Genomic DNA, 1,128,148 nt, shown 5'->3' with positions numbered 1-1,128,148 from the left:
GCCGCACTGCTTCTTGCAGCTCCTCCTCCAGTCCTTCAAGCGCCTATGCTCTGCTCCCATCCACCGCCGCTTTATTCACTGAAGCTCCTGCCCTACTCCATATCTGGCCCCTTACAGCCCCAGGGTCCTGCACCGCACCCTCACCCGTGTGCACCTCTGCTCCCCAGTTCCTGCTGCTCCCTTTCCGAGCCCCCAGCCGTCCCTGCACCGTCCGCAGTGCTTCATCCAGTCCAGCCCCTCCCTGGTCCCTGCCGCTCGCCCAGTCCAGCTGCCGCCTCCCGCAGCTCTCATCTGCGGTTCATCCTGTGCCCATCATTTCCAGCAGTCAAAGTGAGGCGCGTGCGGTGCAGAGAGCGCGCGCAGCCCCGCCCCACTCCTCCCCGGGCACTCCCCACACCGCAGCTCCTCCCCGGGCATCGCCCACACGCCCTGCTAGATGTCGTCGACAGAGCCCTCTCCCCTGACACGATAGTTATTGCAAGAGTAAACACACACGGAGCCCTAAAGCGACGCGTGCACGTAACGTCACATTGCATTTCCACTTCCCAGGAACATGCGTTATTACGTTGCTTCGTGGTGTCCACGCTTTGTGTTGTTTTCCGTGTAAAAGGCTGGATGTTTGTATCTCCAGTTCTTCGTTGTCCACCATGTGCAAGCAGCAATAGTGCAGTGTCGGTTTAGGCGTGCTAGTATGGTAGGGTTACGTGCCTTGCCTCCTCCTTACTTCTGCTCAGCTTCCAGATGTCAAACTATCTGCTGGTTCATTCTGACATTTTTGGGTTTCTAATTATTTCACCCAACCGGTCAGTTACTAGTTCTAGACTGATCAATTGCACCTATGCAATGTGGGGCTGATGAGAGTGGAGAACAGCCTACCCCGCTCCCTCGGCGTCTCTTACTATCCCAGCTCTTCGCTGATCCTCGCACCCCTCTAAAGGGGGGGCAGCCCCAGAGTTTGAAGACCCCTGCTATCCCTGGCTCTTCCTCTGGTGTGAGGTTTGCCCTATGATATAGGATAAGCCATTTATAACGCACCTGTACACAAGTGTTTCTAGGCACAAAAAGACAAGGGAGAGAAGACAGAGGGAGGACAAGACAAACGATCTTACTAGGCCTTGTGTCATTCAGATTGTGGAAGTGCGAGAACAAGAAATGCAAGGGGAAAGGAGGGGAGTGTGAGGGGAGGGGAAAACAGGGCAGCAATGCTCTGAGTAAGTGCAGTCAGGGCAGTGTGGCTCTGGGTAGTGCAAGGAGAACAAGGGACTGTAGGGGGACAGTTACAGCCCCTAAGTGCGTGGTAGGTCCGGAGGCAGTGCAAGGGTGACCAATCAAGAAAGAGCCTGGTACCCAGTGATACTCTGAGGGTACCACGCAACCAGTCGGTACAACAGACAGGTAGGTCAGCGGGGGATGGAGAGAGAGAAAGCGGAGAAGAGGAACATTTTGAGCGCCTTCTGGAACTTCAGGTGGTCCGGCTCAAGTTTGAGAGGGGCAGGGAGGCCATTCCGGAGGGAGGCACGTGCAGATGAGATATCTACCCCCACTCTCTGCCTGGAGAATCGTCTAACCGTTAGCGAGTTGGAGGTAGCTGAGCGAAGGGCTTGAGAAGGAAGGCATTTTGGAAGAGAGTGTTGGATGTAGTGCGGGCCCTGGACCAAGAAAGCCTGGTGGACAATGCAAAGGGTCTTGAACTTGATCCTTGAAGCCATCAGAGCCAGTAAAGAGATTTCAGGGTTGGAGAGATACGTTCCATGGGCTTGAGGCCAAGGATACGTTTTGCAGTCCTGTTCTAGATTAGTTGCAGAGGGCGGAAAGTAGAGGAAGGCAGATTGAGAAAGAGACTGTTGCAGTAGTCCAGCCTAGAGAGAACCAGGGCTCTGGAGACAGTGAGCTTCTGGGGGAAAGTGAGAAAGGGAAGAGTCCCTTTTAGGAGGTGTAGGTGGTAGTGGGACTTCTTGGCGACGTCTGAGACCTGAGGAGAGAAAGAGAGTGGAGTTGAAGATGACAACAAGGTTTTTTGCCTCACAGGAAGGCAAAGGAAGAGGGCCCAAGGTGGCCGGCCAGAGTGAGAGAGGGAAAGCAGGTGCAGAGGTCCCAATGAGATGGATCTCTCTCTTACTGGCATTAAGGCAGATCTTGTTGGAGGTGCACCAATCCTGAATCGTGAATAGACAGCCAGGAATGAGCGAGAGAGGAGAAGAGGCTGAGGGGAGCCTGAAGGAAAGCTGTCATCCGCATATCAATAACATCATGATTCAATACAGCAATGCTTTATTTATTTATTTTCTTGTTTGTTTGCCTATTTACATTTACTTCTGTGTGATATGTTTTGTGCAAAACCCTCCACATCTAAACAACCAACACAAAGCTAAATGTTTTTATTTATTAGTGAGTTTATGGCCCTTTATTAACGTGCATGCAATGGATGGGGTTGCCGAATAACTCAGACTTCAAATAATCAAGCCAACTCAGGAAGATGGCAAAGATACTGTTTTATTAACAATTATCTAAAATAGGGAGTTACAACGGACATCCACAGATGTTCGCTCAGTCTCTCAACGATTTTCTCATAAAAAGATCCTTATATGCAAAAAATACGGCATACTCTCAGGCTGCCAAGATATAGAGGGTAGGTGGGCGGGATTTCCTGAAGGGGCATGTAACTGCTCCTCTACATTCCCCTTCTGGTGGAGTCCTCAACCACCTCCTCAATTGTCTCCACATCTTGATATTGTCACGATCACCTGAATCTCTGCAGGAGCGATGGAGTCCGCCAACCTCTGCCCTGCTTTCTCCTCACCCGGAATAGTGGGAATTCTACCTGTAGTTGTTCCACTTCTTCCCTTGTCTCATTCTCCTTGGTACTCAATGTCTAAATTGGACCTCCTCTATTTTTCAATATCTGCCTATTGTATCATTGATGATGTCACCTATTACATAATTACTGCACCACTTCGCACCAACCACCTCACCCACCACTCACCACTTATCGCCATGCGCTAATCATGCCATTTTACTCCTGCCTCTTATTGTCTTACTGTGGCCAATAATGTATGAATATCGAATGTCCTCTTCCACCATGACTTCCATCAAACGCAATATGTCACTACTATGTCACACCATGTCTGGATTAATATATGATTCTCTTCATCATGATTCCATTATATGCAATATGTCACTGAACCATTCACTCTCCCACCACTCATCAACCCCCACCTCACACAGCCTTGAGAAAGACTTCGGTTGAAACGTGCGTCGGCTGTTTTTTTGTTTTTATGTTTCACCAACCTGGTACATTGTGCCCCAGGTGTCATGCTGCACTTGAAACAATAAATATTCCCTGCACAAACATAACTCTGGACTAAATTGTGAAATAACTAGTTACAGTATTGGTGTACCAATCCTCTTGCCAACGCCACCAACCAACAAGGTTTTGTCAACCCGCCCACTTTTCCTCAAACTTTCTGGGAACTTTGGAGTCTGGTTCCCTGACGAAACCATGTGCTAGGCTCCAGGCCAAACCTTGAACATAGACTACAAGTTGCGCAGGGGACCCTGCTGTCCCGACACCAAGCTCCTCACCCCTTGTAAACGTGTTTCGTACTATTTTGGAATCTAGCATTTGTTTGCCCTCGTACTCTGGTTCCTCCCCTTTGATTACTATGGGGGCTGGTGGAGTTAGTGTTCTAGTCCCAGGGTGTACAGGTTTCAGCAAGGAAACATGAAAAACCGGGTGTATGCGCATTTGTGGAGGTAGGGTCAACCTCATGGCAACAGGAGTGATTACGCTTTCAATTGTGAACGGACCTAAGAACCTGGGTTGGAATTTCCTGGCCCCTTTTAATGCTCTATATTTAGATGCAAGCCATACCGAATCTCCTGCGTAGTAGTTTGGGGCCTTTTGTTGGTGACTGTCGGCATACCTCTTTTGTGTAGCTTTAGCTGTCTCAAGATGTGCCACTGCATCTTTGGTTGCTTGAGAGATTCTTTTGTGTAAGGTCTTGATGGCTGGCATTTCGATAGCCTTTGGTGGGTCATATGTTGATGTTCTTGGATTGCGTCCATACAGAGTATAAAAAGGAGTCATGCGTGTGGAAGTGTGTATTGAATTATTGTATGCGTATTCGGCCATCCACAGGATCTCCTCCCAAGAGCGTTCTGTCTGATGTAAAAAGGAACGGAGGCATTGCTCCAAAGTTTGATTTGTGCGCTCTGTTTGCCCGTCTGTTTGTGGATGGTGAATGGTGGACAGCCGGATTTCTATCCCGGCCAAAGCGCAACAATGTTTCCAGAATCTCAACACGAATTGGCTTCCCCTGTCGGAGACCAATATGGATGGAAACCCATGCAACTTCACAATGTTATTGAGAAATACTCTAGCCAAGGCCGGGGCAGATGGAATGCCTTTTAAGGCTATGAAATGGGCCATCTTGGTGAATAGATCCACCACCACAAGGATGGTGTTAAATCCGGAACTGGGAGGTAGGTCTGTGACAAAGTCCATTGAGATGGTGTGCCAGGGTCTGGGTGGTATCGCCAGTGGTTGCAATAAGCCGGCTGGTTTTTGTCTTGAGGCCTTGTTTTGAGCGCATGTTTCACATGAGCTGACAAATTCGTGGGTGTCTTGTCGCCAAGTTGGCCACCAGTAGGATCTTTCAACCTTTTCAGCATTCTTTGGCACTTCTGGGTGTCCCTCAATTGGTGAATTGTGGTAGTTGGCGAGTATTTCTTCCTGCAAAGCACGCATCGGGGGGTAAAGATGGTCTTGGTAATATGGTAGGCCGTCTTTGATGGAAAAGTTGCCTCCCTTGTCTCCCCATGTTCGTAGTTCCATTACGGGCAGGTTGTCCTTTATCTTCTGCTTGAATGCCTCCCATGAAGAATCATCTCCACACAGACCCAGGATTTTGTCACCAGGAATGATGTCTACCAGATCAGAGATGCTGTAAACTTGCTCCCCTTTGCAGATGCGTGATAAAGTGTCTGCTTTTCCGTTTTTTACTCCGGGCCGGTAAGTAATTACAAAATCATATTCCAATAGGAACAGAGCCCAGTGAAGCTGTCAGGATGATTGCGCTTTAGCCGAGCCAAGTACTGGAGGTTTCGATGGTCAGTTATTATAGTGATAGTATGCTTGGCTCCGAGTAAATAATGCCTCTATTCCTTGAGGGCCTCTTTAATCGCAAGCAGTTCCTTATCCGTAACTGCATAATTCAGTTCTGCTGGAGAAAACGTCTTTGACCAGAAAGCCACAGGGTGTAGGTGACCAGTGTCGGGATTCCGTTGGGATAAGACTGCCCCCATGGATACACTTGAAGCGTCATTCTCAACGATATAAGAGAGATCTGGTTGTGGATGTTGTAATACAGGGGCTGATGTGAATTTGCTCTTTAGTAGGAGGGTAGTAATAGGATGCACCATGTGTAAAAAACCAGGTATGAAACGTTGGTAGAAGTTTGCAAAACCCAGAAAGCTCTGCACTCCCTTTAGGGACGAGGGTGATGGCCAGGTGAGGATCACCTCTACTTTCCTGTTGTCCATTCGGATCCCTTTTGGTGACAACACGAATCCTAGAAACTCAACTTCGGTGACATGGAAGGAGCATTTTTCAAGCTTGGAATAAAAGTGGTTTTCACGTAACTTGTGGAGAACTGCCCGCACACGTGACACATGTTCTTGTACAGTAGCCAAGTAAATGAGGATGTCATCTATGTACACTATGGCACATACGTCTAGCAGTTCTCGCAGGACATCATTCATAAAGTGTTGGAATGCCGCCGGCGCATTGCATAGCCCGAACGGCATTACCTGATACTCATAGAGACCGTACCTGGTGCGGAACGCGGTCTTCCATTCATCACCCTCCTATACGCGCACCAGGAGGTAGGCCCCTCGAAGATCCAGTTTTGTAAACACTTGCGCTTGTCGAACTTGATCGAGTAACACAGGAATTAGAGGTAACGGGTACCGGTTCTTTACAGTGACCAGGTTTAACGACGATAATCGATGCACGTTCTTAGGTCCCCCTCCTTCTTTGGGACGAAGAAGAGGGGAGAGGCCGCGGGAGATTTGGAAGGGCGGATGAAACCATTTGCGAGATATTGGTCCAAGTAGGTTTTTAGATGGGCGTTTTCCCCTTCCGTCAGGGCGTATATGCGGCTGCACAGGACTTTTGCCCCTGGTACCAGGTCTATTTGGCAGTCGTATGAACGATGCAGAGGTAGTGTGTTGGCTTGTTCTTTGGCGAATACGTCTTGAAAATCCTGGTATTCTGTGGGTAAAGCCCCTAGTATCCCCAATACTGAGAGTGTCTTCTGGGATGCAGATATTGGATGATCCGGTGCCTGACCTGTCTCATAACAATGCTTGCAGTCCCTGGGAAAGGTTAACAACCTGCTATGCCAATCTATGAGCGGGTTGTGTTTCTCGAGCCAAGGTATGCCAAGAATCATCTGGAATTGTGGAGCCTAAATCAGATCAAATGAGATTTCTTCCTTATGTCTATCTTAACAGAGTATAATGTCCTTATGGAACAACCGGTTACTGGGCCTGAAAGTAGCTGAGTTTCATCGACTGCGGTTACATTGTCTATAATTTCCTTTCCACAGACTGGTAAACCAATCCTATCTGCCGTTTCCAAGTCCAAATAGTTTCCAATGGCTCCACTATCCACGAATGCTTCAAGTGCGTGTAACCTGGAGGGCTGGTGCTGGTCCACGATGGTCACCGGGATGGTAAAATGGGAGGTCAAGGGATTCTTAGTTTCGCTCGACAGACCAACCTCTAAGTCTGTCGGGCGTTGGAGTTTTTTTGCCATCGGTTGCTTCCTTTGCTCCATCCATAGGTCCAACAGTCTTTCGAGGGGGTTTAGCCGGGCAATTATGGAGAAAATGGCCAGATTGTCCACATTACAAGCATAACTGCTCTTGCCGCCTTCTATCACGTTCTGCCTTGGTGAGTGGACCTCGAACTCCACCCAACCGCATGGGTTCAGGATGTGCTTACACGGGCTAGTGGACCCATCGGGTTTGTAATCAGTGGTCAAGCTGGATTGCTAGGTCAATGTATTCGGCACACCCATCAGTTGGATTATCTACTTGTGCCAGGACGTCCTTGAGCTCTCTTCGTAAACCCTGGTAAAATAGAGTTGTTAGTTTTTCTTCGGGCCAGTTCGTTTCGGCTACCAAACGATTAAAGGTTGCTACATATGCCAAAAGGTCCTGATTTCCTTGCCGAAGGGATAACAACTCGTCCTCCAAGGCTTGTCCTTGTGTGCTGCGGGCAAAGAGCTTTTATGCTGAAAACCAGCATAATTACAGAGTAGATGGTTGTCCCTATTGACTAACGGAACGAGCCAGTCCGTGGAATGTCCCCCCAAGTATGACAACACAAAGGCCACTTTCGATTGGTCTGTGGGAAATAACCCTGGTTTGCACAGAAAATGTAAATGACACTGGTTCATGAAAGTCCCGAACCGTTTGGGCTCTCCTAAGAACCTCTCCGGGGGCGCCAGTGGTATGTTGCCTGGGAGGACCACTTGTACTGGTGCTGCTACTGGTTGGGGTGACGATGTTGGCTTGGCCGTGACTCCCCCTGGCAACGGAGCCAACCCTGCTTGAGTCTGTGGTAATTGGTGGGCAATCTCATCTGTTTTGTCCCTGCTCACTACCAGTTCATGCCTCAAGGCGTTTGTCTCAGCACGAGCTGCATGCACCTCAGCCCGCAGCTCCCCCAATAACTGTGACAGCTGATCTACCTCCGAGGTCTCCATCGCTCAGGCGGAGGTGTTTTAAGATAGGCTTCGTGTTCTGTCATGCTCACCTGAATCTCCGCAGGAGTGATGCAGTCCGCCGACCTCTGCCCTGCTTTCACCTCACACGGAATAGTGGGAATTCTACCTGTAGGAAAATGACGGGTTAGTGAGTGGCGTTACCTAAACACAGGGAACCCTCCTCCCCAATTCCCTATGTGCTGTGGTGGAATACACTGTCTTGGGGGCTCACCTCTTAGTTTAGGATGGTGGGCTCTCCGTACTGCATCTGCAGGGGCGCTACAGTGCGGGACCAGTTGGCTGATGCGCTGGCTTGGTACTGGTTTTGCTGTTTGATGCGCTGGCACTGCAACGTTTATTTAGTTTAGTCAGGAGTTCTGTGATTCTCCTGAAGATTGTACTCAGGGCCAGTTACCTCACTGGACGCTTCGCACTGCCGGAATGGCATATGTGCACAATTGGATCACTAGAATCGGATCAGGTAAGTGCTGTATGTCTGTGGTTTCCCAGTTGCTCCACTGGGTTAGAGCGTGTGATAAGTTCAGGTTCGTAATGTCTATGGATATTATTGCTCACAATGCTCTTCAAGTTCTAACCTGTTTTTTCCTTTGCTTTTCTCTTTTGCAGGTTGTCAAATGTTCCTCGGTGTCGGAAATCCGGAAGCGGCTGCAGAGAAGACGAAGCGGGAATGACCTGCCGGTCTACGGGTAGAAGAAGGAGTCGCGGAAACCTCCGGGCGGCTGCTGGAAAGGTGAGTAGAAAACCACGAGTCTGTTAAGTTAAAGTCTCTGTCCTTCTCTTTTCAGGCGTGAGTGTCTGCAGTGAAGAGGGTTGACCTGCCGGTCGCGAGATCTGCAAAATGCTGTAGAAGCCTCTGGAGTCAGGAACCAGGTAAGGGTGTGCTCGAAGCTACAGAATGCACATGAAGCATGGCTTGTTCATTGGGCGTGGCTTTTATAGATAGCCACGCCCGAAGACTAGAGTGTTCAACCTAGTTCCGGGTTGGCACTAAAGGATTCATATTAGTCGAAACAGGAAGTTTCAGGTTACCCTATGGGCGCTGGGGGTACCAATGGGTGAAATGGATATTAACCCTATCCTTGCTCGCCATGCTCTCACCCACATTACTCCTGCCAGTTTTCCCCCCTTGCCATTATGAATCAAATATGAAGGTGACTTGGTAGTTGTAACGCTCACCTGACTCCCACGGGGGCGCTGGCCTGGTTCGCACTGCTGTGACCTCGTCTAAGGTGATGCGCAGGGTTCGGAAGACGGACTGGACCGGGCCCCAGATCTGGCTTGTCTGACTCGCAGAAGTATCCTTCTGTAGGTGAGAATAGGGGGTTAACTGTCTGTGGGGTAATGCAATCGGCCTCCCACTTACCCCTCTCACCCTCCTCAAAACCCTTTTGTGCTTCCCCGTAGCGTCTCACCTTAGGGTCTGGAAGGACGAGCTCTCCACTCTGCTTCTGATGCAGGGGCGCGTTGGTATCCAGTTACGTCACTGGATTTTCGGATGGGTGAGAACCAAACTTGCTTGGCTTCCAGGTAAGTTTTTCTATAAGTGGTTCCCCTTGTGTCCATGCATTAATGTTCTAATGCTAGTGTCTTTTTCCCCATAGGGGCCGGGGTACGGAATGCCGGGGAACAGGCACCGACCCGAGGTGAGCGGTGAAATCCTTTTGGAAATCAGGTAAGTCTTTAATGAGTGTTTTGGTAATGTCTTTTCATTCACTCATTAACGCTGATGTCTTTTTCCCCTCAGGGGCCGGGGTCCGAAAATGCCTGGATGCGGCGCGGACCCGAAATGAAAAGGGAATGACCCAACAGGTAAGTCTTGACATGGAGTTTTAGCTTCCCTTTTCCCTTCTTTCTCTCACCTTTGTTCTTGTCTTTTCCTCCCTAGGCGCGGGGGCGCGACTGCGAATCCGGATGGTCGCTGCTGAACATGGAGGCGCCCTGTAAAGGTGAGTAGAATGCGGCGCTGCAGCGATCGATGCGATGTGCTTTTAAAAATAAATGTCTTCCTTTTCAGGATTGTCGGCGAAATGTCTCTGGGATGCAGATTTAGCAGGTGAGGCCTTTTCCTTCTTCTGTTCTCTTGTTCCCTTCCTTTGCAGGTGATTCAGGATGCTGGCAGGTGTGGCAGAAGTCAAGATGCAGGAGCAGACACGGTGAGCGTCCAGCTGCTAGATGCAGAACAACGCGAAGCACGTGTGGCTGATCGGGTGTGGTTTAAATAGCCTTGGAAGAAGTTCCTAGAATGTGTCCTTCCTCCAATCAGGTATGTATCCTTCCCCGACCACGCCCGGGTGGTAAATGAGTCCCACAGGTAAAGTAGTTCCTTTCAGGCCTCAAGGAGGCCGGGGTTCTGCAGCATGGTCTGCATCAGGTAAGTGCACCCAAACACTTTCATAATGAGCCTGGCGCCTATGGCGCCAGGACTGACGTTTTCTATGAGCCTGGCGCCATAGGCGCCAGGACGCTGTCCAAAGGGCCCCTATAAGGGGTTGCTGGGACCTTCCCCGGGAACTTGATGTCCGCTTTCGGGGACGCAGGGCCTGAGCCGGCTCCCCGGGAGCGGGCATCGTGACAGCACTCCCCCCCAAGGCCCCTCCCAAGGTTGTTCCCTCCGGGGGTTTTGGTTTGTTTGGGAAGAGTCAGTGGAATTTCCTGACTAATCGAGGTGCATGCACATGGTCACTGGGTTCCCACGACCTCTCCTGAGGTCCGTACCCCTTCCAATCAATTAGGTAGAAAAGCTTTGACCTAAACATTTTTGAATCTAAAATGTTCTTCACTTCGAATTCGGGTTCCCCATCTATTTGAATAGGTTCTGGAGGTTTGAGTAGTCGGGTTCCGGGGACCACTGGTTTCAGAAGTGACACATGAAAAACAGGGTGAATTCGCATATTAGCTGGTAAATCAAGTTTAACCGCTACTGGGTTAATTATTGCCGTAATAGAATAAGGTCCCAGATATTTTGGGTTAAAAGTTCGAGGCCCTTTGAGCGGTAAATGTCTGGTAGCTAACCACACTTGATCCCCAATCTGATACGAAGGTGCTTCACTCCGATGTAGGTCAGCATTCTCCTGTATTTTCTCTTGGCTTGTTGTAAATGCGCGGTTGCCTCTTTGAAGGCTCGGGTAATGGTAGAATGCAGATGTTCTACTGCGGGCACTCCGAGGTTCTGAGGCGAGTCGAGGTTTGAGGTTCGAGGGTGATGTCCAAACAAGGTATAAAAAGGACTATGGCCAGTTCCAGAGTGTACCGAATGATTATATGCGTATTCGGCTATCCAAAGAATGTCTTTCCAGTTGCTTTCAGATTGCTGTAACATACACCGTAAGTACTGCTCAAGGGTCTGATTTGTCCTCTCGGTCTGACCATCGGTCTGAGGGTGGTGACTGGTCGATAATCTTACGTCGATTTGTGCCATTTGACAACATTTGCGCCAGAAGTGGGAAATGAATTGGCTTCCCCGGTCAGAGATTAGTATAGATGGGAATCCATGTAGCCGAACAATATTTTCGAGGAATTCTTTGGCTAGGACAGAAGCTGAAGGTAAACCTTTCAAAGGAATGAAGTGGGCCATTTTGGAAAACAAATCCACAATTACCAGAATGGTATTGTATCCCGAACAAGGAGGCAAGTCCGTAATAAAATCAATTGATAGGGTGTGCCAGGGTGCTGGCGGTATGTCTAGAGGTTGAAGGAGACCTGCTGGTCTTTTCTTTTGACCTTTATTTTGGGCGCAAACACCACAGGACATCACAAAAGATTTAACATCTTTTCGCCAAGAGGGCCACCAGAATTGTCGTTTCACCTTTTCCATTGTCTTGGCAATACCGGGGTGTCCCTCTATTAATGTATCATGATAACCTGAAATAACTAGTTCGTGTAAATCCTTGTGCGGCAGGAATAAGCGTCCTTGGTAATAAGGTAAACCATTATCTATGGTAAAGTCTGATCCCTTTTGTATCCAATCCTGTAGGACTGTAAGGTCCAGGAGTTGTTTCACTCTGACTTGAATGTCTTCAAGCGTCTGTAACGAAGTCATGCCTAGAATTCTCTGTTCGGGAATTATTGGTACTGGTTCTGAGTTTGTATCAGATTCTCCCATTCCAATTCGGGATAAGGCGTCTGCTTTGCCGTTCTTGCAGCCAGGTCGATAGGTAATCACGAAATCAAATTCAGCGAAAAACAAAGCCCATCGGAGCTGCCGTGATGACTGAGCCTTGGCGGTTTTCAAATACTGTAAATTCCGGTTAACAGTGATCACCGTGATGGTATGTCGAGCGCCAAGCAGGTAATGCCGCCAGGCTTTAAAAGCGGACTTTATGGCTAACAGTTCTTTGTCAGTGATTGCGTAATTAATCTCTGGTGCCGAGAATTTTCTGGACCAAAATGCTACGGGATGCAGTTGGTTGGTTTCAGGATCTCTTTGAGACAGAACTGCTCCCATGGCTAGGCTGGATGCATCAGTTTCAACGACATACGGGAGATCTGGACGTGGGTGTTTCAATATAGGTGCAGAGGTAAACTTAGCTTTTAAATCCTGGAAGGCCTGCTCGGCTTCTTCAGACCATTCAAAACGTTTATTTTTCCTCAAGAGTGCAGTAATGGGTTGTACTATGCGTGAAAATTCCGGGATAAACCTGCAATAGAAATTGGCAAAGCCGAGCATGCTTTGAACCCCTTTTACAGAGCTAGGTGATGGCCATTTGAGGATGGCATCCACTTTTCTTGAGTCCATTCGGACTCCTTTGGGTGTCAGGATGAAACCGAGAAACTCAACTTCTGTGGTATGGAAAACACATTTCTCCAGTTTAGCAAATAGTTTGTGTTGGCGCAGTTTTTCCAGAACTGCCCTAACGTGTTTTCTGTGATCAGATTCCGAAGAGGAGTACACTAGAATGTCATCGATATAGACGACAACACAAACATCGATGAGTTCCCGAAGGACATCATTCATGAAGAATTGGAAGGCAGCAGGCGCATTGCACAACCCGAAAGGCATTACCTGGTATTCGAATAATCCGTATTTTGTACAGAAGGCTGTTTTCCATTCGTCGCCTTCTTTTACTCGCACCAGATGATATGCCCCCCAGAGATCTAACTTGGTGTACATGCAAGCGTCCTTCACCTGGTCAAGGAGTTCAGGAATCAGAGGCAGAGGATAACGGTTTTTAACCGTTATCTGGTTCAATGCGCGGTAATCGATACAAGTTCTAAGGTCGCCTTCTTTTTTAGGCACGAAGAACAAAGCCGAGGATGCCGGGGACTTTGACGGGCGAATAAAACCATTGGCGAGGTATTGATCCAAATATTGTCTCAAATGCAGATTCTCAGGTTCAGTAAGGGCATAAATCCTGCTACAAGGGGGTTGTGCACCGGGCACCAGATCGATTTGGCTATCGTACGATCGGTGAAGAGGTAACGTATTGGCCTGTTCCTTTTGGAAGACGTCCTGAAAGTCCTGGTATTCCGGAGGTAATTGCATGGAGGCAGAGGTTACAGATGCTAGCTTAATCTTCAGGTTTTCTGGGTAGCATGTTTGTGCATAATCCGGGAAGGTTATTCTCTTAGCTCTCCAATCAATTTGAGGATTATGTGTCTCTAACCAAGGAATTCCAAGAATAACCTGAAACTGTAGAGCCTTGATTACATCAAACACAACTGCCTCCCGATGGCCGTCAGGACCAATAAGAGTCACCCCAGTAGTGGAATGTGTTACCGGTCCAGAGGCAATTTCAGTTCCATCGACTGTGGTGATGAGATCTTTGCTGGTTTTAGGACGGAGAGGGAGGTTAATCCTAGAGGCCAATTCACAATCCACATAGTTTCCAATAGCCCCACTATCGATGTATGCCTTTATTGCATGCAACCGCTTAGGCTTTTCTGGATCTACGAGAACCATTGGCACAATGAAATGCGAGGTCTGAGAGTTAGTTTTCAAGCTCGGCAAGCGGACCCCTACGCTTGTCGGGCTGAGTCGTTTCCCGAAACATAGTCTTCATGGTTTTTATCAGCGGCTCCTAACGCTTTTCGGGGCGGTTTTGCTGGGCAATCTCGTAGAAAGTGTCCAGAGTTCCCACAATAAAGACATAATTTTAACTGCCGCCTCCTTTCACGTTCCTTTTGAGTTAAGGGTTCTTTAACCCCTCCAATTTGCATAGGCTCAGAGACATCAACTCCCTTGGGGTTAGCGTGGGTCTTGACCAACACCCGGGTCTCAAACCTGGACCGATCTGTTTTTCTGTTTTGAAGTCTGTGATCCAATTGGACCACTAAGTCTATATAGTCTGTGCATTCTTGGGGCGGATTTAAAACTTGGGACAAGACATCTTTAAGTTCTGCGCGTAGACCTCGATAAAATAACGTGACTCTTTTATCCTCTGGCCATCCCGTTTCCACAATTAGTCTATTAAAGTTTGCAATATAGGATAGGAGGTCCTGATTGCCCTGTCGCAGGGATAGAAGTTCGTCATCCAGAGCCTGCCCCTGAGAGTGTCGAGCAAATAACCTTTCCATGCTTGCTTGAAATCCTTGAAAATCACAGAGAATCGGGTCATCTTGAGTAACCAGTGGAACTGACCAATCGGCAGCGCAGCCGCTGAGATATGACAATACAAAGGCTACTTTGGTCTGATCATTAGGGAAGGCCCCAGGTCTGCATAGGAAGTGCAAATGACACTGATTCATGAATACGGCGAATCATTTGGGGTCCCCAGCAAAGCGTTCAGGTGGGGCCAGCGGCATGTTTCCAGGTAAATTAATCTGCACAGGGTTACTGGGAACCACGGGAGCGGGGTTCCCTCCCGAACAGGGTAGAGGAGTTTGTCCAGCTTGACCTTGCAAAAGCTGTCTGGTCAGGTCATCAGTTCTTTCCTTTGATATTATTAATTCCCTCTTGAGGGCATTAGTCTCTTGACGAGCGGCATGTACTTCGGCCCGTAATTCCCCCAGTAATTGGGCCAACTGATCAGTCTTAGAAGTTTCCATAGCGCCTGGGTGGGAATTTGTAGGATGGCTTCGCGTTCTGTAACGCTCACCTGACTCCCACGGGGGCGCTGGCCTGGTTCGCACTGCTGTGACCTCGTCTAAGGTGATGCGCAGGGTTCGGAAGACGGACTGGACCGGGCCCCAGATCTGGCTTGTCTGACTCGCAGAAGTATCCTTCTGTAGGTGAGAATAGGGGGTTAACTGTCTGCGGGGTAATGCAATCGGCCTCCCACTTACCCCTCTCACCCTCCTCAAAACCCTTTTGTGCTTCCCCGTAGCGTCTCACCTTAGGGTCTGGAAGGACGAGCTCTCCATCCTGCTTCTGATGCAGGGGCGCGTTGGTATCCAGTTACGTCACTGGATTTTCGGATGGGTGAGAACCAAACTTGCTTGGCTTCCAGGTAAGTTTTTCTATAAGTGGTTCCCCTTGTGTCCATGCATTAATGTTCTAATGCTAGTGTCTTTTTCCCCATAGGGGCCGGGGTACTGAATGCCGGGGAACAGGCACCGACCCGAGGTGAGCGGTGAAATCCTTGTGGAAATCAGGTAAGTCTTTAATGAGTGTTTTGGTAATGTCTTTTCATTCACTCATTAACGCTGATGTCTTTTTCCCCTTAGGGGCCGGGGTCCGAAAATGTCTGGATGCGGCGCGGACCCGAAATGAAAAGGGATTGACCCAACAGGTAAGTCTTGACATGGAGTTTTAGCTTCCCTTTTCCCTTCTTTCTCTCACCTTTGTTCTTGTCTTTTCGTCCCTAGGCGCGGGGGCGCGACTGCGAATCCGGATGGTCGCTGCTGAACATGGAGGCGCCCTGTAAAGGTGAGTAGAATGCGGCGCTGCAGCGATCGATGCGATGTGCTTTTAAAAATAAATGTCTTCCTTTTCAGGATTGTCGGCGAAATGTCTCTGGGATGCAGATTTAGCAAGTGAGGCCTTTTCCTTCTTCTGTTCTCTTGTTCCCTTCCTTTGCAGGTGATTCAGGATGCTGGCAGGTGTGGCAGAAGTCAAGATGCAGGAGAAGACACGGTGAGCGTCCAGCTGCTAGATGCAGAACAACGCGAAGCACGTGTGGCTGATCGGGTGTGGTTTAAATAGCCTTGGAAGAAGTTCCTAGAATGTGTCCTTCCTCCAATCAGGTATGTATCCTTCCCCGACCATGCCCGGGTGGTAAATGAGTCCCACAGGTAAAGTAGTTTCTTTCGGGCCTCAAGGAGGCCGGGGTTCTGCAGCATGGTCTGCATCAGGTAAGTGCACCCAAACACTTTCATAATGAGCCTGGCGCCTATGGCGCCAGGACTGACGTTTTCTATGAGCCTGGCGCCATAGGCGCCAGGACGCTGTCCAAAGGGCCCCTATAAGGGGTTGCTGGGACCTTCCCCGGGGACTTGATGTCCGCTTTCGGGGACGCAGGGCCTGAGCCGGCTCCCCGGGAGCGGGCATCGTGACAGTAGTACTACTTAGGCTCGTACCCATGACAGATATTTTCTCTTGAAGTGTTTCTTCAGTGTACATCATATCTTCATCTACCCCTCAGGGTGCCGGTTGATTTGACATGCTCATCTACACTCCAGGTCATGTAGTTGCATTGTCCATTCGGATTACAATAGACCCATCATCCCACATACTTCCTATGATTCATTGGATACAGTAACTTTGTTCCTTTGGGTGCCACAATGCTGGCCTCTATATATTTTCTGACGTCTTCATCCATCAATTCCTTGGATCCAGTCCCAGATTCGACATCGATCATGACCTTCCTTCCTACCGCTTTCTTTGCTGTTTTCTTGCATTGGGTAATTGTTATCCTCATCACACAGAATCCAAACATCACCATCACCAATGTTGCTCCAAGAATCTTGAATATGTTTGCCAACCACTGCAGAACCCATGAGAATATGGAATCAAACCAACTGTCATCCTCAATGTCCTCTCTCTCGTCTTCTATCTTGTAATGCAGGTTTGTTAACAACATCATGGCCTCTGTCAAGGTGCCATTCTCGTCATCATGAGAAGGTATGTACGTGCAACATGAAGGCCTGATTTTGGCGCAAACTCCTCCTTCCATCACTGTGATCATATCAAGGACATATCTGTTCTGCAGGGTCATTAGTCATATGGCCTTCAGCTCTTCCTTGATAGCATTGAATCCCTTTATGGTGGTATTGATTGTATGCAGAAGCTCCCATCTTGTATTCTGCAGCCATTTGGTGTTGGCCATCGTTTGGATCCCAGTCATGACTATAGTCATAAATATTGAGGCAGTCTTGCTGAACAAACTGTGTTCATTAGGAATGGAGTAATATGCTGTTATTGTTTTGGCTGAGAAGTAATTCGCTCTTCTGGTCCAATTGGGAAGTTCAAGAAATCTTCTTTTTCTCAAATGGCCATCTGCATTTGGAAATTCTCCAATGTTCAGTTTACTCTGAGGAATCACTAATGCTGAAACATGGACGAGCACCAAGGAGCATACTCCACCCCAATCCTTGGGCAACCACATGTAGGCCATAGACCGACAAGCCCAATATCGATCCATTAGGACGGCTATCTCCCATCCTAGAAACGTCAACTGTAGTTCTGCATTCCTTGTTATCTCCCACATGATTCTTTCCGTGTCTTCGGAAGCACAATATCGCATTAGCCAATGAGATTACAACCAATGGACCTGATTCATCTTCTACCCATGTCAGTAGTTTGGCATGTTTAGCCCATGGCTTCAAACACCCATTGTTCACCCTGTGCACCTCTTGTACATATTCTGGCCTTAGTAGATGAGCTGCACAGGACATCATTCCTTCCTCCCATCCTTTCTTGGACTTCACTCGTCCATAGATTAAGAATTGAGTTTGCTCCCCACATCCAGGTGATCCAGCTATTTCTGTCACAGTAGGGCAGTTCATTTTCTTCATCGCTTCAATGACCACCTCATCCTGTCCTGCTGCAGGATACACAAGCATCTTGCTCTTCCATCCAGGTTCCTTTTCCATCTGTGTGGTCTTGATATAGTCATCCTGGTATGGAAACGACCATTTCCATCTCCATCGTAAAGTGGCCCAACTTCCCTGAAATTGTCTTCTAGTCATACATGCTGCAAGATGACTGAGGCACTTTGCATTGTGTTCTGGGACTTCTCTGGCGATGAAAGTTCACACTGTATTCATGGTATAGGGGATGAAAGAGTAGACATAGCAACTTGGATGTCTTTCCCCCCACTTTTCTCATGTGCTGGTACCACATGTTATTCCCCAAGTGTGCTGCGTTATCTAGATAGGTATTTATCCCCTCACTATCTTCCTCTGCATCTCTCTTGTGTCTTTTAGAGGCCATGTACCATTCATGAAGTACATCAAAAGAAGTTCCCATAGTAGGAAGAACCATAGGAACCTCTTCCACAGTGGAAATGCTAACATGATAAAACTGTGAACGATGAGGAACAGAAAGCCAAAGAGAACAATCATGCAAGCATATATCATGCATAAGAACATATGCATTAATCTCTTGTGCCATCCTTCTATTTGTTGCACTTGTTTTTTGTCTACAACCATGCCACTTTCCTCTTTAATAATTTTTAATACAATCATCCAATTTATTTATACTTATAACTGTAAAATCTGCTCGATTATAGTAATAAGAAGCCTTCTTATCACTGGCCCATTTTTAGGATCCTGTAAGAAAGTGCGAATATCAGCATCTCTTCTCACAAGAGCAGGGTACGCTTGAAGTATAAACACAAAGACAGCAGGCACAAGCCGATAAACATCCCTATCAGTAAGTACCATATGTTTAACTGCTTAGAACAGGTATTCTCCACAAAATGAATCTGGATACCGATCTTGTTTCCAATTTCTAATCAAGCACTGATGTTTAGGCATAACTCTGATGCTTCACTGTATTTCTAAAAGTTCATTTCAAAATTCCTGGAATTCTCTGCGAGTCTTTGCACTCTCTGCTAAAATATCTACAAGGACTGTCCACTGAATTCCAGTCCAATAAAAAATCTGTATTAACTGCTGGTTGTTTTTCATCCTTCTTCTTTGTCATCGATCGAGCCTACACATGCTGAAATTCTTCTTCTTGTCTTGCTTCTGGATCAGCAACGGTGGGAGGGCAGGTCTCGCCTTTATAGGCCTTTACGTCACTCAGGTGATGCCAAGTCATTTTCCTTGGACCTTCACAGCTGAAGGGGATACATTCTAAATGCAAAAAGGACCATTGAAATGTGGCTCATGCCACCTTCTTGTAAAGTTCTTAATGAGAACTAGGTCTCCAACATATAACTTAGGTGCAGATAATAGTTCAATTGGGTTGGTTGTTGAATTGTCTTCTTCTGTGTTCTGAGACCAACCCCCCCTTGCTCTTAATTTGCTCTGAAATGAAAGAAATACTAGAGGTCATACATGTCAAATAATCATGCATCTCATCACCTAAAGTTTTAGCTACGCTCTGGGCATCACTTCTACTCCCCGATGGAGGTGTAAGGGGCGTTCTCATTTGATGCCCTGTCACTAGCTCATGCGTGGTGAGATGGTGGTCCGATCCTTGCTGATTCCGAAGGGCATGTAAGGGTAGGTGTAGCCAATATAGCCATCCCTTCTTCAAAGTCAATTTAATCTTGGCAATCCTTTCTTTAAAGAGGCCGTTGAGTCTCTTACATATCCTGTTTGCTTGTGGGTGATAAGCAGAAGAAAACATATGCTTTATACTCAATAGAAGCCCGAGCTGTTCGAATAGGCCATTAACAAAATGGGGCCCATTATCGTATCTCAGCACTTCACACACACCCCACCTCGGCAAAACTTTGTGCACTAAAAACTTTTCTGCGCAAGTGGCGTCAGGATGTTTCTCACAGAATGTATCCACCACACATGAGTATGTGGAAGGCTTCAGCAAACAGAAGCAGTTGTCACTGGCTTATTCTCAAAATGTTCCTGGGACATTGGATGAAACTGGGACAACCTGTCAAACCTCAATATGATGCAGAACGAATAGGGAATTGCTGACAGGAAGCATATCCACAACTTCCAGAGGCTGGGGTGGGCTGAGAAGAGAGAAAGGGGCAATTGGCCCAAGGCTGGCTGGGCTATTGCTCGCTGGACCAGAGCTGCAAAATGAAGAAAAAAAAGAATTGAAGACACAGTCCTTCACAATCCAGCCTGTCTCAAAGAACCGAAGTGTTGCAAAGGCCTGCTTGACTTTGGTGTAGATTGGGTGAGGCCCTCATCTTGATTTCAGCAATGCTGCAGATGTGCCAGAGGTTCCCGCACACATGGGCCTCCACAGTAAGTCAGTGAGATAGATAAGAATCTAGGCTGCAGGGGCAGTGGCAATGTACACATTTAAAGGACTGGTTCATAGTCCCTGGTTGGTAATGTTGGCACCAATACGCCCCATACACCTTTGGTCTGTTACAATTCACAGCAGCTTATTATGATGACTCCTTCTTGCCAAGGAAGTATTGGTCCATTGCCTATTATAGTTTCCCCTCAGGTATATTCCTTAACAATGCTTCCCCTATGTTCTGGCACATTTCTTGATCACTAGTGAGTTCATTACAAATGGTTTAATAGCACTTTGAATAGCACCCATGAACATTGCTATATTATGGTTAAAGAATTACTGTTGGACTGTTTCTGTTACTCATATTCGGGCACAGTTGAAAAACACACAGAGAAAGTTTTAACATTCAGGTATTCATTATTAGTGGACTACAAATTAGGGGATAATTCAGAATTGGGTGGATTTTTTAAAGTTTACCACCAGCGGAGGTGGCATTTCTGGAATGCCACCAAAGCTATTTCAGAAATACTACCTTTATAGGTTGTAAAGTAAATAGGTTTTTTTAAAAGATTATTTCAGCCATTTTCAGGCAGTTTGGATAATGTAAAGTAATGGCTCATATCACTATTGCACATTAAATTAAGCACAAAAGGGTCAAATCTGACCCTATTATGCATTGTATGGGTAAGGTTGTGAGAGTGGAGCCAATCAAAGATGCCCACCTTTTCTCCATCTTAACATGGCCCTTTGTAATACTTTTTTCACTCTGTGGAAGGCAAAAAAGCCTGAATACCGAAACCCGCATAGCCCGGCCCCATGCTGCACACGAGTGAGTACAGAGGCTGCCAGGCACAGCCACAAAGAGGGAAGTCACAGGTGTAGGGAGCAGGTGAGTGGTGTGTGTGTATGTGTGTGTGTTAGCGTGTGGGTGCGTGCGTGTATTTTTGTGAGGTGTGGGGGTTGGGTCCAATGTTTATGTTGGGAAAGAATCGGTGGGGGAATGAAGAGGGGTTCTGGGTGGAAACCCCATGGTGGATGTGTTGTAATGTATCTGTCTGGGGGCTGTGGAATACTGGGATGGAATGTAGATTGTTTACTTTGTGCTGTGGAATTTTATTCTTTACATCTTATCAGTTGGCTACCTGTCCTCTAGTGGATGTGTTGGGGGTCTTTTAGTTCCATGTATCTTGGGTTCCATGTCTTAATATTCCCGTAAATATTGCCATACAAAAATATCGCCATATTGTTGCAGTGATATTAAGCCATGGAACCTGCGGGGGACACCCCTCCAACCCCCATATTTATTAAAAGGGAGCGGGGAACACCCCTGTAACCCTGGTCCCATTTACCCCATAAATTATCCCCACCAGTAATATCGCCTATGGCCTTAACCCACGACCATATATATGGCGATATTATTGGTGGGGCTAATATTACCCGATACTGTATTTTGCTGAATAAAATGCTTAATTGTGTATCCAGAAGTGTGTGGCTCCCGTCTTTACATTGGCGGAGAGGATCTGACGAGCAGTTTGGCAGACCCCCACCATCCGGCCCGATTAGCAGTTCTGGGAGACGAGAAAGGAGTTGAATGCCCATGAGGGAGCTAAATTGTTGTGTATTGGGTAAAGGGAGAGAGAGAGAGAGAAGGAGCACTGAGGTGACGTGCGACTGCAGCCTTCCGAGATATAGGAAGGCAGCCCTAAAGATAAGAAACTTGTTGAGGCAACGAGCTGTGGAGCCTTCAGGGAGAGGAGATGTCAGCACCGAAGCAATGCGCTGCAGCCGCTTTCGGAGAAGAGAGGAGGATCACAAAGCAGGAGCTGGAAGGGACGGTGAGTAGGAGTGTGTGTCTGCAGGTTCCCAAATCCAGCTGACTTGAGAGTCAGGAAGCTAGAGGTCCCATCTTAAACTGCACGCTCAGAGTAATGAGCTTCGTGTCGATAGCAACGAGATCCCCGCAGCCCAGCGGCCCGCTGTGGTTACTGTGTTTCCATAGCAATGTGGACACGCAATGGCGCATCTGTAGCAACAGGCCACGAAGGACGACACAGCACGTCTTGGGGAACAGTGCACAGAGGAGGAGAGGGAGAAAAAGAAAGAAAACTGTTCACGCGCACCCAGGGCCTAAGGAGAGGAGTGCGTGCAAGAATAATCGTTTCAACAGAGGGCACAAAGGGTGCAGGATCAGGAAGCTACATCACCTAAGGGAAGAGGAGGCAAAACATACTTTGCAGTTGCTGGGATTGCGTCCTATCAACATAAATGCAACAAACCTAGTGGACTGGTGTAGAGGCACTGTGTCTTTGCTGCTGTAGAAAGCAAATCACGTGTTGCACAGAAGGAGAAGGCACAGTGGGGTTGCTGCGGAAATAGTTCACCAATTTGCAAGGAGTTATTCACTACCGAGGGATAGAGTATAATCATCCACAAGAATGGCTGTGGCAGGGGTCCCGTGGCCGCCTGTGTTCATGGTGAGTCCAGGCCCGGTGAAGATCAAGTGGGGAGCCTGGAGAAAGGGCTTTATCCACTATGTAAAAGGTATTTGTGGCAATACTATTTCTGCTGAGTGCAAGGTTTCGCTCTTGGTGCATTTCTTGGGGTATTTATGAAACCTTAGCAGAAATACCAGACTTAGATCAGGCAAGTGGGATCAATAAATTTGACAATGCTCTGCAAAAACTCGACCGCCATTTCGATATTAAGACTAGCACTGTGTTAGAGAGATATCATTTTGGAGTAAGGGAGCACCAATAAGTAGAGTCCGTGGAGGAGTGCATAACAGCATTACACCACCTTCCTCTCGATTGCAAGTTTGGGAAAAAATTGGATGAACATATAAGGGATCATTTCATGATTCACTGTTCTAATGATACGATAAGGAAGGAGATATGGCTGAAGGAGTAGCCAGACTTGGAAGAGGTGGTGGCGATAGCGAAAAGAGTTGAACATATTATACAGTGTATGGCAAAATTGGGTGGGAAAGATAGTAGACCAGTGGCGAGTGAATTATTGAGAGTGAGTGACTCAAGCAAAGAGTATAGGAAAATGAAGAACAAAGTGAAAACCAATACCCAAAAGGGGTCTGAAGGGACGGTTGTTAGAAGTGACAAAACAAAAGGGCCCAAGAGTGATGAGAAATTGTGCTTTCGGTGTGCAAGTGCAAATCACTTTGCGAGCTCTCCGCTGTGTCCGGGGAGGAGAGTGACTTGTAATAAGTGCAAGAGGAGAGGTCACTACCTGAATTGTTGCAAGAATTAAGCCCTTGGTAGTGAGAAAATGGTGTTTTATGTAAGTGAGGAAGCACGTCAGTCATCTGGCGAAGAGGAAGGAGAGCGAGTAGAAATTGTGACAGTAAATATGGTCATGTGTAGCGAAAAGTATTGCTGTGATAGTCCCTACGCCAATGTATGTGTAACTGACAATTTTGTGCGTATGATGGCGGACTCTAGGGCGAAGCTCTCTCTCATGTCACGGAAGGACTATGAAGGGGTTGTTGGCGGCAAAATGGAGGATTTATTGCCCTCTGATATGAAACCTGGGGGTTATAACTGTGGAAAGATAGATGTCATAGGGTACTTTGTGGCACAGTAAAGGTTCAAAGGAAGGGAAACACAAGGGAAAGTGTATGTCACTAAGAGTGGCGAGACATTGCTGGGATGAAAGGAGCAGAAGAGTCTGAGGATAAGACTGTACCCGAATACGCAAGAGCAAGATCTTAATGTGAGTGAAGGGGTGAGTGTGATTGAGGGTTTTCCCAATGTGTTCTCGAAGGAGTTTGGATGTGGACGACATTCAGGTGTGCGGGGACAGTTGGGAGAAGCATGTGAAGAATGTAAGGAAGGTTGTAACGATATTGGAACAAAGAGGAATAACGTTGAGAGCGGACAAACTTGTATTTGGGAAGGAACTTGTGGAACATTTGGGACATGAAATATCGGCGGGAGGACTGAAGCCAATGAAGGAATTGGTAGATGGTATAAAGAGGTTTAGATCACCTGAGGGAAAAGGAGAGTTGAGGTCTTTCCTAGGTACAATTGAGTTCTCTCATAAATTTGTGAACAACGTTGCCGACAAAATCACAAAAATTAGACGTTTGCCCAAGAAGGGTGTTGAATTTGAATGGGATGCTAAATGTGGGGAGGAGTTCAAGGCAATAAAAAGAGAAATTGATATGGCTAAAGCATTGTCTATTTTTGATACCAGAAGGAGATGTATTATTTCAGTGGATGCTAGTGAATCAGGGATTGGAGCTGTCTAATGCAGATTAGGCAGGATGGTCAGGACATGGTTGTCACGCATGCCTCAAGGATGCTGAGGGGTGCGGAGAGAAACTACTCTATCTTGGAGAAAGAGGCCCTAGCTTGTCATTGGGGGGTGGAAAAGTTCTGCAATATAGTGTGGGCGCAGAGTTCACAATCAGAACTGACCATAGGCCTCTAAAAGCCATTTTCGAGAGGAAGGGTCTTGAAAAGGTGTCTAGGAGAGTTGCATGTTGGGTGGCTAGGATGCAGGGACAGACATTTGCAATGGAAGTAATTTCAGGAAAAGAGAATGTGAGAGCGGATCACGTATCAAGGCTTTGTGAGGATGAGGGTGAGATCAGTGATGGTTTGGTGGAGGACGTCATCATGGATGCTGTGTATGTTTCTCATGATGGTGTAATTACTCGGAGGAATGGGCAAGTGTGATGAGGGAGGAGGAGACGTTTGTCTGAGTGATAAGATTTATCCAAGAAGGGTGGCCTGAGAAAAGGCTCTTGAGTGGTGAAGAGAGGTCTTTGTGGGAAGTGAGATCTGAATTGTTTGAAGAATATTTTGTATTCGAGGGATCGTGCTGTGGTTCCCCGTGCATTGAGGAGGAGATTGGTGGAGGTTGGACAGGAAGGGCATATTGGTGTTTCAAAGACCAAATGTGTTTTGAGGGGAGAGTATTGGTGGCCGGGATTTGATCGAGATATGGAAAGGATAGTAGGAGAATGTATTGCGTGTGATTTGTCTGGCAAGAATGTTGTAGCAAAACAACAGCCTGTGGTGAAGGTTGACACACCAGGGAAGGTGTGGAGTGAGCTAGCGTTGGATATTTTGGGCCCAGTGGATATGGGTAGTGGCCGTGGAAGGTTTATCATTGTCCTGGTCGATTTGTTCTCCAGGTGGATGAAGTTCCACGTTGTGCGAGATATAACGGCTCAGAGCATAGTTGATTCTGACTGATAATGGGAGACAATTTGTTGGGGGATATTTCCAAGAATATCTCGAATTGTGTGGTGTGAAACATAACAGGACTGCATTGTAACAGCCCCAAACGAATGGTATGGTGGAAAGGGTAAATCAATGTATAATGGAAGCGGTGCGGATGGCAGGAGCGTGTGGCAAGGATAGGAAAATGGCATTAAGGGATAGGTTGTATGCCTTATAGTTGGCTCCCCATACTAGTATGGGGATAAACCCATTTGAACTTATGAAAGGGAGGAAACCTAATATGAAGGTATCACCGCCTTGGTTAGAAAGGGCATGTGAATTGAACTGTGTCGTGGAAGAAGTGAGGGAGAAGATGATTAAGAGGAGTCGGTAAGTGGGTAAGAAGGTGAATGAGAAGTCGGGGAGGAAATGGTTGGATGGTGCTGTGGGTGACTGGGTTTGTATCAAGAAGGGTGTTGTTAAAATAAAGGGGGCGTCCAGACCACAAACGAGTTTGTGTCCCTTACCATTGGAAACAACGGAAAAAGGCAAACGAGTCAAGATATCCGAAAAAGGATTGCTGGAATTGGAAACCCAATATACACGTTTTCGAAGTCAAACCACGACAGATCCAAAAAGAAAAGAGATCGACTTGGACTATACTCCCTTGCTAACCAGGTTTCTTATGGCTCCAGCAAAAACATTGACCTTGAAGAAGGATCATTCTCACTCGTACAGCAAAGACTTAGTAGAGAAAAGGAAGGAGCATAGAAGACTCAAAAGATTGTTACAAAAGGTACCTTCTCTAGAGAATAAGGAAAACTGGCTAAAATCAGTGCGTCAATACAAAAGTTGGCTGCTAAACTACCGCCATCAATTATACCTGAACGACTCTCAGCAAATGCTGTCTGCCATCTGCTGAAATAAGCCCAAGGAATTTTGGAATTTGATCAAGGGAACACAAAATAACACCAACGATAATATCCAGAATAATGTGGGAGAGGCCCGTTGGATCGAACACTTCTCAAAAATATTTTCACCCACTTCGGATGCGAGCACAATCGAAACTTCCAAGAGGGACTGTCAGAAAGCGGAAACTCCATGGATCATCCCTGATGATAAAGACTCCATCTTAAATAAACTCAAGAAATTAAACAACTCGAGGGCACCTGGTCCTGACGGTATCAGCAATTTGGAATTGAAAAAACATCCTGAGCTGTGGGCCAACATCATGAGTGAGCTTTTTGCAAACTGCAATAAAACCAGAGCAATACCACCGACATGGCAAAAAGCAAATATCGTACCAATCTTCAAAAGAGGTGCAACTGATGATCCAAATCAGTACAGACCTATTGCCCTCCTAGACGTAATGGGAAAAGTGTTTGCGTCCTTCGCCCTAGATGCTTTCCAAAACTGGTCTCGCTCCACGAACGCAATGGATCAATTTCAGAACGGTTTCATTAGAAATTCTGGAACAACCACTAACATCCTGCTCATGAGTGCCCTGAAGGCTAAAGTTCTGCAAGGTGGCCTTCCAATCTACGTTGTCTTTATCGACCTGGTCCAAGCCTTTGACCAGGTCGACAGGCAGCGTCTCTGGATGAAACTGGAATCAAAAGGTTGTCCTGATTCAATCTTAAGCCCTATAAAGGCTTTGCGTCGTGGGACCTCGATTCGAGTTCGCCTGAGTGCAGATGGCCGTCTGTCGGAGGAAATTGGAACAGCTCGAGGAGTCAAGCAGGGCTGCCCTTTGGCTCCATCCTTGTACAACTCCTACATTGCAGACTATGGAGATTCAATCCATATGGTCAGGTATTTTCTGCCGTCGATGGGTGGTGAGAAGATAGATCGCCTATTGTACGCGGACGACATCATCCTGATGGACCTAACACCCATAGGCCTCCAACGCCAGCTGGACAACATGGTATCTTCTATGTCTGAAAATAACCTTCGCTTAAACAACGAAAAGACTAAAGTGCTCATCTTGGGCAGGCCCGTAAAGAAGAAGCATAAACTCATCAGGCATTGCGACGGCAAGAAACTAGAAATAGTCGAGGCCTTCAAATATCTCGGAATTACAATCAGCAACAACAGGGACGAAAAGACCATGCAAGAAACACTCTGGGTAAAGCTAAAAAACCTCACAGCACAAGCAAAGGCTGTGGACAAGAAGCATGGCCGCTTCTCGATTATTCCTATTCTGAGATTTTTTAAATCTAATGTTGTCCCTGCCTTAATATATGGCATGGACGCAATGCCTCTGGCTCCGAATACCATATGGGAGAAATTTGAAGGTTTTTTTTGGCGAAGGGTCCTTGGCCTAGCCCCATCTACATCAATTGCACTAATAAGAAGGGAACTCTTTATATTGTCATTGTTGGCAACAAAATTGAGAGCAACTTTGATGTTATACTGTAATCAACAACCCAGAAGCATGTGTGTTGGATCTCATACGCAAAGAACTTTCTGAGGGTGATAATTGGATAATCAACAACCCAGAAGCACGTGTGTTGGATCTCATACGCAAAGAACTTTCTCAGGGTGATAATTGGATGCTTGTAAAATGGGAACAAACTAATTTGAAGATCTTGGAAGAACTGGATCTGTCTGTTGAGACACTTATTCAAAATCCAAATAGAGTGTCGAAAAAACTGTTTGAAGCAGACTGGATCCACACACAAGAAGTGGCCTACACGTATTCTCTTACAGCTAACTTACCAACTGCACCAATGAAGCTCAACGCCACGCGTGGTTACTTGCACAGGTTTCCAGATAAGAGCCTTAGTCGTTTGTTCCTAAGATTCAAACTAAATCAGCTAAAAACCAACGAGATCCTGGCAATCCGCAAACAAGCGCCATTAAACACCTGCCGCTTCTGTCATTCAAAGGACAATATTGAAAGCACAAAACATTTGATAATGGAATGTTCCAGCCTAGAAACTGAAAGGGTTCGGTTTCTTATGGACCCACTGAAACACTATTCAACTCTTGATGAAGAAAACCTGTGGACACTGTTGACCAACAGGAATAACACCCGCTGTGTCATAGGAGTAACTCTGTTTCTTAAATCTCTGAACCTTTAGTAGATGAAACGAGATTTGTGAAGACGACTGTGGAAAGAAAGGAATACGAACCCTCTGTAGGCCAACTCTACTCTCTGCCCTATATGCCGGGACTTAGAGTCAAAGAATAAAGAATAAGAATAAGCTAAAGATAAAATAAGGAACTGTTTTAAAGGAAGTTTGCAGATAGGCTTTCTGCAAACTTTTCATTTTCTTTTTTTTGTAAAAATTGTCATACAATTAAATCAAAAATAAAAAAAATAAAAAAAAATAAAGGGGGATGTGTTGTATACCGAGCCGGTACAGATGACGCAAGTATTGAAAGGTGCTGTAAGGGTGCAAGGTGGTCAAGTGTGGAATATGGCTAGAGTGAAGTTGATGAGATAAGCGGTATCACTGTGACATTCACAACAGTGTGACGAGTTCTACACGTTTTAATGTGAAGTTAATGAGATAAGTGGTATGCCACTGTGACATTCAGAACAGTGTGACATTTGCAACAGTGTGGTGAGTTCTACAAGTTTTAAATGTGAAGTTAATGCGGTAAGTGGTATGCCACTGTGACATTCATAACAGTGTGACATTTGCAACAGTGTGATGAGTTCTACAAGTTTTTTTTTTAACTTTGTTTGTTTGACTTGACAACACACAGGTAAACAGAGATGGTCACACCAAGACATCAAAATGCACTTCACAGAATGCAAACTTTACAGTACAGTGTTAGGATTCAATGGTTGAGTTAGAGACATACTACTGAAATCAGGACTAAGGGAGACACAATACTCGGGGCGGTGCTATTGATGTAACCGGTTGGGGGAAGAGGATTCAGAGTCTGAGTTTGAGGACAGAGCAGACATGTAACTACAGAACTGGCACCAAATATCTCTTGGTCTCGAGTGTGGATGTTGTATAACATTCCAGGCCTACTCGGTGTCAATCGCCCAGGTGACCGTCCTGAGCCACTGTGCATACGTGGGTGCTCTAGGACGAAGCCAGCATAACAAAATGCAGCGCACAGCCAGAACCATACAAAGTCCCGCCAGCCTTCTAGAGTCACGTCCCAACTGGCGGAAGTTGTGGAAGAGACAGCGCATTGGGCAGGGGTCTATAGTGTGATCCAGCATAGCCGACAGTGTGGTGCATATTTTGGTCCAGTATTGAGTGAGGTGGGGGCAATGCCAGATCATATGAATGTACGATGCTTGGTCGGCGCCGCATCTGGGGCAGCTGGGAGGAATCTCCCGAAACATATGATGTAGTCTGGTTGGCGTGTGGTGATATCTGTGCAACACTTTAAATTGTATCAGTTTGAACTTAGAGTTATAGGAAACATCATGGGTGCGAGCGCACATTCGGGACCAGCATTCATCAGTAATTTCAATTCCAAGATCCTCCTCCCACCTGAGTCTCAGTTTGGCTAAGGAGGGGGCAGCTTTAGTCTGTAGTAGGGTGTAGAGCTTTGACACCTTCCCTCTGACGGAGTCAAAGGAGCAGAGCTCCACAATTATGGGTTCATCAGGTGGCAGCGTGGGAAAGGTGGGGTATCTGGCCTTGAGATTCTTCCAAAGGGAAGAGTATTGTAGCCACGCTGAAGGCTTCCGTTCGAGGGGGAGGGCGAGATCCGCCCACTCACAGAAGTTGCCCTGTTCATAGACAACGCGGAGTGCTAAGAAGCCCACCTCAGCCCAGCGAGGTACAATGGATTGTGGGATGTATGGGACATCAGGGAAGAAATTCCAGAGTGGGAGGTCTCCATGTAATGGGTAAGGTGTAGCGGTCGTTGTCCAGATCTTGGTAAGTGCTAAGGATGTACTAACAACGGGGTCTGCTGAATCGGGATCAGGTGGGAGGGGTTTAAGGATGAGGGAGCCGATCGTTCGGTCGCTGACCTTTAGTTTCTCTAGCCGGACATGAGGTGGGGGATCTATGGTGTTAAACCAGTAGGAAGCAAAGTGAGATTGAGCTACCACCCAGTATCTAATGAAGTCAGGGGCGCTGAACCCACCCAATTCCTTAGGGGTGGACAATGTTGTGAGTTTGAGACGGACTGCACCGGATTGCCATAGAAAGGTGTTGGTTGTCTGGCGTAGTGACCTGAAGAACCCATCTCCTGGCCACAAAGGAAGATTGGTAAATCGGTAAAGGAGTTGAGGCAGCACTACCATTTTAAGTATTCCGATTCTACCCGCTAGGGAAATGGGGAGCCTGGTCCAACTAGCAGTTTTTGTGGCCAGGTTTGTAAGGTAGGTCTGGTAGTTCTCATCGCGCAGCATTGCTGTACTTCGAGAAACCACCACTCCAAGGTAGGTGATGTTGGATTCAGACCAGGTGAATCCCCTTAGATCAGAGGGTGGTTGTGTGGAGTCTGTAAGTGGAAATAGGGCAGATTTAGAACAGTTTACTTTCAAACCGGATATGTGTCCAAATCGGGCCACATCACTCAGAATTGGGGCAAGATTGGTTTCTGGAGAGCGAATGTAAAGGAGGGCATCGTCGGTATATAAGGAAACAATATCGGCTTGGCCCGCCGTGCGTAAACCTCTGTGTGAGTGTGATTGCCGCATCATGTCAGCAAATGGTTCCATGGCTATGGCGAATATTAAAGGGGAAAAAGGGCATCCCTGTCGTCTCCCTCTGGCTATTTGGTAGGGAGTGGAGCACCTGTCGTCGTGCGGACTCTGGCTGATGGGCCGGTGTAGAGCAACTTAACCCAGGAACGGAAGTTGGGGCCAAACTTGCATTTCTCTAGTACTCGCCACAAATATTCCCATGACACAGAGTCGAATGCCTTCTGCATATCTAAGGTGGCTGCCACCGCCTGCGCCTTTGGATTGATCCTACTGATCACGTTGAAGAGTCTTCTCAGGTTCAGAGATGTGGACCTTCCTGGGACAAATCCCGCCTGATCAGGGTGTATGATGTGGGGCATAACTGGAGCGAGCCGATTGGCCAGTAGTTTGGCGAATATTTTTACGTCGCAGTTAATTAGCGAAAGGGGTCGATATGAGCCGCATTGGGTGGGGGGTTTGCCAGATTTGAGAAGGACTGTTATCATTGCCTCACGAAGAGAGGGGGGGAAGTATTCCTTTTTCACACGACTCCTCCCACAGGGCCAGTAAATGTGGAACTAGGTGAGATTTATAATGCTTATAAAAGTCCATGGGAAGGCCATCCGGACCAGGGGCTTTACCTGACGCTAATGATTCAATGGCCTCTGTGAGTTCTTCAGGAGTAAACGCTCTCTCGAGGGAAATGCTGGCATCGGTGGACAGAACCGAGAGAGGGAGTCAATTTCTGAGACATGGGGCCCCTCAATTTTCGAGTACAGGGAGCTATAAAATGATGAAAATTCTGAGTTGATGTCTTGTGGTGAGGTCGCTAGCGTACCATCAGGTCTTTCTATCGCAGGTATGTTGGGAGCTCCGAATTCCCAGCGTATCAATCTGGCTAACATGCGGCCTGGCTTGCTCTCCCTCTCCATACCTTTAACTTCTCATTCTGCAAGGGCACAAAATCTGTCTAGCTCCAACCCAGCGTGTCTGGGGAGTGATCTAGGGCATATTGAGTTTCTAGGTTAGTTAGGGACAATTCGCTGTCTGTGATATCAACACGGATACCTTTCAGGATACCGCTCCCTGTGGATATGGCAATACCCCTAGTGTATTGTGATGACACAGAGTTCGTGTTAATCTCAAAGAATTCTTCGATGGAAGATTCAAGTTCGGAGGCAAAGGATTGATCAAGAAGGACATGGGGTCTCATTCTCCACTGTCTTTTTTCTTTTCATAGTCTTGGCCCCAGTTCAAGGAAATAATCACTGGTGAATGGTCTGACAGTGTTCTGGGGAGGATCGCTAGATGAGACAGGCACCTCATTAATATGTCTGATATGAGCCATCTGTCTATTCTAGAATGTGAGTCGTGAACTGAGGAATAATAGGAGTATGTGCAGGAATCTGGGTACATAAGTCGCCATGCGTCCACTATTGCAAGATGAGGTAAGATTGTAAGAATTGTGTGGCCTGCCCTAGAAAGCTGGCGAGGTCTAGAGCCTGATCTGTCCAGGTTGACCTCTAGTATCGTATTGAAATCGCCACCCCATATGATCGGGACCAGTGGATAGCTGTCTAGAATAGAGGCCAGGTGCAGATAGAAGTCGGGATCATCAATAATTGGGCCATATATATTCACCAAAGCTACCCCCTGGTTTTGCAATTTGCCTATAACAAGTACATATCTCCCAAGCGGGTCTATATGTGAAGGGTGGCATATGAACTTAAGGCTCCTGTGTATTAGAATAAGGGTGCCCCGACTCTGGGTGGAGTAATTGGTATAGCACCTTTGGGGTCCCCACTGTTTGGAAAATCTTTCGCATTGTTCAGAGCGGGCATGGGTCTCTTGTAAACATAGGATTTTAACGCCATGGCGTTCAGCATAGAGTTGTATCTGCCGCATCTTTTTGTGGTTACCTAGACCTCTCACATTCCAGATCATGAAGGCCAAACTACTATCCACCATTTGTGCAGGGGTGTTGACTAGGTTTTTGTCTACGAGTTAGTATTAGCCAATGCCAATTCGGCTTGTGGAAATGTGTCTCCCTGTATTTGCGCTTGTAATGTACAATTTTGGTATGTGCGGCATCTCTGGTGGTTGTCAAGACTTTTTTAACATAACATCCCATCCCCCTCCCCCCACCCACATCCCTCCCCCAACCAGAGGGATGGGACCCCACCAAAACCATGACAACAGCAAACTTCTCGGCATCAGCGCCTGGGGGCCTGTCAGCTGGCCTGGCGATGACGCAACGGACTGTGGAGAGTGCAAGGATATTTTCAGTACAGTATGATTAATCGGTGTGTTTAGCATAGGGCGTGTGTACAGAGGAACAATGGTTAGAAAGGAAAAAACAAGGTAACCACAGTAAACTGTGAATGCGTTCCCGTGAGGGATGATGATCACCCGGAATATCTGTAATCATACTCAGAACCACAGCATCTGCATCCGGGGGTCTGTGAATCAGTCTGACAATACTGTTTTGGTCTGGGGGAGATGTCAGAACATTATTTGTTGCTAAACACCATGAATCTGTGTGGCAGAAGGACCACCTGATATAGGATCAATACAACAAGAGGAAACAAAACTGATGGTAAATGAATACTTGCGGGGTATGGACGTCACCATGAGCAGAGCCGCATGCAGGTCTACTGCTGGTGTAGGCATAATAGGAAGCAACAACGCCAAAGTCACTGCAGAGATGGAGGGGTCAGCCCGGGAAATGTTTGTCGATGAATTTTGAGGCCTCTTTCGGGATCGTGAAGAAGAACGTTTGATTAGAATGTTCGATTCTTAGTTTTACAGGAAATAGCATTGAGTATTTAACCCCTACATCTCGAAGTCTCTTTTTTACAGCCAGAAAGGTTTTACGTTCGAACAGCGACTGAAAAGTCTGGGTAAAGATGGATTCTTGCAGACCCAAGGAGCAGCTTCTCCTTAATCCTGGCTGCCCGCAGGAGGGCATCGCGGTCCCGGAAATTTAAAATCCTGGCTATGATGGGCCACGGAGGGGCGCCCGGTCTGGGTTTTGCAGTTAGGGAGCGGTGGGCCCTTTCAACTGCGAACTGCGGGGAGAGTTTCAGATTATCAAGGAGTGTTAGAAGAATGCCTTCCACATAGTCTTCCATGGGTTCCATGATCTTGTCCTCGGGTATTCCGACAATGTGCAGGTTGTTTCGTCTCGATAGAGATTCGAGATCATCATTTTTCTTCTCAACTGCCAATACTCGACTGGAGAGCGTCGAGACCATCGCGCGGAGAGAGCCCAGTTCATCCTCCGCTGCCCCAAGCCTTGTTTCAATTTCGGCGACTCGACCGTCCGTTTTTTCAATATGCGCTAGTTTCGCTGCTCCCCGGCCTCCCCTCCCTCAAAAAAAAGCAGGTGTGTGCCGCAGGAGCAGCCTCCAAGTTCTGACCCTCTGTCGGCCCTGCGCAGGCGGCAACGTCACCAGTGTGGTCAAACTATGCCCGTATCAGCACAATTACAGGCACAACATAGGTTCCTTTGCTCCACCCCTATCAATTATTGCAGGTTGTTAGTCTCGGATGGGGGGGGGCCAACAGGGAGAATCCTGTTGAGGTGATATTATAGTGGCGGCATCCAGGAGGGTCAATAACTTGATGTCAGGTGTCGAAGGCGCAATGGTAACGTGTATAGGGGCCAGTTCCCCAGTCCAAGGTCCAAGGTCCAGGCAACCCTCACTAAGCCTTGGGGTCCTGGTGAGGATGGGTAGCCTTCAGTGGTGGGCCACGCGTGGCGTTTGCGTTGATTTCAAATTAGGGGGGGTGGACTCCCCAGGGTTCTGGCAAACACTCTTCTAGGGACCCGGGGGGCGCCCCTTCAGGCCGACGCTGCCCCGGAGCGGCACATGCACACCCCCGCAACCTCTGACGGTCGCCTCCTATGACCGGGGGCAGGGGGGAGGAGAGGTAGGCAGCGTCTGCGGCCGCCGGAGCCAAGACTGCAGCCCTGCTAGAGCGGCCTGCCCCCGTCCCCCGAGCCCATCACCTTCAGGTATGCTGATGTCAAGCTGTGTCTGGAGGAGGATGTCTGGAGGGGGGGGGGGGCGGCGAGCAACACAACGGCTCGGACCTGCGGCCCGCCCACGCCGCTCGGGTCCAAGGAAAAAAAAAAGGGGGGGGCCCAGTCAGCGGGGGCAGTCCACAGCAGTCCCCAAGCAGCGGCGCACCAGGGGGCTGGGTATTTTGGTGGGGGAACTCTCAGTGCCTCCACAGGCTTGGCACGCTTCTCCGAGCGTACTCCCCTCCCCCTCTCAGGCCGGCAACGCCGGGGAGCCCGGCAGTTGGCAAGCCGCGGTCTCCGGAGCCGCAGCACAGGTCAGCCCAGGCGTCCGCAGCCTCTGCCCTGGCGGCGGTTGCAGCAGTCCCTCCAGACGGACACCAACCTCGTGATTTGGATTTAACGTGGAGTGAGGTTTCCCACGTATGTCACCTCAAGGAGAAGTGGTATTGCTGCATTAAAAAGGTTAAATTGGAGGATACGTGCTCTCCCAGTCCGGAGCTCTGCACTCAGGCTGCCATCTTGCTTCGGCACAACAGCGCCCCCCGGAGTTATACAAGTTTTAATTGTGAAGTTAATGCAATAAGTTGTATGCCACTGTGACATTCAGAAAAGTGTTATTAATTCTAGAAGTTTCGGCGGGGAAGCGAGTACCCTTTCATTGACGCATATAGTTGTTATTTGTATATAGTTGTTGTATATTTAATTCACTGTAATTGTGTGAAAGGTAAAAGAGGGAGTTGTGTTGTAATGTATCTGTTTCGGGGCTGTGGAATACTGGGATGAAATGTAGATAGATTGTTTGCTTTGTGCTGTTGAAGGTTATTCTTTAGATGTTATCATTTGAATACCTGTCCTCTAGTGGATGCGTGGGGGTCTTTTAGTTCCATGTAACTTGCTGAATAAAACGCTTAATTGTGTATCCAGAAGTGCGTGGCTCCTGTCTTTACAGGATCCATTTGAGATGGTGGAGGAGAGACTACCAAGAGATTTTGAGGGTGCAGAAAGAAGACCTATAATACCGCCACCAGCATTCCCATGGAATACCGCTGATAGTATGTGATCACATTTTGAATTGGATGAACAGTAACATTGTAATGCCACTGCCCAATTCTGAATGACAGCCTAAGTGTGTGATTGTTTTTTACTGTGTACTGTGTACTGAATCTCAATGGACCTCTGAACGAGCCCATTGAGATTCAGAGCTCACCCTCCGGCACCTTAAAATGAGATAGCTGCACCTTGAGGAGGATGGGGTGCAGGAGTCTCTTACTCAGCAAAAACAAAGAGGTGATGGCTGGAAGGTTTAGACTGAATCTTAACCACTGGCATTGCTCGGGGCAACCCTCCAGACCATCGTTCTTCGCCTGCCAAGCCATTACAGAAGGGGAAAGACCATATGCAAATCAGGCTTGGCCCCACCCCAAAAGGGGAAGTCCAGCCCGAACTGCTAGGTCACATCCCTTCTGCACGAGACCACAAGCATCCCCAAACATGTTTCACCCTTGTTGGGGCTCATCAGTGAGGAGTAGCTTGGGTCTCTAGGCCCAGCAGGCACGGGACCCACGTCTGGGCATACCCGTCCCACTCGGGGTGACAAAGCAAAAACAAAGAGGTGATGGCTGCAAGGTTTAGACTGAATCTTAACCACTGGCATTGCTCAGGGATTCTCTTACTCAGACACAATTCAATAAGGACAATTCAATGGTTTGGCAAAGGGAAGTCCATTTAATGACAAGTACAAAAAACAGGGAAACAAATGGAAATCAGCAGTGTTGCGAGCGCCTGTCTCGCTTCAATTTCCAAATTCTTCATTCAGACAGCAATAGTTATACCCAAAAATCGTCATCATTGACGTGCAACACTCATAAGTTTATCATACAATTCTATTGGTTGGAAAAGGTAACTTAAGTATAGGTGGTATATCTGTATATGGTAACAAAGCGTAAGGATTGGATCATTCTTATCATTCTACGCCCATCCCACTACATCACTCGTGATAGGCGTCACTACAATTACGACATCTTATTGGTTATACTAGCTATAGGCTCCCAGATTATTAGGTCCATTGTGATTGGGTGAGTTACACCCCTAGGCATACATATCTACTTTAATTAGCAGCATGCAGAATAGACACCCAGGTGCCTTGTGCCCCAAGATTCACCCTGCCTCCCTTCCATCAATCAGTACTTTAGGGCTATGTGTCAATTAGTTGGCTGAGGATGGCCTCAAAACTGTAGCTTCTTATCAGGAAAAGTTATGGCATCCTCGGGTTCTGGGTGACATCAGACGTTGGTACCTGTTCGCCCCTGGCTGGTCACGTGTCTGTCTACCGTGAATCTTCTACATTCTCCTTCTTTTCGTGTATTTGTTTCTTCCGTAGCCTCGCCACCTGCCTGGGGCCTCCTTATCTCGACCTTCACTGGCTGGCTGCTATGCTCTGAAGTTTCGATTCTCCGAGGCTGCCGCTCTCCTCCCTTCCTTAGGTTGACTTCGAATTCCCAGGCATTGAGCTGCTTCTTACTGAGTTTCAATTCTGCTCCTTCCTTTGACTTTGGATGGAATATAAATCTGAGCATTGTTAACCCTTTGCTACCTGGGCTTAATTCTGCTTTTACAAAATGGAGTCGCACTTGTATACTGTGCTTCATTGAGGTAGATATATAATTGGCGCATGCCTCTCTATTCTTCTACTAAGCATTGCAAGCAGTTCCGTTTTTTTAGCTTTGTGCATTCCAAGCCTATTTACAAGCATTAGCTGGTTGAAGACTTTCATCTTGCTTCACCGCTACGTTTCCTTACTTCTCTTTATGTATCAACATCGTTTCTTCTTATACGTCCATTACATCGTTATTCTTTGTATTTCGCCCTTGTGTGTCATCTTTCGTTCATCGTTTATGTTCATCTGTACGTCTATCTGGGCTCTTATGTCGTCACCATTTACCCTCCATTAGGGCTTGTTGGGTCTCCTCGGGGACGGCCTGTAAGTAGTCTTCGATACGGTTGTCTCAGTAGGTACCGAGCTGCCCATGGCTATCTGGTTATAGGCCCTTCGATGGGTATTGCATTTCTGATGGGCACTGGGCAGGGCCCTAGAATTGCTCTCTGTTGGTTCATTTGTTCCTCATACGTCACATATCTTGGCAAGTATGTCCCTGGTACCTTGAAATGGGGGGCTGGGGTGCAGACCATGTCTGGGACCTCCTCTACACTCCCCCTCTGGTTGGTTCATCGACCACTTCTGCATCCTCCTTTTGGTTTGTCTTATTTGGCTCTTCTGCTTCTCGTTCATCATCTTCTGGGGTTGTACATGATGGTGTGAGCGTATGTATCTTTGGTGTCCATATTTTTATCACTCCTTTCAGACTTCCTGCTGTCTTTACATGTTCGTCTTTGTTCCAGGTCATGAGCGGACATAGTCCATTTGGGCTGCAATAGATCCACTTTCTTTCGTACCTTCGTCGTTTTCTGGGATACACAAATTTTGTTCCTTCTGGTGCAAATTCGCTAGCCCTCACACAGTCTCTTATTTCTTCATCAGGCAGCTCTCTGGGCTTCCATCCTGGTTTGACATCGACCATGATCTTCATCCCAATGGCTTTCTTCGCAGTTTTCTGGCATTGTGTGATGATTAACTTGATAACACAAAATCCTAGTAGTATCATTGCTAGCAGGGCTCCCAGAATTTTGAATATGTTTGCCATCCATTGTAGGACCCATAGAAATATTGTTCTAAACCAGCTGTTGTCATCAACCTCATCGGTTTCATTGATCATCTGGTTCTGCAGGTTTGTCAGCATACTTATGGCTTCTGTTAAGGTTCCATTTTCTTCATCATGCGAAGGTATAAACGTGCAACATGATTCTCCGATCTTGGTGCAAACACCTCCATCCATCGCAGTGACCATGTCGAGAACATATGTTTTCTGGAGGGTCATCAATCGGATTGCTCTCAATTCTTCTTTGATTGTGTTGAATCCTTTTATGGTGGTATTGATGGTCTGCAATAACTCCCATCTGGTTATCTGCAACCATTTCGTATTTACTCCAACTTGGATGCGTGGCAAGAGTATTGTTGTGAATACTGATGAAGTGAGGCTAAACAGCCTGTGTTCGTATGGGATTGCATAAAATGCTTCTTCCGATTTGGCAGAAAAGTAATTTTCCCGCTTCGTTCGGGATACCAGTTCCGTAGACCTCCTCTTCCTTATGTGAGCATCTGTTTTCGGGAAACTGTCCATAGTCGGGTCACTTTTCGGGATTACTAGTGCAGGAACGTGGACGTTCACTATCGTGCATATGCCTCCCCAGTTTTTCGGCATCCTTGTGTACGCTTTGGATCCACATGCCCAGTAATGGTCCATAATGACTGCGGTTCCCTGAGTCATTCCTGGAGCTTCAAAGATTCATCTGCAGTTTTGATTCTCTCCCATCTTCCTCGTGCCATTGTTCCTGAAGCATAATTTTGGGCTTTCCAGTGGCACTATCTGCAGGGGTCCTCCTCTGTCTTCGACCCACATTAGCAACTTCACCAACTTTGGCCATCGAGGTTTGCACAGTTTTTGTGAGTTTTCTATTGCTTCCTTGCAGGCTCCAAGGACCATCCAAGCACGGCATATCACTATTCCTTTCTCCCATCCGTTTGGCGAAAGCACTGTTCCCCAAATCTGCATCTGGCCTCTATTCTTCCAAATTTGGGCTTCTTCTGGAGTTTTCCCTTGGACGTTTAGTCTCGGGTTTATCTCCCATCCTGTTCCTGCTCCTTGCGCTTCTGGCTTTGCATACCTGATCACATGATTCCGGGTATGGGCTCTGTTTCTTGTTTTAATGTCCTGGACATAGTCATCTTCATCGGGATATGCTTTTTCTGTTGCCCATATCAGTGAGGCATCTCTTCCCATAAACTGTCCTCTGGTGTTGCACATTGCTACGTGTGACAGATAGTGTGCTGTCGGGACATCAATTTCTACAGCTACGAAGATCTTTGATTTTCCCATGCTGTACGGTAGGAATGCACAGACGTAGCATTCTCCTTCAGCCTTTCTTCTTCCAACCTCTTTCATGTGTTGGTACCAAATGTTGTTTTCCAGATGTGCTGTGCTGTCCAGGTAATCGTTCAGTTCATTGTTATCTTCATGCAGGCTTCTGTTGTTTCTTAGTGTCTTTCTGTAGTTAGCCATAAATAAATCTGTAAATGGCGCTGGTGTGACATTTCCTCGCTAGAGGACTCTAAGGCATGCTTGTCAGTTAAGCAGGTTTCATTGCCTGTATCGCTGGGAAAGGAGGCGGTTTTGCAATTCTCTTCATCTCCTCTTGTATTCTTTCGTGGAGTGCCTTTATCCACCATCCGCCTGGCATCTGCCCAACGTAAGGTCGTATCGTGGGCATGGTGTTTGCCATTTTTGTTGGAACTGGTATGCTTGTCATTCTAGTCTCAGTAGTTTTATTTTTCAGCTCCTCGTGTAGTTTATTTGCTTTAGCTATAAACAGGAATAAATGATCTATTAGCATTTGTGTCTTTGCAGTGAATTCTCTCATAGCCGTTTCTGTCTTCTCTAGGGCTTTTGCTATATCTTCTTCAGTTGGTCTTTCATTTGCTTCTTTTCGGTCACCTTTATTATTTTCAGGGACTGGTTGTTTGGTGGGCAGTCCCGTACTTTCTATTGCCATCGTTCGAGGTTCTGGAGCCATTGACACTTGCCCCTGTTCGTGTGCATTCAGTGTGTGTGTGCGTGTAGTGGTCAGTGCTACATTTTCATTTGTTTCGCGCTGACCCTGTCTCCAGCTTTTCTCTTCATTCGTTACCTCAAGTGTGTATAAATCACTGCTAATTATATGCAATTTTAGGTTGTTTACTTTACCATCAGATTTTCTTGGGACTGGGATTACTATATAGGGTCTAGGTGCTTTTGTGGGACTCATGCGTACTTTATCCGGTGGGTGCACTGAAATTGGGACATTTTGTGCACCAATGAAAAATGCAGTTCTGATTGTTAAGGACAGAAAAACAATTATCATTTTTTTTTATTTTTATTTATTGATTTAGATGATTACTCAGCTTTTCAATTTATACAAAAGATTTATCAAAATTTCATAAAATACATAGTTCGTTTTACTGAAAGTTCAAACAATTAATCACAAGTTAACAGTGTTGTGCACAATGTACACAAACAGAAAAACAGCAACGATTAAGACACTTAAGCACTTAAAAAAAAAAAATACAGATGTGTAAATCTATCGTGAGTGTATAATGACTTAGGTCATAATTCATAATTCATAGTGCATAATTCATAATTGTGGCTACATTTCACAGTTCGCTTAACAGTAGTCCATTTTTTTTATATTTCAGTAGGGCTAGGCCTTCTTTCTAAGTTTAAAGCATTAAGAAAATTTGCTGTGGCGATATATAAACCCATGTTTTCGGTCGTGAGTATTTTAAGCATCTGTGTTCTGGTAGCACATATGACATATAAATCAAATGGTTTGCATAGTGTATGTTTCTCAATTTACATAACGCAGTGCATTTAGTTATAAGATGTTCAAGTGTTTCTTGACTAGAAGAAACACTAGAAGGATTAAGACAGAATCGACAGAAATTTTGTTCCGGACTAAGCTGTTTTCTTTGAGCCTGGATGTCTCGAGTACACCATAGATTCAGGCATAAACGCAGAATGGCTGCTCGTATTTTAGGATTTGGGGCTATGAGCAGATAAGTCTCTGTTACTCCATTTTTGTTATCCAAAAATGCTTGCGCAATGAAATGTTTGTAAGTAAGGTAAACAGTACGAGTATTTATCCAATCTTGCATAAAGATTTGTTTTTTGACATAGTCTGGATTATTGATCAACATGTCAAGAGTTCCTTCAGCCGTGGCCAATATTGATATGACATTATTTGTCCATTCTTGAATAAAACGATATTTGGAATGGAACATGTAATTTGACACGGTTGACAACACGGTGTTAGTCTTGTCATAGATTAAACATTTCCTGAACAGTGCACATAATTGCCAGTGATATCTGGCATGTAAGGATGTGAGTCCCAACTCATATCTGAGCCAGGGTCCCGGTGTACATACGGGAATCCTTAATGATTGTCGCCAGAATTTTGCTTCAATTTTTTCAAAGAAGGAATTTTCAATGAATGTTCTGGTTTCCAGACCATAAAGGAGAGTAGGCGTAATTTTTTGTCGGCGATATTGAAAATTTGCCAAATTTAAACAAAATTAACCTGGTTTGTGATATGGCTGGGATCACTTTACTCACGACGATGAGTTTTTGGGTGTCAACATTCAGAGCATCATCAAAAACCAAACCTAAATACGTATAATTTTGTACAATATCAAGGTCAACATCTTTGATTTTCCAGCTCATTCTATTGCGCATTGAGACTTTTGGAACATATTGCACTACCTGTGACTTCTTTAGGTTTATAGTGAGGTCAAAATAATGAGTCAGAGCTGTCAGCAGTTTTTGGAGACCACTAGGAGTCTTTGATATGAGGACAAGGTCATCCGCATACCAAAGTGCTTGAATAACCACATCATTTAACTTCGGGGTGTCCGATGATACTTCCTCGAAAATCTTCTTGATGTTTTGAATAAAGAAATTAAATAAGGCGGATGCAAGCAAGCAGCCTTGTTTTAAGCCTTACGACGTGCTAATACAAGCAGACAGCAAACCCATTATTGATAGTTTGATGCGTATTGATGTCCCAGAATGTAATGAGTAAATGATGTCGGTCAAAGTAGATGGACATTCGGCTTCTATGAGTTTATTAATAAGTTTGACTCTGGAGACAGAGTCAAACGCCGCCTGTAGATCGATAAATGCAAAATACATAGGGGTTTTGGTGTAATGTGCTTGTTTTTTTAGGGCATTTAATGTAATTAAGTTTATAGATGTTCCCATGCCCGGTACAAAGCCCGTTTGATTCGGGTCTCGATGTTGAGTCTCAAGAGTCCAACGATTGAAATCTCTCAAAACAAGCCGACAGAAAATTTTACTAGGAGTATCCAGAAGGGCGATGGGGCGATAGTTCGAAGGGGCCCCACGATCACCCTTCTTGAAGATCGGAACTATTAAAGATGTACACCATGATGCAGGTATGGTTTTTGTATGAAGAATTTGTCGAAATATCCTATGCAAAATCTTTGCCCACAAATTCGGGTGGTCTTTCATCATTTGATTTGTTAGGCCGTCCAGGCCCGCAGCACGAGATGAAGATGACTTCATTATGAACTCCTCGATGGTCTCAATGGAGAAGTCAAGATTCCAAGAAGCCTCATTTAGTATGGGGTATTGATAGCGATCAAATTCTCCATTGTGGTACAGTTCAGAATAGTGGTTTATCCATTCTCTTTCTGGCACACCATTTAGTTGTGTGTCAACTTGTTTGAGGACAGCCGTTTCGTTGAGAAGGGACCATATTTGAGATGTGTTTTTAGTGAGCGATAGAGACATGAAATTTTCACTGTCCCTTTGGAACATGGAAGCTTTGCGACTTCGTATCCAATTCCTATATTTGCATTTCAAGCTGCTTTTGACTTGTTGTTTTTGGTCTGCGGGAGGAAGTCATGTCAATCTTGGTGGTTTCCTATGAGTTGTTTTCACCTGTTGTAGTTGGTGATCATAGATGTGCTTATTATTTTTTTTTTTGGACAAGATGTATATGATGAACTTCTTTAAACATGTCCAACACTGCTGAGTAAGATTGAAAAGCAGGAGATGTTATTCATACTTGTAGCTCTCGTTCCATTGATTTTAATTTGTCTTGGGTCCATTTAAATCAGGTTTTAGCATTGTTGATTTGTAGATTTGGCATCATCCAATGTTGCGGTTCTTCTTGAGTATCTATCCATGGCCACGTTAACAGCAGCATATTGTGGTCACTTGACGATTGCTGTACAATTTTAAATTCTGTAACTTTCCTGAACAAATCTTCGGAGAGGAACAGGTAGTCGATGATACTTGTAGATCCTCCTTTATGCCAGGTGGGTTGAGGAGGTATATCTCCTGGGAGTGAGCCATTTGCAATGTGCAGATTCCACTCTCTCATGAAATTTTGCGCTCTGATGGTGTCTTGTCTAAAGTGGTTTTTGGTTGTTGTCATATCATGCAAATTAAAGTCACCAGCAAGGATGGTTGCCGAAATATTTGGTGTTTTCAAGATTTGCTCCAAAAGGTCAGATAGATCTTTATAGAAGATTTTATCAGGAATGGCTGCTGGCTTGCGGTATAAGTTCATTAGGGCAATATCCACTGCACCTCTCGAGATTCTGACCAATTGCATGAAGTTATTTGGCGTAGCCCATGCATGAATTTAAAGGCCTGATGTACTTTTAACCGCTACCAATAAGCCTGACATGGGTCGTCCTTTTGTGGAAGTAATCGCTGGAAGATGAACTATAGCATGATCATCCCATATTGGAATCTGCGTTATCCACGTTTCTTGAAGCGCTACTATTTCAAAGTTGTTTATACAGTTCTGCTCTTTATTCATCAAATGTCGGTAGCCTCTTGAGTTCCATGAGGCCAACAAGACATTTTGTTTATGCAGGCTCAATGATGGTTATGCTTTAGATGATAGATTGCGAAAAGCACATTGGCACTCCTCTTGTCGCTGCGTTACTTGTACATCTTGTCTTTGGACTGATTTTCTTTCTAGTTGTTCACTGTAACTCCTTTCTGGATCTTGAGCCAATAGAAACCCCATTTCAAATAAGGCCATTTTGGTTCTCCATAGGGTGTTTAGAACTAAGCCAGATCTTATCCATAGGTCGAATGATAGAAAGATTACTGTCACACAAAAACTCTACCTGGTCAATGTCCGATGATGAAATATCTTCCAGTTCCTGTAGGTCACCGAAGATGTTAAGGATGCTCGTTCTGGACAGATCACATTGCACATGCAGCGCATTCCGACATTTCAAAATCAGTGTATGTAAATCACAAAATTTGTTCTTCTTAATTTCCTTTTTTGGATGTGCTTCATGTGGCTTTTTTATTGGTTGTTCAAGCATTTTAAAGTGTACTGTCTTCTTATTTTGTGCCTCCTCAGTCGAATTTGATCGTTGACCTGTTAGTAAATGATTCTGTTGTGTTGCTTGTATCGAATTTCTTTCTGTGGAGTAATTTTCCTCCTGTATCTGTGAATGAGATTCCCAGTTCGTTACTTGTCTGGGATTATTTGTGCTGGCACACTTTAGGCGCTGAATCAAATATTCAACTGCTGCTTTGATTTCTTCAACCCGTTCAAAGATGTAGTTTTGATCCGGAATCACTTTATGGGAAAGTTTTGTATGTACTGATGCAGTTGAAGTAGACTGGGGCAGCAAATTCTTGGTAATAGGAGCTGTATTCGATTGAGTATCTTCTGCTGCTTCCGCGAGCGCCACCAATGCATTCAATGGGGAGTGCGAGGATGGCTGCACAATTCGGCCCTGAGCCGCCGAGTTTGATATTTGAGTGTTATCCAACATCTCGGTGCCTTGGGTCGTAGTACATTGCTTGTGAGCAGGAGCAACAACAGATGGTGTTATTTTTTTGAGTTTGCTTTGCTTTGCGTTGATTTGGCTTATTTGCTCCGCTTGTTGTATAGTAGAACTCAATGATGTACCAGTAGATATATTTTTTTGTATAGAATCATTCATTGTTAGATGTGCTTTCGTCTTCATCAATCGTGTCATTTTCAAGGTCATGTGGCGCGGTTTAGAAATATGCAGCATAGATGGCGGGCCTTGACAGACTTGCTTCTTAAAAACATCATAAGTTATCGGAATTTCAGAGTGTGGACTCGATGGTAGCTTGTCAACACTGACCCATGATAAATTAGGGTCAGGATTAGTAAGATCAACGCTTTCAACCGGTCGTATAATTCCAGTAATAACAGGAACCGCTGTTGTTTGGACTTCTTCCTCAATTATTATGGGCTGTAGATGGGTACCGCTCACGATTCTGTTTTGTTCTGACTGTGAAAGATTCTTGTAAGGATGAAGTTCTATCCACGTTGCAATTTTCTCAATTTGTTCTGATTGATAATTTATTTTTTGCTCTAGCGTTTCAAACATTCTATGCAAACTTTTGATTGTGGTGTTTACCGCTGTTAGAGTAATCTCCAAAAGACCATTATTGGAGGATGTTTTAGGGCGCTCAGGGGATGAGAGACGCCGTCGCGGAGTAGGTTGAATAAATGAGGCTACTGACGAAACACTAGAATCCTTGAAGCAAGGGGCTCGATAGTCAGGTATATTTGATACTACTGATGAATTATGATTCGTAGTTGTTGTGCATGTCGGTACATTGGAAAACACTTCGTCGTTGTCTTCTTCTTCGACTACACAGGGTAACTGTACACTCTGTTTTTGATTCAGAGAAGGAGATTTGATAGTTTGCAAAATAGTGTTGTCCAAAATGGTCTGATCTTCATTTTGCAATGGGTGTGGTGGTTGCAAAATTGGAGAGTTACTGCTGGGAGTCTTTTCTACGGGTACCGCAACAGGAATGGTCACTTGATCCTGACTTAGTGACTGAGCACAAAAAGTACGGATGTCATGGTTGGATAAAGGGGTTTTGGGCACCGGAGTAAACGTAATGCTTTTCCGCGTGGCCATTTGTTTAACTTTTCCAGCTGCTTTAGAAGGAATGCTTACTGGCGTTAGCGGAAAGTTAGGTGTTTCAGGCATATTTGATTTTAAAGTATAAAAGCGCATAAAAGGTAACTCGGCACCCAAAAAAGTGCAGGACAAAGCGCTGACTTTCACGCCATTATATTTTTGCACTGATTGAACGTGAAAATTATTTGAACTGGGCCACTAAAACATAATGGTACAAATCAACAAAAGATCAAAAACTGATTAAAAAGATATATAAAACAATAATGTATCACTGCAACGCCGCGGCTAAGCGTTATTTGGTACACTATAATCTGGCCCCTGAAAGTACCTGTGGATGAAAGGTGTCCCGCTGATCTGATCAGGCGTTAGGTCTCCACTCCGCTGATCCAACAGGGAAAACTATATACACACTGCACATTGAAATGTGCATCTCAGCGCCAAACAGCCGCACAACAGCCAGCGGGCTTGTCTCCGCCGGGCTTAACGCCACTCGGGCGGATGTCAGTGGGCTTTAAAGCTCAGCTCGATCACGTGATAGGTCACGTGCTGCGTGCAAGCCCCGCCTCCTCTGGGCAGCGTTCAGTTGCCTGCACCTGCAAGAGCCCCGTCACAGCTTGCAGTGCAGGTCAGATCAGGAAATGTAAAAACGAACGTTCTTTCAGCGTTAAAAGCACTTTTCCTTGGTCAGATACACGCCGCTCGGGCGGATGTCAGTGGGCTTTGAAGCTCAGCTGGATCACGTGATAGGTCACGTGCTGCGTGCAAGCCCCGCCTCCTCTGGGCAGCATTCAGTTGCCTCCAACTGCAAGAGCCCGTCACAGCTCGCAGAGCAGGTCAGATCAGGAAATGTAAAAACGAACGTTCTTTCAGCGTTAAAAGCACTTTTCCTTCGTCAGATACACATATATATACATAAACAATTATAATTACTATGCATATGCACATGATTGATCGGTACGACAGCTTTCAGCATTTTCTTCCAGGAAAGTGGGGATGCCCCTCTGTTTGTGGGAGGACCAAGTTACTGTTCTGGGCCCCCATTTCAATTATGAGTCAACTGTCAGTGTTTTTTTTTTTTCTTACACTCTGTTCTTGTTTCTCAAGAGATTTGTATCATAAAGTGTCAAGTGCTTCTCGAGTGTCCCCCTCTTGTGGTGGACGATTGTCTCTGGTTATGTGAAATAGTTCTCATACTGGATTATGGAAAAGATTAGACTAACACCTTTGGTAAATCACATTCATTATGCATATTCAAAATAGGTAAGTTCCCAATGCACTTCCCGAATCTGCTTCAGTCCTGAGGACATGCTGGTACCTGTTCAAATGTGGAACAATAGAAAGAGTGGTATCACTCAAAATAAACGAAAAATTTAAATTAAAAATAAAACAAACGGTGAAGTTCTTTTCTCTGCTCTTCTCGATCTGTCCCACAGCGGAAAGATGAAGAACTGTGTCTCTGTCCCCTCAATCTGTCCCTCGGCGGAAAGATGAAGAACTGTGTCTCTGTCCCCTCGATCTGTCCCTCGGCGGAAAGATGAAGAACTGTGTCTCTGTCTCTTGGCTCTGTCCCTTGGCGGAAGGTTTCACTGGAATCTCCGTAGATATTATCGTTGAAAGTTGGACAGCTTCACCTGGAGCATGATCCCATGGAGGAGTGTTCCCATGTGTGCAACATTAGCTGGATCTCTGATGAAGGTGATGACATCAACCTCGGCAGGTCTCCCCCCATTTCTGGATAGTCAGTGACTAGGTGGAATAGGACATTGTGGGCCAGCCGGCTGTCCTCGGGAGACAGGGACATTGTCCTGCTTTGCTGGTTTCCAGATCATAGGCATTTCTTTTGACGTGAACAATCTTTACACTTTCCTGCTGCGTGAATTGCCACTACGTAGTTGAGCTTGATCCACAGTTGGTTCAAATGTTCAGTGTTTCTTGGGTCTCTAATGTAGGTTAGTGTGTCCGTGGTTCTCCCGACTAGTCCTGGGCACTCCTCTATGATACAAAAGAAAAGTGTATAAGTGAGTTCATCAATGATCACCTGTGCTGGAAGCATCTGTGTCCTTATCACTGTATTCGGGCAACTCGGCGAAGGCTTCTGTGATGACAGTCAGTAGTTGCTAGATTACTTTCTTGTTGGCAGTATCTTGAACAAAGTCTGTGACACTGGTGACTCTCCCTGCAAGTGACGGGTATGATATCACCACTAACTGGAAGTAGGCGAGTACATCCCATGTGAGATTTCTGCTGGGAGATACCATGAGATCTGCAAAACAACATCTTGGTGCTGGTTGCTTCAGGTTACTGTGTTAAGTTCTTAATGAAAAGTTCTTGTGTACAGTCTATCAGAGTCTTGTTTCTTTAACAATGCCTAAGTGTGGCTTGGTTCAAAAGTTTGTATTGTCAATGCGTAGTGGCTTAGATGCGTGATTCTCTTCTTCACCCTGCAACTAAGATGCACAGAGTGTCTATTATGTCCTTATCCCCTTTTTGCTTAGAGGAAATGTCCAGTTTAAAGCCACAATTTTCAAACAGAGTTCTTTGTCTTGGCTTTTCTGCTCATGCGTCCTTCTTCCTCGTCATGGATCTCGTCTGTACGTGCTGAGGTTCTTTCCCGTTGTCTGTAGTTTCTTCGTGGTGGGGTGCAGCTAGAGGGATCTCACTGATGAAGGGTTTAATGTCATTAAGGAAGATCCATGCTCGCCTGCCTTGCAATTTGACTGCTGATGGAGTGCAGTCCTCGACGATGAAAGGGCCATTGAATCTTGGCTCGTTCCACCTTTTCCTCGTGCGGTTCTTTACCAACACTGCATCACCAGCGAAGATGATTGGCGCACATAGACCTTGAACTGTGTCTGTTTCAGCACCTCCTGCTGTGTCTCGTGTTGTGCTGCACCCTTTTTGTTGTCGCTGTACTTGGTCTGAAACGATAAGAAGGCTTGATGTCATGCAGTTCAGGTATTCCGACAATTCGGTTCCCAAGACCTCTCGAGTGGACTGGGCATCACATCTAGCTCTATTTCATGGGGTAAGCGGGGGTGTTCATTCTTCTTCCTGTGACTATCTCGTGCAGCGTCAGATGATAGTCGGAGCCTGGTTGGTTCTGAAGAGCATACAATGCCAGTGGAAGGCAGTGCAACCATCCACTCTTTAGAGTAAGCTTCGATTTGGCTATCCTTTCCTTTAGTAAGCCGTTGAGCCTCTCACAAAGATCATTACCTTCCGGATTATATGCCGATGAGAACTTGTGCTTTATACCAAGCAGCAAGCTAATCAGCTCAAAGACAGAGTTTACAAAATGAGCCCCATTGTCTGATCTCATCACCTCACACACCCCCCATCTAGGGAACACTTCCCTCACCAAGAATTTGGCAGCACAGGTTGAGTCTGGGTGTGTACAGGGACCTGCTTCTATCCATCTAGAGAATGGACACCCCACTACAATTAAATACCTGTACCCGTTACACACTTGAATCATGTCGACATAATCGATATGTAAGTGCTGAAAAGGCCCATTTGGCCATGGATGCCTCCTCTCATTACTTTTAATGTGTGCCCAGCGGTGAATTGCTGGCAGATTATGCAGTTCACTATGAAGAATGCAACATGCTCCGCTAAATTCGTTATAAACCAGTCTTCTGTGAGCGTTGCAGCAAGATTTTCCTTTGTCATATGAAATGGGTAGTGCAGTTGTTCCAATGCTATTTTCAATAGGGCTACCGGCATGACTGGTTTACCAGTGCTGACTTGCCGCCACAATCCGTCAGAGGGGTTTAAGGAACACCCTTGACGCTTCCACAGGTTCTTTTCGTCCTGTGGTGCCTCCCCTTGAATCTCCATCAGTGGAGTCTGCCCCATATTACTATAGGCTTCTGGTGTGGCTCGAGCTACCATCATTCGTTCATGGGTGCGTGCCTCTTCTACTTCAATGATCGTTTCACTCTTGGATGCCACACACTTGGCTTCTGTGTCTGCTGCGTGATTTCTGCGTGACACAAAATCTTTCCTATAAGTATGGGCGGCGCATTTCATGACCGCTATGCCCACTGGGAGCTGCAGTGCTTTTAACAGCCTGTCCATTAAGGCTGCATGCTGCACTGGTGTGCTGTCCGCTCGGAGGTACCCCCCCCTTTTCTAGCGCACTAAACCTGCGTGCACTGTTGATGTCACACAGGCGGAGTTGCTGTACACCGTTATTTCCTGATCTGCGTGATTCTCAATGGTGAGTATCAACGCCAATAGTTCTGCCGTCTGTGCTGAATAATGAGATGGTATTCGTGCACTGACGAGTATTCGAAATTATCAGTTTGCTATGTGTTTTATTACGGCAATGCCTGTGTATCTTTGCCCGTCTTCTTGGTCGATTCTCAAAGAACCGTCAATGAAAACAATTTCACCACCCGCCAGGGCACTTTCCTTCACCCTGGGGATTTCATCATAGAATTCTTCATAGCTTGCGCAATCATGTATCGGCTCTCCTTCAGTGACTGGCTCAGCTATGAACGTAGCTGGGTTTACAGTTTTACATCAAACTATTTTGATCGATGGATTAGATATAATCCCTTCATAGGCAGAAACCCTCTGTGATGTCAATGTGCCTTTTGGTTTCTCCAAAATGGCGAATAATGAATGCTCGACGTATAACGTCATTGAGCATCCCATTACAACGGTTGTCGCCTTCTCTATGGCGAACGCTGCGGCAGCTAAGCTTTGTTCGCATGGGAACTGGCCTCTCATCACTGGGTCCAGATTTCCACTATAATATGCCTGGGGCTTGTACCCCAATGAGGTTTTCTGAACGAGCACTGCCATCATAACTCTGCCATCTGTGTGCAAGAACAGGTAGAATTTGTCTGTATAATTAGGAATCCTGAGAACTGGAGAAGTGCAAATCGCTCTCTTGAGTTCTGCGAACCCTTTGTGCATTGCCTCAGTCCATTCATTCTGTTCCTTTAGTGCTTGGGCCTTCTATAGGGCCTGAAATAAAGGCTTGGTATATGAGCTGTAGTCGAAGACCCATGCTCTAACATAATTGCACAGGCCTAAGAAGCTCTGCATTTGTTTTATCGTGAGTGGCTTAGCCGTGTTCATGATGGCTTCAGCCCTTTCTGGGGTCACCTTTTTCCCTTCATGCGAAATTAACAGGCCTATGTACAGCACCTCTTGTTGACAGTATTGTAGCTTTTTCTTGTCAACCTTATATCCTTTCTCAGCCAGTATAGTCAGTAACTGGATAGAATCGCGTCTGCATTGCTCTTCAGTGATGCTGCAGATCAGAATGTCATCCACATACTGCAAAACAACACTGTCTACTGCAATATTGCTTAGGTCCATTTGCAGGACTCTGTTGAAAATGGACGGGGACTCACAATACCCTTGTGGCAATCTCGTGCCCCTCAGACACATTTGTCTGAATGTAAATGACATCAGCTCTCGCAAGTCATGGTGTAACGGGATTGAGAAAAAAGCATTTTTCAAATCAATCACCGTGAAGTATTTGGCCTCGATCAGTATGTTACACAAGATCGTAGATGGATTAGGGACTATAGGGAACTCGGCTTCAACAATATTGTTTAATGCTCTTAAATCTTGGATTAAACGCCAAGATCCTCCCTTTGATTTCTTGATGGGATAAATCACCATATTACAGGGTGATTCTGACGTCACTAGGATGCCCTGGTCCATCATGGCTGCAATTGTCTTCGCAATCCCTTCATCCGCTTATCTGGACATGGGATATTGTCGTGCTCTTGGTAAAATTGCTCCTGGTTTTAGATTAATTTTCACTTCCCCTGCCCGTTTCAGAAGGCCTACATCATAGGGCCCTGTAGTCCATACTGAGACAGGCACCTGGGCCATATCGTCATCAAAGTATGAGGGACGGATCAAAGCTAACATCATTCTCTGTGGCACTTCTCGTTTGATCATTTTGACCCAGAATATGAGACTTACTTCCACCCTCATCTCTTCTAAGTCAGGGTGTTCTTCGAACAGATCATCATCGGTGACATCAGTCACTCGATACCCTTCTTCAATGGTGATAATTGCACACCATTGTCTGCCTTCGTCGTCGAACCCTTCGACCATTGCTACCTTCCTCCATACTGCTGCACTATGTATCGTTAAGGGAAATACTTGTCCCCCTTCTTCAAGCATGGGTATTCTTGGTCTGAATAGAAACTCCTCAGGGGTTCTCATGGTCCTATCTGCAAGACCCGGCAGCCCCGCCATAAGCACACGTATGCCATATGCGAAGACTTCTGGTTCTAATAGTATAGCGCTCATGGCTATATGTCCGGAGTATGCTCTAATCATTTCGCACACGTTTCAATAATGCATTCCTGGAGTGGAGCATACTTTGCCCTTCTCCGTGAACGATATAGTCATATTCAACTTTGTCATTAAGTCTCGACCCAAGATGTTTACTGGGGTCTGACGTGAATATGATAAAGGTACATTCATCTCACAATCTCCTACAGAGACTGGGAGATTGTCCTTAAAGGGAACTCTGCTGTGAGCTCCTGTAAAACTCTGAGTATCTATGGCCTGGCCGGACAAGGAAAACTTGCCTTCTCGTATGCACGAGCATGTTGCACCCGTGTCAACTAAGAAGGAATATTCTTTCCCGCCTCTGACGACATTTACCCTTGGTTCCCTGTTAGGGTCTGGTGTCACTGATGGGATAGAAAACATCAGGGTTCCCAGCGAGCTGTCCTATTTCATGTATAAGTTTGGTTCACTGTATGCTTGTGTATTTTCTCCATTCCCGGGGTTGCCTCCCCTTCTGGAGTTTGTGCCCTGAAACATTTGCGGTGGTGCCTCTTGGGATCGCCCTTGTGGCGGGTTCCCCATGTTCGATGGTTGGATCCCTTGTTGTGCACCTTGCTGCAAGTCTGGTGCTTGCTGCAGTACTGTGTGATTTGGTGTACCGCCCTGTTGTGGGACAGCAGGCGGATTCACCATGCCTGCTCCCATTCCTTGTCCATTTTGCCACATGCCTTGGGTTCTGCACACGCGTGGCACATGCCCTGTTATACCACACCGCCAACAAACTGGCGGTGGTCGGGCTATCTGTCCATATGACATATCTGGATTACCCATCTGCACGTTTTGAAAGACTCCTTGGTTATTCTGGAAACCTCCCTGATTACTCTGCCATCCTCTTCCTCTGAATCCCCTTCCCCTCGGGTAAAATCACGCGTTACCCTGGTTATTCTGCGACGGGTCAGTCACCTGTTGTACGTTCGATTCAGCTGGGCTGGTCAGCATAGCTCCTTCGAGAGCATACTTTGAGAGTTTCTTTTGTACCAGCTTCGCTTCCTCACCCTTACGAGTTGCCTCCTTTTTTCGATTCTTTTCTTGCAACAATCTACAGTAATGTGCAATAGTCAACTGTATTTCACCCATGGTTTAGCTTCTACTCCTACCAATTTCTTGAGCTGTTTTTGCACCGGTTCTGGTAATCCTTGGCACAATATATGTTAGAATACAGAGATGGATTTTGTCCAAGATTCATGCGTTTCGAGCACCCACGCGTCCTGGAAACTCTGGATATAAATCAACGGATCTTCTGACTCTTTCATTTTTTCGAGTCATTATAGCTCCCATATCGGTAGTGTCTGGGTACAGCACCCGCAGCGCTTTCCACACTGCTGCTCTACAGTTATTAAATGGTGCTGCGTCATGGGTAGTGTTAATTATGGTTACCGCAGGGTACCCTGCTCTTTTCCACACATTGTCTGCTCTCTCACCAAGTATAGCGATTAGTAGGCCCTTAATGTCCCCTATCGCTAACGTGACAACCCCAGTCATTTTATCTAACTCGTGTATCTACTTCCCGGCTCCCGATGTCAACATTGGAAGCTTGTTTTTCAGGTTTTCTCTGTCCATGTGTGGCCATGGGATATATTGTGGCCTTAGCCCATCCTTTTCTAGTAGCGGGAATTGGAATGTGCAGTCCTCCTTCTCTTTCCCCATAGCTCTCCTGTCTATTGCTGGAGTAGCATTCCTGCATCACTGTCTACCTGGCAGTGTCCTCAATCTGTCTAAAAAGGCAGGTGCTGACATCCCCCTCTAACCATGGGGTGTTCCTTCATGTTGGCCAGGCTGCGCGGCAGACTCTGATGCCCTATATGCAGACTCACTGGCGTCTGACCATCGTACCCCTTTGTCCATTGGGAACCGCTTCTCACGCCGTCTCCCTTCTTCATTTATATCGTCCTCCAGTTCCACTCCGGAGTCGGACATTTTGTTCCTTATTCACACAACTCCTTGAATCATCATTGTTCTTACTAATTTCTAGCCTGTCCAGGGACAGTCTCCCACTCCCACTACTTCGGTTGACCTCTCCTGTATCATATAACTGAGTGCTCTCCAAGCGCTTGTCTTCCCTTTCCCCGTGGGATGTTGGCTCCAACCCCATTTCATCATATATTGTATCAACCGTTTCCCCGATGCTTCTGGTGTCGAAGTCATCTTCAATATTTGCCCCACTCGTGCCCCGTACTGAGTCGTATGTGGGAAAGAATTCTTCAATATTTTCCCATTCTACATCAGGAATGGGTTTTTTAACTTCCCGCTCCAAATATTCAAGATCGCGTGCCCTCTGTCTGCGCTTACGTTCTATATCATCATCAACTTCCTTGCGTCTCCTCGCGTCTTCCCTAGTTCTTTCTTCTTCCCTTTTTCTTTCATTCCTACGTTCATTTACCCTTCTAACTTCCTCATCCTTTCGCCTCTTTATCCTTTTTTCACGTACTCTTTGCTCTTCTTCCAAACTTTGCTGATTCTGTCTGTACTGGTCATAGGCTGCCTTCTGTTTGCGAACGAGCTGTTTTTCTTGCTCTTCGCGATATAGCTGTTCTCGCCTCAGCCTATCTTTCCTTTTTATCCTTTCGCCCCTTATTTCCTTCTCCTTTTCTCTCTCCCTTCTTTGCATCTCATCAGACTTCTCTCTCTGTCTCACATCATCACTTCCCTTACCATCGAGTTTCAACAATATCTATCCTCCCATCCATTCGTCTTTTGCGAATGATATCTCAACAGTTCTGTCTTCACTTCCTTTCCACTTTTTTCCTTCTCTCTCTTTATCGAGAGGTGCACCAATCTGTGCCTGGTCCTACCTTTCATCATTGCGTCTCTCCTTTTCCCTCGGGACTGGGGAGGTAAGATTAATTTCCTGATCCTTCCCCTTGATTTCGTCACTACTGTGCGCAGGTGACTCATATGCAGGGTTGCTATACCCCGTGGCTGCCTTAAGCACTCTTAATGGGTAGAGTCCCTCTGACTTACTTCCCTCAATCTCTGGCTCAGGCAGGGCTGGTTGCGCGGTAGGCGTCTCACCCCCTCTCCTGCATACGTTTAATATCCAGTCTGCGGAAGGCTCTTCCTCCTTTGGCTGTTTGAACATTTTCCAAAGTTCTAGAACAGCAAGGCGTTTTTCTAGTTTCTTGCCAGTATATGTGGCATGCAAATAAGTCGTCATATGTTGTAAGACGGCTTTCGATAAGGACCTGTTCTGTAGCCACGGCATAAACATCTTGTGGGCGGTACCCTTAACCCACTCAGCACTATATTTCTTAAGTTTGGGTGCATGTTTAGGCAATTGCTTACATAAGTGGGTGAGTGGTGTAATATCCTCCATGCTTGAATTCGGTTTTCAACAATGTTTTCATGTACTTTCAATACTCCCAACAATATGAGTGAGCCCCAAATACCACAAGCTCCAATCCAATGTTTTCCCTGCAAAATTTAATATCATCAATTTATTCAAGAACATCAATCCATTGGCGATTCCCTCTTAGTTACAGAATCGCGTAAAACCCAAACTTCATTTCAACCAATCAACGATACAGTTCTTTACATTTGACATATAATAGAACACGCACAATAGACACTTGACAGACTAGACGGACACCAGCTGGACACACATATCCCTGCCTTCTAATCAATACCCCGACATGGAGTTTAAACGAACCCGTTTTGTGACGTCTTTAATCGTCACAGTATCCTAATCGTCCCCTATTATATGGGCTCTGAGTTCATGTTTCTTCTGACCGCTATATTAAAGCGCAGGAACAAGGCGAATTCTCTTACTTTTTTATCTCAGGTGTCCTTCCTGGTATCCTCAGTTTTCCATCGGGTGTCCTCCCGGTAACCTCTGTTTTCTCTCAGGTGCCCTCCCGGTAACCACTGTTTTTTTCTCGGGTATCTATTCCGGTAACCACTGTTTTTCTCTCGGGTATCTATCCCGGTAACCACTGTTTTTCTCTATTATACTTGAGTCATTATCCCCTTATATATATACAGTCTTCTCTACTTCTGATTATTTTATTTTCCGCCACCCTCTGTTACCTTTTCCCTTACTTGTTCTAATGCCTACAAAACCTTTGCCAAAATATTGACTTTTTTGGTTCACTCACCGCTCGCATGGTTCCTCTTTGGATCTTCAGGATGACCGCCCCTCCTTTACTGCCTCTTTCGGTTGTTTCGTCCGATCAGCTGCCCGTAGGAATGAGAAGGGTTATGCTTTGAAAGGCAGGTTCCTTCAGACCTACTGCAGTTTTTCTTTTATGTACTTATACTATCATTGTCCACGGGAAGCTTCTCAGTCTACTCAGCCGAATAGCGAAGGACTCGTGATATTGCCGAAGGCCTAGAGTGACTTCATGTCGACGGTCAATAGGTGTCTTAGTATTAATTAATCAATAGTTGATGGTCAAAACCATCCTCGTCGCTACCAAGTGTACTGGAGGGCAGAGCGACCTCTGAACGGGCCCCTTGAGATTCAGAGCTCGGCCTCCAGCACCTTAAACGAGAAAGCTGCACCGTCAGGAGGATGGGGTGCAGGATTCTCTTACTCCGACACAATTCAATAAGGACAACTGAATGGTTTGGCAAAGGGAAGTCTGTTTAATGACAAGTACAAAAAACGGGGAAACAAATGGAAATCAGCAGTGTTGCCATCGCCGGTCTCGCTTCAACTTCCAAATTCTTCATTCAGACAGCAATAGTTATACCCAAAAATCGTCATCATTGACGTGCAACTCTCATAAGTTTATCATACAATTCTATTGGTTGGAAAAGGTAACTTAAGTATAGGTGCTATATCTGTATATGGTGACAAAGCATAAGGATTGGATAATTCTTATCGGGTGGGCGTCTACGCCCATCTCTCTACATCACTCATGATAGACATCGCTACAATTACGACGTCTTATTGGTTATACTAGCTATAGGACCCAAGATTATTAGGTCCATTGTGATTGGGTGGGTTACAACCCTGGCATAAATCTCTACTTTAATTAACAGCATGCAGAATAGACACTCAGGTGCCTTGTGCCCCAAGATTCAACCTGTCTCCCTTCCATCAATCAGTACTTTAAGGCTATGTGTCAATTTGTTGGCTGAGGATGGCCTCGAAACTGTAGCTTCTTATCAGGAAAAGTTATGGCATCCTCGGGTTCTGGGTGACATCAGACGTTGGTACCTCTTCATCCTTGGCTGGTCACGTGTCTGTCCACCGTGAATCTGCTTCATTCTCCTTTTTGTGTATTTGTTTCTTCCGTAGCCTCGCCACCTGCATGGGGCATCCTTATCTCAACCTTTGCTGGCTGGTAACGTTTTGATTCTCTGAGGCTGCCGCTCTCCTCCCTTCCTTAGGTTGACCTCGAATTCCCAGGCATTGAGCTGCTTCTTACTGAGTTTCAATTATGCTCCTTCCTTTGGCTTTGGATGGAATATGAATCTGGGCCTTGGTAGCCCTTTGCTGCCTAGGCTTAATTCTGCTTTTACAAAATGGAGTCGCACTTGTATACTGTGCTTCATTGAGGTAGATATATAATTGGCGCATGCCTCTCTATTCTGCTACTAAGCATTGCAAGCAGTTCTGTTTTCTTAGCTTTGTGCGTTCCAAGCCTATTTACAAGCGTTAGCTGGTTGAAGACTTTCATCTTGCTTCACCTCTATGTTTCCTTACGTCTTTTCATGTATCAACATCGTTTCTTCTTATATGTCCATTACATCATTATTCTTTGTATTTCGCCCTTGTGTGTCATCTTTCGTTCGTCGTGTATGTTCATCTGTACGTCTATCTGGGCTCTTATGTCGTCACCATTTACCCTCCAATAGGGCTCTTTGGGTCTCCTCGGGGACGGCCTGTAAGTAGTCTTCATTTCGTGTCAGCTGCTGGTACGGTTGTCTCAGTGGGTACCGAGCTGCCCATGGCTGTCTGGTTATAGGCACTTCGATGGGTCCTGCATTTCTGATGGGCACTAGGCAGGGACCTAGAATTGCTCTCTGTTGGTTCATTTACTCCTCATACGTCACATATCTCGGCGAGTAGGTCCCTGGTACCTTGAAATGGGGGGCTGGAGTGCAGGCCATGTCTGAGACTTCCTCTACAACTGTATGGCCAGAACACTCTTATCTTAAGTGGCCAACAAAAGACACACATGCAAATCAATAACGTATTTGGATAGCTACAAAATCAGACACATCCTTCAATGTATACTCTACACAGTCACAAATACACTCAAACACCTCACCACAGTCACAGAAACTGAAACATACACTAACATCACCCCCTTGTCATGGCTCCTTGTAAAAACGTTTTCACTTTATTGAATGAAAATGGCTGTGCTTCCCATCTGTACAATTAAAAAAAACCAAATTAAAAATCTTGTCCAATTTGATGTATTACCTCCACTGAAATAACACCGCCTGTATACCGTATGGGGTACCAATGGTGGCATTGGATCACACCCGGAATTGGGTGGACGGTAAAATCAGTGGTTTTTGCTAAATACTACTGATTTCATTGCTACCACCCAACTATGAATCACCCTCTAAGTCTGTGACAGTTTTTCATTTTCTTGGTAAGAACAGTCTAATGTGACCAACAAAAGACAAACATACAAATCAACTACATAGTCACAAATACAAATACATAGTCATGTGAACAGAGATACATTCTTCCATGCATACTTTACACAGTCACAAATATGCCCAGACACATCACCACAGTCACACAAACAGAAACCACAACAAACACATAATGTGTTCTGGTGGGGAGGTAGGATGCCAAGTGGGAGTCTTAGGTTGTGAGGGGGGGGAGAGTGGCAGGTATGGGCTGTGGGTTGGGGAGTCAGGAAGCCAGGTATGGGTATTTGGCCATGCCAGGTCATGTTTGGCTCTGAAAGAGAAGCCAGAGCCTCTGGTTCAGCAATGGCACGGCTCTACTAATGAATTGTCTAGCTTTGTCACCTCTTTACATTGGTCTAAAATGAAAGGTGGGATATCAGATGCAACGGGAGGTGAAGTAGTCTGCTGTCAAATCGCAAAAGTAGACACGAGGAAACCTGGGATCAAGTCCCAGCTTTCCCAGTTCACCAATTATAGTGTGCTGGTGAAATCATCACTATGTTTGGGAGGTGGGAGAATTTTCAGGGCCCCGAGTCGCTAAGAAAACACAAACGTAACTCAAAAATATGTTGAATGAAAGGAAAGCAATGTCAATAATGTCTGCTATATGTACTTGAGAATGCGTGAGAGGGGGAGAGGTTGGTATGGCTTTTGCTTGTTCTGGAAGTTGGGGCTGCTGCATTGTGGGCTTGTCCCCAGGCACAATGTTGCCAGTCCTCCCCTGTCTAGAAGGACCAAAAGAAGGAGGGCTATGTTGCTCCCATTCTTCATATACTGCCCCCGATTGGTGATACAATCTCTCCCCGGTATCAAAAATGATTATAAAAAAGGATAATGGGTGCACCAGAACCAAGTAAATCACTGTCCCCCAAAAACCACACTCAAGCAGCTTGTGGAGCCCCCACGGGCTGAGACGGATGCAGAATTTAGCGGCTGTACATGGTGGCTCTAGCTGGGAATGGATACCAAGAGGAACAGGTAAGTGGGTGTGGCTAAAGGTGCATGGAATTATGAAAGAATACAGTTAGTCGTCAATTAATATCCTGAAAATCGAGAGGTGAATTAGACTTAACAGCTTTTGTTATCTCTCTAGAAACATCATCCCAGGAGAATGTATTTTTCGAAGGCTTAACAACTGTACATGTTATTCTGTTTTGCGGAATGACACATGCAGGTGCATACTCTCTCTCTCTCTCTCTGTCTCTCTCTTTCTCTCTCTTCTATCTCTCACTCTCTCACTCTCTTTCTCTCTCTGTTGCTCCTCTGCTCTCTCTCGGTCTCTCTCTTCACACATTGTACCTACCTTGTGGGAGACTGACATTTCCCAAAGTTTTACAAATGTGCTAATAGCAGATATATGTTCAGAAAAAAAGATAATATAGGATCCTGCTTCACATGAGCAGAAACGCCATCTGCCCAACTGCATTGATTGAGCTAGGAACTATGTGATATTTTCGAAAACAAAACATTGAATCCCAAAATACAGTTTTCTTTCCCTTTCACCCGATTTCACCACATCTAAATGCGAGGGGAGACCCCTCCCAACAATTTTTATCCCCCCCCCCCACACACACACATATACATGCATTGAAATGTGTCATCCGAAATGTGTCATTTTGGAAAGATGGGTTGATACCATTAAATTATAGCATTGATTCAAGCTATCTGGTATTGACAGTCCTCTTTCACTTAGTTTGACTCCCACTGGTCACCGATAGATGTGAGCCTTGAGAAATGGTGAAAACCTACATGAGACTCACAAGATGGGGGCAAAGGAGTGTTATTGCATAGCACTCCTGAGGTGCAGCTGGCTTCTGAAGGGGGCTGAGACTAAGGCCCTCTTTACGAGTTGGGTGTTAACGATAAAACAGGCAATATTTATTAATACCACCTGTTTTACAACTCCTCTTGATTATAAGGTGTACAGCATTTAAGGCATGCAGAATTCATAGAAATAGTGTATGAAGTAAACCTCTTATTAGGTATTTCAAATACCACAGAAAATACCTCCAATGTTTACCTTCTCTCCTGGAAATATAAACTGAAAAAATGCTTCATTTTAAAAAACTTTTTTTCCAGCGATGCTAAATAAATCCTGCTTGGGGATGACACTTTTGTACATTCAAATTAATTTTATTAAGTAGCAGTGTGAACTCCCACTGCATACTGCTGCTACTGCATACAAACCACTAGTGACCTGAATATGAGGGAGGAATGGATTTCAAAATACTAAAAAAAGAATGCATGTTATTTCCAGAAATACTTCATGTCGTATTTCAGGAAATCTGTTCCCATTACTGCAAACCCAGCAGCATTCTAATAATGAAGCAGATTTTCGAAAATACTGTGTGTGGTAATAATAATTACTGCATGCTGTATTTCCCACCAAAAATCTTCATAACTCTTAATGAAGCCCTAAATGGCAGCCTGTGCAGCATTATAACTGCAGGCTAGGACAAAACAGGGAAAGCTGACCCTTCCACTGACTCCCAGTGTGATCTTGGGCAAGTCTATAAGCTTGTCTGCATAAAGTGATTTTGAGAGGTATAGGGTACTTGGCTCCTGAGAACCCTGTCATGCAGGATTCTTTGGAGGAGGGAAGGGCTTTAAGTGGGCAGGGGATAGCCGGGGCAGAGCCCGGGCAGGATCAGCAATATGTTTCTGAGGTGGGCCCCCTAATGTCCCATGTCAGCCTAGGCTTCTAGAGGGCAATGTTTTTTTTCTAAAGCCTGAAGCTCTCGTTCATGTGGGAGAGCTTCAGGCTTCAGAAAAAAAAATCCTTTTATCTTTGGCACCTGCAAGGCATCCCTTTAATCAGGAGATGCCTGTGGGTCGGTGCCACCATTATAGAAGAAAAGGCATTTTACAGTGCCACATGTTGGGCAGCGCCACTATTAAGGCTGAAAACATGTGGCACTGTCCCCCACCAGGCATCCCTTTATGTAATAGATGCAGAAATCAGCACTCTCTCCCCAACGGGGAGAGGGTGCTGAACTCTACAAAGGGCTGCCTGGCAGGGGTACCTAGCCAGGGCTCATCAAAGGGCCGTGGCCTAACGAGCTGATAGGTGACCCCGTTTTAGGTCACGGCCCCTTGATGAGCCCAGGCTCGTTTTCCCAGGCCACTTAAGGCACTGGAGGAGGGTCGGGGTGCTGGTCGAGGAGAGATACCCCAGGGTTGCACAAATGGGAAGGCTGAGAAGAGTGCATTAACCCTGACATCATCTGTAAAGTGGATTGTCAGTCTGAAAGGGAGAGTTGTGGGGGATTTATAATCGGGACTAGAGATGGGGAGGTTTGGAGTGTGAAGAGTGGAGTGAGTTCGGGAGGTTTAGGGTCTGCAAGGGTGCCTTTAGGTATGCAATAAGGGCTTAGCATCTCTAAGGGGCTTGCATTTGTTAAGGGACATTGGAGTGGGTTCTGGGTGTGTAAAGAGTTTTGAATGCTGTACAGTTCTGAGGATTTGAAACCTATAATTGTTGCAATGCTTCTGTTAGGAGGTTTAAAGGTCAGGAATTCCGTTAGGGCAGGGCTGTAAGTGGGACGGGTTAGCCGGTGCGAAGCCCCAGCAGTCTCCAGAAAGGGCTCCTGAGCTAGCCCCAGCCATGCTAACACCTCAGGCTGCCGTGTAGCCGAAGCGTTGCACAGTTACTGAGATGGCCTGCAGGTGTCAGCACTTTCGGAAGAACTGACATCTGCAGACAGCCAGTGTAACCGTGGCTTCGGCTACATGGCTGCCAGATGACTCTGAACTCTGAAACAGGAGGGAGGCTGGGAGCCACAGTTTCTCCTTTTGTTTCCGAGTAAAGAGTCACCATGCAGCACGAATCCTATTAAACAAGGCTTCATGATGTGTGATGACTCTTTACTTGGAAACAAAAGGAGAGACTGGCCCTCCAGCCCAATCTCTATTTCGGATTACAGAGCCATCACGCTGCAGGCAGCCCTTTCATTCAAGGAGCCCATGGTTTTTTACCATGCAGCGCCTTGAATCAAAGGGCAGCCTGCTGTGTGTGAGAGCTGAGGCACACTGATGTCGCACCTTTGGTGTGCCTAGCCCCGAGGGGTTGGCGCGCCAAAGGTAATAATGCCAGTGCACCCCAGCTCCCCTACTTTCACCTGCCTCTCCCACACTCCCTTTTGTTTGTTTGTTTATTTATTTGTAGGGCGCACCTAACCCAAAGGTAACTGGGCGCAACATAGTACAGGATTACTTAAGACTTAGGTTACACAATGAAATGGTTACAATACAAAGACAGGCAAAATACAAGGAAGTGAAGCAGAGGCCCGACTCACTCTGCAGGGCATACTCTGGATGTTCTGATCTCCTCGGACCTCCCCTCTCCATCCCCCTCACCACTCCTCTCTCATGGAGTGATCACTCTCTTCTTTCCTCCCAGCTCACCCTCTCTACCCCTCAGGCCAAGCCGACTCCATCACTGCCACCCACCTTCTCGGTCATTCGACCCATGAAGCGCGTGTCTGTTGAGGCTTTCGCCACCACTTTCTTCCTCCTCTCCCCCCGGTGGCTGACTCACACCCTGACACAGCCCTTTCCATGCTCTATTCTGCTATATCTGACACTCTCGATGTTCTTGCCCCTGTCATGAGGATCCATCTGAAGCCCAAAGCCAACTGCAACTCTTGGTACGACTCAGACCTTGTCACCCTGAAACGCAAGTGCAGAGTGGCTGAGAGGAAATGGCGTGCTTCATTTTCATCCTCTGACAAAATGACCTGCCGCCTGCTCCAAAGGCAAAACCGGCTCTCTGTCCACACTAAGAAGAGAGCTCACATCAAAGCCTACGTCTCTGTGGCATCCAACAACTCGGCTGAACTCTTTAAAATCTGCAAGGAACTGGCCAATCCTGCTGTAGTCCCTACCTCTCCTGTCTCTTCCCAGGACATCTGTACGGCACTGGCTTCTCATTTATCTCTAAAACTCAGGAAATCCTGTCCTCTTGTGAAAACAAAATCAAAATATTGAGGCTGAGTACCCCAAAAGTAAATACACCAAACACGGGTTACAAAGGAACATACAAAGATCTTTAATTTATACTGAATCAGTTACAAAGAACAAAGCAAAATCAGATAGCTATCGGCCCTCAGTACAACACAGCGAACTCCAGCATGGTTCAGTGTATTTAGTGAGAGACGCTGTACATTAGAATTCGTTGCTCTTTTATACCATTTGCGAACACGATGTCCAACCCTACTTCGGATTAATATTCCTCTAATACATTACTGATCTAGGGTTCATGCCGAGTTCGCATATCCAGATGTAACTAGTTTGCCTTTAATACATATGTCAACAAGCCTACTTGGCAGCTGTGTGTTTTGGGATTTCCCATGCAGGTCTTCTCAAACATTAATACAATGTAGTTAAACAAGTGTTCTCAGTTCAGTATTTGAATACATTGTTCTTAACATATGCTCGCGGATTAGTTTCATTGACGCGAGGAATCCTTTACACAGAGGTCAACGAAGGACAAGGTCTCAGTTCACGACCTTAACAAGTGGCCTGCAGGCAAGTTACATATTAATTACACACAGAGGTCAAGACGGCCATGTTGTATTTCGAAATGACATCGTCCACCATTTTAACTCACAGGGTGACTTTACAAAGGGAACCTAAAATGGCGGATTGACCTAAAATGGTGGCTTACATTGATTTTAAGGTCAGGACCTTGCAACACGGATTTCTTCGCAAGTGATTTAGAAGCAGCTTGTCATAGGCCAATATACATATATTCAGTGCAGATATAATTTCTCATTTGACAAACTCTCCTTTTGGCCTATGTCAAGTGCTAAACTACTCTGGATCTCCTTGCAAATAACTCCATGCATCATCGTCCATGCACCCTGAATCGCTGTCAGAAATATCTATTGCCATCAGGTCATTCGCTAAAATTTCTTTTAACACATATTCCTTGGAACTTTATGACCTATCGTACCTATCGCTTGTGCGCAACACCCCCCTAGCATCGAACATATACTAGGTAGACACTGAATACAACAACAACAAAGGAACAACAGAATTCCCAAAATGATCAGTAAGACCGAAAGTACCTTCCAACCCCAAGATCGCAATAAGTCCCAGAACCAAGCGCTAAAATCCCAGTTTACCTCGGGAACATGCACTTCTGAACTAAGGACGTGCAGATTCTGTATTGCCTTGAAGATAGTTGGGGAGGAATCTGGCACAAAAACACAGCAAGCGGACCCCACTAATTTACACAGTCCACCACGTTCAGCCAGTATGACATCTCGTTCAGCCATTATGACATCTAATGCCATCCGGTTCTGAAGCGGTACTAGTCTTATCGCTTTTTGTTCTAATGTCATATTATAGAGTATGTCTGTGGTCCGGTTGATGGTTCTCCCCAGTACTCTCGCTAGTCTTCTGATATCTTCGGAATTCGCTATCTGCCCCCAAAATGGCACAACTGATTTTGCTATATCTCCCAAGATTTTTGCTGGGGTGTCACCGTTCTCGTCCTGCCATGGACGAGCCTTTGAAACTTCTATTGTACTAGCTATAAACACCCCAGGTAACAGGATCCCTAAATAACAGGTTCCCTGCCAATCCCTGGGCAACCATCGAAATGCTACATTACCGCAAACAAAGTAGACAGGTTCGCCTACATACGAAGGTCTGTCTTCCCCAGTCACATTCGCAACGTTGGCACAACCTTTAAAATCTCCCATTGACTGAGTACCATTCCTCTGTATGCAAAAAGAAACTGAATTGGGGCTATGGTTAACAGTGTAGGAAGGAGGCATGGCATCCTTATTGCCTATCAGAGTCATCTTAAAGGAAATCAAAGATTGGAAAGGACGAGACAGTCTATTAGAAGGCCTAATAGAAGCAACGTTGGGCTTACTCCTATTTGCAAAAAGCGAGCATCCCAGGAGAGTCAGAACATGTTTCTCAAAGCTATTGAAATTAGTGCCATCAAAGTTCCCCGAGATGCTATCGTTCCAACGGCCAAAGAACAGTGCTCTAAGAGAAGCATAACAAGCAGTTGTCAAAGGTAAAGGATGAATATACCAACCTAGCCCCTTATCCCCGTGTTGCGGTAAATATGAGCAGACCCAACAGTTGGACTTATTAAAAATGGCATGCGTAGCATTCATGATAAGTAGCAGAGTATTATTGTGGTACCTTTGTCTATGCTGGGAGTCCCTAGGGGATAGAGTATGCAAATGTACAAAGGGAGTAGGAACAGTAGGTACATTTTCAGTCGGTAACAAGGATTCTAAAGGATGCATTTCCTCGAGATACCATAAGCCTAGGACAGTGACTATTATAAAACCAAATATCATTATAAAAACACACCAATACATTTTCGGGGCCCAGGTGCATTGTCCATTGTCCCGGTTGGTCACACAATCATTTACAAGTCCCGGTGGCAGGCATTGTAGTCTTCAAACGGAAACCCCCAATGTTTGTTGCTGGTGACCTCCCGGCCGTGCGACTTCTTAGTCCTTCCACAACCCTAGCCAACAGAATCCCCTTTCTCAAATTTGGGCAAAAACAAGCCCTCGATGGTCCTTTCCTTCTCCGAATGCACAGCCGAACCGTGACGTAAGTCTATCAGATGCACAACAAAACCGTGCCGTAAGTCTATTTTCTTGGACGCAGATTGTACCTTGCTTTTCCCGGTACTGATTGATCTGGAAACAATGTATCAGCACTTCCCGTTGGAAGCAAAGTATCAGAGACAAGTTAAGATGCCGAATTTGAAACAGCAGTTTCTGGAAGCAAAACGTTTGGAGAGTGTAGAGACAAAATGGCAGGCTTCTCAAGCCTCACGGGCTTAGAAGGATTCTCTGATACACTCTCGGCGCTATCTACTGCTTTGGGATCGTTGGTTGCAGCGTTAGCGAGGGGTTCTGTTTCTTCTGTATTGTGTGGCACTGGGTGAGGAAGTTTCTTGACGTGCAACACGTGGATCCAATTCTTTCTTCCAGAAACCCGCACCACCATTTGCGTGACCAACAGGACCTGGAATGGGCCCCACCAGCGAGGTGCAAGGCAGTAAGAGCGCTCAAATGCCTTGATAAGCACCCAGATTCCAGGCCCTATGCTGTGGCCCGGGTCCTCGTATCGCACAGGTAAAGCCTCTCGCACCTGGTGATAAATCAAATACAGGTTTTTAGTCAACTGGCTGCAATAATCTGAAAGTAATACATTTTCAACATTTCTGAAGGATCTACAGTTAGGAAGGTTCCTGATATTGGCAGGTCTCCCCATTACCACCTCAAATGGAGAGAGCCCAGTCTTAGTTTGAGGGGTTGTACGCATGGATAATAACACGATCGGTAAGGCGTCCAGCCCTTTTAATTTAGTGCCGGCACACGTCTTAGCGAGCTTGTTCTTGATGATACCATTGTGTCTTTCTACTAGCCCGGCGCTCTAAGCGTGTCTAGCCGAATGGAACCATTTGTCGATCTGTAATGCCGCACATATCTGCAGAATTACAGCAGCGACAAAATGTGGACCATTGTCCGACCAGATGACTCTTGGTAGTCCGTGGGAAGTACTCTTTTAACATGGTTTTCGCAGTAGTCATGGCTGTAGCATCTTTGACAGGGAAAGCCTCAACCCATTTACTAAAAGCACAGATGACCACCAGTACGTACTTCATATTATTACAGTGTTCCATTTGAATAAAATCAAAGTGGATGACTTCAAAGGGGACAGAGGGTGGCCCAAAACTTCCTCTTGGAGTTGCTGTCCCCTTTCCCACATTGTGCTGTAGGCAAATCATGCGATCCTGGACATAGCGTTGGGCAGTTTTCAAAATTTTGTCATTTACCCAAACTTTCTCTAACATTTTTGTTACTTTCTGGGCACATACATGCTTAGGACCATGGACCATGACGACCATCATCATTACATTCGCGTCAGGGAGTAGGAATTTCCCTTCAACTATGTCCACCCAACATCCGTCATCATCAAGTTTCCCCAAGCCTTCAGCCCCCCTCTTGGATTCCTCTAACGTGGCATCAGCTTGGCTATCCTGTACAGACCCAACACCCTCATCCATTGCATAGGCATTTAAAGTCTCCCTTGAAACATACATTTCCGTACGGAGATCGGTAGCAGTTTGTCTAGCTATCTGATCAGCGAAAGCATTCCCTTTTCCTATGTCATCTGTAATCTTTCGATGTGCTGCACATTTCATAATGGCTAACTGAGTAGGGAGCACAAGCGCTGAGAGTAGTTGTACTATTAGGGAGCCATGTTGGATCTTAGTGCCATGTGAAGTTAAGAACCCTCTCTCTGACCAAAGTCTCCCAAAGTTGTGAACCACCCCAAAGACATACTGACTATCAGTATATATGTTTACTGCAAGCCCTTTCGGAAAGTTCACAAGCTCGGGTCAATGCTATAATCTCTGCCTCCTGCACAGAGTTATGCGTGATTCTCTTGGTTTTCACAACCGTGCTTAATGTGGTGATTGCATAAGCAGCTGTGGATGTACCATCCGGAAGTTTAAAGCAGGAACCATCACAAAAGAGCTCTCCTTGCAGATTATCCAAAGGAGTGTCTTTCAAATCAATTCTACCCTTTGTCTCTTGTTCGGTAGTATACAGACAGTCATGTGACTCTTCATCGCCACAAGTAGTATCTTGCAGGAAAGGTTGGATTTCAGCCGGATTAAGAACACAACACCTCTTAATTTGGATGTGAGGAGCAAACAAGATCAATTCATATCTCGTCAACCGTGCGGAAGTGAGGTGTTGCGTTTGGGTTCGGTTCAGTAGAACATCTACAGAGTGAGGCACCATCAGGGTTAGATCATGGCCTAGGACCATTCCCTCACTCTGTTTTACAGATGCAGCAGCAGCAGCGACAGCTCGCAAACATCTTGGCAAAGGGAATGCTACAGGATCAAGGGCAGAAGAAAAGTAACCGCACTACCTATTCTTCCCTCCATGTTCCTGCATTAATAAAGCCAAAGCACATCCATCACATTCATGCACAAACAACACAAAGGCCTTTTCATAGTTTGGTGTGCGCAAAACTGGTGCAGAGCATAATGCAGTCTTGAGCAAGTCAAACGATTGCTGGTGTTCCGCGTTCCACGGCAATGGCGAAGAAATGCCCTTCTTTGTCAAAGCCAACATCGGTTTGATCACTAGTGAAAAATTCGGGATCCACAACCTACAGTAAGAAGCTATACCTATCAAGGCTCTAACTTCCTTCTGTGTATTTGGGACAGACATGCCAGAAATGTGTTTTATACGTTCTCTTCCATCCTTTGACAGGAGATAGCCTAAATAGGTGACCTCCTGGCAACAATATTGAAACTTTTTAAGCGAAGCTCTGTGACCATGCTTAGCTAGATGAACAAGCAATAACACAGTGCCCTCCTTACAGGCGCTCTCAGAATCAGCAGCTAAAAGCAAGTCATCAACATACTGAAGCAATGTACAAGTAGAGGGCAATTCAAGGGTATCAAGCTGCTCTTTCAAAGCCCTACTATAGATGCTAGTACTCTCTGTGTACCCTTGAGGTGCATGAGTAAATGTGAACAAGCATCCCCCTAAGGTGAACGCGAACAAGTATCTACTATCCTTGTGTATAGGAATACTAAAGAGAGCATTCTTTAGATCCACAACACTAAAGTAAGTAGCTGTAGCTGGAATCATGGTTAATATTGTCGTCACATCAGGCACAATTGGAAATTGCGGAGCAACGACTTTATTAATGGCACGGGAATCAATTATGAAACGGAATGGAATTGCATTATCGCCTTTCTTGTACACGGGTAAAATCGGACTATTGCACAAACTTCCTGAAATTTTCTCAATCACCCCGCGATGCACAAAATCGGAAACAATGCATTTCAAAGCTTGCTCGCCCTCAACTGAAATCTTATACTCGGGAATGCGTGGCAGCTCAATTCCATGTTTCAAAACTATCTTAACAGGCTCAATCTGTAAATCACCGACATCATTGTCGTCAACAGCCCATAAACTCTCTGGTACATGAATGAATTCTGGCGGCAAGGGTCTAGTCAAGAATTGCGAGACAAAAAATTGCTGTGGTGAAATCGTCAAGCGCACACCATCAGAAGAACCATAAATTACTGCATTCAATTCCTTTAACAGGTTCAACCCCAGCAAATTCTCTCCACAATTGAAAGACAACAGAAATGGACAGTGGTCCGTAAAGGGACCCAAAGAAATGGGTACCGGCGAAGAAACTGGACAAACAACTGGCGTGTCAGAAAACCCTACAGAAACATTGGTTTGCCCTGACAGTGGAATGTTTGGAACCCGTGAATGATCAATGGAACACTTCTGTGCTCCAGTATCTATCAAAAACTGTTGTTTCCTATTTCTCACCACCATTTCAACGTAGGGACCTTTCTGATTGACGGGAATAGGTGTAGGTTCCAAACCCTGCTTCGGGCAATCCTAACGAAATAGAATATCATCAAAAGGAAGCTCTTCAGATAAATATGCAGCAGAAGGATGATCAAATATGTTCCTGGTGTCCTCACTCGAAGTCTGATTATCCTGTGAAAAAGGTTTCTGAAGATCCTGTGCAAAATGACCTCTACCAGGGCCCCCTACACCCGGGCGACCTCTGGATCGTCTACCCATATTCCCAAATGTGTTATTCGACCTCTGTCGAAGGACGGGGCATTGTGCACGCCAATGACCCTCTTGTCAACAATAGGCACACTGGTTAATGTTCACAGGACCCAAGGGCACATTCCCTTGCTGAACATACTGACCTCTAATCTGCGAACTACACCCTCTGGGGCCTCTAACAATTTGCTGTAATAGTACTTTAGTCTTTAAATCACCTTTCGTTTTTCAACTCTGTCTTTTTCATTATTGACACGATTCTCGTAGTACTGAGCCATGTGCAGTACTTCTGATTGGGACTTCGCCTGCCAAGCGCTCTCAGAAGACATAATTTGTGAATGGATGTCAGGCAGCAATCCACGCACAAATTTGTCCACAAATAACCTTTTCCCAGACTCTTTGCCTAAGTCTTGTCCGCTGAAATCCGAGAATACCTGTTCGAACCGATTAAAGAACTCGGTAGCACCCTCAGACTTCCCTTGGACACACAACTGAGAAGTATGTGACTCTGAACGCTTACTAAGCAACAGAGCTAAATCGAGCGCTAAAGCAGTCGAAGAAGTGTCAAGTGAAAAAACTCTCTTATAAATACTCAATAACTCTGTGGGACAACTAATCTTTCTTTTTACACAATCATCCTGTAGGTACTCTATCATTACCTGTATCACTTTCCTCTGCATTTCTGGCGTATACTGACTATATGTGTCATATACCTCAACTGGAGTTATCGATATATCTGAAATCCATCTAAGCGCGTCCTTTGTACAAATTCGTGCTTCCTCAGATATCGATTTTCGACAAGGAAGAAACCGTTTCTGTACATACATACTTTCGCCCTCATCATCCTCATTCTGTAACCTTTCCAACTCCTTTCTATACTCAAATAACCTCTCGACATGCTCATTTACTTTCTCCAAAGTGTCTCTTGAAAACGCTAAAGTGTTTAGATCCCTTAACCCTTGTGGGAGATCTGCATTATTTAATTTTCCCCACATTACACATAAATGAATCCCTAAACCTTCAATAAAAACATTTTTCTCAGGAAAATTAACCATATTATGAAGTATGGCAAAAACATTAACTTGATCATCCTTATCCATACAATGCTTAGCCTATGCAATCAAATCACGTTTCTTCTCTGGTGGTACAGTATTGTGAGTGACAACCTTCGACCCCGCACCTTGATCGACTACAGGCGGCACAAGACCACTTGGAAGAGGGGGAGCAGGCAAATTCAATGGAGGTACTGTTACTGGTGCAATAGGAAGGGGTGGAGGAATAGGTGGAGGAACAGTAACTGGAGGAAGAGGGACATTAGGAGGAGCAGGAACAACAGGAACAGCAGCAGGTAGAGCAGGAATAACAGCAGGAAGAGGCAAAGCAGCAGGAAGAGGAACATACGGAGGTGGCGCAGAGGCACCAGGCCTTCGTTCATTTAACAATTTGTCTATGAATTTGTCGGCAACACGAAGGTCTTTAGAAGGATAGATTTTCTGAATTCCAAGTGAGAAAGCCCTATCCATATTCCTAGTTGACTCAGAATGTTTATCTTGGTCATACAATAATGCTTTTTCGGCGTTCGTCTTATGACGGCGCGCATGTTTTTCTCTATTCTTAAGTTGCCGCAACGCTTCTTTTTCCCAATTCTGCAAAACATCAAATGCTGCAGGTCTAGCCTTTTTCTTTAATAGAATTGACTCTAAATACTCAATACGAGGGATTTCAAAACTACCATTTATTGGCCACTGAAGTTCGGAGGCATGTCTGGCTTGTCTGTGCCAAATATCATTAAACACTATACTTCCAATGCCATGCTTACAGTACATAGTACACGCCAGCGACCCCTCCTGTGGTGCTGGATGGCTAAATTCCAAAGATTGTCTATCACTGCGGAATAACGCCCTGAAGCAGGTAGACAATTTCCCAGGCATATCAAATTATTGGTGTTACCTGGTCAATAATTGTGTCTGCAGATACAATACGCCAAAATCAAATTATCAGGTTTATTTAAGAGTCGGGTCATGACTCACCTGATCGATTTCTTAAGGAGGTCCGATCAGATTTCAAAGAATCTTACCTAACTAATCTTACCTCGTGTGTGGTGATTTCGGCAAATCTGCCCGCCTCGATAAGTGGACCCTTGTCAAGATGCCGTTCTCGGACCACAAGCTAATCGTCCAGGGATCGGGTCGTGCAGCACTGCTGAGGTGTCGAGTCTCGTTCAGTGGGGCCCCTTTTTGTCACGCCGTCCGATCCCGGTCCGATAGCGAGGGTCAACCTTCGATAATCCGGCATCAATCTTGAAGGTCCCTATTCGGGCGCCAACTGTGAAAACAAAATCAAAATATCGAGGCTGAGTACCCCAAAAAGAAATACACCGAACACGGGTTACAAAGGAACATACGAAGAGCTTTAATTTATACTGAATCAGTTACAAAAAACAAAGCAAAATCAGATAGCTATCGGCCCTCAGTACAACACAGCGAACTCCAGCGTGGTTCGGTGTATTTAGTGAGAGACGCTTACATTAGAATTCGTTGCTCTTTTATACCATTTGCGAACACGATGTCCAACCCTACTTCGGGTTAATATTCCTCTAATACATTACTGATCTAGGGTTCATGCCGAGTTTGCATATCCACATGTAACTAGTTTGCCTTTAATACATACGTCAACAAGCCTACTTGGCAACTGTGTGTTTTGGGATGTCCCATGCAGGTCTTCTCAAACATTAATACAATGTAGTTAAACAAGTGTTCTCAGTTCAGTATTTGAATACATTGTTCTTAACATATGCTCATGGATTAGTTTCATTGATGCGAGTAATCCTTTACACACAGGTCAACGAAGGACAAGGTCTCAGGTAATGACCTCAACAAGTGGCCTGCAGGCAAGTTACATATTAATTACACACAGAGGTCAAGACAGCCATGTTGTATTTCGGAATGACATCGTCCACCATTTTAACTCACAGGGTGACTTTACAAAGCGAAGCTAAAATGGCGGATTGACCTAAAATGGTGGCTTACATTGATTTTAAGGTCAGGACCTTGCAATACGGATTTCTTCGCAAGTGACTTACAAGCAGCTTGGCGTAGGCCAATATACATATATTCATTGCAATAGGAGGCACAATATAATATCTCATTTGACACTCTCTCTCCTCCTCTCCCTTCCTTCTTCTACTCCCTGCTCTTCCTCTGGCCCTTCTTCAGCCTCCTCTCCTCCCCCCTTCTCAGCCTTTCCCCTGTTCTCCACAGACAAGGTTTCTAGACAAGTCTGATCTATGAAAATCTTGTCAAAACAGTTGCACCCCTGTTCCTCCAAAACTATCAAGGACCACATTGACTCCCTGGCCCCTGCCCTGGCCGACTTCTGCAACCAATCTTTCGCCACTGGAGTCTTCCCTTCTCCTCTGAAGCACCCCTTTGTGCACCCCCTTCTTAAGAAACCCTCTGCCGACGCATCCTGTCCGGCTAACTATTGGCTTATCTCCATTATTCCTTTCCTGGGCAAACTCTTGGAAAAGATGGCCATCTCCCAGCTCACACTGAATCTGTTGGTTGTCTCCTTGATCATCAGTCTGGCTTCAGAGCTGCCAGGAGCACGGAAACTGCTCTTCTGAACATCCGTAAAGACCTGCTCTACAACCTTGAGTCCAACACCCCTTGTGTCCTCATCTTATTTGATCTCTCTTCGGTCTTGGATATGGTCAACCATGCCATCCTGCTCAACCATCTCCGTGATAACCTGGGGATCACCAGTCAGGCTCTGGCGTGGCTGCCTTCTTTTCTCTCTGATCAACCCTCCCAGGTTCAACTTGGGTCCTTCCTCTCCTCTATCTCTATCTCTACCTGTGGTGTCCCCAGGGGTCTAACCTCTCTCCTTGGCTTTTCAACCAATACCTTTCACTTCTTGCCTACTGCATTGCCGTGCTCTGCCCCAACTTCCAGTGCTATGCGGATGACACTCAGCTCATTTTCAGGCTACCCTCAGCCACCTCCTCTCCCTCTCTCATGTCTGACTGTCTGTCTGCCATCCAGGAGTGGTGTGCCGCCAATGATCTCTGCCTTAATGCCAGTAAGACCGAGATTCTCTGCACCGGCACACCCTCACCCTCCTTTCCTGTCACTCTCTGGCCGGCCTCTTTTGGACCTCTTCCTCCTCCCACCTGTGAGGCAAAAAACCTTGGGGTCATCTTCGACTCCACACTCGCCTTCTCTCCTCACATCTCTGACGTCTCTAAGAAGTCACACTACCAGCTCCACCTCCTCAGGGGTATTCTTCCTTTCCTCTCCTTCCCCCAGAAGCTCACTGTCGCCAGAGCTCTGGTTCTCTCTAGGCTGGACTATTGCAACAGCCTTCTTCTAAATCTGCCTGCTTCCAGCCTCCGCCCTCAGCAACTCATCCAGAACAGGACTGCAAGACTTGTCCTTGGCCTCAAGCCCAGGGATCGTATCTCTACAGGACTGAAATCTCTGCACTGGCCCCCAGTGGCTGCAAGGATTAAGTTAAAAACCCTGTGCATTGTCCACAAGGCCTTCTGGGGCCGGGGGCCTCAATACCTTCAACCCTCTCTTCCTAAAAATCTTCCTTCTCGAGCTCTTCCGCTCTTCCGCCGCCAACTCCCTCAGGGTCAGTCGCTTCTCTAAGCAACGGGTTGGTGGTAGATCTCTTTCTTCGGCTGGGGCCTCCCTCTGGAACAGCTTTCCTGCCCCCCTGAAACTTGAGGAGAACCATCTGCGGTTCCGGAAGCACCTCAAAGCCTTTCTCTTTGCTTCCACTTTCTCTCCTCCTCTCCCCTGCTAATTTCCTGGCTGAAACTGAGACTGCACTGGCTACCTGGCCACCCTCTGATCTCGGGCCCAGGTCCCCTCCCCTGCCAGTTGCACACCTGCACTGCCTTCCTTGCAACCCCGCACTTGGGGGCTGTTTTTCTGTATCCCTTCAGTCCGTTTACCAGCACTTGGCACTTGATGCCTGCACGTACCCTTTACCCTTGCACTTGCCAGCTGCTGGCTGTACTTTACTTATTGTTATTTATTCTATTATCCCTTGTACTGCACATTCCCCTCGCACTTTCCGCTTCCCCCTTCCGATGCACTTGCACGATCTGAATGTCACCTAGCCTAGTAGGATTGTTGTCTGTCTTCCCTCTGTTCCCCCTCCCTTGCTTCGTGAAGCCTTGAAACATCTTGTGTATAGGCGCATTATAAATGCCATATCATATCATATCATATCATACATAAGTTCCATATATACAGATATGTACATTAAGGCTAGGTTCAGTGTAGATCATATGTCATTAGCACGCAGCCAGCGCAGTGTATTGCGCCTAAAATTGAGGTAGGATTGGCCAGCTATAAGTGCTAGAGGTAGTGCGTTCCAAGATTGGGCAACTTTCACCAGGAAGCTGTTTCCTCCAGATTTTATTTGCATTTCCATACAAAAGGCATTAGCCATTCTAGCAGGGCAGTTAGATGTACTCCTAACCATTTTCTCAGTTAGGTATGGGGTGCTGTGTTGTTCAGGTATTTGTACGCCAAGGAGACTGCTTTGAGTAGGATTCTATCGTTGATCTTTAACCAATGGAGTTCCCTTCGGATATTAGAGACATGTTCTCTGATAGGGATGTACAGGGCCGTTCTCAGGGCATTATTTTGAAGGATTTGGATTTTATCCAGGATATATTTGTTGGCCCTGAAGTATAGGGCATTGCAGTAAGTTTTTACATAATTAGTGAATTGGCAAGGATAATGCAGCTTGCTTTGGATAAGAATGGTCTGCAGGCTCTAATGAGTTTGCAGGTGTAGGCAGTAGATGACGCCATGGACTTTACCTGTTTCCTGAGGGTTAGTGTGGAATCAAGGTAAAAACCTAAGGTTTTGACTTCCTTAGCTACCTTGATAATGTTTCCGTCTGTATTGAAGGCGGAGTAATTAGAATTAAGTTTGTTTAAGCTAGTAGCTGATCCAGGAATTAAGATTTCTGTTTTGTCGTCATTCAGGCAGAGACCATGGGATGCCATCCATGCCTGAATGAGGAGGTATATTTTATTTACCCAGGCTGTATCTTTGTCGAAGTGACCCGAAAGGGGGATAAGGATCTGGGTGTCATCTGCGTAGTTTGTGTAGGTGATACACAGTCTGTCCAATTTGTCAGATAGGGGCTTGGTAAATATATTATACATGGTTGGCAATACACAAGAACCTTGTGGAACACCACATGTGGTCTAGATAGGGGCAGCCGAAGGGGAGAAGACTTGCATCATTCTATTGTCAAGGAAGGACTGAACCCATGGTGTTGCGTCCATTGAAAAGTGGGCTGCCGTGGCCAGGTGTTTGCACAGGACTTTGTGGTCCACCAAGTCGAAGGTCGCCGACATGTCCAGGAGGAGTAGCATGACAGTTTTCCCTTGGTCCCTAGGCTCATCAATTTGTGTTTTTAGGTCGATTAGTGCCGTTTCTGTGGCATGTTGTGGCCTAAATCCGGATTGGTGAGAGCCTAGAAGGTGGTTGGTTTCCAGGTAGTTCTGAATTTGCAAGTACGCAACCCTTTGTATAATTTTAAGGAGGAAAGGCATTGTGGTAATGGGCCTGTAATTTGTTGGGATGGACGGGTCCAGGGATTTTTTTTTTTTTTAGCAAAGGTAGCACCCAGGACTCTTTTAGGTTGTTGCTTGAGAAAGTGTTGGTCGTAAATGAGGCATTCATAAGTTTTGTGATGAACGGCACTAAGGGCCTCATTACACGGTTGGCGGTAAGGATTTACCGGTACCGGTAAAATACCGGTACCGGTAAATCCTTACCGCCTTACTACGAGGTCCCTTTGTGGGTTGGGGGATTTAACGCCTGCTTTTTGCAGGCGTTAAAAACCAACCCGCAAAGGGACCCAGGGAGCTAATTACGGTACCGCAATTTTCGGTACCGCAATTAGCGCCTTCTCCATTCCCATTGAGCCGTATGGGGCAAAAATGGGAATGGGGAAGGGCAATGGTGGAAGGGGGAATTACCGCCCCGCCAACCTTGGAATGGGGCGGTAATTCCCCTTTCCGCCAAGGCGGTGCCGGTATTTTACCGGCATGAACCAATGGCGCTAATAGCGCCATGGTTCTCCGCCATCCGTGTAATGAGCCCCTAAGTCTCTTGCCGCATCTTTGATTATTTGGGCAGGGCAATTGTCGCCCTGGCAGTTAGACGGTTTCAGGGATAGGATCATTGTTTCTGTTTCCAGGATAGAAAACTTGGTAAAGCTAAATGGTTCAGGCAGGCTGGTGGGCTCTGTAAGTCTGGTAAATTGTGAATCGGTGGGGTGCAGAGAAGCTTTTTTATTAGCAATCTTAGTTTGAAGTGTGGTTATTTTATTTGTTAAGTCGTTCTCAATACTAGTGCACCATAGTTTATCCTTGGGAGCAGTGTCTAGTGGAGGACTGGGGGCTTCCAGTTCCCGGAGGATCAAGGAGAGGTCCTTGGTGTTGGAGCTGGCATTAGAGATTCTTACATTATAGAAGTCTTTTTGAGTGCAAATTATTTCGTTTTTGTAACTATTAGCCAAGTGGGTCAGTTGTAACTTAATTTCATCCGATGGGGTGTGGTGCCATTGGGATTGTAATGTTCGTTTCTGTAGTCTGAGGTCTTTAAGGTGAGGTGTAAACCAGGTATTGAGGTGTGTGTGTTGTTTACTTTTGCACAGCTTAAGTGGTGCAATGGAATCTAAGGCTTGAGACATGGGGTTGTTGTACACTTCAACAAGGAGGTTGGGGCCAGAGTTACTGGGGAGAGAGTTAAGAGATGGGAGGATATGAGGGAGTAGCTTGTCTGGTGTCATATTTTTTTTGGTCCTGGTTGGACGGGGAGGTGCCATGATTATATCTTTGGCTGTTCGTCTAGTATTAGTATTAACGAGAACTCAATCAGGTGATGGTCAGTCCATAATTGTGGGGTAACTTTAGTAATCGTGGTTTGTAAATTTAGGGCGGGTTGGCTCTTGTTAGGGGGCGTGGCCTAAGTATACACACACACTTAGGCCACGCCCCCTAATGAGAGTCCCCCCACCCCCTCGATTTAACATCCTGGGTTAGGGTATATAAAGATTTTAGGGATTGTGAGGCAATACATCCAATCTGTAAAGATAAGGAAGGACTAGAATGTGTAAACAGAACCAGGGCATTGCAAGGATTTGGACCATGATGACTGCCATGCCCCATCCTGCCAGGTTTCCCAGTTCCATGCGTGACACGTTGAGCCAGCCCTGCTTTTTGCTCCCAATTGCATGCTGGAACTTGTAGTTTTGTCTTACCCATTGTAACAGTGGCCCTACAAGTCCCAGCATGCAGTGTGAGAACAAAAAACAGGACTGGCTTAAAGATTCTGCATGGAACTGGGAAACCTGCCAGCTATGCATTCCCTGTAATAATTAAATGTGCCTAGGATGGGCTAAACGTGTTTTTAAGATGGGCGAAGGCTAGTCCAGTCCATTGCTGCACAGGTTATAAACTGTACTTCGATTACTAAGCCTTCCCCGAGAGGGGGGAGGAATGTGTGCTGTGCTCAGAGGCCTGCCCGCAATGGATCTGCTCCTCGGGAAGTGGGATCCAGCCGATCGATGGATTCTGACCCTCTGGGCCTCCCTTGCAAAGGTTTCAAAGCCGGCTGCTGAGGTCACCAGGAAGTGCTGTCAAAGTGGGAAACATGATAGGTGGGGATTTGAGGCTGGTGTGTATGGTAAGCTGTAATGCAAAGCTGCGTTGAAAGGGTTGCGCACGTGCTCTGCTTCTAATGGCCTCGGCCTTAGCACCTGGAGGTGCATAGAAATCACTCAGAGATCGGCCTACAGTGACCTCCAACCCGCGTTTTACGCTTAACGAAACCAAAATAACAGACTTTCCCTTTAAGAGAAATTGAAGTCGTCCCCACTCTTTGTGCAGAACTGCACTTCCCACTTGCTATAGGAGCCGACTTATTTGTCAACTCACCACCCATATCTATTTACCACGTGCAAGTTGCAACCCTATTTTTACTCCAATCCCGAGTTCAGTGCTGCACGCAGGTCGGCCTCACATCCCTTTGACCTAGCCACCCTCTACCCCAGTCTCTGTTGAGTTTGGAGATGAGCAGAGACTGGGGTAGAGGGTAGCAGCCAGCGAACCTAGCGCAGGGGAGCACCCTACAACACCCGGTGTTACCGGGCACAAGACTCACGGTGTGGGGGTGTCACCCCCAGTTTCCACAGCCACGGCTCCGAGGGCACTCGGGCCGTGGTACACAAGAGGCCATGTCCACGTGGCAGGCCCACAACCCAAGGAAACACAGACACGAGTTGCCACTTCCTGGGGCTCTGCTGCTCTGCCCTTGCAGTGCCAGCAGAGCCCCTTTTATTAAAGGAGCATGTGAGTGTCATGACACAGTCACGGCGCTCACGTTGACCAAACAACTAGACCCCCACACAACATCCCCCCTTTAATATAACCAAACAAAAAAATCAAACAAAAACCCACCACAAACATTTGGTGCATTCCAGTCCGCGCACCACCTAACCGCTACTCAAACTCAAACATTTTTGACTCTGCAAAACAAACAGGTGTGTTCCAGTCCCCACACCACGGGGCCCTATGACGGGGTCCTCCAACTCAGAAAATCCCAGGATCAAACTGGCCCCCGGCGCCGCTGCAGGACAAGAAGAATATATTCTCTTCGTACTCCTCCTCCCCCATATCATACGGTACTTCTGGGGGAATCTCTGCACCTGGACCGCCGCCACCTTGGGGGTCTTTCTCCCCTTCACCTCACTCCCCCCTGATGCCCCCGCCATGCCGGCTGGGGCTGGAGCGAGACACACTCGTGCGAAGTGGTCCCCTTTCCCGCACCTTCCACAGATTTGTCCCATCGCTGGGCAGTCCTGCGGGTGTGGCAGATCCCACCCAAACTGATGACATATTGTGGCATTGGGGTCTCTCCTCGGCCAGTCTCCCTTCCTCATCACTCTTCCTCCTGGCCACCTGCCGACAGCCGCCACCTCCTCAACCTTCACTCGCTGCGTGGGGACCTCCATCTTTAGGTGGTGTCTAGAGGAATCCATGGCCGAGGCCCGCACCTCCGCCAGTTCCTGGGCCCGGCCAAGCTCCAGTATTCGATCGAGGATCAGCGCTGGGTCTCTCAGAACCTGCTTGTGCAATTTGGTTGAGCTGCAGCCGTAGATGATCTGCGCTCTGACCTCGTCTTCCTCGAAGTTTCCCAGATCGCAGGACAGTGCAATGCCACGCAACTTGCCGTGGAATGCATCGAGGCTCTCCCCTTCTTCCTCCCTGGCACACCTCATTCTGAACCGTTCGTAGTCCCGGTTGACCATGGGTCGGAAGTACCCGCTCAGGGCCGTGATGGCAGCGCCGTAGAACTGATCTGCTGGCCTTAGTGTCTTAAACAACCTCTGAACAGCCAGTCCGGCGGAGCACAGGAGCATCGGGCGCTTAGCTGCATCCTTGATCTCCACCGCAGCGAAGTATAGCTCCAGGTTCTCCACCCAGGCCGCCCACCGGGACCCCAGACTTGCAGGTGCCCCCAGGATATCGAAATGGGATATTGGTGCCAGCTGACCCCGACATACTCCCTCGTCGTCTGACATGCTGACAGCCGCTGGGAATGCCGAATGCAGTCACCGCTGCTGATAGGTGCCCGCCGTTCTTCCTTCCCAGGGGCGCACGAGCAGTCCAAGTGGAGCCGCAACCTCTAGGGCCTGAGCAGTCACAGCTCGCGGGGTTGATATGACACCCCTTTTTCAGGCAGTCTTCACATCCATATTATTCAGGCCCGGATGTTGATGGGCCCACATGCAGTGTGGCCCAGCCCCGGCTCCTCATGGCCCGGTTCTCCCCTTTCTCTAGGGACACTACAGGCCGTCTGTCCGTATAGGCCATGCCCCTTATTTTGTTTATGGGGCAGTGGTGGTGGGGTGCACGCCACCCTTTCCTTATACTAAACTATGGGCAAGGAGAATAGCTGCCCCTCATCCAACCCGTGTTCAGCTGGTGTTCTCCCCGCTCAGATGAGATGTGCAAGCGAGCAGCAGGCCGGAGCTCCAGGCCCCACCCCTTTCCTTTGTGTGTCGGCTGGGGCCACGCCCCTCTTCGTTCTCAGCCTGACTGCCAGGCCCGATGGGGCCATGCCCCCTCTCTTTGTCCCTGGTGCGATGGGGGCAGGGTAGGGCCAGTCCGATCACCGCTGCGGCCCAGGGTGAGCCAGGGAAGACTCTCACTTTCCCCTTTTCGCCGCCGTCGCAGCGCTTGACACCGCTGCACAGCAGCCGACGCCGCACTGCACCGGAGGACTGGCCCCGCTCCCAGTGCCTTAAGTGGCACTACAAATCGAGCCGGGGCTCATCGAGGGGATGTGGCCTAACAGCGGGGGTCTTGATGGCCCGTTAGGCCACGCCCCCTTAACAAGCCTGGGCTCAATGGGCTACTGCCACCCCTGCCAGGCAGCCTTTCGTATAGATTAGCACCCTCTTCCCTATGGGGAGAGGGTGCTGATCTCTGCATTTATTTTGTGCAGGCTTGCCTGGCAGGGGACAGCGCCTGCCTATTCAGCCTTAATGGTGGTGCTGCCCCTCGCCAGCTGGGGAGGGGCAGCACCACCATTAAGGCTGAAAACGTGAGGCCACTGGAAGCAGAGGCCTTTTTCCTAAATACTGAAACTCCCGCGAATGCGCGGCAGCTCCAGTATTTAGAAAGCAAGGCTTTTGCTTTCAGCGGCCTCACGTTTTTTCCATAATGGTGGCGCCGGCCGACGGGAATCTCTTGATTAAAGGGATGCCTCGCAGGTGCGGCGCCACCATTATGGCTGAAAGGCATTTTTTTCTGTAGCCTGAAGCTCTCGCAAACGAGCGAGCGCTTCAGGCTGTAGAAAAAAATGCCTTTTCGTGTAGTGGCCGGGGCTGCCAGGGGAGATTACTGGGCCCCGGCAGGGCCCCGCCTCAAAACGAAATTTCAGAGCCTGCCGGGGCCCAGCCCCGGCAGGCCCCGGCCCACTTAAAGCCCTGCCCGCTCCTCTTCTTTGTTCTAGGGCGGGCGCGTACCTCCGCACGGCCTCCAGGCGCGTGGTTTCAACCAGGAGGGCCCGGGAATCCCATCCTCATCGCCAGTGTTGTGGGCTGCCTCCGGTCTCCGGGGCAGCCCACCGATGGTGTCGGGATCATCCGACACGAGAGGTGCGCTGGGTAGCAGCCGGCGAACCTTGCGCAGGGGAGCACCCTACGGCGCCCGGTGTCACCGGGCGCAAGACTCACGGTGTGGGGGTGTCACCCCCAGTTTCCACAGCCGCGGCTCCGAGGGCACTCGGGCCGTGGTACACAAGAGGCCACGTCCACGTGGCAGGCCCACAACCCAAGGAAACACAGACACGAGTTGCCACTTCCCGGGGCTCAGCTGCTCTGCCCTCGCAGCGCCAGCAGGGCCCCTTTTATTAAAGGAGCATGTGAGCATCATGACACAGTCACGGCGCTCACGTTGACCAAACAACTAGACCCCCACGCAACACCTCAGATGCGGGCATCTAGCCCGGGAAAGGTTGGAACTCGAGGGGGCTCAAACAGCCAGACTTCCCCCAGCAGCGAGCCTGCGATCTCCACATGGCGTGGGTGGCCTGCTGTGAGGGTTGCCACCGCCACGCACCGCCATAGTTTGTTGGTGGCAGTACATGGCAAGGCGCCTGCAAACTAGGGAGAGTTGCTGTCTTCAGGCCCTCCACTGGACCTGTTTCCAAAAAGGACGGTGGGAAGACAGAATAATACATCACCTGACATACACAGAATGGAACTCTGTTAATCGCTATCTAGGCAGGGGAGAGTCTGTCCACCTCCGTTGATGCGAAAGTGGGCATGGTATGAGAGAAAGAGATGCAATTAGGCTGGTATTTTTTTCACTATTTCCATCTGTATATATTCATATATTTTTTGTTTTGTTTTCTCAGAGGCTGACCGGCCCCTGGAGGGCGTAGCTAGAGGGACAGCCTACATAGCGAGCTGCCACTCTGGCCGCCCCACCCCAGGGGTTGATCAACTCTACCCTTCCTCCCCATGGAGGTGGAAGGGGCATCCCACAGAGCTTGGAGGGCGCTTATTGTCAAGATGGTATTCTGAACTCTGACCTGGTGGGCAGGGGTGCAGAAGGCCAGCCTAGTTTCTTGGAACAGGGTAACCTTCTGGACAAGCCAGACCAATCCAGGTAGCATTGGCAGCGGTCAAGACTAGGTCTCAGGAAGGGTGACGGTGACTGAAAGACCTCAATGAGCACACAGGGTAAAGGACACTACAAATCACTCCCTGTCAGGTGTCTATATATTAAAAATACATGCCTTTTTGTTTCAACACACAGTAATTATCAACAGTAATACCTTTAAACCAACACAACACCACTACAATACATATATACAATACCAAGTGGCCTAAAGTGTTAATGCACAGAATGGATCCACAACCTGAAAGGAAAGGGGGCAAGCAGTGGAAATAGTTTTAGGCAATCCTGCAGTAATCAAATCCTAACTGAAAGGCAGTCCAGTCCCTACGATGAGTGGAGCCTATTGCTCAAATGTACTTTTAAATGCTGGTGCACGCGATAGTGCAGAAGGGCAAAAACGGGGTCTCTTGTACGGTCTGTAGCAGCTCAGGAAGGTTGGTGAGGTGATACAGAATAAGTTCCCACTATTCGTGGGGGGTCTCCCAAAAGGGCAGAACAGGTTCCAGGAGTTGGGAATGGGACGGTAGCCCAGGGTACCCGTGGAATGGCGAGTGGCCCTCCCAGGAGATTCATGCATAAAAATTGATTGATGCACTAGGGGTCACCGGTAAGGGTTGCAAGTAATCACCGACCCCTGGCATACTCTGGGCCAAACTTCAGCAGTCAAGTCCACTTCAGTTGCAGGTTCAAATGCAGCAATTGTGCGGCTCTGCGGCTTTCAGCTGCGAAGATACAGCGATGATTCCCTGGTGGGACAGTGGTGATTTCTCTGCTCCTGGTGGATGGATCAGGCCAGTTTCCCTGTAGCAGGCTTCAGGGCACAGAGGGGCACTGCAGCAAGGCACCTGCGAAGTTTGTCACCATGGCCGGGCGATACAGAAACCGCGTGTACTCTGGTTCGAATGCTCTCTCTTTACTTCAGACCTGGGAATGCTAAGTGTACGAAATTCAGTGTGAGAGTGCCGTGAACACAGAGCTGGTAATTTACCAAGTTTCAAGGGTCTCCTCGAAACGGTGGCAGTGTCAGAGCAAAGGTTCTGTACTAGCTGGTTAGCCCACTGGTTGGACCAGGGCCTTTCCCGAAGAGGCTTACTTGTAGGGTTTGATGAAGGTGCCGAGAATAGTTGGTCCCACTACTCTAATGGGTCGAAGCATCTTCGCAGACGTTCTAGTTCGATTAGATGCAGAGGAGTCCAGCGGGACAACAGCAGGCTCAGGGTGCCAAATCTTCCAGCGGGTCACCAGCGGTTCCTTGCCGCGGCTTCTTAGTTTCAGGATACTTGGATCCTATCCTAGGTTCAGTGAGAACTCAAAAGATCGACCTGGTAAGTGTGTTTGGAGCCTTCTCTTATCCAGAATCTGCTTTGTGCCAAAACGAAGAGGACCCAATGGGAGATCTGCTCACACAAAGACACACCAGATGTGGACCAATCATGGACCACGGTGGCCTCAGTCATTCACAGCACACCAGACTCTCTGGCACCCATGATGTGCATTGGAACTAGACAGTTTCAGCCCATATCTTGGGGGCACACACACAAAGCATGCAGAATCCCACGAAAGCTTGACGTTCGTGGGGAAATGCATTCCCAAATTAGGACTGACCTAGGTCGGCTCGACCTGGGGAAGATGAAGGGGCAAGTTGGCCAAAGTACAGGACAAAGAAGCTTGTGGCATGGCCATTTTGGAGCCAGGCCACCTTTCTGTGCCAACTGCAGTAAACGCGGTTTGCATGTCAAGAAAGGGTTAAAAATAAGCAAAAAGATAAGCTGCCACCAGCGCTGTCCGAGGCACATTTGCACTTCTCCTAAAAATTCTTTCAAGGTTTCGAGGGTGTCTAGGGCCTTTGGAAATGACAGGAAGACCCAAGCGCACTGTACTGTAAGGTACTGTGTGCACTTGTAACATCTTGCAGAAAAATTGCAACATTGGAAAGGACTAAGGTTAACAAAGTTTCCCAGTACTGACTGTCTTTAAGGGCATGTCAGTTTCCCCATAATAAAGTGAGCGAAAAGCCCAGTGGAGTGCAGCTGAAGGCTGTGCTCCACTGGCAAAGTCAGACTATGGTGTTTAAACAGCAGCAAATTGTTGAGGGGTACACAACTGGAGGGAAAATTACAAATAAATGGGAAACGTACCTAACACTTATTACGCACTGTCTCTTTTCCGGCAGCCCCCCACATTGTAATTGGTGCGCTCTCCGACAGGACTGGATGATGGAAGGGAGCGCTCTCGATGGGCGCAGTGCTCCTGCTTCGACATCAATGAGGAAGTATCCCGGTTAAAGCGGGGGAATGACATGATTCTTTTGTTTTGACTGGGCCAGCATTGCATGTTGTGCTCTATCTTTCACTGAGCAGTGGTTTTCGTGTATTCAGGGCGGCCGCCACGCCGGCTGGGGTTTGTTTTGGTTTTACCTTCAACTGTGCTCGATGTTGCCTCGCCTCCTAGAGGTTGGTCTAGATTTTTTATTTAACGTGATCCTTTTTTGGGGAGCAAGTTTTTCCATGGCAGTCGCAGCGCTACATGGGTTTGCTTTGGATTGCAGTTTTGTTTTCACCACAAGGCTCCTCAGGGGTCTCCGGACTACAGCAGGTTTTGTTCTTTGCTCGGTTATGCACATTTTGAGCCCGTGTCAGTCATTGCGCTGCTTGGGTTGGTTGCACACTCTTATGACATGGCTGCAGCGCCGCGCTATTGTAACCCATTTTGTGCATTGCCGGACTTGCATGAAGTCAAGTCGCAGAGGCCAGCGCTGGGTTCCAGGCTGGTGTGTTAGTTTTGAAACCGAGTGTGCATTGGAAGGCTTTTTATTAGTTTGGTACGTTTTTTTGTTTGCTTATGGATTTCACCAGGTGGATTATATTTGGTTCGTGTATAGCTTCGGGAGGTTACGTCACAGTGGGGTGTTGTTTATTTATGGCTGTGTGTTCTAGCATTTTTAACGTATTTTCTAGGAACACATTAGCTGGAGTCTCCTAGGCGGCTGTTGCTAACAATGATGGACTGCCCGGATGCAAATTCGGCATTTTGGATGCATGTCTGATGGTGTATAAATTAGCCCCACAGGCGTTTTCAGTGCCTTTTACATGTGTTTTAAAATTGCGTTAAAATGCCAGACATCATGTAATGTTCCTGAGGGGGGTCCTGCGTAAAAATGTGTAACGGCTTGAAATCCTTTGGTCTGCAAGAGCAAGACTCTTAAAGAAAAGGGGCAAATGGACAGAAGAAAAAAACATTAATAGGAAAAATTCCTTTATAAGGCTTGAATTTCTGACCAAACGGAAAGGTAGTGCCCAGTGTCTGGGTTCTCTTGATGTGAATGCCGCCGTGTAACATTACTATTTTTGGCCCTAATCATGTATGCCTCGAATGGTTTCCATGCCGGGGGCGGGGCATGTGCTTGGTTACATGTTTTGTGTATTTGTTTTTACGGTTTGCTGTTTGTTGTGCATTGGGCAGTCGTTGTGCCACTCAAGGAGGTTGTACATATGCAGGGTACTTCTGTTGTTGTGGTTGCGTGCCGCGATCCGACGGAGCGGAATGAAAATCTCTGCAATGGTCACAGCCGGGATTTTCCTTTTTTGTGCGATGTATGCTGAGCTCAGGGCGGTCGCTGCAACCGCCGGCTCTAGGATTGTGCACTTTGTGTCCAGGGCATGATCCCTGTTCATTGTGTTGCTGAGGGCACTATTTTGTATGGAGGTTTCATGAAAGGTCGGCAGTAGCCACGCAGTCTTTCGCAGGTTTTGAAGTGAATTGAAGTTTGATGCGCCACCTTATGCCATCTCCCGTTCTTTGTGGGCTTGCTAGAAATGTTGACAGTTTGGCCCCGAGTATTCATGGAATAATTAATACTCGCGATCGGTTAGGAGTTCAGTGGCCGGGAGCATGCTCAGGGGCAATGCTTGTGCCTTCCAAGCAAGACAACGCATAACAACACAGGTTTAATTTCTGCCCTCGCATTCACAAAGCGGCCGGTGTTAAGCACGTTAGAAGAAATAACCGTAATTATAAATTGCGCATTGTAATCCTTTATATTAGTACAGTTGTTACAATAACCTGTTAAGAATTACGGCGATTTGCCGTCAACGTATTTCGTGCAATGTTTCAGCTTTATATCCACAAATGGAATGCCCGCGGGAATGTCGAGTGGCAGGTGTGGGGTAAATACAACCACATCAGGATTCGTTTGTATTGTCTTTTAAGAAAATGTGGCTTGTCTATTCAATCGTGTAGTTGTTCTTCATGTCCACTCCCGGTTTTTTGATCGGGACCTGCCATTTTGCAGATTGTGTTTGTCAGGACTTAACCCTATAATGGGTCGGACCAGGTTTACAATTGTAGTACCTTAGGGTCTTTTTACGTTGCTCTCGCATGACACGGATGGGCATTCATTTCATGGCTGGCGGCTAATTCTAGGAAGTATGTAGGTCTGTATTGTCACTAGCGCACTGATGCACCGGGGCCTGGGCACTCGACAAGCTGCATTAAGGAAAGAATGTATACCGGTGGAGTATGAACCCCACCCCATCGGGTTTGTTTTGGACGTTGAACCGTGGGAATGTCGCTTTTGTTAAAATAAATGTTAAGTACCTTTGCCGGTCGCCGTACCGCGTGGGGCCGGGTTACAGAAAAATCCATCTGTATTATATCCTGCAGGTAATGTATTCCCTGGATAGTCGCCATGCGGGGGCGGTTGCTTGTAAAAGGATACATCTGCGGATTAATTCTTGACAGTGTGTGTGTGTGCCTTTGGAGGGTTGCTGTACCCACGGGGACTTTATATGAAATATCATTTGGGTCTCGAGTAGTTGCTGTCAGCCACGGCATGGTCTTATCAGGAATGAATATTTGCCCCTGGATTATTATAATTCATGTGTGGTCCCCCGTATGGTCTCCTTGCCATGGGAAGGGGCCACATTTCAACGTGTTTTGGAGGGACACAAGTCCCGTGGTGGTTTAGTGGGTGCATGCAATTTGGGATAGCTGTTGTGTTCGGCCCATCCGACAGGGAGGCTAAAAGAGGTTATATAGTTGGAACGCACCGCTTTCAGGACAGCCTTTAACCCCATCACACTGTGGACATTGGGTAAACGGGGCTGCTTTTTTCGCGCCAAGTGAGTAGTTCAATGGGCAATGCAAACGTGAATGTTGCAAATATAAGTTGTACAGAACCAAATGCAATTTTGTAATGTCTTATTTGTACACAAGTTTGGGGCATTGAGTTTCATCTTGATTTGTTTTGAGGGTTTGGTAGTCAAAGGTTCTTGGACCAACAGGTCCTTGCCCAAGGGGTGGAATTCCCTGTCTAGAATCTCTCGCTTGAGTGACATGTGCAAACAAGGCGTCATAACTTGAGGTCACCGGGCCCTCCTTTGTTCTTTGGTACACATTTTGGGAGGTTCTTGAAGATGGAAAACCACCAAAGGAGAAGATAGGCTGTGGAGAAAGGAGAAAGGTGTTTAAAGGACACAGTTTGGCTAAGGGCATTCAGCGTCCAGGCACTGGACAGAAGGCGTGTGCTGGACAGTTTATGGGAAATGGGTTTGGCATGAAGAGCATCTCTACAGGATGGTCTTAACCGGAACAGGGAGAGGAAACGTCTGAAGAGGAAGTGACAGTAAACGCTTGAAGGGGCGATAGAAAATGGCAGCGAGCCGTGAGCTCAGTAAGGGATGTGCAGTCAGCCTACTGGAAGAAAAGGGCTGAGGTTGGGGGAAGAAGCAGGTGTGTAGGTGTGCACAACCCGTGGGAGCGAAGGGAGGGTGTGCGTGCGTGCGTGCGTGCGTGTGTGTGTGTCCGTCCGTCCGGAGTCCTGCACACTTGAGCTCTTTTCTCAGGCCCTATTGCCTGGACACTCAAGGAGCCTGAAGGAAGGGGGCCGGACTTGCCAGTCCTCTTTCCACCAGCTCAAACTGCTTATGCAGTAGTCTCCATCGCTATATTGTCCAGACGCAATTATGATCAAGTCCTTTTCTGAGACTTCTGGGTCAGCTCAGCTTGTCCATGATGGCTGCTGCTCGACTTAAAGCAGGCACCTGTGCTTTTTGAATATATTTCCCCATGGCCTCCACAACTCCCCCAGCTTCAGTGCCTGGCTCATGGGCGTAGGACATGGGGGGGACAGGGTGGACAAATCCCCCCCAACATTGTAAGTGGGGGGATGTAATGTCATTTATCCCCCCCAGAATATGTTTGGTGTGTAGTGCAGGGATCTGTTTTTTAAGTGGGTGAGGGGCTGCAGCCCTCTCCGCCCTGACCCCCAAAGCATGGGGGCAATACCCTGGGGGCAGATGGGTGATCATCTGCCCCCAGGGAAGGGGTCAAACAAAAATATATATATATTATTTAATAAACGTAGTTTTGGGTGGGGGTGGGTGCGGGTGGGGCCACCAACCACCAGGGATTTTTGCAAGGGGGTGGCCCTCTCCCCCCACCCTAAGTGGATGGGGGCACCTTATGTAGCCCTCCCTGGGAGTAGATTTCTGCCCCTAGGAAAGGGGACATGAGATGCCCCCATCCATTTGGGGTGGGGGCGGGAGGCCACTGCAAATATTAGCAGAGCCACCCCTCCCAAGCCTGGGGCAGTATGTTTTTAACCCCCCCCTGGGGGTAGATGGCCACACACATGTGCCCATCTGCCCCTAGGGAAGGGGTCAAACAAAAATATATATATATTATTTAATAAACGTAGTTTTGGGTGGGGGTGGGTGCGGGTGGGGCCACCAACCACCAGGGATTTTTGCAAGGGGGTGGCCCTCTCCCCCCACCCTAAGTGGATGGGGGCACCTTATGTAGCCCTCCCTGGGAGTAGATTTCTGCCCCTAGGAAAGGGGACATGAGATGCCCCCATCCATTTGGGGTGGGGGCGGGAGGCCACTGCAAATATTAGCAGAGCCACCCCTCCCAAGCCTGGGGCAGTATGTTTTTAACCCCCCCGGGGGTAGATGGCCACACACATGTGCCCATCTGCCCCTAGGGAAGGGGCAAAACAAAAATATATATTATAACTTGTTTTGGGTGGGGGTGGGGAGGCCCGGGGGCCCACTAGACCACCAGGATTTTTTGTGTTTCAAAGGGGGGGTGGCCCTCTCCCCCCCCCTAGGTGGATGAGGGGGCACCTTATGTAGCCCTCCCTTGGGGCAGATTTCTGCCTCTAGGAAGGGGCACATGAGATGCCCCCCATCCATTTGGGGGGAGGAGAGGCCACTGTAAATATTGGCAGAACCAACCCCCAAGATTGGGGCGGTATGTTTGCCCCCCCGGGGGCAGATGGCCACATCTCTCTAGGGGCAATGTTCCCATTTGCCCCTAGAGAAGGGGAAAAAACAACAAAAAACCCAACATTTTTTATAACTTGTTTGGGGTGGGGGGCCCGGTGGGGCCCACTAGACCACCAGGATTATTTTGTGTTTGAAAGGGGGCCCTCTCCCCCAACCTAAGTGGATGGGGGGGCACCTTATGTAGCCCTCCGTGGGGGCAGATTTCTGCCCCTAGGAAGTGGTACATAAGATGCCCCCCATCCATTTGGGGTGGGGGGGAGAGGCTACTGTAAATATTGTCAGAGCCACCCCCCCAAGCCTGGGGCAGTACGTTTTGCCCCCCTGGGGGAAGATGGCCACACACATGTGCCCATCTGCCCCTAGGGAAGGGGATAAACAAAAAATCTATTATAACTTGTTTTGGGTGGGGAGTCCGGGGGGACCCACTAGACCACCAGGGTTTTGTTTGTGTTTGAAAGGGGGGGTGGCCCTCTCCCCCCAACCGGAGTGGATGGGGACACCTTATGTATCCCTCCCTGGGGACAGATTTCTGCCCCTAGGAAGGGGTACATGAGATGCCCCCCATCCATTTGGGGTGGGGGGAGAGGCTACTGCAAATATTGTCAGAGCCACCCCCACCCCAAGCCTGGGGCAGTACGTTTTGCCCCCCTGGGCGAAGATGGCCACACACATGTGCCCATCTGCCCCTACCTAGGGAAGGGGATAAACAAAAAATATATTATAACTTGTTTTGGGTGGGGAGTCCGGGGGGACCCACTAGACCACCAGGGTTTTTTTTCCCCACCCTGAGTGGATGGGGGCACCTTATGTAGCCCTCCCTGGGGGCAGATGTCTGCCCCTAGGAAGGGGTACATGAGATGCCCCCCATCCATTTGGGGTGAAGGGGAGAGGCCACTGCAAATATTGCAGATACAGCCCCCAAGTTTTGCCCCGCCCGGGGGCAGATGCCACACACATGTGCCCATCTGCCCCTAGGAAAGGGGCAAAACTAAAATAAAACAAATTATAACTTGTTTTGGGTGGGTGTGGGGGGCCACTGAACCACCATGGATGTTATTAGTGGAAAGGGGGTGGCCCTCTCTCCCCACCCCAAATGGATGGGGGGGCATCTCATGTAGCCCTCCCTAGGGGCAGATTGCTAGATTGGGGTTATCAGTGGGTTAGCCTTTTCCCTTTGCACCCAGGTAAGTGCACCCACACATATGAGGTACAGTTTTCGTGGGGACACTGGTGGGAACGCGGGAAGGTAGGACATCTGTTGTTGGCGGCGTGCTTCGGTGGGTGGGCAGTGGGAAATGTCTCTGAAATTTGGTGGAAAAAACTAAATTTTCAGACATTTCACTCTGGACACCCACCGAAACACGCCGCCAACAACACATGTCCTACCATCCTGCGTTCCCACAGGTGTCACAACGAAAACGGTACCTCACATGTGTGGGTGCACCTACCTGGGCGCAAATGGAAAAGGCTAACCCACTGGTAACCCCAAGCCTTTCGGGAGAGCAGATTTTGCTCATGTGGACGACATACAGATTTGGGCCTATGGTGTGGAAGCTACCAAGGAAAACGGGGAACCTCATGCATTTCCAAAAAGAGGACACCCGTGGGAATTCACAGAGGTCTGACTTGCGCGAATTGCCCCAGAATTTATTAGCCACAATACCCGGCAAAGTCCGAAACATTACGACCGCCTACATTTGGGAAAAAAAGGGGCCAAATTTGGCAGATATATCTTATGTAACAAAAAAGTTACAAGGGATTGAATGGCGACATACCGAAATCACCAAAAAAGCCCTTGGCAGAAATACCCATGGCAGTTAAGGGGTTAAGACGTTAAAGCCCCACAAGGGATATAATTTGTAAGGTAGCTCAGTGAGTTAATGCTCCAAATGCAGATTGTGCACAGGAATATGTAACATCTGTGTTCAGCACCTGGCTTAATCTTCCAGTGGGACAATATGCAGAGTGAATGCATTCAGCTTCCGATGCAACACAGCATTTTCCAGGTCAATTGGTTCAGAAAAAGTGGTGGAAAACACTATTACTGTTGCTTTTTCTAATTGGCCAGATTTTCGTGCATTTTCTGGGTGGAGTTCGGGAGCCGAGTGGACACACCAGGACCCCCTGTATTTCCCGTTCCACCAGACAAATGCGGCCTTACTGCCAGCATGGATTCTCATGCTGAAAATAAGGAAAGGGATTCCTCTGGGATCTCCTTGGAAATTAAACCTTGTAAAAGCAGGCGGAGTCCAGAGGAAGCCATTGTCAATTCTGCCAGCAATCACTAATTGCACAAGGTATTTACACTCTTCCAGGGTGGAAAAGCAATGCAATTTCACCTGCCTTTTACACTAAAATCTTCCATTTTGTGGCAGAAAAGTAAAAACTTGCGCCAATGGAAGTGGTCCACTCCATGCAGTTTACTTTGCGCCTTGATGCTTGTGGGTTTTGCGTGATGCTACACATGTCATACATAAATAAATACATTTAACATGACCCCAGATAAATGGCAATTCGTGAACAGAATGAGTGAGCATGGCATGTCGCTGGTAAGAGGGTGTCCTGTGCTTCTTGAGTGCGTTGGCAAATGCCCTCAATTGCCATTTCACATTAAACAGGTGCTTAAACCCATCAGTGTGGATTGCGCAATAATAAGTCAACAGAGGTATTTCAAATGGCCAATTTAGCTCTTTGGGTGACATTGTTAAAGTGGGAGAATGTTGCCTAGAATGTGCCACTTTCTCTGCGGAGTGAATTGTGCCCACCCTGAGGAAGAAGTGTGAAAAACCCACAAGGGCACTGTGCCCTGCTCTTTCTGTGTGCGTCTTCCCCACAGGGCGACAGATGCAGACTCAGACATGGGTAAGTCTTAGGTGGCAAGCCGTGTATCCTAGTTGATGTGGCAAAGGATTCCAGACTTCTGAGGCTGGTAGCATTGAGTTACATGCCACCTGACAGGTATGTGTGATAAAGTTGCAAAGCAGAGCTGTTAGTGGGCTAAAGCAGGAGGCAATGTCTGCCCACCCTCAAAGAGTACGTATGACCAAAAGTAATAGGCCCCTCCCCCCATCATGGCTGTAAGGACCAGGCTCCAAACCAGGGCAAGAATGCCCTCCAATCATCCATGCCCACGAGTAGGGAACCCCTCGTACTCCAGGAACCCTGTTGAGCAACCACTGTGCTTTCCAGGTGATACTAACATTATTTAAAGCCAGAAGTCTAAAAGGTAATCGCTTAATTGCATCTGGGAATTAGCTCCTGGTGTGATCAAAATGTCTTAACCAAGTGTGACATCATCCCCTTCATTTATAAGCAATATGTGTGTTCTCACGTTTCTTCATCCACTGAATTACTGTTAGAAACAAAGGCAAGAGTTGTGATTCTTGTGTAGGCATTAGGAAGGCAGTTGCCAGCCTCTAGCATAATATGCCCATGTCCTTCCAATATTGGCTAGCTGTTGCCCTCTTATGGCCAGATAGAACCATCATGGCAGTGACTGGCAAATTCCTTTCCCCTGCAGCAGACAGAAAAGCGGAAATAAGAGGCCAATTCAAGACACGGAACAAACAGAGGTTAAGAGAGACTGCAGCTGCCTTTGCTGTGTTAGGGAGAATATGTTGAGTTTTCAAACAAGGAGGTATGTGTTAAGCAAGCAAGCAAGCAGTGAGACAAGGGAGAGGCAAAGAAAGGCCAGAGGGGCTCTTTGAATAGTGTAACAGGGCAGAGGACCCATGCTCTGCCTTCCTAGTAACATATGAGAGAATCAAATAGATTGGGCTTTGTAGCGAATGTTAAACGAGAAAGGAAGAGAGTCCAGCTCTGCATTCAGAATAACAAAGGCAAAGAAAGGCTAGGCTCTGAAGCCAGCATGAGATGGAACAAGAGGGACCAGGCTCATCATGAGAGGCTGGCCCGGCCCTCACAGGGGCAGCCCACATAGCGGGCTGCCCCTCTGGCCAGCCCCCTGGTCCACATACACCCCACCTCCTAGGCATCCCCTGGGTCTGACGCATCCGGCCGCGGACCTGGGGAGTGCTTATAAGGGGGTGGGCTTGTGATCACTCATTCTCCTTGTTTGCTGTACCCCCCAGGCCCCGGAGGACAGTCAAAGCAGCAACATCACACACCTGGTCCTTCTACTCCAATAACAGGGCTTACTCAGAGGTACAAGCAAGATTTCCTCTTTCTTTGAAACCCCCATCCTTCCATTCCAAGAGACACACACGCCTCCTTGCCTCACACAAAAAAAGTAGCGACTTGCAGTTGGTAGAAAAGGCTGCAACTCCTTTATTTGGCAGGAATCCACTTACAGGTGATCTACCTCTTAACAAGCTGGCGTCCTAGCTGTGGCCCACTGGAAGTAATTGTTATTTCCTCTCTCTTACCATGAGCTCATAGTCAGATGACAAATCCAGAAATGCAACATATAAAGACATGTTTAATTTTCTTCTGTTTTCTTTTCTTTTGTTCTCTTGTTTTATACGGTGATGATATTTGTAATTTAATACATACTGCTATTTTAATTTTAATTTTGGGAAAAGTTGAGTTCTTTGACTAAAACACAATAAATAAATAAATAAAGCAAAGTCCCCAAGGAGTCCCCTGTCCCCCCCAGATTTTATGTGTCTCCTACACCCCTGGCCTGGCTCCCTTTCAAGCAGGCAGTGCAATGCCATCCTAGTGTCCATGTGTATTGGTGCTACTTGTCAGGTTAAACATGTGGCAGACGGCAGACGGCAAGATGGACACCCTCCAGTGTTAAAGTTCATACTCGCGGCCCTCTCGGCTCCCAGGGCTATTCCCAGAATAGTCGTCCCGTCCATCTGCTTTTCCAGATATTAATTCTACACTGCCGTACCTCCAGCTGCCCTAATGGGGAGGACAAAGACCCATCATTAAGTAGCTGTGTACAATGAAACTCTCACAAAATGACTATGTTGCACACAGACTTAATTTCCTTTTCTCCTTCCTACATATGTTGTACACTCCTTGCATCTCCCTCCTCTTCTACTTTCAGGCATATCTAGATTTGGCGCTGAGATCAGTACACCTTCTTAACTTTCACATTAGATGAACATTTATCCCACCCAAAACTATCTTCAAATCTCTATGGGAAACACCATTAAGGCAGAACATGGAATGCAGCTGTTCATGACCCACTGGGAAGGTTAGGGAACACTAGCATGCAGTGCTCAAAAGAGGGAAGGACACCGTGGGTGATCTGTAACAAACTGGCCTTGGGGACCCCCATTAGAATTATTGACTTTATTCTTGTCATCTCTGCAGCTACTCTCTGCCAGCCCCCACAACCCCCCATTCCGTTAGTTTCCTGTCAGCTTGGGCTACTAAGCGGGGGGCGTAGCCAACTGCACAGCCTACTAGAAGAGAGATACTCTCCTTTACACAAATCAAAAAGGACACCGGTGAATGTATCTGGATCAAGCAATATATTCTGGGAAAGTGTTAAAGGTGTAACAGAAATAGATATCCTTTAGCCATCCATTAATAAGATGTATATGAACCACACTTCTTCCTGATGAGCCATTCATTGGCAAAACACGTGTAGAGGAAGAAAAAAGAGGAAGTACTCATTGAAAAACTGAGGATGAGAAGAGGCATTAAGAGGATGCACTAATTAGAAAAAATGAGGGCAAGACAAGAAAATGAAGGATGTACTAACTAAGGATGCGGCAATTGAAAGGCTAGAAGGCATTAAGGAGATATACCAATTAAAACCAGAGGACATGATTGTTTGTTTGTTTTATTATTTTTTATAATGCGCGCCAGACCCAAAGGTATCCGGGCGCAGAAGGCATAAGAGGGATGTTCAACTTAGGTTACATTGTTATGAAGTAATATACAGTATAAACATAATAAGGCAATAAGGGTTATTCAGCATTGGTTACATTGCTGTAAAATGGCATGCATTAAATACATGGTTAAGACAATATTACATCAAAAAAGCAAGTATGTACAGGGTATACAAATAGGGCAAGTAATATTGTCTGAAAGTATTGAAGTGTCAAATGTCATTTTCCTTAATCCAGTTGATAAGGTTGGATCTAAATTGAAGATAGGGTAAGTCTTCTCTAAATGTTGGTGGGAGTGAGTTTCAGTATTGGGCAGCTTTGACCAGGAAACTGCTTCCGCCCGGCTTAGTGCGATTAAATTTAGGCACTAGTAGGAGGTTGTCGTTAGCTGTTCTCGAAGGGCGATTGGATGATTGTCTGGAGAATCTGGCAATGAGGTATTGTGGGGCAGCATGGTGTAGACATTTATGTGTCAGGGATGCCATTTTGAGAAGAATTCTATCTTTTGTAGAGAGCCAGTTATGAGCTCTTCTGAGGTCGGATATGTGGGCTTTCTTGGGGATGCGTAGCGCTGCTCTCAGGGCATTATTTTGCAGGATCTGGATCTTATTGGTAATGTATTTATTACTCCCCACATATAAAGCATTACAATAGTCCAGTTTGGATAAGACAAGGGCTCTTGCTAAGGTAATGCAGTTTTTAGATGAAGGGAAGGGCTTAGTTGCTTTAATTAGCTTACAGGTGTAACCTGCAGGTGCGGCCATGGAGTTGACTTGTTTTTTGAAGTTTAGAGTAGGGCCTAGATAGAATCCAAGGGTTTGGACTTCCTTGGCTACTGTAATGTCATTATTGTCTATTTTAAAATACGAGTAGAGATGGCTAATTTGTGGAGTTTAGCAGGGGCGCCAAGAATGAGGATCTCTGTTTTGCCATCATTCAGGCATAGACCGTGGGAGGCCATCCATGCCTGGATGATGAGGTACACTCTATTCACGAAGGCCAAATCCTTGTTATAATCTCCCGTCAACGGGATGAGGATTTGTGTATCATCCGCATAGTTAGTTTAGGTGATACCCAGGCCATCTAGATCATCAAAAAGGGGCTTCGTGGAGATGTTGTGCAGGGTAGGAGAGACGCAGGCGCCCTGGGGCACACCACATGTAATGGGTATGGGGTCAGCAGCTGCAGAAGGTGAGAAGACCCGCATTGTTCTATTGTCTGGAAGGATTGAATCCATCCTATAGCTTCTTGTGAGAAGTGAACGGCAGAATCCAGATGGTTACAGAGAATCTTATGGTTGACCAAGTCGAAGGCTGCCGAGAGATCTAGTAACAGTAGTAGTGCTGTTTTACCATTGTCTCTCAAGGCGTCTATTTGTGCTTTGAGGTCGATGAGCGCAGTTTCCGTTCCATGTTGTGGCCTAAAACCCGATTGACGCACTCCTAGGAGATGGTTACATTCCAGATATCGTTGGATCTGGAGGTACGCCACCTTATCTAAGATTTTAAGCAGGAACGGGACTGTGGTGATGGGGCGATAATTTGTGGGTATGGAGGGGTCAAGTGTTTGTTTTTTGAGAAGCAGGAGGACCCATGACTGTTTCAGGTTCTGGGGAATGGTGCCAGTGGAGAAGGAAGCATTTATGAGTTTGGTGATAAATGGGGAGAGGTCACGTGCAGCATCTTTTATGATTTGTGCTGGGCACGGGTCGCCGTGGCAATTGGAGGGTTTGAGGGGGGGGGTGACTTTTTCCACTTCAAGGATGGATACTTTCTTAAAGTGGAAGTGGTGTGTGAGTATAGTATGAGGAGTGTTAGGCAGGGTGGTCAAAGGCACAGGAGTGGAGATTTTATTTAGGTTGGGTGCGAGGAGGAGGGTTTCTTTTTTATTATTGATCTTGGCTTGGAGAGTTGATATTTTGCTAGATAGGGCGTTTTGAATGCTGGTGCGCCAGCTTTTGACTTTAAGACAGGTATCGGGGGCTTGGATAGGCGTTTCTATCTCTTTGAGCATAGTGAACAGTTCCTTGGTATTGGAGTTCGCTTGGGTCTAGCGCAAGTTGTATGATTCTTGTTTGGCAAGGATAATCTCCTTTTTGTAGAGGGAGGCTAGTTTTCTAAGGTTGTTTTTGTTGGTGTCAGAAGGCTCTAGTCTCCAGATTTGTTCGCATTTACGTTTCTCCAGTCTGATTGCTTTCAGGTGGGGAGAGAACCAAGTATTCACGTGTTTTTTTCTGTTTACTCTTTCTGATTTTCAAAGGCGCTATGGTGTCTAGGGCAGATAGCAATACTTTGTTGTAGTCTTCTACTAAGATGAATGGGTCTGTGAGGGCGGGAAGAGAGTTCAAGGTAGGTATAATCAGCGGGATGAGTTTGTCGGCAGAAATATTTTTCTTGTTTCTAGTGGGAATGGCAGGAGCTATGCTAGCTGTTTGTGTGGGGGCTGTCGAGGCTATGGAGGAGATCAGGTGGTGGTCGGTCCAGGGCAGCGGTATTGAAGAAGTGATGGAAGTCTGGCAGTTGTACTCTGCTATCCAGTCAAGGGTTCTACCTTTAGTATGGGTGGCACCCGATACCTTTTTGGTGAACCCTGATTCCGCAAGGGAATCGTTAATATGCAGAGCGTTATGGTCTGAAGGGTCTTGGAAGCCAAGGTTAAGGTCTCCTAAGAGAAGGCATCGAGAGGAGTTTTTAAGGTTGTCAGACAGGATGTTAGTAAGATCTTCTTCAAAGGAACCTAGTGGGCATGGAGGTCTGTATATGAGGTGAATTGATAGAGTTTGGGTATCAGAAATGGTCAGCTTGGCAGTGAGGGATTCAAAGGAATCTAAATTTAGTGGTGGTGTGAGTCTCAGTGCTAAGCTAGTTTTGGCAATTATGGCCAGGCCTCCACCTCTAGAGGTGGTGCGATCTATTCTTAGAAGGGTGTTATCCTTAGGGATGGCTAGCATGATTGCTGGGCCGGCTGCTGAGTGCAGCCAGGATTCCGTGATAGCAAGGAAATCAATTTTTTTTCCGTAAGGAGAAGGTCGGTTATTTCATTTGCTTTGGCCACCATGGAACGGGCATTGATTAGAGCTCCTTTTATGTTAGTCTGTGTAGGCTGCAAGGGTGGTGCCTGGGTGTTGGGGTACCACCTAGGGTGGGTATTGTGGTCTCGATTAATACGACTATTAAGCTGGAGTGGGTGCTGCGTGTTGGTAACTTTGTGAGAGGGGGCTTTAGGGTGGGGCTGCTAGCCTCTTGGGTTTCTAGTGGTGTTATTAGGGGGAGGATAAGAGGTTTTGGCTGGAGATTCGTACATTTTGGGAAGTCTGGTGTGGAGTTTGAGGTTTGGAAGAGGCAACAAGGTCTTGTAGTCAGGCCATTTAGACAGAGGGGTTTGTTGTAGGGAGTTGCATATGCATGCGTTGGTGAAGGCATGGTATGGTCTAGTATCCTTATTAGATATAGGATGGTCCTCAGTAGGACAGGGTAGGTCAAAGGCATATGCATAGTTTGTGCGTGACGTGGCTAGCTAGTGGTAAGTAAGGCATTAAGGTAGGTTCGGGTATGCGCAAATATCAAAATCAGAGTAGGCACTGATGCACGACTATCTAGATTCAAGATGTCATAGATACCTAGATGCAGAACTGGAGCGATGGTCACAGAGGCAAGGGTCAGATTCAAAGTATGCACAGAAATTCAGATTTGAACTGGGCACCAACGCACAACTGTCTAGATTAAAAATAACACAGATGCAGAAATACCTAAATTCAGAATAGGCACCAACACATAAATATCTATGTTTAAGATAAACGCTGATGCCTTAGTGCAGAGCAGTTACAGTAGTTACAGAGGCTAGGGTCGGCATAAACTGTGAAATTAGGTTCAGGTATGTATGGCGCAGGTTCCTGGATACAGTAATGTTACCGTGGTCTCAGTGGTTGTAAGGCTAGGGTCGGCATGAGCACAGTGCAATTACATCAGTCACATTGGTCTCAAGCTTAGGGCCGACAAGGTATTTGCAGCGCTGGGTACAATACGTTTACAGTAGTTAGGTTGATCAGACATGTAAGATGAGCAGTGAGTACTTATGAACAGAATGTGGGAACAAGCAAGCAGATAAATCTAGATACTATTTGCAGCAATGGGTCTGAATGCAGTTTACAGCAGTGGTGCGGACTCAATTCTCAAAAGGAGGCCAAGTTTTAACAAATGGCGTAAGCTTAGTCTTAAATTAAATACAGTTTTCAAAAGTGGACGAGATGCATATCACCACAGAGGGACTGAAAGCAATTGGTAGTGTGGGCGAGAAGTACAAATAACACACTAAAAGCTGATTGACACTTGATAGCTTGAAATACTGAACAAATCTCAGCAGTGCAAAGTAAATGAGTAGTGGCCATTGGGGCTTCTCTGGGCATACATGCAGACATGCATTGTGGGTAGAGTGCTCTTAGTCAGTGACTTACTAGTGGATGCTGCTGATGGTCCTGGAGGATGAGGAAACTAAAGATACATTAGAGAAAATGATGCACTAACTAATGATGCACCAATTAAAATGCACTAACTAAAAGGTATCCTACTTAAAAAAAAGATGCACCAACAGAGGATGCACTGATTACAAACAAGATGGAGAATACTTAGAAGAAAATGCAATTAAAAATGTACCAATAGTAACATCATCAAAGAAGACACACCAGTAGCAACTTCGCAGATGCACCAATTCAAAGCAAAGCAATACAGGCTTTGAATAACAAAACACGGAAATAGCATCTTTTTAAGATACTAGAGCGCATAACTGGTTCACCCATATGCATGCATTAGGTATTGGCCGTCCCCTTACCCTCATCCGGAATAATTTGGCTCACACAAAGTTTGTCAAGTGTTGGCAATAAAAGGCTGTAGGATTTTATTGTACAGATATGGTCATGGAGATAACAATAATCACATATCATAATAGTATCATACTTTTGGGCACGGGGTCCTGAGGTTACCCCCTCTGGCCCATGCCGCCACACGCGGGCAGGTTGATGGCCGACCGTGATCCCCCAAAAGTATCTCCTAGTGACAGCCCCTGAAGGCTAGCGTTGCTGAAATTTCTCGAAAGAAATGCTCCATGCCCTGGTTTGACAAATGCGTGCCGTCTTTGAGAAAAAGGTCCGTGTCTCCCAGTGTAATGGCTGGGTGTTTTATGAAGCCCAGTCCTCTTGCTATACAGAATTTCTCTATCCCCCTGTTGAGTTTTCTTCTAGAAATGTCTACAGATTTGTAGCAGTTTGCTCATTGCCATTTCCTTCTGGGTAGGATGGCTGAGAAGTATATTCTGTTCCCCTCCAGTTGTGAGAAATACCTGCTAGGGAGGAGCAAATGTCCTCTAATAGATTTCCCCTTCCAATGGACACCAGTTTGTTGCCCCCTAGGTGTATAATCAACAATTCTAACAGGTCTCTGTATGCGACCAGCTCTGCTAGTGTTTCGTGGATATCAGCCCATTTTAGGCCTCTGTATCCCCACCATGAGGCAATGGTGTTTCTGAAAGGTGGCCCTTCTTTGGTCTCTTCTGCCCATCGGCCCGTCCTGAAGATAAATGAGTGGCAGACGATCCATGCCGGTGGGAGTGGGGTCCTCCCTTCGCCTGTTGTTTCTGTGGGGGGGAGAAAGCAGGGTGAGGACGGGTGGCTATATTAACTGTGGTCTGATGTATCTTTTGTAGCAATCTGACTTCACCCCCATATGTTTTTCAGCTGTTGAGGTGTTAAGCCTCCTTACCATGCTGAGGTGGCGGCGCCTATTCTTTTTTTGATCAAACAATTTTATTGATTTTATTACATAATACACAAAAGGAACAGTGACCCTGAGGGGGTCCAACCACCAGTAACATCATAAAAGAAAATAAGGTCCGTCTTTCAACAACTAAAGGATATGTTAACAATTACTTATACACTCTTGCTTTGCCATTACATACTGGCCACTGGCCTGCGTCATGCAATAGTTTTATTGTGCATTCTCCCACTTTTCCCATATTTTCCCCGCTTTCCCAGGGCATCCTCTGGCCGCATATACTCTTCGCTCCATCGCAATGCATGCCTCTACATCAACTATCCATTGAGCATGCTCAGGGGTTACATCCGAGCCCCATAGCTTGGCAATGTTGCGCTTGATCAGTGCCGTGGTGGTTGCAAACAGTAGCTTGTCGGTGCGAGACATCTCACCCTCTTCCTCGACACCCAGCAACATCAATTTCGGATCTCTGGGCACAGTCCGACCCAGTACCTTACTAAGCGTGTCACAGCAGCGTTGCCAGTATAGCGTGATGTGTGGACAGCCCCATATGCAGGCAATTTGGGTCTGTGATTTTACCCCATCTATACAATGCAACCCGTGGATAGTAGACTCTATGCAGTATTTTGAGCTGGATAAGGCGTAACCTGGCCGAAATGGCAGTTTCCCTCGGGTACATTAGGATTGTTATCCAGTCTTCAGGCAGTATTTCTCCCACATCCCTTTCCCATTTAGATTTTAGACTTGATAGCTCCGTTGTGGCAAACGAGGTGAGAACATTATACATCACTGAGGTGATTTTGGCATCTATGCTATCTAGTACCAGGTTCCTCTCTATGGGGGTGCAGTCTGCCATGTCCCGTAGGTTAGGCAAATACCGCTGTAGAGCATGACTTAGTTGCATATGCCGGTATCAGTCAGTGACAGGGAGGTTGAATTCCTCCATCAACCTCTCGAATGTCACAATTCCCCCGTCCCAAATCACATCTCCCACTTTTGTTATTCCCGCAGTTATCCAGTTCCGCCATTTTGGGAGCCTGTCCAGCTCATGGATGTGTTTATTTACCCACAGTGGCTGTACCGGCGTGGTTTTCCCTTCCAGGTTTATGTGTTTATGCGCCTCTGCCCAGATTAATGCCCGGTGAGCAGCCATTGTTTTGGTAGTGTTGCTATTAGTTTTCTGGTATAGGGACTCTAGTGGGGTTATGCTTGCTCCATCCAGGGTATCAGATTTAATATGAGGTAGCGAGGGGTTGCCATGTAATAGGTCATTTATCACTGCCATCTGACTCGCCCAATAGTACGTCTGTATACGCGGCAATCCTATGCCTCCCTCCCATATGGAGCGCTGCAGGATGTGGAGCGCTATTCTCGGGTGCCCATTGTTCCACAGGAGTTTCCGGAGGATTCTGTCGATTCTGTGAAACTCCCATCTGGGGATGTGTAACGGGGCGTTTTGGAGTATGTACAGGAATCTAGGTAGTGCCATCATCTTAAATAGTGCTGCTCTCCCCAGTAGGGTCAGTGGCAGAGCGTTCCAGTGTTTGACGTCCTCTGCAAAGCGGTTTATGATTGGGTGGAGGTTTTTTTCTACGTACTCGTTTAGATTCGTCGTTATCTGAACCCCCAGGTAGCGAAACTGGTCAGCTTCTATACGAAAGGGGCAGTTCTGTATCTCTACGCTACTCATCTCTCTCAGTGGAAACAATGTGGATTTCGACCAGTTTACCTTCAAACCGCTAAAGGATTCATATTCCTTCAGTAAGCGTATCACTGCAGGACAAGAGGTTATGGGGTCTGATAGATACAGGAGCAGGTCGTCCGCATACAGTGAGACCTTATCCTCCCAATCTTCTGTCCACCGGAAGCCCTTCCACATTTGTGATTCTCTTAACAGAATCGCCAACGGTTCTATGGCAAGCGCAAAAAGCATTGCAGACAAGGGGCATCCCTGTCGTGTCCCCTTGCCCAGTTTAAACGGCTGCGAGAGCCATCCATTTACTCTGGTCACGGCCTCTGGGGACTTGTATAGCAGCTGCACCCATTCCAGGAATTGGTCACCAAAACCCATTCGACGCATTATTTCCCACAGTGCTGGCCAGTGCACCGAATCAAAGGCTTTCTCGAAGTCTATTGCTAAAAGCGCCAGGGGACCCCGCAATAGGGAGGACTTTTCGAGTGCAGCGTGCAGTCTGTGTATGTTCATACGCGTAGACCTCCGGGACATAAAGCCGCACTGGTCTGGGTGTATAAGTGACAGGATAACTTTCTGCAGCCGATTTGCTAGTGCCTTTGCCAGGATTTTGGTCTCAGTGTTGATTAGCGAAATTGGCCTGTGCGAACTGGAGGCTTATCTGGTTTGGGGATCACTATTATAGTTGCTCTCCTTAGGTCTGGGGGAAGCTGTCTTTGCTCCCTCGAGTGTGTGTACATTTGCAGGAGATGTGGGAGTATCGCACTTGGTTCTATCCTTTTCCATGTCTCCACCGGGAAGCCGTTTGGTCCCGTTGTTTTCCCGGGGTGTAGTTGTAACATGGCCAACCCTAGTTCCTCTTCAGTAATAGTTGCCTCCAGTAGATCTCTCTGTGTGTCCGTTAGGCTGGGAAGGGTGATCCCGTTCAGCACGGAGAGGTTAGTGGGGCTTCCGGTGACCCATAGAGCGTTGCATAGTAGGCTGCAAAGCCTTCTGCGATAGCCTGGTCTGTCCACAGTGGTTCCGAATTGTCGGGTTTGATCATCCTGACCTGTTTGTGCCCTTCATCCCTGCGCTCTAGCCAGGCTAACAATTTACCCGCCTTATCTCCAGTCTCATATAGTCTGGCGCGCATCGTGGTGTGCGCCTGTTTAGCGTTGTCTAGGGCTACATTGTGCATTTTTTTTTGGGCAAGGACTAGTGCTCGGTTCGTTTCAGGCAGGTCTCGCACCAGATGTGCGCGCTCTGCACGTTCCACCTGTTCTTCAGCCTCATTTACTTTTTGCATTTGAGCCTTTTTGTGCGCCGTAGTCCAGGAGATAATCTCTCCCCGCAAAACTGGCTTGTACGTTTCCCACAACAGTCCTGGGTCATCAGTTGACCCTGCGTTTAGTTCAAAGTAATTGGTCGTGGTTTCTTGAATACGCTCTACAAGCTCCGGGAAGCCTAGGTAATAGTTGTTAAGGCGCCATGAGGGGGGAGGGATTGGCCTTGACGTTGATAGTTCTATTAGTAGGGGCGAGTGGTCAAAGATGCCGCGTGGAAGTAGTGTGGCGCTAAGTACTCTATGCACCTCTGTGGTTGGAATGAAAAAATAGTCCAGTCTAGAGAGGGAAGCATGGGCGCCCGAGTGGAAAGAGTATTCTCGCCCCTCGGGGTGAAGGTCACGCCATACATCCCTCAGTCCCAATGCTGATGTGAAGGTGGCTAGCTTAGTGTGCGTGTCGGGATTCCTGCCCCTTAGGTGTGTATGGTCCATACCCAAGTTCATAACATCGTTAAAGTCGCCGCCAAGGATTAGTGTGTCTGAGGGATCCTGTACTATTAGGGGGGTTATTTCTTCTATGAGGTTTGGTAACAGCGCGGGTGGTGCATACACAGCTAGTATTGTTATGGTTTGGTTCCATAGGGTTCCTGTCAAATGTACAAATCTGCCTCCTGTGTCCTGTGACACACTGGACAGTGTCAGCGGCAGTTTCTTATGGATCAGTATGATGACCCCCCTGGAGCCTGAGGTAAAACCCGAGTGCAGTGCTGTGCGATAGTTACCACGTTTGAATAGGTTGCATGTGGTGCCCGCTAGGTGTGTTTCTGTAAGCAACGCCACATCCGGCGCTTGCCTGTTCAATGCTTGGGTGACCAGTCTGCGTTTTATCCCACTACCCAACCCATTGACATTCCAAGTCAGGAGACGTAATGATTTCGTATCAGATCTAGCATTCGTCATCTGGTTGGGGGGTGGGTTGCTGTTGGGCAGTATATGTAGGATTCCGGGAAGATGCACAAACTATTATCTCGACGTGTGATGCAGGTTCTTAGGAGTGAATATTTGGTGTTGTCGGACCATACATGAACAAAAATAAAGACGAAACCCAGAACAAGGGTAAAACTCCCCCTCCCCCCAACTCCATCTCTTGTTCCCGGTAATGTTACCTAACCCCCCTCCCTATGCTCCCACCCAACCTGGAGCATCTGTCGCCCGAAATTTAAACAGAACAAGTAAACCTTAACTAAGCCACTCTCAGTGGCATATGAACTTCTTAGATTACACTGCACCTGTCTGTGGTGCTGTCGCGGACTTCTTTGGTTTTAGTCTTCGCTCGTGGGTTCGGGTGGCTGTTCGGCCACTGGCCTGGTTGTATTCCGTGCGTAGATCGGCATGGGGGTGAGAGATTTTGTGGTGCTCCTAGGCTCAGTAGATTGGCTTTCTGCCCAAAACTGCTCCCAATTCATATTTCTTCCTGCAGCGGGTTTCCTGATTGTGGACGCTGCTGTTGGCCTTGCTCTTGCACGTTCTGGGCGAGAACTATTGCGTCTATCTCTCCTTCTCCCCTCCGTGTTCAAGTCTCCTTCTATGTGCCGTTCGGCCCAGTTCCACGCCTCTTTGGGGTCGGTGAAGTGCACGGTCGTGCTCCCATGGAATAGCTTGAGCTGGGCAGGGAAGAGCAGTCCATACTTGACACCCACTGATTGTAGACGTTTCATAAGCGGGTCAAATGACTGTCGTGCTTTTTGTACTTCCCCGGTGAAATCGGGGAAGAAGGCTATTTTGGATCCGTTGAATGTGACCGTGCCCTTCGATCTTGCCAGTTGGAGTACCGTGTCTCTGTCCCTATAGTTCAGAAACCTGGCAATTACCGTGCGTGGTGGAGCTCCTGGTATCACTTTGCCAGCTGGGATGCGATGGGCCCGCTCGATAGAGAAGAATTTAGAGAATGCCTCTCCGTCATAAATATTCGTTAACCAGTCCTCAAGAAAGAGTTCCATGCATTCCCCTTCGGCTTTTTCCGGCAGGCCGATTATGCGGATATTATTGCGCCGGGATCTACCCTCGCTATCGTCCACTCTTGCTTCCAGGGTCTTTATCCGTGCTAGCATACTTGCCACTTGCCTATTTACGCCTCGCAGGCCGTCCTCGGTTTCAGAGATTCGTGCCTCTGCCTCTCCCGTGCGGGAGGTCAGCTTTTGCAGATCATGGCATAGCAGGGACACGTCTGCACCAATGCTGTCCATCTTTTTTTCCATCGAGGTCCTGGAGTTGGTGATGGCGCTCATGATATCTCTTAGGGAAATATTATCCACATGGTCCGAATCAACCGGTGGTGGCCTCTCTGGTGAGCGGGGTGCTGGTGTCGCTGCATACTGCTCGATCCTGCTATGTGTGGATGTTTTCCTGGGCTTCTCCTTACCCATTCTCAGTTTGGCATGGTATTGTTGCAGTGTGCTGGTGTCTGGTCCCGGGGGTGGGGGGTCCAGAAGGTGCTGGGGGTAGGCGCTGCTGTTGGTGCTGGGCCCGCTGCGGCCGGCGGGTATTTATGCTCGCTTGACCAAACAATGTCTATTAGCCACACTTTCAGCAGTTCTGTGGTTCTATCCCCTGGTAGCGGCCACAACAGATGCCCGTGGGGGGAGGGAAGGCGGTTCGCTAGCACTCTCTATCCCACCTTCCCCTCTCCTTACCACATCGCCGGATGTTTCAGGCCTCGGGCAGCGAGTCCCTGTCTCCGGTTTAAGGGGCGCGCTCGTCGGATCACTAGTCGGTGCGCCGTGCGTCTTCTTACGTGCCAACACTGACACGGCAATCTTCCCGCTCCGGGCCCTCTTCAGGCCCCCAGTTCGGTTGAGTTCTCGCTAGGTGGGCTGGGCCTGCGACCACTGTACCGCCCCGCCACCGCGGTCAGGATGTTGACTGCAGGCCCGGTGGAGCGTGCGCCGGCCGCCGGCCGACAGTTAGTACGTGCTCGCAGTTATGGCGGCCATCTTGGGCTCAACACCTGTCGCGGTTCCTGCAACTTCCACTCGATCTGGACGGCGATTCCTTCTACGGATTTGCGTCGGAGCACCGCGATTCGGTGCAGGAGAGTCTCACACACCGCTGGAGTATTTTGGGGTTCAGCTCGGATATATATTTTAACAGGATTTTAACAGGATGAGGCCAGTGGCGCGGGAGCAGCGCAAGCTCACGTCCTCATCGGATGGCTGCTGGCCACGCCCCTGCGGTGCCTATTCTGAAGGAGTGGGCGCCGAAACCCTTGGGATCCCACCCTGCTTTGCTGATTGCTTTCATCAGTACCCCTTTAAATTGATAGCGGCTTAGTGCCGAGGTGTCCTTATTGTAAAGACTGGTAGGGGGTGTCTGTACTTCCGCTCTCTATATGGTAGAGGAGAGGCACAGAGGACCCCAGCCAAGATTCTCTATTGTGGTAGCAATGGGCGAGCAATCAAGGCCTAGCTTCTCAGGAGGTGATGCGGGCTGGTTCTTAAGTACAGTGTAGTCCCCGAACCCCCACAAAGGAATGTCCACACACTGTATTACTGAAAACACAGTCTTTATATAATTAATATTCAAAGGTATGTGTAACGCTCACCTGATTCTCGCAGAGGCGCCGGTCTTGACTGGGCGACTACCGTATCTTCAAAGGTGATGTGTAGCACCCGGTTGGCTCTTTGGGCTGGACCTCTGTGCACTGTATGCCTGACGTGTAGAGTAAGATGTCTGCAGATAGAAAATATGGGGTTAATGAACTGGGGTTATTGGGGTGTCCCTATCTCTTTCCTCTTCTCCTCTCCTGTAGACCCCCAAAGGTTAACGCTCTCACCTTAGGTAAGTGAATGCCGAGCTCTCCATCTGCCTCGGGGCAGGGTGCTGTAACCAGTTTCTTCACTGGATAGGTAGCGCAGGCCTCTTGACTTCAGAGGACTGCTGTCCGTCGTTTACTGCACGAATGGTAAGTTTCGAGTCATTCAAATGTCTTTAAAGTCTTTAGTAATGATGTCTCTTGTTTTGCAGGGTTCCGGCGATGGCGGATGACGGGCTGAAGTGAGTTGAAGATGGAGCCCGTGTGATGAATAGAAGCGCCTGGAAGCACGTAAGTAAGCGCTTGTTGCCTGCTTCACTATGCGCTCTAACTGTCTTTTTATTTTGCAGGTACGAGTTCGGAGCGGCTGCAGGGTGCCGGAATACCCACTGGATTAGATGTGGAAAGGAGTAATGGCACGTGAGTATTTTCCGTTCCCCAATGTCTTTAAACGCACCTTGTTTTGTCTTTCAGCTGCGGGATGCAGCGCCGAAGGCCTCCGGAGCGTGCGAAGAGTTGGTAAACTTTTGTCTTTCAGATGCCGGAATGCAGTGTGAAGACCTCCGGAGCGCACGAAGAGTAGGTAAGCCTTTGCCTTTCAGATGCCGGAATGCTAACCTGTTCTTTCTTGTCTTTATAGGTGTTGCTGAAGACTGGATTCAGGATGGTAAGCCTTTTTCCTTAGGCCCAGGACCGGATGCAGAAGAGAAGATGAGCGTTCTGCTGCAGAGGTTGCAGAATAACGCAAAGCAAGATTCATCCACCGGGTGTGGTTTAAATAGCCTCCTGTAGTGCTTAGGTGTCTCCTTCCACAGCCACGCCTAAGTAAGAAAAGAGTTCCTGGTAAGAAAAGAGTTCCTGCCTTCCAGAAGAGTTCCAGTGTTCTGAATCTAGGGAGTGGCTCCAGCCCCACCCAACAGGAAAAGTAGTTCCAAACAGAAGAGGATCAGAGGCTCAACTGGCAGGCAAGTAAGCAGCATGGTCTGCTGAAGGTAAGTCCACCCAAGCATTATGAGCCCGGCGCTTCCAGCGCTGGGACTGGGCATATTTATGAGCCTGGTGCCACTGGCGCCAGGACTGGGTCCAAAAGGTCCCAATTGGGACTGGTTGGCACTCGGAACCTGGGTTATGGATCTGCTTCCAAGGGAGTTGGGAAAACCCTGACCTTTTGGAAGCAGAGGTCATGACAGTACCCCCCTCAAGGCCCCTCCCAAACCGGGCTTCTCCGGGGGTTTTGGCTTGTCAGGAAATGTTCGGTGAAATCTTTTGATTAGGCGAGGAGCGTGGACATATTCAGCAGGTTCCCAGGATCTCTCTTGGGGGCCGTAGCCTTTCCAGTCAATTAGGTAGAATAGTTTAGATTTGGAGATCTTGGAGTTCAGAATGCTTTTGACTTCAAACTCGAGTTCTCCATCCACTAGGATAGGTTTTGGAGATTTGGTTAGTCGGGTTTGAGGTTGCACGGGTTTTAATAGAGAGACGTGGAAGACCGGATGTATCTTCATGTGCGGGGGCAAGTCCAACTTGACCGCTACTGGGTTTACTATGGTAGTGATGGAATAGGGACCAAGGTATCTTGGGTTGAATGTGCGTGGCCCTTTTAGAGATAGATATTTGGTGGATAACCAGACTTGATCCCCTACTTGATAGTGAGGGGCTTCCTTCCGATGTTGATCTGCTCCTTTCTTGCATTGTTCTTTAGCCCTTTGAAGGTGAGAAACAGCTTCCTTAAAGGCTTGGGTGATTGTAGAATGCAGGTAGTCTACTGCTGGTGTTTCAAGATCTTGGAGGGGATCCAACTGCAAGGTTCGAAGGTGACTGCCGTACAAAAGAAAAAACGGGGTTTTCCCAGTTCCCGAATGGACAGAGTTATTGTAGGCATACTCGGCTATCCAAAGGATATCTTTCCAAGTTTTTTCAGTTTGTTGCAGCATGCAGCGTAAATACTGTTCCAGAGTTTGATTGGTCCTCTCGGTTTGTCCGTCGGTCTGAGGGTGGTGACTGGTCGATAGTCTCACATCAATTTGAGCCGACCGACAGCAACTTCGCCAAAAATGAGAAATAAATTGACTACCTCGATCCGAAATTAGAACCGAAGGAAAACCGTGCAGTCGGACGATGTTTTCGAGAAATTCTCGGGCCAGAGTTGCTGCTGTTGGCAAGCCTTTGAGCGGAATGAAATGCGCCATCTTGGAGAATAAGTCCACGATTACTAGAATCGTATTGTATCCGGAGCATGGAGGTAGATCGGTGATGAAGTCCATAGAAAGCGTATGCCAAGGGCGAGGTGGGATGTCAATAGGGCGTAAGAGGCCTGCTGGTCTTTCCTTTTGACTCTTGTTTTGGGCGCATACTCCACAGGACATTATAAAGTCTCTGATATCTTTTTTCCAAGACGGCCACCAGAAGTAGCGCTTGATCTTTTCTGAGGTCTTGGCTATACCGGGATGACCTTCCATTAAAGAGTCGTGATAACAAGAGATTACTTTTTTCTGTAAATCTGTGCTGGGTAGGTATAATCGTTCTTGGAAATACAATAAGTTGTCCTTTACTGCAAAGTCCTTTCCCTGCAGATGCCAATTCTGTATGTCTGCTGGAGTTACAAGTTGCCTGGCTTTATCCTTAACTTCCTCTATGGATTCTGTGGCGATTACACCCAGAATTCTTTGTTCGGGAATGATTGGTACAGGTTTAGGGTTGACCAAGTGTTCTTCCACTCCCATCCGAGAAAGGGCATCGGCTTTACCGTTCTTTGTACCAGGTCGATAGGTAATTATGAAGTCAAACTCGGCAAAGAATAATGCCCAACGGAGTTGTCTAGAGGATTGGGCTTTTGCGGTCTTCAAATATTGCAGGTTTCAGTGATCCGTAATCACAGTAACGGTGTGTCGGGCCCCCAGCAGATAATGCCGCCAAGCCTTAAAGGCAGACTTGATAGCCAGAAGTTCCTTGTCAGTAATCGTGTAATTGATTTCAGGAGGCGAGAATTTGCGGGACCAAAATGCCACGGGATGCAACTGATTGGTTACCGGGTCCTTTTGTGATAGAACTGCCCCCATGGCAAGGCTTGAAGCATCAGTTTCCACGATGTAGGGGAGTTCGGGGCGAGGGTGTTTTAAGATTGGTGCAGAGATAAATTTAGTCTTCAAATCCTGGAAAGCTTGTTCCGCCTCGGTAGACCATTCAAAACGTTTGTTTTTCTTTAACAAGGCAGTGATGGGCTGGACTATTCGAGAGAATTTGGGGATAAACCTGCGGTAAAAGTTAGCGAAGCCTAACATGCTTTGCACACCTTTTACGGAGGATGGTGATGGCCATTTGAGAACTGCATCGACCTTCTTTGAATCCATACGCACTCCGCCAGGTGATAATATGAATCCCAAGAATTCAACTTCAGTCACGTTGAAAACACATTTTTCCAACTTAGCGAAAAGTTTGTGTTGACGCAATCTTTCGAGGACCATTTTCACGTGTTTCCGATGTTCAGATTCCGATGAAGAATAAACGAGGATGTCGTCAATGTAAACAACAACACATACATCTATGAGCTCTCTGAGGACATCGTTCATAAAATATTGAAAGGCGGCCGGGGCATTGCAAAGTCCGAAGGGCATGACCTGATATTCAAATAGCCCATACTTGGTGCGGAAGGCCGTCTTCCATTCATCGCCCTCTTTTACTCGTACCAAGTGGTAAGCTCCTCTAAGATCCAGCTTTGTATATATGCATGCTTTTCTGACTTGGTCCAGGAGTTCAGGGATCAAAGGTAACGGATATCTATTCTTAACGGTGATCTGGTTCAGAAAGCGATAATCGATACAAGTTCTAAGGTCTCCTTCCTTTTTTGGAACGAAGAACAAAGCTGAAGAAGCAGGGGACTTGGAAGGACGAATAAACCCATTTGCCAGGTATTGATCCAGGTATTGTCGAAGGTGAAGGTTCTCAGGCTCGGTGAGGGCATAAATTCTACTACAAGGAGGAGTAGATCCAGGTATCAGGTCTATCTGGCAGTCATAAGACCTATGAGGAGGTAGAGAGTTAGCCTGATCCTTCCGGAAAACATCTTGGTATTCTAGGTATTCGGGAGGTAACTGGGGAGTCTCTGAAGAAATTGCGGCCAGTGCAACACCAGGTGGAGGGTGACAAGTAGAGACACATTCTGGAAACTTGACCGTTCTTGCTCGCCAATCGATCAGAGGATTGTGTTTCTCTAACCAAGGTATTCCTAGAATAATCTGAAACTGAGGGGCCTTGATCACATCGAACACGATCTTCTCATGGTGTCCATCTTGACTTAATAGCGTCACCTCTTGAGTGGTATGCGTTACTGGCCCGGAGGCTATCTCCGTACCATCCACCGTAGTAATGACGTCCTTTACAGCCTTGGGACAAAGAGTTAGATTCATCCTCAAAACCATTTCATGATCCACATAATTGCCGATGGCACCGCTGTCGACGTAAGCTTCAATTGCATGTAATCGATCCGGATTATCAGGGCTAATGAGGACCATAGGTATCACGAAATGCGAGGTCACGGAACTGGTTTTCACGCTCGGCAAGAGGACCTCTATTCTTGTCGGGCGAGGTCGTTTCCCTGCTCAGAGTTTGTAACTTTGGTAACTGCAGCTCCTACTGCCTTCTTGGCAGGTTTCACCGGACAGTCTCGAAGAAAGTGCCCTGAGTTTCCGCAATATAGGCATAATTGCAACTGTTTCCCCCTTTCCCGCTCCCTTTGTGTTAGAGGACCTTTCAGACCCCCTATTTGCATGGGTTCCCCGGAGTCTACTCCTTTGGAAGGAGTTGGCGGTTTGGAAAATACTCGAGCATCAAACTTGGAACGATCGGCCTTCCTGTTCTGCAGCCTGTGATCTATTTGAACGACCAAGTCTATATAATCCGAACAGTCTTGTGGGGGATTCACTACTTGGGCTAAAACGTCTTTGAGCTCTCCACGTAGACCTCTATAAAACAGCGTAATCCTTTTGTCCTCAGGCCATTGAGTTTCCACTATTAGTCTATTGAAAGATGCAATATAAGCCAAAAGGTCTTGATTACCCTGTCGCAACGAAAGAAGCTCATTGTCCAAGGCCTGCCCCTGTGAATGTCTTGCGAACAGTTTTTCCATACTAAGCTGAAAGGCTTGAAAATGATGGAGAACCGGATCATCTTGATTAACTAGAGGGATCGACCAGTCTGCCGCATTGCCACTAAGGTACGAAAGTACAAAAGCTACTTTTGCTTGATCAGTTGGAAAGGCTGCTGGCCGGCATAAGAAGTGCAACCGGCACTGATTGATAAATACTGCAAACCTCTTTGGGTCACCAGCAAATCGTTCGGGCGGAGCCAGAGGTACATTCCCAGGTAGGTTGATCTGCACTGGATTCATAGAGGATGTTGAAGGAAGATTTGCCCCTGATGCAGGTAACGGGGTCTGTCCGGCTTGTGACTGTAGCACTTGTCTAGCAAGATTGTCTGTTTTCTCCTTGGAAATAATTAGTTCCCTTCTTAGAGCATTCGTTTCCTGACGAGCTGCATGCACTTCTGCCCTTAGTTCCCCAAGTAACCGGGCTAGGGGGTCAGTATCCGAGGTTTCCATAGCGCCTGGGCGAGAGTTTTGCGGTATGCTTTGCGTTCTGTAACGCTCACCTGATTCTCGCAGAGGCGCCGGTCTTGACTGGGCGACTACCATATCTTCAAAGGTGATGTGTAGCACCCGGTTGGCTCTTTGGGCTGGACCTCTGTGCACTGTATGCCTGACGTGTAGAGTAAGATGTCTGCAGATAGAAAATATGGGGTTAATGAACTGGGGTTATTGGGGTGTCCCTATCTCTTTCCTCTTCTCCTCTCCTGTAGACCCCCAAAGGTTAACGCTCTCACCTTAGGTAAGTGAATGCCGAGCTCTCCATCTGCCTCGGGGCAGGGTGCTGTAACCAGTTTCTTCACTGGATAGGTAGCGCAGGCCTCTTGACTTCAGAGGACTGCTGTCCGTCGTTTACTGCACGAATGGTAAGTTTCGAGTCATTCAAATGTCTTTAAAGTCTTTAGTAATGATGTCTCTTGTTTTGCAGGGTTCCGGCGATGGCGGATGACGGGCTGAAGTGAGTTGAAGATGGAGCCCGTGTGATGAATAGAAGCGCCTGGAAGCACGTAAGTAAGCGCTTGTTGCCTGCTTCACTATGCGCTCTAACTGTCTTTTTATTTTGCAGGTACGAGTTCGGAGCGGCTGCAGGGTGCCGGAATACCCACTGGATTAGATGTGGAAAGGAGTAATGGCACGTGAGTATTTTCCGTTCCCCAATGTCTTTAAACGCACCTTGTTTTGTCTTTCAGCTGCGGGATGCAGCGCCGAAGGCCTCCGGAGCGTGAGAAGAGTTGGTAAACTTTTGTCTTTCAGATGCCGGAATGCAGTGTGAAGACCTCCGGAGCGCACGAAGAGTAGGTAAGCCTTTGCCTTTCAGATGCCGGAATGCTAACCTGTTCTTTCTTGTCTTTATAGGTGTTGCTGAAGACTGGATTCAGGATGGTAAGCCTTTGCCTTTCAGATGCCGGAATGCTAACCTGTTCTTTCTTGTCTTTATAGGTGTTGCTGAAGACTGGATTCAGGATGGTAAGCCTTTTTCCTTAGGCCCAGGACCGGATGCAGAAGACACAATGAGCGTTCTGCTGCAGAGGTTGCAGAATAACGCAAAGCAAGATTCATCCACCGGGTGTGGTTTAAATAGCCTCCTGTAGTGCTTAGGTGTCTCCTTCCACAGCCACGCCTAAGTAAGAAAAGAGTTCCTGGTAAGAAAAGAGTTCCTGCCTTCCAGAAGAGTTCCAGTGTTCTGAATCTAGGGAGTGGCTCCAGCCCCACCCAACAGGAAAAGTAGTTCCAAACAGAAGAGGATCAGAGGCTCAACTGGCAGGCAAGTAAGCAGCATGGTCTGCTGAAGGTAAGTCCACCCAAGCATTATGAGCCCGGCGCTTCCAGCGCTGGGACTGGGCATATTTATGAGCCTGGTGCCACTGGCGCCAGGACTGGGTCCAAAAGGTCCCAATTGGGACTGGTTGGCACTCGGAACCTGGGTTATGGATCTGCTTCCAAGGGAGTTGGGAAAACCCTGACCTTTTGGAAGCAGAGATCATGACAGTATGTACATGATAACAATAACGCACTTTGTACTCGGAAGTCGATAATGATAAATATATACAATTCTAAAGTGGTACAACTAATGTTATCAAATCTCATTAAAGTGCATCAACTGTACGGTTAAAATGTCACACAGATTAATAACGAGGAAACCAGCAATAGAGATAGGAAGGAACGCAAGATGGTTGAAACAATAGGCAGCATACTGACCCCTACCACTAGGCACAGATCTGTGTGGAGATCCCCCCACCTGGGCAACCTGTAAAATAAGGATATATCGCACAAGCCCAGTCCATATGTTCAATAGTTTCACTTCTTCCTATTAAGGATTTACCCCCCCCCCAATGTACCTGGCGGAGTAGAGTTCTCTGATGATGCGTCGACTGATCCTTCTTGAGTGCCTCCCTTTCAGGTGGGAGCCACGGATCGTCGAGAGGTGTCAGGGAACTTGGCGTTCGGTGTCGAGGAATCGACGGCCCTTCTTGAGTGCCCTCCCTTTAAGGTAGGAGTCACGGGTCGTTGAACGTCCGACGGTGAACAGGGTGAACTACGGCAGGGAAGTGGCAGCTTCATCAAGCGTCAAGCGTCAGTTACTCCAGTTACTCGTCGTAGTGGACTTCAGCTTCTGAACACGATTCCTAGCAGTGAGAGGTCCCCAGATATACTGTTGATCTCCCATTCATTCCACTGGGTCACACTCAAGCATCCAATCACGACTACGGGCATTCGTGCAGGCAGCCAATCAGGCACACGAGGTATTCAGGCCATTCACTTCTCTCCAGACACTCACAACAAGTTATGTGTATTGGGACAAGTACCGAGCCATTCAACACTCCAAGATGCATTCATACCGGTTTCGGGCAGGGTTGTCTCAGTCATTGTGTCAACCACTAGATACTAGACACCCACAACACAGAATGCATATTCGTCACACACTCTATTCACCCAGGTCCCACCCACAGGAGGTACCCACAACATACATCACCGGGAAGGCTCCAGCCAGTCTGTCCGGGCCTTCACAACAACACCATATGGCACTTCCACCCAACAGCCAGTCAGGGGGAAGGGACAAAGTCAGGGCTTCCCAGGACTTTGGGAAAACAAGGTAATTGGGAATAGAAAGCAAGAGGCCACAGGGGCCATCTTTTTTTCCATCAGGAATCAACAGATCCCAATGGCAGGGCCAGGGTATCCCAAAATGGAGGATACGCCGCGCACCTGTCAATTTCAGCATGGAGCTGCCACCAGCCCATACCCTGCTCTGCGGGCCACCCACAGGTGCCCAAACACATACACTAGGGGCACAGGGTTGTACCCCCGCCCATGGGTGCCATAAGGGTATCCCACGGGTCCGTTCACCAAACCAAAAGTGAGAGAGCTGCACCGCCAGGAGTCCCACATGAACTCCTGTGCGGAAAACACGACAGAACACACGATAAAAAGCAGTAAAGGACAAGGATACGGAGGTCCTGTCCCCCTGATGCATTTCCAGCATCACAGTTGCCCCCCCAGTCTGAGGTGGAGGGTGCCTAATCTCCCACGGGATAGACACCCTCATCCAGACGGTGAGCATACCTTCTGGAAAGGCCATCTGCATTATCGTGACTCTTCCCTGGTCTGTGCTCTATGGTGAATTCTAGCCCTTGCAGGCTAATGGACCACCTGAGCAGTTTCGGGTTCTCACCCTTCATCTGCATAAGCCCCTTCAGGGGCTTATGATCTGTTTGGACCTTGAAGGTTGACCCCGTAAGGTAGGGCCTAAAACGCCTAAGGCTCCAAACTATACTAAAACATTCCTTTTCAACAGTAGCCCACCTAAGTTCTCTACCCTTGAGTTGTCTACTGATGAATATGATAGGATGTTCTCTCCCTTTGTCATCTAACTGGGACAAGACAGCTCCAATTCCAGTGTTGCAGGCATCCGTCTGGACGATAAAGGGTCGGCTGTAGTCAGGCGCACACAACACGGGTGCCCGACACAGACTTTCTTTCAAGCCATCAAAGGCCTTCTGACAGTCTTCAGTCCAATTAACCTTCCTACGCTGTTTGGGTGAAGTCAGAGCTGTCAGCGGTGCAGCTATGGTTCCATAGTCCGCCATGAAATTACGATAATACCCGGTGAGGCACAAAAAGGCTCTCACCTGGGTTTGAGTAGTGGGAGTCTCCCAGTCCTGTACATCCTGTACCTTACTGGGGAGGGGTTGGATTTGACCCCCTCCTACCTCATGACCAAGATACGTGACTTTCCTCTGAGCTATCTGGCACTTGGTGGCCTTGATAGTGAGGTTAGCCCTTTTTAAGGCCTGCAACACTCTACCCAGATGTGTCAAGTGCTCTTCCCAAGTGGAACTGTAGACGGCAATGTCGTCTAAATAAGCCACACAAAAGGCTTCCAGCCCACTGAGAGCATGATTGACCAATCTCTGGAAGGTAGCAGGGGCATTCTTCAACCCAAAAGGCATGACCCTAAACTGGTAGAGTCCCTCTGGTGTTGAGAACGCCGTCTTTTCCTTGGCATGGTCCGTCAGAGCTATTTTCCAATAGCCTGAGGTGAGGTCAAAGGTGCTCACAAATTTGGCAGCACCTATGGTGTCCACAAGCTCATCAGTCCTGGGCAATGGGTGCGCGTCAGTTTTGGTGACGGCATTGACTCCTCGGTAGTCCACACAGAACCTCCAATCCTTGGTACCTGCCTGGGAACTTGCCTTGGGGACAAGGACCACGGGACTGGACCAGTGTCGTTGTACACTTCAACACGGAGGTTGGGGCCAGAGTTACTGGGGAGAGAGTTAAGAGATGGGAGGATATGAGGGAGTAGCTTGTCGGGTGTCATTTTTTTTTGCTCCTGGTTGGACAGGGGGGTGCCATGATTATATCTTTGGCTGTTTGTCTAGTATTAACGAGAAATCAATCAGGTGATAGTCAGTCCATAATTGTGGGGTAACTTTAGTAATGGTGGTTTGGGAATTTAGGTCGGGTTGGCTCTTGCTAGGGGTCATGGCCTTAGTATACACACACACTTAGGCCATGCCCCCTAATGAGAGCCCCCCCCCTCGATTTAACATCCCACTTAATCCACTGGGTTAGGGTATATAAAGATTTTAGGGATTGTGAGGCAATACATACAATCTGTAAATATAAGGAAGGACTAGATTGTGTAAAAAGAACCAGGGCATTGCAAGGATTTGGACCATGATGACTGCCATGCCCCACCCTGCCAAGTTTCCCAGTTCCAAGCGTGACACGTTGAGCCAGCCCTGCTTTTTGCTCCCAATTGCATGCTGGAACTTGTAGTTTTGTCTTACCCATTGCAACAGTGGCCCTACAAGTCCCAGCATGCAGTGTGAGAAAAAAAAACAGGACTGGCTTAAAGATTCCACATGGAACTGTAAAACCTGCCAGCTATGCATTCCCTGTAATAATTCATTGTCCCTAGGATGGGCTAAACGTGTTTTTAAGATTGGCGTAGGCTAGTCCAGTCCAGAGCTGCACAGGTTATATATACACTGTACTTCGATTACAAAGCCCTCCTTGAGAGGGGGGAGGAATGTGTGCTCTGCTCAGAGCCCTGCCCGCAATGGATCTTCTCCTCAGGAAGTGGGATCCAGCCGATCGATGGATTCTGACCCTCTGGACCTCCCTTGCAAAGGTTATAAAGCCGGCTGCTGAGGTCACCAGGAAGTGCTGTCAAAGTGGGAAACATGATAGGTGGGGATCGAGGCTGGTATGTATGGTAAACTGTAATGCAAAGCTGCGTTGAAAGGGTTGGGCACGTGCTCTGCTACTAATGGCCTCGGCCTTAGCACCTGGAGGTGCATAGAAATCACTCCGCGCTCGGCCTACAGTGACCTCCAACACGTGTCTTATGCTTAACGAAACCAAAATAACAGACTTTCCCTTTAAGAGAAATTGAAGTCCTTCCCACTCTTTGTGCAGAACTGCACTTGCTCTTATTTGTCAACTCACCATCCATATCTATTTACCACGTGCAAGTTGCAAACATATGTTTTCTCAAATCCCGATGTCAGTGCTGCAAGCAGGTGGGCCTCACGTCCCTTGGCCTAGCCGCCCTCTACCCCTGTCTCCGCTGAGTTTGGAGATGAGCATTTATGCCCCTCAGATGCGGGCATCTAGGCCGGGAAAGGTTGGAACTCGAGGGGGCTCAACGGCCAGACATGCCCCAGCAGCGAGCCTGCGGCCATTACATGACGTTGGTGACCTGCTGTGAGGGTTGCCACCGCCAAAGTATGTTGGTGGTAGTACACGCCAAGGCACCTGCAAACTGGGGAGAGTTGCTGTCTTCAGGCCCTCCACTGGAGCTGTTTCTAAAAAGGACGGTGGGAAGACAGAATGATACTACAGAATGATACTTCACCTGACGTACACAGAATGGTGGTAGCTAGGCAGGGGGTGGCTGTACACCGGGGTGGCTGTACACCTGCGCGGCAGTGGGCATGGTCTGAGAGAAGGGAGTTGGGGGCCTTACTGGCAACATCAGACATTAAATAAGCCATTAGGCTGATATTTTTTTCACCATGTCCGTCTATATGAATCCATCTTTTTTGTTGTTTTGTTATCTGTATTTATCAACACTTATATTTGCTCAGAAAAAAACCCAATTTGCAACTAGTGAACTTCGACATTCATTTCAATTACAAATGTAGTGCTTTGGTGGCTGAAATGGGAAGTTAATAGAGTTGGGTTCTAAGTTGCACCACTTTTGTAAACACCCAGAGAGACCCGTTTCAAACCTTCCCATCAGCCAGACATCTGGGATGGTCTGGTTGCCACCCACCTGGCAGACAAATGGCAAGGTTTGAGCCCTGCCTGCCTGCCATTTACTAGGCATGTCTTGGGCCCTGCCCACCTCTCGTAGATCTGCTATTCCAAATGAAAGACACAGACCATGGCCTGTACCATGGGATGTGTAAACATCGCCCTTGCTGTTCCATGACCTTGTGGCACTGATGATCTCCTTGTGTGATGGACACATTCCCGGACTCTGATGGGATGTCCTAGGGGAAATCTGATTGGTTGGTGAAGGGACAGTCCTGTTAGGGGGTCAGAAACCTAACAGTCCTTCACATCACCATCTAGACCAATGTTGCTGAGCGGTAACAGTTAAGCTCTCACAAGTAGAATAGCGATCATTTGAAACACATTTCAGTAATCTCTCTTCCATTAGGTGCCAGTAATGGTAGTTTGTTAAGCAACACCACACTGACCATGTCTCTTACTCTCGTTTTATGTCTTCTGTCACTCAGATTTACAATGCTTTTGGCTTCCTCACTCCAACAGAGCATTTATTTACCTGGTCAATTTTACTTTATTTCCACTTTCTTTCTTACGGCCAAATTTGAAGGTCTCGTAGGGTCTAGAAGGCACCTTGGAGATCAGTCAGGAATGTTATGTTAGGCTCTACGTGACCTCAGACTTACATAGTGTGTAATGTGCTCTAGTAGGGTAAGGCCCAAAAGCCATAATGGGATGCAGGGCCTTGATATATGAATTCATTTGGGCACATCGCAGTTGGAAGTGCTAGTGCATCTATGCCTCACGGCATGTCGGAAGGAATCTGTGTTTGCCCCAGTCTGGGCATGTGACCCACCGCAGCATTGGGGGAGGATTTGGTAGTCATAGGCTCTTGGACCAACAGGTCATTCCCTCAGGGGTGGGATTCTCTGTCTGGAATCTCTTGGTTGGGTGACATGTGCAAACAAGGCGCCATACCTTGAGGTCACTGGGCCCTCCTTTTTTCTTTGCTACACATTTTGGCGGTTCTTGACGATGGGAAACCACCAAAGGAGAAGATAGGCTGTGGAGAAACGAGAAAGATGTCTAAAGGTCACAGTTTGGCTAAGGGCATTCAGCGTCCAGGCACTGGATACAAGGCGTGTGCTGGACAGTTTATGGGAAATGGGTTTGGCATGAAGAGCATCTCTACAAGATGGTCTTTACAGGAACAGGGAGAGGAAACGTCTGAAGAGGAAGTGACAGCAAACGCTTGAAGGAGCGATAGAAAATGGCAGCGAGCCGTGAGCTCCGTAAGGGATGTGCAGTCAACCTACTCGAAGAAAAGGGCTGAGCTAAGGGGAAGCACCAGGTGTGTAGGTGGGCGCAACCCGCGGGGCCGGAGGGTGTGTGTGTGTGTCCATCGGGAGGCCTGCACACTTGAGCTCTTTTCTCACGCCCTATTGCCTGGACACTCAAGGAGTCTGGAGGAAGGGGACTGGACTTGACGCGCCTCTTATGAAGTTACTTCTGTTCCTTTTCCATTACTTGGGAGTTACTTTAGTCTCCATCGCTGTATTGTCCAGACGCAATTCTGGATAAGCTCAGCTTGACCATGAAGGCTGCTGCTCGACTTACAGCAGGCACCTGTGCTCTTTGAATATATTTCCGCATGGCCTCCACAACTCCCCCAGCTTCAGCGGCTGGCTCCCTTTCAATCAGGCAGTGCAATGCCATCCTAGTGTCCATGTGTATAGGTGCTACTTGTCAGGTTAAACATGAGGCAGGGCTGGCCACCAGGGAGCGCACGGACGATGAGCACCGCCATGTGAGCTCCACACCCTCGGGTCCCAAAAGCGTTTTGAGCCCCCGTTTTTGAACCCCCGTGGAGAAGCAACTGCTGCTCGTGCCACCCGAAGTGGCCCCCCACCCACTGAGCGAAGTCTGGGTGAAAAACGGACTTCCCATCCCGGAGTAAAGTCCATCTGACAGCAAGGCCCCTCCCCGCCGCACACGCAGCAGCCGGAAAGCAGGACGCGACTACGCACCACATCGAGGAACCCGGCTCCCTCCACGAGCCGACTGCGAACGGCGCAAGCCCTGCTGCGAACCCTCGGCGGCCGCAGCCCTTCCGCCTGTCCCGCCTCGCCTGCGTAGCGAACGACCATCTGGGGCAGGCGAGTGTGTCCGCACTACCCGCGCAGCTACCCGAGCAGCTCCGGGCCATGGGCGATAGGAAACTGTGGAGAGGGTAAGTGACCCCCCCCTCGGAGCACGCAGTGGTGCTTCGCATGGCTTGGGGCCCTCCCTATCCCCCCCGGCACTCTCCTCATCAAGGGCCCGGGGCCAAAGATAGCGTTTGGGGTGTAGACAGGAACCGCCCACCATAACTGGGCCCCTGCGATAGGCGGCACGCGGCCTCAAGAGGGCCCCCACATCAAGGCCAGACACGCGGACCACTGTATATATTGAACGCGGCCTACGCCTTTGGCCCAGCTGCTCCGAAGGACAAGCGCAGTGCCCTGGGAGACTTAGACGCCACAGCCAGCCACGGAAATCGGGGCGAGGGACTTGCGCCCGAAGTGAGGGCAGTGCAGAGGGTTGGGCCCCCATTTATGGGGTGTGTGCCCTCCTCTGCACAACCACCAGTCTTTCGCCCCCTCCGGGGCCTGAACCTCAATCTAAAAGCTACTGGTCAGGAGATCTCCCCCACGCCATCTTGCCTGGGCCTACACCCAAGACCTCGCCGACAGCGGAGAACCCCTCCCATTGGAAAGGCGCCCCCGCACTGAGAGCTGGGCCCCCGTGTGCTGCGGGGCGCGTGCCCTTCTCAGAGCCAACGTCCATAACGATGCCTGCCTCCACTGGACCTCAACACGGTTAAACGGGTGCCCCCCAATGAACCAAGGAGCAGCACGCACCCTGCCCCCCTCAACTGCCCAGACTCCTCTACCAGAGGGCACCCTCCAACCTTGAACCATATTCAGTCGGGTGGCTGTGGAACCAGGGACAAGCCCCGATTTCCACTCTTTGGCTGTACCCTTAGTGGGATCTCCTGCCCAAACACCGCCAAACCCAACGTGTGAACGCCAAGGAGAGACTGGCGGCATACCAGTTCTCACCCTCGCAACACAGCTATTGTGCACCCGGAGTCGCCACTATGTCAGCACCGGGCCCCGAGGCAGCCTCCACCAAAGCGGACGTCGCCGATATCCTCAACGAAATGCAGAGTATGAGAGCGGACATTGCCGGCAAAATCGATAAAATAACTCAAAGGATGGACAAGATGGAGGACAGGCTTGAAGAAGTTGAGCACAACCAGACCTCGCTGAACACCCTAGAGAACCAAATGGACGTGCAACTCGCCAGACTCGAAGCTAGGGAAGAGGAATTTCGCCTAAAAATCGATGACTTGGAAAACAGAGAGCGGCGCAATAACATACGCATCTTTGGAATTCCGGAGAATGAAGGCGAGACCGAGTCAAACCTGAAAAGAACATTGCATAGCATAATGAAGTCGCTTTTCAATGATGACTCAATTGATGAACCCAAAATTGAACGTGTGTACAGGGCTGGGGGAAAACCAGGAGGCCCGCGATCGGTGCTTGCCCGATTCCATTACTACGCGGACAAGACCAGAAACACTCCGCAAGTCGCGTTGGGCCCGGTACATGTCTCCATATATCAAGACCTATCCTCCCTCACACTAGCAATGCGGAGAAAGTGCCAACCACTCACCAAAATGCTGAAAGAAAAAGGGGTCCGATACCGTTGGGGTTATCCCTTCTCGCTTTCCTTTGAATGGGAAAGCAATGCCATCAAACTAGTCTCACAAAAGGATATTAGGTGCTGCATATTTGACCTACTGGGTACCCAAGAGGAGGAACCATCACAGAGCGGAAACAGGCCAGAGGCAAAGGAATGGCACACCAAAGGTCCACGGAGAAAGAAGATGCAGGGCGCCAGGAAATATAGACGGATGAACGCCTCCCCGGACACCGAACATTGAACCCACTTTGTTCTTTTACCTGTTTCTCTTTTCATGGGTGCGCCTGACGACGGACATTAGGCTAACTAGAGACCCCGGAGAACGTCGGATGAAGACCCATTGGGTAGCAACAGGGGAGGGTGGAATCGTTGTCCTCACACCACCTCACCTGATGCGGAAGAGGTGCTCGCAAAGCAACCTGGGATGAGGGTACACTTAGATGATGTGACTCGATGCGCTTAAGTGGACCCTAAAGAAGATGGAGGAAGCCGAGGTCTGTGTGAGGCCCGAGAAAGGGTAGCATGTAGGAGGTGGTGTGAACCGATATGAAAATGAAGGAGGGCCCTTACAAAGTTTTACCGGGGGCCGAATATCGGGCGCAAATGACTGAGATCCTATTGTTGAAATGCAGTTCAGTTCGTTAACATATTTACATATGCAGGGGGGAGTTGGGGGCTCATGGTTATGGTTTATAATTATGTGGTTGGGACCGTTTGAAGTGCGGTTCCTGTTGGTGGTCCGAAGACGATTGGGTGAACATAACCCAGCCGGATCGGACGCTGTATGGTTTAGGGGGGGAGGGGGTGGGCTAGTGCGACTAGACAGGTCAGGTGGAACGGATGAATACGAAAATGAGAAGAAGAGAAAGGCACACTTAATACTGTTGAAGGCTGAGCGACAAGGATGTTCAGCGGCCCCCATAAGGCCACATAGGAACCGGCTTACTTGTGTAGGAATAGGCATATGGCAGGCGCTTAGAGCAGAGACATTGAGACAGGCGCACTTATTGGGCTACCTCACACATTGCAATGGCAGCAACACCTAGACATCACAAGCTACGCATATGCACACTCAATGTAAAAGGCTTGAATTCCCCCAATAAACGCTCGCTGGTAGCGAGGGAATTTAAGAGGTCGAACATTGATATTATGTTCTTACAAGAGATGAACTATCAGAAGGGTAGCGAGAAGGGGATCCCCAGTGGTCTGGTGGGGCATACATATTGGAGTTCGGGTGTCCTCAAAAAAGCTGGGGTGGGGATCCTGGTCCGGAAGAATCTCCACATGAAGATCCTAAATTCCTGGTCTGACACGGATGGTTGGGCCATGTTAATAGTGGGATCCATTCAAAACACAGTCGTAATCCTTGCCACAATTTATGCACCCAACCAAGGCCAAAAAAGATTCCTCCTTAAAACGACCGAATGGCTGATTAATAAATCGCAAGGTCATACTATTCTTGGGGGCGACTTCAACACATGGATGAGCAGTGCCATGGATAGGCAAACCGCACACAATGTCTCCCAACCTCCCCGGTCGCAGGAACATGCAGAAATTAAAATGATGCTTGCCCTGTACGGCCTCTCGGACAGTTGGCGTCACTTACATCCAATGGACAAAGGATTTACCTTTCGATCCATCCCTCATGACACGCTCACAAGAATAGACTATCTGTTCCTCTCGGAAGACCTAATGAGAATACTCCACACCGCAGACATACATCCCATTGCATGGTCTGACCATGACATGGTTGTGGCTGAACTAGACTGGGATGGCCTTGCCCATCGCAACACTAAGTGGAGGTGCAACGAAACGCTGTGGTCGGATGTGGTTTTCAGGGAAGAATTGGAAAATGAAATCAAACAATTCTTCATGACCAATGATACGGGTGAAGTCGCGAAAGTGAATGGCTGGGAAGCGCCAAAGGCCATGTGGCGTGGGATCCTAATCAGGGAGGGGGCGAGGAAAAAGAGGGAACGCACCTTGCTGGAGGCTAACGTTAGAAAGAAATTAGGCGAAGCAGAGAGTCTAGCCCAGACATCTCCTCAACGTAGAGCTGCACACCTTGCGGAAGCTAAGGCATTACGGGAGGAGCTAAAAGCCCTTGAGATGAGCAAGGTGACCCAGACCTTACAATACCTGAAACAAAAGTACTATGAAAAAGGAGACAAGGCTGATGCCCTCCTTGCGGCAAGGCTCCGTGCGCAAAGGGCAGAAAGATGGGTAGACGTGATAGAGAGGACAGATGGCACTCTCGTGGATACAACAGAATCCTCCCCAGAGGGCATACAAGAGGCATTTGCCTTTTTTTATGAAGATTTATATACCTGTGACCCTCCTCCCCCACCGGGGAGTGTAGATGCCTATCTCAAAGAGGCAGATCTCCTAGCGCTTACACGCCCGGAGGCGGAAGCTCTTGACACTCCGGTCACTGAGGAGGAGGTGGCTTATGCCATTAAACGTCTTAAGTCAGGAAAGGCACCCGGGGACGATGGCTTCACCCCTGGCTTCTACAAAACGTTCACTGCGTTCCTTACCCCCTTCCTGGTGACCCTATTCAACCGCATCTTTGAAACAGGGCAGGCACCCCCGTACTTTGCTCAGGCCCTCCTAACAGTCATCCCAAAAGAAGGCAGAGACCCCAAATACTGTGGATCATATCGCCCCATATCACTCCTTAACATAGATGCCAAGATATATGCGAGAGTGATAGCGGCCAGATTAGAAACGCATTTACCTTAATTAATACACACGGACCAGGTCGGCTTTGTTATGGGGAGACAGGGAGCTGACACGATGAGGAAGACGTTACACTTGATATACGCGGCACAGGGGAGGTATGACGACCCCAACCTCCTGTCGCTTGATGCCGAAAAGGCCTTCGACAGAGTCGATTGGGAGTTCCTAGAAAGAGTTCTAGTCTGGATAGGTCTTGGCCCCAAACTACGCCGCGCCATTAACGCAATATATTCAGCTCCCCAGACCTCTGTAGCGGTGAACGGTGGCTACTCAAGGTGGTTCCCATTAGAGAGAGGCACCAGGCAAGGCTGCCCATTATCTGCTATACTGTTTGTGTTGTCTCTTGAACCACTGGCACAGAAGCTTAGACTTGACAAAAGGGTGGGAGGAATTAAAGTTGGGGATCAGGAATACAAGCTAGGCCTATATGCTGACGATATTCTCCTGCATACAACGAACCCCCTGAGCTCGATACCTGCGGCCATGGAAATAATTGGGGAATATGGTCAATTGGCGGGCCTGAAAATCAACACAGAGAAATCGGTCCTCCTCCCGCTAGACAAGAGTAGGGACTCAGAGGTTGAGCGATTTGCACCCCTAGGGATGGAGGTTAGTCTCACTACATTGCGATATCTGGGCATCAATGTGACTCGTAACCTGGGTGACCTATTTGAAGCCAACTTCCCCCCGATGCTAAGCACAATACAAAAAGACATTGAACGGTGGACAAGGCTCACCGTCTTGTGGATGGACCGACTGAACACCATTAAAATGGTAATCCTGCCAAAGTTACTTTACCTATTTCAGATGCTCCCCATACAACTCCCCAGAGACTTCTTTATAACCACCAAAAAAGTCCTACATACCTTCCTATGGCAAAACAAAAACCCAGGGTCCCTGCTGCCTTACTTCACCTCCCGAAAGACGATGGCAGGGTGGGTCTCCCAGACATAGAGCTGTACTATAGAGCAGCACAACTGCGAGTACTAATCCCACACGTCAGACAACAAAAAGACCCTCAATGGATAGGCTTAGACAACTACTATCTCCGTCCTTTTATTGTGGGGGAATGGTTATGGGTACCTGGGCCCCAATTACAAAATAGCATCAAAAACCACCCCATCCTCGGGACCATATGGGCCATATGGAAACCAAACAAAGGAATGAAAGGAGTCACAACATGGCCCTCCCCCCTGGCGCATTTATGGGCCCCGGGCATCCGTGATGACATTCCAGATCCAGGCAGTTTTGAATCATGGTACGAGGCAGGGCTTGAAAGGACAGGCCGATTACGGAGGAATAACGCCTTCATCACTATCCAAGAGCTGGAAGAAGCTCTCGGCATAGGTCGGCTCTCAGTTTTCCAATACCTAAGACTAAAAGGTGTTCTGACCCGGGAGGTCTGGAGGGAGGCCCTACAGAGAGACCTCACACTGTTCGAAAAAATTCTAGACACATACATAGGCTCCAAGGGACTCATCAGTGCAATGTATGCAGCACTAGTTGGAGTCAACACAACCCCCTCAATCACTTTGAAACATAAGTGGGAAAAAGACCTTGGGAGACATCTCACCCCAGAAACATGGCTCAAGATTTGTAGAAGGACCTCGAAAACCTCTATCTCCTGCCAGTACAAATTGCACGGGATCAAGCTTTTGTATAGGTAGCAGTACGACCCACTCCGGCTAGCCAGGATGTATCAGGATGTGAGTCCTTTCTGCTGGCAGGGCTGTGGCCAGAAAGCGGACTACTGGCACATGTGGTGGGGATGTAGGGCGGTCCAGGCATATTGGGACGAAGTGCTCAGTTGGATAAAAGAGATTGAAGGAGAAGAAAGGGAGAAGTACCCACTCTTGATCCTATTTGGTTTGGTCGAAACAGAAGAACAAACAACCAAATTGCCCATAATGACACATGGGCTCTTGCTTGCTGCGAGGGCCTGCCTTACAACTGTGTGGAAAAGAATTAATTTACTAACTAAAGCTGAGTGGATCAACGTCTCCCGTAATATCTTCAATATGTACAAGCTAACAGCAGCCATTCATGGTGACCGCACTTCCATTGACAATGAATGGTCCGAGTTCCGAGCCAAGTATATCGCACAAAGTTGAGTGTGCAACATGATAAAGCTAAAGCGCCATTGCAATGATCTGCCTACTGCTCTAATGTTAATTTTGAAATGTCTTATGCAAATGCCACTTTTCCAAAAATTCTTTTGCCTATGAACTCCTTCGCCGGACTGTAAAATTTACTTTAGACCAGCTGTCGCTTCAAGGGCTGCTGGGTCGGGGTAGGGGGGGAGGGGGTCAAGTTGTGGCTAGTCGTTAAGTATGTGCAACTGTAAAGCAGTTGAGTTATTCTGTATTCTTTGTAATGAAAACTGCATTCTCTAGGTTTGAAAAACAATAAAACCAATTTAAAAAAAAAAAACAACATGAGGCAGGCGGCAAGATAGACACCCTCCAGCGTTAAAGTTCATACTCGCGGCCCTCTTGGCTCCCAGGGCTATTCCCAGAATGGTTGTTCCGTCCATCTGCTTTTCCAGATCTTAATTCTACACTGCCCTACCTCCAGCTGCCCCAATGGGGAGGACAGAGACCCAACATTAAGTAGCTGTGTACAATGAAACTCTCACAAAATTACTATGTTGCACACAGACTTCATTTCCTTTTCTCCTTCCTACATATGTTGTACACTCCTTGCATCTCCCTCCTCTTCTACTTTCAGGTATATCTAGATTTGGCGCTGAGATCAGTACACCTTCTCAACTTTCACATTAGATGAACATTTATCCCACCCAAAACTATCTTCAAATCTCTGTGGGAAACAGCATTAAGGCAGGACATGGAAAGCAGCTGTTCATGACCCACTGGGAAGGTTAGGGAACACTAGCATGCAGTGCTCAAAAGAGGGAAGGACACCGTGGGTGATCTGTAACAAACTGGCCTTGGGGACCCTCATTAGAATTATTGACTTTATTCTTGTCATCTCTGCAGCTACACTCTGCCAGCCCAACCCCCCCGTTCAGTTAGTTTCCTGTCAGCTTGGGCTACTAAGCGGGGGGCGTAGCCAACTGCACAGCCTACTAGAAGAGAGATACTCTCCTTTACACAAATCAAAAAGGACACCGGTGAATGTATCTGGATCAAGCAATATATTCTGGGAAAGTGTTAAAGGTGTAACAGAAATAGATATCCTTTAGCCATCCATTAATAAGATGTATATGAACCACACTTCTTCCTGATGAGCCATTCATTGGCAAAACACGTGTAGAGGAAGAAAAAAGAGGAAGTACTCATTGAAAAACTGAGGATGAGAAGAGGCATTAAGAGGATGCACTAATTAGAAAAAATGAGGACAAGACAAGAAAATGAAGGATGTACTAACTAAGGATGCAGCAACTGAAAGGCTAGAAGGCATTAAGGAGATATACCAATCAAACCCCGAGGACATGGTTGTTTGTTTGTTTTATTATTTTTTATAATGCGCGCCAGACCCAAAGGTATTCGGGCGCAGAAGGCATAAGAGGGATGTTCAACTTAGGTTACATTGTTATGAAGTAATATACAGTATATACATAATAAGGCAATAGGGGTTATTCAGCATTGGTTACATTGCTGTAAAATGGTATGCATTAAATACATGATTAAGGCAATATTACATCAAAAAAGCAAGTATGTACAGGGTATACAAATAGGGCAAGTAATATTGTCTGAAAGTGTTGAAGTGTCAAATGTCATTTTCCTTAATCCAGTTGATAAGGTTGGATCTAAACTGAAGATAGGGTAAGTCTTCTCTAAGTGTCGGTGGGAGTGAGTTTCAGTATTGGGCAGCTTTGACCAGGAAACTGCTTCCGCCCATCTTAGTGCGATTAAATCTAGGCACTAGTAGAAGGTTGTCGTTAGCTGTTCTCGAAGGGCAATTGGATGATTGGAGAATCTGGCAATGAGGTATTGTGGGGCAGCATGGTGTAGACATTTATGTGTCAGGGATGCCATTTTGAGAAGAATTCTATCTTTTGTAGAAAGCCAGTTATTAGCTCTTCTGAGGTCGGATATGTGGGCTTTCTTGGGGATGCTTAGGGCTGCTCTCAGGGCATTATTTTGCAGAATCTGGATCTTATTGGTAATGTATTTATTACTCCCCACATATAAAGCATTACAATAGTCCAGTTTGGATAAGACAAGGGCTCTTGCTAAGGTAATGCAGTTTTTAGATGAAAGGAAGGGCTTAGTTGCTCTAATTAGCTTACAGGTGTAACCTGTAGCTGCGGCCATGGAGTTGACTTGTTTTTTGAAGTTTAGAGTGGAGTCTAGATAGAATCCAAGGGTTTGGACTTCCTTGGCTACTGTAATGTCATTATTGTCTATTTTAAAATACGAGTAGAGATGGCCTAATTTGTGGAGGTTAGCAGGGATGCCAAGAATGAGGAGCTCCGTTTTGCCATCATTCAGGCATAGACCATGGGAGGCCATCCATGCCTGGATGATGAGGTACACTCTATTCACGAAGGCCAAATCCTTGTATAATCTCCCGTCAACGGGATGAGGATTTGTGTATCATCCGCATTGTTCGTTTAGGTGATACTCTGGCCATCTAGATCATCAAAAAGGGGCTTTGTGAAGATGCTGTGCAGGGTAGGAGAGACGCAGGAGCCCTGGGGCACACCACATGTAATGGGTATGGGGTCAGCAGCTGCAGAAGGTGAGAAGACCCGCATTGTTCTATTGTCTGGAAGGATTGAATCCATCCTATAGCTTCTTGTGAGAAGTGAACGGCAGAATCTTGATGGTAACAGAGAATCTTATGGTTGACCAAGTCGAAGGCTGCTGAGAGATCTAGTAACAGTAGTAGTGCTGTTTTACCATTGTCTCTCAAGGCGTCTATTTGTGCTTTGAGGTCGATGAGCGCAGTTTCTGTTCCATGTTGTGGCCTAAAACCCGATTGGCGCACTCCTAGGAGATGGTTACATTCCAGATATTGTTGGATCTGGAGCTACGCCACCTTATCTAAGATTTTAAGCAGGTACGGGACTGTGGTGATGGGGCGATAATTTGTGGGTATGGAGGGGTAAAGTGTTTGTTTTTTGAGAAGCGGGAGGACCCATGACTGTTTCAGGTTCTGGGGAATGGTGCCAGTGGAGAATGAAGCATTTATGAGTTTGGTGATAAGTGGGGAGAGGTCATGTGCAGCATCTTTTATGATTTGTGCTGGGCAAGGGTCGCCGTGGCAATTGGAGGGTTTGAGGGTGAGGATGACTTTTTCCACTTCAAGGATGGATACTTTCTTAAAGTGGAAGTGGTGTGTGAGTATAGTATGAGGAGTGTTAGGCAGGGTGGTCAAAGGCACAGGAGTGGAGATTTTATTTAGGTTGGGTGCGAGGAGGAGGGTTTCTTTTTTATTATTGATCTTGCCTTGGAGAGTTGATATTTTGCTATATAGGGTGTTCTGAATGCTGGTGCGCCAGCTTTTGTCTTTAAGACAGGTATCAGGGGCTTGGATAGGCGTTTCTATCTCTTTGAGCATAGTGAACAGTTCCTTGGTATTGGCGTTCGCTTGGGTGTAGCGCAAGTTGTATGATTCTTGTTTGGCAAGGATAATCTCCTTTTTGTAGAGGGAGGCTAGTTTTCTAAGGTTGTTTTTGTTGGTGTCAGAAGGCTCTAGTCTCCAGATTTGTTCGCATTTACGTTTCTCCAGTCTGATTGCTTTCAGGTGGGGAGAGAACCAAGTATTCACGTGTTTTTTTCTGTTTACTCTTTCTGACTTTCAAAGGCGCTATGGTGTCTAGGGCAGATAGCAATACTTTGTTGTATTCTTCTACTAAGATGAATGGGTCTGTGAGGGCAGGAAGAGAGTTCAAGGTAGGTATAATCAGAGGCATGAGTTTGTCGGCAGAAATATTTTTCTTGTTTCTAGTGGGAATGGCAGGAGCTATGCTAGCGGTTTGTGTGGGGGCTGTCGAGGCTATGGAGGAGATCAGGTGGTGGTCGGTCCAGGGCAGCGGTATTGAAGAAGTGATGGAAGTCTGGCAGTTGTACTCTGCTATCCAGTCAAGGGTTCTACCTTTAGTATGGGTGGCACCCGATACCTTTTTGGTGAACCCTGATTCCGCAAGGGAATCGTTAATCTGCAGAGCGTTATGGTCTGAAGGGTCTTGGAAGCCAAGGTTAAGGTCTCCTAAGAGAAGGCATCGAGAGGAGTGTTTAAGGTTGTCAGACAAGATGTTAGTAAGATCTTCTTCAAAGGAACCTAGTGGGCCTGGAGGTCTGTATATGAGGTGAATGGATAGAGTTTGGGTATCAGAAATGGTCAGCTTGGCAGTGAGGGATTCAAAGGAATCTAAATTTAGTGGTGGTGTGAGTCTCAGTGCTAAGCTAGTTTTGGCAATTATGGCCAGGCCTCCACCTCTAGAGGTGATGCGATCTATTCTTAGAAGGGTGTTATCCTTAGGGATGGCTAGCATGATTGCTGGGCCGGCTGCTGAGTGCAGCCAGGATTCCGTGATAGCAAGGAAATCCATTTTTTCCGTAAGGAGAAGGTCGGCTATTTCGGTTGCGTTGGCCACCATGAAATGGGCATTGATTAGAGCTCCTTTTATATTAGTCTGTGTAGGCTGCAAGGGTAGAGCCTGGGTGTTGGGGTACCACCTAGGGTGGGTATTGTGGTCTCGATTAATACGACTATTAAGCTGGAGTGGGTGCTGCGTGTTGGTAACTTTGTGAGAGGGGGCTTTAGGGTGGGGCTGCTGGCCTCTTGGGTTTCTAGTGGTTTTACTAGGGGGAGGATAAGAGGTTTTGGCTGGAGATTCGTACATTTTGGGAAGTCTGGTGTGGAGTTTGAGGTTTGGAAGAGGCAACAAGGTCTTGTAGTCAGGCCATTTAGACAGAGGGGTTTGTTGTGGGGAGTTGCATATGCATGCGTTGGTGAAGGTCTAGTATCCATATTAGATATAGGATGGTCCTCAGTAGGACAGGGTAGGTCAAAGGCATATGCATAGTTTGTGTGTGACGTGGCTAGCTAGGGGTAAGTATGGCATTAAGGTAGGTTCGGGTATGCGCAAATATCAAAATCAGTGTAGGCACTGATGCACGACTATCTAGATTCAAGATGTCATAGATACCTAGATGCAGAACTGGAGCGATGGTCACAGAGGCAAGGATCAGATTCAAAGTATGCACAGAAATTCAGATTTGAACTGGGCACCAACACACAACTGTCTAGATTCAAAATAACACAGATGCAGAAATACCTAAATTCAAAATAGGCACCAACACATAAATATCTATGTTTAAGATAAACGCTGATGCCTAGGTGCAGAGCAGTTACAGTAGTTGCAGAGGCTAGGGTCGGCATAAACTGTGAAATTAGGTTCAGGTATGTATGGCGCAGGTTCCTGGATACAGTAATGTTACCGTGGTCTCAGTGGTTGTAAGGCTAGGTTCGGCATGAGCACAGTGCAATTACATTAGTCACATTGGTCTCAAGCTTAGGGCCGACAAGGTATTTGCAGCGCTGGGTACAATACGTTTACAGTAGTTAGGTTGATCAGACATGTAAGATGAGCAGTGAGTACTTATGAACAGAATGTGGGAACAAGCAAGCAGATAAATCTAGATACTATTTGCAGCAATGGGTCTGAATGCAGTTTACAGCAGTGGTGCGGACTCAATTCTCAAAAGGAGGCCAAGTGCACTTATTAACAAATGGCGTAAGCTTAGTCTTAAATTAAATACAGTTTTCAAAAGTGGACGAGATGCATATCACCACAGAGGGACTGAAAGCAATTGGTAGTGTGGGCGAGAAGTACAAATAACACACTAAAAGCTGATTGACACTTGTTAGCTTGAAATACTGAACAAATCTCAGCAGTGCAAAGTAAATGAGTAGTGGCCATTGGGGCTTCTCTGGGCATACATGCATACATGCATTGTGGGTAGAGTGCTCTTAGTCAGTGACTTACTAGTGGATGCTGTTGATGGTCCTGGATGATGAGGAAACTAAAGATACATTAGAGAAAATGATGCACTAACTAATGATGCACCAATTAAAATGCACTAACTAAAAGGTATCCAACTGAAAAAAAGATGCACCAATAGCGGATGCACTGATTACAAACAAGATGGAGAATACTTAGAAGAAAATGCAATGAAAAATGTACCAATAGTAACATCATCAAAGAAGACACACCAGTAGCAATTTCGCAGATGCACCAATTCAAAGCAAAGCAATACAGGCTTTGAATAACAAAACACGGAAATAGCATCTTTTTAAGATACTAGAGCGCATAACTGCTTGACCCATATGCATGCATTAGGTATTGGCCGTCCCCTTACCCTCATCCGGAATAATTTGGCTCACACAAAGTTTGTCAAGTGTTGGCAATAAAAGGCTGTAGGATTTTATTGTACAGATATGGTTATGGAGATAACAATAATCACATATAATAATAGTATCATACTTTTGGGCACCGGGTCCTGAGGTTACCCCCTCTGGCCCGTGCCGCCACACGCGGGCAGGTTGATGGCTGACCGTGATCCCCCGAAAGTATCTCCTAGTGACAGCCCCTGAAGGCTAGCGTTGCTGAAAATTCTCGAAAGAAATGCTCCATGCCCTGGTTTGACAAATGCGTGCCGTCTTTGAGAAAAAGGTCCTTGTCTCCCAGTGTAATGGCTGGGTGTTTTATGAAGCCCAGTCCTCTTGCTATACAGAATTTCTCTATCCCCCTGTTGAGTTTTCTTCTAGAAATGTCTACAGATTTGTAGCAGTTTGCTCCTTGCCATTTCCTTCTGGGTAGGATGGCTGAGAAGTATATTCTGTTCCCCTCCAGTTGTGAGAAATACCTGCGAGGGAGGAGCAAATGTCCTCTAATAGATTTCCCCTTCCAATGGACACCAGTTTGTTGCCCCCTAGGTCTATAATCAACAATTCTGACGGGTCTCTGTATGCGACCAGCTCTGCTAGTGTTTCGTGGATATCGGCCCATTTTAGGCCTCTGTATCCCCACCATGAGGCAATGGTGTTTCTGAAAGGTGGCCCTTCTTTGGTCTCTTCTGCCCATCGGCCCGTCCTGAAGATAAATGAGTGGCAGACGATCCATGCCGATCGGAGTGGGGTCCTCCCTTCGCCTGTTGTTTCTGCGGGGGGGAGAAAGCAGGGTGAGGACGGGTGGCTATATTAACTGTGGTCTGATGTATCTTTTGTAGCAATCTGACTTCATCCCCCTATGTTTTTCAGCTGTTGAGGTGTTAAGCCTCCTTACCTTGCTGAGGTGGCGGCGCCTATTCTGAAGGAGTGGGTGCCGAAACCCTTGGGACCCCACCCTGCTTTGCTGATTGCTTTCATCAGTACCCCTTTAAATTGATAGCGGCTTAGTGCCGAGGTGTCCTTATTGTAAAGACTGGTAGGGGGTGTCTGTACTTCCGCTCTCTATATGGTAGAGGAGAGGCACAGAGGACCCCAGCCAAGATTCTCTATTGTGGTAGCAATGGACGAGCAATCAAGGCCTAGCTTCTCAGGAGGTGATGCGGGCTGATTCTTAAGTACAGTGTAGTCCCCGAACCCCCACAAAGGAATGTCCAAACACTGTATTACTGAAAGCACAGTCTTTATATAATTAATATTCAAAGGTATGTACACGATCACAATAACGCACTTTGTACTCGGAAGTCAATAATGATAAATATATACAATTCTAAAGTGGTACCACTAATGTTATCAAATCTCATTAAAGTGCATCAACTGTACGGTTAAAATGTCACACAGATTAATAACGAGGAAACCAGCAATAGAGATAGGAAGGAACGCAAGATGGTTGAAACAATAGGCAGAATACTGACCCCTACCACTAGGCACAGTTCTGTGTGGAGATCCCCCCACCTGGGCAACCTGTAAAATAAGGATATATCGCACAAGCCCAGTCCATATGTTCAATAGTCTCACTTCTTCCTATTAAGGTTTTACCCCCCCAATTTACCTGGTGGAATAGAGTTCTCCGACGATGCGTCGACCGATCCTTTTTGAGTGCCTCCCTTTCAGGCGGGAGCCACGGATCATCGAGAGGTGTCAGGGAACTTGGCATTCGGTGTCAGGGAATCGACAGACCTTCTTGAGTGCCCTCCCTTTAAGGCAGGAGTCACGGGTCGTCGAACGTCCGATGGTGAACAGGGTGAACTACGGCAGGGAAGTGGCAGCTTCGTCAAGCATCAAGCGTCAGTTACTCCAGTTACTCGTCGTAGTGGACTTCAGCTTCTGAACACGATTCCTAGCAGTGAGAGGTCCCCAGATATACTGTTGATCTCCCATTCATTCCGCTGGGTCACACTCAAGCATCCAATCACGACTACGGGCATTCGTGCAGGCAGGCAGCCAATCAGGCACACAAGGTATTCAGGCCATTCACTTCTCTCCAGACACTCACAACAAGTTATGTGTATTGGGACAAGTACCGAGCCATTCAACACTCCAAGCTGCATTCATACCGGTTTCGGGCAGGGTTGTCTCAGACATTGTGTCAACCACCAGATACTAGACACCCACAACACAGAATGCATATTCGTCACACACTCTATTCACCCAGGTCCCACCCACAGGAGGTACCAACAACATACATCACCGGGAAGGCTCCAGCCAGTCTGGCCGGGCCTTCACAACACCATATATGGCACTTCAACCCAACAGGCAGTCAGGGGGAAGGGACAGAGTCAGGGCTTCCCAGGACTTTGGGAAAACAAGGTAATGGGGAATAGAAAGCAAGAGGCCACAGGGGCCATCTTTTTTTCCATCAGGAATCAACGGATCCCAATGGCAGGGCCGGGGTATCCCAAAATGGAGGATACTCCGCGCACCTGTCAATTTCAGCATGGAGCTGCCACAAGCCCATACCCTGCTCTGCGGGCCACCCACAGGTGCCCAAACACATTTACTAGGGGAACAGGGTTGTACCCCCGCCCATGGGTGTCATAAGGCTATCCCACGGGTCCGTTCACCAAACCAAAAGAGGGAGAGCTGCACCGCCAGGAGTCCCACACGAACTACTGTGCGGAAAACACGACAGAACACACTATAAAAAGCACTAAAGGACAAGGATACGGAGGCCCTGTCCCCCCGATGCATTTCCAGCATCACAGTTGCCACCCCAGACTGAGGTGGAGGGTGCCTAATCTCCCACGGGATAGGCACCCTCATCCAGACGGTGAACATACCTTCTGGAAAGGCCATCTGCATTATCGTGACTCTTCCCTGGTCTGTGCTCTATGGTGAAGTCTAGCCCTTGCAGGCTAATGGACCACCTGAGCAGTTTCGGGTTCTCACCCTTCATCTGCATAAGCCACTTTAGGGGCTTATGATCTGTTTGGACCTGGAAGGTTGACCCCGTAAGGTAGGGCCTAAAACGCCTAAGGCTCCAAACTATACTAAAACATTCCTTTTCAACAGTAGCCCACCTAAGTTCTCTACCCTTGAGTTGTCTACTGATGAATATGATAGGATGTTCTCTCCCTTTGTCATCTAACTGGGACAAGACAGCTCCAATTCCGGTGTCGCAGGCATCCGTCTGGACGATAAAGGGTCGGCTGTAGTCAGGCGCACACAACACGGGTGCCCGACACAAACTTTCTTTCAAGCCATCAAAGGCCCTCTGACAGTCTTCAGTCCAATTAACCTTCCTAGACTGTTTGGGTGAAGTCAGAGCTGTCAGCGGTGCAACTACGGTTCCATAGTCCGCCATGAAATTGCAATAATACCCGGTGAGGCCCAAAAAGGCTCTCACCTGGGTTTGAGTAGTGGGAGTCTCCCAGTCCTGTACATCCTGTACCTTACTGGGGAGAGGTTGGATTTGACCCCCTCCTACCTCATGACCAAGATACGTGACTTTCCCCCGAGCTATCTGGCACTTGGTGGCCTTGATAGTGAGGTTAGCCCTTTTTAAGGCCTGCAACACTCTACCCAGATGTGTCAAGTGCTCTTCCCAAGTGGAACTGTAGACGGCAATGTCGTCTAAATAAGCCACACAAAAGGCTTCCAGCCCACTGAGAGCATGATTGACCAATCTCTGGAAGGTGGCAGGGGCATTTTTCAACCCAAAAGGCATGACCCTAAACTGGTAGAGTCCCTCTGGTGTTGAGAACGCCGTCTTTTCCTTGGCATGGTCCATCAGAGCTATTTGCCAATAGCCTGAGGTGAGGTCAAAGGTGCTCACAAATTTGGCAGCACCTATGGTGTCCACGAGCTCATCAGCCCTGGGCAATGGGTGCGTGTCAGTTTTGGTGACGGCATTGACTCCTCGGTAGTCCACACAGAACCTCCAATCCTTGGTACCTGCCTGGGAACTTGCCTTGGGGACAAGGACCACGGGACTGGACCAGGGACTGGTTGTGGGTTCAATAACACCCAGATCCAACATCTTGGCGACCTCAGCCTGGATGTGGTTCTTAACCGTATCTGACATTCGGTAGCTCCTGCTCTTGACAGGCACGCTGTCACCAGTGTCAATCTCGTGCTTACACCACAGTGTAAGGCCTGGCATCAATGAAAACAGAGAGGCATACTGCTGGAGCAAAGTCATGCAGGCCTTCTGCTGCTCGGTTGTCAAATCGGAAGAGAGCTGCACTCCCTCCACTGAGCCATCCTGAGGGTTGCTATGCAGCAAATCAGGAAGGGGCTCACTCTCATCCTCTTCTTGCTCTGAAGCTAGCAAGAGACATGAGACTTCTGCTCGCCTGTGGAAAGGCTTGAGCCTATTAACATGGAATACCTGAGGGGCTACCCCTGGGATTCCCATGTCAACCAGGTAATTGACCTCGCCCATCTTGGAGATTATCCTGAAGGGTTCAGTCCATTTATCTGCCAATGCCCGAGGCTTGGTAGTCTCCATCACGAGGACCTACTGTCCCGGAGTCCAATCCACTTGCGATGCTTTGAGGTCATGCCAGTATTTGTTCAATTCCTGGCTGGCCTTGAGATTTGCTGTTGCTTGACCCATCATTTGTGTCATCCTCCGCCTGAGGCCTAACACATAGTCCCCCACTTGCTTGGCGGGACCAGGAGGGGTGGCTTCCAAACCTTCTCTGATCAAGGCAAGGGGCCCCCTCACGGGATGTCCAAAGAGTAACTCAAAGGGGCTGAAACCAATACGCTCTTGAGGTACCTCTCTGTAAGCAAACAGCAGGCATGGCAGGAGGAGATCCCATTTCCTCCTTAGGGGCTCTTCCAAAGCACCTAGCATGCCCTTGAGAGTTTTATTAAATCTCTCAACCAGACTATTGGTCTGGGGGTGGTAAGAAGTGGAGAACTTGTAGGTTATCCCACACTCTTTCCACATGGTTTTCATGTAGCTAGACATGAAGTTGGATCCTCGGTCAGAGACAACCTCCTTGGGGAATCCAACATTGGTGAAAATGCCCAGGAGGGCCCGGGCAACCACCTTGGCAGTAACAGTCCGAAGGGGTATAGCCTCAGGGTACCTGGTGGCATGATCTACCAAAACCAGGATGAACCGATGTCCACCTGACGTGGGAGGGTCAAGGGGACCGACGATGTCGATGCCCACCCTCTCAAACGGTGTGCCAACCACTGGCAATGGCTGCAGTGGGGCAATGACACTGCCTCCAGTCTTACCAGACAACTGACAAGTTGGGCAGATCCTGCAGTGGGACTCCACTTCTACTCCCATCCGAGGCCAGTAGAAATGGGCAGAGAGCCTCTTCTTACTCTTCTTGGTACCAAGATGACCAGCCAAGGGCACCTCATGCACCAACTGCAGTAGGAAGGGCCTGTAAACCTGGGGTACCACCAACCTCTTGAGGGCACCAGGTTCAGGCTTAGTGGGCTCATTAACAAGGAGCTCACCCTCCAAATAAATCCGAAAAGTCCTAGGCACTTCTCCTTGTGCCTGGGACAGGGCCTGTTTCCTCAGACCCTCGAGAGAGGGACACTCTCTCTGTCCTTTACAGAAGTCTGCCCGGGAGGGTCCCCCTTCAGCTAACAAGCATTGAAGATCGGGATGATCCTCCGGGTTGAGAACCTCTCCCACAGGAGAGTCTTCTGTCTCTTCTCCCACAGGAGTTGAGACGGGGTTTACCACTGGACCCAGCCCGTCCGGAGCATGGATCCCAATGGGTGATGTAGGAACAGCAGGAAGAGAAGGGGCTCCCTCCACAGAGGTGGCCTTCTTGCTCTTCCTTCGTCGTGCCTTAGGCCGCGCCTTCGGCTCGGGTACCTGACTCACAGCCAGACCCGGTGTCACCTGTGACCTAGTGACCGCAGCAGCAGTCATGGGAAGACCATCCACGATCAATCCCAACTCGACTAGATCGTTACTTAACAGAATGTTAGCAGGGACGTTGTCCTGAACCAGGACAGGAAGCTTTGCTGTCTTGTCTCCAATTACGAGTGTGACTCGGGCTACAGGCGATAATTTGGGAGGCCCACCAGCTAACCTGGTGGTTCTCAGAGGAGCATCTACATAGTCCTCTGGCTTGAGCAGGGTCCTGTTCACCACTGTCATGCTTGCCCCAGTGTCTCTCAAACCAGTAGAAGGCTGGCCATTCAGGAGGAAACTTCTCAAAAATCTACGGGTGTTCTGTGGGATAGTCGCCAGTACTTCCGCGTACTGGTCCCAAGCCCCAAGGGACACTAAGGAAATCTCTACGGGAGCACCAAAAGTGATTCCGGTAGAGGAGGGGAGGACAGTGGCCTCCACCTCAGACATGAGGTAAGGGTAGGTCAGGCTGACAGCCTGTACTCCGAGTGCCTTACCTTTACACTTGGAGTCACCCCTTTTGTGATCCAGAGCCCCACAGTCCCAACAAGTGCCGGGAGTGCGTGGTACGGTACTGGAACCACCGGGAGCCTGCTTTGCAGCAGGTGGACCACTACTCTTATTCCCACCCACAGATGACTTATCCCCACTAGATTTTTGGGTCTTAGGAGAGCAGGGTTTGGGTTTATTCGACTGTGACTGCTTTTGGGACTCCTCAGCTTTCTGAGAGGCCCCCTTTTCTTTGTCCTTGTCCTTCCCACTGGAGTCCTTAGAGGACACCCGGTGGGAGACCCACTTGTCAGCCAGCCTAGCCAGCTTAAAGGGATCCAAAATGTTCTGGTCAGCAACATACTGACGCAGCTCTGGTGAACAGGCTTCCGAAAAATGCTCAAAAAACAACAGGTGGGACAATTCAACAAAAGTTTTCACCTTGTAACCATCAATCCACCCCATCATATTCATGTGCGCAGCACTCAGCCAGTCAATCCAAGACACATTCTCTCTTTTCTTAAAATCCCTGAACCTTTTAAGGTATTGGGTAGGTGTCTTGCCAAACTTGGCAATCAAAGCAGATTTCATACACTCATACTGACCCCTTTCTTCCACACTCAGCTTTAGAATACAGTCATATCCAGTTTGAGGCACTCTGCTTAGCAAACACTTAGCCCAATCTCTTTTTTCAACATCATGAATTGCACAAGCCATTTCAAACGCTTCAATCCATTGGAGGATATCAGAACCCTCCGAAAACACACCAACCAAATCCTTCATAAATTTAGTGGCTGGGGACCTGACACTCTCACTGGGTTTCTCTGAAGTCTCCACTCGAGCTTTCTCTAGCTGGATTCTCTGACATTCAGTGTCCTTGTCTTTGAGTTCAAGATCCCTATTCTTGAGTTCCACTTGTTGCGCCAGCTCCTCCTTCTTAAGCTCAGCATCTATTTCCAACTTGCGATATTCAAAGGCCAATTTCATCCTTAATAACTCAAGTTCCAAGGAATTGCTGGGGTTCGGAACAGAGGCAGCAGGAACGGCGGCATTCCCAGAAACAGATTCAGTAGAAACCCCAGGGTCGGAGTCCTCAATGGTTGCATTCCCCCCCTCATCAAGAGTTTCACCATCGGTCTGGTAGTCCACCAGGGTAGCTATCAGCTCAGCCCTAGACCTATCCACAAAGTCTAACTCCCTGGCTTCACAAGCACTCTGGAGAGCCTCTAAGCTCATATGAGTCAATTTACCATTCGCAATAGACTCCATTGCTTGTAATGCAGTTATTTTGTACACACCCAAACCTTAAACTAATAAAGTGCAGATATTTTGTAAGTGGCACGGTTATACACTGATACTTAAAACCATAAGCATCCCACTGCTGCCACCAGTGTAAAGACTGGTAGGGGGTGTCTGTACTTCTGCTCTCTATATGGTAGAGGAGAGGCACAGAGGACCCCAGCCAAGATTCTCTATTGTGGTAGCAATGGATGAGCAATCAAGGCCTAGCGTCTCAGGAGGTGATGCGGGCTGGTTCTTAAGTACAGTGTAGTACCCGAACCCCCACAAAGGAATGGCCACACACTGTATTACTGAAAACACAGTCTTTATATAATTAATATTCAAAGGTATGTACACGATCACAATAACGCACTTTGTGCTCGGAAGTCGATAATGATAATTATATACAATTCTAAAGTGGTACCACTAATGTTATCAAATCTCATTAAAGTGCATCAACTGTACGGTTAAAATGTCACACAGATTAATAACGAGGAAACCAGCAATAGAGATAGGAAGGAACGCAAGATGGTTGAAACAATAGTCAGAATACCGACCCCTACCACTAGGCACAGTTCTGTGTGGAGATCCCCCCACCTGGGCAACCTGTAAAATAAGGATATATCGCACAAGCCCACTCCATATGTTCAAAAGTCTCACTTCTTCCTATTAAGGTTTTACCCCCCCAATGTACCTGGTGGAGTAGAGTTCTCTGACGGTGCATCGACCGATCCTTCTTGAGTGCCTCCCTTTCAGGCGGGAGCCACGGATCGTCGAGAGGTGTCGGGAAACTTGGCGTTCGGTGTCGGGGAATCGACGGCCCTTCTTGAGTGCCCTTTAAGGCAGGAGTCACGGGTCGTCGAACGTCCGACGGTGAACAGGGTGAACTACGGCAGGGAAGTGGGAACTTCGTTCCTAGTGGTGCTCGTCGACGACAGAGCGTTGGCGTCCTGCAAGGAAGAGGCGTGCGGGGCACCTCGGTGACGATAGTTAAGGACCGCAAAGAGATGATGAAGAACTGTGGCCCAGCAAGTGCATCGAGTCGTCGGCGTCTCTGTGGTCCTTAGGTGGCGGGAAACCCACCGGTGGATGCTCCTCAGCACGTCGACGGTCAGGCCTTCTCCAGCGGGAGAAAAGCGGGTGACGATGCAGACGAGAGCGTCCGATGATCAATTGAAGTTCTTAGGCAAACGGGAGCACCGCGGCTCCGGTCGGCGACAGCGGTCGTCGACAGTGTCGGACAACAGTCCGAGTGCTTCTCCTTGGAGTTCCACAGCAGTCCCCGTATCGGGTGGGCAGCCTGTCGAAGGTCTGTCTACCAGGGAGCGCTGTCAAAGATCAAAATTCTTTTCGTCCAGCAGGGCTTCAAGGTCAAGCGTCAGTTACTTCAGTTACTCGTCGTAGTGGACCTCAGCTTCTGAACACGATTCCTAGCAGTGAGAGGTCCCCAGATATACTGTTGATCTCCCATTCATTCCGCTGGGTCACACTCAAGCATCCAATCACGACTACGGGCATTCGTGCAGGCAGGCAGCCAATCAGGCACACAAGGTATTCAGGCCATTCACTTCTCTCCAGACACTCACAACAAGTTATGTGTATTGGGACAAGTACCGAGCCATTCAACACTCCAAACTGCATTCATACCGGTTTCGGGCAGGGTTGTCTCAGTCATTGTGTCAACCACCAGATACTAGACACCCACAACACAGAATGCATATTCGTCACACACTCTATTCACCCAGGTCCCACCCACAGGAGGTACCCACAACATACATCACCAGGAAGGCTCCAGCCAGTCTGGCCGGGCCTTCATAACAACACCATATATGGCACTTCCACCCAACAGCCAGTCAGGGGGAAGGGACAGAGTCAGGGCTTCCCAGGACTTTGGGAAAACAAGGTAATGGGGAATAGAAAGCAAGAGGCCACAGGGGCCATCTTGTTTTCCATCAGGAATCAACGGATCCCAATGTCTGGAGCCCTGTGCATTTTTGTTATTTTTGGAGGTTGTTTGTGGGGCCTCTTCCTCTGATGGAGGCTCGGCATCCAGCATGTATAAGTAATTCTGGGCCTCGTCCCATTCTATGGCTGGCCTCTCTGACATGCTTCTCCTAAATCTAATATCATATGCTAGCCAGGTCTTCCCTCTTTGAGTGATTTTTACTTCTTATTTTGTCCATATATGGCCATCGTTTTCTGCCATCATTGGGGAATTATTCTTCATATATTGTTGCCAGGATGGCAAAGGCCTGCAGCCAGTTGTCCCAGTTATGTTCTACCTGGGTATTTCTGACTATGGCTTTCTCCTCTATCTTTTTGGGATCCCTAAAAGCATCTTTCCCTTTGCGTTGGGCTTCTATCTGTGAAACCACTCTTTGGCCCATATGGCTTCTTTGATTGTGGTGTCAATGTTCCATGCTATGCCTCTTTTGTATCTATTTAGTATTTCAGTCTGAAAGGATTTCATTTTTAAGTCTAATTGGGTATTGCAGATCATTACTATGTCTGTGGGTTGTTGCTGCTCACCCCTGTCTGCCCCAGGATGTCTGTAGTGGGGGTTGCCCATGCTTTTAAAGCACCTGCTGGGTCTGCTGTTGCTGCTGTTGGTGCAATTGTGGTGTCTGTTGATGGTGTTGCTGGCACCTGTGGCAGTGGTGCTTCAAGGACCTGTTGTTGGGTTTGTTGCATGTGGGGGGGTGGCCACTGTTATAGCGGGTTCTAGCGGTATAGTAGGATTCGTGGCCCTAGGTCCCCCTGTGGGGGTTGGTTGTTTTCCTGTGATTTTGAGCAATAATTGTTGTAATTCAGACATGTTTTTGCATAATTCTATCAATTTTTTGTTACCTTTTCTTGCACCCTCTGTTAACTTCCTTCTCTTTGATGGTGATGTGTCGTCATCTTGGCTGGGTGTTATGGGTGTTCCTTCCTTTGGTAGGCCATACATGTTTTTCCTGACCCATGCCCAACCATAGTGTTCCGCCGCCTCGATGTCTGCCAGCAGGTGAGGTGATTTGGGTTTTTGTGCCGGTGTTGAGGGTTCTTGCGATTTTCGTTTTGGGACCCATGTCTCTGTTTAGCCTGTTTGGTCACAAGAAAAAAACAATTTCTTAACACTGACTGCTTGTTTGTGTTGTTTGCTTTGTTGTTACCCGTGTTGGGTAAATGGTAGATGCTGACCAAACGAAAAAGGCTTATGCTCAGCTAAAAATGCCTTCACCCCCCAGCACTGGCCTGTTTCTAAGTTAAAAACAGGGTGCGCAAAAATTCGTACTGACGCTTTAAGCATTTTAGCGCTTGTTTAATATTACCCCAGTCCTTTCTAACTGGCCAATTTTGTGTAGTTCGTAAAAGGGGGGGAGGGGTTTTAGGCAAAACGTCTCAATGAGCCCGCTGTCGGCCTACACCTTAATAATGCATTTATCTAGCACCGTAGAGTGCCGGTATCTGTGCGCTGTTTATTACTGGCCAAAAGACCCTCTTCCTTGCCTGTTCCGGTCTTTTCCTGTCAGATTTTAAATCATTAAAGATTTTCATCCCGGCCCGGGATTAGGCTCTGCTGCGTTCTTTTCATAATTGACATAGAATGTGCATTTGAAATTACCCGTCGCCCTGCAGCTTTTCAGCTGTCTGTGGGTGTTTCCACTAGCGCACACGTTGAAACAGTAGCCTTCCCACTCGTAAGAACCGGGCCGCGATTAGCCTCTGCTCTGTTTTTTTCTGTAATTGACATAGAACGCTCGTTCAGAAACTATTCGGCTGCCCGTGGGTGTTTTACACTAGCGCACGTGTTGGGAAACAGTAGCATGCCTTTCTCCCCCTCGCAAACCAGCGTAGAGACTCACCTGAAAGTGACAGTGAAATTGATGCCGCCTCCGCCGGGCTGCTCTGCTATTTCTTCCTTTCTTTGTTCGAGCCCAGGGGGAGTCCTGTGTCCACACGGCACGTCCCTGGGGATTATCTTCTGTTCCTCTGATGCTCGCCGCGCACTTCCCGGGCTTTAGGTATTCTGAACAGGACAATGTTCGACAGAGGGAGAAAAGATGCTGCGGGTGCAAACAACTTTTTTAGAAATGCTAAAGAAGCAAAGGTTGGAAGACACTGAGTAAACAGTGAACCTCCTGTTTGTTTGGGTCCCCGTTCAGGGTCCACAAACAGATTGTGCTTTCTCAGAGCATGCTGCTCTTATTTATAAGACCCAGGGGAGCCCTGGGTCTTTGATGTGTATAGTAGTGGGGGCTGTGGGCCAGCCCCCGGCCGGATAGCCGACTGTCTGGCCCCCTGGGGGGCAGGTCTTTGAACCTGGGCCCTGACTGACTGTTGGTTTCCTAGGTGCTTAGCACCTTGCTGCTTGGAGGAAGGGTGAGGTGATTGCTCACACCTCATCCTTCCTCAGCTTTGTGTGGCAGAGACTGCGTGTCTCTGTAGCTAACGAGGGGAGAGGAGCAGGCAAGAGGGGGTTGGCCTGCTCCTCTTCTGGCCTGCTGATGGTAACAGCAGTTACCCTGCCTCGCCTTGGGCTGCCCTGAGGCATTGCACAAGACTGTTTCCTTTTCTGCAGCAACACTTAGTTTGGGGCTGTGCAGAAGAGGTCCATATGAAAAAATAACATGCAGCCATAGATCACATTATATCATAAAGGGAAATCGCTTCCGGTCTACCATCGTCAGCCACAGTCTGATACGTGGAGGGCCTACTCAGGCTACAGAATAGCATGTGTAACTAGCATATCATTTAGGGTAGCAACGATTTACAGTTATTGGGAAATATGCTGAAAAGGGGGCAGGGATGATGGGAAAGATTGTGTACAGGAAACACTTGTGTACAGGCACGTTATAAATGCCACATCATATCATATCAAAGATGGGTGGACTTCCGAAGGTGGTCTTTAGTAGATACACTGGGCTGGGAGGGCTCAGGGTTGTATAGTTTACGAGTTGCAAGGTTGCCAACAAAACGACCACTCACTTCCAGGATAATGACCCTGGGGCATTCCTAATGGCTACATCTGGGAGGTGGTGAAGCCGTCATATGGCGGTAAATAATTAGCATTGCAGCATCACAGAAACATACTCCGACAGCCCTTCAGAATTCATTGGAAGAGAAGGTTCAAGGGGCTTCAATTGAAAAATATGGAAACCTGACCTAATAGTGAATGCAACCAACTCAAGACCACACAACTATTTATTTAAACCAACTCCAAATCATTTAACTAATGAGCAACTGGGACATGCTTAGGGAATAGTTCAGAGGGACCAGCAGTAGGTTTTATATACTAGTAGAAGCTTGCAATCATTGAAATTCAGGCATCATGTAAGCATCTACACACCATGATGTCAGCCACCCTTATCCTGACCAGGTTACTTAGGTCCGCTAGATCTTTGTGTAGTTCTGGAAGTTAACATACATAACATTGTAAGGTATTACCCCCTGGGCCAGACATTGCTCACCTTCATTGATTAGACTCACTCATACAGTGTATTGCCACGCATTCTCAGCACACATGTGGACAGAATCCTAGCCTATCCCTTCCCCGCTTTTCCTTAAACATCCCCCTTTTACACAGCCTACTCTTGACTCTGCTTCTCTTGGCAGCCAGACTTGGCAGTGCCTGAATCTGTATTTTTAGGGTTTGCTTGGGGGTCAGTAATAGAGAGTCCAGATAAATTAGCCCTCATGATACAAATGTCTATTTCAGCACATCCCAAGCACACCAGACGCCTTCACATTACTACTAGGAGAATTTCACTTGGAAACTGCTTTCATGAAAATCTCCCTCCCTAGCACATGCACAGAATACATTTGACCTACCTGTTCAAGTCCACAGATATGGCCCTTGCCTGTATCCCTGCATGCCTCGCTCTCAAGGTTTCACTGTTCATATAACCCTCTACCCACGCTGCCCACGGTACCCCTCTCCGCCTTCTTTTCCCTTTTCCCTTTCCTCCTGGTCTGGTCTGGGTATCCCTGGGGAGGGGCGGAGGCATGATACACCAGCAAATCAATCAAGCCTTCAGCACAGTTAAGCCAATGCAGAGGTACTTTTGCACAGCATAAAAGCTTCTTAACATAGCATAACATTTTCTGGGAATAAGGCATTGCTATCAGTTACCCCAAACACCAAAGGTGGGCTAGGTGCAAGGACGATGTGCAAGTTTCCATAGCGCAGGTATCATGGCATAACATATAGACCAGAGTAGCACAGAATGTGCGTATGCTATGCTTTAGGTGATACCTAACCCGGATTTGACTAACAGAAATGTACTTGCCTCCCCTCCCATTGTTTCGATGCCAGAGGCACTCTTGCACACAGGTGGTGGCAGCATTGTAAAATCCAGTCCTTTTGATGCAAGATCCTCTAACATATTAAGCACATAACCAAAGTGGACCTCTCGTGAACCCCCTGGTTGGTTATACTCTTGGAAGACGGGAATTGGCAGGAGGTTTGGTCTATAGAACCTAAATAGCATACTCGCTTCCTGGCAGCAGCACGGCTTGCAGCGGCCCATCACTGGTAATCTCCGTGCTCTCGTCGGGTTGTTGAATGGCGGCCTAGATTCGAGAAAACGTTGGCAAGGGGTGAAAATCTAGGTGACCCTCAGAAATGAACCACATAAATATGATAAGACATGGACCCATTTATTGGCTTTGCAGGAGATGATCCTATCACCTCTCTTGTCTCTTTAAGTACGTATACTGAGATTGGTGTACTCTTGCTAGACTCCCACCAACTTTTGATGCCTAAATAATGTTTTTTTACAGATGTAAAATGTATAGCACTTGCATATGCTATACCCCAAAGTTGTTATCCTTTGCAACTTCTCTGCATTAAATTAGCACGCAAAACTCAATTCTAATTTGAAACATTTTAAAAACTCTCTCAGCCCATGTTCTCCCTTCATTTCACCTTTTGACACATGCTGAGGAGAAGTAGTGTCACAAGCGTATCTCTTTTAGCAATGTCTCCCCTCACCCATTTGTTTCCCATCTTCAATCAACTTCTTTCGAAGCCTTACGTAAGTTTCTTATTTCCACATTAGTTTGGATCACATAAAATGGAATGATTGATCTACATATTTTTGTGAAACAATTTTTATTTTAAAGTTAATGTTACTATCCACCCACATGTAAAACCTAAAAACATTGCAAATGGCATTGTTAAGGTTTAACCTATTATTAAAAACTAAACATAAAATACTATAAAAGCAATATTGCTGAAACCTTAACCCACTCCTTTGTTTTGGATTAAGGTCAATGTGCTAATGTGTTAAGGTTTTGTATTTTGTCCGTATATTCATGTTCGTGGGCTTGTGTGTACTTGGCATGGGAATGGTATTTGTTGTTTGATGTGAAATCCGGTAGGAAGATCATAGTGAGAGTATAGGTTGTTGTGAGCTATTTTATTTAAACGAGTGTTGCATTATGAGTTGAGGTTATTTAATGTAAGGTGTCTATTATTCCTATGTGTTTAAATGCTAATATTATGTGTCTTTACAATATTTTGTGTGCTTGGTCTGTATGCTGGTTTATTGTTTGTGTTCATTGTCCAGATACACATATGTGCTGATGTTACTTTTTTATTTGTTCTTTGTGAGGATAAGCTAAGTTCCAAAAATGTTGGTTTCTTTTACGTTATTTTAGTGTGTAATAATAGATTAAACCTTGTTATTATTATAAGAGTATTTCTTGAGCACGGACATAGCTCCAGAGCGCTTTACAATCCGTTCACAATCTGTTCACTTGCAATTCATAAAGGCTATGAAAACTCTATTGTTCTAGCCTCGTCCTTCATCTAATTTTGCTTTTCAGTCATAGCGCCAGGTTGCCTCTGGGTGTCGGTTGTGCTGTATCTTGGTACGAAAAAAACTTTACATAACATAATATAGGGGGAATTAATTACAATTCATTATAATTGGCTTTTTATAACACGCTTATATTGAGAAAAAAAATCTAAGCATGGACCCGGGATTCGGACCTGTGTTACTCTACATTGTCTTGCTTCTAAGATGAGCACGTTGCCACTGAACTATACTACCCATGCCTAGGGAAGAATAAGCTTAGAGCACATAGAAACAAGGGAGTGAGGATCTAACAGAGGAGGGAGGGAAATAGTCAGCAATGGGATCTTCAAGTGATCAGGGGAGGAAACAGTGGGGATCAGATCACCCAGGCTCCGGTTAATTGGGCTGTGAATGCTGTATGGAGCTAGGTGTCAGGGAGGAGCCATTCCTATTATTATTATTAGAGTATTTATTGACCTTAACATTGGCATTTGCAATGTTAGAAGATTTTAAATGTTTAGAGGTAGTAAAATTAATGTTTGACCCTCAATGACCCCCAGAGGAGCTGGCCTTGTGTATGGTCCAATATTTCCAAGTCAATTGTTTCTGCTAGCCTGCTTCAAACACTGGTCTTTTTGCATCATAGGGCATATATCACTCCATTAATGCTGTCTACAGGAGGCTTATCCCAAGATGATAAATGTGGAGTTGTCTTTGCAATCAGGGAACGTTTAAACATACTTTGTCTGAGTGTATGTATGTCAAAGGTATCTGGAAGCAGGTGTGGTCAACTCTTAAACATATTTTCAAGATTCAGTCAGAGTTTTCCTTTACAGTTCTATTTCATGGAAGCAAAAGTATCCAACCTGTTATAACTAAGAATAATTGTTTCTTGTTTGATCTACTTTTGGTTATTGCTATTCAGACTATTACCTCCAATTGGAAGGACCTCAGGAATGTTCATTTTAAAGCATGGTGGAATTCAATTTGCAATATTCATAGAATGGAAAAATGTAATGCCTTGTCCCCACAATTACTGCTTAGACATGAATTGAAATTCCAATCATTTCTAGGGGTATTTGGGAAACATTATAACACTAGTTTTCACATTTTCTATTGCTCCCCCTCCCTTCCCTCCTCATGTTCATGTCAGTCATGTCTGTCTAGTGTCTGTATTCAAGTTCTCAATTATAAGTACCTTATTCAACTACTAGTTTATCCGAATCTGCAGCCTGCTGCATTTGCGCTTATTCCTCATTGTTATTATACAGGTTTTGTATGTTGTTTTTAAGCATACTATCTATAGGCATCTTGCTGTAATATTTATTTTGTAAATACCTATGCGCAACATATTATGGTGTTCTTAATACTGTTCAAATCTTGTATTCTCAATATTCCTGACAAAAATCGGTTTTTAAGGGAGTATTATTTCATCTATGTGAGATATGATATAGCAGTAGTTGGGAGTGTTAAGGTTTTGAAGACATGTATACTTTGTACTAATTATTAGCGTAGTGTTTCCTGGATGATGATTGGTTGCTCCCTGCTTCCCCCACATCCTAACTCTGGTGCAAGGTACACCCCTGCAACCTCCATAGCCCCCTCACCTTCCAAGTCCCATCTCCTGGGTGGGGGACAACCCCACAATCCAAGGGCCTAACACTCCTGCTAGTCCACCACCTCCCCTGGTTCTCTTCCTACCCACACCTGGCATTCTTGCCTTCCTTTCAACCCCAACCCGGAATGCCCCTGCCCACCCCTTATGCCTTACTGGGTTGTCACACCAATCCCTAATCCTAGCATTCAGCAAAGGCTGCCTCTCTGGAAAATAAATGCGATGAAGGTGGGCTTTCACGTATGGATTCTTGATAGACGGTAGCAGGCTGGGTTAATTGAATCTGCTTTTCCAGCAGATCTAATTGCCTGCTATGACCATCTATCATGGCCATTCTCTACCCCCTCCCAGCTCCCTTCTCCTGTATAAGAGGCACCCGAACAAAATCCCTGTGGCATAACACTCCCTCTAGTATGCCTCCTCCCTAGTTCCTCTAGGTCCTCTTCCTACATGTCCCCGGCATTCCTGCATTCCCTTCATCCTCCCAACCCAGAAGCCTCCCGCCCACTCCTTACTGTGCCTGGATGATCCGCTGCTCCATAAGCCTTGCATTCAGGTGCTGTAAGTGCATGCGCTCATTCCGACGGGCCCCAATTCGGCAAAGGCAGCCTGCCGGGAAATTAAATGTGATGGAAGTGGGTATTTGCCAACTGCTTTATAGGCGATGCATGCAAGCTTAAAATTGATGCGAGCTTCCAAAGAGAGCAAATGCAGCTCCTTCCAGACTGGCCAAATGTGACCTACTTCCTTTTGTCAAAGGCTAACCGGGCCACAGTGAGAGCTTGATTTTTTTGAGAACTCCCATAGATATGGTGTTGCACCATCAACATGTGATAGAACCAATGCTTAGAGCATTGTTCAAAAGAGAGCTTTGGGAATACGGGCCTGATTTGTGCCAGTTGAGAATTAGCTACCATTTCTTTTTCCTCACTATGGGTGTTTTAGAGAAAGTTTAGAGTCTAACCAGAATCCCATAGACCTGGCCATAGATGAAAGCATTAGAATGGATACCCTCAAGGGCTAAAGGGGTCAACCACCTTTGTATGTCGATTTCTTGACTTGGAGCACAAAAAGAATACACCCAGTTTGGCTCAAGTTAAGTTTAAGAGTGGCTAACTACATCCAGTTTTCAATCTGAAAAAACAATCCTTTAAATTGTAGATGTCATTGACTGAGAACAAAGACACAATTGTGTGCCATCAACAAACTAATGGATGGCAATATTATATTTAGAAGCACTGGGCTTCATTACGTTTGTTACCATGCCGCCACATTACGAGTTCTGCTTGCTGGTGCCGTTCTGCACGCCTGGTCAGACCAGGCGTGCAGAGCGGCACCCTCGAGCAGAACAGGATGGTAGCAACGTTACCGTTATGAACAGTACCACTGCTAATATCCTCCCCATTTCCATTGAGCCCTATGGGGGCTCAAATGAGAATGGGGACGTACCAGCTCTGGGACCCGCGCAAGGGAAATTACCGGGCCCGCAAAGGTCGGAATGGCCGCTTATTCCCCTTTTACAGGACCCAGTGCCGGACCCGAGTTTGAGGGTAGCCATGCCCAGGGCTCAAGTCGAGGGTACACGCGGGGGGACGGAGTCCACCCACTTTATTCAGAGGGTGGACACAATCCTCCCTGGCTATAAGAGAAACATTGGATGTCTTCTTTGGATTTATGCACTATATAACATGATAAAAAATAAACAATTTACGGTGAAATGTCCCATTTCGGTACTGCAAGTCCCAGGGAAAACATTTGTATTGGTACTTGGAGTTTAAAACATGCACACCTTTTAACGTTTTCAAAAATACTATTAGAAGAAAAGATCCTCTCTAGGTTTTGTGTGTGTTGATTTTATGAAAGGCATTCGTCCTGTGCAATTTGGGTGGTTATGCAAAGCCAATTTAATGAATTGTGCATATTTCGCCTTGATATGCTAATTTCTGGCAACGCCACACCCCATTGTGTTTGTTGATGAGTCCCCCCACTTTCATTTTTAGGACTTCCCTGGCCATGCCTTTATATGCCATGTCAATATACATTCCAGGCCCTGTATATTGAATTGATTTAAGGGCATGGCTACCTCCAAACTTGTAATGAAGCCCAATGTCTCCTAAGGTTTCAACATATAGGTTGCCTAAAGTAGGAGACATGATGGACCACTTGAGGAATCCACATAAAACTGGGGTAGGCAGGGATTTGTTTGATTGAGCGACCTTGAGGTCAGGTAAGAACGACGTCATTTTAATAAGGTACCATCAGGACCCATTCGGGCATTTAACACAGAAAGCAAAACTTCATGATTAAGGGTACTGAATGGGTACTGAATGCTGTTGAAAGATGGCGCATGATCAGTAAGCAGGCCTTTCCGCCAGCAGTAACATGACAGGGTGGTGGGCAATGGGGCGTCACCCTGTGGCAAGGTGCAGCCAGGTTAGTGGGAGGGCAGGAGACAGACAGGAGGGAGGTGGGGAAATAAAGTGGCCTTTGAGGGACCAGTAAAGACATACCTCTAAAACCTTTAGAGCCGTCAGTGTGGGTGAAAACATAGAAGGTTGTTTTTAGTGGGTCAGAGCCCATTTACGTCTGTGGCAGCGTAAGGGGCTTGGCGTGTGAGTGAACTTACTCCAAGGTGGGTGACACCCACCAAAGTTGCATGAGTGGAAAAAAGGCACAACAGGTATCAGAGGGAGTGCTTGTGTGAGGCAAGGAAAGGGACGAGTACAGTTGGGTATGCAAGGGGGGCCTTCCCATTGAAGCAATGCGAGGGGCCATTGCAAGAGGCCCACGGATGTAGAAGATTTGAAGGAAAAACAGTGATGTGAGGACTGACATGAACTTGGGTGCGGGCACCTTTTCATGGAAGCGTTAAAGGTCTTCTGTACTTCATCTACAGCACAAGCATCCTAATCCTGGAATTCTGATGTTGCCCATGATTTGCTGATTGTAGCAGAGATATAGGGGTTCAAGGGAGCCCCCATGCTTATTTTGATCTCTGCCGGGGTAGCATCTCAACCTATGGGCTATGACCCTGAGGAATAGAGGGCAGGGAAACATAGCTTCTTGGAGCATTTCATTTCTCTGGTCTAGGGGTGCACATATGTATGTGCCACGTGTCCCAAAAAGCCCCTAAGACCGCCGTTCCTCGCACAAAAGGTAATGCTAGTTCTAGGAGTGTCCAGACACACTAGGCTCTAATCTGTTCACTAGGCAATCGCTGTGCAGAGAGACTCGGCGAGACTGCAATCCCTCCTGAGGCTGTGTCTGCATCTGGGAAGCCATGTTTGTTATCCGTCGGTGTCTTCGCCCTACTGAGGCATGTGCCGCATGCATTGCTGGCACTAAGCTTCCCGCAACAGATGGGATGCATTCCTGGGAGGATATGCCTCTCCTGCCTGGCGCTATTCCTGGGGGAGAAAGACAGGGGGCGGCTTCCGCCTGCCCAGGGGCTTAGCACAGACATCTGAGCACCCCTGCTTGCCCCTTCCCAGAGAGAGTTTGAAATCCAGTAGAGCTGGGCAGAACTAGCCACGGGATGTCCAGATAATCATGGTTTACCTCATGATTTCGTGGTTCTGTCTTTTTCCCACTTTTCCAAGGCCGCACAAAAAAGGACCGATTTATTGCGGTCGAATTTGCGCAGCCCGCAAATAGCCGGAAAAAGCACATAGATTAGGCTTTTTTTTTTTTATTCAGAGGGTTTGACCCCCTGAACCTCCTTCCCTCCATAGTACCACACTCCCCCGCTGCCACACACAAACACACATTTCAGTCACCTTCCCCCACCCTGCATTTTCAGACACACACAGACACATACACACACACAGAGACACACAGACACTTACCCAAGTCGCAGGGGCTGACGGTTCGATTTAGAAAGACAGCTCTGTGCGGTAACAAAGCAGTCTTTCTAAATCAGCCTTTTTTTAAATCTTTTTTTTTTAAACCATTTTATCAATTAGAACCGATTTCGTACAAGGTGCGTCTCACAGCCATACCAAAGTGGAAGGATATTAATGTGTGCCCAGCAGTTTTTATTTTGTTTCTTTCATTTTGCCCAACAGGGGCTCCCTGACTTTATACCTATAACTACGGGGCATTGTAAGGAAAGATTTCATAATTGTATGTAATTTTCCCTCCATGTGTACACCCCCAAACTTGTTGCTGCTGTTTAGACACCATTGACTGAATTGTTGCTCCAGTGAACGGCGCCTCCTCATCCCCACAGCGGCTGTGCGTGAAGAGGATTGTGAGGACCAGTGTGTTCGGGGGTGAGGGGGAGTGCTGGCAGCGAAAATCTTTTTGTCTCTGTTTGGAAATCTGCAGCAGAATATTCAGGGTGGAGTGGAGAAGAGTGGGGAAGAGCAGTCTGTGCACGCCTGCTCGCCTGCCGTGATCCGTGATACCTTTAAAAGTAAAAGACATTTTCTTCGTTTTCCCCCACACTGTGGCCCTCTTTCCGAGGTTGGTGCTAGTCATGGCGCTATAGCACCAATACCGGTACCGTCTCCGACGTGGTGGTATGGGGACTTAACGGTCCATTCTGCCCTTTGCGGGACCGGTAAGTCCCCATTTGAAATGCCATTCCCCATTCCCATTTGAGCCCCCATAGGGCTCAATGGGAAGGGGGAAGGCGGCAATAACGGTACCGCAAATTGCAGTACCGTTATTGCCCGTCCTTAACGCCTGCTAAAACCAGGCATTAAGGTAGGACCCGCAGAGGGACCTCGGAATATGGCGCAAAGGGATTACTGGTGCCCGGTATCCCTTTGCGCCCAGGTCGTAATGACCCCCTGTGTATCGCAAAGTGGAAGGCTGATACTATCCTAAGTTCAACGGTAGTGTTCACCGGACCCGCCTGTCTTCATTTCATTGCATCCTTACCGTACTTGTGAGTAACTTTGGATTGGATTGGAGTCCCCGGTCATTGGCGTCCATATCAGTTGCTGACATCTGTGATATCATACTGATACTACACTAGAGCACATAAATCATTGCCAGTGGGGAGTTTCACTTGTGTGATACTTGTCCCCTTGCCACCCTGTAAGCGGATTGTAAAGCATTTTAACTTGAAATTCGGCATATATGGGATCAGTGCCTGGGAATTATTTTGATAACGTGAACCGTTAAAGGTGCATTCTGGGAATTGTATGCTTCACTTTGTTTCAGAAACTGTGGGCCTAGGGCCTTTTAGTTGCATTAACCATCGTAAAAACTAAGTACTACAGTGGAACCAGTACTTCCTTTGTATTTCATTGACTCCTTATCCATCAAGGGTGCATTCTGGAAACTGTGTGCTCTACCTCTTTGCGGCAACTGTGGGCCTAGGGCTTTTGAGCTGCATTGATCATTGCAAGAACTAAAGCTATATATTGGAACTAGCACCTTTTGTATTGCGTTGCTTTTTTATTTATCAAGGGTGCATTCTGGTAATTGTGTGCTCTATATCTTTGCAGCAACTGCGGGCCTAGGGCTTTTGAGCTGCATTGATTATTACAAGTTCTAAGTACTACAGTGGAACCACTATCTTTTGTATTGTGTTGACTCTTTTAACAATCAAAAGTGGATTCTGAGAATTGCGTGCTCTATTTTGTCTGCAGTGACTGTGGGCCTAGGGACTTTGAACCGCATTGACTTTTGAAAGTAGAAAAGTTGTGTTTGTTCTATATCGTAACAACCTTAGAGTTGTCTAACTATATGCATTCTGAGAATTGTATGCTCCACTTAACTGCGATGCCTAGGGCCTTTGAACCGCATTGTCTATTGAAAGTACTAAAGTTGTGCTTTTTCAACATTATAGCAATCCTTACACTGACAGGGTAATTCATAGATTTTCGCACAAAAGTGGCGCACGCGGCTGGCGCACAGCGTGCCCGTGCGAATGTCTGCGCCAGCCGCGTGCGATAAAATCAATTTCCGCGCACAGCGTATTCATGGATTCCCACCTCCAAAAGCAGACGTGGCGCAGAGTGGCGCAGCGACCCTGCAGCAGCACCAGTTACGCCCCCAAGAACGCCCTCGCGCAAGGAAAAGCCATCAAGATCGCAAAACCATCGCAAAGGGCTGCGCCTGCGAGAAGTATTACACGCGAATGGCCTGGGTGCGTGTATTACAGGGGTGCGCGAGAAGTTCCACACGCGATTGGCCTGTGCGCGTGTATTTCAGGGGCTCGCGGGTGGTTCCACACGCGATCGGGCCTGGGGGAGCGTGTGCGTGTATTCCAGGGGTGCGCGAGAAGTTCCACACGCGATCGGCCTGTGCGCGTGTATTTCAGGGGTTCGCGGGTGGTTTCACATGCGATCGGGCCTGGGGGAGCGTGTGCGTGTATTTCAGGGGTGCGCGAGAAGTTCCACACGCGATTGGCCTGTGCGCGTGTATTTCAGGGGCTCGCGGGTGGTTTCACATGCGATCGGGCCTGGGGGAGCGTGTGCGTGTATTTCAGGGGTTCGCGGGTGGTTTCACACGCGAACGGGCCTGGGGGAGCGTGTGCGTGTATTTCAGGGGTGCGCGAGAAGTTCCACACGCGATTGGCCTGTGCGCGTGTATTTCAGGGGCTCGCGGGTGGTTTCACACGCGATCGGGCCTGGGGGAGCATGTGCGTGTATTTCAGGGGCTCGCGGGTGGTTTCACACGCGATCGGGCCTGGGGGAGCGTGTGCGTGTATTTCAGGGGCTCGCGGGTGGTTTGACACGCGATCGGGCCTGGGGGAGCGTGTGCGTGTATTTCAGGGGCTCGCGGGTGGTTTCACATGCGATCGGGCCTGGGGGAGCTGTGCGTGTATTTCAGGGGCTCGCGGGTGGTTTCACACGCGATTGGGCTGGGTTCGGGTATTCCAGGGCTGCGCGGGAAGTCTTACACGCTCGCCTACAACATGTAATCATGGAAACAAACGTGGCCAATCCGGAAACACGTACGCCAGCAGGAAGTAGGCGTACGTCCACCCGCACAGCATAAAAGTGCACGCAAACAACAAACAAGCTCAGACGCCAGGATGAACATACCGTTCCTAGCAGCAGTGGCCGTGGGATACCGCAGGAGGAGGAGGAGGATAGTCAGGGCCTGAATTTTCACACCCAGAACCAGCCTTTTTGGGATGCCTGATGACCATGTGTATGGGAGGTACAGGTTTCCACCTCACATAATACTCGACCTGGTCAGTGAGTGGGAGGATGACCTCACATCAACCACCCTGTGCTCCCAAGCACTCAGCCCCCTGGAGAAGGTCCTCAATGTACTGCACTTCCTGGCCACTGGATCATTTCAGCGGACAAGTGCCATAGGGGGGGTGTCACAGGCCACGCAGTCACGCTGCCTACACCAGGTCTTGGCCATCATCACTGCACGCCCGTCAGTCCGCAGGCATATATACCTGCCCAGAACACCTGCAGAAAGGCAGGCTGTTGCCCAGGACTTCTACAGGGTGGCACAATTCCCCAAAGTGCTAGGTGCCATTGATTGCACCCATGTGGCTCTACGTCCCCCCAGGGCAACTGAGCACATCTATAGAAACCGCAAGCACTGGCATTCCATCAACGCCCAGGTAGTATGTGATGCCAAGGGAATCATCACCTCAGTATACGCCAACTATCCAGGCTCCACCCACGACAGTTTCATCTACAGAATGTCTACCCTAAACCGGGACATAGAAGCTGGGCGGCATGGCGATACATGGCTGCTCGGTGAGTATAAATGCCACTGCGCATGCATGCATGTCAGATACTGAGTAATGTCACAACCCCATTGATGATACCCATCACCACCTCCCCAGGGGACAGTGCCTACCCTCTCAGCACCCACATGATGACGCCAATTCGGAACCCCACCACGCCGCCCCAGGTAAGATACAACACAGCCCACATTGCAACCCGGGCCATCGTGGAGCGCACATTCGGAGTGCTCAAGTCACGCTTCCGCTCCCTTGACCGTTCTGGCGGACAGCTGTTATACGCTCCCCCAGTAGTGTGCAGGATCATAGTGGCAGCATGTGTCCTGCACAACGTTGCAACACGCCGGGGCCTGGCCGTGGACATGGTGGTGCCCCCACATCCCCAACCACATGCATGCCCACTGCGCATGGGAGGGGAAAGGGCACGGGGTGATGCAGCGCGTACGCAGCTCTTGGCTAATTACTTCACATAAAATCACACCCCTGTGGAGTGCACACAGCCCTGGCACATACCAGCTGACAATCAATGATGATTGTTACTGACAATCATGATGTGTCAATGGACAGTCAACTGTCACAACCATAGCAGCCTGAGATTGTACATCTGGAAGTGTTCCATTGTGTGCTTCCCAAAATACACAAACAGCACCAATGCTGCGTTCAAAAGACACACTTCTATGCTGCTGAAATCATTACCCCCTTGCAAGACACAACATGACAACAGTGCCATGTCACCCAACCCCTCCCCAGCACCGCCACCCAACACACCATGGCATGACATGCCATGTGAGAGCAAACAAAGTAATCCCCCAAACATGACACATGTCACAAAGTACAGTGTCCCTAATGGAAAATGGCCACACACAATATGCCCACATGAATGTAGAAACAACAACACACATGACCAAATACTTACCACAATACAATCGACATAGCATAAACATGACAGTACTAAGGCAAAGGATACGTAGTCTTACAACATGAGAATGCCAGCACATCCACCACCTCCAACTGTACAGTGTTGTTGCCACGCACATCTGGAAGTCCACTGCTCACAACATGAGCCCCATCTCCATAGTGGACGGCCTTGTGAAGACATGAGGAATGAACCTGCAAATCAGGAGGGAGACATGGATGCACAAGCACACATCAATACACCATGCAGTGCACAATACAACAACAATATGCACTAGGAATGTATACACAGAATTGACTACAGACTGCCCACACAGCTCATGGGAGTCCAACGTCACTGTGTAATTCACTGTCACTTGGGCACACCCTTTGCAAGCCCATGGAAACGGGAAGCAGGAGGGGTGTGTGTCTCACTGACCCAAGCATCTAACCCAAACTCAGGACAAGCCTGCATGTGCCCAGCCGGAATACAGTGGATGCCCACGGGAGCCACACAAGGCAACACACTGCAACAAAAAATCAAAAATCAAAAATCGAAACTCAAAAATCAAAAATGGCCATGTGTGGGCAGGGGAGGTGGGGGAGGCCACCCAGGAGGTCCGAGGACAGGGTGCCCACCAACAGTCACCTGCGTGAATGTTGCGAAAAAAACCACCTCCATTGGCTCATGGCCTGCACGGCTACTAAATAGTGGGAGATTCACTGCTGGATTCGCTCTCCTCAACCTCTGCTGCTGCTGCCACAGGAGGTGGTGGTGCCATGGGAGGCAGCCCACGCAATGCCCTAGTTTGGTCCTCCATAGCAGCAAGCATGCGGGCCTGGAAGGCCTCGTTCTGGAGGCATATGGTGCGGAGATCCCCATGCAACACCCGACGTGTTGCCCGGACCTCTGCCCGAGTTGCCTGCATCTCTGCTGAGAGCGTACGGGTGACGCGCTCCAGCAGCTGTTCCGTCCTGGTGACAGTGGAAGCCTCAAGGTCCACAAGAGTCTGCCTGAGGTGCCGGACCTCTCCCCTCAGGGCTTCCCTCTGTCCCTGGGCATCTATAGAAATAGATTCCCTCAGATTGTCCAGGGCCGCCTGTCTGTCCCTATTGGACGCCAACATGTCCTCCCTGACTGATTGGCAAATGGAGTCTGTTGCCTGCTGTAGTAGCTCCATCTGCCTTTCTGGGGGGACAATGGAAGTGGCCACCCTCTCCATGGCCTGAGCAATCATTTCGGATGATGCTGCCTGTTGGTTGGCCATACCGTAAATGGATTGCTCCCATGCGGTATTGCCTGGTGGCGGACGGCCACCGCGTTGGCGGGCACCACACCTGTCTGGGGCAAGGCGAACTGCGCCTTGCTGTGTCGGCACTGCCTGAGGCTGCAGGACTGCATTTCCCCTCTAACCTGCTGGCCCAGGAACAGGATCAGATGTTGCGGAGTGTGGCCCTGCATCCGTAACCACCACAGGCGCACCTACCAACACTGACATCCCCATAGTGGGCTCTACCCCTGGTGCAGGTGGGTCGGACAGAACAGTATCCCTTCCATGAACACATACCTGCGAATCCACATAGGCCTCATCCGAATCAACACCTGAAAAGAGTTCTGGGGAGGTGCAGCAAGGGACACCCCGGGACAGTATGGCCTGCAGCAAGAGAGGGTTCTCCCCCACCACCAAACCACGTCCCCCACTGGTGCCTGGTCGTGCTTCAGATCCCTCCTGGGCCTGCACCATCTCCTCTCCCTCAACAGCATCAGGTGCGTCATCCTCTGCAAAAACAAGAAAGAAAAAAAATGGAAACAGGCATTAGCACCATGGCACGCTATTAGGCCAGACAAGCTACAGTACCAGTACTTGATTTACACATGTCCCACATGACTATAACCCTCCCATGCATGCACAGGCCATGAGTTGGAAGGGGAGGAAAATGTCAGACACTGATGACACCAAGATGGGAGAGCAACACATCAGCTGCATGCTGGCTAGCAGTGCCATCACACATTGGCCTGTGAGTGGCATGTCCAATACACATACATGACACATGCCATCACACAGATGGCATGTACCATGCCCATGACATATATGTGACAATGGGGCAGAGTGATGCGCAGTAGAACCAGGAGAATTCCTACAATCGGCCTGCTTAATCAGCTTAATACGGAACAATGTGGTAGCAAGATGCCACTTCAAGGGCAACTGGCGCAATGTAGTGCAAAACGCCTACTGTGGCCAGAAGGGACACTGTAATACCCAAATCCCGGGGCGCAGAATGCATTGGATGAAGCACATGGGTGGGACAAAACACTCAGGCACACACACCCTGACCTGGCACTCAACCGAATCCCCTCCCACAAACTACATACACATGGATCACACACACATGCATGTGCACTCACCGGACAATGCCTCGTAATCTGGCAGTTCTCCCACACCTTGGATCTGCTCCTCTGTGACGTAGGTCCCAGCAACATGCTCATGTAGAGTGAGTTCTATGTCCTCTTGTGGAGACCCACCTCCAGTCACCAGAGTTGCGGCATGACTTGAGGCCAGCTTTGTCTTTGCCCTACGCTTAAGGTCGTTCCAGCGCTTGTAGCACTCAACAGCTGTGCGCCTCATGAACCCAAGGGCACTTATGCTGTCCGCGATGGACTGCCAGTGTGCCTGACGTCGAGCAGGTGTAATCCTACACCCTGGAGTGACCAACATTTCGGCGTCATGTTCAGACACATACTGCACAAGTGCATCCAGTTCGGCATCATTGAAGCTAGGCTTCCTTGGCGTGCCGGACCGTGTAGCCGTGTCGGGGTCATCAGCCTGTACTGGACGAGCACTCTTCCTCTTTCTTTTTGTGGGTGGTGGGGATCCGGAGTGCCCTACGCCACTCTGGACACTAGAGGCAGGAGCACCGGTGGACTGTGTAGTAGTAGTGTGAGATGGCACACTGACCACATGTCTTTCTGCAGGCATTAGCTGAAGTGTGATGATGGCAGGGGGAACCTCAGTCTGATGTACCGGGACCAACACTGTCCTTGCTGGGGGAGTCAGAGATGGGGTGGACGGAGCTGCAGCTGCCCCTGCAGCCTCCCCATCCCGCCTACTCGGGGCAGCAGAGGACATGGCTGCCCCTGTACCACGTGGCCTAGTGACACTGGCTTGCGCCGCCACACGTGGCCTAGACTTGGCGACCTGGAAGTCAGCCTGGGAGTCACCCTGTGCTAGGTCAGGTGCCACAACGGGCTGGTCCAACAAGGGCTGAGCAGGGATGGTGTCAGCGACGTTTCCCTCAACCATGGGGGTGTGGGGGTGTCCCTGACTGGTCCTCCACATGTGGGGGGCTTGGGGGAGTCTGCAAATCCTGGCCACGTCCCCTACCGCGCCCACCACGCCCACCTCTTGAGGCTCGGCCACCTTTGCCACCCTTACCACTTGCTCGCCTCCCAGCCATGGCACTGATGGAGTTGTGCGTATGGGAGTTGCAGTGGACAATTGTCCTGGGCAATTGGGGGTCAAAGGGGTAGGGTACTAGATGGAATTCGTACCCAAGTGCTCTAGCAAGGCTGTATGTAACCCCTGGGGTAAGATGACGGGTCACGCAACGCACAGGCACCCCTAAAACAGAAAATGACGTGCACGCGACCCCTCGTAGACCACGTGCGTGGGAAAAGGAACCTGCACTACGCTGTGGCACCCAGGAACACAAAAATGAACGTATGCGTGTCACACGCAGCCAACAATGACCTCTGAAGGGGTACGCTACACACGGGGCTAGCACAGTTGGTAAATACGTGCGCGACTCACCGTCTGCCTGGGAAAAGAGCGTGAAAAATACGCGCGTGCGCGCGTTGGCAACACCCCCGCCGAAAGAAGAATTGTACACTGTCTGAGGAGACAGGACAAAAGGAGAAGTCAACACTGTTTGAGGAAACAGGTCGAAAAGATTATCAGAAAAATACTGACAGAGGTTACAGGGAGTACAAACTGGAAACGCTGTCAAGTAAATCGCGTGTGAACCGACAAGAAGTACAGATTTCACCGACTCGCTCTCCACGGGAAGCACGTACAAGGAAATGACGTACTACACGCACCTTTTAAACCGCAACACACGTCCAACGTCAATTCCGCATATACGCACTGAGGCACTATCCTCCAATCACGCAGGCTGACACTCGGACGTGGGTACAGGGACACGCCCGCGCGTGTCACGTCACAGAGGCGCCTGCGCTGTCAGGGCCTTTGGTCCAATGCAATTGTGTACACAGGCCAATCGCGTGTGGAACTTCTTGCGCACCCCTGGAATACACGCACACGCTCCCCCAGGCCAGATCGCGTGTGAAAACACCCGTGAGCCCCTGAAATACACGTACCCCGCTCCCCCAGGCCCGATCGCGTGTAAGAACACCCGCGAGCCCCTGAAATACACGTACCCCGCTCCCCCAGGCCCGATCGCGTGTGGAAACACCCACGAGCCCCTGAAATACACGTACCCCGCTCCCCCAGGCCCGATCGCGTGTGGAAACACCCGCGAGCCCCTGAAATACACGCGCCCAGGCCAATCGCGTGTGGAACTTCACACGCACCCCTGAAATACACGCACACGCTCCCCCAGGCCCGATCGCGTGTGGGCCTTCTCGCGCGTGTAGGACTTTGGCGCACATTTTTTTCCTGCGCAGGGACGCTACCGCCTGCTTTCTTGTGGCGGACATGTATGGGCCTGTGCGCATCTTTGGCCGTGCGCTGTTTTTCCCTATTCGATTCCATGAATACGTGTTGTAGGCGAGCGTGTGGGCGTTCTGCGCACTTGCCTCCTGTACTTCCCCCGTGACGCCCACATTTTCACAAGTTGTTCCCCATTCTGCGTGTGACGCCCCGTGTTACGCCTACTTTTGTTATGTGCGCCACGCTATGTGCGAATTCACTGTGGCCTTATCGCACAGCGTTCGATGACCTGTGCGCCAGCGTGCGCCGCGCACTTTTTCAACGCACATCCCACATTTCGCGCGTGCACGGACTTCCATGAATAGATGTGCGATGTTTTCTGTGCGATAATCGCACTTGCACTGCGATAATCGCACTTGCACTGCGATTTTCGCTATTTCACTGCGAATCGCACGTTTTCGCACGCGTGCGCCGTTTTTTCGGCGCACGTTCATTCCATGAATCGGCTTGTATATCTTTACGTTGAGTGTGGGCCTAGGGCGATTACGGAGCAATAACTTCTGGATTCAGTTGAAATACACCTTGTACAATTTGTAGCGAAGCTGATATCTAATGAGATCTGTATCTGCACCCGAGCAAGTCCCTGTAAGTCCCGCTTGGCCGCTTTGCCGTGGTGCTGTGTGCTCGTGTCTGACATTTTGCCTCCGTGTTTTGTTTTATTTGTCATTGAAGAGAGTGTTCTGCTGCAGATAATTTATGGGGAGAGTAAGGTATTTTGTTTCAGCCTAATCCGTGTATACACTCTGTATTGCATTTTACATTATGTACTTGATTTGGTCTGTATTTGGGGAGAGTACATTATTTTGTTTCATCCTATTCCGTGTACACACTCTGTATTGCATTTTACATTATTTACTTGATTTGGTCTGTAATTTAACAGACTTGGATTCAGAGCGAGTTTATGTCATTCCGTCAGCACACTCTAAAATCAAACATGCCTGACAGTGTAGGGTTGCTGCTAAATTCCCTAAAAAACATGAGTGGCAAATCAAAATCTGCCACGCACACTTCAAGAAAAACCATAACTCTGGTTCTGAGAACCCCTCTGTCCAACAGGGACCTTCCCACATTTTGTGCAAAAAGGAAGGAGTGCATGACAGAGGAAGGGCCTCCGGATGCACCATTAGAAGGAGAATGTTGTCCGGTAGACTTGACGAACCGCTCTAGTTGCGGCCCTCGTACAGAACCTATCCCCCCTGATATATCTGACATTACCATTTTGACAATTGCTACCAAGCCCAATACAAGGAATAGCAATAACCATATTGATCACATGTCTCCAGTCAATGCGAGCATTGAAACTTCATCCGCTGATATTTAGATCCATGCGAGCGCGGGTAGGTCCATTAGCTCGCCTGGTTCGAATACCTCGAACTACAATGTTCCAGGTTCGATGGACTCCACAACTCAGTCCATTCACTCAATTGTGGATTCATTTTTACAACCAACACCACAACGCGGATTGCCTATTGACAGTGCTGATAACCCCTCAGAAAATGTGGCCTTAATTGAAATTACATTGGCAGCGGTTAACACCACCGTTGCCAGTCTATTCAAATTATTTGAAACATTGGACATAAAAATTTCATTACAAAATAAACAAATCCAACAAATATTAGACTGGATTCCCTCTGTTTCCTTGTGAATGCCTCGTCAGCAAAACAATGAAAATGTGCACCTGACTAAGGGAGTGTCTGGTCTGCCCATTAGGAGTAACAAACATACCACTAACAACACATTTATTACGGCAGTGCCCGCATTTAAGAACATCATATGTCCGATTGAACCTCCAATTCCTAATGTGATAACTCTGAATGACTATTGGATCAGTGTAGATGAAGGTCCGAAAATAATTCGGTCTAAACCAAGTGTTGTGACACGTGCACCCTCCTCCATTATTCCGGACCTTAAACCGCGTGCTAAAAGAACATGTCCAAACTCCAAAGTGGTCTTCCGTAAATCAACAACTAAAGCTCTTTCAAATTCTATCTCACAGCCACATAATACTACAGTAGTTCCAACACTGCAATCGCAACCAGCTAGAGAACCAGAAATTGTCAATAATGTATGTAAAAACGCTGGCGTAATATATTTACCTGGAGAGGTGATCACAATTCCTGAAGTCCGACCTCACAGTGCTCCATTAAATGACTACGCTCCATTGTCGGACTTAGTTGATCTAATTGGATCTTCTGTTAATCAACCTCTCATTACCACGAATCATCCTAAACATATCAACGGCCAAGTAGTGTCAGGTTGTCACAATCCGGTTAACTAATAATAATGAGTCGGCTGAAGAGCGAGATTTGCGAGAGCGATCTCTGTCAATCAAAGCTGCAGTTGATTCTTACTTATTGCAACATGTTACCCAAGTTATGGCGGTCAACCCCTCACAGCTAACAGTTGGGGTGCCCGCTTTGTCAGCGTCAAGAATTTTTCCACCTATGCATGTTGACGTTGCAAACGGGCTACCTTCCAATTTACAAAATAAAGAAGGTGTGAGCCTGTCTTAGCCGCCTTGTTCACGAGCGGATCAGGGCTTACTTTTACCATCCACCAAAAGCGTGAACAACAAACCACCTGTCAGATCAAGCCTTCCGAATCGATCGAACAAAAACTCATTTAACAATTGTCACTCTCTCATCGTTAAGTGTTGTGATGCTCCATTCAACAAATATGACCTATGCCGTTCAAGCATTTTAAACATATTTGGGGATGTTGATAGTTTGGAGGACATTGCATCAACTGATATTGACCAGGTGGAGTTTGTGTGTACTCAAAATCTTTCCATTGTGCGGCTCTGGATCAAATCAGGCCTAGTCTTAAATACAATCTGGAGAGCAAAGATGGAATTATTCAAATTGGGCCTATTTGGTCGCGCAAGACCCAGAACGCTTAATTCAAGAAAACAAGACACCAATTGTGAATAAGAGCACCCCTCAATTTGATCTTCTGTCTAAACAACTTTGCTCTTGTCCATATTGTGGTCCATTGGTGTCGCAGAAACAAGAGAATGGCTCTCAATCAGGCATAACCATTAACAGAAACTACATCAAAAAACATTTCATTAGCTAGCTGGAACACGAGGGGGCACTATCACTTGCAGTAGGGCACAAATCATTTCATAAACCAATTTGACATAGTAGTTCTCCAAGAGACGTGGTTGTGTGTGGCTCCGGTGTGGGATGATCATGAGCTTATACGGACACTGGCTGTGCCTGCCCAAAAAGGGAGACCCACCTCGGGTCTCATGGTGGCGGTCAAATCTAGTAGAGGACTGAGGATCCACAAGTGGGCTTCCCCGAACAATTTTATTCAAATGGTCAAGATCTCAAAATCTACAGAATCTGTGGCGGTGATTAATCTCTATCGCAATCCTATGGGCATTTCAGATAACAACTTTTACAAAGATATATCCGCTATTGTAGAATTAACATCACAAACACCAACCACCATGGGTATTATTTTAGCAGGTGACATCAACTTGGATTGTCTGGGGGTGTGCAAATCCTCTCGTAACCAAGACAAAGAGAGATGGAATAACTTTGTTGCTGATCATAACCTTCATATGACGAATGGTGCCCTCATGGGAGATATCCCAGCACATCAGACTTGGCAGAGGGGCAAGTCTAAATCTCACATAGACTATATCTATCTGTCTAGTTTTCTATTCCAACACGCAACAAAGTTAGAAATCATTCCTCAGTCTACCAGTGATCATCATCCACTTTTGCTACATTGGCAGTGGGATCAGGAGCCGTTGGGCAATACACAACAATGGCACACTCAAACGTTAACAATAAACAATGCCAAGACTCACTTTAGATGGTCTGACCACTCACTTTGGGCGCTAAATAGGACCATTCTAAACAATCAGAATGAGCGTCAACAGGATTCGTATGTAGAGGCGTTATCCTCTTTCAAAAACATCTACATTGATAAACCCACTTCCCGGTCTAATCATACTTATGAGTTTGATTTGCTTACACAACAGGCGAAAATTGCACATAGGAAAGAATTAAGAGATAATCTGAAATTACCTTTACCTCAACGAACACAGATCCGCAAAACAATCAAGTGTAAATATCGGAACTGGATTCGTGCTTGGAAGGCCCTTCTGTTACAGCTTGACAGTGAGGCTTTCATGAGTGCTATCCAGAATAAAAACTCTGCGCAGGTGTGGACCTTGTTAGGGAGATCGTCACATCAACCGCAAACTACCTTGCAACTGAACGGGGTTTCAGAATCGCAATGGTTGTCTCACTTTGCCCAGCTGTATGCAGATTCAAGCTGTATTGACTATAAATATGAAACACAATCCACTACAGCCTGGCATGTAGAGTGTTCTGAAGAGTTAATTGAGGGATATATATGCAAATCTTCATCCTCCCGTGCGGCCGGTCCTGATGGCCTGTCCAATTTTATGTTTAAGGCAAATCCACAAAAATGGGCTTGTATTCTCAATACCGTATTCCAACAGATTTTACTCTCTAGAAAGCTACCTGACTCATGGCGGTCCTCTGTGATTGTGCCAATTTTTAAAAAAGGTGACCTTGGAGCACCTGTGAGCTATCGCCCGATCGCACTACTTGATGCACCTGGTAAAATCTTTTCAAGGCTGGTCTTGAGAGATTTTGGCCTGTGGACTCAACCCTGTGGACAACGCGATCCGTGCCAGACAGGCTTTGTTGCTGGCCTTGGAACGGCAGTCAGTCTGCTAGCTTTGAATTCCCTCAAAGACCACGCACAGACAACGAAACAACCGCTGTATTTTTCCTTTGTAGACCTGCATTCGGCCTTCGTCTCAGTCTCAAGAGGCAAACTGATGTCGAAATTATTGAATGCCAAGCGCCCTGCCACCCTGTGCGATATCATCTATGCTTTGCATTCTAACACTACAATAAAGGTTAGGCTGGCAGGTCTACTGTCTGCGGCCATAGCAACTTATAGAGGGCTGAAGCAAGATTGCATCCTTGCTTCCGCCCTCTTCAACTTTTTCATCCACGAAGTGAAGTCTGCCTTTTCTCACTTATGTTCAGACTCACCCAAATTGAAGGGCCTTGTAGTTAGGGCCCTATGGTACGCTGATGATCTTGTTCTGGTCTCAAAAACTCCTAGTGGTTTGCAGATTCTTTTAACTGCTCTAAGTGCATACTTAGATGAGAAAGGATTGATTATTAATCTTAAAAAAACACAAGTTTGATCTAAGCGCCTAAACTAAATCGTAGATTGAGAATAGACTGGAAAGTCAACAATGTTAACGTTGAAATTGTTCCCACCTACCTATACTTGGGACTCTTATTTGACGGCCTTCACCATGTTGATTCGCATTTAAAAATGCTTGTCAACAAGCTTGAATCAGCCATTTCACAGACGCGGCTCATTTTATTCAAATATGGCAAATTTTCTACTGGCTCAGCAGTCATACACTGGCGCCAAAAAGTGATGCCAACTATCTTATATGGATTAGAGTCTAAAAATATCATCTCAGCAGTGTTTCTGAATAAATTAGAGGCTAAATTCTGGAGGTGTGTTCTGCACCTTCCAGCATGCATACCTGGATCGTGGCTGCGATATGAGCTGGGCCTGACCTCACTGTTGTCCGTCTATGAGTGGCACCTGTGTGCTCTATTCCGAAAATGCTTAGTACACACTGGTAATGATACCATCTTAGCATGTTTATCTGATTATATGCTATCATCTGCTCACTCATTTGTGCAACAGTGGACAGCATGTATCTTCAAAATAACAGTAAAGGCGGATTGACATTTTGGTGAACAATCCGGACTGTGCAAGAGACAAAATTTATAGAGCAGACTGGATAGAGACTAGAACCAAATGTCTTACATATAAGGCTTTTAAATCCTATGGATTTGAACAAAAAGGTCTTAATGTACTGGAAGCATACCTGAGTAGATCTCCTTCTCCATCTTTGAGATCAGTAATTCCTCGCTTTCGCTTTAATCTATATCTTACATGAAAGATCCTGGTAAGAAGGAAGCTTATTGACACAAAAGAGATTTGTTGTAGATACTGTGGGGACCTTAACATGAAAGAAAGGTTGAAACATATTATTGAAGATTGCCCGGCACACACTGTCTTGAGACTAAGATCTTTCAGTCGACATTTAACCTATTTTGGACCAATGCCCCGGAAAATCGATGGCCAGCAATACTGGAGACCAATGTAATGAGTATAAGAATAGCCACTTTTAATTTTCTGAATGTACTGGAATTGGGTGTGACCAATGATACTGAGGCAAACTAATCTTAAAAAGCCAAATCCTGTTACATGATGTTGCATCACATGCAAAGCAGTTGATATAATTAGATGGGTGTGTTGTGCCCACTATTGATTGATTGACCTTAGTTCAACACCACTGTACCCCAATGCTGTTGTTTTATTATACTTTATCGTGTGAATCGTTTCATTGGCTCAAATTATTGCTATTGTTTTTTTATGCTTTTTATTCTTGTTTTATGTTTGTTTTACTCCTGTTGTATGTTTGCCTGTTCTTTTATTACCTCATATTTATTGTTATATAAGTATTTTGTCTTGTTTTAAAGTATATGTATCATTGACTCGGTTTTTCAGTGCGTTCGCTTTCGTTTTTGTCATTTTCTATGGATGTAATGTAATCTGTTTTGAAAAAGTTGTTTACTCAGCTAAATTCAAATAAAAAAATAAAAAAGAATGACTTTGCCAGAGAAGCACAGCCTTCAGCTGCACTCCTCTGGGCTTTCGCTCACCTTTTATGGGGAAGCTGAAATGCCCTTAAGACAGTCAGTACTGGGAGACTTTGTTTTCCTTAGTCCTTTTCCCATGTTGCAACTTTTGTGCAACATGTAACAGGTGTGCAACGTATCTTACCATACAGCACACTTGGGTCTATAGTCATTTTCCAAAGGCCCTAGATACTCTCGTTGGACTTTTTATGAACTGTGCAGGTGTGTCATGGACAGGACTTGTGGCAGCTATCTTTTCGTGTTCTTTTTTAACCCTTTCCTGCCATGTTGACTGCGTTAACCACATTTGGCGTCAAAATGGCCATGCCATGAGGGTCTTTGTCCTGTCCCTTGGCCATCTTGCCCCTTCACCTTCCCCATGTCGAGTCGACCCGGGTCAGTCCTTATTTGGTCATACACTTTCCCGCAAAACCCAATGCTTTCGCGGGCTTCTGCATGCCTTGTGTGCCACCAGGATGTGGGCTGGAACGTCTGAGTCCAATACACATCCTGGGTGACAGGGAGAGTCTGGAGTGCCATGAATGACTGGGACCAAGGTGGTCCGTGATTGGTCCACGTATGGAGTGTATGTTTGTGAGCAGATCTCCCATTGGGTCCTCTCTGTTTTGGCGCAAAGGGAACTTTGGATAAGAGGAGGCCAAAAACACCCCTACCAGGTTGATCTCCTGAGTTCTCACTGAACAAAGGATAGGATCCAAGTATCCTGCAACTACGAAGCCGAGTTGAGGAACCGCTGGTGACCCGCTGGAAGGTTTGGCACCCTGAGCCCGCTGTCGTCCCTTGGGACCCCTCTGCATCTAGTCATCCTAGAAGGTCTGCGAAGACGCCTCGACCCATTGGAATAGTTGGACCAACTATTCTCGGCACCTTCACCAAAACCTGCAAGTAAGCTTTCTCGGAAGTGTCCCTGGGCCAACCAGTGGGCTGACCAGCTTACGCGGGACCTTTGTTCTGTCTCCACCATCGTTTCGAGGAGGCCCTCGAAACTTGGTATACTGCTAGCTGTGTGTCCCCGGCACCCTCACACTGAATTTCGTCCACTCAGCATTCCCAGGTCTGAAGTGAGACGAGTGTGCCAGGACTGGAGTCAACGCAGTTACCGTGTGGCCCTGCCATGGCAACATCTTTTGCAAGTACGCTGCATTTGTGAACCTCTTGCCCCTGAAGCCTGCTGCAGTGAAACTGGGTCGATTCATCTTATCTTCTTATATAGAAGCCGTGACAGGGATCGAGCCCGCAATATATGGTGAATCGGACTGTTACTATGCCGAACTGCAACACTGCAACATTTGAAGCTGCCGTTACATACTAATTGACTCAGACCTTTGGAACGCTAAGTTCTGGCGCCACTGCATTTCAATTGGAAATTTCCTTACCGCCATTTATAAAGCAGCAATTCCAATCGATCACTCAACCAAAAGAATATAGCCTTGATAACGATGCTTTAGTCGAAACACGTGTCGGCTGGCGCAATTTAACAATAAAAAACCAGACCTGATTGGAACAAGAATCTGATTGTACTCATACTTTTTAACAGTAATCTAAGGGAAGAGCGCGGTGCATGTCACAATCCAATACAGTTGTTCTCTTTATTAGGGGTTAGCGGGTACGCGTTCTCTGTGTACTGTGCACTGCAGCTCAGTCCAGTTTATAGATCTTTGAGTGGGCAAAGCGCACCAGCACAGACCCTCACTCGCGATCTTTAATTGTCTCTAAAATAATAATACAGTTGCAATTATCACCAGAATTTCCTTTCTTAATAACTATCCAACTTAAGATCCCTCAACAATCTTACCATTTCTGCAGTTCGAAAAGTTTCAACCCAGATGAAACGTTGAACCAAAATTCCTCTGTGTCTAGCCAACTAATATCATGGACAAATCTTCTCAGTCCCAAGACTCTCAACTCCCTTGTGCCCGAGCACTTGATTACCAGATGTTTTAATGTTTGGCATTCATTGGCACCACATTTCAACAGCAATCATCTGATTGGGCTATGTCTCTGGCTGATTGAATTTCCAGAGTAGGGAGTAAATTGAGTCTGAACCTTAAGAAAAGGTCTCTAGAGCTCGGATCTGGATATTTTGTCAAGTATGGGGGCCAAATGGTCCTATTTTTCCCAGGCTGAAGAAGGATTGTGACAATTTTGTCATCCTCATCCTCTCTCCTGTGTTCACCCAATCCCACATTTGCAACCGCTCTTTCACTTTCATCGGGTTTTGAATCAGAAGATCTGATGTACATTCTGAGTTATCCAGCAGCTCTAGACATTTCCGCTTTAGTTTTTCAAGGAATTTTTCGTATTGCACTGGAGTAGGATGGACAAGTCCTCGTATAAAGTTCCCTTTACGGGAACCAGAAGGGACCTATACAAGGATATCAATTTCCACTCCAGCCACGATCTTAAGGAGGAGAGTCCCAATTCATACCTCAAGGATACAATGGGAAAACAATTCAGGAGGGATAGTGTTTTTTTTCCAAAGTTTTGACTCTATCGAATCCCAATTAACATCCATTGCAAGCAGATTTGTATCCATGCTAAATAAAATGATCGGGACCACCTTTCCTAAATAGAATTTTACCAGAGAAAGTATAGAGAATTTACAAAATGTCATTCTTATCCTTTTCATCTGAGGCCCCAACTTAATAATTTTTAGATGGATAGTTTCTAATAGATGGATTTTAGTTGGGTATGATTTGATTATAGATCCCAAATAGGTAAGCTCAGACACAGTCTCTATTGTTTGGTGGTCCATTTCCCATGAATAGTTCTTGACTCTTTTGTTCGGATGTTTGAAAATAAGGATCCTAGATTTCTCTGGATTTATCCTGAGGTCATTATTTTGAGCATACAATTTCAGTGCAGAGAGCAATCTCTGTAGGCCAACCTGGGAGTGATCCAGTACCACCACCACATCTGCGTAAGCCAACCAGTTGATTTTAGTTGAGCCGAGGCGCGCTGATACTAGACCACTGTCCTTCAGGTCCATACCCAGATCAGCCATAAAGAGGATAAACAGAAGAGGTGCTATCAAGCAACCCTGATGTACCACTCTATCTACCCGTATAGGATCTGTTAATTGACCCATCCTAGAAAGTCTAACTCTCATCCTGGTATTTTGATGTAGTTCATTAAGGATAGAGAGTAAGTAGGTTGGGACTCCCCATGCATGCGATTTCTTCCACAAAAGACCCCTATTAACCGTACCAAAAGCTTGAGTGAGATCAATCCACACCCCAAAAAAGGGTACACCATTTTCATTTCCCAGATCTCCATTCAGGCAGCTGAGAACCAGACCATTCAGGGAGGTGGATAGTCCCTTTCTGAAACCAGTTTGCTGTTTCAGAATTATGCCCTTTAATTTAGCCCACTCGTCTAACTCCCTTAAAATTAAGTCAACATAGATTTTACTGTCAGCACCCAGTAGTGAAATTGGTCTATAATTCACCAATAGGAGTCTGTCGCCTTTTTAAAAAATCGGGATTGTGATCAAATTTTTCCACGATTATGGGAGACGTTTTGATCTAATTATTTGGTCGAAGAGTAGTTTAGGTACATGAGCCCACAGTGACGGATTCATTTTCACGATCCAATTGCTAAACCCATTCGGGCTGGCCACTCTCGATGTAGAAGAGCTCCTTATTAGTAGCTCTATGTCAGCTTTGGTATACGTGAGGGACAATTGAGCAGTTTCCCAATTCACATCGACATATGGACCTACTAACTCGTATGCCAGCGAGAAATGGTCAACCCACGTCTGTTCTTGTAGTAAGACATCTTGATTGCCCATCTGCAGATCTTGCTTTACCCCCAAAATAGCCCAGAAATGTCTAGAGTTTCTCTGACTTAAAGACCTGAGCATAAGTTCCCCACCTTGCTGAAAGATGGTTGACTTAAATGATCTTTTCCAATTTCTATAGCAATTATTAATGAGGGTGAGCGCTGTCTCAAAGGACTTTCTATCGAGATTAGATCTTTTTAACGCCGCTTTTTTCAATCTTATATTCCTTTTCTGTTCCATTATCTGACAGTTGAAGGAATGCTTATGGGACAGTTTACGTGTTTGGATATTCTGTTTTTGAGGGTCCAGATCCAATAGTAGCAAATGAAAACTAGATGGATTACAGGATTCATACATTTGATCCTCAGGAACATTAGCCACCATATTGTGTAGTTTGTTGGTCAAACATTTACCCCCCCTATCAAATTTTCTAATACAGTTACCAGCCGTATTCACAGACAATATACATGTATATGTAGAGACAGTTGTGGACAAGCTGACATCTATTAATAGTTTAAGCATTGCATGGTCATCCACATTCCCTTGTTCTACAAATAATGTCATACAGTTTTCAAAAATGTTCCCAGAGGCAAAAAAGTAGTCAATTGTAGAGGAGGCTAATCCCCTATGGGAAGTTGGATTACTCGGGATATCACCCCTAATATTTCCATTGAGCATCCAAAAGTCCCATCCCTTCATGAAATTTGCCCATGTTATACCATTTTGTGTTTGATAACGTAGTTTCCCTGTGGCTTGATCTTTTGTCGTCAGGCATTGGGAATTTAGGTCTTCTGCTATTAACACTTCGTCTATGGGAAAAAGAGAAAATATATCAACCAGCAAATCAGACAGTTCTGATAGAAAATCCAATCCTGCCCCCTGAGAGTTCCAATACAGATTTACCAGAATCCAACTCTGACCCACATTCGGGGCTTTAAACTCCATCCTCACTATCAGAATACCTTGTTCCTCATTTGATAGTAGCATGGATTCATAATGGGCACTATTTTTAAAAACTGTCATCAGAGCCCCAGAAGGTCTCCCTTCTTCCGACACCCACTGCCAATTGTTGGAATGTGGTGAATTCATCTATTCCATTTAGGCATGTCAGCCAAGTGAAGTAAGATCAAGTCAAAAGATCCAAAGATATAAGATTTTCTCGGCTCCAGGGAAAAAGAGTTATAGCCTCTGGAATTCCATAACAGTACCTTAAAGTATTTTTTACTATAGAGTCTGTTGTTGAATACCCATTCTAAGGAGGACTTGTGTAACTATCTCTGGAACCATTTCCCTGGCAGCCGTTGGAACTGGGCCCGTACTGTTGGTATTGTTTTGGGTTTGATTGTAGAGCTGATTTCCTTTCAGCTTGGGGAGTGTATTCATTATCATAGGGCATAACTTAGATACATTAAGGCCCCTTTTTCCCCAGGCTTCTGTTTCCCCCAAAATGGATTCCAGACCCAAGTTTGATTTCAGTAGTAATTCAGCAATATTTGTGTCTGGAGAGAAGAGAAATGTTACCACTTCCATATCATCTGAGGAAAAATATTTCAAACCCGGGATTGATTTCATTTCTGATAAAATCCTGGAACGATTCAGCGGTTCCCCCATTTGGGACAGTGGTGACACTCTTGATACATATACTCTTAGATCTTTGAGCTGTTTTGAGCAATTTGAACGTTTGTTACAAGCATCTGGCCTTAGCTCCATCTGTGGTTGAATTGGAATGTTTTTCTTTGGCTCAGAGCCCTCACCAAAACGTGGAGGGATTTGGACCAATTCTTTGATACCGCCAGATACTGGATTCATTAAAGCCGCTACATGTGGACCCACGACTGTCCCTGTTGCTGGTAACCCGCCTCTTACAGTAGGAGTTGGGCCCAGTCCCCCATGACCTGTCTCTTCAGGTTGTTTAGTTTTCAGAAAGATAGGCTCTATCTTTATTGCAGGGTTCACCAGCTTTGTTTTTTTCTTAGGTAAGAGAAATATTGGGACAATTCGCTTTGGGGGTTCAATTATGTCCATTTGGACGCCCACTGTAATTTTCTTTAAATCCGCCTCAGGCATCTCTTTTGTTTGTTTCTTGCCTTTTTCTTTGGTATTATTTTTCTGTTTTTGACCCTTTCCTCTCTTTGGCAGATTCACTTTTTCTTCTCTTACCACCTCTCCTGCCTTTGCCTTAAGAGTCTTCACAAAGCAATTGGTATCAGTCGTTAGATGTTTCCTCTTGGCTTTACACTTCCCCTTTGCCTGACGATTTCTTCTTTTTTTCTCTTCTTCCCATTCCTCGCAATTTGTCGATGCATTTCCTGGAGGATCCAGATCAGTAGCTTTAGATGTTACATCTTGATCTACGGCCTGTGCCATTCACAGGAATTCCTCCTTCACTGATGCTGACAGGGAGAATCATTTGGCGATAGCTCAGGGGCTATCATAGGTTGCTCACAGTTGCAACTCTCCTCATTAACCTTTGAGGGGGCCTTTAAGTTCTCCACCACAGCACCAAAATCCGTTTTAATCAGGACACACTGGTCCAAAAGTTGGTCCAGTTTTATTGCTTGGTCTTTTGACATTTCCGGGAGTTCCCTTTGGAGACCTCCCAGACCTTCATTGACGGTTGTTTTCATTGCTGTCATCATAATGTCATTCAATTCCAGTTCCTTTGATATTTCCAGCAATATATCCGTGCGTTGCTGAACATCTAGCTTGATGGATTCAAACACCTTCACTAGTGAGCTTAGTATAAAGTTCAGAGCAGTAACTGTTGGAGGGATTAGGGTAGGATTTGAATCGATTTCCCTTGTTGCTGGATATTTGCAGAACAATTGGCCGACCTAATTGGTTCATAGAGTGTGGCCTCGTTTTCCAAGTCACATTGTTGTTCTTCCGATATTTCATTTAATTCATAAGATACATTCACTGGTATTTGCATTTCTAGCTCCAACAACTCTTCATCACAAGGGTCTGTCGCAGTTGTCAACACTGGCACGGTCACCTTACTTAATTCATAGGTTGGAGAGCCTGCTAGGGAACAGTTAGTTATTTTTTATACCTTGGTATAATCTAAGTTGGTGGGCAGTGAATCACGTATAGGTTGATTGACCAGCGTCGAAATTCCCAATTCCTGGCCTTGAAGGGACCGGATGTCCACAGATCAGTTCAGGAAACCAGAGGTTGAAGGTATTTGGTTATCCAAGGAAAACACGCTAGGGGAGGACGAAATACGTCCCCACCTGTCTTGTAGCGTTTCAAAAAAGATCTGCTTTGCGTACATTGTGAGATCTCAATCTGATCCTCACAAGGGCCCCCATTCATATTCTTTTTTTGATAAATATCATCAGGATTGCCCGAGCTCCGTAGATTATACATTTTGCAGCTGCGTTTCAATTCCTGGTGAGCCAGCACCAGCACACCACCCTTGGGTCAAAGGCTCACTGGCCTGCAGTCCCCAAGGTGCTATTTAGAGCAGGAAAACCGCTCTTTACTAATATTTGCCCTCGGGTCAAAGGCTCAAACGCCCGCAGTCCCCGGGGCTAAGCTAAATAAAAAATAAATAAAAGTTAAACGGAAACGTATAGGCGCCGATTTTAACAGCCCAGGACAGCTACAATCCGGAGAAATGGGGAGTGTAAGGATTAGGACAGCGTTGCGTAGCATTCAGTAATACGGCCTCATAGAACTTTGTGGAGACCGTAAGCAATAATCAATCGTCTCAAGAATATCATAATACCTTTTATCCCACCAGGAAGAGGGGCGCTACAGACGTACACAGTCTGCTTCACTCAAGTCCTTATTCCACCGTCCTATGTCCAGCAAACAGCCAATAAGCATCAGAAATGCAAGCCTTTAACTCGCTCGGGCTTCACGCCACAAGGGTGTTGGTATTGTGATTATATCCGCTTACTGGAATGGTGGATGGGCGGAGCTACGAATCTCGCAGCTCTTAAGGGAGCAGTGCCTAATTTACTTGAAAAGTTCCTTTGATGCGATTGCAAAGTTCAGGATCAAAACACAAAGACACTCCGCTCCACTTGTGCTAGCAGAAAACCATCAGGAACAGCAGCGGTATCACTATAGCACAGCACAGCCAAACAGCATCAGAAATACGCGCCCTTAATTTGTGCTGGCTTCACGCCACAAGGGCATTCGTATTGTCATTATATCCGCTTCCTGGAATGGTGGATGGGCGGAGCTACGAATCTCGTAGCTCTTAAGGGAGCAGTGCCTAATTTACTTGAAAAGTTCCTTTGATGCGATTGCAAAGTTCAGGATCAAAACACAAAGGCACTCCGCTCCACTTGTGCTAGCAGAAAACCGTCAGGAACAGCAGCGGTATCACTATAGCACAGCTCAGCCAAAGAGCATCAGAAATACGCGCCCTTAACTCACGCGGGCCTTGTAATAAATGTGTCTATATTTTTGATATAACACCTGTCTGGAGTAATTTGTAAGTGTCCTTGCTTTGTGTGCTCATTGAGGTCCTTCAGTCACCCTCACCCCTCCTGAGACCTAGGGCCTCATTACGACCCAGGCGGTAAGTTACTGCCTGGGCCGTGACTTTACCACCATGGCGTAAACTATGTTTACGCCATGGTGGTTGGCGGACTTACCGCCCCATTCCGACCTTGGCGGGGTGGTAAGTCCCCAATCCCCATTTACCCTTCCCCATTCCCATTTTTGCCCCATGGGGCATAATGGGAGTGGGGAAGGCATTAATTACGCCACCGTAAATTACGGTGGCGTAATTAACTCCATGGTCCCTTAGCGCCATGGATTTTAACACCTGCTAAAAGCAGGTTTTAAATTCGCCATGGCGCTAAGGGACCTCGTACTCAGGCGGTAAGGGTCGGCGCTGTTTACTGCGCCGTAAACCCCTTACCGCCTGGGTCGTAATGAAACCCCTAGTCTTGACTGCCTGCCATACCTACCCGGATTGGTCTGGCTTGTCCAGAGATTACCCTGTTCCAAGAAACTAGGCTGGCCTTCTGAACCTCTGCCTCTCCAGGTTAGAGTTCAGAAATCCATCTTAACAGGCATCACTGGAGAAAAGAAAACCATATATGCCCCACCTGTCATATACTGCAACCCCTGCTTAGGAGAGCATGGTAGTGGGCACGGGGAGTCCTAAGTCCCCATCCCCCGTTCCCATGCCCCAGATTGTGCAGTAATAGTGATAACGCATATGTTAGTCATTCACAACAAGGTGAAATGAGAGAGGAAAGGGGTACAAAAGCCACAGGATGTCCGATCGTATAGCCCAAGGAGGACTGGAAACAGTGGGGGTCATTGTATAAACCACAGTAATTATTACTATTATTATTAGGGTATTTATTGAATACGAACCATTTAAACTTGAGTATCAGTCTGGCCCAGCGCCTATTAAAGAATCACTCCGTGCTGGGTGCAACCCTTAAGCACACTTCACAAAAACCGCAGGGGGCTCCGTTCTGGTGGGTTAATTGCGGGTTGGAGCGATTAGTGACAGTCCTGATTCTAAAGACTTTGGGATGCTCACAGGCGAGTAATGGGGTCAACTCCTCTGTATTTAGGGACAGGTTGCTTTACAGCAGCAGCTGGGTGGCAGTTATATGCCAGGTCCATCTCTCCCGCCACAGTGCCTCATACATACAACACAGCTTATCATGGCAGGCTCTAATTAGCCGAAAAACCATCACTTAACGGTTCCATGTGATAATATTCCCACAAAAATGTCGCCATACAAGAATGGCAATGTTTGTTTGGGTGATATTACCCCATGGAACCGGCAGGGGACCCCGCCCGCAACCCCGACATTTTTTTTAATGGAGCGGAAGACACCCGCAACACCGCGCCCATTTACCCCACATATTATCCCCCTAAATAATGTTGCCTATCCCGTTTCCCGGCGACTATATTTATGGCGACATTATTTATGGGCAAAATATTACCCGATACCAACTAAACCTAAAACCCAGTTTGCGAAACTCAGGTATGGAAACAGAGCTATTTTGAAGGTATTGTTTATTGCATTAGAAGAATAATGTAAATGTAATAATCACAGAGCATTTTCTTGTCCACTGTCCCAAAGTACATATTCTGATGATTTCATCCACCTAAACATTTGCATTAAATACTACTATAATACTGTTAGAATTTTGGCGCGGGGGAGGGACACGCACCAATAAATCTCACACAGTGCACTGGCATTCCCCCCGCGAAACAGTCTCCACAGCAACCCGAATACAGCTCGGGACAGGGACCGGCTCGCCAGACTCTGCCTTCACAGTTGGACACCATTCAGGGGGCCCGCCCTCGCACGGTAAGTGCACCCTACTGCTTACAGAATCTCACAGGGCGGGATCCTGCCCCTGTATTATTATCATTATTAATAACAGGAGCCTCAGCATTAATTGTAATACCTCACTTAGGGCTGGTGCTACACCATTTGGGCACCATTTACCCTCCCTTGAGGATTTCTTTCGTCTCTGCATTACAGAGCCTTCTCCATGCAACTCCTTATTGTGCCCAGCCATCCACCCTAGTAATCTATACTAGGGCAGCTTTTTTATGACTTTTGTTGACCTGGTTTTTACCTACACCGTCTCGCTTATCCTTGATGGTGTTTTCTTTTCTTTTTTTGTATCCACAGAGGCTCCAGCATATCCTGGGCCCCCGCGTGGCAGACAGCAGTTTCTGCTTTGGAACCTAACACAACACAGGCACCACACTCTGCGTGACATTTTAGGCCTGAAGTAAGTGCCATGCCGTTTGTTTGCATTTCCTTCTCTCCACCCCTTAACTTGCCTACTCATCCAGGCATCACTCTGTCCTCTCTTTGCCTCCCTTCCAGGCTTTCCTTGATTTGAATTCTCCAGCCTGACTCTGGAACTTCTTTTTCTGGATTTCGTGAGCCTCGCACACACTACCTGAAGCACAGCGGCTTTGCACAGCAGCCCTACAATTGGGGCTCTTTCTCTCCAGTGATTACAGCAGCCCCCCTTTTCAAGGTGGGTGCGGCCGGATTTAGGCATCCTTTTGCCACCATATGTCTTTTTTAACAATGTTTAGATGAACCCCCCCTCGTTTAGTACATGACCCCCTCTTGGAAAGGTGCTATTATGTTTCCCTCTCCTGTGCCCAATTTTTATTCAGCGTTCTGTTTTTCCCTCTTTTGTACAGTGACATCCGTAGGTCCAGATGAAGGTAGCCTTTATTGCCCACCGAAACGTCTTTGTACACGCAATCTGATTACGGCCCACCTTAAAACCCCAGGAATATATCTACCGACGTTGACTTAGGACTGGTCTCTACACACCCACAGTACCTGAACACTGACTTTCGAGTCCTCTTGGACATTAGCTCTTCCCGTCCTTTTGAACTGGTTCAATACTAATAGCAGCTTATTTCTAGGCCATATGACTAAATAATTCGTTCTCGAATAACCAGTTTTCAAGTTTTCAAGTGGTTGGACTCCTGTGGGTGGTCAATTCATTTGTCTTTATACACCACACATGATCACGACAGACTGTGACTGTTTAATGTATCATGTTCATAGAGCAAAGGGTGCTGTTCTAGATTTGTGTTTTTTTGTGTATTTGAAATGAATATGCTTACAAATACCTTTCTTTGTTCCATTTGAGGCATTGTGTGTGACACTTGATTTGTTCTAATTAATGCCTATATGAATTTATATGTTTGTTCACCATTTGTGGGTTAAAACTTTTTGGAATTTAATATGTACATCACTTGTCGGTGAATAACTCCAATTTTGAAATTGCCTTACATCAATATATGCTTGCCTTCTTTTTTTACATTTCAAATTAAAGAATGACTACTAAGTCAATACAGTAGTCAGCTAGTGTTATTATCATTCATGCACTCCGGACTGGTGCCTTGTCTCCAAATGGATCAGCCAAGGATATAGACTTACAGATATGTCCACAGCTTCTTTCTGGGTTCAACATTTATTGCTTTTGGAGGCAAACTTTGCATGAGCCTCTCCTCTAATTAAGTAATCACACAAGAATTAGTAGTGTGCTAAACAACCCATGCGGGCTGGTCAGTTCTTCCCTTGTGTACCGGCAGACCTGGGGCCGGCACCGCAGGGAGCTAACAGGGGGGGCGGTATTGCATGCTGAGGACCGACATCGTTTCCACTTACAAGCTGTTGAATCCCCTACATGCACATTTTATCACTCTGTACAGAAATTGGTTATACACCCCACTCAAACTGAATGTAGTGGAGATAGACCCCCTCCACCTCAAACCGAATGTTGATAACTTGTCGGATTGATCAATGACTTTAAATGTTGCAGAAATCAGAATTATAATGCTTTGCAGAAAGGTGCTTTAAAGGACGATCTATTTTATGGAGTCAGAGGGCCTCATTACCCGGACGGCGGTAAGGGTTTACCGGTACCGGTAAGGGTACCAGTGTGTCATGATCTCTGCTTCCAAAAGGTCAGGGTTTTCCCAACTCCCTTGGAAGCAGATCCATAACCCAGGTTCCGAGTGCCAACCAGTCCCAATTGGGACCTTTTGGACCCAGTCCTGGCGCCAGTGGCACCAGGCTCATAAATATGCCCAGTCCCAGCGCTGGAAGCGCCGGGCTCATAAAGCTTGGGTGGACTTACCTTCAGCAGACCATGCTGCTTACTTGCCTGCCAGTTGAGCCTCTGATCCTCTTCTGTTTGGAACTACTTTTCCTGTTGGGTGGGGCTGGAGCCACTCCCTAGATTCAGAACACTGGAACTCTTCTGGAAGGCAGGAACTCTTTTCTTACCAGGAACTCTTTTCTTACTTAGGCGTGGCTGTGGAAGGAGACACCTAAGCACTACAGGAGGCTATTTAAACCACACCCGGTGGATGAATCTTGCTTTGCGTTATTCTGCAACCTCTGCAGCAGAACGCTCATCGTGTCTTCTGCATCCGGTCCTGGGCCTAAGGAAAAAGGCTTACCATCCTGAATCCAGTCTTCAGCAACACCTATAAAGACAAGAAAGAACAGGTTAGCATTCCCGCATCTGAAAGGCAAAGGCTTACCATCCTGAATCCAGTCTTCAGCAACACCTATAAAGACAAGAAAGAACAGGTTAGCATTCCGGCATCTGAAAGACAAAAGTTTACCAACTCTTCGCACGCTCCGGAGGCCTTCGGCGCTGCATCCCGCATCTGAAAGACAAAACAAGGTGCGTTTAAAGACATTGGGGAACTTTAATACTCACGTGCCATTATTCCTTTCCACATCTAATCCAGTGGGTATTCCGGCACCCTGCAGCCGCTCCGAACTCGTACCTGCAAAATAAAAAGACAGTTAGAGCGCATAGTGAAGCAGGCAACAAGCGCTTACTTACGTGCTTCCAGGCGCTTCTATTCATCACACGGGCTCCATCTTCAACTCACTTCAGCCCGTCATCCGCCATCGCCGGAACCCTGCAAAACAAGAGACATCATTACTAAAGACTTTAAAGACATTTGAATGACTCGAAACTTACCGTTCGTGCAGTAAACGACGGACAGCAGTCCTCTGAAGTCAAGAGGCCTGCGCTACCTATCCAGTGAAGAAACTGGTTACAGCACCCTGCCCCGAGGCAGATGGAGAGCTCGGCATTCACTTACCTAAGGTGAGAGCGTTAACCTTTGGGGGTCTACATGAGAGGAGAAGAGGAAAGAGATAGGGACACCCCAATAACCCCAGTTCATTAACCCCATATTTTCTATCTGCAGACATCTTACTCTACACGTCAGGCATACAGTGCACAGAGGTCCAGCCCAAAGAGCCAACCGGGTGCTACACATCACCTTTGAAGATACGGTAGTCGCCCAGTCAAGACCGGCGCCTCTGCGAGAATCAGGTGAGCGTTACAGAACGCAAAGCCTACCGCAAAACTCTCGCCCAGGCGCTATGGAAACCTCGGATACTGACCCCCTAGCCCGGTTACTTGGGGAACTAAGGGCAGAAGTGCATGCAGCTCGTCAGGAAACGAATGCTCTAAGAAGGGAACTAATTATTTCCAAGGAGAGAACAGACAATCTTGCTAGACAAGTGCTACAGTCACAAGCCGGACAGACCCCGTTACCCGCATCAGGGGCAAATCTTCCTTCAACATCCTCTATGAATCCAGTGCAGATCAACCTACCTGGGAATGTACCTCTGGCTCCGCCCGAACGATTTTCTGGTGACCCAAAGAGGTTTGCAGTATTTATCAATCAGTGCCGGTTGCACTTCTTATGCCGGCCAGCAGCCTTTCCAACTGATCAAGCAAAAGTAGCTTTTGTACTTTCGTACCTTAGTGGCAATGCGGCAGACTGGTCGATCCCTCTAGTTAATCAAGATGATCCGGTTCTCCATGATTTTCAAGCCTTTCAGCTTAGTATGGAAAAACTGTTCGCAAGACATTCACAGGGGCAGGCCTTGGACAATGAGCTTCTTTCGTTGCGACAGGGTAATCAAGACCTTTTGGCTTATATTGCATCTTTCAATAGACTAATAGTGGAAACTCAATGGCCTGAGGACAAAAGGATTACGCTGTTTTATAGAGGTCTACGTGGAGAGCTCAAAGACGTTTTAGCCCAAGTAGTGAATCCCCCACAAGACTGTTTGGATTATATAGACTTGGTCGTTCAAATAGATCACAGGCTGCAGAACAGGAAGGCCGATCGTTCCAAGTTTGATGCTCGAGTATTTTCCAAACCGCCAACTCCTTCCAAAGGAGTAGACTCCGGGGAACCCATGCAAATAGGGGGTCTGAAAGGTCCTCTAACACAAAGGGAGCGGGAAAGGAGGAAACAGTTGCAATTATGCCTATATTGCGGAAACTCAGGGCACTTTCTTCGAGACTGTCCGGTGAAACCTGCCAAGAAGGCAGTAGGAGCTGCAGTTACCAAAGTTACAAACTCTGAGCAGGGAAACAACCTCGCCCGACAAGAATAGAGGTCCTCTTGCCGAGCGTGAAAACCAGTTCCGTGACCTCGCATTTCGTGATACCTATGGTCCTCATTAGCCCTGATAATCCGGATCGATTACATGCAATTGAAGCTTACGTCGACAGCGGTGCCATCGGCAATTATGTGGATCATGAAATGGTTTTGAGGATGAATCTAACTCTTTGTCCCAAGGCTGTAAAGGACGTCATTACTACGGTGGATGGTACGGAGATAGCCTCCGGGCCAGTAACGCATACCACTCAAGAGGTGAAGCTAGTAAGTCAAGATGGACACCATGAGAAGATCGTGTTCGATGTGATCAAGGCCCCTCAGTTTCAGATTATTCTAGGAATACCTTGGTTAGAGAAACACAATCCTCTGATCGATTGGCGAGCAAGAACGGTCCAGTTTCCAGAATGTGTCTCTACTTGTCACCCTCCACCTGGTGTTGCACTGGCCGCAATTTCTTCAGAGACTCCCCAGTTACCTCCCGAATACCTAGAATACCAAGATGTTTTCCGGAAGGATCAGGCTAACTCTCTACCTCCTCATAGGTCTTATGACTGCCAGATAGACCTGATACCTGGATCTACTCCTCCTTGTAGTAGAATTTATGCCCTCACCGAGCCTGAGAACCTTCACCTTCGACAATACCTGGATCAATACCTGGCAAATGGGTTTATTCGTCCTTCCAAGTCCCCTGCTTCTTCAGCTTTGTTCTTCGTTCCAAAAAAGGAAGGAGACCTTAGAACTTGTATCGATTATCGCTCCCTGAACCAGATCACCGTTAAGAATAGATATCCGTTACCTTTGATCCCTGAACTCCTGGACCAAGTCAGAAAAGCATGCATATATACAAAGCTGGATCTTAGAGGAGCTTACCACTTGGTACGAGTAAAAGAGGGCGATGAATGGAAGACGGCCTTCTGCACCAAGTATGGGCTATTTGAATATCAGGTCATGCCCTTCGGACTTTGCAATGCCCCGGCCGCCTTTCAATATTTTATGAACGATGTCCTCAGAGAGCTCATAGATGTATGTGTTGTTGTTTACATTGACGACATCCTCGTTTATTCTTCATCGGAATCTGAACATCGGAAACACGTGAAAATGGTCCTCGAAAGATTGCGTCAACTCAAACTTTTCGCTAAGTTGGAAAAATGTGTTTTCAACGTGACTGCAGTTGAATTCTTGGGATTCATATTATCACCTGGCGGAGTGCGTATGGATTCAAAGAAGGTCGATGCAGTTCTCAAATGGCCATCACCCTCCTCCGTAAAAGGTGTGCAAAGCATGGTAGGCTTCGCTAACTTTTACCGCAGGTTTATCCCCGAATTCTCTCGAATAGTCCAGCCCATCACTGCCTTGTTAAAGAAAAACAAACGTTTTGAATGGTCTACCGAGGCGGAACAAGCTTTCCAGGATTTGAAGACTAAATTTATCTCTGCACCAATCTTAAAACACCCTCACCCCGAACTCCCCTACATCGTGGAAACTGATGCTTCAAGCCTTGCCATGGGGGCAGTTCTATCACAAAAGGACCCGGTAACCAATCAGTTGCATCCCGTGGCATTTTGGTCCCGCAAATTCTCGCCTCCTGAAATCAATTACACGATTACTGACAAGGAACTTCTGGCTATCAAGTCTGCCTTTAAGGCTTGGCGGCATTATCTGCTGGGGGCCCGACACACCGTTACTGTGATTACGGATCACCGAAACCTGCAATATTTGAAGACCGCAAAAGCCCAATCCTCTAGACAACTCCGTTGGGCATTATTCTTTGCCGAGTTTGACTTCATAATTACCTATCGACCTGGTACAAAGAACGGTAAAGCCGATGCCCTTTCTCGGATGGGAGTGGAAGAACACTTGGTCAACCCTAAACCTGTACCAATCATTCCCGAACAAAGAATTCTGGGTGTAATCGCCACAGAATCCATAGAGGAAGTTAAGGATAAAGCCAGGCAACTTGTAACTCCAGCAGACATACAGAATTGGCATCTGCAGGGAAAGGACTTTGCAGTAAAGGACAACTTATTGTATTTCCAAGAACGATTATACCTACCCAGCACAGATTTACAGAAAAAAGTAATCTCTTGTTATCACGACTCTTTAATGGAAGGTCATCCCGGTATAGCCAAGACCTCAGAAAAGATCAAGCGCTACTACTGGTGGCCGTCTTGGAAAAAAGATATCAGAGACTTTATAATGTCCTGTGGAGTATGCGCCCAAAACAAGAGTCAAAAGGAAAGACCAGCAGGCCTCTTACGCCCTATTGACATCCCACCTCGCCCTTGGCATACGCTTTCTATGGACTTCATCACCGATCTACCTCCATGCTCCGGATACAATACGATTCTAGTAATCGTGGACTTATTCTCCAAGATGGCGCATTTCATTCCGCTCAAAGGCTTGCCAACAGCAGCAACTCTGGCCTGAGAATTTCTCGAAAACATCGTCCGACTGCACGGTTTTCCTTCGGTTCTAATTTCGGATCGAGGTAGTCAATTTATTTCTCATTTTTGGCGAAGTTGCTGTCGGTCGGCTCAAATTGATGTGAGACTATCGACCAGTCACCACCCTCAGACCGACGGACAAACCGAGAGGACCAATCAAACTCTGGAACAGTATTTACGCTGCATGCTGCAACAAACTGAAAAAACTTGGAAAGATATCCTTTGGATAGCCGAGTATGCCTACAATAACTCTGTCCATTCGGGAACTGGGAAAACCCCGTTTTTTCTTTTGTACGGCAGTCACCCTCGAACCTCGGAGTTGGATCCCCTCCAAGATCTTGAAACACCAGCAGTAGACTACCTGCATTCTACAATCACCCAAGCCTTTAAGGAAGCTGTTTCTCACCTTCAAAGGGCTAAAGAACAATACAAGAAAGGAGCAGATCAACATCGGAAGGAAGCCCCTCACTATCAAGTAGGGGATCAAGTCTGGTTATCCACCAAATATCTATCTCTAAAAGGGCCACGCACATTCAACCCAAGATACCTTGGTCCCTATTCCATCACTACCATAGTAAACCCAGTAGCGGTCAAGTTGGACTTGCCCCCGCACATGAAGATACATCCGGTCTTCCACGTCTCTCTATTAAAACCCGTGCAACCTCAAACCCCAAATCTCCAAAACCTATCCTAGTGGATGGAGAACTCGAGTTTGAAGTCAAAAGCATTCTGGACTCCAAGATCTCCAAATCTAAACTATTCTACCTAATTGACTGGAAAGGCTACGGCCCCCAAGAGAGATCCTGGGAACCTGCTGAATATGTCCACGCTCCTCGCCTAATCAAAAGATTTCACCGAACATTTCCTGACAAGCCAAAACCCCCGGAGAAGCCCGGTTTGGGAGGGGCCTTGAGGGGGGGTACTGTCATGATCTCTGCTTCCAAAAGGTCAGGGTTTTCCCAACTCCCTTGGAAGCAGATCCATAACCCAGGTTCCGAGTGCCAACCAGTCCCAATTGGGACCTTTTGGACCCAGTCCTGGCGCCAGTGGCACCAGGCTCATAAATATGCCCAGTCCCAGCGCTGGAAGCGCCGGGCTCATAATGCTTGGGTGGACTTACCTTCAGCAGACCATGCTGCTTACTTGCCTGCCAGTTGAGCCTCTGATCCTCTTCTGTTTGGAACTACTTTTCCTGTTGGGTGGGGCTGGAGCCACTCCCTAGATTCAGAACACTGGAACTCTTCTGGAAGGCAGGAACTCTTTTCTTACCAGAAACTCTTTTCTTACTTAGGCGTGGCTGTGGAAGGAGACACCTAAGCACTACAGGAGGCTATTTAAACCACACCCGGTGGATGAATCTTGCTTTGCGTTATTCTGCAACCTCTGCAGCAGAACGCTCATCGTGTCTTCTGCATCCGGTCCTGGGCCTAAGGAAAAAGGCTTACCATCCTGAATCCAGTCTTCAGCAACACCTATAAAGACAAGAAAGAACAGGTTAGCATTCTGGCATCTGAAAGGCAAAGGCTTACCATCCTGAATCCAGTCTTCAGCAACACCTATAAAGACAAGAAAGAACAGGTTAGCATTCCGGCATCTGAAAGACAAAAGTTTACCAACTCTTCGCACGCTCCGGAGGCCTTCGGCGCTGCATCCCGCATCTGAAAGACAAAACAAGGTGCGTTTAAAGACATTGGGGAACTTTAATACTCACGTGCCATTACTCCTTTCCACATCTAATCCAGTGGGTATTCCGGCACCCTGCAGCCGCTCCGAACTCGTACCTGCAAAATAAAAAGACAGTTAGAGCGCATAGTGAAGCAGGCAACAAGCGCTTACTTACGTGCTTCCAGGCGCTTCTATTCATCACACGGGCTCCATCTTCAACTCACTTCAGCTCGTCATCCGCCATCGCCGGAACCCTGCAAAACAAGAGACATCATTACTAAAGACTTTAAAGACATTTGAATGACTCGAAACTTACCGTTCGTGCAGTAAACGACGGACAGCAGTCCTCTGAAGTCAAGAGGCCTGCGCTACCTATCCAGTGAAGAAACTGGTTACAGCACCCTGCCCCGAGGCAGATGGAGAGCTCGGCATTCACTTACCTAAGGTGAGAGCGTTAACCTTTGGGGGTCTACAGGAGAGGAGAAGAGGAAAGAGATAGGGACACCCCAATAACCCCAGTTCATTAACCCCATATTTTCTATCTGCAGACATCTTACTCTACACGTCAGGCATACAGTGCACAGAGGTCCAGCCCAAAGAGCCAACCGGGTGCTACACATCACCTTTGAAGATACGGTAGTCGCCCAGTCAAGACCGGCGCCTCTGCGAGAATCAGGTGAGCGTTACAGTGCTGGTAAACCCTTACCGCCTTACTACGAGGTCCCTTTGTGGGACCCTACCTTAACGGCTGGTTTCACCAGCCGTTAAGGACGGGACCCGCAAAGGGACCTAGGAGGTAATTACGGTACCGCAATTTGTGGTACCGTAATTACTGCCTTCCCCATTCCCATTGAGACCTATGGGGGCAAAAATGGGAATGGGGAAGGGCCATGGTGAATGGGGAATTACAGCCCCCACACACCTTGGAATAGGGCAGTAATTCCGCCATTCACCATGGCGGACTTGGTAAAATACCGGCGGCAACCATGGCGCTAATAGCGCCATGGTTACCGCCATCCGTGTAAAGAGACCCCGAATGTCTTGTGCGATAGAAAGTATGTTAAAGGAATAGTGCGCTCAAAATGTTATTGTCCTGAGCGTTCGGGCATGTGGTTTTATGCAAACTGTGATTGATCGTAAAAACATTTCCTATGCACCTTACTTTAGTTTTCCTCACTTTTACACATGCAAAATCAATGAGCGGGGTGCGGCCATCTTGTGCTACTCTTATCCGTTTCCTCATTGCCCTAAGTTAAACTGCCCTTGCGGCACTAAATCATATCAACGCCCCTGAAGCAGACATCACTAGACGCGTATGGCCCATTTCACAATGCGAATGCACATCTCGTGTACGTTCTCTGTGCCCCAGCTAATGACGTGTCTCCATGGAAATGGCAGGACGACTCTTTCCTCAATAAGTATAAAGAGACCGCTTCTCAACAGAATACATCAGCGTTGCTTTTTCAATCGTTTCGCTGTTTTTTTGTATAGCCTGCGCCTAGTTTCTGCTCTGTTCGGCTATCTCCATTGCTCGGAGCCCATGCAAACAGATACTTGTACTAGTATTACTATCGATTTTAATTTTGCCGTATAATGCAACAATACAGCCCTACCAGTACGAGCCAGAATATTCCGAGGTGGAATTAGTTGATAGAGAAACATGTTGAAACGATGGGGCATCCGACGACAGTTGGGAAGACGCATCACTGGATCCTGAGCCAGAGCCTAGTCACATGGAAGACATTTCCACCTGGTGTACCTGCAATCGGTGCAAAGTCATGTCAACTGAGGAGAACTTCTGCTGCAGAGAAAACTCTGGATTCTTGGCCTATATATCGGAAGAGGAGACACCGCCGCCATGCGTTACCGAGGTGCATGACTTCAGGGCAGCCTGCCTCACAAGGTCTGTGTTGAGGATTATGATGGTGCTTATGCAGGAACTTCACGCAACAGTTTGCCCTCGCAATCCAAGTAACGAGTAAGTGTACTCTCGATTTGATGTCACTTTGACCACTGAGGCCACTAACCTTTCTTGTTTGTCTCCTATATTCTTGGAACTTCCATCTATCCCTTCCAAATGAATGTAGTCTGGCAATTCAAAACATCTCTCGCGCTTTGAGGAAATCATAGTGGTCATTTTATGCGTCTTTCAATTTCAACTGAGAAACAATAATTCTCTGTGCCCCAAACGTTACGGATTGCATGGGTGGTCACTTTTGTAATGTGTCTACACTTTAAAGCCCAAGTTGATTGATCCATTAAGTAACATTTGTATGGGCAACTATGCCATAGGATACAGGATGCATTTTCAACTAAGGTTTGTACACTCGCCGTGCTACGAAGTGCGAAATCTAAACGCTAAAATGGTCGCCTGATCACTCTTCGTTCCACAGTCCGGAAACTACCATTGTTGACCTGCTTTGCCCCGCCCAGCGTGCCTATTTAACCTATACTGGGGCACCGGCAGGCGTAAGCCAGCCCCCAGCAAGGCACACACTAAGTCACCTGTCCTGTGCCTGCTACACTCGATGACCGTGCGACCATATGAGCCGGAGCTCCACTGCCCCGTGAGCTGCTGGAGCAGACCACCAACGACTTGCTCACATCATAACTGCACACAGGTAAGCCAGAGGGCATAGTCCGTTACCTGCTGCAGTCTCACTTCGTCCGACCAACGCCATAATATCAGGGGTCACTGATATATTCAACTGTGTGCCCCTACCTCACTGCTACGTGCGACATCAGAAAATATCTGCTTATCTGCTAATTTCGCCATGTTATGAAGTGCAAAATCTAAATGCTAAGATGGCCGCCTGATCACTCTTCATTCCACAGTCCGGAAACTACCAGTGTTGACCTGCTTTGCCCCAAAGGCGTGCCTATTTAACCTATCCTGGGGCACCGGCAGGCGTAAGCCAGCCCCCAAAAAGGCACACACTAAGGCACCTGTCCTGTGCCTGCCCCGTGACGCCAGTACGCCTACACCAGGACCCCTGCTTGTACCTGTGCCCACCCCACTATATTATGCCAACAGAGCCTCCTCAGAACCTTTGCACCCTTACCATCCGACATCCATTCCTGCTTGTTTTGCCATGACGAATCTGCACACTGATGCGTAAGAGCTATATCGCCTTGACTCCAGACACTAGTAGGAGTTAAATCCACGTACCCTTACTGGGCTCCCGCTACTCTTTCCTCTGTTCACCAGCATCTGACCTCGCCGGCCGGCTATCCTACCCCTGACATATGACAACATTCCAAGACTAAGCATTGTTAACACCGGTATTTTCAGAGTTTCCAACATCATCTTTTACCAACGCTTATAGTAATATCTCATTTTCGCTGTACCGCATGTCATCTGAAAATGTCTTTGGACATGTTTTGGTGAGTCCCTGCAAATATCGAATTGTTAGCAAATTGCATCTACATCCAAATGTATTGCTTAGAGTAATTGCACCAAGTTAGCCAGAGTCGCTAGTCAGCACTACGAGTATCCCCTTACATTTGCTGTATCTCTGTTTTACTACCTTTCCTAATAAGTGCCCATCAATATACCCAATGTACCACCCAGCACCATGTTTCATACTGCGCTTGCCCAGCAATAACTCTACCTCTCAATCAAAGCGCTCCAGTTTACTATCTGTTTCAAGACTGCACTCATTAGGGCATGCTGACCCTACCTCAGGTATCTGCTAAACATCTATATTGTTAAATTGTACTTTCATACTCTCTTACCTGCTACCTCGTATTAATCTGCATACTATGTCTAACCCTGTTTTTATTACCATGTGCTTATGACATCTGCTATGACTACAAATGCCTGATTATACCTATCCTGCCTTATGGTAGCCGCTGTGCCCTATTGTATTAGCCTGCCTCTACACCTTCCGACGTGCTATACTATATTAGCTCAGTCATATATTAGTTGACATGCCCTGTTGTACTAGCCAGACTAACGTTATCTCTACCAACTGTGCCTAATAGTGATTGTAAATAGCTCTGCCTACGGTGTATATTTACACCTGCATGCTTACTCTACACTGTACTGTACTTTACGCCCTCCACTGAATCAGCCCACTGTCAGATTTCGTGCCTAATGAGAATTGCATACCACCTATTGTCATTATGTACCCTCAATGTCCCTTTAGACTCCTAATAGGTATTGTATCCAAGACAGAGTGGCTATCGTCACACATTATCCTCTCCATCACCCTAGCATTACAAAGCAGTAGCCTGCTCACCAACGCTCTAACTATTATGCCCACTAGTACAACAACCCTAAACAGTATTCACTCTTGCCCTACCATGTTAAACACCTCCATATTCAAACTCAGCCTGCAACACGAACACAACATCACACAGGCACCTTGCAGTACTACTAATAGAAATCTAAGAATGCGCGCACGCCTATCTAAATTGTATGAACCTCCAGCTAAAAAAATAGAACAACTAAATCTTTAAAAAAATGCTTACACCACAAAGTAGCTTCAAAGCCTAATACAAGCCTCTCCAATTACAAAAGACCTAAACCTAACCTTCCTAGGCAGACAACTATAGACATTCCTAGTGTCACTATTCCATATGCATCAGAAAGTCATCTACCAAATCTTAAAGGAGCTTTAATAAATGCAAGGTCCTTAGTTGCACATGCAACTGAAATATCTGACATTATCCTAACAGACAACCTTGACTTCATGGCCATTTCAGAATCATGGTTACATGATGGCGCAGGCCCCGCCCTTTCTCTGGCAGTCCCCGATAACTACACCATCCTGCGAGCAGACAGACATATCTCTCGAGGTGGAGGAATAGCAATTATTGCTAAAACCAACCTAGATACGAGAGTAGTTAACATACCAACCATGAAATCTTGTGAGTGCCTCACAGTCAAAGTACCCATTGGCAATTCTCAAACGTTGAATATCTACCTCATTTATAGACCACCAGGTCCCATCGGAACCTTCCTGGAAGATTTATCTATGGCTTTGTCCGACAACTTCAAAAATACCTCCCAAACCCTAGTGCTAGGCGACTTTAATTTAGGCTATAACGATATCAAGGATACCCATTCTACTGTCATCGCTACCACCTTGAAAGAGCTAGGCTTTACCCAGAAAGTTAACCTACCCACACACGACAAAGGTCGAACTCTTGATTGGATTGCTGAGTACAATTGCAATGTCACTATCACGACTATTGCTCCCCAAATTTGGACAGACTATTATGTTCTGGCATTTACATTGGCAACCAACTTAGCCACACTCCAGACCACCCCACTTGCCCCACCCACCCTTACGAGAAACAAAAAAAATATGACAGTTGACAAACTGCTGCCCCACATATTACCAAATCTTAACTCCCTACCTGACAACCTGGATCCAAACTCCCTAGTTGAACACTACAACACAGCCATGAACACGGCCCTTGATAATACTGCACCTCTCAAACTAAGGAAGAGTAAACCTAAAAAACACCTCAACACTTGGTTCACCCCCCACCTGAAAAACCTAAGATCACTCAAAAGAAAACTTGAAACTGCTTGGACACTCTCACCTTCAGCAGAAAACTAACTAAACCTTACCAACATCTCAACCCAATATAAAAAAGACATTCTCCTAGCCAAACAGGAGACGTACAACAACAGAATATCGCAATCTAAATCTAGTATCAAAGAACTGTTCACTATTCTAAAAGAAGTGGAAACACCTATCTAACCACAAGAAAACTGTACCAAAGACAAAATGTGGTGCTCCAGTATCCAGCACGCACTAACTAACAAAGTCTCCAACCTACAAACTAAAATTGCTCAGAAGAAAGATTCACTAGCCCCTCAAACTACTCCCAGTATAGTACCGCTGCCGCATAGCAAACAAGAAACACGCTTTAGCTTCTCAAATGTTTCTGTCCTAGAGGTGGAGAAAGTCATACTGGGACTCAAACCATCTAACTGCAAGGGTGACCAATGCCCTGCACAACTTATCAAGAACACTGCTAGAGAACTTGTGCCTTTCATAACTAAACCTATTAACTCTTCATTCACAACTGGTACTGTCACAAATAATTTGAAAGAATCTTGGGTACTACCACTACTCAAAAAGCAAACCCTTGACCCTACTATACCCACCAACTACAGGCCTATCACAACTGTGCCATTTCTCTTAAAAATCCTAGATAAAGTGGCCTACATTCAAATACAGAACTTTCTGGAATCCAACCTATTACTAGGTTCTCGCCAATCTGGATTCCGGCCCCAACATGGGACGGAGACAGCGCTGATAGACCTTACGGCCCAAATAGATGAACTTAGAGATAAGGGCCAATCAGCCCTTCTCCTCCTACTCGACCTCTCGGCTGCATTTGACTTGGTGGACCACAAAGTCTTATGCAGCCACCTAGACTCTGCAGCACACTTTCGAAGGAGGCTATAATATGGATTGAGTCATTCTTGAGCAACAGGACTATGAGAGTCTTTTCACCATCGGCATCAGCAGACCCTATTCCCATCACTTGTGGTGTACTTCAGGGTTCGTGCGTGTCACCGACACTCTACAATGTATTCACCAAGCCCCTCTTCGACGAAATGGATCATTTGGGTATCGCATACACAAATTACGCCGACGATACCCAAATCCTCCTACCTCTTAGCGGAGATTATGGGCCTCATTACACGGACGGCGGTAAGGGTTAACGGTCACCGTTAATGGCAACGGTGACCGTTAACCCTTACCGCCGTACTACGAGGTCCCTTAGCGGGTTGGTGCTCTAACGCCTGCTTTTTGCAGGCGTTAAAAACCAACCCGCTAAGGGACCTCGGAGCTAATTACGGCACCGCAAAATTGCGGTGCCGTAATTAGCGCCTTCCTCATTCCCATAGAGCCCTATGGGGCAGAAATGGGAATGGGGAAGGGCAATGGCGGAAGGGGGATTTACCGCCCCACCGACCTTGGGATGGGGCGGTAAATCCCCTTACCGCCAAGGCGGTGCCGGTAATTTACCGGCATGGTCCAGGGTGCTAATAGCACCCTGGATCACCGCCTTCTGTGTAATGAGGCCCTATGTCTTGGACCTGGCTTTGGTGAATAGAATCTACGTCATCGTTCAGGCATGGATGGCTACCCGTGGACTATGCCTGAACGATCATAAAACTGAGCTCATCATCCTAGGCACCACAGCTCACCTATCCAAACTAAGCCCCGACTATGCCAACTTCACAATTGATGGCAATGACATAAAAGTAGCTAAGGAAGTGAAGACCTTAGGATTTTATCTAGACGCCACTCTGAATTTCACTAAACGAGTCAACTCCCTGGCCTCTGCTACTGCATATACGTGCAAATTATTTACAGCAAGCAAACAATTCCTCTCTACCGACAGCTGCCTAATTCTCTCTAGAGCCCTGATACTCTCTAAATTGGATTACTGTAATGCTCTCTACATTGGGGCGAGTAAACATATTATCCAAAAAATACAGGTACTCCAGAATAATGCTTTGAGAGCAGCACTCAAGATTAATAGAAAGGAACATATTTCCTCTACCAGGAGAAAATACAATTGGCTATCTACCCTTGACAAAATCCGACTCAAAACTGCTTCCCTTACCTACAAATGCTTCAATAATAAAGCTCCCGCCATACCTTACCTATAGGATCAGCAGAAAAACCTCTCACAGACCGACCAGATCAGCCAACGCCAACTGCCTCCTAATACCACGCTTCAAACTTTCCACTATTGGGGGACATAGCTTCCCAGTTAAGGCAGCTCCACTGTGGAACGCCCTGCCTCCGGGCCTTAGACAATATCAATCCTTCACCAAATTTAGTCAGAACATGATTGCCTGGCTGAAAGAAAATGACAGGTAAACAGCTCTGCTTCAGCCTTATTATAGCTGCATCTACCACGTAGATGTTAGCCCGAGCATCCTGCCGACCCCTACTGGACTGTATATATTCCTTTTCTTTGAATACTCCCTGCTTGCTGCTTCACTTACTATAGTTTAGTCCACATTGGACACTTTTCCTGTATTGCGCCTGATTACTTTGTATTCAATTTCTCATGTATATTTACATTGTCTTTATTTCTATGTACCCTATGTACCTATGTAACTAAGCTGAACGTATCCTTATATCCTGTGTCCTGATGCCCCAGGGTCTGGTGCGCACTATAAATAAAACAAACAAACAAACAAACTTATCAGGTTCATTTAAATACAGTATGTATGTTTCTCTTTCACAGGTGGTACAGGCTGGTGGCCTATCGTTCTTTTACATGGTGGCTTCATGGGAGGATTGGATACTGCGTTCGACAAGTAGTTCCCGCCTGTGTCGTTGGAGCCATTTGCGCCAAATTCCCCAGTGACAGCGGACAGTACAGAGGATTTTCCCACACTGTGCTGCAACCCGAAGTATACAATGTGTAGTACATTTGTGCTATCAACATCAGCAACAAAATAAAATACAAATTATCTTTTACGAATAGTTGTTTCAATTTTTCATTGAATCAGGGACACGCTCACTTGTCTATGAGTGACATGCAACAATGGTTGGTGCCCTTTTACGCTCACCATCCATCCCCCCTCCATTATAAACGGTCAAGGTGCAAAACCCAGTGTCTCCAGGCTCCCCTCTTGCAGACCCCGCCCCTGCAATCCTCATAAGTGTGTCTCTCCCTTCAGCAGTGTTTCGGGCCTTGTCTGCACACCTCTTGCCCATCCAGCCCCCCCATCCACTATCAATGGCAGTTCGCACCTGTGGGCGTGCGCTCCCAAAGGGGGCTGGCAGGGTGGGAAAAGCCAAGGTGCCAAACACCATGTACACTTCAAAGGTATCTTCTGCACAGGGGCCATTGTACACACAGCCTCCCCAGACCCTGTGTCTCCAGGCTCCCCTGAAGCAGACCGCACCAGAAACATGTCACACATTCATATACACACCCATTTTTCAAATCCTTATAAACCCCTTGATATTGATCCGCAGAACATCTCTGAGCACTGAAAGTCAACTCTTGATCGTGCTACCTGTGAACATCTCTGAGCACTGGAAGTCAACTCTTGATCGTGCTACCTGTTCTCCTGCTACTAACTCCCCTGCTCGCTGAATCTAATTGTTTGCTAGTCAAGGTAAGGGCAGGTCACCTTTTAACTTCACTATATTCATCTCTTTCTGATCCCAAAATTTCTATCTATTTCGACCGAATGTACCGAGTAGTGTAATGTTCATTCATCTCAATGACTTTACCATTGTCTAATGTTTCAAGTGTTCTGATCTCGATGTATAGTAAACTTTATCATTGTCAATTGTAATAGAATTGCATCTTTCTCGGACCATGTTTATAAGCGTGTTTCCTTTTGATGCATGAAAGTACATTCAACGGACGAGTAACACATTACGATTAGCGTCATATCAATCAATTCTGTATGTATGTCAATTCTGTATGTATGTAGTATTCGACTACGCTAAACAGGTTTCGCTTCTTTGAACAAAACAAATGTGGAATAGAAAACTGCGATATAATTTCATCAATCTCACTATTTTTTTGTAATTGTTTATACTTTTTTATACAGATCTTATCGACTTTCAAGAATGCCTGCTTGTCTGCTTGTGTGGTTTTGGGTTGCAGTTCTAGCAGCCATGTCAAAAGTCAGGGCACAATCCTGCATACATTCCCGAATGATACTGATTTAATAAGAAAAAGGTTTGACATTGTGGTTTTGCGGTGGACGAGATTGAAAGTAGAGCCTAGGCTGTCTTTGGAGACTTGAGGGCCAATCAATTCCGAATCTGCAGCCGGCACTGTAGCCAGGATATGTATGACCAATCGACGAACGCAAAAAAGGGTAGACCCAGAATGTTTCGTAAATTGCTTCCAAATGCAATTCCCACTCTATTGATGCACACGCTGCCTCAGGTGAGTCCCGGATGATGAATTAACTGTAGGCGGTGGAGTACTGAATAGGTAACTCCATGAACGGATTGGTGCTTTTGGTGTAAATGTGTCTTACTAAAGTTTGCATATTTACTAGTTTGTATTACATTTTAACTATACCACATTTTACTACACATCTGTACCTGGTTTATGGAGCCTCAAATGAAGTAATTATGACCATGGAAAACAATGCCATAGTGTAGCAACAAGAAGCATAATGGGCCTCTTTACAAGTGTGCCGGTCCGGTAACAACGGTGCCGGTAAACCTTCCAGCCCCGTTGTTACCGGACAGGCACACTCCGAGTCTGCGGGCAGCTGCCATCCCGTCCACCAGGCCATACCCGGCAGGCAGGACGGCACCCACTCACAGGGCCTCATTACACGGTAGGTGGTAAGGGTTTACCGGTACCGGTAAGGACACCGGTACCGGTAAACCCTTACCACCTTACAACGAGGTCCCTTTGCGGGACCCGACCTTAAAGGCTGGTGTAGACCAGCCGTTAAAGTTGGGACCCGCAAAGGGACCTTGGTGCTAATTACGGTACCGCAATTTGGAGCAAAAATGGGAATGGGGAAGGGCCATGGAGGAAGGGGGAATTACCGCCCCACCAGCCTTGGAATGGGGTGGTAATTCCCCTTTCCTCCATGGTGGTACCCGTATGGTACCGGCGGCAACCATGGTGCTAATAGCACCATGGTTTACCGCCTACCGTGTAATGAGGCCCACAGACTTTCACGGAAGCACCTGCACCGTTATTAACGGTTCCAGTGCTTCCATCATCCCCATTCCCATTGAGTCCTATGAGACTCAAATGGGAATGGGGATTAACGATTTTCTGGCGCCTGACTTCCAGGAACACAGGGGTCGTAATCCCCCGGTGTTTCCCTGAAGCCAGGATCCGGGAAAATTCACAAGTCCTGCAGCAGCCTGTCGGTTTTTACGGCATGGCTACCAGCGGACTTGTAATGAGGCCCATTGCCTGCAAATTATGCTTTGCAGGCAGCTTTTTACAATGGATTCCAATGGTATTGCCTCCTATTGCGCAGGAGCAATTGCAAGGTGTTTTCCACTGGAATTCTTTAGTTTCAGCCTACATGAAAATCTCATACCAGACAGTATTAAATGGAGACATAATGGAGACGTACAAGCATTAGGCCTTGCTTTTAGGACTCAGTTTAATGTCGAAACCAGTGACCCTTTCTTTAAAGAATGCATTATGAAAGGGATGTAATAGGTAATGGGAAAGGGGCTTAGCTCATGCAGCATTGGGTTGATGATATCTAAGAGAACCTCGCTGAAAGGGGCTTTTGGAATCTCAGGGACAGAGAATCCCTGTCATTCAAAAGCTGGAGGCGCAGCCATGGCCCTACTTGAGCAGCGCCAAAAGGTGAGGGCCAGGGGACCTTACCTGCATCTGGTGTCACCGCATACAAGGGGGCAGAGCGGCGGCTTAATCTTCATTCCCCGCCGCCTGCGTCCAGAAGAAAATTGCGCTGCTCAATGTTTTCCTCGACACACCTGTCGGAGCACTCATCTCAGCGTCTCGTAGATATTTCTTTTCATCACATCTTGGAAAGAAGTTTAGAGAGCATTTGTGAGTGACTCTTTTCCAGTGCTATCTGGAAGGCATTAGCAGCTGCGTTGGTTGGTGCGGGAGGATTCCATCAATCCGACGTTGCCCCTTTAAGTATATGTGTTGCCCTTTTAAGAGTATTTGTCATGATTTCGTCATGACTGGTGTTAATAAAAGGAGCCTCCTCCACACGCATGTGCGAGAGAACGGCAGAAGACTCCATGAATGGCCCTGTGTCTCTTTGTGTTGGGCCTGCAGGCCTACCCCATGTGATCACAGTCCGGGGGCCCTGCTGGTCTGGGTGCCTCCAGTCCACTGAAGAGAGAGAATTGATGAGGGTTCGGTTGACTGCGCTGGGTGTGGCTGAGCTGAGTGGGAGGGCTTTGCTGGGAGGTGACGGGGTGAGAGGCAGGAGGAGGAGCAGTGTGATGTTGGATTTTGTGAGGCAGACGGGGCGGTGGGAGGAGTTGTGAGTTTACGTGAGCTAAGTATTGATTGGTGGGTCTGGTGCACATCATCCTTTAGGATGGGGAAGCGCCTGCGTGGGTCCGCCCACACCTCCGATAATTGAGAAGAAGAAGAAGAAGAAGACGCACAGCAGGATTGCAGAGCAGCTGCTTGTCCGGGAGACCCCTGAAGCTGGTGTTTTACTGTGTGACTACGGCCCACAGGGTGATCCTTGCAACAATAAGTGTGTGCTGGGGGTCCCCAGCAACCATCAGGCTGTCCCGTGTGCCCATGAGGCAGCCCGCAGGTGTGCCTGGTAACAAGTATGCCGGGTGCCCCCCGCGATGGTCCGACTGGCCTGTGCCTGTGTAAACAAGCATTTTCAAGGCAGTTTCGGGTTTTGAAGCAAGTGGGGGCGAGGGGGAGATAACGATAGAGATGTGGATGTGTTTTTTATTGTTTCCCTGTTTGTTATCTCAGACGGGCGTTCCTTCAGTCGGCTTCCTGGGAACAAGGTTAGGGGTGTTATACAAATGTAAATATTGTTACAGTAACGTGAAAGACAGTTGCTATTGGAATCTTCATGCGAGCATAGCTAGGGTTGGAGGAAAATAGTAATTTGCGGAAGAAATGTACACTCTGCGAGTTTCAGCTTGTGTGCAAAAAGATCGGGTCGGGGAGTTGAGCTAACGTTTTCGGGCACAGGTTTTTCTTTGAGTGATGCAATGTGATTATTGCTGAGATATCGAATAAATTATCCTGCGGCCAGTTCACGTTTTAGGCGTGCGACCAACTACATAAGTGACTGTTATTTCAAGAGCCTTAGGCATTCACCGAGGCGGCTCCGTGTGGGCAGGGATAAAGGCTTTGGTAAAAATGTAAATATTTTTTTTTTTTTATTACTTGATTTAATTGATTAACAATTTTTACAAGACTATTACTTTGGGGGAAAATCTCCCAATCCATTTCCAAATTTGTCAAGAGGGGGAAACAGAAAGGAGGTACAAACGATGGGAAGCGATTACCACAATACAAAGATCCAGTCCTATCTTTTGAGTTTGTTTCATTTACTTCCTCTTCTCTTTGTCGTGGTAACTTCATCCACTCCAGTTATTATTCTCTTCCTTTCTTTTTCACTGAGCGTTCCTTTCCTGGTTCCGGTTCTAGGCCAATGTTCTGAAGGCAATCACAAAGGATGTCTTGTTACTGCTTATCAAGCAGACCCACCAATCCTCTTCGTCATAAGTCTGTAGGTCTGTGAAGTAGAAACCCAAGTAAGTGTTTCTAAATTCGTTTGTTCCTGAACAAAATACCAGCAGATGTCTAATTGTTTCCACATGGTCTTTTTTAAATAAATATCAGCATTTGTTAGTGCTAGAATCGCCTCTAAGGGCCAGGATTTCGTTGGTTTTCATGAGGTTCAGGCGGGATCGCAAAAAAGTGTTCCGAAGTGCTCTAATTGGAAATTTTGCCAAATACCCTGCGACTTGATTTACTTTCTTTATATTTATCAGAAGGCTCAGGGTTAGTTTGTTTTTGGATCCAATCTGATTCATCAAGTTTTTTTTGGACTTTGGTTGGATTTTGCAGTTTATCTTCCGTGCTTCCAATCTCTTCCAGCAAGCGGGTATTCCCCTTTGACCAATTTGTTTGCATTTTCTTTTTCCGTCCCACGATTTCTCTATGGGTGATATCAAGGATTTTTGGACGAGAGGGAAGCAGAGTCTTCCTGTATAACATTAAGCCGTTCTGGTCATTCGTCGCTTTTGGTGATACCAAACTCAATTCTTAACGGACGGATGCTGCAGGAGTCGATGATGGTAGGCCTAGTACTTTGCGCCAAAATTAACCCTCCAACTTTTGCCAGATTTTCACAGGAATGTAAGGCTTCGCCTCAACTCCATAGGACAATGATGGAATCACTTTTGCTTTATAAAATGTTAAGATCGGTAGAATTGAAAATCAACCACATTTCTTGTCTACAGCCTTTCTCTGGGAGACTAGTGTTTTGATCTTTTTATAAAGAGTTCCCTGCATTGGGTTTTCCAAGGGACTGTTGTTCATTGTTACTCCCAAGTATTTAAAGTATTTTACTTTTTCAAGCTGTGCTCTGTCCAAATACCATTGTAACTTTTCAGTTCTCTCAGTTGTTTTTTCAAAAGACATGATTTTGGTTTTGTCTTTGTTAAGGTCCAGGTTGTTTTCCTTCATATATGCTGCTAAATTGTTCAATTGTCGCTGGAGGCCAACCGCGGTCTGATCTAATAAGATGATGTCATCTGCGTATAGAAGACGTGTGACTTTCAACTCTCCTATTGTTGGAGGGAAAGATCTTATCTTTTGTTCATGGTCCTTAAAGTCTCCCATGTATGAGTTATACAAAGCTGGCGTGAGGGGGCATCCCTGTTTTACCCATCTTGTTGTCAAGATCTCCTAAGACAGTTGTCCCGCACGGCTGAGCCTCACTCTCATCGATGTCCCGGAGTAAAGGGCTTTTATGAGTTCCAACATCGAGTTCGGCCAATTCCACGTTGCCAGTTTTTACCATACTATTTCACTGTTGATCTGGTCCAAATCTAGACCAGGTCAACAGAGGCTATAAAGACTCTTGGACATCCCTCCATGATCTTGGCCTTCAGTGTGCTAAGTAGCAATATATTTGCTGTTGTTCCCATATTTTTTGACGAATCCCGCCTGAAAAGGGTCTGTGCCTGCTTTACCCACAGTTGAAAGTTGTCTAATGCCAAGGATCCAAAGACTTTGCCAATGATATCCAATAGGGCCATTGGATTATAGTCCCCTGGGTTTTCTTTCATGCCCTTTTTGAAGATTGGAACCACGTTCGCGGTCCTCCAGGATGTTGGTATTGTCTTTGTTTGTACACATTTTTCGAATACTTTGCAGATGAAGGGGGCCCATTCTTCTGGATTGTTTTTCAGGTCGATGTTAGTAATCCCACAGGGACAAGGGCCCATGAACAGTTAAGCTTAGCAATTTTCCTCAATATCGTCTTGACATCATATGGAATAGCCCAAGTTGACCATGATTGTTCCCAAGAGACGTGGGGTTCCTCTGCCGGTCTTTGGAAAAGATCAGAGAAGTGTTCCACCCATCTCTGCTCACCTATGTTATTTTACAGGGAGCCGTTGGTACCTTTGGATGTGGGTTTTATTATTAGTGTCCAGAATTCTCTTGATGTTTTCCCACATATCATGCGAAGCATTAATTCTGAGTCTTCTTGATACATTTTTATCCAGTAGTTCAATAGCCAATTTGCATAGGCCTTGCCTGCCACTTTTACTTTTTCCACATTTTCTGGTAAGGTTATTTCTTTTGTCAAACGCTTAATTTGCCTAAGGGCTCTTCTCTTTTCAATCAGAAGGGTAGCTGTATGCATCGGCATGCGGTTTTAGGGTGTTTATTCCGTTTTGCTTTTCAGATTGGTAGGGAGTTAGTAAAGGATAGTATTCAACCCCTACTGTACCTCTTCTGATTTTCCGTTAGACAAATACAGCTTTGATATGATATGATATGATATAATATGATAGTTTATTTATATAGCGCCTATCCACAATGTGTTTCAAAGCGCTTCAAGGCAAGGGAGGGAACAAGGGAAAATACAATGACATTCTTACAGGCCATGAACAGTAAGGATGTGAAATTAACTATCATACTCGGCCTGACGACATTTCAGATAGTGCAAGAGCTAAGACATAGATAAGAAAGGGAGGGGGAGTGGGAAGGAAATGGAAACAGACAGGCAACTACCGTACTAGGCCTGACGACATTTCTGGTAGAGCCGGAGAAAAACAAAATGTGAGGGAGAGGGAGGGGTGCAGAAAGGGAGGGGAGGAACAAAACAAGCAACCATCATACTAGGCCTGACAACATTTCAGATAGTGCTGGAGGGGGGGGTGGGGAGGAAAAAAACAGCAATGGGAGGGTGGAGGAAACAGACGTCATTTTGCTGATCGACTCTTTGCTTATCCTTAAGCGAGTACCACCATTACAATCTTGCACATGGGCCATCATTTTTGGTCGTAAAGTTTTCAGTGCTTTCCATGAAGTGGTCAGCATATTATGGTCACTATGTTTAGTTCTCTTCACTTTAAATGTGGTGATCAGGGAGTACAATTCTCTTGACACATATATGTGGTTTATTATTGCTCCTTGTCCATCACGTTCCCATGTCGGAATGTGTGGCTTGTTCTTACCTGTCTTCAGATGGAGGTTGTTGTTAGGGAGAATTCTCCTTCTAGGGCTAATTTCCCTCACCTAGTGAGTCCCCCAGCAGCTTTGCTGGATTTCTGGAGTTTATTTTTTCCACCTGGTAACAGTGTACATCTTTTTCCACTCTTACATGCGTTTTGGCCTATGTGTAGTCACCCCCTGCACAGGGTATCCTGGCTGGACTGGCTGAGGTGGTTGTCCTGGCTGGACAACCCCCCTGCGGCGTGATTGGCAGCCAGACTGTGTGAATGGGGGGTTTTGCGCATAAAAGGCAGGTCTCTTGGGCCAGCAGTCAGAGTTGCCTCTGGAACTACAAGGAACCGAATAGAAGCGGAGAGAACGGCGGCTGCTGCAACTACCCCATCCCGGTGAAGCCCTGCTGCAGTCCTGAGCTATCTACCCTTCGATGACTAAGAGAAGATCCAGTCCAGAGTCTTCTTCCCTTGAGCCTGGTGGGGATAACCAGCTCACCTTCTTCAGCCAGAGATCTCTGCTCTGGTCGTAATCGCTGCACACTGCTATAGTGGTCCGGATATCCACCTGCTGAGCCTCTCCTGTTTTTAAGGAGCACATCTTTTCATTGTCGCTGCTGCCGGCTTCATCCCTGTGTGGTGCAGACCCCCTTCAGACGTCCTCCTTCAAAACGAAGCTCCAGGAATCGTGAGTCTGTGGGAAACCAACAGGAACAACTGCTGGGGCACCAGCTGCATCGTGGAAATAAGGTACTGTGTTCTACTCGAGGAAACTGGGTGAGCCTCTTTTCTTCATCTCCAATGCTCGTCCTTGTCTTCCCTCCTTCTTATAACTTTTGCTTCCAAACATTGATAATATTCAAGTACTCTTGGGCATACAGAAATGTGAACTGTCTAACGGTGTGATCTTCGGCACAAGCCTCTGGTGTCATCTAAACCTGGCTCCGACCCTTTGACTTTTGAACTCCTGTTTCTGAGTGTTTCTCGATACTGTCTGCCTAACCTAAATATTGCCTGTGATTTTTGCCTCCAACTCCCTCTGGATATCTCAGGTGCTAAGTGTGTTTTTGCTCCGGTAGCATTTCATGTCACGGATACGCGTTTATTGAGCAGACCGAACTGTCAAAAAGTGATTGCAACTGTATCAGTGGTATCGTGTTTTGTTCATAACACCGGTTCATTCAAACACAGGGTACTTACCTTGAGACTTACTGTACAAAGTGAATTGATTAGTTGTAGTATATTTAACGTGTGGTTTTGTTTAAAGTTTAATAGAGGTGTTGTGTTTATAACTGATGGTTTAAAAATAAATGTACTTATATTTTTTACCTGAAACCTTGAGTCAGTGTTTGCTTGAGTCACAGTAATTGTGGTCCCTTTGTGTAATCTCTGCTACTGCTCATATACTCTTCAGATAAGCCTGGCTGCTCTGCTACTGCTACCACTATAATTTAGTAGTGCAGGCTTGTACCAAAGGTAAAACTTGTATTGCCACCTGTGGTCTTAATCGTGTGTAGTGGTCCCTAAGGGCACTGCACAGGATTCTGCCTAACACTGGTGTACAGCAGTGAGGATTTGGAAGTAGAGTGATTACACTTAGAGTGCTGCTATTGCTTGGGTTCAAGTAACCACAAGGCTAACACCACTAAATCTATATAACTGAGAATCATGTCAAATATGGAAAACTACACTGAAGAGAGTCTTTTACTCTATACTGCTGAGGTTGTTAGAACCATGTGTAGGGATAAGAATCTCTCTGGTAAAGGAAAAAAGTCTGAACTGGTTGCAAAGTTAATGGGAAAAAGTCTGGAGAGTGGGTCAGAAGGGCCTACCACTCCAACCAATGTGGATTTTGATGTTTCTGATTCTGAGAGTGTTCATTTTGAAGAAGTAGGTGAGTCCTTGCTAGGAAACCCTACAACTCATTTGCCTGCTCAGAATGCACAACCTCTGTCCACAGGGACCCCCACAGGTCCTACACTTACTCCTGAATTTATTGCACTTGAGAAAATGAGACTTGAATTAGAAGTGAAACGTATTGATGCACAAACTGCCATGAAAAATCAAGAGTTAAGGCTCGAGAAATGGAGCTGAATCATGAACTAGAAATGAAGAAACTGTCTCTAGAAAATGCTTCTCTCCCAGAGTCTTCTAGGTCTCCAGCCCTAAGAGACCCTGTATGCCAAGGGAAATGATTGGTATGTATGAGACTAAACTTGATGTTTTGGATTGGTTAGCACTGTTTGAGTACAATCATGGGATTCAAGGTATCTCAGGGAATCAGTTGATTCCTTGGCTTTTCTCTAGGCTTCCCCCTGTTGCAAGTGATGCTGTAATGGAGTTGGGGGAGGAGGATAAGCAGGATTATGAGTGTGTGAAACTAGAATTAATAGCTAGGTTTGGGAAGACCCCTTCCCAGTATCTTAAGAGGTTTAGAAGAACCCTCAAAAAGCATGATGGTACCCCTTGGGCTACCTGGGTGTGTGACTGTTTGAAAAACTTAGATGGTTGGGTTGAGGGTTACAAAGTGAACACTTATGAAGGTTTGAGGAATCTTGTAATGTTGGAGTCTATTTTTGATGCCTGTTCTCCTGAGCTTAGACAGCACTTGGCTGATTCAAAGGAGATAGATCCTAAGAAGTTAGCTAAGGATGCTGACTTGTGGGTTGCCAACAGGGCTACTCACAAGGATTCTGGGGCTACTCAGAAGAAGAAATAAGGAAAGCAGTCCAAGAAAGACAACAAGGAGAATTCCAATAATTCCAATCCAAAAGAGGGCCACAAACATAACCAGGTTAAGCCACAAGGTAAACCGAATCAGGCTAGTGTACCACCCGGTTCCACAGCCGATGGAGGTCAGAGCAAGCCCCCATTCCAGAGAGCATTTGGGAAATGCTTTGTTTGTGGATTGCATGGCCATGTGAAAGGAGATCCCAAGTGTAAGGGTTAACCTTCAGGGATCAACACTGTCTCCTTAGCCTTCTCCCGGGTGGATGAAGTACCTATGACAAGTGGAACCTTTCAGCTACTAGCTGATGAGCCCATGAGAGTCTCAACTAGTGTTTCTTTAGTGTCCTTGGGTCTTTGGAAACAACAGAACTTAGATGTCTACAACTCAATCCCAGATAATACTAAAGAGTATTACAAAGATAGTGTCCTTGTGAATAGTCAGGCGATCCCTGCCATCAGAGACACTGGAGCCAGCATAACTGTGGTTGATGAATGTTTTTTCAAGGTGGAGGATGTTGCTAAGGCACCCAAACACCTAACCAAGTTAGCTGGAGGCCCTGTGCAAATGGTTCCCCAGTTACCAGCTCTCATCCAGTGTAATGACATGACTGTCAGAATACCTGTAAGTGTGCAAAATAACGTACCTGGGAGGGTCCTGTTGGGTAATGACCTTAAAACTCTTGGAGTTGTGTCTAGTACCCCCAGGCCCCACAGCAGAAGGAAGCAGGAGCTCACAAGGTCTGCAAGGGAGAGAACCTTAAGAGGCTCTCCTGGGGACATGATAGAGGAAGCTATCACCCCAAGTCCACAGGACTTACTTACTGCCATTGCAGGGCAAGAAAAGACAAAAGGGAAACCTAAGTCTGCCAGCAAGAAACCAGCAAGCACTCCTGTGCCCAGAAGGACATCTCCGAGACTGTCCAAAGTCACACCTGTGACTCCCAAACCAGCTGAGGCTGAGTGTGAGGTTCAACCCTGTATGGTCAAACTAGATACTGAGGAATCAGATCTAGAAGAGGATCTTACCTTGGTAGGAGATCTTGACCCGGTTGACCATCCTGAGCTGCAGTTTTTACTGGCAGAAGGTGGACCCAACAGGGAAGATTTCAGCAAGGGACAAAGAGAGTGTCCTACCTTGGAAGGTCGTCGCCAACAGGCCACTTCTCAGCTCAATGGGACTGAGCCTGGGAAGTATAGGTTGCACTGGGAAGAGGGCCTCTTCTACAGTGAACCAACTGAGTCAACCCCTGGAGACTACAAAAGACTTGTAGTACCTCTAGTGAACCGACTCCAGTTTCTGCAGTTAGCCCATGAGGTACCTTTGGCTGGTCACTTAAGTTTTAAGAAGACTAAAGAAATGCTATCTCTACACTTCTACTGGCTTAAGATGGGTACAGAGTAGACAAATTCTGCAAAAGCTACCACACTTGCCAAACCTCCTGGAAGAGTGGGTTCAAGAATGTGGCACCCTTAGTGCCTCTCCCAGTGGTGGGCATTCCTTTTGAGAGGGTGGGGATTGACATTGTTGGTCCTCTTGACCCTCCACATCTTCAGGCAACAGGTTTATCCTGGTTGTAGTGGACCATGCCACTAGATTTCCTGAAGCCATACCTATGAGGACTGTTACGGCTCCGGCTGTGGCTAAGGCCCTACTTGGTATTTTTACCAGAGTAGGTTTTCCTAAGAAGGTGATATCTGACAGGGGATCATAATGTATGTCCCACTACATGCAAACCATGTGGAAAACCTGTGGAGTTACCTACAAGTTCTCAACTGCCTACCACCCCCAAACCAATGGACTGGTAAAGAGGTTTAACAGAACTATGAAGAGCATGATAGGTGCTTTAGAAGAACCCCTTAGAAGAAAGTGGGACCTTCTACTGCCATGCCTTCTCTTTGCTTATAGAGAAGTCCCTCAGGAGGGAGTAGGATTTAGTCCCTTCAAACTTCTCTATGGCCATCCAGTCAGAGGTCCATTGGACCTGATTAACGAGGGGTTGGAGAGTGCTCCTTCCCCCAAGCCAGTCAGAGTGACTGACTATGTGATAGGTCTCCGGAGGAGAATGTCACACATGATGGCAGAAGCAAGTGATAACTTGAGGGCTGGTCAAGCTCTGGTCAATCATTGGCATGACCAGAAGGCCCACATGGTTGAGTTCACTCAAGACCAGCTTGTTCTTGTTATGCTCCCCACAAGGCAGAGGGCCTTGCAAGACAAATGGATAGGACCCTTCAAGGTTGTGGGTAAACTTGGAGAGGTGAACTATCTGGTGGACTTAGGCAACCCCAAGGAGGCTCCCAGAGTCTTTCACACTGACCGTTTAAAGGCTTATGTCTCTAGACCTGACATAGGAGCTCTGCTTCTAGCTTCGGCTCAGGAGGAGGAGGAGAGTGAACCTCTGCCTGACCTCCTCTTAGGCTTACCTTTAGATGAGCAAGTGGAAGGAGTTAATCTCTCTTCCAGTCTCACATCTGACCAGCAAGATGAGTGCAAGTTACTGTTGAATCAGTTTGCCTCCCTGTTCTCACTTTCACCAGGCTTGACCCCTTGGGGCCAGCATGACATACACACTGGTGACTGTTTGCCTGTCAAAAGCAGGGGGTACAAAATGTCTGACAATATCAGATCCCACATAAGGAATGAGGTCAACAAGATGCTTGAACTCTGGGTTATAGAGCCCTCTACTAGCCCATGGTCTAGCCCAGTTGTTCTTGTACCAAAGGCAGGATCCAAGGAGTTGAGGTTCTGCATGGACTATAGAGCTCTAAATGCAGTCACCACGACTAATGCCCATCCTTTGCCTAGGACAGATGAGCTGGTAGACAAACGTGGTGCAGCCAAGTACCTCAGCACATTTGACCTAACCTCAGGCTATTGGCAAATAGCCCTGACAGACCATGCCAAGGAGAAAACTGCATTCTCCACTCCAGATGGCCTCTACCAATTCAAGGTGATGCCTTTTGGGTTAAAGAATGCACCTGCTACATTTCAGAGCATGGTCAATCAAGTTCTGAATGGGATGGAGGACTTCTGCATGGCATACTTGGATGACATTGCAGTGTTCAGCCCTACATGGAAAGAACATGTTGAACACCTAGGTTATGTATTGCAGGCTCTGGAACAGGCCCATCTGACCATAAAGGCAAGCAAATGTCAAATTGGTCAGAGTTCAGTGGTCTACCTTGGGCATGAGGTAGGAGGAGGTGAAATAAGGCCATTGCCTAGCAAAGTACAAGCTGTACAAAACTGGGCCACCCCTACTACTCAGACCCAAGTAAGAGCCTTCCTGGGTCTTACTGGGTACTATAGGAACTTCATAGAGAACTATGGGACCATAGCTTCTCCCTTGAATGTCATCTCCTCTCCCAAGTTTCCTAAAAAGGTCAGGTGGAATGAGGAGTGCAATCAAGCCTTTGAAGGTCTTAAGAAAGCTCTTTGTCAAGCTCCAGTCCTAAGAGTTCCTGACTATCACCAACCCTTCATTGTTCAAACTGATGCTTCTAATGTAGGTATAGGTGCAGTCCTTAGTCAACTGGATGAGAAAGGTAGGGAACACCCCATGTGTTTCATCAGCAGGAAGTTAAAGGATCCTGAGACAAGGTGGGCAACAATAGAAAGAGAATGCTTTGCTATTGTGTGGGCACTGAAGAGGTTTAGACCATACTTGTATGGATCTACCTTCATCATTTAGACTGACCACCAACCCTTGAGATGGCTGATGCAAATGAAAGGGGAAAACCCAAAGTTACTCAGATGGTCAATCTGCCTGCAAGGATTTGATTTTTCCATTGAGCACAGAGCAGGAAGTCACCACCAAAATGCTGATGGTCTCTCTAGGATGTTTATAACCGACTAGAGGTATGAAATCCATCCAGGAGTGGATTAAATCCTCCTGTCCCTTAGTCTGGGGGGGGCGAGTGTTAGGGAGAATTCTACTTCTAGGGCTAATTTCCCTCCCCTAGTGAGTCCCCCAGCAGCTTTGCTGGATTTCTGGAGTTTATTTTTCCACCTGGTAAGAGTGTACATCTTTTTCCACTCTTACATGTATTTTGGCCTATGTGTTTTTACTCATTGTGTGATCTTGGGCACTGGAGCACACCACTCCAGGTGTCCCTGTTCTTGTATGGGTTACACTGCACCCTCAGTGTAGTAACCCAGGGTTGTCTTTTGGACTTCCCTCTGACTCCATTTCGCTGGGGCTGACTACTGTCCCCCAGAGAAAGGTAAAGTTGCCATTTACTTTACATAGTCATTTTTACCACAGACCCAGTAGACCTCATCTTAAATGGAGTACTGGAAAGGGCTAATCGGTACCCCTTTTCTGTCTGTACCTCCCTGTGCATTGTTTTGCTCTTTTAACATTTAGACTTGGCTGGTGGCAGTGGTAACTACCCTAACCTTTCTACCGCGATTATATTAGATAAACCTGGTACTGTTCTTGGCTATTATATTAGCCTCCAACATAAACCCGCTTGACCAAATCGTCTTTCTTTTGGCTCTGGTTGGGTTTATTCACCATTTCTTTTTGTTAAAGTCCTTCTTGTGTTTTACTTTGCGTGGCAAACTAGGTTCGCCTTCTTTGTTCACTGTCTTTTTGTCAGGCTTCTGCAGAGAAGCCCTCCTCAAGGCGCCTGGGTGTCTAGGTGGGCTGAATGTGAGGGGGGGGGTGTAGTCACCCCCTGCACAGGGTATCCTAGGAAACCCAAGTCACACTTTGCCATGATTGGCTGAGGTGGTTGTCCCGGGTGAAAAAACCCTCTGCTGCGTGATTGACAGCCAGACTGTGTGAATGGGTTTTTTTGTGCATAAAAGGCAGGTCTCTTGGGCTAGAAGTCAGAGTCGCCTCTGGAACTACAAGGAACCGAAGAGAAGCGGAGAGAATGACGGATGCTGCAACTACCCCGTCCTGGTGAAGCCCTGCTGCAGTCCTGAGGTATCTACCCTTCAACGACTAAGAGAAGATCCAGTCCGGAATCTTCTTCCCTTGAGCCTGGTGGGGATAACCAGCTCACCTTCTTCAGCCAGAGATCTCCGCCGTGGTCGAAATCGCTGCACACTGCTGTAGTGGTCCGGAAAGCCACCTGCTGAGCCTCTCCTGTTTTTAAGGAGCACACCTTTTCGTTGTCGCTGCTGCCGGCTTCATCCCTGCGTGGTGCAGACCCCCTTCAGATGTCCTCCTTCACAACAAAGCTCCAGGAATCGTGGGTCTTCGGGAAACCAACCGGAACAACTGCCAGTTATCCAGCTGCATCGTGGAAATAAGGTACTGTGTTCTACTCGAGGAAACTGGGTGAACCCCTTTTCTTCATCTCCAAGGCTCGTCCTTGTCTTCCCTCCTTCTTATCACTTTTGCTTCCGAACATTGACAATATTCAAGTACTCTTGGGCTATACGGAATCATGAACTGTCTAACGGTGTGATCTTCGGCAGAGGCCTCCGGTGTCATCTAAACCTGGCTCCGACCCTTTGACTTTTGAACTCCTGTTTCTGAGTGTTTCTCGATACTGTCTGCCTAACCTAAATATTGCCTGTGATTTTTGCCTCCAACTCCCTCTGGGTATCTCAGCTGCTAAGTGTGTTTTTGCCCCGGTAGCATTTCATGTCATGGATACGTGTTTATTTAGTAGACCGAACTCGAACTGTCAAAAAGTGATCGCAACCGTATCCGCGGTATCGTGTTTTGTTCATAACCCCGGTTCATTCAAACACAGGGTACTTACCTTGAGACTTACTGTACAAAGTGTATTGATTAGTTGTAGTATATTTAACGTGTGGTTTTGTTTAAAGTTTAATAGAGGTGTTGTGTTTATAACTGATGGTTTAAAAATAAATGTACTTATATTTTTTACCTGAAACCTTGAGTCAGTGTTTGCTTGAGTCACAGTAATTGTGGTCCCTTTGTGTAATCTCTGCTACTGCTCATATACTCTTCAGATAAGCCTGGCTGCTCTGCTACTGCTACCACTATAATTTAGTAGTACAGGCTTGTACCAAAGGTAAAACTTGTATTGCCACCTGTGGTCTTAATCGTGTGTAGAGGTCCATAAGGGCGCCGCACAGGATTCTGCCTAACAGTTGTGAAGGTCTCTGGAATCCATTAACTCTGACCACTGGTAGCCTCTCGCAGCTGAGGCTGATGGTTTTGCAACATGGGTTTTTTTTTCCACCGGTATCTGGGCAGATCGCGTTTAAGTCACCACATATTATTATGTAGTTTACTTGGTGGACAACATTGGCCTTGTCGATTACTTTTTCCATCATTCTTAGGAAGGTTTTATTGGTTATGGAACAGGAGTTCCAATAGGTGTTAACTATCAGCACTGTGTCATCCCTGCTGTTGTTTACTGATGACTTTGGCTATTTTTTTTTAAAACGTATTTTATTGATTTTGGTGAGAAAAAAAAACGTGCAATACAACGAGAAATCAAACAGTGGTTCAAACAAGGGAGGGGACGGTGCAAGGGGGACAGGGGAGGGGAAGGGCCAAACAATCAACAACAGTCTTCATGTTGCAGCGAACTTACAGTGGATGGATGGGTTAGGGCCTGCGACCCAGAGTTTCAGGAAGCAGGAGGGGTCGCATACAAGGGCTGTCCTTCCAGTGCCGGCATCAAGGGATAGCGCCAGTGTGATGCTACGAGATTTCAGGGGGGTTTGTGGTCGGCGCTGAAGCGTATGTCTCTGAGGAGGGCCTTCCATGATTCCAGGGTGCCGCACTCGGTTTCGCCGCTTGACATGATTCCTTCTTGCCAGGCCCTGGTTTCAGCTACTGTCCATCTCACGAATTCTTTGAGCCATCGTTCATGCCTGGGGCCCGACGGCGTCTTCCAGGCCATCGCAATTGTTCTCTTAGCCAGGATGCATGAGATGTCCATTAGTCTGACAGTATGCTTGGACTTGCTAGGTCTGGGGTAATTCCCCAGGAGGCACTCTCTGGGGGTCCATTCATACCTCGTCATTCCGGCGTCCATGCAAGTCTGTTTGGCTTTGGACCAAAGTGTCATCGCCTTAGTGCAAGTCCAGAACATGTGGATCATGTCCGCTTTATCGTTCCCACACCATGGGCATGCAGGGGAGGATGTCTTATTGAAGGAGGCGACCCTATGTGGGGTCATGTATGTCCTATACAGGACGTTCAGTTGAATCTGGCCGAATCTGGTATTCCTGGACACTTTTTTAGGAAATATTAGCGCTCTCTCCCATTCTTTATCCGTGATCGGGGTCTCAAGGTCCGCTTCCCATTTCGCCCTCAGATCTTCGCCTTTAGGGTTAGGTTTGTCGCATAGTCTGCTGTAGAGCCTGGAGACTGGTCTCCAGCCATCCGAGAGGTCATGCATTTCTTGAAGTAGAGGATCAGGGGAGGGTTCCTCCGGCCAGCCGGTCCATTGTTTCTTGGCAGTCTGTTTAAGGCGGTGGTACCAGAGGAACTGGCCCGGGGGTATTCCCTCGGCGGCCTTTAGAGATTCAAAGTCCCTGAATTCTCCTTCCTCGTACATGTCGCCCCATGTGTATATGCCGGCTTCTTCCCACCTCCTTGCTGTGGAGAGGTCTGCATCCGTTCGGCAGGTGTCTGCTAAAATGGGGTTATCCGGAGAGTATGGGTGTTGTACTCGCCTGATGTAGCAGGACCTGGCCCATATCTTCCTTCCCAGGTCAATCACTTGTGAGGTGACCAGGGATTGTTGTGTGGGGTGCCACAGGGTTTCCTTGGGGATCACATTGTTCGAGGATTGCCTCAGTAGTTCCGTCTCAGCCGAAGGTTCGTCCGAGAGCCATTTCGTTATGTGACTCAGCTGGGCAGCCAGATAGTATAACTGGAGATCCGGTAGCTTTATTCCACCCTCTTTGTGTGGCAGGGAGAGAACAGATAGCGACAGTTTGTGCCTGTGGGGGCCCCAAAGGAAGTCCCTGATAATAGCCTCCAGCTTCTTGAAGAAGGGCGGTCGAACGTAATGGCAAATGTTCACGAAGAAATATAGGAATCGGGGGAGTACGATCATCTTGACTATCGCTGCCCTGCCCACCATGGCCAATGGGAGCTTGGACCAGAATTTTATAGAGCGTAGAAGACTCATGATGGCGACCTCAGTGTTGTGTTCGTGCGTGAGTAGCGGGTTATGGCTTACGTTGATCCCCAGATAACGGAACTTGACCAGTTGCCAACCTATTCCTATCACTGGGAGATTGCTTTCTGGAATGTTGCGTAGGCCCGCCAGGGGGAAGGCGGAGGACTTGCTCCTGCTGAATCGGATCCCCGAGTACTTCGCGTAATTATCTAGTACCTCTAGTGCTGTCGGTGCATTAACTTCGGGAGTGCTTAGGTAAAGGAGGACGTCGTCTGCGTATAGAGATATTATGTGGTGTACAGTGCCCACCTTGATACCAGCGTCGAAAAACTGCTGCCTGAAGTATAGTGCAATCGGCTCCAGGCCCAGTATGTACAGCATGGGCGATAGCGGACACCCCTGTCTCGTTCCCCTTTGTATTTCCCAGGCTGCTGATACCATTCTTCCCGTTTTCACTCTCGCCATTGGGGAATTATAGAGGACCTCGATCCACCTGATGAAGCCCCCTCCGAAGCCAAATCTTCTCAGGACCTCCCTGATCCATTCCCAGTATATGGAGTCGAAGGCCTTGATAGCATCGAGCGACAACACCGCCAGGTCCTCGTCCCTCTCGTGTTTTTCAGCCATTACATGCTGTAGCCTCCTGAGGTTAGCAGTGGTGTTGCGCCCAGGTACAAATCCGTTCTGGTCTTCATGGACGATGGATCCCACCACTCTGGCCAGCTTGCGAGCTAATATGGATGTGAGGATCTTGGCATCGTAGTTTAGCATGGCCAGAGGGCGATAGGACTCACAGTCGGTGGGCGATTTGTGTGGCTTGAGCATAGGGACGATTATGGTTTCTTTCATGGTGTTGGGGAGAATCCCGTTCGTGTATGCCTCCTGGTAGACCTCGTGGAGAACTGGGGTAAGGATGGGCTCATACGTCTTATAAAACTCAGGTGGGAGGCCGTCGCTGCCAGGGGCTTTGTTGTTAGAGAGGGACCTGATCGCCCCTTGTACGTCCTCAAGAGTGATCTCCATCTCCAATTCCTCTCTCTGCTCGAGTGAGATGCGGGGAAGTTCTATCTCCTCAAGTGTGTCTATAATGTCTTCAGTAGGAATTTGCGTCTTGTGGGCATACAGTTCGGTGAAGAATTTGGCAAAGGCTTCATTGATCCCCAACTGGGTCGTGTGGGATGTCCCATCGGCGTCCCGTATCTCCACTGGGAGGTGTTTGGGGTGTTCCCGCTTGCAGAGCCAGGCCAGTAATCTCCCTGGTTTGTCCGATTCTTTGTGGGATCGGGTGGTATGCGTGGTAAAATCGAATTTCTCCAGTCTTTCCCATGCTTGTTGGCATTCTGCACGGGCTTCCTTCAATTTATTCTCGGCCTCTGTGGAGTTGTCGTGAGCAGACTCTAGTCGGGAGATCTCAGCCTCCTGTGCTTCGAGCGTTCTCTGCAACTGCCTGCGAGTACCGCCGGCTCTCGATATAATTTCCCCTCTGGTCACCACCTTCATAGCTTCCCATAATGTGCCCCAGGAGGATACCGACCCCATGTTGATTTCCAGGTAATCTTCCAATTTTTCGGCAAGGTCTTCCCTGAACTCGGGATCTTCAAGTGCTGCAGTCGGCATCCTCCACATGGGGATCGGGGGTCTGGGACCCCTCAATTGCCATAGCATGGTCAGTGGGGAGTGATCGGAGATCGTTCGCCCCAGGTACTCTGTAGATGCAGCACATGGGGCGAGCTCCTTGTTGATAAACAGGTAGTCAATTCTTGTATGGACTCCGTGTGGGGCTGAGTAGTGGGAGTAAATCCTGTCGGCCGGATGGTGTTCCCTCCAGATGTCGACTAGATTGAGCTGCTCCAGAGTTTCCCTCAGGGCACGGGATGCAAGATTGCTCGGGTGTGGGCGGGGCAGCGATCTGTCGGCGCTTGCGTCAGCAACACAATTGAAGTCCCCTCCCCATATGAAAGTGCGGTCCCGATGCTGAATCAGTTTTGTAATCATTGTGGCGACGTACGCCGGTGTTCCGTGATGTGGGAAGTAGGAGTTGACCAAGCAGACTGGGGTCTGTGCCATTGTGCCCCAAATCACTACGTATCTCCCTTCCTTATCTTGTTCACTCCCCTCCATCCGGAAGGGCACATCCGGGCTTATCCATATTAGCACCCCTCTAGCGTATTTGGAGTAGGGGGACCCTCTCACAGTCCCAGCCCATCGGTCTGCAATCTTGGACATGGCCTCCGTCGTGAGGTGAGTCTCTTGAAGAAGTGCAATCGAGACTTTCTTCCTTCTGAGATAGGATTGTATACGATTGCGTCTGAGGTATGAGCCCATACCCCTCACATTCCATGTCATCACAGTGAACTGTGCCGCCATCGGGTCTGAGTTTCGGATTTGATGCGGGACTCGGTCTCCGGAGTCCGGCTCTGCTTTAGTCCTCCGTAGGTGGGCTGCGGGGGGAATATCACTGAATTCCGGTCGTCGGGGTCGCGTCCTGGACCCATCTCGGTCTTTGTTGGCGAAAGTAGCATGAAGACTGTATAACTAATAAAACTAATAACAAAACTCAAACTGGTGCGCCCAGCGACTACAACATTGTTGCGGTGCTCAGGCGCTCTCGAGCCGTCGGAGCCCATCCGGGAGTCGGGCGCGAGCTGGGTCAGGCAGGTGCCCAGACCGGGTGAATTCTACGCTGGGGGTGGGGCGAGGGTCTGGCGGCGGAGCCGAACGAGGCCGTTTCCAAGTGAAAAACTGAAGTTGGATTACCTTCTGTGTTCCAGCGTCATGTACGATAGTTCTTACTGTTACTCGGGGGTCGCTTGTGGGATCAGGGGGGGTTAGGCCTCATTCCGTGAGTTGTCCTTGCCATCCGCCAGGTTATTATCCTCTAGCCACATGTTGGCTGCCTCTGGATTATCGAGGAATACCACTCTCTCTTTGTAGACGACCCTGAGGCGTGACGGATATAACAATCTATAATTTAGGTTCAGTTGTCGGAGCCTAGCTTTTATCGGGACAAATGAATTCCGCTCTCTCTGAACCTTCTGCGTGTAGTCCGGATAGATGGAGATTTTGGAGTCCCCTCTTTCGATGGGGCCCCCCTCCCTGGATCGCCGTAAAATAGTTTCTCTGTCCTGAAAGTTCAGTATCTTAGCGATTATAGGTCTGGGGTGCGATCCAGGGGGAGTGCGCCTCTGGAGGGATCTGTGGGCCCTCTCGACCGAGAATCCCTGGGTCAGTTTGCCGGCCCCTATTTCTTGCAGCAGAAGGGTTTCGACGAAGGATGTGGTATTTGCCCCCTCGTTCCCCTCTGGGACGCCCAGGATCCTGATGTTGCTCCGTCTGGCCCGACCTTCGGCCTCCTCCGCCCTTTCCTCCAGGAAGGCAACTTTCCTCTTCAGGAGGGCAACTTCTGACTTCATGGCTGTAGTGGCCGTGGATGTTTCCTCCGTCGACTGTTCGACGGTCGTGACCCTCTCCGCTAAGTTGCGAGCGTCTTGGCGGATCAGTTGGATATCAATTTTGAATTCGTCGATCTTAGAGTCTATATGCGTTTTTAGGGAGGCTATGGCATCAAGTATCTGAGAGTGGTTATCGGCGGCCACCCCTTCGCCCGTCCGGGCGACTTCAGAGGAGCCGGCCCCGGCTTGAGTGAGGGTCTTCGCCTTGGTGGAAACAAAGGAGTCCATGGTGGCGGCTCTGGTCTTATTCTTGGCGGCCATCTTGAGGTGATGATTGCGGATGTCCTAGGCCTCAAAGGATAGATCGCTTGCAGGGTTGCTAGTGAGGCCCTCTTCTTAGCCGAAATTTCGGGCCGTGAGCTGTGTTTTGCCCCTGTGTCTGGTTGTGCGACCCACAGAGTCGGGTATCAGAAGAGTAAGGGTAGGCGGGAGGCCCCCCTCGCGGGTGAAGCGGGATCCCGCGCACCCTATCTTGTGGGGCTGGATCGGTAGAGTGACCCGAGCCAGGCCAGTCCACTGTCAGACGGGCGGCACCCGGGGATGTCGTTTTCCTTTCTCGTGCTTCCGCTTCTCCCCACCCGACCTGGAAGTCCGTTGGGGGAGGGATACCCCTCGTAGGCTCCGCTATGCGATGCGAGGCGCCATCTTGGATCCGATCAGAGCGGCAGGGGGGGAGAGCCGTTTTAGGGCCGCAGCTGCGTCTGGGGGGTCCAATTCGGCCCAATGGTTATTCAGATGCAGAACCGCTTCCCCCAACCGCACATTCCTCTGCAAGGGCTGGGGCCGCACATGAGCCGGAGAAAAAGGATCAGGAAACGGCGTCTCGGCCGGAGCTCGGCAGATCAGCTACCGCTCGCCATCGGCACCAAGCCACGCCCCCCCTGATGACTTTGGCTATTGGCAGGAAACCAATATTGCATGTATGAATGTGTTTAGAAGTAGCGTTTTTTTTTTGTTGTAAATCACTTCAGGAACGTATGGCGGTTATTAAGCCTGAGGTGGGGCGTCCTTTAGGACCCTTTTGAGCTGGCGAGATAACAACTTCGTAGCCATCCAAATTTGGTCTAGTCATAAGCCATGTCTCTTGTAGACATAGTACATCATATTTTCCCAAGTTCACGTGACTGGAGGTGGTCAAGTGGCTAAAGCCTCTCGTATTCCAACAGCCCATTCTTAATAGGTTGTAAGCTAGTTGACTATTTGTCGTGTCCTACCTACGCGACGGTTGATAGTACACAGTATTTGGTGGCTAATTCTTTAGTTGGCTTGCTTAAGCCTCCGGGATCCAAGACCACTTATTTTGGTCCTCTTCTTTTGAACTTTTGATGGAATTTATGGATGTTACTTCCCGGAGGTCTTGCGAGAGATTTTGTTCAAAAGTTATTTTCAATTTGGGTAGGGGCCCATGAGGCACTCGACCTGTACCCAAGGGATCACTGAAATGTTCGTTGTCACTAGGGCTATGTGTAGAAGCGTTGTTGTGCCTGTCTCTTATGATACAGCTGTTTGTTGAAAAGGCTGCTTGTTCTGACACTCTTATGTTCTTCCGGTAGCGTTTTGATTTATCCGCGTTTGTGGAGTTTGGATTGTCTGTTTTCTGTTCTCTTGATTTTGCAAACTCCCTGAAAGTCGAAAGGACAATGAGCAGGGAATGAGGATCACTATTCATACTCTCTCTCAATAGAGCCTTGACACTTGTGATCTTTTTCGTCAAACTTACTTTCACTCACGTCATAGCCTAACATTAGTAGGCTTTCCACCGCATCCAGTAACATTCCCTTCACCACCGGTAAGGCAATGCCAAGGTATATACTGTTCGTACGGCCCTTTTGACCAAATTCCACGATCTTTGAATCATCTGAACACAGTTGTCTCAAGTTTGGAATGTGATTGAATAGGTTCATTATTGTTTTTCTGTTTAGGATCAGTTTGTCACCTTTATCCCATATACGTTTCAACTTGAAGGTACGACTGCTTAATTATTTTTGATTAGGCTGTTTCCTTTCCATCTTTCGTTGCCTCTTGTCACAGTATTTAGAGGAAAAATCATGTGGTCTTGAGTTTTTTTCATAGACGCCTTTTTTGTGGTCACTCTTGTGCTTCAAGTATGGTGAAACTTTTGACGATTTGTGTTCCTTCCACTTTTTCTGGTGTCTAGCTGGGCATCTCTTCCTCTCCTGGACGGATGGATCTCTTTTCCGTGGGCTTGTAGTTTTTCCTGTTGTACCTTTCGGTACTTGGTTTCCTAGCATTTGAGACACGCTCTGCTTCGACTCTCATCTTCGACATCCTTTGGCATTTTTCATCCAGTGTTAAAAAGACAGGAGAGTCAGGCTAGTTATTCTGACTTTCTTCTTTGGTTCTGGGGGCAACAAACTTTACCTTTTAGAATCTGCTTTCCTCTTCTGCTGGGGCATATTAACCAGTGCGGATTCGGTTTCTTCAACGGTGTATTGACTAATATCCATCAAGTCCACGGTTGTCTCAGCGTTGTCTATGACGATTGCTAACCTATCTGTTTTTGCCGAGTTTTAGTACATCAGCTGGCTCCGTTGATCGATTTCCTCTGCATAATTTCCTCGAGGTGGATGAAGGTGCAATGCACGTGGCTTTCGCGGTTTCACTATTTGTTATCAGAACAAGATTATCTTGTAGATCTTCCCTTAGAGATGTTATAGTGCTGTCATCGTAACTTGTTTTCCTTTTTGTGTGAAAATGCCAAACCTTTTGTTTTGCTTGTTACATACGTTGGATTGGTGTTGCCTGTTTGAGACCTCGATAGGCTGTCTCATGTTTAATAACTGATCGTTTGTTTCAAATACTATAAAACAATCGGCCGCCCTCATTCGTGGAGTTTCATGTCTTTCGACGTGTATCTTCTTCATTCGTCCTTGTTGTGAGCCAACTTGTATTGGCTTTACCATTGGTGGCTCCAACTGCAAAGTTTGTTTAGTTTTGCATTTTTGAATCAGAGGTTTGTCCAAGAATATATCTGCATGATCTGCACTCATCGGTTTAGAAGAAGCTGCTGTTGCTTTAACATCTTCAGTTGTTTGAGTACCAGTTGAAGATAGGTTCCGCCTTTTAGGTACAGTTTCCAATTGCACGCTTTCTTGGGCGTTCTTCTCAAGTGTGGAAGTTAAGGTTTCCTGATCTCTTGTGTTCCGCATTCGAGCTTCCATTGTCATGACATATCCCTCCAAACATGTTAGCTTAGTATGCATCAGGACGGCCATTGTGGTGTGATCTTTTAAAGTGTCATTCAACGCCTCATAGAGCTTACTACATGGGGCCAGTGCAATGGTAACTGCTGACATGATGGCGAACAAGTCTGGTTTTTTATTAGGAGTTTCCTTGCCAATAGTCTGAGGGATCTCACTCAGTTGTCTATTTCGAGGTGGCATGATTATGGAAGTATGTGGAATTGGTGGTATAACGAAATTGTTCTTATTTAGAATCGGCCGAGGACTTTCACCTGTCGCAGTTTTCTCAATTTCGGACGGTAGTCTTTCCTTTATTTGCCCAGTGTCTTCTATGGAGGCGAGGGAGTGACCTTCGGTACCGGACAGTGTCCATCTTTGTCAGCATATAAGTCTTCCGTCATTTGGTCTTCAAGTGTTAGATTGTGTAGACCGCTGGGTGTTACTGGGCATGGTGAGGCAACGTTTCCTTCATTCCCAGGAACAGTTTCACTCTGCAAGGTGTTTTTGGTTAAATCCAAGTTTCCGTTGGGAATCTTAACTGGAGGCATGAGTTCAGTCGTGGGAGGTCTACCGAAATGCCATCTTCTTGGTGTTGAGGTTGTGTCGCTCGTCGCCATAGCACTCCTGTTCAACCTCTGAGTTAGCGAAAAGAAGTTTTGGTCTCTTAGCATTTCTCGCACCTTCTGATATCTCTGCGTCCGAGAGTTCACTTGGGGGTTCTTGGGTTGCTTTTCATTGTTTATTAAAGTAATCCACTAGCGAGTTGGTGAAGGGAGGTCTTAATGAGGTGATTCTTCTGTATGTGCGAGGTGTTTTTGGTGGCTTTCGTACATTTTTGCCTTGCTTATTCTGGCTGTTTTTAGATTGAAGTACAGTTTTAAGTGTTTGGTTAGACCTCACCACTTTCTTGCGTGCCTTATCAGGTCGTAGTGGTTTGGCCAACTGTTTACTACTCTGTTTGTTAGTTCCCATGCCCTGTGAGGTTATCAGTGCTTTCTTAATTGAGTTTGGCTCACTCTGTCCGGGCTGTAGAACTTCTAGTGACTCTTCAGATGTCTCATGGAAAGAGTCGCTTATGCCATAATTTGAACCCACTTCCCCTTCATATCAAGTGCGTTTTTAGCTTCCGTTGGTGAAAGTTGGAGGTCAATTTGTTCAATTTGTTCACTGTGGGGACTGACCAAGTCCTGTTTGTCAGTCGTCGGATGTATCTCAATTTGAATTTTAAACGGGGGTTTTATCCAGTTTATGGTTGGCTCTTCGTCCAGCTGGGGAAGTTGATCAACAGGTTCCTTTATTAACTTTGAGACATTTTGATCCAGTTTGGATTCCCGGTCAGTCAGGTGGAGGCTTGCAATGACCTGGTTTTTAGCCACACAGCCATCACCCGCCATCACAAATGTTTTGGGTCTTTCCGCGTGAGGGACTGCTTCATTGCATGAGACATCCGTTTGGGGCTGTGATCTGTTTAGAGAGCAGTTCAGCTCCCCCAAAACACGATCCTCAGAAAGGGGGTAAAACGTGGTTGAAATACCTCAGGTTCCGATGCCGGAATCACCAAGGCTCTCTCTGCCGTTACGGTCATTGAGTTTAGTGCTGTTGTTTGCCGGCTGTTACGACCAAGTAGCTTCGCAGAGGGAGGGATCTTACATGTGCTTTGCGTTCATCGCCTACCTGGAGCCTCTTGATCTTCATCCGCCGTCCTTGTCAGCGAAGTCGGGTTCAGGTGCTGCAGCTCTGGACCCAACGGCAATCACAGCTGTTCTATCATGCCCATCTCCTCACTTTGCAGATGCGAACCTCGCAGCCAGCAACCTTCTTCCTCGGCGGCTCGATTAGTCGCAGTCACCACTACCATAGACTGCCTGAGAATGCAACTCTGTAGCAACTCTGCAGCAACTCGGCGGCCAAAAGCAGTTTTTAAGTGGGTCCTCCCACGCCGCTGTAGAAACTGCAAATGGACGGCCAAAACATAATTGAAAGGGTTCACACAATGAGTGAGCTGCCTGAGACTGCAACTCTGCAGCAACTCTGCGGCCGCTCCTCTGCCAAAAGCAGTTTTTAAGTGGGTCCTCCCCCACGGCTGTAGAAACTACCAAAATGGAATTGAAAAGGTTCACACAATGAGTGAGCTGCCTGAGACTGCAACTCTGCAGCAACTCCACCAATATGTAAATATTGCTGCAGTAATGTGAAAGGCAGTTACAGTTGAAACCTTCATGTGGGCATAGCAAGGGTTTCAGGAACAAGCAATTTTCGCAAGAAAGTACTCTTAAGGACGGGTAAAAGCGGGAGTTTACTTCAGGAAGGCAGCAGTGCGCAGTTTCGTTTTGCACAGTGATATTAATGGATACAGCTTGTTGCAGAGGCTGGCTATTGGCACCAATCCAGCCCCCATGGGTGCTAGGGGTCACCGCCACCCTGGAGGCCGAGTGCCTCAGGGGGTTGCCTGGGGACACCAGCTCTTAACTGGGAGGCAGGGCGGGCCATACCCTTGACCATGCGGACCCTTGCCACCTTCCTGGCACAATGGTCCCACGGCATCATTGCCTGCAGGCCGTGCTCACACGGTGGGGGCCTGCAGGCCTAAATGAGAGATGGACTCAGTCATTCCTGTTTGGGAGTCTGCAGCCGTTCTGCTGCACATGCCTGCAGGGGCTCCTTTTATTAGCTTGGACCATGACACGGTCATGGCCCATCTTAAAAAGGCAATACACATGGGAGGGCTACACACATCACTGCCCATCTTAAATAGGCAATACACTGGGGTGGGTCACACACCACACAGCTTTGACTCGCACAGCGTTCGCAATGCCTTGAGAAGACATGGGCGGCGCAGTCAGTAAGTGGTTGCGATTTTGAGATCAGTAGATTAATGTTTAAGATAGTACATATCTGTGTATTGTTCTGTTCTGTTCTGTTCTGTTATGTTATGGTAAGAGACTTGTAAAGCGCATGGTCACCCAAAGGTATCATGGTGCTAGGATGGTGGAGAGGGAGACTGGCTGATCCTGTCTGGAACAAGTAGATCTTCAGTGCCTTTCTGAACTGAAGGTGGTTAGACAGATTATTTAATGGGCGTGGAATGTCGTTCCGCAATTGGGCCACAGCCACGGAAAAGGCCTGACCTCCAATGCACGTACGACAAAAGGACAGCATGCAGAGCAGGCCGGCAGAGCCAGACCGTAATGCCCGATTAGGGAGATAATGGGTGAATTTGACCCGTAGGTGTTCAACTCCAAGATCATGCAAAGCACGGTGGACCAAACAGAGTGCCTTAAACTTAATGTGCTGGGCCACAGGCAACCAATGTAGGGCACGCAGAACTGGTGAGATATGTCCCCCATAGGGGGATTCCGTCACCACTCACGCAGCCAGAGTTTGCAAGCACTGCAGCCGCTGGACGAGGCCCTTAGGCTGGGCAAAGTACAGCGCATTACAATAGTCCAGGTGGCTCAAGACCAAGGCCGCCACTACCGGCGACCTAAGATTCAAAGGTAGGAAGGGAAGCACCTTTCGCAGTATTTTCCGATGAAAGTGACCAGCTTTACACACGGCGGACACCTGCGAGTCCATAGGGAGGGATGATGAAATAACCACTTCCAGGTTCTTAACTGTAGCAACCGAAACAGTGAGCGGTCCAGGTGAAGACGGCCAGAAAGAGGACCCCTAAAGTGCAGGATCAGGGGGAGCACCCACCACCAAACTTCTGTCTTGTCTCCGGTTAACTTCAGCCAGTTGTTATTCATCCAGTCCCCCACAGTAGACACGCACTGACGCAGGCACAATGCCATCTCAGCCTGCTGAAGATTTAACTGTATCAGGATCTGCCTGTCATTGGTGTAAGAGTAGCACCTAGTTTCGAAGGAGCATATGAGACACAGCAAAGGCTGAATGTAGATATTAAAAAGAATAAGAGACAAGGCAGAGCCCTGAGGAACCCCACAACCAAGGGGGCAGGGACATGAAAGAAAGGGAGGGAGTGAGAGTATTTGGGTTCTCTCCGACAAAGAACGAGGTAAACCAGGCCAATACTTGGCCAGAAATCTCGACCTGTGCTAGACGGGCCAGCAGGGTAGGGTGGTCTACGGCGTCAAAAGCTGCTGACAGATTGAGTAAAATAAGGGCACCGATCCCCCCTGCATTAACCAGCCTAGCCATATCATCCTGTACTGACACCAGGACACTTTCAGTGCCCCGGCCAGGCCAGAACCCTGACTGGACGGGGTCAAAGAAATTGGATGACTCCATGAAGGATGACAAAAGTGGCGATACCAAAGCCTCCAAGAGTTTCAGTCAGAAGGGAAAAAGTGAGATAGGGCAGAAGTTTGAAGGAAGTGCAGGATCTAAGGAAGGCTTCTTAAGACGAGGAATCATCGTCGCTCCCTTCCATTCCCGAGGAATAGAGCCCGTCTGTCAAGATGCGTTTATGGCCACCGTGATCTCGCTCAGCAAATCCGAGGAGATATCCTTCATCACCAATCAGGGGCACCGGATCAAACGAGGCAGCTGACTTAAGTTGGTAAATGTCTGCAGAAATCACGGACTCAGCAAGCACATGAAAAAGAATCCACCCCGCGGGAACAGCCAAACTGTTTATAGCTGGCTGCTCCCTGACAGGGGCGGACGCCATCGCCGCCAGTGAGATACTGGCCCGAATGGTCACAATTTTTGCGATAAAGAACTGAGACAATGAATCACAGAGTTCCTGAGATGGACTCACCGTGGACAAAAGATTAGATGTTGATGTCAGGGATGGAACCACAGAGAAGAGTTCTCTAGGTTTACACAGGGCTAACTCAGTTTTCTGTGCCAAGCACGCCTTCTTAGCGGCCGAGATGACCACAAAGTAGCCAGCCGCACACAATTTATATTGGGATCTAATATGAGGATCATAGGCTCTGCGCCATTTCCGCTCAGCCTGCCTTAGCTCAAGATGAGCAGTTTAAGCTGCTCAGAAAACCAGGGTTTCGACAGGAACTTCCGCAGTGGAATTTTCCTTAAGGGGGCCACCTCATCCGATGCCTCTCGCAATGAGAAAGACAGCACGGATAGGTCAACCCCCGAAGCCACCCCACAATTGGCCCTAACTGATGACACAAGGGCCTTAAAATCAGCCGAACACCAGCTACTCTATCAAACTTGAGGGGGAAAAATCTTCAGCTGCGTATCGCATTGAGAGTTAAGGTCAGAAGATAGTGATAAGACCACAACACGGGCTCTGCCGGGAGAATAGATAATACCGTTTTTTTGGCCAAGACAAGGTCGAGTGTATTCCCCAACTTGTGGGTAGATTCGGAAACAAATTGATGAAGGCCAAGATCGGCCAATATTTTAAAAAAGAGGTCCAGAATTGGGACACGTGGTAGTTAAATTTGAGGTAAAGATCTCCCAACACTACAAGATTGGCAAACTTTATGTGTAGCTCAGCTAGTAGATCTAAGAAGGGTTCTGAGAAGCCAGCATAAGATCCTGGTGGACGGTAGATTATTAAAAAAGGACAGGTGTGTTATGGCAAAATTATGCATCACAGCAATAGCGCTTCCATAACCACAGAGTGTGAAAAAGGCAGCTGAGTGACCGCTAAATTGGACTGAAAAATCATAGCCAACCCCCCTGTCTGGGGGGAGGCTCGATCAAGATGAATAACTTTATGGTCAACAAGGATTGCTTGCACAAGTGCAGGTGCCGAGCACTCATGCAGCCAGGTCTCAGTTAGAAAGAGTAGGTCCGGCTTCCTGTCTGACAAAAGGTGATGCACTTCAGCGCTGAAAGCGAGCGGGTGTTGAGCAACATAGTGGGCAATCCCATCACGCTCTTGGCATGAGGGGGCGCCGAATGGGAGCCAGATAATAATCTGGGGACAGGGCAAGAGCCCATACCCCAAGGACATAGTGTATCAGGAGGCACTACGTTTAGTAGAGCCTGCCTTGACAAGCACAGAACTCCGTCCGGCCCATCCATGACACGGACGGGCACAGACGGGCTGGACTTTGGTGCGACTTTGGCGGGGGAGACGCGCTCCTGCTGAGCTCGACCGCTGCGCTGTCAGCGTCCAACAGTATAAGGCCGACACATGGTATTACCGTAGCCAATCAGCTGTAAGTGGCAATAGAGATGGAAAGCAGACTACGTCTGTGCGTGCAGGGAAGAAAGTAAAAGCTCTGGCAGCTCCGAGTCGAGCCTCGGACTGCGGTAGAGGCCAGGCACCCTGTGCCACAGGGTCTGGCTACAAGGAAATCAACAAGGTAATAATAATATAGATAAAATGAGAAAACAAATAAAATATATAAAAATGGTGAGTGAGGGTGGGGAGTGCCCAGTCACACGCCACGACAGCGGGACAGTCCTGCTGTCTAAAAGGAAATGAAAAAAGTACCAGAAACCACACACAGAGCACCTCGCTGCACTCTACATAGGCGAAGGCAGTCTGCCTTACCATCCAAACAACCCTGTTGAGCGGTTTGGCCTTGTCAGCCGAGCATTGATTGTAGGCCTATGAGATAAGTTAGGGCACAGGTTTTGAACACATGCGTGATGGTCCACACAAAGAAGTTGCAGACTGGATTAGCCAGTCCATCTATGCATTGTTTGCTTTAAAGTTACTTTGCCAATCAAATTAACTATTTATTTTAACAGAGTTTTTAAGCTTTGTTCATTCCCTAGGCAAGTCAGAAAGCCTAGCTATAAAACCTCGACTGGTGGGTCTATAAACTGTTTTATTTTCATTATGCCTTAGTTCCTTGTTCTAGGCGAGCAAATCCACTAGAGGGGCTGCTACTGCTTGAGTAACAGTGAGTTGCTAAGGAGTGAGGTCTGTATTTTCTGTGAATAAAGGGGCTTCCATTCAGGCTGCGTCCAACGTTTTCCCCTTTAAGGGGAGTCAATCAGTGGTGGAAATGGAAAAAATGTGAAGGGGACTCCCACAAGGGCCGGTGTGGAGGCGGAGTTGGGATGAGAGGGCGGAGTTCAGAGGGGCTGGGGATACCAGTTGAACTTCGATCAAAGGAAATGTTAAAAATAATAGTTTAAAAATGGCACAATTACTTTCATTGCTTGAAAAGTACACAGACCATAGTAAGCGTACCTTGCTATGGTTTGTGTACTTTTCAAGCCACCACAGCATGTACCATTCGTTTCAGAATGTATTTTGACATCCCAAACTACATATACCAGAATTCATTTGGGGAAGGCAACAATCAGTAAGTCGCGAAGCTGGGGATTCAATGATCATTGCGTTTTCCGTAAGGATTCTGCTTTATGTGCTTAATGTGCATGGCGTGCTTTCTGCTCAGTCATAGGGTCTTTGACCCTCTGCGCACCTGGTGGCGCAACTGGGGGCTCGCCTCGCTGATCAGAGCAGCTCCGTGGGAGCGCTTTGTGCACACAGGTTCTGTGTGCATGCGCTCCCACAGAGAAGATTGGATCACCGAGGCGAGTCCCCATGTTCACCGAGGTTTTGCTTTGGCTCCTGCTGTGACTTAAGAGCGCCCATGTTGCCAATGTGCTGTGTGTAGCTCTGCCCCCCACTAGATACCAAAGCGTGACAAGCGCTTTGTTTTTTCCCGTTTTTTTAAACGACGTTGAGCGCTTGTGCGGGGCTGTTTGGGGCTGTGGCTGGCTGGATCCAGAGATCCGGCTACACATCTGATGCCGGATCTTGGATCTGGCGAGAGCTGGCCTATTGGCCAGCGCTGCTAGCAATGCTACATGTGGCTTTAGTAGTGGTGGAAGCAGCTGAGAGGGTATTTGCAAAATTAGGCAAGGTTATGACGGGCGATGTTCATATGTAGTTTCCCCTGTCTCAGCAATATGCAGTGCGCTTGGAGTGGGTAATTAACCATTCATGGCTAGCACAGCATTGCAGTTCTCTTTTAGGTGTGGGGATTTTCTGCACAGCCTAACGTACCTTCACTATTATTACTAATGCAGCGATCCCCTGTTGCTCCTTATTTTTTTATAGCGCCTTTTTAATGAAGAATTGTTCATGTCTTTAATACAGGCGTGTATCTTGAATAACGGTTCAGGTGTGCTCCATGGCATGGGTCTAGTCTTAGTGAGACACCACGTCGCACAAGGGGAGTGACCATGCGGTGGGCACGAAAAATGATGGTGTGTTAGAAAGTGTGGTGTCGCCGCTGCACTCATTTCACGTGAGTACCAGGGGACAGAGGGAAGGGAAGGAGCCACAGAAGGGAAAGGTGCCAGTTCCTGGCGGCCACTGTAAGAATAAAGAGGTGTTGCACCCCAGATCCGTGTCGGCATCCTTCTTGAGTGCATGACGAGAGGCCGAGTATGCATGCAGCATGAGGCGGTCCCCTCCCAGATATCACATTGGCGACAAAGCCGATTTCGAGCCCCACCTGGCCCGCCATCTCGATCCGTGCAGCTGACGCCGAGTGCAGTGCGGCACAGAAGCGGGTGTGAGCGAGAAGGCTCCCTGCCGGCACCACGCGTGTGCCCGATGGACCGCGCACACACGGCCATCCACGGGTGGAGCCGCAACTCCCTGCGCGCACTACTCCGGGCGGTGGACGAGGCTGTTTCCCGCCAACGGCAACGACACGGGTCCAGGGAGAACCTCGTGTACACCAACATCTGTGGGTGGAGCTGCTGCTCCCCGCGTGTACAACTCCGGGCAGTGGAGACGAGAGAATCTCCCGCCGACGGCAACGGCACTGGTCCACGCAGGACCTCGTGCACACTATCATCAGCAGGTGGAGCAATGACTCCCCGCCTACAACACTCCGGGCAGTCGAGGCACTCAAGCTTCCTGCCAACAGCAACCACGAGAGCAGGAGAATCTCTGGAAGTGGTGGAGGCGTGGCCCTCCCGCTCCGAACATAAAACCACGGGTAAGAGTACAGCACGCCCGAAACTTGCCCGCACCAAATCGCCCACCACCATAGCCAAAAAACACAGGCCCACCACAACACCACGCAGTGACCTGCGTGGGCCAGTAGCCATAAAAGCACACATTTGCTCAGACCAAAGACAGCGCCGCAGGGTGAAGGCCACAGAAGGCCCCAACACACAGCACAGTGCCCCCACCTGGTGCCTGGGCTACACCACACACAGAGCAAGGCCTCGGCCGGCAGACTGTGAACAGCAATCCAACTAATGAAAGGAAAGAAAGCTACCGCTTCATGAGCATCTCTGAAGAGGAGTCACTGACAGTTCCAGTGACCCCCAACAGACCAACACAGAAAAGAATGATGGACAGCCTGCTATCGCAGCTGCCATCCAGTTTCGACCTCACTGACACTAGCACCCTTGGGTCAAGATGGAAAAGGTGGCTAAGAAACTTCGAGGTGTGTCTTAAAGCGGCAGGGCCATTGGAAGATGAACAGAAACATAGCCTGCTACACCATGCAGTGGGATCAAACGTGGGGGACATTCTAGACGAGATACCAGAAAACACCATAGACACCTATACCAACCTGTAGTCTGTCCTCACGGATTATTTCACCCCCCACACAAATGTGGACTACGGAAGACACATTTTCCACACCGCAAAGCAAATCAGAGGTGAAACCATCGACACATTCGTCATGAGGCTGAGGCTGAGAATGAAGCACTGCGACTTTACCAACTACTTGCCGACTTCCGAAAGAGGCTGCTGCAGCAACCGCGAACCCTAGAAGAAATTCTGCACCTAGCTTGCTCACACGCCACGCTCACAACGCAAGTGGTGGGCCTGGATGACATAAAAATCACACATGGCAAACATGAGAACCTCAACAAGCTAGACAACGCCACAAGAAACAACAGTGACCCCTTCTGCTACAGGTGTGGGCATGAATACCCGCATGAAGGGCAATGCCCCGCCATGGGCCAAACATGTTCCGCTTGCGGAGGAGAAAACCATTACAAGCTGTATGCCTCATCTTCCGCAGCAAGATAAAATGTATGGGGAGAAACGGAAAATTTGCATTGGAACAGGAGCAAAGTAAGCCGGCCCCACAGCGAGCAACACACCAACACCATGACACGGCACACCACAGACATCATGACGAACAATCCGAAAGAAGACAAGACAGAAGGGAATGGAGAGACAGCAAAACCACACCATCCAAACCTAAAAGGAGACCCAGGAGGTACGTCAGGTGCCTCGTAGAGCAATCGCTGTCTGACAGTGCATCAAGTGTGTCCTCAGAAGAGAATGCCCACAGGCAGGAGAGACACCAAGAAGAACCAAGGCAAAAGGGCTATCTATACGCACTAGGAAACAACGCAGCCAAAGAACAGAACCCAGCTGACTATCTCTCATGCCACCTGTGAGAAAAATGTGAACAAGAGAAGTCCATTGCGGATCAATACATAAGATATGTCATCCAGAACAACACACCTCAGGGTCTAGACGTGGAGCAGAAAGCTTGGGAATCCAACACTGATCCAGGAATACAAATAATACTGAGGCACCTTGAAACAGGGCAATGGAAACAAGCAAAGCAAATCAAAGAAACCGCAAATGAGGACACGAAACAAGACATTGCATGTTTCTTAGCAGTAAAAGAGGAGCTCTCAAAGTCAGACGGGGGCCTATTGCTAAAAGGCACCAAGCTCGTAATACCACGCAGCTTGCGACAGAAAGTCCTGGAACTGGCCCATGAAGGACACAGGGGCATAGTGTCCACGAAAAGAATGTTCGACACACTATTGGAAGAACTACTCAAGAACTGCCCGACATGCGGTGTCATAATACCACACACCGCACCAGAACCGCTGTGCATGACAGCCCTGCCCGAAGGCGCATGGGAGGAAATAGCCGTAGACCATTTTGGACCAATAGAAGGAGGGCAACACATCCTAGTGGTAGTCAACGAATACTCAAGATACCCAGACTTACAGATAGTACCGTCCGCGTCAGCGCATCACACCATTCCGACAATGGACAGGATGTTTGCCACATACGGCGTTCCAAAGGTGGTAAAATCAGATAACGGGCCCCCCTTCACCGGGCAAGACTTCAAAATATTTGCAGAGCATATGGGTTTCCGCCACAGGAAAATAACACTGTTGTGGCCACAGGCCAATGGCACAGTAGAAAGATTTATGAGCAATGTTAAGCGCACAACACAAATCGCGCGACTCACAGGAGAGCCCGTAGAGAAACTCCTAAACCATCTCATGCGAGACTACCGCAACACACCACATAGCACCACTGGGAAAACGCCATCAGAGGTAATGTTTGGACACAACATCAGGACACGTTTGCCACAGGTAACCGCTGACGAAGACAGGTATGAAAACGACCAGGAAATGAGAAGGAAGGACACCATCATGAAAGAAGGCATGAAAAGATCTGCTAATGTATCTCGAAGGGCCAAAGAGAATGATCTTTCACCAGGAGACATCGTGGTAGTCAGACAACCACAAAACCTCAAGAACATGGCTCCATTCAATGAGGGACTCCTCACCATCATCGAGACAAAAGGACCACTCATCACGGCAGAAGGGGAACGCAGATCCACCACGAGAAACTCGTCCCATTTCAGACGGATGCCGGGAATCATACCCACTGCTAACATGAGTCCAGAAAATACCCACCCCACCTGGGACACTCCTTATGAAGGAGACAGAGAAGATTCAGAGAACGACATGTCACAAGAGGCCACCCCAAGCCCTTCTGCAAGAATGGACATCCGACCCCAGCGAACCCGCAAGAAACCTCACTGCCTCATTGAAGAAATAAATTAAAGAAGAACTTTGTGTTTAGTAACGGGGGTGTGGTGTCGCCGCTGCACTCATGTCACGTGAGGCGTACCAGGGGACAGAGCCACGGAAGGGAAAGGCGCTGGTTCCTGGCAGCTACTGTAAGAATAAAGTGGTGTTGCACCCCAGCTCCGTGTCGGCCTCCTTCTTGTGTGCATGGCGAGAGGCCGAGTATATATGCAGCGTGAGGCGGTCCCCTCCCAGATATCACAGAAAGCAGCTTGAAAAGGTCCCTCATGTTTGATAGCCCAACTTGCCTGATCGTTTGCACTTAGTGACACCTACGATGTAGGCCAATCTGTTCTTCCTGTAGAGGTGAACATATCAGTGAGGTTCTGTACTATCGGGCCTCAGGGGGTGACGCAGTCTACCGGCGCCCCTGAGTAAGGTACTTCCATCAGTAGGCCCCTCATCCCTGTGGAAGGCGCTTCTGGATGAAGCACTCTGTCCTTGGCGGGAGATAGATAGATAGGGAGATAATACATAGACCCATATCATCTATGCTATAGTGCCGGGTTTCTAATAAGTTACCGATCTCGCAGGTCTGCATTTGTTTGAAGGTTATACATACATTTGCAGATTTTTCCTTAGAAGTGGTTGTGAAGCCCTTCGTTTATAGACTTTTGGCGGGGGCCAATTCAAGCCTATATCTCGTCCTGTATGTCATTTGAAAGGTGGCTCCGGCTGGCAGGGAGCAAAATTAGTTTTTTGTTAATACGGAGCAAAAAGCATCTCCAGTGTATCGAACTTCACTCATTGGGCAGTAGCTACCCTAGGGGAAGAGGGAGTGGGTCTATAGCATTCAGCGAATATAGCATGAACGTAACATACAAACATGAACCTTTATCTATTGCATATACCATATACCATAAGATTTAACAGTCCCTTGGATGTGCTTTTTATTATGGTTTAAACACATGTTTAAACCTACACAAATTAACATTGCATGGCTGGGCTCGTATGCCACCACTTGCCTGGGGAGTTAAAGTAGCTCTGGGTTGCAGTTGCTTGCAAGCTAAACAGGCTTGCCTTGGCTGTAGTCACCAGGTTCAAAATGGCTCCCGAAGTCTGACAATTTCGAACCCTGTTCTTACTGTAGGTGCATGGGTTGATCAGGGACTATTTTACGGAGATCCGTGTTTATTAGGAATATTATATCCTTACTTTAGGTGAAGTGCCTTGGGGCCTCTAGTTGGTCTCTTCAAGTACTTCCCATGAGGTTCTTTTGTAATATCATTACTGTTCGCCTTTTCTGTCTTAAATGCGGCTGAAGGTGTATATCTGTCTTAAATGCGGCTGAAGGTGTAATTGTATACCTATCTTAAATGCGGCTGAAGGTGTAATTGTATATCTGTCTTAAATGCGGCTGAAGGTGTATATCTGTCTTAAATGCGGCTGAAGGTGTAATTGTATATCTATCTTAAATGCGGCTGAAGGTGTAATTGTATATCTACCTTAAATGCGGCTGAAGGTGTAATTGTATATCTGTCTTAAATGCGGCTGAAGGTGTAATTGTATATCTATCTTAAATGCGGCTGAAGGTGTAATTGTATATCTGTCTTAAATGCGGCTGAAGGTGTAATTGTATATCTGTCTTAAATGCGGCTGAAGGTGTATATCTGTCTTAAATGCGGCTGAAGGTGTAATTGTATATCTGTCTTAAATGCGGCTGAAGGTGTATATCTGTCTTAAATGCGGCTGAAGGTGTAATTGTATATCTATCTTAAATGCGGCTGAAGGTGTAATTGTATATCTGTCTTAAGTGCGGCTGAAGGTGTAATTGTATATCTATCTTAAATGCGGCTGAAGGTGTAATTGTATATCTGTCTTAAATGCGGCTGAAGGTGTAATTGTATATCTGTCTTAAATGCGGCTGAAGGTGTAGTTGTATATCTGTCTTAAATGCGGCTGAAGGTGTAATTGTATATCTGTCTTAAATGCGGCTGAAGGTGTATATCTATCTTAAATGCGGCTGAAGGTGTAATTGTATATCTGTCTTAAATGCGGCTGAAGGTGTAATTGTATATCTGTCTTAAATGCGGCTGAAGGTGTAGTTGTATATCTGTCTTAAATGCGGCTGAAGGTGTCATTGTATATCTGTCTTAAATGCGGCTGAAGGTGTATATCTGTCTTAAGTGCGGCTGAAGGTGTAATTGTATATCTATCTTAAATGCGGCTGAAGGTGTCATTGTATATCTATCTTAAATGCGGCTGAAGGTGTAATTGTATATCTGTCTTAAGTGCGGCTGAAGGTGTAATTGTATATCTATCTTAAATGCGGCTGAAGGTGTAATTGTATATCTGTCTTAAATGCGGCTGAAGGTGTAATTGTATATCTGTCTTAAATGCGGCTGAAGGTGTAGTTGTATATCTGTCTTAAATGCGGCTGAAGGTGTAATTGTATATCTGTCTTAAATGCGGCTGAAGGTGTATATCTGTCTTAAATGCAGCTGAAGGTGTAATTGTATATCTGTCTTAAATGTGGCTGAAGGTGTAATTGTATATCTATCTTAAATGCGGCTGAAGGTGTCATTGTATATCTGTCTTAAATGCGGCTGAAGGTGTATATCTGTCTTAAGTGCGGCTGAAGGTGTAATTGTATATCTATCTTAAATGCGGCTGAAGGTGTCATTGTATATCTGTCTTAAATGCGGCTGAAGGTGTCATTGTATATCTATCTTAAATGCGGCTGAAGGTGTCATTGTATATCTGTCTTAAATGCGGCTGAAGGTGTCATTGTATATCTATCTTAAATGCGGCTGAAGGTGTCATTGTATATCTGTCTTAAATGCGGCTGAAGGTGTCATTGTATATCTATCTTAAATGCGGCTGAAGGTGTCATTGTATATCTGTCTTAAATGCGGCTGAAGGTGTCATTGTATATCTGTCTTAAATGCGGCTGAAGGTGTATATCTGTCTTAAGTGCGGCTGAAGGTGTAATTGTATATCTATCTTAAATGCGGCTGAAGGTGTCATTGTATATCTGTCTTAAATGCGGCTGAAGGTGTAATTGTATATCTGTCTTAAATGCGGCTGAAGGTGTATATCTGTCTTAAATGCGGCTGAAGGTGTAATTGTATATCTGTCTTAAAAGCGGCTGAAGGTGTAATTGTATATCTGTCTTAAATGCGGCTGAAGGTGTATATCTGTCTTAAATGCGGCTGAAGGTGTAATTGTATATCTGTCTTAAATGCGGCTGAAGGTGTAATTGTATAAAGTTTGAATTCACTTTCTGTACCATGATAGCTAAACAGGTCTATGCTTTGCAGGCACGGCAGTTATAGCCCTTTGTCGGACTGGTGACAAGGTTATTATCGTGGGCATTGCTGGACATATGTGTGCAACCTTGAGCACAAGGGGCAAGTGGGGGAGGATCATGGGGAGTTTGGGTGTGAAAGGTTTTATGAAATTGAAACGTCATGCTAGCAAATGCCTTAGGATCGCTCTCAGGGTCAAGGTTGGCACCCTGCTTGTCTTGAAGCAAGGTACCACCAAGCATCCTGGGCTCTGATCGCGGTACCGTGCGCGCAGTGCAACAAACCAGTCCATGAACAGTGTTCTAAGGTTGCTCTACGGCAGCAAGTTTGTTCTAAAAGTGTGCCGTGGTGTGAGGGGGAAAATGGTGGCCGTCGGATTGATAGTGTGTATCGCGGTGTAAGGGACCATACACTTTTTACCACACCTGAATGCAAATTTTACAGGCAATTTGTGTAGCAACAGATGAACATAAAGGTTTTCTGGGGTGCCGGATGGTCCTGCAGCTCAAATGCTGCACTCTTGTCGCAGCAACAATTGCCTTAAGTGGTAAGGTAGTTGATCGGTTGATAGCTTCAACTATGTATTTCATCCACTCCTATGCATTTTCCCTAGATTCGGAAAGGTGGCTTGTGGCTCCATCAGGTTCTTGTTCTAAATTCGGAGGGGGTGGGGGGGTAATAACTCAATCTAGCCTGAGGGACGGGTGTAGCACTGAGATATTGAGGTTGTCCGAGATCTTACTGTTTCGCAATCGGAGCTCGGGAAGAAAGTTGCCGGTTCTTCTTAACCTTCTTGTGCTCAATGAAAGCATTTTCACGAGCAGTTTGCACCGCATGAGGATTGCAATAAGAGTAGAGTTCTTGAGTGTGGTTCCAAGATAATATTGTTACTTAAGTGGATGGCGCAACGGCGTATACGTATTATGATCCATGCGTGTGTTGTCCAGTGGGGGCCAAAGGGATGGAATGTAGTAGCGCCTCCTGTTGTTTTATCAGGATGGCTTGCGATTGTCAAGCATAAGGTGTGACTTAGGTTTCGCAATTGTCTATTGGGGGTGGTATCCCGATGCATCCCACCCACTGTGGGGGAGTTATACAGTAATCCTTGGCGTTCAAGGCATTGATTTTAAATGGTGGTTTATTGCGCATTACAACCCTTGCAGGTTGTAGTCGAATTGGTGTCAAGCAGAGGGAATATATTTGAGCCTCCGGTAGTAGTATTGGTATGGCTTGCGAAGGTGGAACTTAATGTGCAACTGCAGTTCGTGAGTATGGTGTGGCATCTGGATGCATCCTACCCAGTGTGGGAATGATGCAGGAATCCTTGTGTATCGAGCCAAGATTGGCAGTAGTTAAAATACCACATAACTAGGCCATCATTTCTCAGTTTCATTGATCTGGAGTAGTGGCGTATGCACAATGCAGAGTATCAGGGTAACACCCTGCTGCATAAGGGGTTTGTGTTTGCCTTTCAAGTATGGGAATCGCTTAAGAGTTTCTTTCCTTACTGCTGCCTCCAGACTTGTTTGGCTAGTCGTTTTTAGTCTGATTTTGCACCATCTAATTGATTATTGGGACAGATTGTATCAGAATAGCCTTAAAGGGCTTCTTGTATAGTTCCAGCCTGATGTCAGTAATGGGCATCTCAGTTGGTCTTTGCACCTTCTGGTAAGTGGTGGCAATGCCTGTGCTGCATTTGCCATCCACCCAGGCATGGATCCTGCCTTTAGTGTGAGATCTTGGGAATTACCGGCCCTGCAATGGTTGGTCGATGATCCAGGTCGCCAAGCGAGCAACCTATGTTAAGTGTGAGATTTTGGGAAGGAGCTGCCCTACAATGGTTTGGGGGAGTACGAGGAGCCAGTATTGACAGGTGCCTGTACCCTAGCAATGGGGGAGTGCTGTTGGACAGTAGCCCAATCAGCCCTGTGGAACTGTTGACAGGGACCTACACAATGGATTATGGAAATGTTCATACCGTGACCAAAGGTTGAACTAGATGAATTATGATTGTAGGTGGAGGTGTCCACTTTGTCCAATAGGCCAAGCAGGCAGGGATGGTGGCGGTGTCCCCTTGGGTGCCCATTGGGTAGAAATATGGCCCAGCATGGGTGTTCGACTGTCTGGCTGGATTTTTGGATTCTGCAATTAACCCAGGGGCAGCTCAGACAGCTAGTACAAGTACATTGTACAAGTAGTAGATACTGGAAATGTGGTTGATGATGTGAAAGTCAAGAAACCCAAAACACCCCAAGAAAACACAAATTGTCGTCTACTCCCCAAAAAGGACAGGTCCCAAGAGGTTTCTGTGGTCAATCAATCATGTTGAATTGCAAAGAGTGCCTCATTATACCTATTTGGGAATGTGCTTTGAGGGTGCAAATATTGTTAATACTCAGTTGGAGTGGGTGGAGGGGAAACTCGACACAGCTATAGTGCAAACCAAGCTAATCATGTCTAAATTCGGAAAGTTTTCCATCAAGCCAGCTTGGTCCTACTGGAACCAGAAAGCGATACCGGCAATGCTATATGGCTTAGAAACTCTCCCGAGTACTACCATGCTCCAATTCGATCATTGGGAAGCTAAATTTTGGAGACAGATCCTTTTCTTGCCAGGCTGTGTGCCGCACGCCTGGATTAGGTATGAACTGGGTCTCGTTTCCCTTCAAGCACTCCATAACTGGAGACTTTGTTCCTTGCTTAGGAAATGTCTTATGTCTACTAATGATGAGGTCACATTACGTTCACTATCTGCATATATGTTTACATCTAAAGATAGGTTTATGTCAACTTGGATAAATAAGATTTGTCAAATCATGGGCAACACCGACCTATCTATTGAATTGTTGATATCAAATCCAGACAAACCAAAGAGAAGCTATACTGGGCTGATTGGATCAACACTTGTGATAAGTGCATGCAATATCAAGGAGGAGATCACAACAGATTTCCGCCCAAAAAATTACGGATTTTGCTATCTTATCTGCTAAGATCCCCAACACCGGCCTATAGATTTGCCATTATACGATTACGATTTAACCTATGGCTCACACGGGAGGTCTTATCAAAACGGCGCCTCATATCACCCAGTGATAATGTTTGTCGTTTTTGTACCACAAGACGGGTGCCTGAGACATTACAACATCTGATAACTCAATGTCCATGTTTAAAGTGCCTTAGACAAATGCATTTCGCAAAATATTGCCAATATTTGGGAAATCTTGACGAGGAAACATGTTGGTCCACCATTCTGAGTTGCTCTAAACTGATGATTCAATTAGCTACAGTGACCTTTTTAACAAGTCTTCAATTAATCCCAGATCCGAGCTCCTAGCGTACCAGAATGTGTTGGTATATAGTATCTGCGGTTGCTCTTTGAAGTAATAACAACATCACTTTACAGATGGTAGTACAAGCTGTTGACCTACTTTACAAATGCATTCGCATAGATCTTACTCCTGGCCTCAACTTAATGTATGAGAGGGCTGAAGTTGGTCGTCTGCGAATACCCATTGGTGAAGTGTTACCGTAATGAATATGAAGGTTGGAGTCAATCATTTGTGAATAGTCAATAGCTACTTGTTGTTCTATTCCCAAATGACTTTTTAGTCTTGTAGTTTTTATCATCAGTTGTTTTTCTCTTCTCTTTTCTTTTTTTTCCTTTTGGTGTTGTTGGTTGTTCTTTCATGATTATCAAAATGAACACGGACATATGGTCTTACACTATAATGAAATAATGAATTTGTGTGAATTTGAAATTGTTTGTTCTAAATTATGAATATGTATACTAGTTCTTGATATTGTAAGGTTGATTAATTTCAACTAATTCAATAAATTGAATTGAAGTCGTGGCAGGAATGCTTAAAATATTGTACATTGAAGGAAGCAAAAGTTAAAGCAAATGCATATGGTGAAAATCCCATTGTTATAATAGAAGAACTCAATTCACAGATAACCTTTAAAGGTGTACTAGAGAGACCCCCGACAGGCCCATAGAGTCAGAGTTTGCTCTGCAGTACTTTATGACGAGATAGCTGCACCTTGAGGTGGATGGGGGTGCAGGCTTTCTTATTCCAAAACCAATCAATAAGGACAACTCAATGGTTTGGGAAAGGGGAGTCAGTTTAATGACAAGTACAAAAAACAGGGAAACATGGAAATCATCAGTGATGCGATATCCCGTCTCGCTTCAACTCTCAAAAACTTCATCCAAACAGTAACATTTATACCCAAAACTCATCATCATTGATGTGTAACACTCAAAAGTTAACATGCAATTCTATTGGTTGGAAAAAGGTAACTTAAATATAGGTGCTATATCCGTATATGGTAACGGAGTGTGGGGATTGGATAAACACTATTAGGTGGGCGTCTAAGCCCTTCATTCACAAATGACTACGGTGGACGTCACTAAAGGTACGACGTCCCATTTGTTCTACTATCTATAGGATCCTAGAATATTTGGTCCATTGTGATTGGGTTGGCTTCACTTCATGCATAAATCTCCACTTTAATTAGCAGCATGCAGAATGGTAAACCAGGAGCAGGATGCCCTGAGATTCACCGGGCCTCCCTTCCATCAATCAGTACTTTGGTAGCTATGTGTCAATTAGCTGGCTGTGGTCAGCCTCGAAACTGTAGCTTCTTGTCAGAAAAAGTTATGATATCTCTGTCTGGGCGACAGCCAGGCGTAGGTGTGAGGCTGTGCCTCTTCTCGCTCGGCTGGTCACGTGCTAGCACACCGTGAATCTGCTTAGTTTTCCTTCTATTTGCACATTTAATTCTTATTCGGCTTGCCACCTGCTGGGCCTCCTTATCTTCGGCCTTCCTGACATAGGCTGTTCTGTTCTTAAGTTTCGATTCCGCGAAGCTACTGTTCGCTACTTCTCTTGGTCTGACCTCGACTTCTCAGGCACGAGCTGCTCCTGCTGAGTTTCGATTCAGCCGTCTCTTCTCGTTTTAGCTGGAATAGGAATCCTGTCCTGTTTGGCCCCTAGTAACCTGAGTTAATTCTGCTTTTGTGTAAAGTGGGCTCGCACTTATATAGTGTGCTTCATTGAGGTAGATATGTATAGGTGGCGCTTGCCGCTCTATTCTTCTACTAAGCATAGCAAGCTGCACTGTTTTCTTAGCTTCTTGCAGTTACAAGCATATGTACAGGCGTTAGCTGGTTGAATGTCTTCTTCCTGCTTACAGCTTAAGTTTCTTTATATTTCATCATCGTCTCTCCTTCCAAGTTCATGATATCCTTATTCATGGCGTTTTGTCTCTGTGTGTCATCTTTTGGTTGTTGTTTTCTTTCATCTGTGAGTCTGTCCAGGCCCTTGTGTCGTCACCATTTGTCTTCAATTAAGGCCTTTTGTGTTTCTTCCGGGACAGTGTTTAAGTAATCTTCATTTTGTTTCATTTGCTGGTAGGGTTTTCTCAATGGAAACCTTACTGTCCATGGTTGTCTGGTTATTAGTACTTCAATAGGTATTGTTCTTCTGATAGGCACTGGGCAGAGCCCTACTGCGTGAATGTTCCTGGTACTTCAAAATGGGCGACTGGAGTGCAGGCCATATTTGGGACCTCCTGTACAAAGGGTAGACTGTTATTTCAAAAGTATATGTAACAAATGTGGGCGGAAACTTACTTTCATGGAGCTGTCAAGTGGGTCTGGGGATAAAATTGGATCCCAATCATGAGGAACAAGTTTACAATTAATCTAATTTAATAAATAAGGCCTTCAAAGACAATACACATGTTAATGGAAAAGAGTGTGATAACAGTGAAATAGAGAAGTTAGCACCCAAAGTGTTTGAGTGGGGTTCGATGCTTGGACCGTTTGCTGCCAAAGTCAGGCCAGTGCCCCTGGAATGTCAAAAAGAAGTTGAATCAGAAATTGAGAGAATGTTGAAGGGTGGTATAATTGAGAGAGCAGAAGCTTCAGAGTGGGTTAGCCCCATTGTCATTGTTAAGAAGGCCAATGGTACCATTTAGTTGTGCATGGATCTCAGAGAAGTTAATAGAAACGTGATCACAGGAAGATTCCCCTTACCAAAGATAGATGAGATGATTACCGATCTCAATGGTTCCAAAATATACTCATTGCTAGATTTACACTCTGCATATCATCAAGTAAGGATGCATCCTGCATTGTATGATATCCTCACATTTATTACTCACTTGGGTTTGTTTAGGTGTGTTAGAATGCCTTTTGGTCTCATCTCAGCAGCCAGTGTGTTTCAGCATGCCATGCATAGTATCCTGGGAGGGATGAGTGGTGTCAAAGTGTATCAGGGCAACCTCTTGGTGTGGGGTGGAGATGTCAAAGAACCTGATTATAGACTCAAGCAGGTATTAAGGAAGTTAGAAATTGCAGGTTTGACTTTGACTTTAGAGAAATGCAAGTTCAGGGAGGAATAAGTGGATTATCTACTTTACAGTATTTCCAGTGAGCGCGTTAAACCTAAGAGTAGCACAGTGAAAGCAATCATGGATATGCCTGCTCCAATGAACAAGAATCAGGTGTCTTCCTTCCTTGGGTTGATTGAATATTATGGAAAGTTTGTTAGAGGTTTAGCAAACAAGACCATGAACATGAGAAAACTGACAAGAAAAGGTATGACATTTGAGTGGAGTGAAAAGTTGAGAGAGAGTTTGAGATGGTGAGGAGCATATCACAAGAGCTCCAATTTCACAAGGGGTCACAGATGATGCCAACACTATTGTTCACACAGATGCATCAGAGTTTCGGTCTTGGAGTTTTAATGCAAGGTGTGGGGTCAGCACATTTTACTGTGGCGTACGCATCGAGGTCTCTTAGAGATGTTGAAAGCTACTATTCAGTTATCGAACAAGAAGCCTTAGCCATTCTGTACGCAATCAGGAAATTCAGAGTATATCTTTTATGGAAGGAAGTTTCTAGTGCGCACCGATCATAAACCCCCTAGTGGTGATATTTAACAAGTAGGCTTCAATGGTGTGTCTAGGCAGATTTCGAAATGGATCACGAGACTACAAGGTTTGGAGTTTGTTGTGGAACATGTGAATGGTAAGAACAGAGTGGTGGCAGATGCCTTATCCAGGAGACCAGTATTAAACAGCGATGATGTAGAAGTCCTTGTTGATCAAATGATCAAAGATATTTTTGTAGTCTTTTCAGGAGAAAGAGTGGATTAAGGCTTGTGAGGAGGATTTTGTGTATCAGGAGGAAAAGGCAAAAACCCTCATGAGATGGAATTGTGGGGTTGATAGCAGCGTAGGAAAGAAGGTTAGAGAGTATAGGAGAGTCAAGGATGAACTGTGTGTATTGGATGGGATGTTGTATAGGAGTCAGCGCCTGGTAGTGCCAGAGGGCATGTGTGAACAAGTTGTGGATCTGGGGCACAAGTCCCATATGGGGATTAGTAGAACCAAAGCGCTCATTAGGAGGGATTTCTGGTGGCCAGGAATTGACACATCCATTGAGATGAAGATAAAAGAGTGTGAATGTAAAGACAGTGACAAGGTTTTGGGTACAAGAGTGCCTCCCATGGTAATACCAGAGAGTGCCAGGATGATGTGGGATACAATAGCCATGACTTGTTGGGACCATACATTTTTCGTGGAGCGTAAGATGCATATGTGGTGGTGGTGATGGATTTACTCACAAAGTGGCCGTAGGTTGGAGTAGTGAGAGACATTACCTCAAACAATGTTATTGCCTTTCTTGAAAACATATTTTGGATGGAAGGTTGGCCCGCTGTGGTTGTGTCGGATAATGGACATCAATTTGTTTCAGGTGAGTTTCAAAAGTGGATGGTCAGAAATGGTATCAAACACAAAAGGATAGCACCTTATCACCTGCAACACAATGGTAGCACACATGGCTGCACAATATGGAGATGACTGGAAAAGGAGATGTTTCAATACAGGATTACCCTGTCACTCAGTCAGTGGTGTCACTCCATTCTAGATGATGCAGGGTCAGAAGCCGAATACCATGCTAGTTCCTGGTTGGATGGGTCGAGCAAAAACTGTGGGGGTCAATCTCCAATTTGTGAAAGAGAAGGTGAGATTGAAGGGTGAGGAATGCAAAAGATGGTATCACAAGAAACATGGCTGTAGTCTTATGAGTGTCAAAAGAGGAGATGAGGTGAAGATAACATTTCCAAGGTTGTTCAAGAAGACTGATAAGAAATTCTCTATGGCCAGGAGAGTAAGCGATGACCTTGACAATGGCGTCAGATTAGGGCGCTTGGTAAAGGTATGAACTGCACCAACCTTGACAAACATGTTCTTCCATTCTTCTATTCCCAAAGGGGAGAGGGTGTGTTATATTGTAAATAGTTAATCTTGTAAATAGTTCATGTTGGACAAAAGTGACTGTGATGTAACACCATTCCAAATGGAACACTGCCATTGGATGCCGTAGGAACCTGGAGGTCCAAGAATGTTTGTTATAATGTGCTGTGAGTTATGTGCCTGGCCAGAGAAGGGAGCTGCAGCCTATCCTGAGCTCTTAATAAAGACCCTGTTATAAACCTCACAGATGTGGATCATTGGATTATAATGCACGGCACATGGTGTCTAGCCCTAGACTTCACCACGAAATATAGGCACAGATTTAATGAATAGACATAATGGGGTGGTTCAGGAAAAGAGCAGCAAAACCTGCTATTGAACTTCAGAACCCCACTGACAGTTTGACCCACTTTAGTCCCACTCCTTTCGCCTTGTGTCCCCCACTCTGGTTTATTATCAGAACGAAAGTCCAGATAATCAAAGTAAGGTACTACCTCCAAACAGCTACCATATATTCAAAAACTGCTTATCGGGCATTTAACTGAGCCCATCACCATTGACGTTTTTCCCCTTGCTTATGACCAGCTTCTTGTGCAGCAGAAATCACAAAAGGCACCCACTATTTGTATGCATTGATATTTCCATGGGAGTGAGTAGCATGGAATCAAATGCAAATAGCAGGAGGGGAAAATCCTGTCCGCCCGGCCTGGGCACACCGTTTTGCTAGCCAATCGGAAACTCCTCTAAACTATTCCTTAGCAGGTTAAATAGGGCTGTGACCAGCACACACCCAAGTCTGAAACGCATCCCTGGAGAAAGGTGTTTTGTTAATTCTCTAATCAGGCTATATAGGACTCTTGCCAATTCACCATTGTGAAGAGCCTCTAGTATGTTCACACATCCTTCCCTCAGGCCATCCCTCCTCAGTGACAGCCACAAGTCCCTGCTCTGGGAGTCAAAGTCCACTTTCCTATCTATGCATCTTTTTCTCACTTTTTTCCTCCATTTCACTGGCCTGTGTGGTGCCGGTCAGGAAGTAAACAGTGCAAGTGAAGGCTACGAAAGAATGTAAGGCGAAATGGAAGGTTTATAAGGGGGATGGATGCTGAAAGGATAAAATGTGATGCCATGAATGAGAATGTTGCTCTGTTATGCTGGAACAACCACCATCCCCCATGTCTTCATATGATCTTTGTATGGTAGCTCTACATTTTGCAACCAGAGATCTCACTTGGTTGGAGGGTTTGATGTATGCTTGTAATTTAATCTCTGTTACTAACTGTGAAACCTGCCGGCAAGTACCGAATAGCTACTTGAACTGTCCCGGGGTAAATAGTAAGACATAATTGTGATTCAAATGTTTCTGAGCTGGAAATGGGAATAGGACCTGCTTTGGGATCTTACTGCATAGGTTATAACTAACAGTCTGAATGTTGATGCGCTCTGGGCATGACTGGTAAACTGCTGCTGGGCCCATCCTGCTGCAAACAATAGTTATCATGAACTTCATGCCTTTCCACACATGCACATGGCTGTATGTATCATGCATGCATGTATTTTGTTTCAGAGTGGCCCTGTAGTAAATGGATTGTTAGGGGTTATACCATTCTGTTGTACATTGTTTATCTCCACGTTAATTGGGACTTAAAGGTGTGTTGTAACATTGATCATGTCGTGCTAGATAGTACAGAGAGCAAAGGCATTTTACAGGCATTTGTAGCAGGCTGTCTAAGCTTCCGGCTTTGTGTCACAGCTGACTGATTTAATATGCTAGATGTATTTAATCACGAAGCAGAGTCTAACCGACCATTTAATAAAAGTCATATGAGGACCTGCACCTCAGCTTGGATGTTCTTTGAGCTGGGACCATTCGTCATATGACTAACATAAATTCATGGCTAAAAATGCAAAATATAACGAACAACTGCAAAAGGCAAAACTATTGGCTTTGGCAGTCTTGTTTCTGCTGAGAGGGTGGAGAACTAGGAGTACACTGACAGCAACTTGGATCCTCTGTGAAACTGAGCCAAACATATCTGTATATGATGAAGGGAAAGAAGGGGAACAGAATCACTACCAGAAGAGAAACTAAGTTTATGACCTCAGAAAAGCCACCCAAAAAGACAGAGACACAGTCCCAGTTCACCGTACCCATCCAGGTAGAGAACATTATCAAGGAGCACATAACTACAGGGCAAAGAAAGGGGGAGGGTGGGCATGGAGTCAATAGGCTTCTATGACAAGAACTGCGACCACGAAGGCAAGGGCAGAGAAGGCCCGAATATAAACAACAGAAAAGAGAGAGTTCAGCACAAGGAGAACACAGTGATGAAGACCCTCCAGACGCAGAAAGGGAAGCACATGGAGACGAGACCAGGCAAGGTCAAGAACAAGCCTATCATACACAAAACCTACGCGGGCTGTAACTCAATACACAGGGATTCCTCTGAAGTACTTAATCTAACGTGCAGCCGTGCATGTTCTCAATGATACCAGTGCAAATGTAACGTGCAGCCAGCCATGCATGTTCTCAATGATACCAGTGCAAATGTAACGTGCAGCCGTGCATGTTCTCAATGATACCAGTGCAAATGTAACGTGCAGCCAGCCGTGCATGTTCTCAATGATACCAGTGCAAATGTAACGTGCAGCCGTGCATGTTCTCAATGATACCAGTGCAAATGTAACGTGCAGCCGTGCATGTTCTCAATGATACCAGTGCAAATGTAACGTGCAGCCAGCCGTGCATGTTCTCAATGATACCAGTGCAAATGTAACGTGCAGCCGTGCATGTTCTCAATGATACCAGTGCAAATGTAACGTGCAGCCGTGCATGTTCTCAATGATACCAGTGCAAATGTAACGTGCAGCCGTGCATGTTCTCAATGATACCAGTGCAAATGTAACGTGCAGCCAGCCGTGCATGTTCTCAATGATACCAGTGCAAATGTAACGTGCAGCCAGCCGTGCATGTTCTCAATGATACCAGTGCAAATGTAACGTGCAGCCAGCCGTGCATGTTCTCAATGATACCAGTGCAAATGTAACGTGCAGCCGTGCATGTTCTCAATGATACCAGTGCAGGTTCAATTTACAATGCCTTATTTTTATTTGTGTTTCATACACATGACTTGGTTTACAAAATACAATTTCTTTTTTTTAAAAAAAAACATTATTTTTATTATTTATGCAAAGAGACGGGATTTTGTTATATTTCTCAATTTCCTTTTCGTAACATCAGAGACTTTCAATACTTTCCTGGGGATCTTATTGTCGTCCCGTCGCATTGTTTCCACAAATCATTCATTGTCCAACAATTTATATACTCACTAAAACCTAACCTGATTGTATATCTCCTGCAAAATAGATGCAATACAGTGCTACGGTGCCTTTTATTAAACACATTACGGTGCTTGGAGACCCCTTCCACAATACTAAAGTGCCACAGTGTCTACAACACCAAAATGTCACAGTGCCACCTAGCAGGTTTCTGGAGATCAGCTCAACCATTATTCTACACCCATACTCCCATAGTGCCTTAATGTATGGCCAGGGGGTTTTCTGCCTTCCGTCTTCCTCGGAGCTGTGTTGTCATGTATGACGTCTCTATAAAGAGTACGAAATAACTAATGTTCATATATATATATATATATATATATATATGAATATAATACCTTTCACTTTCATTGTAAATGTCATGTGGATGAAAACATAATTCGCGAAATGTTTACCTGAATAGTGCGAGGGCATCATAAATGCAAGACAGTTTCACACTCGCATCTATGGAAAGTTTAGCGCGCCAGTCCTAGGATTTCGGTGCAAGGACACCTAACAGATAGAAGAAGTGGGTATTACAATGGCACATGGCTTAGATTAAAAAGCGGACTTCAACAACTATAGGCCATTTGCTTGGAATGTGGGACAGAGCAATCAACATTTACCTGAACTGTCTTCCAATGGCCAAAAACAAGAACTTTCCCAGGAAGGAAGTGAAAGACGTGAGTTCTGAACACGAAACCAAGGGGCTGAGGGTGGGGAGTGGGGGGACAAGATGTGTATCAAGAAAGAAAAGGGAATGTCCTCACTTGTGAAAAATAAATGGTGTGTTATGCACAAATGCACCTGACGGTGTTCAGCATTGATTTGCAAATTCAGATGCCCCCCCACCCATGCGAAGTGCAGCCCAAATTACACTTGGCATGTTCTTAAATCTGCGAAATGAAAGACGGTTTGTTTGGAACAGCTGCAGGAGGATGTACATTGCATGACAGGGTCAAATCTGACCCTACCATGCTTTCTCTTTTTAAGCGGAGCGGGAAACCATCTGCTGTCCCACTTGCCTTTCTTTCCCTCGAACAGGGAGAGAACTTTTTTTTTTTTTTTTTTTATTTTCTGTGCATTTCACAGTTGTAGGCTCTGCACGGGCCAGTCACTGTGAAATCTGCTCCGAGAGCCAATCGTAGATCAGTGTTAGGCGCATGCTCCGGGCCCTACTGCATGCAAGGACGGGAGCCAGAGACACGTGTGCTGCTGGTCAGCATCTGTGTCCGAGGGAGGTCTGTGGCAGGAGGGGGCTCACGGACACCCGCTGAGGTGCGGGAAGAACCACAACACAGGTCACCTCTGAGAATACATCCATCTGCTCATTTCTAAAACAAACACACATTTAAGAACAAGTGCTTCCACTGCCCTTCTTTGAGGCGTCTTTGCTTCTCAGGTTCTGGTATAAGGACCAGCAGTCATCACTGCACCACGGGGAAGATGTGAGGTGTGGGGGCCAATGGGGGTAAATGTGTCCCTCCCATTGGGGACAGCAGGAGAGCGGGCGCGCCCGTGCACAGCTCCAACAGCGTTGCAGACTTGCATAGTTGCTTATTCTGAAAAAGAAACCACAGCAAGAGATAACAGACCCGTGTGGAGGAAGTCTTTCGAATGCAGCTTGAGCAAAAGGAAGTTTGAAAGTTGCTGGCGCACATACACGAACTTTGCATTGCACCATAGCAACAGCTCATGGCGTCCCATGACGACCATTGAAGCTGCTGCTCGTCACGGCTTTTGGGGACTGAGCACATTTTGATTGTGTGCCGGCTTGTAGAACGCGCTGTTAAAGAAGTGCATTATAGTGGCACCATTGAAGATTCCTTAGGAATCCTGATTTGTGGGAGAGTGTGCAAGTGGTTACCGGACAAGAGTGGCATTTTCCTGAAAGCATGTGTCTGCATCAATGCACAGCCCGACATGCACGCATGTTATTGTTTGCAGGACACAGCAACCTTTTGCTGCATTAAGCATGTGCTCGCAGTGCAGCTCCATGTACTTAGGGGCTGCTGTTTGCTTAAATATACTGTCAATCAAAGCACTGCATGGTCCCGTGCTTTGGTTGACAATGTAAAACCTAACTATATGCGCGCGCAGGTCTCTACGCCCTGCTGGCCGCGGGCAAAAGCGCCGCGCCGAAACAGCCGGCGCCAAAAGAGCTGCCCCGTAATGTCCTGCTACGGGCATCAATGGATATGCTGCTATAATAGTTTGCCAATCCTGCCCTCTAGTGGCACAGCACAGATTAACATGCTTACAATGTTCAAAAAGGTGAAAAAAAACAATGCGACAAGACAGCTGTGTTGCAAATTCTTGCCTCCTACATCAGTATGCAGGCCCACCGCCCGCAGCCAGACATCTTTTTTTGTTTACTGGCATTATTGTTCCTATCCCGCTTTCGCCTCCCCACCAACCAGACATGATCGTATCGGAGGATCCATTCGCAGGGAATCCTAAAAGTCCAAATGTGTACGGTGAAATGAGCATTCTTTTTGTGTGTGGCTATTATCTGACGCTGTAAGGGCTGCCTAAAAGCCTAAACTAATGGCACGGGAAGTGAAGATAGAAGACAGCTGGGTTGCGAGGAGAGTCGCACAGCCCATGGGGGTTGTTCTTTTGTAACCACTCTCTCACCGCTCATGGCCATTCAAGTCCCTTTCACTACCCGTCACTCTGCCGAAAACACGCACGCCCCTCAGAACTCATTGGGCCTCATTACACGGTAGGCGGTAAACCATGGCGCTATTAGTGCCATGGTTCATGCCGGTAATTTACCGGTACCGCCTTGGAGGAAAGGGGAATCACCGGCCTATTCCAAGGTTGGCGGGGCGGTAATTCCTCCTTTCTCCGTTGCCCTTCACCATTCCCATTTTTGCCCCATAGGGCATAATGGAAATGGGGAAGGCGCTAATTAAGGTACCGCAAATTGCGGTACCATAATCAGCACCCTGGTCCCTTTGCGGGTTGGATTTTTAACGCCTGCAAAAAGCAGGCGTTAAATTCCCCAACCCGCAAAGGGACCTCGTAGTAAGGCGGTAAGGATTTACCAGGTACCGGTAAAATACCGGTACTGGTAAACCCTTACCGCCTACCGTGTAGAGTTATATCTGTGCTTTTAATGGGTTACTATTGATAATGCTGAGAAGTTTTCTGAACAGTAATGACTTGATTGCAGCTATAAACCAGCTCTTGGTGTAATAAAAGAAAGTCTTAACCAAGTGCACGCCCAGCTACTTGATTTAAAGGCAATATGTGTGTCCTTATAGATAGATGTACCTTGCATTGAATTGGCACGTTCAATAGATTTGACTCTTGTATAGACACTGGATAGGCACAGGCATTTGCGAGGTACTTCCATGCTATGCCCAGGTACTAACATCATTTGCTAGCTGTTGCCATCTTATGGCCAGTTATCACCATTATTGCAGTGCCTGGAAAATACCTATGCAATGGCCGCACAAAGTCCAAAACTGTCGCTTTTGCTGATGCTTGTTTTTTACTGACTTTAGTGTTTAGTACCCGGGCAGCACTAGCTGCCAATTCTGACGGCGCCCTTATTGATTTCTTTCAAGGCCTGGAGGCACTGAGGGTCCCGCCAGCTGGCCATTCTCTTGTGCCCCTGCCTCCCCTGGAAGAGGTCAGGGGGCACAACTCCATGAGTGAATCGGTACCTGTGAAGAGATGTCTACTGCCCTATAACCTGGCATCAAGCCGGTGGACGAGTGATCTTTTCTTTCCAAATGTAACAATTCACCACCTTTACTGTTAGGCAGAAGTAGCCTGTGCCTTGTCAAGGTTGTCGCCTTCTGACTCCTACTTCAAATGGCCTTTTTCTGCTTTGCCTTTTGCATTCCACTCTGTAGAATAGGTCCGACACATTGCTAATGTTTTAATGACCCTATTTTACTACATTTCCATCGGAAGATGTGTCCTCTTTGCTGTGCTCATTTCTCCCCTGAAAGTGAACCGGGCTTGTGTTGCCGAACATGTCTCTATAAACTGTTAAATATTGTCAGGTTCATTTATGTGCCCCGGTTGCTTCACAAAAAAGCCCAAGAAATAATAAGACACAAGGTTTGGTGGCTGCGGAGATTCCCTGGGGGATGTGTCCCAGCAGGTTATGTGGCATCCTGTCCCCAGGTTAAACAATCACAGTTATGCCAATCATTTCTGCCCAGTACACTACACATATTTGGGTGGAAGTTTGCTTGATATCACAATTAATATGTGTGTACAACTGAGGCGCAGGTGTGTAATTTGGAAGCAGTTCAGCTGGATTCCCCACATTACTCAAATTGTAGGATCCGGAGCAAATCACCTTCCATCATTTTATCTCAATCCGCATAAGTATCAATATTGAGCCTGTATAAAACAGTAACCACCTAAAGACGTGCTATATGAAGCCTAAGCTAGCATTGGCAAAGCCACTAGGTTTGCCTTTGCGACAGGCCAAAGGTCTGCAGCCGTTGGCTCGCCAGATGTTTTGGACTACAAGTCCCATCATCCATAGTCTGCATAATGAATGGTGGGCGATCGTGGGAGTTATAGTGCAACACATCCAGAGAGTGATGGGTTGCAGACCCCTGGTGTAGGTATTGCACAGAGGATCTGTGAGCAGTAGGGTAATAGGTGGTGGTGAGGAGTGAGGGAAAGTGGGGTGAGGAAGAGGCAGGGAAAGTGGGGGAGGGTGATTCGCCAGGGAAAAAGTGTCTCTTTCAGAGAGCAGTGTCTGCAAATATACAATCAGGGAGCAAGAAGAAGGGTGGTGCAGTGCGTGGGCAAACTAATTACCACTAAAACGTTCTTCAAAGTGGTTCAGGAGATGAAGAAAAACAATGAGCCAGATTCTCAAAAAAATAGGGCAAGAAAGGAGCCCAGAGAATGCGCTTGTTCCATTTGCGCTATTTTTTAGAAATGCTCAGGTCCCCGTCTTCACAATGGGGCTCGACAATAGCGCAAAGAGGCACTGTCCAGACCCTGTGCATACATTAGTGTCGATAGCATGCTCCGAACACCAATTATGACAGGCTCTCAGCAACCACATGGATGCTGGGGGCGCATTTCACTGAGAGGGGCCTTTAAAGGGCCCCTCTCGGTGAAAGGACAGAAGAGAAAAAAGCATTTGCTAGTGTCTAGAAACAGGGTCAGCAATGATGCACTTTAAAATGCCCAGGATCCCACTTATTTGTGTAAATGCGCAAAGCGGGAAAAGCGGCATCTGAACGAACGCATCTAAAATGTGCTCCTCATTCAGATGCGCTTTGTGAATTGGGCTGATGCTTCTTTTGGCGCGAGTGAGGAGATGCGCTGAAAAACATTTTGAGAAGCCGGCCCAATATGTACGCTACTAGTTGCTGCAGAAACTGCAAAATAATGACCACTAAAACGTTCTTCGAAGCAATTCAGTATATGTAAAAAAAACAAAAATATGTCTGCCACTGGCTCCTGCAGAAACTCTTTGGAAATAGTCATGTGGAATTTGGGTCCACATAAGTAATATGCCTCCTCTTAGGAAAGCATTCGGGGGTGCAGAAGATAATTAGGGTGCACAGTGTAAAGGAGGATTCCTTCGCAGCAGCCATTTTTGTGCCAAAGGAAGGTTTGTTGTCTTTGAAGACGGGTGCTTTTTGTAGGCTTGGCAAGGGCGCCAGGATGCATGGCACTACCTATAGGCAGTGGTAGCGCCTGTAAAATGCGTCGTGTCTGATTGTGACATACTCAAAGATTTGGTTCCATGTGTTACTAGCCCCGCAAAAATATCGCGATACAAAAATATCACCATATCTTTGCGGCGATATTGAGGCATGGACCATAAGGGGGACAGCCCCGCAATGCCCCAATTATTTTTAAATCTGTGGGGGACACGCCCACAACCCTAGCTCCCACAAATGATCCCGCCAAAAATATCGCCTATGGCGTTACAGACGACCATAAATACAGCAATATTTTTGGTGGGGATAATATGTAGGGGTACCAAAGATTTCCAGTGTACCTCAATTGTAGAGTCATTTGTAAATGGGTTACTGCATCTATTTGGTGGCATGTGAGCTTTTTGTCATCCTCTGTGATGCCCTGGCTGCATTGGCACTACTTAGTGGCATTGAGGGTTTATTTTCTAAAAATCTGAGTGAGAAACTGGAGCACAGGAAAGTGGCATGGGGGTTGAGATCATTCACAATGTCTGTCGTACAGCTCAGAACTCACCAATCAGAATCTATGATTAATCTTTCTTCTATCACAAAACTGCCCATCGGTCACCGAGGAGGACTAGAAGCAGTGAACCCACACACAGATCACCAGTTCATGTGATTTCCAACCAGTCACGTGGTCGTTTGCTATTGGTTTCTCATAGACTTTTCTTTCCTCCGATTGGTGATTCTCTGGCCTCATTTATTTTGTTGTCGGGTGTGTTTCATCTGCCGCTCATGGTCAGCCTTCCCCAACTAGTTGTTATGTGGCCTTTCTCTAGCTGCTGGACAGGTTGCCTTGTGTTCAGGTGGAGGTTAGGAGGCAAACGTCTGTTGTTGGATTGGTTCCCTTATCATCAGTCATTTACGTTGCCCTCTTAAGCAGTGGAAAGCTTCCCCTTATCTTTAACTGGAGTTTGGGGGAACTTCTTCTGCTACATGGTAGCTTTTGATAACAACTTCTGCGAGTTAAGTGGCTGTCTTCTGGTGGTTACTCAGGTGGAGGCTAGGTGGCCATCTACTGTTGCTGGATTGCTTCCCTTATCTGTAGTTGGTGTTTAAATTGTCTTCTTAAGCCAGCATACACATTTTCAACGTGGGGGTTAGGTGACCTTTCTCTGCCAGTGTGTATGTTGCTCTTATCCCCTGCTGCGAGTAAAGTGGCCTTCTTCTACTGGTAAATAGGTTTCTTTTATCTTCAGCTGGTGGTCAGATGGCCCTCCTCATGAGATGGATGACTGGCTTTCATATCTCCAGCTGGTAGTTAAGAAGCCCTTCTTCATATAGTTCATGAACTTCCCGTATGTCCAGCTGGTGGTTAAGTGGCCTTGTAGGTCTTGTAAATTGTTTTCCTTACCCCTCGGATGGTTGTTAGGGGCTATCTTTTGTCATTGGCTCGATTTCCCATATCGCCACTTAGTTAGGGCCACTCATCTAGAGGATGGAAGGGTTCATACATTTCCAGACAATGGTTAGGAGGCCTTCTTCTGCCAGTGGAGATGTTTCCTCATTCCTATCTCTTAGGTTAGTGAACCCCTTTATCCATTAGGCAGTAGGTTTCTCTCATGTCAAGGTGATGGTTTCAAGGGTTTTTACTACCAGCAGATAATGCCCCTTGTGGTACACCTTTTTCTAATGGATAGGAGGCTTCCTGTATTTTCAGGGGGTACAACAGTGGCCTCCCTTTGCAGTCCATGTATCTCTATCTGATAGACCCGATTCTCCAGGCCCTGCCTTCATGTTTTCTTTTCATGGGGTAAACTACATCAAATGTAGGGAGCCTTGTTCCGTAGAGATTAGAGTAACAGGCCAGAGTGTCCGAAAGCCAGTCTGTTGGACATGTGCAGGCCTGTAGGATCAAATCCCAGGAATGGGATATACTTAGACACTTGCTGCTGTGGTGGTGTAGAGCAGCATCGAGCCTGTCCAAGCCCCATGGCCACGCGTGCCTCCAAGATAAAAATACAAACAGAAATATGAACAACTGTCAGGCTGTTATGCGAACAAGGCAGAACAAGCCCGGGGTGAGACACATTTTGCAGGCTTCTAAGGCATGTGAGAGGGCACTAGTGCAAGCGGACTCTTACCAGTCGACCAAAACAATTTGCAAAGCCAAGAGTTTTTGTTTAGTGAAAAGAGCCATGGACGAGCTCGTCCTTTTTGCATAGAATTGCATAATAGCCTGGCACTTAAGGGGTTTGAAAGGGTGGCTGTGTATATACACGCACACAGAGGAACAAAGAATTTGATTGGCTGCAGATGGAAAGAATAAACTCACTGCAGCACAGATCACATGTTAGGTTATGTTGATTTATACCACAGACCGCTACCATGTTCAGGGTCTGCAGGCGCTCAATAAGTGCAGGAGAACACAAAGTAGGGCATTGCATCTATAGGAACAACAACCCGAGGGCATACGAAGGACCAATACCCCTCAAATTATGAAAGATGCCCTTTCCCCCACCCATTCTTTGCACCCTCCCTTCTTCCTTCACTGCTGCCATGTGAAAGCTGCTTGGGACCGGTAACAGGACACCCAGGCAATTACCTTCTGAACACCCCTTATGTTGATAAGAGAAGTGCACTGATCATTTGCAGCCCCTTCACCCTCCTTGTTTACAATTTCACAAGTTAAGAAGGCCCTGTCTGCTCTAGAGGTGTGCCTGGGGGTCAAAAGCGGTCATGGTTTCTCCAGGAAAGCGTTATGCTGTGCTCTCGATTCTCATGACGTCAGCACCCTAAGCTTGCATGTCAGCCAACAATGACTAGGCCATGGCTCATAAGGACAGACTCATTCGAAGTCGGGATCCCTTTTGTTTGCAAAGTTCATATTGCTAAGACTGTAAAAGGAGACTTCTGAATTTTAAAGCCAAATACCCCTGACACCTTGCAGTTGACTGATTTAATTTGTGACAGGAAAGCTAAGTGAGCCCTATTTTAAAGGTACAGTGTGGTTTGCTTGATTCACAAGCAAAAACAGAAAACCGTTTGCAGTCCTGCAGATTTTATACACATAGTGCATAAGCAGCTGGATGCCTGTTTTGAAATAATAATCAAATCAGGTGCAATGCTCTTGATGATATTTAACATTATATATAGCACACAGCGCAAACTCAAATGTATCTTGGCGCTTTACAATAGCACATTCTGCAACGCCTCCTTTTATTGCATTCAAACACTTGCCGTTTCGTGTTTAAAGGATAGTTCCGGGACTTTTTTTTTATTGTCCCTACGGGTCGGCCATGTGTTTGTAAGCATAAATCGGTAGATCGTAGGAAACTTTCCTATGGACCTTACCCGACTTTTCGCCCATTATCGCACTCGAAATCAGCCTCCATTTTGTGATAATCCTATCATTCCGCCGCATCGACCTGGCTCACCTGCCTTTGCGGCACTAAATCAAATCCCCCGCCCCTGAGCCTGACATCAGCAGACGCGTACTGCCCATTTCAAGCACGTCTCGTGTCAACAATCGCTGCGCCTCAGCTATTGACGTGTTGCCATGGAAATGGCAGGACGCCTCTTTCCCCAATAAGTATAAACAGACCGTTTCACAACACACAGCAGCAGATTTTCGATTCCATTCCTCTCTCTGTGTTACTTTGAGTATTCTGTGACTCGTTTCAGTGCTCTGGTCAGCTACCTTCGCCGCTTGTAGCCCGTGTGAACACCTGTACCATCTCTGTAAATTATTTTACTATCTTTACCGCACAATGGCCACAATAATGCCGTATATGTACGAGCCCGAGTACACCGAGGAAGAACTACTGGAAAGTCAAGCACGCGAAAACGATGGGGATTCGGACGGCAGTTGGGAGGACCAGTCAACGGATGAAGAGCCTGGACCATGTCGCATGGACGGCGTCTCCACCTGGTGCACGTGCAATCGGTGCGAGCTAATGCCAACTGAGGAGGAGAACTGCTGCTGCCGTGAAAATTCCGGGTGCTTGGCCTACATTTCGGAAAGCGAGCAAAGTCTGCAGGAAGGCGAGCAAAGTCCGCAATGCATCACCGAGCTGCCAGAGTTCAGGGAAGCCTGCCTCTCACGGACCGTGTTGAGGATGATGATGGTGCTTATGCACGAACTTCGCGGCACTGTTCGTCCGCGTAATCCGAGTAACGAGTAAGTATACTCTGTTTGTGATGTCAGTGATGCCACCACTATTTCATGGTCGTCTCCCACATATAAAATTACATTTACATATCATTCGAACGCATGTAAATTTGTTCCATATAGTGCATTTTCTAGATATAATTTTTTTCTAAGAAAAATGACATGTGTTACCTGAATCGACATTGATAAGAAAGTTTGGTCAGTTTAATACAGTTTGCATCTTTTTTTTTCACAGGTGGTACAGGCTGGTGGCCTATCGTTGCTTCACTTGGTGGCTTCACGGGAGGCTCGGACACCGCGTTCGGAGAGTAATACCTGCCTGTGCGGTACTTGCCATTAGACAACATTTCCCCAGTGACAGTGGACAATACCGCGGATTTTCCCTCGATGTGCTGCAACCTCAACTTTACAATGTGTAATGTTTATTATTTATGTTTAATTAAAATCTAAAATAAAGCCCAACATATATTTTAACAATGGTTGTTTTGATTTTTTAAATGAATCTAGTGTATATTCTCCTGGGAGGGTGAGGTATTTATAAACTCACCCCCCTGCATTCCATGTAGTAGATCCTGCAGCCATCCTCTTACATTCAGTTAGATGGCCTCTCCTTGGTGAGGCCCTGCGGCAAACGGGTCTTGTCTGCACGACCACCGCCCCGATCCACCCCCCGCCCTATCAAAGGCAGTTCGCACCGGGGTACTTGTGCTGGCAAGTGGAGCTGTCAGGGAGCGATAAAGGCCAAGAGGTGCCAAAGACCATGTACACTTCAAAGTGGTCTATAGAGCATGGGTTGTTGTTCCCATGTCTACCTCCAGACCCCGTGTCTCCTGCCAAGCATCCCCCCTCACGCTGGACGGCCCCCTGCAATCCACATAAGTGTGTCTCCATTCACGAGTCTTCCTGTGTCTTGTCTGCACGACCACCGCCCCGATCCACCCCCCGCCCTATCAAAGGCAGTTCGCACCGGGGTACTTGTGCTGGCAAGTGGAGCTGTCAGGGAGCGATAAAGGCCAAGAGGTGCCAAAGACCATGTACACTTCAAAGTGGTCTATAGAGCATGGGTTGTTGTTCCCATGTCTACCTCCAGACCCCGTGTCTCCTGCCAAGCATCCCCGCTCACGCTGGACGGCCCCCTGCAGACCGCATAATGCCACGACATATACACGTCATTCATTCACAAACACACCCCTGTTTCGAATTCTTTATAACCCACTTCATATTTCTAATGAGAACTTCTTTGCGCTTTGCTAGTCAACCCGTGAAGGTGCTGGTTATCTGCTCTTCGTCTCTGTGAACTTCCGTGACCACTTTGAGCAAACTCGTCAGTTTGCAACCTGTGAACTGCTCCCTGTTCTACGACAAGAAACTACTCTGATCCCTGCATCTAACTGTTTGTTCGTCAAGGTAAGTCCATGTACCATAATCATTTTGCGTCCAATTTTTTAATTTATATCTATTTGCTAGTAGTCATCAAATTGCATCCATGTTTTCTTTTCGTTCACGACAGTACATGCAAGGAACTAGTCACATGTTCTGAGTTTAGTCAAATTACTTTTTCTATTTTTTGAAAGTTATTGAAATACTTATCCGCATGTGAATAACGTGTATAGTTCCAAGAACCAAAACGGACCTTGCATTGAACCTTTTATGTGTCATTTAATGTTTTAACACATTGGTATTCATAGAGAATTGTTGATCTTTACTTTTCAGAACTTTCCATAATGCCTGCCTGTTCCATTGGCGGTTGCCCTTCGAAGACCCATAACAAATCTGAAGGTACTATAATGCATGTTTTCCCTAAGACAATAGATCAGATAAGAGAATGGGTCCGATATTGCGGATATCCAGCCTCTGAGATAGAAAGTAGAGTCCTAGAAGTCTTTGCGGACAAGAGGGGTGATCGATACCGCATCTGCAGCAGGCACTTTAGCCCAGACATGTACTCCACATCATTGCTAATAAGGACGAAAACACCGCGAGCGAGGCGAAAATTGCTCTCAACCGCTATTCCCACTCTATTCGTCCACATCCCTCCACTGGTGAGTCAAGTTTACGTATTTATCTCTTGGCATTGCGGTAGTGTGTAGCATTAGCTAACAATAATTTCCCCATTTATGTATCCACTCAATATGAAGGCTGAAGATTCTCCATCCGTGTCGTTATTGCAGTCATCAGCCACTTCAAGCGCCTATCGGGTAATCTTACTTAGCTATTCTGACACTGACTTGTTTTAGGCATGTAAATCAATAGTTTTAATTGATCGTGTAATTATTTTACCTAATGGTACACCACAGTACTCGTCCTCTAGTCTTTGTTTTCAGTTATAATTATTGTTATCCAAAATAATGCAAGTACTGTCTTTCAGGGAGATGCTGAGGAGTCCAACGCATTGACGACAGCCGTAGATGTCACTCAGATGCTCGAGGTACGTTTCCGGACAGTTCCATCGATGGAGATCATCAGATCTTGCATTCTTGTAGCGTGATTGTTACACACAATGTTTCTTTCGTTTTTAGCCATTGGTATGTCCTTCTGTCGTCGCCCTCCTATGTGTCTTCTTTTTTCAATATTGTGTTCATTACTAATGAAAGTCCTATGTTTCAGGGAGTCGATGGAGCATTAGTCCAAGAGGAAGGGGGAGCATGCAGTTACGGGTCGGCGCAACAGCTTGCAGAAGTGTGCACCGCAGTTACAGCGTCCCTTGATGTTCTTATGCATTTCGAGGTATGGATACTGACAGATCAATCATGCGAGATCAAATGACGTGATTACATCCGCTATACTTCCTTCTTTATTAACGCAAGTACTATGTTTCAGGGAGCTGACGGAGCTTCTTCAACAAGAACATCACCCCTAGTAGTTGATGCAGATCTCTGGGTGGTGACACTTCCAACGATGGAGCAAATCGAATCATATTTAGATATCCATTATTTATTTTAGACAACTGATCATTTGTGCAGGTCTATTTAGATGAGCCGTTGACGCCTGCAGAAAGTTTATGTTCTTTTAAACAAAATAGAAAACCATACTAATGCAATTACTGTGTTTCAGGGAGTTGCTGAAGCGTCATCTTCAATAATATCATCAATGGAAGTCTATGCGGAGCCCGAGGTATGGATCTTGACAGTTCAATCTAACTAGATCAACAATGCGTGAACTATTGTCGTTTGAATGTTCTACACAATGCGTTCATTCGTGTTTTTCTATTGAGATGTACGTATGGGTATTGGTCCCCAAGTACATTTTGTGTTTTCAATATTATTATACATACTAATGAAAGTTCTATGTTTCAGCGAGTCGATGGAGCCTCAGTGAGTGATGGATGTGCTTATCATGAAAGTATAGTCGTTGCAGCGCGAGAGGAAGTGGAGACATGCACACACGAGTCGGAGCAACAGCGTCCAGATGTTGAAGTTCGAGGAAAGAAAATTTCAAAGAAAAGAAAGCAAAAGAAGGTTAGTGTCCTGTTCACTATATTATGTTGTCTTTCACTGTCAATAGTTCAATACTGTAAGTTGTGTTTAAACTGAACATCCCTTTTCTAATCTGTCCTCTAGTTGCGAGTGGGTGTAAGAACTAGATCTACACAGACAGTGAAGCGAACAAGAGATGTTGCTTGTCAAACCTTTTGGCAGGGACTTGAGACTGGAGATGCATCGTGCCAATGGGAAGAATATGAAGTGATTGACAACGGAGCTATACCACCACCAGCCATTGATAGTGAATGTCCTCCTGGTAGTTTGGATGCAGTCGTAGATCAATTCACAGAATCCACACCCGCAAAAAATAAGAGCACGCGAAAGTTGAAGACATTGTTTTTTTCTCCCATCTCCGGACAAGGAACAGATGTTGCAATGGAAGAGAATGAAGTGGACGACAATGAAACACCATCAATATCACTCAGCATAGCGGAAGACGATATCAGAGATTGTACCTTTCATGCGAGTGACATGTCCTCAACGTTACAGGCCGAACCAGCTGGGATGCAGAGTGACAGTATAAGGAAAGAGGCCAAATTCATTGTATTCGATAGCTGTTTGATGGATATTATTATGATGATGAAATGTGGGCATTGGGTTGGTGGGGAAGTATGTGGGGAGCCATTGATTAATGTGACTCGTGCAATTCGAGGCACTAACCTTAAAATACATGCCACCTGTACACAATATCATCCGTTCGCATGGTCTGCACAACCCATGCTGGGGCAACTGCCAGCAGGCAATCTACTTTGTGCAGCGGCCGCACTTTTTAGTGGTTCAAGTTTTAAAAAGTTACAGTATTTCTTTCAGTTTGTGGGAATCCATTTCATTGCGAAAAGTCAGTTCTACAAATACCAAACCGATTATCTATTTCCAGCCATCAGCGAAGCTTGGAGAATGGAAAAAATGTCAATGGAAAGTACATTCGCGGGCAAACGCTTCAGGCTAGCCGGTGATGGACAATGCGACAGTCCAGGATTTTCAGCCAAGTACTGCACCTACCACTTTCAGGACATGGAAAGTAAGAAAATTGTGAGTTCGGTGGTCGTGCAGGTGTCACAAAGTACATCCTCAGTGGCCATGGAGAAAGTTGGCTTTGTAGCATCATTGCAAGAACTACAATCGCGGGGAATGGTGATCGACCTGATAGCCACGGACAGACACGTTTCAATTGCCAAGACAATGAGAGAACAGTACAAAAATATAAATCACCAATTTGACGTTTGGCATCTTGCAAAATCAATCAATAAAAAATTGTCGGCTGCAGGAAAAAAAAAAGATATGCAAGGTATTTCACAGTGGTCCAAGTCAATCAGCAACCATCTTTGGTGGAGCTCAAAAACATGTGAAGGGTCGTTGGAAATTCTACTGGAAAAATGGCGGTCAGTAATGTTGCACTGTAGCAACGTACATCGATGGTCGACAAATGAGCATTTCCACAAATGTGAACATGGCCATTTGTCCACAGAGGAGGCACGGAAGAAGAAGTGGTTGATTCCTTCATCACCCACTCACAAGGCCATTGAAAAGATTGTATTTGATAAAACTATAACAAGAGATTTGAGGGGACTCACGGAATTCTGCCACACAGGAGATTTGGAGGTGTTCCACAATATGTGCCTAAAGTACAGGCCCAAAAGATTGCATTTTGGCATGGAAGGCATGATAAATCGGACTCTTCTAGCGGTCTTGGCACATAACCATAATGTTGGCCGTCAACAAAGTAGGACGACCGGAACTTTAGGGACGCTTCGCTACAATAAGGCCTTCACTAAAAGAAGTAAACAATGGGTGATCAAACCAGTGTTTGAGGATATGCAATATGAGTTTATTGAGAGACTTATCGTAGATGTCCTCGATAGGCACATACATGGAGTGGTGAACGAACCTATGCAGGGGACAACTGCATTGCCAGCCAACATTGCCTCTGTTCCGTGTCCACCTAAAGCAGAGCTCATTGAGAAATACACATCACGGTTTAAATGATTGTAATTCGATTGTCTGTTCTCTCGAGTCTCCTCATGTTGCAGGCCCATTGCAATTAAACCAAACAGTAATATAAATCATTTTTACAAAAATTATAGAATGTTTCCGTATTACAAACACATGGCCGACCCATAGGGACAATAAAAAAAAAGGCACGCAGACAAGATGCCCTTACACTAACTGGAGCTAACTAGAAATGTGTGCTCGCTCAAAGTGAAGGTCAGCTGCTTTGATGTTTTGCTCGGGTGGCGGAACGGCCCACGACCCAATATAAGGTTCTATTGTGATTTGACCTTGACAGGCCGGGACCATCCTGAAAGACTAAGAAAAGATAATGAATAAAATTTCAGAAACGAAACGATGAGCCACGTTCATTAGAAGAAGTAACGTCGGCAAAGAAGGAGTGGTGTTTCGGGTCTGCCCTACACAGAGACACAATGGAAAATGCAAATATAATGTAAGTAACTTTTGATGAGTTTATACCGCAATTTCATTACTATACAGTGGCTTTAAAGACGGGTTCAGTTGTACTTGTTCGTTCTATGTGGCATAGTGTTTTCTACCGCGCACTATCTGGAGGAGAAACATCTGCTTTTACTGAAGCACCTCAAAACCTTCCTCTTTGCTTCTGCTTTCTCTCTCCCTCTCCCCTGCTACAACTGGTCCACTGTCTGCGACCTCGGTCCTGGGCCCTTCCACTCTCCACCTGCACTGCCTCCCTGTCAACCCCTGCACTGGGGGACTGTCTCAGTATCCTACAGCCCCCCCTTCCCAGCACTTGTTCTGCACTTGCCACCAGCTGGCCCTATTTATTTATTATTTTATGCTACTTACCTTGTACTCCACTCCCCCCCCCCCCATGCCTCGCCACGCCTTTAAACACTTGTGTACACCCAGTAGCGCTGTCCTCGCTATGAAATGAATAATTTTAATAAGGATCTGATGGTGAGACTAATTTAATTTTTTATGTTTTTAGGTACATCATTCACTACTGTCTGTGTCACGAGTACCAGACACCGGCGGACGGCTTCTACAGCCGCCAGTTGCTTCTCCGCGTGAACAACGTTACCACCCTGACCATTTTATGGGACGATCGCCAAGTACAAGTATGCCCTTACGCGGTACTAACGGTTAGATGCAACATACCTACCGTTGTGGTGGCCTAGTGCCTCGTTGTTGGAACAGCCATGCGATTATCAGTGCGACAGAAGAGCTTATTTTTATCGTAAACCAACACCCTGTGTACTGCACACGAACATCGCTTCCCTCAAGACGAACTAATTTGGATCGAGAGCAAAGAAAAATGCAAATCGCTGAATATTCTCTAAACATTTGATGTCCAATAAACGTACTTTGCCAAATGTACAATCTTGCCGTTTGCTTTTAAACCACGGTTTCACATTCCGAATTGTGGTGCTGTATTGTGAGATGCTCTAAGACCCTGTGTACAGCAAAGGACCATCGCGTTCCTCAATACGAACTTTTTGGAACATGAGCAAATAAAAATGCAAATCGCTGAATATTCTCTAAACATTTGATGTCAAATAAATGTACTTTACCACATTTACAATCTTGCGGTTTGATTTCAAAGTACAGTTTCATATTCCGAATTGTGGTGCGCTGTATTGTGAGCTGATCTGTGTTGATTTCCGGGGTCTGTGTGGAGTCGCGTAGAAGACGCCTGGGCGCGTTTGCCTACGCAGCTCAGTCACGTCACGGATAGAGGCGGGGAATATGAATGTTTTGATAAAGTCTGTTTCAGGGGCGGGGAATTTGATTTAGTGCCGCAAAGGCAGGTGAGCCAGGTCGATGCGGCGGAATGATAGGATTATCACAAAATGGAGGCTGATTTCGAGTGCGATAATGGGCGAAAAGTCGGGTAAGGTCCATAGGAAAGTTTCCTACGATCTACCGATTTATGCTTACAAACACATGGCCGACCCGTAGGGACAATAAAAAAAAAGTCCCGGAACTATCCTTTAAAATGGGAAAGGAAAACTACACGTAGAAGAAAAACAAGAAGCCAACATTACAGGAGTCACTACTCACTCCTCAAATGTGCCTTATTTGGATATGTTGTGCTTTCTCGTTTTCTGCACACACCATCAATGTAACGTTGCTCTTCAGCGTGACCTGCAAACACCACAGACAGCTGCAGTTGTCTGATGTCAGGAGTGAGTCACACATCGACCCAGAGTCTCTTTTTTCTTGGCATTCTGATGCCTAAAGTTCCGCATTTATAATGTCATAAGCATACATTACAAGTATAATAAAGCAAAGGACAAGGATCACCCTCTGTACTCAGTCACTGGGCCCCACAAGCAGGCTCGGACTGGCCTAAAGGGAAGTAGGCCCGTGGGTGAACCAAAAACACAAAATGCTGGTGTGGAATAGTTTTTTTGGTCGAAGTGGCCCACTTTTTTGGGCAATGTGGGCCAGTTTGATGAGTTACTTCACTATTTGTCTAGTAGTTTTGAGCAGTGTTGCTGAATACATAGTCTCTAAAATGCACAATTTGGATCACATTTTAGCAAAAAACTTCCCCTTGGGTACTTACTATTCAGTGTCACAAAAGAAATGAATAGCCATTTGCAACTGTGGGCCACTTGTTCATTGGTGCCTCAGACCCTGCCTAGAAGTCAGAGAAGACTGCGCTGGCCACTTCTCCTCTAACGCAGTCGAATTAAGCCATCAGGTGACAACAATGTCAGGAATCAGCTCAGGTTCCCGCTCTGACCACTCACTCCCCATCCATAGGTTGGTAATGCACTGGACCGTTCCTGGGTGAGTTTGGGAGCCGGCAGGAGAGCGGGAGACTCGCGGCTGTGCAGAAGGGTTTGGGCAAGTCTTTGCACTGATCACTCTTCACCTCTCTTGCAGCGCTAATCGGCCTGCCCTTCCCACCTCTACCCACATGACTGATCTGCCCACATGACTGATCTACCCACATGATTGAGGGAAGATTCATGCTCGTGTCCTTCCCTGAGCGTCCTGGCCCACTCGCATTCCCAACACACCTCGTTATCTCCTGAGTTTGTGGGAGGTGAGGGGGTCAGTGCCTGTCGATATTAGTTCATGTGCGCTATCAGAGAGTCAAACGCGTGACCGTTTGCAAGGCCAGCCTCTTTCCACATCCAAACTCATGGACGTTCCTTCTGCGCTCCAACACTTAATGTCCCAGGTGGGCCAGGTTCAAATAGAGGTTGCAGCTGATCCCTCTAAAACCGCTGTCAAGTCTGAATTAGTCAAGAACCTGCAGGAAAAGGTAGATAGGAACTCCAGGTGGGAGGGTGTGGGACTCAGGCTGGTTCTTCATCCTCCTCGGTGCCCAGCATCAACCCACTACACAGAGAGGCATCAAATACATTGCCACTTTTGGAACGCTTCTATGGCGATCCAAATAAGTATGATCTCTACCAAAGGCAGTGCCTGTTACATTTCCTTATTAAACCTTCCCAGTTCCCAGTTTCTGAATGACCAGTCCAAGTCTATAATCATTCTAGCACACTTTGGCCAAGACACATTGATCTGTGCCACCCCATGGCAGATTTAGTACCTTGTTTTCAAGGCATTCTTCATCTCAGGGCAAAGGCTTGGAAATGCTGCCTCTGAAGCCTGGTGCCAGAGATCAGCTTTCCTATCTTGCAAAGTTCCAGAAATAAGTTACATTGCTCCACTTGTCTGAAACCCCTCAGAGTATGTTCTTTCTGCTCCGGAACGAAGTTCAGGATGCTCCAATATACACACTGGCCTGGCCACCATGTCATACTGATCGGGAAATCCAACACGTCGGCCAGAATGAAGTAACCTGAAAATAGTTGACCTTAACTTCCTTTCCCAAAGTTTGCCAGCAAACACTAAACATCCATGTTTTTGATGCCTTGGCCTGCACCAGTCTATTCTGCCTCCTCCTTGATCTCTAGGGACATCTCAGATATAACCATTGCTTTGCAAATGCACATCCAAGATCATCAGGAGTTCATTTGTTTTGAACTCATTGATGTCTCCAAACTACAAGTGAATATGGGAATTGGTTGGTTATCCAGTCAAAATACCAGTTTTGGCTGCTGCTCAGAGTGTGATTTTCCATGAATTTCTAGCATTTTTGGCTGTGTTCTCATCAAGAGAAATTGAGAGGCTACCTCTACACCGCTCCTACAAATGCCTCAAGGACCTCATACTGGATCAGAGGATTCCACATGTAGAAATCAACTCCTTATCTGTGGTTAAAGAAACATTTCTAACGACTTGTGGATTAATCCCCGCAGCAGGGATTCATTTGAATTTCGACCTTGCTTGCCAGGACCCCAATGTTTTTCATGCAGAAGAAATCCTAAGAGCTCCGTTTGTGCATTGACTACAGTAAGTTGAACCAGATCACAATCAAGAACTGGCACCCACTCGCTCTCATTCCTGATCTCATCGACCAGGCTGGAGATGCTTCCTGGTTTCCAAAGCTGAATGTGAGCCTTTTGTTTGTCCCTCACCCTGATCCAACCCAAAACTACTCACCTGTTTGTACTAGAAGCAGATACCTCAATCGGAGCTATGGGAACAGATGGGGCTCTACACCCCGGGTCTACCATTCATGAAAACTCACCACAGCAAAGTTCAACTACACCATCTACAATCCTAACTTCGACCAATCAAGGATGGATTCCCACAATGGCGTGATTTGTTGAAGGAAGTTTAGCACCCTGTGGAAATGCTTACATACATTAAAAACATGACATTCCTGAAAGAAGGCAGATTCCTTCGTCCTCCCCAAGCCCATTGGATGCTGTTTTTCACTCCTTCAGTCACACATTTTATCATCCAGACTTCATACAATTGAAAGGCAATGCTTCCTTTCATACCAGACCCAATTTCACGAACCTAGTGGACTGTCTTCCATTTCTGTAGCCTGTTTCAGCCACCACCACAGGGGATTGGAGAAACAACTCCCTGTATTACTTCATTCCACCAAAGTAATCAAGCTTGTGAAGCAACATCCAGAATTGCAACCAAAACCCAAAGTCACAGTATGCGTTCAAGATCATCTGTATGCTCCTCTTGCAGAGACTCGTTGCAAACTCCTTAAGGGGTGCCATGGTTCCAAGCTCTGTGGCCACCTCGGACAAAGCAAAATAAAGGAGATGTTGCACCACTTGGAAAAAGATATTGAATCCTAATCACAATAATGCACAGCCTGTGCACGACAGAAAGAAACCCGAGAACCACCTGACTGCCTCTTACAACCTTTGGAAGTAACTGACCGACTATGGGGAGTCATAACCATGGACTTTCAGATGGAAGTGAGTCTGTCATGAAAGCACACTGTTATGTCCTCCAGTCCACAGAATAGCCGGCTTGTCTGTTCATATATCATTACCTAGCTCCATGGGTTACCTAAAAGGATGGTAATATTCACACAAGGGTTATCCCACTGAGTAGTGTAGGCACCCTCCTAGTAAATGGGATTACTATGTATACAATCAAACAAAAGGAACGTCACTTTCTAATAATAAAAACATGTGTACCCTAACTTGCAAACAAGGACACCTGCTATCTCCCTCTGAAACAAATATGGGACGAAAACAACGTGGTCAACAAGGATGTTTCTGATTCCAACACATCAAGATTTTATTATTTCATCAGAGCGCAAGTTTTAACCACCTGCTGGTTTATATCAAAAAATTAAAACAAACCATATAGACAAACATCATTACAATTAATTTGAACAATCTACAATCATAAAATGTAAACAGTCATAAAATGTAAACAAAAAGATCAAGTGTTCATGACTCGATCATAAACAGTGATGGTGTGACTACCCCTAATATTCCACTATGTCTTTAAAGGCCGGATTTATATAAGTTTCTGTCCTCAATTGCTTGGAATAGCTGGAATTTCCTCAGGGGCAAGAATGTGTCGATCATGTGCTTCATGCTGATGGCAAGGACAAATTCCCTTTAGTTGTTCCCCGTGTTTTTCCATAGAGCTCCTGTATTGATGGGTACACAATTAAAAACATATATCAATTTCTGGTCATGATTGGTCCTATTACTTAACCTAGCCTAAGTCCTTAACACCAAAAGGATAATCAACTATATATACAATGATATACCTGAAATGGTCTGCTTGGTGATATCTTCAAACCCAAAAAAGCAACTCCAATTCTTACTTATTCATGAACTAGCGGTAGGTAGAACCCGCTAAGTTGAATGCCTATAAGGAAAATGCATATCTTAGACACACTCCTTTGTGTTCTAATAGTAATCCCCAACTCAGAATGTATAGGAGTACCCCATCTCTTACCTTTCTAAGCTCAATAGATGCCTAATAGGCTGTCATTGAGGGGTTGTATCTGGAATCATGATGTACTGGCCTAAAAATAAACCAAGTGAGTACCATAAGTACCCACATAGCACTATGAGTCATGCCCCAAGAGCCTCTCTATGAGCCCTAGAGTCAACTTACTTCTAATAACCGCTGGATCCTTAGGGCAACCCATATCTCAGGTGAAGAACATTTCTTTATTAGGTCAGCTTATATCTTTTTATTTTTTCAAGGGGAGGAATGTAGTTGTCCCAACAATTTAATGATAATGATGACAATGATGCAGGTCAGAGAGGTAGAAATACTAATAATAAGATGCAGAGAGGCAGAAATTCGAGAGGTAATCAAAGAGCCCGCAATGGATCAAGGCGTTCCCCTTTTTTAGGCAGAGGGAACAGTCGTCAAGAATGGATGACAGATCGGATGCAAACACAGAGTTACAGGGGTTGGTAGTAAACTTATCCAGTGTGACCCTTTTCCGTGTTAAAGAGCAAACTTTGAATAAGGGCCTTAATTCCGTCATTTCAAAATATCACAACCCTTTCAAATTTTGATTGGAATTCAATGCCTTCATGCAAAAGGTTCATTTGAAAGAATATTTCAAAGATCAGCCTCCTAGCCAAATGCAGAATTTCAGTGGACTAAGGAACCTCTCTAGTTTCCTCCGTTTCAGACTCATTCACCTGAATATCAAGTTTGTGAGACTAAGGTGTTACGAGAGGTTGAGAAATTAGAAACCAAAGGTATTCCTAGGAACTCTAACCTAAGACAAAAAGAGATAGACCTCCTTCACTGCTTAGGCAAAAATGACAAAATTGTCATTCACCAAGCAGGCAAAGGTGGTGCCATCGTCACCTTAAACAAACAAGATTACATTGATGAATGTGACAGATTGCCATCTGATGTAACTAGTTATCGTAAGATTGACCAAGATCCCAGTAGAAATGTATTGAAGAATATAAGAGAAAAAGTGGAAAAGGCAGTTGAATTGCGGCTCATTAGCAAACAGGAGGGGGAATATCTGATTAGAGAAAAAGCAAGAACACCTGGGTTTTATATACTGCCCAAAATCCACAAAAATGTTGAGAAACCACCAGGCAGACCCATTGTGTCAGGGGTCAATTCCCTCCTTGAACCCCTTTCGAAGTTTGTGGATCATTATTTGTGACCTTTTGTCCTCAACATGAAAAGTTACGTTCAAGATACTAGGGATGCAATTTTGAAAATAGAAGGTCTGGATTTCAACCCCAACTTTTCCTTATAGGCATTCAACTTAGCGGGTTCTACCTACCGCTAGTTCATGAATAAGCAAGAATTGGAGTTGCTTTTTTGGGTTTGAAGATATCATCAAGCAGACCATTTCAGGTAGATCATTGTATATCCTTTTGGTGTTAAGGACTTAGGCTAGGTTAAGTAATAGGACCAATCATGGCCAAAAATTGATATATGTTTTTAATTGTGTACCCATCAATACAGGGACTCTGTGGAAAAACACGGGGAACAACTAAAGGGAATTTGTCCTTGCCATCAGCATGAAGCACATGATCTACACATTCTTGCCCCTGAGGATAGTCCCGCTATTCCAAGCAATTGAGGACAGAAACTTATATAAGTCGGGCCTTTAAAAACATAGTGGAATATTAGGGATAGTCAAACTATCACTGTGTATGATCAAGTCATGAACACTTGATCTTTTTGTTTACATTTTATGATTGTTTACATTTTGTGTCTGTAGATTGTACAATTGAATTGTAATGATTTGTGTCTATATGGTTTTAATTTTTTGATATAAACCAGTAGGGGGTGAAAACGGGCGCTCTGATGAAATAATAAAATGTTGATGTGTTGTAATCAGAAACATCGTTGTCAACAACGTTGTTATCCTCCCATATTTGTTTCAGAGGGAGATAGCAGGGGTCCTTGTTTGCAAGTTAGGGTACACATGTTTTTATTATTAGAAAGTGACCTTCCTTTTGTTTGATTGTTTACCTAAAAGGATGACATTGGTTTGGGGACATCAGTTCACAGCTAAGTAGTTTTAGCACACCGTTGCTGACCAACTAGGTTTTTAAGTTCACTATTTCCCTGTTTTCCCACACCAAACAGATGGCCATATGGAACCAGTTAACAAGGTGAGAGAACAATATCTCAGCTGTTTTCTGTCTCAACCCCAAGAAAACAAAAGCAAATCCCTTTCACTGGCCAAATGACCCTACAACAGCTACCATCTGTTATCTATTATTATTATTATTATTATTATTATTATTATTATTATTATTATTATTATTATTATTATGTGTATTATTATGATTATTATTATGATTATTATTATTATTATTATTATTATTATTATTGTATTATATCAGATCTAATCAAAAGATCCTCATCCTCCAGGGCTGCTGGTCCAAAGAGATTGACTAACTTAATACTCAAATCCAGTGTAGAATGATGGCCAAAAACTTCAATGATTCTGAGAAATGCATCTCTTCCTGAATCGTGGAAGTCAGTCATCATTATTCCCATCCGATCACCCTTCTGAATGCTGACTGTAAGATTCCTGCTGGGGATGTCTTCAGGGTCTTTGAAGCCTGGGCAATAAAAAATAAAATCCTTTCAAAGCGACAGATACGATTTAGGAGGGGTCTTTCCAACTCACCAAATGGTCTAGTGATGCCCATTGTGTCAAATAAGTCTTGGATGAAGGGTGGCCTCATATTATATGGGGTGTGGATAGATCTCTCCAAGGCTTTTCACACGATTAACATGGAGCGGCTCTGGTCGAAGCTGAACTCCTGGGACCTGCCAAATTTCTTGCTGGCAATATTAGTAAGTATGCACAAGGACTCCAACCTTCGAATCAGACTAAAGGCACATGGTTACTTGTCTGGCTGTGTTAAAACCAAAAGAGGGGTGAGGCAGTGGTGCATAATTGCCCCCTGCCTCTTTAACCTCTACCTAGCTGATTTACCAGAAGCATTGGACCATCGGTCGTTGGCTAGTCCAAAGATTGGTTCTAAATCCATAAATTGGATGGCCTACGCAGACAACACAGTCCTTTTGGACTATACGCCAGTAGTACTACAGTCCCTATTCAATGCCTTTGGAAACAATGCCTTTTTAAATGATCTCCTTGTACACCCTGCTATATCCAACATTGTTGCTTTTAAAAGGACCCTGAAGTCTTCTCTGAACTTCAAGTGGACCGTTTTGGAAGAATCAGTTCCTCTGGTAAAAGAGGTTGACTTATTTGGGCTTCAAGCTGAGTTCCCTTCAAACACTAACTCCGTTTAAACGTAATATAGAGGATACATTGATCCACCTGGTATGCCAAATAAAAAAGCTGAGCAATACTTACTGCAAGTTCTCTATATCCCCACTGGTAAGGTTTTATAAATCTAATGTCATTACATCAATTCTCTATGGACTGGATATAAAACCACACTCCCAAGCAATGAACTGGGCTAGAATAGAAGGAAAGATCTGGAGGAAGGTGTTGTGTCTTCCGCAGAGCTAACCAATGGTAAGCCTGAGGTAGTGACTAGGTTTACAATCCTTGCAGATGTATATGGATTGGAAAATTATCTCACTACACAGAAGTATAGTGATACCTCAGGCTGATTCCTTGTACAAAGACATTTCCTCCCTCCGAAATCAGCGAACTAGCCCTGTTCTTGTTCAGTTAGAAAAATATGTAACCACAATGTTGCATGAGAGTGATTTTGTGATTAACAACCTCATAGTTAATCCTGTGGGTGTTATGATGGCTATGGCAAAAATGGACTGGATTCAAACAATAACACACATGCGTAGATTGGAAATTTCAAGATCTTTGTCAATACACGATAAACCGAGAGGGTTCCTGCCAAACTACTTGAAACGTTTCCCAAATTCGAAATCGAGGCTGGAATTTCTAAGGAATCATTTGAATTTGATTTGCACAGGTGAAATCCAGTACATTCACGAGTAGTCCTCGAGTTGAGTACATTTTTGTCCTCTATGTGAAGACATGGCAACACAGTCCCTAAATTATATAATGATTGGTAGCAGGGGAACAGTGAAGTTGAGCAGATGCATGTTAGGTTGGTTTGTCGACAGATTAGATTGGTTGTTTGCTGACTCTTTCTGGGAAAGACTGATAGCAGGTAATGGGGTATGTCTGACTGTGGAAGTATTGAAAGTGCTTAAAATTTTAGGTTTTATAAGGAAAAAATGAATTTTCCATTTTTGAACAATGATTTCATAATATTCTTTACAGTGTTTTTTCTAATGTGCGTGTAAAAAATCGTATTTTCGACTACATCACAATAAAATAATAATACATAAATAAAATGATGTTATTTATTGAGCGCAGTCCTATCTTTGGGAAGCAATGGAGTGCTTTCCAAATTATAGGGGGACGGACACAGTAAGGGAAGTAGAGATGGAAGGATGTTGGGCGCTAACAATGGGGATGGAGATGGGAAGAGGTCTGGAAATTTGGAAGCAAGAGAGCTAAAATCAACCAGGGGATGGAGTAGTGGGAGAGCAGATCACCCAATCGTAGGTTAGGTGGCAAGTGGGGGGGGTGTGGACCTACCTGTTAGGGAGAAGCCATTCCTGGATGAGGAGGGTCTTGAGCTCCTTCCTGAAAATATTGGTCTGTTGCCTTTCTATGACCTGATAGGTTGCCTCCCTTGCATGTTCCATCCATCCGCCCAGAACTAGTCCCATCCATCTCTGAAGCAAATGAGTTAGCCTAGGAAATGACCTCCATACACCATACAGCCCAACGCACGCTACAAAGGACAAGGCCAAAGACATCTAAAAACACTTCTGTCCAAGCAGTTCATGATTACGTTTGGCTTTCGTACCGGAACATTCAGATCCCACAATGCAACCGCAAGCTCAAGCACTCCTTTGTTGAACCCTTTAGGATACTTAAACTAATTTCCCTGCTAGCTTAAAAACAAACTGCTACTCACCAAAAATAGACAGATACATCCAGTGTTTCATGTGTCCCTCCCTTATTCTGCTCATCCTGCACACAAGTGCACTAGCAACTCTGAAATGACAGTTTGAAATTCTGAAACATTTGAAAACGCCAAACTGGAAGTGGTGAAAGAATATAAATATCTGGGGGTCTGGATTGACAACTCTTTGAAAGAAAACACCATCTTGAAGTCCCTTTGGGACAAAACAAGAAATCTGACAGCACAACTAAAAGCCGTGGATAAAATATTCTGAAAGTTTTCGTGGGCGCCAGCTCTGCAATTTTACAAGTCTAAGATTGTTCCAGTATTAATATATGGGATGAGCGCAAACCTAACCCTTCCACAGGAGATTTGGACAAAGCTGGAAGGTTTTGTGTGGAATACGGTGCTGGGACTTCCTAAATCAGCACCCATGGCGGTGATTCGGCGGGACCTGGGCCTTATGTCCCTCGCATCAACAGTCGAACAAGGTGCGCTCCAACTCTATAGAAAAACTCTCTTGCCTGACTCCCTCCCAATCTTCCAGATTGTAGCTGACGAAATAACAAAAGGGGGATGCAAACCTCTCAACGCCTGGGTAAAGAAATTAAAAGACAAACTGGAAGAGGTAGCCTGTACAGAAGAACTTTTAATTACAAATCCAGGCAGAGTGAAAACAAAACTAGAGCAACAAGATTGGATCTTGACCAACCAAAAGATCCTGACTTACAAATTATTCAAAGATCTGCCGCCCAGCCACAACAATCCACAAACACCCCTGAGATATTGCAAATAATTTCCTGAGAAGGATTTGAGAAGAACCTTCATGAGAGCCCGGTTAAACACCCTACATACAAGAGAAATTCTGGCTATCAGATTACAATCACCAGCCGCCACTTGTCGTCTATGTGAAAACTCAGACCGAACTGAAACAGTAAGACACCTCCTGACGACTTGTCCAGAAATGTCTAAAGAAAGAGAGGCATACTTGGCACCACTATTATCTTATCCATCAGTACTAAGTGAAGAAACAGGCTGGTTTCGGCTAATCGCTGGCGATTCTGCTAGATGGTCATGGGCCGCAGCCAAACTGTTGGACATTGCACTGAAGCGAGCCAATCCAACAAAAGTCTGATTGAAAATGATGAATCTACTGATACGATTTCTGAAATGACTTCTGTGAGAAAAAGGCCGACAAAAATTGTGTCCTAAGTACCTTCGTAAGAACCTTTAATCAAGAATGGCAAATTACTTTGTAAAAATCTTTTAATGATTAAATACAAAAAAAACCAAAAAAAAAATAATTCTGTTAAACCTGAGATTCAGCCTCACATTTGAGAGGTAAAGTTTGAACACGTGATTTACTGGAAAGCTTTAGCTCCTGAAGAATGCTCGGGGAACCTGCCCTTCTATTCTGTTGCTGCAAATCAGTCCATTCTTCTGGAAGTTGCACTCATGCCTGATGCAGCATGGACTTGTGGGCTGGACTTGTAAAGAAATTAACAATTTGAACTGGTTGTGCTGTGGGGTGAATGAGTGTCCATGTTACATTTGTTTTGTTCAAGTTACATTAGTTTAACAGATTTTAAGTATTTTTTTCTCCCGCTTATTAAGTGGACTTGTGTACTATGTGTTCCTGAAAAGCCAGAAGTACATTTTTATGCAGTGTTTGTAGGTGGTGTGCTAGAGTGATGTCCACTAATGTCTATGTTCTAGCATGTTAGAAATTAACATTTTGAGGAATTGCAGATTTTAGGTTGCATCCCGCTAATATGCAACATTGTCTGTTGGGATTTGTGGACAATTATTGCTTAGGTACTGTAAGAACCTACTTTTCTGTTTTGTCAAATGAATAGTTTCTCTAGTGTTATCTGACAGCTGATGTTTTGTTGTGACATGCTATGTTTGCTTTGTGTAAATATATGTGTGTGTGATAATTTTGGAGCTAAGGACTTATGTTTTGGCACATGTGTTAGAGATCATGCAACACTTGGTGTGTTTATGTGGGGCTTTGCTGGTGTGGCTTGGGACCTCTTCCACACCCATGAATCTGTGTGTTTATTTAGTTGTTGCAGTTGTATAAAGCTTGTCAGCATGCTGGACTTGAGTGGTTCTAGTGGAAAAGGCAATCAGGGCTGTCTGCCTACTGGAGTTTGGGAGTTTTCACTGTGCTCGTTAATTTAGAGTTGTTAGACCCATGTATATGGATTGACCTGTGGAAGGTTGTAGCCCAGCTTTCCAGTTGGGGAAGTTTCTGTGTTGCCAAGGTAGTGGCAAACCTATCAATCTTTAAGTTTCAGCATTGCAACCATACTCCCCGGAACCCAAAGACTTTGGTTTCCCAGAAGCAGATTGGTGGGTCATGGGAATAACGTCACTAGATCGCTAGTCGGCATAGTTTATGGTTGGAACTACGATGGTATCTGATCGTCTTCAAACCTCTGAGTTTCGTTCTTGATTAATGAAAACATTATTGGCAAATGGTTTAGCTTTGGTTCGTCTTGCGCTGGTCCAAGAATTTCACCTCTAGCGGCACAATACGAATGCCCCCGGCCGTACCTCTTAATCATGGCCCCAGTTCCGAAAACCAACAAAATAGAACCAGAGTCCTATTCCATTATTCCTAGCTGAAGTATTCAGGCGACTGGCCTGGTTTGAACACTCTTATTTGTTCAAAGTAAACGCTTCGGACCCCCAGGACACTCAGTCAAGAGCATCAAGGGGGCGCCGAGAGGCAGGGCTGGGACAGGCGGTAGCTCGCCTCGCAGAGGACCGCTAGCTCGATCCCAAGATCCAACTACAAGCTTTTTAATTGCAGCAATTTTAATATATACGCTATTGGAGCTGGAATTACTGCGGCTGCTGGCACCAGACTTGCCGTCCAATGGATCCTCGTTAAAGGATTTAAAGTGTACTCATTCCAATTACAGGGCTTCAAAAGAGTCCTGTATTGTTATTTTTCATCACTACCTCCCCGAGTCGGGAATGGGTAATTTTCGTGCCTGCTGCCTTCCTTGGATGTGGTAGCTGTTTACAATGTAAGTCGTCGAATGATAAGTTGACACGTTGCTCTATAAAATCGTTGAAAGCAAAATGTACATAATATTTGGCATTTCCATTCTCTCAGCATAACGCAGACACTCCGTTCAGGTCAACGAATGTTCATAAAATGAAATTACATGTTCCTTTGTCCAGTTTTGGAATGGTGAACCGTATCATATTTGACAGCGTAACATCCCTCCCTGCAAGCATTCATTTTGGAATCCTCCATTTGTTTCAAGATCAAACAACAATTGAACCTTATACTGTGTACGATGAGCTCGGAAACAAAATTTCAACTGTGCTGACCTTCACTCAGAATGGCAGCCAATAGCCCTTCAGACCATATTGGCATTAGAAATATTTTTTTAAAAGATATGAATTGTTTGGTACCATTTACCAATGCGGGCCACATTTCTACGGATTTACTTTGTTCCTCTGGAGAACTTCGCACTCTCCTAGCGACTGCCACAGCCAGGCCACACCACCTGTCAGCTCAGCCCTTTTCCTCTTCACATGGCAAAGCACGTAAACATTTTTCGCAAGCAGCAAATCTCGAGGCCTGACAAAATGTGCTTGTACGAGAATGTCCCAGGGAGCCTGCTGCAACCCCCTCTGGCCAGGCCGCGGTCCCCTGACCCCATAACCGCAGTCATTTGTTAGAGGCCTATAATTTGCACACGTGTCTTTGTACTATCCTACTTTGGGTCACTAGCAAGGTGAACAGTGTGGGGTCTTGCCACCTTACAAATACAGACACATAGTAAATACATAATAGTAATATTTTGCGTTATACTGCAGCTGGTACCAAAAACAACTGCAAGCTAAGTGGATTCACACATGGTAAAGTATCTCTTGGTAAGGAAACCTGCACAACAATAGATATAATCTACCATGCAGGAGCCACAACCAATGCAGGTCACTACACTGCATATATAAAAAACAATTGTGGATGGGTCAAATGTAATGATACTAACATTACTGTGAAACAGAGATTACCAGCAAAATCTTGTAAACGATTACTTCATATTCTTAAAACCAAAATGTACTAACTAATCTGTGTATGAACTGATTTAATCAACAAACACAGGAACAGAGCAAACTGCACAGTACACTGGTTTGAACTATAGTACTTCTAAAGTATTAACTATGAGGGTCTACAAAATACAGAAATATCTACTATGCAATGCAATACTCATTATAAACTACATACACTAACATGTGTTTTTTTCTTTTATCACAGTGATTGAAAAATAATGTCTGCTCGAACTACCCATGTCATGAAAAAACTGCAAAAAACAAGGGGGTTCTTGGGAGTGCCTCTGCCAGACATTAGTCCTGGCTACGAGAACCTTTTCCAAGGGGAGTCCAGCACCGAAATGCTAGGCAATCCTCCTCTAAACAAGAATATCAACAGCAACTCCACACACGGGTTTCGGTCTGGTTGGACCTCATTAGTAGCGTGGAGCTGTGCCTCTCTCAGAATAGTGAGCAAGGGGTCCACATCTGGATTCCCCTAGTAACTTAGGATGAGACCCAAAGTTACTTAAATATGCAAAAAACAAGGGGGATCCTTGTAGTCTCTCTGTCACACATTAGTCCTGGGTGCGAGAGCCTTTCACAGAATCCTTAGCTCACTATCTTTTACAGATGAGAAATATCCCAATCATATCAGTATTTCTCCTGCCCAAGGGCAGTCCAGCACCGAAATGCTAGTCAATTGTCCTCTGAACAAAAGTACCAACAGCACCCCAGACACATGTTTCAGTCTGGTTGGACCTCATCAGTATGGTGGACCTGTGCCTCTCTAAGAATAGTGAGTGAGGGATCCACATCTGGATTCCCCTAGTAACTTAGGGTAGGACCCAAAGTTACTTAAATATGCCAAAAACAAGGGGGTTCCTGGGAGACTCTCTGCCAGACATTAGACCTGGGTGCAAGAGCCTTACCCAGATTCTTTAGCTCACCACCTTTCACACAGGAGAAATATCCCAATCATATCAGTATTTGTTCTGCCCAGAGGCAGTCCAGCACCAAAATGCTAGGCAATTCTCCTCTCAACAAGAGTACCAACAGCAACCCCAGACACGTGTTTTGGTCTGATTGGACCTCATCAGTAGGGTGGAGCTGTCCATCTATAAGAATAGTGACCAAGGGGTCCACGTCTGGATTCCCCTAGTAACTTAGGGTGAGACCCAAAGTTACTTAAATATGCAAAAAACAAGGAGTGTCCTGTGATTGCTATTGGTACTCTTCTTCAGAAGAGAATTCCCAAGCATTTCGGAGCTGGACTGCCCCAGGGCAGGACAAAGACTGCTATGTTTGGGATATTTCTTCTCTGTGGAATATAGTAAAGACTCTGGGTAAGTCTCTCGTAACCAGGACCTATGTCTAGCAGAGAGACTCCCAGGACCTCTATTGGTAATTTGCATGAAAAACCTGCATACAACCACTAAAATTCAAACAGTAAATATATAATGATTGGACTCACAAACACCACAGCATAACACACCCATTCAAGCAAACACCTCACCATACACCACAATCCAAAATGTTTGCTTCCATGGCTATCTTATGCTGCAGCGCTTCTTGCCAAACCCTACAATCTTGACTGTATGGCCTGGCCAAACCTCTTCATACAGCCTCACCAAAAGAAACACTAAGCATATAATAAGTAAACTCACCACCACCACAACATAACACAGCCATGCTTAGAGTCTTCAATACCAACATTCTGAACACAATCCAACAAACAAACTAAGACACATCATGTCGCTGTCCTATAAACACTATTACACTACTACCAATCAGTACACACATTTTTGAAAACATATCCCCTAAGCAGTCCACATACCAAAGTCTAAATCTTTGGGAACATGGGTGTGTTATGCTGCCTACGGTACTTCGGCCATGCACCCAAGACTGTAGGCCCTGGCCACAACCACCGCAGCATAACACACCCATAGAAACAAACACCTGCCAAATAACCACAACCCAAAAACATAATACATCCACCTCAAAACTATCCACTTCAATTAAGATTCTAAAAAAGAATTACAACCAACGTACAAACTCTTCAATACATACCCTCTTCAACCAATGCTCTTCTAACGACCCAAAACCAACATCATACTAAAGTAAAATAGCCAGTAGTGCGCCCAGTGTCTATTATGTCCGCGGACAACCGCAGTGACCGTGGACACCGTGAACACATCACAGCCTTCTCTCCCACCTAAACAAATACAGCATTTGACCCATCTCTTACTCCCCCACCCTCTCCAAGCACTCATACACACCAACACACTCCCCAAAATTGCATTTATGCTCACTTCCAGCGCATGTCTGCGCATCCAATATGGGGGGCACATCGAAACAATTTGACACACATCACACCTCATTCCAGCCAATCAGACAACACGTCGCGTGTCCGCAGACATGACGCAAGCCGATTATCCAATCGGGAAGTGTGTCCGCGGAGAGGACATAGATATCACACATTTTTTTGCCTTACGTTTTTTCTTTGTTTAAAAACAAACTACTGGACGGATTTACACCAAATTTTAAAAAAAAGCTTTTGGAACCAAGCCACCACTCCTGCCACAAATTTGGTGAAAATCCATCCAGTGGTGTGGGCTCTAGACACAGCATAAATCTTTTCCCATTATTATTAAATTTTGGGACCCCCCCTATAACTTTGCCCCCCCTTGACCAAACCTCACTAAACTTTGCAAAAAAAATTCAGTGTGAGCCTTATACTTTTTTTTGCAAAGTTTGGTGAAGATTCGTCCAGTGGGAACAAAGTTATAACCCGGCCAAAAAGTGCTCTTCCTATGGGTTTAGCAACTTAACCATAACTACACGGCCACTACCGTGGGCTATGTAATATATATATGTATATGTTGGCGCATGCCGCAATCTATTCACTACTCAGCTAGCCTCAAGAATGCCTTCATCTGCTTGTGTTTCTTTGCATATGTACACATGTAAAATCACTCGACATCTTCATCATTTCTGTAGCATACGTTTCTTCATCTTGATCCCAAGATCTCACATATCTTCGATACTTTCTTGATGCCTTGTAGAATATCTGCATTCTCTAGTGTCTGCATCTCTTCTATGTACGTCAGCTCGACTCTGCATGACGTCACCATTCTTCTTTGCCGTTCATTGGTCCTGCTTCTTCCGGGATTTCATTCAAATGGCCATCGTACTGACTTGTATGCAGGTATGGTTTACTCAAAGGGTACCTTGCTTCCAGGATTCTCCTTGGTATCGGTATTTTCACTGGTACCTCACGTACCTCACACGCTGGCTCCCAACATATAGGCAATATGGGCGAAGTGGTTGAGGTGGGGGTACTTAGCTACTTCTCTACACTCTGCAAGGCGTTGCGTGGGACATAACCCCCCGGACAGCCCGGGGAGGTGCAGTGGTTTCGCCATACCGGTGCTCCCCGCTACCGCCGCCAGCTTGGGGACTATCAACCCACACAGACAAGGTTGGTGCCCAAGGACGTTGGGGCAGCAGTCCCGGGCCATCCTGGAGCTCTGGCCCGGGCCACCTTAGAGCTACTCCCACCACATTAGAGCTTTTCCCTCTGTCGAGGGACAGGGACCCTGCCGGGGCTCCCCACGACCACCACCGGGCTTGGGGACAGTCAACCCAGACATGAGACAGGCACCCAAGGCCGGGGGCCAGCACCCCCCAGCCGTCCTGTAGCTTTAGCAGGGCCCATTTAGAGCTTTTCCCTCGGGGAGGGACAGGTACCGCTGCTGGGCTTTGGGACCTTGTCGACCCACATGCAAGACAGGCACCCAAGGCCAGGAGCAGGAGCACTGGCCATCTTCCTGGAGCTCTGGACCGGGCCGCCTTAGAGCTTCTCCCTCCGCATTAGAGCTTTTCCCTCTGGGCAGGGCCGAGGAGCCCGCCGGGGCACTTCGGGACCGCCGCCAGGCTTGGAGGCAGTCAACAGGTGCCCAAGGCCGTGAGCAGCTCTGGCCCGGCCACCTTAGAGCTTCTCCCTCTACCTTAGAGCTTTTGGGGAGCACACTGGGGCTCCCCGGGACCGGCGCTGGGCTCGGGGATGGTTAACCCACTTGCGAGACAGGCACCCAAGGCCAGGGACCAGTCCCTCCAGCCACCCTGGGGCTCTAGCATGGCCCCTTTAGAGCTTTACCCTGTGGGGGGCAATGGGGTCCCCACCGGGCCTCCCCTCGACTATGACTGGGTCCGGGGACTTTCAAAGCAAGGCACGAGACAGCTGCCCAAGGCCGGGGACAGCAGCCCTGACCATCCTGGAGCTCTGGCTGGGCCCCCTTAGAGCTTTTCCCACCACATTAGAGCGTTTCTCTTCAGGACTAATCCACAGACACTGTGAAACTCAGAGCCAGCCACTGCCAGCACATTTACCCCCACGTGGAGGAAAGGGACCCGCTCAGGGCACCCCTTGACACATGCACCCTGTTTTGGACTTGACCGCACATGGGTGGCACTGGACCGAGGACCAGGAGCAACCAAAGAACGCCATGGAACTCAAGGCCAGAAGATATAAGCGGTTAAAGCCCTGTGGAGGAAAGGGGGCCCACTCAGTGCACCTCTTGACACACGCACCCAGTTTTTGGACCTGACCGCACACGGGTGACACTTGCCCGAGGACCGGGAGCAACCCACGAATGCCATTGAACCGAGGGCGGCGACAGCACCACGGCCGCCCTGGAGGATGCAGGATGGCATTCTACGCTGACTATTAAGCGCCCACAAAGTGGGGCTTATGGATCCTGGCCGAGGCAAATGTAGGAGCCAGCCGCGCCAGCTGCAAATCAGGCCATCTGGTCTGCCGGCCACAACTCAGGCCATCTGGGCCTACTCCCCCGGCCAGAAGTCCAGGCGGCCCTCTGGCCGCACCTACCCCAATCACACTGTCCAGTGGCACGGGCCTGAGGTACCACCCCCGCTTTCTGGGGTGGGGGCTTAAGCTGCCTCCTCTCTTCTCCGCCCTGCCCAGGGCTTAAGGCACCACCTATGTGCACTCATGCCCGGGCCTGGGAGACACTTCCACGCTGACTATTAAGCCCCCACAAGGTGGGTGTTTATGGAACCCAACCGGAGACACAGGCAGGAGCCAGCTGCACCAGCCGCAACTCGGGCCATCTGGTCCACTGGCCACAACTCAGGCCAACTGGGCCGCCGCCGCCTTGCGACAAAAGCTTGGCTCAGAGGATGACTTTCAATAGATCACAGCGAGGTAGCTGCTCTGCTACTTACGAAACCCTGACCCAGAATCAGGTTGTCTATAAATGATTTAGCAGCAAGTTACCCTTGAACATGCGGTGCACTACAGGGGAGAGGGGTTGCCCCCTTCTGTCCACACTCGAGTCCCGAGGTGAGATGTTCTATGCACCGGCCCAGAGGCCGGCTATCCTAGGCCAACGAGGCTCCACAGCGCTGCGGTATTGTTACGGTTTAGGGGGGATTCTGATTTAGAGGCGTTCAGTCATAATCCCAAAGATGGTAGCTTTGCCCCATTGGCTCCTCAGCCAAGCACATACACCAAATGTCTGAACCTGCGGTTCCTCTCGTACTGAGCAGGATTACTATTGCAACAACACATCATCAGTAGGGTAAAACTAACCTGACTCACGACGGTCTTAACCCAGCTCATGTTCCCTATTAGTGGGTTAACCATCCAACACTTGGTGAATTCTGCTTCACAATGATAGGAAGAGACGACATCGAAGGATCAAAAAGCGACGTCGGTATGAACGCTTGGCTGCCACAAGCCAGTTATCCCTGTGGTAACTTTTCTGACACCTCCTGCTTGAAACCCAAAAAGTCAGAAGGATCATAAGGCCCCGCTTTCACGGTCTGTATTCATGCTGAAAATCGAGATGAAAGCAAGCTTTTGCCCTTCTGGTCCGCAAGAGGTTTCTGTCCTCCCTGAGCTCGCCTTAGGACACCTGCGTTATCATTGTGGAAGTGAAAAAATTATGAGTAGTGGTATTTCACCGGCGGGCCAAGGGCCTCCCACTTATCCTACACCTCTCATGTCTCTTCACAGTGCCAGACGAGAGTCAAGCTCAACATTGTCTTCTTTCCCTGCTGATTTGGCCAAGCCTGTTCCCTTGGCTGTGGTTTCGCTATATAGTAGGTAGGACAGTGGGAATCCCGTTCATCCTTTCATGCGTGTCACTAATTAGATGACGAGGCATTTGGCTACCTTAAGAGAGTCATAGTTGCTCCCACCGTTTACCCGCTATTAGGACTGATTTTCTATACTCTGGGCTGGTGGACAGATGTATAGAAGGCTAACTGCATTCACAGAACTCCAGTCTCTCTGGCACCCAGGATGTGTATTGGGGACAGACACTTCAGGCCACTGAAACACATGCCGAGCTCATGCAATTGGGCATAGTTTGGGGTCCACTGACAAAGGCGGACTAAGACAGAAGGCGTCAAGAACAGCTATGTCTATTCTGTGGGCAATCTGGTCACTTCCTTTGTAGTTGCCCTGCCAAACCCTCGCGGAAGACAGTTGGAGCAATGGATGGGGTTAAAGAGGCAGCCGAGTCAGAAAACTCCAACGCCCGGCAGATCTAGAGGTCGGTCTGTCGAGCCTGGAAAAACCTCATTTGACCTCACATTTTGCTATCCCAGTAGTCATCAGCAGTCCACAAGAGCCTTCCAGGATGCATGCAGTGGAAGCCTTCATTGATAGTGAGGCCGTAGTTAACTAAGTGGACTTGGGAATTGCTGGCAGGATGGGGTTACCATTATGCTCCAAGACCACTGCGGATAACATAACCACAGTGGATGGCATGCAGCTACTCTCCGGTCCAGTTACTCAACGCACAAAAGAGGTTACGTTGATATGCCAAGATGGTCATAGGGAGGAAATCACATTTGATCTCATCACCTCTCCACAGTTCCAGTTGATACTCAGCATGCCTTGGTTGGAGACACATAACCCACTGATAGACTGGTGTACCAGAACCGTGACCTTCTTGAGCAAATGCAATTGCTGTTATGCCAAAGATCGAGTTCCAGTACACCCGCTACTCGCATCCCTGAAGTCACTACCAACGTCAAACGTAATAGGAGTTTTGTAACTCATACGACTGCCAAATTGATCTAATACCTGGGACGCAGGTACTGTGTAGTCGTATATACGCTTTAACGGAAGGGAACAACGCTCATCTAAAGAAATACCTGGAACAATATCTTGCAAACGGTTTCATCCGTCCCTCAAAATTGCCCGCCTCCTCTCCCCTCTTCTTCGTACCCAAGAAGGAGGGGGATCTCAGAACATGTATCGATTACAGAGCCTTAAACCAGATTACTGGGAAAAAACAAATATCCACTACCATTAATCCCGGTACTGCTGGATCAGGTACGACAAGCACAAGTCTTCATGAAGTTAGACCTACGAGGGGCCTATCACCTAGTGCGCATCAAAGAGGGTGATGACTGGAAGACGGCCTTCTGCACCACATATGGCCTGTACGAATATCAAGTAATGCCGTTCGCTATTTGCAATGCTCCGGCAGCATTTCAACACTTCATGAATGACGTACTATGGGAATTACTTGACGTATGTGCGATCGTTTCCATTGACGATATCCTTATTTACTCTGCAAATATCCAAGAACATGTGTCACATGTGCAGGCAGTACTCCACAAGCTGCGTGAGAACCACCTATACGCTAAGCTAGAAAAATGTTTTTTCCATGTTACCGAAGTGGAAGTTTTAGGGTACATATTGTCGTCGCAAGGCATAAGAATGGACAATCAAAAAGTAGATGGTATTCTCAACTGGCCATCTCCCTCATCATTCAAGGGAGAACAAACTTTTATCAGCTCTTTATACATGGCTTTTCACATCTGGTGCACCCGATTACATCTTTATTACGCAAAAACCGAAAGTTTGAATGGACTGTCATGATGCCCGCTCCCGGGGAGCCGGTTCAAGCCCTGCGTCCCCGAAAGCGGACATCCAGTCCCCAAGGAAGGACCCAGCAACCCCATATAGGGGCCCTTTGGACAGTGTCCTGGCGCCTATGGCGCCAGGCTCATAAAAGACATCAGTCCTGGCGCCATAGGCGCCAGGCTCATTATGGAAGTGCTTGGGTGCACTTACCTGATGCAGACCATGCTGCAGGATCCCGGCCTCCTTGAGGCCTGAAAGGAACTACTTTACCTGTGGGACTAATTTAAAATCCGGGCGTGGTCAGGGAAGGATACATACCTGATTGGAGGAAGGATACATACCTGGAACCTCTTCCAAGGCTATTTAAACCCCACCCGAACAGCCACACGTGCTTCGCGTTGTTCTGCATCTAGTAGCTGGACGCTCACCGTGTATGCTCCTGCATCCTGACTTCTGCCACACCTGCCAGCATCCTGGATCACCTGCAAAGGAAGAGAAGAAGAGAACAGAAGAAGGAAAAGTCCTTACCTGCTAAATCCGCATCCCGGAGACATCTCGCCGACAATCCTGAAAAGGAAAACTTTTATTTAAAAGCTCATCGCGTCGATGGCTGCAGCGCCGCATTCCACTCACCTTTACAGGGCGCCTCCATGTTCAGCAGCGATCATCCGGATTCGCAGTCACGCCCCAGCGCCTAGGGAGAAAAAGACCAGAACAAAAGGTGAGAGAGAGAAGGGAATAAGGAAAGCTAATTCTCCATGTTAAGACTTACCTGTTGATTCATTCCCTCTTCATTTCGGGTCCGCGCCGCATACTGGCATTTCCGGACCCCGGCCCCTAAGGGGAAAAAGAGACATCAGAGTTAATGAGCGAATGAAAAGACATTACCAAAAAACGCTCATTAAAGACTTACCTGATTTCTACAAGGATTTCACCTCTCATCTCGGGTCGGTGCCTGTTCCCCGGCATTCCGTACCCCGGCCCCTATGGGGAAAAAGACACTAGCATTAGTACATTAATGCATGGACACAAGGGGAACCTCTTATCAAAAAACTTACCTGGAAGCCAAGCGAGTTTGGTTCTCACCAATCCGAAAATCCAGTGAAGTAACTGGATACCAACGCGCCCCTGCATCAGAAGCAGGATGGAGAGCTCGTCCTTCCAGACCCTAAGGTGAGATGCTACGAGGAATCACAGAAGGGTTTCGAGGAGGGTGAGAGGGGAAAGTGGGACCCGCAGACAGTTAATCCCCTATTTTCGCCTACAGAAGGATACTTATGCGAGCCAGACAAGCCAGATTTGGGGGCCCAGTCCAGTCCATCTTCCGAACCCTGCGCATCACCTTTGAAGAGGTCACAGCAGCGCGAACCAGGCCAGCGCCTCTGTGGGAGTCAGGTGAGCGTTACAGAATGCGAAGCCTTCCTACAAATTCCCACCCAGGCACTATGGAAAGTTCTGAGACTGATCAGTTGGCCCAATTACTGGGGGAATTACGGGCCGAAGTACATGCCGCTCGTCAAGAGACTAATGCCCTCAGGAGGGAATTAATAATATCAAAGGAAAGAACTGATGACCTGGCCAGACAGCTTTTGCAAGGTCAAGCTGGGCAAACTCCTCTACCCGGTTCCGGAGGGAACCCCGCTCCTGTGGTTTCCAGTAACCCTGTGCAGATTAATCTACCTGGAAACATGCCGCTGGCCCCACCCGAACGCTTTGCTGGGGACCCCAAACGATTCGCCGTATTCATGAATCAGTGTCGTTTGCACTTCCTATGCAGACCTGGGGCCTTCCCTAATGATCAGACCAAGGTAGCCTTTGTATTGTCATATCTCAGCGGCTGCGCTGCCGATTGGTCAGTTCCACTGGTTACTCAAGATGACCCGATTCTCCGTGATTTTCAAAGGTTTCAAGCAAGCATGGAAAGGTTATTTGCTCGACACTCTCAGGGGCAGGCTCTGGATGACAAACTTCTATCCCTGCGACAGGGCAATCAGGACCTCCTATCCTATATTGCAACCTTTAATAGACTAATTGTGGAAACGGGATGGCCAGAGGATAAAAGAGTGACATTGTTTTATCGAGGCCTACGCGGAGAACTTAAAGATGTCTTGGCCCAAGTTGTAAATCCGCCCCAAGAATGCACAGAGTATATAGACTTAGTGGTCCAATTGGATCACAGACTTCAAAACAGAAAAGCAGATCGGTCCAGGTTTGAGACCCGGGTGTTGGTCAAGACCCATGCTAATCCCAAGGGAGTTGATGTCTCTGAGCCTATGCAAATTGGAGGGGTTAAAGGACCCTTAACTCAAAAGGAACGTGAAAGGAGGCGGCAGTTAAAATTATGTCTTTATTGTGGGAATTCTGGACACTTTCTACGAGATTGCCCGGCAAAACCGCCCCAAAAGACGGTAGGAGCTGCTGATAAAAACCATGAAGACTCTGTTTCGGGAAACGACTCCGCCCGACAAGTGTAGGGGTCCGCTTACCGAGCTTGAAAACTAACTCTCAGACCTCGCATTTCATTGTGCCAAAGGTTCTCGTAGATCCAGAACAGCCTAAGCGGTTGCATGCAATAAAGGCGTACATCGATAGTGGGGCTATTGGAAACTATGTGGATCGTGAATTGGTCTCTAGGATTAACCTCCCTCTCCGTCCTAAAACCAGCAAAGATGTCATCACCACAGTCGATGGAACTGAAATTGCCTCTGGACCGGTAACACATTCCACTACTGAGGTGACTCTTATTGGTCCCGACGGCCATCGGGAGGGTGTTGTGTTTGATGTAATCAAGGCTCCACAGTTTCAGGTTATTCTTGGAATCCCTTGGTTAGAGACACATAATCCTCGAATTGATTGGCGAGCTAAGAGAATAACCTTCCCGGATTGTGCACAAACCTGCTACCCAGAAAACCTGAAGATTAATCTAGCATCTGTAACCTCTGCCTCCATGCAACTACCTCCGGAATACCAAGACTTTCAGGACGTCTTCCAAAAGGAACAGGCCAACACGTTACCTCCTCACAGATCGTACGATTGCCAAATCGATCTGGTGCCCGGTGCACAACCCCCTTGTAGCAGGATTTATGCCCTTACCGAACCTGAGAATCTGCATTTGAGACAATATTTGGATCAATACCTAGCTAATGGTTTTATTTGCCCGTCAAAGTCCCCGGCATCCTCGGCTTTGTTCTTCGTGCCCAAAAAAGAAGGCGACCTTAGAACTTGTATCGATTACCGCGCATTGAACCAGATAACGGTTAAAAACTGTTATCCTCTGCCTCTGATCCCTGAACTCCTTGACCAGGTGAAGGACGCTTGCATATACACCAAGTTAGATCTCCGGGGGCTTATCATCTGGTACAAGTTAAAGAAGGCGACGAATGGAAAACTGCCTTCCGTACTAAATACGGATTATTCGAGTACCAGGTGATGCATTTCAGATTGTGTAACGCGCCGGCTGCCTTCCAATACTTCATGAATGATGTCCTTCGGGAACTCATCGATGTTTGTGTTGTCGTATATATCGATGACATTCTGGTGTACTCCTCTTCGGAATCTGATCACAGAAAACACTTCAGGGCAGTACTTGAAAAACTGCGCCAACACAAACTATTTGCTAAATTGGAGAAATGTGTTTTCCATACCACAGAAGTCGAGTTTCTAGGTTTCATCCTGACACCCAAAGGAGTCCGAATGGACTCAAGAAAAGTGGATGCCATCCTCAAATGGCCATCACCTAGCTCTGTAAAAGGGGTTCAAAGCATGCTCGGCTTTGCCAATTTCTATCGCAGGTTCATCCCGGAATTTTCACGCGTGGTACAACCCATTACTGCACTCTTGAGGAAAAATAAACGTTTTGAATGGTCTGAAGAAGCCGAGCAGGCCTTTCAGGATTTAAAAGCTAAGTTTACCTCCGCACCTATATTGAAACACCCGCGTCCAGATCTCCCTTATGTCGTCGAGACTGACGCATCCAGCCTAGCCATGGGAGCTGTCCTGTCCCAAAGAGATCCCGAAACCAACCAACTGCATCCCGTAGCATTTTGGTCCAGAAAATTCTCGGCACCCGAGGTTAATTATGCAATCACGGACAAAGAACTGTTAGCCATTAAGTCCGCTTTTAAAGCCTGGCGGCATTATCTGCTTGGCGCTCGACATACCATCACAGTGATCACTGATCACCGGAATTTACAGTATTTGAAAACCGCCAAGGCTCAGTCATCACGGCAGCTCCGATGGGCTTTGTTTTTCACTGAATTTGATTTCGTGATTACCTATCGACCTGGCTGCAAGAATGGCAAAGCAGACGCCTTATCCCGAATCGGAATGGGAGAATCTGATACAAACTCAGAACCTGTACCAATAATTCCCGAACAGAGGATTCTAGGCATGACTTCGTTACAGACGCTTGAAGACATTCAAGCCAGAGTGAAACAACTCCTGGACCCTACAACCTTACAGGATTGGATACAAAAGGGATCAGACTTTACCATAGATAATGGTTTACCTTATTTCCAAGGACGCTTATTCCTGCCACATAAGGAATTACACGAACTAGTTATTTCCGGTTATCATGATGCATTAATAGAGGGACACCCCGGTATTGCCAAGACAGAGGAAAAGGTGAAACGACAATTTTGGTGGCCCTCTTGGCGAAAAGATGTTAAATCTTTTGTGATGTCCTGTGGTGTTTGCGCCAAAATAAAAGTCAAAATAAAAGACCAGCCGGTCTCCTTCAACCTCTAGACATACCGCCAGCACCCTGGCACACCCTATCAATGGATTTTATTACGGACCTGCCTCCTTGTTCGGGGTACAATACTATTCTGGTAATTGTGGATTTGTTTTCCAAAACGGCCCACTTTATTCCTTTGAAAGGTTTACCTTCAGCTTCTGTCCTAGCCAAAGAATACCTCGAAAATATTGTTCCGCTACATGGATTCCCATCTATACTAATCTCTGACCGGGGAAGCCAATTCATTTCCCACTTCTGGCGCAAATGTTGTCAAATGGCGCAGATCGACGTAAGATTATCGACCAGTCACCACCCTCAGACCGATGGTCAGACCGAGAGGACAAATCAGACCCTTGAGCAATACTTACGGTGTATGTTACAGCAATCTGAAAGCAACTGGAAAGACATTCTTTGGATAGCCGAATATGCATATAATAATTCGGTACACTCTGGAACTGGCCACAGTCCTTTTTATACTTTGTTTGGGCATCACCCTCGAACCTCAAACCTTGACTCACCTCAGAACCTCGGAATGCCTGCAGTAGAACATCTGCATTCTACAATTACCCAAGCCTTCAAAGAGGCAACTACGCATTTACAACAAGCCAAGAGAAAATACAAGGAGAATGCTGATCTACATCGGAGTGAAGCACCTCCGTATCAGATTGGGGATCAAGTGTGGTTAGCTACCAGACATTTACCACTCAAAGGGCCTCGAACTTTTAACCCAAAATATCTGGGACCTTATTCTATTACGGCAATAATTAACCCAGTGGCTGTTAAACTTGATTTACCAGCTAGTATGCGAATTCACCCTGTTTTTCATGTGTCACTTCTGAAACCAGTGGTACCCGGAACCCAACTACTCAAACCTCCAGAACCTATTCTAATAGATGGGGAGCCTGAATTCGAAGTGAAGAACATTTTAGACTCAAAAATGTTTAGGTCAAAACTGTTCTACCTAATTGATTGGAAGGGGTACGGACCTCAGGAGAGGTCGTGGGAACCCAGCGACCATGTGCATGCACCTCGATTAGTCAGGAAATTCCACCGACTCTTCCCAGACAAACCAAAACCCCCGGAGGGAACAACCTTGGGAGGGGCCTTGTGGGGGAGTGCTGTCATGATGCCCGCTCCCGGGGAGCCGGTTCAAGCCCTGCGTCCCCGAAAGCGGACATCCAGTCCCCAAGGAAGGACCCAGCAACCCCATATAGGGGCCCTTTGGACAGTGTCCTGGCGCCTATGGCGCCAGGCTCATAAAAGACATCAGTCCTGGCGCCATAGGCGCCAGGCTCATTATGGAAGTGCTTGGGTGCACTTACCTGATGCAGACCATGCTGCAGGATCCCGGCCTCCTTGAGGCCTGAAAGGAACTACTTTACCTGTGGGACTAATTTAAAATCCGGGCGTGGTCGGGGAAGGATACATACCTGATTGGAGGAAGGATACATACCTGGAACCTCTTCCAAGGCTATTTAAACCCCACCCGAACAGCCACACGTGCTTCGCGTTGTTCTGCATCTAGTAGCTGGACGCTCACCGTGTATGCTCCTGCATCCTGACTTCTGCCACGCCTGCCAGCATCCTGGATCACCTGCAAAGGAAGAGAAGAAGAGAACAGAAGAAGGAAAAGTCCTTACCTGCTAAATCCGCATCCCGGAGACATCTCGCCGACAATCCTGAAAAGGAAAACTTTTATTTAAAAGCTCATCGCGTCGATGGCTGCAGCGCCGCATTCCACTCACCTTTACAGGGCGCCTCCATGTTCAGCAGCGATCATCCGGATTCGCAGTCACGCCCCAGCGCCTAGGGAGAAAAAGACCAGAACAAAAGGTGAGAGAGAGAAGGGAATAAGGAAAGCTAATTCTCCATGTTAAGACTTAGCTGTTGATTCATTCCCTCTTCATTTCGGGTCCGCGCCGCATCCTGGCATTTCCGGACCCCGGCCCCTAAGGAGAAAAAGAGACATCAGCGTTAATGAGCGAATGAAAAGACATTACCAAAAAACGCTCATTAAAGACTTACCTGATTTCTACAAGGATTTCACCTCTCATCTCGGGTCGGTGCCTGTTCCCCGGCATTCCGTACCCCGGCCCCTATGGGGAAAAAGACATTAGCATTAGTACATTAATGCATGGACACAAGGGGAACCTCTTATCAAAAAACTTACCTGGAAGCCAAGCAAGTTTGGTTCTCACCAATCTGAAAATCCAGTGAAGTAACTGGATACCAACGCGCCCCTGCATCAGAAGCAGGATGGAGAGCTCGTCCTTCCAGACCCTAAGGTGAGACGCTACGAGGAATCACAGAAGGGTTTCAAGGAGGGTGAGAGGGGAAAGTGGGAGGCTGATTGCATTACCCCGCTGTAACGCTCACCTGATTCCCACAGAGACGCTGACCCGAACTGGACTGCTAACGTTTCTTCTATCGTGAGGCGCAGGGCCCGGAAGATGCTCTGGACGGGGCCTCCGAATTTGGATTGCCTGGCTTGTAGAGTAGTTTTTCTGCAGGTGGAAGAAAAGGGATTGATTACCAGCTGGGGTGGATATGTGTTCCCACCAATCTCCCGTTTCTCACTCTTCTTGACCCCCAACTTGGTTTCTGCGAGCTCTCACCTTAGGTATTGTAAAGATGAGCTCTCCATCCTGCTTCAGGTGCAGGGGTGCGTAGAATCCAGTTACGTCACTGGATGGGAAATAGTTGCGGACACTGTGTCCTTTCGTCTCTCCTGCGGTAGCCGTAAGTATGAGTGTCTTTTCTCCACAGGAGCCGGGGCCCAGAAACCTAAAGCAGGTAAGTCTCTTGGTGAGTATTTGTTCTCCTTGCTTAGTTAGTGCTCACCATGTATTCCTCTTATGCAGGTGCTGGGATGTAGCTGGCGTCGTAGCCGCGGTGGAGGAAGGTAAGTGAAAGAAAAGCGACTGCTTACTTCTAATGATTGTCTTTTTCTGCTTACAGGTGCCGAGATGCTGCCGGCGACAGAGCCGCTGTCGCGCGTGATGAGGCACGTAAGTAAGTGGAAGGAATGTGACCGCTTTAGAGCGGGCACCTCTAATGACTGTCTTTTTCTGTTTTTCAGGTGCCGAGATGCTGCCGGCGTGGTGGCCGCGGTGGAGTTCGGCGAGGCCACGGATGGGTAAGGCAAGGCGGCGCAGCTGCGAGCGTTTGAGAGCGCTGCTAATCTTGTACCTTTCCTTTGCAGGATCGTCGGAGGTAGGATTGCTGAGGCCGGATTCCGGTAAGTATAATTTCTAATGCTCGCCTTCTCTTTTCTTGTCTGTTTGCAGGTGTTCCGGGTGCTGGCGGGCGTGTCAGGAGCCAGGATGCAGGAGCCGACTCGATGAGCGTCCTGCTGCTGATGCAGAATAACGCGAAGCACGTGTATTCCATCGGGCATGGTTTAAATAGCAGAGAAGTGTTTCAGGTGTGTGTCCTTCCACCGGCCCCACCTAGGTATGAAAAGAGTTCCTGAATAGAGGAAATAGTTCCTCCCAGCCCTGATGGCTGGGGACTTCAGCCAGACTGGATTGTTCTGGGTAAGTATGCAGCATGGTCTGCCTCAGGTAAGTCCACCCAAGCATTATTACACAGTTTATCAATATGAGCCCGGCGCCTATGGCGCTGGGACTGAAGTCCTTTATGAGCCTGGCGCCAAAGGCGCCAGGACACGGTCCAAAGGGCCCATGTAGGGGTCTGCTGGGTCCAGAGATGTGGATGAAGGGTCTGCTTCCGGGGGCGCTGGGCCAGTCCTGGCTCCTCGGTAGTAGTGCTCATGACACCCGCAGTTAGTTAATCCCCTATTTTCGCCTACAGAAGGATACTTCTGCGAGCCAGACAAGCCAGATTTGGGGGCCCGGTGCAGTCCTTCCGAACCCCGCGCATCACCTTTGAAGAGGTCACAGCAGCGCGAACCAGGCCAGCGCCCCCGTGGCAGTCAGGTGACCGTTACATGGACATCCGCAGCAGAAGAAGCATTCCGGGCCCTGAAGGACAGGTTCACTGCAGCTCTGGTGCTCCAACATCCACAACCAAATCTCCCTTACATCGTAGAAACAGATGCCTCAAGTGTGGCCATGGGAGAGGTCTTGTCCCAGAAAAATCCAAACACAGGTCATTTACATCCGGTGGCATTTTGGTTGAGGAAATTCTCTCCAGCAGTACTAAACTATGCAATAACCGAAAAGGAGCTGCTGGCAATCCAAAATGCCCATCAAGAGTGGAGGCAATACTTGCTGGGAGCCAAGCATACCATTGCAATCATAACAGACTATCAAAATCTACAATACCTAGGGTCAGCTAAGGCCCAGTCATCCCGACAGCTCGGCAGGGCTCTGCTCCTGATGGAATATGACTTTGTAGTGACCTATCGACCCAGAGTTAAAAACGGTAAAGCCGATGCTCTCTCCCGTATAGGCAAGGGTGAAGAAGCTTTTAAGCAACCCGATCCAGTAGACATAAATCCCAGGAGACAAAATCTTAGGCCTCTGCGGGGATAACCCTTCACCGATGGACACACTCAAAGAAGAAATTAGACGGGAATTACCCGTGGAAAAGTTAAGAACATGGGACATGAAAGGATTGCATTATTCCATTCAAGACGGCCTTCCATTCTATCGAAAACACCTATACCTTTCCGACACATGCTCTACAAGAAAGAGTGTTCATCAGTTATCACAATTCACCTGGCGTAATTAAGACACTCAAGAAAATTGGAAGATTCTATTGGTGGCCAACTTGGCAAAAAGACACTGCAGAGTTCGTTAATGCATGTGGTACTTGCGCTCAAAATAAAGCATTGCGTCAAAAACCAGCTGGTTTACTTCAACCCTTAGAAATATCACCCGCTCCGTGGCACACCATATCAATGGACTTTGTCACAGACTTACCATCCCGTTCAGGCTATACTACAATTTTAGTAGTGGTTGACCTTTTTTCTGAAATGGCTCATTTTATCGCTTTAAAAGGACTTCCTTCTCCTCAAAAACTAGCCCAGGTCTTCCTGGATTGCATCGTGAAACTACATGGATTTCCATCTGTGATTATCTCAGATAGAGGGAGTCAATTTGTATTGCAGTTCTGGAAAAAATGTTGCTCTCTGGCTGGAGTAGAAGTTCGTCTGTCCACTAGTCACCATCAGAAACAGATGGACAAACAGAACGCACAAACCAAACCATGGAACAGTACCTTCATTGTCTCCTACACCAAACGTACCACAACTGGGTGGAGGTTTTATGGATGATGGAATATGCATATAATAATGCAACGCACTCTTCCACACAACAAACTCCCTTCTACACATTATTTGGATGAAACGCTCGGACATCTGTTTATGACCCTCCAGAAACAATTGAAATGCCAGTGGTTAAAACCATGCATGAACGTATTACGCAAGCTGCTAAGGATGCAGCAGTACATTTACAAGCAGCCAAGGACACACAGAAGAAGTATGCTGATTGCTATGTAAACAGGCCCCAAGTTGCCAAACAGGGGATTCAGTATGGTTGGCATCAAAATATATCTCGTTAAAGGGCCCTAGAAAATGTCATCCCAAATCTCTGTCTCCATTCACCATGGAGGCTGTAATCTCCCCAGTGGCCAAGAAGTTGACTTTACCACCACACATGCGCGTTCAGCCGGTATTCCATGTGTCATTACTAAAGTTTGTACATCAGGGACTCGGTTACCAAAAGCTCCAGATCCAATAGCAATAGAAAGTGACGAACCAGAATTTGAGGCCAAAAGCATCCTAGATTCCAAAGTAGTAAGAAAGGTCCTATACTATCTAGAAGACTGGAAAGGATATGGGCCCCAGGATAGATCATGGGAACCTAGTATGAATATACATACTTCTCGGGTGGTACGTAAATTCCACTGAGATAATCCCATTAAACCCAGACCTGGGAATACATCATTGAGGGGGGCCTTGAGGAGGGGAACTGTCATGATTACTAAACTCGGGCTCTCATATAAACCTTTACCCCCTTTAGCTCTGGCAAGTGGAGGCAGGTGGGGAAATCAAGTAAGGACCAAGTGGGTAAAAGCCTGGCATTCAAAACACTCACAGCAGTCACTCACTACAAACAATCACATCACTTAGGAAGTTGCATACTTGTTTCCTGGTTTTACATCACTTCCTGCCACTCCAATATGGACATTGTGGAACATCCTGGCATCCTGGAAGCAACAGTGCATTCTAGTGTTTGGGCGTGCCTGACTTTAAAAGCCACGCCCAGAGAGATCAGTCCATGCTTCGTGTGCTTGCTGTAAGCTCGAGAGCACACGGTTACCGCCGCCTGGTCTTCAGTCTCCAGTTTTTTCCCGATCCGGCTGCTGCCGACGGCCGAAGTCAGCGCTCGCTTCATCGATCCTGCAATGAGAAGAAGAAGAGAGAGAAAGCAGTTAGTGGACAGTGAGTTTCACACGCTTGCAAATCTCTGCGCAGCATGCTTTAAGGCAGAACTGTAAAACTTACCTCGCGCACCACTTGCAGCAGGAACCCGCTGTCCATCATATCTCGCGCACCTTTCTCCCGACTCGGGTACCCGCCAAGGAAAGAGAAAAGTCATTAGAAATCTTCCGCCATCTCTGCTCACTGCTATTGCTGCAGTCCAGTGCTGTAAACTGGCACGCAAATCAGCAAGCGCCACGGCAGATCAGAAACATCATATTTGAATAACCCCAGTGAGGTAACTGGGCAGTCACGGACTTGGTGACTCTACTTACCTGAACTTACCTGAGAACTTATCTGAACTGAAATCCCAGTGCAGTAACTGGGTAACACGAACTCGTGGAACTCATGCAGCAAACTGCTGTAGGCAATTCTCAAGGACAGCAACTCCAGATCAGCTCCCAAGAAATAGCGCCACTGCATGAGCAGGATGGAGTGTGCACCAAATTAAACACACAACACAGGTGAGACACGCACTGTAGTGAATTAGGCATCAAGGTGGGTTGGGAGGGAGAAGGAGGGTAGGCTATCCCGTTAATTCAACCCTAACCATTCACTCTTTTAGCAGGTTAGACTTCCCACTAACGGAGGGGTGGTGTAGAACCAGAGAAGGAACTGGAAGACTCCATTGCTCCTGCAGAGACTCAGTTAAGCGTGACAGCCACCAGCCCTGTCCGTGGCACATCTGCACATCTCCTAAAAAATCCTTCGAGAGTATCTAGGGCCTTTGGAAATGACTATTAGACCCAAGTGCACTGCACTGCAAGGTACATTGTACACTTGTTACATGTTGCAGAAAAGTTGCAACATTGGAAAGGACTAAGGGAAACAAAGTCTTCCAATACTGACTGTCTTTAAGGGCATTGAAAGACAGAAGATTCTACCTAGGAATCCTCCCATCCCCTGCACACTTTCAATTGTTTCGATAAATATCCAATACTGTAATTAGTCAAGGAATATAATAATGTGTTGTACAAAATCAAACTAAATAACAAGATCTTACGCAAGCATTGTTTTTATACAAAAATGGCTTTTTATAAAGAGTGTGATTCAATACCAAAAGAAAGTTTTTTGTTTACAGAGAAAATACGGCATCATGGTGTACATAAAGAATTAAGAAAAAAATAGTCTGTTTTATTCGGCTATGCGTTTTGAGGATACTTTCCTCTCCTTCAAATGGCCAGTGCGGACTCTTTAGAGAAAGGAGACAACTGCCAATATTGACACAGTACTTGGGGCACTAGATTTCAAATGGCGTTGTTAGGGCGTATGCAGTCTCTAGTTACCTTGCAAAAGCCTAAAGGAATTGTCAAAGATATACTGTAAAATATATTTACATTTTACTCGATCGTGCCAGTTTTTTTGACTGATTTTATAACTCGTGGTGATCTGGAAGAGAACATTAAACCACACAGTTGAGTTCAAGTTTTAGGCAATTGTATGATTTTTAAAAGATTTTACATGCTATGATTAGTGACTGATCATTTATGTATGAAGATTATTTCTTGTTGTAAAATTCTTTTTTTCCACTGTGCGTTTTTTCTATTTATATCAACATGCGTAGATTTTTGGAATGTTTTATAATGTCTATTGCTTTTATGGTTAAATGTTAATGGAAATACAGCTATATATATTATGATACATGAAATGACAGGGGTTTACAGGATCTCCTTCCTACTAGCAGTCAGCAAACCTGCCTGATGTCCTTCAAGTTTTTTTCTTCTAACCTTATGCCAATAGACGACTGTATAATCTTCCTTAGGACTGAGGATCTGGGGACTATCTCTTGCTTTCCTCCCTTTTGACCTTCCACCTCTCTGTCATGTTCTATCCCTTCCTTCCATCCATATCTATTCACTCTCTCCTGCTTCTCGGTTCTCCCCTTTCCTCCCCTTTGCCTCCTCTCCCCCTTTTCTCCTTTTCCCCTCTCCACTTATCCATTCTATCTTCTTCTTTCTCTCCTCCTCCCCTCTGCCTCTTTCTTCTTCCACTACATCTCCACCTCACTGTTCTTTTTTCCTCCTCTGGTCCTCCTGATTATGCCTCTCTCTCTCCCTTTCTCTCTCTCTCTCTCTCTCTCTCACTCTTTCTCTCTCTCTCACCTCCTCGTATTCTTCTCTCCCTCCTCTCACTCTGCCATGTTCTCTCTATATTCCTCTCCAGCGCCTCACCCTCCTCCTCCCTTTTTCTCTCTCTCTGCGTCATCTGTCCCACTCTCCAGCCTTTCCTTGTTTGCCTCTCTACTCTCCTTTCTTTTCCTCTGTAGTCTCTCTCATCATCCTTCTCTTGTCCCTCTGCCTCTTGGCCACACCGCCACGCTCTAATGAGCCTCCGTACTCTGACTCTGAACTCCCACACTTACCCAGTGCATTATACCCCTTTTATAAATCAGCAAGATGGGACCAGGTCATGTAATTGTCTGAGAATAGATATCTCTGTGGATTAAGCATGTCTTGAGATTGGTGTAAAATAATGCACTGCGTTGTGTGACACAATACAGACCAGTATCAATGTCAACTTGAAGGTTTCTATTACTCTTTGCAGCAGGAAACATGATATGGTTTAGACAAGAAAGGGGGATACCTCAAAGTGAAGGGGAATGTCAATAACCAACTAAAAATCAGCTTGCTTCAGATTTGCATGAGTGCTGTTAGGTAGCTATACCTCAAGCCCTTGGTTTAGCAGTCTTTGGCTTGTTCAAAGGTGGTTTGGAACAGAAAAAGAAATCCTATAATCTTGCTTCTTCAATCACAGGCTCTCTGTGAAAGCCAAAACAAAGTACAAAGTGTCTTGCAAAGTTCCAGGACCTGGCCTCTCTCAGGCCCCACTCGAATGTCCAAATGAAGACCAAGGTATTTATCTTAGGGTTGCAGCGGGTTCCCAATGCCTCATTGGTTGAGTCGAAAGATCAGGGCCTTTTTGTGGAAATTGAGGTGGCAGTTCCTTTTCGAATGACCAACTTCCTGCTCTAGGGCCCTGTCCCCGGGACCCCCTGTTTCTGAGCACACGTGCAATAAACTCCCTGAACCCCGGTGAGATGACACCATCTCAGTACTCCTCCCACCTGTTCTGCACCCACCTCCAGATATATGTTGATTATATCTCACACTCTTACTCTGCTCTCTCCATCACCAATGGTAGGGGACGTTCACCTTCCTCCCCATCATGGTCTGATTCTACAACCCCCCCCCCACACCCTGTCTCACTATGCGATGGTGCAAATGGGGCAAACAACATGTCATGCACCGCCCCCAACATCCCAAAACGTGAACGTAAATATAAGATAAGAAAGCTCTATTAAATGAATTTGTTTTAGGCCTTTATTCATCTGGACTGTTTTCAAGAAACCTGAATGCAAACAACACACTACCACAAGTAGAATAGGGACAAGTGTCTTATCATGTTGCTCTTAAAATATAAACACAAGTAGAACAGAATTAGTCTGCAACACTATAGGTAGTTGTGCCACATTGATGAAGTTAGGTTGCAGCGTTCACTGAGAAAATCACGGAGAAATATAGGGTGCTGAATCTACTGAGAAGATTACTAAGAGATACATACACAAAGAAACAGTATTGCTGACGAACCATAATGTAGCATTGAGCAGAGGTTGCGCCATTTTGCAGCAAAGGCCCCATTGGGAACTGCAAAACATGTTATTTTCTAGCTGCTTGTGCCGCAGTGCTCAGATTTGTCCAACTTTATGAAAAGCCCATTCTCACCTGAAATTATGAGACAACCACGGTTATAGTGGAAAGGAGTACAAAATAGTGCTCGATGGAGCGGCGAAGAGATGTTGTTCCCGTGACACAAGATTAGAAATGTAGCCATTATTTCTGTCCAAGCGTAATTGAATAACACACAGGAGCCTTGATCGCCAGGTGCATGGTGCTCCAAGAAGAAATATTGCCAAACACACTAAACCAAGTTGTATACACAGTGACCCCTATGGCCAATTAGTGCCACTACACCCTGTACTAAATACAGTAAAATAGAAGAAATTATCCCCGGCAGACAGAGCCCCATAAAGACTGTTATTCATCCCGTGACCCAATTAAAAGATTATGCACCTGCGACAGCAGTGAGTATTGAGACAACAGTTGCTAACTAGAATAGTCAAGGTTGGGGATGCTGTCTGGGACAAATGGGGCACTGGCATGGGAAATGAGATGGGAGTAGCTTTTTGTTTTTGAAAGCGGGGGTTTGATCTCTCTATTCCCAGTCAGTAAATCAAATAATAAATTTGACTGTCTAGGACAGTTGCAAGATTCGAGGCCACCTTAAGAGGTTCCATCCAATGGCAGGGAAGTATTCTTATCACTGTCAGTATTTATTTGTATTTATTTGTCATTTACTCCAACGTAGCTCCAACTGTAACATGCCAACCAACCAAACTGTGCAGTAATGATGTGATGTTAATGACGACTATAATTGGGGGGATGGACCTGGGTGAGGTTGTAGTTAATGAATTAGCCAATGGTAGACTCCAATGTATAGGAATCTATGGGGGTTTCGATTAGTGTAGCCAATTATTGTTATAAAAGGTCACATGTATTATTTTTTTGCAACTATGAAAATCTTGTGTTTTGTTGCCTTACAATCCTCAGCCCGATGTGGGCGTTTTGAGTTTTTTGTATCTTGCTTGACTCCGGGCAAACACTTTATTTATAAATAAAGTGAATAAAGCTGTTTTTTCTTGCACCTGGCGCACTTCCTTATTTCTTGTTAATGGACTGGTTTTGTGGGCATTAATACAACTCAATGCTATCAATTCTCCTTCAACCTCCTGTAGCTTGGTTTACTCTCCTACCAAGCATATGTTTCTTTATGTACTGTCTCTCTTAGGGTCCCAGAGTCTCTTTTATGGCTCTCATGTGGGTATGGGTCTCAGACTTGCAATGCGCTGTCGCAAAAGCTTGGTTTGTTCTTCTGCTAAGCATATGTTTCCATCTGTACTGTCACTGTTTCTCTCAGGGTCCCATACTCTCTTATTCTGTGGCTCTCATAGGGGCGCGGTCCTAGACATGGAATAATGTCTCTTGCCTGCTTGGTTTACTCTCCTGCCAAACATACAAGTGTCTCTTTCTTTCTCTCGTGTTCTCGGGGTTCCAGACCCTCTTATCCCATGTTCTGCAGTTGTTCTCCGACAGTCTCTGGCAGTGTTCCGGTATTCCCTTGGGTCAGCAGCGTCTTCACCAGTCAATTCTTCTTCACTGGGCTGGCATTAATGTCTCGAGCCATACTCGGGTTCCTCTTCTCATCAGCAGTTGCTCCGTCAGTCTCTGTCCCCTTCTCGGGCTGCGCTTTTGTTTTCCAGCAGTTTGCCAGACTTTGGGACTCCTGGAGGGTTGTTCGGGCAGCGTACACCATGCTCCGGTTTGCCTCCGTGAACGGCTTCTCCTGCTTCGGTACCAGGTTTGCCGGGTGGGCATCACCCAGGTTTCCTCATCAGAGGATGACTCTCTTCATTGCTGTTTTGTTCTTCCTTTGAGTAATCAAATGCTGTGAGAAACTAGATTGCTCACCCTGGTTCTCTGGAGTGATCTTCATACTGCTAGGCATCTTCTTCTTCACAGTATTTGTATTGCAACTATGTGAAAAGTACATGTATTCCCAGGGCCGCTAGTCAGGTCTAACATACCAGGCCTTCTAAGATGGAACCCAGGGTTTCTTGTATTTCTCTGGAAGATTCTTGTTCTGTACTTCGGTTGTTACGAGCCGCTAGGGCTTTTATTAGTTGTATTTTTTATTGTATTGTTTAACGCACAGACCTAGCTCAAGATCTTAAGATCTATTAGAGCCACTTGGGACAGCCACCTACCAAACTGGTGCACAATGTCGCCTATGACCAGTTGAACCGGTTGATCAGAGATCACCGCCGCTGTTATCCACAACTCTTCTCCTAAAACGGTGACAAGGAAATTGGCATGTCGGTAGACCTCTGTATGGCCATGTACACACCATACTTCCTTATCTTGGGATTTATTTCCACCCTATGGGTAAATATTTAGTATGTACTGCACATCCTTTACTACCCTATCTAGGTTGGCCCAAAATGTTCTCTTCCCGGTGGTTGGAGGGATTCTATAGGTGGTGTGGTTGCCTCCGGTATGTAGGTCCAAATTCCTTAGGAATAAAATCTTGCTGTGGGATTAGAACCTTTATTTCTCACATTTAGAGAAACTAACCTCTTATCAGATGGTGGGGCGAGTGACATACCAGGTTTTGTCCCCTCTTAGATATTTAATGGAGTGCTCTGATTTAAAAGTTAGACGGTTAATATTAAGACTGCGCACCAATCAGCTTCCGGTCCTTTCAATCATGGGCCCCAGACAAGGCTTATCGACCAAAAACAGATTTTGCAGGATCTGCCAATTATCCCACATATTACAGACACCTAGACATGTGGTGACAAGATGCAAAAAGCATGGAGACCTGTACATGTGTAATTTGGGAGCATTTGTGCGCAATCATAATGACATTAAGAGTGAAAACGTCTGGTTCTATTGCCTGAAGTCGGGTTTGGGACACTTGCAGATTGCTTTCTATCGAATGTGGGCAATAGTAGAGAAACTCTTGAATCGTGAGTCTGTATAAGTAATGTAATTACTGTGGTGACGACGTTTTATTACTATGATCAATTGAAGGTATACATCAATTTATTGTAGGCTTTGTATATGTTTTATTATGTCTTTATGTTGATATATGTGAAGTTCTTTGTGAGCTAAACACATTCAAATTAAAATATAAAATAAAGGTAGTTAGTGTTGTTTTTACCCAGAGGCGTTGCTAGGGGGGCGAAGGGGGCTATAGCCCCAGATCTCTTGGTTGCAGCCCCGTATAGAAGTTCTGGGGCTACAACCAAAAGGCTATAGCTAGCCCCGAATCCCGCCAGTCCCGACATTAGCTTAGCCCCTGATAGTTTCCAGACCTAGCAACACCCCTGTTTTTACCCCTTTTATCCTGTACTCCTCATGGAGACTCTCTTGGCTGCACATTACACCTGGGAAGCGGCAAACGGTAAGGCTGAGTATCACTAAGCCAATCCCCAGAGCTTTCACCATGAAGCTGGACACTGGTTCTTGTCATACATTTCTCTGGCCTTGGCACTTCCAAACTAATTCTTCGTTTTCACTGCCTCTGGGCCCAACACCGATCAACGGGTGGTGGTGGCACGCCACCCCGTGGCAGAGCACTCTCGACCGCAAGAGTCAGGCAGGGGTCATGGCCACAACACAAACGCCAACATATAAGCAGTACACAAGTAACATAGGCACACAGAGAGCATGTAATACGCACATACAGAATGCTGCATATGAAAGGGCGCACTTCACACATGCATCATGCAAGAATTGCATGTTTGCATGGATCACACTCTCTAAATATACTTATGCGCTTACATGCTAGGGACATCACAAGATACATGCAAAGCGTGCTGTTGGGCTGGTGTGTTTTTGCTTTCTCTGATCCTGGCTGCTGGCGCTCAGCACTTCGGCACGGTGTCCCACCTGGAGCAGTGGTGCGCATTGGTGGGGATGCCGTGCAAGGTGCACTGCGCCTAGATCAGCATTTGGTGTTGCTCTGAACTGCTGTGGCTTCAGCAGCTTGGCTGTTTTTGGCCCAGTTCCTGTCGTAGGGGAAACAAGCCTCCAGTGGGCCAGACATTGGTAGTGTCTGAAGGTGCCTGCAGGTGCTGTCCCTGAGGGCCAAACTGGGGGCAGAGCCTCGGGGTGTTGCGTATGGGTGAAGCATCTTACCAGCGCCTGTCTTGGTTAGCCTTTCGCTCTGCTGTATTTTTTTTATTGGGGCAACGTTTTTGCTTTCTATTTAAATGACAGTCTAAACTCTGGGAAGTCCCACTTTCTTTTTTTGAGACACACCTTTACTATCATTCCCTGAGTAGGTCAGAGTACATTTTTCTTTTTCTTAGCAATGCCTTGTACAAGGTCTCATGTGTCTAAATCGCTTTCAGCTTGCATTGAGAAGTCATGTGATGACATACCGATCAACTCCTTCACCTACTCGAGTTCACCCACCATAGGTTCCCCATGAGATGTTTTTAATTCTAAGGGTCCTTTTTCTGCACTACCGGAACCCAGTACTCATTTTACTCTGTCCTTTATTAAAGGGAATCGACTTTCTGAGGTTCTCTTGTTGAGTGCAAGACGCAAGCAGCGGCTTTTGAAACAAAACTCTGATGGTGACGTAATTATTCAGGAGGATGGCATAAGTACGCTCTTCAAAAAGAGGGAAGTTCAAGTAAAGTCTTGGAAAAACTAATCTTTTAAATCTATCTCCTGCCCCCCGAGTTTTGGCTGTTCAAGACCATATGAGCTTGTCAATGCAACCAGGCAGGGTACCTGTTATGGAGGCGTCATCCATAACGGTGTCCATCATGGGAATTTCTGTAATTCCATCAAGTGCAACTGCATCAATTGTTCATGGGATTATTGGAAACAGTCCATTCCGATCTTCTTCCCATGCCTCCTTTATTAGCGATGCAAAGAAGTTTCGAAAGACAGTGTTATGATTAAGTTGATGCAGTCCAACTCCCTGGAAGAGTTTGGATGTTGGTTTCAATTGGTGGAAAGGAAGTGAGAACAGCGACCTTCAAATGAAAATTGATAGGGCTTGCCAAGCAACAACTGATGGTGGAGTTGCTGTTAACCCTGTGTCACTTATCAAACCTGTCAATATTCAGGACGTGAAGTCTCCTTGTCAAGTTTAGTCTCTACCTGCAGTTATTGTGGTGGACCATCCCGTGAAACCTGTGCAACTCTTTCTGGATAGTTCGCCTATGTCGGACAGTACTTGCTGCACTGGAGAATTATGCATTGATAAGGCCCACATGCAGGTGACTATAGACAAGAACACTGACTGTTTCATTCTTGATAAAAGGAATTTCATCATTGCCAAGGTTGAGAGGCCATTGGTAACGAACATACAGATGCCCTTTTCTGGTGGCGCCAAATGATGAGGCATGGTACAGTTAGATCTTCAGACCTGAAAGTTCTTCAGAGGATCCAATGTAAAGGAATGGTGTGCTCAAGAAGATAGAGACTGTATGATCATTGGTTGCAGGAGCAGTAACCTCCCGCAATTCTTGGGCATCTACAAGAACCCTGTAACCCGACCTTACGAACTTCAGATTACTATTGGACATTGCTTAATTGATTCGTAATATTTGTTATTCCTTGATTATTTAAACAATTAACTGTTAATTGATGATCATTTGTTGTTGTCCTGTCTTTTGATGTTATGTCTTCTGTGTTTATGTGCGCCTTGATACCTGCAGGTTTTTGGCGTGTAGTAAATAAATTAAAAGAATTACAAAATAATCTACACATAACATAAATAGACGCAGATAATATGCAAATTGCATATACTTTTGGATTGTCTGTAAGCACAGAAGAAACTCTCAGAATACGCTCTGAATGTACCAGAGTATCACTAATATGCTCTAAATATGCATAAGCACACACGTCCACACAAAAACACACAATAAAACACAACATTTAAAAATAAATGGTAATCAGCGGAATGAAACATTTTTTTGTGCATTAAGGTTACTATGTATACAAATGTAAAGTCTACAAACTTTGGGAATGAAAACGGTAAGGTACTATAAAGGCTCAGTACAAATTTAACAAGTCCTTGAGCTTTCAGTGGCTCGAGAAAGGGCCATTTTTTGAAGTCCAGTGACTGACTAGATTTGGTCCAGCAGGACCTAGTTGTACGGTTTAGACAACCTCCCACAAGTCCACGACCCACTGCCAGCTACCTGTTATCAGGACGGTTGTGGCAGCCCTTCTGGGCCCGCAGATATGGGCCCTGATAGCATTCCCCTAAGGGGCACACCACTTAATAATGGCAGCCTTGTTGGTTCCGGTCCATTTTACGTCACAAACGGAAATGAATTCGGGAACGCCTATTTCTTTCCGCATCAGACAAACGCGTCTTGTATTCGCATTAGCAACAGAGGAACGTTGCTCTGTTCCAGGACCGCTCCAAGCCTCAGGGAATTCGAGGTACTTCAGGAATCCCATGGCACCTCCAGCTAACTTCGAGCCCCACCACGCTTAGGTAATTGGTCGGGTTTTACCTACCTTTGACTCTCGCACCGGCACCCAGGCAACCTTGACAATTCTTCATGTGTCATTTCTCAAGCTGATAACCCAGCAACCCTTTTGCTTATTTTTTTTCACAGCATTCGAAGTCCATGGACAGCCCGCCTTGTGGATTATTCTGGCGGCTTATTACGGAGTGCTATCCATGTAACCCTACTTTAATTTGCTTCACCCTACAAGTCATTTACACAACAACCCTCCTGCAGTAATGTGGTGTCCCGTTTCCCTGCGGATTTACCTTCCAGTAAGGTAATATACACATCTAAAGGGAGGTAAGGGGGAGGGGAGGGATTTAACATCCTTTCTAAATGTATTAACTTTGTTTCCCTTTCTCTACAGTTCTTCTGCATTGAAGAGCTGCCTGTCTGCGCTTCCCTGGACTCCTTAAGAAATCCTTTTCTACACCAAGGTGGGGATTGCAAGAGGATTTTGGTTGTTTAAAATCATAACCTCTTTTCCTTCCCGGCTTTGGTGCACTCCCTACATGTTGCCCGAAGGCCAGGTCTGTATGAATCCTGACAGAATACTAGACCCTTATACCTTCCTGAACCATGGAGGCCTTTATGAAAGAATTAACCAAATCCATGTTCAAATTACAAACAGAAGTACATTTTAAGATGGATTTCTGAACTCTGACTTGGTGGGCAGAGGTTCAGAAGGCCAGACTAGTTTCTTGGAACTGGGTAACCTACTGGACAAGCTTGACCAACCAAGGTAGCATTGGCAGCGGTCAAGACTAGGTCTCAGGAGGGGTGAGGTTCATTGAAAGCCACAATGAGCACACACAGTAAACAATACCACAAATTAGTCAGGTGTATATATCAAAAATACATATACATGTATTAAAGGCCTTTTAAGTCAAACACAAGATGAAACCAGAGCAATATTAACAATTCTAACACAACCTTATACTAGGGAACATATATACATTAACTAACCATTGGCCTAAAGCAATATTAAACAAGTAAGAATCTGAAACTGTAACATAAGAGAGTCAGACAGTGCAAATATACTTTAGGCAATTGTTCAGGAGTCTCATCCCTAACTAATAGGCAGTCCAATCCCTACGAAGTGTGGAGCCTTGTGCTCAAAAGTACATTTAGCGTGGCAGCGCTCGATTGTGCATTTAAGTACAAAACAAATCTCTTCAAGGGGCTGTAGTGTCGTAGGAAGCGGGTAAGGCAATGAAGAACAGAGTTCCACTATTTGAGGAGGGTCTACACAAGGGTGCAGAGCTATTTCCAGGAATCGGGAATAGCATGGTAGTTCATAATATCCTAACAAAGGTGAGTGGCCCTTGGAGGACAATCGTTCGTAAAAGTCGATGGATGTGACAGAGCCACCGGTAAGTGTTGCAAGTACTCACTGACCCTCCAGACCAAACTAGTCAAGTTCACTCACAGGTTCGAGTCCAGCAGTTGCGTGTCCCTCTGGCTTTCAGCGGCTGCGTTCTGGGACCTCAGTCTGTGGCTGGACAGTGGCCCTTTCTCCGCTTCTGGGGAAGGGATCGGACCATTTCCACTGCAGGACATCTTAGGGCACAGGAGAGCACAGCAGCAAGGAACCGATGAAGCTCGTCACCACAGCAGGACTACACAGGTATCACGTAGACTCGGGTACAGACAGACTCTCCTAATTCCAGAACTTGCAATGCTAGGTGTACGAAACTCGGCAGGAGAGTGCCTTCTACCAAGAGCTTACGTTTCTCAAAGTCTCAAGTCAAAACTCGATACAGTGGCGATTCCAGAGCAAAGGTCCCGTACGAGCTGGTCAGTTCATTGGGCGGTCCAGGTACACTTCTGAAGAGGCTCGTTTGCAGGTTAAGCAGGAGGTGCAGAGAGTAGTTAGTCCCACTACTGCAACGGGCCGAAGCACCCTTGCAGGCCTTCTGTGATTCATGAGAAACAAGGGCTCCGATGGGACAACAGTGGTGTCAAGGTGCCAAACCTTCCAGCGGGTCACCAGTGGTTCCACAGATCTATTTCTTTGGTTCAGGGTACTTGGCTCCTTTACTAAATTCGGTGAGAACTCCAAAGGTCGACCTGGAATAGGTGTAGAGTGCCTTATCTTATGTCTCCTTCGCGCCAAAACGAAGTGAAACCAATAGGAGAACTGCTCACATACAACCATTCCAGACTTGAACCAATCACGAACCATGGTGGTCCCTGTCATCCCAGCACACCAGACCTCCTGGCACCCAGGTTGTGTATTGGAACTAGACAGCTCCAGCTCACATCCTGGCTGCACACACACAAGGCATGCAGAAGCCCGCAACAGCTTCGGTTTGCGCCGGGATCTGCATGACCAAATAAGGAATTTCCTGGGTCTGCTCAACCTGGGGAAGGCAAAGGGACAAAATGGCCAAAGGACAGAACATAGGACTTTGTGACATGGCCATTTTAGACACTGCCACAGTCCTGGGCCAAACGTGGTAAACACAGTTTGGACCATTGAAAAGATCAAAATGCTTTAAAAAGTAACTGCTGCCACCAGCTCTGTCCTGGGCACACTGGTACATTCAGAAAACATTCAATTATAATCAATAATAATATTAATTTGGAGAAAGTAGAAGTATTTAATTAAGGAAAACAAAACAAACATGTTTTTCTTACTACAATTGACTGTAAGTATAACAGCATTAAATGCAAAAAAAAGGGGGTGGGGGGAAAGGGAGAAAGAAAAGCATCCGTAGATTCAATATGCTTGGCTGACGCGTTTCGAGGCAATTTCCTCTTCTTCTTGAGCCTAATTGCAATAAGACACAAACCGGACAGGTATAGAAAAAGGGCAACTACGGGGAAAAAAAGGGGTAGATCCCATGAGTATATTTTACATAGTTGTTTACGACAAACATTATTAAACACATGATGAAGGACATCTCCTAGTGGTGATGATTAAGTACCAAACGTGCAGAGTATTTAGGTGATTGTTATGTGACATATTATACATTCAATAGACAATCCTGGTGATGTCCGGTTACATGCTGTTGTAGGACCCTCAAGTGTTTTACATATTGCACCTTGTTAAGGATTGTTGTAAGGGAACCCGGTAAGCACCAATTTACTAGAGCAATAATTAACTGAGTTCTCTAATAAGCACGGTAATAGTGCAATCCATATAGTGAATGATAGTGAATATAGTGCTGTTAATTGAATCCGTGTGCTAAAGCAATATAAGGGGACAGTGACTCATCAGGCTGATGGGATCATACTGATGGGATCTACCCCTTTTGCCCTGTTAATAGGTGCAACAACAAAAGACTTGGCTAGATGCCAAGTCATAGAGAATGACGCAGTGAGGATTGTGTAGAAACTAAGGAGTAGAGATCATGTAACTATGGCAAGAAGATCTCTGCATTGGCTCAGAGTGGAAGAGAGGACGAAGTTTAAGGCCATGACACTTGTACACAAGTGCCTGTTCGGAGATGCCCCCATTTATCTTAAGAACCAATTTGAAGCTCACATCCCCCAGAGACAGTTACGCTTGGCAGGTAAAGGCTTGCTCACAGTGCCAAAATATAAGCTAAAGACAGGTTTGGGCAGATCATTTACAGTAATGGCAGCGCAGCAGTGGACAGTCTCCCGCTTGAGCTTAGATCGGAAGACAACCATTTGATCTTCAGAAAAAATCTGAAGACTCACCTGTTTAGGTGATTGGTGCTTCGCTTTCCAGCGGCAATCTGGGGATTAAGAACAGATAATGAACAGGGATCACTTTAGCATAGTCTGTGTTGTTTGTCAAAAGCGCCCTGATGCCTGCGGGCTTCCGGCACTTTATAAGCTGACATACATACATACATACAGTATTGTCTAATTTATTGTCAGTATGTATTACAATGCCTTGGTTAATTCTCAGTTCAAATGGGTACAGGTTGGTTTGGCCTTAACTTTACACTTTTTACAGAAGGAAGGTTCACCAATCCATCATGGAGACAATGTTGATGGGAGCTGATTGGAGGAAGGGTACCCTTCTAGTCTTCACAGGCATTCTAAACTGCCTTTCATTGTCAAGCATTCAAGCAGGAAGTTCTTGTGTAAGAGAAGTTCCAGGTTTAGGCCCAATAAGACAGTGTGTTATAGGAATTCAGGAGAAGGAACACTTCAAGTAAAGATCCCCAGATAATTCAAATCACTGTGGGACAAGAAAAGCAGAAAGGTTGGGGGGAGTGCTGCGCAACAGATTTAAATTACAGTTGAACAAGAACATTTAGTGTTGGAATTGCCTTCAGGAGCTATGTCCTCCTTGTGGCCGGGATCGCGCCCGCAAGCCGAACGTAGCTCTGTGAATTAAGAATTTTCAAGGGATTAACCCAGAATTGATGCATCATCTAAAATCACACTACCCAATTGCAAGAAGCAAGTTTATATATTATTGGGCTTATGCCTGGTTTGAAAAAGGCACCAGGGCCGAAACACTTATAAAACAAAAGGGCATAATTAGTAATAATAAAAAATGAATGGCGCAGTCTGAGCAGTGTCATTTGAATCCTTACTTATTTTGAATGCACGTTCATGCGACAGCTGTAAAACATTTACTGAAATAAGACTGTTCGGTGAAGCGGGGCTTGCAATTGAAAAGAACAGTGTTTCAAGCAGCACACATGAGCAAATGTTCTTCCACAAGTGTGTTTTTTGAAAGCCCGTTTGTTCGACGGCTGTTAAACATTTACTGAAATATGATTATTTGGAGCAGTGGGGCTCTTGCGCACCTCCCGAACTTTGATCAAACAAGTGAGTTAGTCACGGAGCGCTCCAACATTCAGAGCAACGTCTCTTCTTTGAATTTGCCTGAGAGAAGCATCTCTCGTCAGACGATGCCAACGCACACCTGGGTTGGAATAGTGTCATTTCCCCAGCGCGCATACAGCGGAGAGAGCAGCATCTTTGTTTTTATTGCTAGCAGTGTCCAAGGGCTTAAAAAGGAGTCCATTTCTTCATGACAGCTGTTACTTGCAGAAGCCACCTTTGTTTCTACTTACCCAGCAAGCTGCTAGATAGGAAAAAACGGATTAAAGGAAAGTTCAGCAAAACTTAAACTCTAAAAGGGTTTTCTTCCGATTTAGAATTTCAGAATTGTAGTCTTTCATCTGGAAACTAAAAGACTATTTTAGACCAATGAACATTAACATACTGGCAGTGAGGTTCAGGAGTGTTGGGTGGAGTGTCACATTAAGAATTTCAAGACAAGATTATTTGTGAACCACCAGATTGACATTTCAACTTCCTGAGTTTAATGTTCCTTCCAGCTTTGTGAGGAGGATAACAGGTACTGATCTAAATGTGGGGATTTTATTGGGAGAGTCAGAGGTTTAGAGTGAATTTTAACTTGATTTGTTTCTTATTTCCCTGCAGATTTCTGACTAGCCAGGAGACAGGAATCAGTTGTTTGTTGTTTTATCCACTTCCCCTTTGCCTTGAGGAAGTTGGACTTTCAGCTGGTAATATAATCAGTTGTTGATCAAAGCTCATGAGGGGTTTGTGGGGTTCAGCAGCTCCCGTGGACAAGAATTCATCAGGACTGGACAGTCATGCCCTTTGGCTTATGTAACACCCCTCCCGCCTTTCAACACTTTTTCAACAATGTCTTCAGAGACATCCTGGACATCTATGTTGTCATCTATCTTGACAACATTTATATTTTTTCCGCTTGCAAGGACAAACACGTTGCGCATGTAAGAGAAGTCTTATCCCGACTCAGGTAACATCATCTCTATGCCAAGGCATCTAAATGCATTTTTCATCAACAGAAAGTCACGTATTTATGTTACACTATGTCACCTGGACGTATGGAGATGGACCCAAGGAAGATTGATGCCGTCTTGGATTGGCCTGTCCCTACATCCATCAAGAGCCTTCAGAGGTTCCTTGGCTTTGCCAATTTTTACAGGCGGTTCATCCCTCACTATTCCCAGATCCTTGACCACCTTGCTACGTAAAGGACATGTTTTTGACTGGAATCAACAGACTCATGCATTCGATTGTCTAAAGTTAAAATTCACTACCGCCCCAGTTTTGAGGATTCCCAATCCAGAGATCCCGTTTGTAGTGGAAGCCGATGCCTCCGATTATGCCATGGGTGCGGCACTGTCCCAAGCAGACCCCCAATCCAAACTCAAACACCCTATAGATTATCATTCCAGGAAGCTTAATGACGCAGAACAAAACCATAGCATCTTTGATAAAGTACTATTACAATCAAGGAAGCATCTACCAACTATAGGCATCACCTTGAAGTGGCAGAACATCCCATTTACCTGTCATCACAGACTATCAAAATCTTGAATTCTTATGTTCAGCTCGCTCCATCAACCAACAGCAGAACCGGTGGACCCACTTCTTTTTACAGTACAACTTCAAAGTTATCCATACCCCAGGTGCTCAGAACAGCAAGGTGGATGCATTATCACGACAAGATCCTGTGCCCCTGGAATAGTGTGCATGTCTCCCATTTATGGCCCCTTCACAAACTCTATCTGCGCCTCAAACGAAATTGGAAGGGTATGAAGAACACCTTTGTCTTGAATATACAGACCCCATGAAGAAACTATTAATTGATGAGAATCCCACACATCATGAAAGCTAAAGGCTTCTGTCACGTGAAAAAAGGCTGTGGTTACTCAATAAAGTGACTCAATCCCATTTCCTTCAATGGTTTCACAATGATCCCAGTGCAGAAAGAAAGTGGAGAGGTATGCTTGCTCGAAGAGGTGGTTGGGCCCAAGACGTCAGACTACATCCCAGGATATGGTGTATGTTCTCGATTGAAAAGTGATTGCCAAAATACCATGGGTTTACTACAACCGCTACCCATACCAAAGGGACCATGGAAGGACTGTTCGATGAACCTCATCACTTATCTTCCCATGGTACAAGGACAAACCACGATTCTGACTATTGTAGACCGGTACACAAAAATGGCCCATTTTGTGGCACTGACAAGACCTCCATCGGCCTGTGCTTTGCCCTACTCTTCATCCAACACTTATGGTCTGCCTAAAATCATTGTTACAGATAGAGGAACCCAATTTGTGTCGTGTTTTTGGAAAGAAACCAGTTGGCTTTTGGGAATCGAACTATGTTTTTCTTCCGCATACCACCCCAGAGCGGTGGCCAGACCGAGAGAGTGAACCTGGTGATAGGACAGTACCTACATTGTTACGCCACTCTGCACGATGACAATTGGGAACTCTGTTATCCCTAACCGAATTTGCTTTTGACTTGCATCATGCCTCACTGGTGTTAAGATGGATTTCTGAACTCTGACCTGGAGGGGCAGAGGTTCAGAAGACCAACCTAGTTTCTTGGAACAGGGTAACCTCTGGACAAGCCAGACCAATCAGGGTAGATATGGCAGGCGGTCAAGACTAAGTCTCAAGAAGGGTGAGGGTGACTGAAAGACCTCAATGAGCACACAAAGCAAGGACACTTACAAATTACTCCAGACAGGTGTTATATTAAAGATATAGACACTTTTATTACAAGGCCTTTGTAATATAGACCATAGCAAAGAATCACAATAACACTAAAGTAGATCAACACATCACAATCAACACAATATATATACAAGACCAGAGGGGTCTAACGGATTAAGAAGCACAAAATATGTAGGCCACCTAGATGGGGAGGAAAACAGGCAGTGCAAGTGATCTTTAGACACAGTTCCACATCAAGAATACACCTAACTAAGAAGCAGTCCAAGCCCTACGAAGAGAAGAGCTTTATGCTCAATAGTACATGCACGCACTTGTGCCAATGGACAAAAATAGGGTCTCTTCAAGGGTCACTTAGCAGCTCAGGAAGATGGATAAGGTTGATGAAGAATGAGTCCCCACTCTTCAAGCAGGACCTCCACTTGCGGGCAGAGGCAGGTTGAGAGTGCGGGATGGAGTCGCTATTTCGCAATAGCTGTGGAAAGGAAAGGGGACCTCGGGGGCCAGTTCATGCATAAAAATAGGCTCCTGTGCTAGGGGCCACCGGTTGGGGTATGGACTACTCACCGGTCCCCGACGCAGGCGGACACAGACTTCGCCAGTGCAGTCCACTTCGCTGGCAGGTTTGAACAATCAGGACGTCTCGACACTGTGTAGTTTCCGCGGTAGCAGGCTTCAGGGTCAAGGGGATCTCAAGTGCAGCGAACTTGCACAGGTCGTTGCCACAGCAGGGCAACACGATAACCGTGTTTAGTCTGGCCCGGCGCACTCGTCTCACTTCAGACCTGGGAATGCCAAGTGTATGAAATTCGATGTGAGGGTGCCGTGGACAGAGCAAGCAGTATACCAAGTTTCGAGGGCTTCCTCGAAACCGTGGCGGTGACAGAGCAAGCGTCCTGCGTAAACTGGTCAGCCCACTGGTTGGCCCAGGGACACTTCCGAAGAGGCTTACTTGCAGGGTTTGATGAAGGTGCAGAGAATAGTTGGTCCCACTATTCCAATGGGTCGAAGCGCCTTCACAGACCTTCTAGGACGATCAGATGCAGAGGGGTCTCGCAGGACGACAGCGGGCTCAGGGTGCCAAACCTTCCAGAGGGTCACCAGCGGTTCCTCGACTCGGCTTCTTGTTGCAGGATACTTGGCTCCTTATCCTTTGTTCGTGTGAACCCAGGAGATCGACATGGTAATGGTGTTCTCGGCCTCCTCTTATCCAAAGTTCCCTTCGCGCCAAAACGGAGAGGACCCAATGGGAGATCTGCTCACAAACACTCACTACATACGTGGACCAATCACGGACCACGGTGGTCCCAGGCATTCAGGACACTCCCGACTCTCTGGCACCCAGGATGTGTATTGGGAACAGACATCCCAGCCCACATCCTGGAGGCACACACACAAGGCATGCAGAAGCCTGCAAAAGTTTTGGGTTTCGCGGGAAAGTGCATGTCCAAATAAGCACTGACCCGGGTCGGCTCGACCTGGGGAGGGTGAAGGGGCAAGATGGCCAAAGGACAGGACAAAGAACCTTGTGGAATGGCCATTCTGGAGCCAGGCCACCTAGTCGTGCCAAACGCGGTAAGCACGGATAACATGACAAGAAAGGGTTCAAAACATAAGATAAACGATAGCTGCCACCAGTCCTGTCTGTGACACATCTGCACAGTTCATAAAAAGTCCAGCAAGAGTTTCTAGGGCCTTTGGAATGACTAGAGACCGAAGGGTGCGGTAAAGTAAGTTACATTGCACTCTTGTTACATGTTGCAAAAAGCTGCAACATGAGGAAAGGACTAAGGGAAACAAAGTCTCCCAGTACTGACTGTCTTAAGGGCATGTCAGTTTCCCCATAAGAAGTGAGCGAAAGCCCAGGGGAGTGCGGCTGAGGGCTGCGCTTCTCAGGCAAAGGTTAGACCAGGGTGTAGAACAACAGCAAAAAGTTTGGGGGTTGACACATTGAGGGAAATATACATTCAAATATGAAATCTTTCCTAACACTCGCCCCTCCCAGACTAAGGACAGGGGGAACTAATCCACCCCTCTTGTTGCAGGATACTTGGCTCCTTATCCTTTGTTCGTGTGAACTCAGGAGATCGACATGGTAGTGGTGTACTCGGCCTCCTCTTATCCAAAGTTCCTTTCACGCCAAAACGGAGAGGACCCAATGGGAGATCTGCTCACAAACACTCACTCCATACGTGGACCAATCACGGACCACGGTGGTCCCAGGCATTAAGGACACTCCAGGCTCTCTGGCACCCGGGATGTGTATTGGAAACAGACATCCCAGCCCACATCCTGGAGGCAGACACACAAGGCATGCAGAAGCCCGCGTAAGTTTTGGGTTTCGCGGGAAAGTGCATGGCCAAATAAGCACTGGCCTGGGTCGGCTCGACCTGAGGAGGGTGAAGGGGCAAGATGGCCAAAGGACAGGACAAAGAACCTCATGGCATGGCCATTTTGGAGCCAGGCCACCTAGTCGTGCCAAACGCAGTAAGCGCGGATATCATGGCAAGAAAGGGTTCAAAACATAAGATAAACGATATTTGCCATGAGTGCTGTCCGTGACACATCTGCACAGTTCATAAAAAGTCCAGCGAGAGTTTCTAGGGCCTTTGGAATGACTAGAGACCCAAGGGTGCGGTAAAGTAAGTTACATTGCACTCTTGTTACATGTTGCACAAAAGCTGCAACATGAGGAAAGGACTAAGGGAAACGAAGTCTCCCAGTACTGAATGTCTTAAGGGCATGTCAGTTTCCCCATAAGAAGTGAACGAAAGCCCAGAGGAGTGCGTCTGAGGGCTGCGCTTCTCTGGCAAGGGTTAGATCAGGGTGTAGAACAGCAGCAAAATGTTTGGGGCTTGACACATGGAGGGAAAATTACATTCAAATATGAAATCTTTCCTAACAACTAGCACACACACCATTTCATCTGACACATGGTTATCATCCGTCTTCATTCCCTATGAAATTGATTGAGTCCACTCTGGTTCCAACGGCTCAAGATCACATACAGTCCTTACAGCAAGGATTCCAAAAAGCCTCTATACAGCTTAAACAAGCCCAAAACGCAACCAAGAAATTTGCTGAAAAAAAGAGAAAGGAGGCGCCTCCTTCTAAGGAGAACGACAGCATATAGTTAGCCACTGATAACCTCAACCTTCCCAGATGTCCTCGGAAGTTCAAACCCTGGTTTGTAAGACCTTTCAAAATCTCCAAGGTTATCAATTCTGTTGCAATGAGACTACAACTGCCTACAAGTTATTGTATACATCCTGAATTTCATGTGTACTTACTCAAACCAGCCACCCATTCTCTCTGATATGGTGATCGACATCTACCTCGAACCCCAGCAGTAGGTTCACAGGATGCAGAGGCCTTGCTAGGGGGGAAGGCTGAGGGGGCTATATCCCCAGGTCTTTTGGTTGTAGCCCCAGATAGAAGCTCAGGGACTACAACCAAAAGGCTAGTTAGCCCCGAGTCCCGACAGTCCCGGCATTAGCTTAGCCTCGGATCTATTCCAGACCTAGCAACGCCCCTGACATGATGAATATGAAGTCAAAAAGATCATAGACTCTCGTATTTGGAAGAACACCATGCAATATCTGATTGATGGGTAGGGTACGGTCCTGAAGGGAAAACGTGGGTCTCGGCCAAGAACGTCTTTTCACCCCGTTTGGTCAGACACTTTCGCTTGCTTAATCCAGATAAACCCAGGGTGAAGGCCTCCCCCAAAGTCCTGCTGGACAAGGGCCACGGAGGGGACATACTGTAAGGTCTAGACAACCTCCCATAAGTCCATGGCCTGCTGACAGCCACCTTTTACACGGGCGGCTGGGGCAGCCCTTCTGGACCCGCAGATAAGGGCCCCAATAACATTCCCCTAAGGGGCACACCACTTAATAATGGCGGCCTCGTTAGTTCCAGTCCGTTTTACTTCACAAACGGAAATGGATCGAGGAATGCCTATTTCTTTCCGCACCTTTCAGACGAACGCGTCTTGTATTCACATTAGCAACAGAGGACCGTTGCTCTGTTCCAGGACCGCTCCAAGCCTCGGAGAACTCGAGGTACTTCAGGAATCCGATGGCACCTCCAGCTAACTTCAAGCCATGCCACGCTTAGGTAACTGGTCGGGTTTTAACTACCTGTGACTCTCACACCGGCAACCTTGACAATACTTCGTGTCATTTCTGAAGCTGGTAAACCGGCAACACTTTTGCTTATTTTTTTCACTGCATTCAAAGTCCATGCATCAACCAGCATTGTGGATTTTGCTGGCGGCTTATTACGGAGTGCTATCCATGTAACCCTACTTTAATTAGCTTCACCCTACAAGTCATTTACACAAAACTGCTGCTACAGTATTATTGGGTCCTGTTTCCCTGTGGATTGACCCGAAACACCTGTGTATAGGCGCGATATAAATAAAATATCATATCATAATATACACATCTAAAGGTAGGTAAGGAGGAGGGGAGAGATTTAATATCCTTCCTTAATGTATTACCTTTGTTTCACCTTCACTACAGTTTTTCTGCGTTGAAGAGATGCCCGCCGCACTCCTAAAGAAATCCTTTTCTACATCAAGGCGGGGATTGCAAGTTGGAATCAAGGAGGTAATCTCACGAGAATCTGTAAATGAACCTCCATGTGGCTTCTGGGTAAATTTGACGTCCAGTCCCCTGTAAACTCCCACCAATCTAGTCCGGCCTGAATGCCTCTCTTTTCCTCGGCAGATCCTTATTTCGTTTATTCACAATCTCGCCATTGCTGGCGACATTCATGTAGCTTTACTGCCCTCTGTTGGTCATTTGCATTTACATGCAACAATATCTGAATATTCATTGATTTGATGACAATTGTGCTGAGTGAAGCCAGGAGTTTTAGAGCTACTAAAGAGTTTAATTAAAGGCAGTTGTGGGAATGAAGCGTCAATAAGGGGGAAGAAGGCTTGTCCACCTTTTACGTTTCACATGTATATCTCGGTAGAGACATTTTTTATTTTTAAATACTAGTGTTGAGATTTGGAGGTCGTGGTTTTGGTAAAATTGGGTGTGAAGTATTGGAGGTCAAGATTTCGATAGGAGATCATTTCTAGATGACTCTTAGGAGGTACCACTACAACATATTGCAGACCATTACTGCGAGGTAGAAAACCTCGAATTGTAAACAACTCATTTATATGGAAAAAATAGATGCGGGATAGGGTTGGGGTATTTATTAAAATGGGGGGCCTGTGAGCAGGAGCTGTGGGGGGTCTCCCCCACATTTAAAATAGCTAAGATTCATTGTTTTAAATTCGAGGTTTTCCACCTCGCAGTAAAACATTTGATATTTTAACATAGATCTTTTTAGAACAGGTGACATTATAAAAGGTGACTGAAAGACATAGATCCGTACATTTTAGAAACAGAGACATTTTTCAAAAGAGCAGTTGTGGCATCTTGTCCCTGGCACAATGGCCTCTAGGCCTACCTGTAAGCAGATTGACAGCGTTTTCATAACAATGTATGATACAAGATGCTATGCGCCAACCAGTTCATTGTTTTTAAAGAGGTAAGACATATTTATGAGAATGTAACTGACAATTAAATGTAGATTTTCTAATATAACTTGCCCTGTCCAGAGAGTAGCCAGAAAACAGAGGAATGAGTTCTAAGAGACACCTCATCTCAGTGAAATATCAGGGCCCCTCAGAACACAAGGCCTTCATTCCCCTTTACCTCTTGGGTGAACAGTTGGCAGAATGCCACTTTGTAGAAGTGCTAAATATCTACTGTGTGCATAGGCTCCAAGGAAGAACTCATAAGTTATGAAAGGAAAATTATTAGTCACCACCGATGGTATTTTCACCAGAGAGAAACATGTTTTTAAACTGTAGGTAATTTGTGATGACAGGAATCACAAAGCATAATGTCTGCGAAGGATACTTTCCATCAGTAGCAAGCAGGGGTGGACTGGCCTATAGGAAACTCTGGAGATTTCCCGGTGGGCCTCTGCACCCTGGGCCTCTTTTGTGGGGTATTTCCAAATTTTCTTATAGGGAAAGCATTGGGCTTGCTGAAAATCTGTCCTATGGGGCCACTTTGAACTTTATTTCCAGAGCCTCTTTTGGTCCCCAGTAATTATTTCCAGGGCCTCTTTTAGGTCCCAGTCCACCCCTGGTAGCAAGTGCATTTTGTTAGAAGACTATTGTAAATTAGACTGCAATGTGCAAAGATCAGTCAATATAATGTCTTCTGGCATGTGCATGGATAGGTGCCCACATCCAAGCACCATAGGCAGAAACTCTTTCACTGAAAGGCATATAAAGATGTTCTGAAGGAAAACTTTTGCTTCTCATAGAGCATTCACGACAGATGCCCCCCTGGGAGGTATTCAGTTTCTTTATACTCTCTAGCTCAGCGATGGCAGACTCAGATGGGCCAATACGAGAAAGCAGGTGTGTAGGAACACTGGAAAATACAGACAGTCTTGGTACCAAAACTGTCACTGGCAAGCTGGTGCTATCAGTATTATCTTGGTTTTGTGTTTCATTGCCCCATCATTGCTTGTGGATTAGGAGGGATCAGAGGCATTGTATGCAGAAAATGTCCAAGACAAGATACTAAAAAGGCATAAACCAAGGAGTTGAGCTTTGTGAATCGGGATGCAATGTTTTGGCCTCTTGCATTTTGAGACGGAGCAAAGAGGACTATACCTGGTCCCCACATTCTCTGAAAATGTCTTTAACAACCTCATCATGAATGAGAACCTATTTGTGATCTTGAGAGATCACAAATAGTATGTTTAGGGGGTCTGCATTTGCATTTCCCACACCATGTAGTTGTAGCGACATCAGGATTAGGACTTGCACCAACGCCTGGTTCCAGAGTCCTGGGGCTTCCCTCTATCTGGTTCCTCATGGCTTCTTCAGGTAGTATATTTCTGTGGGGTTGCACATCTGAATTCGGACCTGTCATGTATCGATGTTGTGGATTCTAAAGGGACAGGTGGACTGCCTGAAGTTCCAGCTTATTCATGCAGTATATCGCCTTCTAATCTGCCCACTTTACACAGAAACAGGGACCATGTGGGCTCTGCACCCCTTTATTGAAACGTTCATCCCAATAGTCATTCTCTGGGGATTTTGTTACAGCAAGACTTACTCCAACATGTTTACTAATTTACAACAGCAAAGGGGGAAGTGAAGGGGGATAATGCTACCTTATCCTCCCAGCTTCATGACTCCACTAATTATCCAGACACTCTTGCCAGTGCCATATATGCAATGTCACATTGAAAACACCAGAGGCTCAGGAGTGCCTTAACTTGTATGGCTGGTGACTAGATGCGTTCTTGAGCCATTCACGTCTTCTGCCTGGAAAACAGAATCAACTACAAAGTAGAATTGATTGTGTCCTCCCACATATTCCTCATCTGTGACACTTGTTGTCCAGCTTCAGCTGCTTCGGAAATATTCTTTCGGCAGAGTGCACTGTCCATCAATGGCGTTGGGTCGATGTCCCTCAAAGGGCTCCATCAAGGATGATGTCATCGAAGGCATATATAGCAAGCGCAGCGCCCGTTGGCCTCAGTTCTGTTTTTTCCATAATTGTTTCGGGGACATTCAACGGGCCTCATCTTGTGACGTCTTGTTACAAAAACCTTGATAATTATGTCTTCTTCTTCCACAGCGTCAACATCGAAGTCCGTTTCAAGAAATACTGAGATTGCGGGTCAAAGATGTCTCTCACTGACCCGGATCTTATCTGTCTGTGGTGCCTCAGGGAGGGCCACGATGGCTCTGATTATTCTAAGCGCCAATCCATGACGGGAAAAGCCTGGAGGGAACGGAAGGGGAAACTTAAGGTAGGAAAAATCCCAAAAGAATCATCTAGCCGACCCGCTAGGCGTTCGTTCGACGAGTCGAGAGGCGACTCACCTCGGAGGAAGTAGGCCAACCGATCTAGGTCGAGGAGTGGTTCCCACCACTCTTTTTCATCTTCGAAGATGTCTAAGAGAAGGCACCGAAGGTCGACTTCGTCGTCTGACGTTTCCCCGGAAAGGGTTGCATGCCCTACAAAAAAATCAACACCAGCTGAATGGGAAGCCTTCAGGGCAGAAATGTTAAAAAATATTTTGAACTACAAATCCATGCTCCTACATGGCCTTCAAAAGAAGCCGGAAAGGAAAGGTCTTGTCTGAAAACCTGTGTGCCCTCGAGCCGGGGTAAAAGGCCTGATCCACATCGGGAGGCCTCGATCTGAACAAGGAAGAAGTCGAGGTCGAGGTCATCGACACCATCAACATCTTTGACGCCGGCGGTGCCTTCGATGCCCGCCAGAACCTCGACGCCGTCAGACCCTCGATGCCTGCCAGACCCTCGACAGCCGCCAAGGCCTCGACATCGACGCCAAAGTCTTCCACGCCACCTGCACCACACTTGCCAGCTAGGCTGTCAGTGCCAAGCGCCCCTCCTAAATCGGCGCCGCTAAAGAAATTATCGACGACTTCCACGACGTTGAATCCTATTGGTACAAAACCTGACAAAATATATGCTCTGCTCATGAAGAAAGAGTTCTTCAAGTCTCTTACTTCTATTTTTGAAGAGGAGGAACATTCTGACAATGAGGAAGCCCCATTTGGCTTACAGTATGGTACACCCAATGTACCAGAGAGCTTTATCTCGGAAGAAAGCAGAATTCAAGACCTGTATGAAAACGTGCAAACCACAAGTGGTGTTGACACCTCACCAGAACTTGAGTTAGGAAAGCCAGAAACAGGGGAACCTGCAGACTCTTCTTATAGACAGCTCATGTCAAAAGTGGTTGAATACTTGGGTTGAAGTAGGCCCCCCTTGCACTATGACCAAGACGACCTCACAGACATTCTAGACAAGGGCCCACAAACTAATCCTATTTTGCCTTTTCATGTGGCACTGCAAAAAAGGGTGGCTAGAAACTGGGAGACTCCGGATTCTAGTCTGGCAGTCAACAAGAACTCGACAAAAAAATACTGCCCCTCCAGTAGCGACCCCGACTACCTGTCGAAACAGCCCACTCTGGAGAGTTTGGTGGTGCAGGCAGCTATGACTACTTGTAAACAGGCAGCGTACCCAATCATCCCACGTAGATGGATGTGCCCTCACAAAGTTTTTACATACTCTATGGGACTGTATCTCCATGGCGGCAGAGCACATTCCTGAAGGAGATGAAAGGGACAGCTTCTTAGCTATTGTTAAGGACGGCAAAGATGCCATGTGCGAGTCCCTTCAATCAGGATTGGATTCTGCAGATAGCATCAGCAGATCCATGGCTACCAGCACCGTTATGCACCGTTTTGCGTGGTTGAGAAAGTCGGGATTTGCACCTGATGTGCAATCTAGGCTCATCAACATGCCTTTTGACGGGTCTCACCTTTTTGGCAACAAGGCTGATAAGAGCCTTGAGAAGTTACAGACCTCAAAGGCGGCAGCCAAATCTCTAGGCGCCGCTATTAGGCAACCTCAGCCTTTTTGTCCTAGTGGGCAACCTTGGAGTGGTAGATCTTTTTGCTACTACTCCTCAGTTGGAAGGGTGAGAGGAATGGCCAGTCAAAGAGGCCAGAGGAGATTTCCTCATGGTGGACAAGGTAGAGGTGCAAAGCCAGCTCAAGCAGCAGCCTCCTTACCATTGGCCTCTGCAGCAGCCGCCACAAAACCACTCTGTGGTCTTGAATCACAGTACACCTGTGGGGGGCAGACTGTCTCTGCATATGGAAGAATGGTGAGACATTAATTTGGATGCTTGGGCTTTGGAAACTGTAGCCCACAGTTATTGCCTTCCTTTTATAAGAAGACCTCAGAACAATCCACCAGGGAACTACTCTTTGGAGGATTCCGGATCCGCTCCTTGTGCAGGAAATGTTAACGCTGCTAGAGAAAGGTGTTATAGAACCGGTACCTGTAGCGGAAAGGAACAAGAGATGGTACTCCCCATATATTTTGATTCCCAAAAAGGACAGAGGATTGAGACCCATCTTGGACTTCAGATACTTGAATAAGTTCCTCACGAAGGACAAGTTCAAGATGGTCACACTTTCTCAGATCCATCAGGCCCTCCAACTCTAGAATTGGTTGGTGTCTTTGGGCCTTCAGGATGCTTATTTTCATGTGCCAATCCATCTCAAGCACAGAAAATACCTTAGGTTCGCCGTTGGTGGTTCTCATTATCAGTTTCGAGTTCTGCCATTCGGGCTGACCTCCGCCCGAGGGTTTTCACCAAACTGATGGTGGTGGTGGCAGCGAGTCTCAGGGGAGGGGGATCATCTCAACGTCACCTACCACTCTATTCACACACTGGTCTTTTCTCTCAATAACAAGAAGTCCCATATGACACCTTCACAAAAGCTCCAATACATCGGATGCACTGCTAGATACATCCTTGGGAAAGAGCTTGCCACCCGAGGTGAGGGCTCAAGACATTCTTCAGAAGATGACCAAATTTCAGATTGCATTTTTCTGGTGCCAGATGCCCGCCTGAGAATGAGATCCCTTCAGTGGGCTCTAAGAACACAATGGTCCCAGTTCTCAGGAAAGATGTCGGACCGACCTCAGATTCCAACCAGGGTCTCACAGGATCTTCTGTGGTGGGCCTGCAAGGACAATATTCTGAAGGGAGAACCCTTTTGGCAACCATGGCCGGAGATTACTGTATTGATGGATGCCTCACTCACGGGGTGGGGAGCCTATACCAATGATCTGACAGTCAGCGGTCGTTAGTCTCCGTCCAAACTACATATCAATCTTTTGGAGCTGAGGGCAATCAGACTAGCGCTGAAGACCTTTCTGCCCTCTGTCCGGGGAAAAAATGTCCCGATAATGACAGACAACACAGTGGCCATGCACTACCTCAACAAGAGAGGAGCCGCAGGGTCACTACCACTGTGCAGAGAGGCAATGCAGCTCTGGTACTGGGCAATTCAAGAAGGAATCTCCCTATCGGCATTTCACCTAGCTGGGGAAGAGAAAATGACGGCGGATGCTCTGAGCAAGCAGAGCACAGTCTCCCACTAGTGGGAACTAGCTCAGGAAGTCCTTCAAGAGATCTTCACCCTTTGAGGCACCCCTCAAGGAGATCTTTTCGCGACCGAGATCAACCGGAAGTGTGAAAGATATTGCTCCAGGGAATTTTCTCCGAGAGGAGCACTAGGAGACGTGTTCGTATTAGACTGGGATTGGGATTTTCCACACCTGTACGCGTTTCCTCCAGTCCCTGTCATTCCACATGTAATCATGAGGTTCAGAAGGTTCGGGAAACACATGATCCTAATTTCTCTGGATTGGGCAAAGAGGACGTGGTACCCGGACCTTCTGGACATGTCCATCTGTCCTCCGATCCATTTTCCACAAAGAGAGAAGAGCGAGAGAGAGAGAGAGAGAGAGGAGGGTCAGGTTCTCCATCCCGAGGTCAAGACTCTCAACCCTCACACTTGGTATCTAAAAGGCTGAGATACAAGAATTAGAACCTCCCGGATGACGTAATGGAGGTGTTGCTTTCAGCCAGAAGACCAGCAACAAAGTATTTGTACCGTTGCCATTGGAATACGTTTTGCAACTGGTGCAGGCAAAAGAATAATGCTCCTTTTCTATGTAAGACTCTGGATGTTTTATCTTTTCTTCTATCCTCAGCTAATTTGAGACTTCAGATTGGTACCATTAAAGGCTACTTAGCAGCGCTGTCCATCTTTAAGTGCTCATCAGAGGAAGGTTCCTATTTCATAATTCCATTGGTGACTCAATTCCTAAAGGGGCTCACTAATGTGTTCCCTCCATCCCCTTTCCAGGTTCTAGTTTGGGACCTTAGTCTGGTTTTAAAATTCCTGATGTGCTCCATTTGAACCTATGCACACATGTCCGTTAAGGTTATTAACCTTCAAGACAATCCTATTGGTAGCTCTAACATCAGCCCGTAGAGTGAGCGAGTTGCAGGCACTTTCATCCAAGCCACCCTTTACCATCTTACGCAAGGACAGGATTGTTTTAAGGGTCAAACCCTCCTTTCTGCCCAAAATCATTTCAGACTTTCATTTGAGGCAGAAAATTGTTCTCACTTCCCTCTATCCCCTCCTCATCCGAGTAAGGAAGAGGAAAGACTCCATAGGTTGGCCCCTCTGATAGCGTTAAGCTTTTACATCTCCAGAATGTCTACGTTGCGAGTAGATGACCAACTTTTTATTGGATATAAAGGACACAAACTAGGTGTCAGGCTGAGATTCTGATCTTGCGTCTGCGGAAGCTGCTGAACCCCCAGACAATCCACCTAAAATGTAGCACTCAGAGCTCCAAATTGTTTTTCAGCTCAGTTTACCACACTTCTAGGGGAAAGGGGGAAAAGTGGATAAAATAACAAACACCAGGCTGGATGCTATTGACTAGCTGGTTCCTCACCTGTAGTTGAGACAAAAGCATATACACCACCACAATTACTCATTGAGTCACTGACCTTATAAACTATATCCTTTACTACATGCTTTGGAAGCAAAATTTTGGCGTGCTATTCTAAATCTGCCCCAATGCATTCCAGGCCCGATCATTCGATATGAAGTAGGTTTGACCTCACTTTTGCAATGTATAATTGGCGCTTATGCAGCTTGTTTAGAAAATGTCTATTATCTGTTCTTGACAAATCAATTTTAGCTACAGTTGCCAGTTACCTGATGTCTTCCTCTCATCTGTTTCCGAAAACATGGTCTAAAAACATCTTTACCATATTACTAAATGCAGACATTCCTATTGAAACCCTTGTCACCGATCCTGATAGAGCTAAGAAAAAACTCTACATGATGGATTGGATTGACACTAGAGATCTGTGTTTGAAGTATAAAGATTTTGGTCCATCTGTTCTTTCAGCAAAGCGTTATAGAGACATGGGGCCTCATTACACGGATGGCGGTAAGGATTTACCGGTACCGGTAAAATACCGGTACCGGTAAATCCTTACCGCCTTACTACGAGGTCCCTGTTATGTACAAAGGGAGGCTTTCACATAACCAGTAGTTTAAAGGTAAAGAACCTTTTATTTGCAAGTTGATGACATAAGACGACCCCCAGCAGGAGGAGTACAATCTTCCCACTAAGGCCCTGCTTCTTCACTGGCTCTCCTTGGAACCCTGCTACATAAGATGCAGTTCTATGTTCTATAGTATCTAAGTGACAATAGACATAGTGAAGGAAATATTATACACTCATGGTTTAACAGGTAAACATTGGAAACACTGCAAATCCTAACACCTCTCCTCCTTAAACATAACAAGTAACTGTGTGGGTGAGGACCCACTAAAATTGAAACCTGTAAAACACATATTGAACAACTGAAATTGAAACCTGTAAAATAAATATTATACACTCGTGGTTTAACAGGTAAAACATTGGATGCGCTGCAAGTCCTGGCACAAATCAAGAGCATAGATATATGACATCTAGTGGTTGATTAGGTAGAGTCACAAGAAAGTCCCTGTCTCCAACTAACTGAAGACAAATTAACATTGAAACGGAAAAGCCACCCTTTCCTTATTCCAAATAGCTCCTCCTTTGACCAACACTGACGAACCCAAGTCTTTCACAACTTGCTTGGGTTCAGAAAACAACGAGGCTCCTTTACGAACTTTGGTGGGGAGCTTGACTTTAATCCAATCACCCTCTTTGACCTTGAGTTCCCTACAACAATTCTTCTGATCATACCTCTCCTTGGATCTAACTCCAGCTTCAAAAATTCTCCTTTTTACACTCTCTAGATCCACATCCACCATTTTTGATTTGCCCATCCAACCTGGACATAAATGAGTATTTGGTTTTCTTCCTCTCAAGATCTCAAATGGACTCACGCCTGTGACACTATGGGTAGTTAGCCTATACTGGAACGTGCGTTCCATCACTGTTCTCACCCAATCTCCTCCAGTAGCCACCGCTATCCTAATAGCCTCCATCAGAGTCCTATTAAATCGTTCCACACACCCATTACTCTGGGGATGATATAAAGAAGTATTCACCTGCTCAATCCCATGATTCTCTAAAAATTCTTTAAACTCTCTGGAAACAAGTTGGGTCCCATTGTCAGACAAACACTTTCTTGGAAACCCTTCTCTCCAAAACAGTTGTTCCAAAAATCTGATTATACTACTACTGGATATGTCCTTGAGTACACATACCTCCGGCCATTTTGATAATAAATCTATGACTACTAATAGGTAGCTATCTCTGCCACCACCAATATTAAATGGACCGAGGAGATCCAACGCAATTTCGTCCCAAGGGACACGCGGGGACTCCCTCACTACCATGGGAACTTTTTGCACTTTCAAGCCTTTGTTTCCCTCAATACATTCCACACAGTCTTTGACTTGTTCCTCTATGTCCTTGTCGATACCAGGCCACCAAAATTCAGACCTCACAAGTCCCTTCGTCCTGGCCAGACCTAAATGCCCAACATGGGCCAACTCCAAGACAGACTTCCTCATACCGACTGGCACAACCATCTGGTGACCCTTGTATAAATAACCATCCTGAATCCATAGCTCCTCCCTCACTTTGGCAAAACCATTCATCTCGCCCCTGTGGCTCTTAATTTTACCTTCTGCAACCAGAGCAAGTACTCCTTGATATACAACATCCTCCGTGCAAGACACATCCCACTCACTTTTCTTTAATGTTTCATGCACCTGGAATATTTCTGCACTCTCCTCTGAACTTGTAAAGTCACTATCGTCAGAAATTTCCCTCTGGACAGATCTAGACAAGGCGTCTGCAACCACATTAACCTCCCCCTTTACGTGGAGCATGGTATACTGTAACCCTTGCAATGCCGTGACCCATTTCATAATGCGTCTTGACACTCCCTCCAAACCACCTTTTGTAAAAATTCCAACCAAGGGTTTATGGTCAGTGCAAATGGTGAAACTCCTCCCCCACAAGAATCTTTTAAATTTCTCGACACCCCAAACGCATGCTAGAGCCTCCTTCTCAATAACTGAATATCTAGATTCTGGGCCCTTCAAAGACCTGGACGCAAAAGCCACAGTCTGTAAACCTGTCTGATCCTCCTGCATCAGAACAGCCCCAACACCATAATCACTGGCATCAACAAAAAGCAATGTGGGTTTACTTTCCTCAAATATTTTCAAAATGGGAGCATTGACAATAGCCTCTTTTATCATCAAAAATTCTTTCTTGCACCGGTCACACCATTTAAAAACGACTCCCTTGCGAGTGAGAAATCTCATATTCCTCGACATTTCTGCTAACCCCTTGACAAATTTGCCGTAAAACTCCACCAGTCCCAAAAATGATAGTATGTCCCCTTTAGACTTAGGCTCCTCCATTCTTTTTATGGCCTCAATAGCCTCCTCCTTGGGTCTAACCCCTTCCCCAGTGATCTCATGACCCAGGTACACCACTTTGTTGGCTTTAAAAGTACATTTTTCCAAGGCAACGGTGAGGCCTGCCTCCTTCAAAATATCCAAAACTCTTTTCAAACGAACATCATGCTCCTTCTCATCGCTCCCACATACAAGAACATCATCCTGATAACACATCACCCCTTTTTCACCCCCAAGTAATTTATGCATAATACTCTGAAACACACTTGCGGCTGAGACCAAACCAAATGGCATGCGAACACACCTGAACAATCCAATCGGGGTGATGAAGGCGGTGAGATCCCTGGAATTAGGGTGCAATTCAACCTGATGGTAGGCCGATTTAAGATCTAGTATGGAGAACACTTTTGACCCAGCTACTCCCACCATCAGATCATCTATTCGGGGAAGGGGAAACCTGTCTGCCACAACCATGCTGTTTAGATGTCTAAGATCTATACAGAGCCTCAAAGACCCATTGCCTTTTCTGACTACAACTATAGGACTGACCCATTCAGATGCTTCTATCTTTTCAATGACGCCATCTCTTTCCATTCTCTTGAGTTCTTCCTCTACATCTCCTCTAAGAGCAAGAGGAATAGTTCGCAGTTTTGCAATCTTAGGGACAGCTCCTTTCTTTAGGCGAATTACATGTACAAAGCCCTTGAGACACCCCAATTTCCCAGATAACGTGGTTTGTATCTCTGTGGGCTCTCCTCCCACAACAGACATTACCTGCTCGGGATGGCTTGCCTCAAGCCTTATCTTCAATTCAGCTTGATCACTCCATGACAACAATTCACCCCCTCTGTTGGTAACATACACACAACCTTTGGCCTTCCTGTCCTTAAACTGTAATTCAGCATCAAAGCAACCTATAATATCTATGGGAACATCTCCATAAGCATTTGCTTTAACAGTATTTTCCCACAGAGTACAACTATCGAATTTGTTCCTCCACACTTCCGCACTTATCAAGGTGTAGTCAGCACCACTATCCATTAGCATGCGTACGGGTACACCTCGAATTACAACCTCAGCATAAGGTTTCTGCATTTTCACTCTGCCATTGACAGCATTCACTGTAAATACCACTTCTCTGCCATCCTCACAATATGACTCATCTTCATAACTTGCACTTATTTCATGCACTTGATTTGACCCAGCATTAAAATTTCTACAACATCGGGCAATGTGCCCTCTCACACCACACTCATTGCATATGATATGAATAGCAAAGCAATCCTTATCAGAGGCTATATGCGACAAGCTTCCACATCTAAAGCATCTTCTCCCTGGAAAACCTCTGGATTGTCCTGAATCCCTAACCATCTTGAAAGAATTCATGTCTTTGGGAATCCCTCTGCTATCTTTTGCAGGAACCCATTGACGCCATCCTCTGCCAGTTGCCGGTCTGTTCTCTTCGCTCCTTTTAGCATTCTGCGAGGCGCGTCTTGGATTCCACGTACTCTGCCTCTGAACAACCTTTGACACCTTCAGCACTGAACCCTGACTCTCATCCAACTTGGGTTTACCATTGTTCACAGTATCCGATTGAAGAACTTCAATGCACTTATCTGTGTGTTCCACCATTTTCGCTATCTCAATTGCTCGATCCAAAGTGGGGTTCCTCTCTTTCCATAGTTCTTTCCTAATACTGTCATTGGAACATTTAATCATTAGCTGGTCTCTCAAGTGCTCATCCTGACAGTGAGTGAATTTGCATTTCACTGCTAAGCCCCTTAAAGCCGTGACAAAATCCTCGATACTTTCCCCATTCTTCTGCTCTCTCGTGGCAAATTTATATCTTTCCAATATAATGTTCTCCTCCACTCTAAAATGCCTGTCCAGTTTGGCTAATGTCCTTTCATATGGACTAGCATCCAAAATGTCAGAAGGCTCCGGCAATCTCTTTAAGACCTCTTGGCCTGCAGTTCCCAAACAGTGAAATAGCAATGCCTCCTTGCGCTCATTGGAGTAGTTGGCACCAAACACTGCTAAGGCATATTTGCTGAATCCTTCCTTCCAGTCTTCCCATCTAACCCTGGGTTCACCTGGCACTGCCAGAAAAAACACAGGAGCAGGCACATTTGCCATGTCTCAAAGTTGCAGAATAGAATAACAAGCTTGCAATTCTGGTTTAACCAATAGAGCTCCCACCCAATCAGGTAGGTGACACTAATTAAAAGATAGCTGCTTGGTTATGTACTCACCCTGGAGCGCCTCACCAGGGTCATCGGCGGCGACTCCTTTCTCAACCTTGCTCAGTGTGGGGCCAGGGTGTCCAATGGGCGCTCAGAAAACACACAACCCAAAATCCAATTATAAAAGTGCCAAAGCCGTGTCTTTGCCAGCCCAGTCTCCACAAGTTCAACAAAATTGCAGGGGTCCAATTCCAGCTCCCACAGACCACGGAGCCTCCAGGGGTTTTCCTCTGGCGCTAGCAATGTCCCTCCGGTGGATGCCACACACTGGATGTCAGGCCGTCAATAATCCACTGAAAAAGGCCCTCCCTCAGGCAAGTCAGGCTGGCTCCGCTCCACAGCCAGCACAAGATCTGTAGAAAAGGCGCTGGGGGTCGTCCTCCGGGTCCCAGTCAAAATCCTCGTCGCCAAATGTTATGTACAAAGGGAGGCTTTCACATAACCAGTAGTTTAAAGGTAAAGAACCTTTTATTTGCAAGTTGATGACATAAGACGACCCCCAGCAGGAGGAGTACAATCTTCCCACTAAGGCCCTGCTTCTTCACTGGCTCTCCTTGGAACCCTGCTACATAAGATGCAGTTCTATGTTCTATAGTATCTAAGTGACAATAGACATAGTGAAGGAAATATTATACACTCATGGTTTAACAGGTAAACATTGGAAACACTGCAAATCCTAACAGTCCCTTTGCGGGTTGGGGGATTTAACGCCTGGTTTTTGCAGGCGCTAAAAACCAACCCGCAAAGGGACCCAGGGAGCTAATTACGGTACCGCAACATGCGGTAACGTAATTAGCGCCTTCCCCATTCCCATTGAGCCCTATGGGGCAAACATGGGAATGGGGAAGGGCAATGGTGGAAGGGGGAATTACCGCCCCGCCAACCTTGGAATGGTGCGGCAATTCCCCTTTCCGCCAAGGCGGTGCCGGTATTTTACCGGCATGAACCATGGCGCTAATAGCGCCATGGTTCTCCGCCATCCGTGTAATGAGGCCCATGGCCTTCTACTTATGCAAATCTCCTTCTCCTGCTGTTAGTAATGCTTTGATGCGCATGCGTTTTAATTTATGTCCTACCCGTGAAATTAAAGCCCGTAGGAAAGAAATCCCGCAGGAATCTTCAGGATGTCGTTTTTGCAACAATGCAACAACTATTGAAACTTTGGAGCATGTTATTGTGGACTGTCCTGAACTTATGAACTTAAGACAAAGTCACTTTAATAAACATTTGCCTTACTTTAGCCAGATGAGACATGAGCATAGATGGCTTGCTACTTCCACTACCAACTGTATGAGCATAAAACTGGCCACAATTAACTTTCTGCGAGCCTTAAATCTACTAAAATAGTTCGATTCCTAACGATATCTGCTATTTGGAACAGTGATTGTCATACTTGTTCATTGCCTTATCAATCGCTTAATAATGCAAAACCCAAATGTAACCATTAGCATTAGAAGTGCTGTTGTGACATTTGGGGTGATCTGTAGGGTCTTATGATTGTATGTTTTATAATTTACTGTTTTATATGTAAACCTTTTTGATAAATTGTTGTCTTAAATTGAAAAAAGTTGATTTAATTCAACTAAATTCATTAAATAAAAAATATATCCTTTACTAAATAGTTTAAAAGACCATACCTGATACTTCTCCTGAAAATGCCCTGAGAAGTGATTTAGTAGATAGGACTTCCTTACTAGTTGCCAGGAAAACTTAAGGATCATTCAGCCTTCTTAGATAGGTCATTGAATGCATTAACAGTCTTTTCCTGTAACTTCTTAATCTTCTTTTAACTTTTACAAACTTTTTAAGTTCAAGATGAAGTAGGGAAGTTCCGACGAAATCCAATCTGGTAAAATTTTTTGTATGCTAAGATTAGTCTCTTAATGATGAAGAGCTTGAAACTTGCAAAGGGAATTCACGTAGTAAAATTCACGGTTGCGCGCTAAAATTCCACGTAGCAAAAAAACATGCACACGCGCTTTAAGTCCACGTAGCAGAAAACACGCACACGCGCAATTGTTCCACGTAGCAGAAAACACGTACGCGCGCTTTAGTTCCACGTAGCAGAAAACACGCACACGCGCTTTAGTTCCAGTAGCAGTAAACACATACACGTGCTATAGATCCACGTAGCAGTAAACACGTACACGCGCTTAAACTCCACATAGCAGAAAACACGCACACGCGCTTTAGTTCCAGTAGCAAAGTTCTCGCACATGCACGATTAATTCCCGTAGCAAACACGCGCACAAGCGCTATTGATTCACGTAGCACGATTCTCGCGCACGCGCGGTTGCTTTATTTAATGGCTCAAACACACGCTAGCTCTGAAAAGTCATGTAGCTTATGAAAGCATGCGCGCGCTTTACAGTTTTGCGTGGATAGATGAACTTGCTCGCGCTCGTGAACCTTTTCAATTAAATTAACCTTTTACAAAAATTACATAAGACTAAGATAGTTCTGTATTTAAGTTTCCTTCCACTTAAAAATTACTAGAAAGCACTTATCTCATGAATGAGTCTTAGAAAAGTTCTTCTCACTGATAATGGAATCTTCTCACTCCTGTCCTGTGTCCAAAACGAAATCCAAACTCTTTTCCAGTTTATTACTCAAAGAAGCCACTCGACCGCTTGAAACTTGAAACCCCTGATCAAGTTAAGCAGGAGCAGCTTTTCACACGGCCTCTCAGCTGGGCTTCGACGATGAAAGGCAGTTTAGAATGTTCACTGTCCTTCCTATAAACAATCTCCAGCCAATCAAAACTTAGGCTCAGCACTTCCATCTTGGCTTGGGGCCTTTTCCAAAGGCTGCAATTAAGGTTAAGGCTAAATTGTCTGTATCACAAATAAAACCAATCATAACACACCAAAACCCTTCCTCACTACATATGTGCCACACCTGACCCAATGTATGTAAAAATAAGTCAATGTATGTAACCCCTGACCTAAGAACATGTCAATGTATGTAACACCTGACCCAATGTAACACCTGACCCAATGTAAGTAAGAATGTGCCAACCTGACACTAGGTCAGGCTGTTTCCAAACAGACCTTATCTAGATGTATAATTCTTACTATATCAGAATGTTACAGGCTTGCAGGAAAATACCCTTCTGAAGGTTTAAGAGCTCATTGCACCAGGGGCATGGTTACATCTACGGCCCTTCAGAGGGGTGTAGCTATAAAAACAATTTGTGAAGAAGCAACGTGGTCTTCCATACACACGTTCACTAAACATTATTCCATGGATTACTCCCTTGGCCAGGACGGTTCTTTTGGCAAGGCAGTCCTTCATTATATCCATGAAAATGTATAATTCCAATTCTACTCCCACCCCAAAACACTGTCAAAGATGAGGAATACGTGGGAGGACACAATCCATTCGAAGAACAAGTTACTTACCCCTGGTATTGTTCTTTCGGCTGGATGTTCCTCCCACGTATTCTTCATCACCCTCAGTAGAATTTCCTGTGCTATTACAGCTTCCATTCCATCAAGGCTGAGTACGGTCACTCCCGTGTTTTACGGGTATCTCTGCTGCAAGACGAGGGAAAAACTGAACTGAGGCCAACAGGCGCTGCACGTGCTAAATATGCCTTCGTTGACATCACCCGCGATGGAAGCCTTCGAGGTACATCGACCGGACGCCATCAAAGCACAGTCCCCTCTGCCGAATTTTTTTCCGAAGCAGCTGAAGCTGGACAAGTGTCAAAGATGAGGAATACGTGGGAGGAACATCCAGTCGAAAGAACGTTACCAGGGGTAAGTAACTTGTTTTTCTTTAACATTTGTTGCTTGTGGTCCCATGATTTTACACATTCTGCACAGGGTACAGGGTTGAGTTGTCAAGATGTATGTATTGTCTCAGTGGGTCCTTCAAAGACACCCTGAGCTATTAGACATAAGGCAGAGGAGAAGGACTTGCTACTGGGAGTGTTTTTCCATCCACTTTAGATAAACTACAGAACACATGTGAGCTTAAAGAAATAAGGCACAAACATGACCTACCACCAAGATGGGGATGAGGAAACTCTGGGGGACAGGTAAGGCACCATCTCCATGATGAGACCTTGGAGGTGGTGTATGGAGGATCATCCTGAGTTCCTGCAGTCCTCCTGCTATGTGTCCAGCAGTTGCCTATGTCAGGAAAAATCCAAAAAACCTAGGGCGAAATAGGTCTTATGCGTATAGAGGGAGAAGGCCTATTATTGCATCCATGTGTGAAAATAATGCCAGGGGAAAAAACCTGAGACAATGAGCCCCAGGAAATATTTGTTTGTAAACACTGCTTATGCAGGGAGAACACCAGAGATGCCGGACAACAACTGCAGGGCCATGCACAGAGCAGGGTTCTGCGTTGAGTGCACACCAGGTGCACAAGCCCTGGCATGGATCACAGAGCGAACCTTGATGAGAGATTCACAGCAGCAGGGGAGAACATGTAGGACAAGCCTATACAATCCACATGTAGAGCCTGTTCGCAAATGGGAAAATGTAACTGAAGTGAGTGCTTGAACACCAGGACAAATCTGCCTGACCCAAGATGGAGGACAGATTTTTTGGAGGTCGGGCAGCATGGCGATGGCCGAATTCACTGATTAAACCAGGGACAAAACCTGGTCCTAAATGAGACTAAGAGGGAGAAACCAGGGGAAGAGGTAAAACCAGTAGTCATGCACCAATCATAAACAACCCCACTAATGGGAAAACAGGCACATCAACTAGAACACACATTGAGACAATCACTGCCAGATATCAACTATAAAAAGAGTCAGAATCCTCCTAGTATTTAGTATGGCAGCACAGCATTCCAGAGAGTCAGCTGTATAGCAGAAAGTGGGAGAAGGAGACAGAGAGACCGAGCCTGAGGAGACCAAGTCAAATAGACCACATAGTGAGAACACTATATAACCAGAGGTAGCTAAGCCCAGTGAGCCACATTATAGAACTGTCAAGATTTAGAGGATGGGCAAGAGTAGAAAGCTTTCTGGGAGCCTTATGCTAAAGGCATAAGGATATCAGGCACCACACCTTAGATGAATTAGGCTTAATAACACCTTAGAGGAATTAGGCTTTACCCAGAAGATCACAGATCCTACCCACATCAAAGGTAGAACCCTTGATTGGTTAGCTTTGCACAATTTCCCAATAAGGGTCTCATCTATGATGCCACAGCCTTGGTCTGATCACTATTTGATCACGTTCTCCTTAGAGGCCGTACTACCTTCACAACCTGACAGCATAGCTCCAGCTGTACCGACCAGAAACAAAAGAAACATTACTCCTGAAAACCTGATCCCTTTGATCCTACCCACTCTTAACGCCATTCCGGACTACACAGATCCTTCTACCATGGTAGACTTGTATAATAAAGTAATGCTATCATCCCTTGATGCCATAGCTCCACTGAAGATGAGAAAGAGTAAACCTCGCAAACATGTGAATACCTGGTTCCCTCCCAATCTTAAGGCTATTAGACAGGAGAAACGACGTGAAAAAATCTGGAGGTCAGATCCTTCAGACAATAATAATAAGAAAAACTTCAGTAAATTAGCCTCCCAGTTTAAAAAAGAAATCATCCTTGCTAAACAAACCTCTTATAACCTTCGAATTTCTCAAGCCAAATCAAACACCAAAGAGCTTTTTGCAATTCTGAAATAGGTAGAATCTCCTGTCCAGCCACCTGACTCATGCCACAAGGATAAAAACTGGTGCACAGCTATACAAAATGCTCCAGCTAATAAAATTACCTCCTTGCAAATCAAAATCAGCAACAAAAAGACTCCCTTCTCTCTACCTCCAATCCCAGCAACACCAGCTCCTCAATGTCACAAACCATCCTGACGCTTCCTCATGTGCCTATTTCTCACTTTAACTTCCGTAAAGTATCCACCAAAAAGGTTGAAAAAGTCATTCTTACTCTCAAACCCTTGAATTTCCATGGAGACCTATGCCCTGCACAACTGATAAAAAATGCAGCTTGTGAACTTTCACTGTTTATTACCAAATTAATAAACACATCCTTTACGTCAGGTACCATACCCAACAATCTGAAACAATCTTGGGTACTCCCACTCCTTAAAAAACCTAATCTAGATCCCTCTACTCCCACTAATTACCGTCCCATCACCACAGTGCCATTCTTACTCAAAATCCTTGATAAAATAGCGTACCAACAAATCCAACACCACCTTGAACACAACCACCATTTAGGAGTCCGACAGTCAGGCTTCAGACCCCAGCATGGAACTGAGACTGCGCTTATAGATCTTAAGACACAGATAGATGACCTGAGGGATGAGGGTAAGACAGCACTACTGCTACTGCATTCGATCTGGTCGACCATGAGATCCTCTGCAATCACTTACAGTCAGCAGCCTACTTCTCCAAAGAGGCAACCGACTGGATTCAATCCTTTCTCAACAATCGTACTATGCGAGTCTTTTCCCCACTAGCAGCTGCCGACCCAACACCCATTACCTGTGGCGTGCCACAGGGCTCTTGTGTCTCCACTACACTGTACAACATTTTCACAAAGCCCCTTTTCGATGATCTAGATGGTCTGGGTATCACCTACACAAACTATGCTGTTGATACCCAGATCCTCATCCCGCCGACGGGGGATTATGACAAGGATTTGTAAATAGAGTGTACCTCAGACGGTCTATGCCTAAATGATGACAAAACAGAACTCCTCATCCTAGGTACCACACCTAACCTTAATAAACTAGGCCAAAACTACTCCTCCTTTGTAATTGACAATAACAACATTGCCGTAGCCAAGGAGGTCAAAACCCTCGGCTTCTATTTAGACTCCCCACTTACCTTCAAAAAACAAGTTAATGCTATGGCATCTGCCACATCCTATACATGCAAACTTATTAGAGCAGCAAAACCGTTCCTCTCTCCCAATAACTGCATCACTTTAGCCAGAGCGTTGATCCTGTAATAAATACATCACAAACAAAATTCAAATTCTACACAATAATGCTCTGAGAGCAGCCCTAAGCATCCTGAAGAAAGCCCATATTTCAGAGACTAGAAGATCTGTCAATTGGCTTTCAACAAAAGACAAAATTCTCCTTAAATCTGTCTCTCTGACTCACAAATGCCTCCACCAAGCTGCCCCTCAGTACTTGATAACGAGATTCACTAGACCAGTATCCTGCCGCCCCTCTAGAATGGCCAACTCCAACCTTATTCTAGTGCCAAGATTTAAACGTACTATGTCTGGAGGGAACAGCTTTCCGGTCAAAGCAGCACAATTTTGGAGTACCCTACCACCATCCCTCAGGGAAGACATTCCATACCCACAATTCAGATCGAATACATACCATCCTCTGTATCAAGGAACATGACACTTAATGTATCTCCTGGTTGTGCTACACTATAAACTTTGTAAATTGTGTACATAGTGTGGATATCCATCGGTCCTTTATGTTTAGACATATTACATAACCTGTAAATTATGTATATCTCCTGTAATTATAACTTGATGTATCGATTTTTAATGTTTTGATGCTTCCAGCGTTGTAACCCAGTTGGACCCTATCTCTTGTGGTCTCTGTAACCTAAGCTGTACAATCCTCTTGTCGCTCTTGCGCCCTGCTACCCCCCGGCGTTAGGCGCGCACTACAAATAATAAGCAATTAAACAAACAAACCTTTAATTGAGAAGCCTGACAATGGCATGCTGGGGCTCTAGCCAACATTCTTGTGATAGCTGCAAAGGCATCAGCACCAACAAAAGCAGTTTGTATCCTTAGAGAATCCTTTGACTGGAGGGGAGATCAGTTACTCCAGCCGAACGAATAGAGAGGGGAGAGTTAATTCTACTCTGAAGAATGCCTGGTGCAAGAGGGGAAGCTATACCTCTTGCCATGGCAAAGGACCGAGAGACACCAAGGCAAGAGGGTAATGAAACTGGGCATGCCCCTGTAAGAGTTCAACAAAAGCTGCAGCATTCCAGGAAACTCCTTGAGAACTGCATCCTCTCAAAGGTGTGATGGGGATCTAAAAACGTCTTTGGCCCAGAGGGAGTTGAAGGACACTTCCCTGGGTGCGTACATCCTTGAAGTGTTTTGGAAATTACATAGGAACTGGTAAATTTAATCAAGATGGTAAGCCCTCTTAGAATAGGCCCTTCACCTGATTTACTTAAACCTACCATCTTGACACCTTTTCCTGAATAAATCTTCCTATTTATAGTTATTTAGTTAATCCATAGATCCTGTAGGAGTTTGTCTCCTGGTACATTCACTCTAGGACTCGTAAAGGGTGATTCTGAGGTCTGAGGAAATTCAAGTCAGTGATAACTTACTATACCAGGGCAGAATTAAGGAGGGGAGACTTACCGCAATGAGAGTGGGGAATAACACTTGTCCCACAGGGCTGTTCCATTTATTTTGCACTCCTTTTTCCCTGCTACCCTTTGCACATGTTATTGTTTTCATAATAAAACTGGTTATACCACATTTATTTTTTGTGCATGTGTTCTGATCATCCCTCCTGACAAAATGTCATGAGTTGGATGGGTCTGGATCTATAGAATGTGGTCTGACCCACAGTAGTAACCATATCCCACAGTGCGACAACACTCATAAGGTGGGTAGCAAGACCTCCAAGGATTATTCAGATTGGAAAGGCTTATCTGGTGGATTTCCCAAGACACCCTCACCTATAAGTATGCTTTCTGTGTTTTGGATTAATCCAATAGAATCTGATAAACACCCCCGCTAGAAATGTACCACTCACAGAGCTCATCAAATAATGTCCACTAGATATCAGGGATGGCAGGGCTGACCTTGCTACATATGTAGTCTGTATTTAATGTGTGCGTGTGCCGGAGAGTGACTTGTTTGCAATGGGAACCTAACCTTCTGCCGATACGGACCCCTCTCCTAGTAAAACGCTCAGACAACACCCAAGAAAAAGCAATTTATTTAGATGAGATCAATTCCTAATTGAACACTTTGTCAGATATTTGTAATCAATACATTATTCAAATAACCACCAGGTATTACTTCTAATAACAATGCATGTTTTATACACATGTGTTTATTAAAAAACATCCATTACAAGAGATTGAACATAATTACAAAAAGTCAAAGACACTAAAATAAACCATTAATTTGTACAAGTATGAAATAAGTATACACATACAAAAATATATTATAAATACATTCATATCATACATTATTTGGATCCTATGCTCATCTTCCTATCTACAGTCTAAGCTGGGAAGTGATATCACAAGTCTATACATTTTATCAAGAATTTCTGTCAACTAGCTTCCACTGCTGGAGATGTATGACAATTTTCTTTACTGATTCAGCCTCGTCTTCTCAGGGCATTTCAATGCAATTACTAATATTGTAATTTGCCTGTCTCAGATTCCTGTCACTGTAACTATTGATATCTAAAATACCAATACATATATTAGCATATCAATCCCTGGTGAAAAACATTTGACTTTCTTTTTAATTTCCTTTGATGAAATGGCTTACATTACCTGAAATATATTCACTTCACTACATTACCTGTGCTATAATCTTTCTGTCTTCTATGTCCTCCTTCCTTTAGACATCTTGTCTTTAATTATAAAATGATCCATCTTCAATTATATACAATCTAGAAATTATTTTAATTGTTTGTCACTGACGCTTTCTCACCATTTTGTTTCAATGTGTACTTTCTGCAAGGCAACTTGTCAACTTACTCTTATTATTTTTTTGCCCGTAAAGATTCAAGCAGTCCAAGAAATCCACTTTAAGCCATCCTGTTTTGATCAGGCAAATATTTCATGGATTTCAATGCAAAAATGTTATTAAAGCAACCCAAAGGTCATGAACATTTTTTACCAAAAGACTAGAGCGTACCTTCGCTCTAGAAAGGGAAAGAAAAGGGGACTATACCTTCCATTCTTATACTCACATTGCTGAACTAGACTGATAACATTTAGTTCTTAGGGAAGACTACTAAAAAATAGCCACATTGGATCTAAAACGGATTACAATTTTACAGCCAATTCAATCTGATCATTAGGACCTGTCGTATGAGAACATATATTGTAAATCCAGAATTCTTCTTTTTGCTAATTGTATATCCATTGTTCCTGTTTCTCCCATCTCTATTAACCTTTTCTAAAATAAACCAGTAAATATAATTGCAAGCATGAGTATGTTCTATATAAAGATTTACCATTAGTGCTGTGGCAATGGCATTATGAATTCAAGATTGAGGTTAATTAATTTGAAGATGAACTGCCCGTTTAGTTCTTCCTACATCCCTAATTTTTAGTATTACAGTTGATAAAGTCTTCTGGTTTCCAGATTTTATTTTCATGTGAAAAAGTCTCCACTATTTCATACCAAATGTATTTGAGATACAGTATCATCATGCACTTATTCCAGTTTTCTGAATGCATTTGCCACATTTTTACTTTAACACCTTTTTTAAATACCAACAAAGGTTTATTCAAATTTGGTAAAACTGTCTCCAAAATGTCCCATTTTCATAATGCTAAGTTTCATACCTTATTACTTAAGTAGCATAAGGTCATCACACAAGCAATACGCTCCATTTCCCTTTTTTCATTGTCATCAAACAAACCCTGCCCCATCTATAAAGCTTGCTTTTTCAAGATCTTTTAGAAACATCCAAGGGTAGCCTGTTCTGCATAGTCTATCCCTAATGATATCAGTTTCTAAATAACAAGCCCGCAAAGATGAACAGTTCCTTCTAGCACTTAAATCTTGATTGAATGGGATGCTCTGTTTCAAACTTTGAAGATGTTTGATGCTTGAAAAATGTACTGTTGTATCGCGATCTCTAGGTTTCCTAAACAGAGTAACCTTCCAATGACTTACAGCATGCTTTATCATCAGATCTAGAAAGAATATTTCTTGCCTGCCTATTGTTGATGTACATTTTCGATTGAAGTTGAGTGTATTAATGTATCTCAAGAACTGAGTAAGTTCTTCTTCACTGTTTCACCAAATTATGACAATCACACCAAATTGTTTTTGAAGTCCCCACAGGTATAATAAATGTACATACATATATTTGTAAACCTAACAATCACCTCATTAAATTTTATGTTTACAGGTGGTGGTAATTTGCAGAAATCATGCACAAAATCTGCAGAAATTTCTACCGAACTAGGATCAAAATCTGTATGTAATGTGAAAAGCTGAGAAAAGAAGAGCATAACAATAGCTCAGGTTTTCTCTGTTAATTGTTTGAAAGCTAATGGATTCTTATGCAAGGCATAAAATAAGCAATGTTGCATAGCAAATTGCTATGTAATTCTGTAGGTTTGCTAACTAAATTGACACTTGTGTAGCACAGATAGCGATTTAAATTACCTTGTTCAATGAAAACACAACTCACCCTACATTCTTCTGTTGCCCTCAGCGTTCTCCCAAGCCTCTTTTCCCTGGTCACTGCACGTTCAAAGGGGCTAAGTAAGAGGGAGAGTGCAGAAATAATCATCTACTCCACTCTTATAAGTGCCAAAGGCCTTTTGGGAGTGCAATCAAAGAAAGTTATTTCTTTTTCAAATAATTGCAAACCAGAAGTTGATCAGGATGCTACTTTTATTAAGCTAACTACATTATTTTTGGCAATGACTAAGTACTTGCTATCTTAATTTTTTTAAAAAAATACAGTTCTGCAGTCCCATTCCTAAAAATGTAATTTGTTAGACAATACGTAAATACAGTTTTTACAATAAAGTTTAGGTTGCTGTATCTAAATCTCATAGTGTCAAATATATTTAATTTCATAGGGAAAGGTGTGTCATATTGACTAGTGAACACTTTGGAAAATGTATAATGTCCTCAAACTACAATATTCCACCTAGTTTGCCAAGTTATCTGCCTGCTATGCCATCCACTCTGCTTGGTCTCTTTTTGTTCTATCCTAAAAACCTATAAACGCACAAAGCTAATTAGATGTATACGCAAAGTAGTGATCAATAGTTGCATCCAGTATGTAGAGCTACAGTCCTACTGTAATGCCATATACTGCATTAAGTCTTCAGAGCTTGCTTTGCTCGATAATTATGACTGCACTCTCTATTGGCACCTGTGAAGAAAACTAACCAATCGGGAGGCTGAGAATGAAAGTGGAATGCACAAGTAGCCACCCACATTTCATGCCGGAATGCTGTGCCTCTGCCCAGCCTTTACCTTGTCCTTGAGGCAGTGCCCTCGGCCAAGTCTCCACTTGAGGGCTTCAGTTTGACCCCCTGCCTGACCACAGTCATCCAGCCAACTACCTGACCACTCGCCAGCACAACTCCTGGTCCACAACTCCAGGTCCTGGAAATACTTATTTCCAAATGTGGGCATATATGTCATTTCATATTAAGGCAAGCATGAATTGATCAAAACCTGGTTCCCTTAAAAACAACAAAATAAGTACCAGCACCCCACATGGCAGCTGTGGATGCTAATAGTTTTAAACAGTACTTTTGTGGGCGTTCTTGGCAGAATGCTGGTGCTTCAGCCTACTTGGCTCCAGCTTTAGGGCCGTTACTGGCCCTGCCCTCCCCCAAACATGTTATTTAACACTATGTTGAAAACTGTTGATATAAGTGCTAGCAAGGGCTATCCTGTCCACCTGAAGTTGACAAATACCCTGCCTGCCGACACAAACTACACTACTTCATCTCCAGCTATGACTTTCCTTTAACATTGTGAAAGTTTTGATTTATGAAACTTCAGAACTTCTTCTTACACAGCAAATGATGGGGCAAGTATTAATTATATGGGACACTGCCCTGTTCAACACTGACTGCACCCAGCTGCACAGAGCCTTTGTACTGAAAACTGTTATCATATTTATGTATTTATGTTCATTCATGCAGCTAACCTTTACATTTTACAGACACTGATTTCACTAATGTCTTACTTCAGAAGTACACAAAATTGCTGTATTGTTGCTCATTTTATGTCTTGCGTACAAATAACTTCTGGTGACATTAAAAATATGAGTACAACATTGCTAGTAGTAAGTTACTTTGCTAATCAATAGCATTTTAACTTGAAAACTCTGCTAATATTTTTTTTAAACTAATTTAGGCCTTGCTATGGGATCTGCTTATTTTAGCACCAGATAAAAGAATGCAGATTCCACAGGAATTACTTATTGTAGTGTGGATGGTTCATGCACAAAAAACGTGTTTAATATATTGTGTTTAAAGCTTATTGTTTTTATTTTTACATATGTTTTCAGACAATCAGGAACATATTTTCTATAGTTCCGAATATATTCCTTAATACATTCAATATTAATTAGGTGTTCATGAGTACAAAGAATTCTCTTGGTCCTCAAATTGTATCAATTTAAATAGTATTCATGAGTAGAGTTAGTCCTCTTAGTCCTTAATTATGTGCTTGTGAGTCCAATTAATCATCCTCTTAATATATAATTTTCATGAATGTAAATAATCTTCATTCATCCAATTAATTCTAATGGTTTTCTTGGTCCTCAAAACATGTTTCGCCAATACTCATACCTCAACAAGAGGAAATTAATGCAGATTATTTTTTTAACTGCATTCATGAAATTCAAATTAATGAAAATATCTTTAGATGGGAATGTATATTCTATTGTATTCATTTAAATTAAATGTGATTCGTTTGATACCTTGTTCGATTATTTTTTGTGGATTGTATATCGTAGCAGTTGAAATTGTTCTGATTATTGTTCCTTTAATTCTGATTGATTTTCCTTATCTGAGGGAAGCATAAATGACTAAAAGGGAAAATATATTCACTATCCTTTCCTTTGAATATTGTTTCACAGAGTGCATGCACTTAATTTGAGAAGATATAAATAATTAGGTGGAATTTTTACCTTTTGAGTAGATTAGGCGTGTGCCTCCTTTCTCTGCTGCAACACTTAATTGCTGCTTTTTCAAACGTCAAAACACGTTTTGCAAAATGGTGGCTTATTTATTGATCCTTGTGATTATGTCATGGTGTGAAGTACGTATGCTATGATGTCATAGACACCGCATTTGTTTACCGCAGCTGATTTAAGGCGATGTGCCTTTACCAACTACTAGAAAGGGAAACGTTATTCATTATGTTTCCCTCTGAATATTGTTTCCCAGAATATATGATCTATATTTGGGATATAAAGTGATGTACCATTGCCAATCGCTTCATATATGTGATAAAATGCTTCTAGCGTGCACTTTTGAATTTATGTTGAAAGGAAAGCTGTCTTTACTAGATCCTTTGTGATAAACTAGGATAATTGTATCCTAATGTATAAAAAATGTTGTTTTATGTATACTGTTATAGGTCCCCCCAAAACACATCATTGGAGATTTATTTCAAAATCAAGAGCTCTTGTGACCATTTTATTATAATGATTACTTATCATATCTGGATACTATTCTTTTCAACCCATTAACTGCTGAGTTTTAATCAAGTCTATGCAAAAAGGATGAGCATACTCGTCCTTAGCACTTAAGGGGGCTAGTACCTTTTGTTTTTCGATGATGTAATATTTTGAGTTGGCCAAAGGAATACATATAATTTTTGGTTTTTGTTGAGACCAATATTGCATGCATTCATTTTATTAATACAAATAGCTTCTAGTTGTCTTAGTTTTAGTTTTTTATTGCCATCCATGGGTGATAACTTGATGTATCCAATGCCAGTGCATTTTAATGTGGGTCTCCTCAAGGTCCTTCAATCCAATGTTTTGCTTGAGGATACTTATCATCTTCGTTCCTTATTGCTCTGAGATGTTCTAAAATTCAGATTTTTAATTTCTGAATGGTGCTCCCTATATACTATTTGTTACAGGATCATGATAAATCATATAAAGCAAATGGTGTGTTGCAGTTTATAAAATGTTGTATATTGTAAGTCTTGCTGTTAGGCAAAATAATGGTTTGTTTTTGTCCAGCATATATTTACAAATTGTGCAGAGCCGCATTCATGGTTGCCTTTTGGAGGTTTTAGCCAACATTCTTCAGTTTGATTGCTGACTAATACAGTCTTGTTTGAGAAAGAGTGGGCTAATGTTACCTCAAAACGTTGGTGCTTTGCAATAACCAATATTAGGTGTATCAGTAAGATATTGTATGTCTTTGTCTACTTTTAAGACATTCCAATGTTTTTGCAATATTCTTTGTAGCTTTGAGTTTTCCAATGTTTGTGTTGTGATTAATTTAATGGACTCATTTTGTGTATGTTTTTTCAATGTTTTCTTTTACTATAAACAGGTCTTTTTACTCAATTTGCTTTTTTTATTTGCTCTTTTTATAATCTTGGTATTGTAGCCTCTTTCTTTAAATGGATCTGTCATCATCTCTGCATGTTTCTTGAATTCACTCTGTTCACTACAATTTCTTCTCAGTCCAATAAACTCACCATAAGGGACATTTCCTATTACTTGCTGAGGATTAATCTTTTTCACATGTAGTATGGTATTTGCTGCAGTTGGTTTGATTCGTAAAGTTATTTGTATCTTATTCTCTTTTGTATAGTTCCAGGTTGAAAAACTGAAATTTCTGTGTACCTTGTTTCATCGTAAGGTTTAAGTTATATTAATTTGTGTTGCAGTATTGTAAGTATTTTGTATATGACTTAAGGTTACATTACATATAAAAAAGATGTAATCTATGAATCTTCCCCTACATACTATGTTGTTATTGTTTGTGAAGGCTTCATGAGACAACGCATGCTCAATTTCATAGTGGCCCATAAAAAAGGATTATGTAAGGTGGTGCATACCTAGCACCCACCATAGTTCCTTGTGATTGTTTACATATTTCACCATTAAATATGAAAATATAGTTATTCTGGGTGAAGTTGAGCATTTCTAATAACATTTAATTGTGTTCATACAAATATATTGATCTTGTATTTAAGAAATATTTTACTGTAGAGATTCCTTTTTCGTGCTCAATACTGGTATAGAGGGATGTAACATCCAATGTTACCAATCTGAATTCTTTATATTTTCTAATTGTTGCTTTACTTCTTTGTTGTCTTTGATGTGTGATGACAGTGAGTGGGCTAATGGGTTCAGGTAAATATCAATATATTCTGATTGTGTTCTGTTAGTTCTGTTAGTGACCCAATCCCTTTGATTATTGGCTGACATAATGGAAATTCTGTGTATTTCTCGTGAATCTTAGGAATAAAATAAATGGTTGACATGATGGGATGCCTTACTGACATATAGAGGTACTCATCAAAATCTAAAAGTCTTGCTTCATTCCATGTTTTTAAGTTCTGTAGCCATGATGAAGTGATGGTTTCAAATGGGTTAGTTGAAAGTAATTCATAACATTGCCTTGAATTGAGGTATCTCATGGTTTCTCCAATGTAATCTTTACTATTCATAAGAGCTATCTTCCCTCCTTTATCTGCAGATTTGATGATTATATTTTCATTGACTTTAATATCTTTTAAAGCCTTATTTTCTTCTTTATTTAGGCTTGGTGGTATTTTCGTGCATGTGTGTTTGTCCTTCTTTTTCTCTAGTAGTCTAAGGTCCTTTGTTACTAAGGTTTGAAATATATCTATCGCATTTTCTTGAGGTAGGCACGGAATACATTTTGATATAATTTGCAAGGTATTGCTTACTGTTTCATCTTTTGCTATGTGTTGTTCTTCTGTGGTGCTGATGATGATACATTCTTCCTCTTGTTAATCGAAATCTTCACAAAGTGATTGTATCATCTATGAATTTGATTGACATATTTGATAGTTTCGGTTTCGTTGTTAACTTAGTCTTAATTCTGGTTCAGTCCAAAAGTAAAGATTCTACCTAATTTGTAGTCTTGTTCATCTCGTAAAATCTTTACTTTTCAAAAGAAACGTGATAAAAAATACAAGAGAAAATAGAATTATGACAGTAAACAAATGCTGTGTCCATGATGTTGCGGCATACGTACGTAACCCCACAATGGCAAAGAAATAAGCCGCCATTTTGCCAAGCTTGTTTTTGGTATTCCGAATAGCGTGAATTACCACTAACGCAGTGAAAGGATAGTGTACAATTAATTCTAATGGTTTTCTTGGTCCTCAAAACATGTTTCGCCAATACTCATACCTCAACAAGAGGAAATTAATGCAGATTATTTTTTTAACTGCATTCATGAAATTCAAATTAATGAAAATATCTTTAGATGGGAATGTATATTCTATTGTATTCATTTAAATTAAATGTGATTCGTTTGATACCTTGTTCGATTATTTTTTGTGGATTGTATATCGTAGCAGTTGAAATTGTTCTGATTATTGTTCCTTTAATTCTGATTGATTTTCCTTATCTGAGGGAAGCATAAATGACTAAAAGGGAAAATATATTCACTATCCTTTCCTTTGAATATTGTTTCACAGAGTGCATGCACTTAATTTGAGAAGATATAAATAATTAGGTGGAATTTTTACCTTTTGAGTAGATTAGGCGTGTGCCTCCTTTCTCTGCTGCAACACTTAATTGCTGCTTTTTCAAACGTCAAAACACGTTTTGCAAAATGGTGGCTTATTTATTGATCCTTGTGATTATGTCATGGTGTGAAGTACGTATGCTATGATGTCATAGACACCGCATTTGTTTACCGCAGCTGATTTAAGGCGATGTGCCTTTACCAACTACTAGAAAGGGAAACGTTATTCATTATGTTTCCCTCTGAATATTGTTTCCCAGAATATATGATCTATATTTGGGATATAAAGTGATGTACCATTGCCAATCGCTTCATATATGTGATAAAATGCTTCTAGCGTGCACTTTTGAATTTATGTTGAAAGGAAAGCTGTCTTTACTAGATCCTTTGTGATAAACTAGGATAATTGTATCCTAATGTATAAAAAATGTTGTTTTATGTATACTGTTATAGGTCCCCCCAAAACACATCATTGGAGATTTATTTCAAAATCAAGAGCTCTTGTGACCATTTTATTATAATGATTACTTATCATATCTGGATACTATTCTTTTCAACCCATTAACTGCTGAGTTTTAATCAAGTCTATGCAAAAAGGATGAGCATACTCGTCCTTAGCACTTAAGGGGGCTAGTACCTTTTGTTTTTCGATGATGTAATATTTTGAGTTGGCCAAAGGAATACATATAATTTTTGGTTTTTGTTGAGACCAATATTGCATGCATTCATTTTATTAATACAAATAGCTTCTAGTTGTCTTAGTTTTAGTTTTTTATTGCCATCCATGGGTGATAACTTGATGTATCCAATGCCAGTGCATTTTAATGTGGGTCTCCTCAAGGTCCTTCAATCCAATGTTTTGCTTGAGGATACTTATCATCTTCGTTCCTTATTGCTCTGAGATGTTCTAAAATTCAGATTTTTAATTTCTGAATGGTGCTCCCTATATACTATTTGTTACAGGATCATGATAAATCATATAAAGCAAATGGTGTGTTGCAGTTTATAAAATGTTGTATATTGTAAGTCTTGCTGTTAGGCAAAATAATGGTTTGTTTTTGTCCAGCATATATTTACAAATTGTGCAGAGCCGCATTCATGGTTGCCTTTTGGAGGTTTTAGCCAACATTCTTCAGTTTGATTGCTGACTAATACAGTCTTGTTTGAGAAAGAGTGGGCTAATGTTACCTCAAAACGTTGGTGCTTTGCAATAACCAATATTAGGTGTATCAGTAAGATATTGTATGTCTTTGTCTACTTTTAAGACATTCCAATGTTTTTGCAATATTCTTTGTAGCTTTGAGTTTTCCAATGTTTGTGTTGTGATTAATTTAATGGACTCATTTTGTGTATGTTTTTTCAATGTTTTCTTTTACTATAAACAGGTCTTTTTACTCAATTTGCTTTTTTTATTTGCTCTTTTTATAATCTTGGTATTGTAGCCTCTTTCTTTAAATGGATCTGTCATCATCTCTGCATGTTTCTTGAATTCACTCTGTTCACTACAATTTCTTCTCAGTCCAATAAACTCACCATAAGGGACATTTCCTATTACTTGCTGAGGATTAATCTTTTTCACATGTAGTATGGTATTTGCTGCAGTTGGTTTGATTCGTAAAGTTATTTGTATCTTATTCTCTTTTGTATAGTTCCAGGTTGAAAAACTGAAATTTCTGTGTACCTTGTTTCATCGTAAGGTTTAAGTTATATTAATTTGTGTTGCAGTATTGTAAGTATTTTGTATATGACTTAAGGTTACATTACATATAAAAAAGATGTAATCTATGAATCTTCCCCTACATACTATGTTGTTATTGTTTGTGAAGGCTTCATGAGACAACGCATGCTCAATTTCATAGTGGCCCATAAAAAAGGATTATGTAAGGTGGTGCATACCTAGCACCCACCATAGTTCCTTGTGATTGTTTACATATTTCACCATTAAATATGAAAATATAGTTATTCTGGGTGAAGTTGAGCATTTCTAATAACATTTAATTGTGTTCATACAAATATATTGATCTTGTATTTAAGAAATATTTTACTGTAGAGATTCCTTTTTCGTGCTCAATACTGGTATAGAGGGATGTAACATCCAATGTTACCAATCTGAATTCTTTATATTTTCTAATTGTTGCTTTACTTCTTTGTTGTCTTTGATGTGTGATGACAGTGAGTGGGCTAATGGGTTCAGGTAAATATCAATATATTCTGATTGTGTTCTGTTAGTTCTGTTAGTGACCCAATCCCTTTGATTATTGGCTGACATAATGGAAATTCTGTGTATTTCTCGTGAATCTTAGGAATAAAATAAATGGTTGACATGATGGGATGCCTTACTGACATATAGAGGTACTCATCAAAATCTAAAAGTCTTGCTTCATTCCATGTTTTTAAGTTCTGTAGCCATGATGAAGTGATGGTTTCAAATGGGTTAGTTGAAAGTAATTCATAACATTGCCTTGAATTGAGGTATCTCATGGTTTCTCCAATGTAATCTTTACTATTCATAAGAGCTATCTTCCCTCCTTTATCTGCAGATTTGATGATTATATTTTCATTGACTTTAATATCTTTTAAAGCCTTATTTTCTTCTTTATTTAGGCTTGGTGGTATTTTCGTGCATGTGTGTTTGTCCTTCTTTTTCTCTAGTAGTCTAAGGTCCTTTGTTACTAAGGTTTGAAATATATCTATCGCATTTTCTTGAGGTAGGCACGGAATACATTTTGATATAATTTGCAAGGTATTGCTTACTGTTTCATCTTTTGCTATGTGTTGTTCTTCTGTGGTGCTGATGATGATACATTCTTCCTCTTGTTAATCGAAATCTTCACAAAGTGATTGTATCATCTATGAATTTGATTGACATATTTGATAGTTTCGGTTTCGTTGTTAACTTAGTCTTAATTCTGGTTCAGTCCAAAAGTAAAGATTCTACCTAATTTGTAGTCTTGTTCATCTCGTAAAATCTTTACTTTTCAAAAGAAACGTGATAAAAAATACAAGAGAAAATAGAATTATGACAGTAAACAAATGCTGTGTCCATGATGTTGCGGCATACGTACGTAACCCCACAATGGCAAAGAAATAAGCCGCCATTTTGCCAAGCTTGTTTTTGGTATTCCGAATAGCGTGAATTACCACTAACGCAGTGAAAGGATAGTGTACATTTCCTTGGAATCTTCCCCAAAATCAGTTATCACCTCTTCCTCCTCACCTGAACTGCTGATTTCAAAGTGTGTCTTCTTAGTGCGTCTTGTAGATTGATAGTCCTTTTTTCATGTAGGTAGGGTCTAACCCGAGAGGAAGCCGGTGTGGCTGCTTGTCAGGTAGCAGGCCTTTGGCCCCTCTCCCGAGGTAACCAGAAATGGGGAAAAAGCCGCAATCTGCATTAAAAAACCCTGGTCAACTGAAAGCGTAGTAGACAGGCACTGGCTTGATTGGTGTCTAGGTAAGGTCTTTGGTCGAGAGGTAGTCCTGAGCGGAAAGGCAGTCTCAGATCTTGGGAAGAAGGAATGGACTGGAGAGACAGTGCAGGGAGTCGGTGATGAGTCCTCAATGAGAGGACGGAGAGACGGGAACCACAGAGGAAGGTAAGGTGGGTTGCCAAAGCAACCTGGTAAACAGCCAGAAAGCCAGAGCCAGTCGTGCAAGGTACACAGAAGTACACTGCACTGTTAAGGAGAGAGTGGAGCGAAAGGAAAACCAGACAAGAGAAAAACCAAAGGCAAATCCAGAAAATAGGTAAGCGAGCGAGGACGCCTACAAACCGAGAGAGCAGCGGGGGTGAGAAATCCAGGCACAAAGGCAGGCGGAGAGAGAGACGCTTCGAATGAGGGTATGGCTGGCCCACAAGAGCGGAGAAAGAGAAAGCAACAGAGGAAGACGTTCCGGTGCGGAATGAAGAGAACACTAGCATCTAACCCACAGCAAAGGAAACACACTGAGGGTGCATCACGCCGACCGCCGGGGGGGGAGGGATTAAGAACCTCCCGGCGGTGGCCATGATGGATGAAAACTAGGCAGCTCAGAACGTGGCCGTGGAAACGTGATGGCACATATCAATGGAGGCAAGTCCTTCATTGATTCCAAAGGCGCCAATGACCCCAGGACCCCAGCGCATGACAGATAATCTACTCTACTCCAAAAGGTAAGAATTCAATCTTATTTTTTTATTTCTTTTTTATTTACTCGTATATAATTGCTTTAGCAATTTTTACAAGAATCTTGCAGTATTCCTTAGGAGCTAAGAAATTACAGACATAAAAGAAGAAGGAAGAACGAACGAAGATAAGTCCAAAAGTCGAGCAGAACGAAGCCCTGGTGGCAAGGTCGCGCCCAGAAGTCTGGAGAGAAGAGGAAGAAGAAGAAGAAATGTTACTAGGTTAAGTTAATTGCCTCCAACAGGGTCTTTGACTGCACCGGTGGGTCTCTGTTCAGTTTGTTCATTTATTTTGTGGAAGGCTGCTTCCAGAATTTTTGCTGCGGCCAAGGTCCAGGGAGTCTTTTCACCTGACATTAGTCTATTCCACCAGGTGGCTTGTTCCTCTCCATGTACGTCTACCCAGCTGGTACAAAGGTTGTTGAGGAAGTCCGTCCATATTTTTCTTAGCTCTGGGCACTCCATTAACAGATGTCTTATTGTTTCCGGTTTGTTGGTTTCTCCACATAGTCTGCAATCTTTAGGTGCAGCTTTTATTCGGATTGCCTGAATTTCTCGAGTCGGGAGGAGATTTAAACGTGCTCTCATGTAGAATGCTCTTAATCTTTTGTCTGGGAACTTTGTACAGTATGGTAGCGGTTTATTCAGGCTATTGAAGGTCGATGGGAGATGTTTTGCCAATTTATTTCCATGTGCTTTTTCCAGGGTGTTTATCCAGTCTTGGGCCTTCAATTTGTCTTTTACTCTTTCTGGGTTTGCAAGTCTGCTTCTGTACATGCCACCTCCTCCAGTTTCTCTTTTATCTTGTCCATCCAGCTGTTTAAGGCGGTCACTTTACAACTTGATATTTCAGTTCTGATAATCTTATATGTTGGTGGGGCTTCTGGTAGTAAAGCATTTCTTAGGATTTGCATGGCACTCAATGTTACTGACTGTTCTAGAGAGAGCAGGCCTAACTCTCGTCTAATAAGGTCCATTGAAACTGAATTAGGTAGACCTAGCAGAGTTTTCCACAGGTACCCTTCCAATTTCTGCCATATGGTGTTCGGTATATTCAACATGGCACCCATCCCATAGGTGATGGTCGGGACTACATTCCCTTTGTAGAATTGGGTGACCAGAGTGATAGAAAATTTCCCGTATTTTCTATCCAGGGTTCTCATCTGTGCTGCTAGGTTTTTTGCTTTTTTCCAAAGAGTTATTTGCGTGGAGTCCTCTTGGTTTGAGGCATCTATCAGGACTCCTAAGTACTTGTAGTCAGTAACCACCTCGATTTTTTCCTTAACCAGACACCATTTTTGACATGTTTTTTTTATATCTCTCCTTCTTAATTTCAGAATTTTTGTTTTTTTCTTATTTATTTGTAGGTTGTTTTGTTCCATGTATGTCGCCGAGTTGTTTAATTGGCGCTGTAGACCTATCTCCGTCTGGTCCAGTAGAATAAGGTCGTCTGCATACAGTAGCCGTGAAATGGTTGTGTTTCCTAGTTTAGGCGGGAAGGACCTTATTGAGAGTTCTGTTTCTTTAAAGTCACCCAGGTATGCGATAAAAAGTGCCGGGGCTAATGGGCAGCCTTGCTTTACTCTGCGGTTGGCTGTAATTTCACGCGTCAGCGTACCTTGGGTGTTGAGGCTAACTCTTATTTAGTGTTCTCGTGAAGGGCCCTCACTGGGTCCAGTAGCTCTCCTCGGCATTTACAACTTTCCAGTTTGCTCCATAGTCTTTCCCTGTCTACTCTGTCGAATGCCTGTGACAGGTCTATGAAAGCCATATTGTGCCATATTATTTATATTTTCTCAAATTCAGTGCATATACATTTTGAAACAATATTCAAAGGAAAAGATAGTAAATATCGTGTCCCTTTTATTCTCTCCTACATCACTTACAAAAGGAAAATTAATCAGAATAAAAGGAACAATAATCAGAAAAAATTCAACTTCTAGGATGACGATCCACAAAAGATAATCAAACAAGAAAAGGTCATAAATTCCCATCTAATGATAATATTTTCATTATTCAATTCAGGAATGTAATTATAACAATAATTTGCATTCATGTCCTCCTGATGAGCTATAAGTATAACACTTGTTGAAGACTAATAACACCATAAGTATTTATTGGATAAATGAAGATTATTTAAATTCATGAAAACTGTATATCAAGAGGATAAATTGGACTCATAAGCACATAATTAAGTACTAAGAGGACTAACTGGAATTATGAAGAATAATTAAATCGACAACATTTGAGGACCAAGAAAATTATTTGTACTCATGAACACCTAATTAATTTAGAGTGTATTAAGGAATGCATTCGGAACTATAGAAAATAGGTTGTTGATGGTCTGAAAACCTAAATAAAAGTAAAGAAAATGAGATTTTAACACATTATTTTAAACATGTTGATTGCACATGAATCATCCATACTACAACTAGCAATTCGGTTATTTCGGGAACTTTAGCAGGGAACTCCAGTGGTTTGACATTCAGCATAAAACGTATAGAAATGTTACAGAAGCACACTAGATAGGTTATTACCCTGCTACTGACAACCCTCAAGATTCCATAGGAATCCATTGTAAAGACCACCCAAAAGCGTAAATTGCGGCAAGCATTTACACTTTTTGCACTACAAAGTGAAAGAAAGAGATTACCTGTTTTCGCCAGGTTTAACACTTGCTTTGCACTTTATTGTGCAAATGACAAATATTGCAAGGCGAGGACCTAATTGCACGGAAGTGCAAATATAGGCTGTCTCCTAAGTGCAATTAATACTTTTTTTAGAGAATACGCCCTTATCTATTTGTTTTTTTTCTCTGCTATGTTATGTTATGTTGATATGCATTTATACTGTGCTAAATCACCACCGTAGTAATCTCATAGTGCCTAGGCATGTCCATTGAGTGGCGTACTGTAACCCTGACCCGGTTATCCAGACCTTAGTCTGCTGTTACAAAGGAAATGAGCAAGGAGAAGATGAGCATTTATTTGCTGTGTTCATAGCAAATAAATGCTATGAACACAGGAATTAAGGGATGCAGCAGGGGATGACTGTTTTTTGATGACACGGGTGAGTGTCAGTTTTGTTAGGTGGGCAGGTATGGAGATTTGGTGAGTTAGTTCATAATGTAATGTTGGGTGCATGAGGAGTTTGAGAGTGTGCTACAGCAATCTTGGAAGTTGGTGGCCTATTTGCCTGGGCGTTTCTGTACTCTATACCCCATGCCAAACCTGAGCCAAGAGTGGCATAGTAAAGGATAGACTGTATAAAGGTGAATGTTGGTGGTAACAGAAGTTAGGGGAATGGAGTGGTCAAATTAAATTGGTCTGGCACCTTGACCTCAAAAAGGTTATAATGCATGGGCTTGGTAAAACTACTGTATTGGTCTCAAGGGATAGGGTGAGGGTTAATGTATATCTTTCCGAGCCCTTCTCTGTTGGGAGGGGAACGAGACAGGGGTGCCCGCTGTCACCCTTTCTATTCACTCTCTTAATTGAGCCTTTGGCCGAATGGGTAAGAGGGGATGGGGAGTTCAAGGGTTTTCGATGGCCCGGGCCCATGAGGGCAGGATCTCTTTATTCACAGATGATGTGCGTCTCTATTTAAGGGACCCAGCAGTGTCTGTACCAAGGGCAATATAAATAATAGGTAGGTTTGGGCCTCTCAGTGGCTGCAGGTCAGCTGGGAAAAATTGGTGTGCTTCCAGGTATCCGGGCAGGATCTGGATGTCACTGATTGGGGGGTGGGGGGACTCGGGATTTCCATTGATCCCTTTGAATATTTGGACATCTAGGTCACTGGATCCAAGTAAGTGTTCCTTAGGCTGAATTGGACTCCGATGGTATCCGAATTTATGGTTGATATGAAAAGGTGGGGCAGTCTCTCACTGACGTTGATGGATCGAGTGGTCCTATTTAAAATGATAGCCCTCCCATAATTCGTATATGTACTGCAGGCATCCCCTTTCGATATGCCCTCACTATTTTAACAAAATGCAATGTGGGTTGGGAGGTTGTTGTGGGGGCTCTGATCTCGAGGAGTGCCGTAGATATGAAAAAACTCAGTATGGGATGGGGTTCTTAACCTTCCCGACCTTCGTAGATACTTTTGGGTCATGCTATTGGTTGTGGGGGATTACTGTTTTTTCAGGATGCCAACGATCCCTCAACGAGGTTGGGAAGATGGGGGATGGGTTCATTGTCGCCGGGACAAGTGTTGCTTGGGAAGTCTTCTCCGGGGGTGTTATCTCCTGCTGGGAAACTGATGGATAAGGTGGGGCGTCAGATACAAGTCAAAACGGGGCCAGAGTGGAGGAGGATCAGCCTCTATGGTGAAATTGATTTTTTAGGAATTGGGGACAGTGGAGGAGGCTAGCGGGTGGAGTAAGAGGGGAGTGGCACATCTTGGGGACTTGATTGCCGAGGGGACCCTCTCAGCATTCGATGACCTACGGTTTAGCTTTGCCCTGGATCAGAACTATTTTTTCTGATACTTGCAATTGCAACATGCTTTGTGCAGGCAGTTTGGGGAGGGGGGTTCAATCTCCCCTGGGAAACACAGCTCCTGAGCTAAGTCTCCACAGAGAAACTCGATAAAACTGATCTCCAAGCTGTACAAGTGGTTAACAGGATTTACGCGTAAGTCTGTGTAGACACTGAAGATAAGATCGGAGTGGGATGCAGCAGGCCTTTTGGATCAGGGGGAATGGGATAGTGCACTAGGCCAGACAGGCGAGCTTACCATTAGCATCATACTTAGGATGATACAGTATAAGATCCCACACAGGGTATACTGATTTGATATGATACGATAGTTTTTTTACATACACCCAGACGTCTGTACTTGATGGGTAGGAGTCCTGAGTGCAAAATCTCTCAGGGCACATGATCTGGGAATGGCCAAGGGTACAGAGCTTCTGGGCAGGGTACTGTCCAGAGTAAATGCAGTGCTGGGGGAAGAGGTTGTTGTCGAGCTCAAGGCTGTGTATTAGGTGTGTGAGGGAGAATCCCCTTCGCCACGGGATAGGAAGAGGTTCGATGTGGCATTTGCCATAGCAAAGAGGGGCAACGCTAGAGTGATGGGCTCAGAGGATGGCCCTTCCCTTTCCGAGTGGGAACTCACTATGAACAGGTGCAACATGGAAATGCAAAGGCTGGTCTATAAGAACAGAGGGAGCCCGCAAAAACACAGCAACATTTGGGGAAAATGGGATGAAGGAAGGGGACGAATCAGGTTTATTTCCGGCAACTTTGTGGACAGGGGTTGAAGGTGTCCAAGGTTACGGGCTGGGGCCGTGTCTGGTTTCTGGGGGGGAAGAGGGTGGGGTTTGCTGGCTGGGGAAGAAGGGGACGTGCAGGAGTTGGGTGGGGGTGGTTTCGGGAACCCGTTGGTTCTGTGCACCTTTTGTTTGGTTTTGGCGTTGATGTTGTCTGACTTGATAGCATACAAAATGTCAATACAATTGTTTTTTAAGAAAAAAAGGTTATAATGAAGTTTGGTACATGTCATGTCATGCAAACATTTATTTTAGTTCACAGTGAGTTGGTGGGGAGGGTGCCTTACTTGGAGGTAGGCTATCAAAGCATAGTAATACTTCCAAAGAGAGAAAATATACCCTCATCCCCCTATGCAGAATGTGTTCATTGGACTATGTGAAAGGCGGAGGTTGATGTGCGCCTCCAAGAGGGTAGGTAGGTAGGGAGGGAAGGGACAGTTGTCGTCCTTCTGTGTGCAGGGGCATACTGGCACCCTTCACTCATGTTATGTTACTATGCTTTCACTGCTTCTATGAGACGATGTCACGCTCTGTACAGCAGTTTATGACACAGTAAGGCTACCGTAGAGTGCTGAATAGCAGAGAGGGAAGCTCTCTGATCACAAGCCAACCACACCTGAACACCAGTGGGCCCAAAGGTGAGCACTAAGAGCCCATGCAGACAGCCAGCCACAGTGGAGTGAACAGGCAGGAAACAGAAGTCAAGTGAATGTGCCACAAAACATACACAATAGCAAGAGAAATGGTTGCCTGGACAGCTAGTCCACCTGCCATTCATTTTGATAACAACACTTGGGAGAGCTTTTATGTCAGAATTGTCAACTTACCGTTTTTGCAACTCCGAGAACAATGCGAACATTTTCCCACTTTACGTTACGCCAACAACAAAGATTTTATACTGCACCAATTCACCACCACGGTAGTGTCTCTCTGAGCGACCTAAGCTTGTGGATTTGTGCAAAATGTTTAAAGACGAGAACACTGTCTTTGGTTCAGCAGTGTTCAGACAATTAGTCCTTCTACAGTGTCAGAGTGGCATTGGGAGCCTGGGCCTATTGGCATGTTGACACCATGCCCAAGAAAACTCAGAGGTCAAAGCCCTTCTAAGCCACGAACGGCCAGGTTCTATAGAAGGGAAAGCTGGAGAAAATATGGGTACTTTTAAATGAAGGTGGGTTTTCAGTCATAGCAGCCCTGGAAGCAAACGCCCCAGATCGGGCTTCTGGAGCTTCCCGAGGCCTCCTAGGACATTGTTGGAACGTTGCTGATTATTTAGAAATGCACACAATTAAAATATCTCTTAACTGAACCAAATGAAACTCAGCTGTGAAATAATGTTTATGCATCAAAATTTTACACAATAGGGGTCGCGCTCAGCCCAAAGAATATGGCTTCCTCCAAGTGAATCACCTGATAGGGAGGGAAGGCAGGCCGGAGCTATGGCCACTTCCGCTAATCGGAGGACCTGTCTGAAGAGACCCTGGGTGGTCTAAGCACCCAGGCAGTGGAGGCACTGAGTTCAGCGTAATCTGCCCCTACGGAGCCGAGATATTTAGAGCCGAAGTGAGAGCGGAGCTCCCGCCAGACGATATGCTCAGCACCACTGGGGCGTCGGGGTGTGCTTGGCGGGCTGAAGGTTGCCCTACGACAGGACACACGGGGGAGAAAGAGACTAATGGCGCGAGATTTGCTTGCAGACGAGGGGGTCCCTGCCGAGGAGCATCGTTGCCATGGGGCAGGGTTCAATACAATGGCACTGATCTGCACGGGTTACACTGTGCTGCCCTGAGGCGTGCCCAGGTGTTTGGTGTCCTCCTGGGCAAGGGGGCATTCGGAACTGTGATGCCCGCTGTCCCCGATCGTCCAATTTGACGTGCCCACGGCAGACTCTGAAACACACAGAAGGAAAGGCCTACGGTCTTTAAAGTATCAAGACACCCATTAATGTATCGTGGGAAGGTGGAGGCATTAAAAGGTACGGATCCCATGCTGGCACCGTGCAGGGCTGGAATGTGTACATGAAAGAGATGGGGTTTGCTGGTGGCCCAGGGAGGATTGGCTGAAGACAAGGCCTGAGAAGAGATGGTGGACAGCCCCGCTCTGACGGCAGAGTGCTGAAAGCCAAGATAATATAATTCCTGCATGGGATTGGGCAAGACACTGTGAACTTTGCTAAATCAACGAGGCTCGAGGCAGGGAGCTGCCCTTTCCATGCTGTGGCTTGGAGGATAAAGGGGGGAATGCTAATGGTGGCTGGAAACTGTTGTGCATGTGTCGAATAGTGCTCCTAGGAGGGTCGTGCTTGGAGAACGGGCAAAGGCTGACACTCTGGGTAGGCGAAGTACATTGTTGAAGGTGTGGTGGATGAATCAATACCCGAATACACCCAGTGGGGTGGTCTCTCCCTGCACCTGGATGTGATCGCTAGACCAAGTTAGCATTAGTGGCTTTGGATTCTGGGACCCTCATGGTTTGGAGAGTACCAACTTGACTTTCAGGAGCGAGGGGTTCTCACGATGACCTCAGGGAAAGGCAAGAAAAAAGAACAAAAACCGGATGGGGACTTCTTTGCTTTGCGGGGCGCAACGAGCAAGTGGACCACCTCATTACATTCATCCAGAGCCTCATCGCCAATCCAAAGAAAGCCTCACATCAGTGCTGGGGCACATCGAAAAAACTGTGTCAAGACTTGAGGGCAAGTGTGATTGCATGAATGAGAAGGTTGCACAGCTGGAAAAGAGAGCATCAACCCTAGAGAAAAAAACATCTGAAATAGAAAGTTTATGCACCCAGACAGTTCCAGCAGCAAAGCAGCTGGGTAAGGAGATGGAGGTGGTGCCGCTATGTACTCAGGTGCTGGAGCAGAGAATGGAATACTTAGAGAATGAGGTCTGTGCAAAGCAAATCAGGCTGCTTGTTCTTATGGTAGGAACTGAAAGCAAAGATCCAATAGCATTCGTAGCTACCTGGCTTACGGAGGTGTTAGGGTTAGACATAGAGGAGGACCCTATATATATAGAGAGAAGTGTTATAGAAATCGAAAGACTCCGAAATTGGACCAATGCTTATAATCAAACTCTCCAATACCAGGGACAAGTGACAGATCCTGAAAGCAGCTAATGAAAAAGAGAAGATGGAGTATCAACAGAAACTGATTCTGCTCTTCCCAGACCTAGCGCCCGAAACCAAACGGAGAAGGAAAGTGTTAACACTTTGAAGAGTTTTCTTGCTCAACCGGTAAAGGCGGGAATTCTGAGCCCGGCCAAACTCAGTGTCACATGGAAGGGAAAAGAGTACATTTGAGATGCTGAGAAAGCAGAGGAGCTCCTCAAAGCAATTCCTGTACCGTTTATAGAGGAGGGTTGTACTGGATGCAGGTCTGGACTTCGACAGAGGTTGCCTTGAAATAGTGATGTTGTAGTAGGATGTTGGTCTGTGGTTTTGCTCAGATACTATGTTTGGCAAGGTTTAGCTTGTGTTGGGCATCTTGAGGGGGTGGCTGTTGTTTCCAGGAAGACTTTACACCTGAGGGCTGAGTGCTTGATGGAGGGTCTTGGCTTATTCTCTTTTTTGGTCCGATCTCATCTCTCAAACTAAGTTTGAAGAAAAGCTTGGAAGGGGCGATCTTTCTTCCATGACCTGTATAATGTTTCCTTTCCACATTTTTACAGAGTGGATATTGTAAGAAACTTGAGGGTATTCTTCCAGGTAGACCTCAAGAATCCCTTATTCAGGTGGGCAGGGAAGGGCTGGCACTCTCAGATCCCAACCCTGGGGGTGGACGAGCGAGGGAGGATCACCTGGGAAGGGGAGCCCGGGGTTATGCTTGGAGGAATGTCCTAGGAGAGACGCGGTATTCTACCAGGGACGAAGTCCCTGAAGCTTTTCTGGCTTATTCTGCATCCACCTTCATTCCAACCAAAGAAGCTCCCTTAATAAAATCCAATCACCCAGTTACACTCAAAATTATTCTTTCCCGGTCACCTGATCTACCTTGACAAAACCTTACCAACCCCGTCCCTCTGATTGACATTTTCTGGACTCTCAAGCAGCATTGACAAAACACTACCATTACCCCTGTTCCTTTCACGATAATAATCCCAGTCAGTCCAGTATGTTTCGCAAACCCTATCCATCTCATCCTTCCGAGTTAACCAACCAACCCCAGTCTTATAATACCTTTTTCCCATCTTACCATGTAGTATGGTCAGTTACTGTAACCCCTCCTTTTTCCGACACAAACACTCTCACACCCCACGGAAGACAACGGACTAAGTCCAAACCTGTTTACCTGACATATCCCAAACGAAGGGCCAGGCAGAGTCAGGCAATTGACCAGAATCAAACACACCTGACAGCCCTTTCCTTTCCCCACAGGGATAAACGGTGGAGCACAAGAACACAGGATGAGCAAGGCAGACCACACGATGTGAGAGATAACTCTACCTGGCAGTTCAAAAGAAGGTGAAAGACGGCGCCTCCAGAGGGGATGACAAGGAGAGAAGTGCCCTTGCCCTTTCCAACCAAGACCCATGAAACCTCTGCAGATAGAAACCTAAGACGGAGAACAATAGTCAGCGTGTATTGCAACAGATGTCTACGGTACACAAGACCCTCCTCCACTGATAACCAACACGGGATAAGACGCTGGTCTCCGTGGTACCAACCTTGACTCGAAAGAGAAGAAAGCCAAGCAGTTCATCACAGCCGGTGTGTCGAGGGGAGAGTCGATAAGAAACTGAACTGTGTTGAACGAAAAGTAGCAAGCAGCTAAATTTGAACTTTGAAAGGTTGAAAGGAACTATTGAGAAAGAGGGAAAAACCCTGCAACAGAGGCGCCCGGCACCACGTGGGTGCTCACGCAGGAACCTCTGGGTGATTACCCGATGATAAGAGAATACCGTAACCAGAAGGCCTTGGAAAAGGGCAAAGAGAGGTCAAAGTGGTCATACCTGGGACTTGTAAAATCCTCTGTACCGTCATAAGTACTTGACCAACAGATGATTGTGAAAGAAGGGAAATGAATCCCGTTTGGTGAATTGGGCGCAGTGTTGCAAAAGTTGGCAAAAGTGAACCCGGCCGAGGGATGCTAACGAGACAGGGCAAAGTCTAGAGTCCCATAGTGAACTGTTTGGTAAAAGTTGGCACGAGTGAACCCGGAGGAGGGATGCTAACGAGATGGGACAAAGTCTATAGTCCCATAGTGAACTGTCTGTAGAAGTTGGCGAGAGTGAACCCGGCAGAGGGAAGCCGACAATCAGGGTGGAGCCTGAAGAACTGAACTGTTTAAAAAGACATTAAGACTTGTGAAAGTAAGAAGCATTGGAAAACAAGGGGAAGTGAATGGTCCCCCTTGTCAAGTGGTCCAAGCCCAGTCGAGGGAGATCCAGCGGTGAAAAGTCCTCACCCAAAGTCCATTGAGAAAGGAACTTTTTGTTTGTTTGTGGTTGAATACATCAGGCCCTCGAAGGCAAGATAATTTAAGAGACTTAACCATCGAAGAACCTGATAGCTGGAACTGAACTGTCAGCTCATGCTGAGAAAGCTCGAGCGTGTGCTGTGCTCCAAGGTTCCACCTTGTCCTGTGCTGAAAACATGCGGAAGGGAAACCCCTGGCAATCACATCCTGACTCATCATTTGGAGCACTTCTTTCCTTATTTGAAACCCTATCCCACACTCTTTCTGTAATTAGTTGTAAGGAAATGGCAATAGGTTTTTCTTTACGATAGGCCCTTTTATTTTGACACAACACCACAAGGACTGCCTTATTTTTCATTTTATGGTTGAAGCTTGCGCCCATCTTAGATTTAGGTTTAGGTTACTAGTTTTTCCACCCTGCATTTACAGTTTAATAAACACCCTTGAACTGTGATCACTTGTGTCTGTCTTTACTGTTGCCACCATGAGTTCCTCACAACATTCAGGTGGACTCTGATTGATAAGTTGTTGCCTTTAGGGCTTTGGAAATGCTGATGTATTTGTGATATCTGGGTCCTTCATGTTGGAAACCTTTAATAAAAATACTGTTAAAAAATAAATATTGCACAATACCTGGCCTCTCCTAAAAACGTGCACTGTCAATAAAGGAACAACATGGAAAATCTTATGAAATTCATGTGTATAGTTTGGAGAGTGTCTTCACTGTGTGAACCACGGGTAAAAGTTGCAAGTATATAGTTCATTCTACATTTGTTAAGAAGGCGCTTTTAAATGCATCGATTAAAATGTCTACTTCCTTAACTTGCAGGTTCTCCTTATGCTCCGCCTGCTGCAATAAATCAAATGCTGCAGCTTTGTGTGCTTTTTAAGATTACATAGTCAATGGAAAATGTCACAGCACATATTCGGACACCGTATATTTCCGATCTTCAGGAGATGATTCTCTGAATCTCAGTGCTGATATATGGGATGGAGAGTAACCTATCAAAATTGAGCTACTAGTATACCAACCTGCAGTGCTAGGTGACTGGGGCCACTACCATTGGTTGGACAGCTGTGCAAGGCCTACATCATGGGTTTGCAACCATGGCAACCTTTACACCTCCAGTGGTTTTGTACTACTGCTCCAATTACCCTTAGCCAAAACAGTAAGCATAGTGTGGGATCATGGAAGTCGCAGTCCAAAGCATCTAGAGCCCCCTTTTATGTGGTGGTGTCTGTGCCTCTTGAAGCAGTGATCCCTTCCACGTTCCTAGCTAGCTGTAGCTGGGGTCCTGATGGCTCTGGAAGGATCAACAGGTGGAGGTGCAGATGCCAGTCATATCTTGGGAGATATTGGTGAAAAGGCATAGGTGCTTGAGGCCTTGTCGAAAGGCATCTAAACCTACTCTCCATAGAAATATGCAAAGAAAACTGATATTGAATGTCTAAATCCCAAACACCTCAATGGTTAGTTCCTTGATAACGAAGAACAAAATCCAGCGATCCCACTAAAGCAGAGTATTGAGAACCGGCTATAATCGGTGTAAGAGTGTTGAGAACCATCTACAACCATCTGAGTTAGGGGTGGACTCCTTTCTCTATCTGAAACCAGATTCCGCTAGGATGAGCTACAGCCCACCACATATCTTGCAGGCCAGACTAGCATCAATGGAACACCTTACCCTGCTTTCCTTCATTTTGTGCAATGGCATGCCTTTTCATAGCTGTCAATCTTGCATGTTAGGGTCGGTAACTGGTGGTCATCTGTCTTTGGCATCTCACCATTAGCCTTGGAAAGCCATCAAACAGAACTAGCTAGCATGTTAAGAAGAAGCAAGATTACATAAGAGGAGAGAAAATGTTTGCACCAATAGAAAAAATGTGGTCTAGTGTTATCAAACCTGCAATACAGCAAGGAGACACTGAATGAAGTTAAAAAACTGCGGAATTGGAGGAAACATTTTCACAGAGAATACTTACCTGAGCAGGAAAAAAACAGTGAACGTCCATTACCATTGCTGTACATGGTGGGTCTTAAAGAGGCCGTGGCCCCCGTAGTTTAAAGAGATTATCTGTTATTATCCCATTGAATATTGCCTTCTGTTATCAGACAATAATTAGTGTCAGAAACAGTGACCTCTTTGTTTTTCTTTTTTATTTCTTGATTTCGAGAAAATAAACGATTACGATAAATAGGCTTTTCTGGAAAGATATTCTTCTCCTTATAAAAAGTAAAGAAAGAGTGTCCCATTATCCAGCTCATGCCCAAATATATTCTTGTGTTTATGATTGATAGTGATTGGTTGATGCTGGAGAACTGGAACAACTTTCAGAAGACATGCAGTAAGTAGGCTCTACAGTGATATACAAAGATAAACTGTTTATTAAAGTGTTCCAGTACATTCATGATTTCTTTATCCTTTGCTCATACTTTTGTGAAATTTGTATTCACCCTGCATTTCTGAGTGTTCCCATCAATCCATTAGTGCTTCCTTCTGTATCACTGAAAATGTAATTTTATAAACTTCAAGTCGTTGGTGATTAAGGTTTATAGAACATTCAGATTTGTATTCATTTTAATATTCCACTGACCAACACATCTTCCACCACTGGAGCACTGATTTTGCACACCTCCTCTCAGACATGTCCTGTGACCATTTCACATTTGATTTTATGACTGTTAGCTATTCCTCTTGTCAATATTTTAATGTATTGTTATGTTTATTATTTGCAAATGGATTTATACTGATGTATAATTGTCCAAACCATGTGTACATTTATTGCAATAAATCAGGTATCTTTGTATGATTTGTTATTGAAATGTACCTCTTATGTAACAAGATGAGTTGTATTTTGTGCATTTCATATCTAAGCATAATTCACTCATTACCAGCCAGGTTAATGCCTTGAATAAGATTATGCAAATAGTCAATGGCCCTCATTACGACCCTGGCGGAAAGTGACTGACCTGACCGCCATAGCGTAAATAGCGTTTCCGCCATTGCACGACGGAGCAAAGTGCGGCTAATTCCGACCCATCGGGCACGAGCACTACGCCATGGCGGAAGTGCAAAGTCCGCGATGGCGGAAATGTCCCCAAAACGCCCCTCACCGCCGTCGTACTGCACCCTAGGTGCAATTCCGCCACCCATCTTAGCGGTCACCGTAATGAGCGGCAATCGGAAAGTACGGTGACCGTAAATATACGGAAACGGAAGTAAAAACATGGTCCCGGAACGGGAAACAGCACGCCGTACACCTATAAAATCAGAATTCCCACACAACCATAAAAAATACTACCCTGAGACACATCCCAACCCGTCATCCACCCTAGTGAAAGCAATAAAAATGGGAAAAGTAGCGAAAAAAGCGTGCGACCGCAAGCGGCAGGTCCACTTCTCCCGTGAGGAACTCACCGTGCTCACAGAGACCCTCCAGGAGAATGCTGCCGTCGTCTTCTCGACGCAAATGACCAGGACGGCACTTGCGAACAAGAAGGCCATATGGGCCCTGGTGGCACAGCGGGTAAGTGCGGTGGGGACCGCACCCCGCAACCCACAGCAATGCAGAAAGCGATGGGACGACTTGCGGATACGCGTACGGAGCATACTATCCGCCAACCGTAACATTGCCACAGCTACCGGGGGAGGATCGGAATCACCCATCAAGTTGACCCCCTGGGAAGAAATCTGTGCCTCCACCATTGGAATGGAGAGTATAGAGGGAGTCGGAGGGATGGAGAAAGGAGTGCAGACATCCGAAGAATCAGGTAGGTGGGCCAAATAAAACAATGCTAAATCCACAATGTCCAATCATGTGAAGTACCATGTGTCCACATAGTGCAACAGTAACACATGTCCAGGAGAACGTCCACATACATTGGCCTGATAGCGCACTTTAAAACTCACATTAAATACATAAATAATAAAAAATCCTAAAAACACCCTCTACACGTGCAGCAGGCACACCCTAACTGCAGGCTGCAAAACAACTGCATCCTCAATCCACACAAAAATGAAACCACCTCCAAGGCCCTGACCCAAATCACCCTCAGGTACCACCCCAATGCATGTGATACATTGCCATTCCAATTTCCACAGACCCATTAATAACGCTCGCCCTCCTTTACTCCACCACAGGGTCCGATTCAAACGACGAGCTCCAGGACACCCCTACCAGCACACCTGCAAAGAGGGCCAAGACCAACGGCCAAAGACCCTCCACCTCAGCTGCACGGATCAAGACACGGCAGCAGCACAAATCAAGTGGCAGCACACAGGAGGGAACATCAACAGGCACCCCAGCAGCCAGCATGCCCACAACAGCACCACCACAGGTCCCCCCAATGGATGCCACAGAAGGCACTGCTTCTGGTGGCAGCAGCACCATAGGTGACACTGCATTAATGGCAGCATGCTCCGACACAGAAAACGGGGATGTCGATGTAGGATCCATCCATGACCTGTCTCAATCCCCCTGTTTGTTTCATCCCGTACACCATGAGGATAACACGCAGGGGCACCCACAAGACGACGACTGGCCATCCCCCACAAGCCCTGTGGCAAGGCAACATGAGGTGACCAGCCCCTCTGTGACACCACCGCAAATGGCCATGGCACAGCAGAGGCAACAGTCCCTCGACCAGGTGATCGTGCAACAGCAGCAACTGGCCACGCTCCTCAAGGACCATGCTGATGAATGTGGGGGTACTAAGGCAGCCATAGAAACATCAACTGAGACACTTAGGGCAGAAATGGAGAGAAGTACAGAGACACTAAGGGCACAAATGGAGAGAAGCACCGAGAGCCTGAGAGTACAAATGGAGAGAAGCACTGAGAGCCTGAGGGGGGAACTGCATGCAACGTCCAAAGACGTATGTGCTGAACTTGCCGCTGTGCGCCGTGTGCTCACTGAGCTCTCACAAACCCTTAGGGACATGCATGGACGTGAGCAGGCAGAGACATCATCCGTTGCAAGTTCCGTCCAGGGCAGCCCCCAACGTAGATCTGGGAGGAACCTGCGCTCCACAGGCAGGGGTGCCCCTGATACCCGGAGAGGGGGCTTGCAATAGCGTCTGCCCACTGACAATGAGCATCTTTGGACACTGGTGTTCGGGGGGGAGGTAGGAGGGTGGAGGGGGTGTGTTGGGCTCACTTGGGTGGCGGGTCGATGGGGTGTGTAACATAATTTCACATATGCTATAAACAATGCACGATCATCCAATGAGATGTGTGGACATTGATCTTTGTGTACGAGGCCTTTATAGGCGTACAGTCCATATTGTGCATGTTCCAGACACACACAGTGCCACAAGTCCCGTGTCCATGTATCAGCCACCAGGCGTGAGTGCTAGAAGCATGAATCTATGAGAATCTGACGAATGTCACGGCCCTCCTGTGCCTCGCGGACTCCTTGAGGTGCTGCCACATCCCCACCCTCATCATGACCATCTTCAGGTGCTTGCAGTTCTGCGTCAGGGGGCATGGGCACATTTCTACGTACGCACATGTTGTGTAGCATGACACATGCCATGACCATCTTTGCAACCTTCTCATGGCGGTACAGGAGTGCCCCGCCAGACCTGCTGAGGCAGCGGAAACGAGTCTTCAGTAGGCCGAATGCCTGTTCTATGACTACACGGGTACGTGAGTGGGCATGGTTGTAGTCCTCCTCATGCTGGTTCTGTGGGTTCCGGAGTGGTGTAAGGAGCCATCTCTTCAGTGGATACCCGGCATCACCTGTATGTGGACAATAAAGGATGTTTGTGGAATGACATTGCTACGTACGCACCCCCCCCCCTTCCTGCCAGGTCATTGCCGCATCACATTCCCCACATTATCATGCATGAAATGAGACTCACCGAGTAGCCAGGATCTGTTCCCTGCGTGTCGCTCCATGTAGCGTGGTATTGTAGAGTTCCTCAAGACCATAGAATCATGGGTTGATCCAGGAAATCGGGCACAACAATGTGTAATGATCCTGTTGGAGTCACACACCATTTGTACATTAAGAGAATGAAATTGTTTTCGGTTGCGGTACTGGGCCTCCATGGCATGTGGGACGACCAATTCCACATGGGTGCAGTCGATGGCACCAATGCAACCCGGTATGCCGCCAAGTGCATGGAATCCCACTTTTGTGTTCGTAATTTCCTGCTCCGAGCGTGGTAGAGAGATGTAGTCGTCTGCGTGCTTCAGGAGGGCATCGAGCACTTGCAATAGTGTCCGTGAGAACACTGGCTGTGAAATGCCATGCAACTGTCCGACTGTGTGCTGGTAGGTGCCTGTGGCCAGGAAGTGGAGTACAGACACCACCTTCAGTAGGGGTGGGATGGCGGTTGGGCTATCTATCATGCTGACAAGGTCAGCCTGTGTCATGTCCACAATGGCGGTTATGGTGTCCCGGTCCAAACGGTAGAGGGTGTGGATCTGCTCATCCGTGAGGTTGAACGGATGTGCTCGGAGGCGTGGGATTGCGGGCTGCCTGCGTGGTGGTAGTGGCTGTGCTGGCGGGCCTTGCTGGCCCTGCCTTGCCCTCCTCCTCCTCCTGCGTCTCCTCTGTGCGGCCGGTTGTTGTAGTAGTTGGTGTTCGTCTTCTTCTTGAAGTTGGAGTATTTGCAGTGCTATCAGGTCCCCCAGGGCCAACATCGCTAGTCCTGCCGGTAGCATTTTGGAGTGGGTGTGGTTGTGGGAGGGGGTTGGGTGTGCAATGTATGTGTTTTCAGGCTGTATAGCCTCCACCTGTGGTGATTCATTCCACCTGTGCAAGCTGCAATCCCCTTTGGGCGAGCACGTCCCGCACACAACGCTGCAATTCGACGCATGGCATCTTGCTATTACAATCATGTATTTGATCCCGATGGCAGTGAAATATTGGTTCATATGTTCATTCTGCTATGGTCCCATTGTTTCACATACTATCTTTGCAGTCGCGAACAAACTTGTGAAGGGTCAGTGGAATGTAGTACTCGATTAACGGTGGACCCTCATGCAGCACTGTACCGAGGTTCACCGACGGGCGGGGCGTCCCATTTGTGAGTGAAGCCAGTTGCCATTTTCACACACTGCCGCACTACATGGATGAATTTGTGATTTCAAGCGGTCACAGATGCCTTTTCGACGTGATGTTGCAAATGAGGAATTCGAAGGACGGCGCTTTCGGTTTTCAGCTAGCGGCGAGGAGACGCCCACAGGTCTGACTGCAGATATAAAGTTCTATTGTTTAATGTCCTTGGGACAGGGGCCATGGCGAGAATGCAATGATTGATATGAATAGTATGGGATGCGCAATAGCGTAGTGGACGATAAGGCAGGACGTTCCCAAATACATGTTACTTCACAACACTGGTATTCCGGCCTGGAGCACAGTGGATTTTGCAGACTGCATTACGCACAGACTCAATGGAAATTTCACATGTTATGTGAGTAAATAATCAGGCGTTTTCATTCCGGGATGAGGGAATGATGTATGGATGCATGGACAGATGATTTAATGGAGAGTTTGCCATGTACAGGGCTTTTTGGAATCTATCCACCTCCCCTGCGCTATGTGATGCAGAGCTGCCATGGTGGGAACATCGTCTATCTGCCCTTGTTGAACCCTCCCTGTCTCGACGCGCCTTCAAACACTTGTGTCTATGCACGTTACTAATCCCATCTAATGGATTCTGTTTTGACAGACGCATGCACACAAACACTCGTTTGTAATAGTGTTTTCACCTCGATTTTTATAGTTATGATTCGCAAGTGATTTTTGGGTGGGAATAATCCTTTTGAGTGGGCTAGCATGCATATGGCTGTGGATTTAGTGTGATCATTGAAGTGAGTAATTCAAATGAAGTTCTGATGCCCATGCTATTCTTTTTCATTTCATTTGGGTGACAGGTATCTCCTCCCCTTTTGCCGCTGCCATCTGTATGCCACTCCTGCAGATGGCTTTTACTCCCGACACCTGCTGCTTCGTGTTAATCAGTGGAGCACCATTACGATCTTATGGGACGATCGCCAATGGGCCACATGCCCTTACGCAGTACTAGTGGCTAGGAGCAACATATCGACCTTTCAGCTGGACTAGTGCCTACCTAATGGGACGGCCCTGCGGTTCTAGGCGCTTCCATGTTGCCTTTTTGAACGTGAATGTAGCCCCTGTGTACCATGAAGGAACAGGGCGTCACACAAGAAGAAGCTGGTCATTTATTGCGGATGCAGCCCACAATAATGAAATATATTTTGGAGTTCATGACCTAATGGCTGTATGGGCTTGGTGATTTTGTTGTGCATTAAATTTCTATTCTGATATTAACCGTGTAGCGTTCTTCTTTGCAAGTAATGTAGCATATTCCTATTTGTGGAGCGATGTATTGTGAGAAGATCTGCATTGGGTTCCGGCTTCTGAGTATAGTTGCGTGGTACTGTACTGGCCGCGTTTGCCTACGAAGCCCAGTGTGGTCAGGGATAGGGGCTACCATTATGACTGTTTTAATGATGTCATGCTCAGGGGCGGGGGATTAGCTTTTGTGTAACAGATGCCGGTCAGCCAGGTGGATTGGTGGAATGATGTGATTATCAGAATATGGCTGGTCACAGGTGCCTGTGTTTGCGTGCGTTTCTTGGAGGGAGACTGAGGTCATGTCCATTGGAATAGCTTCTGTATTCGTGCCATCTGTGCCCTGCAGCTCCCATTGGCCCCTCTTGAGATGAGCCTGGCTGCTCAGTCACTCTGCCAACTTGTGTGGTACATGCTTATGCTGATGGTTGGTTTGTTTACTGGCAGGAGTACAGGGCTGGTGCAGTCTCACTCAGGATACTGCTTTGAATGTTGCCTTACACTGGTGTCAGTCGATGGGGGGGCCTGTTTTTGTTTGTCTCATATTTGAGTTCATGTTGCTGGACTTGAACCTTCACATGCCTGTGCTGCATCAGTGCGGCAATGGTGCCATGGCAAATATGGATGGCCACTCACAAGGCACTTGGAGCCCCTAGATACATTTGTTCGTTGGCATGCATGGGTGACTTGTACATTTCACTGGTTGCATAGTGTGACTTCATTGCACCTACGAGGAGTTGTGCAATGTGGCCAGGGAGTGGTGTACAGGCACTCAGTAGGGCCGTTTACGGTTGGTTCGCGATGCCGTACTTCTCACCATGGCGGAATGGTACTTTCCGCCATGCTTGATGGCGTTAGGTAAATGTCCGCTAGGGTCAGAATTCGCGTACCGTTGCGCCATGGTGGTAATTACGGTTTGGCATGGCGCGCGTGCGCGTACTTGGTGCAGTTAGCGTTGGCGTTCACTACGGTGTCGCTAATGGCATCGTACTTTACAGTGACGGGTCATAATCGCACCGAGCGCTATTCGATGGCGGTATTGCATTTCCGCCATCGTTTTTCGATTTCCGCCAGGGTCGTAATGAGGGCCAATGTAATTAATAGTCCATCATAGGAAGCAAACTTCTTATAACACATAATACAATGAAATGTTCAGGGTCACCTTAAACAACTGATTTTGTTTGTCTTCACTGCCATAGATTTACTGTTGGTGGAGTCATCAAAGAGTAAAACACTATAGAAAATGTTCAATACTACACCATTCCACCAAGCATCTCAAATGCTCCATCACCAGGCAAATAGTCCACTTACGTATTCCCAGGACTAACAAAATGTGCCACTCGGGTCCATCTACCTGCAACCACTTCCCCCAGAAGATGTCTTCTCTCAACTATACAGCTGTCCACCAATGGTGTTGCACCTCCAGCTGACACCTTTGCATGGATATCCTCCTCACTAACTTAACTCAAGTCTTCCACCATTATCCTTCTGTCATGTTTGCAATAATATCTCCTGTTTCTTTCCATCTTCCCATGTACTAACCATAGAAAGGTTCTTCAGACAAAATAACACAGGCTTACTCATTTAGCTCTTTCTCAACTAACATATCTAATTTGCTTAACTATACATTACTGCCACTATCCAAAATACGGTTTATTTTCATAATCGCTCACATTTTGTGGAAAATCTTTTATGTGGTTTTGAGGTGAGCCCTTTCAGGAAAGTCTTTTTGGAATGATATAGCTAAATACATTATGTGATCACACAAAGATTGCCCTTTTGCAAATTGTGCAAACCTGGTTTGTCAGCAGTTTTGCCCAAGTTCAAATACCATGTAAAACAACACAGTGCTTGTGCATAGTTTCTGTAATGCAGGGTTATGTTGCTAAATCTCCACTAGACTAGATGCAAGGCATGGATGTCTTTGTCATGGGTGTGTTCTGTCTCACATTGGATAAGCATTATCCCGGGGAGTGCTCAAGAGCTAGGAGTTTATTGAAAACTAGCTGTACCACCTGGCATTGCACGGGTCTGTAACTGACAGCTACAGCCTTGTGTATGTTTTATTGTGTGATAACCTCCTATTTTTGAAAAATTGTAATATTGGCAATCTCCCGAAATCACCTATACTGATAGCACAGGGCCGGTCCCCGCTCCACCCATGTGCAGAGCGAATGGATTGGGCTGGTCAAATGTCACTATCGCCAGTACACCCCAGACTGGTATGCCGACCCTGTGTCCTAACTTTGTATTATTGGAAAAGTCTCAAAATCAGGAATCTCCCGAAATTGCCTATACTGATAGCACAAGGCCGGACCCCGCCCTGTGCAGTGTGACTGGGTGGGGTTGGTCAGATTCCAATATCGCCAGTACACCCCAGACTGGCATGTAGACCGTGGGCCAACATTTCAGCCCACCAACTGTTACGGGACTGGAGCCAACCCCGAACGTACAAACACACGTTCACGAATATATATAGAGATTACTTCTGTTTTTTTATATCAAGATTTAAGGCAGCTTTGATTCTGTAAACTTTGTATCACCTGAAGTGGCTCTGATGCTTATGGTGCCGTCAGTCTGTCGGAGTTCCATAAAATGAAGGACAGCTCTGCTGTGTAGCTGTGTAGGGTGGCAGCCGGCTAAATGTGCCTGTTGCTTGGAAATATAAGATCTATATAACTGATGGCATACCTTTCTGTGTAACTCTTTATACTGGGATTCTGCATAACCTGTGGCATGGCTCTAGTGTCTAATGTCTGAGCCTGTTAAACTGTCATAACCTGTAGGGTATAATGCAAGAGCTGTGTAAGCCAACGGATAGCTCTACTTTGTCCAGAGCATGCATGATCTGTGCAATATTAGGGATGGAGTCATCCTGTAAAAAATGCTCCTAGTTGTTCCCTTGATTCAAAGGTACATTGAAGTCCATTGTGACCCACTCTTCTAACAGATCCCATCCCAGATGAATCCCCTCATAAGGACAAGTCTAGGGGCCTCAAAGGAATTGGGTGACCCAGACATTCAGTTATTTTCTACAGAGGGAAGTGAAGCTTGTCAACACAATGGACGCTGCAGGAAGATAATACATTTCATGAACTTTATTAAAATTAACAATGAGGCTGGAACTATTCCATTTGGTGCAGAGGAAAGAAAAAAACAAAATATAATTTTACAATAGGATTCAATGATCCTCATCAGTCTGGCTGACCTGCATATAAACACTTCCAAAAGACATCATCTATCACCCAAATCTCACCAGGTGAGAGACTGGACCCTCTAAACCATAGGTACTGCTATATACAGCTGTATAAGTACAAAAGCAATTACATACACTGCCGTCTCATAAAGCTATAAAAGAAGTATATAAATATCTGATGGGCAGGGCTAGATCACTGCACGTGATCCCAGGCTCATTTCTCCATAATGAAGATGAAGCTGGTGCCGTACATTTTGATCACAGGCCCACATTTGGCTAAGACCCTGCACAAAATATTTTGTTAGACTCAAAGAAATGAGTCAAAAAAAGTGATGTTTACGTGAACTCTACACTATAATACTTCTTGGATGAATGTGTTGCTCTTCAATTTCAGGCGCTTTCGAATTCTGTGAAACAAAATTGACTGAAATAGGAATTACACCCAAGTTTATTTTTCTATATTCCGAAAAATATGTGATTGTCTGTATATCTACTGGACACCTACAGGTCCCTGAGAACTTTGCCTTCCTCTTCTTCTTCACTGTCAGTCACATTGACCCTCTGGATGCGGGATGGGGCAGAGGTGGGGGCTGAGAAGACATTCTCTAGTGCCCCAATGTCTAGCTGGGGCATAGAATTAAGGTAGTCTTCCCCGCTGTGGCTGTTGTAGTAAGACATCCCTTCCAGGCTTTCACAGCTACGGGAGTCTTCGCTTTGGGGCCGTTCATCTCCGTACTCCCGGAAGGGATAATCACGGTTCAGGGCAGAAAACATGGCCTCGTGTTTCTGATAGCGGTCCTCATAGAAGCCTAGGCACTCCGGCACAGGGTTTGCAAAATCTCCATACCCAAAGGGTGGGCGGCTGTATGGACAGGTGCTGTAGTCAAGAGATACATGAAGACATGACATATCAGCATGTTTATTATTCTGGTACAAGGCTTTATTTACAGAGATTAGTTAAATCAAATTACTATAAATTCTATTGATAAACATCTCAGCACAAGAAAAAATATGAAATGGGAGAGGAACAATCTCTGCAGAGTCAACCTCTATTGGGACACACTTGTCAGTTCTTGTTTCACTTGGCAGAGTGTATCCCGGTGAACAAAGTCTTCATTAGGTGGCACTGTCTCATAGGGGGCAAACCCGGCTTTGGTTTCTAGCCCAAATAATGGGGGGCAGTGTATCCTGGAGAGTGAAACCCCCTGCAGTTCATACCCTACCTCAAGGGGCACAGTGTGTTAGAGGGAGAAAGAACAAGTTACTTACCAACTGTAACGTTCTTTCGATTGGATGTTCCTCCCACGTATTCCTCATCTTAGATATATCCTTACCTTCAGCTTTGCTGCTTTGGAAAAAATGTTCTCTCTCTCCACCAGAGGGCGCTCCACTCAAGGATGCAGCGTCGATGTCCCTCGGCGGCATCCGTCGAGCTGCGACATCATCTGCTGTATAAATGCCTCGAGCGCGCCCGTTGACCTCAGTTCTGTTTTTTTGTATATTGTAGCCAATGGATTGTAGTTATTGGCATGCCTCTTTTGACCCCAGCCTTAAAGGAATTTTGAGTGTAAACCACGTAAACTGTACTGTGGGGTAGGCTGGAAGAGTCGATGAGGAATACGTGGGAGGAACATCCAATTGAAAGAACCTTACAGTTGGTAAGTAACTTGTTCTTCGAATGGATTATGTCCTCCCACGTATTGCTCATCTTAGATAGACTCCCAAAGCAGTTTTGTATCGGAGGTGGGAGTACAAAAATATTAGTCATGTACAGAATGAAGCACTGATTTTGCAAAGAAGTCGAATCTAGAGCATAATGTTTTAGAAAAGCGTGCATTGATGACCATGTGGCTGCTGCGCAAATATCTTGCACTCTGACACCCCTTTGAAGTGCTGCTGAAGTCGCCATGCCCCTGGTTGAATGAGCCCTCAGCCCATCTGGAGGATCTTTCCCAGCCAATCTATAACATTCAGTTATAGCCAAAATTATACATCTAGATAATGTTTGCTTAGTCACTGCCAGTCCCAATTTTCGGCCAGTGTATCCCACAAATAGTTGGTCACACTGATGTAATCTTGCCAATCTTGAAATATAGAAGCTGAGAGCCCTTCCAGGATCTAATCTATGTAGCCTTTCCTCTTCCTTACTTGCGTGAGGAGGAGGGTAAAAAGTAGGCAGTGTTATTTTTTGTGACAGGTGAAATTCTGAGACAATTTTTGGCAAAAAAGAGGGTTTTGGGGACGAGTTTGTAGTGGAATGGGAATTTCCACTCCTGTATGCGTTTTACTCCAGTCTCTGTGATCCCTCAAGTAATCAGGAGGTTGAGAAAGGAAAACCATGATCCTAATTGCTCCGGATTGGGCCAGGAGAATGTGGTACCCTGACCTTCTGGACATGTCCATCTGCCCTCCTATACGTCTTCCAAAAAGAGAGGATCTGCTCTCGCAAGAGGAAGGTCACATGCTCCATCCAGAGGTCAAGACACTCAACCTTCATGCATGGCTTCTGAGAGGCTGAGATACAAGGATTGGGACCTTCCGGATGACGTCATGGAGATCTTGCTTTCGGCCAGGAGGCCAGCAACTAAATCTCTGTACCGGTGTCATTGGAACAAGTTCAGTAACTGGTGCAGAGATAAGTATGTGGACCCGTTTCAGTGTAATATTACCAAAATATTGTCTACTTGGCTACTTGGCTAATCTGGGGCTCCAGATTGGCACGATAAAGGGTTATTTAGCAGCGCTATCTATTTTCAAGCGCTCCTCAGAGGAAGAATCTTACTTCAAGATACCTTTGAGAACTCAATTCTTAAAAGGTCTAAATAACTGGTTTCCTCCAATACCTTTTCAAGTACCTGTGTGGGACTTAAACTTAGTACTAAAGTTCCTCACATGCATTCCATTTGAGCCTTTACATTCTTGTCCGTTAAGGCTTCTTACTTTAAAAACAATACTTCTTGTGGCAATTACATCAGCCCGCAGGGTAAGTGAGCTGCAGGCACTTTCTAGCGGGCCTTCTCACACCATCTTTTATAAGGACAACTTTATCCTTAGGTCAGGGTACCACGTTCTCCTGGCCCAATCCGGAGCAATTAGGATCATGGTTTTCCTTTCTCAACCTCCTGATTACTTGAGGGATCACAGGGACTGGAGGAAACGCATACAGGAGTGGAAATTCCCATTCCACTACAAACGCGTCCCCTAGAGCTCCTCTCGGAGGAAATTCCCATGAGCAGTACAGTTCACACTTCCTGTTGACACTGGTCATGAACAGATCACTTGCGGGGTTCCCCAAAGGGCGAAGATCTCTTAAAGGACTTCCTGAGCTAGTTCCCACTCGTGGGAGACTGTGCTCTGCCTGCTCAGAGCGTCCACCACTATGTTTTGCTCTCCGGCTAGATGAACTGCCGACAGAGAGATCCCTTCTTGTATTGCCCAGAACCAGAGCTGCATTGCTTCTCTGCCCAGTGGTAGTGACCCTACTCCTCCTCTCTTGTTCAGGTAGTAGATGGCCACTGTGTTGTCTGTCATTATCAGGACATTCTTTCCCCATACAGAGGGCAGGAAGGCCTTCAGCGCTAGCCTGATTGCCCTCAGCTCCAATAGGTTGATGTGTAGATTGAACTCCGATGGAGACCAACGACCGCTGATTGTCAACTCGTTGGTGTGAGCTCCCACCCTGTGAGTGAGGCATCCATCACTACTGTTATCTCTGGCCATGGATGCCAAAAAGATTCTCCCTTGAGGATACGTTCCCTGCAAGCCCACCATTGCAGATCCTGTGCTACTCTGGTTGGAACTTGCAAAAGATCTGACATTTCCCCTGAAAAGAGGGCCCATTGAAGGGTTCTCATCCTCAATCTGGCTTCTGGCACCAGAAAAATGCAGGATGCCATAAGACCGAGCAACCTGAGAAAATCGAAGGCCGGTAGATACTTGGCATTCTTGAATTTTATTACCATCTGCAGAATGTGGTGAGCTCTCTCTTCGGGAGGCGAATAAGTATCCAGGATTGCTCCAATAACCTGGAGTTTCTGTGATGGTATCATGTTTGACTTTTTTAAATTCAGAGAAACTCCTAGTTTGTGAAGGAAGTTGCAGGTCTTGGACAGATGTTTCTGGGCTTGTGCTGGAGACCGTGTCCTGATCATCCAATCGTCCAGGTAGGGGTAGACGTGAATCCCCCCTCTCCTGAGACTTGCTGCCACCACCGCCCTCAACTTGGTGAAAACTCTCGGGGCGGAGTTCAACCCGAAAGGCAGAACTCGAAACTGATAGTGAGAATTGCCAATCACAAACCTCAGGTACTTTCTGTGCTTGAGATGGATTGGCACATGAAAGTAAGCATCCTGAAGGTCCAATGATACCAACCAGTCTTGGAGTTGGAGAGTCTGAAGGATCTGAGAAAGTGTGACCATCTTGAACTTGTCCGTCCTGAGGAACTTGTTCATGCTTCTCAAGTCCAAGATGAGTCTCAATCCTCTGTCCTTCTTTGGTATGAGGAAATATGGGGAATACCAACCCTGGTTCCTCTCTGCTACAGGTACATGTTCTATTGCACCTTTCTGTAGCAGGGTTAAGACTTCCTGCAACAGGAAAGGGTCTAGATGTTTGACAGAGTTGTATCCCGGCATGTGATTCTGAGGTTTCCTTTGAAAAGGAAGGCAGTAACCTTGGGATACTGTTTCTAGTGCCCAAGCATCTGAAGTAATGCCCTGCCATTCTTCCAGATGCTGTGAGATCTTGCCTCCCACCGGGATCTTGTAGGTCTAAACCTCAGAGTGGTTTTGTGCCAGCTACAGCAGCGGCTAAAGGGACAGTTGCCATTTCTGGGGCAGATCTAATACCTTTTCCTCGCCCCCGAGGAAATTTCCTTTGTCCTCTTTGACTGGTCTGTCCCCTTCTTTTCCAAATGAGGAATAAAATCGAAAGGGACGACCCCTCCAGGAAGATGAACCTGTGTAGGGGCGTTGTTGAGGTTGTCGTATAGCGGAACTGAGTGATTTTGCCGCTTCTCCAAACTTTCATCCGCCTTGCTGCCAAACAACCTCGAGCCATCAAATGGCATATTGAGAAGCCTGGATTGCACATCCAGTGCAAAACCTGACTTCCTTAGCCACGCAAATCTGCGTAGTACCATACTAGACGCCATGGACCTACTGATACTGTCAGCTGTGTCCAAACCTGATTGAAGGCATTCCCCCGAAGTCTCCTTTCCATCCCTTACTATGGACAGGAACCCTTCACGCTCCTCACCTTCAGGGATGTGTACAGCTGCGGCTGACATACAGTCCCACAGGGTATATGTAAATCTTGCAAGGGTGCAAGTTACATTTGTGAATTTTAAAGCCATGCTCCCTGACGTAAAAATCTTTCGGGACCATGCATCAATCTTTTTATCATCCCTGTCTGGGGGAATTGTAGGGTATGCAGCATTTCTGGTAGAAGTAGCTGCCTGAACTACAAGACTTTCAGGTGATGGGAGTTTACTCAAGTATTCAGGATCTGAGGAACAGGGTCTATATTTTGAAACATATTTTTTATTTACTTGTGGAATAGATTCAGGGTTTTCCCATGCAGTGTTAACCCTCCTTTGTAAGGCTACATGAAAAAGAAGTAGGGGTTCTTGCCTGAGGTCCTCCTGAAAGGATGTCAGTCATATCATCCTCCTGATAGACAGGTGAATTTCTACTCCATCCCATGAATTCAATTACCCTGTTCGTCAAGCTTCTATGTCCCGCATCAGCATGCTCAGGCTTTTCAAATTAATATTCTGGAGGTGCAGCCAGACCACTTGCTGACTGCAAGCACTCATATAAGTCTTGCATCTTAGATTGAGGGTCAATTAAATCCTCAGGAACCTGTTTTGTACTAAATTTCACACCAGCAGGTGAAACATCTTCTTCTGCTGATGAATCTCCTTCATATATGGAGGACATGGTTCTAAAGAAATCATGTCTATTTTCTGGATGAAATACCTTTCAGGTGGCATAGACTTCGACACAGGTGTCCATTTTGTAATTGGAGTGAACGAAGTCGTCGACAAAAGCATTGATGGCGTCGATGTTGTGGTCATCACCTTCGATATCGTCGAAGTAATCTTCAACACCTTCGAAGGAATTGTTGACCCCGTCGAAGGAATTGTCGAGACTGTCGACACCGTCGGAGCCTTCGACACCGTCGACTGTGCACTCGACGTAAACCTTTTGGGTTGGGTTGTCCACACCTTGTGCTCGACCGCCTTCGTTAGAGGGTTCAAGGACATTTTAGACGAGGACCTTGATGGCCTATGAGAGTCTGACGCCATTTTCTTGAGTTCCACCTCCGATTTCTGCACCGGTAGGTGATTTTTATGAGGCGTCAGGGAAGATTCCCTGGACGACACCCTCAACGATTTTTTGTCAGATTTTCTCGTCTTAGATCTTCCCCTGTCACTTTTTTTATGAGCCGGGGCATGGTCTTCTCTAGCATTTTTTGAGGGGGTCTGGACCGCATTCTCAAAAATCTTTAGAAAAGATGCTCTAAACGCTTCCCACTTTCTTGGGGAATCATGTTTTGACGGACATGTTGTGATTTCCTCAGACGACGTCGAGGAAGAGGAAGAGGGAGACCGGTGTCGTCTTTTCTTTGCCTTTTTTGAGAAAGAAGAAGAGGGCTTTCCGGATCTACTCCTCGATCTAGATTTTTTTTAACGTTTTGATGAAGACTCAGCCAAGTCTTTTCTCTCTCGAAGAAGAAAACTTTGAGGATTCCTCCCCCACCGCCAGTTTACCTCTCCATTCCTTTAATGCCTTATGGGTCTTTCGACTGACAGGAACCGCACTCGTCTATACAGTGGTTGGAACAGAGGCAATTCCGATGGGGATCAGTCAGCGACATCTTTCTCCCACATTTCTGGCATTTCTTGAATCCAGTATTTGGTGTGGAAGGATTAGATGAAAACGACATTTTCTTACGAACTGAAGCACCATTTTATTCAATCCGAAGCAAAGCTAACGGAAAAACGGAACTGAGGTCAACGGGTGCACTCGATGCATTTATACAGCAGATGACGTCGGCGCTCGACGGATGCCGCCGAGGGACATCGACGTTGCAGCCCCGAGTGGAGCGCCCTCTGGTGGAGAGAGAGAAAATGTTTTCCGAAGCAGCAAAGCTGAAGGTAAGGATATATCTAAGATGAGGAATATGTGGGAGGACACAATCCATTTCGAAGAATATGTTCTAGTGCAGAAACTGTCTCATGGCTGAGTGCAATGGTGAACAGTACCCTCTCTAGTCTCAGCACACCTTGCATGATAGCATCTTCTCTAGTTCAAATCCTACCTTATGGGACACTGTGTCATGTGAGTAGAAATGTCAGATGCTGTCTTAAATGGAACAGTTTGCAATGGTCTGATTACTTACCAGTAATCTTCGTTACAATGACTCATACTTTTCCTGGTTACAGTTCTTATTCTATGAGGTGGGTCCTGTAAGGGCAGCAAGCAACTCTGCTAGCCCTTTACAGTCCTGTGTATAAAACACCTGAGCAATCACCCATAATCATGTTAGTAATACTTAAGCAAAACACCAAAAGAGGGACATCCAGGACTGTCAGAAGGAAGAGTAAAACTCATAACAAAGATTATCGGTAAGTAATCATAGCAGTACAACTTCCCCCTCTTCCTTGTCACAGTCTTTATAAGGTCAAACCAAGCAATGTCAGTATTTGAGCAAAACACGTTGGGATCCCAGCTGCATCATGCAAAATCCAAGACCTCTAAGGAATGTAAGTTTCAACATCAAAAACAGAAAGGGAAAGGAGTGAAGGCCCAATACCTAATCAACAGTCACTGAGGAATTGACATCAGAACTCAAATGGTGGCATCAAAAACACTGCCATCTGAAAATGATCAGTGTCACTAACAGTTTTGCCATCATATTGTGAAATAAAGAAGGGACTGAAGGAAGAGGAAGCATTGAATAAAAAGAAAACCCAAATAACGGTAAAATCACCAAGTGTGTACACTCCAAGGAAAGACCCTGCAAATAACTCAGAGAAAGTGAAATTTATACAGCTGCCCATATAAGTCTTTTGGGTATAATAAAACAGAGGCCCATATAGGTCTTTTGGGTATAATAAAACAGAGGATCCCAGGTAATGAACAAATATGGGAATCCTCAAAGCACTAACAAAAGCAAGTTACTCAAACAAACAAATGCTGTAGTGCAACAGAAGTGAAAATGTAGTGAAGACCACACAATCTTCTAACGCTGAAAACTTGGGGGTCAAGAAATTGTAGTGTCAAAAAGACTAAGGTGGGCACAAACAGTAGTAGAGTGGCATATCACCACATCCCATAGCAATGAACGATTTAGTAAAGCCTTTGTACTCCCACAAGGATGATAACAATAACGGTGCCAGTTTTATACAGCATCAGACTATGGAACAATGATGTAACCTGCTGTCAATTAACCCAGAAGCGTGTTGTACAGTAAGGCATAACACTTAGATAAAGACTGCAATGAAAGTGACCATGCATGAGTCAAACAAATAACAAAACCAAGCACTGTAATAAATGATTGCACAGTGAAGATACTATAAATACATCATCAAACATTTCCAGTCTTATTTTACCTTTCAGTTTATTTTCAATTACTTTCCAGAAATTAACACAGACTAAACAAATATGGGTTGTCATGACTTACAAACATAAAGTGCATGAATCGTCGTTCAATAGTTTCTCGTTATACCCTCACAGTTCATGAAAGAAAATCTTTCTCAAATGAATTAAAGCCCTATATGATGTTATAAGATGTTTTGATGATTCAACACTTCTAAACATAAACGACAATGGAGATTTTAATAGAGTATTTTATCCCAAGCAACTATGACCTCTCTAGTTAAACCTACATTTAAAAAGAATCATCTTATGTTAGGGGATTATGCAAACTTTAAGTAAGATAAAAGATGTTTATTACTAATAGCCGTTATACCTTTTATGTATTACTTAAGTGTTTTATTTACTTATAATACCCCATAATCATTGGAATAATGTAAAACAATAATCCTACTTTTCAATTATCTTTTAACATCCTATATTTTCTAAATATAAGCAAATTATCTTCTATTTATTTAAGACCTCTCTGCCTTCCTAACTACACCAAAATCACCAAAGATCACACAACTGTTCCTTTTCAAACCACAATTTACTTAAATATAACAAATATCTGGTATAGACAAATTCCGAAAGAGACAATAATCCTAACTCAGATGAATATTTTCCACCATATCACCTCTAGCTATGCCTATTCATTTTTACCACGTATTGCCTTTAACTACGACAAACCATGAGATAATTTCTTTCTTAGCCTAAACATCTGCACCAAATACAATGCTGGTATCACCCGTACCTCTATAGGAATTATTAGGTGTCAGAGTTTTCCTGGGTTTCTCTGTGGTTGAGTTTGGTTTGTTTGGCCTTACCTTTTATCTGCAGTGTGTGGACAGTCTTCCAAGCCAAGATGGTGGTTCGCATCTGGCACCCTGATTGGCTGGGGAGAGACAAAGGGCAGTGTCTGGGTATTCTAAACTGCCTTTCATTGTTATCAGCCCAGCTGAGAAGACCTACGGTTCAGGAGCTCCATTACTTTAGTCCAAATAACTTTGGGCCATCTTTTGGAGTTAAGTAGTTAAAGTCGTTGGGTCTGGAGCAGAGGAGAGAAGCAGGCAGCAGTTTAGTGTTCTACTGCTAATGTTCTGGATAGACTGTCTAATTCAGTTTGTGGAAAGCTTGCCTTTATTTTAAACAAAGACTTTGCCTTTTTAAATAACTTCAGCTTGGGTTTTAGGATCATTTTAGCTTAAGAGTTATCTGAATAGTGCTCGAGTGAAAATAAACTGCCTTCCATGTTTGTTACATTTTGTATGCAGTAAGGGAAAGTCAGGTCTGTGCCACGTTCTGTTGTTAAACAATGTGTGCATGGGAGTCTGCCTTTCTACACAGGAGGTTTCAATTTTACTTCAGGAAACCATTAAGTGGCTTCTAGGACTGGTGCCAGCACATTCTTGACAGCACTCACTCATCGTCAGGAAAAAGGAATATATTTCCATTTTTTTTATTAGGTTTCGTTTTTTCGTTGTGTGGCAGCTTGCCCTGCGCATATTTCGATTCTTTTCCCGAATATTGTTTCATCTTGGGAAAATAACGTGACTCCCAACATGATTTGCATAGAGACTTTGGTAATTGACATTCATGTGTGCATCTTTTAAAGCGCGGGTTGCGCAGTGTCTTTGCTTCAATCATTCTTTCATTGGAGACAACAGGGCGCGGGTAGTGCGGTGACTGGTATTAGAGGCTTTGGAAACAGGGAACTTCTTCTATCAACTCAGGTTTTCTTCAAACCCGCAACTCAAGCCTCAGGAGGATTTCAGAGAAAGTGTTTATGGAGTACTTCATCTGAATCCTTTTTTTCAGTTTAAAACTGAGCCACAAGCTCATGTAGAGTTGAACTAAATTACATTAGTGAATCCGCCAACTCTTTTCTAGGTTTTTCAAGAACCTCAGACTTTCATGTTAAGTTAACAAGTTACAAGTTTATAAAAAAGGAACAGACAAGAAATAAAGACTTCCCCTGGGAAGTTTGCAGAGGACTACCAGGTATTTAATATTTTACTATTTGCTAAGGGGTCAGGGGAAGTAGGGGGCAGGAATTTCTGTATGAGTGTAGTAATTAGCAAGACATGATCTATTTCCTTCTTTCCTCTACAGATCCACAAGAAGCAGTTGAAGGAGATCTGGGATTGTATTATTTTATCCACTTCCCCTTTCCACCTGGAGTGTGCCGTGCTCAGCTGTTAAGTCTGGTAGACGAGGGTGTGACAATCTGGAGGGACTGTTGGGGTTCAGTAGAGTTGAACTAAATTACATTAGTGAATCCGCCAACTCTTTTCTAGGTTTTTGAAGAACCTCATACTTTCATGTTAAGTTAACAAGTTACAAGTTTATAAAAAAGGAACAGACAAGAAATAAAGACTTCCCCTGGGAAGTTTGCAGAGGAGTACCAGGTATTTAATATTTTATTATTTGTTAAGGGGTCAGGGGAAGTAGGGGGCAGGAATTTCTGTATGAGTGTAGTAATTAGCAAGACATGATCTATTTCCTTCTTTCCTCTACAGATCCACAAGAAGCAGTTGAAGGAGATCTGGGATTTTATTATTTTATCCACTTCCCCTTTCGCCTGGAGTGTGCCGTGCTCAGCTGTTAGTCTGGTAGACGAGGGTGCGACAATCTGGAGGGACTGTTGGGGTTCAGCACCTTCTGTGGACAACTTTTAATCTCAGCCTGACAATAGGAGGGAGGAGGGAATGATGTGAAAAACATTTGGCTATTGGGTAGAGCAAAGGAAACTACATCCACAGGAGAGTGAGCATAAAGAATATACAAACTCATCAGAGGTAACAATAAACCTTATTATCATATGTATTCCCAAATATTTAACCCCTTGAGTAGTTCTAATGTGTTGCTGTCTATAAACCATCTTGTGTTAATACATACCTTTTCCAAAAATATATAACCTTATAGGTGGAGGACTCACTATAGCCCATGCAGAAAGATATCCAGGAGCTCAAGCAGTCCGGCAGTCATTCGAGGAGGTTACACGAAGATTGAGAGGAGCCAAGATCAAGTATGCCATGCTTTTTCTGGCCACTCTGTGGGTAGTGGGGTTGGGAGGGGTGAGTTTCTTCCATTATTGAAAGAGGCGTGGGACTGGGCAGATGAAGAAGACCTTGGCAACCGGAGCAACCAAACGACTGTGGAAGGGGGCGGGCCCCGCTGAGAAGATTGAAGCCACTGCTAAATGAACCCAAGCAACAGAACTACCATTTCAGTCGGGGCGGCCTCAGGCAAGAAGGACATTTTGAAAGGACTCAGCCGGAGCTGAGCTGGAGAAACGCTGTGAGCACACCCACCCAGATCACATGCCAGTGGGCTGGGACGATCACAGTTTGATTAATAGTTATGGGGTGATGGATGCTTCAAGTTGGGGCCAGCATAGGGAGGTTATAGGGGGAGGGCAGAGACAAGTTTCATAGTTGGGGACAGAGGTTTTTTTAGGTGGGGGAAAGTTGGGGGTGGGGTGGGGATGGGGATGGGGGGTAGTTCACTGTTTTACAGAGGTCAAGTCAATGGTATCAATGCATTCCCAGGGGGTAGGAGGGAGAGGATGTGGCAGGCCTCTCTCCAATCTGATATGGTGCTTTCTGAGCTTAAATGGCAGAGGTGGATATGTTGAAGGCCAGGTCGATCAGCTACATGACATGGAATGTGAATAAGTTTCTGGACAAGATTAAAGGAGGGCTGGTGCTGATATACCTGGCACTACAATAAGTGGATATCGTGATGCTACAAGAGACCCACATGATTGGGACCGCATGCAGATTCTTGGGGAGTTGGTGATACGCAATAGTGGATCACACAGGTTTTACGAGAGGTAAATCCTGGTCAACAAATCAATACCTTTGGAAATTCGGGATGTGGAGAGGGACTAAGGGGTGAATGTGTTAATGGTGAGTGCCCTACTTTGGGGGGAAACGGTATGTCTGATTAGTGTGTACGTGCCTCCGGCGCTGCAGGTGTAGGCGCTGCAGCAAATACAGACCTTGCTAGAGAAATTTGGGGCAACTTCATGCTGGTACGGGGGGACTTCAATGACAGTGGCGCCCACCATGGACAGAGCACCATACAGGGGGAAGCACAGCCTTCCGCAAACCAAACTTAAAACCATTTTGGATGCAACAGGGTTACAATATATCTGGCAGGAGCCTTACCCCGGGGAACAAGGTTTTTCCTATTATTCCAATGCACGCTCGGCCCTCTCACGGATAGACTATATGCTCCTGCCTGGTATGATGGCAGGCAGGGTGTTCTTAGACAAGTTTCTTCCAAGGGGGATCTCAGACCATTCCCTGCTGCTGATCTAAGTAAGGGGGGGGACTCAACACATTCTACCTGAAGGACATTAAGATAGCAGAGGCATCCAAAGAGTATTTCCAAAACAATAGGGGGACGGTAGAAAAGAAATCCAACCTTTGGGAAGCATACAAGGCAGTATTAAGGGGGAAGGCAATACACATGAATTTATTGTTTGCCTGTACCTGTTGCCATGCCACTTTGTAACTTTGTGCCTTAAGATATGCACCTGCGAATATAAACTTTGCCTGCCTTCAACTGTACTAATGCAATTTTTCTGTACCTTTGTTCATAAAATATGCGCCTGGTTGCCCTCGGGCCTAGTGCGCTATATAAGTAAATAAAATACAAATACAACATCAGGAAGGGGGAGAATGGACCATCTGAAGCAGGAAGTGGAGCTAGCAGAGGCTGCACACATTAAAGAACAGACGGCTGAGAGTGGAAAGGCACTGTCCAAAGTGATGGGTCAATATGGCACAGGAGCATGGGATAAAGCCCGGACGGCACATTGGGATAAGCAGGCAAGGGTGTTTGATGCGGGTGATAAGTGTGGCCGGCTACTGGCGTGGCTGGACAGGAGGGATGAGGAGGCAAGATGGGTGAGAGAAATCAAGCTGGCCCATGGGGGTCTGGCGAGGGAGAACAATGAAATAGTGGAAGCATTTGAAGACTATTATCGGATACTATACATGGATCTGTCAAGGGGAGACTCGTCTAGGAGGTTGCACTATGTTGAGGATACAGAATTGCCCTGGCTCGGTGAGGAGCAGCAGGAGCTGTTGGATCTTGACTCGACAGTGGAAGAGTTTCAAACAGCTACATCGCAGCTTCAGTCGGGCAAATCACAGATCCAAATGGACTCCTAGCGGAGTTCTGGAAATTGGTAGGGCAAGAATCGGCTGAAGAAATTAGAGCAATGTTCCTGGAGGGTTAGCAGATGGAGCGCTGCCGGCAGATCTCCGACAGGCTTTGGTGGTAGTGATACATAAAAAAGGAAGTCCGGCGGGCCAGTGCAGATCGTACCGCCCCAATCACTAATTAACAGGGAGTCAAAAATGCTGGTGAAAGTGCTCGCCAATAAGCTACTGCCATTGATGGGTAAATTGATTCATCCAGACCAGTGTGGATTTGTGCCGGGCAGAGTGACTAGAATGAATATCAAACGCCTGCACAATGCGCTAGGAGTGGTATCCTCCCTGCAGGGCCTGCACGCAGTTTTGGCAATAGATGCTGAGAAAGCATTTGACTGTGGGATGGGAATACCTGTGGGTGGTCCTGGAGGGTTTTGGGTTTGGGCCTAGGTTTATTAGTTGGGTGAAACCCCTCTATAAAGACCCGAAGGCAAGAGTTAAGGTCAACGGGTGGACCTCCAGCAGTTTCCCGCTCCAGGGGACCAGACAGGGCTGCCTGCTCTCCCCACTGTTAGTCGTGTAGGCCATGGAGCCTCTGGTGGTGTAGGTTCAGACATACCCATGGCTGCAGGGCTTTGGGAAACCGGGGGAAGGGAGGACCGCATTTCACTGTAGGCTGAGGATGTATTGATCTACCTTAAAGATCCCAAGAGCACAGGGCCGAGTGTCATGGACATTTTCTGAGAATTCAGGGAGGTAAGTGGCCTTAAGATAAATTGGGAAAAGTCAATTCTGATCCCGTTCAAAGAGGGACACGCAGCAATCCCAGAAGGCTGCTCCCTTGTGATAGAGCGGTCATCCTTTAGGTATCTAGGCATTACAATAGGCGCAGGGAATGGGCAGTTCCTCAAGAATAACTTGTACCATGTGCGGGAAAGGTTACGAAGCAATATGAAACATTGGGTGACGCGACTACTGTCTCCAGCCGGGACAGAAAACCTGTTCAAGATGATGTCATTGCCAAGGCTCATATATGCTTTGCCGAATGCGCTGGCTAAGATACCCCCCGGTGTCTTCTGGACCATAGAGCTGCTGCAGCCAGGGATCATATGGGGAGATAAGGTCCTGCGGTTGGCATTGAGAACACTGTCCAGGTCAGAGTGGGACAAGGGACTGGGGTCCCGAACGTACAACATTACTATTGTGCCTCTCAACTGGTGACGATTACCAAATGGCTATTCAGGGGGGAGGGATGGCCACACACAGATCAAGAACTAGGTGCGATGGGCAAGGCCCCCCTCCCTGCAGGTGATCTATGGCAGTAAGGCGGAACATGAGCTCTCTGGAGCCGGGGAAAGTGTGCTAGACTCCCGAAAGGCTGCTTTGAAGGCAATGGGAAGGGGCAGGTTGGTGACGAAGGAGGCACCCATATGGGGTAATGTGGACCTGCTGTAAATCCAGAAATTGGGTCGGCAGCAGCAGTGGCAAGAGCAAGGCATTAGACGGGTAGGGAACATTGTGACGCCGGACGAAATCTCAACCTTCCAGCAATTGCAGGAGGAATATGGACTCAGGAGGGGTGACCGATATACAGCTATTCGATTGCAGCACGCAATGTCTTTGGAAGGGGAGGGGTACATGGGATATGCCGGACAGGTCACCTATAGAAGCTAACCTTATGGAGGGGGAGATTCGGGAGAAAGGGATCACACTGATTTACCAGATGCTAAACAGCTTTACATCCAAACCCCTGATGAAGTTAAGGGAGGCATGGGAGAGGGGCTTGTGCCCACTAGAGGAGGAAGAAGAGTTGGTGGAGGCCATGAGGGCACGGCAGGAAGCGAGCATCACAATGCGATTACGCTTGGTACAGTAGAAGGTGTTGCATAGATTATATTACAGTCGATATTGCCTGCACTGGATGGGCTGGGCAGCTAACTCTGAGTGCCTTTAGTGCAAGATGGGAACAGGTTCCTTTTTCCACCTAGTTTTTGGAATGCCTTGTGGTGAAAGTCTTTTGGGACAGGGTAAGGAGTAAAATGTTAGGGATGGTGGGGGGGAATGGTACCGGATTGCCCTAAACTGATAATGTTAAATATATGGAGTGATTCCGGCTTCAGTGCTAAGGACAAATCATTGATACGGAACACATGGACACTGGGCAAAAAGATGTTGTTGAAGGATAGGGGTACGAGAGCACCACCATATTCCAGGACTGGCTCGAGGAAATGGATTACTGCGCAGAACTGGGGAAGAGGGTATACAGGGACAGGGGGTGTCCCCAAAAGTATCAAAAAATGTGTGCTAAATTGTTGGAAGTGGGATGAGTTGGGTGGGGTGTTGGGCTGGTCTGCAGGGTACCGGGGGAGCCAGTGGATGGGTAGGATAGTCTTGGGGAGGTACTGGGATGGAGATGAGGAGACAAGGTACTGGGAGAGAGTGGGGGGATCAAGGGTAGCGGGATGTATCAGGGTTTTGAATGTCACATGATCGACCTGTGGTTTCATCAGTTTGAGTTAATGTATGATTAAAATCAATACAAATTGTTTCATAATAACATTGGATAACGCCGACAGATAGCCCTTAATGGTAGCCACCTGTAGCCCCTGATGGGCTAGGTGCAACAAAAAAGAAAGCACTGGAGGAGTATTGCAAGCGAAAGTGTCAATATCTTTAGTTCTACACCAGCTGCAAAATGCATTCCAGTGCTTTTGTTGCTGGTCTTCTGGCTGAAAGCAACACCTCCATCACGCATTCCGGGAGATCATAATCTTTGTACCTTAGCCAATTAGAAAAAAAAAACAGGCGTGAAGGTTCAGAGTTCTGATTTCTGGGTGAAGAAGACAGCCTCCTTCTTGTGAGAGTAGGTCCACTGTCTGGGCAAGACAGAATTGAGGGCAGATAGACATATCTAGAGGGTTCGGGTGCTGCATCATTCTGGCCCAATCTGGAGCAATTAGGATCATGACTTTCCGAATTCCTCAATAGTGTGGACTGGTGGGAACACGTACATGAGTGGAAATTACCAGTCTACTACAAAGGCGTCCCACCAAGCTGCTCTGTGAGGAAATTCTCTGGAGCAGAATAGGTCGCATTTCCTGTTGAAATTGGATGCAAACAGATTCACTTGAGGGGTTCTCCAAAAGGTCAAAGTGGTAGTGACTGTGCACCTCCTGTCTTGTTGAGGTAATGTATGGCCACGGTGTTGCCTGTCATAATCAGGATGTTCTTACCCTGCATGGATTGCAAAAAGGCCATCAGCGCCTGTCTGATTGCTCTCAGCTCTAAGATTTATGTGTAGCCTGGATTCTGATGTGGACCAAAGTCTGCTGATCGTAAGATCATTCATGTTAGCACCACATCCCAGGAGGGAAGAATCTGTGACTACTGTTCTCTCCAGCCAAGGTTGCCGAAAAAGGTTCCCCTATCATCACATTCTCCTTGCAGGCCCACCACAGGAGATCCTGTGCGGCCTTGCTCGGGACCTGAAGAAGGTCCGATATCCTGGCTGAGAATTGTGATCATTGGGATCTGAGGGCCCATTGGAGTGACCTCATTGTTAGGCGGACCTCTGGCAGCAGGAAAATGCAGGATGCCACGAGGTCCAGCCACGTCAGAAAGTCGAATGCAGTAGATATTGGGTGTTCTGGAATCTTGTTACCATCTGCAAGATGGGAGGCGATGCTCCACCTGACGAAGAATCCCAGACTGTTCCAATGATTGCAGCTTTTGGGAAGGTGTCACGTGGAATATCTTGAAATTGGGGGAGAAACCCAGTTTGTGGAGAGAGTGGCAGGTGCTGTTGAGATGTTCCAAAGCCGGTTTGAGAGAACGAGCTCTGATCAGCCAATTGTCTCGGTAGGGACAAATGTAAGTCCCTCCCCTCTGTAGATTTGCTTCCACCACTGCCATCAACTTGGTACAGGCCCTCAGGGCTGAGTTCAGCCCAAAAAGGCAGTACTTGAAACTGATAATGAGAACTGCCAATGGCAAACCTTAGGTACTTTCTGTGCTTGGGATTTATAGGCACATGAAAGTAAGCATCCTGAATTCAAGTCACACTATTCAATCCTGGAGCTGAAGGGCCTCCCTAGAGGATCTGCGAAAGAGTGAACACCTTGAATCTGTCCTTTCTGAGGAACTTGTTCAGGTGTCTCAGGTGCAACGTGGGTCAAAGTCCTCCGTCTTTCTTGGGAACCAGAAAATATGTGGACTACCAACCTTGGTATTGCTCCGCTACAGGTACCCTTTACGCGACACCTTTCTCCAACATGGAGAGGATCTCCTGTAGAAGAGCAGGTATGGTTCCTGAAAAGATTGCTCACACAGGGGACAACCTGGGGGCCTTTTAAAAAATGGGAGACAGTACCCGTGGGCTACTGTCTGAAGTGCCCATGCATCTGAAGTAATGCAAGATCATTCTTCTAGATTTCTTCTAGATGATACATCAACCTGCCTCCCACTGAGGTTCTCTGACCAAAGCACTCAGAGAGGTTTTGGGGCTATGGCTGTGGCAGGGGGCAGTAAGGAGGTGGCTGCCTGTGCAATCTTGCCTCCACAGCCTCTAGGACCATGTGAGACTCTCCTTTGTCCTCTTTGGGTAGCCTTGTCCCTTCCTCTTTATCCAAAAGATGAATAGAAGAAAAAAGTAGGCCCTCTGCAAGCCCACGTAGGCAGATTTTGCTGCTGTTGTGGTTGACGATGGGATGCTCCGAAAGATTTTGCAGCTGCTTTAGAAGCCGGAAGCTTCTCCTAGCTGTCATCAGATTTTGGCCCCAAAAGGTTTGACACATCAAATGGAATGCCCAAAAGTCTTCACTGGACGCCAGGAGCAAATACAGACTTGCGCCGCTATGCAAACCTCCTAATGACTGCACTTGAGCCCATAGAACGGCAAACGCAGTCCAATTCGTCAAGCCCTGACTGCAGTGATTGGCATGCAGCCTCCTTGCCATCACTAATGATGTGATTAAAACCATCTCTCATCTCTCCTTCAGGTATGTTATCTGCTGCCTGGGAAATCACATTCCAAAGAGTGTATGTAATTTTGCTATGGCACAAGATGCATTAATGGCCTTGAGGGCCATGCTCCCAGCAGAGAACACCCTTTTTGCCAATGCATCATATATTTTGGCATCACTATCAGGTGGGGTGGTTGGGTAAGCAGCTGCTCTTGAAGTGGAAGTAGCGCCTGCACCACCAAACATTCTCGAATAGGGTGCCTGGAGAGAAAGTCAGGGTCAATGGACATAGGTCTGTATTTTCTCACCAACTCCTTATTCACAGCCGGCATGGTGTCAGGCTTATGACAGTTCTCCAAGATAGAGTTTTTGAGAGCTGAATGAAAAGGCAAAACAGCTTCCTTTGGGGGTGGTGGGGTCTTTATCAAGGATGTCAGTGAGATCACCCTGAACTATGTCCTTTGCAGGATGTCCCCAGCCCAAATATTCAGTGACCATGTTCATAACTGTTCTGTATGCTGTATTTGGATGAGCAGTTATATCAGGTATGTTGAATTCCCCTTCAGGGGAAGTGTCCAAGCCACTGGCTTCTTTAAGGCAGGTAGCCAAGTCCTCTAAACAAGATTGATCAAAAATCTGGGACATTAGGTGTGCCAAAACGTTCATACCTGAAGTGTACAATGTTGTCATCTTCTTCATCCTCCACAAAACTTGATCCAAAGGTTTTGAAAAATAGATTGCAGCTTGAAACTCACAATTGGATCCAAGGTCGACATCGACGTCAAAGGGCCCTTCGACTTTGAATCCTTCAACAAAGAAGGGACTGAAGCCTTTGGCTTTGGTGCTGTCCCAGCCACTGTTGACGCCACTCAAGGAGGCATCCCTGAGGCATTTTGACTTAGCCTTCTGGGCGCGGGTCGAAGCCTTTGAAGATTCCATGCCTGCCTTAATGGACGGAGTGAGTTTGCTAGCCTTTTTCAGTGCTTTTAAGGGACCAGTAGATGGAGCCTTTGAAAAAACATCCATCATCTTTTGACAGAAGTTTCCCCATTCTGCCAATAAGGTAGACTTACTGGGAAAATGTACCTGTCTCTTGTCAGGCCAGGATGCGGACGATCAGGAACAATGGCGTCTCTTCTTTGATTTTTTTCGTGAAGACCAAAAAATGACGTGATTTGCTCCTATACCTTGACCGTTTACAATGCTTAGAGCGTTTCTTGGGCCTTTCAGGTCATTTGGCACCTGTAGAACGTCTGCCTTCAAAAGATTTCCTCTTCGAAGGGGTAGAGGACGGAGGTTTGGAAACTGACCGTACATGGGTGAGTTTTCAACTCTTCTCTCTTGTAAGGACTTGCTGGTCATTGACTGGCAGGAACCACACTCAATGACTTTGTGATCCTTACCGAGGCACCAGAGACATATTCTGTGCGGATCTGTGATCAACTTCTTCGAGTCACAGTCTGCACATCCTGTATACATAGAATCACTGAGCGAGTCGACCCGTTCCGAAAGCGTGTTGTTCATATGGAAAAACTGAACTGAGGCAATGGGCACAGTGCATGCTGTTTATACCATCATCAACGTCTTATCCGGAGACAGGAATGGAAACTGTCGAGGTACATCGACTCAATGCCTCACAGCGCTGTCTGGTGTCAAAAACCTTTCAGAGACCGCAAGCAGGATATCGGTATAACAAAGATGAGGAATCCGTGGAGGACACAATCCATTAGAAGTAGAGGTTACCTGATAAAATATCAAAGTAAAGAGGCAGCTCACTGCACTTTGAAATTTCCAGCACAACAATAGATTCTACAAAAAAGGTAGCAGGCGCCCCTCTCTAGAAAGAACATGGCATGATAACCTCTTCTGTGTTTTTTTTCCCACTTTGAGAGTCCGCAGTCATCGGTTTGTTCTCACTGTACTTTTTATAAAGGAGGAATATCCATTTGCATATCAGTCTTTGTCCCGCCCACAAGAGCAGTCCAGCACCGAAATGCCAGGTAAACCTCCTTTGAACAAGGGTACCAACAGAATCCCCAGACACATGTTTCAGCCTTCTTGGCCCTCATCAGTGAGGTGGAGCTGTGCCTCTCTGAGCACAGTGAGCAAGGGGTACACGTCTGGGTTCCCCCAGGTAACTTAGGGTGACTAACCCCAAGTTCCTTGCAAAAATACAAAAACGTTAGCAGGTGCCCCTCGCTACAATGTACATGGTATGATAACCTGTTCTGTGTTTTCTTCCCACTTTGAGAGTCTGCAGCCATCGCTTTTTGCTCACTGTACCTTTTATAAAGGCGAAATATATCCATTTGCATATCAGTGTTTGTTCCGCCCACAAGAGCAGTCTAGCACCGAAATGCCAGGCAAACCTCCTTTGAACAAGAGTAACAACAGCAACCCCAGACATGTGTTTCAGACTTGTTGGCCCTCATCAGTGAGGGGGAACTATGCCTCTCTGAGCACAGTGAGCAAGGGGTACACGTCTGGGTTCCCCCAGGTAACTTAGAGTGACCACCCCAAGTTCATTGCAAAAATACAAAAAAGGTATCAGGTGCCCCTCTCTAGAAAGAACATGGCATGATAACCTGTTCTGTGTTTTTCTCCCACTTTGAGAGTCTGCAACTATGGTTTTTTGCTCACTGTACTTTTTATAACAGAGGAATAACCATTTGCATATCAGTCTTTGTCCCGCCCACAGAACAGTCTAGCACCGAAATGCCAGGCAAACCTCCTTTGAACAAGAGTAACAACAGCAACCCCAGACATGTGTTTCAGACTTGTTGGCCCTCATCAGTGAGGGGGAACTATGCCTCTCTGAGCACAGTGAGCAAGGGGTACACGTCTGGGTTCCCCCAGGTAACTTAGAGTGACCACCCCAAGTTCATTGCAAAAATACAAAAAAGGTATCAGGTGCCCCTCTCTAGAAAGAACATGGCATGATAACCTGTTCTGTGTTTTTCTCCCACTTTGAGAGTCTGCAACTATGGTTTTTTGCTCACTGTACTTTTTATAACAGAGGAATAACCATTTGCATATCAGTCTTTGTCCCGCCCACAGAACAGTCTAGCACCAAAATGCCAGGAAACCTCCTTTGAACAAGAGTACCAACAGCATCCCCAGACACGTGTTTCAGACTTCTTGGCCCTCACCAGTGAGGTCGAGCTGTGCCTCTCTGAGCACAGTGAGCAAGGGATACACGTCTGGGTTCCCCCAAGTAACTTAGTGACCAACCCCAAGTTCCTTGCAAAAATACAAAAAAGTTAGGAGGCGCCCCTCTCTAGAATGAACATGGTATGATAACCTGTTCTGTTTTTTTCCCACTTTGGGAGTCTGCAGCCATCGCTTTTTGCTCACTGTACTTTTTATAAAGGCGAAATATATTCATATCATATTTGCATATCAGTGTTTGTCCCGCCCACAGAGCAGTCTAGAACCAAAATGCCAGACTAACCTCCTTTGAACAAGAGTACCAACAGCATCCCGAGACACGTGTTTCAGACTTGTTGGCCCTCATCAGTGAGGTGGAGCTGTGCTTCTCTGAGCACAGTGAGCAAGGGGTACACGTCTGGGTTCCCACAGGTAACGTAGGGTGACCAACCCCAGGTTCCTTGCAAACACACAAAAAAAGGTAGCAAGCGCCCCTCTCTAGAAAGAACATGGTATGATAACCTGTTCTGTGTTTTTTTTTTCCCACTTTGAGAGTCCGCAGCCATCGCTTTTTGCTCACTGTACTTTTTATAAAGGCAGAATACCCATTTGCTTATCAGCCTTTGTCCTGGCCCACAAGAGCAGTCCAGCACCGAAATGCCAGGTAAACCTCCTTTGAACAAGAGTACCAACAGCAACCCCAGACATGTGTTTCACCCTTGTTGAGGTGAGGTGGAGCTGTGCCTCTCTGAGCACAGTGAGCCAGGGATACACGTTTGGGTTCCCCCAGGTAACTTAGCGTGACCAACCCCAAGTTCCTTGCAAAAATACAAAAAAGGTAGCAGGTGCCCCACTATAAAAAGAACTTGGCATGATAACCTCTTTGTGTTTTTTTCCCACTTTGAGAGTCCACAGTCAATGCTTTTTGCTCACTGTACTTTTTATAAAGGAGGAATACCCATTTGCATATCAGTCTTTGTCCCACCCACAAGAGCAGTCCAGCACCGAAATGACAGGCAAACCTTCTTTGAACAAGAGTACCAACAGCAACCCCAGACACATGTTGCAGTCTTGTTGGGCCTCAGCAGTGAGGTGGAGCTGTGCCTATCTGAGCACAGTGAGCAATGGGTACATGCCTAGGTTCCCCCAGGTAGCTTAGGGTGACCAACCCCAAGCTCCTTGCAAAAATACAAATAAGGTAGCAGGCGCCCCTCTCTAGAAAGAACATGGCATGATAACCTGTTCAGTGTACTTTTTATAAAGGAGGAATACCCATTTGCATATCAGTCTTTGTCCCGCCGACAAGAGCAGTCCAGCACTTCCTTTGAACAAGAATACCAACAGCAACCCCAGAGACGTGTTTCACACTTGGTGGGCCTCATCAGTGAGGTGGAGCTGTGCCTCTCTGGAGCAAGGAGTACACATCTAGGTTCCCCAAGGTAACTTAGAGTGGCCAACCCCAACAATAGATTCTACAAGGAGAAAGAGAGAACACGTGGTGTGACACAATGCAACAAGCAGAGGGCAGTTGCAAGAACGCTCTGGCCCACTAATGACCTTTGAATGAGGAAGGTTAAGAGTTAGTTGGGGACTAACCAATCAGAAGTGAGAATTCATACAGAAATGTGTGATAACCTAAGCATAGCGAAGCTAGAAGCCAACCCCCAGAGGATAAGAGAGTGGGAAGGGGTAGAATGGGGGAGAATCCTGGAGAAGGAAGACATGCCTAATTACACTCTTTGGATGACAAGGAAGAATCCTGGGAGAAACCATTTGTAAGAAGCAGTGCCTGGAAAAAGACCAAATATATTTGGGGAGAATATATATCCCAGCAGTCCATACCTGGAGAAATTGGAAGGGCCAGTTGACCAGGGTCTTTGGGAAGGCATTCCCCACCTAGAGGGACTTGGAAAGCCCTGAATATAAAGGCCATCCACTAGCAACCCTACAGCAATTGGAGAAGGGATGACCCAGTGGAAGGAGGGCAAGTATAATATTGGCGCCTGAAAAGAATCCAGCGAATTCCACATGAGAAGTCTCCAAAAAGGTTTACAAACTCATTTTCAAGTTTACCGGTATCCCGCCGGTAATTCGGGCAGGATACCGGCAACTGTTTCCTCTACCTACTGTTTCCTCTACCTGATATCCCGGAATTACAGGTGGCAGAAAGGGCGGTAAATCCGCATTCCATGGAGTCCCAGAGGACTCCATTCAGGGGATTGCCGGTATTTCCGGCACCGGCAATAGCACTGCTGGTAATACTGGCTGTTTTTTGCCAGTGGGTTCCTGATTTACCTCCAGCTCTTGTGGAAAAGTGCCGGTCACGGAAGTAACAGCATTTCTACATAATTATTCGCAGACCGGCAAACTTATAATGACCCCTTTAGATAGGTGGGCTGGCGAGGCTCCAGTAAGCAACCCAAGAAGGCAGGCATTTGGCTGGGTGCTGAGGGAGGTCATGACAGAGCGCTAGTGCAAGAGACTCGATGTGTGACCAGCTAGACTGAATATTGTCAAAGGTTGTCACTGCATTCTAATGGCAGTGTTGAGGCATGTCTGGTATAAGTAGGCAAAGACGTAAGTGTCCGGCTACACCAAATTTGTCATAGTTGTAGCTGCAATCTGATTTGTGGATGGATAGCCATGCCTGCGGGAGATGTCCACAGAAGTGGTGCGTTATATGGACCTTAAGGTCAGATGAAGCTTATCTTTGATCTGTCAGGTCCTGAGTCAGAGGTCTCATTTAGTTCAGGTTAGTTCTAAGATTAGTTTTATTTTAGTTCTATTTCTGGGGAATTTATTTTAGGATTAAAGCATTCAGTAATCATTTAGCCTTGACCTAATTTACTATTACAGAAAGAGAGTGGTTTCCCAATCCAACATGGTGGTCGTGAGGCTGAGCAGTGATTGGTGGAGAGGTGATCTTCAAGATTCTACAGGCATTCTATACTGCCTTTCATTTTTCCTACTCTGTCAGGAAGGTCCTGTTTTAGTTGAGCTCCAGATTAGGCCCTCAGTGAAATCTTCTCAAGTGAATTACTCTTCAAACCTTCTGGGAGAAGCTCAGCACAACGAGGGACAACTTAACCCGAATTATTGGTGGGAGCGCAGCATGTCTATGGATGTGCAAAGTTTGTTTAAAAAGACTTTGAATCTTAACTTTCTTTTTGAAGGAACTATATTTCATGTTTTAGTTATTTAGTTAGGTATTTAGGATTCAGCTTCCTTTGTTTCCCGGCATTGCGCAGAAGTACTTCAAGTAACAGTCAAAGTCCATTGACAAAGCATTTATTTTCATTGGGAAGTTATTGTCTGTGAGTGCGTGCGCGCAAAAACTGTAATGTGACACTGTACCAATTTCGTCACCTGCAATAGTCAATTGAGACCTCAGGGGGTGTTTTCACTTTCGAAAGACTTTCAGTGTTCACAAGAAATTGAAGAAATGTTCGTAGTTCCGATATAGATTCCTCTGCGCATGCGCATTACTGGGAACGTTGTTCAAAAGTACTGGACAATTGCGCAGAGTCGCGCCTGACGTAGTTTAGTGTTTTCCTTCAAGTCAATGCCTGTATGTGATTCGTTTGGCAATCGCACTTGTGGAAATCACATTAGCGTTTGTTTAACGCTCCAAATATTTATGAAAGGAGATCAGCGTTAACAATCGCGCATGCGCAGTAGGCAAATGAGCTCGTCAAATGCACTGAACAAGACTAAAGGAGTTTTTTTAATGTGGCAGGAGCATTATAAGGAAAGAAATCTAGTTGCAATTAATCTGAAAATAAAGGAATGTACTGAATATAATTTCCTTTAGAAGGACACTAATATAAGAATTTGTGTAACTATTTAAAGACTAAATTCTTGGATTAAAACTACGAATGTAAGACAGTTCAGTTTATTAGTAGTCAAGACAACACAGCCAGCAACTAAGATATAAAATCCTCTCAGCTCTTAGCAGAGGATAAACAGGTATGGTTCTCATTGTAGGAAGAGAAGGGAAAAGTGTAAATTGGGGTAAATGTATTTGAACAAGCTATAATAGTGTTGTTCTTTCATTTCCTCTGCAGATGTCCATTTCGTGAGAAGAAGGGAATCTGTTGTTTGTTCCCTTTCGCCTGAGGGTGTTTGAGCTTCAGCTGTGCAGTGTTTACTTCAGCTGTTGGTCGGATATCTATGGGGGGGTCTGTGGGGTTCAGCAGCTCCTGCGGACCGAACCTTCAGGACCGAACATGAGCTCATGGTGTGAAGACAGAGGGCACCCTCATATGCTCTTCTAGGCACTATGACCAGGCTACCCTCAAAGTCTTCTAAGCGCGCTAGGCATGACAGACAGGCTACCTTAGGATCTTGGGATCATACGATTCTCTAAATGCATTAGACAGGCTACCCTTCTAGTCTTACAATACATCTTCTAAGTTCTTTAGTGTGCTACCTTCAGGCATTTTCTAAGTGCATTATCAAGGATACTTTCATATATCATTATGTGTTGCTATGGCTAACTTATAGATCTTCTAATTTCAATGAATAGGTTATCATCATATAACTTTGAGCGCAATGGACCGGCTAACATTATAAAGTGCCACACAAGAGCCCACTCCCAAGTCCATCTAAGTGCAGCACATTCCCCACCCTCAAATCCAACATACCTTCCAAATTCCTTCTAGAGCAGTACATGTGCTAGCTTTCACAGTTTATCCATTGCAATACATCTGCAATACATCTGCTAACCTACACAATGTCTTCTAAGTTCAATACATGTGCTAACCTACCCAAATTCTTCTACAAGCAACACATATGCTAGCTTTCACAGTTCTTCACATGCAATACATCTGCTAATCTAGTTTTTTCTAATCGCAACCCATTTGTTGACCTACCCAATATCTTCTACCCCCAGATCTATATAAGTGCTCTCTGAATATATCTAAGTGCAACACCAATCCTGCCCCAAAATACATCTAAATGTGACACATTTCCTGCCCCAAAATGTAAGTGCGACACATTTCCTGCCCCCTAATTACAGCTAAGTGCAATACATTATCTACCCCCAGAATACAGATAAATTCAATACATTTCCTACTTCCAAAAATCCACCTAGGTGCGACGCCGTTCCGATTCCCAAATTACTGCTAGGTGCAATACATTTCCTACTCCCAGAATTCCATCTAGGTGCGACGCCTTTCCTAATCCCAAATTACAGCTAAGTGCAGTGCATGTTCTACGCCATGAATACAGCTAAGTGCAATGCATTTCCTACTTCCCAAAAATACACCTGAGTGTGACACATTTCCTACCCCCAAAATACCGCTAAGTGCAATACTTTTCATACCCCTAAATTATAGCTAGGTGCAATACATGTTCTACCTCAGAATCCAACTAAGTGCAATATGTTTCCTACTCCCCCAAAAATCCATCTAAGTGCAACACCTTTCCTATGCCCAAAATCCATCTAAGTGCAATGCCTTTCCTATGGCCAAAAATCCGTTTTAGTGCGACGCCTTTACTAGTCCCAAATTACAGCTAAGTGCAATACATTTTCTACCCCATGAACAGCGCTACATGCAATACATGTCCTACTCCCAAAAATACATCTGAGTGTGATATGATTCCTACCCCCAAAATACAGCTAGGTGCAATACTTTTCTACCCCCAGAATCCAGCTAAGTGCAATATGTTTCCTACTCCCAAAAATTCATCTAAGTGCAACATCTTTCCTACGCCCAAAAATCCATCTAAAAGCAACACATTTCCTAACCGCAAAATACAGCTAGGTGCAATACATTTCCTACCCCCAAAATAAGCACAAATGTAATGCATTTCCTACTCCCACAATCCAGCTAAGTGCGACACATTTCCTATACCTAATAATCCATCTAAGTGTGATACATTTCCTACTCCCAAAATACAGTTAGGTGCAATACATTTCCTACCCCCAAATAAGCTTAAATGTAATAGATGTCCTAGTCCCACAATCCATCTAAGTGCGACCCATTTCCTACCCCCAAAATACAGCTAGGCACAATACATTTCCTACCCCCAAAATAAGCTTCAATGTAATACATTTCCTACTCCCACAATCCATCTAAGGACAACACCTTTCCCACGCCCAAAATTCCATCTAATCGCAACACAGTTCCTACCCCCAAAATACAGCTAGGTGGAATACATTTCCTACCCCCAAAATACAGTTTGGCGCAATACATTTCCTACCCCCAAAATTAGCTTGAATGTAATACATTTCCTACTCCCACAATCCATCTAAGTGCAATATGAAGATAATTCCCAATACATCTATCAGACTATCTAGGGGGTGCAGCATGTAATTCACACAGTGTTATAATAAGAATGTGGTAATGAAGGAAGGAATGGCAGGGTTTTAATTGAGCACAGTAATGGATGTGTTCACTGCTCATGCCACCTTACCTTAGATGTTGTGGTAGGTTGCTTTGTTGGTCGTCCAGGGGTTTTCAGGGGGAAACAGGGAGGGGAGCTGCCGATAAGGGGCTGTTTGCCATGGCCCTTAGCAAAAGAGCCTAATGATGAGTGATGTCTTTACCATCCGGTGAAAGCAGAGAGCCTACAGCGATGCCAGACTGTGAGTAACCGAGACAAGAGCCTACCCAAGTCAATTAATTATATCGGGATATGGGGATATTGGAATAGGAATGGGCTCATGAACATTAGGTTATGAACTTTCTGTTGGGCCAAACTTTGGAACATTTGTATAATAGAATAGGGTAGCCGGAAAGCTAAGGACTCGTTAAGCTTAGGTTTTTGAGCATTTATTTGGCCACCTTTTTCGAGACACTTTGGTTTATTAGATTAAGGCATCTCAAAGGGAGACAAGGACTGGTGTAAACATAAACATAACAAATTCTGCAAATACAGAAAAGTACTTAGTGCACAACACCTGAAGAGAACCCACTTCTATTTTAACTCATCTTGCGTTCGGTTTTCCTTAGAGAACCCTTTATCATTTATAGTACATTCCCCTAGATTAAACCAGTAGGCATTTATCCACTAAGCATCTGAAGTGAGTGGTTGAATAAAGAGCAAAGGGGTGCAAAACCTTAATCAACTCTCTTGTGTATCATTTCTCAGCCTGCCACAAATGGTAACAGGAGTGGGATAGGGATGGCGAACCATGATATAATGACCACAACCCTGTGCCAACACCAGGTCCCTGTACAGATGTTTATAAGTACCTGCACAGAGGCCAAGTAACCTTTGAGAACCATGCTAGTCTCCCCAGGCCTTGATTTATATAGTGTGAAGGAGGTCATCATCGCAGCAGGGGTGATTAACTATAAAAACTGGGATACAAATTCAGTTGCCGTCTGCTACATATGGACAAAGAGCCCCAAAGTCGATTCTCTCCTACAGAGGGGAGACTGTGATCATTGCCAATGAGGGGTTTGTTGATCAACATCACACATTTCGTTTTTGAGGTGATTGTGACACCTCAAGTTGAGAAGGCCAGCTCACTAAACCATACTATCAGGTGCAGAGGGGTCTTTGGATCCACCACAACAACCCCTCATCCTTGTACAGGGGATGCAATGCCACCCAATTCAGGCTAGGAGGCTCAGGTCTTTGACACACCGCATTTTGCCAGAATGCAAATGAGGGCCCCCAATCTGCAGGATTTGTTCTGGTAAGTTATATCGGAGGCTTCTGGGAAAGAACAACAAGGTCCTTATTTTACTGAGAGGAATTACCTACTATATGGAGTCCAGTTGAACCCTAAAGGTGACAGAAGACCATGCTACCAGTTTCTAACCACTGGTCCCTTCCAGAATTAAGTGATAGAGACATCCCATTTCCACTTCATGTCGAGCAATTAAGGGATAGCAAAAACACAGGACCACATCTTGTCCAGTTTCTAGTGGAAAAGGGTTCATCTTTATATAAAATGATAAGTTGACACATCTGAGATCTTTCAGGAATCCTCTCAACACCCGGCCCAAGAGCATCTTTGCAGCTGCTTCGCATCAAAGAGGTGCCATTTTGCCAAATCACTATGGATGTTGTGTGTCCTCTGGATCCCTTGAAGCAGGGGAACAAATATATTCTAGTTACTGTGGGCTAAGTGGCCGGGTATCCTGAAGCCTTCCTTCTGAGAACTAACACCTCTGTTACCTTTCTTCTCAAGGGAGGGGTTCCTTGAAGAAATTCTAATGGACTAGGAGAGGACGTTCATGCCACAAATATGTAGAGAGCTGAAGGGGCATTTGAGAATAAAAAGTATGAGCCCTCTGAATACCATCCTCAGACAGATGGTACAGTAGAGCAATTTAATAAAACATGTTGAAAAAGATTGTGCAGGAATACGACAGGAACGTGGACCATTTATTACCCAGTACCCATTTTGCCATTAAGAAAACTCACCAGAGCTCAACAGGATTTGTATCCTTTGAATGAGTCTATGAACTTTACAATCAAATCGCCAAACTGGGGACATTTACAGTTGGGAACTAGGTAGAGTTGTGACATCGGATCTTTAAAAAAAGGAGGGGTTGGATGTACAAAAAAGGGGGGAATACCATCTCTCACCATCAGCTGCCTCACTCCCACTCCCCAAAGACCCCTCACCCAGGTGATCCTCCCACACTGGTCCACCCCCAGGAACTGGATCCAAAAGCGATGGCCGTGTCCTAGCCACCTGGATGACAAGTCCCGAGGACTAGCGGGCGAGACACCTTTTGGTTTCTCACACTATCTAGGTCATACCCCAAAATATCATCACATTGAATACATATCAAGGTTGGTTCTCAAAAGATTGTAAGGAATATAAAAAGGCTACTTGAATCTCTGAAACATACAAAGAGGTATATGGTGTTAATTAGGAGATTAATGTTAAGTTATCTGAGGCTAAAAAAGGGGTATGCAGTCTTTGGCTCGCTAGGTATTTAAGACTACAACTCTGATCACCCCTAGCCAGCAAAGTCAATTGTAAGGGATCATTGTAGTAATAGTCTAAAACATCTGGAGCGCTTTAAATTGCAGAGCCCTGGATTAAACAGTACCTTTCAAATGGTAAACTGTAACAACTGGGGTTTGACCTCCTGGCGCTGACTTAACTGTTATAACATCATGTGCTAGCTGCGATTTTTCCTTTAATTTCTGTTATACAGAAATGTTTAAACCTTTTCTGAACATAGAGTGATCCATGATCTGTGCTCTATAGTCAATAGGAGGTTGTTCCACAATGTGTCTGCCTCCAAGACGAAGCAGCGTTCTCTCTTTCTATGCCTTCTACTCTTAGGAGCAGTTAAGCGTTTAGCCTTAGTTGAGCATAGGGCACAAGTTGTTTGGTAAGGTGAAAGTTTATTTCCAAAAGGTTTTGGACCTAACTGATAAGAAGTATAATGTGAGCGCAGCCCTGGAGATATATGTTCACATTTTCCATGGTTAAGTAAGGGCCTTGCTGCTGCATTTTGAGCCCTCAGTTGGCGCGATAGAAACTATGCAGGAAAACCCAAGTATACTCTATTTGAAGAGTCTTTGTTTGCTAACAGGTACATAATGATTGCTTACATTTTGCCCTGGAAACTAAGATATGGAAGTATATGCTTTATCATTAAAAGATGATAGAAGCATTTTGTCACTATGGCACGCACCTGAAGGGCCTCTGAAAGTTCAGCATCCAACAAGATGCCAAGATTTTTCACTGTTTAATAAGGAGGAGGACAGCTACCCAAATACGACAGCCAGCTTCTTTTATACAAGTTTTCTGGTGACACCTACCAGAAGAATTTCTATTTTTGTTTTTCTCTGTTAGGATTCAGTTTAAATAAATTCATGAAAAGTGCATAATTTAGCTAAAAAGGAGTGGCAATTGACACACTACAAATGGTACATCCACACTGTGATTCAACAGGAGCAAGAACAGCTTTGTGTCGCTATTGGTTTGAAATGACTTGATACAGGAAAATGTATGATGGCTTAATATGTATCTTAGTCAGAAATGTAATTGAGATATTATGATTTATGGGATCAATATAGGGTTAGTAATACCTGCACTCCCACTTCAACGCTCTTTGCCTTCCATCTTAATCTTCATGAAGCCATTTGGTACTGTTCAGGGGTGGGAAGCCACTGTGGGCTTCATGCCATAATGTATTTGCATATGTCAGGCTGAGTCTCGGGCTATGTCCGCAGAAGCTGCTGAACCCCGGCAGACCCTCAAGAGCGTGACGCACTCAACTTCATAGAATACACAGCTAAGCACGGAACACAACCGGGGGAAAGGGGAAGTGGATAAAATAAACAAATCAGATTCCTCCCAGCTATCTCACAGAAATCTGGTTCTCCTCTGCAGTCTGCCTAGAGGAACTCTGCTTTTCATCTGGAAAACATATCTCTTCATGTGCTTGTACATTAGTTTTGTTTGCTTCTTGTAACTCACTTTCCAGAATTAAAGCACAGAAATAAACTAACTGTGTATCTTTTTTTCAGTTCATTAAGGTTGCTTCTGGTCTGTTTCCATTTACTAGTTCAACAATTTGATCAATCATTAATATTGAATGTCCCTGAGTTCTGTTTTTCTATATACTCTCAATTGCAGACATGTAAAATGTCATTATTTATGACTAAGTTTTGCTTTACTTTCCTTTTCACCTTGCTCGCTACCTATGCTGTATTTCCTCCGGCGTCTGTGCTGCTGAACACAGTCTGTGCGCTTCCTGCACTCTTCCTGTCTCCTGTGTCTGAGGCTTGCCGCACTCTTCCTGTCGCCTTTGTCCGGGGCTTGAAATGTCACTGCGCGTTGCCGAACAACCAAAATAAACACTTTGTTCCAATCCACACGAGGAAAGAATGCCGCACTGACTGTGAAACTAAAGATAACCCTTAGATAAAGGTAACAAGTCCACGCTGTCTAATTTAACCGGCACGAAAACTACGTAGTCCAGATAGGATACTACGCAACACGTGTAAACTGAAAGCTTTCTTTTCGAGGAAGTTCAGATGCTCTACCGTTCCCAGGCAACGGAATGCAGAGCGCTGCATTCTCTAAAAACCGACTGTTCACTGAAGTTGAACTGTTTCACAAACTTGCTTGTTTGGGCTAAAATAAACTCTAGCACAATTAAAAACTGTTATCTACTAAAAAACTAAATGTTACAACACAAACTCTCAACCTCAGAAGTTACTCCCCACATGACTCCCCTCAAAAATGGAATAAAAAAAGATGAAGTTAACACCCAGTCAAATCCTACAGTTTCCTATATATACTCCCCAGAATTCCAATAGACAATTTTAATACACCCTAGTCTTAACATCAGAAGTATTTAAAAATGATCACAAGCCTCAAACCAACCAGGTGCCAAGGTGACATATGCCCAGCCTCGCTCATTAAAGACTGCGCGGCTGAACATACTCCTTTTATCACATCTCTAATCAATGAATCATTTGAAACAAGGACTGTCCCAACTAAACTCAAAGATGCGTGGGTTTTCCTGTTACTAAAGACACCTACTTTAGACCCTAATATTCCCACATACTACTGCCTCATAACAACAGTACCTTTCCTCCTCAAAATATTGGACTGAGCATCTTATCTGCAAATCCAAAACCACTTGGAAGTCAACAACCTCGTAGGCCTTATCCAATCAGGCTTTCGGCCAGGATATGGCACTGAATCAGCCCTATTGCATCTAAAAATACAAATGGATGAGATTCAAGACAACAACAACTTAGCACTCCTCCTCCTACTGGACTTCTCAGCAGCCTTTGATTTAGTGAACCACATTATACTCTGCAAACATCGCGCTTTGGCAGCCTACTTTTCAATCAAAGCCATACATTGGATACAGTCCTTCCTAACCAACAGAACTATGAGTGTCTTCACACCTACCGCAGCAGCAGTGCCAGCCCCAGTCTCCTGTGGCGTTCCACAAGGATCCTGCATCTCCCCTACACTTTACAATATTTTCACTAAACCTCTATTCGACCTTCTGGATGACTTGGGTGTCACCTACACTATGCAGACAACACCCAAATCCTTATACCCATTACAGGCGGCACATACGATATAGACTCAAAATTACTGAACGAAATCTACCATACCATCCAGGCTTGGATGGCTATATATGGCCTATGTTTAAACGATGAAAAAACAGAGTTACTCCTCATAGGTTCACAAAACCGCCTAAACAAAGTAGGAAACCCCTTCAAATCCTTTGCTATTGATGGCACTATTATTAATGTCTCAAGGAAGTAAAAGCCTTAGGCGTCTATCTTGATTCAGCTCTCACATTAACTAGATAAGTCAACGCAATGGCATCTGCGGCAGCTTACACCACAAAGCTCATCAATGCCTGAAGACCTTTCTTGTCAGTACAGTTGTATCACATTGACTAGAGCCCTTATCTTATTCAGACTAGACTACTGTAACACCCTCTATGCAGGCACTAACAGCCGCCACCTAAAAAAAACTTCAAGTGATTCAAAACAATGCATTAGGAGCAGCCCTCAACATCCCTAAAAATAATAACATCACCACAGAGAGATGGAACGCCCACTGGCTGCCGGTTCATGATCAAATCCTATTCAAAACACTCTCCCTGACGCACAAATGCCTATCCAACTCAGCCCCCAAGTATTTATCTAACAAATTCTCCAAAAACCAATCCAACAGACCCAGGCGCTCAGCCCATGCACATCTACTCACCATACCCACATATAAACTACAGAAAGCAGGGAGCAGCAGCTTCCCAGTCGTAGCTGCCAAACAATGTAACACTCTAACCTCTGTAACTAATATCTGAACCCTCCTTCTGGACTTCTGAAAAAAAAAGCCTGAAAACATGGCTTTTCACAGAAGAGCAGCGAAATTAACTCTCTTTCATAATCCTACACAAATTCTTCAGCACCGTCTAACTGTATGTTTTACTCTGCATAGAACTGTTATCTTATATTCTCCAGCACTGTCTAACTGTATGCTTTACTCTGCATAGAACTGTTTAAATTATATCTTTTACGACTATATGGACCCACCTGTCTACTGTACCTTTTAAAAACTAGCGCCCAGATGCCTCAGGGCTAGGTGCGCTATACAAATGTCAAAATAAATAAATAAATGAGTTTGTTCACTTTGAGGCAAGTCTTTAAAATTTGATAATGAAAACAAAGAGGTTCTTTAAACTTAGCTTTGGATTTTTGGAAGTCCTGCAACTTGTGTCCTGTTTTCCTGCTCTCCATAGTCTTTCCAGGTTTCTCCTTAGAACTGATGTGACTCCTGACCTTATCCTGGAGCGCCTGACTTCCAGACCTTCTCATCTGGACTGTAGACAATGAAAGGTAGTTGAGAATGTCCAACAACTGACCTTAAGCCTTCTTTAGCCAATCAGGGAGCTGGTGTCACGATCCATGCCCTGCCAGCAGTGGGGCTAAGGCCCTTCACACTGGACTCAAAGGCCTTAAAACTCCATCAGAAACATACATGGAGTCAGTCCTGGCGCCTTTGGCTCCAGGCTCATTATCAGGAATAAAGGAACACCAGTTTTGGACCTTAATCCAACATGGAGGCCTATTACACAGCTCAGTTCTTTAGAACCAAGCCATGCAGTCTAGTGTTTTGGGTGTGGCTGGGCCTGGTACTTGGCCTTTAACTACTTTACCTGGGCTATTTAAACCACACCCAAACAGCAGAACACGCTTTGCGTTATTCTGCACTCCTGCAGCGTAATGCTCACTGTGTTCAGCTCCTGCCCATCTGCTTCTCCGGCGGCCCGATCTTGAGTCCTCGATCCGGATTCCATTTCTAACCTGAAAGAACAAGAAAAGCATTAGCGAGCAAGAACACTTACCTCGGAGTAACTGGTCCTGAAACCATCCTGCGCTTCACTTACCTTGCCCATCTTCGGATTTCACCGCAGCCTGCAAAGGTAAAGCAACAAGGACAGCATTAACAACAATTCTTACCTGGGCAAGCAGGGCTTTGATCGCTCATCACTCCAAAACATGCCGTAACCTGTACAAAGAAGGGAAGAGAACACAGGTCAGCAATTAACACTAACAAAAAGCGCAGCGCTCCACGCATCAATAACTCACAGTCGTTTTTTCCATCCGGCACGGCAACTCCGAAAATTGCAATCATCCCTGTGAAAACAAAAAGAGACTTTGTTAGGGAACAGGGTAGTGGAGCAAAGACGCTAAGAAGACAGAGAAAAGGAAGGGAACGGAAGAGACAGAATAAAGACTGAAAAGACATTATGGGCCTCATTACGAGTTTGGAGGCAGCCATGGTGCTATTAGCACCATGGCTGCCTCCAAAACCGTGTCCGGGTTCTGTGAATGAGGAATTACTGGGTCATTCCAACCTTGGAGGACCCGGTATTTCCTCATTCCCAAAACAAATCCCCATTCCCATTTGAGCCCACATAGGGCCCCCATAGGGCTCAATGGGAATAGTGATGGAGCTAATAACCGGGCCCGTTATTAGCTCCTTGGTCCCCTTGCGGGACCCGCTAAGGACGTCTGGTGTGACCAGACGTTCTGTGCGGGTCCCGCAAGGGAACCTCGTAATAGGGAGGAATGGGTTTACCGGCCCCATTACCGGTGCCGGTAAACCCATTCCTCCAACCTCGTAATGAGGCCCTATAACTCACCTGGAACACAGCAAGCAGAGTCGGAGTCACAGCCGGTCTGGACCCGACATAAGGGCATACACACCAGTGAAGCAACTAGGTCCACAGAATGCCCGCATCGACCATGCGCCCCTGCACAGATACGCAGGACGGAGAGTTCAACGCACAAAAACCTAAGGTGAGCAATAACCCCAAGTGAGGGGATCTGGACCAGAGGGATGTGGGAGTCCACCCATCACAGAACCAGTATCCTAAACCTCCATTCTCCTGCTGTAGGCGCTACCGAAGGTCTGGCACGTAACCAAGCAGAGAGGGGTCCGGGATAGCGCTTAGACGTCCATCCAGTATCATGTGGCGCCCCTGTGGATACCAGGTGAGCGTAACAGCTGGGTAAAAAACACTATCTTGACCTGGGATACTGTCCACCGACTGAAGGTTCCAGTTATGGTCTAAATATCCCCAAACACTATGAATGTAAATAAATAAATATAACAAAATTAACTAAAGTAGGACTAGGTACCTGAGATTAGACCTGAGATTAAGGGAAACCTGATAGCATCTATCAAATATTGTACCTGGTGCTTTCTCCAAATGCACTGGAGTCTAGGAAAAATGTGAAATTGGTCTATAATTAGAGAGATCAGTAAAATAAACGAAAGGTTTTTTGTAGAGGGATAGCAAAGCCAATTGCAAACGTGTCAGGTACTATCACTAAAGGGAGTAATTTATTAAATGTATTTAATAGAGCTCTTAAGTGAGGAGATATTCGTTCTGTACCTGCTAAATCTTTGTAACTTCCTGGTGGACCACCATCAGTTGATCAGTTAGAACATTTGCTGTTTCTCACCAAGGAAAGAAGAGATGAACAAGTTACTTACCCATGGTAACGTTCTTTCGACTGGATATTCCTCCCACGTATTCCTCATTTTATGATATTTCCATATCCAGCTTCAGCTGCTTCAGAATGTTTTTCCCAGCAGGGGGCTCTGCGCGTCGAAGTCGGTCGACTCGATGTACCTCTGAGGCCTCCATCTCAATGTCGACGTCATCAATGGTTTACAGCACGCGCTGCGCCCATTGGCTTCAGTTCCATTTTTAAAGCATGTGTAGGATAGCCTTCATCCAACAGTTACTTCTCCTGAAAGAGCGAAGACTGCAATCACATGGAAAATTCTACTATGGGGCAGGCCAGGAAGGGAGATGAGGAATACGTGGGAGGAACATCCAGTCGAAAGAGCATTACCATGGATAAGTAACTTGTTTTTGAATGGATTGTGTCCTCCCACATATTCCTCATTTTATGATAAACTCCCAAAGCAGTGTAAGTATTCCTGGACGAGGGAGTCAGAAATTTCAGACTCATAATATTTTAAGAGTTCTTTCATAGGTCTGTTTGCACAGAATGTAGCACTGCCTTTCCAAATAAACCTTCCCGACTTGAGGAAGAGTCTAGGTTATAGTGTTTGGTAAAGGTGTGTACGGATGACCATGTGGCTGCTGCACAAATATCCCTAATTGGGACACCCCTCTGTAATGCAGAGGAGGTAGCCATGCCACTGGTTGAATGAGCTCTAAGACCCTCTGATGGATCCTTTCCTGCTAATCTGTAGCATTCAGTTATTCACAAAATGATCCATTTTGACAAGGTTTGTTTCGAAATTGCAGTACCCAACTTGTGGCCCGTGTAACCTACAAAAAGCTGATCATCGCGTCTTATCTTAGACATCCTGTAAAATGTCAGTGCACGCCTAGAATCAAGCCTGTGTAATCTCTCCTCTTCCTGTCTAGGAAATGAGGGTACAATTATTTTCTGCTTTAAATGGAACTCAGACACAATCTTAGGCAAGAAGGTCGGTTTCACCTTAAGGTTGTCCTTATAGAAGATTGTATAAGGAGGCTTGCAGGACAAGGCCTGAAGTTCACTCACTCTTCGGGCTGATGTAATGGGCACTAAAAGGTTGGTCTTTAAGGTTGGTAACCTTAAAGGACAGGTATGGATAGGCTCAAAAGGAGCACACATTAGAAATCGCAATACTAGGTTGAAGTCCCAAGTTGGGACTTGAAATGGGACTGGGGGAAATGGATTTGTCAGTCCTTTTAAGAATTGTATCACAAGGGGAATCTTGAAGAAATATACCTCTTCGGAGGAGCACTTAAAAATAGAGTGAGTTGCAAGATACCCCTTGATTGTACCAGCCTGGAGCCCCAAGATGGCCTGGTGTAACAAGAATGAAAACACCATTGGTGTATTGCATGTAAACAGATCCACATTCTTATCCCTGCACCAGCTGCAGAATTTGTTCCAACGGCAGAGGTACAAGGACTTTGTTGCTGGCCTTATGATCAAAAGCAAAATCTCCATTACGTCTTCCAGGAGGTCTCAATCCTTGTATCTCAACCTATCAGAAACCATGTGTGAAGGTGGAGAGTCTTAACATGTCCAGAAAGTCCGGGTAATAAGTCCTCCTGGCCCAATCTGGAGCAATTAGAATCATGGATTCCCTGAACCTCCTGAACCTCCTGATGACTTGAGGAATGATGTGGATTGGATGAAATGTGTACAGTATTGGAAACTCCCAGTCACTAAAACTCCCAGTCCACTACGAACGCGTCTCCTAGAGCTTCTCTTAGGGGAAATTCCCTTCAAGCAGTACCATCCGCACTTCCGGTTGACACCGGTTGTGAACAGAACCACTTGAGGGGTTCCCCAACGGGTGAAACATCTTAAAGGACTTCCTGAGCTAGTTGCCACTCGTGGGAGACTGTGCTCTGCCTGCTCAGAGTTTCCGCCGCTGTATTCTCCACTCGGGCTAGATGAACTACTGATAGGAAGATCTCTGCACAGTGGTAGTGACCCTACACCTCCTCTTTCGTTGAGATAGTACATGGCCACTGTGTTTGTCCATCATTATCAGGACGTTCTTTCCTCATACAGAGGGCAGAAAGGCCTTCAGCACTAGTCTGACTGCCCTCAGCTCCAACAGGTTCATATGTAGTTTGGACTCCGATGGAGACCAGCGACCACTGATTATCAGATCATTGGTATGTGGTCCCCACCCTGTCAGTGAGGCGTCTGTTACTACCTTTATCTCTGGCCGATTGCCAAAATGGTTCGCCCTTCAAAATGTTGTCCTTGCAGGCCCACCACAAGAAATCCTGAGTGACTCTGTTTGGGACCTGAAGGAGATCTGACATCTTGCCTGATAATTAAGACCATTGAGTCCTGATAGCCCACTGGAGAGATCTGATTCTCAGGCGCGCCTCTGGCACCAGAAAAATGCAGGATGCCATGAGGCTAAGCAACCTCAGAAAGTCGAAGGCTGGGAGACGCTGGACAATCTGAAATTTGGTGACCCTCTGCAGAATGTCTCGAACCCTCACCTCTGGTGGTGAGGCTTTTCCCAGGGATGCATCTAGGACTGCTCCAATGAATAGGAGCTTTGGAGATGGTATCATGTGAGACTTCTTGAAGTTGAAGGAGAAGCCCAGTCTGTGAAGGGAGTGACAGGTGGAGCTGAAATGTTCCAGGGTCTGTTCGGGGAACGTGCCCTAATCAGCCAAGTGTCCAGGGGATAGATGTGAATCCCCTCTCTCCTGAGACTTGCTGTCACCACTGCCATTAACTTGGTGAAAACCCTTGTGCTGTTACGCTCACCTGGTCTCTGCGGGGATGTTGGGGCATGGTTGGAGCCTTCCCTGGACTTTGCTCCCTTGGATCGGCTCTCTCCCATGTCTTTTTTCTCCTCTATAGGTGTGAAGATGGCTGCCCAGAGTTGCGGTGTTTGGAGCAAGTCCAGTGATTCCCCAGAGGATGATGAAGCCTTATAATTAGATGGTAAGTTGGCTGTCATGGTAGAACGCTAGGCTCTGGTATGGCGCGGCCGAGCGTTAGTTATTTATGCGACTTCTAACCTGTTGTGTTCTTTTCTCTTGCAGGAGAAGTCTAGCGATGTCGAGTGGAGGACGACTGTTCGGAGGCCAGTCCGCGACTGCAGGATGGAGGGTTCCGCATAGATGAAGAATGGAAGATAAGCTCCTGCATAGCTGGACGTCCGGAACAGGTGAGAAAGCGCTCCAACTCGATGACTATGGGAATCAGGTAAGATGCGATGCGCTGCAGACTATGGAGTGCAGGAGACAGGTAAGGTGCGCATACAGCGGTGGTATAGCTGGAGACAGGTAAGGTGCGTCTTCAGCGATGGTGTAGCTGCAGTCAGGTAAGATGCGCCTTCAGCGATGGTGTAGCTGGAGTCAGGTAACATGCGCCTTCAGCGATGGAGTAGCTGGAATCAGGTAAGATGCGCCTTCAGCGATGGAGTAGCTGGAGTCTGGAAGATGCGCGACGAGATGATGAGCAGGAAAACAGGTAAGGACGGCGGTAAGCATTACGCTGCAGAAGGCAGACTAACGCGAAGCGCCAGTATGTGGGCGGGTTGGCCTTAAATAGGCTGGTCCCGGCCCCTCCCTTTGGACCCGCCTTGTAGTGCCATCTTCCCGCTCCCAGAGGTTCTTGCACGTGCTCCTCAATGATCTTCTATGGCCACGCCTGGCTCTGATGCAAGTGCCTTAGGCACAAAGTGTGCAAAGCACACTTTTTTATGAACCTGGTGCCAGAGGCACCAGGACTGGGTCCATTTGGACCCTGTAGGTGATAAAGATATGGCCCCTCGCCTAGTGGCCATCACAGCACTCCCCCTCAAGGCCACTCTCACGGGCGTTCTTCCCTCTGGTCCTGGTTTGGCAGGATTATTACGGTGGAACCGTCTGATTAGTCGAGGTGCATGGACAAATTCAACAGGTGTGCGATCTTGAGGTCAGTAACCCTCCCAGTCGATTAAGTAGTGCAGTTTTGATCGTACTATCTTAGAGTCCAGAATGTCTTTAACCTCGTACTCAGGTTCTCCCTTGATGATTTCAGTCTCAGGTGGTTTTTTAATCCTAGTCTCTGGGTTCACAGGTTTTAGGAGGGAAACATGGAATACTGGGTGGATCTGCATATTGGTGGGTAGATCTAATTTTACAGCGGCAGGATTGATGATGGCCTTGATGGGGTAAGGCCCAAGATATCTTGGACGGAAGATGTGAGGTCCTTTTCATGGTATATTCCTGAATGCCAACCATACTTTATTGCCAATTTGGTAATGCGGAGCTTCCCTTCTGTGCCTGTCAGCAAACATTTTCTGTTGTTCCTTGGCTTTGATTAGTTTCTTGGTTGCTTCCTTAAGAGTTTGAGTAAATGTCTTATGTAGAGAAGTGATCGCTGGCATTTCTAGCTCATCAAGCGGTTCAAAGGAGGACGTCCGAGGATGTCGACCATTCATGGTATAGAATGGGGTTTGTCCAGTACTAGTGTGGCTGGAATTATTGTAGGCAAATTCAGTCAACCAAGATCCTTCCGTCTGCTGCAGCATGCATCTCAGGTACTGCTCTAGCGTCTGATTGGTCCTTTCAGTTTGACCATCGGTTTGGGGATGGTGACTTATGGATAGGCGAAGATCGATTTGCGCTATCTTACAACAACTACTCCAGAAGGCTGAGACAAATTGAGTTCCCCGATCTGAAATCAGTACCAAGGGGAAGCCATGTAGTTTTATTATTTGTTCTAAGAATACAGTAGCCAGAGTTCCAGCAGTAGGAAGCCCCTTTAGTTAAATAAAATGTGCCATTTTGGAGAATAAATCTACCACAACTAGAATTGTGTTGAAGCCGTCACAGGGTGGCAAATCTGTAATGAAGTCCATGGATAGCGTATGCCATGGTGCTGGTGGTATAGCCAACGGATGCAATAATCCTGCGGGACTTGACTTTTGAGATTTTTGTTGCGCGCAAACACTGCAGGTTGCAAAAAACTGGACCACGTCCTTTCTCCAAGTTGGCCACCAATAGTTCTTCCGGATTTTGGCCTGAGTTTTAGTAATTCCGGGATGTCCCACCACTAATGACTTGTGTTAATTTGCTATAATTTTGTTTTGTATTTCTTTGTCTTTAATGTATAGTCTTCCCTGAAAATAGGGTAAATTATCCTTGATGGAGTACTGGTCCCCTTTCTTTAACCATTCTTGTTGGGCTGTTTGGTCCATTTGAGACTGGATGTCGACCTTCAAGTCTTCTCAGCAGGCGGTTACTGTGATCTGGTTTTGAATTCGCCCTTCAGGAATGATGGGTACTGGTTCTGATGGTATAAATGCGTCCTTGTCCTTTCCCATTCGAGACAGAGCATCTGCTTTTCCGTTACGCACTCCTGGTCTGTATGTGATAACAAAATCGTACTCTGCAAAGAAAAGAGCCCAGCGAAGCTGACGTGAAGATTGGGCCTTGGCAGTTTTTAAATATTGCAGATTACGGTGGTCTGTAATAGCTGTGATGGTATGCCTAACTCCCAGAAGGTAGTGTCTCCAGGTTTTAAGAACTCCTTTAATTGCTAGTAACTCTTTGTCAGTTATGGCATAGTTCATCTCTGGTGCAGTAAACTTACGGGACCAAAATGCTATGGGGTGTAATTGCCCCGTGCCCGGGTCCTTTTTTGATAAAACTGCCCCCATGGCCACGCTGGAGGCATCTGTTTCAATTACATAGGGCAGGTCAGGTTGGGGATGCCCAAGAACGGGTGCTGAGGTGAAGGCCAATATTAATTCCTGGAAGGCTTTTTTGGCTTCGGGAGACCAGGAAAACATTTTATTCTTTCTTAGTAAAGAAGTGATAGGATGAACAATCTGAGAAAATCCCGGGATAAACCGCCTGTAAAAATTGGCAAATCCGAGTGCGCTCTGCACTCCCTTGGTCGATGTTGGGGATGGCCATTGAAGAATAGCTTCCACTTTGCGAGTGTCCATGTGAACCCCTCGTGGGGTAAGCATGAAGCCCAAGAATTCGACTTCCGTGACATGGAAAAAACATTTTTCCAATTTGGCGAACAGCCGATGATTATGAAGCTTTTGCAGGATGGCCTTTACATGGCCCACGTGATCTTCCTTGGATGCTGAGTAGATGAGGATGTCGATGTAAACGAGGACACAGACATCCAACAGTTCGTGAAGTACATCATTCATGAAGAACTGGAATGCTGCTGGTGCGTTGCATAACCCAAAGGGCATAACCTGATACTCGAAGAGTCCGTATTTGGTTTGGAATGCTGTCTTCTATTCATCGCCCTTTTTCACTCTTACCAAATGGTAAGCTCCTCGTAGGTCCAATTTTGTATAGATTTGAGCATTCTTCACCTGATCAAGTAACTCGGGAATGAGTGGCAGAGGGTATCTATTCTTTACAGTAATCTGGTTCAATGCCCTATAATCTATACTAGTTCCGAGGTCCCCTTCCTTCTTTGACACGAAGAAGAGAGTTGAGGAGGCTGGAGACTTAGATGGGCGGATGAATCCGTTGGCTAGGTACTGATCTAGGTATGTTCTCAGATGCTGATTCTCTTGCTCAGTTAGAGCGTAAATTCGACTGCAAGGGGTTTGTGCTCCTGGGACCAGGTCGATTTGGCAGTCGTAAGGTCTGTGTGGAGGCAGGGTGTTTGCTTGGTCCTTTTGGAACACATCCTAAAAGTCCTGATATTCGGAGGGTAATGAACCAGAAATTCCTAGGATGGGTTTCACCTTGAGTTGTAGATTCCTCACGTCCCTGCGGTAGCAACTCTTTGCACATTCATGAGGGAAGGTCAGCTCCCTTGTGCGCCAGTCAATCCTTGGGTTATGGGTTTCAAGCCACGGCATTCCTAGGATCATTTGGAACTGGGGGGCCCCTATAAGATTAAAAGAAATCTCTTCCCGATGACAATCCTGACACATCAGCATCACCTTATCGGTTTGTTGTGTTACTGGACCGGAAGACAACTGAGAGCCATTTACAGCAGTGACATTTTCCGATTGTGGTTTTTGCTCAAGTGGAAGGCCTATCCGTGCAGCCAAATTCTGATCGATGTAATTTCCAACCGCTCCACTATCAATGTAGGCTTCTAGAGCATGTACTTTTGATGGTTGTTGGTGGTGGATTAATAGTACCGGGATGGCCAAGTGTGAGGTCTGTATAACTTTCTTTATTCCACTCGACAAGTGGACCCCTACACTTGCCGGGCGTCGGAGTTTTCCGACTTCTGTTCCTTTTCCTCGTTGCCATTGTCTGTGGCACCTATCATCTTCTTAGGGGGTTTTATAGGGCAATCTCAGAGGAAATGTCCAGCCTTTCCTCAATATAAACAGAGTTGTTGTTGTCTCCTTTTTTCCCTTTCAGCCTTGGAAATAGGGGCTCGTAATCGCCCAATTTTCCATGGGCTCAGTGGATTCATGAGTTCTGATTTGGTTGTCCAGAGGTCGCATGTAAACTGACCTCCCTTCAGCTCTCGTGCAGTCCATTTTTCGGTCCTGTAGCCTATGGTCCAATTGCACCATCAGATTGATATATTCCGCGCAACACTCAGGCGGGTTGACCACTTGAGCTAGCGCATCTTTTGACTCACCAAGTATCCCACGGTAAAAAAGGGTGGTCCTTTTCTCCTCAGGCCAATTAGTTTGTGCTACGAGACGGTTGAATGTGGCAATATAAGTCAACAAATCGTGATTTCCTTGTCTGAGAGACAATAATTCATTATCTAAGGCATGTCCTTGGGTGTGTCTGGCAAACAAGGTTTCCAATTCCTGTTGGAATGCCCCGAAATCTCCAAGTATTGGATTATCCTGGGTTACTAATGGTCTGACCAGTCAGCTGTGCTGACTCCCAAATAAGAAAGTACAAAGGCAACTCTTGCCCCAGGTCGACACAAAAAGTGGAGGCGGCACTGGTTCATGAATATGGCATATTTGTTAGGGTCGCCGGTGAAACGCTCTGGCCGGGCCAGTCGGACTGCCCCTGGAAGTACCACTTGCACTGGTGGTGATGGTTGTGGTAAAGGAGTTGGTGCAATCCCAGGTAATGGAACCTGTCCTGCGTGTGTCTGGAGCATTTGCCTTGCCAAATCTTCCGTCCGTTCCCAGGCTACAATAAGGTCTCTCCTCAAGGCATTGGTCTCTTACCTAGAGGCATGCACTTCAGCCCGTAGCTCCCCCAGTAATTGGGCCAACTGATCGGTTTCAGAGGTGTCCATAACAACCAGGCAGATTCATAGAGGCTTTGCGTTATGTTACGCTCACCTGGTCTCTGCGGGGACATTGGGGCACGGTTGGAGCCCTCCCTGGACTTGGCTCCCTTGGATCCGCTCTCTCCCCCAGCTGCTGCGAAGTCAACTGCTCAGGATGCTGGTACTGCCCCTTGGAGAAGATGAGAGGCAATGAGAATGGCGTGGTGGTGTCGTGATTCCCCTCTAACCTTTCGTGCCAGAAGGAAGTGAGGAAGAGTTTGCCCATGCAAGCTCACCTGTTTTTTTCGTAATGAGGGGCTCTCCGTCCTGCTTCTTGTAGCAGGGGTGCTTTGGGTGATATGATATATGATATGATATGATAGTTTATTTATATAGCGCCTATACACAATGTGTTTCAAAGCACTTCAAGGCAAGGGGGGAGGGAACAAGGGAAAATACAATGACATTCCTACAGGCCATGAACAGTAAGGATGTGAAATTAACTATCGTACTCGGCCTGACGACATTTCAGATAGTGCAAGAGCTAAGACATAGATAAGAAAGGGAGGGGGAGAGTGGGAAGGAAATGGAAACAGACAGGTGACTACCGTACTAGGCTTAACAACATTTCTGGTGGAGCCGGAAGAAAACAAAAGGTGAGGGAGAGGGGAGGCAGAAAGGGAGGGGAGGAACAAAACAAGCGACTATCGTACTAGGCCTGACAATGTTTCAGATAGTGCTGGAGGGCGGGTGGGGGGAACAGTAAGGGAATGGGGGAGCGACAGACGAGGTTGCTATCATACGAGGTCCAGAGACAATTCTGATAGAGTAAGTGCATAGAAGAAATTAAGGGGAGGAGGGGAGGAGATAGGAAAAGGGAGAGGGGAGGGGAGGAGAGAACAGAGAGTAAGCAGTCAAAAAGAGTGGAGAAACAAGAGGGGAGAGCTAATACGATTGTAGAAGTCCGTAGTAACACATAATGTTGCAAGCCAGGATACAAGATGAAGATGGGAACAGCACGATTCAGGGCCACCATGAGTATAAGATGCAAAGGAAGTCCAGCATGAGAGGAAGTTGCTTCACTGGCCTGTGGAAGTGGTGACCCAGACCGGCTTTGACCGACCACTTACAAGGTGAGTGTTCTTAGCAATGATTATTGTTCGTATTCTTATTATAATGTCTTTTGCCGTGAATATAGTTCGTAATTCTTGCAATGTCTTTTTTCTCCTCTATAGGTGTGAAGATGGCTGCCCGGAGTCGCAGTGTTTGGAGCGAGTGCAGTCATTCCCCAGAGGATGATGAAGCCTTAGAATTAGATGGTAAGTTGGCTGTCAGGGTACAACGCTAGGCTCTGGTATGGCGCAGCAGAGCATTAGTTACTTATGCGACTTCTAACCTGTTGTGTTCTGTTCTCTTGCAGGAGAAGTCTGGCGACATTGAGCGGAGGACGACTGTTCGGAGGCCAGTCCGCGGCTGCAGGGTGGAGGGTTCCGCGAAGATGAAGAATGGAAGATAAGCTCCCGTGTAGCTGGACGTCCGGAAAAAGGTGAGAAAGCACTCCAACTCCGATGACTATGGGAATCAGGCAAGATGCGATGCACTGCAGACTATGGAGTGCAGGAGACAGGTAAGGTGCGCATACAGCAGTGGTATAGCTGGAGTCAAGTAAGGTCCATTTTCAGCGATGGTGTAGCTGTAGTCAGGTAAAATGCGCCTTCAGCGATGGTGTAGCTGGAGTCAGGTAAAATGCGCCTTCAGCGATGGGGTAGCTGGAATCAGGTAAGATGCGCCTTTTTAGCGATGGAGTAGCTGGAGTCTGGAAGATGCGTGACGAGATGATGAGCAGGAAAACAAGTAGGGATGGTGGTAAGCGTTACGCTGCAGAAGGCAGACTAACACAAAGCATCAGTATGTGGGCGGGTTGGCTTTAAATAGGTTTGCCCCGGCCCCTCCCTTTGGACCGGCCTTGTGGCTCCACCTTGCCACTCCCAGAGGTTCTTGCATGTGCTCCCCAATGATCTTCTATGGCCTGATGCACGTGCCTTAGGCACAAAGTGTGCAAAGCACACTTTTTTTATGAGCCTGGTGCCAGAGGCACCAGGACTGGTTCCATTTGGACCCTGTAGGTGATAAAGACATGGGCCCTTGCCCAGTGGCCATGACACGTGCAGAGGTCAGCCCAAATGGCAGAACTCAAAACTGATAATGAGATCCGCCAACAGCGAACCTCAGATACCTTCTGTGCTTGTGATGGATGGGCACATGAAAGTAAGCATCCTGAAGGTCCAATGATACCATCCAGTCCTGAAGCTGGAGGGCCTGAAGGATCTGACAAAGGGTAACCATCTTGAACTTGTCCTTCCTGAGGAACTGGTTCAAGTCTCTTACGCCCAAGATAGGTCTCAATCCTCTGTCATTTTTTGGAATTAGAAATTACGGGGAGTACCAACTCTTGTGCTCTCCGCTACAGGTACTGATTCTATAGCACCTTTCTCTAGCAGGGTTAATATTTCCTGCATAAGGAGAGGATCTTTTTTTAAAAAGGGAAGGCAGTAACTCTGGGCAACTGTTTCCAATGCCCATGCATCTGAGGTAATGCCTCGCCATTCTTTCAGATGCAGTGAGTGTCTGCCTCCCACTGGGGTCTTGTGAACTAAGACCTCAAAGAGGTTTTGAGGCGGCGGGAGCAGTGGCTGTTGGTAAAGTAGCCGCTGCCTGGGCGGCTCTAGTACCTATTCCCCGTCCACCACAGGAAAATCTTTTCTGACCTCTTTGATTGGACAGTCCTCTCCCCCTTCCAAATGAGGAGTAAAAGCAGAAGGACCTACCCCTCCAAGGTGTGCCAGTGAGGCAGTTTTGTGTTTGTCTAATAGCAGCACCAAGGGAATTTGCTGCCGCTTTAAAGATCTGCAATTTCTCCAGGCTCTTGCCAGCTTTGCTACCAAATAAATGCGTGCCATCAAAGGGCATGTTAAGCAATCTGGATTGCACATCTGGAGCAAAAACCAGACTTTCTTAAACAGGCAAATTAGTGCATAACTGTACCAGCCACCATGGACCTGCTGATGCGGTCAGCAGTGTCGAGACCTGTCTTGACGGATTTGCACATTGCATCTTTCCCATCCATTACTATATTTAAAAATCTGTGCCTTTCCTCCCCTTCATGGATATTATCAGCTGCCATTGCTACACATTCCCAAACAGTGTGAGTGAATCTGGCCAACGTGCATGTAGCATTTTCTGACTTTAGGGCCCATACTTCCCGCAAAGAAAACCTTCTTGGCCCAGGTGTCGTAGCGCTTCTCATCTCTGTCTGGGGGAATAGTCGGGTATGTGTTCTGTTTAGAGGTTGATGTGGCAGCTTGTACTACTAAACTTTCAGGAGTGCGATCCTTTGTCAAGTAACTGGGGTACGACCATGGGTGTTGGAAACTAGGGACACGTGCATGCTAATTGGTCTGATTTCACCCTCACGCGTCCACTATAGGCCTTCCATCTGGGACTGAACATCTCACAGGCCCAGTATCTTATCTACTGGTGCCCAAAGCTACTATGTGGAGGTACCCAACTTAGGACACTAGAACTTCTGTGGCGCCCTGTTGGTACACATACATACATACCGACAGCATTATTTACGATCCTTTGCCAACACTTAAGCTTTTACGACCCCAGAACGGGGTAGATTGCTCACGTTGATATCGATGCCACACTAGCTGGTCCCGGGTTACACAATGTTAACACCACCATAGATCACTCAGATATACATACTGGCATTGGTTGATATATAAAATGACTAGGTCAATTGATTGTTACCCAGACAGCTGCATTGCATTACCCTCCGGGGGCTGCAATCCACATTGGAAGTATGACAACATAACATCAGTACGTCACTATTCACCATGATACACACATAAGCACTGTGCCGCATGCGTGATCAACTAGGTTACCATATATAAACAATCCGCTGTGGCGCGCGCGTCTCCCTTAATCCATTTCCAGCACGGTGAGAATGCCGGCTTCAGCGGACACATGCAATTCAGACATGGGCAGGTAAGGGTTAACTAAGTGCAGTGGGTTTGGGGACACATCCCTTAGGCAGCCCCACAGTCCCCACGCATTGGTCTTCACATTGCTCTAACAAGCATGTATTTGTGCATATCCTTAGTTACCTAGGCGAACAGGAACGCCTTTATTGACAGGCAGGTTCCAACGCTGAGGAGCTGGGACAAATACAAAGTTACTGATGCCCCTGATGCCTCCGGAACCCTCACCCACAAGCTCCACACTTAGTCCCTAAAATAGTTTGCCAGGACATACACGCCGGACATAACTTGACAAAACAACTTTGAAACGTTATGCCCCTATGACAGAGGCAACCTAGGCTTCATACTAACTATGGCCCATGGTTTCACCTTCCCCTACAGGAAAGGGAGTTGCAGAGTTTTCGCAGCAGGATTCGTCCCTCCCTTAGTTACATCAGAGATTTTTCATGCCTGGAATAAAGATCTGCAGATAATGGGATCTGGGGCACCCGATAAGACGTAAGATGATGCCCATATGTGTAGGACTATTGCAACACCTAGTGCATTTGCCCAAATAAACCCCCGTTAATTGTTCAACTCCATTCTGATTTCTTCACTTACGTGCACATACTTATTCACAGGTTTAAACATAGACAATGCCTGCCCTTCCATAGGTCTGGAGAAACTGCATCTACAGGCCACTCACCTGTGATCTATTGGCAGTGGTCGAAGTTTACAAAAAGAAGTAGTGGAACTATGTTCCATGCTGGCCTGCACCCACTCCCCACAAACCCCATCACCACGGCCCCTTCCACACACAAATCAAACCCCCAAACACTTGCACGTGCTGTTTAAGGGAGCGTTCAGTGAAGTGCACTGAAAGTGCAAGCTGCAACGTCTTCCTACACTTTTATTTTCAAACTAAACCATTCCGGAATGGTTTCTTTTTAAAATAAAAGTATAGGAGCTGTAAAACATAATTTAAAAAAGTAGAGGAGCACCGCTCCCAACTGCTCCCGCTCACTTCGACCACTGTCTATTGGTAGCCCACACCAAACCAACTCAATACAGTTACCACCAGTTTGACTGTTATGTCCTCTATCAATGATCAGACTCAAGTATTGGGATTCAAGCCCCGGTAGGTAAGTCCACGACTGGTACCGTAAGAAATAATAAACCAGTGTTTGTGCCTAGTAATTACAGGCACTCCATGAAATACCCCACTCACCCTCCATATTTGTCCTTACCCTCCATATTTGTCCTCCTCGACTAGGAGCCCTGATGAAGGCAGCATCTGCATAGTTCGTGCCCACCGAAACGTGAAGAACACAGAGAACCACCGCACAGGATAGATTCCCGGCTTTAAGATTTTGCCACATAATTCGTTTTTTCCACGTAGGCAAAGATATCTTTAACCGTATGACCCTGAAATAACACTTTGTAAGGGTAACATTAAGACCCTTATTGTCCCAGTGCTTAACTGATATATTGACTACCAGCCTGCATCTGGGGCAAAAGAATTCCACAAGAAGTAAATATCCTGCTTCTGGGACGAAATTATTGTCTAAAGATAAAACTCATTTCTTTCAATTTGCACAATTAACTGTTCATGGTATTGATTCAATGTCAATATGATGATTATTAATGAACTGTAATTGATATTTTCATGTTTTCTTCTTTCTTTATACTGTTATCCTTTAAATTATTAATTGATTTTGTTTGTAGAGAGTAAAACAAATGTATTTTCATTTACACAGAGTCAAACAAATTTGTTGATTAATGCTTCATTTTGTTTGAATGCTTTTTGATGAATTTGGTGGAATGGTACTGAAGTTGAGGGTGGGGTTTCATAGATTCTATCATGTGGATCACCAACTATGGAGACCCGACAACGCAAAATAAGGATAGTCTAAATAATTGAATCTATCCATGAAACTTATCGTCTTCTCCTTTAGAGAATACAGGGGTACACCTCTTTGTTGACAAATAACTGGGGTGACTACTGGACGCCCTTTATTTTGATGTTTTTTTTAATTCATTGACGGAATCAATTCTGGTGTCTCCCAATTTGTACTCACTCTCCTTTGCAATGCCGCATGAAAAGGAAGAAAAGGATCCTCCTGGGATCTCTTATCTAGGATGTCAGTCAGATCACCCTGTTTGTATATTGGTGTTGGTTTTTCCACCCCATATATTATACCACCCTGGACATTAACTGTCTATAAGACCCTTCAGCATGGTCAGTAGGGTCCGGTCTCTAATTCTGGGGAAATATCTAGTCCACTTGCATTTTTTGCGGGACCCCTGTATGTTTTTTAGCCTTGATTCCTCTGAGATCAAAGTCTCAGGGACCCAAGGTGTTGAATACTGAAGACCAAAAGGTCGTGAATCATCCGAAGAATTTTCTGCTTCCTCATAAATCAAAGAAAGTGACTCAAGGAAGTCCTTTCTTGGTAATGGCGTATACACCTTTTCTGTGATCCTAGATGGTGTCTATGGTGGCGCTGAAATCTTCGACACAGTCGACGTCGAGGGCTTCGACACAGTCGACGTCGAGGGCTTCGACGCTTTCGGCATCAAAGACTTGATTGACGCTTTCGGTGTCTGGGACTTGTCTAACGTCTTGGGCGTCGAGGACCTGTCATGGTCCGATGAGGAGTCTTTCGGCGCTGATGGCGTCAATGACTTCCTCCTTGAGGAAGATTTGTCTTGACTCGAGGGATCCTTCAACTGATCTGGAGGAGATTTTTCTTGCCTTCCGGGCCTGAGGGCGCACGTTTGTTTCCCTTATCCTTTTTCTTGTTGTGTTTTTCAACCTGGGCATGGCTTTCATGAGTTTAAGGGGGTCAAGGCCGAATTCTCAAAAATGTGCACCATTTTAACTTTGAACTTCTCCCACTCAGCTGGAGAGGCTGATTTCGTCGAGCATTTAACCCGTTCTGGGGAGAAACTCGATAACAAAGACGGCGAACTATGGTGCCTTTTCCTCGACCGTCATGAGGATGACGAGTGGTGAGAACTACTGCGTGATCTCGATGTCTTTGTCTTTTTACAACTAGGAGAAATATTTCTCGACTTGTCTGACGACACTTTTTTCGACGGGGTCGTGGAATGAGATTTTGACCTACCTGCCGGCGATTTTGCTTTTCGCTCTTTCAGGGCTTTCGCTGTCATTGATAGGCAGGCCTTACAGTCGAAGGTAGTGTGAGAGGAAGAAAGGCACCACAGGACACACCTGATGGGGGTCTGTAAGGGACATCTTCACCCACAATTCTGGCACTTTTTAAACCCTGATCTAGGTGTCGAAGACGCCTATGATGCCATTTTCAATAATATACTCAAAGATTCTCGATAGGGAACCGAAGCGTACCGTATCCGAAGTGAGAATTTTCTATGAAAAACAGAACTGAAGCCAGCGGTCGCTGCATGCGCTTCATACCATTGATGACGTCCAGACAGGGGCCACCGAGGGACATCGAGTCAACCGACATTGACGCGCAGCGCCCTCTGCTGGAAAAATATTCTGAAGCACCTGAAGCTAGATATGGAAATATCATAAGATGACGAATACATGGGAGGGCACAATCCATTCGAATTTGCTCCTTGTTAAATGTCTGAAACGCCCAAAACAAGTATATTGAATGCATGGTTAGGTGGAGGCTACCTATCATGTCACACTGTCTAGTACTGAGACATTTTTTAACAATTTACTTTTATAAGCCTAGTACCTTTTATTGAAAGAAGTTAAACATACTATCACATAGATCCTCTGATGGAGATTTCTTATTTGCTATTACTGTTGGTTTTCAGAAATCGTGCCGGAGAGAACCTTAAAAACTTAGTCCTATCTTCAGGAAGATAATGCACATGCAATTTGCACTCTATTTTTCTCACTTTTGAATTTCTTTAGTTCTGCTTATAACCTGTTCAAGGTGCTGAAGAATCTAGTGCTGAGTGAAGCCAGTTATTAATTGGCTCTTCCATTGGGAAATCCTTCCACTCATGCGTAAAAGTGCTACATGAGGCACATTGCGGACTTATAGTGCAGGCAGCTATTGTTCTACCGCCTTGATAACCTGGGTGTCACATACACAAATTATGCTGACGATACCGAGGTTCTCATCACCCTATCAGGCTGCTATGAAGAGGACTCCATACGGATCAACAACCTATACCTGGAGATCCAAGCCTGGATGGCAGAACACGGCTTATGCCTCAACGACGAGAAAACTGAGCTCCTTCTCATCGGCTCCCAACCATGGCTAAACAAACTGGACCCTGTTACGCTTATATCAACATACAAGGTAACCTAATCACTGTAGCCGAAGAAATTAAAACTCTAGGGGTTCATCTTGATTCCATACTCTCGCTCATAAAACAGGTGAATGCCACAGCCTCTTCCATAGCTTATACAAATACGCTCATCAATGCCTGCAAAGCCTTCCTCTCACCTCTCAGCTGCATTACACTAGCCAGAGTGCTAGTGCTCTCAAAAATTGACATTCTCTTTCTTGGCCCCTCAGAACACAATTTGAACAAACTGCAGGTGTTGCAGAATAATGCCCTCAGGGCAGCTCCGAGTATCCCGCTGCACTCAGACATCTCCAGCTTCAGACAAGATGCCCATTGGCTCCCTGTATGAAACAGGATCACCCTTAGATCTCTCGTTATCGTCCACAAATGCCTCTCTAATGACACCCCAAAATACTTGGCAGGCAAGTTCAACAAACACACTTCTACCAAACCAACCAGAACGTTGTACTCTCATTGCCTATCCATCCCCAAATTCTCCCTAAAGAAAGCAGGCGGCTCTCGCTTCCCGGTCCTAGCCGCCAAACAATGGAACGCTATACCGTTGAACCTTAGAGCAGAACCATCTTTTTGGACCTTCAGAGCAAAAACAAAGTCCTGGCTCGCCAACAAGAACTCCACCACAGTCTGACGCACTAATCACTGTACTATTATCCTATGTCTGCCTCTCGACCACTATGTAACCCGGTCAACTGCACTTACTGTTATTATCTTGTATGTCTATATTCTGTTGTAACAACTCTAAGTCTCTGGCGCCCAGTTACCTCAGGGTTCGGCACGCGGTATAAATAAAGAAACTAAACTAAATTAAACTAAAAGAGAAAAGGCAGCAATTTATACAGGGATCCTAGCAATTGGCAAAAACCATTTTAGGAGAAGAAAAGTAAAGATACAGTCAAACCTCTAGGAGGAGAATAGGGGCTACTGGAATTAGACTCCACCCCAAGATGGTGCCCAAATTACACAAAGAAAGTAAAAACAAAAGTAGACAGGATCAGCAAAGGGCCCCTTGATCTTGCCAGTTTTAATTATAGACCTAGTCAGGGATCCTCAGTGGTTACCCAGTGCCTTTAGTCACTGTATACAGGAAAGCTCGAGACTAGTCTTGTTACGTATAGTTTCAGACCTGGAAACCTAACTTTAGCCCCCAGATGGGGAACCTCGGATGAAGATCTGGTCCTGACAGCCCCCTGACAGGGGGCCTCGGAGCAAACTCCGGAGTCCAGGTTAGATCCCTTTCGGGACACATCAGGGAGAGCCCTGGTACCAGAGCCACTTGGGCCCTTCCCGGAACCAGAAGACCCTGGGAAGGAGTCCCCTGGCTGGGGGTGCCCTAAAAAGGAAGGAACTTACTGGAAGCTTCCATTTTTCTTCGATGAACTGCTGTAAATGTGGAGGAGGAATCCGTTGGAACACCTCCTTCCAACTGACAAGCCGACGCTGGAGTGCACGGACGGAGAGGGAGTCGCAATAGAAGCAAGAGTCCCACCGGTGTTCTGGGCCCAAGCACCCCAGACAGAGAGAATGGGGATCCGCCCTCGTAAAAGCATGTTCGCATGAAGAACAGGACATGAATCCCAGACGCTCCGGCATAGATGGAAAAAAGAAGACCGTGGAACCGGAACAGGAATATAAAGGGCAAGGGAACAAAAAGAAAAAATTCTCTAAGATGCAACCCCAACCCCGTGCAGAAAAGGACTGAAGGGTGATGCACAGGCGGAGCTCAGGTAGGCGGGGCTACGGTCACGGATGGTGCCCAAATTACACAAAGAAAGTAAAAACAAAATTATCCAGGATCAGCACTCTGGGATTTATGGGGCAGGTCCAGACATTAAATGCCTGTCAATGTGTCTCAATGAGCCCTATAGAAATTTACTGATTCCTGTCCTGGGTTCTCAGCTCTGTAAGGGACCGCCCCTTCATAGATCTCTTTCCTCTGAGGTCCGGTGGGATTGCCCCCCCCTCCCCGGTTCCAACAATGTAGGAGTATCGAGCAGGAATAACCAAGAGCGAGGGGATGACAGCGCTTCCCTCATTCTTGGTCGTACCCACTGAGTAGTCCTTAATTTACAGCCCCTCACCAACCATTCCTTGGCACCTACCTTAACTAAAAGAACAAAGTCCTCTGTTGCACATCCCACTAAGGGGGGGGGGTTTGATCCCCAGCTGGGAACGTATACACTCTGGGTTCTGTTTGTTGACTGGATTTGGTTGTGCCCATCATTTTAGTATCCTGGGCTCAGGTAAGGGATGGTTGCTGGTGGTCTTGATTCTTGGTAGCAAGGAATGGGATGTTACCCAAGTATTCTTAGTTGTAGACTTGTGGGAGCCAAAATTTCCATCTGAAGAGCAAGTTTAGCTTCCTTCTTTACACTGTTCCACCCCCATCATAATCTCAGGGGAATCAGGGTAAAGGTAGACCTGTAAGGTTGTTTGGTTCTTGGGAAAGTGAGTGTGGGGGGCGTCCTATAGTCTGAAATACACATTAACCATGTCCCTATATTTCCCTTGTAGATAGCACACCTGAGTGATCTAAGCAGCCAAAGGCAAGGATGGATTGAATCAGCATGCTGGGTTTTCCAGCCTCTGCTTCTCTAAGAGTGTCCATACGGGCTGAAGGGGTGCTGCTTATTGTTCCTCCTCCTGGGATTCTCAAGGTAAACAGATGTGATTACTTCTGCACCTGTCTGTTACACGTATTCTGTTTAAGGTTATGACAGGGGGAGCTTTTGACAATTTGGTAGGGTGCATCTGGATACCGATTTAACCAATATATTTGAGGAGTAGTTTACTGCTAGGCTGCCACCTGATCTGTCGACACGATTTGCCATAATGCTATTGTACACAGGTGGTTGCTTGAACCACCTTTTTATGCGGCTCCTTCTATTGAATTCTCATTGTTCAATCAGACATTCTATCAAATAATACCATCTCTATTCCTTTTCCTCTTGCATTGTTCCTACTTAGGATTTGTTTTCCCAATTACCTACCCTGATTTTTCCTCTTTTTTTTCTTCTATGAGGTATGCTACTTATTCAGATAATTCAATTCTGCCATATCTTAGCAAACTTATTCCTGATGATATTTTTCATTTCCTTTGATTAAATGCTCATGTAATCAAGGTTAATTTCTAAATAGTCTACAAATTGCCAAATACTTCCCCTGTTGAAAATGATAGGTCTAGACCGACTTGAGAAGGCCAATAATCGTCCCTTCACCGACTTACCTTTCCTTGGGAAGATCTTGGAACGTGTGCAGCAGATCAATTAGCCCATCATCTCTTATTTTGTGGTTTACGTAGGGACAATCAATCTGTTTTTTTGGCCTTTCTAAGGACCCTACCGAAGTGCTACCCAGCACCACTGCATACAGACATTCAAAGACTCTGTTTATAACATAACTACCATGTTAGAGCCTACACACTGCCTCTGCACTCAATGACCTGCTTTACCACTACAGTTTTGGACCAAACTAATTTCATTTTCCAGTCCAGGTTTGGGTTAAACCAGCACATGCATTCTGGTAAAAGTATGGAGCCCAACAGACAAAGAGCTGGAGGAGGGATGTTAGTTGCATTCAATTGCAGCAGGCTGCCGACAGCTGGAGATGCCTTAATTACACCCAGCTGCTGCAAGTTTTATCAACTGCCTTCAATGGGAGTTCCCGCTTCGTCCTCTGTGGAAAGGTTTTGAAACTTCCCTTAATATCCTGCTGTTGTTACTAAATCCTGCATACTGTAGCTAATGTATGCAGTGTATGTTCTAGTCTACTGTTGCAGCCTGCAATTCTTTAAACTTTCCTTGAGGTCCTGCTTTTGCCTGCTGAATCCTGCTTGTTGTAGCTACTTTGACAAGCTTCTGTCCTGTTTGCTGTTAAAGCCAACCCGTTTCCTTCCAGTATGTCTGCTACTTGTCTGATGTTCTTCAGACATCCTGTTTTACAGTGATTCCCCTCTTCTTTCTGACAATGCTGTTTCCTCTTTTTCTCCTTGCAGGCTCAGGTTTCTTGATTTATTGTCATTTTCTACTATTGTCCAATTCCATATATTTGCAGAGTTAGCAGTAGCCTGGTGGGTGCTTTGTTTTTCCTAATATTCCAAGAATGCTAGGTTTCTGAGATTCTGTGGGGCAGCTTTCATTGCCCGCTTACCTGCTAGTCCCTGATACCAGTTCTGATTCTTGGCCGATGAGTTTATCTGTACCAACATTCCTGCATGCCTTCTAGGCTAGTGCTTGTATAGCCTCCAAATGCTAAATCTGACTACAGTTTCAGCTCTGTGTTTATTTTCTCTGCCTATCCTTTACCTGGTTATTTCCATGCATTCTGTTTTTCCGTCTTCATTGCAAATTGGTCCACTGTTGTGCCTCAGCTCTGTGTCCGTATACAAAGTGACCTCTGGGTTGGTCTCCATTAAGATCAGATAAGGGAAAGGCCTCTATTGCCTAGGTCTAGTGCAGTGAAGTTGTACCTGTCTCAGATTATGATCTCCAGTGTTATCCTTACAATGAGTACAACAATCCCTGGGGATCCTTTATCATATTCCAGTATACCCTTCATTCCGGTCAATCCTTGTTACCCAGGATATTTTCTTATCTTCACCTTCTCTCTGTCTCTTTTACTTACACCCAGCACCTGCCCTTGTGGTTCTTGTAACTACTGTCCCCACATAGATCACCCTGGTATGCATGGCCTCTGACACATATCTTTTGACCTGTGATTTCCTGACAGTCTCATAACAGCCCTGATATATCACTAAGACCATCGCCCTACAGGTGGTTGATATTGCCCTTTGGATACTGTACACTAAAGGAGTTTGATTGATTTTACTATTGGATCTCTTAGTACCGGTTGTCACAGCCTTTATTGAACATCTATCCCTGCGTATAGGCTTTGCTGGACCTGTCCTGGCATGGCAAGTCTCCTTCCTGTAAGATCATTTGCAGTTTCTGTAGGTGGGCTCAGTCAGGTTGGGTAGCCTGCCCATGAGTTGCCAAGTGCCACAGGGCACCATTCTGTCAAACATCTATATGGAACCCCTGGGAGATTTGATTGGCCATGAGATGTACCATTATGCTGACAACATCAGGCTATATTTTACTTATCTCATTTGTGATTTTATATAAAGTTTATTATGTTGTTCTGATGTTTATATTGTATATATTCTTTGTACAGAGTATGTTGCTTTTTTTGGCCAGGTTTCCCTTTATAAATAAATAAATAAATCCTAAGTTCACAATGGGATTTTAGGGTGGCCTGGAGATGGTTGTCTGGTATGACGCTGGTATGAATTAACAGAATCTTTCCCAGCACACGGGAGATTAGTTGCTAAATTCACAAAATGTATGACCATGCTTATGCTGAAATCTACAATAATGTAGCCGGAGCAGTTTAAGCACTGCAGAATATCAATACTGGTGCATAATACAAGGGTTCCAGAAGTTGAGACCTTCCCCCGTTCAGATATCACCTTCTCATCTGACTCCATGTGGGACAATACTACATAAAGAGTATTACTTTACACAGCACAGGTCAATAAACAAATGCCCATGTGTTTTGGCATTCTACCGGCAAAATACTGCAATCAATCTTAATAGCACATACGCCAAATCTTGAAGCCTAATGGTAAATAGCTGCAGAATTTGGTTAGGTTGGAATAATGTGCCTTCTAAGTGGAGAAAGGGAAGTTTGTCAAAGGTCTTGCCACTGTAACGAAAATGACCACCCAATAATTCACTCATATGGAACTGGGATTACCTTACATAACTAATATACTGAGAATGGCTCCGCTCAAGATTTTTGCTAAGGATGTGAGCAAACCAAGAATCAAAGTTAGAATATTGTAGAAAATAGACTGGCTTCAATGATGCAGAAGTAAGCTGGATCAACTATGTTCAAGTATCCCTAAGTCAGTTACACTGGTCCAATTCATTTGACAAAAGGAAGGATTTGGGGAAGCAAGATGTTACTATAGAAATGCTGCACTGATTTGATTTGTATGTAGTTCCTTGATTCACCCACTCGTGTCCTTCCCTCTCTTTCAGCATACTTGCCTGAAGGAATGGGGACTTACCTGAACGATTACCTGATATTATTGGTTACGAAGGCAAGATTTAATCAGGTGCCGTCTGGAACTTGGCATGGTTGCTTGTCAGTGTTGGATGGCATCTACCATTTATGCCCGTGGGATGGGCAATCTATGGATTCCCCTACACACATGATTTTGTTTTCAGGTATAACAAGTGCATAAGGTAAATCCTGTTGCTGCCGCAGTTAAGAAGATTTATTTTTAGGCAGGTTAAAGTTGCTTATGTTCGTCTGATGTCGTCATAGGTCCACCCTTAACACCTACATATGTCAATAACTTGAAGTTACCATTAGAGCAAAAGGAGAGGTTTATCTAGGGTAGCAAGGACAACACAGATCTTATTTAAGGTTTAATGTTGCATGCATAAGTACATAAGCAGTTATGTAATGAGTAGAGTCCATTGAGTTAATATTGAATTGTAATCCTTTTATGCATTTCAAAGAAATATTTTACGTTTTTGTAAACAATCTATCTTTGCTGATTGATAGGTTTTAGTTACTTACCTGTAACTCTATTTCTCCAGCATTGGTATCTTTCGTAGGTTTAGATGCTTGAATATTCCCAGTCGTCAGCGATTTAAATAATTATAAAAAATGTAATATATATATACATTATTTCCATAGAAATACAACGTAGATTGACCATTATGGCCTAAGAGCCATTCACTTGTGTAAGTCCCTCCACCTCACTTTGGTCCTTTATGGCCCCAACCAATGAGGTGGCAGGGTTCAAGCTCCGCCCCAGGCAGCCATCTTCAGATTTTGAGCCGTAGAAGACTACATGAATAGATGGCTGCTGGTAGAGGGAGCAGCCTCTCAGGTGAGGCGGGTGGGCGCATGTGAATCTATGAAAGATAGCAATGCTGGAGAAATACAGTTACAGGTAAGTAACTAAAACTTCTCCAGCATTGGATCTTTCACAGATTCAGATGCTTGAATAGAATACCAAGCAGTTAGGCATGCCCATACATTATGTACATTCTGCAGATCCTTCTGCTCGCCTTACTATACAACAAGTAACAAGTTACATTACCAGGGAAGGCGGGAAGAGATGGCTGCTCCTACCTTACGCAAAGAGATGGCGGAGTACCGCTTGACCCACTGCTGACTCTTTGCTGGTATCTTCCGCCAGACAGTAATGTTGACCCACTGCTGACTCTTTGCTGGCATCTTCCGCCAGACAGTAATGTTTGGCGAATGAATGCAGAGTGCTCCAGGTTGTGGCTCTGCAGATGTCTTTCAATGGTACTCCAGCGTGAAATGCAACCGAAGTTGCCCTCCCGCTGGTGGAGTGGGCTGAAGGAGGGAGGTCTAGCGAGTGGATCAACCTTAGACTGGTGGCAGTGACTGATACATTGGGAAACCCAACGGGCCAAACTCTGCTTTGAAATGTGTTGTCCTTTAGTCCGGCCAGTAAATGCAATAAAGAGTCTAGTCGAGGAGCGGAATTCCTTAGTTCTCTGAATGTTAAACTTTAGGACCCTTGCAACATCGAGTGAGTGTAAGGATCTCTCTGTATCAGATGAGTGATTCATGAAGAAGGTTGGGAGTACGATGCGCTCGGTGAGCGTCATTTCTGACAGCACCTTGGGTAAAAATTTCAGATGCGTCCTCAGTAGGACGCAGTCTTTAAGAAACAAGGTGAATGGAGGTTCTGAAGAGAGGGCTTGCAGCTAGCTAATCCTCCTGGTTGATGTGATAGCTACTAAGAAACCTGCTTTCCAGGATAAGAATTTTATGTCACACCTGTGAATTGGTTCGTATGGTGCATTCATGAGCGCTACTAGGACCGTGTTCAGGCTCCATGCAGGAACCGGTGTAGGAGCTGGTTGGAAAGTATGCATCAATCCTTTTAAGAATATTTTGATAGCCGGTTTGGTGAGCAAAGATTGTTGACCCGGTTCAGTAGTGTACGCTGATATGGCGGACAAACGCACCTTGATGGATGAAAGGGCGAGCCCTGCCTTCGCTAGGTGCAAAAGGTACAGCAGTATTTGTTCGATGGAAGCAGAGAGCCGATTCACTGAAGATGTTTCGCACCACTTGGTAAAACAAGTCCATTTTCAAATGTAGGTTGTACGTGTAGACTGGGCCCTAGAGGCCTAGATTATGTCCCAACATTCTGCAGGAAGATTCAGATTAATTAATTGCCGCTGCTCAGGAACCACGCATGCAGTGACAGGCTCGCTGGGTCGTGGTGGAGCACCTTCCAACCCTGTTGCGTTAAGAGGCGCTGATGAACTTTGAGGTGAATCAGGGGCCATAGAGACAGGTGATGCAGGGTTGGATACCAAACCTGGCAAAACAAATCTGGCGCTATCAGGATCATCGAGTAGCACTCTCGCTTTCAATCTGCGTAGCACTCTCGCTATGTGTGGGATCAGAGGGAAGGCATAAAGGAACTTGACCGTATAGTCCACTGAGAAGGCGTCCCCCATCGAGAGGTGTTTCAGATGCCTGGAGACGAACCTGTGGCATTTTTTGTTGGCCTTGTTGGTAAAAAGGTCGATCTGTGGACGTCCCCACATGTGGAAAATCCACCAGGTTTCTGCTTCGTCCAGCTCCCATTCCTGGGATACTGAATAGTCTCTGCTTAACTTGTCTGCCAGGACATTGTCCACTCCCGGTAGGTGTTCTGCCTTGATGTGGACCTTGTGATGCAAAGCCAAGGTCCATAGCTTCTGAGCTTCTTGAGACAACAACTCCGACCTTGTTCCCCCTTGTTTGTTTGTGTAGTGCATCAAGGTTGTGTTGTCTTTTTGAACGGTCACCGCCTGCCCTGCCAGTACCGGCCGGAAAGCTTTCAGCGCCCACCGAATTGCCCTGAGCTCTAACACATTGATGTGCAGTTGGGATTCTTGGGAGGACCAAGTGCCCTTTTTTTGTAGCTATGCTAAGCGTGCTCCCCAGCCCGATAGCAAAGCATCTGTCCTGAGAAGAGGGGTTGAAGTTGGAGCTCGGAAAGGCATTCCCCGTAGCAGGTTTTGAGGTATGCCCCACCATCGGAGGGCTTTGTGAAAGGCTGCTGGTATTGTATGGTATCCTCCCATGACCCGATTGCCTGCTTTCATTGGTGGTCCAGGGTCTCTTGGATTAGCCTCATGTGAAGCATGCAATTTGGTATGAGGAAAATGCATGAGGACACCATGCCCAGAAGAGATTTGAGGGAGCGGACCGTGGTCGTCCTGTTGCTTTGAAACCATGAAGTCAGATTAATTAGTGCAGATATTCTGTCTGCTGACGACCTTACTCTGGGTATGTTGGTGTTGAGTTCTGCTCCCAGAAAAAGCACTGTCTTGCTGGGAACGGGGCAGGATTGTTCCTCGTTTATCGAGAAACCTAACTCTTTCAGGAGTTTTACTGTCCTCTCCCCCACGATGTTCGCCAGTTTGAATGAGCTCGCCCTTATGAGCCAATCATCTAAATACGGGAAGACTTCCGTTCCCGATCTGAGGTATGCTGCCACTGGTGCCAGGCACTTGGTAAACACTCTTGGTGCTGATTTTAGGCCGAATAGTAGAACACAAAATTGAAAATGTGACTCCCCTATGGCGAACCTGAGGAATTGCCTGTAGGCAGGATGGATGGGAATGTGGAAATAAGCGTCCTCCAAGTCGAGGGTGGCCAGGAAGTCGTGTTGGTTGAGCCACGGGACAACATTCTGAAGGGACGTCATCTTGAATTTGATGCGTTTGATAAACTTGTTGAGAGTTCTCAAATCCAGAATCAGTCTCCACTGACCATTTTTCTTCTTCACCAGAAAAAAACGGGAGAAGCCTTTTCCCCTTTGCTGGTAAGGTACCGGCCTTATAGCTGCTTTTAGGAGTAGCTTGTGAACCTCCTGCATGACTTGCTTCAGATGATGCACCCTGCGTGGAACAGGGGAAAGGAATGGAGGTTGGGCCAGGAATTCTATGGTGTGACCTTCGCGGACCACCTGTAGCACCCACTTGTCTGATGTTATTTTTTGCCAACGTTGGTAAAAACGGCTTACTCTCCCTCCCACTGGGGTGCGTCGTGAGGGTGGGGATTGTCAATTTAGCTTGCTCTGGGTCTTGGCGTGTTTGGAGCCACGTTTACCCCTATGGGTGTATCTGTTGGTTGACTGATGGTATCTGTCCTGCAAGGTATTACTCTGCGTTTTTTGAGTGTAGGAGGGGCGGCTGAAACCCCTGTATTTTGAAGACACACCTTGAAAAGATCGAAAGGATCTACGATCTTTGTCTTTGTCCTTAAGGGAACTGATGGCTCGTGCCGTATCGGTGTCAGCCTTTATACCCTGGAGATGGTCGTCAATCTTTTTTACAAAGAGATCTTGCCCATCAAAGGGCATATCTAATATCTGGGCCTGAACCTCTGGTCTAAATTTCATAGCCTTCATCCAGGCTTGTCTCCTCAAGACTGTACCGTGGGCCATTTTTTTGAAGCCCGATTCCGATATGCCCACCGCTGTGTCGATCATATGGTCGGAGGTAGCCTCACCATCCGATATGATTGCTTTGGCCTCTTCCTGCAGATCCGTAGGCAAGTGCTTGGTTAGTTTGGACATACAGAGCCACAGCTCGCGGTCCAGCCGGGGAGTCATGGCAAGCGCGTTTCCCGCCCTAATGATGCGAGAGGCCGACGATGATACCTTCCAGCCCATGGCTTCCAATTTATGCCCTTCTTTATCAGGTGGAGCTGAAAGAGGCGATGATGGATTAGCCAACCTTTGCCTGGCTGCGACCGTTATGATGGAATCAGGTTTGGTATGCCCCCTTAGGCATAATGGTGCTGTGTCCGGAGCCTTATACTTCTTCTCCGGTCTTGAAACGAGGGCAATGGCGGAGCCAGAATTTTTGCTTGTGTCCCATATCGTGTCCAAAAGGGGGATCGTAGTCACTGTCCTACGTTTGTCTCTATGTTCATAGAGCACTGAGTTTTCTCTTCCGATGTAACTTGCAAATTAAAGAGGGGACAATTACATTGTAGAAAAACCTAAGAAGGTGGTGAAGCATCCCAGGAGATGCTTCACCACCCGATGATCTAGAGTCTGGTTCATGGGTAATCTCCCCTTCTTCAGGGTATGAAAAATCCCTGAAAGGATCTTCCTGCCAGTCGGAAACGGATGCAATGGATGGGACTATCGTGGGGTCCCTTGTGGGTGGTCTCATGGGATCCCTTGTGTGTGGTCTTGGCGTAGGTGGTGATCTAGTAGGGGAGACCCTTGTCGGCGAAGCATTGAGCGCCCTGCTCCTGCGGGGAGGTTCCGGCGAGTGTGCTCTCTTCTGAGGTCTGCTCCTGTTAGGAGAGCTTCTTGGAGAGTTAAGGGGCGGTGAAAACTGCCTTTGAGGAGATCTTTCCATCGGTGTAGAGGAATGATGCCTTTGTCTCTGACGCCTATTAAATTCATCAATGATCCTCTGCATCGACAGCATGAGTTCTGGATCATACGGGTCATTGGTTTCCCCATGGGGTGGGGTGCCAGGGAGGACTGTTCTCCTTGGATGTGATGATCGGTTGCTCAGGAATGAGTTCGGAATCCGGGAAATCCTCTTATAGGATGATGTCAGGAAGTTCTGACATCTCTTTTAAGGGAGACAGTGGGGCTCCTATTGGCAGATTGGGGGCTTTCGGTGTATGGAGGTCTGCGTCCATTGGTCTGACCGACTTACTTTCCTTGGAAGGCGTGTTAGGGATATCCATGGACGGTGCCTTGGATTTATTTTTCGCCGTTGACGAGGGGTCAACAGTCGTCTATGGTGCCTTCGTCGATGGTGGTTTGGACGTCAGCTTCATCGACGAGGATGCCGTCGACAAGGATTTTGTTCGTGGACGACGAAGGCTTTGTGGACAGGTGGTGCTCCTTCTCTGTCGACAGTAGCTTCGTTGACGAGTGGTGAGATTCTTTCGTCGACGACTGCTTAGATATGGCTGATTTCGATGATGATTACTTAGTCGTGGACGACGAGCTTTGGAGAGTCGTCGTTGACGTCTTGGGTTTTGTCAAAGGTTTACTCATAGACGGGCCTCTATTGCTGGTACCTCTCGTAAACGGTGTTTTCGATGACGACTGTCCCCCCAGAATTTTTTAAAACATCTCCTTACCTTTGGAGGAGGTTTTTTCATCAGGGTGCTTTTTCTTTTGGTCTCCAGGACTAAAGGAAGGTGATAGGGATATCAACCCCACCTTTTTCTTGTTCCTATGTGAAGTAGAAGAGCTTCCTTCTTCAGAAGAGGCCCTTCTTTTTGAAGTTTGCCCTCTGAAGGCTTCACAGACAGTACAGGAGCTGTTTTAGCTGACTCTTCATCAGAAGAATGTCCACTAGCTTCCAAATGTAGAAGGAGTCTTCTATGTCTGTCCTGGAGAGTTTTGTTAGAAAAGGTCTTACAAATATCACATTTGTCAATGTCATGTGGGTAGAGACAGTAAATGCACTGCTCATGAGGATCTTTCATGTAGACCAGCTTCTTCCTGCATTTTACACAGTCCCTGAAAAGGGAAGGTTTCTTGGTAGTAGGTTCCTCTGACATGGTGTGAAGAGAGGATTCACCCTCCCCTCCAGCCTTTTTTCCTTTGCAGTTGGTGAACAGGTGCAAGTGGATCTAGGTCACGTGGCCTAAGCCCGGCCATCTGTCAATCACTGCTAAACTGTTGGTGGCTTCCTGTTTTGCCCCCTTTTCCCCTTAAACAGCCCTGCACCCTCTTTTCCTTTGCAGTTGGTAAGCAGGTGCAAGTGGATCTAGGTCACATGGCCTAAGTCCCACCCACGTTCTTAGCCCTGCCTCTTCCTTTCTGCTCTTAACTCTTAGATAAAGGGCATCACTCGCCCGAGTGTCCCAAGTGAAGGGCAGATGAAGAAAAGGGCAATTCCAGTTTGGACCTGTTTTCACCGGGAGTGCCCAGTACCCGAAACCCTGCTCAGAGAACAGGTAAGCATGCACGGACATGTATTTTCTCCCTCTGTCCCCAAAGGCCATCCCAAATGTCAATGTCATCGCCCCTCTTCTAAGGCATGGACTCTGCAATTCAGCCTCACCCACATCAGCCTCAAGCCCATCAGCACCCCCTCACAATCCACAACACAGAAGTTAACATTCGCTAACCTCAGCTCAGTTATCACCCATGCAGCAGACATCGCCGACCTCATCACTACACATGACCTTGATCTTCATCACCAAGACCTGGGTGACACCCACCCCCACCCATATTTTAGACATCTGTGTCCCCGATGGCTACAGTATTCAACACAAAGACGAGCTGAACAAGACAAGCGGACGCCTCGCAGTCATCCACAAGACCTCATGGCCCTGCGGCAGGCTTGACTTCGACAACATTGCCTCCTTCAAAATGCTCTCCTGCCACTTTCCCATTCTCCCAGACGGAAAGAGTCACATTCCATCTTATCTACAGACCACCCAAACCCAACACCGCCTTCATTGGAGACTTCACTGACCTGGTCACCACCATGCCCGTCACGCACCCCAACAACATCTTACTAGGGGACTTCAACCTCCCAGGTAACAAGGCCACCAAACCGATGAAGCAAGCTCTCAGACTTCTCAACCCTCAGCCGCACACAGCACACCAAAGACCTAACGCACGAGAAAAGTAACATCCTTGACATAATCATCACTACACTGTCTGCCCTCCACTACATCTCCTCTCTCCCACTTGACTAGTCTGACCACCTGGCCATGCCTTTCAACATCCTGCACACCACCCCAGTCAAGCACTCCCACCAGAAACCCATGCAGCTAACCTTCAGGTTCTTCAAGAACTTATCGGTGGAAGCCCTCACGGACACCTCGCCAACCTCCACCTCACAAACACCCCCAATTGAACTGCGACTCTCTACTGGAAGCACTCAACACCACCCTCTCAGCCTCCATCGACCGACATGCGCCTCTGAAACAGTGCACATGCAAACCAAAACCATCATTGCCCTGGTTCACGCAAGAACTCAATCTCAGCAAAAAGTCATCAGGAAACAAGAGAAAATCTTGCACCGCTCCAGGACCAAATCCAACCTGGTGCTCCTCAAGGAACTCCGTGCAACCCACCAACAACTAATCAACACAGCCAAGGCATCCTACTGTCAGAACACCATAGCCAAAGCCTACAAAAGCCCTCTTCAAAATGGTCAAGCACTGCGTCAACTTGCTACCCTGCCATAACACACACTATTGAAAATAATCAACTGCCATCAGAACCTTCTTCATCGACAAAATCAGCAGGATTCACCAGCACATAGACACCAGTTCTGCATCCACACACCCACATCACGTTCCTCCTCACAAAATCTCTCGGCAACATTCAAGACACTCTGTGCAGAACACCTGGTAGAAACCCTGGCCATCCTTAAAGCCACATTGTATACAGACGATATCCTCCCAGCATCCATCCTCAAGACTCTCCCCACAGAAGCTCTCCTTCCCTACCTGGAGATCAACAACAGCTCCCTAACTCAAGGTACTTTTCCATCGACCCTAAAGACAGGAAAAATCCTCCTTCTACTAAAGAAGCCCACTCTGGATCCCAACAATCTAGGTTACTCACCCATCTTCCCTTTCTAGGTATGATACTCGAGAAAGCAGTAGCCGTGCAACTGCAGCAAAACATCGACACCAACTATCTCCTCCAAATCTACCAATCTGGGTTCAGACCCAGATGCAGCATGGTGATGGCAACTTTATAGGTGGTCAACGACGGCCACAACATCCTTGACGACAGCCACCCCTGCTTCCTGGTTCTACTCAACCTCTCGGCCGCCTTTGCCACAGTAGACCACCAGGTGCTCATTGGCACCCTACATTGGCACATGGGAATCAGCTAACTTGTCTGACGCTGGTTCAAGTCTTACTGCTCCAACCACCAGCAGTTTGTTCAGATGGACTCGTCTAGATCGACAACGCTACCCGTCACCTGTGGAATCCTGCAGGGTTCCATCTTCTCCCCGGTGATCTTCAAAATATACATGAAGCAGCTGGGAGCCCTCCTACCCACACACAAGATCCACATCGATCAATACTCCAACGACATACAGCTATACCTCAATATCGACTCCATCAAGGACATCCACAGGCTCAAAACCTGCCTCTCGTTGATCCAGTCTTGGATGTCCAGTACATACTTGAAGCTCAACACCTTCAAGACAGAATTCCTACTCCTCACCAACAATACCCAGCACCCAGACATACAGACCTGGCTATCAACCATGAACACTGAGGGCTGGACACCCGAGCTCACGGGCTGTGCCAAGTCCCTCGGGTTCCACATCGAAAACACCTTGCCTTCAAGACACACATAGCTAAGAAAACAAACTCAGACAGCTTTGTATCAGCTCTTCTTTCTGCGGAAAGTCAAGCCCAAACTACCTCAGGAGAGCTTTAGATCCACTGTTCAAGCACTGGTCCTATCCCACCTGCATGGGGGAAATGCCATCCTCGAAGGCCTCCCGTTGTCCTCCCTTGTGCTCCTGTGAAGTGTCCTACAGGTGGCTGCATGCCTCATCAAGGGTCTACGCAGATATGACCACATCACCCGGGCCCTCATTGACCTTCACTGGCTCCCACTGAATGCACAAATCATCTTCAAGCCTTTCTGCATCATATATAAGGCAGTCGCCCTCACCCAGCTACATCACAGAGAAAATCAGCATCTTCAGCAGACAGCGCACCACCAGAAGCTGGGACATGTACAGACTTGAAATCCGCTGCTGCTCAAAGAAAAGGACCAGAAAAACGCATTCTCTGCCTAAGCCCCAAGACTACAGATCCTCATCCCCGTCAGCATCAGACTTGCCCACACGCTCCTACAATTCAGAAAAGAACTCAAGACCCACCTCTTCAAGGAATCTCTCCACCACAACACCTAGAACATCACCTTGCTCCCCGAGTCACCTGGCTCACTAGACACTGTCCGCCCCTCACCTCCATGCCACTCTGTACAGCTGCACCCTTCCTCTGTGCCCCTCTGTTTCCTTCCCCTCTGCTGTATATCTGTTCTGTTGTTATCGCTGAAAAGCGCTCTATTATGCATCTGTAAAGTGCTCCCTTGCTTCTCGAAACTAGGTTTGCGCTCAATGAATACAATAATAATAATAATCACAATTGCAAAGAAAAGTGAGTAGAATTCTGCACAGAAATGACTGACCTCCATAAAACCACTTATAATCAGATTGGTTTGTTGTTATACCTCCATTACTGTGAACACAATCACAAACCATACTAAGCACACTCGCTTCTATAACTACAATCAACCACTTGAATTTTCATATCACAATGCAAAAACCACTGATGTCTCATTACCCTTTCCCATATCATATGGTAGCAACCCCTTCCTTAACAAAGATCCTCTGTTTTGGTGCCACCCAACAATCACACTGACTGGAGTGCCTCATTACGCTGTCATCCGAGCAGCTACAAATGAATCTGTTCCTATAGTGGTCAAAGTAGCTCTTATTCTACAAAAACGAAACTAGACCTCAGTACAGTTAAAGCTCTTAAACATCCCTGCCATATGTAATCCAAATGCAGCACCTACGACCATTGCATTTCCTTGTAGTCATCACAAACTAAAGAGCGTGGCTCAGAGAAGCTAAATGTTGTGTCTCTAAGACCATCAATTGGTCCACATTCCACCCCATTACCACACCTGGTCCAGCTCCACACCACAACACTAACTGCATCGCTTATACAGTACAGCAACTACAAGTGCAGCCTTCGCCCAGTTAACTGCTTAAATAAATCTACTCTGATTCTCCTTGTACACCCTATTGAACATCTCACCAAATCTGACCCAAATCCTTACTCTTCGTACCCCACCTCACCCTGTTTCTCTATCCCCTCTACATTACCCACACATCTTTCTGGGCACCTCCCTTTAACACTGCACAAAGCTCAGAAGATTTTTCATCAACACTAAACAGGAAATAAAAAAACATATATTTCAACCATGACTTGCTTAATGATGAAGAGGTCGACCTATTTATCACAGAATCATGGATCACTGACATCTCCAAGACACCGGGTTTCAGAATTCTTCACAAAAACTGCAACAATAGAACAGACAAAGGCGTCACCATCATCGTTAAGGACCACCTTAACATAAAGCATGTCGAATCCCCAATCAAATTCAGAATCCTTAATCCAGAAATGCATATTATCACTATCCTTCTCCTGCAAGATTCTCCTTATTTACATACTCCCACCACCGTCACCAAACCCAAGCCAACCTTCGGTCAAGATCTCTCTGACCTTTCAACTTATACAATCCTCACCTGCTCCATTTAGTAATCATTGGTGATTTCAGTTTCTGAGTTGTGTGGCTATTTTCCAGGAACCAAATATTTCCTATGCTCTCTTTCTAATGATGGTCCCACTCAATGAGTTCAAGGCCCGACCTACTCTTCTGGTTGTACCATGTTGATGGCATAGAAAGCCTTGAAACATCCAACTCTGCCCGCAGGGACTGCAATGAGCCATTTTCCAGGTGCCAGAAGGGGCAGGCTACAAAGACCTTGCTGATTCAGAACCTGACTGCCTGGGTAAGAGAAAGCCTGCAGCTTATTCATGGGTCGTGCCAGTCATTCAGTGTTTGGGCCGATAGTTGCACTTTGCCAATTTTTCAAAATTCTAATTGTTAATGCGTGATTCAATAATTTTGAGGCAAAACTAAATTGCAAGTCTGTACTGCTTTAACAATAAGAAGCAAACAGCTTTCCGGTGATTTTGCCACAAGACAATAAATGTGCTCATAGGTGTAAAATCTGCAACTTTGCAATTTTTCAAAATTTAATTTTTATTACTGATTCAATATTTTGGGACGGGTGAAATAAGATATTTTTTTCGAGTTTTCACAACATATATTGTGGTTTTCCATGGTTATACCAATAATCACCACCATGATGTATATTTCTTTTAGGTGATTCTTTCAAAAAACCATGTGCTAGTGAAACACTGATTTTATCATGATATCGAGGTTCGGCACAGAACAAAACATCAGCCTGTACTTCCCCTCATATTTCTTTGGCCAGTATGATTGGATCCACCAAAGCACAGAGGACGGAAAAGAATAATCCTTGTAGGGGATTTAAAATGCTTCACCTGTCATTTTTATAATACATTGCTTTGGATTGCTTTTAGGTTTTTCTTAGTGAACTGCCTTTAGAAGCCATGGACCTTTGACAGAGTTCTTCAACCCATGCCAATGAATGAGTTTTGCAGAGGTTGGTATTACCACAACTGTTCCATGGCTCACCAATCCTGACAGCAGCACTATTTTAAGTATGATTTTAAGTGTTACTGTGCCACAATGGCTACACAAACAGTGTTGATTGGTTGTAGGTTGGGTTAACATTTTAGAATTAATAAAAGAGTACCATGCTGGGACGCTATTTAAGTACTCTATTGCTAATATTGGGAATTGTATATTAAGCATACTCATTTCAATGCTCATATATTATCTCTTCAAGGCAACATGTATGCATAAAAGCTAGAGAAGAGTGAAAGCATTCTTAAAATGTTTCTATGTACGATTATAAATTACACTGTATTGCCAGTGTAAATACTTGTTGGGTTGGTGATCAAACAGTGTAGGGAAGAAGCTGGTAGCAGTTAATGCTTGTCATAATCGAGGGTTAATGTGGAGGTAGACCCTCAATGATATCGTAATATATATAATAAGCCTGTGAGGTGCTCTGCGGAAGTGGTTGGTGTCTCGTGTACCAAGCACAGAGATCCAACTCTCTCCAGAGCCTTTAGTCGGGTACAGCACTATTCTCTGTGACAAAACCCGCCATTAGACTGCCTTTGGGGAAGAGGTTAGGCTCTGGCATGCAGGGTATGATTACAATCATGTCACATGATAAGTGTTTAAGCTGCATTTTTAGCCAACCTTACCATAAAGAAAGTAAAGAAAAAGCAAACGACTGGCAGCCTTAACAATCAAATAAACTAAGGCCCTGCCTCTTGACAGGCAAACAGAGTACAGGCTCCCATCATGCAATACCCTGGTATTTGAATTCGTTTTGTAGAGAAACATGAGAGAGAAATAATCACTGATACATTCATTTTTCTTTCACCGGCCTACCAAAAATGTCCTGGTTGGGGAGGGGAGATAGGAGGGTTGTTTGTGAATTGAATGGATGAACAAATTAGTTTACAAGTAACTCTTCTTTATCCTGGGATCTTCATTGAGGAAGAGTCAGTGCTGAAAAGGGAAAGGAAGAAACGAATTCAATATACTCAAGAAACAAGGGCCAGGGATTCCAAGATGGCCGCCGGAGCGAGAAGACGCGAGTGAGTCTCGCTCCCGCCGGGCCACTCATTAGCACCTTAGAAGCTGCGAGCCGGAGGGCGGCTGTACCCCACAAACAGCTCCGGGTACGGCTCCTGTCACGGGCTCCAGGAGGTGGTCACATCGGCCCCCTACAGCGCCGAAGAACGGCGCTCCCCCTCCCCCATCGGGACAAGGAGCGGCCCGCGCACCAAGAACCACCATCACAGGCCCCCCAGAAGACGCGAGGCGGAGGCCATCGGCGGGGGAGGCGAGGATCGGCGAGGCCCCTCGGAACGGGGCCCCAGCATTGCGGCGCCCGGGGGTCGGGCAAACATCCGGCAGCCCCGAAGAACGGGCTCGGCGACCCTCGGCAGCAGCGGACCCCACGGGAAGAGCGGGACGGAGCCGGGCGCGGCGCAGATCTCCCACAACCGCCCCGGTACGTCGGAACCCAGCGGCGGTCCCCAGTCCGGTGGACCACAAGGTGAGGACCCCCCCGGGTGCACCCCGCGCCCCCCTGGGGCCCCGTGAATCTGGAGGGCCCCCCCCTCGCGCCGGCGGCGAAACCGCACGAGGGCCCACCAGGCCGAAGCGGGAGAGGGATCATCCCCCCCCCCCACCCCACAGCTGAGAGATAAGTGGAGGTGGCCACAAACCGGAGCACTGTAGACAGACCCACCCAGGGTAACAGAGAGCGGCGCAATCTCCGAGGGCTGCACTAACCGGAGCCCCAACTCTGCAGCACACGTGGGGTCTTTACAACAGGCGCCACACCTAAGTGGACTATATGCCCCCCTTCCCCCCCTAGTAGTCACCCCCTACAACGATAATCAACCCAAGAAGGGACACGAAATCAGCAGGACGCGCCAAGGCCCACCTAACAAGAGGCTTTCCCCCGGCCAGAGAAATAGGAGAGGGGACGGGCCCGTCCGGAGGGACTCCAAGACAAGACCATTTAAAGGAAGACATGTCTAAAGCGAAGGGGAGAGGGGGGGGATCCCTACAGACACAGCAGCCCCCCAAACAAGACTCCAACCTGATACAAATGTGGGCAGGGGACACCCCAGTGTCGACCAGGAGCAGGATACAGGAGGACTCTTCTCAACAGGCCGCGAACTCGTCCGAGACGCGGGACTTGGCCCCCGGCGCCCAACCTCCGACAAAAGACGATATGCACTCCTGGTTTAAAGAACTACAAGATAAATTAATGTCAACGGTCCAAGACCAGTTTGCAGCTATTAAACAGGATATGCAACAGGCAATTCAAGGAGTTCAACATGACATTGTCAACCTGGAGGAAAGGACTGACACCCTAGAAAAGATAGTGCAAAACGCAGAAGAGGAGGCCCTTCAGCGCGCCGAAACACAAGAACACCTGGTGCGCCTGACACATAACCTAGAAATTCAGTGCGAAGACCTCGAGAATAGGTCCCGCAGATCGAATATACACATCAAAAATATGCCAGAATCGGTCCTGGACGGGGACCTAAAGAAAGCTGTTCAGGAGGTTTTCGGGGATATCATCGAAGCTCAGGACCCGGAGACTGTGGGGATCGATCGCATACATCGAGTAGGCCCGAGACGCACGGGGGCACCGGGAGAGAGACCCAGAGACGTCCTGGCGGCTTTGTCCTCCTATCCACAAAAAGAGCTTATTCTACGAAGAGCAAGGCAGCTGGATCAAATCAGGATGAATGGGGCAGACATTCAGCTGTTTCAGGACTTATCAGCCGTTACACTCCTAAAAAGAAGAGAGATGGCCCCTCTCACGAGGGAACTGGTCACAAGAGAGATAAAATATAAATGGACATTCCCTTTCGGTCTGCTGTTCGACTGGGAAGGGAAACAAAGGAGGGTGACCACCATGGAAGAGGGGCTATCCATTTTGGACATCCAGCCAAGGGAATCCTCAGCCAGAAAAGACAGGAAAATGGGGGAACCACACAACAGGCCGGGGGGATGGGAATTGGTCCGACAGAAAAGAAAACGTCGCGGAGGGGGTAGGGATGGGACTACCATAACAAATTAGTGGATGCAAAGATGAAAGCACAAAAGACCCGGGGCCCAATAACTGAAGACAGCACATGGAACGGCCCCCAATGATGGAAGTCGCAAACGACAGACTTAGTTGGCCCGGCTCGGAGCTGGAACAACCCACATAAAGATCAAGGAACAATGAGGGGTTTAGGACTCCCCAATAAGTTAACCTCGAGCCTACAGAGGGCTGGGAGCGACAGGCGGAAAGCCAGAGCTACCTTAGGTACCCGTGCCCTCCTCGGGTGTAAAGTTGCAACAAAGTTTATGGTTGGGGGAATTGTTTATTGTTGGGGAGGGGAGGGCAGATCTTCCGGAAGCGAGAAGGGGAAGCACAACTCGAGCTCTACACTGGTACAATCAGACTATTTGAAATGGGGAAGATTCGACTAGTAACATTAAATGTAAGGGGCCTGAACTCCCCGGTGAAGCGGAAAAAAGTAGAGATCATGTTAAGAAGAGAAAAGGCGGATGTGCTAATGTTCCAGGAGACCCACATTAAAGCTCAAGATAGGGGGAAAATCCGCCTGAGAGGATACGAGATAATTGCACAATCCAACGCAGCCGAAAAAAAGGCGGGAGTGCTGATCGCTGTGAAAGGAAATATAGAAGTAAAGGTGATCGACAAAACCTCAGATAAGGACGGAAGGTATGTCTTTGCCAATATCAAACTACACAACGCCCTTATGACACTGGCATCCATTTACGCCCCAAACTCGGGCCAAGATGGCTTTCTGAGGGACACAATGGGGAGGCTGGAGGGGGAAATGATAATAGGTGGAGATCTAAATATGGCCTGGCACCCCCAATCAGACCGAAGTGCGAGCGGACCCCTCCACCAGAGCGCCCCCTCTCAGCGTCTGAGGAAACAGATGGAAGGCATGGCCCTGTGGGACGCTTGGAGGGAACATAAAGGCCAAACCAAGGGTTACACCTACTTTTCACATGTTCACAACACAATGTCTAGAATAGACTACTTCTGGGTGTCAGTGGGGATCCTGGGAAAAATACAGGATTTGGAGCTGGGCCCCATTTCACTGTCGGATCATGCACCTATCTGGCTGGAACTGTCGACTCCGGGGAACGAAAGGAGATAATGGAGGTGGACACTCCCACAAGAAATACTATCCGACCCAGTGATGGGAGAATCCATAAGGGAAAAAATGGAAGAATTCTTTGAGCATAACGACACGGGGGAGGTCCCCTTGAGCACAGTATGGGAGGCGTCCAAAGCAGTAATCAGAGGCCATCTAATAGCCCTCAAAGCGACCAGGGATAAACAAATACGGCAGTGGGAATCAGAACTGGAAAAGAAGCTGTCGGATATCCGGGAAGAATTAATGTCAAGCCCCACTAGAGACCTAAAACGGACACTCAAACACACAGAGGGTCAACTCGAACATCTCCGAAGCAAACAAGCCCAGAGATCTCTCCTATACCTCAAACAGAAATACTACATCAAAGCCAACAAGGCAGACCGACTTCTCGCCCGACTGCTCTCGTCGAAGCGGAACGCAACGACCATCAAGAAAGTCAAAAATGCAAACGGGGAAACGCTAACGAGCTCCGAGGATATAGGGAACACATTCAGGGAATTCTATCAGAACCTGTACTCCACAGAGAACCCAAATGAAGCTGACCAAAACAGTTTCCTGGCATCGATCCCCTTTCAGAAAATATCAGAAGAAACCAGAGCAGACCTAGAGGCCCAGATAACCGAAACCGAAGTGAAGAAGGCGATAATGAGCCTCCCGCTCAACAAAGCACCCGGCCCGGATGGTTTCACAGCCACATTCTATAAAAAATATGTAGACATCCTCGCCCCATTCCTCACTAGACTTCTAAACACCTTCAAAGATAGTGGGAATGTCACTCCATCTATGAACGAGGCAAAAATTCTGGTTTTCTATAAACAAGGGAAGGATCCCTCCCTCCCGGGCTCATACAGACCTATAGCCCTAATTAACCTAGACTCAAAAATCTACACCAAAATCTTAGCGGCTAGGCTCTCCCCACTGCTTCCCTCCTTAATCAACCCAGATCAATCGGGTTTCATCCCGGGAAGACAGACACATGACAACACCAGAAGACTAGTCCACCTTATAGAGAAAATAAAATTCTCCCGCACCCCAGCAGTACTACTTTCTCTAGATGCAGAAAAGGCGTTCGACCGTGTAGAATGGTCAATGCTCTTTAAAACTCTGGCGCACATGGGATTTGGGAATCAATATATTAACATGATCAAAGCCAATTACTCCTCCCCCTCAGCCAGGATAGCGGTAAACGGAGAAATTACAGAGAGGGTGGAAATATCCAGGGGAACGAAACAGGGCTGCCCACTTTCGCCACTCTTGTATGCGCTATTCCTAGAACCCCTACTCATTAAAATTAGGGAAACAGATCAAATTAGAGGGATTGAAATGGCGGGGAAACAACACAAGGTTATAGCCTATGCGGATGACATGCTTTTGGCACTGGAGGACCCCACCCACTCAGCCCTAGCGGCGCTCCACCTGTTGGAGCTATTTGGGAGCATTTCTGGCTTAAGAATAAATAAAAAAAAATCAGAAATGCTTATATTGGCAGGGTGCAGCGTAACACTGGGTAGAGAGGCAGACCACATGGACATAAAGGTCGCGGAAGAGGGCATAAAATACTTGGGGATAACACTGACTCACAAGGTAGAGACGTTGTACACCAAGAACTATCCCCCACTCCCAGCCAAGATTCAAAGAGATCTAGAGAGGTGGAATCCCCTAAATATTTCCTGGTGGGGGAGAATACAGTCGATAAAAATGAACATTCTCCCTAAAGCACTGTACCACTTCCAGTCCCTACCGGTTGGGGTCCCAGACTCCTTTTTCAGAGCCCTAGCCAAGTCGGTCTCATCCTTTGTTTGGAACAGGAAACCCCCCAGAGTATCCAGAACAATCCTCACATCCAACATCAGGGAAGGTGGCCTAGCACTCCCACACTTTAAGAACTACTACCAAGCGGCCCAGCTCAGGATTCTGAGAGAATGGCTAGGAGATAATCAACGAACGATATGGGTGACACAGGACCGGGCGGTCGCCAGAACACCACTGGAAGACTTATTATGGACACCTAAGCAACACAGGCACCCGAATCTTCGCATTAGTGAGATCATGAAGACCACGCTGAATGCTTGGGATGAGCAGACACGGAGAGAGAACATTACCACGACTACGGCCCCGTTCACCCCAATCTGTAGAAACCGGCAGTTCCCCCCGGGGACTGAGCAAGGGGCTTATGGGAACTGGGAGGAAGCTGGATGCAGGAAAATAGGGGAGATGTTCGTGGACGGGGAGCTGAGATCCTTTGCCAACTGCAAATCAACTTGGAACCTCACTAATGCGGACAGGTACAAATATGAGCAGCTTAGACACTGGCTGATCACGCCTGAGATCACCCATGCGGCAACAAGAGAACTTACCGCCTTTGAAAAGTTTCTCCTCACAAACTCAGGAGACAGAAAACTAGTCTCCAATCTCTACAGGTTCATGAATACCCAGGGAGAAGACATCAAGTGGGCATACATGAAAAGATGGGAAAAAACGCTGGGGACAGCCATCACCGCACAGCAGTGGCAGTCGTTGTGGTCCGATATCCACAAACTGACCAGAGCAGTTCAAACCAAAGAAATGTGGATTAAGATCGTCACGCAATGGCACTACACCCCGGAGAGGCTAAATAGTATGTTCCCACTTACACCTAACCGCTGCTGGAGAGGCTGTACAGATGCAGGCTCGTGGAGACACATTTGGTGGGACTGCCCCAAGGTTAAACTCTTCTGGACAGGAGTAATAGCCGAACTGAAGAAGATCTTCCCAGAAGTGGACCGGTACACAGAGAAAACCTGGCTCTGTGGATTCACGGACCACAAAGTCAACACACTAACCAAGGCGCAGCGAAAATGCTTCATGAGCCTACTCATTGCGGCCTGGGCAACTATCGCACAGGGATGGAAAAATAGAGACTCACCGATGCTGTTCACCTGGCTACACAAGGTCTGGTCCCAAATGACCATGGCAAAAATCACACACAATCTCCATGGAACACATGGCTCCTTCATAAAAGAATGGGGTGGAGTGCTAGAATATCTCCAGTCAGACTACATGGCACAGTGGTGCCCGCACTCTATAAAAATCTCTGACTTATTCACCTAGTAACTAGCTGCGAGATCTTTGGATCAATGACTATGCTTCCGGAAGAGGGTGGGCGGGGGAGGTGGGATGGGGAGTTGAGGGATCGTTTACCTTTTGTATCACTTACAAAATAATAAAAACATGTTTTTTAAGAAACAAGGGCCAGACAAAACCCTTCGAAGCATATGTGAAAAACCACATAGAGAGACTTAGCCAAATAGATTCCATAAGGAGGCTTGCCCCACTTGGGTGTTAGCTCTCCCACCTGAGCCTAGGCAGTAAACCGGTGACTATATGGACAAATGTACAGTCCTGCAGTTCTTGGTAAGTAGAATATTCATCATTAATGACTACTCTTCCTCTATTATAGTGGGCTTCAGGCCAAGCTAGCAGAGGGTTGTTTGATTTCTCATAGTAAAGCTGAAAACAGGAACTATCCATCAGGAAATTGAGTGTTTGGGTACTGGGAGACCTGTGGTAATTACCCTTAGTTGGACAAAAATTGCCCGACTTCCTAGCATATAAAGACCTCTCCACCAGAATAGTACAGGGATTTGAAAGGAAGACAGGTAAGGTAACAGTCCGAATTTCAAGAAAATCAGAGATCACTTTCAGAAGGAAGGATGGGTGTGTTCTCAGAGTTTCTTTATCTTTATGGAAAACTAGGTAAACGGTCCTCGATGTGGAGGGCATGAATTTCACTCGCCCTATCGGAAGAAGTGACAGGTCTTATTAATGCCCCCTTCCAGGATAGGTGTTGCAAATCAGCTTTAAGCCTGGGCTCAAAAGGGAGCCCCATGAGCATCACTAGTGCAGTAGTCATCTCTCATGGAGGGCTTTCAAGCGGGTGGGGTAAAGCTTTTTAAGTCCCTATTTTAAATCCTTGATCACAGAAACCTTAAAAAAAGGATCCTGGCAGGGACTTTGTCAGAAGGCTACGATGACAAATATACTTTTGTAGAGAAAAATTGTCAGCCTTATTTTAATAAATAAAGACGGTAAGTCAGTCTTGTTTGATTTTGACAGGTCATCTTCTTCTTGCCCCTTTCCTAGCACCACAGGAAAAACCTATTCAACTTGAAGGCAAAGGATGACTTTGTGTAAGGCCTGCTGGCTTCTTTAAGCATTGTGTCAAACTCTCCTTCCAGGATCTTGGGGTGAAAGATGGGTGAAAATAGAGGCAGGGTGCCACCACACGCTAAGTGATGCAGGGTCATGGAGGAAGTATGATGATGATTCCATAGCTCACCCATCACCACCCAGTCACATTTCAGGGGTGTGTCCACAAAAGAAAATCTGTGATGCTCTCACTTTAAGAGAACATCCAGCCACAAAGGTATCTGCAAAATATCCCCCCTTCCATTGGTCATGGTAAGCCATGTTCACAATTACAATTAAACCCTTCCCGACATGCTCGCATGGCAGGCAGAATGTACAATGGATCCCTATAAGGGTCCACCTGCTTTAGGGATCTCCAGCATTTGCTCTGGCATTAAAAATGCATTCCGGCGCAAATGCTGCAGCATTTGTATGGTGGAGAGGAAGGGAGGCGGCAGAAACACAAGTTGCATTCCGCTCCTTCTCTCCGCCATGCAAATGATTGAAAATGAGTTGTGCCATGAATGAAAGGTGTTAAAGCCTTACTCAAGGCTTTTACACCTTCCATTTAGGTTATGGATCATTAGTACCCAGCGAGGGGGTTGTGGCAGCTTCCCAGCCAATGCAGAGGCTCGGAACGGGGGCATTACCAGATGGTAATCCTGCCACCACAAGCCTCATCATAGCAGGAGGCCGCCATCTTCCCCGCCGGTTATTGAGCTAAGTGCCCTTCCCCTACCCCTGTAACCCTGCCCCTCTTTTCCTCAGATTTCCAGCCCCACTTACCTCCTCCTTTTTACAGGAGTGGACACATTGAGGACACTGGCCTTAAGTAATTTCCTAGCCCGGTACTGACCCTGCCCTTCAGAGTTTATTGCTTAAGTATACACCTTAATCTCTGCAAACCCTGCAACAGGCACTCCGCACTCCCTAATACATGCTTAATCTTGTTGGAGGTAGGTGTCACCTGAGGAGGAGCTTAATACCACAGAGCTAAAAAATGATTGCATATGGAGGTTCTTTGTCTCTGTTCACACATCTGTTGCCAGAGAGCATGAGAGCTTTCTATCTCAATGTCTATCTGCCATTGAGATCAGGTGCTTGACATAGCCTTTGTTTTAACGTCTAGAATCACCCCTTCTAGGGCCAGCATTAATCCTCTATTCCCAAAATGAACAGGGTCAAGGGTCTAGCTATTGCATTCCTCCATTTTGCTTGTGAAAATACCCCTTTCAGCGTCAGATAATGAAACACTGGCAGTCACACAATTCCCAAAGCGTTTTCTAATTCCAAAATATGAATACATTGCCCCTGTCTCCAAAGCTGGCCCACCCACTGTAAGCCCCCCTCAAACCACTTCTGAATGCATACGGTCTCTGGAATATCTTCTAGGAGCACAAACTAGAATTTAGAACACACTTCCCTTTGCTTTAAGAACTAACTTTTATAAAGCCCTCATTTGTTTTCTTTGCACCTGTTTTGCTAGCAACTCTGGGTAGTTATTTCATTTAATTTTATTCTGTTCTGTAGTGCTCCCATGCACTCATGGTTTGAGTGCTTTATACAAATACATAAAACAAATGTAGAAGGTAGTGGTAATGGTGTGGTGGCTGAATAAATGCACCACTCTGAACAAGTTGTGTTAGTATGAGGTAATGAAATATCACTTCGACGTGAAGGATCTTTGGAAGGACTTAGAGCATGTCTCTGCTTCGAACCTCCCGAAAAAAATAGTTTTTTCAAAGCCCCCTTCCCCATGTCTTCAGAGCTAGATGTTTCTAAAGGCTTGTAAATCGGCTCTGTAAGCAGCTACATACCTGTTTTGTGCACTGGTGTACATTTTCTTGCACTTTCCATTGTCAACAAAGAACAACTCGGCACCAACACCTTTCTTTTTAAGGGCACACTAGACCTGCTTAATGCCAAATGGCACACTGCCAAAATAAATCTTAACATTGAGTCATGCTCCATGGTGAGTAAGTCACTAGCGAAGCCCTCAACCTCAGAGAAAACGTTGACATTGCGCGGTGCCTGCAGTGTCAATAATGATGATGATGATGCTGTCTTGCAGGATGATTTGTGGGGTGTCGAAAATGGGTCTAGAAACTGAGAATTGTTCCAATGTGTTCTGAGCAGAAGGAGTTTATTAGATTCCAGATAGTCCTGGATCTGCAAATAAGCAGCTCGGTCCAGAATTTTAAGCAAAAAAGGAACTGTGCTGATGGGCCTGTAATTAGTGGGTATACTCGGGTCTAAGGACGGTTTTTTGAGAAGGGGGATAACCCATGCGTCCTTGAGGTTATCAGGGACGATGCCTGTGCTGAATAAAGTGTTTATTAGGGCAGTGATGAACGGAGCTAGTTCATGGGTAGCCTCCTTAATGATGGAAGCTGGGCATGTGTCACCCTGGCAATTGGAAGATTTAAGTTTGCTGATGATGTTTTCTACCTCTGAGATAGGTAGTGGTGAAAAGCTCAAGGGTTTATGGGTGTCTAGGATATGGGTGTTTTTTCCAAAGGGAGAATTAGGCTGTGAGTCAGTCTGAAAGCTGCTTTTTTTTGCATTGGTTTTGGATTGGAGTGTTGAGATTTTGTCGAGGAGCACTTTTTGTATATTAGCACACCATGTACTGTCTTTGCTACAGGTGTCAGGAGGCATGGTTGGAGATTCAAGTTCTTTAAGTATATTAAAAAGCTCTTTGGTATTGGATTCCGCTTGCAGAATACGCTTGTTATAGGTATCTTTTTTAGCTTGGAAGATTGCCTCTTTACACTTAAGGGATGCTATAATGAGGCTATCCTTGTTGGCATCAGAGGTGTGACTTTTTCAGCGGGCTTCAGAATTTCTATTTTCTTTGCGTAGCACTCTCAATTGTGGAGTGAACCACCAATTGAGGTGTGCACAAGGTTTAGGTTTCCGCGATTTAATTGGGGCAATGTGGTTCATCGCTTTGAGCATGGTATTATTGAAAGTATCCACTAGAACTGTAGGGTCCGTGCATGACAGTGAGGTATTGTTTAATATAGAAAGAATGAGGGGGAGCAGTTTCTCCCTTGTTATGCCTCTTTTGTTTCTTGTATAAATTGAATGTTCGATGTCCTGTCTAGAGCATGGTCGTTGAAGGTGATCGTGTGATGGTCAGACCAAGCACAGGGTGAGTTTGCCACTAGGTTGATACTGCAGTTCAGATCAACCAGCCAATGGAGAAGAAGTTGCTCAAAATAAAAGATTTTAGGGCAGATATTCATTTAATTATTATTACGCACATTTTATGGCTATTTCCTTTTCACATGTGTACACTTACAGTGAAAACAGAAAACAGAGGATACCCCCCTGGACTTTAAAAGACTTCATTAGAGGATACTTATAAACTGACTTTTTCACGATCCTGCCCTGAGGGTGATAAATCCTACTGAAGGGTGTGGCTCTTTAGATGGTCTCTCTGCTGCAGAACCAAGAGCATGGCATGAGGTCATAGAGCCGTCAACCTCTAGGTGGCTGGGGGTTATAACTCAGCTCAGGGCTGTCTTGCAACGAATCTGAGACCAGTTGGTGACCTTAGTTCATAGGCTTGTGGTGAGGTTTCTTATAAACTACAATCATGAACCCAATTCTTGTTAACTGTTACTGTTGTTGGCAAAGAAAACGTGAGAACAATGTTCCTGACAATGGCTGTCTGTAGTTCTTTCAAGCCAGCAGAATTCATTACATTTCAGGCTAACGCTCACATTCAGAAAAGCATTACAGAGGCCTTTACCTCCTGAATGGCTGATGCACGAGTTCACAACCTCAGGTGCTCATACATGCAAACACTCTTTGACGCAGCCAACTGCAATGTTTTATATGATTTTGCTGCTATGAGCCATGGCCACCTGATAGCTTCAACAAATATCTCAGTCTTTTTTACATCATACATCTTTGCAGTGGGGCCTGTGGCGGAACCAAAGACCCAACTGGTGGGAAAGAGCATGTTTTTTGCAACAGGGACTTTTGGTAGTGCACTTGTGATCTTGAGCTACAACGGGAAATCTGATAAAAACGTTAAGCTAGTTTACAAAATCAGTTTATGAAGTATAAGCATATTTCTGGCACTGACCTTGATGGGAAGTAGTGAGGTCCTGGTAAGAAGTACGGGTGGTGAAATGAGAAACGAGGAGGACCACCAAACAGGCTTGCCGGATGACTTAGGGGTGCTGGCTGGTACACATGGGGGTGTGGAATGGGAGCCGCTCGAGAACATGTAGACGCTCCAGTATACTCCTTGGAAGGGTGGACATCGGAAGCAGCGAACCTCGGATGCACAGAGCTGTCCGCACTGGTGTTCCTGACAGAGTTCTCCACTGAAACTGAGACTGTTCGCTCCATGGGTCGCACCGGGGCCGAGCAGGACACTGGAAGATTGTGGAGTGGCTCTGTCTGAGTGGGGAGCACAGAATGTTGAGGGGTGATTTGGGGGCGAAGTGGTAAGCTTGGGGCCTGCGCTGATATCTGGCTAGAGTTCCCAGTGCTTGGCTGGAAAAGAGTAATTGGAGCAGTACGCTGAAGAGAGGGGGCTGGCATCTGCAGAGGAGGCGGGGCTTCACCTTGAAAAAGGAGAGATAGGCAAATGTCAATCACATACACCTAGAAATATATCATAATTGGACCATTGTTCGTTTCATACTTTTAAATGCATCTTTTTACCGCTCATTCTCTGAACTACTTACTGCCACTTGCCCCTTCTTAATCCCACTTGTCCTCTCTCCCTGTTCACCTTCTCCCCTCACCTTGCCCTTATATTCCCCACTCACTCTCAGTCTGCGGTTTGTATGGATGTAATCCGCTAAAATGATTTGGCCAAAATAAGCCCATATGCCCTGAAGAAGCGACAAAGCAAAACAAATGTTGTATCTGAATCAGGGGGAAAAGCTGCTATTCGTGTATATAGCTTTAAAGCATCACATATTTAAGCTTTACCATCAACATGCCTTATTACTTTTTGGTGAAGAGTATCAATTTCATCAATTCGCCTTTATACAAAACACTAATTGAAGATTTGCAGCAGTCAATTCACATCGATAAAAGGGCCGCAAGCCCTAGCTATTCCAACAAGCCCACCGTTTCAACACCAAAGGGGGACCTAACTGAAATAGTCAATGCTGCTAACATTATGTCAAAAACCTTCCTCAGAGAAGTCTTGATTCTAACGTTATTCAAATAATGGAATATTCATATGAGGAAGTATGAACATGTCCGAAGAGATTCACGTAAAGTCTGAAGATGTTTATGAGACCCCAGGCCCTTAGAATTGCCCTCAAATTGACACAAATATCCCTGCAATCCTCAAGGGATGTTTGGGGCAACTGGAGTAATTTGAGGTGGAAAAGCGACACTCAGGGCACTTTGCAGGTCCCATAGCAGAACAATAACCTAGAATATTTACAGGTCTACTGCAGACATCTGTGCGCAACCCATAGTTTGATTTATTTAAATTTATAAAGTGCACAAACGGCCCTTAGGCATCGTGGCCCTGTTACAGTAGGCTTACTTATTTCGAGGTGGGTACAGGTTAAAAACAATGACATTTTTCCGCCCGGTCTCGAACGAGGGACAGTTCGCAGGCTGCAAGCTCAAAGTATTTCTTTCACCCTCTGCAAGTCGATGTAATGAGCACCAAAGAGAACGTCGTTCTGATGGAAGCACTTGAAAAGGAACCAACCGAATGCAAAACATGGATGTGCGTGTGTGTGTGTTTTGTGATCCCTCTGCATAATCAGATTCGAATCCCTTGTGGCTGGTACAGAGCTCCCGAACTAAGGCTTCTCTGAGCCCCCCCACAATCTTTCATTGTGCCTGGATATTTTGCAGCTGAAGAAACTAAGCGCAATCTGCTGAAGTTAATGGTGTAAGGAAAGCAAACTTGTTTGCTATGGCAGCCTTTATTGCAGATCTCCACTGCGCCCATGTGCGGACGGAGATGATAACCAAGGGTTCACCGTATGGATGCGGTGAAAGGCACCAAAATCTGGCCAGATCCCCAGGTTGTAGTGCCTATCGTAGTGATAAATATTACAACCAGGTCTCTGTACCCACGCAGTACATCTCTGATTCATCGTCATGCGGAGATGAATCCAAACTGGAGGAAATAGTATTGCCATGCCGACATACAGCCATCACAATGAGGCAGTGAGTGGTGGAACACCACGTGTTATTGCAGCAAAAAACAATTCCAGCCTGTAGATCCCATACTTGTCAGAACTGGGAGAACGTCAGATGTTGCCGAGATGGGAAATAGCAGTGAATAATACACCAAAAAACAATTCTATTTATTGTGTTAAGACAAATTCCACTGCCTGTCTTGGAGGTGCAAGCAGAGGTTCAGGAGGTTTAGGAGTTTTTCTAGTTCCAGTTGGCAGAAGCTTGTATGTGGAGTTAGCTTGGGGTTAATAGGGGGTTTTAATGTGTTGTTTCATTGGTTTGGGCCTTAACTAATTCATCTACAGAAGGAAGATTCCCCAAGCCATCATGGCTGCTACTGACCAAGATGCAGATTGGTCAAGAAAAACAGGGCACCTGATTGGAGGACAATTGGAACTCGGATTCTGAATAGACCGTTGCAACTGCCTTTCATTGTCCTACTTAAAGCAGGAAGGTCCTGTTGAAAGAAGCTCTGAACTTTGAGGCCTTATGAAGAGCAACCAGCATAATAATCCGGTTTTGGGAAAATCTACAAGAAGTACTGCGTGGGACAAGACAACTAAAGTTATTGGTGGGAGCGTTGAAAGAAAGACTGTGAAATGTATAATATGCCATTTTAATTGATAAGGTTAGTTTAGGTATTTAGTTTGAAACTGATGTAATGAACGTCAAAGGAAGTGATCTCCTATGCACTCCATTACTGAAATCAGCTGCTCAGTATGAACTGAGGAGCACAAGTAAAAACAAAGACTCATGGTCTTACTGTTGGTTCAGCAGCTCAGCCAGGGGATGCACCGAGCAAAGGGAGGCCTTGGTGGACTCTACCGGAGCCGTATCACCCAGCAGGCCACGGGAGGACACTGCTTCCTCCCTCTCCCCACTTGTTGTGCGAGCAGATGGGGAACACTGTCATGTCCTCTGTCATGTCCAATCGCTCAACTGCTATTTTTCCCAGTACTCACATGTACTCCAAACGGCAGCGACAGCATCAGGGGCACAGCCGCAGAGGTTTCCCGGCTGGTGGACCAGTGTCCTTATGCCCCTTTCCACGCTGGCGGTTGCCATGCCGACTCCTTCACGCTCCGTGGCGAAACAAGGGCGTAGGGAAACCCACGCGTCACATGCCCGGAAGACACCCGCAACACCAACACCAATCTCTGTCTGCGTTGCATTCCATGTGACACATAGCTGCGGTCGCGTGACCGCGTCACATGACCATGCTCGTCTTGAAAAAGGGCGAGCAAACGTGGAAACATTGCTTCACAGCTTCTTCACGGAGAACTGCTTGGCGTTTGGATTATTCTTGTTATTCACGTACTCCCTTGATCACGCAACGTTTGCTTGGACTGTCTTTGGATTTCCCTACCTGGATTTTGTGGTGCTCTCTGATCATCTGGACTTTTGACCACTGGCTTGGATATTGGACTTGATACTTGGATTTCCCTGTCTACACTTCTATCTTTTGGCTCCTGACCCCGGATTGTGTTTTGGATTGATCACGGATTACGTTCTTGTTCCATACCTAACTCAGGTATCTCCCAGAGTGCCACCAGAACACATCAGCCTGCTGCTGCTGTCAACATACTACCTGCCTACGCCTACAACTTCCACTTGCCCACTATAGGTAAGCCGCTGTTACATTGTCACTACTGTCCTTCCCATTGTTGTCCATTATCATTGCTTAAACATAACCCTTCATTGCCTTACAGTGGTCAGGGGGTTCTTACGGCATTCCCGGTTCCAGGCTGACGACACTCTACACCTGTGACCTCAAAGATTGCTTGAGTAGTGTTTTTTACTCTTACTCGTGCGGTACTTGTGAACAGAGGTATCATTTATCTACACGACCATCAAGTCAGAACAGACTGTGAAGACTTTTGGTCGTCCAGATAATGGATACCTCAGCCGGGGACCCTGTGACTGCTCTAATGCAAGCAGTTACAACACTCAGGACTGACATGGCCACCGCCACCACTGCACTCAGTACTGACATGGTCGCCTCCACAACTGCTATACATCACCGCCTTGACACCCTACAAAGCTCCCATCACCCTCTGCCTGCAGATTCCGAATTTGGGGATCCTTCCCCGTCACAGAACCCGACTCCTGCCATGCCACCCCCTACATCAGCTGTCCCTGTGGTTATTCCAACACCATTTCCTCTTGCAGCCCCCGAAAGATATCAGGGAGATCCCAGAAAGTATCACACTTTTCTAAACCAATGTAAACTCCACTTTTTGTGCCGACCTCAGGCATTCCTTGACTCAGTAACTAAGGCTGCATTTTTGCTTTCCCACTTATCAGGTGTGGCAGCCACTTGGGCTAACCCTCTGTTAGAGAGTGGTCACCCTGCCCTTTACGATTTTGATCTATTAGTCAGTGAAATGCCCAAGGTTTTCGATACTAGGTACAAGGCGCAGTCTCGGGACATGGAATTGTTGGACCTCACCCAGGGCAGACAGTCCCTCATAGAATACATTACTCGGTTTAACCAGCTCTCCGCTGAAACCTCCTGGCCCGAAAACAAAAAGGCAGTAGTGTTTTATCGGGGTCTGTGTAACGCCATGAAAGATGCATTGTCAGTTGTACCGTCTCTTCCATCAGTCTATGCTGACCTGGTTGACTTGGTCTTACAGTTGGACGCGAGACGGACCGAACGCAGGGCGGAAACAGGTCTGTCACACCTTCCACCAACACCCACATCTGATCCTACTTGTGAACCCATGCAGATAGGTGGGATACGCAGTCCCATTACCCAGGCTGAACGAGAACATAGGAGAACAGACAATGCCTGTTTCTACTGTGGTCTCAATGGTCATTTCGTTAAGGAGTGTCCCCACTGCCCAAAAAATAAGACTCTGGGTTTTCAGAAGACTCGCCCTTGAGATCAGGGGTCGGGGCGAGTCCTTCACAAAATCCCTCTGACCTTGCCTTTGGTCCTGTCCGACCCGTGATGGTCCAGGCCTCATTGAATCCCACCACAGGCAACACGCATCCAGTGCACATCGTGATCGATTCAGGGGCTACAGGATGCTTCATAGACATCGCACTAGCCAACTCGCTAAATCTACCATTGATATCCAAAAGACATCCAGAGCCGGTTCAGGCGGTTGATGGGACGTCTCTTGCTTCAGGTCCGATTATGCAACAAACAGCCACGCTGGAGGTTGTAATCCAAGAAATCCACAAGGAAACTCAGTCTTTTGATCTCATTGCTACTCCTCAGTTTGGGATCATCCTAGGCATTCCATGGTTAAAGAAGCACAACCCTTTAATCAACTGGGGCACAGGCCAAGTTTTCTTTGAGTCTGAGATATGCCAACACTATTGTCTAATAGAACCCCCTTCGACCTCCAACCCGGCGAATGCTCTCGGGGCAGTAGCTTCTTTGGTCCTCGAGGATGATTCCATGTCTTTGGGCCCGCATGTGGTAGGAGCGGTCATGGCAGGAATCCCCTCTATGTACCATGGCTTTCAAGCTGTGTTCGACAAGGGTTCCGCGGAAGGCCTTCCTCCACATAGACCATACGACTGCCCCATTGATCTGGTCCCCGAGGCTCTGGTTCCAAAAGGCAGGATTTACTCTTTAACACAGGCAGAAGAACAAGCCCTACAGGAATATATCCAGCAGTGCTTTATGCTTGGGCCACATCTGCCCCTCGACTTCGCCAGCAGCGAGTCCGATCTTCGTCCCGAAGAAGGAGGGGGATCTCCGTCCCTGTGTGGACTACAGGCGGTTGAACTCCATCACTGTAAAAAAACGTTATCCCATCCCTCTCATATCTACGCTGCTAGATAAACTCACTCATGCTTCTGTTTACACTAAACTGGACCTTCGGGGGGCGTATAATCTGATTCGCATGCGTAGTGGGGATGAGTGGAAGACGGCCTTTTGCTCCCAACAGGGATTGTTTGAATATACAGTGATGCCATTTGGCCTCTGCAACGCTCCAGCCACGTTTCAACGTTTCATGGATGATATTTTCAGTGACATCTTGAACGTCTATGTAGTGGTCTACTTAGACGACATATTAATATTTTCTTCTTCCCTGGAGGAACATATTATACATGTCAGGGAAGTGCTGTCCCGACTCCAAAAAAACACATTGTTTGCCAAACCTGAAAAATGTCTTTTCCACACCAGTCAGGTCAAGTTCTTGGGGTTTCACATATCACCTGGGGGTCTGTCCATGAATAAATCCAAAGTCCGAGCGATCAGTGTTTGGCCGGTTCCAGCGAACTTGAAACAATTGCAAACATTTTTGGGCTTCGTCAATTTTTACCGGCGATTCATTGCTGGTTTCTCTTCTATTGTTGCCCCTCTCACTGCCCTGACTAGTCCTCTAGTCCCTTATTCCTGGTCCGCAGAACAACAAACTGCTTTCGATTCCCTTAAGCCATGTTCACTACAGCACCTGTGCTTCAACATCCTGATCCAGAGCTCCCTTTTGTCTTGGAAGCAGATGCTTCTTCGTACGCATTGGGTGCTGTACTCTCACAACCTTGTCCTACTACAGGCCGACTACACCCCGTGGCATACCATTCACGGAAGTTCACGTCAACCAAACTGCACTATACAGTCACAGAGAAGGAGCTTTTAGCCATCAAAGATGCTTTACAGATCTGGAGGCACCACCTTCTGGGCGTGAAACATCAAACTGTGGTGTTCTCGGATCACAAAAACCTACAAGATCTTGCCTCCCTCAAATGCACAAACAGTCGTCAAGTGCGTTGGCATCTTTTCTTTGCTGCATTTGATTTCGTGATTAAACATAGATCTGGAGTGGTTCACGGGAAGGCAGATGCCCTGTTTCACTCCCCTGGGGGGGAGGCCCTCCTGTCTTTTCCTGATACCCTACTAGGAAAGGGGCATGTTGTTTGCACCTGTACACTATCGCGTTCCATGTTGTCCGCCATACGTCAATGGGCCTCTCAATATCCGCTCTTGGTAACAGACTGGGATCCGGTTATGCAAGATGGGCTACCTTTCGTACAAGGGAAGCTCTACTTACCCACGACTGAGACACAAAATCAGGCACTAGACTGGTCCCATGATGCTGCCATTAATGGTCATCCTGGACAACAACGTACCCTAGATCTCCTCAAACATTGGGGCTGGTGGCCAACCATGAAACGCGATGTTGAGAACTATGTCAACACCTGTTCTGTTTGTGCCCAGGGTAAATCATGTAGGGGTCGCCCTCTAGGTCTTCTTCAACCTCTTCCCATTCCCCCAAGACCATGGCATACTGTCTCAATGGATCTGATCACCGACCTACCCCGTACTCAGGGTTATGACACCATCTGGGTGGTGGTTGACTCCTATACAAAGGTGGCACGATTTATACCATGTAAAGGGATACCCTCAGCTCCAATGTTGGCCAAGCTATTTTTCAAGTCCGTGTTTTGCCTTTTTGGGTTACTATATGTCTTAGTATCCGATCGTGGTACGCAATTCACGTCCCGATTCTGGCGGGCCCTCACCAAACTGCTCGGCATTGATGCTCGATTTTCCTCTGCCTACCACCCAGAAAGCGATGGACAGACAGAAAGGGTTAACCAGGCATTAGAACAGTATCTACGCTGTCTGTCCCTCCAATTCCAAGACACCTGGCTCAATCTGTTGCATCTTGCTGAATTCGCATACAATAACACACTACACTCCTCCACTGGTTTTTCTCCCTTCTTCGCCCTATATGGTCAACATCCCCGTACCCTTCCTTTTCCGGATTTTTCTTCCTCCAACACCCCTGTGGCCACGGCTTGTGCCTGTGATCTGGTTTCAATCCATGCCCAGACGTTAGCCCATCTGCGCGAGGCACAGGCGTTCATGAAAGCAGCGGCCGACAGAAAAAGGGTGGATTCCCCTAGCTATCGGGTGGGGAATCGGGTTTGGCTTTCCTCTCGCCATTTGCATATCCCTGGTTGTCGCAAGTTGCTCCCTCGTTTTGTGGGTACTTATCGGGTTTCCGAGATCCTGGCCCTACGCCTTGCAGTTCCCTCCTCCTGGCGGATCCACCCTGTCTTCCATACTTCATTGGTCAAGCATTGTTTAGGTCCTACCCGATTGGTTGCTCCTCCTGCTCCTATATCTGTCTCCTCTCCTGATGTGTTTAAGGAATGCGCCATACTGGGTTCCCGTGTTTTCAGGGGTGGCCTGCAATACCTGGTGGACTGGGTGGGTTACGGTCCTGAGGACCGCTCTTGGGTTCCCTCCCGGGATGTCCATGCCCCTCGATTACTGGCCCGCTTTCACCGGGACCATTCTTCATGCCCACGGGGTCGTGGGCCTTTGGGGAGGGGCTCTGTCATGTCCTCTGTCATGTCCAATCGTTCACCTGCTACTGTTCCCAGTTCCCACATGCACTCCCAACGGCAGCGACAGCAGCAGCGGCACAGCCGCAGAGATTTCCCGGCTGGTGGACCAGTGTCCTTACGCACCTTTCCACGCTGGTGGTTGCCATGGCGACTCCTTCACGCTCCGCGGTGAAGCAAGGGCGTAGGGAAACCCACGCGTCACATGCCCGGAAGACGCCCGCAACAACAACACCAATCTCTATCTGCGTTGCGTTCCACATGACATGTAGCTGCGGTCGCGTGACCGCGTCACATGACCATGCTCGTATTGAAAAAGGGCGAGCAAACGCGGAAACATTGCTTCACAGCTTCTTCACGGAGAACTGCTTGGCGTTTGGATTACTCTTGTTATTCACGTACTACCTTGATCATGGAACGTTTGCTTGGACTGTCTTTGGATTTCCCTACCTGGATTTCGGCGTGCTCTCTGATCATCTGGACTTTTGACCACTGGCTTGGATATTGGACTTGATACTTGGATTTCCCTGTCTACACTTCTATCTTTTGGCTCCTGACCTCGGATTGTGTTTTGGATTGATAACGGATTACGTTCTTGTTCCATACCTAACTCAGGTGTCTCCTAGAGTGACCTCAGCCTGCTGCTGCTGTCAACATACTACCTGCCTACGCCTACAACTTCCCACTTGCCCACTATAGGTAAGCCGCTGTTACATTGTCACTACTGTCCTTCCCATTGTTGTCAATTATCATTGCTTAAACATAACCCTTCATTGCCTTACAGTGGTCAGGGGGTTCTTCCGGCGTTCCCGGTTCCAAGCTGACGACACTCTACACCTGTGGCCTCAAAGATTGCTCGAGTAGTGTTTTTTACTCTTACTCATGCGGTACTTGGGGATGGAGGTATTATTTATCTAGACGACCATCAAGTCAGAACAAACACACCCAGACAGGTTGATGCCAGGCAACAGGAAATGGGCATGGGGAGGTACCCTAAGGTGATCAAAAGTGCATGGAGGGGAATGAAGGCTTGCCCAACCGACAAAGGTGCTTTATAAGCACACCACCCGCAGGCAAACCCCCTCTGATTTCCACGACAGGCAGTGAAGGTCAAAGAATTCCCACCTGCCCACCCGATGCTAATGTGAAGAAATGTGAATTGTTTAATGTGTCTGATTGTCTAATCTACAGCAGAACCAATGCAGTGGCGGTACATGGTGCATCCAGGCTGGCAGGGCTGTCAGAATCCACATGGGACTGTGCAGTCACCAATGTTGTCAGCGGCAGAGGCTTTAACTCTGCAGGCCACGGGGCATTTGGGGGGGGTGCTGTGTGGTGGAGAGGGGAAGGAAAGGTGTAAGGTTAAACGATCCATTGTTTTGAACTACGTGTCAGTTGGCACCTGAGCCTGAATAAATGCAGTTCCTTTGATATAAATAACTTAGTCGTTAGTCTGAGGCCTATCACTTGCCATCACTGTGTATTTAGAGATCGGATCTCTGAAGTCCTGGCGGCAGCGTTTGACTTCTGTGAAGGGACGTGCTCCTGGGTAGAGTGAATGCGGAATAACGCAGAGCGCATATGATTAGGATTAACGTTCATGGCTGCGCGCATATGCAACGAGACTGGCGTTACAAGATTTTAGAGATTAAGCGCTGCAGCAAGGCAAGTCAAACCTGGACGGGATTAGTGTATTCCTCCAGCTAATGTATTGGTGTGTCTGCGCAGCATGCTGTTCTGGGTTAGCGCAAACATTTCAGGCTCTGAAGCGCAAAGTGCTGAAGTGAGGAAACGTTTTTAGAAGGACTCTAAATCCAATTCCTAAAACTTTGAACACTTTAAATTCAGTTTGGAGGTCAGTATTCAAGTAACATGAACTCCAATTGGACTTGAGGAAATAAAGGAGTTATTTTGGAATATTTATTCCAGAGGATACAAACTTTCATTTAAAGTAATCAAAAAGTAATTAAAGAACCAAGAGTTGTTCTTCAGTTAAAAGTCCACAAAGAGTTTGTTGTATTATCTGGATTTACTTCAACACCTCCCAGTTCTTCAAGGAGGTTGGACAGGCACAGGAAGTAATTTAGGGAGACAGGGGGGGGGTCAGTGATTTAGAATAGAAATAACCATAACTTTGTCTTCTCATCCTCTGTAGATTCTCAACTAACGTAGAAGATAGATGTTGTGATTTTTTATTTTATCCACTTCCCCTTTCCCTCAGGGGTGTGGGGACTTCTGCTGTCATTAAGATCAGTAGTCGACTGAACACCTTGGGGGGTCTTTGGGGTTCAGCAGGTCCTGCGGGCGAGGTACAGGACCAGACAGAATGCTGCCACAAACTTTATGATGCTGGTCAAAAGCAGTGAGGGGAACATCCCCTTGCTACCTCCACCATGGCACCGACAGAAACCAGAGGATCGCCACAGTAAGGCACTTTGGGTCACTTTTCCTTTAAGTGGCACAGGAGTAGGCCCCATAGAAAATTTTCCCGTCTAGTGTTTCTTCTTCCCAACCTACATTCCACCTTGTGCTAGGAGCAATAATATTGAAGAGCCCGCTGCCTGTTCAGTAGCCAGACCCATTATGGCACAAGACATGCCATGCACTGCACGCAGCCTATACAGCGGAATGGCCCAATGCTGGTAATCATCACTATGCAACAGAGATGGCTCGCTCTAGGAACCCAGCACTTATCTGTTGCCAGAAACTCAGGGTGTTCCTCAAACCAAGCTAGATCAGCGCACCACAACACCCTGATCTATCAGATGCTGGCTCACTCCGTACTGCCTACTCTACGATAATGAAGTCCAAAAGTGAGACTAGGATGGGTAACATGTTAAATGACTCCGCCACATATTGCTGCCTTACTTAAATGATTACACCAGCAACAAACAGGCATGCTGTTTTACACCATTCCTGAAATGCCCAAAGACAAGGGGTCAGAAGTGATCCCAGTCCTGGCTGGGATTTCCTTGGGGAGGATGCAGCAAAATATAAACACCCATGCCATGGTAACGGTGTGGGTGTATGGAGGAATTTATTGGAAAAGGTTGGAGGAGAGAGAAGGAAAGGTGGGAGCAGGGGACCAGTAGATGGGAGGGTGAGGAGAAAGTCCCAAGCTTTTCAACCTACCCAGACATTTGCTGACCTTTTCTTACCATCAGCATACTAGATGGTTTGCCATGCCACATGTCTCACTCATTAAATTCCTTCTACTTGTCAATAATTTCACCCATGGTCTTGACCCCTGTGCTTCACTGAATGCATCTCACTGTACTCCCCGTCTCGATTTCTGTGCTCCTCATCTCACAAAGTCAGTACATAAAAGAAAACCATTCTTGATTAAATAACCCAAGCAGTGAGTTAATCTTCAGCTATAACCTACACAGCAATGCTAAATTCACACAAAGGAATAGTTAATTACTGTCAGGTTTCAGAGCAAATACATAGGTATGGACAGCATTACTTTATTTTAATTTTATTTGGAGTGCAATCATTTTATTTTATTGAGGTTTTATGTTTAATTATTGTATTTTTTATCCTTGTTTTGGTTGGGCCTTAACTTTAGTTTTTCGGAATACAGGAAGGAACCCAAGCCAAGATGGAGGGAGAGAGCTGGAATCCTGATTGGTTGACTAAAGGACAGTGGTCTGATTCTAACATTCTAAACGGCCTTTCATTCTGTCACGATAATTCTTCTTTCCAACGCAGCAGCAGCTGAGCCCCACAAGATGTTGCGCTCTCAACTGAAATAAACAGCTAAGTTCGAGACACCCTGGGGCAAAGGGGATGTGGAGAAAATAACAAACTCAGACAATGGATCTTCTGTCTTCATCCGGTCTCTGCATAGATGAGAAGTTAATAAAACATTTAGCATGCCCTTCACTTTTCTTAAAGAACCACCAATATTTAATGTACACCTTAAACTCTTTGCCTGATAATTCCTCTGCAACTGCCTAGAGGATATTCGTTTTCTTTAACTCTCTATCTTTATGACACTCTTAACCAAAACCAACTCAATATGCTGAACTGACACCTGAGCTCATATCAGACCAAAAAACATGAGGAGTTCCAATGTTATTTCACCATTTTTTCTATATAGTGAATGTTTATGACTCCAATATTATTTTGGTTCGGAGAAGTGATAAGAAAAAATGAGTTCACAGGTTTTGTACTCTTTTGATAAATCCTCTGACAACTGTATAGTGTTCTAAGAGGTTTGTTTTGAATTTTCCATCATGAATTCAACTTGTGTCAAAACTCAGATCCTTCTTGTCATTGACAAAATAACCAACATTTGAAACTTCAATAATTGTTTCCTCTCAACTTTGAATGGGTTCATAGAGAATTGATTCAGCACTTATTAAACATCTTTGCTTAGTTTATAACTTCGCCCGATCTGCTGAGACCACTTCCCAAAATAGTCATGGAGGCCTTGGGAGAGATGATTAAGGAGTTGAGGGATGAGTTGGGGGTGTTTCTTAATGAAAATGTTCTTTTAAATAAGAAGGTAGAGGAGTTAAGTATTAAAGTGACACACATACAGGAAATGTCTGAGGAAAGGCTGGTTGGGAGGAGAGGTGTTCAGAGTTTGGAACCCCCAGTTTTGGAAAAGGAAGGGTCCGGGCAGAGAACTGAGCCTGGGTTGGGAGCAATTGGAGGTTTGAGATCTTTGATTTGCCCGGTGCCTCTGGCACCACCAGAACGTTTTTCTGGTGAGTCTAAAAGTTTCCAAACATTTTTTACTCAATGCGAATTAGATTTTCTAAGTAGGCTGGATGTGTTTTCATCTGACACCTCAAAAATCACATTAATTATATCCTACCTTTCTGGGGAAGCTGCAGGTTGGGCAGGATTGTTAGTCAAACAGAGAGATTCAGCATTGTATGACTTTAAGTTATTTAGAGAGGAGTTTAGTAGTTATTTGATAAACACCAGGAATCTTTGCAGGTAGATGGTGAATTACTCAAATTAAAGCAGGGTAATCGAGATCTTGTAAGTTATATACCTCAGTTCAAAACTCTAGTAGTGGAAAGTCATTGGCCTGAAGAGAAGAGAGCGTCCTTATTTTACAGTGGCTTGAGGGATGAGTTAAAGGACGCCTTGTCGGGGGTGGTCAATAGGCCAACATCTTGTGAGGCTTTGATGGATTTGGTAGTGCAACTTGATTTTCATTTAAATGAGAGAAGAATGGAATAAACCTACCCCTCGATTTGATAGAGTTTGTGAACAAAGATTTCAGGTCTAAGAAGTCTGAGTCATCTGGAAGAGTAAGAGGGCCTCTTTCTAGGGAGGCGAAAGCGAGGCAAAGGGTAAATAATCTCTGCCTTTATTGTGTAAGAAGTGGTCATTTTCTTGGAAATTGCCCATGTACCCCGAAGAAGGTTCCCACTACAGACCGTAAGACACATCAAGTTTCCAACACGCTTCAGGCGGCAGTTCCACATATCACAATAAATGTATCCTTGATTTATGAGATGAAAATGGTGGGTAGTGGTCCGGTGGTTATTGATTCATGGGCCACTGGGAATTTATGGACTGGGGAGTGGCAAGGAGTTTAGGAATTCCTCTTGTGAAGAAGGTTTTGTTTGAACAGGTTAGTTCAGTGGATGGATCAGAATTAACTGCAGAGCAGTGATGGGAGAGTTACCTGATTGTTACAAAGAATTTAGTGATGTTTTTGATGAGGTGTTGGCCAGTGGACTTCCTCCTCAAAGGCCATTTGACTGTAAAATTGAGCTGGAACCAGGTGCCAATCTACCCTGTAGCAGAGTTTATGCCCTTACTGAAATGGAGAATGATTATTTAACTGAGTATTTGGCCGAAAATTTAGCAAAGGGTTTCATTAGACATTTACAATCTCCGGTAGCTTCTCCTTTATTTTTTGTGCCTAAGAAGGAGGGCACCCTTAGGACTTGTATTGACTATAGGGCTCTTAATAAAGTAACTATTAAGAATAGATATCCACTGCCTTTGATTTCAGTTATGTTAGATCAGATTTAGGGTGCAGAAATCTTCTCCAAATTGGACCTTCGAGGTGCGTACTATCTTGTTCGAGTTAAGGAAGGAGATGAATGGAAGACTGCCTTCAAGACCAGGTATGGACTGTTTGAGTATCTTGTGATGCCATTCGGATTGTGCAACGCTCCTGCTTCGTTCCAGATTTTCATCAATTAAGTTTTTTGTGAGTTTTTGGACATTTTTGTTGTTGTCTACATAGACAACATTTTAATCTATTCACAAGATCTGGAACAACATCTGGAACAACATCAAAATCATGTAAAATTTGTTCTAAAAAAATCAAGCGAAAATCATCTGTTTGCAAAATTAGAAAAGAGCCAATTTCATACTACCACAGTTGAATTTATTGGGTTTGTGATTTCTCCAGGGGGTCTTGAAATGGATTCAAAGAAGATCCAGGCAGTTCGGGATTGGCCATCTCCGACTAAGGTGAAGGAGGTGCAGAGCTTTTTGGGTTTTGCAAATTTTTATAGAATATTTATTGACAAATTTTCTCAGAACATAGCTTCCATCAGCTCTACAGATAATGGGTGTATCAGCCACTTTTACTCTGTAAAAATAGGCAAATACTCCCAAAAAATAACAAAGGGGAGTATAAATACTCCCAACAAAAATGGGAAATAAACACATAGGAGCCCGCCCCCCTCTGCCTTCATCCACATAGCTCCACGGATATGTTTGGGCCTGTAGTACAAGTAATGAAACAAGAAAAAAACTCTACTATTATTACTGCCCGATCTGAAGAGTTAAAATTTATGTTTTAATGTGTATGACAAGCTTGTTACAAAGAAATATGTATTACAAAACATGTCAGTTTCACAGTTACAAATATTTGTACTTGCTTATTAAATGCTACCATTTGGAATAAGAATTACTTTTCTACTCCCGAAAATAAAATGTTACTCCCAACTTTATAAAATAGGGAGTTAAATACTCCCACTTCATAAACGTATCTGGAGCACTGGCTCCCTGTCATGCTGAGAACCTGGTGTCTGCAGAAGCTGCTGAACCCCTGACAATCCACCCAAAATGTGGCACTCTGAGCTGACATAAATATAACTGCTCAGTTTACCTCACTTTCAGGGGAAAGGGGGAAGGGACAAAGAAACAAACACCAGGCTGGAAGCTATCAACTCGCTGGTTCTTCACCTGTAGTTAAAACATAAACATGCAATATACCTCATTACTCATGGGTTACTATACTAACCTTAAACTCTAAATCCTTAACCAAAATAGTTTAAAAACCATACCTGGTTCTTCTCTTCAGAATGCCCAGACAAGTGAAAAGCAGACAAGACTTCCTTACTTGTGGACCAGAATCTTATAGATAATTCAGCCTTCTCAGTAGGTCCATGAATGTAATTTAACTTTGTAGTTAGTCTGCTCAAATCTAAGATTCTTGAACAAGGTCTTCAAGTAAGATTTATGAAGTTCTTTTAAGTTCTTGTATTTGTTTTTAAAATTTTCTTTGTAGAGAGTCTTTTTCTCAGGAACGAATTTAACTTGTGATGGAATCTTCACGTGGAAAGCCAGAAACCGCGGGAAGAAAAAATCACGCACTTTTTCTCCAAATCGCGGGAAATACGCACACGCGTTAACAATCAAGTTCGCGGGAAAAAACGCACTCGCGCTAAAGTCCAAGACGCGATAAAAATTACACGCGCTTTCCTCCAAGTCGCGGGAAATACGCACACGCGCTGACGATTCAATTCGCGGGTAAAACGCACTCGCGCTAAAGTCCAAGACGCGATAAAAATTACACGCGCTTTCCTCCAAGTGGCGGGAAATACGCACACGCGCTGACGATTCAATTCGCGGGTAAAACGCTCTCGCGCTAAAGTCCAAGACGCAATAAAAATTACACGCGCTTCCCTCCAAGTCGCGGAAAATACGCTCACGCGCTGACAATTCAATTGCGGGTAAAACGCACTCGCGCTAATGTCCAACTCACGAATAAATACGTACACGCGCAAAATACACACGCGCTTATTTTATCACGAAGAAAAAACCCTTGCGTAAACCAACAGTAAACGCGAGTCCAAAGTACATTCTCGCGCTTCACTCTCACGCGCAGAGACACACGCACGGGCGAAAAGTAACGGACAAAAAACTCACATGCTAGTTTGATTTGACACGTAGCGATAAAAACAAACGTACACGCTTCAATCTTTTTAGATACAGATTTGATTTCAATCCCTTAGATAAATATAACCTTTTTACAAAGTTCAACAAAACTGGAAGGTCACTTATCTTGTGAATAAGACTTGAAAACTTCTTTTCTCAGAAAAAATGGAAGTTTCTGACTCCTGTCCTTTGTCTCCACCAAACTCCAAACACGACTCCTGTTATACTTTCAGATCTTCCGCTCAACTGCTAGAAACTTGTCACCCTTGACAAAGTTAAGCAGGAGCAACAAGGCACACGACCTCTCAGCTGGGCAAGGACGATGAAAGGCAGTTTAGAATGTTCATTGTCCTCCCGATAAACAATCTCCAGCCAATCAGAATTTAGACTGAGAACCTCCATCTTGGCTTGGGGCAATCTCCATAGACTGCAATGAAGGTTAAGGGCAAAATTGGCTGTTTAAAAATATAACCCATAATAACTTCCTAAAACCTTTCTATACTAAATATGTGTCTCCCCTGACCCAATGTAAATGAGTATATGATACTGTATGTAAAGAATATGTCACTCCAACCTGACAGTACCCCCCCTCCAAACGCCCAGTCCCTGGGCCACTCTTCAATGGAAATTTTTTATGGAATCTTTCTACCAAACGAGGAGCATGCACATCACTAGCTTTCTCCCAAGTGCGTTCTTCAGGACCAAAGCCCTCCCAATCAATGAGATACTGTAGCTTTCCTCTTACTCTTCTAGATTCCAGAATTCTCTTAACCAGAAATTCTTCGGAAGCATCTTCCTCAATCACAACTGCCGAAGGAGTAGGTGTTAATCTAGTTCCTTTAACCACAGGTTTTAATAAACTAACATGGAAAGTTGGATGAGTTTTCATATGACTGGGTAATTTAAGACGAACAGCCACTGGATTAATCACCTTTTCAACAACAAACGGTCCTATGAAACGAGGACAAAACTTATTTCTTCCTTTAATTCTCAAAAACTTGGTTGATAACCACATCAAATCTCCCTCACTATATTGAGGACTAATCTTCCTTTTACGGTCAGCAAACCCTTTGTATTTTTGTTTAATCTCCACCAACACCCCTTTTGTCTTTTCCAAATTTCTTTTCATAACTTCTAGTCTCCTTTCGACTTCTGGGTTTCCTGAATCATTATTAATCTCAATACTAAGAAAACGAGGATGAAAACCTCGTCCCAAATAAAACAGAGACATAGAGGTGGCATCCTTACTACAGTTGTTATATGAAAATTCTGCAACCCACAACAAATCTACCCACACTTCACCTGTCTGCAGATAACACCTCAAATATTTTTCCAACTCCTGATTTATCCTTTCTACCTGCCCATTGGTTTCTGGATGGTAACCTGATGATAAACATACCTCCACTCCCAATCTCTTACAAAAAGCTCTCCAAAACTTAGAAATAAATTGAGAACCTCTATCTGAGATGACCTGACTGGGAATTCCATGTAATCTTACCACTTCTTGCAAGAAACTATGAGCTAAACTATCAGCGGTAACCTCTCCCTTCATTGGAATGAAATGTGCTTCTTTGGTGAGTAAATCAACTACAACCAATACCGAAGTACAACCTTTATCTTGTGGAAGATCCGTGATGAAATCTAAGGACACTGAGTACCAAGGCCACGGTGGAACTGGTAACGGCTCCAATAACCCAGAAGGCTTTCCAATGAGATTCTTAGATCTAGCACAAATTTCACAGGCCTTAACAAAATTAAGGGTATCTTGTCGAATTCGTTCCCACCAAAAATGTCTTCTGATCAACTCAAGAGTCTTCCGATACCCTGGATGTCCTGCTAAGACTGATTCGTGACACTCCTTCACCTTAGTTGGAGTAGGCCAATCACGAACGGCTTCCACGTTTTTTGGATTCATTTCCAGACCACAAGGAGTAATCACAAATCCTAAAAATTCTACCGAATCCGTATGGAACTGACTCTTCTCCAATTTAGCAAAAAGATTATTCTCTCTCAATTTCCTCAAGACCTGTCGAACGTGAATTTTGTGTTTCTCCAAATTCTGTGAAAAAATCAAAATGTCGTCAATATAGATGATAACAAAAACATCAAGAAATTCCCGAAGAACCACATCGATAAAAAATTGAAAAGCCGCTGGGGCATTGCAAAGACCGAAAGGCATCACTTGGTACTCGTACAGGCCAAATCTGGTTTTAAATGCCGTCTTCCACTCATCCCCCTCTTGGACCCTTACAAGATGATAAGCTCCACGTAAATCCAACTTAGAAAATATGGTTGCACCTTGGATTTGATTTAACATTTCTGAAATGAGAGGGAGAGGATACCGATTTTTCACTGTCATTCTATTTACTGCCCTGTAATCTATACAAGTTCTGAGAGAACCATCAGCTTTAGGCACAAAGAACAATGGTGAGGCTGCCGGCGATTGAGAGTGCCGAATAAATCCCTTAGCCAAATTTTCCTTTAAATATTCTTTCAAATAATCATTCTCTTTTTCAGTTAAGGCATAAACCCTACTGCTTGGTAAAATAGCTCCAGGCTCCAACTCTATCTTGCAGTCAAAAGGCCTATGAGGAGGCAACTCTCCAGCTTCCTTTTCATCAAAAACATCCCAAAAATCCTGATAACAAGTTGGAAGTTCACCCACAACTGCTCCAATGTCAAAACCTATTGCCCCTCTTTCTCCAAGCGAGAATGAAACGGAATTCACAACTTTTTCTTTCTCTTCAAAAGATTTTTCTGAAAGACAATGTTCCTGACAAAAGGTTCATTCTAAGGATGCAATTCTTGCACTCCAATCAATTCTGGGATTATGAAGTGTAAGCCAGGGCATACCCAAAATAATTTTCAAGATTGGAGCGTCAATTAACTCAAAAGAGATATTTTCTTTATGACCTCCAGTCATCTCCATCTCAAGTAACTCTGTATTATGAGTGATTGGACCTGAAGAAAGAGATGTCCCATCAACTGCTCTGACCTGCTCCATTTCTTTCTTAGCAACTATAGGAACACCTAGAGTTTTAGCCAATCCTCTATCCATAAAATTACCCGTAGCTCCTGAATCAATAATAATTGGCCCAGAACCTAAAAATACCTTTTCAAACATCAAGGATACGTTCACTGTTATGTGAGGAACCGCTGTCTGTATTGTGTTTGCCACTTGTTGTACTCTGCCTGAAGATTTGGAGATCTTCTTGGGGGTAAATGGACAGGTTTCAAGAAAATGACCACTCCTACCACAGTATAAGCACAAATTATTCTCCCTTCTTCTTGCCTTCTCTTCCTTGGACAACGGACCTCTCACCCGGCTCTGCTGGTCAATTATCTTTGACTTCACTTCTCTGTTCACCACCTCAACTTTAGGCCTCTCCATTCTTCCCAGAAACCTAACCTCTCCCTGAGTACGTCTACGCTCAGAACGTCTTTCTGTTAAACGAAAATCCAACTGTACCACCAAATCAATTAAAGCATCTAAAGTATTTGGTCGCTCCAAAACTCCAGCCAGAGCATCTTTTAACTCATCCTTTAAGCCCCTATAAAATAAGGAAGCCCTCTTCTCCTCTGGCCATTTACTTTCTAAAATTAAAGTTCTAAATTGAGTGATATAAGAAATCAACTCCTTTCCTCCCTGGCGCAGTTCCAGTAATTCTCCATCAACCTCTAAAGATAACTGTCTCTTATCAAACATTTTCTTAAATTCTGTCTGGAAAAGGGAATAATTATTCAAAGCCAAATTCTTTTGACTAACCAAAAGACTGCCCCACGCAGAAGCTTCTCCAGATAAATATGATAAGATGAATGTTACCTTTGAAGCATCTGTGGAAAACAACTCTGGACGACTTAGAAAATGCAATTCACACTGAGTCTGAAAGATTTGAAACTTTCTAGAATCTCCTAAGAAACGTTCTGGAGCTGCCAAAGGAACAGGCATAACTAAAGCTCCTAAACCTCTCTCTGCCCCCCTGGGAAGCCTAGGTTCTTGTTCTTCTCCTACTCTTACCAACTCAGGTGGGTTTCCTGCACCTTCCGAAACTTCACCTTCTCTTTCTTGTATTTGGGTTACCTTTAAATTTAACTCATCCATTCTTTGACAAAGACTTGAATACTCCTGATGAGCCACCCGTAACTCTTCTCTCATTTCCCTAACCATTACTCCCAATGCCTCCATGGTTGTCTCGTCGGGGTTCATAACAGCTCGGGCAGACACTTTTTTTTATTGGCCTTTCATACTGTCATGCTGAGAACATGGTGTCTGCAGAAGCTGCTGAACCCCCCACCAATCCACCCAAAATGTGGCACTCTGAGCTGACATAAATATAACTGCTCAGTTTACCTCACTTTCAGGGGAAAGGGGGAAGGGACAAAGAAACAAACACCAGGCTGGAAGCTATCAACTCGCTGGTTCTTCACCTGTAGTTAAAACATAAACATGCAATATACCTCATTACTCATGGGTTGCTATACTAACCTTAAACTATTTGGTTAACCAAAATAGTTTAAAAACCATACCTGGTTCTTCTCTTCAGAATGCCCAGAGAAGTGAAAAGCAGACAAGACTTCCTTACTTGTGGACCAGAATCTTATAGATAATTCAGCCTTCTCAGTAGGTCCATGAATGTAATTTAACTTTGTAGTTAGTCTGCTCAAATCTAAGATTCTTGAACAAGGTCTTCAAGTAAGATTTATGAAGTTCTTTTAAGTTCTTGTATTTGTTTTTAAAATTTTCTTTGTAGAGAGTCTTTTTCTCAGAAACGAATTTAACTTGCGATGGAATCTTCACGTGGAAAGCCAGAAACCGCGGGAAGAAAAAATCATGCGCTTTTTCTCCAAATCGCGGGAAATACGCACACGCGTTAACTATCAAGTTCGCGGGAAAAAACGCACTCGTGCTAAAGTCCAAGACGCGATAAAAATTACACGCACTTTCCTCCAAGTCGCGGGAAATACGCACACGCGCTGACGATTCAATTCGCGGGTAAAACGCACTCGCGCTAAAGTCCAAGACGCGATAAAAATTACACGCGATTTCCTCCAAGTCGCGGGAAATACGCACACGCGCTGACGATTCAATTCGCGGGTAAAACGCTCTCGCGCTAAAGTCCAAGACGCGATAAAAATTACACGGGCTTCCCTCCAAGTGGCGGAAAATACGCTCACGCGCTGACAATTCAATTGCGGGTAAAACGCACTCGCGCTAATGTCCAACTCACGAATAAATACGTACACGCGCAAAATACACACGCGCTTATTTTATCACGCAGAAAAAACCCTTGCGTAAACGAACAGTAAACGCGAGTCCAAAGTACACGCTCGTGCTTCACTCTCACGCGCAGAGACACACGCGCGGGCGAAAAGTAACGGACAAAAAACTCACATGCTAGTTTGATTTGACACGTAGCGATAAAAGCAAACGTACGCGCTTCAATCTTTTTAGATACAGATTTGATTTCAATCCCTTAGATAAATATAACCTTTTTACAAAGTTCAACAAAACTGGAAAGTCACTTATCTTGTGAATAAGACTTGAAAACTTCTTTTCTCAGAAAAAATTGAAGTTTCTGACTCCTGTCCTGTGTCTCCACCAAACTCCAAACACGACTCCGGTTATACTTTCAGATCTTCCGCTCAACTGCTAGAAACTTGTCACCCTTGACAAAGTTAAGCAGGAGCAACAAGGCACACGACCTCTCAGCTGGGCAAGGACGATGAAAGGCAGTTTAGAATGTTCATTGTCCTCCCTATAAACAATCTCCAGCCAATCAGAATTTAGACTGAGAACCTCCATCTTGGCTTGGGGCAATCTCCATAGACTGCAATGAAGGTTAAGGGCAAAATTGGCTGTTTAAAAATATAACCCATAATAACTTCCTAAAACCTTTCTATACTAAATATGTGTCTCCCCTGACCCAATGTAAATGAGTATATGATACTGTATGTAAAGAATATGTCACTCCAACCCGACAGTACCTGACACTCCCATCACAAAACTTTTGAGAAAAGGAGAAAGATTTATTTGGAATTCTGAGGCTAAAAGTGCTTTTCAGGTCCTGAAAGATCGTTTTACTACTGGACCAGTTTTACTGCATCCTGATCCTTCCAAACCATTTTTTGTGGAGGCGGACGCTTCTAATCTGGCTATGGGAGCGGTGTTCTCACAATGGCATGGTACTAATGGACAATTACATCGAGTTGCTTATTTTTCAAAGAAATGTTCCGCTGCTGAAATAAATTATACAATTATGGATCGAGAACTTGTAGCAATAAAATCTGCCTTTGAGGAGTGGCGCCATTATTTGACAGGAGCTACGCAAACTGTGACGGTCTTGACTGACCACCGAAATCTTTTATTCCTAAAATCAACTAAACCTCTTACACCCAGACAATTGAGATGGTCATTGTTCTTTTCTGATTATGATTTTGTGGTTACATTTAAACCTGCACGATTAAATGGAAAGGCAGACGCCTTATCTCGTCAGTTCCCTGGTTCTGAACAAGAAAGGGAGATAAATCAACAACCTTTGATTCCTTCTGAATGTTTCATTGTGGCTGGAGTCTATGAAGAAGAAGGTTTTTCTAAAGAGATTCAAGACTGCATGACTCCTGATCAAATGGATGAGTGGGCAAGACAAGACCCGGCAATGAGAATCAAGGAGGGTTTGCCATATTTAGACACTAAACTATATCTTCCTTCAAAAAAGCTTCGTGAGAAGGTTTTGGTAAATTGTCATGACTCGAAATTTTCAGGGCATCCTGGGTTCAGAAAGACCTTAGAATTAGTCAGGAGACATTTTTGGTGGAATACAATGAGAGTTGGCATTTTGAATTTTGTCAAAACGTGTGAGATCTGTGCTCGAGACAAGTCTCTTGTGGGAAAACCCATGTGTCTTTTAGAGCCTCTTCCCATTCCACCTCAGAGGTTGGTAGTCCAGCAGTGGAGGTTAAACTGCAGGCCTAAAGGAGAATTTGGTACGGGCAGTGAAGGCACTTCAAAAGAATAAAGCCAGTAATAAAAGATTTGCAGATGCAAAGCGTAGATCAGGTCCAAATATTTGTGTTGGAGACAAGGTCTGGTTGTCAACTAAGAACTCAAGAAGTAAGGGTTTAGTCCATGTTTTATGGGACCTTTTGTTGTGGGAACTGTGATTAATCCTGTAGCTGTGAAATTAAAATTACCTACAAGTCTTAAGGTGCATCCTACTTTTCACATTAGTCAATTAAAACCATTCCTAGCTGGTACCAGATTAGGTTCTTCCCCCAGTACAGTTTTGGTTGAGGATCAATCTGAAGAATTTGAGGTTAGGGCAATCTTGGATTCTAGGAGAAGTAATGAAGGTTACAATACTTAATTGACTGGAAGGGTTTTGGTCCTGAGGAACGTTCTTGGGAACTAGCTAGTGAAGTTCATGCTCCTATTATAGTTTCTAGATTTCACAGAAGGAACCTTTTCAAACCAGGTTCTGGAGGGAGGTCTTGGAGAGGGAGTACTGTCAGGTTCCAGAGCAAATAGATAGGTATGGACATCATTACTTTATTTTAATTTAATTTGGAGTTCAATCATGTTATTTTATTGAGGTTTTATGTTTAATTATTGTATTTCTTATCCTTGGTTTGGTTGGGCCTTAACTTTAGTTTTTCAGAATACAGGAAGGAACCCAAGCCAAGATGGAGGGAGAGAGCTGGAATCCTGATTGGTTGACTAAAGGACAGTGGTCAGATTCGAACATTCTAAACTGCCTTTCATTTTAGAAACCAACTGAGCAGGTCATGTTTTTGTTTACTCTTCAATCTGAGGCCTACGATTCACTTTAAAAGACATTTGTTTCATGAAGACTTTTCATCTGAAGTCAAGATTCAATATTAAGTAATTGAACTTCTGTTAAGTTATGAAGAATCCGTGATGAGACCTTCAACTTCAAAAGTAGAAAGCTAAGTACTTTTTTTGGATTAGTTTATTCATTGTGCTGTGCAGTTCTTAGAAAGAATTAGTTCAGATTTGTTGTTTTATCCTTGACTAATACTCTGGGCAGTCAGAGGTTAACTTTTCGGGAACGACATAATGAGGAAAGAAGGTGACGGTCACGCGCTTTCATTTTGAAGAGAGAGTGAGGGCACTGCGCGCATGTGCATCAACCTCTGTTAATTTCCTTGCTTACCTCATAGGGTCTGCAGGACGTGTGCCCCCTCGAGACCGAAGACAACGCGTACAGCAGTTTTTCCCGTCTGAGGAGAAAAGATCCAGTTTCTGTGGTGAATCGCGAGCGCTCCGTGTCTGGAATGTGAGGTCTGGAACTTCCATTTTTTCTGATGTGCGTGGATGACGAGGTACACAAGCGCATGTTTGTTTTTTTGTTGAGGCGGGTTGTGATTTTTTGACTCCTGAGAACGCGGCGTAACGAAGAGACTAAGTATGTTTTTTCCCATGCTGTTAGTCTTACGCTAGTGCGCGCCGACTGAAGGTAGGGTCAGCACAAGTAGTTTAAGTCAAAGTTTTATTCAGTTTTGATATGTTTTTGAAGGAGTCAATTTTCAGTAAATGCACAGAGAAAATCTCTTCACTCAAGGACAGTTTTTTGGAAGACACTAACTGTGCAAAGTGGAATTATTATTGAGTTCCATATCCTCAAAAGCAAAGTTCTTTTCTAAGCAAAGATGTTTAATAAGTGCTAAATCAATTCTCTGTGAACCCATTCAAAGTTGAGAGGAAACAATTATCGAAGTTTTAAATGTTGTTTATTTTGTCAATGACAAGAAGGATCTGAGTTTTGACGCAAGTTGAATCCATAATGGAAAATTCAAAACAAACCTCTTAGAACACTATCCAGTTGTCAAAGGATTTATCAAAAGAGTACAGAACCTGTGAACTAATTTTTGCTTATCGCTTCTCTGAACCAAAATAATATTGGAGTCATAAACATTCACTATATAGAAAAAGGGTGAAATAACATTGGAATTCCTTGTGTTTTTTGGTCTGATATGAGCTCAGGTGTCAGTTCTGCATATTGAGTTGGTTTTGGTTAAGAGTGTCATAAAGATACAGAGTTAAAGAAAACGAATATCCTCTAAGCAGTTGCAGAGGAATTATCAGGTAAAGAGTTTAAGGTGTACATTAAATATTGGTGTTTCTTTAAGAAAAGTGAAGGGCATGCTAAATGTTTTATGAACTTCTCATCTATGCAGAGACTGGATGAAGACAGAAGATCCAGTGTCTGAGTTTGTTATTTTCTCCACATCCTCTTTCCCCTGCCAGGGTGTCTCGAACTTAGCTGTTTATTTCAGTTGAGAGCGCAGCATCTTAGTGGGAATGTGAGGCTCAGCAGCTCCTGCGTTGGATAGAAGAATTATCGTGACGATTACTGGTCAATCTAGTTCTTCATCCTGGGAATCTTCCTTGAATTCATAAAACACTGAATATCTCTGAACATTCGTTGTATCCCAAAAACACGTTTTAAACATAGGAGAGAAAACTCTCCTCACATGTACAAAAATGACTAACTTCTCAAATAATAAATAACAATACTGCCTATATGGCACTAAGAGCTTTTGTTTTCGACCAATTTCCCTCCATAAAAGAATAGCAATATATCTAGACCGTATACCGGGAGCGCTTGCCACAGAGAAACAAAAGGGAGAAGTGTCAGGTAAGCAGCCATTACAGCAGAAGGACACTGTGCCTATGAGGTCACAGAGAGTACAGCTCCCATGATGCAGCACAGTGGCAGCTGAAGCCAGTTCTTTTGAAGACCACTTCGGCTCCTAGGAATACTGAAAGAACAAGTTACTGTTAATGTTCTTTCGACTGGATGTTCCTCCCATGTAGTCCTCATCTTTAGATATATCTCCATCCAGCGTCAGCTGCTTCTTAACATTTATTTAGGCAGATGGCACCATGCATTGCTGTCGTAGACTCGATGTCCCTCGAGGGCCTCCGTCTCCCTTATAGGTTGACGTCATCGATAGTATAAATAGCACGCACTGTGCCTGTTATTTCAGTTCCGTTTTTTCGCCTTCTTCCCACAGGATAATTAGCATTAGTGCGGTCAAACGAGGCCAGATGCTCAAGGAATGCAAGGTGTAATGTACAGAAATTCTACTGCGGAGTAGGATGGAGGGGTGATGAGGAATCTGTGGGAGGAACGTCCAGTTGAAAGAACGTTACCCTTGGTAAGTAACTTGATCTTCAAATGGATTGTGTCCTCCCACATATTTCTACTCTTTAAATAGACTCCCAAAGCGGTATGAAATTGGAGGAGGTTGTAAGAATTTTCAGAAATGAATAGTACATTTCAGTGTTTGTCATGAATGGAGTGCAGGACAGCCTTTCTGAATCCCGCCTCCTGGCCTCAAGCAGAGTCTAGGCAATAGTATGTTGTGAAGGTATGAACAGACTACCAAGTGGCTGCTACACAGATGTCCTGAATCAGTACCCCTCTTTGTAAGGCAGAAGAAGTAGCCATGCCCCTTGTGGAGTGAACTCGTAAACCTACGAGGGCTTCCTTCCCCGCCAGCCTATTACATTCTGTGATACAAAGAATTATCCACCTGGATAACGTCTGCTTAGTAACTGCCAGACCCAATTAATGCCCAGTGTAACTGACAAAACGTTGGTCATCCTGCCTTAGTTTAGCAATATGTGAGATGTAAAAGCTCAGAGCTCTCATAGGGTCTAGTCTGTGCAGTCTTTCTTCCTCCTTACTGGGGTGTGGAGGAGGGTAAAAAGTTGGCAATCCAGTTTTCTGTGAAATATGAAAATCAGAAATCACTTTCGGTAGAAAGGTGGGTCTATTTTTCAACTTTTTCTTTGTAAAAGGTTGTGAAAGGTGGCTTACATGATAAAGCTTGTAATTCTCTCACCCTGTGGGTGGGTGTTAAAGTCGTTAACAGGATTGTTTCAGTGTAAGTAGCAAGAACGAAGAGGTTCAAAAGGAGCCCACATGAGGAACTTTAATACTAGATTTAAATCCCAAACAGGGACCACAAATGGGACTGCAGGGAACACATTAGTGAGTCGCTTTAAAAATTGAATAATCAGCGGCATCTTAAAGTAAGACGTTTCTTCAGACGTGCGCTTAATCAAAAGTGCTCCCAAGTAACCCTTGACAGTGCCAATCTGGAGCTGTCTAGCAGATTAATTAGATGCAGTTGGAATGACAACACCACAGATCCATAAAATGATCCACATTCTTCTCTCTGCACCAGCTGCACAACTTGTTCCAACGTCCGCGATACAGAGACTTTGTCCGAATGCAAAATCTCCATCACTTCTTCCGGGAGGTCACAATCCTTGTATCTCAACCTCTCAGAAACCATGCGTGAAGGTGGTGGTTCTTGACCTCTGGATGGAGAAACCAACCCTCCTCTTACAAGAGGAGGTCCGCTTTTTGTGGAAGACGAATTGGAGGCCAGATGGACATGTACAGAAGAAATAAGTTACTTACCTGTAACTCTGATTCTCCAGCATTGGTATCTTGCATAGATTCACATACTGAGAATATTCCCCGTCGTCGGGCTGGGAATCCTCAGTAACCTAGAGCAGTATAAACTTAAACTGAAAACTCTCAGTCACTTTTGTGCTCTAGTACTGTCATTTTGGGTCATATTGCCCACAGCCAATAGGAACACCTCCTTTAACTCCTCCCCTGTCGGCCATCTTCAGATTTTGGCAAGCGCAATTGAGTGGCAGTAAAAGCCAAAGGATTAGCCATGTGGGGTAGGTGGGAGGGTGTATGGGTTGCTCTCTCTGGGGTTACCCTGTGGGAGTATTGGGAGTTCATTTGTTTTCTGAAAATGGGGGAAGTTATGATTGGAGAAAGATGTATGTGTGTTCATCTTCACTTTCCTGTTTGGGCCTTCACAATTCCATTTAGTGTGTGGACACTTGCCCTAGCCAAAATGGAGGGTTCAGTCAATGATCTGATTGGCTGGGATTTCCTCAAGGTCAGTTGGAAACTCCATTAGCAGCCTTTCACTGTCCAGTATTCTGCTGAGGTGGCCAGGTTCCAGGAAGCTCCCAAGTTGTGGCCTATGGTGTGGTGAATCAGGAGATGAAATCCCAGAGGAAGCTCAAAGTGTACAGAAGCAGTGAAGAAATCTGAAGTCCCTGAGCTAAGTGAACATTCTTCCAATATATTTGATTTCTTTTGAATATAGACTTCAACTTTATCTGCTATAACATTCATCAGATAAGTAAAATTACATTTACTGCCTTTGGTTTTAAAATTTATGAGGAAACTCTTTTTGTTAAATTTGAACTATGCGTGTTGTTTTAGACACGCTTTATTCATGAGCAAATGGTTTGTTTACTTAGTTATGTAAGAAAGGGGTTTTTCTATGTAAGCCTATGCGCATTCAAATAAACAGTCCCCACAGGTTCCTAGTTCACCAATGAGTGTGAGCTACACACTTGTTAGTGATTACACTTTGTAATGTTTTAATTCAATTTTTCACATTCATCATAAAAAAGAAGGAAAATATTTTTTTTTATCACTTAGTATCATTCATTGTTGAACTTGTGCCCATACTGACATTTCTGGTGAAATTGTGTCATTCTCAAGAAAACTTGTGCCAACATTTCTCTGCTAGGAGACACGTGCTATTGTTTCGCCCTTTCTTGGGCTTTGTCAAGGCACATAATACATTGTTTAGTGTATCAAATTAAATTCTTAAAATAAATTTTCTGCAAAAATCTTTTGATATAGTACAGATACGTTTTTATCGATTCAGAAAATGAGGGTTTTGTTGCTTGTAGTTCCTGAATGAACAGACTTCTGTGGTTATGAGGAGTTAAAGGGTGGAGAGGTCTGGTTAGTTTAAGCTGCTGGTGCACAGGAAGGGAGCACCAAACAGTTTAAAGAGTTGCTGTTGCTCAGTTGTTGACATGAAAGCAAATGCTCACCTTTGACATCGAGCATTCACTGTTCTGGGGTCCTGTTTAAAGTTGAGATGACTGGAACTGCATGTAATCCATCTTCTGGCTCACACCACTCTTGGTCCTGTTAATCCTGTCTGTATCTGATTATATCACCCCTGTGGTTTAAGAGAGTGAGTTTAATGTTTTTTGTAACTTTTAGATAGGTTTCTTGTTCATACATGCCTGGTTGGGTTTTTTTAATTGAATTTAGTTGCCATTTATTTAGACAACAGCCGGTTGGTTACGACGTCGGAATCTCTATTTGTGCTCCCCTGTATCTTAACAAATGGCAGTGATCCATGGGGTCAACTTGTGACCGTTTCCCTTGATGGAGGAGAGCTTGTGTTGTATTTTTTGGTGACGGTTATTTTGTGAAAAATTCCAGCTTAAAGTAATGCCTTTTTCCCAACATTACTTGGATGCGTCCTTTTATCCTTATAATCCGAGTCTAAGAGAGTTAACTGATTCCATATATCTGGTGTTGGTCACGTGGGACGGATTGTGGCATTAGGATTGAGGATATGGAACTCATTAATGGGTTCCATAGCAATTGTTCCGTGTCCATTTTATTTGCTATCGCTGGTGCCATACATATGAGTAAAATGATTCCCGACAGTGTCCATTGGGAGAGTTCATCGCATGTGTCTCTTATCAAATGAGTTATTGATACTGTCTTGGGTCATAAGAAGTATATGCATGGTAGCCCACGTTGAGCTAAGTGTTTGTGATAAGCGTTCGAGCGCGTGAGTTAAATAATCCAGCAGGGTAGCCTTTTTTGAGGTAGGTCATGCAATACGTTACATTTAATACGTTAATGGCATTCTCCTGTTCCAAGATTCAATTTATATTACGTCTAATTATCAGTGCAAACTACATTAATAGTTACGTATTTTAGTCTGCATAGTGCAGGGCTTTAGTCTATACAAGATGTATATGCACGTGTAGCTCAGGTTGAGAAAAATAATCTTACCTTATGGGAATCATAGAGGACCCTGCGTTGTCTCCCGTCTCCTTACGGCTCCGCTCACTTCCGATTGTGTGCTGCCTGATCATGTATTTTTAGTCGCTGGCCGTTACGCAGCATCTAAGTCATGTGACCTCGGTGATTAGTCACGCGTGAGGGCTCAGTTTTAGAGGCCCTTTTGCTTAGCCATGAACAGTGATTTGTCCATACGTTCTGCTCAGCGCAGTATTTTACAAGTATTGAGTTTCTATATACTAGTACCAGAGGGAAAACGTCTGGTAGGGCCCTGAAACATTTGGTTTAAGGTAAAATCTGTTTCCTCCCAATTAATGTTAAGTTTTGATGGCATCATTCATTTTGTACCTTGAGGCCCCAGTTTCAGAGCCCCTTTTGCTTGGCCATGAACAGTGATCTGTTCATATGATCTGCTGGGTGCTGTATTTTACAATTATTAAGTTTATATATAGTATTACCAGAGGGTGAAAGTCTCGTGGGGCCCTGATACTTTTGGTTTGAGGAAAAATGTGTTTCCTCCCAATTAACGTTAAATTCTGATGGCATCATTAATTTTGTACTCTGAACAGTTCTGTGAGACAGTCTTAATCTACCGTGGTTGAGTAGATCCTATTAGTTAGGTTCAATGGATTTATAAAGTTTGGGTAGTCCAACCTATTAAGATCAAATCAGTGGATCTGCGTATGCTAATGATTAGCAGGTAAGAATGTGAGATAATATTCATTTTTATTGTAAGTTAAATAAACGTTGCTCGGCGATCCCCTGAGTTAGATTTATTGTTAATTGTGTTTGAAGGAACCATCTGGGGTGGGGTTCATATTGGTAGGTGGGTAGTGGGGCAGTTAGGTGTTGGGTCTCCCCAGATAACACTTCCATTTGTTCATATATTGTCACAAAAAATGGTGCATTTCTGTATAAGTGTTCAAGCCTTCTGTTATCGCTCTGATATCACAGATTAAACAACATTCATTTTGGCGCAAAACATTTCTCTCGGTCCCCCAGTCTTTCATCCTGGGTTATATGTTTGGCTCCAAGGAATTTGATGTTCTCCTTTTTGTCGTTTGGATGGCATTTGTTCCAGTGTTCAGACAGTGCTGTCGGGTTGTCTGTGCTCATGATTGTTCCAAGGTGTTCCCTGGATCTTATTCTTAACTCACGAATGGTGCTCCCAACATATACTTTGTTACATATACAGATAATCTGATAAATGTATTAATTACCACATTTTTTCCATTAGCAGTTCTATAGCTTTGTATGTTAGTTAGAGCATGTCTGCACATGCTGCAATTTGAACATTTAAAGAAACCTTTCAGGTTTTTACCAGTCAGTATGTTGGTCTGAAATTTCTGTTTATCTCCTTTCATGTAGCTTGGGCTCAGTTTAGAATGTAGTGTAGGTGCTTTCGTATACACTATATCTGGTTTATCTGGTAAATATTATGTTAAGTCTGTGTCCAATTGCAGTAGATGCCAGTTTCTCTGAAAGATCTTTCTTATCAGTGTGTTGTTTCCTGTACATTGTGTTATCACCCTTATTGTGTCTCGGTTTTCTGGTATACCTTTTTTCTTTGGTTTGAGGTAGTCATCTCTGTTCCCACTGTCCACTTTGCTCATGGCTCTTTGTATTCAATCTGCTTCATATCCTCGACTCAAATATTTCTTTAATCGTTGTACATTCTGATCTGTATGTCTTGGTTTGGCTGCAGTTCCTTTTGGCTCTTGTGAATTCTCCAATTGGGATGTTATGTATAGTTTTCTGAAGGTGACAGCAGTTGGCTTGTAATGTTGCACTAACTTCTGTCTTTTTTCTGTATGTTCTTGTTTCCAATTTTCCATCCTCCATATAGATATACAGGTCCAAGAATGTCACTTCTGTTTTGCTGGCTTAAATTGTGAATTCCAGGCCACATTCATTTCTGTTAAGATATTCACAGAACTGCATCATTTCTGTTTCACTCTCGTTACATATGATAAAAATATCATCTATATAGCTCTGCCGTTTGACCACCTTTTTTGATAGTCTGGGGTGATTTGTGGTGTATTTGTTTTCAAATTCGCCTACAAATAGATTGGTCATAGATACAAAAAAGGTAGCAGGCGCCCCTCTCTCGAAAGAACAAGGCATGATAACCTGTTCAGTGGTTATTAACCACATTGAGAGTTCGCAGCCATTGCTTTTTGCTCACTGTACCTTCACAGATGGGAAATATCCATTTGCATATCAGTCTGTGTCCCGCCCAAAAGGGCAGTCCAGCACCGAAATGCTATGGCAATTCCTCTCTGAACAAGAGTACCATCAGCAACCCCATACACGTGTTTCAGCCTTGTTGGGCATCATCAGTGAGGTGAAGCTGAGCCTCTCTAAGCACAGTAGGCTGGGAGTCCACGTCTGGTTGCCCCCAGGTAACCTAGGGTGACCAACCCCAAGTTCCTTTCAAAAATGCAAATAAGGTAGCAGACGCCCCTCTCTCGAAAGAACAAGGCATGATAACCTGTTCAGTGGTTATTAACCACATTGAGAGTTCGCAGCCATTGCTTTTTGCTCACTGTACCTTCACAGATGGGAAATATCCATTTGCATATCAGTCTGTGTCCCGCCCACAAGGGCAGTCCAGCACCGAAATGCTATGGCAATTCCTCTCTGAACAGGAGTACCATCAGCAACCCCATACACGTGTTTCAGCCTTGTTGGGCATCATCAGTGAGGTGAAGCTGAGCCTCTCTAAGCACAGTGAGCAGGGAGTCCACGTCTGGTTGCCCCCAGGTAACCTAGGGTGACCAACCCCAGGTTCCTTTCAAAAATACAAAAAAGGTAGCAGGCGCCCCTCTCTCGAAAGAACAAGGCATGATAACCTGTTCAGTGGTTATTAACCACATTGAGAGTTCGCAGCCATTGCTTTTTGCTCACTGTACCTTCACAGATGGGAAATATCCATTTGCATATCAGTCTGTGTCCCGCCCACAAGGGCAGTCCAGCACCGAAATGCTATGGCAATTCCTCTCTGAACAAGAGTACCATCAGAAACCCCATGCACGTGTTTCAGCCTTGTTGGGCATCACCAGTGAGGTGAAGCTGAGCCTCTCTAAGCACAGTGAGCAGGGAGTCCACGTCTGGTTGCCCCCAGGTAACCTAGGGTGACCAACCCCAAGTTCCTTTCAAAAATACAAAAAAGGTAGCAGGCACCCCTCTCTCGAAAGAACAAGGCATGATAACCTGTTCAGTGGTTATTAACCACATTGAGAGTTCGCAGCCATTGCTTTTTGCTCACTGTACCTTCACAGATGGGAAATATCCATTTGCATATCAGTCTGTGTCCCGCCCACAAGGGCAGTCCAGCACCGAAATGCTATGGCAATTCCTCTCTGAACAAGAGTACCATCAGCAACCCCATATTGGTCATAGATGGTGCAAAGCATGTGCCCATAGCTATGCCCTTTTGTTTGTCAGTAATATGTTTAATTAAATATGAAAATGTTCAAGTACAAAAGTTAGTAGTTCCTTGATCATCTCTATGAACATCAGATGTTGTTATGTTATGTTATTTAATTTGTAGAGCGCACCAGGTACACTGGGGCTTAAGGGCGCTAAGACAAAAAAGACAAACCCAGCAAACACCAAAAACAAAGAAAAAAGAGGAACAAGACAAAAGATGTTAGCAGTAGGCATGGAGAACAAAAACCATGTCAGTGTTTAAGAAAATAGGGCCGTTTTAAGTCCCTTCTTGAAGACTTCCGTCGATGTTACGGCTCTAAGCAAGGGGGTAAGAGTTCCAGAATTGAGGTGCTGCAAATACAAATGCAGCCTCTCTTGCTTTCTTGTGACGCCGAGATATTCTCATATGCAAAGTCAATGGTTTTTATGGCTAGCTTGTGATCAATACATGTGTACAGTGCGTTGGCATCCATTGTGACAAGCAGGAAGTCCTGATTCTATATTGTGTCACTAAGTATTTCTAAGATGTGCATCGTGTCACGGGTGTAGGATTCAATTTTGTACACCTCTGGTCTGATAATCTTGTCTATGTATTTAGAAACATTTTCTGTCACCCATCCTATCCCGCTGACAATAGGTCTGACTTCTAGTAGTGTGTCATACTCCTTGTGGACCTTGGGTATAAAGTATATGGTGGGGTTCCTAGGTTTGTCATTGTTCATATAGGATCTCTCTTTGTTGGTGAGTTCTTGTAGTTCTTTCACACTCCGAGTTATTATGCTTTTCTGGACTATTGTATAGCAACCTGGTGTTGCTAAGTGCTTGTTAGCCATTGCTATATAGTCCATTTTGTTCAAGATCACTATGTTGCCCCCCTTGTCAGCCTCTCTTATTATTATTTCTTTATCAGCCTTTAATTGGTTCAGGGCTAGTTTCTCATTCGCAGTTAGGTTTCTTTTCCTACTTGTTTTATTTTTGTCCCTTGCTTTTTCAATGTCTTTACAAGGTCTTCCTCTGGTATTTCCTTGTTTTCTTCCAGTGATAATAAGAGCCTGGTGTTGTTTAGGTTTTTTATAGTTAGATCACTTTTTGGGAAGTCACATGTGCCTTTTTCTACTCTAGGTCGTGGAAGAACTTTTTTAGTTTTACTTTCCGTATGAATTTCTAAGTATTAATCTGAAGGTTTGTTATAGTCTGGGTCGATGCTTGGCACAAAGGATAATCCTTTGTTCAATGCGCTTATCTCTATTTCATTCAAATTTCTTGTTGACAAATTCATTACTAGGTTCGTTGTTGTTCTCTTGTCTCCTTCCTGTACTCTGATCAGGTTTTTATTCCTTGTCTGTCTCCTCTTATTCTTTCCTCCTCGTCTTCCTCTTCCCCTGCAGCCCCTGTTATGGGTGGTGCTGTTTGTCCAGTTTTTGTCGCTGGGGTATTTAAAATAAGTGGGTTTCGGAATCTCACTTGTTTTGTATTTGTGACTCCGTTTCATTTGTGGTAGCGTTTTATGCTCTCTAAAAAAATCTTTTCATAGGTTCTTGGTTGTCCTGTTGTTTCTTCGTGCTCTCATTCTCACTTTCCCCATCGGAGCTCGTGGGTTATGTACCCGGTGTACTGTCCCTCGAGGTTGTTGTCTTCTTCTCGTCATATTTTTGTTGAAATGTATATACTTGATCTTGTCTTTCGTCCATGTCGTCTCTTGATGTTTTTCTTGCCTTTCTTAGTTTAATTTCTTCCTGATGTTGTGTTAGTATTCCATCCACTGTTTTGTAATTCTTATTTTTGGTCTCTTCTGGTGCATCCATTTCCTGGATTTCTTTTTCAACTTTTGCCATTTCTTCTTCAATTCTTTTGTGTTCCCTAACGGCATGTTCCGCCAGTAGTTCCACCATTTTAGTCGAACTCCCATTAAGATTATTTACCCATTCCTACCCATTCTTCTGCTAGTTCATTATCCTTTTTTGTTGTGGAAATTTGGAAACATTTGTGTTCTCAAACCTCGTGGTGGTTGTTTGTTTTTTTAGGTAGTTCAACATTGTCGCTTTCTTGTAATATTTGTTAATTTCCTTAATTGATAGTCTTTCAAGTTTGATAAATTTGTCTCATTTACTCTGTGTGCGTTCCTCAGAAAAGCTGACTCTTTCAGCGTAGCATTGCAAATGTCAGTTTCTTTTTAATTGGTTGCCTTAGTTCGGGAGATCCGAGAAACATTAAGCTGCATATGTTTCATATTTTATGGACACAGTGTGTTTCCCAGCGTTGCCGTAGACAATAGCTTGCGTAGAAGCTTCGGTCTGATGCTGGCGTACTCAGTTTAGGAAAGCTGTTCAGCCGTAAGAACTGCTCCGGCTCAGATGATGCACATGTTTATTTTGTCAGTTTCATTTTTGTACTGACATGGTACGTGCGCAGGTGTGTGTTTATTTTTGTAAGACTTTAATGAAGAGTGAGTTTCTCAAGCGGTTTCGTAGCGAGAGACTGTGAGGCATTACTTTAGTCAATTACACTGTTTGACTAACGTGGAGGGCACACGCATGTTTTCCCGAAAGAGCCAACACAAAAGTATTTTTAACACACGGGCTAGGAACGAAGAAGTAGTATTTCCTAGCTACCGGTTATTTTCTTTTCGCTCGGGCTGTGCAGCGACTAATTATCCTACCGTGGAGAGAGGAGACAGCGCTGTGTAGCTCACAGACTGTCAATCTCCTGAAAGAGGAGGGAGGTTCTAAACTAATATTAAAGTTAACCCTTTTGTCTCTGGTGAGAAATATAAACTCTTTAAGGAAAAGTTGCATGTGAAGGCAGATAATGAACTTGGTTACTTCATTCAGGGCTAATAGTTGACTGCACCAATTAACAAGCATTCAAGTTCAAGTCAAGAATCCAGTCCCTACACTTCAAGGTTTTCAAAAGATAATTTCAATAGATTTGTTAAGCATCCCTCAAGGTCATCAGCTGAGGGTGAACATGTAATAACTCAATTAATATAATATGTGAAATCCTTTTTCCTGCATGCATGCTCTTTAATAAGAGATGTTATTCTATGACTTCTCTTCCACTACAGATATCCAGAGGGCACAAGTGAATCTGTTCCTGTTTTTTGTTTTATCCACTTCCCCTTTCCCCCAGGGATGTTAAGTGCTTAGCCATGAATAATAAGGTTGAGTGCCTCACACCTTTGTGTGTCTGTCGGCGTTCAGCAGCTCTTGTGGACATTGATTCAAAACTCAGCCGGATAGAGGGTTGCATGTGAATCTATGAAAGAAACCAATGCTGGAGAACCATAGTTACAGGTAAGTAACATATTCCTTATACAGCATTGTATCTCTCATAGATTCACATGCTGTGAATAGACTACAAAGCAGTATTAAAAACAATACGCACAGGTGGAGGAAAGCTCCCAGCACAACTTAATAATAATAATAATACCACTGGAGTGTCAGGTCTGGTGGGCCATGTCAGGATCAGTTTAGTGTAGCATTCAGCTTTGATCGGTAAAAATATAATTTATTCGATGTCTATTCAGGAAAGTAGGCACTAGTTGGTTTGGGCCTTAACTGTTCTCCTTTCAGAATGAGACTTTACCAATCCATCATGGCGGTGATGGAGCTGGACACTTACAGGTTCTAATTGTCCCTTGATGACCTGGTTGGCATTCTAAACTGACTTTCATCGTCCAGGGAAGATCAGGAAGGTCCTATTTTGAGAATTCTCCAGAGCTAAGGCCTAAAGAATTGGAATATCTCAGTCAAGAGTTTTTGGAAGAAGATAAAGAAACATTTCAACGTGGGACAAGACATCCTTAAAATCTGGTGGGAGCACAGCAATTCATTTGTTAAGAAAAAACAAGAGGAATTTTTCAGTTGAAAGGACCACTAGTGACTTTTAGTTCAGGAAGTTATTGTAACTGGGCTTAGGAGTTCTTGACTCTGTGGGATGAAACTGAAACTTGTTTGTGAAGTTTAAAGAAGAAATACGCTTTTCTCACATGCCTTCAGTCAGACAGCGCGCTTGTAGTAAGCAATAGGAATTGGTCCGTGAGTAAGACCGTTAAATATAAATAGTGAAATCGTTCGACAACCAATCACGAGATGAAAATGCTATGTTTTGTCACACTCCCTACCTGACCCTGTTCACGTACATTCAGCATTGTGCGCTTGCACAAAGAACGCCAGTAGCGTACTCAATCAAATTAATTAAGGGACTTCAGTTCTCTGTTATCACGCATGCGTGATGATATTTAAGAAGCGTTTCCCTGAACACAAGACTCAGGAATTTAAAATTCAGTTGGCGCGCATGCATGCGGAAACAAATTTAAGAACAACAAACTTATGTCCAAACTGCGCATGCATGTGCAAAGATAAGGTAGTGTTTCCTTTAAAATAAAGCAGACAAACTGGAACCTAGACTGAGAGTCTTGGGTGTAAAAGAGGTAGTCTTCAAGTGTAATTTTAGATGTTTTAATTTTGTTCCAGTGTGCAAAAAACCATCCTCAAGAGGAGTGAACTTAACTTCTAGGAATTTCAAGGCGCCTTTTAAAAACAAAGGTATCTGAACCCTTATGGTCCTTTTAATTGCGGCAACACATCGTATGATGGATGGCATGGAGAATAACTCTCTCACCAAATAAGAAGCTGGCAAAATGTCTTTGTTTTATTCTCCATTATCTAAAACAGGGAGGAAGACGGATATCAACGGATGTCACATAGCAAAGTCTCAAAGCATTTCATAAAAAACAGTACTTATATAGCAAACACTAGTCATATGTTACGTCATGCTACATGGCAAGCTAAGAAAACCTACACGGGATTGTGATAGGACTAAGGGGAGTATCTAAGTATACTTTCTATTAGAAATCGGGTTGTGATTGGGTCTCTATAGTCAGGTGGGCAACTTATGCCCTCCCTTAGTGCAAGTCATCTGCAACAGTTATAAACACGATACACCATTGGCTATCAAACTATAAAGCCCTCCTTATGTGGCCTTCTATAAATGGTTGGCACGCTTGTACCCTTCTGGAACATTCGATTCTCTAGCAGCACATAGGCTGGTACCCCAGGTGCTGGTGGGTGTACTTGACTGTACCTCCACACCCAATTAGCCCAACATCTCTCATCACTCATGCCCTCTGCCATTCAGATTGTCTTTGAACTTGGCCTTGTAGTTGCTTTTCTTCTCTGGGAATATAAGGGAGTGTGAGCATGTTTTTATAAAAGTTCAGGTATACATGCCCATTTTATAGCTTTTAATTGTCTCGAATAAAGAAACTTGGCACTCATGGTGTTCTCTCTTTGCAATTTAACAAGAGATGCCTCAGCGTCTCACATTCACTGTTCTTCAAGGACTGATAACCAGTTTTGGATGCCTTAGCCTTTGACACCAGGCCAAGCAGTCTTCCTTTTGTCCATCCTCGAGCTTCAGTTTATTTCTTTGCTGCGACACACACTCAGCTATCAAACCTCCTTTCTCCACGGGTCGAGCTTACTAAAATTGTGACATCGAATGTCCAGATACTACATACATATATATATTGGCGGCACTGCCTGCAATCTATTCACTACGTATAGCCAGCCTTTATGATTACTTAGTCTACTTGCGTTACGGCATCTGTACAGTTATAAAATGGCTTGCATTTTCTGCAATGCTTCTACACACGTGCAATCTTCATTCTGCACACAAATGTTTTCTCAATTCTTTGCTTCGCCATCAGATTCTATAAGGTCTATGCCTTCTCTTCTTCGGTCATCCTTCTCAGTGCGTCACACTAATTTCTTGTAATGTGACCAGCCTCCCCTTTTCGCATCTTCACACTTGATCAGGGATCTCCCTCAGGAGACCGTCATCTATTCAGGGATTCATCACATAGGGTTTTCTCAGTGGATACCTTGTCTCAAAGGCTTTTCGTGTAATCGGCACCATCACTGGCGTTGCACATGTCGCAATTTCCGGTTTCCAACAGATAGGTAGAATAGGGGCAGGACTTCCCACAGAGGCATTCAACTGCTCCTCTACACTCCCCCCTCTGGTTGATTTATCGACCACGGTTGTAGGTCAACTGGTCGAATCTAAATGGTCGACAGGACAAATGGTCCTGTGGGGGGTCCCCCAACCCCCTTTTTTGCTAAAAAACCCTTTTTTCCCTAAAGGAAAACCTAAAAAAATATATATAACTAAAAAAACATTCGATCATTTGTCCTGTCGACCAAATTGTGTCGACCATTTGTCTGTCGATCATTTGTCTGTCGACCATTTGACTAGACACCATCGACCACTCCTCCACCAGTCTCCACATCTTGATATCCTCTCTTCAAAAAGTACTTCTTTGGAGTCAGGACCTTCACCACTCCCTTCAGAGATCCTGCTGATTTTACATGTTCATCAATGCTCCAGTAATGCGACCGGCAGTAATATTGTAGCAGCGTGGCGAGGTGTGGGGAACGATCGAGCCGAGTCCTACACGCGGTATTCAACTAATGAAGAAATCTCGATATGGCGGAACAGTCGGACTAAATGATTGAAGATAATTATACCTAGGATAGCTACTACCAGTATGCAGTTGGCAATGCCAATACATATACGCCATCAAGGTTGAGAGATCAGGTGGCCTTTTTCAAACGACTTGAGCCACATTTAAGAACTTAGTATTCCAGACCCAGAGTCTCCAAATCTTTAACACCCTTATGATTTTCCCCTCCATTGAAGGTCCAATTAGACTTATAGAAACATTTACTATGGACCCAGAGGACTAAAACCTGCATACAACAGGAACCCCTCTGGTTCAGAATCACTTGCCCCCAACGAGACTAGCTACAGCAAGAACACTCAAGTTCAATACTAAACACTGGCAACTGAATTCCACCACCTAAGAGATGCGCAATTATAGCACGCTCCTAGTTTGTTGTCTGAATTGTTTTTTTTTAGAATATGACACTACTCCTGAAGAAAGTTCTAGAAATTGTTGTAAGAACTGAAACATGTCGAGTTTAATCATCTAGAATCTACACTAGCATGATGATCTAACAACCTGAACCGTGAACAGTTTGAGACAGCAACAGCTCCCCAGACTGATCACTGAACCAAAGTCACGCCATCGAGACATGAGTTACTACTTCCCTATGGCCCAATTTAAGTGTCACAACAAAAACTGTTTGTATTTTTAAACAACGTACAATTGTTTTATGTCAATTGAATGGGATTTTCCCATTGCTTTTTTAAGCTATTATGTGTTTTCCTAATAGATTAGAATATTAAAAAGTGAATGAATTACTTGTTTTAAAGCGTCATTTAATGAAATATGTCTGTAATCTGTTGATAATAACTATCTACCTCTCACGTCTAATAACATCAATGCTCCAGGTCATGTGGCTGCATTGTACATTCGGATTATACTAGATCCATTGTCCCACATACTTCCTGTGATTTCTTGGATGCAGGAACTTCGTTCCCTCAGGTGTTAAGATTCTTAGCATTTATATATTTTCTGATTTCTTCATCTGTCAACTCCTTGCGTCCAAACCCAGACTCGACATCAATCATAATTTCCATTCCTACCGCCTTCTTGGCTGTCTTCTTGCACTGTGTAATTATTTTCCTAATCACACAGAATCTAAACATCACCATCACCAGTATTGTTCCCAGGTGCTTGAAGATATTCGCCTGCCATTGTGAGAAGATAGACGCGAACAAGCTGCCATCTGCAATGTCCTCTGTCTCATTTTCCATTTTGTTGTGCAGCTTCATCAGCAACGTTATGGCCTCTGTCAAGGTCCCATTCTCATCATCCTGAGAAGGTATGAACGTGCAACATGATTCTCCGATTTTGGCACAAACACCTCCATTCATTACTGTGATCCTATCAAAGGCATATCTGTTCTGGAGGGTCATCAGCCTTATAGCCCTCAATTCTTCCTTGATTGCATTGAATCCCTTTATGGTAGTGTTGATTGTCTGCAGGAGTTCTCATCTGGTAATCTGTAACCATTTGGCATTGGCCATCGTCTGGATCCCCGGCATAAAGATAGTCGTGAAGATTAAAGCAGTCTTGCTGAAAAGCCTATGCTCATAAGGAATAGCATCAAAGGCTTCCATCGATTTAGCAGAGAAATGATTTGCCTTCCTTGTTTGATTGAGGAATTCAAATGATCTTCTCCTCTTCAAATGGCATCTGCTTTTGGAAACTCTCCAATGTTCAGGTCGCTTTGAGGAATCACTAACACTGGAACATGAATAAGCACTATGGAACACATCCCTCCCCAATCCTTGGTCAGCTTCATGTAAGCTCTGGACCCACAGGCCCAGTAGCGATCTATTTGAACTACTGTTCCATCCTTCATGCCTGGTACATCAAAAATTCGGCCACACTGATGATTTACTGCAACTTTCCTTATGCCATTGTTTCTGAAACAAAGAGCTGCACTGGCCAGAGGTACTATCTGCAACGGCCCTCCTTTATCATCGACCCATGTCAACAACTTCACAATTTACGGCCAATGATGCTTGCATTCATTCTCTGCAGTATCTATAACTAGCTCATAATATCCTGTTAGTGCTTCAGCCTTGCACACAATCAGGCCTTCCACCCATCCTTCCGGAGTCAACACGGTTCCTTTGATTTGCAATTGACCTCTTTTATTACATCACTGTATCTCTTCTTGATTCTTGCCTTGGCAATCTAGCATCTTGTTTTTTCTTCTCTTCTGATTCCTGCTCTGTTCATTCCAGGTTGTTCATATCTTATCACAGAATTCTGTGTTTCTGGTCTCTCTCTTGTTTTCAGATCTTGCATATAATTATCTTCTCTTATATCAAGGATGCTGTTCGACCCTGGAACTGTCCTTGTGTCTGGCAAAGTGTGAGATCCGTTAGGCAACAAGCTTTTTGCACTGGTACCTCTGTATCTATGAATATCTTGGAGGTCCCCATAGCATATGGTATGAGAGCACAAACATAGGAACTCTCCTGGAAGTTCTCTCTCCCATCCTTTTCATGTGCTGATACCACATGTTATTACCCAAGTGTACTGTACTGTCTGAATATGTGTTAATCCCATTATCATCTTCCTCTGCTCTTCTCCTGTGTCTTCCCCTTAAAATGTTAGCAGCCCATGGAAACAACTCTAAAGCATCTCTGCTCTAGGCAGAAAACACTCGAGACCTTGGCTCATCAGTAATGGGCAAATCTACACGAGTTACTGGAGTGGGGAGAATCAAAGAGACTTCTACCTTCTTTGGATCAATACAATAATAAATCAAAAGGAGCAAAAAGGCACAAAGCATAATAGTGCATATGTATATTTTGCGAACCAACATATTAATCCCCACCACTTGTGCCATTCTGTTATCTCTTAAGCTCGTTCATTCTCTAAAATCATGCCATTTTCAAGATTCCTCATTTTTGCTGTACCCAATTTAAGGAAGAAAAAACACTACTCCAGCAAGTGTAGTATATTTGGTACTTGTAGTAGCTCCTCAATGATCGCTATAAGCAGCCAACTTATGACAGGGCCATTTTTAGGATCCTGTCAAAACATGTGGATATCCACATCTCTTCTAACAAGGGCAGGATAAGTCTGAAGAATAAACACAAAAATAGCAAGTATGATACGATGCACATTACTTTCGGGGAGAACCATAAACTCAGTTGAACAAGTATTCAGTAAGAAATTAATCGGGGTACTGCTCCCACTTCCAGTTATCGAAACCGAACTCGAAATCTAGTTCTGGCATACTTGCAATGCATCAAGAACTTTTTAAAGTTCATTTTCAAAGAACTCTGTGGCTCAAGCAACGCATTTGCACGCCTGCTATAATATCTATAAGGTGGGTCCAGGGAGAGCCACAGTCCAAATACAAATCTGCCTTTATTGGTCAATCCGTTGGTTTATCGTCCTTCTTCTTTGTCACCGAACGAGTCTGCATATGCTGAAATTCTTCTTCCTGTCTTGCTTCTGTACCGATGGCTCGGGGTGCTGCGGCCTCTCCGGTGTAGAGCTTGACATTGTTCAAGTGGATCCAAGCTCTTCTGTCTTGAACTTTTACTACTGTGGGAGTAATGTCCTCCGCTACATAAGGTCCTATGAATCTTGGCTCATGCACCTCCTACTGAAGTTTCTGATCAGTACAGTGTCACCAGCAAACAGTCTTGGTGCTAGTAATAATTTTGACAATCCGGTTGCTGAATGGTTTTCAGCAGTGTTCTAAGACCGACCCCCTGATGCTTGAGTTGATCTGAAATAACAGAGATACTAGCGGTCATACATGTCAAATATTCATTTAATTAATTTCCTAAAATTCTTGCAATACTCTGGGCATCACTTCTACTCCTCGATGGAGGAGTTACAGGCATTCTCATTTGTCTTCGTGTCACTAGCTCATGGGGTGTGAGGTGGTGGTCCGACCCGGGCTGATTCCGTAGGGCATATAAAGCTAGGGGTAGGCAATATGGCCATCCCTTTTTCAGCATCAACTTAAGGTTGGTGACCCTTTCCTTAAGAAGGTCATTGAGTCTCTCACATATCTCGTTCGTTTGCAGGTGATAAGTTCGTTCATTTGCGGGTGTGTTTAAAGTTCAACAATAATCCTATTTGTTCAAATACTTCATTAACAAAATGTGGCCCATTATCGGATCTCAGCACTTCACACACTCCCCATCTAGGAAAGACTTCACATACTAAAAACTTTGCTGCACAAGTGGCATCAGGGTGTGTACAAGGACCTGCTTCGATTCACCTGGAGACGGGACACACCACCACTATCAGATACCTGTATCCATTACATACTTTTAGCATATCAACATAACCAATATGTAAATGCTGAAAAGGACCATTCGGTTGAGGAATTACTCCTCTAATTGTTCGCAGTGTATGCCCAGAGGTAAACTTTTGACATACAATGCAGTTTCCTACATAAAATGCAACATGTTCTAACAGGTTCGGCGTGAACAAGTCTTCTGCAATTGTTGCAGCAAGACTTTCCCTAGTTACATGTGCAGCTGTTCAAGCGCTACCTTTAACAATGCTACTGGCATCACCGGCTTTCCAATGCTGTCCTGTCGCCATAATGCTTCTGTGGGGGATAAACAACACCCCCTTTGTTTCCATAATTCCTGCTCTTCAAGTGGTGCACTGCCTTGAATCTCCATTAACTGGGCTCTTGGTAAATGATTCAATCCTTCATTCACTATCATAATCGTAACTACTTTTTCCTTAACATTTGGTGTATCAAAACTTAAAATATCTGAAGAATATGTAACCCTTTTGGCTTCTGCATCTGCGGCTTTGTTCCTGCAAGAGATAAAGTCAGTTTGCTTAGTATGTAATGCACATTTAACTATTGCTATGGCTACTGGGAGTCGCAGTGCCTTAATAAGCCTGTCCAATAATGATGCGTGCTGCACTGGAATACCGTCCGCTCAGACCAGCCCCTCCTTTTCCAACGTGCTAGTCCTGCGTGTTCAGTTGAAGTCACATAGGCGGAGTCACTGTACACTGTCACTTCCTGCCCTTCATGTTTTTAGAGCATGACAATAAGCACTACCAATTCTGCCGCTTGCGCTGAGAAGTGAGACAGTAGTCTTACACTTGCTACAACCTCAAATTCACCATTTGCTCTATGCCTCACTAAAGCTGCGCCAGAAGGCCTTTCTCCACTTGTTTGATCAATTTTCAAAGAACCATCAATAAAGAGAATTTCCCCTCCTGACAATGCGTTCTCTTTAACGCGCAGTATATCATAGTAAAACCCTACATAATTTGCGCATTCATGCACATGCTTGCCGTCTGCCACTGGCTCATCTATAAAGATGGCAGGGTTCACTATTTTACATCTGACAATTTTAATCACTGGAATTGATATCATTACTTCATATACAGAAGGTCTCTGACATGTAAATATACCCATGCGTTTCTCCAAAATAGCAAACAAAGCATGCTCCACAAAACACGCCATAGAACAACCCATTACAATACTTGTAGATTTCTCAATTCCGGATGCAGCGGCTGGCAACGACTGTTTGCAAGGAAAATGCCCTGTCATAACCGGGTCTAAAATCCCACTGTAATATGCCAGAGGTTTGTACCCTAATGTAGTCCTCTGTGTAAGCTCTGCTGTCATAACTCTCCCATTGGTATGTGAAAACAAGAAAAACTCCTCAGCATAATTGGAAATTCCTAAAACAGGAGCTGTACAAATTGCTGTCTTCAATTCTTCAAACCCTCCCTCCATTTCCTTAGTCCATTCTATTTTCTCTTTATACACCTGTGCTTTCTTTAAAGTCTGCAAAAGGGGTCTTGTGTATGAACTATAGCCAAACACCCATGCTCTCACATAATTACATAATCCCAAGAACTGTTGCATCTGTTTCACCGTTTGCGGTTTTGCAGTTTTCATAATTGCTTCAGCTCTTTCAGGTGTTACCCTCTTTCCCTCATGTGAGATCAACTGACCTATGTACAACACCTCTTCTTGACAGTACTGTAACTTCTCTTTGTCTACCTTGTATCCCTTGTCTGCTAAAATAGTCATTAACTGAATTGAGTCTTGTCTGCACTCATCTTCTGTTGTGCTACAAATCATAATTTAATCTAAGTAGTGTATCACAGTGCTTTTCAAATCAATATTGCCTAGGTCCATCTGTAGGATTCTGTTAAAGATCGATGGGGACTGACAGTATCCTTGAGGCAAACAAGTGTGTTTCAGATGGATTTGACAGCATGTAAATGAAGTCAAGTCTTGTGAGTCCTTGTGCAACGGGATTGAAGAAAATGTATTCTTCAAATCAATCACCGTAAAATATTGTGCTTCTACTGGTATATTACATAATATCATCACTGGATTAGGAACTAAAGGAAACTCTGCCTCTACAATTTGATTAATCAGTCTCATATCTTGTATAAATCTCCACAACCCTCCCTTTGATTTTTTCACAGGGTACACCGCGGTATTACACGATTACTCTGATGGTACCAGAATACCTTGCTCCATCGGTGCTGAAATAGTCTAAAAAATTCACTCATCTGCTTCTCGAGACATTGGGTATTGTCTTGCTCGAGATAAAATCACTCCTGGTTTTAGGTTTATTTTAACCTATCCTATTCCCTTCAATAGGCCTACATCATAAGGGCCTGTAGTCCATAAAGCGTTAGGCGCTTTTTCAAAGTCTTTGTCAAAAAATGCTGGATGCTGCGGCATTATCGCCATGTGCTGTGGGATCTCCCTTTACTCTATTCTAATCCAATATGTAATGCTCATAAAGAACACTACTTCATCTTCTGATGGATCATCTTCAAACATGTCATCGTCAGTGACGTCAATCTTCACCCTTCCCCAATGGCAATCACTGTTCTCCATGGCCTACCCTCATCATCGGTTCCTTCCAGTATTGCTTTTTCCCCTTGTACTATAACCGCATTTAACTTTAGGGGGATGGTCTGTCCATCCTCTTCGTCCATAGGTATCTGTGGTCTAAATAAAAATTCATCAGGTATTCGCATAGTCTTTCCCACTAAGCTGTGTAGCCGTGTTAACAGAATGCTCACCCCATAAAGGAAAACGTCTGGTTCTATCGGCACACCTTGTAGAGCTATTTGCCCTGTAAATGCCAATATAAATTCACCTACATTCATATAATGTATCCCAGGAGTGGAGCACACTATGCCAACGTCAGTAAAATAAATCGTCATGTTACGTTTTGTCATTAAGTCTCTTACCAAAATATTAACTGGTGTCTGTCGTGAATACAACAAAGGAACAGACATCTCAGACTCTGCCTCCTATAAAGATTGGTAATTCATCAGTAAAAGGAAATCGACTCGTAGCTCCGCAGAACCCTTGAGCATTCATGGCAATTCCTGACATTGGATATTTTCCCTCTAGTATACATGAATGAGTTGCACCAGGAAACTAAAAGGATTTGCCTCCTATCGTCACATCAAAACCCTTGGTTCCTCTTGGGGGTCTGGTGTCACAGATAGTACAGAACACATCAAGTCACTCTGTGAGCTGTCTTATTGTGGATACATGCATACCCCCGTACCTGTGAAAGGATTCACTCCTACTACAGTGACACCCCCTATGCTAGGTGTCAATAATTGTCCTGTGTTTGCATTCTGCTGTATCTGCATGGGGGCATACTGCGACTGCCCTTGCAGTGGATTCAATGGTGGTTGCTGTGCCTGTTGCATTTGCCTGATACACTGTCTGATTGTGGGCAAATCATTCCCTAGCATGAGGCTGTATGCTGGAGGATAGGCTGTCCCCTCTCTTGAGAATTGGACATTTTGTACATACACTTGGCTTCCGCATTTGCGTGCAATGTGCCGTGTCATCCCACATTTCCAACATATAGGCGGACCCTGTCTGACTAGTCCCCCTTGGTTGAACCCTCCTTGCACATTATGATTCTCATTCTGCGCATTCTGAAACCCACCTTGAATGTTTTGAAATCCACCCCTTCCTCTGTAGCCCATGCCTCTACATCGTGGTACAAACCCATTCCCTCCTTGGTCCATCGAGTACTAATTAGTCGTCTGCGATTTACCCACTATTTGCTGTACTGCTAGTCCTTCTCCGCTTGTCAATACTGTCCATTCTATGGCATACTTTGACAATTTCTTCTGAACTAACTTGGCTTCCTCAATTTTTCTAGCATCGTCTTTTTTATTTATTTTTCTCCTGTAACAGACGACAATGATGCACTATAGTCAACTGCTTCCATTTCCACTTGCTTCTTAAGTTGCCTCTGTACCTGCTCAGGCAATCCCTGACATAAAATGTGGTAAAATACTGCCACTGTTTTTCCCCATGGCACTCGCGTTTCAAGAGACCAGCGTTCCTGAATGTCCTCAATGTAAACAAGCAGATCCTCGTCTTCTTTCATCTTTCGTGTCATAATCGCACCCATGTCTGATACATCGGGATACTGTACTCTGAGAGATCTCCAGACATCTGCTCTACAATTATTAAATCGCACTGTATTTTGTGCTGTCACACTTGAAAAGCCTGCTCTCTTCCAAATGTCATCAGCACTTTCCCCAAGAATGGCTGCTAAGAGACCCTTAATATCTGGTATTGCTAAGGTATTTCCTCCCGTCATTTTTTGTAACTCATAAATCAATTTTCCACACACCCCCCATTAAACTGGGAAGTTTGCACCTTAAATTATCCTCACCCATCTGTGGCCATGGAATATACTGTGGTCTTGCACCCCCTTTTTCCAATAAGGGAAACTGCGTAAATCCTAACCCGCAATCGCCCCCCATCGTCTGCCTATCCATAGTGAGGACAATGGTTCCTGATCGCCTTCTTCCTGGCAATGACCTTAACCTGCTTACATATGGCGGTGACTCTCGCCAACCAGCCGAGCACATGTAGAGGATGAGAAAACAAAAGATTAATATGTTCCTAATCAAAACACCCCACCTGAGATCCCCTGTACTTTTCTATACCTGTTGTGCTTCCCTTGAGAGCAGGGAAGCGAGTTTTATTTCAGAAGCTCCAAGTAGAACCTTAACAACCTTTTCCTTATGAGAGGTTTCCTTTGGAATAGCTGTTCAAACTAATTCTGTACCATTCCACAGTCTGGAAACATGTCTGTTGATTTGCTAGATGGAGGCAGACTAGAAAACTGTTCTTCTGGAATGACTCTCCTGAGCAAACATGCTCATAGACTACTCAAACCCCCAGTAACAAACTGGCAGGAGATACCTTGAGTCTATTGTGCTAGACTTATCTCTCTTGGAATGAGTCTTTAAGTCAGGGGTCCCCAACCTTTTGTGCTCAATGAGCAAAATTGGCATATCAAATTAAATGGTGAGCAACATCCATTTTTCGACGGAACATATCGGCGCACAGTTGGCAGACAAATAATTGCAACACAAATTAGAAATGTATCAAAGTTAAAACTGCGTATAGAACATTTAATTTGCAGTACTTAATAGTTATCTAGACCACATGTTATTCTAGTCAAGGAAATGTGCAAGGCCTTTAACTTCGTTTGACATTAAGTGGTTGTTTACAAGAAATGTTGAGGAAACTGGTCAGTAGTGCATTTAGGACCAGTCCAGCTGTTCAAAAATAGAGTAGGAGTAAATAAACATTACCAGGGGTTTCAGGTTCCCAAGCAAAATATTAGTGCAAATGTATGGACAGTAAAAATGGCTACAAACAGAGCACTGATTTTTCACGTCTACTGAGATTCTGCTTAGGATTTTATGTGATCTTTAATGTCAAATGGTGCATTCCTAAGCATTCAAGATCGGCAATACTGTTCCACAGTCATTGATGACTGTATTGTGGATTGTTTTTTTCTTCAGGAATCTTATGAAATGTTACATTTTGAGGGGATTTGGTCCTCCGACGTATTCCATATCTATGACAGTAATCACCACAGCTGTGCTGTTTCGGAAAATCTTTCGGCGTCTGCGTCAATGACGTTGATACGCCGCCCTCGAGGACCTCCTCCGAAGGCCAAGGTCACTGGATGTTATAAGTAGGACGCAAGACGCCCCGTAGCCTCAGTTCCGTTTTTCCGCGAACATGTTCGCTTCGGGAATCTCGGCGCACCTCGACTCTTTGGAGTTTCTGTTGTTTCTCGGTGCTTCGAACCTGTTAGTTTTGTGAAGTTTCTTCTTCGTGAAGGATGTCTACCTCGTCTTCCACCCCGCATCCGGAATTAAGAAGTGCGGGGACTGTGGGTCCAAGATGTCGGTTAAGGACTCGCACAACGCCTGCTTCTGGTGCCTCGGGGAGGCCCATGACACGGATGACTGTGTTGACTGCCAGTTGCTCACGTCTAAAGCCTTGCGGGAGTGCAAGAAGTTATCGGTAGGTAAGGTGTCTAAGCCACGGAAGTCGAGGTCTGCTGGGCTTTCGACAGACGATTCAGGAGGCGACTCTCTGCTTTGTCATCGGAAGTCCAGTGGGTCTCGGTCCCGGAGTTGGTCCCGCCACTCCTCTACCTCTTTGAGGCACTCCCGGAAGCGCCGTCATCGGTCGCCTTCCCCGTCCTCTTCCGAGGACTCCGCCCGTCAGCAGATCGCTTACCCTACCGAGCAGGCGACGCCGGAGGAATGGGCTTCCTTCGGGAAGAAAATGTTAGTGATTCTCAAAGCGCAGGGCACCGGTCCGTCCGCGCCTCCTAGTGGGGTCGGTCGTGATCGGTCGAGAGACACCGCTCGCACGCCTTCGGGCTCGGGTCGGCACGATTCGTGGGAGGGGTCCCGCTCGGACAAGGGGAATCGTTCTCGTCATGCCCGGTCCAGGTCCCGGTCCCCGAAGAAGTCGTCGGCGCCCAGGCTGTCGAGGCACAAGCCCGGGGCTCCGGCCTCGAGGCCTGTGTCGACGCCATCGATGCTGTCGGCACCGCGTTCAGCGTCGACGCCGATTCACTCGATGCCCTTGACGCCTTTCGAAGCTGTGTCAACGGGGTTACCCCGAGGCTCGGTGGAACCCCCTAGAAAGGCTCTGGCCAAGGTCAAGCATGGCTTTGGTTCACATTCTGTGCCTTCTTACCACCATCTTGAATTTATTTCAAAGGAGGATGAGGGCTCTGATGATGGCATGGTTCCTAATACGGTGCCAGACGAGATTCTCTCGGGCCATAGCCAATTTGAAGACCTGAGGCAGTCCCTGCACGATGCTAGTGGGCTGGACACCTCTCCGGAGGTGGAGTTTTGTAGGCCTGAGCCTGGCACTCATGCCGACTCCTCGTAACCGGATCCTTATGTCGAGGGTCACCGAGTAGTTGGGATGGTCTGCTCCCCCGGGGGAGTTTCTTCAGGATGACCTTACAGATATCCTCGACCTTGGTCCACCAACTGACCCGGTACTGCCGTTTCATATGGCTCTACAGAGGAGGGTGGCAGCGACTTGGACCGCTCCGGAGAGTCTCCCGGCAGTGGGCAAGTCTTTGCCGCGAAAATACCGCCCAGCCAGTAGCGACCCCTGCTACTTGTCCAAGCACCCCACTCCGGAGAGTTTGGTGGTGCAGGCGGCTACGGCCCCGGCAAAGCAGGCGTTGTATCCTACCATCCCTCCTGATAGGGACGACAAGCGTTTTGACGGCTGGGCAAAGAAAGTGTTTTCTTCAGGGGGTATGGCGCTTCAAGCGACCAACTCCGTATGTGCCTTGTCACGTTTCACGCACACTCTGTGGAACTGTGTTTCCTTAGCAGCTGAACATATTCCCGAAGGGGACGAACGGGATGGTTTCTTTGCCATGGTTCAGGATGGCAAGGATGCCATGTGTGAGGCCATTCAGTCGGGTTTGGACATGGCAGATTGCGTCAGCCGGTCCATGGCGGCGAGCACCGTGATACGCAGGATTGCGTGCTTGCGGAAGTCAGGGTTTGCTCCTGATGTGCAGGCCCGGCTCCTCAACATGCCCTTTGACGGGGAACATCTTTTTGGCAGCAAGGCTTGAGAGGTTGCAGACCTTGAAAGCTGCAGCAAAGTCGTTGGGCGCTGCAGTTCGGCAACCTCTGCCTTTTTCGTCCTAGGGGACAGCAATGGAGGGGAGGTTCCTTTCGTTATTACTCATCCTTTGGTAAAGCGAGAGGAGCTGCCAGTCAAAGGGGCCACCGTAGGAGTGCCAGAGGTGGAAAACAAGGTACTCAAGGTACCAAGGCCGCTCGGGCAGTTGCCTCTTTGCCCTCAGGCAACGCCGCAGCCGCTTCAGCTTAGTCATGAGGCCATGTCCCATGGTTCGCCGGTTGGGGGAATGCTGGCGCAGCATCTTGCAGAGTGGCGCGCCATTACTTCAGATGTGTGGGTTCTGGAGATCATAACCCCCGGCTACTGTCTTCCTTTCCGACAGAGGCCTCCAGACAATCCCCCAGGGAATCTCTGTTTGAAGAGTCCGGATCTGCTCCTTGCGCAGGAAATTCAATCCCTGCTGGAGAAAGGTGCCATAGAACTGGTGCCTGTAGCGGAGAGGAACACGGGATGGTATTCCCCTTATTTTTTGATTTCCAAGAAAGACGGGGGATTGAGACCGATCATGGACTTGCACGGTTTGAACAAACTCCTCAGGAAGGACAAGTTCAAGATGGTTACTCTCTCTCAAGTCCTCCAGGCCCTTCAACTTCAGGACTGGTTGGTGTCTCTCGACCTTAAGGACGCTTATTTTCATGTGCCGATACATCCAAAGCACAAGAAGTACCTGAGAAGTACCTGAGGTTCGCGGTTGATGACTCGCACTTTCAGTTTCGGGTCCTGCCGTTCGGATTGACCTCCGCCCCGAGGGTCTTCACCAAGCTCATGGTAGTGGTGGCAGCGCACCTCAGGAAAGGGGGGATTCACATCTACCCCTACCTGGACGATTGGTTGATCAGGGCACGCTCTCCCGAGCAAGTCCTGGATCATCTGTCAGTCACCTGCCATTCCCTCCATAAGCTGGGCTTCTCCCTCAACTTAAAAAAGTCCCATTTGACACCAACTCAGAGGCTCCAGTACATCGGAGCAGTGCTCGACATGTTCCTGGGGCAGTGTTTTCTTCCCCAGGTGAGGGCTCATCACATTCCGCAGATGGTGCACACATTTCAGCTTGCCCAGAGTCTCCCAGCGTTCGAGTTCTTGAGATTGCTCAGCCTCATGGCATCCTGCATTCTTCTGGTGCCAGAGGCCAGGTTGCGGATGAGATCTTTGCAATGGGCTCTAAAGCTCCAGTGGTCTCAGTCCTCCGGCAGGATGTCGGACCCTGTTCAGGTGCCGTCCTCGGTCGCCCAGGACCTTCTGTGGTGGGCCGTCGAAGACAATCTAATGAAGGGGGCTCCATTTTGGCTACCCTGGCCGGAGGTGACGATCGTGACGGACGCATACCTCACGGGATGGGGAGCTCATGCCAACGAGTTGACAGTCAGCGGTCGTTGGTCTCTGTCGGAGTCCGGACTCCATATCAATCTGTTGGAGCTGAGGGCCGTCAGGCTAGCCCTGAAGGCTTTTCTGCCGACTGTGCGAGGGAAGAATGTCCTTATCCTGATGGACAACACGGTGGCCATGAACTACCTCAACAAAAAGGGGGGGGCAGGGTCACTTCCTCTGTGCAGGGAGGCGATGCAGCTCTGGTTCTGGGCAATCCAGCAGGAAGTTTCGATCTCGACAGTTCATCTGGCCGGAGACGAAAACGAGACGGCAGACGCTCTGAGCAGGCAGAGCGCAATCTCTCACGAGTGGGAGTTGGCTCAGGAGATTCTCCTGGAGATCTTCCCCCTTTGGGGGACCCCTCAAGTGGATCTCTTCGCCTCCAGTGTCAACCGGAAGTGCAAGAGGTTCTGCTTGTGGTAATTTCCTCCGAAAGGAGCCTTAGGAGACATGTTCGTGGTGGAGTGGTCATTCCCACTGCTGTACGCGTTTCCTCCAGTCCCCGTCATCCCGTCATCCCGCAAGTACTGGGGAGGTTACGGAGGTTCGGTTCCCAGATGATTCTCATTGCTCTGGCGTGGGCCCGGAGGACGTGGTACCCCGACCTTCTCGACTTGTCCATCTGCCCACCACGTCGTCTTCCCTACCGAGACGATCTGCTCTCACGGGAGGGGGGTCAGGTTCTCCATCCAGAGGTCAGATCCTTCAACCTTCACGCTTGGTTTCTGAAAGGTTGAGGTATAAGGATTGGGACCTCCCTGAAGACGTGATGGAGGTGTTGCTCTCGGCCAGACGTTGGCGTAAGTTCTGCGACTGGTGCAGGGTTAAGAATGAGGATCCTTTTTCATGTGACATTCCTGTAGTTCTGTCTTTTTTGCTTTCTTTGGCCCACAGGAGCCTGCAAGTGGGTACCGTTAAAGGTTACCTGGCGGCGCTGTCCATATTTAAGCGCTCGCCTGAAGAGTGTTCCTATTTTAAAATTCCTTTAATTTCTCAGTTTCTGAAAGGGATCACTAATGTGTTCCCTCCGTCACCTTTACAGGTACCCGGTTGGGATTTGAACCTTGTTCTCAAGTTTCTGATGGGTGCTCCGTTTGAGACTGTTAACTCTTAAAACTGTATTTTTGGTTGCGGTCACTTCCGCTCGCTGAGTGAGTTACAGGCACTTTCAGTTAAGCCACCCTTCACTGTGTTTCATAAGGACAGGGTTGTCCTTAGAGTTCGTCCTTCCTTTCTTCCGAAGGTTGTGTCGGAATTTCATTTAGGCCAGAAGGTTGTTCTTCCAGCGTTTTATCCTCCTCCACATCCTGGTAAGGAAGAGGAGAGGCTCCATACGCTGGATCCTAGGAGAGCGTTAAGCTTTTATATTTCACGCATGTCCCGGGTCAGAGTGGACGATCAACTCTTCATTGGTTACGCTGGAAAGCATTTGGGACAAGCTGTGACGAAACAGACTTTGTCTCGCTGGATTATTTTGGCTATCTCTAGTGTTACCGCTTGGTGGATAAGGACCCACCCGTCGGTTTACGGGCCCATTCTACCAGGGGGATGGCTGCCTCTACTGCCCTACAGAGGGGTGTTCCTATTTGTAACATCTGTGATGCAGCCACCTAGGCTTCGGTACATACTTTTGTACGTCACTACTCCCTCGATTCCATCCGGGGGCAGGATCTGGCCTTTGGCAAGGCGGTCCTTTAATCCGCAATTTGATTGGGCATTCTAAATTTCTGTTTTCTAAATTCTTTTCCCACCTCCTTGCATTGGTACTGCTTTGGGAGTCTGTCATAGATATGGAATACGTCGAAGGACCCAATCCCCTCGAAAGAACAAGTTACTCTCTTACCTGGTAACGTTCTTTCGATGGGATGGTCTGACGACGTATTCCATATCGCTCCCTCCCTGCCTTCCCCGCTACAGAATTTCTTATGCGATTGCAGCTTACGTTTCCGCAAGGCTTTGTGTGTTCAGACTGGCAGAAGACTGGTGCCACGCGTTCTGGGAAAAAACTACAACTGAGGCTACGGGCGTCGTGCGTCCTACTTATAACATCCAGTGACGTCGGCCGTCGGAGGAGGTCCTCGAGGGCGGCGTATCGATGTCATCGACGCAGGACGCAGATGCCGAAAGATTTTCCGAAGCAGCACAGCTGTGGTGATTACTGTCATAGGTATGGAATACCTCGTCGGACCATCCCATCGAAAGAACGTTACCAGGTAATAGAGTAACTTGTTCTTCTTATTGATCAAAGAGTAAACACAATCCTCTTGAGTTTACTTTCCAATAGCCAGGGAAGGCACCACAAAGAAGATATCTGACAGCCAGAGAGGCTGGTTGGCGATGCCTACGCTCGAGAAGGAGGCATTGGAAAGAATTACTAATTCACAAGAAGTTAAGATATTCTCTTAAAACTGTTGAACAGTTCAGAGGCCACAAAGGAAAGCGTCAGTTTGAGTCTTTAGGAGAAACTATCCAGGACAGAGCTATTGGCAATCCGTGTGCCCAAGTTCAGGAATCCAGGCAGTTCCAGGTTATAGAAAGGGATACACCATGGTTCGATGCAGAAGAACTAGTTACTCTTACCTTGTAACGTTCTTTCGATGGGATGTTCCTCCGACGTATTCCTTATCTTAGATAGAAATCCTTCAGCTTTGCTGGCCTCGGAAAATTTTTTCGCCAGAGGGCGCTGCGCGTCGATGATCGCCGAGTCGATGACCCTCGACGGCCTCCGTGCCGACGTCGACGTCATCCTGCCTATAAAGGCCGCGCGCAGCGTCCGTTGCTCAGTTCCGTTTTGTAGTCCCCAGTAATGTTTTTGGATTAGACTAATCACCTTGAAGGAGCCTAGGCTGCAAACCCACAGGAAGTCATACTGCGGGGATGGATGGGAGGGTCGATAAGGAATACGTCGGAGGAACATCCCATCGAAAGAACGTTACAAGGTAAGAGTAACTAGTTCTTCGAAGGGATTGTGTCCTCCGACGTATTCCTTATCTTAGATAGACTCCCATAGCAGTGGTATTGTGACTGGAGGCGGGAGTAATAAAAGTTATGTTACCCTTCCAGAATGGACAGAGTGTAACACAGCCTTGCCGAATCTAGTTTCTTGACTAGAGGAGGAATCCAGGCTATAGAATTTGGTAAATGTATGTGCGGACGACCATGTGGCAGCCGCACATATATCTCGAATTGGCACCCCTCTTTGAAGGGCTGAGGATGTTGCGATACCCCTGGTAGAATGAGCCCTTAGATTTTGAGGAGGCTCCTTTCCTGCCAATTTGTAGCACTCCAGAATGGCTAAAATAATCCATCTGGAGATGGTTTGTTTTGTTATTGGAAGGCCCAACTTATGTCCTGCATAACCTACAAAGAGTTGGTCTGCTTGTCTGATCTTAGCCAATCTGCTGATATAAAAGCTCAAGGCTCGCTTAGGGTCCAGCCTGTGCAGTCTCTCTTCCTCCTTCCCCGGATGAGGAGGAGGGTAGAAAGAAGGTAATATAATCTTCTGAGTGATGTGAAACTCCGAGACTACCTTCGGGAGGAAGTTAGGCTTCACCTGAAGAACAACTTTGTCCTTGTAAAAGATTGTATGTGGAGGTTTACACGATAAGGCTTGCAACTCGCTAACCCTTCTAGCAGATGTCAATGCTATTAGCAAAACAGTTTTGAGGGTGAGAAGCTTCAATGAACAAGAGTGTAGTGGTTCAAAAGGGGCACCCTTTAGGAAGTTTAAAATTAGGTTTAAATCCCATAAGGGAACTTGAAAAGGTTTCGGGGGATAAACATTAGTTAATCCTTTTAGGTATTGTATTACCAATGGAATTTTGAAGTATGAAGGCTCCTCTGCAGTGCGCTTAAAGATTGATAGCGCTGCGAGATAGCCCTTAATTGTGCCAACCTGTAGGCCTGAATTAGCCAGGTAAAGTAAGAATGACAACACCATAGGTGTACCACAAGAAAAGGGTTCAATATTCTTTTCTCTGCACCAGCTGCAAAATTTGTTCCAACGGCAGCGGTATAGAGTTTTAGTTGCCGGCCTTCTGGCCGAAAGCAACACCTCCATAACATCATCCGGAAGGTCCCAATCCTTGTACCTCAACCTTTCAGACACCAAGCGTGAAGGTTGAGGGTCTTGATGGCTGGATGGAGAACCTGACCTTCCTTCTGCGAGAGAAGATCCTCTCTGTATGGCAGTCGAATTGGAGGGCAGATGGACATGTCTAGAAGGTCCGGGTACCACGTTCTCCTGGCCCAATCCGGGGCAATTAGGATCATGGTCTTCCGAAACCTTCTCAACCTCCTGATCATTTGAGGAATGACAGGGACCGGAGGGAACGCGTACAGAAGTGGGAACTCCCAGTCCACTACGAACGCATCTCCTAGAGCTCCTCTCGGGGGAAATTCCCTTGAGCAAAATCTGTCGCACTTCCTGTTGATACTGGTGGCGAACAGATCCACTTGAGGGGTTCCCCAAAGGGCGAAGATCTCTTGAAGGACTTCCTGAGCTATCTCCCACTCGTGAGAGACTGTGCTCTGCCTGCTCAGAGCGTCCGCTGTCAAGTTCTTCTCTCCGGCTAGGTGAATTGCCGATAGAGAGATTCCTTCCTGAATTGCCCAAAACCAGAGCTGCATCGCCTCTCTGCACAGTGGTAGTGAGCCTACGCCTCCTCTTTTGTTGAGGTAGTGCATGGCCACTGTATTGTCCGTCATTATTAGGACGTTTCTTCCCCGTACAGACGGCAGAAAAGCCTTCAGCGCTAGTCTGATGGCTCTCAGCTCCAACAGGTTGATATGTAGTCTGGACTCCGATGGAGACCAACGACCGCTGATGGTCAAGTCGTTGGCGTGAGCTCCCCACCCCGTGAGTGAGGCATCCGTGACTACTGTTATCTCCGGCCATGGTTGCCAAAACATTTCTCCTTTCAGGATGTTCTCCCGACAGGCCCACCACTGAAGGTCTCGGGCTACTTTGACCGGGATCCGAAGGAGATCTGTCATCCTTCCTGAGAACTGTGACCACTGAGTTCTCAGTGCCCACTGGAGGGATCTCATTCTCAGGCGAGCCTCCGGCACGAGGAATATGCAGGATGCCATGAGGCCTAGCAACCTCAGAAAGTCGTAGGCTGGGAGATATTGGGCATTCTGAAATCTGATGACCATCTGCAGAATATCTCGAGCCCTCACCTCTGGTGGCAAGGCTCTTCCCAGGGAAGTGTCCAGGACTGCTCCAATGAATTGGAGTCTCTGTGATGGTATCATCTGTGACTTCTTTAAATTGAGGGAGAAGCCCAGCTTGTGAAGGAAGTGGCAAACATAATCTAGTTGTCTCTGAGCCTGTTCCGAAGATACAGCTCTGATCAACCAATCGTCTAGGTAAGGGTAGACGTGAATCCCTTCCCTCCTTAGACTTGCAGCCACAACCGACATTAGCTTGGTAAAGACCCTCGGGGCGGAGGTTAGCCCAAATGGCAGAACTCGAAATTGATAATGAGAGCTGCCAATTGCGAACCTCAGGTATCTCCTGTGCCTGGGATGGATCGGCACATGGAAATAAGCGTCCTGGAGGTCTAGAGATACCAACCAGTCCTGAAGCTGGAGGGCCTGAAGGATCTGAGAGAGAGTCACCATCTTGAACTTGTCCTTTCGGAGGAATTTGTTCAATTCCCGTAAGTCTAAGATGGGTCTCAGTCCTCCGTCCTTCTTCGGTATTATGAAGTAGGGGGAGTACCAACCCTTGTTCCTTTCCGCTACAGGTACCAGTTCTATGGCACCTTTCTCTAGCAGGTCTAAAACCTCCTGCAAGAGGAGCGGATCTGGAAGCTTCAAAGGGTTGTTCCCCGGTGGATGACTCTGAGGGATATGTAGGAAGGGCAGGCAGTAACCTTGGGCCACTGTCTCCAGAGCCCAAGCATCTGACGTAATAGCCTGCCATTCCGTCAGATGGTGAGTTAACCTGCCCCCTACTGGTGTTCTGTGAGGGGAGACCTCAGAGTGGTTTTGAAGCGGCTGATGCAGTTGCCGAAGGTAAAGTGGCTCCTGCTCCTGCGGGTGCGGCTTTCTTTCCCCTACCCCGTCCACCACGGGTAAATCTTCCTTGGCCTCTTTGAGCCGGTCGTCCTCTGCCCTTTCCATATGAGGAATAGTAACGAAAGGACCGTCCTCTCCACGATGATCCCGAAGGACGAAAGGTATTCTGACGGATAGCAGCTCCCAATGACTTGGCTGCTGCCTTGGACGTTTGCAGTTTCTCCAAACTGTCATCCGCCTTCTTTCCAAAGAGGGTAGAACCGTCAAAGGGCATATTCAAAAGCCTGGTCTGCACGTCAGAGGCAAAACCAGACTTCCTCAACCACGCATGCCTGCGGATTGTGGTACTTGCCGCCATGGCCCTGCTGATACTGTCAGCAGAATCTAGGCCAGTTTGTAGGGTCTCGCACATCGCATCTTTACCATCCCTGATGATGTTTAAAAATGCGTCCCTTTCCTCTCCTTCTTGGAGGCAGTCAGCCGCTGATGAAGCGCACTCCCAAAGGGTGTGGCTGAACCTAGCGAGCGTACAGGTCGCGTTAATAGACTTTAACGCCATGCTACAGGCAGAAAAAACCTTCTTAGCCATGGCATCATACTTTTTGTCATCCCTATCCTGCGGAGCAGTGGGGTATGCAGATGTGCTGCCTGATGAGGTTGCAGCCTGTACAACTAAGCTCTCAGGAGTAGGGTGTTTTGACAAATATTCAGGGTCAGAACTAGCCACCCTGTATTTTGTTGACAGTTTTTTATTTACTGCCGGGATAATTTCCGGCGTTTCCCAGTTTGTCAAAATCCTTCTCTGTAGAGCAGAGTGAAATGGAACCACAGGATCCTCCTGTGGGCCCTTGTCCAGTATGTCAGTGAGGTCATCCTGCTGAAAGGCAGGAGAAGGTGCAGACCAACCCATAAATTCTATGATTCTAGACATCAGAGCTCTATATGGAGTCTCCGCATGTTCTCCTGGGTCTGGTTTGATAAATTCTGCTTCAGGAGAAGTGTCCAAGCCACTAGCTTCCTGAAGTGCATCCTGAAGATTTTTTAATCCTCTTTCCTCAGAGGCGAAAGTCTCTGGCTCTGGTGATGTGGTCCTCTGTAAATCAATATCTTGGTCTGAATCCTCCCTTTCCTCAAAAATCGAGGTTAAAGGGGGATACTTTGGTTTTTGGAATGGTATAAACCCCATTTCCAATGCAGAAGGAGCCATCATCACAGGCCTTGAAAACGTCGATGTCGTCGACACCGACGTGAAAGTACTCGAAGGCGCCGTGAAAAGCGTCGAGAAATGTGTACTAGGCCTCGAGGAACTCGAAAGGATCGGAGTCCTGCTCGAGAACGACGTCGACGTTCTCGGCGTCGAGTCGGAGGTCTTTTGTCTAACCGTTGGCTGTGGAGTAGCCGTGGTTCTTTCCTTCACCGGCGTCGATATCGGCGTCGACGTCGGCGTCGACTCGATCGACTGATGCGCCGATGAATCCTTCGACAACGGCGTCGATGGCGCCGACCTCTGTTTCGAAGGAGTTTTCGACGATGGCGTCGATGATGCTTTATCTCCCGATGGCTCGAGGCGCTTTCGGGTTGACTTTTCCGCCGGGTACTGCGACTCGCGGCGTTTAGATTTTTTGGGTTTTTTACCCGGGGTATCACCCTCAGCTGTCTTCGAGGGGGACGAGGCCGCTTTCTCGAAGACGCTTAGCATCTTTTTCCTGAATTCCTCCCACTCAGCTTGCGAGCTGCGTTTTGTGGGGCAATGAACTCTCTCAGGAGAACTCGACGAAGATGACGAAGGGGATCTCCTACGTCTCTTCTTCGAGTGTCTCGATGTCGACGAGTGGTGGGAGCCACTTCGTGATCTAGATCGAGAGTGTTTTTTATGGTGAGGAGACGAACGTCTCGACTCTACCGAAGAAGCTTTCGAGGAAGTTAAAGTTGACCTACCTCTCTCGAGCTTTCCCCTACGCTCCTTCAAGGCTTTCGCCGTCATGGAAAGGCATTCCTCACACTCCGAACTCTGGTGCGTGATTCCCAGACACCACAAACAGACCCTGTGAGGGTCCGTCAACGACATTTTCTTCCCGCAGTCTCGGCACTTTTTGAAACCGGACCGAGGGGTCGTCGGGTCGGAGGAGGATGCCATCGATATCGAGGTTAAATATTATATACGTTATCTGACGAGAACTGAGCAACGGTGTTCCGAGGCACAACGAAGCGCGGAAAAACGGAACTGAGCAACGGACGCTGCGCGCGGCCTTTATAGGCAGGATGACGTCGACGTCGGCACGGAGGCCGTCGAGGGTCATCGACTCGGCGATCATCGACGCGCAGCGCCCTCTGGCGAAAAAATTTTCCGAGGCCAGCAAAGCTGAAGGATTTCTATCTAAGATAAGGAATACGTCGGAGGACACAATCCCTTCGAATGTAGAATCTCAAAAAAAAACGGAACCCTGATTTAATGAAGGTTGTGTGCACTGCTGGTCAGATTTATAGTTTCAAAATGGTATAAAAAATTGCCTTAAGACAAAAAAAGAATTTGAGAAACAATAGGAGCTTTTTTGAAGGACACCAAATAGTTTTATGTTTATTGCTGTTGTCAAGACAGGCATTATGACATCCACTTAGACAAGTATTTCTTGGATCACCAGCCCCTCATGGTTATAGGCCAATTCCCTTGCTGGACATTGGGGCCCATTACGAGTTTGATTGCATCTCAATGGTACCATTACTGCCACTTGGTCCAGCGGTATCACTGCCCGATTCCAAGTGGTGGTTTGGCAGTGTTAGTCCCCAATTATGGAGTCCGTAGCACTCCAGGGTGGATTTCGTCGGTATCTGATTGATAGAAACATAATGTGGCGTAATTTACATTTTATTGGAATCTGTGACAAAACTGTGGATGCTGTCCCTTCTCCCGTATGGGGGAGACCTTTCCCATGGGGCCAGGGCGGTACGTCCTTGGTACAATAGTTCCCCTGAGGGTGGTGCACAGGGAGAGGATCACATGGGAGAGGAAACCCCTCATGGGACTAGGAACGACCCTCCCTTGAGAACACAATATTCCTTCTATCACCCGACCCCCCTTCCTATAACACAAAGAAGAACCCCTTCCCTAATAGGCTCATGAGCTATAGTCGCCCTGCCATTTCCCTAGATAAGTACTGGGACTATGAAGAGCACAACCAACCCAAGGGAGATCAAGGGTAGAAATAATGAGACAAGGAAGAATGGCCAAGAGTTGAAAGATGTGCTATTGACAAGCACTGAGACAAAGAAGATGCATGGAGGAATGTAGAGTGTGCCTCATAAACAACATGAGCATTCTAGAAAACTTGGAATAAGTACTGGGATGAAGAGGAGGAGAGGAGGCATGAAGAGTTCTCCTAAGAACCACAATGAGCAGTCTAGTTGTTGCTGGCTGCTCATTGGCCATTGCGGAGTAGAAAAGGAAGAGGGACTCAGGAAGAAGTTGTCTAGTCCTCCATGGAGGAGCTGCAGGAGCCAACCCAGTGCAGGAAGCTGCAAGGAAGCACACCAGGATGCCAAGAGGGGAGCTGGAAGGACAACAGCCAGTCCACAGTGGAAGGACCAGAAGGCGTGCTGGCAGAGAGAAGCTACCGGTGTTCCTGCAGACAGGGAAGCGCGTGAAAGGAAGACCACGCTGCCATGGGAAAGATTGACACTGCAGTGTTCCTGGGCAGACCAGAGCCCACCACAAAGGGGGAGCACTCTGGCTGGCTGGTGGGAAACTAAAATGGTGCAGTCAACTTCTTAATAGTCGCAGTACCTGGCAGGCACGTGAACCAGGTCTGTCCCCCAGCAAGAGAAACTTAAGGGTGTGGGACCCACCAAACGAAAGCAACACGAGTCCTCTTCCTTGTGGTGGTACTTGGGAGGAAAGGGCTCCAAGTACCCACACACAAAGAAGAGGTGTCAGAGACCCACTACACGAGAACCACACACGTCATCTTCCCTGTGGTAGTAAATGGGAGAAGAGGGCTCCAAATACCCTCACGCAAAGAAGGGGGGCCAGGAACCCGCTACACGAGAAACACACAAGTCCTCTTCCTTGTGGTGGTACTTGGGAGAAGAGGGCTCCCAGTTCCCGAACATAAAGAGGGGTCTGGGACCCAATTCCATGAGAAGAAGGGAAACCACAGAGTAATTTACTAAGGACCATACTTGGCAGGGAAGTTAACCAAGTTGGGCCAAGCGGAAAGAGAGAGAAGCAGAGATCTGGGACCTACAAGAGAAGGAACCAGGGCAAAGGAGCCATTTCCCCTGTTTGTGGTCCAAGAAATAGAGAGTTGCCAAGAGAAGGTACCAAGACAAGGGAGGCATTGCCCCTGGTTGTTGCAAAGTTTGTGCAACAGAGAAATATCTAAGATTTTTATGGAACTTTGTTCTACATTTAAGAACTTTATGTTTGGAACCTTTGTTACTTGGAACTCTTTGATTGGATCTACAACCTATTCTTCTGAATTAAGAAGACCTTTTGTTTTTTATAGGTTAGTTAATAGTGTGAAGTTGGAAATAGGCTTCAGACGTGTGACAGTGGACTATTTACTTTAGACAAGACATCCTGACAGTATCCTTATTTTTTTTTGAATGAAGGGAAACCCTTCTTAGCTTTAGGGAAAGGCAGGGGTTTCCCCAGTCGCCCAACCTTTTATTTTCAATAAAAGTAAATGTCAATCAACATGAGCCCACTGTGTCCGAGTCCTACTTCTACATTCTTACAGGTCACTAATGGCTTTTTAAGTCTTATCCAACAGTGATACGCAGACATCTCAGCATCTGTCCAATATACAAGATTGTGGAATTATAGTGTTCCAACACCAATAAAGGTGACAAGCAGGGATGTCAGTTGGTCCCAATGTATTCCTTTTGGATGTTGATTCTAGTACTCCTCTTAGAATAGTTAATCAACCCTCTGTGAAGGGTGGTTTGTATTGCATGCTCCCTTATGCAAATGATACAGCTATTTTGGACTTGTACCCAGCAGGTCATCAACAGGGCCTGCTAAACACAAGTTACTATTTTGAGAATTACAGTTTGAAATTAAATATAATAAAAACATAAATGATGGTGTTCAGGCAAAGGGTGAAACCTTGTAGCTAGTTTTTAAATTAATGTAGAGATGAGGGGGCAGTCTCATTTTAATTTGCGCCTACTCTTCTGAAAGAGCAGGGCTTGCGTCAGTCATTTTAAGAAGACAGCTGAAAAGTCATAATTAATGATTAAATGGCTTTTTACATTGTTATTTCAAGTTTGTGGCATTCTGATTGGAGAAGTGTCTGGAGGTATATAAGACACAGGTCTGCTCCATGATTTTAAGGCCGCAAAATATAGGGTGGTTAGAACTGTCATTTCCTGGAGGGGTTGCAAAATACATTCCTGTGCCAAATAGCAGGTCTCTCTGCAGATACACCTGGTATCGCCTTGTGAGCTGAATTAGGGGTGTTCAATTTGAAAGTGTCAGGCCAGTTAAGAATGTTCCTTATTTTTTAAAAGCACATCTGGGATTTCCTGCTAATCATAAAGTGAATTTCAGTTCAAGTGCGTTTGTAGCCTCCCCTGGTGAAGAAAAATACTTGTGGTTATGGGCGGTTGTAAGGCACTGTCCATTGAGATAGGGATGGAATATAACTGAATTTGTTGCATTAAGTCACCTCAAAATAGCTCCAAAAGCAAGAGCTTGTCTGATGGAAAAAGAGTCAGATGTTCAAAATATACATAGGCTGCCCACTTTAGCCTTATGTACAGACTTATGTACACATAAAAGATGGCAAGGAGAAATCTGTGAAATAAGATCCCCAGAATGCAGGGGGCTGGTGGTAATGGTACTTTTAAATGTACCGACTCTTCAAATTAAAAAAGTGCGCTTGCAAAATAGGAGTCAAAGATTTGGTTCATTTCCTGTTAATTTGTTGTTGCTTCTCTGTTTTGCATAAGCGTGGAATGCATGGGAGCTATGTTATATATAATTAATTGTAATGATCAGACTTTTCTATATAGCAAGTTTAAATATGATAAAGTTGCTTTTTTATTTGGGCTTGTTCTGTGTGAATTGTATGAAAAATATGAAACATGTTTTTAAATGTTGCTGACTTAATGGAGATTCAGGTCATTATATGGTAGGCTTTAAAGATCACTTCATTGGGCCTTTGGAGGTTACCTCCTGAGAATTATTTGTGAATGTTATGGCAAATGTTGTGTTTTAAAGCTCCAGAAGGCTTTTGCATTGGTGAAAAAGTGGTTAGGAATAAAAATAATACCGTTCTCAATTATTTCCAAAAGGGATTTTACACAAGACTTAGTGGCAAACATTGGTCAAACCTTTGAGCATTTGATGACCACTGCATTGAGGGGTGTGGTGGTGTTAACTAAGTATTTGGATCAATTAATTGGCTTGTTAGTTTAAACCTATTAACAATAACTTAATTGGATTGGCATACAGGGCAAATCAATTATGAAAAATGTGGCATGCATTTACTGTATCTGCCCATTAACCATGTGCCAGATGGGCAGAGTATCAAACAACGACCATTTTTCCACTAGGACACTATGTAATAATAAATACAGGTGACACTAAAATGAATATTGTCTATAAATATACATGGTGGCATCAAACACAAACCTCACTTGTACAGAAAGTGTGCATGCACATTATTTAATAAAGGAAGGTTGGGTATGCATACAACCTCCTTGTCCATTATGCTCATACTAGCTGTACCAAGGAACAGAATATGCCAATTTTCTCCATGACACAAACATGGTTCAAATATTGTACTCATTAATACATTTGTCAGCTGGGCAAAGTAACTGGAGATGACAGGTTTTTAACAATGACACTACCATAACAAGTAAGGACATTTACTGAAAAATAATGTGCATGGTGGCACCAAACACAAATCTTGCATATATAAAAATAAGCCAGCTGGAACCACAGTGGCTCATTGGCCAACATTCTTGCACAGTCCAGGACTCTGTCCTGACTACAGTGCTACTGAGGTCTCATCCATTCAGCACCTCTTTCTAGGGCTCTACACCATGGCCCAGTGCAACTGGCGAGCAACAATTTAGGGTGCCGCGAGCAACATGTTGCTCCCGAGCTACACGTTGGGGATCCCTGCTTTAAGTAATCAGTGTCCTGTATGTGTATCTCCTCTATTGCATTCTTCAAAGAATATTACCTTCTAACTCCTAGACTCCTGTCCAGGATATGAGAGAAAGCTGCGCTTGACTCCCTTCCTGAGAAACCACTGGTCATCCGGAACGCATGCGCAGTGAGATGCAATCTGAGGCTTACTTTCGTGTTATAAATCTCTGCCAGGCGCTAGCGATCATTACACTGTCAGTGACATGCCTACGAGCGGCAGCAAATAAAGGAAAGGTCTGCGGTAGAGCGTGCATGTTATCATCAACGTCTTTTTCCATGACATCAGTCTTTCTTAACAGCATTTAATGTTTATGCAGATTAATCTAGAGTTTCCTTCAGAGAGAAAATCAACGCTTACAAGTGTGACTGGTTTTACTGCTGTCAGCTTAAAATTACAGTTCCTTACAGGACGCTGCTCCCAACTTGGACTCACAAAGGTTGCTTTCTTGGCATTTAAAACGAACTGACTAAATACTTAAACTAACTAAGAGATTAAAAATAAATTTGTAGTCACTTCTTAACTTCTCATGAATGCAGATTACTTCTTCAGTAGATTTGTATAAGAACTTTTCTCTAGAAATCAGAGCGCTGCGCTCCAACCAGATCTCTGCTTGTCTTGTCCCTCGTGGATCTGGACTCCAACTGCCTCTTCACCAACCTGGGCTGAATTCAAAGATTAAAATGGGGCCTACTTCAAGAGATACAAAAAGCAGGACCTTCCTGTTAAGGTGAGGACAATGAAAGGCAGTTTGGAATTCTCTTTCTGTTTCGAAGCCACCTCAGCCTCCAACCATCTTGCGGAATCTTCTCATCCAATCAGGACCCTGCCTCCTCACCACCATGATGGCTTGGGGAACTCTCCTTCTGAACAATGGAAGTTAAGGTTAGTTTTCATGTGAAATGTGTATGAATTGTAGTAAGTAGTTCAATAAACAAAGAATTACTATAAATTAAAGCACATCCATCTCAAGACAAGACCAAACCTGACACCATCTAGCTTGAGTAATATCTGTCCTCCAATTCATTTGTTCTGTACGAGCGTTACTTCATCAGCTTTATCCTTCTCTCCTTTCCATCTCTTGATCTCTAATTCTATATCTGTCGATTCATTCGATCACTCGCTTTTCTCTTCCCTGTTTTGCAAGACCTTAAAGATCTCCTCTTTTCTCTTGGTCTCCTCTGGACTATCGTCACTAGTATAAGCAGGTGGTTTGTATGTCGGATAACTATACCCCGTCTCCGCTTTCAGTTCCTTTAACAGATACAATCCTACATTTTCCGTGCTACCGCCTTTTACCTCAGGCGAGGGAGAAGAAGGCTTGAGACCTTTCTCCTTACACTGATTAAGCATCTACTCCTCAGGTGGCGGATCGTCTCTCTCCTCTTGGTACATTTTCCAAAGTTCTAAAATAGCTAACCTTTTCTCCAATTTCTTTCCTGTGTACGCAGCGTATGTGGTCATGTGTTGCAATACTGCTTTCGACAATGACCCCCCTTGTGGCCATGGCATGAACATCTCATCTGCTGTTCCTTTCACCCACTCTGCACTGTACTGTTTGAGCTTGGGCATGTGTTTTGGCAATGTCTTACATAAATGCACCATAGGAGTAATGACTCCCATTGTGACAAGTCTCAGTTGACTGTCAGTACTTACCAGTGTTTACAAAAATACTTTTATGAAAACAACAAATATGAGCGCGCTCCAACAATCACCACTCAAAACCTCTATTTTTCAAAAATCTCAGTCTACCTCTGAGTCGGTACCGACAGTTTCTCTAGATAGACACTATAGGCCTGATTCATGGAACGTTTTCCAATGGGATTGCACCATTATAAAACACTTCCATGCATCAGGCCCTATGTCTCTTTGACCTTTTCTCAATTTTCCTTACACAATTGTCGCTATTCTTAAACAAATACACAGACTAGTCGACTAGTCTCTCAGTCATCACTCTTTATCTCCGCCCCTAATAATACCCTGATCACAGGTTTTAAATTGTTATCTTATATGGACCTGTCCTATAGGTAGCCTATAGGTAGCCTATTTTACTTCAACTGAAGCGTATAACAATTTCTTCTGAGCCCCCTTGGGTTAGGACTCTCGGGCTTTATCTCTCTCTCGTTACAGAAAAAAAATCACTTGTTACTTTTCCTGTTACTTTCTAAAGTACCTGTTTCTTTTCCTGCTACTTTCTAAACTACCACAATCCCATCCCCTCAGTTTGCCATTCCCCTTAGTCTACTCACCATTTGTTCGTTCAGCTCGAGGCCTTCGGTATCAACTCCCCCTCCCATCGAACACTTTTGCCTTTCGTCTGCAAAGCGCCTGTGGAAACCAGGAGGGATTTCATCAAAGAGGGAACCACCCCACCATCTTGATTTTCTTGCAAGAATTCTATATCAGCTGCTCACCACAGGAAACCTTGTGACCTTCCGTCTAGATGCCAGAGGGTGCCAGATCGGCGGAAGTACTGGAGTCTACTGATCGATGGGTCTTGCTTCTGAACCATCCGACATGCTACCAAGTGAACCCTTACGTTCCTTTTAATCGAGACAACTGTCACGAGGAGTAAACTGCTCAACCCTATTGTATACAGTTGAGATGAAAACCCCAAGAAAGGGAAAGGGGTACTGGATAAAACAACAAACGAGAAACTGCAGACTCTCAACCTTCTGGCCGACCTAAAACAATTGTACCTGTTTACATATACACAAGTGACTTCTACCTTCTTGGAAACGTACTACAATGTTAAGCTATTACCTGCTGAGCCTCCGCCAATTGCTTAGAAGCAAGTATTTCACTAGATTTACCTTTCTAGTGAGTAACCCATGTAGTAGTAGTTTATCTGTCCAGGAAGAATGAGTTCTATAGTTCGACTCCTTTTGAAACTATCTCAAATGAACAGATTCAATACTGTAATAGTGCTTCACTTCTAGACTAAGGTTGTAGTGCTTGAATTTCCTCCAAGTCATTCATAACCCAGGCAGTTGCCTATTGTCTTTACTTCTTTCTCCAAGGGACTAAATGTCTTCTACTGAACTGGTTTTGATAATCAGAAGACAGTCTCTCTTTCCTCTCTTGTATAAGTACTTGTGATTACTTTCTTTTCTTCTATCTTGAATTATGAAACTAGCTTAATGCATTGTAACATGTGTGGGTCTCCTTTAAAAACGGGTCCTCTTTCTACTGCTATGCTTTTTAATGTGTCAACAATATTGCGGCTTAACCGGTAATGAGCCGCTCAGAAATTGACCTTGCGTCCGTAATTGCAAGGTAGGGAACGCAAGATATAATTAGTAGTTGTTAGTTTTCGCGCTATATTAGTATTCCTTGTTGATTACTGAAGAGCGTGCGCACGACTGCGCTAAGGAAACAGCTGGCACACGCGTATAAAGGCACCCGCTCTGAGCGTATTAATCATTACATTGACATTGCGCTCGCGCCTCCTCCCTGCACTGGAAATCAAACGACAGACTTGCGCGCATATGACGGTCTTTGTTATCAACGCGCCCCTTTTAACATGTGCATTAGAATATTCAAGCTTGTGCTCGGTCTCGAAGGATTCACCGCGTCATGGAACACACACGCATTAAACCGAAAATGAGCTTGCGCACAGCACAGATAATAGCAAGTAATGCTTTGCAACTTTAAAGTCTGAACTGAAATAAAGTCACAACCTTCTGCAAAGTCTTTCGCTAAGCACGACTCTGTCTTCCTTCCTGTATGAGTGTAACAGTCTTGACACAGTGCGCCTTGCTTATTCCTTCACTTCTAATAATTTACATGAAAGAACAAGTTACTTACCAACTGTAACGTTTTTTCGACTGGATGTTCCTCCCACATATTCCTCATCTTGTGATAATTTGTTATCTCCAGCTTTGCTGCTTCGGAAAAAATGTTTTCTCGGCAGAGGGCGCTGTGCTCGAGGTCGTGGCGTCGATTGTCCCTCGACGGACTCCGTACTCTGTCGACATCACCAATGGTATAATTAGCTCGAGCCGCGCCCGTTGCTTCAGTTCTGTTTTTTCAATGAAACTATAGGAGGAACACCCAGGCATGCCCCATGACCGATACATTCTTCGTGAGAGGAAAGTGTAAGAAAACGTAAACTGTACTGTGGGGTAGGATGGGAGGGTCGATGAGGAATACGTGGGAGGAACATCCAGTCGAAGGGACGTTACAGTTGGTAAGTTACTTGTTCTTCGAATGGATTGTGTCATCCCACGTATTCCACATCTTGTGATAGGCTGCCATAGCAGTAGCAATTTTGGAGGCGGGAATACTAATTACAGTTTTCATGGACAGAATGCAGAACTGCCTTGGCAAATAAACCCTCATTAGAGGAGGCAGTATCCAAACAATAGTGTTTAACAAAAGTATGCATTGTTTTCCAGGTTGCAGCTGCACAAATATCTGCTGCCGGGACTCCCCTCTTTAAAGCCGCAGAAGTAGCCATTCCCCTTGTAGAATGGGCACAAAGCCCATCTGGTGGTTCTTTTCCCGCTAATCTGTAGCATTCAACTATGGCTAATATGATCCAGCGGGAAATGGTCTGTTTTGTTACAAATAATCCTAATTTATGACCAATATAACACACGAATAGTTGGTCATCCTGTCTCAGTTTAGCCATCCTTGAGATGTAAAAACTAAGAGCCCTCTTGGGATCTAGTTTATGTAATCTCTCCTCTTCCTTGCCCAGATGAGGAGGAGGATAAAAAGTTGGTAGTACTATTTTTTGTGACAAATGGAAGTCCGAGACTACTTTTGGTAAGAACGAAGGTTTAACTTTAAGGACTACTTTACCCTTATAAAAAATAGTATATGGTGGTTTGCATGAGAGAGCCTGAAGTTCACTAACCCTGCGGGCTGATGATAGGGCCACAAGAAGGACAGTTTTTAGAGTTAAAAGCCTCAATGGACATGAATGCAGAGGCTCAAAAGGTATGCAAGTCAAGAATTTTAGTACTAAATTTAAATCCCAAGTTGGTACATGAAAAGGTACTGGAGGGTATACATTAGTAAGCCCTTTTAAGAATTGAATGATTAACGGTATTTTGAAATATGAAACCTCCTCCGAGGAGCGCTTGAAAATGGAAAGCGCAGCAAGGTATCCTTTGATTGTTCCTATCTGGAGCCCCAAATTAGCTGGATGTAATAGAAAAGAAAACCCCATTGGGGTGCCACACTGAAAAGGGTCCACATCCTTGTCTTTGCACCAGTTACTAAACCTGTTCCAGCGACATCGGTACAAAGATTTTGTTGCTGGTCTTCTGGCCGAAAGCAAGATTTCCATTACGTCATCCAGAAGATCCCAATCATTGTTTCTCAACCTCTCAGAAACCATGCGTGAAGGTTGAGAGTCTTGACCTCTGGATGGAGAACCCGACCTTCCTCTTGCGAGAGAAGATCCTCTCTTTGCGGAAGACGTATTGGAGGGCAGATGGACATGTCCAGAAGGTCCGGGTACCACGTCCTCCTGGCCCAATTCTGTTGATCGTGCTGGCGAACAGATCCACTTGAGGGGTTCCCCAAAGGGCGAATATCTCCAGAAGGACTTCCTGAGCTATCTCCCACTCGTGAGATACCGTGCTCTGCCTGCTCAGAGCATCTGCCGCCGTGTTCTTCTCTCCGGCTAGGTGAATTGCCGATAGAGAGATTCCTTCTTGTATTGCCCAGAACCATAGCTGCATTACCTCTCTGCACAGTGGCAGTGACCCTACTCCTCCTCTTTTGTTGAGGTAGTACATGGCCACCGTGTTGTCCGTCATTATCAGGACATTCTTTCCCTGTACAGAGGGCAGAAAGGCCTTCAGAGCTAGTCTGATTGCCCACAGCTCCAAAAGGTTGATGTGTAGTTTGGACTCCAATGGAGACCAACGGCAGCTGATTGTCAGATTGTTGGTGTGTGCTCCCCACCCCGTGAGTGAGGCGTCCGTCACTACTGTTATCTCCGGCCATGGTTGCCAAAAAGACTCTCCCTTGAGAATGTTGTCATTGCAAGCCCACCATAGAAGATCCTGAGCAACTGCGCTCGGGACTTGCAGAAGATCCAACATATTCCCTGAGAACTGGGACCACTGAGTTCTGAGTGCCCATTGAAGGGATCTCATTCTGAACCTGGCCTCTGGTACTAGGAAAACGCAGGATGCCATGAGGCCGAGCAACCTGAGAAAATCGAAGGCCGGTAGACGTTGGGCATTCTGGAATTTTGTTACCATCTGCTGGATGTGGAGAGCTCTCACCTCGGGAAGCGAGGCTTTTCCCAAGGAAGTGTCCAAGACTGCTCCGATAAACTGGAGCTTCTGGGATGGTATCATGTGGGACTTATTGAAATTGAGGGAGAAGCCCAATTTGTGGAGGAAATGGCAGGTGATCGAAAGATGTTCCTGAGCTTGTTCTGGAGAACTTGCTCTGATCAACCAATCGTCCAGGTAGGGGTAGATGTGAATGCCCCCTCTCCTGAGACTTGCTGCCACAACCACCAACAGTTTGGTGAAAACCCTCGGGGCGGAGGTCAACCCGAATGGCAGAACTCGAAATTGATAATGAGAATTGCCAATCGTGAACCTCAGGTACTTTCTATGCTTTGGATGAATTGGCACATGAAAGTAAGCATCCTGAAGGTCCAATGATACCAACCAATCTTGGAGTTGGAGAGCCTGAAAGATCTGAGAAAGAGTCACCATCTTGAACTTGTCCTTCCTGAGGAACTTGTTCAAGTTTCTCAAGTCCAAGATGGGTCTCAGTCATCTGTCCTTTTTAGGGATGAGAAAATATGGGGAGTACCAACCCCTGTTCCTCTCCGCTACAGGTACCAGTTCTATGGCACCTTTCTCTAGCAGGGTTAAAATTTCCTGCAACAGTAGCGGATCCGGAATTTTGGCGGAGTTGGCTCCCGGTGGATGATTCTGAGGCCTTTTTAAAAAAGGGAGACAGTAACCTTGGGCTACTGTTTCCAGTGCCCAAGCATCTGAGGTAATGCCCTGCCATTCCTTCAGATGCTGAGAGATCCTGCCTCCCACTGGTGTTTTGTGCAACAAGGTCTCAGAGGGATTTGGAGGCGACTGCAGTAGTGGCTGAGGGTACAGATGCCGCTCCTGAGGCTGATTTTGCACCTCTTCCTCGTGCTCCCCGAGGGAAGTTTCTTTTGCCCCTTTGAGAAGCCTGTCCTCTTCCTCTACCAAAAGAGGAGTAGTATCGAAAAGAACGACCCCTCCAGGAAGATGAGCCGGAATAGGGTTTTAGAGTCTGGCACAAAGAGGCGCTAAGTGATTTAGCTGCCGCTTTTGAGGTCTGAAGTTTTTCTAGGCTTTCATCAACCTTTCTGCCAAAGAGCCTCGAGCCATCAAAGGGCATGTTGAGGAGTTTAGCTTGCACGTCTAGTGCAAACCCCGACTTCCTCAACCACGCAAATCTGCGAAGCACAACGCTTGCAGCCATGGATCTGCTGATACTATCAGCAGTATCCAGTCCAGACTGGAGACATTTCCCCATTGCCTCCTTCCCGTCTTTAACTATATTCAGGAAGCCTTCACTTTCCTCGCCTTCTGGAATATGATCAGCTGCCGCCGAAATACAGTCCCACAGGGTATGGGTAAACCTGGCTAGGATACAGGTGACATTTGCTGACTTAAGTGCCATACTGCCTGACGTGAAAACTTTACGTGCCCAGGCATCAACTTTTTTATCCTCTCTATCTGGAGGGATAGTTGGATAAGCAATTTGTTTTGAAGTGGATGCTGCCTGAATGACTAAACTTTCTGGAGTCAGATGTTTATTCAAATATTCAGGATCCGTTCCAGCTGGTCTATATTTCTTTGGAAAAGTGCTATCTGCAGCAGCAATACTCTCTGGTTTCTCCCAGTTTTTCTCCTCAGTCCTTTGAAGGGCCTTGTGGAAAGGGAGAACAGGATCTTTCTGAGGTCCCTTGATGATTATATCCGTCATGTCATCTTGTTCAAAAATGGGTGAAGTATTACCCCAACCCATATACTCAATTACCCTGGTCATAAGACCCCTGTACCCAGCATCTGCATGCTCTGCAGGATCAGGTCTGGCGAACTCTAATTCTGGGGATGTGTCAATTCCACTGGCAGAATGTAGAGTATCACTCAGGTCTCTCATTCTAGATTCCTGATCAATAAGTTCCTCAGGAACTTGTCTTGTACTATAAGAAACTCCAAAAGGAGTAACTTCGTCCTCTTCTGAAGCAGATTCTTCATAAATTGCTGACATAGACTTGAAAAAGTCTGATCTGGGTAATGGAGTGAATATCCTTTCTTCCTCTACTATCTGCGTCGAAGGAATTGATAAATCCTTCGAAATTGTCGAAGGGATCTTCAAAGACTTCGAAGACTTCGGAGATGACTTCGCGATACTGGCGTCGAGGATGTTTTTGGTTTTGGAGTCGAAATTATCGACGCCGAGGGCTTGTGTTTTTTGCATGGCACTGGAGAAGTGCTCGACTCTCGAAGAGTCTTCGATCGATTTACATCGACTCGAGTTCTTTTAGATTCCTCGACGCTACCGGTCTTTGCCATGGTAGTCTTGGACTTCCCTTTGTCGTCCAATGAAGCGACTCTAGGGGTATGGCTTTTTCGAGGGTCTTTCGAGGGGGTCGGGCCGCGTTCTCGAAAACCTCCATCATCTTTTTGCGGAATTCTTCCCACTTACTTGGAGAATCCGATTTAGTCGGACATCGAATTTCTTCGGTCGACTCTGAAGAAGAAGATGATGATGAGGGAGATCTATGTCTCCTCTTCATTTTTTTAGATGATGACGAAGAGTGTCTCCATCTACTGTTCGATCGAGATCTCTTTGAGTGCCTATGGCGATCCGATTCCTTCGAATCAGTCGCTTTCTTATGTCTTTTTGACATAGCCTTCTTAGAGGCTTCCCTCCGCACCGACAGTTTACCTCTCCTCTCACGAAGAGCTTTTTCGGTCATGGATTGACAGGACCCGCAGTCGTCGGTTCGGTGACTGGAACCGAGCCACCAGAGACAAATCCGGTGGGGATCGGTGATCGACATTTTAGATCCACAATCTACACACTTCTTGAACCCCGTCTTGGGTGTCGAAGGAGTTGAAGATGACGACATTTTCTTCACAGAAAATAGAAGCGCGCCGTTCTCGATAGCGAAGTGATCGGAAAAACGGAACTGAAGTAACGGGCGCGGCTCGGGCTATTTATACCATTGGTGACGTCGACAGAGTACGGAGTCCGTCGAGGGACAATCGATGCCACGACCTCGAGCACAGCGCCCTCTGCCGAGAATTCTTTTTTTCCGAAGCAGCGAAGCTGCAGATAACGAATTATCACAAGATGAGGAATACGTGGGAGGACACAATCCAATCGAAATATTCTATTTACATTTCTATTATACATAAACTTGCTGAAACATTCTTCTCTGTTGCCTCTGATTAAGAAACTATACAGTTCTTCCTTACTTTAGACTTCAAATGAACTGCAACTTATTTTTATGATTTCTCTGGTTTTTGGAACTCAAAATGAAACACTCCCACGTGCAGTCTTCAAGGTAGCGATTTCCACTGCTTCTGCTGACTTCTTACTTCTGTGATGTTTTCTCAGGGCTTTATATTGGGCCTAAAATTAAGGAAAACTATAACATACAACCAGTCTCTCAGTTTCTAGGGATAAAAGGCAGTTATAGAACCCTGCACTCCAGCCAAGTAACCAGGCCATTGTCCTCCCAGCCAATCAGATCAGCCCAGCATTCCTCCATCTTAACTTGGGAAACATACAATACTTATTCTTAAAGAGACAGACCCCAATCCTATGAACCACTACAGGCCTGTTCCAACCACGAGCCCTGACAGCAACACATCGTACGATGGATGGGATGAAGAATAACTCTTCACACCAAATAAGAAGACCGACTCTTGAAGTTGGCAAAATGTCTCTGTTTGATTCTCATTAAGCTAAAACAGGGAGTACAACGGATATCAACGGACATCAGACAGCATAGTCTCAAAGCATTTCATAAAAAACAGTACTTATATAGCAAAAACTCATCATACGTGACGTCATGCTACATGGCAAGCTAAGAAAACCTACGCGGAATTGTGATAGGACTAATGGGAGTAGCTAAGTATACTTTCTATAAGGGATCGGGTTGTGATTGGGTCTCTATAGTCAGGTGGGCAACTTATGCCCTCCCTTAGTGCAACTCATCGTCAACAGTTATTAGAAACATGATACACCATTGGCTATCAGAATATAAGGACCTTTGTTATGTGGCCTTCTATCATTGGTTGGCATGCTTGTACCCTTCTAGAACATTCGATTCTCAAGCAGCATGTAAGCTGGTACCCCAGGTGCTAGTGGGTGGACTTGACAGTACCTCCCTACCCAATCAGCCCAACATCTCTCATTGCTCATGCATTCTGCCATTCAGATTGTCTTTGAACTTGGCTTTGTAGTTGCTTTTCTTCTCTGGGAATATAAGGGAGTGTGAGCATGTTCTTATCAAGGTTCAGGTCCACATGCCCACTTCTATTTCCATCCTGGACTCATGTCACAGGGGACCATGAATCGACCAATTTTATAGCATTTAGTTGTCTCGAATAATGAAACTTGGCACTCATGGTGTTCTCTCTTTGCAACCTAATAAGGGATGCCTCGGCATCTCAAATTAACCATTCTTCAAGGACTGATAACCAGTTTTGGCTGCATTAGCCATTGACACCAGGCCAAGCAGTTTTCCTGTGGTCCATCTTCGAGCTTGTGTTTATTTCTTTTCAGCGACACACACTCAGCTATCAATCCTCCTTTCTCCACGGGTCGCACTTACTAAAATCGTGACATTGAATGTCCAGATTCTACATACATATATATATTGGCAGCACCACCTGCAGTCTATTCACTACATATAGCCAGCCTTTACGATTACTTAGCCTACTTGCGTTACGGCATCTGTACAGTTATAAAATGGCTGGCATTTTCTGCAGTGCTTCTTCACACGTGCAATCTTCATTCCGCACATGAAAGTTTTCTCAATTCTTTTCTTCGCCATCAGATTCTATAAGGACTCTGCCTTCTCTTCTTCGGTCATCCTTCTCAGTGTGTCACACTAATTTCTTGAGATGTCACTAGCCTCTCCTTTTCACATCTTCACACTCCTTCTGGGATCTCCCTCAGGAGACTGTCATCTCTTGGGAGATACATCACATAGGGTTTTCTCAGTGGATACCTTGTCTCAAAGGCTTTTCGTGTAATCAGCACCATCACTGGCGTTGCACATGTTGCAATTTCCGGTTTCCAACATATAGGCAGAGTAGGGGCAGGACTTCCTGCAGAGGGATTCAACTGCTCCTCTACACATCAATGACTGCAACTAGTGAAGTTAAACTTTAACATAGTGGATTAAGTTCTGTGGAAGGAATTAAAGGTGATGACAGTTCAGATGAACCAATCTGATAAAGACTGTTCTTCTAATTCAGCAAAGGACATTTTGCTGGGTTAGTTCATTAAAGGTTTTAACCAGAAGAGTCATTGCATGAAGTATTGAACAATTGACTTGCAAATGCAGTGAAGCTTCCACAAACTCACTTCCAGTCCTCTCAGCACCAAGCAGAGGATAAACAGGTATAACATGTTACAGGGTTACAAGGGATTTTATTAGTGGGATATGAAGTTAATCAGTTTTCTTTTGTTCTCACTTCCTGTAGACTGGTGATTTGCTGAAGACCAGAATCTGTATTCTTTTTTATTTTCTCCACTTCCCCTTTCCCCTGCAGAAGTAGGGAATGCAGCTGTTTCTTGACTCAGTTGTGGGCCACACTTCTCTGGGGGACTGTGGGGTTCAGCAGCTTCCGCAGACAGGAGACTTCAGGACCGGAAATGGAGACATACTAACCTCACACAACAAGTTCTGCAGACCGATTGGCTGACTCTAGACTCTCCTGCAGAATCTCTGTCGACACAGTAGAACCTGGTGAATGTATGCACCGATCTCCAGGTGGCTGAACGGCAGATATCAGACAGCGGGATCCCGGAGAGGAAAGCAGTGGTAGCAGCCATCGCTCTGGTGGAGTGAACATGGGGCCTTCCGGGAAGCGGCCTGCTGGCCTTTTGATGGCAAACGTAAATGCAGGCCACAATCCATCTTGAAATAGAAGACTTTGACAGAGCCTTCCCCGGCCCAGAAGGTCCAAACAACAAACAATTGATCCATAGAATGGAATGCCTTAAAACGTGCCACATAGTACTTGGGGACGCTCACCACATCCATGTGCAGTACTCGCTCCGCTGGAGACGTCGGGGTGCCAAAAAACAGTGGCAGAACCACTCTTTGATTAAGGTGGAAAGAGGATGGCAACTTAGGCATAAATGTTGGGTTAGTACACAGGATAGTCATGTCCTTGTGAAACGTCAAATAAGGCAGTTTGCAGGAAAATTCCTGGATTTCACCCATTCGTTTGGCCGATGTTATGGCCACCAAGAAAGCAGTTTTCCAGAAAAGATGATGCATGCCTGGTGCATAGGCTCGAAGGGCAGCTTCATGAGCTTTGTAAGTAGCACATTTAGTTCGCACAATGGAGCTGGACGACGGATGGGTGGTAGCGATTGGAACAACCCAAGTAAGAACTCCTTCACCAGCCGGTCGGACCACAGGGATGGCAGAGCTGTAGAGAGGCTGTACCTGGAGATTGTAGCCTGGTGTATTTTGATCGAAGAGTGTGTCAAGCCCGACTGAGCCAGAGACAGTAAATAAGGTAAGATAGCCTGTGACCGGACAGCCTGAGGTCGCAACTGATGGTTCACCACACCTGAAAATGTTTCCACTTGCTTTTGTAGCACTTCAAGGTGAACAGAGCTCTTGCTCAGGCCAGGACTTCACAGTCTTGTGGGAGGGACAAGGATCCAAATTCTAAGAACACAGTGGCCAGGGCGTCAGATTGAATGAGGCTGGGATGTGGTGCAGCACTGCCCCTTGGTTCCTGGACAGGATAGCCTGCTGCAGATGTAACTTGAGAGGAGCCGCTGACGAGAGGGCGAGGAGGTCGGAGTACCAAAACTGTCTCGGCCACGCAGGGGCCACTAATATTAGTTTGCACCTATACAGTCTGAAAGTGTGGATGACTCAAGGGACCAGCGGGATCTGGGAAAATGCATACAGGAACCTCTCCCATGGAAATGCAAAGGCGTCGCCCAAGCTCTCCGGATGGGGGAATCAGCTGTCTTACACCGACTATTGTCATAGGTAGAATAAAGATCAATCTCCTGTGTGGCCCACGTCTGGAAGGTGAAGTTGCTCCTTGTGCAGCTCCCACTCGTGGCAAGAGAGTAACTCCCTGCCGACGGAGTCCGCTACGGTATTCTGAATCCCCAGCAGATGGAGGGGAATGAGAAACATGTTGTGTTGCAATGCCCACTGCCAGACAGCCTGAGCTTCCTTGGATAGCTGTGGGAACCTGGTTCCGCCTTGCTTGCAGACATAAACATTGATGTTGTATTGTTGTTACTCTCACCTGGTCTCTGCGGGGACGTTGCGGCATGGTTGGAGCCTTCCCTGGACTTGGCTCCCTTGGATCGGTTCTCTCCCCCAGCTGCTGAAATGTTGACTGCTCCGGTTGCTGGTACTGCCTCTGAGGGAATATGATAGGCAATGAGAATGGTGTGGTGGGATCGCGATTTCCCCCCCCAAACCCTTCCTTCCAAAACAAGATGAGCAAGCTTTTTCCCATGTACACTCTCCTGATTTCTTGTAAGGATGAGCTCTCTGTCCTGCTTCTCATTAGCAGGGGCGCCTTGGATGGACCTAGTTGCTTCACTGGTCAGTGGATGTGGCAGCCCAGACCGGCTGCAACTGACCACTTGGAAGGTAAGAGTCTTTAACAATGATTATTGTCCGTGTTCTAATGCAATTATAGTTTGTAATTATTGCAATGTCTTTTTGCTGTGATTAGAGTTCGGAATTCTTGCAATGTCTTTTCTCTCCTCTATAGGTGTGAAGATGACTGCACAGAGTCACAGTGTTTAGAGTGAGCCACAATGAAGCCCAAGAGAATGGTGAAGCTCCCAAGTAGGTAGTAAGTTGGCTTTCAGTGTAGAACGCAAGACTCAGGTGTTGCGCGGCCAAGCGTAAGTCATTTATCCGGTTTTAACTTTGTGTATTCTTTTCTCTTGCAGGGATGGCCTGGCGATGTCAAGCGGGAAGCGGCTGTCCAAAGGCCTGTCCACGGTTGCAGGATGGTAGACTCCATGAAGAGGATGGATGGAAGAAGCTCCCGCGTAGCTGGATGTCCGGAACAGGTAAGGATGCGCTCCAACTCCGATGACTATTGAACCAGGTAAGATGCGATGCGCTGCAGGCGATGGTGTAGCTGGAGCCAGGTAAAATGTGCTTTCAGCGATGGTGTAGCTAGACCCAGGTAAAAAGCGCTTTCAGCAATGGTGTAGCGGGAACCAGGTAAGATGAGTTTTAAGCAATGGTGTAGCTGGGACCAGGTAAGATGCGCTTTCAGCGATGGTGTAGCTGGAGCCGGGTAAGATGCACTTCGAGGTGATGAGCTGGAAAACAGACTCTGCAGGCGGCGGTTAGCGTTACACTGCAGAAAGCAGACTAACGCGAAGTGCCAGGATGCAGGCGGGTTGGCCTTAAATAGGCTGGTTCTGTGCCCCTCCCTTTGGCTCCGCCTTGTGGTTCCACCTTGCCACTCCCAGTGGTTCTTGCACATGCTCCCCAATGTTCTCCTATGGCCACGCCCGGCCTGGATACATGTGCCTTAGGAATAAAGTGTGCAAAGCACCCTTTAGCATGAGCCTGGTGCCAGAGGTGCCAGGACTGGGTCCATTTGGACCCAGTAGGTGGTAGAAACATGGGCCCTTGTCCAGTGGCCATGACAGCAGTCCCCTTCAAGGCCCCTCTCATGGGCATTCTTCTCCCCGGTCCTGGTTTGGCAGGGTTATTACGGTGAAACCATCTGATTAGTCGAGGCGTATGGACAAATTCAACAGGTTCCCATGTGCGATCCTGAGGTCTGTAACCCTCCCAGTCGATCAAGTAGTACAGTTTTGATCGTACTATCTTAGAGTCCAGGATGTCTTTAACCTCGTACTCATGTTCTCCCTCTATGATCTCAGGCGTTTTTTTAATCCTAGTCTCTGGTTTCACAGGTTTTAGGAGGGAAATGTGAAATACTGGATGGATCCGCATATTGGCAGGTAGATCTAATTTTATGGCAGCAGGATTAATGATGGCCTTGATGGGGTAAGGTCCGAGGTATCTTGGACAAAAGACCTGCGGTCCCTTCAATGGAATATTCTTAGAAGCAACCATACTTTATCACCAAATTGGTAATGCAGGGCTTCCCTTCTATGCCTGTCTGAAAACCTTTTTTGTTGTTCCTTGGCCTTGATCAGGTTCTTGGTTGATTCCTTAAGAGTTTGAGTAATGGTCTTAGGTAAGGAGGTGATCGCTGGCATTTCTAGTTCATCAAGTGGATCAAAGAAGGATGTCCGAGGGTGCCGACCATTCATGGTATAGAATGGGGTTTGTCCAGTTGTCATGCATGGCAGTATGTCTGGACCTGTAACTCATTCTCACAGACCTTGTTATGCCCATAGAACCGCAAGCTTTTCTATTCTAGATGGAGGCTGTTTGATACCTTGCCCGGAAAACGGCGTTTGCATTATACATGTCGTTAGTATCATGTGATTTGAGATTGTCATGTGTGTTCCACTCTACGTTTATTAGCAGCTTTTGGACATTGCTCGCTGCTTCTGATTGAACAAACATGGAGTCTTGTAGCTGAACCTTTGATCTGCGTCCTCGCATCTCTTCAGCAACTTTTTTGGCTCTTCTTGCAGCGTGTAATTTCCACACGCTAACTCATGTAGCCGCGTCCCAGAAGAACAAACGTGCGGCTTTCCTTGCTGCGTGTATTATTCTACACGTGAACTCCTGTAGCTGCGTACAAGAAGAAACGTGCGGCTTTCCTTGCTACGTGTATTATTCCACACGCTAACTCATTTAGCCGCGTTCCAAGAAGACCAACGTGCTGCTTTCTTTACTGCGTGTAAACATTCTACGGCTTTTCTTGAACACGTGAACTCTTGCAGTCCCAGTTGCGTGTACTTTTGCCGTGTGTAAAGTCCACACGCGGTTTCCTGAAACTCTTGCATTTGCATGTAAGAAGAATAACGTGCGGCTTTCCTGGCTGCATGTACCATTGCCACATGTAAAATCCACACGCGGTTTCCTGGAACTCTTGCAGTCGCGTGTAAGAAGACTAACGTGCGGCTTTCCTAGTTGCATGTAATATTGCCACGTGGAAAATCCACACACATTTATTGTGCTATCTCTAATTGAGTCCTGACGCCTGTGATGAAACAACAGGTGGATTTCTAACGTATCCTTTGCTACTCATTACCTTCTGTTCTACATGGGAAAGGAAGTACTGCCGACAACTGCAAATTAAGAAGGTGATTGTGCACTGTACTTTGGATGCTATCCTGTGGTGCACCAACTCGGTATCTACCGTGACCCTCATGCCATTCGGGATAAGCTTCCCTTACTGACCTTCCCTCCTTTTTCGTTGTTTCTTTATTGAATTGCTGCAGAGACTTGTGTCAGAGCCTTCTCCCCTTATCAGCATCTACAGGTTAGTGTTGTCCTATTTGTTGAACTATTAGTGAGAATTAATGTTGGGACACATCTTCATTACGCCTTATTTTTTCCTAGGCTGACTTCCAATTGTTTTCCCACGCTCTTTCCAGTGATTCCTCCCTCTGACTCTTTTATTAGTCAGAGAGTGGCATCATTTGGAAGGTCTAATTTGACTTCACCACCTTCAAGCCGTTCGCCTCCTCAAGGATCCGGAAGAAACCTACCAATTGTATCCTTTATGGTTATACCTGTATCCTTTACTGGGAAATATAAGATACGTGGTTGATTTATGACACCAGTACTGTTGTGAATGGAATTATTGTAAGCAAATTCAGTCAACCAGAGAATGATTTTCCAAGACCCTTCTGTCTGCTACAACATACATCTCAGTTATTGTTCTAGCATCTGATTGGTCCTTTCAGTCTGACCATCGGTTTGGGGATGGTGACTTGTGGATAGGCGAAGATCGATTTGCGCTATCTTACAACATCTCCTCCAGAAAGCTGAAACAAATTGAGTTCCCCGATCCGAAACCAGTACCGAAGGAAAGCCATGTAGTTTAATTATTTGTTCCAAGAATACAATGGCCAGAGTTGCAGCAGTGGGAAGCTCCTTTAGTGGAACAAAATGTGCCATTTTGGAGAATAAGTCTACTATAACTAGAACTGTGTTGAAGCCGTCGCAGGGTGGCAGATCGGTAATGAAGTCCATGGACAATGTATGCCATGGTGCTGGTGGTACAGCCAACTGACACAATAACCCTGCAGGACTTAACTTTTGAGTTTTTGCTGTGCGCAAACCCCACAGGTTGCAATAAACTGGTCCACGTCCTTTCTCCAGGTTGGCCAACAATAGTTTTTCCGAATTTTGGTCTGAGTCTTGGTAATTCCAGGATGTCCCTCCACTAATGACTCGTGGTACTTTGCTATACTTTTGTTTTGTATTTCCTTGTCTTGAATATACAGTCTTCCCTGAAAATAAAGTAAATTGTCCTTAATGGAGTAATGGTCTCCTTTAGCTAACCATTCTCGTTGGGCTATTTGGTCCATGTGAGATTGGAGATCGACCTTCAAGTCTTCCCAGCAGGTGGTTACTGCGATCTGGTTTTGAATCCATTCTTCGGGAATGATGGGTACTGGCTCAGATGGTATAAACGTGTCTTTGTCCTCTCCCATGCGTGACAGAGCGCCTGCTTTTCCGTTACGCACTCCAGGTCTGTAAGTGATAGCAAAGTTGTATTCTGCGAAGAAAAGAGCCCAGCGAAGCTGACGCGACAATTGGGCCTTAGTGTTATAACCAGATTTGTGATAATGAACACAACAGATACAGAAGGAATGTCTAAGGTTAACTTAAAGGATACAGACTGGTAGTTGCAAAGGATACACTCGATGTCTTCTCCCATCTACTGTTGTCAGAGGTAGAACGTAGTGTCTCTAGAGAAACCTTCTAGCTAATGTCACTCTCTGACTAGTAAAACCCACAGTCAAAGAGAGCCATTAGTGAGAAGGGCAGGAGTGGACCAAGACTCACCAGGCTGTAGATAGAGAGTGGACTAATTAGAAGGCTATTGTTACAAAAGGACAGTAAGAACCTATGTTAAATACACTAACCTAGATGTACAGCCACAGGTAGGTCCCAACAATGTCCGAATGAATCCAAAGAGAAAACAACGACAAGGAAAGGGTAGTGAGGGATCTAACCCGGGCGGAACGAGGGCCGCACTAGAATCGGGTTGGTGCACACAGGTAAGCGTCCAAAGTTCTGTGCACTTTGTAGTAGGAGGAAAAGAAAATCTTGATCCAGGAAGACAAACCCTTTACAATAGTTGAAGGTCCAGTTGAGTCCTGATCAGGAGTGAGTACGGAGATTGTCAGACTAAACTCTCCTGCAAGTAGGATGGGATTTAGCAGAGGAAGTATATCCAGAATGGAAATAATAGTCTATGGAAAAGGACAAGGAGTAATGGGGTTAATAGTATTGCCGAATTGAATGTATATGGAGTGGAACTCTGCCGGGTGTGGATTGCAGTCCGCGGAAATTGCTATGTCACGTAGGAACATGGCGGGGCTCCGTCTTGGAACGAAGCAACAGGTTGAAGAGCGTTGCGTAGGAACACGACGGGGCTGCCAAAGTTAGAAGAAGGCTGCGTAAGAACGCGGAAGAAAGGAGTAGCTCTGAGACGAGCTGGAAGGTTACCTGAAACTGCGTAGGAACACGGGGAAAGGCAACCGCTTCTTGCGATGAAAAGAAGAGCGTCTGCGAAGAACAGCAGAAGCAAGCTCCAGAACGCAAATACCAAAAACGATCAGAAGCACAGCTGTAAGGCATAAGCCTTGTTAAATAATGTCAGCTGGCGTGCACCTGACCAACACAATGACGCGTACGTTGGTCATGTGACGCAAGCTCTCTCAGTAGCATCTCCCGGCCAATTTCCATTGAGTATAGAACGGCCGGGCCGTTCTGAAGGCTGAGGATGCCGGGAAATAGGAGCATTTGGGGTAAGTAACAGACCCTGGGGTGGCAGGCATGACACTTAGCAGTCTTCAAATACTGCTGATTACGATGGTCCGTGATAACTGTGACTGTATGTCTTGCTCCCAGCAGGTAGTGTCTCCAGGTTTTAAGAGTTTCTTTAATTGCCAGTAGCTCTTTGTCAGTGATGGCATAGTTCATTTCGGGGTGCAGTAAACTTACAGGACCAAAAGGCTATAGGATGTAATTGCCCCGTGTCCACATCCTTTTGTGATAACACTTCTCCCATGGCCACGCTGGAGGCATCTGTCTGAACTACATAGGGCAGATCAGGTCGGGGGTGCCATAGAACTGGTGCTGAGGTGAAGGCCAGTTTTAATTCCTGGAAGGCCTTTTCATCTTCGGGGGACCAGGAAAACTTTTTATTCTTCTTTAATAGAGAAGTGATTGGATGAACGATATAAGAAAACCCTGGAATAAACCGCCTGTAAAAGTTGACAAATCCGAGTAGGCTCTGCACTCCCTTGGTTGATGTTGGAGATGGCCACTGAAGAATAGCATCCACTTTGCGAGTGTCCATGTGAACCCCTTGTGGGGTAAGCATGAAGCCCAAAAATTCGACTTCCGTGAAGAAGCACTTTTCTAGTTTGGCAAACAGCCGATGCTTACAAAGCTTTTCCAGAACTGCCCTAACATGGCCAACAAGATTTTCCTTGGACGCTGAGTAGATAAGAATGTCGTCGATGTACACGAGAACGCAAACATCCAACAATTCGTGAAGTACATCGTTCATGAAGAACTGGAATGCTGCTGGTGCGTTGCATAATCCAAAGGGCATAACCTGATATTGGAAGAGCCAGTATTTGTTTCGGAATGCGGTTTTCCATTTGTCACCCTTTTTTACCCTTACCAAAGGGTAAACTCCTCGTAGGTCCAATTTTGTATAGATTTGAGCATTCTTCACCTGATCTAGTAGCTCGGGGATGAGCGGCAGAGGGTATCTATTCTTGACGGTGATCTGGTTCAATGCCCTATAATCTATACAAGTTCTGAGGTCCCCTTCCTTCTTCGGTACGAAGAAGAGAGCTGAGGAGGCAGGAGACTTGGATGGGAGGATGAATCCGTTGGCTAGGTACTGGTCTAGGTATGTCCTCAGGTGCTGATTTTCTTGCTCGGTCAGGGCATAAATTCGACTGCAAGGGATTTGTGCTCCAAGAACCAGGTCGATTTGACAGTCATAAGGTCTGTGTGGAAGCAGAGTGTTTGTTTGTTCCTTTTGGAACACATCCAAATAGTCCTGATATTCGGGGGGTAACGAACCAGAGATTCCTAGGATTGGTTCCGCCTTGACTTGTAGATTCCTCACGTCTCTATGGTAGCAACTCTTTGCACATTCTTGAGGAAAGGTCAGCTCCCTTGTGCGCCAGTTAATCCTAGGGTTATGGGCTTCTAGCCACGGCATTCCTAGGATCATTTGGAACTGAGGGGCCCCAATAAGATCGAAAGAGATATGTTCATGATGACCATCCTGACACATTAGCATCATTTTGTCGGTATGTTGCATTACTGGGCCAGAGGATAACTGAGAGCCATCCACTGCAGTGACGTTTTCCGATTGTAGTTTTTGCTGAAGAGGAAGGCCTATCCGGGTGGCCAGATTTTGTTCGATGTAGTTTCCCACCGCTCCACTATCAATGTAGGCTTCTAGAGCATGCGCCTTTGATGGTTGTTGGTGGTGGATCAATAGTACCGGGATGACCAGGTGTGAGGTATGTACAACTGTCTTTATTCCGCTCGACAAGTGGACCCCCACACTTGCCGGACGTCTGAGTTTTCCGGATTCAGTTCCTTCTCTTCATTGCCATTGACTGCGGCACCTACTATTTTCTTTGGGGGTATTATGGGGCAATCACGAAGGAAATGTCCAGCTTTTCCGCAATATAAAGAGAGTTGTTGCTGCCTCCTTTTTTCCCTTTCAGCCTTGGAAATAGGGGCTCGTAATCCCCCAATCTGCATGGGCTCAGTGGGTTCATGAGCCTTGGTTTGGTGATCCCGGAGTCGCATGTAAACCGACCTCCCTTAGGCTCTCGTGCGGTCCATTTTTCAGTCCTGTAACCTATGGTCCAATTGCACCGTACGATTGATATACTCCGCACAACACTCAGGAGGATTGACTACTTGAGCTAACACATCTTTTAGCTCACCACGTAGCCCCCGGTAAAACAGTGTGGCCCTTTTCTCCTCCAGCCAATTAGTATGTGCTACGAGACGATTGAAGGTGGCAATATAAGTCAACAAATCGTGGCTTCCTTGTCTGAGAGACAACAGTTCGTTATCTAAGGCTTGTCCCTGGGTGTGTCTGGCAAACAATTTTTCCAATTCCTGTTGGAATTCCCCAAATTCTTGAAGTATTGGATCATCCTGATTTACTAATGGTATGGACCAGTCAGCTGCGCTGCCTCCCAAATATGAAAGTACAAAGGCAACTCTAGCGTTATCGTTCGTAATTTTTGCAATGTCTTTTTGCCATGATTATAGTTTGTAATTCTTGCAATGTCTTTTCTCTCCCCTATAGGAGTGAAGATTACTGCATGGAGTCGAGGTGTTTAGAGCGAGCCCCAATGGAACCCAAGAGAATGGTGAAGCTCCCAACTCAGTGGTTAGTTGGCTTTCAGGGTAGAACACAAGACTCAGGTGTTGCGCGGCCAAGCGTAAGTTATTTATGCAGTTTCTAACCTTGTGTGTTCTTTTCTCTTGCAGGGATGGCCTGGCGACATCAAGCGGGAAGTGGCTGTCCAAAAGCCTGTCCGTGGTTGCAGGATGGAAGACTCTGTGAAGAGGATGGATGGAAGAAGCTCCCGCGTAGCTGGATGTCCGGAGCAGGTAAGGATGCGCTCCAACTCCGATGACAAGAGAACCAGTTAACATGCGATGTGCTTTCACCTATGGTGTAGCCGGACCCAGGTAAGATGCGCATTCAGTGATGGTTTAGCAGGAACCAGGTAAGATGCGCTTTCAGCGATGGTGTAGCTGGGACCAGGTAACATGGCCTTTCAGCGATGGTGTAGCTGGAACTGAGTAAGATGCGCTTCGAGGTGATGAGTTGGAAAACAGGTAAGGACTCTGCAGGATGCGGGCGGGTTGGCCTTAAATAGGCTGGTCCCGGCCCCTCCCTTTGGCCCCGTCTTGTGGCTCCACCTTGCCACTCCCAGAGGTTCTTGCACGTTCTCCCCAATGTTCTCCTATGGCCACGCCCAGTCTGGATGCACGTGCCTTAGGAATAAAGTGTGCGAAGCACACTTTTGCATGAGCCTGGTGCCAGAGGTGCCAGGACTGGGTCCATTTGGACCCTGTAGGTGGTCTAAACATGGGCCCTTGTCCAGTGGCCATGACAATTGTCGGTGTAGATCTGTACCACTTTCCCCACTAGTAAGGGGAGGAAGGAATTCCGGGCCCAGAAAATCGCCCACAACTCCAGCAGGTTGATGTGAAAGCTCTTTTCCTCTTCGGGCCATAGTCCTCTTGGGTGTGGGTCCTGACAGTGGGTGCCCCAGCACTCCAGCGAGGCATCCGTTGTGACGTGGCCTGATGGTTGGGCAGCCTGAAAGGGACCCCCTTCACCAGATTTTCCCTCACCGACCACCAGTGAAGGCTCTGCCTGAAAGCTGGTATGAGAATGATCCAGTTGTTCCCAGGACTCTGAAGCCTGTATCCATTGAGCGCTTGGAATTCATGCATCGGCCGCATGCACATCCTGCAGTGAATGATCAAAGGGATACACAATGACAACATCCCCAGCACAGACTTGTAATTGAGGACCAGGGTGATCTGGGCACTGCTGAGGCAGTGCACCTTCGCCAGAAGAGCGGGCACCCTCTCGTCTGAGGGCCTGGCAGTGCAGGTTTGGGTGTCGAGTCTGGCTCTGAGGTAGAGCACCAGTCTTGATGCAACTAAGCACGACTTTGGGAAGTTTATGGAGAATCCTGTCAAGCTGAGAGTATTCCTGCATCCGCGGAAGCTGCTGAACCCCCGACAATCCCCTTGAAGTATAATACTCAGAACCATATAGAACTCAGCTCTGCTTACTACACCCCAAAGGGAAAGGTGGAAGTGGATAACATAAAAAACACCAGGTTGGCGAAATCAAGACTAGCTGATGCTGAACCTGCAGAGAATACATAAACAAACACAGGTTCTCTCATTACTTACTTAATATCAAAATTTGGAGACTTTTACCCTTAACTAAAGTATTAAAATCATACCTGGTTCTTCTCCTAAAACATATCAGAGAAGACTGTAACAATTGTTGAAATCTTCTTAACTTTGGTTTTTCAGCACTCTTTATAAACCTTGACGCATGCCTTTTAAACTGTACTCAGTTCCCGTTAAAGTTTGGCTTTAAGAATGATATTCTTTGCACTAGAACTCCAAACACGCTTACGCGATGAAAAAAGCACATAGTTTCTTGCAGAACACGCGCACCTGTGGTAGAAAAGCACATAGCAGTCAATACTGCGCTCTCGTGCTGAAGAAATCACATAGATTTTGCAGATCGCGCGCATAAGTAGCAGAATACACGTAACAATATTTACCGCGCACACGCACTGAAGAAAACACGTAGGTTTTTGAAGAATGCACACACATGCAAAAATAACATGTATCTACATTTACCACGCACACGTGCGGAAGAAAGTTCATAGATTTTGCAGATTGCATGCATACGTAGCAGAATACACTTAGCAATATTAACCGCGCACACGTGCTAAGAAAACACGAAGAACGCGCACACGAGCAAAAGAAAACCACGTAGCAGGAAAATCTGCGCAAACCAGTAGAAGAGTTCTTGCACGCGCACAATAGAAAACCACCAAGCAGGAAAGTCCGCGCGCACCAGTAGAAGAACGTTCTTTCGGCTGGATGTTCCTCCGATGTATTCCTCATCTTGTGATAATTCGTTATCTCCAGCTTCGCTGCTTCGGAAAAAAAATTTCTAGGCAGAGGGCGCTGTGCTCGAGGTCGTGGCGTCGATTGTTCCTCGACGTACTCCGTACTCTGTCGACGTCACCGATGGTATAAATAGCTCGAGCCGCGCCCGTTGCTTCAGTTCTGTTTTTTCGATGTAATATATATAGGAGGAACACCCAGGCGTGCCCCATGACCGATACATTCTTCGTGAGAGGAAAGTGTAAGAAAACGTAAAACTGTACTGTGGGGTAGGATGGGAGGGTCGATGAGGAATACGTGGGAGGAACATCCAGTCGAAAGAACGTTACAGTTGGTAAGTAACTTGTTCTTGGAATGGATTGTGTCCTCCCACGTATTCCTCATCTTGTGATAGGCTCCCATAGCTGTATCAATTTTGGAGGCGAGAGTACTAATTTCAGTTTTCGTGGACAGAATGCAGAACTGCCTTGGCAAATAAACCCTCATTAGAGGAGGCAGTATCCAAACAATAATGTTTAACAAAAGTATGCATTGTTTTCCATGTTGCAGCTGCACAAATATCTGCTGCTGGGACTCCCCTCTTTAGAGCCGCAGAAGTAGCCATTCCCCTTGTAGAATGGGCACAACGCCCATCTGGTGGTTCTTTTCCCGCTAATCTGTAGCATTCAACTATTGCTAATATGATCCAGCGGGAAATGGTCTGTTTTGTTACAGATAATCCTAATTTATGACCAGTATAACCCACGAATAGTTGGTCATCCTGTCTCAATTTAGCCATCCTTGAGATGTAAAAACTAAGAGCCCTCTTGGGATCTAATCTGTGTAATCTCTCCTCTTCCTTGCCAAGATGAGGAGGAGGATAAAAGGTTGGTAGTACTATTTTTTGTGACAAATGGAAGTCCGAGACTACTTTTGCCAAGAACGAAGGTTTAACTTTAAGGACTACCTTATCCTTATAAAAAATAGTACATGGCGGTTTGCATGAGAGAGCCTGAATTTCGCTAACTCTGCGGGCTGATGATAGGGCCACAAGAAGGACAGTTTTTATAGTCAAAAGCCTCAATGGACATGAGTGCACAGGCTCAAAAGGTATACAAGTCAAGAATTGTAATACTAAATTTAAGTCCCAAGTTGGTACATGAAAAGGTACTGGAGGGTATGCATTAGTAAGCCCTTTTAATAATTGAATTCTTAACAGTGTTTTGAAATATGAAACCTCTTCCGAGGAGCACATGAAAATGGACAGCGCAGCAAGGTATCCTTTGATTGTTCCTATCTGGAGCCCCAGATTAGCTACATGTAGCAGAAAAGAAAGCACCATTGGGGTGCCACACTGAAAAGGGTCCACATCCTTGTCTTTGCACCAGTTACTAAACCTGTTCCAGCGACATCGGTACAAAGATTTTGTTGCCGGTCTTCTGGCCGAAGCAAGATTTCCATTATGTCATCCGGAAGATCCCAAACCTTGTATCTCAACCTCTGGATGGAGAACCCGACCTTCCTCTTGCGAGAGAAGATCCTCTCTTTGCGGAAGACGTATTGGAGGGCAGATGGACATGTCTAGAAGGTCCGGGTACCACGTCCTCCTGGCCCAATCCGGGGCAATTAGGATCATGGTTTTCCTGAACTTTCTCAACCTCCTGATTACTTGAGGAATCAAGGGGACTGGAGGAAACGCATACAGCAGTGGAAACTTCCACTCTACTACGAATGCGTCTCCCAGAGCTCCTCTTTGAGGAAATTCCCTTGAGCAGTACTGAACGCACTTCCGGTTGATCGCGGTGGCGAACAGATCCACTTGAGGGGTTCCACAAAGGGCGAAGATGTCCAGAAGGACTTCCTGAGCCAGCTCCCACTCGTGAGAGACCGTGCTCTGCCTGCTCAGAGCGTCTGCCACCGTGTTCTTCTCTCCGGCTAGGTGAATTGCCGATAGAGAGATTCCTTCTCATATTGCCCAGAACCATAGCTGCATTTCCTCTCTGCACAGTGGCAGTGACCCTACTCCTCCTCTTTTGTTGAGGTAGTACATGGTCACCGTGTTGTCCGTCATTATCAGGACATTCTTTCCCTGTACAGAGGGCAGAAAGGCCTTCAGAGCTAGTCTGATAGCCCTCAGCTCCAACAGGTTGATGTGTAGTTTGGACTATGATGGAGACCAACGACCGCTGATTGTCAGATCGTTGGTGTGTGCTCCCCACCCCGTGAGTGAGGCGTCCGTCACTACTGTTTTCTCCGGCCATGGTTGCCAAAAAGACTCTCCCTTGAGAATGTTGTCGTTGCAAGCCCACCATAAAAGATCCTGAGCAACTGCGCTCGGGACTTGCAGAAGATCCGACATATTCCCTGAGAACTCAGACCACTGAGTTCTGAGTGCCCATTGAAGGGATCTCATTCTCAACCTGTCCTCTGGTACTAGGAAAATGCAGGATGCCATGAGGCCGAGCAACCTGAGAAAATCGAAGGCCGGTAGACGCTGGGCATTCTGAAACTTCGTTACCATCTGCTGGATGTGGAGCGCTCTCACTTCGGGAGGCGAGGCTTTTCCTGATGAAGTGTCCAAGACTGCTCCGATAAACTGGAGCTTCTGGGATGGTATCATGTGGGACTTCTTGAAATTGAGGGAGAAGCCCAATTTGTGGAGGAAGTGGCAGGTGATCAAAAGATGTTCCTGAGCTTGTTCTGGAGAACTTGCTCTGATCAACCAGTCGTCCAGGTAGGGATATATGTGAATACCTCCTCTGATGAGACTTGCTGCCACAACCGCCAACAGTTTGGTGAAAACCCTCATGGCGGAGGTCAACCCGAATGGCAGAACTCGAAACTGATAATAAGAATTGCCAATCGCAAACCTCAGGTACTTTCTGTGCTTTGAATGGATTGGCACATGAAAGTAAGCATCCTGAAGGTCCAATGATACCAACCAATCTTGGAGTTGGATAGCCTGAAGGATCTGAGAAAGAGTCACCATCTTGAACTTGTCCTTCCTGAGGAACTTGTTCAAGTTTCTCAAGTCCAAGATGGGTCTCAGTCCTCCGTCCTTTTTTGGGATGAGAAAATATGGGGAGTACCAACCCTTGTTTCTCTCCACTACAGGTACCAGTTCTTTGGCACCTTTCTCTAGCAGGGTTAAAATTTCCTGCAACAGGAGCGGATCCGGAATTTTGGCGGAGTTGGCTCCCGGTGGATGATTCTGAGGCCTTTTTAGAAAGGGGAGACAGTAACCTTGGGCTACTGTTTCCAGTGCCCAAGCATCTGAGGTAATGCCCTGCCATTCCTTCAGATGTTGAGAGATCCTGCCTCCCACTGGTGTTTTGTGTAACAAGGTCTCAGAGGGATTTGAAGGCGGCTGCAGGAGTGGCTGAGGGTACAGATGCCGCTCCTGAGGCTGATTTTGCACCTCTTCCTTGTGCTCCACGAGGGAAGTTTCTTTTGCCCCTCTGAGAAGCCTGTCCTCTTCCTCTACCAAAAGAGGAGTAGTATCGAAAAGAACAACCCCTCCAGGAAGATGAGCCGGAATAGGGTTTTAGAGGCTGGCGCAAAGAGGCGCTAAGTGATTTAGCTGCCGCTTTCGAGGTCTGAAGTTTTTCTAGGCTTTCATCAGCCTTTCTGCCAAAGAGCCTCGAGCCATCAAAGGGCATGTTGAGAAGTCTGGCTTGCACGTCTGGTGCAAACCCCGACTTCCTCAACCACGCAAATCTACGTAGCACAACGCTTGCAGCCATGGATCTGCTGATACTATAAGCAGTATCCAGTCCAGACTGGACACATTCCCCCATTGCCTCCTTCCCGTCTTTGACTATATTCAGGAAACCTTCCCTTTCCTCGCCTTCCGGAATATGATCAGCCGCCGCCGAAATACAGTCCCACAGGGTATGGGTAAACCTGGCTAGTGTACAGGTGACATTTGCCGATTTAAGTGCCATACTGCATGACGAGAAAACTTTACGTGCCCAGGCATCAATTTTTTTATCTTCTCTATCTGGAGGGATAGTTGGATAAGCAGTTTGTTTTGAAGTAGATGCTGCCTGAATGACTAAACTCTCTGGAGTCTGATGTTTATTCAAATATTCAGGATCCGTTCCAGCTGGTCTATATTTTCTTGGAAAAGTGCTATCTGCAGCAGCAATAGTCTCTGGTTTCTCCCAGTTTTTCTCCACAGTCCTTTGGAGGGCCCTGTGGAAAGGGAGAACAGGATCTTTCTGAGGTCCTTTGATGATTATATCCGTCATGTCATCTTGTTCAAAAATGGGTGATGTATTACCCCAACCCATATATTCAACTACCCTGGTCATAAGACCCCTGTATCCAGCATCTGCATGCTCTGCAGGATCAGGTTTGGCGAACTCTAATTCTGGGGATGTGTCAACTCCACTGGCAGGATGTAGAGTATCACTCAGGTCTCTCATTCTACATTCCTGGTCAATAAGTTCCTCAGGGACTTGTCTTGTACCATAAGTAACTCCCAAAGGAGTAACCTCGTCTTCCTCTGAAGCAGACTCTTCATAAATTGCTAACATAGATTTGAAAAAGTCTGACCTGGGCAAAGGAGTGAATCTCCTTTCTTCCTCTTCCATCTGCTTCGAAGGAATTGGCAAATCCTTCGAAGTTGTCGAAGGGGTCTTCGAAGTCTTCGAAGATGACTTTGATAATGGCGTCGAGGATGTTTTTGGCTTTGGAGTCGAAATTATCGACGCTGAGGGCGTCGACGAAGTCGTCGAAATCTTCGACGACTTGTGTTTCTTGTATGGCACTGGAGAAGTGCTCGACTCTCGAATAGTCTTCGACGGTTTTACGTCGACACAAGGTTTTTTGGATTCCTCGACGCTAGCAGTCTTTGCCATGGTAGTCTTGGACTTCCCTTTGTCCTCCAATGGAGCGACTTTAGGGGTTTGGCTTTTTCGAGGGTCTTTCGAGGGGGTCGGCCCGCATTCTCGAAAACCTCCATCATCTTTTTGCGGAATTCTTCCCACTTACTGGGAGAATCCGATTTAGTCGGACAACTAATTTCTTCGGTCGACTCTGAAGAAGAAGATGATGATGAGGGAGATCTATGTCTCCTCTTCATTTCTTTTGATGATGACGAAGAGTGTGTCGATCTACTCCTAAATCGAGATCTCTTTGAGTGCCTATGGCGATCCGATTCCTTAGAATCAGTCGCTTTCTTGTGTCTTTTTGACGAAACCTTTTTTGCGGCCTCCCTCCCCACCGACAGTTTACCTCTCCTCTCACAAAGAGGTTTTTCGGTCATAGATTGGCAGGACCCGCAGTCGTCGGTTCGGTGACTGGAACCGAGACACCAGAGACAAATCCGGTGGGGATCGGTGATCGACATCTTAGACCCATAATCTGCACACTTCTTAAACCCAGTCCTGGGTGTCGAAGGTGTCGAAGATGACGACATTTTCTTCACAGAAAATAGAAGCACGCCGTTCTCGATCGCGAAGCGATCGGAAAAACAGTACTGAAGCAACGGGCGCGGCTCGAACTATTTATACCATCGGTGACATTGACAGAGTGCGGAGTACGTCAAGGGACAATCGACGCCACGACCTCGAGCACAGCACCCTCTGGAGAGAATTTTTTTTTCCCGAAGCAGCAAAGCTGGAGATAACGAATTATGACAAGATGTGGAATACGTGGGAGGACACAATCCATTCGAAGAGTTGTTGCACGCGCAGGAGTCCGTCCGCAAGCATTGTAGTAAACATGTCACTGAGGCACCGCACGTGCGAAGTACTTAGCGCGAACGAATACTAACCACGCGCACACTTACAACTGAAAACGAAATTTTTAAAAAAAATATTTTTATTGGTTTATACAAACCTTTAAAAAGAAGACAAATACAACACATATAACATTTTTTCCACAATCCATACATTTCAAGTCTTCGCCCTCCGATCAGTTCAATTTTGTTTAGGTACACAGGTTCGAGATCACACATGCATAAATTAGATCACTTTGGAGTTTGACTTTCATTATGCTTTGATTTTATAGGAACAGCATTCAGCGCATCCTTTATCACACAAATAAATGCCACTAGAGCGTATAAAACAGGTCGATTAGAGCCGTCAAATAAGGCTCTCCACCAATCGTCCTTTGTCAAGGTTTGATATTTAGTGGTTATTGAACCAAAAATGATAGATCTTTGCTGAACAAACCCAGAACATGACATCGTCAAGTGTTTTAAAGTCTCGATTTCAGACTGGCAAAAGCGGCACTTTGAATCCAGGTCGGCATGTTGTGCCCAAAAACTTAAACGTTCCTTGGTTGCCAGAATGTTCAGCCTAAAGTGCACATACAAAGCCCTGCTATGTTGGTCGGGAAAACAAGTAAGGTAGTTTTGCAGCTGCCCATATACTCTAGTTTCCACTGGGACATCCTTCATAGTTTTCGATTCTGATCTTGCAGTACATGTTCTGATCTAGTCCACTCTCCACATCTTCTTTTTGGCCTGGTCTGGATTGTCCATCAGGGGAAAACGAAATTACGCGCATTTAAAAACAATGAGGATAATTTGTTAAAAGCTTGAGTCTTCTTTAAATGACAAGTTTAGGAAATCATGGGCAACAGTTTTTTAAGAACCAAAAGAAAGTCGCTTATCTTTAGTATGGTCTTCTATAGTACTTCTGGATTTCTAATCTTCAGAGATTTCTCCTGACAACCCAAACACTTCTCCTGGAAACCACAAAAGAGTAGCTGCTCGACTGCGAGAGACCTGACAGTTCAGATCCCCTAGGCCAAAGCTTCAGCAGGAGCAGCTACAAGACACGTCCTCTCAGCTGGAGCTACGACGATGAAAAGCAGAGAGTGACAGTTTAGAATGTTCCTTGTAGTCCTGCTGTCCTCTCTAACCAATCAGAGCTCCTATTGAGAAACTCCATCTTGCCTTGGGCCAGTCTCATTAGTCTGTATTACAAGGTTAAGGCCACACCAACCAAAAGTAGAATACTTCCCACTCACACAAACCAAAAGTAGAATACTTCCCACTCACACCTGAACCCACCTACAATCCTCAATACTAAGAGGAAACATGGAAACCTGACAGTACCCCCCTCCTAACGCCAAGTCCCTGGGCCAAGCTTATGTGGATTTTTAGCATGAAATTTAGCAACTAACCTAGGAGCATGTACATCAGATGAATGTTCCCAAGTGCCTTCCTCAAGCCCATATCCCTCCCAGTCTACCCGATATTGCAACTCCCCCCTCACTTTCCTGGAATCCAAGATTCTTTTAACCACAAACTCCTCAGATGAATCCTCCATAACCACAGGAGGAGGAGGTGTTCTCAATCTGGTGCCTTGATTAATTGGTTTCAAGAGACTAAAATGGAAAGTAGGATGTACCCGCAAATGCTTGGGTAACTTAAGCCGCACCGCAACCAGATCAATGATTTTCACAACCTCAAAATGGCCTACAAATCGAGGACTACATTTATTCTTACCCTTAATCCTCAAATGCTGGGTAGAAAGCCAAACTAAATCACCTACCTCATACTTAGGACTGGCTTTCCTCCTCAAATCTGCACGCCTTTTATATCTCAGCTTGCTTTCCCCCAGCACTCTTTTTGCTCTTTCCAAATTTTCTTTCATCACCAACAAGCGTTCTTCAACTCCAGGACTCCCCGAATCTTCCAGCACCGCAAAGCTCAAAAAACAAGGATGAAACCCACATCCCAGATAGAACGAAGATGTTGAAGTAGCATCCTTACCACAATTATTGTATGTAAACTCTGCCAACCACACCAAATCAACCCATTCCTCACCAGCTTGCTAATAACACCTTAAAAATGTCTCCAACTCCTGGTTGACTCTCTCTACTTGTCCATTAGCCTCTTGATGATACCCAGAAGTTAAGCTAACCTCTACCACAAGTTTCTTGCAGAAGGCCCTCCAAAATTTGGAGATAAATTGAGAACCCCTGTCAAAAATAACTTGACTAGGAAGTCCATGCAGCCTAACCACTCCTTGCAAAAAATTATGAGCCAGTCTTTCCGCAGTAACCTCTCCCTCCATCGGTAAGAGATGTGCTTCCTTGGTAAGAAGATCGACCACAACCAGAATTGTTGTACATCCTTTATCCTGAGGAAGATCACAGATGAAAGCCAAGGGAATAGTGTGGCAAGGATGAGGAGGAACAGGTAGCGGCTCCAATAAACCATACGGCTTCCCAACTTGACTTTTTGCCTGTGCACAAACTGCACACGTTTTAACAAAGTTCAACGTATCTTGACGAATCTTCTCCCACCAAAAATTCCTTCTTACTAACTCCAGCATTTTTATAAAACCTGGATGTCCCGACAAGATCGACTCATGACAGTTCTTCAATACCTTTTCTCTTAACTCTTCCGTGGGCAAATAGAGCTTGTTATCAAAAAATGGTAAACCTTCTTTCACACTTCTAGCTGGATCCAATTTCACCCACTCTTCCATCCTCTGCAAGGACACTGACTGGCGAACCTCGCTTAACACATCCATGCCTTTAAAAACTCCAGCTAACAGGAAACGTTCAGGGGCAATAAGAGGCTGTGGCCCCTGAATCGCCCTTGTCTCACTCCCAGGAAATTGACGAGACAAGGCATCCACTTTTCCGTTTAAACTCCCTGGTTTAAAAGTCACAACAAAATCATAATCTGCAAAGAACAAGGACCAACGGAGTTGCTGCAGAGACAAAGTTTTAGCAGGTTTCAAAAATAACAAATTCCGATGATCAGTAAGTACTGTTTCTGTGTGTTTTGCTCCTTTAAGGAAGTGTCTCCATTCTTCAAAAGCGGACTTGATTGCAAGCAGCACACGATCAGGATTTGAAGCGTCTGCCTCCACAAAAAAAGGCTTAGAAAGATCAGGATGAATCAAAATCGGACTGGAAGTAAATCTCTTCTTTAGTTCTTGAAAAGCTTGTTCTGCTTCAAGATCCCATTCAAATGTAACCCCTTTTTTCAGCAGTCTTGTTATAGGGGCAACTTCCCGGGAAAATCCTTCTATAAATTTCCTATAGAAATTAGCAAACCCTAAAAAACTCTGTATCTCTTTATCCCTTGTTGGGGTGGGCCACTCTTGAACTGCTTGTACCTTTGGATTAATTTCCAAACCCTTAGGCGAAACTATAAAACCCAAAAATTCCACAGAGTCAGTATACAATTGGCTTTTTTCCAACTTCGCAATCAAATGATTTTCGCGCAGTTTTTGCAAAACCAGACGAACATGTCTCTAATGTTGAACTAAGTCTGAAGAAAATATTAAAATGTCATCAATATACACGACAACAAAAATATCCAAAAATTCGCTAAAATCCTTGTCAACAAAAAATTGGAAAGCCGCTGGAGCATCGCATAAACCGAATGGCATCACCTGATATTCATACAGCCCAAACCTGGTCTTAAACGCTATCTTCCATTCATCTCCTTGCACACGCACCAGATGGTAGGCTCCCCGCAAGTCTAATTTAGAAAAAATGGTGGCTCCTTGGATTTGATTTAGCATCTCTGAGATGAGAGGAAGAGGATACCGGTTCTTAACAGTGACTCTGTTGACTGCTCGATAATCAATGCAAGTTCGGAGGGTTCCATCTGGCTTTGGTACAAAAAATAGAGGAGAGGCTGCTGGTGACTTAGAATGACGGATAAAACCTTTGGCCAAGTTCTCAGTTAAATAGTCCTTAAAATAGTAATTTTCTTTCTCAGTTAGAGCATATACTCTACTACTGGGCAAGATTGCCCCAAGCTCCAACTCAATTTTGCAATCGAAGGGCCTATGGGGTGGTAATTCCCCCGCCACCTTCTCATCAAATACATCCCAAATTTCTTTGTAACACTGTGGAAGTTTCCCAACAACTGCCCCCACATCATGACCGCCAGCCCCAAACTCCTCCAAAAAACTAGACACAGAATTAATCTGTTGAACATCTTCCTCAAGACCCCTTCCAGTGAAACAATTCTCCTGGCAAAAATTAGACTGCATGTCAATTGTCCTGGCACTCCAATCAATCAAAAGGTTATGAAGAGTTAGCCAAGGCATCCCCAAAATGATCTTCAACAAAGGAGCATCAATTAGCTCAAAAGATATCCTCTCCCTGTGACCCCCTGACAACTCCAAGATCAATGAACTAGTCTTGTGAGTAATAGGACCAGAAGAAAGAGAAGTCTCATCAACAGCTCTAACTTGCTCAACCGTCTTCTTCTGAATAATTGGGATTCCCAGAGACTTAGCTAGACCCCAATCCATAAATTCCCAATTCCCTTAAACTCCGTCTCCAAAAACAAGGATACCTTCACCGTGATATGAGCAACAGCAGTCTGAACGGTGTTGGCGATCTGCTGCACCTTGCCCGTTGTTGTGGAAGTTTTTCTGGGTGAGTGCAATTCCCTAAGAAATTACTGCTTCTACCACAATATAGGCACAGATGATTATCTCTCCTCCCAGACCTTTCTTCCTTGGTTAAAAGGACCCTGGACCCTGGAAGGTGGATCATTCCCTTTTGACTTCATCTCTACCTTAGGCCTATCCACTTTAACGGGAGACTTAAAATCACTCTGACTATGTCGCCGCTCCGCTTTCCTTTCACTCAAACAAAAATCCAATTGGATAACCAAATCTATCAGGGCATCATATGTAGAAGGCGTTCAACAGTTCCTGATAACGCATCTTTTAACTCATCCCTAAGGCCCCGATAAAACAACGAGGCCTGTTTCTCCTCGGGCCATCTGCTTTCTAACACAAGGGACTTAAATTGTGTAATGTAAGCAACCAAATCTCTATTACCTTGCTGCAACTCTAGAAGTTCCCCATCTACCTCCCAAGGCACCTGCCTCCTGTTGAACATTTTCCTAAGTTTCCAAAAAACTGGAATAATTCCCCAGTACAACACTCTTTTGACTCACCAACAACCCCGCCCAAGCAGAGGCCTCCCCAGTAAGATAGGACAACATGCATGTTACCTTGGAGGCGTCAGTAGGGAAGATCTCTGGTCTACTCAGAAAATGTAGCTCACATTGAGTCAAAAACACCCTAAACTTCTTTGAGTCCCCCTGATAATGTTCAGGTGGTGCCAGGGGAACCGGCATAACTAAACTCCTTATTCCTCCATCTGTCCCTTCACTAGCTTGTGAGGCCCGTAGTATAGGGGATAACCGGTCACCACCCTCCCTTTCCAACTCCAGCGGAGAACCCGCACCCCCAGATACCTCATCTTCTCTCCTACCTCCCATCTGTTGAATTTGTGTCACCTTTACACTCAAAAAGACCCCCACTGATCCCTAGTTATAATCTTCACTGGGGGGTGGGTGTATTTACTACGTCTGGCACGCTTGCTTTCCCGGCGCTGCCGTTTCGCGAGAAACGATTTACTCGTATTTCCGGAAACACACCAGATTTGAACTACATGACAAGATTCAGCGTGGTGTCTGATGCAACGCTCCACCTACACCATTTAATCATCTGGAAACCACCTGTGTGCGCAGCAAAGGGGACAACAGGTATTTGGTGCAGAAGTCTGAACTTTGCCTGGCAACTGCAGTGGGACTGAAGTCTTACAGTCTCATATCTAGGACCTTTCTCAAGGAGAGAATATACACAAGCTGAAGACTGGTCCACCCGCACTTAAATATGATAAATTTGGCCACTTTCAAATCTCACAGCGTCATTTCTGGCCAGCTGTCCCAGCCCTGATGAAAGTGGTCTTTTACCACTGAAACCGGTCGGCTCATCATTACACTGTATCCGCACAATTGAACGCAATATGCCAGAATACCGTTTGGTCAACCTTAATGAAGACAAGGACTGATCAAGGATCACTAATGTGTACCTAATACACAGTGATATGGAGAAAAATTCTCTATATTATTAACATCAAGAAAAAGGAGAAATAAAGCAAAATAAAAAAGAAGAACAAAAAGAAATTGATGCGAGGACTTTAGGTCCCAGATATAGTAAATACACCCACCCCCCCAGTGAAGATTATAACTAGGGATTAGTGGGGGTCTTTTTAAGAAAAACCTGCTCTCAAGGGAAACCTATTAAAGTCAATATTGCTTCACTTTGAGGACAGCCTTTTATGACAAATAATAAAAGTATGACAAAACGTTTGTTTTTTATTATTCCATTACAAACAAAATTGCCCAAATCCTAATGTGAGAACATGCCAACCAAGGGAAGGTTTGGGTACTAGACCACCCTTAAGGTCCAGTACGTGGATACCCCACCTTTACACTCAAATCATCCACCTTTTGACTAAGTGAAGCATTCTCATTACGGGCTATTCTCAACTCCTCGCGTGACTACTTGATCAATGATCCTAAAGCCTCCATGGAGGTCTCGTTGGGGTTCATGACAGCTCAGGCGGACTAAGGTTGTTGGCCTTTCATTCTGTCAGGCTGAGAGTATTCCTGCATCCACGGAAGCTGCTGAACCCCCGACAATCCGCTTGAAGTGTAATACTCAGAACAATATAGGACTCAGCTCTGCTTACTACACCCCAAAGGGAAAGGGGGAAGTGGATAACATAAAAAAAACACTAGGTTGGCGACGTCAAGACTAGCTGATGCTGAACCTGCAGAGAATACATAAACAAACACAGATTCTCTCATTACTTACTTAATATCAATGCTTGGAGACATTTATCCTTAATTAAAGTATTAAAATCATACCTGGTTCTTCTCCTAAAACATCTCAGAGAAGACTGTAACAATTGGTGAAATCTTTCTACCTCTTTCTGGAGTCTCTTGAGATTACAGCAACTTCTTAACTTTGGTTTTTCAGCACTCCTTATAAACCTTGACTCAACTGTATTCTGTTCCCGTTAAAGTTCGGCTTTAAGAATTATATTCTTTGCACTAGAACTCCAAACACGGTCACGCGATAAAAAAAAGCACGTAGTTTCTTGCAGAACACGCGCACCTGCAGTAGAAATGCACAAAGCAACCAGTACCGCGCTCTTGCGCTGAAGAAATCACGTAGATTTTGCAAAACATGCACATGCGCAATAGAAAACGTGTATCTACAATTACCGCGCACAGGCTCTGAAGAAAGTACATAGATTTTGCAGATCGCGCGCATACGTAGCAGAATACATGTAGAAATATTTACCATGCACACGTGCTGAAGAAAACACGTAGGTTTTTGAAGAACGCGCACACGCGCAAAAATAACACGTATATACATTTACCACGCACACGCGCTGAAGAAAGTTTGTAGAAATTTGTAGATCGCGCGCATACGTAGCAGAATACACATAGCAATATTAAACGCGCACACGCACTGCAGAAAACACGTAGGTTTTAGAAGAACGTGCACACGCGCAAAAGAAAACCACATAGCAGGAAAATCTGTGCGCACCAGTAGAAGAGTTCTCGCATGTGCACAATAGAAAACCACGTAGCAGGAAAGTCTGCATGCACCAGTAGAAGAGTTCTCGCATGCGCAGGAGTCCGTCCGCAAGCGTTGTAGTAAACACGTCACTGAGGCACCGCATGTGCGAAGTACTTAGCGTGAACAAACACTAACCTCGCGCACACTTACAACTGAAAATGAAATTATACGCGCTTTTATAAACAATGCAGATAATTTGTTAAAAGCTTGAGTCTTCTTTAAATGACGAGTTAAGGAAATCATGGGCAACAGTTTTTTAAGAACCAAAAGAAAGAACCTTATCTTTAGTATGGTCTTCTATAGTACTCTGGATTTCTAATCTTCAGAGATTTCTCCTGACAACCCAAACACTTCTCCTGGAAACCACAAAAGAGTAGCTGCTCGACTGCGAGAGACCTGACAGTTCAGATCCCCTAGGCCAAAGCTTCAGCAGGAGCAGCTACAAGATACGTCCTCTCAGCTGGGGCTACGACGATGAAAGGCAGGAAGCGACAGTTTAGAATGTTCATTGTAGTCCTGCTGCCTCTCTAGCCAATCAGCTCTACTATTGAGAAACTCCATCTTGCCTTGGGCCATTCCCATTAGTCTGTATTACAAGGTTAAGGCCACACCAACCAAAAGTAGAATAAGTCAAAGTTTACAGTAAATAATACTTACTACAAGTTATTCCATGTATAATAGTTTATAAGCTGGGTTTTGATAATCCCATCAGGGGTTTCTGACATACGTAGTTTAGGGGGCATGAACATTGGCAGTTTCAACTTGATATTGAACACTCTTGAGTGAAGCATTTCATAAAGACAGACACGCGCTGGATTGAACGGTTCTGAGAGCGAGCAGTGAGGAAAAGAGTGTGTTGTTCTTCTGGTGGCGTATGCAGTGTAGAAACCCGAGACTATTTCTCTTACAGAGTGTCACATCCTGCCCCAGAAGTTCCTCGGGAGCTGCTGAACCCCACAGAGCCACAAAAGTGTTGTGTTCTTAACTAAACTGAAAACTCAGCTGAGTTTGAAACACCCCTGAGGGAAAGGGGAAGTGGATAAAATAAACAAACTCAGATACTGGATCCTCTGCTTGTAAAGGATATCTGCAGGGGGGAAAACATCAACCAAGTGAGTTTTTCAGCCTACCTCAAGCACATCCCCCCAAACCATCTAAAGAGAGATAATACCAGAGTTTCCTCTGCTAAAAGCTTTGAGGACATTTTTTTCTGTGTGTCTTGGAAAAATCTGAAAGTTCAAAAGATTCTGCTACCTGAACTTTGTTTGTGACTTGCTGCTGAATTTCCAACATGAAAGAGTTTTTGTAAAGTTCACCCAAACTACCACCTGACTCACTTCTTGACTTGGCTGTCAAACTTCTGTATCAAGGATCCTTTCTCGGCTTTCTTGAGGAATTATGCAGAAGAAAATTGTAGCTACTCTCTCATATTCAAGGATTCGACTTGCTGTGGTAAGTTCCCATGTGTTCAGGCACAGGAGTGTTCTTTTTACATCTGCCACCATTTTTGTTAATTGCTAGCGCATTTCCTCAGCACTGTAGCGCCAGGCACCCGCTCCACTATCCAGTTGTGCCCTGCTTCCCTGTTCGTCTTCCCCTCTCCTCCCTCCCGCCCACCCACCCGCTCCTATTGTATAACAGGCCCGCTACATCACAAGGGTCTACTCCCTCCCGGGCTCCGCTGTTGGCATTCGAGGATTCCACCACTTGTCGTGGTGAGTTCCCCTGGGGTGTTCTTTTTGCATCTACCACCATTTTTGTTAATTGCTAGTGCGTTTCCTCAGCGCCAGACACCCGATCCCCTTGCCCATTGTCCCCTGCTTCCTTGTTCCTCTCCCCTACCTTCTCCCTCCCCCCGCCCACTGCGCTCCTATGGATAATGAGCCTGCTGCATCACAAGGGTCTACTGCCTCCTGGGCTCTGCTGTTGGCATTCGAGGATTCCACTTGCTGTGGTGAGTTCCTGTGTTCAGGCACTGGGGTGTTCTTTTTGCATCTGCCACCATTTTTGTTAATTGCTAGCACATTTCCTCTGCACGATCGCACCAGGCACCCGCTACCCTCTCCAGTTGTCCCCTGCTTCACTGTTCCTCTTCCCTGCCTTCTCCTTCCCACCGGCCAATCTCCTCCTCTTTGATAGGCGCTTCCCTCGCCTCATCAATTTCCTCATCTCCTGCTGACCCTCCACTCCCCCATTGGCTACCTTGCACTCTCTCTCCTCCTTCTCCTCTGCCCCTCCTAGGGCTCTTTCTCCTCCGCAGGGCATACCTCTGATCTGTACCCCTCCCTGGAAGGTCTTTAAGGCTGGCAACCTTCTTGATATTGCCACTCTCAATTCTCGCTCTGCTGTCAAACACTTCTCTGACATCTGCCACCTCCTTAAAGAACTAGACCTTGATGTCCTTGGTCTTACTGAGACATGGTTCATGGCCAGCTCTGTCACGAGCTTTGACACTCTCCTCCCTGATGGCTACAAGATCCTCTCAGCACCCAGATCCTCCCGGTCCGGTGGGGGGGGGTAGCCCTGATCTTTCCTGAGTGGATTCCTGCCTCTATCATTCCCACTCAGACCTACTCCTCTTTTCAATGCCTTGTCTGTAGGCTTTCTCTCTCGCCTACCCATTCTCTTACTGTGATTACCATCTACCGGCCTCCTGGCCAAATCACCTAATTTCTCTCTGAGTGGGTAGACCTCTCCTCCTCCCTCTTGGCCTCTACCACTCAACGCCTCCTCCTTGGTGACCTAAATATACATTTAGACTCTCCTTGCTCCTCCTCGGTACTCTTCCGTGACCTTTGCGACTCCCTCTCCCTGTCCATCCTCCCCTCTGGCCCGACTCACTCTGCAGGGCACACACTCGATGTCTTGATCTCCTCTGACCTCCCCCTCTCCATCCCTCTGACCACTCCTCTCTCCTGGAGCGATCACTCCCTCCTCTCATCTCATCTCTCCCCCCAAGCCAAGCCTACCCCAACACTGCCACCTACCTTCTCGGACATCCGGCCCATGAAGCGTGTGTCAGTTGAGGCTTTTGCTGCCACTTTCTCTCCCCCCCTCCACCTTTGGCTGTCTCATATCCTGACACAGCCCTGTCTCTGCTCTACTGTTCAATTTCTGATAGGCTTGATGCTCTTGCCCCTGTCATGAAGATCCGTTTGAAGTCCAAAGCCAAGTGCAATTCCTGGTATGACTCTGACCTAGCTACGCTTAAACGTAAGTGTAGGGCAGCTGAGAGGAAATGGAGGTCTTCCTGTTCATCCTCTGACAAACTGGCCTGTCGCCTGCTACAAAGGCAATACCGACTCTCTGTCCTCACCAAGAAGAGAGTCCACATGCAAGCTCGTGTCTCTGCGGCATCTAACAACTCGACCGAACTCTTTAAAATCTGCAAGGAGCTGGCCAACCCTGCTGCAGTCTCTACCCTTCCTGTTGCCTCCCAGGCTCTTTGCAATGCCCTTGCATCTCACTTCATTTAAAAAACCCAGGACATCCTGTCCACCCTCTCCACCCACACCCCTCCTCTTCCCTCTCCATCTGTGCTTGCTGACCCTCCTTTAGCCACCCTCCCACCATCCTTCTCGTCCTTTCCTCTTTTCACCCCTGACGAGGTTGCTAGACAAGTCCGATCTATGAAAGCCTCTTCAAAACCGGTTCATCCCTGTTCATCTAAAGCCATCAAGGACCACATTGACACCCTCGCTCCGGCCCTTGCTGATTTTTGCAACCACTCCTTTGCCTCTGGATCCTTCCCCTCCCCTCTGAAGCACTCCTTTGTGCATCCTCTTCTCAAGAAACCCACAGCTGATCCTTCTTGTCCAGCTAACTATCGCTCAATTTCCATTACTCCCTTTCTTGGCAAACTCCTGGAAAAGTTGGCCATCTCTCAGCTTAACCTTCATTCCAATTCTGTTGGCTGTCTCCATGACAACCAGTCTGGCTTCAGAGCTGCCAGAAGCACGGAAACTGCTCTCCTGAACATCCGTGAAGATCTGCTCTCCAACCTTGACTCCAACATTCCCTCTGTCCTCATCCTCCTCGATCTCTCTTCTGCCTTTGACACGGTCAACCATACCATCCTGCTCAACCGTCTCCGTGAAAACCTGGATTTCACTGATCAGGCTCTGGCCTGGCTGACCTCTTTCCTCTCAGATCGACCCTCCCAGGTCCAACTTGGGTCTTTCCTTTCATCTATCTTCCTCTCTACCTGTAGTGTTCCCCAGAGGTCTAACCTCTCGCCCTGGCTTTTCAACTAATACCTGGCAACTCTCGCCCACTGCATTGCCATTTTCTGCTCAAATTTCCAGTGCTACGCTGATGGCACTCAACTCATTTTCAGGCTGCCCTCTGCCACCTCCTCTCCCTCTCTCATCTCTGATTGCCTAACTGCCACTCAAGATTGGTGTGCCACCAATGATCTTTGCCTGAATGCCAGCAAGACAGATATCCTCCTCATCGGCACACCATTACCATCCTTTCCACTCACTCTCTGGCTGGCCTCCCTTGGCCCTCCTCATACCCCCACCTGCGAGGCTAAGAACCTCAGGGTCATCTTTGACTCCACCCTTTCCTTCTCCGGCCACATCTCTGAGGTCTCTAAAAAGTCAAATTTCCAACTGCACCTCCTCAGAGGTACTCTGCCTTTCCTCTCCTTCCCCCAGAAGCTCATGGCATCTCAAGCTCTGGTTCTCTCTAGCTTGGACTATTGTAACAGCCTCTTTCTAAATCTACCTGCCTCTACTCTCTGCCCTCTGCAACTAATCCGAACAGGACTGCGAGACTTGTCCTTGGCCTCAAGCCCTGGGATCGTATCTCTCCAGCTCTGAAATCTCTCCACTGGCTCCCAGTGGATGCAAGGATTAAATTCAAAACCCAGTGCATTGTCCACAAGGCTTTCTGGGGCCTGGGTCCAAAATACATTCAGCTATCCCTCCGCAAATACCTCTCCTCTCGAGCTCTTTGCTCTTCTACCTCCAACCTGGCCACCCTCTGTCCTTTGGGCCCAGGTTCCTGCTCATCCTGCCACCCTCCTGCACTGCCTACGGGCCACCCCGTGTACTGGGGTCTGTATCTGTACCCAGACAAGTGCTTCTCTCGATAAAGAGAGAGAGGGAAAGAAGTAGAAAGGAAGTGAAGACAGAACTGTTGAGATAGCATTCGCAAAAGATGAATGGATGGGAGGACATATCTTATTGAAATTCGATGGGAAAGGAAGTGATGATGTGAGACCTAAGGAGAGGTTAGAAGAGGCACAGAGAAAGAGAAGGAGTTAAGGGACGAAAGGATAAGGAGGAAAGATAGGCTGAGGCGAGAACAGCTATATCGCGAAGAGCAAGAAAACCAGCTTGATCGCAAACAGACAGAAGCCTATGATCAAGACAGACAGAAACAGCAAAGGTCGGAAGAAGAGCAAAGGGTACGTGAAAAAAGGATAAGGAGACGAAGAGATCAGGAGATACGAAAGGCAGATGAACATAGAAATGAAAAGAGAAGGGAAGAAGATAGAGTCAGAGAAGAGGCGAGGAAGCGCAAAGAATTTGATGATATTGAACGTAAGCATAGACAGAGGGCACGCGATCTCGAATATTTGGAGAGGGAGGTTAAAAAACCTGATCCAGTAGTAGACTGGGAGGGTATTGAAGAATTCTTTCCTGCGTATGACTCAGTACCAGGCACGTCTAGGGCAAATATTGAAGATGACTTCGACACCAGAAGCATCAGGGAAACGATCGATAAAATATATGATGAAATGGGGCTAGAACAATTAACCCAAGGGGAGGGGGAGGACGAGTGCCTGGAGAGCACTCAGCTTTATGACACGGAGGATGTCACCCGAAGTAGTGGGAGTAGGAAACTGTCCCTGGATAGATTAGAAATCAGTAGAAACGATGATGACACAAGGAGTTGCGTGAATTGGGAACAACCAATGTCCGACTCTGAAGAGGAGGAGCGCGAGGCAAGTGAAGAAGGGAGACGGCGCGAAAGACGACTCCCAAGGGACAAAGGGGTACGATGGTCAAATGCTAGCGAGTCCGCACCAAGGGCATCAGAGTCAGCCACACAGTCTGACCGGCATGAAGGAACACCCCATGGTCAGAGGGGTGTGTCGTCACCGCCCTATGTAGACAGATTGAGGACATTGACAGGTAGACGGCGATGCAGGAATGCTACCCCTGCGATAAACAGGAGAACTATGAGAGAAGAGAAAGAAGGCTGCGCATTCCAATTTCCGCTACTAGAAAAGGGGGGAGCAAGACCACAATATATTCCATGGCCACACATGGATCAAGAAAATCTGAAGAACAAGCTCCCAATGCTGTTATCGGGAGCCGGAAAATGGATACATGCGTTAGAAAAAATGACAGGAGGGAACACACTAGCTATAGGGGACATTAAAGGTCTCCTGATCGCCATACTTGGTGAGAGAGCAGACAATGTGTGGACATGGGCATGCTACCCTGGTGTAAGCACAATTAACACTGCGCATGATGGAACGCCGTTTAACAATTGTAGAGCAGCAGTATGGAAAGCGCTACGGGTGCTTTACCCAGACACTTCCAATATGGGAGCTATAATGACTCGAAAAATGAAGGAGTCAGAAGATCCGTTAATTTATATCCAGAATTTCCAAGACGCGTGGGTACTCGAAACGCATGAATCTTGGACGAAATCAATACCTGTGTTTTACCACATATTGTGCCAAGGGTTGCCAGAACCAGTGCAGAAACAGCTCAAGAAATTGGTAGGAGTTGAGGCTAAACCTCGGGCTGAAATACAGTTAACTACCGCACATTACTGTAGATTGTTACAAGAAAAGAATCGAAAAAAGGAGGTGACTCTAAAGGGTGAGGAAGCTAAGCTGGTGAAAAAGAAAGTATCGAAGTATGCTCTTGAAGGATCCATGCTAACTAACGCAGCTGAACAAAACATTCAACAGGTGGCTTACCCACAACAGAACAACCAGGGTAACGTAGGATTTTACCCGAGCGGAAGAGGGTTTAGAGGAAGAGGATGGCAGGGCAATCAGGGAGGTTTCCAAAGTAATCAAGGAGGCTTTCATACCGTGAAAAATGGTAATTCGGATATGTCAAATGGACAAATAATCCGACCACCACCAGTATGTTGGCTGTGTGGAATGACAGGGCATTTGGCGCGCACGTGCAGAAATCAAGGCACATGGCAGACTAGCCAAGGAATGAGAGCATGCACGGCAAATCCACCTGCTTTCCCACAACAGGGTGTTGCGCAGAATCATACGGTGCAGCAGCAAGCACAAGGAGTGCAGCAAGGGGTACAACCACAGAATATAGGGAATCTTCCATAAGGATAAACCCAACAGGCACCACCACAACTGCCACAGACCCAGAACCCTGGGAGGGGAAGCAACACTGTGAATGGGAAAAATCTGCAAGTGCACAGTGGGACAAACTTATATATACACTAGGACAGCTCACTGGGAACCCTGATGTGCTCTATCCTATCAGTGACACCAGACCCTCATAGGGAACCTAGAGTGAATGTCGTTATAGGGGGTAAAGAATATTCCTTCCTAGTGGACACGCGTGCAACACGCTTGTGCATACGTGAAGGCAAATTTTCCTTGTCCGGCGAGGCCATAGATACTCAGAGTTTCACAGAAGCTCACAGTCGAGTTCCCTTTACGGACGCACTCCCGGTCTCCATAGGAGAGTGCGACATGAATGTACCTTTATTATATACACGCTAGACCCCTGTAAACATTTTGGGCCGAAACTTAATGACAAAATTGAACAGGACTTTTTTGTTCACGGAGGAGGGCATAGTATGCTCTACTCCGGAAATGCATTATTCGAATGTGTGCAAAATAATTAGAGCATACTCAGGACGCATAGACATGAGAGCTATACCACTGGAACCAGAATTTTTCGCATATGACATGCGGGTGCTTATGGCAGGATTGCCAGGCCTCACAGACAGAACTATGAGAACCCCTGATGAGTTCTTATTCAGACCAAGAATACCTATGCATGAAGAGGAGGGACAAGTATTTCCCTTGATGATACATGCTGCAGCAGTGGAAAGGAAAGTAGCATTGGTCGACGGATACAATGATGAAGGCAGACAATGGTGCCCAATCATCGCCATTGAAGAAGGGTATCGAGTGACTGACGTCAACGATGATGATCTGTTTGAAGAACAATCAGACTCAGAAGAGACAAGGGTGGAAGTGAGTCTCATTTTTTGGGTAAAAATGATCAGACGAGAAGTGCCTCAGAGAATGATGTTGGCGCTGAAGCGTCCGGAATATTTTGATGAGGATATAGCTAAAGTACCTGTCTCAGTATGGACTACAGGACCCTATGACGTAGGCCTCTTGAAGGGCGTGGGAGAAGTGAAAATTAAACTAAAGCCAGGAACAATTATGCTGAGAGTCTGACAATATCCCATGTCCAGAGACGCAGACAAAGGGATTTTTAAGACGATCTCTGCCATGATGGACCAGGGCATCTTAGTGGAGTCAGAGTCACCGTGGAATATGGCGGTTTATCCTGTCAAAAAATCAAAGGGAGGGTCTTGGCGTTTAATCCACGATTTATGAGCATTAAACGATATTGTTGAAGCCGAGTTCCCTTTAGTCCCTAATCCATCTACAATCCTATGTAATATACCCGTCGAGGCAAAATATTTCACAATGATTGACTTGAAAAATGCTTTTTTCTCAATCCCGCTGCCCGTGACTCACAAGATCTGACGTCATTCACGTTCAGACAAATGCATCTGAAAAGCACAAGGCTGCCACAGGGGTACTGTGAGTCCCCATCCATTTTCAATAGAGTCCTACAGATGGACGTAAGCAATATTGCATTAGAAATTGTCGTCTTGCAGTATGTGGATGACATCCTAATCTGCAGTACCACAGAAGAACAATGCAGGCACAATTCTGTTCAGCTACTGACTATACTGGCTGAGAAAGGATATAAGGTTGACAAGGAAGCGCTACAATACTGTCAACAGGAAGTGCTGTACATAGGCCAACTGATCTCTCATGAAGGGAAGAAGGTGACCCCAGAAAGGGCTGAGGCAATATTGAACACAGCTCAGCCACACACGATAAAGCAAATGCAGAGCTTTCTAGGCCTGTTCAACTATGTTTGGCCATGGGTTTTTCGATTACAGCTCATATACCAAGCCTTTATCCAGGCCATAAAGAAGGCCCAGGTGACAAAGGAAAAGATTGAATGGTCTGAGACGATGGAAAAAGAGTTTGCTGAACTCAAGAGAGCGATTTGTACGGCTCCAGTTCTCGGAATTCCTAACTATGCAGAGAAATTCTACCTGTTTTTGCACACAAATGGCAGCGTCATGATGGCAGTGCTCGCTCAAAGAACCTCGTTGGGGTACAAGCCCCTGGCATATTACAGTGGGAACCTGGACCCAGTAATGAAGGGTGAATTCCCATGCGAACAAAGTTTAGCTGCCGCAGCGTTCGCCATAGAGAAGGCAACAACCATTATAATGGGATGTTCCATGACGTTATACGCCGAGCACTCATTATTTGCCATATTAGAGAAACCAAAAGGCACATTGACATCTCAGAGGGCTTCTGCTTATGAAGTGATCATATCAAATCCATCGATCAAAATAATCCAATGTAAAATAGTGAACCCAGCTACGTTCATAGCAGAGCCAGTCACTGAAGGAGAGCCGATACATGACTGTGCGAATTATGAAGAATTCTATGATGAAATCCCCAGGGTAAAAGAAAATGCCTTGGCAGGAGGAGAAATCGTCTTTATTGACGGGTTTTCGAGAATCGATCAAGCTGACGGACAAAGATATACAGGTGTTGCTGTGGTGAAGCACACAGCAAATGGAGAATTTCGAGTACTCGTCAGTGCACGAATACCATCTCATTACCCAGCTGCAGAATTATTGGCGTTGATACTCGCCATTGAGAATCACGCAGACCAGGAAGTAACAGTGCACAGTGACTCTGCCTATTTGACGTCCACAGTGCACGCAGGCCTAGCGCGCTGGAAAAGGAAGGGCTACCTCCAAGCGGACGGCACGCCAGTGCAGCAAGCAGCCCTATTGGACAGACTGATCAAGGCACTACAGCTCCCAGTGGGCATAGCGGTCATGAAAGGGAAAGGGTTGTGAAAGGGAAAGGGTCGTGAAAGGGACAGATTTTGTGTCGCGCGGAAATCACGGGGCAGACACAGAAGCCAAGCGTATGGCATCCAAAAGTGAGACGATTATGGAAGTAGAAGTGGCGTGCACCCATGAAAGGATGATGGTAGCACAAACCACACCAGAAGCCTATGGCGATCTTGGGCAGACACAACTAATGGAGCTCCGGGGGAGTCACCACAGGAGGAGAAAAACCTGTGGAAACGTCGAGGGTGCTCTTTGAACCCCTCTAACCGCTTGTGGCGGCAAAACAGCACTGGTAAACCAGTGATGCCTGTAGCCCTACTAAAAATAGCATTGGAGCAATTGCATTACCCGATGCACCTGACAAAAGAGAATCTAGCAGCAACCCTCTTGGAAGACTGGTTTATACTGAATTTAGCTGAGCATGTTGCATTCTTTATGGTGAACTGCTTAATCTGCCAGCAATTCTCCACTGGGCACACATTAAAAGTAATGAGAGGAGTCATCCCCCGGCCAAATGTGCCTTTTCAGCATCTGCATGTCAATTACATCAACATGATTCAAGTATGCAACAGGTACAGATACTTAATTGTCGTGGTGTATCCATTCTCTAGATAGATAGAAGCAGGTCCATGTACACACCCAAACTCTACCTTTGCGACCAAATTCCTAGTGATGGAAGTGTTCCCTAGGTGGGGGGGGTGTGAAGTAATGAGATGAGATAATGGGGCTCATTTTGTAAATGCAGTCTTTGAGCAGATCAGCTTGTTGCTTGGTATAAAGCACAAGTTCTCGTCGGCGTATCATCCAGAAAGTAATGGGATTTGTGAGAGGCTCAACGGCTTGTTAAAAGAAAGGATAGCCAAGCTGAAGCTTACTCTAAAGAGGGGATGGTTGCACTGCCTTCCGTTGGCATTGTATGCTCTACGGAACCAACCAGGCTCCGACCATCATCTTACGCCACACGAAGATGTCACAGGAAGGAGAATGAGGACCCCCCTAGACCCTCGAGACAGAGCTCGATGTGATGCCCAGTCAACCCAAGAGATCCTAGGATCCGAAATGCAAAAGTACTTGAACTGCATGACATCCAGCCTTACTGTAATTTCAGACCAGCTGCAACGACGACGAAAAGGGTGCAGCGCAGCACAGAACACCAAAGGGAACACTGCAACAGACTGAGTTCAAGATCTACGTGTTCCACTTGTGTTCCCTGGAGATAGTGTGCCTGTGAGGAACTACGCGAGGAAAAGGTGGGACGAGCCAAGATTCAATGGTCCTTTCATTGTGGAGGACTGCACTACGTCAGCTGTGAAGGGCAGGAGAGCATGGATTTTTCTAAATGACATTAAGCACTATATCCCCCTGCCTGCACCCCACTGCAAAGAAAATACAGACAAGGGGGAAGAACCACAGCACGTGCAGACGAGATCCATGACGAGGAAGAAGGACGCGTGAGCAGTAAAGCAAGACAAAGAACCCTTTTGCAAAATTGTGGCTTAACTTGGACATTCCCCTAAGCAAAGGAAAAAAGGGGTAAGGACATAAAAAACGGACACTCTGTGCATCCTAGTTGCAGGGTGAAGAAGATAATTGCACATATAAGCCACAGCACGTTTTGTTAACATGAACTTTTGAACCACGTCACACTTAAGCCTTGTTGAGGAAAAGACTATAACAAACTTTGATCAAGGACTTTTACAATTAAAGCAGATACATTATCCTGATCCATCCAGTACCGAGACTTTGTTTGGCAAGACTTATGGTGTCCCCCAGTAGAGACATCACAAAGGACGTGCTTACTTACTTCCACTTAGTATTAGTATCCTATCTGTCACTGGTAGGGAGGGTCACCAGTGTCAGAGACTTTCTACAAGATCCTGAGAACGAAAAAGTAATCAGGCACCTGCTTACTGTCATTGCGGAAGCCTTCATCGTACTCCCGGAGTACAACGATAAGGACACAAATGCTTCCACCACAGGTGATACTAGATGAACTCATCAATACACTTTTCTTTCGCATAATCGAAGAGTGCCCATCTATTGTCGGAAGAACCACAGACAGGTTGACATTTATTCGAGATCCAGCAAACACTAAACATTTGAGCAACCTGTTAAACAAAATTAGCATATTGGTTGCAATCCATGCGTCCGGACAGTGCAAACATTGTTCACGTCAAGGAAAGAACTTATAATCCGGAACCCAGCAAGACTGGACGAATGTCTCTTTCACTAGAAGACAGCAGACTTGTGCACAGAGTCTTTTTCCGCATAGTGGCTGACTTTCCTGAATTAGTGGGCAGGCCTATCCAAATTGACGCCCCCACATTCATCCGAGATCCAGCAAATATCACACAATTGGGAATGCTCCTGCATGGAATAATCCTCCAAGTGGAACTTTCCAATCATCGAAGACGCTATCTAAAAAAACTTTCTGCCGAGGGACAGATCGAGGGAGCAAAGTCAAGAGCCCTAATTGTCATATTTGTTGTCATTTTTTTCTATTTCTTCATACTGACTTGAACCCAACACAGCCGCAAGATTGAACCAGATTAAAGGAATGAACTGAGAGCTCACACACTTTTGAACCTGCACAGTAGAAGTAACTCACCGAAGTGTTAGTCTAATCTATTTTTTCCATAGTCTAGCAAGGGAACAGCCTCCCCCATCTAGAGACAATTACCTTCCGCAAGAGGGGGGACACTTGTGAAGCACTTGACACTTTATGACACAAACAGTTCAAGGAACGATATTGAGGGGGGGGACAATAACATTGACACTTGGCGAATGACCGAGATGGGGGCCCAAAACAGTAACCTGGTCCTCCCACAAGCAGAGGGGCACCCTCGATTCTCTGGAAGAAAATGCTGCCGCCTTACTTATCGAACTATAATGTACTTATGCATTGTATTTATCATTATTTTACTGTCATTAACGATCAGAAGTGCATTTTTAATTGGTGCATGAAGCGTTCCAATTTCAGTGCACCCACCTGATGATTTACGCATGAAACCCACAAAAACACCCAGACCTTATATAGTCATTCCAGTCCTGAAAAAATCTGATGGTAAAGTAAATGAAATGAAAATTTATGTAATTAGCAGTGATACATACACACTTGAGGTAATGAATGAGCAGGAAAGCCGGAGACAGGGTTGGCACGAAAGGGATGAAGACAAAGCACTGAAACCCACACGCACACACACACACACTGAATGCACACGAACCAGCCCTAGTGTCAATAACCACAGAACTTCAAACGAAAGCAACAGAGAAGACGAGACTACCTACAGAAAAAACTTTCACAGGAGATGGTAAGAAAAAACGAGATGAAGTAAGAGGAGAGTCAACAGAAGCAGTGCTGTCAGACGCCCTGCGGAAAACAGAAGCGGCCGCAGAAGGACTCTCCGCAAGGACACAAATGTTAGTAGATCTTCTACTACCAAACATAGCCAGAGTAAGAAAACTACAAGAGGAACTGAAGAACAGAACAACAGAGGCTTTACTATATAGCATGCATAGTCCAGCATGAGGGACAAGCCAGGCCCATGATACAGCCATACACTGGGCCGGCGACAGGCTGGTGGTTGATAAAGGCACTTATAGATGGCAGTAAAAGGATGCAAGAAGAGGAGAGAACTGCAAAACCTCCATCTACCCCATTGATGCAGATAAAGAGACCTGCACCGTGGACCAGAATACCTGAGAGTCCTCCAGCAAGAAAAAGCCATAAAGATGTATTTAGGGATGTAGTTATAGCAAACTACAAGAAGACACTGAGAATCAAGAGAAGCCTACATGAAGGTAACAATGAACTAAACGACTACCTGGACAGCACAGCACATCTATCTAGGGAACAGCATTTGGTACCAGCACATGAAAGAAGTTGGAAGGCGAACTTCAGAAGGAGAATGCTTCGTTTGTGCACTTCTACTGTACAGCATGGGGAAATCCAAGATCTTTGTGGCTGTAGAAACTGATGTCCCGACAGCACATTGTCTGTCACATATAGCAATGTGCAACACCAGAGGCCAGTTCATGGGGAGGGATGCCTCATTGATATGGGCAACTGAAACAGATTACCCCGATGAAGATGATTATGTTCAGGACATTAAGACGAGAAATAGAGCTCATACCAGGAATCACGTGATCAGGTACGAAAGACCGGAAGTTAAAGGAGCAGGAATAAGATGGGAAATAAACCCGAGACTGAACGTCCAAGGGAAAACCCTGCAAGAGGCTCAAATTTGGAAGAACAGAGGCCAAATGCAGATTTGGGGAACAGTGCTTTCCCCCAACGGATGGCAAGAAGGAGTGGTGATCTGCCGAGCATGGATGGTCCTTGGAGCCTGCAAGGAAGCAATAGAAAACTCACAGAGATTGTGCAAACCACTATGGCCAAAACTCACAAGATTACTGAAATGGGTTGAAGACAGAGGGGGACCCCTGCAGATACTGCCACTGGAAAGCCCAAAATTGTGCTTCAGGAACAATGGCACAAGGAAGATGGGAGAGAATCAGAACTGCAGACACATTTTTGAAGCTCCAGGAATGACACACGGGACTGCAGTTGTCACATCCGCTCCCAGTAGGGGTCGGCGGACGTGGTCCTTATGGCACAAGTGGAGACACATTTCTTGCATCGCTCCCATTACCTCCAACATGGAGGTCGCAAGGAAGAGCATTGCTCCAGCCTTCCGAATCAGGAAGTACCAGGTGACTCCGTACCCAGCCGCGGAGAAGGGATTTCCTTTGGCGGCGTCTTCGGAGCAGTGCGTTGCTACTGCTCTCAGAAGCCACACATCTGTCAATCCTCTCTTTCCTCGAACATCCACATTGCCATTCTTCTGCACGCATTCACAGGAGACACTCACGCAACCCAGTTCATCTCTCCTGCACAGCCTGGGAATTACTTTTTCCAACACATAGAATGAACTCAACGGACTACAACTTCCGTGCCATTCAACCTCTATCCCGTCTGCAGACATTCAGATTTAAAGGATAGTCCGTGATAGCGAGAAGTCCAACTCCCGAAGTCACTCCTTGGGAACCGAAGCACACACACAGCTGATTCCGACTTCCCGGCACGACAGGGTTTTATTCCCCACAAAGGTTTCCCTGCCTTCTTCTCTTTGAGCCGGGTTTCTCCAAGGCGGGGAGAGGAGGATAGGTGAGCCTTCAATTCTGCTTTAACGAATTCCAACAGGATCAGGTTAGTGTTGTTTTTTGTTGTTAATCTGAGTTCTGCATTAATGACTGTGAAAACGTTTACTTTGGAACTGAATTAAAACTTAAGAAGTGTTACAGCAGAAATCATGGATCATTATTGGGCGTGTGGATCCAAAGCATACATCAGACTGACAAATAACTGGGGAGGCATATGCACAATAGTGAATGTCCACGTTCCAGCATTAGTGATCCCGAAAAATGACCTGAATATTGAGAGGTTCCCCAAGGCAGATGCTCACCTGAGAAGGAGATCTGTGGAGCTGGTATCCTGGCTGAAGAGAGAGAATTACTTCTCTGCCAAATCAGAAGAAGCATTTCATGCAATCCGATACGAACACAGGCTGTTCAGCCTCACCTCATCAGTATTTGCGACAATCCTCATGCCAATGTTCCAAGTTGGAGCAAATACTAAATGGTTACAAATCACCAGATGGGAGCTGCTGCAAACCATCAACTCGACAATAAAAGGATTCAGTGCAATCAAGGAAGAGTTAAGAGCAATCCGACTGATGACTCTCCAGAACAGATATGTACTTGACATGATCACAGCGATGGATGGAGGTGTTTGTGCAAAAATCGGAGAATCATGTTGCACATTTATACCTTCTCACAATGAGGAAAATTGAACTTTACAGAAGCCATAGGTATGCTGACAACCTTACAGAACCATATGATCGATGAAACTGATGAAGTTGATGATGACAGCTGGTTTGGATCACTATTCTCGTGGGTTCCACAATGGATGGCAGACATATTCAAGTTTCTTGGAGCCCTGCTATTGATGATACTATTAGGATTTTGTATTATCAAGGTAATAATCTCACAATGCCAGAAAACTGCAAAGAAAGCCATAGGGATGAAGATCATGATTGATGTCGAGCCAGGATGGAAGCCCAGAGACCTAACTGACGAAGAAATAAAAGACTTTGTGAAGGCCAGCAAGTACGCACCAGAAGGAACAAAGTTTCAGTATCCCAGGAAAACCAGGAATTATGAAGGAAAATTGATATATTGCAGCCCAAGTAGACAATGTCAACTAATGACATTGAATAAAGACGAACATGTGAAAACAGTAGGAAACCTGAAAGGAGTGATACAAATATGGACGCCGAAGAGACATTCCTTCAAACCATCATGTACATACCCAGAAGACGAGGAAGAAATGAATACAGAAGAACCAAGTAAGACGAACCCCAAGGAGGAAGCAGAAGTGGTCGATGAACTGACCAGAGGGGGGAGTGTAGAGGAGGTCCCAAATGTGGCCTGCACTCCAGTCGCCCATTTTGAAGTACCAGGAACATATACACCGAGATATGCGACGTACGAAGAGCAAATAAACCAGCAAAGAGCCGCACTAGGGCTCTGCCCATTGCCAATCAGAAGAGCAATACCTATTGAAGCACCAATAACCAGACAACCATGGGAAGTAAGGTATCCATTGAGACAACCATTCCAGCAAATGACAAGAAATGAAGATTGTTTAAACACTGTCCCAGAAGAAACTCAAAAGGCCTTAATGGAAGATGAATGATGACGTCACAAGGGCCCGGACAGATGTACAGATGAAGAACGACAACCAAAAGATGACACCCAAAAATGAAACACCATGGATAAGGATATCACAGACATAGAAGAAGAGACGATGCTGAAATATAAAGAAACGTAACTGTAAAGCAGGATGAAAGTATTCAACCAGCTAACGCCTGTAAATAGGCTTGTAACGCAAGAAGCTAAGAAAACAGTGCAGCTTGCTATGCTTAGTAGAAGAATAGAGCGGCAAGCGCCAACTATATATCTACCTCAACGAAGCACATTATATAAGTGCAGTCCACTTTATACAAAAGCAGAATTAACACCGGTTACTAAGGGTCAAACAGGCCAGGATTCGCAATCCAGCTAAAGCAAGAAGAGAGACGGCGGAATCAAAACTCAGCAAGGAGCAGGCCTTGGAAATCGAGGTCAACCCAAGAAGGTCGAGATAAGGGGGCCCAGGCAGGTGGCAGCCAAAAAGGAGAATTAAATGCACAAATAGAAGGAAAATTAAGCCGATTCACGGTGTGCTAACACGTGACCAGCCAAGTGCGAAGAGGTACCAACGTTTGATGTCACCCAAAGCAGGAGATACCATAACTTTTCCTGACAAGAAGCTACAGTTTCGAGGCCAACCTCAGCCAACTAATTGACACATAGCCCTAAAGTACTGATTGACGGAAGGGAGGCAGGGTGAATCTTGGGGAATACTGCATCTGGTTGACCATTCTGCATTCTGCTAATTAAAGTGGAAATGTATGCTTAGGGTTGTAGCCAGCCCAATCACAGTGGACCAAATGATCTAAGGTCCTATATATCACATGTCACATCTAGACATAATTGCAAGGACAGAAAGGCCAACTAACCAATCCACTAACAATCTCATCTCTCTGCATACACTGCTCAAACTCTGACCAAACACAACCACAACCCTAATACGCAGCAGTTCGCACAAACTTCCCTACATTGCAACAACAAAACAAACCGCACATAGACTTGCACAACAGCACACAACGACTACGGACTGTAAAACACCCCAAGCACAGCCAACGGACCCACCGGGCTGAGGCTGCCAACAGCAAATCACTGCTCTCTTGCACTTTTCCAGCTTCTCCCCACTAACTCAGCCCCCTCCTCTCCCCACCTCTCCCTCTTTCAGAGCCGCCAGAGTGCCAGGGGACCACTCCGGTGGTGATAGTGCGCGGTACAAATATCCTTTAACATTAACATATAGTAGAACCAATGAGACGTCGTACTTTTAGGACGTTTTGCAGGAGTAATGTAGAGGGAAGATAAGAGTTATCCAATCCTCACACTCTGTTAACATATACAGATATAGCACCTATACTTAAGTTACCTTTTTCAACCAATAAAATTGCATGACAAACTTTTGAGTGTTACACGTCAATGGCGACAAATTTTGACTATAACTATTGCTGTTTGAATGAAGATTGTCGGGAGTTGAAGCAAGACGGGCCATTGCATCATTGTTGATCTCCATGTTTCCCCATTTTTTTGTACTTGTCATTAAACAGACTCCCCCTTGCCAAACCATTGAAGTTGTCATTATTGATTGGAGTTGGAGTAAGAGAAACCCGCACCCCATCCACCTCAAGGTGCAGCTATCTCGTCTTAAAGTACTCGAGGGCGAGCTCTGATTCTATGGGCCGGTCAGAGGACACTCCTCCTCCTGTACACAGGAATGAGAAATCATCAATCAGAGTGGCCTCCCAGCATAAGGCGAAGGAATATCAGGTGTTGGGAAGGAAGTGGTCATCCCCCAGCCCCCTTGGCACGACCAAGGTATATAGACCCCATTGAGGCTAAGGGGGTAGAATGCCCCTCCTCCCCTGCACGTGTACAAACCCCATAATATATAGAAGTAGACGTTTAACATCGCCCGTGTCTTGGCATGGAGACTCTATTTTACATTAGGACCTGATGCCATTTTTTTACTAGGCCCAAACACCACCACTCTGTGGGCTGCAGGGCTCACATCACCGTCTTCTCTCACAAAGCAGCCAAGCACTTAGCACATCAGGCCAGCTCCACACGAGCCTTGTTCTCACGGCAGCTCATCTGCTCCCTGTCCTCTCTTTCACAGAATGCGCTCTGCGAAGAGCATGGGACAGGAACAGGCTACAGCACAAATGCCTATCCATCCTGACTAAGCTACCTGTGCCCCCTCACCCTCCACCCCGCCAAGCCATAGCTCACCAGTCCCGACCTCACAATTCCTTTCATGATAAGCATCTTACCCCCTCCCCTTGACCATTCCACAACACCCACCATAGGCTTAATCCTGGGTAGCAATATATTCTTCCAAATAACAACACGTGCCTGTTCGTATCATGAGGCACCAGGAATATAGGCAGTAGAACAAGCCCCCCAGGAAATATACTGGGTGCAGGAGGTGCAGTATCAATGAAGCCCTGAATGTGGAGGTCGGCATGCCAACATATTATTCCCTCTCTAATTAAAGGACGCCCTTGAACGTGTTGTCCAGGTATCCGCCATTACTCAGTTCCTGTTGTTTAGCTTAGATAGTTAGAAATGTAACACCCACTTGAACTGACCTTCACCGCAACGATGAGCCCAGCTGACCCACATGCTGCAAGATCAACTGGGGGAGCAACGACCAATAAGCGCCTGGCGTCCCCTATGGAGCAGGCACATCCATATGTTCCCCACCAATCAGCAAACTCGCAACTACCGCAGCCTAAAATCGTCATTGATGATGCAATTATCTATTATAAGGTGCTGCCTGTGTAAATTTTGGCAGAGCGCTCTCAACTTTGTTATCCTTGCAAAACTATTTCTTGGTCTCATTCCCTGACGGGGTATATTATATTTTATTATTATTATTGGGACATGTGCATTAGGTGGGTGCCTTCATTTGGTGACCCCTTAGCTGATTTCCTTAGGCCCCCGTACCTGCGGCGAGATCCAGGGCCTCTCTGGAAAGGCTGTGCCCACCTATATCCGACCAGTGCCTCAAAAGACGTAGGCAGAAGAAAACGGTTCTTCTGGGTTCCTGCTTTGAGAATACCCTGCTGCTCGTTGGATCCGGGTGCGGCCCCAGGCAGAGGCCCAAGCATTGTGGATTAACTGCGAACGGAAGGCTCTTGGAAGAACATGGGCACGTGAGTATAAATTTCAAGGATAGACAAACAGTGGGGTTTTGTGGAATAGAAGAGCAGTGTGAGTGAAGGGAACACGCAGTGGTTGAATGTGAGTGAATTGGGTGGTTATTTGAAGTCAAGCGCTTTTTTCTTTTTATATGGCCATTTATTATTATAATTTGTAGACAAGTGTAGAGACTAAAAAGAGGAGATACAGCAAACTACCCCGAAAGGGGCTAGAGGGTGGCGCCACGTTGCACTGTCTCGATCCAGTGTGGAGAATAAATACAGAGACACATGCAGGAGCCCCTATAGTTAGAGGGCTCGAGAAAAAGTAGTGGTTATTATTTTAACTGGTTATTTTAACTTATTATTTTCAGTGTTTTTATATATGTGGAGGAGGCCCCAGAAGGGGCAAATGTGATGTGAATGACAAGTGAGTGGGTGAGAAAGCGGATATTGCTCTAAGGGGAAAAAAGGAGGGGGGATTATTTGTATGTTTTACGTTTTATGTGTCTTTGTGTTGTTGGTTAAAAAACTGTTTCATGTTCATATATATTTGACTATTGCACACACACACAAGATCGAGACGTATGTGACAGTCACTTGACTGTTCAAAACAAAGGCCTTAGGTATAGTGGGAAGGACAAGGGAAAACGCCCATACGATTATTGGGGGAACATTATACTTTAGCATAAAGTGACTATCCATGGTAGCCTGGGATTTGAGAACGTAGGATCGGTAAGGGATGAAGAGTACTGACTTTGATGAAGTGGAGGAGGGAGCTGTGGGAGGGATGCCTCAGTGCAATGGGCCACCCCAAGAGTGGAAGATACATGGGAAGGAAGACTCAGAAACAGAATGGGGAGGATGGCCCTAGCGAAAAAGAAGATAACAGGAGTGAAGGGGGAAAGGTAAAATCAAAGCTACAGATGCTCCTAACCCACAAGGAACGGGAAGACCCCACTATGTCCCCTGTGCGCAAATGGACAAAAACAACCTCCTGAAGTCCCTTCCCCTACTCGTGACGGAGGGCGCGTGGAAATGGAACTGTGCCATTGAGAAAAATACAGCAGGGGTGCCCCTCGCCATAGGAGATATTAAAAGCCTTTTGGTATTGGCAGTGGGTGATCAGGCAGAATCAGTGTGGGCCAAAGCAGGTTATGCGGTTTAACTATAAGTAATGATACACATGATGGGGCATCATTTTATAATGTTCGAGCACAAGTTTGGGATGCACTGCGGAAGACCTTCCCCGATACACCCGACTTACACTTCATAATGCAATGCACCTTGGGGGATGAGGAAGATGCTGCGCAGTTCATTCTTCGGGTCCAAGAGATGAGGCGCGCAGAAACGGGCCCTGCGTTGGACCAGTCCATCTCGCTATTTTATTTTATAATAAAGAGCGGATTGCCCAAGGAAGTACAGAAGGCCCTTGTCAAGATTGCAGGAATAGAAGCAAAAGGTTGGCCCGAGATTCAAAGCATCATAGTGCAAGTGCACCATTGTAGGAGGGTCAAAGAAATAGAAAAAGAAACTATCCAGAGGAGGTTTGCTGAGGAAGCGAAACTCGTACAGACAAAACTAGTGAAGGTTGCGGCGGTAACAGCAGCACCGCCCCTGGAGCAGAGAGAAGAGGAGGGTGGTGTCTCTGTGGCCACACAGGCGAGAATGGCAGCGGTATGGGCAGACATCGTGCAAGAACAGCGGGAGGAGAGCAACAATACATGGGACCCCAGTGGCAAGGAAGACCTGCAAGAGGACAAGGTTGGTCCCGGGGACCAAGGGGAGGTGGATTCGGAGGACAAGGCTACAGAGGGGAGAACCAACAGCAATGGTCGTGCGGGAGGTGGGGGCACCTTTCGCAGGAATGCCCCAGCAGACAGGGTGGGAACTATCAATACAATTGACCTTATTACAACCAGCAGCATTAGGGAAACCCCCACCCAGGGAGCCCACAATGGCCCGCTCAGGGGGCATATGAGATACCCCTACACCCAATTGCCACCACAGATGCCTGGCCCCAATACTTATCACAACCCCCTGTCAGGTTTCACTGTCAGTTGGGGTTGTTTTCCGTGGGATTTTAAGGTATTTACAATAGATTATTATTTGATACAGACAGTGATTCAAACACTTTAGTATGTACTGATTTAGTTCAGTTTATTACCTTAACTCCTATTGTTTCTCAGGAGTATTCCCCAAGCCATCATGGTGATCAGGAAGCTGGGTCTTGATTGGTCAGATGTAAGCTGTAAGGTGATTGGTGGTAAAAGAAGCTTGGAGGCTGTAGGAGAATTCTAAACTGCCTTTCAGTGTCCTCCAATTTCTAGGAAGGTCCTGTCTAGTTTTATCTCCCTGATTTAGGCCCCGAATTCAGTCCCAATAAGTTTTCCAGGTTAGTGAGAAAGCAGATGAGACGAGGATCCACGTGGGACAAGACATGCAGAGGAACTGGTGGGGCGCAGCGCTCTAGTCTCCTAGATAAAGACTAATTTGAGACTGAAAATCAATTCAGAAGTCTGGAGCTGTAAACTTCAATCAAATTATAATATTGTTGTTGTTGTTAAGACTGTTATTAGGTATATAGGCTAAAAGGAATTCTCAAGTTCTGTGCAATTGTGTGCTTCATTTTAAAAATTCAGTATAAACTCTTGCATGCACGAATGAGTGGCTCAACAGCATTTCATTCGCAGCTGTGTGTAATACTCTTCTAATCGAATTGAGACTTTCCCTGTTCCATTCAGTGGAAGACTATACATCCTGGGGGGACTGTGGGGCTCAGCAGCTCCTGCGGATCAAGAAACAGGAACAGACCCCCCCCCCCCATGTGATGCAGCACCCCAAAATCGCCCCAACCAACAACATAGACGCAATAATAACCCTTTCGCCACCACCCCAAATTGCGCGTCAGCAGCTTATCAAGACACCTTTTCTTGTCCAGGGATAGACACATATCCTGCCTAGGATAGCCCACATAGAGCACTTGCTTGTCCAGTACTATCCACTACCTTGCATCCAGAAGAGGAACCACTGGTGGGGATAGAGATAGGAAACAAACAGTTCATCTTTATGGTGGACTCGGGGCAGAGAAGTCATGCATCTGTGAAGGTGATTTTCCGTTATCTGGCCAAACTCTCGATATGCAAGGATTCTCTGGGGCTGTGGTCACGGTTCCTTACACAGAAAATTTGTACATTAAGATAGGAGGGAGGGTGGTGAGAGCGCACTTATTATATACGAAAGTTCCCCAGTCAATTTATTAGGAAGAGATTTACTCAGCAAACTAAACATGACCATATCATCTACGGAACGAGGAATGGTTCCACCCCTGGCATGTGCACCCCCACCAGAGCAATGTTGATCATACATGCCATGGCCAATGAAATAAAAGTGAGAGCGCTGCCTGTGAATCCCGATAGGTTCATTTATTGGATTCCATTGCTGGCAAAAGCAGTACCTGAACTTGCTAGAAAAAATGGAGAGTGCCATCAGATTTTGTGTTCCAGCCCGTAGCTACCCCAGAAATGTTTGCTGGTACAATCCTGTCCTTAGATTTGGAAGGGGTGCAAGTATCTACCAAGAGGATTGTAGTAATTGGTGCTGGCATTCAGGGGTGCGAGTGGCACACAGTGCTAGGCGTGCGAGTGGCACACAGTGCTATGCATTGACCCCAATGTATCATTGCGTGAGTTAACTGATGAAGAATTGTTCATTGACGATGGCACTGAGGGAGCGATTGTGTTAGAAATTAGCATCCCTTGTGACATTATGATACAATACAGGAAAGTACCAAGCCCCCTCATGGCTATCCCCAGCTGACCACTGCCCTTTTATGACACAGATATGCAACAAGTTCCATCCCACCTGCGGACCACTAATCCCTGTGATGTGGAATTATTTGAGAGAAGTGATCCCTGTAAAAATAACACTTAAGCCAGGAGCCATTTTACCCAGAGTAAAATAATACCCCTTGTCCAGAGCGGACGAGGAAGGGATTCAGGAGACACTACACATGCTCCTACAGCAAGGGATAATTGTCCCCTCGAACTATCCATGAAATATGGCTGTGTACCCCATTAAGAAAGCGACAGGGGGGAGTTGGCGTCTGATCTAGGACCTCCGTCTGTCAGGGCACAGGCCCTGGGGTTATACAGAAAGGGTCCAGGTATGGACCTAAGACTTGGCCCAGCAACAGACACCAAAAAGAAAAACACAGGAAAAAGAATCCAGCCTTATAAGAGGCTTCTGTGTCCCTTATGCAGGAAAAGGATCCTGCAAACTGCATTACCCAGTGGACGCCGGGCCAAGAACTACAAATCCCCGCCCACATTGGGTGGAGCACGCATGCACATCTCAAGCTCTCTTTGCAGCATTGAACTGCTCCGGATATCGGACCTGAGAGTGCACAGGCAGGAGGCCAGCACTCACCCCAGAGATAAGTCTCTCTTTGACTCACTTTTGAGACGGAATGTATTATGTGCATGTAGTATGTATATTCTGCGGAGTGAGTGTATTTATTTGTTCGTGTTGTATTTATCCTATGACCCCCTTGCCTGTTCACCTCCCCTCTCCTGACCCTCTTTCCGGTTACCCTAAAAACCAATTCCTGTCCAACCAACGCCGGGGTCTCGGAGGTCTGTGTAAACTGTGACTTGCATCCACCCAGACCGCGGAGGGGGTGGTTGGTTCATGCCTTTCCTGCGCCTGGAGACCGGTGCTGTGACAGAAGCACAAGCCCAAGTGTAGCAGGTGCCCGAGTGGTGCGGGCCAGCCATGGAGGAACTTATCAAGATCCTGCAGGGCCTACAGGCTGAGCTCTCTTCCACCAGGCAACATTACACAGTTTTAGCAACACAAGTGCGTAGTCTGACTGTGCAAACTGCCCACCTCCCTGGGGAATCCTCGCACCCTACTCCTGTCCAAGTCCAGGTGACTCCTGAGCCCGTCGTGCCCTTAGCCCCACCTGAAAGGTATGCGGGCGACCCCCAGAAGTACCAGACCGTCATGACCCAATGCCAACTTAATTTTCTTACCAAACCAGCAGCGTTCAAAGCCATCCAAGCTAGAACAGCTTTTGTAATTTCTTATCTTACCGGGGACGCGGCGGCTTGGGCAAATCCATAGTGCATAGAGATGATGGGGTATTGTACGAATGGGACGAATTCCAGTTGGAATTTGGTAAAATCTTCAACCGTAGAGCTGCAGCCATCTGCAAGGACAAAGAATTGCTGACCTTATGTCAAGGCAGCAAAGAGTTAGTGACGTATGTCACTCAATTTAATAGGCTGGTAGCAGAAGCCGAGTGGCCACGTGAAAAGCAAATGTTTCTTTTCTACCAAGGATTACGAGATGAATTAAAAAATCTCATAGCCCAAGTAGATCCGCAGCCTCAGGATTGTCCCACAATGATAGACCTGGCGTTAAGGTTGAACCTTAGACAAGCTGAACGTCGTGGGGACAAAAGGCGTGGGGATTCATGGCCCATAGCCAGGTTGGATCGCTTCGGGACTTCCCGTCCCACTACTTCTGTGGATAAAAACAACAGGAGATGAATCTATGCAGATAGGGTCTGTTGGAGGTTCACTCACCAAACAGGAAAAAGAATGCAGACGTAAAGAAGGGCTGTGTTTATACTGTGGCACCACGGGACACTTTGTAAAAGAGTGCCCTACTAAGCCTAAGCCGCAGTGAAACCGAGCCAGGCAGTGGAGATTACCCCAGCTGTTGGTTTCAGCAACTATGCCCGCATGTCACGTTGTCAGGGTGGTTGGGTTTTCTGGGTCAAGAGGTTGAAGCAACGCTACTCTTGGATTCTGGAGCCACAGGCAATTTTATAGACATTGCATATGCTGCCAAGCTGGGAGTACCCTTGTGTAGGAAATCCACTCCCGAGTCCATTAGGGCACTTGATGGCACAGCGTTATGCTTGGGGCCCATCACACAAAGCACACAAGTTGTGACATTGCACTGCCAGTCAAATCACCTGGAAGACATCCAGTTTGACTTGATAGCTGCACCGCAATTCGGGATCATTTTAGGTCTCCCCTGGTTTTATAAACACAACCCTTGTGTGGTGTGGTCAGAGAGCAAGGTGAGCTTGTCATCAAAGATCTGCCTAGAGCACTGTACAAGGTCTAAGGAAGAGCCTTGTGTTGCCGTAGTGGAGCCTTTAGACATGAGTGCGCTACCGTCTGAATATGTGGAATACAAAGATGTGTTCAGCAAACAAGAGCAGAAACCCTACCACCTCACCGGCCATTTGACTGCCGGATAGATCTAGAGCCTGAAGCAGTATTACCCTGCAGTAGGGTGTATGCTCTTACTGAGGGTGAAACCAAACACCTCAAGGAATATATAGACTGTAACCTGCGGAGCGGGTTTATAAGACACCCCAATTCTCCTATCTCCTCTCCTCTCTTCTTCATACAAAAGAAAACTGGAGATTTAAGAACGTGTATCGATTACCACGGGGTCAACCGTATTACGATCAAAAATCGGTACCCTCTACCCCTGATTCCGGTACTAGTGGACCAGGTGCGTAATGCAACTATCTACACGAAATTAGGTCTCCGTGGGGCATATCATCTGGTACGAGTACGGGCTGGGGACGAGTGGAAAACTACGTTTTGAACTAAGTTCGGCCTGTACGAGTACCAGGTGATGCCTTTTGGGTTGTGCAATGCTCCAGCTGCCTTTCAGCACTTCTTAGACTAAGTATTGCGTGAATACCTTGATATCTTCGTGGTGGTGTACATCGATGATATCCTGATTTATTCCCGGGATATGCACGAACATGTGAAACACGTGAAGGCAGTAGTCCAGCAATTGCGAGAGCACAGTTTATTCGCTAAACTGGAGAAATGTGAATTTCACTGCACTACAGTGGAGTTCTTGGGGTACTTCTTAACCCCATCTGCGGTGCAAATGGATCAACGAAAGGTGCAGGTAATCCTGGAATGGCCAGCGCCCAAGTCAGTGAAGGAAGTGCAATCCTTTTTAGGTTTTGCGAACTTCTACCAGAGGTTTATTCGCAACTTTTCAGAGTTAGTAACCCCTATCACTTCCTTACTTAAAATAGGAAAATCTTATCTATGGAGTGAGTCTGCCGCACAGGGCTTCCAACAGTTAAAGCAAGCCTTTACATCAGCCCCTGTGTTACGACATCCTGACCTTGCCCTGCCCTTCGTGGTAGAAACAGATTCCTCCAGTTACGCTCTTGGAGCGGTTCTTTCACAACGAGATACAAAAACAGGACTACTTCATCCTGTAGCCTACTATTCACACAAATTACTTCCAGCAGAGGCTAATTATACCATAGCCGATCGGGAATTGTTGGCGGTGAAAGCAGCGTTTGAGGAATGGAGACATTACCTCATGGGTGCCCGTCATACCGTGACTGTACAGTTCATCAAAATGGCTAAGACACTCAGTCCCCACGCCAATTGCGTTGGGCATTATTCTTTGCCGATTATGATTTCCTTATTACCTACCGACCAGGAACAGACAATAAAAAAAAGGTAACCTATCCTGATATCCTGATTCTGATGGTAAGGAAGCCATTGAAACTCGGTCTATTGTGCCCCAGCCTCAAGTAATAGGGGTACTAGGGCGGCCTAATATATTTGAAGACGTACTAGCAGCTATGTCTGTGCAAGAACTGCGGGAGTGGTGTGCTAAGGGATCACAGCACTCCTTAGTTAATGGTATTCCCTTATATGCTAAGGCCTTCAGAAGGAAGTTATGCAATGGTGCCATGATGCTACTTCCGCAGGCCATATAGGTATAGCTAAAACCCAACGGAATGTAGCACGGCATTTCTGATGGCCCACTTTGATCCGTGATGTCCGAAGGTACGTAACAGAATGCAACGTCTGCGGGAGACAAAAAGCTAGCCATCAAAAACCAGCAGGATTATTACAGCCCCTGCCTACTCCGCCTACCCCTTGGCACACTGTACCATGGACTTAATTGTAGATTTACCGCCTGATCAAAAGTTCACATCCATTTTAGTGGTGGTTGACTCGCTCACAAAAATGGGACACTTTATTCCATGCAAGGGTGTACCCACGGCAGGGGAATTAGCAGAGTTGTTTTTACAAAATGTAGTGCGGTTACATGGTCTCCCGACACGAGTAGTCACAGATCGTGGGCCACAATTTACCTCCCGCTTCTGGTGCGCATTTTGCCAATTGATTGGTATGGAGGTAAACTTATCCTCTGGATACCATCCAGAAACCGATGGGCAAACCGAAAAGGTAAACCAGGGCCTAGAACAGTATCTACGCTGCTACACTGCTGACACTGAGACATATTGGGTGCAGTATGTGTGGTTGGCAGAAATTGCATACAATAATGCTCTGCATAATTCCACAAAACATACTCAGTTTTTTGGGGGTCTATGGTTTCCATCCTAGGGTTTTGCCACAGCCCCTGGTCCGTCCCAGGAGGATTTGCCCACTTTGAAGGGGCATCATGTTCATGCCCAACAGGTTTGGTCTGGCATACAAAAGAATCTTGATATGGCAAAAAAAACATACACATTTTATGCCGATAAGAAAAGAAGAAAAAGCCCGACATACAAACAGGGGGATCGCGTTTGGCTATCCACATGCAATATCAGAATGCCTGGACCACATAAACTACAACCACGTTTTCTGGGTCAATTTACCATCTCTGCAGTGATTAACCCAGTGGCAGTGAGGCTAGCCTTACCCAAACAAATGAAAATCCATCCCACTTTTCACATGTCCCTGCTAAAACCTGCACCTCCCACTGTTCCTGCAGAAAAAACACCCCCTATATTGGTTCAAGGACACCCGGTGTATGAGGTAAAGGCAATTCTAAATTCCCAGCAATGTAACAATGGTTTGTACTATTTTGTTGATTGGGTGGGATATGGTCCAGAAGACCGGTCATGGGAACCAGTCCATAATGTGCATGCGCCTACGTTGATTAAATCATTCCATCAGAATTACCTGAACAAGCCTAAACCCCAGACCTTCCGTGTGGGGGGGGAGTACTGTCAGGGCACAGGACATGGGGTTATACAGAAAGGGTCCAGGTATGGACCTAAAACTTGGCCCAGCAACAGACACCAAAAAGAAAAACACACGAAAAAGAATCCAGCCTTATAAGAGGCTTTTGTGTCCCTTATGCAGGAAAAGGAACCTGCAAACTACATTACCCAGTGGACGCCGGGCCAAGAACTACAAATCCCTGCATGCGCGCACATGGTGCAAGCAAAAGCATGGGGCTTGTGCTCGAACGCCCGACTGAAGCAGACGTGTCCACTGGAGCTCCGAGCAAGGGGAAGCGCACGAGAGGCCACGCCCCAGACAACCTTCCTCCAGGCCCCTCGCACGCCTAAGATAAGTACTGCCAGCGCAGGGGAGCCTAGGCACGTGCTGGGAACGACACGCATGCTGCAATAAGCCACGTTGAGGAGCGACCAAACAGTGAGCCTACCACGTGAAAAGGGGCCTATGCAGGGGGCGTCACCGATACTCTCGAGTCCCCCCTGCTCAGAGAAAGCTAAGTCAATCCCGCAGTAGCGTTCCTAGCCTTAAACCAATACCGCACAAGGGGTCATCCAGGGGTGCAGCAACTTCGCGAGCAGTGCATATTATTTGCATGCATAATTAGCCATTTGCGCTTTCTAAAGAAACCGCAACCATCAAAGCACGACTTGTACTGAAGTCGTGCCTCGCCATGTGCGGCTAGCAGCACATCAGGAACCCATTCCAAGTGTGATTTTGAACACGTGAATCAGCATTTTCGGCGGGCCACGTGCGGCAATCTGTCCACATAAACTGTGTTTAACCCATCACAAGGGTCATGCAAACTAATACAAGCAAGCAAAGCCTGAGGTGTGTGGGTTTGTATGGGGAGGTGTCACTAATCCACTGCATGTACCGTGTTGTGTGTGGGAGGGAACACTCACAAGATAATAACTCAAGCTCTCTTTGCAGCATTGAACTGCTCCGGATACCGGACCTGAGAGTGTGCAGGCAGGAGGCCAGCACTCACCCCAGAGAAAAGTCTCTCTTTGACTCACTTTTGAGAAGGAATGTATTATGTGCATGTAGTATGTGTATTCTGCGGAGTGAGTGTGTTTAATTGTTAGTGTTGTATTTATCCTATGACCCCCTTGCCTGTCCACCTCCCCTCTCCTGACCCTCTTTCCGGTTACCCTAAAAACCAGTTCCTGTCCAACCAACGGTTCCCTAACCCTCTTTCCCCGCCGGAGTCTCGGAGGTCTGTGTAAGCTGTGACTTGCAGGCACCCAGACCGCGGAGGGGGTGGTTGATCTGTGCCACTCCTGCGCCTGGAGACCGGAGCTGTGACACCGTCCCCTTAGCGATATTGTCCAAAAATAATGTCCTCTTGTCCCAAATCCTGCTTCCATTTTGTGCAATATCCCATTTCACTGTGGTGGACCTCAAGAATGCATTTTTTGCATTGCCCCTTAACCTAGAATCACAGTATTTCAAAGCGTCGGTGGGAGACGATACGAACACCGTTGTTTGCCATAGGGGTATTGTGAAAGCCCAAGTACATTAAATAGGATATTGCACAAAGATCTTGGCAATATTCAAGTTCTGAGTACCATTATTCAATATGTAGATGATCTCCTAGTCTGCAGTGAGAGTGGAGAAAGCTGTCACTGAGATTCCATTATCCTTCTCCAACTACTGGCACAAAAAGGGTACAAGGTAGACAAGAAAAATGAGAGTACTGTCTGTCAGAGGTCCTGTACTTGAGCCAATTGATCTCAAAAGATGGTAAAAGAATAATCCCTGACAGGGCGGCAACAGTGCGTGCCTCTGCCAGACCAAACACAGTGAAAGACATGCAGAAGTTCCTCAGAATTTGCAACTACTTTGGGGCATGTATCCTAGATTGCGCAGCACATACCAGGCTCCTCTTGCAGGGTCCGAAAGAGGCACAGAAGGAAAAAACACATATCATTTGGATAGCAGAAATGCAAACAGCATTCAACAACCTAAAATAATTTATCTCTACCGCCCCAGTCCTAGCCACACCTGATTATTATTAAGAATTCTACCTTTGTTCGCACTGTGATGGCATCCTAATGACAGCAGTACTCACACAAAAGAGCTCCATGGGTCACAAACCTCTGGCCTATTACAGTGACACACTTGATTCAGTAATGCAAGGTCGTTTCACTTGCAAACAGGCTCTTGCAGCAGCCAGCTTTGCTATTGAAAAAAGCTTGACAATTGTCATGGGGTGCTCTGTCACCCTGTATGTGGAACACTCCCTGTTTGCAATACTAGAAAGATCAAAATCCATCCTAACCACACAGAAGGTGTCAGCGTATGAGATCATCCTGTCAAGCCCCAATATACATGTGGTAAGATGCAAAACTGTGAACCCAGCCACATTCCTGATGGAACCGTGCACTGTCCAAGATATGCAAGAACATGATTGTGCAACATACAAGAGCGAAGGGGATGGCATTCCTAAAGCAAGGGAAAACGCCATACAGGAAGGAGAAGTGTTGGGTCAGCATCCATTGACCAAGAAACGGGTGAAACACATGTAGGGCCAGCAGTAGTGAGACTGGAAGGAGAATATGAGACACTGATTAGAAAACGCCTGCCCATGCACTACTCCGCCCGAGCAGCGGAACTCATAGCGTTAGTTGAGGCTCTTCATGCAGCAGAGGGGGCGCAGGGATTTATCCACAGCTGGGATAGAATCCAGGGACTCCCAATTCTTGGCCACCCTATTTTTTAAGGCCACATGGAAGGGTAAAACTGGGTCTGTAGGTGGACCTTGGACCTTGGTCTAGAATGTCTGTAAGATCATCCTGAATAAACTGAGCTGGTGGTTTGGCCCAGCCTAAATACTCTACCACTTTTGACATTAGGTGTCGATAAGAAGAGTCTGCATGTTCGCCTGGATCTGGTTTGCCAAACTCAGTCTCTGGCGATGTATCCACACCACTGGCATTGTGCAGTGTGTCAATAAGGTCTTTCACTCTACTTTCTTCAGAGATTAAACACTCTGGCACATTAGGAGTACCAAACTCCAGACCAAATTAAACCTCCTTTTCCTCTGATCTTTCCTCTTCTTCAAATATTGAAGACAAAGATTTAAAATACTCCTTCCTGGGTAAAGGAGTTTAAGTTTTTTCTGGAGGTGGTAGTTTTGTGGAAGGCTTTGGCTTAGCAGCTTTTTCTTTTGCTGCAACATGCTCAGAGGGCTGAGCTGAAACCTTAGAAATCTTTGGCACCGAAGGTTTTGGTGTCGACGTCGACAAGGGTGTTGATGGCGCCGATGTAAATGGGGCTGATGGCATAGAGGCCTCGACAACCACCTTAGAAGATTTCACTTTCGGAGTATGAGGAGCCTTGGACAGCGGCAAAGACCTCAATCGCTCATCACAACTCGAGTGACTCTTTTTCATCAGAGACCTCGAAGGCTCTCGATGGGTTTTCTTCGATCACCCAGGCTTGAGGGCGCGCGAGTGTCGGAACGGGAACGCTCTGGGCCGGCTTCCGTAGAAGGCGCGGACAGAGCCTTGGCCTTCTCAAACACTTCAAGCATGTTTAGGCGAAATGCCTCCCACTCTGCAGAAGAAGAATGCTTGGTGGGACACCTAAATTTCCTGGGGGATTCGTCTGACGACGATGAAGAAGGTGACTGGTGGTGTCGCTTCTTCGATCGCTTCGTCGAAGACGATGAGTAGCGGGAGACACTTTGGGATCGCAACCTCTTTTCCTCACTTTTGCATCGAGGAGAATGAACTCCAGGCACGACGGTCGAGGATCAGTTGGTTTTGGTTTTACCACCCACCTGTAATTTCCCGCTCCTCTCTCGCAGGGCTTTACCCGTCATCGCCTAGCACTTCTCCCAAACACCATATGCATGATCGATGCAGGTTTGTGATTGACATTTTTGAACTGCATTCCTTGCACTTCTTGAAACCCGAGCGAGAGGTAGTCAGGGTTGATGATGAAGACATCTTCGATGATTTTCTGTCGAAGAATGAACTACGTAGTAGAAATACTAACGAGGTACGCCGAGTCTCCGAAGCAACACGTTCTGCAGAAAAACGGAACTGAGGCCAACGGGTGCCATGCGTTCTACTTGTATACCCGATGACGTCACCCTCGACAGAGGCCTTCGAGGGACATCGACTCCACGCCTTCGACGCACAGCGCACTCTGGCGAGAATTATTTTTCTGAAGCAGCCAAAGCAGGACGAGAATATCAAAGATGAGGAATACATTGGAGGACACAATCCATTCCAAGGAGAGGATTTAGAAGAGCTGATGGGTCCCGAGTACAACATGCAGATCTACTAAATGCATTGATTGAAGCCCATGCAGAACCCTATGTAGTAGCCATAGTGAAATGCCAGGCACACACACACAATTCTGACGAAATATCTTTGGGAAATGCAGCCGCAGATGTGGGAGCCAAGGAAGCAGCTTTCCCATGAGCGCAGAATGTATCATAACAAGTAAATGAGAGGGGTCAAAAGGAGAGGGTTACAACGCTCTGCCCATTCCTCAAATCATAGAGCTGCAATGTAGGGCCCCAATGACAGAACAAGAATTATGAACCAAACAGGGTGTACCCAATCACCCATTGATCTGTTATGGAGAAAGGAAATAACAGGAAAAATTGTCATGCCAGTAGAGCTGTTATACCTAGCATTCGAAACAACTACACTATCCCACTCACAGTTCAAAACAGCACATAGCAGCCGATCTCCAGGAAAATTGGTTTATACCGAACCTCCAAGAATACCTCAGCAAAATGGTGGTTGACTGCACAATGTGTCAAGTGTTCAAATCTGGGTTGACCCTAAGAACACATTGCCCCGCCCTGTAGGGCGATTCCGTGAACTGCATATAGACTGCGCAGACATGGGAGAAAGATATAATGGCGCCAGATACCTCATTGTTGTGGTGTGTCACTTCTCTCGTTGGGTGGAGGCAGGGTTCTTGGTCAGAGAAGTATTTCCCAGATGGGGAATATGTGATGTAATACAATCAGATAACGGGACTCATTTTGTCAACGACCTGTTCAAGGAAGTGACATCACTATTAGGAATAAAACACAAAATGTGTTTGATTTACCAACCTGTCAGGTTTCCTTCTCTTATTCAAGTTTCCTTTTTATTATTATCCTTTTCAGATTAGCTTTGTGTGGGTGGGAAGTTTTCCATTATAGTTGGTTAGGCCTTAACTTGTTGATTTAGAATCCTGGTTCTGACCCAAGGCAAGATGGAGCCTCACAGTGACAGCTCTGATTGGCTGGAAGACAATGCTGAACAACAATGAACATTCTAAACTGTCACTCTGTGCCTTTCATCATCAAAACCCCATCTGAGAGGACGTGTTCAGTGGCTGCTCCTGCTTTAGTATTAGGCCTGGTGGATTTTATCCTTCAGATCTCAGCAGTTGAGCGGCTACTTTCTTGGGGGTTCAGGAGAAGTCTTCAGCTGGCAGGAATTCGTTTTTGAAGATAGGAAAAGCAGGAAATCTTTGTGAATTCGCTCAGGAGATAAGTGACTTTATTTCTACTGTAAATCTGTTCATCTCAATAACAGTCTTCTTGAAAATTCGTTAAAAGTAGTGTTTCTACTAAAACTATTGAACTATCGGAGTGCGCTTGTGTTTCCAGTGCGGTGTTCCTTAGCGCGAGATTTTGACTGTCGCGTGCGTATTCAAGTGAGCGCGTGCTTTCTAGCGTGTGTATTCCGAGCGCGAGTAGAGGTTGGTCTCGTGCCATTTTAAACGCGCGTGTGTTTTATTGCGCGGGTGATCCTTGCGCGAAAAGCTATACGCTGCGTGAGAACTACAAAGCGCGTGTGAAATACAAAGCGCGTGTGATTTTTAGCGCGAGTGTACAAAGCGCGTGTGAAATACAAAGCGTGTGTGAAATATAAAGCGCGTGTGATTTTTAGCGCGGGTGTACAAAGCGCGTGTGAAATACAAAGCGCGTGTGATTTTTAGCGCGGGTGTTCTTATTTCGCGTGTCTCGCAGGAGAACATTATTGCGCGTGTGGACTATTGCGCGTGGGAATTATTGCGCGTGTGGATTTTTTGCGCGTGTGGATTATTTTGATCGCGCGTCTTCATCCGTTTGCGCGTGTTCTTCAACCAGGAAGATTTCTACGTGAAGTTCATCGATAATTTTAATAGAAATAACCTGCGTGTGCAGTTAGCATGTGTTTCCTCTTTCTTCAAGGATTCAAAGACTCAAGATAATTATAAATAGTTTGAAAAGTTTTGAAATGACAAGAAAGAACATTTTAAAGACAATCTAATTGAACTACCAGTGCATGTTGGAAAAAAGACAAACAAAGAACTAAGACTTCCAGTTTTGCCTAATGTAAGAAGTTGCTGGGAATTTCAAGTATCGCAAGTAAGAGAGATTTTCAGCTTCTTATCCGCTTCTCTAAGAAATTCCAAGAGAAGAACCAGGTAGGATTCTCAATTATTAGTTAAGGATTAATGACTTCCCATTCATAAGGTTAAGTAAGTGAATTAAGGAAGTGTATATGTTATTCTCTATCCTCTGCAGGTTCAGCACTGATTAGCCTTGACGCAGTCTGCCTGGTGTTGTTTTGTTGTCCCATTCCCCCTTTCCCTTTGGGGTGTAGTTTACAGAGCTGTATTGAAAACTAGTTCTGGGAAATACATCTCAGGGGGATTGTCGGGGGTTCAGCAGCTTCCGCGGATACAGGACCTCTCAGCCTGCCATGAGAATGAAAGGCCAATAATTTAGTCCGCCCGAGCTGTCATGAACCCCGACGAATCCATGGAGATGTTAGGATCTTTGATTAGGGAGTTACGGGAGGAGTTGAAAATTTCTCGGGAAGAAAATGCCTTACTTAGTCAAAAGGTAGATGACTTAAGTGTTAAAGTTACACAAATTCAACAGAGGGGAGAAAGGAGAGAGGATGAGGTTTCAGGGGGCGCAGGTTCTCCACCTGAGTTAGAAAGAGAAGGGGTAAGGAGTATAATTATGCCAGTTCCTTTGGCGCCCCCAGAACGTTATCATGGGGATTCCAAGAGATTTAGGGTGTTCTTAACACAATGTGAATTACATTTTATGAGTAGACCAGAATTATTTCCATTGGATGCTTCTAAGATAACATTTATGTTGTCATATCTTTCTGGGGAGGCATCTGCTTGGGCTGGGTTGTTGGTGAGTCAAAAGAGTGCGGTTTTAGAAAATTATACCAGTTTTTTAGAGATATTCCGAAAAATGTTTGATAGAAGACAGTTATCTCTGGAAGTAGATGGTGAACTTTTAGAATTAAAACAAGGTAATAGAGACTTGATTGCTTATATAACACAATTTAAGTCCCTTGTGTTAGAAAGCAAGTGGCCCGAGGTTAAACAGGCCTCGTTGTTTTATCGGGGCCTTAGAGATGAGTTAAAGGATGCTTTGTCTGGAGTAGTAGAACGCCCTCCTACTTGTGAAGGTCTGATTGATTTGGTTATTCAATTGGACTTCCGTTTGAGTGAAAGGAAGGCAGAGAGACGTCATGGTCAGAGTGATGTAAAGTCTATACTTAGAGTAGATAGACCTAAAATAGAGAGTAAACCCAAAGGGAATAATTCATCTCCAAGAATCAGAGGCCCGTTAACAGTGGAGGAAAAGACTAGGAGGAGAGATAATAATCTGTGTTTATACTGTGGAAGAGGTGGGCACTTTTTAGGAAACTGTCCTTACACTCCCAAGAAGACTTTTTCCTCAGCAGTCAAGGTACAACAGATCGCTAATACGGTGCAGACAGCGGTTCCTCATATAACCATAAATGTATCCTTATTTTTTGATTTGGAGTGTAAGGGAAATGGTCCTGTAATGATTGACTCGGGTGCGACTGGGAATTTCATGGATTGGGGTCTGGCCAAATCGTTGGGAATTCCAATTATTCTGAAGGAGGTTGTAGAGCAGGCTAGGGCTGTTGATGGTACATGTTTATCTTCTGGTCCTATTACTCATAGAACTGGTTCTTTAACTTTGGAGTTATCAGGAGGTCACAAATAGATAATTTCGTTTGAGTTAATTGATGCCCCTTTGTTGAAGATTATCTTGGGCATGCCTTGGCTTACTCTCCATAATCCCCTAATTGATTGGAGTGCTAGGACAATTGACATGCAATCCGATTTTTGTAAAGAGAATTGCTTTTCAGGAAGTCTCTTAGAGGAAGAAGTAAAACAAAGTAATTCCGTGTCTAGTTTTCTGGCTGAGACTGGAATTGGAGGTCATGATGTGGGAGCTGTAGTGGGTCAACTTCCCCAGTGTTACAAAGATTTCTGGGACGTATTTGATGAGAAAGTGGCAGGAGAATTACCACCCCATAGATCCTTTGATTGTAAAATTGAACTGGAGCCAGGAACAATTTTGCCAAGTAGTAGGGTATATGCTCTTACTGAGAAAGAGAATGATTATTTAAAAGAATATTTGTCAGAAAATTTGGCCAAAGGATTTATTCGTCATTCTAAGTCACCTGCGGCCTCTCCTTTATTTTTTGTACCAAAACCGGATGGCTCGCTTAGAACTTGCATAGATTATCGAGCAGTTAACAAAGTCACTATTAAGAACCGGTATCCTCTTCCTCTCATCTCAGAAATGCTTAATCAAATACAAGGAGCAAATATTTTCTCAAAATTAGATCTGAGAGGAGCTTACCATCTTGTACGTGTGCAGGAAGGGGACGAATGGAAGACAGCGTTTAAGACCAGATTTGGGCTGTTTGAATATCAAGTTATGCCATTCGGTCTATGTAATGCTCCAGCGGCTTTCCAATTTTTCATTGATGAGGTTTTTAGAGAATACTTGGATATTTTTGTTGTCGTTTATATCGATGATATTTTGATTTTCTCTTCTGACCTAGATCAACATCAGAAACATGTGCGCTTGGTGTTACAAAAGTTGCGAGAAAATCATTTGTTTGCCAAATTGGAAAAAAGTCAATTCCATACTGATTCTGTGGAGTTTTTAGGTTTTATAATTTCACCTAAGGGTTTAGAAATGAATCCTAAAAAAGTGCAAGCCGTTCTTGAATGGCCCCCTCCTACTAAGGTTAAGGAAATACAAAGTTTCTTAGGATTTGCCAATTTTTATAGGAGATTTATAGAAGGTTTTTCTCGGCTGGTTGCTCCTATAACGAGGCTTTTGAAAAAAGGAGTGAAATTTGACTGGGACCTTGAAGCAGAAAAGGCTTTTCAAGAGTTAAAACAAAGATTTACTTCTAGTCCAATTCTAATTCATCCAGATCTTTCTAAACCTTTTTTTTTGGAGGCGGACGCTTCAAATTTAGCGTTGGGGGCGGTGCTTTCTCAAAGGAATGAAACTACTGGTCAAATACATCCAGTTGCATTCTTTTCTAGAAAGTTTTCTGCTGCTGAAGTGAACTACACAATTGCTGATCGGGAACTGTTAGCAATAAAGTCCGCTTTTGAAGAATGGAGACATTTTCTTAAAGGAGCAAGACATACAGTAACGGTCCTTACTGATCATCGAAATTTATTGTTTTTAAAATCTGCCAGAACTTTGTCTCCACGCCAACTTCGTTGGTCTTTGTTCTTTGCAGATTATGATTTCATTGTGACTTTTAAACCCGGAAGTCAAAACAAAAAAGCTGATGCGTTATCTCGCCAATTTCCTGGAAGTGAAGACAAAGAGATTATAGAACCAGAACCTATAATTGCTCCAGAACGTTTTTTGTTAGCTGGAGCCATTAAAGAAATTGATTTTTTGAATGAAGTTCGTCAAAATATGTCCTTGCAGAAGATGGAGGAGTGGGTGAGACTGGATCCAGCTAGAAAGTTGAAAGACAATCTTCCTTTTTTTGATAACAAGCTTTATGTACCTACTGATGAGTTGAGAGAAAAGGTTTTGAGAAATTGTCATGAATCCATTTTAGCAGGACATCCTGGGTTCAGAAAAACTCTGGAACTGGTTCGAAGGAATTTTTGGTGGGAAAAAATTCATCAAGACACCTTGAATTTTGTTAAAACTTGTGTAGTCTGTGCACAAGAGAAAAGTCAAGTTGGGAAGCCGCATGGTTTATTGGAGCCATTACCTGTTCCTCCTCGTCCTTGGCACACAATTTATATGGATTTCATAGTTGATCTCCCTCAAGATAAGGGTTGTACTACCATTCTTGTTGTGGTCGATCTTCTTACTAAAGAAGCACATTTTTTACCAATAGAGGGAGAGGTTACCGCGGAAAAACTGGCTCATAGTTTTTTGCAAGGTGTAGTTAGACTACATGGACTCCCAAGTCAAGTTATCTCTGACAGGGGATCTCAATTTATTTCAAAATTCTGGAGGGCCTTCTGTAAGAAACTTGGAGTGGAAGTTAGTTTGACTTCTGGGTATCATCCGGAAAGTAATGGACAAGTGGAGAGAGTAAATCAAGAATTGGAGAAGTTTTTAAGGTGTTATTTACAAGCTAGAGAGGAATGGGTGGATTTGGTGTGGTTGGCAGAATTCTCTTACAACAATTGTGGAAAAGATGCTACTTCTATGTCCCCTTTCTTGTTGGGTCGTGGGTTTCATCCTCGTTTTCTGAGTTTTGAGGTGTTGGAGGAAGATTCAGGGAATCCTAGAGTGGAAGATCGTTTGTTGATAATGAAAAATAACTTGGATAGAGCAAAAAAGGTTCTGGGAGAAAATAAGTTGAAATATAAGAGGTATGCCGATTTGAGAAGAAAAACTGGACCTGAATATAAGGTGGGAGACTTAGTTTGGCTTTCTACCCGATACCTGAAAATTAAGGGGAAGAATAAGTTCAGTCCAAGATTTGTGGGCCCTTTTGAGGTAGAGAAAATCATCAACCCTGTGGCAGTACGATTGAAATTACCCAAGCAGTTGAAGGTACATCCTACTTTTCATGTTAGTCTTTTAAAACCAGTTTGTTCAGGAACTAGATTCAGAACACCACCTTCCCCTGTGATTTTGGAGGATTCATCTGAGGAATTTGTGGTTAAACAAATTTTGGATTCTAGGAAAGTGAGGGGAAGGTTGCAGTATTTGATTGATTGGGAGGGATATGGACCGGAGGAACGATCTTGGGAAGATTCAGTTGATGTACATGCCCCCCGTTTAGTGGCTAAGTTTCATGCTAAAAACCCACACAAGATAGGCCCAGAGACTGGGCATTAGGAGGGGGGTACTGTCAGGTTTCCTTCTCTTATTCAAGTTTCCTTTTTATTATTATCCTTTTCAGATTAGCTTTGTGTGGGTGGGAAGTTTTCCATTATAGTTGGTTAGTCCTTAACTTGTTGATTTAGAATCCTGGTTCTGACCCAAGGCAAGATGGAGCCTCACAGTGACAGCTCTGATTGGCTGGAAGACAATGCTGAACAACAATGAACATTCTAAACTGTCACTCTGTGCCTTTCATCATCAAAACCCCATCTGAGAGGACGTGTTCAGTGGCTGCTCCTGCTTTAGTATTAGGCCTGGTGGATTTTATCCTTCAGATCTCAGCAGTTGAGCGGCTACTTTCTTGGGGGTTCAGGAGAAGTCTTCAGCTGGCAGGAATTCGTTTTTGAAGATAGGAAAAGCAGGAAATCTTTGTGAATTCGCTCAGGAGATAAGTGACTTTATTTCTACTGTAAATCTGTTCATCTCAATAACAGTCTTCTTGAAAATTCGTTAAAAGTAGTGTTTCTACTAAAACTATTGAACTATCGGAGTGCGCTTGTGTTTCCAGTGCTGTGTTCCTTAGCGCGAGATTTTGACTGTCGCGTGCGTATTCAAGTGAGCGCGTGCTTTCTAGCGTGTGTATTCCGAGCGCGAGTAGAGGTTGGTCTCGTGCCATTTTAAACGCGCGTGTGTTTTATTGCGCGGGTGATCCTTGCGCGAAAAGCTATACGCTGCGTGAGAACTACAAAGCGCGTGTGATTTTTAGCGCGAGTGTACAAAGCGCGTGTGAAATACAAAGCGCGTGTGAAATACAAAGCGCGTGTGATTTTTAGCGCGGGTGTACAAAGCGCGTGTGAAATACAAAGCGCGTGTGATTTTTAGCGCGGGTGTTCTTATTTCGCGTGTCTCGCAGGAGAACATTATTGCGCGTGTGGACTATTGCGCGTGGGAATTATTGCGCGTGTGGATTTTTTGCGCGTGTGGATTATTTTGATCGCGCGTCTTCATCCGTTTGCGCGTGTTCTTCAACCAGGAAGATTTCTACGTGAAGTTCATCGATAATTTTAATGGAAATAACCTGCGTGTGCAGTTAGCATGTGTTTCCTCTTTCTTCAAGGATTCAAAGACTCAAGATAATTATAAATAGTTTGAAAAGTTTTGAAATGACAAGAAAGAACATTTTAAAGACAATCTAATTGAACTACCAGTGCATGTTGGAAAAAAGACAAACAAAGAACTAAGACTTCCAGTTTTGCCTAATGTAAGAAGTTGCTGGGAATTTCAAGTATCGCAAGTAAGAGAGATTTTCAGCTTCTTATCCGCTTCTCTAAGAAATTCCAAGAGAAGAACCAGGTAGGATTCTCAATTATTAGTTAAGGATTAATGACTTCCCATTCATAAGGTTAAGTAAGTGAATTAAGGAAGTGTATATGTTATTCTCTATCCTCTGCAGGTTCAGCACTGATTAGCCTTGACGCAGTCTGCCTGGTGTTGTTTTGTTGTCCCATTCCCCCTTTCCCTTTGGGGTGTAGTTTACAGAGCTGTATTGAAAACTAGTTCTGGGAAATACATCTCAGGGGGATTGTCGGGGGTTCAGCAGCTTCCGCGGATACAGGACCTCTCAGCCTGACACAACCGCAAGCATATGGGATGATGGAGAAAATAAATGGCCTCCTTAAGAGTAGGTTATAAAAACTGTGCCATTCCTTAAAGAAAAACTGGGTTTACTGTCTGGCCCTAGCACTATTTCAGATGCACACACAGCCTAGCAAGGACCACCACCTGTCACCGCATGAAATTGTTACTGGTCGATGCATGCACGGGTCATTGTCACCAGTGAGAAGGGCTTCTGATGCACACAGAACAGCCATGGTATTGGCGGAAGAGTTCAAGGAGTATCTCACACAGCTCACACGAACAGTAAGGTGTATAGCAAAACAAATTGCTCCCCCGTTCACCGCAGAAAGTGAAACAGACACAAGGACTGCAGCTCAAGATAGCCCAGAACAACCTCTGATGCCAGGAGAGTTAGTGTATGTACAGAGTTTTGTGCGGAAATGGAACTCTCCAAGGTTCCATGGGCCATATGCTGCACCCCGCTCGCTGTAAAAGTGAAAGGGTTGCAGTACTGGATTCATCTCTCAGATGTTCGAAAAGCACATGATAGTGTAGTACCAGAGAGTGAAAACAACACACAAACAAATACTACGGTACCTTAGAAGGTGACCATGGGTGACTATGTTTCAAATATATGTAATTCATTAAGAGAATAATGCACGCAAATGTAGCAAATTTAAAGTGATACAGCTTTTTCTCTCTCTTTCATATGCCGTCTAAATCTTTATTAATGTCCACCCTGTTTTTGTCAGGTTTCATGGGGTTTGGTTGAATGTGGTGGAATGAGTGTATGATTAACATAAATTATGGCTTGGGCCTTAACTTTTAGTGCAGAGTGTGGAGAGCTTCCCAAGCCAAAATGGAGACTTCGAAAAGGATCAGTGATTGGTCAGAAGTAAAAGAAAGGCATTGTTAGAACATTCTAAACTGCCTTTCATTGTCAGCAGCCCAGCAGGAAGGTCTTATGTTTGAAGCTCTGAAGATTTAGAAACTTTAGCTAGGCCCTTGTGCCTAGGATTTGTTATTTGGATCAGGAAAGTGTTGGAGAATTTAAGAAAAAAAATGTTCCAGTAAAAGAAAGAAGCAAGTTAAGTGACTTAATAATTTTAAAATGAACTTTGTGAATTTCAAGAAGGAGCTATATTTCTATACAATTTATTAACCAGTTCCTGTTTTCTTATTCTTTGTTTAAAGAGTAGTTTGTTTTGTTCTTTTAAGACTTTATTTTTGGATTTCTTGAACAGTACTCTTATTTAATGAACTGCGCAACATATTTAGCGCGTGGCAAGTTGGTGTGTGGAAGCCTGTTCATCTTTTCAGCGTTGTGTGTTTTTTCAGCCGTATAAAAATTATTGAGCACTGTTCCTTCTTACGGTAACAGTGCTTTCTTTTAACGTCGGGCTAGCGCTAGGAATCTTACACTGTCTGCGCAAGTGACAGTGTTATAGATACGCGATGCTGAAACGTTATGATTTATTTACTAACATTCTAACATTCTAACCTGGCGCACGTACCTCATTAAGCTGCCTCTTCAAGGATCAGTGTCCGGAGCTCAGTAATTTCCTCTTTTCTACTTGAACAAATAAAATTAAGGAGGGAGAAATACTGATCTACTACGCATGCACATATGCCATTTTTGAACTCTATTTTCTGTTCCTACGCGCACACCATTTTAGAAGGAAAAGGAATATCTTCACGCATGCGCATAACTCTAGTCAAGTGAACACTCCTTTCATTCCACATGAACAAACAATTCTAAAAGGAAGAAGTAAGAGTGTCATATTTGGAATTTGTGTTAAAGCTAGAGATTCACACCAAAGATGGAGTTAGCATTTCCAGATGGGCGTGTGTGTGTTTTGGAATTTGAACTGCTAGAAGATTAATTCATGGAACTGGGAGGGTGAGATAACGATAGCAGTTTACCAATTCTGAATTGAAGAAGTTAGCAAGAGCATCAGAGACTTTATTTTTTCTTCAGTAAGAAAACAAACACTTCCTTTAAGTAATCAATAGAGGATATTCAGGTATGGTGGCGTGTTTATTTACTCAATTCGATAAAGAGAAGTCAGAGCCTAGGAAAAGAAAGGTTATTGACTAAAGTTTATTTGTTGTTATTTTATCTACAGGTTAAGAGACATAAGGAAGCTGAGCAAAACCTGAAGTTTATTATTTTGTCCCATTTTCCCCCTTTCCCTTGGGGATGCTCTCAACTGAACTGTTTGTTACCAGTTAAGAGGTTAGCACCCAAAGGGGAATGCTGGGGTTCAGCAGCTTCCGCAGACAACATCCTGATTGAAGATAAAGCCTGACAGTATAAAAGGCCAGAAAAAATTGTCCGCCCAAGCTGTCATGAACCCCGAGTCCTCAAGGGAGGCGTTAAGTGTTTTAGTGAGGGAATTACAGGAGGAATTAAAGGTGGCTTATCAAGAGAATAAGAATTTAGGAAAACGGGTAGACAAGTTATGTGAAAAGATGGCAGAGACTCAGGGAATTGGGAGAGAAGTTTCAGAAGAATTCCCCCCGGAATTGGTAAGGGCTGGTGAGGAGAGAGGTGTAGGTAGAGGTGACGGGGCAGAAGAAGGTTTTAGGGCATTAGTTATGCCAGTACCTTTGGCAGCTCCAGAGCGTTACTATGGAGATTCCAGTAAATTTCAGACATTTTTAACTCAATGTGAGTTGCACTTTCTTAGTCGGCCAGAAATATTTCCTTCTGATGCTTCCAGGGTTACTTTTATGATGTCTTATTTATCTGGAGAGGCTTCTACTTGGACAGGGTGACTGGTCAGACAGAAGTTTGTCTTTAAAACATTTTCCTCTTTTTATGGAATAATTTAAGAAAATGTTTGATAAAAGACAAATCTCCTTAGAAGTAGATGGAGAATTGTTAGATTTGCGTCAAGGAAACAGAGACTTGGTGATGTATATCACACAGTTCAGGTCTTTGGTTTTAGAATCTAAGTGGCCAGAAGAAAAGAGGTCTTCTCTTTTTTATCGAGGTCTCAAGGAGGAGTTGAAGGATGCCTTGTCCAGTGTAGTTCAGTGCCCTTCCTCTTGTGATGAATTGATTGATTTAGTGGTTCAGTTGGATTATCGTATAAGTGAAAGGAGAGCAGAAAGGTGTCGCTGTACTCAGGGGGAGGTAAGAAAGGAGATCGTTCAAAGTTTGAGGTGGGTAGTAAAGAAGTGAAACCAAGGATAAATCATCAACAGATTAGAATAAAAGGTCCTTTATCTAAAGAGGAAAAGGCTAGGAGGCGTGAGAATAATTTGTGTTTATATTGTGGTAGGGGAGGTCAGTTTTTAGGAAACTGTCCCTTTACACCCAAAATGTAAAATGTAAATGTATCCTTGTATCTGAAGGAGGAAAAGAAAGGGTATGGACCGGTAGTGATTGATTCAGGGGTCACCGGGAACTTTATGGATTGGGAAGTAGCTAAGGCTTTGGGAATACCACTTGTGAGGAAGGAAGTGGTGGAACAGGTTCGGGCTATAGATGGAACCTCTCTTTCTTCAGGTCCTATAACTCATGAAACTGGTGTCCTGGTTAAGGATTTAATTGGAAGTCATAGAGAGGAAATCTCATTTGATTTGATTGATACACCACTTTTGAAAATAATTTTAGGCATGCCATGGCTTACCCTACATAATCCTAACATTGATTGGAGTAGGCGAGTGGTAGAGTTACAGTCTAGTTTCTGCTTAGAAAACTGTTTTTTGAAAGGTAATCCTGGGAGGAAAGAAACACAAGGTTTGGTTTCTTCTTTTCTGACAGACGCATGAATTACAGGCCATAATATAGTAGCGGTGCTAGGACATCTTCCAGAGTGTTATCAAGGTTACAAGGAGGTGTTTGATGAAAAGGAAGCAGGAGAATTACCTCCACATAGGAGTTTTGACAGTAAAATTGATTTGGAGCCCGGGGCAGTTTTACCAAGTAGTCGAGTGTATGCATTAACGGAAAAGGAGAATGATTATCTTAAAGAGTACCTAGCAGAAAATTTGGCTAAGGGTTTTATTCGCCATTCTCAATCTCCAGCCGCAATTCCATTATTTCTTGTACCAAAGCCTGATGGGTCTCTTAGGACATGCATCGATTATCGAGCTGTGAATAGGATTACAATCAAAAACCGGTATCCTCTCCCTCTAATTTCGGAAATCTTGAATCAGGTCCAGGGAGCCACGATTTTTTCCAAATTTGATTTACGTGGTGCCTATCATCTGGTGCGAGTCCAGGAAGGTGATGAGTGGAAAGCGGCATTCAAAACCCGATTTGGTCTTTATGAGTACCTGGTAATGCCTTTCGGTTTATGCAATGCACCAGCCGCCTTCCAATTTTTTATGGATGAAGTTTTAAGAGATTTTTTAGATATTTTTGTGGTAGTATATATCGATGATATTTTGATTTATTCTCAGGATTTAGAGTCTCACAAAATTCATGTTAGTAAGGTTCTACAAAGACTCTGAGAGACTCATTTGTTTGCTAAATTAGAGAAATCTCAGTTTCATACAAATTCTGTGGAATTGTTGGGATACATTGTTTCATCCAAGGGGTTGGAGGTAAATCCGAACAAAGTTCAAGCCATCACGGATTGGCCAACACCAACAAAAGTAAAGGAAATTCAAAGCTTTTTAGGTTTTGCAAATTTCTACAGAAGATTTATTGAAGGATCTTCTCAGCTGGTTACTCCCATAACAAAACCTTTAAAGAAAGGTGCCAAATTTGTGTGGTCTACAGAGGCAGAAGAGGCATTTCAAGAATTAAAGAAAAGGTTCATTTTGGCCCCTATTTTGGTTCATCCAGATCCATCTCAGCCTTTTTATGTAGAAGCTGATGCATCGAATCTTGCCATGGGCGCTGTTCTCTCTCAGAGACATCGAGATACGGGGGGACAACTTCATCCAGTTGCTTACTATTCTAAAAAAAATTCTATGGCAGAACAAAATTATACAATTTCAGATCGTGAATTATTGGCAATTAAGTTTGCTTTTGAAGAGTGGAGGCATTTTTTAAAAGGAGCAAGACATACAGTGACTGTGTTAACAGACCATAGAAATTTGCTTTTTTTGAAATCAGCCAAGACTCTCACACCAAGGCAGTTAAGATGGTCATTGTTCTTTGCTGATTACGATTTTGTAGTGACATTTAAGCCAGTTAGGCTTAATGGAAAGGCTGACGCTTTATCACGTCAATTTCCTGGAAGTGAGATGGAATCAGAGAAGGAGATGATATCAATTATCGATCCATGTCGTTTTATTTCAGCCGGAATACAGAAAATTGAGAATGTTGAGGAAGAAGTTTGAAAGTCCATGTCAATAGCATAGATGGAGGAGTGGGTCAGAAAGGATCCAGTTCGAAAAATTGACAAAGGATTGCCGTATTTTGAAAATGAACTTTACTTACCTATTTTGGAGTTCAGAGAGAGAGTAATAAGAGGCTGTCATGAATCTATGCTGTCCGGACATCCAGGTTTCAGAAAGACACTAGAGTTGGTTTGGAGGAGTTTCTGGTGGGAGAAGATGCGCCAGGACATCTTAAAATTTTGTAAAGACCTGTGCTGTTTGTGCTCAAATGAAGAATCAAACCGGAAAACCAGTTGGGTTGTTGGAGCCGTTGCCCATTCCACCTCGTCCTTGGCATACAATTTTCCTGGACTTCATTACAGATCTTCCTTGTGACAAGGGTTGTACGTCTATTTTAGATGTTGTGGATCTCTTGTCAAAAGAGGCTCATTTTGCTCCAATGGAGGGAGAGGTTACTGCAGACAGTTTGGCCAAAGTCTTTTTGCGGGAAATAGTTAGACTGCATGGTCTTCCTAATCAAATTATCTCTGATAGAGGTCCTCAATTTATTTCAAGATTCTGGAGGGTTTTTTGTAAGAGTTTGGGAGTGGAAGTAAGTTTATCATCAGGTTATCATCCCGAGACCAAAGGACAAGTAGAAAGGGTGAATCAAGAACTGGAGAAGTATTTGAGGTGCTATCTACAGGCAGGTGAAGAATGGGTGGATTTGATTTGGCTTGCCGAATTTGCTTAAAATAATTGTGCTAAAGATTCAACTAACATGTCTCTGTTTTATCTTGGAAGAGGTTTTCACCCACGGTTTTTAAGTTTTGAAATTACTGAAGAGTCAGAGAATCCTGGAGTTGAGGTTCGATTACAAATTATGAGGAAGAATTTGGAAAGAGCTAAAAAGGTACTTTTTGATACTAAGCAGAAGTACAAAAGGTTTGCAGATCAAAAAAGGAGATTGGGTCCTGAATATAAGGTTGGTGACCTGGTTTGGCTTTTGACTAGGTATTTTAGAATTAAGGGTAAAAACAAATTTAGTCCACGTTTTGTAGGCCCATTTGAAGTTGAAAAGGTGATTAATCCAGTGGCAGTACGGTTAAAACTACCCATTTCCTTGAAAATACATCCAACCTTCCACATTAGTCTATTAAAACCTGTGATTCATGGGACTAGAGTTGTACCACCACCTTCACCAGTTCAGTTAGAAAATTAATCAGAGGAGTTTGTAGTTAAGAGAATTGTAGATTCCAGGAAGTTAAGAGGGAAACTACAATATTTGATAGACTGGGAAGGGTTTGGACCTGAGGAACCTACATGGGAGGATGATTTGAATGTGCATGCACCACAATTAGTGGTATAATTTCATAGAAAGTATCCTTCTAAAGTTGGCCCTGGGACAGGGCGTTAAGGGGGGGGGATACTGTCAGGTTACATGGGTTTTGGTGGAATTTGGTGGAATGAGTGTATGATTAACATAAATTATGGTTTGGGCATTAACTTTTAGTGCAGAGTGTGCAGAGATTCCCAAGCCAAAATGGAGACTTCCAAAAGGATCAGTAATTGGTCAGAAGTAAAAGAAAGGCATTGGTAGAATATTCTAAACTGCCTTTCATTGTCAGCAGCCCAGCAGGAAGGTCTTATGTTTGAAGATCTGAAGATTTAGAAACTTTAGCTAGGCCCTTGTGCCTAGGATTTGTTGATTGGATCAGGAAAGTGTTGGAGAATTTAAGAAGAAAGTCAGAAACGTTCCAGTAAAAGAAGAAAGTTAAGTGACTTTATAATTTTAAACTGAACTTTGTGAAATTCAAGGAGTTATATTTCTATACAATTTATTAACCAGTTCCTGTTTTCTTATTCTTTGTTTATAGAGTAGTTCGTTTTGTTCTTTTAAGACTTTATTTTTGGATTTCTTGAACAGTACTCTTATTTAATGAACTGCGCAACGTATTTAGCGCGTGGCAAGTTGGTGTGTGGAAGCCTGTTCGTCTTTTCAGCGTTGTGTGTTTTTTCGGCCGTATAAAAATTATTGAGCACTGTTCCTTCTTACGGTAACAGTGCTTTCTTTTAACGTCGGGCTAGCGCTAAGAATCTTACACTGTCTGCGCAAGTGACAGTGTTATAGATACGCGATCCTGAAACGTTATGATTTATTTACTAATATTCTAACCTGGCGCACGTACCTCATTAAGCTGCCTCTTCAAGGATCAGTGTCCGGAGCTCAATAATTTCCTCTTTTCTACTTGAACAAATAAAATTAAGGAGGGAGAAATACTGATCTACTACGCATGCGCATATGCCATTTTTTAACTCTATTTTCTGTTCCTATGCACACACCATTTTAGAAGGAAAAGGAATATCTTCACGCATGCGCATAACTCTAGTCAAGTGAACGCTTCCTTGAAGAGCGATATTTTTTACGCAAGCAAAAGATCCAATTAGTTAACACTCCTTTCTTTCCACATGCACAAACAATTCTAAAAGGAAGAAGCAAGAGTGTCATATTTGGAATTTGTGTTAAAGCTAGAGATTCACACAAAAGATGGAGCTAGCATTTCCAGATGGGCGTGTGTGTGTTTTGGAATTTGAACTGCTAGAAGATTAATTCATGGAACTGAGAGGGTGAGATAAAGATAACAGTTTACCAATTCTGAATTGAAGAAGTTAGAAAGAGCATCAGAGACTTTATTTTTTCTTCAGTAAGAAAACAAACACTTCCTCTAAAGTAATCAATAGAGGATATTCAGGTATGGTGGCGTGTTTATTTACTCAATTCGATAAAGAGAAGTCAGAGCCTAGGAAAAGAAAGGTTAGTGACTAAAGTTTGTTTGTTGTTATTTTATCTACAGGTTAAGAGATATAAAGAAGCTGAGCAAGACCTGAAGTTTATTATTTTGTCCCATTTTCCCCCTTTCCCTTGGGGATGCTCTCAATTGAACTGTTTGTTACCAGTTAAGAGGTTAGCATCCAAAGGGGACTGCGGGGATTCAGCAGCTTCCGCGAACAACATCCTGATTGAAGATAAAGCCTGACAGTATAAAAGGCCAGAAAAAATAGTCCACCCAAGCTGTCATGAACCCCGAGTCCTCAATGGAGGCGTTAAGTGTTTTAGTGAGGGAATTACAGGAGGAATTAAAGGTGGCTTATCAAGAGAATAAGAATTTAGGAAAACGGGTAAACGAGTTATGTGAAAAGATGGCAGAGACTCAGGGAATTGGGAGAGAAGTTTCAGAAGAATTCCCCCCGGAATTGGTAAGGGCTGGTGAGGAGAGAGGTGTAGGTAGAGGTGACGGGGCAGAAGGAGGTTTGTATAGGTGCAACAATGCTGGAACTAACACCACTCAGTGAAAGTGTTCAGATAGATAGCAGTAGGAATAGAATGAGTGCAACCCGGGCATATAGCTACCACTGCAGATTGCACTTTAGTGCTATACTGTTAACCACCCTTATGTTTGGCTTGGGAATATATTGGGGAGCATGTTTTATCTGCGGCTCCCATATAAAAGAAGGGGGAGGGCGAAAACCGGTTTTGTGGCACAGCAATTTAATTAAATCTAACACTACAGTATGTAACAAACCGAACCACAAATGTTTTCTTATTTACAAATAACGTGATTGACAGTATAGTTGATGCACCAAATGATTCATGGCCACCCCCTACTATGTTCACAGTTCAGCAAACTTCCTCACAACCTAATATGATGTCTATCTCAATGTTTGATGAAATGTTTGATGTGTTACTCATCCCACTTCCCAATGCAAAACCAAGCTCCATTTAGCCCACCATGGCATACCAACAAGTAGGCGTAAATACTGATGCTCCCAAACTATACAGTGAACAGCGAAAAATGCCTACCACCACGAGCACTGCACATAGTGGCTCCCAATCCACACTGTGTAGTAGCCTAATGGTCCAGTTGTTACCAATAAATGTACACCGGTCACTATGCAACAACGACAGATTACGTAGAAGCTTGGCAGGGAAACGGCAATCCCTTTTGCATAACAGTAGAAAAAAAAGGCAAACGCGTCAGTATAAGTATGACACCTACCATGGCCTAGGGTTAGATAAGGTGGAGGACCTTCGCCATCCTGGGCAATCTAACAGTTGGTACTCCAATATGAGTGCAACAGGAAGGCAAACGACCAATGTAAGTTGCTACGTGTGTTCCTTGATACCGTGTGCATCCACGAGCCCAAGGTTTTAGTTCCTCAAGAGGTACCCCTAGTAGAATCACGATGTCTCATCCACCTTGCACTATGTAGGATAAAGAGCCCCTTTCAGGCTCGCACAGTGAAAATGAAGCTTCTCCCACCGGACGAGAGGAAATGCAAGAAGGGATCAAAGGACATTAACTGCTTCAAAGAACCATTCCTGGCTATAGATGGCACAAGCTTTGTGGAAAACAAATGGCAAGAATCAACCTTCATGTGCAAGGCTGAGGGGCTCCGAAGTCTCTCTGATGAAAAACTGGACTGTGTAGAAAAAACTAGTGCACAGCTATGGACAGAGCACATCACAAAGCTCTGGAAAAACCAATCAAGGTGCAGCAAGAAGACAATTATGAGCTTTGTTTCTATGGCCAAGGAAAAATATCTATGGGTTCTAACAAACATTGCAACAGAACCATCATCATCTCAGATCTCAGAAAAGGCACTGCTGCACTAATGGACTATTACTGGGTTTGTGGCAAAAAGGCATACTTGCACCTCCGATCATTCTGGAGGGGCTACTGTGCACTTGCAACACTACATTCTACATTGTTGGTGGTACCTGAGGAGCACCTAAAGGGAGGAGCTGTGCCCACAGATGGACAAATGGCACACAGACCCACCGAAACGGCACCTACGGCACCACCCCCCATCTACCGCACACAAATCAGAGAATGAGTGGCATGATCACCTGTTCCAAAGAAGGCGCTCCTCAAACTCCCTGTCTCAAGAGTCATCTGACACCTCACACAGATTCCAGATGAATACAAACTTTTCAATTTAGCAGAGACATTTTTTGCATCCCTCGTTCCCAGCAACTAAGCAAGAGCAAATGCCAAGTGGCTGCAAATTGTTCGGTGTGAGCTGATCCAGTTAGCGAATGACACTGAACAAGGATTCAAAGTTATCAAGGTGGAATTAAGAGCACTGTATTAGCAATAATTCCTAACGTCACTAATACGCTATAAATATATTATCTACAGCCGACCTGATTCTAGCATTCCCCCAGAACTTGAAATTAGCATTACAGAGCATCATCACCATCCTCTGTGCCAAGCAACCCTAGGTGAAGTATTAAGTTATATAACCTAGCATTATTCTGATAGCAGAGATTGGTTTTAAATAATCTAGATAGACGAGGGCCAGACTAACATCTGAATTTTGAATTTATTTTATAGAAATGTGTTTGCAATATGAAAATTGAAAATTAACTGGTATTTTGCTCCTGAGGAAGAGAACTCATTCTTGAAACGCGTCAAGCTCTTTTATTTGTAGAATTTCTTTTGAAAAACTGTTTTAGAAAAATTGTATGTTTAATATTATCCTGTTTAAAATGATTTTGTTACTTCACTGTCACTTTATTAAATGTATAACATTTTGAACGAGATTGACTGAGGTAGTCAGTTAATCTTGTATATACTAAGTAAATCATTTATGAAACACACTAAGTAAGATTCTGGACACTATATTTGTACGATAAACATTTTTGGTGTGTCAAATTTTTTTGGGGGAAAAATGCTTGAATATTAATACAACAGATTAAAATTCTGATTTAAAATATGTTTCAGTAAATAGAGGTATGCATGGGACGGGAGTGTCCATAATGTATGGACACTTTTTTGGTTTGCATCTATCTGAGGTTCACCGATAGATCCTGGGTGAAGTTCAAGTTGAGAAGAAACTGGAGACATGATCTGGCCACTTGAAGAGAAGGAGCCAGGAGAAGTCAGTCATAAATGAAGGATGAGACATGTACTCCTTTCAGGCAAAGGTACCAAGTCAAGACATGAAGTGCAGACACGCATTTAAAAATGACGACTACTCAACAAAAAATGTAGCACTGTTGATGATCCCAAAAGTGGACATGAAGATAGGGATTTTTCAGATTCATTGCACAATGACAGTTTCTCTCCGCCAGGGACACATCAAATATGTGCTTGGGTAATCATCTTGAACTTTTCTTTAGGGAAGTGCAGGTTTTGGCAGCAGCTAAGTATCTATTTGCTCATGCTATCTTATTTGAGACAGGGTCATTACGACCCGGGCGCAAAGGGATACCGGGCACCGGTAATGACACCGGTAATCCCTTTGCGCCCTATTCCGAGGTCCCTTTGCGGGTCCTTCCTTAACACCTGGTTTTAGCAGGCGTTAAGGACGGGACCCGCAAAGGGATACCGGGGTCAATAACGGTACCGCAATTTGCGGTACCGTTATTGCCGCCTTCCCCCTTCCCATTGAGCCCTATGGGGGCTCAAATGGGAATGGGGAATGGCATTTCAAATGGGGACTTACCGGTCCCGCAAAGGGCGGAATGGACCGGTAAGTCCCCATACCACCACGTCGGTGGCGGTACAGGTATTGGTGCTAGTCATGACGCTAATAGCGCCATGACTAGCACCAACCTTGGAATGAGGGCCAATTTACATGATTGAAATCAGCAGGAGTTCAATTTTGCTAAAGCTGTGTAGTCATACAAGAAGTCGATGTTTAAATATAACTGTTTCCAGGCAGCACGAGTGAGAGCAAATGTTGTGACATAACTAGCACAGTGACAGTGCCATCTAGTGGGCGTCCTCTGTTACTGCAAGCTAGCAGTACGCATTTTTCACAACAACATTGTCAGAAACGTTTACACAAAATTTTGGCAAAAACATTTTTCTGGATGCGGGGTTAGCGCAGTATTAGGAATGCAACCAGAATATAATATTTGTAAATAGTTATGAGGATATGATATGATAATTTATTTATATAGCGCCTATACACAATGTGTGTCAAAGCGCTTCAGGCAAGGGAGGGAACAAGGGAAAATACAGTGACATTCTTACAGGCCATGATCAATAAGAATGTGAAATTAACTATCGTACTCGGCCTGGCAACATTTCAGATAGTGCAAGAGCTAAGACACAAATAAGGAAGGAAGATGGTGGTTGGGAAGGAATTGGGAACAGACAAGTGACTACCGTACTAGGCCTGATGACATTTGTGGTAGAGCTGGAGATTTCCAGGAGGTGAGGGAGAAGGAAGGAGCGGAACAGAACAAGCGACTATCGTACTAGGCATGACGACATTTCAGATAGTGCTGGGGGGAAAAAAGTAAGGGAAGGAGAGGAGACACATATTGTTGCTATCATACTAGGTCCAAGGACAATTCTGATAGAGTAAGTGCATAGAAAAATGTAGGGGGAGTGGGAAGGAGAGAAGGAGAAGGGAGAGGAGGAGAGACAGAGTAAAAATAGAGAAAAAGAGTGGAGAGGCAAGAGGGGAGAGCGAATACAGTTGCAGAAGTCAATAATAACACATAATGTTGCAAGAGAACAGCAATGTAGAGTAAAAGCTGTTTTAAAGGGAACTGTGTTTTTACGTTGTATATTTTAAACACCACTGCATGCTTGCACATTTTGCTAGTATTATTGTAATTGTTTTACCTCGGTAATTATTTACAAAGTACACTTTGTGTTTGGGGCATACAAAAAAGCAATTGTACTTGAGATAATATTACGGTGCGATTAGATTCAGGAATCAGGAAGTCTTCCTGCACGCACTTGTTCCGGGAATGAATTACAATTCCCATAGGAATTGTAGTCCCGAGACCTATTTAGCATCCAACCTGGCGCGAACACACCGGCGCGAAAGGGGCAAGCCGGTGTGTGCCGATCTGGCCGGACTATAAAGTCTTGGCTTTCTCCCCTTCTTCGTGTTTGTTTGCCATTTAGAGTAACTGCTGTTTTTAAAGGGAACTGTGTTTTTACGTTGAATATTTTAAACACCACTGCGTGCTTGCCGATTTTGCTAGTATTATTACAATGTTTTTACTGCAGTAATTATTTGCCAAGTACACTTTGTGTTTGGGGCATACAAAAAAGCAATTGTACTTGAGATAATATCACGGTGCGATTAGAATCAGGAAGTCTTCCTGCACACACTCGTTACGGGACTGAACTACAATTCCCATAGAATTGTATTCCCGAGACCTATTTAGCATCTAACCCGGCACGAACGCGCTGCCAAGAAAGGGGCAAGCCAGTCTGTGCCGGTCCGTGCCCGGGATGTCAGCGTCTCGGTTCACTCCCAGATTCTGATGGGGCTACAGGAGGTCCTAGCTATGATTGAAGCAGCCAGAAATATTTTTTCAAAGGCACATGTCGCTATACTACATCAGCCACAGTAAATCAGTTATCTTCTATTCCTGACACCACCACAGATATACAGAGTGTGCAAATCCACCATTCCCTTCCATTACACTGTCCTCTGTCTCGGAATGTAGCCGCTGAGCAAATTATGGAAGACAGGGCAGAGATTCATGAAATAAATCCTCAACCGGTAATATCTATGGAAGAAAAAAAAGCTAGATGTCATACACCCTGTCCAGTTGGATCATTGAGCTGCATGTTACTTAACACAAGGTCATTAATTAAACATGCACATGAGGTGGCTGCTTATATAGACAACCATAAATTAGATGTTTGCACCATCACAGAAACGTGGGGGTCCAGTGCCGCTGGCCCATCACTGCATCTATCCATCCCAGCAGGCTACAACATGCTTAGACAGGATAGAGTAGTGGGAAGGGGAGGAGTGGCTTTTATTTAAAATAAACTCTCTGTCAGCCTGGGAAGTAAAAGGCCATTTTATGGATGGAGTTGAATTTCTGCATGTAAAAATTGGCATGAATGCAAAAGCGACGCTTAACATCATACTAATATCGTCACCCTGCTTTCTCTGATAATTTTGTTCTAGCATTATCTAGTTATCTTCTCCCATTATTGAAACCCAATGTATGCTTTATAGTGCTGGGGGATTTCAACTATTGGCTAGGTCATGTGGATGACAGAATAGCCTCAGAACTTTCACAGTCTCTTTACAGATTTAGGTTTTAGTCAATTTATTCAAGTCCTGATGCATATCTTAGGCCACACCCTTGATTGGGTATCAGTTATCAACATTCTGTGTCATGATGTGTGGGTATCTCTGTGTCCCTGGTCAGGTCATGCCTTTGTGCACTTTTCCGTTACAGTGCCTTTTTCAACCACTGTACAAGCTACAAAACCATTATATTAAAAAAAGACAGTCACAAGGGGGCACGGATGGGGTGGTGTTCAAACAGTTAAGATGCATGCTGAGCAGTCGAAAAGCAGAGCTTCAGGGTATATGGGTATGGACCACTTGGATTCTTCATTTGGTAATGGTTTAATGCGCTCAGACCAGAATTAAACCGAATATTACTCAATCAGTATTAGAACGAAATGTCAAGCACTTGACATTGGAAAGAATTGAAGTAGTGTTACCACAGGCTCCAATGATTTCGGACATGGAGGCAACAGGCGCTATGGCCAAGAAACGTAAGACTACACTGAATTTGGTTGTAAATACATTGGCTCCTCCTAAACGGAGAAGAAATCTGTGGAGACCAAAGGAAGTAACCCCTGGTTCTCGAATGAACTTCAGACTCTTAAAGCATCTTCGCTTAAACTATTTTACATTTGGAAGACTAATCAAATCTCTTTAGCACTCCAAAACTATAAAAATGCTTCCAAAAAATATAAAGCTGCCATAGTAGTTGCAATAAAGTTGCATCATAATTCAAGAATCTCTCAAGCCTCTTCTGACTCAAGGGAATTGTTTAAAATTCTTAAAGAGCAGGAGTTAATTCCCCAACCTAAAGCTTCGACAATTATCAAAGATGATAAATGGTGTCTGGATATCCAGAATGCTATGTCCTTGAAGTTGGAGGCGATTCGAGAAGGCACTGCAATCAAAAAAGCCTCAATAGATACTAAGGAGGATCTTATGGACGGTAAAATATTTACCAGAGATAAGGATATACCCATTTTCAACGTTAGTCCAATATCAGAGGAGGATTTAGCCTTGATTATTGCTAAACTTAAGGTCACCAAATGTACAGGCGATCCATGCTTGTCGATCATAATTAAAGCCTGTCCGCCTACACTAGTGCACTCCATTTGCAAATTTGTGAATTCATCCTTTGCCTCTGGTGTGGTTCCGGATGAGCTGAAACAAGCCTGGGTTACACCTCTGCTGAAAAAGCCTGGCCTGGATCATAGCGTTCCAACTAATTATAGGCCAATAACAAATACTCTGTTTTTGCTTAAGATACTGGATGAAGTAGCTTATTCCCAGATGGCACAACATCTGAATCTTCACCCCATTTTGAATCCATTACAATCAGGGTTTAGACAACGTTTTGGGACGGAACCCTCGCTACTGGATCTCAAGTTGCAACTTTTAAAGAGACTGGATAATCAGATGGTCTCATTACTCATTTCTTTGGGTCAATCCGCGGCCTTCGACCTTGTTGATCATACTATTCTGGCTGATAGGTTGAAGTCTGTGGCGAGTTGCTCCCTTGCAGCCATTCAATGGTTGTTATCGTTTCTATCTAACAGAGTTAGTAGGGTATTTGCAGATGATGCTATGGCACCTGCTAACTCTGTGCTTTTTCTGAGTCCCGCAGGGGGCTTGTTTATTGCCATGTATGTATAATCTCTTCATGGCCCCATTTTTACACATCTTGCACAGGAAGGGGTCCTTTTCTCCAACTACGTGGATAACACGCAATGTGTCATCCTGCTCACAGTGCATCTTGGACTGGATGAAATAGAATTAAACAAAATATTTGCCATAATTGAGTGCTGGATGATGAAGAATAACCTGGCACTCAATCGGGGCACAACAGAATTTATGGTGGTAGGTTCAGTGGGCATTCTTGCCAAATTAGACCCAGCATATAAACATTTTCAGCTGGGTTGATGTCGAAATCCCCACTCTCCCGAAAGTGAAAATCCTAGGGTCTGTGTTGGATCAGTCATTGAACATGAAAGCTTATGTAGGGTATACTGTTGCGTCAGCATCATACTACATTAAGTTACTAGCCCATCTGAGACCTTATATTTCTGAAAAGAGTACGGAGGCAATCTTCCGAGCAATGATACGCTCCAAAACAGATTATTGCTGTAGACTTCTGGCGGGGGCCAGTAAAGTAACCATTAACAGACTTCAAGTGGTGCAAAATGAAGCCGTGAGAGTAGTTACAGGACTCTCTTCTTGCTCTCATACAACGTAAGCACGTCAGGCATTACACTGGCTTCCTGTAGAGGCTCAAATCTCCTTTAGACTGTTGGTTATCACCTGTAAGTGTGGAATGGGGACTATGCCTTCCTACCTACAAAAGCATATAACAGAAAAACCCTGTTAAAGAAATGTAAGATCCAGCAACCAAAACCTTCTCTTCCTGCCCAGATGTAAAACAAAGAAAGTCCAGGCGGGAGCGTTCTTTTGTGTCGGACCGACACTGTGGAACACCTTGCCGCTTTCTTTCACTGATGACTTGTTTTCCCCGGACCTTTGTCCTGATGAAGATATCCATTCACCAGCTTTATAGGATCTTTAATGTTTTGTGTTTTGTCTGTCTTGTCTGTGCTCTCACACCTACAGGTTTATGGCTGCGCACTATAAATGGAATAAAGTAAAGTAAAAAAGGCCAGGATCCAAGATGAAGATGGGCATGGCATGATTTACGGCCACCCAGAGTACGAGATGTAGGGGAAGTCCAGCATGAAAATTGAGAAGAGCGAAGCACCATGAGTCAATGAGCCCATAAAAGTCAAATCCAAGCATTGGCAACAAGACAGTGATGGTAACCATAATGTATCAAGACAAACTCCTGCAGTTGTTAGATGTAGGTGGGTGGAAGGGGGGGTAGGGCGTACACGGACAACAAGGTAGTCAGAGGAGGGGTGGGGGCACAACGGACAACACAGCAACCAAAGGGGGGTGGGGAGCACAACGGACAACACACCAACCAGAAGGGATGTGGGGGGCACATGGACAACATAGCAATCAGAGGGGGATGGGGGCAAAACAGACAACATGGCATTCATTGGGGGGATAGTGGGGGGCACAATGGACAACACAGCAATCAGGGAGGGGTGGGGAGCACACGGACAACATGGCAATCAGAGGGGGGGTGGGTGGCACAACGGACAACACAGCAATCAGAGGGGGGGGGCACAACGGATAATTAGTATTTATTAGTATTTATTAGATTTTATATAGCGCTTTACACCAAAGCGCTTTGCAAGAGGAGCAATCAGAATACAGCAAGCATTACATAACAATTGAATCAAAACCAGAAAACAGTACAAGGAACAATTTACATAACTGATGAGGTTAAGCGTGAGTGTAGAGGGAGTAGGAGATTTAGGCAGGTGAATGGAAGAGATAAGATTTTAGAGAAGTGCGAAAGATAGGGTAGGAGGGAGAAGAGCGGATGGAAAGAGGGAGGCGGTTCCAGTGGAAAGGAGCGAGTAATTGGAAAAAGCGGAAACGGGAAGGGGAGCAGGGTGGAGGAGGAGAAGAGAGTAGGAAAAGGTCAGCAGAGCGGAATGAACGAGAAGGAGTATAGAAAGTGAGAAGGGAGGATAGGTAGGGAGGGGCAAGACCATAGAGGGATTTGTAGACTAGACAGAGAAACTTGAATTTGAGCTGGGCGTGAAATGAAAGCCAGCCTAGTGAGGTTAGAGAAGAGGAGATGGAGTCGTAAGGTGAGAGAAGGCAGAGGGAGCAGATGGCAGAGTGGTAGACATATTTGAGGGGATAGAGGTGAGTGGAGGGGAGACCAAAGAAAAGAGTGGAGCAGTAGGAAAGTCTAGAGAAGATGAGGGAGGTGATTAACAGTTTAGTAGCATGAAAAGTTAGGAAGGGGCTCATTTTACGGATGATGTAAAGATGAAAGCGGCAAGATCTGGCAGTAAGGGAAATGTGGTGAGATAGAGAGAGGGGGATCAATGTGAAAACCGAGGTTAAGGGCATGAGGAGAAAAGGAGAGTTGGGAGGGGGAAAAGAGAATGAAAGGAGGAGGGAGGGATAACACAGCAATCAGAGGTGGGGTGGGTGGCACAACAGACAACAGGGCAATCAGAGCAGAGGTGGGGTGCACAACTGACAACACAGCAATCAGAAGGGGTTGTGGGGGGCACAATGGACAACACGACAACCAGAGAGGGAGGTGGAGGGCACATAGACAACACTGCAATCAGGGGGGCATGAGGGCACAAAAGACAACACGGCAATCAGAGGTGGGGTGGGAGGCACAACAGACAACACGTCAATCAGAGGCTGGGTGGGGGGCACAATGAACAACACAGAAAACAGAAAGGGGGGTGGGGGGCACATGGACAACTGTTACACCATCCACTGGTCACCTTACGCACACGAATTCCCGTGCAGTCATTGAGCCCTCCATCTCAGGTCCTACTCTGCCTTCCATTTCTGACCTCATGTTCTCAATCCCGAAGCAGCACGGCAGCGGTGCACACGAGGGCATCTAACGCGCTATGGTCATATTCACCCATTGCAACGTTGGCAGCTGCCCTAGCGTCTTGGAGACAGACGACGGAGACGCCGGCTTTTTCCTTTGCTTCGTCACGGCCTCGGGAAGACCCGGCAGCGTTTTGAAAACTTGGGTCATGTGACAAGGAAACGTGCTGCATCATCGGTCACGTGATGGGTCATGTGACACTCCTAGGCCCCTTTAAAACCAGAGAGGGAACACTCATTCAGTGCTTCACAGCTGACCCGATCAGGCACTGTTCGGCGTCTTCCTGTCTCCACATCTTGAACCTGGACTACGGACTGTTCTTCTTGGATTCCTCTGTCAAGCCCTTGGATACTGTTTTGCTCTGCTGTTTCAAGACCTTTGAACTGTATTTTTGGATTCCTTTTGGATTACCCCCTGGTTACGACGAACTTGGCTGGCTTTTGACCTTGGAACTCTTAACAGACTGTTTTCGGATTTCCTCTTCTGTTACCTTTTGGAGTACCCTTTCCATACAGGTCTTGCAGTGCCTATTTCTACAACAATCTACGCCTACCCGCTGCCGCTTGCTACACTGTGCAGCCACACGGAACACCTCATTTCTCATCTTTGTTCTTCCTGTCCCCAGACTCTTGGTAAGCCCCTTGATATTTGTTACCTCGCTATTCAGTGTATTGTTTGCCATTGTACTGACCCATTGCTTGCTTTACAACGGTCGAGGGGTCACCGGTGGTCCTGGTTCCTGGCGTTCTTCGGCACTCAAAAAACCTGTGGCCTCAAGGATTGCTCAGGAAGTTATTTGTATCTTTCTGAGTGGAACTTGTGGACAGAGGCCCCATAATCTTCACGACCATCAAGTCATAACAGACTGTGAAGCCGACAGGTCGTTCAGATTATGGATGCGTCGGCTGGGGAGCCTGTGGCCGCTCTACTGCAAGCAGTTACTACCTTGAGGGCCGATATGGCCAAAGCCACCACGGCGTTACGCCACCGCCTTGACTCCCTTCAGAGTGCTCGCCATCCCCTACCTTCTGATTCCGAATTTGGAGACGCCACACCTCCAATCCCTGGTCCTTCTGCCACCCCTTCCACCCCTTCCATCATCACACCAGTAATTGCTCCCACTCTTTTTCCTTTAGCACCCCCTGAGAGATTCCAGGGAGACCCCAGGAAATTCCGTACATTTTTGAATCAATGTAAATTACATTTCCTTTGTAGACCTTCAGCGTTCCCTGATGCACCTGCCAAGGCTGCGTTTTTGCTTTCCTATTTGTCTGGCGTCGCCGCCACATGGGCCAACGCATTACTTGAAAACAATCATCCAGCCCTTTATGACTTTGACCTACTAGTGACTGAAATTTCTAAGGTTTTTGACACTAGACACAAAGCTCAATCCAGAGATTTGGAATTGCTAGATCTCACTCAGGGGAAAAGCACCCTTATAGAATACATAACACGATTCAATCAGTTAGCAGCAAAAACATCCTGGCCCGAAAACAAGAAGGCTGTAGTGTTTAACAGAGGTCTAAGTGGCTCCATTAAGGACGCTTTGGCAGTGGTGCCGTCGCTACCAACTCAGTACTCTGATCTGGTTGATCTAACACTCCAGTTAGACGTTCGACGCACCGAGCACAAGGCAGAAGTCAGATTCTCAGGTACACAGTTGTCGGTCTCTCCTGATGTAGCCAGTGAACCCATGCAAGTTGATGGAATACGTAGCCCTATAACTATGACGGAACAAGAAAGGCGGAGAACCGACAACTCTTGCTTTTATTGTGGACTTAATGGACATTACGTCAAGACTTGTCCATGCCGCCCAAAGCAAAAGAATCCGGGTTTTCCGACTGCTCGTCCCTGAATATGGGGGCCAGGACGAGTTCTCCACAGTCCCCCTCTTCTTCTCCTCTGGCATTTGGGCCTATTAGACCAGTCACGGTCCATGCCTTATTAAAGCCTACTCCTGACACAATGCACCCCGTTCAGATTATCATTGATTCCGGGGCCACTGGCTGCTTTATCGACATACAAATGGCTTATGCCTTGAGCCTTCCACTAGTTACCAAGGAGTTTCCTGTGCCTGTACAGGCTGTGGACGGGACTTCCCTTGCTTCTGGACCTATTCGACAGCAGACTGCTCCCATGGAAGTAGTCATCCAGGAAACACATAGGGAAACACTTGCCTTTGACCTCATAACCACCCCTCAGTTTGGTATTATTCTCGGCATCCCTTGGTTAAAAAAACATAATCCGCTCATCAATTGGGGTACTGGCCAGGTCTGTTTTGAATCCGAAGTCTGTCAACATTTTTGTCTTATCGAGAGAGAGGAGGTAATCGATACACCTACTGCAGCGTTGGGTGCAGTAGCACATCTGACCCTATCCGAGACTGATGAACATCACTCTTCCACTTCGCACATGGTTGGTGCTGTCTTTTCCAACATACCTCCAGTTTATCACGAGTTTTTGTCAGTCTTCGACAAGGGCACCGCAGAGAGTTTGTCTCCACACAGACCCTATGATTGCCCCATAGATCTGGTCCCTGACGCTCAGATCCCCAAGGGCCGAAACTATTCTTTATCACCAGTAGAGGATAAAGCCTTGAAAGAATACTTGCAGGAGGCATTACGTTTAGGCCACATTCGGCCCTCCTCCTCGCCTGCTGCATGCCCTATCTTCTTTGTTCCAAAGAAAGAGGGGGATCTGCGCCCTTGTGTAGACTACAGACGTTTGAACGCCCTCACTATCAAAGATAGATACTCCATACCTCTCATCTCTCCACTCTTGGATAGACTAACACACGCCTCCATCTACACCAAATTAGATCTTCGGGGAGCATACAATTTGATATGTGTCCACAAGGGGGATGAGTGGAAGATTGCGTTTTGCGCCCAACAGGGTTTATTTGAATACCTAGTAATGCCCTTCGGTTTGTGCAACGCCCCTGCCACCTTCCAGCGGTTTATGAATGAGGTCTTTGGGGACATTCTGGACAATTATGTGGTGGTCTATTTGGACGACATTCTGATATTTTCCTCCTCTTTAGACGAACACATCCTTCACGTCCAAGAAGTCCTATCCCGTTTGCGCAAGAATGTGCTATTTGCCAAGCCTGAGAAGTGTCAGTTTCGTACCAAAGAAGTAGAATTTCTGGGTTTCCACATTTCACCAGGTGGGTTGACTATGAATCAGTCTAAAGTACGAGCCGTTTTGGAATGGCCGGTCCCGGTAAACTTGAAGTATTTACAGTCTTTCCTGGAGTTTGTCAATTTTTATAAGCGGTTCATCCCTGGTTTTTCTACTATAGTGGCACCATTAACTAAATTGACCAGTCCACGTGCCCCATTTATCTGGACCCCCGAACATCAAGCCGCTTTCGAGTCTTTGAAATCTGTGTTTACCTCAGCTCCGGTCCTACAACACCCGGATCCGGAGTTGCCATTCGTTGTCGAGGCAGACGCAACATCCTTTGCTTTGGGAGCGGTATTGTCACAACCTTGCCCAACCTCTGGTCATTTACACCCTGTAGCGTATCATTCACGCAAGTTTACATCTACTGAGTCCAACTATACAGTTACTGAAAAGGAACTCCTGGTAATTAAAGACACATTTCAGGTATGGAGACACCATTTGATGGGGGCCAAACACCAAGTCACAGTTTTCACTGATCATAGGAATTTGCAGGATCTTGCATCCCTCAAGTGCGTCAACAGTCGTCAGGTGAGTTGGCACTTATTCTTCGCAGCCTATGACTTTGTTGTGAAACACCATCCTGTTCTGTCTCATGGAAAAGCAGACGCTCTATCCCGCTCTCCTGGAGGGGTGTTACTTCCGGTCTTCCCAGAAACGGTGCTTGACCACGGGCATGTAGTATGCTTATGCACGCCTTCGCCTCCTCTGTTGTCAGCCATACGCGCGTGGGTTTCCCAACATCAACAACAGTTAGCAGAATGGGATCCCGTTTATCACGATGGTCTACCTTTTGTTCACAACAGGTTGTTCCTACCCTCTAGTGACACTCGAAATCTAGCTATGGAATGGTCTCATGATGATGCCATCCATGGCCACCCAGGACAACAGCGTACTCTGGATCTACTTAAACGCTGGTGCTGGTGGCCTTCGATGCAGCGTGACTTTGAGAATTATGTCAACACCTGCTCAGTGTGTGCCCAGTGTAAGTCCCGTAGAGGCCGCCCTTTGGGTCTTTTACAGCCCTTGCCGATTCCCCCCAGACCCTGGCATACCCTTACAATGGATTTTGTGACTGATCTCCCTTGTTCACAGGGTTGTGATACAGTATGGGTTGTAGTAGACGCCTACACAAAGATGGCTCGCTTTATTCCTTGTTCTGGTATACCCTCTGCACCTACATTGGCAAATCTGTTTTTCAAGTCAATTTTTTTTTTGTTTGGGCTCCCTACGGTCTTGGTTTCTGACAGAGGTTCACAATTCACGTCCCGTTTCTGGCGTGCGCTCACTAAATTATTGGGTATTAATGAACGATTTTCCTCTGCTTACCATCCGGAAACCAGCGGCCAGACAGAAAGGGTAAATCAGGCCATGGAACAATATTTACGCTGTCTTTCACTACAACATCAGAAATCATGGGTACACCTGCTACATCTCGCTGAATTCGCCCATAACAACTCCTTGCACTCTTCTACTGGCTTTTCTCCATTCTACTCCCTTTATGGCCAACACCCCCGTACATTGCCCATTCCCGATTATGCATCCTCTTGTGCTCCTGCTGCCTCATCTTGTGTTCGCGACATGGCCATGGTTCATGCCCAGACTCTTGCCCATCTGCAGGAAGCTCAGTTGGCCATGAAAGTCTCAGCCGATAAAAAACGGGTTGCTGCTCCTGTTTACTGTGTGGGGGACCGAGTTTGGCTGTCGCCCCGTTATCTACACTTGCCTGGCTGTCACAAATTGCTTCCCAAGTTTGTTGGTCCTTTTCGGGTGTCTGGTCGCCTGAGTCCTATGGCTTATCGCCTATCCCTTCCTTTGACCTGGAAGGTCCATCCAGTTTTTCATACTTCCCTCCTGAAACCATGCCCTGGTCCTACGCGCCTGGTCTCTCGCCCTGCTCCCGTGACACTGGATGACCCCGATGTTTATGAGGTTGGGGGTATTCTGGGCTCTCGTCTCTTCAGGGGCCAGCTCCAGTATCTCATGGATTGGTTGGGTTACGGTCCTGAGGAGAGCTCTTGGGGTCCTGCCCGGGATGTGCATGCCCCTCGTTTGGTGGCCTAGTTTCATCGGGATTTCTCTGCTTGCCCACGGGGTTGTGGGCCTTTGGGGGGGCTCTATTACACCATCCACTGGTCACCTTACGCACACGAATACCCTTGCAGTCAATAAGCCCTCCATCTCAGGTCCTGATCTGCCTTCCCCTTCTGACCTCATGTCCTCACTCCCTCAAGCAGCATGGCAGCGGCGCACACGAGGGCATCTAACGCGCTATGGTCATATTCACCCATTGCAATGTTGGCAGCTGCCCTGGCGTCTTGGAGACAGTCGACGGAGACGCCGGCTTTTTCCTTTGCTTCGTCACGCCCTCAGGAAGACCCGGCAGCATTTTGAAAACTTGGGACATGTGACAAGGAACATGCTACATCATCAGTCACGTGATGGGTCATGTGACACTCCTAGGCCCCTTTAAAACCGGAGAGGGAACACTCATTCAGTGCTTCACAGCTGACCCAATCAGGCACTGTTCGGCGTCTTCCTGTCTCCACATCTTGAACCTGGACTACGGACTGTTCTTCTTGGATTCCTCTGTCAAGCCCTTGGATACTGTTTTGCTCTGCTGTTTCAGGACCTTTGAAATGTATTTTTGGATTCCATTTGGATTACCCCCTGGTTACGACGAACTTGGCTGGCTTTTGACCTTGGAACTCTTAACAGACTGTTTTCGGATTTCCTCTTCTGTTACCTTTTGGAGTACCCTTTCCATACAGGTCTTGCAGTGCCTATTTCTTCAACAATCTACGCCTACCCGCTGCCGCTTGCTACACTCTGCAGCCACATGGAACACCTCATTTCTCATCTTTGTTCTTCCTGTCCCCAGACTCTTGGTAAGCCCCTTGATATTTGTTACCTCGCTATTCAGTGTATTGTTTGCCATTGTACTGACCCATTGCTTGCTTTACAGCGGTCGAGGGGTCACCAGTGTTCCTGGTTCCTGGCGTTCTTCGGCACTCAAAAAACCTGTGGCCTCAAGGATTGCTCAGGAAGTTATTTGTATCTTTCTGAGTGGAACTTGTGGACAGAGGCCCCATAATCTTCACGACCATCAAGTCATAACAGACTGTGAAGCCGACAGGTCGTTCAGATTATGGATGCGTCGGCTGGGGACCCCGTGGCCGCTCTACTGCAAGCAGTTACTACCTTGAGGGCCGATATGGCCAAAGCCACACGGCGTTACGCCACCCCCTTGACTCCCTTCAGAGTGCTTGCCATCCCCTACCTTCTGATTCCGAATTTGGGGACCCCACACCTCCAACCCCTGGTCCTTCTGCCACCCCTTCCACCCCTTCCATCATCACACCAGTAATTGCTCCCACTCCTTTTCCTTTAGCACCCCCTGAGAGATTCCAGGGAGACCCCAGGAAATTCCGTACATTTTTGAATCAATGTAAATTACATTTCCTTTGTAGACCTTCAGCGTTCCCTGATGCACCTGCCAAGGCTGCGTTTTTGCTTTCCTATTTGTCTGGCGTCGCCGCCACATGGGCCAACCCATTACTTGAAAACAATCATCCAGCCCTTTATGACTTTGAACTACTAGTGACTGAAATTTCTAAGGTTTTTGACACTAGACACAAAGCTCAATCCAGAGATTTGGAATTACTAGATCTCACTCAGGGGAAAAGCACCCTTATAGAATACATAACACGATTCAATCAGTTAGCGGCAGAAACATCCTGGCCCAAAAACAAGAAGGCTGTAGTGTTTTACAGAGGTCTAAGTGGCTCCATTAAGGACGCTTTGGCAGTGGTGCTGTCGCTTCCGACTCAGTACTCTGATCTGGTTGATCTAACACTCCAGTTAGACGCTCGACGCACCAAGCACAAGGCAGAAGTCAGATTCTCAGGTACACAGTTGTCGGTCTCTCCTGATGTAGCCAGTGAACCCATGCAAGTTGGTGGAATACGTAGCCCTATAACTATGACGGAACAAGAAAGGCGGAGAACCGACAACTCTTGCTTTTATTGTGGACTTAATGGACATTACGTCAAGACTTGTCCATACCGCCCAAAGCAAAAGAATCCGGGTTTTCTGACTGCTCGTCCCTGAATATGGGGGCCAGGACGAGTTGTACACAGTCCCCCTCTTCTTCTCCTCTGGCATTTGGGCCTATTAGAAAGATATATAGAGAACCAGGAGGCACACCTGTTTATGAAATTTTTATCTCATCAAACTAAGTTAGATAAATGGGGTTAAAGATAAATTTGAGGTGCAGGGGGAGAAAAGCTCAACCTTGGCATCTAGGTTGGACAAAAATAGACAAAAGTGTGGTTGTTCCCAAAACACTTTGGGAACTCCCGTCCCCTGCACACTATCGAATATCTGAAAAAATCAGAACAATAACTCAAGAGAGTTTCTGGATTTCGTTCACATATAATCTTTTAGGTAGAATTTTTGGGAAAAACGAGAATTATGACAGAAACACGTTTCATGATACATAAATAATTTTCCTTAACAAGTAAGCAAATATGCAAATATTTTCTGGAGACCAGAGATTTTCGTAAAATTATCCTTTTCTTTATTGTACAAAGCATATGGTGGTGCCCAACGCGTTTCGAGTACAACTCTTCTTCAGGGGCAATGGCACAATTGTTTCATTTTTCTACAAAGTGAAGAGATGATATAAGTCAAATTATATTAGCCCATACATATAGTTTATCTCTGTTTTTATCTCAGTTTAACTCAAAAATAGCGTCAACAAGTCATCCGTTGAACATAAAGTAAGACTAAGACTAAGAGGAGCAGATATAAATGAAATTTGATAACAAACCGTCTGCAGAGGTTGCTCAGACTAATTAACTTATACAGTAATTTGGAATCGTTTAATGGTTGAATTTATGTTTATGTTTATGTTTTTGTTGATACATATCCTTACGTATCCAATACATATGTTTCCTTATGTTTACATGTACCTGAACCATCTTGTTTCGACATTCCACCTCCCATGCGGCCGTTGTATAGAATACCATACCTTCTTTAGTAAATACTTCAATTCCCGAGATTACACCTTTTTAAGATCAGGTATACTAAATTTCACATTTAGTCTTTGCTGAGCACTCTTTGACTCGCCTCCCTAAGGTTCACCATTTTGATTTCTTTTACTTGAAAGACGCGGATGATACGTCACACGGTTGACGTACACCACGCAACCACTTGATCTTGGATACGTCAGTAAACATGATGAGATCTGTCCTACACATGCGCAACTCTTCCTTTTCCTAAATACGTCAGTAGACATGACAAGCTTTATCTACACATGCGCACTTAGGCTACTCACCGCGCATGTCACTTTGCTAACAAAGAGCATCACAGTCAGTATATAAAGAGACGCTGCACAGGGTGGACGCATCTCCAATCCGGCAGATGCGACAATCCTTGTAGCGCCTCCCTCCAAAATATTTCATGTAAGTACTTGTAGCCATCAGGTTTTCTCTAGATTAGATGCAGTCTATTTGAAATATTTATCTTCGTCTCTCTCTTCTCAGTTAAAAATAGTAGTCGACAGACTTTGAACCTTTTTGCCGCAAACCTTCCGTGTTGGATGACAACCACTAGATGCACTTTGCAATCACCTTACTTTTACCGATCATTTTTTCTTAAGATACGTAAGTCTTCAATCCACCTACTTTCATTTAGAAAGTGCCAATTAGATAACCTTGTTTTCATTTTTTTAAAAAAACGCTTTTGTTGTTAAAAAAAGTTCCATGTACAAATATAACTACGTAAACTCTTGTTCAAGAATGGAGGATGGGATCATAAGCAGATTTACCGAGCTGAATATAAACAGCATTTGGTCTTCTTTATCTTTGTGTAAAACAAGCACACTACTATATGGTTTCCAAGTGTGTTTTTTTGTATTAATGAATATTTTTCTTAAATTACGATCACCTGTTTAAATGTGTTACTTTATGTTCAACAGATGACTTGTTGACGCTATTTTTGAGTTAAACTGAGATAAAAACAGAGATAAACTATATGTATGGGCTAATATAATTTGACTTATATCATCTCTTCACTTTGTAGAAAAATGAAACAATTGTGCCATTGCCCCTGAAGAAGAGTTGTACTCGAAACGCGTTGGGCACCACCATATGCTTTGTACAATAAAGAAAAGGATAATTTTACGAAAATCTCTGGTCTCCAGAAAATATTTGCATATTTGCTTACTTGTTTAAGGAAAATTATTTATGTATCATGAAACGTGTTTCTGTCATAATTCTCGTTTTTCCAAAAATTCTACCTAAAAGATTATATGTGAACGAAATCCAGAAACTCTCTTGAGTTATTGTTCTGATTTTTTCAGATATTCGATAGTGTGCAGGGGACGGGAGTTCCCAAAGTGTTTTGGGAACAACCACACTTTTGTCTATTTGGGCCTATTAGACCAGTCACAGTCCATGCCTTATTAAAGCCTACTCCTGACACAATGCACCCCGTTCAGATTATCATTGATTCCGGGGCCACTGGCTGCTTTATCGACATACAAATGGCTTATGCCTTGAACCTTCCACTAGTTACCAAGGAGTTTCCTGTGCCTGTACAGGCTGTGGACGGGACTTCCCTTGCTTCTGGACCTATTCGACAACAGACTGCTCCCATGGAAGTAGTCATCCAGGAAACACATAGGGAAACACTTGCCTTTGACCTCATAACCACCCCTCAGTTTGGTATTATTCTCGGCATCCCTTGGTTAAAAAAACATAATCCGCTCATCAATTGGGGTACTGGCCAGGTCTGTTTTGAATCCGAAGTCTGTCAACATTTTTGTCTTATCGAGAGAGAGGAGGTAATCGATACACCTGCTGCAGCGTTGGGTGCAGTAGCACATCTGACCCTATCCGAGACTGATGAACATCACTCTTCCACTTCGCACATGGTTGGTGCTGTCTTTTCCAACATACCTCCAGTTTATCACGAGTTTTTGTCAGTCTTCGACAAGGGCACCGCAGAGAGTTTACCTCCACACAGACCCTATGATTGCCCCATAGATCTGGTCCCTGACGCTCAGATCCCCAAGGGCCGAAACTATTCTTTATCACCAGTAGAGGATAAAGCCTTGAAAGAATACTTGCAGGAGGCATTATGTGTAGGCCACATTCGGCCCTCCTCCTCGCCTGCTGCATGCCCTATCTTCGTTGTTCCAAAGAAAGAGGGGGATCTTCGCCCTTGTGTAGACTACAGACGTTTGAACGCCATCACTATCAAAGATAGATACCCCATACCTCTCATCTCTCCACTCTTAGATAGACTAACACACGCCTCCATCTACACCAAATTAGATCTTCGGGGAGCATACAATTTGATATGTGTCCACAAGGGGGATGAGTGGAAGATGGCGTTTTGCGCCCGACAGGGTTTATTTGAATACCTAGTAATGCCCTTCGGTTTGTGCAACGGCCCTGCCACCTTCCAGCGGTTTATGAATGAGGTCTTTGGGGACATTCTGGACAATTATGTGGTGGTCTATTTGGACGACATTCTGATCTTTTCCTCCTCTTTAGACAAACACATCCTTCACGTCCAAGAAGTCCTATCCCGTTTGCGCAAGAATGCGCTATTTGCCAAGCCTGAGAAGTGCCAGTTTCATACCAAAGAACTAGAATTTCTGGGTTTCCACATTTCACCAGGTGGGTTGACTATGAATCATTCTAAAGTACGAGCCGTTTTGGAATGGCCGGTCCCGGTAAACTTGAAGTCTTTACAGTCTTTCCTGGAGTTTGCCAATTTTTATAAGCGGTTCATCCCTGGTTTTTCTACTATAGTGGCACCATTAACTAAATTGACCAGTCCACGTGCCCCATTTATCTGGACCCCCGAACATCAAGCCGCTTTCGAGTCCTTGAAATCTGCGTTTACCTCAGCTCCGGTCCTACAACACCCGGATCCGGAGTTGCCATTCGTTGTCGAGGCAGACGCATCATCCTTTGCTTTCGGAGCGGTATTGTCACAACCTTGCCCAACCTCTTGTCACAACTGAACTTAAGGGAGTAGGATTTCAATCCCCTCTCCCGAACCACAGAAGTCGAATGGATCGACCCCTCCCACCATGGTTGGCACGGGCGCCTGGATGTTCGAATTACAGGTAGCCACGTGGCAGCCAATGGGGGGAAGAAGGAGTTAGGGAAAGGGGATGGACCAATAAGGGGAAGGAAGGGAAGATAACAAGACATAAAACAACAAAAGACCCCTAAAATTCCTGACTAGATAGCTTAATACCCTGCAACCTGACCTGACTCTATCTTCAGTAATTAATTAACACATAACATGCCACCCTACACAAATCGTGAGCAAACATGGATTAGCACAACATAATGCACATAGAAAGGCGCTTTTCTCCATTTGGGAAAAGCGAATAACTAGAAATGACTTAAAACCATAACACACTGATAATGAACAGAGAACATTGAGACGTTCACATGCCTCACAAAACATGGATTAACATAATACACTGCACATAGAAAAAAACTCAATAACTGGATATGCGGATTAGAAGAGTTGAATTTTCCCTGGTGCTTAGAACGTGAGGTAAGCAATGTGCCGGCTACCAGACTGGCATTTATCTTGCCCAAAAACCAAGGATTTATGTGCCTGCACTTAACTTTTGGTCCGGACGTTTTCCTCAGACGTCCGGACATAAATACTTGAAGCTTTTGATTTACTCCATGTTAATGCCGTAAACCGGCCAAGTAAACAAACATAGAAACACTTAACTGATGGTCCGGAAGCCTACTACGGCTGACCCGGACCTGTAGCTCTGGAGCAGATTAAGGAGCGTGTGTCGCCGCACCCCGGGATATAAAGATGCCTTGCGACATAACCGGCGTTATTCCTTCCCGCCACTCGCTTACACCTCCAGCGTTCTTGCTTCGCTCCTGCCGCCGTCGCCGCCGCCGCCCGTGCTCTCCAACATTAATAAACAGCACATGAGCACGGGCGTGCGGCCGTTAAGAGCCCAATCCCTAATTGCAAAGTGCCGGCAGCTGAGTACCGACAGGCCCAAGGAACTACACATTTCCCCATGCCTGCTGGGAATTGTAGTTTTTAGATATGCCGTACCTTCTTCCTCCTGCACCACAGGCCCTTATTCCTGACATTACCTCCCCTTCCAGGCCTCTTCCCAGGACCTGCCTTTTCCGGGTACTTTGCATGAAACATTCTTACCAGACGAGGTGCATGCACTGCACTAGCAGGTTCCCAGGAGCAATCTTCCAGTCCATAACCAGCCCACCGGATCAAATACCATAACACTTGTCTCCTCCTTTTTGAGTCCAAGATCTGCTTTACTTCATATTCCGCATGACCCTCTTTGTGGATAGCTGGAGGTCTCTGCACGCGTGTTCCAGGCGCTGCGGTTTAAGCAGACACACATGGAATACCGGGTGGATTCTCAGAGATTTAGGCAAACACAATTTCACAGCAACTTCTGACACAATTTTTACTATTTCATAGGGTCCAATAAATTTGGGAGCAAATTTTCGAGATCCAATTAGAGGCAAATTACGTGTGGATAGCCATACCTAATCCCCCACCTTGTACTGCGGAGCCTCCCTTCTCTTTCTGTCTGCGTACAACTTATATTGAGTTTTTGCATATTCCAAATTATCTCGCGCCTTCTGTCTGATGGTTAGAAGCAATTGTTTTCTGTTTTGGAGTGTTGGAAAATTATCAACATTTGGTAGCTGTTCTGGTAACATTTCCTGTACCTGCCCATAAAAGCACTCATTGGGAGCCATTCCCAGGGAAGCATGTTCTGCGTTATTGTAAGTGAATTCCGCTAACCATTAGGCTTGAACCCACGACTACATTCCTTCATGTAAATAACAGCGCAAATATTGCTCCATCGTCTGGTTAACTCTTTCAGTTTGTCCCTCCGTCTGGGGATGGTAACTAGTAGACAGGGCACAATTGATTCCTAACATCTGACAGAAAGCACGCCAAAACCTTGATGTAAACTGCGGTCCCCTATCGGACACAATAGTACGTGGTAGTGCGTGCAGGCGAACCACATGCTGCAAAAACAATTCTGCCAATTCCCCTGCTCCTGGAATGCCTCTACAAGGCACAAAGTGAGCCTTTTTAGACAAGTAATCTACTAACACCCAAATCGTATCATACTGATCATCCGGTGGTAAGTCTGTGATAAAGTCCATTGATATATGTGTCCATATTTTGGTGGGAGTGGGCAAGGGTTTAAGTAACCCTGACTTCTTGGTGTGATCAGCTTTACTTCGTACGCATGTTTCACATTCCTGCACGTACTTGATTACCTCTTGTTTCAAATTGGGCCACCAAAAGTATCTTTCCACTAAAGTCTGTGTCTTTTTACTCCCTGAATGTCCAGCCAGAGGGGAATTATGGCACCAATGCATAGCCTTCGTTTGGAGTTCCAAAGTGGGCAAATATAATCTGCCATCATAATAAGGGAGATTCTCTTTAAATGTTTCCAAAGGGTTATTCACTCCCCAACTCTGATTCTTTTGATTCCTCATTGCCTGTTTCACCTGCTTCATCAACTTAGAGACTACGGCTCCTACCACCTTCTCTGCCGGAATTATAGATTTAGTTTCCGATACCATGTTGTCCATGTTTTGTTGGTGTGATAAGGCATCTGCTTTTCCATTTCTTTTTCCCGGGCGGAAGGTCACCACAAAATCAAATTCGTTGAAAAATTGAGACCACCGTAGTTGTCTAGGACTCAGTGTGTGAGCCGTCTTAAAGTACTGTAGGTTTTTATGGTCTGTCACTACCACCACCTGATGTTTAGCCCTCAGTAAATAATGTCTCCTTTCCAAGAAAGCTGCCCTGATAGCTAACAATTCTTTATCAGTGATGGAATAATTTTGTTCACATTGAGTGAGCTTTCGTGAATAATAGGCTACTGGATGCCAACTCCCTTCTGGATCCTTCTGAGATAATACTGCTCCTATGGCCACATTGGACGCATCAGTTTCTACTTGAAACATCCTATCCAAATCTGGATGTCGTAATACTGGAGCTGTGGTAAATGCCATTTTTAGTTCTTGAAAAGCCTTTTCCGCCCTCACATCCCAACAAAAACGTGTTGCTTTTCTTAATAACCTTGTTATCGGTGCCACAATCTGAGAAAAATTAGTAATGAATCGTCTATAGAAATTGGCGAACCCCCAAAAAGATTGAATATCTTTGACACACTGTGGTTTGGGCCAGCCAGGACTGCTTGCACCTTACTTTTGTCCATAATTATCCCTTCCGCGGTCAAAATGAAACCCAAAAACTCCACTCTTTTCACATGAAAGGCACATTTTTCCAATTTCACATATAACTGATGTTCTTGCAATTTCTTTAACACTGCCCTTACATGGTTCACATGCTTTTCTTGTGAATTAGAATAAATTAGAATGTCATCAATATATACAATAACAAAAATGTCTAAAAACTCACTCAAAACCTCCTTCATAAAAAATTGAAATGCCGCAGGAGCATTACACAAACCAAAAGGCATAACCAAATATTCAAACAGTCCAAACTTAGTTCTAAATGCAGTTTTCCACTCATCACCTTTTTTGACACGAATCAAATGATAAGCTCCACGTAAATCAAGTTTTGTGTATACCACTGCTGTTTTCACTTGATCCTGCAATCCAGAAATTAAAGGGAGTGGATATCTGTTTTTTACTGTCACTTTGTTCAAGGCACGATAATCAATACATGTCCTCAACGTACCTTCTTTTTCAGGCACAAAAAACAATGGAGATGAGACTGGTGATGTGGAATGTCGAATGAATCCTTTCTTTAACATATCATCCAAATACTCTCTCAGATGTTGTTTTTCGGTTTCTGTTAATGCATAGATTCTGCTACATGGCAGTTTAGCCCCGGGTTCTAACTCTATAACACAGTCATATGGTCTATGGGGAGGCAATTGTTCCGCTCCTCCTTTGTCAAACACATTTGCAAACTCTTGATATTGAGCCGGAACCTGTAACCCCACAGCCCCCACCACTTGCACTGCCCGTGGCTGATCTGCCAAAAACAATGCAGGACTCACCTCCTCCTCAATGTGACCAATGCATTCTGGATTCTCAAAAAAAATCTCTCTAGCTACCCAATCAATTCTTGGATTATGCTGAGTCAACCAAGGAATTCCTAAAATAAGACCAAATTGGGGAGCTGCAATTAGATCCAGTACAATGTCCTCCACATGTCCAGACTGACACCTCATTTCTATGGGTTGAGTTTGTTGACAAATGGGTCCTGAAATTAAAGGCGACCCATCCACCGACTGCACCTCTTCCACCTGAGTCTTTTCTCGCAATAGTAACCCCAGTCTTTTGGCCAAATCAATGTCAATAAAGTTTCCAGTTACCCCTGAATCTATCATGGCTGACACCATCTGTTTTGTACAAGCAAAAAATAAAGTTACCAAGATATACAAATGAGAATTACCTTTTCGTGAAGTATTTGCTACCCAAGTGGGGAACTTTTCAACCACTGAGCCTGACACCTGTGTTCCCCCTAAGGCCGGCCCAATCCTTTTACCGACTCGCTTTTGCTCTTATCTCCACCACCTATCTTTTTGGGGGTATTTGGACAAGTACGAATATAATGTCCAGGTTGACCACAGTACAAACACAAATTATTAACCTTTTCTATAGCCGATAAAGGTCCCCTCACCCCTCCAATCTGCATAGGTTCCCCTTCACCGTTTCTGTTCACCCTTCCTCTATCCAATCGTACAAAAGGTACCACCTCTGGTTTTGTCTTATCTCCTTTTCGTTCATTCATCCTATGGTCCAACCTTAATGCCAAATCAATCATAGCTGTACATGTGTTGGGCTGAGGCTCCACCTGTGCCATAGCGTCTTTTAATTCTTCTTTCAATCCCTGATAGAATAAAACTGTCTGTTTATTTTCTGGCCAATCTGTTTCAATTACCAGTCTATTGAAGTGTGTCACATAAGAAACCAAATCCCTGGTACCCTGTTTTAGTGCCAATAACTCCTTGTCTTGTGCCAATGACACTTCCCTTCGGTCAAATAATCGACCAAATTCTGCCAGAAAGTTATCCCAATTATACAATAATGGATCATTTTTCTGTACGAATGGCATTGCCCAGGCGGCCGCATCTCCTGTTAGATATGAAATCACAAAGGCAGTTCTTGCTTGAATAGTCTCAAAGGCCGATAGTTTACACAGGAATGTAACCTACACTGGGTCAAGAACGTCATGTATTTTTTTGATCCCCAGAAAATCTTTCAGGCGCAGCCAATGGTACACTACTGGGAGCTTGAACCACCACAGTGGGCGTTCTTGTTCTTGCTCTACTGGTAGAAGACCCTGCTTCCTCCAAAGGAGTCCCTTGTGCTACCAATCCTTGTACTTGATTCTTCAAAGTACTAGATTCCTGTCTGACATGTATCAATTCCACCTGAATCTCAGCACTTCCGCTAACGAGGGAGGGTTATCCATTTGGCCTGGGTGGTTCAGTAATCCCGAAATCGGGGGCTGTTGATTCTGTCACAACTGAACTTAAGGGAGGAGGATTTCAATCCCCTCTCCCGAACCACAGAAGCCGAATGGATCGACCCCTCCCACCGTGGTTGGCACGGGCGCCTGGATGTTCGAATTACAGGTAGCCACGTGGCAGCCAATGGGGGGAAGAAGGAGTTAGGGAAAGGGGATGGACCAATAAGGGGAAGGGAGGAAAGATAACAAGACATAAAACAACAAAAGACCCCTACAATTCCTGACTAGATAGCTTAATACTCCTGCAACCTAACCTGACTCTATCTTCAGTAATTAATTAACACATAACACGCCACCCTACACAAATCGTGAGCAAACATGGATTAGCACAACATAATGCACATAGAAAGGCGCTTTTCTCCATTTGGGAAAAGCGAATAACTAGAAATGACTTAAAACCATAACACACTGATAATGAACAGAGAACATTGAGACGTTCACATGCCTCACAAAACATGGATTAACATAATACACTGCACATAGAAAAAAACTCAATAACTGGAAATGCGGATTAGAAGAGTTGAATTTTCCCTGGTGCTTAGAACGTGAGGTAAGCAATGTGCCGGCTACCAGACTGGCATTTATCTTGCCCAAAAACCAAGGATTTATGTGCCTGCACTTAACTTTTGGTCCGGACGTTTTCCTCAGACGTCCGGACATAAATACTTGAAGCTTTTGATTTACTCCATGTTAATGCCGTAAACCGGCCAAGTAAACAAACATAGAAACACTTAACTGATGGTCCGGGAGCCTACTACGGCTGACCCGGACCTGTAGCTCTGGAGCGGATTAAGGAGCGTGTGCCGCCGCACCCCGGGATATAAAGATGCCTTGCGACATAACCGGCGTGATTCCTTCCCGTCACTCGCTTACACCTCCAGCGTTCTTGCTTCGCTCCTGCCGCCGTCGCCGCCGCTGCCCATGCTCTCCAACATTAATCAACAGCACATGAGTTCGGGCGTGCGGCCGTTAAGAGCCCAATCCCTAATTGCAAAGTGGCGGCAGCTGAGTACCGACAGGCCCAAGGAACTACACATTTCCCCATGCCTGCTGGGAATTGTTGTTTTTAGATATGCCGTACCTGCTTCCTCCTGCACCACAGGCCGTTATTCCTGACACCTCTGGTCATTTACACCCTGTAGCGTATCATTCACGCAAGTTTACATCTACTGAGTCCCATTATACAGTTACTGAAAAGGAACTCCTGGCGATTAAAGACGCATTTCAGGTATGGAGACACCATTTGATGGGAGCCAAACACCAAGTCACAGTTTTCACTGATCATAGGAATTTGCAGGATCTCGCATCCCTCAAGTGCGTCAAAAGTCGTCAGGTGAGTTGGCACTTATTCTTCGCAGCCTATGACTTTGTTGTGAAACACCGTCCTGGTCTGTCTCATGGAAAAGCAGACGCTCTATCCTGCTCTCCTGGAGGGTTGTCACTTCCGGTCTTCCCAGAAACGGTGCTTGACCACGGGCATGTAGTATGCTTATGCACTCCTTCGCCTCCTCTGTTGTCAGCCATACGAACGTGGGTTTCCCAACATCCACAACAGTTAGCAGAATGGGATCCCGTTTATCACGATGGTCTACCTTTTGTTCACAACAGGTTGTTCCTACCCTCTAGTGACACTCGAAATCTAGCTATGGAATGGTCTCATGATGATGCCATCCATGGCCACCCAGGACAACAGCGTACTCTGGATCTACTTAAACTCTGGTGCTGGTGGCCTTCGATGCAGCGTGACGTTGAGAATTATGTCAACACCTGCTCAGTGTGTGCCCAGTGTAAGTCCCGTAGAGGCCGCCCTTTGGGTCTTTTACAACCCTTGCCGATTCCCCTCAGACCCTGGCATACCCTTACAATGGATTTTGTGACTGATCTCCCTCGTTCACAGGGTTGTGAAACAGTATGGGTTGTAGTAGACGCCTACACAAAGATGGCTCGCTTTATTCCTTGTTCTGGTATACCCTCTGCACCTACATTGGCAAATCTTCGTTTTCAAGTCCATTTTTTGTTTGTTTGGGCTCCCTACGGTCTTGGTTTCTGACAGAGGTTCACAATTCACGTCCCGTTTCTGGCGTGCGCTCACTAAATTATTGGGTATTGATGCACGATTTTCCTCTGCTTACCATCCGGAAACCGACGACCAGACAGAAAGGGTAAATCAGGCCATGGAACAATATTTACGCTGTCTTTCACTACAACATCAGAAATCATGGGTACACCTGCTACATCTCGCTGAATTCGCCCATAACAACTCCTTTCACTCTTCTACTGGCTTTTCTCCGTTCTACTCCCTTTATGGCCAACACCCCCGTACATTGCCCATTCCCGATTATGCATCCTCTTGTGCTCCTGCTGCCTCATCTTGTGTTCGCAACATGGCCATGGTTCATGCCCAGACTCTTGCCCATCTGCAGGAAGCTCAGTTGGCCATGAAAGTCTCAGCCGATAAAAAACAGGTTGCTGCTCCTGTTTACCGTGTGGGGGACCGAGTTTGGCTGTCGTCCCGTTATCTACACTTGCCTGGCTGTCGCAAATTGCTTCCCAAGTTTGTTGGTCCTTTTCGGGTGTCTGGTGTCCTGAGTCCTGTGGCTTATCGCCTATCCCTTCCTTTGACCTGGAAGGTCCATCCAGTTTTTCATACTTCCCTTCTGAAACCATGCCCTGGTCCTACGCGCCTGGTCTCTCTCCCTGCCCCCATGTCACTGGATGACCCCGATGTTTATGAGGTTGGGGGTATTCTGGGCTCTCGTCTCTTCAGGGGCCAGCGCCAATATCTCATGGATTGGTTGGGTTACGGTCCTGAGGAGAGCTCTTGGGTTCCTACCCGGGATGTGCATGCCCTTCGTTTGGTGGCCCAGTTTCATCGGGATTTCCCTGCTTGCCCGCGGGGTTGTGGGCCTTTGGGGGGGCTCTGTTACACCATCCACAGGTCACCTTACGCACACGAATACCCGTGCAGTCATTAAGCCCTCCATCTCAGGTCCTGATCTGCCTTCCCCTTCTGACCTCATGTCCTCACTCCCTCAAGCAGCACGGCAGCGGCGCACACGAGGGCATCTAACGCGCTATGGTCCTATTCACCCATTGCAAAGTTGGCAGCTGCCCTGGCGTCTTGGAGACAGTCGACGGAGACGCCGGCTTTTTCCTTTGCTTCGTCACGCCCTCAGGAAGACCCGGCAGCGTTTTGAAAACTTGGGTCATGTGACAAGGAAACGTGCTACATCATCGGTCACGTGATGGGTCATGTGACACTTCTAAGCCCCTTTAAAACTGGAGAGGGAACACTCATTCAGTGCTTCACAGCTGACCCAATCAGGCACTGTTCGGCGTCTTCCTGTCACCACATCTTGAACCTGGACTACGGACTGTTCTTCTTTCAGATTTCCTCTTCTGTTACCTTTTGGAGTACCTTTTCCATACAGGTCTTGCAGTGCTTATTTCTACAACAATCTACGCCTACCCGCTGCCGCTTGCTACACTCTGCAGCCACACGGAACACCTCATTTCTCATCTTTGTTCTTCCTGTCCCCAGACCCTTGGTAAGCCCCTTGATATTTGTTACTTCGCTATTCAGTGTATTGTTTGCCATTGTACTGACCCATTGCTTGCTTTACAGCGGTCGAGGGGTCACCGGTGTTCCTGGTTCCTGGCATTTTTCGGCACTCAAAAAACCTGTGGCATCAAGGATTGCTCAGGAAGTTATTTGTATCTTTCTGAGTGGAACTTGTGGACAGAGGCCCCATAATCTTCACGACCATCAAGTCATAACAAAAACACAGCAATAAGAGGGAGTGTGGGGGGCACACGGATACCACGGCAACCAGAGGTGGGTATAGGGGCACACAGACAACACAGCAACCAGAGGGTGGTGAAGGGAACACAGACAACACAGCAACCAGAGTGGAGGGTGGGGGGCACATGGACAACATAGCAATTAATTCTTGAAAACAAAAGCAGAGATTCAGGAATTGAAGAATAAGAGTTATGCAGAAGCATATGTAAGTAACACAGACTTAAACTACTCTTGGAGGCTGATGGAAGCAAATAAACCAATTTATGGAAACCTTAACTTTTAGGAGTGATCTAGAAAACTGTTCTGAAACATTTTTATAACTCCTAAATACCTCTGGATATAGTAGAGGGAAATTCAGGTAAAGTTAGTGAATAAGATATATACGCTAATCAGTAATTCTTTCTCTTCCCATGCATATATCCTCCTGAGTCAAGGCCTGGAATCTGAACTGTTTGTTATTTTATCCACTTCCCCTTTCCCTTGGGGGTGTTCCGGGCTCAGCCATTTATAACTTGGTTAACAGCATAACATCTTGGACGGAGTTTGGGGTTCAGCAGCTCCTGAGGACATCTTGTGAAAACAGACCTAACAGTTGGTAACTTTCTCTCTTGGCTGTATTCTGGCAGCTCCTGCCCCTTACCTTTTGGGCAGGTCATCCCTCTAGGGATCATTCTATTGGTTTATCATTTTCTCTGGTAAGCCTTTGATGGACAGCCCAAGGACATGGCGTTACTGAGGACATAAATCTGGTGATGCCTGCAGAGCTTGGGGGATCCTCCTTGTATAGACAATTGGGCCTGCATCCCAGAGAGTATGTTGGCACCCAGCCACAAAGGTCACCCCAAACCCATCACCAAGCCGCCAGCATCAGACTTCATAACAGTGCAAAACTGTGATCACTGGTGACAGTGAGGGAGCAGGAGCCGGAGGAATTATCTCCTAAATCTAATCCCTGAAATAAGCTTTCATGGGCAAGAGGGTCTGAGTTTTGGGAAGAACCTGTCTTCACCCAAGGGAGGCTGGATAACATAGGCAGTAAGGAGAGCGTTGGTGGAAGTGATAGTCTGGTGCTCAGAGTGAGGGGAAAAGGATTCACTCCGCAATGAGGCACTAGAGGGTGAAGAGAGAGTACTAGTGCTTATCCATGATGTTTCTGATGACCCAGAGGAGGCCACAGATTATCACAAATGACCAGCTCAGTGTCTCGTGTCTGATCATGCTTGATCACCTATTTTATGATGAGAGATTTCACATTTGTCAGACCCAGGGGTGGAGGTTGAGGCTTCAAATACTAATTGCCAATCTGCTTTCATTAATGTATGGTGCTATAATAATAATGGAGGCAAGCAGGGAAATATATGCAGTGTACCTTTGACACAGTAAAAAACAATCTGTGCCCACTCATAGTCATGTTGTAATGCAGACAGACTCTGCCCCAGAAAGCAGACACAAATGGTCGTAAAGAGCAGACCCATAATCCAAAAGATAGCCCAGACATATCGTCCTAGTCCAAATGAAGGAGATACGAGTATAGCTTTAAGCTAGCACACACATATTCCCAGAGGATGCAGATGCAGTCCTGGAGATCGGACAAACCCAGTACAGTTGGCTGAATGCTAGTTCTTTGCTTAACTCTAGTCTATGGACTTGAGAAGAAGAGCAGATGAAGAACTTCTATGTGAGCTTTAAAGTGTCCATTACAGCTCTGGGGAAGTATCTAAATGTAAATACATTGGAATCAAGATGTATGCCACAAATGTGGGAATACTCCTGACTTTCGCCTGGAAGCCTTTTGAACTATATGAAAAAAACATCAGAATAATAAACTTACCAACAGTGTGGGTGAGAGTGGGAATAACCACAGAGTATGCAGGAGATCTGTATGGGTACAGTGCTGTGGCATTTGTGGTGATTAAATTTTGAGTGGTGCCAGAGAAAACATTAGAGACGTTCAGGGGGAAGCGCTTCCTTTTGCCAGGCCGTGGCTGGTAAACCCAACCTGAGGGGAAAAAACAGAGATGAACATTGTCTATACATTATAATATAATGGAGGTGGCCAAGGGTTTATAGCTACACACTATAATTGAGGAAACCTTCTATAGCAGGAGTCTGTTACAAAAAAGCTGCATATGGACTTTTCATGAATCTTAAAAAACATGTGTTGTTGATCTAGCAGAGTAAACATCCCCAAAGGCCACAATTAGAGCACATCACATATATGCAATACCTTGTGTTTTAAATAAATACAAATACATGTCTAGTAAAAATGTCAATATAAAATGTGTTGTCAATATCGTATTAGCAATTATTCAATAAACAAAGGCAGAAATTATTTCTGGAGAAATCAGTCTAAAACATACCAAAATACAAACTGGACTAAAGTGGTCAACCATAGAAATATAAAATCAAAACACAACAGAAATTGTATTGAAATCAGAAAAACAATCTCAAATAATGTGTATAAATATTGTGCAGTATTTTCCCAATTAAATAATATTTAAACATTTATAGATTAGACATATCAAAGTACATAATTAAACTCACTAAACTGAGGGAAATCATTGATAGGTCTCCATTATAGGCATCGTATTCATAACCTTAGAATATCCTTGAAGCTTGAGACGGTCTTGAAACCCTTTTGAAATATATATATATTTCTTTCTGGTCCCCCTGTGCTGTTCCCTTGTGCCCCCCACCCTTCTCGCACATAGGTGTTGCCTGTTTTGCTTCATTCTTCTACCCTGCTCCCCCCTCCGGCATACTTCTGCAGGAGTCTGTCCTGATACATTCTGGTTTCACCATCACTGTCTTGTGGCCAATATTTTATTTGAATTTTATGGACTTCATTGATTCACGGTGCGTCGCCCTTTCTCAACTCTCATAATGGACTTCCTTTGCATCATGTACTCATGGTGGCCCTGAATCATGCTGTTCCCATCTTCATCTTGTATCCTGGCTTGCAACATTATGTGTTACTACTGACTTTTGCAATTGTATTCGCTCTCCCCTCTTGCTTCTCCACTCTTTTTGACTGCTTACTCTCTGTTCTCTCCTCCTCTCCCTTTCTCCCTTTTCCTATCTCCTCCCCTCCTCCCCTTACTTTCATCTATGCACTTACTCTATCAGAATTGTCCCTGGACCTAGTATGATAGCAACCTCATATGTCTCCTCGCCCTCCCATTACATGCCCCCCCGCCCCCCACCAGCACTATCTGAAATGTTGTCAGGCCTAGTACGGTAGTCGCCTGTCTGTTTCCATTTCTTTCCCACTCTTCCCCTCCCTTCCTTATCTATGTATTAGCTCTTGCACTATCTGAAATGTCGTCAGGCCGAGTATGATAGTTAATTTCACATCCTTACTGTTCATTGCCTGTAAGAATGTCATTGTATTTTCCCTTGTTCCCTCCCGTGCCTTGAAGCAATTTGAAACACATTGTGTATAGGCGCTATATAAATAAAATATCATATCATATGCTTTTTATTGATTTTAAAGTAGCATTTGAGAGAGTGGATAGAAATACTTTGTGGGCAGTTTTAGATCATGTGTGTATCCCTTACACCCTTTCAGAAGCAATTAAAGCATTATGTAAAAAGAATATGGCAAGGGCAAAATATGGGGAAATAAGGGAGTGCACAACCCCTTTTGATTTTAAGATTGGGTCAGAAAGTGTTGTGTTCTCACTCCCCCCTCCCACCTTATTTGTGTTGCACATTAACTAGTTGGCTTTACATATCCAAAGTCTGGATTGTGATGCCCCATCTATTAAAGACACAAAAAGAGGAATCCTACTGTATGCTGACGATTTGGTCTTGATTTCTAAATCTTGGATGTCAATTTACGCCAATATTATGGGTTAGACGTCTGATTGTTAAAACTGCTAAAACTATGTTGATGGCACGCAAAAGGAACAAGCATTGAATATTTAAATGTAACTGAGATATTTCATAGTTCGTAGGCAAAGTGTTGTGGGACAAGAAGCATGGGCTCTTCACGCATTCGCTAATAAATATGGAGGAAAGGTGTTACTTACAGTTATCGAGGTTTACAAGGCCCAGGCAAGATCATCAACCCTGTTTTGGGCTGAATGATGGGGTTATACATCATATAACATATGCTGATCATACGACTTATTAGAATTAGAAGAAAGATGATTTTAAAGAAACTGTTTTTCCTATCTTAAAATGCTCCAACTATCCTGATTAATATGGCCTTAGGTGTATGCCCTCTCTCATAAAAGAGGCCTGTTATGAACTAATAGCAAGGATGTATTGGCGTGCAAATGACTAACACATATTAAGGCAGTTCTAAACAATACTTGCTATGAGCATCTGTGAAATAAAAGAATTGTAATCACAAGTAAACATGTTACAGCAGTGATGCTTGTTTATGGTGATTGGGTAAGGACCCATTTTTATGGGACATTTGCAGGTACAACTGTAGTGGAATACCTGATTTGTAAAAACCTTTTGGGCCTGAGTTATATTTTAACTTAATCACAAACGGCTGTAAGAGATTATCATTTCTAAAATGTCACTTGAATATTTTCCCATTAGCTTCCATGACTGTAAAGGGCACTTGGATCGATCTGAGCACTGCCCATTGTGCAGAAGAACAAGTTACTTACCAACTGGTAATGTTCTTTCGACTTGATGTTCAATGTTGATTGCATTGACATCTGCACGTAGAGTGACCGAGTTGCAGGCACTTTCCTCTAGGCCACCCTATACTGTATTCCACAAAGACAGGGTTGTGTTAAGGATAAAACCCGCCTTCCTTCCTAAGGTTGTATCTGAATTCCATTTGAATCTGAAAATTGTTCTACCGGCGTTCTACCCCCAATGCCGCATCCCGGTAAAGAGCAAGAAAGGATCCATAGGTGGGACCCTAGAAGAGCTTTAAGCTTTTATATTTCTAGGTTCTCCAAACTCAGAGTGGATGACTAAGTCTTTATTGGTTACACTCGAAGGAAATTCGGTCAAGCTGTTTCAAAACAGACATTATCAAGGTGGATTATTCTTGGCATCTCAGAATATTACAAATTGGCAGGCAAGGACCCGCCAGAAGGCTTGAGAGCTCATTCTACCAGAGGTATAGCCTCTTCTGCAGCCCTTCAAAGGGGCGTGCCTATTAAATCTACCTGTGATGCAGCAACTTGGTCATCGCTGCATACATTCACAAAGCATTACTGTTTAGATGCTTCCCACTCTCAGGATGTTGCCTTTGGTAAGGCGGTACTGTATTCGGCCTTATAAAATGCAGACAATTTCAAATTCTACTCCCTCCTCCAAATTCTGCATACTGCTATGGAAGTCTATCAAAGATGAGGAATACTTTGGAGGACACAAACGATTCGAAGAACAAGTTACTTACCAACTGGTAACGTTCTTTCGACTGGATGTTCCTCCAACGTATTCCTCATCGCCCTCCAAGCCTACCTCGCTGTAGAATGTTCCATGCTGTTACAGCTTCAGCTCTCGCAGGGCGATTACTGATTGCCTACACTACAGCCAACACGAACAGAAGGGGGAAAAACAGAACTGAGGCCAACGGGCGCCACGCATGCTATTTGTACACCCGATGATGTCACCCTCGACGGAGGCCTTCGAGGGATATCGACTCGAATCGATGCCATCGACGCACAACGCCCTCTGCCGAGAAGCAGCTGAAGCTGGACGAGATATCAAAGATGAGGAATACGGCGGAGGACACAATCCATTTGAAATGTATTTCTAATGCCCACTCTATAGAAGATATTGAATCAGATGGATTATGCCACATTTTAGAACAGAACGAACCGGACAAACATCAGTGGCTATGAATTTGCTTTAAATCCGCTTGCATACCTGATATTACTTTAAATGTTGCAAATTGTTTAGGCAGTGGTTGGTTAAATTTTTTAGGAAGGCTTTTCTGTTATACATGTGATTTTAGTATTGTCAGATTATTTATGCTGACATTTTAGGATTGCTTCACTTACTTTGTATGTGCGTTTGCAGCTGTAATTTGATGAAAATTGAATATTTCGGAATAAAGAAAAGATATATATATATATATATATATATATATATATATATATATATATATACATATATATGTACATAAAACACACCAATAAAGTTACGGTGGATTTAAAAAGGCTTGGGGAAAAAAACTTTGACGTGAAATTTGAAAGTAGGATAGGCCATATGAGCCACGTTACACATTCCACAACTGCACCTACTAGCAGCACTGCCCTCTAAGACAAAGACAATTTCCTGGAGAAAAATACTTGCATTTAGGCTAATTTACATAACCACAATGGCTTGCTGATGTGGCCCAGAACTGGAGGCAAACTTCCAGTGATGGCTACTAGGTGGCGCTGTGCAATGTGTAACTTGTCTCAAATGGTCTATCATATATATATATATATATATATATATATCAACACAACCGTTACTGTATCCCTCGACATGCACTAATAGGGAAACAGTATTACAGAAACAAAAAAGGACTTGGGCACTCATTGGATAGAATGGCAGAGTGCAGATGTGTGTGTGTTTATTAACAAAATATATCACAAAGTCTGGTAACAGTTATAAAGCCTGTAATATAGCGAATGAACCAGATAGGTATCCATGAAGATGAAAAATCAGCCATGCGTTCTGCCCTTCACTCGGACTTCCTCGGGTTGGTTTAACCAATACAAAACAATGTTTATGTATTTATTTATTTTAATTTTTATATTACGCCTCTCACCCATGGCTCTCAGGGCGCACATAAAACCACAGACTAACAACAAGTATCAGGAACAGAAGGGGAGAAGTAGGAGGTCAGTTACAATCATTATTCAGGGGCAGGGCATTGGCTGCCATCCAAGCGTGGATGGAGTCATAAATCAACTTAATGTTTGCAGCATCCTGTGTGTAAGTACACAAGAGCTTCAGGACAGCCGGAGTGTCATCAGTGTAATTAGAATATTGGCCACCCAGGCTGCCGAGGAGGTTCACGAAAGGCAAGTTGTAGATGTAGATGTTGAAAAAAGTCGGTGATATAGAGGATCCCTGTGGTACCCCTCAAGAGATGGCATCTGTAATGGATCTGCATTATCAACCGCAACTCTTGCATTGAGGGGACCCAGGAAAGACGCAACCCACTGAACAGTGGCCATCGGAACAGCCTGCCACATCTTGCAGCCTAGTGACCAAGAGAGAATGATCCACAAGGTCAAAGGCCACGGAGAGGTCCAGCAGCATTAAGAGGGCAGGGTGACCATTATCCACAATGAGGGAGAGATTCGATTTTAAATCGAGGAGGGCAGTCTCTGTGCCATGTCTAGATCTAAAGCCAGACTGATGTGAACCAAGAATGTTATTTCTCTCAATATAGCTTTGAAATTGAAGAAAAGACACTCGATCCAGAATTTTAAGCAGAAAAGGGACGTTCGTAATGGGACGGCTTCATTAATAAGGTTTTTCATTGTTCACTTCCTGTTCAACCTCTCATCATGTGACAACCTGGATAACCAAACAAGTAAAATTACAAAAGCAAAGCCATTTTGGAGTGGCTTGTATATACAGAAGCATATGATGTAAACAACTTACTATTCGTCATAACAAATATTAAATTCCTATTTAAATTCTACAAGTGTATAAATACAAAGAACTTGACCTTAAGGGAGAATGTTTGCACTGGCATAAGATATCTGACAACTATTTAAGTAGGAATCTCCATCTCCATCATTCCCTTGCTTGGGAAACTATTGGAGAAGTTGGCCTTCACCCAATTGACCCAGCACACTGAACTTGTCGGTTGCCTACACAACATTCAATCTGGATTCCGAGCATCCAAAGACATGGAAACTGCTCTCTTGAACATCTGTGAAGAACTGCTTGCATCTCTTGTTTCTAACTCTCCAGTTGTTCACATTCAACTGGATCTCTCCTCTGCATTTGATACGGTCAACCACTCCATCCTCTTGGTATCTCCGAGCAGGCACTGGATTGCCTGACCTTCTTCCTCAATGACCATCCCTCCCAGGGTATTCTGGGCTCTTTCTCCTCCCCCACCTCTATCTCCACCTGTGGCGTCCCCCAGGACTCCAAAATTTCTCCTTGGCTCGTTAACATATATCTTGCTCCGCTTGCACATCTAATTCCCACTTTTCCCCTCATTTCCAGAGTTATACATACGACATGCAACTCCTCTTGAAACTACCCTCCGATCCTCTCCTTATTTCCTCCATTATTCCTGACTGACTAGCTGCCATCCAGTACTGGTGTGTCTCCAATGACCTCTGCCTCAACACCAGCAAGACTGAGATCCTACTTATTGGGACCCGTGTTCCCTCTTTCTTACCCTCACACTGGCCACCCTCCATGGGCTCCCCCTTCTCCTTCATCTGAAGCCAGAAGCCTTCGAGACATCTTCGACTCCTCTCGTTCCTTCATCCCTCACATCACGGACCTTGCGAAGAAGGCCCACTTTCAACTCTACCTCCTCAAAGGAATCCTTCCTTTCCTCACTTTCCCCCAGAAGCTCAATGTCTCTAGAGCTCTGCGACTCTCTAGGCTGGACTACTGCAACCACCTCTTCCTCAATCTACCCTCTTCCTCTCTATGCCCCATCCAGTTTATACAGAATAGGGCTAAAATAAGTATCATTTGCCTCAAGCCCAGGGACCGCATCTCTCCAGCCATAAAAAATCTCCACTGGCTCCCGGTTTCTGCAAGGATCAAATTCAAATCCCTCTCCATCATCCACAAGGCTGTCTGGGGCCAGGGACCACGCTATGTACAATTGGCTCTTACCAAATACTCTCCCTCCAGATCTTTACGCTCCTCCGGTGCCAACTCTCACGTGCTTCTTTAAACAGTGAGCTGGTGGCTGATCTCTTTCCTCGTCTGGCTCCCTCCTCTGGAACAGCCTCCTCCTTCCTCTCCGTCTTGGGCCGGACCTCCTCAAATTACAGAAGCTCCTCAAGACCTCCCTTTTCACCTCCTCCTTCCCCCTCTCCCTCCCTTACTAACCTCACAGTCGCTGATATTGGTGACCAGGGCCCTTATGTGTCCTTCTGGGCCCTGGCCTCCCCCACCAATAACCTTCAGTTTACGCCCATTCTCAGCACTTGCCGTTTGGTCCCCAGTGGCCTATGCCATCTCACAGGCCTGCACTTATTGTTTTTGTCAGTTGATCACTCTTACCAAGTGATCTCTGCCTGGCACTTATCAATTACTTGCAACTCTTTCCCTAGCCCTTCCCTCCGTGGCACACCTAGCACTTACCCCCCACCCCCTCCTTTACCCTCTCTCACTCACTTTGCACGTTCACATTCTAAATGCTCACAAGGCCAAGATTGCCTCTTTATTTCTTTATAGTTATTATAATTGCCTTCACTCCCATGTTCCTTCACTGTTGCCCTGTGGGCGCTTTGAAACACAATTTACTCGATGTCTAAGCACCTTACAAATGCACAATAAATACATTTGAAAAATAAAGTAGGAAGACATAAGCTGTCATTCCATCCCATAGACTTCTCAGAGCACCTCTGAGAGAACGCTTTCCTTGTCCTCCCGTGAACGCATACATAGGACAGTGGATATTCAGATTGGAATCAAAGCGTCCACCTGAGGTAATCCCCACTGGTTGAACAGATCCTCCACCACTTGTGGGTATAGTTGCTGCTCATGTGTGGCTTATGCCAGATGGCTCTGTTGATCTGCTTCTGTGTTTGATGATCCCGGTAAATGAACAGCCTGAAGCCATATCCCTTGCTGTCCAGTCCATTCCAACATTTGCAAGGTCAGCCGAATAAGAGGTGGGCACCTTCTTCGTCCCTGTTTGCTGATGTAAAAAATCGTGACGAAATTGTCTGTCCTTACCGATACCGCCTTGCCCTGAATATTGGGGTGAAAGACCTTCAGTGCTAAGAAAATGGCCTTCAGCTCCAGGTCGTTGATATGTTGTGTGCGGTCCTCATGCGACCATAGGTTGAATATTTGAAGAGAGTTTAATGTTGCACTCCAGCCAAGAAGGGAAAAATCCATTCTGATTTCCATCTGGGGAAGGGTCGTGGAAAGGAACCCCTTGTACCAGATTCTGAAGATCGGACGACCAAAGTAAATCCTGGGTTAAGTCCTGCAAAATCTAAATAAGTCATGATTGAGGATCTTACCCTTGCAGCTTTGAGAGTCTCAGTGTCAACTGGGTTCTCCACATCTTCAGTGTGTTCAGGAACTGCCTGAATGCAAGATGCCATCAAGCCCAGGAATCATTGGAACCACCAAGCAATGCTGCTGTCAGAGGAGGAACAGGTGGTCTGAATGTCTGCTACTCTCTCCATGGTCAGGACGACCATGGCCAGCTGGGTGTGCAGAGGAAAGCCAACGAAAATCAGATGATGTTTGACTTCTTCCAGTTCAATGAAAGAACTAGGTTGGCAAGCAAATACAGAAGATAGTAGAACTGCGCCTCTACATTCTCCAGAGACTGACCACTCACCAGCTAGTCCACCAGGTACGGATAGACATGGACAGCCTGGAAACCGAAAAAGGAAGCTACTGTTGCCATCATCTTCGTAAAGACTCTGGGTGCCGAGTTTAGTCCAAAGGGAAGCACTCTGTACTGGTAATGTGACTGCCCCAATGAGAATCTCTGAAAATGTTGATGCACGGGCCAAATGTAGGGAGCTAGGAACGCATCCTGCAGATCCACTGAACAGATCCAATCTCTGTGGTGTAAAGCAGACCGTATCTGCGTGAAAGTCCAAGATGGTGTGCAGGCCTGCCTGGTTGGACTTTGGAACAGTGAACAGACAAGAGTAAAAACCCTGTCTAACCTCTAGGCTTTCCACCTCTTCTATAGCCTTTATCCCCAGAAGTCTGGAGATCTCAAGCTTTAGACAGGGGACCCAATCTGTTTTAGAGTGGAGGGGGAAGGAGGGAGACAGGGCAGAGGAAGCACAATCCCTCTGCTGGCTACCGAAAGCACCCAGGATTCTGAGGTTAGGGTCTGTCAGGCCTCCATATGTGGGGAAATTCTCCTACCCAATTCCCAAGGGACCGAGGAGGATCATCACTTAGAGGCCTTATTTGTGGGTAAGACTGAAGAACCAACTGATGAGATCTGGTGGGAGAAAAAACCCTACCTTCAGCCTCACCCTTCACTCTTGAAACCCAGGGAAACCAGAGAAGGATCTGGAGCATGAATCAGTTCTGGAGATTGCAGATGTTTTGGCTGCTGTTGGTTTTGTCAATACTGACAGCATACTCGCCGTCTTTTTAGCTAGCTCATCATTCGTAGTGTTATGAAATAGGTTTGTTTGTTTGTTTGTTTGTTTGTTTGTTTATTTATTTAGTATGGCACGCAAAACCCAGAGGGAACAGGGTGCAACAGAGAACAGGAAGATAAGGTTACATAAAAGCTTAGTTGCTAGATAGGCACATATTTACATACATACATAAAGTTAATTACATTTCGGCAGGTCAGTTTAAGGGATATACATATATACAGTCAAGTTGGCTATGGTTTGTTAGTATGAAAGTGCGCAGATCAGTCGTAAGGATCATTGGATCGTAACCAGGTGAGAATGTTTCGCCTGAAGCTGTGGTAGGATTGGTCTGCTCTGATGTTGAGTGGAAGGGCGTTCCAATGTTAGGCTGCCATGACAGGGAAACTACTGCCGCCCATTTTCATTTGTCTAAATTTGGGTACCTGAAGGCAGTAAGAGTTAATCATTCTGGTGGGGTGGGTGGAAGTCTTTTTTACTATTCTGGCTGCGAGATAGGGGAGTGGGGGGCTGCGTTGTTTAAGCATTTGAAAGTAAGTTAAGCTGTTTTGAGTGAGATGGGGTTGCAGATTTTGAGCCATTTGTGTTCTCTTCTTTTGTTAGAGATGTGTTCCTTGGAGGGTAAGTTGAGGGCTGTTCTGAGTGCATTGTTTTGCAGTGTTTGGAGTTTGTTGATTATATATTTGTTGGCTCTTAGGTACATGGCATTACAATAATCAAGTCTGAAGAGTATTAGGGCATTAGCGATGATGATGCAGCTAGATTGGGAGAGGAGTGCTCTACTTGCTCTGATTAGCTTGCACGTGTAGGCGGTAGAGGATGCTAGTGAGTTTACTTGTTTTTTTAGTGACAAGGCTGAGTCTAGGTGAAAGCCTAAAGTTTTCACTGTTTTGGCAACTGTAATGGTATTGCCATAGATGTTGAAAGCCTTGTAGTTGGGGCTGAGTTTTTTTAGATTAGCGTTGGAGCCGAGGAGCAGGATTTCAGTTTTTTCATCCTTCAGGCATAGGCCGTGTGTGGCCATCCATGCTTGAATGATGAGATGAGATGAGATATGTTTACCAAGGCCATATCTGAGTCGAAGTTGCCCGAAAGGGGTATGAGGATCTGCGTGTCGTCTGCATAATTAGTGTATGTGACACCCAGTCTGTCCAACTTGTCAAATAAGGGCTTGGTAAAGATGTTGTAGAGAGTTGGGGAGACGCAGGAGCCCTGGGGAACACCGCAGGTTATGCTGATGGGGTCTGCTGAGGCTAGTGAGGAGAAGACTCTCATAGTTCGATTGTCCAAGAATGATTGTAGCCAGACTATGGCCTCTTTCGAGAACTGGGCTGCCGAGGCCAGGTGTTCGCACAGGACTGTGTGAGTCACCAGGTCGAAGGCCGCCGACAGGTCAAGGAGGAGTAACATGGCGGTGTTTCCTTTGTCGTTGATCTCATTGATCTGGGTTTTAAGGTCAATTAGGGCTGTATCAGTACCGTGCTGTGGTCTGAAACCAGATTGGCGGGTGCCTAAAATTTTGTGGGTTTCTAGATATTGCTGGATTTGTAGGTATGCTACTCTGTCTATTATCTTCAACGGGAACGGTACCGTGGTGATGGGCCTGTAATTGGTGGGAATAGCGGGGTCTAAGGTTTGCTTCTTGAGGAGAGGCAGGACCCAGGATTCTTTGAGATTATTAGGTATGGTGTTGGAGGAGAAGGATGCGTTGATCAGTTTGGTTATAAAGGGAGCAAGGTCCCTGGCAGCATCCTTGATTATTTGTGGTGGGCAGTTGTCGCCTTTGCAGTTGGATGGTTTAAGTGAGGCTATAACCCTTTCTGTTTCTAGGATGGATATTTTAGTGAACCTGAAAAGATTCGGGCTTGATGGGTTGGTAGTTTTGGCATGGTTACTAGGCGATGATGCGTTAGGGGTTATGGAGTCTTTTTTCAGTGCGATTTTAGTTTGGCAAGTTTTGATTTTATTAGATAGAACATTTTGTACGCTAGTGCACCATTGTTTGTCTTTAGTTATGTTGTGTGGCTGGGGTATGAGAGATTCTAGTTCCCTTAGTATAGCAAATAGTTCTCTGGTATTGGAGTTGGATTTTTCGATTCTTTCATTAAATTCTTTTTAGTGAGAAGAATTTCTTTTTTGTAATTATTAGCGAAGAGTTTAAGCTGTAGTTTGTTCTCTTCTGTGGGGGTATTGCGCCATTGGGTTTCTAGTTTCCTTTTGCGCATTCTTAGTTCTTTCAAATGGGGGGTGAACCAAGTATTCCGGTGAGCTTGTTTACTTTTTGTCAGGTTTCCTTCTCTTATTCAAGTTTCCTTTTCATTATTTATCCTTTTCAGATTAGCTTTGTGTGGGTGGGAAGTTTTCCATTATAGTTGGTTAGGCCTTCACTTGATGATTCAGAATCCTGGTTCTGACCCAAGGCAAGATGGAGCCTCACAGTGACAGCTCTGATTGGCTAGAAGACAATGCTGAACAACAATGAACATTCTAAACTGTCACTCTGTGCCTTTCATCATCAAAACCCCATCTGAGAGGACGTGTTCAGTGGCTGCTCCTGCTTTAGTATTAGGCCTGGTGGATTTTATCCTTCAGATCTCAGCAGTTGAGCGGCTACTTTCTTGGGGGTTCAGGAGAAGTCTTCAGCTGGCAGGAATTCGTTTTGGAAGATAGGAAAAGCAGGAAATCTTTGTGAATTCGCTAAGGAGATAAGTGACTTTATTTCTACTGTAAATCTGTTCATCTTAAATACAGTCTCCTTGAAAATTCGTTAAAAGTAGTGTTTCAACTAAAACAATTGAACTATCGGTGTGCGCTTGTGTTTCCAGTGCGGTGTTCCTTAGCGCGAGATTTTGACTGTAACGTGCGTATTCAAGTGAGCGCGTGCTTTCTAGCGTTTGTATTCCGAGCGCGAGCAGAGGTTGGTCTCGTGCCATTTTAAAAGCGCGTGTGTTTTATTGCGCGAGAGATCCTTTTCGCCAAAAGCTATACGCAGCGTGAAAACTACAAAGCGCGTGTGAAATACAAAGCGCGTGTGAAATATAAAGCGCGTGTGAAATACAATGCGCGTGTGATTTTTAGCGCGAGTATACAAAGCGCGTGTGAAGTATAAAGCGCGTGTGAAATACAATGCGCGTGTGATTTTTATCGCGTGTGTACAATGCGCGTGTGAAATACAATTCGCGTGTGAAATATAAAGCGCGTGTGATTTTTATCGCGTGTGTACAAAGCGCGTGTGAAATACAAAGCGCGTGTGATTTTAAGCGCGAGAATCTGTTCGTCTCGTGCCTTGTGAGTGCGCGTGTGTTTTTTCCATCGCGAGTAATTTTGCGCGTGACAATCACTTCGTTGCTTTTGAACTCAATAGCGCGGGTGTTCTTATTTCGCGTGTCTCGCAGGAGAATATTATTGCGCGTGTGGACCATTGCGCGTGTGAATTGTTGCGCGTGTGGATTTTTTGCGCGTGTGGATTACTTGGATCGCGCGTCTTCATCCGTTTGCGCGTGTTCTTCAACCAGGAAGATTTCTATGTGAAGTTCAACGATTAATGGAAATAACCTGCGTGTGCAGTTAGCACGTTTTTTCCTCTTTCTTCAAGGATTCAAAGACTCAAGATAATTATAAATAGTTTGAAAAGTTTTGATGTTACAAGAAAGAACATTTTAAAGACAATCTAATTGAACTACCAGTGCAAGTTGGAAAAAAGACAAACAAAGAACTAAAACTTCCAGTTTTGCCTAATGTAAGAAGTTGCTGGGAATTTCTAGTATCGCAAGTAAGAGAGATTTTCAGCTTCTTATCCGCTTCTCTAAGAAATTTCAAGAGAAGAACCAGGTAGGATTCTCAATTATTAGTTAAGGATTAATTACTTCCCATTCATAAGGTTAAGTAAGTGAATTAAGAAAGTGTATATGTTATTCTTTATCCTCTGCAGGTTCAGCACTGATTAGCCTTGACGCAGTCTGCCTGGTGTTGTTTTGTTGTCCCATTCCCCCTTTCCCTTTGGGGTGTAGTTTACAGAGCTGTATTGAAAACTAGTTCTGGGAAATACATCTCAGGGGGATTGTCGGGGGTTCAGCAGCTTCCGCGGATACAGGACCTCTCAGCCTGACAGAATGAAAGGCCAATAATTTAGTCCGCCCGAGCTGTCATGAACCCCGACGAATCCATGGAGATGTTAGGATCTTTGATTAGGGAGTTACGGGAGGAGTTGAAAATTTCTCGGGATGAGAATGCTTTACTTAGTCAAAAGGTGGATGACTTAAGTGTTAAAGTTACACAAATTCAACAGAGGGGAGAAAGGAGAGAGGATGAGGTTTCAGGGGGCGCAGGTTCTCCACCAGAGTTAGAAAGAGAAGATCAGTTACCACACATACAACGGGCGCCTACAGTGGCAGAAGGGGTAAGGAGTATAATTATGCCAGTGCCTTTGGCGTCCCCAGAACGTTATCATGGGGATTCCAAGAGATTTAGGGTGTTTTTAACACAATGTGAATTACATTTTATGAGTAGACCAGAATTATTTCCATCGGATGCTTCTAAGATAACATTTATGTTGTCATATCTTTCTGGGGAAGCATCTGCTTGGGCTGGGTTGTTGGTGAGTCAAAAGAGTGCGGTTTTAGAAAATTATACCAACTTTTTAGAGATATTCTGAAAAATGTTTGATAGAAGACAGCTATCTCTGGAAGTGGATGGTGAACTTTTAGAATTAAAACAAGGTAATAGAGACTTGATTGCTTATATAACACAATTTAAGTCCCTTGTGTTAGAAAGCAAGTGGCCCGAGGTTAAACAAGCCTCGTTGTTTTATCGGGGCCTTAGAGATGAGTTAAAGGATGCCTTGTCTGGAGTAGTTGAACGCCCTCCTACTTGTGAAGGTCTGATTGATTTGGTTATTCAATTGGATTTCCGTTTGAGTGAAAGGAAGGCAGAGAGACGTCATGGTCAGAGTGATGTAAAGTCTATACTTAGAGTAGATAGACCCAAAATAGAGAGTAGACCCAAAGGGAATAATTCATCTCCAAGAATCAGAGGCCCGTTAACAGTGGAGGAAAAGACTAGGAGGAGAGAGAATAATTTGTGTTTATACTGTGGAAGAGGTGGGCATTTTTTAGGAAACTGTCCTTACACTCCCAAGAAGACTTCTTCCTCAGCAGTCAAGGTACAACAGATCGCCAATACGGTGCAGACAGCGGTTCCTCATATAACCATAAATGTATCCTTATTTTTTGATTTGGAGTGTAAGGGAAATGGTCCTGTAATGATTGACTCTGGTGCGACTGGGAATTTCATGGATTGGGGTCTGGCCAAATCGTTGGGAATTCCAATTATTCTGAAGGAGGTTGTAGAGCAGGCTAGGGCTGTTGATGGTACATGTTTATCTTCTGGTCCTATTACTCATAGAACTGGTTCTTTAACTTTGGAGTTATCAGGAGGTCACAGAGAGATAATTTCATTTGAGTTAATTGATGCCCCTTTGTTGAAGATTATCTTAGGCATGCCTTGGCTTACTCTTCATAATCCCCTAATTGATTGGAGTGCTAGGACAATTGACATGCAATCCGATTTTTGTAAAGAGAATTGCTTTTCAGGAAGTCTCTTAGAGGAAGAGGTAAAACAAAGTAATTCTGTATCTAGTTTTCTGGCTGAGACTGGAATTGGAGGTCATGATGTGGGAGCTGTAGTGGGTCAACTTCCCCAGTGTTACAAAGATTTCTGGGACGTATTTGATGAGAAAGTGGCAGGAGAATTACCACCCCATAGATCCTTTGATTGTAAAATTGAACTGGAGCCAGGAACAATTTTGCCTAGTAGTAGGGTATATGCTCTTACTGAGAAAGAGAATGATTATTTAAAAGAATATTTGTCGGAAAATTTGGCCAAAGGATTTATTCGTCATTCTAAGTCACCTGCGGCCTCTCCTTTATTTTTTGTACCAAAACCGGATGGCTCGCTTAGAACTTGCATAGATTATCGAGCAGTTAATAAAGTCACTATTAAGAACCGGTATCCTCTTCCTCTCATCTCAGAAATGCTTAATCAAATACAAGGAGCAAATATTTTCTCTAAATTAGATCTGAGAGGAGCTTACCATCTTGTACGTGTGCAGGAAGGGGACGAATGGAAGACAGCGTTTAAGACCAGATTTGGGCTGTTTGAATATCAAGTTATGCCATTCGGTCTATGTAATGCTCCAGCGGCTTTCCAATTTTTCATTGATGAGGTTTTTAGAGAATTCTTGGATATTTTTGTTGTCGTTTATATCGATGATATTTTGGTTTTCTCTTCTGACCTAGATCAACATCAGAAACATGTGCGCTTGGTGTTACAAAAATTGCGAGAAAATCATTTGTTTGCCAAATTGGAAAAAAGTCAATTCCATACCGATTCTGTGGAGTTTTTAGGTTTTATAATTTCACCTAAGGGTTTAGAAATGAATCCTAAAAAGGTGCAAGCCGTTCTTGAATGGCCCCCTCCTACTAAGGTTAAGGAAATACAAAGTTTCTTAGGGTTTGCCAATTTTTATAGGAGATTCATAGAAGGTTTTTCTCGACTGGTTGCTCCTATAACGAGACTTTTGAAAAAAGGAGTGAAATTTGACTGGGACCTTGAAGCAGAAAAGGCTTTTCAAGAGTTAAAACAAAGATTTACTTCTAGTCCAATTCTAATTCATCCAGATCTTTCTAAACCTTTTTTTGTGGAGGCGGATGCTTCAAATTTAGCGTTGGGGGCGGTGCTTTCTCAAAGGAATGAAACTACTGGTCAAATACATCCAGTTGCATTCTTTTCTAGAAAGTTTTCTGCTGCTGAAGTGAACTACACAATTGCTGATCGGGAACTGTTAGCAATAAAGTCCGCTTTTGAAGAATGGAGACATTTTCTTAAAGGAGCAAGACATACAGTAACGGTCCTTACTGATCACAGAAATTTATTGTTTTTAAAATCTGCAAGAACTTTGTCTCCACGACAACTTCGTTGGTCTTTGTTCTTTGCAGATTATGATTTCATTGTGACTTTTAAACCTGGAAGTCAGAACAAAAAAGCTGATGCGTTATCTCGCCAATTTCCTGGAAGTGAAGACAAAGAGATTATAGAACCAGAACCTATAATTGCTCCAGAACGTTTTTTGTTAGCTGGAGCCATTAAAGAAATGGATTTTTTGAATGAAGTTCGTCAAAATATGTCCTTGCAGAAGATGGAGGAGTGGGTGAGACTGGATCCAGCTAGAAAGTTGAAAGACAATCTTCCTTTTTTGATAATAAGCTTTATGTACCTACTGATGAGTTGAGAGAAAAGGTTTTGAGAAATTGTCATGAATCCATTTTAGCAGGACATCCTGGGTTCAGAAAAACTCTGGAACTGGTTCGAAGAAATTTTTGGTGGGAAAAAATTCGCCAAGACACATTGAATTTTGTTAAAACTTGTGTAGTCTGTGCACAAGCGAAAAGTCAAGTTGGGAAGCCGCATGGTTTATTGGAGCCGTTACCTGTTCCTCCTCGTCCTTGGCACACAATTTCTATGGATTTCATAGTAGATCTCCCTCAAGATAAGGGTTGTACTACCATTCTTGTTGTGGTCGATCTTCTTACTAAAGAAGCACATTTTTTACCAATAGAGGGAGAGGTTACCGCGGAAAAACTGGCTCATAGTTTTTTGCAAGGTGTAGTTCGACTACATGGACTCCCAAGTCAAGTTATCTCTGACAGGGGATCTCAATTTATTTCAAAATTCTGGAGGGCCTTCTGTAAGAAACTTGGAGTGGAAGTTAGTTTGACTTCTGGGTATCATCCGGAAAGTAATGGACAAGTGGAGAGAGTAAATCAAGAATTGGAGAAGTTTTTAAGGTGTTATTTACAAGCTAGAGAGGAATGGGTGGATTTGGTGTGGTTGGCAGAATTCTCTTACAATAATTGTGGAAAAGATGCTACTTCTATGTCCCCTTTCTTGTTGGGTCGTGGGTTTCATCCTCGCTTTCTGAGTTTTGAGGTGTTGGAGGAGGATTCAGGGAATCCTAGAGTGGAAGATCGCTTGTTGATAATGAAAAATAACTTGGATAGAGCAAAAAAGGTTCTGGGAGAAAATAAGTTGAAATATAAGAGATATGCCGATTTGAGAAGAAAAACTGGTCCTGAATATAAGGTGGGAGACTTAGTTTGGCTTTCTACCCGATACCTGAAAATTAAGGGGAAGAATAAGTTCAGTCCAAGATTTGTAGGCCCTTTTGAGGTAGAGAAAATCATCAACCCTGTGGCAGTACGATTGAAATTACCCAAGCAGTTGAAGGTACATCCTACCTTTCATGTTAGTCTTTTAAAACCAGTTTGTTCAGGAGCTAGATTCAGAACACCACCTTCCCCTGTGATTTTGGAGGATTCATCTGAGGAATTTGTGGTTAAACAAATTTTGGATTCTAGGAAAGTGAGGGGAAGATTGCAGTATTTGATTGATTGGGAGGGATATGGACCGGAGGAACGCTCTTGGGAAGATTCAGTTGATGTACATGCCCCCCGTTTAGTTGCTAAGTTTCACGCTAAATACCCACACAAGATAGGCCCAGAGACTGGGCATTAGGAGGGGGGTACTGTCAGGTTTCCTTCTCTTATTCAAGTTTCCTTTTCATTATTTATCCTTTTCAGATTAGCTTTGTGTGGGTGGGAAGTTTTCCATTATAGTTGGTTAGGCCTTCACTTGATGATTCAGAATCCTGGTTCTGACCCAAGGCAAGATGGAGCCTCACAGTGACAGCTCTGATTGGCTAGAAGACAATGCTGAACAACAATGAACATTCTAAACTGTCACTCTGTGCCTTTCATCATCAAAACCCCATCTGAGAGGACGTGTTCAGTGGCTGCTCCTGCTTTAGTATTAGGCCTGGTGGATTTTATCCTTCAGATCTCAGCAGTTGAGCGGCTACTTTCTTGGGGGTTCAGGAGAAGTCTTCAGCTGGCAGGAATTCGTTTTGGAAGATAGGAAAAGCAGGAAATCTTTGTGAATTCGCTAAGGAGATAAGTGACTTTATTTCTACTGTAAATCTGTTCATCTTAAATACAGTCTCCTTGAAAATTCGTTAAAAGTAGTGTTTCAACTAAAACAATTGAACTATCGGTGTGCGCTTGTGTTTCCAGTGCGGTGTTCCTTAGCGCGAGATTTTGACTGTAACGTGCGTATTCAAGTGAGCGCGTGCTTTCTAGCGTTTGTATTCCGAGCGCGAGCAGAGGTTGGTCTCGTGCCATTTTAAAAGCGCGTGTGTTTTATTGCGCGAGAGATCCTTTTCGCCAAAAGCTATACGCAGCGTGAAAACTACAAAGCGCGTGTGAAATACAAAGCGCGTGTGAAATATAAAGCGCGTGTGAAATACAATGCGCGTGTGATTTTTAGCGCGAGTATACAAAGCGCGTGTGAAGTATAAAGCGCGTGTGAAATACAATGCGCGTGTGATTTTTATCGCGTGTGTACAATGCGCGTGTGAAATACAATTCGCGTGTGAAATATAAAGCGCGTGTGATTTTTATCGCGTGTGTACAAAGCGCGTGTGAAATACAAAGCGCGTGTGATTTTAAGCGCGAGAATCTGTTCGTCTCGTGCCTTGTGAGTGCGCGTGTGTTTTTTCCATCGCGAGTAATTTTGCACGTGACAATCACTTCGTTGCTTTTGAACTCAATAGTGCGGGTGTTCTTATTTCGCGTGTCTCGCAGGAGAATATTATTGCGCGTGTGGACCATTGCGCGTGTGAATTGTTGCGCGTGTGGATTTTTTGCGCGTGTGGATTACTTGGATCGCGCGTCTTCATCCGTTTGCGCGTGTTCTTCAACCAGGAAGATTTCTATGTGAAGTTCAACGATTAATGGAAATAACCTGCGTGTGCAGTTAGCACGTTTTTTCCTCTTTCTTCAAGGATTCAAAGACTCAAGATAATTATAAATAGTTTGAAAAGTTTTGATATTACAAGAAAGAACATTTTAAAGACAATCTAATTGAACTACCAGTGCAAGTTGGAAAAAAGACAAACAAAGAACTAAAACTTCCAGTTTTGCCTAATGTAAGAAGTTGCTGGGAATTTCTAGTATCGCAAGTAAGAGAGATTTTCAGCTTCTTATCCGCTTCTCTAAGAAATTTCAAGAGAAGAACCAGGTAGGATTCTCAATTATTAGTTAAGGATTAATTACTTCCCATTCATAAGGTTAAGTAAGTGAATTAAGAAAGTGTATATGTTATTCTTTATCCTCTGCAGGTTCAGCACTGATTAGCCTTGACGCAGTCTGCCTGGTGTTGTTTTGTTGTCCCATTCCCCCTTTCCCTTTGGGGTGTAGTTTACAGAGCTGTATTGAAAACTAGTTCTGGGAAATACATCTCAGGGGGATTGTCGGGGGTTCAGCAGCTTCCGCGGATACAGGACCTCTCAGCCTGACACTTTTTTGCATTTTTAGTCTATTTTTTTGTCTATTCTAGCGAAAGGAAGGGCCAGTACCTTATCCTCTATCTCCTTCGTGAATGTGTGGCATAAAGCCATGCATGTCTGCACGCATCTGCCCAGACAGTGACACCCCTTGCAGAAGTATTGACGTGGTGGGCCGCTTCCAATAGATCCTGAGCAACCATTCTGGTATCCGTCAGGCCACCTTTAAAATGATCCACATTGTCAGGCAGGACATTTTCTAAATTCCATCACAGGTTAGACCTGGTAATGTATTTAACCCCTGTCTGTGGGAATCTCAACATGGCTGGTCAACAGATTAGCCCTTTTTTTAGGGAACCTCAGGTGGGGTGGGAGGGTGTCCCGTAGTATTAGCCCCCAGCAGTCTTGCCGGGACTAAAATTAACCCCAAAGAGGGAAACCTCTGATCATGTTCCGGTATCCAAACTAGCCATGTGGGCCTCGGGACGAGTCCTGGTAGCTCTAAGGTGTGAATGACCTCTCCCATGACCGGGGACCTCTGAATAGGAACCTCTGGCCTGGGGTACCATGAAAAGAAATTCACTTACTGTAGGACACTTCTTTCCTGAGACAAACTCGAATGTGTTCCGGTTCTGAATAGCAGAAGACTTCTTCCCACCACTGAAGGCGTTGAGTGAGGGCCTGAGTCGAAAGTGCATCACAGGCGATCTGGACTGAGCCACTCGGAACAGAGTGCTTGGGGATCTGAAGCCGAGTAGCTCGGACAGTATCCAGTCATTTTACTGAAATAAATTCAGAGTGGTATGTTTTACAGAAGTAAACAATAACCAAAAAATACCAAAAAGTTTAAATATATATATGGTAGTGGGCTAAGGGAATAAAATGGGTGGGTATGGGGTTAAAAGGGAAGGAAAATTGGGGCATAGGGGCCCCCTCCAAATAAAAAATAAAAATGTCAGTGTTTTTTACCTCGGTAAAACTGACCACTCTGAATTTTACTTCAGTAAAATCACATATAACCGTTCCGACTACATGACACGCAAGAGGCAAATCCCTTTAGTCCCGGCATAAGCCGGAGCCGAGGGGAAAGATTCCTGACAGAAAGGAAAAATGACAGAAAAAAACAGGAAGTGGAAGGGTTTTGCAGCTCAGAGCATAATCCTGATGCTTTATAACCAAGTAACAAGTAACAGAGCACCTGTAAGCTACCTCCTGCTTAATAAAGCAACTGCGGCCTGTACATCCACAACCCGATGTCAGTGTTTTTATTTCTGGGGGGATGTGGGTGGAGGGTACGGCAAAGGGGAAATGTGTGGAGGGCACGCAAGGTAAACAAGTGGAATCGGAAACCATGCAAACCAAATGCAGGCCACCGGGCAGGGCCACTGTGGGGTGTTGCGGCTAAGCCCATTAACTTTCCTTCAAGGGATCTTGAGGGCACATTTCATCCCTGCTGAGTTCAGCAGTAAAGTGCCGGCCCCAGTTGAGGCCACACCACTGCCAGTGTTCACCAGCAGCCAGGGGAGGGCCGGCAATGTGCTGTACCGGTTTTCACCGCCCAATCCCTTGGAATTGTTTGCCTGCTTGTGGAGAACGCGCTTTTCCGTTGGGCTGTCAGCTTTTCTCACTCGTTAATTGTGTCCCGCTTCCATCCTTGCAGTGTCTTTAATTGAGCTGGTTTTACCTGAACAGGCTCTTGAGGCCATGCCCACTGGTACTGTGAAGCAGAAAACTGGGAAGACTCCCCAGCGAAGCCTGCCGCCGTGAAAGGCGCACTTTTTGTTGGGGCTGTTAGGCTGATAAGTGGCAAGGCGGAGATAGGAGCAGACAATAGTGGTGATGCAAATGCTATCCTTGTCCAGCGCCTGTAGCTAACGGGCAGTTGTGTGTTGTATGCCTTTGTGACATTTATTTCTCTTGTAAAGACAACTACAGTCGCTCACCTGACTCACCTGACACCACTTTAAGCAGCCTCCTTGGTACTCTGGTATTCCATTCAGATGCTTAACAGGTGCGTGAGCGAGGGAACGGGTAAAGACTCTGGCAACCCTCTGAGCTGTCGGGCATGCCTCGCTCCGCACAGGATTTAATCAGACTGCTTGGTGAAAGGAATTTGGACATGATCGACTCTATTGACTTTGTTGACTCCTTGATTCATTGACTCCTTGAATTGATTTGCTGCATGAGAAAAACTTGGCATTTGAATAACATTTTGTATTTCGTTTTTAATATACCTAGTTAGTATGTTTTAATTGTTACCTATATCCATTTGGAATGATTTGATCAGTATTTTTATCATCAGTTTTTTTAGAAAGTGCTTTGAAGAATTGGGCTTATATATTTATAGTCCTAAACATATATATTGATGACAAAACACATTTGCGTGGAGCGCTGTGTGTACAGTGTGTGTAGTGTATGTATGTATAGGGGGAGTGGACAGTGGTGTGTGTTCTTCTAGTGCCCATCCTATGACCAGGCAAGTAAACCCCAGTGTATCGCTTCCTTACAGTTTAAATATGTGTGTACTTTGATTGCCACCAGCAGTGGTGACAGGCGGCAGCTTTTTTTTAAAATGGTTTTTTGCTGCTGTCGTTGTATGGTTGCCTGGTGCCAAGAGTAAGGTGTTATTTGAAAGATAGGGTTTGCTTATATTGAGTATTGTCACATTTGCATTTCTGTTACTGCTCTTTACTGGGGACTGCCCGGGGTCTCAACAGAAAGGGTGCGAAGTATAGTTTTTGGTTTGTCTGCATAGGTTTTTGTTTTAGTTTATTTTTCTCCTGTTAGTGTTTTATTGTTTTATTGTTGTTGGGGGTGTGGAACAATGTCAAAAAGGAAGGCCTCGGCTGCCTTTTGATAGGTGTAACCCAATTAGGGAAGTAAAGTCCTGATCTCAGAAATTGGTGTGTTACTGTCTGACATAGAAAAAGATTCTAGGCCAGTGGGGAAAGTTAATGTTAACGCAAACTGTGTGTTTTCTGGAAGCAATATGGGTGTAAATTGAACAGGGTGCTGTTGCTTCCACCAGGGACACACTAAAATAAGGAAACGCAACAAGCCAGTTCCCGTCCTTGGAGAGTCCCTGGTGGATTTTATGGTTGGAAATTGACCAGAGCAGATGGGGGGGATGGAATTACTTGTTCCCAGTTGGCAATGCAAACTCAGTGCAATGTTGCCTTGTGTGATCGAACGGGCAGAACTAGTTAGTAAGGTCAACTTTAACAACTTGACTCTTTCTGCAAATCTGGATCTGGTTGAATCGGAAGGGTTAGTATTTTCCCCAGCCATCCCAACCCAGGATAGTTCCCTCCCATTGATTATATTTGATGAAGAGGTAGATGTGGTAAAAACACAGAGGGAAGCATGTGATAGTTATAAGAAGGGGGAGGGTCTGGGGGAGAGGAAGGTGGGGAAAACCAAATCACTCACTGAGGATCCCCTTCAAATGGAAAAGAAAAAAATGATTAGGAAGGGTGCAATAAGAATACAATCTAGATCAAAGGGCTCCACTGTGAACTCAAGAAAAAGATCACAGGTCATAAGTAAAAGCTCCAGTATTACTCTACAAGACCCACTAAATGTGATTCTTTTTGCAGAAATAATTAACTTGAAAAATAGTGTACATAGACTAGTGGCTCTTGTGAAACACTTGGAGAAGAAATTGGACACGCTGACATGATGGTAGAATGGGTCCCTGTGATGTCGTCCGGAGGACGGTTTGCTGACTCCTCATTCGGGGGGAATTCCTGTGGTGGAATCCGTATCCCAATCATCGTCCCTTCACGGGGAGTGGGATGACAAAGATGTAGTGTTCTGAGCCTCGCCTACATCTGTATTCGTCAGTTCCCCCTCTTCTGGCACCGATCGCACAAGTGGAGAGACAGTGCAAATTCTTTTGCGTGATGCTGAGGTTAGCGCCGGTGATGTACTTTTGCCCCTGCGGACCGGCTGGGGACCGGGGGAGATGGGGAGACAGACCTGGATTGTGAGTGTACTCTGGAGGACTTTGCCGACATGCTGCCTGATCTAGATCTGGACCTGGATGGAAAGGGGGGTGGCACCGCCGGAAGAGGCGGAGGTTCCAGAGGTTGTAAGGCTGGCATCACTGGTCTCATTAGCACTAAATCAAGCTTGGTGATTACCCTGTGCATTGAAGAGAGTACCTGTATAGACAGTAAGGCTTGCAGGTTCGTTAACAGCAGCACCCGTACTTCCCTTTGTTGGCTTGTAGGTGGGAAGGCCCCAGGGCTGGGACTTGGCCCGCCTGTGTTAGGACTGATTTTCTATACTCTGGCCTGGGGGACACATGTATAGAAGGCCAACCTATATTGTTACAGGGGCAACTCTGGGAGCTGTAGCCAAACCAGTTCAAGGTAGCAGTGACAAGTGGTCTAGGCTAAATCTAAAGAGGCGGTGAGCTTGTAAATGGTCCACAATAAGTACACACACTGGGAGCCACAAATTACACTTGGACAGTATGTATAAAAATACGGTTATTCATTTATGGCCAAACACTTTGAAAAATGACTTCTAACAGGTAGAAGTATCACACAACACTAATAATAGAATACATATATACTGTTACTAGAGGAGGGCATAAGAAATATCAAACCCCTGTAAAGGGAAGTATAGATTAGTGTATGCACTGCAGGGCCACAGAGAATTAGCCCTAGCTTCAAAAGTCCTTCCCTAAGTTGTCTGGGGCCTTATGCCCAAAAGTTAAGGAAAAGTTCTGACACCGTTTGTAACTCTGGAAAAAATGAAGGTGGGGTATCTGGGGTCCAGTGAATGATTCCTAGGTTTAGAGGACAATTTATTCTAACTAATAAAAGTCTCCTCAACTTTTGGCAGACTTACACGAGCAAGCATTGGCAAAGCCAAATTATTAAAAACGTTTTAGAAAAGTTAGCAACACTTTTAAAGGGAGTTTAGGGGCAGGTAAGAACCACTGTAACTCACCCCCCTTACTCCAATTCTTCACAGGACTTGGCAGGTCAATAAGAGAAGGCCAGAGGTCGCTTTTCCCGCCATCAGCCTCAGGTTTGAGCAGATCTGTGGTCAGTGCCTTTGGCTGGTGCAAGGACTCTTGGTGGCAGAATGTAGTAAAACACAATGCACTCCTGGGACACTTCCGAAGGCTCTTCTTCACAGGGTACCGAGCAGACGTTGGGAATGGATGTTCCCTCCCTCTCAGGACTGCTGAAGATCGACAGCAAGACAGGGCTCTTCCGGGACAGCAGCAGAAGTTGGTCGCAAGGCCTCCTTCAGACGGGTCTCTGGTCTTCCCACGGGTCTCACAGCTGGACAGGGAGCCCAGGCTCCTTCAGCTTTCTCCAGGATCTCTCTAGAGTGGGTGCAGGGGTCCTCTTCTTATCTCAAAAGTCAGGTAAGAGCAGAAACTCCCACTAGCCAATAGCAGAACTAGCCCCACACAAACCCCAGCAGTGGTCCAATCAGGGCCACTGGCAGGAACACTCATGCATAAGACTAAGACACACTGAAACCAGTTTGTGGATTGGGACCAGACAGTCCCAGCCCACATTCTGCCAGCAAACACACATAGCCCTCCAGTAGCCTGCAAAAAGCTTCTGCTTTCTCAGGCACTCGAAGTCCATATAAGGATTTTCCTGGCCTCACAGGCCAGGAAGAAGGCTAGAAGACAAGATGGCCAAAGGACAAGCTGAAAATCTTGTGGCATGGCCATGTTTGGTCACTAGCCACAGTTAGTAGCCAGACGCAATAAGGCTAAAACGAAAAGCACCATAAAATTGTAGCAAGTCACTGCTGCCACCATTTAGCACACCTAGAGTAACCAAAATTCCTCTGAGTTTTAGTCTAGGGCAAAAACAAATGTGTAAACCATTGTACTGCATTGTAAGATGTATTGTACAATGATAAAAAGTTACCACAAGTGATAAAAAGTTACTAAAAGTAGTAAGTAAATAACAAGACTAAGGGAAACAATGTTTCCCACTACTGACAGCCTGAAGCACATGTCAGTTTCCCCAAAACAGATGAGAAAAAGACAGTGTAGTGTATCTCACTGCACTGTAAAAAGTACACGTCAGGATCAAAAATAAAAGCAAAAAGTTTGGAAGGACAGGTGCAGTAAAGAGAAATCTTTCCTAACAGCCTCTTCTTGTAGTTCACCACCCAATGATGCCTCCTCTTGCATTATAACTGACTGGTCTGATTCTTAACCTCGGCTTGTTGATGTTGGGTCTCGAAGTCGGTGTCGATTTTGTACTGCAATATCTCCTCAGGAATTACATCAGAGTACCTGATGTATGGGTTCGACCAGTTGTTGGGCAGTCCCCGGAGGTCTTGACTTCTTTGGTTGAGGAAGCTGCACCGGTTCCTCATGAGGAATATTTTTGCTTGTCCGTTGTTAATAAGGATTTCTGAACTCTGACCTGGAGGGGCAGAGGTTCAGAAGGCCAGCCTAGTTTCTTGGAACAGGGTAACCTCTGGACAAGCCAGACCAATCAGGGCAGCTATGGTGGCGGTCAAGACTAAGGGCCCCATCACGAGTTTGGCGGTAACCCTTAAATCCGGCGGTCGGGCTATTACCACCGGATTTAAGGGTCCACCAAATCAGGACTTCGGCGGATTTCTCCCCAGCTCTGGTCAAAGCCTTGCAGACTTATGGACCACCTAAGCAACTTTGGATTCTCTCCCTTCATGTTCATTAGCCACCTTAAGGGCTTATGGTCGGTTTGCACAGTGAAGTGGGTCCCATAGAGGTAGGGCCTCAGCTTCCTAAGGGCCCACATAACAGAGAAACATTCTTTCTCTACTGTCGACCATCTGAGCTCCCTGTCCTTAAGCAGGCGACTAATGAATCCAATAGGGTGTTCCTTACCCTTCTCATCTACTTGTGATAGTACAGCTCCTATCCCAGTGTCAGAGGCATCTGTCTGCACAATAAAATGTCTTTGGTAATCAGGGGCCCTGAGAACAGGGGGCTGGCACAAGGAGTCTTTCAAACAATTGAAGGCCTTCTCACACTCTTCAGGCCAAGTTACCTTCTTGGGTTTCTTTGGAGTAGTGAGAGCAGTCAGAGGGGCAGCTATGGTACCATAGTCTGCCATGAAATTTCGGTAGTACCCAGTGAGTCCTAAGAAGGCTCTCACTTGGGTCTGTGTAGTGGGGCTCAGCCAGTCTTGTACTGCTTGTACTTTACTGGGTAGAAGCTGTATCCTCCCTCCACCTACTTCATGTCCAAGGTAGATCACTGATCCTTGTCCAATCTGGCACTTACTGGCCTTTATGGTCAAGTGGGCCTTCTGAAGAGCCTGTAACACAATCTTAAGGTGTTTCACATGGTCTTCCCAGGTGGCACTGAAAACTGCTATATCATCCAGATATGCAAGACAGAATTCATCCAACCCATTCAACACATGATTCACAAGCCTATGGAAAGTGGCAGGCGCATTCTTCAACCCAAAAGGCATTACCCTGAACTGGTAAAGGCCCTCTGGAGTTGGAAAAGCTGTCTTCTCCTTGGCATGTTCTGCAAGGGCTATTTGCCAATAGCCTGCAGTGAGGTCAAACGTGCAGAGGTACTTGGAGGCACCCAAGGTATCCACCAGCTCATCTGTTCCAGGCAAGGGATGTGCATCTGTCTTGGTGACAGCATTGAGAGCCCTGTAATCCACACAGAACCTCAATTCAGAAGTACCTGCTTTTGGAACCAAAACCACAGGGCTGGACCAAGGACTACTGGAGGGTTCAATCGCCCCAAGATCCAACATTTTGTTGACCTCTGTCTTAATGTAAGACCTTACTTTGTCTGACATTCTGTATCCCCTACTTTTGGTAGGTACACTGTCTTCTGTGTCTATGTTATGTTTGCACCAAGGTGTCGAACCAGGGGACTGTGAAAACAGGGGGGAAAATTGTCTAAGCAAACTTTTCACCTCAGCCTGTTGATCAGAAGTCAGATGAGGGGCCACTCGCACACCCTCAATGGAGCTATCTGATGGACTGCTTTGGAATAGGTCAGGAAGAGGTTCAGATTCCTCTTCCTCAACATCTGAAGCCAATAACAGTGCTACGATTTCAACTCTTGGGATGAAAGCCTCCAGCCTATTTACATGGAACACTTTTGGAGCCTGTCCAGGCCTTCCAAGGTCCACTAAATAGTTGACCTCACCCAGTGACTCCACCACTGTTTAAGGGCCTGACCATTTGTCCTGTAAAGCTCGAGGCCTTATGGGATTCATGATCAGGACTTTTTGACAAGGTGTGAAGTTGATAAGGGAAGCTTTCTGGTCATACCAATGTTTCACCAGAGCTTGTCCTGCTTTCAACTTGTCACTAGCCAGACCCATCAGGAATACCATCCTTTTTCTGAGCCCTAGCACATAGTCTACTACGTTGATAGTAATGGGGGCAGTGGGCATCTCCCTTCCCTCCTTGACTATGGCTAAGGGTCCCCATACAGGGTGACCATACAGAAGTTCAAAGGGGCTGAAGCCTACACCCTCTTGTGGTACCTCTCTGTAGGCAAACAGTAAGCATGGTAAAAGAAGATCCCATGTTCCTCTTTGAGGTTCTTCCAGAGCCCCAATCATACTTTTCAAGGTCCTGTTAAACCTTTCCACCAGACCATTGGTCTATGGTGGTATGCGGAAGAAAACTTATCCTGCATATACTTAGACATAAAGTTGCTGCCTCTGTCAGACACAACTTCTTTAGGGAAGCCAACCCTAGTAAAGATGCCAAGTAAAGCTTTTGCAACTGACTTGGCAGTCACAGTTTTCAATGGGATGGCCTCAGGATACCTTGTGGCATGGTCGACCAGCACCAGGATAAACCTATTGCCTGAGGATGTTTCGGGGTCAAGGGGACCAACAATGTCGATCCCTACCCTCTCAAATGGTACCCCCACAATTGGGAGTGGTACCAATGGAGCTTGGATTGTTGAGCGACTCTTACCAGATAACTGGCAGGAGGTACAACTCCTGCAGTGACTTTCTACTTGCACCCCCATCTTAGGCCAGTAGAAGTGCATGGATAACCTTTGCTTGGTCCTCTTAATTCCAAGGTGACCAGCAAGGGGCACTTCATGCGCCAACTGCAGGAGGAAGGGTCTTACAGCAAAGAGCACCACCAACCTCCTATGGTCTCCTTCTGTAGACTCTGTGGGCTCACTATACAGGAGCCCACCTTCCCAATAAATCTGATGCTTCCCAGGAGGTTCACCCTCAAGCTGGGAGCAGGCCTGTCTCCTTAAGCCTTCCAGAGATGGGCACTCACGTTGGCCTTTACTGAATTTCTCCCTGTCAGGACCACCTTCTACTAACAAATCGTTTAGTTCAGGATGGTCATTGGGGTCAAACACTTCAGGTATCACCACCTCCTCGTCAGGTCCTGGTGATGGTAGGTGAGTTAGGGGGAATATTCTCTTTCCCTATTTTTGGTTTTCGGACTCCTTTAGCCTTGGGTTTCCCCTTTGGCTGGGGCAGTGTATTGGTCTTGGCCAGTGCTGCCCTTGTTTGTGACCTTGTGCAGGGTCTGTCAGCAGTATCTCCCACAAGCCCTAAAGCTCTGAGATCATTGCCCAACAACACATTTCCTGGGACACTGCTCTAGATGCTCACTGGAATCCTGACTGCTGTACCATTGATAGTAAGATTTACAGGTATTACTGGGAACATGAGAGGTGGGCCATCAGCCAACTTAGTGGACATCAGAGTAGCTCTGGCAACTTCCTCTGGGTCTACCAAGGTAGAATCCACTACAGTTCGACTGCACCCACTATGCCTAAGAGCTGGAGTATCTACTCCATTGATCAGCACACTATCTTTAAAGTAGTGCTTGGTGTCATCTGGAATCCTAGCATAAGCCTCTGAGACTTTAGGCCCCCAGGAACCCAGAAAAACTAAAATTACCTCAGCTTCTATCAAACCGGAGAAGGAGTCTGAGGAGAAGGATGCTCCTGTAATCTCTTCTTCCTCATAGGAGGAGAAGGCCAGATTAGCAGAGTGGACCCCCAAGGTGTTGACCTTACATCTGGGATCCCCCTTCATGTGGTCAGTTGCTCCACAGGCAAAACAAGATCCATTGGGTCTGTTTACATAGGGAGGCTTACTATAACCAGAGTCCAGTTTTGGAGGCTGACCTTCACTACCCTGTGAGTTCTCTTGTCTCTTACCCTTATGTTTCTTTTTGTGGCCCTTTTGGGAGGAAGATTTATCAGTTTCCCCACCCTCCTTATCTTTGGACTTTTTCCCTTCCTCCTGCTTACCAGGATGAGTCTTGTCCTTATGGGACACTCGATGTGACACCCACAAATCTGCTGCAATGGCTAGTTTCTTAGGATCTATCTCCTTTGAATCTGCCAAATGCTGCTTAAGCTCAGGGGAAGAAGATGCAAAAATATGTTCCAGTATGACAAGACTTATCATGCCTTCAAAGGTAGAAACCTTATAACCTTCAACCCAGCCAGTCAAGTTTTTTAAGGATTCGGTTACATAAAATACCCAAGTACCACCTTCTTTCTTCTTATACTCTCTGAATCTTTTTAAGTATTGGGCATGAGTCTTTCCAAACTTTAAGATGAGAGTCTGCTTCAACATTGCAAAGTCTGCTTTCTCAGCTTTTGACATTTCCATGATGGCACTGCAGCCAGAATGGGGCAGTCTGCTAAGTAACCAGGCAATTTTATCAGTATTGTCAACTTGTTGAACTTCACATGCATACTCAAATGTATTCAGCCAGTCCATAATGTCATTCTTTTCCTCATACACACTGAGCAGATCTTTTGGAAACCTTGGATGAGAGGAGGCCCCAGACCCATGTCCAGGACCCTTGGATCCATTGGCAACTTGAAGCTTGCCCAGTTCCAACTGGTGATCCCTGTCTTTCTGTTTTTCTGCCTGCTCTATCTTTAGTTTGGCCATATTGAACTCAAGCTCCTTCTGCCTAAACAGCAGTTCTTGCTTCTTGAATTCAAGTATGGCCTCCCCATCAGCACTGACAGAGGAATCATTAGACATTACATCCCCCATGTCCTCATGGTTGCTGTGAATCAGTGCAGTGGCAGAACCATCAGTTCTACCAGTGAGAGCAGCCCCACCTCCTTATGCACTGTCCTCAGAAGCTATAGCTCTAAGCTGAGCTTCTTGCCAGTCCATGATTCTTTGGATCATTTCTACTTTTGTGCCTTGAGAGGAGACACCTCTCTCAGCACACATCTTTCTTAATGTGTCGGATCTAGAAGCATTTAAAGTTAACAAGGTACTTGTTTCCATACTGTTAGATAGGACCATGGCCTTTAAAAAGTTATACTACAACAATTCACTGGTGTCCTGGTAGAAATAACTCAGAATGCCTTCAATAGTGTGCAACACTGGATAGCTTCAGTCCCATCCCACCGCTGTACACCAATTTGTTAAGGAGGATTTCTGAACTCTGACCTGGAGGGGCAGAGGTTCAGAAGGCCAGCCTAGTTTCTTGGAACAGGGTAACCTCTGGACAAGCCAGACCAATCAGGGTAGCTATGGCAGCGGTCAAGACTAAGTCTCAAGAGGGGTGAGGGTGACTGAAAGACCTCAATGAGCACACAAAGTAAGGACACTTATGAATTACTCCAGACAGGTGTTATATTAAAAATATAGACACATTTATTACAAGGCCTTTGTAACATAGACCATAGCAAAGAATCACAGTAACACTAAAGTAAACCAACACATCACAATCAATACAATATATATACAAGACCAATAGGGTCTAAGGAGTTAAAAGCACATAATATGTAGACCACCTAGATGGGGAGGAAAACAGGCAGTGCAGGTAATCTTTAGACCCAGTACCACATCGAGAATACACCTACTCAAGAGGCAGTTCAAGCTCTACGAAGAGAGGAGCCTTATGCTCAATAGTACATTCACGCGCTTGTGCCAATTGACAAAATAGGGTCTCTTCAAGGGTCTCTAGCAGCTCAGGAAGGTGGGTAAGGTGATGAAGAACAAGTTCCCACTATTCAAACAGGACCTCCACTGGAGGGCAGAGGCAGTTGGAGAGTTTGGGATGGAGTCCCTATTTCACAATAGCTGTGGAAAGGAAAGGGTCCTCGGGGGCCACTTCATGCGTAAAAATGGGCTCCTGCGATAGGTGCCACCGGTTGGGGTAAGGATTACTCACCGGTCCCCGACACAGGTAGACCCAGACTTTGCCAGTACAGTCCACTTCATTGGCAGGTTTGAATGCGACAATCAGGATGTCTCGACACCGTGTAGTTCCCGAGATGCAGCGAGGATTCCCAAATGGGACAGTGGCGATTTCTCCGCTCCGGGTAGAGGAATCAGCCCAGTTCCACTGCAGCAGGCTTCAGGGGCAACGGGTACAAATGCAGCGAACGTGCACAGGTCGTTGCCACAGCAGGGCAACACGGCAACCGCGTTTACTCCGGTCTGGGTACACTCATTTCACTTCAGACCTGGGAACGCCAAGTGTACGAAATTCAGTGTGAGGGTGCCGTGGACAGAGCTAGCAGTATGCTAAGTTTCGAGGGCCTCCTCGAAAAACAGCGATGGTGACAGAGCAAACATCCTGTGTAAACTGGTCAGCCCACTGGTTGGCCCAGGGACACTTCCGAAGAGGCTTACTTGCAGGGGTTGATGAAGGTGCTGAGAATAGTTGGTCCCACTATTCCAAGGGGTCAAAGCGTTTTCGCAGACCTTCTAGGACGATCAGATGCAGAGGGGTCCCACAGGACAACAGCGGGCTCAGGGTGCCAAACCTTCCAGCAGGTCACCAGCGGTTCCTCGACTCAGCTTCTTGTTGCAGGATACCTGGCTCTTTATCCTTTGTTCGTGTGAACTCAGGAGATCAACATGGTAGTGGTGTTTCCAGCCTCCTCTTATCCAAAGTTCCCTTCGCGCCAAAACGGAGAGCGCCCAATGGGAGATCTGCTCACAAACACTCCATCCATAGACCAATCACGGACCACAGTGGTCCCAGGCATTCAGGACACTCTAGACTCTCTGGCACCCAGGATGTGTAGTGGGAACAGACATCCTAGCCTGCATCCTGGAGGCACACACACCAGGCATGCAGAAGCCTGCGAAAGCATTGGGTTTCGCAGGAAAGTGCATGACCAAATAAGGATTTACCCGGGTCGGCTCGACCTGGGGAAGGTGAAGGGGCAAGATGGCCAAAGGACAGGACAAAGAACCTCGTGGCATGGCCATTTTGGAGCCAGGCCACCTATTCGTGTCAAATGCGGTTAACGCAGGGAACATGGCAAGAAAGGTTTAAAAATATATGTAAACGAAAGCTGCTACCAGTCCCGTCCATGACACATCTGAACAGTTCATAAAAAGTCCAGCGAGAGTTTCTAGGGCCTTTGGAAAGACTAGAGACCCAAGTGTACTGTAAGGTAAGTTACATTGTACACCTGTTACATGTTGCACAAAAGTTGCAACAGGAGGAAAGGACTAAGGGAAACAAAGGGCCTCATTACGAGTCCAGCGTTAACCGAGGCGGTAAAACCGCCTGGTTAACGCCAGACACGTATTACCATTCCGCCTCTGTGATTCCCGGAATTACCGGGGCATTACAACCCCGGTTTTCCGGGAATCACGGAGGCGGAATGGTGTAAATCCCCATTCCCATTGAGTCCTATGGGACTCGATGGAAATGGGGATCATGGAAACACCGGCAGCATCTCGTAATTCTGCCGGTGTTTCCTCGTCCGCCTGCATGCGGGAGGTGTTAAACCCGCCAGGTCAGACCTGGCGGGAACATCACCTCCCGCCTGCAGGGGTCGGACTCAGGCAGTCCGGAAACAACGGTGGTGGCGGGTTTACCGCCACCGTTATTTCCGGACCGCCTGGGTCATAATGAGGCCCAAAGTCTCCCAGTACTGACTGTCTTAAGGGCATGCCAGTTTCCCCATAAAAAGTGAGCGAAAGCCCAGAGGAGTGCAGCAGAGGACTGTGCTTCTCTGGCAAAGTTTAGTTCAGGGTGTAAAACAGCAGCAAAAAGTTTGGGGGTTGACACATGGAGGAAAAATTATATTCGAATATGAAATCTTTCCTAACATCCATCGACAGGGGTGTCATCGCCGATGTCGTCAACAAGCCATCCTTTTGTGGCCTCTTGAGTCCTTGGGATCTTTCCTTCTCCCCTGCGGTCGCTGTAGGCAGAGACGAGGTGTCTGAGCGTGTGCAGTCTTTTTCCGTGGGTTTCTTCGTCAACAACCTGGGTTTATGGAGTGTTGTCAACAGGCCAGCCTTGTGGAGCGTCGTGGACGAGCCGGTTTTATGGAGCGCTGTGGACGAGGCAGTTTTGTGAGGTGTCGTCGAGGGGCTAGACGCATGTGTTTTGTAGGTAAAGCGGCCTTGTGTTTGTGCTTCCTGGCTGTCGATGGGCCTACCTTATGTGCCTTTGCCCGCTCATTCCCCGTCGTTGAGGTTGAAATGCGCTTATGCGCCCTCGGCGCATAGACTGTCTTCGTCAACGGTTGTTTATGCCCCTTCGGTGTAGGCGATGACGAGGGGCTTGTGGCTACGCCCATGGACAGCAGTACCTGGGGGACCCCATCGCCATTCTTAGCTAGTCTAGTGAGTTTCAGGGGTTCTCTGTTACCCCCTGCTGGAATGAGTGGTGACTTTGACAAGGCTTTCTTTTCCTCGCTCCCTGACCTTGACGTGTGTTTGTTTCCTTCTCTCTGTCGACTTGCCGCCTTCTGTCCCAGCGATGACGGACCTTCTCCGGGTGACGACAGCCTTTCCAGCCACTTGGAGGGAATCCTCTCACCTACTGTCAACAGCTCGTAGCTGTGAGCAACTCAGTGTTTGGTCTTTTTCAGCAGCCGTTCTTCAGACCTGGCCCTTTGCCTCGACCACGGTCGTTTCCCTTTGGAAGCAGCCATGCTTTTGGTCGATTTGACATCAGAGGGGTACTCTGGGTAGTTCCCCTCATTGATCCAGCAGACCAGTCTTTGATTTATATCTTTGAGTTTCTTGGAACTGAGACTTCTACAGTGCAGTTGTCAACCGTGTGGTGGGGGTACAAGCAATATATGCAGTTGGAGTGTTTATCTCCACCATATACGTTTTTGAGGCCACAAGCCTTTAAAAGGGTCTCCTTTCGCCCTCCATCCCCACTTGTCTGCCACACGTTGATGTTGTAGACTTGATGGTTGAATTTGTCACGAACAAGAAGAATAGAAAAGTTATTTTTAAACGATTAACACCTAGATTCTATTTGTAGAAAACCAGAGGACTCCATCACCTTCAACACGCAGTTATAATCTGAGGGGAAGAGGAGGGTCTAGTCAAGGACTACACAAAGTCCCATTGGTGGGGACCAAAACCACCCATAACAAGGGTGTTTTTTTACAAAATGAAGGTTCTTCTTGCCTCTAGTAAGGGGCATCAAACCGAGGATTCCCAGCCTGATGACGGGGAATATTCATAGCATGTGAATCTATGAAAGATCCAATGCTGGAGAAAAACTATTTCCAACTTAATAGTCAAGGTGAAAATGGATGAACATTTTTTTTAAAAATACCTGTTTAGGTTACATCTCGAGAGGTATTTTAGAAATGCCACCCATGCTAGTCGTAAAATCTGAATTGGGTGAATTTCAGAAATACCAATGGCAAAGTTGGTACATTTTCCCAGCAGTATTTCATAAAACAATCTGACCACCTCTGAATGATCTGCTTAGTTGGTAGCCTTCTAGTAAGAAACAACTGAATCTTATATCTTCCTCTGTGTGATTTTGAACTTTGCCCGAAAGTGGGTACCACAAAAAATCCAACAGTGATTTCCATAACCACAGTAGTAATATTCAGGGTGCTATTAAACTCTTTGTGTGATGAACTCACAAGTAGTCAAGAAATTCACCAAAACACAAGGGAGGCAGAATCAGAGAGGACAAGCTCTAATAAGGTATGGATCCTTAATTCCTTGGCAAGTAGGAGTCATGATAAGTTGCTGAGGATTGTAACAGGCCAAAGGTGTTTGTGCCGCAGTGGGGCCAACCTTACCATCCAGAATCATAGAATCTGTCATTTAAATGCGTACATTGCTGCTGGCTGGTATGAACATGTGCCTGTGGCCTATACTATTTCCTCTGACTGTTGAGGCCCATTTGTGCAAGCCACTCAGGCACACCTGCAACATTGCTGAAATCAAGACAATGGATTCACTCCATGTACAAAGAAGCAGAGCAGTCCTTTCAGCACTCGTCTCCTTCGAGGCTTGCTGGAATGTGAAGGAGTTAGTATTTTTTTGTTGATATTTCTGCATTTTGCACTGTGGCCGCGGGAGCACCAGCCCAGTCAGCTTTGGGGGCAGAAAGCCCTCTTGCCCCCCTCCCAGTCTGCCCCTGCCAGAAGCTCAGCTACATTCTACACTGCTCCACTAGAAACCCATCTGAGGCACTGTGCTAAGGGTGCTTTCAACAACCCCAAAAGGGCTTGCAGGCAGGTGTTCCAAACATAAAGTTGGTCATGTCTCAGAGGTTGTCTGCAGGTCATGCCACTCCCACCCCAGAAAACTATCCATGATACTCCAGGCCATGGTTTCCCCTCCAAAAAACATCTCCCCATTCTCTGCTCTCTCTGATAATGCATTTGCCTCTTCTCATCCAAGATCACAAAAATATGACACACCATTCACACCCTTCTATCTTCAAACCCTTGCCTACTCTCTACCTCCTAGCACTGCCATCCTTTCCTCATTAACCCACTTCCCTCCCACCAATTGAATTGAACTCGTATCAATCCTCTTCTCAGCCAACCCATCAAGTGCTCCCGCTGCCTCGTCACATACCAAATCATTAAAAAACCGTGCCCTTATCTCCTACTCCCACCTTGCCTCCATCTTCAATCTAGCCCCCTCCTCTGCAAACCCTAAAAATCTATTACTTTATCGACCTTTCTCTCTCCTTCCCAATCACTCCAAAATCATTGAGTTAGTTGTCTTCAAACGCATAGTGAACTACCAAGTTGCCCACTCAATCTGCAGACTCCTTCAATTGGTATGGTGGAGAAAACACTCCACTGAATCTGCTCTCTTACGCATCTCCAACTTTCTAGCTACTGCCCACCACTTCAAGGCTTGCTGGAATGTGAAGGAGTTCGTCTTTTTGTTGATATTTCTGCATTTTGTACTCTGGCTCAGGGAGCACCAGCCCAGTCAGCGTTGGGGGCAGAAAGCCCTCTTGCCCCCCTCCCAGTCTGCCCCTGCCAGCAGCTCAGCTACATTCTACACTGCTTCACTAGAAACCCATCTGAGGCACTGTGCTAAGGGTGCTTTCAACAACCCCAAAAGGGCTTTCAGGCAGGAGTTCCAAACATAAAGTTGGTCATGTCTCAGAGGTTTTCTGCAGGTCATGCCAATCCCACCCCAGAAAACTATTCATGATACTCCAGGCCATGGTTTCCCCTCCAAAAAACATCTCCCCATACTCTGCTCTCTCTGCTAATGCATTTTTTTTGATTGATTGATATTTTATTTCTATCGCGCTCGTACACAAGTATTTCAGAGCGCGACAAGGCAAGAGAGGGGAACAGGGGAGAACAAAACAGCGATCTTACTAGGCCCAGTGACATTGAGAACGCGCAAGTGCATTGGAGAGGGGGGAGGGGAAAAGTGCATGGAAGGGGGAGAGGTGGAAAGTGCAAAGCAGAGGAGAAACAGATAAATAACAATAAATAAATAATAAAGGCAACAAACAGTGGTAATGCAGCCAGCAATTATCTTCTCATCCAAGATCACAAAAATATGACACACCATTCACACCCTTCTATCTTCAAACCCTTGCCTAGTCTCTACCTCCTAGCACTGCCATCCTTTCCTCATTAACCCACTTCCCTCCCTCCAATTGAATTGAACTCTTATCAATCCTCTTCTCAGCCAATCCATCAAGTGCTCCCGCTGCCTCGTCACATACCAAATCATTAAAAAAACGTGCGCTTATCTCCTGCTCCTACCTTGCCTCCATCTTCAATCTAGCCCCCTCCGCTGCAAACCCTAAAAATCCATTACTTTATCGACCTGTCTCTCTCCTTCCCAATCACTCCAAAATCATTGAGCTAGTTGTTTTCAAACACACTGTGAACTACCTAGTTGCCCACGTAATATGCAGACTCCTCCAATTGGTATTTTGGAGTAAACACTCCACTAAATATGCTCTCTTACGCATCTCCAACTTTCTAGCTACTGCCCACCACTTGCACCTTTCCCGATCCTCATCCTATTTGATCGCTCTGCCGCCTTTGACACGGTTGATCATCCCTCTCTCCTCCAAACCCAGCTCCTTCCTTGGAATCAAGGACACAGCCCTTCATTGGATCAATGTCCACCCATTCCACCGCCATCTACTGGAACTCCCACGTTTTCTCCTCCACACCCATCCCACCAGTTAATGCTAAGGGATCAGTCAATGGGCCAGTTATCTTCATCCTCTACCTATTCTCTGGGCAAACACAAGCCATCCTAGAGCCTTAAAATACCATCTCTTCACTGACAAACTAATCTTATTTCCCATATTTACCCCTGCCATCTGGGATCTCATCACCAGATGTATCCCAGCCATCCAACACTGGATGGCTTTTCGGTTGCTGATGTTAAACTCCTGAAAGCGGGAAGCCATTTTTCTCCTAGTTTATAATGACAGTCCCACTCTCTCACACCCCCTAACCTCCTGACCTTCTTTCCCACTCACCAAGGTTAGCGCCTTGCTGACAGCAACCTTGGCCACTGTAGCCAGGATTAACCTCCTGAACATGAAAAATATCAGTCCCACCTTACTGCACAAGCTACCAAGACTCCAATGCCTATTCCTCTACTCAGAAAACTTGACTTTTGCTCTGGTCTGCTCATTGCTTTTACACATTTCCCCCCATTAACATAGTCCTCAACTTAGCCATACACACCCATTACAACCTACCAAGATTCTCCCCCACCTCTGTTTGCATCATCATGTGGGATGACTACATGTAAAATCGCCCTCTCTTCAAATTCCTACACCTTGTTTTCAAGTCTATCAATGGTCTTTCCCTCCGGTACCCTGCTGACTGCATCTGTCGTTACTCTCCCTCTTGTTCTGAGATTCTCTACCTCCCTGAAGCTCTCTGTACCCTGCCCTCTCTGTTCCTACTTCAACTTCTGCTCCTTCTCTCTACTTGCCCCCCCCTTCACTGGAATCCTCTACCCCAGCCATAAAAGCCAGCCTAACAGAGGAACTCCTTGCAACCCACCACAAACTCAACTTATCAAAGAGAGAGGGATCATCTACTACCCCATCACCACACCTTCATACTTAACATGTGCAACAACCCGCTCATAATAATAACAAAGTTACTCACCGTAGTGACTACCTCACTCCTAGTCCATAGTTGCCTTTCCTCCATACTTGTGGGACATTCCATCCTTTGGGAGGGGACCGGAGCACTTTTATCAAAAAGCCTCAAAAATGAAAATGTGTGTCCTTCTATTTTTACGCAGGGTACGGCACAGGGCCGTAACCCTGCCCTTCTGAGCTCTGCCCCGCGCATTCCCCTTCAGTCCTTTTCTATCGCCAGGTCTGTGACCAATTAAGCAATAATAGAGGATACTTATTAGAGGGGACGGCGGACGGGCCTATGGAGGAAAGGGGCGTATGGCCTAGCAGTAAGGTAGTCACTACGGTGAGTAACTTTGTTATACTCCTGCGTCCCATCCCCTTTCCTCCATACTTGTGGGAGATTCCCATGCACTCCTCACAGGTAATATGGGTGGATGGAAACTCCTTACTGAAATATGTTTTTAAGAACAGCATTGCCGAATTGGGCATCGGCCCTGGAGCTCAGGTCCAAGCAGTAATGTTTACAAAACGCTGATGGGGAAGCCCACGTAGCCGCCTTGGCAATGGTTTCCCAGGGGACATACTTTTGGAAGGCAACAGTAGCCACTTTGCCACGTACAAGATGAGCATGAATGCCCTTAGGAGGTTGAAGGCCCTGAATGGTATACGCTTCTGAAATACAGGAGGCAATACATTGGAAGATAGTAGCCTTTGAAGCCGGTTTCCCTTTTGGGTCTCCGAATGTCACAAAGAGTTGTGAGGAGCCCCTGAGTTCGCTCGTTCAATCGAGATAGAACTTCAGGGCTCGTCTGACATCTAAATTGTGTAAGACTCTCTCTGCATCCGAGGCCGGATTCGGAAAGAAGACAGGTAATGAGATAGATTGATTCAAATGAAAATCGGTAACCACTTTAGGCAGGAAAGAAGGATGAGTGCGCAACACAACCTTATCCTTATGAAAGTTGAGGAACGGATGTTCAACACACAAAGCTTGAAGCTCACTTACTCGCCTTGCTGATGTCACTGCAATCAAAAATGCAACTTTCCAGGAAAGGTATTTAAGATCAGTAGTAGCCATGGGTTCAAAAGGTTTATGGCATAAGGCGGTGAGGACCACATTTAAATCCCATTTTGGATGAGGATTGCATACTGGTGGAAAAAGATGTAATAGACCTGCAAAATGCCATTTAATGACCGTGTTCGTCAATGAAAAGAAACAGGTGTCAGTGGACAAGTAGGCGGCAAAAGCCGACAAGTATGTCCTGCAGGACAAGACATGGATGCCCTAAGCTGCCAGATTAGATATTAACGAACGGACAGTGTCAATCGTAGCGTGTCTGGGAGCCAGCTGTTTAGCCAACCCCCAGTGACAGAAACAGAGCCACTTGCTCCTATATTGAGACCGAAGGTTTTCTGGCCGCTTGGATAATGCGCATATTGTCCTCAGACAAGTTAAACTGCGCTAAAGATTTGAATTCAGGCACCAGGCAGCCAAGCTGAATGATTGTGGGGAGGGGTGCCACATCTGTTGATTGCACTGGTGAAGCAGGTCGGGAATCAAAAGCAATCTGATCGGGGGGAAGAATCGACAGATGCTGAAGTTCCGAGAACCAGAATCTGGCTGGCCACCAAGGAGCTATGAACATGAGAGTGCAGTTTGATGTTTTCCTGAGCTTGCAGAGTGACCGATGAATTAGAGGTAGAGGCAGGAAAGCATAGGCCTTCATGTTGTTCCACAGAATTTTGAGAGCGTCCCGTAGGGAAGAGGCCCCGATACCATTGATATTAACGAACGGACAGTGTCAATCGTAGCGTGTCTGGGAGCCAGCTGTTTAGCCAAACCCCAGTGACAAAAACAGAGCCACTTTCTCCTATATTGAAACCTCTTAGAAGGTTTCTGGCCGCTCGGACAATGCACATATTGTCCTCAGACAAGTTAAACTGCGCTAAAGATTTGAATTCAGGCACCAGGCAGCCAAGCTGAATGATTGTGGGGAGGGGTGCCACATCTGCTGATTGCACTGGTGAAGCAGGTCGGGAATCAACAGCAATCTGATCGGGGGGGAGAATCGACAGATGCTGAAGTTCAGAGAACCAGAATCTGGCTGGCCACCAAGGAGCTATGAACAGGAGAGTGCAGTTTGATGTTTTCCTGAGCTTGCAGAGTGACCGATGAATTAGAGGTAGAAGCAGGAAAGCATAGGCCTTCATGTTGTTCCACAGAATTTTGAGAGCGTCCCGTAGGGAGGAGGCCCCGAGACCATTCCTGGATGCATTAAGAGGAAGATTCTTGTTTGTAGAAGTCGCAAAGAGGTCCGCTTCTAAAGTGCCAAATTGGCGAAAAATGGTGGAGAGGACCTCCGTGTTCAGTTCCCGCTGTTTATCGGCTGAGTGAGTCTGCAGTGACATTGAATTGGCCCGGAATGTGTACCGCCAGTAGCCAAATGCTGTGCTGGATGGCCCATTCCCAAATCTGTATGGCAAGGTCAACAAGAGGTGGTGATTTGGTGCCACCCTGCTTGTTGATATAAAACATTGACACCGAGTTGTCCATGCGGATGCGGACCACCCTGTACTTGATGGACGGTTCAAAATCTTTCATCGCCAAAAACACAGCCAGGAGTACCAAATAAGTTAGATGAAACTGCCTGTCCTGCAGCGTCCAAAGATTGAAAACCTGGAGATGGTCAAACATCGTGTCCCACCCCAGAAGGGAGGAGTCCGTGGTAATCGTCACTTGTGGGAAATGCTCCTGAAAGGAGGCCCCCACGGTAAGATTGTTGGTCAAAGACCCCCATAGCAGATCAGTCATCATGTAGGATGGAACTGGGATCATCTTGGAATCCGAGTTCAGAGCCTGAAACCCAACTCTGAGTAGGCCTCATTTTCAGGCGTGCAAGAGGAAGAGCAAGTATGCACGAAGCCATGAGGCCCAGAAGCCTCTGGAAACCACCAAGCCGTCATGTGCTTTGACTGGATGAAGAGCTAACACGTGGCTAATAGATCCGAAATCCTGTCTGCCATCAAATACACCCTGGAATCGACTGTGTTCCAACGTAAACCCAGGAAAATCAGGTCTTGGGAGACCGTAATGGAAGATTTTCGCCAGTTCGCCGTCAGCCCAAGATGGAACAGGAGCTGGAGGAGAGACTGGAGATTGCTCAATGCCATCAGTGGACAAGGGCTGCGTAGGAGCCAGTCGTCCAAATAAGGATATACATGAACACCCTGTAGCCGAAGGAAAGCTGCGATGACCGACATCATCTACGTAAAGCCACACAGCACCACAGCTGAGACCAAACGGTAGTACACAGAACTGGAAATGTTCTCTTCCCAGGGAGAACCGCAGATATTTTCGATGCGGCCTCCATATCAGGATGTGCATGTACGCGTCCTGAAGGTCACTATACTGAGCCAGTCGCCTTTCCGAAGAGAGGACTTTATTTGGCAGGGCGTGATCAGCTTGAATTTCTCTTGGGGAAAAGAAAGACTGAACTGGGAAAGATCAAAAATACTGCGCAGGCCATCCTGGTTGGGTTTGGGCACTGTGAAAAGACGAGAGTAGAAGGCCTCCCCTTGCTCCCCAAGGGGAACAGGTTCCACCGCCCTGAGGTCTAGAAGTTTCTGTACCTCAGCTCTGAGGGAGGGCGTCCAGATCTGTTGGAAGGGAGGGTTGAAGAGTGGGGTAGGGAGGAGAGGCAAGAGAAAGCCCACCCGAGCGATGGACAAAACCCACCGGTCTTCGGTGATGGTCTTCCACGCCTCCAGATGAGACGAGATTCGTCCTCCCACCCCACCTTGTGCGACCAACAAAAAATATAATTTTGCAGATTTGTCGGCAGGGAGACTACCTGTCCCTGGAGAGGAGGCTGATGGCCGAGAGAAAAACCGACCACCCTGCCGTTGTTGTTTCCGACGGGTGCCGCCAACCGGAGCTTCAGTTCTGTGCGCCCGGCGGTCCTGAAACCCCCTGAAGCCAGAGAAGGATCGAGACTGAGACCTTGATCTCTGTGTATAAGGGGCCTTAGCTGGGACCTTTGCCAGGACCGACAAAGATTTGGCGGTTTGGGTGCTTGCCTTGGTCTTTGTAAATTCCTCATCTGTAGAAGAAGAACAAGTTACTTCTTACCTGGTAACTTTCTTTCGATGGGATGTTCCTCCGACGTATTCCTTATCTTAGATCATTCGTCTCCAGCTTGCTGGCCTCGGAACATTTTTCTCTGTAGAGGGCGCTGCGCGTGGACGTCCGCCGAGTTGGTGTCCCTCGACAGCCACCGTATCGGCGCCGACGTCTCCATGCCCATGAATAGTCACGCGCGGCATCCGTTGCTCAGTTCCGTTTTGTAGCATAAGAAAAGTCTTGCATGAATTGGCTATTGACCTTGAAGGAACGTGAGATGCAACCACAAGGGAAGTATTACTGTGGCGATGGATGGGAGGGGCGATAAGGAATACGTCGGAGGAACATCCCATCGAAAGAACGTTACCAGGTAAGAAGTAACTTGTTCTTCGAAGGGATTGTGTCCTCCGACGTATTCCTTATCTTAGATAGACTCCCATAGCAGTGGCATGTAATTGGAGGTGGGAGTAAGAATATCATTGTATCCCTTTTAGGAATGAACCGAATGTAATACGGCTTTGCCAAATCTGGTCTCTTGACTAGCAGAGGAATCCAAGTTGTAAAATCTTGTGAATGTATGTGCGGACGACCATGTGGCAGCCGCACATATGTCCCGGACCGGTACCCCTCTTTGGAGGGCCGAAGAGGCTGCAATACCCCTGGTTGAATGAGCCCTAAGATTCTGAGGGGGCTCTTTCCCTGCCAGTTTGTAACATTCCAGAATGGCCAAAATAATCCACCTGGAAATGGTCTGTTTTGTTATGGGTAGTCCCAACTTGTGACCTGAGTAGCCTACAAACAGTTGGTCTGCTTGCCTAATCCTAGCCAGTCTGCTGATGTAAAAGCTTAGAGCTCACCTTGGGTCCAGCCTATGTAGCCTTTCTTCCTCTTTCCCCGGATGGGGAGGAGGGTAGAACGAAGGTAAGGTAATTTTCTGAGTGGTGTGAAATTCAGAAACCACCTTTGGGAGGAAATTAGGCTTCACCTGTAGGACAACGTTGTCCTTATAGAAAATTGTATGGAGGGGGTTTACAAGATAGAGCTTGTAATTCGCTCACCCTCCTAGCAGATGTTATTGCTACTAATAGGACCGTTTTAAGAGTGAGAAATCTCAGCGAACAAGAGTGGAGTGGTTCGAAGGGAGTACCCATTAGGAAATTTAAGACTAAATTTAAGTCCCATAAGGGAACTTGGAATGGTCTTGGAGGATAGACATTAGTTAATCCCTTGAGAAGAACAAGTTACTTCTTACCTGGTAATGTTCTTTCGACGGGATGTTCCTCCGACGTATTCCTTATCTTTGATAATACGTTTCCAGCTTGCTGGCCTCGGAAATGTTTTTCTGTAGAGGGCGCTGCGCGTCGACGTCTGCCGAGTCGATGTCCCTTCGACGGCCACCGTATCGGCGCCGACGTCACCATGCCCATTAATAGACACGCGCTGCGTCCGTTGCTCAGTTCCGTTTTGTAGTATAAGAAAAGACATGCCTCAATCGGTTAGTAACCTTGAAGGAGCGAAAGCTGCAACCACAAGGGAAGTTATCACTGCGGGGATGGATGGGAGGGGCGATAAGGAATACGTCGAAGGAACATCCCGTCGAAAGAACGTTACCAGGTAAGAAGTAACTTGTTCTTCGAAGGGATTGTGTCCTCTGACGTATTCCTTATCTTTGATAGACTCCCATAGCAGTGGTATGTAATTGGAGGAGGGAGTGATAGTGTTATGTATCCCTTTAGGGATGGACCGAGTGTAATACGGCCTTGCCAAATCTGGTCTCTTGAGCAGTGGAGGAATCCAGATTGTAAAATTTTGTGAATGTATGTGCGGACGACCATGTGGCAGCCGCACATATGTCCCAGACCGGTACCCCTCTCTGGAGAGCCGAAGAAGCTGCGATACCGCTGGTTGAATGAGCCCTGAGGTTTTGGGGTGGCTCTTTCCCTGCTAGTCTATAACATTCCAGGATGGCCAAGATAATCCACCTGGAGATGGTTTGTTTTGTTACGGGTAGTCCCAACTTGTGACCTGAGTATCCTACAAACAGCTGGTCTGCTTGCCTGATCCTAGCCATTCTGCTGATGTAAAAGCTGAGAGCTCGCCTAGGGTCCAGCCTGTGTAGCCTTTCCTCCTCTTTCCCCGGATGGGGAGGAGGGTAGGATGAAGGCAAGGTAATTTTCTGAGTAATATGGAATTCAGAAACCACCTTTGGGAGAACATTAGGCTTCACCTGAAGGACAACCTTGTCCTTGTGGAAGATTGTATGTGGGGGTTTACAGGAGAGAGCTTGTAGCTCACTCACCCTCCTAGCAGATGTTAGGGCTACAAGTAGGACAGTTTTAAGTGTGAGAAATCTCAATGCGCAAGAGTGAAGTGGCTCGAATGGAGTGCCCATTAAGAAGTTTAAGACTAAATTTAAGTCCCATAATGGAACCTGGAATGGTTTTGGAGGGTAAACATTAGTTAGACCCTTGAGAAATTGTACCACTAGAGGAATTGTGAAATACAATGGTTCCTCCGCAGTGCGCTTGAAGATAGAAAGTGCTGCGAGATAGCCTTTTACAGTGCCAACTTGAAGGCCTGAGTTTGCCAAGTAGAGTAGAAACGATAACACTGTTGGTGTACCACATGAAAAAGGGTCGATATTCTCTTCCCTACACCAGCTGCAAAACTTGTTCCAACGGCAGCGGTATAAAGACTTTGTTGCTGGTCTTCTGGCCGAAAGCAACACCTCCATGACGTCATCAGGGAGATCCCAATCCTTGTACCTCAACCTTTCAGAAGCCAAGCGTGAAGGTTGAGGGTTCTGGTGTCTGGATGGAGAACCTGACCTCCCTTCTGCGAGAGAAGATTCTCTTTGAGTGGAAGACAGATTGGAGGACAGATGGACATATGTAGAAGGTCCGGGTACCACATTCTCCTGGCCCAGTCCGGGGCAATTAGGATCATGGTTTTCCGGAATCTTCTCAACCTCCTGATCATTTGAGGAATAACAGGGACTGGTGGAAACGCGTAGAGGAGTGGAAACTCCCAGTCCACTACGAACGCGTCTCCTAGAGCTCCTCTCGGGGGAAATTCCCTTGAACAGAACAGATTGCACTTCCCGTTGGTGCTTGTGGCGAACAGATCCACCTGAGGGGTTCCCCAAAGGGCGAAGATCTCTTGAAGGACTTCCTGAGCTAGCTCCCATTCGTGGGAGACTGTGCTCTGCCTCCTCAGAGCGTCCGCTGTCAAATTCTTCTCTCCGGCTAGGTGGACTGCCGATAGAGAGATTCCTTCTTGAATTGCCCAAAACCAGAGCTGCATTGCCTCTCTGCACAGTGGCAGTGATCCTACGCCTCCTTTTTTTGTTGAGGTAGTGCATGGCCACCGTGTTGTCCGTCATTATCAGGACATTTCTCCCCTGTGCGGATGGCAGGAAAGCTTTCAGAGCTAGTCTGATCACTCTCAGCTCTAATAGGTTGATATGTAGTCTGGACTCCGATGGAGACCAAGGACCGCTGATGGTCCAGTCGTTGGCATGGGCTCCCCACCCTGTGAGCGAGGCGTCTGTGACTACTGTTATCTCCGGCCATGGTTGCCAAAACAGTTCTCCTTTCAAGATGTTCTCTGAATAGGCCCACCATTGAAGGTCGTGGGCTACCTTGTCTGGAATCCGGAGGAGATCTGACATTCTACCTGAGAATTGTGACCACTGACTTCTCAGTGCCCACTGAAGAGATCTCATTCTCAGGCGAGCCTCTGGCACAAGGAAGATGCAGGATGCTATGAGGCCTAGCAACCTCAAAAAGTCGCAGGCTGGGAGACGCTGGGAATTCTGAAACTTGGTGACCATCTGTAGAATATCTTGAGCCCTCACCTCTGGTGGCGAGGCTTTTCCCAGGGAAGTGTCCAGGACCGCTCCAATGAACTGGAGTCTCTGAGATGGTGTCATCTGTGACTTCTTCAAATTGAGGGAGAAGCCCAGTCTGTGAAGGAAGAGGCAGACATAATCTAGCTGGGTCCGGGCCTGTTCCGAAGATACAGCCCTGATCAGCCAATCCTCCAGGTAGGGATAGACGTGGATCCCTTCCCTCCTTACACTCGCCGCCACTACCGACATCAGCTTGGTGAAGACCCTCGGGACGGAGGTCAGCCCAAATGGCAGAACTCGAAATTGATAATGAGAGTTGCCAATTGCGAACCTCAGGTATTTCCTGTGCTTGAGATGGATTGGCACATGGAAATAAGCATCCTGAAGGTCCAGAGATACCAGCCAGTCCTGGAGCTGGAGGGCCTGAAGGATCTGAGAGAGAGTTACCATCTTGAACTTGTCCTTCCTGAGGAACTTGTTCAATTCTCGTAAGTCCAGGATGGGTCTCAGTCCTCCGTCCTTCTTTGGTATGAGAAAGTAGGGGGAGTACCAGCCCTTGTTCCTGTCCGCTACAGGTACCGGTTCTATGACACCTTTCTCTAGCAGGTCCATAATTTCCTGCAAGAGGAGCGGATCTGTAACTTTTAGGGAGCTCTTCCCCGGTGGATGACTCTGAGGGATGTGTATAAAGGGTAGGCAGTAACCTTGGGCAACTGTATCCAACGCCCAAGCATCTGACGTTATAGCCTGCCATGCCGTTAGATGGTGAGTTAACCTGCCCCCTACAGGTGTCTTGTGTGCTAAGGCCTCAGAGTGGTTTGGGGGCGGCTGATGCAGATGTCGAGGGTAAAGAGGCACCTGCTGCTGCTGCGGTCTTAGTACCTTTGACCCGTCCACCTCGGGTGGATCTTCTTTGGCCTCTTTGAGCCGGCTGTCCTCTGCCTTTTCCGAATGAGGAATAATAGCGAAAGGACTTTCCTCTCCCAGAGGTTCCTGAGGGGAGAAAAGGAGTTTGGCGGATAGCAGCTCCTAAGGATTTTGCAGCTGATTTAGAAGTCTGTAACTTTTCCAGACTCATCAGCCTTTTTTCCGAATAATGAAGAGCCGTCAAAGGGCATATTCAAAAGTCTGGCCTGTACATCTGGAGCAAAGCCAGACTTTCGCAACCACGCATGCCTGCGGATTGTTGTACTACCGCCATGCCCTGCTGATACTGTCCGTGGAATCGATGCCAGTTTGAAGAGACTCGCAAATGGCATCTTTGCCATCTTGAATGATGTTAAGGAAGGCTTCCTTCTCCTCTCCATCGGGTATGCAGTCAGCTGCTGATGAAGCACACTCCCATAATGTGTGACTGAACCTGGCGAGCGTACAGGTGGTGTTGATGGACTTCAACGCCATACTACAGGCAGAGAAGACTTCTTTGCCATAGAGTCTTACCTCTTGTCATCCCTGTCCTGTGGGACAGTAGGGTAAGCAGTCCTACTGCTGGATGAAGTTGCCGCTTGAACCACCAGGCTCTCTGGGGTCGGGTGTTTTGACAGGTATTCAGGGTCAGCAGCCGCTACCCTATACTTTGTCGACAGTCTTTTATTGACTGCTGGGATGACTTCGGGAGTCTCCCAATTGGATGCAATTTTTCTTTGTAGGGCTGCATGGAAGGGGACCACCGGGTCCTCCTGTGGGCCTTTGTCCAATATATCCGTTAGATCATCCTGTTGGAAAACAGGTGAAGGCGCAGACCAACCCATAAACTCAATTATTCTTGCCATCAGGGTTCTATATGGTGTTTCGGCATGTTCCCCTGGGTCTGGCTTTACAAATTCCACTTCTGGGGAATTGTCAAGTCCACTGGCCTCATGAAGTGAGTCCTGTAGTTTCTTCAGCCTCCTTTCTTCAGAGGTGAAATCCTCTGCAGCAGGCAGTGTGGATCTCTGTAAACCAAAGGTTTCTTGGTCAGAGTGTTCTCTTTCTTCATAAATTGAAGAAAGACCAGGGTATTCTGATCTCTGAAAGGGAGTAAAGCCCATCTCTAGGGCCGAAGGAGCCAAACTCGTCGTTATTGGATGAGAAAATGTCGAAGTCGTCGACGCCGATGTAACCGGCTTCGAAGGCGCCGAAAATGGCGTCGAAAAAACTGGAAGGGGTCTCGAAGAATTTGAGAGGATCGGGATCCTACTCGAGGGCATCGACAACGGTCTCTGCGTCGTGCCGGAGGCCCTTGAAAACACCGTTGGCTGTGGAGCCTTGGTCCTCTCTTTCATCGGTGTCAATGTCGACGATGGCGTCGAGTCGATCGACCGATGCGTCGAGGAACCCTTCGACAACGGCGTCGATGGTGCCGACCCGTGCGTCGAAGGAATCTTCGGCGACAGCGTCGAAGGAACCCTCGACGACGGCGTCGAAGACAGTGCCTTCTTACCCGATGGCTCATGGCGCTCTCGGGTAGAATGTTTCGCCGGGTGCTGCGACTCGCTGCGTTTTGATTTTTTGGGTTTTTCACCCGGGGTTTGTTTGTTTGTTTATTTATTTGTATAGCGCTCTTGACCCAGGGGTATATGTGCGCTTTGAACATCAAGTTACAGGCAACAGTAGGGAACAATAGTACAGTAGTAATGAGGCAAAGTAAAGGTTGTCAAGCAGGCAGTTAGTGCATAGATGATAATAGGCAAAACATAATAAGAAACATTTGTACATTAGGTATGCATACATACATGGTTGGTTATTTGTTGAGTAACCAAGTGATGACCTTAGTTCTGAAGGGTTGGAAGGTGGGTGTGGATTTGATATCCAGTGGAACAGTGTCCCAAAGTTGTGAGGCCAGAGTTGGGAAGCTGGATCCACCAGCTCTTTTGAGGGTGTATTTGGGCACCGTCAGTTGTAGTGTGTTAGAGGATCTAGTGGTTCTGGTGTTCTGTCTTAATGTAAATTTTTTAGTGAGATAGGGTGGGGTTAGATGGTTAAGAGCTTTGTATGTGAGGCATAAGGTTTTTAGGTCTATTTTTTTTTTGAGGGACCCTCAGCTGTCTTCGAGGGGGTCGAGGCCGCGTTCTCGAAGACGCTTAACATTTTCTTCCTGAATTCCTCCCACTCAGCTTGAGAACTGTGTTTGGTGGGACAGGAAACTCTTTCTGGGGACACTGAAGACGACGAGGAAAAACTCTTTTTTGAGTGTCTAGATCTCGACGAATGGTGGGAGCTGCTTCGAGATCTAGAATGGGAGTGTTTTCGACGGCGAGGAGACGAATGCCTCGACTCAGCCGACGAAACCTCTCTCGAGCTTCTCTTTTCGCTCCTTCAGGGCTTTCGCCGTCATGGACATGCAGTCCTCACACTCCGAAAAATGGTACTCGGACCCCAAGCACCATAAACAGACTCTGTGTGGATCCGTTATTGACATTTTTTTACCGCAGTCTCGACATTTCTTGAAGCCGGATTGCGGCGTCGTCGGTTCTGATGAAGAAGCCATCGAGAACGATAAGGAATTTTCGTCGAAATAGATTTAGATAAACCTGACTGAACTGAGCAACGACGTTCCAAGACCCCACGAAGCGCGGAAAAACGGAACTGAGCAACGGACGCAGCGCGTGTCTATTTATGGGCATGGTGACGTCGGCGCCGATACGGTGGCCGTCGAGGGACATCGACTCGGCAGACGTCGACGCGCAGCACCCTCTACAGAAAAAATTTTCCGAGGCCAGCAAGCTGGAAACGTATTATCAAAGATAAGGAATACGTCGGAGGAACATCCCGTCGAAAGAACGTTACCAGGTAAGAAGTAACTTGTTCTTCTCAAGGGATTAACTAATGTCCTCCAAGACCATTCCAAGTTCCCTTATGGGACTTAAATTTAGTCTTAAATTTCCTAATGGGTACTCCCTTCGAACCACTCCACTCTTGTTCGCTGAGATTTCTCACTCTTAAAACGGTCCTATTAGTAGCACTAACATCTGCTAGGAGGGTGAGCGAATTACAAGCTCTATCTTGTAAACCCCCCCATACAATTTTTCATAAGGACAAAGTTGTCCTACAGGTGAAGCCTAATTTCCTCCCAAAGGTGGTTTCTGAATTTCACACCACTCAGAAAATTACCTTACCTTCGTTCTACCCTCCTCCCCATCCGGGAAAAGAGGAAGAAAGGCTACATAGGCTGGACCCAAGGTGAGCTCTAAGCTTTTACATCAGCAGACTGGCTAGGATTAGGCAAGCAGACCAACTGTTTGTAGGCTACTCAGGTCACAAGTTGGGACTACCCATAACAAAACAGACCATTTCCAGGTGGATTATTTTGGCCATTCTGGAATGTTACAAACTGGCAGGGAAAGAGCCCCCTCAGAATATTAGGGCTCATTCAACCAGGGGTATTGCAGGAATCCAGAGGAGATCTGTCATTCTTCCTGAGTATTGTGACCACTGGGTTCTTAGTGCCCACTGGAGAGATCTCATTCTCAGGCGAGCCTCTGGCACAAGGAAGATGCAGGATGCCATGAGGCCTAGCAATCTCAAAAAGTCGAAGGCTGGGAGATGTTGGGCATTTTGAAACTTGTTGACCATCTGCAGAATATCTTGAGCCCTCACCTCTGGTGGCGAGGCTTTTCCCAAGGAAGTGTCCAGGACTGCTCCGATGAACTGGAGTCTCTGTGATGGTATCATCTGTGACTTCTTTAAATTGAGGGAGAAGCCCAGTTTGTGAAGGAAGTGGCAGACATAATCTAGCTGGATCTGAGCTTGTTCCGAAGATACAGCTCTGATCAGCCAATCGTCCAGGTAGGGTTAGACGTGGATCCCTTCCCTCCTTAGACTTGCAGCCACTACCGACATTAGCTTGGTGATGACCCTCGGGACGGAGGTCAGCCCAAATGGCAGAACTCAAAATTGATAATGAGAGCCGCCAATTGCAAACCCCAGGTATTTCCTGTGTTTTAGATGGATTGGCACATGGAAATAAGCATCCTGGAGGTCCAGAGATACCAGCCAGTCCTGGATCTCGAGGGCCTGAAGGATCTGAGAGAGAGTTACCATCTTCAACTTGTCCTTCCTGAGGAACCTGTTCAATTCGCGTAAGTCCAAGATAGGTCTCAGTCCTCCGTCCTTCTTCGGTATGAGAAAGTAGGGGGAGTACCAGCCCTTGTTCCTCTCCGCTACAGGTACCAGTTCTATGGCACCTTTCTCTAGCAGGTCTGCAATTTCCTGCAAGAGGAGCGGATCTGGAACTTTTAGAGAGCTGTGCCCCGGTGGATGACTCTGAGGGATGCGTAGAAAGGGTAGGCAGTACCTTGGGCAACTGTCCCCAATGCCCAAGCATCTGACGTAATAGCCTGCCATTCCGTCAGATGGTGAGTTAACCTGCCCCCTACAGGTGTTTTGTGTGGAAAGACCTCAGAGTGGTTTGGGAGCGGCTGATGCAGATGCCGAGGGTAAAGAGGCACCTGCTGCTGCTGCAGCCTTAGTACCTTTGACCCGTCCACCTCGGGTGGATCTTCTTTGGCCTCTTTGAGCCGGCTGTCCTCTGCCTTTTCCGAATGCGGAATAATAGCGAAAGGACTTTCCACTCCCAGCGGTTCCTGAGGGGCGAAAAGGAGTTTGGCGGATAGCAGCTCCTAAGGATTTTGCTGCTGCTTTAGAAGTCTGTAACTTTTCCAGACTGTCATCAGCCTTTTTTCCGAATAATGAAGAGCCGTCAAAGGGCATATTCAAAAGTCTGACCTGTACATCTGGAGCAAAGCCAGACTTTCGCAACCATGCATGCCTGCGGATTGTTGTACTAGCTGCCATGGCCCTGCTGATACTGTCAGCGGAATCGATGCCAGTTTGAAGAGACTCGCACATGGCATCTTTGCCATCTTGAATGATGTTAAGGAAGGCTTCCTTCTCCTCTCCATTGGGTATGCAGTCAGCCGCTGATGAAGCACGCTCCCATAATGTGTGACTGAACCTGGCGAGCGTACAGGTGGCGTGGATGGACTTCAATGCCATACTACAGGCAGAGAAGACTTTCTTTGCCATAGAGTCGTACCTCTTGTCATCCCTGTCCTGTGGGACAGTAGGGTAAGCAGTCCTACTGCTGGATGAAGTTGCCGCTTGAACCACCAGGCTCTCTGGGGTCGGGTGTTTTGACAGGTATTCAGGGTCAGCAGCCGCTACCCTTTACTTTGTCGACAGTCTTTTATTGACTGCTGGGATGACTTCGGGAGTCTCCCAATTGGATGCAATTTTTCTTTGTAGGGCTGCATGGAAGGGGACTACCGGGTCCTCCTGTGGGCCTTTGTCCAATATATCCATTAGAGCATCCTGTTGGAAAACAGGTGAAGGCGCAGACCAACCCATAAACTCAATTATTCTTGCCATCAGGGTTCTATATGGTGTTTCGGCATGTTCCCCTGGGTCTGGCTTTACAAATTCCACTTCTGGGGAAGTGTCAAGTCCACTGGCCTCATGAAGTGAGTCCTGTAGTTCCTTCAGCCTCCTTTCTTCAGAGGTGAAATCCTCTGCAGCAGGCAGTGTGGATCTCTGTAAACCAAAAGTTTCTTGGTCAGAGTGTTCTCTTTCTTCATAAATTGAAGAAAGACCAGGGTATTCTGATCTCTGAAATGGAGTAAAGCCCATCTCTAGGGCCGAAGGAGCCAAACTCGTCGTTATTGGACGAGAAAATTTCGAAGTCGGCGACGCCGATGTAACCGGCTTCGAAGGCGCCGAAAATGGCGTCGAAAAAACTGGAAGGGGTCTCGAAGAATTTGCGAGGATCGGGATCCTACTCGAGGGCATCGACAACAGTCTCTGTGTCGTGCCGGAGGCCCTTGAAAACACTGTTGGCTGTGGAGCCTTGGTCCTCTCTTTCATCGGCGTCGATGTCGACGATGGCGTCGAGTCGATCGACCGATGCGTCGAGGAACCCTTCGACAACGGCGTCGATGGTGCCGACCCGTGCGTCGAAGGAATCTTCGGCGACGGCGTCGAAGGAACCCTCGACGACGGCGTCGAAGACGGTGCCTTCTTACCCGATGGCTCAATACGCTCTCGGGTAGAATGTTTCGCCGGGTGCTGCGACTCACGGCGTTTTGATTTTTTGGGTTTTTCACCCGGAGTATCACCCTCAGCTGTCTTCGAGGGGGTAGAGGCCGCGTTCTCGAAGACGCTTAACATTTTCTTTCTGAATTCCTCCCACTCAGCTTGAGAACTGTGTTTGGTGGGACAGGAAACTCTTTCTGGGGACACTGAAGACGACGAGGAAAAACTCTTTTTTGAGTGTCTAGATCTCGACGAATGGTGGGAGCTGCTTCGAGATCTAGAATGGGAGTGTATTCGACGGCAAGGAGACGAATGCCTCGACTCAGCCGACGAAACCTTTGAGGAGGATTTGGCTGACTTACCTCTCTCGAGCTTCCCCTTTCGCTCCTTCAGGGTTTTCGCCGTCATGGACATGCAGTCCTCACACTCCGAACAATGGTGCTCGGACCCCAAGTACCATAAAAAGACCCTGTGTGGATCCGTTATTGACATTTTTTTACAGCAGACTCGACATTTCTTGAAGCCGGATCGCGGCGTCGTCGGTTCTGATGAAGAAGCCATTGAGAACGATAAGGAATTTTCGTCGAAATAGATTTAGATAAACCTGACTGAACTGAGCAACGACGTTCCGAGGCCCCACGAAGCGCGGAAAAATGGAACAGAGCAACGGACGCAGCGCGTGTCTATTAATGGGCATGGTGACGTCGGCGCCGATACGGTGGCCGTCGAGGGACATCGACTCGGCGGACGTCGACGCGCAGCGCCCTCTACAGAAAAAAAATTCCGAGGCCAGCAAGCTGGAAATGTATTATCAAAGATAAGGAATACGTCGGAGGACACAATCCCTTCGAAATTGTATTACTAAGGGTAGTTTGAAATACGATGGTTCCTCCGCAGTGCGCTTGAAGATTGATAGCGCCGCGAGATAGCCTTTTACAGTGCCAACTTGAAGGCCTGAGTTTGCCAAGTAGAGTAGAAACGATAACACCTTTGGTGTACCGCATGAAAAAGGGTCGATATTGTCCTCTCTACACCAGCTGCAAAATTTGTTCCAACGGCAGCGGTATAAAGATTTTGTTGCAGGCCTTCTGGCTGAAAGCAACACCTCCATGACGTCGTCAGGGAGGTCCCAATCCTTGTACCTCAACCTTTCAGAAGCCAAGCGTGAAGGTTGAGAGTTCTTATGTCTGGATGGAGAACCTGACCTCCCTTCTGTGAGAGAAGATTCTCTTTGAGTGGAAGACGGATTGGAGGGCAGATGGACATATCCAGAAGGTCCGAGTACCACGTTCTCCTGGCCCAGTCCGGGGCAACCAGGATCATGGTTTTCCGGAATCTTCTCAACCTCCTGATCATTTGAGGAATAACAGGGACTGGTGGAAACGCGTAAAGGAGTGGAAACTCCCAGTCCACTACGAACGCGTCCCCTAGAGCTCCTCTCGGGGGAAATTCCCTTGAACAGAACAGATCGCACTTCCTGTTGGTACTGGTGGCGAACAGATCCACCTGAGGGGTTCCCCAAAGGGCGAAGATCTCTTGAAGGACTTCCTGAGCTAGCTCCCACTCGTGGGAGACTGTGCTCTGCCTGCTCAGAGTGTCCGCTGTCAAGTTCTTGTCTCTGGCTAGGTGAACTGCTGATAGAGAGATTCCTTCCTGAATTGCCCAAAACCAGAGCTGCATTGCCTCTCTGCACAGTGGCAGTGACCCTACGCCTCCTCTTTTGTTGAGGTAGTGTATGGCCACCGTGTTGTCCATCATTATCAGGACATTTCTCCCCTGTACTGATGGCAGGAAAGCTTTCAGCGCTAGTCTGATCGCTCTCAGCTCTAATAGGTTGATGTGTAGTCTGGACTCCGATGGAGACCAACGACTGCTGATGGTCAAGTCGTTGGCATGGGCTCCCAACCCCGTGAGTGAGGCGTCTGTGACTACTGTTATCTCTGGACATGGTTGCCAAAACAGTTCTCCTTTCAAGATGTTCTCTGGATAGGCCCACCATTGAAGGTCGTGGGCTACCTTGTCCGGAATCCAGAGGAGATCTGTCATTCTTCCTGAGTATTGTGACCACTGGGTTCTTAGTGCCCACTGGAGAGATCTCATTCTCAGGCGAGCCTCTGGCACAAGGAAGATGCAGGATGCCATGAGGCCTAGCAATCTCAAATAGTCGAAGGCTGGGAGATGTTGGGCATTTTGAAACTTGTTGACCATCTGCAGAATATCTTGAGCCCTCACCTCTGGTGGCAAGGCTTTTCCCAAGGAAGTGTCCAGGACTGCTCCGATGAACTGGAGTCTCTGTGATGGTATCATCTGTGACTTCTTTAAATTGAGGGAGAAGCCCAGTTTGTGAAGGAAGTGGCAGACATAATCTAGCTGGATCTGAGCTTGTTCCGAAGATACAGCTCTGTTCAGCCAATCGTCCAGGTAGGGGTAGACGTGGATCCCTTCCCTCCTTAGACTTGCAGCCACTACCAACATTAGCTGGGTGATGACCCTCGGGACGGAGGTCAGACCAAATGGCAGAACTCAAAATTGATAATGAGAGCCGCCAATTGCAAACCTCAGGTATTTCCTGTGTTTGAGATGGATTGGCACATGGAAATAAGCATCATGGAGGTCCAGAGATACCAGCCAGTCCTGGATCTGGAGGGCCTGAAGGATCTGAGAGAGAGTTACCATCTTGAACTTGTCCTTCCTGAGGAACTTGTTCAATTCTCGTAAATCCAAGATAGGTCTCAGTCCTCCGTCCTTCTTCGGTATGAGAAAGTAGGGGGAGTACCAGCCCTTGTTCCTCTCCGCTACAGGTACCAGTTCTATGGCACCTTTCTCTAGCAGGTCTACAATTTCCTGCAAGAGGAGCGGATCTGGAACTTTTAGAGAGCTGTGCCCCGGTGGATGACTCTGAGGGATGCGTAGAAAGTGTAGGCAGTAACCTTGGGCAACTGTCTCCAATGCCCAAGCATCTGATGTAATAGCCTGCCATTCCGTCAGATGGTGTGTTAACCTGCCCCCTACAGGTGTTTTGTGTGGAAAGACCTCAGAGTGGTTTGGGGGCGGCTGATGCAGATGCCGAGGGTAAAGAGGCACCTGCTGCTGCTGCAGCCTTAGTACCTTTGACCCGTCCACCTCGGGGGGATCTTCTTTGGCCTCTTTGAGCCGGCTGTCCTCTGCCTTTTCCAAATGCGGAATAATAGCGGAAGGACTTTCCTCTCCCAGAGGTTCCTGAGGGGCGAAAAGGAGTTTGTCGGATAGCAGCTCCTAAGGATTTTGCTGCTGCTTTAGAAGTCTGTAACTTTTCCAGACTGTCATCAGCCTTTTTTCCGAATAATGAAGAGCCGTCAAAGGGCATATTCAAAAGTCTGGCCTGTACATCTGGAGCAAAGCCAGACTTTCGCAACCACGCATGCCTGCGGATTGTTGTACTAGCCGCCATGGCCCTGCTGATACTGTCAGCGGAATCGATGCCAGTTTGAAGAGACTCGCACATGGCATCTTTGCCATCTTGAATGATGTTAAGGAAGGCTTCCTTCTCCTCTCCATTGGGTATGCAGTCAGCCGCTGATGAAGCACACTCCCATAATGTGTGACTGAACCTGGCGAGCGTACAGGTGGCGTGGATGGACTTCAATGCCATACCACAGGCAGAGAAGACTTTCTTTGCCATAGAGTCGTACCTCTTGTCATCCCTGTCCTGTGGGACAGTAGGGTAAGCAGTCCTACTGCTGGATGAAGTTGCCGCTTGAACCACCAGGCTCTCTGGGGTCGGTGTTTTGACAGGTATTCAGGGTCAGCAGCCGCTACCCTATACTTTGTCGACAGTCTTTTATTGACTGCTGGGATGACTTCGGGAGTCTCCCAATTGGATGCAATTTTTCTTTGTAGGGCTGCATGGAAGGGGACTACCGGGTCCTCCTGTGGGCCTTTGTCCAATATATCCGTTAGATCATCCTGTTGGAAAACAGGTGATGGCGCAGACCAACCCATAAACTCAATTATTCTTGCCATCAGGGTTCTATATGGTGTTACTGTCAGGTACTGTCAGGTTGGAGTGACATATTCTTTACATACAGTATCATATACTCATTTACATTGGGTCAAGGGAGACACATATTACATTGGGTCAGGGGAGACACATATTTAGTATAGAAAGGTTTTAGGAAGTTATTATGGGTTATATTTTTAAAAAGCCAATTTTGCCCTTAACCTTCATTGCAGTCTATGGAGATTGCCCCAAGCCAAGATAGAGGTTCTCAGTCTAAATTCTGATTGGCTGGAGATTGTTTATAGGGAGGACAATGAACATTCTAAACTGCCTTTCATCGTCCTTGCCCAGCTGAGAGGTTGTGTGCCTTGTTGCTCCTGCTTAACTTTGTCAAGGGTGACAAGTTTCTAGCAGTTGAGCGGAAGATCTGAAAGTATAACAGGAGTCGTGTTTGGAGTTTGGTGGAGACACAGGACAGGAGTCAGAAACTTCCATTTTTTCTGAGAAAAGAAGTTTTCAAGTCTTATTCACAAGATAAGTGACTTTCCAGTTTTGTTGAACTTTGTAAAAAGGTTATATTTATCTAAGGGATTGAAATCAAATCTGTATCTAAAAAGATTGAAGCGCGTACGTTTGTTTTTATCGCTACGTGTCAAATCAAACTAGCGCGTGAGTTTTTTGTCTGTTACTTTTCGCCCGCGCGTGTGTCTCTGCGCGTGAGAGTGAAGCGCGAGCGTGTACTTTGGACTCGCGTTTACTGTTCGTTTACGCAAGGGTTTTTTCTGCGTGATAAAATAAGCGCGTGTGTATTTTGCGCGTGTACGTATTTATTCGTGAGTTGGACATTAGCGCGAGTGCATTTTACCCGCAGTTGAATTGTCAGCGCGTGTGCGTATTTCCCGCGACTTGGAGGAAAGCGCGTGTAATTTTTATGGCGTCTTGGACTTTAGCGCGAGTGCATTTTACCCGCGAATTGAATCGTCACCGCGTGTGCGTATTTCCCGCGACTTGAAGGAAAGCGCGTGTAATTTTTATCGCGTCTTGGACTTTAGCGCTAGTGCGTTTTTTCCCACGAACTTGATTGTTAACGCGTGTGCGTATTTCCCGCGATTTGGAGAAAAAGCGCGTGATTTTTTCTTCCCGCGGTTTCTGGCTTTCCACGTGAAGATTCCAAATTTTTATCGCGTCTTGGACTTTAGCGCTAGTGCGTTTTTTCCCGCGAACTTGATTGTTAACGCGTGTGCGTATTTCCCGCGATTTGGAGAAAAAGCGCGTGATTTTTTCTTCCCGCGGTTTCTGGCTTTCCACGTGAAGATTCCATCGCAAGTTTTCCCGCGGTTTCTGGCTTTCCACGTGAAGATTCCATCGCAAGTTAAATTCGTTCCTGAGAAAAAGACTCTCTACAAAGAAAATTTTAAAAACAAATACAAGAACTTAAAAGAACTTCATAAATCTTACTTGAAGACCTTGTTCAAGAATCTTAGATTTGAGCAGACTAACTACAAAGTTAAATTACATTCATGGACCTACTGAGAAGGCTGAATTATCTATAAGATTCTGGTCCACAAGTAAGGAAGTCTTGTCTGCTTTTCACTTCTCTGGGCATTCTGAAGAGAAGAACCAGGTATGGTTTTTAAACTATTTTGGTTAAGGATTTAGAGTTTAAGGTTAGTATAGTAACCCATGAGTAATGAGGTATATTGCATGTTTATGTTTTAACAACAGGTGAAGAACCAGCCAGTTGATAGCTTCCAGCCTGGTGTTTGTTTCTTTGTCCCTTCCCCCTTTCCCCTGAAAGCGAGGTAAACTGAGCAGTTATATTTATGTCAGCTCAGAGTGCCACATTTTGGGTGGATTGTCGGGGGTTCAGCAACTTCTGCAGACACCAGGTTCTCAGCATGACAGTTTCGGCATGTTCCCCTGGGTCTGGTTTTACAAATTCCACTTCTGGGGAAGTGTCAAGTCCACTGGCCTCATGAAGTGAGTCCTGTAGTTCCTTCAGCCTCCTTTCTTCAGAGGTGAAATCCTCTGCAGCAGGCCGTGTGGATCTCTGTAAACCAAAAGTTTCTTGGTCAGAGTGTTCTCTTTCTTCATAAATTGAAGAAAGACCAGGGTATTCTGATCTCTGAAATGGAGTAAAGCCCATCTCTAGGGCCGAAGGAGCCAAACTCGTCGTTATTGGACGAGAAAATGTCGACGTCGTCGACGCCGATGTAACCGGCTTCGAAGGCGCCGAAAATGGGGTCGAAAATACTGGAAGGGGTCTCGAAGAATTTGAGAGGATCGGGATCCTACTCGAGGGCATCGACGACGGTCTCAGCGTCGTGCCGGAGGCCCTTGAAAACATCGTTGGCTGTTGAGCCGGCTGTCCTCTGCCTCTCCCAGATGCGGAATAATAGCGAAAGGACTTTCCTCTCCCAGAGGTTCCTGTGGGGGGGAAAAGGAGTTTGTCGGATTGCAGCTGCTAAAGATTTTGCTGCTGCTTTAGATGTTTGCAACTTTTCCAGACTGTCATCAGCCTTTTTACTGAATAAAGAAGAGCCGTCAAAGGGCATATTCAAAAGTCTGGCCTGTACATCTGGAGCAAAGCAAGACTTTCGTAACCACGCATGCCTGCGGATTGTAGTACTTGCCGCCATGGCCCTGCTGATACTGTCAGCGGAATCAATGCCAGTTTGAAGAGATTCGCACATGGCATCTTTGCCATCTTTAATGATGTTAAGGAAGGCTTCCCTTTCATCTCCTTCCCGTATGCAGTCAGCCGCTGATGAAGCACACTCCCACAGTGTGTGACTGAACCTGGCGAGAGTACAAGTGGCGTTGATGGATTTCAATGCCATACTACAAGCAGAAAATACTTTTTTTGCCATAGAATCGTACCTTTTGTCATCCCTGTCCTGTGGAACAGTAGGATAGGCGGATCTGCTGCTTGATGAAGTTGCCGCTTGAACCACCAGGCTCTCTGGATTCGGGTGTTTTGATAAATATTCAGGGTCAGCCGTAGCTACCCTATACTTGGCTGACAATTTTTTATTGACTGCCGGGATAACCTCAGGAGTTTCCCAATTTGATGAAATTTTCCTTTGTAAAGCTGTACAGAAAGGGATTACAGGATCCTCCTGTGGACCTTTATCTAGTATGTCTCTAAGGTCATCCTGTTGAAAAACAGGTGAAGGCGCAGACCAAACCATGAATTCAATAATTCTTGCCATCAGGGTTCTATAGGGGGTTTTGGCATGTTCCCCTGGGTCTGGTTTGGCAAATTCCACTTCTGGGGAAGTGTCCAACCCACTTGCCTCATGTAAGGATTCCCGTAGGTCTTTCAACCTTCTTTCCTCAGAGGTAAAATCCTCTGAAACAGGTGGTGTGGTCCTCTGCAGCCCGAAGGGTCTTTCTTGATCAGAATCCTCCCCTTCTTCATAGATTGAATATAATCTGGGGTACTCTGACCTCGGAAATGGTGTAAAACCCATTTCTAAAGCAGAAGGAGCCAAACTTGTCATTATTGGTCGAGAAAAAGTCGATGTCGTCGACGCCGATGTGAAAGACTTCGAAGGCGCCGAATGGAAGAGGCCTCGAGGAACTCGAGAGGATCGGGATCCTGCTCGAGGATGTCAACGACGTTCTCAGCGTCGTGCTGGAGGCTCTGGGTATAACCGTTGGCTGTGAAGTAGCCGTGGTTTTTTCTTTTATCGGTGTCGATGTCGGCGTCGACGATGGCGTCGATTCGATCAACCGATGCGTCGAAGAACCCTTCGATAACGGCGTTGATGGCGCCGATCCATGAGTCGAAGGGATGCTTACTGGACATCCTGGAGGTCACCCCAAAATTGGCCTCCAAAGGAGGAACCTCGGCAGAGGTGGTAATGGAGGAGTTACGGTTTATGACCACCCTCTTTTCCCCCTCGACAGAACTGGTATCACTGCGTCCTTGAGCGCTGGAATGCTGATGAATTCACCTCACACACAAGACCTTCAGAGTAGGTCTCTCGGTCTTGTCGGAACAGACCTTAGCCTCAACAAGAGGAACCTCGGGCTTCAGCCCGGTACATGTAGCTCCCTCGAGAGGGGCCTCAAGCCGTGGCTCGGTACAGAAAGCTGCCGAAAGGGAAACCTCAGGGCATACCCCGGTGTCTGTGCGGAAAGTTCCAGAAACAGAGACCTTGGAGCAAACCCCGGTATCAAAGCCAGAGATGAACAGGGCTGAAGTTTAGCACCTGACAGGTGAACCTCGGATGGTGGTCCAGTTTTGGCAGGTCCACCGTGGGAATCCTCAGAGAAAACTCTGGTGCACCTATTAGGCCTGCGCGGCACCTCAGGGGAACCCCTGGTAGCAGAGCTGCTCAAGCCCCTCCTGGACCTGGAAGACCCCGGGAAGGAGTCCCCAGGCCGAGGCGCCCTAAAAAGTAAGGAACTTACTGGGCGTCTCGTCTTTTCGTCGAGGAAAAGTTGAAAATGAGGTGGAGGAACGTGTTGAAAGACCTCCTCCCACCGAAGAAGACGACACTGGAGTGCCCGGACAGAGAGAGAGTCGCAATAGAAACACAAATCCCAATGATGGTGCGGGCCCAGATACTCCAAGCAGAGAGAATGGGGATCCGCCCTAGCGAAGTGACGTTCGCATGAAGAACAGGACACAAATCCTAGACGCTCTGCCATAGACGTAGGACTAAGCGACCGCAGAACCGGTGCAGGAAAGAAGGACAACAGGAACAAAGAAAAACTTCCCGATGATGCAAGTGCGTCCAGCCCTGACCGCATGGAGAAAAGGACTGAAGGGCGATGTGCGGGGCAGAGCTCAGGAGGGTGGGGTTATGGCCGCGTGTGGTACCCTGTGTAAAAATAAAAGAATTTTCATTTTTTATGCTTTTTGCCAAAGGTGCTGCGGTCCCGTCCCGAAGGACAGAATGTCCCACAAGTATGGAGGAAAGGTGACGGGACGTAGGAGTATATTAATATGTTACTCTGTAGATTGTACTGACAAAATATATGGCACTAAGCCCTATATGTGTATCCTATTTATGTCTGTCACCTGGTCGCAGTGTCAGGTTTATGCCCCACTTCTTCAATGTATCCCACCACTGCCTGCATAATTCATAATCTACCAGTATTGCTTACTGTAAAGCAACTCTCACCTTCTGCTACTTGGTCCAATGGAAGCTATTACTGTTTGTAATGGCATCCAATTGTAATGGCTAGAGCCCCCGAGAAGCTATGGCACCATTGGAGACTCCACCATTGATTGTTCCGCTACGTTCATTCTTAAAGTAGCTAAAAGTCTAGTTGTTCTTTCTAAAGAGGCAGACCCCTTTCGGCTTTTGTATCTTTCGGATCTGCCGAGCCTCGCGTTTCAACCCTCCTCCTTGCGCTTTGGGTAAGACGCTAGTTGTTTTTCTTCCATATCTCTACCTTCCTCCGTTGATCACATCTGCTTTTCCTCCCTGTCTGGAATCCTTCTTTCTGCCCTCGATGCCTCTTCTGACTTCAGCTTCCCGCCCTGGCTTCCATCCTCCGCATTCCGTTCCTTTCTCATTTTCTCCTGTGCATTGAGACTTCTCTGAAAAGGGCTAAACTACATTGCTCTTCCGTACTATTAAACATCGCAGCCACTGACAGCAGTATATATTCCTCTTCATCGGACCCTGGGGTTTTTCTGCCTTCACTGGCTTTTTCCGCATTTAGGCTGGTCCTGTGGTGGGGGCCTCTCAGTCCAGCCAGTCCATCCTGTTGCACAAAGTGGCTGCCTCTAAGGCCAGACCTTTTCTCTTTGAGGGTCGAAGGTCAACTCGGAAAAAGGAAACAAGCATTCCTAGCAAGAAGAAGCACTCTGAGACTTTGTCTGAAGATCCAGGTGAGGACCAGGAGATTAGACTTGAGACCAATCTGTTTAATAAATACAATCATAAAAATACAGTAGACTGGTTTATTCCTCCGGGCTAGAGTCTTTATTTGCCCACGTTGACCATTCAGCTGTGAACTGCAACTTTTCCTGATGCTACTCTAAGGGCACCACTGTTCAAACTCGTTACCTTAATTACTCTGTCCTCATTCTTTCATTGGGATCTACTGTTAAGTGTCCACTTACACAATGGTTGTTTGTTCTGTTCTTCTGTGGCTGCAGGGCTCCCTTAATGAGCTAGCCCATCCAGAACAGAACTGTGACCTTCTCTCCTAGGGGCATCAGTGCTCACCTCTGCAATCTCTCATCCTTGAGAGTGGTTAGTGAAACTCCTTAACTGAATACCACTAGTTTGTCCTCTCATCCGTCTGGGGGACTTCTTTGGGTTTCGACTGCTTATAGGTCCCTCTGTGCAGTGTCAGGGTTCTCTAATGGGGTGGTGGTTTTGACAACTTGCTGTATATTGAAATTGGTAAGAATAAACATTGGGAGGAGGACATTGGGCCTCATTACACGGACAGCGTTAACCATGGTGCTATTAGCGCCATGATTGCCGCCGGTATTTTACCGAGTCTGCCTTGGTGAATGGGGGAATTACCGCCCCATTCCAAGGTTGGCGGGGCGGTAATTCCCCATTCACCAAGGCCCTTCCCCATTCCCATTTGAGCCCCCACATGGCTCAATGGGAATGGGGAAGGAGCAAACAACGGTACCGCTCTTAGCGGTACTGTTATTTGCCCTGAAGTCCCTCAGCGGGTCCCTTCCTTAACGTGTGGTCTGGCCACATGTTAAGGACGGGACCCGCTGAGGGACCTCGTAGTATGGCGCTAAGGGATTACCGGCACCGGTGCCCTTACCGGTGCCGGTAATCCCTTAGTGCCATCCGTGTAATGAGGCCCATTGTGTTTAATTCCTTCATGGAGTTGGCATTAACTGTGTATTTTAGAGTGTGGACACTTGCTCAAGCCAAAATGGAGGTTTAATCCAGTGATCTGATTGTCTGGGTTATTCTTAAGGTCAGTTGGAAAACATTCTCAACTGCCTTTCATTGTCCCTTGTTCAGCTGAGAAGGTCAGGATCCAGCATGCTCCCAAGTTGAGGCCTTTACCCTTGAGCCCAGTCAGGAAATGTTCTGAAGAAAGACAGTTCGGTCAGAGGAGGCAATCAAACTAAGGAACATGAGAATAAGTCTCCAATTTCAAAGCTGTGAACTTGTAACTAAGGATCTAGATTTAAATTAACATGTGAGCGAGATTCTCTTCAGTTTTATTTTTAAATGTTTATTTAGAACAAATAGGTAATTGTTAAAAGACTGAGGAAAGTTAAAATAACATTTGCCCTGTCTATGTATGCCTAGAACAGAGTGTGCATGTTTTTCTTTCCTTATTTCGGACTGTTTTACCGAGCGTATCGGTTGTTTACTGTTTCACTCTGTAGTAGCGTAATCCAACGGAGGAAGTCGTTTGCTTCAGCTGTTGCTAGGGAGCTTCTTGTGTGCGTCGGATTACACTAGAAAGCTGCCTTTAGCCTTAAGCAGCAGCGCATTTGTTTTCAACCCACACAGGGATCTGCAGGGTTTCCGTCCGCCAAGCGTGTCATTTCAGGACCGCTTGATTTATTTCTTGACTGCACGCGCATGTGACTCTTTTTTCAGGCTGTTTTTCTCCGCTGCTTGGACCGTCTAATTGAAAAGGAGCGTGGAAGCCCTTTCAGATCAGTTTCAATGCATGGGCTGCGCAGCGGCTTTCCTTCTATTCAGTGGAGACAGGAGAGCGCGTGTTACCAAAGTCGGCATCAACAGTACGTTCTTTTTTTAAGCGAGCTTGTTTATTCCTTAAACATTAACTCTTCATTGACTGCTAAGAGTTATATTAAGAATACTAAGCTATTTCTGAAAACAAAGGGTAAATAAGGAACCAGAGACTTTGAACTGATTTGCTGTTTGAAAGGAAGAAGAAAGTGTGTAAAAAATATAAGAAAGGACTTAAAGGTTTGAGCCTATATAATAGTTGTTTAAAAGAATGAGTAAAGTTTTAGAGGTGAATAAACACTTTACAGGAAATGTTGAATCCAGAATAAAGATTGAGAGGTGAAGAAGCACAATTCAGGAATATTGAATCCTGCGCAATCCAGCTAAGTGTTCAACACTATAATTCATCCTCTAGGCAATTAGCAGAGGATTAGTAGGTACACATATTCCATGTTTTGGTTTGGGTTTGCAAGGAGACAGAGGAAAAATGTTGAGCATAACCAGAAATGCTGTTCTCTCTTCTTTCCGCTGCAGATTATCCTGAGAGCACTAAAGGAATCTGTTTCTTTATTATTTTCTCCACTTCCCCTTTCCCCTAGGGGTGAGGTGTGCTCAGCTATGGAAAGATTAGTTGAGTGCATCACGCCTTTGAGGGTCTGTCAGGGTTCAGCAGCTCCTGCGGATATCTACAAGACTCAGCCTGACATTATGAAAGGCCAATAATATTGAGTCTGCCCAAGCTGCCATGAATCCCAAGAAGACCACTATGGATGTTCTAGGGGAATTGATACGAGAGCTGAGGGAAGAGTTAAGAATCTCTCATAAGGAAAATGAGTCTTTAAGTAAGCGGGTGGAAGACGCATGTGAAAGAGTCATGGTAATACAAGAAGCTGAGGGGAGGCGTGTTGTTCCTAGACACATGGATACTCAGGGTCCTCCTGAGTTGCACAGGGTGGATGAGGTTGATCTTCAGGCTGGGAATAGTGGAGCAGTGGGGGAGTTAGACCTTTTTTTATCCCAGTGCCGCTGGCAGCTCCAGAACGTTATGCTGGCTAGTCAAAGCCATTTCAGACCTTTCTTATGCAATGTGAATTACATTTCCTTAGTGGTCCTGATGTTTTCGCTACTAAGACAGCTAGGGTTACGTTTAGTCTATCTTATTTGTCTGGAGAGGCAGCGGATTGGGGAAGTTTGTTAGTAAGTCAGAAGCATGCAGCATTAGGTAATATTGAACTCTTCCAGGAAGAGATCCGAAAAATGTTTGACAGATGGCAGGTGTCTTTAGAAGTGGATTGGCAGTTCTTAGAACTCTGTCAGGGAGGTCGGGATTTAGTTTCCTACATTACGCAATTTCAGTCTTTGGTGATAGAAACTAATGGCCAGAGGAAAAGAGAGCCTCACTGTTTTATCAGGGTTTATGAGAGGAGTTGAAGGATGCTTTGTCCAGAGTGGTGATAAGGCCTACGTCTTGTGATGCATTAATAGCAATTCAGCTTCATTTTCGTCTGAATGAAAGAACGGTAGAGCGCAGGAGAAGCCAAAGTGATGGTAGGAGCAATCCCAAAGGGGATCGACCCAGATTGGAATTTGTAAACAGAGAGTTTAGGAGTCATAGTTCAGAGAACAAAGGTACTGACCATGGATCCAGAGCAAGGGGTCCATTATTTAAGGAGAAGGAGGAAAACAAATAATATGTGTCTTTACTGTGGGAGGAGTGGTCATTATCTAGGTAACTGTCCGTATACCCCGAAGGGGCTTCAGGGTTCATCGACCAGGGTGCAACAGGTGGCCAATACTTTGCAGGCTGCAGTTCCCCATATAACGGAAAACGTCTCCTTGTATGTTCAGTCCGCTTTGAAGGGAACAGGGCCAGTTGTTATTGATTCTGGGGCTATGGGCAACTACATGGATTGGGGGGTTGCCAAGGCTCTGTGAATCATTTTTCGACAAAAGGATGTGGTGGAACAGGTACGCGCAGTGGATGGGACATTTCTCACTTTGGGACCCGTTACCCATGAGACAGAGACCCTAGTTATGGTTTTGGCAGGGGGCCATAGGGAAGAGATTTCCTTTGAATTGATTGATGCACCATAATTGAAAATAATTCTGGGAATGCCTTGGCTCACATCACATAATCCAAGGATTGACTGGAGTACTAGGTTGGTGGAGTTGTAGTCCGAATTCTGTGTTCAACAATGTTTTTTTAGTTCCTTGCAAAAGTCCTGTGAAAAACCAGAAGAGTCTGTTAGGGAGAATTCTCATTTTATGGCTAATTTCCCTTACCTATAGAGTCCCCCAGCAGCTTTGCTGGATTTGAAGGGTTTGTTTCTTTTTACCTGCTAAGAGTGAGACTCTTTTTCCCACTCTTAGGCATTTTTGCTATGTGTTTTCTAGGCTATTTTCTTGTGTTTAATGCCTATGGGGATTTCTCTCACCCATAGGAACCATCTTTATGCACATGTGTTACACAGCACCCTTCGTGCAGTGAGACAGGGGTGTCATAGTGACCCCCAAACATAGACTCCATACCCTGGGACTGACTACTGTCTCCCAGAGCATATAAAGTCTCAATTGACTTTACTAGTCAAATCTTACGAACTTAACCAGTATAACCCATCTTACCATGGAAATACTGGAAAGGGTTAATAGTTTTTCCCTTAGGTTCATTTTCGAGGGGGTACCTTAAAGTCCCGCTCTCTAAAGTTTCTGGTTGGTGGCAGTGGTTACTACCAAAAATATTCAGCCATGAATATTATCCTATGGGATTTTCCCATTGTTCGAGGCTAATACTTTTACTGACAGCCTCTAACATACCGCCGGTTTATTTTATTATTAACTTTACTCTGGTAGGTTTTATTTGCCAGAACTTTAATATAACTTCTTTCTCGAATCTTACTCCATACTCCTAACCCAGGACGGGGATCCTTTGTTCGCTCTTTTGGCAGGCTTCTGCCAAGAAGCCCTCCTTTCGGCACCTCTGAGTCTGGGGAGGGTCTGTTGTTTGGGAGGGGGAGTAGAACCCCTGGACAGAGTTGCCACAGCAACTCAGGTCACACTTTAACATAATAGGCTGGAGGGTCTCCCGCCAAGAAGACCACTCCACTGTGTGAGTGACAGCTAGGCTGTATGAATGGGTCTCTTTCTGCATAAAGCAGGGTCCTGAGGACTGGAAGAGAAAGACGTTGCCACTGGAACTACGGAAGCGAAGGGGAGAGAAGCCACAGACATCTTCAGCATCTACACCACCGGTGAAGCCCTGCCGGATCATCTCACCACTTTTCTTCCACACGACGAGAGGAGATCTTCATCGAAAGAGCCTTCTTCCCTTGAGCTGGTGGGAACAACCAGTTCACCCATTGCTTCTCCGGACCTGCCTTGGTCGAATCGACAGTGCTCCGCACTTGGAGACCGGATAGTCAGGCAGCTATCGACCCGGACCGCGATTAAAAGGAGCGTACCTTTTAAACTTTGTTTGGCAGCACGGCGGCTGGTTTCATCCCTTGGTAGTGCAGTGACTCGAACCTTCCTCCACGACGAGAGCCTCTCTTCCTCTGCCGGACCCCTCAAACTGCAGGAACTACCAGGAACAACCGCCACCGCAGGAACCACTTCTTCACGTTTAAGGTACATTGTTCCGCCAGGCCTCCCTTTTCCCGTGGTAGCCCTAAAGGTGTTTTAAATCCTTTATCTACTTGTTGGGTTGGCCGCCCTCTCTCTTAATATTATCTTTCGCCTCGCATCCACCTCTTCAATATTTTTCTACTAAAGACTTGACTGCAGCTACAAGAACATTTTTGCTCCTAGGCTCTTGGTCCTGTACCACTGACTCTGGCTCAGGCCTATTGACTCTGGCTGATTTGTTAGATCTGCTCTCACTAGATTGGTTTTCAATGAGAAATGGGTTGATGCACCTAAATCTTCTAAACCCCTTTGTTAGGGAGAATTCTCTTATAAGGCTAATTTCCCAAACCTAGTGAGTCCTCCAGCAGTTTTTGCTGGATTTTTGGGGTTTGTTTTTTTCTCCTGCTGAGAGTGAAACGCTTCCTCCCACTCTTAGGCATTATTTGAGGTATGTCTCTGACTTTTTATGTGCTTATGGGCTATGTGGTATTTTACTCCATAGGGTATCATTTGTTTTTTGTGTATGTGTTACACAGCACCCTCAGTGCAGTAACACAGGGGGTGTCATAGTGATCCCCAAACATAGACTCCATACCCTGGGACTGACTACTGTCTCCCAGGGCATGTAAAGTCACCAATGACTTTACTAGTCCAAAATTGTGAACAGAACCAGTACAAACCATCATATTGTGGAAGTACTGTCCAGTCCCCCCTTGTCGAGTTTCTGGCTGGTGGCAGTGGTTACCATGCAAAATATTCCACCTATGAGATTTTCCCATTGATTTTAAACGGACCACTTTTTTGGTGCAATGTTAAAGATACCGCCGGTTTATTTATTTAATATTAAATCAACGGTTGGGTCTTTTTGCCAGAACTCTTTTCTAAAATGGCGTTTGTGTCCGTCTCTGTAACTCCAACCAAGGTCGGGCCCTTTGTTCCACTTTTTGGCGGGCTTCTCCACAGAAGCCCTCCAACTGGTGCCACTCTGTCTGGGTTCCACAGGATGTGTGGGTGGGGGAATTGGCACCCTGGACTGCATTGCCTAAGCAACTCAAGTCGCACTCTGTTCTGATTGGGCCAGTGGTGAGCTGCCCGGCTCACCACTTAGCATGTTTGAGTGACAGCTAGGCTGTTGAATGGGGGTTTTTCTGCATAAAAGCAGGGCTTTTGGGACTGGAACTTCAGAAGTCGACACAGGACCTAAGAAATCCAAAGAGGGAAGAAGCGGAGCCATCTGCAACGACGACACCACCGGTGGAGCCCTGCTGCAATGACCTCACCACTTTCCCGACGACAAGAGGAGATCTTCTGCTGGAAGAGACTTCTCCCTCTGAGCTGGTGGGATCAACCAGTTCCCCATTTCGCCTTCCAGGACGTCTCTTGGTCGAATCGCCCGTGCCAAGCACCCCGGCGGCCGGATAGCCAAGTTTCACCACTGTGACCGCGAATACCAAGAACACACCTTTTCACTGATGAACTCCGCGGCTGGTTTCTTCCCTGGGCAGTGCAACGACTCCAAGTTTCCTCCTCGATGAGATCCTCTCTTCCCCTGGTCGAAACCATGAACTGCACCCGCTGCCTGGAACAACTGCCACCGCTGGAGCTTCCTCACTCTTTAAGGTACTGTGTTCTACCTGGCCTCCCTTTCTTCGGTTTGCCCAAGGTGACCCTTAAATCCTTGGCTTTCCAACTGGGTTGGCCCCCAGACCTTCTAACTTTGTCTTTTGAACCACCCCAACCTCTTTTGAACATTTCTACAAAGACATGAATGCATTGCTAAACCGTGTGATCTTGGGCACATTTCGCCTTGCTCCATTCAAAGTGGGCCTGGCCTATGAACTTTCGCTCTACAGTATACCCTGCCTTCAGTAACTTGATTTTGTCTCTTAAAAGTGTTGGGAACTGTTTTATTTTTATGACCTGCCTTTTTCTCTCCCTTTAACCTAATTATTAGAGTGCCTTCTAAGTTACGCGCTCACCTCTGTTTTGACAAAAAGTGGTGTTTTAACTTAGACTTGTCTAGTAATTGCTAAGGGAGGTGTAAATGCTTTTCTGATTGTGTTGGAACTTGCTTTTGATTAGTAGTACTAGAGTATTTTCTAAAGTGTGTGTTAAATAAATAATTATATACTTTTGATACAAAGCTCTGGTCAGTGTTTACTTGTTCTACTGTGTTTTTGGCCCTATTGTGTATCCTCTGCATACTGCCTAACTCTTCTTGAGAGAAGTCTGACTGCTCAGCCACAGCTACCAGGTAAATCTGGGTGGTGCAGACTGTTACCAATTGTGTTTACTGCTTACTCCTGTAGTCTTAATCTTCTTGCAGTGGTCCCCAAGGGAACTGCACAGGATTCTGCCCAACACTCTCTTCCTTCCTACTGTTTTAACTTGTGGAGTGCCATTTTGCTCAGTTTTCATTCACTTACCTTTCTGCTAAAGTGCCACTGTGCAATACTTGTTCACACAACTTCAGGGAAGTGTTGCTAGGGGGTGTCTGAAGATATTTCGGTTTAATTTGTGCTTTCCCTCCCTTTCTGTAAATTGTTAAAGCCATTTGTAGTTGGTTTTCACTGTGCCGTTTTGCTCAGTTTTCACTCTACCGCAAACTTGTCTACAATTGAATAGGGAGTTGTGTATACTTTTCTTTGACTAAACTGAACTTACTTTATCAACTGTGATTTATGTGTTGAACTAGATGTGTACAGAATAAATATATTCTCTTTTTGATACAAAGCTTTGGTTAGTGTTTCCTTGTTCCATAGTACTGTGATACCTATTGTGTAAACCCTGAATACTGCTCATCTCCCTCTTGAGATAAGTCTGACTGCTCAGCCACAGCTACCAACTAAATCTTTGTGGTACAGACTGATACCAAAGGGGATTTATTGCTCTCACCTGTAGTCCTAATCTGGTGTAGTGCTCCCTAAGGGAACTGCACTTGATTCTGCCTAACACTGGTGTACAGCGGTGAGGATAAAAGTATTGGATTTACATTTTAGAGTGCTACTAGTACCTTGGTTCAATAAACCACCAGGTTAACAATCACAAAAAGTTATTTTAACAAAGTCAAAGATGGGAAGTTATAGTCAGGAGACCCTCCTTGCAAAAACTGCTGATTATCTTAAAGATTTGTGCAGACAGAAAGGTCTTCCTGTCAAAGGCAAGAAAACAGAAATGATTGATAGACTGTTAGAGAAACAAAGTCTGGATAGTGGTGCTGTAGGCCCTACTACTCCAGCAAATGTGGTAAACAGTAATGAGGATAATGTTGAAAATGTTATTGTTGAGTCAGATGAGGAAGAGGAGGATAACAATGTCACCCCCTCTGGTCCTCTGGCTACTCAAGGCCCTCAACCTGTAGCTACAGGACCGTTACCAGGTCCCACATTAAGTCCTGAATCTATATCTCTAGAAAAAATGAGACTTGAACTTGTATTCAAACGAATTAGTGCCCAAACTGAACAGAGACATCAAGAACTAAGGCTCAAAGAAATGGAGCGCAACCATGAGCTTGAGATGAAGAAATTGTCTTTGGAAAGTGCTTCTCTCCCCGAATCCTCTAGATCTTCCAGTCCAAAAAGACCCCGGATGCCTAAAGAGATTGTGGGTATGTATGAACCTAAGTTGGCTGTATTAGATTGGCTTGCTATGTTTGAATATAATCATGAGCTCCAGGATATCACAGGGAATCAGTTGATCCCCTGGTTATTCTCTAGGCTCCCCACTGTTGCATCTGATGTGGTAATGGAGTTGGGGGAGGTGGATAGGATGGACTATGAATGTGTAAAGCTAGCTCTGATAGCTAGATGTGGGAAGACTCCTTCTCAATACCTTAAGAGATTTAGGACCCTCAAAAAGCATGATAGTACCCCTTGGGCTACTTGGGTGAATGCATGTTTGAAGGATGGATTAAGGGTTATAGAGTTAACACTTATGAGGGAATGAGAAATCTTATTATGTTGGAGTCTATTTATGATGCCTGCTCTCCTGAGCTCAGACAGATCTTGGCTGATTCCAAGGAAATGGATCCTAGGAAGTTAGGGAAGGCTGATGACTTGTGGGTTGCCAACAGGGCTCACAAGGAATCTGGGGTCACTCAGAAGAACTAGTTACTCTTACCTTGTAACGTTCTTTCGATGGGATGTTCCTCCGACGTATTCCTTATCTTAGATAGAAATCCTTCAGCTTTGCTGGCCTCGGAAAATTTTTTCGCCAGAGGGCGCTGCGCGTCGATGATCGCCGAGTCGATGACCCTCGACGGCCTCCGTGCCGACGTCGACGTCATCCTGCCTATAAAGGCCGCGCGCAGCGTCCGTTGCTCAGTTCCGTTTTGTAGTCCCCAGTAATGTTTTTGGATTAGACTAATCACCTTGAAGGAGCCTAGGCTGCAAACCCACAGGAAGTCATACTGCGGGGATGGATGGGAGGGTCGATAAGGAATACGTCGGAGGAACATCCCATCGAAAGAACGTTACAAGGTAAGAGTAACTAGTTCTTCGAAGGGATTGTGTCCTCCGACGTATTCCTTATCTTAGATAGACTCCCATAGCAGTGGTATTGTGACTGGAGGCGGGAGTAATAAAAGTTATGTTACCCTTCCAGAATGGACAGAGTGTAACACAGCCTTGCCGAATCTAGTTTCTTGACTAGAGGAGGAATCCAGGCTATAGAATTTGGTAAATGTATGTGCGGACGACCATGTGGCAGCCGCACATATATCTCGAATTGGCACCCCTCTTTGAAGGGCTGAGGATGTTGCGATACCCCTGGTAGAATGAGCCCTTAGATTTTGAGGAGGCTCCTTTCCTGCCAATTTGTAGCACTCCAGAATGGCTAAAATAATCCATCTGGAGATGGTTTGTTTTGTTATTGGAAGGCCCAACTTATGTCCTGCATAACCTACAAAGAGTTGGTCTGCTTGTCTGATCTTAGCCAATCTGCTGATATAAAAGCTCAAGGCTCGCTTAGGGTCCAGCCTGTGCAGTCTCTCTTCCTCCTTCCCCGGATGAGGAGGAGGGTAGAAAGAAGGTAATATAATCTTCTGAGTGATGTGAAACTCCGAGACTACCTTCGGGAGGAAGTTAGGCTTCACCTGAAGAACAACTTTGTCCTTGTAAAAGATTGTATGTGGAGGTTTACACGATAAGGCTTGCAACTCGCTAACCCTTCTAGCAGATGTCAATGCTATTAGCAAAACAGTTTTGAGGGTGAGAAGCTTCAATGAACAAGAGTGTAGTGGTTCAAAAGGGGCACCCTTTAGGAAGTTTAAAATTAGGTTTAAATCCCATAAGGGAACTTGAAAAGGTTTCGGGGGATAAACATTAGTTAATCCTTTTAGGTATTGTATTACCAATGGAATTTTGAAGTATGAAGGCTCCTCTGCAGTGCGCTTAAAGATTGATAGCGCTGCGAGATAGCCCTTAATTGTGCCAACCTGTAGGCCTGAATTAGCCAGGTAAAGTAAGAATGACAACACCATAGGTGTACCACAAGAAAAGGGTTCAATATTCTTTTCTCTGCACCAGCTGCAAAATTTGTTCCAACGGCAGCGGTATAGAGTTTTAGTTGCCGGCCTTCTGGCCGAAAGCAACACCTCCATAACATCATCCGGAAGGTCCCAATCCTTGTACCTCAACCTTTCAGACACCAAGCGTGAAGGTTGAGGGTCTTGATGGCTGGATGGAGAACCTGACCTTCCTTCTGCGAGAGAAGATCCTCTCTGTATGGCAGTCGAATTGGAGGGCAGATGGACATGTCTAGAAGGTCCGGGTACCACGTTCTCCTGGCCCAATCCGGGGCAATTAGGATCATGGTCTTCCGAAACCTTCTCAACCTCCTGATCATTTGAGGAATGACAGGGACCGGAGGGAACGCGTACAGAAGTGGGAACTCCCAGTCCACTACGAACGCATCTCCTAGAGCTCCTCTCGGGGGAAATTCCCTTGAGCAAAATCTGTCGCACTTCCTGTTGATACTGGTGGCGAACAGATCCACTTGAGGGGTTCCCCAAAGGGCGAAGATCTCTTGAAGGACTTCCTGAGCTATCTCCCACTCGTGAGAGACTGTGCTCTGCCTGCTCAGAGCGTCCGCTGTCAAGTTCTTCTCTCCGGCTAGGTGAATTGCCGATAGAGAGATTCCTTCCTGAATTGCCCAAAACCAGAGCTGCATCGCCTCTCTGCACAGTGGTAGTGAGCCTACGCCTCCTCTTTTGTTGAGGTAGTGCATGGCCACTGTATTGTCCGTCATTATTAGGACGTTTCTTCCCCGTACAGACGGCAGAAAAGCCTTCAGCGCTAGTCTGATGGCTCTCAGCTCCAACAGGTTGATATGTAGTCTGGACTCCGATGGAGACCAACGACCGCTGATGGTCAAGTCGTTGGCGTGAGCTCCCCACCCCGTGAGTGAGGCATCCGTGACTACTGTTATCTCCGGCCATGGTTGCCAAAACATTTCTCCTTTCAGGATGTTCTCCCGACAGGCCCACCACTGAAGGTCTCGGGCTACTTTGACCGGGATCCGAAGGAGATCTGTCATCCTTCCTGAGAACTGTGACCACTGAGTTCTCAGTGCCCACTGGAGGGATCTCATTCTCAGGCGAGCCTCCGGCACGAGGAATATGCAGGATGCCATGAGGCCTAGCAACCTCAGAAAGTCGTAGGCTGGGAGATATTGGGCATTCTGAAATCTGATGACCATCTGCAGAATATCTCGAGCCCTCACCTCTGGTGGCAAGGCTCTTCCCAGGGAAGTGTCCAGGACTGCTCCAATGAATTGGAGTCTCTGTGATGGTATCATCTGTGACTTCTTTAAATTGAGGGAGAAGCCCAGCTTGTGAAGGAAGTGGCAAACATAATCTAGTTGTCTCTGAGCCTGTTCCGAAGATACAGCTCTGATCAACCAATCGTCTAGGTAAGGGTAGACGTGAATCCCTTCCCTCCTTAGACTTGCAGCCACAACCGACATTAGCTTGGTAAAGACCCTCGGGGCGGAGGTTAGCCCAAATGGCAGAACTCGAAATTGATAATGAGAGCTGCCAATTGCGAACCTCAGGTATCTCCTGTGCCTGGGATGGATCGGCACATGGAAATAAGCGTCCTGGAGGTCTAGAGATACCAACCAGTCCTGAAGCTGGAGGGCCTGAAGGATCTGAGAGAGAGTCACCATCTTGAACTTGTCCTTTCGGAGGAATTTGTTCAATTCCCGTAAGTCTAAGATGGGTCTCAGTCCTCCGTCCTTCTTCGGTATTATGAAGTAGGGGGAGTACCAACCCTTGTTCCTTTCCGCTACAGGTACCAGTTCTATGGCACCTTTCTCTAGCAGGTCTAAAACCTCCTGCAAGAGGAGCGGATCTGGAAGCTTCAAAGGGTTGTTCCCCGGTGGATGACTCTGAGGGATATGTAGGAAGGGCAGGCAGTAACCTTGGGCCACTGTCTCCAGAGCCCAAGCATCTGACGTAATAGCCTGCCATTCCGTCAGATGGTGAGTTAACCTGCCCCCTACTGGTGTTCTGTGAGGGGAGACCTCAGAGTGGTTTTGAAGCGGCTGATGCAGTTGCCGAAGGTAAAGTGGCTCCTGCTCCTGCGGGTGCGGCTTTCTTTCCCCTACCCCGTCCACCACGGGTAAATCTTCCTTGGCCTCTTTGAGCCGGTCGTCCTCTGCCCTTTCCATATGAGGAATAGTAACGAAAGGACCGTCCTCTCCACGATGATCCCGAAGGACGAAAGGTATTCTGACGGATAGCAGCTCCCAATGACTTGGCTGCTGCCTTGGACGTTTGCAGTTTCTCCAAACTGTCATCCGCCTTCTTTCCAAAGAGGGTAGAACCGTCAAAGGGCATATTCAAAAGCCTGGTCTGCACGTCAGAGGCAAAACCAGACTTCCTCAACCACGCATGCCTGCGGATTGTGGTACTTGCCGCCATGGCCCTGCTGATACTGTCAGCAGAATCTAGGCCAGTTTGTAGGGTCTCGCACATCGCATCTTTACCATCCCTGATGATGTTTAAAAATGCGTCCCTTTCCTCTCCTTCTTGGAGGCAGTCAGCCGCTGATGAAGCGCACTCCCAAAGGGTGTGGCTGAACCTAGCGAGCGTACAGGTCGCGTTAATAGACTTTAACGCCATGCTACAGGCAGAAAAAACCTTCTTAGCCATGGCATCATACTTTTTGTCATCCCTATCCTGCGGAGCAGTGGGGTATGCAGATGTGCTGCCTGATGAGGTTGCAGCCTGTACAACTAAGCTCTCAGGAGTAGGGTGTTTTGACAAATATTCAGGGTCAGAACTAGCCACCCTGTATTTTGTTGACAGTTTTTTATTTACTGCCGGGATAATTTCCGGCGTTTCCCAGTTTGTCAAAATCCTTCTCTGTAGAGCAGAGTGAAATGGAACCACAGGATCCTCCTGTGGGCCCTTGTCCAGTATGTCAGTGAGGTCATCCTGCTGAAAGGCAGGAGAAGGTGCAGACCAACCCATAAATTCTATGATTCTAGACATCAGAGCTCTATATGGAGTCTCCGCATGTTCTCCTGGGTCTGGTTTGATAAATTCTGCTTCAGGAGAAGTGTCCAAGCCACTAGCTTCCTGAAGTGCATCCTGAAGATTTTTTAATCCTCTTTCCTCAGAGGCGAAAGTCTCTGGCTCTGGTGATGTGGTCCTCTGTAAATCAATATCTTGGTCTGAATCCTCCCTTTCCTCAAAAATCGAGGTTAAAGGGGGATACTTTGGTTTTTGGAATGGTATAAACCCCATTTCCAATGCAGAAGGAGCCATCATCACAGGCCTTGAAAACGTCGATGTCGTCGACACCGACGTGAAAGTACTCGAAGGCGCCGTGAAAAGCGTCGAGAAATGTGTACTAGGCCTCGAGGAACTCGAAAGGATCGGAGTCCTGCTCGAGAACGACGTCGACGTTCTCGGCGTCGAGTCGGAGGTCTTTTGTCTAACCGTTGGCTGTGGAGTAGCCGTGGTTCTTTCCTTCACCGGCGTCGATATCGGCGTCGACGTCGGCGTCGACTCGATCGACTGATGCGCCGATGAATCCTTCGACAACGGCGTCGATGGCGCCGACCTCTGTTTCGAAGGAGTTTTCGACGATGGCGTCGATGATGCTTTATCTCCCGATGGCTCGAGGCGCTTTCGGGTTGACTTTTCCGCCGGGTACTGCGACTCGCGGCGTTTAGATTTTTTGGGTTTTTTACCCGGGGTATCACCCTCAGCTGTCTTCGAGGGGGACGAGGCCGCTTTCTCGAAGACGCTTAGCATCTTTTTCCTGAATTCCTCCCACTCAGCTTGCGAGCTGCGTTTTGTGGGGCAATGAACTCTCTCAGGAGAACTCGACGAAGATGACGAAGGGGATCTCCTACGTCTCTTCTTCGAGTGTCTCGATGTCGACGAGTGGTGGGAGCCACTTCGTGATCTAGATCGAGAGTGTTTTTTATGGTGAGGAGACGAACGTCTCGACTCTACCGAAGAAGCTTTCGAGGAAGTTAAAGTTGACCTACCTCTCTCGAGCTTTCCCCTACGCTCCTTCAAGGCTTTCGCCGTCATGGAAAGGCATTCCTCACACTCCGAACTCTGGTGCGTGATTCCCAGACACCACAAACAGACCCTGTGAGGGTCCGTCAACGACATTTTCTTCCCGCAGTCTCGGCACTTTTTGAAACCGGACCGAGGGGTCGTCGGGTCGGAGGAGGATGCCATCGATATCGAGGTTAAATATTATATACGTTATCTGACGAGAACTGAGCAACGGTGTTCCGAGGCACAACGAAGCGCGGAAAAACGGAACTGAGCAACGGACGCTGCGCGCGGCCTTTATAGGCAGGATGACGTCGACGTCGGCACGGAGGCCGTCGAGGGTCATCGACTCGGCGATCATCGACGCGCAGCGCCCTCTGGCGAAAAAATTTTCCGAGGCCAGCAAAGCTGAAGGATTTCTATCTAAGATAAGGAATACGTCGGAGGACACAATCCCTTCGAAAAAGGATGATGGAAGACAGCCACCAAAAGAGAACCAAGAGAATTCTAATACCTCCCATACCAAAGAAGGCTACAAACAACAAAATAACCAAGGTAAGCCCCAAGGGAAACTAAATAGGGCTAGTGAGTCCTCTGGTGCTCAACCAGAGAGAGGTCAGCAGAAGTCCCCATTCCAGAGAGCATTTGGAACATGCTATGTCTGTGGGGCAACTGACCATATCAAAGGAGATCCCAGGTTCAAGGGTAAGCCTGCAGGGATCAGCACAGTCTCCTTAGCCTTCACTCCTGAGGAGGAAGTACAAATGGCTAGTGCTCACTTTGAATTTTTTGCTGAAGAACCCTCGAGTCTTCAAGCAACTGTATCCTTAGAGTCCATGGGTCTGGTTAGCAAACGGAATAGGGGTGTGTATGTCTCCCTTCCAGAAAACTCTAAAGTATATTACATGGACAGTGTTATTGTCAATGGCCAGGATACTCCTGCCAGGAGAGACACTGGGGCCAACAGAACAGTAGTGGATGAAAGCTTTTTCAAGCCTGAGGATGTTGCTAAGGCACCCAAAGGTCTCACTAAATCTTCTGGAGGTCCTGTCCAGATGGTTCCTATTCTACCAGCCCTCATTCAGTGTAATAACATGACAGTGAGGATTCCTGTCAGTGTTCAGACTGAGGTGCCTGGGAGAGTCCTGTTGGGGAAAGATCTAAAAACTCTAGGAGTAGTATCCAGTACCCCCAGGCCTCCCAGTATGGAGAAGCAGAACCAAACCAAATTGGATAGAGAGGCCACCATAAGGGACAACTCTAAGCCTGTGGGAACCTCTACAGAGAACCCCACGACAAGCCTTGGTGTTAGTAAGTTGACCTCTAATTCAGGCAAATTTCAGGCTAGTATGTTAGGGAAATGGGAGCCCCCACCAAGCTCCATCATTGTTCCCCCAGTTTTAGGGTCTCTGACTCCCCCGGCTACTGAGGAAGAGGTGGATAGACCAACTGGACCCCTCTCTAGGCCTAAGAGAACTGGTAATTCTCAGTGCTGGTGGAAAACCAGAAAAGAAAAGTCTAAGGCCAAAAACCTTCAGACTGTTGGACCTTCTACAGAAGACTCCAACTCAAATCCTAGTATTAGGGCAACTCCTAAAGTAGGTAAGGTTAGATATAAGTGGAATGGGAAACAGGTACATTGCCTAACCCAACCCCTCCACCTAAGAGGCCTAAGACCCAACCTGCTCCCAACAGAGAGGTGGTGAGGAACCCTGGAGGCCACTCTAGATCTAAGGGAATCCTTTATAAGGACCCCTTGAAAAAGCCTATCACAGGTTCAGGAGTTGTACCAACTTCTGAGGGACTGGTCAACCAGATCCCCTATAGATTTCAAAAGATGTTTCTCAAAGTGTTTGTAGGTCATATAGCTTACAAAGGAAAACCTTTCATTTTACCATTGAGCACAGGTCAGGATGTCACCACCAAAATGCTGATGGTCTCTCTAGGATGTTTATAACCGACTAGAGGTATGAGACTCATCCAGGAGTGGATTAGATCCTCCTGTCCCTTTGTCTGGGGGGGGCGAGTGTTAGGGAGAATTCTCATTTTAAGGCTAATTCCCCTCACCTATAGAGTCCCCCAGCAGCTTTCCTGGATTTGAAGGGTTTGTTTCTTTTTACCTGCTAAGAGTGAGACTCTTAGGCATTTTTGCTATGTGTTTTCTGGGCTATTTTCTTGTGTTTAATGCCTAAGGGGTTTTATCTCACCCATAGGAACCATCTTTATGCACATGTGTTACACAGCACCCTCCGTGCAGTGAGACAGGGGTGTCATAGTGACCCCCAAACATAGACTCCATACCCTGGGACTGACTACTGTCTCCCAGAGCATATACAGTCTCCATTGACTTTACTAGTCAAATCTTACGAACTTAACCAGTATAACCCATCTTACCATGGAAATACTGGAAAGGGTTAATAGTTTTTCCCTTAGGTTCATTTTCGAGGGGGTACCTTAAAGTCCCGCTCTCTAAAGTTTCTGGTTGGTGGCAGTGGTTACTACCAAAAATATTCAGCCATGAATATTATCCTATGGGATTTTCCCATTGTTCGAGGCTAATACTTTTACTGACAGCCTCTAACATACCGCCGGTTTATTTTATTATTAACTTTACTCCGGTAGGTTTTATTTGCCAGAACTTTAATATAACTTCTTTCTCAAGTCTTACTCCATACTCCTAACCCAGGACGGGGATCCTTTGTTCACTCTTTTGGCAGGCTTCTGCCAAGAAGCCCTCCTTTCGGCACCTCTGAGTCTGGGGAGGGTCTGTTGTTTGGGAGGGGGAGTAGAACCCCTGGACAGAGTTGCCACAGCAACTCAGGTCACACTCTAACATGATAGGCTGGAGGGTCTCCCGCCAAGAAGACCACTCCACTGTGTGAGTGACAGCTAGGCTGTATGAATGGGTCTCTTTCTGCATAAAGCAGGGTCCTGAGGACTAGAAGAGAAAGACGTTGCCACTGGAACTACGGAACCGAAGGGGAGAGAAGCCACAGACATCTTCAGCATCTACACCACCGGTGAAGCCCTGCCGGATCATCTCACCACTTTTCTTCCAAACGACGAGAGGAGATCTTCATCGAAAGAGCCTTCTTCCCTTGAGCTGGTGGGAACAACCAGTTCACCCATCGCTTCTCCGGACCTGCCTCGGTCGAATCGACAGTGCCCCGCACTTGGAGACCGGATAGTCAGGCAGCTATCGACCCGGACCGCGATTAAAAGGAGCGTACCTTTTAAACTTTGTTTGGCAGCACCGCGGCTGGTTTCATCCCTTGGTAGTGCAGTGACTCGAACCTTCTTCCACGGCGAGAGCCTCTCTTCCTCTGCTGGACCCCTCAAACTGCAGGAACTACCAGGAACAACCGCCACCGCAGGAACCACTTCTTCACATTTAAGGTACATTGTTCCGCCAGGCCTCCCTTTTCCCGTGGTAGCCCTAAAGGTGTTTTAAATCCTTTATCTACTTGTTGGGTTGGCCGCCCTCTCTCTTAATATTATCTTTCGCCTTGCATCCACCTCTTCAATATTTTTCTACTAAAGACTTGACTGCAGCTACAAGAACATGTTTGCTCCTAGGCTCTTGGTCCTGTACCACTGACTCTGGCTCAGGCCTATTGACTCTGGCTGATTTGTTAGATCTGCTCTCACTAGATTGGTTTTCAATGAGAAATGGGTTGATGCACCTAAATCTACTAAACCCCTTTGTTAGGGAGAATTCTCTTATAAGGCTAATTTCCCAAACCTTGTGAGTCCTCCAGCAGTTTTTGCTGGATTTTTGGGGTTTGTTTATTTCTCCTGCTGAGAGTGAAACGCTTCCTCCCACTCTTAGGCATTATTTGAGGTATGTCTCTGACTTTTTGTGTGCTTATGGGCTATGGGGTATTTTACTCCATAGGGTATCATTTGTTTTTTGTGTATGTGTTACACAGCACCCTCAGTGCAGTAACACAGGGGGTGTCATAGTGATCCCCAAACATAGACTCCATACCCTGGGACTGACTATTGTCTCCCAGGGCATGTAAAGTCACCAATGACTTTACTAGTCCAAAATTGTGAACAGAACCAGTACAAACCATCATATTGTGGAAGTACTGTCCAGTCCCCCCTTGTCGAGTTTCTGGCTGGTGGCAGTGGTTACCATGCAAAATATTCCACCTATGAGATTTTCCCATTGATTTTAAACGCACCACTTTTTTGGTGCAATGTTAAAGATACCGCTGGTTTATTTATTTAATATTAAATCAACGGTTGGGTCTTTTTGCCAGAACTCTTTTCTAAAATGGCGTTTGTGTCCGTCTCTGTAACTCCAACCAAGGTCGGGCCCTTTGTTCCACTTTTTGGCGGGCTTCTCCACAGAAGCCCTCCAACTGGTGCCACTCTGTCTGGGTTCCACAGGATGTGTGGGTGGGGGAATTGGCACCCTGGACTGCATTGCCTAAGCAACTCAAGTCGCACTCTGTTCTGATTGGGCCAGTGGTGAGCTGGCCGGCTCACCACTTAGCATGTTTGAGTGACAGCTAGGCTGTTGAATGGGGGTTTTTCTGCATAAAAGCAGGGCTTTTGGGACTGGAACTTCAGAAGTCGATACAGGACCTAAGAAATCCAAAGAGGGAAGAAGCGGAGCCATCTGCAATGACGACACCACCGGTGGAGCCCTGCTGCAACGACCTCACCACTTTCCCGACGACAAGAGGAGATCTTCTGCTGGAAGAGTCTTCTCCCTCTGAGCTGGTGGGATCAACCAGTTCCCCATTTCGCCTTCCAGGACGTCTCTTGGTCAAATCGCCCGTGCCAAGCACCCCGGCGGCCGGATAGCCAAGTTTCACCACTGTGACCGCGAATACCAAGAACACACCTTTTCACTGACGAACTCCGCGGCTGGTTTCTTCCCTGGGCAGTGCAACGACTCCAAGTTTCCTCCTCGATGAGATCCTCTCTTCCCCTGGTCGAAACCATGAACTGCACCCGCTGCCAGGAACAACTGCCACTGCTGGAGCTTCCTCACTCTTTAAGGTACTGTGTTCTACCTGGCCTCCCTTTCTTCGGTTTGCCCAAGGTGACCCTTAAATCCTTGGCTTTCCAACTGGGTTGGCCCCCAGACCTTCTAACTTTGTCTTTTGAACCACCCCAACCTCTTTTGAACATTTCTACAAAGACATGAATGGATTGCTAAACCGTGTGATCTTGGGCACATTTCGCCTTGCTCCATTCAAAGTGGGCCTGGCCTATGAACTTTCGCTCTACAGTATACCCTGCCTTCAGTAACTTGATTTTGTCTCTTAAAAGTGTTGGGAACTGTTTTATTTTTATGACCTGCCTTTTTCTCTCCCTTTAACCTAATTATTAGAGTGCCATCTAAGTTACGCGCTCACCTCTGTTTTGACAAAAAGTGGTGTTTTAACTTAGACTTGTCTAGTAATTGCTAAGGGAGGTGTAAATGCTTTTCTGGTTGTGTTGGAACTTGCTTTTGATTAGTAGTACTAGAGTATTTTCTAAAGTGTGTGTTAAATAAATAATTATATACTTTTGATACAAAGCTCTGGTCAGTGTTTACTTGTTCTACTGTGTTTTTGGACCTATTGTGTATCCTCTGCATACTGCCTAACTCTTCTTGAGAGAAGTCTGACTGCTCAGCCACAGCTACCAGGTAAATCTGGGTGGTGCAGACTGCTACCAATTGTGTTTACTGCTTACTCCTGTAGTCTTAATCTTCTTGCAGTGGTCCCCAAGGGAACTGCACAGGATTCTGCCTAACACTCTCTTCCTTCCTACTGTTTTAACTTTTGGAGTGCCATTTTGCTCAGTTTTCATTCACTTACCTTTCTTCTAAAGTGTCACTGTGCATTACTTGTTCACACAACTTCAGGGAAGTGTTGCTAGGGGGTGTCTGAAGATATTTCGGTTTAATTTGTGCTTTCCCTCCCTTTCTGTAAATTGTTAAAGCCATTTGTAGTTGGTTTTCACTGTGCCGTTTTGCTCAGTTTTCACTCTACCGCAAACTTGTCTACAATTGAATAGGGAGTTGTGTATACTTTTCTTTGACTAAACTGAACTTACTTTATCAACTGTGATTTATGTGTTGAACTAGATGTGTACAGAATAAATATATTCTCTTTTTGATACAAAGCTTTGGTTAGTGTTTCCTTGTTCCATAGTACTGTGATACCTATTGTTTAAACCCTGAATACTGCTCTTCTCCCTCTTGAGATAAGTCGGACTGCTCAGCCACAGCTACCAACTAAATCTTTGTGGTACAGACTGATACCAAAGGGGATTTATTGCTCTCACCTGTAGTCCTAATCTGGTGTAGTGCTCCCTAAGGGAACTGCACTGGATTCTGCCTAACAGAGTTGATGGCTAGAGTTCTGCCAGAGGAAGGGGCTATTAATCACTCAATTGGAGCTGTGATGGGGGTGTTGCTGGAGTGTTATTGAGAGAATTGGGATGTATTTGATCAGAGAATTGTGGGGGAATTACCTCCTCACAGGCCATTTGACTGTAGGGTTGAATTGGAACCAGGATCAGTTTTGCCAAGTAGTAGAGTATATTCCCCTATGGAGAAAGAAAATGAGTTTTTAAAAGAATACTTAACAGAAAATCTAGCAAAGGGATTTATTCACCATTCCCAGTCTCTTGTGGCTTCTCCTTTGTACTTTGTTCCCAAGCCCGATGGTTCTCTCAGAACTTGTAAAGACTATAGAGCGGTAAATAAGATAACAGTCAAGAATAGATATCCTCTCCCTTTAATCTCTGAGATGTTGAACCAAATTCAGGTGGCTACGGTCTTTTCTAAGCTTGATCTTCGCGGGTACAGGAGGGGGATGAGTGGAAGACGGCCTTCAAGACGTGGTTTGGACTTTTGAGTATTTGGTGATGCCCTTCGGACTCTGTAATGCTCCAGCAGCCTTCCAATACTTTATTGATGAGGTTCTCCGCGAGTTTCTGGATGTATTTGTTATAGTGTACATTGACGATATTCAAATGTTTTCATCTGTTTTGAATCAACATCGAGATCATGTACGGTTGGTGCTCCAAAAACTTTGAGAGAATCACTTATTCTAGTCAGACCAGACATCCTTAGCGGGTCCCGCTAGGGGACCAGGGTGCTAATTACGGGCCCACAAATAGCAGGCCCGTTATTAGTGCCTTCCGCATTCCCATTGAGCCCTATCAGGGCTCAAATGGGAATGGGGAATGGTTTCCGGAATGGGGACTTACCGGGTCCTCCAAGGTTGGAATGACCCGGAAAGTCCCCATTCCGCCTACCCGGGTTTGGAGGCAGCCATGGTGCTAATAGCACCATGGCTGCCTCCAAACTCGGAATTAGACAACTTAGATGGTCACTGTTTTTTGCAGATTATGATTTTGTGGTCCCATTTAAACTGGATCGTTTAAATGGTAAAGCTGATGCTTTGTCTCAGCAGTTTCCTGGAAGTGAGTCAATGTGTGGTAGTGCACGTTTGCCTTTGAATGCTCCTGAACACTTTATTCTGGCTGGCACTCAGGTAGAGTGGAATTTGGTTGACGAAATTAAGAAAGTGATGTCTTTGGTGCAGATGGAGGAATGGGAACGTCAGGATCCTGCCCGAAGTATCAGGACTGGCTTGCCTTATTTGGAGGAGAAGTTGTATTTGCCTTCTTTGGAGTTAAGGGAGAGAATTCTGCAGCATTGTCACAAATCCATTATCACTGGTCATCCAGGAAGACTTTGGAATTAGTAAAAATGGGAATTTTGGTGGGAGACTATTAGACAGGATACTCTGAATTTTGTTAAAATGTGCACAGTGTGTACGTGTGCTAAGAATCTTGCTGGGAAGCCGGCAGGCCTTTTGGAACCTTTACCTGTGCCCTCGCGCTACTGGCATACTATCTCAATTGATTTTATCTCGGATCTTCCTAGGTATTATAGGTGTTCATCTATTTTAGTTTTGGTGGATCTTCTTTCCAAGGAGGGTATTTTTATCCCGATTAAGGGAGAGGTCACTGCAGAGAGCTTAGCTCAGAATAGTTTACAAGGGGTGGTCAGGTTACATAGGTTGCCTAGTCAAATCAGTACGGATAGAGGTTCTCAGTTTGTTTCTGGTTTTGGAGAGCTTTTTGTAAAAGATTGGGAATGGAAGTTAGTTTAACATCCAGCTGGAGAGGCTCAATCAGAAATTGAAAAAAATATCTTAGATATTATTTGGAAGAAGGTGAGAACTGGGTGCAGTTGATTTGGTTGGCGGAATTTGCCTATAATAATTGTGAGAAGGATTCTACGTCAATGTCCCCGTTCTTTTTAGAAAGTGGTTTCCATCCGCGTTTTTTATGTAATTAAGTATTGAGAGAGGGGGTAAAACTGGTTGTAGAAGTTCACCTTCAGGCTATGAGGAAAAATCTTGAATGAGCACAAAGGATTTTGTTTGAGAGTAAAGTTAAGTATAAGAAGTTTTCTGATGCTAAAAGGAGGTCAAGTCCTGAGATCTGGTTTGGTTATCGACAAAGCAGTTGAAGATTAAGCCTAGGAATACATTTAGTCCTCATTTCATAGGTCCATTGGAGATAGAGAAGGTGGTTAATCCAGTAGCAGTTAGACTGAGACTACCTGCCAGTCTTAAATTTCATCCAACCTTTCATGTGAGTCTTTTAAAACTGGTTAGTAAAGGAACCAGATTTAATGCCCCTCCCAGTTTTATTCAGGTGGATGATGGGTCAGAAGAATTTGAGGTCAAGGGAATTCTAGATTCTAGGAAAGCTTCAATATTTAATTGATTGGAAGGGGTTTGGCCCGGAAGAGCGAATTTGGGAAGAAGCTTCAGATGTACATGCTCCACAGTTGGTTACTAGATTTCATACATTTCCGTGTAAACCAGGCCCTGAGACAGGGCTTTGAGGAAGGGGTACTGTATATTGGATTGGGTAGAATAAACATTAGGAGGAGGAAATTGTGTTTAATTCTTTCTTTCATGGAGTTGACCTTAACTGTGTCTTTTAGAGTGTGGATCCTTGCCCAAGCCAAGATGGAGGTTTAATCCAGTGATCTGATTGGCTGGGCTATTCTTCGGGTCAGTTGGAAAATATTCTCAACTGCCTTTCATTGTCCCTTGTTCAGCTGAGAAGGTCAGGATCCAGGAAGCTACCAACTTGAGGCCTTTACCCTTGGGCCCATTTAGGAAATGTTCTGAGGCAAGACAGTTTGGTCAGTGGAGGCAATCTATCTAAGGAAAGTGAGAAGAAGTCTCCAATTTCCAAGCTACGTGAACTTGCAACCAAGGATCTACATTGAAATTAACATTTGAGTGGGATTCTCTTCAGTTTTATTTTTAAAAGTTTATTTAGAACAAATAGGTAATTGTTAAAAGACTGAGGAAAGTTAAAATAACATTTGTTCTGTCTATTTATGCGCATGCTTTTCTTTCCTTATTTCAAACTGTTTTTACAGAGCGTATCGGTTGTTTACTTTTTCACTTCGTAGTAGCGTAATAAAACAGAGGATGTCGTTCGTTTCAGCTCCGTTGCTAGGGAGCGTCTCATGCATGTCAGATTACACTACAAAGCTGCCTTTAGCCTTCAGCAGCAGCTTGTTTGTTTTTAACCCACACAGGGATCTGCAGGGTTTCCAGCCACTGAGCGTGTCATTTCAGGACTACCTGATTTATTTCTTGAGAGGGAGCGCGAGTAGAGAATTCCACATCAATTTCAACTTTCACTCACTCTGCGCATGTGTGACTTTTTTTCGGTCTGTTTTTATCTGCCGCTTGGACCTTTAATTGAAAAGTAGCGTAGAAGCCTTTTCAGAAAAGTTTCAACGCGTGGGCTGCGCAGTGACTTTTCTTCTATTGAGTTGAGACTGGAGCGCGCTTGTTACCGAGGTCAGCATCAACAATACATTCTTTTTTTAAGGGAGCTTGTTTATTCCTGAAACATTAACCCATCATTGACTGGCTAAGCGTTATATTAAGAATACTAAGCTATTTCTGAAAACAAAGGGTAAGTAAAGAACAAGAGACTTTGAACTCATTTGCTGTTGGAAACGAAGAAGAAAGTGTGTAGAAAATATAAGTAAGGATTTAAAGGTTTGAGCCTATGTAGTAGTTGTTTAAAAGAATGAGTAAAGTCTGAGAGTAGAAGAAACACTTTACAGGAAATGTTGAATCCATAATAAAGATTGAGAGGTGAAGAAGCACAATTCAGGAATATTGAATCCTGCACAATCCAGCTAATTGTTCAACACTATAATTCATCCTCTAGGCAATTAGCAGAGGATTAACGACTACACATATTCCATGTTTTGGTTTGTGCTTTCAGGGAAATAGAGGCACAGTGTTGAGCATAACCAGAAATGTTGTTCTCTCTTCTTTCTGCTGCAGATTATCCTGAGAGCACTGAAGGAATCTGTTTCTTTATTATTTTCTCCACTTCCCCTTTCCCCCAAGGATGAGGTGTGCTCAGCTGTGGAAAGATTAGTTGAGTGCATCACACCTTTGAGGGTCTGTTGGGGTTCAGCAGCTCCTGTGGATATCTACAAGACTCAGCCTGACATGAAGCCCGCTTGTTACCTCCAGGGGGTACCATTGGCCCCTTTATTGATAAGGTACCACAGACTTAATATTGGGACCAGTTTCTGGGGCCTGTGAGCCTCACCAAGCCCAGTTGGACAGTATAGACTTGTGTAAACATTCCATGATCCTGTGAGACTACGTTCTGTATTTTGACCATATTCTGAAACGTTATTGTACTGTGTAACTTACCTGTATATTTTGGAGCTTTTTCTATGTGCGACTTTATTATAAAGAATATATTTTTACAGATATACTGTGTCGGTCGTCCCTTATTGTGGTATGATCAAAAGTGTTCACTCTACGCTTAAACCATTTCATATGTTCTGGAGAGGCTCCTTGTCTGCTCTGGCCATACAATCACCTGTAAATCAAGCAGGTTGATGTATCGGGGTCCCCTAGAAATATCAAACAGAGTCTTTGGAATTACCATTGGCAGAATTACTGAGTGGTAATACCAGTGATTTGTTTAGGAAAAGTGGAGGATTTACGTCCAGTATCATGGATTCTTCTGGTCCTCCCTCAGCTTTTTCCATTATGCTGAAGGTAAATCCACCAAAAATCCCCAATAGAGTCCAATGGACTCCATAAATGAGGACTAACACTGCCCTACGACCACTTGTAATCCTGTGGTAAATCACAGGACTAGGTGGCAGTAACAGTATCCAATTTTGTTGGAAATTTAGCTAAATTCCATCCGAATTACCACCGAATTCTGAATGAGCCCCAAAATGTCCCTAAACAGTGCAATGACAATGTCAATCCAGATAATGAATCAAATAGACTAGACTCTAATTAAAATGTTCCAAAGAAGAATGATGAACTCCAATGTTTGTCTGGGATGCAAATTTGAACAATGCAATTTCATCTACCTACTTTGCATATAACGTAGTAGCTTCAATGTCTCTTCTCTAATGAATATCATCTAATGGGAGGAGCTACCATTATATTTGAGCAGCTTTATCCAGAGAAACAAAAACAGGCCAGCAAAACTCACCAACCCCTGCAAAAGTGGATTCAATGAGGGAGCAATTGTGATTAGCAGTTTATTACCATGAAAGTGGAAATCCTCTAATGCTCCACTGCTTGTCTAATGGATTAGCAATGAATTAAACTATTCAAACATTAAAAGGTGATCTGTAGATATCAGAATGGTTCCTGGAAATTTGCTTTAATTTCCTTGAAAGATAGGGTTCAAAGTGGTGTTATAGATATGCAAGACCCAAGTTTATAAAACAATATTACACTCATGCCTAACAGTGCAATCCCATTGCAAATCATTCCTTACCTATTCCACTATTTCGAAATAAGACTCTTGCTAAGTGGGTGTTGCAGTCAACATTAGTTGTTAAGGTGTTTCCTCAATAATAATTACTGCTCAATAATTACTGCTCAATAAAATAGTGCTTAAAAACACAGGACATACTGCATGTCTGCATACTAATACATATGGAAACCTCTCATAAATGCTATGTATGTGCATGTTTCTCGCAATTCCTTATTTGCTCCAGACAAACCTTGTCCTTACCAGGAAATTCCTCTCGATGCTTGTCCTTGATCTTCTGGGCCTCATCATAGTATGGTTTCTTCTGGTCCTCACTCAGCTTGTTCCACTCTAATCCAAGCTGGACGCTGATTTCAGCATTGTTGGCGGCTGGATTGGCCTTAGCAAGTGCCGGGCGGTGGATACGAGCCCAAACCATGAATGCATTCATTGGACGCTTCACATGGCCGTTGCGATCCTTACTGAAAGGTGTGTCAGGCATTCCTGTATCATTAGTCAACAAACATAGAGAGAGCTTTTCAATTAAAATCAGAAGATGAAGAGGCAACCATCACAGCAGCAAGCACTTCACAGACTCCATCGTATGAGAAGTCAACACTAACTAAAGAGGTATCTTGCATATACCACATGGGCCCCATCTCACAATGACAAAAACTTCAACAAATAATATATGTATGTACAAATAACACAGAGCATCCATTTCCTGACCACACAATGGCAAAACATGATTAATTTCTGTTGAAACTAGATGCTGGTGTCATCTCATCACAGCACACCATCTAATGATGTACCTTTGTACAAACATTTAATTAGCACACATTGATCTATTTGTATATTTAAATTATTTACTGGGGTTTTGTAAAATGCTACAACACAACCCCTTCTGAGTGCATGTACGTAAAACATCTTTGCACAAAGACCATTATCAATAAAGAGGAAAGATTGTTAGTCTCACTGAATCTCTGACTCCCAAGTGCCTCCTTAGCACACAGACAAACTGAGAATACTGTGGACTTTATAACTGTGATGAATCCCGGGGTATTGTCAACACTCCCATGGGGGTCCCTTCCCATGATGCCAGGGAGGTGAGGCCACTACCCGATAGTCCCCATGGGGGTGGAACTCAGCGGCAGGATCTCATAAGTAGCACAGAGATGAGGAAGAGTAGGGATTACCTAGATGGAGTACATCAAGAAACTGAGATGAAGAACTCACCTAACCCAGTGGAGAGTAATCTTGAAAACACTCAAAGAAGATCTGCAGAGGAATAAGCATACTGCGGAACCAATGCATGTGCACCATTAAATGTGGACACTTTAAACATACAAAAAGGAAAGAAGGACTGTAAAATACATCCGATCCATGAAAGCCAGCATGGCCCAGGGGAGAACAAAGCAGACCGGAACGCCGAGAAGGAAGCTATGGGGCTGGTCCGGAGTGGGAGAACCACTCGACAGTCCCACCAAGAGAAGCTCCAGGCGTTCCTTACAGCGGGACAGCGCAAGAAGGGAGACCCGCACCACCCGAGGGAAGTGTACAACTGCGGAGCCACCGCAGTCTGGAGAGAAACCACGAGGGTCAGGGAAGCCCACAGCTGATCACAAACGCCAGGGAAGACCCAGGACCGTGGTGGACTGAGAGAGAAGGTACACATTTTGCTGGGATGATGCTGGGCCCCCGTGAATGTGGTTGGGAGTCCAAAAGGGGAGAGCAAGTCAAGAATACATGGTCTGGGGCTCTACCAAGGGGAAGAGGCATTAGCTTAACTTGAGTCGCACAATACTTCTTGGCAGGAGGGTGAACCAATTCTATCAGAAGGGAAAGCCACACAAGTAAGGCGAGTCTGGGACCTGCATCCGCAAGAAAGCCCAAGGCATAGGGTATGGGACACTAACCAAGGGGAGAGACATTTGCATACCTTGGGCTGCGCAATAGTACTTGGCAAGAGTGTGAACCAAGTATATCCAGAAGGAGGGACACACAAAAGAAGCAAGTCTGGGATCTGCACCCATAAAAAAGGAAGAAAGATCCTCAGTACCTCTTCATAGTCACAGTACCTGGCAGAGTGATGAGCAAGGTGGGCTTTGCATAACAAAATGTAAAGGAAACCAGGGGAAGAAGCCATTCCCCATACAACACGATCTGCCCAGAAGCCTGAAAAAAGCGAGGGCAAGGGAGACATTCCCCAGCAAATATTATATTATTTCAGAAGCCTGAGAAAGGGAGAAGACATCCCCCTACATCGACCTGAGCAACCAGAAACTGGAGAAAGGTTAGGGGGAGGGAAACATCCCCCTAACACCACAAGCCGGGATCAAAGGGGGGGCATACCCCTGGCCAAAGAGTTGAAGAAGCTTATATGCTAAAGAGATCACAGTGAAGATAACTGTGATAAAAAATAACAAAGTTACTCACCGTAGTGACAACCTTACTCCTAGTCTATAGTCCCCTTTCCTCCATACTTTTGGGACATTCCGTCCTTCGGGACGGGACTGGAGCACTTTGAAGCATCAACAAATTATTTTTTGCCCTTTTATTTTCACGCTGGCCAACCGCACGTGGCCTTAACCCCGCCTTCCTGAGCTCCGCCATGCGCATCGTGATTCAGTCCTTTTCTATCGCCAAAGTCGAATAACCATTGGCAAAATAGAGGATTTTTTTTTAGGGGGGGGCTGCGCACGGGCATATGGAGGAAAGGGGACTATGGACCAGGAGTAATGTTGTCACTTACGATGAGTAACTTTGTTATACTCCTCCATTCCGTCCCCTTTCCTCCATACTTTTGGGAGATTCCCAAGCACTGCCCAAAGAAAAGGGAGGATGCAAATTTCCCTTCAGCCCAAACTGGGCATCAGCCTGGGAGCTCAGGTCAAGACAATAGTGTCTACAAAAAGCAGACGACGAAGCCCACATAGCAGTCTTGGCTATTGACTCCCAAGGGACATATCTTGGAAGGCAGCAGCAGCTGCTTTGCCACAGACCAAATGTGCATGAAAGCCCTTTGGGGGCTGAAGGCCTGGAATTGTATAAGCTTCTGAGATGCATAAAGCGACCAATCACGAAATGGACGCTTTTGAAGTCGGTTTCCCTTTTGGGTCCCCGAAAGTAAGAAAGAGTTGTGGGGTGCTTCTGAAACTGCTCGTTCTTTCAAGGTAAAACTTCAGAGCTCTTCCGACATCCAGATTATGTAGAACCAGATATTGACTGGTTTATGTGGAACTTTGAGACCATTTTTGGAAGGAAAGAAGGATGAGTGCAAAGCACAACATTATCCTTGTGAAAAGTCAAGAACGAGTGTTTGACAGAGAGAGCTTGGAGCTTGCTTATTCTTCTCGCAGATGTTACTGCAATCAAGAAGGCCACTTTTGGGAGAGGAACTTGAGTTCCGTAGTGGCCAGTGGTTCAAAAGGCCTGTGACACAGAGCAATAAGGACCACGTTTAGATCCCATTTTTGGTGAGGAGGCCTGACCGGCAGGAAGAGGTGTATAAGACCTGCGAAATGCCTCTTGATTACTGGATTTGCCTGAGAAAAAGAAATTATCTGTAGAAAGATATGCTGCAATAGCTGTCAGATATGTTCGGCACGATGAGACATGGATGTCAGAGGATGCAAGGTCCGATATAAAAGACAAGACAAAGTCAATAGAAGCATGTCGAGGATCAAGCTATTTAGCAAGACACCAATGACAAAAACAAAAACATTTACTTCTGGACTGCGCTCTTATAGAGGGCTTACGTGTTGCCTGGATTATGCGCATATTACCCTCTGAAAGGTTAAATTCCGCTAAGGCTCTGAACTCAAGCACCAGGTCGCCAAGTTGAAGGATTGTGGGGAGGGGTGCCACACCTGGTGATTGCTCTGGCGCACGAGACTGGGGATCTACAGTAACTTGATTGGGTCGCATATTTATAGGTACTGAAGCTCAGAGAACCAGACCTGGCTGGCCACCAAGGAGCTATGAACAGGAGAGTGCAGTTGGAGGCACTCCTGAGCTTCCAGAGCGACCGATGAATCAACGGCAGAGGAAAAAAGGCATAAGCCTTCATGTTGTCCCACGGAATCTTGAGCGCATCCCCCAAGGAAGATGCTCCAAGGCCGTCCCTGGAAGCACAGAGTGGTAGTTTCCTGCTGCTTGCAGTCGCAAAGAGGTCCACCGTTGGAGAACCCCATTGCTGGAAAAGCTTGGTAAGAACATTGCTGTTCATTTCCCACTCATTATTTGCCACAGACTCGCAGCTCAGGGAATCTGCCGCAACATTGATCTGTCCTGTAATGTGCACGGCCAGTAGCCACACATTGTGTTGGACTGCCCAATTCCAAATCTGGATAGGTAGATCCACCAGAGGAGGGGCCCTGGTGTCACCCTGTTTGTTCATGTAGAACATAGCTACAGAACTGTCTGTGCAAATTCACACCACCTTGTTGATGATAGAAGGCTGGAAAGCTTTCAATGCCAGGAAAACCGCCGGGAGTTCTAGGTAGTTGATAAGAGACATCCTGTCTTGGTGTGTCCACAGATCGTAAACCTTGTGATGACCCAACATAGCTCCCCATCCTAGGAGAGAGGAGTCTGTTATAACCGTGACTTGTGGTAAGGGTTCCTGGAAGAAGGTTCCCACTGAGAGGTTGTTGGAGGTTGACCACTATTGAAGATCCAACGTCATGGAAGATGGGATCGGTATCATTTTTTAGTCTGGGTCCAAAGCTTGAGACCAGCAGCTCTGCCACGCTAGCTGTGTGCACCTCATTTTTAGTCTTGCAAGAGGCAGACTCGAAACACTAGAACACATGAAGCCATCAGGCCAAGGAGTCTCTAGAACCACCAGGCTGACCTGTGGGAGGAGTTCAGGAAAAGATGGCACGTGGTTGATAAATCTGCAATTCTGTCCTCCGTTAGGGAAACTCTGGCAATGACAGTATCCCAACGGAAACCTAGAAATACCAGGTCTTGAGCAACCGTCATAGATGATTTCCGCCAGTTCACTGACAGCCCCAGTTGGAACAGGAGCTGGACGAGTGACTGAAGATTGGCTGCTGCTGCCCCTGGGCAAGAACTCTGCAGAAGCCAATCGTTCAAATATGGGTAGACATGAACTCTCTGCAGTCTGAGGAACGCTACGATGACCACCATCATCTTTGTAAAGACAGGCGGTGCCGAGCTGAGACCAAATGGCAGCACTGGATATTGGAAATGCTCCGTTCCCATGGAAAACCAAAGGTATTTCCGATGTGGGGCCCAGATCAGGATGTGCATATAAGCATCCTGGAGATCTACCACACTGAGCCAAATGCCCTTTCGGGAGAAAGGACCCTATCTGGCTGTGCGTGATCATCTAGAATTTCTCTTGGGGAATAAAAAGCTTTAAGTTGGAGAGGTCAAGAATAGTGTGTAGCCCAGCCTGGTTGGGTTTTGGCACTGTAAAAAGAGGGGAGTAATAGCCCTCCCCTTGCTCCCACAAGGGAACAGGTTCCACCACTCTGAGGTTCAGACGTTTCTGTACCTCGGCTCTGAGGGAGGGAGACCCAGTCTGCTGAAGAGGAGGGTGAGAGAGAGGGTGGGGTATGAGGGAGGGGTAAGCAGAAGCCTGCTCGGGCGACGGACAAAACCCATTGGTCTTCTGTGATGGTCTGCCACGCCTCCAGATGAGACTATATATTCCCTCCCAGCAGAGTCTTGTGTGACTGATGGAAAACATCATTTGGATGATTTATTGGGGTGAGACCTCCTGCTGCAGAGGAGGAGGCTGATGATTGAAAGAAAACCTGGCCACTTTGCCTATGCTGCTTGCTTCGAGGCCCAACAGAGGAACCTTCTGCTCAGCGTGCTTGACGCTCCTGGAAACATCTAAATCCTGAGAAAGACCTTGTCGGGTGCCCAACCTCTGTATAGGCCACTTTAGCTAGAGGCTGTTTTGCTAGGACCGACAAAGATTTAGCCGTTAGTGTGCTTGCCTTTGTTTTGTTGAGTTCCTCATCAGTGGAGGAGTGGGACAGATCTTTCCATTCAAAGGGGAGGTCGAGTGCCTTGTCCTCCTGCTGCAGAGGAGGAGGCTGATGATTGAAAGAAAACCTGGCCACTTTGCCTATGCTGCTTGCTTCGAGGCCCACCAGAGGAACCTTCTGCTCAGCGTGCTCGACGCTCCTGGAAACATCTAAATCCTGAGAAGGACCTTGTCGGGTGCCAAACCTCTGTATAGGCCACTTTAGCTGGAGGTTGTTTTGCTAGGACCGACAAAGATTTAGCCGTTAGTGTGCTTGCCTTTGTTTTGTTGAGTTCCTCATCAGTGGAGGAGTGGGACAGATCTTTCCATTCAAAGGGGAGGTTGAGTGCCTTGTCCTGAACCTCTTTCGAGAACTTTCTCACCTGAAGCCACACCTGTCGGGAAATGTCCATAAGGCCCAGAGCGGACGTATCTACATGATGGGCTGTGGATTCCAGCAGGTCCTGAGCCAGAACTCTGGCATTGGATAGGCCTTCTTTAAAAGCCTGTTCTGATGGGCCACCACGCGGCGCGTGGATTAACCCAGCTTCTGCGTGAGCTCCCAGCCTGATGGTCTCATAAGTTGGCCATGAACCCCCACTTTGGACCGCCCTTAGAAACAACTCACCCACGAGTTGTATGAACGCCCCCGCGCCCCAGCTAAAGAGAAAAGGAGCAGAAAATCGGACACTGAACGCCTGAGATACAACCTCTGCCATCACATCACAAAAACAAATGTGATCCCTGCCTCGAGGGAGACCCAGCAGCGAGGAGAGGTTGCGATACTCAAGAGGCCCAGCAAAGCGGAACACCAGGTCTGAGTGGCGAAGGCGATGCGCTGCACACATTTAGTCCCTCTGCCATCCCAGGGTCTGTGCAGCCATCCAGAGCCTGGAGTGCCGCCTGGTTCAGCGATGCCCGAGCCAGAACGTACACCAGTGAGAAGAGCCGAGGAGGGTGAGCGATCCGGGAGAGGCCGCTCTCAAGGCCCCCAACTGAGGTCTGGGGCATCATTGCAAAGTGCTGCCCCCACCGCTCAAAGAGCTAGTCCACGCTGTGAGGGTGGCTCGCTGGGCGAGCCGCGGGCCTCCCCCCCCTCCCTGCATGGACCGCAGACAAGGTGGTGGGCGAGCCTGAAGGGGTACAGCACCCCCGCGGAAGAACAGAGAAGCCCCGCGATAACTGGAGACCCCCTTCATCAGTCTCTGGTGAAGACACAGAAGGAGCTGGTCCCTGCCGAACCGATCCTGCTGGAGTGGCCAACATAGGTACGCCAAATTGGGATGACCTAATTCCCTGGGCATTATTCGCGGCCAGGAAGACACCCCAATCCTCGAATGGGTTTTCCACATTTGAACTGGTGTACAGTCTGAATCCTCAAAATGTGCTTGATATCCCCTGTGAAGAATGGGAAGGTCCTCACAGAAAACAGAGGGGTGATCATCCCCTCATCAGAAACACCCAAGAATATATGGGGAAAGTGCGAGAATTGGTCAAAACACATCTCCAGACCACCCAAGCAAGACAAGAACAAGCTTATAACCAGGTTGCATGCCTGCGAACATTTCAGATTGGAGACCAAGTGATAGTTTTGTTACCAACCACCCAAAACAAGCTGCTGGCGCGGTGGCATGGACCCTATACCATCACAGAAAAGATTTCCCTTACTAACCTACAAGGTACAACTGGCAGATAGGCGAAAACCTTCCCAATTATACCACATTAATAAGTTAAAGCCTTGGCATGAGAACAGTAATCCCCAGTTTTTGCTGTTGTATGAAAACAATGCCTGGACAACTCCACTACCTATAAAAGTACAGGGATTAACCATCCTGACCGCCTGCAAATCAAGGAACATAAAGAACTCGTACAATTGATCCAGAAATATTCAGATGTGTTTTCACCAAAGCCAGGAAGGGGACAGGGGATTACCCCTCAGATATACACTCCACCGGGTATAGTGATGCGCCTAAAACCCTATCGACTGCCGGAAGCTCGGAAACAGATCATGCAAGCAGAACTCAAAAAAATGTGGGAGTTATGTGTAATTGAGAGTTCCTACAGCGAGTAGTCATCACCGATCGTGCTTGTTCCAAAACTGGATCAAACATGGAGATTTTGTATCGACTTCCACTGACTCAATTACATTTTCCTGTTTTGATGCGTACCCCATGCCAAGAATTGATGAACTAGTAGAACACTTGGGACCAGCCCGATTTATCTCAACCCTAGACCTTACAAAAAAAGGTTATTGGCAGGTCCCCCTGGATGAGGAGGCTAAAGCAAAGATGCCATTTTCCAGTCCAGATGCACTGTTCCAGTTTACTGTTCTACCTTTCAGACTCGATGGGGCACCTGCAACATTTTAACGCCTAATGGACTTCGCTCTGGAGGATTGCTTAGACTATGTAGGTGCATACCTCGACGATACTCTTATATAAAGTGCAGATTGGGACGTACATCTTAGACAACTCGAATTTCAGATGCAAATTTAAGAATTGTTATGGACAGCATGTAAAACTGCCTTACAAAATCCTCCTTCCTGACTTGAGGACAGGTCCATACAGAAATATGCTGTGAAAGTGTGAAACGAAGACCATGTGGCTGCTGCACACAACTCCGGAAAACCCACTTAACAGCCAATCCCAGTAAATGTCATCTGGCCAGGAGCTCCGTACATTATCTAGGCTTCCAAGTAGGAAATGGGAAAGTCCTGCCTCAACAAGCCAAAGTTGAAGCAGTATAACAAACTAAACGACCACACACAAAGACAGAAATACAAGCCTTCCAGGGACTAGTTGGGTATTATCGCAGGCTTATACCCACATTTTCCAAACTCGCTGGGTCCTTAACAGATCACCTAAAGAATGTCCTAATCTTCTTCAATGGGATGATAAGACCCAGAAGTCTTTGGAACAGCTTAAAGAAGCCCTACGCAAACATCCTGTCCTTATTATGCCAGACTTTTCAAAATAATGAATTCTGCAGACAGATGCCTCCAGCGTCGGTTTAGGGGCAGTATTGTCACAGACAGAAGATGGAGAGGAAAAGCCTATCATTTACATAAGCTGGAAACTTCAACCCAGAGAAGAACAAGTTACTTACCCCTGGTAACGTTCTTGCAATTGGATGTTTCTCCCACGTATTCCTCATCTTTAGATAGATATCCTCTCCAGCTTAGTTGCTTTGGAATTTATTTTCAGTAGAGGCGCTGTGTGTCAATACGGTTGACTCGATGTCCCTCGATGCCCTCCGTCTCGAGGTTGACACCATCACTGGTACATAAAGCATGCGCAGCGCCCATTAACGTCTCTTCTATTTTTACGCCCTTGTGCACAATTAATGACATTAGTGTGTCCAAGCCAGTATAAGACCTTAAAAAAGCATAAGGTGTACTTATACTGGCGAAACGCTGATTGGTGATTGCGTGGAAATCCCCCCCGGGTCCAACAACTCATCTCTGGAGGAAGAATTTCCTAAAATGGGGCTTAGCAGAGTTGGCGGTTTTGCAGAATTTGAAGGTGGAGGAGGATGCGGGGGAGGTAACGGTTCACTGGTCCCAATTGTTGAACGACCTTGCAAAAGACAATGATCTGCGCCCTCCGTGAGATGACGTATCTGGAGGAGATGCGATAAAAGGGAGAGGGGGATTTTGGGGGAGTGGTTTGTAGATGGGCTGACTGTAACCTCAATGAACTATCAAAATTTGGGCTGGGCTGCTGTGGCTAAAGAAAACCGGAGATTAGTTTCGGGAGTGGGGTGGTGAGGGGGGGTAGTTTGACGGGGGGTAGGGGTTGTGTGGTTGGGTATGTTTGGACGATCTAGAGATGGGCCTGATTTTTGAGGGTGGGGACGGGGGGATAGCCGAGAGACTGTTGTATTGAACTGTCAATTAAAAATGTTAAGGGGGAGGGGAAGTTGGACCGGTTTTTGGCTGATGTGTTTATCAAAAGACAAATAAAAAGTGTTTTAAAAAAAGCATAAGGTGTAACGCACTGAAATTCTACTGCAGGGTAGGTTGGGAGGGGCGATGAGGAATAGGTGGGAGGAACATCCAATCGAAAGAACGTTAATAGGGGTAAGTAACTTGTTATTTGAATGGATTGTCTCCTCCCACGTATTCCTCATCTTTAGATAGACTCCCAAAGCATTGTTAGTTTTGGAGGAGGGAGTACGAATTTTAGATGCAAATTTAAGAATTGGTATGGACAGCATGTATAACTGCCTTACAAAATCCTCCTTCCTGACTTGAGGACGAGTCCAGACAGTAATATTTTGTGAAAGTGTGAATTGAAGACTATGTGGCCGCAGCACAAAAATCATGTATCGGCACCCCTCTCTGTAAAGCAGAAGATGTTGCCATGTCCCTTGTGGAATGGGTCCTGAGGTTTTCTCAGGGATCTTTCTCGGCCAATCTGTAGCATTCCTTAATGCCCAATATGATCCATCTAGACAAGTTTTGTTTCGTAACAGATAGTCCGAACTTGTGATCTGTGTATCCCACAAAAAGTTGTTCATCCTGACGTTACTAAGCCATCCTGTAAATGTAAAAGCTAAGTGCTTGTCTTGGATTAAGCCTATGTAGTCTTTCCTCATCCTTGCTTGGATGTGGAAGCGGGTAAAAAGATGGTAGCACAATTTTCTGTGATAAATGAAAGTCTGACACAACCTTTGGTAGAAAAGTTGGTTTGACTTTAAGAACTACCTCGTCCTTAAACAAAATAGTATATAGAGGCTTACAAGATAAGACCTGTAGTTCCCTCACCCTGCGGTTTGATGTTAATGCAACTAATGGGATGGTTTTATAGGTCAACAGCCATGAAGTGGCATGAAAGGAACAGACATAGGGAATTTTAGTAAAAGGTTGAGGTCCCAAATTGGAACTTGAAATGGAGATGAGGGAACATGTTAGTGTGTCCTTTTAGGAATTGTATTATTAATGGTATCTTGAAGTAGGATACCTCTTCTGACGTGCGCTTGAAAATTGAAAGTGCTGCCAAGTATCCATTACTGGTCCCAAACTGGAGCCCTAGATTTGCCAAATGTAAAAAAAGATAATATCATAGGTGTACTACATTGAAAAGGGTCCCCATCCCTTTCCCTGCACCAGTTACAAAATGTATTCCAGGGACAGCGGTACAAGTATTTAATTGCTACCCTTCTGGCCAAAAGCAAAATCTCCATTACGTCATCAGGGAGGTCCCAATCCTTATAAGTCAACCTCTCAGAAACCATGCATGAGGTTTGAGTGTCTTCACCTCTGAATGGAGAACCCGACCTTCCTCTTGCGAGTGATCTTCTCTTTGTGGAAGACGTATTGGAGGGCAGATGGACTTGTCCAGAAGGTCCAGGTACCATGTCCTCCTGGCCCAATCTGGAGCAATTAGGATCATGGATTTTCTAAACTTTCTCAACCACCTGATCACGTAAGGAATGACGGGGACTGGAGGAAACGCGTACAGGAGTGGAAACTCCCAGTCCACTACCAGCGCATCCCCTAGAGCACCTCTTGGGGAAAATTCCCTGGAGCAGAACAGTTTGAACTTCTGGTTGACACTGCTCGTTTATAGATCTACTTGATGGGTTCCCCAAAGGGCAAAGATCTCTTGAAGGACTTCCTGAGCTAGTTCCCACTCGTGAGAGACTGTGCTTTGCCTGCTCAGAGCATCTGCCGCTGTGTTCTCTTCGGCTAGGGAGATTCCTTCTTGAATTGCCCACAGCTGCATTGTCTCTCTGCACAGTGGTAGTGCAGCGGGCAGAAAGGCCTTCAGCGCTAGTCTGATTGCCCTCAGCTCCAAAAGGTTAATGAGTAGCTTGGACTCCGATGGAAAACAACGACAGCTGACAGTGAGAACGTTGGCGTGGGATCCCCACCCCTTGAGTGAGCTGTCCATAACTACTGTTATCTCTTTCTGGCCCTGGCTGCCAAAAAGGTTCCCACTTTATTCAGAATGTTGTCCTCGCAGGCCCAACCCCAGGAGATCCTGTGCGACCCGGCTTAGAACTTGAAGTACATCTGACATCTTGCCCAAAAACTGAGACCACTGGAACTGAGGGCCCATTGGAGGGATCTCATTCTCAGACGAGCCTCTGGCACCAGAAAAATGCAGGATGACATGAGGCCAAGCAACCTCAAGTAATCAAAGGCCAGAAGACGCTGGGCATTTTGGAATTTGGTGACCATCTGCTGAATGTGTTGAGCCCTTACCTCGGGTAGCAAGGCTTTCCCAGAGGACACAACCAGGACTGCTCCAATGAATTGGAGCTTTTGGGAAGGTATCATGTGGGACTTCTTGAAATTGAGGGAGAACCCCAGTCTGTGGAGAGTGGCAGGTATGCTGAGATGTTCCATGGACTATTCGGTATAACAAGTCCTAATCAGCCAATCGTCGAGGTAGGGGTAGACGTGAATCCCCCCTCTTCTGAGACTTGCTGCGACCACCGCCATCAACTTAGTGAAAACCTTTGGGGCGGAGGTCAGCCCGAATGGCAGAACTCGAAACTGATGATAATAAAGTTACTCACCGTAGTAACTACCTTACTCCTAGTCCATAGTCCCCTTTCCTCCATACTTGAGTGACATTCCGTCCTTCGGGACGGGACCGGAGCACTTTTGTTAAAAAGCATAACAAATGAAAATGTTTGTCCTTCATCTCTTTTTACGCTGGATACCGCACGCGCCCGTCAGCCCGCCCTGCTGAGCTCCGCCCCGCGCATCGCCCTTCAGTCCTTTTCTCAAGCCAGGTCTGCGACCATTTAAGCAATAATAGAGGTTACTTATTAGAGGGGACGGCAGGCGGGCGGGCATATGGAGGAAAGGGGACTATGGACTAGGAGTAAGGCAGTCACTACGGTGAGTAACTTTGTTATACTCCTACGTCCGGTCTCCTTTCCTCCATACTTTCCAAAGCACTCCTCACAGGTAATACGGGTGGATGGAACCTCCTTACTGAAAAAGGTTTTTAAGAACACCCTGGCCGAATTGAGCATCGGCCCTGGAGCTCAGGTCCAAGCAGTAATGCTTGCAAAAAGTTCATGGGAAAGCCCAAGAAGCCGCCTTGGCAATGGTTTCCCAGGGTACATATTTTTGGAAGGCAACAGCAGCCACTTTGCCACACACAAGATGGGTATGAATGCCCTTCGGTGGATGAAGGCCCTGGATGGTATACGCTTATGAAATACAGGAGGCAATCCATCGGGAAATAGTAGCCTTTGAAGCAGCTTTCCCTTTCGGGTCTCCGAACATAACAAAGAGTTGAGAGGAGCCCCTGAGTTCAGTTGTTCTGTCCAGATAAAACTTCAGAGCTCGTCTGACATCTAAATTGTGCTATACTCTCTCGGCATCTGAGGCCAGATTCGGAAAGAAGACAGGTAATGAGATAGATTAATTCAAATGAAAATCAGTCACTACTTTAGGAAGGAAAGAAGGATAAGTGTGGAGCACTACCTTATCCTTATGGAAGGTGAGGAACGGATGATCCACAGACAAAGCTTGAAGCTCGCTTACTCACCTTGCCGAAGTCACTGCAATCAAAAATGTCACCTTCCATGAAAGGTACTTTAGATCTGCCGTAGCCATGGGTTCAAATAGTTTATATCACAAGGCGGTGAGGACCACATTTGAATCCCACTTTGGATGAGGATTGCGTACCGGTGGAATAAGATACAATAGACCTGCAAAATGCCTTTTTATGACTGGGTTTGTCAAAGAAAAGAAACAACTGTCAGTGGACAGGTAGGCGGCAATAGCCAACAAATAAGTCCTACAAGACAAGACATGAATGCCCGAAGCTCCCAGATGAGATATGAATGAAAGGACAGTGTCTATCGTAGCATGTCTGGGGTCCAGCTGCTTAGCAAGACACCAGTGTCAAAAACGGAGCCAGAGGGTTTCCTGGCCACTTGGATAATGCGCATATTGTCCTCAGACAGGTTAAACTACGCTAAGAATTTGAATTCAGGCACCAGGCTGCCAAGCTGAATGATTGTGGAGAGGGGTGACACATCTGCTGATCGCACTGGTGAAGCAGGTTGGGAATAAATGGCAGTCTGATCGGAGGACAAATTGACAGATGCTGAAGTTCCGAGAACCAGAATCTGGCTGGCCACCAAGGAGTTATAAACAGGAGAATGCAATTCAATGTATTCCTGAGCTCGCAGAGTGACCGATGAATCTGAGGAAGAGGCGGAAAGGCATATGCTTTCATGTTGTGCCACGGAATCTCGAGAGCATCCCCTAGAGATGAGGCCCTGAGACCGTTCCCGGATGCATAGAGAGGAAGCTTCCTGTTTGTAGGACTTGCAAAGAGGTACACTTCTGGAGTGCCCCATTGGCGAAAGATGGTGGAGAGGACCTCCATGTTCAGTTCCCACTCGTAGCGGGCCGCTGCCTGTCGGCTGAGTGAGTCTGCAGTCACATTGAATTGCTCCGGAATGTGTACTGCCAGTAGCCAAATGCAGTGCTGGATGACCCATTCCCAAATCTGAATGGCAACGTACACAAGAGGCTGTGATTTGGTACCACCTTGCTTGTTGATATAAAACATTGATACTGAGTTGTCCGTGCGGAAGTGGACCACCCGGCTAGTGATGGATGATTGAAAACTCTCAGCTCCAGAAATACAGCCACGAGTTCCAAATAATTTATAAGAAACTGCCTGTCCTGCAGCGTCCATAGATCGGACGGGAGGAGTCTGTGGATATCAGTTGTGAGCAGGGCTCCTGAAAGGAGGCCCCCACTGTAAGATTGTTGGTCGAAGACCACCATAGAAGGTCCGTCATCATGCAGGATGGAACTGGGATCATCTTGGAATCCGCGTACGAAGCCTGACACCAAGAGCTCCGAAGAGCCAGCTTCCTCACGGCTTGGTGGTTCCAGAGAGTTCTGGGCCTCATGGCCTCGTGCATACTTGCTCTTCCTCTTGCGTGTCTCACAATGAGACGAGACGCGCAAGAGGAAGAGCAAGTACGCACGAGGACATGAGGCCCAGAAGTCTCTAGAACCACCAAGCCGTCATGTGCTCTGACTGGATGAAGAGCTGACACGTGGCGAATAGATCTGCAATCCTGTCCACCGTCAAATACACCCTGGAGTCAATCGTGTTCCAACGGAAACCCAGGAAAATCAGGTCTCTGGAGACTGTGATGGAAGATTTCTGCAAGTTCACCGACAGACCAAGATGGAACAGGAGCTGGAGGAGAGACTGGAGATTGCTCGAAGCTGTCAGTGGACAAGGGCTGCGTAGGAGCCAGTCGTCCAAATACGGATATACATGAACACCATGTAGCCGAAGGAAAGCTGCTATGACTGACATGATTCATAAAAGACACGTGACGCCGAGCAGAGACCAAAAGGGAGCACACGGAACTGGAAGTGCTCCCCTCCCAGGGAGAACCGCAGATATTTTCGATGCAGCCTCCATATCAGGATGTGCATATATGCGTCCTGAAGGTCCACTACACTGATCCAGTCGCCCTTCCGAAGAGAGCACTTTATTTGGCAGGGTGTGATCATCTTGAATTTATCTTGGGGAAGAGAAAGGTTGAACTGGGAAAGGTCGAGGATGGTGCACAGGCCAGCCTGGTTGGGTTTAGGCACTGTGAACAGATGAGACTAGAAGCCCTCCCCTTTTTCCCCGAGGGGAACAGGTTTCACCGCCCTGAGGTCTAGAAGCTTCTGAACCTCGGTTCTGAGGGAGGGTGTCCCGATATGTTGGAAGGGAGGGTTAGGGGGGAGGGGCAAGCGAAAGCCTGACCAAGCGATGGACAAAAAACTGGTCTTCGGTGATGGTCTGCCATGCCTCCAGATGAGATGAGATTCGTCCTCCCACCGGAATCTCGTTGGCAGGGAGACTACCTGCCCCTGGTGAGGAGGCTGATGGCGAGAGAAAAACCGACTATGTTGTTGTTTTCGACAGATGTCGCCAACCGTAGGTTCAGTTCTGCGCGCCTGGCGGTCCTGAAACCCCCTGAAGCCAGAGAAGGATCGAGACTGAGACCCTGACCTCTGTGTATAAGGGGCCTTAGCTGGGACCTTTGCCAGGACCGACAAAGATTTGGCGGTTTGCGTTCTCGCCTTGGTCTTTGTAAGTTCGTCAGCCATAGAAGAATTAAACAATTCCTTGCCGTCGAAGGGAAGGTCCAGAACTTTATCTTGCACCTCCTTCGAAAATTTCGTAGCATAGAGCCACGCCTGGCGGGAGGTGTCAATTTCCACCATCAGGTTTCGAGCTGAGGAATCCACATGGTGTGCCGCAGCTTCCAGGAGATCTTGTGCCAACACCCTGGTGTCCGACAAACCGGTTTTGAAGTCGTCCAGCCTATCCGCAGGAATACACTCCTGGAAATCAACCAATTCCATCCACAGCTTCATATTAGCTGCAGCCAGGATCAGCTCGGTATTTACTTGGCGAACTTGCAATGCTGAGTTGGCAATGACTTTCTTGCCCAAGGAGTCCAGAATCTTGTCTTCCTTGGAGAGAATCTGAGCAGCAGCCGTAGAGGTTGCAGAGGCCGGCTTGGATTGTAGCATGGCCGCAGCTACCACCGTCGAGGAGGGGAGCGGACAAGACGCCAAGGATATCTCTTCAGAGGTGTAAAGCCTGTAACGGGCTTCAATTTTCTTATTGATATGTAGCCCGCTGTGGGGCTTAGCCCAAACCTTGCAGGCAACAGCCAAAACATCCTTCTGGAGGAACAGGCCAGCGCGCTCTTGTGGTGACAAGGTGAACGCTCCCGAAAGCACCCACTACTCAGGAGTGGGGGCCTCAGGTACTGGAATGTCGAGGAGGGCCATCATATCCAAGACCTGGTCATGGAATGCTCTGACAGAGCGGGGCTGCTCATCGCTATGCTGATCTGCTTGAGGGTCATGCAGCAAATCGGGAGCAGAGGTCTGTACCGACGTAGGCTTTAAAGTGCTATCCCGTTCTACCAGTGTCTTCTCTATGGGAGACAGCGGGGGTAGGGGAGGAAGAGCTGGAGGCAGACCAAGAGGAAGAGGTGGTACCACCGCAGGAGCTGCTGGAGCCGCCAGAATGGAAGGTGGAGGCGGAGGTTCAGGGTAGATTTCCTTGATAAGACCCTTAAAATACTCCTTCATATGGTCAGAGTGCATCATCCTCTGATGAAGATTTAGGCGCTGGGGTAGGCATAGGCCTCTCATATGGGGCATGCCCCCACGAACGCAATGAGGATGGTTGCCAGGAAGGCCCACCGCCAATCGGGTCCACATAGACCAGTGGAGAAGAAATAGGTGGAAGCGAGACAGTATGAGGTAGCGGCATCCGAGCACACCAGTCATAAGAAGGGTGGAGCAGATGTTTACCTTCCACCTGATGTGAAAAAGGCTGCTCAGCCCCAAAATTAAGGTTCCAGCACCTGCCGTCGAAAACGTAGGTGTAAGGGAAGAATCCAAAATAGCCACCGTGGACCATGAGGGTTGGGCCGCCAGTTTGTTGAGGCCTGAAGAGAACTGCGTCACATGTGCAGATGAGGCAACCATCTCCTCAGGTTAGTCAGGGGACTTAAGTAATACCTTCGCCTTGACACAAGGATCCTCAGCAGAGCCGTTACTGGGGGGTCTCGGATGTTTACTTGACATCTTGGAGGTTGCCCCAAAATTAGCCTCCAGAGGAGGAACCGCAGCAGAGCCGGTAACAGAGGAGTTACAGTCTATGACCACCCTCTTTGCCCCCTGCGACCCTGAGCGCGGGAATGCTGAGGAATTACCCTTACAGACAAGACCTTTGGAGCAAGTCTCACGGTTTTGCCGGTACAGACCTTAGCCTCAAAAAGAGGAACCTCAGGTTTAGTCCCGGTATGTGTAGCTCCCTCGCGAGGGTCCTCAAGCCGTGGCTTGGTACAGAAAGCTCCAGAAAAGCATACCTGCCAACCCTACAGATTTAGGCGGTAGGCTACTGCTTTTTAAGCTGTCCTACCGCCTACCGCTTCCATGTACAGATCCTACCGATATTTATAGCGTCTGCCTGGATGAGTGGCAGCTTTATGGGGCTACGACCAGGCCTGGCTGCGTGTCAGCCACGTCCCTGGACAGCATGCTGAAGTGCACTAGAGCCAAAATTACTTCGGTTTTTACGGGGGGTGAAGGGTTGAACTAATTAATTTGATTGATGGGCACATGACTTGACATGCAAGCGCATAATGCCATACAGCCAATGGGTCAGATATGTGCCCGAACTCTGCTCTCTGTGTGTTTCCTGCTATGAGTGCACTGCAAAAATGTGCTTCCCATCTGCGGTGTCATGCCCTTGTTGTCTGCTAGGTCTTGGTGATTCTTTTGCCCAGTTAGCCATGTAATTGTGTAGTAAAACGTATAGTAACTTCCTTGTTCGCATTTATTTTCAGAAAAGTCTGGGGAAATTATAAGCATTACTCCTGGCAGTAAAAGTGCATGATTTTCAGAGATTGAGTCTGGTAAACAACTGACCCTTCCCTGACAGTTTGCTCTGTGAGATGTAATTCTTCTGATCGTGATGCCAAGTTAGGTAATCGCATGAAGAATACATTTCATATTTGACATGCAAAGTAGTTTGCACAATATGAATTCCAAAGCCCACCAAAGCTAGAAATACAGATTAGCTGGGGGCGCTGTTGAGCAGCCAAGCAATATGGCTGCCTAGCCAGTGAGCTCCGTCCCTGCCCACCAGAATCCGCTTTGTATCGGCGCTAATCCTTTTCATCCCCTAACGCTACTGCCACGATTCTTCTGCTGCTGCTCTCCTCTCCCTGTGGCTGAAGTCTGGGGAGAAATCGGTGCCAGGATCCTGAGTATTAGGTTCCTGGGCCAGCAGCGGCGTCCGGCCTCCTTGCGTTGCTGCTCTCGCCCGCGGGAGTGTCGGCCGCCGGGCTGCTGCCGTGTTCTGTCTCCGGGCACCGTCATCTGCTGACTACCTGCGGCCCCTCTGCTTTGGCTGGACCTCCTCTCCCGCTTATGCCTGGCGTGGCGGGGCCTGGAGACATCTGCCGCCCGGCAGTGAATGCACGGCTGGCCTGCTCGCTGCGGCTGCTCCGACGGCTGCCTGACAGGTGGCCCGCCGGACCGTTTCTGCGGCCGTGGACTGGGCAGGAGCCTCCCGGCGCCCACTTGCATACATGCGTGGCCCCCCCGGCCTGGAAGATCGGGGGCCGCCTGAACTGTGTTGAGAGGCAGCGCGGTATTCGCTCATTGGCCAGAGGACACGGACACAGAGACGCTGTGTGAGCGTGACTGCTTTCCCCACCACCCGTGCAGCGGCATCACCGGCCTGCAACGGGCGCGGGACGTGGGCGCTGCTCCCCCCACCGTGGCAATATACAGGATTTTTTTTTTATATATATATTTTTTTGGCATTTATGGTTTACATGTGGTTACAGCCAAGTTATCATTTAGATTGCTGATAGTTTTTTTTTTTTAAATAGTTTTTATTCTTTTAAACAAACAACACACCAAACATTACAACCATTTCGGACGTACATTTTCAATATAAAATCGTTACATTATTCACTGCTCTCTTCCGTCCTCCCCCTTCCCTCCCCAGAGCTTAGAGCCATCATTTCCATGCCATCTGCCTGAGCGTCTTCAGGTGTCTCAATTATCTTTATCTCATCCTGGTCTTCCGTAGCATGATTAACCTGGTGGGGGTTCGCCATTGAGGTCACCAGTTGCCTCCAGGCTATCAGGGGGCCCACCTCCTCCTCCTCTAGTGACTGCTTCATACCAGACCGCAGTTTCTGCTTCTGCCCATTTTAAGAGGTCTGCCCACCACATCTCCACTCTAGGCCTGTGGGCCGCTTTCCAGCACATTGCTATTCTGCGCTTACCCAAATATAGGCCAAGTCTTTCCTTTTGCTTATATGTTTTAGGGTACGAGGCCTCGGGAAGCTCCCCAGCATGCATGCCCAAGCTGACTCCACATCCAGCACCACCCCCCGGCTGGCCATTTTCGTTTTCAGTTCTACCCAGAATCTTTTCACCTCTGGGCAAGCCCAGAACATATGCAACATCCCCGCCTCCTCCTCTCCGCACCTGGGGCATTTCTGTATAGCTGAGCCACCAAACCTGGCTATTCTACCGGGGGTCAAGTACGCTCTGTGTGTGATATATAACTGGATCTGCTGGAGTCCCGCGTTCCGGGACACCTTCTTATGGTACTTTTGAGCTCTTACCCATTGCCCCTCTGTCATGGGTTCTCCCACCTCCCCCTCCCAGTCCAGCCTCAATTGGGACAACTCCTTCCCCACCTTCGTACTCAAGAGTTCATATATCCGAGATATTTCGTGCCCACCCTCCGAGACATCGTACATCATTTCTAAGGTGGCATCGGGTTCTTCTGCAAGTACTGTTTCAGGCCACCTTTCCCTCACCCATTTCATGATCCTGGTGTAAGTAATATATTGACCCCTGTTCACCCCAGTCTCCTCCATCAACCTATGGAATTCCACTGCCTCCCCCTCCTGCCATATGTCTCCAAGGGTGGCCAGGCCCATCGGTTCCCAGAATCTGCAGACCCCTTTGATCAGTTGGGAGTCTTCCCCACATAGCGCCACCAGCGGGACCTGCTGAGAGAGTGGGTCCCGGTCCCCCACCGTTCTCCATGCTCTACGCCAGACCTCCCAGCCCAGCCTCAACAGTCTCCCCATCTTCACCACTTTTGTCTTAAGCAGCCATACTGTCTCCTTTAGGAAGTATGGGGAATAATCGCCCCGCAAGAGCCTAGCTTCCGCAGAATCCTCTGCGGACAGCCATCTGGATACATATAATAGCTGTCCCGCCAGGTAATATATAGGTTTATGCCTCCCTTGTCGCACGAGTTTTGTAGTTTCCACAGGGCCACCCTGTTCCTGGAATTATGCCAAATGAAGCCCCTACACTGGCCATGAAGCTTAGCAAAGAAACGCCTGGGCAGCAAGAACGGGACATTTACAAAAAAGTGCAGCAGTCTGGGTAAAACCACCATTTTGAGCAACACTGCTCTTCCCATCATGGCCAGGGGTAGCTTGGACCAGAACCCCATGCTATTTTTTATGACATCAACAGCTTTCTCTGTGTTGTGCCTGTGCTCTGCTTCTATCTTATGGTAAATGTTTATGCCTAAATATCTAAACGTCTCAGTCTGCCAGGGTATCTGTAAGACGGGCAGTTTTTCCAGTGGAACACCTTTATACCTCCCTAAGGGGAATACGATGGACTTCGCAGGGTTTACTGAAATGCCAGAATGGACTGCATAACGGTCCATCACTTCCAGCACATATTGCACGTTCTCCTCTGGGAAGCGCAGGTAGAGGAGCATGTCATCTGCATAGAGTGTTATAAAATGAGTATTTCCTGACGTTTGTATCCCCACTTCCCCGTATTGCTGCCTTAGGCAGACCGCCAATGGCTCCAGCGCAAGAATATACAACATGGGCGACCATGGGCATCCCTGCCTAGTCCCTCTTTTGAGTTGCCACTTATCAGAGATTATAGTACCTGTTTTTACCCTCGCAATCGGGGAGCTATTTAACATTTTGACCCATCTAATGTACCCCGGTCCTATCCCATACCCTTTCAGGGTCGCTATCAGCCATAGCCATCTCACTCAATCAAAGGCTTTGACCGCGTCCAACGACACAATGGCCAGTTCGCACGAGTCTTTTTCAGTATGATCTATAATGTGGTGGAGCCTCCTATGGTTATCCGTAATATTTCTGCCGGGGACATATCCCGTCTGGTCCGGGTGTATCAATTTGCCAATTACTCGCTTAAGCCTATTAGCTAGCACCGCCGTGAGTATTTTGCTATCTTGATTAAGCAACGATAAGGGCCTATATGACCCACAGTCCACATTCGGCTTGCCCGGTTTCAGGAGCGAGATAATCACTGCTTCACGGAGAGATTCCGGCAGCTTCCCTTGTTCGTCGGCCTCATTAAACATAGCCAGCAGTGGCTGGAGTAGCTCCTGCTTATATGCTTTATAGAATTCACTGGGCAACCCATCCGACCCAGGCGCTTTAGACGTGGGCAGGTGTTGGATTACCGCGTCTAGTTCATCTGGGGTGATTGGGGCCTCCAGCTCCGCCCGCTCTGAATCATCTAAGGTGGGAAGCTCTATATCTTCTATCGTGTCCTGAATTTCTTGACCCATTTTTCTGCCTGCGTCCTCATACAGGCATTTGTAATATTTATGGAACTCCTCATTTACTTCTTCCTGGGTGTTCCGGATCTGGCCTTTCGCATTCTTGACTTCTCTGATCACCAGTCGGGGTGTCTCAGTTTTGTATAACCGTGCCAGTAGTCTGCCCGGCTTATCTCCCCCCGCATGTTGCCTCTCTATATATTTCTTATAATTTAGCTTACATAGCCTGTCCCAAAGTTCGCTGCTAGCTCTTTGCAAATCTCTTATCTTGACACTGTTCTCCCGGGAGGCCTCCCCCTTTCGCATCAAGTCCTCTAGCTCTCTCTCAGTTTCCTGCAAATCCCGCTCTATGCCCCCCTGGATTTTGAAATGGCCACCCTGAGCACCTCCACCTTAAATGCTTCCCATACGGTTCCCATTGATCGTACACTGCCAGTATTAATAACAAAATATTCCTCAATAGCCTCCCTCAGGTCCTCTCAGAATCCCGGGTCCTGTAGGGCCTCAGCTCTGAGCCTCCATGTTGGGATACGCACCCTGTGGGGGCGGTATTGCCACTCCACGACCAAGGGCGAGTGATCCGAAAGCACTCTAGCTTTATATTCTGCGCTCATTATTTCTCCCGCTACCTCAGCCGCAGCAAACACATAATCTAGCCTGGTGTGCAGGTAATGTGGAGCTGCGTAATGCGAATATTGCCTGCCCGTTGGGTGCAACCGTCTCCACACATCCTCCAATTTGAGGTCTGTCAACAGTGTCCCCAACACTCTAGCTGCTGGCGCAGGCTTTGCTAACTTGCCATCCGACCTGTCTATTTCAGGGTTGAGGGTGCAGTTGAAATCTCCTCCCCACAATAACGCACCCCCCAACAGGGGGCTAATTTTGCCATACAATGACCTACAATAGGTCGCAGTGTTGTGGTTCGGGACATATAGGTTAATTATGCTCACTTCTTTGTTTTCCAGGAGTCCCGCCACCACCACCATTCTACCTTCTGGGTCTATCGTTGATCTGAGCAATTGGAACGGCACATACAGTGCCACCCATGTGACCACCCCTCTTGCTTACGCCAAGTATGTGGCTCCCGTGATACTCCCCTTTCATTTCCTCTTTACCACCTCCAATTTCTCCTTGGTGAGGTGGGTCTCCTGTAATAGGGCTATGTCAATCCTCATCCTCTTTAGATACATCATTACTTTGTTACGTTTTAAATAATTATTCAAACCCCGCACATTCCAGGTCACTACTCTAAGGTTCCCCGCTTCCATTGACTTGATGTTCTCCCACCCCTCTTCGTTTTCCATTTCGTTCCCTATGGCTTGTATTCTGGCTCTTCTCCTTCACGCCCCCAACAACTTCCCTCCCCAACTTTACCCCACTGCACACAACTCTCCCCCTTACCCCTCCCTGCCCAACCCCAACAAGTGCCCAGCTCCATCCCTGGATCTCAGGCCCACCCGCGTCTGGTCCTTTTTCGTGCACCGAGTGCTAGGACCCCACGGGGCGTCACCAGCCTATTGGTGACCTAACTAAGCGTACTACTGTGGGGTGTAAGGGTTGTCTCCCAGGAGCTCCCACTAATATAATTAAGATTGTAATTGTGCAAACGGATCTTGTAAGCATGTATTTTCCCAGCAACACATTCCCTGTAAGCTTTATTTAATACTATAATCTAGTCTCCGGCTCCTGTCTGGATACCCGATTCTTGGGGGCAGCTCTGCATATCCAGCCATCCCATGGCATCCTCTGGTGTTTCAAAAAACACAGTTTTGTTCTTGTAGAACACCCTCAGTGTTCTGTGACCAGCCTCCCTCAACCTTCTTTTCACCGCCCCGAAGTTCATTCTGCTGCGTTGTACCCGCAAAGTCTAGTCCGGGTATGCTGTGATTTTCGCAGACCCCCTTTCGATCGTTCCTCCCTTCCGGAAGAATTTGAATATTTTCTCCCGATCCCGGTAGTTTAGAATCTTTGCAATCAGGGGCCGTGGAGGGGTTACCAGGGGCGGCTTTCTCGTCAGCGCCCTGTGCACCCTTTCAACAGCAAACCCCTGGGACAGAGCCCCACCAGTTATTTCCTGCAGGAGCACGGATTCCACGTATTCTGTTGGGTTAGGCCCTTCCATTCCTTCTGGCAGTCCAACGATACGGATGTTGTTGCGTCTGGCGCGTCCTTCTGCTTCCTCTGCTCTGTTCTCCAGGTTGCCCACACGCTGCACAAGGGCATGGAGATCCGATTTGTGGGCGGCGCATGCCGCCGTGTTTGGAGCCATCTCCTTTTCCAAGTTTCCAGTGCGTTCGGCGAGCGTCCTCACATTTTGTCTCAGCAAGTTCACATCTTCCTGGACCGCTCCGACCTTAAGGTCCAATGGCACTTTTAATTAGTTCATTGCCAGGCCCAGTTTAGTCTCCCAGGCGAATTTTCAAGTCCGCAATCGCTGCTAGCACTTCCTGAATCGTGCCCGGAGTCTCCTCTACTGCCATGGTAGTTTTGTCCTTATTGCTGCCCCCTTCCGCCCCTGGGGGTATCTTGGCATAGGCCTTTAGCGTTGGCTGTTTGTTCTTAGGTCTGACTACTTTACTGGACATTGTGCGTGCCAACCGGGTGTAAGGCGGCAGTGTCACCCGACACGAGAGGGTCCATGTGGTGATAGGCCGCTCTTAATGTTTAAGGGCCTCTTCAGCCGTATTAGGGGTATACCCCTACTGTCCGCTGCCCTCCTAGAATGGGCTGTGTCCTCCCACGTTCCTGTGCTCCAGTCGTGTTGTCCCACTGGCCCCTGCCGTGTTTTCTCCCGTAGCTGGCGATCAGGCGCTCACGCCGATTCAGCGCCCTTCTACTCCAGTGCCCTGTTGGGCCCCACGGCGATCCGGTCCACAGTCTTGTCTCAGGTGCTTTGTCCAGCCCTCTGCCCAATCCAGCTGCCCTTTACGTTCTCCTGGGGTTCAGCCGGTGCCCCGGGGTGAGCCACCTCTTCTTCCACTTTATGCGACTTGTGATAGGGTTTCCCAGAGCCCAGATCCTGCTCGGGCAGCTTGGTCTGGTGTGCGCTCTCTATGGGCCGCAATGTGGGAGCTCCGGCACCAAAGGACAGCACCAGCTTAGGTGCAGCCCCGCTCCATCAGCCAGCCAGGGTGTGCTATCTGGGCCCTCTGCCAGCCTCTTTGTTCCTTGCCACCAGTCCGTGTGCAGCGGGCAGCCCACTGTGCTCTTCGGCCCACTCCAGGGCCGCATCCGACCCCTCTCAATTTAGTTTGGCGCAGCTGAGGGGGCCAACCAAGCATCACCCTCGACGCGCGCCCCCTTGCAGCTGTGTTCTCAATGTTCGGTGAAGCGTTGAGTCCCTGCTTGCATGGCCACTGTATGACTCGTCTGGCCCTGCCGCTGCGTTTCAAGGCCACCGCCGGGGGGTACCGGCCCGATTTCGGCCCCGTCTCTGCTGTCTGTTTGGGTCGTCTTTCGGGCCCGCGCCCCATGGCCCGCCCGGCCCCACGGGCTCAATCAGACACGAGCCCCTGCTCCACCAGGCACTGCGCGCCCCAGGCGTGACTCCCGGCGATCCCCTTGCCAATAGTTTGCCCCTGCGTCGCCCCGTGCTCACAGCACCATCTGGGGCGACCCGACGCAGTCCTCTTCTGTATCCGGGAGCCGGGGTGCCCTGAGCGCTCCTGCCGCTCCTCCTCCTCTCCCAGCCCCGGGGTCCGCTTCACGTACCAGCGGGCTCCTTGCTGCTGGGCCTCCGCTCCGTTCACAGGCTGGGCGCTTTCTCCCCCATAGGGCCGAGGCAGGCTCGTCCGAGCAATGCAAGCCTGCACTTCTATCCAAGGCGCTTCGGTCAGTTTATGACCCTTTGTTCGTGTGCCGCCATCTTTTCTATTTCCTGGTCTCAAGAGCTGCTCTCCGGTGGCCTCGGTTCGCCCAGTTTAGCTTGGATTAGTTGCAAAAGTCGCTCCGCTCACGCACCGGACCTTCCCCTGTCTGGGGATATGTTGCCAGCATGCCTTTTTCTCCAGAATGTCAGCTTTATTCGCAGGATCTATGTCGGATTAACGGGAGCTCCTCAAGAGCATGTCCCCTCACGGCGCCATCCAGCCACGCCCCCCGCAATATACAGGATTGGCCCCATTGCTCCACCGAGGATCTATCAACGCTACCTCCTCCCCGTGGCGCACCTGTGCTGGGCTGTGGAACGCTCGACTGCTGTGCAGCCCTCGGCGGTGTGGATCGTGCCATTAACCACCGGCTGGCTGCGGCTCCTGTGCCTCATTGGCCCCAGTTCTGAGCCCAGCCCCGCTGGGTGGGCCGCCGCCCTCTGCTGGAGCAGTCTTGCGCCAAGGAACATACGGGTCTAGCCACCCCAAAGGCTATAAGGTGGGTGCTGAAAGCTGTTCTATGTCCTGCTAGGGGCCCTCCACCCACCCCACTACTGGTATTTCGCCCAGTGTGTTTGGATACAGCCCAAGGGAGACTGCCTAAACATTAGCCTGCTCTGCTTCCCTCCGGCTCTCTGTGCCCACGGTGCCTGCGGGCCCCCGCGGTACAACCGCTGTGACCTACCACCCTATCACTTCCTTAGCCACCTGAGAGGCGGCGTCCGCTGGGCCACCTGGAGGGGCCCGTCTGATTGGACTCCACATATTCAAGTGCTGGAGATATCCCACCGCGGATCTGCTGGTTCCAGAGGGCCTCTGAGGGGGAGAACCATCCCACTATCTCAACGCACGTAGCTGTGAACAGTTTCACCCGTTCAATCCTGTGTTTCACCATCAGGGCCCTGCACTGCCCCCCCCTCTATCCTGTGGTTACAATACCAGCCCCACCGACATTGTCCTGCCTACAAGATGCAACCACTGTCCTCCTACCACTCCCCCTGCGGGGACCCAACCTCTGGCCACCATCAACTACACCAAGTCAGTCATTTTTCTCCTCCATAGCAATGCCCAACAGGGCGCAAGGTGCTAGCAAGGTGGGTGCCATGGACAAGTTCACCAAGGCGGCGCCGAGGGTGGATCAGGCGTCCTTCTCTGCAGCACAGGAAGATGGCGGGGTCCTGCCGGACCCCCCGCAGCCAGACTTGGCCGTAATGATGGAATCCATAGCCAAAAACTTTGCAGCCTTCCATGAAAAGCTAGATGACATCAACGCGAATGTAGCTTCATTAAGGGCTAAACTTGACCAACACGGGCCAGGATCACCGAAGTCGAGCAAAGGACAGGAACCAATGAATACAATGTGCATACCCTACAAAACACAGTCTCGGAGCTCGTCCGCAACATGAAACAGGTCAAAGCTAAGTGCGACGACCTCGAATCAAGGTCACGAAGGAATAACATTCGCATAGTGGGGGTCCCTGAATCTGCACTGAAGGGGCATATGGAGCTCGCGGTAAAAAAACTCATCAAATACCTCCTTAACAATCCCGACCTCTCACCATTCTTCACAGTTGAGAGAGCCCACCGCTCACTTGCACCTCGGCCTAAACCAGGAGACTTCCCTAGACCAATAATTGCAAAACTACTGAGTTACAAGGACAGAGACCACATACTCCGTCTGGCCAGAGAGATAGGGGAGCTTAGGCTGGATTCACAAATCATCAGGATCTTCCCTGACATTTCGGTGGGGGTACAGATGGAGAGACCTCGATTCGGTGGGGTGAAGAAAATGCTGAGAGATAGGAAAATTGGGTACGCAATGCTCTTTCCTGGTCGTCTAAAGTTCACCCATCGCAATAAGCTCTACTTTTCCACGGTCCCCGACGAGGCTGTTAAGTTCATTGAGGCACAGATCCCACTGGCGGTTACAGAACCGGGCCTGAACTTTGAAAGCTAAATCGTACTATCATCCACTGGCCTGGGGCAGTACCAGCTTAGATCTCACTACCCTTTAACATGTGTGTCCTTTCTTCGTAACCTAAGTTTCATATGCCGTTCAAAAGATTTATGATGTAGCATCATAAAATGCATTAACAAATGTGGGGCGTACAGCAGCGGCTGCCCCCACTGCAGCTGCAATGACTTATAAGGGGAAGTGTTTGTGTTCAAGCCCCGGTTGGGCTATTTCCCAAGAGGTGCCAAGTTGGGGATGGCACGCAGTGGTTTGTTCCAAGGGTGGGTATCAATGCACCGCTAGTTTGTACCGGGCAGTGAGGGTGGGGGGTGGGGAAGTTGGGGAACGTTATATACAAAATGGCAGGATGGTTGCGACAGGTTCCAAAGAGAGGCGTTGTTATGCCGCTACAGCGTATACTGCAATGGTCAGAGGCAGATTCTACAATAGGGATGTCCCATGAACTATCTGCATGGCTCTTAGAATGATGACGTGGAATGTTCGAGGGTTGACCAACTTCACAAAATCACGTAAGATCAAAGCATATGCACAGAGGCATGGGATCAAGGTACTCCTACTCCAGGAGATACACGCTATGAAACTCTTATCATCAAACCTTGCACAGACCTGGGGCCCCAACAGATACTATACCCAATACTCCACACAAGCCAGGGGGGTTCTTACTCTCATCCACAAGTCGGTAAAATTCGTTCTCCACACATCCCACATTGACACAGAAGGAAGATAGTTGATTCTACACTGCACCTTAGCTAACGAAGAATGCTTGCTTGTTAACTCATACGCGCCCAACACCGATTCCCCCGAATTTATAGATGCAATGTGCGCCATCCTCATGAGATATGTGGAAGTCCCCATTATATGGGGGGTGACATGAATCTTATACTGGACAATGTCCTGGATAGAATGACCACTACCCGCAGGACCAGATCTCGTGCTGCCAAACAACTCTATACATACATGTGCTCCATGAATCTACATGATGTGTGGAGAACGCTCCATCCCCAGGAAAGGGACTATACTTTCTATTCAACGGTACATGACAGTTCCTCAAGAATAGATCTGTTCCTCCTGTCTGGTAACCGGGTGGGCAGGGTTTCGGAGGTCAAGATCCTCCCGCGTACTATTTCAGACCACTCCTCCGTGCTGCTGCAGATCCAGCTTGGTAGTGCACTGGCGGCTCGAACCGCCTGGCGCTTCAAATCTAACTGACATCGCCCTATCTGACATCGTCTTTAAAGCTGAGATCCTTTCGGACAAAAACACATTCTTTGAAAACAACAACACGTCCAATACACCCGAAGGGACCTGCTGGGAGGCATTTAAAGTATACATCAGAGGGATGTGTATCTCTAGGGAGGACGGGGTCCTCAAAGCCATAAGGCAGGCCTTAAATAACTCTGAATCCAGGCTCAAAACCCTGGAACAGGAGTACGTTTCGACACCCGCTTCAGAAAATCTTGCTAAGATTAGAACCGAACTTGAACAATTTGAGCCACACGTGTTAAGTGAGAGTGAGGTGCGATATCATGCTCGTCCAGTGGCCGCCCGAAAGTATGGTGAAGGGGACAGACCGAGTAGAACCCTGGCCAAGTTAGTGCGTGCTGAGGGAGGCAGGACCCGTATTGATAGCATCATTGATGAAAAGGGTCTAAGACATTGGTCGGACCAAACCATCCTTGACACTTTCGCCAGCTTTTTTGCCAACCTATACGGTCCCCAGCCCAAGCACACGGCCCACGACCTGGATGACCTGCTAGAATCCATTCCTATGACCCTTATCTCCCAGAACACCAGGGAACAGCTTGATGCCCCGTTCTCCCTAGAAGAGATAGTCCAGGTAATTTCAGATCTACCTACAAACAAGGCTCCAGGCCCCGACGGGCTCACGTCTGAGTTTTACCAAGAGTATGTTGCCATCTTAGTACCCGTACTGCTTGGGGTCTGGACCGAATCACTCCAATTGAACACCCTCCCCCCTCCTTAACAGAAGCCTTAATAACAGTCCTCCTCTAACCAGGGAAACCCCCAGACGAATTCAGGTCCTATAGGCCCCTGTCGCTCATCAACTCAAATATGAAAATCTTTGCTAAGATAATCGCCAATAGGTTCCTCCCATTTGTGCCCCATATGGTCCACGCTGACCAAAGTGGATTCGTCCCTGGTCGCTCTATGGCGCTTAACATCCGCCGCCTATTCAACGTACTGTCCAGAATCGACCCGAATGCTGACGCAGTAGCAGTCACGCTGGACGCCCAAAAGGCATTTGACATGGTCTCATGGAAATATCTATGGGCCGTGCTGGGGAAAATGGAAGTAGGACCAACCATGATCTCCTATATAAAACTACTATATACAGGACCTATGGCCAGGGTGCTGGTCAACTCTGTTTCCTCCTCCCCCTTTGCGCTATACAGAGGTACCCGTCAGGGGTGCCCATTCTCCCCCATCCTTTTTGCGTTCGCCATTGAGCCCATTGCCGATTACGTCAGAGATCGACACACCCACAAAGACATTCGCCTACAGGACACGCCGGAAATCATCTCACTGTACGCGGATGACATAATTCTATATGTCAGAAACCCCTCCCCATACTTAGACCCGATCATCCGAGACATAACCAAAATAGGCACTTTTTCTGGCTTCACCATCAACTATTCTAAATCAGAAATTTTCCCTCTCACCATAGCAACTCAGCAACCGGCATGTGAATTCCCCCTGCGCTGGTCCCCGGGTGGCATTAGGTATCTCGGGGTACAAGTGTCTCTAACCAAAGCTTCCTTGCTGGCGGACAATTACGAGACAACAGCACAGCTTATTGTATCCAAGATGCTCAAATGGCGTAATCTCCCACTGTCCCTTGCGGGCAGACTCTCCCTAATAAAAATGATTGCGGTCCCCAAGCTCCTCTATATCTTTACTAATGTACCAGTGTGGCCCGGGAAGCAATACTTCAAGAAGCTTCATCTGGCGTGTGCCCAGTTTCTCTGGCATTCCGGAGCGGTCCGTAAGAAGTGGCAACATATGACTTTACCCTATGAAAAAGGGGGTTTTACTGCCCCAGATCTAACACTGTACTGGAACGCGGCACAGGCCCAACACGCCACCCACTGGTACACACATCTGAACCCGCCCCCATGCGTTAAATTAGAGAAACTAGCTGGGGAAAGGACCAATATCATGACCTTACTACTACACCGTACATTCCAGACTGATGCTCCATCGGACCCAGTGGCCACCACGATCAGAGCATGGAACAGTATCCTGTATTCTGACCAAGAGCAACACCCATATTACAAGTGGCTTCCCATTTGGCAATTTCCTGCACTCTCCCCTACATACGACCCACAGTTCTCGCGACACTGGGAAAACTTGGGCTACCGAGCCTTGACCGACCTATACCCAAATGGTACGTTTATCACCCCTCAAACATGGCGGCCCGGACACTCCAACTCTGCGCTCGAGCTGCTACAATACTGCAGGCTGAGAGCGGCGGTACGGGTAATCTGGCCCTCATTTTCCAGATGAACCCCCAGACTCACCTGAGCTCCAATACATAGCAAATTCCTTGGGCGGTAGGGGCATATTGTCCTCCCTATACAAAATTCAGCTGGGTAAACTAGTGGATATATCCTCCAAACCACAGGAAGCATGGTTCAGGGAGCTGGAAATGGATATTACGGAAGAAATGTGGAACAATATGTGCGCCCACACGCGCAAAGTCTCCCTTAATGCCAGATTCCGTTGCATACAATACAAGCTCCTCAACAGGCTTTATTACACACCGCACAGAGTTGTGAAATTCACACATACTCCAACACACACATGCCCGAAATGCAAACATGACGAGGCTGATCATATACATATGTTTTGGTCCTGCACTGCGCTAAATACGTTTTGGATGGAAGTGACAAAAGCGCTCTCAGAGATAATTGGGTCCCCAGTAGATCTGGACGCACTGGCCTTGCTGTTCGTTGTTTGGGGGTGGGGGAATGAACGGAAAATGTCAACATTTTTAAATGTAAGTGCTATTGTTGCCAAAAGATGCATATTACAATGCTGGAAGCGTCGTTCTCCCCACACCATCACAATGTGGCTGAAAGCCCTTACCTAGGTGCAAATGTGTGAAGAAGAATATATCGGATCCATGCCCACAACATCTCGCCCTAAAAATGTGTGGTCGGAATTCTGCAGCTATCTGAACAATAGAGATGGAGCCGAGTGGAGCTCCACCCCCCCACCGGCCCAACCTAACTCACCATAAGAAATGTGTCAGCTGTGTTTTTTTTTTTTTTTTTCTTCTATGCTGTCAACCCTCCCCAATCTAAGATGCTTGAAATGGTTATGATGTAATGCCTATTTGTACTATTATAATGATTGCTTCTCTCTGCGTAGTCTATGCTGTACTTGTCTCAACTTCCTGCCAATAAACAAAAGTAAAAAAAAAAAGAAATACAGATAAGCTTAGCCACTGCAACACTTATTTGATCTTGGATCATGCAGGAACGACTTTAAAATGAATGGGCCTCATTACGACTGAGGCGGAACGGTTAACGGGCTCCGCTAAAGGAAGCGCACCCGTTAAACCCGTTCCGCCTCATTACAAGCTCCCCTCGCGGGACCCGGTAAGTAATGCCTGGTCAAACCAGGCGTCCTTAGCGGGTCCCGCGAGGGGAAGAGGGAGCAAACAACGGGCCGCTCGTAATCGGCCCGTTGTTTGCACCCTCTCCCATTTCCATTGAGCCCTATGGGGGCTCAGATGGGAATGGGGAAGGTCCGGGCCCGGGTTCCTGGAGGGAGGAATTACCGGGCCCTCCGAACTCGGAATGGCCTGATAATTCCCCATTCTGGGAACCCAGATCCAGACCCAATTTCGGCGGCAGCAATGCTGCCAATAGCAGCATGGCTACCGCCGAAGCCGTAATGAGGTCTAATGTCTGTAAACCCTGCCAGTTGATTTTGCATTCATGTTCAGATTATGAATGCTGGACTATATGTACCAGAATGCAACATGAAAGGAGCCTAGAGGTTAGGTATTTATTATCATTTTTACACCTGCCCGTTGACAATTAAAGAGCGCTTAAACGGTCCAAAAGGTTGCACTATTTTAAAGCATAGTTGCAAACATGATCCATTCCAGTCTATAGGTGCTTACCTAGTCCCAGTTTTTCTTTGCATTCTGGGACTTTTAATCTGTGTTTTATATTGGGAAAAACAAAACTACAAGTCCCAGAATGCAAAGGAAAAACTAGACCTGAATAAGCACCTACAGATTTGAATGATATGATATGATGTGTCCTTTTTAACGCGCCTGTACACAAGTGTTTCTAGGCGCGAATGGCTCATGTTGGAAACTATGTAAAAGAAGTAGAAATTCCCCAGTAGACCCTATCTGATAAATCCATGTGCTTATAAGTCATGATTTGCTAAAGCATGCATTTGTATATAAAGTGCAGAGCACTTGCAGAACAAACAATCCTCATCATCACGTAACCCGGGTGTAAACCTTTGTGAGGGAAGAGACACCTACAGCAGGTGTTTGTTGCAGCTATTAATTAAACTGCTGCTCATTACCGAAAAGTTAACCTCTTAAGTGCCATTGAGGTTCCCCCCCAGTGCCAATGGCTTTTTTTTTAAATCGCGGTATTTACCGCCCAAACCCGCCAACATTTCCCCCCTCATTAACCCCTTAAGTGCCACCGACGAGCCGGCTCGTCAGTGGCAACCTGGAGCGGTTTTTACCGACGAGCCGGCTCGTCGCTGGCATTTAAAGGGTTAATGTAGAAATAGTTTTTTGTTACTAGTATGTTGTAAGAGGAAAATATGTTTTGGTGTGGTAAAAGCTGGGCACGGTGCTCAGACTTCACTCATGAGTGGTATTACATGCTAGACTGCACTGCATTGGTGCAGTCATTCTGGCCATGTTTTCTAATTGTGGCAAAGCCCTTTCACTGGCAAAACCAATATTAACAGTGTTCTTATGTGGGGATAGTGGCATATAGTGATGCAGCCATAATGGACAAGTATGAGCACAGCCAGCATGAAACTGGTTTTTGTACTAGAATATATTGTGGGAAAAGCATCAGGAAATTGCCTCTGTGCACTGCTGGTGACTTACATCTATTGGATTTTTTCATGAGTTCACCTACACGACTGATAGCAAACTGTGTGGCTTTTTACTCATTTTATTAAGAAAGCGTGTTGTAAAATGTACCATTTTAACCCATTATTTTAAAACCTTTCAGGAATTTTAGAATATGGCCCCCCACCGCCTCACCAAACTCGCAATTCCTTGGTACAGGCTCCCTCGCTATTGTCAGACTCTCGTATGTTGGTGGGAAAACATTTTCTCATTCTAATTAAAAAATCACCAGCCGCTACTGCTCATTGAGCATTCTGCTTTCTAATGATGGCTTAGAGGTCAAGGACACTCATTTACTCTCATTTGTTCTGGACCCTATGTCAGGTTATGTTGTTTCCTGTGATGTCATGAGGTTAGATGTTATGTGATGTGATTTCCTTTGATGTCATTATTAACCTAATTCAGTGCTTTAAGTGGGATTGGAAATTGAGGGGGGGGCGCTAGTTAGGGTGTGTGGCCTAAGGACACGCCCCCTAACAAGAGCCTCCACCATCAAGGGGGGCGGCTGGTAAAAGAGGTGGAGCTTGGGCACACTGGCATTGGGCGCACCAAAAGGTGTGACACCAGTGTGCTCCAGCTCGCACACAGCAGGCAGTCCTTTCATTCAAGGAGCCCCCTTTAACCACAGGCTCCTTGAATGAAAGGTCTGCCTGCTGCTGGTGTCTATGTACTTGATACAGTAGGAGGGCTCGAGGGCCCAGTCTCTCCTTTTGTTCCGAGTAACTAGTCATCACCCAGCATTCGTGCTGGGTGATGACTAGTTACTCGAAACAAAAGGAGAGCTGAGCAGTCCAGTCCTCCTCCTGTTTCGAGTACATAGACATCAGGCAGCCCGTACTGCACAGTTACACCTGCTGCTTGCAGGTGACAGTACTTCGGTGTAGAAAAAAGAAAAGGCAATGCCTTTTATTTTTTCTAAACCGAAGTGCTGACACCTGCAGGCAGCTGGTGTAACACTGCAGCCTCTTACACAGGCTGCTTCAGGTATCGGCTGGTTGGGGCTAGTCGGGGGTGGGCCCTGGCAATGCCCCGGTTTGCAAGCCCTTTCTGGAGACTGCCGGGGCTCGGCCCCAGCTGGCCCTGGCCCACTTAAAGCTCTGAGCTAATTATTATTTTTGAACCTTCAAGAATCCTACAGATTTCTGGTCACAGAATGTTGGCAAGTATGGAAAAGGAGGCCTCAGGGCATGCCCCGGTGCCTGTGTGGAAAGCTCCAGAAACAGAGAACTCAGACAGTCCAAAGCCACAAATGAACTGGGCTGAAGTTTAGCACCTGACAGGTGAACCTCGGAGAAAACTCTGGTATGCCTATTAGGACTGCGAGGTACCTCGGAGGAAACCCTGGTGGTAGAGCTGCTCAAGCCCCTCCCGGACCGAGAAGACCCCCGGGTGGGGCGCCCTAAAAAGTAAGGAACTTACCGGCATCTTTTCTTTTCATCGTTGAAAAGCTGAAGATGACGTGGAGGAACACACTGACAGACGTCCTCCCACCGAAGACAGCCCTGGAGTGCCCGAACGGAAAGGGAATCGCAGTAGAAGCACAAATTCCAGCGGTGGTCCGGCCCGAGACACTACAATCAGAGAGAAGAACAAGTTACTTACCAACTGTAACGTTCTTTCGATTGGATGTTCCTCCCACGTATTCCTCATCTAATGATATTCGTATCCCAGCTCTGCTGCTTCGGAATTTTTTTTTCACCAGTGGGCGCTGCGTTTGAAGCCGCTGAGTCGTAGTCCCTCGAGAGCCGCCGTCGAGCGTCGACGTCATCCGCTGTATAAAGGGCTCGAGCAGCGCCCGTTACCTCAGTTCTGTTTTTACGGTGTTCATAGTCGCATCAGCTGATCAGGCTTTAAGCCCTCAGGCTCTTAAGGAAGTTCGAGTGCAACTGGGGTAAACTGTACAGAGGGGTAGGTTGGGAAGGTCGATGAGGAATGCGTGGGAGGCACATCCAATCGAAAGAACATTACAGTTGGTAAGTAACTTGTTCTTCAAATGGATTGTGTCCTCCCACGTATTCCTCATCTAATGATAGACTCCCATAGCAGTGGTAATTTTGGAGGTGGGAGTACTAGACATTTTTATTATGGACTGAATGAAGGACAGCTTTTGCAAATACTCCTCCTTGATATGAAGTAAAGTCCAAGCAGTAATGTTTTACAAAGGTGTGCATTGACGACCAGGTGGCCGCAGCACAAATATCCTGCACCGGGACACCCCTCTGAAGAGCCGTGCAAGTTGCAATGCCTCTGGTTGAATGAGCCCTTAATCCATCTGGAGGCTATTTCCCAGCTAATTTTTAGCATTCAGAGATTGCTAGAATTATCCATCTGGATAGGGTTTGTTTAGACACTGCAAGGCCCAATTTGTGCCCAGTATACCCAACAAATAGTTGGTCACATTGCCGAAGATTTGCCAATCTGGAAATGTAGAAACTGAGAGCCCTTTTTGGGTCCAGTCTATGAAACCTTTCCTCTTCCTTACTAGCGTGAGGTGGAGGATAAAAGGAAGGTAAGATAATTTTTTGTGACAGATGAAAATCAGAAACTATTTTGGGCAAGAAAGATGGTTTGACTTTTAGAATATTTTTTTGTAACTAGAGGGAGATGCCCTTGGAGTGTCAGAGCAGAGGGCTGTAGAGAACGAAATGCACAAGTGGGTTCGCTCTGACAACTAGGTTTGAGGGGGGGTACTCTTTTTTTATAGTACACCTTAAGTTATAAAGTCATGTAAAGTGAACCCTAAACACAAATAGACTAAAGATTCACATTTTCACATAGAGTAGAGTTGCATTTATTAGTTTATGCATTTCGACATGAAGGGATTGGTCTTCAAAAATATTTAGTTTTTTTAAACTTTACATTAAAATTGTAAATTCAATGAAGTTTTTTTAAACAAGTTTAGTTCCATATTGGTGCTTTGGAATTTAAATAGTGACCACCACCTATTAGTGACAAGTGATAGTAAAGTTTAACTTAAGTAGACATATTACAACCAATGTTCTAAACAGTGCAAAAAGCTATTGGTTTTCTGTAAGCCAGGCTTGGGGTGACCTAACACGACCACGTGTTAGGTCACCCCAAGCCTGGCTTACAGAAAACCAATAGCTTTTTGCACTGTTTAGAACATTGCACACTGTTTAGAACATTGGTTGTAATATGTCTACTTAAGTTAAACTTTACTATCACTTGTCACTAATAGGTGGTGGTCACTATTTAAATTCCAAAGCACCAATATGGAACTAAACTTGTTTAAAAAAACTTCATTGAATTTACAATTTTAATGTAAAGTTTAAAAAAACTAAATATTTTTGAAGACCAATCCCTTCATGTCGAAATGCATAAACTAATAAATGCAACTCTACTCTATGTGAAAATGTGAATCTTTAGTCTATTTGTGTTTAGGGTTCACTTTACATGACTTTATAACTTAAGGTGTACTATAAAAAAAGAGTACCCCCCCTCAAACCTAGTTGTCAGAGCGAACCCACTTGTGCATTTCGTTGACTTTTAGAATAACCTTGCCCCTATGGAAAATGGTGTGAGGAGGCTTACAAGACAGTGGGCCTCATTACGACCCTGGCGGTAATCCGCCGTCATTACCGCCATGGCGTAATGAACGTTAACGCCGTGGGACGATGGCGTAAAGTGCGCCACATTAGGACCCATCGCGCACGAGCATTACGCCATGGCGGTAATGTAAACAGCGCCATGGCGGTAATGCCCCCAAAACGGCACCTACCGGCATCGTATGCGGCGCAAGGTGCACCACCGCCACCGCCGTACATAGCGGTGACCGTAGTTAGCGGTCACCGCAATTAGCGGTGACCGTAGATAAGCGGAACCGGAAGTAGCGTCACCGCGGCGGAACGGGAAAGAGCACGGCGGCCATCTTTAAAAACACAATCCATTGCCATCCTCCGAAACCACTGGACATCCGAGCCTGAGACCCCGCCAATACCGTCTTCAACCTTCTACCTGCAGGAAGATGCCTAAAGTTTTGAAAAAAGCCTGTGACCGCCAGCGGCAAGACCGCTTCTCCAGAGAGGAGCTTACCATTCTAGCGGAGACCCTCCAGGAGAACGCTGCAGTGGTATTCTCCAACCAACTGACAAGACCGGCCATATCCAAGAAGAAGGCCATATGGGCACTGGTAGCTCAGCGGGTCAGTGCCGTGGGAACAACACCCCGCAATGTCAAACAGTGCCGCAAGCGGTGGGACGATCTCCGGCTCAGAGTCAGGAGCATACTATCAGCCAACATGAACCTGGCAATGGCAACTGGGGGAGGATCGGAGTCCCCTATAAAATTGCAGCCATGGGAGGAAATCTGTGCCTCCACAATCGGAATGCAGAGCATTGAAGGAGTAGGAGGAATGGAGAGAGGAGCCCCGACATCGGGCGATGCAGGTAGGTGGCTCAAATCAAGGCATGCAAATCTCACCTAAGTCCATTCATGTGAAGTACAATGTTGGCCCATAGTGTGAATGCAACACATCAGCAGGAGACTGCCCACAGATACATCCGATCTGCACCCTGTACACATGCAGCACGCACACCCTAAATGCAGGCACCCACATACCTCCATGCTACTTCCACACAAAAGGGAGACAACTTTTTTCCCCTGCATGAAATGTGCCACATGTACTAACTGATGAGATGCCAGTCGCCACAATGCCCGGCCAATGTCCGCAGACCCATCAATAACACTCTCCCTCCTCTGTCCCACCACAGGCTCAAATTCCGACCTTGAGGAAGAGGACACCACAGCCTCCACACCCACCAAGAGGGCCAGGCCAACTGTGCCAACGCCACAACCCTCCACCTCTGTCGTCCCGAGGAAAACACCACAGCAGGCAAAATCCATGCAAGGGAAACAGGACAGGGCACAGACAGCCACCCCAGCAGGCAGTACAGCAGCAGCAGCAGCAGCAGACATCACACCAATCATGCCCACAGAAGCCACAGCCTCTGCTGCAAGCAGCACAATTGGGGAGACTGCTGCCATTGCTGCCTCCTCCGATAGCGAAGCAGGGATCTTTGAGGAGAGTGATGTCAGAAGCCCCACAGGCCACCCTCATTCCCCCTACCTGTCCCTAAGCAGCCCGCATGCGGATGCCACACAGGGTCAGCCAGAGGATGACGATTGGCCAGCCACTCCATCCCCGCTGCAGGGGCAGATCAGCCCAATGGGAATACCACTGCCATTAGCCATGGGCCAGAATTCCAACCATTCTCTGGAGGCGATTGCCACCCGGCAGCAGCAACTTTCCTCGCTGCTCGAAGAACATGTTGCTGAATGTGGGGGGTCAAGTGCAGCAATGGAGAAATGTGCTGAGACTGTGAAGGCAGCTATAGAGTCGTCCACAAAGGCCATCTGCGCGGAACTAGCTGCTGTGCGGCACGCCATCACTGACCTTGTGCAGACAATACGAGCCATGCGTCCAAATGAGCAGGCAGGATCCTCCTCGGTTGCCAGCTCGACACCGAGCAGCCCCATCCGCCGATCGGGGAGGAACCTCCGCAGCACAGGCAGGGGTGCCCCGGGGGCCAGTGGAGGGGGCTGCCAATAGTGGCCGGACAGTGTAGGAATCCTACTACTGACACTGCTGCACAGACCAACTCACACCTTTGTTGGGATTCCAGGGGGGGGGGAGGGTGGAGGGGGGAGTGGGTGTGTTGGGGTGTGCAGGGGGGTGGCGGGGTGGTGTGTTGGGGAGTTAAGGGGGGAGTTTGGGGGGGTGTGTGTGCAGGGGGGAGGTGGGAGGTGGGAGGGGGTGTGTTGGGGTGTGCAGGGGGGAGGTGGGAGGTGGGAGGGGGTGTGACACGACAGTTCATAGTTCAAATACACTTTTTCGTTTCAAAAAAGGAAATGTGTGGACATTTTCATTGCGTATGTGTGCTTTATTGGTGTCCAGTCCTCAGTGTGCATGCCCCAGAGTCACACAGTGCCCCAAGTGCAGTCTCCATGCGATGAACACCAGCCGTGTGTGCTAGAAGCAGTGGTTGATGATACTTTGGCGCATGGCACGCCCCTCCTGTGCATCGCCTCCTCCATGTGGTGGCGCCCCTTCTGCACCCTCCTCATCCTCATCCTCATCGTCAGGTGGTTGCAGTTCTGCGTCAGGGGGCAGGGGCACATTCCGTCTGACGCACATATTGTGCAGCATGACACATGCCATGACGATCTTTGCCACCTTCTCATGGCCATACAGGAGTGCCCCACCAGACCTGCTGAGGCTTCGGAACCGTGCCTTCAGGAGGCCGAATGTCTGCTCTATGACCACACGAGTACGTGTATGTGCACGGTTGTAGTCCTTCTCGTGCTGGTTCTGCGGGTTCCGGACTGGCGTGAGGAGCCACCTCTTCAGGGGGTAGGCTGCATCACCTGTATGTAGGCGAGAATGTATGTGTCAGTCATGTTGTCTGATCAGGAACATGATGTCCCACCATGGCTGGCATGGAACTGTTACCTTGGCTCACTTCTACATGCACTAATTGATTCACACTATGCAACCAGTATATGCTCATTGCTGCCATGGCCTGTTTTGCATGCCATCACCCTATGTATGCAGAGGGGTTTTGTGCATTGTGAGTGGCCTTCCTCTGTATCCGTTCTCTGTGTTACTCACAGCCAGGTGGAGTATGCATCATCCCCCCCCCCTTTCAGCCAGGTGGAGTATGCATCATCCCCCCCCCCCTTTCAGCCAGGTGGAGTATGCATCATCCCCCCCCCCCCTTTCAGCCAGGTGGAGTATGCACTGGTACGTCATTCCCATGCCCACTTCCATGACATCGCACTCACCGAGTAGCCAGGATCTTGGGCCTGCATGTCGCTCCATGTAGCGTGGTATTGTGGAGTTCCTCAGGACCATGGAATAATGGGTTGATCCGGGGAATCGGGCACAACAATGTGTGATGATCTTGTTGGAGTCACAGACCATTTGCACGTTGACAGAGTGGAACTGTTTCCGGTTGCGGTACGGTACCTCCATGGCACGTGGAACCACCAATTCCACATGGGTGCAGTCGATGGCACCAATGCAACCGGGTATGCTGGCTAGTGCATGGAAACCCACTTTGGTGTTTGCAATCTCCTGGGCAGTCCGTGGTAATGAGATGTGGTCGTCTGTGTGCTTGAGGAGGGCATCGAGCACTTGGATGAGTGTTCGTGAGAATAATGGTTGTGAAATGCCATGCAGGTGCCCCACTGTGTGCTGGTAGGTGCCTGTGGCCAGGAAGTGGAGTACAGCCACTACCTTCAGTAGGGGGGGATGGCGGTTGGACTTTCTATCATGCTGACGATGTCGTTGTGTGTCATGTCTACGATGGCGGTGATGGTGTCCCTGTCCAAACGGTACAGGGTGTGGATCTGCTCAGCAGTGAGGTTGTTTGGATTGGCTCTGATGCGTGGGATTGGGGGCTGCCTGCGTGGTGGCACTGGCTGTGCTGGTGGGGCTTGCTGGGCCTGCTTTGCCCTCCTTCTCCTCCTGCGTCTCCTCTGTGCTGCCTGTTGTTGTTGTTGTTGCTGTTGCTGTTGTAGTAGCACATGCATTGCTATCAGGTCCTCCAGCCCCAACATTGCTAGTCGTATTGGCATCATTGTGGAGTGTGACTGGGTGTGGGTAGGGGTGGGGTGTGCTCTTTTTATACTCCCCTGAGTCTGTATTGCCTTCACCTGTGCTGTTTCTGTGCACCTGTGGCAGCTGCATTCACTTGAATTGGCCCTTTACGGTTGGTTCGCGATGGCGTTATTTGCACCATGGCGGTAAGGTACTTAGCGGCCTCATTGATGGCGTTAGGTGCATGTCCGCTTGGGTCGGCATTTGCGTGCCTTTCCGCCATGGCGCTAAGTACGGTGTGGGCGGTCGCGTGCGCGCACCCTTAGCGCAGTTTGCGGCAGCGTTAACTACGATGCCGCTATTGGCATCGTAGTTAACGGTCACGGGTCATGATCGGACCTGGCGGAAAACGATGGCGGTAAGCATTTACCGCCATCGTTTTTCGCTTAGCGCCAGGGTCGTAATGAGGCCAAGTGCCTGCAACTCACTTACCCTGTGGGCTGATGTTATAGACACCAACAGAATTGTTTTAAGAGTGAGAAGTCTTAATGGGCAAGAATGTAAAGGTTCGAAAGAGGCACACATGAGAAATTTTAAGACTAGATTCAAATCCCAGATGGGCACCTGAAAAGGTGTCGGAGGGTATACATTTGTCAGCCCTTTCAAGAATTGAATGACTAAAGGCATTTTAAAATAGGACACCTCTTCCGAGGAGCACTTAAAAATAGATACTGCTGCCAAATATCCTTTTATAGTACCAACTTGGAGCCTCAAATTGGCTAAATGTAAGAGAAAAGAAAGTACTGTTGGAGTATTACAAAGGAATGGATCCACATTCTTATCCCTGCACCAGTTACTGAACTTGTTCCAACAACACCGATACAGGGATTTAGTTGCTGGCCTTCTGGCTGAAAGCAAGATCTCCATACATCATCCGGGAGGTCCCAATCCTTATATCTTAACCTCTCAGAAACCATGCATGAAGGCTGAGTGTTTTGACCTCTGGATGGAGAACCCGACCTTTCTCTTGCGAGAGAAGATCCTCTCTTTGTGGAAGACGTATTGGAGGGCAGATGGACATGTCCAGAAGTTCCCGGTACCACGTCCTCCTGGCCCAATCCGGGGCAATTAGGAGCATGGTTTTCCTGAACTTTCTCAAACTCCTGATTACTTGAGAAATCACGGGGACAGGAGGAAACGCGTAAAGGAGTGGAAATACCCAGTCCACTACGAACGCATCCCCTAGAGCTCCTCTTGGGGGAAATTCCCTTGAGCAGTACAGTTCACACTTCTGGTTGGCACCGGTCACAAACAGATCCACTTGAGGGGTTCCCCAAAGGGTGAAGATCTCTTGAAGGACTTCCTGAGCTAGTTCTCATTCGTGGGAGACTGTGCTCTGCCTGCTCAGAGCGTCCGCCACCGTGTTCAGCTCTCCGTCTAGGTGAATTGCCGATAGAGAGATTCCTTCTTGCATTGCCCAGAACCAGAGCTGCATTGCCTCTCTGCACAGTGGGAGTGATCCTATGCCTCCTCTTTTGTTGAGGTAGTACATGGCCACTGTGTTGTCCGTCATTATCAGGACATTCTTTCCCTGTACAGAGGGCAGAAAAGCCTTCAGCGCTAGTCTGATTGCCCTCAGCTCCAAAAGGTTGATGTGTAGTTTGGACTCCGATGGAGACCAACGACCGCTGATTGTCAGATCGTTGGTGTGGGCTCCACACCCCATGAGTGAGGCGTCCGTCACTACCGTTATCTCCGGCCATGGTTGCCAAAAAGGTTCCCCCTTGAGGATATTCTCCTTGCAAGCCCACCATAGGAGATCTTGAGTCACTTTGGTCGAGGCTTGCAGAAGATCTGACAACTCTCCCGAAAACTGGGACCATTGAGTCCTGAGGGCCCATTGAAGGGATCTCATCCTCAATCTGGCCTCAGAAAAATGCAGGATGTCATGAGGCGAAGCAACCTTAGAAAGTCGAATGCTGGTATATGTTGGGCAATTTGAAACTTCATTAAAATCTGCAGAATGTGGTGAGCTCTTTCCTTGGGAGGTGAGGCTTTTCCTGGGGAAGTGTCCAGGATTGCTCCGATGAATCGGAGTTTTTGGCTTGGAATCATTTGTGACTTCTTGTAATTGAGGGAGAAGCCCAGACTGTGTAAGAAGTGGCATGTCAAGGCCAGATGACCTGGGCTCGTTCGGGTGAACTCGCCCTGATTAGCCAATCATCCAGATAAGGGTAGACGTGAATCCCCCTTCTTCTGATACTCGCTGCCACCACCGCCATCAGTTTGGTGAAGACCCTCAGGGCGGAGGTCAGCCCAAATGGCAGAACCCGAAACTGATAGTGAGAACCGCCAACCACAAACCTCAGGTACTTTCTGTGCTTGAGATGGATTGGCACATGAAAGTAAGCATCCTGAATGTCCAATGAAATCAGCCAGTCCTGAAGCTGAAGAGCCTGAAGGATCTGAGAAAGGGTCACCATCTTGAACTTGTCCTTCCTGAGGAACTTGTTCAAGTTTCTAAAGTCCAAGATGGGTCTCAATCCTCCATCCTTCTTGGGATGAGTCTGATTGCCCTCAGCTCCAAAAGGTTGATGTGTAGTTTGGACTCCAATGGAGACCAACGACCGCTGATTGTCAGACCATTGGCATGGGCTCCCCACCCCATGAGTGAGGCGTCCGTCACTACTGCAATCTCCGGCCATGGCTGCCAAAAATGTTCTCCCTTCAGAATATTGTTCTCGTAGGCCCACCACAGAAGATCCTGTGTGTTACGGACTTGATGGTCGTGCAGAGTATGAATACCTCCGTCCCCGAATATCACACAGACAACACCAGAAATACTGCCTGTGCGGTCTTTGAGGCCACAGGTGGTAGTCCGTCGGGCCTGATTCAGGAACAGCCAGAAGAACCCCTTGAACGCTGTAAAGCAAAGGATTATGAGGTTATGCACAGAACAGGAAGAATAACACAAGAACACAGGGAACTTGGCACTGCTTACCTATGTGTACAAAAGGGTTACCCAGAGATGTGAGGAAGGACTGGACCCCAGGGCAGGAGCTGAATGAGGTCAGGAGTATGGACAGGTAAACACCTAGCGTGGGAGCCTGAGGCCAGGTTCCAAGACAGAAAGACGTGATCCGTAGAGTATCCAGGGACGATACCGTGGTCAGGCAACAAGAGGACCAAAGTTCGAACAGTAGAAGGGTGAGGCAGAGCAATCCGTGGGACAAAGCGTAGTTTGGCAACAGGAAGTCCAAAGTTCGATTTGTAAAAGGGTAAGGCAAAGCAATCCGTGGAACAAAGCGTGGTCGAGGAAAACAATCCGTAGGTCAAAAACGTAGAACTAAGCGTCACGTGATCCAGGAGGAAAACAGCTGTGAAGCAACGCTCCTTGTTTCCGGAAGCCTTTTATACAATGTCAGGAGTCACGTGATACGTGACACGGAAGCGTTGCTGCGTGGTGGAAAATCACGTGATCCGTGAAGCACGGGTCTCCGTGGGCAACGCTTGGCGTTATGGCGAGATGAAATCCTCCAGTTCAGCTGCCAAGAACGGGAGGGGCGATAAACGCCGGGTCTGCCATGCTGCAATCCAACAGGATGGGCGAAGGGCAAGGGATTACGTGAGCCAGGGTACGTGTGTGGGGTAGTGGGAGGGACGGAGGCCGAGGGCGGAGAAAGAGCACCTGTAGGGGATGCACTCGGTGCGGGAGACGTGACAGAGTCCCCCCTCAAAGGCCCACGACCCCGTGGGCAGGTAGGGCAGTCCCTATGAAAACGGGCAACAAGAAGTGGGGCATGGACATCATGGGAGGGAACCCAAGAGCGGTCCTCGGGACCGTAACCCACCCAGTCCACGAGATACTGAAGGCGACCCCTGTGAAAGCGGGAACCCAGGATAGCACTAACCTCAAAGACATCCGGGGAGGACACTGAGACAGGGGTGGGTGGAGCACTGACACGGGTAGGAGCAAGGCAGGGCTTGAGGAGAGAGGTATGAAATACTGGGTGGATCCGCCAAGCAGGAGGAACAGCAAGGCGGAAGGCCACAGGGTTCAAGACCTTTGCGATCTTGTAGGGACCCACGAAACGGGGCAGCAGCTTGCGACACCCAGGGATACGTAAGTGCCGGGTCGACAGCCAGACACGGTAACCCACGCGATATGCAGGGGCCACTGACCGCCTCCGGTCAGCCTTTGTCTTCATCAACATCTGGGCCTCACGGAGATGGATAAGGGTCTGAGCATGGATATCCGCCAGGTCGCGAATGCAGGCGTTGGCAGCAGGGGTGGCGGAGGAGAGATCAGGGAGCGGGAGGGTGCGTGGATGTTGACCATACATAGAAAAGAAAGGGGAGAAACCAATAGCTGAGTGTCGTGAGTTGTTATATGCGAATTCAGCGAGGTGGAGCAGATTGGACCAGGAGTCTTGGTATTGAAGGGTCAAGCACCGCAGGTACTGTTCCATGGCTTGATTCACTCTCTCGGTCTGCCCATCGCTTTCTGGGTGATAGGCAGAGGAGAAGCGAGCATCAATACCCAGGAGCTTGGTAAGGGCACGCCAGAAACAGGAAGTAAACTGAGACCCGCGATCCGATATGATGACCTGCGGAAGACCAAAGAGACAAAAGACCGTCTTGAAGAATAGGCGGGCCAATGTTGGGGCCGAGGCTATGCCGGTACAGGGAATGAAGCGGGCCATCTTAGTGTAGGAGTCCACGATAACCCAGATGGTGTCATAACCTTGTCTTCGTGGTAGGTCTGTGACAAGATCCATGGAGATAGTATGCCACGGTCGGGGGGAATGGGCAGCGGCTGGAGTAAGCCCAGGGGGCGTCCTCTACGTGACTTGCATTGGGCGCATATCGAACAGGTGTTTACGTAGTTCTCTATATCCCTTCTCATGGACGGCCACCAGCACCACCGGTGTAGCAGATCCAGGGTGCGTTGCTGCCCTGGATGACCGTTTATGGCAGCATCGTGAGACCAGGCAAGCGCTTGGTTGCGCACATCGCACGTGGGAAGGAACAACTTGCCCTGGACAAACGGCAACCCCTCCCGAAGTACAATATCCCATTCCGTGAGTGCATGTGGGTGTTGGGAGACCCATTGTCTAATGGCGGTAAGCAGGGGCGGGGATGGTGTACACAAACAAATAACATGGCCCTTCCCCAACAATGTGTCTGGAAACGAAGACAGTGGTACCCCCCCAGGAGAGCGGGAAAGGCCTTACCATGAACAAGACCTGGCCTGTGCTTAACCACAAAATCAAAGGCAGCAAAGAACAAGTGCCAACGCACTTGTCTGCTATTCACGCATTTAAGAGAGGCCAGATCCTGTAGGTTCTTGTGGTCCGTGTATACTACTGTCTGGTGTTTCGCCCCCATGAGGTGGTGTCGCCATGATTGGAGGGCGTCCTTGATGGCCAACAGCTCTTTCTCGGTCACTGTGTAGTGTGACTCGGCTACGGTGAACTTCCGTGAGTGATATGCTACCGGATGCAAACTACCCGTGGCTGGACATGGCTGGGACAGTATGGCACCCAGAGCGAACGAGGAAGCGTCCGCCTCTATTACAAACGGGAGGTCCGGGTCAGGGTGCTGCAACACAGGGGCAGAAACAAACCTGGATTTAAGCGCTTCGAAGGCCTCCTGATGTACAGAGGACCAGGCGAAAGGGACAAGAGGACTGGTCAGCGCGGTCAGTGGAGATACAATGGAAGAAAAGCCGGCGATGAAACGCCGGTAAAAGTTAGCAAAGCCGAGAAAAGACTGGAGTTGTTTGAGGTTGACAGGGACTGGCCATTCTGTGACAGCACGGACCTTCGACTGGTTCATGGATAACCCTCCAGGGGTGATGTGAAAACTCAGGAATTCCACCTCCCTCGTATGAAACGAGCATTTCTCGGGCTTGGCGAACAGGGCGTTCTTCTTGAGGCGGGAGATGACCTCTCTGACATGAGCGATATGTTCTTTCAAGGAGGACGAATAGATCAATATGTCGTCCAAATAGACCACCACGTACGTATCCAGGATGTCAGAGAATACGTCGTTGATGAAACGCTGGAACGTTGCAGGGGCATTACAGAGCCCAAAGGGCATCACAGTGTTTTCAAATAATCCCTGTTTTCCATTCGTCTCCACGCCGCATGCGGATTAGGTTGTATGCCCCTCTCAGGTCTAACTTGGTAAATAGGGACGCCTTTGTCAACCTGTCCAGTAGCGTGGAGATGAGCGGAATGGGGTACCTGTTCTTTACGGTGATAGCATTTAACCGTCTATAGTCTACACATGGCCGCAGATCATCTTCCTTTTTTGGGACGAAAAATATAGGACTGGCAGCTGGAGAACAGGAAGGGCGGATATGACCCAAACGCAAGGCGTTCTGGATGTATTCTTTTAAGGCCCGTTCCTCAGACTGTGATAACGAGTAGATCCTACCCCTTGGTATGGGGGCATCCGGGAGAAGATCAATAGGACAGTCGTAGGGTCTGTGTGGAGGTAGACCTTCTGCTGTGACTTTGTCGAAAACCATATGATAGTCGTGGTAGTCCACGGGAATGCCTGCCATAACAGCTCCCACGGTGTGTGGTGACGTGGTGTCGGGAACTATGTCCCTGATACTGGAGGAAGCCAAAGCACAGAGGATCCTGGCGGGAGAGGAGAGTGATTCTGGTTCTGTTAGGCAGAAGTGCTGGCATTCCTCCGACTCGAACGTTACTTGTCCCGTTCCCCAATTAATCAAAGGGTTGTGGTGCCGTAACCAGGGGATACCCAAAATAACACCGAACTGTGGCGTGGTGATGAGGTCAAATGACAGGTTCTCTTTATGAGTGCTCTGTATCACTACTTCCAGAGGCGCAGTTTGGTGTTTAATTGGACCAGAGGCCAGGGATGTGCCATCGACTGCTTGCACTGGTTCCGGGTGTTCTTTTTTAATCAGAGGCAGATTGAGACGATGGGCTAATGCGATGTCTATGAAACAACCCGTGGCCCCGGAGTCGATCACGATCTGAACAGCATGGACGATCTCCTGGGTAGGTTTCAAAAGGGCATGAACCACAACCGGTCTGATAGGACCGAAGGCGGGTTCAGTGGGGGTCGTGGACAGGCTCGCCGGTGCCCCCTGTAACATGGGCGAGCCTTCTGAAAACCCGACGCCTTGTTCTTTGATCGTCGGGGGCATTCCCTTACGTAGTGTCCATTTAGCCCGCAGTAAAAACAGGCGTTGTCGGTTCTCCGATGTTCCCGTTCGGACTGTGTTATCGGGCTTCGAATCCCGCCTATTTGCATGGGTTCGGAACCGGCAGGAGAAGGGGCCGGGGTTGACTGGCCGGCAAACGTGGTTTCTGCCTTCCGTTCGGACCTTCGGGCGTCCACCTGTAGTGCAAGGTCTACAAGATCCGTAAATACAGAGGGAAAGGCAGGAACCACTGACAGAGCGTCCTTCATGGCGCTGCATAAACCTCGGTAGAACACGATCGCCTTCTTTTCCTCTGGCCAGGAAGTTTCAGCGGTGAGCTGATTGTACCGGGTGATGTACTCAATAAGTGTTTGCTTTCCCTGTGAGAGATCTAGTAATTCCAGGTCCCTTGACTGGGCCTTGTAGCGGGTGTCAAACACTTTAGCCATCTCCGTTATGAGAAGCTCGAAATCGTATAAAGCAGGGTGGTCATTTTCTAGCAACGGGTTTGCCCAGGTAGCTGCTACTCCAGGTAGATGAGACAAAAGAAAGGCGGCCTTTGTGACAGAATCGGGGAAGGCTTGGGGTCTGCACAAGAAGTGAAGTTTGCATTGGTTTATGAAGGTGCAGTATTTCCGTGGGTCACCTTGGTAGCGTTCTGGGGCAGCAAGAGGGAAAGAGGTTGGGAGCAACACAGGAGTGGGTGCGGGGGCTGGAGCCGGGGCAGGCTGGACTGGAGGGGCAGGGTCCCCGAACTCGGTGTCTGCAGGTAGAGGATAAAGTGTGCTCTGCAAGGCGTCTAGGCGATGGTGAATGGCGGTCGTGGCTGCGGCCATGTCGGTCCTAAGGGCCGCTACGGCCTGCATTAGAGCGGTCACTGGGTCCCCGGCGGAGGGATTCATACTCTGAACGGCCAAGGGCTTCACAGTCTGTTACGGACTTGATGGTCGTGCAGAGTATGAATACCTCCGTCCCCGAATACCACACAGACAACACCAGAAATACTGCCTGTGCAGTCTTTGAGGCCACAGGTGGTAGTCCGTCGGGCCTGATTCAGGAACAGCCAGAAGAACCCCTTGAACGCTGTAAAGCAAAGGATTATGAGGTTATGCACAGAACAGGAAGAATAACACAAGAACACAGGGAACTTGGCACTGCTTACCTATGTGTACAAAAGGGTTGCCCAGAGATGTGAGGAAGGACTGGACCCCAGGGCAGGAGCTGTATGAGGTCAGGAGTATGGACAGGTAAACACCTAGCGTGGGGGCCTGAGGCCAGGTTCCAAGACAGAAAGACGTGATCCGTAGAGTATCCAGGGACGATACCGTGGTCAGGCAACAAGAGGACCAAAGTTCGAACAGTAGAAGGGTGAGGCAGAGCAATCCGTGGGACAAAGCGTAGTTTGGCAACAGGAAGTCCAAAGTTCGATTTGTAAAAGGGTAAGGCAAAGCAATCCGTGGAACAAAGCGTGGTCGAGGAAAACAATCCGTAGGTCAAAAACGTAGAACTAAGCGTCACGTGATCCAGGAGGAAAACAGCTGTGAAGCAACGCTCCTTGTTTCCGGAAGCCTTTTATACAATGTCAGGAGTCACGTGATACGTGACACGGAAGCGTTGCTGCGTGGTGGAAAATCACGTGATCCGTGAAGCACGGGTCTCCGTGGGCAACGCTTGGCGTTATGGCGAGATGAAATCCTCCAGTTCAGCTGCCAAGAACGGGAGGGGCGATAAACGCCGGGTCTGCCATGCTGCAATCCAACAGGATGGGCGAAGGGCAAGGGATTACGTGAGCCAGGGTACGTGTGTGGGGTAGTGGGAGGGACGGAGGCCGAGGGCGGAGAAAGAGCACCTGTAGGGGATGCACTCGGTGCGGGAGACGTGACAGAGTCCCCCCTCAAAGGCCCACGACCCCGTGGGCAGGTAGGGTAGTCCCTATGAAAACGGGCAACAAGAAGTGGGGCATGGACATCATGGGAGGGAACCCAAGAGCGGTCCTCGGGACCGTAACCCACCCAGTCCACGAGATACTGAAGGCGACCCCTGTGAAAGCGGGAACCCAGGATAGCACTAACCTCGAAGACATCCGGGGAGGACACTGAGACAGGGGTGGGTGGAGCACTGACACGGGTAGGAGCAAGGCAGGGCTTGAGGAGAGAGGTATGAAATACTGGGTGGATCCGCCAAGCAGGAGGAACAGCAAGGCGGAAGGCCACAGGGTTCAAGACCTTTGCGATCTTGTAGGGACCCACGAAACGGGGCAGCAGCTTGCGACACCCAGGGATACGTAAGTGCCGGGTCGACAGCCAGACACGGTAACCCACGCGATATGCAGGGGCCACTGACCGCCTCCGGTCAGCCTTTGTCTTCATCAACATCTGGGCCTCACGGAGATGGATAAGGGTCTGAGCATGGACATCCGCCAGGTCGCGAACGCAGGCGTTGGCAGCAGAGGTGGCGGAGGAGAGATCAGGGAGCGGGAGGGTGCATGGATGTTGACCATACATAGAATAGAAAGGGGAGAAACCAGTAGCTTTGTGTCGTGAGTTGTTATATGCGAATTCAGCGAGGTGGAGCAGATTGGACCAGGAGTCTTGGTATTGAAGGGTCAAGCACCGCAGGTACTGTTCCATGGCTTGATTCACTCTCTCGGTCTGCCCATCGCTTTCTGGGTGATAGGCAGAGGAGAAGCGAGCATCAATACCCAGGAGCTTGGTAAGGGCACGCCAGAAACAGGAAGTAAACTGAGACCCGCGATCCGATATGATGACCTGCGGAAGACCAAAGAGACAAAAGACCGTCTTGAAGAATAGGCGGGCCAATGTTGGGGCCGAGGGTATGCCGGTACAGGGAATGAAGCGGGCCATCTTAGTGTAGGAGTCCACGATAACCCAGATGGTGTCATAACCTTGTCTGCGTGGTAGGTCTGTGACAAGATCCATGGAGATAGTATGCCACGGTCGGGGGGAATGGGCAGCGGCTGGAGTAAGCCCAGGGGGCGTCCTCTACGTGACTTGCATTGGGCGCATATCGAACAGGTGTTTACGTAGTTCTCTATATCCCTTCTCATGGACGGCCACCAGCACCACCGGTGTAGCAGATCCAGGGTGCGTTGCTGCCCTGGATGACCGTTTATGGCAGCATCGTGAGACCAGGCAAGCGCTTGGTTGCGCACATCGCACGTGGGAAGGAACAACTTGCCCTGGACAAACGGCAACCCCTCCCGAAGTACAATATCCCATTCCGTGAGTGCATGTGGGTGTTGGGAGACCCATTGTCTAATGGCGGTAAGCAGGGGCGGGGATGGTGTACACAAACAAATAACATGGCCCTTCCCCAACAATGTGTCTGGAAACGAAGACAGTGGTACCCCCCCAGGAGAGCGGGAAAGGCCTTACCATGAACAAGACCTGGCCTGTGCTTAACCACAAAATCAAAGGCAGCAAAGAACAAGTGCCAACGCACTTGTCTGCTATTCACGCATTTAAGAGAGGCCAGATCCTGTAGGTTCTTGTGGTCCGTGTATACTACTGTCTGGTGTTTCGCCCCCATGAGGTGGTGTCGCCATGATTGGAGGGCGTCCTTGATGGCCAACAGCTCTTTCTCGGTCACTGTGTAGTGTGACTCGGCTACGGTGAACTTCCGTGAGTGATATGCTACTGGATGCAAACTACCCGTGGCTGGACATGGCTGGGACAGTATGGCACCCAGAGCGAACGAGGAAGCGTCCGCCTCTATTACAAACGGGAGGTCCGGGTCAGGGTGCTGCAACACAGGGGCAGAAACAAACCTGGATTTAAGCGCTTCGAAGGCCTCCTGATGTACAGAGGACCAGGCGAAAGGGACAAGAGGACTGGTCAGCGCGGTCAGTGGAGATACAATGGAAGAAAAGCCGGCGATGAAACGCCGGTAAAAGTTAGCAAAGCCGAGAAAAGACTGGAGTTGTTTGAGGTTGACAGGGACTGGCCATTCTGTGACAGCACGGACCTTCGACTGGTTCATGGATAACCCTCCAGGGGTGATGTGAAAACCCAGGAATTCCACCTCCCTCGTATGAAACAAGCATTTCTCGGGCTTGGCGAACAGGGCGTTCTTCTTGAGGCGGGAGAGGACCTCTCTGACATGAGCGATATGTTCTTTCAAGGAGGACGAATAGATCAATATGTCGTCCAAATAGACCACCACGTACGTATCCAGGATGTCAGAGAATACGTTGTTGATAAAACGCTGGAACGTTGCAGGGGCATTACAGAGCCCGAAGGGCATCACAGTGTTTTCAAATAATCCCTGTCGGGAGCAAAATGCTGTTTTCCATTCGTCTCCACGCCGCATGCGGATTAGGTTGTATGCCCCTCTCAGGTCTAACTTGGTAAATAGGGACGCCTTTGTCAACCTGTCCAGTAGCGTGGAGATGAGCGGAATGGGGTACCTGTTCTTTACGGTGATAGCATTTAACCGTCTATAGTCTACACATGGCCGCAGATCATCTTCCTTTTTTGGGACGAAAAATATAGGACTGGCAGCTGGAGAACAGGAAGGGCGGATATGACCCAAACGCAAGGCGTGCTGGATGTATTCTTTTAAGGCCCGTTCCTCAGACTGTGATAACGAGTAGATCCTACCCCTTGGTATGGGGGCATCCGGGAGAAGATCAATAGGACAGTCGTAGGGTCTGTGTGGAGGTAGACCTTCCGCTGTGACTTTGTCGAAAACCATATGATAGTCGTGGTAGTCCACGGGAATAACTGCCATAACAGCTCCCACGTTGTGTGGTGACGTGGTGTCGGGAACTATGTCCCTGATACTGGAGGAAGCCAAAGCACAGAGGATCCTGGCGGGAGAGGAGAGTGATTCTGGTTCTGTTAGGCAGAAGTGCTGGCATTCCTCCGACTCGAACGTTACTTGTCCCGTTCCCCAATTAATCAAAGGGTTGTGGTGCCGTAACCAGGGGATACCCAAAATAACACCGAACTGTGGCGTGGTGATGAGGTGAATGGCGGTCGTGGCTGCGGCCATGTCGGTCCTAAGGGCCGCTACGGCCTGCATTAGAGCGGTCACTGGGTCCCCGGCGGAGGGATTCATACTCTGAACGGCCAAGGGCTTCACAGTCTGTTACGGACTTGATGGTCGTGCAGAGTATGAATACCTCCGTCCCCGAATACCACACAGACAACACCAGAAATACTGCCTGTGCGGTCTTTGAGGCCACAGGTGGTAGTCCGTCGGGCCTGATTCAGGAACAGCCAGAAGAACCCCTTGAACGCTGTAAAGCAAAGGATTATGAGGTTATGCACAGAATGGCAGCTCCAGAACGTTTCTTAGGAGATTCTAGAAAGTTTCACATTTTTCAGACTAAGTGTGAATTGCATTTTCTAAATCGTCCAGAGTTGTTTTCCACAGATGCTTCAAAGGTAACATTCATCTTATCATATTTATCTGGAGAAGCTTCTGCGTGGGGAAGTCTTTTGGTTAGTCAAAAGAATTTGGCTTTGAATAATTATTCCCTTTTCCAGACAGAATTTAAGAAAATGTTTGATAAGAGACAGTTATCTTTAGAGGTTGATGGAGAATTACTGGAACTGCGCCAGGGAGGAAAGGAGTTGATTTCTTATATCACTCAATTTAGAACTTTAATTTTAGAAAGTAAATGGCCAGAGGAGAAGAGGGCTTCCTTATTTTATAGGGGCTTAAAGGATGAGTTAAAAGATGCTCTGGTTGGAGTTTTGGAGCGACCAAATACTTTAGATGCCTTAATTGATTTGGTGGTACAGTTGGATTTTCGTTTAACAGAAAGACGTTCTGAGCGTAGACGTACTCAGGGAGAGGTTAGGTTTCTGGGAAGAATGGAAAGGCCTAAAGTTGAGGTGGTGAACAGAGAAGTGAAGTCAAAGATAATTGACCAGCAGAGCCGGGTGAGAGGTCCGTTGTCAAGGAAGAGAAGGCAAGAAGAAGGGAGAATAATTTGTGCTTATACTGTGGTAGGAGTGGTCATTTTCTTGAAACCTGTCCTTTTACCCCCAAGAAGATCTCCAAATCTTCAGGCAGAGTACAAGTGGCAAACACAATACAGACAGCGGTTCCTCACATAACGGTGAACGTATCCTTGATGTTTGAAAAGGTATTTTTAGGTTCTGGGCCAATTATTATTGATTCAGGAGCTACGGGTAATTTTACGGATAGAGGATTGGCTAAATCTCTAGGTCTTCCTATAGTTGCTAAGAAAGAAATGGAGCAGGTCCGAGCAGTTGATGGGACATCTCTTTCTTCAGGTCCAATCACTCATAATACAGAGTTACTTGAGATGGAGATGACTGGAGGTCATAAAGAAAATATCTCTTTTGAGTTAATTGACGCTCCAATCTTGAAAATTATTTTGGGTATGCCCTGGCTTACACTTCATAATCCCAGAATTGATTGGAGTGCAAGAATTGTATCCTTAGAATCAACCTTTTGTCAGGAACATTGTCTTTCAGGAAAATCTTTCGAAGAGAAAGAAAAAGTTGTGAATTCCGTTTCATTCTCGCTTGCAGAAAGAGGGGCAATAGGTTTTGACATTGGAGCAGTTGTGGGTGAACTTCATCAGGATTTTTGGGATGTTTTTGATGAAAAGGAAGCTGGAGAGTTGCCTCCTCATAGGCCTTTTGACTGCAAGATAGAGTTGGAGCCTGGAGCTATTTTACCAAGCAATAGGGTTTATGCCTTGACTGAAAAAGAGAATGATTATTTGAAAGAATATTTAAAGGAAAATTTGGCTAAGGGATTTATTCGGCACTCTCAATCGCCGGCAGCCTCACCATTGTTCTTTGTGCCTAAAGCTGATGGTTCTCTCAGAACTTGTATAGATTACAGGGCAGTAAATAGAATGACAGTGAAAAATCGGTATCCTCTCCCTCTCATTTCAGAAATGTTAAATCAAATCCAAGGTGCAACCATATTTTCTAAGTTGGATTTACGTGGAGCTTATCATCTTGTAAGGGTCCAAGAGGGGGATGAGTGGAAGACGGCATTTAAAACCAGATTTGGCCTGTACGAGTACCAAGTGATGCCTTTCGGTCTTTGCAATGCCCCATCGGCTTTTCAATTTTTTATCGATGAGGTTCTTCTGGAATTTCTTGATGTTTTTGTTATCGTCTATATTGACGACATTTTGATTTTTTCACAGAATTTGGAGAAACACAAAATTCACGTTCGACAGGTCTTGAGGAAATTGAGAGAGAATAATCTTTTCGCTAAATTGGAGAAGAGTCAGTTCCTTACTGATTCGGTAGAATTTGTAGGATTTGTGATTACTCCTTGTGGTCTGGAAATGAATCCAAAAAAGGTGGAAGCCGTTCGTGATTGGCCTACTCCAACTAAGGTGAAGGAGATCCAGAGCTTTTTGGGATTTGCCAATTTTTACCGAAGATTCATTGAAGGCTTCTCCAGTTTAGTAGCTCCAATTACTCGACTTTTAAGAAAAGGAGTTCCATTTGTTTGGGAAGCTAAGGCTGATGAGGCTTTTCAAATTTTGAAGGAGAAATTCATTACCTCTCCTATTTTGATTCATCCTGATACTTCCAAAGCATTTTTTGTAGAGGCCGATGCTTCCAATGTGGCAATGGGAGCAGTGTTGTCTCAGAGGCATAATGTTACAGGACAATTGCATCCAGTGGCTTACTTTTCTAAGAGATTTTCATCTGCAGAGGAAAATTACACCATTTCAGACCGAGAGCTTCTTGCTAACAAAGCAGCATTTGAAAAATGGCGACATTTTTTAAAAGGAGCACGTCACACTGTGACTGTATTAACTGACCACAGAAATGTACTCTTTTTGAAGACAGCAAAAACTCTGACACCTCGAAAACTTAGGCGGTCATTATTTTTTGCGGATTATGACTTTATAGTTACTTTTAAGCCAGGTAATCAAAATAAAAAGGCAGATGCTCTGTCACGGCAGTTTCCAGAAAGTGAGGTTAAGTCGGTCTGTGAGCCTCTTCCATTGATCGCTCCAGAACGTTTTGTTCTTGCTGGGGTTGAAAAGGAGAACGAAATCTTCAAGAAAGTAAGGGAATCCATTTCTGAGACACAACTTGAAGATTGGGTTCGTTTGGATCCAGCTCGCAAAATTAAAGATGGTTTACCTTATTTAGATGACAGACTCTATTTAGCATCAATTGAACTTAGAGAAAAAAAGTTGAAGGAGTGTCACGAATCAGTCTTGGCAGGACATCCAGGGTATCGGAAGACTCTTGAGTTGATGAGAAGACATTTTTGGTGGGAACGAATTCGACAAGATACCCTTAATTTTGTTAAGACCTGTGAAATTTGTGCTAGATCTAAGAATCTCATCGGAAAGCCTTCTGGGTTATTGGAGCCGTTACCAGTTCCACCACGGCCTTGGTACTCAGTGTCTTTAGATTTCATCACGGATCTTCCACAAGATAAAGGTTGTACTTCGGTATTGGTTGTAGTTGATTTACTCACTAAAGAAGCACATTTCATTCCAATGAAGGGAGAGGTTACCGCTGATAGTTTAGCTCATAGTTTCTTGCAAGAAGTGGTAAGATTACATGGAATTCCCAGTCAGGTCATCGCAGATAGAGGTTCTCAATTTATTTCTAAGTTTTGGAGAGCTTTTTGTAAGAGATTGGGAGTGGAGGTATGTTTATCATCAGGTTACCATCCAGAAACCAATGGGCAGGTAGAAAGGATAAATCAGGAGTTGGAAAAATATTTGAGGTGTTATCTGCAGACAGGTGAAGAGTGGGTAGATTTGTTGTGGGTTGCAGAATTCGCATATAACAACTGTAGTAAGGATGCCACCTCTATGTCTCCGTTTTATTTGGGACGAGGTTTTCATCCTCGTTTTCTTAGTATTGAGATTAATAATGATTCAGGAAACCCAGAAGTCGAAAGGAGACTAGAAGTTATGAAAAGAAATTTGGAAAAGGCAAAAGGGGTGTTGGTGGAGAGTAAACAAAAATACAAAGGGTTTGCTGGCCGTAAAAGGAATATTAGTCCTCAATATAGTGAGGGAGATTTGGTGTGGTTATCAACCAAGTTTTTGAGAATTAAAGGAAGAAATAAGTTTTGTCCTCGTTTCGTAGGACCGTTTGTTGTTGAAAAGGTGATTAATCCAGTGGCTGTTCGTCTTAAATTACCCAGTCATATGAAAACTCATCCTACTTTCCATGTTAGTTTATTAAAACCTGTGGTTAAAGGAAATAGATTAACACCTACTCCTTCGGCAGTTGTGATTGAGGAAGATGCTTCCGAAGAATTTCTGGTTAAGAGAATTCTGGACTCTAGAAGAGTAAGAGGAAAGCTACAGTATCTCATTGATTGGGAGGGCTTTGGTCCTGAAGAGCGCACTTGGGAGAAAGCAAGTGATGTGCATGCTCCTCGTTTGGTAGAAAGATTCCATAAAAAATTTCCATTGAAGAGTGGCCCAGGGACCGGGCGTTAGGAAGGGGGGTACTGTCAGGTACTGTCAGGTTGGAGTGACATATTCTTTACATACAGTATCATATACTCATTTACATTGGGTCAGGGGAGACACATATTTAGTATAGAAAGGTTTTAGGAAGTTATTATGGGTTATATTTTTAAACAGCCAATTTTGCCCTTAACCTTCATTGCAGTCTATGGAGATTGCCCCAAGCCAAGATGGAGGTTCTCAGTCTAAATTCTGATTGGCTGGACATTGTTTATAGGGAGGACAATGAACATTCTAAACTACCTTTCATCGTCCTTGCCCAGCTGAGAGGTCGTGTGCCTTGTTGCTCCTGCTTAACTTTGTCAAGGGTGACAAGTTTCTAGCAGTTGAGTGGAAGATCTGAAAGTATAACAGGAGTCGTGTTTGGAGTTTGGTGGAGACACATGACAGGAGTCAGAAACTTCCATTTTTTTCTGAGAAAAGAAGTTTTCAAGTCTTATTCACAAGATAAGTGACCTTCCAGTTTGTTGAACTTTGTAAAAAGGTTATATTTATCTAAGGGATTGAAATCGCAAATCTGTATCTAAAAAGATTGAAGCGCGTACGTTTGTTTTTATCGCTACGTGTCAAATCAAAACTAGCGCGTGAGTTTTTGTCCGTTACTTTGCGCCCACGCGTGTGTCTCTGCGCGTGAGAGTGAAGCGCGAGCGTGTACTTTGGACTCGCGTTTACTGTTCGTTTACGCAAGGGTTTTTTCTGCGTGATGTAATAAGCGCGTGTGTATTTTGCGCGTGTACGTATTTATTCATGAGTTGGACTTTAGCGCGACAGCGTTTTACCCACGAATTGAATTGTCAGCGCGTGAGCGTATTTTCCGCGACTTGGAGTGAAGCGCGTGTAATTTTTATCGCGTCTTGGACTTTAGCGCGAGTGCGTTTTACCCGCGAATTGAATTGTCAGCGCGTGTGCGTATTTCCCGCGACTTTGAGGAAAGCGCGTGTAATTTTTATCGCGTCTTGGACTTTAGCGCGAGTGCGTTTTACCCGCGAATTGAATTGTCAGCGCGTGTGCGTATTTCCCGCGACTTGGAGGAAAGCGCGTGTAATTTTTATTGCGTCTTGGACTTTAGCGCAAGTGCGTTTTTTCCCGCGAACTTGATTGTTAACGCGTGTGCGTATTTCCCGCGATTCGGAGAAAAAGCGTGTGATTTTTTCTTCTCGCGGTTTCTGGCTTTCCACGTGAAGATTCCATCGCAAGTAAAATTCGTTCCTGAGAAAAAGACACTCTACAAAGAAAATATTAAAAGACAAATACAAGAACTTAAAAGAACTTCCTAAATCTTACTTGAAGACCTTGTTCAAGAATCTTAGAGTTGAGCAGACTAACTACAAAGTTAAATTACATTCATGGACCTACTGAGAAGGCTGAATTATCTATAAGATTCTGGTCCACAAGTAAGGAAGTCTTGTCTGCTTTTCACTTCTCTGGGCATTCTGAAGAGAAGAACAAGGTATGGTTTTTAAACTATTTTGGTAAAGGATTTAGAGTTTAAGGTTAGTATAGTAACCCATGAGTAATGAGGTATATTGCATATTTATGTTTTAACTACAGGTGAAGAACCAGCGAGTTGATAGCTTCCAGCCTGGTGTTTGTTTCTTTGTCCCTTCCCCCTTTCCCCTGAAAGTGAGGTAAACTGAGCAGTTATATTTATGTCAGCTCAGAGTGCCACATTTTGGGTGGATTGTCGGGGGTTCAGCAGCTTCTGCAGACACCAGGTTCTCAGCATGACAGTTAGCCGATTGAAAAGGGTGCTTGAGATCATTAAAGGAAGAAGGCTTGACAATAGATATGGAGAAATGTATCTTCAGGGCAGACAAAGTAATGTATCCTGGTCATGGGATTACAGGGCATGGAGTGAAACCAAAGCATGACACAGTGGAGGCAATTAAGAAAATGTCAGAACTGAAAAATAAGAATGATGTTGCGTTGTTCTTAGGGCTTGTAGAATTGTACAGTAAATTTGTTGAGAGACTTGCGGCCAAAACCAAAAACATTGGAATGATGAGTGCGCCAAGGAATTTGATGGAGTCAAGCAGTGCATAGCTCAGGCACCATTGTTAGCTGGGTTTGTAGAACGGCGGAAGACAGGGATTTACATGATTGCGGACTGCTGACTATTGCATTTGCCTTGAGGATACTTAAGGAGGTGGAAAGAAGGTATTCTGTGGTAGAAAAAGAGGCGTTGGCTTGTGTGTGGGCAATCAACCCATTTTGGATGTATGTCTGGGGCCAAAGAATTTAAAGTCTTGGCAGATCCTAAACCCCTAGTCAATATTTTCAACAAAAGTGGACTGGAAGGTGTGTTGAGGAGAATTATCAAATGGGTGAGCAGTTTGCAGGGCTTACAATTTCAAGTTGAACATGTTCAGGGGACGAACAATATTATATCAGATGCATAGTCCAGGTCTGCGGTTGAACATTCCCTAGTAGGGGTAAGACGACGATGAAGGTGAGAAGGAAATAGCAGGTATTTTTCAGGTGCAGGAGACCATCATACAGAAGGATTGGGATAAAGCATGTGCAAGAGATTGGGTTTATCAGGCTGTGCTAGAGTTGGTACAAGTGAATTCTAATGCCAGTGGAGATGAGAAGGTTAAGGAGAGTAAGAGATGAATTGTTGTGTGAGGGGTGCTTATTTGTGTAGAGGTCATCGACTGGTGGTCCTCAAAGGAGATGAGCGTTGCTGTCATGAATTTGGGGCTCAGAGGAGATTTAGGTCTGACAAGGACCAGCACACTGATAAGAGCTGATTTCTGGTGACCTGGACTGGATAAAGAAGTGGAGTCTATGGTGAAGGAGTGCTTGTATTGTGGAAATGGTGATAAAGGACTCAGTGTGTATAAACTGCCCATGAAAGTGCGTGAGAGTCCCAAGGTGCCATGGGATGCAATAGCACTGGATTTATTGGGCCCGTTCAATATTAAGGGGGTCAAAGATACATATTTGTTGGTAATAATGGACATGTTATCGAAGTGGCCGGATGTTTGTGTTTTGAAAGATGTAACTTCCAGTAGCATAATCAGGTTCTTGGAACCTTTGTTTTGGAAAGAAGGTTTTCCGCCTAGCTGTCTTTCGGACAATGGTCCACAATTGGTATCAAGAGAATTTAAAGCATTTTTGGAGAAGTATGGAATTGAACAAGAGGTGATGACCTTGTACCACCCCCAAGGGAACGGATGTGTAAAAAGATTCAATCGCACGTCAGTGGATGTCATTAGGATTGTTGTGTCCATCGGTGGTGATTGGATTAGGGCAGTCATGGAGTGGACTTTTCAATATAGATTGGCTCCACACACAGTGACAGGGGTGGCACTGTTTGAGCTGTTTAGGGGCAGGAAGCCCAATACACTTGTATGCCTGAGTTGGATGGGCAGGTCCAGGTGTGAGGGTGTTGATGTGGAATCGATAAGAGAGAGATTACGTGTGAGTGGGGAAAAAGCGAAGGAGAGATTTGATTAAATGAATTGTTGCAGGAATGCCAGTGTGAGGCCAGGCGATATTATCAAATTGAAGTTGGCGATCAAGGTTAAAAAAAGTGACTCCAGATTTTTAACAGAGATGAAAGAGGTCAAGGATTTGGGTGAATCGTCATGGTCAAAGGTGCAAGAGTTTGGAGCAAGGAGAGAATGGCTGTCATCAAAAAAGGGGATATAAATTGAGTTTAAGGGAAGGAAGGAAGGGAGGTGTTAGGAGTGTGCTTAACATGCATAAAGAGTTACTTATAGTGAAATACAGTGCATATATATAGTGTTTACATGGAGAATGATATTGTTTATATTGTATACTGTATATAGTTGGCACAGCCCTGTGACCAGTATCTTTGGAACATTGAACCTCTGGAGGAGGACTGGAGTGTGCAGAGGTTCCAAGATGTGTCTGTTGCTGGATTACGGGCTGAGAGGTTGCTGCTCAGGACCCTTATCATCAATGTGTTGGGTGTTGGTACTCACTGCTGACTTCGAAGTCACATTCCTAATAGCAGAACTGCTGCACACAAGTGCAGAAACCAGGAGCACACTGTGCTTCCAGGTTTCTGTTCTTGTGCGCGGGAGCAGAGAGGACCCCAGAAGCAGCATCCGGATTGGCGCTGTTCAGATGTAAGTGAAATGGAAATTTAATTTTGTTTATATATGTGTTTGTTGTATGTATGTGTGCATGTGTGAATGAGGAAGTTTGTTCTATGAAAATGCTGTTTGAATGTGTGAATATCTGCTTGAATGTGTGTTTCAATGAACGAGTATGTGCTATGAAAATTCAGTTTGAAATGAGCGAGTATGTGCTGTTTGAATGCGTGAATGTGTCTTTAAATGAGCCAATAAATGCTGTTTGAATGAGCTATTATGTGCTCTGTAAATGCTGTTTGAATGTGTGAATATGTGTTTCAATTAGCGAGTATGTGCTGTGAAAATGCTATTTGAATGCATGAATGTGTGTTTGAATTAGCAAATAAATGCTGTTTGAATGTGTGTTTAAATGAGCTAGTATGTGCTGCATAAATGCTCTTTCAATGTCTGAATGTGTCTTTGAATGAGCTATTATGTGCTGTGTGAACGCTGTTTGAATATGTGTTTGAATAAGTTAGTAAATGTTGTCAGAATGCTGTTTGAATGCGTGAATGTGTGTTTGCAAGAGCAAGTAAATGCTGCGTGAATGCTGTTTGAATGAGTGGTTGGGTAAGCGAGTAAATGCTGGGTGAATGCTGTTTGAATGCCTGAATAACCAGGTTACTCACCGTAGTGATCACCTTACTCCTAGTCCATAGTCCCCTTTCCTCCATACTTATGGGACATTCCTCTGTCCTGTGGGACGGGACCGGAGCACTTTGTAAAAGCATCCAAAAAAATGTGCAAACATTTTTGTCCTTCCTCTCTTTCTACGCGGGGTACGACACGCGGCCGTAACCCCGCCCATTTTAGCTCCGCCCCGCGCATCGCCCATCAGTCCTTTTCTATCGCCAGGTCACAGACCTTTAAGCAATAATAGAGGAACCTAATTAAAGGGGACGGCGGGCAGGCATATGGAGGAAAGGGGACTATGGACTAGGAGTAAGGTGGTCACTATGGTGAGTAACCTGGTTATACTCCTACGTCCCGTCCCCTTTCCTCCATACTTATGGGAGATTCCCAAGCACTCCTTACAGGAACTACGGGTGAATGGAAAACCCCTATTGAAAAAGGTTCTTCAGCACAGCCTGGCCAAACTGAGCATCAGATCTGGAGCTCAAGTCTAGACAATAATGTTTACAAAAAGCCGATGGGGAGGCCCAAGTAGCTGCTTTTGTGATGGTCTCCCAGCGGACATATTTTTTAAAGGCAACTGCGGCTGCCTTGCCCCGCACCAGGTGTGCATGAATACCTTTAGGAGGCTGCAGTCCTTGGACAGTGTAAGACTCAGTAATACAGGCAGCGATCCATCTGGAGATAGTCACCTTAGAAGCCTGTTTACCTTGTGGTTTACCAAAGGTCACCAACAGTTGAGAAGAGTTCCTAAATTCAGATGCCCTGTCTAGATAGAACTTAAGAGCCCTTCTCACATCCAAACAATGCAGAACCCTTTCTGCTTCTGAAGCAGGGTTCAGAAAGAAAACTGGTAGGGAGATCGATTGGTTCAGATGGAAATCAGAGACCACCTTCGGCAGGAAAGAAGGATTTGTCCGTCGTTGTGGAAAACCAGAAGGGATGCTCCACCGATTAAGCTTGGAGTTCACTCACACGCCTTGCTGAAGTAACGGCAACCAAAAAGTACACCTTCCACGAAAGGTGCTTGAGCTCCAACGTGGCCATTGGTTCGAAAGGTTTATGGAACAACGCCGTAAGGACCACATTCAGATCCCACGCCGGGTGCGGTTTGCGAACCGGGGGATAAAGGCACATCAAACCCACAAAATGTCTCCTAACCACTGGATTGGACAGAGAGTAAGAGCATTGGTCTGTGGATAGGTAGGCGGATACCGCCGAAAGATAAGTTCTGCAAGACAGAACGTAAATGCCCGACAGCACAGTGTCAATCGTAGCCGCCCTTGGGTCCAGCTGTTTGTCTAAGCACCACTGACAGAGCCTAAGCCATTTGCTTCTATACTGAGACCTTGTTGAGGGTTTCCTGGCTGCTTTAATAATGCGCATGTTATCAGCAGACAGGTTGAGATCGGTGGATACACCGACAGGTGTTGAAGTTCTGAGAACCAAAACCTGGCCAGCCACCACGGGGCTATGAGCAGAGGAGAATAGTTCCCTGTGTTCTTCAGCTTGCAAATCGTCCAATGAATCAGAAGCAGAGGCGGGAAAGCATAGGCCCTCATGTTGTGCCATGGAATCTCGAGAGCATCCCCCAGAGAGGAGGCTCCCAATCCGTTTCTGGAGGCACACAGAGGAAGTTTCTTGTTTGCCGCTGTCGCGAAGAGGTCCACTTCCGGAGTGCCCAAATGCAGGAAAATTCATGAGAGGATCTCCGCCTTCAATTCCCACTCGTAGCTGACCATTGTCCGCCGACTGAGGGCATCTGCCGTGACATTAAGCTGGCCCGGAATGTGTACTGCAACTAGCCAGACACCATGACGAACCGCCCACTTCCAAATCTGGATGGACAGGTCCACGAGAGGGGGAGACTTGGTGCCCCCTTGCTTTTTGATGTAATATATTGACACCACATTGTCCGTGCAGATACGGACCACTTTGTTGGCAATGATCGGTGTGAACGCCTTGAGCGCTAGGAAGATCGCCAGAAGTTCCAGATGATTTATGTGGAGGAACTTGTCCTGAGGAGATCAAAGATCCGAGACCTGAAGAAGATCCAACGTCGCACCCCACCCCAGAAGGGAGGAGTCCGTTGTGACTGTTACCATAGGGGCTGGGTCCTGAAAACCTGGACCCAGCGACAGGTTGCTGAGAGACGACCACCACTCCAGGTCCGCTCTCATGGAAGCCGGAATCAATATCAACTTGGAGTCCGGATCCACAGCCTGACGCCAAGAACTCCAAAGAGCCATCTGAGTGCGCCTCATCTTGAGACGAGCAAGAGGAAGAGCCAATACACCCTAGGCCATGAGGCCCAGAAGCCTCTGGAACCACCAGGCCGACATGCTCTCCGAAAGCGCAAACATCTGACACATGGCCAACAGATCTGCCATTCTGTCCCCGGTCAGGTACAGTGTGCAGTCGATCGTGTTCCAGTGAAAACCCAGGAACATCAAGTCCTGCGAGACCGTCATGGAAGATTTCCACCAGTTCACCAACAGCCCAAGATGGAACAGGAGCTGAAGGAGAGACTGAAGATTGCACGCGGCTTTCAACGGGCAAGGGCTGCGTAAGAGCCAGTCGTCCAAATACGGATACACATGGATACCCTGCAGATGAAGATAGGCCGCAATCATCGACATCATCTTTGTGAAGACACGCGGCACCGAGCAGAGGCCAAAAGGAAGCACTCGAAACTGGAAGTGCTCCTCTCCCACAGAGAAGCGGAGATATCTCCTGTGTGGATTCCAGATCAAAATATGCATGTACGCATCCTGAAGATCCACCACGCTGAGTCAATCCCCCATTTGCAAAGAGGACCGTATCTGGCCGGGCGTGATCATCATGAATTTCTCTTGGGGTAGGAAAAGATTGAACTGGGAAAAGTCTAGGATGGTGCGCAGGCCAGCCTGGTTGGGTTTGGGCACCGTAAATAGCCGGGAGTAGAAGCCCTCCCCTCGTTCCGCAAGGGGAACGGGTTCCACAGCTCTGAGGTCCAGCAGTTTCTGAATCTCGGCTTTTAGGGAGGACAACCCTGACTGTTGGAAAGGAGGTTGTAAGAGTGGGGTAGAGGGTAAGGGTAAGCTGAAGCCCGCCCGAGCGACTGACAAGACCCACCGGTCCTCGGGGATGGTCTGCCATGCCTCCCAATGAGACGCAATGCGTCCTCCCACCGGGGTCTCGTGCGAGCGTGGAGAACCCTCATTTGGCAGGCTTTTCACTGGTGTTACCACCTGAACCTGAGGAGGAGGCTGAGGAGCGGGAGAAAAACTGAGTCTGTTGCTGCCTCTGGCGGTTATTACCCAAAGGGGTATCCGTTCTGTGGGATTTCCGATCTAGAAACCCTCTGAAGCCAGAGGAGGGCTGGCTTTGCGACAACGGTCTCTGGGTTCTAAATGGAGTTTTAACCAGGACGGACAAGGACTTAGCTGTCTGGGTGCTGTCCTTCGTTTTGGTCAGCTCCACATCCGTTGTGGAATGGAAAAGCTCCTTACCATCAAACGGCATGTCCAACACCTTGTCCTGCACCTCCTTTGAGAACTTGGTGGCATGCAACCACGCCTATCGAGAGGTATCAACCCTCAGCATAAGGCCCCGAGCCGAAGTGTCGACGTGATGAGCCACAGCCTCCAGCAGATCCTGTGCCAAGAACCTGGCATCGGACAATCCCGCCTTAAAGTCCTCCAGCTTCTCGACCGGAATGAATTCCTCGAACTCTGACAGACCTTTCCACATTTTCATATTCGCCCCCGCTAACATCAATTCTGCATTGGCCTGCCGGAGCTGCAGGGCTGACTTAGCAAAAACCTTCCTCCAAAGGGAGTCGAGGAGCTTGTCCTCTTTCCCCAGGACCTGAGTAGCCGTTGTAGAAGAGGATGCTGCAGGCCTGGAATGTAAAGTGGCCGCAGCCACCACCGAGGAGGATGGGGGGCGGACAAGATGCTAGGGCCACCTCTTCCGAAGAATGCAGCCTGTATCGCGCGTCAATTTTCTTATTGACGAAAAGTCCAGAGTGTGGCTTCTCCCAGACTCTACGGACCTCGGCCAAAACGTCCTTCTGCAAGAACAGGCCGGTACGCTCCAAAGGAGATAAGGTGAATGCCCCGAATGCACACCCTCCTGCGGAGCGGGTGCCTCGAGCACTAGAACATCCAATAGACACATCATGTCCAGCACCCGATCGTGGAAAGCTCGAATAGAGCAGGGCTGGTCTTCGCTGTCCTCATCGCCTTGCGCATCATCCGACAGGTCAGGGTCCTGCTGAACTACGTCAGGCACCGCCTTGTCCACCGGGGACAACAGGGGCAAGGGCGGAAGGGTAGGGGGAGGCACCGCAGGCAAAGGCGGCGCCGGCGGAACCACCAGAGGCGCAGGTGGAGCTGGAGGCGCAGGCGGGCATATTTCCCTAAAAAGACCCTTTAAATTCTCCCTCATGGGGTCGGTACGCATGAGCGTCTGAAACTTGCCGAAAAAGGCATCCTCCGGAGAAGGCTTTGGAGCTGCCGGAGAAGGCCTCTCATGAGGAGTATAATTCCAGGGACGCAGAGGGGAGGGTTGCCAAACAGGCCCATCCCCAGAGGTGTCCACATAAATCAAGGGTGCCGAACCCACAGGCAGTGAGATGTTGTGAGGAAGAGACATCCGAGCGTTCCAGTCGTAAACTGGACGAAAGGGATGCGCACAAGGAACCTTATGTTCACCCACAGAACCAAACCCTACACCTGTGGCCGATGGCCTAGTTATAGGGGAAGCGCCCAAAATGGCCACAGTGGTTGTGGCCGGAACAGCCGCCATTTTGCCATCACCTGAGGGTAACTGCGGCACAAGTGGAAGTGAAGCAGGGGTCCCCGCCGAAGGATCAGGGGTCTTCATTTTAGCCTTTAGACAAAAGGCACCTCGGCCGAGCCGGTACTATGCAGCCTGGAATGTTTCTGCGACATACCAATAGCCAAACTAGTCTCCACAGGAAGGACCTCGGCACTGCCGGTAAACGAGGAACTTCGATTCAAAAGCTCACCCCTTGCCCCCTCAACGGTTCTGGTGTCGCCACAAGAGCGGGACCGGTGAGAAAAACCTTTCACTGATAAAGCCTTCTCGGGCCTCTCAGAACTGTTGATTACCTTAGCCTCTGTAAGAGGGACCTCAGACCTGAGTCCGGTAGAAGCTTCTTCACAGCGAGCCTCGAACATACGTTCGGTCTTACCAAGCCCAGCCGAGGCCTCGGGGCACAGCCCGGTACTTTTGAGGGAAGCCGATAAGGAGGCCTCGGAGCGAGCTCCGGTACCCCACGATTCAGTAGAACTAGGTCTACACGCAGTCCCCACAGGAGGGGCCTCGGATTGTACTCCGGTGTCCACAGGCCCCTTACGGAGACCCTCAGAGAAAACTCTGGTTCACTTTCTAGGCCCAGAAGGCACCTCAGGGCAAGCCCTGGTGACAGAGCGGTCGACGCTCCTCCCGGCCCGGGAAGACCCCGAGAAGGAGTCCCCCGGCCGGGGTGCTCTGAAAAGTAAATTACTCGCCGGGAGTTTCTTCTTTTCGTCGATGAAGGATTGAAAATGCGTAGGAGGAGTGTGCTGAAACACCTCCTCCCACCGCTCTAACCAACGTTGAAAGGCCCGGACCAAAAGGGAATCACAATAGAAACAGGAGTCCCAACGTTGATCGGGACCCAAGCACTCTAAACAAAGAGGATAGGGGTCCGCCCTCGCGAAGCGCCGATGACACGAGTAACAATTTGGAAAGTCTAGTTTAAACAACATAGACAGACTGCTATGCGATCGCTAGCGAGAGCCAGAGAGGAGGAAAAAAGGAAGAAATTCTTCCGCAGATGCAAGTGCGTCCAGTCCCGAACGAGCGGAGAAAAGGACTGATGGGCGACGCGCGGGGCGGAGCTAAGATGGGCAGGGTTACGGTGGCATGCCGTACCCCGTGTAGAAAGAGTGGAAGGACTAACATTTTTGCTAATTTTTTTTTATGCTTTTACAAAGTGTTCCGTTCCCGTCCCACAGGACGGAGGAATGTCCCATAAGTATGGAGGAAAGGGGACGGGACGTAGGAGTATGTGTGTTTGAATGAGGAAGTAAATGCTGTGTGAATGCTACAGGAACGTGTGTTTGAATGAGTGAATGAATGTGGGTGAACTTGTGTAGGGGCTGTGCCAGCCTGGGAGGCTGATTTGGGCAGGGCGGGGTGTAGGGAAGACTGGAGGACAGGGAGAAGGGGAGATTTATTTACTAGGCATTCATGATACTGTATCACAGATGCCGAGTGACAAATGTCATGCCACAGTAAAAAATGGCTAGACTGAGGGGGCGCTAGTGAGCCCGATCAAGATGGCCGCATGTTTGTAGAGCTCTGCAGCACCTACACACACCCACCTCATTATCCAGAGGTTTACCGACTGGAACCCTAGGTCAAGAAGCAAGAATCCAAAGCCAACAATGTCGAGATCTGGCAGGAGCAATCTCGAGAGAAATCGGTGCCGGGACACCCGGTTTATAGGTGAGACAGCGACGACCGTTGGAGGCTGCGCAGACAACGAGGTGTGGGGGAGGAGCTGCTCTGGCGAAAACGGGGGAGCTGGTCAGCTGCGTCAGAGACAACTCTACTGGAGTGGTATGGAGAGTCGGCACCGGCGAAGTGTGCCCCAGTGACAGCTGCCCCACTGGCTACGAGCGAACCCTGGCAGTGAAAGACATCAGAGTACGAGCCGGCAGTAAGCCACCCAGGCATGAGAACCTAGCACCTTCCCAGCACCACGCAGCGCTGAATATATGAAGCAGCAGCGTGGCGCTTGGAAGCAATCACCAGCCGCACCCAGAGACTCAGCGGTACAACGCTGCGGCCCGACCCACCACCCGCACCAGACCGGAGCACCTATTGGATGTGCTGCCTGGTAGAACACTGAATGGAAAACGGGTGAGTGTGCCTTTACAGAGCGGCACGTAGAACTTGGGGCAGCCCACACCCAGCGGAAAGCCTGCAGATAGTGACCAGCATCGCCCTTGCAGAGGCTCCCTGCGCCTTGGTTGTATGAGCCCCAGATGTCAGATACAGTAGGATTGTGGCATAACGCTCCCGAACAAACTCACATGGTGGAAGAGGGTGGAGACGCGATCCCCTGGGGCCATGCAGCGGAAGAGCGGTGACACCAGGAAAACCTGCGGGGGGGCCAAAACACAGTCAGGTACAGGATCACTTGACTTCTCATCATACGCTGTTCCGCAGAGACTCCGGATCCCCCAGCAACAGTCGGGCTGGATGAGAGACATTGCTGCGACACACTAAGGTACCGAATACACCCGGCGGGAATCATTTCCTGGCACGGACTGGGGTGGGAGGCGCGCCTGCACACCCGGACACTGCCAGGGGCCCACTGATGACCACCAGGGAGGATTGCCCCGACTGGTGAAACCGCCCAAGGTGCACACTCACGCCGGCGTACAGGAACAGTGCCACAGTCTAACTGGTGAACTGGGGGCCATCCAAGTACCGTCAATATCGAGGTCAGACTAGGAGGCATCACACTAGTGGAACAAAGGACATTGCCTGGGGGAGGCTGCTACGCCTGGAGTGGCACCCCCTGGAGAAACCTGCTGGACACAACTGGCTGTTGCACAATCGCACAGACCCCGGAGGACAGGAGCATTAATCCATCTCACATTAATCACATTAATGCATCTCAGTGAAGGACACTGCGGCTAGGGCCATACGTACCCCAAAACGTACGACTCACGGTCCTTACGGGAACACACGGCCGGAACACTGGCGGAGGGGAAAAGCATGCTTCATTAGGTCTTAAAACCGTCCCCCTGACCGTAACCACAGACCTTGAACAGAACCCTGTGAGCAACGTAGTGGGTGAAGCCATAGCCCCGTCTCCCGAGCAGAGAAAAGGATTTCACTGGGGAACACCAGAGATTGGGAGCTAGCGTACAAGGGGGACCGAGGCAATAACTGACCCAAGCTATACACTATGTCTAAAACTGGCAAAGGAGGCAAGCAGCAATCGAAACTGCACTTTGATACAGCCCCGCAAGCCAAAAGTACAGGAACAATGGATGACTCGTCGGAGGCACGCACCTCAGTGCTTGACCCGGACCCCGCAACTGCATTCCAGGACAAAAAGGCTATGTTCACGCAGCTGCAGACGGGCATACAATCGCTAGACGGGAAACTAGATACATTAACCTGCTAAGTGAATCATATGCTGTGAACACAGGGAGAGGCTAGATGAGGCAGAAGGCCGACTGTCGAGAGTGGAAAACGAGGTGGCCTCAGTCTCAAGAGAAATGGCCGGGGTAAAAAAAAGAGCTCAAGGAGAAACAGGAAGACCTAGAATCTAGGTCAAGAAGGAACATTAGGATTGTGTGCCTATCAGAGACGGCGGACCAGAGAAACATGGAGACTCTAGACGAGGGAATACTGCTGGAAGCAATGGGATCTGAGGGCTTCTCTCCACTATGCGTCGTCGAGAGAGCGCATAGAATACCAAGCGGCAGAAGACAAATCCCAGGGGCACCACCTCGACCGTTAATAGCCCGCTTGTTGAACTATCAAGACAGGGACACGGCGCTATGAAAGGCTAGGGAAAAGGGGACAGTCTCATACAAAGGGGATACAATCAAGTTTTTTCCAGATTTTTTGGATAAAGTGCAGGTGACCAGGAGGACATTCATTGATGTTAAGAAACAGCTGCGTGACAGGAACATAAAATACGCCATGCTGTTCCCGGCAAAACTACGGACGAGCACCATGGTCAGGCTCTCTTTTTCCAGACCCCAGAAGAGGCTGCTTCCTTTCTCGACATGCTGCCAAGAGTACCCAGGCCACGAGAGAATAATGACTAACATACTGCCAGAGTATGCCTGGAAAGAAGGTAGCGTGACCTAACTTAAGGTTTAAATTCAAATGTGTAAGTCAGTGAACAAAACACCGGATGGTGCGATGGAGGGTCGGACTTGTAGCCGCCCCTCGGGCAAAAGCCCAACGCCCACATGCTGTGGGTGAAGATCTGGACAGTTGAGGTAACCTGCGAGGGGGGGTTCATCACTGGGTAGGAAGGGGGGGATATAACAAGGTCAGGCAGGTCACCGACAAGTTGAGGTGGTTTTTGGTAGGGGATGGGGGGAAGGGACACAGCGGTACAGGCAGAGCAGACACTTGGAAGGAGGAGAAGTGATCTGGGTACATACAGCGACTTACGCCCTTATGGCAACACTTAAATTTATAACCTGGAACGTTAGGGGACTTAATAGCCCCCCTAAGAGCCAGAAAGTTCTGCAATACTTGAGGTGCCACCAGGTGGGGGTGGCCTTTCTCCAGGAGACTCACCTGATGGCGGACACAGAATTCAAGTTCGGGAAGAGCTGGAGATGCCATAGGTACCTTTCCTCTTACTCCTCTTATGTCAGAGGAGTGTGTATCCTGGTACACAGCTCAGTGGGATTTTGACAAACCAAGGTCCTGAAGGATCACGAGGGCAGAGCACTGGTGGTACAGGGGATTATTCAAGGGAAGTTGTACGCACTGATTACCTACAATGGTCCCAATCAAGATATAACAGAATTCCTGGAGTGGATCAAAAGGCAACTAGGGAGCATTCTCGAGGGGGAAATCCTGTGGGCCGGGGACTTTAATGCGGTGAAAGATCAGAGCTGTGACCGTGACTGGGTAGGGGGTGCCCCATGCCCAAAAAGTAAGAGGGGCATGCTCCTGGTGTGGAGAATCGAGAATATATGGAGGGTGAGAAATCCGGAGACTTGCCAATTTACACATCACTATGCCCCACACAATTCAGCAGCATGTCTGCCAAAAGCAACATCTCCATAACGTCATCTGGGAGGTCCCAATCCTTGTACGTCCGCATCTCATAAACCTCTGGATGGAGAACCCGACCCTCCTCTCGCGAGAGCAGATTCTCTCTTTGTGGAAGACGTATTTAGAGGGCAGATGGACATGTCCAGAAGATCCGGATACGACGTCCTCCTGGCCCAATCCGGGGCAATTAGGATCATGGGTTTCCCAAACGTTCTCAACCATCATTGATCATGTGAGGAATGATGGGGACTGGAGGAAATGCGTACAGGAGTGGAAACTCCCAGTCCACTACGAACGCCTCCCCTAGAGCTCCTCTTGGGGGAAAATCCCTGGAGCAGAACAGCCCACACTTCCGGTTAACACTGGTCGCAAACAGATCCACTTGAGGGGTTCCCCAAAGGGTGATGATCTCTTGAAGGACTTCCTGAGCTAGTTCCCACTTGTGGGAGACTGTGCTCTGCCTGCTCAGAGCGTCTGCCGCCGTGTTCTCTTCTCCGGCTAGGTGAACTGCCAATAGAGAGATTCCTTCTGGAATTGTCCAGAACCAGAGCTGCATTGCTTCTCTGTACAGAAGTAGTGACCCTACACCTCCTCTCTTGTTGAAGTAGTACATGGCCACAGTGTTGTCTGTCATTATCATGACATTCTTTCCCCATACAGAGGGCAGAACGGCCTTCAGCGCTAGTCTGATTGCCCCCAGCTCCAAAAGGTTGATGTGTAGTTTGGACTCCGAAGGAGAACAACGACCGCTGATTGTCAGATTGTTGGTGTGGGCTTCCCAACCCTGTGGGTGAGGCGTCCGTCACTACTGTTATCTCTCGCCATGGCTGCCAAAAAGATTCTCCCTTGAGAATGTTGTCCTTGCAAGCCTACCAAAGAAGGTCCTGAGAGACTCTGTTCGGAACTTTCAGGTGGTCTGACATTCTGCCTGAAAACTGGGACCATTGAGTCCTGAGAGCCCATTGAAGGGATCTCAATTTCAGGCGAGCCTCTGGCACCAGAAAAATGCAGGATGCCATGAGACCAAGCAACCTCAAAAAAACGAAGGCTGGAAGATGCTGGGCATTCTGAAATTTGTTGACCATCTGCAGAATATGTTGAGCTCTCACCTCGGGTAGCGAGGCTTTCCCCGAGAAGGCATCCAGGACTGCTTCAATAAATTGGAGTCTTTGAGATGGTATCAAGTGGGACTTCTTGTAATTCAGGGAGAAGCCCAACTTGTGAAGAGAGTGGCAGGTTACGCTGAGATGTTCCCGGGCTTGTTCGGGTGAACGAGCCCTGATCAGCCAATTGTCTAGAAAGGGATGGACGTGAATCCCCCCTCTTCTGTGACTCGCTGCAACGGCCGCCATCAATTTGGTGAAAACCCTCAGGGCGGAGGTCAGCCCAAATGGCAGAACTCGAAACTCATAATAAGAATCGCCAACCGCAAACCTCAGGGGCTTTCTGTGCTTGAGATGGAGAGGCACATGAAAGTAAGCATCCTGAAGATCCAATGATACCATCCAGTTTTGGAGTTGAAGAGCCTGAAGGATTTGGGAAAGGAATAACCATCTTGAACTTGTCCTTCCTGAGGAACTTGTTCAAGTTTCTTAAGTCCAAGATGGGTCTCAATCCTCCGTCCTTTTTGGAAATCAGAAAGTATCGGGAATACCAACCCTTTCTCCTTTCCACTACAGGTACATGTTCTACTGCACCTTTCTTTAGCAGGGTCAAAATTGCCTGCACAAGGAGCGGATCCGGAAATCTTAAAAGAGTTGTTCCCCGGTGGATGATCTTGAGGCCTTTTTTGTAAAAGGTGGCAGTAACCTTGACCTACAGTTTCCAGTGCCCAAGCATCTGAAGTAATGCACCGCCATTCTTTCAGATGCTGAGTAAGTCTGCCTCCCACCGGGGTCTTGTGAGTCAGGGCCTCAGATTAGTTTTGAGGCAGCTGAAGCAGTGGCTGATGGTAAAACTGCTGCTGCTTGGGTTGGCTTAGCCCCTGTCCCTCGTCCACCACGAGGAAATCTTCTCTGACCTCCTTGTCCTCTTCGTCTTCCAATTGAGTAGAATCAAAAGGACTTACCTCTCCAAGAAGATGAACCAGAGTAGGGGTGTTGAGGCTGTCTAATGGCGGCACTAATGGATTTAGCCGCTGCCTTTGAGGTCTGCAGCTTTTACAAACTCTCATCCGCCTTGCTGCCAAACAGCCTCGAGCCGTCAAAGGACATGTTTAGTAGTCTAGCTTGCATGTCTGGTGCAAACAAGGACTTCCTGAACCACGCAAACCTGCGTAACACTGTGCAAGTTGCCATGGATCTGCTGATGCTTTCTACAGTATCCAGACCTGACTGGAGACATTCACCCATTGCCTCCTTACCATCCTTGATGATCGTCAGGAATTCATCTCTTTTCTCTCCTTGTGGGATGTGGTCAGCCACAATAGCTACGTAGTCCCACAGGGTAAACGAAAACCTTGACAAGGTACAAGTTACATTAGTTGACTTTAATGTCATACTGCCAGCAGTAAGGGAGTAGTTTCTTACCTGTAACTCCATTTCTCCAGCGTTGGTATCTTTCATGGATTCACATGCTGTGAATATTCCCCATCAGGTTTCCCAGCCTGACGATGAGGAATATTCACAGCATGTGAATCCATGAAAGATCCAATGCTGGAGATGAACAAGTTACTTACCAACTGGTAACGTTCTTTCGACTGGATGTTCCTCCCATGTATTCCTCATCTTTCATATATTTGTATCTTCAGCTTTGCTGCTTCGGAAAAAGAAATTCCACACCAGAGGGCGCTGTGCTTGATGTCATGGCATTGATCTCCCTCGAGGGCCGCTGTAGAGCGCCAACATCATCAGCAGTCCAAATAGCTCGAGCCGCGTCCATTGGCTTCAGTTCCGTTTTTTCGTTCCCACCAATCGAGGGATCGATCAGGCGTACCCCAAGACCGCAAGCTCTCAGAAAGCGCGGAGAGTAAATTGCATAAATTGTACAGTGGGGTAGGCTGGGAGGGGCAATGAGGAATACGTGGGAGGAACATCCAGTCGAAAAGAACGTTACCAGTTGGTGAGTAACTTGTTCTTCGAATGGATTGTGTCCTCCCATGTATTCCTCATCTTTGATAGACTCCCAAAGCAGTGACAATTTGGAGGAGGGAATATTACTTAGATTTATCGTGAATGGAATGAAGGACTGCCTTAGCCAAAACTAAGCAATAATTATCAAAGGTATGAATTGACGCCCAAGTTGCCGCTGAGCAGATGTCAATTACAGGGACACCTCTTTGAAGAGCCGCAGAAGTTGCGATGCCCGCCCGTGGAATGAGCTTGAAGCCCTTCCGGCGGGTCCTTTCCAGCAAGTCTGCAGCACTCTCCAATAGCCAGTGTAATCCACCGCGATATGGTTTGTTTAGTTACTTCTAGTCCCAATTTAGGACCGGTATATCCCATAAAAAGCTGATCATCATGGCAAAGTTTTGCCATTCTTGCAATATAAAAATTCAGAGCCCTTTTTGGGTCCAGCCTATGCAGACTCTCTTTCTCTTTGCCTAAATGAGGAGGAGGGTAGAAAGTTGGGAGTGTTATCTTTTGCGTCAGATGAAAGTCAGAGATAACTTTCGGCAGAAATGATGGTTTAACCCTAAGTACTCCTTATGAAACTGAGACTTGCTGCCACTACCGCCCTTTCGGCAGAAATGATAGTTTAACCCTAAGGACTCCTTATGAAACTGAGACTTGCTGCCACTACCGCCATCAGCTTGGTGAAAACCCTCTGGGCGGAGGTCAGCTCAAATGGCAGAATTCAAAACTGATAGTGAGAACCGCCAACAGCAAACCTCAGGTACTTTCTGTGCTTGATATGGATTGGCACATGAAAGTAAGCATCCTGAAGGTCCGATGATACCAACCAGACTTGGAGTTGGAGAGCTTGAATAATCTGAGAAAGGGTTACCATCTTGAAATTGTCCTTCCTGAGGAATTTGTTCAAATTTCTTAAGTCCAAGATGGGTCTCAATCCTCCGTCCTTCTTGGGAATGAGAAAGTAGGGGGAATACCAACCCTTGTTCCTCTCTGCTACAGGTACATGTTCTATTGCACCTTTCTCTAGCAGGGTTAAAATTTCCTGCAACGGGATCAGGTCCGGAATTTCGACAGAGTTGGATGATCCTGAGGTCTTTTCTGAAAAGGAAGGCAGTAACCCTGGGCTACTGTTTCCAGTGCCCAAGCATCTGAAGTAATGCCCCGCCATTTGTTCAGATACTGAGAGATTCTGCCTCCCACCGGGGTCTTGTGGGTCAAGGCCTCAGAGTGGCTTAGAGGCGGCTGCAGCAGCGGCTGAGGGTACAGTTGCCACTGCTGGGGCTGATCTAGCACCTCTTCCTCGTCCACCATGAGGGAATCTTTTTTTCCCCTTTGCCCAGCTTGTCCTCTTCCCTTTCCAAATGAGGAATAGAAACGAAAAGGACAACCTCTCCAGGAAGATGAGTCTGAATATGTTTGTTGCTGAGGTTGGTGTATGGAGGCGCTAAATGATTTATCTGCCGCTTTAGAGGTCTGCAGCTTCTCCAGACTCTCATCCGCCTTGCTGCTGAACAACCTAAAGCTGTAAAAGGGCATATTGAGTAGTCTACCCTGCACATCCGGTGCAAAGCTTGACTTCCTCAACCACGCAAACCTGCGTAGTACAGTGTTAGAAGCCATGGACCTGCTGATACTGTCAGCAGTGTCCAGTCCTGACTGGAGACTCCCTCATTGCCTCCTTTCCATCTCTCACTAATGCCAGGAAGCCGTCTCTTTCCTCGGCTTAATGATATGATATGATAGGTTATTTATAACGCATTTAATGCGCAGAGGTTTCTAAGCACGGACCTGGGGATCGAACCCATGGTGCTCTCTGTCATCTTGCTTCCAAGGCGAGCATGTTGACCCTGAGCTATCCTTCCTGAGCCTTCGAGAATGTGTTGAGCCGCCATGCTAACACAGTCCACCAGGGTGTAAGTAAACCTTGAAAGGGTACAAGTAACATTTGTTGACTTCAAGGCCATACTACCCGAAGACAAAATCTTGCGAGCCCAGGCATTAACCCTCTTGTCATCCCTATCCGGGGGAATAGAGGGGCAAGCGGACTGTCTAGTCGATGTAGCTTCTTTGACCACTAAGCTTTTAGGTGTAGGGTGCTTAGTCAAATAGTCCGGATCAATGCTAGAAGTTCTATATTTTCTGGCAAAGTTCTTTTTAACAACTGATCCAGATTCTGTAGTTTCCCAGTTTGCCATGACCTTCCTTTGAAGGGCTGTATGAAACAGCAATACTGGGTCATTCTGAGGGCCTTGGCTCAGAATATTCCGTCATGCCATCTTGTTCATAGGCAGGAGAATTTCTTTTCCAGCCCATGAATTCAATAACTCTGTTCATCATAGTCCTGTATGCTGAATCCGCATGATCAGTTGGAGAAGGCCTGTCAAACTCCAGCTCTGGCGAAGTGTCTATGCCACTAGCTGATTGAAGGCTATCATAAAGATCAGACATCTTAGAAGCCGGGTCAATAAGCTCCTCAGGAGCATTTTTTGTACCATAACTCAATCCAAAGGTGGGAGAATCCTCCGCAGAGGCTTGCTCCTCTTCATAAATTGAGGCCATCGACTTCAAAAAGTATTTCTTTGGCAAATGTGCATACATCTTACCCGTAGTGGGTAGAGGCCATGAAGGTAACGACACTGGCTTCGACAATGGCATTGATGACGCTAATGGTATCGACTTTGTCTTCGACAATGGCGCTGATGCTGTCAATGTCATCCACGCTGGCTTCCACAAAGTCGTCGATGGCATCTTGGACAAAGGTGTCGATGAAGCCTTCGACAATTGTATCGACAAAACCTTCGACAATGGTGTTGAATAAGGTTCGGACTCTAACGCTGTTTTGTCCGGCGTTGCCTTCGATTTATAATGATAATGATAATGATGTGTTATTTATATAGCGCCTTAATACAAGGCGCTTAACAGAGCACATATTTACATACAATATCACCCAACCGTAATTGGTACTCATTTATCGACCTCGGAAGGATGAAAGGCTGAGTTGGTCTTGCCGGGATTCGAACCTGCGACCTGCAGATCACGCTCAGATCGCAGCAGTGAGCGCTCAACCCGCTGAGCTATCTTACCGGATTTATGCACCGATAGGCTTGTTGATTTGCTCTTTTTCTGAGGTATCGGAGAAGGTTCTCTAGACGATTCCTTGACGATTTCTCGCCGGACTTAGAGCGGTTGGTAGGCTTTGACTTTCTTCTGTCATCCGAAGGATGGACCAAGGCATGGTCTTCGCGTGACTCCTTCGAGGGCCGCATTCTCGAATATACGCATCATAGACTTTTTTAAAGCCTCCCATTTTTTGGGGGAATCCTTTTTAGTTGGGCATCTGATAACCCCTGTAGAGGTATCAGAGGAAGAAGAAGAAGAGGGAGAACTATGGTGTCTCTTCTTTGCCTTCGACGAAGACGAACATTGTCTTGACTGACTCCTCGATCGAGACTTCTTTGTCTTTTTGCGCGGGACGAGTCCCTAGACTCCCAGGACCTCTTATCCTTCTTTGAAGATGTCTTCGAAGTTTCCCTCCCAGCCGCCAGTTTACCTCTGCGCTCCCTGAGAGCTTTTCCCGTCATGGCCTGACAGAACCCGCAGTCATCGGTCTGATGTTCAGAACCTAGGCACCACAGGCAGACGCAGTGGGGATCAGTAATGGACATTTTCTTCCCGCAGTCATGACATTTTTTAAAGCCGGACTTTGGGGTTGAAAGGTTTGAAGAAGAAGACATATATGATGAAAACTGACGCGCGCTGTTCAATACTTGAAGCGAAAGCTTTCGGAAAAACGGAACTGAAGCCAACGAACACGGCTCAAGCTATTTGTACTGCTGATGACGCTGACGCTCTATGGTGGCCCTCGAGGGACATCGACGCCATAACATCGAGCAAAGCACCCTCTGGTATGGACATTATTTTTTCAAAGCAGCAAAGCTGAAGATTCAAATATATCAAAGATGAGGAATACATGGGAGGACGCAATCCATTCAAAATATCTTTCTCACCCAGGCATCCACTCTCTTATCATCCCTATCAGGAGGGATGGATGGATATGCAGACTGCTTCGTAGTTGAGCAGCCGTAGTCTCTGGTGTCTCCCAATTTATGGAGACCCTTTCTTGTAACGCAGTGTGAAATGGCAAAATTGGATCTTTTTGGGGACCTTGATCCAAGATATCTGTCATGTCATCTTGTTCAATAGAAGGAGTAGGCCTGCTCCAACCTAAAAACTCTGTAACCTTACTCATTAGTCTCCTATATCAGGAGTCAGCATGATCAGTAGGATCTGATTACCCAAATTCTAACTCGGGAGAGGTATCTAACCCACTGGCCGACTGAATGTTGTCATTTAAGTCTTTTAATCTAGACTTATCAGAGATCAATTCCTCTGGCACATTAGTGGTGCCATTGTCAGGTTCAGACTTAATCTTCTCCGCAGGGGGTGCTGATGCCACAGACCCCCTCCACCTTCCTGAATAAAGTTGAGTCAGAAGCCCCAAGAAGCGGATAGGGGTAGTGGATAAAATAATAAAAAGACAGATGATTCACCAGCAAGTCGATTCAGCTCCGGTCACCACATTCTGCAGCGAAACAACAAGAGTACTTATTACTTCTACTTTAAGAGTAATCAATTCTCCAGTATTAATGACATATAAGTTTACTCTTACCTGCCACACCCCTGCTGATGCCTAGAGGCAAGCTTTCTTGTTTGAAAAACTCTCTTTCCTTCTCTTTCGAAAATACTCCGGAAGATTGCTTAGTTAATGTCTTGATGCATTTCCTGCAATCCTTATCCTAAAACTAAGTCTAATTACCTAAACTATCTACATTAACCTATTGGTGCACTGTCAAGAATTCATATTCACAAATTTTAGAGAGAAATGAAATCCTTTTAAAAATGTGCTGAACTTTTGTGTATGCTTTCTTTATCATTTAAAGTTCCTTTAATGAATACCTACACATCAACCTGTACACTGCTAGTCCTATTAATACCTTATTTGAGTTTTGTTGTACAGATAATGCAGTTCTAGTGAAAATCGCTCATGCACGATGACTGGCTGCTTGTAAAATGAAATTGAAGCTGTTGAAGCCTCACAGAAAACTCCTGCTTCCAAGAAAACAAAGAAAACTTTATCTCCCTCGCCGCCGCCTCGTGCCGCGAGTAACACAAGTATGAAAGAAAGCCTTTTCCCTCCTTCACGCCTGGGATCACACGCACATAAAAGTAAACCTTCTTTTCACACTATCAGCTTTCTGTTCCACATAACCTCAAAGGTAAGGATAAACACTTTGCAAACACAAGTACGCCTGAGCAGATTTATAGTCTTTTCAGTTCTGCTAACTCGGTCGCCTTGAAAAGAGTCCTATTCACTTTTTGGTGAACTGCATATTTTAACACACCATAACTATTTACAGATCTTAACTAGACTCATATTATGCTGCTCTCCCACCTGAATTCTCTGTAACTGCAGACTCAGATATTTCCTCTTTCCTGGAACTGTCCACTTCTGACTTCTTCTGTAAGCACCGACTGTAACTGCTGTCCTTTGGGCCTAACTTAAGGGAAACTCTATAAACATAACCTCACTCTTCAACAACTGTGATGAAAGGCAGTTAAAATTCCTTCTGAGCATTCCAAGTGATTGTTCCTGAAACTCCAGCCAATCAGCTCCCCAGCTATTGTTCTGCCATCTTGGCTTCGGAGACCTGTGCAATTTAAGATTAAGGAAGATTGTTCAAAACCCCTCTGCCCAATTCCTTTTAACACCTCCTCCTGACAAAACATCTTCCACCCTGTGCACAATCACTGGGCCCCAGTCTAGCCTGCCTTTACGCTCTCTGTTGGCTACCCTGACAGCCATATTGTAACCCAAATGGTGGTGTGTTATCATTTGAAGGTTCATTATCTTCATAGATGGCTGTTAAAGACATAACAAAATATTTTTGGCGCAAAGGTTTAAAAACTTTTTCTTGGACTACCTCTGGCTTCGACAATCTCGAAGTAATCGTCGACAATGACTTCAAAGTCGGGGCTGCCTTTGTTGGCATCGACTTCGATACTGGTGTCGACGGTTCTGGCACCGACGGAGTCATCGAAGGCGTCGACGTTGACGACTTCTTATGCTTCTTCAAAGGAACCCTCGATGGACTAGATTCCTGACTTGTCGAAGCCCTCAACCATTTTTATCGTCAGATCGAGATCTTTCTCGATGCACGAACGGCTTATGGCTTGGCTTTGAAGATTTCATCTTTGACTTTGCTTTGTCGTCTTTATGCAGATTGACGGGGGCATGGGCATTTTGCTTGTCCTTTGAGGGGGTTGGGCCGCATTCTTGAAGATTTTGAGCATTTCATTACGAGACGCATCCCATTTTGCTGGGGAGGCCGATTTAGTTGGACACTTGATTACCTCAGCCGAAGACTCACTGGAGGTCGAAGGTGACTTATGATGCCATTTCTTGGCCTTCTTCAAAGAAGATGATGAAGAATGGTGCGATCGACTTCTTGATCGAGACAGTTTGATTTTTACATTGAGAAAAATCCCTCGACTCATCAGTCTTTCTTTTGTAACTCTTCGAAGGGGACTTCGAAGGCAACCTCCCCACCGCCAATTTACCTTTACGCTCCATGAGAGCCTTTTCGGTCATCACCTGACAGGAGCCACAGTTGGAGGTACAGTGACCGGTACCAAGACACCACAGACATATGCGGTGGGGGTCGGTGCTCGACATCTTCGATTCACAGTCTGGGCACTTCTTGAAGCCTGTCTTAGGCATTGATGGGGCCACCGGGGAAGACATTTTCAAAATGAAAATAACTATCGAAGTTCACAGATGAACCGAAGCGCGCAATCATTCTTCGAAACGTTAGCTCAGAAAAACTGAACTGAAGCCAATGGCAACTGTGTGCATTAATTATGCTGATGATAATGTCAACAGACGAACGGAGGCCCTCGAGGGACAGCGACTTGGCGAGACGGCACACAGCGCCCCCCTGTCGAAAAATGTTTCTCCAAAGCAGCTGAGGCTGGAAGGATAATTATCATAAGATGAGGAATATGTGGGGGGACACAATACATTTGAAAGTGTTATTACGTGGCTACACTGGCATTTTGATGCAGTCAGTCATGCCATTTTTTATTGTGGCATGACATTTTTTTACTGAGCATCTATGATACAGCAGGCATGTTAAGTGATATTATATGACAAGACTGTCATTTTGGTTCAGCCAGCCTAGCTATAATATCTTTCTATGGCATGGCATGTTTTACTTATCATCTATGATGAAGCAAACGTGATAAGAGTTCTGGACTGCCATGCATTGGAGCAGCCAGTTGAAACATGTTTTCTTATTATGGCTTGGCATGTTTAATGGCAAAGCTAAGAGCAGTATGTTATTACGTGCAGGTACTGGCATATATTGGCATAGCCAGTGTCTAGGAATGTTTTCTTATGGTATTATTACAGGCATTATGCGTGCAACATAAGTATGTGCTTATATGGGAACACTGCCATATATAGGTGCAATCAGCATGGAAATGCATGGGCATAGACAGTGTGAAAATATTTTTATACTGGCATATATTGTGGGGAAACGGATAACAAAAAAAATGCACTGGGAAATGCTCCTGTGCACTGTTGGTGACTTTGTTGTGATTTTTTTCATGAATTACCCTACAAAACCGATTGCAAACTGTCTAGCTTTTTAACCAAGTTATCACAGAGAGTATGCTGTATATATTTGAAACCTATTATTAAAAACCTTTTCTCGGGGGAAGAACCCCCCATATGTGATTGGTTCGGGGGAAGAACCCCCCATATGTGATTGGTTCAGGATCCATCGCTAAGGAATTTGATGGAGTCAGTGCATAGCTCAGGCACCATTGTTGGCTGGGTTTGTAGACGGGTGGAAGACAGTGATTTGCACTCATGCGAGTGATTGCGGCCTTGGAGCTGTAATGATGCAAGAGCACGATGGAGAACTGCTGACTATTGCATTTCCCTCGAGAATACTTAAGGAGGAGGAAAGAAGGTATTCTATGGTAGAAAAAGAGACATTGGCTTGTGTGTGAGCAATCAACAAATTCAGGATGTATGTCTGGGACAGACAATTTAAAGTCAGGACAGATCATAAACCCCTAGTCAGTATTTGCAACAAAGGTGGATTGGAAAGTGTGTTCAGCAGAATTATGAAATGGGTGAGCAGTTTGCAGAGCTTACAGTTTCAAGTTGAACATGTTCAGGGGAGGAGCAATATTATAGTGGATGCATTGTCCTGGTCTGCGGTTGAATATTCCCTAGTGAGGGAAGATGATGATGATGGTGAGGAGGAAATAGCAGGTATTTTTCAGGTACAGGAGAGCATCAAGCAGAAGGAATGAAATGAAGCCTGTGCAACAGATGGGATTTATCAGGCTGTGCTGGAGTTGGTACAAGTGAATTCCAATTCCAGTGGAGATGAGACGCTTAGTCCCATAGAATCATAGGAGAGTAATGTCTGGCCCTGATGGCTCTGGTCCCCAGAAGCTGCTGAACTCCACAGTCCCCCGGAAAAGTGTGGTCAACAACCGACTTAGATCAGCTGAAATCCCCACTTCTCCAATGGAAAGGGGAAGTGGAGAAAATAAAAAAGAACACAGACACTGGTCTTCAGACAGTCACCAATCTGATGAGATGAGGGAACAAAAATAAATTACATTAAATAATCTGCTCTTTACCATCCCCACCTTCCCCAAGAATACTTTAATACCTGTTTCTTCTGCAAAGAGCTCTTAGAGGACTTGTAAATAACTCAGTTATAATAATAATAATAATAAAAGCACAACTCACAATGTTGATGTATTTATTAGAAACAACTGCTTTAAATGTGCTTACTTCAAAAAGATAACTACAATGAAACTAACTTGAGTTCTTCAGGAGTTCTGATTAACCAAAGTCTACTCTTCTAACTTTGAATTATTGCTTTGGCAGAATTTCCTTTAGATTTGAAGTTTCAGAATAACAGAAGAACTCTTTAGTTGATCTGATATTGAAATAGGGTTCTTGAAATAAGCTGCTTTCCAAAATGTATTCAAAGATAAAATGGATCTCTTCAAAACGTTTCTTGTCTGTAGATTTCACGACATGTTTGAAAACAACTCCTCTGGCATAGAACGGATAGTTAAACACTACCCAGCTTTGCTCTGCGCATACGTGTTTACAACATATCTGCTCCGAACGAGAAAAGCAGTAGCTACTTGTTCTGGCTCCCTTTGCGCATGTGCGCTAAGTGATTGGATCATACTAGTCAGGCAAGAGTAGCGGTTACCAAACAGTACATGCCCACAATGCTTCCTCAGAGTTAAACGCTGAGTCTCTTCAGAACTATACAAGAAACACAGCATCTGTTACACGAAGCTGAGCCCTTGAATGAATTGTGATGCACTTCAGAAACTTGAAGTCAATTAAAGAATACACATTTGTCTGCACATTTGTTAGCTGCTCGTGCACGCTGAAACCAATAAGCTCCTGGTTTTACAACATGCTTCATTTCTAAAGGTTCAAGGAAGTCTTTCAATTTCAATATTACCAGAAGATAATGTCTAACTAAATACCTAAACTAAATGGGTTTTGATAGATAAATACAAACAGTCATTGAAGCCCTTTAACTCTTCTTTCACAGTTTTCAAAGGAAACGCTGCACTCCCACCAAATTGTAGAGGTTGCCTTGTCCCACGCAGAAGGTGATTATAAATCTTCTTTCCTGGTTTCAGAAGTTCAATTCCACTAACTAGGCCCAAATAAACACCAGAGCTAAGCTACGACATTGGGAGACCATCTGCACCAATCAGCGCCCACCATGATGGATTGGTGAATTCCCATCCTGAAAACAAACTTGTTAAGGCCCACACCAACTTGCGCCCCTATTGCCCTATGATCCCTAAATAACAGTTGCATAGCTGAAAATAACTAGATTCAGACTAGATAAACAGCTAATGATCAGACCCGGACCTGACAGTACCCCCTTCTTTAAGCCCTGACCTCAGGAACTGGTTTAGCTGGAATTTTCTTTTGAAATTTGACAATTAACTGTGGAGCATGAATATTTCCAAAAGACTCCCTGGACCTTTCGTCCAGCCCAAAACTGTTCCAATCTATAAGGTACTGCAAATTCCCTCTAGACATTCTAGAATCAAGTATTCCCTTCACCTCATATTCCTCACCATCACTTTCAGTGTAAACAGGCTGAGGGGATGGATCAAGCCTACTTTCCCTTGTCACAAGTTTGAGCAAACTAACATGAAGGTCGGGTGAGCTTTCAACCCACTTGGTAACTTCAACTTCACAGCAACTCGATTTATCACTTTCAGAATTTCAAAATGTCCCACAAATTTGGGGCTAAACTTGTTCCTTCCTTCCTTTCAGTCTAAGGGATCCAGTGGACAATCACACCAGAACCCTTCCATTATAACTACGACTCAATTTTTCGCTTTCTGTCAGCACATTTCTTATAACTTGCTTTACTTAGCTGCAATGCTCTAGTTACTCTTTCCGGTCCTTTCATAAAGAACAATCTCTCTCAAACTGCTGGACTAAGATTCCTACCCCAATTCTTCTCTAAGGAATCATGGATGAAAACCCCTACTGCAGAAGGAGAAATAGAGGTTGAATTCCTGCCAATAACACCTCAGATACTTCTCTAACTCTTAGTTAACTCGTTCAACTTGACCATTGGTCTCGGGATGGTAGCCAGAAGTGAATTCAATCTCAATTCCCAGCTGCTAACAAAATGCTGACCAAAATCTAGAAATAAATTGTGAACCGCGATCAAAAATCACCTGACTAGGTAACCCATGCAAACAAACCACCTCTTTAAGGAAACTGTGCGCCACATATGTCGCAGTCGCCTCATCCTTGATTGGAACAAAGTGACTCTCTTTAGTAAGACAATCTACCACCACCAGAACGTTAGTACACCCTTGATCCTTTGGAAGATCAACTATAAAATCCAAAGAAACCGTATGCCAAGGTCTAGGTGGAACTGATAAAGGTTCCAGTAAACCTAAAGGTTTTCCTAAAGCAGATTTAGACCTAGCACAAACTTCACACGTGTTCACACAATCTAGAGTGTCCTCCTTCATGGTTTTACACCAGAAATGTCTTTTAACAAGTTCTAATGTCTTCCAGAAACCAGGATGACCAACCAAAACAGAATCAAGACATTCTTTTAGAACTCTTTCCCGTAACAATTTTAAATAATCTGGTATCCACCTTAGGCACACCATCAGAGATAGACCGAGCCGGATCTTGACGCTCCCAATCCTTCATCTGCTTTGATGACATACTTTATTGAATTTCCAGGATCAATGTCTCTTTCTTATAAGTGTTAGCTGAAACAAAATGATCTTCTGAGATTACAGGCAATTTAGAATTTAATTCTGTTTCTCGCTCACTTCCTGGATTCTGTCTAGAAAGAGCATCGGCCTTCCCATATAATTTTCCAGGTTTGAAAGTCACGAGAAAATCAATGCCTCAGTGTTGATGTCTTGGCTGATTTAAGGAAAAGTAGATTCCTGTGATCAGTAAGCACTGTCACAGAATGTCGAGCTCTGATCAGATAATGCCTCCATTCTCCAAAAGCCAATTTGATAGCAAGTACCTTCTCCATAATAGTGTAATTACACTCAGCAACAGAAAACATCTTAGAAAAATAAGCTACTGGATGCAACTGACCTGTTTCTTCATGTCGCTGAGACAAGATTGCTCCCATTGCCTAATTTGATGCAACTGCTTCAACGAAAAAAGGTTTAGCCGGATCAGGATGAAGCAAAATGGGCCCAGAGATACATTTCCAGTGGTCATTTTGATAAATGGGATTGTAACATTAAAGTGACATTTATATTTGTGCAAATAGAAATAGTTGTCCATTAGGTCCTGGCGAAAAATGCATCCTTCTCTCACAGGGGTGTCCATCCCGAAGTGGCCTGTTGTCACCTGCCCCTTTTTCATTATCAGAGTCAGGGAGTTTGTTGCCCTCATCTGGCTGGAGACATTGGAATATTCCTCTGCACACAAATGTTGTAGAGAATTACACAGATGACAATTATTCCCACATTTACTGGGTTCTACATGAGGGCCGCACCTGTCTGGTGGAGGCACCTGAACTGTCCAAATGTGCACTCAATACATGTTCTGGTCCTCATGTGTTCCTTATTATAGGCCACCTCCTATGATGTACTAGGGTTCCTCACAGGTGTAATCAACCACGGTAACTGCGTTTCCGGAGTAACCTGCAACAGGTAGAAAGGAAAGTCTTGAACATGACTGTTGGTTTCTGAAATGCTGATTGCTATTACTATTGTTCTGGTGGCCTTTGGGTGCTGACATGTGTTTGTGGATACCTTCACTTATGACACTTGGTGTATGTGCCTTTGATTAGGCCTACCCAAAAGAGTGCAATGTATCCTGTATCATGGTTAACATATTTAAGCCTGTTTGGGCATCACCTCAAAAAGTACAATAACGGAATGTTGACTTCCCATTTTCAGGCGTATCCCCATGTATTGACAGGACCTTGATTAATGGAAGTTATTGGCGTACCTACTTTCAGCATACCTGGCTTCCTATGTTGTTTGTTCAGATCACACTATGCCTATAGGAAGGTGAGTAATGAGCCATGCCAACAAACATAAATTCAGGGCGACCCAGATATTTAATCTGTTTCGAGGTCTAATGGGTCTGGAATCATTATTGCAATCACAGAAAGTTAGAACCCAAACTCAATCGGCATCAAATATAATCGGATAACAAACAGAGTTAGAAGATTTAAATATGCACGAAAGGTGGATTCAATATAATGTATTCAATATATACAAAAAAGAATGAAAAAGAGAATTTTATCAGCAGTTTATAGCAGTAAGGAGTATTACACCCCAGGTCACACTCTGCCCGGACTAATGAGCCAAGGCCTATTTAAAGCAACTTTCTGTCACATTTGTTCTCCTGCTGTGCTCACCGTGACACTTCTTTGGCAGTTTGACTACTTACGGAATATCCATGTCAGCTGTCCTCTGTGGGTGTTCATGTATCCTGGAAGTTCCTTAGGACCATGCATCATGTGTGGAAACAAAAAAATGGGCACAGCAGTGGCTGATGTTAATATCAGTGTCACAAATCATTTGAATGTTTATGGAATGGTGCTGGTTCCGATACACTGTCTCCACTACCTGGGGCAGGGACGTCAATTCACCAAAATGCCAGGGGTAGCGGAAGTGACATCACACACACCCAATGACATCACAGAAAGTGATGTCATTTGACCTTTGACCCCAGTGACATCACATGAAATTACATTTAACCCCAATGTCATAACCTGAAGTGAATGACGAGTGTAAAACATGGGAAAGCTTACATTTCATACAATACCAAATACTGTAATCTCATGGCCCACTAGTAAACCTGATAATAGTAGTGCTATATTTTCTTTTTAAAAAGTCTTGGTGGGAACATGAAAGGTTCATGGTAAATATCCTGATAAATGTTTGTAACTGCACAATTGATTGAACAGCATTCATGCCTGGAAAGCACAAATATATATAAGACAACTAAGAGGCCAGGATTAGCAAGCTTCTTTAGGTGAAAGGCAAGGCAGAAAGAATTATCTAATACATACTGAAATCAACATTGGTCAGTTCACACATCTCACAATTGTAGGTGAAAGAATTCAATTCACATCCATAAACATGTTAATAAAATGAATGTATTAGTTCTAAAAACTCCTATATGGATTATAAAAATCTCATAATATGTATCAAAATTAGAAAAAATGAATAAATCACAACAAAATACAATACACCTAATAATTCATATTGACATTCACAATGCATAATGCAACAAACTCAAAACCACTCACATCACCAACTACTCCATCCATACTGCACTCATTCAAATTCACCATACTCAACACACCTTAATTACAATCATTATCAAAAAAATACTAAAACACAAATGCAAGATTTATATCACAAAAATTAACAAAATTAAAATAACCTAACCAATAACAAACAAAACTGTACTGCTAAATCTAAAGTTTTCAATGACTAGAAAACTTAACTTGTCACATTAATTCATCACTGTTCATGACAAAAATCAAAAGCCCAACATGTTTCTTTCCATCTTCATTATTTAACCTTTTAGTGGAAATTCATCAGGGGTATAGAAGGTCTGAAGTCTTCGGAGCAGAGTGATACTGGATTGTTGCAATACACTGAATACAACTGCCTTTGCCTGACACACTGCTGCAAAGCGAGTGCTGATCAATCGGCTGGTGTAGATTGTGAAAAGCAGTTTATCACACTCAAGCGATGTCAATATTGACAGTAAAAATACACCTTGTCTAGGCAATGAAAACGGAACGCCTATTCAAATAAGGCGTAGGCCGTGCTGAGTCAAGCGGGAAATAGGGCAGTGCTTCCTGTGAAAGCGCCTCCTCGCCAGCGTTAACTAGTAGCGGGAGCAAATCGCAGGACCAGTATCTGTTGCCAGAACAAAAAAGTTTGTCTGAGAAATTGTGGACGCACATTATACAGCACACCGTCTGTGAAAAATTAGTTAAAAAGACAGAGGGCCTCATTAGGAGAATCGCAGTAAAAACAGGGTCATTATCGGCATGGAGGAAGTAGCGGGTCTGTGCTCCTTTGACGCTGCTAATAGCGGCTGATTACAAGTGCGCGAGCATGCGCGAACCCCCATGCCGGTAATGGCCATTCCGCCATGCCGCTAATGGGCCTCCAACCCCCCGATAGCGCCATCACGAGACCCGCCAATACCGCCTCCGCCAAGGAGCAACCCCTTAATAACAACATGCTAATACCGGGCTCATAATACCGGACCCGCAAGTACCGTCATCGCGTCAGAACGGGAAATGCACCGGCGGCCATCTTTAAAAACACAATCCATTGCAATACTCCCAAACCACCACTGCTACAGAGGAGAGACCAGAGCCATTGTGTACAACATGTCCAAGACAACCCGAAAAACCACCCCCCGCCAGCGCAAGAAGCGCTTCTCAGATGAGGAATTGAATATGTTGGCAGACACCCTTGCTGCACGTGCCGATGAGGTATTTACCAACAACCTCAAGAAGGAGGTGCAGTTGAGGAAGAAGGAAATTTGGGCGGAGGTAGCACGCAAGGTGTGTGCGGTAGGCACCACCCCCCGGACAGTCAAAGACTGCAAAAAAAGATGGGACGACCTCCGTCTCAGGGTCAGGAACATCCTGGCCAGCAATTGGAGGGAGGCCATGGCCACAGGCGGGGGTGCGCACTCACCGGTTAAACTCATGCGATGGGAGGAAACCTGTAGCACAACCATACAGATGGAGTCGATAGAGGGCTTCAGCGAAATGGAGACGGATGCCGCGACATCTGGAGAAGGAAGTGAGTGACCCTGCAAACCCCAGTAGGCCAAACCATGACGTAGCACAACTGATGTGAATGTGAGCCGAGGCAAGGCAATGCATGGCCCATTGTACACACATTTACAGATCCATGTCCAGATGGACGCCCAAACCCTGCCACACTGAAATGCATGCTGTGTGCCAATCCCATTACCAACAGACACCCAACACACAGGAACAATTTGCACGTAACACATCACACAAAGCCCAATACAATGGCATACCACCTGGTACGTATCAGTGCCAAATGGAGATGCAACGGCTAATGCCAATATGTCCCCCCTTGAAACTACCCTGTGTGATATACCTATAAGATTACAATGCATGAGAAATAAAATACCGTACTGCACCATCTCATGCTTCTTGCATGTAACAGCGTCACTGATGCCCTGCATCTCTTCCTCCCACACAGGCACTGATGGAGAAGGCGGGAGTCATGATCCATCCACAAGGCCTTCCACGTCCAGGGCCAGACCGCCGGCCACTGGCCAATCCACCTCCGGGTCAGCACCGCGACCCACAGTCCAATCCAGGGCAGGTGCACAGGCCATGCAGGCACACGAGGACACCGCAGCAGTGGACGTGACTGCTACCACAGAGCTGCCATCAACAGCCAAAGGGGAGGCTGATGGCACCCAGTCCGCTGCCACAAGCTTAGTGGGTGAGGCAGCAGCCACAGCCCCACTCAGTGACGTTGATCTAGGAACAGAGGAGTACGTGGACCAAGATGGAATAATCCATGTGGAATGTCCACACACCCCTAGCCCCCCGTTGACCCTGCAACCCCACACTCAGGCCACACTCTCCAGCCCCATGCCAGATCCTGCACTGCACAGTTACGACCTCAGTACCCCCCTCCCCCCGAGGCCAGCCCTGCAATTGCACACCCAGCCGCAGCACCCTCAACCTCTGCTGCTCCCACTGACTTAGAGGCACGGCTGTCAAGGGTGGAAGCAAGGCAGGACTCCATGCTTGACCTTGTGCGCCAATGTGCGGCTGACGGAGAGGAGACAAGGCGAGAGATCGGTCAGGCCATTGCTGGGAACACTGCTGCCATTAATGCCTGTGCGGTCATAATCTGTGACAGTGTGGGGGCCATCACGCAGGTCCTGACCAGCATCCTGCAACACATGCAGCACCAGCAACCTGCACCGGCCTTGCCAATTCAAACAGCATCCACCTCATCCTCCACACCTGCATCCTCCGCACCCTCCAGCCCTGTGCGGATGACAAGGCGGAGTGCGAGGCAGACCGAAATGCTGCCCCCAGACACAAAGAAAGCCCGCAAATAGTGTGGCATGACAATGGGTGTGAGGGGAGGTGGTGTTGGTGGTGTTTAGGGGATTAAGGGGGTGTTCATTGGGGGTATAGGGTGTTAATTGGGGGTATGGAGAGTTCATTGGGGGTATGGGGTGTTAATTGGGGGTTATGGGGTGTTTGGGTGTTTGGGAGTGGAGGGGTGAGGGGGGATGGCGTGTGAGTGGTGGAGGGAGGACACACTTTTCTGTAGTTTTCATTAATACACCCGTTGTGTGCAAAATCATTTAATGCCTAGACATTTTTCATTTCGTGTGTGTTCATTTTATTCATGACAGTGCACAGTGCCCAACACCCCACATACCCTGTGTGCATGTCCACATGGACCCAGTGCTCAGTGTAGCACTCACACATATCCATCAACGTCCCTGTGGTTCAGAAGTATTTGTCAATCAGTGATTGGCGTTCAGCACAGCCATCTTGTGCATCACGTACTGGCAGGAGTGCTGCTTTTCCTCCATCATCATCCTCATCATCCTCTCCCGGTGCATGCATGTCAATGTCAGGTGGCAGTGGTACATTTCTCCGGATGCACATGTTGTGCAGCATGACACAGACCATGGTGATCTTTGCCACCTTCTGAGGCCCATAAAGGAGTGCTCCATCAGACCTTCTTAGGCAGCGGAACCGTGCCTTCAACAGGCCAAAGGTCTGCTCAATCATGACACGGGTACGGGTATGAACCCGAATGTACTCCTCTTCGTGCCTGTTACGCGGGTTGTGCACAGGGGTAAGTAGCCATGGCTTCAAGGGGTAGCCTTCATCACGTGCATGGGAGCACAAAGAGGTTTGTGAGAGTCATTCTGAGCTGCCACCTTTATGATTCACGGCCATGGCCGCAGCTATTTGGTGTTGACATGCACATGTCCCTGTACGTATGAACACAGATTCATTGGATGCATTGTGTACTGCAATATGGTCTGCTAGTGTGGATTGCATTCTTCAGATGATGCAGGGTGTACACTTGCATGCTGATGCGGATGGACTGTGGATGTGGAACAATGTCTTGGCTCCCATAATTGCAGTGTATGCTACTCTGTGCCTAATCACACTGGCGACATTGGCACAGTTGTTGTCATGCTCAGTCATGCATCGCTTGACATACCCATAGTGGCCTGGTTGTGTGTCTTGCATGTTGTCACTGATTTACGGCATTGATATAATGTGTGGCATTGATGTGTCATGTTAGAGTTTAGAGGTTCAGGTCTGAAGTGTTTAGCTCTGAGTGCATTGTCCACTCACTGCCCCTTCCCACAGAGGTGGAGTATGCACCCCCCCGGCCATTCCCACCCAGGTGGAGTATGCACCCGCCCCCCATTCCCACCCAGGTGGAGTATGCATTCCCCCCCATTCCCACCCAGGTGGAGTATGCATTCACCCCCCCCCCCGTTCCCACCCAGGTGGAGTATGCATCCCCCCACCTCACAACCCCAATGCACTGCCATGGGCCAGTCAGGCAACTCACCAAGCAGCCAGACACGTCGTCCAGCATGTCGCTCCATGTGGCGGGGTAACATGGAGTTACGCAGCACCATGGCATCATGTGTAGATCCGGATATCAGACGCAACAATGTGTGATGATCTTGCTGGAGCCACATGCCATCTGCACATTGATGGAGTGGTATTGCTTGCGATTGCAGTACACCACCTCATTGGCATGAGGGGCCACCAATTCTACATGGGTGCAGTGGAGGGCACTGATGCAATTGGGCATGCCTGCCAGTGCATGGAAGCCTACTTTAGTGTTGGCAAGCTCTTGGGTAGCCCGTGATAGGGATACGTGGGTGCTAGCGTGCTTCAGGAGGGCATCCAGCACTTGGGTCAGCATGCGCAAAAACAGTGGTTGTGATATGCCATGCAGTTGGCCCACTGTGTGCTGGTAGGTGCCTGTGGCCAGGAAGTGGAGCACAGACACCACCTTTAGTAGCGGGGGATTGTAGTGCGTATTTCTATGAGGCTGACAATGTCGTTGTGTATCATGTCCACTATGGTGGTGATGGTGTCCCGGTCCAACTGGTACAGGGTGTGGATCTGCTCAGGGGTTAGATTAAATGGACTGGATCTGATGCGAGGGATTGGTGGCTGCCTACAAGGTACCACTGGCTGCACTGGTGGTAATTGCTGGGCCTGTGTCACCCTCCTTCTCCTCCTGCGTCTCCTCTGTGCTGCCTGTTGTTGTAGCTGTAGTTGTTGCTGTTGTTGCTGTTGTTGCTGTAGTTGTAGCAGTACAGGCATGTCCTCCAGCCCCATGATTGCAAGAGCTAGTGGTATCATTTTGGTGTGGGAAGAGGTGTGGTGTGTGGGTGTACTCCTTTTGTACTGGGACAGGCTCCATTGACTCCACCTGTGGTGATTGTGTGCACCTGTGGCAGTTGCCTACACTGCAGGTTGCTATTTCCAGGTGGTTCGCGAGGCCTGTATTGCCACTGTCGTGCAGGCCCTAATTACCGCCTTCGGGATGCCGGTAAGTGCATGCCCGTGCAACTTGTTATGTCCTCCTATTACCGGCATCCCGGTATTACCGCCGTGAAGGGGCGCGTGTACGCGCGCATGGCGGTATGAAGGTGCACGGTACGGGCAGTGGCGGTATTGGCGGGTTGTCAGGTCGTAGTGGCCCGGACCCATTAACGATGCCGGTATTACCATTCCGCCTTCCAATTTTCATTACCTCCATGCTCGTAATGAGGCCCAGACAGTTTGCAATAAGTTTTGTAGGGTAATTCATGAATAGATCCAATAGTTGCAAGTCACCAACAGTGCATTTTTATGATGCCTTGCCCCACAATATATGCCAGTATAAAAACATTTTCACACTGCTTGTGCCCATGCATTTCCATGCTGACTTCACCTATGCATGGCAGTGTTGACATATAAGCACATATTCATGTTATACACATAATGCTAGTAATAATGCCATAAGAAAACATTTCTAGACACTGCCTCTGCCAATATATGCCAGTACCTGCGCGTAAGAACATACTCCTCCTGTTAGCTGTGCCATTAAAAAAAATGCCATGCCACATTAAGAAAACATGTTTCAGCTGGCCGCTCCGATGCATGCCAGTCTAGAACACTTATCACGTTCGCTTCATCATAGATGATCAGTAAAAAATGCCATGCCATAGTAAAATATTTAGCTAGGCTGGCTGCACCAAAATGCCAGTCTAGTCATGTAATATCGCTCATTATGCCTGCTGTATTATAGATGGCAAGTAAAAAATGTCACAATAAGAAATGGCATGGTTAATTGCATCAAAATGCCAGTGTATCCACGTAATAACACTTTTCATGCTTGGTTTATCATACTTTTATGAGTGTTATTATATGCCTAGACTGACATTTTAGTGTAGTAAGTCTAGCAATGTCTTACTGTGCCGTGAAATCTTGACTGCCCATCTATGATATTCTATTATTGTTGACAGTAAAAAAAGTAATTGCACAGTAAGAAATGGCTAGACGAATTCCATCAAATACCAGTCTAGCCAAGTAATAACACTCATCATGCTTGCTTTATCATGCTTTTAAAGCAAGCATGATAAGTGTTATTGCGTGGTTAGAGTGCATTTTCATGCAATCAGTCTAGCCATTTCTTATTGTGACATGGCATTTTTTACTGGGCATCTATGATACAGTATCATGAATGCCCAGTAAATAAATCTCTCCTCCCCATCCTCCACTCTTCCCTACACCCCACCCTGCCCAAATCAGCCTCCCAGGCTAGCGCAAAACCAACACAAGCTCGCCCACACTCATTCACACACACACACATTCATGCAGCATTCACACAGAATTAACTTCCTTTTTCAAACACACATTCAGGCATTCAAACAGCATTCACTCAGCATTTACCCGCTCATCCAAACATGCATTCAAACAGCATTCAGGCAGCCTTTACTTGCTCATTCAAACACATATTCACGAATTCAAACAGCACTCGCACAGCATTTACTCACCTATTCAAACACATATTCAAACAGCATTCACGCAGCACATACCTGCTCATTCAAAAACATATTTACACAGCATATATTTGCTCATTTAAACACACATTCATGCATTAAAACAGCATTTTTACAGCACTTACTCGCTCATTGAAACACATTCACACAACATTCAAGCAGCATTTTCACAGCACATTCTCGCTCATTCAAACACATATTTGCACATTCAAACAACATTTACACAGCACATAATAGCAAATTCAAACACGTGTGGGAGTGAGGGGTTGTTTGGGCTCCCTCCCACGTTCTGCGCGTTATGGACCACTTGCTCGTGTAATAGCAGGGGACACCTCCATTGCCCGTATGCTAACATTATCATAAGTGGGGCTGTAGGCCTCACTTCGATAGTACGAAAAGGCTTCTCTAACCTCTGCAGCACCGTGCACAGCTTGTTCATGGCCCCCACCTTTTCTCCCCTGTCTGAAAGCTTCACAACTCCCTTTCTCACGGATGCGCTGGGGATATTTGAAACAAATGAATTAATGTATAATCTCACTCTTCCTCTGTGATCACTGTCCTGTGTGTGAACCGGCTCGAACCGTGCCTTGTAGCTCATCCATCTGCAAAAAACCCGCCCCTGCTCCCTTGCCCCCGCTGTTGGAAAATTACTGCCAATGTAACCCTGCGCCCTCCAAAGGTATTCTCTTGATGTACCAGAAGTGTGACCCTGCTGTGCAGCCCACCCCACAGTGCCTCCAATAAACCCAGACCTCTGTCTCAGTATATTGTGCCCTAAAACCAACACATGTCATTACAACTCCCCACTTGCCTTGATGTGCCAAGACCCACCCAGTCGCCCAGGTTATCACAGAGGACAAGTCCTCTACGCCTTGTACGCCGTAAATGTTCCAATGAAAGATGGTATAATCACATGTATGCAATTTATAGGTTTATAAAGATTTACTCAAAGGTATACTAATGATCATTGTTTATTGTATGTCTAGTGCCAGTTTTTCATGCTAGCTTAGTTAGTGTCTGCCCTATCTCACTGTGCCCTAACCCTCACCCCGCCCGGACACAGGCAGATGGACCTAGTGACGCTCGCCCTCGCGCCAACTGAGCAGCCAATCCGGAGGAAGCAGCACCTAAAGATACATGTTACCTTGCTTCCCGTCCAATCCTGTGCTATTGTAGCCCCTTATGTAATGATGTCACTGATGATACTTTTTTCCCTTTATCTTTGTATGTAATTGTATTATTTGCAGAGCGCTCTCGAGGCAGCAGAGTTCTCTGGATGCCAACTTTATATAAACTTACTAAATCTTGAAACCTGTTCTCCTAGTCTCATTCCCCACTTGGGGTGTGTTGTATTTTTATATTTTGCATGTGTAAATTGGGGAGTGAGCCTTTACATTTGGTGACCCCCACGACGTGATTGAGACAGGTGCGCCGAGGACCCCGTGCCGTGCAGCGAGATCCGGGACGCCCCCAGCAAAACCATCGCCTCCGCGGTCAACCAGTGTGCGCTGTTAGGCAGAATCCTGTGCAGTTCCCTTGGGGTCCACTGCAAGAAGATTAAGACCACAGGAGTAAGCAGTAAACCCAATTGGTAGCAGTCTGTACCACCCAGATTTACCTGGTAGCTTGGCTGAGCAGTCAGACCTCTCTCAAGAAGAGTTAGGCAGTATACAGATGATACACAATAGGGCTAAAAACACAGTAGAACAAGCAAACAAACGACCAGAGCTTTGTATCAAAAGTATATAATTATTTATTTAACACACACTTTAGAAAATACACTAGCACTATTAATCAAAAGCAAGTTCCAACACAATCAGCAAAGTATTTACACCTCCCTTAGCAATTACTAGACAAGTCTAAGTTGAAACACCACTTTTTGTCAAAACAGAGATGAGCACGTAACTTAGATGGCACTCCAATAATTAGGTTAAAGGGAGAGAAAAAGGCAGGTCATAAAAATAAAACAGTTCCCCAAACTTGTAAGAGACAAAATCAAGTTACTGAAGGCAGGGTATACTGTAGAGCCAAAGTTCATAGGCCAGGCCCACGTTGAATGGAGCAATGCGAAATGTGCCCAAGATCACACGGTTTAGCAATACATTCAAGTCTTTGTAGAAATGTTCAAAAGAGGTTGGGGTGGTTCAAAAGACAAAGTTAGAAGGTCTGGGGGCCAACCCAGTTGGAAAGCCAAGGATTTAAGGGTCACCTTGGGCAAACCGAAGAAAGGGAGGCCAGGTAGAACAAAGTACCTTAAAGAGTGAGGAAGCGCCAGCGGTGGCAGTTGTTCCTGGCAGAGGGTGCAGTTCGTGGTTTCGACCAAGGGAAGAGACGATCTCGTCGAGGAGGAAACTTGGAGTCGTTGCACTGCCCAGGGAAGAAACCAGCCGCAGAGTTCGTCGGTGAAAAGGTGCGTTCCTGGTATTCGCGGTCACAGTGGTGAAGCTTGCCTATCCGGCCGCCGGGGTGCTTGGCACGGGCGATTCGACCAAGAGACGTCCTAGAAGGTGAAATGGCGAACTGGTTGATCCCACCAGCTCAGAGGAAGAAGACTCTTTCAGCAGAAAATCTTCTCTTGTCGTCGGGAAAGTGGTGAGGTCGTTGCAGCAGGGCTCCACCAGTGGTGTCGTCGTTGCAGATGGCTCAGATTCTCCCCTCTTCGGATTTCTTAGGTCCTCTGGCGACTTCTGAAGTTCCAGTCCCAAAAGCCCTGCTTTTATGCAGAAAAACCCCCATTCAACAGCCTAGCTGTCACTCAAACATGCTAAGTGGTGAGCCGGCCAGCTCACCACTGGCCCAATCAGTGATGAGCCGGGCGGCTCACCATTGGCCCAATCAGAACAGAATGCGACTTGGGTTGCTAAGGCAATGCAGTCCAGGGTGCCAATTCCCCCACCCACACATCCTGTGGAAACCCAGACAGAGTGGCACCAGTTGGAGGGCTTCTGTGGAGGAGCCCGCCAAAAAGTGGAACAAAGGGCCCGACCTTGGTTGGAGTTACAGAGACGGACACAAACTCCATTTTAGAAAAGAGTTCTGGCAAAAAGACCCAAACGGTGATTTAATATTAAATATATAAACCGACAGTATCTTTAACATTGCACCAAAAAGTGGTGCGTTTAAAATCAATGGGAAAATCCCATAGGAAATATTCCGGTGGAATATTTTGCGTGGTAACCACTGCCACCAGCCAGAAACTCGACAAGGGGGGGACTGGACAGTGCCCCCTTGAAAACAGACCCAGGGGCAATCGAAATAACCCCTTCCAGTACTTCCACAATATGATGGTGTGTACTGGTTCTGTTCACAATTTTGGACTAGTAAAGTCAATGGTGACTTTACATGCCCTGGGAGACAGTAGTCAGTCCCAGGGTATGGAGTCTAGGTTTGGGGGTCCCTATGACACCCCTGTGTTACTGCACTGAGGTTGCTGTGTAACACATACACAAAAACAGATGATACCCTATGGAGTAAAAGACCCCCTAGCCCATAAGCACACAAAAAGTCAAAGACATACCTCAAATCATGCCTAAGAGTGGGAGGAAAAGAGTCTCACTCCTAGCAGGAGAAAAAAAACAAACCCCAAAAATCCAGCAAAGCTGCTGGGGGACTCACTAGGTTTGGGAAATTAGCCTTTTAAGAGAATTCTCCCTAACATGCGCACAAAACGAAAGGTTCCAGGGGTCCCCGCCATATTTGCAAATATCCAACTAACTGCTCGCCGAGGCGGGTTGCGGCTTGGTTGGGGTGCGGCCCCGATTGTGGATAGACCGTGAAAGGAGGCTCTCAGACCACCCTTCTGAACACGTGAGTACTGGTTGCGAGATCCTCTGAGGAGAGGGAAAGAATTGAGATTGAGAAGTAAGGGTGTAAAAGATAAAGGTGACAAAACAGTGGGAAAGTGGAAATTAGTAGTTGGGTTTAGGGCCTGTGTGAGTGAAACTGTAAGGCTTTTTTTTCTTATCTATTCTTTATATGGCCATTAGGTTGTTGTGGAAAAAAGAGATAAAGAGGAATACGGGATCCTAGCTCCGAAAGAGGGTAGAAGGCGGTGCCGCGTAGCATTGTCTCGACCAGTGCAGGGAACAAGTGGAAATAAAGAGAAAAAGTAGGAGTCTCATATATTTAGTAATCTCGGAGTAGTAATTTAGAATATTCTTTTTCCGTGTGAGCAGAATTCTTCAAGGAGGTAGCCTAAGGGGGGCTCAGAGGTGGGAAGTGAGTGAGAAGATAAGAATAAGGGGTACAGAACTAGAACAAATCAAAGGGGTGATCTAAAACAAAAGATAGTACATGTTACAAGTTCAATGTTGTTGAAGTACATTGGGCATCATTACGAGGTAGGAGGTAAGGGATTACCGGCACCGGTAAGGGTGCCGGTGCCGGTAATCCCTTACCTCCATATTCCGAGTTCCCTTAGCGGGTTCCTTCCTTAACACCTGGTCTTGCCAGGTGTTAAGGACGGGACCCGCTAAGGGACTTCAGAGCTAATAACGGTACCGCAAATTGCGGTACCGCTATTAGCTATTTCCCCATTCCCATTGAGCCCTATGGGGGCTCAAATGGGAATGGGGAATGATTCTCAGAATGGGGACTTACCGGGTCCTCCAAGGTTGGACTGATCCGGTTCCGAGAACCCGAACCCGGTATGCGGTAAGGGGGTAGCCATGGTGCTAATAGCACCATGGCTACCTCCTACCTCGTAACGAGACCCATTGTGCTGGTTTGTTGAAAAATACATGTGTGTCTATGGGCCTCATTACACGGTAGGAGGTAACCATGGTGCAATTAGTGCCATGGCTACCCCCTACTGCCTTCTGGGTCCGGGTAGGTGGCATGGGGACTTACCGGGTCATTCAGACCCTTGAGGACCAGGTAAGTCCCCATGCCAATTGCCATTCCCCATTTCCATTTCGAGCCCCCATAGGGCTCAATGGGAATGGGGAAAGAGCTAATAACGGTACCGCTATTAGCGGTACCGTTATTTGCTCTGAAGTCCCTCAGTGGGTCCCTTCCTTAACGTGTGGTCTGACCACACGTTAAGGACGGGAACTGCTGAGGGACCTCATAGCCTGGCGGTAGGGGATTACCGGCACCGGTGCCCTTACCGGTGCCAGTAATACCCTACCGCCTACCGTGTAATGAGGCCCTATCTGTTCTCTGCAATAAGCTTTGATGAAACGTGTTAGTAATAATTTGTGAGTCCTGCAAAAGGTGTAAGTAAAAAAGGTTATTGGTATTTATGATGATGACAGTGAAAGAAGGTTGAGAAAAGGTGTCACGAGAGGGTGTTTGTTTGATACATTGCATTGTGTAATTATAACTCAGAAAAAGAGCGAATACTTATAAGAATACAAAATACGGTGGCATGGGGGAAAATACACTGTTAACGCATATTTGCCAACACCTCCCTTTGAATAGGGAAAAAATACAGAAACATCACGAGCAATGGCTAACTGAAATAAAAGGAGAAGAGTCATCCACAATATGGCCGTAGGGAGGGTCCTTTGAGAAAAGAGTGTTAGATCTTGTAGCAATCCATTTACTAGCAAAATATAGAGGAAAGCAATTGCAAAATAGGCAGGAAGTATTAGACTTATGGAGAATGTTTGAAGAGGCAGCCCCTAGCGGTGAGGTAAGTAAAGAAACATCAGTAGAAAAACCGACAGCCCCGGGGGGAGGGGAGAGAGGGAGCAACAGGGGATGAATGTACAGTAAAAACAGGAGAGAATGACCTCACTAAACTTTACCCGTTACTGACAAGGCCTGCTGTGGGATACAGTGAGCCCTGGTATGTGTCGGCACCAAGTACCCCAGCAGCAGCAGTTGCCACAGCCCCGCCACCATATGAAACTGGAGGACTATACAGACCACCTAGTGCCCCTCCAGTGAATTTAGCATAGTTAACTGGAGATTTAGATCGGCAGCTTGCTCACACCCAAATGGAAATAACACGATTGAGAGCCTTATGCGATAGGGCCCAGATGTTGCCCGGGGGAGGACAAACCTTGGTGCACGGATATCCAGCAAGCCTTAGCAAATAAAATTATCACACTCCAAAATAAAATCCAGCAAAAAAAAAGAAGTACTTAAAATTCAGGATTTGCCTAAAATGCCTCATACCAATAACCCACTGGCGTACAGTAATACCTTCCAGGGCAGGGAGATCACACTACATACCATGGGCACAGATGGACAAAAATAACCTTTTGAAACTCCTCCCTTCACTTTCGTGTGCGGCGGGGAAGTGGATACATGCATTCAAAAAGAACACAGCAGGGGTACCATTAGCCATAGGGGATGTAAAAAGTTTAATAGTGTCCGCCGTTGGTGATAAAGCAGACGGGGTGTGGGTGAAGGCCGGCTTCCGGGGGGTAACAATTAACTGTACAATGAACTGTGACCGTCATGATGGGTCATCATTCAACAATGTAAGGGCGCAAGTGTGGGATGCATTGCGGAGGACCTTCCCAGACACTCCAGATTTACATTTAGTAATGCAGTGCACTATGGGAGATGAGCAAGAGCCTACGCAATTCATTCTTCGGGTGCAAGACCTGTGGAGATCAGAAACGGGCACGGCGTGGGACCAATCCACCACCTTGTTTTACTTCATAATTAAAAAAGGGCTCCCGAAGGAGGTGCAGAAGGACTTGGAAAAAATAGCTGGGATAGAAGCCAAAGGCTGGCCAGAGATTCAGAGCATAATTGTACACCATTGCAGGAGGATCAAAGAGAGGGAAAAGAAGATAGCATAGAGAAGGTTGGCAGACAAAGCTAAATTGGTTCAAAATAAAGTAGTGAAGGTCGCAGCAATAAATTCAGCACAACCCACTGACAGGCAGGGGGAAGGAGAGGAGGGGTCAGGGAATACACCAGCAAGGATAGCAGCAGCGTGGTCTGCAAATGGATAGGAGCAATGGGCAGGAGAGGAACAATACGAGGGGCCCCAATGGCAGGGCAGACCCGCAAGAGGACGAGGTGGGTACTGGGGTCATAGAGGAAGATTTGGGGGGATGGCAAACAGAGAATTTGGAGGGCAAGGAATGAGGGGTGGACCACAAGGGTCATGTTACAATTGCGGCAGGTGAGGACATTTTTCTAGAGAATGCAGAATGCAACCAATGGGATATTACCAAGGGCAGCCTCCCATGGCAAACGAACAGCAGTATGGCCACCTACATCCAGGCAGTCCCTATATGTTACCAATGGGTGGGGGTGGGCAGAACTAACAATGCTATAATGAACAACAGCCCAGGGTACAGCAAATGCCTTGCAGACAACAACCCCAACCGCAAGGGATGCAACAACAGATAGCATGTCAGAATACAATGGGAAACGCAAACACTAACATTTTTGCAACGAGCGCAAAGGGCGCGCCGGCGCCTTTCGGCGACGTAGCTGTAGTGGGGGACAATGTATTTTCTGTCCCAGGAACAGAAACGTACGCAGATTAGGACAGCAGACAGAAAGCACTTGCGTGTCCAGTCCTATCAACTATCCTACGTGCAGAAGCAGAACCACTAGTGGGGGCGGAGATAGACAACAAACAGTTCATCTTTATGGTGGACTCGGGATCTGAAAAATCATGCCTCATGGAAGGCCGGTTCCCGCTCTCGGGAAAAAAATTGGAAACGCAGGGGTTCTCTGGGGCTATTTTAAAATTTCCTTACACAAAAGACTTAGACATAACGGTGGAATGAAAGACGGTGCGGGCACCCCTACTGTACCATGAAGACTCAGCAATAAATTTGCTGGGAAGGTTTTGAGCAAACTGAATATGACCATCTCGTTCACAGAACGGGGGATAGTATACTCCACCCCAGGGGTATGTCCGGTAATGGCCATGTTAATGATCAGCACTACGACAAATGAGATTGCACTACGAGGGATACCAATTGATATTGATATGTTCATTTACGGGATACGGGTGCTTACCAAAGTAGTGCCAGAGATAACACGGAAAGAATGGAGGGTGCCATCTGATTTTGTGTTCCGCCCCATTGTATACTCAGATGTTGTGCCAGGGACAATTATGTCCATTGATTTGGAAGCAGTGCAAGTTTCAAGCAAACGTATTGCGGTGATAGGAGTGGACAGGCATGGATGTGAGTGGAGAACAGTGTTGTGCATAGACCCAAACATAGCGTTACGTGATTTGACTGATGAGGAATTGTTCACTGACAACGATACTGATGGGGAAATTATAATGGAAATAAGTGTACCCTGTGACATAATGATTCAACATAGAGAAATACATAACCCTCTCATGGCTAGTGTTAGTGCACCACCCACTATATTTGATGAAGATATGGAAAAGGTACTGCCAGAATTATGGACTACCAGCCCACATGACCCAACGCTATTGCAAGAGGTCATGTCCATAAAAATAAAATTGAAACCTGGTGCAATCCCACCGAGAGTAAAACAATACCCATTATCAAGAGAAGCAGAGGAAGGAATAAAAGAGACTATAAATGCATTATTACAACAAGGTATAATAGTGCCATTGAATTCACCATGTAACACAGCAATTTTCCCAATTAAAAAAGCGAGGAGCGGGTCTTGGAGGATGATACAGGAGCTACGCCCACTTAATGACGTCATACAGAAAGAATTCCCATTAGTACCTAATCCTGCATCGATCTTGTGTAGCATACCTAAAGACGCCACTTGTTTCACAGTAGTGGATTTGAAGAATGCCTTCTTCTCAGTGCTACTTGACCCAAGTTGCCAGTATCTCACAGAATTTACATTGGGGGGCAACAGATATGAACATTGTAGATTACCACAGGGGTACTGTGAGAGCCCCAGCATCTTCAATAGAATTTTGCACAAAGATCCTGGTAATGTGGATGTAGAGAGCACAATAATTCAATATGTGGATGATCTCCTCATCTGCAGCAAGAGTGAGGAGCAGTGCAGGGCAGACTCCATTACATTGTTAAACTTACTAGCTACAAAGGGGTACAAGGTGTACAAGGGCAAGCTCCAATAATGCCTAGCAGAAGTGTTGTACCTGGGAAAGTTAATTTCAAAAGATGGGAAAAGAATAATACCTGAAAGAGCGGCAGCAATACCCCACGTAATGATGCCAAAAACAGTGAAGGACATGCAGAAGTTTCTCGGCATATGTAACTATTGGCGTGCATGGATTTTTGACTATGCAGCATACACACGTCCATTATTGCAAGCATTAAAAGAAGCACAAAAGAAAAGTGCTCCCATAAAATGGACACAGGAAATTATGACACAATATTTCAAACTAAAAGACCTCATCTCACACGCACCAGTTTTAGCGAACCCCGATTATGACCAGGAGTTCTACCTCTTTTCAGATTGTAATGGAATACTGATGACAGCAGTGTCCTGGGCCACAAGCCATTGGCCTACTACATCGGCACATTAGATTCAGTGATGCAAGGCCACTTTGCGTGTGAACAAGCTCTCGCTGCAGCGGCCTTCGCGATAGAAAAAAGCACCACGATTGTAATGGGATGTTCGGTGACCTTGTATTCAGAGCATTCATTATTTGCCATCCTAGAGAGAACGAAATCAACACTCACAACACAGAGATCAACAGCCTACGAAATAATCATATCCCGCCCAAACGTCCATGTGGTTAGATGTAAAAGTGTGAACCCCGCTACATTCATCACTGAACCCTGTACGGTAGACGATATGCAAGAACACGATTGTGCCACATACGAGGGGGAGGGAGATGACATCCCAAAAGCAAGTGAAAATGCACTGGAGGAAGGGGAAATATACTTCGTGGATGGGTCAGCGATTGACAGTGAGACTGGAGAAAAACATGTTGGAGCAGCAGTGGTGAGAATAGTAGGGGATGAGTACGAAGTTATAGTGCAGAGAAGTCTTCCGTCACACTACTGAGCACAAGCAGCAGAGTTAATTGCACTCATTGAAGCGCTACATACAGCAAAAGGATGTGCAGTGACAATATACTCTGAATCGGCATATGTGACAACGACAGTACATTCAGGGTTGTCACGATGGCGATGAAGAGGGATTAGGAGGGCACATGGAACACCAGTACAGCATGCAGCACTACTGAATGACTTGATCGAAGCACTAGCAGAACCGTCAGTGGTAGCATTGGTAAAATGCCAGGCACACACAAATAACACGGACGCGATCTCTCTCGGGAACTCGGCAGCGGACGTTGCTGCGAAAGAAGCATCATATTTCAATATTCCACAACGATAAGAATGCATTGTAAAAACAACAAGGGCAGAAGTACAGGAAGAAGGACACAACTGCACATCAATTCTACAAGTTATAGAATTGCAAAAACGCGCACCACTAGAAGAACAGGATTTATGGAGAAAGAGAGGATGTAAACAGTCTTCGACAGATTTAATATGGCGGCAAGAACTGAGAGGGAAGGTGGTGATGCCAGTAGAATTATTATTGATAGCATTCCAACAGCTCCACTTCCCAACTCATGTAACAAAACAACACATTGCAGCAGAGATTCAGGAAAACTGGTTTGTACCAAATTTGCAGGAACACTTATCGAAGTTAACAATTGAATCCACCACATGCCAAACATATAATTCTGGAATGACTCTTTGAACACTACGAGGAACACTAGCATGTCCTGTGGGGCCTTTTAGAGAGCTCCACATAGATTATGCGGACATGGGAGAGAGATGTAATGGGGCAAGATATCTCATTGTAATAGTTTGTCCATTCTCACAGTGGGTGGAAGCGGGGCCATGTCCACACCCAGATGCAAAGTGCGCAGCAAAGTTTTTGGTGAGGGAGGTTTTCTCCAGGTGGGGTATATGCGATGTAATCAGATCAGACAATGGCACCCATTTTGTGAATGACCTCTTCAAGGAGATGACAACCTTGTTAGGTGTAAAGCATAAATTATGTACGATTTACCACCCGCAGGCTAACGGTGTGGTAGAAAAGATCAACGGCCTACTCAAAAGCAAATTGTCAAAACTGTGTAACACACTTAAATAAAACTGGGTATATTGCTTGCCCTTAGCACTGTTCCAACTCACAACGCAGCCAAGTAAGGACCACCATTTGAGCCTGCACGAAATAGTGACGGTACGGCACATTCATACGCCATTGTCGCGAGTGAGAAGGGCATCAGACGCTCACAGAGCTGACACAGTGCTCGGGGATGAATTTAAGGAATATCTCACCCGGGTGACACGTGCAGTGCGAATTATAGCAAGACAAATAGCACCTGCGTTCACAAGGAATAATGAAACAGACACAACACCATCACAAGACAGCCCAACAGGCCAGTTAATGCCAGGAGAGAACGTGTATGTACGCAGTTTTGTACGGAGATTGAACTCCCCACGGTTTCATGATCCCTATGAGGTTATCTATTGCACGCCCACTGCAGTGAAGCTAAAGGGGTTGAAATATTGGGTGCATCTCTCAGATGTGAGAAGAGCACACAATAGTACAACTCCTCAGAGTGACCAACCACAGAGTGAAGAAGTTGCAAGTGGTTAAAATAGAAATGTGTAACGTACAAAAACTTAAGTAAAGAATTTTTGAGAAATATGAAAGAAAGAAAATAGTGCGATAAAGAAAGATGTGTAGAAAAATTGCCTTAAAATTATACAGTATACATCTCCATATCTCTCTGTCTCTCTATCTCTCTGCATCTTTCTGTCAATTAATGACTTTTACATGTTATATAAGTTCATCTTTATTAAAAGAAAATTTATGAAGTAAAATAAAAATGCATGAATTAAAAGTAGATAAAGTAAATAGCTGCAAAAATAGAGTATTAATGTGGTAATTATCAAAAAGAATATATATACAGAAGTATGAAAAGTTTTTTGCAATGTACTTAACCATTTGATATCGCCCCTTCAGGTGGAAATATGGCGGAAAGGAGGGCCCTCTCTAACAATGACTCGAATGTAGATAGTGATAGAGTAGATGATAGAATATATCAATGGTATAATTATGAATGCGGATTAGCATTTGCGGCAATAGTATTTTCTGTGATGTTATTTTTTGCTGTCCTGTACTTTCATAATTGGGAATGTGAAAGGGGGGGAGTGGGGTAAACCTGATACGGGAAGGCTCAAGCCTCATATGGGCTGGGGCTACAACAATGTGGAAACATAATGGCTCTGTAAATGATAATCTCACTATGTTGCATAAAAACCGAACTGTGAAAATCCCCATTCTTTCACTTGCTGCTATGGGTTTCGAAAAAGATAATATGGCCCTCATTTCAAGTAGGGCGGTAAGGGATACCGGGCACCGGTAAGGAGACTGGTGCCGGTAATCCCTTACCGCCCTACTACGAGGTCCCTTAGCGGTCCCTTAGCGGGTCCTTCCCTTCCTGGTCTGACCAGGTGTTAAGGATGGGACCCGTTAAGGGACCTGGGCGCACATAACGGGCTTGGCATACACCGGCCCGTTATTTGCACCCTCCCCATTCCCACTGAGCCCTATGGGGGTTCAAATGGGAATGGGGAATGGTTTGGTGAATGGGGACTTACCGGTCCCACCAAGGTCGGACTAGACCGGTAAGTCCCCATTTCACCAACCCGGACATGGTACCGTTATTGGTGGCAGTCATGGCACAAATAGCACCATGACTACCACCAACCTCAGAATGAGGGCCAGTGAGACTAATGAATACGATGGTGATTATTCCTGGTTCGGTGAGCCTAACCTGCCATATATCAATACACACACAACCACAGAACCTACCTCACAAGGCACTGTAATGCATTTTAACCCTGATACTCCAATTACCCAAGACACTCCAGTACCACAGTCTTGGCAAGCTGCTAGTGAATTCAGTGATGCAACGTGGGCAGATGTATTTCCCATAAAGTACAGGAGAGTGAAAATGATAGATAATGGTCAAGGGGGGGGGAGGAGACGGAAAAGGGGGGCGGGAGGGAAAGGTATGATGTATACCATGGCCTGGGATTAAATGAAACTGAAGACCCCCGCCACCCAGATCAATCAAATAAATGGTACTCAGACATGAGTGCAACAGCCAAACAAGCCACGAATGAGAGCTGCTATGTCTGCTCTCTCATACTGCATGCCTCAGGCACACCTAAGATACTTATACCTCAAGAAGTGCCCTTGTCGGATGCCCAATGTTTAGTTCATCTCGTATTGTGTAGGATTCGAAACACCTTGCAGTCACACACAGTTACAATAGAAATGCTGCAGCATGAAAAAACATGCACGAGTAAGCCGCAAGGAGTGATCTGCATCAAGGAACCATTTTTTGTTATCAGCGGGACACAGTTCACAGAAAATAAATGGCATGATGAAACGATCACGTGCAAAGCAGAGGTGTTGAAAGGACTTACTGAGGAGAACTTTCAATGGGTCAAAGAAACATGCACTCCTGTCTGGTCCCAACACATTGCAAAGCTAATTTGGGTCACAGCTCTCAGGAAACCCATCAAAACGCAGAAAGAAAATGAACATGAACTTTGTTTCCATAGCGAGGGAAAGGTGCAAATGGGCTCTAACAGAAAATGCAACAAAAAGATTATCATTCCAGACATGAAAAAGGGCACAGCAGCACTCATGGACATATATTGGGTATGCGGCAAACAAGCATACCTGCATCTACCACCATGGGTTAGTTCCCTCCTTATGGACTCACTTCTACTGCCTTTGACTATCACTGTTCTTTCTGCTTGTTGCTCCCATGTTGTCATGCTGCTGCGTAGTGCTTCCTAAAACCCTTTGCTAACATCCGATTCCAAGATTGAAAAAGTCAAATCTTGCTGTTTTTGCTTTGTGCTAAAAAAGTCAAATCTTGCTGTCAAATCTTGCTGTTTTTGCTTTGTGCTAAAAAAGTCAAATCTTGCTGCCCATTGCAAAATTCTGTGTATTTTGCTTGTATACTGTTTCTTCTCTGCAACTTGCCAGCCCAGTGACCTCACCACTCTCTTTTGTCTCACACCTACCTGCCTTAGCCCCCCCAGTATCTCCATCCTCTCCTTACTCCCTCCCAATGGCGCTTTCTGTTTCTCCTATCTTCTCCAACTGCTTCTCCATTGACTATCCTTCCCTTCTCACTAAGTCTGGTAGGAAGAAGTTCAAAAAGGATATCTTGGCCTCTAATCCTGGTCTTCCTATCGCCGACACCTACTCCAATGCTTCTGCCAGACAGACCCTTACCGACATCCTCTTTGTCGTTCCTTCACCAGATCTATGGACTCCTCATATGGTCTCTGTGCTCTGCCCTAACTCCTCTTCTCCCATTAATTTTTTTTTTTTTCTTTTTTCTTTTAGTTTATTAATAAACTTTTTGAAATACACAATTCTCTAATCAATTTCCTCATTCACAAGAAAGAATAACACAACCGTTCTAATGTCCTGGCCCACAGACTTAGATATCAAGCATGTCAATAAAGATTATCACCGAGCAAGTTAGACTGACGGAACTCCCACTCAAGATTCTGAACCACCATTCCTCCATATTTCCATTTATCGGTGCATACTTGCTCAGATGTATCGATCTTTTCGAGTTCAGTTTGAGACAGCCGATTACCAAATGTTTTATGGTCTCGATTTCTTTAAAACAGAATCTGCACCAGTTATCACAAATCAAAGGATCTTTTCGTCTTAGTAAGACTTCTTTTGTTCGTAACGCATTCATTCTTAGGCGAAGAAAACGGTCACGGTGATGTCTTGAGGGGAACGGAACAAGATATCTTGGCATCGTATTTAATTTGTTAGAAGTTGGCCCCAATTTAGGCGCCGACACCATGATTTCCAAACGCTCCATGTTACATACCCAGGCCCATTCTTTTAGTTTTTTCTTTGCGAGTTGAGGCCATTTTATCAATGTTTCTTTGCTTATACTGGCAGCTCGCATGATGTCATGAATTTTTGTGGACCAGGAGGATAGAATCTGCTCAGACGGGTCGCACATCATCCATCGCCAAGATCTCATAGGCAGGTTCTTTCTTCGGGAGTGTCATCTTTCTCAGTAATGCTAGTGACTTCCAAATTACTGTTGTATATAGATCATCTAGCGCAAGTTCATGCCTTATTACTGAGATTGGGAAGCAATTTGGTAGCTTCAGCACACGTCGCCAGAAGTGGCCTTCCAGTTTTGCCCACAGTTTGTAGTCAAGATTCCAACCTGCTTCTGTTCCATAAGTAACACATGGGATTACTTTTTGCAAATAGAATTTCCGAATCGGGGTTAGGGAAAATTTACCAAACAGGTTGTGGATTCGGGTTCCTTGGATAGCCAAGATATTCATACGGCAGCCTACATGTTTTGGCCAACTCATCTCGCAAATAGACGCGGATATCATTATGCCTAGATATCTGATTTCCAGTACTTCCTCGAGTTTCGAGTTTCCAATTTGCCACTTGAAGCAGTTTTTCTTTATTCCTTTATGCGTTCCAATTTTCATAATTTTTGTTTTCGTCGCATTTATACTCAAGTGATTTGCATTCATATACTGATATAATTTATGTAATAAACGTAAGCCAATCTGCGTGGTATCTGCTAAGATTATGTCGTCCGCGTAAACTAAGCAGTTTATGTGAGATCCATTTATTTTCGGCGGAAAACAACGCACATCTTTCAGTGCTGATGGGATATCGGCGATGAATAGCTTAAACAGGCATGCTGCTATGGGACAGCCTTGTTTTACGCCTCTTTTGGTACTCATTTTCTCCGACAGAGTTCCGGCTTCATTCAATCTTATCTGGATGGACGTGTCTGTATGCAATGCAATGATCGGAAACAGAATCTCATCTGGGCACTTCCAATTGTTTAATTTTGTCCATAGGGTTTCCCGATCGATGCAGTCGAATGCTTGATGGAGATCAATGAATGCTATAAACAGATGAGTTTTTTTTTCTATAGCATTCAGCTTGAGTAAGTTTAACAGGGTCAAGTTGTTTTCCGTTCCAACGCCTTTTGTGAAACCAGTTTGTCTAGGATCTGTGATTCCTCTTTTATCGGCCCACTTAGTTAGTTTTTTTTGCAAAAAGTTCGCAAACACTTTGCCAATGGTGTCTAGTAGGGCGATCGGCCGATAGTTTGCCGGATTAGCTCGATCGTATCAGGCTGAGATCCTGGTGTCTGCAGAAGCTGCTGAGCCCCCGACAATCCACCCAAAATGTGGCACTCTGAGCTGATACTATAAACTGCTCAGTTTACCTCACTTCCAGGGGAAAGGGGGAAGGGACAAATTAACAAACACCAGGCTGGAAGCTAAGACTAGCTGGTTCTTCACCTGTGGTAAAACATAAACATATAATACACCTTGTTATTCATGAGGCACTATACTAACCTTAAGTATCAATATCCTTTACCAAATAAAGTAAAAACCATACCTGGAACTTCTCTACAATACGCCCAGAGAAGTGATAAGCTGACTAGACTTCCTTACTAGTTGACTTGAATCTCAACGATCATTCAGCCTTCTTAGTAGGTCCATGAATGTGAAATTAATTTTGCAGGTAATCTTCTTTAAACTCAAGAAGCTTGAACAAAGTCTTAAGTTCATTAAAAGTAAATGGAAGTTCTAGTGTTTCTGGAAAGTATTTATATTTCTTCTTATAAATTTCTTTTTAGAGTGTTTTTACTTAAATTAACAGTTCTTGAAACTTGCGTCAAAAATCTCACGTAGAAATCTCTTGAACTCGCATAGGGATCCAAACTGAGTGAAGATAGTTGAAGCGCTGTAGATTAAACCACAGAAAAAATCCACACGCAATTAAACGAAAGCACGCACACGCGCTGAAGTTCAACCGCGGGTAAAAATCCACACGCGCTTAGTCCAGGATGCGAACACACGCGCTGACGACAAACCGCGGGTAAAAATCCACACGCGCTAGTCCAAGATGCGAGCACACGCGCTGACGACAAACCGCGGGTAAAAATCCACACGCGCTTAGTCCAATATGCGAGCACACGCGCTGACGACAAACCGCGGGTAAAAATCCACACGCGCTTAATCCAAAATGCGAGCACACGCGCTGACGACAAACCGCGGGTAAAAATCCACACGCGCTTAATCCAATATGCGAGCACACGCACTAAAGTTCAACCGCGGGTAAAAAACACACGCACAAGAGTATCACGCGACACCAAAGAGCTCGCGCTAGATACTCAAGCGAAGTCTCTCACGCGCAGGCTTCTGTTAACGGAAAAACCACGCGCTTGATAGAAAACGTAGCGTAACAAAGCCAAACATGCGACAGCAATAAAGTTCTTAGTAAATATTTTTCATATGAACTTGGAAATCAGATTAAATCTTCTACAATGACATTATAGAAAGAGTCTTGAGTTTTAAAAGAACTTATCTTGTGGAGAGTCTTTGAAACCTTTCTTTTTTCTTGGATAACTCGAAATCTTCTTACTCCTGTTCAGTGCCAAAATGAATCTCCGCAAGATTCCTGTTTGCTTTTCCAAATAAGCCGCTCGACCGCTTGAAACTTGAAACCCCTGAACAAGTTAAGCAGGAGCAGCTTAATACGCGACCTCTCAGCTGGGCAAAGACGATGAAAGGCAGTTTAGAATGTTCATTGTCTTCCCTATAAACAATCACCAGCCAATCAGAACTTAGACTGAGGACCTCCATCTTGGCTTGGGGCATTCTCCATAGACTGCAATGAATGTTAAGGGCAAAATTGGCTGTTTTTAAAATTAAACTCATAATAGCTTCCAAAAACCTTTCTATACTAATTTTCCCCAGACCTAATGTCTCAGATTATGTCACTGTATCCTAACAGTACCTGACAGTACCCCCCTTCTAACGCCCAGTCCCTGGGCCTTTTTTCAATGGAAATTTCTTATGGAATTTTTTAACCAAATGAGGAGCATGTACATCACTTGCTTTCTCCCAAGTGCGTTCTTCAGGACCAAAACCCTCCCAATCAAGGAGATACTGTAGCTTTCCTCTCACTATTCTAGAGTCCAGAATTTTCTTAACTACAAATTCTTCTGAATCATCTTCCTCCAATACAACTGGTGAAGGAGTAGGTGTCAATCTAGTTCCTTTAACCACTGGTTTCAACAAGCTAACATGAAAAGTTGGATGAGTTTTCATATGTCTTGGTAATCTAAGGCGAACAGCCACTGGATTTATCACCCTTTCAACCACAAACGGCCCTACAAAACGAGGGCAAAACTTATTTCTTCCCTTAATTCTCAAAAATTTGGTTGATAACCATACCAAATCTCCCTCCCTATACTGGGGACTAGTCTTTCTTTTAAGGTCCGCAAATCTTTTATATTTCTGTTTACTCTCCACCAACACCCCTTTTGCCTTCTCCAAATTTCTTTTCATGATCTCTAGTCTCTTTTCCACTTCCGGGTTTTCAGCATCATAATCGATCTCTATACTAAGAAAACGAGGATGAAAACCTCGTCCCAAATAAAATGGAGACATTGAGGTGGCATCCTTACTACAGTTGTTATATGCAAATTCTGCCACCCACAACATATCTACCCACTCTTCCCCTGTCTGCAGATAACACCTCAAATATTTCTCCAACTCCTGATTTATCCTTTCCACTTGCCCATTGGTTTGGGGATGGTAACCGGATGATAGGCATACCTCAACTCCCAATCTCTTACAGAAAGCTCTCCAAAATTTAGAAATAAATTGAGACCCTCTGTCTGAGATGACCTGACTGGGAATTCCATGCAGTTTAACTACTTCTTGTAAGAAACTGTGAGCTAAACTATCAGCGGTAACCTCTCCCTTCATTGGAATGAAATGTGCTTCTTTAGTGAGTAAATCCACTACAACCAATACTGATGTACACCCCTTATCTAGTGGTAGATCCGTGATGAAATCTAAAGACACTGAATACCAAGGCCGCGGTGGAACGGGCAACGGTTCCAATAACCCAGAAGGCTTTCCGATGAGGTTCTTAGATCTAGCACAAACTTCACAGGTCTTAACAAAATTAAGAGTATCTTGTCGAATTTTCTCCCACCAAAAATGTCTTCTGACCAACTCAAGTGTTTTTCGATATCCTGGATGTCCTGCCAGAACTGAATCGTGACATTCCTTCAAAATCTTTTCTCTAAGTTCAATAGATGGTAAATAGAGTCTGTCGTCCAGATAAGGTAAACCATCTTTAATCTTGCGAGCTGGATCCAAACGAACCCAATGTTCAAGTTGTCTCTCAGATATGGATTCTCGTACTTGTTTAAAGATTTTGTTTTCTTTCTCAATTCCAGCAAGAACAAAACGTTCTGGAGCGATCAGAGGAAGTGACTCACAAACCGACTTAACTTCACTTTCTGGAAATTGTCGTGACAGAGCATCTGCTTTTTTATTTTGATTTCCTGGCTTAAAAGTAACTATAAAATCATAATCTGCAAAAAATAAAGACCACCTTAGTTGTCGAGGTGTCAGAGTTCTTGCTGTCTTCAAAAAGAGTAAGTTTCGGTGATCGGTTAATACTGTCACAGTGTGACGTGCTCCTTTTAAAAAATGTCGCCATTCTTCAAATGCTGCTTTGATAGCAAGAAGCTCGCGATCTGAAATGGTATAATTTTCTTCCGCTGGTGAGAACCTCTGAGAAAAGTAGGCCACAGGATGCAATTGTCCAGTAACATTATGCCTCTGCGACAACACTGCTCCCATTGCCACATTGGAAGCATCAGCCTCTACAAAAAAATGGCTTGGAAGTATCAGGATGAATTAAGATAGGAGTAGTTATGAATTTCTCCTTCAATACTTTAAAAGCCTCATTAGCCTTAACGTCCCAAACAAAAGGAACTCCTTTCTTCAAAAGTCGAGTAATTGGAGTCACCAAACTGGAGAAGCCTTCAATGAATCTTCGGTAAAAGTTGGCAAATCCCAAAAAACTCTGGATCTCCTTCACCTTCGTTGGAATAGGCCAATCACGAACCGCTTCCACCTTTTTCGGATTCATTTCCAGACCACTAGGAGTGATCACAAAACCTAAAAATTCCACCGAATTCGTATGGAACTGACTCTTCTCCAATTTAGCGTAAAGATTATTCTCTCTCAATTTTCTCAAGACCTGTCGAACGTGAATTTTGTGTTTCTCCAAACTTTGGGAAAAAATCAAAATATCGTCAATATAAACAATAACAAAAATATCAAGAAATTCCCGAAGAACCTCATCGATAAAAAATTGAAAAGCCGCTGGGGCATTGCAAAGACCGAATGGCATCACTTGGTACTCGTACAGGCCAAATCTGGTCTTAAATGCCGTCTTCCACTCATCCCCCTCTTGAACTCGTACCAGATGATAAGCCCCCCTTAAATCCAATTTAGAAAAAATGGTGGCACCTTGAATTTGATTTAACATCTCAGAGATGAGAGGGAGCGGATACCTATTTTTTACGGTCATTCTATTTACCGCCCTATAATCTATACAAGTTCTGAGGGAACCGTCAGATTTTGGCACAAAAAACAATGGTGAGGCAGCCGGCGATTGAGAGTGCCGAATAAAACCCTTAGCCAAATTTTCCTTTAAGTATTCTTTCAAATAGTCATTCTCTTTTTCTGTCAGGGCATAAACCCTACTGCTAGGTAAAATAGCTCCAGGCTCCAAATCTATCCTGCAGTCAAACAGTCTATGAGGAGGCAACTCTCCAGCTTCCTTTTCATCAAATACATCCCAAAAATCTTGATAACAAGTAGGAAGTTCACCCACTACTGCTCCAACATCAAAACCTATTGCCCCTCTTTCTGCAAGTGAAAACGAAACAGAATTCACAAATCTTTCTTCCTCTCCATGACTTTTCCCTAAGAAACAATGTTCCTTACAAAAAGTTGATTCTAGGGATACAATTCTTGCACTCCAATCAATTCTAGGATTATGCAGAGTAAGCCAGGGCATACCCAAGATTATTTTCAAGATTGGAGCATCAATTAATTCAAAAGAGATAGTTTCCTTATGACCTCCAGTTAACTCCATCTCAAGTACCTCTGTATTATGAGTGATTGGACCTGAAGAAAGAGATGTACCATCAACTGCTCTTACCTGCTCAACTTCTTTCTTAGCCACTAAAGGAACACCTAAACTCTTTGCCAATCCTCTGTCCATAAAATTTCCTGTAGCCCCTGAATCAATAATAATTGGCCCAGAACCTAAGATTTTCTTTTCAAACATTAAGGATACGTTCACAGTTATATGAGGAACAGCTGTCTGTATCGTGTTAGCAACTTGTTGTACTCTGCCTGAAGAGTTGAAGATCTTCTTGGAGGTAAAAGGACAGTTTTCAAGGAAATGACCACTCCTACCGCAGTGTAGGCACAAATTATTCTCCCTTCTTCTTGTCTTCTCTTCCTTTGACAACGGACCTCTCACCCGACTCTGCAGCTCATTTCCCTTTGACTTAACTTCCCTGTTCACCACCTCAACCTTAGATCTCTCTACTCTTCCTGGAAACCTAACTTCCCCCTGAGAACGTCTACGCTCTAAACGTCTTTCGGTTAAACGAAAATCTAACCGAACCACCAAATCAATTAGAGCATCTAAAGTAGTTGGTCGTTCCAAAACACCAGCCAAAGCATCTTTCAATTCATCTTTTAAGCCCCGATAAAATAAGGAAGCCCTCTTCTCCTCTGGCCATCTACTCTCTAAAATTAAAGTTCTAAATTGAGTGATATAAGAAATCAACTCCTTTCCTCCCTGACGCAACTCCAGTAGTTCTCCATCTACCTCTAGAGATACCTGTCTCTTATCAAACATCTTTTTAAATTCGGCCTGGAACAGGGAATAATTATTCAAGGCCAAACTCTTTTGACTCACCAAGAGACTTCCCCACGCAGATGCTTCTCCTGATAAATAAGATAATGTAAATGTGACCTTGGAAGCATCCGTTGAAAATAACTCGGGACGACTTAAGAAATGTAATTCGCACTGAGTCTGAAAAATTTGAAACTTTCTCGGATCTCCCAAAAAACGCTCAGGAGCAGCCAAAGGAACAGGCATAACTAAAGTTCCTAAACCACCCACCACTTCCCTTGAAAGTCTAGGTTCTTGTTCTTCCCCTACTCTCACTAGCTCAGGTGGGTTTCCTGCACCTTCCGAAACTTCCTTTTCTTGTATGTGTGTTACCTTTAAATTTAACTCATCTATTCTTTTATTAAGATTTGAGTATTCTCGATGAGCCACCCGTAACTCTTCTCTAATTTCCCTAACCATTTCTCCCAACGCCTCCATGGCTGTCTCGTCGGGGTTCATACAGCTTGGGCAGACTTTTTCTTTTTTATAGGCCTTTCATTCTATCAGGCTGAGATCCTGGTGTCTGCAGAAGCTGCTGAGCCCCCGACAATCCACCCAAAATGTGGCACTCTGAGCTGATACTATAAACTGCTCAGTTTACCTCACTTCCAGGGGAAAGGGGGAAGGGACAAATTAACAAACACCAGGCTGGAAGCTAAGACTAGCTGGTTCTTCACCTGTGGTAAAACATAAACATATAATACACCTTGTTATTCATGAGGCACTATACTAACCTTAAGTATCAATATCCTTTACCAAATAAAGTAAAAACCATACCTGGAACTTCTCTACAATACGCCCAGAGAAGTGATAAGCTGACTAGACTTCCTTACTAGTTGACTTGAATCTCAACGATCATTCAGCCTTCTTAGTAGGTCCATGAATGTGAAATTAACTTTGCAGGTAATCTTCTTTAAACTCAAGAAGCTTGAACAAAGTCTTAAGTTCATTAAAAGTAAATGGAAGTTCTAGTGTTTCTGGAAAGTATTTATATTTCTTCTTATAAATTTCTTTTTAGAGTGTTTTTACTTAAATTAACAGTTCTTGAAACTTGCGTCAAAAATCTCACGTAGAAATCTCTTGAACTCGCATAGGGATCCAAACTGAGTGAAGATAGTTGAAGCGCTGTAGATTAAACCACAGAAAAAATCCACACGCAATTAAACGAAAGCACGCACACGCGCTGAAGTTCAACCGCGGGTAAAAATCCACACGCGCTTAGTCCAGGATGCGAACACACGCGCTGACGACAAACCGCGGGTAAAAATCCACACGCGCTAGTCCAAGATGCGAGCACACGCGCTGACGACAAACCGCGGGTAAAAATCCACACGCGCTTAGTCCAATATGCGAGCACACGCGCTGACGACAAACCGCGGGTAAAAATCCACACGCGCTTAATCCAAAATGCGAGCACACGCGCTGACGACAAACCGCGGGTAAAAATCCACACGCGCTTAATCCAATATGCGAGCACACGCACTAAAGTTCAACCGCGGGTAAAAAACACACGCACAAGAGTATCACGCGACACCAAAGAGCTCGCGCTAGATACTCAAGCGAAGTCTCTCACGCGCAGGCTTCTGTTAACGGAAAAACCACGCGCTTGATAGAAAACGTAGCGTAACAAAGCCAAACATGCGACAGCAATAAAGTTCTTAGTAAATATTTTTCATATGAACTTGGAAATCAGATTAAATCTTCTACAATGACATTATAGAAAGAGTCTTGGGTTTTAAAAGAACTTATCTTGTGGAGAGTCTTTGAAACCTTTCTTTTTTCTTGGATAACTCGAAATCTTCTTACTCCTGTTCAGTGCCAAAATGAATCTCCGCAAGATTCCTGTTTGCTTTTCCAAATAAGCCGCTCGACCGCTTGAAACTTGAAACCCCTGAACAAGTTAAGCAGGAGCAGCTTAATACGCGACCTCTCAGCTGGGCAAAGACGATGAAAGGCAGTTTAGAATGTTCATTGTCTTCCCTATAAACAATCACCAGCCAATCAGAACTTAGACTGAGGACCTCCATCTTGGCTTGGGGCATTCTCCATAGACTGCAATGAATGTTAAGGGCAAAATTGGCTGTTTTTAAAATTAAACTCATAATAGCTTCCAAAAACCTTTCTATACTAATTTTCCCCAGACCTAATGTCTCAGATTATGTCACTGTATCCTAACAGTACCTGACAGATCGCCCTTCTTAAATATGGGCACTATAATTGCCGAGGTCCACGAGGCCGGAATCTCTCTATGCTTTTTAATGTTGGCAAATAAGATCTCAATCAGTTTCGCCCATTCCAGTTTGTTTTGTTTAAGCGTTACGTTAGAAATGCCATCAGGGCCAGCGGCTCGGGAATTATTCAGTTTTCCAATGGCCGATAAGATATCGTCCCTGGCTTCAGTGCAGTCCCAGTTTACAGACCTTAGATCACGCTGTTTGATGTCAGTTTCCACATCCCCTGCAAAGACCTTAGTGAAATGTTTATTCCACTCTGCCTCAGTGACCGCATTTGCCGTTTTGATCACATTGTTGGTTGTGCAATTATTTAGAATTTGCCAAATATCTCTGCATTTGTGTGATTTCATCATGGTCAACATGACTTCGCCTCTTTCTTGGTCTCGTTGGAACTTAAATGCTTTAGCCCAGTTGCGATATGTTTGAGTCCTCTTTTTTATCAGGTTGGCACTATTACTACCGCCTTGTGCTTTCAGCATACATATGTGACGTTTTAGACGCTTTTTTTCATCGTATACTCTTGTGCTCCATTCATGGGTATGTTTTTTCGCCGTGTTTTTTTTCCACAAGTTCGATGAACTTTTCGAAGGTAACAGTGAGACATAATCCACGTTGCAAAGGGACATTGGGTCTACTGCCTCTAGTTTCGCCGTGATACAGGATATCTGAGCGGTAGATAGTCGTAACCTGTTTTTTCCATTATTTAGTTCCAAGACTTGAGTCATTGCTGACTTTTTAGTTCCTGATGTAATCCTCAGATGTAATACCAACGGATCATGGTCACTGTTTTTAGTGGGGATTATGTTCAGTTCATAAATTAGGTTCCATGCGTGTTTTGATACCCATATATAGTCTAGTACCTTTGCAGTACCCATGTTGTGCCACGTATATTTAGGTGGCCTATCTCCATCCGTTTGACCATTCACCATGTCACAATCATAGGCCTCCATGATATTCTCCCAGATGATCCTTCTCTTCTGATTTAAGAGACTGTTGGAACAGCATTTGGTTAACAGCACGCCCTTTTCATTGAACCAGGTCAGGTTCATATCACCACATATTATAAGTATGATGTTAGACTTCTTATACATGTACTTTTCTAACAGGTTTATTACCGTAACTGTTAGTTTCTTAGTGGTGATCATCGCTGGATTCCAATATATATTCAGTATTAGTAGTTGTTGAGGCTGTTTCCCATCATGATCTTTTTGTTGTAGCAGCGTACATTGCACAAACAAATTTGGATTTTCGCTGTTGAGCACCTTCCAATCACATCCGATTTTCAACATGGTTATCAAGCCGGCGAAAGGGCGTCCGTATGGATTTTTCCCTGCAGGATTCAGCATTGTAACATAGCCGTCTTTCACTGGCGGACATCTTAGCCATGTTTCTTGTAAGCAAATTATGAGATTATCATTCAACTCAATCGGAAAGCTTTCATAAAGATGTCGAAAGCCTCTCGTATTCCAAGAGACAAGGGAAATCAAGTTCTGTTCGTTTTCAGAGACTAGTTACTTGGAACCTTCATCATGTTTGTTGATTTTTCCAGAGCGATGCAAGGGCAATTCAATTCTCATATGTTTTCTTAATTCATTCCTTCTTTGTTCTTGAGGAGACTCCTTGTGTCCAAACCTGTTTGATGGATTCTTGCTATCCAATGATCTTTGACTGGCCGAGTCGGACAGAACTTCCCTTATCTCAAAGCCAAACTGCAGTATTTCGTCCTTTGCTGCCAGGATTACATTGCGTACTGCTTTGGAAGGTATATGCAGATAAACTTTGTCTGCGTATTTCTCGGACATGTATTCAATGATGGCTATATCATTGGACGTCACAATTCTCAATGCCGGCACCGAATGTAAGAGGCGCATTACATTCTTTCTGTTCAAATTCACGTCAGGATCATCTTTATGAATGTTCGTAATTGCGATTCGTGGATTTCTATCGGTTGGTGACTCGTGGTCCCTTGATTTACTCTTCTCCACCTCATTTAGTCTTTGTCGGGCTGTACATTTGGGGTTCAGGTTTCTGGTATTAGTACTGCCACCATATTTGCCACAAGTCGATGGGTCTTCATTTGGCAGTTTAACTTTTGTCCGTGTGTCATGCATGTCTCCCCTGGATATTTTTTTGGTTCCACAAACCGACTGGGCCCGGTAAGCAGAGTCCATAGAGCGAGATTTGGTTTTTAGAATCCAAGGGTTTCTCGCCCTTTTTTCCTTCGACGTCAAGGATTCATTTCGATCAAGATTAATGGACTCATTTGATTCTAGACTACTTGTTGAGCTATTCAAAGTATTTGGATTAATTGTCACGCAATCATCCTCTATTGAATACGTTGATAAATTACAAAGATCAATTGATGAGGTTCTATTTAGGCTTTCTGCTGCTTCTGATTCTAACCTCTGACGTTTTTTTGGATTTCCCTTTTCATCTGCCACTTCTACGACATCTTTATTTGTTCTTTCGCTCCCTTTAGAAGGTATTGGTGCATTGTTTTTTTGGATTCTTGTGAAAAGATTCGGTTTGGCAGGAGACGTCAGGTTACGTATAAATTTTCTTGTTTTGTTGGTTTGTTGTCGAGGATCACAGTGATTTTTCTTTTCTTTTCGTTTCTTCGGAGTGTTACTATTTGAGACTTGCATCTTTTTGGGTTTTTCGATATTTTCTTTCCCTGTAGTTGGGTTTTTTCCCAAACCATTGAAGGTTTTTGCAGCTCCATTGAAGATCCCGAAAGAAGCACTTGGTCGTGATTGGTTAGCACATTTCTTGGTGTCTTGAGACTTAGATTCGGGCTCCAACACTCCTGGCTTAAGTTTAGACGACATAGAAGCTGGCTCAGCAGCCCCTATTATTTCTGCCTCGTTATTGGATACGACTGACTCTTTCGACCTCAATTCAGTTCTATCAGAGTCAGCTGTTCCAATAGTGTCTTTTTCTTTTGGAAGTGGTATTAAGGGAGCAATTACCTGCATTATTTTGGTGCATTCATTAGTCAATGAATCCGCACATAAACTATTTGTTTTTTTTTTTTCTCTGATGACACCGCAGTAATGATTTCGAGATCATCTGTCTCTGGTGGGCGCATCATTCTCATTAGCGTGGTTGAGTGCTTTAGGCAGGCAGCAATGGATGTTATCAAGTCTTTCTTTTCCTGATTTTCCTTTGCCATACCTTCGTTTACTTGCTTTTGCATCTGTAACAGCGCCGTTTTTTCGGTTTCAAGATTATTTTGCAGCTGTATGATGAGATGTTCTTGTTTAGTTAATTTGTTCAAAATGTGGGAAAGCAGCCCTCCATTTGATTGAAGCGCCTCATGTAAATTTTCGTATAGTTTGGTGAACGGTAGTAAGGCAACCGACGAGGCGGCTAGCACATTATTATGTATTTGAAGGGCAGCTGCAGCCGATAGGTTTGATTTAAAGGCTGCTGCTACATCGCCATCTGAGTTGCCATCAACTGGTATTGGCAAATCCTTTTTCTTCCCTGTCATCGATTCTCCAGATCCCACCTTTTTATTAATCATTGGATTGAGATTTGTCGGGGTTCTCGGGGTCGAACCGGTAGATACAGACCTTGTCTGCGAGTTTTGGAAATTACTGTAGGCACTGTCCGCCCCTTGGGTCTCGAGCCGTGAAAGACTGTTTTTATGATAGCTTGAAACTTCATTCTCGTTTCTCTGCACCTCTCCTGGCGCTTGATGAAACGATTGTGGCGAAGAAACCATTGTGGCGTTGTAAGGGCCGATGGAGCGGGCCTTCATGTTATGATTGTCAGAGGGCTCCATTCCATTTCTTAAGGAGCCTATGGACAACCGTTCTTTCATTGTTTCAAAGTCGACTTTCAGTCGTTCTGCGAGTCTAGCTTCACGTCCTGCTAGGTCTAATACCTGAGTCGAGAATGTGTTGTGTGCAGGGGAGTTTATGTAGGAGTTTTGCAACTCGGCAATAGCGCATTTCTCTTTCCGGATCGCTTTGGCTTTGTTTAGATTTTTCGCAATTTCTGCACTTGATCTTGACTTGATTTTCGGGTTGGCCGAGATATCTTTGGTCGGAGATCGCCCAGATCTCTCTCTCTCAGGGTTAATGTATTCGCTTCTCGTTTCTGTCTCAAGTTGCTGGATATCGCGATTATTCGCAGGTTTCTTAGTTTCACACATTGAAGTCTCAACGGAGACCAGCGCCATTTCTCTCTCGTGCTCGATGAGTTCTAGGTCTGTCACGACGCACTCGTACATCGGCCTTACCCTTTTTTCTTCAATTGTATGGTGAGAGACATTTATGAGGGGGGCAGAGATGTTTCTCTTCAATTCAATGTGCTCACTAATTATGGCGCTTGCACTAGTGGTTGCACTAGCTTCAACAGGCAAGATGTTCTCCTGGCCGGTCACGGGATCAATCAGGACTGCCAGGGGCAACTCTATCGTCGATTGAGTAAGAAGTACATTCGACGGAGAAATATCACCTGCTTCCAAGTCTAATGATATTTCTGTGGGGTTGCTCACTAGCTCAGATGTTAGTTCGGGAGCTAAAGGCAAACCCCGTCGTGTCGAGGTGCAAGGATTACAAAAAGCACTGTCAATACTGCCAGGCAGCAGTGGTTTAGATGGCAAGTATGGGCATGATGGGTGTGTGGAGAAGGTGAATCTCGGACTTGCGTTAGGAGGTGTTTTTCCCTCAGTGTATGGCTCACACAGCCTCTGCTGGTTCCTTTTATGACTCTCAGGGAATCTATCTGATAACCCTTCTTTAAACATGCAGTCTCTCGGAGAGGAAGTATCGGTCGATGAATTGGAATCTAAAGAGACAACCGCTTCCATTGGCTCAGGCTCGTCCAGACATAAAGACTGGGAACATTCCACTCTCGATAAGTCCAACTTTCCGTTGGCTTGTAATGTTTGCCTGGACATGGCACGGGTCAAGGGCCCTGGTTCTGACATAATGTCAGCTTTCTTACCTTCTCTCCGGCAAGTCATTAATCACTCGTTGATCAGCCTCGATTTTCAGCCTCAGCAGCGTTCAGCCGCGGACTGCCGCAGACTGAGCTCTGCCCGAACTCCGCGCGCGCTCCGCGCTTCGGGCGAGTTTTTAAAGTCAGTGGGGCTTCTTTTCCTTAAAGGAATAGTGGCTCAAAACACAGGACCTCCAGATCAAAGAGTGTAGCTGCAGCTCCTCACATCAACCAACCGTGCCAGCGACTGCTGCAGACTGAACTCTGCCCGAACTCCTCTCCCATTAATGGTGGCACTCACTGGGAAATTCTCATGGCTTCCTTCGACTCCTCTAAAGTCATCATTAATGTCTACCTAAATGGCACTGTCATGGTCCAAGGCCCTCAGGCCAATTTCCTCCTCTTTGATAGGCTCTTCCCTCCCCTCATCAATTTCCTCTCATCTCCTGCTGTCCCCTCCTCTCCCCCCTTGGCTACCTTGCCCTCGCTCTCCTCCTCCTCCTCTGCCCCTCCGAGGGCTCTTTCTCCTCCGCAGGGCGTACCTCTGATCTGTACCCCTCCCCGGAAGGTCTTTAAGACTGGCAACCTTCTTCATATTGCCACTCTCAACTCTCGCTCTGCCGTCAAACACTCCTCTGACATCTGCCACCTCCTTGAAGAACTAGACCTTGATGTCCTTGGTCTTACTGAGACATGGTTCACGGCCAGCTCTGTCACGAGCTTTGACACTCTCCTCCCTGATATGGCTACAAGATCCTCTCAGCACCCAGATCCTCCCGGTCCGGTGGGGGGGTAGCCCTGATCTTTCCTGAGTGGATTCATGCCTCTATCATTCCCACTCAGGCCTACTTCTCTTTTGAATGCCTTGTCTGTAGGCTTTCTCTCTCGCCTACCCATTCTCTTACTGTGGTTACCATCTACCGGCCTCCTGGTCAAATCACCTCATTTCTCTCTGAGTGGGCAGACCTCTCCTCCTCCCTCTTGACCTCTACCACTCAACTCCTCCTCCTCGGTGACCTAATATATACATTTAGACTCTCCTTGTTCCTCCTCTGTACTCTTCCGTGACCTCTGCGACTCCCTCTCCCTGCCCATCCTCCCCTCTGGCCCGACTCACTCTGCAGGGCACACACTTGATGTCTCCATCCCTCTGACCACTCCTCTCTCCTGGAGCGATCACTCCCTCCTCTCATCTCATCTCTCCCTCTCTTCCCCCCAAGCCAAGCCTACCCCAACACTGCCACATACCTTCTCGGACATCCGGCCAATGAAGCGTGTGTCAGTTGAGGCTTTTGCCACCACTTTCCCTCCCCCCCTCCACCTTTGGCTGTCTCAAATCCTGATACAGCCCTGCCTCTGCTCTACTCTTCAATTTCTGATACGCTTGATGCTCTTGCCCCTGTCATGAGGATCCGTTTGAAGTCCAAAGCCAAGTGCAATTCCTGGTATGACTCTGACCTAGCTACACTTAAACGCAAGTGTAGGGCAGCTGAGAGGAAATTGAGGACTTCCTGTTCATCCTCTGACAAACTGGCCTGTCGCCTGCTACAAAGGCAATACCGACTCTCTGTCCTCACCAAGAAGAGAGTCCACATTCAAGCTTGTGTCTCTGCGGCATCTAACAACTCGACCGAACTCTTTAAAATCTGCAAGGAGCTGGCCAACCCTGCTGCAGTCTCTACCCCTCCTGTTTCCTCCCAGGCTCTTTGCAATGCCTTTGCCTCTCACTTCATTTAAAAAACCCAGGACATCCTGTCCACCCTCTCCACACACACTCCTCATCTTCCCTCTCCATCTGTGCTTGCTGACCCTCCTTTAGCCACCCTCCCTCTATCCTTCTCGTCCTTTCCTCTTTTCACCCCTGACAAGGTTGCTAGACAAGTCCGATCTATGAAAGGCTCTTCAAAACAGGTTCATCCCCGTTCCTCTAAAACCATCAAGGACCACATTGACACCCTCGCTCCGGCCCTTGCTGATTTTTGCAACCACTCCTTTGCCTCTGGATCCTTCCCTTCCCATCTGAAGCACTCCTTTGTGCATCCTCTTCTCAAGAAACTCACAGCTGATCCTTCTTGTCCAGCTAACTATCGCCCAATTTCCATTACTCCCTTTCTTGGCAAACTCCTGGAAAAGTTGTCCATCTCTCAGCTTAACCTTCATTCCAATTCTGTTGGCTGTCTCCATGACCACCAGTCTGACTTCAGAGCTTGCAGAAGCACGGAAACTGCTCTCCTAAACATCCGTGAAGATCTGCTCACCAACTGTCATGATCACTACTTCCAAGAATGCAGGACCTGCCCAACATCCTTGGAAGCAGGCTCATAACCTTCATTCCGGGCACCAGCCGGCCCCTATTGGGACCTTTTGGACCTTGTCCTGGCGCCAGTGGCGCCAGGCTCATAAAGATCATCGGTCCCGGCACTGGAAGCGGCGGGCTCATAAGATGTGTAAAAGTGCTTGGGTGGACCTACCTACAGCAGACCATGCTGCATACTCACCAACAAGATGACGTCCACATCCTCTTCTGACAGGGACTACTTTCTTACCTGGGTGGGGCAGGCTCCACTCCTTGGATCAGGAACACTGGGACTCTTCTGGAAACTGGAACTCTTTCCTTACCTAGGCGAGGCAGTGGAAGAAGACGCCTAAGCACTCCTGCACACTATTTAAACCACGCCCGATTGATGCAATGTGCTTCGCGTTATTCTGCATCAGCAGCAGGACGCTCACCGAGTCAGCTCCAGTCTTCCAGTGAAAACTCCAGCTCCAGCACCTGTGGGAACAAACTCTTACCTTCCTGGGATCCTGTCTTCAGCTGCACCTGCCAGCACAAAAAAACAACAGGTTAGCAAAAGCCAACTTAAAGCCAAAAGCCAGCATTTTTACTAACCCGATCCATCGGCATCTTCCAATCCTCACGCCGCATTCCTTGGCAGTCCATCGATCCCTGTAAAGGCAAAGAACATTGATCAGTCATTTTGCATATTTTGATCTGCTTACCTGTGCGACGCACGCTCCGGATTCCAACAAGCGCTGCATACCCGCACCTGCAAATAAAGAAAGACAGTAAGGAGCGCTTTTAAAACCATCAGCCGCCATTCTACTTACGTGCCTTCACGCGTGCCATCTTCCTACTAACGCGCTTGCACGAACTTTGGCGTCCATGAACCAACGCCTACCGCATCCAAAGCCTGTAGGAGAAAAGGACTTCATTAAAGGTGTTCAGATATATATAAGGAACCGATCGTGCAGTTAACGGCGGCCTCGCGCTCAAAGTTGTCCTCTGCAAGTAAGAGGTTTACAATATCACCAGTGAAGTAACTGGTACCCGCGCCCCTGCACCAGTCGCAGGATGGAGAGCCCAGCATTCACCTACTTAAGGTGAGCACACCTATCCTTTGGGCCTCAAGGAAAGAGAGAGTGAGGAAGAGAAGTCCGTCCAACCACCGTTCATTAACCCCTTGTTCTTCTGCCTGCAGACACCTCACTCTTCAAGTCAGGCATACCGTGAGAAGAGGTCCAGCCCAGGGAACCAGCCGAGTCCTGGGCTTTACAATTGAAGACACGGTAACAACCCAGTCAAGATCTGCGCCTCGGTGGGAATCAGGTGAGCGTTACAGAACGCGAAGCCCACCGCAAATCTCCCACCCGGGCGCAATGGAAACCTCAGACACTGACCAACTAGCCCAGTTATTAGGGGAATTAAGAGCAGAAGTACAGGCAGCCCATCAGGAAACAAATGCTCTGAGGAGAGAGTTAAGTATATCCAAAGAGCGAACAGATGATCTCGCTAGACAGCTGTTACAAACGCAAGCGGGTCAAACACCCCTGCCTGCTTCGGGGGGAAGTTATACTTCAGCAACCTCACCTAATCCGGTACAAATTAATCTACCCGGAAATGTGCCTTTGGCTCCGCCCGAACGCTTCTCAGGTGATCCAAAAAAGTTTGCAGTGTTCATCAATCAGTGCCGCTTGCACTTTCTGTGTAGACCAGCTGCTTTTCCAACGGACCAGACTAAGGTAGCTTTTGTGCTTTCATATCTTAGTGGCAGTGCTGCAGACTGGTCAATTCCTCTGGTAACACAGGATGACCCAATTCTCCGTAATTTCCAGGCCTTCCAGACCAGTATGGAGAGACTGTTTGCAAGACACTCCCAGGGGCAGGCCTTGGATAATGAACTCCTTTCATTACAACAGGGTAATCAGGATCTCCTCGCTTATATTGCGTCATTCAACAGACTAGTAGTTGAAACCAGATGGCCCGAGGATAAGAGGATTACGCTTTTCTACAGAGGTTTGCGTGGAGAACTCAAAGATGTTCTAGCCCAGGTAGTGAATCCTCCACAAGACTGTTCTGAATATATTGACTTGGTGGTTCAACTGGACCACAGATTACAGAATAGGAAAGCAGATCGTTCCAGGTTCGAAGCTCGAGTTTTTTCAAGACCACAGAGTTCCACCAAAGGAGTTGATACCGTAGAACCTATGCAAATAGGGGTCGTAAAAGGACCATTAACCCAAAAGGAACGAGACAGAAGAAGACAACTGCAATTGTGCCTCTATTGTGGAAACTCAGGACATTTCCTTCGAGAATGCCCAGTGAAACCTTCGAAGAAGACAGTGGGTGCTTCCGATAAAGGTACCGAAAAGCCAGAGCCGGGAAACGTCCTCGCCCGACAAGTGTAGAGGTCTGCTTGCCGAGCGTAAAAAACAGTTCTTTGACCTCGCATTTCATAGTGTCAATGGTCCTCATAAGCCCAGAGCGACCGGATCGTTTGCATGCTATTAAAGCATACATTGACAGCGGAGCAATCAGTAAATATGTGGACCGCGAAATGGCATCCAGGATGAATTTGCCTCTTTGTCCCAAGGCAATTAAAGACGTTATTACCACAGTGGATGGCACGGAAATAGCTTCCGGACCAGTAACTCATACCACCTCGGAAGTTACGTTGTTAAGCCAAGATGGACATCGTGAGGTGATCGTGTTTGATGTGATCAAGGCCCCTCAGTTTCAAGTTATCCTGGGAATTCCTTGGATAGAGAAACACAATCCCCAAATTGATTGGCGAGCAAAGACAATTCGGTTTCCGGAGTGTGTCCCCACTTGTTATCCTCGGCTCGACATTAAGCTGGCAGCAACTACTTCCGAGGATCCCCAACTACCTCCAGACTACGGGGAATTCCAAGACGTCTTCCAGAAAGATCAAGCTAACTCTCTACCCCCTCACAGGTCTTACGACTGTCAAATAGATCTGATACCCGGATCCACTCCTCCTTGCAGTAGAATTCATGCCCTTACCGACCCAGAAAATCTTCACCTGAGACAGTATTTGGACCAGTATCTGGCTAACGGGTTCATCCGTCCTTCAAAGTCCCCAGCCTCTTCAGCTCTGTTCTTCGTCCCGAAAAAGGAAGGGGACCTTAGAACCTGTATAGATTACCGTGCCCTGAACCAGATCACCGTAAAGAACAGATATCCTCTGCCGTTGATCCCTGAACTCCTTGACCAAGTTAAAGGCGCCTGTATCTATACGAAGTTAGATCTCAGAGGAGCTTACCACTTGGTACGAATTAAAGAGGGCGATGAATGGAAGACGGCCTTTCGCACCAAGTATGGGCTGTTTAAATATCAAGTAATGCCCTTTGGCTTATGCAACGCACCGGCCGCCTTTCAGTACTTCATGAATGACGTCTTTAGGGAACTTATAGACGTGTGTGTAGTTGTTTACATTGACGACATCCTTGTATACTCATCCTCTGAGGCAGACCATCGGAAACACGTCAGAGCAGTTCTTGAAAGGCTTCGCCAACATAAACTTTTTGCCAAGCTGGAAAAGTGCGTTTTCCATGTTACCGAGGTCGAATTTTTGGGATTTATTCTATCACCCAACGGAGTCCACATGGATTCAAGAAAAGTTGACGCAATCATCAAGTGGCCTTTACCAACTTCTGTAAAAGGAGTCCAAAGCATGTTGGGTTTCGCCAACTTCTACCGCAGATTTATTCCAGACTTTTCCCGAGTAGTCCAGCCCATTACAGCCCTTTTAAGAAAGAACAAATGTTTCGAGTGGTCTGCAGAAGCGGAGCAAGCTTTTCAGGAACTAAAAGCCAAGTTTACCTCCGCACCGGTTTTAAAACATCCCCGCCCGGAGCTTCCTTACATCGTTGAGACTGACGCCTCCAGTCTTGCAATGGGGGTAGTGCTATCGCAGAGAGATCCAGAAACTAACCAGTTACACCCCATGGCGTTTTGGTCCCGCAAGTTCTCGGCTCCCGAAATCAACTACACCATCACAGATAAAGAACTTTTGGCTATTAAGTCCGCCTTCAAGGCCTGGCGGCATTACCTTCTGGGAGCCAAACACACAGTCACAGTAATCACAGATCACCTCAATTTACAGTATCTAAAGACCGCCAAAGCTCAATCCTCGAGACAACTCCGCTGGGCACTATATTTCGCTGAGTTTGACTTTGTGATCACTTATCGACCAGGCAACAAGAACGGCAAAGCTGATGCCCTTTCCCGGATCGGAGTTGATGAACACATGGTCAATCCTGAACCCGTACCTATAATTCCCGAACAAAGAATTCTAGGTCTGGTCGTTGCGCAATCCATTGAAGATGTTGAAGCAAAAGTCAAACAACTCGTAACTCCGGCAGATTTACAGAACTGGCCACTTAAAGGAGAAAGCTTCACGGTGAATAAGAACCTACTGTACTTCCAAGGACGACTATATCTACCTTGTGCAGAGTTACAAAAACAGGTAATCTCTTGTTATCATGATTCCTTAATGGAAGGGCATCCCGGTATTGCCAAAACCTCCGAGAAAATCAAAAGACACTTCTGGTGGCCGTCTTGGAGGAAGGACATTAGAGACTTCGTAATTTCCTGTGGTGTGTGCGCCCAAAATAAGAGTCTGAAGGAAAGACCAGCAGGCCTCTTACATCCATTAGACATTCCACCATGTCCCTGGCATACCCTCTCCATGGATTTTATCACTGACTTAACTCCGTGCTCCGGATATAACACAATTTTAGTAGTTGTGGATCTATTCTCCAAGATGGCTCACTTCATCCCACTGAAAGGTCTTCCATCAGCTTCAGTTCTGGCCCGAGAATTCCTCGAAAACATCGTTCGGTTGCACGGCTTCCAATCAGTGTTGGTCTCTGATAGAGGAAGTCAGTTTATCTCCCACTTTTGGCGAAATTGCTGTCGACTAGCTCAAATTGACGTAAGGCTTTCAACCAGCCACCACCCCCAGACCGACGGACAGACCGAGAGGACTAACCAAACTCTGGAACAGTATTTACGCTGCATGCTGCAGCAGTCAGAAGGCACTTGGAAGGACATCCTTTGGATCGCCGAGTACGCTTATAATAATTCAATCCATTCTGGAACCGGAAAGACCCCTTTTTTCCTCTTATATGGAATCCATCCTCGAACCTCCAACCTTGATCCACCCCAGGATCTCGGAACGCCCGCCGTAGACCATCTACATTCTGCTATCACTCAAGCCTTTAAGGAAGCCACTACTCATCTTCAACGGGCTAAGGAGCAATACAAAAAAGGAGCAGACCAACATCGAAAAGAGGCCCCCCAATATCTAGTGGGAGACCAAGTCTGGTTGTCCACTAAACATTTACCATTAAAAGGACCACGCACCTTCAACCCGAAATACCTGGGACCCTATCCTATCACAGCCATAATAAATCCAGTGGCAGTTAAATTGGGCCTACCTTCCCACATGAAGATACATCCAGTTTTCCATGTATCCCTCCTAAAACCTATGCAACCTGAGACCCGACTGACCAGATCTCCAGAACCTATTCAAGTTAATGGAGAACTTGAATACGAAGTTAAAAATATCCTGGACTCCAAGATTTCCAACTCGAAGCTATACTATCTGATAGACTGGAAAGGTTACGGTCCCCAGGAAAGGTCTTGGGAAACTTCAGAACATGTCCACGCACCTCAGCTGATCAAAAGGTTTCATCGAACTTTCCCCAACAAACCAAAACCCCCGGAGAAGACAAGCTTGGGAGGGGCCTTGAGGGGGGGTGCTGTCATGATCACTACTTCCAAGAATGCAGGACCTGCCCAACATCCTTGGAAGCAGGCTCATAACCTTCATTCCGGGCACCAGCCGGCCCCTATTGGGACCTTTTGGACCTTGTCCTGGCGCCAGTGGCGCCAGGCTCATAAAGATCATCGGTCCCGGCACTGGAAGCGTCGGGCTCATAAGATGTGTAAAAGTGCTTGGGTGGACCTACCTACAGCAGACCATGCTGCATACTCACCAACAAGATGACGTCCACATCCTCTTCTGACAGGGACTACTTTCTTACCTGGGTGGGGCAGGCTCCACTCCTTGGATCAGGAACACTGGGACTCTTCTGGAAACTGGAACTCTTTCCTTACCTAGGCGAGGCAGTGGAAGAAGATGCCTAAGCACTCCTGCACACTATTTAAACCACGCCCGATTGATGCAACGTGCTTCGCGTTATTCTGCATCAGCAGCAGGACGCTCACCGAGTCAGCTCCAGTCTTCCAGTGAAAACTCCAGCTCCAGCACCTGTGGGAAAAATCTCTTACCTTCCTGGGATCCTGTCTTCAGCCGCACCTGCCAGCACAAAAAAACAACAGGTTAGCAAAAGCCAACTTAAAGCCAAAAGCCAGCATTTTTACTAACCCGATCCATCGGCATCTTCCAATCCTCACGGCGCATTTCTTGGCAGTCCATCGATCCCTGTAAAGGCAAAGAACATTGATCAGTCATTTTGCATAGTTTGATCTGCTTACCTGTGCGATGCACGCTCCGGATTCCAACAAGCGCTGCATACCCGCACCTGCAAATAAAGAAAGACAGTAAGGAGCGCTTTTAAAACCATCAGCCGCCATTCTACTTACGTGCCTTCACGCGTGCCATCTTCCTACTTACGCGCTTGCACGAACTTTGGCGTCCATTAAACAACGCCTACCGCATCCAAAGCCTGTAAGAGAAAAGGACTTCATTAAAGGTGTTCAGATACATATAAGGAACCAATCGTGCAGTTAACGACGGCCTCGCGCTCAAAGTTGTCCTCTGCAAGTAAGAGGTTTACAATATCACCAGTGGAGTAACTGGTACCTGCGCCCCTGCACCAGTCGCAGGATGGAGAGCCCAGCATTCACCTACTTAAGGTGAGCACACCTATCCTTTGGGCCTCAAGGAAAGAGAGAGTGAGGAAGAGAAGTCCGTCCAACCACCGTTCATTAACCCCTTGTTCTTCTGCCTGCAGACACCTCACTCTTCAAGTCAGGCATACCGTGAGAAGAGGTCCAGCCCAGGGAACCAGCCGAGTCCTGCGCTTTACAATTGAAGACACGGTAACAACCCAGTCAAGATCTGCGCCTCCGTGGGAATCAGGTGAGCGTTACACCAACCTTGACTCTAACATTCCCTCTGTCCTCATCCTCCTCGATCTCTCTTCTGCCTTCGACACGGTCAACCATACCATCCTGCTCAACCGTCTCCGTGAAAACCTGGGTATCACTGATCAGGCGCTGGCCTGGCTGACCTCTTTCCTCTCAGATCGACCCTCCCAGGTCCAACTTGGGTCCTTCCTTTCATCTATCTTCCTCTCTACCTGTGGTGTTCCCCAGGGGTCAAACCTCTCGCCCTGGCTTTTCAACCAATACCTGGCAACTCTCGCCCACTGCATTGCCATTTTCTGCTCAAATTTCCAGTGCTACGCTGACGACACTCAACTCATTTTCAGGCTGCCCTCTGCCACCTCCTCTGCCTCTCTCATTTCTGATTGCCTAACTGCCATTCAAGATTGGTGTGCCGCCAATGATCTTTGAATGCCAGCAAGACGGAGATCCTCCTCATCGGCACACCTTCACCATCCTTTCCCCTCACTCTCTGGCCGGCCTCCCTTGGCCCCCCTCCTACCCCCACCTGCGAGGCTAAGGACATCGGGGTCATCTTTGACTCCACCCTTTCCTTCTCCGCCCACATCTCTGAGGTCTCTAAAAAGTTAAATTTCCGACTGCACCTCCTCAGAGGTACTCTGCCTTTCCTCTCGTTCCCCCAGAAGCTCATGGTATCTCAAGCCCTGGTTCTCTCTAGCTTGGACTATTGTAACAGCCTCTTTCTAAATTTACCTGCCTCTACTCTCCGCCCTCTGCAACTAATCCAGAACAGGACTGCGATACTTGTTCTTGGCTTCAAGCCCTGGGATCGTATCTCTCCAGCTCTGAAATCTGTCCACTGGCTCCCAGTGGATGCAAGGATTACATTCAAAAACCTCTACATTGTCCACAAGGCTTTCTGGGGCTTGGGTCCAAAATACCTTCAGCTATCCCTCCGCAAATACCTCCCCTCTCGAGCTCTTCTCTCCTCTACCTCCAACTCACTCAGGGTCAGTCGTTTTTCTAAGAAACGAGCTGGGGGTAGATCTCTGTCTTCGGCTGGGGCCTCCCTCTGGAACAGCCTCCCTGCCACTCTAAAGCTTGAGGAGCCCATCTCCGGTTCCGGAAGCACCTCAAGACCTTCCTCTTTTCTTCTGCCTTAGCTCCCCCTCTCCCCTGCGGATCTGTTCTCTCTTGGCACCGTGCACCTGGCCACCCTCTGTCTTTTGGGCCCAGGTACCTGCTCATCCTGCCACCCTCCCGCATTGCCTCTGGGCCACCCCTTGCACTGGGGTCTGTATCTGTACCCATACAGCCCCCCCTTTTTCTTCCTGCACTTATCAGACCTACCCTGTCTGCTGCCTTAAACCTAGCACTTGCAAATTGCTGGCTGCATTACCACTGTTTGTTGTCTATATTATTTATTTATTGTTATTTAGCTGTTTCTCCTCTGCTTTGCACTTTCCACCTCTCCCCCCTTCCATGCACTTTTCCCCTCCCCCTTCTCCCATGCACTTGCGCATTCTCAATGTCACTGAGCCTAGTAAGATCGCTGTTTTGTTCTCCCCTGTTCCCCTCCCTTGCCTTGTCGCGCTCTGAAACACTTGTGTACGAGCGCGATAGAAATAAAATATCAATCAATCAATCAATCATGGAGGGGTACATGTGCCCTGGCCGCACTGCACTCAGCGCTTATGGTGATTCCAGAAAGCCATATCCAAAGGGGGAAACATTCGGCTGACATATCGGCCGCACCCCAGCCAGCAACAACAGAGCCTTCCACATACGACCTCCTGTTTGAAAAAGAACTACAAGACAGGGTGTCTCGCAAATGACGGTCATCCAACTATATCTCCAGCAAGTCATCAGAACTCTTGGCAGAGATTCCGGACAAGTATAAGCTCTTCAACTGTGCTGAAACTTTCTTTGCTTCCCTCCTGGTGCCAGGACTCCAAGCACGGACAAATGCCAAATGGCTGCAAATCATGTGCTGGGAGCTGATCCAACTGGCCAACGACACTGAAGAAGGGTTCAATGTTATAAAAGTGGAACATCGCGCCCTGCACTTAATGACAATGCAAAACCGGTACGTCCTGGACCTCCTCACAGCAATGGACGGCAGTGTTTGGCAAAAAATCGGGAGTGCCTGCTGCACATTCGTACTTTCTGAATACGCAGACAATGGGACCCTCTCCCATGTCATCTCGGCTGTGGATAGTCTGGGGGAGAGAATGCAGAAAGAAGGAGGAATAGAGCTGAGCAACTGGTTTGATGACATCTTCAATTGGATACCGTCCTGGCTCAGCGTGATGATGAACATTTTTGTCCCACTCATCATTTTTGTGCTGCTATTTTTCTTTGTGTGTCAGGTAGGCATTCGATGTTGTGCAAAATCAATGCCTAATTCAGCTATGATGATGGTAACGATGGGCAAATCGACAATGGCAGCAAATGTAAAAGATGCTCAAATACAAACAGGAGAGTCAAATCACCCCCAAGTATCGTCTAACTGCAGTATATCATCAACGTGGGGACAGGGTTCATAATGTATACCATACAACCATCAAAGAACCACGTGAATTACAATGGTACAGGGAGGTGTGGGTGGACCTGGATGGGGATGGGGGAATATATATAACCTGCACACCTGACGAATATGCCAGGAGAGGTCAAAGCTTACGAAGTGTTTGCAGGGCTTGGATGCCAATTAAAGGGACACCCGCATGGGATGAAGCAGTGCAAGAAGCAGAGAACTATCTAAATTAAAATAACCGTAAGGATTAGTTTGTTACATTAGATGTAACGAAAGGGGGGAATGTGTGAGAGTGAGGGATTTTTTGGGCCCCCCTCGCACTTTATGCGTGTTATAGACCACTTTCTTGTGTAATAGCGGGGGACGACTCCATTGCCTGTATGCTAACATTAGCATAAGTGGGGCTATTGCGGACACACTTGGCGTCCATTTTGTGTGCCCTCGGCTCCATCTTTGGACTAGGCCTCACTTCGATAGTACGAAAAGGCTTCTCTCCCCTATGCAGCGCCACGCACAGCGCGCTCATGGCTCCTACCTTTTCTCCCCTGTCTGAAAGCTTCACAACTCCCTTTCTCACGGATGCGCCGGGGATATTTGAAACAAATGAATTAATGTATCATCTCACTCTTCCTCTGTGATCACAGTCCTGTGTGTGAACCGGCTCGAACCATGCCTTGTAGCTCATCCATCTCCACAAAACCTGCCCCTGCTCCCTTGCCCCCTCTGTTGGAAAATTACTGCCAATGTAACCCTGTGCCCTTCTAAGGTATTCTCTTGACGTACCAGAAAGTGTGACTCTGCTGTGCAGCCCACCCCACAGTGCCTCCAATGGACCCAGACCTCTGTCTCAGTATATTGTGCCCTAAAACCAACACATGTCATTACAACTCCCCACTTGCCTTGATGTGCTAAGAAAAACAGAGTCGCCCATTTAAAGACACCTTCATGTATTCAAACAGCACATACTCGCTCATTCAAAAACATATTCACACATTCAAACAGCTTTTTCACAGCACATACTTGCTCATTGAAACACGCATTTAAACAGCATTTATTTGCTCATTCAAAGACACATTCACACATTCAAACAGCATTTTGCCAGCACATACTCGCTCATTCAAACATGCATACATACATACAACATACACACAAACAATTACATTTCCATTTCACTTACCTCCGATCAGCGCTGATCCGGAGGCTGCTTGTGAGATTCGCACTGCTCCAGCACACAAGAACAGAAACCTGGAAGCACAGAGCGCTGCCTGTTTCTGCACTTGTGTGCAGGAGCCTTACTGTTAGGAATGAGACTTCAGAGTCAGTGGTGAGTACCAACAGCCTTTATTGATGAGAAGGGTCCTGAGCAGCGACCTCTCAGATCACCATCCAGCAACAGACAAATCTTGGAACCTCTGCACAACCCAGTCCTCCTCCAAAGTTTCCAGGATCCATAGGTGCTGGACACAGGGCTGTGTCAACTATATACAGTATACAATATAAACAATATTGTACTACATGTAAAGACTAAGGGCCCGATTCATGGAAAAGTGTGCATTTATCCCGCGCCAAGGACAACACTGCACGAGCCTGCACGCAGAACTTAATCTACGTGCTCCATGTATTCATGAAATTGTTTGCGCAAAGTAACTGTATACTCAAGTCGCCGGCCGGAACACCCCAGAGGCTCCACCACACAAAGCAAAAACAGCTACAACAGCTATGTGCGTGCTCCCTCGAGCGCGAATACACGCATCCTTCAAACAGTGCGCGGGTCCCCCGGAAGCAGGCCTGCATCTCGGGGACCCTGTGCAGGCTCCCCTTAACTGTTCCGGCACCACGACAACCTGCGTACGATTTATCGTAACTCAGGTAAAACTCAGAAAGTCTGCATGCGAACCCCTGGAAACCGTTCTTGCACCCGCTACACTGCGTACGCGCACCCGAGTCAGATTGGAACGACAGCTGCATACACGCACCCCTAAATCCAACACCCAATCTTACCTCTGCGCAGTGAATCCTATGCGCAAGTGTCTGTGCCCCTGCCTTCATATGGCAGATAGTATGAGGGCTGTGTGTGGCCATTTCCCAGCCAAGAGGTTGCGTGCTCGTATCCATGAATACATATCATTCCACGCAATAGTGGGCGTGCGATGGACTGCCTGTGGGCTGTCCCTCGTAATGGCTCCTTTTTGCCTTGTTCTTTCTCATTTTCAGAGTTCCGCCCCCTACCCGGCCCTCTGCGCAAGGCACGCCTGCGCTCTGGGTGGTGTCTCGCGCAAGGTACTCCTCCTGCAGTGCCATGCCAAGCCTGCGCAAAGTCCCTGCAAAGTCCCTGCAAAGTACGAAAAAGTGCTGCATACTCCATTCCATGAATCAACAAATGGGATTTTGCATGCAGTTTGGCACGCTAAGTCCTGACTTTCCATGCAGATAATTCCATGAATCAGGCCCTATATATATATATGCACTGTCTTTCACTACATGTAACTCCATTCCTTCCACCAAACTCAATGTACGCCCCTTTTTCTGATGACAACCATTCTCTACTTGCTCCAAACTCTTCCACCGTTGACCGTAACTGATTCACCCAAATCCCTGACCACTTCCATCTCCTTAGAAAATCTGGGGTCACCTTTTTTGACCTTCACCGGCAACTTCAATTTGATAACATCGCCTGGCCTAACACTGACATTCATGCAATAATTTATTTCATTGAATCTCTCCTTTGCTTTCTCCCCACTCACCTAATTTCTCTCTTATCGTTTCCAAATCAACACCCTCACACCTGAACCTCCCCATCCAAACGGGGCATGAATGTGTATTGGGCTTCCTGCCCCTCAACAACTCAAAGGGTGCCATCCCTGTCACTGTGTGTGGAGCCAATCTATATTGAAAAGTCCTCTCCATGACTGCCCTAATCCAATCCCCACCAGTGGCCACAGCAATCCTCATGACATCCATCAACGTGCAATTGAATCTTTCTACATATCCGTTTACTTGGGGGTGGTACAAGGCCATTGTCACTTGTTCGATTCCATACTTCTCTAAAAATGCTTTAAAATCTCTTCTTACCAATTGTGGACCATTGTCCGAAAGACACCTATGTGGAAAACCTTCTTTCCAAAACAAAGGTCGCAGGAACCTGATTATGCTACTGGAAGTCACATCTTTCAAAACACAAACTTCCGGCCACTTCAATAGCATGTCTATTATTACCAACAAACACGTATCTTTGGCCGACGGGAATGGGAGGAAGATGCAGGGGAGCCTTTGCGGGACGGACAGTAGGAGAGAGCACAAAGTTACGACAAGAAAGTGTCCAGGAACGCGAGGTTACAACAGATCCAGTTATATGTGACCCATAGAGCGTACATGACCCCCGAAAGATAGCCCAATTTAGGAACACTACAATACAAATGAGCCCCAAGTGTGGAGAAGTGAATGCGGGGATGATACACATGTTTTGGGCATGCCCGGAGGTCCACGGATTCTGGGAAGAGGTCACATACCGACTTGCTGAGAAAGGTATCATGCTAGATGTGAAATCAGTATGGGCGTGCATGATGGGAGGATTCTCTAGACCACGTAAAAGGAAGCACGTGGGCAAACTCAAGGATTTGGCTTACATCTTGGCCAAACACAGAATTGCCATGGGGTAGGAATCGAGTCAAAGACCTAAGATAGAGGTGTGGTGGCAGGACCTTCTGAAATCGGTAGAAGCGGAAACTGCAATATAGTATGAGACAGTTTATAGGGGGGAGGGTGATGAAGTGGGAACGCTAACAGCCTGGAGATAGCTAGTGGCCACACTAAGCGAACGCACCCAAACAGATCCAAGTGACCACGAGACCTCCATGAGTACAGAAGGACAGGTGTCCATGAAGGGGATTTTGCAGAAGGCGAAGGAGTAAGCTCGAGTTTAAGATGGGGGGAGGAAGGGGAGACAGCAGTATACATACATTAATACAAATGATGTTGAATATTGCAATGACCACTGTTGGGTGTGCTGTGTAGAAAATAATAAAAATGTTTTAAAAAAATAAAAATACGTATCTTTGGCCCCCTTAATATTGAACATGTCCAATAAATCCAGTGCTATTTCATCCCATGGCACCTTGGGGCTCTCACACACTTTCATGAGCAGGTTACATACCCTGAGTCCTTTATCACCATCTAAACAATCTGAACATTCCTTCACCATAGACTCCGCTTCTTTATCCATCCCAGGACACCAGAAATCAGCTCTCTTCAGCGCCTTGGTCCTTGCCAGACCTAAATGTCCTCTGTGGCCTAAATTCATAACAGCAACTTTCATCTCCTCAGGGACCACTAGTCGATGACCTAGGTCCGGGTCTGATCGTTAGTTGTTTATCTAGTTTGAATCAAATTATTTTAAGCTATACAACTGTTATTTAGGGATAATATGGTAATAGGGGGACAAGTTAGTTTGGGCCTTAACAAGTTTGTTTCCAGGATGGGAATTACCAGGTTACTCACCGTAGTGACCACCTTACTCCTAGTCCATAGTCCCCTTTCCTCCATACTTATGGGACATCTCACCGTCCTGTGGGACGGGACCTGAGCACTTTTGTAAAAAGCATCAACATTTTTTTTCAAAAATGTGTCTCTCCTCTCTTTCCTGCGCAGGGCCCGGCACGCGGCCGTAACCCCACCCACCTTGGCTCCTCCCCACGCATCGCCCATCAGTCCTTTTCTATCGCAGGGTCCAAGACCCATTAGCAATAACAGAGGAACCTTATTAGAGGGGACGGCAGGCGGGTGTATGGAGGAAAGGGGACTATGGACTAGGAGTAAGGTGGTCACTACAGTGAGTAACCTGGTAATACTCCTACGTCCTGTCCCCTTTCCTCCATACTTATGGGAGATTCCCAAGCACTCCTTACAGGAACTATGGGTGGATGGAAATACCCCTTACTGAAACAGGTTCTTCAGCACAGCCTGGCCGAACTGAGCGTCAACCCTAGAGCTCATATCGAGGCAGTAATGCTTACAGAAAACAGATGGGGAGGCCCAAGTAGCCGCTCTAGCGATGGACTCCCAGGGAACATACTTCTGAAAAGCAACCGCAGCTGCCTTGCCTCGCACCTGATGTGCATGGATACCCTTAGGAGGTTTCAGCTTTTGGACGGTCAAAGATTCCGTGATACAGGCAGCAATCCATCTGGAAATGGATGCCTTAGACGCCGGCCTGCCCTGGGGTTTACCGAAGGTCACAAACAGTTGGGAAGGGCTCCGAAGCTCGGCAGTCCTGTCCAGGTATGATATGATATGATATGGTATTTGTAACGCGCCTATACACAGGTGTTTCAAGGCGCGAGGTAGAACTTAAGAGCTCTTCGGACATCCAGGCAGTGTAGAACCCTTTCCGCCTCCGAGGCAGGGTTCGGAAAAAAGACCAGAAGGGAAATCGACTGATTCAGATGGAATTCGGTCACTACCTTTGGTAGGAAAGCTGGGTTCGTCCGAAGGACTACTTTGTCCTTGTGAAAGACCAAGAAAGGATGCTCCACCAACAATGCCTGGAGCTCACTCACTCTCCTCGCTGACGTAACGGCTACCAGAAAGGACACTTTCTAGGACACGTTCTTGAGGTCAACCGTAGCCATTGGCTCAAAGGGTTTATGACACATCGCCGTCAGGACTACGTTTAGGTCCCAGGGCGGATGCAGACTACGATCCGGAGGGTAGATGCGTGTCAAACCAGCAAAATGTCTCTTCACCACCAGGTTAGTTAACGAATAAGAACACCGGTCTGTAGAGAGGTAGGCAGAAATCGCCGAAAGATAAGTCCTGCAGGACAAGGCATGAACCCCTGACTCTGCCAGGGAGGAGAAAAAGGACAGCACCGTGTCAATCGTCGCCACCCTCGGGTCCAATTCTTTCTCCAAACACCAATGACAGAACCTGAGCCATTTACTCTTGTATTGAGATCTGGTCGAGGGTTTCCTGGCTGCTTTGATAATGCGCATGTTATCCGCAGACAAACCCAAATGCTCTAGAGCCGTGAACTCAGGCACCATGCCGCCAAGTTGAGCGATTGTGGGGAGGGGTGCCACATCTGCTGTTCCCCTTGGTGAAGAAGATCGGGAGTTACTGGTAGCCTGATCGGTGGACACACCGACAGGTGTTGAAGTTCTGAGAACCAAAACCTGGCCGGCCACCACGGAGCTATCAGTAGAAGAGAACAGTTGACAGAGCTCTTCAACTTCCAAATTGCTCGATGAACCAGAGAAAGAGGCGGGAAGGCATAAACTCTCATGTTGTGCCATGGGATCTCGAGTGCGTTCCCCAGAGAGGAGGCTCCCAGCCCCCCTCTGGAGGCGTACTGAGGAAGCTTCTTGTTTACCGCCGTGGCGAAGAGGTCCACCTCCGGTGTGCCCCAATGCGAAAAAATCCATGAGAGGATCTCTGCCTTCAACTCCCACTCGTAGCTGAACACTGTCTGCCGGCTGAGGGCATCCGCGGTGACATTCAGCCGGCCCGGGATGTGCACTTCAAGCAGCCAGACCCCATGGAGCACGGCCCACTCCCAAATCTGAATGGACAGATCCACGAGAAGGGGAGACTTCGTTCCCCCTTGCTTGTTTATGTAGTACATTGACAAGGTCTTATGCGGACCACCTTGTTGACAATGAGAGGTCTGAACGCTTTGAGCGCCAGAAAAATCGCCAGAAGCTCCAATTGATTTATGTGCAGGAGCTTGTCCTGAGGTGACCAGAGGTCCGAGACCTGAAGAAGATCTAACGTCGCGCCCCACCCGAAAAGGGAGGAGTCTGTCGTTCTCGTCACCGTGGGGGCTGGGTCCTGGAACCCCACGCCCACTGACAGGTTGCTGAGAGATGACCACCAGTCCAGGTCCACTCTCATGGAATCCGGAATCATTATCCGTTTGGAATCCGGGTCCACAGCCTGATGCCAGGAACTCCGAAGAGCCATCTGGGTCTGTCTCATTTTGAGACGAGCAAGAGGAAGAGCCAGTACACACGAGGCCATGAGGCCCAGAAGCCTCTGGAACCACCAGGCCGACATGCTCTCCGACTGCGTAAACATCTCACACGTGGCCAACAGATCCGCCATTCTGTCCCCGGTCAGATACACTCAGCAGTCTATCGTGTTCCAACGAAAACCCAGGAAAATCAGGTCCTGTGAGACTGTCATGGAGGATTTCCGCCAGTTCACCGACAGCCCAAGATGGAACAGGAGCTGAAGGAGAGACTGAAGGTTGCCCGCTGCTGTCAACGGACAAGGGCTGCGTAGGAGCCAGTCGTCCAAATAGGGATACACATGGATACCCTGGAGACGAAGATAGGTCACAATCACCGACATCATCTTCGTGAAAACATGCGGCGCTGAACTGAGGCCAAAAGGAAGCACCCAAAACTGGAAGTGCTCCTTTCCCAAAGAGAAACAGAGGTATCTCCTGTGTGGGTTCCAAATCAGGATATGCATGTACGCATCCTGAAGATCCAACACGCTGAGCCAGTCGCCCGCCTGCAACGAGGAGCGAATCTGGCCGGGCGTGATCATCCTGAATTTCTCTTGGGGTAGGGAAAGATTGAACTGGGAAAGGTCTAGGATGGTGCGCAGGCCAGCCTTGTTGGGTTTGGGCACCGTAAACAGCCGGGAGTAGAAGCCCTCCCCTCGCTCCCCAAGGGGAACGGGTTCCACAGCTCTGAGGAGCAGAAGTTTCTGAATCTCGGCCTTGAGGGAGGGTGAGCCCGACAGCTGAAAAGGAGGGTTGCGGGGTGGGGTAGGGGATAAAGGTAAGCGGAAGCCCGCTCAAGCGACTGACAAGACCCATCTGTCTTCTGTGATGGCTTGCCACGCCTCCCAATGAGACGCAATGCGTCCTCCCACCAGGGTCTCGTGCGAGCGCGGAAAACCCTCAATTGGCAGGTTTATCGGTGGCGGCGCCACCTGAACCTGATGAGGAGGCTGAGGAGAAATACCGCGTACGCTGTTGTCTACAGTGGTTATTCCCTGCAGGGGTATCCACTCTCTGATTTTTGCGGTCGAGGAAGCCCCTAAAACCAGCAGAAGGTCGACCTTGCGACAACAGCCTTTGAGCCTTGAAGGGAGTTTTGACCAGAACAGACAATGATTTGGCCGTCTGAGTGCTGTCTTTGGTTTTGGTGAGTTCTACATCAGTAGAAGGGTGAAAAAGCTCCTTACCATCAAATGGAAGGTCCAGAACCTTGTCTTGCACCTCCTTCGAGAACTTAGTGGCATGTAGCCATGCTTGCCGCGAGGTATCAACCCCAAGCATCAGACCCCGAGCCGAGGTGTCTACGTGATGAGCCGCAGCCTCCAGGAGATCCTGGGCCAAGACCCTGGCATCGGAAAGGCTTCCTCTGAAATCTTCCAGCTTCTCGACCGGAATGTGCTCCTCAAACTCCGACAGACCTCTCCACATCTGCATGTTAGCTCCCGCCAAAATCAATTCTGCATTGGCCTGCCTGAGCTGCAAGGCTGAATTGGCAAAGATTTTCCTCCCTAGGGAGTCCAGGAGCTTGTCCTCCTTTCCCAAGACCTGAGTAGCCGTCGCAGAGGAGGATGCTGCAGGTCTGGATTGCAACGTGGCCGCAGCCACCACTGTGGAGGAGGGAGGCAGACAAGACGACAAGGACACTTCTTCCGAGGAATGTAGCCTGTACCTCGCGTCAATCTTTTTATTGACAAAAAGTCCCGAATGTGGCTTTTACCAAACTCTTCGGACCTCGGCCAGAACGTCCTTCTACAAAAACAGGCCGGTACGCTCCAAAGGAGACAAGGTGAACACCACAGAAAGCACGCCCTCCTGCGGAGCAAGTGCCCCTGGCACTGGAACATCTAAGAAGCTCATCATGTCCAGTACCCGGTCATGGAAAGCTCTGGTAGAGCGGGGCAGGTCCTCGTTGTCCTGATCGCCTTGAGGGTCATCTGACAGGTCAGGATCCTGCTGAACCGTGTCAGGCACTGCCTTGTCCACTGGGGACAATGGTGGCACAGGCGGAAGCGCAGGGGGAGGCACCACGGGTAAGGGAGTCGCCGGCGGAACCACCGTCGGAATGGGCGGAGCCAGAGGAGCGCTGTACATATCACCTTGAAAAGCCATTGTGGGGTCTGTGCGCATAAACGCTTGAAATTTACCGAAAAAAGCGTCCTCAGGAGATTGTTTCGGAACCTGAGGAGGCCTCTCATGAGGTGGACAAATCCAGGGACGTAATGGGGAAGGGTGCCACACTGGCCCCTCTGCCGACATATCCACATAAATCAAGGGAGCCGCCCCTGCGGGCAAGGAAACATTGTGCAGAAGAGGCATCCGGGCGTTCCAATCATAAACCGGCCGGTAAGGATGCGCACAAGGGACCTTGGGTTCACCCGAAGGACCGAAACCTACACCAGGGGCCGATGGCGTAGTTGTAGGGGTAGTACCTAAAATGGCCACCGTGGTCGTGGCGGGAACAGCCGCCATTTTGTCCTCATCTGAGGGGAACTGCGGCACGTAAGGAAGTGAGGCAGGGGTCCCCGTCGATGGAACAGGGGTCTTCATTTTAGCCTTAACGTAAGGAACCTCGTCAGAGCTGGTACTATGAGGCCTGGAATGTTTCTGCGACATACCAACCGCCAACTGAGCCTTCGAAGGAAGAGCCTCGGCACTGCCGGTAAAAGAAGAAACTTTCTTCTTTGCCCCCTCAACAGATCTGGTGTCACCACAAGAGCGGGAACGGTGCGCTGTCACCGACAGGGCCTTGCCCGGCACCTCAGAACTATTGGTTTCCTTAGCCTCTGTACGAGGGACCTCGGACCTAGGCCCGGTAGAGGCCTTATCGGCACGGGCCTCGAACATCTGTTCGGTAACCTCAAGCCCAGCCAAGACCTTGGGGCGTACCCCGGTTTTGTTTTTGAGGGAAGCCGAAAAAGCAGCCTCAGAGCAAGCTCCGGTACCCCACGACTCAGTTGAACTGGGTCTACAAACAAGCCCCACAGGAGGGGCCTTGGAGCGTACTCCGGTGTTCACAGGCCCCTTACGGAGACCCTCGGAGAAAACTCCGGTAGAATTATTAGGCCCGACAGGCACCTCAGGGCGAACCCCGGTAACAGAGCGATCAACGCCCCTCCCGGCTCGAGAGAAATCCGGGAAGGTATCCCCCGGCTGGGGTGCTCTGAAAAGTAAAGAACTTACCGGGCGTTTCTTCTTCTCGTCGATGAACGCCTGAAAATGCGAAGGAGGAGTCTGTCCGAACACCTCCTCCCACCGCTCCAACCGACGTTGAAGTGCCCGGACCGAAAGGGAGTCACAGTAAAAACAGGAGTCCCAACGGTGTTCCGGACCCAAACACTCTAAACAAAGAGGATGGGGATCCGCCCTCACGAAGCGACGGTGACACGATGAACAGTCTAGAAAATCTAGTTTAAAAGACATAGGGCCTCATTACACGGATGGCGGTAAGGGTTAACGGTCACCGTTAATGGTACCGGTGACCGTTAACCCTTACCGCCTTACTACGAGGTCCCTTTGCGGGTTGGAGACTTTAACGCCTACTTTTTGCAGGCGTTAAAAACCAACCCGCAAAGGGACCAGGGAGCTAATTACGGTACCGCAATTTGCGGTGCCGTAATTAGCACCTTCCCCATTCCCATTATGCCCTATGGGGCAAAAATGGGAATGGGGAAGGGCAATGGGGGAAGGGGGAATTAGCGCCCCACCAAGCTTGGAATAGAGCGGTAATTCCCCTTTCCTCCAAGGCAGTGCCGGTATTTTACCGGCATGGACCAAGGTGCTAATAGCACCTTGGTACACCGCCGTCCGTGTAATAAGGCCCATAGACAGACTAGTAAACGAACCCTAGCGAGAGCCAGAGAGGGAAAATAGGGAAGAAAATCTTCCGAGGATGCAAGTGTGTCCGGCCCCAATCGTGCGGAGAAAAGGACTGATGGGCGATGCGCGGGGCGGAGCCAAGGTGGGCGGGGTTATGGCCGTGTGCCAGGCCCCGCGCAGGAAAGAGAGGAGGGACACATTTTTTAAAAGAATTTGGATGCTTTTTACAAAAGTGCTCCGGTCCCGTCCCACAGGACGGAGAGATGTCCCATAAGTATGGAGGAAAGGGGACGGGACGTAGGAGTATTCATCATTCCATCATGGTGGTGATGGTCCTGGGCGCTGATTAGTGCAGATGGTCTCCTGATGTCCTGGCTTCCATTCTAAACGGTCTTTCATTGTCCAGTGCAGATCAGGAAGGTCCTGTTTATTTAGCTCAAGTGTTTTTTTGTGCCTAGTTTCTTGAATTGAACTTGTGGAACCAGGAAAGAAGATGTATGATCACCTTCTGCGTGGGACAAGACAACCTGTGCAATTTGATGGGAGTGCAGCGTTTCCTTTGAAAACTGTGAAAGAAGCGTTAACCTTCTGAAAGTGCTTCAATTACTATTTGTATTTATCTATCAAAGCCCATTTAGGTTAGTTATTTAGTTATTTAGTTAGATATTATCTTCTGGTATTATTAAAATTTAAGATAAGTCGTAAACGTGCATGCGCAGAGCAACGCGATTAGTGTTTAACTATCTGCTCTATGCTGGAGGAGTTATTTTTCATCACGTAGTAAAATCTACAGACAAGAAACGTTTTGAAGCGATCCATTTTATCTTTGAGTACATTTTGGAAAGCAGCTTATTTCAAGAACCCTATCTCAATATCAAATCAACTGAGGAGTTCTCCTGTTATTCTTTCACTTCAAGTCTAAAGGACATTCTGTCAAAGCAATGATTCAATGTAAGAAGACTAGACTTTGGTTAATCAAAACTCCTGAAAAAGTTAGTTTGTTAGTTTCATTATAGTTATCTTTTTGAAGTAAGCACATTTAAAGCAGTTGTGTCTACAAAATACATCAACATTGCGAGTTGGTCTTCCCCCCAAAAATCCCCTTCTTAATAATCTTGTCCGCAATATATGTGGAATCTCTATCATTGAAGGAAGACTAGGCTGCCGTGCAGCCTGATAACAGCTGAAACGCTGTTGTCGCTTCAATAACGCCATTGAGACACACGAGGCTCCTTAAACGTTCCAAAATGGCCACCCGCTTTCTGATGCCCGACCCCAGTGCCTGACCAGGCCCCAGCATTCTCCACTGAGCCCCGATAGGCTGCCTTGCCTATTTACCCTCACATTGGCTGTCGGCAGGCGAAGCTGGCACACCTCACTCAAGGCCCACAGAATCTGTTTTGTTGCCTGTATGGTGCCGTGTCTGCCGTCTGCCAGAACCCCTGGCTGTTTTTTCTCTACCTCCGCACAAGGTAACTTATACAAACTATCTTGCCTAAAATGGGCAAATGTTCATTATCACTGTAAGCTTATCCGTGTGCCATATGCCTATTCTACGACTACGATTTTGCCTTGTCTACGCACAAAACTCTGTCTACCACCTGCTCTTCACTTCGTACAACGATATTCCCCATCGTTTGTCCGCTCTCTCCGCTTCGACACAGCCCGCAGCATATATAACCACTCCAACCCGCTGACAAATTGCTAAAACTACTATAGTCACGAACCCACCAGAACCTCATCTTGCAGATCTGAATGATCGTCCGACATATTATCTTGTAATGTGCCTCTGTGACGTCCTGCTCTAACCACTATCGTATAGCCCAATTATATCTACTTATAGTGACATAGCTGTTTCTAATAATTTTGCCTGTAAACCTTTTCGATTACGACCCATAGAAGTCATATGGCATCTCAACTGCCCGAGAACCTGTTCCACACTATACTTTTCCAGTAAATTGTATTCAACCTGCGTGAGAACCTGTTGATTTCTCCATTATCTGCAAAAGATGCATTTAAATTGCCTTACCTCGACCCTCACCAGAAATACTGCGCTCAGATTGTGTTGTCTTTACCCCCACTGCTTAAGTTGCATTCAGATTGCTTTACCTCGAACCTCACTAGAAATACTGCAGTTGATTGTGTTGATTTTATCTTTATTTGCAAAATTGCACTTAGACTGCCCGAAAATTTGCTACACTCTGGCCCTACTAGTAAAACTGCACCCAGATTAGAGGAGAACCCGCTCGATTACTGCCTACACAGCAAATATTGAATCTAGAGTGCCTGAGCGCCGACCTGAATGCAGCACCTTCTTATATAATGCAGGTGTGACCACAATAACCTAACATGCGCACCACTAAGACTCACTTTATATACACCACAGTCTGTTGCCTACTCTGGGCCACTCTAATAACCACCACAATAATGGCCTACACTAACTCCATACCGTGCAATCTGTAGGAGAGAAACACTCGACTCAGAGCTAGGCTGCCACGACTTTATGATTTTAAAAACAAAAGAACTAGACCTTTGGTCTTCACAACAACTCTAACTGCCTCCGACCCTAACCCATCTGCCGCAGTTGCTGAAAGACTGCCAAAAAAACACAGACTTGCTCTATTCACAACCAGAAGAGATCCAAGCACCACAAACTAAGACCTATCTAAGAAAGAAATACAGAATCTACCCTTTCAGGTGCCCTTATCAACGCGAGGTCCCACATAGCACATAATACGGAAATTGCCGACATACTTGCTATGGACAATCTAAACTTTCTGGCTGTCTCTGAGACTTGGCTCCACGATGCTGCTGGTCCCGCACTCATGATTGCCATACCAGACAACTACAATATACTCAGAGTCGATAAGCCCAACTCTAGAGGAGGCGGCCTGGCCATCATTGCTAAAAAAGTTAGCACTAAGACTTACCCCACAACCAGCAATCAAATCCTGTGAACTACTATCAGCTAAACTACCCATTTCCAATAATAGTACACTAACTATTCTCCTTGTATACAGACCACCAGGCCCTTTAGGTAATTTTGAGGAAGACCTTGCCAGCCTCCTCACCAACAACATCAGGGACTCCACCCAGCTCCTATTACTAGGCAACTTTAACTTGGGATTTAACGATGTTGAGGACAAACAGGCCCTATCTATCCAATCAATTCTAGTCGAACATGGCCTTACCCAAAAAGTCTTAGCTCCTACACACATAAAAGGACGCACACTAGACGGGGTAGCTAACCTGAACTGTGTCACCACCATCTCTAATATTAGCCCACAAACCTGGACCGACCACCATCTTATTTGTTTCTCATCCACTATAGAGTCTCCTAAACCAGATACACGTGAAATATTACCACCCCTGCTAACCAGAAGAAAAGAAATGACTGCTGATAAACTATTCCCTCTCCTCCTGCCAGCTCTCACCGCTAGCGCGAATAACTCTGACCCAAACACGCTAGTTGAAACATTTAACAATACTATGTCCAAAGCCTTGGATACCATTGCCCCAGTCAAACTACGCAAAAAGCAAACAAGAATCACACCTTAATTCATGGTTCACCCCCCATCTCAAAGAACTACAGATCCAAAAACGTAAGCTCCAAGCAATCTGGAGGCACTCACCATCGGCTGAGAATAAAACTCTACTTGTTAACCTGGCAAACAAATACAAGAAAGAAATAATCCAAGCCAAAAAAACCACATTTAATGATAGAATCAGTAAAGCTAACTTCAATTCCAAAGAACTCTTCTCCATCCTCCGGGAAATGGAAAACCCGATTGTTCCCACTGATAATGTCCACATGGACAAACAATGGTGCACCAGCATCCAAAATGCCTTAGCAAATAAAATAATAATGCTACAGTCCAAAATTGCAAAGAAGAAAGTCTCCTTGAGTTCCACAGGAACACATACCACCCCTCTGACAGATACACCAATTATAGCTACACCAAGTAGTAGCAAACCATTCAGGTTCACCAATATATCCATACTGGAAACTGAAAAGGTTATATAATCTCTGAAACCATCGAACTGCCCGGGCGACAGTTGCCCGGCACAAGTTATCAAGGACAAAGCTAGAGATTTAGCACCGTTCATTTCCAAGCTAATTAATGCCTCCTTTAAATCAAGTACTGTTCCTACTAACCTTAAAGAATCCTGCGTACTGCCTCTCCTCAAAAAACAGACCCTTGACCCAGCTATCCCAACTAATTATAGGCCCATTACCACAGTCTCTTTCCTGCTCAAAATCATTGACAGAGTAGCCTACCTCCAGATTCAAAACTATCTGGAAACGAACCAACTACTAGGAGCACGCCAATCTGGATTCAGACCACAACACGGTACTGAAACAGCCTTAATTGACCTCAAGACACAAATTGACGAGTTGAAGGATAAAGGTAAAACAACTATACTCCTCCTCCATGACTTATCGGCGGCCTTCGACCTGGTACACCATGTAGTGTTATGCAAGCATCTAGCGTCCACCGCCCATTTCTCAAGTGAAGCTATAGCCTGGGTACAATCCTTCCTAGCCAACCGTACGATGAGAGTGTTCTCCCCCTTAGCTTCAGCGGACCCAATACAAATCACCTGTGGCGTCCCATAAGGTTCATGTGTCTCCCCAACAATGTACAACATCTTCACTAAGCCTCTCTTCGACAAACTTGAGAGATTGGGGGTTACCTATACTAATTATACGGATGACACGCAGATCCTCATACCACTATCTGGCAACTTTGTCGAAGACACAGCTCTAGTAAATAAGATTTACCTCCTCATTCAGGCATGGATGGCCTCTCACGGCTTCTGCCTGAATGACGACAAAACTGAGATACTGATCTTGGGTTCCGACTCCAATCTTAAAAAACGTAGCCCCAGTTACTCTGCCTTTAATATAGATGGAAATGTAATCAAGGTAGTAACCGAGGTAAAAACACTGGGTTTCTACCTTGATTCCACACTATCTCTCAAAAAACAAGTCAACTCCTTGGCTTCCTCCGCAGCCTACACATGCAAATTGATCAGGGCCTGTAGACCCTACCTCTCTAAAACTAACTGTATCACACTAGCCAATGCTTTAATAATGTCTAAGTTAGACTATTGCAACGTACTATATGCAGGTGCTAACAAAACCATCATAAACAAAATGCAAATATTGCAGAACAATGCTCTTAGAGCAGCCTTGGACATACCCCGTAGAGAGCATATATCTGAAATCAGGAAAGACCACCACTGGTTAAAAATCAGTGACAGAATTCTCCTCAAGACGGTATCTCTCACCTATAAAGGACTGAACAATACTGTGCCCCCATATATTTCTGCTAGATTGACCAGAAAATCCTCCAGTCACCAGACCAGAGCCTCTAACCAATTCTTACTAGAAACTCCCAGATTTAGACCAACTAAAGCGGGTGGAGCTAGCTTCCCTGTCAGAGCTGCTCGCGCCTGGAATGCACTTCCCACTGCATTGAGAGCTGATCAGCCCTACTCTAGATTCATATGTAACGTGAAAAGCCGGCTCTGGACCAATGACGCCCATTAAACTGTTCCCCCACACTTGATCTCGGATTTCTGTTTGTAACTATCATGATTCTCCTAAACTTGCTCTTCAGACCATCTCTCCTCTTTCTTTGTGATTTGATGTACCCATATCTCGTATATATGTACTGTAAATATTGTAATTATCATGTACTGTAACTAATGTATATAACCAAGCTTAAATATTCTTGTTTCCGCTGTGCCAGGCTACCTCTGGGTTTGGAGCGCATTAACAAATAATAAACTAAACTAAACTAAGGTAGTTATTTACAAGTCCTCTAAGCCCATCGTAGAGGAAAACAGGTATAAAATTCTTCTTGGGGAAGGTGGGGATGGTAAAGAGCAGAATATTGAATGTAATTTGTTTTTGTTCTCTCATCTCATGCAGATTGGTGACTATATGAAGACCAATGTCTGGGTTCTTTTTTATTTTCTCCACGTCCCCTTTCCCTTGGAGAAGCAGGGATTTCAGCTGTTCCAAGTCAGTTGTTGACCACACTTTTCTGTGGGACTGTGGGGTTCAGCAGCTTCCGTGACCAGCGCCATCAGGACCAGACATAATGAAAGGCAGTGTTTAGTCCGCCTAAGTTGCTTGAATCATGCAGGTGAAATTATGGAAGCCTTAGGGGATATGATCAAGGAGCTGAGAGAGGAACTTAGAGTTGCTCATTTAGAAAATGTGAAATTAAATAAGAAGGTGGATGAAATGGGGGAAAAGATGTCTCAGCTACAGGGAGCAATGAGATCTCAGTTGTCCTCTGGAGCTGGAGATTTCGGGGAACCCCTGAATTAGTAATTGAGGGAGTAAGAGAGGATATTTGGGCACCAGCAGTGTAGTAGCGAGGGGGCAGGGAAGTTTTCAGGTGCCAGTTCCATTAGCTCCCCCAGAACGTTTTGGGGGATTTCAAAAAAATGTCAGACCTTTTTGACTCAGTGTGAGATGGATTTTCTCTGTTGACATGAAGGGTTTCCTACTGATGCTTCCCGGGTAGCATTTGCCTTATCGTATTTAACTGGAGAGGCAGCAGCATGGTTAGTTCTGTTAGTTAGTCAGAGTAGTGCAGTGCTAAATAATTTTTCTTTGTTTAAGGATGAGTTTAGGAAAATGTTTGAGAAAAGGCAAATCTCTTTGGAGGTTGACGGAGAGTTGCTGGAATTGAAGCAAGGCAATCGGGAGTTAATAAACTATAACACCCAATGTAAATCTCTGGTGTATGAGAGTTAGTGGCCAGTGGATAAGAGAGCATCCTTGTTCTACCGTGGGTTATGTGATGAATTGAAGGATGCATTGGCAGTGATTGCAGATAGACCTATATCTTGTGAGGGTCGGATTGATCTAGTTATGCAAGTGGATTTCCGTTTAGAAGAGAGAGAAAGTGAGCGCAGAAAGGGTTGGGGAGAGCTTAGGTCCTTTCAGCGAGCAGATAAGACCAGAGGGGAAGTGATGAGTAGGGATGAGAGAGGGAAGGTATCTGAGGCAGGAGGAAGGGCTAGGGGACCTTTGTCCAAGGAGGAGAAGGACAGACGAAGAGCAAACAATTTATGTTTGTACTGTGGTAGGAGTGCCCATTTTCTTGGCCTTTCTTGGCCTTGTCCTTATACACCAAAGAGAATCCAGTCTTCAAGCAATGGTTTTCAGCAAGTTGCCAACACAGTTCAGGCTGTGGTGCCTCACATCACAGTAAATGTTTCCTTGTTTTTTTAAGGGAAGTTGAAGGGATCCGGGCCAGCGATGTTAGATTCAGTGGCTACTGGTAATTTCATGGATTGGAGATTGGCTAAATCTTTGGGAATTCCTCTGATTCGGAAAGAGACGATAGGTCAGGTGAGGGCGGTGGATGGATCTAACTTGACCTCTGGTCCAATAACTCATGAAACTGCCCCTTTGGAGATGTTTTTAGTAGGCAACCAATGGCGAGGTGGTAGTACGTGAATTGATTGATGCTCCTCAGCTTTTGATTATTTTGGGAATGCCATGGTTAACTTGTCACAATCCAGTAGTTGACTGCAGTAGGAGGGTGGTAGAATTCAAGTCTGACTTTTGCAGAGAACATTGTTTTAATTTAGAGAACATTGTTTTAATTTGACAGCTTCTGTGGAGAAGGACAGGAGTAGGGAGAACAGGTTAATTGCTTTGGCTGAGGGAGTTGGTGTAGTTCATTCTATTGGAGCTGTGGTGGGGGAGCTGCCAGAATGTTATCGTGATTTTAAGGATATTTGTGATGAGGTAGCGGCAGGAGAGCTTCCCACTCATAGACAATATGATTGCAAGATTTATTTGAAGGATGAGGCAACCTTGCTAAGTAGTAGAGTATATTCATTGACTCAGAAGGAGAATGAATATCTCAAAGAATATTTGGCCAAAAATGTAGCTAAAGGTTTTATTAGGCATTCACAATCTCCAGCTACCTCCCCCTTGTTCTTCGTCCCAAAGAAGGATGGTAAATTAAGAACTTTTATCAACTACCGTTCCTTGAATAAAGTGACCATTAAAAACCGATATCCTTTACCATTGATTTCTGAAATGTTAGACCAAATTCAGCGTTCCACAATTTTTTCCAAGTTGGATTTGAGAGGAGCCTACCGCTTGGTCAGGGTAAAACAAGGGGATGAATGGAAGACAGCATTAAAGACCAGATTTGGATTGTTTGAGTACCAGGTAATGCCTTTTGGACTATGCAACACCCCTTCTGCTTTTCAGTTATTTTATTAATGATCTGTTAAGAGAATTTCTGGATGTTTTTGTGGTGGTCTACATAGATGATATTTGAATTTTTTCTCAAAATCCAGAAGAAAATCAAGAACATGTAAGGTTAGTTTTAACTAAACAGTGGGAACATTATCTTTTTGCCAAGTTGGAGAAAAGTCAGTTCCATACTGAGACTTGATTTATTGGGTTTTGTTATTTTTCCACAGGGATTGAAGATGGATGATAGAAAGGTTCAGGCTGCAAGAGACTGGCCATCACCCACTTGAATAAAAGAAGTTCAGAGGTTTTTGGGCTTTGCTCATTTTTCCAGGAGGCTCACTGAAGGTTTCTCACAGATTATTCCACCAATCACAAAGCTTCTGAAGAAGGGAGTTACATTTGTCTGGAGCAAGGAGGCTGAAGAAGCTTTCAATATACTGAAAGGGAAATTTATTTCTGGGCCAATTTTGCTTCATCCTGATCCGGCTAAACCTTTTTTCGTTGAAGAAGTTGCATAAAATTTGGCAATGGGGCAATCTTGTCTCAGCGACATGAAGAAATAAAACAGGTTAGTTGCATCCAGTAACTTATTTTTTTAAGAGGTTTTCTGTTGCTGAGTGTAATTACACTACTATGGACAGTTGCTTGCGAGCTCGACATTCTGTGACAGTGCTTACTGATCACAGGAATCTACTTTTCCTTAAGTAAGCTAAGGCATTAACACTGAGGAAATTATATTGGTCCTAATTTTTTGCCGATTTTGATTTTCACGTGCCTTGCAGACCTGGAAAATTAATTGGGAAGGCTGAGCTCTTTCTAGACAGAATCCAGGAAGTGAGTGAGAAACAGAATTAAATTCTAATTTGCCTGTAATCTCAGAAGGTCATTTTGTTTCAGCTAACACTTATAAGGATCAGACATTGATCCTGGAAATTCAACAAAGTATGTCATCAAAGCAGATGCAGGATTGGGAACGTCAAGATCCGGCTCGGTCTATCTTTGATGGTGTGCCTAAGGTGGATACCAGATTATTTCTTCCTACAGAATTGTTACGGGAAAGAGTTCTAAAAGAATATCACGATTCTGTTTTGGTTGGTCATCCTGGTTTCCGGAAGACATTAGAACTCGTTCAAAGACATTTCTGGTGGAAAACCATGAAGGAGGACACGCTAATTTTTGTGAAAACGTGTGAAGTTTATGCTAGATATAAATCTGCTGTAGGGAAACCTGTAGGTTTATTGGAACCTTTACCAGTTCCACCTAGGCCTTGGTATGCGGTTTCTTTGGATTTTATAGTTGATCTTCCAAAGGATCAAGGGTGTCCTAACGTTCTGGTGGTGGTAAATTGTCTTACTAAAGAGAGTCACTTTGTTCCAATCAAGGGTGAGGCGACTGCGACAAATTTGTTGCACAGGTTCCTTCAAGCGGTGGTTTGTTTGCATGGGTTACATAGTCAGGTGATTTCTGATCGCAGATCACAATTTATTTCTAGATTTTGGTCAGAATTTTGTAAGTAGCTGGGAATTCAGATTGAATTCACTTCTGGCTACCATCCCGAGACCAATGGTCAAGTTGAACGAGTTAACCAAGAGTTAGAGAAGTATCTGAGGTGTTATTGACAGGAGGGTCAAAGTTCGGTAGATTTGCTGTGGTTAGCGGAATTCACTTATAATAACTCAAAGAAATATTCAACCTCTATTTCTCCTTTCTTCGGCAGTAGGTATTTTCATCCACGATTCCTTAGAGAAGAATTGGGGGAGGAATCTTCTAGTCTGTGTTCCTAAGTGTTTTATTCAACATGTACACTCACATGGCCTCCCATCACCCTCATTCTCAACATCCTGCTCCCCCGCACACCCTCATCTCCAAAAACCTGCTCACCCCACATCTTCATCCCCAACGCCCTGCACTCCCCACACCCTCATGATATGCTCACAGCCTTCCCGGGTTGAAGTGGTGAAACAAAGGATGTGCTGCTGAGAGTGCAGCAGTGCTGAGAGCACAGAGGTACCCCTCTGTGGGGGTGGCAGACACAGAACTGGCTGTTTCAACCCTGGATGTGCTGGAGGGAGTGGGTTATAGCCCATGTGACATTTTCATGGGTACAGACAACACCCATACAACAGACAACACCCATACACTTTGCCTCATGAATGATATGCTGCCAGTGCCAACTACTGCATGCCATCACAAATGGTCAAAGGCCGTTGCGACACTCCTGGAGGCACCCTGCACAGCATCTTGCATCACCTGGGAGTGGCTTTGTTTTTCATGTGATGCGTTTCATCCACTCCTGCTGCTGCTCCATCTGAGTTGGCCTTCCCCAAATATATAGATGGGGAGAGTGGATTATGGTGATGCCTTCCAACAGATCCAGAAGCATGTGGACCTGCAGCAGCATCCTATAGAGGTGTATTTATGTCCTGACAATGGTACCTCTGCAGAGGTGCAAGTCTAGAAATGGGAGGTGTAATTTGGGAAGAAGCTCACCCTAGCAGCTGGAGGTAGGTGGGGCACTGGTGTCCTTCACAGTGGGCTGGCAAACAGGATCCCTTGGTGTTGGTGGTTTGCACCACATACTCGGCAGAGACAGTGATGGTGGCAGCTGAGCGGAAGGTGCTTCTTCTCACTGCTGTTTTCCCACAGTGGTTTCCAAATCACTGATGGCCCCAAATGTAGCTGCAGTGGTGCTCTCAGACTACAAGGTCCTTGATGAAGCCTTGTACTTTGCCCCATGACTATTTGCCATTCTCTGTGCTGCATCACTGGACACTTGAGCAGTTTTGCATGGCATAGTGGCACTTGCAGGAGCAGAAGTGTCAGTCGAGTGTGGCCTCTATGGCCTACTGGCTATCTTCTGTGCCTGTTACGAGACATGATATATGATACACAAGTGTTTCTAGGCGCGACAAGACAAGGACGGGAGGCATGGAGAGGACGAAACAAACGATCTTACTAGGCCTTGTGTCAATCATATTGCGCAATCAGATTGCGCAAGTGCAGGGGCAGGGGGAGAGGAGAAGTGCCTGGGAAGGGAAAAGGGAAGTGTGATCAGGGCAGCATTGCTCTGAGTAAGTGCAGCCGGGGGAGCTGGCTCCGGGTAGTGCAAGGAGGAGGGGAATGTAGTGTAACAGATACAACCTCTAAGTGCGCGGAGGCCCAGAGGCAGTGCAGATGCTTACACGTCATGCAGGAGCCTGCTGCCCATTGGGTTCAGAAGGTAGCCAGGTGACCAGTCAGCACAGCAGACAGGTAGGTCAGCCAGGGAGAGAGAGAAAGAAAGAAAGCAGAAGCGAAAGGGAAGGTTTTGAGCTGCTTCCAGAAGCTGAGGTGGTCCTGCTCGAGTTTGAGAGAGGCAGGAAGGCCGTTCCAGAAAGAGGCCCCTGCAGAGGAGAGAGATCTACCTCCACTCTCTGCCTGGAGAATCGTCTGGCCATCAGAGATTTGGAGGTAGCTGAGCGAAGGGCTCGGGAAGGAAGATGTTTAGGAAGGGCGAGTTGAATGTAGTGCGGACCCGGGCCCCACAAAGCCTTGTGGACAATGCAAAGGGTCTTAAACTTGATCCTTGCAGCCACCGGGAGCCAGTTGAGAGATTTCAGGGCTGGAGGGATACGATCCCTGGGCTTGAGGCCAAGGACAAGTCTTGAAGTGCTGTTCTGGATTTGTAGCAGAGGGCGGAGAGTAGAGGAAGGCAAGTTGAGAAAGAGGCTGTTGCAGTAGTCCAGCCTAGAGGGAACCATGGCTCTGGAGATGGTGAGCTTCTGGGGGACGGTGAGAAAATGGAGACTACCTCTGAGTAGGTGCAGCTGGTAGTTGGACTTCTTAGAGAGGTTGGTGATGTGAGGAGAGAAGGAGAGAGTGGAGTCGAAGATGACCCCAAGGTTTTGCGCCTCACAAGAAGGCGCAGGGAGAGGGCCCAAGGAGGGCGGCCAGAGTGAGAGGGAAAGCGGGAGCAGGGGTCCCAATGAGGAGGATCTCAGTCTTTCTAGCATTGAGGCAGAGACAACTGCAGGTGCACCATTCCTTAATTGTGCATTGACAGTCAGGAATGAGCGATAGAGGAGAGAAGGCAGAGGGTAGCCTGAAAGAGAGCTGAGTGGCATCCGCATAAAACTGAAAGTTGAGAAGGTAGAGATGAGGTGGGCCAAAGGGGCCATGTAGAGGTTGAAAAGCCAGGGTCAGAGGTTGGGGCCCTGGGGAACACACCATGTGGAGAGAGGGGTGGTGGAGAGAAAGGGCCACAGTTGTACCTGTGAGAGGCAGTCCAGGAGGTCAGCGATGTGAGGGCCTGATCTGTAATGCACAGGTTCTCATGGTGACGATTGATCAGGATAGTATGATTGACTGTGTTGAAAGCAGAGGAAAGATCAACGAGGATGAGGACAGAAGGAAGGCTAGAGTCTAGATTAGTGAGCAGATCTTTACGGGTGGTCAGGAGAGCAGTTTCTGTGCCTTTGGCTCTTCTGAAGCCAGACTGATGGTCACGGAGATAACCAACAGATTAGGCGTGGATAGTAAGCTGGGTGATGGCCAGATTTTCCAAGAGTTTGCCCAGGAAAGGAGCGAAGCGATAGAGATCGGATGTTAGTTTGCCTGACAGGAAGGATCGGCAGAAGGTTTCTTCAGGAGGGGGTATACAAGGGAGTGCTTAAGGGTAGACGGGAAAGTTCCAGTGGAAAAAGAGTGATTGCAGAAATCTGCCAAGGCTGAAGCGAGGGCGTTAATGTGGTCCTTGGTGGTTCTGGAGGAGCAGGGGAGCACCTGCTGGGATGACACTTTCATAGATCGGACTTGTCTAGAAACGTCAACAGAAGTGATCACAGAAAAAGAGGTGAAAGGAGGAGGAGAGGAAGATGCAGCCAGAAAGGGGCCAGGAGAGGTAGCGGGAGAGGAAGAGTAAAGAGAGGATGAGAGAGAGGACAGGATGTCCTGGGTTTTAGAGGTGAAGTGAGAAGCCAGAGCCATGCAAAAGGCCTTGGAGGAAACAGGAGAGGTGGAGTCTGCAACAGAATTGGCCAGCTCCCTGCATATTTTGAAGTGTTTGGCCATGTTGTTAGATTCCGTGGAAATGTGGGCTTGGATGTGGGCTCTCTTCTTGGACAGGACCGAAAGTCTGTTTTGCCTATGGAGCAGGCGGCAGGCCAGTTTGTCAGAGGATGTGCCCGATGCCCTCCACTTCCTCTCAGCCACCCTGTACTTGCGCTTTAGAGTGTCGAGGTCTGAGTCATACTAAGAGTTGCACTTGAACATAGACTTCAGGCAGATTCTCATGACAGGGGCAAGGACATTAAGAGTGTTAGTGATAGAAAGATGCAGGCTAGAAAGGGCTGTGCCCGAGTTTGAGTCCGCCGTAGGAGTAGGAGGAGGAGAGAAAGAAGCAGCAAAGACGTCCACTGACACACGCTTCATGGGCCGGATGACCGAGAAGGTTGGTGGCAGTGCTGCGGTAGGCTTTACCTGGGGGACAGAGAGCTTCAGGTGAGAGCAGAGCGGAATGACAAAGTCACTCACCATAGTGAATACCTTACTCCTAGTCCATAGTCCCCTTTCCTCCATACTTGTGGGACATTCCGTCCATTGAGACAAGACCGGAGCACTTTTAAAGCATTAAAAAAGTAACTGTTTTTGTCCTTCCTTTATTTTTACATGAGGGCCACCGCCTGTGACCACATCCCCGCCTTCCTGAGCTCCGCACCGCGCATCGTCCTTCAGTCCTTTTCTATCGCCGGATCCAGGACCATATAGCAACAATAGAAGATACTTATAAGAGGGGACGGCAAGTGTATGGAGGAAAGGGGACTATGGGCCTCATTACGAGTCCGGCGGTAACCGCGGCGGTAAAACCACCTGGTTACCACCGGACTCGTATTACCATTCCGCCTCTGTGATTCCTGGAATTACCGGGGCATTACAACCCCGGTTTTCCGGGAATCACGGAGGCGGAATGGTGTTAATCCCCATTCCCATTGAGTCCTATGGGGCTCGATGGGAATGGGGATCATGGAAACACCGGCAGCATCTCGTAATGCTGCCGGTGTTTCCTCGGCCACCTGCAGGCGGGCGGTGTTAAAGACCTGGCGGGAACATCACCTCCCGCCTGCAGGAGTCGGGATCAGGCAGTCCGGAAACAACGGTGGTGGGAGTTATAATGAGGCCCTATGTCTAGGAGTGAGTTAGTCACTACAGTGAGTAACTTTGTCATACTCCTACGTCCTGTCCCCTTTCCTCCATACATGTGGGAGATTTCCAAGCATTGACCAAGGAAAAACGGGTGGATGGAAATGTCCCTTATTGGAACAAATTCTTAAGAACTGCCTGGCCAAATTGGGCATCAGCCCGGGAGCTCAGGGGAAGACAATAATGTCTGCAAAAAGCGAAAGGGGAAGCCCACCTAGCAGCCTTAGCTATGGATTCCCAAGGGATGTATTTTTGGAAAACACAACAGCTGCTTTTCCACAGACCAAATGTGCATGAATGCCCTTTGTGGCTGAAGGCCTTGAATTTTGTAGGCCTCAGAAATACATGAAGCTATCCAACAAGAGACATTTTTGAGGGTGTTTTCCTTTTTGGGCCACCAAAAGTAACAAAGAGTTGTGAAGAACCTCTAAGTTCACTTGTTCTCTCGAGGTAAAGCTTCAGAGCACGTCTGACGTCTAGGTTGTGTAAAACCCTCTCGGCATCGGCTACCGGGTTCGGAAAGAAAATCGGTAAAGATATGGACTGGTTTAAGTGGAATTCAGAAACAACTTTGGGAAGGAAAGAAGGGTGAGTGTGAAGCACAACCTTATCCTTGTGGAAAGTTAGGAACGGATGTTCGACAGAGAGAGTTTGATGCTCGATTATTAGTCTTGCAGATGTTACCTCAATTAAGAAGGTCACCTTCCAAGGAAGGTACTTGAGCTTGGTAGTGGCCATAGGTTGAAAAGGCTTGTAACGAGGGGGCGTGGCCAACATGCAAGCTCAGAAGACGTGAGTCCCGTGAGCTCCTCTTGCCGCCGACAACATCCTGAGAATATTATCCTGTCTGTTGGGACGTAGCGACCCAAATTTTCAAGTACAACTGGGCAACTGTGAGAAGCAGCTCCGTGTCAAGTTTCGGCTTGCAAATCCTGTGACTTGTGGTTTTAAGGCGAAAAGTAGTTTCGGCGCGTAGGACGCGAGAGGCGCCCCCAAGATGGCCGCCTCGACTCGTCTCTTCTAACGGACAGAACCCCTTGGCGCCTGCGGTGGGGGAAGATACCAGCGCCGTGTCGCAGTGAAGCTGGACAAGCGACAACTGCTGCCTGTGCACGCCGGCTGATGCACGGAGAGCGGAGCCGACTCCCTGTGCCTGTCTGCTGGGGAGGAGGTGTGCTGCTGACACAGCTGGAGCCTCCCTGGAACCGGAGAGCAGGGACCTCCAGCGGCGTCCTGAGAGACCAGAGGAGCTGTGTGCCCGTGGAGTGGAGGTGAGGCCGGGGGTTGCAGCCTCATACTCGCCGGCTGGGAACCGGTGCTGCCTTTCGCACCGCGGGTGCCGGCGGTGGTGGCTGCGGGGAGCGGCGTCGGCCGCGATCCCCGTGGACTGCAGCCCTGGTGGCCGAGGGGCCAGAGGTAGAGACCGGAGGAGAGAGAGGTCCCCCAGCCGAACTTCGACTGAAACAGCCGGTACTCTCTCCCTTCCCTGCACGGGAGGTCCTCACGAGGAGGTGGGTCCCGACTGGGTGTCAGCACTGCTGCCGGAACACAGCGATGAATCCACCCGCTGACACTTGTGGAACCCACAAGCTTTGTATATCTGCCCCCCAAAATTGGCAACAGTGAGGATACCGACCCCAGCTGGGGGCCAGCGGTTGCGCTGGGGCTGTTCATGCGGTACTAATCCCTCCCCCACAACGCCAAAAGCATATCGAGATGGGAAAAGACAGGCAAAAGAAAGCATCAACCCAAAGCAGCATCGACCAATTTGCGGTCGCTGCCACCCCGTCTCAGACGGGAGTGGTTGCACAACCGACCTCCCCGCCGGATGAAGTACCCCTCTCCTTACGAGATGTCATGGCTGCCATCGCTAGTTCCCGCTCTGCCATGGAAATTAAGATGGATAGCATCGCAGCGGATGTCTCCTTCCTGCGGCATGATTTACAGAAGCTAACATCCAGAACCGGTGAAGCCGAGCACCGTATCTCAGAAGCGGAGGACAACATCAGTGCGATAAACAGACAGCTGTCCCAAGCCCTGTCCCGCTTGAAAACCCTGGAGACTAAAGTGGATGAAGGAGAGGGAAGGTCCCGTCGCAACAACGTCCGCATTCTGGGCCTGCCGGAGGGGGAGGAGGGGCAGTGCCTGGAGTTGTTCCTCAAACAGTGGCTGACTGACATTTTTGAACCTCACTCTTTTTCAATATTTTTCTCTGTAGAGAGGGCCCACAGAATGCCATCGGGCAAGCCGACCTCAGGTGCTCCGCCTCGGACAATAATAGCTAGATTACTGAACTATCGCGACAGAGACGCTCTCCTGAAAATGTCGCGCTCACATGGGTCAGTCACACACAATGGGTCGCGAATAGCCTTCTTCCCAGAATACACCCGGGAGGAGCAACGCGCAAGACTTTCCTTTGAGCCACTTAAGAGGCAATTAGCGCAGATGAAAGTGAAATACGGCCTTCTCTTCCCAGCCCAACTCAAAATTCATCACAAGGGATCGACAGTTCATTTTAGAGACCCACAGGAAGCCTGGAGATGGGCCGAGGCTCATATTGAAGGAGATTGGTCCACAAGACCAGGAACACAGAGAGGAAGACCCAGGCCTAGACCACAGCGGGCCTCCCCAAGGAGAAATCCGTAACGAAACGAACAAGAGGCTCCAGAACCTGCTGCGGAACCGGTTGTGCACTGAATAAAGTAACATCCTGCAGTGAAGAAACGGAATGCCCTACTATACTAAATGAACGCACTGTTGCTACACCACCGGCTGTAGCATGAGAAACACCCCACCATGCAAAACGCCAACATTTGGCGCAAAAAAGAGGGACCCCCCCCTGAGAAGGACCCTCTCTTGAAACTTATTTAGAAGCTAGTTTGGGTTTGAGTTACTATGGGGCGACAGATGCTTCAGTTGGGGGTGAAGTATAGGGAGGGGGAGTTGGGTATGTGTTTTTATGTTTAAAGGATGTAGACACAGAATGTGGAGCAAAATGGGCCGTTGTTCTCTGCCGTGGTACGCATGCAGACTATGGTCAGTGTCCATGGATCACCGTTGCCACTTTATCCTCGAACGCTTAAATGAGCTCACAAGTCACTAAAACTCGGACTTTAAAACTCCTCACCTGGAACGTAAATGGTCTAGGAAGCAGTCTGAAAGGACGATTAGTGCGGCAACTTCTTAACAGACACAGCCCAGACATAGCTTTCTTAACTGAAACCCACCTAGCCGGCACAACCAATGCACTATTTGAACGATCCAACTACCGCACAGCAGTACAGGCAGAATTCACGATGGGAGCCAGAGGAGTAATAATCCTGATACATAAAAGGATTCCTTTCACACTCACAAGCACGACTCAAGACACTGGTGGCAGGTACACGTATGTCACGGGCACGCTATGGAACAAAACGATCTCCCTACTGGCGATCTATGCCCCACCCGCACTGCAAGCCATGCTGATAGAAGACATAACACCACTGCTTACGATGGACACGGCAGACATCCTGATCCTGGGGGGGTAATTTCAACGACGTAATGGATAATATTCAAGACCGCACACACCTGCGCAGTAGAGACCCAAACCACCAAACTAACCTAGCTAGCTTTGTCGAAGCCTTTGGAATTAGAGACGTGTGGAGGGATCTCCACCCGGAAGGCAGGGAATACTCCTACCACTCTGGGATGCATGCGTCTTTGTCACGCCTGGACTATTTTTTTATACCAGCATCAATAATACATACAGCGACACAGGCAGAATACCTCCCAAGAGGCATCTCGGATCACTCCCCCCTGCTCATGTCCATTGCGACATACAAACCACTCCCACCTCCTGTATGGAGATTGAACAATTACCATTTGGTATCCCCGGAACTGGTAGAACGACTACAGAACGCTAGCACAACATACTTCGAATTAAACGAAGGTACTGTGGACTCCCCCATCACACTGTGGGAAGCTTACAAAACTGTGATTCGTGGGGAGATTATCTCCTGGACCTCGGCACAAAAGAAAGCACACTTGAAATCGATAAGGGAAGCAGAATCAAACGTCAAATTAGCGTAGGAAACACACCTAACCCAGGACAACCCCGACACAAATAGAGCCCTGATCCTAGCTCAGAAAAAACTGCAAAATATTGCGCTGGACAATGCTAAAGAGGCACACTGAGCGATGAGAGCCAGAATTTACGAAACAGGAGATAAAGCTGGAAAGATGCTAGCGTGGCTTGAGCGGACGGACGAGGGCCACAATCAAGTAAGAGTGATCAGAACACAAAACGATGAAACAAGGTCAACAGATGCAGACATCGCGGAGGAATTTGCTAAATACTATGAGAAATTATACATCGCACCTGAGCTCCCCACTGAAATTTCTGTGTTGGAAAAGATCATCCTCCCCTCTCTCACTGCAGAACAAACAGCCATGCTGGAAATGGAAATCACAGAAGACGAGATAGTGGCAGGTATGATGCACCTACAAACTGGAAAGACACCTGGTCCGAACGGCTTCCCCATTGAAACTTGGAAGAAGATAGGCGGAACCGAAGTGGCCCCACATTTACTTAAGCTGTATCTACATGCCCGAGACGAAGGCAGTTTACCAGCAGATTTAAGGAAGGAGACAATAATTGTTTAGCCCAAAGCAGACAAACCTCTGGACGATTGCGGCTCCTATCGGCCAATATCTCTGATTAATAGCGAAACGAAGATACTGGCGAAACTACTGGCCACACGACTACAACAGGTCATAACATCCCTAATACACCCAGATCAATGTGGTTTTATGCCTGGTAGATCCACGAGGATGAACCTACGCAGACTTCACCTGGCCATTGAGCGCACCCAGACCCTGGATGCCCCTGTGGGTGTACTCGCAGTGGCCTTTGAGAAAGCTTTCCACTCGGTCCACTGGGAGACGCTCTCAGCGATTATGCGTAAAATGGGGATTGGCGAACGTTTCCTAACCTGGGTCCAACTGCTGTATGAGGCACCGACGGCTGAAGTGAGGGTGAATGGTTGGACGTCGCGATCCTTCACACTGGGGAAAGGGACGCGACAAGGCTGTCCACTATCGGCCCTCTTTTTCGCACTGGCCATGGAACCACTGGCCCAATGGCTGCGAGATACGCGAACTTGGGATGGCATCCCTGGAGGATCAGAATGGGAAGACAGAGTCTCACTATATGCGGATGACCTACTGATATACTTCCAACATCCTAAAACAGCATGCCCAGTAGTAACACAGCTACTGCAGGAATACGGCACATTCAGTGGCCTGAGGGTGAACCGATCCAAATCTACATTGTTCGCATTGAATCGCCTAGGAAATGAGACCCCTGAGCTCTGCCCATACAAAGTCGCGCATGAACAGTTTCGATATCTGGGTGTCCAGATCACAAGAAATCTCGACGACTACACACTGAACAACCTACAACCTATCACGGAAAGGTTCACAAGGGATGTGCAGCATTGGAAGTCCCTACCCTTGACCCTTTTAGGGCGCGCTGCACTGTTCAAGATGCTAACACTTCCACGGTACTTGTATGTACTACAGGCTGCTCCACTGCACATACCGACCAGGACGTTCCAGGAGATAGATCGTGGGCTTAGGCAACTACTTTGGGGAGGCGGACACCCAAGAATAGCCCTTCAAACATTACAAAGATCAATTTGGGAAGGAGGCATCGGTCTACCAAGATTGCAGACGTACTACTGGGCCAGCCAGATGGCGATAATAACCGATGCTCTACACGCCAACCCAACGCTACCACATGTGAGAACGTCCCGCCCCATGGAACTGTACACAGCAACACGTAGAGCAGCCCCTAGCGACATGACCTCACATATACCACACTTCTGGGCAGAATCACATACTTTTATAGGCTGGGGGGACAAAATCACTCCACTACAGCCATTGTGGAATAATAGGAACCTTTCTGAAGTGACTAAACTACCGAAATGGCCGGCGTGGAAGAGACACGATATAGAAAAAGTACAGGACATTATAGAGGAGGGAGTCATAACACCTTTTGATGAACTAGTCTTGACCTTTGGCCTTCCGGAAACAGAGAGATACCACTATACACAGCTTCGGCATGCTCTGCAGCAGTACCTCCCCGCCCTCTCTGACATGGCAGACTCTACCCCACTGGAGAGGAACATAGTGGTAGACCATATCCCAGCCAAAGTCACTACTGTCATGTATAGTGTCATCACCTCCTTTGCCACACCAGAACTGGAGCGACTGAAGTTGAGATGGGAGACTGACGTAGGAGAAATTATGTCTGAAGACTGGGTCCAGATCCTAATGTACCCAAGGGAGGTCATCATATCAGCTAGACTACGCCTAGTACAACTGAAGATACTACACAGGATCTATTATCCGAGAGTAGCCCTGTACCAGTGGGGCAAAATAGCCGAACCCAACTGCCTGCGATGCCGGGAGGAGGGTGGAACCTTCTTCCATATACTGTGAGAATGCCCGGTGATCTGTCAATACTGGCAGCAATGCTACGATGTACTGTCGAGGGTGCTGCACCAGACGATTCCCAGAGATCCCAAACTCTTGATACTGGGAGTGGACAGCGAGATAAATTTGTCAAAATATGAGAAACTCTGCCTCATGACTGCAACAGCAATATGCAAAAGGAACATAGCACGCCTATGGGGAGCAGCGGAACCCCCGCAAGTGGAGCAGTGGATAAATGATGTAGAAATCTGCATCGCGATAGAAAGGAGGGTTTACAGAGCCAGGGGCTGCCCTGAAAAAGCAGAGAAGGTATGGCAGCGCTGGGAAGATACGATGTGAACTACTGAACCTTTAATATCATGATATCATGAACCAGGAGTTGTGGACACTGCGGCGGGAAACCTGTTACTGTACCAAACCCCATTACGCTGTATATCGAAGTTTACATGAAAGCATGTAGTATGTGTTCCATATGACTGTTTTTTCCATCCAATGTTACTTTTACCTCTATTATTGTTATTATTGTCATTGTCTAAATGTGGCCACGGGAAGTCCAGCACTTGTATGTTATAAAACCAATAAAATGTGCTATTAAAAAAGAAAAGGCTTGTAACACAAGGCGGTGAGGACCACATTCAGCTCCCATTTGGGATGAGGGGCGCGAACCGGCGGAAAAAGATGAAGAAGACCTGCAAAATGCCTCTTGATGACTGGGTTAGCCAGTGAAAAAGAGGAGCTATCCGTGGACAGATAAGCCACAATGGCAGATAAGTATGTCCTGCATGATAAGACATGGACGCCAGGGGCTGCAAGGCCTGATACAAAAGACAAGACACAATCAGTAAAAGCCTGTCGTAGATCAAGCTGTTTAGTTAGACACCAATGACAAAATCGGAGCAATTTGCTCCTTTACTGAGCCCTTGTAGAAGGCTTACGTGGCGCTTGAATTATGCACATGTTATCCTGAGAGAGGTTGATGATCGGAACTCAGGTACCAGGCCGCCAAGGTGAAGGATTGTGGGGAGAGGTGCCACAATTGGTGATTGCTCTGGTGATGAAGGTTGGGAACCTGCAGCAACCTGATCTGTAAGCACACCAACAAGTGCTGCTGTTCCGAAGACTTGAACATGGCTGTCCACCAAGGAGCCATGAAGAGGAGAGTGCAGTTGGAAGCACACGTCGCCGGCACAGGAGGGAAGGAGTAAGCCTTCATGTTGTCCCAAGGGATTTCGAGAGCGTCCCCCAAGGAAGACGCACCAAGAACATCCCTGGAAGCATAAAGGGGAAGTTTCCTGTTTGTTGAGGTTGCAAAGTGGTACACCGCTGGAGAACCCCATTGCTGGAAGATCTTGGTGAGAACATTGGCATTCATCTCCCACTCGTAACTCGCCGCAGATTGGCGGCTGAGGGAGTCTGCAGCCACATTGATGTGACCAGGAATGTACACTGCCTGAGGCCAGACATTGTGTTGGATAAACAAAGTTACTCACCGTAGTGACTACCTTACTCCTAGTCCGTAGTCTCCTTTCCTCCATACTTGTGGGACATTCCGTCCTTCGGGACAGGACCGGAGCACTTTTTGTTAAAAAGCATCAACAATTGAAAATGTTTGTCCTTCTTCCCTTTTTACGCGGGGTACCGCACGCAGCCGTAACCCCGCCCTCCTGAGCTCCGCCCCACCCATCGCCCTTCAGTCCTTTTCTATTGCGACCATTTAAGCAATAATAGAGGATACTTCTTAGAGGGGACGGCAGGCGGGCGTATGGAGGAAGGGGACTATGGACTAGGATTAAGACAGTCACTACAGTGAGTAACTTTGTTATACTCCTACGTCCCGTCCCCTTTCCTCCATACTTGTGGGAAATTCCAAAGCACTCCTCAAAGGTAATACGGGTGGATGGAACTTCCCTACTGAAAAGGGTTTTTAAGGACAGCCTGGCCCAATTGAGCATCGGCCCTGGAGCTCAAGTCCAAGCACTAATCCTTACAAAAAGCAGATGGGGAAGCCCATGTAGCTGCCTTGGCAATGGTTTCCCAGGGAACATATTTTTGGAAGGCAACAGCAGCCGATTTGCCACGTACAAGATGGGCATGAATGCCCTTCGGGGGTTGAATGCCCTGAATGGTATACGCTTCTGAAATACAGAGGCAATCCATTGGGAGATAATAGCCTTTGAAGCAGGTTTCCCTTTTGGGTCTCCGAACGTAACAAAGAGTTGAGAGGAGCCCCTGAGCCCAGCTGTTCTGTCCAAACAGAACTTCAGAGCTTGTCTGACATCTAAATTGTGTAATACTCTCTCGGCATCTGAAACCGGGTTCGGAAAAAAGACAGGTAATGATATAGATTGATTCAAATGAAAATCAGTCACTACTTTAGGTAGGTAAGGATCGGATGTTCCACGGACACAGCTTGAAGCTCACTTACACGCATTGCTGAAGTCACTCTGATCAAAAGGGCAACCTTCCAACAAAGGTACTTCAGATCTGTCGTAGCCATTGGTTCAAATGGTTTATGGAATAAGGCGGTCAAGACCACATTTAAATCCCACCTGCGCACAGGTGGAAAAAGATGTAATAGACCTGCAAAATTCCTTTTAATGACTGGGTTCGTCAAAGAAAAGGAACAGGCGTCAGTGGACAGGTAGGCGGCAATAGCCGACTAGTAAGTCCTACAGGACAAGACATGAATGCCTGAAGCAGCCAGATGAGAAATGAACGAAAGGACAGTGTCAATCTTAACATGTCTGTGGTCTAATTGCTTAGCTAAACACCAGTGACAAAAATGGAGCCATTTGCTCCTATACTGAGACCTCATAGAAGGTTTCCTGGCCGCTTGGATAATGCACATATTGTCTTCGGACAGGTTAAACTGCGCTAGGGACTAAAATTCAGGCACCAGGCTGCCAAGCCGAATGATTGTAGGGAGGGGTACAACATCTGCTGATCGCACTGGTGAAGCAGGCTGGGAATCAAAGGCAGTCTGATTGGAGGACAAATCGGCAGATGCTGAAGTTCGGAAAACCAGAATCTGGCTGGCCACGAAGGAGCTATGAACAGGAGAGTGCATTCCTGAGCTTGCAGAGTGACTGTTGAATCAGAGGAAGAGGTGGGAAGGCATATGCCCTCATGTTGTGCGATGGAATCTCGAGGGCTTCCCCTAGAGAGGACGACACGAGACCGTTCCTGGATGCATAAAGAGGAAATTTCCTGTTTGTAGCAGTCGCAAAAAGGTCCACATCTGGAGTGCCCATTGCCGAAAGATGTTGGAGAGGACCTCCATGTTCAGTTCCCACTCGTAGCTGACCACTGACTGTCAGCTGAGTGAATCTGCAGACACATTGAATTGCCCCGGAATGTGAACCACCAGCAGCCAAATGCTGTGCTGGATGGCCCAATCCCAAATCTGAATGGCAAGGTCCACAAGAGGTGGTGACTTGGTACCACCCTGCTTGTTGATATAAAATATCGACACTGAGTTGGCAGTTGTTACGCTCACCTGGTCTCTACGGGGGCGTTGGGGAATGGTTGGAGCCCTCCCTCGACTTGGCTCCCCTGTACCGGCTATCTTCCACAGCTGCTGCAGCGTATGCTGTTCTGGATGCTGGCATTGCCCCTGGGAGAAGATAAGAGGAAATGAGAATGGCGTGGGCGTGTCGCAAATTCCCTCGACCTTTTCATGCCAAAATGTAGTGCGCAAGAGTTTTCCCATGCAAGCTCACCTGTTGTTTTGTAATGCTGAGCTCTCTGTCCTGCTTCCTTCATCAGGGGCGCGTAGAGTGGACCTAGTTGCTTCACTGGCCCGAGGAAGTGGCGATCCAGACCGGCTGCGACCAATCCACTTGGAAGGTAAGTCTTTTGTTATGATTAATGTTTGTTTGTTTTAATGTCTTTGGCAGTGAGTCTTTTGCCTTGATTGTAAAATAATAATAATTCTTGCAATGTCTCTTCTCTTCCCAATAGGTGTGAAGATGGTAGATCGGAATCGTGGAGTGGTTCCGGGGATTCCCTTGAGGATGATGGAGCTCTCAAATCAGCAGGTAAGTTGGCCGTTATAATGGAGTTCTAAACTCAGGTATGGAGCGGCCAATTGTTTGTTATTTATAAGATGTCTAACCTGTTGTGTTCTTTTTCCCTTGCAGGAGCGGTCTGGCGCCGTGGAGCAGAGTCTGTATGCTCGAAGGCTGTTCCGCGGCCCCGGATGAAGATACCGCAAAGATGAATAAAAGAAGAGGAGCTCCCGTGTCGCTGGACGTCCGGATCGGGTGAGGAAAGGCTCCGATTCCAAAGGTGATGGAAAGCAGGAAGGGTGCGCGCACAGTGATGGAGCGGCTGGAATCAGGTAAGGTGCGCCTTCAGCGATGGAACGGCTGAAATCAGGTAAGGTGCGCCTTCAGCGATGGAGAGGCTGGAATAAGGTAAGATGCGCCTTCAGCGATGGAGCGGCTGAAATCTGGTAAGTTGCACCTTCCGCGATGGAGTTGCAGGCGTCAGGTAAGATGGTCTTCAGAGGTGGAGTAACAGGAACCGAGCTGAGGGACAGCAGTAAGCGTCACGCTGCAAAGCAGAATAACGCGAAGCGGGGCATGTGGTTGGGCTGGCCTTAAATAGGCTGGCTCTAGCCCCTCCCTTTGGCCCCGCCTTGTGGCTCCACCTTGCCCCTCCCAGGGATTCTTGCACGTGTCTCCCAATGATGTTCTGTGGCCACTCCCGGCCCTGATGCACGTGCCTTAGCACGTGTAAAGCACACTTTTCTATGAGCCCGGCGCCAGAGGCACCAGGACTGGGTCCATTTGGACCCCGAGGGTGAGGAAGGCCTGAGCCCTTGCCCAATGGCCATGACATCCATGCGGACGTGGACCACCCGGTTCAGGATGGATGGTTGGAAAGGTTTCAGTGCCAGAAAAACAGCCAGGAGTTCTAAATAATTTATATGAAACCGCCTGTCCTGCGGCGTCCATAGATCGGAGTCCTGGGCATGATCCAGCGTCGCGCCCCACCCCAGAAGGGAGGAGTCTGTGGTAATCGTCACTTGTGGGCAGGGCTCCTGAAAGCGGGTCCCCACTGTAAGATTGTTGGTCGAGGAGCACCACAGAAGGTCCGCCATCATGCAGGATGGAACTAGGATCATGTTGGAATCCGAAGCCTGACACCAAGATCTCTGAAGAGCTAGCTGCGTATGCCTCATTTTGAGACGCGCCAGAGGAAGAGCAAGCACGCACGAGGCCATGAGGCACAGAAATCTCTGGAACCACCAAGCCGTCATGTACTCTGACTGGATGAAGAGTTGACACGTGGCAAATAGATCCGCAATCCTGTCTGCCGTCAAATACACTCTGGAGTCGATCGTGTTTCAACGGAAACCCATGAAGATCAGGTCTTGGGAGACCGTCATGGAAGATTTCCGCCAATTCACTGGCAGCCCAAGATGGAACAGGAGCTGGAGGAGAGACTGGAGATTGCTCAAAGCCGCCAGAGGACCAGGGCTGCGTAGGAGCCAATCATCCAAGTATGGATATACATGAACACCATGTAGCCGAAGGAAAGCTGAGATGACCGACATCATCTTCGGAAAGGCGCGCAGCGCCGAGCTGAGACCAAACGGGAGCATGCAGAACTGGAAGTGCTCCCCTCCCAGGGAGAACCGAAGATATTTTAGATGCGGCCTCCACATCAGGATGTGCATATATGCGTCCTGAAGGTCCACTATACTGAGCCAGTCGCCCTTCCGAAGAGAGGACTTTATTTGACAGGATGTGATCATCTGGAATTTCTCTTGGGGAAGAGAAAGGTTGAACTGGGAAAGGTTGAAGATGGTGCGCAGGCCAGCCTGGTTGGGTTTGGGCACCGTGAACAGTCGAGAGTAGAGAGTAGAAGCCCTCCCCGGGGGGAACAGTTTCCACCGCCCTGAGGTCTAGAAGCTTCTGAACCTCGGCTCTGAGGGAAGGTGTCCCGGTCTGTTGAAAGAGAGGATTGAAGGGTGGGGTAGGGGGGAGGGGCAAGCGAAAGCCCACCAGAGCGATGGACAAAACCCACCGATCTTCTATGATAGTCTGCCACGCCTCCAGATGAGACGAGATTCGTCCTCCCACCTGAGTCTTGTGCGACCGACAAAAAATATAATTTTGCAGATTTGTCGGCAGGGAGACTGGAGAGGAGGCTAATGGCCAAGAGAAAAACTGACCCCGTTGCTGTTTTCGATGGGTGTCGCCAACCGGGGGTTCAGTCCTGCGCGCCCGGTGGTCCTGGAACCACTTGAAGCCAGAGAAGGATCGAGACTGAGACCCTGACCTCTGCGTATAAGGGGCCTGTGCTGGGACCTTTGCCAGGACCGACAAAGATTTGGCGGTTTGGGTGCTCGCATTGGTCTTTGTAAGCTTGTCATCCATAGATGAATGGAACAATTTCTTGCCATCGAAGAGAAGGTCCAGAACGTTCTCTTGCACCTCCTTCGAAAACTTTGTCGCATGCAGCCATGCTTGGCGGGAAGTGTCAATGCCCACCATTAGGCCTCGAGCTGAGGTATCCACATGATGTGCAGCGGCTTCCAGGAAATCTTGTGCCAACACCCTGGCGTCCGACAAACCGGCCTTGAAGTCGTCTAGCCTATCCCCATGAATGCACTCCTGGAAATCAGCCAACTCCTTCCACTGTTTCATATTAGCTGCCAATAGGATCAGCTCATTATTTGCTTGGCGAAGTTGCAGTGCTGAGTTGGCAAAGACTTTCTTGCCCAAGGAGTCTAAAATGTTGTCCTCCTTGGAGAGCCGCAGCCGTAGAGGTTGCAGAGGCTGGCATGGATTGAAGCGTGGCCGCAGCTACCACCATCGAGGAAGGGAGCGGACAAGACGCTAAGGCTATCTCCCCGGAGGAGTGAAGCCTGAAACGGGCGTCTATTCTCTTATTAATATGCAGCTCGGTGTGGGGTTTATCCCAGACCTAACGGGTCTCAGCCAAAACGTCCTTCTGGAGGAACAGGCTAGTGCGCTCTTGTGGTGACAAGGTGAACGCTCTCGAAAGCACCCCTTCTTGCAGAGCGGGGGCCTCAGGTACTGGAATGTCGAGGAGGGCCATCATATCCAGGACCCGGTCATGGAATGCTCTGACAGAGCAGGGCTGCTCATTGCTATCCTGATCTGCTGGAGGGTCATCCAGCGGATCAGTGGCAGACGGCTGGGCCGCCACATGTTTTAAAGTTCTATCCCGCTCTAAAGGTGTATTCTCTATGGGAGACAACAGGGGTATGGGAGGAAGAGCTGGAGGCGGACCGTTAGGAAGAGGCGGTACAACCGCCGGAGCCACTGGAGTGGAAGGTGGCACTGGAGGTTCAGGGTAGATTTCCTTGAAAAGACCCTTAAAGTACTCTTTCATAGGGTCAGAATGCATGAGCCTCTGAAATTTCCCGAAACATACACCCTCTGATGAAGGTTTAGGCGCTGGGGTAGGCAGAGGCCTCTCATAAGGGGCATACCTCCACAAACGCAATGAGGATGGTTGCCAGGAAGGCCCACTACCAAACGGGTTGACATAGATCAGCGACAGAATGTGGCAGCGGCATCTGAGCACGCCAATCCTAAGAAGGGCAGAACAGATTTTTACCTTCCACCTGAGGTGAAAAAGGCTGCTCAGCCTCAAAACTAAGATTCCCAGCACCCGCCGTCGAGAACGTAGGTGTAAGGGAAGAATCCAAAATGGCTGCCGTGGACAATGAGGGGTGGGCATCCATTTTGTCGATGCCTGCAGAGAACTGCGTCACATGTGCAGATGAGGCAACCGTCTCCTCAGACTGGTCAGGGGACTTAAGTAAAACCTTAGCCTTGACACAAGGATCCTCGGCCGAGCCGGTACTGGGGGGGTCTGGGGATGTTTACTTGACATCTTCGACGTGGTCCCCAAAATAGCCTCCAGAGAAGGAACCTTGACAGAACCGGTATCACTGCACCCTTGAGTGCAGGAAGGCTGAGGGATCACCCTTACAGACAAGACCTTAGAAACAGGTCTCTCGGTTTTGTCGGTACAAACCTTAGCCTCACGAAGAGGAACCTCAGGCTTCAACCCGGTAAGTGTCCCTCGTGAGGAGCCTCAAGCCATGGCTTGGTACAGAAAGCGAGAGAAGAGCAGAGTCGGCAGCTACCCCTGTTCAACCACGCATAGGAGGTAGGTATGAAAGGCAGCAGGCTAGGTTTAACAAATACTAGCTTAGGGTGGTCACAGAAAAGGCTGGAGAGTTCAAGGAGTCAATTTAATTTAATCAAAATATTGGACACACATATAAAATTTGTAGGCCCAAGTACACAACATTGGACCTTAAAAACACATGTATGCCCAACAGGGCGACAAAATCAAATATTTACACTCAACATTAAAGTGAGGGTTAGTAGCATAGATATTTGTGCAGATTCATATACTACTTTCGATTAGTAGTATGTTATTGTTGTCGACACATAAATAGGTTGGTGTTTCTGGTTCGAGATGTTAGTAGCCTTCAGAAAATGCTACGAGATAGCAGATGCGCAGAAGGGTCCGAACTGTCATCAGGACGTGGTCACTTGTGGACCAAGCAATGTGAAAGCCTAAGGAGACAGATGACATGATGTGTGTCAGGGATGAGTGACCGCACAGTAACAATAAGTGTTTAGGAGCTGCAGATCAAAGGCCTACCTTTGTAATGTCGGTAGAACTTGGAATGACTAGATTCAGCCTGTTCTTAATACTGGCAGGGAAAAGATGGATCCTTGTGAGTAAAACATCTACAAAGAGGAGGGGTACCATAGGGTTACCTGGTTGTCTAATGTTGATTCATCAATTGCAGAAGCGCAGTGAATACGAAACGTACCTGGGACAGTATTTTGACCAGGTCCATCGAAGGTGGCTGGAGTTGCCACGATGCAATGAAGGTCCCGGATCGTCTAGATAGTAGAAATGATACATATCTTAGACATGGGAAAAGATCTAATAGGGCAAGTATCACTAGGTTCAGCTAAATTACTAGTGCTCAAGGTGAAAAAAGTGATTTTGGGAATGCACCCGAAGCTGTTTCGTTTGCCTAGTGAAAAACACGGTGTGCATATTGAGGAATAGCCGTGTCGTATGAGAATAGGTGCCGGGATGTATTTTAGAGAGCTGTGATTGGTGACCGTAATTGATTAACAATAGGGAGAACATTAATCCTCTGAAAAAGGATTTATTCCCTATAACGGCAAAATTTCCGGGTGAGTGATTACGGTTTGGTGGCTCTGCCGGATAGTGCACGGATCCGTATGGAAGTGCAGGCAAAGCCGGTGGACCAATAGTATTAGCCGTGTCTAAAAAACCGAAGAGGGAGGACCTCTAAACAAAGTAGACTAGAAAATTGAGGTGTCCGAGTATATGAAATGGTACGTGTGTTCACTAGCAGTAATTGCGAGTGGTGACTGTGCACGTACGTGTGGCATCAAGGTAAGCCAGTATATGGAGGCATCTTACCTAGTTACCAGGGATCCGTGTTGCACGATCGTAGCACGATCGTAGCTGCAGAGCGTGTAGAGCTGTCTAAATGTCTGCCGAGAAAAGGAGGCCTCAGGGCGTACCCTGGTGTATGTGTGGAATGCTCCAGAAACGTTCTCCGGTGTCCAAAGCCACAGATGTACTGGGCGGATGTTTAGCACCTGACCGGTGAATCTCAGGTTGTGATCCGGTATTGGCAGGCCCGCCGTGGGAACCCTCTGAGAAAACTCTGGTATGCTTATTAGGCCTGCGAGGCACCTCGGTAGAAACCCTGGTGGTAGAGCTGCTCGGGGCCCTCCTGGCCCAAGAAGACCCCGGGAAGGAGTCCCCAGGCAAGGGTGCCCTAAAAAGTAAGGAACTTACAGGGCGACTCTTCTTTTCGTTGATGAAAAGCTGAAGATGAAGTGGAGAAACACACTGAAAGACGTCCTCCCACCGAAGTAGACGGCGTTGGAGTGCCCAGACGGAAAGGGAATCGCAGTTGAAGCACGAATCCCAGCGATGGTACGGCCCGAGACACTCCAAGCAGAGAGAAGGGAGATCCGCCCTAGCGAAACGACATTCACATGAAGAACAGGACACAAATCCCAGACGCTCCCGCATAGACAGAGGACAACACGACCGCAGAACCGGAGCAGGAAAGGACAACGGGAACAAGAAAAATAATTTTTGCCGGTGATGCAAATCCGTCCAGCCCCGACCGTGCAGAGAAAAGGACTGAAGGGCGATGCACGGGGCAGAGCTCAGGAGGGCGGGTTTACGGCTGCATGCGGTACCCTGCTTAAAAAGAGAAGAAGGACAAACATTTTCCATTTTTGATGCTTTTTAATAAAAAGTGCTCGGGTCCCGCAAGTATGGAGGAAAGGGGACGGGACGTAGGAGTAAGCCCAATTCCAAATTTGGATAGCTAGATCCACCAGAGGAGGAGACCTGGTGCCCCCCTGCTTGTTGATGTAGATCATTGCTACGGAATTATCAGTGCGAATTCGAACCACACTGTTGGTGATAGAGGGTTGAAAAGCCTTGAGCGCCAGAAAAACTGGCAGGAGCTTTAGGTAATTGATATGGGTCTGCCTATCCTGGGGCGTCCACAAATCGTACATCTCGAGGTGACCCAGTGTTGCTCCCCACCCTAGAATGGAGGAGTCTGTAGTAACTGTTACTTGTGGGCAGGACTCCTGGAAGGAGGTCCCCACTGAAAGGTTGCTGGCAGACGACCACCATTGAAGATCTGCCATCATGGAGGATGGAACTGGAAACAACTTGGAGTCTGGATCCGAAGCCTGAGACCAGCAGATCCGAAGAGCAAGCTGAGTGTGCCTCATCTTCAGTCGTGCAAGAGGTAGAGCTAACACGCAAGAGGCCATAAGGCCCAGGAGTCTCTCGAACCACCAGGCCGACTTGTGGGAGTACTGCAGGATTAGTTGACACGTGGTTGAAAGGTCTGCAATTCTGTCCTCCGTCAGGAATACTCTGGTACTGACAGTATCCCAACAGAAACCTAGAAAGATCAGGTTTTGAGCAACCATCATCGACGATTTCTGCCAGTTCACCGACAGCCCAAGATGGAACAGGAGCTGGAGGAGTGACTGAAGATTGGCCGTTGCAGCCTGTGGGAAAAGACTGCGCAGGAGCCAATCGTCCAAGTATGGATATACATGAACTCCCTGCAGCCTGAGGAATGCTGCGATGATCACCATAATCTTGGTAAAGACACACAGAGCTGAGCTGAGACCAAACAGTAGCACTCGATACTCGAAGTGTTCCATTCCCATAGAGAACCGCAGATATTTCCGATGCAGGCTGCAGATGAGGATATGCAAGTTGGCGTCCTGATGATCTACCACGCTGAACCAATCGCCCTTCCAGAGAGGGGACTTTATCTGGCTTTGCATAATCATCTTGAATTTCTCTTGTGGTAGAAAAAGATTGAAATTGGAGAGATCAAGGATAGTGCGCAAGCCAGCCTGGTTGGGTTTGGGCGCTGTAAACAGACAAGATCAATAGTCCTCTGCTTGCTCCTGAAAGGGAACAGGCTCTACTGCTCTGAGGTCTAGAAGTTTCTGTACCTCAGCTCTTAGGGAGGGCAACCCAGTCTGCTGAAGAGGAGGGTCAGATGGTGAGGTAGGGGATAGGGGCAAGCGGAAGCCTGCCCGGGTGAAGGACAAAACCCATCAGTCTTCTGTGATGGTCTGCCATGGCTCCAGTTTAGACGATATTCGTCCTCCCACCTGGGTCTCGTGATACCGATGGAAAACATAATTTAGATGGTTTATCAGAGGGGAGACCACCCGTTGATGAAGAGGAGGCTGTTGACCGAGAGAAAAAATGGCCACCTTGCCTTTGCGGCTCGTGCGCGGGGGCCTCCAGCGGGAGCATCTGCCCGGGGCGCACATCGGTCCTGGAACCTTCTGAAACCAGAGAAGGACCTTGTTTGAGACCCCAACCTCTGAGTACAAGTCGCCTTAGCTGGGGTTTTTGCAAGGACCGACAATGACTTAGCAGTTTGCATGCTTGCCTTGGTTTTGATGAGTTCCTCATCAGTGGAGGAATGGAATAGTTCCTTACCTTCGAAGGAAAGATCAGGAACTTTGTCCTAAACCTCCTTCGAGAACTTTGTAGTATGCAACCCCGCTTGGCGGGAGATGTCTACTCCAACCGTAAGACCCCGAGCGGAAGTGTCAACATGATGAGCTGCGGCCTTCATCAGGTCCTGCGCCAGAACTTTGGCATTGGATAAGCCGCCCTTAAATGCTTCGAGCTTGTCAGAAGGAATACATTCTTCAAACTCGGCAAGCTCCTTCCACAGCTTGAAATTAGCAGCCGCCAGTAAGACCTCGGTATTAACCTGATGCAGCTGGAGGGCCAAATTGGAAAATACTTTGTTCCCAATGATGTCAAGAAGCTTGTCCGCCTTGGAAAGGACTTGGGACACTGCAGTGGAGGATGTAGAGGACAGCTTGGACTGGAGCATAGCTGTTGCCACCACCGTTGATGAGGGGCGTGGACATGCAGTCAGGGATATGTCTTCAGATGTGTGTAGCTTATAGCAAGCGTCAATTTCCTTGTTTAGGTGCTGCCCGGAACAAGGTTTTACCCAGACCTTGCATGCTTCTGCCAGAACATCCCTTTGAAGAAATACGGTGGTGTGTTCCTGTGTCGACAGACGAAAGGCTCCCGAAAGTGCATCTTCTTTTGGAGCCAGAGGCTCGGGTAATGTAATGTTATGCAACACTATCATATCCACTAACCGGTCGTGAAAGACTCTAGTAGAGTGGGGCGGGTCATTGCTATCCTGATCCGCTTGATTCTCATACAGTGCGGTGGGAAGAGAATCCTGATCCGCAGCATGTGGCACCTAAGATCCCCTGGTCAGACTTCACTGCGCAATGGGAGCCTTTAGCACAGGTGAAAGTGGAGGCAGAGGAGGCAGTGGAGGTGGCGGCCCAGATGGACGTGGGGGAGGAGGTGGCACTACCGGGCCCTGCGGAGGAATAACCAGAGCAGGTCGCGGTTCTGGTGGCTTAGGATACATTTACTTGAAAAGCTCCTTAAAGTATTCCTTCATTGGATTAGAATGCATAAGCGTCTGAAAAGTGCCAAAAAATGCATTCTAAGAAGAAGGCCTTTGCACTCGAGTGGGTAGAGGCCACTTGGAAGGGGCATACCGCCAGGACTGCAAAGAGGATGGTTGCCAGGAAGGCCCTCCACCAAATGGATCCACGTAAATCAAGGGAGCGGATGTAAGAGGGAGCGAGACTGTGTGTGGCAGCGGAAAACGAGCATGCCAATCCATAGGAGGGCGGAACAGATTCTTATTATCCGCATTACGTGGAAAATGCTGCTCCACCCAAAAACAGGCCCCTCAAACCAAGCCGTTGAGAACATTGATGTGAGAGAGGTAGTCAAAATGGCCGCCGTAGACCACAGGGGTTGCACTGCCATTTGTTACTGCCAGAGGTGAACTGCATCACAGGAGTCAGTGAGGCAGTTGTCACCACAGAGGTATCAGGGGACTTATGTTCCATTTTAGCCCTGTGACAGGGAATCTCGGCAGAGACGGTGCTAGCAGATGAAGAGCGCTTCTGCGACCCCCTAGAATCTACTGGATAATTAGCCCTCAGTGAGTGAACCCCAGCGGTGCCGGTACTTGAAGACTTAGGGAGTTTAACCACCTTCTTTGCACCCTCAGCAGAATCGGTTCGACCCCAGGCTTGTGTGGGAAGGCTTAGGGGTGCCCCCAGTAGCCAGAGCCTTCGGAGGAGGCCCCTTGATCTTGCCGGTCTTAGATATAGCCCCAAGTCGGGGATCCTCTGGCTTAACCCCTTTGCATTTAGTCGCCCTTAACAGGAACCACGAGACTAGTCTTGGTGCATTTAGATCCAGATTTAGAAACCTATGGAGCGAGCTACCCCGGTGAAAACAGCCCAGAAGTACTGGGGTTAACCTTAGCCCCTAGATGGGGAACCTTGGATGAAGATCCAGTCCTAGAAGCCACCTTACAGAGAACTTCGGAGGAAACTACGTAGTCCAGGTTAGATCCCTTTCGGGACACCTCAGGGTGAACCCTGGTACCACAGCCACTCGAGCCCCTCCCGGAACCAGAAGACCCTGGCCGGGGTGCCCTGAAAAGGAAGGAACTAACCGGCCTCTTCCTTTTTTCTTCAATGAACTGCTGTAAATGTGAATGAGGAATTCACTGGAACCCCTCCTCCCACCTGACAAGTCGACGCTGGGGTTCCCGGACGGAGAGGGAATCGCAGTAGAAGCAAGAGTCCCACCGGTGTTCCGGCACAAGCACAGACAGAGAGGATGGAGATCCGCCCTCGCGAAATGACATTACACGAAGCACAGGACATGAATCCCAGATGCTCTGGTATAGACTGAAGAAAGAAGAAATTGGAACCTGAGCATGAATATGAAGGACAAGGGAACAAAAAGAAAAGATTCCCTAATATGCAAGTGTGTCCGACTCCGACCGTATGGAGAAAACGACTGAAGGGCGATGCGCAGGGTGGAGCTCAGGAAGGTGGGGCTGTGGTCACGTGCGGTGGCCCTGAGTAAAAATAAAAGAAGGACAAACATTTTTTGGGATGCTTTAAAAGTGCTGCAGTCCTGTCCCGTTGGACGGAATGTCCCACAAGTATGGCGGAAAGGGGATGGGATGTAGGGGTACGTGGTCTGCCCAAGAGAGAGGAGTAGTGAGAGGGTTAGAGAAGGAGGTGTCAGAAGAGATGAGAACATCCAAGGTATGCCTGGCAGAGTGAGTCGGGCCAGAGAATAGACTAGGGAGAGAGAGAGTGACACAGAGATTGTGGAAAATCCCATAGGGGGATTGGAAGCATCCAGATGGATGTTGAGGTCTCTGAGAAGGAGAAGTTGAGAGGTAGAGGCAAGGAGACAAGAAGAAAAGAGGAGTAGGGCTGCGTAGGGATGGCAGAAGGCCTTTGGAAAGATAAGGGCTTCTCCACCCCTAGGACAGTTGGGTCTGGGTTTGGAGAGAATCTTGTAGCCTTCTGGGATGACAGTGTCAAAACTTGTGACAGAACAAGCAGTGAACCATGTTTCGTGAGAGCAAGGACATCCAGATCGAGTTCTTCAACGAGTTGACAGATGTCAGAGGAGTGTTTGACAGCAGAACGAGAGTTGAGAGTAGCAATTGGAGCAAGTTACCACATTTGAAAGCCTTCTGAGGAGGGGTACAGGCTTCAGGAACGCTCTGGGGAGGTGGTAGAGGGCCCCGAGGGTGGGCGAAGGTGGAAGAAGAAGAAGAGGAGGGTGCCAGAGAGGTAGCGGCAGGAGTAGCAGGAGAAGGGAGGAAGTTGATAAGACATGGGAAGCGTCTATCAAAGAGGAAGAGATTGGGCTGAGGGCCCTGTACCAAGATGGTGCCATTCAGATAGATGATGGTCTTGGAGGAGTGGAAGGAGGCCAAGAGGACCTCCTACCTAGTGCCACCATTAATGGGCAAAGAGGAAAAAGGAGAGAAAATAGAGACCATATGAGGGGTCCATGGGTCTGGAGAGGGAACGACAAAGAGGATATTGGTAAGAGTCTGTAGGAAGCACTGGTGTAGGTATCAGCGATGGGGAGGCCTGGGTTAGAGATCAGGATGTCCCTCTTGAACTTCTTCCTTCCAGACTTATGACCTCATCACGAGTTTGGTGGTAACCCTTAAATGCGGCGGTAACGCTATTACCGCAGCATTTAAGGGTCCCCCAGATAACAGGTTTGGCTGCATTTACCCCCAGCTTTGGGCTGGGGGTAAATGTGCCTGGAATTTGCTGATTTTCAGTGCAATTACCACGCGGTAAAACCGCCGACGGTAGTTACGTCGAAAATTCCCCATTGGGCCCAATGGAAGTGGGGAATTTCCAAATGGGCCCAATGGGAATGGGGAATTACCGTCCCGCCAAACCCGTGATCCGGTGCTAATAGCGCCGGGGGTTTGGTGGTAACGCTATTAGCCCCGGTGGTATGCCAGTGGTAATACCGCTGAGATACTGCCCAACTCGTGATGGGGCCCTTAGTGAGAGGGATAGGGTAGGAGATAGAGTAGTAGTTAGAAAAGATAGGAGAGACAGAGAGCACCATAAAGGGTGCTATGAGGAAAGTAGGAGGAGTAGGGAGCGCAATCGGGCAGGCGCAGGATGCCCCGGGGGGGCCACACAAAAGGAAACAAGCAGGGGCGGGGAGACAGGTAACTAACCAGTAGCGGGTACCTAGATAGTGGCAGAGAGCCTAAAAACACAGGTCACAGAAAGGCTGGGAGAGTGGGAGAGAGCCTAAGGGCACAGAACACAGCAAAACGTTCCACAGTTCAGGGGTGAAGGGACCTAGAAGAAGAAGAGGGGCAAGGGCACAGATCTACAGTAAAAGGAAACCACAAGCGGGGACCTGGAAAAAAACAGGAAGACAGGAAACACAAAGTACGGCTCGCCGCTGGAGGGGGAGAGCCAAAGGTTGTGCAGGGAACATCGTATGTTAAATTGGACGGTAGGTGGAACTACGTGCAATGCTAGGAAGTTTAGTAGAGAGCAGTAGTAGCTACTCTCCTCCACACACCTTTCTTACCTTTTCGACGCAGATGGTCGACGGTTGTGTTGTGCGATTGCACTCTGCACCGCTACCACTTAACCGCCAAACATCTGCGTCACACAACACTGCGGCATTGTCCTGTGAAGGCTTTTCCGTAGAGGGTCCGATCCTCGGTTCTTAAATGTTTGGATCCAAGGATGTAGGTGCAACGTATTATGCGTTGACGGGCAGTGTCTCCTGCGCACCTGCATAGCACAACACTGCAGCCTCTTCCTGCAAGGGCTTTGCCACAGACGGTCCGATCCTCGCTTCTTAAATGTTTGGATGCATCGACGTAGGCGCAACATATTACGTGTCGACAGGCAGCGTCTCCTGCACACCTGCGTTGCACAACACTGCAGCCTTGTCCTGCGAGGGCTTTGCCGCAGAGGGTCCAATCCTCGGTTCTTAAAGGTTTGTCCACGGCAGTGTCTCCTGCGCACCTGCATCGCACAACACCACAGCCTTGTCCTGCGAGGGCATGGAACATGATCTGCTTTGTTTTGTTGTATTGTTGTTGGGTGTGCCGCACTGATGCCTTTTGGAGTAAACTATATTTAAGCCATGGTGAGAAGAGTTGGAACGTAACAAAAGGGGCAAGTTGGAATAGCAGGCATTGTCACAGGTAACTGGTTTGATGATTTTTTTGGACTAAATGTGTTAGGAATGTGTAGCTTGGCTGTTCTGTTGTCGTATGGACTTTTACATTTGGACAAGCTCCTGGGGGGCCTTGTACACCTAGGCACATGCTGTTGTTGATCTGAGTTGTCCTTTTACATGTGAGGTGTGGTTGTACAAATCATAGTACTACAGTAATATTTTGAGGATCACAGTGTACGTACAGAGGGCATTCTATCATTTGTGGGGCCACGTCATTCTATGTATGTCCATGGGCCTCATTACAAGGTTGGAGGTAGCCTTGCCGGTAAGACAGGCAAGGCTACCTCCAAAACGGCAAGAAAATCTGGCACCCGCAAATGGGCAATTACGGTATTCCGGGCCCTGTCGGACCCGGTACTTGCCCTTTTGCGGGTGCCAGAGCGGTATATCCCCATTGAGCCCCGTAGGGCTCAATGGGAATGGGGATGCCTGTAGCACCGGCACAGTTAATTACTGTGCCGGTGCTACAGGCTTGCTGTGCTCGCGGGTGCCTTTCATTCCGCCAGGTCAGACCTGGCAGAATGAAAGGCACCCACGGCACAACTCGAAGTTTGCTGGTCCGGATACAACGGTAACGTTAAGCTTACCGGTACCGTTGTATCAGGACTGGCAACCTTGTAATGAGGCCCCATGAGTTTATTTATTTATTTATTACATTTGTTATACGCCCAGACCCTGAGGTATCATGGCATAGTTGCAGACAGTTTGGTTAGAGGTGTGCAACGAACAAAAGAACAGTGTCAATCGTAGCGTAGCTAAGTCCAGGATGGTGCGCATGTCTGTCTGGTTCAACGTTGGCACCGTGAATAGACAAGAGTAGAAACCCTATCCAGCCTCTGGGCTTGGCATCTCCTCTATAGCCTTTATTGCCTGAAGTTTCTCCAGCTTTAGAGAGGGGGACCCCTTCTGGTTTAGAGGAGGGCAGAAAGAGGGAAGAGGTGGCATAGGAAGCCTTAACCCTTGCTGGCTACTGACAATACCCAGAAGTCCGATGTTATGGTCCTCCAGGCATCCACATGCCGGGAAATTCTGCCCCCTACCTACCGGAGTCCAATGGGACCGAGCAGGACCATCATTTAGAGGTTTTATCAGCAGGAGAAGCCACAGTACCAACTGTGGTGGCCTGGTGGGTGAAAAAAAACGTTTGCTGTTTTTTCTTTGGGTGCTGGGCAACCTGCCCTGAAGCCTCGCCCTTTGCTCCTAAAAACCCTAAAAACCATAGAAGGAGCTGGAGCGTGAATCAGCTCTAAAGATTGCAGATGGGTTGGCTGCTGCCAGTTTTGTCAGGATGGATAAGGATTTTGCAGTGTGTGTACTCACCTTCTCCTTCGCTAGCTCCTCATCTGTGGGGTTATGGAACAGGTATTTTCTGCCGAAAGGGAGGACCAGTACTTTATCCTGTAACTCTTCCCTGAATTTAGTGGCATGAAGCCATGCCTGCTTGCACGCATCTTTCCCAATAGCGACACCCCTACCAAAAGTGTCGATGTGGTACGCTGCCGCTTCTAAGAGATCCAGAGTGAACATTCTGGAGTCTGCCAGGCCACCTGTACATTGATCGGAATACTCAGGTGGAATTATTTTTTCAACTTCCACCAGGTCCCTCCAAAGCCTCTGATTTGCTGCTGCTAAGAGTGCTGTGGCATTAGCTTGTCTCAGCTGCAGCGCTGATTTCTCAGAGGCATTTTTGGCAAGGGCTTCCAGCACACAATCTTCTTTGCTCAGCACTTGCAAGGCGGCAGAAGATGATGATGATGAGGGCCTAGAAAACATGGTAGCAGCCACTACCGCCAATGAAGATGGCTGTGGGCAGGAAGATAATGACACCTCCTCAGACTGAAGTAGCCTGTACCTCATGTCTATTCTTTTATTGGTAGGCGTTACCGTGTGAGACTTTGCTCAAACTTTCCTTGCCTCCACTAGAACATCTTTTTAAAGTCCCATCCTAGTTTTCTCATATATTCTAATGGAATGAGCCCCTGACAGTACACCTCCTTTAAAAGGTGGAGCCTCCGGGACAGGAATTTCAAGGAAGCCCACTAAGTCCACAAGCCTGTTGTGAAAAGCCCTTGCCGAGGAAGGGATTTCCTCTTCCTCCTCAGCCGTATCATCCAAGTTCTTAAGGTCTGCTGCCGGGGGCGGCACAGGATCCTGGGAAGGAGGGGCCAGTGGGGCCTCTGGAGCCTGCAACAGTCATTGAGGGGCCTGTGGCACCACTGGCGGTGGAGGTGGGTGTGGTGTAGGTATTTATGGAGGTTTCGGAATGATCTAGTTGAAAATATCTTTGAAAATGCCTGAAGCCTACTGAAGGAACCATCTTCTGGCTCTTGTGATCTCTGCTGTTGAGGCATCAGCCTCTGAGGTGGTATAGGCCTGGACTTCGATTCTGTGGAGATCAGTTGCCAAGTTGGCATAGACATCCATGGATTCACATAATACAGCAGAAGAGTATTCTTGCATGGTGGTGCAGGAGTTGGGCAAGCATTTGTGCAGCCAGCAATATCATGTTATCTTCTGTGGCAGGATATTTGTGCTGGCATTATAGGCACAAAGCCAACAAGAGAATGTTCGTACATGGAGATACTTGCCTATACTGGCAAAGCCAGCATGAACATGCTTTCTTATTGTATCATTAATGTGCGTAATATTACTGGCCACCTACAGAGTTGCCTAGTACGTTTGGGTGCCCAGAGCCAGGCACATCCCCCTTGTTTCTACGCTAGGTGAAAGATTTAAGGTTTGATTAAAACACATTTATACCTTTCGCCTAGTGCAGTGCGCAGCATACCCATCCTCTATCAACAGCCATACTGTCATTTTTTGCACTCCACAATCCAGGGGTGCTGTAAAGAACTAATGGTGGCATCAGTAAAGACAGACACAAGTGATCACAGTTCAAGGGTGTTTATTAAACTGTATGCAGGTTGAAAGAATGCCTAATCTAAACCTAAATCTAAGATGGGAACAAGCGTCGGCCATCAAATGAGAAATAAGGCAGTCCTAGTGGCTATGTGTCAAATAAAAAGGGCCTATACTAACACAGCAATTGCCAAACCTTACAACTAATACATAAAGGGTGTGGGATAGTTTTCAAGAAAAGAAAGAAATGTTCACAAATAATATGTCAGGATGTGGTAGCTTTGGTCTCCCTTCCCCACATTTTGAGCACAGGGTAAAGTGGGCCTTGGAGCACAGCACACACTCGAGCTTCCTCAGCATGAGACGACAGTTTTGCTTCAGCTATCAGTTCAAATGAAGCTCAGTTTCCAATGCTCACTGGGTGATGAGTTCAACCTTGGGTCCCCCTCTTCCGGGCGCTGACCCTTGTTCCTTGTGTTGTTGGGTGATAGCTTTTTCATCCCCTGGATCTCCCTCTTCCGGGCTTAGATCCTCAAAACAGTTCCTCTCAGTATCAGGGCATTCGGTGGTCGTGTCTCCTGGTTTCCGGGGGCCTAATAGAGGGGGACCCAGGGGTGAAGGCATCACCCGAGAAATACATGGAACAGAACTTTGTGTTTGTTGTTTTTGTAAAACAACAAACACAAAGTTCTGTTCCATGTATTCCATGTATTTCTCGGGTGATGCCTTCACCCCTGGGTCCCCCTCTTCTGGGTGCAGACCCCTCTTTGCATTCAGCCTCCCTCCACGGGTTCACTCTGGCTTTTTGGGTGATAGCTTTACCCCTGGGTTCCTCTCTTCCGGGCGCAGACCTCTCTTTGTTTTCAGTCTCCCTCCACCGGGTTCACTATGGCTTTCTTTTTACTTTGGTAGGATTCCCTTCCTTCTACCTATCAATGTCTTTTCAAACAGATTCTAGTGGACATCCCTCAACACACTGTTTCTTGGGACCTTACACTTCGCCCCTCTTTATCAGCATCCCTCGGTCAGGTTCATTCTTGCCACTTCGTTAGCATCCCTCTTCCGGGTTCACTCTTGCCAAGTTCTCTTTCAGTTTGCTTTCAATGATTGCGGGATTCTCTTACTTTCTCTACAGTTCTTAGGTCAAAGGCATTCGATTGTACAGGGGTTTCGCTTGAACTCCTGTATGACCACTTTCACCTAACTTGATGGCTCTCCTCCGGCCTTCTGGTATCTGTAGTTTCACTCAGACGGGATCGACCAGAGTCTCTCGAGTTAGCAACCACGTGGTGTCGGTTCCCTCTGCAGCTGATCTCACCTTAACATTTTTACATTTCTTTGAACTTGGTTCAACTTACCACTTTGAGACTTTCATTTAGCACAGCCCGGCTCTTATCAGCTCTCCCCTCGACTCACCTGCTGTGATGAACCGCTTGGCTTTCCTCGTAACTGGGGTCAAGGTCAGTACCACATTTACAGGAGTTTCCCTTGCTCCCGCTTATCAGCGTTGACACACGCTGTGTACCGTCAACAACTGTTGCAGCACACTTGGGCTATTGTCCTCGGTCTTACGATTCCCACTGCAGAGGTTTTGCGGGTCCGTGTAGAAAAGGGCAAGGTTGTGTCTCTCCTTGTCAGCCCCTCGATATTCGCTTTGTTTCTCCTCCTCATGAACTGCCTGGCCTGGATAGCTGGAACGTTGTGTCAGCTGTCTTGCCCATACTGTGCTCTCTTGCTCCACCTTTTATCCCTGTGGGGAAAGGAAAGGGCCGTCAGGTGTGTGTGATTCTGGCCAAGTGCCTGACTTTGTCTGAACCTTGTATCGGGACATGTCAGGAAACACTATGGGTCTCATTATAAGTTTGCCGGTCCGGAAACAACGGCACCGGTAAGCTTGCCGGTACCGTTGTTTCCAGACCGGCAAACTACAAGTTCTGCGAGTAGGTGCCTTTCTGGTATAACCTGGCGGGCACAACGGCACCCACTCGCAGATATTGACGGATGCATCGGCACCCTTCATGAATGGTGCCGGTGCATCTGTCCTCCCCATTCCCATTTGAGTCCAATGGGACTCAAATGGGATTGGGGAGTTATATTTTCTGGCACCGGGAATGGGCAATTACCAGGTCTGCCGGGGCTGTAATGCCCCAGTAATTGCCCATTTCCAGGCACCAGAAAATTCATGACTCGGCGGCAGCCGTGCTGGTATTTTCCGGCACGGCTAAAGCCAAAGTCATAATGACCCCCTCTATCTCCAATGGATGTTGTCGTTTTTTGGTCTTTATTACCATACATATTATTGGTTTATCATTGCTGCTTGAGTAGTAAATAGAAAGAGAAGCATAATCCTTCGCCTCTGGCTCCATTGGCTCTTTTATCAAAGAACTTCTGTCCTCTTACTACCAGTCACTGAATGCACAAGTGACCCAATACAAAATGTGCAGTGGCAAGCAAAATGGGCTCATTACTGGCTGGAACACTCACTACCAATGCAGCCTCCTCTCCCTGAGTATTGAAATCCTATACAACATATACCATTCCTCAAGGCTCGGGGAGAAAACCGCGCCCGTACTGCTCTGCGCTACTCCTTCAGATTGGCAATGTCTCTTTGTTAGCAGATTCTCTCCTACAGTTTACTCAGGTTTCCCCACTGATCCTCCACTTTTCGCAATACCCACAAGTTGGTTGTCTAATTTTCGTCTCCTTCACTTGGTCAGTTTGCCACTTTTGCTCTCGTCTGCGTTTACGGTTCTTCCGACTTCCACTGCTTCTCCTCCATCATCGTCCAGTGAACGGCTGCAAGTTCACTCGCCCAGTGTCTCTCTCCTTCGGTTCATTTCTCCACTTCAATCCACTACCACTGCTGATGCTGCTTCTACTGTTTGGTCCTTTTTTCTTCTTTAATCTCTGGCTGGTCTCTCAGATGGCAAAATCACTTGAACGTTGATGGTAGTTCTGTGCATCCTCCTGGGGCCTCCTTGTTCCAGTACCACATATACTTCCAGTATTAATCCTCATGGGAGCTCCCCTGCTCTCGCTCTTCACAATAATGTCGCTCTTTGTAATGGGTGCCAGCTTTTTGGGGAAAACATAGGTAAGCCTTGTGGGAACTTCGTTATAGAAGTTTGTTTCCATCGTATAAGAAGGGTGCCTAAGTGTGAGACAAGGGGTGAGATTGCCAGATTCGTCACAAAAAGCACCTTTGATGGTTATTTCAGAGAATTTGCACACTTATTTATAACTGAGGAAGGTGCATTCTATTCCAGCACTGTATGCATGTTGTAAAAATTCCTCCTTTCATATATTTTAAAAACTATACAGTTACTCTAGTATATCTTTTGTGCAACGCATGCTGGGGATGCATGTATGGCTGAATTGTCTGGGGCATGAGGTTCGACCAAGGCCCCCACCAAGAAGACCCAATAGCCACTGGACCTAGCATGTTCCTAGTGCAGTACCAAATATACTATAACAGTACCTTGTGCACCACTGTCCACCGCTTGTGGTATGACCCGTTACTGCAAACCCTAAAGCATGGGCTTCAGCCATGTTGCCGGCACTACAAAGCAACACACAGGGCCTCATTACGACCCTGGCGCTCCCGTAATGAACGGTGGCGGTACAGGACCAGCACCGTTCATTACGGGATGCCCTATTATGAGGTCCCCTTGCGGGACCCGCTCAGAACGTCTGGTCAGACCAGACGTCCTTAGCGGGTCCCGCAACGGGACCAGGGAGCTAATAACTGGCCCGTTATTAACAGGCCCGTTATTAGCTCCCTCCCCATTCCCATTGAGCCCTATGGGGGCTCAAATGGGAATGGGAATGGGTTTTTTCAATGAGGAATTACCGGGTCCTCCAAAATTGGAATGGCCCGGTAATTCCTCCTTGAAGGAACCCGGACATGGAACCCGGTATGGAGGCAGCCATGCCCTTGTTAAGGGCATGGCTGCCTCCATACTCGTAATGAGGCCCACAGTTTACAATGGGCCTCTTCTGCAGCCAGGCCCGGTGGCAACTATACCCCCTTTGTGGCACCTTGGGGAATTGACCATGGTTGTGGGCAATTGCCAGTGGCCACACTCCCTGGGTTGTGGGATTCCTCCATGTTGCATTGTGCCAGGCCACTTAACACCATAGCCAGTCCCTTTTGGCTAGGGCCACAGTTGCAGGCCATAGCCCAGCCAGTGATTATCACTCTTTTGCATTGTATGTACCTACATTTTGGTATTTAAAATAAATAAATAAAACTGGTCACCTTAACACCACATATGCAAAAGCACTCTTCGGAAGCTGCTTGCCATTTGTCGCACAAGTTTGAAAATCCATCCAGAGGTTCGGGCTTTGGGTGTGACATTTTTCCCCCCATTCAGGTTAATTCCCCCAAAAATTCTCCCACCCTGAAAATGTCACGAAACTGCACAATATTTTCCAATAATTTGGTCGAGTCTAAAAGATTTTTTGGAATGTTTGGTGCAGATTTGTCGCCGTAAAAGTAACTGAACGTAAACGAGTGAATGACGTGATTTCATTGCAGTGAAACCATTCATGTCTGTGCGAACACGATCTACACTGTTGCAGTAAGGAAGGTATTCAAAATGGTCGCTGTGGTCCATTTTGTCAACGCCTGAGGCCAACTGCGTCACAGGATCAAGTGAGGCAATAGTCTTCTCTGGGGAGTCAGGGGCCGTGTGTGCCATCTTAGCCTTGAAACAAGGAACCTCGGCAGAGCCGGTACTGGCAGATCTAGGGTGTTTACTCGACACCTTAGGGACTGGCCCAGACTTAGCCTCTAGTGAAGGATCCTCAGCAGAGCCGATACTGGAAGGCCTGTGATGCGTGACCGCCTTCTTTGCCCCCCTCAACAGAACTGGTATCACCACGGCTGTGCGCGTGGGAAGGCTGAGGGATATACCTTACAGCCAAGACCCTCGATGAGGGACCCTCAATTCTGTTGGTTTCCGATTTAGCGTCAAGAAGGGGAACCTCAGGTTTAACTCAGGTACGTATAGCCACCTAAAGAGGGGCCTCGAGCCGAGACTCGGTGTGGTTAGCTCCAGATGCGGAAGCCACAGAGCAAACCCTGGTATCCAGAGCCACAGAAGAACTGGGCCCAACCGTAGCTCCCGAACGGGGAACTTTGGAAGATCCGGTTTTGGCAGACCTGCTGCGGGGGCCCCTCGGAGGAGTCTGCGGTGCGCTTCGCCAAGCTGAGACCAAAAGGGAGTACACAAAACTGGAAGTGTTCTTCTGCCATGGAATACCACAGATATTTCCGATGCGGGTTCCAAATCAGAATGTGCATCCTGAAGGTCTACCATGCTGAGCCCTTCGCTCTTCCGGGGAGAGGACTTTATTTGGCAAGGCTTGATCATCTTGGATTTTCTTGGGGAAGAGAGAGATTGAACTGGGAAAGATCGAGGATAGTGCGCAGGCCAGCCTGGTTGGGTTTGGGCACTGTAAACAGACGGGAGTAGAAGCCCTCCCCTTGCTCCCTGAGGGGAACATGCTCCACTGCTCAGAAGTCTAGAGGTTTCTGTACCTCGGCTCTGAGGGAGAGCAACCCAGTCTCCTGGAAGGGAGGGCTGAAGAGTGGGGCAGGGGGAGGAGCAAGCGGTGTCTGCCCTGAGCAATGGACAAAACCCACTGGTCTTCGGTGATGGTCTGCCACGCTTCCAGATGAGACGAGATTCGTCCTCCCACCGGAGTCTCGTGCGAAATATATGTTTGGCTGATTTGTACCTGACCCTGGAGAAAAACTGGCCTCCTTGGCGCTGTTTCTTACGGTGGGGCCTGTCAACCGGGGCTTCAGACTGGCGTTCACAGCGATCCTGAAATCCCCTGAACCCAGAGAAGGACCGAGTTTGGGACCCTGACCTCTGTATATAAGGGGTCTTAGCTGGAGCTTTCGCCAGGACCGATAAAGACTTGGTGGTCTGAGTACTCGCCTTTGCCTTTGTGAGCTCCTCATCTGTGGAGGAATGGAACAACTCCTTGCCATCAAAAGGAAGGTCTAGAACTTTGTCCTGCACGTCTTTTTAAAACTTCATCGCATGGAGCCACGCTTGGCGGGAGATGTCGACCCCAACCCTAACGCCTCGAGCGGAGGTATCTATGTGGTGTGCTGCAGATTCCAGTAGATCCTGTGCCAACACTTTGACGTCCGACAAACCGGCTTTGAAGTCATCTAGCCTGTCCGTAGGGATGTACTCCTGGAAATCAGCTAGCTCCTTCCAAAGCCTAAGATTGGCTACTGCCAGGGTGAGCTCATTGTTAGCTTGATGAAGTTGGAGCACCGAATTGGAAAAGATGTTCTTGCCAATGGCGTCAAGAAGTTTATCCTCCTTGGAGAGGATTTGGGATGCTGCAGTGGAGGATGCAGATGCCGGCTTGGACTGGAGAGTGGCAGCTGCCACTACCGTGGACGATAGGAGCGGACAAGCCGACAAGGCTATATCTTCTGAGGCGTGAAGCTTGTATCGAGCGCCAATCCTCTTGTTGAGATGCAGCACCGTAGAGGCCTCAGCCAAGACGTCCTTCTCGAGGAACAGGCTGGTGCGCTCCTGCGGCGATATGGTAAAGGCTCCCGAAAGCACCACATCCTGCGGAGCGGGGGCCTCAGTAACTGGGATAACAAGCAAGTTCATAATATCCAGCACCCGGTCATGGGATGCTCTGATAGAGCGGGGCTGTTCATCGCTGTCCTGGTCCTCCTGATCCTCGTCCCGTGAAGCGGTAACAGAAGGCTGATCTGATGCACGTGGTGCCTCAGGTTTTGATGTGTAGTCTAGAGGCGCACCTAATAGCAGAGGCAGAGGAGGAAGCGCTGGAGGAGGCCCAACAGGTGGAGGAAGTGGCACCATCGGGACCTGCGAAGGATCAACCAGGGCCGAAGGTGGTACCTGAGGACTGGGGTACAGCTCCTTAAAAAAGGCCCTTAAAGTATGCCCTCATGGGATCAGAGTGCATGAGCATCTGAAATCTGCCAAAAAACACATACTCTGACAAAGGTCTAGGCGCTGGAGTAGGCAGAGGCCATTCGTGAGGGGCATCCCCCATGAGTACAACGAGGATGGTTGCCAGGACTGCCCACCGCAGGCTGTGTCTTTGTAAATCTGTGGTGCGGAACCAGTAGGAAGCGAGACTGTATGAGGCAGCGGTGCCCGAACGTGCCAATCTGTAGAAGGGCAGAACGGGTTCTTGTTGTCCACATGGCAAGGAAAAAACTGCTCAGCCCCAAAAGGAATGCTCCCAGCACCAGTCGTCGTGAACGTTGGTGTAATAGAGGTATCCAAAATGGCCACCGTGGACCACAGAGGTTGAGCTGCCATTTTGTCGACACCTGAGGAGAACTGTGTCACAGGAGAAAGTGAGGCAACTGTCTCCTCAGGGGAAACAGGGGTCTTAAGTAGCATTTTAGCCTTGAAACAAGGATCCTCGGCTGAGCCAATGCTTTCAGATCTAGGATATTTACTGGACATCCTCGATACTGTCCCAGAATTAGCCTCCAGTGGCGGAACCTCAGCAGAGCTAGTACTCAAAGGCCTTTGGTGCGTGCCAGCCTTCCTTGCCCCCTCAACAGAATCGGTACCTGCACGCTGAGCGTGGGAAGGATGAGGAATACACCTCACCGACAAGACCTTCAAAGAAGGTCACTCGATTCAGCTGGTACTGGATTTAGCCCCAAGAAGAGGAACATCGGTTTTTAACCCTAGACGTAAAGCTCCCTTAATAGAGGCCTTGAGTTGTGACTCGGTATGAAAAGCTCCAGAAATGGAGACCTCAGGGCAAACCCCGGTATCCAGAGCCGCAGAAGAACTGGGTTGAACTTTAGCCCCCAAAAGGGGGACCTCGGAAGAATGTCTGGTTTTGGTAGGCCCACTACAGGAGCCCTTGGAGGACGCTCTGGTGTGCCTGTTAGGTCCCTTGTGGAACACCTCAGGGTTGTCCCCGGTAGAGGAGCTACACAAGCCCCTCCCAGTCCCGGAAGACCCCGGAAAGGAGTCCCCAGGCCACGGTGCCCTAAAAAGTAAAGAACTTACTGGGCGTTTCTTCTTCTCGTCCATGAATCGCTGTAAATGCAGTGGAGGAATGCGTTGGAACACCACCTCTCACCGAAGAAGATGTCGCTGGAGTGCTCGGACGGACAGGGAGTCACAAGAAAGACACGAGTCCCAGTGATGCTCTGGGTGTAGACACTCCAGACAAATAGGATGAGGATCCGCCCCTGCGAAACAATATTCGCCGGAAGAACAGAACATGAATCCCAGACACTCCGGCATAGACGGAGGACTAGACGGCCGTGGAACCGGAGCAAGAAGGATGGACAACAGGAGTAAAAACAAAAAACTCCCAGTGATGCAAGTGTGTCCAGTCCCGACCGCGTGGAGAAAAGGACTGAAGGACAAAACAAGTTTTCATGCTTTTTTACAAAAGTGCTCCGGTCCCGTCCCGAAGGACGGAATGTCCCACAAGTATGGATGAAAGCGGACGGGATGTAGGAGTATACTCTATAATCAAAAATATATACAGTTACCTTTAGGTTTGTAGGAATGCATACAATAACTTCGACAACTAAAAGAAAGTAAGTAATGATGCAGTAGAATAAAACCAGTTCCCAAGAATGATGGTCCAATCCTTTATTTTATTTATTTATTTGCATTTATAAAGCGCACAGAACTGCCCTGAGGCATCGTGGCGCTGTTACAACAGACTTAAGCTTAAACATAACATAGGTACAGAGTAACAGAGTAAACAGTTGGTTGCAATAGAACATTGAAATTAGAGGGTTATGCTTTGCTGTGGTTACAATGCAAGCATAACTGTGCATGTGGTACAGAGTAACAGAGTAAGCAGTTGGTTGCAATAGAAGATTGCAATTAGAGGGTTATGCTTTGCTGTGGTTACAGTTCAGGCATAACTGTCCATGTGGATACATTTTAGCGGAATAGAAGGGTTTTTAGGTTTTTGCGGAAGGTGGGGTAGGATTTTTCATTCCTTAGTGAGGTTCGTAAGGAATTCCAGTTTTTGGGTGCGAGGTGTTGGAACCTGGATCCTCCAGCCCTGGATCTTTGGAACGTGGGAACACGGATCATGTTGGTGCGGTGGGCTCTAGTGGGTCTGATGGAGGCTTTGGGGGTGATTCTTTCTGCGAGATATGGTGGAACATCCAGTGTGAGGCATCTATGTGTGATGGCCATGGCTTTAAAGAGTATGCGTTCCTTTACCGGTAGCCAGTGGGCATCTTTCTTTGCTTGAGAGATGTGTTCCCTTTTTTGGGAATGGTCAGCGCTGCCCGGAGAGCGTTGTTTTGCGTGATTTGGAGTTTTTTTATGTTGTGGGCGGAGGTGCCTAGGAAAAGGGCATTACAGTAGTCCAGTTTGGTACCTATTGTGGCTCTGGCGATGGATAGGCAGTTTTTAGTGGAGAGAAAAGGCTTGACAGAGTTTATCACCTTGGTGGTGAGCGCTGAGGAGGAGGCTATGGCATTGACGTGGTGGGACATGGATAGTGAGGCATCTAGGTGAACACCTAGGGTTTTAACAGTCTTGGAGACTGTGATGGTGGAATTGTCGATGTGGAAGGATCTGTATTGAGGGGGGAGTTTGTTGAGAGTTTCGCTGGTCCCTACTATGAGGATCTCAGTTTTATCCCCGTTTAAGCAGAGGCCGTTGGCCGCCATCCAGGTTTGGGTGGCTGTGTGAATTTTGGTTAGTGCTGTCACATCTTCTTCATAGGTCCCAGTTAGCAGGAGTAGTACCTGCGTATCGTCTGCGTAGTTGGTGTACGCTATGTTACGACAGTCAAGGTCATTGAAGAGTGGGAGGGTAAATATGTTGTAGCGAGTAGGGGCGGTACAGTAGCCTTGGGGGACGCCGCAGCGGATGATAGTAGGGGTTGCTGAGGCAGCGTCTGAAAAGACTTTCATGAGTCTACCATTTAGAAATGAGGCCACCCATGCGATGGTTTCTGGGGAGAAGTGCGCTTCATTTTTTAGGTGCATTCCTAAGATATCGTGGTTGACAAGGTCAAAGGCGGTGGATAGATCCAGTAGGAGAAGGAGTGCCGGTTTGCCTTTGTCCATAATGTCTCCAAGTTGTATTTTTAAGTCGAGTAGGGCTGACTCTGTACCGTGACCTGGTCGGAAGCCTGACTGTCTTTTGCCTAGGATATGGTTGGTTTCAATCCTTATGATGTATGGGGCCTTGTGCCTAAAAGTCACAAAACTTCTTCGGAGAGGGGATTGATGTATGAAGAGTTTTTGTGGTGGTGAAATGTTCCAGAAGATATTCAACAATGGTAAAAGTCAGTAAAATTATTTCTGATGCTTGTAAACCTGCTTAGAATCACATGCTGTGCATATAGTCCGACATCTATAGGTAATCGCAGAGTATTGCATCTTTTTTTCGAAGATCGAAAAGGCAAGTCGACATGGGCGTGACTGTAAGACTATCCCTAATGTGACATATAGTGTACCAAAGATTCATCACGTGTCGAAGTCCCCCAGATTGTTTATTTCCACCATTCTGGTCAGTTCCTTTATGCAGAGCTCGTGTTACAATAATTATTGCTGTTTCATGCGTCTTTCACATGCCCATTGACTGACTTCCTCAATGACTGTTAGATGAACCTCTTTGACTTTACCTGTTTTGTCTTCCTGCAAACCTTTTCTGCCTCAACAACTCGACGGCTGTTGTCGGCCTTGGCCTTCAGGCTTCCGCCTTACAGTAGGGAGAGCGGGGACCTGTTTTCTCTTGACACTTCTCTTAGGAGAATGCCTTTTCCTTCCTTTACCTCCTCCTCTTCCTTTTCTCGTCTGGCTGCTTTTCCACACTATAATGGAGAACTCCTTTTAAATGTTGCCCTTCCTGTAACAGGAGGTTTCAGTGGTTTATAGTCATAAAATCGAAACACATAAAGTCGAAAGTCATAATCTCGAGAAAATAAAGTCGAAAAAAAAAATGTCAAATTTCTTTTTTAGGTTGCTTTTTATTCAAAATGTGGGGGTTCCCCCCCAACTCCCTTTTTTATAAGTTTTTTTTGTTTTACCCCTTTTTTTTTACCCCCGGACCACAGAAAAAAAGATATTAATTAAAAAAAAAAATCGACTTTTTTTTCGACTTTATTTTTTTCGAAATTATGACTTTCGACTTTATGTTTTCGAATTATTGACTGCACACCGGTTTCAGTGATAGGACACTCACCAGGAGTCTAACATACTCTGGCGTATCTTCCCATACCTCACCTATCCTCATTGTTTCACTGCCATCATCTCCATCATCCTCTCCCACCTAGACTATGCTAACTACCTTTACCTAGGCACACCAGCGTTTCAGCTAAGGAAACTGCAAAGAATCCAAAACGCTGTGGCCTGCCTGTGAACACATCAGCCCTACACTAGGAGTCCTCCATTGGCTCCCTATTGGTTGACGCACTACCTTTAAAGTGATGTGCATCACGCATCAGGCCATCCACAACACCGGCCAGGAATTCCTCCAAGAAAAAGTAACTCGCTACCACCCCTCAAGGGCACTCAGATTTTGCACAGCATACCGCCTAGTTATTCCACATCACAATTCCACCAGACTGAGCAGATCCTCTTTCTCTGTCCAAGCGCCAATCATCTGTAACTCTCTGCCCATGCACATCTGCAATATTGACAATCACTTTGCATTCAGAAAGGCCCTCAAGCCCTGGCTCTTCCCTCCCCCTCTTGATTTTTTTTATCCAAAACAATGAAGGGTTTGGGCTCAGATTAGATTTGCGGGCATCGAACATACAATGATACGCATGTTTGTCACTGATATTCTGCTACCCGAACAAAGCTGCTATATTGATCACACATTATCGCTCCTGCAATAGTGTACTTAATGGGAATGTCTATGCCTGCCAACCCCAATCCGTATACTCTTGGGGATACAAGATCTTCCCTTCATGGCCTCTTCAATTATGAATGGAGAATTCTCTTTTCTTTAATCCTAGAAGCTAAAATGCAAACAGTAGCCATTTGCAATAAATCTCACACCCTCCCCTACTCACAAGTGATGGCACAAGTGTGGGACCCAATGGCATTCGAACAAGTCACTCACTTTCAACTGATTACACTTTCTTTACCATTAGAGCAGAGTGATTGATTTCCTTTAATCTGATGTTAACAATCTGCATTGCCCCCATAGATTGAGGATACAACGACTATTTATTTAGGAATTTCTGTATGTTTTATGGTTTACTGCTGGGGAAAATAATGGTGGTTTCACTAAAAGTCAGTGGCTACTGCTTTCTTTTCCTATTTATGCATGCTACAATCTTTTATATTGTCTTTGTATCTCTAGTACTGCCCATTGTTATGCTGGGAAAACTCCAATAAAGATTAATATTTTTAAACTGAGATGAGTGGGTCCACAAAAGAAATTATTTGCTTGTGGAATCCCTGAAGCTATGCTTAAAATCACTGGAGGTGAAAAAAGACATAGAAACCGATGACAATACAATGAGGTGTGATTCCCTCTATTTCCATGCGATAAGGACCAGAATGATATTGTAGTGCAGAATTATCCAGGATTAATAGTTAAGATTTAACCTACAGTGATAACAAAACATGGACTGGATCTTATTCAACCCATAGTATCAGTGTTCTCATTCTGATGAGATGTAGGTTCTATGTGACTAAATCCGATGTAATCCGAAATCAAAGAGGGGTTCCAATTATATAATTTACATACTGAACATCAGTGAAAATCATCACTTGATACAACTGTAATCTCACTGTATGGAAGTGTAGATTTTCGCTGGTTATTTGTAAAATACAATAAATATTTGGACTATGATCAAAAAGTAATGGAGTATCATCATTATTGAAGAGCTATGTTTGATATGCCGACACCATGATATGTGTTTCTGTTATGAACTCTCATTGATACTGAATAGGTTGCTACTGGAATGCCTTGTGACTGATTGCTCTAGATCCAACAACTGATCTATGGGCAGAAGGGTCTGGACTTTCTTTTTGGGGTTCAACTCATGCTTCTCGGTGCTGACCACTGCGCCCAGGAATTGAATTATGCATCATGGAACAAAGGAGGAATTATTCAGATTTATGTAAAAAAAAAAAGGGAAATGCGGAATGGAGTAGAGCACTATCTCATATTTTGTATGATTTCTATGGCAGAAATGAGGCACGGAATGCAACAGCCGTTTCCCCATCCCACACTGTATCGTCCATACAAATTTGCATGCGTTGACACCACAATGATATTTTCATGCTGTGGGAAATGCACTGGATTCTTGTGGAACACCTGCTTTTTACAACAGCTAAAAGTAGGTGGATTCCATGGGATTGTACATGCCGCGTGATGGGTGGCATTTACACAATTGTTATTACAAAGAGCAAAAATATAACATAAAGGGGTTTCTACCTGCTTTTACACTTTTCTTTGCACTAAATAGTGCAAATCACTAAAATGCATGGAGGGGACTTGTTTGCACATAAGTGCAAAAATAACATGTACCCTTTGTGCAAATTATGCTTTAAAGAAAATTACCTCCAGGGTATGTGGGAGGTGGAAGTACCGCTGAAAAGCAACATCATCTTGGAGGACAGCTGAAGCAAATAGTTCCCTAAGCAGGAGTAGCCATCTTTTTCAAACCTCTTCAGGAATGCTGAAATGTCAGGAAGGCTTGAAATGTACCTGATTTTTGACACTACCTCAAATGCATTCCTTAGATGCATCTGTTGGAACTCTTGCCAAAGCTGTGGAAGATTACATTTGGACAGAGACTTTTACAAGGGAGTAAATATGTGGATGCAGGGATCCAAATCGGTGGGGGTTAAGAGTTATTTGGCGCCTGAATGCAGCATACAAGAACCTGGTTAGCTTGACACACATTTCTTCTAGGAGCAAGTATCAACTACCAAGTCAAACCTTCGCCAGTCATGTATACCTATGTGACATATGGTTGGGAATCTATACAATATTAAGGCATGGTTGACATTACAGTCCAGGTGAGGAATGCTGCAACAGATGTTAATCATCACGTATCTGTTCGGCTTGGTTACAGAACTAGGAAAAGGGGCAATGACCTATGCTACAGCTCTCCCCTGAAATCCCAATATAATGTGGCAAGATCACCAAAACAGGTTAAAAACAATAAAGAAACACAGGAATGCAGTTGGAGAAGTTGCTCAGACCCTTGCAGTGAATGTTGGATAAGGGAGCCACTGAGCACTGAGGCAGAATGTTTGGAGAGAAACATTAAGCGTTGTAATAGTGTCCAAAACGCTAACACATTACTTACAAATGTCTAGCCCATAGTTCAATGTTATAATTAGAAAATATGTACCGCTCAGGCCTTAGGCTTTTACTGGTCAATAAAGGTCCTCCCCTCCCCCCCAATCTAGACATAAAGCTATTATTGCCCTGGGCATTCCAACCAGTGTACTATGGCTTTATTTTTTACAAAAGGGAATTCAGATTTGCATGTCTCGGGCACCTCAAATTCCCTTTAAAAAAAAGTACCATGATGGCCGTATGCACACAGAAAAAGTGTCCCTTTTCTATGTCCATGGTGGAGGCGACAAAGACAGTGGGCCAGCAAGGATGCATGGGTGGTGGTCGCTTTAGGTTCATGGGGGAAGGGAGTACAGAGTGAGGGGATTCGTGGCCTTCAGGAGAAGTGCTGTTGGCTTGCACGAAATGGGTCATATATAATCTCATGTAGAAGTTAGATTTGAAGAATACTATGGAGCCAATTTTGAGCCCTTTGCAAATTGGCTGTCACGGAAATCTACAGCGTAAAAGCATTATGTAAGGCTTTTACCTTGTAGATTACAGTCACGGCCCATTTTCATGGATTTTATACACTATTTTTGGCTCCCCATGCCAATTTGTTCCTTACAAAAATGCATATGTAACATTAACTTTGAGTATTTGAGAATGCTAATAAAGAAGAATTAGGGCTGGTCTAGTACACATTTAAACTTAATCATAGAAAATGGACAAACAGTTAATGGGTGCAGCTCATGTGGAAGTTAGATTCCCGGTGCGCTGGGTACTCACTGCTGGTTCCCCTCCTATATACTGGCTGGTTTTAGCTCCTACTAATAAAATCCTAATTTCAAACCCTGCTCTACCTATGCATTCTGAAAGGCTTTGTCAGCATTATGCTGGTGCAAGAGGTTAATGCACCTTCTTGGCCGATAACTGTGATCCATATTCTTCTGTTATAAGAAATGCAGCTTAAAAAGAGAACTCTTCACGTTTGTTCCTAAATTCAAAACCCCTGCCTGCACAACAACACACCATCCACACCCAATCCCTATATAACTCTCTCTCAGACCACTTCCACTACATAATCCTAGACTAGAGAGACACAAATCCATCCTCTCTAAAATCTCAATGCTTTTCCCCTATACTCCCCCCCCGATCCACAATATCAGAAACACCCTCCATCCTCCCACTTTTCTCTAGCTTCTCACTTCTCTCCCACCCCAGAATTCCGCAATCTACTAGCACTCCGCCGGGCATCAGGTTCCCCTTGAGACGCCTGCCCCCCGCCCCCACTTTCTGCTAAAAGAAATCTTGACAGCCGCTTCTGCCGGGGAACTTGCAAGATCAATCATCAACTCATCTCTCACTTCAGGTATATTGCCAGCAGAATTTAAGACCTCCTACACCAAAACCCTCCTCAAAAAAGCTCCCTCGACCCTCTTGTTCCGACCAACTACAGACCCATCTCAAACAACCACTACATTGCTAAATTCGCTGACTGAGCAACATACTCACAACAATGCTTCTTCTCAGAATCAAACAATATCCTTGACTCAGCTCAATCTGGCTTCAGACCTCTACAAGGAAGTAAATCATGCCTACTCTCCATCTGGGACGATCTTAAAAGACATTTAGACTAAGAAGGTTGCACTGTCTTAATCCTACTGGACCTCTCGGCAGTGTTCGACACCATAAACCACTCCATCCTCACCAAGAGACTACATACCCTTGACATCAAATTGGATATAAACTCAATTCAATAGTGATTTTTATTATATTCAGTCCAAAGTGTCTACATTCTTAAATAGTGTTAGACTGTAACCACCTCTGATACATTTTAACCACCTCTACACATGTTCTCAACTCTAAAGTGGCTCTTTAGGAGGATTTGAAATGTTACTTCTGGGTGTACCTTTTTGTGGATTATCATCCAAGAGGTAAGTGAATGTCTTCAACCTCTTAGGTTATGGATCCCAAATAGAACACATGTCTACGTTCTCCTCTGCTCCCCTCCCAGTCGCCCACAGAGTGCTGCAAGGTGCCTCTCGCTCCCCGCTCTTCAACCTCTACCTGAGCCCGCTACCTGCACTCATTCGATCCCACGTTCCATCATGCTACAAATACGCAGACACCCAAATCATCTTCAAAATACCAAATAGCCCTGCGTCTACCTCCCCCAATCTCGCAACTTGCCTCTCGGAGATCGAACGCTAGATGATGGCCAACCACCTCCTACTCAATCCAGGCAAAACCGAGATCAGGCCATGCGGGGACCCTGCCCTCTTCCTGCAACCCACCCCTTGCCACTCTTTCTAGGCCCACCTCCGACCAACTCCAACACAGTATAATATCTCGGGTGCATTGTGTACGTGAACTTAACTTTGTCCAAACCACATCAACTCTGTGGTAAAATGCTTTTAACTACACATACACATCCTCTTCTGCCTTTCCTGACCTTTCCACACAGAGTCTCTGCAATCGTTGGAACCATCCTTTCATGTATATACGATATAAACACCCTATACCTTGAGGACCCCGCATCGAAGCTAAGAAAACTCCAATGAGTACAAAGCACTGCGGCAAGGCTCCTTCTAGCCTTAGGCCCACAGATAACACATCTCCCCGCCCTCCGTGTCCTTGACTGGCTTCTGATCGGGCGACGATCCACCTTCAAGACGATGTGCATCACCCCTCGAGCCCTTTACAACAAATGGCCAGAATACCTGCAGCATAAACGTACATACTACAGGCATAACAGAAACCTCAGATCAGGCGCTGCACGTCAACTCATAATCCCAGTGACAAAATCAACCCGTATGGGCCGGTTCTTCCTTTTTCAGTGCAAGCGTCCACCATCTGGAACTCCTTCCCATTAACCATCCACTGTATAGAGCACCACCTCGCCTTCAGTAAGGCACTCAAAACCTGGTTCTTCCCCCCGGCACCCTTGCACACCTAGTCCATATATCATGCCCAACTTGAGCACTAACAACCACCTGGCCTCCGTGGCGGAAATTTAGGCACACAACAGGATTCGGGTCGATGGAACATAGCACTCCTAGCCATACCTCTATGATACGTACTGCATGATTAAAACAAATATGCTTCAGACCTTCTTCTCCAGACCATTGTGCTCTACATCCCACAGAATACAGTCGGGCCCCACAAGTGATTCGGTCCAGTTGCTCAGACAGCCACTCACTTTTGAGATATATGTTACCTGAATAATAAATGCCCCTAAAATACATCACCCACGACCCTGAGCACTACGAACCATAGAATACAGCTGAGTCGCACGCAAAATTCAGTCCAGCTGTTCACATAGTTTTGACACTAAGACACTTTGACACAGCACCAGTTCTCGCACCTTTGCAATATGGGCTGCTGTTAGAGACCTAGCCATTCTCTACCTACCTTCAATTTGGCAATAAATGCACACACGCATTTTACCACTCCTTTCACTACATTTCAACACAGAGTACAGTCTTCCAAAGAGCATTCATCCACAAAGCACGTTGAGGCCAAACAAATGGCAGCAGGCGCTATATAAATACCACCTAACATAACTATGATATTGTTCTACTCAGAGGACACATGCCTGAGATTTGAAATAGTTTAGATGTTTTTTCGATGAACATATAGGAGGAACACCCAGGCGTGCCCCATGACAGATACATTCTTCGTGAGAGGAAAGTGTAAGAAAATGTAAACTGTACTGCGGGGTAGGATGGGAGGGTCGATGAGGAATACGTGGGAGGAACATCCAGTTGAAAGAACGTTGCAGTTGGTAAGTAACTTGTTCTTCGAATGGATTGTGTCCTCCCACGTATTCCTCATCTTATGATAGACTCCCATGGCAGTGGTACTTTTGGAGGTGGGAGTACTAATTACAGTTTTCATGGACAGAATGCAGAACTGCCTTGGCAAATAACCCCTCATTGGAGCAGGCAGTATCCAAGCAGTATTGCTTGATAAAAGTATGTATTGTTTTCCAAGTTGCAGCTGAACAAATATCTGCTGCCGGGACTCCCCTCTTTGGAGCCGTAGAAGTAGCCATTCCCCTTGTAGAATGGGCTTGAAGCCCATCTGGTGGGTCTTTTCCCACCAATCTGTAGCATTCAATTATGGCCAAAATGATCCAGCGGGATATGGTCTGTTTTGTTACTGATAAGTCCAGTTTATGACCAGTATAACCCACTAACAGTTGGTCCTCTTGTCGTAATTTAGACATCCTTGAGAAGTAAAAACTAAGAGCCCTCTTGGGATCTAGTCTATGCAGTCTCTCCTCTTCCTTGCCCAAATGAGGAGGAGGATAAAATGTTGGTAGTATTATTTTTTGTGACAAATGGAAGTCCGAAACTACCTTTGGTAAAAAGGAAGGTTTAACTTTAAGGACCTTATAAAAAATAGTATATGGTGGTTTGCATGAGAGAGCCTGAAGTTCACTAACCCTGCGGGCTGATGATAGGGCCACAAGAAGGACAGTTTTTAGTGTTAGAAGCCTCAATGGACAGGAGTGCAGAGGCTCAAAAGGTATGCAAGTAAAACATTTTAGTACTAAATTTAAATCCCAAGTTGGGACATGAAAAGGTACTGGAGGGTATACGTTAGTAAGCCCTTTTAAGAATTGAATTATTAATGGTATTTTGAAATATGAAATCTCTTCCGAGGTGCGCTTGAAAATGGACAGCGCAGCAAGGTATCCTTTGATTGTTCCTATCTGGAGCCCCAGATTGTCTAGATGTAATAGAAAAGAGAGCACTACTGGAGTGCCACATTGAAAAGGGTCCACGTCCTTATCTTTGCACCAGTTACTAAACCTGTTCCAGCGACATCAGTACGAAGATTTTGTTGCTGGCCTTCTGGCCGAAAGCAAGACTTCCATTACGTCATCCAGAAGATCCCAATCCTTGTATCTCAACCTCTCAGAAACCATGCGTGAAGGTCGAGTGTCTTGACCTCTGGATCGAGAACCCGACCTTCCTCTTGCGAAAGAAGATCCTCTCTTTGTGGAAGACGTATTGGAGGGCAGATGGACATGTCTAGAAGGTCCGGTTACCACGTCCTCCTGGCCCAATACGGGGCAATTCCTGAACTTTCTCAACCTCCTGATTACTTGAATCACGGGGACTGGGGGAAACGCATACAGTAGTGGAAACTTCCACTCCACTACGAATGCGTCTCCCAGAGCTCCTCTTTGAGGAAATTCCCTTGAGCAGTACTGATCGCACTTCCGGTTGATCGCGGTGGCGAACAGATCCACTTGAGGGGTTCCCCAAATAGCAAAGATCTCCAGAAGGACTTCCTGAGCCAGCTCCCACTCATGAGAGACCATGCTCTGCCTGCTCAGATCGTCTGCTGCCGTGTTCTTCTCTCCGGCTAGGTGAATTGCCGATAGAGAGATTCCTTCTCGTATTGCCCAAAACCAGAGCTGCATTGCCTCTCTACACAGTGGTAGTGACCCTACACCTCCTCTCTTGGTTGAGGTAATATATGGCAATATAATTCCCTTTACTGAGGGCAGAAAAGCCTTCAGCGCTAGTCTGATTGCCCTCAGCTCCAAAAGGTTGATGTGTAGTTTGGACTCTGATGGAGACCAACGACCGCTGATTGTCAGATCGTTGGTGTGTGCTCCCCACCCCGTGAGTGAGGCGTCCGTCACTACTGTTATCTCCGGCCATGGTTGCCAAAAAGATTCGCCCTTGAGAATGTTGTCATTCCAAGCCCACCATAGAAGATCCTGAGCAACTGCACTCAGGACTTGCAGAAGATCCGACATATTCCCTGAGAACTGGGACCACTGAGTTCTAAGTGCCCATTGAAGAGATCTCATTCTCATCCTGGCCTCTGGTACTAGGAAAATGCAGGATGCCATGAGGCCGAGCAACCTGAGAAAATCAAGGCCGGTAGACGTTGGGCATTCTGGAACTTTGTTACCATCTGCTGGATGTGGAGAGCTCTCACTTCAGGAGGCAAGGCTTTTCCCGGGGAAGTATCCAAGACTGCTCCGATAAACTGGAGCTTTTGGGATGGTATCATATGGGACTTCTTGAAATTGAGGGAGAAGCCCAATTTGTGGAGGAAGTGGCAGGTGATCGAAAGATGTTCCTGAGCTTGTTTTGGAGGACTTGCTCTGATCAACCAGTCGTCCAGGTAGGGGCAGATGTGAATACCCCCTCTCCTGAGACTCGCTGCCACAACCGCCAACAGTTTGGTGAAAACCCTCGGGCGGAGGTCAACCCGAATGGCAGAACCCGAAACTGATAATGAGAGTTGCCAATCGCGAACCTCAGGTACTTTCTGTGCTTTGGATGGATTGGCACATGAAAGTAAGCATCCAGAAGGTCCAATGATACCAACCAATCTTGGAGTTGGAGAGCCTGAAGGATCTGAGAAAGAGTGACCATCTTGAACTTGTCCTTCCTGAGGAACTTGTTCAAGTTTCTTAAGTCCAAGATGGGTCTCAGTCCTCTGTCCTTTTTTGGGATGAGAAAATATGGGGAGTACCCTACAGGTACCTGTTCTATGGCACCTTTCTCTAGCAGGGTTAAAATTTCCTGCAACAGGAGTGGGTCTGGAGTTTTTACGGAGTTGTCTCCCAGTGGATGATTCTGAGGCCTTTTTTGGAAGGGGAGACAGTAACCTTGAGCTACTGTTTCCAGTGCCCAAGCATCTGAGGTAATGCCCCGCCATTCCTTCAGATGCTGAGAGAGCCTGCCTCCCACTGGTATTTTGTGCAACAAGGTCTTAGAGGGATTTGGAGGTGGCTGCAGGAGTGGATGAGGGTAAAGATGCCGCTCCTGAGGCTGACTTTGCACCTCTTCCTCGTGCACCACGAGGGAAATTTCTTTTGCCCCTTTGAGAATCCTGTACTCTTCCGCTACCAAATGAGGAGTAGTAACGAAAAGAACGACCCCTCCAGGAAGATGAGCCAGAATAGGGTTTTAGAGGCTGGCGCATGGAGGCACTAAGCGATTTAGCTGCTGCTTTCGAGGTCTGAAGTTTTTCTAGGCTTTCATCAGCCTTACTGCCAAACAGCCCCGAGCCATCAAAGGGCATGTTGAGGAGTCTGGCTTGCATGTCTGGTGCAAACCCTGACTTCCTCAACCACGCAAATCTGCGTAGCACAATGCTTGCAGCCATGGATCTGCTGATACTATCAGCAGTATCCAGTCCAGACTGGAGACATTCCCCCATTGCCTCCTTCCCGTCTTTGACTATATTCAGGAAGCCTTCCCTTTCCTCGCCTTCCGGAATATGATCAGCCGCCGCCGAAAAACAGTCCCACAGGGTATGGGTAAACCAGGCCAGGGTACAGGTGACATTTGTCTATTTAAGGGCCATGCTGCCTGAAGTGAAAACTTTACGTGCCCAGGCATCAACTTTTTTATCCTCTCTATCTGGAGGGATAGTGGGATATGCAGTTTGTTTTGATGTTTAGATGCTGCCTGAATAACTAGACTTCCTGGAGTCGGATGCCTGTTTAAGTATTCAGGATCTGTACCAGCTGGTCTGTATTTCTTGGGGAAATTACTATCTGCAGCAGCAATGCTCTCAGGTTTTTCCCAGTTTTTCTCCACCATCCTCTGAAGAGCCCTGTGGAAGGGGAGAACTGGATCTTTTTGAGGACCTCTGACAATAATATCTGTCATGTCGTCCTGTTCAAAAACTGGTGAAGTGTTACCCCAACCCATATACTCAATCACTCTGGTCATAAGACTCCTGTACCCTGAGTCTGCATGTTCTGCAGGATCAGGTCTGGCTAATTCTGGGGAGGTGTCAATTCCACTGGCAGAATGTAGAGTGTCACTCAGGTCTCTCATTTTAGACTCTTGATCAATGAGTTCCTCAGGAACTTGTTTTGTGCCATATGAAACTCCAAAAGGAGTGACTTCATCTTCCTCCGAGCCAGATTCCTCATAAATTGAGGACATGGACTTAAAAAAGTCTGACCTGGGCAACAGAGTGAATCTCCTTTCTTCCTCTACCATATGTGTCGAAGGAATGGAAAAATCCTTCGAAGTTGTCGAAGGAATCTTCGATGACTTCGAAGATGACTTTGATACAGTCTTCGAGGTTGTTTTTGGTTTCGATGCCGAAACGATCGACGCCGATGGCGTCGATGAAGTTGTCGAAGCCTTCGACGACTTATGTTTTTTATATGGCACCGGAGAGGTGCTCAACTCTCGAAGAGTCCTCGACGACTTGCCGTCGACTCGAGTTTTTCGAGTATCCTCGACACTACTGGTTTTTACCATGGTAGTTTGAGACTTCCCTTTGTCGTCCAATGAAGGAACTTTAGGGGTATGGCTTTTCTGAGGTTCATTCGAGGGGGTCGGGCCGCATTCTCGAATACCTCCATCATCTTTTTACAAAATTCCTCCCATTTTCTGGGGGAATCCGATTTTGTCGGACATCGAATTTCTTCGGTCGACTCAGAAGATGATGATGAGGGAGATTTATGTCTCCTCTTCATTTTTTTGGATGAGGAAGAAGAGTGTCTCGATCTACTCCTAGATCGAGATCTCTTGGAATCCCTATGGCGATCCAATTCCTTCGAATCAGTCGCTTTTTTATGTTTTTTGGACGTAGCCTTTTTAGTGGCTTCCCTCCCCACCGACAGTTTACCTCTCCTCTCACGAAGAGCTTTCTCAGTCATGGAATGGCAGGAACCACAGTCGTCGGTTCGGTGACTAGAACCAAGACACCAGAGACAAACCCGGTGAGGATCCGTGAACGACATTTTCGATCCACAATCTACACACTTCTTGAACCCAGTCTTGGGTGTCGACGGAGTCGAAGAAGACGACATTTTCTTCACAGAAAATCTCAAGTGCGCCGTTCTCGATAGCGAATCGATCGGAAAAACGGAACTGAAGCAACGGGCGCGGCTCGAGCTATTTATACCATCAGTGACGACGATAGAGTACGGAGTCCGTCGAGGGACAATCGACGCCACGACCTCGAGCACAGCACCCTCTGCCGAGAAATGTTCTTTCCGAAGCAGCGAAGCTGAAGATAACGATTTATCATAAGATGAGGAATACGTGGGAGGACACAATCCATTCGAAATATGTCTACACGCAATGTGGCCAGCAGGTGGCCTGTTAAATCTTTATTTGCAGCCCCTGCATGTCTGTCTCTGTGCTCAGTTCCTCAGTCCCAGGAACTGCATGCACTCATCTGCGTGCCACTACAATCTTCAATGGGGCCCTCTGCTCTGTTGCAGCTGACATACCCCCGGACCTCCCCTCTTAATCCAAGTGTGTCTGCTATTAGCCAGCAGTCAGCCTGGGCAGAAGGTTAGGTGACAGTGCTCAGGATGCCTCAGCCGTTGATCCTCCTCACATTTGACAAGCTGTAGAGGAGAAGCCCACAGAAGCTCCTGTTTGGCTGTTCTGGCACTCTGCAACTGACCAGTTCTCTGTGATGATGAGCTGGATATTGCAATCCACCTGTACCTGCAGGACAATGCAAGCTAATATATTGGAGACAGGGCTTCATGTGAAGGGGCTCATGACATCCTTTAGGCACTGTGAGAAACCTGAGGGTATCCTCACTTCTACTCCCCCTGGATCCTCTTCTCAGATGGCCAGGGAAAGGTCATCACTTTTGGATCATGACCCTGGGGTTGGAGAAGTGAGGGGGGATCAACGGGGTGGAGGGTCCTTGGGGATTGGGATTTGGGTGCCCACAAGCGAGCCATGGTATCCCCTTTTCTCTATTGATGACCAACCTAACCCTCCACCAACCTTTATGGGCTACTTCAAAACCTCTCCCTTCATTTCCCCACATTTAACCTCTGAAAGCACTGGGAAGAGGAGACTGAGAATAATGAACACTAAACCTTCATTCTACCACTCTATTACTGGGACAAAGAAGATGCCTGCAAAGTATGGTGAGAGTCAGGCATGACCCATTAATCATAGTCATGCAAGACTAATTGAAGATCTACACCTGCAACCTGTTAAGTGGTTGCAGGTGTATAAAGAGGGGGGAAGAGAACAGCACAGAGAGCAAAAGGGAGGCGTTGTGGGGGAGACACTAGCAGGGGACTCTTTTCCAAAGGAGGCAGCCATGGTGGGACCGGTGTAGGAGCCAGGACGCCAGCCAGCAGCCCAGAGAACCTGTACAGCTCAAGGAGAGTCAGGCCGTTGGGCTGTCACAGGTATGGGAGCCTCCATATCAAGGAACCAGCAGTGTGAGCTGCGAGTGAGCAGGAGAAGGATGGATGCTGTCCGCATCAGTGCAAAGGCAGTGGAGCTACCGGCGTGTGAAAGACGACTGTCTTTCACACGCCGGTAGCTCCACTGCCTTTGCTGGACTCGGTGTGCGAGCGGGGCTCGAAGGAGCTGCCAAGGAACAATGCCAAGGGCTGGTGAGTGTCGGTAAAAGCTACTCGACAGCCAGGGCATTCCCAGCGGACTGTGAATAGGTAATGACGTACCAAACTGAATATAAACTTGAAATTAACCATATTGAATGCATATTGAATACCGAACTAAAGGGAAACTTGAAATTCAGCATATCGAATACAGAACTGAATGGAAACTTGAAATTAAGTATATTTGATATCTGTTGAATACTGAACTGAAGGTCATCTTGCAATTAAGCTTATTGAATACGGAATTAGGTAAAACCGTATGGGAAAAACAAACAGCAGAGGACAGTTAAAGCAAAAGTCCCCATATGAAAGCAACTTATGGAAAAGAGCACAAGCGTGAAAGAGTGCCCTAGAAAGATGAGAGATGAACAAGAACACCACAAAGTGAACTTTATGAGTAAATGCAGTGCAGCAAGGCAAAAGACTGTCAAGAGGTGTGTGACACGTTATGGCAGAGCCAAGAGGCTAACCAGGAGAAGCCACAGGAGTGTATACACTGCACATAAAGCCAAGAGGCCAACAAAGAGAAACTAAGGGAACGTGACTCTGTACGCAGAGACAAATATAGAAGAACTTATGCATTCCGTTACACCCCAATGGGGGCAGTGGAAACACCAGCACCATGCGGTAATGGTACCGGTGTTTTCCACGTCCGTGTGCGGCCGGTGGCGTTACACCCGCCAGGTCAGTCCTGTTGGACTCAATGGGAATGGGGAGTGACTTTTTCTGACGCCTGGCACCAGGGACTGCCGGGGCTGTAATGCCCCAGTGATTCCCCATTGCAAGGCGCTGGAAAAAAACACAACTCCGGCGGCAGCCGTGCCGTTTCTAACAGCACGGCTACCGCTGGGGTCGTAATGACCACCATACTTTCCTTAGTTTCGTTCAGGTAGAGAAATCCCACCTTAGCTTAGGTGTCACAACACTAGGCGGAGAGTACAGGACAGAGGCTATCTCTCACTGTATGCAAGTAGATTAAGGGAGATTCCGGAGACAATGCTAGAATATAACAGATTAAAAGGTATTCACAGGAACTGCAGGAGCAGGCTGTAAACAAAGAGACAGAGAAAAGGCAAAGACAAGCAAGTTCGCTGGGCAACTTGGATTGATCAGAAATAAGGGTGTACTAGAATATGATAAGGGGTCTCCAAGGATTAAGGAAAGCCCTTGGAATAGGTATCTGATCTGAACAGAGACCAACCCAGGGTCACACTGTAATAGGGATTCAAGTGGAGACACCACAGTAAACCAAGATGTATACAAGTAGAAAGCAGTGTCGAAAGAAATAACCAGGTACAGGACAGAATAGGATATCAGAAGTTGGAACAGGCAGGGAGCAAGGCAAGGAGCCCAGAGGAACAGGGCATAAGGCAGAGGAGTGTGGCAAGGCTGCCAGGCAGGAAAGCCCAGAGGAGAAGGGCAGAAGGCAGCAGAGAGCGGCAAAGCTGCCAGGCAGGGAAGCCGAGAGGAGAAGGGCAGAAGGCAGTGGAGTACGGCAAAGCTGTCAGACGGGAGCCCCGAGGGACAGGGCAGAAGGTAGCGGAGTGCGGCAGAGCTGTCAGGCGGGAGCCCAGAGGAGCACAGCAGAAGGCAACAGAGTGCAGCAGCACCGTTGGTGAGAGCCCACAGGAGCAGGGCAGAAGGTACAGGTGGGAGCCCAAAAGAACAGGGCGTAAGGCAGCGGGGTGTGGCAGAGCCGCTAGGTGGGAGCCCAGAGGAGCAGGGCGGAAGGCAGCGGAATGCGGCTGAGCCGTCAGGTGGGAGCCCAGAGGAGCAGGGCGGAAGGCAGCAGAGTGTGGCAGGGCCACCAGGTGGGAGCCCAGAGGAGCAGGGCAGAAGACAGCGGAGTGCGGCAGAGCCGTCAGGTGGGAGCCCAGAGGAGCAGGGCGGAAGGCAGCAGAGTGTGGCAGAGCTGCAGGTGGGAGCCCAGAGGAGCAGGGCAGAAGGATGCAGCAGACTGGAGAGGGAGCTGCAAGCATCAACAGTAACAGGAATCAAAAGGCTAAAAGAGGATTTCCAGGAAAGGTAAAAAACTGGTAACAGAAGCACCAGCACAAACTCCCAGTGGAAGCAGTTGACTGACCACTGCTTCTGTTCAAAGTGAGCTTATAAAGGCCCTCCCAGCCAGTGGGCCAGCAGGGTGGAGCTGATTGCAGACTCTGGCAGATGTGTTCAATTAAGTCCAGCCCTGGCTTCAGTGGCCTGCAGCAGTAGCAGCAGTGGTTTCTAATCAAGTGCTCTCCAGCTCTCTGCAGCCTAGCCTGCAGTAGCTTGGAACAGGTGAATGCAATCAGGCCCTCTGCAGCTCTTAGTAGCTTGCTGCAAACAAATGTATTTAGTATACCTCCTCCAGCCCTTTGCCTTTTGGACAGCATACATGTCCCAGAATGCATCTGCTGGTTTAACCCAAAAGCCGGAATGGAACATGCAATTAGATTAGTCCAAAACTGCAGTGGTAAAACAAAGAAATAAAGGCAGAGACGCATGTAGTGGTGCTGGGTGGGAGGCAAGTAGGATCGTGACATTAGGGCAAGTTAGGGCTTCAACCATCCTGACATTTGAGTTAATAAAGTATTTTATTTTGAACTTTGAATATGTTGTCTGCGTCTTCCTTCATGATACCTTCACAACACATACAGCATGAAGACGTGTTTTAAAATAAAATGCTCCCTTGTTCAGTTGGCAACCTGACATAGGTTGGTGTAGTAGTAGATTATGTGTTGGCCTAAAGGTGTAGGACCTTCTAACATTTTGTTAAAGTTTATTTGGGTTGGTTTAGGTAAAGGGTTGGGTGGCAGGTTATTCCTAAACAGGAAGTGTGGGGAGGGACTTGGGAGTTTATCAGGATTTGGAAAGGGGTGGGAATTATTCTGACAGAGGAGAGTTCTGCATACTAAATGTTGGAAAGTTCTAGGGACACATAGGAATAGGCAGGATGTAACAGGTAGCTCTCAGCTGATTCTGGTGAGTCAGATCCTTTCCAAGAGGATTTAGATTTTTCCTTCTTGGCTTTCTTCTTGTCACGAAGACGCTCTTCGTAGAGTAAGGGCCTATCCTGACCTTCCGCCACTATAGCTGGCCTGCTGCAGATGACTGGACAGAGGAAAAAGCGGCGAGCAGGAAGGATAGGTTCAGATAAATTAGAGGGGAAAGCCTGAAGGCAGAAAAACCCTCTCCAGGCGGATGGAATGCGCAATGGATGGCAACAGGTAGGTTAGCAACAGGAAAACAAGCTTCATACTCAAAAGCCCGAGCAAGGAGAGTTGCAACGCGAGGAGCTCCGTGGCACACTGGCTAATGACGAAAGCTGCAGCTGCAAGCAGCCATCTTGGAAATGAGCTAGACAGCTAGCAGTAGAACGTGATGGAACACATGCTGCTTCAGGACAGACAACCGTGTTGTGAGTCATTCGCTTTCCCTTGTGTCACCGATGCCACAGCAGCCAACGGGAAGCTGTGACAGTAACCCCTAATTGTCTCTAATGGAATGTGGTGACAAAATCAAGAGCGGTCCGTTGTTAAAAACTTGTAGCAAATAGACGGCTAGCCTTCTACAAGGAGCCTACTTAGCGTGCAAGGTATGCTCTTTTTTTGGGGGGGATTCTATTATAAGATGCATACCATGCAGGATTCATGAGATGCTCCCAGGGTGTTGCAATCATAGTAAAAGAACATCTCCTATGGGTAACAATATCCACCATGAAAGATGTTTATTGATGGTTGGTAAATTTGGTACCAAGATTATCACCTTGGTTAACATATACACGCACTCCTCAGCCAGTCACAAATGAGCTGATGAACACACTAAGTAAGTGACGCAATCCTGTAGGCAGCGGAAAGACTCATGCTAAAATCAGGGGACTTTAACAATGTGTGTGGCAAACTTAAGGACAGAATAGGAAGGTCAGGGGAAGCTGTGAGATCCCAGTCAAGTCTATGGGAAGTGCATAAGGCTGCACTGAGGATCAAAGTAATAACGGAGATGACTAAGAAGAAAGGTGATAGGAGTAGGGAAACAAAGCTGGTAAAAAAGAAAGGAGGGGTTTATGACAAGGGAGATATCATATGGAACTTTCGTTTCTGGCTAGTTATAGAAGTGAGGCGGACAGGCGGATAATTGAGGTAGTATATGATGAGGGTCACTCTAAAAAGGGGGGAGAGGAAATTACAGTGACCTTCCTGACTTATCATGAGAAGTTATATCAGAGTGACAGAACCACCACCAACGGCACATTGAAGCACCTTCAACATGGCGTTGCGGCAATGCAGAAAACGGCCCAACTAAGAGAGACCCTGGGGCATCTTTAAAATGGGCAGAGGAGGAACAATATGAGAAAACACCACGACTGAATGGTTTCCCAGGCGAATTCCAGAAGGCACTTAGCAAACAGCTGAGTGAAAACCGCATGCTTAATATGCTCATGGATACTAGACAGGATAATCCTCACCGTGATCTGAGAACAGCATTAATAGTTGTAATAGATAAGGAGGGCTAGCCACCAGCTTCTTGTATATCATAACACCCCATTGTGTTATTAAATGGGGAAACCAAGGTTCTGGACAAGATCCTGGCAAACAGGTTGAAAGAGCTGATTGCATCCTTGGTTCATCCTGGCCAAGGTGTCTTTATGTCTGGGAGATTCATGTGAATAGATCTAAGGAGACTATTTGGTCTCCTGGAACTATCAGGGGGACTTCCAGGACAATCATTGGTGTTATTACCGCTGGACTCACATAAAGCCTTAGACTCTGTAAACTGGATGTTACTTTGGGGCCTGTTGGAAAATATGAGCCTTGGTCCAGTCTTTATAAGGTGGGTGTGACTCCTATATATGGCCCCAGTGACCAGCGTTACGGTTATGGGCTCCAGGATGTTTTCCCTGTCCATGGAATGAGGCAGAGCTTCCCTTTCCCCCGCTCCTTTTTTGTTTTAGAAGTCAAATCCTTGGTGGAAGGGAGCAGAGGGAGACAGTGATGATGGGTTTACTTTGACCCATGGGTACAGAGGACAGGGTGCTTTTTCACACAGATGACCTCACAATGTATCTAAGTAATTACTCTCTTCCATCTCAAAGGCCCTGGACATCATTAAGGAATTTGAATACCATAGCTGTCACATCTCAGCACGGACACTGGTCCGTTTGGCTGAGCTGGAAACACATTATCAGTGTGTTTCCATCTGCCGTAGCAGTCATTCCCGCTACGTCTCATCTGACTTGTGGCAGCGATCTAGCTGTTTCGGTCATGCACATTGCCAGATCCGGGACGCCGCGTGATGGCGTCATCCAGGAAGACGGAATCCAAAACCAAAGACATCAAAAGCTGCTCCAACACTGGTTTTGTTGCGACGCTACTCTTTCTGATTCCTAGACACTCGTACCATTTCTTTCTACTTACCTCTTTCTCCTGTCACTATTCCCCTTTACTGGTCTTGATTATACATTATTGTATTGCTACAGTTTGCATTGCAAAGACGGCTCCTGCTTCCCATGATTGACAGTCTGCCCTTAACTTGGCATTCGTAAGAACCCTCGGAAGTCCTTACCTACCTCCAGTGAACACAGCTCAATCGGTCTCAGGGTTTTCTACCCCAGGAGGTTTTCCCTGAGATCCCGTTTTCCTATGTTTACCTTACAGGTGATAGAGGTTTCGGGCAATTCTCACATACTTCAGGTTTGGTCCAATCCTTTCAGGTCAGTGGAGCTAACTACATACTTATTCTAGAGTAACATTTATAGGAGTATAACATTTCTAACAGTTAGAGTCGCTACAATGGACCAAATACAGCTGTTAGTTTCTGCATTCCAGAACCTCACTGTTGAGGTTCAGACCCTGAAGCATGAAAATGCTGCATTATGCCAGCAAATTAACAGACCACCTGGCCAAATGGATATTCTCCCGGGTCCTTTACCAGGGGATACATTTGATGGTAACTCCCATAAGATAAGGGCTCAAGTCGAGGGTAAACGCGGGAATCTTGATATGCTAATTTCTGGTGACACCAGATTCAATTGGTATGTTAATGAGTCCCCCCACTTTCTTTTTAAGACTTGACCACTGGATAAGATAAAGGAGTTTCTAGACTCCTTTACCATTCAGTTTACCTTTAAGGCTATGTATTTTACTACTGACCGTGACAAGGTCGGATACATGACTTCCTTCCATTTCATGGACATCAGCGGCTGCACTGGGGGATCGGCTTGCCTCTGAGTCTCCCCCACCACGAGGCGGCTTAGAGGATCATATACTTGCTCCATCTGCAGGTAAGCCCACTTGAGTGCTTTGTGGCCAACACATGTGGGCCTCGTGATTGGCCCTACTTCCCATACCCTTCCTTCACTTTCTTCCATTTCACGGACATCAGAGGCTGCACTGGGGAAGCGGCTTGTTTCTGAGCCTCCCTCTCACCATGAGGTGGCTGAGAGGATCATATACTTGCTCCATCTGCATGTAAGCCCACTTAGCATAGTACTGCTGAATCTGCATCTGAAGTGCCATCATCCACATTCTAGGCATTCTGGGGTGCACGATTCGCACTGCATGCAACTCCCGTGCCATGACCATTCTGTAATGGCCGTCCTCCATACTAGCACTGGAGTGCTTTGTGGACAACACATGTGGGCCTTGTGATTGGCTGAGCTGTAGGGAAGGCATGGTATCAAAAAGTAAAACAGACACAGTGACCACAGTTCAAGGGTGTTTATTGAACTTCAATGGGGTTTGGAAAATGCCTATCAAATCCTAAATCTAAAGATGGGAGCAAGCTAGGACCATCCAATAATAATAACAGAGTACTAGTCAAGTCTGTCAAAATAAATGGGCCTATACTAATAAACCTATTGCCAATCCTTACTTCTAGATATAAATAGTGTGGGAAACAATGTTATGCAAAAAGAAAAGTGTTCAAGAAATATGTCAGGATATTCAAGCCGTTTGCCTCCCTACCCCATGTTTTCAGCACGGGACAAGGCAGAACATTTGGTCTCTGGCTTCTCTAGCACTAGGATGCAGTTCAGATCTCAGTATCAGGGCCTTCTATGTCAAAGTCTCTTTGCCATTCAAAGTCTCTTACTTCAGAAGGCCTGATGAGACAAACAGACATTCAAAAGTTCCTTTCTCCTCAGGATTCTCATGTACAATTTCTCGGGTGATTCTCGACTCACCCTGGGCCTCCCTCTGCCCGGCTCAGACCCACTTTAACGCAAAGCTTTTACTTGATCTCCATCTTTTGGGCTCGGACCAAATCCATGTACTTTTCCAAACGTTTACCTACTGCATCGATATCAAAGACCTTTGACTGTGTGCAAGATTAGACTTGTCCCGTCGCAGGACCACTTCAATTCACATTTATTAGTTATCTCTCCACTGATCTCCCTCCGCCAGGCTCAGACCAACTACTTTTCTCAGTTCTTAGCTTGCTACCTTACAGAGACCTTCGATTGAGCACCCATGCAATGCCGGACCATTCTGTCAAAGGTATTGTAGTTTGCTTTAAAGTTCAATCACTCATCAGCAGTTTAACTTTCGCATCTCTTATCACACACGTTTTAACAATGTTCATTCCAGCGCTCGCCATACAGTGTTGCTGCTTGCAACCTTGGCTTCAACACAGACCTGTCTTGTATCAGTCTCCCCAACTCACCGGCTGCGTTGCTTTCACTGAAATGGCTTTGTTTTTGGAGCCAAGGACAGTACCCTGGTGGCTGGAAATTCTCTCTGCCTTGATTACTGACGCAAGAGGGCCACGGGTACCTCCGACATACGATGCAGGATTCTTCAGCCTGGTTTCCTGGTCTTACGCTTTATCTCGAGGTCTCGTGAAAGTAACGGTTCCTTGTCAAAAAGGTCAAGGGAACCGTCCTCCTTGCGACCCCCTTCTATTTTGCAGTCTTTCTCCTGTAGTTAAACTGCCATTCGTTTCCTTTGCCTCTCTCAAAGTGTGCTCTCGTGATACGCCTTTTATCCATGTAGGGAAGTGTAATGGAAGTCAGGTGTGTGTGATGATCAGTAATTGCCTGACCATTGTATTGGGACATGTCAAGTACACGGCTCAGGTGTTAGTCTGTTTTCCCTTAGATCAGTGAGAAAGTGTTTGTATTGTAAAAGGGGTGGGGGGTAGAGTTCCTAAATATCCTACCGGGAAGGATGGGGTAAAAGTGTTATAAGAAAGGGGATACCACGTCTCACTGTCTGGTGTCCAATTCCCATTCCCCAAAGACCCCTCACCTAGGTGATCCTACTGCACTGGTCCACCCCAGGAACTGGATCCAAAAGCGATGGCTGTATCCTGGCTACCTGTATGATAGCTCACCAGGGACTAGCGGGTGAGACACCTTCTGGTTTCTCAGAGAGCCCATCACATAAGGATCAATAAGGACGCCGGCAGGCGAATGCCGGCCCCCCCACCGAAGCCCTAATCCTGGCTCTGATTCCCGTATCCTTCCTTCACTTCCTTCCATTTCACAGATATGGGAGGCTGCACTGGGGGATCGGCAAGTTGCCTCTGAGCCTCCCTTCCCACCACAAGGCGGCTTAGAGGATCATATGCTTGCTCCATCTGCAGGTAAGCCCACTTAGGCTAGTACAGTGCGGGTGGCGCACACAGCGTTATTTGGCACGACTGAACTTTTACAATATATTTACTGCTGAATCTGCAGCTGAAGTGCCATCATCCTCATTCTGAGCATTGTGGGGTGCAAGGTTCGTATTGCAAGCAACTCCCATGCCGCAACCATTTCTGTATTGGCCACCCGCCATACTAGCACTGGAGTGCTTTGTGGATAACATGTGGGCCTTCTGATTGGCTGAGCCCATCACATAAGGACCAATCAAGACGCCGGTAGGCGAGCACCAGCTCCTAACAGATGGTCAACTCCTAAGGTCCCTGTCCGGGACTGGAAGGGCTCAGAGGCCCCCCCTCCTTTTCTCCTCTTCCTAATCATGAAGCAGCCTCCTGATTCAGCCGGTGCCCACAAAAACTTGTACCCCTGCACCTCCACGCTTTCTGCAGATCATCAAGTGAGTGATGGCTGAACTCCTCCACTGTCTCCTCTACTATCAAAACTGAAGCATATCTGTGCCTTTCTCACTCTGCCTTTTTTCCTCACCTTATCTTCCTCTTCTACACTGTACTTTGTGCCCCTGTTTGATTTTCAAACCTAGGTGTGAGTGTGCTTTTAATATCCTGCACCCCATATTTTGCATTGCATTTTGTTCACGTGTTTGATTTTCGAACCCAGGTGTGTGTGCTTTTAATATCCTGCACCCCATATTTTGAATTACGTGTTGTACACTTGTTTGATTTTTGAACCTCGGTGTGTGTGTTTTTAATATCCTGCACCCCATATTTTGCCTTCCATTTTGTGCCCGTCCTGTAACTACTAGGCTGCCTGGTGAGTTTGGGCTAGGACTGTGCAGTGCAGCCACCCCTCTCTCCTTCATCTATCCTTTGCCACCTTGATGGCACTCACCATCTCTCATATCTTCTTTAACTGCTACACTATCACCTATCCTCCCTCTCTCACAAAGACTGGAAGGAAAAAGCACAAAAAGGCCATCCCAAGTGCCAACCCTGGCCTACCCTACCCATGTCAGCGCAACCTCCAGACAGGACTTCACTTATATCGTTTTCTCTGTCCCCTCCCCAGCTCTATGGACACGTCATCTCATCTCTACTCTCTCCCCTTTCACATCCTCATCCATTAATGTTGGCACCAAGTGGGAAGTCCTCTTGGCGGGTTTCTCATCATCCTGCTGTATTGTTAATGTCTACTACACTGGCACTATCTTGGTTCAGGGTCCACAACCCAACCTTCTTCTCTTTGACCAGCACCTGCCATCCTTCATTAACGTCCTTCCCAAACCTGCCTCTGCCCCAACCACTCTCTCTGTCCCTCCTCCCCGGACTGGTGTACCACGCCCCTGTACTCCTACTCGCAAAACCTTCAAAGGTGGAGACTTCCTTGACGTGGCCACACCTAACGCCCGCTCAACCAACAAACACTCTACCGACATCTGCCTCCTTCTTGAAGACATTGACCTTGAACATTCTCACTCTTACGAGACATGGTTCAATGCCAGCTCAGTCACTGCTTTTGACTCTCTTCTCCCCGATGGCTACAAGATAATTTCCAAGCCACAACCTAACCATGCTGACAGTGGGGTTGCCTTAATCTTCCCTGATTAGGTTTCTCATAACCACCCAGTCTTACTCTTCCTTTGAGAGCCTGGTGTGCAAATATGTCATCTTTCCCCCTTCTCTCTGACTATTGCCACGATCTACAGGCCCCCGGGCACTACCACCCCATTCCTCTCTGAATGGGCTGATTTCTGCTCCTCTCTCCTCTCAACCTCCTCTTAACTCCTGCTCTTTTGGGGCAACTTCAACATCCACTTGGACTCCTCTATCACAGCATCCACTCTCTCCCTTGACCTGTGCACCTCGCTCTCCCTCTCCATTCTCCAGTCTGGTCCGACCACAAGGCAGAACACACTCTTGATGCCCTCATCCAGTCTGATCTTTCACTCTCCCCCCAAATCATCACACCTCTATTCAGACCACTCTCTCCTCTCCTCTTACCTGGGTCCCCTCGCCCCTCTTAACACACCTCCTCCAGCCCTGCCAACCTTGTTCACGAACATCCGCCCGATAAAACGAGTGTCAGCTGCTGCCTTCACATCCACCTTCATCCCCTCCTTTTCCCCCATCCCAGACTCTACCTCTGACTCTGCTCTCAGCAACCTGCATCTGGCCATTACTAACACTTTAGCCATTCTTGCCCCAGTCATGAGGATCCGCCTGAATCCTGCCTTCAAGCGTAACACCTAGTACAATTCCGAACTCGCAGCCCTGAAATACAAGTGCAGAGCTGCGGAACGGAAGTGGCAAACCTCAGGCTCACCCTCTGACAAACAGGCCTGCTGCATGCTCCAAAGGCAAAACAGACTCTCCGACCGTCTCAAGAAAAGGGCCCACATTCAGGCACATGTATCTGGTGCATCCAACAACACAGCAGAACTCTTTCAAATCTGCAGGGAACTAGCCAACCCTTCTGCAGTCTCCTCCTCCCCTCTTCAGTTCCAGGCCCTAATCAACGCACTGGCCATACACTTCACCACTAAAACTCTGGACATCCTGAGCACCTTTGCTACCGTTAGGAACAGCCTGTTTCCTAAGGAAAAGGGAAAAGAAAAGAAAAAAGGCATTAGTAAGCATTCTGCAAATCTTCGCTTATTTTTAAATACTGTACGAGCTTCAAACGCTTACCTGAATCCCAGCCGCTCTGGGGGAACTCTGTCTCTGGAACTTCTCATCCATCTGCAAGAGGGAAAAGACACTCCAGGTTGCGTGTAAACATCTAGAGGCGCTGCATACCACGCTTACCTACCGCATTTGTTCTTTGTAAATGGCATCCACGCTGAAAACGTTGTGGCACCTAAAAGACACAGAAAAAGAACTCAGTTCAATGCAAATACGAAAGGGGTGCATCGCGCATCGCGCTCTCACTCACCTTCAGCGCTACTCATCTCAGCAGCACGCCGCCATCCCCGGACGATGGACATCATCTAAGGAAGGAAAAGAACGAAGTTAGAGAACTGTTCAAAAGACTCATTATACTTACCTGTCGGACTCTTGCCAGTGAAGTAACTAGGCAGCAACGAGCCCGCATCAATCAACGCGCCCCTGCGCTGAAGGCAGGACAGAGAGCACACTATCCAAGAAAACAAGTTGAGCTCTGGATCAAAGGGAAGTGTTGGACCCCGGGGAAGAAGGGGTTCAAGCACACAGAGACAATAGGGAGTTAAACTGTACCAATTCTGTGTTTCAGGCCCAGTCTCCAGTTGAATAGCCTCCAGGGAAGGGTTTAAGGTCGTAAGAGGTCAGAACAGGCTCAGTGACGTCCCCGTGGATACCAGGTGAGCGTTACAGAACGCAAAGCCTCACATCAAAATCCACCTGGGCGTCATGGAAACGTCAGAAACCGACCAGTTAGCCCACATGTTGGGGCAGCTATGTTCCGAAGCACATGCAGCCAGGCAGGAGACCAACACCCTGAGGAGAGAGCTGATAGTAGCCAAAGAACGCACTGATGATTTAAGCCGGCAACTTCTCAAGTCACAAGCAGGGCATGCACCATTGCCGGGAAGCGTGCCCTCGATGCCAGCTCCATCAGCAATTCCCGTTCAGATAACCCTTCCTGGGGCAGTTCCCTTGGCCCCGCCCAAACGATTTACGGGGGATCCCAAGAGGTTTGCAACGTTCATGAACCAGTGCCGCCTGCACTTCCTTTGTAGGCCAGGGGCCTTTCCGAATGACCAATCACGGGTCGCTTTTGTGCTATCCTACCTGAGTGGTAGCGCCGCGGACTGGTCTGTACCCTTTGTGGCTCAAGATGATCCTTTGCTGCATGACTTCAGGGGCGTTCAGCAGGACATGGAAAAGCTGTTTGCCAGTCGTACTCATGGGCAGGCATTAGACAACGAACTTCTGTCCCTACGCCAAGGGAATCAAGACCTATTATCATATATAGCCACGTTCAGTAGACTCGTAGTTGAAGCAGAATGGCCAGTGGAGTAGAGAACCATGTTATTTCATCAGGGGTTGCAGGGGGAGCTCAAGGATGTTCTCGCACAAGTAGTGAACCCCCCGAAAGACTGCTCAGAATTCATTGACCTTGTTGTTCAACTGGATAATAGGTTGCAGGACCGAAGAGCAGATCGAACCAGACCGGACCCTCGCCCTATGTATGTGCATTCAAAGGACAATACTGCCCGAACAACTAAAGGTTCAGGAGAACCAATGCAAATCGGGGGGGTCAGATCCCCCTTGACTAAAGTGGAAAGGGATAAAAGGAGACAGCAGCAGTTATGTCTGTACTGCGGAAGGTCAGGACATTTCCTTAAAGAGTGCCCTTTGAAGCCACCGAGGAGGACGGTAGGGGCCACGGACAAGGAAGATACCATCAAGGAATCGGAAAACTCCCCAGCCTGGCAAGTGTAGGGGTCTACTTGTCGAGCGAAGAAAGTGAACTACAGACCTCCCATTTTGCACTATCTGTGGTCTTGATCAATCACCAACAACCATCTCAGATGCACGCAGTAAGAGCGTACATAGACAGTGGAGCCGTTGGGAATTACATCGACCAGGATCTTGCGGCAAAGATGGGGCTTTCGTTACGCCCTAAATCAACCACCGACACTGTTACCGCAGTCGACGGCACGGAAATAGCTTCTGGTCCAGTATCCCAATGCACTGCAGCTTTAACCCTTCTGTGCCAGGATAGACATCAATAATCTATCGTTTTCGACCTCATTAAGGCACCACAGTTCCGGTTGATTTTGGGAATGCCATGGTTGGTAGCTCACAATCCTCTAATCGATTGGCGAGCAAAAGAATTGGCGCTTCCCGAGACTTGTGCCCACACATGTTATCGCCAAGAGAAACAACCAATAGACACCAGAACCTCCACGCTTACGACTGTGGCAATCAGCACCCTACCAAGTGAATACCAGGACTTTCAAGATGCCTTTCAGAAAGAACAGGCTAATACCCTGCCACCGCATAGACCATACGATTGCCAAATCGACCTGATACCCAGCGCACAAATCCCTGTGGGCGAATTTACGCACTCACGGAACCAGAAAACCAGCACCTGAAGGCCTATCTTGACCGATACCTGGCCAACGGGTTCATCCGTCCCTCGAAGTCTCCAGCAGCCAGTCCTCTATTCTTCGTACCGAAAAAGGAGGGGGACTTGAGAATGTGCATCGACTATCACGCACTGAACCAGATTACCGTAAAAAAATCGCTACCCCCTGCCACTGATCCCTGAATTGCTTGATCAAGTCAAAGATGCCCAAATCTACACAAAACTAGACCTGAGGGGGGCATATCACCTTGTTCGCGTAAAACAGGGGGACGAATGGAGAACCGCTTTTCGCACCAAATACGGCTTGAACGAATATCAAGTAATGCCCTTTGACCTTTGCAACGTGCCTGCTGCATTTCAATACTTCATGAACGATGTCCTACGGGAATTGATGGATGTCTGTGCTCTAGTATACATCGACGATATCCTAGTATATTCCACATCAAAGCAAGACCAGGTTAAACACGTCCGATCCGTATTGAAGAAACTCTGTCAACACCAGCTCTACGCCAAGCTCGAAAAGTGCTCATTCCACGTCTCTGAGGTGGAATTCCTGGGCTTTATTCTCAGTTTGAATGGAATCCGAATGGATGTACACAAGGTAGATGCTATCCTGAACTGGCCATCCCCAAATTCATTCAGGGGGGTTCGAAGTATGCTGGGTTTTGCAAACTTCTACCGCTGGTTCATCCCAGGATTTTTCGCAAATCGTGCATCCCATCACGTCATTAATAAGGAAAAGCAACAAAAAGGTCCAGTGGACGGCAGAAGCCGAGGAGGCTTTCCAGGAACTCAAAGCAAGATTCACATCTGCCCCATTCTTACACCACCCTCGCCCTGATCTCCCATACCTGGTGGAAACGGACGCCTCGAGCATGGCTATGGGAGCCGTCCTCACACAAAAGGACCCCGAAACGGGCCAGTTACACCCTGTTGCCTACTGGTCGCGTAAATTCACACCCCCTGAACTCAATTACGCTATCACAGACAAAGAACTCCTGGCCATTAAGTCAGCCTTTAAGGCATGCAGCACTACCTCTTGGGCGCCAGACACACAATCACTGTAATAACTGACCACCGGAAGCTCCAGTACCTAAAAACGGCAAAGGCCCAATCCTCACGACAATTACGTTGGGCTCTTTTTTTGCTGAATATGACTACCTGATTACATTTCGACCAGGGGTGAAAAACAGGAAGGCCGATGCCCTTTCCTTTATGGGGGTGGAAGAGCAAGGGTATCAGACCCCTGACCCAATTGCAATCATCCCGAGTGACAAGCTCCTAGGAATCACAGCAACCATAACTCGGAAAGAATTACATGAAGAAATCCAAAACCTGATGAGTCCGGAGCAATTACAAGCGTGGAGTGCACAAGGAGAACATTACATGATAAAAGATCAGTTGCCCTACTTCAGGAATCGTTTATTCTTACCAAACCAAGAACTACGAGAACAAGTCATGTCCGGTTATCATGATTCCTTGATCGAGGGCCACCCCGGAATCGCTAAAACCCTTGCCAAGGTAAAACGAAATTGGTGGCCCACGTGGCGTAAAGACATTATCCAATTCATCCTATCTTGTGGAGTGTGTGCTCAAAACAAGTCATCCAAGCAGAAACCGGCTGGGCTATTACAACCATTGGAAATCCCACCAGCACCCTGGCACATGTTGTCCCTCAATTGTATTTCTGACTTACCACCCAGTCAAGGGTTTAACACTATTCTTGTGGTCGTGCACCTATTTTCAAAAATGGCACATTTCATTCCTCTTAAGGGGGCCCCAAATGCTTCCACTCTGGCAAAGGTATTTTTTTAAGGCATCGTACGGTTCCATGGGTTTCCTTCAGTTTTGGTCTCAGACCGAGGTACTCAATTCGTATCTAACTTCTGGAGAAAATGCTGCTCTATGTTCCAGATCGACATCCGGCTATCCGCCAATCACCATCCCCAAACGGATGGTCAAACTGAGAGGACAAATCAGACGCTCGAGCAGTATCTGCGTTGCATGTTACACCAAGCTGAAGGAAGCTGGTTCGACCTATTATGGATAGCTGAATATGCTTATAATAATTCCCTACACACCAGCACTGGGCAGACACCCTTTTATACCATGTATGGCAGGCACCCACGTACTTCTGAGTTGGACGTTCCTACAACCCTGGAAATGCCAGCAGTCAAAACCTTGCACACGACCATTTCTCAAACCTTTAAAAGGGCAGCTGAACACCTACTTCAAGCTAAGAATCGCCAAAAGAAGTTTGCTGATCAACACTGAGGAAAGGCCCCCAACTACCGAGTGGGAGACAAAGTCTGGCTGGTGTCTAAACACGTGTCCATTAAAGGAGCCGAACTTTCCGTCCAAGATACCTGGGCCCATTCACCGTCACCTCCGTGATAAATCCTGTGGCAGTCAGACTAGCTTTGCCGTCAAACATGCAAATTCAGCCTGTGTTCCAAGTGTCTCTCCTTAAACCTGTTCAACCTGGGACCCGGGTAGCAACGCCACCGCAGCCAGAAGTAGTCGCCGGGGAGCCAGAATTCAAAGTCAAGGACATCCTAGATGATATGATATGATATGATATGATATGGCATTTGTAACGCGCCTATACACAAGTGTTTCAAGGCGCGACGAGGCAGGGAGGGGAGGAACAAGGGGAGACAGACAACGATCCTACTAGGCCAGGTGTCATTCAGATCGCGCAAGTGCAGGGGTGGGGGAGGGGGAAAAGTGCAAGGGGAAGGGGAGGGGGGAAGTGCAGTACAAGGTAAGTGGCATAAAGTAATAAATAAATAGGGCCAAGTGCAAGGTAAGTGCAGAACAAGTGCTGGGAAAGGGGGGGGGGGCTGTAGGGATACAGAGACAGTCCCGCAGTGCAGAGGGGTTCCAGTGCATCAGTGCAAGTGGAGAGTGGCTGGGCCCAGGACCGAGGCCGTTAAGAGTGGTCCAGTTGCAGAATCAGTGCAGTTTCAGTGAAGGATATTAGCTGTTCAGCAGGGGAGAGGGAGAGAGAAAGCAGAAGCAAAGGAAGGTTTTGAGGTGCTTCCGGAACCGGAGATGGTTCTCCTCAAGTTTCAGGGAGGCAGGAAGGCTGTTCCAGAGGGAGGCCCCTGCCGCGGAGAGAGATCTACCCCCAGCTCGTTGCTTCGAGAAGCGGCTGACCCTGAGGGAGTTGGAGGCGGATGAGCGAAGGGCTCGGGAAGGAAGATATTTGGGAAGAGAGAGTTGAAGGTATTTAGGACCCAGGCCCCAGAAGGCCTTGTGGACAATGCAGAGGGTTTTGAACTTTATCCTCGCAGCCACTGGGAGCCAGTGTAGAGATTTCAGTCCTGGAGAGATACGGTCCTTGGGCTTGAGGCCAAGGACAAGTCTCGCAGTTCTGTTCTGGATGAGTTGCAGAGGGCGGAGAGTGGAGGCAGGCAGATTAAGATAGAGGCTGTTACAGTAATCCAGCTTCGAGAGAACCAGGGCTCGGGAGACAGTGAGCTTCTGGGGGAAGGAGAGGAAGGGAAGAATACCTCTGAGGAGGTGCAGCTGGTAGTGTGACTTCTTAGCGACGTCAGAAATATGAGGAGAGAAGGAGAGTGTGGAGTCGAAGATGACCCCAAGGTTTTTTGCCTTGCAGGTAGGAGCAGGGAGGGGGGCCAAGGGAGGCAGGCCAGAGAGCTGCAGGGAAGGAGGGAGTGGGTGTACCGATGAGTAGAATCTCAGTCTTACTGGCATTAAGGCAGAGGTCATTGGCGGCACACCATTCCTGGATAGCAGACAGACAGTCAGAGATGAGGGAAGGAGAGGGGGAGGCTGAGGGTAGCCTGAAAATGAGCTGGGTATCGTCCGCATAGCACTGGAAATTAGGGCAGAGAGCGGCGATGCGGTGGGCAAGGAGTGCCAGATACTGGTTGAACAGCCAGGGAGAGAGATTAGGTCCCTGGGGGACACCACAGGTGGAGAAAAAGATGTCGGAGAGGAAGGACCCCAGTTGGACCTGGGAGGGTCGATTGAAAGGAAAGAGGTCAGCCACGCCAAAGCCTGACCTGTGATACCCAGGTTTTCACGGAGACGGTTGAGCAGGATGGCATGGTTGACAGTGTCAAAGGCAGAGGAGAGATCGAGCAGAATGAGAACACACGGAGTGTTGGAATCGAGGTTCAAGAGCAGGTCTTCACAGATGTTCAGGAGAGCAGTTTCCGTGCTTCTGGCAGCTCTGAAGCCAGATTGATGGTCATGAAGACTACCAACAGATTCAGCATGGAGGTTAAGCTGGGAGATGGCCAGTTTCTCCAGGAGCTTGCCCAGGAAGGGAGTGATGGAGATAGGGCGATAGTTAGCCGGGCAGGAGGGGTCGGAAGAGGGTTTCTTGAGAAGAAGGTGCACAAGGGAGTGCTTGAGGGGGGAAGGGAAGACTCCAGAGGCGAAGGAGTGGTTGCAAAAGTCAGCCAGGGCAGGAGCCAGGGAGTCGATGTGGTCCTTGATAGTTTTGGAGGAACAGGGGTGAACCTGTTTAGACGAGACTTTCATAGATCGGACTTGTCTGGAAACCTCGTCAGCAGAGAAAAGTGGAAAGGCAGAGAAAGAGGGAGGAGGGGTGACTGCAGGAGGGCCAGAGGAAGAGCTGGGAAGGGAGGGAGGGAGGTGAAAGGAGGAGAGCGAGGACAGGATGTCCTGAGTTTTAGAGATGAAGTGAGAGGCCAGTGCAGTGCAGAGGGCCTGGGAGGGGACAGGAGAGGTAGAGACTGCAACAGGGTTGGCCAGCTCCTTGCAGATTTTAAAGAGTTCGGCGGAGTTGTTAGATGCCGCAGAGATGCGGGCTTGGATAAGGGCTCTCTTCTTGGTGAGAACGGAGAGCCGGTACTGCCTTTGGAGCAGGCGGCAGGCCAGTTTGTCAGAGGATGAACATGAAGCACGCCATTTCCTCTCTGCAACCCTGCACTTGCGTTTTAGGGTGACGAGATCCGAGTCATACCAGGAGTTACATTTGGCTTTGGGCTTCAGGCGGATTCTCATGACGGGGGCAAGGATATCAAGAGTAACAGATATAGCAGAGTGGAGCATGGAGAGGGCTGAGTATGTCAGATCCAAATTATACTACTTAGTAGACTGGAAGGGGTATGGTCCACAAGACATGACATGGGAGACTTGTGAGTACATCCATGCCATGCACCTCGCTTGCTTAGACGATTTCATCAAAACCATCCAACCAAACCAGGACCAGACAGCCACCTTGAGAGGGGCCTTGGGGGGGAGTGCTGTCATGATTCCTGCCCCTCATGTCCCCAGCCCTCCAAGATGTCAGGCTGGAGCCAGGCCACGATCACCTACATGGCCCTCAAGGGCCTCTCCATCCCTCCAAAGACCCACTTGGAGTCAGACTTGGCGCTTGTGGCACCAGACTCACTCACTCCCATAGGATAACATTGGGGACTGGACTTGTAGGGCATTAATGGGCACAAGATGGATGCCCCCACATATTTCGGTTCCCAGAACTGCATGTGCGGTCTAGTATTTTGGGTGTATTTCAGCCCAGAGGCACCTGGGATACCCAGAGACTATTTAAGCCACACCCAGGCTGAGAAACATGCTTTGCATTTTCTGCCCCTGCAGCGTGACACTCACCGTGTTCGGATCGGTCTCCAGTAGGCCTGCATCTTTCTTCTGTGCTCAGCTCCTGCAAGAACAAAAACACTGTTAGGAACAGCCTTGCCTTGCGGCGCTTCTGCCCATCAGTCATCGCTCCTTCTGTTCTGCGGGCATCTTTGGCGGTGTCATTCCCATCCCGGGAAAAGAACACAAAAAAGCCATTAGTAAGCATTCTGCAAATCTTTGCTTATTTTTAAATACTGTACGAGCTTCAACCGCTTACCTGAATCCCAGCCGCTCTGGGGGAACTCTGTCTCCGGAACTTCTCATCCATCTGCAAGAGGGAAAAGACACTCCAGGCTAGCGCGGAAACATCTAGAGGCGCCGCATACCGTGCTTACCCATCGCATTTGTTCTTCATAACCGGCATCCACGCTGAAAATGTTGCGGCACCTAAAAGACACAGAAAAAGAACTCAGTTCAATGCAAATACGAAAGGGGTGCATCGCGCTCTCACTCACCTTCAGCGCTACTCATCTCAGCAGCACACCGCCATCCCCGGACGCCGGCCATCATCTAAGGAAGGAAAGGAACAAAGTTAGAGTACTGTTCAAAAGACTCATTATACTTACCTGTCGGACTTTTGCCAGTGAAGTAACTAGGCAGCAACGAGCCTGCATCAATCAACGCGCCCCTGCACTGAAGGCAGGATGGAGAGCACACTATCCAGGAAAACAAGTTGAGCTGTGGATCAAAGGGAAGGGTTGGACCCCGGGGAAGAAGGGGTTCAAGCACACAGAGACAATAGGGAGTTAAACTATACTAATCCTGTGTTTCAGGCCCAGTCTCCAGTCGAATAGCCTCCAGGGAAGGATTCAAGGTCGTAAGAGGTCAGACAGGCTGAGTGACGTCCCCGTGGATACCAGGTGAGCGTTACACCTTCCCCCATCTTACCTCATACACTGAACTTGTTGGCGATCTCCACGACCATCAATCTGGATTCTGAGCATCCAGTGGCATGGAAACTCCTCTTCTGAACACCTGTGAAGAACTGCTAGCATCTTTGGACTTTAACTCTCGAGCTGTCCTCATTCTACTCAATCTCTCCTCTGCCTTTGACACGGTCAACCACTCCATCCGAATAAAACGACTCCATGATACCCTGCGTATCTCGGAGCGGGCACTGGACTGGCTGACCTCTTTCCTAACTGACCAATCGTCCCAGGTTATTATGGGCCCCTGCTCCTCACCTACCTCTTTCTCCACCTGTGGGTTCCCCCAGGGCTCCAACATCTCCCCCTGGCTCTTTACCACTTACCTTGCTTAGCTGGCACTCCACATTTCCTCCCTCTCCCCAACTTCCAGTGTTACACAGATGACACACAACTCTTTTTCAAACTTCCTCCTACCCTCTTGTATATTCCATCATCCCGTACTGCCTATCTGCCACCCAGTCTTGGTGCACTTCCACCAATCTCTGCCTCAGTGCTAGCAAAACTGAGGTGCTTACGACTGGGACCCCTGCTCCCTCTTTCTTCCCCTCACTCTGGCCATCCTCTATGGGCTCTCCCCCTCCTACTTCATCTGAATCCAGAAACCTCTGAGTCGACTTCCACACCTCTCTTTCCTTCCCCCCCTCACATTCAGGATATTGCCAAGAAGTCCAGCTTTCAAATCTTCCTTCTCAAAGGAATTATCCCTTTTCTCACTTTCCCCCAGAAGCTCAATGTGACCAGAGCTCTGGTTCTCTCTAAGCTATACTACTGCAATAGCCTTCTATTGAATCTACCCTCTTCCTCTTTACGACCCCTCCAGCTAATCCAGAACAGGACAGCAAGACCTAGCCTTAGCCTCAAGCCCCGGGACCATATCTCTCCTGCCCTAAAAACTCTTCACTGGCCCCTAGTTGCTGCAAGGATCAAGTTAAAATCCATCTGCATCATCCATAAGGCTGTCTGGGGCCAGGGCCACACTATCTGAAACTTGCTCTTACTAAATACTCTCCCTCTAGACCTCTACGTTCTTCTGGTACCAACTCTCTGTATCTCAAGCATTTCGCTAAACAGAGGGCCGGACATCGATTTCTTTCGTCAGCTGGCTCCCTCTTATGGAACAGCCTCCTCTTCTTCTTGAGCCGGACATCCTCAAATTCCAGAAGCTCCTCAAGACTTTCCTTTTCACCTCCTCCTTTTCTTCTTCGGTCCTCTGCTAAACTGTCAGGTTCTGCTCAGTTGTCTGTAGGTAGTTTTATCAAGTAGGAGGTTTTGGTCTTAACTTTTCCTTGCAGAGAGTGGGCAGTGTCCCAGACCAAGATGGAGGTTCTATGCAAGGGCCCTGATTGGCTGGAGATGTCAGGTGGGAAGACAATGGACATTCTAAACTGCCTTTCATACTGTCAGGCTGAGAGATCCTGGTTGTGTTCCGCAGAGGCTGCTGAACCCCCACAGTCCCCCAAAAGTGTAACACACGGAACTAATGGCACATACAGTTCTGCATGTTTCACTCCCAAGGGAAAGGGGGAATGGGATAAAATAAAATAAGAAAACACCAGGTTGCTTCAAACTGTAACTCCAAAGAACCTGCAAACATAGGACAGAGATAACAATTCTCTTTTACATTAGATTGCTTATGAGTTACCTGAAAACCCCTCGAATATCCTTAGTACATTTAGCACTTTTTTGTGTGGAGGCGGACGCCTCACATCTGGCTATGGGTGCCATACTTTCACAAAGACACAATAGTACTGGACAGCTACATCCAGTGGCTTATTTCTCGCAAAGATTTTCTACGGCGGAGGAGAATTATACGATCTATGATCGTATAATTGTTAGCAATTAAATCTGCGTTTGAGAAATGGAGGCATTTTCTAAAGGGAGCTCGGCATACAGTGACAGTTCTGATGGACCACGGAATTTGCTATTTTTGAAGATGGTAAAGGCCATGACACCACGGCAGCTTAGATGGTCCTGTCTTTCTCTGACTACCATTTTGTGGTGACGTTTAAATCAGGTAGTCAGAATGGTAAGGCGGATGCATTGCCTCGACAATTTCCGGGGGAGTGAGGTCAAGTCGATTTGTGAGGCACCTTTGATTGTGCGGGAACGTTTAATTCTCACTGGTACGCAAGGAGAGGATGACATTTTGTTGAGAGTTCAAGAGCAGATGACCTCATCGCACATGGTGGGCTCGGCTGGATCCTGCATGCAAGATTAAAGATGGTTTACCTTATCTGGATGACAGACTCTACCTGCCCTCTGAGAATTTAAGAGTGTTGAGGGAATGACATGAGTCGGTGTTATTGGGGCATTCCGGCTTCCGGAAAACCTTGGAGCTGGTAAGACGGCATTTTTAGTGGGAGAGGATCCGGCAAGACACTTAAAATTATGTAAAAACCTGTGAGGTTTGTGCGCAAGTGAAGAGTCAAGTTGGGAAACCCCATAGATTATTAGAGCCTCTCTCTGTTCCACCTCGTCCCTGGCACACGATTTCCGTGGATGTTATCAATGACCTGCCCAAAGATAAAGGTTGTACATCAGTTTTGGTGGCTGTTGATCTGCTGTCCAAGGAGGCACATTTCATTTCAATGGAGGGAGAGGTTACCACGGACAGTTTGGCTTGTAGTTTTTTGCAGGAAGTCCTTAGATTGCACAGTCTTCCTAGTTAGGTTATTTCTGACAGAGGATCACAATTCATTTCTACGTTTTGGAGGGCCTTTTGCAAAAGGTTGGGTGTAGAGGTCAGTTTATCTTCAGGATATCACCCTGAAACTAATGTTCAAGTGGAAAGGGTTAATCAAGAGCTGGAAAAGTATCTTAGATGTTATTTGAAGGCTGGAGAGGAGTAGGTAGATCTGATTTGGTTAGCTGAATTTGCATGCAACAACTGTTGTAAAGACTCTACGTCTATGTCACCTTTCTATTTGGGGCAGGGTTTTCATCCACGTTTCTTAAGTTTCGAAGTGGCTGGTGAATCTGGGAATCCTGTGGTTAAAGAACGACTAGCAGTTATGAAGAAAAATTTGGAGAAGGCTAAGGGGGTGTTGGAGGATACTAAGACGTGATATAAGAAATTTGCTGATTTAAAGAGACAATCTCGTCTGAAATACGAGGAGGTAGATTTGGTTTGGTTGTCCACCCAATATTTGAAAATAAGGGAGGAATAAGTTCTGTCCTCGTTTTGTGGGGCCATTTGTGATTGAAAACGTCATAAATCCAGTGGCAGTTTGTTTGAAGTTACCAGGGCATATGAAAGTCCATCCATCTTTTCATGTTAGTCTATTAAAGCCAGTGATTCAGGGAACCAGAGTGTCAGCGGCTCCTCCTTCAGTGGTGGTAGAGGGTGATGTGGAAGAATTCCTTGTTAAGAAGATTTTGGACTCCAGAAAGGTAAGGGGAAGCTGCACAATGTCAGGTTTCCTTCCCCTATTCAGGCTATTTTCCCTTATTCAAGTTTCTTTCCATTATTTCTCTTTTATCATTCTTTTTTAGATTAGCCTTGTGTGGGTGGGAAGTTTTCTATTATAGTTGGTTTGGCCTTAACTTCCTGATTCAGAATCCTGGTTCTGACCCAAGGCAAAATTGAGTTTCACAGTGACAGCTCTGATTGGTTAGAAAACACTGCAGAGGATTGGGCCACCAGGGGGCGCACGGATGGAGACGTTCTCCGTGTGAGCTCCGTGCAAGGGTCCCAAAAAGTGGGTTGAGCCCCCACCACGAGACCCCCGCTGGCTAAAAGAACGTCGGAACCTGGTGTCGGAACCTCCCAGGCACCGTCTGGTTCCAACTCCGATCGAAATCGGACCTTGCATTCCGGAGAAACACTCTCCTGCGTCATACGGAAGGAGGACGCGCGAGGCCTGGAAGCTTCCAGCACACGCTGCGCTGACACGGCCCCAGGAAACTGGCGACTTCGTGGACCCTCGACTCGGCTGAATCCTGCGAGAAGGTGCGTGCAACTTGAAAGACGCACAGGCCTCACCTGATCGGCGTAAGACACGGTCCCAGACTTTAGGCCGCGCCCGGTGCGCGGGTCCCCGCCAGGGCGACAACGGAGGAAGGCCTTCTCTACGGGGATATACCGAACCCTCCCCCGAGCTCACAGTTCTTCTGGTGGGAAAAAATGCACTCCGGGGATATCGGCGCTACGCGCTTCCCTCTCCTCCGGGCTGCAGTGGGCTGAGGGTTGGGCCCCTGGACTCCAGGGCGTGTGCCCTCCTCGGCCCCCGTTGTCGGCCACTGCTCCTGCTGGTCCCATCGAACTGTCACTTCGCCTGGACGGGGACCTCCGGACACGGCCACAGACCTCAACGACACGGAACCTATCCGGCCCGCAAGACACACCACCACATGCAGACGCTGTCCTGAGAGCACTCCATTGTGTGGTTGTGACCCCACTACCCAAGGACCCTATGGACAAACTGGCAAAATACAAGTTTACCCCATCGCAAGACGACCCCCGAGGCCCGGACGAGCAAATGATGGCCTCCCAAGGATCTGAGGCCGCAGCAACTAAAGGGGACGTTGCTGACCTACTCAAAGAAATGAGAAGCATGAGAGCAGACATAGGGAGTCGGATTGACAAGATTACGCAAAGGATGGATAAAATGGATGATAGAGTGGAACAGCTCGAACACAATCAAACCTCCTTAAATACGCTGGAAACGCAGATGGACCTTCGTATTGCGGAGTTAGAACATAGGGAAGAGGAAATAAAGCTGAAGGTGGACGATCTTGAAAATAGAGAACGCCGTAACAACATACGTGTGCATGGCATTCCCGAAAAGGAAGGGGAGACTGATCTTGATTTGAGGCAATCCATCCACAACATCCTGAAACTCCTCTTTAAGGACGATCTGGTAGACGAACCCAAAATCGACCGCGTCCACAGGGCAGGAGGCAGGGCAGGAGGTCCGCGTTCGGTCCTAGTCAGATTTCACAACTACGCTGACAGGGCCCGCATCTTGGAAAAAGCTAGAAATGCCCCACCACTCACCATGGGTGACGCGACTGTCTCTCTTTACCAGGATTTATCATCCCTCACGCTTGCTCTGAGAAGAAAATGTATCCCAATTACAAGGATGCTGAAAGACAAGGGAAGCAGATATCGATGGGGGTACCCGTTCTCTCTCACCTTCGAGTGGCAAGGCTCGACAATAAAGCTCGCATCGGAGAAGGAAATTGCAGACTGCACAGCTGATCTCTTGGGCGATCACGCAGGGGAGCCCTCCCAGGGGGATCCAAATATAAAGGAAGCTGAATGGCACATCAAGGGCCCCCGTCGGAGGCGTATCCAGGGCTCCAGGAAATTTCGGAGGATGGATGACTCGCGTGACATGGAGCACTAACTTGGACAGGGGTCGTGTGTGCTCAATTACTGGGGAAAAATGCCTTCCTCAGATGGGCGCCTTACCCCGATCGCTTCATTTGGGGCCCCGCCCGATGGGCGGAGGGGTCGACTGAGGTGTTATTTGCTCATTGAGGATCATGGATGCACACGCCTTCCTCGAGGCGCTCCTTGACTGCGATATATCAACCTACGTATGGAGCATTCGATTCTGTTTGCACGGTGAACTTGGTGATGGATATGAGGTAATATCCATGCAGCATAGACATTCTGGGGGGAGTCGATAGTACTGTTTCGAAGCTGCGGTTTTGTGTGATTTGTCTGTTGGGGGCTCACTGTTATGTTTGCTTGTAATGGGACGGGACTGCTTGTTCTTGCGGTCCCCGCTGATGGTCCGAATTCGACTGGGTGAGGTCAACCCAGCCGGGTCGGGCGCCGATCATAAAGGGGATGGGGGAGGGTGGGGAGGGTGGGGAGGGTGGGGTGGATGGGCAACATTTAATCGACCACAACTTAGATTTGAAGGGAGAAATAGCACAATACCCACGTACGCGAGGGCTTTACACACGGAATTGGCGCTGTCGCAGGCACACTCGAGGTGCATACACACGTATATGACCTAAAATGACACACACACTTTCCACAGATACCATACGTATCTGCACGCTTAATGTTAAGGGGCTGAACTCCCCCACCAAGAGATCTATGGTGGCCAGGGAATTTAAGAGATCCAAGATCGACATTCTCTTTCTTCAGGAAACGAGATATCGGAAGGGTGAGGAGAGAATGATTCCATCACGGGAGGTTGGGCCCACCTTTTGGAGCTCGGGCGCTCTGAAGAAAGCGGGGGTGGGAATCATGATCCGCAAGAGCCTGCGGAGCACTATTATGGAGACATGGACAGATCAGGAGGGGAGGGCCCTCATAGTCATTGCTAACATAAGGGGCACGATAGTCACCCTCGCCACACTCTATGCACCTAACCAGGGGCAGAACAGATTTCTGCATAAAATCAGTGAAAAGGTCTTTGGAATGGCCAAAGGACACACGGTCCTCGGCGGGGACTTTAACACGTGGATGGACAGCTCCTTAGATAGACAATCCAAAGCAGACGCAGCAGACCCACCCGGTATATCAAACGAGGCGAGCATCAAGCTGACCCTTGACCTCTTTGGCCTCACTGACTCCTGGCGTCACTTACACCCGTTGGAGAGAGGCTTCACCTTCCATTCCCTCCCCCATGACACGCTTACGCGCATTGATTACATTTTTCTCTCAGAACATCTCACGCGTATAATGCAGGCAGCTAGTATACATACCTCCGCCTGGACGGATCATGATATGGTGACGGTGGACATACCCTGGCACGATCTAGCCCCGCGAAACTCCAAATGGAGATGCAACGACTCTCTATGGGCCGATTTGGCCTTCAGAGAAAACCTGGAAAATGAAATAAAACAGTTTTTCCTTATAAATGATACAGGGGAGGTGGGGAAGTTACACGTCTGGGAGGCCGGCAAAGCGACACTGAGGGGAATATTAATAAAAGAGGGAGCCGATAAAAAACGTGAACGTGCTCTGGTGGAGACGGATATAAGGGAAAGGCTTGGGAGGGCACAGGCCATGGCACAGTCATCCCCATCTGAGAGGGCTGCACATATTGCCGAAGTCCGCCGTCTCAGGGAGGAGTTGAGGATACTCATCGCCGGTAAGACGGCACAGACCCTACAGTATCTCAAGCAGAAGTTCTATGAGAAGGGTGACAGGGCCGACGCTCTCTTGGCGGCCCGCCTTCGCGCGCAAAAAGCGGAGAGATGGGTTGAAACGATCGAGAGACTTGATGGCACTCTCACAGACACGGTAGTCACGGCCCCTGAGGACATACAGGAAGCATTTGCTTATTTTTATGAAGACCTATATACATGTGACCCGCCCTCCCCCGTAGGGAGTATAGATGCATATCTGAAGGAATTGCAGATCCCCACACTATCACCCACTGATGCGGATTCCTTAGACATGCCTGTTCTTGAAGAGGAAGTCATAGAGGCCATCAAGAGGTTGAAAACAGGCAAAGCCCCAGGGGACGATGGATTCACGCCTGGGTTCTATAAAACGTTCTCCCCCTTCATTGCTCCCTTTCTTACATCACTATTTAACCACATCTTTATCACAGGCCAGGCACCTCCATCTTTTTCGCAAGCCCTCCTCGCGGTCATCCCAAAAGAGGGCCGTGACCGCAGACACTGTAGCTCTTATCGCCCCATCTCCTTGCTTAATATCGATGCGAAGATTTACGCCAGAGTGATTGCAGCCCGGTTAGAGACATTCCTCCCTAGGCTGATAAACTCCGACCAAGTTGGCTTTGTCCTTGGCAGACAGGGCGCGGATACAATGAGAAAAACGCTGCACCTAATCCACGAAGCAAAGGAGATGGAGGGAGACCCGTCTCTCCTGTCTTTGGATGCCGAGAAGGCCTTTGACCGGGTCTCCTGGGAATTCCTAGAGAGGGTATTGAGTTCATACGGGCTGGGACCACAGCTCTCCCGTGCCATTAAAGCACTTTATAGCTCCCCTGTGACGTCCGTGGCGGTGAACGGGGGATACTCTCGTTGGTTTCCCCTTGAGAGAGGCACAAGGCAAGGCTGCCCACTGTCGGCGATCCTATTTGTGTTGTCTCTGGAACCGTTGGCACAAAAACTGAGAAATGACGCCAGAGTTAAGGGTATCACGGTGGGCGACCGGGAATATAAATTGGGACTATACGCAGATGACATTTTGCTACATGTGACCGACCCTTTAAACTCGATCCCGGCAGCATTTAGTATTATTGAGGAGTATGGAGCGCTGGCAGGACTGAAAATCAACACGGGCAAGTCTGTCGTCCTTCCAATAGACACCCGCAGAGACGCGGATGTCGAGCGCTTCGCCCCCTTGGGAGTTAAGGTCAGCCTCACTACGCTCCGATACCTGGGCATTAACGTCACCCGAGACCTTGGATCCCTGTATGAGGCCAACTTCCCCCCAATGTCCCTTGCTCTCCAGAAAGATGTCCAAAGGTGGTCCAAACTTACCATCTCGTGGCTAGGGCGTCTGAATGCTGTAAAAATGGTCCTGCTCCCTAAAATATTGTACTTATTTCAAATGCTCCCTATTCAAATGCCCCCGGACTACTTTACAGACACAAGGAAATTGATACTAACCTTTTTATGGCAAGGCCAAAAGCCAAGAATCCCGAGACCCCTCCTTCAACTTAGAAAAGATAACGCTGGGGTGGGCCTCCCAGATATTGAGACATACTACAGAGCCACTCAGCTTAGGGTTCTTGTCCCACATTTCAGACAGCAGTCAGAACCCCAGTGGATAGCGCTTGATAATTACCACCTCCGTCCCTTTATCATGAGTGAATGGCTATGGGTGCCTGGACCACAACTACGTAACACTGTCAAATCCCATCCCATCATAGGCACGATATGGTCGATATGGAAACCAGGGAGGAAAATGGTGGGTGTCACAACGTGGCCCGCCCCACTGGGGCATCTCTGGTCACCAGGGATCCGCGATGCTATTCCGGAACCAGGCAGTTATGAAGCATGGTACCAGGCGGGGCTAGAAAGGGCAGGACAACTGCGCCGCAATGACTCCTTTATTACCATTCAGGAGTTGCAGGAAGCCCTCGGCATAGGTAATCTCTCGGTCTTCCTGTATCTTAGACTCAAGGGGGTAATGACCAGACCCATATGGAAGCAACAGTTACAAAGAGACCTCACGCCGTTTGAAGAGATCCTCGATTTGTGCACTAGCTCCAAGGGTCTGATCAGTGCTATGTACCTCGCACTCATTGAAATCGATATTAAACCCTCCTTGACACTTAAGAGCAAATGGGAAGCTGATATGGGCAGGCAAATCTCCCCAAAACTATGGTTACAAATGTGCAGAAGGACGGCGAAGTCCTCCCTTTCGTGCCAATATAAATTACATGCCACCAAATTACTATACAGATGGCAATACGACCCTGCCCGGCTGGCCAAGATGTACCAGGGAGTGAGCCCGAACTGTTGGAGGGGTTGTGGGAGGCGGGCCGATTATTGGCATATGTGGTGGGGATGCGCAAAGGTCCAACTCTATTGGTCAGAAGTCCTTAGCTGGATGAGGGACCTCGACGGGGAGGAAAGAGAGATGCATCCACTGCTCGTTTTGTTTTCTTTAACTGAGGAAGGGGATAGAATAGTGGTGGCATGCAAAATGGTGCAGGGTCTATTGATGGCTGCTCGAGCATGTCTTACTATGACATGGAAGAGACCCACGCTCCCCAGCAAGAGTGAATGGCGAGCAGTCGCACTGAGCATTTACAGAATGGAGTGCCTGACTGCAGCATTGCATGGGGATCGTTCCACGGTGGAGAACGCCTGGTCGGAGTTTCGCTCCACATATGCGTTGTAAGGTGTGTCTGACACACGCTATGTCCAAAGCTACGAAGGCCTAACGCTTGGATTGACTCGAGTACGTGTCTGTTAAATCAATGCGCGACTTTTATGCCCACTGCCATGACTGAAATGACGGTTAATTAATGTTGTTCAATGCTCTCTCTAAGTTCTGGTTTGATATCATGTGCGGGGGGTGGGAATTAGGGGTGGGATATGTTTAGATGCAATAGTTTGGGGTTTTCTTTTTCCTTTCTTTTTTCTCTTTCTTTTTCTCAGGTATGCGATATAACTGATTGTTATAATACTTACATGCTCGCTTTTTTTTTTTTTGTAACCAAGAGATGTAAGCTGCATTTATGCGACTGCCAAACTTTTCAAAATCAATAAAAGTGAAATTTAAAAAAAAAAAAAAAGAAAACACTGCAGAACAACAATGAACATTCTAAACTGTCACTCTTTGCCTTTCATCATCTAAACCCCAGCTGAGAGGACGTGTGTAGTGGCTGCTCCTGCTTTAGACTTGGGCCTGGTGGATTTTATCCTTCAGGCACTAGCAGTTGAGCGGCTACTTTCTTGGGGGTTTCAGGAGAAGTTCTCAGCTGTCAGGAATGCGTTTTGAAGACAGGAAACTCTGAAGATCTTTAAGAAATCGTTCTGGAGATAAGTGACTTTGTTTAACTGCCGCTCTGTTTATTTTAAAAACATTTAAGTGAGAACTCGTAAAATGTTATCTTTGAATTCATATTTTGAACTTTTTGAGTGCGCTTGAGGTTTTGCGCGAGGTTAACGGGTGAACGCTATTTGTTAAACACGTACTACGTGTAATCTGAAACTAAACGTTGAACCTTTGCGCGTGCGAGGGAAATAGCGCGTGTGTTTTCAAGCGCGTTGTTTCAGAGTGAGAACTCTATTGCGCGTGTATTTTCCAGCGCGTGTACTTCCGGGCGAGAGAATTCAACTGCGCGTGTGTTTTCCAGCGCGTGTGCTTCCTAGCGCGAGAATCTGTTCGCCGCGTAAGAACTCTATTGCGCGTGTGATTACCAGCGCGTGTGCTTTTTAACACGTGAACTCGACCGCGTGTGAACTCTTTCGCGCGTGGGTTATAAGGCACGTGTGATGAGGCGCGGGAGTTCATCAGCGCATGTGTTTACAAGCGCGTGTGTTATCTGCGCGAGGTCTTTTCTTACAGTGCGCGTGTTCCTTAACGCAGGAAGTTTTCACCGTGCGAATCTTCAGTATTGACATTATCTGCGTGTGTGTTTAGCACGTGTTTCTTCAAGAATTCACAAACTCTATAGAATTGTAAAAAAAAGTTTGGAAACTAAAGAAAAGTTTGAAAGAAAAAGAAAGAAAAAATTAAAGACAATTTAACTGGACAATTAGTGAATTTTGGAAAAAAAGCAAAGAGCAAAACTTTCCAGGTTTGCCCAAAATAAGAAGTTGCTGTGAATTTCAAGAGTCTCAAGTAAGAGAGATTTTCAGCTTCTTTACAAGCTTCCCAAAGAAATTTCAAGAGAAGAACCAGGTATGATTCTTAATTATTAGTTAAGGATTTAAAGTCTTTCCAACTCTAAAGGTTAAGTATGTAATAAAAGGATTTGTATCTGCTTTTCTTATATCCTCTGCAGGTTCAGCTTTGGTTAGCCTTGACGCAGTCAGCCTGGTGTTGTTTTGTTATCCACTTCCCCCTTTCCCTTTGGGGTGTAGTTTGCAGAGCTGAATTAATATCTAGTTCTGGGAATTACATTTCAGGGGGATTGTCGGGGGTTCAGCAGCTTCCGCGGACGCAGGACCTCTCAGCATGACAGAATGAAAGGCCAATAATTTAGTCCGCCCGAGCTGTCATGAACCCCGACGAATCCATGGAGGCGTTAGGATCTTTGATCAGGGAGTTACGGGAGGAGTTGAAAATATCTCGGGATGAAAATGCTTTACTTAGTCAAAAGGTGGATGACTTGAGTGTTAAAGTAACACAAATTCAACAGAGGGGAGAAAGGAGAGAGGATGAGGTTTCAGGGGGTGCTGGTTCTCCACCTGAGTTAGAAAGGGAAGGTGGAGATCGATTACCACAAATACAACGGGCCCCTCCAGTGGCAGAAGGGGTAAGGAGTTTAATTATGCCAGTTCCTTTGGCGCCTCCAGAACATTATCATGGGGACCCCAAGAGGTTTAGGGTGTTTTTGACGCAATGTGAATTACATTTTATGAGTAGACCAGAAATCTTTCCCACGGATGCATCTAAGATAACTTTTATGTTGTCCTATCTTTCTGGGGAGGCATCTGCTTGGGCTGGGTTGTTGGTGAGTCAAAAGAGTACGGTTTTAGGAAATTACACCAGTTTTTTAGAGATATTCCGAAAGATGTTTGACAGAAGACAGTTATCTCTGGAAGTGGATGGTGAACTTTTAGAACTCAAACAAGGTAATAGAGACTTGATTGCTTATATAACACAATTTAAGTCCCTTGTGTTAGAAAGCAGGTGGCCCGAGGATAAACATGCCTCGTTGTTTTATCAGGGCCTTAGAGATGAGTTAAAGGATGCATTGTCAGAAGTGGTTGAGCGCCCTTCTACTTGTGAAGGTCTGATTGATTTGGTTATTCAATTAGACTTTCGTTTGAGTGAAAGGAAGGCAGAGAGGCGTCATTGTCAGAGTGGCGTAAAGTCTCTAGTTAGAGTGGATAGATCTAAAGTAGAGAGTAGATCCAAAGGGAATAATCCACCTCCCAGGGTCCAAAGTCCTTTAACTGTGGAAGAAAAGGCTAGGAGGAGAGATAACAATCTGTGTTTATATTGTAGAAGAGGTGGGCACTTTTTAGGGAATTGTCCTTACACTCCCAAGAAGACTTCTACTTCAGCGGCCAAGGTACAACAGATCGCCAATACTGTGCAGACAGCTGTTCCCCATATAACCGTAAATGTATCCTTGTTCTTTGAGTTGGAGTGTAAGGGAAATGGTTCCGTTATGCTTGACTCAGGTTCCACCGGGAATTTCATAGATTGGGGTCTGGCAAAATCTTTGGGAATTCCAATTCTTCAGAAAGAGGTTGTAGAGCAAGTTAGGGCTGTTGATGGTACGTCTCTATCTTCTGGTCCCATTACTCACAGAACTGGTTCCTTAACTTTGGAGTTAACAGGAGGTCACAGAGAGATAATTTCGTTCGAGTTAATTGATGCACCTTTGTTAAAGATTATTTTGGGTATGCCTTGGCTTACTCTCTATAATCCTCTGATTGATTGGAGTGCTAGGACAATTGACATGCAGTCAGATTTCTGTAAAGAGAATTGCTTTTCAGGAAGTCTCTTTGAGGAAGATGTCAAACAAAGTAATTCAGTGTCTAGCTTTCTGGCTGAGACTGGAATTGGATGTCATGATGTGGGAGCTGTAGTGGGTCAACTTCCCCAGTGTTACAAAGATTTTTGGGACGTATTTGATGAGAAAGTGGCAGGAGAATTACCACCCCATAGGCCCTTTGATTGTAAAATTGAGCTGGAGCCAGGAACAATTTTGCCTAGTAGTAGAGTATATGCTCTTACAGAGAAAGAGAATGATTATTTAAAAGAATATTTAACGGAAAACTTGGCCAAAGGGTTTATTCGTCACTCTAAGTCGCCGGCGGCCTCTCCTTTATTTTTTGTACCAAAACCGGATGGAACGCTTCGAACTTGCATAGATTAACGAGCAGTTAACAGAGTCACTGTTAAGAACCGGTATCCTCTTCCTCTCATCTTGGAAATGCTTAATCAAATAGAAGGAGCAAATATTTTCTCTAAATTAGATTTGAGAGGAGCTTACCATTTTGTACGTGTGCAGGAAGGGGACGAATGGAAGACAGCGTTTAAGACCAGGTTTGGGCTGTATGAATACCAAGTTATGCCATTCGGTTTATGTAATGCTCCAGCGGCTTTCCAATTTTTTATTGACAAGGTTTTTAGAGAATACCTGGATATTTTTGTTGTCGTGTATATCGATGACATTTTGATTTTCTCTTCTGACCTGGATCAACATCAGAAACATGTTTGCTTAGTCTTACAAAAGTTGCGAGAAAACCATTTGTTTGCCAAATTGGAAAAAAGTCAATTCCATACAGATTCTGCGGAGTTTTTAGGTTTTATAATTTCACCTAAGGGTTTAGAAATGAATCCTAAAAAGGTTCAAGCAGTTCTTGAATGGCCCACTCCTACTAAGGTTAAGGAAATACAAAGTTTTTTAGGGTTTGCCAATTTTAATAGGAGATTTATCGAAGGTTTTTCTCGGCTGGTTGCTCCTATAACGAGACTTTTGAAAAAAGGAGTGAAATTTGACTGGGACCTTGAAGCAGAAAAAGCTTTTCAAGAGTTAACATTTTTTTTTACTTCTAGTCCGATTCTAATTCATCCTGATATCTCTAAACCTTTTTTTGTGGAGGCGGACGCTTCAAATTTAGCGTTGGGGGCGGTGCTTTCTCAAAGGAATGAAACTACTGGTCCACTACATCCAGTTGCAATCTTTTCTAGGAAGTTTTCTGCTGCTGAAGTGAACTATACAATTGCAGATCGTGAACTGTTAGCAATAAAGTCCGCTTTTGAAGAATGGAGGCATTTTCTGAAAGGGGCAAGACATACGGTAACGGTTCTTACTGATCATCGAAATTTATTGTTTTTAAAATCTGCAAGAACCTTGTCTCCACGACAACTTCGTTGGTCCTTATTCTTTGCCGATTATGATTTCGTTGTGACCTTTAATCCCGGAAGTCAGAACAAAAAAGCTGATGCCTTATCCCGCCAATTTCCTGGTAGTGAGGAGAGAGAGATTCTGGAGCCAGAACCTCTAATTGCTCCAGAAAGTTTTTTGTTAGCCGGAGCCATTAAAGAAATGGATTTTTTGAACGAAGTTCGCCAGAATATGTCCTTGCAGAAGATGGAGGAGTGGGTGAGACTGGATCCAGCCAGAAGTTTAAAAGACGGTCTTCCATTTTTTGATAACAAGCTTTATTTACCTACTGAAGAGTTAAGGGAAAAGGTATTGAGAAATTGTCATGAATCCATTTCATCAGGACATCCTGGTTTCAGAAAAACTCTGGAATTGGTTCGAAGGAACTTTTGGTGGGAAAAAATTTGCCAAGACACATTTAACTTTGTTAAAACATGTGTAGTCTGTGCACAAGCAAAAAGTCAAGTTGGGAAGCCGCATGGTTTATTGGAGCCGTTACCTGTTCCTCCTCGTCCTTGGCACACTATTTCTATGGATTTCATTGTTGAGCTCCCTCAAGATAAGGGTTGTACTACCATTCTTGTTGTTGTGGATCTTCTTACTAAAGAAGCACATTTTTTACCAATGGAGGGAGAGGTTACCGCGGAAAAACTGGCTCATAGTTTCTTGCAAGGTGTAGTTAGACTACATGGACTCCCAAGTCAAGTTATCTCTGATAGGGGATCTCAATTTATTTCAAAATTTTGGAGGGCCTTCTGTAGGAAACTTGGGGTAGACGTTAGTTTAACTTCTGGGTATCATCCGGAGACTAATGGACAAGTGGAGAGAGTAAATCAGGAATTGGAGAAATTTTTAAGGCGTTACTTACAAGCTGGAGAGGAATGGGTGGATTTGGTATGGTTGGCAGAATTCTCTTACAACAATTGTGGTAAAGATGCTACTTCTATGTCCCCTTTCTTTTTGGGTCGTGGGTTTCATCCTCGCTTTCTGAGTTTTGAGGTGTTGGAGGATTCCGGGAATCCTAGAGTGGAAGATCGTTTGCTGGTAATGAAGAATAACTTGGATAGAGCAAAAAAGGTGCTCGGAGAAAACAAGTTGAAATATAAAAGGTATGCTGATTTGAGAAGGAAGGCTGGTCCTGAATATAAGGTGGGAGACTTAGTTTGGCTTTCTACCCGGTACCTAAAAATTAAGGGGAAGAATAAATTCAGTCCATGATTTGTAGGCCCGTTCGAGGTAGAGAGAATCATCAACACTGTGGCAGTACGATTGAAATTATCCAAGCATTTGAAGGTACATCCTACTTTCCATGTTAGCCTTTTAAAACCAGTTTGTTCAGGAACTAGATTTAGAACACCACCTTCCCCTGTGATTTTGGAGGATTCATCTGAGGAATTTGTGGTTAAACAAATTTTGGATTCCAGGCGAGTGAGGGGAAGGTTGCAGTATTTAATTGATTGGGAGGGATATGGACCTGAAGAACGATCTTGGGAAGATTCAGTTGATGTACATGCTCCCCGTTTAGTTGCTAAGTTTCATGCTAAAAATCCACATAAGGTAGGCCCAGGGATTGGGCATTAGGAGGGGGGTACTGTCAGGTTTCCTTCCCCTATTTAGGCTATTTTCCCTTATTCAAGTTTCTTTCCCTTATTTCTCTTTTATCATTCTTTTTTAGATTAGCCTTGTGTGGGTGGGAAGTTTTCTATTATAGTTGGTTTGGCCTTAACTTCCTGATTCAGAATCCTGGTTCTGACCCAAGGCAAAATGGAGTTTCACAGTGACAGCTCTGATTGGTTAGAAAACACTGCAGAACAACAATGAACATTCTAAACTGTCACTCTTTGCCTTTCATCATCTAAACCCCAGCTGAGAGGACGTGTGTAGTGGCTGCTCCTGCTTTAGACTTGGGCCTGGTGGATTTTATCCTTCAGGCACTAGCAGTTGAGCGGCTACTTTCTTGGGGGTTTCAGGAGAAGTTCTCAGCTGTCAGGAATGCGTTTTGAAGACAGGAAACTCTGAAGATCTTTAAGAAATCGTTCTGGTGATAAGTGACTTTGTTTAACTGCCACTCTGTTTATTTTAAAGACATTTAAGTGAAAACACGTAAAATGTTATCTTTGAATTTATATTTTGAACTTTTTGAGTGCGCTTGAAGTTTTGTGCAAGGTTAACGGGTGAACGCTATTTGTTAAACACGTACTACGTGTAATCTGAAACTAACCGTTGAACCTTTGCGCGTGCGAGGGAAATAGCGCGTGTGTTTTCAAGCGCGTTGTTTCGGAGTGAGAACTCTATTGCGGGTGCATTTTCCAGCGCGTGTACTTCCGGGCGAGAGAATTCAACTGCGCGTGTGTTTTCCAGCGCGTGTGCTTCATAGCGCGAGAATCTGTTCGACGCGTGAGAACTCTATAGCGCGTGTGTTTTCCATCGCGCGTGCTGCCTAGCGCGAGCATCTGTTCGCTGTGTGAGAACTCTATTGCGCGTGTGTTTTCAAGCGCGTGTGCGTCTGCGCGAGAACTCAATTTCGCATGTGATTACCAGCGCGTGTGCTTTTTAACGCGTGAACTCGACCGCGTGTGAACTCTTTTGCGCGTGGGTTATAAGGCGCGGGAGTTCATCAGCGCGTGTGTTTACAAGCGCGTTTGTTATCTGCGCGAGATTCCGTTTGCGCGTGAATTCTGCTTCGCATGTGTTTGCAAGCGCGTGTGTTTTCTGCGCGTGGTCTTTTCTTACAGTGCGCGTGTTCTTCAACGCAGGATGTTTTCACTGTGCGAATCTTCAGAGATTATCTGCGTGTGTGTTTAGCACGTGTTTCTTCAAGAATTCACAAACTCTATAGAATTGTAAAAAAAGTGTGGAAACTAAAGAAAAGTTTGAAAGAAAAAGAAAGAAAAAATTAAAGACAATTTAACTGGACAATTAGTGAATTTTGGAAAAAAAAGGCAAAGAGCTAAACTTTCCAGGTTTGCCCAAAATAAGAAGTTGCTGTGAATTTCAAGAGTCTCAAGTAAGAGAGATTTTCAGCTTCTTTACAAGCTTCTCTAAGAAATTTCAAGAGAAGAACCAGGTATGATTCTTAATTATTAGTTAAGGATTTAAAGTCTTTCCAACTCTAAAGGTTAAGTAAGTAATAAAAGGATTTATATCTGCTTTTCTTATATCCTGTGCAGGTTCAGCTTTGGTTAGCCTTGACGCAGTCAGCCTGGTGTTGTTTTGTTATCCACTTCCCCCTTTCCCTTTGGGGTGTAGTTTGCAGAGCTGAATTAATATCTAGTTCTGGGAATTACATTTCAGGGGGATTGTCGGGGGTTCAGCAGCTTCCGCGGACACAGGACCTCTCAGCCTGACACACAACCTGATTGATTGGGAGGGTTTCGGACCTGAGGAACGTACTTGGGAGGATGCAAGTGATGTACATGCTTCTCGTTTAGTTGCGATAGTTGAGAAGTTTCACAGGAAGTTCCCTTTTAAGTGTAGCCCAGGGACTGGGCGTTAGGAGGGGGGTACTGTCAGGTTCTGCTGGGTTGTCTGTAGGTAGTTTTATCAAGTAGGAGGTTTTGGTCTTAACTTTTCCTTGCAGAGAGTGGGAAGTGTCCCAGACCAAGATGGAGGTTCTATGCAAGCGCCCTGATTGGCTGGAGATGTCAGGTGGGAAGACAATGGACATTTTAAACTGACTTTCACTGTCAGTAAGCCCAGCTGAGAGGACATGTTTCAAGATCTTTCCCGTTTTTAGGCCTTAAGAGACTTTGGGATCCTTTGCTACAGAAACAGAGACATTTGGAAGTCAGGAGAGAGGAACAGGAGATCAGTTATTCCAGCAGGAGTCTTCACAGAAGTCCAGAGATAAGTGACTGAACATTGGTTTGTTACTATATGCAGTTTAGAGCTAGGGGAAGTCAACTGTTTAATCCTCTAGTTAAATTGGGGAGCGCTTATGTAAATTCTTCAAAATAGGTTTTGATCTGTTGGGTGAGCGTCTTGCTCCAACAATTAAAGACAATAATTGTATTATAACGGAAACCGGGGAGTCAGGCAGTATTCTCCCCAGCTGCTCTCCATTACGTCAGCTGTGAGGTGCAGCGTAATAACTGTTGAAGTGTACAAAGTTCGTTTGTTGAGGCAATCTGCATATATCCGCGAGGCAGCGCGTGGTAGCGTGAAAAACGACTGGTGCGTTGTAGTTGAAACGCGCATGCGCAGAGTAGTGCTAGTATCCTGACTTGAGGCGTGCATGAATGGGGGTCAAGCGAAGTCAGGCGTCAAAAGGCAGTTGCGTGCATGTGCGGAGAATCGGGCCACTGAACAGGAAAAGCATGTGCGTGTTTCTTCTCCATCTCGTATCAACAGCGCACGTGCGCAGTGTCTTATCTTCTGCGGATCTGAATTAAAGCACGTGCGCGGAGAGATTTCATTTCACGGGTGGCGCAGTGAGCATGCGCGGTAGTCGACTAGCATCAAATGTCATCCGAGAGCGCACAGAGCTTCGGGGAACTTCAGAATTCATAAGAGTTGTGCCGTACACGTAAAGAAAATATAATACAACTTAGTTTCAGTGGACAAGAACTGAAAAGGTTGTCCAGGAGAAGCAACTTATCTGCAAACCTTTTAACAAGAAAATTGTAAAGAAAAGGACAATCAGAGTGGGAACAGAGAGTAGCTTTCTGCCACGAACCTTTCCCAGTCAACCACCTGTGTTTCTCAAGGCAGATGGCAGTGTTTACAGGGAATAAGTAAAAGCAAAGAGTAGAACTCTAAACACAGAGCTTCTCTGATGCAGCAACAGAAGGCTAATGGAGTTGAAGGCAGCAGTTCTCTGACCAAGTATGTCATCTCCTCTAGGCTAACAGCAGAGGAGTACCAGGTATGTTTTTTTGTAAATGTACTAAGGATATTGGAGGGGTTTTCAGGTAACTCATAAGCAATCCAATCTAAAAGAGAATTGTTATCTCTGTCCTACGTTTGCAGGTTCTTTGGAGTTACAGTTTGAAGCAGTTTGAAGCAACCTAGTGTTTTCTTATTTTATCCCATTCCCCCTTTCCCTTGGAGTGAAACATGAAGAACTGTATGTGCCATGGGGGCGTGGCTAACTAGCCATGTGAGCAGCTGGGTGTGTCTGTAGCTCCGGCAGATCCTGAAGAATCCGACAAATGCCCGCCCGGTAAATACACTGCAGCCAGCACCCAAATTTAGGAGAAGATATGCAAAAGTGAATCTCATCCAACACGCCAGGAGAGGACCAGAACCATACAACGGGGCAAGAGTAATCCATAAAAGTACGATCGGGAGAGCCGCACGACCGCACATCTCAAAATGGCTGCCCCACCAGACAAAGGACTTGGGTGGATTGGAACGGCAGATGAATGGGCAGAGGCAAGGCAGGCCCAAGAAGAAACAGTGAGGGCTGGCATCTGCAGAACACACACAAGCAGCTACCTGGAGGTGCGTACAACATAGCGCTGCAGCGCGGGAGAGAGGATCGGCAGAAGCGAGCGGGACCCATGCACGGATAGCGCAAGACGGCATTGACCACACCATCGGAGCGCAAAGGAAGGCAGAAGCGCCTGACAGATGCGCGGCTCACACCCCCAGACATGAAGGGCAGCCGGAGCTGGCAAAGCACAGGAACACGCTGGGAATCGATAACAGTCGTGGCCTCAACACGGGCTCATCACGTATGCCCACGCAAGATGGCCGCTTTGGGGAACAAAGGACGCGGGCGCGCAGAGAACAAGGAAGCGACATGAGGCATGACGGAACGGAGAGGGTCCCACAACACGCAAGACATGCAGAGCGGAGGAGGGTCAGCCAGGAAGGAGTGAGGGCCGGCTCCCACCGCATGTGAAATATATATGAAGAAGCGACCCGGGGAGCTGCGAGACATAAAGCCCCACAGTAAATGGTGAGAGGCAGTGCGCCTGCAGCGGGAGACGCGACAGTCATAGGGAAACACGCCAGCTGGGCTGCAGGGGGAAAGGAGACTCTCCATAAAGCCCACCAGCAAGGTCTGCCAGGAGCGGAAACCACGCCACACTGGTTGATGGAAGTCAAATCCAATAATAAAAATAATTAAAAACAAAAGATAGAACGGCGGACCACCAGATCACACGGGAGCAAGGCACACATCACAGATTGCTATGACAGTAGAACACAAGACTAGGAGGGCCTGTGCCTAGCTACAGGGTCAGGAGCACGAACATATGAGCGCACAAACCCAGGATAGCAGGGACAGCGCTAGGAACACAGGGGAGACTGCCCCACATTATATAGGGGTAGCACTTCCTACTGTGTAAGTGTCAGGTTTCTCACATTCTTTTCCTTGTATTCTTGTGTTTTTGGTATTTAATTCATAACTTTCATAGCTACAGAGCGAGAGTGTCCCAATCCAGCATGGTGGCAAAGAAGAAGGGGTTTCATTAGTTATTAATGAGCTGTAAGGTGATTGGGTGACAATGAGACAAAGGAGCATCAGCAGGATTCTAAACTGCCTTTCATTGTCTTACCTGAAACAGGAAGGTCCTGTTACTATTTAGTCTGAGTTTAGGCCCAATATATTCTCCCACAGATTTAAGTAAGAAGATATTGGAACAGGTTTGGAGGTTATACGCCGTGGGACAAGACAATCGGTCATTTTGGTGGGAGCGCAGCGCTCAAATATCTAGGAGAAGAGACTTAAATACAGAACTTTCATTTTTTAATGAAAATCCAAGAAGAAATGTGATTTGCTACAATAGCGCACAAGTTTAAAGGATAGTTTAGGTATTTAGTTAGTGTTCTCAATTGAATGTTCAATTGTAAATATTTCTATTTTGTTGAAGTGGCGTAGTTCCCCTTTTTGGTACCGGCATTCATAACACGCACTTCTTAATAGACTTACTGCTTCAGACTTGAGCTCCGGAAAGGTTACATTTGTTTGAGTTCTTGAACTAAGTTGAGCGCAGTGGCATTCTGTGATAATTTTCGCTTCCAGCGCTTGTATGTAATTTTTCGTTTGAATATTGATTTGCGCATGCGCGAGACGGTAGCGTTAGCCTAGTCTACCAGTCTTCACGCAGCGCTTGTACCAATCTCAATAGTATTTCTTTTACGCATGTGTGAGACGGAAGCGTTTGCCTTGTCTACCCGTCTTCGCGTAGCGTATGTTCTAAACACAATTGCTTTTGTTTTTCGCATGCGCGAGACGGTAGTGTTAGCATTGTCTACCCGTCTTTGCGCAGCACATGTAGTAATCACCACTTCTTTTCTTTCACGCATGCACAGCAAGACTTCATGTTCATTCCCTCTCATGAGCGTGTGAGATAGAAAAGTGTCTCGAGATAATTACGAGGCGAATAGTGTTTACAGAACTCGTAATGCTACAGGAACCATATGTAGTGTTCGGAATTGCACAAATATAAACACATTTTGAATTCAATTGAATTTTATTGTAAAGACTCACTGCAAACTTTATTTGAAGCATTTTCTTATGAAAGGAACGCCAAATAAAAACCAAAAAGTCAATATTAGAATTAACAACAGCGATCCGAAGCAGAGAGTCTGAACAGTTTTGGATTGCAACACATTTTAAAGGAAAGCAATTACAGTTCCATTGGAAGTGAACATTTAGGAACTTATCAGTTTGGACTTACATTCTGTTTCCCTTTCTTCCATAAATAAGGAGTCAATATATACAGATTAAACATTTCTCAAGAAGTAAACTCTTCAATGAAGTTCTGCAAACTACTTACTTACTTCTATTCTTGAGGATGCTTCATAGTAAATATTATCTTAAAGAAGTTTCAATTTAATTAATCAGAACATTCAGGGATTTCAGATTTTGAGTGTAAGAAACTTCTATGAACTCGTCTTCCAGATTCCAGCAAGACTTAACAGGTACATGATTTTTCAAGGGAAGACTGGTGGGTAAATACAAGTAGGAAAGAAATAACCTTATTATTTTCTCATCCTCTGCAAGTGCTCAGCTGTTTCGAGAGAGAGAGAGAGCGACCTGTGTTCAGTTTGTTATTTTCTCCACTTCCCCTTTTCCCTCAGGGGTGTTAAGATTTCTGCTGTGTCATCAGTAGTTGACTTCACATTTTTGGGGGATCTGTGGGGCTCAGCAGCTTCCGCAGAACCAGATTTAGGACCTGACAGTAAGCAAAGGAGCCATGGACTCGAAAACTGAAGCAGATAAAGAGAGAGGCCACATAAAATCGCGCCCAGCAGCGCGAAAGAAGGTAACAACCAAGGCTGGTCAAAGAAAAGCATCCCCAGGGGGCAGGACGACATACAAACTGACCCCAGGCCCAAGAAGAATGGACATGTAACGGATGCCCGGGTAAGGCGATAAATGCAGGAGTGGGTTAATGTTCAAACCGTGTTTTTAACCGCCGGATACTAAGGAAAGGCACATTCAGATCCAAGCCGGAACAGTGGGAAGCCCCCTAAAAACAGAGAGAAGAGCTGCACAGGCTCGGATGAGCCTGTTAAACGGATAACCAGAGCCTGCTAAACCGAAGGGAGGCCAACCGAAGGCACGGAAATGGCATCAAAACTGCCCAACTGAAAGGGGAAGCAACCCACCATGGAAGACTATACAAAAACACCACAACCTATGGACGGAGCCAGAAGCAAAGAGAAGAACACGCAGCCTGATACAGCACCACTGCGTGATGATCAACAGATCCCAGATGCAATAGCGGACTTAAAGGTAGCATGGGAATTCAAACTAGAAGCAGCCATGGCCAACCTTAAAATGTCCCTAGAATTCAAAATCGATGCAGTGCAAGTGGATGTGAACTTATTAAGACAAGACGTAGGAGGGATAGCGGAACGCACAGGCCAGTTAGAGAAGGAGGTCAAATCGAACACGACCACCGGCGCAGCAAATGCTTCAGAGATCCATACACCATCAGCAAGTCAGCAACCTGGAAAATAGGGCAGAGGAAGCTGAATGAAGGACCCAAAGAAACAATATACGAATTGTAGGGCTGCCAGAAGGTGAGGAGGGATCAAACCCCACTGACTATATTGAAACTATGCTGCTACAAGAAATAAAAGGAGGGGCACTCACCCAAGGCTTCGCGGTGGAAAGGGCACACTGGGCGCTGACACGGAAACCAGCACTGGGATCCCCCCCAAGGCCGATCATCGCCAAGATACTAAATTACCGGGACAGAGAGAAAATCCAGGAATACTTTCGGAAAGGGGGCACAATACAGAGGGCATCTGTGACAATAACAGCATACCCGGATAGACCCTGCAGGTGCAACAACGCTGACTAAACTTTGGAGCAGTCAAGAGGAGATTACGCAAAGCAAACTACAAATACATGCTGATGTATCCTGCAAAACTGAAAGTATTCCACAAAAACAGGGCTTTGTTCTTCGAGACTCCGGAAGAAGCTATGGACTGGGTGAATGCGCAGAACAAATCGGTGGAGACGCATGATCAGCGCGAGGGCAGCAATGCGAAGTGAGATGGCGACTACAATGACTGAGGTGCTGTATAAACAATGACAATGGGACTGGAATATAGATCTGTGTAAAGTGATGAAGAGAAGGGCAGTGCACACGGGCAGGCAGAGCACAAAATAGTATAAAGGCGGGAGATATAGAGGACCCAACGTGCGCCCCATTACATAGATTAGTTCGGCTGCCAGTAGTGCGGCAGCTGCCTGCTGGGATCCTGGTACCGGCATAGCCAAGGTAGGACTAAATGCGGGAGCGCCTGAGATCCAGGGATGGAGCAGGGCAACAGTTGAGGTTGGGGGGGTGGAGGGCGGGGTGGGAGTTGGGGAGTTTTTAGTGGAGTTAGTAAGGGAACAAGCTTATATCTATGCGCAGCAGCAAGGTGGTGAGAGGGTACGGATGGTCAGAAGCGCGACAGGATGCGGATGAAAGATGGGGGACTTTAAGATAGTAACCTGGAATGTCAGGGGACTCAATAGTTACCTGAAAAGAAACAAGATCATGATGTACCTGAGAAGACAAAAAGTAGATATTGCCTTGCTGCAGGAAACCCATCTTACAAGAGAAAAACAGGAGGTGATAAAGAGAAAATGGAAGGGGACCATTATCGGAGCAACATACTCGGCATATGCCAGAGGGGTAATTACTTGGATAGTGCCACATATACCCTTTCAGTTATTGCAGTCCACAGTAGAAGCAGATGGGCGAATGGTGGGGATACGGGGGATGGTGGAAAACAGGGAGTTGTGCATCATTATGTCAGGCTGAGATCCTGGTGTCTGCGGAAGCTGCTGAGCCCCCGACAATCCACCCAAAATGTGGCACTCTGAGCTGATACTAGAAACTGCTCAGTTTACCTCACTTCCAGGGGAAAGGGGGAAGGGACAAATTAACAAACACCAGGCTGGAAGCTAAAGGCTAGCTGGTTCTTCACCTGTAGTAAAACATAAACATATAATACACCTTGTTATTCATGGAGTACTATACTAACCTTAATTATCAATATCCTTTACCAAATAAAGTAAAAACCATACCTGGATCTGCTCTACAAAATGCCCAGAGAAGTGATAAGCTGACTAGACTTCCTTACTAGTTGACTTGAATCTCAACGATCATTCAGTCTTCTTAGTAGGTCCATGAATGTGAAATTAACTTTGCAGATAATCTTCTTAAAACTCAAGAAGCTTGAACAAAGTCTTAAGTTCATTAAAAGTAAATGGAAGTTCTAGTGTTTCTGGAAAGAACTATATTTCTTCTTATTATTTTTTAGAGTGTCTTTACTTAAAATAAAGAAAAAACTGTTCTTGAAACTTGCAACAAAAATTCTCACGTGGAAATATCTTGAACACGCATAAGAATCCAAACTGAGTGAAGAACGTAGATGCGCTGAAGACCAAAACGCGGAAAAAACCACACGCGCTTATCCGAGAAGCGAATAAACTCACCCGCGCTGAAATCGAAACCGCGGGAAAAATCCACACGCGCTTTGTCCAAGATGCGAGTATACGCACACGCGCTAAAATCTAAACCGCGGGAAAAAACCACACGCGATTTGTCCAAGATGCGAGAAAACGCACACGCGCTGAAGTCGAAACCGCGGGAAAAATCCACACGCGCTTAGTCCAAGATACGAGTATACGCACACGCGCTGAAATCTAAACCGCGGGAAAAATCCACACGCGATTAGTCCAAGATGCGAGAAAACGCACACGCGCTGAAGTCGAAACCGCGGGAAAAATCCACACGCGCTTAGTCCAAGATACGAGTATACGCACACGCGCTGAAATCTAAACCGCGGGCAAAAAATCCACACGCACAATAGTATTACGCGACACCAAAGAGCTCGCGCTAGATCCTCAAGCGAAGACTTTCACGCGCAGGCTTCTGTTAACGGAAAAACCACTCGCTTGAAAGATAACGTAACGTAGCAAAGCCAAACATACGACTGCAATATAGTTCTTAGTTAAAGTTTTCATATGAACTTGAAAAAAATCAGTTTAACTCTTCAACAATGACATTATAAAAAGAGTCTTGAGTTTTAAAAGAACTTATCTTGTTAAGAGTCTTGGAAACTTATTTTCTTGAATAACTCGAAATCTTCTTTCTCCTGTTCTGTGCCAAAATGAAGCTCCGTAAGATTTCTGTTTACTTTTCCAAAGAAGCCGCTCGACTGCTTGAAACTTGAAACCCCTGAACAAGTTAAGCAGGAGCAGCTTCGTACACGACCTCTCAGCTGGGCAAAGACGATGAAAGGCAGTTTAGAATGTTCACTGTCTTCCCTATAAACAATCACCAGCCAATCAAAACTTAGACTGAGGACCTCCATCTTGGCTTGGGGCATTCTCCATTGACTGTAATGAATGTTAAGGGCAAAATTGGCTGTTTTAAAATTAAACTCATAATAACTTCCAAAAACCTTTCTATACTAATTTTCCCCAGACCTAATGTAATTCAGAATATGCCACTGTATCCTGACAGTACCTGACAGTACCCCCCTTCTAACGCCCAGTCCCTGGGCCTTTTTTCAATGGAAATTTCTTATGGAATCTTTTAACCAACTGAGGAGCATGTACATCACTTGCCTTCTCCCAAGTGCGCTCTTCAGGACCAAAACCCTCCCAATCAATGAGATACTGTAACTTTCCTCTCACTATTCTAGAGTCCAAAATTTTCTTAACTACAAATTCTTCTGAATCATCTTCCTCAAATACAACTGCTGAAGGAGTAGGTGTCAATCTAGTTCCTTTAACCACAGGTTTCAACAAGCTTACATGAAAAGTTGGATGAGTTTTCATATGTCTTGGTAATCTAAGGCGAACAGCCACTGGATTTATCACCCTTTCAACAACAAACGGTCCTACAAAACGAGGGCAAAACTTATTTCTTCCTTTAATTCTCAAAAATTTGGTTGATAACCATACCAAATCTCCCTCCCTATACTGGGGACTAGTCTTTCTTTTGAGGTCCGCAAATCTTTTATATTTTTGTTTACTCTCCACCAACACCCCTTTTGCCTTCTCCAAATTTCTTTTCATGACTTCTAGTCTCTTTTCCACTTCCGGGTTTCCAGCATCATTATTGATCTCTATACTAAGAAAACGAGGATGAAAACCTCGTCCCAAATAAAATGGAGACATTGAGGTGGCATCCTTACTACAGTTGTTATATGCAAATTCTGCCACCCACAACATATCTACCCACTCTTCCCCTGTCTGTAGATAACACCTCAAATATTTCTCCAACTCCTGATTTATCCTTTCCACTTGTCCATTGGTTTCGGGATGGTAACCGGATGATAGACATACCTCAACTCCCAATCTCTTACAAAAAGCTCTCCAAAACTTAGTAATAAATTGAGACCCTCTGTCTGAGATGACCTGACTGGGAATTCCATGCAGTTTTACTACTTCTTGCAAGAAACTGTGAGCTAAACTATCGGCGGTAACCTCTCCCTTCATTGGAATGAAATGTGCTTCTTTAGTGAGTAAATCAACTACAACCAATACTGATGTACACCCCTTATCTAGTGGTAGGTCCGTGATGAAATCTAAAGACACTGAGTACCAAGGCCGCGGTGGAACTGGCAACGGTTCCAATAGCCCAGAAGGCTTTGCGATGAGGTTCTTAGATCTAGCACAAACTTCACAGGTCTTAACAAAATTAAGAGTATCTTGTCGAATTTTATCCCACCAAAAATGTCTTCTGACCAACTCTAGTGTTTTCCGATATCCTGGATGTCCTGCCAGAACTGAATCGTGACATTCCTTCAAAATCTTTTCTCTAAGTTCAATAAATGGTAAATAGAGTCTGTCGTCTAGATAAGGCAAACCATCTTTAATCTTGCGAGCTGGATCCAAACGAACCCAATGTTCAAGTTGTGTCTCAGAAATGGATTCTCGTACTTGCTTGAAGATTTCGTTTTCTTTCTCAATTCCAGCAAGAACAAAACGTTCTGGAGCGATCAGAGGAAGTGACTCACAGACCGACTTAACTTCACTTTCTGGAAATTGCCGTGACAGAGCATCTGCTTTCTTATTTTGATTTCCTGGTTTAAAAGTAACTATAAAATCATAGTCTGCAAAAAATAAAGACCACCTTAGTTGTCCAGGTGTCAGAGTTCTTGCTGTCTTCAAAAAAAGTAAATTTCGGTGATCAGTTAATACTGTCACAGTATGACGTGCTCCTTTTAAAAAATGTCGCCATTCTTCAAATGCTGCTTTGATAGCAAGAAGCTCGCGATCTGAAATGGTGTAATTTTCTTCTGCTGGTGAGAACCTCTTAGAAAAGTAGGCCACTGGATGCAATTGTCCAGTAACATTATGCCTCTGTGACAACACTGCTCCCATTGCCACATTGGAAGCATCAGCCTCTACAAAAAATGGCTTGGAAGTATCAGGATGAATCAAGATAGGAGTAGTTATGAATTTCTCCTTCAATATTTGAAAAGCCTCATTAGCCTTAACGTCCCAAACAAATGGAACTCCTTTCTTCAAAAGTCGAGTAATAGGAGTTACTAAACTGGAGAAACCTTCAATGAATCTTCGGTAAAAATTGGCAAATCCCAAAAAACTCTGGATCTCCTTCACCTTCGTTGGAGTAGGCCAATCACGAACCGCTTCCACCTTTTTCGGATTCATTTCCAGACCACAAGGAGTGATCACAAAACCTAAAAATTCCACCGAATTCGTATGGAACTGACTCTTCTCCAATTTAGCGTAAAGATTATTCTCTCTCAATTTTCTCAAGACCTGTCGAACGTGAATTCTGTGTTTCTCCAAACTTTGGGAAAAAATCAAAATATTGTCAATATAAACGATAACAAAAATATCAAGAAATTCCCGGAGAACCTCATCGATAAAAAATGAAAAGCCGCTGGGGCATTGCAAAGACCGAATGGCATCACTTGGTACTCGTATAGGCCAAATCTGGTCTTAAATGCCGTCTTCCACTCATCCCCCTCTTGAACTCGTACAAGATGATAAGCTCCCCTTAAATCCAATTTAGAAAAAATGGTGGCACCTTGGATTTGATTTAACATCTCAGAGATGAGAGGGAGAGGATACCTATTTTTTACTGTCATTCTATTTACCGCCCTATAATCTATACAAGTTCTGAGGGAACCGTCTGATTTTGGCACAAAGAACAATGGTGAGGCAGCCGGCGATTGAGAGTGCCGAATAAATCCCTTAGCCAAATTTTCCTTTAAGTAGTCTTTCAAATAGTCATTCTCTTTTTCTGTCAGGGCATAAACCCTACTGCTAGGTAAAATAGCTCCAGGCTCCAAATCTATCCTGCAGTCAAACGGTCTATGAGGAGGCAACTCTCCAGCTTCCTTTTCATCAAATACATCCCAAAATTCCTGATAACAAGTAGGAAGTTCACCCACTACTGCTCCAACATCAAAACCTATTGCCCCTCTTTCTGCAAGTGAAAACGAAACTGAATTCACAAATCTTTCTTCCTCTTCTTTTTCTTGTATTGGTGTTATCTTTAAATTTAACTCATCTATTCTTTTATTAAGATTTGAGTATTCCAGATGAGCCACCCGTAACTCTTCTCTAATTTCCCTCACCATTTCTCCCAACGCCTCCATGGCTGTCTCGTCGGGGTTCATACAGCTTGGGCAGACCTTTTTTTTTATTGGCCTTTCATTCTGTCAGGCTGAGATCCTGGTGTCTGCGGAAGCTGCTGAGCCCCCGACAATCCACCCAAAATGTGGCACTCTGAGCTGATACTAGAAACTGCTCAGTTTACCTCACTTCCAGGGGAAAGGGGGAAGGGACAAATCAACAAACACCAGGCTGGAAGCTAAAGGCTAGCTGGTTCTTCACCTGTAGTAAAACATAAACATATAATACACCTTGTTATTCATGGAGTACTATACTAACCTTAATTATCAATATCCTTTACCAAATAAAGTAAAAACCATACCTGGATCTTCTCTACAAAATGCCCAGAGAAGTGATAAGCTGACTAGACTTCCTTACTAGTTGACTTGAATCTCAACGATCATTCAGTCTTCTTAGTAGGTCCATGAATGTGAAATTAACTTTGCAGATAATCTTCTTAAAACTCAAGAAGCTTGAACAAAGTCTTAAGTTCATTAAAAGTAAATGGAAGTTCTAGTGTTTCTGGAAAGAACTATATTTCTTCTTATTATTTTTTAGAGTGTCTTTACTTAAAATAAAGAAAAAACTGTTCTTGAAACTTGCAACAAAAATTCTCACGTGGAAATATCTTGAACACGCATAAGAATCCAAACTGAGTGAAGAACGTAGATGCGCTGAAGACCAAAACGCGGAAAAAACCACACGCGCTTATCCGAGGAGCGAATAAACTCACCCGCGCTGAAATCGAAACCGCGGGAAAAATCCACACGCGCTTTGTCCAAGATGCGAGTATACGCACACGCGCTAAAATCTAAACCGCGGGAAAAAACCACACGCGATTTGTCCAAGATGCGAGAAAACGCACACGCGCTGAAGTCGAAACCGTGGGAAAAATCCACACGCGCTTAGTCCAAGATACGAGTATACGCACACGCGCTGAAATCTAAACCGCGGGAAAAATCCACACGTGATTAGTCCAAGATGCGAGTATACGCACACGCGCTGAAATCTAAACCGCGGGCAAAAAATCCACACGCACAATAGTATTACGCGACACCAAAGAGCTTGCGCTAGATCCTCAAGCGAAGACTTTCACGCGCAGGCTTCTGTTAACGGAAAAACCACTCGCTTGAAAGATAACGTAACGTAGCAAAGCCAAACATACGACTGCAATATAGTTCTTAGTTAAAGTTTTCATATGAACTTGAAAATCAGTTTAACTCTTCATCAATGACATTATAAAAAGAGTCTTGAGTTTTAAAAGAACTTATCTTGTTAAGAGTCTTGGAAACTTATTTTCTTGAATAACTCGAAATCTTCTTTCTCCTGTTCTGTGCCAAAATGAAGCTCCGTAAGATTTCTGTTTACTTTTCCAAAGAAGCCGCTCGACTGCTTGAAACTTGAAACCCCTGAACAAGTTAAGCAGGAGCAGCTTCGTACACGACCTCTCAGCTGGGCAAAGACGATGAAAGGCAGTTTAGAATGTTCACTGTCTTCCCTATAAACAATCACCAGCCAATCAAAACTTAGACTGAGGACCTCCATCTTGGCTTGGGGCATTCTCCATTGACTGTAATGAATGTTAAGGGCAAAATTGGCTGTTTTAAAATTAAACTCATAATAACTTCCAAAAACCTTTCTATACTAATTTTCCCCAGACCTAATGTAATTCAGAATATGCCACTGTATCCTGACAGTACCTGACACATTAACACATATGCCCTGAATCTGGACACAGTGGCCTACTTTAAGGCCCTGTATGGTAAAGTTAGCCCGTATCTAGGAGGTGTGGTTGTTTGGGGTGGGGGCTTTAACTGTACGCTGGACCCCGGGGTGGATAGGTCAGACAACAAACTAGAAAGGCCCACCCCCGCAGCCAAAATGCTGCGGACCCTGTTAGGCGACCTCAAGCTAGAACACGTATGGAGACTGCACCACCCATACGATAGGCATTACTTGCACTACTCTGCTTCACAAAACCTGTACACCAGATTAGATTACATGTTTGTCAATGCTGAACTTACTGGAGAGATAGCGAGTTCGGAATATAAAGCAAGGGTTTTATCGGACCACTCACCTCTGATTCTGAAGTGGCAACACCAGCCCCCCAGAGCCAAGATCCCAACGGGGCGGCTTAGAGCAGAAGCACTGAAAGACACAGAGTTCAGGGAGGATCTGAGGGAGGAGATAATAGAATATATTGAGAAAAACACTGGTAGCGTGGCATCGGAAAGTATACTGTGGGAGGCATTTAAGGTAGTGGTAAGAGGAGCAGCAATATCAAAATCCAAAGGGCTCCAGGGGGACATCGTAAAGGAGTTGCAAGAAACAGGAGGGAAATTAGAAGCAATGATGAACAAGGGGGACACCTCTTGGGAAGAAGCCGAGGCTATGAGCCAACTGCAACAAGAATGTGGGGGACATTGAGAGAGGCTATGTAACTTAAATTACAAGAAATATGTAGAAAGGCAACATGCTGGGGGAGATAAACCAGGAAGGCTGCTGGCGTGGCTATGCAAGCAGGAGAGGCCCAGATCTACGATAAGAGAGATAAGGGAAGAGAGTGGCCAAATATTAGATACCCAAGAGGGCGTAAATGAGGGTTTACAGAAATTCTACCAACACTTATACGTAGATGCAGGTGGAGCAGATGAGAATGAGATGAAAGAGATATTGGAAGACATCGGGTTACCTAAATTGAGTACAGAGGAGAGAGAGATACTGGACACCCCAATTACATTAGAAGAGTTAGAAACAGTGGTCAGACAGTTGCCCACCGTCAAAGCCCCAGGAACAGATGGGCTCCCTTGCGAGTTTTATAAAACATACAAGTTGGAGGTGCTCCCCCCGTTACTGACAATGCTAAATGAGGCTTTTGAGGTTGGGAGATTACCAGAATCTCTGAGAGAGGCGATAATAATCCTGCTTCTCAAGCCAAATAAGCCCAGCACAGATTGTGGGTCGTACAGACCGCTATCCATGCTAAACCGGGATAGCAAAATACTCACAGCGGTGCTGGCAAACAGGCTTGGACGAGTTATAAACAAATTGATACATCATGATCAGATAGGTTATATACCGGGTAGAAGTATAGCTGACAACCATAGACGGCTTCACTGCGTCATTGAACAGACAGAAAGAGAGGCAAAAGAAGTGGCAATAGTTTCGCTTGATGCAGTGAAAGCCTTCGATTTGGTAAGGTGGCCTTGGCTGATGGCGGCCTTGAAGGAATATGGAATGAGGCCTGGGTATTTGAGGTGGGTGATGCTATTGTATAGCTCGCCGATGGCTAGAGTCAAAACGGGAGCGATCATTTCAGACAAATGGCAGCTGAGCAGGGTCACCAGACAAGGCTGCCCATGGTCTCCGATGCTGTATGTCCTCGCACTGGAACCCCTAGCAATATACTTGAGACAACAATATGAAGGGATAGGAGTCCACACTAGAGAGGGGACGCACCTCATATCACTGTATGCAGATGACATGCTGCTGTACCTGAGGTACCCCGAGGAAAACCTACAATATATCCTAGAAGTGATGGAAAAATGTGCGTCATTCTCCGGCATAGCGGTTAACCCTGGGAACTCGTGTATATTTCCCCTAGGGAGATACAAGAGTATGGCCCAAGACAATCTGCCGGTACTACAAATACCTTGGGAGACTAGAACATTCAGATACCTAGGGATTGATATTTATCATGAGGTGGAAGAAGAACATAAATACAATACAGAGAAAGCAGTAGCTAATATCGAAAACAGCATAAGGTTCTGGGCTAAACTCCCCATAGCTATGATGGGAAGGGTGACATTGCTGAAAATTGTCATATTGCCTAGGCTATTGCACTTTTTTGTGAATATCCCATATTTGCCACCCAAACGCTTTTTTGGTAAACTGCACAGCTTATGTAGAGGTTTTATCTGGCACAACACCAGAAATAGAGTTGCCCTATGGAAGCTACAAAACGGGTACGAGAGAGGGGGCATAAAACTGCCTAATTATGAGATATATAATTTGGCGGGGCAGCTACAGTATGTGGCCAGGTGGCTAACCGAAGAGACGACAGCAGAGTCCAGACTGCTGAGAGCTGAATGTGCACCTTTCTTTCTGAAAGAACTGATATGGCTGCCAAAGTCAGAGCTGAAGGGAAGACCGAAATTGTTAGAACTGGGATGGAAGACATGGCAGAAGGCATGCCAGGAAAGGGGGGGGGGGGGCAACACTCTGATCCCCTCAAGTGCCGTTTGTGGCACTGAGGGGAGTAGACGAACAACTAAGAAAGACGATACGTAGGCACTGGGAACAGGTGGGCATAGCAACACTGGGAGATGTGTGGCGAGAATGGAGGGCACTAGACTTCACACTATTGGAGGAAACTGAAGTGCACCCCGGGCAATATATTACCCATACCAGATTGGTAAGGCAGATAAAAGCCACGGGGTCGGAAACAGCACTAGAACCCAACTAGACTCTGCTATAGAGACAATGTATGACATCTCGGAGGGAGGGCATGAGGTGTCCCGGGTATATGAACTGCAAATGTCCAGGGTGGGGAAAGAGGTTACCCAGCTGAGACGAGAGTGGGAGGAGGACGCAGGAGAACCCATGCAAGATGGGCAATAAGGAAGAGCACAGAGGTACCATGAGAAGGTGTCTAGGAACGCTAGATTACAACAGATCCAGCTATATGTAACCCACAGGGCATACATGACCCCTCAAAAGATAACTCAATTCAAGAGCACGGACATACAAATGTGCCCCAAATGTGGGGAAGTAAATGCGGGGACGATACACATGCCCAGAGATTCGGAAATTCTGGGGAGAGGTTACTCACCGCTTCACTGAGAAAGGTATTAAGCTTGATGTAGAATCGTTGTGGGCATGCATGGTGGGAGGATTTGCTAGACCACGTAAAATGAAGCATGTGTGCAAACTCAAGGACTTTGCTTACATCCTAGCCAAACGCAGAATAGCAATGGGGTGGAAAGCGAGCCAGAGACCCAGGTTAGAGGTATGGTGGCATGACCTTCTAAAATGGGCTGAAGCGGAAACTGTAGCATGGTATGAAGCAGCATACAGAGGGAAGGATGATGAAGTGGGAGTGCTGATGGCCTGGAGACAGCTAGTGGCCACATTAACTGAGCCCACCAGGGCTATTTCAAGCAAACATGATACCTCTGGGAGCACGGATGAGGAGGTGCCCCTGGAGGGGAAAAATTAAAGGTGCGATAGAGTAAGCTCGAGTTAAGGGGGGGGAGGGAAAGAGATGGCAGTGATACATGTATGTTAATGTACACAACGACTGCTAACATTTTCACTGCGTGCTGTGATGTTTGTGTTTGTAACAAAAAATTATAAAAATTGTATTAAAAAAAAAGAAAACACCTGTATGTGCCATTAGTTCTGTGTGTTACACTTTTAGGGGACTGTGGGGGTTCAGCAGCCTCTGCGGACCATGACCAGGATCTCTAAGCCTGACATAATCTCACAATCGCTGTGATTGGTGACCAGGGCCCTTATGTATCCTTCGGGGCCCTGGCCTGCTACACCCAATCGCCTCAGCCTCTGCCTACATATAGCACTTGCCTTGGCACTTACTCGCCTTTACCACTGTAGGCCTGCACTTACCTATTTATATATATATTTTTTTACAGATGAAAGTTCCCTACCACTTCCGACCCTAGGCACTTACACCTGCTGTTCACTCACGAGCACGGACACTCCATCACTTGCCCCTCTCTCCCTCTTCCCCTCTCCCTCCCTGCACTTGCACGCTCTGAATGCTCACAAGGCCTACTAGGTTTGTCTTTATCCTCCAGTGTATTGATAGTTTTCTATCCCTTGTTCACTCCCTGTTGCCCTGCGGGCGCTTTGAAACACAATTCCTTGTCGTATAAGCGCCTAACAAATGCGCAATAAATAAATAAAATAAAATAAATGATTTCAAACTTGGCTGGGGGAACTTTAGCTTGGGCTACCCCATTAGTGACAACTAATAACCAGGTTACTCACCGTAGTGATCACCTTACTCCTAGTCAATAGTCCCCTTTCCTCCATACTTATGGGACATTCCTCCGTCCTGTGGGACGTGACCAGAGCACTTTGTGAAAAGCATCAAAAAAAATGTTTTCAAAATGTTTAGTCCTTTCTCTCTTTCTACGCGGGGGAACGGCACACGGCCGTAACCCCGCCTACCTTGGCTCCACCCCGCGCATCGCCCATCAATCCTTTTCTATCGTCAGGTCACAGACCTTTAAGCAATAATAGAGGAACCTTATTAGAGGGGACGGCGGGCGGGCATATGGAGGAAAGGGGACTATGGACTAGGAGTAAAGTGATCACTACGGTGAGTAACCTGGTTATACTCCTACGTCCCGTCCCCTTTCCTCCATACTTATGGGAGATTTCCAAGCACTCCTTACAGGAACTACGGGTGGATGGAAAAACTCCTATTGAAAAAGGTTCTTCAGCACAGCCTGGCCAAACTGAGCATCAGATCTGGAGCTCAAGTCTAGACAATAATGTTTACAAAATGCCAAAGGGGAAGGAACAAGTAGCCGCTCTTGCGATGGTCTCCGAGGGGACAGATTTTTGAAAAACAACTGAGGCTGCCTTGCCCCGCACCAGGTGTGCATGAATACCTTTAGGAGGCTGCAGTCCTTGGACAGTGTAAGACTCCGTAATACAGGCAGCGATCCATCTGGAAATAGTCGCCTTAGAGGCCTGTTTACCTTGTGGGTTACCAAAGGTAACCAACAGTTGAGAAGAGCTCCTAAATTCAGAGGTTCAGAGAACTTAAGAGCCCTTCTAACATCCAAACAATGCAGACCCCTTTCTGCTTCTGAAGCAGGGTTCGGAAAAAAGACCGGCAGGGAGATTGACTGGTTCAGATGGAATTCAGAGACCATCTTTGGTAGGAAAGAGAAGGATTTGTCCGTAGGACCACCTTATCCTTGTGGAAAACCAAGAAGGGATGTTCCACCGACAAAGCCTGGAGCTCACTCACACGCCTTGCTGAAGTAATGGCAATCAAAAAAGACACCTTCCACGAAAGGTACTTGAGGTCTACCGTGGCCATTGGTTCGAATGGTTTATGGCACAATGTTGTAAGGACCACATTCAGATCCCACGTCGGGTGCGGTTTGCGAACCGGGAGATAAAGGCGCGTCAAACCCACGAAATGTCTTTTAATCACTGCATTAGACAGAGAGTAAGAGCATTGATCCGTAGATAGGTAGGCAGATACCGCCGAAAGATAAGTTCTGCAAGACAGAACGTGAATGCCCGACTCAGCCAGGTAGGGTACGAAGGACAGCAGAGTGTCAATCGTGGCCACCCTTGGGTCCAACTGTTTGCCTAAGCACCAATGACAGAACCTAAGCCATTTGCTTCTGTACTGAGACCTTGATGAGGGTTTCCTGGCTGCCTTAATAATGCACATATTATCAGCAGACAGGTTCATATGTTCTAATGACTTGAACTCAGGCACCATGCCACCAAGCTGAACGATTGTGGGGAGGGATGCCACAGCTGCTGATCCTGCTGAAGCAGGTCAGGACTCTGCAGAAGCCTGATTGGCGGATAAACCGACAGGTGTTGAAGTTCTGAGAACCAAAACCTGGCCGGCCACCACGGTGCTATGAGCAGAAGGGAACAGTTCACTGTGTTCTTCAGCTTGCAAATCGTCTGATGAATCAGAGGCAGAGGCGGGAAAGCATAGGCCCTCATGTTGTGCCATGGAATCTCGAGAGCATCCCCCAGAGAGGAGCTTGCAGCCCATTTCTGGAGGCATACAGAGGAAGTTTCTTGTTTGCCGTTGTGGTCCAAAGTGGTCCACTTCCAGAGTGCCCCAAGGTCGGAAAATCCCTGAGAGGATCTCCGCCTTCAATTCCCACTAGTAGCTGACTATCATCCGCCGACTGAGGGCATCTGCCGTGACCTTCAGCTGGCCCGGAATGTGTACTGCAACTAGCCAGACACCATGAAGAACCGCCCACTCCCAAATCTGGATGGATAGGTCCACAAGAGGGGGAGAGTTGGTACCCCCTTGCTTGTTGATGTAAAACATTAACACCACATTGTCCGTGCGGATCCGGACTACTTTGTTGGCAATGATCAGTCTGAACGCCTTGAGCGCTAGGAAGATCGCCAGAAGCTCCAGATGATTTATGTGGAGGAACTTGTCCTGAGGCGACCAAAGATCCGAGACCTGAAGAAGATCCAACGTCGCACCCCACAAGGGAGGAGTCCGTCGTGACTGTTACCATAGGGGCTGGATCCTGAAAACCCGCACCCACCAACAGGTTGCTTAGAGACGACCACCACTCCAGGTCCGCTCTCATGGAAGCCGGAATCAATATTGACTTGGAGTCCGGATCCACAGCCTGACACCAAGAACTCCGAAGAGCCATCTGTGTGTGCCTCATCTTGAGACGAGCAAGAGGAAGAGCCAACACGCATGAGGCCATGAGGCCCAGAAGCCTCTGGAACCACCAGGCTGACATGCTCTCCGACTGCGCAAACATCTGACAAGTGGCCAACAGATCAGCCATTCTGTCCCCGGTCAGGTACACTCTGCAGTCGATCGTGTTCCAGCGAAAACCCAGGAAAATCAAGTCCTGCGAGACCGTCATGGAAGATTCCCGCCAGTTCACCGACAGCCCAAGATGGAACAGGAGCTGAAGGAGAGATTGAAGATTGCACGTGGCTTTCAGCAGGCAAGGGGTGCGTAAAAGCCAGTCGTCCAAATACGGATACACATGGATACCATGTAGACGAAGATAGGCCGCAATCACCGACATCATCTTTGTGAAAACACGTGGCGCCGAGCTGAGGCCAAAAGGAAGCACTCGAAACTGGAAGTGCTCCTCTTCCACAGAGAAACGGAGATATCTCCTGTGTGGATTCCAGATCAGAATGTGCATGTTCGCACATCCTGAAGGTCCACCACGCTGAGCCAATCGCTCATCTGCAAAATGCATCCTGAAGGTCCACCACGCTGAGCCAATCGCTCATCTGCAAAGAGGACCGTATCTGGCCGGGCGTGACCATCTTGAATTTCTCTTGGGGTAAGCAAAGATTGAACTGGGAAAGGTCTAGGATGGTGCGCAGGCCAGCTTGGTTGGGTTTGGACGCCGTAAACAGCCGGGAGTAGAAGCCTTCCCCTCGCTCCCCAAGGGGAACGGGTTACACAGCTCTGAAGTCCAACAGTTTCTGAACCTCGGCTTTTAGGGAGGACGACCCCGACTGCTGGCAGGGAGGGATGACGGGTGGGGTAGGGGGTAAGTGTAAGCGGAAGCCCGCCCGAGCGACTGACAAGACCCACCGGTCCTCGGTGATGGTCTGCCACACCTCCCAATGAGACGCAATGGGTCCTCCCACCGGGGTCTCGTGCGAGCATGGAGAACCCTCATTTGGCAGGCTTCTCGGCGGTGTTACCACCTTAACCTGAGGAGGAGGCTGAGGAGTGGGAGAAAAACCGAGTCTGTTGCTGCCTCCTGCGGTTATTACCGAAAGGGGCATCTGCTCTGCAGGATTTCCGATCTAGAAACCCTCTGAAACCAGAAGCAGGCCGACTTTGCGACAATGGTCTCTTGGTTCTAAAAGGAGTTTTAACCAGGATGGACAAGGACTTAGCTGGCTGGGTGCTGTCCTTTGTTTTTTGGTTAGTCTGCATTGGCCTGCCAGAGCTGCAGGGCCGAGTTATCAAAAATGTTCCTCCCAAGGGAGTCGAGGAGCTTGTCCTCTTTCCTCAGAACCTTAGAAGCGTCGTAGAAGAGGATGCTGCAGGCCTGGACTGTAAAGTGGCCGCAGCCACCACCATGAAAGAGGGGGGCGGACAAGAAGCTATAGCCACCTCTTCCGAAGAATGCAGCCTGTATCGCGCGTCAATTTTCTAATTGACGAAAAGTCCAGAGTGTGGCTTCTCCCAGACTCTATGGACCTCAGCCAAAACGTCCTTCTGTAAGAACAGGCTGGTATGCTCCGAAGGAGATAAGGTCAACGCCCCCGAAAGCACATCCTCCTGCGGAGCGGGTGCCTCGGGCACTGGAACATCCAATAGACTCATCATGTCCAGCACCCAGTAGTGGAAAGCTCGAATACAGCGTAGCTGGTCTTCGCTGTCCTGATCGCCCTGTGCATCATACAACAGGTCATGGTCTTGCTGAACTACGTCGGGCACCAACTTGGCCACCGGGGACAACGGGGGCAAGGGCGGAAGGGTAGGGGAAGCCACCGCAGGCAAAGGCGGCACCGGATGGACCACAGGAGGCGCGGGTGGAGCCGTAGGCGCAGGCGGGCATATTTCCCTAAAAAGACCCTTGAAATACTCCCTCATCTGGTCAGAACGCATGAGCGTCTGAAACTTGCCGAAAAAGGCATCCTCCGAAGAAGGCTTTGGAGCTGCCGGAGGAGGCCTCTCATGAGGAGGATAATTCCAGGGACGCAGAGGGGAGGGGTGCCAAACAGGCCCATCCCCAGAGGTATCCACATAAATCAAGGGTGCCGAACCAACAGGCAGCGGAACGTTGTGCGGAAGAGGCATCCGAGCGTTCCAGTCATAAACTGGACGAAAGGGATGCGCACAAGGGACCTTATCCAAAGGACCGATCCCTACACATGAGGCCCATGGCGTAGTTGTAGGGGAAACACCCAAAATGGCCGCTGTGGTTGTGGCGGAACGGCCGCCATTTTGCCATCACCTGAAGGGAACTGCGGCACGTGTGGAAGTGAGGCAGGGATCCCCCCCGATGGATCAGGGGTCTTCATTTTAGCCTTTACACAAGGAACCTCAGCCGAGCCGGTACTATGCGGCCTGGAATGTTTCTGAGACATACCACTAGCCAAACTAGCCTTCACAGGAAGGACCTTGGCACTGCCGGTAAAGGAGGAACTTTGGTTCGAAAACTCACTCCTTGCCCCCTCAATGGTTCTGGCGTCGCCACAAGAGCGAGAACGGTGAGAAACACCTTTCACCGATAAGGCCTCCTGAGGCCTCTCAGAACTGTTGGTTGCCTTAGCCTTAGCCTCTGAACGAGGGACCTCGGACCCGAGTCCGGTAGAAGCCTTTTCGCGGCGGGCCTCGAACATATGTTCGGTATCACCAAACCCAGCCAAGGCCTCGGGGCGCACCCCGGTACTTTTGAGGGAAGCCGATAAGGATGCCTCGGAGAGAGCACTGGTACCACAAGCAGCCCCCACAGGAAGGGCCTTGGAGTGTACTCTGGTGTCCACAGGCCCCTTACGGAGACCCTCGGAGAAAACTCTGGTAGATTTTTTAGGCCCAGAAGGCACCTCAGGGCAAGCCCCAGTGACAGAGTGTTCGACGCTCGTCCCAGACCGGGAAGACCCCGGGAAAGAGTCTCCTGGCCGGGGTGCTATAAAAAGTAAAGAACTTACCGGGCGTTTCTTCTTTTCGTTGATGAAGGATTGAAAATGCGTAGGAGGAGTGCGCTGAAACACCTCCTCCCACCATTCTAACCGACGTTGTAGTGACGGACCGAAAGGGAATCACAATAGAAACAGGAGTCCCAACGGTGATCGGGACCCAAGCACTCTAAACAAAGAGGGTGGGGGTCCGCCCTCGCGAAGCGCCGCTGACACGAAGTACAAATTGGAAAGTCTAGTTTAAACGACATAGACAGACTATTACATCGCTAGTGAGAGCCAGATAAGAGGAAAAAAGGAAGAAATTCTTCCGCAGGTGTAAGTGCGTCCAGTCCCGAACGTCAGAGAAAAGGACTGATGGGCGATGAGCTAGGCGGAGCCAAGGTGGGCGGGGTTACGGCCGCGTGCTGTTCCCCGAGTAGAAAGAGAGGAAGGAGTAAAATGTTTTAAACATTTTTTTTAATGCTTTTTACAAAGTGCTCCGGTCCCGTCCCACAGGTCCCATAAGTATGGAGGAAAGGGGACGGGACGTAGGAGTATAACCCAATCCTAGATTCATAACAGGGGTTTGTGAAGAGCATCAGGGCTATCTTCGGTCGCCAAGAGATTACAGTAGCCACCCAAGAACAATTACTGGACATTCAACAGGGACTTATGCACATCTTAGCATATGTCACTCGCTTCAAACAATTGGCCACGTACACTGCCTGGCCCAACGATGCCCTAATCACCTTATTCAGCATGGGACTAAATGAGGAATTAAAAGATGAGGTCTCTTGGGTTACTAGGCCTGTTAATTTAGCCGAGATGATTTCACTGACTATGCAATTGGACTATCGTCTCCAAGAACGTCTAAGGGAACGCAAAATGGGCGTTCACCTCGACATGGTTTGGAAGTACCCCATCCTGTAGCAAAGAATAGTAAATTCGAAGAACTTATCCAACTGGGAATCGCATGAGGTCCACTTTCTTCAGAGGAAAGAGCCAGGAGACGAACCCAGGGACTCTGTATGTATTGTGCTTCAGATAAACATCTCTTCCGTGATTGTCCTATAGCTCCTCCCAGGCGATCGGGAAAAGCCAGCTCCTGGCCGTAGAAGGAACCACGATCAGGGAAAGTCATTTTCCTGGAAAAAAGGAAGAAATTCTTCCGCAGGTGTAAGTGCGTCCAGTCCCGAACGTGCAGAGAAAAGGACTGATGGGCGATGAGCAGGGCGGAGCCAAGGTGGGCGGGGTTACAGCCGCGTGCCGTTCCCCGAGTAGAAAGAGAGGAAGGAGTAAAATGTTTTAAACATTTTTTTTAATGCTTTTTACAAAGTGCTCCGGTCTCGTCCCACAGGTCCCATAAGTATGGAGGAAAGGGGACGGGACGTAGGAGTATAACCCAATCCTAGATTCATAACAGGGGTTTGTGAAGAGCATCAGGGCTATCTTCGGTCGCCAAGAGATTACAGTATCCACCCAAGAACAATTACTGGACATTCAACAGGGACTTATGCACATCTTAGCATATGTCACTCGCTTCAAACAATTGGCCACATACACTGCCTGGCCCGACGATGCCCTAATCACCTTATTCAGCATGGGACTAAATGAGGAATTAAAAGATGAGGTCTCTTTGGTTACTAGGCCTGTTAATTTAGCCAAGATGATTTCACTGGCTATGCAATTGGACTATCGTCTCCAAGAACGTCTAAGGGAACGCAAAATGGGAGTTCACCTCGACATGGTTTGGAAGTACCCCATCCTGTAGCAAAGAATAGTAAATTGGAAGAACTTATCCAACTGGGAATCGCCTGAGGTCCACTTTCTTCAGAGGAAAGAGCCAGGAGACGAACCCAGGGACTCTGTATGTATTGTGCTTCAGATAAACATCTCTTCCGTGATTGTCCTATAGCTCCTCCCAGGCGATCGGGAAAAGCCAGCTCCTGGCCGTAGAAGGAACCACGATCAGGGAAAGTCATTTAGGTTCCTCTGCTAAAAAACTCCTCGACACTTCTCAAACTATGGTGGTCGTTAGCATTTCCTTCCATTTTCAGAATTATGATTTGATACATGTGCCTGCTTTGATCGATTGTGGTGCAGCATGCATCTTTATGGACGATCACTGGGCTAATGAGAAGGGTATTGTCCGTCTCGTAAAAGACGTTATAACAGTAGAAGGGATGGATGGCACTCCTTTGGTTTCAAGCCCTATCAAAGAACAGACCGTTGTGTTGACTATGTCTATCTCTTCTCATTCAGAACAAATAACCTTTGACCTAATAAAAGCATCTTACTATCCTGTTATCCTGGGTTTACCCTGGTTACACTACCACAATCTGTTCATAAATTGGACGGCTGGCTCTCCGCTTTTGGGATCCAAGTACTACATCTCCCATTGTTTAACCAAAGGTTCTGTTGGTTTACATTGCTCTAGCCAATCGATAGACTCTACTACCCCCTTCCACAGTGAATGGCTATCTTCAATTGATACCTGAACCCTATAAGGATTTTCAAAACGTCTTTTCAGACCTCCAGTTTAAGGCTCTCCCTCCACATCGACAGGGCAACTGTGCTCTTATTCTACAGCCTAATCTGCCAGGCCCCTTTGGGCGTATGTATAGTCTGTCCGAAGCTGAAAAGACTGTCCACTAATCTAGAAAATTGACTCTTCATGGAATCCAAGTCTCATGCAGGGGTTTCTCTCTTTTTTATACCAAAGAAGAATACCAAGGAAATTCGCCCTTGTATAGATTATAGATGTCTAAACAAGATCACTGTGCCAGACTGCTATCCTATGCCTCTAATTCCTGATATTTTGGAGGCTGTGAGGTGTGTATAATTTTTCACTAAATTAGATATCAGAGAAGCATACAACCTCATCCCAATTCGTCTAGGTCATGAATGGAAGACAGCCTTCAGAACCCCATTTGGGCATTTCGAGTACCGGGTTATGCCTTTTGGTCTTTCCAACGCCCCTGCTGTGTTTCAACGCTTTATGGATCATATGTATTCAGACCTCCTTATGCACTCTGTAATAGTCTATGCAATATCTTGATTTTCTCCCAGTCCATCCCAAAACATATTACTCATGTCAGACAGGTAGTCCAGAGACTGCGAGACAACCACCTCTTCGCTAAACTGGAAAGGGTGACTTCCACCAAACCGAAGTACCCTACTTGAGTTATTTGTTATCCAATACGGGTACCTCTATGGATATCCCAATAAGATCTCTTCTGTTCTTGATTGGCCTCTTTCCATTACCATTAAGGAACTACGTTTTCAAGGTTTTACAAATTTGTATAGAAGCTTCATAGATAATTTCTCTCGTTCCATATTACCTTTGACAGCACTTCTCAAAAAAGGGGGATGCTTTCTATGGACTCCAGAAGCCTGCCAGGCTTTCCAGTCACTTAGGAAGGCCTTCAAAACAGCCCCAATTCTAACCATGCCCGATCAGGCTTGTGCCTTTATTGTTGAATCTGACACTTCCCTTAGTGCCTTAGATGCTGTTCTGTAGCAAAAGAACAACAAGGGAGAAGAACATCCTGTGGCATATATGTCTAAGACCTTGGGTTCTTCTGAATTGAATTATACTGTTCTTGAAAAAGAGCTTTTGGCCATAAAGAGGGCATCCAAGAGTGGAGGCACCTTTTGTTAGGATCTAATTGTCCTACAGAAGTAAGAACGGATCATCAGAACTTGAAGAGTCTTCAACATGCTGAGTCCCAAAACAGCAGACGAACTCGTTGAGTGTACTTTTTTTCGCCATTCAACATTACTTTAACAATCATTCCAGGAAAATCCAACATCATGACAGATGTGTTATCCTGTAAACAAAGCCTCTGATTGCCTTGTTTCCAAAAAGAACACTTGTTTCCAAAAGCTACATTCTTGATTTTTGCATCTGATTTTGTTCAGGTTCTTTGTAAAGCATTGCCTTCACATGAATCCTATGGAAAGTCTTTGGTGGCAAAGTATCACTTGGTAATTGACAATTATCTGTTTTTCTATGGCCCGAATGTTTTAATTCTGACCTTTGCTTTACAAAAGTCTGTTCTTCATATGTGCCATGATTCTTTGATGGCTGGACATCGTGGAGTAAAGACCACGTTGGATCTTATTCAATGTAATTTCTGGTGGCCTACTATGGTAATCAATGTAAGGACTATGTTACTTCTTGTGTGACTTGCCTTCAACACAAAACCCTTCGCAAGCATGCATTGGGTCAATTAGTCCAACCTGCTCTACCATCCAGTGTGATATCCACAGATATCATTGTTGAACTTCCTCCTTCCAATAGACATACAACCATTATGGTCACAATAGATTCCATTACCAGGATGGCTAATTTCTTGGCCTTACCCCAAAGTCCAACAGCATCACAAATGCCACGTCACTTTTTGCATTCAATCTTTTCACGTCATGGTCTTCCGGATTCTATACTTTCGGACAGCGGTTCACAACATACCGTGGCATAGTATTGAGTTGTTTGCAAGTTCTTATTGATTCAAAGAGCTCTCTGCTCTGGATTCCACCCCAGACCAACGGTCGGACAGAGAGATTGAATCAAACACTGGAATGCTACCTCCGTTGCTTCGTCTCTGAGGCACAAGACAACTGATCGGAACTGCTCCCCCTTCTTGAATTTGCTTACAATAAATCTACACACTCAGCTTTAGGAGTGGGTCCTTTCTGATGTACTTATGGGTATGATCCTTCGTGTTTTCCTACGGTGTCACCTTCTTCTATACAGTTTCATTCAGTCATAGCACTGATCTCGGATATTCATTGTTCTGCCATCACTGCTCTGAATGCGTCACGCACTTGTGCCAAACATTATGCAGAGCTGAAGCGCTCTCCAGAACCTCTGCTACATCCAGGAGAATTGGTATGGTTGGCATCCCGGTTCCTCCCCAGGCATCTAATTCAATCCAAGCTCTCCCCTAGTTTCTGAGATACTGTCCATCAAAGGGCCAGTTGCATACAAATTGAAACTTCCCCCGTCTTGGTTCCGGATCCATCCTGTGTTCCACATCTCCCAGCTGAAGAGACATGTGCCAGATTGTTTTCATAGACACAGCAGGCCACAGCCTCCCCCAGTTGGCACACCTGCAGGCCCTGAATATGAAGTCTCTGGGATCTATGACTCTCGATACATACAAGGTAGATTGCATTACCTGGTGGACTGGAAAGGTTATGATCCTTCTAATTGTAATTGGGAACCTGCAACCCAAGTTCATGCTCCAAGACTGGTCCGTTCCTTTCATAGTTGGCATCTGGGGAAGCCCGGGTTTTCTATACTGCCACATCTCAGCACAGATGCCCTGTCTTCCCCTGTCCGAGGCTGTATGTGGTAAACATGGACACTGCACTCACACTATTGGACCCTGCAGCTCTGTTCCTGCACAAGTGAGTACTACCAAGTACAAGATCGATACTGAGTACCGCTATGCCCATGCCCTTTTATTATGTAATATATACTATCCAAAGTGCATATTACTGACCCCAACCTGATTGGTCATATGGTCTCTGCATGTAACTAACGATCTCATACTTGATACATGGAAATGTATTAGTGCGCTTACGATGTATGTCTGTTGTTTCACTACGTCTATGCCCGTTCTTGCTAACCCAAACTGATGCTATGTTTGTATATGTTGCCTCAACCTTCATTGAGAGGCCCCTATACCCAGGTCGCACATCAGATGCTACCACCTAGACCCATCGCATTAGCGTAGCATAATAGTGTTATCGATTCAAGGTAACACACTACCGATACTGTGACTTGTAACCTATTGTAGTTCAACTGCCAAACTGATCAGGCCTGCGCTCTAGCCTTTCTGGTCTGACATTCTAATATGTGGTCACATATGTTCTACTGCTCATGCAGGCATGGCTTATCCATACTGCTGCCATTTACTGTCTAAATCTGATTATGTTGCCCTTGTTATGTACGCGCCTATGACGCTATCCTGGTACTGCCTCCGCTAGCATTAGCTTATGCAGCCACTCTATCTTAAGCGGCTAAGTCACTGTTCTCTGTACCTATCCATTCAATCTGCTATCCCCACTGCCCTGATAAGCACTAGCATTGACCGCTGCACTAGCCTAAATTTGCTAATCACCTACTGCTAGCCCACACTGTTTATGAACTAGCCTACTCTGTTACCCCTGCTGTTTTTGAACAAGCCTACTCTGCTACCCCTACTGTTTTTTAACTAGCCCATTACCCTACTGTGTTTTGAACTCGCCCGTTACCCCTACTGTTTTTTTAATTAGCCTACTCTGTTACCCCTACTGTTTTTGAACTAGTCTACTCCATTACCCCCACTGTTCTTGAACTAACCCACTGTTACTCCCACTGTGTTTTGAACTAGCCTATCCTGTGACTCCATTGTTTTGCACTAGCCTATTCTATTACCCACACTGCTTTGATCTAGCCTTATCTATCAGCCCTATCGCACTGAACAAGCTTATCTGATACGCCTACTAGCTTGTAGCAGCCCATCACCACATCTTCATGTACTGAACCTATCCATGTCATCCACCATCTGTCCTAGATATCTACCTACACTATGAACAGATATACTAGCCCAATGTTGTTACCAATACTGGAATGATCTCCACAATACATTTCCACTCATACACACAATAGATAGGCGACACACCATGATTAGCTTACTTTGTATCTTCCCACTAATACTCACCTCTATATGGCTTGATATCAGACTGCTTTATCATGCTAAAATGGAGTACCTTAGGGACCCAAGCCCCTCCTTCACCACACACAGTAAGATTCTGCCCATGCTATTTCTACCAGCTCTTACTCCCACTAATTGGGACTCCAGAATTAAGCCAACCTCATTCCTTCCCACGTTATACCAACTCACCTCTCCCAATGTAAGACATGGCACACCCATCCTGTATGGCATACCCATCACTCCTACTGCTGTCAAGATGCCCTATCTACGAACAGGTATACCTACCACTAATCCTGACATAACTGAGCGCAATAAGAGACTAGGTAGTAGATTACCCACAAACTTGCAATCACCAGCCAAATATAACTCCAAGACTACCTGCTCAGCACGTACAGAACTTACTAATGACAAGCCTATGCGTAAAAAACTCCACACTATCACAACGAACAGCCTTGCTGATATTAGTCCCAGCCTGACCCAGCAAAGTATACAGAAGCAGCCTATAAAAGGGGCACTACTAAATTCCAGGTACCTTGTTGCCCACACAACTGAGATTGGAGACATCATACTAACAACAACCTCGAAATTCCATGCGGTGACAGAAACTTGGTTGCACGACGCAGCGGGAGCATCCTTAGCCTAGCTGTCCCCGACAACTATTCTATCCCTAGAGCTGACAGACCCAATGCTCGAGGAGGAGGAAAAGCTATTATCTTCAAATCCACTGTTAACATGAGATTAGCCACCTTCCCCCCTCTGGCATCATGCAATCTCAGTCAAGTTCCAAACTTCACCTAAAAATACCATTACCATCCACCTTATCTACAGGCCCCCAGGTCCTACCGGGTCCTTCGAAGAAGACATTACATCACTAGCAGCCGACTCCACCAAACCTACAGTGCAAAACATCATCCTAGGTGACTTTAACCTTGGCTATAATGGTACCAATGATCTACACGTCATCTGTCTAGCTAACGCACTAGCTGAACAAGGTTTCACACACATAAGTACCAAACCTACCCATGAGAAGGGCAGAATACTTGATTGGGTAGCAGATCTCAATAACAATATTACCCTAATGGATTCCACACCACTCGTGTGGACCGACCATTACCTCATCTCCCTAGAATTCAATGTTAACAACCAAGAGGTGAAGAAGCCTACCATGGCACGACCCTGTCTAACTAGGAACAAACACAATATTACAGCGGAGGCCCTAATACCCTTGTTAATCCCTGTTCTCAATGCACTACCAGACACTAATGACCCCAACCTGCTGGTTGACATTTACAATGACTCAATGACTAAAGCCATAGACACCATTGCCCCATTAAAACTATGCAAATGTAAGCCCAGAGCACACCTGAACTCTTGTTTCACTCCTGAACTCAAAGTACTATGCACAGAAAAGAGAAAACTAGAAACACTTTGGAAATCTACCCCCTCTGTAGAAAACAAAACCAACCTTACCACTATCACTGCCACCTACAAAAATGAGATAATCTGCACCAAAAAAGAAACATTCAATGGGCCTCATTACATGGTAGGAGGTAACCATGCCGCTATTAGCGGCATGGCTACTCCCTTACCGGGTACCGGGTCCGGGTAGGCGGTATGGGAATGTACCGGGTCATTCCGACCCTGGAGGACCCGGTAAGTCCCCATTCCAAATACCATTCCCCATTCCCATTTGAGCCCCCATAGGGCTCAATGGGAATGGGGAAGGAGCTACTAACGGTACCGCAATTTGCGGTACCATTATTAGCTCTGAAGTCCCTCAGCGGGTTCCGTCCTTAACGCCTGGTCAGACCATGTGTTAAGGACGGGACCCACTGAGGGACCTCGTAGTAGGGTGCTAAGGGATTACCGGCACCGGTGACCTTACCGGTGCCGGTAATCCCTTAGCGCCTACCGTGTAATGAGGCCCAATGACAGAATAAGCCAAGCAGCATCCAGTACTAAAGAGTTATTTAATATTCTAAGAGAGCTAGAAAACCCTAACCCTCCGACAGACACTAGTACCAAGGATAAACCTTGGTGTACTAGCATACAAAATGCCCTCCCTAACAAAATCAATGGGCTCCAGACCAAAATAACCGATAAAAGACTCCAATTTACCACTGGCAACCTTACTATTCCGACACCGCCTTCCACTGCATACTTCAATTCAGGATTCAAATTCAATAAGGTCTCCATACCTGAAGTTCAAAAAATTATAGCATCTCTAAAACCATCTAACTGCAAAGGCGACAGCTGCCCTGCTCAGATTATAAAAGATGTAGCCAGAGATCTAGCCCCCTTCATCACTAAACTCATAAACTCCTCTTTCTCCAGTAACTCCGTCCCAAGTAACCTGGAACAGTCCTGGGTTCTCCCTCTACTGAAGAAACAAACATTAGATCCGGCTATACCACTAATTATAGACCGATCACAACAGTTCCCTTCTTATTGAAAATCTTGGATAGAGTTGCATACGTGCAAATTCAAGACTATCTAGAATCTAACCAATTACTCGGAACCCATCAATCTGGCTTCAGACCTCAACATGGAACAGAAACTGCCCTTGTCTACCTCAAAAGCCAGATCGACGAACTAAAAGACAAAGGTAAAGTAGCCATCCTACTCCTCCTAGACTTATCAGCTGCCTTTGATCTGGTAAACCATAAAATATTATGTGATCACCTATCATCGGCAGCTCACTTCTCAGTCTCCGCAGTCACATGGATCCAATCTTTCCTTGCGAACAGAACAATCTGTGTCTTTTCACCGACTGCTGCAGCTGACCCAATCCCCATCACTTGCAGAGTCCCTCAAGGCTAATTATGCAGATAACACCCAGATACTCCTATCACTATCAGGAACTTACGACATAGACGTCGGCCGGATTAACGAAGTCTACACCATCATTCAGGCATGGATGGCCACACATGGCCTCTGCCTGAATGATGATAAGACTGAGCTACACCTACACCTAGTCGGCTCACCTAATAACCTTCTAAATCTGAGCTCCAACTACACAAGCATCCCTATTGATGGGAAAAATATACTGATCGCCAAAAATTTAAAAACCTTAGGTTTTTACCTCAATGCCCACGCTAATCTAACTAAAAAGGTAAGTATGACAGCCTCTGCCACCGCCTATACCGGCAAGTTGATTAGGGCATGCAGTCCTCTATTGTTCCCTAACAGCTGCCTCACACTGGCCAGAGCTCTCATAAAATCCAAATTGGACTATTGTAATGGCCTATACTTAGGCGCCAACAAATCCATAACAAACAAATTGCTGATCCTGCAAAACAATGCGCTTAGAGCAGCTTTAAACATCCCCAGAAGAGAGCATATTTCAGCTATCAGAAAGCACCAAAAATGGCTTTCCATACAAAAGAGAATTGACCTAAAAACTATCTGCCTCACCCATAAAGCTCTCAACCACCAAGCCCCACCATATCTCACCAATAAATTCACCTGGAAACTGTTTCCTAGAACCATAAGATCATCCAACACTTCCTGCCTGGTGGTGCCTAGGTACAACCTTAAAAGAGCTGGCAGTGCCAGTTTCCCGGTTCTAGCGGCACAATTATGGAACTCACTCACGCAGGACATCAAAACCATTCAAGCATTTGATAAATTCCAAAGTCATGTTATCACATGGCTACTCAACAAAAACTAACGCCACTACACTATGCTACATCTTAATGCTTTAAACGCTCTGACCTAGCAATTTTCACTGCATATTGTATATTTAAAATGTATACCTCATTTATATCTTCTCTGTATAAAAAACTTTCACCTCTATTTATAGATGTACTTCAACTATCTTTGACTGCATCAATCTGTATTTCACCTGCATAAAATGTACCATGTAACCATTATTCTTATCCTAACGCCCAGATACCCTCGGGTCAGGCGCGCTATATAAATAAAATAAACAAACAAACAAACGCTGGTCCGTTTGGCAGAGCTAGAAACACATTCACAGTGTGTTTCCATCCGCTGTAGCATTCATACCTGCTACGTCTCATCTGACTTGTTGCAGCAGTCTTACTTTTTCTTTCATCCGCATTGCTGGGTCCAGGACTTTGTGTGATGACGTCATCCAGGAAGACGGAATCTAAAACCGAAGACATCAAAAGCGGCTCTGACATGTGTATCGTTGCATCGCTACTCTTTCTGATTCCTAGATGCTTGTAAGTTTGTTCTACCCTTTCTTCCTATTTACCTCTTTCTCCTGTCACTATTCCTCTCTACTACTCTGATTCTACATTATTGTATTGCTACAGTTCACATTGCAAAGACGGCTCCTGCTTCCCATGATTGACAGTCTCCCCTTAACTTGGCATCTGCGGGAACCCTCGGAAGTCCTTACCTACTTCCAATGAAGACAGCTCCATTGATCTGAGGACTTTTTACCCCAGGAGGGGTTCCCTGCGATCTCTGTTTTGCTGTGTTAACCTTACAGGTGATCGTGGTTTTGGGGAAATTCTCAAATATTTCAGGTCTGGTCTAAGCCTTTCAAGTCAGTGGAGCTACCTATATACTTGTTCTAGAGTGTTTATAGAAGTATAACATTTCTAACAATAGCGGTTTTAGGATTATTATAAATAAGGTGCTATGATATCTGTGTAGGCAAGGTGATGTAATAGAGCTGACTGACTGCCTTTACGAGAGATAACTGATTTGGGTGAATATTTGGAAATTCATGTGGCCAGGAAAAGAGCTAATTTTCTCAAGTCGATTTCGCAACCTCTTCTTAGAAGATTCCGGACATATGTTGAATGGTGATCTCTACCTAGTTGAAAAAGCCTCATCTCTGCAATTCCTGTATATTTTGCAGTCTACAGCATACAAATCTCTTAAGATAGAAGAGTTTAATAAATTGGACTGAGGGATTCGTAAACTGCTGTTAGATAACAGAATTGCTAAGTTTGGCTTGAAAACTCTAACTTGACCACAGTTTGATTCGGTCTACAGAATCAAAAGCAACCTCAAGTTCCATGATTGCAAGATAGGCTAGACATTGTGCAATATATTAATGTATGGTGAGATGAGGTTCAGACAAAGTATTGACCAAAAGTCCTTCTTCTCAACTGTAAGCCATACTGACACACAGGCATAATGGTATCATCTACTAACTCACTGATGTGATCATGGATTACATTACTTTATATTTTTGCATTTGCATCCATTGGTGAAATCAGCCTGTAACATTGTGCAACATAAAGCAAACTGTTTTTACAGTCCTTTCTTGCTTTCGAAACAGTCTGTAATGCTCACAATATAAGATGATTTGGAATCGTCTGGGGCAACTCCAGAGAATACTTTTTCACACATGAAGGTTATTATGGAGAACAGATGGTAATATTCAGTGTAACCCCTTCTGGATTATTTTCAATAACCAAGGAGTTATGTGAAGTCAAATCAGGAAAACATTCCTCCCGCTAAGAATGATTGCTCCTTGGTTGACATAGCAGAAGATTCGGGTGTCCACAATGAAAACCTGACTATGGATCCTGCAAACTTCAGATTGCTAAGGACATTCAGCTTTTTATTTAATGCTGAATAAGAAGGCAGCTGCCTTTTCATTTGAAGCCTGATTTGCTTTGACATTCATTAAAAAGCTGGTATTTCAACTTCAAAGTAGAGGTGGCTATGAGGGATTGTACTACAGTAAACCCTATTTTACAAGTTTGGAAAACAACTACAAGCTTGCAACATGAGTACAGCACTGTAACTGCTAAAGAACAGCAAATTTCTCCTCTGCTTCTGGTGGAAGAAAGTCAGAAATAATATGTAATGACTAACAATTATGCGCATTTTGCAAACTAGAAATGAGACAAAATCCATGTCTTCCTCTGAAGCTCTAAGTCCTCGGCTTTCTTAGCAAACACAGTGGGAAAGTTTCATATTGGACCTTTCCACAAAATACCTTTCTTTGGAATATTTTGCTTATCAAGCAAAAGTTGAGAAATTGTAGGCTCAAAATGGGGCCTGTTCCAGGACAGAATCAGTTTGTCAATAACCAATGACTCCATACACAAAAAAGTTCTGGTTAGTGATGAAGGTTTGGAGAAATGAATTGGAGATGCGGGCTTCCCTAATGATAAAACATCTTACAGCTGCACTGCTTGCACCTTATAATGGAAGTGGCTAATTTACACCATCACTAGGCTTGAATGTGTCAGTTTGTCCTATGTGTCAGTTTGTCCACCCTGGGCATTTCGTTTGTTTTTTTTTTGTTTTTTGTTGTAATTTCTTTATTGATAATGCATCGTCACCATAACAAGAATCAACGGCACAACTTATAAAGGCAACATATCTTAGGAATCCTGGCAACCTAAACTCTCTCCATCCTCCCCAACATTCCCACCCCAGCTTTTCTGTCCAAATGCACCTAATATTTGCTGCTGAACTCTATATGCCACAGAGGGTGCCCCATACAGAAGCAACCATCCCCTATACTACTGTTATGTATATTGCTGCCCTCTCTGTGATCTCTTGGACGGGCTGCGTGTACACTTTACCAACTATGCTGATGACACCCAGCTCATCTTTGAGTTGAGAGGCAAGTACACTGAGGATGTGGAGCTAATCAACAAAGTGTATGTTACTATCCAGCAGTGGATGGGCAACAATGGAATGTGCTTCAATGCCAAAATAACGGAGATCATGATATTCAGCTCACCGAATGCGAGATCCAAATTAGACCCGCCCGCAATACGTTGGTCTTTCCATTGAGAATCACTTTACTGAAACCGTGGACAAGGTTAGGACCTTTGGCGTCACCTTCGAATCCTCATTGAACATCGATGCAAACACAGGTATTGCAAATAAGGTACAATATGGACTGCTACTCTTAAGGTTGGTTAAGCCTTTGTAGGGGGGGACTGGTCCAGGAGACCCCCCTCGCCTGCGCTTTCTCCCCAGGTGAGGACTGTGGCTCTTCTGGGCGTCCCCTCATGCCACCCGGGCCCAGGTGGTGGAGGGTTCACCCACTGGAGACATTGCCCACACGTATTAAAATTGCCCACCTGTAGTAAAATTTAGCTAGGCCCAGAAACCATTTTGTCTGGTAAAGATGGTGTGAGCTCAGCTCACTGTAGCGCGGCCCCCACCCTTGGAGGGTTCCAGTCATCCTTGTTGCCGCAGCACCATGGCAGATCCGCTGCGAGCACGTTCTCACGGACAAAACGGACATGAGCGAGCGTAATACACTAACATTGTAACAATTCACCTCCCGCAGTGTACCATCGCTCCCAGCATGACTCGGCCAGCAGGCCTGGGTAATGAAAAGAACAAGTAAAATGGTCATCAGATGGCAGACAGTCTTTATATATTAATGTCATGATTACTCGTAAAGTATGCTTTCCCCCACCAGATCCCTTTTATTGCATAAACCTGTAAAATGTATAAATCCAAGAAAGCATGCTTCCTTGATATAAGCAATGGCGAGCCCACACCATTGCAGTTGGGTGCTAATAATAAAGGAACGCACCAGGAATCTATTTGTTACGTGTATCACTGGGAAACTTACACCCCATGGGCTCACGCCTTAACTGAACTAATGCTGCTAGAGGACACAAGAAAGACGAATGTAACCATACAGAGGGCCCATGTGAAGGATGCACGAGAAGGCGCATGTCATATGTACATGTCTAGGCCCCATATGTGCCACCACCGCCACGAATAAGTGGCGGGTTACTTTCTATGTTCTCCACCAATCCTAATTCTACCTCACTCATTGCAAACGTATTTATATATATGCATATAACTAAAATGCTGTACTCACTGAAACATAATGTATGAATAAGATGCTCAGACTGGGTATAATCGAGACACATCCAGCAAAGCTTAAATGTATGTTTCCATATTGCTTAGAATAAGTATTATAGAGTGTTCAAATATTCGTGATGTTTTTACCTAAATTGGCAACACACGAGGGAGATACCTTTGTGAAATACGTGCAAGGCCATTCCCCCTCCCACCCTGCGAAGGCTGCCAAGGCATGAGAGCAGAGACCGCGCCGCGCTGCTTCACCTCCCCCAACCGGACTGGAGCCGCTTCAAAGACTTGTGACCCCCTCTGTAGCACCCAAGGCCGCCACCCGCCACCTGCATTATTTACAGCACAGCAGTAAACCTCTGCATGAACACACGCGCCCCCTCGTAAACCTTGCAACCCACCGGACCATCTCAGACTTATGGCCCTGTACAATCAGGACACCCAACACTTTGACAACCCACAAGCGGAACATCCATAACAACTTCTTACAAGGCAGACAGACCAGTACCACCCGTCCCAGGCCCTGAAGCTTAGCCCCCGACCCATGACCCCGGTCAACAGGACACTGGTAACCATGTCCTGACGTATTACCTCCAGACCCCTCACAAGGTACATTCCTCCTGTGTTGCATTAACCTGTTGTATAACCTTTTTTGAAAGATTTACTAAAGAAGATAATATCAAAATGCCTGAGTGACTGCGGTGTGCATGGCCTAGGGCTAATAAGTCAGGAAAAGACATTCGTCTCTGCCACAGGCCGCGATGGCCCCACAACACCGCCTGGATGAACTCCGCCACCCTGCCAGGCCCAGCCCAACCCACGAGGCTGACCAGTGACGTCTTCCAGCCAAAGCCAACCACATCGCAGCAGCACCTATAGTTAGTCGTCGCCACCCAATCCCATTGAACTTGTGCCCCCTATAGTGTATAGGTTCTTATGACGTTTTTTGTAAATATATACGCCTGTCTTTGCTATTGTCAGACAGAGCGCTCTCGGAGTTTGCAGAGTCCTTTGCATGCCCTATTCTGATTGATAAACTCCCATTTACGCTCACCCGCACTCTGTCTTGGCCTTATTCCCATTTTGGGAGAGTCCTTCATTGTCTCTCATTGCGGGGAGGATCGTGCTGTTTGGGGACGCTTGCTTTCAGTGGTGACTCCGATAGCGTGATTTTGACTTCTTCCTGACTCATTATAACCGTCCCCTTTTTGGCATGAGAATCTCCGGTCGAAAAGGGATACGCACGGTGAGCCGGCTCCGGGAGGCTGCCCGCCAACGGCGACCGGTACACTAAGAAGTGCGCACTCAATAGAGAAAGGGTACGGGATCCCGGTTGAAAAATCCCCTTTGAGTACCGCTCGCCGGAGCCGGGGCTGACTGTTGAGCTGACGGCGACACTGCCTGGACGGACCCAGTTTCGGAGACTATCGGTTCAAGACGGGCACGTGAGTACTGAGTGTGAGCGATTGTAAAGGGAGCGGGGAAAGAAGTGTAGAACAGGGAACGAGAAGGGGGTACGAAGATATACTAAAGATCATTCTAAAATTTCCTTTCTTTTTCTTTGCATATGGCCATTAGGATAAGAGGTGAATAAGAGATAAAAGTGACGGGAACCTAGCTCCGAAAGGGGGTGGAAGGCGGCGCCGCATAGTGCTATATTGACTAGTACTGGGAATATATGACGAAGTGAAATACAAGATAAAAGTGTTCAGCAAAAGGGGACACTGAGAATATATTAGTGATCGCTATTATTTCTTTCTTTTCTTTTTCTTTAGGGTAGGGGGAGAATAAAAAACAAGGTTAGCACGAAACTGGGAAGGAAGTAAAAGAGAAACAGGTCCTACTATAAGGGGGGAGAGCAGGTTAAAAAATATAAATATATGCATATGTGCATCCATCTATCTAAGTAAAACAGGACAGGGGAAGCCGGCTAGGGAGGAAAGGGAGTGCAGCTTGAATGGTGCATTGAGTGTTACCAAGAGGTGTGTGCACCTCGTATGTGTCAGGGGACGATTTGACGTTGTGAATGTGCATAACGGTTATAAATGTATAATAGCTAAACGGTCTTGGTAAACGTGACGTACGTGTTTTGATTTTCAGATTGATACTGTCAAAATACATGATGGGTTGCCCTTGTATGTGCCCCTCCAACAGAACAGAGTAGAGGCTGTGTATAGCTAGGTTTATACCGTGCAATCAGAGGAAGGGGGGAGAGTCCAAACGAGCCCAACATTGATTGTGAAATAGCATAATATATATATATATATATTGATAATCCATTTACCTTGTAGTGGCAGACGCACAGAGACACACAAGCCCTAGGAGAGTATAAAGATGGGGGCTGAAACACCCTTATCACATATTTGTAAAAGTCTTCCAGGGTACGCGGAGCGAATTAAAAAATATCACGACCAATGGGTAACTGAGTTGAAGGGAGAGGGGTTACCCCAGATATGGCCAGAGGGAGGGTCATTCGATAAAAGTGTCCTGGATATGGTGGTCACATGCATTTTCTTGAAGTACAAAGGGAAGCAGTTGCAAAATAGGAGGGAAATATTAGACCTTTGGAGGTTATTTGAAGAGATACCACCACCTAAAGCACCAGCATTAAATCCTGATCTCCCGTCCACCACCGACAATCCACTAATGATACAGAAAGATGTCAAAGAATCGCCCAGTGTAGCGCAACCAGTAGAGGTAATAAGCTTGTACCCAATATTAAGAAAACCTGTACCCGCAGAGGGATACAGTGATCCGATGTATGTGCCTCCCCCGACCACCACTACACCCCACCGGCCCACTGCACCCCCACCATATGAAAATACAAGGGACCGTGGCCAGGTGAGTACACAAAGGGTAGACATGGAGAAACTCACAGAGGATTTACAGTCAAGACTCTCAATAGCCAAAGATGAGCTCTCGAGGATAAAAGACATGTGCGGGCAAACAGCACTTAATGCGGCTAGATCAGGGCGCACGTCTAGAGCACCAGGCGAGAATAGAAAACCTGAAGAGGGGTGGAAGAAAGGTGAGATACTTTTTAGAATTGAAGAAGAACCAACACGAATAATTGAAATAGACACACGAGAGGGAGATACTGACAATGATGAAAGGCCTATGGGGGATCGAGAGGAATTACTATGCGACATAAGGGACGAATTAGAAGAAAGTGACAGATTGAGCATGGCAATGGGAGGGGGAAGCGAAGGGGGGGATGGCACATGTTCAGTGAGAACACTGGACGATGAGTGGACGGGACGACTAAGGAACAGAGTGGGGAAAATGGCATCACTGGAAACATCAGCATCCAAATCTGGTCCGGATGCCCTAACGAGAGGAAAGCTACAGCTCCCGCTGATACACAGAGGAGGAGGGAGGCCTAACTATATCCCATGGGCACAAATGGATAAAGCCAATTTATTAAAGCTATTGCCCCCTTTATCAGGAGGGGCAAGTAAGTGGATATATGCCTTTGAAAAACATACTGCTGGGGTACCCCTAGCTATAGGAGATGTGAAAAGTCTGCTCGTATCAGCGGTGGGCGATCAGGCTGAAAGAGTATGGGTTAAAGCAGGGTTCCCGGGAGTAACGTTAGATTGTGACCGCCATGATGGGGCCTCCTTTAACACAGTACGGGCTAGGGTGTGGGACGCCCTACGCGAAACATTCCCAGATACACCGGACTTACAGTCAGTGATGCAATGTACCATGAATGAGGGGGAGGAGGCTATGGATTACATTTTTCGGGTCCAAGAGATGTGGAGAGCGGAGACGGGCACGCCCTGGTATCAATCGACATCTTTATTTTACTTCATTATAAAAAGAGGGCTCCCCAAGGAAGTGCAGAAAGCGCTCGACAAGATAGCAGGCATTGAAGCAAAGGGATGGCCAGAAATCCAGAGCATAATAGTACACCATTGTAAACGAATAAAGGAGAGGGAGAAGGAGGTGGCGCAAAAAAGGTTGGCAGACGAAGCAAAGTTAGTACAGACGAAATTGGTGAAGGTCGCAGCAGCTGTAGCTGCGCTCCCACACAGCAGGGAGGGAGAGGACGAGGAGGAGGGGCTGATAGCAATACAAGGAAGGATGGCAACTAATTGGGCGGGAACAGGACAGCGGCAGTGGAATGAGCAGGAGCAAGGTGGAGGTCCGCAGTGGCAAGAGTGGACCCCTCGAGGGGGACGAGGTGGGTACAGGGGCCGAAGGGGAGGTGGAACGGGATACGGGGAAATGGGAGGAAATGGAGGGCAAGGTCCTAGAGGTGCACAAGGAAGTTGCTGGAACTGCGGGCGATGGGGGCACTATTCTAGAGAGTGCAGAAGCAGACCCTATAACGGGTTCCAAGAGGTAGAACAATATGGCCATCCCCACCCGGGAAGCCCATATGGCCTCCCAATGGGACAACAACAACCAAGAAACCCAGGCCAAGGTAATTTCGGCCAGCAACAGGGACCTCAGTATAGAACACAGAACCACCCACAAAACAGCGACAGTATGCAATATACGCCAGGTAACCCTTTCGCGGCAACAGCAAACGGGGCCCCCGCACCTGCACCTTACAACGGCATGTCGGTGGTCTCAGGAAACGTATTTAATGACGGGGGGCGATGAGACACCCCGCATAGGACAGCCCACAGAGAACACTTGCGTGTCCAGTTCTATCTACCACCTACAGTGCAGCTGAGGAACCATTGGTAGGGGTGCAGATAGGAGACAAGCAGTTTATATTCATGGTTGATTCGGGAGCGGAGAAATCATGTGTCAGAGAGGGCCGGTTCCCGTTATCTAACAGGAAGTTAGAGACGCAGGGGTTCTCTGGGGCTGTAATTGAAGTTCCTTACACAGAAGTTTTGGATGTAACAGTGGGGGGCAAGACCGTAAAGGCGCCCTTACTGTATTACGAACAGTCCCCGATAAATTTGTTGGGGAGGGATCTTATGAGTAAACTTAACATGACCATATCATTTACTGAAGGAGGAATAGTGTGTTCCACACCCGGGATATGCCCCTTGCGTGCAATGTTAGTAGTACAAGCCTACACAACCACACAGGAAATACGAGGGCTGCCACAAAATGGGGAAATGTTTATTGAAGGGATAAAGACTTTGGCCCTCATAATACCAGAGCTAAGAAACATGGATTGGAGGATTCCAGCAGAGTTCCTCTTCCGCCCCATAGTGTGTCCAAGCCCAGCACCAGGATCAGTGGTATCGTTGGATTTGCACGCTGTGCAGGTATCAACGAGAAGGATCGCTGTGATTGGAATGGACAGGGAAGGATGTGAGTGGCGCACATTGCTGTGTACAAACGCCAACCTCGCCCTACGCGAGGTAACAGATGAGGATCTCTTTTCAGACACAGAAGCAGATGGTGAGATAGTAATGGAAATAGCGATGCCCTGTGACATTTTGATCCAAGCCAGAGAGATCCCCGTCCAATTGATGGCAGTGGTAGGAACACCACCGTCATTTTTTGATGACGACATGAGGCTCGTACCTAACAATATATGGACAACAGGCCCCCATGATGTCGGGCTGTTGCATGGAGTACAACCTGTGATAATAAAACTAAAACAAGGAGCTATCTTACCCGAGTCAAACAATATCCATTGTCCCGTGAAGCTGAAGAAGGGATAAAAGAAACAATAAATGCACTACTAGCACAAGGGATAATAGTGCCGTCAAACTCCCCATGTAACACATGTATTTATCCAATCAAAAAAGCGAAAGGGGGATCTTGGAGGATGATACAGGACTTACGCCCCCTCAATGACGTAATTCAGAAAGAGTTCCCTCTAGTCCCGAACCCTGCATCAATACTATGCAGCATCCCAAAAGCGGCATCACATTTCACAGTGGTGGACTTGAAAAATGCATTTTTCTCAATACCCCTGGCTGAAGAGAGTAGATACCTTACGGCTTTCACACTGGGGGGAAAGAGATATGAACACTGCAGACTACCTCAGGGATACTGTGAGAGTCCGAGCATATTCAACCGCATATTGCATGAAGACTTGGGAAATCTATCAGTTGATAGCACGATTATTCAGTACGTAGACGATTTATTAGTGTGTGCACAGGATGAGGAAACATGTCGAAAAGATTCAACAACACTCCTGACCTTATTAGCAAACAAGGGATACAAGGTAGACAAGGAAAAGTTACAGTACTGCCTGACTGAGGTCCTATACCTGGGACAGCTCATATCCAAAGATGGAAAAAGAATTCCTGACAGAATAGAAGCAATAAGATCAGTAGGAGAACCCACGACAGTGAAAGATATGCAGAAATTTTTGGGGATGTGCAACTATTGCCGAGCATGGATACTAGATTATGCAGCATACACGAGGCCCCTCCTACAAGCACTCAAAGAAGCACAACAGGAGAATGAAAAAATAAGATGGTCAGAAGAAATGAGCACATCATTTCAATCACTGAAAGAGCTAATTTCAAGCGCTCCAGTACTAGCAAACCCTGATTATGGACGCGATTTTTACCTATTTTCACATTGCAAAGGAACACTTATGACAGCGGTACTGACACAAAAAACATCCTTAGGACACAAGCCATTGGCTTACTATAGTGGTACTTTAGATGCTGTGATGCAAGGTCATTTCGCGTGCGAACAATCACTCGCCGCAGCCGCATTCGCGATTGAGAAAAGTGCCACAATAGTAATGGGTTGCCCTGTGACATTGTTTGTGGAACATTCATTATTTGCAATACTTGAGCGATCAAAAAGCACACTGACCACACAGCGCGCAACAGCCTACGAGATTATATTGTCCAGCGCCAACATCCATGTAGTGAGATGCAAGACAGTGAACCCCGCCACATTCATTACAGAAGCATGCACATTAGAGGATATGCAGAACCACGATTGCGCAACCTACACAGGAGAAGGAGGGGAGGACAGAGCGGTGTGCGAGAACGCTCTAAGCGAAGGGGAAGTGTATTTTGTGGATGGGTCTGCATCAATTGATGTGGACACGGGAGAAAAACACGTTGGCATGGCAGTAGTGAGGCTAGAAGACGGTGAGTATGAAACACTAGTACAATACCGCCTCCCGTCACATTACTCTGCACAGGCCGCAGAACTGATTGCACTCATAGAAGCACTACATGCAGCAAAGGGTTGTGCAGTGACAATATACACAGACTCAGCTTACATGACGACAACAGTACATGGAGGTCTAGCAAGATGGGGGCGTAGGGGATTCAGACGGGCAGACGGAACACCAGTACAGCATGCAGATTTGTTAAAAGAGTTAATTGAGGCCCTACAAAATCCTACTGCAGTAGCAATAGTGAAGTGCCAGGCCCATACCTCCAACACAGACGTTGTGTCTTTGGGGAACGCGGCAGCGGACGCTGCCGCCAAGGAGGCTTCCTATTTTCAGAAATACGACACAGGTGAGTTCATGATTAAGAACAAAACAACCGAAGAACTCCCAGAAGGGTACAACATGATGTCCATATCACAAATACTAGAATTACAGGAAGGAGCTAGTGCAGAAGAAAAAATGACATGGACAAAACGGGGATGCAGCCAATCGGGAACAGACCTACTATGGCGGCAAAATAACTCAGGGAAAGTGGTAATGCCACTACAGTTATTAAAAGTTGCATTTCAACAGCTACACTTCCCTGCACATAATACTAAACAGCACATCGCAGCAGAAATACAGGAAGAATGGTTCGTGCCCTGTCTCCAGGAGCATGTGTCTCGATTAGCAATGGAATGTACAACATGCCAAATATACAACTCAGGAATGACATTACGCACACTCCGGGGGACAATTCCCAAACCCATTGGCCCATTCAGAGAACTACATATAGATTACGCAGACATGGGGGAAAGGTGCAATGGCGCACGGTACATGATTGTGGTTGTGTGCCCATTTTCAAGGTGGGTGGAAGCAGGACCCTGTGCGCGACCGGATGCCAAAAGCGCCGCCAAGTTCCTAGTAAGGGAAGTGTTCCCACGCTGGGGAATTTGTGACGTGATTAGCTCAGACAACGGCTCTCACTTTGTGAATGAACTTTTCAAGGAAGTTACCACACTATTGGGTATAAAACATAAATTGTGTTCGATTTATCATCCCCAAATTAATGGCGTAGTAGAAAATATGAACGGACTGTTAAAGGGCAGGTTATCAAAACTATGCTTCTCATTAAAGAAAAATTGGATTTACTGTCTACCCCTGGCGCTATTTGAATTGAGAAATCAGCCAAGCAAAGACCATCATTTGTCCCCGCACGAGATCGTGACCGGGAGAAGAATGAATACAGCACACTCTCCACTGCACGAACACTCAGATGCTCACAGAAGCGCCGCAATATTAGGAGATGAGTTTACAGACTATTTACAAAAATTGACAAGAGCAGCGCGCGCCATTTCAAAGCAACTATCCCCACCCTTCACTAGAGAAGAGGGAAACGTAACAACATCTGTCACGGAGCCAGAGCAACAGCTACAGCTGATGCCAGGCGACTCAATTTATGTCAGAAGCTTTGTGCGTCGGTGGAATGCACCACGATTTCATGGCCCATACGAGGTAATATTTTGCACGCCCACGGCAGTAAAGGTAAAGGGCTTGAGGTACTGGGTGCACTTGACCGACGTACGGAAAGCATACAGCAATGTACAAGAGGAGATAGATGAGGAGGCACAGACAACAGCAAACGATGCAAAGGAGTAAGATGGCCAAATATGAACTTGCGTGTGTGTGTGTGAGTGTCAGCACTGGACCGCAGTGGGAGAATAACTGATAAGGATATTTCAAAAAAAAAAAAAAAAAATGTGTTTTCTTTTTTATCTTGTTGAGTGGTATGTAATTAATGAAATAACTAAATTATAGCATGTATACACCCTTGTCTGTGAATACCCCTCCCCGCATCCCCACCCGCTTCCATTCCCCGTCAAATTTATATTGACACCGATGGTGCTAGCAAAATGTTTACATCCATGCACTTAATGCACTTTTATATCTCAAACAGGAGCTTCCATCGCATCTAACAGGCAGCCTGCAACGGATAGAATTAGTAGAATGAGAAATGTAGTATATGAGAGATGCAGATATTCGTATGAGTGTGGATTATCTGTATGCATCACATTGTTTTTTATGCTAATGTTTGGCCTGGTTACATATTGGTTTATAGCGTTCATCTCTATCGAGATGAACGAGGGGGGAGGGATTAACAGCACTACCGGGCCCAATGCAACTACAGGTGTCGATACCAGGGAAGGTGATTTTTTGATATGGGACGGAAATAAACTTGTATGGGGGTATCATACCACACCATCCAGTGTTGTCACCTTACAAAGAAAAAAGCAACAAGGTGAAATGCAGAACAACACAGTGTCCCCCCCAGAGGTATCTAATTACAATGCCCACAGTTTAAATGACCGAAATCCGTCCGCCATATCATGGTTATACAACACCCTCACCAGCCAGCCTGCCCCCATACTAAAAAACAACCTGCCAGCTAACGTCAGGAAAGAAGACGAAAAGCTACTAGAAATGCACGAAATATTATATGATGAATGGGCTAAGGGGGGCGGGAATGAGAAAGGGGGGTCCAGCTTATCCATTGCCCAGGGAGGTGGGAAGCACATGAAGAACAAGAATAACAGACGGAAGAGGGAAGCAGGGAGGAGGAAGTATGATGAGTACTATGGGCTAGGTCTAGATAAGATGGAAGACCCACGACACCCCCACCAAACAAATAAATGGTATGCAGACATGAGCGCCACAGCTAAACAAACAACCAACGAGAGCTGCTATGTCTGTTCCCTCATCCCTCACGCATCAAGTACACCCAAAGTATTACTACCCAAAGAGTTGCCAATTGTAGATGCCCAGTGTCTCCTTCATCTCACGTTATGCAGGATTAAGAACACCTTCCAGGCACACGAAGTGACTTTTCAAATGCTACAGAACGAGAAAACGTGTTACCCAAAACCGGCAGGGGTGGTATGTTTGAAAGAACCATTTTTTGTAATAGAAGGGACACTTTTTTCTGACAACAAGCGGAAGGATGAAGAAGTACTGTGCAAAGCAGAAGCACTAAGAGGTGTGGCGCCGGAAAAATTGCAGTGGATAGAAGAAACATTTACACCAGTATGGAGAGAACACATTTCAAAACTAACTTGGGTAACTGCAATTGAAAAACCGTTCAAACTACAGAGTGAAATGGACTATGAACTGTGTTTCAAAGGAGAAGGGAGAATCCCCATGGGAACAAACAAGAACTGTAACAAGACCCTCACCATCCCAGATCTAAGAAAAGGTACTGCAGCCCTCATGGACACGTACTGGGTATGCGGCAACCAGGCATACCTACACCTCCCCCAGTCATGGAGTGGCAGCTGCTCAATGGCCACTCTGCACTCAGCCCTGATGGTGATACCAGAAAGCCACATCGATGGGAACAAAAGGACACAGGAACGCGTGCAACAGAGTGTGGCTCAACCAACTGCAGAGTCACAAATATATGTCCTGTCTTCCGGAAGCAAGGGAGAAGTGCTGACCCGTAACAGACGAGCATCAAATTACATATCAAAAGCCTCATCAGAACTATTGGCTCAGATCCCAGACAAATATCGATTATTCAGCTCAGCAGAAACATTTTTTGCCTCGCTCGTCTCAAGTGTCCAAGCAAGGGCAAACGCAAAATGGCTCCAGATAACCCGCTGGGAATTAATTCAGCTGGCAAACGACACTGAAGAAGGATTTAATATAATAAAGGTGGAACTAAGAGCTCTACGACTAATGACCATGCAAAACAGGTATGTCCTGGACCTGTTGACGGCGATGGACGGCGGTGTTTGCCGAAAAATAGGAAGTGCCTGCTGCACTTTCGTACCTTCTGAAGACGCAGAAAATGGCTCCCTGTCCCATGTGATCGAAGCAGTCCACAACCTAGGAGAAAAGATGAAAATGGAAGGTGGAGCAGAAGACAGTACATGGTTCGACAACATCTTCTCCTGGGTTCCCTCATGGCTTGGAATGACTGTGAAATTTTTGATACCAGCTGTCGTGTTCCTCCTTTTGCTTTTTTGCCTGTGCCAGGTGGGTCTTCGAGTTTGTGCTAACGCAGTACCAAATGGTGCAATGATGATGGTGACAATGGGCAACTCACATGGTACAATAAAAACGATGCAAGAAGCACAAGTACAGACAGGGATAGACAACACACCCAGGTACCAACTGGTGCCTATGTACCACGATAAGGATATTGTAGATAAATTGTGGCACACCACCATCAAAGAGCCCCGTATACTAGAATGGTATGAGGAAGTCTGGGTAGATTTGGAAGGAGATGGTGGATGTATATATCTAATGTGTACTCCAGATGAATACGCCCGGAGAGGCGAAAGCTTAAGGGGGGTGTGCAGAGCATGGATGCCCATTAAAGGAACTCCCGCATGGGATGAGTCGGTGATGGACGAGGCAGAATGTAGGAGGATAGAAGATTTAAAGAATTCGTTACTTTAGTAACGAAAGGGGGGAAATGTAGGGGAGGACTGGTCCAGGAGACCCCCCTCGCCTGCGCTTTCTCCCCAGGTGAGGACTGTGGCTCTTCTGGGCGTCCCCTCATGCCACCCGGGCCCAGGTGGTGGAGGGTTCACCCACTGGAGACATTGCCCACACGTATTAAAATTGCCCACCTGTAGTAAAATTTAGCTAGGCCCAGAAATCATTTTGTCTGGTAAAGATGGTGTGAGCTCAGCGCACTGTAGCGCGGCCCCCACCCTTGGAGGGTTCCAGTCATCTTTGTTGCCGCAGCACCATGGCAGATCCGCTGCGAGCACGTTCTCACGGACAAAACGGACATGAGCGAGCGTAATACACTAACATTGTAACAATTCACCTCCCGCAGTGTACCATCGCTCCCAGCATGACTCGGCCAGCAGGCCTGGGTAATGAAAAGAACAAGTAAAATGGTCATCAGATGGCAGACAGTCTTTATATATTAATGTCATGATTACTCGTAAAGTATGCTTTCCCCCACCAGATCCCTTTTATTGCATAAACCTGTAAAATGTATAAATCCAAGAAAGCATGCTTCCTTGATATAAGCAATGGCGAGCCCACACCATTGCAGTTGGGTGCTAATAATAAAGGAACGCACCAGGAATCTATTTGTTACGTGTATCACTGGGAAACTTACACCCCATGGGCTCACGCCTTAACTGAACTAATGCTGCTAGAGGACACAAGAAAGACGAATGTAACCATACAGAGGGCCCATGTGAAGGATGCACGAGAAGGCGCATGTCATATGTACATGTCTAGGCCCCATATGTGCCACCACCGCCACGAATAAGTGGCGGGTTACTTTCTATGTTCTCCACCAATCCTAATTCTACCTCACTCATTGCAAACGTATATATATATATGCATATAACTAAAATGCTGTACTCACTGAAACATAATGTATGAATAAGATGCTCAGACTGGGTATAATCGAGACACATCCAGCAAAGCTTAAATGTATGTTTCCATATTGCTTAGAATAAGTATTATAGAGTGTTCAAATATTCGTGATGTTTTTACCTAAATTGGCAACACACGAGGGAGATACCTTTGTGAAATACGTGCAAGGCCATTCCCCCTCCCACCCTGCGAAGGCTGCCAAGGCATGAGAGCAGAGACCGCGCCGCGCTGCTTCACCTCCCCCAACTGGACTGGAGCCGCTTCAAAGACTTGTGACCCCCTCTGTAGCACCCAAGGCCGCCACCCGCCACCTGCATTATTTACAGCACAGCAGTAAACCTCTGCATGAACACACGCGCCCCCTCGTAAACCTTGCAACCCACCGGACCATCTCAGACTTATGGCCCTGTACAATCAGGACACCCAACACTTTGACAACCCACAAGCGGAACATCCATAACAACTTCTTACAAGGCAGACAGACCAGTACCACCCGTCCCAGGCCCTGAAGCTTAGCCCCCGACCCATGACCCCGGTCAACAGGACACTGGTAACCATGTCCTGACGTATTACCTCCAGACCCCTCACAAGGTACATTCCTCCTGTGTTGCATTAACCTGTTGTATAACCTTTTTTGAAAGATTTACTAAAGAAGATAATATCAAAATGCCTGAGTGACTGCGGTGTGCATGGCCTAGGGCTAATAAGTCAGGAAAAGACATTTGTCTCTGCCACAGGCCGCGATGGCCCCACAACACCGCCTGGATGAACTCCGCCACCCTGCCAGGCCCAGCCCAACCCACGAGGCTGACCAGTGACGTCTTCCAGCCAAAGCCAACCACATCGCAGCAGCACCTATAGTTAGTCGTCGCCACCCAATCCCATTGAACTTGTGCCCCCTATAGTGTATAGGTTCTTATGACGTTTTTTGTAAATATATACGCCTGTCTTTGCTATTGTCAGACAGAGCGCTCTCGGAGTTTGCAGAGTCCTTTGCATGCCCTATTCTGATTGATAAACTCCCATTTACGCTCACCCGCACTCTGTCTTGGCCTTATTCCCATTTTGGGAGAGTCCTTCATTGTCTCTCATTGCGGGGAGGATCGTGCTGTTTGGGGACGCTTGCTTTCACCTTATGTCTCAGAGACTAATTGCGCCACCTTGGTTTGTGCCCTAATAAGGCCAAGGATAGATTATTGTAATTCCTTGATGCTGGGGCTAGTAAAAACAGTCTCAGCCGCCTCCAGTTTTTGCAAAAAGATGCTGTGCAGATCGTCAAGAATATACCTAGACATGTACCAATCTCCTCCCATAGGAGGAGTCTGCACTGGCTCCCTGTGGAAGCTTGTATCCATTTCAAAGCGCTGACAATAGTGCACAAATGCATTTATGGTCACGGCCCAGGCTATCTTAAAGAATGTGTTAAGATTCACAACTCGGCCAGATTCACCAGATCGAGTGACGGGGTCTGTCGATCTGTCCCAAGGAGTACGCGGGTCAGATGGATGGGCAGATGCTTTGCCTCTCAGGCTGCCATTCTATGGAACAAACTTCCCAAACTCTTGCGTGCCAAAATAAATCTTTTGAAGTTCAGGAAAGGGGTGAAAACTATTGTCTTAGAATAAATCCTTCTCCTGTTCGTCCTCCCATGACGCCTTCTATGCCTCCTCCCTCTTACCTTCTGTGCCCTGATGCCTGCGGGCGTCTTTGATGCAGTGATTGTCCTTATCATTCTTGAAATGCTTAATAAGTACAAATAAAAAAAATCTTCCTTGCCAGCCTTAACTCTCATCCAGACTGTTGATCCAGCAAACATATCTATCTGAGGGCTTCCATTGTCTTTCCACGCAATCATGCGTTTTGCTAACAAAAAAGCTAGATCCACAAATTTCAACACATTTTCCAGGACTTTCGAGCAATGTGTCTGGGGTATATTTCCATGAGGCAAACCTGGGGCAAAAATGAATAATTAACTATGCCCAACACTCATCATTTCTCATCTGAGGTTATCCAGAATAACTGGACTCTCGGGCAGTTAAAATACACATATATCAACCCAGGATTTTCTTGCAGACATCTATAACACCGAGAGGATTGGTTCGGAAGTATTGTAGCCATCTTAGCTAAATTAAGCAAACCCTACATAATAAATGACGTTGTGTCAGTTTGAATCTAGCATATCTTGAAACCTGCTTTTGGTATACAAGTATCCTCTTCCATTTCTCCTCATCTTTTGATATGTTCAAATCCGTATCCCATTTACCCTTAATCGGGAGTTCTCTTCTACACTGCCAAGTGATCAATGTCCCATACAAATGCAATATCACAGCAGTCCGTTCGGTCATGTTATATAGCGCACACAATAGGCCATCGGCCTCTGGTTTAGAAGGCAATGTCAGTCAGTGTTTGCTCACAATATTTGCATAGTCAAAAACTGTCCTGACGCCAGACCATACCTATCTTTAAGCTCACCAAAAGGTAGCAAGATTGCACCCTCAAACACATCTTTCCATGTTGCAATCTCTTTTTTCTCTCACCGTTTCAGTCTGGACCTCAGGCTCTTGTCGGATGTGTGATCACTGCGACTATAAAATACGAAATGCAAGAATGCATATTTTTTCTTCTTTGATTCACGCAGTCCCCCCCCCCCCCCCCCCACTGCCCCCTCAGCCTCAGATTCTTCCTTTACATGATGAATTACCCTTACCCAGCCCCCACATATAATTATGGCGTAAATCAGAGAGAAAAAAACGAGACATTTTTGCATTCAGTATTTTGGTCAGCCAGTAAAGTACTGATACCCTCTGGTCCACCTGTTGAATGTGATATGTAAGCGGAATATTGGGTGAATAAGGTATTTTGATCCCCAGCCCTTCCAACACACACTGCCATATCTTCCTCCCCAAGTCCAGGAGCAGAAAACATGGTGCCCCTCTCCCATGTTCCACCCATAAAGCTGTGTACTGCCTAATTTAGGACAATATCAAACCCATATCCGGATTCATATGACCGGCCTGCCATTGTGCCACATATTGCAGCTGTGCAGCTAATAATAAAGCCCAAAGTCCGGGAGTTGCACACCCTGACCTACCCATAACCTGTGCAACATCCTCAGAGCCACCTTCCTCCTGGAATTCACTTGTATCAGATATCTTTAACACGCGATGTAACGCTGCAAAGTGGAAGCCGGGGACCTCAAACGCCACATTTGCATATATGTATAAGATTCGGGGCAAAAAGAACAATTTTCTACAGTGCAATTCTCCCCATCAAGGAGAGAGCTCATTTCCTCCATAGCGGCACAGATGGCATCACACCCTGGGCATTGTTCGAGGCGGTTTAGACTTGTGTCTATTTACAATGTTTAAATGGCCCTTTATTTGGTAGAATATGTTATTAAGGAACCCAAGTAAGATGCACCCAGCATTAAGAGCTTAAACAGGACATCCCAAAAAGGTTCTGTCACGATAGACTGCATTATTGTGTTGTATGAATTTTGCAATATCAGAATCTAGTTTAGATTTAGCAGGTTAATATTCTTCATCATAGGTAGAGACAGTGGAGATATACCTGTTTCAATAGTAACATGAACAAATCACAATTTAAAAATGCAGATATGTGGCCTGCATGTTTGTCAAGAATGTAGGGGCACCTTCATCTCCAAAGCACTGAAAGCGGAGGATCTGGTTCCTCATATATGAGCTAAGTAACCAGTGAATCATCCTCCACTCTGGCCCGAGTACAGAAAAGCTGCTGTTGATGCACAGTAAAATAATTGGAAGGATTGAAATCACCACCTGCTTCCGTGTTTGAAATATGGATATAGTTGGAATGGCTATAAATCTTTAGAAACAGGACCGTGGAGAGATGAAGAATCGCCTACAGTACAAAGAAAGCTAGATAAGACCGATTGAGCCCAGAGAGTTGCATGCCATCAGTGGTCGAAGGGAGCGGGAACAGTCGGGAGCGGTGTTCCACTACTTATTTTTTTTACTTTTACTGTTAACAGCTCCACTGCTTTTTGCAACCATTTACACCATTTACACCATTCCGTAACCGTTCTTTGTGAAGTTAAAACGTACTTCTCCATTTTACCATCGGATATCTGTTAAAGCTAAACTAAACTCTGTTTCAACTCAATTGGCTGTCAACCAGAATGACTGCAAACCTTGAAAAATGAATTGTGCATTGCTCCCTTCCTTCCTACTCTGTCCCCCACCGCAGTCACAGTTTAACTACTTTTTTGGTACACTTCTATCACTGAATGCCATTGGTACTTCATATTACTGCAGGACCCAAAGATTTGTAAAGTTTCCTTCTGAGCATTACTCGCAGGTGTCCAGTTCTAGAGAGGTTGACAGTACAGAGGAGGTGACCTTGCTACGGCACTGTCCAGTCCTAAAGCCCCTTCCCTGTTCGGTGCAATGGTCTCCATCCCTCCATGAAGTCCAAGGTGGCCTTTGCTACTGGTCCCGATAAGTGAAGGGTCCTGAACAACCTCGGCAGAATTCTGGCAAAGTAAATAGTGCCTAAACAGGAAATCTGTGCTCCGTGAAGGCGAGCCACAAAGTATTGCCTACCGGATCCATTACATTGCTTCAAGGTGAAGCATGAAAAAGATGGCGATGTTTTGGATAGTCCGTTGGAATTGGAAAAAATAACAAAAACACAAGAAGGTGATAAATGAAGCAACTCCGGAAGAAAAAATAGACAGTGTTTTGGCCACAAGTGCATTTGGGTCCCTGCTCCCATGAGCCAAAATACACCCTTGTCCAACAGTAGTGTGAGAGCACTGCAGTTAGTGAATATAAAGGACTCACTGCATAGTGCTGCCTGTTTTTTGAGGCATCTGGGCCCCAGAATTGAGGGAGTTCTTCCACAACCCATGAAGAAGCCACCACCATGTAATCTTCCTCAGTCTTTCAATGGAAGTTTGTAAACAAATGATTTTCACTTCTGAATGTATTTGCCCAATTTCAACAACTAGGCAGCGTAGTCTCAACAAATTATATCAATCTGTGAAAGCTTCTGCCACATTAGTCTTAAATAACACCTTAGAAGATTTATCATTGATTGTTTTAGCCCGCTTATTTTATTTGTTTCTTTTTTTATTATGTTTGCATTGAAATAGCACAAATCTATCCTAAAGGTAACAGAGAACTAATCAGGTGAAAATTCACTGACATAAAGCAACTACAATGGGTGATGAAAGGCGAAGAATGTGTTTTAAAAATGTGAAGAGTATTAAAAGAGAAGTTCATCGACACAGCAGATTGGATTGAAGATGGCAGCGGTTGGAAGAAACAATAGAACGGATGGATTGTGAGCAGGCTGCAGAAGAGAAGGAAGGGAGGAATGTGTATTTCTGCAGGAATGATGCTCCAAACTCTAGTTGCGTTGTCGGACTAAGTTAGGGAACTTGTGTATGCCTTTTTGTAGTTAGGAATGTTCAAATGGAGCACACCTTTCCTTCAAGAGGAGAAAGGGCCAAAAGATGTGGATAATGTTGCTGACATATATTTAATATGCTGTAGATGAATGGCTTTGAACATCATATGCCAAGTTTATATTTATGTTGGATACACGACAAAGCATGTGGGATCAAATTAAACGGGTAGGTGGTCACCTTTTCTGGAACCTGGTGTCAGGCAGATAGGTGAAGCACAACCTTCAGCAGAGAGGAGCTCGAGAAAATGCCACCAGGGTGTTACCAATATCAAGGTCGAAAAATGAAGAAGGCAGGGGTAAACATTTCAAGTTGCAAGCTACTAGCCAGGCATACAAAGTTACTTGCCCCTACGTTTTCACCCTGCACACAGCACAACTTTTCTTACTTAAGAATCAATTATCACTTGCCAGTGGCTAATGGTGAGCGCATGAGGCCTGATTAAGGATTATACAATGGTGCAAAAAGCTGGTGCACGGATGTGGGCCCTGGTTTCTGCAAGTAGCTGGCATCTAATCAACGCATTATTCTTTGTATTTATTCCACTGTGCTTCGGTTTATTTATAAACCTTTCACAACTTAATGTTACAAAAATACAATTACACCATTCTAAAATGTTCAAAGTCCATTGGACTACACAATATTAACAACTAAGTGAAAAATGTTTTTAAAATAACACAAATAAGAGCAACGTAGTAAACGTCTTAAACATCTTATGTGATAACATCTCTAAGCAATACATGAATAATCAATCTAACAACTGCTAATGTCAAAGAGTTCTGAAATCCTGCAAACAATCGCGAACAGAACTCCATTGATGACAGAAATGTTCCATTCTGTACAAAACGTCCAACATAGATCAGTCTGGCATCCCAGAGTCCTGAACAATCAGTATTATATGTTTCAACGATTCAATTTGGACCAAGGTTTTACAGAACCTAGAAGATCTCACCTGAATACTAATCCTTGTACGAATCCCCAAGATCTCATCAGTAGGGAGTAAGTTAAAATGATATCTTAGGAAAAAACCGCGTCAACATGCATTTGGAACATACATACAATGTTCGGAGGGAGAATTCCCATATCTCTTCCTCTCTAGCTGAGCCCTAATATAGTGTATATCCTGATAGAGCTGCCCTAATTTCATTCCAACATCCAGGGTTTCTTTTTTATAAATAGAGGGTTACAGATAATGTTTTCACAATTAGACCCCAAAAGGTAGAGCAATATGTTACACTTCCTTACCGATCTGTTTAGATCTCTATGAAATCCTAAATCAATGGCATTGTTTATGTCTACATATAAAGAATATTTAGGAGGTACCAGGTTCTTGTGGTAAAAATAAAAAAAATTGATTTCAACATAACATAAAATGTTTCCAGAATTAATTTCTGAAAGATCTAGCAGCCTAGACAAGTCAAGTGTGTTACTAACTCCAATTACAATTCGTTTTTTGTTGGCATTTGAGAATCAGATAATTTCAGACTTTAAAGGCTGACTGAAGAATGATCAAACAGAATATTATTGTTGGCATATACAAGCCTTCATATCTTCAAATGGCACAGCCTGGGAGGAAAACAAGCAACCCCCTTCAGTAATTTGCCCAGATCAGAAAAGTAGAGATTGAATAGGCATGGGCTAAGATGCACCCTTGCCTCAAGCCTTTGTATTTTGCAATCTTTTGACAGAGTACTGTGATAATTTAATCTGATCCTGATATAAGTATCAGAGTGAATGTGTTTAAAAATACTCAATAACCTCGAAGGAATCTCCAGGCCACTGGTAATCCCCAATAATGGGAACTGTCCACAAAGTCGAAGGCTGCACACACGTCTATGTAAACAGAAAATATATAGCAGTCTTATTTTTGTTCCAGGCCTGTCTCTGAAAAGAGGCCAATATGTAGCCATTGAAAGATGTCCCAACTTGTTTCATAAAGGCTGTTTGACATTTCTCTAGCCGGCCCATAACCTTAACCTACTTCTCTAACTCTTTAAGCAAGACTGGTGCACATAATGTACTGCTTACTGTGAGAAACATGAGGCGCTTCTCCCAGCCTATTCCCAGGGATCCTTTGTTCAAGTGGCCAGGGGAAGGCCATCACTCTTGGATCCCAACCCTGAGGGCGGACGAGAGAGGGAGGATGACCTGGGCAGGCAGTCCTTGGGGACTATGGGAGACACGCCCTCAGGCGAGACATGGTATTCATCCCATTCCGATACACCCCTATCCGACATCCCCTCAGTTGTCCTGGGATATTGTCAGCTGAATCCCATCATAACCCAGTACCTTTCTGTAAGAAAAAGGAGAAAACAACTAGGGAAATTAAAAACATCTATAAAATCACAAGAACCCAATAGGGATTGTAGTGCAAAAGAGCAAAGCTGTGAGACAGAGTGGTCCGGCACTGCATGTGTGTCCAATCGAAGGTCTCTGTAAGGTATCCAGCCGAGAAGTGGCAGAAGTGAAAGGTAAAGAGTGTAAAGAATTGTAAATCAAAGTGGTCCTGCGACGGGTCAAGCAAAATCCTGCACACAGTCGAAAGTCTTTGATTCTGTTGTCAAAACGAATCTGAGCCCGGAAGAGGGGGATCCATAGTCCAAGCCCAGATGAGGCAGACCAAATTGTGAACATTGTGTGAAAAGGGATCTGAGCCCGGACGAGGGAGATCCATGGTCCGAGCTAGGATGAGGGAGACCAAGTTGTGAATTGTGAACATTGTGAGAAAAAGGGTCTGAGTCCGAACGAGGGAACCTGTGGTCCAAGCCCGAAGCAGGGAGACCAATCGTGAACTTATGAATGTGAGAATCTTGACAAAGGAAATTAACTTTTGTGTTTTGTTTGCTACATCAGACCCTCTGCAGTAAGAGACTTTGAATGGCAAAGAGACTTTGGCACAGAAGGTTGTGAGACTGAGATATTGAACTGTACGATTAACAAAAGGAACAAGTACCAGCAGTCACTGGATAAGAAGGTAATATTGTGTGTTTTGACAAGTAAAGTGAACTTCTGTTTAAAGGCAGAAGAAGCCTGTATTCTGACAAAGGAAGTCTGCATTTGACAAGCAAAGTCAAGTTTGTTTCAAGACGGAGGAAGCCTGTGTTTTGACATTTGACGTTTCTTTTTGAGAATCCTTTTTTTTGTTTCTTAAAGACTTTGCCAAAGTGGTGTGAGACCAACTGAACCATTGAACTGTGTCCTTGTGCCGAAGAAAAGCGCGGCCAACTGCTCAACGGTCCTGACATATTGTTTCTTGAACACGTTGAACATATTGTTTCGTTATTGCATACACTACTGTCCCACGCCATTTTATATTTAGAAGTAAGGATTGGCAATAGGTTTATTAGTATAGGCCCTTTTATTTTGACAGACTCGATTAGGACTGCGTTATTATTATTGCTCCCATCCTTAGACTTAGGTTTAGATAGGCGTTTAACCAACCCTTTGAAATTCAATAAACAACCTTGAACTATGTCTCGTTTGTGTCGGTCTTCATTGATGATACCAAGCCATTCCTTACATTACGTATAAAAGAACTATGAGTCTATAGTTTGCCTGATTGGTTCTGTCTTCCTTTTTAAAAATGTTTACTGTCCGTGCAACATACCATGATGCAGGAAAAAGTGCAACCGTAATTATTTAATTGAAGAAGGGATTAAGTGTTGCTGCCAAAATCACGGGCGTTTGTCAATTCTTAACTTTTATGATCAAGGAGGATTCTACCTTCAGAGTAAATATATAGATTCCATTTAGATACCTCAAAAGATAAAGAAAGTGGAGCATGAGTTCTCAGCCTAGAATATGTTTTCTTGCCATGTTAGATCCAGATGCCCTCCAGGATAGGATTAGTCTGAAAATACTGTTGACTGACCAGTTCCTTATTGATAATGACCACAAATTGGATGATTGATTTTTGAAATAAGTCATTGTATGCACGTACGGCAATAAGCAACATTTATCAGTGATGCGTATTTGGACATAAAAGATGAAGTAATGAAGTAAGACAGATCTGAGACTGCGGGGGAAGCTAAAGAATGGAAAATGTCATTGACCGATGCAGCAACGCATGACCAAAAGAAACACAGCTTAATATGGGTAAGGGAGCTGGCAGAGTCCTGACTGGAAATAATTGATGTAGTCATCCCTGCAGATGCTTGGGATGACTACATCAGTAGCAGACCAGCAACTTTTACTCCATAATAACAGCAAATACTACCAATAAATAAGGGCACAATAGACATGTGGAATCCTGCCACCCTGATTCCTCCCACATAGATCTACCAATATGTTCGGATCCACGGTACCAGCACAGCAGTGCCACAGGAAGGAGCACATATATGGTTAATGCCTCATCTGAAGAGAAACGTTAAGATAAGAATGCATGTACCTTTCAATGTGCATGCTTTACTGGGAGAAAAGATGTACGGATCAAAAAGTATCTGTTTTAGAGATGAAATATACCTGTATGCACCTACAGAATACAACCATAGAGAATGGGATTTTTTTATTTCCTAAAAATTCTTTTATTCCCAACTTCAAAAAATGGAGAATAAAATACTGTCACTTCAAAATGTTATATGAATGCACTGTTTGAGGTGCTGGCTATGATGGTTTATACACATGCTTGTCAATTTGTATCCGTGGGTGATCATCCAGTTGTCTTATGTCTACATTAAAAAGATTGATTCCTGAGCCACACCACAAGGCACAGGTAAGGATTGAACCTGGACAAACCTGTCTAGTTAAACTGGGCCCTACTTACAAGGAAATGTAATGACTAATTAAGGCTCTTCTTCTGAATAACGATGTGGGTGGAAAGGATGCAAACCAGCCATTGGTGATCAGTCATGCCAAAAGCAGATAATAGAAGATTCAACAAGCAGCCTCAACCACCAGGCAGCGTATTGACATTGACATCCACTAACTGGTTAAATTCTAGCGGCAGAAGGATGATTGGTAACACAATAAGAGTAAGGTGTGTGACTGAAACTTTTTCGTGACACACCTTTCAATAACTGTTTTAAGGAAAGCAATTCTAGTAAGAAATATTTATTAATGTTAATTATGGTGAGGGAGGTTTTTCAAAAGTGGGCAGGCTTGGCCTGTTTTCAACTCATAGGGAAAGATACCATAAAAGTATCGGAAGCAGCCTCACTCGAGCTGTTGGGCTGTTGTGGTGCGGTTTGATAGGCCCGAAGGTCCTATCCTCAACACAGCAAGTGAGCAGTGGGCGGTGTGCGGCGAGCGGCGAGTGAGATTTGAAAAGAAAGTTTAAGCCTAGGTACCATGGCACTTCGGCAAGGCAGTGAAACTCGGTGGTGAACTGCTGTGTGCCGGGCTTTGCCGCCATGGATGAACAACCCCATTCCGTGTACTGTGGCACGGCCGTGTGCCAGGTGTGGCCGTGAGCTGAGCCGCCTGCCACATCTAGGAGCTGATCCCGGACTCACATCGGCAGAGTGAAGAATTGAGAGCGGGCACGAGTTACCTTGGTGGTAAGATTTGGGTGCGGTCTTAGGGCTATCTAACTCTGCCCCTCCCCTCTGCTGCTCCCCTCTCAACTGTGCTCTGGTATGCCCGCTCTGGCCAGATGAGAGAGGGGGTCCTAGTGCTGAACAAATTAGTGCTAACTCACAGGAAAGTTAACCTGCAGTTTGTGGTGCTGGGCGGGTGCCATAGTTTCTGAGCCTGGTTTATTGTAGCAATAAGCCCCAAGATGGCGGCTCAATACAGCCCCAGGTAATGCCACCAGGGCCCATAGTTACAGGCCCGAGCGTAGACCGGGGTACTAATTGCATTTTGGAACATTTTGTATTATGGAACAGAAAAAAAAAGTCAAATAAAATGCCCGCCGTAGTCCATTTTCCCTTTCCATGGCGGCCATCGGGAGCGGACGCGCGAGGGAACAGAAGTGTTCCCAGTGTGTTCGCTCCCGAGAAAAGAAGAAACAAGAAGGTAAGTGGGGTTGGGAGGGTGGGGAAGGGATAGTTTTCAGGGTACCGGGGTGGAGGGAAAAAAAAACATACCTGAGTCCCCGGCGGGGGACGAAGACAGCCTCCAGCCATGGGGAGGCTCGGAGTGGGGATTGCCCTGTTTCAAGCCTCCCCATTGGCTAAGGGGCTTCCACGCCCCAAGCCGGGAACAAACCCAGGCACATAAGTGCGTCCACGGAATACACCGTGGTATGGCTCGGAAACGAACCAATCATGTTAAGTGTATACCGTGGATGCACGTATGCTGGGTACTAAAGTGTTACAACAATATAAATTCAGTTGTTGTAGTTGGGTGTGTGGGAGTGAGGGTCGAGCAGTGCCAAGCCCTTCCTCTCTGCATTGAGTCAGGTTGTGGGAGTTGGGGGGCAGTGTCTGTAGTCCTTGTAAAAGTTCAAAATTCAAGCAAAACAATCACATCGGTCCTAGATATAACTCTGGGGAGTGCTCCTCAACCAACTGACTCAATAGGGTTGGAGGATGATTCCCTGAATGCCGTTCCTTCAGACATTGTTGAAAACTCGAGGCAGGTCGACAAGTTCTCATTTGGCCAAGCCTTGCAAAAGCGGCCGCCGTCGGGAATAAAAACTATATTTACCTGTCCAGAGGAAATCCATTCTACACATAGGAAAAACATTAGGGCTGATACAGCCAAAACTATGATGGGCCTGAGGAAAATAACAGCTATTTTCTGGCTGTGCAAAGTATGTCATCATCAGTGGTGGCAGTCGAGCAAATACATGATACATCGGCAAATCATTTAAACCTAGGAGCAGAGCCCTGGCGGAGCTAGAAGATTAATTTCTGAATTTGTTTAATAGCGTGAAAAACAAACAGTTTCATAGAAGGAGATCTATGTATAAATCACCTAAGCTTTCGGTCTTTGCCCAGGCCCAGACCAATGGTACAGCGACATTTGAAATGGGACAGCCACCAGAGGGGACGTTAGGTGATTAAAATAATGGCTCTTTATGAAGACATTTCTCGAACTTGCCAGCTTCTTCTTCTCTGGAAAGTAGTTTGTTGCCAGCATTACATCTGGTCCTACAATCTTTGGTGTGGCTTTATGACCAGATCAAAGTCGAACAGCACGTAAATTCAACCCTAGTAAGAGACTGTATTGATAGACAGAGTAATTGTGAGCACTGAACACTGTGTAGAGCTCTGTAAATTGATGGAAGAATCTCTTGAGAATAACAATAGGCCAGGCCCGAATTCGACAGTAGGATGTGGTAATAGTATGAATATGTCTCCACTAGATGTACTGGTGGAGGTTCTGGTAGAGGAGAGTAAAAGCAGAAGTTGTTCCCCTCGTACACGCGCCTGATGATGTCTGTAAAATCATATTAACAGGCCGATTCATGGAATAATTAGCGCGGCGCAAGTGGGCAAAAACGTGCGAATCGCAGTGGAATAGCGAAAATCGCAGTGCAAGTGCGAAAATCGCACGAAAAGCAGCGCACATCGATTCATGGAAGTCCGTGCGCGAGAAAACCAGCGGATGTGCGATAAAAAGTGCGCGGCGCACGTTGGCGCACAGGCCATCTAACAGCGTGCGCCAGGTCACAGCGAAAATCGCACAGGCCACAGCGAAATTCGCACATAGCGCGGCGCACGCAACAAAAGTAGGCGGAACACGGGCGTAACACTCGGAATGGGGAACAACTTGCCAAAACGTGGGCGTCACGGGGGAAAGTACAGGGCACAAGTGCGCGGAACGCCCACACGCTCGCCTACAACACGTATTCATGGAATAGAATAGGGGAAAAAAGCGCACGCTCAAACCAGCGCACAGGCACAAACACAACCGCCACAACAAAGCAGGCGGTAGCGTCTCTGCGGCTGTAAGAAATGTGCGCCAACAAATAGCACCTATATACTGCCATGATGAATGTCCTATACTGTGGCCCTCCAGGACAAATGACGTGCAAAGGGGTACCCACAAACACGGACACCCGCTGAGAAAAAATACGTGTGCGTGTATAACGGGGTGCGCGGGAAGTCTCACACGCGATTTCAGCAGGGTACGTGTATTACAGGGGTTCGCGTGAAGTTTTTCACGCGATCGGGCCTGGGGGAGCGGGCTACGTGTATTTCAGGGGTTCGCGTGAAGTTTCTCACGCGATCGGGCCTGGGGGAGCGGGCTACGTGTATTTCAGGGGTTCGCGTGAAGTTTTTCACGCGATCGGGCCTGGGGGAGCGGGCTACGTGTATCACAGGGGTTCGTGTGAAGTTTCTCACGCGATCGGGCCTGGGGGAGCGGGCTACGTGTATTTCAGGGGTTCGTGTGAAGTTTCTCACGCGATCGGGCCTGGGGGAGCGGGCTACGTGTATTACAGGGGTTCGCGGGGTACCACTCACCGTCTGCCTTGCGTGTAGAAGAACGCGTAGCCAACACCCGCTGTGAAGTAATAGCGTGTGAACCCCAACGGATGAAAAACACACGCACCGCACGAAAAGCACGTACAGAACATAAAGGCACGCGGGATCACCAAGCCCTGCCAGGGCAACGCCCGTGCGCAAAACGTCACAGACGCGCTTACGCTGTAAGGGCCTTTGGTCCAATGAAATCGCGTACGCGTGCTGACGCGCTTACGCGCTAAGGGCCTTTCCTCGATTTTCACGCTGACGTGCAGGATTTTCACGTGCCAAATCACTCCGTATCAAGCTGGCCACGCGAAAACACACAGAAGACCACGCTCCTGCCCAGAAGGCCGAATTACTGCCCCCCAGTGCCCCGAGCAGCCTCCCACGTGCCATCTGCTGCTGCCTGCCTGCCTGCTGCCACCGTGCCCTGCCATTTGGTGCCTGCACATCAGCCATCTGCAGGTGTCCAGTTGCTGTGTCCACCCCTGCTGGAACAGAAGACTCCCGACTCGGATAACATCGCTCCACAGCCCAGCCCCAGGACCCAGTTGGCCACCCACTCCTGCCCCTGGGGTTGCCATGTCGGGCACATCAACATCTGGCACCAGTGGCAACCCCCAGCCAGAGGGGCAGAGGGGCACCAGCTTCACTGCCACCGAAGTTGGTGTCCTGGTGGAGCAAGTCCTGGGGCAGTATGATGCCCTCTTCGGATCGTCCCGCGCCAACAAGGAAGGACGGGACAGGATCTGGGCCGACTGTGTGGTTGCCATCAACGCGGAGGGGGTGGCAACCCGCACCATCCAGAAGGTCAAGAAGCGCTGGGAAGACTTGAGGTCCAGGACCCTCATGAAGGCCCGGCGCCTCGTGGAGGGGGGCCGGGGCCGCATGAGTTCCATCCAGTTGAGGGTCCTGGAACGCGCACACCCAGCGCTCCACGCCCAGGTCCTTGAGAGGGAGACCCGTCTGGAGTTGAGCGGTAAGTGGCCAAGCATTGCTGTGTGAGACAGGGCATGTTGCAGTGTGCTGGTTGTCTGATACTTGCCTGCATGTGTGACATAGGCCATGTACGCATGTATGTGTGCAGGGACATCATGGGAATGCATGTGCGACCTGTAATGTGTGAACCGCACGGTTGTTGCATGTGTTTGAATGCGACATGGGGAGCCCTGTGCAGATTGCACACATGAGAGCATGGCAGTCTCTGTTCCTGGACATGGGTGGGGGCGAGGGATGGGTGCTGATGCCAGATACATATGTGGTATCCATGTCTGTGTGCCTGACCTGCGTGTCTGTGACTTGTGAGTGCCATGGATGCATGACACATGTCTGTGACAATGTACAGATTCACTGATGCAGTCTAGTCATCCTTGTATGCACTGTGATTGGGGTGTACGGGGCCAGATGGATGTGACTGAGGTGAAGTGTGTGCATGTGATAGGCATGACCCATGATGCATGTGAGTCCCATTACATTGTATGATTCGAGAGTCCATTGGACATGCATTGAAATGTCCATGGCACGCACCATGACTGTCACTGTGTGTGTTTTGCCTGGACTGACACATGTGTTGTGGTGTGACATGATGGAAGTGTACTTTGACAGTGGCACTCATCTGCTATTGCTTCCTGTCTAGGGGACCATTGTACAGTACCCTGATGCTTGTGTTCTATGTCTCCCTCTACGCAGCGGCTAGTGAAGGAGAGGGCGGAGACGGCGCTGTGGAGCAAGGCGGCGGGGATGCCCCCACGGCTGCAGCGGAAGGGGTGGGTGAGCCCCCACAGGGGCCTGCTACGGCGGTAGACGGCGAGGAGCCATCCAGGTTGGTGGTTTCCACAGAGGAGGAGGAGGCCGCCACTGAGGCGCACATGGGGCCTGGTGGGGGCATCCCTGCTGGTGCAAGTGGTGCAGTCCAGGGGCAGGAGGCAGCACAGGTCACCGTGGAGGGGCCTGTGCATGTCGCTGTCCCTGAACCTGTGGGTGCACCACCTTGCACCAGCAGGGATGCCCCGTCCCAGGCCCGTCCGCAGGTAGAGGGGATGTCCATGTCATCTGACTCCCCTCCACCTGCGGACGAGGGGACCCCTGGCCGTGTGGAGAAGGTCCTGATTGGGGTCGCGATGCGCACGGCTGTGATTCGTGATGCCGTGCGTGCTTCCCAGGAGGAGCACGCACGTCATCACGAAGAGCACCGTGCCGACGTGGCCCAATTGGGATCGGCCATGTTCGGGGGTTTCCTGCATGTGTCGGCCAATCTGGCGGCCCTCTCCTCCTCTGTGGAGACTATACGCCAGTCGTTCTCCTTGCCGTCTTCCGGCCCAGATGCCACCAGGGCCCCCTGTGGACCTGCCCTGACCAATGCAGCCAGCTCGGTGGGGATCCCATCCCTGCCACAGTCGGGAGTCAGAGGTCCAGCAGGGGTGGACAACACAGCAACTGGACCCCAGCAGATGGAGGATGTGACGGCATCATCGGGCAGGGCACGTGCACGACGGCGTCGGTGGTTTCCATCATCCTGGATGCCGTCGTGCTGGCAGAGGCAGTGGCGTCGGAGGCAGCAGCAGGCTCGACGTGGGAGGCATCATGGCTCTGGGCCATCAAGATCAGAGGGGCAGGCATCGGCCGGAGGGCAGGAGAACCCTGGGATGGTAGTGTCTTCCGTGTGGGAGCAGTTGGTCCAGCGGATAGGTGCGGAGCGGCAGCGGGCGGAAGAGGAGCATCTCACCATGGTCAGGGCGGAGTTCTCCATGCGTCGGGCGTTGAGGCGGGCTGAGTGCCTCGAGGAAGCTCGCAGGGAGTTTGGGGTGAACATGGGGTTATCCCTGCGAGACCTCGGGGCCAGGACAGAGTCCCGCCTCCAGGACATCGACATGGAGTTCGATGATGCCCTGGCCGGCAACATCACAGAGTGAGCCGCAGGACTTGCCCGCTGCCATTGTATATAGTTATATAGTTAGTGGTAGGTTTCCTTTAAATTATTTTTTTTTATTTGGTTGCGATTGGACAATGCGCCACTTTTTTGTATATAGTTCAGTTTTTAGTTAGTTGACATAGTTAGGTTTCATTTGGTTGGGCTCATGGACCCGGGATTGTCTTGTAAATAGTTCTTCTATGGATTTTTTGATTTCTTGGATTTTTTTCATGGACATTCATCTTCTTTTTGTTGTTTTGCTTTGTGGTTTTTCTAATTTCATTTCCATTCAAGTTGATTTTCAATACATTTTTATTTTCATCCTTCAATGTGTCGTATCATCTCATTGCTTTCATGCATGTCATGTTGGGTGTTTTAACATTCACTTGCAGCCATTGTGTGTGACAGACATGTGTTCATTTGCATTATTTACATTGGGTGTGTAACATGTAATTGCCTTTGATATGTGGGTAGATGTGATAGTTGGTTGGGCCTTTTGGCAGGGGAGGATGGCCATTACGGACATGATTGGGGATTGTTGGGACCCAGGTGCAGGGGGGCATGGATGGGACATGGGCGAGGGCCTGCTGGCAGGTGCCCCACAGTGCTGGGGGGTGGGGGTGGTGGGGGACATGAGTTGGACATGGGTGGGGGCCTGCTGGCAGGTGCCCCACAGTGCTGGGGGGTGGGGGTGGTGGGGGACATGAGTTGGACATGGGTGGGGGCCTGCTGGCAGGTGCCCCACAGTGCTGGGGGGTGGGGGTGGTGGGGGACATGAGTTGGACATGGGTAGGGGCCTGCTGGCAGGTGCCCCACAGTGCTGGGGGGTGGGGGTGGTGGGGGACATGAGTTGGACATGGGTGGGGGCCTGCTGGCAGGTGCCCCACAGTGCTGGGGGGTGGGGGTGGTGGGGGACATGAGTTGGTGTTCATTAGTTCAAGGAGACATGTGCCTTTGCTGGGGGGCATGCCCATGTTGGGTGGGCTGCCTGCGGGACATGACCAGGGATGCAGGGTAGTCCCCTGTGGTGTGGGCTGCCTGCAGGGGCCGTGGAGGGTGTACAGGGAACACCTGGGAGGACCCACACTGTCAAATCACATGTAGGACTCCCCGGCACCTCTGAAATACACGTACCCTGCTGAAATCGCGTGTAAAACTTCCCGCGCACCCCTGAAATACACGCGCCCAGGCTATTCGCGTGTGGAACTTCCCGCGCACCCCTGAAATACACGCGCCCAGGCTATTCGCGTGTGGAACTTCCCGCGCACCCCTGAAATACACGCGCCCAGGCTATTCGCGTGTGGAACTTCCCGCGCACCCCTGAAATACACGCGCCCAGGCTATTCGCGTGTGGAACTTCCCGCGCACCCCTGAAATACACGCGCCCAGGCTATTCGCGTGTGGAACTTCTCATGCACCCCTGGAATACACGTAGCCCGCTCCCCCAGGCCCGATCGCGTGAGAAACTTCACGCGAACCCCTGAAATACACATAGCCCGCTCCCCCAGGCCCGATCGCGTGAGAAACTTCACGCGAACCCCTGAAATACACGTAGCCCGCTCCCCCAGGCCCGATCGCGTGAGAAACTTCACGCGAACCCCTGAAATACACGTAGCCCGCTCCCCCAGGCCCGATCGCGTGAGAAACTTCACGCGAACCCCTGAAATACACGTAGCACGCTGGGAGACATGAGTGGGGGCCTGGTGGAGGGTGCCCCTGGTGACTGGGGGGGTGGGGGTGGTGGGAGACATGAGTGGGGGCCTGGTGGAGGGTGCCCCTGGTGACTGGGGGGGTGGGGGTGGTGGGAGACATGAGTGGGGGCCTGGTGGAGGGTGCCCCTGCACTGCTGGGGGTTGGGGGTGGTGGGAGACATGAGTGGGGGCCTGGTGGAGGGTGCCCCTGGATGGTGGGGGGTGGGGGTGGTGGGAGACATGAGTGGGGGCCTGGTGGAGGGTGCCCCTGCACTGCTGGGGGGTGGGGGTGGTGGGAGACATGCATTGTTGATCAGTAGTGCAAGGTGACATGTGGGTTGGCTGCGGGGCATGCCCATGGTGGATGGGCTGCCTGCGGGACATGAGCAGGGGTGCAGGGTAGTCCCCCGTGGTGTGGGCTGCCTGCAGGGGCCGTGGAGGTTGTCGAGCGTACACCTGGGAGGACCCACACGGCCAATTCACGTGTAGTACTCCCCAGAACCCCTGGAATTCACATACCCTGCTGGAATCGCATGTGGAACTTCCCGCGCACCCCTGAAATACACGTACCCTGCTGAAATCGCGTGTGGAACTTCCCGCGCACCCCTGAGATACACGTACCCTGCTGAAATCACGTGTGGAACTTCCCGCGCACCCCTGAAATACACGTACCCTGCTCGCACTGGGCCAATCGCATGTGGAACTTCCCGCGCACCCCTGGAATACACGTACCCTGCTGAAATCGCGTGTGGAACTTCCCGCGCACCCCTGAGATACACGTACCCTGCTGAAATCGCGTGTGGAACTTCCCGCGCACCCCTGAAATACACATACCCTGCTCGCACTGGGCCAATCGCGTGTGGAACTTCCCGCGCACCCCTGGAATACACGTACCCTGCTGAAATCGCGTGTGGAACTTCCCGCGCACCCCTGAGATACACGTACCCTGCTGAAATCGCGTGTGGAACTTCCCGCGCACCCCTGAAATACACGTACCCTGCTCGCACTGGGCCAATCGCGTGTGGAACTTCCCGCGCACCCCTGGAATACACGTACCCTGCTGAAATCGCGTGTGGAACTTCCCGCGCACCCCTGAAATACACGTACCCTGCTCGCACTGGCCCAATCGCATGTGGAACTTCCCGCGCACCCCTGGAATACACGTACCCTGCTGAAATCGCATGTGGAACTTCCCGCGCACCCCTGAAATACACGTTCCCTGCTTGGCGTTTGCTGTTTGCCAGCCCGGTGAACTGGTCCAGGGTTAGCGCAGCCCTTTGCGATGATTTAGCGATTTTGATGGCTTTTCCTTGCGCGAGGGCGTTCTTGGGGGCGTTACTGGCGCTGCTGCAGGGTCGCTGCGATTCTCTGCGCCACGGCTGGTTTGGGAGCCTAAAATCCATGAATACGCTGTGCGCGGAAATCGCTTTTAGCGCATGTTCCTGGCGCACACAATCGCACGCGGACACTCTGCGCCAGCCGCTTGCGACACTTTTCGGCGAAATTCTATGAATTACCCTGCTTATATATTAAAACCCAAGAATCCGCCACAAGTAAAAAGTCAGGATAAAGAATTAAAGAGGAACAAAAATCAAAAGAACTCATCGACTTCCTCTAGGAAATTCTTGAGGAACTTATCGATACCTTCCGTTGATGTAACTAATTCTACAGGTGCTGACAAGACACCAGCATAAGCCAACAAACCGAAGGGTGGGAAAAATAAGAAGAAAACTAAACAGAGCTAAGTGGAACAAGTAGGTCAAGTGGAACCGGTTATCATAGTAGACTATCAAGTTACAAAATCTATTGTACCCTTCCTTCAGAAGCTACAGAATAAGGAGTTGCCTGAGAAGTCTTCCAATTGCTTATAAGGGTAGTGAATGGATTTTGACATGGGTGAAGTTCTGCATACTCGCAATACAGAAGTAGATAGCAGGAAAACATCCAGCCCTAACAGTTTTAACTTTGAACTTCAGATGGAGCCAACTTGTACATTTACACGGGTCTGCATTAAAAAGGTTAAAAAGGATATGAATTGCTCTGACAATTTTAATAAAACAAGCACTGTAATAGAAAAAATGTTTGGTAAACAAGAGGCTTATCCCTTGCACCACTCTGCAGTACTATCATTATTTTCTTTATTTCTTTATGAAGGCAGAGTGACGTCAAAAAGCAACTATTTCCAGCTGAGGGAGCACTCCTGGGCTGGCTGAACTGTCAAAGGGAAACGCGGTTTCCTTTTGACAGTTCTGTTCCCCAGCCGTGCATGCTCAATGAACCATGCAAAGCTGGGGGTGTATTGCTTCCCCAGCCTTGCATAACCCATTGGAAATGCTGGCTTGGGAACTGCATGTCTGTATGTGTGAGGGGGCGCTCCTGCACCTCCTCGCACATACAGAGCAGGCTGGAGTGGGGCGTTCCATTACACATGCTCAGTCCCCTGCGCGCATGTGCAGGGACCAGGAAGCTCTGGACTCCTGATTACTGTTTATGCTACATTGGAGCTGGAGCGCTGGGAGGAAACTTCAGGACTGGGCCAGAAGGAAAGTTTATGTTCACTTATCTGTTGTTTAAATATGTGTATGGATACGTGTATGCTTGTGCTATGAGTGAGTGTATGATGATTGGTGCTTGTGTGAATGCGCAAGTGCATGCTGTGTGAATGTTGTGTGAATATGTGTTGTGTGCTGGCCTGTGCAGCTGATTTTGGTGACGGGGGGTTGTACAACAAAGGCATTTTACACAATTCCTCACCAAGCAAAATCAGCTCTCCTTCTGAGGCGCTGTGGGGCCCAGGGGACACGGATGGTATTTTTTATTGGACATCTATTCTGTCTAGTAAGAAATACCATGTCTGCCCCGTGGTCCCCCAGCAACTCGTATCCACACATAATCAAATTGATTGTGTGAGGAGCTATGGGGATCAGGGAACAGGAATGGCATTTTTAACTGGACATCTGTGATAAAGCAAGCATAAGTGTTATTATGTGGCTGGACTGGCATTTTGGTGCAGCCAGTCTAGCCATTTCTTACTGTGACTGTGGCACAGCATTTTGTATTGGGCATTTTTGATAAAGCAAGCATGATAAGTGTTATTATATACCTAAAATTGCATTTTAATGCAGCCAGTCTAGCCATTACTTACTGTTGCATGACATTTTGTACTGGGCATCTTTGATAAAGCAAGCATGATACGTGTTATTATGTGGCTGGATTGGTATTTTGGTGCAGCTTGTCTAGCAATGTCTTACTGTGGCATGATTTTGTATATCTTCAATAAAGCATGCGCGATAAGTGTTATTATGTAGCTAGAGTGGCATTTTGGTGCAGCCAATTGGGATATATTTTCACACTGTGGCATGCATTTTGGTAAAGCCAACAGGAGTATGTTGTGGGGGTATTTGTATATTTTGGCAGAACCAGCATGGAAATGTTTTCTTATAGTAGCACTACTGGCATTATGCGCAAAGCAAACATGAGTATGTTCTTATATGGGAATGCTGGCATATATATACAGTATGGAAATGTATGTGCAAAGCCCCTGTCTCCTATGGGTTCCCTCAAGGGTCATGCCTCTCACCCACCCTATATAATATGTACACCAAACCTCTCTTCAACCACCTCGAAATTCCCTACACTAACTCAACTGACGACACACAAGTACTTCTCAAATTCACAGGTCACCATGATCTTGACTGCACCAATATCAACCGAGTTTACAGCATCATTCAGGAATGGATGGCCACCCATTACCTATGCCTAAATGATTATAAAAAAGAGCTCCTCATCATAGGCTCCCCCCATCAACTTAAGCCCCTTCACCCAGCCTTCATTTCTATCAACTGAAACATTACACCAGTTTCTAGTTCTGTCAAAACTCTAGGAGTCCACCTTGACTCTGAACTCACCATGCACAAACACATCAAAGCGGTTTCCTCTTCGGCAGCCTACTCTACTAAACTCATTAACCTCTTGAGAAAATTCCTCTCCCCTGAGAGCTGCCCCACCCTTGCTAGAGTCATCATAGGGAGTAAAATGGACTACCGCAGCTTAATCCTCGCAGGAACATCCATCAAATACTTAGCTTAACTACAAGTGATCCAAAACAACGCCCTTTGGGCAGATTGGGGCCTGAATAAATCTGATCATATATCACTGGTGAGATACGAAGCTCACTTGCTGCCAGTCAAGGCACGTTTTGAGTTTAAGATCCTCTCTATCGCCCACTGGTGCATCCACAACAGTGCTCCTACGTACCTTGCTAAGCGCCTGTGCAAAAAACACCTGCCAAGTTGCCTGCGATCCTCCACATCTTCCTCCCTTGTGACACCTAGATTTACCAGACAAAGAGCTGTAGTTGCTAGTTTCACTGTTTTAGCTCCTAGCTTATGGAACGCGCTCCCCACATCCTTACAGGATGAGCCCTCGTACCTGATCTTCCGCAAAAAACTCAAAACCGCCCTGTTTAATAAATACGACTAATTCAATACCGTTTCGGCACTCCTGTGCAACTGAGTGCTTTCTCTAACTGGTTCCTTACCATGATCCTGTACCATGTTGCTGTTTTTTAAATTTTTTATTTCTTCAACTTTTCTTTCATTTTTGTATCCAATGTAATCTAGCGCCATGATACTTCTGGGTCGTGGGCGCTATCAACAAATGTAATAAATAAACAAAGCCAGCGTGAAAATGTTTTTATACTTGCACATATTGTGGGCAAAGGCCTCAGGAAAATATGTTGGAGAAATTCTGCTGTGTACGTTGGTAACTTGCATCTATTGGATTTTTTTCATGAGTTACCCTACAAAACCAATTGAAGACTGTTTGCCTTTTTACCCAGTTTTTCTCAAAGGTGTGCTGTAAAATGCACCATTTTAACCCATTATTAAAAAATAAATGCACCACCCTTATTTGTTTAGGTCTTCCTTGCTATGCTCAGTCACTAAAACATATTTGGGGGAAACATTTACGCCCCTCCACTTGAAGAATTTACCAGCCGCCACTGCTGTTTCTTACTGTGGCATTGTATATTCTTCTGGGCATCTGTGATAAAAAAACCATGATAATTGTTATTGCTTCGACTGACATTTTGGTCCAACCAGTCTAAGTATGTCTTAATGTGGCATGGCATGTTTTCCTGTAATATGTTTATTACGTGTCTAGACTGGTCTACATTGTGCAGCCAGTTGGAAATGATTTCATTGTGGCATGGCACTTTTAATAGCAAAGTGTTAAATTCATTAAAGCATTAATGTTACTGTGCACTGTTGGTGGCTTGCATGTAATGGATTTTTGGATTGGTGTTACCATACAAAACTATTGCAAACGCTCAGAAACTGTGCTGTATAATGCATTAAAATGCATATTTATATCTTTCTCCTAGTGCAGTGTGCGGCGTGCCCCTGAAGCAGTATGATCATCGTGTGTATTGAACAAGTGTGGTAGTCTAGGCCGGCCCAGAGTGTGGCCCTACCTGTTATTTGCTTCCGAGCTTAGCGGGGGGCCTGCACATGGCTCGCAGCAGGGGGCAAAATGTGTGCTATGCCACTGTTGTGCTGTGTAAGTCGTCTGCGGCCCAGATGGTTTCTCTAATGCGATATTAAAAGGTAACCCTCAGTACTGGGGCAGTATGTTATGTCCTTTTCATATGCAAATAGAAAGAGAGGGAAGACTGCCCAGTTCTTGGCATAAAAACGTTTTAGTCCCAATATATAAAACAAAGGGAAACCGCGAATTAACATAAAACTATAGGCTAATAGTGCTATTAGACTCCATAAGCAAAAATGTTGCTGGTATAATTCTGCAGCACCTCGAGGATTGGGTGAAGTGTTCGGGTAGACGATCACCTTTTCAGACAGGTTTCTGGAAGGGTGTAGGGGCTTCTTTAAACAGTCTTATTGTAAAAATATTTAAAGGCCAGGTTAAGGATAGTGGAAATGAATGTCCTCACGTTGCATTTCTTGATATCCATGCTGCCTCTGACGATATGGATAGGAAACGTTTGTGTAACAAACTGTGGCTTTGCGAATTGCCAGTCGGGCTTTTGAAAGTGATTATGCTTCTGCATTGTGATACTTCTATGCAAGTGAGGGTGGATATGGAAGGGAGGGTAACCCAGGAAGTAGAAACTAAGACAGGTCTTAGGCATGCATGTGTATTGGCTCACTGCCTTAGTTTATATGTCAGTGACCTAGTTGAGAACTTAGCCGAAATCTGATGTTTTGCGTCCAAAATTGGTCACAAGCATTTTGGCTTCCTGGCCTTTACTGATGACTTTGTGTTGATGGATAAAACAGAAATCAGATTACAGTCAGAGAAGTGCTAACAACCTCACATTGAATATCACAAAGACAGTGATCCTTACTTTGAAAAAGGGGAATAAGTTAGTGGGAAGTAACTGGTTTACTGACAATCAGAAGCGTGTGCCCTGCAATTGCATGAAAACCTTTGGTTTCTATATATAACTGTTAAAGAAGGGCTGAGGCCATAGAGAAATTGCATAGCAAACGTATCGCCTCTTGATACAATGGAACAAAATAATCAAAAATTCTGTACATTCTCAATGATGCCAGCATTGAGATTTTATGAACAAAAAATTCTACCAGCCTTACTTTACATTACAGAAGTACTAGATACCCCTCGGGAGAAAGAGTTGGATGTTATGGAGGGGCTCCTATTGAAAGGACTTTTAAGTCTTCCAAAAGGTGCTGTGCTAGTTGCCATTCGATTGGAGTTAGGATGCAATTAATTACTTCCCTTATATTAACTAAGAACTTGATGACCTTTCACAAAATGTTACATTTCTAGCAAATTCACTGTGTTTTACTTTGAAAGAGATCTTAATTGTTGGATCGTCAGTAGCCCTAAACTCTTTTAGAGATTGTTGCAATTTAGTATTCTGGGTTATGGGTTGTAACAAGGCCCTATTGGCACCAAACCCGCCAGAATTAAATGGAAAATATGCAGATCTTACTGGGTGAGGCAATGTGGGGGTGTCCGTAACTACATGTCCTTACAAAAATATGAAAAAACAACTGAGAAATGTGATACAGTTCCTAGTTATCTAAGACGATTTCCGATCCAAAGTTGCATTTTATCTTTATGCATTTTAGATTGAACCAATTACATACACTAGCAACGTGGAGCCCTAGAAGGTGGTTCTCAAAGGACCAAAGAATGTGTCATCTCTGCAAGAGGCAGGGAATTTTAGAGTCCTGGTTACATATTATTATAAGATGCTCATGTACTCGAATATTGTCCTCTGACATTTTTGGTTAACTTGTCTTGGGTCTTTCTTTTGTATCACCAAATGAATTTTTGCCATCAGAAGAGTTGTGGTTGCAATTATTGATGGGTGATAATTATAAGCTAATCATTGCACTGACACACTTTATCAAAATCATGTATATTTTCTGGGGGGAGAGTTGGACATTTAGGAAGGCTGATAAGGGAATAAGTGGCTGAGATTAATTTTGTATTATATAGATGGAAGCATTTAAGTCTCATTTAACTTATGCTCTATAGTGTATTAGTATGTTTTCATGAATTGATTAATACGTGTTTTATTGTTTTAACTTTTTATTTTAGAAATGTTTTTATAAACCAAAATACAAATATAACTTACTCCAGAGAGGTTTATAAGGGTTGGGGGGGGCAAAGCTAGTAAAGAGTTAGTAAAATATTTCTATTTATTCCACATGAGCTATGGAACTCAGGGTAGGTAGCTGGCTTCAAATGTAAGGGGGTTATAGGAAGAATGATGTGGTTTACAGTTCTGAGAAATGTACCTTTTAAGCACTGAATGAGAAGAGTGCACAAACAAATGCGAAACCTCTTTAGAGATTGTCTTATACTTAGTTGTTTTCAGATTAAATGTTTTCAAACACACAGGTCATTGGAAAGTAGGGTTGAGCCAGGTGAGGTATAGATTCAAATTAGGGATTTATTTGGATCTGTAGGAGTGAATTTGGCATGACAACAATGATGTTGTTTTGTGTTTGTTTTAACTTGTGGAAGACAGTATATTTGCAGAGTTGTGGTATTGCCATGCTTTCTTGAATTAACAGATGCAGAATTGCTCCTTCTCTTGGGATGGGTGTCTACAAAAAGGCAGATGGCCTGTTTTTCTGGTTGCGATTGTCTGAGAGGTACATCATCCATGAGGATACAGTCTAAAAGGTTAAACTGGTTGATAAGTTTGTCACTATTAGAAATTAAAAGGATTAAAATAGCAAGGTTTTTGAGTCTTTGGTTGGGGAGTTGAGTAGAATTATTTTTGAAGGAGTGTGTAGGATTGAAATAGCAAGGTTTTTGAGTCTTTGGTTGGGGAGTTGAGTAGAATTATTTTTGAAGGAGTGTGTAGGATTGGAATAGCAAGGTTTTTGAGTCTTTGGTTGGGGAGTTGAGTAGAATTATTTTTGAAGGAGTGTGTGGTAGATGTCTCTTTTTTCACTGTGCTGCTGAAGGTGTGGATTTAATTAGGTTGGGAAAGTACTGGGAAGTGATTGGTGGACCAGTCTATTTCCAAAGAGCTTCCAGAGTGGAGCAGAATGTGTGAGGAAATAATGAGGTTGGAAGTGATGACCAGGTTCTGAGTAGGGAGTGATAGGTTGGTATGGTTCTGTGGAGACTTATAAGTCTCCAAGAAAGGTATTGGAAAGGTGCAACACACAGCATTTCCTCCCGAAATTGATTATTTTGTTCAAAACGAGGGCTGGGATGAGGTAGGGCAAACAGGAGGAATTGAGTAGTCTTTTGGGGAAAGGACCGACATTGATAAAACATTCCAAAGATGGCAAGCATTCAGCTACTTTGGAGATGTGGGATAAGTGGTCTCTGTAGACTGCAAGGCCTGTTTTTCTCACTCAAGCATGTATGAGGAAGTCAAGTAGGAAGCAAGGTGGAAATAGGCCATGGTTTGGTAAGAAATAATATATCTCTGTGGCAGTAAAGAAGTTCAGCTCTGCGAATAATGTGGACAGCTGCTGCTGACAGCAGGTTATGGTGCCTTTTAAGATGATGCCAAATGAAATAATGTATGTATGTGTGTTCGTGTAAGTGTGTGTGCGTATGAGAGAGGGTTTCAGTGTGGGTATGGTGTGCATGCACATATATGTAGTCTGAGATTTTCATGGTGTGAGGTAGGGCCCCTATTCCAATACCAGCATTACTAGGCACAACCAACACGAGGCTCCTAGAGTGCCGGATACTAGCAATACTAGCAAACACCAATTTTCCTACAGTGACAAATGTTGACCTTACTGTTAGCAGCCAGAATGGAAGTGTTCTTAAGGTGACAAATACTGTCCTTGCTGAGCACAGCCAGAACAAGTGTCTTTGCAATTCAAATACTGGCATTACTGGAACAAGTATGTTCTTATAGTGGAAGAAATTGCCATTGCCAGCAACAGCCAACACGTATGTTCTTACAGTTAATGAGAAAGACATTATTTGCCCTCCCAGCATTAAAAAGATATGTTTACACTGGTACAATACTGGCATATGTTTTGGGCAGCTGCAACATGAAGTGTTTTACAGTAACCGTACTGACATTTCTTGTATGTACACAGAGGCATCATGAAGATACGTGTTGGGACCTGGCATCTATTGGCTTACTTCATGCCTTAATCTACAGAACTGATAGTAATGGCTTTTTACCCTACTGTTCACAAAGTGTGCTGTAAAATGCACCCTTTTACTTTAAAAAGTACAGGAGGAGCACTCCCCGTGCCTCCCCCCAACCCCCGTGCTCGATGGGTTGATTGTGGCTCAGTCACTCAGGATCTTTAGTGAAACATATGTATGCCCCTCTTGCAGTGCTTTATGCCCCTCTTGCAGTGCTGTATGCCCCTCTTGCAGTGCTTTATGTCCCTCTTGCAGTGCTGTATGCCCCTCTTGCAGTGCTTTATGCCCCTCTTGCAGTGCTTTATGCCCCTCTTGCAGTGCTGTATGCCCCTCTTGCAGTGCTTTATGTCCCTCTTGCAGTGCTGTATGCCCCTCTTGCAGTGCTTTATGCCCCTCTTGCAGTGCTTTATGCCCCTCTTGCAGTGCTGTATGCCCCTCTTGCAGTGCTTTATGTCCCTCTTGCAGTGCTTTAAATGAGCCCTCTCTCAGTACCCGCACTTCTTATTTTTGGCCTGAGGACCGGGCCTTCTACAAGCTTGAGGCAAGGAGGCAGATTAGGTTGATAGCCAGGCACGGTGGTGCCTGGGGAACGACTATTGTCCAGTAAGAGGTGTGAACGGGGGTGATAGTGGGAGAGTAGTATAAAATGGCATGCTTTCTGAAATACTCTAGCAGATGACATTACATTGCTTTGCATTTTCTTTTACTGTGAAAAATGTTTTAAAACTCACACCTTTGAACGCGTTTACTGTGCTCTTCTTTCTAGTCAGCATGAATACATTAAAGCTATAATTCTATTTTTGATCGACATGTTTCTAAAACGATTTATATAATGTCAGGTTAGAGTTTTATGCAATTTCAGTACTTTTAAATGCATTGTTATAAAACGAATATTTATTTTGTGCAAATCCAATTCTTAACAAATACTTATATTAAGTATAGAATGGAAGTTATGTGACCGAGTGATTACATCGCTGAATGGGCCCTAATCCTGGTTTCACCACTTACGCAAAGTGTGTGATCCTGGGCAAATCATTTAATCTCATTATGCCTTAACTTAGAAATTGGAAGTCCTGCGAATACATACCCCTAAAAATGGGCCACAATAAGGAGATCATTTTTCTATCTCCCAGAGTGAATGAAGAAGCGTACAATCCATGTGTTAAAGATGTGCGCATGGTTTCTCACCTCATTTGACATCCAAGGGAATTTTGAAGGACTCGACTGGCTTGGGTAGGTTCCCAGAACAAAACATATCACAACCCCATCTGATCCACCTTTGTAAAACGAATGCATTTCCAGCAGCATCTGATTCTGATGATGGCAGATATGCATTACATTCCTGTGGTATCTGCCAGCTCTTAGCAACTGGTAAAAGCTTGTGGATTCCCAATAAATCCATGTAAATGCCTCACACCATGCATGACATACATGGCAGGAGGCATTTACAATTGCACTACGGGATGCAAAGAATCCACTGAAACCCAGGTTTGCCTGAATTTCCTTGCATTTGCGCTTTGTGGTGCAAGCAATCAAAATTGCATGGGAAGGCTGCTAACGCGCCAGTGTTAGGGAGAGGGGGTCCTCTCTCTGTAATCATCAGAGAGAAGAAAAGGGCCCCCTTTCAAGGAAAATGTGGGCATGTTATGGGGCCCTCAGTAAAGTCTGCAGAGCAACTCATTAGGATGATCAGGTTTGAAGCTAAGCTGTACACCTATCTGCTCATTGTTTCTTTTATGTAGCCCTCTTGTGTCCCTCGGCAGGTTTCAAAGAGTTGTGAGGGTTTATCTGTGACTTTCCACTTTAAGCACCCTCAATTATTCATAGATTATAGCTATTAGTTACCTTTCAGACACCCCTTTTCTTCAAACTCTGTCAACTCTTATAAATCACAATCTTGATGTCAAAACAGGGCAAAAACCGTCTGTGATTGATGGAAGTATTTGAAAGACGTCTGCATTGGGCTAACAGAGTCAAATTTCAAGCAAATGAGCACGCCATTAGTCTGATCTTTAGGTTGACATCACTGATTGCAATATGATTCAATGTGCCAAAGTGCCAAGGGCCAAGCTCAGAAAAAAGGGGTTTATGCAGAGTGAAAGATAGGGTAAAAATACGGTTGGAGCGGGGGTAAGTGGGGAGAGAACTTGAAAGTGATACAAATAGATGCTGAGACACAGAGAGAAAGACACACATAGAAAGTGAGACGAATAGGGAAGTACGTGAATAGACAGGGATAAAGGGTACATTAACAGAAATGGGTCGGGGAGACCCTCGAGGGCTCCAGCGCACGTCTAGATTGGTGAGCGCCTGCACTTTGTTTCTTCCATTTAAAGCACTGCCCTTTGGTGAATAATTTAACCCGCACCATTGACTTTCATTCATTATTTTGTGGTACATGATGTGATGGGAGGAAAAGCAGGTGTTTATGATTCTAGGGATGGATCCTTTATATAGCATCATTGGACGTCTATCAGATAAAGGTGGTGTTGGATGTGCAGTGCAATTGGCATGGGCTGATAAGATGATAAATTGGATAATGGTTCTGTGAAAGTTTGTGAGATGATTTTGGGCAGCTAAGTACCTGGGAAAAATTTTCAAAATAGGTAGCCCAGAGAAACACGTTCTTGAATGACTTTATTTGGAATTATTTTGTTTCCTTTCTTCCAGGAGTCTGCATTACACATTATGAACCAAAAACAATCTGTCTATAAATTAGTTGGGCCATTAGTCTCAATGGCAGAGCTCTCCAAAGAAGTTTACACAAATTATAAACTAGGAACTACACAATGTCAAAAAACACAAGCACCTTCAGTCAGTTAGTGAAAATCGGACTCAAGTAATCTTCACAAGAGCAGAAGGGAGACAGATAACCTGAAGTCATATGTACCATACACAATAATTACACAGATAAGTTTAAAATATAATTGCTTTCCAGTATCCAGGCTCGGACTGGCCAATAGGGCAGCAGGGCAATGGCCGAGACACAAAGGCAAAATGCTGGTGCAGGCCCGTTTTGTCTGTCAAAGTGGGTAACTTTTTTGGCCAATGTGGCCTAATTTGATGAGTTACTTCACTAGCTAGTCGTTTTGACCACTGTTCCTGAATACTGAATAAATATCTTTAAAATGCATAATTTGCATCACATTTCATCAAAAAACTCCCCCTTGGGGACTATTGAAACAATCTATCACAAAAGGAATGCATCGCCATTTGCAACGGTGGGCCACTTTTTCATTGATGCCCGACTATGCCCCAGTGTCACTGGCGGGTGCAGCCAGGGATGGGAAATCTGAGGGCATCCACTCTGCCGCAACGGGGGAGATCTATCAGACCTGGGCGTTCACACAATATACATTGATATACCGCTCTCTAGCCCATGGAAAAGCTTGTCAACACTTTTAAAAAGTGCAGGGTAGAGTATGTGTCCTGTGTTCGTGCTTGCGTCTATGTGGGTAGAAGACTGGCAAATCAGTGTGGGTAAAATTAGCCTGCGCCTGCCCATTCCCCCTGCTCCTCCCGCACAAAACACAATCAAACTACATGGCGCAGTGCACTGTGAACCTTGCTTCAACTGTTAAGGGTGAAACGCGTGTAACATGATTATTACATTGGCAATGAAAATTCCATATTTCGATTTTAGTCATTTTATAAGACACACATCAATGTTCCAGGTAAAACTGATCAATGCAAACAAGTACAGAAAAGAGCACATGAATAACTATTACTATAAGATACCTGCATCCGAGGGCAGCACGGTCAGTGGGACGTCCTTGGTCTCAATTTTTACGGATGGTTCCATCAGAGACTGCATTTTAATGGGCACAGGCGTCAGGGGCATCTTGGTGAGTCGGATCACCTCGGAGGAAGCTGAAGGTGTCTGGAACTGGATCCTTGTGCCCGGAGGTACAGGATGCAAGGTCAGAGGGATTCGCAGGTCCTGGGAGGTGGCCCCAAACACACTGGGCTCCTGTGCCAAGAGCACCTCCTTGCTTTGAGGGTGTAAATATCCATTTGGTGCAGGGGGTTTGGAGACGGTGGCAGCCTCCAATCGTTCTCTTTCATCCTCAACCAGGAGCTTCCCAGACTTCATCTCCTCCATGTGCTCCGTTTTAATTGCACCCTCTTTGACAATGACATACATGCCCTTGGTACCATATCCTATGTTATCCTCTAGTGCATCTTTTGTTTTGCATTCCTCCTCCCTTGTTATCGTCACCTGGCTATCCCCAGATGTCCCCCATGAACCTGAGGAAGGGAACATTCTAAGGTCTGCATCACTATGCACTTTACTCTGGTCTGCATCTCCCCACGATCCCCTGGAAGACATAGCTCCTTGGTTATTGTCATTCTGGATTTTGTTTTGTTCAGTACCTTCCCAAGATCCTCTGGAGGATACTCTGTGGTCGGTCTGATGGCCCGTGCTCTGCTCAGTTTCCCACAATCCTCTGATGGTCGTTCTGCGGTCAGTGAGCCCCTTGTTCTGGATGCACTGTGCCTCCCATGATGCTCTGCAGGCATTCTCTCTGTGACCAATGTCATTTGGGCAGTTTTGCTGGTCAGTGGACTCCCAAGGCCTTCTCACTGACCTTAAGTCACAGTGGCCCCCATTTTGGTCAACCGGTTCCCATGAAGCTCTGGATGATCTGTGGTCAGTGTGATTCTCCCTTTGGCCAGTCATTTCCCATGGAATACCCCTATGGTCGTTGTGAATCTGCCATTGGCCAGTAGCTGTCCAAGATCCCCTTGCTGTCAAATGGTCAGTGGGGTTGTCCATTTGGTCACATGCCTCCCAAGAAGATCCCCTACTGGCTATGTGGTTGTTATAAGCATTCCTATGGTGTGCCGTGTCCCATGTCAATCCCCTGGTAGTCCTGAGGTCCTCAGTCTGGTCGCTGGCATCCCACACAGGCACTCTCATAGCCCTGTGGTCAGTATGGATCTCTCTCTGGTCACAAGAATCCCATGTTAACCCTCTGGTGACCATATGCTCATGATGGATCTCCCTCTCGTCACTGGCCTCCCATACAGATTCCCTAGCAACTCTGTGGTCCTCTGCATGACCGCTAGGTACCCACAGGGATCCTCTTGCTATGTGGTTGTTGGGGCCCTCGCTCTGTTCACTTGTAGATGCCCTGCCACCACAATTACCCTCGCTCTGGCCACTCAAGGGACCCCTAACACTGCTATGCCTGTCACTCTGGTCACTCATTGACTCCTTTGTGCCACTATGACCCTCGCTCTGGTCACTGCTAGACCGCCTTGTGCCCCTATGACCATCTTGCAGGTCAACTGTGGATGCCCTAGTGCCATTATGGCTTTCAATCTGGTCACTTGTAGACACTCTGGTGCACTTGTGGCACTCAAGGTGCCCATTTGTAGAGCCCCTGTTCAGCCGCATGCCCTCATTCTGATCATTTATAGATAAGCTGGCACATTGATCACCCTCATTCTGGCCACTTGTGCACACCTCATGGCACTCACTCTGGTCACTTGTTGCACACATCAAGACCCTAGCTACCTTATCCGCAGCATGGCCCTCATTCTTGCCACTTGCTTGAGCCTTAATTGCTCTAGGGTCAGCATAAACCTCCCATGCAGCCCTGATCTCTGTGAGGGCCCTGCCATCCTCTCCCTCTGAGCTCTGGGAAGTTTGACTCCCTTCCCCATGAGGTCCCTTTCCCTGAGGTGCTCCCTCTCCTTGGAGCCCCCTATCAGGCTTAAACCCCTCTCCCTGCAGTTCCTTATTCGGGTGATCTCTCTGGGAGCCCCAATCAGGCTGTCTGATTTCTCCCTGGAGAGTCTCATCAGGCTCCCCGCACTCTCCCTGCGGACCCCCGTCAGCCTGTCCTCCTACTGCTCTGGCTCCCTTGTGATAGCCCCCTGGACTATGAAGCCTCTGGCTCACCTCCATTGTGTCCGATTGTGAGCTCAGTCGCTGCGCATGGGCGCTCCGCCCATGGGGGCGGGGCTTCCCTTCAGTTCGTTAATAACGTTCTCAGAACTAGCCTTTATTCAAACCCTTCTCCTTCGAGCACTGGAGGCCCCGCCCCCTCCACCCGCGCTCGTCTTCCCATTGGTCTGCGCTCTTCGTGAAACAACATGGCGACGCCAGCTCGTGCAGGTCGCGTGGCGTGTTGGCCGCTGCTATGGAGACGACGAGCTAGACAATAGAGACTATGGGGCATGGCAACGTCACAGTCTGTGTGTCTCACGATTGGCTGCCAGGAGAAATAGTGTGGCTTTGATGCATGAGGACCCACTGTACGGCATCAGATGGTGGGGAAGAAGATACAAGATCGATTGTTCAATAAATATAGCTTCAGTGGGACACCTTGCCTGCAACTGGGAATAATTAGCCCGTGTTAAACATGTACGGGAGCCCACACAGCTTGGCTGTGGTTCTCTTGGTTATATCTAGTCTGCATACTGCACATAAAACTACGTTTGGTTCAGTTTCTTAAATAAATTGCTGTCTGTACCATGGGCATAGGACATGGGGGGCACAGGGGGGACAAATCTCCCCCACAGTTTTAAGTGGGGGGGGATGTAATGTCATTTATCCCCCCAGAATATGTTTGGTGTGTCGTGCAGGGATCTGTTTTTGAAGTGGGGGGAGGGGCTGCTTACTATGTAAGCTGCCCTCTCCCCCCTGGACTCCAAAGCATGGGGGCAATACCCTGGGGGCAGATGGGCGATCATCTGCCCCCAGGGAAGGGGGCAAACAAAAAAAAAGAATATTGTTTTTAAAACGTAGTTTTCGGTTGGGTGGGTGGGACCACTAGCCACTAGGGATTTTTGCAAGGGGGGTGGCCCTCTCCCCCCACCCTAAGTGGATGGGCGCCACCTTATGTAGACCTCCCTGGGGGCAGTTTTCTGCCCCTAGGAGGAGGTACATGAGATGCCCTCCATCCATTTGGGGTGGGGGGGAGAGGCCACTGCCAATATTGGTGAGCCACCCCTCCCAAGCCTGGGGAAGTACGTTTTGACCCCCCCCCCCCGTGGGGGCAGATGGCCACACACATGTGCCCATCTGCTCTAGGGAAGGGCAAAACATATATATATTATAACTTGTTTTGGGTGCGGGTGGGGGAGGGCCCACTAGACCACCAGGATTTTTTGTGTTTGAAAGGGGGGTGGCCCTCCCCCCCACCCTAAGTGGATGAGAGGGCACCTTATGTAGCCCTCCCTGGTGGCAGATTTCTGCCCCTAGGAAGGGGTACATGAGATGCCTGCATCCATTTGGGGGGGGCGCACTGCAAATATTTGCAGAGCCACCCCCAAACCTGGGACAGTACGTTTTGACCCCCCCCCTGGGGGCAGATGGTCACACGCATGTGCCCATCTGCCCCTAGGAAAGGGGCAAAACAAAAATAAAACAAATTATAACTTGTTTTGGGTGGGTTTGGGGGGCCACTGAACCACCATGGATGTTTTTAGTGGAAAGGGGGGTGGCCCTCTCCCCCATCCCAAATGGATGGTGGGCATCTCATGTAGCCCTCCCTGGGGGCAGATTGCTAGCACAATCTGCCCCTAGGAAAGAGGCAAAACAAAAATAAAAAAAATGATAACTTGTTTTGGGTGGGTGTGGGGGTCACTAAACCACCATGGATGTTTTTAGTGGAAAGGGGGTGCCCACGGGTGTCTTCTTTTCGGAAATGCATGGGGTTCTTTGTTTTCCTTGGTGGCTTTGACACCCCACCCCCAAATCTGTAGGTACTCCACATGAGCAAAATCTGCTTTGCCGAAAGGCTTGGGGCTATCAGTGGGTTAGCCTTTACCCTTTGCGCCGAGGTAGGTGCATCCACACATGTGAGGTGCCGTTTTTGTTGGGATACCTGTGGGAACGCGGGAAGGTAGGACATCTGTTGTTGGCAGCGTGTTTCAGTGGGTGGGCAGAGGGAAATGTCTCTGAAATTTGGTGGAAAAAAACTCAATTTTCAGACATTTCATTCTGGCCACCCACTGAAACACGCCACCGACAACACATGTCCTACCATCCTGCATTTCCACAGGTGTCCCGACAAAAACGGTACCTACCTCACATGTGTGGGTGCACCTACCTGGGCGCAAAGGGAAAAGGCTAACCCACTGGTAACCCCAAGCCTTTCGGCAGAGCAGATTTTGCTCATGTGGACAACATACAGATTTGGGCCTAGGGTGTTGAAACCACTAAGGAAAACAGGGAGCCCCATGCATATCCAAAGAGAGGACACCTGTGGGAATCCACAGAGGTCTGACTTGCGCGAATCGCCCCAGAATGTATTACCCACAATCCCCGGCAAAGTCTGAAATTTGGTGAAAAAACTACAATTTTCAGAAATTTCCCTCTTGCCGCCCACCGAAACACACCGCCAACACCACATGTCCTACCTTCCCGCATTCCCACAGGTGTCCCGATGTAAACGGTACCTCACATGTGTGGGTGCACCTACCTGGGCGCAAAGGGAAAAGGCTAAACCACTGGTAACCCCCAAAGGGTTTGGGGAGACAACCTACAGATTTGGGCTTAGGGTGTCGAAGCCACGAAGGAAAACAGGGTACCCCATGCATTTCTGAAAAGAAGACACCCGTGGGAATGCACAGAGGTCTGACTTGTGCGAATCGCCTCAGAATTTATTACCCACAATCCCAGACAAAGCGAAAATTGTGTTTTTTTCAACTAAATATTAGACTTTGTCAGGGATTGTGGGTCATATATTATGGGGCGATTCGCGCAAGTCAGACCTCTGTGGATTCCCACAGGTGTCTTCTTTTCAGAAATGCATGGGGTTCCCTGTTTTCCTTCATGGCTTCGACACCCTAGGCCCAAATCTGTAGGTTGTCCACATGAGCAAAATTCCTGAAAATCTGCTGTGCGAAAAGACTTGGGGTTACCAGTGTTTTAGGCTTTTCCCTTTGCACCCAGGTAGGTGCACTCACACATGAGGCACCGTTTTTGTCGGGAAACCTGTGGGAACGCGGGAAGGTAGGCCATGTGTTGTTGTCTGCGTGTTTCGGTGGGTGACCAGAGTGAAATGTGTGGAATTTTTTTTTCTGTCATTTCCCGATTTCCCCCCAAACTATGGAATCTTTCCCTACATAGTTGTTGCCTGACCTGCGCAAATCACCCCTTCCTAAGCTTGGAATATTGTCTTTTTTCAGAAATGTATGCCTTTCTGGCTTCCCATTCAGCTTTCCTACCCTTTTCTTCCATTCCGTCCACACGTGTCCTATTGGAAAAAAAACGCCAAAATCGCCTACCTCACAAAACGGCTGATTAGCATATCAAAATATGTTATTTTGGTTTCCACTCAATCTGTTCTTGAAAGCCTGGAAAATGGCGAATCCAGCACAGCAAAAAACTCCCAAGAAACAAAGTGAAACCACTTTGTTAGGAAAGGCGCATCTCAGTTAGCCCCAAATAGGTTGCTAATGTTTAATATGTTGTAGATTAGGTATCCAGTTTACGATATAAAAGTAATGAAGTTCAAAGAAATATTTTTTAGCAGGAATTGTTTAATTCACATTCCTGTAATATTTGCCGCCAAAATTTGTTTTTGTAAATCACACAATGAGTTTGCATCTCAAATTGCCCATAATACTCTGGTGCCAATGCATTTCGGATTTAATCCTTCTTCAGGGCGGTATTATAGCAAAAAACAAGTAGTATAGCATGACATATTACATTGTTAACAGTATATGTACATACAACAGCCATTGTTTAAAGGTTATTATAAAAACCACATACCAATCCGCGAATCACGTCCATTTGAAGAGATAATGAGCAAGAATGAAACAAAACGGCAGACCAATTAGTTAACTGAAGTAAATGTGCATATTCTCTCTATCTTTAAACTATATGTGTATGTCATACCTCGGTCATGCCGAACGCTAAAATCGTGGTGTTGTACGGGGGTACAACAAGATCTACAAGAAAGTTAAACAATAATGCTAAGTCATCCTCAAGTCCTTCCGTAGGTAAGGCATGTGAAAACTAATTGTTACTGCTGTACTTACTGAGCTTCTGTTGTGCACAAAGCGTGACCGCAGAGTGAGCCGCTTGCAACGCGCTCGCGTTAGTTTACCTTTCGTTTTAAAGGTTACCATGGAGACGGTGCGAGGCGTCGTGGTCCTGCCTGGAGCACGTACGCCTCGTGCCCCACCCTCGGGCGCGAGCCAGGGGGCGGGGATGTCTCCATGGTGACCAACGCATTGAAAGTCAATGCGCGTGATTGTAATCTCATGTCTACAGAGCCTTAAAGGCGCAGTAGCTAGAGCAATTAGGGGACTAGCAGTGTGTATTCATTTACCGGATCGTAATGATGTATGCAAGACTATAGGTCCACATTGACTAAATATGGGAAGTAGGGCGTATGGAATAAAATAATCCAGAGTAATCCATCTCTGGGACATGTATTCTATCACTATGGTGTCATTTAAGCAATGAGTTTTCACTATTATCAAGACATAAACCTAGGTATAGTCCAATCTTAAAGAAAAACATGGCAAGAAATGTAAAATGCAGTTAAATAGCGGAACAATAACAACGGTTGTTTTCATGCAAAATATTGTGAATAAAATATAAGGTTAATTCTATTCTACAGAAATGATTCCACAAGAAACACATAAAGTTTATTTCTTCATTGAGCCCCCTTGGAGTAAGGGAACTCAGACGGTCTATCCAAAAGGATTCTCTTTGATCCATTTTCCTTTGGAAATTCTCGTGGGTGTCTCTTTTAGAAACCACTTCTAGGATAATAAAGCGGATTTGAGCCAGGTTGTGTTTCTTCTCATCCCAATGTCTAGACACCGCTGAGTTCAGATTGTGGTTCCTTATGCATGATCTATGTTCGTTCCACCTAATTTTTGCTACTCGCAATGTCTGACCCACATAGTACAGTCCACACGGACACTTGATGGCATAAATCACGTTAATAGAGTCACATGTAGCAAAATCTTTCAATCTGATTGTCTCTCCTGTATGGGGATGTTTAACTGTTTCTCCTTTCATCACATAGCTACAATTGCTACAATTCAAACAAGGAAATGTTCCAATTCTTTCTGTGAGTTTCTTCTTAAGTGCTGGTTTAGTTTGAACTAGTCTATCTTTTAGGTTTTGACTCCGCTGATAGGCAAATGTGGGTACTTCATTAAACAGGTGTTCTACTCTCTGATCACATAATAATGTGTTCCAATGTTTTTTGATAATGCACTTAATACAGTTGCTTTGACGTGAGTATTTGGACACAAAGACCAGTGGGGGAGCCGACTCTTGCCTAGTCTTTATCTTCAATAGGTCTTCTCTGCTTTGTGTGGCTACTCGTGATTGAGCTGTGTTTATTTCTTCTTCCGAATATCCCCTCTCCAGGAACTTTTTCCCCATCTCTTGGATGGCTATCTTGTAGTCTTCTGGGTCACTTACCAATCTTTTTACCCTAAGCATCTGGCTGTATGGAAGGTTTTTTATAAGTCTCGGTTGATGGAAGCTGAGGCGTTGTAATAGGTTGTTCCGATCTGTGGGTTTTCGAAAGATGGTGGTCTGATAACCTGTGTTGGTAATCTTAATGTCTACATCCAGAAAGTGGATGTTAGTTAGGGAGTGTTCTTGAGTAAATTGGATACGGGCATCTATGTTGTTGAGATATGTGAAGAAGTTAAGCAGTTCCTCTTCTGTATCTTTCCATATTACAAATATGTCGTCAATATACCTGATCCAAAGACCCAATTTGGGGTACCAATGTTCATTTTGTAGTATGTTTTCAAATTCAAATTTGTACATGAATGAGTTAGCATAGGAGGGGGGCATAGTGGCTCCCATGGCTGTCCCAGCCACTTGCAGATAGTAGTCATTCTTATATCGGAAATATGAGTTATTGCTAATAAACTCCAGAAGTACCATTATGAATTCTTTCTGAGCTGGTATCTCTTCAGCATTGAGTAGCATCCATTCCACCGCCTCACCCCCTAAATCATGGGGGATTGATGTGTAGAGGCTTTTAACCTCGATGGTAAAACAGATGTTGTTGCGATTGAATGGAGTTCCGTTCAAAAGTTGTAAAAAATGGGTTGAGTCCTTGATGTATGTATTGGTTTTTTGAATCAGTGGCTGTAAAAAATAGTCCACATATTTACCTAGAGGTTCTAGTATGCTGTTAATCCCCGCTACAATAGGTCTCCCAGGGGGTTTGATGAAGTCTTTATGTACCTTTGGAAGGGTATAAAAGTGTGGTATTTTCGGGTGTGAATTGGTCAAAAATGTCTTTGTGTGGTGATTAATCCACTCCAATTCCTCCGCTTTATCTAGTAAAGTCTTCAAATTTTCTTTTATCTCCGGTGTGGGATCTTGTGTCAATCTGGCATATGTATTGCCATCACTTAGTTGTCTCTCACATTCTTCTTCATACTCTCTAGTGTTAAGCAGTACTAAGCCTCCTCCTTTGTCCGCAGCCCTTATTGTGATTGCTGGATCACCATATAAGTCACGTATCAACTTTAGTTCATGAGGTTTCATGTTGCGAGGTGACTGACCTTTAAACTTAAGTTTTTCAAAATCTCTCGTAACTTGTTTTTGGAAGATTTCTATTGAAGGTATACTTATTGGAGGGATAAAGGTACTTTTGCTTCTGAATTCCTTGAGTTCTGCTTCTTCCCTAGCTTCTTGATGGTCCTGTTCGCTAAAAAACACCTTCAGTTTCATCTTTCTGATTAGTTTAAAAAGTTCAATTTTTGACTCAAATAATGTGCTGTCATATGTAGGGACAAAACATAGGCCTTTTTGTAGTGTTTCTGTTTCTTTATCAGTCAAAACTCTAGATGATACATTTATTACTATGTTCTCTTTTGTTGGAGTCTCATGTTGGGTTTTCCTTTTGGTCTTTCTCCTCCCCCGTCTCATTCTCTTCTTCCTTTGTCTAAAAAAGAAGACGGTGTGTCCCTCGCTGGTGTCTCTTCTGTTACTCTCGAGAAACCTGAAGTGCTTGCCGTACTGGCCTCTTCTCGGTTCGGGGGTTCCCTTTCTGTATCGGTTCCCGAGCTTGATGTTTCACTTGAATTTGTAGGCTTGGGCTTCCTTAATGGGGGGCCATATTTGTCCACCCAATTATAGACTTCATCTTTAAGATAATCATAAGTATCCCTTTTAAATTTGCGGATTTTTTTGGATTCTAATTCTGTTTTGTAATCTGCCAGTTTCTCATTTATCTCTTGAAGGATAGAATCAACTTCCTCTCTATTCAATGTTGTTACCAAAGCTTCTTCAATCTCTTGGATTTCTTTACTGAGATCCGTTATGTCCTTCGCCAATTCTTGTATGGTCAGTAATATAAGATCCAAAGAGCACTTGTTAAGTATAGCTTCCCATTTCTTCACAAAAGTTTTACTCTCATTACACAATGTTGGACGCAACTTGATGCGTAGTCCTCTCGGAATCTGTTGACTTTTATGGTATCTCCCTAGGGTTATCGCATGTAGCTTCCGATTTATTTCCTTTCGAATTAGATACTCTAATTGTTTAATCTGTTGTTTGGGATCTTGCCGTTTGCTGTTACTGCTTCCAAAGCTACTGTCTTTTATAAAACCTAATATTGCATCTGCTTCTTCAGATGAAAAACCCAATGTGTCTGCCCTGTTAGTGGTCAGGGCTTCGATGTCAGTGTATGACATTCTATTCCTTTTTCAAAAATACTTTAATGATCTATAATACTTTTATGAGTTATGTGCCCCACCTCTATTTGTGCCAAGTGAGAAATCCAAGAAAAAGAGGGTGAGGAGGGCACCATGTATTATAGTAGTTGCTTATATTAAGAAAATCATAAATTCACTATACAGTAAGTTTATTGTAATGTTCTCGCCTGGAGCTGCCAATCCAAAAACGGTCCTGTGGCACTAGGACCTAATCGAACAAAAAACTCCCAAGAAACAAAGTGAAACCACTTTGTTAGAAAAGGCGCATCTCAGTTAGCCCCAAATAGGTTGCTAATGTTTAATATGTTGTAGATTAGGTATCCAGTTTACGATATAAAAGTAATGAAGTTCAAAGAAATATTTTTAGCAGGAAATGTTTAATTCACATTCCTGTAATATTTGCCGCCAAAATTTGTTTTTGTAAATCACACAATGAGTTTGCATCTCAAATTGCCCATAATACTCTGGTGCCAATGCATTTCGGATTTAATCCTTCTTCAGGGCGGTATTATAGCAAAAAACAAGTAGTATAGCATGACTTATTACATTGTTAACAGTATATGTACATACAACAGCCATTGTTTAAAGGTTATTACAAAAATCACATACCAATCCGTGAATCACGTCCATTTGAAGAGATAATGAGCAAGAATGAAACAAAACGGCATACCAATTAGTTAACTGAAGTAAATGTGCATATTCTCTCTATCTTTAAACTATATGTGTATGTCATACCTCGGTCATGGTAAGTCATGTGAAATCTAATTGTTACTGCTGTACTTACTAAGCTTCTGTTGTGCACAAAGCGTGACCGCAGAGTGAGCCGCTTGCAACGCGCTCGCGTTAGTTTACCTTTCGTTTTAAAGGTTACCATGGAGACGGTGCGAGGCGTCGTGGTCCTGCCTGGAGCACGTACGCCTCGTGCCCCACCCTCGGGCGCGAGTGTTATGGACTTGATCTTGATGGTCGTGTAGATTAGTAATGCCTCCGTCCCCAAGTACCACACAGACAACGAGATATGCAATGTCTGTGCAGTCTTTGAGGCCACAGGTTGTTTTGTGAGCCGTCAGGTCTGGAACCGGGAACAGCCAGAAGGACCCCTGGAGCACTGCAAGGCAATAAGTGATTATCAAAACAATGTGCGTGTTGTACAATGAATACCCCGCAAGGAAAAAGAGAACCGCTTACCTAGAGTATAGGAAGTGTCACCCGGATGGATAGTGGGGCCCTGGACGGGGCTTGGTGTGCGAGACTCTGTGGATGGGCGCACACCGAGGTTTGAGGCAATCCAGGTTATGCAGCCAGGCGAACGCCTTGCAGAGGCCGGTGGCCAAAGTACCAAAACACAACGAAATCCGTGAGGCAATCCAAATCCAAGTCCGAGGTCGTAGAAAACGCAAAGCCAAGGTTCAAAGGTGCCAGGGGTGTAGACAAATCAATCCAGTAGACAAATCCGAGGTCGTGACAGAGTTCAAGCCAAAGTTCACAAATGCTAAGGGTTAGACAAAAGCAATCCAGTAGACAAAATCCGAGGTCGTGCAAAGATCGTAGGAGCAAGGTTCAAAACAAGGAACAAGAGCCGTACAGTACTGAAAGAGTTCAGCTGTGAAGCAACGCTTCCGTGTTCCTGGCCGCTTTTGAATCCTTGAGAGAAATCACGTGATGCGTGTCACGTGATGCGGAAGCGTTGTCGCCACGTGACTCCTGGCGGTGCTAGCCCCCTCACGTGATGCGTGATCGTGTTGGCCCTCTCACGTGACGCGAGGATCGTCGCAAACGATGTGGATTGTTACGGGCTGCCAGTGGGAGTCTCCATTGTAATTTCCAGCGCTGGGATGGCCGGTAAACCCCTGGTCCAAACAGTGTCTTGGTATGGCGGGTAAGATGATGCAGTCTCCGACTGCCAGAGTGCATAAACGGGATCCCCTGATGGTTTTTGGCAGAGACCGGGCGTGCGGAGGGAGCAGGGATAGGGTGTGCGGGAGAAAGCGTGACAGAGCCCCCCCCCAAAGGCCCACGACCCCGTGGGCTAGATGGGTAGTCCCTATGAAAACGGGCAACCAGGGTCGGGGCGTGCACATCTCGGGAAGGGACCCAGGAGCGGTCTTCAGGGCCATAACCCACCCAATCCACAAGATACTGAAGACGACCCCTGAGGAAACGAGAACCCAAAATGGCACTGACTTCGTACTCGTCAGGAGAGGACACAGAAACAGGAGCAGGAGGGGCACTAAGTCGGGTAGGAGCAAGACAGGGTTTGAGGAGGGAGGTGTGGAAAACAGGGTGAATCCGCCAGGTAGGTGGAACTGAAAGGCGCAAGGCCACAGGATTCAGGACCTTAGCAATTTTGTAGGGACCAACAAAGCGGGGCAGCAGCTTGCGACAGCCAGGTATATGCAAATGGCGGGTCGAGAGCCAAACCCGGTCACCCACACAATATTTAGGAGCCGCTAGCCGCCTCCTGTCTGCCTTGGTTTTCATCACCACCTGGGCCTCGCGCAAGTGGGTAAGTGTTTGGGCATGGATCGTGACCAAGTCACGAGCGCAGGCGTCAGCAGCAGGAGTGGCGGAGGAAAAATCAGGAAGAGGAAGGGCACAAGGATGCTGGCCGTACAAGGAATAGAAAGGGGAGAAACCAGTAGACGAGTGCCAGGAATTGTTATAGGCAAACTCAGCTAGGTGGAGCAGGTTAAACCAAGAATCCTGGTACTGGAGGGTAAGACAGCGCAAATACTGCTCCAGGGCCTGGTTCACTCTCTCTGTCTGCCCGTCACTTTCTGGATGATAGGCAGAGGAGAAGCGGGAATCGATACCTAAAAGGCCAGTGAGGGCACGCCAGAAACAAGACGTGAACTGGGACCCTCGGTCCGAAACAATGACCTGCGGGAGACCAAACAGACAGAAAACGGACTGAAAGAACAAACGGGCCAATGTGGCTGCTGAGGGTATTCCCGTACAAGGTATAAAGCGGGCCATTTTTGTGTAGGAGTCAACGATAACCCAGATCGTGTCGTAGCCTCGTCTGCGGGGTAGGTCAGTGATAAGGTCCATAGAGACCGTGTGCCAGGGCCTGGGCGGGACTGGTAGTGGTTGGAGCAGCCCCAGAGGCCGTCCCCTAGACGACTTGCACTGAGCGCATATTGAACAAGTGTTGACGTAGTTCTCTATGTCTCTCCTCATTGAAGGCCACCAGCACCACCGCTGTAGGAGTTATAGAGTGCGTTTTTGCCCCGGGTGCCCGTTGACTGCAGCATCATGAGACCAAGCGAGTGCCTGATTGCGTACATCGCTGGTTGGGAGAAATAGTTTTCCTTGAATAAAAGGCAACCCCTCCTGTAGTTGAACGTCCCACTCTGTTAAGGCATGTGGGTGTTGGGAAACCCAGTGTCTGATGATGGCAAGCATAGGAGGGGATGGTGTACACATACAGATGACGTGGCCCTTTTCTAACAATGTGTCGGGAAATAGAGGTAACGATTCCCCCCCAGGAGACCGGGAAAGTGCATCCGCCTTGCCGTGGGAGAGACCAGGCCTATGTTTCACCACAAAATCAAATGCTGCAAGAAAGAGATGCCAGCGGACATGCCTGCTGTTTATACACTTCAGCGTTGCTAGATCTTGCAGGTTCTTATGATCAGTATATATCACCGTCTGGTGTTTTGCCCCGATGAGGTGGTGTCGCCATGTCTGGAGGGCGTCCTTGATGGCTAACAGTTCCTTTTCGGTAACTGTATAGTGGGATTCGGCTGGTGTGAATTTCCGGGAATGATAGGCTACCGGATGGAGACGGCCTGTAGTTGGACAAGACTGGGAAAGGACTGCCCCTAATGCGAAAGAGGAGGCGTCTGCTTCTAGGATGAACGGGAGTTCTGGGTCTGGGTGTTGTAAGACCGGAGCCGAGACAAACCTAGATTTAAGTGCCTCAAATACCTTTTGGTGATCGGGAGTCCAAATAAACGGAACAAGAGGGCTGGTCAAGGCTGTGAGGGGAGAAACAATGGCAGAGAAACCGGCGATAAAGCGTCGGTAAAAATTGGCGAAGCCAAGAAAAGACTGGAGCTGTTTAACATTGACCGGGGCAGGCCATTCCATGATGGCTCGAACTTTCGACAAATTCATGGAGAGACCCCCAGGGGTGATGTGAAAGCCCAGGAAATCCACCTCCTTCGAGTGAAACAAGCACTTCTCTGGTTTAGCAAATAAAGCATTGTTCTTGAGACGGGATAGGACTTCTCTGACATGCATGACATGTTCTTCCAAGGAGGACGAAAATATCAGTATGTCATCCAGATAGACAACAACATAGACATCAAGAATGTCAGGCCCGTAGGGCACCTAGGGACTTAGGTCCATGGAGCAGAAACGGGAATGTCAGAACGGGGGATACCCCGCTAGACGAGTTATGTTACAAGTTCAGTTAACAGTTAATGTTTATGGGGACAAAGAAGATCAAGACCAACGAACACACCGCAAACCAATCATACACCCAAAGATGCCAATGGAACTGATCAGATTCACTCGCCATATGATAGGCCGCCGAACTAAGAGCCAGACGCTGCTGGACGGCCCACCCAGGTACTCTCACCCACACCACATTCATGGCTAATGCGATCAGAGTAATGACATGGAACGTTAGAGGATTGAACAGTTACATTAAGCAACACAGAGTCTACACCTTCCTCAAACGCCATAAGATAGGCATTGCCTTATTACAAGAGACCCACCTGAACGCACGGAAATTAGCAGCGCTGGCCGGGGTGTGGAGGGGGACCCTAATAGGCACCAAGTACTCCAGCTACGCCAGAGGGGTGCTAATATGGATAGCCCCTAACATGCCTATCAAGGTGATGCACACTAACATAGATGACGAAGGTAGAATGGTCCAGATACGTTGCACTATAGAAGGCAAGGAACTATGCTTGGTCAACACTTATGCCCCCAACCATGACGCCACGGTCTTCTTTAGATCATTGTATAACCGATTGAGCCCAAGCCGGAATGGCACGGTCATATGGGGGGGGGATCACAACTGTACTCTAGAGCCGCGCATGGATAGATCAGACAGTAAACACTCACAGCCCTCCCCGCCTGCAAAAATATTAAAGGCCCTTACACAACAATATGCCCTATGCGACCTCTGGAGAGCACAGCACCCCGAGGGTAGAGCCTACTCCTTTTATTCACCACCGCATGCAGTGCACACTAGAATAGATAGCATACTGGTTAGCGACGAACACTTAGACGCGTTTGAAGACACCCAATACCTGGCCAGAGTGCTGTCGGACCACTCCCCTCTGATGACCACATGGTCCCTAACTGCGCCCAGACCCCCTATACCCACATGGAGGCTCCGGAGTGAAGCGTTACTAGACAAGGCATTCTGTGAACAGATAGGGCAATGCACATCCACCTACTGGCAAATAAATAGAGACAGTGTCCAGCATATCAACACTGCCTGGGAGGCATACAAAGTAGTGATAAGGGGGGACATGATAGCCGCCGCAGGGGGCGCCCAAAAATCCATCACCTCCCAGCTAACGCGTGCAGAGTACGAGCTACAACACCTAGAGGCTGCAGCCTCATCGGACCCTGCCCAAATATGCAGAGCAGTCGAACTAAAGCAGGCCTGCCTGCTGCACTGGGAGGCGCTCGGGAGGCTCAGCTATGCCAAACACATAGAAAGAAGCCATGCCCTAGGCGACAAACCTGGGAAGTTGCTAGCGTGGCTATATAAACGAGAGGCCCCTAGACAACCCATCTGCCAAATCCGGGATGCAGCAGGGCTAGAAACATACTCACAAATAGATATCAACCGCACTTTTGCAGAATACTACCAGAAACTATACACTGACCCCTCACCCCCCACTGACATGGCAATAGAGGATGTGTTAGACATCATTAGGCTACCACACCTAGAGGAACAAATGGCAGAGTCCCTGGAAGGACCTGTCACCCCTGAGGAGGTAGCGACCGCCATCAGATCGCTGCCCTCCGGGAAAGCACCTGGACCAGACGGACTCCCAGGAGAGTTCTATAAGACCTACGAAGATACACTGGCCCCGTTATTGTCCCAGGTGTTCAATGAGGCGTATGAGTTAGGCTACCTCCCGGACACCATGAGAGAAGCAACCATCATCCCACTGCTAAAGCCCAACAGGGATGCCACAGACTGTGGGTCATACAGGCCCTTGTCCCTATTAAATGTGGACAGCAAGATTCTGACGGCAATATTGGCCATGAGGTTGCGCAGAGCCATCCAGATCCTGATCCACCAAGACCAGACAGGGTACGTGCCGGGTAGAACCATCACGGAAAACCTGCGCAAACTGCACCATGTCATTTACAGTACCGAGGGTAGACGAGAGAAATACGCAGTAGCGTCCCTAGACGCCTCAAAAGCGTTTGACTCGGTTCGCTGGAGGTGGCTCCTAGCTACCTTGTCCAAAATGGGGATGGGGCCCAGCTTTATTAAATGGGTTACACTCATTTACACTAACCCAGAGGCCAGAGTGCGCACCAATAAAACTTATTCGGACAAATGGAGGTTATCCCGAGGTACTAGACAGGGCTGCCCCCTGTCCCCCATGCTATACATCCTCGCCATCGAACCCGTGGCAGCATACCTCAGACAGGAATATGAGGACGTTGGCATCGAGATAGATGGTGTATCCCACCTGCTCTCTTTGTACGCAGATGATATGCTCCTCTATCTGAGGAACCCAGAACACACACTGCCCTCCATCCTAGAGACCCTGGAGGGGTTTCACAGAGTCACTGGCATTCACATCAACCATAATAAATCCTGCTTGTTCCCCCTGGCGGCCTTGAGCGAGCTTGCAGCCGACAAGCTCCCTACACTAGAATTGAAATGGGAACCCACCTCCTTTAAATACCTGGGCATCGTGATCCACAGAGACCCTAAGACGGAACACATCCTTAACACAGTCAGGGCAAAGGAAGGCCTAGTGAAATCAATGAACTTTTGGAGCAGGCTGCCGCTTTCGGTGGCTGGCAGGGTGGGGCTGCTCAAGATGGTAGCATTACCCAGGCTTCTTTACCACTTTACCAACGTGCCATACAACATCCCACATCAATTCTTTAACGACCTACATAAGCTCTGCAGGAAATTCCTGTGGCAAGAAGGAAGGCACAGAGTGGCCCTAGACACGATGCAAAGACCCTATGACAAGGGAGGCCTGAGGGTCCCCAACCTCGAACTGTACTATTTAGCCGGTCAGCTAAAACATGTGATCCAGTGGATGGCGGATGGCGCTTCCACAGACACCCGCCTGCTGCGGCCAAGCATCGCCCCATCGCTACTGAGAGACCTGCTGTGGGTCGAGCCATGCCAAAAACAACGATACCCATACTTAGTCCAACTCGGAACTCAGATTTGGAAAAGAGCCAGCAAATCCATGAGCCTCAAGGACCCCTACTCCCCACAGATCCCGATAGCTGCACTCATGGCAAACAGACCGGGGAGTCGGAAAATAATAAGAGACACATGGGAGCTGTGCAGCTTTGCCACCCTGGGGGACCTAGTGGATGACCAGGGCATCCTGACATTTGCTGAACTGCAGGAAATCTCTGGCCTACACACGGGTCAATTCCTGCTGCACAATGCTGTAGCGAAGAGGGTGGCTGCCCGCTGGCCATCTGTAGAAAACTTGGACACAGGACATGAAGGGATCGAGAGCCTGCTGGCGGCGGCGGAAGGGGGCCATGAGACCTCCAGGGTTTACGAAACGTTGCTAGACAGTACTACCCAGCACAGCCTCAAGTGCAAGGCAAAGTGGGAAATGGAACTTGGACAGCAATTTGAAGATGCTGAATGGGAATCCATTACAAGATACCACAAAAAGGTATCCAGAAACGCCAGATTTCAGCTCATACAGTTCTACATAACAAACAGAGCATATCTCACCCCGGCAATCATTTCCAGATTCAACGAAGTCAACAGCAGGGGATGCCCCAAGTGTAACGAACCCCACGCAGATATGACACACATGTTCTGGGGGTGCCCCGCAATACAAACCTTCTGGACACTAATCAAAACCAAAGTGGCTGAGGCTGACGTCACCCTGGAGGTGCATACGCCCACAGCATGCATCCTGGGAAGATACCCCAGGAACCGGAAGAACAAGCCACTGAATAAGCTAAAAGACCTAATGTACATTCTTGCGAAGCGACGCATCGCCATGTGCTGGAAACGCCCCCAGGCCCCGTGTTTAGTGACATGGTGGGAAGACCTCCGGAGATGGACACAGGCTGAAACGGGGGCCTGGGAAAACGCCCGAAGCCAGCAAAGGCTGGACACCTCGGCCGACCTACTCCAATGGGTGGAGCTCACGGTGACGCTGTTCAGCCCCAAGATGGTGGACTCAGCGAGCGACAGTACGATCACTGTGGAATAAAGCGGAAAGGACCTTGCGGTGCAGAGTGAAATGGTCTTGCGAGTTGGGAGGGAGGGAGGGAGGTGCAGGGTAGGGGCGGGGAGTTCAAAAGGTGTTGTATGCGGCCAATTCAAGGCCCTACTGTTTGTATGTTTAACTAAATGTAATAAACAAATATTAAAAAAAAAAAAAAGAATGTCAGAGAAGACTTCGTTGATGAAACGCTGGAAGGTGGCAGGGGCGTTACACAGCCCGAAAGGCATTACTGTATACTCATAAAACCCTTGTCGGGAGCAGAACGCCGTCTTCCATTCGTCTCCATGGCGCATTCGGATCAAGTTGTATGCCCCCCTTAGATCCAGCTTAGTGAAGATGGACGCACGTGTCAGTCTATCAAGCAAGGTGGAGATGAGCGGGATGGGATACCTGTTCTTTATAGTGATGGCATTCAACCGTCTGTAGTCTATGCATGGTCGTAGGTCACCCTCCTTTTTGGGCACAAAAAAGATAGGGCTGGCGGCTGGGGAACAAGAGGGACGAATGTGGCCTAACCGTAGAGCTTGTTGTATATAGTCCTTCAAAGCGGTTTCTTCGGAAAGGGATAATGAGTAAATCCTACCCTTTGGTATTGGTGCATCGGGAATCAAGTCAATGGGGCAGTCATAAGGCCTATGCGGAGGGAGACCCTCTGCCGTGGCTTTATCAAAAACCTGCAGATAATCGTGGTAATCAGCAGGAATACCAGCTGTAACAGCCCCCACGGTATGTGTAGGTGTGGGTGGATCAACATCCTCGATTCGAGAAGAGGCCATGGCGCCAAGAATAGCGGCGGGAGAGGTGAGTCTCTCGGATTCTGTTAAGCAGAAATGCTGACATACATTTGATTCAAATGTTACCTGCCCAGTGCCCCAATTGATCAAGGGGTTGTGTTGTCTTAACCAGGGAATACCGAGTATGATACCAAACTGGGGCGTGGTGATAAGGTCGAAAGACATGGTTTCTTTATGGGTGTCCTGAATCACCACTTCTAGAGGGGCAGTCTGCTGTTTAATTGGACCAGACGAAAGGGAGGTGCCGTCAACCGCTTGTACAGGCTCAGGATGTTCTTTCTGAACTAGGGGCAGATTGAGATGCTGGGCTAAAGTGATGTCAAGAAAACAGCCAGTGGCCCCTGAGTCAATCACAATGCGTACGGCATGCATGACCTCCCTAGAGGTTTTCAGCAGTGCATGTACTACTATGGGTCTGATAGGGCCAAACACGGGTCCAGTGGGGGTCAATGAAGGGCTCGCCGGTACCCCCAATCTCAAGGGCGAGCCTTCGGAAAACCCAGAGTTTTGTTTTTTGGCCGACGGGGACATTCTCTTACATAATGCCCACTAGTCCCACAGTAAAAACAGGCATTACTGGTTCTCCTGCGTTCCCGCTCAACTGGGGTTATAGGACTACGGATGCCACCAATTTGCATAGGTTCACCACCAGTGGCAGTTGAAGCGGGAGAGAGCTGGCCAGAAATAAACGTCTCTGCTTTACGCTCGGTTCTGCGAGCGTCTACCTGGAGAGTGAGATCAACAAGATCAGAGAAAACAGAAGGAAGGGATGGAACCACCGCGAGGGCGTCTTTCATGGGGTTGCATAAACCTCGGTAATAGACAATCGCCTTTTTCTGCTCTGGCCAGGACGTTTCTGCTGCAAGCTGGTTGAAACGAGTGATGTACTCAATCAGAGAATGCTTGCCCTGTGATAGTTCAAGGAGTTCCAGGTCTCGTGATTGGGCCTATTAACGGGTATCGAACACTTTCGCCATCTCAGACACTAGTAGTTCGAAATCATACAAAGCTGGATGGTCGTTCTCTAGTAATGGATTCGCCCAAGTAGCGGCTACACCGGATAAGTGGGACAGAAGGAAAGCGGCCTTGGTAATGGAGTCGGGGAAGGCCTGGGGTCTGCACAAAAAATGTAGTTTGCATTGGTTGATGAATGTGCGATATTTCCAGGGATCGCCTTGGTAGCGTTCTGGAGCCGCCAGGGGAAGAGGAGTTGTGAGTAGAACAGGAGTGGGAGTAGGAGGCAGAGTAGGGGCAGGCTGGAGTGGAGGGTTGGGATCCCCAAACTCAGCGTCAACAGGCAAAGGTTGGCGTGCGCTTTGTAAGGCGTCGAGACGATGGTGAATGGTAGTGGTTGCGGCGGCCATGTCGGTCCTAAGGGCCGCGACAGCCTGCATTAGAGCGTTCACAGGGTCCCCGGCGGAGGCATCCATAATCAGCACGACCAAGAAGGCTTCACAGTCTGTTATGGACTTGATCTTGATGGTCGTGTAGATTAGTAATGCCTCCGTCCCCAAGTACCACACAGACAAGGAGATATGCAATGTCTGTGCAGTCTTTGAGGCCACAGGTTGTTTTGTGAGCCGTCAGGTCTGGAACCGGGAACAGCCAGAAGGACCCCTGGAGCACTGCAAGGCAATAAGTGATTATCAAAACAATGTGCGTGTTGTACAATGAATACCCCGCAAGGAAAAAGAGAACCGCTTACCTAGAGTATAGGAAGTGTCACCCGGATGGATAGTGGGGCCCTGGACGGGGCTTGGTGTGCGAGACTCTGTGGATGGGCGCACACCGAGGTTTGAGGCAATCCAGGTTATGCAGCCAGGCGAACGCCTTGCAGAGGCCGGTGGCCAAAGTACCAAAACACAACGAAATCCGTGAGGCAATCCAAATCCAAGTCCGAGGTCGTAGAAAACGCAAAGCCAAGGTTCAAAGGTGCCAGGGGTGTAGACAAATCAATCCAGTAGACAAATCCGAGGTCGTGACAGAGTTCAAGCCAAAGTTCAGAAATGCCAAGGGTTAGACAAAAGCAATCCAGTAGACAAAATCCGAGGTCGTGCAAAGATCGTAGGAGCAAGGTTCAAAACAAGGAACAAGAGCCGTACAATACTGAAAGAGTTCAGCTGTGAAGCAACGCTTCCGTGTTCCTGGCCGCTTTTGAATCCTTGAGAGAAATCACGTGATGCGTGTCACGTGATGCGGAAGCGTTGTCGCCACGTGACTCCTGGCGGTGCTAGCCCCCTCACGTGATGCGTGATCGTGTTGGCCCTCTCACGTGACGCGAGGATCGTCGCAAACGATGTGGATTGTTACGGGCTGCCAGTGGGAGTCTCCATTGTAATTTCCAGCGCTGGGATGGCCGGTAAACCCCTGGTCCAAACAGTGTCTTGGTATGGCGGGTAAGATGATGCAGTCTCCGACTGCCAGAGTGCATAAACGGGATCCCCTGATGGTTTTTGGCAGAGACCGGGCGTGCGGAGGGAGCAGGGATAGGGTGTGCGGGAGAAAGCGTGACAGCGAGCCAGGGGGCGGGGATGTCTCCATGGTGATCAACGCATTAAAAGTCAATGCGGGTGATTGTAATCTCATGTCTACAGAGCCTTAAAGGCGCAGTAGCTAGAGCAATTAGGGGACTAGCAGTGTGTATTCATTTACCGGATCGTAATGATGTATGCAAGACTATAGGTCCACATTGACTAAATATGGGAAGTAGGGCGTATGGAATAAAATAATCCAGAGTAATCCATCTCTGGGACATGTATTCTATCACTATGGTGTCATTTAAGCAATGAGTTTTCACTATTATCAAGACATAAACCTAGGTATAGTCCAATCTTAAAGAAAAACATGGCAAGAAATGTAAAATGCAGTTAAATAGCGGAACAATAACAACGGTTGTTTTCATGGAAAATATTGTGAATAAAATATAAGGTTAATTCTATTCTACAGAAATGATTCCACAAGAAACACATAAAGTTTATTTCTTCATTGAGCCCCCTTGGAGTAAGGGAACTCAGACGGTCTATCCAAAAGGATTCTCTTTGATCCATTTTCCTTTGGAAATTCTCGTGGGTGTCTCTTTTAGAAACCACTTCTAGGATAATAAAGCGGATTTGAGCCAGGTTGTGTTTCTTCTCATCCCAATGTCTAGACACCGCTGAGTTCAGATTGTGGTTCCTTATGCATGATCTATGTTCGTTCCACCTAATTTTTGCTACTCGCAATGTCTGACCCACATAGTACAGTCCACACGGACACTTGATGGCATAAATCACGTTAATAGAGTCACATGTAGCAAAATCTTTCAATCTGATTGTCTCTCCTGTATGGGGATGTTTAACTGTTTCTCCTTTCATCACATAGCTACAATTGCTACAATTCAAACAAGGAAATGTTCCAATTCTTTCTGTGAGTTTCTTCTTAAGTGCTGGTTTAGTTTGAACTAGTCTATCTTTTAGGTTTTGACTCCGCTGATAGGCAAATGTGGGTACTTCATTAAACAGGTGTTCTACTCTCTGATCACATAATAATGTGTTCCAATGTTTTTTGATAATGCACTTAATACGGTTGCTTTGACGTGAGTATTTGGACACAAAGACCAGTGGGGGAGCCGACTCTTGCCTAGTCTTTATCTTCAATAGGTCTTCTCTGCTTTGTGTGGCTACTCGTGATTGAGCTGTGTTTATTTCTTCTTCCGAATATCCCCTCTCCAGGAACTTTTTCCCCATCTCTTGGATGGCTATCTTGTAGTTTTCTGGGTCACTTACCAATCTTTTTACCCTAAGCATCTGGCTGTATGGAAGGTTTTTTATAAGACTCGGTTGATGGAAGCTGAGGCGTTGTAATAGGTTGTTCCGATCTGTGGGTTTTCAAAAGATGGTGGTCTGATAACCTGTGTTGGTAATCTTAATGTCTACATCCAGAAAGTGGATGTTAGTTAGGGAGTGTTCTTGAGTAAATTGGATACGGGCATCTATGTTGTTGAGATATGTGAAGAAGTTAAGCAGTTCCTCTTCTGTATCTTTCCATATTACAAATATGTCGTCAATATACCTGATCCAAAGACCCAATTTGGGGTACCAATGTTCATTTTGTAGTATGTTTTCAAATTCAAATTTGTACATGAATGAGTTAGCATAGGAGGGGGGCATAGTGGCTCCCATGGCTGTCCCAGCCACTTGGAGATAGTAGTCATTCTTATATCGGAAATATGAGTTATTGCTAATAAACTCCAGAAGTACCATTATGAATTCTTTCTGAGCTGGTATCTCTTCAGCATTGAGTAGCATCCATTCCACCGCCTCACCCCCTAAATCGTGGGGGATTGATGTGTAGAGGCTTTTAACATCGATGGTAAAACAGATGTTGTTGCGATTGAATGGAGTTCCGTTCAAAAGTTGTAAAAAATGGGTTGAGTCCTTGATGTATGTATTGGTTTTTTGAATCAGTGGCTGTAAAAAATAGTCCACATATTTACCTAGAGGTTCTAGTATGCTGTTTATCCCCGCTACAATAGGTCTCCCAGGGGGTTTGATGAAGTCTTTATGTACCTTGGAAGGGTATAAAAGTGTGGTATTTTCGGGTGTGAATTGGTCAAAAATGTCTTCGTGTGGTGATTAATCCACTCCAATTCCTCCGCTTTATCTAGTAAAGTCTTCAAATTTTCTTTTATCTCCGGTGTGGGATCTTGTGTCAATCTGGCATATGTATTGCCATCACTTAGTTGTCTCTCACATTCTTCTTCATACTCTCTGGTGTTAAGCAGTACTAAGCCTCCTCCTTTGTCCGCAGCCCTTATTGTGATTGCTGGATCACCATATAAGTCACGTATCAACTTTAGTTCATGAGGTTTCATGTTGCGAGGTGACTGACCTTTAAACTTAAGTTTTTCAAAATCTCTCGTAACTTGTTTTTGGAAGATTTCTATTGAAGGTATACTTATTGGAGGGATAAAGGTACTTTTGCTTCTGAATTCCTTGAGTTCTGCTTCTTCCCTAGCTTCTTGATGGTCCAGTTCGCTAAAAAACACCTTCAGTTTCATCTTTCTGATTAGTTTAAAAAGTTCTATTTTTGACTCAAATAATGTGCTGTCATATGTAGGGACAAAACTTAGGCCTTTTTGTAGTGTTTCTGTTTCTTTATCAGTCAAAACTCTAGATGATAAATTTATTACTATGTTCTCTTTTGTTGGAGTCTCGTGTTGGGTTTTCCTTTTGGTCTTTCTTTCTCCCCCAACAATGTTGTTACCGAAGCTTCTTCAATCTCTTGGATTTCTTTACTGAGATCCGTTATGTCCTTCGCCAATTCTTGTATGGTCAGTAATATAAGATCCAAAGAGCACTTGTTAAGTATAGCTTCCCATTTCTTCACAAAAGTTTTACTCTCATTACACAATGTTGGACGCAACTTGATGCGTAGTCCTCTCGGAATCTGTTGACTTTTATGGTATCTCCCTAGGGTTATCGCATGTAGCTTCCGATTTATTTCCTTTCGAATTAGATACTCTAATTGTTTAATCTGTTGTTTGGGATCTTGCCGTTTACTTTTACTGCTTCCAAAGCCACTGTCTTTTATAAAACCTAATATTGCATCTGCTTCTTCAGATGAAAAACCCAATGTGTCTGCCCTGTTAGTGGTCAGGGCTTCGATGTCAGTGTATGACATTCTATTCCTTTTTCAAAAATACTTTAATGATCTATAATACTTTTATGAGTTGTGTGCTCCACCTCTATTTGTGCCAAGTGAGAAATCCAAGAAAAAGAGGGTGAGGAGGGCACCACGTATTATAGTAGTTGCTTATATTAAGAAAATCATAAATTCACTATACAGTAAGTTTATTGTAATGTTCTCGCCTGGAGCTGCCAATCCAAAAACGGCCCTGTGGCACTAGGACCTAATCGAACAAAAAACTCCCAAGAAACAAAGTGAAACCACTTTGTTAGGAAAGGCGCATCTCAGTTAGCCCCAAATAGGTTGCTAATGTTTAATATGTTGTAGATTAGGTAACCAGTTTACGATATAAAAGTAATGAAGTTCAAAGAAATATTTTTAGCAGGAATTGTTTAATTCACATTCCTGTAATATTTGCCGCCAAAATTTGTTTTTGTAAATCACACAATGAGTTTGCATCTCAAATTGCCCATAATACTCTGGTGCCAATGCATTTCGGATTTAATCCTTCTTCAGGGCGGTATTATAGCAAAAAACAAGTAGTATAGCATGACTTATTACATTGTTAACAGTATATGTACATAAAACAGCCATTGTTTAAAGGTTATTACAAAAATCACATACCAATCCGCGAATCACGTCCATTTGAAGAGATAATGAGCAAGAATGAAACAAAACGGCATACCAATTAGTTAACTGAAGTAAATGTGCATATTCTCTCTATCTTTAAACTATATGTGTATGTCATACCTCGGTCATGCCGAACGCTGAAATCGTGGTGTTGTACGGGGGTACAACAAGATCTACAAGAAAGTTAAACAATAATGCTAAGTCATCCTCAAGTCCTTCCGTAGGTAAGGCACGTGAAATCTAATTGTTACTGCTGTACTTACTAAGCTTCTGTTGTGCACAAAGCGTGACCGCAGAGTGAGCCGCTTGCAACGCGCTCGCGTTAGTTTACCTTTCGTTTTAAAGGTTACCATGGAGACGGTGCGAGGCGTCGTGGTCCTGCCTGGAGCACGTACGCCTCGTGCCCCACCCTTGGGGCGCGAGCCAGGGGGCGGGGATGTCTCCATGGTGACCAACGCATTGAAAGTCAATGCGGGTGATTGTAATCTCATGTCTACAGAGCCTTAAAGGCGCAATAGCTAGAGCAATTAGGGGACTAGCAGTGTGTATTCATTTACCGGATCGTAATGATGTATGCAAGACTATAGGTCCACATTGACTAAATATGGGAAGTAGGGCGTATGGAATAAAATAATCCAGAGTAATCCATCTCTGGGACATGTATTCTATCACTATGGTGTCATTTAAGCAATGAGTTTTCACTATTATCAAGACATAAACCTAGGTATAGTCCAATCTTAAAGAAAAATATGGCAAGAAATATAAAATGCAGTTAAATAGCGGAACAATAAGAACGGTTGTTTTCATGGAAAATATCGTGAATAAAATATAAAGAAAGACCAAAAGGAAAACCCAACACGAGACTCCAACAAAAGAGAACATGGTAATACATTTATCATCTAGAGTTTTGACTGATAAAGAAACAGAAACACTACAAAAAGGCCTAAGTGTTGTCCCTACATATGACAGCACATTATTTGAGTCAAAAATAGAACTTTTTAAACTAATCAGAAAGATGAAACTGAAGGTGTTTTCTAGCGAACTGGACCATCAAGAAGCTAGGGAAGAAGCAGAACTCAAGGAATTCAGAAGCAAAAGTACCTTTATCCCTCCAATAAGTATACCTTCAATAGAAATCTTCCAAAAACAAGTTACGAGAGATTTTGAAAAACTTAAGTTTAAAGGTCAGTCACCTCGCAACATGAAACCTCATGAACTAAAGTTGATACGTGACTTATATGGTGATCCAGCAATCACAATAAGGGCTGCGGACAAAGGAGGAGACTTAGTATTGCTTAACACTAGAGCGTATGAAGACGAATGTGAGAGACAACTAAGTGATGGCAATACATATGCCAGATTGACACAAGATCCCACACCGGAGATAAAAGAAAATTTGAAGACTTTACTAGATAAAGCGGAGGAATTGGAGTGGATTAATCACCACACAAAGACATTTTTGACCAATTCACACCCAAAATACCACACTTTTATACCCTTCCAAAGGTACATAAAGACCTCATCAAACCCCCTGGGAGACCTATTGTAGCGGGGATAAACAGCATACTAGAACCTCTAGGTAAATATGTGGACTATTTTTTACAGCCACTGATTCAAAAAACCAATACATACATCAAGGACTCAACCCATTTTTTACAACTTTTGAACTGAACTCCATTCGATCGCAACAACATCTGTTTTACCATCGATGTTAAAAGCCTCTACACATCGATCCCCCACGATTTAGGGGGTGAGGCGGTGGAATGGATGCTACTCAATGCTGAAGAGATACCAACTCAGAAATAATTCATAATGGTACTTCTGGAGTTTATTAGCAATAACTCATATTTCCGATATAAGAATGACTACTATCTCCAAGTGGCTGGGACAGCCATGGGAGCCACTATGGCCCCCTCCTATGCTAACTCATTCATGTACAAATTTGAATTTGAAAATATACTACAAAATGAACATTGGTACCCCAAATTGGGGCTTTGGATCAGGTATATTGACGACATATTTGTAATATGGAAAGATACAGAAGAGGAACTGCTTAACTTCTTCACATATCTCAACAACATAGATGCCCGTATCCAATTTACTCAAGAACACTCCCTAACTAACATCCACTTTCTGGATGTAGACATTAAGATTACCAACACAGGTTATCAGACCACCATCTTTTGAAAACCCACAGATCGGAACAACCTATTACAACGCCTCAGCTTCCATCAACCGAGTCTTATAAAAAACCTTCCATACAGCCAGATGCTTAGGGTAAAAAGATTGGTAAGTGACCCAGAAGACTACAAGATAGCCATCCAAGAGATGGGGAAAAAGTTCCTGGAGAGGGGATATTCGGAAGAGGAAATAAACACAGCTCAATCACGAGTAGCCACACAAAGCAGAGAAGACCTATTGAAGATAAAGACTAGGCAAGAGTCGGCTCCCCCACTGGTCTTTGTGTCCAAATACTCACGTCAAAGCAACCATATTAAGTGCATTATCAAAAAACATTGGAACACATTATTATGTGATCAGAGAGTAGAACACCTGTTTAATGAAGTACCCACATTTGCCTATCAGCGGAGTCAAAACCTAAAAGATAGACTAGTTCAAACTAAACCAGCACTTAAGAAGAAACTCACAGAAAGAATTGGAACATTTCCTTGTTTGAATTGTACCAATTGTAGCTATGTGATGAAAGGAGAAACAGTTAAACATCCCCATACAGGAGAGACAATCAGATTGAAAGATTTTGCTACATGTGACTCTATTAACGTGATTTATGCCATCAAGTGTCCGTGTGGACTGTACTATGTGGGTCAGACATTGCGAGTAGCAAAAATTAGGTGGAACGAACATAGATCATGCATAAGGAACCACAATCTGAACTCAGCGGTGTCTAGACATTGGGATGAGAAGAAACACAACCTGGCTCAAATCCGCTTTATTATCCTAGAAGTGGTTTCTAAAAGAGACACCCACGAGAATTTTCAAAGGAAAATGGATCAAAGAGAATCCTTTTGGATAGACCGTCTGAGTTCCCTTACTCCAAGGGGGCTCAATGAAGAAATAAACTTTATGTGTTTCTTGTGGAATCATGTCTGTAGAATAGAATTAACCTTACATTTTATTCACAATATTTTCCATGAAAACAACCGTTGTTATTGTTCCGCTATTTAACTGCATTTTACATTTCTTGCCATGTTTTTCTTTAAGATTGGACTATACCTAGGTTTATGTCTTGATAATAGTGAAAACTCATTGCTTAAATGACACCATAGTGATAGAATACGTGTCCCAGAGATGGATTACTCTGGATTATTTTATTCCATACGCCCTACTTCCCATATTTAGTCAATGTGGACCTATAGTCTTGCATACATCATTACGATCCGGTAAATTAATACACACTGCTAGTCCCCTAATTGCTCTAGCTACTGCGCCTTTAAGGCTCTGTAGACATGAGATTACAATCACGCGCATTGACTTTCAATGCGTTGGTCACCATGGAGACATCCCCGCCCCCTGGCTCGCGCCCGAGGGTGGGGCACGAGGCGTACGTGCTCCAGGCAAGACCACGACGCCTCGCACCGTCTCCATGGTAACCTTTAAAACGAAAGGTAAACTAACGCGAGCGCGTTGCAAGCGGCTCACTCTGCGGTCACGCTTTGTGCACAACAGAAGCTCAGTAAGTACAGCAGTAACAATTAGTTTTCACATGCCTTACCTACGGAAGGACTTGAGGATGACTTAGCATTATTGTTTAACTTTCTTGTAGATCTTGTTGTACCCCCGTACAACACCACGATTTCAGCGTTCGGCATGACCGAGGTATGACATACACATATAGTTTAAAGATAGAGAGAATATGCACATTTACTTCAGTTAACTAATTGGTATGCCGTTTTGTTTCATTCTTGCTCATTATCTCTTCAAATGGACATGATTCGCGGATTGGTATGTGATTTTTGTAATAACCTTTAAACAATGGCTGTTGTATGTACATATACTGTTAACAATGTAAGAAGTCATGCTATACTACTTGTTTTTTGCTATAATACTGCCCTAAAGAAGGATTAAATCCGAAATGCATTGGCACCAGAGTATTATGGGCAATTTGAGATGCAAACTCATTGTGTGATTTACAAAAACAAATTTTGGCGGCAAATATTACAGGAATGTGAATTAAACAATTCCTGCTAAAAATATTTCTTTGAACTTCATTACTTTTATATCGTAAACTGGATACCTAATCTACAACATATTAAACATTAGCAACCTATTTGGGGCTAACTGAGATGCGCCTTTCCTAACAAAGTGGTTTCACTTTGTTTCTTGGGAGTTTTTTGTTCGATTAGGTCCTAGTGCCACAGGACCGTTTTTGGATTGGCAGCTCCAGGCGAGAACATTACAATAAACTTACTGTATAGTGAATTTATGATTTTCTTAATATAAGCAACTACTATAATACGTGGTGCCCTCCTCACCCTCTTTTTCTTGAATCCAGCACAGCAAACCATTTGTTCCTAGCTCTTACAAGGAAAACACCACAGGCTGCTTTGTACAACATTGTATTGGCCTTTTCTGAGAAAAAAACAAATGTTCTCCTTTTTGGTTATTTTCTCTACCCCCCTAGAGCAAACTAGGATTCCTGGGTAGCATTACGACTGCCTACATGTGGGGAAAAGGGGCCAACTTTGGCCGAGATATCTCATGTAACAAAGAAGTTACAAGGGATTGAATGGCTACATACCGAAATCACCAGAAAAGGCCTTGGCACTGGGGGGGAAATTCCCATGGCAGTTAAGGGGTTAAGGCGGTAAAGCCCCAGAGGAGGTATACTTTGTAAGGTAGCTCAGTTAGTTAATTCTCCAAATGCAGATAGTGCACAGGAATATGTAACACCTGTGTATCAGCACCTGGCTTAATCTTCTGGTGGGATAATAGGCAGAGTGAATGCATTCCGCTTCCGATGCAACACAGTATTTTCCAGGTCAATTGGTTCAGAAAAAGTGGTGGAAAACACTATTAATGTTGCTTTTTCTAATTGGCCAGATTTTCGTGCATTTTCTGGGTGGAGTTCGGGAGCTAAGTGGACACACCAGGACCCCCTGTATTTCCCGCTCCACCAGACAAATGCAACCTTACTGCCAGCATGGATTCTCATGCTGGAAATAAGGAAAGGGATTCCTCTGGGATCTGTTTGGAAATGAAACCTGGTAAAAGCGGGCGGAGTCCAGAGGAAGCCATTGTCAATTTCGCCAAAAATCGCTAATTGCGCAAGGTATTTACACTCTTCTAAAGTGGAAAAGCAATGTGATTTCACCTGCCTTTTACGCTAAAATCTTCCATTTTGTGGCGAAAAACTAAAAACGTGCGCCAATGGAAGTGGTCCACTCCATGCAGTTTACTTGCGCCTTGATGCTTGGGGGTTTTACGTGATGCTACACATGTAATAAATAAATAAATACATTTAACATGACTCCAGATAAATGCCAATTCATGATCAGAATGAGTGAGCATGGCATGTCGCTGGTAAGAGGGTGTCCTCTGCTTCTTAAGTGCGTTGGCAAATGCCCTTAATTGCCATCTCGCGTTAAGCAGGTGCTTAAACCCATCAGTGTGGATTGCGCAATAATATGTCGACAGAGGTATTTCAAATGGCCAATTTCGCTCTTTGGGTGACATTGTCGAAGTCGGAGAATGTTGCCCAGCATGTGCCACTTTCTCTGCGGAGTGAATTGTGCCCACCCCGAGGAAGAAGTGTGAAAAACCCACAAGGGCACTGTGCCCTGCTCTTTCAGTGTGTGTCTTCCCCACAGGGTGACAGATGCCGACTCAGACATGGGTAAGTCTCAGGTGGCAAACCTGTACCCTAGTTGATGTGGCAAAGGATTCCAGACTTCTGAGGCTGATAACATTAGTAGCATTGAGTTACATGCCACCTGACAGGTATGTGTGATAAAGTTGCAAAGCAGAGCTGTTAGTGGGCTAAAGCAGGAGGCAATGTCTGCCCACCCTCAAAGGGTACGTACAACCAAAAGTAATAGGCCCCTACCCCTATCATGGCTGTAGGGGCCAGGCTCCAAACCAGGGCAGGAATGCCCTCCAATCATCCATGCCCACAAGTAGGGTACCCCTCGTGCTCCAAGAACCCTGTTGAGCAACCTCTGTGCTTTCCAGGTGATACTAAAGTTATTTAAAGCCAGAAGTCTAAAAGGTAATTGCTTAATTGCAGCTGGAAATTAGCTCCTGACGTGATCAAAATGTCTAAACCAAGTGTGACCTCATCCCCTTCATTTATAAGCAATATGTGTGTTCTTGCATTTCGTCATCCACTGAATTATTGTTAGAAACAAAGGCAAGAGTTGTGTCTCTTGTGTAGGCATTAGGAAGGCATAATATGCCCATGTCCTTCCAATATTGGCTAGCTGTTGCCCTCTCATGGCTAGGTAGAACCATCATGGCAGTGACTGGCAAATGCCTTTCCCCTGCAGACAGAAAAGCGGAAATAAGGGGCCAATTCAAGACACGGAACAAATAGAAGTTAAGATAGACTGCAGCTGCCATTGCTTTGTTAGGGAGAATATGTTGAGTGTTCAATCAAGGCGGTATGTATTAATCAAGCAAGCAGTGAGACAAGGGAGAGGCAAAGAAAGACCAGTGGGGCTCTTTGAATAATGTAACAGGGCAGAGGACCCATGCTCTGCCATCCTAGTAACATATGAGAGAATAAAATAGATCATGCTTTGCAGCAAATGTTAAACGAGAAAGGAACAGAGTCCAGCTCTGCATTCAGAATAACAAAGGCAAAGAAAGGCTAGGCTCTGAAGCCAGCATGAGATGGAATAAGAGGGACCAGGCTCATCGTGAGAGGCTGGCCCAGCCCTCGCAGGGGCGCTAGAGGGGGGCGCCCACATAGCGGGCTGCCCCTCTGGCCACACCCCTGGGTCCACATACACCCCACCTACTAGGCATCCCCGGTCCTACACATCCGGCCGTGGACCTGGGGAGTGCTTATAAGGGGGTAGGCTTGCGATCGCTCATTCTCTTTGTTTGCTGTACCCCCCGCTCCTGACGTGATCAAAATGTCTAAACCAAGTGTGACCTCATCCCCTTCATTTATAAGCAATATGTGTGTTCTTGCATTTCGTCATCCACTGAATTATTGTTAGAAACAAAGGCAAGAGTTGTGTCTCTTGTGTAGGCATTAGGAAGGCATAATATGCCCATGTCCTTCCAATATTGGCTAGCTGTTGCCCTCTCATGGCTAGGTAGAACCATCATGGCAGTGACTGGCAAATGCCTTTCCCCTGCAGACAGAAAAGCGGAAATAAGGGGCCAATTCAAGACATGGAACAAATAGAAGTTAAGATAGACTGCAGCTGCCATTGCTTTGTTAGGGAGAATATGTTGAGTGTTCAATCAAGGCGGTATGTATTAATCAAGCAAGCAGTGAGACAAGGGAGAGGCAAAGAAAGACCAGTGGGGCTCTTTGAATAATGTAACAGGGCAGAGGACCCATGCTCTGCCATCCTAGTAACATATGAGAGAATAAAATAGATCATGCTTTGCAGCAAATGTTAAACGAGAAAGGAACAGAGTCCAGCTCTGCATTCAGAATAACAAAGGCAAAGAAAGGCTAGGCTCTGAAGCCAGCATGAGATGGAATAAGAGGGACCAGGCTCATCGTGAGAGGCTGGCCCGGCCCTCGCAGGGGCGCTAGAGGGGGGCGCCCACATAGCGGGCTGCCCCTCTGTCCACACCCCTGGGTCCACATACACCCCACCTACTAGGCATCCCCGGTCCTACACATCCGGCCGTGGACCTGGGGAGTGCTTATAAGGGGGTAGGCTTGCGATCGCTCATTCTCTTTGTTTGCTGTACCCCCCGCTCCGGAGGACAGTCAAAGCAGCAACATCACACCCCTGGTCCCTCTACTCCCATAACAGGGCTTACTCAGAGGTACAAACAAGATTTCCTCTTTCTTTGAAACCCCCATCTTTCCATTCCAAGAGACACAGACGCCTCCTTGCCCCACACAAAAAAAGTAGCAACTTGCAGTTGGTAGAAAAGGCTGCAACTCCTTTATTTGGCAGGAGTCCACTTAAGGGTGATCTGCCTCTTAACGAGCTGGCGTCCTAGCTGTGGCCCACTGGAAGTAATTGGTATTTCCTCTCTCTTACCATGAGCTCATAGTCAGATGAAAAATCCAGAAATGCAACATACATAGACATGTTCTTTGCTGCTGCATCCTTTAATTTTCTTCTGTTTTCTTTTCTTCTTACTCTTGTTTTATACAGTGATATTTGTAATTTAATACGTACTGCTATTTCAATTCTAATTTTGTGAAAAGTCGAGTCCTTTGACTAAAACACAATAAATAAATGAAGCATGGTCCCCAAGATGTCCCCTGTCCCCGCCCCCCAGATTTTATGTGTCTCCTACGCCCCTGCTGTAAAAAACCACCTTCCATCCTGACTCAAGATATACACAATGTAATCAGTAAGTAAATCATCTTCATTCTGTAAAGCGCCTGGGGACCAACTCCGTTGGTGACGGTGCGCGGCACAAATACCTTTAACATGTCTGCACATCTGTCATAAACTATAGCTATAACCTCCTGGAGGGAAGGGCTAGTAAAGTATGTACATATTTCCTTGGGAGGCACCAGTCTATAACTAAAGTCCTTCTCCCTTTAAATGTGCTTTGTTGGCTAAAGAATCCCTAAAATCTTCAGCTGATGCTGAAATCACAGAGGGGAGCACCTTCGTGAATGGAGACTAGGACAGACGAGGACAAAAAGCGCCTTTGTAAACTGCTCATTGCTTTGAAGAAAATCAAATAGCATTGTGGGAACATAAGAACGAACATGTATTTTGATGTATGAACTCAATGACAGTGATTCAAGATTGCAACTCTTATGAGCACATAGTGTACAATGACCTTCTGGCCTTTCTGTTTATTTCATTTATGATAACACCCTACCAATAAAGGGACAGTAAACTATGAGTTACTTTATATATATATATATATATATATATATATATATATATATATATATATATATATATGCACACACACATTTGGAGAGTGTTATCCTGTAGGAGTTAGGTGCTAGCTGTCTTGCTTTAGCAGGCAGACCACTTCCCTGCACATATTTCTTCGTTGTGCTATTGCGACAGGGTGCAACGCAAGGGAGCCCTGACTCAAGGACAGTGACTTTATTGGCTCTACCCCGGCCCACTTATTGCCATGGGTTTAAGGAGTTCAAATGTAATAAGGCAGTGGGAAATTGTGAATACGTGTTGGGAGCATGGCCACGTTTTGCATCCCTGGATCACTTATCTGATCACACAATCAATATATTATAAGGGATAGGAAAAATGATGTATATAGTGCAACATATGTATAGGACTTCCTATCTAGGGGGATTCAGCTGTGTGGTGCACACATAATGATAGAGAATATGTTTCCTAATGCTAATTCCAACTATATCCCTGGTTTTATCAATGGATTTAGATTGTGAAGGCTGATGCTTCCTTGAGAAATATGTGCATACCACCAACACTGTCTTGTGGCTTTATTCAGTGGCAAAATCCTTGAAAGGCAATAAAGGGAGGGAGTGAACAGCTGCAGACTACAGGTTTGCTGGCCTCTGCACAGCAGATCAAATAAAGGTAACCAGCTGGAAGGCTGAAACCGTAAATGAACACTTAAGAAAAAAGACTAAACTTTTATCATCAGTCATGGAGGGCCTTTCAATTTAAAACGATGAAAGGCCAAGATGCCGGACCTGTATAACCCACAGAATTCTAATAAAGAATCTGAGGACTGGATTGCAGAATGTGCCCGACTGGACGTTGGATTTCCGGCCAGTAGAGGTTTGGGATTCTTCTTCACTTACCTGTGTAGGCACTTGGGCTTGTCAAAGGTTTTCTGTTAGTCTGCCTGTCCTTGAAACATGGACACACTACATAATACCCCAACCAGACAATGTGTACATATTTATAGTCAGTAACACATTCAGCCAAAATAAAAATACTTATAACTTTATTTTGCACTTCTTGAAAGGAAGCTTCATGGACCAGTATGCAACACAATTTGAGCATAAACAACCTGTTTTACAACTGCACTATCAAGTAAAAAAGAAATACAGTGTAAACTGCTTGATCCTTTCTTGACCTCACCATTCAGCTAAATGTACTCAATCCCTTTCTAATCACACACCATCATTCACCTCTCTTAACGGACGTTTCACTGACCATATCAACCCTACATTACGCACACACTGCTGAGTCTGAAACAATATAACATTAATCAAGTTTACGTTTTAAAACAAAGACAAACCATAGCAAAGCTCCTCTGCGCTTGGAAGTGAAGTCTTGGAGTTCTAGGAGTAGCTGATCAGTGCAGGGTGTAGTGTTGTATGGACGCTCAGGCATGGGCTTTGGGCTTCTCCCAGGTTGTGGCATCCAGAAAAATAATATTTCCTGGATTTGGAATCCAAGGAAATCTGTCCAATTCCAGCACAGAATCGAAAACCCGTACAACTGGGGTTCCATCCACAAATTAATAGAATGTGTAAACTACTTTCAGTTTATGAAAATGTTTTAGAATTGGGGTTCAGCGTATAAAAGTGCTTAATAATGCACAGCAAGAAGGAAGCGACCTATTTCATAAAAAGATGATTTAGTGTCCATTTCCTTGTAAAATGTCCTTCTGCTTTCCAAAGTTTAGCTGCCTCCCAGAATCAACTACTGCAATCTCAGTACAGCATTTTAAAATAGCAACTGGTAGACACAACTGGGCATGCACTCAATCTTCATTTGTGCAGCCAAATTGGAGAGAAGCAGGCCTCACTAAGGGGTGTGTCTGCAGCAACGGAGGGGGTGGATGTGTTTGGGTGTGGAGGGCAGAGGGCACAGGGTACTTGCCACAAAATGTGTGTGGTTCTTCATTGTTTTCTAGTTCTGGTATAATCCTAAACGTTGGGATTTGCATATTTATTTTCCACCATAGATCACCTTCCCAGCCCACACTCTAATATATTATGTAGGACGTGCTACCTTTAAGGTGCCCATATACTGGGTTAATTTAGTAATTGTCTGATACGCTACGTTATTACATAATTTGGTATATTGTTGTGCTATTCTATCCTTTTTATGCTCTGATCTGCTTTGACATGCTATGCTTTCATAGGTTTGGTGTGCTACACTATGTTATGTTAAGCTTTACCATGTCTTGTTAAGTTGCTGCAACATCCTATGCTATGTTGGTCTGTTAGGATATTTTCTGGCCACACTCCACCTACATGCAACCCTATTTCGCTGTTGCGTTTTTTTTATTCTTCTTTCCCAATTTTGATTTTGTAACTGAATGGCATTCTTCATATTTAAGGGAGATTTGTTAATTTTCTTTATTATTTCTTTACTTTGTTTATTAATCTCTCCACCGTTACTGTCATTTTATGAAGTAGTTGACATTGATCGATACATAAAGGGCAGACAAATAGGGTGTCCTTAACACAAATGTTTCTTAAGGACTATGTTAGGACTATGTATAAATTGGGCCACAGTAACAAAATGATAGGGTCTGAACTACTAAAGTTGCCAGGGTGGTTATTCTCCAGGATGTGTTGTGGGGAGAGTGGACAATGCTTTGAGAAGATTGACAAGAAAGTGTCTCCCGAGGAGTTCAAAGTGTCCAACATAGGTTTCATCCAGTTTGCTGTAGGGCAAAGTCTCTCCCAGCAGGTCAACACAATACCAGTAATCACATAGTCTCTGGTTTAAGGGATTCCTGCACCCTTCCTTTATGATTCTCTCGTGGTCTCTTCTGCTTTGTTCTCAGTCCCAGGTTTAAGGGTTCACAGACATTTATTGTAGCTATACGAGGGAAAGCCTTCTCACGGATTGTCAAAAATGATAAGTTGCTGGCACAGCTTAGTTATTTCATTCTTGGAGTATTTATTTATACGAGAGTCCCCAGGTCGGTGCACTCTCGGATCATCTCAACTCTCTACTGGTATAGTTCTGGAATTATGGTAGTTCCAGAACTACACCGACCACAAATACATCACATTACATCATAGTTGAGATAAGATAGTATCAACATAACATCTCCCCCTTACATTACACCCCACAACACAAAGATGAGAAATGGAACAAAAGGAGAGGGTTGGGGAAAGGAAGAAAGAAAAGAAATAAAAAAGAACCATACAACTTAAGAACACACGAGACATGCATCACCATAATGGTTGGACACATACATTTCATAAAGGATATGAATCATGGAGCCACAGTTCACTACGCAGTAACGCAGGTGTTGTGTTGAAGCATCTTCATGTCTCGGAAAACAAATGTTAGTCTAATAATAAAGTCTTTCTTGAAGTTCTGTATGATTCTTCTGTTTTTAGGTGATATGTCACCTTTCTCACCGGGGTCTCTGGAATTCCTAACAACCACCTGTGATTTCTCCACAATGTACTCCTCATCTGATAGCATGTTCTTCTCTGATGGTACCACGTCATCACACAACCATCTCTTGCCATCTTCTAATATCACAGATTTTCTTGAACACTTCACAACTCTTTGAGGAGCCCTACATTTAGATTGACCTTTCAGTACTTTCCTGGGCCTTATCACCCGGATCCAATCACCTGCTTTGATCTCACTCTCTGCTACACATATATTGTTATCATAATATTCCTTATATTTGTCTTGCCTTTCCTTCACTCGTTTTACCACTTCCTCATGTCCATTTGTTTACCACTTCTTGGTACTAACCAAGCAGGTCTAAGTCTATTGGATACCGTCCTACCGCTCATCAATGTAAAAGGTTCTTCTTCTGTTACTGAATGTGGAGTCATCCTATAACTATTCAAGGCTTCCTTTAATGTGCCTTTCCATGGTAGAGCATTCACAATTGCCAACTGTATTATGGTTTTTATGAACCCATTCATCCTCTCAACTAGGCCATTAGCCATTGAGTGGTATAATGAAGTTGTTCTGTCTTCAATTGCTCTCACCCTCATAAAACACTGTACCTCTGTTGACATAAACTGAACACCATTGTCTGACAGTATTTCTTGCGGGTCACCCCCCCCCCCCCGGTTAAACACGTCTTCCATAAACCTCACTATCTTTTTGGAAGTAACGGTTCCTTCTGCAATACCCCATTGCACCCATTTAGATGTGTAATCTAATAGTGCAATAATATACATTTTCTGGGCCTCTAAGGTTTCATAAGCTCCCATAATGTCTATAGCTAATTTGGTCCAGACTGAATTTGGAACTTCAACTGGCTGCAAAGGTGTTAACGGCATCCTTTTTCCTTTATCACTGACGGCACATGCTGTGCACTCTTTCACCTACTCTTCCATTTCGCTCCACATTGCTAGCCACCAGTAGTTTTCTCGCACCCTCCTTTTGGTGAGACTCCTCCCCAAATGACCTTCATGTGCAATATCTATTATTTTTCTCCTTAATGTCACGGGTGGAATGATACAATCCCCTATATAGACACTTTGTATCTGAATGTACATCTTGACACTTTGATCAACTTCCTTCCAATCACTTTGAATAGCTTGTCTCAAATAATCCTGTTCATCCTCAATCACCGCTTTATTCCTTTCTTCTCTAGATATGCTTGGATTTATGTGTGCTATGATGCACTCTGTACCATGTTCATCATAAAACACCTCAGACCCCTCACTGTTTTCACCACAATCCCAAAGCAATCTTGAAAAACAGTTTGCCACAACATTGGACCTGCCTGGAGTGTATTTAACATTTACATAATATTGCATAATGTCTAAAATCCACTTCCTGACCCGGGGCAATACTAGATGTGGGTTTTTCTAGTTTAGTACATGGATCAATGGTTTGTGATCTGTTCTTAACTCAATCGGCAAACCCAAAATGAGACTCCTAAAATGTTCCAACATCCACTTCACTCCCAATGCCTCTCTTTCAATAGTAGAATAGTTTTTGTCCGCCCCTCTCAGTATTGTTGATGCAAATGCAATTGGCACCATTCTGCCCTCTTGGACTTGTTCTAGGACACCTCCCAATCCAATGTTACTGGTGTCCACAGAAACTATGTTACTAGCATTGCAATCAAACATCTTCAATGTCGGAGCTTTGGTTACACAAATCTTTACTTATTCAAACTCATATCTGCAATCATCTGACCATGTAAATCTCAAACATTTTCTCATTAGTTCTCTCATATGTTCTGTTTTCTCTGTGTAGTGAGATATACATTTCGAATAATATTCAGTAAACCCCAAAATATTTTGGCACTCTTCCGTATTTGTTGGTTCAGGAATGTTCAAAATTGTATCTACTAGAGCTTTCTTTGGTCTAATTCCTTCAGAACTTATGCAGTGCCCCAAATATGTCACTTCATCCTTCTTACTTTTGCAAAGTGAGTCCTATCTCTTGTATTACTTGCAAAACTCCCAATAATTTTGCATTGTGCTCTTCCTCTGTCAACGCCAATATCAAAATGTCATCTTGAAAATAGTGAACACCCTTAATGATGCATTAGCCATTGGAATACAGCCGCCGCTGAAGCTAAACCAAAAGGCATCTGTTTGTACCTGAAAGCTCCCAGAGACGTAATGAATGACGTGAGATGTCTCAATTCCTCATCTAACATGACCTGATGAAAGGCTGAAGATAAATCAAGAGTTGTGAAGAATTTTGCTGGTTTCATTGTTGTTAACATCTCTCCGATATTAGGTAGGGGATGTCTGTCCACCCAAATGTTTGCATTCAACTCTCTCAAATCCACGCACATTCTGATGGAATCATCGGGTTTGCGCACAATGACAATCGGGGAAAGCCACTCAGAACTCTCAATTGGCTCTATGATATCTTGTTCACACAACATTGTAAGCTCTTCCTGTAGTGCTTCTCTCGTGCCAATGGGGATATTTTTTACTCTGTGTGCAACTGGCTTGGCACCTTTTTTTAATATATTTCTGTGTTTGAATCCCTTCAATACTCCAATGGTCTTGTCGGGGGGAAATTCTGCCGGGGTCGGCCGGGCCGTCCGCAGACCTCCAGGCAGGGAGGCCCCAACTCCTCCCGTGTGTATCCCAGATAAGATGAGATAGAGTATGAGACGCACACAAGGAGCAAGGTGACTCTGCTGTTTATTAGACAAAACGGCAGGGATGGGTCAAGGAGCGCACGCGTTCGTCCTGACACACACACAATTGTGGGGCTCGCAGGCCCTTTTTACTGTATTATGACGCGCTACTTGCGTCACTTCAGAAAGTTAACAAAAAACCTATCGCCACTCTTAATTGGGTGTTCGAGTGGTAGGGTTAGTATAGCACACATATAGAGAAAGATATTAGTGGATAAGGTGTAGTCAGGTGGTATATCTGGGTTGTCCCTACAATTAGATACATGAAAATTGTTACATGAAGGCTCCTGAGGATTGGCTAAATGTGCTGACGTCAGTGATAAGAGCCCCAAGTTCTGATTGGTGCACCCGTGAGCTTCCCAGCCTGGGACCACCGTCGTTCCCAGCTCTCGGTGTACCTGTAAGTTGCAACAATGTTTCACTATGGGTACATGCAGACAATGTGAGGACTTATTCATAGCTAGACGGGGTACCGTTCCCACTGTTGCAGATGTCCATTGAGCCTTTCAAGTGTATCTGCCAGTGTCTCGTAGCGAGGGATCCAGACGCCTCTGTTCTCCCGGGTTTGGCATCTCGTCAGTTTCGGCTTGATCACGTGGGGAGGGACCGTGAAAGAGGCATAATTCTGCACAATTAATATTGTTCTTCTACTGTGCGTCTGGTTTAATTTGTCGGTGTGACTTTAACGTTGGTGCGCGGAGTGCGAGGTTGCAACATCGTGCCTTTGATGATTTGCTCTTGGAACGTGGGTTTGCAACATTGCGACCTTGGCTGGTTGCTTCGCCAAGCTCCTTCTGTAGGATCAGCAACTGACTCTTGTCTTGTTGATGTTCACGGGAGCTCTTGTTTGAGGCCTACTTTGGCCCGGTGCATAAGTTGTTCGTTTGGTGCACAGGTGCTTTAGGTTATAGGAGCATATAATTCCATAATCGGTATTGTCTTTATTATATTTCTCATCGTTGTACCTGATTTCAAAGAGAAGCGTGAGCAAGCTAGTAAAAGTTCATGACGCGTCTTGCGTTTCTGCATTCTGAAAGCCTATATAAAAATAACAAAGATGCACGTCCGTGAATATGCCTGTCGCCTACGTCATAGCACTGAGTATATTCTTCGTGTAGGTTGGTGTGGGAATGTCCAGTGTGTATATTTGTACAGATGTGCTTCCCGTTGTCTAGGTCGTCATGGCATCTCTAACGACGTGTAGATTTTAGTCTAGTTGATCCGTGCCGCAGGTGTCGGCATGGCCAGTGCGGGCTGCTGGGCAAGCAGATGGACACATCCGTATGTTCCTGTACCAGGGTATCTGGTCGTCTGGTAAATGGGCAAACTCTTCTCGTGGCGGGTGTTTGGGTCGTGACCCTCTAGGCCAAGCGCGAGAGGTGAAGGACGGGAGCCTGGTTTTCCATTCTCCCACTTCAGTCCCCCCTCTGGTCGACTTGTCGACCACAAACATATCCTTCTCGTTATCTCCTCTTACTCGCCATATCTTGGTTATTCCTCCGAGATGTCCATAGTGGTTTACATGATCTTCAAATGACCAATACATATATTCACAGGTACCCCCAGGAGTACAATATACCCATCTTCCTATGTAGCTCCTGGGGTTTCTTGGGTTCTCGGTCTTTACTGACGGTGGGTCTAGATGGTTGGTAATTATTTGGGTGCGCAGCTTCTCCCTTTCCTGTATAATTACACCTGTATGCTGGCCGTCATCTGCGGGCATCAAGGGGTGCATTCCCACCATTTCCAGCAATTCGTCAGTATTGCGTGCCTTTCGTGCCTTCCAAAATCTAATTATGATCAGGGTAGCTCCAGCCAATATGGTACAGCCCACTATTATTTTCAGTCCATCTGACAGCCAGGATGGCATCCATGACCATAATAGTGAAAACCAGCTCTCATCCTTGTTCACACCATTGCTTTCATCCGTCATTTTGGAGTGCATCTGGGCTAATTGTGAAACTGCTTCTGTCAGTGTACCATTGTCAGCATCATTGGCAGGTATGAACGTGCAGCATGATTGTCCTATCTTTGCACAAACTCCTCCTTCCATTGCTGTGAGAAGGTCCAATACATATCTGTTCTGTAGTGCTACCATCCTTACAGCTCGCAGCTCTTCTTTTATTGCGTTGAACCCATTTACTGTAGAATTGATGGTCATCATTAGTTCCCATCTAGTTATTTGGAGCCATTTTGCGTTTGCGTAAGCCTGTAATCCCGGGTGTATTATTGAGGAGAAGAACATTGCTGCTCTGCTGAATAGTCTGTGTTCTGGCGGTATTGATGTTAGTGCCGTTTCCGACCTTCCCCATAGGTAATTTCCTGTCAGCGGCTCTCCTTGTCTTTTTCTTCTATTTAGGACAGTGTCATTGCTGTTGGTCCTGTTCCTTTGCTCCTCCTGGAGTGGTGCAGATCTCTTTCTTCTCTTATCCCCTTCATTCATTCTAGGAAATTTCGCCACATCGACGTGTTTCTTAGGTACCACTAGTGATGGTACATTGACGTGTACCATTGTGCACACACCATTCCACAGGGGAGGCAGTGTATGGTATGCCTTTTCTCCACAGGCCCAATAATGATCCATTATTACTGCTGTTCCTGCTCCCCCCTCAGGTAACTCCGTCACACTTGCGCAATTGGTGTTATATCCTACGTCCACCTCTCCTTTATGCTGGTAACATACCTTGGGCGCAGTCAACGGTAGTATCGTTATTGGGTCTTCATCTTCTTCTACCCATGTGAGCATTGGTACATACTTGATCCACGTCGTCCAACATCGGTGATTGTGTGTCTCGATGGTTGAGATAGTTTCTTTTGTTACCATGTTGCTGCCAATCACTCCTATCTCCCAGCTGTTATCCCGATACACCTTTCCTGTTATCGTCAGTAGCGGCCTCTCCCAGCATCCTTGTTTACCCGGAATTTCAGTGGCGTACCAATCACATGGTAGATACTTCAGTGTTACTTTCTGTGTTTCTCCTTTTGCAGGGCCACTTGTTATATATTTGAATGCTTCAGCATGTAAACTGGTCTTGTGATAACTCAAGTAGGTCTTGAGGAAGTTGTTTTCATATGGGTATGAGTCTCGTGTTTTCCATGTCATGTGCACTACAGTTCCTTGAAATCTTCCTTTCGTTTGGAACAGTGCCAAGTATATTATGCACTGTGCTACCTTCTCATTTATTTCTGTGGCAACAAATGTTCGTGAAGCACTCATGGCGTATGGTATTAATGAGCAGACGTAGCAGCTATCCTCAGTTGTCTGCTTACCAATGCGGGTCATGTGTTGGTACCATATATTGTTTGTGACGTGTGCTGAATCTTGTACATAATTATCAATACCTTTATTGTCTGAGCATGTGCTGCGTTTAACTCTATTTTTCTTTGGTGTAATGTTACTACTACCACCTGACGTAACACCTGTTGCAGCAAGGAACGGGGGTATATTAGGTTTGGGTGCAGCAACAAAATTGATAGCACAGCTATACTGCCATACAGAAGCAGCCAAAAATCCGGTGATTATCAAAATCCCTATTATTTTTATTACAATTGCTAATCTCACCGGCATTTTGCTCTTACCTTGCTGCAGTCCTGGCAGCTTATTCTTGCGACGTTAAAGTTGCCCGCCTAAAAATTCTCAGAAATGCTCGTTTTAAATGTTAGTTTTGTTTTGTTTAAGCTCTCCCTATCAAATAGTCATTCAGTGCCCAGACGAAGAGCTGCTCCCACGCTACTCTAAGTGATTGGTCTCTTAAGACCGGCAAGTATGGGCGGAGGTGGGGCATGTAATATTCTATGGCCAGGAGGAAGGCTGTGTAGTAAACACGTACCCTTCTTCTTTTTAGGTATGTTGGCCTTTTTATTTCGTATACAAATTGGTGTGACAATTCTTCTGGGTAGTTATCGTCTGGGAGTACCATCTACGCCTGGACAGTGGACTTTGTTAGTTAGCTTTCTACTTAACAATACAATAATACGCAGTTCCTGTATGTGCGAGAGAAAAAGAGAACATTCACGTGTTTACATGTGTATTTGTGCGACCAATTTCTTTTAGTTTATGTTACAACTGTCCTGGGGGGGGGATGGCGTAATTATTTTTATTCTTTGAACGTGTGACCATGGGGTGGGCAGTGTAGTGATCACCCCTTTCTTCGTCAGTTATCGTCTCTGGGGTGTCTGGGTAGTGAGAAGGTAAGGGAACAATTGGGTCGTTGTCTGTGGTAGAACTTCCTTCCGCTGTCAGGGATGTTGTTGCTGTTGTTCCAATGGACCTGTCGTTGGCGCTGGGGCGGGTCTGCAGTTTGTATATCTTTACATCATGTAGGTGGTTCCAAGCACGCTTATCCTTTAGTTTTACTGCTCTTGTTGATACGTCTTCTACCAGATGTGGACCGGTGAACCTTTTATCGTTCCATCTTCTATTGAAATTGCGAAGTAGCACGTGGTCACCTTTGGCAATTTTGCACAAGTTCTCTTTTTCTAATTCTGTACCGGCGCCTTCTTCGTTATCTCTGGTGGACCCGCCCCGCGTGCGCTCGAGCTGTTGAGACACAAACACAACACTAGTAATCAAAGATGACACATATTGATACATTTCATCACCTAGTATACTCGCTGAACTTTCGTGGTCAGTGAATGCCCTTGACGTTGGCGTTAGAGGAAGGCGCATTTGACGTCCAGTAACCACCTCGTGTGGGGTGAGGTGGTGGTCGGACCCTGGCCTGTTCCTCAGCTCGAACAATGCTAACGGAAGGCAATACAACCAACTTTTCTTTGTTGTTTGTTGTATCTTTGCAATTGCCTCCTTCAATAAGCCATTTAGGCGTTCACATACGCCATTAGCCTGTGGGTGATATGCACATGCAAATTTGTGCTTTATGCTCAGCAGGGCTGTGATATGTTGGAACATTTCGTTTGCGAAATGTGGGCCATTATCTGATCTTAATACTTCGCACACTCCCCACCTGGGGAAGACCTCTCTTACTATGAATTTGGCTGCTCTAAATGCATCTGGGTGTGAACAGGGCCCTGCTTCAATCCACCTAGAAAATGGGCATACTACTACAATCATGTATCTATTACCTTGACATATGTTGATCATATCAACATAGTCAATGTGGAGGTGCCGAAAGGGTCCTTCTGGCCGGGGTATGGTACCTCTTATCACTTTTAGGGTATGACCGGCCGTAAACTGTTGGCATGTGAGACAATTGCTGATAAAATTTGAAACATGAGAATTTAACTCGGGACAGAACCAATCATCTCTAATTCGTGCTGCAATTATTTCCTTGCCTGTATGGGCTGGGTGATGTAATTGGCTCAGGGCGGTATCTAAAAGTGCCAATGGTATTACAACTTTCCCAGTACCACTCTGGCGCCATAGTGCGTCGGTTGGTGACATTGTACATCCTCTTTTTACCCATATTTCCTTTTCGGCCATTGGTGCTGCTGCTTGTAATTCCATAATCTGTGTGGCTGGGAGATGGGTATACCCTTCTCTTATTAACATCTCCCTAGCCATTCCCCTCCCTCTCCCTCTCTGTGAGTCTGTGGGGTCCCATATCTCACCAAAGTATGCAGCATATTTCGCATGTGCGTCTGCTGCTGCATTCCCTTTTGAGACATGGTCTTCACCATTGGTGTGTGCGGTGCATTTTACTAGGGCTAGCTCTTGGGGGTCGTTTATTACTTCAATTAATTCAGCCAACAAGAGGGCATGTTGCACTGGAGTGCCGTCAGCCCTCCTAAACCCTCTTCTCCTCCATTTTGTTAGCCCTGAGTGGACAGTTGATGTAACATATGCACTGTCCGAATATATTGTTACACGTTTGTTAAAACTTTCTTTTAATGCCAATATTAGTGCAACTAGTTCAGCGGCTTGAGCAGAGTAATGCTGTGGTAACTGTACACATTTCATAGCCACACACACCGGAGCCTCCATCATTTTTACCACTGCTGCCCCAGTTCTTCTTATCCCATCTCCTTGATCAATAGTTGATGACCCATCAATAAACAAAAGCTCACCTCCCTCTAGTGCATTCTCTTCAACTTTTCTAGTACATGAATACATTTCATTTAGTTGGGTGCAGTCGTGGGCGTAATCTCCCTCCTCAATTATTTCTGCTAGAAATCTTGCAGGGTTAACAGTGCTACATCTAACAATCGCTAGTTCAGCCCTAGACAAAATGATCTCATAACCTGATGCCCTTTGTGTCGTTAGTGTGGACTTGGGTTTATTCAATATTGCAAATAATGCATGTTCCACAAACAGTGTAGTTGGACACCCCATGGTTATTGCTGATGCCTTTTCTACTGCAAAAGCAGCTGCAGCGAGGCCTTGTTCGCAAGGGAAGTGGCCTAACATCACGGGGTCTAAGTGACCGCTATAAAATGCTACTGGTTTATAGCCCATGCTTGTTTTTTGGGCCAATACTGCTTTCATTACTGCTGAGTCGCAATGTGAAAATATAAAAAATCGTCGCTCATAGTCTGGGGATGCCAGTACTGGAGCTGTTGATATCGCGTCCTTCAATTCGTCAAATGCCTCCCTCATTTCCATAGTCCACCCCAACCTTTTCTCCCCTTTATTTGCTTCCTTCAACCCCTCAAGCAGGGGTCCTATGTATGAGCTGTAATCAAATACCCATGCTCTACAGTAATTGCATAGCCCCAAAAATTGCTGCAGTTCTCTCACAGTCTGTGGCATGGGAGTGTTTGATATGGCCTGTGCTCTTTGTGGTGCAATCTTTCTTCCATATTGGGATATCAGTTGGCCAATGTACAGTACCTGTTCCTGACAGTATTGTATTTTTTCCATGTCTACTTTATACCCTTTTTCAGCCAATATAGTCAACATTTTTAACGAGTCCTCTCTGCATTTACTTTCATTTGTACTGCAAATTATTATGTCATCCACATATTGTAACACTGTGCTTTCCACCTCAACGTTACCCAAATCCATCTGTATCACTCTATTGAAAATTGAGGGTGATTCACAATACCCTTGTGGTAACCTGGTATGTTTCCATTTAGTATTTCGGTAAGTGAAACTTGTTAGATCTTGTGAGTCGGGGTGTAGTGGTATTGAGAAAAAAGCATTTTTAAGATCTATTACTGTAAATCGTGATGCCTCTGCTGGAATGCCACACAATATTGTGGCCGGGTTTGCTGTTACTGGATATTCTGCTTCCACTATGTTGTTCAAGGGCCTTAGGTCCTGTATGAAGCGCCAAGACCCCCCTTTAGCCTTGCGCACTGGGTACACAGCCGTGTTACATGGTGATTCTGAGGGGACCAATATGCCATTGTTTATAAGGGCCGTTATAGTTTTATATATGCCCTCATCTGCCTCTTTTGACAATGGGTACTGTTTTACTCTTGGTAGTATTGCACCTTTTTTAAATTTTATCCGTACACCCCCTATGCTTTTAATGCATCCTACGTCATAAGGGCTAATGGTCCATAATGATTTGGGCACCTTTGCCATATCCTCCTTAAAGAAGGGGACTGGGGTGCATGCAGGTGCCTCAAGTGCCATAGCAATTTTCTGCGCTATATGTTTGTGAGCCACTCGTAACCATATTTCTACACTCATCATGAACACCATTTTCCCCTCCTCTTTTTCTTCTGAAAACAGTTCCTCATCTGACACCTGGGTCAACCTACATCCTTCTGCTAGTGCAATCACTGCCCTCCATGCTCTTCCTTCTTTGTCTTGGGCGTGCACAGCAATATACTCAGCTGTTGTAATAATGCTTTCAATGTCTATTGCAAACACCTTTCCTTCCTGTTCATTAACAGGTGTTTCTGGTCGGAACAGGTAAGCTGCTGGCCTCCTCCATATTTTACCTTCTATCCCTGGCATCCATGCAATTGCCATGTCTGTCCCATACTGGAATATCTCGCCATCTATTGGTTCCGCCCTAATCGCTGTCTGCCCACAGTATGCTTGCATAATCTGTCGTGCTGCTAGCATGTTAATCCCTGGAGTAGAGCAAATTATACCATCCTCTGTAAAGGAGATTGTCATATTTAACCTATTAATTATGTCCCTCCCCAGTATATTTACTGGTGAGGCACTATAATACAATAGTGGAACTGACAGATCGTAATCTCCGATAGATAAGGGAACGTTATCAGTAAAAGGAACCAATCCTTTAGCCCCAGAAAATCCTTGGGTGTTCATGGCTTCACCTGACATCTTAAATTTACCTTCCCTTATGCAAGACCGGGTTGCCCCGGTGTCAACAAGGAAAGATAATTTTTTGTCACCTATCGTTACCTCTATGCGTGGCTCCTCCGCACTATTAGGTGTTACTGACAGGATGGGACACACCAAGGCCGTCTGTGGGCTGTCCTATTGGGGGTACAATGATTGGCCATTTCCTGTGTAAGGGTTGTGTCCCAATACCGTCACCCTACCCAATTGTGTTTGTTCATTTTGGGGTTGTTGTGTTATCACTACTTGTTGTTGTGGCAGTGGCTGTTGTTGTGTTAATTGCTGTTGCTGCAGTGGCTGTTGTTGTGTTAATTGCTGTTGCTGCAGTGGCTGTTGTTGTGTTAATTGCTGTTGCTGCATGCCCTGCTGTTCTTGCGATGGCCTAGGTTGTGCCTGCTCATTCCATGCTGGTGTCCCTGGCCTGACCCTACACGTGCGTGACATGTGTCCTAGTAGTCCACAACTCCAACACACGGGTGGTTCTCTGTTTTGCCATGGAAAGCTCCCTGTGTTGTCCTGGTATACCTGTTGCCCTGTGGGGTATGAACTTCCAACTCCCCCCACCTGCTGTTGGGTATTATATCCGTATCCTCTCCCTCTCATAAATCCTCCTCTCCCTCTGTTATACCCATAATACCCAGCTCCTTGCATCTGGTACCCTCCTCCCACGTTTTGTGCGTGTAATTGTAGTGGCGGCATTTGCTGTATTATACTTTGTCGAGGTGCTATTAGAGCTGGGTCTTGTGCAGCCACTATTTGCGTGGGGCTTTGGGCCATTGTTGTGGGCGCCGTTATTAGTGCCCCCTCCATTGTATATTTAGTTAATTTTTTCTGTACTAGTTTGGCCTCTTCTGTTTTCCTGTCCTCTTCCTTTTGTTTCATTTTTCCTTGCCATATCCTGCAGTGATGTACTATTGTCAGCTGTATTTCAGGCCATGGTTTTACTTCCATTCCCACTACTTTCTTTAGTTGTTTCTGTACTCCTTCTGGGAGCCCTTGTACTAGTATATGATAAAATATGGCTGGTGTTTTATCCCATTGTTCTCTCGTTTCCATGCGCCACTTTTCTTGAATATCCTGTATATAATCAACGGGATCTTCATTCTCACGCATCTTACGGGAAGTGATTGCTCCTATATCTGATGTGTCTGGGTACTGTACTCTCAGTGCCTGCCATAGCGCATGTCTGCAGTTTGCAAATGGCGCCCCATCATGCGATGTGTTCGTTATTGTTATCCCATGGAATCCCGCTCTCTTCCAGATGTCGTCCGCTCTATCCCCTAATATTGATATTAACAGGCCTTTCACATCTCCTACTGCTAGTTTCTGCCCTGCGGTATGTTTTTCCATTTCATATATCCACTTACCCGCACCTCCACTTAGTGATGGGAGCCTACATTTTATATTTTCTTTATCCGTATGCTTCCATGGTACATACTGCGGTCTAACCCCTCCTCTCTCCAACAGTGGCATTAAGTTGTGTCTTGTGTCACCCTTTATGTTCCATAATATTGAGTCCTCACACCCCTCCTCCTCCCCTATTTCCCTTACCACATCAAATTCTTCCTTGCTACCCCTCCTCCTACCTACCTCTCCTTCCCTTCCCCTTGTTTCGTCATCCTCTGTGCTTAATATGGGTATGCTTATCTGTCTGTCTTGCCTG

The 1,128,148-nt window shown here is 46.4% G+C and overlaps 1 protein-coding gene across 1 annotated transcript; it reads right to left on the bottom strand.

Annotated features, from left to right (window-relative positions):
* Positions 1–381,679: 381,679 nt before the first annotated feature.
* On the bottom strand, positions 381,680–1,080,008 carry SOX30 (SRY-box transcription factor 30). The gene is made up of 5 exons (XM_069652843.1): positions 1,077,656–1,080,008; positions 744,176–744,415; positions 653,226–653,393; positions 465,899–466,385; positions 381,680–382,145 (listed from the first exon to the last, which is right to left on the bottom strand). Exons 1-5 carry the CDS (start codon positions 1,079,829–1,079,831, stop codon positions 381,770–381,772), a joined length of 3,447 nt encoding a protein of 1,148 aa, XP_069508944.1. The 5' UTR covers positions 1,079,832–1,080,008; the 3' UTR covers positions 381,680–381,769.
* Between the last annotated feature and the right edge of the window lie 48,140 nt (positions 1,080,009–1,128,148).

The sequence above is a fragment of the Ambystoma mexicanum genome, chromosome 3q (genome assembly GCF_040938575.1).
Source record: "Ambystoma mexicanum isolate Mex_15411 chromosome 3q, UKY_AmexF1_1, whole genome shotgun sequence".
Lineage (NCBI taxonomy): Eukaryota > Metazoa > Chordata > Amphibia > Caudata > Ambystomatidae > Ambystoma > Ambystoma mexicanum.
Note: the sequence above shows the minus strand (reverse complement) of the source record. Positions and strands in the feature narration are given on the sequence as shown.

What these genes read in the sequence shown, in the direction of transcription:
- SOX30 (XM_069652843.1), bottom strand. Translation starts at nt 1,079,831, where the DNA reads ATGGAGGTGAGCCAGAGGCTTCATAGTCCAGGGGGCTATCACAAGGGA. An exon ending in CGTGCTGCCCTCGGATGCAG is followed by an intron (nt 744,416 to 1,077,655) that starts GTATCTTATAGT and finishes CTAATGATACAG; the next exon opens with GAATGCCTGACACACCTTTC. An exon ending in CACTCTCACCCACACTGTTG is followed by an intron (nt 466,386 to 653,225) that starts GTAAGTTTATTA and finishes TCCTTTTTCAAG; the next exon opens with GTGAAGCCCCGCCTCCTCTG.